Source organism: Tursiops truncatus, chromosome 15 (genome assembly GCF_011762595.2).
Source record: "Tursiops truncatus isolate mTurTru1 chromosome 15, mTurTru1.mat.Y, whole genome shotgun sequence".
Lineage (NCBI taxonomy): Eukaryota > Metazoa > Chordata > Mammalia > Artiodactyla > Delphinidae > Tursiops > Tursiops truncatus.
The window spans coordinates 27,441,069-28,444,200 of NC_047048.1; the positions used below are offsets into that span (position 1 = coordinate 27,441,069).

At 45.7% G+C, this 1,003,132-nt stretch overlaps 7 protein-coding genes, 3 long non-coding RNA genes and 1 other non-coding gene across 25 annotated transcripts; 6 read left to right on the plus strand and 5 right to left on the minus strand.

Moving 5' to 3' along the window:
- Positions 1 to 39,348: 39,348 nt before the first annotated feature.
- On the plus strand, positions 39,349 to 153,428 carry CPPED1 (calcineurin like phosphoesterase domain containing 1). Of its 5 annotated transcripts, none has more exons than XM_033839852.2 (4): positions 39,349 to 39,545; positions 63,297 to 63,515; positions 113,844 to 114,266; positions 142,239 to 142,596. In XM_033839852.2, the coding sequence occupies exons 1-4, from the start codon at positions 39,476 to 39,478 to the stop codon at positions 142,373 to 142,375; spliced, it is 849 nt and encodes a 282-aa protein (XP_033695743.1). In that variant the 5' UTR covers positions 39,349 to 39,475; the 3' UTR covers positions 142,376 to 142,596. The 5 variants fall into 5 exon arrangements, with proteins under 5 accessions (XP_033695743.1, XP_019784244.1, XP_033695745.1 ...); XM_033839854.2 differs by lacking the exon at positions 142,239 to 142,596 and adding an exon at positions 115,759 to 116,061 and having other exon boundaries at positions 39,350 to 39,545; XM_033839853.2 differs by lacking the exon at positions 142,239 to 142,596 and adding an exon at positions 115,559 to 115,711 and having other exon boundaries at positions 39,350 to 39,545.
- A 73,302-nt stretch (positions 153,429 to 226,730) lies between these two features.
- On the minus strand, positions 226,731 to 777,471 carry SNX29 (sorting nexin 29). Of its 5 annotated transcripts, XM_019928689.3 has the most exons (21): positions 777,368 to 777,471; positions 759,698 to 759,762; positions 757,575 to 757,627; positions 734,458 to 734,582; positions 715,332 to 715,512; positions 712,213 to 712,283; positions 710,785 to 711,033; positions 708,262 to 708,637; positions 701,409 to 701,527; positions 695,310 to 695,385; positions 693,512 to 693,594; positions 648,091 to 648,154; positions 645,815 to 645,943; positions 574,580 to 574,662; positions 505,602 to 505,708; positions 434,868 to 434,984; positions 407,208 to 407,263; positions 404,118 to 404,199; positions 318,487 to 318,627; positions 285,237 to 285,376; positions 226,731 to 232,578 (listed from the first exon to the last, which is right to left on the minus strand). In XM_019928689.3, the coding sequence occupies exons 1-21, from the start codon at positions 777,372 to 777,374 to the stop codon at positions 232,449 to 232,451; spliced, it is 2,454 nt and encodes an 817-aa protein (XP_019784248.1). In that variant the 5' UTR covers positions 777,375 to 777,471; the 3' UTR covers positions 226,731 to 232,448. The 5 variants fall into 5 exon arrangements, with proteins under 5 accessions (XP_019784248.1, XP_073648398.1, XP_073648399.1 ...); XM_073792297.1 differs by lacking the exons at positions 712,213 to 712,283; positions 734,458 to 734,582; positions 777,368 to 777,471; XM_073792298.1 differs by lacking the exons at positions 715,332 to 715,512; positions 757,575 to 757,627; positions 777,368 to 777,471 and having other exon boundaries at positions 759,698 to 759,720.
- On the plus strand, positions 737,530 to 737,602 carry TRNAG-CCC (transfer RNA glycine (anticodon CCC)). The gene has a single exon. It is a non-coding gene; the product is annotated as a tRNA-Gly (tRNA).
- A 3,353-nt stretch (positions 777,472 to 780,824) lies between the features above and the next one.
- On the minus strand, positions 780,825 to 792,867 carry TNFRSF17 (TNF receptor superfamily member 17). Of its 2 annotated transcripts, none has more exons than XM_019928696.3 (3): positions 783,330 to 792,867; positions 782,844 to 782,912; positions 780,825 to 781,337 (listed from the first exon to the last, which is right to left on the minus strand). In XM_019928696.3, the coding sequence occupies exons 1-3, from the start codon at positions 783,622 to 783,624 to the stop codon at positions 781,048 to 781,050; spliced, it is 654 nt and encodes a 217-aa protein (XP_019784255.2). In that variant the 5' UTR covers positions 783,625 to 792,867; the 3' UTR covers positions 780,825 to 781,047. The 2 variants fall into 2 exon arrangements, with proteins under 2 accessions (XP_019784255.2, XP_019784254.2); XM_019928695.3 differs by having other exon boundaries at positions 782,844 to 782,975.
- Positions 792,868 to 817,042: 24,175 nt separating this feature from the next.
- LOC141276487 (uncharacterized) lies at positions 817,043 to 854,227 on the minus strand. 2 transcript variants are annotated; one of them, XM_073792299.1, is made up of 6 exons: positions 853,928 to 854,227; positions 852,366 to 852,604; positions 844,604 to 844,652; positions 843,931 to 844,063; positions 817,401 to 817,535; positions 817,043 to 817,210 (listed from the first exon to the last, which is right to left on the minus strand). In XM_073792299.1, exons 1-6 carry the CDS (start codon positions 854,116 to 854,118, stop codon positions 817,157 to 817,159), a joined length of 801 nt encoding a protein of 266 aa, XP_073648400.1. In that variant the 5' UTR covers positions 854,119 to 854,227; the 3' UTR covers positions 817,043 to 817,156. The 2 variants fall into 2 exon arrangements, 1 of the variants encoding a protein (XP_073648400.1); XR_012326112.1 differs by lacking the exon at positions 843,931 to 844,063 and having other exon boundaries at positions 852,366 to 854,227.
- On the plus strand, positions 828,963 to 832,141 carry LOC141276593 (uncharacterized). The gene is made up of 3 exons (XR_012326484.1): positions 828,963 to 828,979; positions 829,111 to 829,209; positions 832,004 to 832,141. It is a non-coding gene; the product is annotated as an uncharacterized lncRNA (long non-coding RNA).
- Positions 854,228 to 854,411: 184 nt separating the features above from the next.
- On the plus strand, positions 854,412 to 885,685 carry GSPT1 (G1 to S phase transition 1). Of its 2 annotated transcripts, XM_004325166.3 has the most exons (15): positions 854,415 to 854,955; positions 867,768 to 867,812; positions 867,931 to 867,972; positions 868,935 to 869,162; positions 870,390 to 870,423; positions 872,063 to 872,140; positions 873,234 to 873,414; positions 874,339 to 874,493; positions 874,674 to 874,814; positions 875,861 to 875,954; positions 876,801 to 876,881; positions 881,870 to 882,043; positions 882,872 to 882,961; positions 883,107 to 883,275; positions 885,192 to 885,685. In XM_004325166.3, exons 1-15 carry the CDS (start codon positions 854,607 to 854,609, stop codon positions 885,242 to 885,244), a joined length of 1,914 nt encoding a protein of 637 aa, XP_004325214.2. In that variant the 5' UTR covers positions 854,415 to 854,606; the 3' UTR covers positions 885,245 to 885,685. The 2 variants fall into 2 exon arrangements, with proteins under 2 accessions (XP_019784256.1, XP_004325214.2); XM_019928697.3 differs by lacking the exon at positions 876,801 to 876,881 and having other exon boundaries at positions 854,412 to 854,955.
- On the minus strand, positions 880,402 to 899,842 carry LOC141276488 (uncharacterized). The gene is made up of 2 exons (XR_012326114.1): positions 899,757 to 899,842; positions 880,402 to 898,300 (listed from the first exon to the last, which is right to left on the minus strand). It is a non-coding gene; the product is annotated as an uncharacterized lncRNA (long non-coding RNA).
- Positions 899,843 to 899,885: 43 nt separating this feature from the next.
- On the plus strand, positions 899,886 to 913,016 carry RSL1D1 (ribosomal L1 domain containing 1). Of its 2 annotated transcripts, none has more exons than XM_004325167.4 (9): positions 899,886 to 900,042; positions 900,874 to 901,013; positions 902,799 to 902,937; positions 904,010 to 904,158; positions 904,246 to 904,347; positions 905,633 to 905,726; positions 905,812 to 905,937; positions 908,371 to 908,643; positions 910,780 to 913,016. In XM_004325167.4, exons 1-9 carry the CDS (start codon positions 899,944 to 899,946, stop codon positions 911,104 to 911,106), a joined length of 1,449 nt encoding a protein of 482 aa, XP_004325215.3. In that variant the 5' UTR covers positions 899,886 to 899,943; the 3' UTR covers positions 911,107 to 913,016. The 2 variants fall into 2 exon arrangements, with proteins under 2 accessions (XP_004325215.3, XP_033695018.1); XM_033839127.2 differs by lacking the exon at positions 899,886 to 900,042 and adding an exon at positions 900,083 to 900,395.
- A 22,975-nt stretch (positions 913,017 to 935,991) lies between these two features.
- On the minus strand, positions 935,992 to 964,674 carry LOC141276489 (uncharacterized). The gene is made up of 3 exons (XR_012326115.1): positions 964,479 to 964,674; positions 964,302 to 964,398; positions 935,992 to 936,666 (listed from the first exon to the last, which is right to left on the minus strand). It is a non-coding gene; the product is annotated as an uncharacterized lncRNA (long non-coding RNA).
- Positions 963,726 to 998,485, plus strand: ZC3H7A (zinc finger CCCH-type containing 7A). Of its 3 annotated transcripts, XM_033839049.2 has the most exons (23): positions 963,840 to 963,977; positions 975,327 to 975,428; positions 976,446 to 976,485; positions 978,071 to 978,268; positions 979,450 to 979,608; positions 979,846 to 979,926; positions 980,022 to 980,060; positions 980,710 to 980,743; positions 981,230 to 981,510; positions 982,874 to 983,078; positions 984,179 to 984,243; positions 984,799 to 984,985; positions 985,642 to 985,803; positions 987,119 to 987,315; positions 987,598 to 987,698; positions 988,128 to 988,309; positions 988,721 to 988,797; positions 989,920 to 990,053; positions 990,465 to 990,570; positions 993,129 to 993,237; positions 994,888 to 995,021; positions 996,613 to 996,776; positions 997,578 to 998,485. In XM_033839049.2, the coding sequence occupies exons 2-23, from the start codon at positions 975,361 to 975,363 to the stop codon at positions 997,765 to 997,767; spliced, it is 2,913 nt and encodes a 970-aa protein (XP_033694940.1). In that variant the 5' UTR covers positions 963,840 to 963,977; positions 975,327 to 975,360; the 3' UTR covers positions 997,768 to 998,485. The 3 variants fall into 3 exon arrangements, with proteins under 3 accessions (XP_073648402.1, XP_073648401.1, XP_033694940.1); XM_073792300.1 differs by lacking the exon at positions 975,327 to 975,428 and having other exon boundaries at positions 963,740 to 963,977; XM_073792301.1 differs by lacking the exons at positions 975,327 to 975,428; positions 996,613 to 996,776; positions 997,578 to 998,485 and having other exon boundaries at positions 963,726 to 963,977; positions 990,465 to 990,508; positions 994,888 to 994,959.
- The last annotated feature ends 4,647 nt before the right edge of the window (positions 998,486 to 1,003,132 follow it).

The following is a 1,003,132-nucleotide window of genomic DNA, read 5'->3' on the forward strand; positions in this document are numbered from 1 at the left end:
TCACCTCGATATTTCAGATTTTAGAGGCAGGTGAGATACAGGAGAAAAGGATGGAGTGGGTAGAGCCAACAGCTAGGGCTAAGAGGTGGAGAGCTGGAGAATTCAGACTTTGTAACTTTCTTAGACTGGGAAGGGAGGAAAGGAAAGAAGGAAGAGAGGGAGGGAGGGAAGGAGGGAGAGAGGGAGGGAGGGAGCGAGGGAGGAAGGGGATAGGGAAGGATGGAGAGAGGGTGGAAGGGAGTCTGATAGGCAGATGGTTGATTTGCAGGCAGCAGGGACCAACCATCTCCAGCAGCCTCTGAGCCCCAGAGGCTGGAGATGCTAAGGGAGCAATCTCGTTGCTGCCCATTTAATTGCCTGGGGAAACTGCAGTGAAGGAGGAGGCTGCAGCTCACTAAAGCTTTCTGAGTGGTCCCTGGGGCTTCACTCCCTCCAGGTGATTCCCATTTAGGCCAGTGTTAATGGGTCCCCTGCCAAGAAGCCCTTGCTGGGGATGTGCAGTTAAAAGTGCCTCGTTCAAATAATCACCATCAGAAAAAAAAAAGCCTTCTGGGCTGGGAGGGTGAGCTCAGGCTGCCAGTTTCAGACAAGCCTGAAGCAAGGCAGCTCCTCAGCCAGTAACCCAGGCTCTTCTTACCCTCCCCTCCCCTCCCCTCCCCAGGGGGACAGCAGGGCTGTGCAGACTTGTGGGTCGGCACCGTGAATAATGCTTAATACCAACACAGGATCAGATTTCAGATCAGGTCCACGATAGCAGGAGGGAGTGAGGAAATGTGAGGAATCTGGAATTTTTCCCCCAGGGAAGCTCCAGGCTAATGCAAGTGGTTCAGTTACTATGTACCAGGCGCTTTGCAGGTGCTGAGGAAGCTGTGGTGATCGTGCCCAATGGTGAGGCCCTGCTCTCAGGATGCTGAGGTCCAGCGCAGGGAGACAGAGGCTAAGCGAACCAATGAGTAATTGAGATGATTTCAGAGAGTGAAGAGAATACATAGGTTGATTGTGGTGGATTGGCCTGGGGTGGAGGCCATGAGGAAGAGCAGTATTAGAATGATTAGGAAACACTTCTCTAAGGATGTCTTGAGCCAAAACCTGAATGTTAGGAGGAAGCAAAGATCAGAGGAAAGGGTATCCAAGTGGAAGGAAGAGCTGGCAATGGGCCCGGGTTTGGAACCAGTGTAGCATGTTAGAAAAACAGGATGGTCAGTGTAATGAGAGTAGAGTGAGTTCCCGGGAGTCAGAATCAGAGAAGTTGCTCGTTGTAGTGATGTTACTGAACTCAAGTTCGCGTGCCTGACGCACAGTGATACCAAATAAACCGAAATGTCGGGAGTTTGGAGCAGAGAAAGTTTTACTGCAGGGCCCAGCTAGGAGAACAGGCAGCTCGTGCTCAAAAACCCTGAACTCTCTGTTGGCTTGGTGGGGGAGAAATTTTTATAGGCAATAACTGGGGTGAGGACTGCAGGGTGTGTGACTTTCTTCTGATTGGTTCGTGGGGAGGTAAATGGCGGTGCTCCAGGATCTTGTGCTCAGCCTGAAGTTACCCTCCTCCATATGGGTGGAGGCCTTATTTTCTGCAGAAGAACTCAAAGATACTGTTATGCATATCCCTTTGTTGTTGTTGTTTTTGGCTGTGCCGCACACGGCTTGTGGGATCTTAGTTCCCCAACCAGGGATTGAACCCAGGCCTTCGGCAGTGAGAGTGCAGTCCTAACCACTGGACTGCCAGGGAAGTCCCTGTATGTTCCTTAAGGAGGAAACAGGACCTTGCCCCAAGGCTGCACTATTGTTTTTTTTTTTTTTTTTTTGCGGTACGCGGGCCTCTCACTGTTGTGGCCTCTCCCGCTGCAGAGCACAGGCTCCGGACGCGCAGGCTCAGCGGCCATGGCTCACGGGCCCAGCCGCTCCGCGGCATGTGGGATCCTCCCGGACCAGGGCACGAACCCACGTTCCCCGCATCGGCAGGCGGACTCTCAACCACTGCGCCACCAGGGAAGCCCTGCACTACTGTTTCTTGACTGCTCCTCCCTTATTTCTGCATCCCTTCCCTGATTAACAACTGTTTGAATCTGCCCTTTGGAACTCAGGGAAGGTCTAGGAGGCTGAATGAAGCCCATTTCCTATAAACAAGAAAGAGGGAGGAAGAAAGGATTTGTGCCCAGGAGCCCCACCGGCTCCTGCTCGGTTTCAATAGCCAGCCTCCAAGATAGCCCCCGGTGAACTCTGAAAAGTGATTCATGCCCCACTCCCCACCCACCCCGTACCCTCCAGCTCACATGGGTGGTCAGAATCTGAGCCCGATACCCTGAAATGACCAGATTCTCAAACTTGAAAGCAGCCAGACTTTCTATACCACCGCAGTGTTCCTGAGTCCTGAGCCTCACGCAGCCTGGAAGGATATTCTGTGTTTCTTAATTAGTGTTAATGGAACACACTGATTTCCTCCAGGCACAAGGACTTTCTGCATCTTTCTGATTATTTAACCACATATTCTAATTGATGTCTTTCCCCCCACCCAATTTATTTACTAATGAAAACCGTACAAATGAATCATGCTTGAATCAGGACTTGTCTCTGCTGGTTTACAGCAAGCTTCAAGGAGGCTCCTGGGGAATCTTCTTTCTGGTAGTACTCAGTTTGGGGGTAATTGTAGGACCTGTTCTTTATATGACCTAAGGAACAGGTCAGGCTGCCCACAAACAGGGTTGGGACACGGTCTCTGAATCAACAGCTGGCAGCACTCAGCGACGATGACCTGCTGTGTGCCAACACAATGGCAAGAGTGAGGAGAAAGCATGGGGGATAGACCAGACAACTGAGCACAGGAGGCAGGACAGCTTCTCCGTCCGGCTGAGCCTTTAATGAGGAAATGTACCTCCTCCTAAACCTCCTCTGACTCTTCCACTATAAAATTTGTTTAATGACAACAAAGACCTACTGTGTAGCACAGGGAACTATATTCAATATCTTGTAATAACCTATAATGGAAGAGAATCTGAAAAAAAAAAATATATATATATATATATATATATATATATATATATATATACACCTGAAACATTGTAAATGTTATACACCTGAAACATTGTAAATGAACTATACTTCAATTAAAATAAAATAACATTTGTTTAATGAATTTCACATTCTAAGTAATATGGAGAGGATAAAATGAATTCATTAATGCATCTCAGAACACCATTGACAATACATAGTGGTCACAGGTGAGGGCTCTGGAGCCTGACCACCTGGCTCACATCCTGGGTCACATCCTTTATTACCTTTCACCAAAGGGCATAACTTCTCTGCACCCCAGTTTTCTCATTTGTATTATGGAGGTAATGACAACACCTACCTCATGAAATTATTCTCAAAATCAAGTGAGATGGTAGGATAAAGCACTTTGGAGCACATTAAACACTCAGTAGGTGGTAGCTATTGTTATTTCAATGTACCAGAGCACCTGAGACTCACTAAGCTCTAGCTAGACTGTTGCCATTGTCATTAGTAGAAACAACCAACCAACAAACAGAAAACTTCAAACTTAACAGCCCTAGGAGACATACAGTCTCTCTCTCTCTTTTTTCTTTTTTAATTGAAGTATAGTTGAGTTACAATTTTGTTTGTTTCAGGTGCACAGCAAAGTGATTCAGTTATACATATATATATCTATATTCTTCTTCAGACTCTTTTCCCTTATAGGTTATTACAAAATATTGAGTGTAGTTCCCTGTGCCGTACAGTAGGTCCTTGTCGTTTACCTTATATTTGGTAGTGTGTATGTGTTAATGTCAAACTCCTAATTTATCCCTCCCCCCTTCCTCTTTGATAACCATAAGTTTGTTTTCTATGTCTGTAGGTTTATTTCTGTTTTGTAAATAAGTTTATTTGTATCTTTTTTTTTAGGACTCCACATATAAGTGATATCATATGATATTTGTCATTGGCTTACCTCAGTATGATAATCTCTAGCTCTATCCATCTTGCTGCAAATGGCATTATTTCATTCTTCTTTATGGTTGAGTAATATTACATTATACATATATATCATATATAAATGATATATAAGATATATATCATATATAATGATATATATAAGATATATATCATATAAGATATATATCATATATATGATATACAAGATATATATCATATATAATGATGTATATAAGATATATATCATATCTTCTCTATCCATTCATCTGTCAATGAAAATTTAGTTTGCTTCCATGCCCTGACTATTGTAAATAGTGTTGCAATGAACACTGGGGTACACGTTTCTTTTCGAAATAGCATTTTCTCCAGATATATGCTAAGAGTGGGATTTCAGGATCATGTGGTAATTCTACTTGTAGTTTTTTAAGGAACCTCTATACCATCTTCCACAGCGACTGCCCCAAATTACATTCCCACCAACAGTGTAGGAGCTGCGGTCCCTTGAGAGCCGCCTCCACTCTGAACCATTAGGCGTGGATTGGACGCAGCTGTTCCTAGGTTGAAGCAAGCATCACCATCACCTGGAGGCTTGTTGAAACAGAGAGGTGGGCCTTGCCCTCAGGGCTTCTGAGTCAGTTGGTCTAGGGTATAGGTCTGATGACTTGCATTTGTAACGAGTCCCAGGAGAAGCTCCTGCTGTGGGTCTGGGAACACACTGTTGTTTTTTCTTTTTTTGGCCATGCCGCTGGCACAGGGGATCCTAGTCCCCTGACCAGGGATCCAACCCGAGCCCCCTGCAGTGGAAGCGCGGAGTCCTAACCACTGGACGGCCGGGGAAGTCCCTGGGAACACACTTCGAACCATCTGTTTAATAGTCTAATTCTCAGGGAGCCATCTCATTTCCAAGCTCTGGCCCCATTAGCTAGCCATCAACCATGGTCCATTCTCACTGCCCCATACAGCCCTCTCAATGTGGGAGCCCCCCTGGAAAGAGACCACCCGAATGCCTTCTCACATCCTCTCCTTTGATGCTAAAGGCGACCCTGTCACCTTACAATCACCAGATAGCCAAGGAATGAATCTAAAAAGACCAAGTCCCTCTCTGCATCCCTGAGTTGAGAGGTAGAATTTTTCAGAGATACTTTAGCAGCTGTTCCGCCTCTGACCAGCTCTGGTTCAGAAAGAGTTAATTATTTGTTTTTGTTTCAGTGGACCCCAAATGTGCAGGGGTTCCTCTGGCTCCTACCCTCAGATTAAATCTTTCTCTCTAGAGAAACATAAAACTAGAAGGATTCAGAGCTACATTGTTTCATTCACTAAAAACAAAACAAAACCAAAAAAACCCTTCCTTCTGAAATTCATTAGCTTTGTGTTAATATTGTGACCAATATTAATTTTAGACCAAAGTCAAAGCCATTACTCTTTATTTTCCCTAAAATATATTTTACCTTCAGAAACCTGGCAAGTAGGAAAGTACAATTCACTATTAAAATGGGCTTTGCTAACTTGCAGTATAATCTTTGCAGAAGAGTTGAAGAAAAAAAAGAAGTAACAGAATTATAGAGAAAAATTTAGAGGAAAAAAATGAGACAGATACGCAAGAAAAAATAACACTGTAGACCTAAAGGAACAGTTGGAAAATATTTTCTGTAAAAGGCCAGATAGTAAATATTTTCAGCTTTGTGGGCCATAGAGTTTCTGTTGCAACCACTGGACTCCATCCTTGTTCTGTGAAAGCAGCCACAGACAGTATGCGAATGAGTGTGTATGACTGTGCTCCAACAAAACTTCACGTGTGGATGTGAAATTTGAATTTCATGTAATTTTTACCCATCACCAATATTATTTATCTTTTAATTTTTTTCCCAACTACTTACAAATGTAAAAACCATTTTTAACTCATGGACTGTATAAAAAGAAATGGTAGCTGGATTTGGCCCACAGGTTTTGGTTTGCTCACCCCGACCTAAAGAAAACAGTTTAATTGAAGCATCATCTCTGCTTTCAAAAATGTTATCAGGGACTTCCCTGGTGGCACAGTGGTTAAGAATCCACCTGCCAATACAGGCCACACGGGTTCGAGCCCTGGTCTGGGAAGATCCCACATGCCGCAGAGCAACGAAGCCCATGCGCCACAACTACTGAGCCTGCACTCTAGAGCCCACGAGCCACAACTACTGAGCCCACGTGCCACAACTTCTGAAGCCTGCGTGCCTAGAGCCCGTGCCCCACAACAAGAAAAGCCACTACAATGAGAAGCCCGTGCACTGCAATGAAGAGTAGTCCCCACTCTCCACAACTAGAGAAAGCCCACGACAGCAATGAAGACCCAACTCAGCCAAACAAATAAATAAAATTTTAAAAAATGCTGTCAGTTATGGTTTTTATTTTTGTTTGTTTGGGGTTTTTTTTGCAGTACACGGGCCTCTTACTGTTGTGGTCTCTCCCATTGCGGAGCACAGGCTCCAGACGCGCAGGCCCAGCAGCCATGACTCATGGGCCCAGCCGCTCGGCAGCATGTGGGATCTTCCCGGACCGGGGCACAAACCCGTGTCCCCTGCATCGGCAGGCGGACTCTCAACCACTGCGCCACCAGGGAAGCCCCAGTTATGTTTTAATTGAAGTATAATTGGTTTAAAATATTGTGTTAGTTTCAGGGGTACAGCAAAGTGATTCAGTTATACATATATAGGTCTGTTCTTTTTCAGATTCTTTTCCCTTATAGATCATTACAAGATACTGAATGTAGTTCCCTGTGCTATACAGTAGGTTCTTGCTGTTTACCTATTTTATATATAGTGGTGTGTATGTGTAAATCACAAACTCTTAATTTATCCCTCCCCCAGCCTTTCCCCTTTGGTAACCAAAAGCTTGTTTTCAAAGCCTGTGAGTCTGTTTCTGTTTTGTAGATAGGTTTGTTTGTATCATATTTTAGATTCCACATATAAGTGATATCATATATTTATCTTTCTCTGTCTGACCTACTTCACTTAGTATGATAATCTCTAGGTTCATCCATGTTGCTGCAAATGGCATTATTTCATTCTTTTTTATGGCTGAGAAATATTCCACCGTATATAATATATACCACATCTTTATCCATTCATCTGTCACTGGACACTTAGGTTGCTTCCATGTCTTGGCTATTGTAAATAGTGCTGCAATAAACACTGGTATGCATGTGTCTTTTTGAATTACATATTAAAAAAAATGCTAGCAGTACTTTAGGGACACAGTGAACAGGCTTGTTTTTCTCCTGCCAACATGATAGTGGTCAAGAAGTGGTTAACCCGCTGGGCTGTTGGGGCAAAGAGGTGGCAAGGAGAAGTGAGCATTAGAAATACGAAAGACTCTATATATCTCTGTCCAGTGGGAAATTTCTTGTCAGCCCAGATACCACTCAGATAATGGCAATCAAAAGATGTCTAAATGTCTTCTGGCATTTTGTCATTCTATGTTTCAGTGCCAAATGAACACATCCTTAGGCAAGTGATCTCAGTTTCTAGGAATTTTAGCCATAGATGCAAGCAAAAATATTTGTACAAGATATTCCTGGCAACATTGTTTGTCCTAGAGAAAAACTGGACAGAGTGTAAACATCCACATTCAGGCACTACTTAAGAAATTTAGGGGGAAATCCATACAATGGAGTAGTATGCAGCAGTAAAAAACAATGAGGGCAGTTTTTACACACAGATGTTGCTCAGTGGTCCAAGATGTACTGTAAGGAAAAAAAGTATGTTGCAGAATAGTGTTCGGTATTATCACTATATTTTTATTTTTGAATATGTATAGTAAAAAATGTCAGAAAGGAAAAAGCCCACACTACAAACAGCAATTATCTTTGGAGAATGAAGCTAAGGATGAAGACAGTGATGAGCGTCAATAGTTTATTTTAAACATTTCTGTACTCCAAATTGTTTGCAACCAATTTTTTTTGTTACTTTCTGAGATGGTTAATTTTATGTGTCAGTTTGACTGGGACATGGGGTATCCAGATATATGCTTAAACATCATTTCCAGGTGTGTCTGTGAGGTATTTCCAGGAGTGGCTGTGCGGAGGTTAACATTTAACTTGGGGGACTGAGTGAAGTGGATGTGGGTGAGCATCACCCCGTCTGTTGAAGGTCCCATAGAGCAAAATGGCAGAGGGGAAGTGGGGATTCACTGTCTGTCTGAGATGGGACATCCACCTACTCCTGCTCTCGGGATTCCTGGTTCTCAGGCCTTCAGACTCGGTATGGATTCTACACCACCGACTTCCTAGCTCTCAGGCCTCTGAATGAAACCACTGGCTTTCCTGGGTCTCCAGCTTGCAGGTGACAGATCATGAGAATTCTCAGCCTCTATAACTGCATGAGCTAATTCCTTATCCTAAATCTTGTTCTAGATGTAGACATACATATACATATAGACACAGATACAGACACAGATATAGAAATAGATATAGGTGATATAGATATAGATACAGATTTATATATATATATATATATATATAGAGAGAGAGAGAGAGAGAGGTCTATATCTATCTAAATATCTCTTATTGGTTCTGTTTCTGAACCCTGACTTTTGTAATAAAAAATTAATTTAAAAAAAAATCCCTCTCTTCACAATAAGGATGGAATCAAGGAAGGGCTGACCCAGAGCCCGCATAATTTTGCTCAAAACTATTGACCGAATAAAGAATCTGAGTAGTTGTTTTTTCTTTAATTTTCATCCAGTCAATATCTATCATACAGTTTGTATAACAGGGTTCATGGGAGAATTCTTCAAATATATCTATTCTTTCAGTCCACATTTACTATAAAAACACTCTGTGTTAAGCATTGTATTCTAATTTAATGAGATTCATGTGACTTTGAAGTTATTTATTTATTTATTAAAAAATTTTTTTCTTGGCCATGCCCTGCAGCATGAAGGATCTTAGTTCCCGGACCAGGGAATGAACCCAGGCCACAGCAGTGAAAGTGCTGAGTCCTAACCACTGGACTGCCGGGGAATTCCCTAAAGAGTTGTTTCCAAAGATGTTTGAATGTTTTAGAACTTATGATGTAAGGTGCACATATCAGGATCCAGAGTTTTATTATTGTACAGAAATACTTCATGGAAGTTAGGAAGAAAGACCATAATAACCATAAGAGCTAGATGGCATCATCCTTGTATTAAAATGGAGGTTTAACTGTGTCACTTTCACAAGGTCACAGAATTAATCAGTGCTAGGTGTGAATCTAGATGTGTCTGACTTCAAAGACCATGTTCTTTCTGCTAGTGGCAGAGACCAAGATGCCTTCTCCCCTTTTCTTGTGGGAATAAAATCCCAGATTTTTACTTAGGCACATTTTATTAATATATAGTCACCAAGAACAAGGATTACCCAGCCTCCCCTGTAATTAGGTATGGCCATGAAACTAAATCCTAGGTGTGAGAGGAAGTAATCTATAGTAATCTATAGTAATCTATAGCGGCTTCTACGAAAGCTTCCTAAAAGATAGCTTCCATGTATATTTTGCCTCTTCTTCTGCCCTTTCTTCTTCCTGCTGGCTGGAGCACCAGCAACCATCTTGGGCAATGAGGTAAAAGTCATGTGTTCTGTATAGAATGAGCATGAGTCCCTGAGAACTATGGAGCTGCCATACCAGCATCAGGCTACCTGCCTCTAGGCTTCATTTATAGGAAAAAGAAATACATTTCTATTGTTCAAGTCACCATCATTAGGGTTTTATTGCAGCTGAACTTCATTCTATTATATTACTATAACAAGATGCCTTCAAATCTGTCATCACTTGAGGAAGAAGTCCTAAAACTACCTCAGAAAACCTTGGAGGAATCAGATTGCATAAGGCAATACACATAAATACATAGCTCATTCAAAGGGAATGCATAATGGAATTCTTCCTGAAACAATTGGTGTCGATCTCTGGTTTCACTAAACACTGAGATTCAGTGCACATCAAAGTCAAATATTGACTTCCCCTTCGCTTTGCTCAGCATTCATCCTCAAAGCAATAAACTGAGATGGAATGTGGGGAAGAGAGGTCAAGAGAAAGTGCTTTACCTGCTTCTCCATAAGTACAGTGCTTGGGCTAGTTCTCAATAAGGCTATTAAAAAAGATCAGAATTGAAGCAAAGTAAATAGTTTGGGATTATAAATGTATTGAGGGCATGCACAAAACGTCTTTTATAAACATTATTTTAAATGTACTACATTTCTGTAGTATTTACTTAAAACTGTATTTTCTGGGCTTCCCTGGTGGCACAGTGGTTAAGAACCCGCCTGCCAATGCAGGGGACACAGGTTCCAGCCCTGGTCAGGGAGGATCCCATATGCTGCAGAGCAACTAAGCCCGTGCGCCACAACTACTGAGCCTGTGCTCTAGAGCCCGCGTGCCACAACTACTGAGCGCACGTGCCACAACTACTGAAGGCGGCGCGCCTAGAGCCCGTGCTCCGCAACAAAAGGAGCCACTGCAATGAGAAGCCCGCGCACGGCAATGAAGAGTAGCCCCCCGCTCACCGCAACTAGAGAAAGCCCGCATGTAGCAACGAAGACCCAACGCAGCCAAAAATAAATAAATAAAAACAAAAAAACAAAAACCTCTATTTTCTCTCCTTGAGAAAGTCAAGGGACTTTACTAAAAATATTCTTTTGTCCATTTTAGGTAAACATAAACTTATATCCGAGAATTTTTAAAGTAAGGCTAACCTGGAAAAACAGCAAGAGAAATGCTGAGGTTTACAGCCTTTTTCTATCTCATTCAAAATCCAAAAAAACTACCCTACCTAGCATTTAGAAAACAGAGGTATAATACTATAACATAAATGGACAGTTCCTACTAAAATATTTTAAAGGAAGATACAGAATTTCATTATTATTGCTTTTGTGCTGACTTTTTAAAACTGTATTTTCATTATCATGTTTCTGTGCTACAGTAAATAGCACCCTGAAATATGAAATTGACATTGAACTTTGAAATTTCCTTTTTAAAATATTAAAAGATTTATAAAAGCCAATAACTATCTACCTTAAGCTCTACATTTATTTCTGAAGCATGGTTCTTCCAGCAATTTCTAATCAGTGAGAACCCCCAAATGGGTCATTTTGACTTGATTTAATCTTATTTTTTTCTTTATGATAGTTGTTAATTTTCAATGTAACTATGAAAAAGAAGAGGGATTTTTTTCAATGACAGCTAACAAATAGAAACCAACTACGGGCCTATGTATTTCAGAAGGTCCCTAAACTATGTACCCTAGGACTAGATTTAATTACTAGATCACATTATAGCTGTTCAATCAATTTCTGTCATAATGGCTCTTGAAAATTTATGCTACTTTTTGGACAACCACTCTTTTTATTTATTTTTTAATACCAATGTTTTTTCCCCAAAACACATTAAATAAATATACTATAAGAAGTGATAGTTTGACACTATGGTTTCCGGCAAAGACACACTTTCCAATTTACCCAACACAACAGTTTCAAGTCAGAAAATACTAAGTGGAACAAATTTGAATTGCAAGCCATGTTTGGAACGAACTCTGAAGATTTTCCCTGCATATATACACCAACAGTGAGGGATAAAAAGGCAGCATCTTCTATAGCTCTCCAGTGTACTTGGCACATGTACTATTTCCATGATCACTCTCATGTTCAGTGTTGTTTTGTCCTAAAGGTGTTTATCTGAGCTCTACTGTAATTTTTTGGTACAATCTGAATACAAGATAACCAACCCATCAGCCCCCAGATTGTTCAGAAATTACTGAAGAACATGGTGCAGAAAGAAAAATGCACCATTCCCTTGTGTATTTCCTTCTCAATTAAGTTTTTTTTTAACATCTTTATTGGAATATAATCGCTTTACGATGGTGTGTTAGTTTCTGCTTTATAACAAAGTGAATCAGCTATACATATACATATATCCCCATATCTCCTCCCTCTTGCGTCTCCCTCCCACCCTCCCTATCCCACCCCTCTAGGTGGACACAAAGCACCGAGCTGATCTCCCTATGCTATGCGGCTGCTTCTCACTAGCTATTTTACATTTGGTAGTGTATATATGTCCATGCCACTCTCTCATTTCGTCCCAGCTTACCCTTCCCCTTCCCCATGTCCTCAAGTCTATTCTCTACATCCGCGTCTTTATTCCTGACCTGCCCCTAGGTTCTTCAGAACCTTTTTTTTTTTTTTTAGATTCCATATATATGTGTTAGCATATGGTACTTGTTTTTCTCTTTCTGACTTACTTCACTCTGTATGACAGACTCTAGGTCCATCCACCTCACTACAAATAACTCAATTTCATTTCTTTTTGTGGCTGAGTAATATTCCATTGTATATATGTGCCACATCTTCTTTATCTATTCATCTGTTGATGGACACTTAGGTTGGTTCCATGTCCTGGCTATTGTAAATAGAGCTGCAATGAACATTGTGGTACATGACTCTTTCTGAATTATGGTTTTCTCAGGGTATATGCCCAGTAGTGGGATTGCTGGGTCCTATGGTAGTTCTATTTTTAGTTTTTTAAGGAACTTCCATACTGTTCTCCATAGAGACTGTAACAATCTACATTCTCACCGACAGTGCAAGAGGGTTCCCTTTTCTCCACACCCTCTCCAGCATTTATTGTTTGTAGATTTTTTGATGATGGCCATTCTGACTGGTGTGAGGTGATACCTCATTGTAGTTTTGATTTGCATTTCTCTAATGATTAGTGATGTTGAGCATCCTTTCATGTGTTTGGTGGCAATCTGTATATCTTCTTTGGAGAAATGTCTATTTAGGTCTTTTGCCAATTTTTCAATTAAGTTTTACCTTCCTCTTTTGGCAAGTACAATGAAGCTTCTTTGCATTATATCTTGTGAACAACTATATTTATTTACTCTCCATTTAAAAATTATTAGGTATATAAACTTGTTTCCATTGTTCAATTGATATATTTTCTATCTTTGAAAATCATGAGGGTATTTTAGATTGAGATGGAATGCATCATAATTTTCCCATTAAAAGTAATGGAAAAAATATTTCCCATTTAATGACTTTTTACTTAGCATCAGAATTTTCAGGAATGAATTAGAGTCATTAAAAAAGAGATAAGTGTATAGATTCTTCCCCAGGCAGAAATAGACGAACAAATACTCTTTCTCACTCACTTGCTCTCATTCTTACTTTCTCCCCATGTGTAAGACAGACTCTTAATATGGATCCCAAGCTTTTCTGCCCCTTTGGTGTAAATTGCCCTGCCTAATTCCCAGGACTATAAACATGATGGATTTTATTCCCATGATTAGGTTATATTACTTGGTACAGTTGACCTTGAATAAAGACATAATCCCAATCACACTAATCTAATCACACGAGGCTTTAAAAAGCAGAGAGTTTCCTCTTGCTGGTCATAGAAAGGGAAGTCAGGGAAATGCAAAGAATGAAAAGGATTCAGTTTCAGGAAGATTCTTGGTTGTCAAAGGAGGGGGCTACATAGCAAGAACCTGAGATGAGCCTCTAGAAGCTGAGAATGGTCCCAGATCAACAACTAGAAAGACAGTGGGAACCTCAGTACTACAACCACAAGGACATGAATTCTGCCAATGACCCAAGGGAGCTTGGAAGGGAAACTTTACCTGGTTGAACCATCAGATTAGAATGCAGCTCCTGACCTACAGAACTCTGAGCAGATAAAAGGGTGTTATTTCAAGCTGCTAAGTTTATGGTAATTTGTCAAACAGCAATAGAAAATGAATATACCCCAAATTAGGATAAACTGAGTAATATTACAATTTTTAAATTATTTTTAAAAAACACAGACTTTCAGAATCATAAAACAACCAAGGTTTACCTCTCACTCACACAAATGTCTGATGTGTTTTATTAGAAGGGCTCCTCTCAGAATAGTCACTCAGGGATCCAGTATGTTGGAGGCTCCTTTTTAGGATGTGCCTCTATAATTGCTGGGAGAAGAGCAGGCAAAGGGTTTTCACCACAGCCTGGCAATCACACATGTCCCTTCTGCCCACAACCTGTTCACCAGAACTAGTCATATGGCTTTGACTAAGGTCAAGGAGGCTGAGAAGTTCAATCTCCCTTCACTGGTGAATGATCATCATCTCAACTACAACAATCAGAGTACTGTCCTCCTTCATCCTCTTACGCCCAGACCTCAGCAGATTCTACCAACACCATGCATGTGTGGCTACATTGAAGAGCATATCCATTCCGAGGTCTCGGACTGGCCATTGATGGGATGAGTCAATGCCACAGGCGTCTTCTGTTATGCTTTCACACTCTTCTATACATTTTTAAATTAGTTGCCAACATATAAAAAATCAGAACTTTTCCCATAAATATCTGAATCTAGAGCTCCTCTCAAGACATTCAGAAGATCTTGCAGTGGTCTATTTCAAAAAACAAGGTAGAGCTATCTGGCCTGACCTACAATGTTCTCTAAAGAGCATTGTTACATGAGAAAAATTGTAGTCAAACTTTTTTATTGCATGTTTCTACATATGAATCCAATAGAAAAAGATCTAGAACAATACACACACCAAACTGTAAATCATCTAGTTACCTATTGGCAATAGAGTGAGATAAGGGGATTCCAGCAGCCCAGAATGTAAACAAATTGTTTTATCTGGCCAAGAAAATTCACCAAGTTTGAGTGAATAAAGATAAGAATGTTTATGCCTTAAATTGAGAGAAAGGTCTTACTACCATTTATTTTAAAGAAGTTGTATTGTCTTAAACACAGCAGAAAAAAATTTCAGTGCCCTGGTGCCCTCACATAATCATTTTTATGAATTCTACAGTCCACTTTTCTAAGACAAGGACAAACAACAAGAAAACAACTTATGCTGGAATTTTTTTTAAGTCGGTATTTTACAAGCCAATACAGAGCCCCTTCCCTGGTATTTCCTGTTGAGCGCTACATACAGTTGGTGGTAGTCACAAGCCTGGCCTTGAGACATTGAGAGAGCACAAATTATCGAAGAGAGATTTCGCTCTGTAGTTCGGTGATGTTGCTCCAAGTAGATAGCTACAGTTATGTTCACTCAGCAGCCCTTGCATCTTCTGAAATGACTCCCCATTCGTTGAGGACTTTTGTCACTTTGGGCCACTTATAAATTATTCCCCCTCTTCCAACACTCCAACTTCCTTCTGGAAGTTTACCCCTCACCCTTTGTGTTCAGAATCCCTGATTGGTAAATCCAGGTGTCTACCCTCTTGTATGGTCAGGCCACTCAAGATGGCTGTTCTTTTGTTTTCACCGTGCCTCGTGGCATGCAGGATCTTAGTTTCCCAACCAGGGATTGAACCCACGCCCCCTGCAGTGGAAGAACAGAGTCCTAACCACTGGACCGCCACGGAAGTCCCAAGATAGCTGTTCTCTTGCTCTCCGTACATCCCCTGCCCAGCCAGGGCCTGCTTCACCTACACCCTACACAGGTGACTGACTTTCCTACGTAATTGCCCCAGGCCCCAGCTAGTAATGGTTCTTATCAAAGCAGCTACATCTCACGGGGGAGATCAGCTCAGTGCTTTGTGACCATCTAGAGGGGTAGGATAGGGAGGGTGGGAGGGGGACACAAGAGGGAGGGGATATGGGGATATATGTATACATATAGCTGATTCACTTTGTTATACAGCAGAAACTAACGCACCATTGTAAAGCAATTATACTCCAATAAAGATGTTTAAAAAACGGGGGGATGGGTGCAGCCTGCCCCTCCACTGGTTTCCCTGGTAACTAATGAGCCCACCTGACATCAATTCCCCTATAGCTGGTAATCTCCCTATCCCATCCCCCCGCCACACTCCGAGCAAAGACTGCCACCATGTCCTGCCTGCTGTCTGCTGCCCATGGTGGGATGTTGCACCAGGACCTTGCTTCAGACGTGTAAGCTCTCCCATCCATTAAACCTTTGATGTCTGTGTTACTGACTCTGGGCTCTTTCTTCAGTCTTAAAGCTGGGCAAGTGCAGGCCTTGTAGATCTGTGGGGAGCAGCCCAACACCTCTTATGGTAGGCAGAGTAATGGTGGCCCTCAAACGTATCCATACCCTAATGCTCCCAATCCATGAGTATATTACAGTATGTGGCAAAGGGGAATTAGAGTTTCAGGTGGAATTAAGGTTGCTAGTCAGCCAACCTTAGAATAGGGAGAATATCCTGGATAAAACAGGTGGGGGTTGCTGCAATCAGAAGGGTGCTTAAGAATGGAAGAGTGAGGAAGAAGAGGAGAGTCGGGCAGATGGGAGAAACAGAAAAACATTCAGGGAGAGATGCAGCTTTGCTTGGCTTTGAAGATGGAGGGAGGGGGCCATGAGCCAAGGAAAGCAGGTGGTGTCTAGAAACTGAGAAAGGTGAGAAAATACACCCTCCCCCAGAGCTTCCAGAAAGGAACAGCCCTATTCACATCTTCATTTCAGCCTAATGAGACCTATGGCAGACTTCTGACCTCCAGAACTATAAGCTATTAGATTTGTGCGGAATTAAGCCACTAAGTTTGTGGTCACTTGTGACAGCAGCAGTAGGACACGAATACATGCCTTGCTGCTGGAGAAGCCAGTCTTTCTAGAAGATCTTTCTTCTTGTCACTGTCAAATGGAACCTCAGAAGCATCTCTGCTTTCTCCTAGTTTGAGAACATTTTCTTTCTTTGTCTGACTCTCAAGTGCCTTTTTAATAAACATACCCTTTAGTTTACGTTTGTTGAAGTTGTGCTCCTATTACTGGCAGTTAAGCGTCCTGATTATAATTGCTAATTTGGGTAGAGGACCATTTTTCAGTAGATTTTTCTTTTCCAAGGATTATTTAAAAAAATAAAATATTCATTAACCCTTAGTTAACCAGTTAATGACAGTAGTTATAATCCCCTGTAGGTAGCCAAGGTCTGCATGGGTGAAACTGGTGTTTGTAGGATGTCTTTCTTATCCCATATTTTTCTGAAAAAGAAAAAGAATAAGGACAGGACAGAGTGGTAGATAAGAGTCTGGGCTTTGAGGCATGCAGATCAGAGTTCGAATTCTACATTCTCTGCTTACAAGCTGTGTGACCTTGGCCATGTGATGTGTTGGGAGGGGACCTCCATCCACTCAGCCTCTGGTTTTTCACTTGGTGTTTTGATCTCCATGTTTCTAACCCCTGTCCCCCGAATTGCAATTTGTCCCAGGGAAACTTATCTATTTCTCCCTTCAGACTGTAAAAGTTTGAATATTTTCTAGTCTCAATTTCCTCCTCTGAGAAATATGGATGATGCCACACAGATTTTGAAGATGAAAGGGAATAATACACGTAAGAGAATTGTACTGATCCTGGCACATAGCGAGGACTCAATAAATGCTGGTTGGCAACATTACACCAAGGACAGATGAGCCTCTTTCAGCTTCAGTTTCCTCATTTTAAAAATGAGATTGGGGGTGGGTGGGGATTCAAGATGGCAGAGGAATAGGAGGACGTGGAGTTCATCTGTCTCCACGGATGCATCAGGAATACATCTATAGATGCAATAATTCTCACAGAACACCGGCTGAAAACTAGCAGAAGACCGTGGACACTGGAAAGGACTATAAAGATCCCTGCATGGGCTTCCCTGGTGGCACAGTGGTTGAGAGTCCGCCTGCCGTTGCAGGGGACGCGGGTTCGTGCCCTGGTCCGGGAAGATCCCACATGCCGCGGAGCGGCTGGGCCCGTGAGCCATGGCCACTGAGCCTGCGCGTCCGGAGCCTGTGCTCCGCAACTGGAGAGGCCGCAACAGTGAGAGGCCCGCGTACCGCAAAAAAAAAAAAAAAAAAAAAAAATCCCTGCATAACTGGGTAGGATGGAAAAAGAAGGGAGAAGGAGGAGGAGCAGAAGCAGGATGGGACCTGCATCCCAGGGTGGGGGAGCTGAGGCAGAGGAGAGAGTCCCGAATTTGGGGAAACCCCCTCTCCAACGGGGAAATCGATTGGGACAGGAGGGAAACATTTGAGGCTGTCGGAAGAGGGTGAAGCGGCCGATCTGTGGCAGATGGTACAGAGTGAGAAATATACAGATGGTCCATACCACAGCCCTGTGTGGCCCGGACTGGGACGTATGTTCACAGGTGTGCAAGGGGGCTGGGAGCTGGAGCATGGGGACTGGAGAACAGGCTTGGAGCGAGAACTGCCGTTGGCTGTGGGGAGACAGACTGAGGGGACGGGAGGGAGGAAATCCACAGCAGGGAATGCCTACGAGGAAGGCCAGACTGCCGTGGAAGCAGGCGCTACTGCTGAACCACATGCAGGGGGAGGAGCCACTATTGTAACCTCTCTCTCTGCACACGCGGGTGCTTGCTGATGATAATAAGAGAAGCCCCCTCAGGGCTGGCCCTCACGCGCCTTACGCTGGGCACCAGAAAAGGCCCTCACTAGGGCCATATCTCCTGTGCCCATGGCCACAGGCTTCCCTGCACATTTGGTGCCGCCGGGGCTCCCATGATCCAAGCAGTCATACCACCTCTGCACCCTGTCCTCACTGGGGCAGACCCAAGAGCTCCAAGGTGGCCTCAGGACCAGACTCCTGTGAGTGGACCACACACAGAGGTGGGGATAAAACCAAAGCTGATGGTGGTGGTGTGATGAATTGGGAGATTGGGATTGACATATATACACTAATATGTATAAAATGGATAACTAATAAGAACATGCTGTATAAAAAAAATAAATAAAATTCAAAAAAACAAAAACAAAAAAAACCAAAGCTGAACCCCAGGGATGGGGTGATTAAGGAAGAAGATCAAAAATCTTTCCAACAGCTGTACAAGCTGCAGATTAAATCCCCACAATCATATAGGTAGACCGCATCTATGGAATATCTGAGTAGACAATGAATGTTCCCACAAATTAAAACGGTCTAGCTCTGGCAGCTGTGGACTTTGGGGGCAGCACGTGCAGGAACTTGGCCACATCAGAGTCTGAGAGTTCCCCACAGGGCCCACAGCAGGTCCAGAGAGCAGCCCAGAGGCAGGAGAGCCTCGTGGGGAGGCAGAGGTTGGCTGAGGCTCACGGCATGTTTAAGGACACTTACAGCAGAGACTCCAGGGAGACATAATTATTATTACTAATTCTGTTTTGATTCATTCTGTTGTTGGTTCTGGCTTTTTTGGGAGGGGTTTTCTTTCTTATTTTTTTGGTTTGTTTGTTTGTTCTTGTTGTTTTAGCATTTTTTCTTATTTAGTCTTTTGGGATCTCCATCTTTTTTTTTTGCGGTACGCAGGCCTCTCACTGTTGTGGCCTCTCCTGTTGTGGAGCACAGGCTCCAGACGCGCAGGCTCAGCAGCCATGGCTCACAGGCCCAGCCGCTCCGTGGCACGTGGGATCCTCCCGGACTGGGGCACGAACCTGTGTCCCCTGCATCGGCAGGTAGACTCTCAACCACTGTGCCACCAGGGAAGCCCTGGGATCTCCATCTTTTATAGTATATTTTTAATTTTTATTTTAAAAATTTATTTCTATTTTTACTTTGTTTTTCTGTTATTCTCTGTTCTTTTTCCTTATTTTCTTCTTCTTTTTCTTTAACATATATTTTTAATATTTCCATTTCTACTTTGCTTTTCTGTTGTCCTGTGTTTTTTCCAATTTTGTTTTATTTTATTATTATGTTTTTAATCATTTTTATCAGTTAATTCTGTTTCCTTGCTTTATTCTTCGGTTGGCACACTGCTTTGCTTTTGTTTATGGGTTGTGTGTTTTTGTTAGCTTTAATCCTAATTGGTTGATTTTGTTTTTGAGTTCTTCCATTTGTCTGGTTGTTCCCGTGCTTTTTCATTTATTTGGTTCTATTTTTGTTTCTTTTACATGTGTGTGTTTCCTTGTTTCTCTTGTTGTTTGTTTGATTTTACTTTTTACCATCTGTCTGGGGTTTTGTTAGTCTTTTTTTTTAAATTCCCTTTATTGCCAGGAGAAGCCACTTGCAGGGTCTTGGTTCCTCGACCAGGAGTCAGGCCTGAGGCTCCAGAGTGGGAGCACCAAGTCCAGGACGCTGGACCAGTAGAGAATTCCTGGCCCCAGGGAAGATTAATTGCCAAGAGCTCTCACAGAGGCCTCTATCTGAATCCAAGACCCAGCTCCACCCAACTACCATCAGCTCCCAGCACTGGACACCTCATACCAACCAACAGACAAGACAGGAACACAAACCCACCCATCAGCACACAGACTACCTAAAGATTCGAAGCTCACAGACACCCCAAAACACACCACCTGACATGGCCCTGCTCATCAGAGGGAAAAGACTCAGCTCCACCCACCAGAACGCAGGCACAAGTCCCTCCCATCAGGAAGCCTATGCAAGCCACTGGACCAACCTCACCACCAGGGGCAGAGAACAGAAGCAAGAGGAACTATGACTCTGCAGCCTGGGGAAAGGAGACCTCAAATACTGTAAATTAGACAAAATGAGAAGACAGAGAAATATCTTGCAGGCGAAGGAGCAAGATAAAAACCCACAAGACCAAATAAATGAAGAAGAAATAGGCAAACTACCTGATAAAGAATTCAGAGTAATGATAGTAAAGATGATCCGAAATCTCAGAAATAGAATACAGAAAATACAAGAAACGTTTAACAAGGAACTAGGAGAACTAAAGAGCAAACAAACAGTAATGAACAACACAATAACTGAAACTGAAAATACTCTAGAAGGAATCAATAGCAGAATAACTGAGGCAGGAGAACGGATAAGTGAGCTGGAAGATAGAATGGTGGAAATAACTGCTGCAGAGCAGAAACAAGAATGAAAAGAAAGGAGGACAGACCCAGAGACCTCTGGGACAACATTTAGTGCACCAGCATTTTGATTATATGCATGCCAGAAGAAGAAGAAAGAAAGAAAGGGTCTGAGAAAATATTTGAGGAGATTATAGTCAAAAACTTCCCCAACATGCGAAAGGAAATAGTCAATCAAGTCCAGGAAGTGCAGAGAGTTCCATACAGGATAAACCCAAGGAGAAACATGCCAGGGCACATATTAATCAAACGAACAGAAATTAAACACAAAGAAAAAGTATTAAAAGCAGCAAGGGAGGGCTTCCCTGGTGGCGCAGTGGTTGAGAGTCCGTCTGCCGATGCAGGGGACACGGGTTCGTGCCCCAGTCTGGGAAGATCCCACATGCCGTGGAGCGGCTGGGCCCGAGAGCCATGGCCGCTGAGCCTGCGCATCCAGAGCCTGTGCTCTGCAACAGGAGAGGCCACAGTGGTGAGAGGCCCGCGTACCGCAAAAAAAAAAAAAAAAAAAAAAAAAAAAAAAAAAAAAAACAGCAAGGGAAAAGCAACAAATGACATACAAGGGAATCTCCATAAGGTTAACAGCTGATCTTTTGGCAGAAACTGTACAGGCCAGAATGGGAGTGGCAAGATATATTTAAAGTGATGAAAAGGGAAAACCTACTACCAAGATTACCCAGCAAGGATCTCATTCAGATTTGATGGAGAGATCAAAAGCTTTACAGACAAACAAAAGTTAAGAAAATTCAGCACCACCAAACCAGCTCTACAACAAATGCTAAAGGAACTTCTCTAGGCAGGAACACAAGAGAAGGAAAAGACCTACAGAAACAAACCCATAACAATTGGTAATAGGAACATACATATAGATAATTACCTTAAACATGAATGGATTACATGCTCCAACCAAAAGACACAGGCTTGCTGAATGGATACAAAAACAAGACCCATCTGTATGCTGTCTACAAGACACCCACTTCAGACCTAGGGACACATACAGACTGAAAGTGAGGGGATGGAAAAAGATATTCCATGCAAATGGAAATCAAAAGAAAGCTGGAGTAGCAGTCCTCATATCAGATAAAATAGACTTTAAAATAAAGAATGTTACAAGAGACAAGGAAGGACACTACCTAATGATCAAGGGATCAATCCAAGAAGATATAGCAATTATAAATATATATGCACCCAACATAGGAGCACCTCAATACATAAGGCAAATGCTAACAGCTATAAAAGGGGAAATCGACAGTAACACAATAATAGTAGGACTTTAGCACCCAATTTACACCAATGGACAGATCATCCAAACAAAAAATAAATGAGGAAACACAAGCTTTAAATGACACATTAGACCAGATGCACATAATTGATATTTATAGGACATTCCATCCAAAAACAACAGAATACACTTTCTTCTTGAGTGCACATGGAACATTCTCCAGAAGGGATCACAGCTTGGGTCACAAATCAAGCCTCAGTAAATTTAACAAAACTTAAATCATATCAAGCATATTTTTCGACCACAATGCTATGAGATTAGAAACAAATTAAGGGAAAAAAACCGTAAAAAACACAAACATATGGAGACTAAACAATACGTTACTAAATAACCAAGAGATCACTGAAGAAATCCAATAGGAAATCAAAAAATACCTAGAAAAAAAAAAAAAACCTAGAGACAAAGGACAACGAAAACATGATGATCCAAAACCTATGGGATGCAGCAAAAGCAGTTCTAAGAGGGAAGTATATAGAAATTAAGGAAACACTCCCATTTACCATTGCAGCAAAAAGAATAAAATACCTAGGAATACACCTACCCAACAAGGTAAAAGACCTGTACTCAGAAAACTATAAGACACTGATGAAAGAAATCAAAGATGACACAAACAGATGGAGAGATATATCATGTGTTTGGATATATCATGTGTTTGGATTGTTTGGAATCAACACTGTGAAAATGATTATACTACCCAAAGCAATGCTGATTCAATGCAATCCCTATGAAATTACCAGTGACATTTTTTACAGAACTAGAACAAAAAATCTTAAAATTTGTATGGAGACACAAAAGACCCCGAATAGCCAAAGTAATTTGACGGAAAAAAACGGAGCTGGAGGAATCAGACTCCCTGACTTCACACTATACTACAAAGCTACAGTAATCAAGACAGTACGGTACTGGCACAAAAACAGAACTATAGATCAATGGAACAGGATAGAAAGCCCAGAGATAAACCCACGCACATATGGTCACCTTATATTTTACAAAGGAGGCAAGAATATATGGAGAAAAGACAGCCTCTTTAATAAGTGGTGCTGGGAAAACCGGACAGCTACATGTAAAAGAATGAAATTAGAACACTTCCTAATACCGTACAGGAAAATAAACTCAAAATGGATTAAAGACCTAAATGTGAGGCCAGACACTATAAAACTCTTAGAGGAAAACATAGGCAGAACACTCTGACATAAATTACAGCAAGGGCTTTCCTGGTGGCACAGGGGTTAAGAATCCGCCTGCCGACGCAGGGGACACAGGTTTGAGCCCTGGTCCAGGAAGATCTCACATGCTGCGGAGCAACTAAGTCCGTGCACCACAAGTACTGAGCCTGAGCTCTAGAGCCCGCGTGCCACAACTACTGAAGCCTGTGCACCTAGAGCCCATGCTCTGCAACAGGAGAAGCTACCGCAACGAGAAGCCTGTGCACTGCAACGAAGAGTAGCTCCACTCACCACAACTAGAGAAAGCCCGCATGCAGCAACGAAGACCAAATGCTGCCAAAAAAAAAAAAAAAAAAAAAAAAAAAACAGCAAGATCCTTTTTGACCTACCTCTTAAAGTATTGGAAATAAAAGCAAAAATAAACAAATGGGACCTAATGAAACTTAAAAGCTTTTGCACAGCAAAGGAAGCCATAAACAAGACGAAAAGATAACCCTCAGAATGGAAGAAAAAATTTGCAAACAAAGCAACTGACAAAAGATTAATCTCCAAAATATACAAGCAGCTCATGCAGCTCAATATCAAAAACACAAACAACCTAATCCAAAAATGGGTGGAAGACCTAAATAGACATTTCTCCAAAGAAGACATACAGATTGCCAACAAACACATGAGAAGATGCTCAACATCACTATCATTAGAGAAATGCAAATCAAAACCACAATGAGGTATTACCTCACACTGGTCAGAATGACCGTCATCAATAAATCTACAAACAGTAAATGCTGGAGATGGTGTGGAGAAAAGGGAACCATTCTGTCCTGTTGGTGGGAATGTAAATTGATACAGCCACTACGGAGAACAGTATGGAGGTTCCTTAAAAAACTAAAAATAGAACTACCGTATGACCCAGCAATCCCACTACTGGCATATATCCTGAGAAAACCATAATTCAAAAAGATACATGTACCGGGCTTCCCTGGTGGTGCAGTGGTTGAGAATCCACCTGCCCATGCAAGGGAACAGGGTTTGATCCCTGGTCTGGGAAGATCCCACATGCTGTGGAGCAACTAAGCCCGTGCGCCACAACTACTGAGCCTGTGCTCTAGAGCACACAAGTGACAACTATTGAAGCTCACGAGTGACAACTAATGAAGCCTCCGTGCGTAGAGCTCGTGCTCTGCAACAAGAAAAGCCACCACGATGAGAAGCCTGCGCACTGTGACCAAACGTAGCCCCTGCTCACCGCAACTACAGAAAGCCCGCATGCAGCAACAAAGACCAAACGCAGCCAAAAATAAATTAATTAATTTAAAAAAATGCACATACCACAATGTTCATTGCAGCACTATTTATAATAGCCAGGACATGGAAGCAACCTAAATGTCCATCGACAGATAAATGGATAAAGAAGATGTGGCACATATATACAATGGAATACTACTCAGCCATAAAAAGGAATGAAATTATTTGTTATAAGGTGGATGGACCTAGAGTCTGTCATACAGAGTGAAGTAAGTCAGAAAGAGAAAAACAAATACTGTGTGCTAACGCACATATATGGAATCTAAAAAAAATGGTACTGATGAACCTAGTGGCAGGGCAGGAATAAAGATGCAGATGTAGAACAGACTTGAGGACTCGGGTGGGGGTGGGCAGGGGAAGCTGGGATGAAGTGAGAAAGTAGCATTGATATACATACACTACCAAATTTAAAAGGGATGTCTAGTGGGAAGCTGCTGCATAGCACAGGGAGATCAGCTCAGTGCTTTGTGACCACCTAGAGGGGTGGGATAGGGAGGGTGGGAGGGAGACACAAGAGGGAGGAGATATTGGGATATATGCATACATATAGCTGATTCACTTTGTTGTACAGCAGAAACTAACACAACATTGTAAAACAATTATATGTCCAATAAAGATATAAAAATAAATAAAAATAAAAATGAGATTGGCATCTTTCACACATATACTCTTAGAATTTTAAAAGATAAAGTACTTACAGTGCTTATCCAGCACAACAATTGGTTTCCTTTAGCCTTCCTATTCTTAGTGGAAGATATTCAAGGCAACATCAATATGAACTCTTCTTTTTTCCCCTTTAACCTAATAGCATCATAATTCTATATTTGAGAGGACAGAACCAGAGTTAGGGTTGTGCTCATTTCCTTTCCCCACCACCCGCAGCATGGGGGATCTTAGTTCCCAGACCAGGGATGGAACCACACCCCCTGCAGTGGGAGCAGGGAGTCTTAACCACTGGACCACCAGGGAAGTCCCCAGGGCTTGCTAATTTCTAAAGCTATTTGCCAAGTACATGAACCAGAGATAATGAGGACTTTCTGATTTTTTCCAGAAAAGCAACTCCTCAGACCCATTCTATTCCTGTGGTCCTCAAAAAGTAGATCACATGTCTGTATGTCTGGATTAATTGCTCGTCGGAGTTGGGGAGGGGGAGTGTGTTAAGTACCCTGTTTGCCAATTACTTTTTTGCTGAAATTCATATAAGTATTGATTAGGAAGTTAAAGGCAGGATGATTTTAAAGAAAAAAACAAAAGATTCCCCATTGAGATACATATTTTTTTAAAAAACAGTTGTTCTGTGTTACTACCATTTTTGTTGGCACATAAGCCATGCAGGTATATAAAATACATCCCAATTCTGCATTACATGTATAACATGTATTGAAAGTGATTTTAAAGTAGTTCTGTTGGGAGTAACACACTAGTTTTTGGTTGCTTTAAGTACATTTAACTGTGTGTTAAAATCTAATAGAAAATTATTAGCTCTGGATGTGCAATAATATTGTACTAACCTAGAAAAAAAAGATATAAAATCAGCTAAAAGAAATATTTGGGCACCAGTGATTAAAGTTCCATATCAAAGGTAGAGTAATCATAAATTTAAATCTAATATATTAAGGAATTAACCTTACTTTCCCCCGGATGTGCTGTGTGGTCTGTGGTTTATTATTTTTGTTAAGAAATCTACCTTTAAAAATATCTGTGCTGTGATGGTTTGTATTGCAGAGCTTGGCCACTAGGGGCAGCATCAGCTATGATTTTTCTTTGATTGCTGGGTAATTTGGATGTATATTTGGTGGGTGTGAGAAAACCACAGCAGCTAACTTTGTGACTTTGGGAAATCGATTCTCTTTGGGCCTCAGTTTCCTCAGGAAGAATTTGGACTAGATGAGCTCTGAGGCCCTGACAGTTAAAATTCCATGGCTCAACAATTGATTATTATTTTGTTGCTGTTAAGACAGAGTATCAGAGAGAACTGAGTTCTAATTCCAGGTATGACGTTAGTTTCACGCTATGACTTAGAACAAGTCAACTACTCTCACTGGTCCTTAGCCTTCTTAATTGTGAAATGAGATGAAGTTAGTATTTCCCAAATGCTAGTTCCTCTTGGTCCATGATGAGTATGATGATGGTGATGATTATGGTGGTGGTGAAGATGATGGTGGTGGTGGTGGTGATGGGAAGGAGGAGAATAAGAGAAAGACGATAAGTTAGGACAAGACAAATAATTATTGAGCCTTATTAAGTGCCATGCAGTATCCTAAGTGCTTTGTCTGAATGATTTCATACAATCCCCTTAGAAAACGTATGATAAATGTACCACGTTCTTATTCTCATTTTCAACCAAAGAAACATAGGCTCTGAGAAGCTAAGAGTGTGGCCTGAGGTCTCACTACTGGTAGAGTGAATCTGCAATTCACCCTAGTTCTGATGGGACCCCCCAGCCAAAGCTTCTAAACCACAACGCTGTCTTGCTTCTTACAGTACCGTATCCTACACTTGAGGGTTTCAAAGTCTGATAAATGTATCTTCTTCTTAGATTTTTCCCTCCAAAGAATAATAAAGCAATTTTTGCCCAAAGGGGGACATATACCACTGGTAGTACACTTGTAGATTTTAGGTGATACACAGAATCAAGCCACATGGGGGGACAGTACTCTTTTTTAAAATATGCAACTTAAAAAAAATTGTGGGGTCACAGGAAGTTGCTGCAAAAACCATACATGGAATCCCACAAACTCTTCACCTGGCTGCCTCAAATGGTGGCATCTTTTTTTAAAAAAATAAATTTATTTATTTATTTATGGCTGTGTTGGGTCTTCGTTGCTGCGCGTGGGCTTTCTCTAGTTGCAGCGAGCAGGGGCTGCTCTTCATTGCGGTGCGCGGGCTTCTCATTGCGGTGGCTTCTTTTGTTGCAGAGCACAGGCTCTAGGCTCGTGGGCTTCAGTACTTGTGGCACACGGGCTCAGTAGTTGTGGCTCGCAGGCTCTAGAGCTCAGGCTCAGTAGTTGTGGCACACGGGCTTAGTTGCTCCGCGGCATGCGGGATCTTCCCAGACTAGGGCTCGAACCCATGTCCCCTGCATTGGCAGGTGGATTCTTAACCACTGTGCCACCAGGGAAGCCCTCAAATAGTGACATCTTAAGTTCTATATCAAAGCCAGGAAATTGACATTGGTACAATATTGTTAACCCCACTATAGACCCTATTCAGATTTCACCAGTTTTTTGACATGTATATGTGTGTGTGCATCCACAGCTTTGTGCAATTTTATTCCATGCATAGCTTTGTGTAACCACCACCACAATCTTGATTCAGAACGGATTACCACAAAGGTGCCCCTCGTCTGTATTCCCTCCTCAGTTCACTTCATGAGACCATCTGCATCTGCAGTCACCGTATCTTTAACACCTAATGCTTTCCACTCTCCCTCTTTATCAGAGACATCCCAAATCCCAGCCTCAGAGTCCCCAGCAGACCACAGAAACTGTTTAACAAGAATTGATAGTATTTTGGTTTCCCCTCTAATTTTACTGTCTATTTCTGGTAGGAAATACTGGTTTACCAGAATCAGGAGGAGTGAGATGAAATTTTTGTCTTTTGAAAGAAGATGTTTAAGTAACCAAAGTGAGTTATAGTAAAGAAAACTAGGAAGTAAATAGTCATGCAGGTGGTATGCAGACAGGGCAAAGAAAGTGGCAGAAGACAGTTTGCACATTCCTGAAGTTTGCAGAACACTGGGTTAAGAAAGAACTCTGAACCTAACGTGGATTCGGAGGCATTTTATGACATCAGCCAGGAAGAAGAAAGCACAGGCATTGTCCCTGGAAATGCATAGCATCCCCATTAAAAGCGGAACTTAAAGGAGTGGTTTTTTTTCTTCCTGCCTTTCAAGGCCATTTTATTAAAGGAGATTTCAGTTTGGCGGGTCACTCACAACAGTGACTCACCAGCTGGGCTTAGTATTCTTTGTGTTATTAAATATTGCTGCTGCAGGAGTGGGTGGCACACCAGGGCTAGGACAAGGCAGCAGCCTTCTTCAGAAGGTCTGGCAGGCCTCCACCAAAGGCTCTTGATCTGAGAGCAGGTGATGTCACCAAAGGGCAGGTCTGCAGTTTTCTCAAACGAGCTGGGAGGGAAATGGGGAGAAAACTCAACGCATCTGTCCCCAGAAGAACCAAATGTGCATTGAAGCTGGCACTGCAGAGGTGATACTGACAGGCAATAAACATGAGGGGCTAATAGAGATGGCTCAACTAAGTGTTTAACTCATTATTTCAGCTTTTGTGTCTCTTATTGTTAGAGTAATTCAAAGAATATATTACAGCGCTTTCAGATAAATGGTTGAAACCCACACTGAGTCAGAAAAATCAATTAATTTGTAAACCCTTACTGCTGGAAACAATGTCCAGTCTGTCCTTTTCTGGGCAGAGGATTTTTCAAGGTGATTTGGTTGATGGTCCTTGAAGTTTCACTTTGTCTAGGAAATGGTAGAGCTGGTTTGTTGGCTGAAATCATTCATTCATCTCCTAATTTATTCCATAAACTTTTGTTGAACCCCAACAATGTACCAGACACAGTCCTAGGCACTAGAGATATAGGGATTGAATAAATACAATTTCTTACCCTCTTGGAGCTTACATGTCATGGGTGAGGCAGAGATTAAACAGGTAAGTGTGTCATGTCAGGCCACATGGTGGCAGGGAAATAAACAAATATATAGCAGAAGAATGGAGAGAGAAATGAGGATTCCTCTGACGGGGTGGGGGTCATCTGAGTCATGAATCATAAGCATTTATTGAACACTTACTATATGCTAGACATTCTGTGGGTGCTGGGAAGAGGAGGAGCTGGAATAAGATGGTTTATTGGACACTCACCTTATGGGAAAGGTGTAAATCACAAAAACAATGATTATAAAGTATCAAGTGTGGCATTTTCCTTGATATCCCTCCAAGATGGGTGTTATTCCCCTTTTACAGTGAAGATTTGGGGATTCAGAATTTTTTTTTTTTTTGTGGTACGCGGGCCACTCACTGTTGTGGCCTCGCCCATTGCGGAGCACAGGCTCCGGACGCGCAGGCTCAGCGGCCATGGCTCACAGGCCTAGCCGCTCCGCGGCATGTGGGATCCTCCCGGACCGGGGCACGGACCCGTGTCCCCTGCATCGGCAGGCGGACTCTCAACCACTGCGCCACCAGGGAAGCCCCGTAACTTGATTTTATTTCACCAATGAATCAGAAGGTATTTGAGGGGTTTATAGGTCTTGTGTTTGGTGTTCTGCACATTATTACTGATGAGAGACACTTGGAAGACAAACAGACCAAAAAAGGAGGTTAATGTGCTTTTGAATAACAGAAACTTCGACTCATAGAAATAGAAAAAAAAAATTGTGCGCTTTGTAGACTTCAACCCAGACCTTTCCCCTGTATCCCAGATGCATTTATCCAACTGTCTATGAGCATCTCTACTTGGGTATCTAGCAGGCATCTCAAACTCAACATGCCCCAGACTGAACGCCTGATCTTTCCCCCCAAAAAACTGCACCATTGTTTCCATCTCACGTCCTGACAACTCCATCCTTCGAGTGGCTCAGGACAAAATCTCAGAAGCATCCTTGTCTTCTCTTGGCATCCAAGCTCTCATAAAATCGTGTTGACTTTGTTCTCAGAATACATTCAGGACGCAACCACTTGACTCTGCCTCCACCTTTAGCATCCTGTTCTGAGACATCGTTAACTCTTGCCTGGATCCCAGCAATAGCCTCTTAACAGGCTTCCCAGCTTCTTTCCTTTTCTCTAGTCAACTCTCAACACAGCAGACAGAGTGAGCCTTTAAAAATATAAGTCGTATCATGTCATGCCTCTGCTCCAAATTTTGCAGTGGCACCGTTTCACTCAAAGTAAAACCAAAGGTCTTATGATGGCATAAAAGAACTTCATGTGACGTACTCCTATCACCTCTATGACTGCTTCTCTTACTACTCTCCCCTTGTTCATCTGCTCCTGGAACATGGGTCTCCTTGCTGCTCTTGCATGTTCCAAGCTCCTTTCCACCTCCTTGGAGCCTTTGCTCTAGCTTTTCTCTCTATTGGGACACTCTTCCCCCACAGATATCTACTTGGCTAATTCTCTCACCTCCTCCAGATCTTTGCTGAAATTCTACCTTCTCAATGAGGGCCACCCCGACTGCCCTATTTAATAATTCAACCCTCCTTCTCCCCAGCTGTAGTGTGCTCAGTCCCCGTTGCCTTGTTCTACTTTGTCTTTTTCCATAGCATCAATATCATCTTCAATCACACTATATCATCCATCTATTATATGTATTGTCTGAATTCCCCTGACAGAATGTAAGCTCCATGAGGACAGATGTATTTGTTTTATTCACTCATGTATCCCAAGTCCCCCAAAGCAATGCCTGGAACAAAGTAGACATGCAATAGGTATTTGCAGAACAAATGAATGAATGTCTCAAAGAAGAAACACTCTCAATGCCCATCAACCTATCTTGGAATTCTGCATATTTATTTAACTGAGAAAGCCTATAACAGTACTGCGTGAAGAGTGAGACAATAGGATTTCATCTTTCCAGTTCATCTGCTCTGCGGATCTCATGAAAACTAGGGATTCTGAATGTCATACCAGAAACTCTGTGGGCTGGGAATAGAGTAACCACGGGCAGTTAGAAATCCACAGCTTGTGTGGGGCATCCTGCCATGCAGGCAGCAGCTGGTTTGTCCCACAGGCAAACTCTCCAGGAGGGGACAGCTGCAGCCCACATTGTTTCAGAGGAGTCCTGATTCGGTTAGAAAACCTGACAAGATGTTGCCCTTTGCATAGTTTTTTTATTCCCTTTCCAGAGAGGAAGACCAGGCACTTTTGTAGCTTAACTTCTGCTACAACAAAAATCTCTCCAGCATTGCATGCTGAAGTGAAAGACAGAGTAGCAAGAAGGAGAACTACTACCTGCTGAACAGGGAAGAGGGAAGAGGATGCAGTGCACAAGGTAAGGGGTTCCTTTTGTGGGTATCACAGTCTGTCCCATCATTATCATTGGAGGCAGGGAAGGGGGAAAGTGGTACAGATGCAGGGAGGTGATAGAGGGAAAGTGGTACGGATGCAGGGAGGTGATAGGTATGGCAGTGGGAAGATGAGGGGAGAAGATAGGGACTATTGTCTTGGAGAGTAAGAAAGAGAACTCATCAGGGAAACCCAGTAGGTGTGCCCTACTGGGCTCAAGGCCAATTCAGGTGTGAAATCTTATGTGTAAAGTGTCCAGTGTAACAACTTTGTTTAAAAACAAAGAAATACATCAATGCCTAGAAAATAAAACTAAAGAAAATAAGCAAAATGCTAACTACTAAATAAAAAATTAGTCTATCAGTATTAACTGAGTTTTTCATGCCTAGATTGATTGGTTCCTTAGATAGCCCTGAGGAGGAATAGTTGATGATGGGCAATTCAGATCCCTGTCACTCTCTATGTGTAAAACAAGCACAGACACCAGGAGAATTCCTGCTGAAAAAGGAGTCTCTAAGATAGAATCATGCCAACATGCATCAACAGCCTTGAAGATGCCCAAACCCTTTGATCCATTAATACCATGTTGGAGTCTCTATCTTAAATAAATAACCCCCACATAGCCCAAAAGTTTCAAACAAATAGTTGTTAACAATAAAACCACTGCATGGAAAATATAAAAAAAATTGGAAATGGTTCATGTGTCCAATTGTAGGAAAATGTGTCCAAATGTAGGACACATATTGGCTCATGTGTCCAATTAAGTAAACTAGGGTGTATCCGCAAGTGTACCTGTGACACTCAGGACTCAAAATACGTGTATGTTGATACTTACTCCAGTTTTGTTTTTCAAGAGACAAACTGGGATAACCTAAATATTCATATATAGAAGTATGGTTAAAAAAAAAAAAGAAGTATGGTTAAATAAAGTGTGGTCCATCCATACAATAGAATAATAGGCAACTGTTAAGAGTAATAAGGTCCATATATATGTATAAACATGGAAAAATATTCATGTGAATAAATTCCATTGGGGACTTCCCTGGCTGTCCAGTGGTTAAGACTCCACGCTTCCATTGCAGGGGGCAAGGGTTCAATCCCCGGTCGGGGAATTAAGATCCTGCATGCCACGCTGCGTGGCCAAAAAAAAAAAAAGAACCAGAAACATGCAGAATAATGTTTGCACAAATATCTGGATCCAAGGTGGGGGTGGGGAAGCAGCCAGGTTGTCACATAAAATTAACTATCACGCAGTCTAACCAGGAATGACCATGCTCATTAAAGTAAAGCCCAGGCATTCTTCTCTAAACGAGGCCTCAGGCTCTTAGGCCAAGCCTACTGGCTGAAATCCACAAACCAACCTGGCTCAGAATCCTAACAACCATTATTGTCTGGTTTTACAAACCTGGGCAGGTGAGAAACGAGGGAAGAACGTAAAGCGTGAGGACCCGCTAGAGGCAGATGCCAGAGCAGTGAGAAGGGACAGCTCACGGCCTGACAGTGAGGAGGACAGAGAAGATCTATAAAAGCTCATCTGTCCCAGCTTACCCTTCCCCCTCCCCACATCCTCAAGTCCATGCTCTAGTAGGTCTGTGTCTTTATTCCCGTCTTACCCCTAGGTTCTTCATGACATTTTTTTTTTTTAGATTCCATATATATGTGTTAGCATACGGTATCTGTTTTTCTCTTTCTGACTTACTTCACTCTGTATGACAGACTCTAGGTCCATCCACCTCACTACAAATAACTCAATTTCGTTTCTTTTTATGGCTGAGTAATATTCCATTGTATATATGTGCCACAACTTCTTTATCCATTCATCTGTTGATGGACACTTAGGTTGCTTCCATGTCCTGGCTGTGGGATAGGGGTTGTGGGATAGGGAGGGTGGGAGGGAGGGAGACGCAAGAGGGAAGAGATATGGGAACATATGTATATGTATAACTGATTCACTTTGTTATAAAGCAGAAACTAACACACCATTGTAAAGCAATTATACTCCAATAAAGATGTTAAAAAAAAAAAAAGAAAAAAGCTCATCTGCCTATAGGGCCCCTGAGCGTTAGGAGAAACGGTTCTGCTTGCTTCCTGGAGTGAGGCTGTAATACAGGCCAGCACAGCAACTGATGTTCTTAGTAATATACCTAAGTCTCTAAATTACAGCACATTTGGATTAGCTGTTACAAGGGGGAGGATGGAAGAAAAGGGGCAGTTTTTAAAGGGTGGGGAAGGGGGCATAATCGTCACTAGCTGATATGCTGCCCAGCAGCACACTGCCCTCTGGTCAGCAGAGCGTTATGCTCTAGGGGTGCCCCCTACGTGGGCTGCACGGGCCCTTCTGTTGCGGCAGAGCCAGTTACTGTGGGCATGCTGGTAGGCAAGGCTGGCCCTTGGCCCAGGTGTCTGCCAGGCCATGCCTTGTGTGGAAGCTGCCAGTCTGCTAGTGGGCAGGGCTGAGCCCTGGCATGACTAGCTGCACAGCCCAGGGAGTCCTGGGGCTGGTGCCAGCCTGCTGGTGGAAGTGGCTGGGTGTGGGGTCCACGGTGTCCTTGGACTAATGCTGGAGCACTGATGGGTGGGTAAGCCCCCATAGGCTATAGAGGGAGGATTCCAAAATGGCTGTAGCCAGCACCAGTGTCCTTATGGTAGAACGAGCTCCCCCCAAACGGCTGCCACCCGTGTCTATGTCCCCAGAGGGAGTCCCATTTGCCTCCTGCCTCTCTGGGAGGCTCTCCAAGATCAGCAGGTAGGTCTGACTCCTTTCAAATTGGTCTGGGCTGGGACTCAAAGCACATGAGATTTTGTGTGCACTCTTTGAGTGGAGTTCCTGTTTCCTACAACCTTTTAGCTCTCCTGTATGCAAGCCCCACTGGCCTTTAAAGCCAGCCATCCTGGGGGCTGATTTTCTCGGTGTAAGACCCCCAGGCTGAGGAACCTGATGTGGAGCTAAGACTCCTCGCTCCTTGGGGAGAATCTCTGCAATTGTGATTATCCTCCCACTTGTGGTTTGCCTACTCGAGGGTGGAAGGTCTGGACTATAGCACAACTCCACCCTTCCTACCCATCTCGTTGTGGTTCCGTCTTTATATCTTTAGTCGTAGAGGATCTTTTTCTTTGAGTCTTCTGGTTGCTGTGTAAATAGTTGTAATTTTGGTGTACCTGTGGGAGGAGGTGAGCTCGGTCTTCCTACTCCACCGTGTTGGCCACACATAGCGGAGTTTTCATTTATGTATGCCAATGAATTCCTTTTTCTGATCAAACCAATTTGAACTGATTTTGTTATTTGCAATGAAATGATACCTGGCTGATGTAAGAGGTGACACCTGAATAGAATCTTTTTTAAAAAAAATAAATTTATTTATTTTGTTTATTTATCTTTGGCTGCGTTGGGTCTTCATTGCTGCGTGCAGGCTTTCTCTAGTTGCGGTGAGCGGGGGCTACTCTTCATTGCGGTGCGCAGGCTTCTCATTGCGGTGGCTTCTCTTGTTGCGGAGCATGGGCTCTAGGCACGTGGGCTTCAGTAGTTGTGGCGCACGGGCTTGGTTGCTCCGTGGCATGTGGGATCTTCCCAGACCAGGGCTCGAACCCGTGTCCCCTGCATTGCCAGATGGATTATTAACCACTGCACCACAAGGGAAGTCCCTAAATTTTTTCTTGAAGTATAGTTGATTAAAAGAATTTTTTTTTTTTTTTTTGGCTGTGCTATACGGCTTGCAGGATCTTAGTTCCCCGACCAGGGACCGAACCCGGGGCCCTGGCAGTGAGAGTGCTGAGCCCTAACCATTGGACCACTAGGGAATTCCCTAAAAGAATCTTGAAAGAGTAGAATTTTGACTAGAAAAAAATGAGTTGAAATGTATTCCAACAACGATATTAACAGTATCAATGACAGCAAAAATGTATCAAGCACAGCAAAAATGTATCAAGCGCTTAGTATGCTCCAGAAACTGCCTAGAGGATCATTTACTCCTCACAAAACCCATATGAGGTAAGCTGGGACGAAGTGAGAGAGTGGCATAGACATATACACTACCAAATGTAAAACATATAGCTAGTGGGAAGCTGCCGCATAGCACAGGGAGATCAGCTCGGTGCTTTGTGACCACCTAGAGGGGTGGGATAGGGAGGGTGAGAGGGAGACGCAAGAGGGAGGAGATATGGGGATATATGTATATGTATAGCTGATTCAGTTTGTTATAAAGCAGAAACTAACACACCACTGTAAAGCCATTATACTCCAATAAAGATGTTAAAGAAAACCCCAAAAAACCATATGAGGTTGGTGCTGTGATTATCTCTATGTATTTATTTATATTATTTTATTTTATTTTATTTGGCCACAGCAATGGCTTGCGGGATCTTAGATCCACAACCAGGGATTGAATCCGGGCCACATCCATGGTGAAATTGCCGAGTCCTAACCACTGGACCGCCAGGAAACTCCTTTTAGATGAAGAATCAGAAGCTCAGAAAGATTAAGTGACATGCCGAAGGTCACACAGCTGAGAAGTGGACTGAACAGGTCAGCCTGCTGCTCAGGAATATGCCGTTCTTATGGTGCTTGTCTGCCCCCTCTTACCTTCCAGGCAGACAGCTGAAAATAAGAGTGTATGGGCTGAAAGAGCACGGTTGGGGAGAGTGGAAACACTGAGCTGCACAGTGATCAGGGGAGGATGTGGCAGGCAATGAGGCTCAGAGTTTGCTGGTCCCAGTGGCGGACAAAGTGTACTTGCGGCCATAACTACCAGGAAGTGGCACCCATGCAGCTCTGACGTTACTCACCATCACTGCCCAGGTTCAAAACAGGGTTATCTTGCCAAGATAGTCATCATCCATTTATTTCTCATGCAACAGCCATCTGTGTCTATAAGCCCCCTGCTTGATGGGCAAGACAGTCAAAGTAACTGCCCTCACAAACCTTACATTTGAACTGGGAGAGACAACATGAAACCAATTGTTACATCTGTAAACATATGATAACCAGCTGTGCAAAGGGCTACGATGGTCATGAGCCGAGTGCTACAGAAAGAATGAGGAAGACCTAGTTTAGCTCTGAAGAACGTGTGCAAGTGTGTAGGGTCAGGTCTCTCCGTGGACGTATGAGTTAAGCAGAGGCCTTGATATTCAAATGAGCAGATACACTGTCAATAGAAGGAACCGAAAAGGCAAAGAGGGGAATGGATTTTCATGTTTAAGGAACATGTTTAAGGAAGACAGTGACTGCAAAGTTAGTGGGTGAGAGGCAGGCTGGATCTCGCAGGGCCTAGAGGCCAACATGAGGACTTTTGATCCTCACTTACTCATTCCTTCCTTGAACATTTCCTGAGAATTTCCTGCTGGACCAGGCCATGGGCAGTGAGTAGGGATACAGTGATTAATAATGATGATAATAATAATGGCCAATATTCATTGAGTACTTACCATTTGCTATTAGAACTATTGTTTTAAGCACTTTTTCATTCTAGTACACTTATTTTTTTTTTAATTTATTGGAGTAGAGTTGCTTTACAATGTTGTGTTAGTTTCTGCTGTACAGCAAAGTGAATCAGTTATACATATACATATATCCACTCTTCTTTAGATTTCCTTCCCATTTAGGTCACCACAGAGCATTGAATAGAGTTCCCTGTGCTATACAGTAGGCTCTCATTAGCTGTCTTTTATATATATTAGTGTATATATGTCAATCCCAATCTCCCAATACATCTCACCCGCCCCCCACCTTGGGGTGAAAACATAAGTCGGTGTTCTACATCTGTGACTCTATTTCTGCTATGCAAGTAAGTTCATCTGTACCATTTTTGTTTTAAGCACTTTGATGCACCAACTCATTTAAGCCTCCCAGCAACTCTATGACCAAGATACTACCATTGTTTTTGTTTGACAGATAGGGAAATTGAGGCATGGAGAAACTAAGTAATTTTCAAGATCATACAACAAGCAAGTGGTAGCAGTCTGACTCCAGAACTCCTAGGCACTTATATTCTTAACCGCTATGATTTACTGCCTCTTATCTAAGATTAGAGGACAGTTCTCCTGGTCATGTTAGCCACCCAAACAATGCTTCAGATGCAGGCAGCTAGTTGGCATGTCGTAAGAACTCCCTGAGGAGTTAGAAACAGAAGCTTCTCCTGGAGATTCAGACTCAGTAGGTCCACCCTGGATTTTGTATTTTTAGCAAGTTTGACAAACGCTGGCTTAGTAGTTTAGTTCAATGGCTTTTTGCTGGACAGATTCCAGTTTGGGGGGGGTGGCTGCTTCACTACTTTCCTGGATGTGTGTCACCTTGTGCACACAATCTCACCCCTCTGGGCATCAGTTTCCCCTTCTGATAAATGAAGCTAATGGTAGTACCGTCTTCTAAGGCTGTGAAGTGGATTAAGTGAGCTGGTGCAAAGTGCTCAGAGCAATGCCTGATGCTTAGGGAGCAATGATGACAGTACCGTGGCACCAAGCAGGGGCTCCTGTGCCCGTGGCACAGAAAGCCACACTCTGACATCAGGTGTTTGCAGCAAAGTCAGGGTTTATTTGCAGGGCGCCAACCAAGGAACTCATACCCAGAAGACCTGAAGTAGCCAATGGTTTTCAGGCAAGGGATTTTAAAGACAGTGTTAGGGGAGAGGGTCGTAGGATGTGTGATCAGCTCGTGGACTTTCTTCTGATTGGTTGGTGAGGAGGTAACGGGGTGATGTTTCTGGAATTTCAACCTTCTGGTTCCAACCAGTTTGGAGTCGAGGCTTGTGGTCAGCTTGTAGTTACCACCCTCCACCTGGGTGGGGGGTCTTGCAATCCATCAGATTGTTATCTATATCCTTCCAGAAGGAACTAGGAGTTCTGTGACTCTATTGTCTTAATCATCAACTGCTTGAGCCTGCTCTTTGGAACTCAGGAAAGGCATAGGAGTCTAAAGCCTTTTTTTCTACAAACAAGAAACAGGGGAGGGCTTCCCTGGTGGCACAGTGGTTAAGAATCCGCCTGCCAATGCAGGGGACACAGGTTCAAGGCCTGGTCCAGGAAGATCCCACATGCCGCGGAGCAACTAAGCTAGTGTGCCACAACTACTGAGTAAGCCTGAGCTCTAGAGCTCGCGAGCCACAACTACTGAAGCCCGCACGCCTAGAGCCCGTGCTCCGCAACAAGAGAAGCCACTGCAATGAGAAGCCCAACGCAGACAAATAAATGAAGAAAAAATAAAATTTAAAAAAATGTTTAAAAAAAAAAAAAGCAACAGGGGACACAGTGGGGCTTTTGTACCCGGTAAGGCCCTACAGTGTCTTGCTTGGTTTCCATCTCCCCTTTTCTTTGACAGTCCTCAATCCTGAGGGGAACAGGGGCCAGACAAGAAAGAGAATAAAATTTGGCATAGTGAGATTAATCATAATTCAGTAAGGGAGCTCAGTTTTAGGGGGACTTGGTTTGAAATGGAATGATGGTGATGATGACTAGGAAACTGAATATGCCTCAGAACTGTGACAGAGATCACACCTGGTGGCTCGGAGGACTGTCCTGTCGAGTGCTCCAAGGACAGGGCCGGGTCCTTTGTACCGTAAGGTACGATTCCCAGATAAAATACAGGTCCCCACTTAAATTAGTTCAGATAAACCACAAAAAATTTAGACAAGCATCTCCCAAATTGCATAGGACATACTTATCATTTATTGCTTATCTGAAATTCCAATTTAACTAGGCGTCCTGTATTCTTATTTGTTAAACCTGCAGACCCCACTTTTAGGGAACGGCTGGCCCCCCCACAAACCTTGAGTCCAAAGGCGCTCACTCTGCTCACGCAGGCGCCAGGCAAGTTGGCTCCCTCGCCAGGAGCCCCAGTCGATCCCAGAGGGGCCCCTCACGCTTCCGCCCCGTTCAGGCAGCACTAGTGGCGCCCCGAGCGACCGAGCCCCGCGCGCCCGCCGGCCCCGCCCCGCCCCGAGCAGAGGGCGCAGCCCCCAGCCGGGCAGGCCCCAAACGGCAGTTGGGCGGTTAGGAGTCGCGCCGCTCCTCCTACGCAGTGGACTCCTTCGAGGCGGAAAGCTTGCCATGTCGGCTGCGGAAGCGGGAGGTGTTTTCCTCAGAGCTCGGGGCAGGACCCTGGACGCGTTTTCCTCAGGTACTGCCTGCCCTTCGCCTGGGAAGGTGATGGTTTCAGGGCTGCGGAACCTTCGGCGGGAACGTTCGGTCGGGATGTGCGCCTCCAGCCGGACCCCAGCGGGGGCTGCACCCGGGGGCTGGGGACCGCAATAGAGGCCGCACCGCCCGCACTTGGGGCTTCCAGGGGCGCTTTTGAAAGAAGAGTGTCTGGGCAAGGGGTACGGTCGTGGAGCCTCGCTGGCCTTGACCAAGGTTCCCTGAGAAAAGATAGAGTGAGGCAGCAAAGCATAGTTAATAGCGTGGGCTCTGCAGTTGGACTTGGTTTCCAAGCCCTGCCTTGGACACGTTGCTCAGCGAGTATTGGTCTCAGTTTCCTCATCTGTAAAAGGGGAATAATCGCAGCGAGGTAGTGTGTGGCACAGGATAAGCGCTGGGTGCACGTGAGATGCGGTTATTTTTATTATGGTCATTCACCACGATATAGTTTATACTCCATAATCATGGTTACCTTCTATAATATGAGTCATCCGCCAAAATGTTAGCAGTGCCCATCAGAACTGGAGAGGGGAGGCAGAAGAGCCGTGTGGGGTTAAATGCTTGGATTTTGGATTTAGATAATCTGCCTCGCTGTGAAAATGGGTTTGTTAATACTTACCGCATAGGGGAGGGTTAGCAGATTAAAAGGATTTCTGTATCCAAGTGCCTGATAGGCTAGGTGCTAAGTGAATGTTAGCCCTAGAGCTATAAAAGGGACCATTGCTGCCCGTTTTATTGGTCCTCCCTGCGTCTTTTGCTGCGTGGTCAAATTCCAGTTTTTGTCACCCCGGGGCAGTCACCCCAGACACGCTGCGTGATTTGACTTGTACTCCCCTTTCTTGCTTCATGCTCACCATTCTTCCCCTTGCCCAGTTCTCCTGCTTCACTGGTTTTCTTAACTTCAATTTTAAAGGTCCAAGTCCTTTATTTCCGTAGGGCTTTTGTGCTTGCTCTTTGCTCGCCTAGCTAATAGCACTTTCTCAACCTTCACACTTTATTTAAAGTTCAGTCACTTTCTCAGATTTTCCCTGGCTACCCTTACTAAAGTGGGTTTCTCCTGTAACTCCTGTCCGAAAGCCTTATTCTTTTCTTTCTTTGCAGCTGTTCGTGGGGGGTGGCAAGGTTCTGGAAGACCATGTAAGGCCAGAAATCTAGCTGAGGTGGATTTTAGAAAATACAGTCTGTTGTGGTGACCATTCTCTAAATATTTTAATACGCCTTTTTTCAACCTGTTTTCAAACCCAAGCTTGTGCGCCCCGTGCACAGTGAGGCCAAACAAACAAAATATCAGAGTTTGGAGCAGAGAAAGGTTTATTGCAGGGCCAAGCTAGGAGAACAGGTAACTCGTACTCAAAAGACCCGAGCTCTCCCTGTAGTTTTCAGGGAAGAGGTTTTTGTTTTTGCCGCGCTACGTGGCCCGTGGGATCTTAGTTCCCGGACCGGGGATTGAACCCGGGCCCTGACAGTGAAAGCACAGGGTCCTAACCACTGGACTGCCAGGGAAATCCCCAATGGAGAAGCAGGGAAGAGTTTTAAAAGGCAACATTTGGGGTGACAGCTGCAGGGTGAATGACTTTCTTCTGATTGGTTGCTGGTGAGGTAACAGGATGGTGGTCCAGGAATCTCAAGCATCAGCCTTCTGGTTCTGACCAGTCTGGGGTCTCAGCAGGTACTTACCATCCCTCACCTGGGTGGGGGCCTGCAGAACTTGAAGACTGTATCAGATTGTTAGGCACATCTCTTGAGGGAACTGTAAGACTAAAGAATTACGACTCTTTTTTAAAAAAAAAAATCTTTATTGGAGTATAATTGCTTTACAGTGGTGTGTTAGTTTCTGCTTTATAACAAAGTGAGTCAGCTATACATATACATATATCCCCATATCTCCTCCCTCTTGCGTCTCCCTCCCACCCTCCCTATCCCACCCCTCTATGTGGTCACAAAGCACCGAGCTGACCTCCCTGTGCTATGCGGCTGCTTCCCACTAGCTATCTATTTTACATTTGGTAGTGTGTATATGTTAATGCCACTCTCTCACTTCTTCCCAGCTTACCCTTCCCCTCCCCACGTCCTCACGTCCATTCTCTACTTCTGCGTCTTTATTCCTGTCCTGCCCCTAGGTTCTTCAGAACCAATTTTTTTTTTAAGAGTCCATATATATATGTGTTAGCATATGGTATTTGTTTTTCTCTTTCTGACTTACTTCACCCTGTATGACAATCTCTCGGTCTATCCACCTCACTACAAATAACTCAATTTCGTTTCTTTTTATGGCTGAGTAATATTCCATTGTATATATGTGCCACATCTTCTTTATCCATTCATCTGTCGATGGACACTTAGGTTGCTTCCATGTCCTGGCTATTGTAAATAGTGCTGCAATGAACATTGTGGTACATGACTCTTTTTGAGTGATGGTTTTCTCAGGGTATATGCCCAGGAGTGGGATTGCTGGGTCGTATGGTAGTTCTATTTTTAGTTTTTTAAGGAACCTCCATACTGTTTTCCATAGTGGCTGTATCAATTTACATTCCCACCAACAGTGCATGTGGGTTCCCTTTTCTCCACACCCTCTCCAGCATTTATCGTTTGTAGATTTTTTGGCGATGGCTGTTCTGACTGGTGTGAGGTGATACCTCACTGTAGTTTTGATTTGCATTTCTCTAATGCTTAGTGATGTTGAGCATCCTTTCATGTGTTTGTTGGCAATCTGTATATCTTCTTTGGAGAAATGTCTATTTATGTCTTCTGCCCATTTTTGGATTGGGTTGTTTGTTTTTTTGCTATTGAGCTGCATGAGCCGCTTGTAAATTTTGGAGATTAATCCTTTGTCAGTTGCTTCATTTGCAAATATTTTCTCCCATTCTGAGGGCTGTATTTTTGTCTTGTTTATGGTTTCCTTTGCTGTGCAAAGCTTTTAAGTTTCATTAGGTCCCATTTGTTTATTTTTGTTTTAATTTCCATTTCTCTAGGAGGTAGATCAAAAAGGATCTTGCTGTGATTTATGTCATAAGAGTGTTCTGCCTATATTTTCCTCTAAGAGTTTGATAGTGTCTGGCCTTACATTTAGGTCTTTAATCCATTTTGAGTTTATTTTGTGTGGTGTTAGAGAGTGTTCTAACTTCATTCTTTTACATGTATCTGTCCAGTTAGGAACTGAGACTCTGTTATAGCTGAACTATTGTTTGTTGACTGCTTTTCCTTTGTTTCTGCATTTCCTCACTTCCCTAATTAGTAACCCCTTGAATCTGCCCTTTGGAACTCAGGGAAGGTTTAGGATACTAAAGCCTTTTTCTGCAAACAAGAAATGGGAGACGTGGAAGGGCTTTTGTGCCCTGGCGGGCGCCACAGGATCCCACTCAGTTTCAAACCAATGTGAGGTTTTGGGGATTTATCCATATTGGTCTAAGTAGCTCTAGTCTGCTCATTTTCCTGCTGGGCAGTAGCCGTTGTATCAGCATATATTGATACATTCTATTGCTGGATATGCTGAGGATCTTCTTGCCTCTCCATATCCACTCTCTCCCTGCTCCGCCATGCCCCAGGAGGTTGACATCTTTGGGCTTCATCCAGGGGCTCCTTGCCCTCTGGCCTGCTGTTGGGTTCAGCTGGTGGGAAGTCCTGACTGGAGATTAGAGGGTGGGGAAAACAATTGTCAGCGTGTTTATTCCCCTGGTTTAGTCCCTGTGGGGTTGCCTCAACCTGACTGTATTCCTTACCTGAAATTCACTGCTGCTTTTAAGGTAGGCTTTCTGCTGGAACTCTTTTCAGATGTAGTTCTGCTTTTCTGTGTTGGACTACTGAACTGTCCTTTGGTGTTTTTCGATACTCAACTCATCCCAAGTAATTAAACGCTCCTTTAGTTATCCTGATTTGAGTATGCCAGCTATTTCCTGCTGGGATCCTGATATGATGGACGTTCAGTTATTTCTGTTTTCCACTCTTGGTAACGGTGCTCTTATGAACATTCTGGTACAAGCCTTCTTGTGGACACAGGGAGACATTTCTCCAGGGCATGTACCCAGAGGAGCGAAATTCTGAGTTGTAGGGTATGATCTTTTCCAGCTTTGCTAGATCTTGTCAAATCTCCTTCCAGAATGTTTGCACCAACTTATGCTCCCACTAGCAGGCCATGAGAGATCCTTGTGACTCTGCACTGTCTCTTTTCAGTTCAGGAAGTATTTACTGTGTTCCTGTTGCACTCTCTAGTATCTTGTGATGAGTAAAAAAAAGTCAAGGGAAGGCAAGGGCTCATAATCTAAGCACAGAGCTGTGGCACAAAAAATAATTCTTGGCAACTGGTGGGCTCTGTAGGCCACTGCAGTGGGAATCGGGATTTTTTTTTAAGCTTTTTTTTTCTTAATTAATTAATTTTATTTTATTTATTTTTGGCTGTGTTGGGTCTTCGTTGCTGTGCGTGGGCTTTCTCCAGTTGCGGTGAGCAGGGGCTACTCTTTGTTGCCGTGCGCGGGCTTCTCATTGCGGTGGCTTCTTTTGTTGCAGAGCACGGGCTCTAGGCGCGCGGGCTTCAGTAGTTGTGGCTCACGGGCTCTAGAGCGCAGGTTCAGTAGCTGTGGCGCACGGGCTTAGTTGCTCCGCGGCATGTGGGATCTTCCTGGACCAGGGCTCGAACCCGTGTGCCCTGCATCGGCAGGTGGATTCTTAACCACTGCACCACCAGGGAAGCCTGGGAATCGGGATTTTAAGCATTGGTCCTGGGTGATGGTGAGACTGTTAATTGAAATCAGGGAGTAAGGAGTAGGGCCAGGTTTGATGGGATTAATTTGGGAAGTGGTGGCTTTGAGTTGCGGTCAGGAAATCTGAGGCAACTTGCAGGGTGCGGCGCACAGCTGGGGATGGAGGTGTGGGTGCCACCCACAGAGAGGCAAGTAGATGATATCGCTGTAGGAGTCGGCGGCGTTCCTGAGGGGCAAGGTGTGGAGTAGTGGACGGGGGGTGTGTGTGTAACCTTAGGATGTGCCATCGTTTAGGGGGTCAGAAGAAGGAAAAGACACACTGAAGGCCTCAGAGCAGGAAACAACCAGAAATTTTGGAAGATAAATCCAGGAGCCAGCCTTGGTACCAAAGTTGGGGAGGAGGGCTTAAGGCGGGGTGGTCCGCAGGCTCAGATGCTGCAGACATCTAGGTGAGTGTTAGCTGAGCAGAGGATGGCAGGTTTGTTATGTCGCCTTCAGGACAGTTTCAGTGCAGTTTGTAGGAGGAAGCCTGGTGCATGGCTTTTGAGGAATGGTGGAGATTGAGGATGTGCAGTCAGCGAAGGCAGGATTCTGTTTGGAGCCGTTTGGTGATCCAGGGTAGACAATAGGGTCGTAGCAGTTTGAAGGAGGAGCAATGCTGAAGGAGGGCTGAAGGGTTTGCGGTAGTACTAATGGTGATAAGAACAGCAGGAGCATCTAACGTTTATCAGGTGTTTACGGCGTGCTAGGCACTATCCTCTGTGCTGTGTGTGGATTATCTCATGTAATCTTCAAAGTAGTGCTGTTGAGCTAGCTATTAGGGTTACCCTCTTTTTACAGTGGGAGAAAATCAATCTCAGGAAGGCTAGGCAACTTGCCCAAGGTCACATGATTGGTCTGAGATGGATCTGGGGTTGAAAAATGCAAAAGGCAGGATAATTGTTGGAGAGCAATATCTGAGGAGATGGGAAAAGCTGGCATTGAGGGCTCAGAAGAGGGGTTGGCCCTGGGAACAAATTTCTTCTTCGACCATCTCTCCCTCCTTCTATCTAACTGTTTTTCTGTCTATCCATCTGTCTACCAGACGGTCCATCCATCCTATGTCCATCTTTTCATCTGTCTGTCCATCCATTGCCCACTCATCAAATGTACTAAGCACCTCCCTTGTCCCAGGCATTGTGCTGGATCCCAGAGTGCAGTGATGAGTGAAAACCAGATGTGGTTCCTCACCTCTGGCACGTAGCTACTTGGAGAGCCTACCATTAACCTGCCAATCACACAAAGCATCATAAATCCCAGCTGTGGCAAGTGTCAGGGAAGTGAGGAATGTCACTTGTCAGGAAGTGAGGGGCATCTTAATAAGGCCCTGCAGGGAGGGCTCCCCTGGGGAAGGGGTGTGTCATCTGATTGCTGAAGGATAAGTAGGAGGTACCTGGGCTCTGAAGGGAGGGGGAGGACCGTTGTAGACCACAGGTGGAGCAAGTGTGAAAGTCTGACATGGTGGGACAGGAAAGGGAAGGGTGAGAGGAGAAAGAAGCCCCTGAGTCTGGAGCTGGGTGGTGCAGGATGAGACTGGAGCATGGGGAAGGGGTCATTGGGGAGGTTTTGTCTTTAAGCTGCATGTGTGAGGACACAAGGACACATGATCTGATTTCCATTTTGGAAAGAATGGTCTGGCTGCAGCAGTAACAACAGAAGAGTCTCTGCTTGCGAGGAACTTGGGGTGCAATCTGATTGGAAGCTGGAGCTCAGCCACTCGTCTTGAAGCAGCATTTCCAAGGCACACATTGTTCACTTTGAATTTGTTGACTTCCAGCAGCTGGAGGGGCGTGTGGTGGTGGTGGGGAGCTTCTGGTGGAGGTGATGGGGGCGCTGCGGTGTGAAGCTTCCTAGCCCACTGGAGCTGCCCCAGGGCTGCCGTGGGACCAGGCAGGAGAGGTGCTCACCTGGAAAAGAGTGGGGTGTGGAGGGGGTGGAGAGAGACTGAGAAGATAAATTGAGATAGGAGGAGGGAAAATGACCCTGGACTTCTAGAAGTGGGGCCTGCGCTTGGTCTCCTCTGTGGGTTGAGCAGCCCCAGTGGGCATGCCCAGTATGCGTCATACAGCTCAGGGCTTCTAGAGGCCCGGCCTTGGAGGGTCAGGCTCAGAACCCTTCACTAGAAGTTGAGCACCTAGTCTACCCCTGAGCTGCCTCTACTGCTGTCACTGACTTACCTGGGTCCTAGTTCCCTATTAGTGTTGCTGGTGACTTTGAGCGATCCTCTTGGAGGGTCCATTGCCAGTTCAGGCTCTGTGGGCAGGTGGTAAGCTGGTAGAGCTGCCCCAAGGGCAGGCTTGGAAGAGAAAGGAAAGGAACTGGCTTTTTCTCTCTTGCCAAAATACACATTGCCTCTCAAAGAGGTTTTGGTGAACTCAAGCAACTGTGCCTCAAATCACAACCCTGATCACCCTCACACTCCCTCCTGGAAGCCCCCTCCAGAATTAAACAGTTTGTTTCTCAAGTGAAGCTTGTCACGTAAATGAAAGAGTGCTGTCTTACCCAGCTCAGGCTGCTCTAACAGAACACCATAGGCTGGATGGCTTAAAGACAACAGAAATATATTGTTCACACTCTGAAGGCTGGAAGTCCAAGGTCAAGGAACCTGCAGATTCAGTGTCTGGTGCGAACCCTCTTCCTGGTGCACATAGATGGCTGTCTTTTTTTTTTCTTTTTCTTTTTTTTAAGACTATTTTTTAGAGCAGTTTTAGGTTCATAGCAAAATTGAGCGGAAGGTGCAGAGAGTTCTCGTACATCCCCTGTCCACACACGTGCACAGCCTGCCCATCATCAGCATCCCCCGCCAGAGTGGTATGTTTGTTACAACTGAACATACAGTGACACAACATAATCACCCAAAGTCCACACTTTACCTTACAGTGCACTCTTAGAGTTGTACATTTTATGTACAATGTACATGTACTGTATAATAACATGTGACCATCATTGTAGTAGATGGCTGTCTTCCTGCTGTGTCCCCCCATGGAGGAAAGCGGGAGTGAGTGATCTAGGGTCTCTTTCATAAGGGCAGTAATTCCAGTACTAAGCCCGCAGGATTTAATCACCTCCAAAGTCCCCATCTGCAAATATCATCACATTTGGGGTTAGATTTCAATGTAAGAATTTTGGGGGGACACAAACAGTCCATGGCAAGCACTTTAAGACCATTTCCCCCGATAGTTTTTGAGTAACAGTATTCCCACGCACTTCCTCCGGGAGTGTTGTATGTGAAGCCTGGCTTCAGTCATCCATTTCCTGTTAACACAACCTGCTAGGCTCTGTCAACAGATGTTTATAGAAAGTAAGTTGTACGTGTCTCACCTGAGAAGGCTCACAATCCTCAGGCATGTTCAAATATTCATTTTAATTAGGCAAATTAATAATTATATTTCCTTGACGTATCCTAATTAAGACTACTTTCTCCTAACAAATAATTGTCTTTCTGAAAAGTTTACAACATCAGTTTTGAAGAAATTCTCAAAGGGAGAAATATCAAGATAAAATATGTTTTCAAAATTACCTATCTTTAATTGTTTTCAGGTCCTAATCAGTTTTTCCAGTTTATTTTACCACTGGAATATTTTCCCCCTTAGAGAACAGGGATCTTCAGTGGTTTACCTAAAATGATGATTTCCTTGGACATTTTAAACCTCCACAGCTGTTTCAGAGGAGCCAACTCTATTCACTGATTCTGAATGTTTCTTGGTCCCTTCTGGAAACCGTCTCGCAGAGAATAAGTGAAATCTCTAAAGAATAATGTACTTCATCCCTTCCAGGTCTCACCTAAGAACCTCTCCAGAAACAGTAGGCCTGGAAATGTTTGTTCAAGTCTGAAGAGGGTTGAAAATATTGTGGCGTAAAAAATTCAAACTTATCAATGAAGGAAATGAAATGAATGCTTTTAATTAATTTTTTAAATTAATTAATTTATTTTTGGCTGCGTTGGGTCTTCGTTGCTGCGCACGGGCTTTCTCTAGTTGCAGCGAGTGGCGGCTACTCTTCGTTGCGGTGCGCGGGCTTCTCATTGTGGTGGCTTCTCTTGTTGCGGAGCATGGGCCCTAGGCGCATGGGCTTCAGTAGTTGTGGCTTGCGGGCTCTAGAGCGCAGGCTCAGTAGTTGTGGCACATGGGCTTAGTTGCTCCGCGGTATGTGGATTCACTAATTTCAAGTTTCACTGGTTTTTAATAAATTTACAGAGTGGTACAACATCAGAATTTTAGAAGCTCTCAGTCTCCCCCAAAAAGGATACTTTGTGTCCATTTTCAGTCTCTTTATGTTTCCAATCCCAGCACAGTCAGCTACTAATTTACCTCCCTGCTTTGCCTTTTCTGGACGTTTCATATAAATGGAATCATATAATCTGTGGTTTTTTGTGACTGGCTTCTTTCCCTTAACATAATCTTTTTAAGATTCAGCCATGTTGCAGTGTGTATCAGCACTTTGTTCCTTGTTACTGAACAGTATTCCAGTGTATGGATTACCACATTTTGTTATCCGTTTACCTGTTGGTGAACATTTCGATATTTTTTGGACATTGATGGACATTCCCCCATTTGGACACTGGCTATCATGAATAAAGCTGTTATGAACATCCACATTATAGGTCTTTTTTTTTGCGGTACACGGGCCTCTCACTGTTGTGGCCTCTCCCGTTGCGGAGCACAGGCTCCGGATGCACAGGCTCAGCGGCCATGGCTCAAGGGCCCAGCCGCTCCGCGGCATGTGGAATCTCCCCGGACCGGGGCACGAACCCGTGTCCCCTGCATCGGCAGGCAGACTCTCAACCACTGCGCCACCAGGGAAGCCCTAGAGGTCTTTTTGTATGGACATATGTTTCATTTCTCTTGGGTAGACACCTAGGATTGGAGTTGCTGGGTCGTATAAGTAACTGTGTTTAACATTTTAAGGAACCACCAAACTTTTCCAAAGCAGCTGCACCATTTACATTCCCAGCAGCAGTGCATACAGGTTCAAATTTCCCCATATGCTCATTCACACTTGATATTGTCTGTCTTTTTGATTATAACCAAGCAAATGCGTGTGAAGTGGAATCTCACTGTGGTTTTTTTTTTTAATAAATTTATTTAATTTATTTTATTTTTGGCTGCGTTGGGTCTTTATTGCTACGCGCAGGCTTTCTCTAGTTGTGGCGAGCGGGGGCTACTCTTCGTTGTGGTGCGTGGGCTTCTCACTGCAGTGTCTTCTCTTGTTGCAGAGCATGGGCTCTAGGTGCACGGGCTCAGTAGTTGTGGCTCGCGGGCTCTAGGGCGCAGGCTCAGTAGTTGTGGTGCACGGGCTTAGTTGCTCCGCGGCATGTGGGGTCTTCCCAGACCAAGGGATCAAACCCCTGTCCCCTGCATTGGCAGGCAGATTCTTAACCACTGCACCACCAGGGAAGTCCTCATTGTGGTTTTGATTTGCATTTTCCTAATGCCTAATGATGTTGAACACCTTTTCATGTGCTTGTTGGCTATTTGTAGTCTTTGAAGAAATGTCTGTTCAGATCCTTTGCCTGAGTTATTTATGTTTTTATTATTGAGTTGTAAGAGTTCTTTATGTGTTCTGGGTACAAGTCCCTTGTCAAATATATGATTTGAAAATATTTTCTCCCATTCTGTGGCTTGTCTTTTCACTTTCTTGATGATATCATTTGTAGGACCCAAGTTTTTAATTCTGATGAAGTCCCAGTTATCAACTTTTTCTTTTATTACTTGTACTTTCGATGCCATATCTAAGAAATCTTTACCTAAACCCAAATTGTGAATATTTACTCCTGTGTTTTCTTTTAAGAGTATTATAGTTGGAGCTGTTACATTTAGGTCTGGGTCCATATTGAATAAATTTTTACGTATGATGTGGAGTAAGCGTCTTATTAGAAGTTTTCCTTTTTTTTTTTTAACTACAGTAGAAGCCTGGTAGTTTGTCAATGAATAGAAAAAATTAGCTAAAGAGGGGAATCATTAAAAAAATTACACATTTTTGACATTTCATTTTAATGTAAACTATAAATGTAAATTCAGTTACTGATCTTTTGAGGTCAGGCCAAGGTCATGTCTTGGAGCATGGGTTTACAGATGGGCCTGCCCGGGAGGCTTTCTTGCATAAACAACACCCATAGCAAATCTTTTCCAGTTTGGGTTTTTTTCCAGTGGAGCAGTCAGTTAAAAATCACCTAGAGAGCAGTCTGAGCGAAGGATTCTTCTAGCTTTACACTTTCTCATCAGATCTTTCACACTTGCCTCCCCGACACCTAATTCAATAGTATTTTATTTTTACCAGCTTGCTGTTATTGAGTCTTCCCAAAGCATCCGTCGTTGCTTTATTAGAAACAACCCTTTTTACATTTGTATTTCTCTGGCTTACATGTTTGATTAAATTAGGCGATTTAAAACTAAGTGCTGGCATGAACAGACTCGGGGGCACCTCCTGACAGACACTCCATGAGGGGCGGGGCAGAGGTGCGTGGAGCACGGAAGGCCATCAGCTTGCCCTGGGCCGTGGTCAGAGCCTTCGTGGAGGCATGGAGAGTGTTGATGACTCCTTCACATTGGTCTAGTGGACGTCTGTTAAGAGAGTATCTTCTTCACAGAGGGGACTAACTGACAACTTTTTATATTTGTGCAGTGTGTGAGTTTTAACTTTGTCAAACCCTCCAACGAGCAAGGGGCAGTAACACGGGGCCAGGGCACCTGGAGACTCCAGAAGCCCCAGAACTGCTGCCAGCCACTCTCAGGACCAAGAGAATGTGGAGTCAGACACCCAGGAAATATTTGTTGAGCGAAAGAACGTCCAGACTCCCCCACGTAGCCTTGTTTAAAGGAAAAGAAGAAAATTCTTTGTCAAGCTAATGGCGCAGGTCCTCATTTGTAAGAAGGAGGCCGAGTGTTGGCTAGATCTGTCTTAAGGAGCAGCCAGGATGACAAGTGCATTGATTTCATCTATGTGGGGATGCTTTGGTGATTTCAGGCCCCAAACTAGTAAGTGGGAGGATCCAGAGGAGGACGCAGCTCTTCAGGCTTCCTGCCCTCTGGCCCCGCCCCCAGAATACAGTGGAGCAGGACGGAGCACCTCATCTTCCCCCAAGTCTGCCCCTTCCCAGTCTCCCCTAGCTCTGTCCGACCAGCAGCCTGGGAGTCGCTCCTGACCTCTGCTTCACCCTGCTCTCCGTGTCCCGGCCGCCCACAGTCCCATCCACGCACCCCCAGGGCACACCTGGGCTTCATCTACTTCGCTGCTTCCCGGCTCCCACCACCGTGAGCCCGGCCACCCCACCTACCCTGCCTCTCAGCCGGACAGTCCCAGCAGCCTCTGAGTCCCTCTTGTCCCTCCAGTCTCTTCCCTGGACAGCATCCAGAGTCATGTCTTTGAAACAAAAACTGGGTCTGTCAGCCCTTGCCGTGGCTTTTCTCTGTCCCCCTCCTCTTCTCTCTCTTCCTCATTCTTCAGGCCTGTGCTGCTTCTCCTATTCTAAGTTAGGTTCTCTGCCATTCGCCTTCACCCGTTCTTTTCCTTTATGATACTTGTTACAACTTAGAGTTGTGTCTTTACTCCTCTGACTTTGTTGTCCTTTCCTGCCCGTAGGTGATAAATTCCTTGGGGGTGGAGCAGGAAGCCCAGGCCTAGGACGGTGTCTGGCAGTAGTGGACCTTCAGTGGCCTTTCATTATGTGAATAAATGAATGAAAATGAGTACAATGCCCACAGGATCATGTGTGTGTATCCACCTAACCCACAGCTTACACACATCATGTTTTCTCTGGACAAAACCAACAGAAACCAAGGTATTGAGCCAATCAACAGGACCCTTGCAAACCACGCACCACTGGGCAGTTGGTGCCGTACCCAGAGGCACCCGCTGGGGCCGGTGCTTGTTCGCAGGCGGGTCCTTCCTCTCCTTGCCCCCTCTCGGAGCTGCATCTGCCCCAAGTAAGAGTGGCCTTCTCCTCCCATCCAGGGCCTCCGTTTGCTCAGCCTGTGCCTGCAGGGCTGCCTCTGTCCAGAGCGAGCACCTTCTTCCAGTTCTCCCCGAAGCACCACCCCCTGGGCCAGCAGCCACAGGCTCTCTTGGCAGTGAAACACGGGGAATGGCGCAAAAGTCATAGCAAACCTCCACCCAAAACATGCAGACCCTCAATGGAGTTCTGCTTTTGAAAAGTGAGAGAGGTATGGAAAATGTCTTTTTCCCCGCTTAGACGTTGTCCAGAACAGCGTTGGCCAAAGCCAGGAATGCTGAAAGCCGCCTGGCCAAGTAGTCCTGGCGCATCTGCCTTCTTACTTCTCTGAAGGGTTGCAGATAAAGATGCTGGCAGGCCCCTCATCCCCAAACGGCAAGTGTGGCAGCCAAGCTATGACTCAGAAGCTTTTGCGTATCTCAAAATGCTACCTTTTGGATGCATGTGGGCTGAGAAGAGGTTGGGTAAATTCACTTTGGTACTTAGGGAACGTAATTTGGAGACTGAGTATTTTGCTGTCGCACTGAATTATTTTGGGGGCGGAGGGGCCCTGAAGGACACTACTTTTTTAAACAGCTTCACATACCGCGCAATTCACCCTTTCAAAGTGAACGATTCGGTGGCTTTTAGTCTATTCACAGAGCTGTACCACCATTACCACAAATTTTGGAACACGTTCACCACCCCAAAAAGAAACCCCACACCCCTCAGTTGTCACCCCCGACCCACCCCCATCCCCCCCAGCCCTAGGCAACCACTAGTGAAAGACACTGTTAACTGCTGCATTAAGTTCTGGCAGTCTTACCTTTGGGACATTTGGATTGTTAAACCAGAAAGAGTCCCAAAGCGGTGAAGATTGTTTTGCTACTGTTGTGTGTTTTTGTTTTTTAACCAGTGAAATAAGATTAGTCCCCAGAGAAGATGAGGGGCATTGCTGAAGACATTTAGATTGTGATTCACTGTGCAGATTGCTGCTGTGAGAAACTGCAAAAATTGCATTTCGTTGGCGTTTGCTCTTTAGCTAGAAAGCTTCTGGGCAGCTGTAAAGCAACCCATCTTTGCCATTTTATAACCAAAGCAATATCCACAGTATATAAAGAAAAAGATGTTAAGACCAAAGCATACACACATACACATACACACACACACACACACACACACACACATACATACATATACACATATATACCATCAGATATTTTCTGAGCCCCACTATGTGCTATGGGAAACAAAGAAATGGGTAAGATTTTGAGAACGCTGTCTGCTAAGACAGGGTAGGAGTTACCGTGGATAACAGTCATGGTAATAGAAGCGCACACTTGACTGCTTAGTATGTGCTAAGTCCAAATGCTTCACATGTATTAACTCAGTTAATTCTTCACAACAACCCTTTTGAGGTAGGTGAGTTATTCTTACTTTACAGATAAGGAAACTGAGGCCCTGAGAGGTTAAGGAACTTGCATCACGTCACAGAGTTGGTAAAGGGTGGAAATGGGATTTGATCCTGGCACTCAAGCCTCAGAGTCTGGGCTGTCCTGGGACAAGGTTAGGGCTTTGGGAGATGGAGGCCCAAAGTGGTACAGGGGCTTGAAGCCCTTCCCCAAGCCCACATGTCTGGGTATGATCTGTTTTATCCCCAGTATTCATATTTACCCCTGGTCTCAGGGTCTGGTCCTTGCTGTGCCCTCTGTCTGGGGTGCATCTCCCCAGCCCCCCGCCTGGCTTTGTCTTGTCCTCAGATCTCATCTCCTGTGTTGCCTCACTCCTCCATCTACCACAGAGCTCTCCCACCCAACAGTTGCTCCGTCCGTGATCACCCTGATTACTTCTGCGGTACCAAGGAGCACAGTGTGTAATGAGCTTAGTTGTTGACCTGTTTGTTGTCTGTCTCACCACCATTCTGAAGGTCTTTTCTTTTAAATTAATTAATTTATTTTTATTTATTATTTGGCTGCATTGGGTCTTCGTTGCTGCGTGCGGGCTTTCTCTAGTTGCGGCGAGTGGGGGCTGCTCTTCGTTGCAGTGTGCGGGCTTCTCATTGCGGTGGCTTCTCTTGTTGCGGAGCACGGGCTCTAGGTGCGTGGGCTTCAGTAGCTGTGGCGCGTGGGCTCAGTAGTTGTGGCTCGTGGGCTCTAGAGCGCAGGCTCAGTAGTTGTGGCGCACGGGCTTAGTTGCTCCGCAGCACCAGGGATCGAACCCTTGTCCGCTGCATTGGCAGGCAGATTCTTAACCACTGCGCCACCAGGGAAGTCCTTGTAAGGTCTTAAGGAATGGGACCTGTGGCCTTGCCCACTAGTTGAATGTCTGGTGACTAATATGACACCCATCCTCAGAACAAACTTTTTGAATGAGGGGAAGAGTCAGAGCTGCATCCGCTTGCCGGGGAGGAGGAAGTGGCATGTGAGCTGGGCCCGGAAGGATAGACAGCACCTCAGCAGGAGGAGCTGGTACAATGGAGAGCACCCCCTGGAGGAAGGGGCGGGAAAGCATGGGGCGTGTTTGAGGAGCAGGGAAGGGTCCATGTGGTGGGATCCTGTGGTATGTCTTGTGCAGGGTTCTTCAGTCTCGCTGTTGACATGGGCTGGATTCTTTTGTGGGGCTGCCCTGTGTAATGTGGGATGTTTAGCACCATCCCGGCTTTTGTCCACTGGACGCCAGAAGCACCATCCCCCTCCCAGTGTGATATCCAGAAATGTCTCCAGACATCAGATGTGCCCTGGGGATCAAAATCATCCCCGGTTTAGAGCCACTGGTCTAGTGGGAACAGTAATCGGTACAGTTGGGAAAATTTCGGGCTGTGTTTTAGCACCAGGTGCCGGAATGAGCGAGGGTCCACTGACATCTTCATTTATCCCTTCACCAGATGTTTACTGAATGCCTCCCACCTGCCAGGGACCAAATGATAACATGCTGACAGAATACTGGAAAGGGAAAGCAAATGTGGGCCTTTCCTTATGGAGGTTAGAAGGTAGTGGCCCTTCAGCGAGGGAGTTTGATGACCAGGGTGAGCATTTTATAAAGAGTCACGATGGCAGTGATGGACTGAGATGGATCCGAGCAGGGAGTCCTGCATGGAGCTGTCTTGGTAGCTCCAGGTGGGGTTGGTGGACGCCTGACCCAAGACAGTGACGCTCTCAGTTAATGCTGAGTTAATTCTCTAACTTTACAGTCCAGTGGAGAAACGTGGCCTCTATAGTCCCAATTTATATATTATTTTGAGTCAGATTCGTTAACAGGAGTCAGAACATTGAATTCTTAAACATTCTTACAATGCAGTGACGTGTTGTAGCTCTCACACTTCTTAACCACTATCTTGTGATTTTAATTCTGTCTTCCGAAAGTCAAACTAGATTTAGAAAATGAGACTCTTATTTATAAAAAGTAAATGAAGAAAGCTGTTTGTCATTGTATTCCACCTTGAATTATTTGGGGTTGCCTATAAGGTGGCAGGCTTAGCACATCATGAAAATATAAATTATTAGAGTATTAGGTGTTGATTAGTGACATGGCTGACTCCCGTAGGCCTTTTCCTAGTTGGGCGATGGAAGTAGTGATTCATTCGCTTTTGTGGGGGGGTGCGTTCATTATAGTTAGTTATTGATTAACTGGTAAGAATGAAAGGATCAATGCGATTTCTAATTCTTGGTGTATATTAAAAAGTCAACTTTCATTAACAATTGAAAAATGTGCCCAAAAGGTATACTAAAAATGAGTGAGAGGAAATATATCGTCAGAGACAAATTCAAGAAAACATTTAGTTCGTGATATTAAAGGTGCAAACTGTAAAGAACAATTGCAATTTGAATGTCTGTTTTTCAGGCAAGATATTGGCACATAAACAGAATCTCATAGGAAGGCTTAATGGTAAAGAATCATGTGAATTTTAAAAGGTTTTTAAGATTCTTTTCTGTGTACAGTTGCTTTGTACTCAGTAATGCTTAAAGGAGACTCACAGGCCTTTCCTGATAATGATTTAATACCAAATCCAGTGTCCTTTTTATCCCTCGATTTTGAAAGATTGTTTCTATGACAGTCTCTATCCATTAGCTGAAAATTGGAAGTGGCCAAATCTTGTTACTCTGTATATGACGGATGAGTCAGATTTCCTTCTAAGGCCCATTTTTTCTTTAAAAAGTATTTTTCAATTAATCTTAAATTTTGATTCAGGCTATGGTAACATACTAAATTATGACAATTTATTTTGGTAGCTTGGGGCTTGTTTTCTTCCAGCTTGTCATTTGAGCAGACCTTGGCACTCCTAGCCGATGAGTCTTCTCTTTAATCTCACTTGTGTGATCACCTGCCCTGAAGTCAGGGCTCTGTGGTGTAATTGGCCTGGTTCTGCCCCTCACGCCTTGTTAGTCTTGATCAAGTTATTTACCCTTGACCTTGTGAGTCTCCTCTTCTGTACCTCTAAGCAAAATGGAAGGGTTACCGTGGATAAGGGCTTCTCATCCCAGATGTCTTCAGGGGCCAGGTGGTGAATGGGGCCAGGTGTGGACCGCAGTGAATTCCAGAGCATTCATGCCAGTAAAGGGGCAGTTACTGCTCAGTCCCAGCCAATCGTTGGCACACTCCATTTGGGCCTGGTGTGGCCAGATTTTCCATGAGAATCCAGAAAGCCAGTTGTATATATGAAACTCATGCATTTAAATTGTTGGCAACAAATTCAAAATTTTATAAACACGGCGTGTGCCAAACAGAATACACCTGCTAATCAGATCGCATCGAGAGACCTGAAGTTTGTAATGTCTTGAGGAGATCACCAGTTAGCATCCCACAGAAAATAGATGTCCTGGGCCCTTTGCTGTTGGCAGGGTCTGTGAGCACCTTGTCAGCATTATCTTTGTGTGCTGTCTCCGCACTCATCAAGATGTGCCATTTAAAGGAAACTTTTTGGAGACAAAAAATGTCTTTATGGAGGTGGGCAACTTGCAGGCAGCCTAGGGAACATTCCGTCTTCTTCATGGCTCTCTCCTCTCCAGGCCAGCCCGGCAGCACTGAGATGCTGAACAATAGAGGCTGCTGCTCATAAACTGTAACCTTGAACTTGAGCCATGCCTGAGATCCCTAGCCAGGCCTCAGTATTCCCTCCTTGGTTAAATGAGAGTGTTGGTTAAAGTAACCCTGAGAATCCCTCCGGCACAATTTCCAGTTCTTTAGGGGGAAAAGGTGGGCTTGTATAAGGTGAGCCTTCAGCCTTCATAGGATGGGCTGCAACAAATGAGCTCACTCAGCTCAGTACAGGAGGGTCACGTTAAACTTGTGGTTACCTGAGATTAGTTAATTATGTTAGTTAATATTATCATCTGTGGCAGACAGGACCTGCCTCCCTGCATGAGCCCCTGCTTTTGAGCGTGGGCTGGCCTAGCGACTTGGTCATAATGAATTGAACCTGGTAAAAGTGATGGGCAGTCACTTCTATTATCATGTTACATGAGATTGTAACTTCCGTTTCCTAGCAAACCCTCTTTCTTGCTGCCTCTGATGAACAAGTTTCCACGTTATGAGCTGCCACGTTGGAGAGGCCCATGTGTGAAGGAACAGGTGGCCTCTGGTTGACAGCCAGGAAGGAACAGGTGCCCTCAGTCCCTCAGTCCACAGCCACCTAAGTGAGCGGGGAAGCACATCCTGCCTGACCTGAGTCTTCAGATGAGACTCCAGCCCCAGCCAACACTTTGATTGCAGCTTTTGAGAGATGTTGAGCAGAAGGTCCAGCTTAGCTGTGCCCAGATTCCTGACCAACAGAAACTGTGAGATAAATCATGTGTCTTGTTTCAAGGTGCTGCATTCGTGGTGATTTGTCACATAGCAGTAGATGGCTATTACACCGTCTCTTTGAATTTGTTTAAAAAATTAACATTGAAAAAATTACATTCACTGTAGACATTCTTATTCATAGCAGATTGAAGTGTTTTAGTTAAATGAATGTATGCATTATTGTGTCTTAACACTAAGAGCCATATAGGCATTATCCAGAGCTTTGTGTCAAATGTTTCAAAAGATTACAATCTGGTTTTAGCACCATCAGGGTCAGAAATGAGATCTTAATTTAAGCAACTCACTTTATTCTTTAATCCATTCATTCAAAATACTTAGTTTATCTCAAAAATTTGACCTTGGTCTTATCATAGTTGTCAATTAGAGTCCCTGACTGCATTCTTGTATCAAATTTGGACAAAGGAAAATTACCTCTCTGTTGTGCTTTTGAAAACACACATTTGTGTATGCTGCACACACACAGCTGCTAGCAGGTGCTTTCACTGTATGTCATGATGTCATGTGAAAATCTAAAGTGTTAGAACTCACTAATTAGTAATGAATTCCCTGAATAAGTTCTTACCTGGAATCTTGGAATTCTTACCAAGAAAACTGAATTGATTTTGAAAGGTGATTTAAAGGGAGTTGATTAGACAGTAATGGATAAGACCAAGAAATGTTTAGGACCAAATACCTGAGCTGGACATAGGCAGGACGTCAGAATGAATAGGAAAATATGCAAAACAAAATGAAACAAAAAACACAGCCACTAACAACAGCAAAACCCCTCCCAGACGTTGTTTCAATTTAGGGAAACAATCACTTTACATCTGTTTGATATAAAACACATTTAAACAGGTCCTTGATTAGTTGCATGCCAGTACTTCTCACACTTGGATTTGCATAAAGTCACCTGGGAATTTGTTAAAGTGCAGCTTCTGACTCAGTAGGTCTGGGGCGGGCTTCCTAAGCTCGCAGGTGATGGTGATGTTGCTGGTCCGTTGCCACACCTTGAGGACGGAGGTGGAGGCCCAGCCCAACCCCCTGTGCCCAAGTACGGCCTGCATAATGCTGCTCTCTCGTCATCCTCACCTTCTCCCTCAGCCTCCATTTCCAGGTACTTCTGCTCCAAATGGGTTGTCAGTCACTTACCAGGCTGTCTCACCTTTAGGCTCTTTGACTAGGAAAATTAAAAACAAAACAAAACAACAAGCAATAAGCCACCAGACCCTTAAGTGGTTTTTAAATGCCCTGATTGTGTATCAGGTTGCTTTAGGGATGGTCCTTACCACATCTAGACTTCCACAGTTAGAGCTGCCAGCACAGTGCTTTCCGGAGTCTAAAGAGAGAAGCTGGGGCCAGACGTTTGCTCTGCCCCGGAAGGGAGGCATCATCGTGAGCATTCTCAGGCCCTTGTAGGTGTCAGTCAGCTAATGCCTATGCCCTGTCCTTGGGGTAATTCTGGACTTCGGTGAAATAATTTAATGCAAATGTTTTTAAGAATTCGCTTTCCTAATATAAAAGTCTGCCCTTCTGAGGGGTGGGGGAGGTATAAGTTTACAAAAGATCCCTCCATCTAGTACTAAGTCTTACCAGCCTCAAATATCTTAAATTCAGCCTTGATTAAAATTAAGATGAGGCCAAACACCACAGACTTCTGTAGCAGGAACTTTAAGAGGCTCCAGGTGCTTTTGAGAACGCAGAACCCTGAGTCATCAGGTTGCCTTTATTAGATAGATAAGGTAGATGGAACAGTGACATGGAGCTGTCATTCATTTTAGGTCAAATCTGTTTATTTTGTACCTTGTCATCATAAAATGGAGATTCTTTCTGAGATTTTACTTAGTAAACCAGTAAAAATGAAAGATTTATAATACCTCCAAGGACAACTTTTCGAGACTATGACTATTTGTGATAGGCAACTATAACTGTTAAAAGGTTCACTGTAGAAAACCTTCTAAATTCTGGTTGTTGTAGCAGATTGATTTATGCCCCAACTTTGGGGTGACAGTCATCTCCCTGATTAATTTAGCCAGTTTAAACAGCTTTGCAAACTGCCTCAGAAACATAGCTAAAAGCATTCATCAGTGCAAAATGGTTATTATTAAAGTAAAATAAATGAACAGTGCCAACAATTAACTTTAAAACTCAAATCAGAATCTCAGTTTTTTTCATGACACCAACCTTGAGCTCTTGAAGAAGTTTTGCTGACTCCTTCCTGGCCCTTTATCTTTAAGTCGGATCTGTGTAACAAATGACCCAGAAACTTGGCAGCTTGAGAAAACTAATGTGCATTATCTATCTCCCAGTTCCATCAGGCATCTGGGTGCAGCCTAGCTGGGTCCTTCTGCTGCAGGGCCTCATGAGGGTTCCGTCAAGGTGTCACCTGGGGTGTGGTCTCATCCAAAAGCTCACCTAGGGCGAATCCTCTTCCAAGTTTACTCCCATGCTTGTTGGCAGAATTTGGTTTCTTTCAGGTTGTTGCATGGGGGGGCGGGGGGCTCTGTTCTTCACAGGCTGTTGGCCAGAGCCCTCCCTCAGTTCCTTGCCGTGTTGGCCTTTCCAGGAGGCTACTCATCATGACAGCCTGTTCCCTCCAGGAGAAGGGCTCCGAGAGAGAGTGAGGGAGAGTGAGCAAGGTGAAAGTCAGGGTATTTTTTTTAGCCTTCTCTCTCTCTTTTTTCAAAACCACTGTATTGAGATATGATGACATGAAATGCTGTACATATATAATGTGTACAACTCAGTGAGTTTGGGGATAAGTACAGACCTGTGAAACCATCACTACCATCAACATCTATCATAAACATCCATCTCCTCCTAAAGTTTCTTCCCGCCCCCTTTATTGTTGTTGTGTGTGTGTGTGTGTGTGTGTGTGATAGGAACACTTAAGATCTACCTTCTTAGCAAATTTTAAGTGTCCAATACAGTATTGTTAGCTATAGGCACCATCCTGTATAGTAGATCTCCAGCGCTTATCTTGCATAATTGAAACTTTGATCCTCCCCTCCCCATTTCCCCTACCTACCCCCCAGCCCCTGGAAACCATCGTTCTACTGTCTGCTTCTATGAGTTTGACTGTTTGGATTCTGCATACAAGCTGAGGATCAGGCAGTATTTGTCTGTCTGCGACTGGCTTATTGCAGGCAGCTTAGTGTCCCCAGGTTCATCCATTTCGTCCCAAATGGCAGGATTTCCTTTTTTTAAATCTGTTGTATGTATATACCACCTTTTCTTTATCCCTTCATCCACTGAGGAACATTTAGGTTGTTTCCATATCTTGGTCTAGCCAGTCTCTGAAGGCACATCCCATAACTGTATTCTGCTTATTAGAAGCAGTCCAGCCCACACTCGAGGGGAGGGGATCACACAGGATGTGAGTATCAGGACTCAGGGGTCTTGCGGGGGCGTTTTGGAGTCTTTCTGCCACATGTAGTAAGGGCTCAATGAGTGTGAGTCAGATCCGTTGCAGTGCTGGATCGCTGTCCTTGGCACTGAGATGCACACAACAGGGTTTCATTGCAGTCCTTGTTCAGGGTGAGTTTAGGTAGGTTGTGATTTGACGGAACAGCTAGCATTTTAAGCTGTAGTTCAAGAACTGGCAGGTTAACACACATACATAATTTATTCTGGAAAGTACGGATGGGTAATTTTGTTTGTTTACATGCTTGTCTTCTTAAGTTCTGGAAGAGGAATTAAGGAAAGGAGGCCTAAAGCCTGAGATCCATTCTGAGATGATAGTAAGCTAGGCATGGTGGGTGGGAGGGTGGTCGTGGAATTTTAAAAGCTTATGTGCTACATCTAGATCTCAGCTTAAATGACCCCACCTCAGAGAGGCCTTCCCTGTGCATCCAATTTAAATTAACCATTGCTTTCGCCGTAATCCTCGCAGAGCCCTTAGCACCCTCGGCTCTGTTCTCTGCGAATTTCCTTGTTTGCTCTCTCTCCCTCTGTGAGAACTAAGCCCCCGAGAGCCAAGACCTCACCTGTCTTGGTCCACTTGTGTGTCATCAGCACCTCGCACGGGGCCCGGCAAACAGTAGGCTTTCGGTAAATACTGAATAAATGAGTGAAGTGAACACAAAGATGTGAAATGACTTCAAGGAGCTTTTGGGAAATTCTAGTATCTTCATGACTTCCAAAGGAAATGCCATTTATTCAGCTCACCTGCAAAATACGTTCATTTGTTAAAGAGAAGAAAACAGTCTCAAGGTTGTGGGGTAGTTAGTTTTGTCCCTGCAGCTGATGGCTGGTGTCCATGAGGCAAGTCACGTCACCTCTCTGGGCTGAGGATAAAATCTGGGCTGATGAGTGGGTGTGTTCAGACTGCTCTGTCCCCAGAGCCCACTCAGGCAGAGGAGGCTACGTGTTTTCAACACTGGTCAGCCCCTTGTGGTTTTGTCTGAAGAAAAGATTCTGTGGCCAAAGAAAAGTTTGAAACCCACGCACCCACTGATGGGCATTGCAGCTCTGTAAATGCAGACACTGGTGGCAGTGTTTTGGGCAGATCAGGGTGGAGACCCGTGGCCCTTGAAGCTTTGGCAGAACCAATAGGAAAAGCAGCCTGCTAGTTTACCTTCAGGTGACCTAAGTGCTTTCCAAGGACATAAAGAATGAAAGAGTCTCGTCCCCCCAGCCCTCCCCTGCAGCCTCACACCTCACCTGTGCCCACATCATGCTGCCTTGGAAATGTTAGCATCATTTTTTTTTTTCCATATTAAGATTTCATTTCTGGCCCCGCCTTTCCCACCAGATAGCCGGAGCTTCTGAGCTCCAAGTTTTTCTGTCACATCCCCAGAAACAGTGCAGATTGTGCCATTAAGCCTGGCGTAAACGATTTGAAAGCGCTTCACCTCGTCGTTTAAACATAACAACTTCTGACAGCTTTCAATTTGGGGTATTTTTAATTCTAATTAAAAAACTATTGAACATTAATAGCCTCTATATAGCGTGCCGTGGTGCCTCTGTGCTCCATTTTGGCCATCTGGCTTTTAAACAGACAGCTTGGTTGCATAGCTGTTAACGGCCCATGTGGTTTTTCCCTGGCGTTTGGGAATCACCAGGTCCAGGCATAATTAGTATAAATCAAAATCCTCTGGCTGATGACAGGAAAATGGTGTGTTTGAACAGCAGCTTATTAAAATGACCTACTTAATTTAAGAAAAATATTGTATCCACTCGCAGGGTAACCTGGGTGCTTTCCCTGACAGATTTTATAATATTTCTTCCTTCCTCCCTCCCTTCCTTCCTTTCATTCATTTTTTTTTTTTTTTTTTTTTAATTAAAGAAAAGGAAAGGGAATGGAAAGGCCCGTTCTACTTCATCCAAGGTGCAGACCCACAGTTCGGACTGATGAAGGCCTGGTCCACTGGGGACTGTGACAGCGGCGGCGACGAGTGGAAGCAGGAGATCCGTCTGACTGAGCAGGCCGTCCAGGCCATCAACAAGCTGAGCCCCAAGCCCAAGTTCTTTGTTCTGTGCGGGGACCTCGTCCATGCCATGCCCGGTAAGACTGGGGTCGTCATTGTGACCTTGTCTTCTCCCCACAGCCAGAAGAAAATCATTTGTCTTAAAAGACGACTCTATTCAGTAACGGCTCATTCTTTCTCTTCACGACGGTTGCAGTATCATCAAACATCAGAAAATACACGCTCATTTTATTTTTAGAATTTGGCAAGATTAATCACAGTAATTAGGCAGAGCTACAGTTCTTATGGTCTGAGCTTACTATGAAAAATGGAACAGTTTCCTATGTGTCACCTTTCTTCATTTCCAGGGGGCAAACTTGAACTACTTTCAGATCCCATATCCATAAACGTGATCTTCTCCTTCCGTTTCCCTTCTTCTTGTGCTTTTATTTCTCCTGTATTTGTTAGTGCTTTTTCAGTTTCAGATGACAATCTAACTTGAACTAGATTAATTTTTTTTTAAAGTTTGTGTTACCCTATGGGACTGTAAAGTCCAAGGGCAGATTTGGGCTTCGGGTATGGCCGGATCCAGGGGCTCAGAGGTTGCTGTCAGGGCTTGGTCTCTTCCTCGCTCAGCCTTGCTTTCCTCTGGGTTGAATTTATTCTCATGCAGGCTCTTTCCAGGTAGTGGCTCCAGGGAGCTTTAGGTTTATGTCCTTCTTACTGAAACCACAACAGAAAGAAAGTGCCTTATTCTTTTTTTAAAAAATAATTAATTTATTTTTGGCTGCACTGGGTCTTTGTTGCTGTGCACGGGCTTTCTCTAGTTGTGGCGAGTGGGGGCTACTCTTCATTGCAGTGTGCAGGCTTTTCATTGTGGCTTCTCTTGTTGCGGAGCATGGGCTCCAGGCACGCGGGCTTCAGTAGTTGTGGCACACGGGCTCAGTAGTAGTGGCTGGCGGGCTCTAGAGTGCAGGCTCAGTAGCTGTGGCCCACGGGCTTAGTTGCTCTGCGGCATGTGGGATCTTCCCGGACCAGGGCTCGAACCCGTGTCTCCTGCATTGGCAGGCGGATTCTTAACCACTGCACCACCAGGGAAGCCCCTGAAAGTGCCTTATTCTTAGTGGTCCAATCAGAGTTACAGACCAGCACCCATCCAGCTCACATAGCCCCATGAAGCCGGGGTGTGGGGTCAGCCCCCCTGCAGCCAAGTGGTCAGAAGAACAGGATGGTTCCCCTGAAGAAAAGTGAGATATAGGAACGGGAACATAACAGGTCCTTTTTAGAACTCGCTTCCTTTATTTATTCCCCTTTCCTTTGATATCCTTCTCTCCCAGGCAAAGATAAAGCCCAGCGAGCAAGTATAAGAAAGTGGAAACCGCCCCTGCCCATCTGGGAGGCAGAGCAGGCACCCAAGACCACTCTTGTCTGTGTCTTGGTCTCTGCTTAGTGGACAGAGATGACCCAAAGACCATTGCAGAAAACACTCTAGTTGCTATGGGTGTTTGTTTTTGGCTAACGTTACCTTGTAAACCAAGACTCTTGAGTCCTGCTATGATTTCTAATGTCTTTAGAAGACAAGGCACTCTGCAGGAAGCCTGGGTACATTAATTCCTCCCCTCCAGGACTCACTTGTCTGGTAACCTACCTATCTAGAACAATCCCAGAGTGAACGTGTGAGGATGGAGAAGGGGCTGCTCAGAATGGCTCTCCTTGAAGTCTAGGGAGTATGGCCAGCAGGGAGAACCCTCAGATTCCAAATTTACTGCTTTTCTGTCCAGTGTTTTTTTTTTTTTTCCTTTGAAAATAGAATATTATGAGACTCACTAGAATTACATAACATGTTCTTGTAGATGTTTACTGACTTGTTCTGAATTATGTTAATGTATTCAGTCATATTTCAAAATAAGGTTTAAAATTAAAGCATTCCGTGTGATTACACTGCTTCTTAAATAAAGTGTACTGAACATAAGTAAATTAAAAGATAGAGTTTTTGTGATCAACCCTACCAGTTGGTCAGAAGACCTCGAAAATGTGAACTAGCAAACTTTTGAGAACTTGTTTTATATTCATTGTGACCTGAACAGAATTCTGAAGATTTGGACTGTTTTGTGGGATTGTAACTGACCCAGTGAAAGGATTGTAACTGTTTTGAATATTGTGGTCTGAGGTTTAAACAAAACATTTTGAATCTAGTTACCATTTTTTTGCATTTAATTGCATTTTTTAAATATGCAATTAGTGGCTTCCCCCTCATTTAGCTCATATGCAGGGGCAGACATTAGAAAAGTAATTATTTGCTTTGACTGCTTAGCACATTGTTAATTATCAAATGCATATATTAATAGGCAGATAAAATCGGAGAGCATACTTTTAATTCCACCATAAATAATATCTTGGGCCAAGTAGTTTTAAGTTCAAATTGGAGAAAAAGAACTTTACAAGTAATGCTTTTGTTAATGGAAGTCCGAATATGCTTTTCTATTATAAGTGTCCATCATAATATTCGTTCATCTACAAACATTTATTGTGTGCAAACTAAGTGTCAGTTACAGATGCTGTGGATACGATAGTTAGAAATGAGAGACCAGCCCTTCCACGGAGCTTAGAGTCTGGTAAGGGAAGTGTAAAACCCAGGATGGTTAAGGGGTGCTGTTGGTGCCAAGGCCTGCAGGAAAAAGCCTGAGAAATGCAGGACAAGGCCCATTTAGTTTTGAAACATATGCAGTTTTCATTCTGCAGGCGTCTTTTGAGTTATCTTGGTATTTTCTTATTTTATAAAGCGTCTCTGTGGGATAAACCACATTATAAGTAGCAAATGAAGACTTGTACAAATACTGAGACCATTGATTTTCAATCCTTCACTCTTGAGCCCAGGATGACTTTCTTCAGTCCTCCTGATGTTGAGGCATCGACCCACTGATGCTGTCCCCAGGAGCCTTATTAGGTTTCGACAATTACATGAGAGGCTGGAATGTGATGATACAGTTAGAGAGCAGGAGAGTCCCTTTAGCCTTTGGAATGGGTTGGTGTGTCTGTCCCTGTTTGGTAGCAAGGGCTATAACCAAACAAAACAGATAAAGCGGGAGGAATTCTTCCCTTGATACAGAGTCTCCTTGAAGAGTTCTTTGTTTACTGACCTCCACTGGAGCAGCTGTTACATGATGTTTCAGTTGATTCAGCCCCAGGAAGTCCTCTGTTACATAAAGTGAGGTAAGCCTGCGTTAGCATTATTTCAATAGGTGGTGTATTAGTTTCCTATGGCTGCTGTAAACTATTACTATAGACTTAGTGGTCTAAAACAACACATTTATTCTCTTATAGTTCTGGAGGACAGAGTATAAAATGGGTGTGCAGGGCTGCATCCTTTCTGGGAGGTTCCAGCTTCTAGAGGCTGTGCACATGTCCTGGGTCAAGGCCCCTTCCTCTGTCTTCAAAGCCAGCAACATAGCATCTTCTCGCCTCACTGATCTTTGATTCACCCTCTCATATTCTCTTACTCTTATCCTCCTGCTTCCCTCTTATCAACACCCTTGTGATCATGTTGGCCTGTTCAGATAGCCCAGGATAATCTCTTCATCTCAAAATCCTTAACTTTATCACATCTGCAAATTCCCTTTTGCCTTGTAAGGTAACATATTCATAGATTTGGGGGACTGGTATGTGGACATCTTTGGGGGACCATTATTCAGCCAACCACAGATTGGCAAAGGATGAATTCGGGGTCTGTTATGTGCCAGGAACTGTGCTGCTAACTCACTCATTATGGGCTTGAAAAAGTGTCATTGTTATTTCCATTCTCCCAGGGTCACTTAGCTTGTAAGTGGTGGAGTCAGGATCTTACTCAGGTTCGTCTGTTTCCAAACTTAATGCACTTCTGCTGCAGCCTTGCTACTCAAAGGCTGGTCCTCAGAGCTGTATCCAGGAGCTTGTTTGAAATGTAGGATTTCTGCCCCACCCAGACCTAATGAGACATAATCAGCAGCTCAACAAGATCCGCAGATGAATCTTATGGACAATTAAGTCTGAGAAGCACTTAATAGACTGATACGCACAGTGCCTGGGTGTTTGGCTTCTCTGTGTACTACGTACCATTTTGTGTGTGTGCAAGTGGTTTGTGAAAATTCACTTTAGCTCTTAAAGATAATGGTGCTCAGCTTCAAAGGGAAATGCTTTAAGTTTGTAGGTTTTTATTTTGCTTTCTAAACAACAGTTTGAATAACTAAAGCCAAATGACCTCTGCTATGCAGGGCTTCCCAAACAGAACCTGACAGAAATATTCAGGAAAGCAGCCACACCTATATGCTTTAAAAGTATCTTTATGCAGAAAGGTCAGGAGGGCTAGCGCTGGTTCTTTGGGTCCTGTCTGTGTGCATGGTCCCTTATCTGCCATTCCAAAGTTCACAAAGCTCTGAACACCTAAACGTTTTTTGCTTAAGTTTGGAACTAACTCAGTTGGCAACAAAACTGACCTGAACTGACATGAAGCTATTTATAGTCTCTATTTATCCTACTTAGAACATTCATATATTTTGCTAGTGAAATATTACCGTGTTCCATGATGGGGTGGTGCCTGAGACCCAGCTGGAGGCATTATTTAATATGTGCCCTCTGCCTGGTATTGCTATTTTTAAGTTTGAAAAACTCCAGATTTCAAACCAGATCTGGCCCAAAGCATTTTGGATAAGAACACATGAATCTGCCGTGTTGATCATTTGGAATTTATAGATGAAGAAACCTTTCATCACCAGAAGCAGAAGGCTCTTCCTTCCTTCCCATTTAATGTCACACCCCCAAGTTCACTTGTGTACACCCATTGCACCGTGGCCACATTTTAGTTTCAAAGTTAAAAATGTTCCCAGGCATCTTATATTTGAATTTTGGGGACCATTCCTGTTGGGACCAAAGTGACTGAATATGAAAATGGAGTTGCGTTCAGAAATCATTCTGACAAATTGCAAGAGAGGGTATGTACACAAAGGTGATGTTTGCTACAGATAAGTGCAGACTAATCAATCCACTTAGGTGGAAGAATCTTCACTTCAGGGTAGAGAAGGACTGGGCTTCTGCAGATATGGCCGCAAAAGGCTGGAGATTAAGGGGATTAGTGGCATGGTGTTTAGGATGGGAGACGCTCTGGGAATGTAAAGCAGAACTGCTGAATTGTGGTTTTCCTGCAAGACCCAAGCGAGAGCTGAAAGGTTCTATTTCATCTAGTTTGGTAGCCCCTCACCTTAAATTAGATGTGAAGGGCTAGGCCAAGGTCCAGATAAGAGTAGCCCTGGCTAAATGGCCATCAGGCTCTTCCCCACTTAGATTTCTAATTCTATGATGAATGGGTAGAATTGGGAAATAAAGCAAGATGGAATGCTTTGGTACGCTGGGCTTCAGGCAGAGAATAAGCCATTTGTCCTTCTGTGTTCACACAATCCAGGAAGGTTGGTGTTTATTTTTCCCCAGCTGGGCAGGCACAAACATGTGAACGTAATTCTGGTACAAGACAGACTATGATAAGCAAAGCCTCAGAGGCACACTTTTGAAAACCAAAGCCAGGATTAAGGCTGTGGCCAGGAAAAGGCCTTATGTCTGCCCTCCAGCCTCTATGATTCACCCTCCCCCAAGCTGAATTCTAAGTTCCTAAAGGGCAGCGAGTGTGTGTATCTGTGTTGGTGTGTGTTTACATCAAGCGTCCAGCACTGTGGGTATGTGAACGGTGTGAATGAATGCAGGTCAAGTGAATCACTGTTATGTTTCCCGGGGTCCTTAGCAAGTAGCTGGCATATGGTAGGCCCCCAGTACAAATTTCTGGATTAGATGAGTAATCAATTCATTTATTTAACAAATCTCTGTTGAGTGCTTACTCTGAGCCAGGCACTGTTCCAGATGCCTGTGCTACATAAGTGAATAGAAGAGATCAAAACCTGTGCTTGACCTAGAAATAAGGAATAGGGATGCATGGAAACATGAAAGTATTATTTTTTGTCATTCTTATCTTTTGTAGGATTCAAACTCGTGTAGCTATGGATCTGTTTTGTTATTTTATTAGCTTTTTAAATTATACGAGTAATATGTGAATACCTTCTCTTTGTGAAGATTTAAAATCTGTATCTAGAATAAACCGTAACCCCCAACCAGGTCCATCCCTTGGGGTCACCATAGTTAAAAGTATGTGTGTTGGTGAGCAACCTGGTCTTACATAAGTGTCATCATTCTGCGCACACTGTTCTGTGCCTCGCTTTTCCCCCTTGCATCCATCTGGAAAACGCTTTTACGTTGATACACAGAGGTTTATGTCAGGCTTTTAATAACTGCGGTGAGTTCCGTGGGTTGGAATCTCCTAATTGATTAGTCCTCTCTCCTCACCATCACTAGGAGTGATAATCTAAACAGTACCACTAGCAGAGGTTCTTCTTGTGTACTCAGGTCAGCTTTTCTTTAGGCTTGAAGTCAAAATGGGTTGGCTGGTTCGGGACCTGCTCTAGCACTTGGAGGGAGTGAACACCAGGCGGTTCGCTCTGCAGTTCCCAGGAGGACCCCTCTCAGGGACTGGCTGCACTTTCCTTCTGTACCATCTCTGCTGTGCAGCAGCATCTCTGCCTGCGCTGCCCACCACACCCTAGGTACTCAGAAAGTTTCCACTGAACGGAAACCCTTTTGTCCCTATTAACAGGATTTGTTCCTGTTGTTGTTGTTGTTTTTAAAAGCAGCTCAGTTAACTCCTGTTCAATTCCTTGGCTGTATAATTAGCCTTGCATTGTTATTTTTAAGTGCATATTCCAGGCTCCAAGAAATGCCATGATTTAAAGACAATTTACCACACAGCTTAACATACAGAAACATTAAAGGGGGGTTCTGTGGGTGCAAGAAAGTGACCCGCCTTGGTTGAAATATCACCAGGCCCTGGACTGGGCCGGGCTGCTGTCTTCAGCTCTTCCAGCAGGTTGTGTGCGGGCCGAATGTTGAGCCGTGGTGACCCGGAGCAATCAGCCAGCCCCGGGCTTCCGGGCTCCTTCACATGCATTATAAGCGCTGTTGAAGCATCCAGGCGATCAGGAACAATCAATGCCTCCCTTCTGCTGGGGCTGATTGAAAGTGGTTTGAACTAATTTACCTGATATTACTAATTAGGGAACTGAGCGTTACTTGCAGAGTTGTTTCTTTTTTGTTCTTGTTGTTCATGGAGAGAGGATTTTTTATTGAGATACAGTTGACATACAACATTATATTAGTTTCAGGTGTATAACATAGTGATTCAATATTTGTATATACTGTGAAAGGATCACAGTAAGTCTAGTTACCATCTGTCACAATACATAGTTACAAATTTTTCTTGTGACTTTTTTAACATCTTTATTGGAGTATAATTGCTTTACAATGGTGTGTTAGTTTCTGCTTTATAACAAAGTGAATCAGCTATACGTATACATATATCCCCATATCTCCTCCCTCTTGCATCTCCCTCCCCCCCTCCCTATCCCACCCCTCTAGGTGGTCACAAAGCACCGAGCTGATCTCCCTGTGCTATGCGGCTGCTTCCCACTAGCTATCTGTTTTACATTTGGTAGTGTATATATGTCCATGCCACTGTTTCTGATGTGTGTGGTCTGAAGCAGCACTGCTGGGAGCGGTGATCGCCCTCCTGCCCCCGCCAGCATCTGCCACGTGGCCTCATGGCAGAGGCCCTGTGCCCGCTGCTGGGCATCTCAGCTTGTTCTGTGCCCAGACCCCTGTGGCAGCTTGCTGAAGCCTCTGGACCACCTCTCATAATAATGTTTCTAAATGCATAAAATAAAATGCATGGGGTTTCTCAGAAACCAATTATATTGAAATATAGTCATCAAAATATTTTAAAATTTATTTGATAGAGTAAAATGCATGCCTCTTTGTTGATCTATTGTTATATAATACAGTCTAACAGCAAGGCTAATAACTACTGTATTTTCAAAGTGGTGCTTGAGCTTAAGCAACGTTGTGAGGTATTGCAACAACTGTAATGGAATATGAAAAATCCTCGTGATTTCTGTTGGTGGACAGAATCACAGGAGCGTGAATACCTCTGTGGCTTTCTGCCTAACTTCATAGTAGAGGGAAATGCTAAATGTCAGTTATAGGTCAGTGAAAATGTAGGCTTTTTCCCCATCTAGGTTCACAGATCCCCGTGGACTCCAGGTTAAGAGCCCTTATCCATGTGCACATGCGGATATACTCTTGTTTGACCAGTCAGAGCTTTCTCTTCATAGTCAATGTATGGATATTATAATTGCCCACAGTATAAACTCAATGGCAGAAACTCTACCTTGAATTAAAGGCTAAAACGCTTCTTAATTGTAGCTAGGAAAATGTGGACCTCTGATTATTCCCTGAAAAGAAATGAGCTGAGTAACAGGAGCTAGTTAACAATTGTCTTTTGTAAATTTATTTACTTTATTTATTTATTTTTGGCTGCGTTGGGTCTTCGTTGCTGCGCGCGGGCTTTCTCTAGTGGTGAGCCGGGGCTACTCTTCGTTGCGGTGCGCGGGCTTCTCATTGCGGTAGCTTCTATTGTTGGGGAGCACGGGCTCTAGGCACATGGGCTCAGTAGTTGTGGCTCATGGGCTCTAGAGCGCAGGCTCAGTAGTTGTGGCGCACAGGCTTAGTTGCTCCGCGGCATGTGGGATCTTCCCAGACCAGGGCTCGAACACCTGTCCCCTGCATTGGTAGGCGGATTGTTAACCACTGCGCCACCAGAGAAGTCCCTCCTGTCAGTACATTTAAAACTATTAGGCATTCTATCAGTTTCAGCGTCTTGAAGAAATTTCTCCTAGAGCCCTCTGTTTCCTGGCTCATTATTGTCTAAGCCTAACAGCTGTCATATTGGCATTTCCATCCCTGTTCTAGGGACTGACAACCTCTCTCAGGTTGGATCCCCGTTTCTTCGCTTTGTAGCAGACCATGATTGTAGAGGCCATTAGGCAAAGAAACTGTGGCAGTCTGCTCCGCGACCCCGGCCAGCCCTCTGAGTGGCGCAGGCCACTGAGCAGAACAGCTAGGGAGCTCACTTCCACCCTCCCCCACATCCTGGGGGGTTTCCTGGAGGCGGCAGAGGGATGCTACAGAAGCTTGCAGAGTCCCTGGCAAACCAATACAGTGTAGACAAAACCAACGTCTTTCTAGCTTGTGCTTAGCTGATTGGAATAGTTACATCTTTCCTTTCGTTGTTTTTGCTCTGAATACTTGTTTTCTGGAATTGGGACATTTCACTTCCTTAATGGGCCTATTATCTACAGCTAAATGAAATAGGAAAAAGAAGCAGGATCCCAAAGGAGTTCAATTACCAGTTAATTGGTCAAGTGATCAGAATGTGAAATGAAAAAAATAATGAGAGGTTAGAAAAGGGAGCATATTTCAGGCCAAAACTGCTGAGGATGCCTATTTTGTAACTTCCATAATTTAGACACTCAGCTGCATGTCTGGAATTATGTATCACTCCCTTCAGTTCCTAAACAGTTTATTGGAAAACCATGGTAGATTCTTTTCAATATATGTTATTTGGGTTGTATAAAAAATGTATTATTCCTTTCTTTATGTATTATTTGGGTGAAATACTGCTGTCACAATCCATAAATATTCTTGTGAAGAGATTTTGTATTGACCTGTAAGGTGGCAGCTTTAGAAGTTTCACTTGGATAATATACTTTCCTTAATCTTTTTTTTTCCCAAAAAATATTAAATTTTATATCATACCAAAAGCTCCTATAGTGTCAGTTTATTTTATTAATTGTATCCTAAGTTGGTTCACTGTACAGATTCAACAGTGATTTGCTATAAATGTCTGGGAGCAGCCAGTGTAATAAGTTGTAGCTGTTAGATGCAAAGTTAAATGAATCTTGTTTAATATCATGTATAATTTAAAAACCAGTAGAACCAGATTAAACTTGATCTGCTAGCTATGTGCTGCCGAATCACCACGTGAGTAACGTTTATGCTTGCAAAGATTTAGATCAAATGAAGTTACATGCCTCAATTAATTAGGAAAAGATAATGGAAAGGATTTGAGATGGAAAGGATTATGGCTCCATAAATTCTCTGGGACTAGATGAAAGTAAATGTTTTCAATTGAAGGAGTAAATCATTTTCTTAAGTTCCGCTCAAGGCTGCTTGTGCCACTGTGTCCCTAGCCCTAGTGTTTTCCAGCCAGATGTCCACCTGTTCCATCATCGCTGCTCGTGCCCTTGACTATTGGCAGTTGGAGTTAGGTAATTCGACCCTAATTCATTTACTCATTTGTTTGTCTGGTCAATAATAGCAAATAAATGTGGAGGGTCTGCTTATGTGCCTGGCACTGCTTAGCAAGAAACAAGCCCAGTGCCTGTCCTCAGGAAGCTTCCAGTTAGGGAGAGAGGAGGGAAGCAAAAATCTCTATAAATGAAATAAAGCAGCAGCCTTAGTGAGTGATTCCAGGCGTGGTGCGTGGCGCTGTGAGCAGATGCAGGATGCAGCCCTGATCGGTGGGTTAGCGAAGGCTGCCTTGAAACCGGAGTAATATTACGTAGCCTCTGCCCTGCTCATCGTTCAAAAAATCAGATTGAATCAAACAGTACTAAAAGGTATTCAGGAAGATAAAAGTCAGCGTTCCAGCCACCACTGACCTAATTCTTAGAGGAAACCCATGGTTATTAATTTTTCATGAAAAATGGCAGAAAATTGTCAAGCTTATGTACACTTGCATGTAGAGTGTTTTGTAAAAAGTACAAATGGAAGAAAAAAAGACACAGCATCTGTTTATGTCATTTCTGTTGTCTTTCTATAGCAGGAGGTATAGACATGCGTCACTCTTTTCAGTGGACAAGATACCAGCCTGTGTTTGAACTGCCCCCGACTGGGGGGCATTTATGTTGTACCCTGTGTTCTGCGGTGACCAGTGCACCTCTGTGTGCACAAGCAGCTGTTAAGGATGTGGCTCTGAAGTCAGCTTGCTCAGATTCACATCCTGGGTCCCTTGTTTACTGACTGGGTAACCTTGGGCAATTTACCTTCTCTCTCAGTAGCTGAGTTTCCTTATCTGTAAAATGCAGATAAAGATGATACTACTTGGTAGGCTTCTCATAAAGCTTAAAGTGCTCAGAACACTGTCTGGCGTTTAATACCGTCCAGTAACTACAATTACTTCCACTAGTTAGGTTTTGTTTTTGTTTTTAATAAAAGCATTATTGAGATCTAATTCCCATATCATGTAATTCACCCATCTAAGATGTGTAATTCAGTGGCTTTTTGTTTATTCACAGCATTGTGCAGACAACACCACCATCAATTTTAGAACATTTTCATCAACCCAAAAAGAAGCCTTGTTTCATACTATTAACCACTCCTCTCCATACCCCTCCACCCCATCCTCATCCCCAGCCCTAGGCAACCACTAATCTACGTTTTGTGTTTATGGATTTGCCTGTTCTAGACATTTTGTGTAAGTGGAATCATATAATATGGGATCCTTTGTGACTGGCTTCTTTCATTGAGCATGATGTTTTCAGGGTTCATCTGTATTGTAGCAGGTGTCAGTACTTCATTCCTCTTTTATGTCTGAATAATTGTAGGGATAGATTGCATTTCATTTACCTACTTTTACTTTTTGTTGTTATTCTGTGAGATGAATTCTTAGAAATAGACTGTTGAACCAAATGTTAATATTAAGGAAAGTGGAAATTTGGCCTTTGTCCTAATATATGGTCAACTAATATATTTTATTTATTTATTTATTTTTGGCTGCATCGGGTTTTCGTTGCTGTGCGTGGGCTTTCCCTAGCTGCAGCGAGCGGGGGCTACTCTTCGTTGTGGTGCACCGACTTCTCATTGCGGTGGCTTCTCTTGTTATGGAGCATGGGCTCTAGGTGCGCGGGCTTCAGTAGTTGTGGCACGTGGGCTCAGTAGTTGTGGCTCGCGGGCTCTAGAGCGCAAGCTCAGTAGTTGTGGTACACGGGCTTAGTTGCTCCGTGGCATGTGGAATCTTCCTGGACCAGGGCTCCAGCCCGTGTCCCCTGCATTGGCAGGCGATTCTTAACCACTGCACCTCCAGGGAAATCCTCAACTAATATATTTTAATTTTTATTTTTTGACTGTGACCCGTGGCTTGTGGGATCTTACTGGACCGCCAGGGAAGTCCCTATATTTTAAAATTTTTATTCCATTACTAAATAATATCCCTACCCTGGTCACTAGGTAGAAGGGAGACGATGGGGAGTGGGCCGTCTCCCTACCTTCAGGCAAACCCCAGTTTGCCATCTCAAATAGCTGAGAGCCTATTTTTTTTAATAAGATTCTTAACTCTTCATTTTTTCACAGTTTTTTTGTTGTTGTTGCGGTACGCAGTCCTCTCACTGTGGTAGCCTCTCCCGTTGCGGAGCACAGGCTCCGGACGCGCAGGCTCAGCAGCGATGGCTCACGGGCCCAGCCGCTCCGCGGCATGTGGGATCTTCCCGGCCCGGGACACGAACCCGTGTCCCCTGCATTGGCAGGCAGAGTCTCAACCACTGCGCCACCAGGGAAGCCCCACAGTTTTTATTAAGAATATTTTTGTCTGAAAATAAAACCCAAACTTTTGGGAAATAAAGAGCAAGTTTACTAAGTTTAGTTGAGTATCTGTAGCCGCCTATTATTTCTTATGTAATCACTTCAAAAAACAGTCTTCCTTGATTCCTTCCTTATCGTTAGGTCAACTCAGTGGCCACCAGCAATTGGGAAGGGCGTGTACTCTAAAGAGTAGGGCTCGTGGTAGTGCAGAGCCACTAAGGTAGCTGTATTATGATGAAAGAATAGTGCTTTTATCCCTTTTTCCAGATGAGCAAACTGTCAGGTCAGACAGCTTGCCCAGCTCCGCCTGCTGGGGAGGTGATGCTGGCGCTGAGGTCCATTCAGTAACTCTGAGCCTAGACTCCCTTTACTGGACCCTCAAGGAGTTACAGCCGTCCTAGAGTGAATTCCTTATCTGCTGCCCACCAACAGGCCAAGGCCGCATGAAACTAGGGAGAGAGGTGCTGGAGGGGGAGGACAAGTGTTCCCTCCTTGGGGGAATCTGATGACGGCCCTAGCTGTGCTTTTGGAGCCAAAACTACAAAATCTAAGATGGTCCGTCTCCATATTCCAGATGCAGCTCTGTAGTAAGGGTGGAGCCATGTTTCTGTGAGTGGAAACAAGTGCCACTTAGTCACAGTCGAGGCCATCCTGCCGGCCCTGGGCCACCGCAGCACTATCAGCTTTAGGTTACTAGGACGATGCTGCCATGAGAATTGCTCCTCTTTGTTTAATAGACCAGGGCAGCGGTACTCAAAGATGTCACATTTTAAAATTCTCCTTGTCGGTAAATTAAAAGTAGTCCCCAGAGTCCCTAATCCAGGGATCTCCAAACACTGGCACATGCTGTGGGAGCTTCGCAACACTTCTGAGCAGAACACAGTTTTGTTATTCTCAGTGACCAGGTCTGCTGCCCCGGGGCCACTGGGCCCCCAACAGCAGAAAAACAGACCATATCATTACAACAGCCCCCAGACTCCTCTGAAGATGAACGTTGCCATCAGGTCCCAAATCTTAGCATTGCCATCTTAAACTCTTTGTTCATTCCGAAACATAGAAAATGTTTCTACCTGTGAAAGGCAAATTTAACCATCAGTTATTTAGAAAAGACAGAACAAGGCACTTGCAATGGACATTTGTCCTTTGTCTTGACCTTCCACTACTTTGAACTGCACTTTTCCTCCGGTGTGTGTCTTGGAGGGAGGCAGAAACCACCTGCTGTGACTGAAGCCAGGTGCCCTGTTGCTCTTTCCAGCCTCCCGTGCAGCTAGGACTCAGGCTTGTGACCCCGTCCCAACCACCCAGACCCCCCTGAAGCAGATTTTGAATCTTCAGCTGTTGACACAGAGGGGGCAGGATCTGTCCCGGTGAAGGGGTTGGCAGCTGCGTCTACCTTCAGGGGGCAGCAGTGGGCGGGGTCCCAGCATTATTCACATCCAGCATCACGATCAACCGTGTCAGTGGGCAGCCTGGGAGCGTCTGTGCCCAGGCCAGCGCTTCTCCCTGGAAGCATTTTTTTTTTTTTTTTTTCCTGGAAGCATTTTTGAATGTGATTGGAGGTGCTGCCTTCTTAGCCTCGAGACCTGGTTTTCCAGCTCTCTGTAAGACTCCCAGCTACCTGATATCCTTTATAAATTGCTTCTCTATTCAGACTAGCCAGAGTCAGTTGTGTGCAACAAAGAACCTGACTGATGGAAGCTTCCACGGCACCTTCTTCTAGTGCTGCCCAGTTACCACCCTGGGGCAGATTCTGCTCTGTGCTTCTACCCCTCAGTGTCATCATGTGAAAACCGAACCTACTCTCTTCTTAGAGCTTCCTTCTCATTGTTCCCTCAGTGATAAGGATGTGACCTTTTTGAATTCATTCTTCTTTAAAAAAAAAAAAATAATTTACTTACTTGGCTGTTCCTGGTCTTCGTTGTGGCATGTGGGATCTTTAGTTGTGGTGTGTGGGCTCTTTTCGTTAAGGAGTGTGGGATCTAGTTCTCTGACCAGGGATCGAACCTGGGCCCCCTGCATTGGGAGTGCGGAGTCTTAACCACTGGACACCACTGGACCACCAGGGAAGTCCCTTGAGCCATCTTTCCCTCCGCACCCAACTCCTGCCCAGTCCTGCCCAGTCCCCCTATAGCCCTGCTCCCCCTCTGTCCTGTCAGCCCCAGACACTCACGCCAGGACTCGTGCAGCTGCCTCCTTGTGTGCTCTCTACAGTGTGGCCCCTCATCAAACGGTCCCATTCATTGCCCACCTGTTCCACCTCTTCTGTGTCATATACTCAGCCTCATCACCCTTGTAGTGTTCTTACCACAAAATGGCCTCAGTCCTGCACCCCACCCTGCAGCATGCCTTCGCAGCTCTCCCTTCCGGAGGTGGAGTGTGTTTCCCTTGTTCCTTTCACCTTGTGTCCGCAGAGGTGCTGGTCAAGAGCACAGGCCATGTGACCTTGGCCTCCTCCTCTGTTAAATGAGACTGACAGTGGCACCCACTTGAGAGGCTAGTTGTGGAGATGAGGCGAGATGATGGACGTATTGATACAAGGGCTGGCACAACAGAGGCATTGAATAAACAGTGGCTGAACCACCCCCCGCATTACCCTCGGTCTTCATTATGCTGCCGTCATTGCCATCCTCATCATCACACCTTCTTTTGAGATTCAGCTCCACTTCCTATCTTAGAAGTACCAGTTTTTTAGTGATTCTTTCTGCCTTAAACTCGGTGGTCTGCTTCACTGATGTGGTTTTAAGCTCAGACCATCCTCTGCATCTGTCTGATGTGCCGTCCCATGAAGAGTCTGGGTTTTGGAGTCAGAAGATGTGACTAATTCACACTGTGACTTTGGGTTAGTTACTCAACTGTCTAAGCCTCAGACTCTGTAAAACATGCAAAGTGATAGCTGTATCTATGAACAGGTGGGAGGATTAACTGAAATACTGACTGGGAAACATTTCGCACAGTATCTGGCACCTTATAAGCACTCCGTCATTGTAATGACTGTTATGGTGCTTCTTCTTGTATTTTCTCCCAGCTTGTGAACCTCTTGAAGACAGGTTCTCTGCCATTTATCCATTTGTATCCCAGAACCTATCACAGTATCTGACACATGGCAGGTGCTCAAAGCATATAAGCTTTTTGGAAGGAGGGAGACCTGGGTTAAAACTAAGTGTCATCGGGCTTCCCTGGTGGCGCAGTGGTTGAGAGTCCGCCTGCCGATGCAGGGGACACGGGTTCGTGCCCCGGTCCGGGAAGATCCCACATGCCACGGAGCGGCTGGGCCCGTGAGCCATGGCCGCTGAGCCTGCGCGTCCTGAGCCTGTGCTCCGCAACGGGAGAGGCCACAACAGTGAGAGGCCCGCGTACCGCAAAAAAAACAAAACCAAAAAACTAAGTGTCATTTATGTAGAGAACGGACATGTGGACATGATGTGGGGTGGGGGAAGGGGAGGCTGGGATGAATTGGGAGATTAGGATTGACATATGTACACTACCATGCGTAAAATAGATAGCTAGTGGGAACCTGCTGTAAAGCACAGGAACCTCAGCTTGGTGCTTTGTGACGACCTAGATGGATGGGATGTAGGGGTTGGGAGGGAGGTCCAAGAGGGAGGGGATATAGGTGTACATAGAGCTGATTCACTTCATTGTACAGCAGAAACTAACACAACATTGTAAAGCAATTATACTCCAATTAAAAAAAAAAGACTAGGTGTCATTTAAGAGCTATTTGGCTGTGGGCAAGGTCGCAGACTTCACTGAGCGTCTGCTTCCTTATCTGGAAGCCAGAGGAGATGGTATCTATGTTTCTGGGTTGTTTGGAGGATCAAACAAGATTGTTAATTACATTGTCTGTGACAGACCTTGGTGGCAGCAGTAAGAGAGTGATGTCCTCGCTTGTTTTCCTTTATCCTCACTTGATGCCATGCTGGACCATGCAGTAGTACCCCGTCCTTTTTCCTGCAGGAAGTGGAAATGTGAGAAATAGAAAGGGGCTTTGTTTTTTTCTTTCTTTGACCTTGCAGCTCTTATTCAGAATATTCTGAAAGCTTACGTGGAAAAACAACAGCCAAGAGAGCCCTGTGATGAAAACTGGGTATTTGATCACATGATTAGCCCAAATGACTAGTTCCTCTTCTGCCTTTCCTTGCCATAGATTTTGCTGTGCTTTGAAGCAGCCCTAGCAAGCTACCAAATTTATCTGGAAACATGGTCTTTTCAGCCAAATGCTCTGACACACCACCATCTCCTGTAAATGATGACACAGTGTTTTCATCTGGCGTCATCTGACAGCATGCTAGGAGGACTTTTTAAAAGGTTGCCATTAGGACTGGTTTGGTTGATCACTAGGACTGGTTTGATCCGGATGGAATGCAGCTCGTCACCAGTGTAAACTGTTATTCCTTCACGACATCTCTGCTGCTAAGACCCCCATGTGGAATATCAGTGCCTGGGGTCCGAGGCTCCATCTATAAAATAACCCAAGGCATTAAGTCATGTGGGCCTTTATTTTCTTTTTTGTTTTCATTTTTGAATTTGAATATTTTTTTTAAATTGAGGTATACTTGCATGTAATGTTATATTCGTTTTAGGCATACAACATAATGATTTGATACTTGCATGTATCGTGAAGTGATCCCCACAATACGTCTAGTTAACATCTGTCCCCACACATAGTCACACAGTTTTTTTTCTTGTGGTGAGAACTTTTAAGATCGACTCTTCTAACAACTTTCTAATATGCAGTGCAGCATTATTAACTATAATCACCATGCTGTACATTACATTCCCGAGAATTCTTTACGAGTTTTTGTTTTCAAGCGTGTTAAGGTCCTTCTGTACCATTCAGGTAGGCAAACCCTATAGGCAGACTGCAAAATATGATGCTCTTTTAGCATCCGTGGTGATGTTTGTAGTTGTACTTTAGAGTTCTGTATTGCTCCAATTTAGGGCAGCCAGCCAGGCAGCCAGCCTCGTTTGATGGGGACTATCCCAGTAATAGTACCGAAAAGTCTCCCATCCTGAGAAACCCCTCAGTTCTGGGCAAGCTGAGATGGGTGGTCATCCTCGATGTGTGACAGTAGGGTTCTCCCAGACCTAGATGGTAGTTTGTGAAGAAAAACATTTTTCAGGGCATTGTAACTAAAAACTTCAGAAGTGAGACCTGGAAAATGGTTGATCCATGCATTTAATATAAATGTTCACCACTCTATAGGGAAAAGAACCCATCAGGGATATATTTTGGGAGAGCAGCGTAGTTGAGGTCTATAACTTCCATCTCAAGGGTTAAAGTTGTACCCTAAGCTTCCCATAATACCCTTTAATTGCTTACTTTTGTCCGATTTATTTTGTCGATGGCTGGCTTTCCTGGCATTTCTCGGGAGGATCACTAGCTGTTGTTAAATAAATACGTCTCTGCTGCTGCTTCACCCGGAGCAGTTTGCACAGACGCAGCTCTGTTGCAAATCGATCCTCTCATTTGCCGCCTTTGCCCTTGTGACTTTCCGTTTGGGGCTCTTATTTAAAACCACAGCTGCCTGCGTCCACTTCTCAGTATGGACAGCATGCCTTCCCCATCACCTGTTCTACACATGTATCATTGTACCTACTTCAGAGGGTCTGCATCTGAACCCACTTCTGCTTCTTCGAGGCACCTGGCAGAGCCCCTAGTGCAAATTTCAAATATGCCACTTAACCTGGGTATTACGTCATACTGTCTGAAACATATCTTCCAAATTTGCTGAATGTGTCTAGCCATTTTCATATGATAAAGCAACAGAGAGGGAATTAATTTTACTGTATGGATATGAACCTTCTCAAAAGTATTTATACCCATTCCCAAAGTGATCTAACTGCATAGCTGGTAGGTATATAAAAAGAGGGTCACCCTGAGAGAATTTCAGAGGTTAATCCATGAGGGTCACTGTGATAGTAGTCATGAAAATGATGCAACTTCAATGCCAAAAGACACCCACTGGACACCGTTTGACCCCATTTTTGCTGCCTCATGCCTGAGAGAGAGAGAGAGAGAGAGAGAGAAAGAGAGAGAAAACTGTTCATCTTAGTCTGGAATATGGCTCCTGCCCCACCACTTCCAGCATGCAGAAGTTTTACAGCGAGTCTGACCCCACCTTTTCCTGCTGTACTTTAATACTTTCTTTAATTTGATCTACTGTGAGGTCAAAGAAGAGCTGGTATTCTCCCTCTGGGCCTCTTCCTCACAGGCAGTAGAGAAGTACCTGTGAAAACTCTATTTATAGTATAAATAGAATGCAGCAGAGGATCTCAGAGGGCCTCTGCACTTTATCCTTTTCTAAGGCCAAGAATGCACTTGTACTGTGCACCCATCCCCTCAGTTTGTTTAATCAGATTTAGAAATTGTGCTCCCCCCAACAGTGTATTGACTATGACTGCTGTTAGTTGGTGTGGGGGGAGGCTTCTCATAGGAGGAGGAACCCATCCCCCTCCCCCCGAAACCAACAAGCAGTTGCTCGTGAAAGCTGCCTTGAACTAAGAGGGCTTCAATCTGGTTTTGGTTTGGCTTGAAAGCATCCTGTCAAAATGATCTAGAGACAAAGCAGGTTTTCAGACCTATATTTACTATTTCATTTGTCGTCAGCACTGAGACTATGAAACCTCAAATGACTGAATTCAAAGGGCACAGTGTACCTGGGAGTGGCTCTCCGTTATTGAGATGCAATTTGAGGACCAAATATCTCTCTGTTTTCTTCTATCTGACAAAGAGTGCCACACAAAGAAAGAAAGAATCAGAGCCTTAAAGAACCTACAGCCAGAGAGGAAAGGGGTCAAGAACCCCAGGGAGGTTGCATGCATTATAAAAGAAATGACCACAATTAAACTTTCCAGTGACACAGAGCCTGCCTTGTTCTTGGCTGTTTTGGTTCATTCTTGTCCAGGTTCTCCATGAGAACCTGTTCCACACTGGAGGAGCATCCGCATTTCCTCTTTTCCTGGATCAGTCACTAAATAGGGTTCGATTTCCCAAAGGCTAGACTCTAACCATATGGGGGTGAGGGGCTCCCACAGGGCGTGTGATCCAGGCAAAGCAAGCACAGGCTCCACGTAGAAAATAGGGCCTATGTTCAAATCAGCCTGTGTAGTGGGGACAGGATGGTGGGGTGGGCGTGGGCGATTTTGGAGAAAGAGGGAGTTTATGAGGATGTGGAAGAAAGGTGATTCTGTTATAAGAAAGAGAAGCCCACTCAGACTAGCTTGAGAAAAAAATAAGCACTGAGGGTAGGGGTGGCAGGGGGTTGGATCTCAGGAGGATTTCATGGAATCCAAGGGCAGGAGTGCATTGAGACCGTGGAAGGCAAGGAAGTGTGGGGACAGAGACAGGAAGGGCATCCGTCAGTGACTTGTGCATCCCTGCGTCTACCTGGCCTCTGCTTTGTGGAAGACAGCTTTCTCGGCTTGGGTGCACGTACAGGATGATCCCCGTCTGCCTTCACGTTATTTCACATCTCAGCTCTTCATTGAGGTGCATCGATATCAAAAGGTCCAATTTCAGACTCCCAGAAGAGAACGTGTGATTGGCTCAGCTGGGGTCAGATGTCTCCCGACACCACCCAGCCACTGCCAGGTGCTTAAGTTCATGCTGTATAGACATGGGCGACAGGCACTTGTCCCCATAAATGTGTGCAGGTGGAGGCGGGAAGGCGGGAATGGGCTGGTGTCATCTACCAGAAGGTATCCCAGGAATCTGCTTAGAGGAGGGAGGAGGGCATTTCAGTTTGTTGCTCAAGGTTCTTTGGCTGCAAAGCACCAGAAACCCGGTGGCCAATTTAAGAAGAAAAAAATAAAAGCAATTAATGGAAAGAATAAGAGGTGGTTCACAGGATTGAAGGAAAAGCTGAAAAATAGGCATCTGGAAAGCAGAAGGAACTGACCAGCTCTGGGGAGCTGGGAAGCAGAGCTTAATGGAAGCTCTCTCCACAGCACTGCTGTCCAGGTGCCTCTGCTTATGCGTTGTTCTGATCTGGGGTCTGGTGAGGGCCCTTCTCTTGGTTTGCAGACAGCCGCCTTCTCGTTAAATTCCCACATGTGGAGAGCAGAGAGGAAACACGCTCTCTCGGGTCAGTTCTTGTCAGGGCACTAATCCCATTCATGAGACCTCTACCCTTATGATCTAATTATCTCCCAAGCCCCCCACCCCCAGTCTCCTAATTCCATCACATTGGGGGTTAGAATTTCAACACAGGAATTTGGCGGGGGACATAAACATTCAGTCCATAACAGCATGCTAAGAAATCCAGTAATTTTTCAGAGAAATATTTTTGGTGTTTGATAAAGTAATAGGAAAATAAGAAAAAAAGATTAAAGATAAACTCACACTGTACTGAATTTATGGTAGTTCAGACAGTTCAGATTTGCTTGGGAAGCTTCATTTTGCTGTCTTCAGCTTGTAAATCTGAAAGGCAAGAGAGTTTGAAGTTGGTATTGCCACCCAGGCAGAATAAAATATATAGATAATTTTTCATACCATTCCAAACAGTCTCTCTCTGTTTATTCATTTGTTTACCTGCCAGGGTAGCCCTCAAGTAACTGGTTTTCAGAGTTTAATAAATTTGATCTACTCAAGCTGACGCAAATTGATTTATTCCCACCAATCAGAAGACAAGGGTGGTTGAACAGAAGGCAGTTAGGGAGAATTAAGTGGGAGCTGTCAAGATTAAACAAAGCTTCCCTGTTTGTGTGGTCGAGTAATACACAACATGAGAGTTTCTTATCCTGCATGCCAGCTCATTAAAACCCGAACAGCAATTCAGGTGCCACGTTTATGTTATAAACTAACATCAAGTCGGCTTTTTAAGATCCAAAGAATGTTTTTTGCCAAAATCCAGTTACAGCCCGTGATGTTCTTTGAATAGATTTTCTTAAAGAAAGAATGAGCCTTTTCATTTTAAAATAGCACTTTAACCTCTGCTCTATTCCTGTTGATTTTTATAAACCAGAACTAGTTTATTATGAGACACTTTTATCTTCAAGGCAAAGTTGTGTTTACTCATTAACTTAGGGTGTATTGGGAATTGCTTGGAACTGGAGGTCAGATAAAACTGGGTTTGAATTCTGGCACCACCGTCTACTAGCTTGGTGACTCTAGGAGGCTTTCTTTTTATTTCCGATTCAGTTTATTCATTGAGTTGCCTACTGTAGGCATTTCTCATATATTTTATCATCGAGCCTTCAAAATCTTACTGAGGATTAAGTATTGGGCTAAGAGTTTTAAATGAGCATTTAAAAATTTGAGCATTTTAGAAAGACTGAAAAACGAAAAAGCATAAAGAACACCAAAAATAGCCTAGAGATTAATATAATGCATACGCATGTATCTACCAGCCAGCTTACAAAATAAAACATTAACAACGCTGTTGAAGCCTGCTGTGTGCCAGGTTCAGTTAGAGATAAAGGGCATGTGACAGAAAATCCAAAAGAAGTGGCAAGTATATATTTTCCTCTCGGGTAATAAGTTTCGGGGCAGGCATTCCTGGGACCCAGGCTGTTCTAGCTTTGTGCTCCTTCATCTTTAGGCTGTGGCCCTCGTTTCCATGCTTTATAGAATGGCTGCTGGAGCTACAGCCATCACATTCGAGTTCCATGAAGGAGGAAACACTGCTGGCAAAAGGGCTTTTCAGGAAGGCCCATCCAATGACTTTCATCCCAGAGACCAGAATTGTACTGGAAATAGTAATTATCAGCAGAGATCATTTTCACTGCCATCAAAGTGTAGGTTCTGCTGGTAAGAAAAGAAGGGTTATTAGGTAGGCAGCTGGCAGCTTCTCCTTGAGAGGTAAACACTATCCTAAATTAAGAGGTTTTCAAAAAATTGTCTCTTTATATTTTTGCTGTATGTGTATGTATCCCTCAGAAGTATATAGGCTTATTTTACATGTTTTTAAACTTCATGTAAATGGTATTGCATCCTGTATATGTTCTTCCACAACTTGCTTTTTTCCCTCATTCAGCTGTATGTTAAAGTCATCCACATTCACATGATCATTCTGGTTCATTTACTTTTTACTGCTGTAGAGTATTCCAGTATATGACTGTACCATAATTTACCATTATCCATTATGTTGTTGTTGGACATGTAAGATGTTTTCACCTTTTTGCTACTATATTTATTCTCTTCTATTCTATTAATCAATTAGTTGATTGATTTGTCTCCTTGCTATGGGTGTTGTTTTCATACTTCTTTGCAATTCTGGTAATTTTTAGTTGGATTCCAGACATAGTGAATTTTACCTGGTTGGATGCTAGATATTTTTATCTTCCTATACATTTTTAAAAATAAATAAATAAATAAATAAATAAATTTATTTATTTATTTTGGCTGCGTTGGGTCTTCATTGCTGCGTTCGGGCTTTCTCTAGTTGCGGTGAGCGGGGGCTACTCTTCGTTAAGGTGCGCAGGCTTCTCATTGCGGTGGCTTCTCGTTGCAGAGCATGGGCTCTTAGGCGCACTGGCTTCAGTAGTTGTGGCACATGGGCTCAGTAGTTGTGGCTCATGGACTCTAGAGCGCAGGCTCAGTAGTTGTGGTGTACAGGCGTAGTGGCTCCGTGGCATGTGGGATCTTTCCGGACCAGGGCTCGAACCCGTGTCCCCTGCATTGGCAGGCAGATTCTTAACCACTGCGCCACCAGGGAAGTCCCTATAAATATTTTTGAGGAGTTATAAGACACAGTTAAGTTATTTGGAAACAGCTAATCCTTTCAGTCTTGCTTTTAAGTTTGTTATGCAGGACCAGCGCAGAGTTTGGTTTGGGACTAATTTTGCCCCCACTACTAAAGCAAACCTCTTCAGGTCTTCTGCCCGATTGCCCATGAATTATGAGGTTTTCCCTTCTGACGGGTGGGAATGGGAGTTGTTTCTGGCCCTGTGTGAGCACTGGGGATTGTTCCCACTAGTCCTTTCAAGTGTTTCTTTCCTTGGCCTGGGATAGTTTCCTCACCTGCCTTGATCAGTTCTCACCGAAGGCTCAAGTGGGGACACTCAGCAGATATCTGGGGTTCTTTGTCATTGAGACTCTCCTTGCTTGTTCTCTGCCCTGCAACTCTTGACGCCTGGACTCCCAGCTCTGTTTTCTTAACTTAGGGAGACTGGGTCTACTTGGGTCTCCCTTCCCTGCAGCATGGCCTGGAAACTGTCCATGCAGTATCTGGGCAGTTGTAGGGCTCACCTCACTTGCTTCTTGTCTCTTATGGTCCCTGAGGGCCATGGCCCAGTTCACTGTCTTGAGTGCCATCAGGTCGTATAGTTTGTCCGTTGTTTTAATAGTTCCAGGCAGAAAGGTAAACCTGGTGTCTGTTCCTCCTCCTTGGATGGAAGCAGAAGTAAGTCCTCATTGTGGTTTTAATTTCCTTTTTGTAATTACTGGAGAGATTAAGCATCTTTTCACATGTTTTCTGACCACATGTTCATCTCAGCCTGTTTTTTTCCATTGAAATATATATGTCTTTTTCTAGTAACTTGGAATAGTTCTTTATATATTTTACAGATTAATCTTTTGTGAGCTTAAATTGGTTGTTGCTAACTTTTCTTAGATTTAATTATCTTTTCATTTTAAAAACTATATTGTTTTTTGATGAACAGAAGTTTAAAGTTTTAATATAGTCCAGTTTGTCAGTTTCCTTTAATAAGGTCAGTGCATTTTGTTTTATTTTAGTTAGGAAATGCTTAACCCTGAAGTTATTCAGATATTCTACTAATATTTTCTTCTGAAAGCTTGAAAGTTTTTGTGTATTTACGTCTTTAATTCATTTGGAACTGATTTTTGTGTGTGATAGGGATAGAGACCCAATTTATTCTATTTTTTTCCAGTTGGGATTACCAGTTGCTCCATCACTGTTTAATGAATAGTCTATCTGTGCAGAAAAGACTTAGCCCGGCAGGCCTGAGACTTCCCATATGAAAGGCCTGTTCACAAGTTAGGCCCTTGGCTGGCGTCTGGGAACCTGGATTTTGGGAGGGTTCCCACCATTCCCAGACCTGATAAGAGGGCCTCACTGTGCCTGGATTGCACGAACAACGTGGTTTATGCTGAACACCCCCTTTCCTTCTGCGAGTCTGGAATGTTGGTCTGTGCCAGGCAGAGGCTCCTACGTGACCAGCCCCCAGTGAGAAGCCTGGGCGCAGGGTCTCTAATGAGCTTCCTTGATACAAACATGTCACATGTGCTGTCACAGCTCATTGCTGGAGGAGGTGAGCACATCCTCTGTGAGTCCATTGGGAGAGGAGTCTCGGGACCTGGCACCTAACTTCCTGCACACGTCACCCCACGCACCTGATCCCTTTGCTACTCTTGCTCTGTATGCTTTTGCTGGGATGAATCACACCGTGAGTACTAGGTGCTGAGTCCTGTAAGTCCTCCTCCCGAGTCATCAAACCCGGGGGTGGTCCTGAGGACCTTCAACACACTATCCTTTCCCTGCTGATGTTAAAATAATCCTGAGAAGCAGATATTGGGCAATGTTCTTAACTACTGTTAAACATTCGTTTCTTTATCTAAGCATCTAAGCCCCCCTTCGCTTTCAGGTGTTTATCACTCAATAAATGATCATTAATAACCGTAAGAAAGGAATAGGTAAAGTGCTATGGTAGTTTGAGAAAGGTTAAATATTCAGCTGTAAATCTTTCAGATGGGCGTATTTTATGTTTTTGCAATTAGTGAAATAAATTTTCCCATATCTATTTAAGGTTAGCAATCATAATTATTTTTTATCATCTTGGAACATTTATAGTTCCTGTAATATCCCAAGTTAGGAATTTTCTATCTTCTTAACCTTGTCTGAGAATTTAAAATCCTATTATTCAACATGCTTCACATTTCTGCCTTTGTGTACAGCTATGGACTGAATGTGTGTGTGTCCCCCAAATTCACAGGATGAATTCCTAACCCCCAATGTGATAATATTAGGAGGTGGGTCATGAGCGTGGAGCCCTCATAATTGGGCTTAGCGTTCTTATAAAAGAGACCCCAGAGAGCTCTCTTACTCCTCTTTCCGCCATGTGAGGACATTGCCAGAAGTTAGCAACCTGCAAGAGGTTTCTCACCAGAACCCGGCCAGGCTGGCATTCTGATCTTAGACTTCCAGCTTCCAGAACTGTGAGAAATAAATATCTGTTGTTTATGAGCCACCCAGTCTGTGGCACGTTGTTATAGCAGCTGAACTACGACTTGTCTCTATATTTCTAACATAGCAAGCCAGCTGTTCATCCAACCAGCTGCTTTTATTCATGTAATGTTTCTGTAGGTAGTAGTTCATTATTAGTTAAGCGATTTCATTAACGTGTTTTGAAAGACATGTCTACAGTTATTTAAAATATGTTTTCTACAAGTGTTATGGTCATCTCTACATGTTTCTCTTCATGTGTTTATAAGAACATCTCTATTCTGTCATGTTTTAAATACTGTTGACTTTGTTTGACCACAGATGTGAGGTAAACACACGTACAGTGATTGGCATTACATACTAGAAATTGTAAGTTGCAGCACGGTTAACTGTGAACCCTCTTATAAAATTCCAAGAGATGTCTTATTTGTCCATTCAGTGTATTTTGTCTCATAGGAATTCACACGCCCAACCTGCTTTTTGATAGTGATTCTCCCTGGTGGCTTGTATGAAGAGATCACTAGTGCCCAACTAATTTCTTCCCCTAATGAGGGGAAGCAAATAATCATGCCCGTTTCAGAAACTGCTCTGAATTGAGCTTAATGCCTTAAATCACACCGACAGCGAACGGAGTCTCTTCATCACTCTGAACGACTGCCATGTCTCTCTGATCACATGTGATTCTCTGCAGGTTTCTAGAAACGGGTCTGTCTCAATTCACTTATCCTACAGAAAAACATCCAAAGGAGGATTTATTTTTTTCTGCCCATTTTTAAAAAGTCTGATATAAAACCATTCTGAGCATCTCTGGTGCCATTTATGAGGCAGGATAGTTCTTTCTGATGACTTACTCTTCTGTTCTGCCCGCTATGTTATAATTATCATCCAGCTAGTTGACCTGAAGTTATTGTTGTATTTTGTCACAGTTGGGTCTTGTTATATTGCTGTGTCAGGCAGTTTTCCTGGTTTCAAAATGGGAATGTTACCTAGTGCAGTGCTGGCTCCTTAGAGCTATTAAGCAAATTACTTTCAAGCATGTTGAATAAGTGTGGACCCTTAGCCTTTTCTCCTTCAGTTAGGTGAGGAAAGCTGGTATATCACTTAGGAAAGTGTTTGGCTGCAATTAATAGACCACCCAAGTATTGGCAGCCTAAACAAATAGGGGTCTGCAGTTCAGCAGCCCACGCAGTGCCCTCAGGGACCCAGAGTATTTCTAACTTTAAGCGCCATCATCCTTAGCATGCTGGCTTTCAAATTCCTGCTTCTTACCTTGTCTCAAGTTGGCTGTATTGGCCACATATGGGTCCCCTTTTATAGCTTCCCTAGAACTATGCCCTTTGCACACACCTCTACCCTCACCCCACCCCCAGTGCTTGGCAGACTTCTGCTGAGGTCTCACCAGGCAGATCGGGGTCACATGGCCATTCATGGACCCCCAGGGAGTCTTGGAAAGCTGGAAAGAGGAATGTGCCTATTGGTGTGGACCCATCATTGCTCTTTAGCTGGGCCCAGCACATGGTTGCCCTCAACAAAATTGCGTTTCTGTTGGCAAGGGAGGACGGAGGATGGCTACTGGGTACACAGGTGTTAGTGTTGGCCACAGATATGTATTCTCAATCTCTCTCTTTCTCTCATACACCACACCACACCCGCAGATAGATATCATACAACCACTAGAATCAAATCTGAACACGTCACCCCTCTGCGAGACTCACATAGCTTCCCTTGCTTTTAGGGAATAAAAAAATACAGAAAAACAAAAAACCCAAAACACTAAATACTTAAAATAAATACAAGGTCCAAAGAGGTCTGACCCTGCCCGTCTCCACGGTCTGATCTTGTACTGTACTTCTCCATGCTCTCTGTGCACCAGCCCGCAGTCCTTTTTTAAGATCCTCATACTTTGTACTCTCCTTCCTGCCACAGGGCCTTGCACCTGCTCTTCACTCTGCTGAGAATCCTGTCCTTTACCCCCTCCTTCCTCAACATCGTCATGACCCAGTCGAGGAAGTTGCCCCTGACCACCTCAGCAGGTTCAAATGCCCTCATATATCAAGGAGAGAGTTTCAAGCACCCCCCCTTCTTCAAACACTAATAATATAGTCAGCCCTCGTTATCCACGGGGGATTTGGTCCAGGACCCCTCCCCACTTCAGATGCTCAAATCTGTGGATTCTCAATTTCCTTCTGTAAAATGATGTAGTATTTGCATATAACCTGCTAACATCCTCCAGTATACTTTCGGTCATCTCTAGATTACTTATAATACCTAATATGATGTAAATGCTATCAAAATAGTTGTAAGTACAATGTAAATGCTATGTAAATAGTTGCCAGCACAGCAAATTCAAGTTTTCCTTTTTGGAACATTCTAGAATTTTTTCCCCAAATATTTTCCATCTGCAGTTGATTGAATCCATACATTTAGAACTTGTAGATTTTGAGGGCTGACTGTACATTCTAATTTTATATTTATTTGTGAGCCCTTTTTATTTTCCTTATCCTCAGTAGACAATAAGATCCATGAGAGCAAGCACCATTGTACTCATGATTTCTATATTTAAGAATGCTTTGGTTGCAGGGTTGTTTTTTTTTTTCTTTCTTTTTTTAAGTAGCTTAAATAAGGTAGGGCTTATTTTTCTTACATAATAACAAGCCTAAAGATAGGCAGCTCCTGGCATTGATTAAGTTGCTTAACACTGTCATGATGGGGTCTCTGCCATGTTCTTGTTACTTTCTTCCTGGTTGCAAGATGGCTGCTGTAGCCCAGCCATCTCCTCCATATTTAAGAGAAGAGAGAAGGTAGGGAGACAGCTACTCTCTGTTTATGTCGCCTTGTTACTTGGCCATTTCTAGCTAGAAAGGAGTCTGGAAACCATGTGTGTAGCTTTTCCAGCCTCTCTACTGGAAGTGAACAGGGAGAAAAAGGGAAGAAATGGGAGTTAGGCTAGCCCACAAGGAGTGGTCTGCCCCACCCCGGTTGCCCCAGTATTTACCAGAACAAGTACTTTGGTGTTAGTGGATGAGTAGGAAAAACCCACCTGCTTTGGTTATTTGTTCTTTTGTTCACTCATCCACTGTTCAGTGTGAGCCAGCCGTTAGCCACTCTCAGATACATTTTTCTTATTCTCATGGCAGTTCTGGCAAGGTAGACATTATTATACTTATTTTGCAATTAGAAATGGAATCTCAGGAAGAATAAATGACTGGCCTAAGGTTATGAAGCTCTGTAAGTGGCAGAACCAAGGCTCAAACCCGAACCTCCCTCACTCCCTCCCTCCATCCCTCCGGATCTCACCTTCCACGATGCTACACTGCCTCTAGGATGATTACAGCTGATCCCATGAAGACTCCTGCATTTGATTTTTTTTCTACCAGGGCGCAATGATTGTTAGCCTGACAGAGTTAAGCTTCTACATTAAAAATGTTTTGGCAAAAACAGGTCACTAATAATATTGCAGCTGTAATTTGATATTTGGGGTCTAATGAGGTGACATTCATTCTATGAGCAGGGTTATAATTTTTTAGTACAAGGCCTTGTATGGTAGGCTAGTTAATAAGCATTTACCCCATGGTTAGTCCATACTCTTTTAAGACTAAGTAATTTGCATAATCTTTTCCTGTTAAGTAGGTAAGGCACTTTGCCAGGAGCTTCTGCCCTTTATTATTCTGGAAAACCCCAGCATTCTTATTTCAGGATAAATGAAACAAGGATCATCTATATTCATGTTCACAGCTTACAGTTATGCATTTGTGAACTAAAATATGTAGAGATGTTTCATCCCTGCAACATGTTTTTTAATGTGTGTGGTTTTTGTGATTATAAAAGTAATAGATGCTCAGTTGAAAGAAATTTGGGAAGAAGAATAATGAGAAAAATCACCCATAATTCTATACTACCCAGAGACAGTAACTATTAACATTTTTGGCATATGTCCTTCCTAATATTTTCTTAAATCTTTTTGGCACAGCTGAGTTCATACATTATTTGCAGTTTTACGTGCCGCGATTTTTCATGGAACATAAACAAACCTCCTTGTTATTATAAGCATCATTGTGAATGGCTGCATAATGTTTCTTCATTAAGAACACACCATCATTCATAATTTTTATTTAAATGCTCACTAACAATGGTAGATCCCCTTAAGTAAAAATATTTTCAATAGTATTTTTTATACTTCAAAATAGAAGCATTTTCTTGATTAGATATGCTTCAGTATCTGCCTTTTCATTTTAAGAAGGTTTGGTAAAAGTGTGTTCTGTGGTGGTTCATACTAAGGTAGGTATCGTCCTCTCTTTGCCAGTGTCCCCTTTACTCCAGCAATGTTTGTTCTCTTTCTGAATGTTCGGTGTCTTCCTCATTTTATGGTTCACTGTGATTGCTTCCTGTCTTCTTGGCCTGTTTTATATGTCTTGATTTCCTCCTGCCCAGCAGGCACTAGGGTGCTGACCTCAAGTCCAAATTTACCAAGACAGCAGTGGGAAAATGCACCCTCTGCTTGGCCATCCTCATTCCTCCTTTCCTCTTCCCAACATTTCTGTTCAAATTACCTCCAAATAGGGTGACTCACAAACACCTGAACCAGGGCCCTCAGAGCTGCAGAGTACCAAACTGACAGCTACTAGGATTCTGAGTAAGTGCAGCGCGTGTCTGGGGAGGGATACTGTAATTTCCGCGGCCGGGGCTGATGCTAAAGTTAGTATGGAGAAAATATTTTTGGTTATGTTTGTTTTGGTTTTGCAGTTCAAGCCCTGGCAAATAATGTATTCTACTCTGTGATACGATGGGTGCTACAACTATGAGAACCCATCAGATGAGCGATTTTTTTAATTTTTAGAAAAAAATGTCATCTATTTCCTTCAAAAGACATCATTTCCTCCTACGTGGAATGTGTAATTTGAGGAGTGATTTTTTTTAGCAACAAATCTGCAGGGTGTATCCCAGCCCTGTGTTATGAAGAAGAATTAAGAACTGGTACCTTGTGTTTTTCTTCCAGTTCCGAGCTCTTGCGTGGGACCTTTCTTGCGTGGGTTCTTTCTCTCTGCCTATATGAACCTGCATATGATTGCATCACTATTGTCAAATAGCCTAAAGTGCTTCTGGAGTTTGCAAGTGGTTGTTTCCAACACAGAAATAATTGCTGCCTTATAGAGACTTGAGTCTGATGATTTCTCTGCAGATAACTCACATGTTCATTAGCAGAAAGCCTGCCAGTCTTCCAGCGGCTTTGTACATGGGAGTCCAGTTCCCGGGCCTGTTACTAACCAAGCATTGAAAAGAACTTCAAGATCCTTCCCTGTTTTGCTCTGTCGTGTGGGCATGCCTGGGCTTTTCCAGGCAACTGGTCTCTTAGAGAATAGTGTGACTACAGGCTCGGGTGCTACAGAGGGTGGCTCGATGGTGAGCAGAGAGTGGTCTGAGGCTGTCTTTACCGAAAGTGAGCACAGCCTTTGAGTTGTGCATTCCTTTATTCCTGCCTTTGGCACCGCATCTGGCTCTTTATAGAAAATTATTTATAACGGAAGGGTGCCTGCCATTCCATATCCATAGCTTAAGGAACTCCTCTTCACCCTCCACTCCCCAAACATACCCTCCTTTATTGATACATGTTTGGATTATCTCATGGATGTTGTGATGTGAGCCTTGAATTGCTAACGTTTTCCAAAGGAAGAATAACCTACATCCTGACACATCTGCTAACAGGCCCTCTACTGCATCAAATACCATGTTAACAATGTATCACAGATGAGCATCAGTCATTCTTATTGTCATGATGACTTTTCCTTGGTAATTTTTATATTTAAAAAACCAGCCAGATCCTTCAGTCTTGCAGGCAGGTGTCCCCTGACACCAAGAGGATGAATACCAAGGAGTCAGAAAATTCCTCACGTGTTTCCTCCAGCTGTTCCCTTCCGCTGTTTCCTATCTGGTCTCCATCTGGTGGCTTCGAGCTCCATTGCCACCCATCTCCAGTGTCCCTTTTCTTCTTGTGGCTCAGCCGGCCCCTCTGGTCCCTGCAGCCTCACATGGTTAACAGAATCCTTTGGTAAGGCAACGGTAAACTTAGACCCTCTGTTAACTTTTCATTCTGCAGAAAAGTTGTGGGCAGTAAGAGCATTGCAGCTGGAGAGTTTTGTTTGTTTTTAATTTTATTGGAGTAGAGTTGATTTACAATGTTGTGTTAGTTTCAGGTGTACAGCATTGTGATTCAGTTATACATATACATATGTTCATTGTTTTTCAGATTTTTACCCATATAGGTTATTACAGAATATTGAGTAGAGTTCCCTGTGCTCTACAGTAGGTCCTTGTTGATTATCTATTTTATATGTAGTAGTGTGTGTATGTTAATCCCAAGCTCCTAATTTATCCCTCCCCCACCCTTTCTCCTTTGGTAACCATAAGTTTGTTTTCAAAATCTGTGAGTCTGGGGCTTCCCTGGTGGCGCAGTCGTTGAGAGTCCACCTGCCGATGCAGGGGACGCGGGTTCCTGCCCCGGTCCGGGAGGATCCCACATGCCGCGGAGCGGCTGCCCCCATGAGCATGGCCGCTGGGCCTGCGCGTCTGGAGCCTGTGCTCCGCGACGGGAGAGGCCACAGCAGTTTCATTTGTATCATTTTTAAAATTAAATTCCACATACGTATGATACCACGTATTTGTCTTTCTCTGTCTGATTTAGTTCACTTAGTATGATAATGTCTAGGTCCATCCCTGTTGCTACAGATGGCATTATTTAGTTCTTTTTTATTTGAAACCTCAGTCCTGAACATGCCCATCCCTGCTTAAAACCCTTCGGGGGCTGCCCATTGCTCTTGGAATCCAGCCAGGTCCCTAAGGTGGGCCACAAGGCTCTGCCTGATCTGGCCCTGCCTGTGCACCTCCTGTCCCTCTCCCCTGAGCACTCTGGCCTCCAGCCATACCAACTGCTTTTCGCTTCCTCACTGGGCCGTGTTCCTTTGACATTCTGTTCTCACACATACTGTTCCCTCTTCCTGAAAACTGTTCCATCTTCCTCCTTTCCCTTCTTCCGGTACCTGAACTCCTGCCGATCCTCTGGTTATTTGTTGTCTTACCCTCAAGTCTTTATTCTCATGTCACCTTTTCGTTGAGATTGTCTCTGATTTTAAAATTATAATTCTTCCCATCCCCACCGGCTCTCCTTAACACCTACCCTGCCTGATTTTTTTCCATAACAGTTAGTACCATCTAACATCCTACATTTTTTTTACTTATTAAGCATACTTTTTTAAAGATTAATTAATTAATTTTTGGGGGAGCTGCATTGGGTCTTTATTGCTGCACGTGGGCTTTCTGGTTGCAGCGAGCGGGGCCGGGGGCTACTCTTCGTTGCGGTGCGCGGGCTTCTCATTGCAGTTGCTTCTTTTGTTGCGAAGCATGGGCTTCAGTAGTTGTGGCATGTGGGCTCTAGAGTGCAGGTGCACGGGCTTAGTTGCTCCACGGCATGTGGGATCTTCCCAGACCCCTGCATTGGTAGGCGGATTCTTAACCACTGTGCCACCAGGGAAGTCCCTATTAACTGCACTGATAGTCTCTCTCTCTCTCCACTACTGTGTAAGTTCCAAGAGGGCAAGAATTTTTCTTTGTTCTGTTTTCATCTCTGTTTTTGGGCCTAGCATAGTGCTGGGTCCAGAGTAGTCGTTTAGTAAATTTTTATTAAGCTGATGGGGGAGTATTAAATCTAAGTCACTCCTCCATTTTCTTTGTAGGTAGTCTTCTCTCTGGGTATTTACTTTGATTCTTTTAAACACTGGAAGTTTCTAGACCACAAGAGCCAGAATCCAAAGGTATTTAAGGCTTCCCCTCACCTGTGGACAGTGCTAAGCAATATTGGGATATGTAGCCCACTGATTGGGAAGATGGTTCTCTGAAGGTCAAAGCCACCCTGGACGTAGGGGCCCCCTCCCAGCCCCCACTCTCCCATGCCTACCTCAGTGCAACAAAGTCAGAACACAGAAGTCTTCAGTCAGGCACCAAGGGCCCAGGGGCCCTTCGAAGCAAGAGTTGTTTCGAAGCTGGGAAGTGGTCTGCTGTACTTATACCTCCCCCTAGGGCTGAAACGGTGGCCCATAATGTTATCCAGGCCTACCTCTCTTCCACCATTTGGTTTAATCCAAGTATAACTTTCTCTCCTCACTGGGGCCCTGAGGGGGCAGGCCCTGTTTAAACTCTTATAGAAACACTTCATCAGCCTGTGGATGGAGACTTCTCATAACACCTTTGCAAACACGCCATGTTCTCTTCCCTCATTTATTTTATTTATATAACTAACATTTATACAGCTTGCTAGGTGCCAGGCATTGTTCTAAGTGCTTTGCAAGGATGAACTCACTTCGTCTTCATAACAGTCCTATAAAGCAGGCAGTATAATTAGACATACTGCTACACTGCGTGTAATTTATCTTTGGGGAAGGGGCACCTGGATCTCGGTGCAAATTGCTTTATGGTCATAGGCTGCTCATCCCCTCTCTTTTCCCTAGAGATGAAAAGGGAAAAATAATCATCGTTCCATGGAGTGCGTCAGAGAAGCAGATTTTCAGGCCCATGAAAAGGAGTTGTACCCAGGGTCTCCCGGACATCTGTATACCTGTGATGGCAGTGACTCTAGTCTTCAGACATTCAGAAGACCCCACTTCTCTGCCTGTTGGCAGGGCTCACCCCACATCCTGCATTTCCCTGCCTTGACTGCTCTCTGAAGTCTGGTGCTGGGTGCGGGAGAGTGGTTGAGCACAGGTAAGACAGGAGCCCTTTCATCTCAGGCCCTGGCTGATCTCTGTTTGCCCAGAGGCTCACGTGCTTTGTGGTCTTCACGGGGTGCCCACTGTGATTTGTGACCCTCTGTGTTCAGCTTCCGCCGCTTTCCTCACCTGCTCTGATGAGGGGTCATGGGGACCCTACAGACACTTCGGGGAGTTGAACTACCTTGTGGAGCCAGACATTTACATGCCTTCAGGGACAGGAAAGTGATTTTTTTAATTATAAAAATTATTGTGTAGTGGTTTATATAGGTTATAGACTTGCTATTTTATAGAAAACAAAAATAGAGTTATAATAGAAAGTTTTGCTTTTATTGATTTAGTTTTCCATCTTTGTCAGTGTTATATATGCACACAGATTAATGAGTCAGATCGTACACAGGATGTGGTGAGAAGCATAGCTTACGACTTCTCACCTGCCCATTGGTCACTTCCCAGAGGCCACCACTACCAATGATTTTAGCTAATTTTGTTTACAATCACATACATAATTCTAAATAACATGCTTATGCTGCTATTTCTGGATCTCCTTATTGTTGCTTATTGAATTTGCATCTTCGCTAAATCCTAATTTTGGTTATATTGGTATTTAGTGTTTCTAATAGTTCATCTATATATACAATATTTTAAACACTACTCACAGCTGAGCCATTTAATAAGCCATGATTATTTCTCCTGCAGATTTTATTTGCATTTTTAAAATAAAATTTCTTAGTTTTTTAAATGTACTGGATCAACCTCAGTCTCTCCTTCAAAAGGTTTAAGTGCACATACCTTTGGAAGATATGTCAATACATTAAAAAAATATTAGGCATTCTATCAGTTTCAGCTTCTTGAAGAAATTTCTCCTAAAGCCCTCTGTTTCCTCACCGGTTATTCTCTAACAGCTGTCATCTTAGGATTTCCATTCGTATTCGAGGGACTGACTACCTCTCTCTCATGTTGGATCCTCTTTTCTTTCCTTTGTAGATGGATTATATCCTCTTGCAGCTTCTGGAGAAGAAATTATATCTGAAAATATCTTCAATCTACCCTCACATTAAATTGATAGTTTGGTAGTTAGGCTGGGTATAGAATGTTAGGTAAGGAGTCATCGTTCTCTCAGAATTTCAGAAGCTTTGCTTCCTTGCCTTTGCTCGCTCAGTATGCATATTAAGATGTTTGATTCTGTTCTGATTCTTGATCCTTTATGTGGCATTGGCAACATGTAGGATCTTCTCTTTGTATCCAGGATTCTAAAATAACGCTGTGATGTACCTTGTGTGAATCTGCTTAATCTGTTTAAAGTCATGCCTTTGGTTCTGAAATCTTTTTCAATTATTTCATTGATGATTTTCCCTCTGTGATTTTTTTCTATAGTCTCTGGTACTTGGATTCTTCGGATGCTGCACTTCCTATACTTGTCCTCAAATATTATTTCCTGTTTTTCCATTTCCTTGCATATTGTACTTTCTGAGATATTTCCTCAACTTTATCTTTTAAGCTTTCTACTGAGATTTTCATTTCTGCTACCATAGTTTTTATTTCCAAGAGCTTTTTTGGTCATTAAATGCCTTTTAAAAATAGCATCCTATGGGGCTTCCCTGGTGGCACAGTGGTTGAGAGTCTGCCTGCTGATGCAGGGGGCAGGGGTTCGTGCCCCGGTCTGGGAAGATCCCACATGCCGGCGAAGTGGCTGGGCCCGTGAGCCATGGCCGCTGAGCCTGCGCGTCCGGAGCCTGTGCTCCGCAAGGGGAGAGGCCACAACAGTGAGAGGCCCGCGTACAAGCATCCTACCATTGTTTAGTGGAGGCAATATCTTCTTTTCCCTCTCTGAGAATATTAATGATAGTTTTATTTTTTCTCCAAATAGTCTGTTTCCTCCCATTTTGGTTGTTTGTTGTACACTTTCCTTAGGTGTCTTGTTGACCTGGCCGCCTGCTAGTTTAAGGGTGTAGCACACACACAAAACCAGTGCAGCACTAGAAAGCTGATTGGACCCTTTTTGTAGGAGGGCTTGTATTCCATGATCTTCACCATAGTGAAGGCTCCCCCTGTCCCCAGTATCGGTCGGTGTCTGTAGGTCTTTCTTTTTTGGCTCTTTTACTCCCATTTCCAAGGATACCTGTCACCACAAATTCCTGGGCCTGTGAGGTTTCTGTAATGTAAAGCAGAGTTCTTTTGTTTGTTTTTCTTTGTTTTGTTTTTATAATTACCTTGTGTCCTCCTCATCAGTGCACCAAGGTATTAGGGGCTGATTAACTTTATTGCCTTTTTTTCTTTTCTTTTTTTTTTGGCTACATTGGGTCTTCATTGCTGCATGCGGGCTTTTTCTGGTTGCAGCGAGCGGGGGGTTACTCTTCGTTGCGGTGCGCGGGCTTCTCATTGCAGCGGCTTCTCTTGTTTTGGAGCATGGGCTCTAGGCGTGTGGGCTTCAGTAGTTGCAGCACGCAGGCTCAATAGTTGTGGCTCACAGGCCCTAGAGCGTGTGAGCTTCAGTAGTTGTGGTGGGTAGGCTCAGTAGTTGAGGTGTGTGGGCTCTAGGGCGCACGGGCTTCAGTAGTTGTGGCTTGCAGGCTCTAGAATGCAGGCTCAGTAGTTGTGGCACACAGGCTTAATTGCTTGGCGGCATGTGGGATCTTCCCGGACCAGGGTTCGAACCCGTGTCCCCTGCATTGGCAGGCGGATTCTTAACCACTGCGCCACCAGGGACATCCCAAAGCAAAGTTTTTTCTTTTCATTCATTTTCTTTACTTTTTTTAAAAAATTGAGATTTAGTATAAATAAAGTGAAATGCAATCAATGCGAAGTGAAGAGCTTGAAAATGTGAGTCCACCCTTAGCCACCACTCAGAGATGGAGAACATTTGCCACACGCCAGAATCCTCCCTCGTGTCTCTTCTCTATCAGTAACCTTTCTGTCACTATCAGTTGGTTTTGCCTGTTCTTGAACTTAATAAAAACAGAACCATACAGTATGTACTCTTCTGGCTTCTACTGTACATAATGTCGAAGATTCATCCATGTTATTGCATGTAGCAGCAATTAGTTCTTTGTTATTGCTATATAGTATCCATCTAGTTATTATATCATAGCTTATTTACTCATTCCACTGTTGATACGGTTATCTGGGTCATTTCTCTTTTGGGACTTCTATGAATAAAGCTGCCATAAACATTCTTGTTTATGTCTTTTAATAGACCTGTGCACTCATTTTCTTTGAGTGTATTCATGGGAGTGGAATTGCTGGGCCATCAGGAAGATGTAGGTTTAGCTTTGGTAAATACCACCAAAGTGTTTTCCAAAGTGGTTGTACCAAGCCATTTGCTTCTTGACTTTTCCCACTGCCAGATGAATATTTAACTTTGTAAATCGGCTAAGCCCATTACCACTTGTCCATCTGCTTTCTGGTTTCCAAATATCTGTGGCTGTTTTCTCTTCCCCTGTTATCTCTGTCCTGGGAAATTTACTGTCTTTGCAGTAAGGAACAGAGCTAAGTGTGTGTTTTCAATCCACCATCTTTAACTGGAAGCCTCTGTTGTGATTTTTTTTTTTAATTTTTAAAAATTTATTTTATTTATTTTTGGCTGCGTTGGGTCTTCGTTACTGCGCATGGGCTTTGTCTAGTTGCGGCGAGCAGGCGTTACTCTTCCTTGCGGTGCGCGGGCTTCTCATTGCGGTGGCTTCTCGTTGCGGAACACGGGCTCTAGGCACGTGGGCTTCAGTAGTTGTGGTTCGTGGGCTCTAGAGCTTAGGCTCAGTAGTTTCGGTGCACGGGCTTATCTGCTCCTCGGCGTGTGGGATCTTCCCGGACCAGGGATCGAACCCATGTCCCCTGCATCGGCAGGAAGATTCTTAACCACTGTGCCACGAGGGAAGCCCCTCTGTTGTGATTTTAAGATGGCTTTTAGCTCTCTCAGTCTCACCAAACATAATTATCCCTGTGTTTTTTCTGAGTCATTTCTGCTTAATGGTTTTATAAAAACGTGGTTTTGTGACTCTCAGCCTTTCACAGCTACTGTAGACATTATTTTCTGCATTCTGCATTGTGAACACAATAATAAGATCATTATGATTCCATGTCTTTATCATATATAGTGATTAATAACGAACACAAACTGAAGGTATAGTCTGTTAGGATTCTTTCCCTTAAATTTTTTTCTTCAGTTTGTAAAACTCTGAGTATACTACTGTATTTAGGATTTTTAAGCTGATCAAATAATGTCCAAGTCCAGGCAAATCCGAATACTATAACATTCAACCTTGTAATATCCCAATATTTAATCTCGTAATATCCCAACATTTAACCTGTAGCATCCCAGAATTTAACCTTGTAGCATCCTAACATTTAACCTTGCAGTATCCCAGTATTTAACCCTGCAATAACCCAACATTTAACCTTGTAACATCCCAACATTTAACTTTGTGGTATCCGAACATTAACCTTGTAGTATCACAGCATTTAACCTTGCAGCATCCCAACATTTAACCTTGTAGCATCCCAACATTTAACCTTGTAGCATCCCAACATTTAACCTTGTAGCATCCCAACATTTAATCTTGTAATATCCCAAGCGTGTGTCCCAGGTGTTCCCGTTGCCCTTGAAACTTCTTCACCATTTTGGTTTGCACACCAGGACCAGGAGGCACAGTGGAACTCCTAGAGCCGTGAATTGGGAGTCAGATCATGTTTTCCCAAAGAACCAGTGGTGTATGTTGACCCCCACTGACCCTCTGGGCCCCCTGTGGGGCCTCCTTCCTATGCAGAGATGGCAACTGGCAGGGCAGGATGGCAGCAAGGAGTCCCAGACATCTTTGCTGACAGTGGTGGTGACCATGAGGCAGACAAGGTGACAGGCACCCTCAGTGCCTGAGGTGCTCCCAAGCTCCCAGACTCTGGATGTCCCCGTCCATTTACCACTCAGGCTCTTCCTCAGGAGAGCTAACCCTTTGTCCTGTGCTTAAATTCCTCTTTATCCATCCCTCCTGCATCACAGAACTGGCATGACCATGTTTCTTATCCCCTGGTTACAGTTCACTTCATCTGATATGGTTTTACTCATTAGAATAGTATTAGCATGAGGAGGGGCCCCAGTCAGCTGGTCAACCAGATGTGTCGCGTGTTGTAGTAAAGTAACAGGCTTGTCAGGGTGCAGTCATGCAGGTGCTAATTAGCACATGGTTAGAATTCTATGAATGAGAGCTGATATTATGTTTGTTATTGCTTCTTATAGAGTGAGCTTTTGAGTAACCAGGAGAGTTATATGCTTCACTTGGTCAAACTCAAATAGTGACCTTGGCTTACCTGACTCTTTCTTCAGAATATAATCAGCCTGAAGACCCTTTATCTTTATCTTCCTTGCTTCATCATATATCAGAGATGTGTTATCCCAACACCACTAATTTCATACAGCTTACTTCTAATGTAACAAATAATATTTCGAAGTATAAATAACCACGATTATACCTTTATCGACCCTCTAATCAGATGCATTTAATATACTTACTACCTTACATAATACATTTCTCTCGTCTAGTATATTAAATTCCCTTATGATCATTGTTACCTATGGGTATAAATAGTGGTTAGTTTCCTATGCTAGCTGGTAAGAGAATTTTGAAGGGAAGAAAAGACACAGAATCTGGCAACAAAAACAGAAATCTCAAATGTTTTACTAGAAAGTAAACAGAGTGGCTAGGGAGAAAAGCTTGATTATAACTCTTATGTAGTTGAATTAATACATTCATCCGTGTTGTGATGAAAAAAACTAGGTTTTTGTGATTTGGCCTGAGATCTAATCACCAATTACAGTGTTATTTCTGTGACAAACCCTAGTTATATTTCAAACAGCCAGTTTATGAACGAACTTCTGCATACAATACATTTTTCTTTAATATTTATTTTGTTTATTTTATTTATTTATTTGGTTGCTCCCAGTCTTAGTTGTGGCTGGTGGGCTCCTTAGTTGTGGCATGCGAACTCTTAGTTGTGGCATGCCTGTGGGATCTAGTTCCCGGACCAGGGATCGAACCTGGGCCCCTGCATTGGGACTGCAGAGTCTTAACCACCGCGCCACCAGGGAAGTCCCCAAAGTACATTTTAAAAATATATATTTATTTATTTAATTTATTTATTTGGTTGTGCTGGGTCTTAGTTGTGGCAGGCAGCCTCCTTAGTTGCGGCATGTGGGCTCTTTAGTTGTGGCATGCAAACTCTTCGTTGCGGTGTGCATGTAGGATCTAGTTCCCTGACCAGGGAACAAACCTGGGCCCCCTGCATTGGGAGTGCAGAGTCTTAACCACTGTGCCACCAGGGAAGTCCCCCCACAGTACATTTTTAAAATGAAGACCACTCTAAGAGGTTAAAAAAAGTTTTATAGGGCTTCCCTGGTGGCGCAGTGGTTGAGAGTCCGCCTGCTGATGCAGGGGACACGGGTTCATGCCCCGGTCCGGGAGGATCCCACATGCCGCGGAGCGGCTGGGCCTGTGAGCCATGGCCGCTGAGCCTGCGCGTCTGGAGCCTGTGCTCCGCAACGGGAGAGGCCACGACAGTGAGAGGCCTGCGTACCGCAAAAAAAAAAAAAGTTTTATAATTCTAGTGTCTTCCCCTTTTCTTTTAATACTGCTGGATGCTACAAAGGGGATAATTTATAAACTTTGCAAGTTAGTAAATCCATACTATAATGTTCATAAGTGCAGAATTATGATGAATTCAGAAACTGTAGAGCCTCATCTTTATTTGGAGAAATGACATTACTCCATCAGAATGGAATGCTTAAAAAGATTGGTTTTGATACCCAGAATCTCCCCTACAATTCCAGCGACCTCCCTTTGGCAGATTTGATGCTTTGGTCAAAGGATTTGCTACTCTATATTCCCTATTACCACGACCTGCAGTGCCTGTCTGAATGATTAAACAGATTAAATGGATATATTTCAAGAATGTCTAGAATCCCCCTATATCTGGCACACATTTGGATGTACTAACCATACCTCATAAACCCAGGGGTCAAGTTGTTTATGGCTGGAAGCCTGAAGGCTATTTGTTCTTTGTTGTTACTGAATCGATGGTTCCTTGATCGGTGCTACGAGGATGGTCCTCAGCACCAAGTGGAAGACGTGTCCTCCTCCTGATGGCTCCAGCATAGCCTCGTGTACACACGCTGAGCTTCATGAGGAAAGGGACTGTGTCCATCTCATTCCTCACACTATCCAGGCCACCTAGCTGTGTACACATTATGTCATCGGTTTTTTTGTGTGCGTTTTTTGGCCACACTGCTCGTCATACAGGATCTTGTTCCCCAACCAGGGATTGCACCCGTGCCCCTTGCAGTGGAAGTGCGAAGTCTTAACCACTGGATTGCCAGGGAAGTCCCATGTCTTTGTTTTTTGTTTTTTTCCATTCATTGAAAGTAGATACAGCAAGTTTCCTATTGCTACTTTACACGTGGAGAAATGAGGGCAGCACACAGTTAAGTAAGAAGTGGTGTCATGGTGACAGGACTGTTGTCATGATGAAATATTATGTGTGAAGTGCTTTCCTTGGTGCCCTGGCAGATAGAAACCCTCACTGATGATAGCACAGGCCATGTTTATGATTGATTGTTGCCAAAAGAGCACAGCCAGTTGGTCACAGAGTGAGATTTAGAACCGAGTCTTCCCACTCCCTGAGTCCCCAGCAGTGAGCCCCACTGATGGTCCCATTCCCAGGCCAGTCCTCCATGGCTGAGCCCTGGGCTCCACGTAGCTCAGCTCTGAGTCCTCACGCCCCGTCCCCTCCCCCTGTGACTGCAGTAAGCCTTGGTTTGCTTGCCTGTAAACAGTGGTAACAGAACAATGGGATGGATGCTATGTGAACCTCAAATAGTGTAATACCAAAAAAAAAAAAAGCCTCTCTTTATGCTTTAGCTTTGAAGTAATACAAATCCCTTCAAATCAAACCTTTGTCAAGAACCGTGCCATTTTAGAGCTGGTGAAGCTATTGATGAGTACAGTAAGTCCCCTGCATACGAACGAGTTCCATTCCAAGAGCGCGTCCGTTAAGTCCAGTTTGTTCGTGAGTCGAACAAAGTGAGCCTAACACAATCGGCTATTTAGTGCTGTACTGTAATAAGTTTATAAAACTTTTCACACAAATACATGAAAAACAAACAAAAAATAAAGGCATTTTAAATTTTATAGTATAGCACCTTGAAAAGTACAGTAGTACAGTAGTACAGCTGGCACACAGGGGCTGGCATCGAGTGAACAGGCAAGAAGAGCCACTGACTGGAGGAGGGAGAGGAGGTGGGGGGTGGTAGAGCTGAAGGATGGTCAGCAGTAGGAGACGAGGGCGAGCTGCAGTTCCACTCACGCCTGACGTGGATGGCACAGGTCTGGTCCCTTGGTGGATTCAGTTCTATTGACTCTCTTGAAGAAACGATCCAGTGATGTCTGGGTCGTAGCTCTTTTTCTCCTCACAGATGACACGGTAGCACTGGATTGCATTCTGAACGGCTGCTGCCACCTTCATGTACCGTTCTGTGTTGGGGTCCTGTGCCTCAAAAACTAACAGTGCCTCCTCAAATAAAGAAAGTCCCCTTGCCATTTCCTGCGTCGTGAATCTCTTCAGTGCTGCAGTTACTTCCTTTTCCTCTTGTCACTCCACTCCCTCAATTAATTTCACTTTTGCTTCCATCGTTATTGCTTGGCACTTCTTAGCAGTACCAGCTACATCACCACTGCTTTTACGCTTGCTTCTGGACATCTTGGACTTGAAATAAAGATACTGTACTACTATACTCTATACACTGCTAGACAGTAAAGTACACAAAAGCACAACCACTCGTAGAGGATACACGCTCGTGACAATGTGCGCCAGACACGTGAGCTAACTTATGTGATTGGACATGCGAACACATGTTAGCATGTTTGAAAGTTCACAACTTGAAGGTTCATATGTAGGGGACTTACTGTAAGTACAAAACTCTTGGTTGCTTTTGCAAAGTGGCAGGGACACTTCAGCTGGTAAGAAGTACCATTCTGTTTCAGGCATAGTCTGGAAATATGCAAGTTGTGAATTGGGCAAGGTTTTCAGAAGATGTCTCTTGCGTAAGGTGCCACAAGGCCATCCATTGGGCCACCAAAGGGACAAGGTGAGGATCAGATGGGATAAAGTATAAGAAGATGAGATTAAGTTTATGAAACTTTGAATAGTTTGTGATCGGGAGAGGTGAATGATTCAACACGCTGGTGGCCTGGCTGAAAAAAAGAACTCATGCCGATGGCTGTGTGAGAACAGCTTGTCCAGGGGTGCTTGTGGCAGATGGGCCAGTCAGGAGGGTATTGCGGTCCTCTGGGCAGTGAGCTATAACCAGGGGAGAGGAGACATGGTCTTGCCGGTTCTAGGATGTGGAAAGGATGGGTAGAGAGGAATTTAAGTAGAGGAGAAAGGGTTAGCTTTCCTGGACAGGGGTTAGGATTTCAGTGTATGAATTTTGGGGGTGTGGGAGCAATTCAGTCCATAGGAGGCAGATGCTGCTACCTGTTTACAGCTTCGCAGATTGCAAGAAGCCATACGTCTTGCCTTCAGTTGCCTAAAAATTGGCCACAACTCTGTTAGGAAAAGAGACTTTAGAAGACCACAGGAACAGTGTGTGTGTGTGTAGAAGTTGGTTTGCAACTGGGTGGAGAAGCTGCTGGACTTCTGTTCTTGTCAGAAGGCCTGGACTGAGGAGCAAGGGTTCTAAGGCTGCCCCGCCGATAACCTGCTGCTGAAATTAGGAAGAGGAGGGATGAGAAATGGTGTTCCATGCATATCCCAGTATCTTCCTGTTAATTTCTCTTTTTTTTAAGATTTTTTGATGTCCACCATTTCTTTCTTAAGTCTTTACTGAATTTGTTACAGTATTCCTTCTGTTTTATGTTTTGATTCTTCGGCCCTGAGGCATGTGGGATCTTAGCTCCCCCACCAGGGGTCGAAGCCGCACCCCCTGCGTTGGAAGGCTAAGTCTTAACCACTGGACCTTTAGGGAAGTCCCTCCTATTAATTTCTGTGTTCAGTCAAATTAGACCAAATCCATACACATATCTACCAAGCATCTTCACTGTGCAAAGAAAATGCTGCTGGAGACCACCCATCACTTAACAGCCCAGCCTGAGGGTGCTGTGGGGAAGCCAGGGTCTGTGTGAGGTCCCAGGTGGGAGGGTACACCTAGGAGCTGGGGCAGGCAGGAGGCTCTGTGGGTGTGAAAGGATTTGACAGAGTGCAGCAGCAGCGGTCTCTCTGCCAGGAAATCCTTCCCCATCACAGGCTGAGTCACCTGCCTCCCCTGCGCCGGCCTCAGCTGGAGAAGTCGTTTGGTTTGCAAGTAACTGCTCAGCATGGGCTTACTCGAGGGCCACGTTGATTTTGTTGTTCTTTTCGCTGCTGCTGGTATTGAACTGGGAAGTCCACTCTAGATCCCCCTGAATGAGTAGCCCATTACCTCACCTGACTGTTTCTCTACTCTTCCACTATTTCATTTAACTCTTCCTGCCAGTGGTTGAGTGTGTTATCATCAGTTCTCGTTTGAGTTCTTGTGCCTTCAGGGACTGGGGAATATAGAGGTCTTATTTTCATTTACTAAGCAGCATCCTTTCCTGTCGCTTTGCTGCAGAGAACGTTGGTTTCCTTGTTTGTATTTAAAAAAGGAAGAAAATCTTCTTACTAAAACAGTGAATAGATTAATAGCCCTGTTGAAATCATTTCGCAGTATCTCTTCTTCAGACGACCTCCACAGAGGAGAAAAAATGCTGTGAAGGTCTCAGAGGTGGATGGTTCTTATAAGTAATCTGCTGGTGGGATTTTGCATCACTGTGTGTTGCTGGCTGGGGTGGGTGGTTCAAGGGAAATGGAAGCACGTGAGTTCAATGCTTGTTTCTTGTTCTGTCTTTTCTGTAACCAGGCTATATTCTCCGGTGCTTTGCAGCAGCTTCTGTTTTCCTTTACCCCCAAAGGGGGAAACAAATGTGTATTATCATGATGTTTTGTGCTTGGCAGGTACGCACAAAAATTTCTGCAGTAGCTGCCTGCACTTCTGGTTGAGATATACTTTAAGTGACGCGTGGTGGTTATTTTCCCTTCAGGAGTTGGAGCCCTAGTCTGGGGGTGGAAAATGGCAATAACATGGACACCTCTGTTCTTGGAAATGAAGTAACCACTTGGGTTCTCAATAAACAATAAATTGCAGTGCGTTACAATCCTAAGAAAAGCTACATGGCCAAGAGTTCATCTCATCCTTGCAAGGGTTTTACCATTGCTTCTGAAATATTATGGCAATATTCCACGAATAGCCATCCCAGGTACATTCTGATATTTACTTTTAATGTGCCATGCCCGCAAGAGTTTAATTGTGGAATAAATGAACCGGGCGTGGGAGTTTTATCCTAGTAACAACATATAATTTTGTTTAATCATGTTGAGCTGTAAACTAAGCTTTGATAGACCTGCATAAAATTGAAAACCCAAGTTAATGTCAGAAGTTCCGAGAAGAAGAAGGTTCTTCAGCTGCGACACAAATCCCTGGGAGAGAACGCTGAGAACACAGACCCTGAACACCTCTTTGAGAAAGGCTTGCTAGCAGCTGAAGCCAAGCCACACACAGGGGTCTGATATCAGGGACAGTTAAGAAGAATACGGAAGAGAATCCAATATTTGTTTTTTAAGGGCACAGGCTTCCTTCTCCACAGTGGAAAAAGCCACAGATGAGAAAAGCCTGGTCCCACACTGCTCTGAGCAGTCTCTCTGGGGTGCCATCCCCTGGGGAGAAAAATGATGCCAGGTACTCACCAAACCTACTGCACGTCCCCTGAAGATGACGAGCCTTGCAGAGACGTCTGGGCTTGTCTAGCATCTATGTAAAGTCATCCAGTTTAGTTCAGTTCTAATGACTTTCTGATTAGAAACATAAACGTGTGTGTGTGCATACACGCAGTGTGATGTATGTGTAATTAATATACATGCAGTTAGTTATATGTGTTTATTTTTTAGTTATTTATTTATTTTTTTGCGGTACGCGGGCCTCTCACTGTTGTGGCCTCTCCCGTTGCGGAGCACAGGCTCCGGACACACAGGCTCAGCGGCCATGGCTCACGGGCCCAGCCGCTGAGCGGCATGTGGGATCTTCCTGGACCGGGGCACGAACCCGTGTCCCCTGCATTGGCAGGTGGACTCTCAACCACTGCACCACCAGGGAAGCCCCCCCCCAAAAATTCTGATATACACAAATGAGTTGAATGTAATGCAGATGTTTTCATTAAACTTGGCTTTTTACCATCTAGAATTTACTCCTTCACTTTGAAATTCTTACCTAAAAATTATTTATATCCCTGGAGAATGTTTTCATTCCTTTAGAAATGATTTTTTTTTTTTTTTTTTTTTTTGGCTGCACCTCACAGCTTGCAGGATCTTAGCTCCCTGACCAGGGATCGAACCCATGCCCCTGCAGTGGAAATGCGGAGTCCTAACCACTGGACCGCCAGGGAAGTCCCCAGAAATGATACACTGATTGCTCTGTGTACATGGTTGGGTTACTGATAAAGAGGGAAGAATTACTACATTCAGGTGTGGGGTGGAGGGAAGACAGATCACCTTTTCTATACCTGTTTGTACCAAATTCTGGAAATTATCTTGGTATGAATCCTTACCGCTGCCCTCTGAATTGTGGGGTTATCATTCTCATTTCACACATACTGAGGCCAAGGCTCAGAGGACCCAGGTGACTCATTCAAGGCCACACAGCTTGTGAAGGGCAAGAGCCAAGGTCCAAACCCATGTGTCACAGACTCCCCATCCACACCTTGCCAGATGGGGGGTGGGTATAGAAAGTCCTGGAAAAGCTGCGCAAGAGAGGCTTATCTTTGATTGAAGGGATCCAGGGAAGATGGGCTTCATGGTTTTTAACAGGTTACTGGGGATTATTTGTGATTTCTCCAAGAGCAGCATCCCTCTGAAGTTTGGAAACAAACAAACATCCTGTTGTGTATAATTCACAGCTCTTCACTGTAGATTGCTTTGTAGACAGGGTCTCCTTTCCAAGGTTTGAATAAGTCTGTCTTTTTTTTTTTTTTTTTTTTTTTTTTGCGGTACGCGGGCGTCTCACTGCTGTGGCCTCTCCGGTTGCGGAGCACAGGCTCCAGACGCACAGGCTCAGCGGCCATGGCTCACGGGCCCAGCCGCTCCGTGGCATGTGGGATCTTCCCGGACCGGGGCACGAACCCGTGTCCCCTGCATCGGCAGGCGGGCTCTCAACCACTGCGCCACCAGGGAAGGCCCTAAGTCTGTCTTTTGAGGTGCTCATTTTTAACTTTTCTGTGTATGGTCATTAGCTACTTGAACATTCTTTGTGTCTTCCTCAGCCAGTGTATGAAGCATTGTGATGAAATGTCTTTTGAAAATCAAGAATGGGAGACACTCTGCACCCCAGTGTATTATAAAGTCCTTGTCTTGTGGATCAGGACTTCATAATACACTGTGACCAGGACACTGTAATGAGAGGCAGCACTCTGAGCCGAAGCACCAAGTTCAGGTTCTCCAATGGGAAAAGAACAGACCAGTGGGGTCTCAGAGGGGTTTAGAGTCAACACAGATACCCACAGTCCAAGTTCAGCTAAGGAAGCAACATCAGTCAATGGCCTCTTCAAACCAGGAGCCCCAGGGCCAGCCCAGACCAGTGAGGAAGCAGATGCTGTCTGTAGGCAAATGCCCAGCACCACCGAGGGAGAGGCTCCTGGTCCCCAGTGCTAGGCAGGACCTGCTTCTCCCCTCGCCTGAGCTCTTTCTGTGGGGACCAGCCAGCCTTTCCCCAGTAGATTCCACTCACCCCCGAGATTGGGGTCTACTGGAAATGCAGCCGCCTGACTGGCCTCCCCTCAATCTTCTTTAATCCTTGGATCCTGAGGCTAAGGATTTTTTTTTAATTCTTTTTTTAAAAATGAAAATAATACATAAGCTTTTTAAAGTTTAATTCTTTTTAAAAATGAAACTGATACATAAGCTTGGAAAAAGTGAGGAAGAAAGGAAGGAACTTTAAAAATATAGTATAAAAGGTTTTCAACCAAATGTGAAAGTCTCCTTCACTCCCCGCTTCTGTTTCCCAGATTTAACCAGAGTTGATAGTTTCCTTTGTATCTTTGGAGAAGTTCTATCCATAATATATGAATATGTGTAAGCCTTTTTAAAATTTATGTGTGATTTTTGCTCCTCCATGTCTTACCTTTTTAATTTAATATATATTACAGATCTTTCCAGAACATCCGTGCAGATCTACCTCTTTATTTTCTCTTCATTTATTTATTTTATTAATAATAATAAAAATAATAATAAAAATATTTCAGTGAGATATGGGTGTTCTGAACTCTTAAGTGTCTTAACAACATAGCTAAAAGTAAGTGAACACCAAACTTGGCAGAATTACCAAGAGAAATCAATCGATCCATAATTAGAGTGATGACCTAACCAGGTCTTTCAGAAACTGATACAGATCAATAGGCCAAAAGCAAAGAATAATGACATAGGAGGTTTGAATCACCCCATTAACAAGTTTGGTTGAGTGGAAATATGAGGGATTCTGTATTCAACAGAGAGTGCACGTTCTGTACACACTCTCATGGGATGTTTAGAAAAGCAGGCATATACTTGCTGTAAAGGAAATCTCACTGCTAATCTTGTGGTTGTAATTTCTGAAGTGGCTTTGTCATTTCCCTCTCTTTCTTTCCTGAGTTAGTTCTACCACTTCCTATTTCACATCTGCCTATTTTCTGACCATCTAAACTGAATTCCTTTATTTCTGCTTTATGTTCTTCTTTCTTAGCTGTAATTGCTTTGTAAAGACTTTGCTGCTTTCTTTTTAATTCATGATGGAAATGAAATGTGGGGTCTAATTTTCATCGGCTCATGGCAGCATTTTTCAGGTGAAATTTTATCATCCCTCGTGAAGGTGGGCTTCTCTCTTTCATCATTTTTCATATGCTGTCTTTGCAGGATGCTGAGCTTATTCCGCAGGACTATCAGGAATCATGTCCTTTCCCCGCTTTGCTTTTCTCAGTCATGCTTAATAACATCTGATACAGATGGGTGTGCTTCTATAATTTACTTGACAGATTGTCTGACTCACTAGTTTGAAAGGAACGGTTTGCGTCTCTTTGACTCACAGCTGACCCTGGTAGCTAAATCAGTACCTTATACATAGTCAGTACTCGATAAATATTTGTTGAATAAATTAGCACCAAAAAAAAAACCAGATCTGGAATTAAATTGGTCATCTCAAAGCCCATTTATTAAGGTTTTAACACATTATTACAGGAAGCGTGGAAGCCAGGAATCTGAGGGAGGAGGGAACCCACTGTTTGTCCAAGTAATCATCTCCACACTGACTCCTGAGTGCCAGGGGAGATGTGCTTCATGTTAAGGCATTGAGCCCCTGCTCTCTAACACACTGCTAGTAGAATATAAAATGCCTCTTCCGCTGTATGGGGAAGGTTTGGCAAGATACACATGCCAGTTGATGTAGCCGTTTGGACTCTAAGAGTTTTTCCCATAAAAGTGGTCACACAGTCTGCACGGTCGTGTGTATGGTAAGAAAATCTTAAATAGCTGTCGTTTGAGGTTAGCGTTCAGAGCTGGGTCCATACACCTCAGGGGTGCATTTGATGACCCCTTGAAACAGGGCAGAAAAGTCACAACTATTTATATTTATTTTCTAAATAAAAGATAGAAATTCAGCTTCACTAATATTTACAATTAGAATGACTCTACACCATCGCTCAATCAGCAGTTTTGGGTCAGATGGCCAGTTAGACACTGAATTTCCAGGGGAAGGAGGACAGAAGTTCCCATCTCACTTGTTGATTTGTTTTTAACATACGACTGCTTTTTGCAGTTTCCATGTGTCCAGTTGAGTGGATTTCTAGATTATTCTCTAATTCGATATTATAAAGGCACAAGCAGCCTCAGCCGTTTCAGGACATCACCCTCACTCTTCCAGGGACGCCCTGGCGGAAGGAGCAGACGGAGGACCTGCAGCGGGTGCTCAGGACCGTGGACAGCGAGATCCCACTGGTCCTTGTCAGCGGCAACCATGACGTGGGCAATGTCCCCACCCCCGAGACCATCGCGGAGTTCCAGCAGACTTGGGGAGATGACTATTTCAGCTTCTGGGTTGGGGGCGTCCTGTTCCTCGTCCTCAACTCCCAGTTCTTATACGATGCCTCCATGTGCCCTGCCTTGAAGCAGGCCCAGGACCAGTGGCTGGACCAGCAGCTGAGCATCGCAGGGCAGCGGAAGTGCCAGCACGCCATCGTCTTCCAGCACATCCCGCTGTTCCTGCAGAGCGTCGACGAGGACGACAGCTACTTCAACCTCACCAAGCTGGTGCGGAAGGAGATGGCAGACAAGTTCTCCCGAGCAGGTAGGCCTGGGGCCCCAGGTGTCCGGGTGATCTGGAGAGGAGGTGTCCAGATCCTTCTGCTGCCCCTCTGCGGCCTGGCAAAGGGGAGGGAGAATGGGGCTTTGGGCAGGACTGGATTCTCATCCCAGCTCTGGCACTCGTGGCTGTGTGGCCTTAGATGAGCTGCCTTGCCCTCCGAGCCTCAGCTTCCTCGTCTGTAAAGTAGGAGTAGCAGAAGCAGCTCTCTCGTGGGGTGGCTGTGAGGATTCAGTGAGAAGGGGCCTGGATGGGATTAGAACAGCCCCAAGCTGAGTACTGAAGTCATAGCTGCTCACAGCTGAGGATGGGGACCCTGCAGGTTGGGGGCTATTGGGGGGTGGGGGGGGCCGGGCGGGTCTGGTCTGAGTGTGGCTGTATGTGCCCCAGGCAAAGGAAGACGCCAGGAGTATCTTTTCTCATTTCTCTGGGAAGCAGGAACTTGCCCAAGGGCAGATGATATTTAAGAGCCAAACCCTACCAGTATTAGATGTAACCCGGGGAATCCTGGAATGTGGCCATAGGGCAGGTCCTGGAGCCTCATCAGTGTTCCTTTAGTGAGGTGGACTGAGTTCTCCTCCAGAAGTAAGAGGAGAAATCTGTTTAGTCTGATCTTAACCCTGCTGTGAATTTTAAGCTAATCATACACCTGACACATACGTGAGCACACACACACACACACACACACACACACACACACACACACACAGTGAGGACACTCCGTTTCTAGAGATCTCAGTTCCGGTGGCGCTGTGTGCACCGCCAGCCCACACACCTCATTCCTCCTCCTGGGAGCACCTGCAGCTTTCCTCTCACGAGAAATGGTGCGTTCTCGGCCGGTTCCCTGCGTTACCACTGCCTTGGCAGGATGCCAGTTTTGACGGCTGCTGTGTCTCTTGTTTGGGTCCTAATGCCTCCTTTCAGATCTTTCCAGAGTGTACTTCATCGGGCGCCTCTGAAATATAAATGCATTCTTTTATTTGTTAGGGGGTAGGGAGAGGGAGAGGGCCTGACCCAATAAGTAGCAAGCATTCATTAAAAAAAAATCCTGGCACTCTTTTCACCTTTGAGCATTAAATGTGTTCACATTTACTTGTGAAAAGTACAATAGGCCCTTCTGTATTTTCGAGACATTTTACAAAAAGCTTGCATAATTGGAGACGTTTTCCAACTGTTCCATGGAGATGAAGTTGGAAAACTTCTATCAAAGCCTTTGAAATTTTATGCCATGCTTGAGTTGGTGCAGAAAACCAACTTTTTTTGTTTTTGTTGACAAGGAAATGAAGTGTCAAGATGGCATCAGCACCACCACGGAGACTATTTTGTAACAGAGAATAATGCCGGAGAGAACACTTAGTGCCACCGAAATGATTCCTTTTATATCAAATGTTAAATGATGCAAGTGCCGTCCCCATGGCTGCCCTTTGCTGTCAGCCACATCCTTGAGTGGCATGGGGTTCTGGGTGTCCCACTGTAGGACGGAGCACATGCGGTCCGGGAGCAGCCCCAGATACTGAGACCTGGAGACGTTTATAAAGAGGGCGATCCCAGCTCTAACAGCGCATCCTCGGGGGAATCCTGCTGCCCACCCACCAGGAACCCCAGAGGGTGACATCGCATCTGGGATGCACCAGCCACCTCCCCCGTCAGGCCTGCAGCCCTGTAAGCGCAGGGAGGATTTGTCGGCACCCCCAGAGCTGGTCTGTGTCTCGGAGGTGGGCTCCAATTGTCCCAGCTCACAGAGACTGATATCTACCACCAGAATGGCATTTTATTAATGAAAAAAAAAATTTTTTTAAACATCTTTATTGGAGTATAATTGCTTTACATTGGTGTGTTAGTTTCTGCTTTATAACAAAGTGAATCAGCTGTACGTATACATATATCCCCATACCTCCTCCCTCTCGCATCTCCCTCCCACCCTCCCTATCCCACCCCCTAGGTAGTCACCAAGTACCAGGCTGATCTCGCTCTGCTGTGCGGCTGCTTCCCGTTGGCTATCTATTTTACATTTTATTAATTTAGAGCAAGGCTGAAATCCTCCCCTTAACCCTAGCAGTGCAGTCTCTTCCCGTAGGCAGAACAGCATGGAAGGCCCAGTTATAATCAGGAGGCTGCTTGCCGAGCATGAGACAGAGCAGAGGGACTAGTTTTCTTATCTGCTCTTTATTTTTCAACAGAAGTATAATTGATTTACAATACTGTGTTAGTTTCAAGTATACAACATAGTGATTCAGTATTTTTGCAGATTATGCTCCATTATAAATTATTACAAGATATTGGGTATAATTCCCTGTGTTGTACAGTACATCCTTGTTACTTATGTATTTTATATATAGTGGTTGGTATCTGTTAATTCCATACCCCTAATTTGTCCCTTCTCCCTTCCCTCTCCCCTTTGATAACCACAAGTTTGTTTTCTATGTCTGTAAGTCTGTTTCTGTTTTGCATATACATTCATTGGTATTATTTTTTAGATTCCACATATAAGTGATACCATATAGTATTTGTCTTTCTCTGTCTGACATATGTCACTGGGCATAATAGTCTTTAGGTCCATCCGTGTTGCTGCATATGGCAGTATTCCTTTTTCATGGCTGAGTAATATTCCTGTGTGTGTGTGTGTGTGTGTGTGTGTGTGTGTGTGTGTGTGTGTATCACATCTTCTTAATCCAGTTGTCTATTGATGGGCACTTGAGTTGCTTCCATGTCTTGGCTACTGTAAATAATCTTATCAGCTCTTAATGGCCTCTGGTTCTGGAACTCTGATGGATTCTTCTCCAGTAGGGCCTCCTTGCCCAGGAAGTTTGATACTTCATGTGCCTTTAATTCTGCCTCTTTAATAGCTCTCCAGCCTGTCCACTTCTTTAGGCCACCATTGCCTCTCAGCTGGGTGGTGGCAACAGCTTTCACTTGGTCCCCCGCCCCACTCTTGCCCCATTCTGGTCCATTCTCCGCTACATCCAGAGGAGTATGTAGCCCAACAGCATCTACCCTTCTGAGGCCCCTTCATACATAGGGTAAGGCTGTCCTCACCCTTTGTCACTGTCTCTGCCTCTTCCATTTCATCTGGCCAACGCCGCCTCAACTTCCTGTATGAGGTGCCCCCAGCCCTGCCCCGCCAGGTTCTTCCTCAGCTTCCCTTGCTCCCAGTGCATTTGAAAGTGTCAGCCTGTCTGAAGCCCCTCTAGACTCTCAGCTCCTTGAGTGCAGGGGAGGCCTGGCTCGGGTCTTAGCCTGTAATAAATGCTTCATCAGTGTTTGTGGAATGAGTGAAGGATGAACCTCTGATGCAGGCTCCTTCCCTCGGTGGCCAACCAGCCCAGCTCATTTCTCTGTTTAGCACCCACTGTGCACCTGGCACAGAGCAGACCAGGTCCCACTCGGTGGAACTCCTGGGCACAGCCTCTGCGTGGTGTGTTCCCAGTGTCAGGCACACATCATGCAGCCTCCTGGTCCTTCGGTTTTGGGTCAGGCCATGCGTGTGACTCTGCTCTGACCCACATGCTGACTTTCCAGGCTCACCCAGCAGTCAGTTACTCTCTTCCCAAGTGGTCCCCTGCTGTTCCCATCAGGTACCACCTTCACTTAGAGGCAGGTGTGCTCTTCTTGGTCACTGGCCTTAGGACCTTCCCTTAGACCTGATTGACCAGGCAAAAGCAGAGAGAAGAGTGCCCTTCCTGCAGTCACCTGTCAGTTTGAGCGGCTTCCCAAACCAGGCCCTTTGCTTAATGGCCTTTCAAACTCAGAACAAAGCATCGGCAGCGTTGGGAAGATATCGGGATGAGATGCAGTCACAGCTCCGTGGCAGCCTGAGGGGCCAGCTTGGTTTGGGAGCACAGGTAGGTGGGCTGTCATGGGGAATGCAGGCCCCCACGACTCAGTAATGCCGGAGATCGCTCAGGTCACAGCCATGTCGTTCTTGAACTCATTTTGGAAAGCCGGAAGTTCAGGTGACATTCTGTGAAATTCATTAACTTAAAGACCGTGATCAAATTGGGGGTGATGATGACAGATGGTATTTAATACTGCCTCCAGCTTTTTCTCCCCACAGCAATATTATTCCCTAATACTATTTCAGTCTCATTTATCTCCTTGTGCTAAAATGCCAGTACTCAAAAATATGTCAAAAACTTATCAGAATATCAGGGTAGCTTTTAATTATGATAATTGTGTTGTTATAAAATATCCTTTTAAAGAGCACATCCCTCCTCAAACTCCCATGGAGGTAACACCCCGCTTCCTTCCAGCAAGCTTAATGAATAATTCTGAATCATTGTGTGGGATGAATAAATGATTTAATAATGAGCATCAACAATCATCTCACATTGTGGCATTAATTTTCTAAACGGGATGAGGTAAATGAGGAGGAGGGCTGTTACTATACAATGGGCCACCATGTGTGTAGGGATGCGTTCTTTGAATCAAAGCCTCCAGCCTCCGAGCTCAGGTTTCCCTAGAAACAGATGCATTCTGTTTCTCCTTTTGAAGCTCAATAAAAAAAACCTTCTCTGTATGATGCGAAAATGTTGTCAATAGCCAGTACAAATAAACAGTTATCGGGGCAGGACAGATGCACAGATGTGAAGCGGCACAGTTATTTTCCGTCTTCTTTGCTCTGCCTGAGGATAATCAATTTCATCACATCCACGGGATGTAGAAATTGGTTTTCCCCTTAATTCACCTGATACCTAGTTGGAGTTACAAAGACAGTAGATAATGAAATCTTGGTCGAACCTCCTGGCCATTGTCTGTATCCCTCACGCCTTTTTCAGCAGAAGGTTAATATGTGACCCAGTTAATACAGATTTCAATTTAAAAACTCAATCTTAAAAAACAAAAGTCTAGCTCTTTAACTGACCCTGTTTCCCTTGATGTCTCGATACCTTTTCTTTTTTCCATTCTCAACATAGAGATGAGAACTGTGTAGTAGAAAGCCCAGAGTGAATTTGGCAATTATGAAAAATTCCAGCAAGTTGATCTTTCCTGTAAAAGCTAATGAGTAATTTCACAGAATTATAGTTTCACCTCTATTTATGCTTTTAAAAAAAAAAAAACTAGAAAGAGATCTTAGCCCGTGTACTGTTCTGGTTTTAGAATTTCAAAGTTTTAAAGAACAAAAAAGTCAGGTTTCCAGGGTCTACTTCACAGGAATAATGAAACATCAAATCCTACTCTGACATCTAATATTGAGTTGTATTGAAATTATTTGTTTCCATGCTGATTCCTCCAGGAAATGGAGTCCCAGCTTTGTTCACCTCTACAAACCCAGCCCCTAGCCTAGACTATCACATAGTAGCCTCTCAATAAATAAATATGGAATTGAGTTAAACTTGATTCATATCTACTAATCAGCAGAATCACAGGTAATGTCCATGTTACCTCTGGATTGGTATTTACCAGCTGACTTTTGGATGGGAAATGCATCACCTAGAGCAGGGGTCAGCAAACTTTCCCTGCAAAGGGTCAGACAGTGAACGTTTTGGGCTGTGGTCTCTGTAGCGACTACTCAACTTGGCCTCTGTAGCATGAAAATAGCCACAAACGGTACGTAAGCAAGTGGGTGTGACTGGGTTCTGGTAAAACTTTACACTAACAGGTGGTGGGCCTGCAGGCCATAGTTTTCCCATCCTTGACTTAAAAAGACGTTCCTGATACAGCGGGAGGCTCTTTCTCTCCTGTGAGACAACATGCACGCGTCTAATTCCAGGCTGCTTCTGATGACCCCCCCTGTCACAACTGCCGACTCACCGAAGGTCTGCCCAGAAGGGACCCCAGGCTCCTCAGTGGAGAGCATGCCTGGGTGCAGCTCATCCCGCTGGAGGCCCATGATGTGGTGAAGGTGGGAGGGCTCCCGGGGCACTGAAAATCAAACGCTTGGGTGTTTAACATGTGTTAGAAAAAAAACGATAACTAGCTCATCAAGTGAAAGAAAAATAATAAATGACAGGTAGCGTGGGTAGTGTACGGGTAAGGCCGAACTTGTGATGGCGGTACAAGGGGTGCCGTGCTCATGAGGGTGGGCTGTAGGACCGTTTAAGGCCACAGGTCAGCGGGTGGGCTTGGCTTCAGACAGACCTGGATTCAAATCCTTTGGTGCTACTCCCCGGTGAAGCGGCTTCCTGTAATCTGCTGAACATCTTTCTGCCTTAGTTTACTCACTTGTTAAAGGAGGGTACTCGTCCCAACCTCATAGTGTTGGTGTGAGAATCAAGTAAAGGGAGGCGTGTATAAGAGCACTTAGCCCCATGCCTGGGACGTGACACGTGCTTGATGAAGGGTGGTTTGTCGTCACCTGGCCCTGGACCGTGGTGCGAGCCCACAGCTGGCAAGTTAGCTTTACCCGGGGTCTGGCTTCTTCCTTTCATGAGAGCAGCACTTCTCACTCCTGGTGCTGCCCGGAGCAGGCAGCGTCTTCTTGGGAGGGTGTACGTGAGGGGGCACAAAGCACGGAGAGGCACGTCGAGTCTGGGGACGTGCCTGCAGTTTGCTAACATAACTTTATATATTGAAAAAGGGAGAGGAATTAGCAATTCTTTTTAGAATACAAACTAAGGAAGTGAAGCTAGACAAGAAACCTCTTGGCTTCTGGGCTATGCGGGAAGATAGGCTGTGCCTCAGAGTCTGAGGTTTTTCGGGGTGAATGAGGAATGTACACTATTTTCAGTTTTGTCGAAAGGGGTATTAGTTTAAAAGGTTGGGAAACATTGAACTAGATGGAAAATTCCTATGGAACTTAGTGAGAGGATTTGACTCTGCATTTATTTTTTTAAAGCACACACCTCACCAATTAATATGCTAATAAACACACTTTGGAATGCGTAATCTCATAGTCAGATTTTTCTGAATCCAGCAAGTGGGTCCACAAGGCAGTGGCTGTGATCAGACAACACCCTTTGTTTGTTTGTTTGTTTTTGGCCACAGGGCAATGTGGGAATCTTAGTTCCCTGACCAGGGATGGAACCCGCGCCCCCTGCAGTGGAAGCGCATAGGGACTGCCAGGGAAGTCCCAATGCTCTCTGTTTAAAATGCACTAAAAAATCTGTCTCATTGGTTCTTTTTTTAACTGACTTCCAAGTGAGAACTCAACAAACAGTCCTTTTTTTGAGCATCTGCAGAATTCAGAGTTTCTGGGGGCATGTCAGCTTGAGGAATTCTACCCTCTTTAATTTACATTTGGTCTTGAATTCATCTTCCAGGTTTGGTCTGCTGTATGTTTCAATCAGTTCACCATAAAACATCATGCTTTAGTCATTTTATGTCTGTGTTTCATTCACTGTAAACCAAGATAAAAGACCAACTATGGAAGCTACATCTGGTGCGAAGTGGTGGATTACATTTCTCACTTTGGACGTATCCTTAACAGTTGGGCTAATTAAAGTTAAAATCAAGTCCTGATAGTAACTATTTATAAATTGAGAATCTGGCATGTGTATCTGTGTGCTGCCTGTTCCCAAAGTTAAGTCAGCATTTATCCATTCAACAAATAGCCTGGGCCCTGTGCTGGGCACCCAGGGCAGCAACACACAAAACAGAGTATTGTAGGTCACCCTCAAACTAAAAGCTCAAAATCTTGTTGAAAAATCCCATTGCAGCATTTCAAAAAGGAGCCACAAGTACATGGGAAACAGCAATGTCTGTTTAAGCGTGTGAAGTCAAAATATTATATCTTTTCTTTCTAGGTCACGTTTTAAAAATAGCAATTAGTGTCATTTTCAAATGAGCAGTGGGATTCCTTTGTAAAATTGAAATATCCCTCGCTTAGCTAAACACTCTTTTTTTGTGTGTGTTTGTTTTTTCTTTTTGTCTTTTTTATACTGCAGGTTCTTATTAGTCATCAGTTTTATACACATCAGTGTATACATGTCAATCCCAATCGCCCAATTCATCACACCACCATCCCCACCCCACCGCAGTTTCCCCCCCTTGGTGTCCATACATTTGTTCTCTACATCTGTGTCTCAGCTTCTGCCCTGCAAACCGGTTCATCTGTACCATTTTTCTAGGCTCCACATACATGCATTAATATACGATATTTGTTTTTCTCTTTCTGACTTACTTCACTCTGTATGACAGTCTCTAGATCCATCCACGTCTCAACAAATGAGTCAATTTCATTCCTTTTTATGGCTGAGTAATATTCCATTGTATATATGTACCACAACCTCTTTATCCATTCATCTGTCGATGGGCATTTAGATTGCTTCCATGACCTGGCTATTGTAAATAGTGCTGCAATGAACATTGGGGTGCATGTGTCTTTTTGAATTATGGTTTTCTCTGGGTATATGCCCAGTAGTGGGATTGCTGGGTCGTATGGTAGTTCTGTTTTTAGTTTTTTAAGGAACCTTCATACTGTTCTCCATAGTGGCTGTATCAATTTACATTCCCACTAACAGTGCAAGAGGGTTCCCTTTTCTCCACACCCTCTCCAGCATTTGTTGTTTGCAGATTTTCTAATGATGCCCATTCTAACTGGTGTGAGGTGATACCTCATTGTAGTTTTGATTTGCATTTCTCTAATGATTAGTGATGTTGAGCATCCTTTCATGTGTTTGTTGGCAATCTGTATATCTTCTTTGGAGAAATGTCTATTTAGGTCTTCTGCCCATTTTTGGATTGGGTTGTTTGCTTCTTTAATATTGAGCTGCATGAGCTGTTTATATATTTTGGAGATTAATCCTTTGTCCGTTGATTCATTTGCAAGTATTTTCTCCCATCTGAGGGTTGTCTTTTCCTCTTGTATATGGTTTCCTTTGCTGTGCAAAAACTTTGAAGTTTCATTAGGTCCCATTTGTTTATTTTTGTTTTTATTTCCATTACTCTAGGAGGTGGATCAAAAAAGATCTTGCTATGATTTATGTCAAAGAGTGTTCTTCCTATGTTTTCCTCTAAGAGTTTTATAGTGTCCGGTCTTACATTTAGGTCTCGAATCCATTTTGAGTTTACTTTTGTGTATGGTGTTAGGGAATGTTCTGATTTCATTCTTTTACATGTAGCTGTCCAGTTTTCCCAGCACCACTTATTGAAGAGACTGTCTTTTCTCCATTGTATATCTTTGCCTCCTTTGTCATAGATTAGTTGACCATAGGTGCGTGGGTTTATCTCTGGGCTTTCTATCTTGTTCCATTGATCTACGTTTCTGTTTTTGTGCCAGTACCATATTGTCTTGATTACTGTAGCTTTGTAGTATAGTCTGAGGTCAGGGAGTCTGATTCCTTCAGCTCCATTTTTTTCCCTCAAGATTGCTTTGGCTATTCGGGGTCTTTTGTGTCTCCATACAGATTTTAAGATGATTTGTTCTAGTTCCGTAAAAATGCCATTGGTAATTTGATAGGGATTGCATTGAATCTGTAGATTGCTCTGGGTAGTATAGTCATTTTCAGATTTCATTGTTTCTTCCAATCCAAGAACAAGGTATATCTCTCCAGCTGTTGGTATCATCTTCAATTTCTTTCATCAGTGGCTTATAGTTTTCTGCATACAGATCTTTTGTTTCCCTAGGTAGGTTTATTCCTAGGTATTTTATTCTTTTTGTTGCAGTGGTAAATGGGAGTGTTTCCATAATTTCTCTTTCAGATTTTTCATCATTAGTGTATAGGAGTGCAAGAGATTGCCATGCATTAATTTTGTATCCTGCTACTTTACGAAATTCATTGATTAGCTCTAGGAGTTTTCTGGTGACATTTTTAGGATTCTCTGTGTATAGTATCATGTCATCTGCAAACAGTGACAGTTTTACTTCTTCTTTTCCAACTTGTATTCCTTTTATTTCTTTTTCTTCTCTGATTGCCATGGCTAGGACTTCCAAAACTATGTTGAATAATAGTGGTGAGAGTGGACATCCTTGTCTCGTTCCTGATCTTTGAGGAAATGCTTTCAGCTTTTCAACATTGAGAATGATGTTTGCTGTGGATTTGTCGTATATGGCCTTTATTATGTTGAGGTAGGTTCCCTCTGTGCCCACTTTCTGGAGAGTTTTTATCATAAATGGGTGTTGAATTTTGTCAAAAGCTTTTTCTGCATCTGTTGAGATGATCATATGGTTTTATCCTTCAGTTTGTTAATATGGTGTATCACATTGATTGATATGCATATATTGAAGAATCCTTACATCCCTGGGGTAAATCCCACTTGATCATGGTGTATGATCCTTTTAATGTGCTGTTGGATTCTGTTTGCTAGTATTTTGTTGAGGTTTTTTGCATCTATATTCATCAGTGATACTGGTCTGTAATTTTCTTTTTTTATAGTATCTTTGTCTGGTTTTGGTGTCAGGGTGATGGTGGCCTCGTAGAATGAGTTTGGGAGTGTTCCTTCCTCTGCAATTTTTTGGAAGAGTTTGAGAAGGATGGATGTTAGCTCTTCTCTAAATGTTTGATAGAATTCACCTGTGAAGCCATCTGGTCCTGGATTTTTGTTTGTTGGAAGATATTTAATCACAGTTTCAAATTCATTACTTTTGATTGGTCTGTTCATATATTCTGTTTCTTCCTGGTTCAGCCTTGGAAGGTTATACCTTTCTAAGAATTTGTCCATTTCTTCCAGGTTGTCCATTTTATTGGCATAGAGTTGCTTGTAGTAGTCTCTTAGGATGCATTGTATTTCTACGGTGTCTGTTGTAACTTCTCCTTTTTCATTTCTAATTTTATTGGTTTGAGTCCTCTCCCTCTTCTTCTTGATGTGTCTGGCTAATGGTGTATCAGTTTTGTTTATCTTCTCAAAGAACCAGCTTTTAGTTTTATTGATCTTTGCTATTGTTTTCCTTTTTTCTATTTCATTTATTTCTGCTCTGATCTTTATGATTTCTTTCCTTCTACTAACTTTGGGTTTTGTTTGTTCTTCTTTCTCTAGTTCCTTTAGTTGTAAGGTTAGATTGTTTACTTGAGATTTTTCTTGTTTCTTGAGGTAGGCTTGTATAGCTATAAACTTCCCTCTTAGAACTGCTTTTGCTGCTTCCCATAGGTTTTGGATCGTCGTGTTTTCATTATCATTTGTCTCTAGGTATTTTTTGATTTCTTCAGTGATCTCTTGGTTATTTAGTCACATATTCTTTAGCCTCCATGTGTTTGTGTTTTTTAGATTTTTTTCCCTGTAATTCATTTCTAATCTCATAGTGTTGTGGTCAGAAGAGATGCTTGATATGATTTCAGTTTTCTTAAATTTTCTGAGGCTTTATTTGTGACCCAAGATGTGATCTACCCTGGAGAATGTTCCGTGCGCACTTGAGAAGAAAGTGTAATCTGCTGTTTTTGGATGGAATGTCCTATAAATATCAATTAAATCTATCTGGTCTATTGTGTCATTTAAAGCTTCTGTTTATTTATTTTCATTTTGGATGATCTGTCCATTGGTGTAAATGAGGTGTTAATGTCCCCCACTATTATTGTGTTACTGTCGATATCCTCTTTTATAGCTGTTAGCAGTTGTCTTATGTATTGAGGTGCTCCTATGTTGGGTGCATATATATTTATAATTGTTATATCTTCTTCTTGGATTGATCCCTTGATCATTATGTAGTGCCCTTCCTTGTCTCTTGTAACATTCTTTATTTTAAAGTCTGTTTTATCTGATATGAGTATAGCTACTCCAGCTTTCTTTTGATTTCCATTTGCATGCAATATCTTTTTCCATCCCCTCACTTTCAGTCTGTATGTGTCCCTAGGTCTGAAGTGGGTCTCTTGTAGACAGCATATATATGGGTCTTGTTTTTGTATCCACTCAGCGAGCCTGTGTCTTTTGGTTGGAGCATTTAATCCATTTATATTTAAGGTAATTGTTTAAGAGAAGTTCCTTTAGCATTTGTTGTACAGCTGGTTTGGTGGTGCTGAATTCTCTTAGCTTTTGCTTGTCTGTAAAGCTTTTGATTTCTCCATTGAATCTGAATGAGATCCTTGCCGGGTAGAGTAATGTTGGTTGTAGGTTCTTCCCTTTCTTCACTTTAAGTATATCATGCCACTCCCTTCTGGCTTGTAGAGTTTCTGCTGAGAAAACAGCTGTTAACCTTATGGGAGTTCCCTTGTATGTTATTTGTCATTTTTCCCTTGCTGCTTTCAATAATTTTCCTTTGTCTTTAATTTTTGCCAATTTGATTACTATGTGTCTCGGCATGTTTCTCCTTGGATTTATCCTGTATGGGACTCTCTGCGCTTCCTGGACTTGGGTGGCTATTTCCTTTCCCATGTTAGGGAAGTTTTCGACTATAATCTCTTCAGATATTTTCTCTGGTCCTTTCTCTCTTCTCCTTCTGGGACCCCTATAATGCGAATGTTTTTGCGTTTAATGTTGTCCCAGGGGTCTCTTAGGCTGTCTTCATTTCTTTTCATTCTTTTTGCTTTATTCTGTTCCGCAGCGGTGAGTTCCACCATTCTGTCTTCCAGGTCACTTATCCGTTCTTCTGCCTCAGTTATTCTGCTATTGATGCCTTCTAGTGTAGTTTTCATTTCAGTTATTGTATTGTTCATCTCTGTTTGTTTGTTCTTTAATTCTCTTAGGTCTTTGTTAAACATTTCTTGCATCTTCTTGACCTTTGCCTCCATTCTTTTTCCGAGGTCCTGGATCATCTTCACTATCATTATTCTGAATTCTTTTTCTGGAAGGTCGCCTATCTCCACTTCATTTAGTTGTTTTTCTGGGATTTTATCTTGTTCCTTCATCTGGTATATAGCTCTCTGCCTTTTCATCTTGTCTCTCTTTCTGTGAATGTGTTTTTTGTTCCACAGGCTGCAGGATCGTAGTTCTTCTTTCTTCTGCTATCTGCCCTCTGGTGCTAAACACTCTTACTTCCTATACTAATTCAAGTATTTTTTTATTTACTGGACTTGCCGTCACTTAAAAGGCACTTGCCCCGACTATGATTAACACTGTACATGAAAATTTAGAATATTGCTACGTAAAATAAGCTGGAAATTGCTTTAGTTTTGTTTTACAATTTTACTTAACAGAAATGTTTGCATATTGATGACTCATTTGGAAGTAAAAGAACGGCACCCATTTGGATAAAGCCTTCTATGTGCCCTGTCGTCACAACCCAGGGTCCTGTGAGTACAGGTGTCTGCAGTCCAGGTGAGGAACCTGAGCACACAGCAGTGAGAAACCTGAGTCCATTTCAGATTTAAATTACAGACACACGAGAGGAAGGAAAAGAACTTCTCTTATATGTCTCCTATACGCAAGGCCCTCCCCTACGCACTGGTGGAAGTGCAGGTGAGGAGTCCCTGCAGCACCGCTGCCTAGGTGGAAGGGGCCGAGTCCTGACCGGTGTGATGCTGCCTCAGCCACCAGCCTCCTGCCGGGCCACCTGCTGGGTGGGGCCTTGTGGTCCCTCTCCCTTGGGGGACTGTAACCTCACTTCCTAACCTCACTTCCTCCGGGATGCCACTGAAGGCACCTAATAGAGCAGTTTTTTTCTCCTGAAAAAGGCAGAAGATGAACAAGCTTATTGAGAGCCATGGCTAATATTCAGTTTTTTGTTTTGTTTTGTTTTGTTTTATTAATTAATTTATTTTTGGCTGTGTTGGGTCTTCGTTGCTGTGTGCGGGCCTTCTCTAGTTGCGGTGAGTGGGGGCTACTCTTCATCGCAGTGTGCGGGCTTCTCATTGCAGTGGTTTATCTTGTTTCAGAGCACGGGCTCTAGGCTCACGGACTTCAGTCGTTGTGGCTCGTGGGCTCTAGAGCACAGGCTCAGTAGTTGTGGCACACGGACTTACTTGCTCCGCAGCATGTGGGATCTTCCCGGACCAGGGCTCGAATCCGTGTCCCCCGCATTGGCAGGCGGATTCTTATCCACTGCACCACCAGGGAAGCCCAATATTCAGTTTTTTTATTCCTCACATTATTGTCAGCGGCTGCTCACATTGTCACTGTAGCCTACACAGCGCCCCTCAGGGTGTTGGCGTTCTTGCCATTTTACTGACAAGCAAAGTCCTGGAGGCTGAATCACTTCTTCAGGTCACAAAGCTAGGAAGCAGGGATAGAATATCTCTGTTTTTTGTGCGCATCAGATAAGATAATCCAGTACCTTGACACAGTATCTGGTTCCTGTTAAGTGTTCAATGATGATGGTGCTCTTAGTATTATCCATCTTACTATCATCGTTTTCATTATTATCATAAAAATATTTTAGGTGACTTAACATCAGAGAAATTGATGTGTAAGGAACCTGTTTTCTCCCTTGCACAAGTTCACACCTCTCACCCACTGCTGGTGGCTAGAGTGTTGCCAAAGTTGGAACCCAAGTCTTTCTGACACTGTTCCTTCTACTTCTCTGCCCACCACACCAGGGTCCCACGTCCCTGAGTCAGCCCCACCATGTGCCACCTGTGGGTGCTAAAGACCCCAGGGTAACCAACTTCCTTGACTATCAGTTTTACTTTATAAGCCATTTAAAACACAATTAACTTTAGCTTCACATACTAATAATATTTCCCACTTACTAAATACTATGCTACAGGTACTATTGCTCTGATTTTATAGATAGGGAAACTGAGGCACAGAGAGACACCTCAGCTTACCCAGGTTCACACAGCTCGGCTCCAGTCCCAGGGCTCTGGCTCTGACCCCTGGCCTGTTAGTCATGCTTTCGGGGTAATGAGTAGAATGCACTTTGGGCAAGGTGAGAAGAGCCAGGCCAGCTTGTGTTGGGACGATTCCCACCTGCTTGCAAACCACTTCCTCTCTCTACCTGCGCTCCTTCATGGGCTGCCCCGGGGAAGGAGCTGGTCCAGCCAGCCATGGAGGCTTAGAATCACAACATCTGAAGGGGTCCTGCTGGGTGAGGGTCCAGGGAGTCCACTCAGGGTGTGGAATTCCTCTCTGGCCTCAGCAAGCAGCAGTCTTTTTTCAGAGTAAGCCCCTCACCTCATCCTCTCATCTAGAGTGGGTAGACTGTGCCTTCTGCAGACAGAGATGCTGCTTGAAACAGGAAGGGATCTGTACACCCCGCCCTACCCCCCCCCCCAACCCCTCGCAGACTCTGACTGGCTCCCCTGGGATACAAGTGCAAGTGGGCTCCTATCAGAGGATTATGGGCACCAGAAAAAGCTTATTTTAAAAATGGCAGCTGTAGCTCATAGAAAATAGTGATAAAATAAAAATAAAGGTTGGTTTGAGATACTATCTTGAGAAAAGAGACAAATTATGGCAATCAGTTTATTTCAACTTGTATTTGATAAAATGTTGGTTGTCATTGCAAATATGCACCAACTCTTAGGATGAACAAAGAATGAATCAAGTGGCAATTTGGTTTCCTTGGCCTAAATTGTCTGAAATAATTGTTTGACAGCATCCTGCATTTGACATTGGCAATAGCATAATTGAGGGTCATTTTTATAAGAGGAAAAATATTTTCAGGTTTTGTCAGTTTTCTCAAGGGTCTTTTTCTGAATCTATCAGTAGTCCAATCATTGCCCTTCTCTGGGATGAGTGTGAGTGTGTGCATGAGTGTGAGTGTGTGTGTGTGTGTGTGTGTGTGTGTGTGTATTCTGCCGGAGCCTTGTTTGTTAATGACTTCCCCCTGTGATTCAGGCAGTTCCCTGGTGTCACTTTTCATTGGCTTTATATAAAATCCTGTCTCTTTGTGGTTTAACAGAAAGCTTCCTCTGCCTGGTTGTACAGGTTGGGGGGTGGGGTTTAGTAGGGGCTTGGTTTATAAGTAATCCATTCATTAATGTTTTCTTGTTACTGAGAAGTTCTCTTTTCATACAGCTAAGATCATAGCATTTTAGAAGCATAAGATTATGTCATACAGAGCATTATCTCGTGTCATTAAAAATATTCTCCAAACCACAGATGTTTTATACCATGTAGACATACCATGTTCATTGAACTCTTTTGCCACTATTGGACACTTAAGTTATGTTTGATTTTTCTCTGTGATAAATACTACTGTTATGAAGTTCTTCGTGCACAAACAGGCCCAAATCTTAAAGTGCACTTACATGTTTTTTATTTATGAAATGAATGCCTGAAATTGGTCATGGTAAGGCCAGGCGTGACCTGGACTCATGTTTTGCTGAAGAGGTTCGACACTCTGACTGGAAGAGTTGTGGAGCTCTTGACCCTGGCATCGCGTGCTGCTTGTGGTCACATTCATCTTTGCCTTTTGAACACACTGCACATGTTCTCTGCATGTGGAAACTAGGGGAACAAAGATGAGTACGCTTTGGTCTTACCCTCAAGAAGATCAATCCTAGCTTAAGCTTAAGCTCAATCCTAGGGGCAAAGTCAGGAGGGAACCAGAGAATTACAACCAATGTGGAAGCCTTAGAGTGGGTTCTTCCTGACACATGAGAGATTTGCTTTTAATATTTAAATTATTCTCTCCATAAGTCACATTTAAAGATATGTATGTGCTTTGCTTGCTACCTATTTGATAGGGGCGTGGTTTCCCTTAAGATTGTGTGAGCTGCATTGCATTTCCTTTCTCCTTCTTCCTTCATTGCCTGCCCCCGCCCCGCTTCCTTCCTTTACTTTAATTCATAACAACCTTTACTTCAGGGCTGTGTCTTCATGAAGTTGCTCCATGAAATGTTTGCTTTGGGGGCACTCATTCAGTTAATCCAGTAGGTTGGAGTTTGCCTACCCTGTGCTGAGCCCGCGTATCATGGCAAAGAGTGCTTTCAAGGAAAAGAAACCTTTCTGTGTGATCGATACGTCAACGCCCAGAAGCATTGTGACTAGTGTCCCTGTTTCCTATCTTCTGATCAAGGTTATAGGACAGCTGCTCTCAACCTTGTTGAAGCTACTGACCCTCTGGCCAAAGGTGCCCATTCCTTAGAGGTGAAGCCAGGTGCCTCTGGGACAGCAGGGGCTGGTCAAAGGGGACATGGGTTATAATTTTATACAAGTTATATAATTATAATTTTTTTTCTTAAAAACTGTAAAAGGAGATCTTACAAGATGTTAATATTTATTATTTGTGGGTGGTGAGAATATAAATGTTACATTATTTTTTTTCCTCATCTGAATCTTCTAAGTTTCTCAAAAAATGAAAAAAGAATAATAAAAGAATCCCTGTAATGAAGTCAGGGTCAGGGGTTGGCAGACTGTTTCTGTAAAGGGCCAGATAGTAAATATCTTAGGGCTTGTGGGCCAAGAGGCAAAACTGAAGAGAATACAGAGGGGCTTATATAAACCTAAATGGAGCCATTTAAAAATATGGGAAGCGTTCTTAGTTCGCACCCCTTAGAAGCTAATAGACAATGAGCTGTGGTTTCCCAGCCCCTGGTCTGGAAACTTAAGATCAGTCTCCACTGACACTTGTATTTAAGGATAATAGTTACAGAGCCATCAATTATTTTCAAAAGATTATGCCGCTTAGCATTTTCCACACTTCATATCTTCTACCCACAAGTGAAAGACTAAAATCTAAGGGAGGAGGAGATGTTCTTTATAGCTGACTGTGTTTTGGGTCTTTTAATAATAGCACACTCTGACTCTGTGGTGTGTTGTCTGTTTCTCACTTCCAAATTGCCTCCAAGTTGTCATATAGACATGGCCGAAGGTTACCCAGAGCCCTGCCCCCTCCTCTGTGCCAGGCACTGCCTTGGGTCTGTGCCTTGGGTCCTGTTGAGTGCTTGATGCTTGAGAAAGCAATTTCACAAGGCTTAGAAAGCATGTCAAGCAGATCCCTGACAGGGGCTTCCCTGGTGGCGCAGTGGTTAAGAATCCACCTGCTAATGCAGGGGACAAGTGTTCGAGCCCTGGTCCGGGAAGATCCCACGTGCCGCGGAGCAACTAAGCCTGTGTGCCGCAACTACTGAGCCTGTGCTCTAGAGCCTGCGAGCCACAACTTCTGAGCCCACGTGCCACAACTACTGAAGCCTGCGTGCCTAGAGCCCGTGCTCCACAACAAGAGAAGCCACCGCAATGAGAAGACCGTGTACCAAAATGAAGAGTAGCCCCCGCTCGCCGCAACCAGAGAAAGCCCACAAGTAGCAACGAAGACCCAATGCAGCCATAAATAAATAAATAAATAAATTTATTAAAAAAAAAAAAGAAGATCCCTGACAAGACAACACTCTGCTGGAGTCCTGTTGAACCCCACCCTATGAAGGAAACATCCTGGGACGTTTTGTATTATCTTCTAAGAGCTTCCAAAGGCCAACTTATGTCGTGTCTAAAAGCAGATCACTGGTCACTCCAAAAGACGAGTTAACTGCTCTAAAAAGGATAGGATAGTATTCACTCCTTTTGGCTGTACGTAATCGGAAACTCCAACCTGCCCAGCTCAGAGAATAAGGAAGTTTATTATCTCGTGTGGTTTAGGCTCTCAGACAAGCCTAACTTAGGGACCAGGATCTTACTGTGATTCTGCTGTCCTGTCCCCGCCACCGCCCCCCTTGCACACACACACCCAGTGTGGCCCTCTCTTTAGTTTGGACCTTCTCAGATGGCTGCTGTAGTTCTGGGCATAACGTTCAGACTTGACAACCCCCAAGAGGCAGAAAAGTGGGCTTTAAAAAAAAAAGAAGCAACACCTTTCCCAGGATGGACCCTCAGCAGGTATCCTCCCACAGCGCATGCCGAGACCTGGCCACAGACCCTTTCCTAGCCCCGTGGGTGGTCGTAGGAAGAGAACTGCCTCCATCCTGGTTCTGCGGACGCAGCCCATGACCTGCCAGAGCAGAATCAGGATCCTCTTAGCAAAGAGGAAAAGGAAGGGCATGGATATCGGGAGGCAACCAGCACTGCTTCGCACAGCAAGGAAGGAAGGACCCACATTTACACTTTATTTCAGAAACAGGACCGAAAAGTGTTGTGTCTGCAGGGCGCGTTAGTGAGCCCGCGCTGGGGCTCAAACACATCATCTCTGAAACTCACAGCAACTCTGTGAGGGATCTGTTAACACTCCCTTTTTAAAATTGGGGAAGCGGACGTTTATAAGGAACATGGCAATTCTTTTTTAATATCAGTAAATACTGGTACTCTGCTTTTCCTTAGATAATATTGGCAGAGGGGAGATTTGAGTTTCTCCTCCAGGACACCTACTAAAATGTAGCTTATGAGTTGCCACAAATTTGATATATTCATTCTCTATCCATCCATCCATCCTTCAACAGTCATTTATAGAGCAGCAGCCCTGTTATCTTCATTCTAGGGATGGATATTTAGTTAGATAGCCTTGGTCTCTGTCCTCACAGGCCAGCAGGGGACACCAGGATGGGAGCAAGAAACCTCAGGACAAAAGTAGAGGAATGTGCAAAGCACGGGAGGAAGGAGAATCAGCCCAGTCCGCCTTGGCCAGGGATGTTTTCCCCGCGAAGAGGAGCAGGCAGGGTCATAAAGGACGAGTGAGAGTTCAGCAGGCAGATGTGGGCAGGAAGTGGGCACTCAAGACACAGGGCAGAGCATGAGCTGAGGCCGGAGCCACAGAACAGCCGGGCATGTACTGGGCCTGGCACTGGAGCTGCTTGGTGACCAGAGTGTGGCTCAGGTGTTGGATGACACGGAACAGGAGCCGGATCCGGCCCCAAGGTGATGGAGAAGCATGGAAGGGTTTTAGGTGGAGAAGTGGCACAATCGGGTTTTGCATTTGAGAAAGTCAACCTTGCCCGGTCTGTCCAGGATGCATTTTTCTTCCTTCTTTCCCTGGTTTTATTCAGGGCACCGTATGACAGGCTGGAAACACCTATAGCCCTCCTTACACCTAGTGTGGCTACATGTCCCAGTCCTGGAATTTAGCAGGTGGGGCTTCCTGGAAAGCGTTCATTGGCCCTTCCCTCTTCTTCCTGCTTGGAACTTGGACATAATGCCTGGAAGCCCTGCAGCCATCTTGCAGTCTTGAGGACAAAGCCACAAGCTGGGGATGGCAGAGCAGGACAGAAGGAGCCTGGATTCTTAGTGAAATTGTTGAGCAGCTGCACCCACCCTGACTGCCCACCTCCTGTCTGATGGACAGATCAGAGGTAAATACAAGCACATCCTTTGCTTGTTTAAGCCGCTGACAGCTGAATGTCATCCTGACACACCTGGGGGCAGAAAGGAGGGAAGAGCAGGTGGCCACAAAGACCGCCCTGAGGATGGAGAACAGAAAGGGCTGTGAGCATGTTCAGGCAGAAAAACCAATGGGATGCACAGCCCACATCCCTGGAGCACACATCCCTGGAGTGTGCTGGCCCAGGGAAGCCCACAAGGAGGAGCAGGCATGGGGCGGAAAGAGTGAGTTGGCAGTACTTGCAGGGACATCAGGAAGAGAGGTCCTCCGAGCAGTGGGAGAACTAAGTCTGGGCCGGGAAATGATTCGGGGTCGTCAGCAGGTGGGGTGACTGAGGTCACGACAGGCTGTGGTCATCCAGTGAGCAGAGAAGGGCATGGGCAGAGCCCAGGGAAGGCTGCTATCTAAAGGGCTCATGGAAAAGCACGCTAATTAGGCAGATGCTGTGTTCTTTAAGGCATCTCTGCCTGATTGGAATCTTTCTTTCCCCGGTTATTAAAACAGAAGCTGACTCTCCCAAGGTCCTGATATTTCGATGGTGCAGAGCTCCCCTCGTGGACCTACCTGGTCCGAGCTAGAGCCCCTTTTCCCCAGTAAGTTTCATCTTCAGCCACGCTGCTCAACATCTCCCTTCCGTGGCTTGCTGCTACCTCTGTCTACCTCCCTCCAGTATTTTTGGACGGATTTCCAATTTGATACATGAGCATGCCGTCAGTCAAAACAATCTTTTTTAATGAGCCTCTTGTCCTGACAGCTGTGTTTAAGATAGGGCATGGAAACTGGGTAATGGAAATCTAGAAAATTGTCCATTCTGGATTGAAACCTTACTGTGTGCCCCACGCTCCAGCTCACACACAAGCCTGCCATCTTCTTTTAAAAATAAAGAGGAAATTGTGGATAGCGAAAAAGATGTAATTTGTGCAAATGAAAAAAAAGATCTTCTGATCAGAATCTTAGAGAAGGATGAGAGGAAGGTATAATTATTGAGCGTCGCCTGAGTATGTCACATGCAGCTTCCTGCCGTGTGACCTTGGGCACAGTTCTGAACCTGGGGGTGGTTGGCATTAGTCCTACCTTCCAAGTGGGGGAAACGGAGGCTCAGAGAGGTGGACGCACATGCCACGCTCACAGCTTGGCAGTGGCAGGCTGGGGTTCAAGCCTTCATCTCCTGAGCCCTTGCCCCAAGCTGCCACTGCTTTTCTAGCCACCAAATATTAATATTAAGAAAATACAGCTCTCCTCTTGCGTACTACACACAGGTTTTGAATTTCCAGGTCATCAGGAAATGGGAAAATTAAAAAGTTGTTCATACTTCCCATGTAGAAGAAGAATAAAGGGGAGTGAGTCTGAAGGTGGTAGGAGCATAATTAATCCTCAACTCCAGGTGGAGAAGCGATGCTTCACTGCAGACCCTGGAGGCTTTGCACGCATGAGGGCAGCCAGGCATCTCCGGCCCCCGAGCGGAATTATGTCCCAGCAGCACCACTCTGTGCCCGGGACTGGGAGCTCACGTTCTCCCAAGGCGGGAGTGCAGGCCTTGACATTCGTGAGGGGGTGTGGTGGTGAAGGTGGAGATGCGTGTGACAAACAGGAGCGGGGCCCTCCCCACCACCTCCCGTGTGGGCGTGATGACGGATCAGTGGATCTCTCTCCACCCACGCTTCTTGGGAACTTTTTCAGCAAAACCACTCCCTTCCTGATTGAGCTGGAAATGCACAGCCCCTCGGTGTTCTCTGAGCTACTTCTCTGCCACCGAGAATTGTGGTTTCATCCCGCCACCCTCCCACCTTCTTGTAGGAGCCTGGGGAAGGGAAGAGTATCATTTTGTTGATGATTATCTAGGGGAGGTAAAAGTGGAATTTACATGGCTATTTTTTTAGGAGACGAAACTGGGGAGAAAATTTAAAACAAAAGAAATCTCTTCGCCTAACACCAGCTCCTACTCTATAGAGAAAAGAAATCTTTTGGCCTCGGGTGAAGGGTCATTTCAATAGCTGGGCCATTACTTTCAACCCAAGCAAAACAAAAAAAGAGAGAGAGGAGAAATCCCAAGAGGAGGCTATGAAGCCTCAGGACAAGCCAGATGCTTTGCGCAGCATGTGGACCAGACACCTGAGCAAATGCCTGAGGTGGCCAGATGTTCGTGTGTTGCGTAGCACCCACAAAAGAAAGGGTGGCATGAACCCCACCCAGGCTTCCAGCCTGGGAGCACCTGACCCCCTGGCAGTGAAGTCATCTCCAGCCTTCTGTAGCTGCTCATGTGCTTCAGAAGATTGGGGTTCAACTCCCGTAGCAGCTAACCCCCCAGACCCCTACCCCAGGTCGAGTGGTACAGAGGCAGGGCTGCCTGGCTTGGGTGCTTTTTAACCTGAGAGAGTCTTTTCTCGCGCTGTTGATCCTGCAGCAAACAGGAATGGATGGGCCCCTCCCTGGAGAGCTGGCCATTGGGGCTGGGCAAATGGACACCTTCCTCCCTGCGGAGTCACTGCCCCAGGGCCCCCGAGGCTCTCTGAGAAGCTGCACTGAGTGTCCCCAAGTACCTGAACAGTCCCTGGAGAGCCGGAAGACTCTGAATGTCCCGACCTTCCAGTTTAAAGTATAGAATGATCATCTGACAGCCTAGATTGTACACACTACAGATACAGTTTTCAGGGTTTTATACGGCAGCTCTGAGATAGAGCCGTATGTCCTGAGGGGAACAATTAAAAGACAGATTGTTGAGTGAATAAAAGCAAGGATCAAATTCACAGATAGCATCTCCCATTTTTGTGAAATTATATGTATTTGTGTATGTGCGTATTTCTATAGACCTATATCTTACATCTGTTTTTTATTAGTACAGCCATTCAAATTATCTGGACAAGGCACACGGAACTCCTAAAATGGAAAGAGAGATTTCCCTCCTTCTTTTTTAAAGTGCCTTGTATTTTTATAATATTTGATTTTATTTTTAGCAAGCATGCCTTGTTTTTTGAAAAAAACCTTTTTGTCCGGAAATATTTTCAAACTTACAGAAAAGTTGCAAGTAAAAAGAACACCTATATACCCTTTACCCGGATTTATCTGGCATTTTACCCCAATTGCTTGATTTTTTTATTGTTTGCAATAGATATTGCAAGTATATTTTCCTGGTCTGTTTTTCTGATCTATTTGCATAGGGTATGTTGCATGCATCAATGTGTGTTTTATTTTCCCTTCCTTACACAAAAGGTAGGCTCCTATATATGCTTTCCTGCACATTATTCACATTTTTCTTTGCAATCATTCAGTATCAGTTTATGGAGATCTTCCTCGGTTTGTTTGTTTACAACTGTGAGTGTACCACAGTTTATTCAACTGCTCTCCTAAGGCATGCATTACTTTTAATTAATTTATTTATTTTTGCTGTGTTGGGTCTTCGTTTCTGTGCGAGGGCTTTCTCTAGCTGTGGCAAGCTGGGGCCACTCTTCATCGCGGTGTGCAGGCCTCTCACTATCGCGGCCTCTCTTGTTGCGGAGCACAGGCTCCAGACGCGCAGGCTCAGTAGTTGTGGCTCACGCACGGGCCTAGTTGCTCCGCGGCATGTGGGATCCTCCCAGACCAGGGTTCGAACCCGTGTCCCCTGCATTAGCAGGCAGATTCTCAACCACTGCGCCACCAGGGAAGCCCAGGCATGCATTACTTTTGAAAGCAGAAAAACAAAGATAACTAGTGAAATGGAAAATTTAAAACCACTGAAGAGAGCAAGCTGAGGCTCTGATAGAAAGTCTGTCGTTTTTAAAGTGGGTGGGACCACGGGAGAAGCCAGGTGGCTGGTGAGCCCTTGAGCCTCAAATAGAGCAATAGTGATGGCAAGGGGTCCACACGAAGTAACTGTCTTAGGTCGCGGTCTCTGGAGGCAGAGCCTGAGACTGGGATTGGAGGACACGTGAGGGAACAAGGAAGTAACAACGGGACAGGCCAGGCGACAGAGCTAAGAAGGGTATGTGCTCAGCTGGAGTCAGACTTCAGCCTGACCCTGCAGGAGCTCCAGAGCAGGGATCTCACCAGAGGTGGTCCCACCTTGAGTGGTGGTGGTGGGGGACTCCCCCATCCCCCATATACGGTAATGTACTTTGAGAATGTTGAAGAGTTCAAATTAATGCATAGAATGGGTCTTGTTCCTGGTGCTTGGCCTGTAGGAGATCTTCAGCAAATGATAGCTAATACTATTATAGTCATTCTTCCCTTTTCTCCTTTTATTTTTTTCATGACAGCTTTATTGACATACCATACCATTAACATACAATTCACTTATTTAAGATGTCCAGTTCAGTGGTTTTTAGTATATTCACAGAGTTGTGCATCCACCACCAGAGTCAATCTTAAAACATTTTCATGACCCTATAAAGAAATCCTATCCCATTAGCGGTCACTGCCCCATTTCCTCCCCAACCCCTTCCTCCCTCCCTGCCCTAGAAATCTACTTTCTGCCTCTGTAGATGTGCCGGTTCTGGACATGTCGTGTAAATGGAGTCATACTATATATGGTTTGGGGGCTGGCCTTTTGCACGCTCCTGTTGTTCCGTCGTGGGCTGTGCCCCTCCCCCACCCCCAGCCCTCAAGGGGAGGTCACCACTTGCGTGCCGTGGCTTCGGTTCAGTCATTCAGGTCTCCAGAGAAGGGCAGCTGTGAGCCATTAGCAGCCAACCTGCCCAGCAGCTGGCGGACGGACACACCAGCCTGTGAAGGAGCCTAGTGGGGACGCCATTAGAGTCCCGCAGAGTAAATCGTGTGAATGGGCTTCGTTAAGAGTGAAATGAAAGGGATTACCCAGCATAATAGAATAACAGCAGCAGTTACTCAGAAGTTCTGGGTAAACAGAAACGTATGTTGTCCTGGGCAGGGTCCCTTTTTAACCTCTTCAAGGCTCTTCCTCGAAAGATCAAGCAGGGAATGGAATCTCGGTGACCAAACTCTCACACCCTTGGTGGGAATTTTAATTGGTTCATTTTCTGAAGGATCATTTGACAGTTATTTCAAAAGCCTAAACTATGGGAATATGAAAGACTAAATGATTCCCCTAAGATCAGGGCTCCTGTTTTACATCTTATTGGAGGTTCCAGCCATTACAAAAAGCAAGAAAAAGCATAAGGTTCAAAAGAAGAAGTAAAGCTGTCCCTATTTGCAGATGATATGATTGTTTACTTAGAAAATCGTAGGAATCTACAAAACAATCTCTAGAACTAAAAAATGAATTTAACAAGGTCCCCAGATATAAACTTAATAGACAAAAATCAGTTGTATTCTTAATACAGTTATGTACAATATATACTAGCAGCAAACAATTGTGAAATTGTAAAAATAATTCAATTTACAGTAGCACCAAAAACCATAAAATGCCTGGGAATAACAAAAAATATCTTAAGTTCTCTACCCTAAAAATTATAAAACATTCCAGAGAGTAATTAAAGACCTAATTAAATGAAAAGATAGACCACATTCATAGATCAGAAGACTTGTTAATATGGCATTTTCCCCAAATTGATCTATAGAGTCAACATAATACCAATCAGAATTCCTGCAGTTTTATTTTGGGTAGAAATCCACAAGCAGATTCTAAAATTTCTATGGAAATGCAAAGTACCTATAATAGAAGAACAGTTTTGAAAAAGAAGAACAAAGTTGAAAGGCCTATCCTATCTGACTTCAAGATTAACTATGAACCTACAGTGATCAAGACTGTTAGGCATTTGGTATTAAAAGATAAATGGATCAGTGGAACAGAAAAGGGAGTTCAGAAATAGACCCAAATTTATATGGTTAATCAATTTTCATCAAAAGTGCTGAGGCAGTTCTGGAAACAACTTCCAGTGTCCATCAACAGTTGAATGGGTAAACAAATTATGGGATATCTATACAATGGAATAGTTCTCAGCAATGAAAAAATGAACTATTGATACATGGATGAATCTTTCAAAATTAATGCTTCCATGATTCTTGCATGAAATCTTTAAAAAGCATGCTGGATGAAAGACACCAGAACCACCCTCCCCAAAAGGTGCATACTGTGCGATTACATTTATATAAAATCCAAATTAATCTATAGAAACAAAAATCAAGTTGGTGGTTGCCTGGGACAGGGATGGAGGGAGGGAGTGACTCCAGAGGAGCACCAGGAAACTGGCAGTGATGGGTGCATTCATGACCTTGATCTTGGTGATGGTTTCCAGGAGTGTACATATGTTAAAACTGATCCAATATGCACAGTTTATGGTTCTTCAGTTATACCTTAAGCTGTACCCAAAAGGGGGAGGTGTGTTTTGACCCAGCAGTTCAACCTCCTTGTAAACTTTGGAAACTGATGACCCTGGAGCCAGCCTTTTTTGTCTACTTGTACATGTGGTGTAGTTATCATTTTTGCTCTGCAAAAGTGCCTTGTTGTATTTGTGCCTTGTTGTATGATATTCATAATTAAGAACTTCTATTAAAGAAATACTCAGTGCTTTAATTAATTAATATAAAAATGGCTTTCATTCATTTGGTGCCTACTGTGTGCCAGGCACAGCAGAGCTGTTTCTCACAATAGCAGCTTTGCAGAGTAGCTGTTATTATCCCCATTTTATAGATGATGAAACTAAGGCCATTCAGTTAAAAAGTACCAATGCTGGAATTGGATTTCCACATCTGCCCCACACTGTTCAATATAGGCTCTAAGTGTAAAATACACACTGAATTTTCAAGAACTTAGTGTGGAAGTAAGGATGTAAAATTAGTAATATTTTATATACTGAATAGATGTTGAAATGATAATATTTTAGATACATTGGGTTAAATAAAATACATAACTAAAATTAATTTCACCTGTTATTTCTTTACTTTTTTTAATGGAGTTGCTAGAAAATTCAAAAATTACACGTGAGGCTCACATTACATTTCTTTTTGACCAGTGCCACCTCAGAGCTCTTTCCACATCACGTTGTCTATGTGAGAGACAACTAGGAGGTTAATTCAACAGTGTATATTTATATTTATTGAGTGTAAAATGTATGCTGGTTAAATTTTATAGTTTCCCTTATTGGTGCATTTGTTTACTCTGTAAGTCCATTAGCTACTTAATTTCAAGCAAAAATTGTCAGCAAACAATTTTTTCCATCTTTCAGGTCTGGATTACTTTTTTAGATGGAAGGATGTGAACACTCTTAGTTTAAGGTAGATACAGAAGTCTCTGACCATCAGGACAGGTGCTCCTGTTTATAGAATAATTGACCAGTTTTGTGTTCTTTAAAGCAGTGTTCTCTTGGGCAAATATGCTGGTGTCTTCTGGTTGGAATGGCATCCATAGTTTTATAAACTAAACTACAAATTACTTTGTCCTTTGTTGTTTACTTTATCTGGGAGAAGCACAGAAGCTTCCAATTTTTGAAGAATCAAGAAATCGTGACTGACCTTTGATCACCCAAATGTATTTTTTAAGTTGGTATACTTTTCCCCCATTACTGGGGGTGGCCCTCCTTCTAGTTTTGTAAATAAAGTTTTATTGGATCACACACATGTGTTCACACACTTTCTACGGCTGCTTCCATGTCACAAAGGAAGGCAGAGTTGAGTAGTTGCGACAGAGACTGAATAGCCTAAAATATTTACTATCTGGCCCTTTACGGAAAAGGTTGGCAGACCCCGGGTCAATTAAGTTACAGGTGATCCTCAAAAGGAGGTCCATGGGGCTTCCCTGGTGGCGCAGTGGTTGAGAGTCCGCCTGCCGATGCAGGGGACACAGGTTCGTGTCCCGGTCCGGGAAGATCCCACATGCCACGGAGCGGCTGGGCCCGTGAGCCATGGCCGCTGAACCTGCACGTCCGGAGCCTGTGGCCTCCGGGAGAGGCCACAACAGTGAGAGGCCCACGTACCGCAAAAAAAAATAAAAATAAAAATTAAAAAAACATGTAAAGTAGCTCAGAACAATGTCTGGCAGATGGTGCACATTCCATAAGTAATGCTGCTGCTGCTGCTGCTGCTTCTTGTTATTATTATTACTACCCTAATCATGACCTCCCTTCAAGTCCCAGGTCAGGCACAAGCAAAGAACTGGAAGAAGCTGAGGGCGTGTTTAGGTCGAAGCCACCCTCTCCAGGAAGCCTTCTTACTGGGCCCCAGCATCATCCGTGATCCGTGGCACTTTGGACCTCCATGGTGGTAGACAGAGCATCTACTTCTGAGTCAGTCTGATCTAGGTAACAAATCCTAGCTGTGTGACCCTGGACAAGTTACTTAACCTCTCTGTGCCTGATCCCATCGTCTGTAAAAGGGGACAGTATCTTCCTCGTGGGGGGTCCTTATGAGGCTTACCTGAGATGATGCACGTGCAAAGTGCTCAGCTCAGAGCAGATATTCTGTAAATAAAACACCGCTAAACCGTGTTATTTTTACTTTCTGCATTTTATTATGAAAGCACTTTCCAGTACTACCCAGCTGTAGACTTTAAGCTCTTGATTGCTAGGAATGGTTGATCTGGGTGCCCCGCTAGGCTCCACCAACACCTGGCATCGAGAGGGAGCTCTGCAAATGTTTATTGCCTCGAATTGGCTGAAGAAACAACATCCTGCCTCAGCCGAAGAACGGGGAGCAGGCCGTTGCCTTTCTCCACAGTCCCTGGCAGCCATGGGCCATGGACACTTAGGCATCTGGAAAGATACCTGCCAGGAAAATGCTGAGCGTGATTATACTGGAATCTATAACTCCCAAATTGGCAACTCAAAATCGTAATTTAATATGAAGAATGTCATACTGAATGAGTCAGGTGGGCCTTAACCCCGATATTGGATCAGCAGCTGACGTTCCAGCCCTGCCTAAGAAACATCTGCTTCTCCCCCTTTGCCTCACAGCCATCCCAGGCCACTGGCCGCCAGCAGGGATCACCGTCTCCAGGCCTGCCTCTTGGCTGCCTGCTGAGGAAATTCCTTACCTGCAGGAGGGATTATTTATGCCTGCTTTCTGTGTGTTCACACCAACCTTTTCCTTTTTAAAATTTTCCTTTTCTTTTTTTCTTTTATGAGTCCCATATTTTTCCTTACCACTGAGACAGAATAAATTGAGTGTGACTAATGATTTGTGACACAAGTTTCACTGCTACAGCTGGCAATGTAAAGATGCCAAGCATTTTCATAAGTGTATACTCAGGATAAAAGAAAAAACTGCCCAATTAGAATCTGTTCACACTTTCCAAGCCTAAGTAACACTAAAGACATTAAGGACATCAGTTTTTAAGCCCCAAATTGTACCGGGGTGCATCCCGATTTCCTGGTTGATTTGAGGCACATTTCTGATATTAGAATATTAAATTATATGGAGATTGTATCCCAATCCTCTGATTGATTTGAAATGAATTAGAATCAGGACAGCTTAAAAATTGCTTTTATAGCATTTTTATGACTTGATACCATGGAGAAATAAATATGAAGCTAATGCCACGGAGGGCGTACTCTTGATGCAGGGGCTGTCTCTGCTGCGGATTTTCCTGGTGGTAATTTAAGGAGATGCTTGTAAGAACTCCTTACAGCAGTTCATAATTTAAAAACAATCTATACGTGATACTCAATTAAGGCACCATAGAGGCATGTCAGCCACAGATGACTGATAAACAGTCCGAATGGAAATTCTGCACAACCCTTGAAAACACCACTAAACACCACTAAAATCAATCCCCCATCAGGAAAACCATGATTTATTAATATATTCTCTACCGCTATCGAGTTGTGAATCAATGCGTCCCCAAGTAGAGGACTTCCCTTGTGGCGCAGTGGTTAAGAATCCGCCTGCCAATGCAAGGGACACAGGTTCGAGCCCTGGTCCGGGAAGATCCCATGTGCCGTGGAGCAACTAAGCCTGTGCGCCACAACTACTGAGCCTGTGCTCTAGAGGCTGTGAGCCACAACTACCGAGTCCGCAAGCCACAACTACTGAGTCCGCGTGTCACAACTACTGAAGCCCGTGTGCCTAGAGCCCGTGCTCCACAACAAGAGAAGCCACCGCAATGAGAAGCCCGCGCACCGCAACGAAGAGTAGCCCCCACTCGCTGCAACTAGAGAAAACTCACGCGCAGCAACGAAGACCCAACAGAGCCAAAAATGAAATTAATTAATTATATTTTAAAAAGCTAGTAGAAAACCAACATAAGTAAAACTTCTTGCAGGTCCTGGTGGCAGGGCCTGAACGTTGCAAGACCAGCTGGTCATGTCTGCGTCCCACTCCAGCAGGGGAGCCTCGGGGCATGATGAGCACCTGCTGTTTACTGGGCACACGTTGCCAGCATCCGAGCTGTCATCCAAACCTCTCTGCCACCCGTGAGACAGGTATTATTATTGTCTTACAAATGAGGAAGTCGAGGTTCACAAAGGTCAGTAACCTGCCCAAGGTCCCAGAGGGCAGAACCTGAGTCTGCAAGAACCTGAGCTCTTACATCCGAGTACCATGGTTCTGATCCCGGCTGCCCTGATTTCTAACTGAGTAGCTTTGCCTTGGTTCCTTAACTTCTCCGTGCCTAGTCTTCTCATCTGTAAAATGGAGATGAGTCCTGTGTCCCTAGGACAAAGGTCTACTGGGAGGATTCAGGAGATGGTGGATTAAAAAGTCCTTAGGGGGCTTCCCTGGTGGTGCAGTGGTTGAGAGTCCGCCTGCCGATGCAGGGGACACGGGTTCGTGCCCCCATCCGGGAGGATCCCACATGCCGTGGAGCGGCTGGGCCCGTGAGCCATGGCCGCTGAGCCTGCACGTCCGGAGCCCGTGCTCCACAACGGGAGAGGCCACAGCAGTGAGAGGCCCGCGTACTGCAAAAAAAATAAAATAAAAAATTCTTAGGATCCTGCTGCTGCTGCCCTCGACCCACTCTGCCTCAGTGTTTGCCCTTCTTTGGGACAGAATCAGGAGACATTTTTGGGGTTCAGAACTCCTGGACTTCCCAGGAGGTGCGAAGTAGAAACTCCCACTACCAAATACCAGGCTCCTGGGTCCGGTTCCAACCCAAGAGGAGGCTCCCTCACTTCCCACCTGAGTCTCATCCCTGTGTTTTGCTTTTCCCTGGGCCAACTGGGAATATCTCAGAGCCTTGAACTCTGCACCAGAACCCAGGAGAGTGGAGAGTCTTTCATACGTCCCTACTTTGAGACAGACTTTAGCCTCCTGCCTGACCATCCCGTTGTAAGTTTATCACATGGTCATTGCCTGATTTCCTGTTCAGGACTCCGAAATGTCAAGTTCTTCATTGTACTAGGCAGGGGGGAGGGGGGGATCTCTTTTACCAGAAGCAAGAAGATTCTGAACACAACAGCTCTGCTTGCCGACAGCTCCTTCATCTTTATTTCTAGTCCGCTTTAGGCTTCTTTGCTCATCTAAAAATCCTCATCTGGTCACATTTCTGTGACTTGGGACATTATCAGTAAATGATGAGCCCCCGGGGACCTGGGACGGGAAATGGATGGGACACGCTGATGGCAGAGAAGCCCGGCTCTCCACAGTCCACCGAGACCCCTTCTGAAAGGTCTGCCGGTCACTGGCACAGTCCCCGTTAACACTCCTGTCTCTGCGAACGCCAACGAATAACGGCGTGAAATCTAAACATAAATGAGTTTCCACAGCTAATTACGGCGAATGCGAGCAACTTTCAAAATTGCCAAACATTCCTTCCAGAATAGTACATTTTGCAACTATGAATTAGGCCTAAAGAGCCAAATTTCATAAACATAATTTAGCATACAACCAAATAATAATACTAAGTGCTTTCCGACCGGCCGTTAGCAGCTCCCCGAGGTGGGTCTAATCGCACACTCTCCCATTTGGGCGTCTGACGGCACAGGCCGTAAGGCTCGGAAACCCCAGGAAGGCAGTGGAGGAAGCAGTCATTTTCACGGCCCTCCAGCCTGAGTGATCAGGAGCTGTTCACTTCCCCAACTTAACGGCGATGCACCCAACCCAGCGGTTCCAGCTGCAGCTTTTAGCCACACAGCTCCGGCCCTGGTGTGGCAGCACCTCCGTCCCTCCTGTGGTCATTCTTTCCCAGTGCACGTCACCTTGATGTTTGTTTGTGATCGCCAAATCAATGCATGATCACTGCAAACATTATAGTAATAAAAACGTAGAAAGTGATGCCCGCCCTTGCTAATCCCACCCCACCACCCTGGTGGTGAAATCACCTGTGTGAGTTTAGTGTCTGTTTCTCCCCCATTCAGCTGGGGGTACAAACTCAAGCACACACCCTCTTATACGGGCGTTATCTTTATTTTACAAAAACAGGATCACACAACACTTCTTTTTACATCTTGCTGTTCATACTTAATAATATATTTGGTGCCTTTCAGTGCCGGTACATGTAAATCAACCTCTTTTTTTTTTTTTTAAATACACACACTATAATTTATCCAGTCTCCCATAAATGAATATTACAAACAGTGCCTCTGTGAGCACTGTTTATTTGTCCCCACAAACACACCTACATCTGTGGGCTCTTCTCTGGGTATCTCTGAAGGATAAATTTATATGAAAATGGTGGTGTTGGGTCAAGGGGAATGCACAGCAAAATGTCAGAACCTAATAGCACCTAATTACCCTCTGAAATGAGTTGTATCTGTTTGCATCCTAATAACAGTCAATGGAAATAGCTGTTTCTCTCCACCCTTGGCTGTTTTAAGTAGGGAAACCTGGGTCATCTTCCTTTCCATCCCTAGCCATGGTCCAGGGCTGGCAGACCCACACCTGCCCGCAGGTGGGTCTCAGTTCTTGCTGCTGGAGAGTGGCTGTAGTCTCCAGAGCTCTGTTCAAAGTCTCCCAGAACCCTACTAACAAGAAGGGTTAAACAATTTGATCGTATTTCCTTCATACCTTTTTTGAATTACTGTCAAATGCAGAACAGTTCTCTCACCACGAGGGTCCCTCCTGTACCCACACCCACTCCCAGCCCCCTTCATCCCTGTCCCTAACTCCTAGCAACTATATCTATAATTTTTGTCACTTTAAGAATGTTATGTAAGTGGAATCATACTGTATGGAACCTTTTGAGTTGGCTTTTTAAAATCAGCATAATCTCCTTGATATCCACTCAAGACGTGGCCTGTGTCAATAGTTGATTCCTTTTTATTGCTGAGTAGTATTCCATTGGTGTGGGTGCCTCTTGACTGTGACCATTTCTTAGACTTTGCTTATTTTTGATGACCTTTACAGTTTTGAGAAGTGCTGGTCGGGTATTCTATAGAATGTCTATTGGGATCTGTCTGATGTCTTTTTCATGCCAGAATTATGGGTCTAAGGGAGGAAGACCACACAGGTCAATTAGTGTTTTAATCCCAGTCATATCAAGGTACATACCATCAACCTGACGTATCATCACTGTTGATGTTCGTCAGTTTCTCCACTGTAAAGTTACTTTTTTAAAAAAAAAAAAACCCTCTTTATACTTTACTCTTTGAAGGAAGTCGCTATGCACAGCCCATACCTAAGGGGTAGGGAGTTATACTCCACCTCCTTAAAGGAGGAATTTCCACATAAATTATCTGTTAGTCTTCTGTATGGGATGTTTGTCTCTTTTCCCCACATTTATTCAGTCAGTTATTTGTATTAGTATAGACTCGTGGCTTTTTAAATAAATTTCCTGCCCCAGTCTTACAGACACCCATTTCTCCAAGGATCCATAGTTCCTTTTGTTGGAGAATAGAAGTAGAAACCAAGATGCGGCTGCTCCGTGTGCTCCCTGCTAGCATGTGTCCTTGCTCCTAGGCACTTGCACCTGACAGAGCAAGAAATGTGTGTCTCTCTACTAACCTGTGTACATACACATCTATATATATTTCCAGATGTCAGCAGGGTTTACACGTTAAGGTAAACACAAGTTCATACTGATGTCTCCAACTCTAATCCATTACCACATGGATCATTCTAGCCTCCTCCCCTTCCCATACGGGTTTAAAAAAAAAAACAATCTTTTTTTATTGAGCTGTATAATTCACATACCGTACCATTTCCTCCAAAATTCAGTGGCTTTAATATATTCACAAGACTGTGCAACCATTGCCGCTGTCTAATTCCAGACCATTTTTACCATTCTGCAAAGAAACCCTGTGCTCGTTAGCAGTCATTCCCACTCCCTCTTTCCCCTCTTCACCCAGCAACCACTAATATACTTTCTTTCGCTGTGGATTTGCCCATTCGGGACATTTCTTATCAATGGAGTCATACAATATGTGGCCTTCTGCATCTGACTTCTTTAACTCGGCATAATGTTTTGAGAAGTGGTAAACTCTTAGTCTTTATATGTCCAAACATGTATCTGTTTTGCCCTTAAACTTGAATGATGGTTTAACTAGGTACAAAATTCGAGGTTCACAAGTACTTGCCTTCAGCATTTTGAAAGTATTACTCCCTGATTCTTTTGTGGCTGAGATGCCTGCTACCTGTCTAATTGTCATCCCTTTATAGTACTTTTGCCATGATATCTTTTTTTTTTGGCTGTGCTGGGTCTTCGTTGCAGTGCGCGGGCTTCTCATTGCTGTGGCTTCTCCTGCTGCGGAGCACGGGTTCTAGGCGCACGGGCCTCAGCAGTTGTGGCACACGTGCTCAGCAGCTGTGGCTCATGGGCTCTGGAACGCAGGCTCAGCAGCTGTGGCTCACGGGCCCAGCTGCTCTGCGGCATGTGGGATCCTCCCGGACCAGGGCTCGAACCCGTGTCCCCTGCATTGGCAGGCAGATTCTTAACCACTGCACCACCAGGGAAGTCCCACCATGATATCTTTTTAAGACTTTTCTTTCTGATGCTACATAATTTTACCACGGCATATGTCAGTATAAATTGATTTTTATTTATCCTATTAGTACTTTTCATTTGAAGACCCATATGTTCCTCCTTTCTGGAAAATTCCAAATAACCCATCCTTTGGGTTCTTTGAACTTCTCATTCTTATTGCTTATGTCTGGGTGTCTGTGTTGTTTTCTGATTCAGCTCCACATTTCTACCTTTTCATTCACTAATTCCCTGTCTGATTCGTGTCTAGTCTAGAATTTATCCCATTTATTGAGGGTTTTGTTTTAAAATTTTAATTCATATGTTTTATGTCCACCATTTCTAAATTTCCATTACCAACCCTTCTCATTCAATTCATGCCCGTTTCGTTTCACAACATCTTGTTCTTTTTAATGGATATTTGTCCTTTATTGAGTACGTTTGATATCCTAAACATTTATTTTAAGTATTTCTCAGACAGTTTATATCATTGATTTCCCCTGAAGTGAATTCATATTCCCGATTGAAGAGTTTGAAGACTGTCTTACTTAGCATGAAATTTTCACGGATGGTGGAATTTTTTATTTCAGGTTCAGTTTGGGTAAGGGGTATTTGCAGCGGGGGAGGCGGTGGTTTTTCCCTCACTTTTCCTCTTGACCGACTTCTCCCTGTGCAGGGGTTTCGGCCCCCATCGGGGACCAGGCCTCACGATAGTGCTTTAGAGTCCTGGCCCTCCAGTCATCCTGCGAAACCGTGTTTCGGTTTCTTGACTTGAACCTGTGTCTGTCCTTCCTCCCTAGACCCGTGGGTTGCTATAAGCCTTCACCCCGTGCTGTGCTGGAGACAGCTCCTACCAACACATGAAAACCAATGATTAAGTGTTAGAGAATTGTGTGAGTTGGTTGTTAAACAGCCATTGTTAGAATTTAATTATACAAACTCATCATTAAGTAAATTATATTAAGACGCAAGGGTAATAAATGCTCATACTCGACACTTAACCATTTTCTAATTATCTTGCTCCGTATTATTCTCACCCCTGCTCTTTGGCTGCGGACAGCTCTCGTATGTGTGTTGGGAACACTCCGTGGTGGTGGGTGTGCTCCTGGGCATCTCTTGACCACTCTGGTTCAGTGACATCACGTTGGTCATTTGAAATCGGCCATCGTGAGAATGTTAACTCCATGGAAATGAGTAAACATTACAAATCAGGTCCTTTTTTTTTTTTTCTGGAGTGCTTGTACCAGGGTGTACCAGCCCACCACCACCCTGGAACAGGGCAGCGGTGGTTTTCTTCAGTCTCCTTCCATAAACGGAGGTATTATTAACACCACCCCTGTTTCCAGCCGGGAGCCAGCCTTTATTGCCTCATCTCAGAGAAAGTGCTTTCAATCTTGATTATCTTGTAAGAGCTCAACTCCCACTCATTACTCTGCCTTCCTGCTTTTTTTCTGGTCCATAGAGCTATTTATTTTGGTATTGAAGCTATCTCTGTCCTTTGGTTTTTTTAAAAATATTTTATCCATCATAGATCTAAGTTTGGAGAGGAGGAGGTACATTAAATGTTGACCATGCTGTGCTATCTTGATTAGAACTCCATAAACATTATTTTTTTTCAAAAAGATTTTAATATAGCTGTCAGTAATCTTGATGCTAGACAACAAATGATTACATATACCATAGTATATGATTTACGCTTTTAAAAATTCTTAGAGGTGTACTCTCCACGTCCTAAGATGAATAAGATACACCAGAAGTCCTTAGATGCCCGTTGGCTAACCAGCAAGTCCAGTCCTGGGTGGCTGATCTCTGCGGCACTAAGCAACCAATGATAAGTTAAAACAGCTTTTCCTAGAGTCAGGACTCCTGGCTGGGGGTAAGGACAGCTTTGCACATACAAAATACCAGAAGGACATTTAAACCAGAGAAGATGTTACCTACTAAATCCCATCTCCGTTTTCACAATGAGAACACTGCAGCTTCCAAAATAAAGCTGTATCCTGTGAACAATGAATAACAGTGGGCATTTGAATTGGGTGTCAATTATAGAGATTTGAAGGAGTGCTTGTAAATAGCTTGTTCTCTCGTGGTGTGGAACGTGTACCTTCTCCTTGCTGCATACATGTCTTCACGTTTTGTTATTTCACTGGCCCTATCTTTGGCTCCTGGACTCAGAGATTCCTGAGAAATATGAAGGAATTAATGAGTAAAAAGTATCTGTTTAAAAGAGAGGGACAAGTCCACCTCCTTATCCCTTCTCCTATTTCAAACCTTTTTCTCCTTCCATCCAGCTATTCCTTTATTTATTTTTTTAACGTCTTTACTGGAGTATAATTGCTTCACAATGGTGTGTTAGTGTCTGCTGTATCACAATGTGAATCAGCTATACGTATACATACGTTCCCATATCCCCTCCCTCTTGCATCTCCCTCCCACCCTCTCTATCCCACCCCTCTAGGTGGACACAAAGCACCGAGCTGATCTCCCTGTGCTATGCGGCTGCTTCCCACTAGCTATCAGTTTTACATTTGGTAGTGTATATATGTCCATGCCACTCTCTCACTTCATCCCAGCTTACCCTTCCCCCTCCCCGTGTCCTCAAGTCCATTCTCTGTGTCTGCGTCTTTATTGCTGTCCTGACCCTAGGTTCTTAAGAACGTTTTTTTTTTTAGATTCTATATATATTTGTTAGCATACGGTATTTGTTTTTATCTTTCTGACTTACTTCCCTCTGTATGACAGACTCTAGGTCCATCCGCCTCACTACAAATAACTCAATTTCATTTCTTTTTATGGCTGAGTAATATTCCATTGTATATATGTGCCACATTTTCTTTTATCCATTCATCTGTTGATGGACACTTAGTTTGCTTCCATGCCCTGACTATTTAAATAGAGCTGCAATGAACATTATGGTACATGACTCTTTTTGAATTATGGTTTTCTCTAGGTATGTGCCCAGCAGTGAGATTGCTGGATCATATGGTAGTTCTATTTTTAGTCTTTTAAGGAACCTCCATACTGTTCTCCATAGTGGTTGTATCAGTTTACATCCCCACCAACAGTGCAAGAGGGTTCCCTTTTCTCCACACCCTCTCCAGCATTTATTATTTGTAGACTTTTTGATGATGCTGTTCTGACTGGTGTGAGGTGATACTTCACTGTAGTTTTGATTTGCATTTCGCTGATGATTAGTGATGTTGAGCATCCTTTCATGTGTTTGTTGGCAATCTGTATATCTTCTCTGGAGAAATGTCTATTTAGGTCTTCTGCCCATTTTTGGATTGGGTTGTTTGTTGTTTTGATATTGAGCTGCTTGTTTATTTTTGAGATTAATCCTTTGTCAGTTTCTTCGTTTGCAGATATTTTCTCCCATTCTCAGGATTGTCTTTTTGTCTTGTTTATGGTTTCCTTTGCTGTGCAAAAAGCTTTTAAGTTTCATTAGGTCCCATTTGTTTATTTTTGTTTTTATTTCCATTTCTCTAGGAGGTGGGTCAAAAAGGATCTTGCTGTGATTTATGTCATAGAGTGTTCTGCCTATGTTTTCCTCTAAGAGTTCTATAGTGTCTGGCCTTACATTTAGGTCTTTAATCCATTTTGAGTTTATTTTTGTGTGTGGTATTAGGGAGTGTTCTAATTTCATTCTTTTACACGTAGCTGTCCAGTTTTCCCAGCACCACTTATTGAAGAGGCTATCTTTTCTCCATTGTATATTCTTGCCTCCTTTATCAAAGATAAGGTGACCTTATGTGTGTGGGTTTATCTCTGGGCTTTCTATCCTGTTCCATTGATCTGTATTTCTGATAAACATTATTTTTCATAGACATGTACCTTCTACTCTATGGCTGTTATGTAGGCCTCAAAATATTTCCTTCATCTCTCCCAAGGTCATTCACCTTTTCTCCCTTCTCTCCTCATCCCCTAGTACTTTCCTGTATGAGTTACAAGAAACAGGTTAATAATGTATTATATATATATGAGTTATCCTTGAAAAGATTGTGGATGTCACATATGCTGCCTTCTTATTTATCATATGCTGAATAATATTATGCATTTACTATAATAATATGTGTTGTTCGCAGAAGAAACCACTGGAGCCCCCAAGTTACCTAAATGGAAATCCTTGGCCCCCTAATGTTTTTTCCCTTCCCTGCAGGTATCAAAGCTGTGTTCTCAGGCCACTACCACAGAAATGCGGGGGGCACCTACCAGGACCTCGACATGGTGGTATCATCTGCCATTGGATGCCAGCTGGGCAAAGACACCCACGGGCTCCGAGTCGTGGTGGTCACCGCTGAGAAGATCGTCCATCGATACTACAGTTTAGATGAGCTGAGTGAGAAGGGAATAGAAGACGATCTGATGGATTTGTTGAAGAAAAAATGATTGCCGATTATGATTTATTCACTTTTCACTTCTACTGGTTTTTCATTTTGGAAGAAACAGCAGCTGCACACAACCCCATATTGAAATAAAAAAGTGTACCAGGCAGATTTGTGAATTTATGTCCTTTCGCTTCAATGAGAGAGCTAGGTCCTGTCGTAAATGATATTTAAAATAGAACTGCCCTCCCTATGCAAAAGAGAGGGGAGGAGCCTGGGAATGAAAGAATAAATGATATTATTAGAATCTCTCTGCATGGGTGATTGAATAAGTTCTCCTAATGATGTGTCTCTCAACTCTGCTCTGAATTAGATGGTTTTCTGGCATCATATGGTAAATGTCAACCTATCGATCTCAGTCACACCCTGATATCCAAGTGTGATCTCTGATGATTCTTTGAACAAAAGTCATCTGATTATAGTAAACCGTGGTCACAACTCCCCAAATGCTAGGCAAAACGAAGATCATCTCCTTTCCTTCCTAACAAAACAAATAATTGTGTTCCGTTACCAGAGCCAGAAACTCATCTGGCTGAGGAGCTGAGTAGCCGACATTTACTCTTAAAGTCTCGGGCATCTGTTATGGCCGATGATGAAGCGGATACAAGTCAAAGCTCGAGTTTACCTTCATGGCGGCCTGAAAAGTCACCTTTGCCCATAAATCGTCCATATTCAAAAACCTCATCCCGGAGACTAGAACCGAAGCCCTAAAAGGCCGCCTCTGCAGTCATGGGCAGCACGTCTTATTCACTCACGTTCGCATTCGCTGCTGCAGTAACTCCCTCCGCAGGTGGATGTTCTCGTGTGATCGGAATCATCCTCCGTTTGTGAGACTCTTAGCTCTGTCTTCTTTGACAGAAAACATGGGAATTGATGCAGAGTTCTTCAGAAACCAAGCAGAAATTCCTGTGGGGCAAAAACAGTGCTTTCAGCCACGTTATCTAAATTGGCACCAATTTTGATTAGATGTGCTGATGCAGGATCCCTTGACCAAGGAGCGGGGATGGGTTAAAATCAGCATTGTCTTTGTTTAATCTACCTCGCTGCTGCTTCTCTGCGGCTCCTGACCACTGCGTAATTTTATCCATGCCGCCTTTTCCAGCAGTCATCCTGGTGGACAGGGAGCCTGGGTACTCGCCATCCTGCCAGGAAAACTTCACAGCGTTATGCAGTAGCATTCAGTCATTCTAACAAAACAAAAACACAAAAAACTGGTTGCAAATGAACTGCAAAGTCCATTAAATTAAAAGACTTTCATGTTAAAAAGCTTCAGTCAGTGTAGCAAAACCATGTGAAATTAAATAGAAAGATAACTGGATAAATAAATTCATAAGGAACAAAAGACAAGAAGTTAATTTTACTACAGATCGGTGACACACCATAGCTCATTGTTATGTGGCAAGAAATTAAAAATTTTCAAAATTAGAATGCTCCTGTTTTAGAGTTCTGCTGCATTCTTGCTTCGAATTCGTCTTTCTTTGCAACAGATGGGGATAGAAGAGATCAAGAAGGGGAATTCAGTAAGAGGCGTAACGAATAAGCCATGCGTTTGAGGCCTGGGATGTGGTAACTTCAGAATCGGACGTGAGCAATGTGAACCAGGACCATTAGTGCGGATGTGGGTCTCCTGGGGGAAATGGGGAGAGTTTAATCACCACGGACTGGAGCTCTCTTTGTCACGTCACCTGTGCAAAATGCTCTAGACTGTGGCACTTGGGTTTGGGGAAGGATATGGGAATAATTAAAAGTAATCGAAATGAAACTTCTAAATCTCCTTCTCCAAAAACCTAATAAGGAAGATAATTGATTCAAGACACAGCAAGAATATGCTACGAATAGGGAATCCTATGAAATTCTCACCATTTTTAAAGTAACCAAACGGCAGTATTCCCCAATGGTGATAGGTTCAGAAAGCAGGAAATGCTTTCTGGAAATGATTTTTTAGGAAATGATAGTGTATCATTCTGATAATAATTACCAATGCGTTCACTTATGAGTCCTTTTTCTTTAAAAAAAAAAAAAGACATATTTTTTAAGTGCCTTATACTGGGATAAACAATAAAACACACCATGATCATAAGTGCTATGGTTTCGAATGTTTATTAGGTGCTAAGTACTGTTTTAAGTCCTTTGGCTCAGAGAGGTGGGGCCGCTTGGCCAAGGTCACTCACCTCACCAGTGGGGAGCGAAGGATTGAGATACAAACAGTCCAGCTGTTGAGCCTACGCTCCCTGACATTATCCTCTTTCCCGGAAAACGTTTTTCACAGGTGAGAGGTTCGTACCCACTCTTGGCAACACGGCACCCAGTTAGCTGGAGGCCCTGGGACTTCATCCCAGCGTTTGTAAAGCCTAGGCAAGGCCCAGAAGCCCCTTCTCTGACACCAGGTTCAGGGTGGCAAAAGCCTGTCCAAGGAGCAGGTCGTTCCAGGCAGAGAATTTTCACTGGAGGAGATTGAAAAGCTGAATTGAACCGTAATGGGCCACAGGACACAGCTCTGGCCACAACAGTAAACACTTCATCAGATGAAGCTTCCCTTCTTGTTTATAGTTTTTACCCCAGCGGGTAGGAAGCCAGCATCTCTCTCAGGGCAGAGAGGGCCACCTAATGCTCCCCCCCTCCAATTAATCATTTTAATTGGGAAAAAAATAAGGGGCTGCTAATGGAGGAAGCTTATTTAAAGTGATCTAGAACTGGACTGTCAGGACTCAAGGGTGGGTTTGTGAGTAGCAGGTGGGGAGATGATCATCTAACTGCATTTGGTTTTTACAATAAGTAAGTTTATCTCAAGTTTTCAGTCATGTTTACCCCCAAGTTGGAGAACAGGGAAAAAATGTAGTAAACTTCATGGCACTAACAAACAGAACATTTCATAATATCCTGATTTTTCAGCATTGCTAGTTAGTCAGTCCCTAATAGAGGATTATGAGGCAAACACTAGTTTTAAGCCTGACTAATGACACTAGGACTGGGAAAAGAATCTAAAAAAGAGTGGACATATATGTATATATATAACTGATTCACTTTGCTGTACAGCAGAAACTAACACAACATTGTAAATCAACTATACTCCGATAAAAATTACAGTATGGAGGTTCCTTAAAAAACTAAAAATAGAACTACCATATGACCCAGCAATCCCACTACTGGGCACATACCCTGAGAAAACCATAATTCAAAAAGAGTCATGTACCACAATGTTCATTGAAGCACTATTTACAATAGCCAGGACATGGAAGCAACCTAAATGTCCATCATTGCATGAATGGATAAAGAAGATGTGGCACATATATACAATGGAATATTACTCAGCCATAAAAAGAAACGAAATTGAGTTACTTGTAGTGTGGTGGATGGACCTAGAGTCTGTCATACCGGGTGAAGTAAGTCAGAAAGAGAAAAACAAATACCGTATGCTAACAGTTCTATTAAAAGCATATATATATATGGAATCTAAAAAAAAAAAAGGTACTGATGAACGTAGTTGCAGGGCAGGAATAAGAAGGTAGACATAGAAAATGGACTCGAGGACATGGGGTGGGAGGGCGAAGCTGGGGTGAAGTGAGAGTAGCATCGACATATATGCACTACTGAATGTAAAATAGTTGGCTGGTGGGAAGCAGCAGCATAGCACAGGGAGATCAGCTCGGTGCTTTGTGATGACCTAGAGGGGTGGGATAGGGAGGGTGGGAGGTAGACACAAGAGGGAGGGGATATGGGGACATGTGTATGCATGTGGCTGATAAGCCTTGTGCAACAGAAACTAACACAGTATAGTGAAACAATTATACTCCAGTAAAGATCTATTAAAAACAAAAAAGGTACATGCACCCCTATGTTCATAGCACTATAAAAAATACAAAAAACACTAGGACCATTTACCTTATGTACCTGCAAAAGATACTGAGTTACATATAACTGTAGAATCTATATACACATAATACAGTTTAATATTATAGTCTGTCTTCTAATGTGAAATCTTTTGAGAACAGGTAGCAAAAACATCATTTGCATTTACTTGAACTCTTAATACTTATTCCCCAAGTAGTGTCTAAAACAGTTTTGTGCAGTCATGAAATTAAGTAACAATATAGTATTGAGCTAAGGGGAAAAAAGATTTAGGAATAAATTGTCAAGGCAAGTTCTATTAAAAGCTCTCTGTAATAGACACCAGGGATTTCTTGTTCAGATAACCTTAGCAGTTTTGGTTGCACATGCAAGAGATAGTACTTGACAGGTAATACTGGTTTTTTTAATAATTTCATAAAATACTGTCTTACACCATTGGAGAGCTCTTAGGTATATTTATACATAGGCACAATGGAGGATTTTTTTCTTGGAATAATAAATGATTTCTAGCATCTTTCTAGAAAACATTTTACTGACTAAATTATCTTTTGCCTTCAATGGATTTTATTTCCTTTTTTTTATTTTAATGTTAGTGACTATACCCATACACACAAATATATACAGATTGGTTTTTTTCTTTAGATAACACCTAAAACAACAATGTAAGTAAAAAACCTATGTAAATAAATTGTATTGAATGTGAATATTCACAAGTTACCTTTTATTATTCTGTTCTGATATTTGTCTTTAAAAAGTAATTTTCTTCATTAATAGGGCTTTGCATCTCACTTACAACAAAGTCCAGACTCCTTCCTACGACTTCCCAGGCCCCTCCCACTCTGCCCCAGCCCCGCCCGTATCTCTCAGCGTCGGGTCTGCCACCCTGACCTTGCTGACCGTCCCACTGCCCTGTGCACTTCCTGTTTCCTCTGATGGGAATTGGCTTCCTATTATTTTGACCTCAGCTCAGAAGTCCTCAGAGTATCCTTCCTTCCCCACCTGTCTGCGGTTATGTTCCTCAGCCCCAGGCATCACCTCCCCACTCCCTTGTTTACTTTCTTCCTAGCACGTCACTAAGAAATTTGCTTGTTTTTCTTGATCTTTATATCCCCCCCCCCACGCCCACCCCCGAATGCAAGCTTCGGAACAGCAGGGACCTTGTCTGTCTCATCGGCCATTCTTCCCAATGCCTAGAACCCTGCCTGGGACAGAGGAGCTGCTCAATGAATACTTATACCATGAATGTGGAATAAATAAGTAAAGATAGATAGCAATACTAATTATCAACATTAACACAATACAGGGAAGGGAAAGAGGCCACATTCCTAAGCCTTGTGGTAGTTCTTTGGGAATCGTCCTCAAAGTTAGGTATTGTCAACAGGTCAGTAAATAACAGCAGCAGTGTTATCTTTGGTTCTCCACTCACAGTGAAGAAATTGGGGATAAAGAGAGAAGTGTTCTTGACTCTTAGTAATGCTAAGCCCTGCTCGCTGAATGAATGCTGTGCCAGTAACCAAAGCAGGTGAGCCCAGAGAAGGGACTGATCTTAGACTAAAGGTTGTATGGGAATATATGAAGGAGGTGGCTGGAAGTACAAGTGTGGGACTCGGAAGTGAACAATACACCTTGGAAGTGATACCCAGAGAGACTATGTGAATGGATGAGATTCCTGAGAAAATTTAGCAGCACTGGAAGAGACCTAAGGACAGAACCTTAAAACAGACCTTTAGGGAACATCTTCGTTTCAGCACGAGAAGAGAAAGATGGAAGCCACGGAAGGAGTGAAGGGGAATCTTTCTGAAAAGTTGAGACTGGTGCACACTGAGTAAACAGAAAAAGGAATGGGCTCCACTCGGAGCTGAGTGCTTTTCCCCTGCAGACCAGCACTGCTGCAGATAACTATAGACTCAAAAAGCCTACTTGGTGATTTGGAGAGTGAACAAAAACCAGGAGCTCAAAACTTGCCCTCTCCCTGTTCCACTTTGTCCTGAAAGCAAACCACAGTTGTAGAGCAACACAACTGGGATGGATAAAGTGTTTCCCCAAAACCCACCATCTCTTTGCCCAGAGAAGCCAGGGAAGAAGCCCAGGTCACTGGAGAGTGAGGAATCCCAGAGAGGTGGGAATGGAAATCCCCTGATTTTCTATGTGAACTTCACACAAATCTCTGGCTTACCTCTAAGTGTACATGAGAAGGATAGAGCAGCAAAAGCTTAAAGAATGGAACTGAGATTTGAACTACTGCTTAAGGCAAGCAACAGAGAACTTACAACTTAAGTAATCAAGTTAACTTCCTGCTAAAGCAAAAACCTCAACATTCAGGGGAATATAACAGAATTCCAATTCTCCACAATATGACGTGCACGATTCCCAGGATACAATGCAAATCATTTGATGTACAAAAAAAACAAAACAAGAAAATTTGATTCACTCACAAAGGAAAGGACAGTCAACCTCAAGATACCCCAGATGTTGGAATTATCACACTAGGGTAGTAAAGCAGCTATGGTAACAATGCTCAACGAAATAAAGTTAAAAAACATGCTTTAAATGAATGAATATAAAGGATATCTCACATGAGAAATAGAATGTATAAAAATAATCAAATGGATGGGCTTCCTTGGTGGCGCAGTAGTTGAGAGTCCGCCTGCCGATGCAGGGGACGCGGGTTCGTGCCCTGGTCTGGGAAGATCCCACATGCCGCGGAGCGGCTGGGCCCGTGAGCCATGGCCGCTGAGCCTGTGCGTCCGGAGCCTGTGCCCCGCAACGGGAGAGGCCACAACAGTGAGAGGCCCGTGTACCGCAAAAAAAAAAAACACAAAATAATAATAATAACAATCAAATGGAAATTTCAGAACTGAAAAAATACAATATCTGAAATTGAAAAATTCCCTGGATGGGTTTAATATCACAGTGGGGATGGGTGAACATGAAGATAGATGAATAGACACCAACCAGTTTAAAGAGAAAGAGAAAAAGGGTTGGAAAAAAATTAAGCCTCAGGGGCCTGTGGGACAATGTCAAAATGTCTAATATACAGCTAGTATGAGTCCCCCAAAAGAAAGGAATCATGGAGCAGAAAATTATGTGGAGAAACTAAAGCCAACAACTTCCCATATTTGGTAAAAGACAAAAGTTTACAAATTCCAGCTGCTCAGCAAACACAGAAAACATGAGCCATAAAATATTGCCAAATTGGACTTTATAAAAGCTTCTGCTCTTCAAAAGACATCGCTAAGAAAATGGTAGGCAAGCCACAGGCGGGAAGGGTATATTGACAACACATTTATCACATAAAAGACTTGTGTCCAGAGTATGTAAAGAACTCTTACAGCTCAATTTTTAAAACGCTAATGAAAAAGCTGGGGAAAATATTTGAACAGACACTTAGCAAAAGAAAATACATGAATGGCCAAAAAACACATGAAAAATGCTCATCATCACAGCCAACATGCAAGCACAAATTAAAACTACAATGAGATGCCATCTGTCGCTCACCCAAATGGAAAAGATTAATACCAAATGTTAGTGAGAATTCGGTACAACTCTGTGATATTGCGATTCATAATAAGAAATATGGATTTGGTCTCATCCCTGTCCCTGGCAGAGTTCTTAAAACCCTTGGAATTTCCTAAACGCTAAGAGAGATGAGGATGCCTTTTGTTATTCCTAAGAAACCCCTTTCTACCACACCTGAATTTACGTTAATGGAAGCAGATTAGAGGGTTGGAACTTTCAGGCCCATTGCCCATCCTCAGGGGAGGGCCAAGAGGCTGGAAATTGAATTAATCACCAGCAAATGATGATTTAAGCAATCATGCCACGTGACAAAGTTTCCATAAAAACCCGAAGGATGGGATTCCTGGAGCTTCCAGGGTGATGGTGCTGGAAGTGGCACATCTGGAGAGAGCATGGACGCTCTGCCCCTTCCCACACACCATGCCCTGTGCATCTCTCATCCAAGTACTAACCAGCCTGACCTTTTGTAAATTCCAAGATCAGATGAGATTAGGCGGGTTCAGGGTAGTATAGCTGTAGATTGCCCTATGCATCTCTTCATCTGGCTGTTCCTGAGTTATATCCTTTTGTAATAAACCGATGATCTAGTAAGTAAAATGTTTCCCTGAGTTCTGTGAGCTCTCTAGCAAATTCATTTAACCCTACAAGGGCATTGTGGGAACCTCCACTTTAGAGCTGAGGAGTCAGAAGCACACATGACAACCTGGACTTGCATCTAAAGTGGGGCATGGGGCAGTCTTGTGGGACTGAACCCTTAACCTTTGGGATCTGATGTGATCTCTAGGTAGATAATCTCAGAGTTGAGGTACATTGTAGTACACCCAGCCCGTGTTGCAGAATTGCTTGGTGTGGGGAAAAGAAACCCACACGTATGGTGAGCCTAAATACCAGAAGTGAAGTATTCCGTGAATGGTGAGTAAAGAAAAACCAGCCTTTTTCCCATCCACTAACTCATATACATTCTTGGCAAGAATATTAAATGGTACAACCACGTTAGAAAAGCGTTTGACAGTTTCTTAAAAATGAAAGTCCACCATATGACCCAGCAGTTCCATTCCTAGGTATTAACCCAGGAAGAATGTAGGCTATTTCCACCAAAAATTTGTCCATAGCAGCTTATTTGTAATAATAAGCCCAAACTAGAAACAACCCAAATGTCCATCAATAACTGAATGAATGAGTAAAATGTGGTACATTCCTACGATGGGATACTATTCAGCATTAAAAGGGGACTGAAGTCGGTGGTTTTGAGATGTTCCATCAGCTCAACCTGTCAGGTCTGTGTGTCGAGGATGCCGTCGTGACTCCTATTGACAAGGTGGCTGCCCAGCTCCAAGCATCACATCCTTATAGAACTGTGTTCAAAGATAGGAAGACAGGGCTGGTGGGGTGGGTCTTTACCTACAGAGTTGCTTTTTTCTATCTGAGAGGAAAGTATCTCCTGGAGACCCCAACAAAGTCTCCATAGGTCCCCTTGGCCAGAACCAGAAATGCCAACAATACAACCCAACAGCCGTCGCTGATCACAAAAAATACGGGGAGGATAAGGACCGTTGGTGACTATGAACGCTTGCCTCACTGAGTACATGGATGCCACACCACAAGTTGCTGAAAAAATGAATAGTGAGAAAGAAAAGGGAATCCACAAAGACCAGTTATTCCAGGGACCTCGGGAGGGGAGTAGACTGAGAGCAAAGTGGAGAAAGTGTGAGTTGAGCATGTTAACAGAGGAAGCAGCAGTCAAGAGAAGGAGGGTGAAGATGGACATGGGAAAGGAAATTACTGATGGAACAGGGATATTCATTGGAAGAGGAGCACAGCCTTGGCTGTGAGACAGGAGGGAGGAGGATGGAGAGGGTGGTGACCCTAAGAGTGGAGGAGCCTTGGGGTTGGTTGGTTGATGGACTGGTTGGTTGTTTGATTGACAGGCATATTCTGTGCCCCGAGAATGTGTTTCTCGGAGGTGCTCTGTGCTTGTGCTTCACTGTGAAGAGGTGAGACTTTCTGGATTTATGCTCAGTTCACCTCTCTGTCTTGTCAGGCAAGGACCACCGTCTGCATAGACTGGTGACCATCTGGCTTTCACAGGATCTCTGCCCTGGGTAGATCCTATGGGATGTGTTTTAGACATTGAAGGAGAGCACTTTCAGGGTGTGGCTTACTCCCGGGCCTATCAAAGTCTCCCCTTGGGCTCTGAAGATGTTCTTTCAAGATTTCATGGAGAAATTCATCCATTTCATCTCTTACAGAATGTCTTCGAAAGACTGGATTTGCTTTTTGTGGAAACCACCTATTTTCGCTGTCACAGATTACCTGAAAAGCCATGTAAATGACATTGTACGGTACTTACCATGTAGACCTGCACCTTGCTGGTATCCCTCGTTTGTCAGAAAAGATAATGAGCCCCTGGGGACAGGATGGCCTCTTGTTGTCCGCTGAATGGAGAGCAGTGAGACAATTTAAATATTGATGTTTCCTGCATCCCGGGCAGCCCTCTCTGCTCCCTTCTGTCCTTGGGAAGCATAAGCACCAATAGCATCAGTTGCCACTTTTGTGATGACAATTCCCACATAAGCCATTTCTAAGATGAGACGACTTCTAAGCCCATGAGTCACATCCTCCAAATGCCAAGCGGACAGCATAACAGAGACCCAGAGAGGGCTCAGGCACGCCATCTCCAGAACTGAATCCATCTCCTTTCTGAAACCACTTTCTCTTCTGTTGTTCCCTGTTTTGACAGGCGCCAACACCCCCACCCCCACCCCCACCCTCTGCCATGAATCAGGAACCCAGCTTCTCCCTCTCCACCTGCCCTGTGTCCAATCTCTCACGACTCCTAACACCCCAGTGCCCCCCCAGATCCTCGGCGCAGTGGTTGACAGCCCCGAAGGCAGACTTTGAACCCAAATCCCATCTGGGCCACTAGTGGTTGCCCACCTTTGGGTGTTTTAAGCCCCTGCAAACCTTCACATCCTTATCTGTAGGATAATAATGGTATGTGGATGAGGATTAAGTGAAACAGTGCATGTCAAGCTCGTGGCAGGCACACAGTGGGCATTCAGTGAATGGCATCCCCATAGCCACGGCTTCCATCCGGGTCACTGAACCATTGCCGCAGCCTCCCAGCCCATCTCCCTGCCTCCAGTATGTCTTTCCAGGCCAGGGAGGAAAACGTGTTAATGGGACAGAGTCAGCGCATCTGGGCTTGAGTCCTGGCTCTGCTACTCACTCTCCGTGGCCTTGGGCAGGTAAGGTCCTGTTTGGGGAACTTAGTTCCTTTATCTTTAAAATGGGTACAATATAATACCTTCCCCATAAAGATGAAATGAGCTTATTCTTTAATGTGTTAGCCTGTTAGATGCAGAATGTGCGCCTGGAGAGAGTAACCGTGCTAACCATCATCAAACTTCACAGTTTGACTCCCCACCCCGACCCCAGCATACAGCCCAGTAGTGCATCACGAAGGGCCCACACCACCCCAACCCCTCCTGTGCTGAGCCGCCTAGAGTGACTGCTTAAAAATAGAGTTATAGGGGCTTCCCTGGTGGCGCAGTGGTTAAGAATCCACCTGCCAATGCAGGGGACACGGGTCCAATCCCTGGTCCGGGAAGATCCCACATGCTGTGGAGCCACTAAGCCTGCGTGCCACAACTACTGAGCTGCGCTGTAGAGCACTTGAGCCACAACTAGTGAAGCCCACACGCCTAGAGCCCGTGCTCTGCAACAAGAGAAGCCACCGCAATGAGAAGCCTGCACACAGCAACGAACAGTAGCCCCCTCTCACTGCAACTAGAGACGGCCCGCGCGCAGCAACAAAGACCCAACGCAGCCAAAAATAAACCAATAAAATAAATAAATTTTAAAAGTAATAATAAATAAAATAAAAATAGATTTATATTCCTGAATTCCCAGGATAACATCGTTGGTGATCATTACAACAGGCAGTGAGGATGGACATGGTACTGAGGAAGGGCAGACGGAAGGCAAGAGCAATGACTAGCAGAGCAGCAGTCGGTGTTTTTACAATTCAGCCTCGAAAGGAAAAAAGAAAGCGCCCTCTGGTTGGTAGGGGAGAGGGGGGGCCGAGGCAGGGGGACGCCAGCTAAGTGGCCCATCACTCTTCTAACACTCTTCTAATCGCTTCATGTGCCTGAGCTCACTGAATGCTGGAAGCAACCCTACTAAAGTAAGTACTTTTATTATCCCCATTTTACAGAAAAGGAAGTGAAAGCACAGAAACGTTAAGGAACTTGCCCAGGATCACACAGCTCATAAGTGGCGGAGCTGGGAACCAAAACCCAGCCGTGTGTTTCCGGAACCCATGACCCCTACACTGTCCCAGGTCTCAAAGTGGTCCTCCGGGGGCTGGCAGGGGGGGCAAGCCTCCAGCCCCCTGCAGTGGAAGGAGGACCGTGTTACCAAACAGGACCCCAGCCTGTCCTCGGATGTGCAAGTCCTTCTGCTTATCTTGGAGTCAGCCTGGAAAGCAAATTCTTCCCATGCTAAAAGTATGTCTCCTCTGACACATGGAACCAAGTTTATCCATTTAACTGTTTGATTTAGTTAGGTATTTTTTTTCTCTCTCCAACAAATTCTAGCAATAAGGTCACACATTCCCCCAAAGATCTCCAGCAGAGGGGGTTTCTGGGCCAACCCCACTCGCCTATGGAGGCACTGCAGCTCCTGGCGCACATGAAAGTTTCATTAGATTTATTCACTTCTCCCGACGTAATTGGCCAGCACAGTCTAAATGCTGATGTCACGACTAATTAGTGGCGGCCTCTGCCCTCCTGGTCGCAGTTTCCCATCTGGCTTGTTTGTGTGCAGGGAGCAATGTCATAGGGAACGTCTTTATGAACTAGCTCTCCTATGGAGATGCTCTAATTATCATTGAAGAAAACAAGCTTTTTGATGTTGTGTAGACAGTTCAGCATCATCTCCCCAACAGGGCTGCTAATTGTAACACCCTTTCAGTGCATGATGTGTTTTTCTGAAGGTGATAACACCAGATCCTGGAGAACTAGAAATCAGGAGCTCATCTCTGCTTCTCTGTCCTGGACACCTCACCGATCTTGGCTCAGGTTGGGTCCTTCACGGGCTCTAACACCAATTGTCTGCTTTGGGGTGAATTTTGCCAAGCATCAGAAATTCGGATCAAACCACCAATGCAATCATCGTGCCCCTGGGTACCATTTATCGTCATGAAATTGAACCCAGCAGAAAGGAAACCCGTCCAACACCTAAAGGATTAGAGCATATACAAATAGTAATTGATACTGATAAATTTCACAATGTGCTTTTCTTTGAAAAGGAAAAAGAGCAGGGGACTCATTTGAATTCCCCTGTGGCAGGGTTCCGTTGAGTTTTGAAGGAGTAAGGATTTTTATCAAAGTTCACTACAGTCTGAGAGCATCAGTCTGGCAATAGCACTGTCTGCTAGACAGCAGTGGATAGATATGGAATAAAGCAAATACAGCAAAACTTTAATGGTAGAACCTAGGTGGTGGGTATATTCATGTTCACTGCAAGACCTTTACAACATTTCATTATATTTGAAAATTTTTTTTATTGGAGTATAATTTCTTTACAATGTTGTGTTAGTTTCTGCCGCACAGCGAAGTGAATCAGCCATACACATACCCACACGCCCTCCTTCTTGGACCTCACCCTCCATCCCCCACATCTAGGTCATCACAGAGCACTGAGCTGAGTTCCCTGTGCTATACAGCAGGTTCCCACTAGCTAGCTATTTACACATGGTAGTGTATTTATGTCAATCCTAATCTCCCAGTTCATCCCACCCTCCTCTACCCCCCGGGTCCACATGTCCATTCTCTATGTCTGCCTTTGTATTCCTATCCTGCAGATAGGTTCATCTGTACCATTTTTCTAGATTCCACATATATGCATTAATATACGGTATTTGTTTTTCTCTTTCTGACTTACTTCACCCTGTATGACAGACTCTAGGTCCATCCACGTCTCTACAAATGACCCAATTTCATTTCTTTTTATGGCTGATTAATATTCATTGCAGCAGTATTTATAATAGCCGGGACGTGGAAACAACCTAAATGTCCATCAACAGATGAATGGATAAAGAAGATATATTTGAAAATTTTTCATTTAAAAATATTGAGAAAAAAGGTATCAGAACCCAAATCTCTTTCACCCCATTAAGGAACTTAACAGCTGTCAGAAAGCATTTGCTAGACAGCAGGCTCTGGGCTCTGACTTTACATACACATCCTATTTCATTTTCATAAGAACCTTATGAAGCCATTGCTCTTATACTCAGCTTACAGGTGCAGAAACCGAGGCTTTAGATGATAACTTGTCCAGAGTCTGCAGATGGTGGATGTCAGAGCAAATATTTAAAGTCCAGTTTTCTCCCCATTCTGTTCTTCTGCCCACAACAAGAATAGGAACTGGCTGCACTGGAAGGTCACCACCTGCCTCGCTGTCTTAGTTTTGGCTGCTGTAACCAATTAACACTGACTGGGTGGCTTAAACAACAGACATTTAGTTCTCATAGTTCTGGAGGCTGGAAAGTCTAAGATCAAGGTGCTGGCAGATCTGGTGTCTGATGAGGGACCGCTTGCTAGTTTGTGGATGGCTACCTTTTCGTTGTGTCCTCACATGGCAGAGAGCAGAGACAGGAAGCAGGCTCTCTCCTATCTCTTTATAAGGGCACTAATCCCAATCATGAGGGCTCCACCCTAGTGATCTAATCACCTCCCAATGGCCCCATCATCAAATACCATCACCTTGGGGGTTAGGACTTCAACATAGGGATTTGCAAGGGTGGCGGAGACACAAACATTCAGTCCCCAGCACTCACCTGTAACATTCATCTAGGCCAGTTGTTCTTATCCTTCCTTTCAAGAATTTGATGCCATGTAGAATCCCTCCATCTTCCAAGGCACATCTGCACATCATTTTACACACAAGACTAATGGGTTCATGGCCTCCCTGAGGCCCATCCATGGGCCTGAGAAGCCCCAAACCCCTTTGCTCATGACTGAATTCCCTCTACCCTACCACACATCTCTGTGTTCCAAACTTCCCCACCCTTGCTCCAACTGTTTCCCCTTCCTATTCATCAAATCCCCCTGGAATGTAAATTCCCTGAGGACAGGACACTGTCCCTTTCTCCACTGTATCTCCTTTGCCTAGACCAGCACCTGCCCAGAGTAGGTGCTCAAGAAGCATTTGTTGATTGAAAAATTCCAAAAAATATTTGTTGAGCCTTCCTACAGACTCTGGAGATAGAGTGGTGAGTAGTCACAGCCGTGGTCTCCATGCTCACAGAACTATCAGAATGTGTTAGCAATTTACTGCTGTGTAACAAATCACCCCAAAACTTACCAGCTCAAAGCAATAAACATTTATTATCTCACATTTTCTGAAGGTTGGGGATATAGGAGCAGCTCTGCTGAGTGGTTCTTTTTCTTCTTTTAATATTTATTTATTTTATTTTTGGCTGCATCGGGTCTTAGTTGCAGCACGTGGGATCTTTTTGTTGCTGCACACGGGCTCTTAGTTGCGGTGTGCAGGCTTCTCTCTAGTTGTGGCATGCGGGCTCCTCTCCAGTTGTGGCGCTCAGGCTCCGGAGCGCGTGGGCTCAGTAGTTGTGGCGTGTGGGCTTAGTTGCCCCGTGGCATGTGGGATCTTAGTTCCTTGTCCAGGGATTGAAACCTTGTCCCCTGCATTGGAAGGTGGATTCTTAACCACTGGACCACCAGGGAAGTCCCCTGCTGAGTGGTTCTGGCTCAGTCTGTCATGAGGTTGTTGTCAAGCTGTTGTCTGGGACAGCAATTATCTGAAAGCTGTGGAATCTGCTTCCAAGCTCACTCATGTGGCTCTTGGCAGGCCTCAACTTTTTTTTACAAATTTATTTATTTATTTTTAAATTTTTGGCTGCGCTGGATCTTCGTTGCTACACATGGGCTTTCTCTAGTTGCGGCGAGCGGGGGCTACTCTTGGTTGTGGTGCATGGGCTTCTCATTGTGGTGGCTTCTATTGTTGCGGAGCCTGGGCTCTAGGCATGTGGGCTTCAGTAGCTGTGGCACGCGGGCTTCGTAGCTGTGGCTCGCGGGCTCTAGAGCGCAGACTCAGTAGCTGTGGTGCATGGGCTTAGCTACTCCGTAGCATGTGGGATCTTCCCGGACGAGGGCTCGAACCTATGTCCCCTGCACTGGCAGGCGGATTCTTAGCCACTGCACCACCAGGGAAGCACCAGTCCTCAACTTTTTGCTGGCTGTTGATCAGAGGCCCTAGTCCTCAACACATGGGTCTCTCCATAGGCTGTCTGGAGAGTCCTTTTGACAGGGTGGCTGGCACCCCCCAAAGTAAGTGACCCAAGAGAAAGAGAATCCCCAAGAGGGAAGCCTTAGTCTTTTAAAACCTAATCTTGAAGGTGGCCTACCATCACTTCTGCCATATGCTATTGGTCACAGAATCCAATCCTGGTACCTTGTGGGAATAGACCCCACAAGGTGTGAATACCAGGAAGTTGAGAGTATTGGAGGCTGTCTTGGAGGCTGGCCACCACAGTCGTGGTGACAGTAATCAAATATCACACTAATGAATATACAATTGAAAACTGAGGTGTGTGCTCTGAAAGTACAGACCCTGGTTTTGTGAAAGGAATAACATGAGGTCTAACTCAGACATAGGTGGGGGTCAGGGGTGGCACTTGGACAACGGCCTCTGGGATGGCAGGAGATGATTAGTAAGAGAAATGGAGAAAGGAAACACGTGCCTCAGACCATTCATTCTCCATCTTGGCTGCTCACTGGAGTCATCTTAGGAGATGTTAAAAATACTGATGCCAAGAATGTAGCTCCAAAGACTCTAAAAGGTCTTTGGAAGTGAAGCCTGGGCATCGGGATTTTTTTTTTTAACTTTCCATATCGATTGTAATGTTCAGCCACGTTTGAGAACCCCTGTTCTAGGATAGGGGACCTGAAAGGCTGGGATGGCTGGAGGACAGAGAGGAAGTGACATGGAATAGGTAGGAGAGGTGGGCAGATGCTGGACCACGTGGGGCCTCCGAGAACACGTTAGGGAGGTTGGTCTTGGAAAGTATGAGGATGGTGTGGGAGATTGAAATGATCCAATTTGCAGTTTGAAAAGATCACTCTGGCTCAGGGTGGAGACTGGATTCGGTGGGGCGGGGCGGAGCTCAAATGTCCATGGGGATGCCATCTGGGGATGTTTGGACAATGGTCCCGCCTATGACAGAGGATGAGGACTTGGACAGAGACATGGCAGGCTGAGTCAGATGTTCTATGTCACCAATTCTTATGATCCAATCAAAATATTTTATTTCATTAACGGGAAACTGACTTCAGAGAGGTGATGAGGCTTATTCAAGGTAATTCAACAATAGGAAAAAGCAGAAGGAAAGAGAAGCCAAGTGGGCCCTGAGAATCCAGTGTTGTGGTCCACATGATAAAGAAGATAAGAGAGGGAAAAAAAAGAAAAAGAAAACAATGATTAGACTATCAGACTAAGATAAAAGACACATCAAAAACACACAGGCTCCCCAGTGAGAGGATCAAAAGGTTACCAGTAATTTAACAAACAGATGGTGTAATTATAAAGCTGTCAGAAATGGCAGCCGGGGTCAGCCCCATGACCCGTCCCTCCATTCCCGGCAGGGACACTGGGGGAGAGCTGAGGAAGAGCTGTCAGCCTTCCTGGTGCTCTGGGGAGGATGCTACTCCACACCCTCCTTCCCTTCCCCACAGTGGCACCTTTGGCTTCCTCTCCAAGACAGCTGAAGCCTGTGACAGCCTGTCCCACCTCTGCAGTCACATATTAAAAAGCTATTTCCAGCATCCCACTTTTATCCACACATTAAACAGAAGGGGTCCTTCCCTTTCCCGTTGGTAATGACCCCCTGCCTCTCAAGAGGTGGCTTTTCGGTGTCCTTCCGGAGAAGAAGAGAAGGTGACTCACATCTCACAAGCCTGAAATCATTAGTTTCGGGACAAATGCACGTAGATGTGGGTAAATGCTTTAAAGTTAATCCCTGTAGTCAATAGTCTCTACATTTATCAGGAAAGTAGATGGTACAAGGTTTTAAAAGGAACACAGAGACCAGAGACAAATATTTCCATTGCGTCGTGAGTTAGATCATTAAGTGGGCACTAAGTTCTACTGAAGGTTTAGGGAAGAATGTATAATTCTGGAATGTTAGAGCAAGGAAGACCCTGTAAGAAAATCTAGTCTAGCAATGGCCAGTAAGGGGCACTCTTTCCATCATCTCCCCTCTCACACCTGTGCCAGACATTTACTCCTACCAGGGGTGGTCCTGTGACTCATTTTAACCACGTGAAATATGGCAGAAGTAACAGCATGCCAGTTCTGGATCCAAGAAGCCCAAGTCATATGAAAAAGACCACATGAGGAGAGAGAGAAGAGTGCCAGCCCTCCAGCTGTCCCCTCCAAGGCACCACACGCGCGAGTGAGGTCATCTTGTCAGAACCACCATAGCTGCCATTGCACTGCAACTGCATGAGACCAGGTGAGAGCAGCTGAAGAACCACCCAGCTGAGCACAGCCTCCCCACAGATAAGCAAATAATGGGAATGCATTTTACTGAGGAGGAAAGTGAGGCATAGAGAGGTTCAGTAAATTCCTTGAAAAACTTAATTGTGATATGAAGGGTGCATTGGTATTAACAGGGGAGACCACTCCAAACACAGGGACTGTGGAGGTTCTATAGCAGGAGGGAACCATGTCATGCAAGGAACACCATGGGGATAGTGGCATTTGATGAGGTGGGCAGCACCCAGTGATTGGTCCAGGCACGGGCATGTGGGTTCTAGATACTTTGGCCATAAGCATCTTTGCCATAGACACCTTTGCTGCAGCAATTTTTCCATAAACATTTTTGCCGAGTAAGCAATTGGCTGTAAGGCAATTTTGCTGTAAGAGAGAAAATAATGAAAAATAAAAGAGGGACATTAAAGAGGACATGATGAAACATGAGAAATGATTAACAAAATTAAAAAGACTTTATCATGAACTACAAAATATTTGAATACATTTAAAATGTGCGTGGATTCATGGCAGTAGTGTGCAAAAAAACTGATTTTATTTTGTGGGTTGTACCAAAGCAGCTGTCTTCCAAGTCTTTTGTTCATAATATTATGCTTTTTTTTGTTGTTTTTTGCTTGTTGATTTGTTTCCTTATGCAGCATCATGCATTTTTGCTAAAATTTCTTCCTTCATTGAGAAGTATCAGTTTCCCAATACTAGGATGCATATTTGTAATGCAACACAAAAACCTTCTACACTGTTTGTGTTCTTGGCGTATGGTCATATATTCATCGATAGACATTCCATAGTTCTGTGGGACATGCGGGTTCAACTCTGGTCCTTCAAAGGCCCTCGGTCTCTTTCTCCTTTGATGTGTGTATTTCAAAATAAGAAACCAACTCTTGGGCAAATCCTCCTCATCAGTCAGCTCAGTAACGCCACCAATAACGTCACTGATGGAAGAAGTGCTAAAACATTTCAACCAGTTGAAAACCAAACTGTCAAAACACACTGTCAACCAGTTATTTTATCTTTGGTGGCAAAATTGCCTGATGGCCATTTAGTTATGTGGTGAAACGTTTGCAGCAAAAATGGTTGAGGCAAAGATGTCTACAGCAAAGAAGCTTAGGGTGAAATTTTGAGGCCTGGGGCATGTGACCCAGTTCTGGCCAATGAGATGTAAGGTGAATTCTGCAGGGGCTCTGGGGAAAGAGTTTCCTCCTTGGTTAAAAGGAAGGATGTGTTCCAAGGGAACCCCTCCCTCCCTGCCCGCTTTTGGGCATCATGAGGTTGTGGCGTTTGTGCAATCCTCGGAGGGAGGTAAAACAAAACAAAACAAAAATTGCAGGGAAACTACCCCAGAGTCCATGTGGATATCGTCAAAGGGCTGAATGAAGCACTTTGGAACCACCTACCCCCAGGCTGCTCATTCAAGGACAGAATAAATGTCTTTGTTGTTTGGGACACTTTTAGCCAGGCATTCTGTTACTTGCAGCCCAAAAGTATTGCACTGTTTTTTCAGAAGAGAACTGGAGGACTGGCCAAGGGGAAACAAACAGCTGGGTGCCTGACTACCAAGCCAATGCCCTCAGCAGCCCTCCCACTCAGAAAAGCCCATGACTCAGAACTTGGTCCAGGCAGAGAGGAAGCTTTGCGAGATCATAGGGTCACGTGTACCTGGCCCCTACACACTGCAGCATCTCTTAGCCTGCAAACGAGCTGTGTTCCTGTGATGCCACCTGTGATCTGTTGTTTGAGTTTTGTGAACTATTCTAGCAAATGATGGAACCCAAGGAAGGGGTCATGGGAACCTCCTATTTGCAGCCAAGTCGCACAGACTTTGTGGGTAACCTGGGGACGTACTACTTTTGATCGTTGTCTGAAGTTGTTGGGGACAGTCGTGTGGGATGGATCCTTTAATCTGTAGGGTCTGCACTAACTCTGAGTAGTGTCAGAAGTGGATTGTAGCATACCTAGCTGGTGTTGCAGAGAATTGCCTGATACGTGAAAAACCCACACATCTGGTGTTAGAAGCAAAATGTGGTAGCAGTGAGGGAGCAGGGGAGAAACGCAGCAGTGCTTTTCCCAGAAGCCTCCTCTTCATCCCAGCCCACTGCTCGGGTCCTCTCTGAACCTTCATTTCCTCATCCATAAAATATAAATAATCAGAGCTACCTCATAGGATTGTAATCAAAATTAAAGAAGATAAATCTGGAAGCATTTTGAAGAAAAAAAAAGCTATTAAAAATTATGTATGACCCTGTTCCTGTTAAACTGTGAGCAAAGAGCACTTCACCTTAAGAATTGTTTTAATCCCCAGTTCTTAGCAAAGGATTTGGCACAGGCTAGGGTGCTTGATAAATGTTTGTTAATGAAATAAATAGTTGATATTTGGTGAGCTCTTATTAGAGATTATCTCATTTAATACTTACAGCCCCTTAAGACAGATAGATATTATAATTTTTTTCTTTTATTGGCCACGCCTAGTGGCTAGCAGGATCTCAGTTCCCCGATCAGGGATTGAACCTGGGCCACGGCAGTGAAAGCGCCAAATCCTAACCACTAGGCCACCAGGGAACTCAGATAGATATTAGTATTAATGCCATCTTACAGATGAGGAAAGGAAGGCTCAGAGAAGCTGGGTCACTTTCCCAAAGTCATACAGTAAGTGGTGGAAGCAGGCCTTAAACCCTGCTGTCTCTGCCCTCTGTGCTTATACCTATAACCACATTAGACTGGACACGGGGTCGGCTTCAAGGCACGGGAGCGACTTCCTAAACCAGGAGGAGGAGTCAAGAGTTTGAAAGGACAAGTGGGCTACGTGGAGGTGGCGGGAAGAAGCCAAGTGATCTGGGAGCTGATCGGGAAACTTCCGGATTGGACCTGTGCTTCCGAGTTGGCAGGGCAGGGGCTCTGCCTTCGACACGCTCATCACGCAAACCGTCCCCTGCAATGGGGGCTGGTGACAGATGCAGCGCGACCCAGCAGACACCCCTTGCTCACCCACTTTAATTAGGAGGAGGTGTCAAGACCCATTAGGATCACCTGGGAATTCCATGCTGGGACCAGCACCTGCGCACACTCCAGAACTCTGCCTTCCCACCCCAGCTAGTGTTTCATCAACATTTATTCATTCATGCATTCATTCCTTTATTGCTAGTATTTTTTTAAGTATTAATCATTTTTATTTTTTTATTGAAGTGCAGTTGATTTACAATGTTGTGTTAGCTTCAGGTGTACAGCAAAGTGACTCAGTTATATATATATATTCTTTTTCAGATTCATTTCCATTATAAGTTATTACAAGATTTTGAATATAGTTCCCTGTAATTTTTTTGAATCAAGCAGCCACATGGTAAAATTGTCAAACAGCACAAGAAGATATACGACAAAAAGTAGATCCCCCTTTCACACCAGACCTCTGAGGCCACCTCCTCCCAACCATGGCTATTTTAAGTTTCTTGTGTGTCCTTCCAGAAATGTCTTATGCATACACAAATGTGCAAATGTTATTGTCTCCAATTTTTAAAAACATATACACAGGAGCCCGCCTGCCGCAACTAAGGAGCCCGAGTGCTGCAACTAAGACCTGGTGTAACGAAAAAAAAAAAACAAAACCACATACACACAATTTTTCCCAGTTCATAAGGCATTTTGGACATCTCCAAATAACACCACATGACGAACTGTTACATTCTTTTCATGGCTGCCCAGCACCCCATGACGTCTTGATTTCCAGGTCATCTGATGATATTTATGTTATGCCCGATCATTTGTTATTACAAGTGATTCTTCAATGAGCTCTTTAGATCATCCGTCTTTGACTGATGTCAGAATATCCATAGGAAACCAATTCCTAGTCATGGAAATGCTGGGTCAATGGCTAAGTGTATTTTTAATTTCAGTAGATATCACCACCCAATGCAATGTCACCAACTCACTCTTTCCCCAAAATGTGTGAGAGTCTCTGGGGCAGGATCCACTTCACTCCATTTCCTAATATGTGGGTCCAGCTTGTCTCTTTGAGATTCCACAAACGTTCCCTCAGCCCCTGCTAGGCGTCCACCTCTACCTAGATCCTCTAACACAAGTTATTAACCAGGATTATGAGGCAGGCTGGCCTTTAAAAGATTTTTTAAAAATATCATTTGGATAATATAAATAATGCATGCTCATATAAGTGATTGAATAGACCTCCTAACAGTGAAGGGACATGTTTACAACATGAGAGTAAATAGCAAATATAGAATGCCAACAGTGATTCTTAAACTCGGGTCTGTATCAGCATCCCTGGGATCTAGTTAAAAATACAGACATCAGGACCCCAGCCCTACAGGTCCTGACTCAGTAGACTTGGGATAGGGCCAGGGGAAAAATCTGTATTTTTAACAAGCTCACCAAGAGATGCTGTACATTCTTAAAATGTTATATATCCACTATAATCTCAAATATGATCAAAGAACAAAAAATGGGGTTCATCAAAGAGTGAACAATGCTTATCTCTGGGTGGAGTGAGTCTGAGCTAGTTTCTTCTCGGCACTTTGCTGTGTTTTCCAAATTTTCCAACTCAGAAACTCTGATGTTCAGAAAATAAAAGGATGCTCTAGAAATCTGTCCCCACCTTTTCTCCCTCCCTCCACTATTTCTTTCCTTCCTGATTCATCCTAGATTGAAGAAGACTAGAAGGGTGTGAAACTTGGTTATAATACCTGATCCTGGATTGGATGGGTTTGCCGTAAAGAACATCATCGGGGCGATTATCAAAACGTGCATAAAGGGTGAGAGGCGTATGGGAGTTCTTTGTTATAATTGTGCAACTTTTATGTAAGTTGAAAGCTCCAAGACTGTATGGAAGCATCTCACCATCACCTTGGTGAGATAATAAAGCTTTTCTGTAGCTTGAATTCTAAAGCATCATAATATGCCTCCATACTTAAAAAAAAAAAAAAAGTCTCATATTGGGACTTTCTGGAATACCTTATTGACGGAAGTCCATGAATCTTCTGCCATAAAAAATATTTATCAAAGTCAGGAAATTAACATTGATGTGGTACCATTATCCAATCCATGGATCAATTTTCCCAATAATGTCTTTTACATACAAAATTTTTCTGTTGTTTTTTTGCGGTACGCGGGCCTCTCACTGCTGTGGCCTCTCCCGTTGCGGAGCACAGGCTCCGGATGCGCAGGCTCAGCGGCCATGGCTCACGGGCCCAGCCGCTCCGCGGCATGTGGGATCTTCCTGGACCGGGGCACGAACCCGCGTCTCCTGCATCGGCAGGCGGACTCTCAACCACTGCACCACCAGGGAAGCCCTACATACAAATTTTTAAAGTGTATTTTCTCATTCAGGATCCAACCCAGGATTATATATTGCATTTGGTGGTCATGTCTCTTTAATCGCCTTTCATCTAGAATGTTCCTCAGCCTTTCTTTGCTTTTCAGGACCCTGACATTTTGCAGAGTACAAGCCAATTATCGTGTAGAATGTTCCTCGATTTGGGTTTGCCTGACGTTTTCTCATTGTTAGATTCAGGTAATGCAGCTTTGGCAGGAATGCCCCAACCTGATCTTGTGTTTTTCTTTGCAGGTCAGAGGAGGAGACTCACGGTGTGGCTCGTCTCATCCTGATGTCCTTAACTTTGATCGCCCAATTTAGGTGGTGCCTGCTGGTTTTCTCCACCGTCGAGCGGGCTACTCCTGCCTTTGTAACCAACCAGAAATCTGTGGGGAGTTATTTTGAGACCATATGACTATCCTTTTCCTTATCAAACTTTCACTCTTTCATTTTAGCTTCCACTGACAGTTCTCCACTGAAACAAGTATTATGATGGTTGCCAAATCTTACCTCATTGTTGAAAGGATTAAAAGCAAGTATATATCAAAGGACTTGACCTACTAGTTATTTTCTTTAACAGATTTATTTATTTATTTTGACTGCATTGGGTCTTTGTAGCTGCGCATGGGCTTTCTCTAGTTGCAGTGAGCAGGGCCTACTATTCGTTGCAGTGCGTGGGCCTCTCATTGCGGTGGCTTCTCTTGCTGCGGAGCATGGGCTCTAGGTGGCGCAGGCTTCAGTAGCTGCAGCACACAGGTGCAGTAGTTGCGGCACGCGGGCCTTAGGGCGCAGGGGCTTCAGTTGTTTTGGCGTGCGGGCTCAGTAGTTGTGGCTTGCAGGCTCTAGAGCGCAGGCTTCAGTAGTTGTGGCACACGGGCTTAGTTGCTCCGCGGCATGTGGGATCTTCCCGGACCAGGGCTCAAACCAGTATCCCCTGCATTGGCAGGCTGATACTTAACCACTGCGCCACCAGGGAAGTCCTTGACCTACTAGTTATATTTCAAGGAAAATCGTGTTGTATGTCAATTATATCTCAATAAAGCTGGGGGAGAAAAAGGGAAAATATCTCAAGGAAGCAATATAAGATGTGAACAAAGATTTGGGTACAAAGATTTTCATGGCAACATTGTTAATAAGAGCAAAATTGGAAAGTCAAGCACTATAGTAAATTGATATCAAGAAATATGAGGCATTCATTTAAAGCAAGTTTTTCAAGAGATTTTCACCACCGAATGCTAAGTAATGAAAGCTAAGGTATCAAACTACATTTGGCTAAATGCAATTTGGTATCCTAACTTGGATCCTAGAACAGAAAAAGGATGTCAGTGGAAGAGCTGGTGAAATTCAGATAAAGTCTGTAGTTGAGTTAATAACTGTGTACCAATATTAAATTCTTGGTTTTAATAAATGTATCATGGTATGTAGGATATTAATATTAGGGGGAACTGGGTCTGGGCTATACCGGAACTCTCTATACTATCTTAGCAACTTTTCTGTAAATCTAAAAGAATTCCAAAATAAAAACTCCATTTAAAAAATTGGGAGTGTTGGATCTGTTCATTATCTTCTTTGTGGTGGTGGTTCCACGAGTGTATACACATGTGAAAACATTTTAAATTATACACATTAAATATGTGCAGTTTATTATATGTTAATTATACCTTGATCGAGCTTTTTTTTTTTTTAAGAAAAATGGTATTTGGTAAACTCTCCATTATGGTAAAATACAGGCATTAGGAAAAATACTGGATGGAAATAAATCAAAATGATGTTGGTATCTGTAGCTAGTGGGATTATAGGTGACCATCATTTTATTTTTATAATTTGATGTAATTTGCAAGACGTGCAAGACTTGAATAAAAAGAGGGAACCACTATTTTTAAAAGGGGTGGTTTGTAATAATAAAGCTTTGCTTCCTTGTCTGTGAATCCCTGGCTCCTGGTAAGAGCTGATGCCATTCCCCACCTATGCTCCTTAAGACAATGCAAATAAATAAAACCTGAAGAAAGAAGAAACCCCCCCCACCCCCACCCCTCACAGCCGGGGCCCCTCAGATGGTCCGGTAGTGAAGAGCCTGAAAACATGCACCTAACGCTGGAGATCTCAGAGCAGTGGTCCTGAGTTCCCTGAGTGTGTCGGGTTGCTTATGACAATGTGGGCCCCCAGTCCCCACCAGCAGCGGTCGTGACTCGGTGGGTTTGGGGTGGGGGTGGGGGCGGGGGCGTGGCCGGGAATCGGGTGAATCTGACCCAGGTGATGGAGATCGGGCCCTGGGGCTTGAGAAGCCAGCCGCGAGTTGGCCCGAGGGTCGGCCCGGGGCTCCGCCAGGTGTGGGCCATATTACCCCGCTTGGCTTAAAGCCCACGTGACCCCAGCCGGTTGTGGCTGGGCCTTCCGGATCTCCCGCAGGCCCTGGAGGATGTCCCTGGAAGCCAGAGAGGTGAGTACCCCCTCCCTCCATCCACAGGGGCACACGGGTGGGGCTGGGGCAGCTCAGTGGACCTCAGACGTGTGTCTGTGACCCCGGGGACCCGGCCTTGGGAGCTTTCACTCAACTTCCGGACGCAACTCACTGCTGGAGGGTAGGGAGGAGAGGGGAAGGCGGGTGTGGTGGGGTGGCCGAGGGGACAAAGGCTAGCCTGTGCTGGTGACGGGCAAGCGGAGGAGAACCCCTGGCACCTATGACACTGCAGGGACAGGCAGGGACAGAATTGCTGGGAGAGGGAGGAGGGACCGGAGGCCCCATGCTGGATATGAAGGCTTTTTAAACAGTAAGCTCCGCCCTGGGCCCTGTTGTTAGAGAGAGAGGAGGGGTGCGCGGAAAAGAGAGCAGCAGCCCTGTCCCTTTGTCCCCTGCACTGGCTTCGACCTAATTAGGAAGCAGCTGAGATTGCTGTGCTGGGAGCAGCTGCCCCCTCCCAGGTAATAACTCAGCCTGGGGGACACAGTTTCTACGTCCCTAGCTCCTGCAGCACCTGTGTCTCCACCTGGCTCCCCTCTCTCTCCTTGACTGGGAGGTCCTCCCAGGAGGAGCCTGAGGCTTCGTGCAGCAGCCTAGCTGGGGATGGAGCAGGGTCCTGGGCAGGGAGTGGGTATCATAAGTCCAAGAGTGGCCTTCCTGTTCATCTGCAGGCGTGGAGGTGGGCACAGAGAATCCAGTTAAAGGACAGATTTTCATGGTCTGGTGGTGGCAACTGACCATCCCAAGATAGCTTGAGAGAAAAGGGCTAGAGCTGCCCAAAGAAGGCACCCCAAGCCCAGCCTGGGAGGTCAGGGAGGGTTTCCTGGAGGGGGGTAGACAAGCAGGGGTTGGCCCCTCGGAGGCAGAAATCAAGGTGGACGAGGGAAGAATCCTCAAAGATGCTGATTCTCAAAGTGTGGTCCCCGGATCAGCAGTCGCAGCATCGCCCTGGAGATTGTTAGAAATGCACATTCTCGGGCCCCACCCAGGCCTCCTGACAAACTGAGGGTGGGGCCCAACCCTCTGGATTTTAACAAACCCTCCAGGTGATGCTGATGCCCAGGACGTCTGAGAAGCAGTGTCACCTCGTTACTTAGCAACTGAAATGTCACAGCTCAGATGATCCCACCTGCCTGTCTAGACTGCAGCAGGTCTGGGTGCTCCAGGGCCTGAAGCTCGTATGATTTGGGCCTCTGTAAGAAAAGATTGCGGAATTATAGATGCAAAATCTGTTACTGGGTTTCGGAAGGGGCCCTTGCCAGTGAGGGAAGCTGAAACATCATTAGCCTCGTGTTAAGCTTGCCTCTGGATGGACAGCTCTCAGTGTCGGCAGAGGGAAGGTAGATGCTGGAAGCAGAAAGCACAGGACCCTTTAACCCACCAGTTGGCCCGTGGTTTTGCCCCGGTGGAGAAATTCTGCGTGGCTTACGTAGACGGTCAGGAAGATGCCTTGTTGCTTGCTTACCACAGATGGGGAGGCACGTCATGCTTATTAAACACGGCTGGCGGGGCCCCGCCCAGGGTTTGATTCAGTAGGTCTGGAGTGGGAACGAGAGTTTGCCTCTCTAGCTTCCAGGCGGGCCCAGCTACACAGTGTACAGGGTGCCTTGTTTAAATTAAGAGTCTCAAGATGGTGACAGCAGGACATGAAACCAAGCAGGGGGCCCTTCGGAGCGTAGGGCCTGGATGACTGCATAAGCACGTCTGTGAAGCCGGCGCTGCCTCCCAGGTGATGCTGATGCTGTCAGTTTGGGGCTTGCCCTTAGAGTACTGTCTTAGTGTCCAGAATAAGAAAAATAAGAACAGTATTTCTGGAAATAGCATATTCCAGTATATTCCAATGTGTGGATTAGGACTCTACAGTTTACAGAGTATCATTGCCTTTCATCCTCATAATTTTTTTTATTAATGGCCAGGTGCGGTGCTAAGCACCTTTTGTGCATCCCCTCATGAAGGGCTCTCATCAACCCTGGAAGTACAGGCAGACCTCAGATATTGCAGGTTTGGTTCCAGACCACTGCAATAAAGCAAGTGTCACAATAAAGCGAGTCACACGAATTTTGTGGTTTCCCAGCACATGTAAAAGTTGTGTTTACCCTATCCTGTAGTCTAGTTAGTGTGCAGCAGTGTGTCCGAAAAGACAGTGTTCATACCTTAATTTAAAAGGACTTTATTTGTTAAAGAATGCTAACCATCACCTGAGCCTTCAGTAAGCTGTAATCTTTTTGCAATCGTAACATCAAAGATCACTGACCACGTGTCACCATGGCAAGCAATAATAATGAAATAACAATGATAATAACAATGTAAATTTGAAATATTGCGAGAATTACCAAAATGTGACATAGACACGAAGTGATCAAATGCTGTTGCTAAACATGGCACCGACAGTAGCACCGATGGACTTGCTAGATGCAGGGCTGCCACTGATCTTCAATTTGTCTCAGCAAACGTAATATCTGTGAAGTGCAGTAAGATGAGGTATGACTGTAGTTGCCGTGTTATTCCCACTTTGCAGATGAGAAAACTGAGGTTCATCAATTTCAAATGAGCTGCGTAAGAGCCCTCAGTCAGTTCCCAACCCAGGCATCCTGGCTCTAGGGACACAGACCCATCCATCATCTATCCTTCCCGTCTGCCCCCTTCTTCTGCCGGCCTCGTGTTTCTTAACTGAAAGAGGGTGGGCAGCACACATACATCATAGGCCGAATCTCAGCACCACACAGATGATCATCGCTGTAATTTCCTGGGCACTTGCTCTGGGCTGAGTACTTTGCAGACGCTGGGCTCCCTGAGGCAGGTCCTATTTCCATTATTACAGGGGAGGGAGCTGGAGCGTGTGGCTGGCGGGATCAGGACCCTAATCTGAGTCTGCCTGATCACAGCTCTGGGGATACCCCACCACTGCGCCATGGCTGTTGCAACTCACAGGACTGACCGGGGTCTGGTGGACAGGGCAGGGCCGACCCCCAGGCCATGGGCTTCTGAGCCACTGCTCCCAGTGAGCCCGCCTGGAGCGAGATACCTTGTAGCGGGGCCTGGTCACTGCCTGAACACACCCACGGGAACCCAGCAAGGGCGCGGAGGAGGCCCCAGCCCGGCTGGCGGCATTTTCTTCTTTATATCATGCAAGCCCATCTGACTCCCAGGTCCTGAGAGGGAATCCCCTCTCCTGATACCTGCACAGCCTCCCTGGGGGTTTCCCCACTTTCCCTGATGCCCCCATGGTCCCTTCCCCCGTGGCAGCCAAGAGACATCCTTGGAAGATGTCCAAAGGTCAGCTGATACTGTTCTTTGCCTAAAACCACGAATGGCAGCCAACTGCCCTGGACGTGAAATCTGAACTCTTGTGTGGCCAGAGGACCTTCCGAGTTTGCACCCCAACCTGCCCGTCCAGCGCCCTGTCGCTCCAGCCGCACTGGTCTGCCTGCAGGTCTGTAAACATGCCGTGCGCGTTCCGCCTCCAGGCCTCTGCGCCTCCAGTGCCCTCTGCCTGGTGTGCCTTCACCCCAGACCTTTAGTCGTTCAGATGTCAGCTTTTCAGAGAAACTCCCGACTACCCTGTACCAAGTAACCCCCTCTCTATTGAATCACCCCTTTTTTATTTTCTTCAGAGGGCTTCTTGTGATCCGAAATGACTTACTAATCTGTTGGCTTATCTGTCAGTTTCCTTCCCCCTTCAAGTCTAAGTGCCAAGGAGGGCAGTGATTTTGTTTTCCTCTTCCTGTGTCCTTGGCACCTAACGGTGTCTGGTTCACAGGAGGTCCTCAGCTACACTGTTGGCATGTAAGTGCCTCTCTTCTCTCCTTGCTCTGATTGCAGACATTGACATTGCCCTGGAATCCCCCTTTCTCCCATATTTTAGTGCCATGGCTTCAGTAAACTCTGAGTAGCGTCCAGAACTGTTCCTTCAAAGTGCATTCCCAGTCTGATAACTTCCGGCCACCCTGGTCCAAACCACCACTGTTTCTTTTTTTATTATCATTATTGAGGTATAGTTAATTTACAATGTTGTGTTAGTTTCAACTGTACAGAAAAGCGACTAAGTCATGTATATTTTTCAGATTCTTTTCCGTTATAGGTTATTACGAGATACTGAGTAGAGTTCCCTGTACTCTACAGCAGGTCCTTGTTGGTTACCTGTTTTACATACAGTAGCGTGCATGTGTTAATCCCAATCTAATCTCCCTCCCCCACACCCCACTCCACTATCCCCTTTGGTAACCATAAGTTTGTTTTCTATGTCTGTGAGTCTATTTCTGTTCCGTAAATAAGTTTACTTTTATCGTTTTTCTTAGATTCCACATATAAATGATATCATATGGCATCTGTCTTTCTCTGTCTGACTTCATTTAGTATGATAGTCTCTAGGTCCGTCCGTCACCACTGCTTCTTGTCTGGACTATTCAGTAGCCTAAACGGGTTGCTGGCATCCACTTCCCCCGCTACGGTCTCTTTGCTATCAAGCCCTGACAGTAGGATTTCTCAACCTTGACTCTATTGACATGTGAGGCTGGATCATCCTTTGCTGGGGGGGTGGGGCGTCCTGTGCACTGGGGACATTTAGCATCCCTGCCTTGACCCACTAGAGTCTGGTAGCAACCCCTTGTTTGTGACAAGTCTCCAGAAATGGCCAAATGTCCCCTGGTTGAGAACCACTGCGCCTCCTCCTGAAGCATGAAGTACACAATGGTCCTCGTCTGCTCAGAACCCTCCAGAGCTTTCTGTATCACTTGCAGTTGCATCCAGAGTCCTGTGTCTGACGTCATCTTCCCCCGCTTCACTCTTCCAGCCGCCATCGCCCCCTTGCTGGTTCTCAAACCCACCAGGCACCCCGTTTGCACCTACAGTTCCCTTGAGAATGTCCTTCTCCAGATGCCCGTGCCCAGGGCTCACGGTTCCCCTCCAACCCTCAGCTCCATTGTCACCTCTGCAGAGAGGCTTTCCTGTATGTTCCATCTCAACTAGCCTGGGTCACCATGGGCCCCCTACCTTGTTCTCTACCCTCGTAGCACTTATTACCTCCTGACATGTCATCCTTGTTTTCCCCCTTCACACCTTCCAGGGTGTGAGATGTGAAAGCAGAGGCTTGGCTTTGCCTGGCACATAACAGCTGCTCAGTGCCTGACAGATAAAGGGGAGAGAAACCACACTCGGAGGGCTGACTTGCAAGTCCCCCAGGCTTTAGTCTCTTCCCGGGAATGGCTTTTGCTTGGATGTTTGTGAAGGACTCAGCACAGTGCCTGGCACATATGTTCAGTGACTGTCACCTGCCATCATTATTACCTGCAAGTCTCAGCTCCATCCTCCCCTTCCCAACCCTTGTCTTCCCTGCAAGACCAAATCAGTCTCCTTGTTAAAAATCTCTCCTTGTGCCCTTCTTATGTAAGTTGTAATTATTTGTGAACTATTTGAATGTCTGTTTCACTGTGCTTCTCCAGATGTGTTAAGCTCTGCTGCTGTAGCAAGCAAGCCCTTCATCTTACTGGCTTCACACACCGAGGCCTTGCTCTCATGTGAAGACACTCAGCTGTGCTCCACGTGGTGACTCAGGCTCCAGGCTGGCTCCACCTGCGCAGTACTCGGCCTGTGAGGAGAGCTGAGGGTCCTGCCTCAACTCCTAAGTGGGTCAACCCGGAGCTGACAGCCTCACCTCACTGCCACTTAGAGCTTGTAGGCTGGACCCAATCACAGGGTCCCACACACCCAGCTGCAGTGGGGCCAGGGCCTGGCAAGTGAGGGAGGCAGCACACGGAGACCTGGTGTCGGTACCTGTTGTCAGCACAGCCACCTGCTAGGGACCGACCTCCTGCGACTGGGGGTCATGTCTGTCCTATTCCTGTATCCTGCCTGCCTAGTCAGAGCCAGACCCATGGCAGGTGCCAAAAAGTGCTGTTTGCCTGAAGGAATGAGCCTGAAAGGTGAACTCATGCTTCCGGATGGGGCTTTGTACCCTGACTCTGCAATTTGCACACTTGCTTTGTGATCTTAGATGCACCCCAGTGTTTGTAGCCTTAGTTTTCTAATCTGTGAAATGCAGTGGACGGCACCCAGCCTACAGGGCTGTTAACGAGACTTAGGCGTGAAGATGCGTGTACATGCTTAGTGCAGGGGAAGGGCACAGTAGGTGCTCAGTGATCCACCCCGACACACCTTTGAAATGGTTCCTCGTATGTAGACACACAGCAATCATTAAGAATACCTTTGCCTGACACATTATGGGTTATGATACTCAGTTATGACCACAGATCCCCAGAGGGGGTTATATAAACTCAGAGGTGGAGACTGAGGAAGGGGGGAAACACCCTGCGTCACCAGTCACATGGAACACTGATTCGACAATGAAATCTCAGCCCACCCCCACCCCACTTCCTAGCTGTTTGCTCTTAGGCAAGTCGGTTGTTCTCTATAAAGTGGGAGAAGTGATGGTTCCTATTGCAAAGGGCCTGCCACCCAGTAAGGATCTCACATGGTGGCTCCTTCCACTTGGCCTAATGACACTCTGAGAAGCAGCAATGCCGTGGATGGGATCCCAACGCCCCGGATCCCCCAAGGAGGGTTGGGGGCCCCTGTGGGTGACTTCATGGGGGTGGGGGAGGGAGCCTTAACACGCAAACAGAACAACCTGGGGAAGGGGAGGGCAGGGGCTAGGGACAGTCAGCTCTGGTTCCAGCAGTGAGAGGCTCTGCCACTTACTGATAGCCTGACCCTAACATGTTCCTTTTCTAAGCCTCAGTTTCCTGTCTGTAAATGGGAGGGGTATGGGTTATTGATAAAGAATGGAAAGCGTTTGACACCATGGTCTGCTCAACAGATAGAACCCATTGTGCTTTATTCTTATTCTTATTCTTAATTCGCATTGTTCTTTACCATGTAGAACCTGAGAACTCAAGGTGTGCCGGTGATGGCCTGGGCTGTGGGCCTCATGGGAAGAGTCACAGCAGGAATGGAAGACAATGTCCGGATGGACCCACCCATCGAGGAGGAAGGTAGGTCTCAAAATATTCATGGATGTTGGTCAGAAAGCAGCACATGTGACTTTCAGGCTAGTGGGACTGAGAAACTGAGGTTTAATTTTAATTTAGAATAAATTTTAAAACCTGATACTCCAGTTACTGGAAAAAATTTTAAAGTATGTTTGGAGCAACTTGGGTACGTGAATCTCCGTTTTCAACTGAAAATGTTACAAAATTTAAAATATATTTCCAATAATAATTAGCATCTGGATTAAGATGCTGAAAGTATAAAATTCATACTATCAAAGAATTAGTGCCCCTCCAAACAAGAATGTAGATGTCTCGTTAATATTATAGCAAGTTAAAATAACAGTTTCAATACATTGGGTTAAATATATTATTAAAATTAATTTCACCTATTTTTATTTTTAACCTGGATCCTGGAAAGTATTAAATTATGTATATGGTTTACATATATTTCCTTGGACAGCACTTCTGTAGAAGGTCCATCCCACTTTATTTTTGGCAACATTAAGTATTAATGGTATTTTAAATTTTGAACAATTTCGTAGCCAAAAAATAGTATCTCATTTGTTTTCGATTTTTCTTTCCTGAGGTGAGATGTTCTCTTGTGTTTATAAGCTTATAATTCTGGAAATTGTTTATGTCCACTTTGCTATTAGAGAATTTGTGTTTTTCATTGGATCGTGGGCGATTGTAAATGTGGTATCTGTTGCTTGCGAAGTTTGTTGTCTGCCGTTTATTTTTTGCTTCTATAATTTGATGTAAAGGAGTTTAAAGTTTTTACGTGGTCAAATATTTCCTGTGTGTTCAAAAACCATATTGTTGGGGTTTTTTTATGGTTTCATTTTTACTATTTGATTATTTCATCTGGGCCTTTTTAAAAGAATATGGTGTGAGATATTGAACTGATGAGAAATTCTGAAGGAAAAACAGCCATTTTAAAATATTTTTAATTACTCAGTATGTGCATACTTTATCTTGTTGTATTTGGGGTTTTTTTGGGGGGGGTGTCATATTTTATGTCTTTATAGTTTTATCACCTTCCGTAACACTTTTGCTTGTATTATCTCATGTAAGATTCAACATAACCCAGGAAGGTAGATGGGGCATGCCACGTTATCCCATTCTATGCATATAGAAATCATAGACTTGCCCAGAGATTGCCAGTTTAGAAGTGATGGAGTTGGCACTTGAATACGGGAATTCTGATTTTTGTAACTGGATTTGTGCTGAGTCACTGGGGACCAGAAGAAATACTGCTTTCTTAGGTCATCGGGTTGATTCTCCAGGAACTTAAGCAGAACATCTTACTCCTAAAATTTGTTTCCTCGAGTTAAGTAGATCCGCCCTCACACACCTGAGCCTGGTCTCCCACTCACATCCATTGCCTATTTTCTTAGGATTCAAGCAGCTATTTCTCAAGATCCTTTGCAAGACTTTAAACATATTGACCACTTGTGAGGTTTTCTCAGTCCTTTCAGAGAATTACATTCATCACAACCTGGATGTTTTAAAGGGTGGCGTAAAAGACTAAAGTCGTCTTGGACCACTAGCCATGATCCAAGGTCTCCCCTCCTTTCCCTCCTCTGGTGTGATCTCTGTCATTGGTTTAGAGTGTGCCTTTCCAGACCTTTTCCTACGTGTTAATATCCATACCCTTAGGATCTATTCTTGTCTGGTGTCAACAGTATGCATATATGATGTATGTATTGTTCTTCAACATGCTTTGTTCACCATTTATATCTCAAAATGATATCAATATACTTAACCTTCTTTCTTTCTAACTGCTGTACGGTGTATTATGGTACAGATACATCAGTCTGTCTAGTCATTCACCCAGTGCTGGGCATTTGGATGGTCTTCTGATTTTGCTGTTACACAGGATGTGATGGACACACTTGTTAAGGCTTTCTTGTTAACATGGGCAAATGCTTTTCCAGGGGGAGGTAGTTAAACCTACCTAGGGTATGCACTTATTTTACTGCCAAAATATTCTCAAAGGGTTATAGCAATTTACCACCAGCAATGTATGAAAGTAATCATCATATTTAAGTTTTGGGCAATTTAATAGGTTATTTCATTGTTTAAATTTTTATTTCTCTGATTGCTAATGAGGTTGGATGTCTTTTCATATGATCATTTCATATGATCATCTTCTGCAAATTGGTCATTCATAACCACTGCTCAAATTTTCCCTTTTGATTTATTTGAACCAGTGTAAAAGGGCTCTCTCCCCTCCAAATTTTATTTATATATATATGTATGTATGTATATTCTCTAGGTAATAATTATTGTTACAGATATCTTCAGTGTTGCTTGCCTTTTCACTTTGTTTATATTTTGTTACGCATAACCTTAACATTTTAATATGGTCAAATTTATCGGTTTTTTATGGCTTTCAAAACATCTTATCTCTACAGGCCTTAAAAACCGCAAAGTCAAATATTTGCTCATATTTTATTGTAATATTTTAATAGCTTTGGTTTTTACTAAAATTTATTTTCATGTGTCGTATGAGATAGGGATCCAGCTTATATTTTTTCTAAATGCCCAGCCAGTTGTCTCAACACAGATTATTGAAGCGTCTGTCTTTCTCTGCTCATGAGAAATACCTCCTTTTAACATATTAACCTTCGTTTCTACTTGGGTTTGTATTCTCTTCATTGGTTTGTGTATCACAGTAGCTTGTATCACATAGCTTTATAATACATATATTTTTGATATCTGGCAGGAGAAGGTTCTCGTTGGTCTTTTCTCCTCCAAATTCTCTTGGCTGTTCTTTTGAATTTCAGAATAAGCTTGTCAAATTCTATGAAAAGTCTTATTGGGACTTTGGGACTGCATTAAAATTGTAAAATAATTTGGGAAGAATTGACTAACATTTTTATGTGTCTTCTTATTCATGAACACGGTATATCACCCCACTTAGAATTCTCTTTTTCAGTAAAGATCTAGCATTGTCTCGATAAAGATCTTATTTCTTAAAGTTTTGTTATTATTCAAATTTTTAAAAATTTCCTATTGCATCTTCTACTTTGTTTTTTAGATTTTAGCTTTCCATTTTTTTTAATCTTCTATTTGTCTTTATGTTTGTCTAATATCTGACCAGTTTGCTCTCTTACTTGTAAAGGGTTTGTCAATTTGTTCCCTTAGAATTTTCTAGGGAATATTTTCTATTATATCTTTTGTAAATAATTAGCTTTGTATCTCCCTTTCTATGTTAAAAGTTCTTATTCCTCTTACATAGACTACAACTTCCAGTACAGTTTTGAAAAGTAGCAGAAAGATAGCATGAATCTTTGCATTGTCTCTAACTTTTACAAAATTATACTGGGATCCATTTTAAGGTTATTGATTCAGTTCCATTGATGGGAGAATTAATTCTTAAACTAGTATGACACTGCTCTACGTATTGCAGCTTTATATTGTTTTAATATATGGATGGCTTAGTCACCACCAATTATTATTCATTTTTTCTTTAATGTTGCCTTTTTATTCTTCTGATAATGTCTTTTTCTCAGCTTTAAGAACCAACAACAGCTTGGTTGGGCATTAAATTGCTACATCATGGCTTTTCCTCTCAAAATCCTTTAGATTTCTTTCTATTGTATTCTGGTTTGTTTTTTTTTTTTCAGAAAAATTTCTGGCCTGTTGTGGGTTAACCTTTATTTTATCTTCCTGGATATTTTCAGAATTTATTTCCTCATAATAAAAACCTTAAGGATGTTCTTCAGGGCCAAATAATTTCCTCAACTATGTCTTTGTTTATTCTTTCTGTTTTAATTTCTTGGGAAAACCAACAGTTTTAAAGGTCACTCTTCTTTTTTTCTCCTCCCTCATCATTATCTTCTCCTTTGCTTTCTGGCCTTTCTTCTGCTTTGTGGGGCAAATGAATCGTTTGATGGGTCAGTTCTGCTCGTTACCTCCAATGCTGTTGAGTCACTGGTTCAACTTCTTCATCTCTTCTATAAAAAGGGACTCTTTGGGCATGGCTCTATGTAGACACAAATGATTTCTTAAGGTCTTTTTCATCACTAAGAACTCTTATACTAAGACTGAGAATAACAATGGAATCTTCTGCATATCTCTTCTGATTGAGTGCTCTGATACACGCCATCTGATTTGATTGCCACAGTCATGCACTGGAGGGGTCCGTACCCCATATGTGCAGATGACGTGACCTAAGGCTGTTCTGTAGCTACTCACGTCACAACCCACTGGTGAAGGCAGAGCCTGCGTTTCTTAACTCCTGGTCCTCAAATTAGCTGATCATTGAATTGCCCAGGTACCTTCCTAAAAGTATTCTTGACAGATAGGAGGTGCATGCTAGGGCCTGTGAAAGGCAGGACCGCCCGGTGGTCAGGAGTATAGGCTCTAGACTCATAGTGCGTAGTTTAAACCTCAGATTGCCCACTGTGTACGTAAAGCCTCAGTTACTATAGCTGTGAAACGTCAAATGGACAGTAATAGTACCTACCTGTGGGACAGTGGTGAGCGTTAAGATAATCCATGTGTTACGGGTTGAGTTGTGTCTCCCCACCTCCACCCCCCATTCATATATGGAAGCCCTAACTGCCCATGTGACTGTATTTGGAAGGACTTCCCTGGTGGTCCAGTGGTTAGGACTCTGTGCTTCCACTGCAGGGGGCCCGGGTTCCATCCCTGATCGGGCAGCTAAGATCCCACAGGCTGCATGGCATGGCCAAAAAAAGAGAAAAAAAAGAATCTATGGAGATGGGACATTTCAGGAGGCAATTAAGGTTAAATGAGGTCATGAGGGTGGAGCTCTCATCCAATAGAAGAGGAAGAGACACCAAAACTGTGTGCACACAAAGGAAGGGCCACACGAGGACATGGGGAGAAGGAGGCTGTCTACAAGGCAAGAAGAGAGGCCTCAGAAGAAACCAACCCTGCAGACACCTTGACCTTGGACTTCCAGCCTCCAGAACTGTGAGAGAACAAATTTCTGTTGTTTAAGCCGCCCTGCCTGAGGTACTTTGTTACGGTGTCCCCAGCAGACACCTCATAAATCACAATCCCTAGCACACTGAAAGCGCTCAATACATTTTGGCTTTTTCTAGTTGGTATTATTATCATAGCTATCATCCTTAGTGTTCCATAATCTCTTAGGATGGAAATAGACAAATCACATGTAGACCCTTTACCTCTTTTTTTTTTTAAACATCTTTATTGGAGCATAATTGCTTTACAATGGTGTGTTAGTTTCTGCTGTATAACAAAGTGAATCAGCTATACATATATCCCCATACCGCCTCCCTCTTGCGTCTCCCTCCCACGGTCCCTAACCCACCCCTCTAGGTGGACGCAAAGCACCGAGCTGATCTCCCTGTGCCATGCAGCTGCTTCCCACTAGCTATCTGTTTTACATTTGGTAGTGTATATATGTCCATGCCACTCTCTCACTTCGTCCCAGCTTACCCTTCCCCCTCCCTGTGTCCTCAAGTCCATTCTCTACGTCTGTATCTTTATTTCTGTCCTGTCCCTAGGTTCTTCAGAACCTTTTTTTTAGATTCCATATATCTGTGTTAGCATATGGTATTTGTTTTTCTCTTTCTGACTTACTTCACGCTGTATGACAGACTCTAGGTCCATCCACCTCACTACAAATAACTCAATTTCGTTTCTTTTTATGGCTGAGTAATATTCCATTGTATATATGTACCATATCTTCTTTATCCATTCATCTGTCGATGGACACTTAGGTTGCTTCCATTAGACCCTTTACCTCTTTTGCCAGCTCTTTCCTTCCTCTTCATTGAGTATTTCCTGTTGAGTCATATCCACATAGATGTGTAAAGTTACTCTTGTTTTCTTAGATAGCATAGACGTTGCTAAACTAACACCATGGTCATCTATAGTTTTTTTGCCCTGAGGTAAACAAAGTTGGCTGGCCATGAAATATGAGCTGTGTCCATGAGAAATCTGGGGCTCACATATCAAGAGATTAGTACATGCAGTTAAGCACTCATTACATTTCAGAATCGGGGTTCTTGCTGATTTCAGGTGACAGACTGATGCTGCACAACGTTGTCAAAAACTAGCACGTGCACCCAAAAAGAGAAGCAAGTATGCATGACTGCAGCTTTCATCCTGAGGCACCATTTAAATAAAAATTTTGTTGAAGTATAGTTGATTTATAATACTGTGTTAAGTTCTGTTGTACAGCAAAGTGACTCAGATATATATATATGTAGATAGATATAGATATATAGATATTCTTTTCCATTATGGTTTATGACAGGATACTGAATATAGTTCCCTGTGCTAAACGGTAGGACCTTGTTGTTTATCCTTCCTATATATAAGAGTTAGCATCTGCTAATCCCAAATTCCCAATCCTTCCTTCCCCTAACCCCCTCCCTCTTGGCAACCACAGATCTGTTTTCTATGTCTGTGAGTCTGTTTCTGTTTCGTAGATATGTTCATTTATGTCACTTTTTTTTTTTGGCCATGCCTTGTGGTTTGTGGGACCTTAGGATTGAACCCAGACCCCGACAGTGAAAGCACTAAGTCCTAACCATTGGACAGCCAGGGAATTCCCAATGTCATATTTTAGAATCCACATATAAGTGATATCATATGGTATTTGTCTTTCTGACTTACTTCACTCAGTATGACAATCTCTAGGTCCATCCATGTTGCTGTAAATGGCATTATTTCATTATTTTTAATGGCTGAGTAATATTCCTGTGTGTGTGTGTGTGTGTGTGTGTGTGTGTGTGTGTGTGTGTGTGTGTGTATGTGCATACACACCGTATCTTCCTTATCCATTCATCTGTTGATGGACATTTAAGTTGTTTCCATGTCTTAGCTATTGTGAATAGTGCTGCTGTGAACATAGGGGTGCACGTATCTTTTTGAATTATAGATTTGTCTGGGTATATGCCCAGGAGTGGGATTGCTGGATCATATGGCAACTATTTTTAGTTTCTTGAGGAACCTCCATACTGTTCTCCATAGTGGCTGCACCAATTTACATTCCCACCAACAGTGTGAGAGGGTTCCCTTTTCTCCACACTCTCTCCAGCATTTCTTATTTGTAGACTTTTTGATGCTGGCCATTCTGACTGGTGTGAAGCGGTACCTCATTGTGCTTTTGATTTGCATTTCTCTAATGATTAGTGATGGTGAGCGTCTTTTCATGAAGGCACTATTTTTTTTTTAAGTCTCTTCTTGGATAGCTTACCCCAGACCCTGTGGCCGTTGGAAGGTTGCTTGTGAACCAATGGGGTGGTGCAGGGTGTGGGAAGGAAATGAGCAAGAATCCATCTCACAGTCCTCGAGTTCAACGGCAGAAAGACCCAAGTGTTTTCTGGCTAACAAGTGATGGTCATCTCCTGGTCTGTGCAGGGGAGAAGGGGGAAATGCAGCAGACAGCTTCCCGAGTCTGTCACCTTCTATTTCAACCAGAGCAGCCCCCTTCATTAATTTTATACATATTTTGGTATGAAGCCCCAAAGTCAGCTGGGGAGTCTCCTAGCCCCTTAAGATCTAGGTAAGACTGATTTAAACCCACTATTCCATGGATTTGGGGAAATTCAAAGTACCCTCCAAGGGACTTCCCTGGTGGTCCAGCAGTTAAGACTCTGCACTCCCAATGCAGGGGGCCTGGGTTCGAGCCCTGGTCAGGGAACTAGATCCTGCATGCTGCAACTAAGAGCCCGCACACTGCAACTAAAGCGCCTATGCGCCACAACTGAAGACCCGGCACAGCCAAATACATAAATAAATACTAAAAAAAACAACAAAACAAGTACCCTCCGAAATTTCCCCAAATCTCTAGAGGTTTCTTATGACCTCATTACGACCTCTTTGATTTTATGCTTCCATCAAGTTCTTATCTGGGTTGAAGTGGTCAGCACACAGCCTGCTGGGCGTTCAAGGCACAGCACACACAAAAGCACTGTGGTTCTTATTTTTTCTCCTCCTGTAGCTTTTGTGTCTGCTGTGCCCTGAACGCCCAGCAGTGACCTTTCAGGGTCATCAGTGGCTATCATGAAGCCACTCCACATGTAGGGGGACTGAGGCCAGGACCGGATGAGAGCCAGCAGGGTATAGTGGGAAGAGAGGAGGCTTTTGTGTTGGAATCCTGACTCTACCCCTTCCTAGCTGTGTGATCTTTGGCAACTTCCTTAACTTTTCTGAGCATCTTCATTTATCTGGAAAATGGAGCTAAACCCTTCTTCCTCAGAATGATTTTGAGGATTACAACAAATGCCTATAAGGCACCAGACAGGCAGGAGACACCAAATTATGGGTAAATGTCATTATTCTCCTGTCTTCAGTGCAGATTTTGCTCATTTTCTTACAGAAGGGACGAAGAAAGAACACGAGCCTCATTATTTGAGATCTAATATCTGCCCCCATCCCCACAGCTGGCTTTTTAGTAAATTGCTTATAGTGTGTGGGCCTGTGGGCCAAATCCAGCCAGTCCTCCCATTTTATAGACTTTTATTTGAACATGGCCATGCCCAGGCATCCAAGTTGAGTAGTTGAAATGAAGGTTTAACATCCTGCAATGCCTAAAATACTAACTCGCCCTTTAAGGAAAATGTTTGCCAACCCCTGGCTTAGAGTAACAAATTCTTCCTGAGCTGGGATTTACACTGTTATCAGCTTGTGTAATCAGAGCTAGCAAAGGTTCATTCGATGGGCCAAGTCAGCCAGTAAGGGTAATTGCTATGGGCCCAGTGTTTGGAGAGGGGGTCACAGGATCAACACACATGGCCCTGCTCTCAGGAAGCTTACGGTCCACTTTGTAGATAAAGTACGTGCGAGCCGCAGACCTTCAGTCTTGTGCACTGACTAGCTTTGACATTTTAATCTGTCTGGGCCTCAGTTTGCCCATCTATCAAATGGTCATAATAATAGAACTCACCCCTTCCCTCCGTATGATTGTTGTAAAGACTAAATGAGTTATTTTTTTAAAATTCTTAACTCACACTGTATTTAGGATAAAATAATCTCTTGCCCTTTTCCCAACTTTGCCTGGAAAATGGTGTCCATCCTTCTTAGAATGACCCTGAATCTGTTTGTCCTGGAGCCAGCTTCCCACCCTTCCTTCCTCCTCTTCCCTGTACATAGCATCTTCTGTCGCCAACAGACTCATCATCCCACTACCATACATTTACCTGGTTGTGGTTCCTGCCCAGGTGCCCTTCCATGGACCACCCCCCCCGCCCCCCGACCTCACTGTGTGGACAGACCCTACCCGGTTACCCTGCTCTGTTTGAGAAGGCCCAGAGCCACTTTCTAGGTGGGAAACTCTGTCTGTCTGCTAAGGGCACTGCCAAGGACATCTGGGTCCCTCTAGCTCAGACCTCGAGACCTCTGTACTTTTAACTAAATTGGGGTCACCAATTCCGTCTCCCCATCCTAGTCCCGCCCCTTCCCCCAAAGCACCAGAGCAGATGGCGGTCATTTTCTTTCACTCTCCTCTGCCCCGCTTCTAATTAACATGGCTCGTCCTCCGCTGGGGCCTCTCTCAGCAGATGGTAAATGACAACCTATGTTCCGCGTCAAACGTTTCTCTGGGGACAGGGAAGGAGCTTGCAGTGGCTTCAAGGAGCACAGGGCGGCTTTTGGAGACTCAAGGTAGGCTGTGGTGGAAAGGATGTGGAAGGGGCGTTCCAAGAACCTAAAACAAGACCTCCACGTAGCTCCTCCACCCCTCCCAGGTCCAGGCGAGCCGCCGCCATGAACACATGAACCTGAACCAGCACCTGGTCCGGGCCTTCGTCGCCGTCTGCTTGGATGCTGTAGTGGCCTTTCGTGTGGTCGGCCTGCCTCCAGTCCCACTTTCCCATCTACCCTACACAGCCAGGGTGGGCTACGTAAAAGGCAAATTTGATGAGGCCAAGCACGACCCAACTAAAATCCCCTGCAGGCTCCCCGCTGCATTGGGGATAAAGTCCATGACCCTGAATGTGGCCACCATCCACATCCACGTTCAGTGTCCGCTCCATCCTCCCGTGCAGAGAACCAACGGCTTGTAATTCCCCGGGCACCTCCTCCTAGCTCGCCCTTCCACAGAGATCTCTGTGAAAACCACAGCCCCTTCCTTCTGTGGCTTGAACCTCAAGCTTTAGCTCAGACATTGCCTCCCCTAGAAATTCCCCTTCATTCTACCCCTTTCTTCTCCCCCAGGACTGGGTTTGGTGATCTTACGTTCCCATAGCACCCAGCACCTACTACGTGCCGGGAAAGATGCTGGGTGTTTGGCGTCCCATTGCTGCTGTAACAAATTATTACTAAGTTAGTGGCTTAACAACACAAAGTTATCATCTTACAGTTCTGTAGTTCAGGAGTCTCAAATGGGTCTTACTGGGCTAAAAATCAAGGTGTCAGCAAGGCCACATTCCTTCTGGCTCTCTGGGAGAATGCTTTTCCTTGCCCTTCCCTGCTTCTAGAGGCCGCCTGCACTCCTTGGCCTGTTGCCCCTCCCGCCTCCTTCAATGCCAGTGACAGCAGGTAGAATCCTCTCACATCACATCTCTCTGCCCTTTTCTGTCTCTCTCTTCCATTCTGAAGGACCCCGTGACGATGCTGGGCCCACCCGGATAATCTCCCCATCTCAGATCAACTGACAAGCATCCTTCTTTCCATCTGCACCTTTAACTCGCCCTTGCCACGTAACAGAACATATTCGTATGTTCCAGGGATTGGGACATGGACGTCTCTGGGGCCATTTTTCCGCCTGCCACAACTCATTAGACTTTAATTTTTGCCAGCCTGGCCTGTGTAAAATGATGGATCATTATGGGTTTAATTTGGATTCACTTGATGCATGTTTTGGGCTTAGAGGCATCAACACCGTTTTCTTAAGTGTCATTAATATTGATATTTGGGGGTGCCTTCCTGGTCTGGACCCCAAGTGAGATGGACACAGGGGAAGACCACTGAATTTGGAGTTTAGCCCTGAGCCTAAATTTGGCTGTGACTCTATCGGCTGTGTGACTGCGGACACACCTTTCCTCTCTGGGTCTCATTTCTCAGCGTACAGAGTGGTTTTTAAATTAATTAAAAAACAAAACAAAACCCAATGACTTTTACTTAAACCAGGTGAGATGAACAGGATCAAGTTGGGATCTGTTGGGTGAGAATGAGAAGAAGACAGAGGTTCCCCGAGCAAAGGAATCCAGGATCTGGGAACCCAATAAAACACCAGCTAGCCTGTCTCTGTAGGCTTGGTTTTGCCTTGATTCTTCTCATTGTGAAGGGATAAAGTTTTGTGGTATCAGGAGACTGACCAGTAACGCTCATAATTATCCACACAGCAGCCAGCCCTTTGCCATCAGCCAAAGGTGGATTCTTCACTGTCTAAGCAGGGCTCTTGTTTGAGGTGTGGTTACTAAGAGGTTCACTTACCGTAGGTAAGCTGTGTGGGTAAGAGACAGCAACCGTTTGGGGTTCTGATCCCTTTTTCTACCTACCCTTGGATGGAAATATCCTAGACCTCCGTTAAGGGCTGCTGGGTGTAACTGGGCAGGTCCGTACATAACCCCAGGATGTCCCATGGTGGGGTAAATGGGAGGTGAAACCCAACCCGTTACCCACTTGCCAAGTGTGTGCATTTGAGCGTGGGGCTGCATCTGCCCAGGGGGAGGCACATGTCTTTTTCATTTGCACAAGTGCATGTTACAGGCAACCAGAGCTCTCTTAATGTATTTGGGGTAGTGAGGGGCAAGTTTCCCCCAATGTCCAACAGATACCTGGAAAGCAAGCAGGGACCCTAAAGCACTTTTCTTACTTTTTGGCCACATGTAGCAATGGACACACAGTTATTGGTGTGCTTAAAAATAAAGGACTCCATTTATAACTCAGCTGTTTCCCAAGGTAAATGGTAAATTTACAAATTGACATCATGGGACTTTGGGGTTCTCCTGAAGTCCCTCCATGGCAGCCTGCCCTGTTGGGTTTGTCCCTCATGGTCTGGGTGGGGTTGCATGTAGGATGTAAAAGATTGGATGGGAGGACCTAGCATGACCCGTACATGGCCCCCAGGGCCCCCAGGCAGTAAGTACCCTTCCTCAGCAGCCTCCGCCTCCCAAATAGTCCTTTTCCTCAGGGGACCAGTGCATCATGTGCTCCAGAAAACCTGTATTTCAGTCTTGTCTTGATTAGCTTTGTTTCTTAGGACTACAACCTTCACCCATGAACTTGATTTAATTAAACACAGAGTGTGACATCACCTTGCCAGTGGCAAAGCCAGGTCACCCCAGGATGTGGTGCTGCCCCCATCGTTAACTGAAATCTGTGAAGGTCTCCCAGGTGAGGCTGCCAGTGGGAATGTGTAGGTCTTCTTTCCCATCTATAAACTGAAAATGATTAATATCACGAAGACCGTTTGTGAATATTGGGAACTTAATCTGCATAACGCACTTAGAAGAGTGCCCGGTGCATAGTAAGTGCTCAATAAACGGGGGCTGCTATGATGGTCATGGAAACGAGAAATCTACAATATGGCTTTCTCTGCACTGGAACCTTGGCTCAAGGGAACTAGAAACTTCAGGACTGGCAGAAGTGTTTTTTGTTTTTGTTTTTAATTTTTAAAGCTTTTTAAGATTGAGATACAGGAAACTGCACAGATCTTAAGCATACAGTCCAATGACAGATTCACACATCTGTGTAACCCACACACTTAACAAGATATAGAATGTTTTCATCCCCGAGAAGATGGTTCATGTCCTTTCCCAGTCAACTCCCACCCCCAGCTGAGTGGCTACCATTATTCCGATTTCTTTTGCTGTGGACTAGTTTTGCCTCTTCTAGGACTTCATGTAACAGAATCATACAGTGTGTCCTCTTTTTGAGTCCAGCCTTTTTCATGCAGCCTGTTTTTGGGTCCTTCCATGGTGTGAGTTTTATCAGCAGTCCATTCTTTTCTTGCTAAACAGTGTTCCACTGTATGAATGTAGCATCCTTTATCTATTCACCTGTTGTTGAGCATTTGGGTAATTCTTGGGTTTGGGCTACAATGAATAAAGTTGCTTTGACCATTGTTGTACAAGGCTTCTTTTGGATTTGTATTTTCATTTATTTTATGAGTGAAATTTCTGGATCATGGAGAAGGTTTATGTTTGATGTTATGAGAAACGGTCATTCTGGTTGTACCATTTTACACACCTCCACTGTGTGTGGGAGTTGAGTGGCTCTACGTTCTTGCCAACATGAGGTTGATGATCTTCAATTTTAGCCATTCTGATGCGTGTGCAGTGGTATCTTATTGATTTAAAATTGCATTTCCGGGTTTCCCTGGTGGCACAGTGGTTAAGAATCCACCTGCCAATGCAGGGGACGTGGGTTCAAGCCCTGGTCCGGGAAGATCCCACATGCTGCCGAGCAACTAAGCCTGTGAGCCACAACTACTGAGCCCACGTGCCACAACTACTGAAGCCCGTGCGTCTAGAGAGAGAGAGATCTCTATAGCATTCATATGGTTTGACAAAATTCCTTAAATGTTTGATAACATTCACCACTGAAGCCCTCTGGGCCTGAAGTTTTCTTTGTGGGATGCATTTTAATTACGAATTTGAATAGTTTAATAGAGCTATTTAGATTTTCTATTCCTGGTCAGTTCCAGTAATTTGTTTCATTCAGGGAATTGATTGGTTTTTTAATTTAAGTTGTCAAATTTATTGAAATAATTGTTCATAAAATTCTCTTGCTGTCCTTTTAACATCTCTAAGATTGTAGCAATGTCCTTCTTTTTTTCCTAATGTTGATTAATTAATTTTATTCTTTTTATATCTTAATCAGTCTAGCCTAGTGGCATATCAGTTTTATCACTGTTTTCCAAGAATCAACTTTTTTTCCAGCTTTTTTTTTAAAAAAAAGTATAGTTGACCTACAATATTAGTTTCAGGGGTTCAAATAGTAATTCAATATTTTTATAGATTATACTCCATCCAAATTTATAAAAGGTTGACTCTATTCCCTCTACTGTACATTACATCCTTGTAACTTATGAAAAGGTACTCAACGTCACTGATCATCAGGGAAATGTAAATCAAAACTGCAATCAGATACCTCCTCAACTCTTTTTTTTTTAAACATCTTTACTGGAGTATAATTGCTTTACAATGTTATGTTAGTTTTTGCTTTATAACAAAGTGAATCAGCTATACATATACATATATCCCCATATCCCCTTCCTGTTGCATCTCCCTCCCACCCTCCCTATCCCACCCCTCTAGGTGGTCACAAAGCAATGAGCTGATCTCCCTGTGCTATGCAGCTGCTTCCCACTAGCTATCTATTCTACATTTGGTAGTGTATATATATACATGCCACTCTCTCACTTTGTCCCAGATTACAGTTCCCCCTCCCCATGTCTCTTTTTTTTAATTGAAGTTCTATTTTATGTTTTCTCTTTCATTGATTCTCATTTTCTATCGCTTCCTTCCTTCTGCTAGCTCTGGGTTTAATTTATGCTTCTTTTTCTAATGTCTTAAGATAGAGACCTGAATCACTGGTTTCACAGACTTCTCCTTTTAGAGCTATACATTCCATCTAAGCACTGCTGTAACAATCGAAACCCTGCCCCAATCTTTCTTCTCCTCCGACACAAGTTAGACTCCTTGATTTTTCTCCCACAGGTCCCCAAGGCTCTGGTTTCTTTTATTCCCTTCTCTGCTTCAGTTTGGATAATTTCTATTGCTCTATTTTCAGGTTCATTAATCTTTCTTTCCACGCAATGTCTGATCATTTTTTAATTCTATCTCTGGAAAAATCTCCACTTTAGATATCGTAGTTTTCTTTTTTCTTTTTTTTTTCGGTACGCGGGCCTCTCACTGCTGTGGGCTCTCCCGTTGCGGAGCACAGGCTCCGGACACGCAGGCCCAGCGGCCATGGCTCACGGGCCCAGCCGCTCCGCGGCATGTGGGATCTTCCCAGACTGGGGCACGAATCCGCGTCCCCTGCATCGGCAGGCGGACTCTCAACCGCTGCGCCACCAGGGAAGCCCAGATATCGTAGTTTTCATTTCTAAAATTTCTAATTTAAAAACATTTTTTTCAAACCATTTTTAAAATTGAAATATAGTTAATTTACAATGTTGTGTTAGCTTCAGGTGTACAGCAAAGTGATTCAGATATATATATGCATATGTATATTTGTGTATATGTTAATCCCAAACTCCTAAGTTATCTCCCTCCCTCCCCCCCACTATCTCCTCTGGTAACCATAGTTTGTTTTCTATGTCTGTGAGTCTATTTCTGTTTTGTAAATAAGTTCACTCATCTCATTTGTTTAGATTACATGTATAAGTGATATGGTATCTGTCTTTCTCTGTCTGACTTACTTCACTTCGTGTGATAATCTCTAGGTCCATCCATGGGGCTGCAGGTGGCTTTATTCTGTTCTTTCTTATGGCTGAGTAATATTCCGTTGTATATGTATTACCACATCTTCTTTATCCATTCATCTGTCGATGGACGCTTAGGTTGTTTCCATGTCCTGGCTATTGTGAATAGGGGTGCTGTGAACGCTGGGGTGCACATATGCTTTTGAATTAGAGTTTTCTCCTGATATGTGCCCAGGAGTGGGTTTGCAGGATCATATGGCAACACTATTTTTAGTTTGTTAAGGACCCTCCATACTGTTTTCCACAGGGGCTGCACCAATTTTCATTCCCACCAACAGTGTAAGAGGGTTCCTTTTTCTCCACACCCTCTCCATCATTTATTATTTGTAATATTTTCATTTCTGTATCGAGATTCCCTATCCCCTCTTCGTGCTCTTATTTCCCTTTAAATCCCGGAATCTATTGATCACAGGTGTTTTAAAGTCCCCGTCTGCTAATTCCATCCCGTCTTACTTCTGGATGTGTTTCTATTGACTGATGATCCTCTGGGTTATGGCTACCTTTTCCTGCTTTTTCGTATGTAGTGCGTGTTTCATTGTATGTTGGACATGATGGATTCTGTGTTGCTGAGTGTCTGGATTCTCTGGCCTTTCAGCAGGCAGTTACTTACTCGCGAATGAGCTCGATCCTTTAGAAATTTGTTAGTGTGCATCTCGACTAGCCTTTGCTCTAAGCCTAGATTAGCCCTACTCCTACGTGCAGCCTCCCTGGGGTCTCTCCTGAAAGCTCCATGTCTTCAGTGGGGCCTCCACTCTGGATGGCTGGAACACGAATGCTTCCTAGACCTCTGAGCTGTGCTGTTTGTTCAGCTCACAGCTCCCTAGTACATTTATTTCTTGGGTAGTTCTTTCCCCAGCAGGTGCTCACTGCCATCGTCATGGAGGACTGGCCTTTGCGTTCACAGCCTCGTGCTCAGTCAAATACTCAAGGGACCCGTTGCTGATCTCTGCAGCCCCTTCTCTCCAGGACCCTTCCCCACAGATTCCAGCCAGTTCAGCTCCTCCAATCTCTAGTCTCTCTCCTTGCTCTGTTTGGATTCTGCCTTCCTTTGCTGTGAACAGAAGGGATCTCAGGCAGAGAGCTGGGCACTCCCTTGTTCCCGGTGTCTCAGGGATCACAGTCCAGCACAGTCAGCTGCATGAAGTCTGGGCACAGTTATTTCATATATTTTGCCAGTATTATAGTTGTTTACGGAGGAGGGTTATTTGGGTCCCAGTTATCCCATCATGGCTGGAGGTGGAAGAGAGGGCAGTAGTTCCACTTCTGGACAGCCTGATGAGGTGAAGTACTTGTTGATAAGAGAAGTGAAGATGGAGCCAAAACCTTAGCTCACCTCTACCTCGAAGAAACACAGTGAGGACACTAGGATCCTGGGTCTGCTTTTTCTGTTTTCCCTTCTTGTCCTCAGGACCAGGGCGATGCTTGAAACCTGGTTTGGCCACAATTCAGAGCCTTCCTATTGTCCTTTTTCCCCCTGAATTCTCCACCTTTCAGTTATATAGCTAATCCTTAAAATGGCCCTGAAAGCTAGGCATGGTGTCCCCATTTCACAGATGGAACAACTGAGTCTGGGGGAGATGGCTAAGCTAACAGCACTCAGCACAGCTCCTTGCCTGCAGAGGCTGTGCTCTTTCTGCTGCTTTCCGCTCTTTCCACGTGGGTGGTTTCATGTATATTCATTCTTCTTAGTCTTGGAAGAGTCTTTGGGCTTGTCCAAGATCACAGGCGCTCCTGTACCAGGAGTCCATTGCATATTTCTGACAGATGATGTCTCACCTCTACATGAAAAGAGTTTCTTCATGGAAAACTCAACCCTGATTGAGAGAAACCACAGCCTTTATCTTTCTTCAAGACCTGTTTTTAAATCGAAGCGTAGTTAATTTACAGTGTTGTGTTAGTTTCAGGTGTACAGCAAAGTAACTCAGTTATACACACACACACACACACACACACACACACACACACACACACACACACACACATTCTTTTTCAGATTCATTTCCACTGTATGTTGTTACGAGGTATTGAGTAGAGTTTGGTAACCATAAATTTGAAACCACAGCCTTTAGAGTAACACAAATCCATAGGAGACCCCTGGGAGGACTGACAGCAACAACTAGAGTATGTTTAGTGCTAAGCATGTCCCCTAAAGGATTCTAGGCACAGGGGGGATCCAGGGATGAATGAGACACTGTCACAACACCCAAGGAGTTTAAATGTATTTAGGGCTGGACGCTAGCCTTTCTCATCAAGGTCAGTGTCTCCAAAAGGGTTGGTATATATCCTTCAGGTAGACATCACGGCGGCCACATTAAATGATCAAATCACATAAAGAGGAAATTATTCCTTTTTCCTGTCCCTTTCTAGCCTGATCACACCAAGGAGAAACTCTCATGTAGGTGCTAATTTGTCTTCAACACCTAATACTAATCCCCCTCCCCCCACTCCCCACCCCCACCCCCGCACCTTTTTCTTTTCTTTAACAAATTGAGAGCAGGCTTCAGACAACGCACCTTAGAAGTTAGTCATGGGTTTTATTTACTTAAATTCAAAATATTTCGTAACGGGTGGCATGGACGCTGACCAGTCGGAACAGATTGAGCTTGTCAATAGTTCCCTTATTTCTCTCAAGTGATATTAGCCTTTCATTTAAGAGAGTAATAAACACTTTTCTTTTTTTTTTTTTTTTTTAACACTTTTCTTTTTAAAAGAAATATTCAGTAAAAAAAAAATGAGTGGCTTTAAAGGAAAATATTAAATAAATAATGGTGCATGTGGATATAGCATAAGGCAACAGAGAGCTGCCAAAGGAGTTTTTAGAAACAGCGTCATTGAGAGAGAGCTCACATAACACACGGTTTACTCCTTTAAAGCAGGCCGTTCTTAGTATGTTCACAGGGATGCTGCAACCGTCATCACTATTTAATTTTACAATATTTTCATCACCCCAAAAAGAAAGCTGATACACCCATTGATCATCACTCCCCTTCCCTTCCTCCCCGCAGCCCCTGGCAACCAGCAGTCTGTTTTCTGTGTCTCTGAATTTGCCTGTTATGGACATTTCATATCAATGGACTCAGACAATATTTGTCCTGTTGTGTCTGGGTTTTGTCACATAATGTTTTCAAGGCATATCCATGTTGTAATGGAGGTTGGTACTCTATTCCCTATTATATAGCCAACTGTTATTCCATTGTATGGATAGACCACATTCTTTTTTTTTTTTAATTTTTATTTTATTACTTATTTATTTGTGGCCGTGTTGGGTCTTCGTTGCTGCAGGCGGGCTTTCTTTAGTTGCGGTGAGCAGGGGCCACTCTTCGTTGCAGTGCGCAGGCTTCTCATTGTCATGGCTTCTCTTGTTGTGGAGCATGGGCTCTAGGTGCACGGGCTTCAGTAGTTGTGGCATGTGGGCTCAGCAGTTGTGGCTCGCGGGCTCTAGAGTGCAGGCTCAGTAGTTGTGGTGCACAGACTTAGTTGCTCCGTGGCATGTGGGATCTTCCCGGACCATGGCTTGAACCCATGTCCCCTGCATTTGCAGGCGGATTCTTAACCACTTCGCCACCAGGGAAGCCCAGACCACATTCTTTTATACATTCATCAGCTGACGGACAGTTAGGTTGTTTCTAACTTTCTAACTTTTGTTTAATGTTAATTGTTTCTACCTTTTTGGCTGTTATGATTATGCTACTGTGTTTGTGTACAGACTTTTGTGTGAACACGTTTCAGTTCTCTTGGATACATACCTAGGAGAACAAGTACCGGGTTGTATAGTAACCATGTTTAAGCTTTTGAGGAACTGCCAGGCTGTTTTCCAGGCAGCTGCACCTTTAACATTCCCACCAGCAATGCTTGAGCATTCCTACCTCCCCAAATCCTTGCCAGCACTTGCTATTGTCTGTCTTTTAAATTATGACCATCCTAGTAAGTGTAGAGTGGTATCTCATTGTGGTTTCAGTTTGCATTTCCCTAGAGATTAATGATGTTGAGTATTTTTCGTGTGCTTATTGGCCGTTTGTCAACTTTGGAGAAACTGAGAAGGACTTTGGGTTAAAGTGTACACCATAAATGAATTTGTGCTTTGGAAATTCACACCGGAGGGCAGGTCAGAATGCAGTGACATCGTATGAAGGATGCTGAGCGCTTAACACCTTGCCTGGAATACAGCAGGTCCTCAAACGTGACTTTTCTTCCCTTTCTTCTCTATTAATCATAATTGTTTAAAAGGGGTTTTTCTTTTGGAACCAACATATGCCCCACTGAAACAGCCACACATCAAATCTCAATAATTCATTAACCAAGTCAACAAATATTTTGGAGTTACACAGAGGAGGCCACCCTTTTCTGTTGCTGGGGACAGCCTTTCAGGTGTTTGAGGACAGTTGCCATGTTTCGATTCAACCTTCTCTTTCTGGGCTAAAACAGCTTTTAGGCCTTCAAACGTTGATTTTTAAGACATAAGACCCAGACCCCTCATTATATGGTGAACTCTTCCTGGATTTTATCTAGTTTGTCATTATCTGTGTTACATAGTCTCAGCTGCAAACAAGAGACTCAGAATACCTGCAGCCTGAACAAGACAGAGATGGTTCTGCTCTGCAAAGTTGTCGAGGGCCCAGGCTCCTTCCATCTTGTTGCTCTGCCACCCCTAAGACGTTGCCCTTGTCCACATGGCCCAAGATGATGGCCCCCCTTCATGGCCACACTTTAGCCAGCAGGAAGGAAGAGAGGGAGGACAAACATCTTTCTTTTTAAAGAAATTACACATTTCACTTCTGCTTACATTCTCTTGGCCAGAACTTGGCCACATGGTCCCACTTAACTTCAAAGAGTCTAAGAAATACAGTTTATATCCTGGGTGGGTGGGCAGGTGTCCCATAAAAATTGGGTGTTCTGTCATTATAGAAGGAGGGAAGAATGGATATTGAGGCATTTCAAGTCTCTGCCACAGTAGCCTCCAGAAACACACTGGCTGGCCATTGGGGAGGGGCCCTTGACCTCTATGTGCAGGTGGCCCATCATGTTTCCTCAGCCCATCCAATTTGGATGAATTTGAATTTGGCCCAGCCACATTCAGTAGTCTTACATAGGAAGCTCTAGAAGGGGGTGGAAGAAAAGGTGAAGGATGTATAGAAGAAAAGAAAGGCTGGAAATGGTCTCAGATGTCTTTAGCCCTGTTCTCTTGTTCTTAGTTCCAAAGCCTCTTATCATGATGAATGTGGCTGCTGACAGCTGTGAGGTTAACGGCCCTCTTGGGACAAAACTTTCTGCTGCTGGGCCTCCAATTCATTTGCTGTGATTGCTGTAATGGAGCCAGTTGAGAAGAGTCTTAGAAACTGCACTTAACATAGTTGTTGCCAAGACAGAGTACACATGCCCCAGAGGACAAGACGGAGTACACATGCCCCAGAGGACAGTTAAGACAGTTCACTGGGGAGTAGTAGAAACCTAAGAGTTTCACTTTGGAAAATCTCATTCTTTGAAAACTTTTCTTTGGAGGTTGTATGTATTATAAACAGCGTATTTGAACACATTTCATAATTTCTAAATTAAAAAAACTGTTGTGAGTTCATGCTCAGAAATTTGCAGACAAGGTCACATGATCAAGGGTTTTGGAAGTACACGCCAAAGAGAAGCGGACGTCATTGTAGGGCCCCTCACAGGCCCCTCCTTCTGCTCCTGCTGTCCGTCAGAACCAGCCCAGGTTCTGAGTCCCTTTACCTAAAACTCTCGCATCAGAACCATGGGCGGTGGGGGTCAGGGGGTGTGTGTATCTTCCACAGTAAAGTTAAAGCGGTGCTAATTCAACTCCTTCTGCTCAGGGAGTGGGATGAATGGCATTAGAAAGGAAAGCATTTGTCTAGTGGAATCACACCATCCAGCACAGAGTATCCTCTGGCCGTCAGAGGTTTTATATCCAGATAGTGTCATGATCTGATCTCTGAACACGAGTGATCCTTGCCTCTGCTTTTCCCTTTTCCACCCCCGAGTTTGTTTTATTGACAATGATGGCCAGCTGCCTTGAACAAAGTCCAATTTCAATAGCAAAACACTAGACCTTGAAAGCAAACTGTAACAAGTAACACATAGGCAGATGAGAAGCCTTCCTTTTCAGTTGTTGCTTATTGCTGCTTTCTCAACCATAGTCTCCTACCTTTCAGTGCAATCTTTGCTGTCAGTGTAGGAGAGTAAATAAAATTGCTGGGCACAGTAGTAAAGTTTGGTTATTTTTCCTCTCGTTTAGTGTGGTATCCATCCAACAAATGTTTATGGAGCACCTCTTCTAGGGGCTAGGAATGCAGAGGGCAAACCAGAATCACTGCCTTGTAGAAGCGTACCTTCCATGAGTGGAGAGAGATGCTAATAAATTCATAGGTAAAATATATGGTGTGATGACTGTTATGGAGAAGCAAAGACAGGGCTGTGTGGAAGGAGTGTCCTGTTCAAGGGTCATTTACAATTTTCAGCAGGGCGGTTTGGGAAGGCCTCACTGGGGGAGTGACATTCATTCCAGCAAAGACTTGAAGGGAGTTGGGGACTTTCTCAACCTCAGCACCTTGGGCATTCTAAACTGGGGAATTCTCCGTTGTGGAGGCCGTCCTGTGCTCTGTAGGATGTTTAGCAGCGTCCCTAGCCTCTACCCACCAGATACCAGTAGCAGCCCCCCAGGTGTGCTCATCAAAGCCATCTCCAGACATCCCAAATGTCCCCTGGGGGCCACATCACACCCCAATTGCAGACTACTGCTCCGAGGCAAGAGATTCCCATGCAGACAGAACAGCAAGTGCAAAGGGCTCAGGGAGGAGAGTTCCTGCTGTGTTCTAGAAGTAGTGAGGAAGCCAACGAGGATGGAGCAGAGGGAGCAAGGGGGAGAGTAGAGGGGGAGGTGAGGTCAGAGAGGCCTCGGAGAGCCTGGCCATTGTAAGTCACTATGAATAATGCATGTATGAATATTCTTATGCCTGACTTGTATTGGACATGTGTACTAATTTCTGTTGGGTGTATACCCAGGAGCAGAATTACTGGGTCTTGGGGATGCATATGTTCAACCTCGATAGATATGTCAGTCTTCCAAAATGTTTCTAGTGATTCGTCCTCCCACCAACAGGATGAAAATTCTGTACCACATCCTGGCCAACACTTGGTATTTCCTGTCTTTTTCCATTTTAGGATTTTGGTAGTTGTGGAATGCTGTCTCATTTCAGTTTTTTTTTTTTAATTTATTATTTTGTATTGGAGTATAGTTGATTTGCAATGTTGTGTTTCAGGTGTACAGCAAAATGATTCACTTATACATAGTTGTATATCTATTCTTTTTCAGATTCTTTTTCCATATAAGTTATTACAGAGTATTGAGTATAGTTCCCTGTGCTATACAGTAGGTCCTTCTTGTTTATCTATTTTATATATAGTAGCGTGTATATGTTAATCCCAAACTCCTAACTTATCCCTCCCCCGAACCTTTTCCCTTTGGTAACTATAAGTTTCTTTTCTATGTCTGTGAGTCTGTTTTGTAAATAAGTTCATCTGTATCATTTTTTTAGATTCTACATATAAGTGATATCACATGATATTTGTCTTTGACTTACTTCACTTAGTATAATAATTTCTAGATCCATCCATGTTGCTGCAAATGGCATTATTTCGTTCTTTTTTATGGCTGAGTAATATTCCAATGTATATATGTACCACATCTTCTTTATCCATTCACCTGTCGATGGACATTTAGGTTGCTTCCATGTCTTGGCTATTGTAAATAGTGCTGCTATGAACACTGGGGTGCATGTATCTATTTGAAGCATGGTTTTCTCCAGACATATGCAGTTTTTTTTTTGTTGTTGTTTTTTTGCGGTATGCAGGCCTCTCACTGTCGTGGCCTCTCCCGTTGCGGAGCACAGGCTCCGACGTGCAGGCTTAGCAGCCATGGCTCACGGGCCCAGCCGCTCCGCGGCATGTGGGATCTTCCCGGACCGGGGCACGAACCCGTGTCCCCTGCATCGGCAGGCGGACTCTCAACCACTGCGCCACCAGGGAAGCGTGACATATGCAGTTTTAATTTATGTTTCCTTAATGACTGATGACATTTAATACCTTTTCATATGTTTTATCAGCCACTTGAGTACCCTGTTTCATGAAACATCTGAGCAGGTGTTTTGCTCATTTTTCTATTGGGTTGCCTGTCTTTTTCTTATTGTTCGGTAGGAGTTCTTTATCTCCTGGATCTGAGCTGTTTGTGGGTTATGTTGATGGCGAATATATTCTCCCACTCTAGGGGTTTGAAGGTTGTTATTTGTTTTAGTTTTCTGTTGCTGCGTAGAAAATTACCTCAAACATAGCTGCGGATGCACAGCACACGCGTGTCAGTTCACATCCGTAGGTTGGAAGTCTAGCAGAGTTTGGCTAGGTTTTCTGCTCAGGGCATCACAAGCTAAATCAGGGTATCAGCAGGGCTGAGTTTTCTTCTAGAAGATATGGGGAAAATCCACTTCCAAGCTCATCCTTGTTATTGGCAAATTCAGTCCCTTCTGTCTGTAGGACTGAGGTCGTTTCCTTGCTGGCTGTCAGCTGGGAGCTGCTCCCATGTGGTCCTCTCCATCTGCAAAGGCAGCAACAGGTGCCAGATTTTTCTCATGCTTTGGGCTTCTGGCCTCCTCTCTCTCATCTCTAGAGCCAGATTTAAAGGGCCCTTGTGATTAGGTCAGGCCCACAAGATGCTCTCCCTTTCAATTAACTCAAAGTCAACTGATTAGTAACCTTAATTATATCTTCAAAACCACTTTTGTCCCTGTGTAGATAATGTAATCACTGGACTGACATCCCATCATTTCATAGGTTTCAGCCCCTCTAGATGGTCACTGGGGACTTAGAATCCTGCCCACCAAGTATTTAAATAGACTGATCAGAGAGGGCCTTACTGAGAAGGTGACGTTTGAGCAAGGATCTAGGGACAACGTGTCCTGAGCAGAAGGTATAGCAACTGCAAGGCTCTGAAGGGGGAGCGTGATACCCCAGGAGGTCATGGTGGCTGGAGAAACTGAGGGAGGGTCTTGGGAGGGAAGGCTGGGGCCGGGGAGGAGGGTGTTCGGGGCTGTATGGTTAGTGCCTTATAGGCCATTGTTAAACATGGTAGGGATTTTTTAGAATTAATTTTTATTGGAGTATAGTTGATTTACAGTGTTGGATTAGTTTCAGGTGTGAATCAGTGAATCAGTGATATGTATACATATATCCACTCTTTTTTTAGATTCTTTTCCCATATAGGTCGTTACAGAGTATTGAGTAGAGTTCCCTGGGCTATACAGTGGGTCCCTATTAGTTATCTATTTTAGATACAGTAGTGTGTATATGTCCATCCCAAGCTCCCAATTTATCCCTCTACTCCCCCTTTCTCCCTGGTAACCATAAGTTTGTTTTCTACATCTGTGATTCTAGAACAGGGTAGGTTTTATTGTGAGAGAAATGGGGGGAAACTGGAGGGATTTAAGAAAAAGTGACATTTTCTGATGGATTTTTTTAGGCTCTTGGGTTGAGAATCATCAGTATGGGGGCAAGGGTGAGAGCCGGGGCAGTTATGAGGCTAACGCAATAATCCAGGTGAGAGGGGCAGGTGGCTTGAAGCAAGGTGGTAGCCAAGGAGGTTGTGGGAAGAGGTAGGACCCTGGATATATTTTGACAGGAATTGCTAATAAACAGGATGTGTGAGGCGTGGGGGGGAAGGGACTGAAAGATGAGTCCAGAGTTTCTGGCCTGCTCATTGTAGTTATTCAGGGACCCTGAGGAAGGAACAGTTAGGGATGCAGCAGGCTCGCGGGGATGGTCAGGAGCTCTGTTTGGACGTGTTAAGTTTGAGATGTTGATGAGATGCCACGTGGAGCTGTCAAGTGAGCAGGTGAAAATACAGGCTGGGGATCAGGGAGCAGCATGAATGACAGACATACATCTGGGGGTCATCAGTGTGGGGCAGCCAGGAGACTGATGCAGTCACTCATAAGTGGCGGGGAGAGGTCTGGGACCAAGCCCTGGGGTGCTCTGTAGGAAGAAGTGGGGGGGGGGATGAGGAGGAACCAGCAAGAGAGAACGGATGAGAGTATCCAGAGAAGTAGGGTGGAAGCCAGGAAGGTGTGGCATCCTGTCTCCCAAGTGAAGAAAAGGTTACAAGGAGAGAATGATCAGATGCTGTAATGGTCAAGTCACATGAGAACCAAGATTTGACCATCGGGTTTCACCATGGGGAGGTCATTGGCAATCTTAACAGTCATTTGAGGTCAGAGGCCGAGAAATGCTAGATCAGAGGGGCTCAAGAGTGAGTGGGGGGCTTCCCTGGTGGTGCAGTGGTTAAGAATCCTCCTGCCAATGCAGGGGACACGGGTTCAATCCCTGGTCCGGGAAGATCCCACATGCTGCAGAGCAACTAAGCCCATGCGCCACAACTACTGAGCCTGTGCTCTAGAGCCCGTGAGCCACAACTACTGAGCCCACATGCCACAACTACTGAAGCCGGTGTGCCTAGAGCCCGTGCTCTGCAATGAGAAGCCCACGTACCACAACGAAGAGTAGCCCCTGCTTGCTGCAACTAGAGAAAGACTGCACACAGCAACAAAGACCCAATGCAGCCGAAAATAAATAAATAAATAAAGAACTTGTTTAAAAAAAAAAAAACAAAACCTGTTTCTAAAAAGAAAAAAAGAGTGAGTGGGAGGAGAGGAATGTGGAGAACGCATTGGAGAAGAGAGCAAGTCAGGATACGACAGGTTAGGTTATGCTGCAGTAACAAACATCCCCCAATGTCATTGTCTTCATACAAGTTTATTTCTTGTTCATAATATGTGTTCAGTAGAGGTCAGCAAGAGGGTGCTGGTCATTGGAGCTACCCTGTTGCCCAGGCCAGTAGAGGGTCTCTCTCAACACAAATTTGCACCATCACAGAGGGAAGGGAGGGGAATCATGCACCAACCATGCAAGCTTCTACCTGGAATAGACACGTATCACTTCCTTTCAAATTTCACAGGCCAAAGCAAGTCACACGGCTATGCCTAACATCAAAGAGTGTCCAGAAGGAGGGAACCAGGGATATCAATGAATAGCTCTAATGAATAACAGAAAACATAACCTCTATGTGAACTTTCTTGCAAATCACTTCATTTATTCAACAAATATTGAATAATATCCCACTATGCTGGGGAGTTACTCTAGGGGCTGAGATTGTAATGGTGAGCAAGGCTGAGCTTGTGGAGTAGGGGTGGACCAGTCACGTACAAGCAAATGGTAAGATAATTCAGAATAAAATAGAACATGGTGGGGGGTATGTGTGATGCTGTTTTGCAACAGGATGGCCAGGGATGGCTGCTCTGAGAAGAAGACACATGACTTGAGAACAGAGAATGAGAAAGATTCAGAGATGTGAGCATCAGACTAAGAGTCCAGGGTGAGGTGGGCATATCTGAGGTAGAGGAAGGAGGCCACAGGGCAGGTCATGCCAAGTCATAGGATCAGCGTGGTCAGTGGGACTCAGGGCCACAGTCAGGGATTGCATTTCAACCTAAGCCCACGGAGAGCTGTGAGTGAGTTTTAAACACAGGGATGACATCTGATTGTATTCTTAAAACATTATTTGATCCAGTGGAATAACTCAGCAATAAGAGACTAAATTATTGATATCCACAGAACCATGGATGCGTCTCCCAAAGATTATGCCAAGTAAAAGAAGCCGGATACAATGAGTACATACTATACGATTTGATTTATATGATGCCAAGTAACAGGCAAACTAATCTACGGTGATAGAAACCAGAAACTGGGTGCTTGGCGGGGTAGGGCGGGAATTAACTGGAAAGGGGCAGGAGAGAACTTCCTTTTTTTTTTAGACTTTAAAAAAAAATTAATGTATAGTTGATTTACAATGTTGTGTTAATTTCTGCTGTACAGCAAAGTGACTCAGTTATGCACATATGTACATTCTTTTTTATATTGTTTTCCATTATGGTTTATCCCAGGAGATTGGATATAGTTCCTTGTGCTGTACAGTAGGACCTTGTTGTTTATCGTTGTATATATAATAATTTGCAGCTACCAAGCCCAAACTCCCAGTCCATCCCTTCCCCTCCCCCCTCCCCCTTGACAACCACAAGTCTGTTCTCCGTCAGTGAGTCTGTTTCCGTTTCCTAGATAGGTTCATTTGTGCCATGTTTTAGATTCCACATGTAAGTGATATCATATGGTATTTGCCTTTCTCTTTCTGACTTATTTCACTTAGTATGATCATCTCTAGTTGCATCCATAGGAGAGAACTTTCTGGGAAGAAGGAAATACTCTATCTTATTAGGTGTAACATACATGTGATACGCTAGTGTATATTACACACATGGCATATACATTTACATACCTACTTATATATAATTTGTATGTATTGTGTGTATATATATGTACGTGTATATGTGTGTATACATATGTACCTATGCATGTGGGAATAGAACAGAGACCAGCTGGCAGGCTGCTGGGTCTCCAGGTGAGGGTGATGGTAACCTGGAGGGAGTGATGGCAGAAGCAGATAGATTTGGGTAGTGTGTTACTTTCCTGTGACTGCTGTAACAAATTACTACAAACTTTATGGCTTAAAATAACAGAAACTTATTTTCCAATAATCCTAGAGGCTGCAAGTCCCAAATCAAGGTTCTGGCAGGGCCACGCTCCAGCTGAAGGCTCTAGGGAAGGGTCCTTTCCTGCGTCCTCCAGCTTCTGGTGGTGGCCAACCATCCTTGGTGTTCCCTGGCCTGTAGCTGCATCACTCCAATCTCTTCATCCATCTTCACACAGGCTTTGTCTCTGTGTGTCTTCTCTTCTTTTTATAAGGACACTAGTCATTGGAGTTAGGATACCCGACTTCAGTAACCTCATCTTAATAACTAATTACATCTGTGAAGAGCCCATTTCCAAGTAAGGCCACATTCTGAGATTCAGGTAGACATGAATTTGGGGCGGACATGAAACAACCAGTATGAATAGAATTTGAAGGCAGAGTAGAAGGGACTTGCTGATGGATCGAATGTAGTGGGAAGAGGGTGACGGAAGAGAAGTCGCGTGATTCAAGTTGCAGGTTGAACAGCCTGGGGAGAGGCGCCCTTCACCTACACAGGGGAAAGGAGAAGGGGCAAGTTTGGGGAGGCCTCAGGAGTTCCATTTGGGGCATATTTAGTTGGAGATGCCCATTAGACGTTCCCGTGGGACCTGAATGTAAACTGGGGTATCGTGAGTGTAGAGACAGTAAGCAATGGGTAACATCCTCAGAAAAGAGGAAGCCAGTACCCATTCTTGAGTCTTAATGCTGAGAGGTTTCAAAATGTAGAGACGGAAGTCCCAGCAGCATTTGTGAATCTTCAAACAGACACAGAAATGCAAGTTATTGTAATAACAACAAAAAGGTGGGCTTTAAGACATTGTAGTTGTACTGCAGAGATAAGTCAGAATTATTGTCCACGTGTTCATGTAACTTGACAAAACAACCCACTCAAATTCACCTAATTCATTTCAAGTGGGACAGGGAAACACTTCTGTTTTGTAAAGAATGAAAAAGCTCTTACAATATTCAGCATCAGAAAATTGTCGGCCTCTGGGTGATCCAGGTTTTGCATTCCTCTTCCTAGTCAGTGTTAGGGAACCACAAAAAAATTTTCAAGAGACCTGCTCTCTGGCAGACACAGGATCCCCCAGCACAGAATACAGGGAGCCCCATCCTTGGAGAAAGTCTGTGGAGTGCCCCTCGGGGATGAGGGTAGACTGATGTCTCATGGTCCCAGTGATGTGTTTGGGGCCCACATGCACCCCGTCCCTAGTTCAGGGTTCATAGCCATCTGGGTGGGGTGTTTAAAGATGGGTGAACCTGAGAAGACCAACACATCACCCCCATTCGCAGAGCATCTGCTTGGGGGCCTGGCATGAGCTGGGATGCAGTGATCGATAAGGCTTAAGTCCGAGCCTTTACTCTCTGGGCTATTACAGTTAGGGCCAAGGTCCACTCAGCATCTTGGCCGGCTTTTCAGAGAAGTCTCATAGATGAAGGTAGATAATTGTTCCTTGTAACCAGGAGATACGGAGAAGAGTCCTAAAAGTGAGTGATCCTTCACTTCACTCTTCATTGACTGAACAAGTATCTACTGAGTGTCTACTACGTTCCAGCAACGGGGGTGCAATGGTGCATAAAACCAACATGGTCCATTCCCTCTAGAGCAGGGGCAGCTGCTCTCATAAGTAAGCAAACTCACAAATAAATGTTTAAGTATTGATATATACTACACAGTTTATGAGAGACTGGAAATAATGGTAGACCAGGAGGTCAGGAAAGGCTTCTCTGGGGAAGTGATGTTCAAGTTGGACCCAAAGAATGAGTGAGCCAGGCAGAAAAGGCAGGAAGAGCAATCCAGGCGGGGGGGACCAGCATGTGCAAAGGGACTGGGGTAGGTAAGGGCTTAGCACGCTTGAGCCATGGGACAATGAAGAAGGTGGATGGAGAGGAGTAGAAGGGATGAGGGGAGGTGGGGAGAGGATGAGGCACAGAGAGGATTCGTGGGACTATCCTTATGTCTCCAGATACAAACACAACCTTCGGAGACTCCAGGCCTGGGTTTCAGTCCTGCCCTAGGCTCTCACCAGTGGGGTGACCTGCGGCCCATTGTCTTGGAACATTTGCCCTTGTGGGAGGAGCCATGAGTGCCCTTCTACCCAGATGCCTGCCTCCCCACTGGTTTGGGAAGGCTGTGAAGTCCCCAGTACAGATATTCCTAGACTCGGCAGCAAGGCCATTTAATCTCCCTGGGCCTCGGTTTGCTCATCTGTGAGATGGGGGTAGTAACAGCGCCTGCCTTATAAGGTTGGGGTGAGGAGTGATGAGATATTTATGTGAAGGACTCCATTCAGGGCCCAGAATCTCGCAGTCATTCAGTAGCTGTTTGCACCTAATACTTCTTTTCCTGTCACCGCTGCTGTGACCTCTGCTGCCCAGGTCCTCCAGGGTGGTCCCCAGACTGGGGGAAGGGGCGTTGCCTGGGAGCCCATTAGAAATGCACGTTCTCGAGCCTTAGCCATCCGTCCAGCAGCAGCAGTTCTGGGGGTGGCCCAGTGGCTGGGTTTTAACATCTGTGTGATGGCAATGTACCATCAAATGTGAGACCCACTAGGATACTGAGGGCGGGGGGTGTCGGAGCATCACTCACGGGGAACCAGGAGCTGAGGGCCAGACGCTGGCAGCACTGAAGAGCCCACAAAGCCACAAAAAGTAACAGTAGGTAAATAAAATGTGGTTTATCCATACAATGAAATACTATTCAGACATAAAAGGGAATGAAGTACTGACACGCGTCACAATAGAGATGAACCTTGAAAGCATCATGCTTAGTGCAAGAAGCTCGTCGTGGACTGGAGGGGCCAGGATCCGGCCCCCCGGGGCTGTCGGCCTCGGGTGGTCCCGTTCTCATCACGAAAGGTGCCCCGTCCCCCAGAGTGATGGGGACGATGTGGACGTCCCTGAGGCGGAAGGTGGCCTCTCTGAACCTCAGCCCCAGCCAGTGTCCCAGGTGACAGCTAGTCAGGCCACCCCGGGGGGTGTGCAGATTAAAACACCTGCGCACACAGGACCTCTGCTGGGTCCATCACTTAGCTGTTTCCCGGAAAACTGATTACATGAAGACAAGGAACACGACATGATAAATACTGTGCCTAGGAAACAGCAAGAGAAAGGAAACAGAGCAGGGGACACGGCAGGGGGACAGATGATGCAGAAGCCAGAACGGTCACAGAAGAGCGGTGTGACATGAGAGGAAATTATTATTATTATTTTTTTTTCTGGAAAAGACACATCGAGGTGGATCTGCTCATTTCCACACGCCCACAATCCTCGGGGAGGGAGTCCAGGCAAAGGAGAGGCTTGGGCACAGCAGCCCCTCCCCCACAAGCATATTGTGCTTCTGTTTAGGTTGGCCTTCAGTGCTGTGCGGCCTTGGGCACGTTGCCATACCTCTCTGGGCCTGTTTCCTCCATGGGAGGCTGTAATGGGGCTACCCAGTCTCCACAGCAAGGGGGGGTGAGGACCATTTATTGAGCACCTGCTGTACGCTCATGCTCTGTAACTGTCCTCTCTCTGGGTTCTCCCGTCCACCCTGTGAGGTGAACAAGATTGTTCCCACCTGACAGGTAGACTGAGGCTGCAGAGGGGTGAGCATCTGCCTGCGTCTCAATCCCTGTCCTTCCAGGATCTTTGTTGAGCTTCTTCAGAGTGTTTGGGTTTGCAAAGCGCTTCCCTTCCCCACGGGGTAGAATGGGGATGATCTGTTATCTCCACCTCGTGGGATTGTGAGGATTTTAAATAAGTTAAGGTGGCGGACGTGGAGATGTGCTAGTGCACTTGCTTTCCAAAACGTTCTTGCTCCTGAAACGTGCCAGGGGCGTCTTGGCAGAGCAGTGGGGTCAGAGCAGAGAAAATGAGAAACAAGTGTACACCCGGCAGGACTTCCCTGGTGGCACAGTGGTTAAGAACCCGCCTGCCGATGCAGGGGACACGGGTTCGACCCCTGGTCCAGAAATATCCCACATGCTGCGGAGCAACTAAGCCCGTGCACCACAACTACTGAGCCTGTGCTCTAGAGCCTTCACAACTACTGAGCCCATGTGCCGCAACTACTGAAGCCCACGTGCCTAGAGCCCACGCTCTGCAACAAGAGAAGCCACCACAATGAGAAGCCCGCACACAGCAATGAAGACCCAACGCAGCCAAAAAAAAAAAAAAAAAAAAAAAAAAAAATTTACACCCAGCATGTGCAGCCCGGGGGAAGATACACGATCAACAGGTAACGATAAATGAATGTGAGACGCTGAACAGCATCTGTGTTGGCGGATGCTGGGGATGTCTGAGCGGGGCTGGTGCTCTAAGGGCTTTGTGTGTTTTACACACTTAATACACTGACCCATAAGGAAGGTGTGCTGTTATCCTCATTTCACAGATGGGGACACTTAGGCCCAGAGAGGGCAAGAGAGGCGCCCACGGTCACACAGGAGGTGGCAGAGCTGGCATGCAGGTCACTGCCTTGCAGGGGTCAATGCTTTTTCATCAGAGGTGCTCAAGGGCTTTCTTCACTCACCTAGCGTTTCTGGGTCTGAGCATCATGTTTATGTAAGTTTGAGGAACCAGTAAGTGCCGGCCGTGTCATCAAAGAGGGAAATCCCAGGGGCCCTTTATGGCAGGCGGGCTTCTCAGAGGAGCCGGCCCTGCCTCTCTCTCCTTTCCTCAATGCTTTCGGCCCTGGTTCGTGCCCATCTCCCTTCCCTGCGGACTGTTAGGATAGAGGCAGCCACTGCAAACAAGCCAACATAGCGATAACTCAAGTCGCACGTAGTTTTTGGTTTCCCAGTGCATATAAAAGTCCTGTGTACACTAAACTGTAGTTTATTGTGTGCAGTACCATTATGTCTAAAAAACAATGCACATGCCTTAATTAAAAAATACTTTATTGCTAAAAAATGCTGTCATCTGACAATGCAGGGATATCACAAACCTTCAATTTTTTTTTAAAAAAAGTAATATCTGTGAGGTGCACTAAAACAAAGTATGCCTGGATTTTAGAAGTCATCTGTTGCAACCCCCAGCTTGAGTAGTAATTCTCTAGCAGCCGCTTGAGAGTGATCCACTCACTTCTATTTGATCACAAAGTTTACCTCTTTCAAGGAGTCTTTATACAGCCCACGAAAAATGTTCCTATTATAAGTTTTTCCATTATATTGACTTAAAGTCTTCAAACTTCGAAGTCCAAATTAGTGACAGAGACCCACGGTAGCATAGGATAGAAAACACCACACATTAGTGAACTTTCATTCAACTTTTCTTTCATTATTCTTTTAATGCCCTTTAGTGAAAAGAGCTAACGCTTGGGTGTGGACAGATTTGGGTTTGAATCCCCAGCCGTATACACTTGGGCAAGCTAATCACTCCTCTGGGCTTTAATCATCTCTTCTATGAAATCAGGATAATTATTTATTTTAATTGTGAAAAAGTACACACAACATAACATTTACTGTCTTAACCATTTTTAAGTCTACAGTTTGGTGGCATTAAGTACATTCATATGGTTGTACAACCGTCACCCCTATCTGTCTCCATTCTGCAAAACTAAAACCCTGTACCCATTAAACAATAGTCCTCAACCCCTCTTCCCATCCCCTGGCAACCACCATTGTATTCTGTCCCTATACTTACTATAGTAAGTACCATGTGTAAGTGGAATTAGACAGTATTTGTCCTCTTGTGTCTGGCTTATTTCACTTAGCGTAATGTCTTCATGGTTCATCCACGTTATAGGTTGTCAGAATTTCCTTCCTTTTTAAGGCTGAGTACTATCCATCGTATGTATGTACTACATTTTCTTAACCATTCTGTCAATGGACGCTTGGGTTGCTTCTGTGTTTCAGCTACTCTGAGTAATGCTGCTGTGTACGTGGGTGTACAAATATCTCTTCAAGACCCTGCTTTTAATTCTTTTGGATATATATCCAGAAGTGGAATTGTTGAAGCACATGGTAATTCTATGTTTAATTTTTTAAGGAACCACCACACTGTTTTTATAGCAGCTGCACCATTTTACATTCCCACCAACAATGTGCAAAGTTTCCAGTTTCTCTACATCCTCACTAACACTTGTTATTTTCTGTTCGCTTTTGTAAAAATGGTAGCCATCCAGGGGTTTCCCTGGTGGCACAGTGGTTAAGAATCCGCCTGCCAATGCAGGAGACACGGGTTTGAGCCCTGGTCCAGGAAGATCCCACAAGCCGTGGAGCAACTAAGCCCGTGCGTCACAACTACTGAGCCTGCACCCTATAGCCTGCGAACCACAACTACTGAACCCATGTGCCACAACTACTGAAGCTCACACACCTAGAGCCCGTGCTCTGCAACAAGAGAAGCCACCGCATTGAGAAGCTTATGCACCTCAACAAAGAGTAGCCCCCGCTTGCTGCAACTAGAGAAAGCCTGCGTGCAGCAACAAAGACCCAACACAGCCAAAAATAAATAACTTAAATAAATTAAGAATCTGCTTGCCAGTGTAGGGGACACGGGTTTGAGCCCTGGTCCAGGAAGATCCCACATGCCGTGGAGCAACTAAGCCCATGCGCCACAACTACTGAGCCTGTGCTCTAGAGCCTGCAAGCCACAACTACTGAGCCCACGTGCTACAAGTACTGAAGCCCACGCTCCTAGAGCCTGTGCTTCGCAACAAGAGAAGCCACTGCAATGAGAAGCCCGTGCACCACAACGAAGAGTAGCCCCTGCTCGCTGCAACTAGAGAAAGCCTGCATGCAGCAATGAAGACCCAATGCAACCAAAAATAAATAAAATTTAAAAATTAAAAAAATTTAAAAAATAAAATAAAATGGTAGCCATCCAAATGCGTATGAGGTGTTATCTCATTACAGTTTTGATTTGCATTTCTGTAATGATTACCGGTGTTGAGCATCTTTTCATGTGCTTTTGGTCACATGCTCTTTGTATATCTTAGGATAACTGTCTATTCAAGTCCTTTGACCATTTTCGAATTGGGTTTTTGTTGTTGTTGTTGTTGAGTTTTGAGTTCTCTACATATTCTGGGTATTAATCGCTTATCACAAATTTTATTTGCCAGTATTTTCTTCCATCCTCTGAGCTGCTTTTTTACTCTGTTGATACTGTCTTATGATGTCCAAAATTTAAAAATTTCTGATAAGTTGAATCTATCTTTTCTTTTGTTGCTTGTGCCTTTGGTGTCATATTCAAGAAATCACTGTCAAATCCAGTGTTGTGAAGCCTTCCCCCTGTGTTTTCTTCTAAGAGTTTTATACATTTATTTAGGTTTTTGATCCCTTTTGAGATAATTTTAGTATACGGTGTTATGTAAGGCCCCAACTTCCTTTTCTACATGGACAACCAGTTTTCCCATTTGTTAAAAGACTGTCCTTTCCCCATCAAATGCTCTTGATACCCTTATCAATGAATCATTTGGCCATATATGCAAGGGTTTATTTCTGGGTTCTCTATTCTATTCTCTGTGTCTGTGTGTCTTTCTTCATGCCACTACCACACTGTTTTGTTTTTTTTTTTAAGACTTTTTTTTGATGTGGACCATTTTTAAAGTCTTTATTGAATTTGTTACAATATTGCTTCTGTTTTATGTTTTGGCCCTTTGGCTGTGAACATGTGGGATCCTAGCTCCCCAACCAAGGGTTGAACCTGCACCTCCCACGTTGGAAGGCAAAGTCTTAACCACTGGATTGCCAGGAAATTCCCACTGCCACACTGTTTTGATGACCGTACCTTTGTTAAAAGTTTTGAAATCAAGAAATGAGTCTTCCAGACTTGTTCTTCCTTTTCAAGATTGTTTTAGCTATTTTGGGTCCCCTGAGCTTCCATATGAATTTTAAAATGGATTTTTTCTATTTCTGGAAAAAAAAAAGATGATTGGGATTTTGATAGGGATTGCATTCATTAGTCAATCACTTTGGGTAGTGACATCTTAACAATATTAAACCTTCTAATCCATGAAGATTACACATGGTATGTGTTTCCATTTATTTATGTCTTATCTAATTTCTTTCAGCAATGTTTTATAGTTTATTGTACAAGTCTTTTACCTCTTTGGTTAATACCTAAGTATTCTTTTTGATGCTATTGTGAGTTGAACTGTTTTCATAATTTTCCTTTCAGTTTATTCATTGTTAATGTACAGAAATGCAACTGATTTTTGTGTGCTGACTTTGTACCCTGCTACTTTGCTGAAATTGTTTATTATCTCTAACAGTTGTGGGGTCTTTGTTTGTTTTGTTTTGCAGAATCTTTAAGGTTTTCTATATATAAGATCCTATCATCTATGAATAGAGAGGATTTTACTTCTTCCTTTTCAATTTGCATGCTTTTTATTTCTTGCCTAATTGCTCTGGTTAGAACTTCCAGTACTATGTTTGAATAGAAGTGGCAAAAGTGGACACCCTCATCTTGTTCCTGTTCTTAGAGGAAATGTTTTCAGTCTTTCACTGCTGAATATATGTGGTGTTTGCTGTGGTTTTTTTTTAATATATGGTTTTTATTATGTTGAGGTATGTTCCTTCTATTCCTAGTTTGTTGAGTGTTTTTGTTATGAAAGGGTGTTGAATTTTGTCAAATGCCTTTTCTGCATCTATTGAGATGATCAAGTGGGTTTTTTCCCCTTTCATTCTGTTTGTGTGGCATATTAATCAATTTTCACCTGCTGAACCATCTTTGCATTCCAGGAATAAATCCCACTTGGTCATGGTGTATAATATTTTTAATATGCTTCTGAATTCTTTGTTAGTGTTTTGTTGAGGATTTTTGCATCAGTGTTCACCAGGGATATTGTTTGTAGTTTTATTTTGTAGTTGTTTTGTCTGCCTTTGTATCAGGGTAATACTGCCCTCATTGAATGAGTGAGAAGTCCCTCTTCTTCAATTTTTTGGAAAAGTTTGAGGATTGGCATTAGTTCTTTAAATGTTTGGCAGAATTCACCAGTGAAGTCATCAGGTCCAGAACTTTCCTTTCTGCGGAGACTGATTACTAATTCAACCTTCTTACTAGTTATACATAAGTTTATTCAGATTTTCTATTTCTTTGATCCAGTCTTGGTAGGTTTTGTGTTTCTAGAAATTTGTCCATTTCACCTAGGTTATCCAACTTGTTGGCATAAAATTGTTCATGGTACTCATAATCCTTTTATTTCTATAGAATCAGTAGTAGTGTCCCCATTTTCATTTCTGATTTTAGTAAATCGAAACTTCTTCTTTTTTCGTTGGTCCATCTAGCTAAAGTTTTTCAATTTTGTTGATACATTTCAACAACTTTCATTAATTTTCTCTGTTGCTTTTCCACTGTCTGTTTTATTTCTGCTCTAATTTTATTATTTCCTTCCTTCCGTTAACTTTGAGTTTAGTTTGTTCTTTTTCTAGTTCCTGAAGTTGTAAGATTACAGTGCTGATTTAGGTCTTTCCAGTTTTTTAATATAGGCATTTATAGCTATAAATTTCTCCTTTGGCATTGCTTTTGCTGCATCCCATAGGTTTTGGTATGTCGTGTTTTCATTTTCATTTGTCTTGAAGTATTTTCTAATTTCCCTTGTGATTTCTTTGATCCATTGGTTGTTTGTACTGTTTTCCACAAATCTGTGATTTTTCCATTTTCCTTCTGTTATTGATTTCTAATTTTATCCCATCAGGTTGGAGAGGACACTTTGTATGAAATCTATCTTTTAGAATCTGTTGAGACTTGTGGCCTAACATATGGTCTGTCCTGGAAAATGTCCCATGTGCACTTCAGAAGCATGTAAATGCTGCTACTATTGGGTAGAGTGCTCTGTGTATGTCTGTTAGATTTAGTTGGTTTATTGTGTTAAATCCTCTGTTTCCTTGCTTATCTTCTGTCTGGTCGTTCTGTCCATTATTGAGAGTGGGTTATCGAGGTCACCAGCTATAATTGTAGAACTGTCTGTTTCTCTGTTCAATTCTGTAAGTTTTTGCTTTCTATTTTTTGATAATTATTATTAGGTGCATAAATGTTTATAACTGTTATATCTTCTTCCTGTATTGAAACTTTCATTAAAATCTATTTTGTCTGATATCGTATAGCCACTCCTCTTTTGGTTACTACTTGCATGGAATATCTTTTTCCATACTTTCACTTTAAATCTATTTGTGGTTTTAGATCTAAAGTGAATCTCTTTTAGACAAAATATAGTTGAATCGTGTTTTTATTCACTCTGCCAATCTTTGTCTTGGTTGGAAAGTTTAATCCATTTAAATTTAATTACTGATAAGGAGGGACTTATTCTGTCATTGCTATTCATTTTCTATATGCCTTCTAGCTTTTTTGTCCCTTATTCCATGCATTGCTGTCTTTGGTGTTTAGTTTTTCACATGAACTGTTCCTTTCCATCTCCTTCTGTGTATATTCTATAGCTGTTTTCTTTGTGATTACCATGAGGATTACATTTAACAACCTAAAGTTACTTTGAATAATGATTTGAGTTTACATCAGCTTAACTTTAGTAACAAAAAAATCCCTGCTCCTTTACAGCTCCATCCCCACCCCTTTATACATCTTTGTACATTGTGTGCTCCCAAACATAAATAATTTTTTTAAATGCATTAGTTTCTTAAATTATGAAGAAAACAAAATGTGGAGTTACAAACCAAAGTTACAAGTAATACCGGCTTTTAGACTAGCTTGTCAGTTGGGCTTGACTAGGGCTGGGTTTTTGCCAAGCAAGTGTGAAAGAGGGGCAGGGGACTCACGGATGTCCCCGAAGGGAGCGATGATCGTCACGGCCCACAGAACCAGCGCTGGGATGGGGTGCTTGGCAAGAGTATGTGAGGAGGACAGGTTTTTAAAAATGACAGATTGCAGGCCTGAAAAATTTGCACAGTTGTTGCTGTGAGGGCACTAGAGCAAAGTGCTGGGGGGACAGAGTGGATCAGAGCAGAGAATCTGACGTCAAGATTACAGAGGTGGTGCAGTGATGGACGCCGCGTTGGCCTAGAAGAGCTGCAAGTGGCACAGAGGAATAGCCTCTGGAGAGGAAGCAGCTCAGAGAAGCGAGATGTGGGGTGTGGCTGGAGGGGATGGAGGGGCCCCTGATGAGTGAGGCGTTAATCATCAGTGAGTGAGCAGCTTGGAGGTCAATATACAAGTCCAAGCGTAGGCATAGAGAGTGTTACAGGTGAATGGCATGAGCGTCAAAGGAACTGATGTTTTTAAGGAGGCAAAGTGGTTTGAAGCAGGGAAATTGAGAATTGGGAATATGGATTGAGGGAGAATAAAACAGCTTCCTTGGGGGAGCGCGAGTGAATAGGGTCCTTGGGAGATAGCCATGCTTGGAGATGGCTGGGAAGCTGGGAGGAGAGGTTGAGGATTATCGGGGAGTTTGTTCCGTACTGGAAGCGAGGGAGGGGAGACCAGAACAGATTAGAGTGTGGCCAAGACAGTCCAGGCTGTGGGCACGGTGGAAACAGTCCTCTGTTTCTTTTTTTTTTAACATCTTTATTGGGGTCCTCTGTTACTTTTCTACCTTGAGGCTGGGGGACCTCAGGCCAGCACTCAACCTGTGTGTAGTTTTCTCATATGTTCAAATACAGGATACACTGGGTTGGCATAGGGTTGAGTAACCTGGAGGCTGTAGGGCACAGGACGCAGTGCGATCCATGAACGTGCCCTCAAAGTCCAGAGTTGGCCCCACCCCTTCTCCTGTTTCATCAGCCCTGGGGTGCCCTTTCCACAGCACTGGGCTCAGCAGGCTGCAGTGCACCCTTCGTGGGGCCCTCAGCAGAATCTCCCCAGGATTTGCGGGTATGACTTTTATGTACTGACCTTATGCCTAGGCTCTCATCATCCTGGTTAAAAATGTTAAGTACCTTGCTATAGGGTATGGATTTTTAAGCCAATGTAAATTTGGGGTAGGGAGCAGGGGACAGTGTAGTATTTCTTTCTCATCCTTTAGGTCACAGCTTACATGTCACACCTGCTAAGAGAACCCCTTGGTCTAGCCTCATGGTTCCCAAGGGGGGACCATTCCTCACTCCGGGACGTGTGGTCGAACCTGGAGGCATTTCTGGTTGTCGGTACGGAAAGGGTTCTAGGGGCATTTAGTGTTAGCAGCCAGGGCTGCTGACCATCTTACAGTGACAGGACAGTTCCCTTGACACAGAACTGTCCAGCCCCAAATGTCAGCAGAGCCGAGGGTGAGAAAGCCTGGCCTGGACTGTTCACAGGATCCTTTCTCCAAGCCCTGCTTATTCCTTCATGGTACTTACTGTGGTCTGTAATTATCCGGACGGCTGACTTTAAGAAGTGTGTGTGTGTATAGACAGACAGGTGGATGGAGAGATAGATAGGAAGAAATATACATGTAATTGTCCATCTGCCTTACTTGGAATGTGAGTCCAAAACGGCAGGGGTCCTTTCTGTCTTGGTCACTGCTGCATGCCCAGTGCCTCGCATGATGGTATATAGTAGGTGCCCAATAACTATCTGTTTCTGAGTGAATGAATAGGAGGGGCTTTTTTCTTCTGTAGAGAATTTTGATTCTGCATCTCCAATTAATACAGACCTGCCTAATAACTCAAAATAGGATTTTGCTCCACTTCAAATACAAGTGATGTTCGTCCAATCAGATCCTGTTGTTCAGGATAACACGTGCAATGGTGAAGGACCTTTCTGGAAGTTTTTATAACATGTATATTGGAAGTTCACCTAATCCCCAACTGCTGAAAAAAGAATGGACACAAAGAATCAGAGAGACCATAAACCGAGTATCTCATTTAGAAAATGTCACTGTTTTAATGTTGTCAGTTGTAAAGAGGTGTGTCTTAACCAGCTTGTAACAAAATTACCACAGCTTATTCCAAAAGAAAATTTTAATACAAGAGATTTTAGAAAATTAAACACATTTGTTTAAAAATTCTATCATGTAAACCTTAACAGAACAGGGTAGTTAAGATAATACTATGTGTTTCAGAGCGAATCTGCGGGCTTCTAGGCCTCACATCCAGACACTAGACTCTAGATTTGTCGCCTTGTTCCCTGCGACAGACGGCTCACTGGGACCCGATCGTGGGGTGACTCCGGCTGGGTCACCATGGCACGTGTAGTCGAAAGACTCCCTCCTCCAAGAAGTCAGCATCTGATGAGTTAAGCAAAGTGTTCTACCAAATGGCGATGCCAGGGATGGTGCCACTAAGGCTGCAGAGGCAGAGACATTCTTTCTAGGATGAATCCTAGATAATAAAAAATCCACCCCCCCTCACTCCTGGCTGTGCCTGTTCTCCAGCTCATCTCTGGAGGGGCTAGCAACTCTGGGTGCAAACGTGTGATCCCCCATTTTGTAACCTTCCATGTCCTCAGTCCCAGTTTTTGCAAGGGCGTCCCCTTGTATGGTCTCAGGTGATGGTGGAAAGAATTGTCGGAGGTGCATGGCTTCTTCCCTTGCGGTTCATGAAAGCAGGAGGCAGACCTGATGGGATTCGAGGGCAGACGGGGAGCCTGGGCGGGTCAGCTAGTGGTTTTCAGTGATGATGGCAAAACATTTATGTGCCGGTAAGAACTGAATCCCTGGACCTCGAAACACTCATGGGTCCAGCTTGTCCTTAGAGTGGGGTCGCTCATCCTTGCTATAGCCTCAACCATCTTTTAGAGAAACCAGATTTTTCTTTCCACTTCTCTTCCTAAACTGATTGGGTAGATAAGGAAACCCATTTAATGCGGTTATTAGGATTCAGAGATGAAAGTAAGGGCTCCTTAACAGACTTGAGAACTACCCATCCAGGCAATGGGCATGGCGGAAGGGAAGGTCAGAAATCCCGCCACGAACTGGGCAGGGGCGTTTCAGTCACTGTGGGATGAGCCGACAGCTGCTCTGCTCAGAGCACGGAGATCGGCAAGGCTCCACCCTCACTTCTATCGATCCAGTAGCCGAAGTTTTATTTTGGAAACGTAATCAAGACCACGTGTTAGGGAAACATGAAAAATGAATTTTTTGGCATGGGAATGTTAGATAAAATATACAGTGCTACAGTTGTGCAAAATTAGCACAGAAGCCAATCTGAACAGCAAACATTTAATGTTAGCTTTAATGAAACAATACACAATATTGTGAAAAATGATCGTTGCAAAAGGCCTTGCTCGTGAGCAGATGCCTGCGTGCCAGGAGCGCCCAGCCTGGGGGAAGGTCCAGTGTGGGTGGCAGTGTCCCGAGGGAAACACCGAGACAGGGTCAAGATAGTTATTGCCTTTGGGGTTGAAGCTCGAGCAGGGCGTGCTCCTTCTAGGGTGCCTCTTAGCCGATCTGAGGCTCCCAGGCAGGGTCCTCTCTGCAGGTCCTGGGGGATGCCCACGCAGCTTGAGGCTGAGAATCCAGCCTGTTCTTTACTGTCAGTGACACGCCAGGCGAGGTGCCCCCTTTGGGGGAGAGCACCTCCCATGAATGGGCGCTGGTACCAACTTCAGGCTGAGGGATGAAGGAAGGATGCCAGGCGTGACCGGTTAGGGGAGGTCTGCCGGGGCCCGAGGTCAGGGCCTGGCCTCCAGATGAGGGGGCCAGCTGGTGGCACCCCCTGTGAGGGTGAGCAGGCGGTGTGGGGGACCAAGGCCTGAAACCCTGTGACCTGGTCCTCCAGTGGGCAAACTGTGTCCTGAGGAAACAGGAGAAAAACAGGAGGGCAGGCCACTGGCTCGCCCGGGCCGCAGAGCCCTAGTTCAGGTGTTAGGAGTGCTTTGGATCAGCTGGGCTGGCGGGTGGGTCTTCATTCCTGTTTCCTGATTCTGAGCCCAGAACCTGGGGATTAATTCTTGGGCCTCCGGTGCCTGCTGCCTCTGGGCAGTAGCTGCATCTGTGTTATCAGTCCCAGGACAGACTTAAGCAGCTCTGATTGCCTCTGTTGTTTTAAAGGCACAGCACAGCCCGTAAAATCCAGCGGTTATCAAAGAACACAGCTCAGTAGGCCCCATGCTGTGTGACCAGACCTTGTCCACAAACACTGGTCCGCGTCCCTCCGCCTCACCCTTCACGCCCTTGCCAGGTCTCCCAAGATGGTACTGTCTCTACAGGTCAATCAGGTGATGCCTTTTGTAGCCAGGAAGCCCCTGGATGGGCCTGGTGTTAAAGGCGACCACCGTGGGGTTTAACAGCCTTTTCCAGGAAAGCCGCCGCCTCGCCCAGGGCCTGTGGAGAGAGGCTGGGCTGTTTCAAGCCAGGATTCCAGACCAGCTGCAGCAGGAGCTGGGAAAGCTTGCTTCTGGGCGAGGTTTCCACCAGCCTCGGACCGCCCTTCTGGGAGCTTTAGTTTTCTCTATTAAGGAGAGATGTCTCTACCCAGCCCTGCTTTTCCTGGGTCTCCTTTATCTGGGGGAAAAGGAGGGAGCAAACAAGATGGCAGAGGTGGACCCGGTTGATGCTGTGGCCCGTTCTGGCTGAAGCCGCCCCTGAGCAGACAGCCTGGCTTTGCAGAGGGGACCTGGAGGGGCCTCTCCCTCCCCGTACAGGTGGGGTACAAGAGGGTCAAGGCCGTCTTGAGAGACGGGCCCTTCAGTTCCTTTCAGAATGGGGGGTGGCTTCCTCTCTCAGACGCCGACTTTGGAGGCTCCCAACAATCTTCTAATTTGATCAAGGAGAGAGAAGCAACGCCGACTGCTCCTTTCTGAAAGGCTGTCTTTCCCCCCGATGGGTCCCAGGGCATTTCCCACCCTCTGAATTGGAGGTGGATTGATGGGCAGATGACGACACATCCTCAGGGGCTGGCATTTGTCCCGGATCTCGGCCTGCACCTCGGTGTTTTATTCCTTCTCTAGGAGCTGGGGAGTCTGCCCCTTCTAAGTCCATCCCACCACCCTGGAGAGCAGGGCAGGAGTATTCTGAGCAGCTGGATGGACTAATCACTGCAGAACATTCCATGTGATTCCAAAGTTAAGGCTTTGAGGAGGTGCTGTAATGTGCATGTCACATGCATGTCTGAGCTGAAATCAAAGCAACTGAAGATCAGGGTTTCTGCAGGATCACGAAAACGGAGGTACAGAGAGCAAGCAGCCTGGAGGGTCCCCATGGGGCCCCCAGGAACATGCTTTTTACAATCCACATTTTGGGAGAACACGGCAAGTTTTCCATGAATAATTAAGCTTTAAAAAATGGGGAGGCAGGGCTTCCCTGGTGGCGCAGTGGTTGAGAGTCCGCCTGCTGATGCAGGGGACACGGGTTCGTGCCCCAGTCCGGGAAGATCCCACATGCCGCGGAGCGGCTGGGCCCGTGAGCCGTGGCCGCTGAGCCTGTGTGTCCGGAGCCTGTGCTCCGCAGCGGGAGAGGCTACAACAGTGAGAGGCCCGCGTACAGAAAAAAAAAAAAATGGGGAGGCAGAGTTTCTCCTTTTTAAATGCGGGTTGCGAGTGCATTTGTATCTCCCAGCTCAGCATCTGTCCGCCGTAGCTATTGGATGCCTTTTTTTTTTTGTTTTTGGCTCTTTTTTTTAAACTCCGTGCACAGAATGTCAAAGCTGGCTCCTGGTGGGGTGGCTGGAGAAGGCGAGACCAGACTCGCACTCAGATGTGTTTCGGGTCAGGCGCCAGAAAAGGCTGGCTGATCAGAACCCTTGGCCCTGGGGGGTGTCGGGGCAGCGGTTCCATTCTGGGTCTAGTACAACCGGAGAGGAGACACCTTGGGAACAGATCCGGCTGTGCAGCCTGTCAGCTGGCGTCAAACTGACTGCTGTGGAGGGATCCAAATGCGGGGGGCTGGGGTCTGGGGCAGCTGGAGCTTCCAGACAGTCCTGGAGGATCTGGTCGAGGAGGGCTCTGTGTTGAAGGCAGCGCTGTGGGACTCGGGATTCCAACAAAGTGCACGTGCAGTGGCTCCGTCGGCACACACGCGGAAGGGAGAAACCACGTTGCCTTTCTAGGACACAGGGTCCCTCGGGTCCTCTGACCCCCACGAGCTGACAGCAGGGCCCCCAGACACTCCCCACTCCATCTGCGGAGAACAGCCGGCTTGTTTCGCTCACCTGGACCTGGCTCACCTGGCAGAATGTTCCCTCAGAAGTCACTCGGGCCTCCTCCGAGCCTCTGGAGGGCTGTGCGTAGATGATCTCAGCTCTGCTTAACGGCTCTGATGAGTTTCCTTTTGGCTGATGGGAGGAACACGCAACACAAACCTTCCAGGCCATTCCTTCCTGAGTTTTCCGCTATCTAGGAAAGGCTCAGTGATTACCCACACCGCTCACCCAGTTGTAAGCTGACGAGTGGTCAGCCTTCTACCGACCACCTTTCACACACATTTATACCGGCCATTGTCCCCAGAAAACGCCTCTCTTTGTATCAGCAGCTGAGGATGGCTCTTGCCCAGGGTGGGAGAGAGTGCCGTGATTCTGGATGTTAAAGCTGGCTAAATGGCTCTGGTCCCATGGGGCGAGCTGCCAGGGGGGCCCCCGCTCTGAATGGGAGGGGCAGAGGGATTGGTCTCGGGCACACAGGGCCCTGCTCCCGCTGAGAACATGCTGGCTGACAGAGGCTGTGTTGCACACCCTCGTCTTTAGGGGATGATCATGATCTGTGCAGAGTGGACACTTGTGTCCAAGTTCACAGAGAGCCACGCTGAGCGCCTGGGAGCCCCGGGGCCAGGTCTGAAAGCCCGAGGTCCACAGAACCTTCTGGAATGCTTCCCGGAGCTGAGTCTCTAACAGCCTGAGGGCTCTCCTCTAGGCTTTCGAGGCCAAGGCCACCGACTCCTGGATAGCCCAGAGCTCTCCAATACAGGTCACTGGGTTGCTGCTGCTGGCTGGCCTGACCAGGTGCACATGGGCCTAGGGGACCTCAGGTTTCCTAAAGGGGCTGGTCCTTCCAGAACCAACCATAAGGAGGTAGGGAAGTTCTCCAAGAACCACAGTTCCACATCCCTCTAATGGCTCCTTCACACGAAGGCCACGGGACTGTCTCCCTGGAGCACGGTGGCAAGAACTAGGGTGTCTACTGACCACTGGTGGGGAGTGCATAGTAAGGAACTAGCCTCCACCCAAACCCTTCACGTCCATAGGTTGTAGCAGGCAATTACGTTAAACAGGGGAAAAAAACCCCAAATCAGTCATTCGAATTCCCACGTGGGCAAGAGTTAAGAGGGAGTTTCTCAATGAACCTTCTGACCAACTGAGACATCAGACTCGTGCATCTCAACCAGGGGGCTCCGAGCCCGATCCAGCGCCCACCCTCCTGCTGGCCCCTGAGCTGGAGGGAGGGGAACAGCTGGCCCTCATGGCCCAGGGCAGGGCCCGGGGAGAGCAGGGCCCACATGTCTGCGTCTGTCCAGCGAGGAGCTGCCCTGCTCTCACATGGCCCAGTTTAATCAGGGTGTCACGGGACCGGCGGGGAAGGTGTGCTCTCTGGGGTTCACCGGGGGGACAGGGTTGTCCCTCCGAGGTGGAAGGGGCCAGCTGCCGTGGCCTGGGTGGAGGCAGCTGGCGCAGCACGTAGGGCCCGAGTCTGGGTGGCCATCGAGGTCAGAGGTCGCCGCTCTGGGGCTCCACGTTGCGTGTCTCCCTGGGGTGACCTCGGGACAGCTTGGGGAAGCGGGAAGCCACTTTGGGCCGGCTGTTCTTGGTCAGCGGTTCTCCGGGAGGGGTGACGTCACTGTAAGACAGAGCGGGGAGAATCAGGTTAAGTCAGGGTTCCAAGTGCAAATAGCTACAGGCAGGGCGGCTGGGGGTGGGGTGGACGGTGGGAGTGGCCTCCGGGGCATGGCTGCTGCCTGGCTGGGTGGCAAGAGCGGCGTGGAGAAATGGGGAGGGGCGTCCACGTTGTCGTGTGAACTTCCTGTCCGTCAACAGCGCCCAGCACAGCTCTGGGGCCGCAGCTCTGGACCCGCTTTTAAGTCAACGAAAGACGGTTCTGGCCCCGGCTGTCTTCTCACTGTCTTCATTGATCTTCCAGCAAAGGCACATTTCAAAGTCCAAGAAAGAAAATGCTTGGGAGAACACTGCACTTAAAGTCATAAAAGATGCACAAACACAGGAGAGGGAATTATGTCTGCCAGGGTCCAATTGTAAGGGCGTTTACAACAGCAGTATGTAAAAGAGTCAAAAATACGGAACAACTTGTGCGTCCAACGCAAGCATCACCGATACTGGATATACTGGTGAAAAAACACCTGTAACCGCGAGACAGCAGCAGCCAGTACGCACAGGGGCACGGGAGTGCGTTTATGAGCCCGTGAGGACGTGTGATTCCAACACAGGTTAAAGCACAGTAGGGAGGCTGTAACCCCGCCGTGTACAGAACACACCTGCAGGGTACGTTTGTTTACTCCGTGAATCCTGGCGCACCCATGTGGGCCGAGCACTGCGCAGGGTACTGGGATAAATGGTGAACAAAACGGGTTCTCCCAGGACCCGTGGAGCTCATAGTCGGAAGGAGGGTTAAAAACATCACACGTTCAAAGACTTAGGTTACAAATGCCACCAGAGCCTCCCTGAGCAGGGAGCCTGGGGCATGGCAGGAAGTGCCCGAGAGTGGGCGTAGGGGGCCAGCCTGGGTGAAGCTTGGGGCCAGGAGGCTCTGGGCACCTGGAGCACGGGGGGAGGCAGGGAGGGAGCAGCTGGAGGGTGAAGGGCATCTGCTGGAGGGCTCTCGGTGGCGGGGGCTCCATGATCTGGTTGCACTTGTAAGTCCCGATGCCAAGGCTGCTGCTCCAGGCACGTGCAGAAGCCTGGGTTGGGGCTGTGAGTGCAGAGGTGGTGGACTTTGTCTTACTTCCCACAGCTGCTGTAACACATTACCACACACTCGGTGGCTCAAAACAACATGCTGTGCTGCCTTACAGTTCTGGAGGCCAGAAGTCCCAAATGGTCTTATGAGGCTACATTCAAGGTGTACCTCCTGGACGCTCTAAGGGAGAATCCTTCCTGGCCCTTCCCAGCCCCTGCAGGCCACCTGCTTGCCTCGGCTCGTGGCCTCTGCCTCCATCTTCAAAGCCAACAGGGCAGCATCTTCAACTCTCTTTCCCTCTGACCCTCCTGCCTCCTTCTTATAAAGACCTTTGTGATCACATCGGACCCACCTGGATATCTCCCCTCTGCCCCAATCCTTAAATCTACTGAGTCCCCTTTGCCATGTAAGGGGACACATTTATAGGTTCCAGGGGTTAGGGTGCAGAATTTGGGGGGGGTGTCATTTTGTCTACCACAGACTGAAATTTGAATAGAAAGTAGAATCAACACGACTTGGTAATGGAATAATAACTGCCTCTAAATGGTGAGATCACAGCTGACAGAAAATATAAAAGAGAAATAAGAGAAAACGTTGATTATATCTCACTGATACAAAATGCTTTTAAAAAACAAAGGTTAAAGTGCTTTTAAAAAACAAAGGTTAAAGGTTGTTCGCACATCCCGACTGTCTCTGTAGCATCAGGCTCTGTGCCAAGGGCTTTCCGGGCGCAAGTCCTAGAGGACTCTGCAAGGGAAGACAGAGCCCAGCTAGAGCTGAGCCCCGAGGCTCAGGGAGGACACAGCCACCAGCTAGTAAGTGGCAGATCCAGGATCACCACCAGCTGTCTCCAGGCCCAGTCCAGATAAGCAAAGGAATGGATCATATCCAAAGAGGAATGGTCCCCGCAGAGGGCCCTGAAATGGCCACTTCACGCCTTTTCAGGGACCCAGACACTGTGCTCAGTGAGATGTCCCTCATTTCCCATTTGGGACGACATCTCAGTAAGGTAATAAAGTGAAAAATCCTTCTAATTACCACCTTCTCCCATGGGAGCCAGGGTGTGCTTATCTTCTGTACATGGAGGAAAGAGAAGCATCTGACCTTGTCCTCTGGGTACATCCTTCAGAACAACACTGGCCATGGGCCCAAAGCCGCCACGGCCCTCTCTTCTTCCCAAACACATTACCAAAAGCCTCTCTATCCCCGAACACCGCTTAGAGGATGGGCAGACGATGCTGGAAGGAATCTTTGCCCCCCTGTGAGGGGCTGTTGATTACAAGTGTGCAGGTGGGCTCAGGTGTAAAGGTCATTGTAAACCGCTGGCCTCCCCTCACACTGTCCGGGGTCAGGGGTCCAGCCAGTTGCCCCTGTGCCCGTGGCTGCTGTCATCACTGGGCATGATGTGTGAGGCCAGGAGGACCTCTGCCCACAGTGACCAGAGCCCGTGGTCCCCAGAGCTGGCTCCTGGGAGGGCCCGGGAGAGGCGGGAGGCTGGCTGGCGCGAGGGGACAGTTACGAGACAGCGGGGCCAGGATCCTGGCATTTTATTTCGTTTCACCAAAGGCACCTGTGTGGGTAGCAGCGCAGCAGGTGAGGGCGGGGCCTCTGAGCCAGGACACCCTCGGGTCCCCCGCCAACGGGCTCTGCTCGCTGCCCTTGAGCCTCGTGCCCTGGGCTGCCTGCCACACGGGGATGATGATCGCTTGGCCCTCACAGCGCTGTGGCAACGGCGGGAGAGTTCACCCCACGTGGAGCCACTAACCAGCTGCGTTTCCTTAGGCAAGTGTCTTGCTGGCTTTGAGCCAAGGCTTCTAGGGTAGAATAAGTATCCAAAAGAACAGAAATCAGGATCTGGAAGAAGTCTCTCTGCACCCCCACGTTCACCGCAGCACTCTTCACAACAGGGAAGATGTGCAAATAACCTAATCTCCGTGAATGGATAAAAAATGTGGTCCATCCATACAATGGAATATTCAAGCCTTAAAAAAAAGAGGAGATTCTGACATATGTGAAAACATGGATGAATGCTGAGGACGCTACGCTAGGTGAAATAAGCCAGTTACAAGGACAGCTACTGTATGATTCCACTTATATGAGGCATCTGAAAGAGTCAAACTTGGAGAACCAAAGCCTGGAATGGTGGTTAGTAGAGGCAGGGGGAGGGGCAAGTAGGGAGTTACTAACTGACAGGCATAATGTTGCAGTTGAGTAAGATGAATAAGTTCTAAACTCAAAATGGATTAAGGACCTAAATGTAAGACTGGATACTATAAACCTCCTAGAGGAAAACATAGGCAGAACAGTCTTTGACATAAATCGCAGCAGTATCTTTTGGGATCCACCTCCTAGAATAATCAAAATAAAAACAAACAACTGGGACCTAATTAAACTTCAAAGCTTTTGCACAGCAAAGGAAACCATAAACAAAATGAAAAGACAACCCACAGAATGGGAGGAAATATCTACAAAATGAAGCAACCAACAAAGGATTAATCTCCAAAATTTACAAACAGCTAGCTCATGCAACTCTGTCAAAAAACAAAAACCCAATCAAAAAATGGGCAGAAGACCTAAACAGACATTTCTCCAAAGATATACAGATGGCCAAAAAGCACATGAAAAGAGGCTCAGCAATGCTAATGATTAGAGAAATGCAATTCAAAACTACAATGAGGTATCACCTCGCACTGGTCAGAACGGCCATCACCAAAAAGCCTACAAACGATAAATGCTGGAGACCCTCCTACACTGTTGGTGGGAATGTAAACTGGTACAACCACAATGGAGGACAGTATGGATGTTCCTTAAAAAACTAAAAACAGAACTACCATATGATCCAGCAATCCCACTCCTGGGCATATATCCAGAGAAAGCCATAATTCAAAAAGACACACGCACCCCAATGTTCACTGCAGCACTATTTACAATAGCCAAGACATGGAAGCAACCTAAATGTCCATCGACAGAGGAATGTTTAAAGAAGATGTGGTATATATACACAATGGAATATTAGCCATAGAAAAGAACGAAATAATGCCATTTGCAGCAACATGGATGGACCTAGAGATTATCATACTAAGTGAAGTAAGACAGAGAAAGACAAATATCATATGATATCACTTATATGTGGAATCTAAAAGAAATGATACAAATGAACTTATTTACAACAGAAACAGACTCACAGACTTGGAAAACAAACTTTGGTTACCAAAGGGGAAATGTTGGGGGGAGGGATAAATTAGGAGGTTGGGATTAGCAGATACACACGACTATTGGGTTGGCCAAAAGGTTCCTTCGGTTTTTTTCCGTAAGATGGCTCTAGTAGCACTTAGTTGTCTTTAACTTCATTCAAAACAGTTTTGTTAGATTGTGTGTGACAGCTGTCATATCAGCGTGCACTTAAAAATGAACACTTATCAAAATAGGTGAATTTTTGTGTAGCCATTTTAATATTGAAGGTGGAAGAAAAGAACATTTTCAGCATATTATGCTTTATCTCAAGAAAGGTTAAAACGCAACTGAAGTGCAAAAATAGATCTGTGCAGTGTATGGAGAAGGTGCTGTGACTGATGAAACATGTCAAAAGTGGGTTGCGAAGTTTTGTGCTGGAGATTTCTCACTGGATGATGCGCCACGGTTGGGTAGACCAGTTGAAGTTGATAGTGATCACATCAAGACACTAATTGAGAACAATCAACGTTATACCACGCAAGAGATGGCCAACATACTCAAAATACCCAAATCAAGCGTTGAAAATCATCTGCACCAGCTTGGTTATGTTAATCGCTTTGATGTTTGGGTTCCACGTAAGTTCAGTGAAAAAAAACCTTCTTGACATATTTCCACAAGCAATTCTCTACTGAAACGTAAAGACGTTCCATTTTTAAAACAAATTGTGACAGGCGATGAAAAGTGGATACTGTACAATAATGTGGAACGGAAGAGATCGTGGGGCAAGTGAAATGAACCACCACCAACCACACCAAAGGCCGATCTTCATCCAAAGAAGGTGATGCTATGTATATGGTAGGATTAGAAGGGAGTCCTCTATTGTGACCTCCCTTCAGAAAACCAAACGATTAATTCCAACAAGTACTGCTCCCAATTAAACCAACTGAAAGCAGCACTCGACGAAAGGCATCCAGAATTAGTCAACAGAAAACGCATAATCTTCCATCAGGATAACGCAAGACCGCATGTTTCTTTGATGACCAGGCAAAAAACTGTTACAGCTTGGCTGGGAAGTTCTGATTCATCTGCCGTATTCACCAGACATTGCACCGTCGAATTTCCATTTATTTCCACCTTTCCAAAATTCTCTTAATGGAAAAAAATTCAATTTCCTGGAAGACTGTAAAAGGCACCTGGCACAGTTCTTTGCTCAAAAAGATAAAGAGTTTTGGGAAGATGGAATTATGAAGTTGCCTGAAAAACGGCAGATAGTAGTAGAACAAAAGGGTGAATACGTTGCTCAATAAAGTTCTTGGTGAAAATGAAAAATGTCTTATTTTTACTAAAAAACCGAAGGTACTTTTTGGCCAACCCAATATATATAAAATAATCAACGAGGACCTACTGTATAGCATAGGGAACTATCCTCGATATTTTGTAATAAGGGAAAAGAATCTGAAAAAGAATGGCTATATGTATAACTGAATCACTTTGCTGTACACCTGAAACTAACACAACATTGTAAATCAACTGTACTCCAATATAAAATTTAAATTTAAAAGAGAGAGGAATAAGCTCTAGAGACCTGCTGTACAGCACTGTACCTACAGTCAACAGTCCTGTATTGTACACTTAAAATTTGTGAAGGCGGAAGGTCTCAGGTTAAATCCTCTTGCCACAAAAACAACAACAAAAAATAAGTCTAGTATCGGCAATTTCACATGGTTTGACAGTAGTATCTGAAGGCATGGGATTGTTGGTAAGTATAAACTGGGAGGTGACAGGGGTCCGGGGTGGATGGAGAAAAGGATGGCGGCCTGCTCTGAATGGGAAAGAGAGCTGGGATTCTCCCCGGTCCCTTCCCTCTAGGAGAGAGCCAGGGCCAAGGCCACATGCACCCCAGGACTGAGGTCCATCAGCAGAGCCCAGGGCTGTGCACATGCAGCTCCAGGGAAGCAGGAAGGTCTCACAGTTGCAAGGAGAGCCTTAAATAAGGACCACTGATTTTTTTTACACCAAAGCTCACTGCAGCTGCCACCGCGCATGCCATCACATTTCTGTGTCCTCAGGCTGAAATTCTCATTGCTCACAGCCTTTGTTGGCCTCGTGCACTAGTGAGATTTAAAGGAGAATAGTGCCGTTTCTTACCCAGCCCCATTGATAGGAATCAGGCCACGGAGAAGCTCTTCTTTCCTCCGGCCTGTGTTTTTATAATAAAGCAGGCTGGTGGCTCTGGATCTGGGCAGGAGCAGAACCACTGAGCAAGGTAAAATTACGTTCCTGATCCACCCGATTCTGTTTTAATGCAGGAGGTATGTCTACCCCAGTTTTGCAGACAAGAAAAGGGAAGTGTGGAGAGCAAGAAAGGCCCCACTTCCACCATAAAAATAGACTTCCAGAGGCCGTGTGGAGTAATAGAAGCTCCATATTCAAAGTCAGAAAACCTGTGTGCCTTCAGTTAGACACCTTAGGACCTTTGAGGAAGATCTGTAACCTCCCCAAGACTCAGTTTTCTGATCTGTGAAATGGGCATAATGTCGGTCCTTTCTACTGCTCATGTATCATTCAACACATATTTATTGAGTCTGTTACAAATAGGAATAGAGTTGGCTCTTTCAAGGCCCCTAGATCACGGAAATAACAGAGGCACAGGCAGAGTCTGGCCACCAAAATCTTAAGAACTTTGATGGCCGAGGCATCAATATATCAAGGGAAGTGGATAGAGGCTTTTACAAAGATTTTAAAAACTACAGAAATATACCTCAAGACCTCCCGTTCCTTTCCGCAGCATAACTCAAGTCTTCCATCTGTCTGACCTGGGGGCAGGAGGCTGGAAGGCAGAGGAAGGAACCTTCTCTGAAGAGACCATACTAGGCTTTCTGGAACAGGTGCCCTAAAAGTCTATAGAGATGGAAGAGAGACGGGTATTTGGCAGGGATGTTTGGAGCCCCTCCTCCTGTCAGGTCTTCCGTTCCTCAGACACATTCAGAAACACTCTCTCCCCACTGCTGGCTACCATCAAGGTGCCAGGGGAGTCCGTGTCTGTGGAGGTGGCCCCTGCCAGGAGCCTCGGGGGGACAGTTCCTTTATTAATAAGCCTCTGGGGCACGCTGCCATGGCGTCTCCGTCCCCAGCACACCAGTGAAATTGATCCGCGGGTCTCAACCACTCCTCAGTGAAAATGACCATGAGGAGAGATGTGCTGTTCATTTCACTTGTAAAGTGGCTTTCAAGGGCCGGTCAATATTCCATTTGCTGGGAGCTGCCTTCTGCAGCTGGGAGGGTGGCTTTGCAGGGGCCACGCCTGCTGCTGGGCTGGACCCTGGAACACAGCTGGGACTGAGCGGCCTTCTATAGAAGATGTGGCTGCCATCCTCCTGTACCCGGCTCCCTGACAAAGCCTGTGTTTGCAGGAGTTGGGAGAACTGCCTCCGGGATGTGCACACCCTGCATCTCGTGCCCTCCGGTCTGTGGGATGGGAGGGGAGGCCTTGCCCTTCCCCCCCCATCAGTCAAGGTGCGCCAGGCTAGTCAGCCTTTGACTTGGCTCGTAGGCACATCTTCAGGCTCAGGACCACACGATGGGGACCCACCTCTACCCACGCACTCCGTCACTCTGCTAACATCCACGAAGATTTCTCTCTGTGAGCTGTACCCTGTGGATTTGAGGAAGGAGGCCTCTGTGGCATTTCCTGTTTCCTGTCCCTCAGTTTGACCTGGGTCTAAAGAGTGTCACCATCTGGATGTGACCCAGAAATGGCCGTGGCAGTACCAAGGGTTCCCTGAAGGCAGGACTTGGTCTGGTTCTTCTTTGGGTCCTCACAGTTCCTGACCCCAATAAAGCACTTGGTGATTTAACCCTTTTGGATAGATTAAAGGGGACCACTGCTTGTCAGGTCCTGGGCTAAAAATTACACCAATTCTCATGTAATGTGCACGCCAGTCTGGTTTCACAGCTGGGGACATCAAAGCGCAGAAGCCACTTGTCCAGGGTCCCCTGAGCAAGTGAGGAGCAGAAGCTGGTCTTGAACATGCAGTCTGTCCCCAGAGTCCACAACTAGATGACACAAGAGACCACGCAGTCAGGCTGGGGCCGCTGGTACTCATCTGAGAGGCTGTGCCTTCAGCACAGACCGTCTGACCTTTGGAAACAATTGGAACTACGGAGGGCGCATCTGTCCCCAGGTGACCACAAACCCCATTTCAGTAAATCCCGTTTTATATGCTCAAGATCCTTCGCACGTGCTTTCAATAGTGCTCTGATGTAACTGCTGCTCTCTGCTGACGGATTTTTAATATTTTAGCTTTAAATTTTTCTACTCCAAGCTCTGGCCTGGTAGTTGAATACGCACAAGTTAAATGATGGTAAACAGGGAAGCAGAGGATGTAGAGAACCCTCTCATCATTAACAGACGTTAAAGAGTAGTGACACAGGCTCATGGTAGGTGAGGAAATGGAACCAATACACGCAGGTGTGAAGAAGGGAACAGAACTAGCCTGTAATCCTGCCCTCCGCGGACGACCGCTGTTAGTGCAGGAGTGTAGATTTTTCAGGTCATTTTCTATGTGCATTTCTTACAGTGGATCTTTCAATATGAAAATGGTTACTTCCTAAATAAACCTGCTTTGAAATCTGATGTTCTTTTAAATCAAGGCATTCTGTTCATGGAATGCCACAGATGTTGGTGATGTGGCCTGGAAAACAGTGGTGACAGTGACGATGTGTAATTATAACAGGTCCGTTCACTGCGGGCTGCATCTGAAGGTACCGCTTCTAAAGATCTCCTGACGGGGCCGGGAGCCATAGGACAGAGATGAGCCCCAGAGACAGGGAGCCTTGTGGGCTGGTGTAGCCCCTCTGGGAGAAGGAGCCTGAGGACAGACCCGAGACGGGGCAGGGGCAGCGCAGCAGGGGTGGGATGATGATCCAAAGGTGTTGCAGAGAGAGCATGCCGAGGGCTCCATGACCGATCAGAGGGGGGAAGCGAGAGCAGGTTTCATTTGTGTTTGGAACCTGGATTACAGGGAGTGGCCGAGCTTGTGGGGGAAGGTACAGAAAGTGACAGGTGGATGGGGGCATGTGTATCTCTGGGATAAATTATGCTATTTAAAAAAGTAAAGATACGTTTTACCTTTTTGCCAGGAAGATCGCACAAGTCCATACAAACACTGCACTGCCTGCCTGTGAGCCCAGACACATCAGCTTTCATTACTTCATGGCTACAAACCATGAAAGATGAGATTCTGATCGTTACAGATGGCCGTGATGCTAACGGGGCTGCACCGGGTGCCTGGCCGGGAGCCTCTTCAGTTACAGCTCCTTGTTCCCCGGAGTGGGGCTTCCGGGGCTCCTGAGCTGACTCGGCTGACATTTCAGGAGGTCTGTACATCATGTCCTAGGTTGGGGACCAGCACCTGAAAGGCTCTTCTGCAAAGGGGCTGGATCGTTCTCCTGCTCACTCCCCCTAGTACCTCCTCTGCCAGGCCCTCCTCAACACCCCCTCTCTGAATCCTGCCGCTGACCCCTTCTCAGTCCCCTTCGCACAGGTCAGCCCTCATCACATCTCCATGCTAATCACTGCCCGCCCCCTCGCGTTGCTCTCCCCGGTCACAAAGCCTGGCCAAGCCCTGCCCTGGTTAAGACGAGCAGCAGACCAGAGAGGAAAAGCCCACGACGGGGCTGGCTGGCCGGCTGCATATTTGGTTCACGGCTAACCCTGCAGGCCCCAACCATCCTGCCCCAGTTCCCCACCTGGCCCCTCCCTCTCTCGCTGAAGTGACTATTTTATTCCTTCCCTCTTCTCAGACCATCTCCATCCTGGACGCTCTGCCTGGCAGGGCACCCAGAAAGCAGCCGGGGGGCTCCTCTCCTCCCTGTGACACAGGATCACCTATCCCTGCTCCTACTTAAGGCCAAGCCCTCCATGGGGCCCAGGGGCAGTTCCCTCAGGACTTTCTCAAGGACTTGGCCCTGCCCTGTCCTGCCCCCTCCTGCACCGTCCCTTCAAATGTCACCATGTCCTGGTATCTCTCAGCTTAAAGCCCTCCTTGGCCTCGAGCCCCTCTGGCTACCTCCACATTGTCAAAGCCAGCGGTCACCCTGACCCCCCAGCAGCATCTCCATCCTCTTCTGATGCTCCTCCGGACTCTGCTGCTTGGCCACTAAACTGTGGAGGGTCCCAAGGCCTCGCTTCTCTCCTCGTCTCTGTCTACAGTGCCTAGGTGGGATCTCGTCCAGACCCACGGCATCACATACGTCTGAATGCCAAGGATTCCCATATTTACGCTTCAGCCCCGACTGCCCGCAAGCTCCAGAGTCAATGGACCCCTTGGACTTTCTGGCATTTCCACTTGGATGTTTGACAGGCATTCCTACCTTGAATGTGGCCAAAATGGGAATTCTGATTTCCCTGTCCAACTTCTGTTCCTTCTCTGGTCTTCACTTTTGTAAATGGTGCAATTCCCTACCCCACTGCTCAAACCAGGACCGAACACATCACCCTGGTTTCTCCCTTTCCCTTACATTCCACACCTAATCCATCCATGTACCCTTTGGGTTCTACCTGTAGACATGTGCTCGATACTCCACTTCTCTCCACTCCACTGTGACCGTCCTAGGTCTGGCCACCATCACCTCTTGCCTGGACTCTCGTGACACATTCCCATGTGTTCTCCCTGCTTCCACTTGATTCCTCTGCAACTCGTCAAAGTTATCCCATTATTTCCCCACCTCCATGGCTTCCCTCTGCATTCAGTCAAATCCTTACCAGGGCTACACCTCACCCTCACCTCCTCCAGCTGTACTGAGACCGCCTGGATTGCTCGCAAGTCCTCCTTCAAGTCTCACTCAAGTCACCACCAGTCATGCGTCACTGTTTTAGTTTCTTTACAGTACCTGTCACTCTCTGAAGTGTCATCTTTACCAACCTAACCCCAGTGCCTAGAATTGGGCCTGGTCCACTTAACCTTTTGGGTGAGGTCAAAGTGGCCTGCCAACGCCAAGCTCATCCCCACCAGACCTTGTCCTCACCCAACTCCGAGGAGGAGGCCTCAGAATCAGGAAGCCCCAGGTTGATACCTGACTCTATAAAGTACCAGCATGTGACTGTGAGAAAGCCGTTGAATGCCTCTGTGATTCAATTCGAAAAAACAGGAGTAATAGTCCATATTCACTTCTCTCATAGAAAGTGGAGGTAATATTACTTTTATGACATTGGCAATAAGAAAAATAACTGCGTCCAAAGCATCACCCAGGCTCGTCCCATCAGGCAAAAGCTACAGTGGTTATGACAGTAGGGGTGCAAAGAGAACATTAAAGTGATTCCATCCTAATACCATCTGCAGAAATACGTTAAGGAAAAGACTGCGAAATGTGACTCCCTTACATGACAGACAGACTGGGAGGGGCGGGGAATGAAATGTCCAGCGTGTGTGCAGGGCTCCTACAAACGCACGAGAAAGCGGCTACGGCCCAACAGCACACAGGGAAGGGATACAGTGAGCACGTGACAGAAGAAACAGAAACAGGTTTTAGGTTTCTCAGTAATTCTGCTATTTGTGCAAGCCACACTGTGTGCCACGTAGCAGACAGAGCCCCTGCTCTTGGGGAGGTGGCCTCGTGACCCCAGGCGCCGTCTTCTCTCGCCTGAATCCCCCTACCTGCCCTCCCGTGTCCAGCCTGCTGCTACCGTCCTCAAGCGCTGAGCAACCCAGCTAACAAAACAAGCCCGACTGTGGCACTCTTTCGCTCCAAAATCTCCAGGCTTTCACCTACCGCCGAGTAAAATGGTTACAGTGCTGTCCCGGGCCATGCCCGACTGGGCGTCCCCTTCCTCACTCCATTCCCTGCCTTGGGCTCCGCAGCGGGGGCTGGGCGAACGCCTGTCCCGGGGCCTTTGCAGTTACTGTCTCTTCACCCCAAAGCCGGCAGGGATCTCCTGCCGGGTTCTCGCCCTCCTCCTCCAGGTCTTCCCTCTTCTGGGACGCGCTCGGTGCTGCCTTCCTTGCCACCGCCCACCTCCCACCTCTCCCCCGCTACTCTGCACTGTCACTTGGCGTGTTATGTTGATGTGGGTCTGGTTCGTGGCTGTAACCCAGCATGTAGAGACAATGACACAGTAGTGCTCAAGGATGATTTGTGGAATGAACGAGTCCTAGAGAAGGACCCAACACACCCAGAGAGAGTCCCGCTCATTAGTCATCAGGAGAATGCGAACCGGCCAAAGGGGAGAGAGCCATGACCAAGCCTTGCTGGGGACGCTGGGAAGCGGGTGGTCATGCAGTTGCAAACGTACAAACAGGTGAAAGCTTTTAGGAAAGCTGAGGGAGCTGTGTGTGCATGCGTGTACGTGTTTACACACACAAATATACACGTGCAAACCCTCTAAGGAACACTACTTCTAGGCGTCTCCTACGGACACACTTGTGTGTGCAAGGGTGTTCAAGACAGCGTGGTTTCTAACGAGGAAGCGTGGAAATAACCTGCCTGCCCGGAGGCAGGAGACGCAGTAAATGCACGACGGCACATGGGTAAATAGCAACGCTGCCATCACAGAGGACGCAACACACCAACGCGCCCGGACAAGAAAACATCTTCAAGGTACAATTACGTGAAAACAGGTTTCAGAACAAGACAGTGTAGGATAGGATCCTATTTTTATTTTTAAAAAACCTCAAAATGCATGTGCACATAAACATGCGTCTAAATGCAGAGACCAGAAGGATGGGGGTGAAAGGCCATACTTGTGTTTTTCCTGTATATTCACTTTGTTTAAACTTTTTCAACTAGAATACATTACTCATTTAATAAAAACATAATAGGGGACTTCCCTGGTGGTGCAGGGGTTAAGAATCCTCCTGCCAATGAGGGGGCACGGGTTCAAACCCTGATCTGGGAAGATCCCACATGCCATGAAGCACCTAAGCCTGTGTGCCACGACTAGTGAGCCTGCGCTCTGGAGCCCGCGAGCCACAACTACTGAAGCCTGCACGCCGCAACAAAGAATAGCCCCTGCTCGCAGCAGCTAGAGAAAGCCTGCACGCAGCAATGAAGACCCAACGTGGCCAAAAAAACCCAATAAGTTAGGGGCTTCCCTGGTGGTGCAGTGATTGAGAGTCCGCCTGCCGATGCAGGGGACACAGGTTCGTGCCCCGGTCTGGGAAGATCCCACATGCTGCACAGCGGCTGGGCCCGTGAGCCATGGCCGCTGAGCCTGCACGTCTGGAGCCTGTGCTCCGCAACAGGAGAGGCCACAACAGTGAGAGGCCCACGTAGCGAAATAAAAACAAAAAACAAAAAAATAATAAGTTAGTAAATAAATAACACAATAAAACCCAAAACATTGCATGGAAGAGCATCTGAGCTGCTGCCTGGAGATCCCCAGCTTCACTGGGTTCCATTTTTCTGTACGGGGATGGCGAGCATGGGCAGTTGCGCCAGGCTGAAGCCATTCAGAGCCTGAGTGGGCCTGGGGTGGCCTCAACCAGCAGGAGTGTCTCTGTGCCTAAGCTGTTTTTCAGTTCAATATACCACCGTCCCCAGCAAGCTCTGGGAAGACTGCGTCTTCTCTGCTTCCTTTGTTGCTGAGTTTCCAGCCGTGTTGTGTTTCCATCCGTGTTTGCCCCACTCTCTCGATTTTGCCTTTCTGCACAGCCTGGGTACCTCCAGGCAACGGTGATCTTGAAGAGTCTCCCTCCATTTTCCTGAGTCCCCATCCTCTAGCATTGCCCCTAGAAAGAAGTGCAGCTGGGCACTGACTAAGGATTCAAAGAACCCCAGAGCCAGATGCCCGCGACTGCCCCAGCTTGCACCCCAAGGCACAACCCACACAATGGGGCAGTTCTGATAAGAGTCGGCTAATGGCATCAGAATGATCACCTCTAACTAGGCTTTTTTTTTGGCTGCGCTGGGTCTTCGTTGCTGCGCGCGGGCTTTCTCTAGCTGCGGCGAGCGGGGGCTACTCTTCATTGTGGTGCACGGGCTTCTCATTGCGGTGGCTTCTCTTGCTGTGGAGCACAGGCTCTAGGCGTATGGGCTTAGTTGCCCCTCGGCATGCAGGATCTTCCCGGACCAGGGCTCGAACCCGTGTCCTCTGCGTTGGCAGATGGATTCTTTACCACTGCGCCACCAGGGAAGTCCCTTAGATAACTTAAGACAGAAGGCTGATCACAGCACACTCCCCTGACGATAGCCCTTCCGAAGCTGCCTGCTGCGCTCTGAATAAACCCCACACTCCTTACAGCCTGCTGCCAAGGCCACACTCCCCCCACCAGGGCTGCACAGCACCGGACAGGGCCTCTGTATCATCCGGAAGTGCGCCAGGCCATCCGCTGTGCAGGCCAGGGCTGAGAGCCGCAAATGGAAAGACCAGCTAAAAAGAGAATGATCCCCTTTATCTCTGAAGTCAAAGGTGGGTTTCTGGTGGGTTGGCAAACTGGTAGAACATTTGATAGTGTCAGAACTCTCTGGAGAAACAATTTGAACCATCCTTGGAAGAGGGCAGGTCTGAGCACGGTGCATGGACCTTTGCCGGTGGGAGCGGCTCATGGACAGTACCGAGGGCTTTCCAATATTTTCCCAGCAGCTGTGGGCCCTGGTTTCATCACTCCACACCAATTCAGGCCTCGTCACTAGAAGATGAAGATGCTCTGCTCCTTGTACCAGGACGCACCCGCTGAGGAGCACAGATCAGTTTGCATGAGATGGAGAAACACCTTCTACTTCTGTGGGTCAACTGGAGATTTATTTCTATTTCAATATAACTGACAATTCTGAGTTTCTCTTGCCGGCTTCTTCCCAAAAGGAGTCTGTTATGAAAATACCATTCAAATAAAAAAAAGTCCCGTTAAAAAAACCCAAAAAACCAAAAAGCGTAGTAGCTCCATCTTCCCAAAAAAGTTAAAGAAAATAAGGCAAGAGATATTCCTTCCTGCACCTTCCTTATCTCAACTCTTTGGCCTCAATGTACCTTGGAACAAAATTATTTCTTTTGTTTTGAATAAGGAACATATAAAGCGGTGTAAAATGAAAAGGCATGCAGAGGAAATGTATAAAAACTGAGTCTCCCCACCCCCATCCTCCAGGCAACCATGGTGATTTTTTTTTTTTTTTTTTTTTTTTTTGCGGTATGCGGGCCTCTCACTGTTGTGGCCTCTCCCGTTGCGGGGCACAGGCTCCAGACGCGCGGGCTCAGCAGCCATGGCCCACAGGCCCAGCCGCTCCACGGCATGTGGGATCTTCCCGGACTGGGGCACGAACCTGTGTCCCCTGCATCAGCAGGCGGACTCCCAACCACTGCGCCACCAGGGAAGCCCCATGGTGACTTTTTAATGCATCTTTCTAGAGCTACCCATCACATACAGAGCATGTACACAGGTGTGCATGTGTACACACACACACACACACACACACACACACACACACACACACACTATGCATACATACATTTCTTGTTTGCTATTTCTAACAATGGAAATGCGTGCACTGTGCTCCATCTTGCTGTTTCCTCTTAAAGATGTATCCTGGAGATCTTCCATATCACTACCTATACATCAGCCCCAACGTTCTAGCTCAGGGGTGGGCCAACTTCTCCTCTAAAGGGTCTGAGAGTAAACATCTCAGGCTTCGCGGGCCCTCTGGTCTCTGTTGTACCTACCCAGCTCTGCCCTTGTAGCACAAAAGCACCACAGACAGTCTGAATAAATGGGAGGGAATGTGTTCCAAATCTCTATTTGCAAAAACAGGCAGTGGGTGGGAGTCGGCTCATGGGCCACAGTTTACTGACCCCTGTTCTAAACTCTCTGTGGCTGTCTGAGCACAGCTGGACCCATCCATCAACGGCTGCACAGCACCGAGGGGGCAGGACCAGGAATGGGTCTTTCTCTGTTCTACGAGCACTTGACTGCAAACAGAAATCGGCCATCTGTTTATCACCCAACACGCTTCAAGCTAAATGTGGAAAAGATTTTGCTTGGCGACTCCACTGGCCCCCTGAACAGTATCCAGGACGCCAAAATGCCAGGCACAGGGACTGTCTCGAGTTGGTTTAAGCAGCTCTGTTTTCTTTTCAGAGAAGCGTGCAGAGTCGAAAGCACTGAGACTGCGGAAGGCCTGGGGTAGGAGAGGCCTGGGCTTCAGGACTGGGTCCTGGGGCAAGGTCTGAGCCCCATTCCAACCCTTCCCAGCCGTGTGGGAGAATCAAAAATGAGACTAATGCAAAGCATCTGGAGGGGCCCTGGCCTGTAGATGCTCAATAGACAGCAATATGAGGATGAGGAAGAAAGTTGTTGAATCAAAGGTCAAAAAAAAAAGGCCGAAATTCGACCCCAGGATTTTCCATCTACCATTTCCCCAAGAAACGACATCATTTAACACAAACCCAGATGCTACAATGAACAGCCAGCTACAAGTGTGGCCATTAAGTTTCAGGACATTCCAGGACCTGTTCACTTTTGCCCCCCACTCTTTGCTTCATGTTGGAATGCCTGCCCAGATGTCCTGATGTGACCAGCTGTCCCTTCTTTGGACATCTCTGCTCTGACCCCTTGGCCTGTAGTTACAATCACCTGTTCAATTTTTTTTTTGCTGCCCTCAGCAGACCAAAAACACCAGGAGAGCGGGCACTCAGCTATCATATTTTCTGTGGTTTCCCGGTCACCTGGCCCATCGCAGGTCCCTGGAAGACATCAGCTGCTAGAATGAATGCAGGTATCTGCGGGACACACACCCAGGACCCCGGCTGGAGACTCAAGGAACTGAGAGCTGGCCAGGGCCATCCTCTGACTCCGAGCTCCCAAAGGTCTGGCTGGAGAGCAGGACTCACACTGACACCCTGCTGTGCCGGGACCAGATGGGGGCCCGGGCAGAGCACACTGGCCTGGCGAGTTCATGGGGCTTAAAGGGAAGAGACTGATTCAGGCCAACTTTATCGAGAGCCGACAGAAGGCACCAGACAGAGGTAATTCCCAGAGGGCCTCACCCTCAAGGCACACGGGTCAGAGGAGACACAAACTGTCACCAACTGTCCCTACATTCCAGTATGAGCCAGACGATGACAGTGCTGTTGGAGAAAAGTGCCTCACCTGCCACAGAAATTCAGCAGGAAGGGCAGGTGGGGCCGGTCACATAGAAGGTGACATCTGAACTGGGCCTCGGAAGGTAGGGGATTGCAAAAGGGGATCAGGCAGGGGAGACAGCAGGATCTAGGACACAGGGGAAACAGTGGTGTATTAGGTAGCTCGTTACAGCAGCCGTACGACCCTAACACACACTCCCTTCCAACAACACAGATGTATTTATTCTCTTAGAATTCTGGGGATCCAAAGTTCCAGATGGGTCTCACTGGGCTAAAACCCAGGTGGTGATACTGAGTTCCTCTGCTGAGTTTATGATTAACTTCTCTATCCAAAATTTTATTCCCTTTCTTGACCCAAACCTATTCCTGTGAAGGTTGAGGAGTATCAAAGAAAAGGGGGGATTAAAACCATATATAAACCCCAGTGTCCCTGTCCTTTGAAGTAAAAGGCTTTTGCTTTAGTCTCCTGGACCTCCCCTGCGTCTCAAAGGGCTGCTGGCTCAAGAGGTAATGATTAAGGAATGTGAAGGTGCAGAAACAAAGAATAGCTGTAGGGCCAGGAAACTGGTAGCAATTTAGACTGTAAACTATCTGTATAGAATCACTGAAGTCCCAGTTCCCTGAAGGATATAAAGGCCTGACACACAGTCCTCAGTTGTTTTTCCAAGAAGCAGACCGTCACCAGATGTAAAATGCTGACTGCAAGCAGGTAGATCCCAGGCCGGTTGAAGCCAGAAGATTGATGATGCTCGAAACTTCACCTTGATGCCAACCGGTCAGAGAGTTGTGCATGAGCTGATTATGCAACTGCAGCTCCCTCCCTCACACTGCCGTTAAAACCCCTTCCTGGAAAGCCACTGGGGAGTTTGGGTCTTTTGAGCACGAGCTGCCCATTCTCCTTGCTTGGTGCCCTGCAATAAACGCTGTGCTTTCCCTCACCACATCACTTTCTCCTTCACCACAATCCATAAAGCCAGTAGACTGGCTTTATTGCATGCAGGTGTATGGACCCCAGGTTCTGTAATAGTGTTGGCAGGGCTGTGTTCCTCCTGGAACTTCTGGGGGAGAATCTGTTATCTTGCCTTTTCCAGCTTCTAGGGGCCGCTTCCATCTCCAAAGCCAGAAAGGGCAGGACAGGTCCCTGCCACATCGCATCACTCTGACACTGGCTGCGCTTCTGCCTCTCTCTTCCACTTTCCAGGACCTTTGTGATTACGCTGGGCCCACCCAGGAACCTCAGGATCATCTCTTCATGTTAAGGTCAGCTGACTAGCAACCTCGATTGTCCTTTACCGCATAACATATTCACAGGTTCTGGGGATTAAGACAGGGACATCTGTAGAGGGATACTCTTCCACTCACCACAGGTGGGTAATTCAGTTTAACAGCAACCACCATTCATTCACCACCTACTATGTTCTCGACACTTTACCCACAGTCCCATATTTAACCCCCACAACAGTACCATGAGGCTGATAACATTATCTCCATTTTATAGATGAGTCAGTGAAGGCTTGGGGGGAGACCTTGTTCTGGTCCCAGAGTTAGTAGCCGGTGATGCTGTCAGTGGACTAAAGGCAGTTTGACCACTGACTCTGCACCCTCCACCTCTGGCCTAAGCCATCTCTGGGTCTGCCCAGCATGTGAATGACCAGCCCCCAGTAAACGCCCTGGCTGCAGAGTCTCTGAAGAGCTTTCCTCGTTGGCTAGAGTTCATGTGTGTTGTCACAATCTGATGCTGGGGGAATTAGGTGCATCCAGTGTGAGCCCCCGGGTGAGGACCTTGCAAGCTTGCACCTGGCCCTCCTTGGACTCCAGCCCCTGCGCCTTTCCTGTTTGCTCACCTTCCGTTCAGCAGAATAAATCAGAGCCATGAGTGCAAGTCTATGCTGGGTCTTTGAGTTCTCCTAGTGAATCACTGGACCTGGGGGTGGTCTCTGGACTCCGGACACCCCACCCTTTCACTGCACTTATCCTGAGTTCTGGGAGAGCGGGGACCAAGGGTGCCTGGATTATTGCTCCGTTTCTGGCACAAGGAAGGGGCTCACTGGCCGCTGCACGAGGAAGCTCCTTGTCAGGACAGCCCGGCTGTAAGTCCAGCCTTTGGCCTTGTGCACGAGGAAAGTGAAGCGTGCAGAGTCAAGGTTAGGACACGGGTGCCCCAGTTCCCAGGTGGGTCCTTGATTTCATGTTCCCCTAAACCCAGCCTGTGTCAAATAGGGGCACTCTGCACACCCCTTCCCCACCCTCTCTCCTCCTTCAGGGGGAGCCCGGCCTCCCAGAGGTGCTAGGAGTAGGAAAAACAAAAGCGAGAACCTTCTCCTCTGAGGGAGAAGGGGCCTCAGCGAGCAGCGGCTGAGAGCGTCCAGCTCAGGGACTTGCTTCAGGCTGATGACATCCCGCCTGGGATCCAGCCCGACTCGGTCTGGCTCCTCTGCAGGGAGTAAGAGCTCAGCCCTCTGGGAAACCAATGTACCCACTTCTCAGACACCTGCAGGGGTGAGCCCAGCACGGTGTAAGGGAGGCCTCCACTAACGGGGCGGCATGTCAGTCCCCTTGACCAGAAGATGGGAGCTGCAGGAGAGACCCCATACCTCATGGCTGCAGGCCCTGCCTGTGGGGAGCCCGTCAGTGCTCTGACCCGCCTGGCCTGGGGAGGCTGCCCGCTGAGCCCCACGGGGTGCAGGATGCTGGGCTGAGGCCGTGGTTGTGGGGAGGAAGCCAGGAAAATAAGGTTCTGTGGAGAATGCAGGCCTGATGCGTTAGCTGGGTGGCTGCCCGCGGCCTGGCCCCCACTCACTGTGCCACTCAAGCGGCTTTCAGCCTGGCTGGTCCAGCCCAAGGCCATGGAGAAGCTCTGGACAGACTCAGAGGGACAGCAGTGCCAGGGGAACAGACTCTCCTCAAGATCAACCTGGGCAGTGGACAGGCTGCCCAGCCCTCCCGTGGTAGCCTTTAGGAATTTCTTTAGAGCGCTCACTGAAGAGAAGAAAACTAACGTACATTGAGCACCTGCTGTTTGCCTAGTAACATGCCAGGCTCCTGGAGCATCATGTCTAACTGAGTGAGAGGATCTGAAGCAAATGGCCTGGCTTCACATCCCTGCTCTCACAGAGAGGCTGAGGGCCTGGGGTGGGCTCCTCGCCTCGCTGCTGTGCTGTCCTCTGTGAGGTGAGGCTGGGACCACGATGGCCCTGAAGTCGAAAGGGTCAAATGAGTGAGTACACGTAAGGTGCTCAGCGCAGGCTCTGGTGCAGGGACGCTCAGGTGAGTTGTTACCTCCCTTTGAGGGAGGGTAATAAGAAGCCCATCTCATAGACGAGGACACTCAGTGTCAGAGAAGACCCACGGCGAGAAGTAGCGAGCGTCTCGTGAAGCAGAACTGAGAAAGTAATTAGAGCAACTGGCCCGTGACCAGCCCACAGTAAGGGCACAGCAGCAGCTGACGGCCGCTCGCAGCTGGAAAAAGGCAAACCAAGGTGCAGCTCCCACGCTTTCTGCACTGGAGCCCTAATAGCAGTGAACTTTCTAGGTCAGGCATGCAAGGAGCGACTTCTCTCTGTTAGGATTTCTCTGCCACCCTCTTCCTATATACACAGCAGGCATAACAGCCCCGATGCTGCTTTTAGCTGCGATGCAACACACAGCCCTCGTGTACTTTTGGGGGTGACCCTCTGAAGAGGGGCTGCGGCAGGGAATGGGAAGGCCTGGACTCTGGAGTCAGCAGGGTCTGCTTTGGAGTCTCAGGCAAGTCACTCAGCTTGCTCACCTGTAAAATGGCAACAATGGTAGCTACGTCACAGGGTTGAGGATGAGAACAGAAAAGGCCTATCGAGTGTCTCTCACAGTCTCAGAGACAAGGGGCTCGCCGTGAATGACAGCTACCGTTACTATTATTACTACTGCTATCGTTTTATAAAAACCACGAATCAGTTTCATCTCTGGCCCCAGCCCTGCTCCACTAGTACCAGCTGCCCTGAGTACGGTCTTGACAAGCATGCTGATGCCACCTGGGCTCAGCCAGAGAGAGGCTGTGCGTCGCCAGCGGCGTCAGCCTGGGATGGCGCATACCAGCGTGCTTGGGACAGTGGTCCACAGCTGGACCCAAATGGACGAGCATCCTGGGTGCCGACTCAACACGGCCGAGGTAAAGCCGCTTTGGGATTGAAGCCACCTCCTCCAAGGAGCCTGCTGGGCTCTGATACATCAGCCTGTACGTGGCTGTATTTCCTCTGAGTCAAGGAAGACCCTGCTAATTCTCATCCTCTGCAAAACCTGCTCAAGGTGGGCATAGGAGAGGGAGAGTCTTAATGCCCTTAGTGCAATATACCCATTTTAGAAGCCAGGAGCTGAGGCTCAGAGAGGGGAGGGACGTGAGGCATCAAAGGGTTCCCTCCAGCTCTTTAAGGACACGTCCAGCACCTCCTCTGCCCAGTGGACCTTCTTCCTGCCCCTGCCTGGGCTCCTTGCCTGACATCAGACGCCCTTGGCCATTTCCTGGCTTCAGAAGGGATCTTTACTAATTTGGAAGCTGAAGAGGTAGAACGTGGCCCCAGGAGAGCATACTCTTGTTGATGTCACTGCTGCTTTCACAAGTCAAGGGTACTGTTTGGAAGAGAATGACGGTGATGGAGCAGGGCATATATCTAGACAAAACTCTAATTCAAAAAGGTACCTGGCACCCCTATGTTCACAGCAGCACTATTCACAATAGGCAACACGTGGAAACAACCTACCATCGACAGATGAATGGATAAAGAAGATGTGTACATATATACAATGGAATATTAGCCATAAAAAGGAACGAAATTGAGTTATTTGTAGTGAGGTGGATGGACCTAGAGAATGTCATACAGTGAAGTAAGTCAGAAAGAGAAAGACAAATACCATATATCACTTATATGTGGAATCTAAAATATGACACAAATGAACCTATCTATGAAACAGAAACAGAATCACAGACAGAACAGACTGAGGGTTGCCAAGGGTGGGGGTGGGGTGGGAGAGGGATGGAGTGGGAGGTCGGGGTTAGCAGGTGCTTTTATATAAAGGATGGAGAGACCACAGGGTCCTACTGTATAGCACAGAGAACTATATGCCGTATCCTATGATAAACCATAATAGAAAAGAATATTTAAAAAAGAATGTATATATATGTACAACGGAATCACTGCTGTACAGCAGTAATTAACACAACATTGTAAATCAACTACACCTCAATTAAAAAAAAAAAGATGATGGGGTAGACCCCAGGCTGAAGCAGAGAAAGCGCCTCACATAGGTGACAGAGAGAAGATGCTCGCAGCTTTGTGGGAAGAGCCCTGCCCGGCTTGGCCGAGGGCCTCAACAACCTCGTCCATCCCACCACGCTTCTCTCCAAAGGCTCCAAGCAGCGTCTGGAGGCTGCTGGTTACTCTCGAGGGTCAAAGACTGGTCACCTGAACGGTGTAACGGGGAACAGCAGCTCTGGGGTGTGGACCAAGAGGGTCAAGAAACTAATTTAGAAATGGACGTTAGCGTCCTGTTACAGACGAGGCTCCAGAGAGGGTCGCTGCTGCAGCGCCCAAGTGGCTGGCAAGCGTGCGACTGCATCTCAGGCTCAGGGCTGCCTGACTCCCAAAGGCGGCTCTTCCTACTCATGGCAGCCTCCTGGACAAAGGTCACAGGGTGTTCCCGGGGGAAGGAGCCCGGCCCTCGCTGTGTCTGCCCCCCTGCCTGTGCTCATGCTCCTTTGCTCTCCAGTCGGATCCCGCTCAGAACTCCCAGGCTTCTCCATCTTCTCGGCTGGTCCCTCTCAGGTACCAACCTCTACAAGGTGGGCCGGCAGGGCTCCATCCTCCCTCTCTAGGCAACCTCCCCCAGGCTGGTGGCCTTAGGTGCCACCTGTGTGAGATGACTCCTAAGATTCCATCCCCAGTCCAGCCCTTCATCCTGAACTCCAGGCTCTTAGACTCAGTCGCCACCCAGATGTCTGACAAGTATGGCAAACCCAACAAGTCCAAGGCCACCTCTTGATTCCCCCGCTACCTTTGGCCATCTCCACTTTGTAAATGGCAACTCTCTTCTTCCAGGTCCTCACACCAGCAGCCTTGGGGCCAGCCTGACTGCTCTCTTTCCCTGAAGCCCACATTGACCCACAGGCAAATCGTGTCTGCTCTACTTTCAGGACACATCCAGAAGCTAACTGCTGCTCGCACCACGGCCCCTCCCGGCTGGACCCAGCCACCACCTCCTCTCCTCGGTGACCACATCGTCCCCTGCTTGGCCTGCCTGCTTCTCTTCTGATCCCCTCTGATGGCTCCCATTTCACCCCAGATGGCAGCCAGAGTGCTCCCTCGACTGTCCTCATCGCCTCCCTGACCTCGCCTCTGACACTCTCCCCCTCATTCACTCTGCTCCTGCTATACTGGCTTCCCTGCTGTTTTTCAAGCAGGCTGAACAGGCTCTGCCTCAGGGCCTTTGCACTTGCTGTTTCTGCCGCCTGAATCAGTCCCTCAGGTCTCCACGTTGTCAAACTATCCTTGTGGCCTTCCTCCAACCATATGGGACACACCCCCAGCAGGCCTCTTCCCTTACACACCCCCAGGGTGCCCTTTCCTGTTTTATTCTTCTCCATAGTAATTACCATCTGACATACATATGTTTACGTGTTCATTTAAGGTCCATGAGGGCAGACTTTGTTTTAGTCACTGTTGAACTATCAGTATCTGAAATGGTGCACGCAGTAGGTGCACAATAAATATTTGCTGGGTGGGGTAGATGGACTGAGGGATTTTCCTCTGCATCATCCCTGCTCCAATCCCACCATGACTTCAGTCCCCCTCCTGTCCCAGCCGAGGCTGAAGCAGCTGTGATTCTTCCTCCCTGGAACTCTGACAGATCCTGGGGAGAACCAAGATAGCCTGAGCGTACCTTTTAGTGTTTAGACTAATTTTAATCTCTTTATTTTTACGTATTTTGAAAGCAGTCCTAATTGTTTATATTTAAAATCTCCTGTAATAAATGTACCTGTGTAGAAGGTAGCTGCTCAAATGTCTCTGTAATTTTCTCATCATGTTTTCTTAGTTTTCCAGTGAAAACAGCAGCTTTAATCACAGTGGTTCTATATGTATTAGGAAATAAAGTTGTTCCCCCTTTGTTCTATATCATTTAATTATCGATCGATCAAGTTAGTGTTTATACTCAACGCGTATCATCCTTCTTGGGTTGAACAAAGGGTGGAGAAGGGAAATTACGTTTTATCCATACTTTATGGCAGACAGCACCTGCTACATGCCTGGATGCTTCATGTTCACTGCATCAGCACCCACCGCCATGCTATGAGGCTCCATTTTATGGATGAAGAAATATGAGGTGCATAGAAGAGAATAAATTGCCTAAGGTCACGTAACTAAGTGACAGGCTGGGGACCTGAACCCAGGACTGCCCCACTCTTTCCAGTTGTATTTTACTGATATTCAGATATTCAAACTACAGTCCCCACCGAAGTAAAGAATAAATAAATAAATACCCCCAGATATCTGGGTTGCTCAGGCTCCCCTCCGAGATTCATCCCTTCCTGATAGAGGCACGCCCTGGAGATACCGTGGGTGCAGTGGTCCAAACCACCGCAATAAAGTGAATATTGCAGTAAAGCAAATCACACAAATTTTTTGGTTTCCCGGTGCTTATAAAAGTTAGGTTTACACTATACTGTAGTCTATGAAGTGTGCAATAGCATTATGTCTTTAAAAAATGTACATACCTTAATTAAAAAATACTTCATTGCTAAAAAATGCTAACCATCATCTGAGCCTTCAGTGAGCTGTAATCTTTTTGCAACAGTAACATGAAAGATCACAGATCACCATAACAGTTATAGTCATGAACAAGTTTGAAATATTGTGAGAACTACCAAAATGTGACAGAGACGTGAAGTGAGCAAATGCTGTTGGAAAATGGGGCCAACAGACTTGCTTGATGTAGGATTGCCACAAACCTTCAGTTGGTTAAAAAAAAAAAAAAGCAATACTTGTGAAGCTCAATAAAATGAGGTGTGCCCGAATTTCTTCTCTCAGAAGGGTTTCCCACACCTAAAGGTGTCACGCCCCCTCCCTCCGCCCCCAGGCAGCCCTGCGGGGGAGGGGTGGGGACATCTCGAGAGCCAGACCACAGGGCCCCTGTGATGAGGGGCGCCGGCCTCGCTCAGCAGCACGCTGATGCTGCCCTGTGTCCCGCTGAGGCTGGAAGGCCGTGAAGTACAGATCTGGAAAACTGGCGGAGGCAGCCGGCCACAGCGGGAGGAGCCCAGGCCTGGTGCCTGCAAGACCTCACCGGCTCGGCCGAGGGTGGTCCCTCCCCGCCCCCGGCAGCCTGTACAGCGGGCGCTCAGGGCCTGATGAGGAAGCCACCCAGAGCGCCCACGTGCCCAGCGAAGGAGAGGGAGCTGGTTTTCAAAGGCTGCCCCTGGGTCTCAGGCTGGAATCGAAAGGCCGCACCGTGAGCCCTGAAGCCCTGGCCTGGACACTGCCCTCGTCTCCTCCACCTGCCGGCCCTGGCTCACGGCCCTCACCCTCCAGCCTCACTCCTCACTCCTCTCTCCCTCCGCCCTCTTTGGCTGCCTGACTCCCGTCATCCTCCCCATTCAGCAAACACCTCCCTGACCCCAGACCAGCCGAGGCTCCCATGTCATGTCTTAGGGCACCGCATGTGGGTCCTGTGCGGCACCTACAGGTGTAACTGACCCCTTTAACCCTTCCCTGGGTAAGGGGGTCATGGCTTCCTCTAAGGGTGCCAGTGCCAAGGGGCCACCCTCATAACACCCATCCCCAGTGGTGTAAAGCACAAGTCAGACAGACCCTGCCACCGACTGTGCCTCCTGGCCCCCAGCTGAGCCACCAGGCTGACCCAAAGCTCCCTGACCACAGACTGTTGGTTGTGTCTTCCCTACGCCCAGCATGGTGCCTGGGGCCTGGGAGGGGCAGAGGGGGCTCAACATGTAGCTTTAAATAAAGGAATTAATCTCAAGGCGGGGGGACTGCAAGTCTCCTTTTCACCCCTGCACCCTTGATATGGCCACACTGATATCTGACAAAATAGACTTTAAATCAAAGGTTACAAAGAGAAGGACATTATAGATTAACAAAAGGCTCAATACAGCAAGAAGAAATAATTATAAAGGAAACAAATTATAAACATTTTCCCCCCTAACAGACCATCAAAAATATGAAGCCAAAATGGACAGGATCAAAGGGAGAAATAGACAGCTCTACAGTTACAGGAGGAGACTTCAATACCCCGCCTCCCAACAGTGGACAAGAACCACCAGAGGGAAGATAAGTAAGGAAACAGAAGACATAATATGAGAAGCCAACTGGAGATAACAGACACACACAGAACACTCACCCAACCACCACACGCACATGCTTCTCAAGGCCACAAGGGACATTACCCAGGATAAACCATATGTTAAGCCCCAAACCAAGTCTAAACAGATTTTTAAAAGATGGATTTCATACAAAGTATCTTCTTCGACCACAAGAGGATGAAGTTAGAAATCAATAACAGAAGGAAAACTGGAAAATTCACAAATTGTTGTGGAAATTAAACACACTCTTAAACAACAATTGGATCAAAGAAGAAATCACAAGGGAAATTAGAAAATAATTCAAGAGGAGTGAAAACAAAATCCCAATATACCAAAACCTATGGGATGCAGTGAAAGCAGTGCTAAGGGGGAAATTTATAGCTATAAATGCTTATATTAAAAAGACGTAAAATCAGAACTCTAATTTTATGACTTCAGGAACTGGAAACAGAGCAAACTAAACTCAAAGTTAGCAGGAGGAAGAAAATAAGGATGAGAGCAGAGAAAAACAAAATAGAGAACAGAAAAGCAGTAGAGAAAATTAATGAAACCAAAAGTTGGTTCTTTGTAAAGATCAACAAAATTGACAAACGTTTAGCTAGACGGACTACGAAAAAAAAGATAAAAGACTCAAATTACTGAAATCAGAGATGAAAATATGGACATTATTACTGATTCTACAGAAATAAAAAGGATTATAAGAGTGCTGTGACATACTGTATGCCAACAAATTGGACAACCTAGGTGACATTCTTAGGACAATCTACGACAAATTCTTAGAAACAAAAAACCTACCAAGACTGAATGCATGAAAGAAATAAGAAATCCAAATAGATGTATGACTAGTAAGGAGAATAAATCAGTAATTAAACATTTCCTGACAAAGGAAAGGCCTGGACCTGATAGCCTCACTGGTGAATTCTGCCAAACATTTAAAGAACGAATGCCAATACTTTTCAAGCTTTTCCAAAAAATGGAAGAGGAGGGAACACTTCCTAACTCATCTATGAGGCCAGCATTGCCCTGGCACAAAGCCAGACAAAGACACTACAGACTCAAATCCCTGAAGAATACTGATGCAAAAACCTTCAACAAAAGACTAGCAAACCAAATTCAGCAGCATAGTAAAAGGATTACATACCATGACCAAGTAAGATTTATTCTTGGAATGCAAGGATAGCTCAACATACAAAACCTGATCAATGTAACACACCACACTAACAGTATGAAGGAGAAAAAAAGATCATCTCAATTGACGCAGAGAAAGTATTTGACAAAATTCGACACTCTTTCACAATAAAAACACCCTTGCACCCTTAACTTCTGGAGCACAACCCTGGGCCTGACTGTGCAGCAAGGACTTTAAATGCATGAGTCTCACTCAGTCCTCTTAGCAACCCCAAGAGGGAGGAACTACAATTGTGCCCATTCTGTAAAGGTGATAACTGAGGCCCAGTGAGGTTAAGTGACTCACCCAGATTCACACAGCTATCAAACAACAGAAGACTTGGTCCATGCTTTGACATCATGTCCATGCTCCTGATAAGAACAATCACAGCAGCAGCAGCAGCAGCAGTGGAGATGGCAAAAGCATGTATCACGCTTACCGAGGGCCAGGCACTGTTCCAGGCGCTGTTCCAGGTGCAATCCTCACTACAAGCCAGCAAGCCGGGTGCTACTGTTAACTCCATTTTACAGACAAGGAATCTGAGACCCGGAGACGTGAAGTAACTTGATCAAGGTCTGATGGCTAGTTGGGGGCAGGGTCCAGGCTGGAACCCAGACCTGGCTCCCAGGCCCATGCTCTTGGTCACTGTCCTATACTGTCTGCTGAGGTGGGAACCAACCTCCCTCTTTAACTTGCACTCTGAATTATAAGGTCATCCTTCCCAGGATTAACCACACCTGAGATCACTGCTGGGCACTGTGTAGCGCAGAGGTCGTCAAGCTTTTGTGAAGGGCCAGATAGTAAATATTTTAGGCTGTGAGAGTCACACAGTCTCTGAACCGCTCACTTCTGCCATTGCAGCGTGAAAGCAGCCACAGACTGTTCATAACAGATGGGCGTGGCTGCGTTCCAATAAAACTCGATCTATGAAAACAAGCAGCAAGGGGGACCTGGCCCTGGGGTTTTGTCTGTGGACCCCTAGTTTAAGCAATAATGGGGCCAATTTTGAACCATCCACTCTCCTTTATTTGGAAGCCACAGGCCAGAGAAGGGCCACAGTCTGGGCTCAGAGAACACAAGAAAACAGCCAGACCTTTGTTTTCTGAATGTACAGATTCTGGAGGAAACAGGCTCCTCGGTCTGTTTCCAAGTAGCTCTTTCCAAAAAGCCCCTGCTGGCAGAGGCCCTCATCACTAGCTCCCACTGGGAGCCGAACGCTGCTCTCTCAAGACACACCGTCTACAGGAGGGCAAAGTCCTGCTCGAGGCTGCAGGCCCTGGAGCCAGCGAAGTGGTATTATATCAGCCCATGAGCCAGACAGAAACAGTCCCGGGGGTGGAGCCAGGCGGGGGTGGGCTGGGAAGGTGACTGTGTATCTGGTATCGGGCAGCGAGGTGCCGCCGTCCGTGTGCACTGGGAGGCAATGTCGCCCCCTCCTTGGGGCTGCAGGGCCTCCATGTTTAAATAGGTCCACATGGCAAGCCAGCTACTCATCAAAACTCTGTGGAGCTATTTGGAACCAGGGGCTTTCTCCTTGCCCCCCCCCACCCTTTTTCCTAATCATTCCTACTTCTCTGGGGGCCAGCAGAGTGTGTGCACTTGGTAACTGTGCTAGTAGAGTGGGAAGAGCAGGCCTGGGCTGTGGAGCCTCACAGAATGGCTATGAAAGCCCAGTTCTGCCGCTTCCTGGCGGTGTGAGCTTGGGCAAGTTGCTTAACTTCTGTGAGCCTCAGCTTCCTCATCTGAGAATGGTGAGGATAATATCTAACAGCTGCTGATTACTGGGCCCCCCACCACGGGCAAGGGGCAGTCCACACACAGGTGGCGTGTTATCGCCTTGATGCTCAGGGTTCTTCTCTGAGGAACTAGCTGTTGGTGACCTTCCCCACTTCCTGGATTTCTGAGCCTGATCTACAGCCCTTGCTACACCTACCCTCTGGGATTCGTGCAGCTCCGAAATTCTTCAACTTGAATATAAATGAGTTAGTTTATCACCCTTCCCCCGGAAGCTCTGGGCATCCCACCGAGGACATCTTGCTGAATTCCCTGGCACGAGGCCCTGGAAGGGTTAAGAGCTTGAGCTTCGGAATCTCGGCTCTGCTGTTCACCAGCTGTTTGACCACAGCAAGTGACCACATCTCTGGGCTTAATTTTCCTGCCCCTATGGAAAGGATGGTAAGTGAAGATAATTCGAGTAGTAGCTCTCTCAAGGGCTGTAGGGAGAAATAAATGGGATCTCCCACGAACCCACCAATCCCAGGGTCTGACAGGGAATAAGGAATGGCACTGATTAATAAACACCTGCAGGACAAATGAGCCACTTAATGGAGTATCCTGGGAGAACGGCCCTGGTCCACGCAGTGCGCACATAAACATTCCATCCAGGCCCCAATAAGGGACCCGCCTCTTCAGAAGGCAAAGGCTAGAAAGGAAGTTGAGTCTCCACAGATGAGAGACTTTGAGTTTCAGCAGACAAGCCCCAGGACCCCTTCCAACATCAGCTCCCCTTTTCCAACACTCTTGACGTTTGCTGCCCCGAGACTACAGGGTCTGCCTCCCCGACCTTGCCTGAGTGTCAGGGGACACCTGTCCCTGGGAGCCCTGAGGCAGTTCTCAGGGACAGTCTAACACCCTGAGCTGTGCCCCGGGGGTTAAGGAACCAGGTGTCTAGTTCCCGGTTGATGCTCACGCCTCCCCCTCCCTCCTGCCGTGTGTTCTCAACGACGAAAACTTATTTTAAAATCTAGGACTGTGGACTTATTTTTCACAACAGCCTTCAGCACCCAAACCTGCTGAAAGACCTTTGCCCCTGCTGACGTGGGCAACAGGAATTCCTGTGGCTTCGGGACGTGACAAGTCAGAGCTGGAGGCCTGGAGTCCAGGGCCTCTGCAGCTGAGTTGTGGTGTGACCTTGGCTGAGTCCCTTCCCTCCCGTCCCCCACCTCTCTCACCATCTCTGTTCCTCATCTGCAACAAGACGGCACCGGATCCTACCTTTGTGACCCAGGGCAAAGGGACACGAAGGTGTCTGTAGCGTGGTAAGAGACCTTTCAGCCTAGACTGCCCTCCTCCAAACACAGGGAGATTCCCTCACACCTCCACCCCAGGGGCTGGGAGGAAACGACCTGGGAAATCTACTCTACAATCCCAATCAAACCCATGCAACCCCCAAATCCACTAACCCATCCTGGTGAACATGTTACACTCAGAATGCCCTACCAACACAGCTGGAAGCGCGTCTAAAGAGAGACGACGCCTGCTGGTAGCGGTAAGGCACACTTCCCACTCCACGAGGAGTGATAAGCTGGGGCCATGCAGAAGATTCCTGTGCAGAAGTCTGATCTCCTGGCTCAGTGGGCGTGGAAGGCTGGCCCAGAGCTGTCACAAGCTTCTTACACAAAAATTTACCACAGTAGTTGGCTGCGGCTTTACAACAGACCTACCGAACGAACATATGTTTGTCCACATATGTTTCTCTTCCTTCAGGAAACCACCCTCCCTCCTTCTGTAACCATCATGCTCAGTCCATGAGTCAAGGTGGCTGAATGCCCCTCCCCTTTGGCCCGGATTCAGCTAATCAAGGCACTCCATTCCCTGGGCCACAGTGACTGGCTTGGAGGCGAGCCAATGACCCAAAGCTCGGCCAATCAGAATCTTCCCTGGGACTTCAGCAGAAGCCAGTGAATAGGATACTTATTCTTCAGGGCCTGCATCTGTAGGGTCCATAAGAGCCTGTAGCTGCCAGGGGCCATCTTCCATCTGATAGAGAAAACCTGCTTGAAAATGGAGCCAACACAGTGTCCTGTTGACATTATATGAAACTTTGGATCCAGCCTTTGAAGCCACCACTATCCCTGGGCTTTATAGCTACGTGAACTAAAAAGTACTTCTTTTCAGCTGAGGATAATTCAAAGTAGGTTTCTTAAATTTTACAAACCAGAGTCCCTCATGACATATATCATGATTCTGGGGCCTTCAGAGACTCAGATACTTAGCATTTTGAATGCCTGTCATGGGTCCAGATAACCTGACGAGAGGCCTTTACCTCATTTTTCCACTTAGCTAATAATTTATTTTTGTAAAAAGCAGTGAGAATATAGTGTTTCCATGCATGAATGACCTTCGAGTCAGAGGCCAGGGATCAAAACCTGCCTCGGACCAAAGTCCATGCTCCTAATACTTTGCCTTCGAGCAGCACAAGCTGAGGAGTTAGATCCAAGTTCAATGCCAGCTCTGAAACCTGCCAGCTGCGTCATCTTGGGCAAGTCCTTCAATCACTCTAGGCCTCAACTTCCTCATCTACAGACTGGGAATAAGGATGGGTCCCACCTCTCTTAGAACCGCAGATGAAGTGAGGTCCTGCCTGTAAAATGTGTAACACAAGGCCTGACACACGGAAGGAGCACCGGGTGACGTGGCTGAATCTGAAATGGTGGCTCCTTTCAGGGATCAATCGGCCTGGGAAGAGACAATATTGCAGAATTTGAGCTAACTGGTGATTAGGTCTATCTCTGCTATACTAATTTGAAAAAAAAAAAAAAGAAAGAAAAAGAAAACAGAGAGAGGCAGTGTCCCAAACAGGAACCCTTCTGGATTTATCAGATAAGTCTCCTTAAATGGACGTCTCGTCTGGGGAGGTCCCCACTGTGGGGAATCAATGGAAAGTAGCTTTTGGTTCATTACAATAAACATTCACTGAGCACTGGCCATTGCCCAGCCCTGTGCTCCACAGCAGAGATAAAAGGCGAGGGGGGTTCCTGCCCTCTGGATGGTTACACTGGAGCGGGTGAGAGACACACGTCCACGTGGCAGGTCAGCACGAGGCGCTAGTGGCCTCGACGGAGGGAAGCACACGAGGTGATGGGAATCAGGAGAGGGCCCCGCCACCCCTGCCTGATGGTGGTGGTAACAGGGTATCAGGACAGCTAAAGGAAGACTTGACAGGGCCAGATGGAGACGTGGCCAAGGTATGAACTCGGGAGAGAGACCGGGCCGTGGAGAGAGGTTTGGCAGTCCCTGCTAGGGCAGGGTGGTTAAAAACCACATGACAGAGCGGTTACGACCTGGGACCCTGGAGTCACACACATCTGAGTCCGAGATGCTGTCCCCATTACTATGGATGGATCCTTTGGCAAGTTCATTAGCCTCTCTGAGCCTCAGTTTATTCTTCTGTAAAATGGGCCTAAACATGGTATCTGCCCTCAGAGGGAGTATTACAAAAATTAAGCAAGATAATTCAAGCAGACAGAGAGAATTCTGGCAGACAGAAAGTGCTTGATAAATGCTGACTAACATAATTCCTAGTAACATTCCCCGGCACTGAGCATTCACTCCCTGACACGATACATGTTTACATAGCATACTCTTCTTTGCATGCACAACTATTCCATGATATTTGGTGCAGAAAATGTAAAAGAAGGCGTCCAGATCTGGGGAAGATAGAGTAATCTCACCCCACCCTGGGCCTCCCACCAAACGTGGCTATAAAACCTGGAGAGAATGCGCGAGGCAGCTATTCCAGGAGCCTGAAAAGTCATAGTAGCAGGTGGACTGAGGAAGGTGACCAGAATTTGATGAACCATTAAACCTCAAGTGAGTTCACCATTGTTAACGTCTGGAATCCTTCAGCCTGGACTCAAGGGAGCCGGACACCTGAGAGTGGGGAGGGTGTGGACAGAGAGCGCTCTGGGCGAGCCCTCTGGTTCTACTCAAGAGGCAGCAAAGGGGGTTCCTAATGGTCAGAAAGAGTAGGGGACACCCGTGTTTCTTTTCTTGTTTTTTTATTTTTGGCCATGTTGGGTCTTGGTTGCTGCGTGCAGGCTTTCTGTAGTTGCGGCGAGTCTGGGCTGCTCTTCATTGCGGTGCACGGGCTTCTCACTGCGGTGGCTTCTCTTGTTGTGGAGCACGGGCTCTAGGTGCGCAGGCTTCAGTAGTTGCGGTGCTCGGGCTCAGTAGTTGTGGCTTGCAGGGTCTAGAGCTCAGGCTCAATAGTTGTGGCACACAGGCTTAGTTGCTCCACAGCATGGGGATCTTCCCGGACCAGGGATTGAACCCGTGTCCCCTGCACTGGCAGGCGGATTCTTAATCACTGTGCCACTAGGGAAGTCCCTGTGTTTCTTTTCTCTCCTTCCTCTATGCTCTCATGCCTCAGTCTGGGCCTGAAGCACCTAGAACTCTGAGGAAGGGTGAGGTAAGATGAATAACAGTTCCCTAAAGATGTCCTGTATTAATCCCTGTTACTTTATATGATGAAAGGGTCTTTGCAGTTTAAGGCTTTGAGATGAGGAGATGATCCTGGATTATCTGGGTGGGCCCAGTGTGATTACAAGGTTCTCATAAGGAGACTGGAGGTCAGAGTCACAGAGCAGCTGATGGCAGCAGAGGCTGAGTGATGCAAGGAAGGTGCCACAGCACGGGCAGCTTCTAGAAGCTGGAAAGTGCAAGCAAACAGATTCTGCCCTAGAACCTCCAGAAGAAACCAGCCCTGCTGACGTCTTGACTTCAGTCCTGTGTGACCTCTAGAACTCGAAGGCAATACACTTGAGCTGTCTTAAGTCACTAAGTTAGCGGTAGGTTTGTTACAGTGGACATAGGAAACTAATATGGGGGAAATATTCTTCAAATGAAAGAGCTGTGGTCCCACAAGGGCAGGACAAACCCTCAGTGCTTTTTATCTCTCTGTCCTCCTGCACTTGGCCCTGGACACGGATACAGTCATGGGAGGTATGTGAACCTTAACCCAATCCTCACACCTTATCCAAAAGTTAACTTGAAATGAATCGCAGACCTAAATATAAAATTATAAAACTTTTAGCAGAAAGCCTAGGAGAAAACCTTTGTGACCTTGGTTTAGGCAAAGAGTTCTTAGACGTGACACCAAAAGCATAACTTGCAATAGAAAAAATTAAGAAACAATTTCAGCAAAATTTAGAAGCTTTGTAAAGCAAAAAACACTTTTGAAAATGAGAAGACAAGCTACAGACAGGGAGAAAATGTTTGCAAATTACCTACTGACAAAGAACTTGTATACAGAATATATAAAGAACCATCAAAACGCAACATATCCAAAATATATAAAGAGCTCATACAACTCAATATCAAAAAAAACCTTATTAAAACATGGGCAGAAGACCTGAATAGACATTTTTCCAAGGAAGACATACAGATGGCCAAGAGGCTCATGGAAAGATGCTCAACATCACTACTCATTAGGGAAATGCAAATCAGAACCACAATGAGACATCACCCCACAACTGTCAGAATGGCTATTGTCAAAAAACCCCACAAATAACAAATGTTGGTGAGGATGTGGAAAAAGGGAACCCTTGTTCACTGTTGGTGGGAATGTAAATCAGTACAGCCACTGTGGAAAACAGTATGGAGGTTCCTCAAAAAATTAAAAATAGAACTACCACATGACCCAGCAATTCTACTTCTTGGTGTATATCAAGAGGACAAAAACACTAATTCGAAAAGATATATGCACCTCAGTGTTCACAGCAGCATTATTTACAATAGCCAAGATATGGAAGCAACCTAAGTGTCCATCAACAGATGACTGGATAAGGAAGTTGTGGCATATACATACAATGGAATACTACTCAGCCATAAAAAAGAATGAAAATTTGCCATTTGTAACAACATGTATGAACCTGGAGGATATTATACTAAGTGAAATAAGTCAGACAAAGACAAATACTATATGTTTTCACTTACATGTGGAATGTAAAAAATAAAGCAAACAAATGAACATAACAAAACAGAAACCGATTCACAGATACAGAGAACTAGTGGTTACCAGTGGGGAGAGGGGTGGGGGGAGGGGCCAGATACAGGAAGGGGATTGAGAGGTACAAACGACTAGGTCTAAAATAAATCAGATAGGGATTTCCCTGGTGGTGCAGTGGTTAAGACTCTGCGCTCCCAATGCAGGGGGCCCAGGTTCGATTCCTGGTCAGGGAACCAGATCCCACATGCATGCCACAATTAAGGAGCCCACGTGCCGCAACTAAGGAGACCGCCTGCTGCAACTAAGACCTGGCGCAACCAAATAAATAAATAAATATAAAATAAGATATAAGGATGCAATGTACAATGCAGGGAATATAACCAATATTTTATAACAACTTTAACTGGAGCATAATCTATAAAAATAGCAAATCACTATGTTGTACGCCTGAAACTAATAAAACATTACAGCATGTAAATTATATAAATCAAATATACTTAAGAAAAACTCAACAGTAAAACAACAAACAACCCAATTTTTAAAAATGGGCACAAGACTTGAATAGATACGTCCCCAAAGAGGACACAGCAAAGAAACATATGCACATGAAGAGATACTCCATATCATTAGTCACTAGGGACATGCCAATGAAGACCATGACAAGATACCACAATGGATCCTTTCAAGTGGCTAAAATAAAAGCTGTGACAACACCAAACACTGACGAGGGTGCAGAGCATCTGGCACTCTCACACACTGATTGTGCGAATGCACAATGGCACAGCTACTCGGAGACACAGTTGGGCAGTTTTTACATTTACCATATAACACAGGCACCCCACTCTTAGGTATTACCCTAGAGAAATGAAAACTTAAGTTCACATAAAAAGCTACACACGAATGTTTATATTTGCTCCATTCAAAGTTGTTGACAACTGGAAAGAACACAAGTGTCTTTTGTGAACAGATAAACTATGGAATATCCACATGATGGAACACCACTCAGCAATAAAAAGGGTCAGACAACTGATATACCTGCCAACCTGGGTGAATCTCAAAGGAGCTGTGCCAAGTGAGAGAATCCAGTCTCAAGAGCTTAGATACTATGTGATTCCATTTAGATGACATTCTCGGAAAGACAAAACTAGTGATAAGAACAGAGCAGCGGTGGCCAGGGCTTAGGGATGGGGGAGTGTGTGACCATAAAGGGACAGCAGAAGACAGCTTTTGGGGGGTGATGGGACTGTTCTTTATCCTGATTGTGATGGTGGCTACTCAAATCTATATATGTGTTAAAATTCATAGAACTGAATACAAAAAAAAATTCCATTTTACTATATGCAGATTTTTTTTTTTTTTTGGCTGTGCCACGCAGCTTGCAGAATCTTAGTTCCCTGACCAGGGACTGAACCCGGGTCCCGGCAGTGAAAGCGCCAAGTCCTAACCACTGGACCACCAGGGAATTCCCTGTATGCTGATTTTAAAAAGAAGTTTTTTAAAAAAAGTCAAGGCCAGCAGGACTCTGGTCAATATATGAAAGATACTAACTTGGCCCTTGCCCAGAATGCAGTGGATGACCCCTCTCTGAGCCCCATTGTTGATTTATGGGCTCTTGGGGCTCTAATCACTGGTCTCCCTTCCATCTTCTTACTAGTTGAAATATTATTTGTCGTAGAACTTTACAGCTGTGTTTCCCCCACACCCTTTCACCTTCTACCTAGAACAAGTTATTCATCTGTGGTAGTTGAACAAATGGCCCCCATTATTTACCCTCCTGTGTCTTGTCCTTTGCCCATGACTCTGCAGAGCTCTCCTGCTCTGACTCTGGTCTCTGCTGTGGACGTGTCTTGCCCGACATGGGATGTTAGCCAACGTGACACAGTCAGAGCTTGGAAGGTGCTGCAGTGTTTGGGTTTTCCCTGTTCTCACTGTCTGCCGTACATTCTCAGGCTGGGCCGCTGGTCCCAGCTGCCCCATTATTCCCAGTCAAGGCCATCCTGGACCAGCTGACAGCCAGCTGATCCCCCCAGACATGGAAGCAAATGTAGCCAAGATCAGCTGAGCCTCCTGGCCCATCACCTAATACGTGAGCAATACGTTATTATTATGGTACGCCACCAAGGTGTCAAGGTTGTTTATTACACAGTATTAACGTGGCAGTAGGTAACTGATATATCACCCAATTAAGTAACCATTCTCAGTTGCCACTCAGAGATATCATTTGAAAAGTGCAAGGGGAAATGCAGAAAGCTGTGAAATTGTCTGACCCACTGAGAAGAAAGCTGTTACCGAGGTTGATTATAATGTAGTGGAATAGAATAATTCTGTCTACAACGAGCAATCAACTTCTCGTGTGTTGTGGTCTCACCCCCTGACATTAGAAAACTTTTATTATTATTAGTTTTTACTAACACCAAATCGGATGGAGGTTATGGTGCCAAAGATAACATAATCGGCTTCCCTTGCTCCAAACTGAATTTTCAGATGCTCCAATGTCTAAGAATAAAAGACCTGAAGTAGGGCAAGCGATTGTAATAATCTCGAAGCTGCCAACTCAAATCATTTTGAGACTGAAGTGAGAGCCTGAACAAGGAAGTAAGTGAAACGTGACTGCAGCTGAAACAGCTCCCCTTGGAGAAGCTCCTAGTAGGTGATACTTCATGTAATCCTCGTAGCAAGGCAGCAAGTTCTGTGCTCCTGGTCCTGTTTTACAGATGGGGACACTGAGGCACGCAGAGGCCAAGGGCACAGGCCACTAGGTAGTGCAGTTGACATTGAGCCCAGATCTGTCTGACTCCAAGTCTTGCTCTTTTTAAATATAAAAAACGTATATCTGTGTATAACTGAATCACTTTGCTGTACAGCAGAAATTGACACACATTGTAAATCAACTATACTTCAATTTAAATAAAAAAATACTGCTCTTTCAGTTAGATACCAAGCTGCTGCTTAAATTCTGTAAGAAATTAATAACAGAGCTCTGGCTCATCTGTTATCATGCTACCTATCCATCATACTGAACATTACGGGGGTGAACAGAAGGTCTGCTACTTCAGAGGAACCTGGCACTTTGCTGCCTGCTCACTGGGCTCGGCAGTTTAGGGCTTGGCCATGGGGCTGCCATCTTTACACTACCATGGTCACAGAGCCTCAGCCTCCCACATCAACTTGACTGATATTTGGGGAGAAAGGGACCACGGCTGGGAGAGTCACAGAGAAATCTATACTGTCTCCCACACATCCTCAACGAGTGTGCTTGCTGTGTGTTCCTCTGGCCATCAGGCCGTAGCTCCAAGGTCTGCCCTGATTCTAAGGAGCCAGAAATGAGCTGTGTATCCTGCTAACAACAAAAGCAATCATTTTACTCCCACAGCCGCAGCTAACCCATTAAGTGCTTGCTACGTGCCTGGTGTAAGCGCTTCAGCACTGTCTTGTCAACGCTCTGAATCAGCCTTCTGAGGGAGGGCCTATTCTCAGTCCCATTTTACAGATGGGGAAGTCAAGGCACAAAGCCCTTAAAGGGTCTGATCCGAGATTACCGAGCTAGTAAATAGCATGGCCTCGAGTGGAACCCAGGCCTGCGTGACTGCATCTCTTTCTCTTAACGATGATGCCGTTAGCTTGTACCTTTAATGTGGAAGTCATAAAACACGCCGCATCCCAGACCCTGACAGAATGGCTTGCTTCCTGTCACATTAGTAATTTCTCAACCTGCCTTCCCAGAACAAGCTAGTGAGGAGAACATCCACAACTCTGTCACATTAAGTTCTCATGTGTGAAAAAGAAAAATAAAAACAAGGGATCACAGTCAGCCCGTGACCCGCTTTATCTTCTGAGTGATGCTTGCTAAGCCAGCAGATGACGTGTTCAAAGGAGAGTGTTCCCAGGGCCCAAGCAGGACTTCGGTTCTCCTTTCTGGTCCAGTAAAAACAGCCACTATTAGATTCATGAAGAACAAGAAGGGACCTAGGCTTGTGCGCAAACCGGTTCAGAATGGGGAGGGGGGTGGAAAGCGTATGAGGAACAGGTATCTAAGGCGGCTCTTCTCAACCGGGTCAGAGCCCTCATGAGGTCCTGAACCGCCTCAGCCCCATTTCCCTTCCTTTCTGCAACATTTACTTCGGGAGTTAATCCCAAAGAGGCGGAGAAGGGTAGGACCTTAGACAAGCAGCGGCCCTGCAACAGCTGTGCACAGTAAGAGGCCCCGGTGGGGATAGGTTTAAACCAGTGGCCGTAGCCCATGCCAGAGACCCTCCAGAGGAGAGGCAGGTGGCCAAAGACAAGTGTGACAAAGCCAGGCTTCCTTTCCTAGGGGCGTGGAGGACCCACAATTAGAATCCTGAACTTGGAAACAGGCCATCAGAAGATACTTAGGAATGCTGTACCATGTGCTTCATTTTGACGTAATGGCGACACAGAGTGGAGGCGGCCAAACCATACCAACGCAGCTTACGCTCCCCAATGCACCGCCTCCAGCTGTGAGACTACGGCAGGTCACGCCACTGTCAGAGGCTCAAGTCTCCTCCTCTGAATAAAAGGGACCAACCTCAACCAATAATAACACCAACCTCAGAGGGTAGATGTGGGGACTTAATGAAAGAACAGCTCCTTGCCCATTTCCTGATGTATCCTTCTTATCTCTTTCTTGGCAATGGAACCACAAGGGTTTGCAGCTGGTTCTACAAGATCCAATGATATACCAGCTTCTTGGGCTGGATCAGGGTTTCTCAACCTTGGCACGACTGACATTTGGGTCAGGTGGCTTTCTGTGGTGGGAGGCTGTCCTGTGCACTGTGGGATGTTGAGCGGCATCCCTGGCCTCCACCCACAGCTGTGATAACCAAAAATGTCTCCATTCATTGCCAACTGTCCCTGGGGTTGGGGAAGAAGGTAATAATGCCACTATAAAGTCAGAGGCACAAGGAGACCCAACAGGGGTTAGCAGGGCAGGAGCAGTGAGTGAGAAAAATGAGCGACACGAACAAACTCATAAGAAAATGTCCCACAACAGCTGCTCTGCACAAAACCCCTTCAGGTAAATTGCCCTCAAGAACAGAATTTGTTCCTTGAACTTAACAGGTGAGATTACCAGACTTCCTTTTCAACCCTGACAACCTGTGACCAATTTCCTGGAATAGACACAACTGTCCTCCAAGGACCCACGTTCCTCTTACTAAGACGAAAACCACATAATTACTGGCTGCGTTCTTTTTACAGGTAAACAAGCACGGCCTATGGTTACACAAAGATGACAAGAAACAAAAGAACCACCCTAGAGAAGACGTGGGAGACTCAGGCGGGCGCTTTGCCTGGAGGAGCTGAACATCTGGCTGGCCAAGGGCCCCTCTCTGGGAACACGGTACCTTCCATACAGAGGGAGAGGGCAGGACTGATGGGCTGCATGCACTTGGATGCTGAGCTGACGTCTACCACCCGTGGCCTGTGCTGGTGGACCCATCACTCCTCAGGCCTTGGTCAGAACCTCAGTCCTGAGTGCCTGGGGTCAGAGCTACCCTGGCAGATATCTTGTCATCACTGTCCTCTGGAACTGAGTGGATCACTGCCTGCTTCTGCCCTGCATTTCTTCAGGTGTGAGACAGATTCATCTAACGCAGGCCCTTTGGGCTCTAGAAGGCGTGTGATATCCAATGGGCCACGTGCAGCCCACAGCTGTTGTGTTTGGCCCACAGACAAACTAGTTGCCAACTAATCTAAAAGTCAGATTTTATATCGAGATGTGGGCTTCTGCCATCTCTTGGAAAATCCACAGATCGGCAAGCTGCAGTCTCACGTGATGATAATCAACTAGGCTGAGTAGTGGTCAACTCTTAGACGCGGTCTCTGAGCTCCACTCCACACCCCTCTCTATCGTCCCAGCTCACTGGCTTTATTCACTTACATGACCTGCCTGGACCCTACAGCCATCTGAGTTTGCCATGGTCCTCCAGTCAAGAGGGATACATTTGGGGTACTTGTCTGCTCTGTTGACCCTGGATGCTGGGAAGGTGCCAAACCCAGATAAGCAAGATGCTAAAAGATCACAGAAATAAGTCAGAAGGCAGCCTCCCACCGGGGCATATGTGTCCCATTTAGGGTGCCAGTCCTGGTGGTGAGGTGCCTCCTTTCCCAATAATCACCTGACTAATCATGCAGGTAAGAGGTGGAAGCTAAGAGACAATGACAAAGGCTGAAATGGAAAAAAAGACTTGTACAATTTATCCAAGTCTGTTCATGCTCCCCCTCTGAGCTGGGGGTGAGACATCAGTGCTTTGCCCCCATAGAACGCAAACAAAGCACCAACACGTCAGAAAAGGAGTCAAAGAGTCTGTAATCCCAGCTGACCTCTATCTGATGTGAGTTATTCCAGGACCCCTAAAGTGTCATGGTTCCTGAAAGGGGAGGCCAGGTACCAGCCCCGAAGCCACCAGAGCTGACTCCCCAGGAGGAAGCTTTGACCTGTGCAAAGTGCTCCACACCAGACTAAACTGCCCCACCCCGCGAGACAAGGCCAGCGGTCCTTCAGGACCTCGGACAGCTGCCAGGTCCCGAACGCGTCCCTGCAGAGCGAGGCCTGCCCGTGGAAGGCACACATTTCTAAGCAGGGCCGTGGAGCTGACCCGCCCCCCACCAGGAGGCCCGACAGGCAGCTGGGGGCTCTAGCAGGCGCCTCCCCCTGCCGCCCTCGATGACTTGTTCTCGGTGGCAGGGATGCCACCACAGTTGCGCTGCGCCACCCGCTCCGTGCTCCTCAGCCAGCTTGGCGGCGAGGAAGGAGGACAGCTTGCTATTCTTACTGCTCTGGGACTAGGTGTTAATTTGGCGGCTCCTTCACACAGAGGAAGCCTTCTTTGGGAAACGCTCTCTCCCCTCACAACCCTGACCCAGCTTTCTCCAAGTTTCCGCCTCCCCTCCCCTCTGCTGTGCTGGCTCCTGGCCTACTCTGTCCCAGCTTCCACCCTGTCACCTCCTCCTGTTTCTCTGGGCGCCCTTTCCCACCTGTGACACCCATTCCCCAGTTCATATTAGGGAACTGTCTCCCAAGGAGTGTTTCCAAAATCCTGAAGGACGTGACTCTTTGGGAATGGAAAGCAAAAGTCAGAATTCCTGGGTGTTTTCTCGGAAATTCCCCAACTCATACGTTATTCTTAAAAATAGTCCCAACATTCTTCATACTATTTATTCATTATTGTGGAACTCTAACATGATCTGCTTAATAAATAAGAAATATTAAGTTCAGTGGTATTTCACAAAGAATCGTAGCCTAGAGCAAGTATTCAAATGCTGGGAAATGCTAGCGAACACTATTGGGTCACGTTCGGATAATAATGCAACATGCGAATCTCCTGTGTCGAAATTGCCGGTTTAAGGACTTTTTGTGCTTCCAAAACGTATTTCTTGGAATGCCACTCACAGCGGTATACTATGTACATAAACTTATTAGTATTTAATTTATTTGCAAGAATGATTCATTGTTTGCAGCAGACAGAGCCATGAACACACTACTTATGACATGGCATCAGCTAAAGGCAAGACTAAGTCGGTAGATCATGACCGTTCCTCTCCTACGAGCTCCTGTCCCGGTTCCTGGAACCGTCGACCTTTGCCTTCAACTCCATGCGTGGCACTTCCTGCTCTCGCTTTTACCTCATCGGCGTGGATTCCTTCAAACCAGGGACTGTTACACTTTAATTTTCACAGGAGAATGACAATACTTTTTCCTGATTTCCTAACTGATCTTTCTTGAGACCTGGAAAAACTTATGTTTCCTGAGAAACGGAGTCAGGAATTCACGCCCGATGCCAAGCCACAGGCTGCAATGCTAGGAGACGCTCAGCTCTCTCTCCTGCCTTCGGGACCCCCCAGAGAGTGGTTTCTAAATCCCACGCCTCATGCTCACCTCGCTGCTCCCAAACCAGTTTCCCCTCCGTCCCCTTTGCCCAGATATTTAGCCTCAAAATCTTGGCATCGTCTGGCTCAGGCCCTCCCACCCTTTCTCTCGACGCTTACGAAAGCACCCTGCCCCATCTCCCCACCACTCTCACTCCCCCCCCTCCCAGCTGCCAGTGGGATGCTCCTAAGGCGTGGACCTGAGCTCAGAGACCTGCGAGGGCTCCCTTCCCAGAGACCAAGATGGTATTGGTTTCCAAGACCTTCCACCCCCAGCTCCCAGCCCTGCTTTCCAGGGCGTCCTGGCCACAAGGGCAGCGCGTGCTCTCCGCCAGTGGAGAAGAGGGCCCCCCGAGCTTTGCAGCTGTTCTGCATATCTGGACAGAACATCTCCCCCTTCATGCGTAACAAAATGGTGAGTATCAAATTGGCATGAGAGGGTAGGGGTCAGTGATATCTGTCAAAATTTAAACATGTACCTGTCCCCCGAGCCAGAACCGCTTCTAAAAATAAACTCTACAGACCTACCTGCCAAACTGTACATCCAGTACATCTATTTGAAACATCCCTGGCAATACTGTTTGAGGGAGAAAAATCTGGAAACCTCCTAAGTGTTCAGATGGAGCGATGGTGAAATAAATTATGAAACAGCCACTGCAGTGAGTACTCTGTAGCTTTCAAAGGGAATGAGCCAGCTTTATTAAATTAAAAAGGCAAACTACAGAGGGCTGGGTAGAGCCTGGCTTTGGCTTACATAAGTATTGACGATTTCTGCAAAGTTACATAAGAAACTTGACAGCGATCACAGGGGTGGGGGGCACGATGCATAGCAGAGTGGGGTGTGATGTTTACTTCTCCTTCTTATATCTTTCTGTTGCGTTTCAGGTTTTTTTTTTTAATACCATGATTTTATCACTTCCTCCAAAACGTCTGCTCCCCAGACTCTCCTTTTCCCGTGCTCCCTTTCTGCTGGTAGAAAATAGTTACGCACATACAGAGCTTACTATATGCGAGGCGCTGTTCTACGAGCTTGACCTGCATGCGCCCGTGGAACCCTCTCGGCAGCCCCAGGAAGGGATGCTGGCAACATCTCCACTGTACAGAGGAAGACCCTGAGGCACGAGAGGGCTTAAGTTAGTTGCTCGAGGCCACACAGCTAGTCCATAGCAGAGCTGGGCTACGAACAGGGCAGTATGACACCTGTCTAGGCACTCTGCAAATTCCTAGTGAATGAAAACAGGAATGAGGGAAAGAAATGCTGCCATGGAATGATAACATGACCCACACACCTGCTGACCCTGAGGGCTGGGGCGCTGTCTTAGTCTTATGTGTAATAACACCCCCACCAACCTCCCCACTACCCCAGGGGCCTCCATGGAGCAGCTGCTCAGGAGACATTTGTTGACTTGAATACAGGGCCGTCCGTATGGAATAACTTGGTGCACCTCTATATCTGCCTGGTCTGTCAGGACCCCGGGTGTGTCATAACTCTCTTCTCTCACTCCCGACAACCAGTCCTAAATATGTCCAGGGTCCAATCACCCTGGCCAAGCCACCGCCCTCCTCCTGCTGGGCCCTACAAAAGCCTCCCCACCCGGCCCCGCCGATTCCATTCTCTACCCCACATCCAGAGTGAGGTTTTAAAAACACAAACCAGGTTATGCCACATTTCTGCTCCAAACCCTTCAGTCTGGAGTAAATCCCAAAGTCATTGTTACAGCCTCCGAGGCCCTATGTGATGCGGCCCTGGTGATGTTTCCAGCCTCATTCCCCTGTTCTCTCTGTTCTGGCCAAACTGGCCTTACCTGACACACCAAGCTTGCTCCTGCTTCAGGGCCTTTGCACTTACTGTTCCCTCTATCTGAACACCCTTCCCCCAGAAATTCACAAGGTCTTCTCTCAGAGACGTCTTTCCTGACCATTTGGTGGAAACACTGCCCATGCGACTGTGACTCTCTAACTACGCGTTACTTTTCTTCAAAGACCTTGTTTAGCAGTGTATTATACGTTTATTTTCCATTTCCCCGACTCCATAAAGGTGGTTTATCCTCTCTTTTCTGTTTTGTTCTCTGTTACATCCCCAGTGCTTGCTGAGTCCTTAGTAAGGTGCTCACTAAACACTGACTGGATGAAAGAGGTGTTTGCTGAGCACAAGCCCCTTTGACAGAGGCTTTCCGTGCATCCGCTCAGCAGCGTTTCTGCCCTGGAGATGCTCCAGGCTCCCCCACTTTCTCTGGGACTCGTAAAAGCTGCACGATCGTCCTCTTCCCCTCCTCTTTGTAGGGCTGACCTCTCCCCACTTCACCACCAAACAGAAAAGAAATGGCAGGAGTAGACCATAATTACTGTGACCGGTGGGATGCACAGGGGCTAGGGAGGCCATCTCCGTATCAGAGAAGCGTAGCTGTCGCCCTGGTCATTTTCAGAAAGAGTGATTCATTCTGATCGCTGTGGGTGGGAGCACTGAGGGCGTGGAAGACCAGTACCCTGGGGACCGCACTTTCTCTGCATCCCTTAACACGGCCCCTGAAATAGCCAGGCCGGCAGATGGAGGTGATTAAGTGCCATTTTACATATCATCTCTCCAGGCGACAAGGTGGCAGGTCTCCCTGGGGAGGGGCCTCCAGGTAACGAGCTTCTGAGGAGTGGGCATCCTCCTGCAGGGGAGGCCTGGCCCCTAGTGGGGAGCACTGCCATCTAGGCCCGGCTGAGCTCTTGGGCTCCCAGAAAGGCCAGAGCCTAGCTGTCGCACCCAGTTTCCCTGGGGCAGGCCCTGAGTCGCTCCATCTAGATGAGAGATCCCCACAGGGGAAGGAGGAAGGGAAAAACTGACTTTCAGAATAATTCATGTTATAAATCAGCATTTCATGAGCACCTACTATGTGCCCTGTATCTCAGGGAAGCACAGTGGACTCTTGCCCTGGCCTGCCATTTACTCTCACAAGGACCTTAGGCAACCCACTTAAATTTCCTGGCACTCCAGTTTTTCACCTGTAGACACGGATGGATGGATGGATAGATGGATGGATGGATGGATGGATGGATGGATGGATGGATGGATGGATGGATGGATGGATGGATGGATGGATGGACGGATGGATGGATGGATGGACGGATGGATGGACGGATGGATGGATGAAGAGACAGATGGAGAAATGTCTGTAGGGTTTTTGTGGGGCTTCTCTCCTGGTCTTTCTCACGAGTTCCGTTATCAATGGCCACTGACACGGAGAAGCTGCTGTATCCTGCTCTCACACAGAATCCTCACCTAACATCCCAGCAGAACAGTGATGTCAAATACTTATCTTCCCATTTTACACATAAGGAAACTAAGACCCAGAAAGGCTGGATCCTTGCCCGAGATCACCCTCCTCCTTCGTGGCAGAGGTAGTGTGGAACAGCGCTGACTCCCAAATTCCCACGCATTCCATTTGGACACCAGGGGTCTCAGGCTCATTTGCCTTCGAGGGCCAGGAAGCTGAGGTACGTCAGCGAAGCAGGTCCAGGGGCGACATGAGAGGGAGTGGCGGGTGAGGCGCCAGCTGGGGCGCACTCCTCCCATCAACAGTCACTCACATTGGTGTTTTATTTTAAAGCACAGCCCACACCTAACCAGTCTGCCAGTCTGGCCACACAACTGAGATTTTCTGAACAGGATCTGCACCCCTTTCTGGCCGCCGTAGACCATTCTGGAACCTGGAGGTGTGGATCAGCCACAAAAGCAACGTGGGTCTAGGGTCCTAGGAAGGAACCACGTGACTCCTGTGAGCGCCCCTGGCAAAGCAGCGTGTCCGCCGGGGTCCACGTGATCCTGGTGTTGCCCAGGCTGAAGCGTCTCAACCCCACGCCAAAGCCCCGCTCGCTGGGAGAACATGGCAGCTCCTATTTCAGCAAAAATATATTTAACAGCTTTGAGAGTAAATATGGCAGCAGATGGGGGTGGGGAGTGGGGAAAACATCGACTGTGTTTTCTGCTGAGAATCCGGTGGAGAATTTGTGCTGTGACCTACATTACTCTGGCTTCCACCCCCGGAACTTTTCCCCTCATGGAATGGCAGAGCACGATGCATTTCTCAAGGATGAATGACTCTGCAGAAATACGTTTTAATAACGTGCTAAATGACAGCACCACAAATCACTTAAGTCTTCACCGATCTGCAGTCCAGTTCCGCAGAATGAATTCTTGGAATCCTGGTCTCCCTTCGATAATGCACCTTCAAAGGAGCACCTGACATTTCCCTAAGTAACTGCTTACATCTGCCATGTGTCACATCTTGGGGTTCTCGCCTTTCCCCCCAACATGCCAGGAGGATGAAAACAACACGGGGCCCCCAGAAGAAGAGGGCATTAGGGGGTGGTGTCTGCTCACTAGTTTGGAGGCAGGTTCTGGTCCCCACGTGGGCCAGACAGACACAGGGTTCAAAATGGGAAAGAAATGGCCCACTTCCTACTGTCCTACTTTCTAATTCAGACTGCTGCTGGCATTAGCAAGGAAGGCAATGGGCGGCAGAGAGATCTGGAGAAAAAAATTGAACCTGCTGATTCTTCAACTCTCAGATTTGTGCAGATGGCAGAATCCTTGGAAGTCATGCTGCCCCTTGCAGAACACAGTGAAATACTGACACAGTGAAAAGGAAAGACGAAATGGAGACGTGTGTGTCAAAGCAGGTGCCATGGAATACCGGATTCCAGGCTGCCTGAGCCTGAAGGTTTTAAGGGTTTTGGTGAAGAAAAACGAGCAAATTCTACCCACTAGGTTTAATCCCCTGTACACCTTCCGTCTCCCGCCCCATATGGAAAGGCACCACCTTGAGTGACGCTCAGCAGCGGATGAGCTTGTTGAACACACTTTGGAGCACGGAGTGTGAGCAGTGCATCATGGGTGCCTCACAGTCAAAGCCTATATTGCTGAGCAGCAGGTAAGAGCCAGCACCACAAACTCAAGTGTCTCCGGGGGCCAGGCAGGTAATGCGAGTGACTATGGGAGAGAAACAGCCAAACGCTAACAGCGAATGGCAGGGAAGGCTCGGCTCAGTGCGCAGGAGGCAGCAGAGTGGCGGGCTCAGTGCGGAGAGGGCAGCACAGTCTGACTGTAGCCAAGTGTGGTCCAGTGGGAATGCAGGTGGGTATGTGCCTGCTCTGGCCGCCATAACAAAATACCACGGACCGGGCGGCTTCAGCAGCAGACAGTTATTTCTCACAGTTCTGGAGGCTGGGAAGTCCGTGATCAAGGTGCCGGCAGATTCAGTTCTGGGTGAAGGCTCTCCTCCTGGCCTGCAGATGGCTGCTTTTTCACTGTGACCTCATGTGGCAGAGGAGAGAACTCTGGTGTCTCTTCCTCTTCTTCTAAGGACACTAATCCCATCATGGGGACCCACCCTTATAACCTCATCTAACCCTAATCACCTCCCAAAGGCCCCATCTCCAAATGCCACCACACTGGGGATTAGGACTTCAACATATGAATTTGGGGGGGGGCACAAACATTCAGTCCATAATAGGGTGTGACCAATTCTGAGTTTTCCAGAGAAGGCTGATATATGATTTTTTAAAAAAAATGATACCTTCTAATTTTTTGATGTTGGCAACACTTTAATTAAGAAAAAGTAATAGGGCTTCCCTGGTGGCGCAGTGGTTAAGAGTCCGCCTGCAAATGCAGGGGACATGGGTTCGTGCCCCGGTCCGGGAAGATCCCACATGCCATGGAGCGGCTAGGCCCGTGAGCCATGGCCGCTGAGCCTGTGCGCCTGGAGCCTGTGTTCCACAACGGGAGAGGCCACAACAGTGAGGGGCCCGCGTACCGCAAAAAAAAAAAAAAAAAAAAAAGAAAAAGCAATAATATGGACCTAGAGATTACGCTACGAAGTGAAGTAAGTCAGACAGCAAAAGACAAATATCATATGATATCACTTGCATGCAGAATCTAAAAAAATGATACAAATGAACTTATTTACAAAACAGGAACAGACTCACAGACATAGAAAACAAACTTATGGTTACCAAAGGGGAAAGGTGAAGTGTGGGATAAGTTAGGAGTCCATGATTAACAGATACATACTACTATATATAAAATAGATATTAAAAAAAGAAAAACAACAACAACAAATAACAAAACCCCACCGGAATAGTCAAATAAAAGAGGTTGGAGGGTCAAGCTCCATCCACAGGCTGCGGGTTTGTCACCCATGTCCTCAAGCCATGGGTTCTGGCACCAAACAGCCCGGGCCCCCCATGTGCTGGTAGGTAACCATGGGGTCACAAGGTAACCTCTCTGGCCTCATTTTCCTTGTCAGTATTAGGTGGAACCTTATGAAATTGCCCTTTCATTGGCAACTTTGTAAGGCTCCATGTAATAAAATGAAGATATGGTGTCCACCTAATTAACAGGCTCTCAGGAAGACTGGATGAGGTGAAACCTACAGCCAGAGCTTATAGTAAATGCTCAATAAGCGAGGGGAGGAAGCCGGGCAAGGCCATCCTTAGTCAACAAGTCCACTCATGTTCAGTAGCTGAAAGGGATCCTTAGGGCCCTGAATCAGCATTTGAAAGACCTGAGGAAATCTGTCAAGATTAGAATAATCACACTTTGGGGAGTTTATTTCCTTAGTTGAGAGAGATGTTTTTTTAAGTAGGAATCTCTCAGGGTGAGATTCTGAGCTGTGACACCAGACCTGCTGTTTTCTGGGGCTGCACAGACAGGAAGGTATCACGTGGAGGCTCACCAGCATGGACAAACTGGGCTGCAGCTCACCTTCCAGCACCCCCAAATGACACAATCTGCAAGCTCCAACCTGAAATCCCATCTCACTCAAAAAAGACAAAGGAGGAGAGGGCAGCTAACTGTGGAACTGCAAGGAAAGCCGAAGGGCAAGCTGTTTAACTTCAACCGGGGTCGAGACCCATGTTGAGTCCAGAGTCTCGTGTCAATATTGTGTCTCTTGCCACAATCTCCTACCAAAATGCTTTGTACTTTTTAAAGCCCATGAAATTGAACCTCACATTCTCTCTGCTAATTAGGCACAACGCTTTCTCCCTCAGCTCTCATCAATGGCAACCAGAGTGGCTGGGACTTCACAGCACGCCGAGACACTTGAGTTAAAGTGCAATTGTCACAATTCGGCGGGCTGATGTTTGGTACACTCTCCACCAGAGCTGCCTGGACCACCTGCCCTGGCAGTAGGGGCACCAGCTCTCCCGTACGAGGCAGCCTCTTCTTCTCACACGTGAGGTGGGCAACCTTTCTTAGTACTGGGGTCTCAGGACTACCACTCGGATTCAATTTTCATCAGGAAATTTGGCCAAAACACACCTGACTCAGTGACAGGTTGATTTCCAACACTCATCACAGGCCAGGGGGCTGCCTTTAAAAGATGAAGGGGACCTCCTCTCATGAACTATAGTGGCATTTTCAAAACAGCAAGATCAAGGCCCTAGCATCACAAATAACTGAGAAAAAGAAAAATTCAGCTTTCCATATGGTATATTTTGTTTGGGGGGGAAAAAAGGCATCTTTTTATCACAGATAGCACAGTACAATTATACCTTCTCATAAAGGTCCTGAAACAATTAGAAAGACATAAGCGAGTGGCTTCATTGCAATTTCAAAGCCCTAAGCAGGTAAGAGGGGCAGCCCTGCCGATGTCTGTCCGGTTGCAAGTTCAACTTGGAAATTCTGGAAAGTGTGATGCCAAAGGCACACCGTTCCCCCCACAGAGAGACGCAGAAATAAGCCCCGGCTTGAGTCATAGCATCACCGTTAGGACAAAACAGATCCCCAAACCCTCAGCACACCATTTAAAAGAGCTCTGGGGAAAGGAAACTCTTGCTTCATCCCAGCAAATCAGTGTTTTTCAAGTGACAAGTCCCAACCCACTTTCAGAGGGCCACAGGTTAGCTATATGGATTCTTACATCGATCATTCCCACCATGATGGTAACGTTTTAGAAATAATATACAGTTGACCCTTGGACAACATGGGTATGAGTTACACAGGTCCACTTACACACAGATATTTTTCAATAAATATATTGGAAAAAATTTTGGAGATTTGCAACAATTTGAAAAAAACTCGCAGATAAACTGCATAGCCTAGAAATATTGAAAAAATTAAGCAAAAGCTAGGTATGTCACGAATGCATCAAATACAATGTAGAGATACAAGTAACATACAAACTATATGTTAACTGACTGCTTATGTCATTGGTAAGGTCAGCAGTAGGCTATAAGTATTTAAGTTTTGAGGGAGTCAAAAGTTATACACAGATTTTCAACTACATGGGGGGTTGGCACCTCTAACCCCTGTATTGTTCAAGGGTCGAGTGTAATTATATTCTCTGGCATCTGAAGACTTTATAAAAACTAAGGATGCTTCATCATTTGGGTTCCCTGAATCCAAGGGTATAAATGTCGCGGTGTGATGAGAGACTTATGAGAACAGAGGGAACTGATCAGTGATAACGTAGTGACACCAGTGAGGCCCACCTGCCCCCAAGGTGAGGCCCAAACACATGTTTCCCAGCGACGTGACCCAAGGAAAGTCATGGCGGGGGAGGTGTGGTCAGCAGGCGGACCACCGGCGCGGTACATGGCATGTGGTGAGGTCAGGAGAAGCTGCTGCACACTGTCGTGAGCAAAGATTTGGTTTCAGAAAAAGTAGCATTCGCTCTGTTAACTGCTGATTCTGAATTGCAATGATTTTGTAAGTGCTTAACATGTAAACTTCTTTAATTTTCTTTTTTTTTTTTACTTTTATAAGACATATAAGAACAAGGAATTTATACCTAGTTTTAAGTTGGTTCATACTTAGGTAACATTAACATGAAAGTAATCTAAGTCGGCACCAGTGGGAGTCTGCGAGAAGTTTCCTTGGGTTCACTGCCCACATGCTGAAGAACGCCTGACAGAGACCACTTTAGCTCTGGAACACCTGTGAGCTGCAAGCTTTCCTTTGATCAAAATGTACCAAAGTATAAAACCACAGAGCCCTGCGTTTTTCGCGAGCCTCAAATCGACAATGCTCACTCGTGGGCTCATTCTCTCGTGAGCCCTTTAAACCCCCAGATGCCTTGACCCAGGTCTCCACATCAGCACCTCGCAGGCTCTGGGGCACAGCCGGGTCCTGGGGTGTCCAGGACGCAGACACATGCAACCGCCGGAGAGAGAAGGAAGGAGGTGTGGGGCGGAGCACATGAACGCAGCCGGTACTCACATAAAGAAGGGCATCAGCTGGACCAGGGTCTCTTTCTGGGGGCTGGCGGCAAACTCGGGGACCACCTGGATGACTTTGTTCATGACGCTGCGCAGGTAGTTCTGGAGCTGCTTCCTGCGTTCCTCCACAAACTTGGCGTCCTGGGAAGACGGACAGACAGGTGTGCTCAGCTATGCTTTCCTCACCCACTCGGAGATGGACGACCCGGAGAACACGCAACCATCAATCATCACCACCCAGAGCGAGTGCAAGGGGTGCCTCAGGCTTTACACGTATGATCATGTTTAATAATGGGAGATGCTCGTGATAGTATTATTGTTAAGTGGGGGAAGGCAGGTCCACGAAACTTCCTGCAGTGTGTTCCCAGGAATGAATGAAATCTCAGCACCTGCAACGTGCCGAGTATGGTGCTGGGACCCGGGACAGACCATAAACACAGAGGGTCACTGCTGTGGCCCTGGTGGAGGTCACGGGGCCAGTGGGGGAGACACCGATAAATCCAGTGGCCACACAGGTCAGCATATAACTATTCATCACACTCAATGCCACCCTCCAGAGAGGATGCTTAACTTTGCCTTCATGGGAATTTTCTGAAATATGAATCAGTTGCCACTATTTAAGAAAGATTTCATTAATAAACAAATTCCATTTTCTCTGAAAAACTAGGAGAGGTAGCAGCGCAGTCCCACCCCCAGGGCTACTCCGGGCCGGGGCTGCTCAGTGCGCCCCGGGGCAGGCACAGGGCCCCTGCCTGGCCCTCGTCGGCAGGGCCAGCTCCTAGGCGTGTGCTCTGGTCAGTCCCTCAGGGTCAGAACTCAACCTGGGTGGTGATCTGCTGTCCTCATGTGGAAACTCAATCATTTTGGCACGAGGGACCTCACATCTGCCTGCTGCCCTGGGACCCACAGAGCCTGGAGCCTGTCCTGCTCATGTGCAGCTGCCCTGGGGGCCTGGCTTAGAACCAGGAAACCAGGGCTGGTGTGGGGCAGGAAAGGCTTTCTCTGAGGAAGTGACGCTCCTTCCAGACTGAAGGCTGAGTGGGGTGAATAGGGGAGAGCAGAGCGAGGGCGGCAGAAGGAACAGGGTCACTCGGCTTCACAGGGACACGAGAAGCCTCACAGGACACACGAGGAAACTGTAGCCCAGAGCGGGGCCGGGCCGCTCGCCCACGAGGCCCCAGAGATGGAGCAGTGCAGTCATCCCCCCTCTCCACCAGCCTGGGGCTTGGGAACAGTGTGCAGAATGAGCCCATGTGCTCAGAGACGTCCGAGGACATGCCCTCCCCACGAGGCCCTGCCGAGGGCCGGAGCACAGCAGGGAGAGTCCCTCTTAAGTGTTGTCAGATTTAGCAAATAAAAAGCCAGGATGCCCCGTGAAATCTGAATTTCAGATAAACAATGAATTTCTCACTATTCATGACTCAATACTTTTCAGGGTTCAAGTATGGCCTGTACAATAAACCCTTTCCGTGTAATATTTGGGATACACTTACACTAAGAAATTATCCATTGTTTATCTGAAATTCAGATTTCACGGGGTATCCTGTCTTTCATCTGGCAATCCTCCTCCGAGTACCGGGGGGAGGAAGGAACACAGAGCAGCCGCTGATCCCTGGGGGCCACTTCAAGGTCACATCAAGGTCCTCTCACCCGAAACCACCCCCTGGTGCACTGCCTCAGCCAGATGTTTCTCCAGAGGGGGACAGCGCTCAAACACTGCTGCTGGCCGCTCCAACTTGACCGCCAGCGCAGTCCCCGTCTGGGGCTGAAATCTCCTGCAGCTTGGCTGGAGGGGCGCTGAGTGCGGGGAGTGAAGGCACCAGGCTAGGAGAGCCGTGGTCTTCAGCTGGAGCTCAGCCACTCCGGCTCCGCTCACCCATCTGATACCAGAGTCCGCTCCACGGTCTCCAAGTTTCAACCCATCGTTAAGCAATTAGACGCTCCTCCTTGGGAAGGTGGTCAATATGCCAGGTTAGTGCCCAAAGGAGCTAATCGGGCCTGGTTTTCAATCTGCACAAGATACCCTCAAGGATGGCTCGAGAGGCTTTGCTGCAGGAAGGCAAGAAAGGGGCTAGTCATCCCTGGAAGAACTCGTGGAGAGCTCTCCTTTTTCGGGGGGAGGACGCTCAAAACTCTCTAAGCACCAAGGGAAGGCTGGGGATGGCTCCCTGTGCTGCTTGTGGGGCTGGGCTGGGCTATGGGGTCCTAGGAAGGTGAGGATCCCCCAAAGTGAAGGTCAGAGGATCCTACCCAGGAGTCGAATCTGCCCATTTTCACCTGGGCCTCTTCTCGCCCAGGTCCCAGGGCCAACAGGGACTTGGCAGAAAGGTTATCACCCTGGAGGAATCACAAATCCTACTGATTCCTCAAGCTAGGCAGTCCCTGGAAACCCCAGCCAGCTCCTGAGAAAACCCAACATGGCAGTAATCTGAGTTTGACAGCCGAGCAATTTCTACCTGAGCTGTTCAGAACAAGCGATGGTATTTGTGGAGTCTTTATTCACGTTCTGCGCTCAGCACTTTCCTAGCACTGCATCTTTACAGCACAGCGGAGGCTCAGGGAGGGTAAGAAACTTGCCCCAGGGCTCAAGACCTGCAGGCGGCTGAGCAGGGTCCCAGGTCACCAATGGGTGAGCAGTGAGAGCTGCCCTCAATCCAGAAGACACTCTCCAATTTACATAAGAAAAATCTACAGGTCCTCTAAACTGCAGGTATCTCCCAGCCAAGATGCAGTTCACAGAACTTGCACCTGCCCGTCAGCTGTAGCAGAAGGAAGCGAGTCACTGAGGGGATGGGCGTGCTGATGGCCAGCCTCTGCCTAGATGTCCTGCCTTTGGGGCTCAATATGATCCTGGAGGTATGGACACCTCGAGTGGCTGCACACAACTTGGCAGGACGCAGTGGGGCCGGGAAGATCTCAGAACAACTCAAGGAAGCCTATATTCTTTCCCATTACTGTCATTTCATTTTTTACTATGAAAATTTCAAATGAGGGCAAAAAGCAGAGCGAATGGTATAATGAACCCCCATGACCCTTTATCTAATAAAGTCTTAACCCTCTTCCACGTTACATCATTTTTACCTTTTTGCGAAGGTGTTTTAAAGTAAATTACAGCCATCGTGACATTTTACCCCTCAGCACTTCAAGGTGTATTTCTAAAATACTAAGAACATTTTCCGATTGAACCACAATACCATGATCACCTCTAACAAAATGAACGATAATTTGTTGGTGTTACCTCATACCTGGTCGGTGTTTGAACGTTTGAATTTTCAAATGTGCCTACTGCTTCTGGGATTTCTTAAAAAGGGGCGGACTCCATCCCAGAATGAAGCTGGCAGTTCTCCAGCAGGTTGAACGCAGCCTCGTTCAGATCAGATTCCCCCTCGGGGATCAGGTGGGTTCTGACCAAAAGGTGAAGATGGCGGTGCCTTTTTCACCACAAGCTGCTAACAGCTTGAATGGCCTAAAAACATTAAAAACCAAGGTGTATCTGCCTCAGATCCAGGTTTCTGGCCTCCCTTGAGAAATGGCCCTCATTACTGGAAGCACAGGGCTACCATCCCACCCAGCCTCCTCCCCTCAGTCTTGTCCCTGGCCTGGCTCTGTGGGACCCCGAATTTGTACCACCTGGATTGCCTGAGGCCCTACAGAGCCATCCAAGAGCCACCCCGTGAGACGATCACGTTCCAGGTGACCACGTTCCAGGTGATGTTCCCTCAGGCAGAAGAACGGCCTGCACTGCCATTGGCCAGCTCTGCGGTCTGGCAGCTAAACCACGCAGAGCTGGGGTTTCTAACCTGTAAACTGGGGATTAGGATGGTGCCTACGTCATTCATGGCAGCCGAGGCTAAGCGCCCGGTAGCCAGCATCGCCCGCCAGGCTCTGCGACAGAAGCTGATGATTCTGGACGTTCAGCCAGGAAGCTTTCCTCAGAGAGTTTCTATGTGTACGACGGGGTGGAGACAGGCAGGCAGACAGACAGTGGGGAGCCAGGCAGGGGCAAGTGCTGGGACGTTGCCATCCATGTGTGATCAGGGAAGCGCGCCGGAGGTTTGCACGAGGAACGGAGAGAGCGTTTCACTCAGGGGAGGCCTCCTGAAGGTGCTGCTCCAGCAGCTCTTGGAGGACAGACACCTGTCAGGGGTGTCTGTGTCAGGTGGGTGCCCTCAGTGGGGGAAGGGCATGCCAGGCGGAGGGAACAGCAAACGCAAAGGCCGAAGGCAGAAGGAGTGTAGCTTACGGGAGCAGCGGAAGGCAGGCCCCGTGGCTAGGCTTAGCGGTTCCCCAGGGCTGGAGCTGGAGCAGCAGCAGGATCACGCACAGCCTCGTGGACCAAGAAAGAAGCTGATGGGGGTGGGACCCAGGGGGTGCATTTGGAAAGACTGTTGGTGGGGAATGAGCCACAGCAGCCTGAGGCAGAGGGATCTTCCACGCCACTGCCCTGCTTGGAATTCCTCAGTGGCGTCCCATGAACTCTGCCCCCTCCCAACACGCACATCTAAACCCTTAGCGTGGCTTGCAGGAACCTTCTCCACGTGGCCCCAGCGTGTCCTGCCGACCACTTCCCTTCACGGCCACACCCCCCAGCAACACGCCCCGCGTCCTGGAGATCACAGCAGCCCCATCAGCATTTGTTGCAGGAACTTAGAAATGTGGGAGGTGGACTGAGGAGCAGCAAGGCAGGCTGCCGGGGAGAGCAAGGCCAGAACAGAGACGACAAAGCCCCCTGACCCGGGAGGAGGATGGACAGAAGCAGCTGCAAGCGCGCCCCCTGGCTCCCAGCTCCCCGTGGGCAGGGAGTAAAGGGCAGACGACGGGTAACGAGTGAGCAAAGACAGGGAGCTGGTCCTGCAGGGACCCCGTCTGTCACCCAGGACCCCTGGGAGGACATGAGCATCCCCATAGGGCCTGCCCCGCTGGGCAGGGGCCAGCACTTAAAGGGCCAAGGAACGTTTGTGAGCTTTTTGGTTGCGCTCCTAAGGCGGCAGCCAAAACGCAGCATTAGAAGCGATGGGCTGGACCAAAGCCCAGCTCATGGAATCTGCCAGACGCCTCTGGTGGCCGCTTAATGAGTCCTCGCTGCCCATGGCCCTGCTGTTGTCTTGTGAGGCACTCCTATCATAATAGTATTGTCAATTATGGTTGAGGACTAATAATAGAACTGGGAGTTTGTCCTCGCTTTAAAAAAAGAACATTCAGGGGCTTCCCTGGTGGCGCAGTGGTTGAGAGTCCGCCTGCCGATGCAGGGGACACAGGTTTGTGCCCCGGTCCGGGAAGATCGCACATGCCGTGGAGCGGCTTGGCCCGTGAGCTGTGGCCGCGGAGCCTGCGCGTCCGGAGCCTGTGCTCTGCAATGGGAGAGGCCACAACAGTGAGAGGCCCGCGTACCGCAAAAAAAATAAAATAAAATAAAAAATAAAAAAGACCATTCGGGACTATTTTCATGGGAGTGGTTTTTTTTTCCCTCCAGAAAAGGTTAGTTTTATTTTGAGCTTCAACAAGATAAAGACGCCATCAAATGAATAAGAGCTATTTTTAAAATGATGGAATGTTGTGAACAAGATGACGAGCTACAGTTCCTGGAACTGATGCTCAGACCCCCTGCCCCCTGTGCTTTGTGACATTTTCCTTCCTGGGCCGTTCCTGACAACAGTGCTTTCTAGACCACATTCTGCCTCTTGAAGGGGACCTTCCCCACGATTCTGCACTTCCAGAGTTCCTTTTTATTTTCATCTAAGGATATCATGGTGTTTTTTGTTTTGTTTTGTTTTTGTGGTACGCGGGCCTCTCACTGCTGTGGCCTCTTCCGTTGCGGAGCACAGGCTCCGGACGCACAGGCTCAGCAGCCACGGCTCATGCGCCCAGCCGCTCCGTGGCATGTGGGATCCTCCCAGACCAGGGCACGAACCTGTGTCCCCTGCATTGGCAGGTGGACTCTCAACCACTGCGTCACCAGGGAAGCCCTATCATGGTGTTTTATAAAATAAACGGAAGGTCCTGTCCATCAGGAACAGCAGGCAGCTCAGGGCCCTGTCGAGAAAGGCTGCTGCAGAATCAGCTGATCTCAGGGCACCTCAATGGCTCGAGAATTCCAGAACAATGACTAGCTTCCCAAGGAGCCCAGCATTAGCGAATGACTTCGAGTTCTAGTTCAGAGTCAACGACCCAGGTGGGACGTGCTGATGGGTTGGAATCCTGCATTCGTTTATTCAATGCACTCATTCATGTGACAGATACTCCTCGGGGGCCCCCTGTGAGCCAGGTGCTGTGAGTGAGGGAATAAATGCAACTCGGATCCTGCCTTCACAGAGCTTACAGTCGATGGAAAAGACAGATCATTACAAAACAACGCTATAAAGCCAGGAACACAGGATAAAGGTGCGCACAAGGTCTGCTGCGGGGGTGTGTAGGGAGCACACGGGCATGTGGGCCCTCCCCAAGGATCGTGTGATGTAATAGTTATCATAATAGCAGCAGCAGCAGCAGGAGGGGGAGAAAGTGTTACTATTAGCTTTTACCAAGCATTTTCTCTGCCGGGCACTGGGCTGATCACACTTATATGTTATTTTATTGAATTCTCAGAGGCCCACTGAGATAGGTACTTTTTAGTATTCCCATGTCAGAGAGAGAAGATGAGACTCAGAGCGGGTAAGGGCCAATGCCCAGACACTAACAACTGAGGAGTGCAGACAGGACTCGGCCCCAGTAAGCCTGTGCTCTGCTCTAAGACAGAGGGAGAGAACCACCCGGAGATTCCAAAGACCACAGCCAGAAGGAACCATGGGACTGAGGATCAGAGGGGGCACCGAGAGAGAGGGAGCTGCGGGAGGGCAGGGGCAGACCTGGGAAGTCACTTTAGAGAATCTAGACTCTACCCTCAGGGCCACGGGTATTTTAAGCAAGACAGTGACAATCAGCTCTTCCTTCCATGAGAATGGAAAGAAGATGCTTCGGTTTTAAAAAGCCCTCTTTTGTCCTGGTCACTCTATTCTGTCCCTGGAATGCTGAAATCTGCCCTTCCTCTTTCAAGTGTGGGTCGGCTGTGAGGTGTGGGTGCAGCTCATCTGAACCGCAGGCCCAATCCTGTCATCCTGGGGCAAACGCTGCAACCCATGAACTCGGCTTTGTTACAAGGGTGATGCCTGGGTTCCCAACACTGACACCTGAGGGTTGTTTCTAGGGTGACCATCATGCACTTGTTAATGGGAACCTGAAAAGAGACAATGACTGCTGTTGCCACTCTAAACACTCTGGACGGAGACCTCTGAGAGCAATGAATGGCCGGGCACGAAGGACCCTCGTAGCAGCTTCCCAAACATCACTGAGCCCCTCTGATAAGCGTCTGATTGGGTGATTTTAGCAAAACTACACCAAATATCTTCACTTGCTTAACTCAGAAATAATAAAATCGTGAACTTAAAAAAGGGAAGTCTCCTCCTAACCTTTACGCTGAGAGTGGGCTCCAGGGGGTCAGGATGGAGGTCCTGATGTTCTCGTCTGGGTCAAACAGATGGGGAGCAGCCTGGCTGCTTTAAACAAGTTTTGTTTAACAAGTTCTTTTCCAAGTAGTGAGCAGCTGGATGGTACCAGGTGTGAATGAGAGGGGAAGGAGGAGGGCTTTCTCTGGAGCAGTTTCGGGGAGGGGATGGCAGAGGAGGGGAAAGGAAGGCCCATGTGTCTCTAAGGCACCCTTGGTGAGAAATTCAGGCCCTAAACCTCAACAGATACCCACTAATTTAGAGGCCAGAGTCACTGCCCCTCCTACAGGGACAGGGAAGCAAAGTCCTGTTAATTGAATTACTTTACCCCCGGCGACTCAGCTGGGCCACCATTTACCAAGCAAGTAGCTTGGTAACGGGCTGGGATGGACAGAGAAAGACAGGAAACAGGCCTAGCCCTGGGGAGCTCAGCGTCTCCTGCTTGAAACATTTACTGAGTCCCGGAGATATTACACAGTTATCCATCCAAGCAAACATTTATTTGACACCTCTCCTGCCAGGCCCAGTTAGTTGGGATGAAAAAACACCCAGTTCTTGCCCTAAAGGCATGAATGGCATCTCACTCATTCATATGTTCCAGCATCTACCAGATACCAGAGTAGAGGAGGTTCCACTTGCCCATCCACGCCTGCCCCGGGCGCCCACCCCACACCAGGGCCTGTGATGAGCAGGTGCGAGAGAAGGTGAGCAGGACAGATGCCCTCACAGAGGTCGCAATTGAGAGCCCCTTCCTTCTTCCAACAGGGACAGGCCAGGCCCTGTGCTGGGGGCCCCGAGATGAGATGACACGTCCTGGTGTCAGCTCATGGGCCAGTGGTGGACAACAGGCCGGGAGGCCAGTGACAGAACTGTGGCAGACAGGAGGAGAGCTCCTGGGGCCGGGGGGGTGCTCCCTCTGAGCTGGGCTGCTGGGAATCAGCAGGCACTTCCGGCCTGGGTCTGGAGGGGTGGGTGGGATTTCAGCAGACGGTGACGGGAGGAAAGGCATCCAGACGGAGCGACTAAAGGGAGTGAGGAGAGCCCGGGCTCAGGGTGTGGGGTGAAATCTTCTCAGTGGGTGGGGGGCGGCGTACGGACTGAAGCAGCCAGGCTTTGGAAAGAGGCAGGTGGTAAGTCATGAAGTCAGTGCAGAGGGTCTGGGAGAGAGACCAGGTGCACACGCTGGGGGTTCAGGAGGCCCGGAGATGAAGACTCAGGGCAGGAATAGAAAGGAGTTGACGATTGGATGCCTGCCATGTAACATGGATCCCTCTATGTGCTTTCCATGAGTTTAGCTATTTACTCCTGTGGCCTCCAGTGAGGCTGGAATTATTATCCCCATTTCGCAGCTGGGAAAACTGAGGCTCAGAGATGTTACATGCCATCAAAGCCCAAAGCCAACAAGGAGAACGTGATGGGGCTGGGATTTGAGCTGAGGTGGTTCAACATCAGAGCCCTTGCTCCTATTCACCTGGTAACATTTTCAATAATATTTACTTAAAAGAGAAGATCAACATTTCTTAAAGGCAGTGACCTTTTTACAGCCAGGAGGCACATTTACAGCTGGAGTGCATATAACCCCCAAACCACTGAGCACCCCAGGCAGGCTCATCCCTGCTGCACAGGGACGGGGTGGGGGAGGGAGGCGGTGACAGACAGTCGAAGAGGCTACTCACCCTCTGCAAGGCCATACAGAAAGGGGAAGGGCCAGAATTCAAACTGTGGACTTTCTGATCCAAACCCTACTCCTGTTTTTGCACTGACTTGTTAAATCGCCACCACCTATTTTGTGCGGAACACTGTGTGTGGGGAAGGCAAAGAAAACCATGAACACCGCCCCCCCCCCACCGCTTTCTAACGGGTAACAGAAACTCCCAAGAAGCTAAACACATCCTCACAATAGATGCATAAAGAACGACAGCAAGAACAACAATAACAGCGGCAGCAGCAGCGGCTGACTTTTGAGTGCCTACTAAGTCCTTTACACCCATCCATCTGGTTTCATCCACAAAACGACTTTCCAAGGTAGGTTCTACTATCACCCCCGTGTCATAGATGAGGAATCAGAGGTGCAGAGAAAGGAAGAGCCTTGCCCAAGCCCATGGATCTGGAAAATTAGGGAGCCAGGTCCTCTGGCTCCATCAATGGCATATGCTAATGCTCCCGTGGGAAGGGCAAGGGGCTACTGAAGACCTAACTGCCTCTACCTCCCCCATCATATCTGAAACAGGACTTCCCATACGACACACAGGAAGCTGTACGACCCTGTCGGCCGGCCCAAGGCTCTGATGGCCTCTGGGTGAGACGCTGCCTGTGACAGGAAGAGAAAGGGCAGACTCAAGGGGACACCACGGACCCCAAAGTCCTCTCCACACTTGCTTCATGAGAAAGGCCAGGGGCTTAGTGCCACACCAAATCCAAGCTTTTGCTTCCCGCTGACCCAAGAGACCCTCCTCCTCTGCTCAAAAAGCCCCGAGTGAGGCTACAGACAAGCCCCATTGCTCACGATACCTTACTCTAAAATGGGGGAAACAGATCAGACCCTCAGGGCTGGGCAGCTCCAGGAGGGAACACAATGTGTGACAGCTTCGAGACTGTAAAACAGCACTTGCGTGATGTCAGTGAACTACGCTAAATGTCAGAACAGAAGACAGGTCCTGACCCCCACCTGCAATGAAGCCATGCCCATTCCACACCTTGACTGCAAACACAGGAAAGAAAGCAAGTCTCTATTTCAGAAAAGGAACACGCCCCCACGCCCCCATCCCCACCTCCAGGGCTCAAGGTACATTGACATTCTCCGCCCATGTGCTTCTCAAAGTGACGATAATAATAATTGTAATACCCTTTATTGCAAGTTTACTACGTGCTGAGCACTATGTGGAGTGCCTACCTGAATTATTTCAATGTACCCCTGTTACAGCTCTGTATAGTAGATACTAATATTCCCATTTTGCAGATGAAGAAACTGAGGCTCCAAGAAGTAAGGTGACCCAGCTAGGGAGGAATAGAGCTGGGATTTAGAGGCATGTCTGTCTTGAGTTCAGCCCATAAGCAGGATGCTGTCCCGGCTCTTAGGGTCAATGTGTTCACAACAGCAGGAGCCCTACAGCTCTGTTAAAAACAGGAATTAAAAAAACAAAGTAGTCCTTCAGTTCACATGGGGTGAACCAAATACCATGGCTCTAAAAACTCTCCTCTTAGCACAGAGCTACGTATTTGTGTCTGGATGAAGTCTCGTCTTCCTACCATCGGAACCCCACCTTCTGTGGGAGGGGGGGTTACGGACAGAAGCTTCATAGCAGCCTCTGTTGCTCAAGATGGGCTGGATACGGTGGCCTGTCCGCCACAGGTGGGAGCCCATCTGCAATGTCTCTTCCACCCTCCGTGGTGCCTGGCACAGGCTGGGTCCCAGATAGGACACAACAAATGATCTCCTGGCAGGAGAGCAGCAGGCTCTGTCACAGCTAAAGCCTATTTTTCTCTGTTATTGACTTTGCAGCCAAGGGAAACTGCAGGCTGGACAGCTGAGTCGGGGACGGGCGAAAGGCTGGTTCATGCACTTACTGGGAAGAACTCAAGAGTGGAAAATAAAGTCCTTGCCCTCGTGCAAAAACGCCTCTTCCCAGAGCTGCGAGCTCCAGGGCCAGGAGGGGCCGGTGGGGACAGGGTCACCTGGAAAGATGCAGCCACGACTTTAATCCCAGCAACTGCTGCCTCATGGGAAAGTGGGCCCACTGTTGCCAGGTCGCCTCGATTTTTCTGTGAAATCCCAGATTTTTAAATACTGAAAATTATAAAAGATTTAAAGACCAGGTGGATCAAACAAAACAAGAGTGTAGGCCACACAAAGCCACCAATTTCAGACGTCTGATCTAATTAGATGCTCCTTAACTTAGAACGCTTTCTACAAATTTACGGAAGCCAGGCCTAGGACCTGGGATTCTTTAGGAAAGCAGCATGGTATGTCCACAAGAATCACTCGGAGTCAGGCTCAGCCCCAGCGGCTGTCTAGCTGGGTGACCCTGAGCAAGTCACTCCACCTCTCTGGACCTCAATTTCTCCACCTGTGCAACACACATGTTAAGAGTGCCTGTCCCAGAGGATTACTGTGTGATCAAATGAGTTAACGTGTTCCCAGGACACTCAGCACACGTGATTTCCTTTTTGGAAGCAGGCACAATTCAGGTTCCTCTGACTTTAAAACTACCATATTCTTTAGTCTGGCAGTATTTGGTCAAATTAAATATAGTACACTACATGACCCACTGTAAATCAACGACACTTCAATAAAATTAAAAAAAAAAAAAAAAAGGTACACTACGCGGCCCAGCAATTCCAGCCTGAGTATCTATCCCAGAGAAATTCTCACATGGACCAAAGGATCACATACAAGGAGACTGGCTGCCGCGCTGGGTCTGAGTGGGGAGGAATCAGGAGCCACTTGGCGGCATCTCTGGAGTACAGGACAAGCGGACTGTGGTGGATACACTCCCCCAAACATACTGAACAGTTACGGAAGCAAAGCACAGGCATACACGGCCACACGAGCAGAGCGTAAACAGGATGCTGGGTGAAAACAGTGAAAGAATGAAGACTCTAGCACAATGCCACGTAAATCAATTAAGAACATGAATAATGCAACATATTCTAGAAGGAAACACACAAATTTATAGCTTGAGCCAAACACACCGGAGCAGCTACTTGTGGCAGCGAGAAGAGCAGGAGGCTGACGGGGTAAGGGATGATGAACTTGAGGCTTAAGGTTTCAGAGTGGACGGTGAGATCCCCGTATCAGGAGCTGGGCGACAGCATGAACTTGCTGTTTTGTACGTGAGGTCCAAAGAGGAAAATCAAAAAGGAGAGATGTGGTATTTTCCTGTCTGCACCTGTTTACTGCCAGGACCTCCCTCCAAAGACCCCAGCGGGATCCTGGGTTCAGATGTGCCCTGCTCTGAAAATCTCCAAGTCCAACAATTCCAGAGGCTGAGACCGAGCTGTAAAAGCCCAACCAGAAATGCAGAGTGCTCGCATGTATTTTATGTCCAGTCTTTCCTGCGGGCTCCACGGGGCCCCTCTCTCTCCTCATGCAATTGTTTTGCCTGTGCTGGCTCCCGACCACGCGGTGATCGCTGGGCAGACAGATGGCACCCACAGAGCTACTTCCTCGTTATCACCAAAAGAGTCCCCCCACAACGCCCGGGACCCTTTCACAGCCTGCTGAAAGTGCGATGGTCACACAGGGTCTGGTTTAGAGAAGGTTTTGGCGGCAGCAGCAGCGGCATTACGTGGGGCCATCTCTGTCTTAGGTGTAGCCTCTACGATCAGTATAAATCCTTAACTGCTGATGCCACAGGCTGATACGGCTGCTTGGGCAAAGAGAGGCATAAATGGAGCCAAAATGTTAATACCAGCCGGTGCGTGTCGAATGCCAGGACTTGAGTGGAGACGCTTATGAATATCATTGCTGACTCCAACTGCGTTTCATAATGAGGCTCACAGACGTTAAGCACTGTGGCCAGGACCACACAGCTGAGGAGCAGCAGCGCCAGGACAGGAACTGACTTGAGAGCCCATCTTCCTCAGCTCTGCTCAGCCATCACGCCCTCCAGGGAGGCCCTTCAGGTGGGATACGGCTGCGAGGGACAAGCAGGCTTCAAAGCCAAGGAAGAGAAGGCGGTGAGGCAGCTGCGTCCCTCCCGAGAGCAGGCGGACAGAGGCCAACACCCGCCAGCCACACCCACACTTCAGCGGCCAGGGGCACAAGCAGGGCCAGGGCCAAGGCCTGATGCGTGAGACACAAGAGCGACAGCAATGCTGGCGCAGAAGGCTCCCGCAGACCACTGCGACGGGGGGACGGGGGCCTGCAGAGCCGCTCCCCGCTTTTTAAGGGAAGCGGCAAATCTGGACTGTGAGGTGAAATCTCTCGATTCTCAGATCAGTTGGCAGCTACCTCACATGCTTGAATATGATGGTGCAGACGAAACAACATACGTCCACAGGCCATCAGAAGCAAGAGAATAAAATCATTAGGTCTTCAAAAACAGATCTCTGCAAACTCAGTCCCCCCAAGCTGTGCTACTGAGGCGGGGTGGGGATGGTTCCATGCTTCCAAGGGCCCAGCATCTTTCTACAGAAACAACCCAGACACCTGGGAAGGGGCGAGGCCCAGCCCACCCTGCAGAGCAGGGCTGGGACTATACACGACGGCCTGCTCCTCGGGACTTCTACCCTTGCTTGTACTCCTAGAGACTGAACACCCGCCTGGGGCTAGACATTCAGAACACAGAATCTTTCTTAACTCTCCAAACACATTTCTCAGGAAGGTGGTGGTCTCTCCACTTTACAGGTAAGGGCATTGAGACTCACAGAGATGAGTTAACTTGTCCATGGTCACGCTAGAATGGTCAGAGCTAGAATTTTAACCCAGGTCCAGACAACTTCCAGGCCCAGCGACTCTGCTGTTCCACGCTGTTCCTTTGTTTACACAGGGGAAGTTTACAAAAAATCCATCCAGGGACTTCCCTGGCGGTGCAGTGGTTGAGACTTCACCTTCCAACGCAGGGGGCGCGGGTTCGATCCCTGGTCGGGGAGCTAAGATCCTACATGCCTCAGGGCCAAAAAAACCAAAACATAAAACAGAAGCAGTATTGTCACAAATTCAATAAAGACTTTAAAAATGGTCCACATCAAAAAAAAATCTAAAAAAAAAAAAATCCATCCATTTCCAAAACTTTCACTGAGCCTCTACCGTGTGCCTGGTGCCACCGTGGACGCTGGAGGTATGAGGAGGTAGAGGGCAGGGCCCTACTGCTCAGGCCATCTGAGTTGAACACAAACCTCAACTGTTTTATCTACTTATCTACTGGTGTCAGTGCTTCTGACACCACACGTGTGGAGGTTTTTTTTCACACCAACAACCAATTCTCAAACTTTCTGGATACCAACTGGGTATCCACCGATTCGACTTAATTCTGACACTAACTACCTGAAATTAGCGTCAGATCTCACAAGCTAAGGGCTCAGCCCCATGAGACTGCCCTCGCTTCGGAGGCCAAGTGCAAGCCTGAGCCACTGGGACATCTAACCAACTGGTTATATATCAGTGGTTCCCACGACCCCCTTGTCAGGTTCGATAATTTGCTAGAATGGATCAGAGAACTCAGGAAAACAGCTTACATACTATTACTGGTTTATTATGAAGGATGCAACTCAAGAACAGCCAAATGGAACAGATGCATAGGGCAAGGTATTGGGCGGGGGGGAAATGGGGCTTCCATGCCCCCTCTGGGTGCACCTCCCACCCAGCACCTCCATGTGTTCACCAACTCAGAAGCTCTCCAAACGTCAGAGTTTAGGATTTTTATGGAGATTCCATTACACAGCAGTGACTGATTAAATGATTGGCCACTGGTGATAACTCAATCTCCAGCTCTTCTCCCACCCCAGAGGCTAACGGTTCCAACCTTCTAATCATGCCATTGTCCTTCCGGGGACCAGAACCCATCCTGAAGCTATCTGGAGCTCCAGCCACTAGTCATTTCATTAGCATACTAAAAACCCACTCTTATCACTCCAGGGTTTCTAAGGGTCTTAGAAGCTCTTGTGTCAGACCAAATATTGTACCAAAAGATGCTCCTTTCACCCCTATCACTCAGGAGATTGCAAGGGTTTTATGAGCTCTCTGCCGGGAACCAGGGACAAAGAGCAAATGTGCGTTTCTTATTATATCACAATATCATAAAACCAAGCGGATAAGATGAAGTTGGGAGGATAAAGGGATTATTTTAAAGTTTTACTTGGGAACTTGATTTACCCTGGACAAGGCCTCTGGAGCTTTCCTCTCCGAAGCAAAGTAAAAATAAAGTCAGGGTCCAATAAGGAGCCACATGTCAAGACATGTCCCAACTCGAGGTCTTAGCATCTTTAGCTGTAAAATGAGAGTGGGTGCTGTCACCATGCATTTATTCAACCAACACGACGTGCCAGGCACTGTGCCAGGGGCTGAGGTCCAGTGGTGGCTAAGACTACAGCATAGGAAGTTGGTGCTCACAAAAAATCTATATGCTCTGTTCCATTTCTCAGTAACCTCTGCAGTGAGGCGGGGTCCCAGGACCAGTTCTGGCCAACGGGCGGTGAACAGAAGTGGTCCCTACCGGTACTGGGAGGTGGCGGCTCAGGGCTGGTGTCTCTCCCACTTCTGTCTGCAGGGGGTGCTGCAGTGACCTGGGGGCCATTACTTTGCCCTCCTCCTCTTTCTCTTCAACGCTCCTTCAAAACGTGCTCCGCCCTTCTCCCCTCCAGCCTCAGCTGACGTGCTGATGGCAGAAGAGCTGTTGCCAACCCCACTGCACAGATGGGGCCACTGAAGCACAGACCTGCCTGGCAGCGAAGATTTAACCCAGACTCCTAGACTCAGAGTCCCCGAGAATCAAAGGGCCTTCTGATCTCATGGAGTTCAGGGGTCTTCAAAGGAGGTTCCTGAAGGGTTCCTGGGAGTGTCTTGGGTGTCAGCTCCCCTGGTGTCTGCTTAGAGAATTGCAGATGGTGATGGCGGTGACAACAACGGCTGCCATGGACTGACAGCTCTGTGCCAGGCTCAAGGGTAAACAGTTTTCATATATTACCTTGTTTAATCCTCACATCCTGGGTGGTAGGCACTATTATTAGACCCATTTGACAGATGGGGAAATGGAGGCACTGAGGTGAAGAACTTGTCCAAGGTCAAACATCCATTGGACAATAGGAACCAGAAGTCCAACCCTGGCCTGTCTACTTAATAAACAGGCAAATGTATCTCAAACTGGGGGCCCATGACATTCCCAGTTTACTCACTGCAGCATGGGGAGGTGCCTCAGGGGTATGGGGTAGAGACTCCAGCTGGCTGACCCCCAAATGCATGCTCCTCCTCCAAGAAGGAGACTTGTTTCTGGAAAGCAGTGACCCAGCCAGAGGCTCCGCTCCCCAGCCCCTTCTGCATCTACGTGAGGCCGAGGGACTAGCTCCTGCCAATCAAATGTAAGGAGAAGCAATGCTCCACTCTTGGGCCAAGGCACAAGTGGACGTGTCTTTTTCACACTCTCTCCTCCCTTCTCTACCCCTGGTGAAGTGTTCCAAGGCCCTAAGGGTCAGCAAAGGAGAGCTCATGGGCCAAATCCGGCCCGCTGCCTGTTTCTGTGGATAAAGGTTATTGGAACACAGTCCACCGGTTTGTTTCTGCACTGTCTGTAGCTGCTTTCATGCTACAACAACAGGACTGAGTAGTTGCTGCTCAGACCATCGGGTCTACAAAGGCGAAAATATTTACTGTCAAAGCTCTTTACTGAAGAAGTTTGCTGAGCCCTGCCCCAGGGCATAATGAAGGCTCAGGATGGAAAGAACTTGGGCCCAGGCACAAGCCACTTCTGACCACAAACGTGGGACAATAACGTCAAGAAGGAACAAACTGAGAGTCTGGGGTTTAAATTCGCCACAGCAGCTGGCTCTGCCCCAACTAATACATGTGGAGGAAGGGATGAGGTAGAGGGCTCCTTGCTACCCTGGTCACTGAGGGTCCAGCCCTGGGACAATGGGGCCAGTGCACAAACATCAGCGACTCTGCGCAGTAGTAAAGATTCTCCTTCTCTGACTACACACAGCAGCCGACCCATATTGAGGGCTAGCTCTGTGCCAGGCCCTGTGTTAGTGCTTCGAATTGGTGGTGAAGAACCTGAGATGGGGGGTCTGACCACCCGGGTTTGAAGCCCAGCTCTACTGCTCCCTAGATCTGTGGCCTTGGAAAAGTTACTACAGTTTTATAATCTCTGAAAGAGGGATAAGAGTAGTAGTTGCAGTGCCTGGCACGAAGCAAGCACTCAGTGGGGCTACGTGTTACCATCATTACTATCTTCTTTGTTGGACCATTTAATTTTCACAATAACCTATGGGTTCAGTATGATAATTATCCCCAGTGACTGATAAGCACAATAGACGTGGTCTTCACGCTCTAGTCAGAGAAATGAATGCAAAATTGAGTGATAATTAGAAGGAAGATAGTGTGTTGTGTTGACAAGTCCCAGGAAAGGGATCAAAGAATGAGCAGGTTTCAACTAGATTTAGTGGGTTGGTTGGAGGGAGGTGTGGTTAGTATAAGTTTTCCAGGCAGGAGATCTCACCTCCCCAGCTAACTCTTTGTTACTATCCTCTTAAACTGGCCTTGTCTTAAGCCCTTGATGAAGCCTTGATGTCTTAGGTCTTTGCTGAACGTCAGATTCCGAAAACAATCCCTTCTGTACCCTAAGATGCTGGAGATGTCAGTGATTTCCTTTCATCTCTTCTTTTCTGGGGTAATCTAGTGGACAATGGCCTTTGAAATCCTGGCTCCATTGCCTCTGTATCCCTTTAGATGCCTTCACTGAGGCTGTGATTGTAAGAATTTATAACAGCCAATTTTTCTTCTTTCTTATTTTTGCCTGCCCAGCAATCATCCCCTCCACGCCTCTGTTTAGAGGACTATAATAACCCTTTCAAAGATCTCCTGTTCCTCACTTTCAGTTCACGTAGTTGGGGAAGGGCTGCCCTCCCCACTCCAGCTGCAGAAGCAGGCACATGAGACAGGTCCAGCTACTGCAATATTCCCTCTGGCCACAGAGATTGGCTCACGGATGAGCACAGAAACGACAGAAATACAAAACTTGTATTCCAACAACTACAAAACATTGTTGAATGAAATCAAAGAAGACCTAAATAAATGAAAAACATCTCATGTTCATAAAAAGGAAGACGTAATATTATAAAGATGACAATAGCCCTCACATTGATCTACAGGTTCAACATAATCCCTTATCAAAATCCCAGGTGCCTTTTTCACAGAACTGACAAGCTTATCCTAAAATTCATATGGAAATTTAAGGGACCCAGAAGAGTCAAACTGTCTTGAAAAAAAGAACAAAGCTGGAGGACTCGTTTCCCAATTCCAGAACTTACTACAAAAACTTCAGTAATCAAGACAGTGTGGTACTCCCATGAGGACAGATATTTAGATCAATGGAAAAGAACTGAAAGTCCAGAAATAAACTCTCACATTTAGAGTCAGTTGATCTTCCACAAGGATGACAAGACAACTTAATGGGGGAAAGAACTATCTTTTCAACAAATGGTGCTGGGACAACTGGATATCCACATGCAAAAGAAAGAAGTTAGACCTCTTCTTTACACCATACACAGGAATTACCTCCAAACAAATCACAAAACTAAATGAAAGCACTAAAACTGTAAAACTGTTAGAAGAAATCAGGAATAAATTTTTGTGGGGTTAGGCAAAGCTTCCTTATATATGACAACAAAAAGCACAAGGAACAAAAGAAAGAGTAAGTACATTGGATTTCATCAATATTAAGAACTTCTGTGTTGCAAAGGATATCATCAAGAAAGTGAAAAGACAACTCAGAATGAAAGAAAATATTTGTAAATCATCTATCTGATAAGGGACTTGTATCTAAAACACATAAAGAACTATTGCAACTCAACAATAAAAAGACAAGTAACCCAATTTTAAAATGCAAAGGATGTGAATAGATACTTCTCCAAAGAAGATATACAAAAATATATATAAGGACATGAAAAGATGATCAATATCATTAGTCATTAGGGAAACACAAATTGAAACCACAAGGTGACACTACTTCACACCCACCAGGGTGGCGCTAAAAAAAAAAAAAAGCAGATAATAATAAGTGCTGGTAAGAATGTGGAGGAATTAGAACCCTCATACGTTGCTGATGGGAATATAAAATGGTGCAGCCATTCTGGAAAACAGACAGTTCTTCAAAATGTGTAACGAAGACTCACCCCATGACCCAGCAATTCCACTCCTAGGTGGAATGAAATGAAACCAAAGAATGGAACGAAAGAGAAAGGAAAACATATGCCCACACAAACACTTAGACGCAACGGTCCATAGCAGAGTTATTCATCATAGCCCCAAAGTGGAAACCCAAATGCTTATCAACTGATGCATGGATAAATACAATGTGCTGTGTCCATACAGTGGAACAGTACTTGGCAATAAGGAATGAAGTGCTGGTACATATCACAGCACCGATGAACCCTGAAAACATGCTTCTGTGAAGTCACAAAAGACCACGTCGTATGTGACTCCATTCATATAACATTTCCAGAATAGGCAAATCTGTAGATAAAAAAGTAGATTAAAGCTGTTAAAAAAAAAAAAGAAAGAGCACAACGTCCAGGCAGATAAATGAAGTCTAATTCCAGGATTTTTGCTGGAACTACCAGAAAAGAAACTCTTCCTTCTGGGGTTGCTGTCGGGGTGATATAAGCCTAGAACTGCCAGAGAGTCCATCTTGGAGAAAGCTTGTCTGAGAACGAAGCCAGCACAGAGAAAGCACAGGAGGGAGGGAAGGAGGGAAAGGGGGAGGGAGAGACAAGGTTCTGATGGGATCCTGTGAGCCCTGGACCAGCTGTGTCTGAAGCTGCAATCCATTCCTGCTCTTTTCAATCACGTAAATCAAATTCCTCTCACGCCTTTGCCAGTCTGGGAGGGTTTTTGCTCAGGTCCTCATTGAAACTGTGGCTCTCCCCTGACATCCTTCACTCACCGTTCAGGTCACAGAACTCTCCTTCCCTGGGCTTCCCACCCAAGCCCTCAAGCCTCCCAGCGCCCAGGCTCATCCAAAAATCCTCTGTCTCCTGCTCACAGCAGCCCTCATCAACCTCACAGCACCTCTTTTTAGCCAAAGACGTTTTCCCCACCTAGACTGCACCTAGACCAGAGCTCTATATCTCAGCTGCTTAAAAATAAACATGGGCTGTACTATTTCCAACAAGTTTTCCCACCCTATTAATTATTTATCCAGCACCTGCTTGTACAAAAAAGGAACTTGGAGGGGAAGGAATAGGGAGAAGAGCCTGGAAAGAGCAAGGCAGCTGGAAGCAGCCGAGGTGGGTGGTAGCCCTCCGCCAGGGCCCTGGGGACGCGAGGGAGGGGCGCTGGCAGGGCTCTCTGTATGGCCTTGGTGAAGCCCGCCGTCCCTTTGTCAGAAACGTGTTTTTAAATTCCCGAAACAAGATACATAGAATTAGACAGAAAAGCTCGGCTTTTATATTTTAAGCACAGCTATCACAACCGTGATAAACCAGTGCAAGTGTTTCTCTGCTGGGGCACTGATAACAAGATCTAATGGCAGGTCTAATCACTGCCTTCAAAGTGCTAACGAGCTTTAGGATGGTGAGCCCTCTGCAGCAACTGTCACGAGAGGGAAATCCACGTAACTGATTTCTATTGGGGACAGAGTCGCAGATGCCACAACCACTGGTACAGCTTGTGGCCTAAGTTCACATGTCAGTGAGACAGTGGTGAAAATGGAGTGTGATCCTTGTTCACTGATCACCTGGATTGTATCCTCAGACACTAGGATAGGAACTCCTGGGCTAAATCAGGCTGAGCCCTCGAGCAGGCCACTCGGAGCCGGTTTCCCCTCTGTAAAATGGGGCTGGGAACGGTGCCCTGCCCACTGTGCGGGGGGGGGGGGCGTATAGGGGAATGGCATTAAGAGGGCAGTGTGGCCAGGGGACCCAGGAGACGGCCTAGTACCAACCACCACCAGCAGTTTCTGAGCTCACTGTGGGCCAGGCGTGTTCTAAGCCTGTCCTGTTACCTCCCTTAACCCTGGCAGCAACCTCAGGAGGGAGATGCCAGTACTTGAGGACACCAAGGCACAGCGAGGTGATGTGCTGGTTTACACCAGTATATCAGGGTTCAGACTCAAGTCCAAACTCAGGGGACCCCAGACCCATGCTCTCCTCCACCACCCCAGAGACCCAAGCTCCTCTCACTCCCACCACCCCAGAGACCCAAGGGAGATAAAGGCTCAAAGGCTGAGTCGGACTTGATTTCGAGCTTGAGGCCTTGGTTGCAAACCTTGCATGTCTATATGGAACATATTTTCAGCCCGGGTGAGGCAGTCCTGAGCCTGGAGACAACAGAGACCCTAAGTTTTCACCAAGAACTAAAATCTGTCCAGCCCAAAGAGAGGAAAAAGCCAAATGAGCTTAGAAGAGAAGAGACTCTGACCCAGTCCCCAGGATAGAGCTGCCTGCAGGCCTGCGTCTGCCGCTGCCTCTGCCTGGAGTGGGCTTTCTGGGTTGTTTCCTAGCTAACTGCTACACGGCCCCCTTTATTTCACTTTAAGTGTTCCTACCCGGACCCCTTGACTAAATCAGATCTTCTCCGTTATAGCTCTCTGCACTGTTCCTACATAAAAGCTCATTAAAAGCACTTGAAAGTATCTCTCTTTATAGGTTTGTTTGTTAATGTCTGCCTCTGCTAAACTAAAAGTTCCACAAGGGCAGGGACCACGTCTTTCCCTACTGACTTAAACACAATCACTTAATGCATACGAATGAATATCACATACGAAGAAGGAAAAGCAGCAAGGGACTGAGCCGGCCTGCTTCTAGGGAGCTTCCTGTTTCAACCAGGGAGGTTGGGGCTGGACACAGGTACAACCTGATGCACCAGCTTAACACACGGTGACTCTGCCCGCTGACAGGTGTGGCTCAGAGCCTGCCCACCTGACAGCTTGAGCAGAGATCTTCCCCCTGGAGGGGAAAAGGAAGGAGTGGTGAAGAGCCCTGCTGGAAGCATCCAGGTCAGACAGTGAACAGCAAAAACCCTGGAACATTGCTTCTCGAACTTTGGTGTGTATCAGCTCACCTGGCAAGCCTGTTAAACATGCAGATTCTGAGTCAATTGGACCTGGGAGGGGGGGCTGGGTTTCCACATTTTTAACAGGCTCCCAGGTGAGGTGATGTCGATGGTGCAAAAATCACACTTTAAGTGGCAAGATCTTTAGAAAAAATAGATATGAGACAGAATTTGAAACCATCCTTTGAGGTCCTATTTGATATCGTTAATCTCAAGCCAGATATTGGCTGGAAACCCTGGCACAGAGACACAAGGTTGAGAATAAGCGAGCCTGCTGAAGCCACAGAGGGGAAATGGACTCATCGGAAGTTCCAGTCCTGGCTCTCTGAATACGTCGTCATGTTACCTCGAGCAACTTATTTCCTATTCCTGGGCCTCTGGCCAGTGGTACCCCCATCACTGATCTGCAGACCAGCTGTGTCAGCACTTTCCAAGGATTTTTCAAAAATACAGATTCTAGGGCTTCACCCTTAGAGATTCTAATTCAGTAGGTCTGAGCATCTGAATCTGTTTAAACCCAATGATTCACATACCCATCCAGAGAGGGAAATCATCAGACAAATGACAACCACGGTGGAACTCTCCATGGTGCTGACCAGTGCCACGCAAAGTGGACTAAACACAGACTCGGGGGATCGCTGGGAGGCAATAATTTCCCACTTTGTTTGAGAATCTGAAAAGATGCAGCCGTCTTTTGCCCTGCTTGGTTACCGGCTTTACTGGCACACCATCGGTCATCTGGTGCACAGCAGTGACGCCTAATCCAAGGGAAAAGGGAAAAACAGTTATGCCCAATTATTTCCAAAATCAATGCATTTGAGGCATCTGCAACAGCCCCCGAAGCAATGGTGAAAGACATGATTTACAGCTCTCCAGACCTGCCTGAACACTAATGGTATTACTGAGGGAAAGGCCCCAGACAGCAGAACCATTCCTTATTTGATGCTCTAGTTTGAAGAATGCCTGTGTGAAACTCCAGTCTGCACTTTCCGTGGGGATTCCCCACTGTAAGAGGGCGGAATCAACAGAGGACGAGGGGAGAGGATAAAAGGTGGAAATGAGGATTAAGCAGAATGCCAGGGCTGCCTGGCTGGCTCATTTTTCTAGCTTCCCCCAAAGATTTATGCACCTGTCTAAAACGAACTACGGATCCATTACCCAGTGCACTGAGCTGCTTTGAACATCAAGCAGCAGAAGGTCAAGCCCAAATGACAGTCCATTGCTAGCTGAAAACCTACTACCTCTCTATTTTTACCCTTGTCTTTCAAAGGGAGCTGAGTAATTTTACTGTGGTTGGCAGCAGTGGGCAAAAAATTTTATTTCTTTGTTTGTTTGTTTTTTAGTTGCAGGCCAAAGAAATTCCATACTGTTCAGTTCATAACTTAATATCTCCTATGACCTGGGTAACCGTTCCAGGACAGTTCTAGTGTTAAATCTCTTCTACTGAGTATGTTATTCAGAGATCATCAGAAATTATCTGTATGTTTGTTTAAGTGTACGTCATCTGTCTTCCCTCTTCATCCCCTTCTCCCCACCCCCCGAATTGTTAAGCCCTATGCAAGCAGGGCTCTTAACTGTTTGGCCTCAGTGGCTGGCACATAGTAGGTGCTCAAGAAAGAGCTGTTGAATGAATGAGTGAATGCATGATGCTCCTCTCAATAAGTCTGTAGACCTCTGTGCAGTTCTCTGGGCCAGTGTCTCCTGCTATTCATCCTCCACACTGCTTCCCAAGAAGCCTGAGAAGCCAAGCTGCTCCGCGAACTCCACCTTCCAAAGTGCCGCTTCCTTTGCCTGGAATTCCCCATCTCACTCAACAGCTAGATCCTGCTCATCCTTCAAGGCTCTTCCTTCAAGGCTCTGTTCTGCAACTTCTCTGATCTCCCTCTTTCCCTTCTCCCCCAGGCTGGCCCCCCCTTGCTGTTTTGCCTACACACACCACCCATGCCCTTTTCTCCTGGTGGCAGTGCTATAATCTTCCCCTGGGAGATCAACCTTTTCCCACTCTCAGATCATGGGGTTGGGATGGGATTGATTCCACTCCTTGACTCAAGGCTGAGCACATGACCTGGCCAATCACAGTCATTATAATTGACCCTGGAATAGGCACAGGACTCAGTGAGTCCCCAGTGGCACTCACTGGGCCAATGAGCATCAGTGTTGAGACCAGAACACTGAAAAGAGATTTACTCTTTCTGCCTGAGCTGCTAAGGTGATGGAGAGAAAGCCTAGAGGTGTGTGACTATCTTTGCCATGAGAGGGGAGCCTGCCTGAAAATGCAGCCAACTCAGAAAAAAAGCAGATGGAGAGAGAAACAGATAGGCAGACAGATAAGAAGCAAGAGAAAGAGATAGGCAGACAGATAAGAAGCAAGACAGCAAAAGAGAAAATGACTGGCCAAAATACTGACCTCTGATGATGTCCCTGAGCTCCCGAATCCAGCCATTCCTGAAGTCAGACCTCAACTTCTCAGTCACGGAAGCCAATGAGACCTCTTTTTAAACTAAAAATAGTTTGATTTTGGTTTTTATCACTTGCAGGGAAAAGCATCCTAGATGATATACTCTCCCCTTGGCGCCCACAAAACCCTGGATTTAACCTTCCCCATAGCACTTACTGGGGACGGGGTGTTCTACCAATTGCCCTACGAAACTGTGAGCTCCCTGAGGGCAAGAAACACATCTCATTCATCTCAGGAGCCATAAGACTTGGTGTACCATAGATACGCAATAAAGATTTGTGAAATGAAAGAGTGAAAGAATGTTTATCTGGAAATTAACAAAGCTTCCATTTATTTGTTTTATTTTAAGGGCCTTTCTGACAAGAACCCTTAGACTTCTCAGGTAGCGATGTTGAGGAGACAAAGACTCATCAGGCCTGGTTTCTGCTAATTCCATGGCTAATGGGGGTGGGGGGTGGGGGAAAGGGCTGTGCATCAGGCAGCCCAGAGGCAGCATGGGAAAGGAACCCAGAGGAAGGACAGCTAACACTCTGAGTTCAGGTAAGGCTTCCTGGAGGAGGTGGGACCTGCAAGGTCTGTGACCTGAGACTGCCAAGATGATTCTCTTGGAATCAAACTCTGCATATGCTACACGCAGAAAACACGGGGCATGGGACCAGAGCAGCAAATACACCTCTAGCTTCTGGTTCTGGATTATTCGTTTATAAGATGACCTTGATTTTGTTTAAAATAAATTTATTTTATTTATCTATTTTTGGCTGCATTGGGTCTTTGTTGCTGCGCGCGGGCTTTCTCTAGTTGTGGTGAGTGGGGGCTACTCTTTGTTGCAGTTGTGTGGGCGTCTCATTGCGGTGTCTTGTCTTTGTTGCAGAGCACGGGCTCTAGGCGCGTGGGCTTCAGTAGTTGTGTCATGCGGGCTCAGTAGTTGTGGCTCGCGGGCTCTAGAGTGCAGGCTCAGTAGTTGTGGTGCAGGGTAATGATTAGTTGCTCCGCGGCATGTGAGATCTTCCCGGACCAGGGTTCGAACCCGTGTCCCCTGCATTGGCAGGCAGATTCTTAACCACTGCGCCGCTAGGGAAGCCCTGACCTTGATTTTTAAAATTGGATTTTAATTTGATGTTATAGAAAAGTCCTCCCAAGAATTCCCCGCTCATTAAATATATATCCATATCTGCATATGTACACTTATACATAGTCCAGGTCTAGGGCTCAGCCCTGTCTCTCTCCTGAGACAATTTTTCTGGCAAGATGACTTCGGCAACTGCTCTCCTGGAACATCTTAAGAGGCCTTTACTGTATTAAAGAGAAACACAAATGTGTGATGTATAATGAGCCCAATTTCTTTTTTCTTCTTGTTTAATACATTAAGTACTGGGACTATTTACACGGTGGTTGGCAGAGTGTCAAATAAGAAACAACCTTGCGTTTATGGCTTCATTCGGCTGGAGTTTCTTTTCTCTCCTAAACTTCTCTTGGAAAAACTTCAGCTTCAGGGGATGGTGTCTGAGCTCCTTGTGTCTCCGTTCCAGTTGGGTGCCGGTATCTGCACTGTCTTCTGGATCTTCTTCCACATGAGGCTGTTTCTGGCAGAATCCCGTGAGATGTGGTATCTCCACAGAGAAACCTCTGGTAACAGTGACTTCCTGCAGTACCAGCTCCTGGATTTGGGTGTGGGTTTAGAGGCTTCTGGACCAGGAGGCACAGTGCCATTAGAATGAGTCTGACTCAATCCCTAACAGGAGCCACAGGACCTTGGGCGGTGTGTTTACAGCATCCGAGCCCGGTTTCCTCACCTAGAAGACATTTTTCTACAGGGCTTAGCAACAACTGCACGATGAGAAAATGAATACAGAGCTTCCAGTATATATGACAAGCCGGGCACAGGATGGCTGGCATTACTGTACACAGAAACACACGGTGTGGAGGTTCTGGACGGACCACCTATGTCAGGCTCGTCCACTGCTCAGGCTCAGAGTCCCAGCATCCTCTACAGTATGTACGCGCTTATGTGTCTGCTTGCTCCATCTCACAACCAGACCATGTGCCCCTTTAACAAGCCCATACGTAGTACTTATCACACGCAAGCACAGTTGTGAGCACTTTAGAAACGTTACCACCTTAAATCCTCATAACATCACTAGGAGGGAAGTGCCATGACCATCCGTTACACAGAAGGGAAAGTGCGGCACAGAGAGGTCAGATAACTTGCCCAAGGCCACACAGCTAGTGAACCAGCAAGAATCTTTTTTTTTTTTTTTAACTCTCAGGGTTGGCAAAGTCCTGCAGAATGAATACATACACAAAGGAATGAATGACTGACTCTCCATACACTTAGGGTCAACTATGAAGGCAGCAGCTCCTGGCTCTAAAAATGGTCCCTAAGTGAGGCCTGGATGGTTCAGCAGAAGGGAGAGGCAACCGGGGGCCCCAGTGTCACCTGCTCCCTGATTTCTACACCAACGAGGTTAAGAAACTGAATTATGGAATCAATGTAAATATCTACCAACCAGGCAATGGCTAAATAATCTACTCACCCACCCTCCAGGGTCCTCTGCAGCAGATCTGTGGTGAGAGGGTGAAGGCTTAGGGCTCTGCAGACTGTCTGCCTGGGCACACACATCAGCCTTGACATTGCCGAGCGAGATGACCTTGGACAAGTCACTTTACCTCTCTGTGTCTCCATTTCCCCAGTTGTAAAGTGAGGTACTAGTAATGTTCTTTTACTCCAGGCAAGGAAAGAGGCACGACGTAGGCAAAATAATGCCTCCCCCAGAGATGTTCTCACCCTAATCTCCAGGACCTGTGACTACATTATCTTACATGGCAAAAGAGACTTTGCAAGGTGTGACTAGGGACCTTGAGATGGGGAGATGATCCTGGGTTATCTGGCTGGACCACATCTAATCTCAAAAGTGGAGAACCTTTCCCTGCTGTGGTCAGGAAAGGTTGAAGATATGGAAGATGTGACTATGGAAGAATGGTCAGAGAGATGCAGCGTGGAAGACGGCAGAAGGGGCCACAAGCCAAGGAATGCAGGAAGCCTCTAGAAGCTGCAAAAAGGCCAGGAAACAGATTCTTCCCTGGAGCCCCCAGAAGGAACCGACCTGGCCAACACCTTGACTTTAGCCCAGTGAGACCTGTGTCAGACTTCGGACCTCCTGAACTACAAGACAATACATGTGTGTTGCTCTAAGCCACCAGGTCTGTGGTATTTGTTAAGGCAGCCATAGGAGCCTAATGCAGATGCACGGAGGAAATGGGCACAAGGATGGGAAGGACGTCCCCTGAACTGCCTGCGTCCCCACCTGCTCCCTCATGTGAGATTCAGCACCGGGACCCCTGCTGGCCCTTCGAGCATTTTCCCTCCTGCTGCAAGCAAGCTCTGCTTCCCCTCCTTGCTCTTCTCCAAGTGCACTGGAACCCTCCGCCAGCCCACAGGATTCACTACTTTTTCTCCCTACAAGAACCTGAAGTTTGTGAAGGCAGAGACCATACTTTAAATCATCTTCGACTCCCCACACCTAGCAGAACACCCCTGCACTTGTAACATGTTTGCCAAGTGGAAGAATTCATCAGCCTCCGCATTCCTCCAGATGCCTGCTCATTCCCACTGCTGGCTGGGGTCCTGCCATCATCCCTGGGGCTGCATTGCAATCTATGCCTCTCGGGAGCTGCAAAGGCGCTTTCCATAGCTCAGCGAGTGCCCCTCGATTCCTCCACCGCACACTGGCGTATGTGTTTTTAATGAGAATTTTAACGCATAATTTCTCCAACAAGTTGAATTATCTGCAGCCCGGGGGAAAGCGATTTGCCTTGCCTTAGTGCCAAATGAACTTTCAGAGACCGACTCCATTATCCTAGGAAGGAACGATAGTCCCTCAATTCTCATTTGCTCACTGAGCAATAATGTAGACTTTTAGTAGCAACATCAAAAACACATCCTCCACCTAAGCCCTCACGCCAGCGAAATCCTTTTGGACAGCGAGCTCCAGTCCACATCCTCAGGTTGCTAGGCAGCCCACTCTCCTGTCTGCAAAGGCTTGCCAGGCTCTTGCTCATTCTGCAAGAAATATTCAGCCAAAAGTGGAGTGGGAACAACCTCCAAAGATACCCTGAAAGTTATTCTACTCACTTTTGGAATTCAGATTTTTTTTGAATTTGTGCCAAGACCCAGTGAAGTAAAGAAGAAAATAAAAGGGAAACTTCCATTTAATTTCTGTTCATTTATTCATTCATTCAGGCCACGAGTGTCTCTGGTGTGTCAGATTCTATACTAGGAGCTGGAGAGAGCAGTGAACAGAAACAGACCCAGGCCCTGTTTCCTGAGGTTCCATTCCAGGGCAGAGAGATGGACGCTACTCAAGTACACAAAGAAATCATTTCCACTCATGGTATGTGCCAGGAGAGGCTGGAAGAAAATGAAAACAGAGTAACGGGCTAGAGAGTGGCATTGACAAAGGTGCTGGGAAAGGCTTCTCTCTGAGGAGTGGAATTGACCTGAGACCTCACAAGTTGGAGGAGCTGTCCGTGCAGAGATGGGGAAAAGCCGTTCCAGGCAGAGGGAACAGCAGGTGCAAAGGCCAGAGAATGCCATGGAAGTCTTAGGAGGTCAGAGTGGCTGGGTCTGTAGTGGGAGAGGAGGGGGGCACGAGATAAGGTAGGGGAGGAAGTGGGGGACCTACTGGGGGACACCTCACAGGCCACAGCAAAGAGTCCTGAATTTAACTGGTGCCGCTGGTGGGTTTTAATCAACAGTGATACAATCTGACTGACGTTATACAAACCTCACTCTGGCTACAGTGAGGGAAAGGGACTGTAGGCAGGGCAAGAATGGAAATATCTTTAGCAAGTGCTCTGGGCACCCTGCCCATTTATAACTAAACACATACGTGGCATATGGAGGTAAAAGAAATGATTTGGCGAAGACAAATTTCGCAGCCAGAAACTATAAAATGTGTAAATTTAATCCATTTTTTAAAAGTTCAAACTGGGGTTAAGATCACATTTTACTTCTAAAGCTGGGGAAATATCTAGAAATTCAGGCTAGAAAGATACTCATCTGATGAATTTTAAAAGGCTACACTATGTTTAATATGTCCTTGAATACAGTCCAGGACTGTGGATTCCAGAGTCAGTCATTTAATGGGTCCAAGGCTTAGAGCAACAAGGTGCATGGAACTCAATCCACCCAAGGATGTTGTGTCAACGTGCCTTAATGGTCCAAGTGGGCAAGCGTTTCACTGGTGAAGTGATCCAATCAAAGAAAAGATTTTGATGTAGTACATTTTTCTGGGTCAATTTAGAATCAAAGCTCTCTAGAAAATTTGCCCTCAGGGTACCAAAGCAGGTACACTGAGCAGTCAGACCCAGTTGTGGCCGCGCAAGCTTGGTCTCTAAAGAAGAGTTCGTCGTCGGCCTCTCTCGGGCACTCAAGTCCTGGATCCTGACTCATTCTGCCCTTGGAAATCAGATCCTGAGATCTGTCCTGGCATCAGCCCAAGTGTACTCTGGTGGGGGATGGGGTGTGGGCGAGTGGAGGGAATCAAACTACAGTCGGACCCTGACCAGCCAATTAAAAGCTAAAGGGTCGCACAGACGAGAAAAGAGGCTGAGACCCCAGGACAGCTCTGAGCTGTCAGATTCCTGAGTAAGAGAGGAAACTGTCAGATCCACCCCTGAACATGCGGGGCAGGACCAAAGACCTAGTTAAGAACCAGCCAGTGCCTGTGTACGAGCCGGTCATCACTGCGCCAGACCCACCAAGATGGTACCTTAATGCCAAGCTCATTTATTTGCAAATAGGGCTGTCCTGGGTGCCCTATTGATACAGATTTCACAGGCGAAAAGGCCACTGCTGCTGTAGGTCAGTTCCGGATTGACAGGGACGGGAGGGCGGGGGGCAGGGCTGCAGGTGACCCACCTCAGAGGGGAAACTCCCTCGCGGTCCCTGCTCCCGGCACAGCAGAGACAGGACTGCTTCACACTCTTTCTAAGTCACGGAACTCCGGAAAGCCCCTCCTACCCCTCAGGCCTACGCTTCCTCTCACTAGACCCGAGCCTCGAACACCAATGTACTTAGGACTGGTGTTGTTCTTGGCAACTCTGCCTTGTAAGTGTTGCCTAACTATAAGGCTTGAGGAGACATGGAGTGGGGAGGGCGTCCCTTTGGGCTGCAGAGAAATCATTCAGCAAGTGTGGGTCCCAAAGGCGTCCACATCCTAATCCCAGAGCCTGAGAGCATCTTACCTTACATGGCAAAAGGGACTTTGCAGAACGTGAGGTAGGAGATGATCGTAGATTATCGGGGGCGGGGGGCTGGGAGGGCACTGTGGTCACAAAGGTCCTTATTAGAGGAAGAGGAGTCAGAGAAGGAGATGTGACTACTATCTAGACAGAAGCAGAGACTAGAGTGATGTGACTGCAGCTTTGAAGACAAAGGGGGCCACAAGCCAAGGGCCTCTAGAAGTTGCAAAAGGCAAGACTCCTCTGGAGCCTCCAGAAGGAGCGCAGCCCTGCCCGTGCCTTAACTGGAGCCCAGAGAGACTAGTTTTAGATAATAAACCTGAACTGCTTTAGACCACTAGATGTGTGGGAATTTGTTACAGCAGCCATAGGAAGTGAAAACACAGTGAAAGACAGACATGTCCCCAGTTCAGCCTTGTATAATTCCCTCAGCAATACCGCATTCCCTGCAGGTATCGTGGAAGGGCTGCTTCCGTGTAATGCTCTCTGCAAATGAGAACATCTTACAGGGATAATATGCTGGTTATGTAGAATTTTGTTCTGTGACATTTTAAGACATTCTGGATGGGTCCCAAGATTTGTATGAGCCTGCAAGTCATGAGATTAAATCAGTATATAGTCCCCCCACCTCTTTTCATTAAGAATTATTGTACTCCTTGCTATGAACAAGTATAGAATTTCTAAGTCTTCCGTTTTTATGGGCTCAACTCTACTTTCCTTCAACAGAAAAAAAAAAAGAACAACAGGTTTATTCTGGGCCTGAGATAAACCTGCTTCATAACTGTTTAAATTATGCTCCAGCACACCCTGATGTGATCAGGTTTCTAATCTGGTTTAAACACAGAAATCGCTGAAGATGTAAACGTAACGGTCAATAACAGTTTTCTCTCTGGAATTCCCAAGTGTGGGGAGTGGGTTATGGAAACTCTTGCTCTGGGTTTTCTATGATAAAGACTGTAGGAAATCCTAGGCAGGGCGCCTCCGCCAGAGACAAACTAGGAAATTCACAGCTAATGGAATCTGCACAAGCTTTGTCAATGTGATGGTGCTTGGTCCCCACACTTCCTATGCTTCAGCACCACCCAGAGAGCTTGTTAACCCACCCTGCTGGGCCCCAGCCCCAGAGCCTGTATTCCAGCAGGTGCAGGATGGAGCCTGAGAATCTGTATTGCTAACAAGCTCCAGGTGAGGCCCACGCTGCTGACCAGGAGCCACACTCTGAGAACCACAGGAGGAGAGGAATGCCTCCTGTCCAAGGCCCGTTTCCTCCCAGGCCCTGAGAAGGGTCCACGTTACCTCCTCTGATTCGACTGCCCCGCCGAGCTAGTTAATACACTGCAATTGATGAAATGTCTCTGTCTCCTACTTGACAGGAAGCCAGGGGTTCTCCGGCTTGGCCGCATCCAGGAGCCACCTGGAGAGCTTTTAAATCCCTCAGCGCCCAGGCCTCACTCCAGACCAATGAACTCGGGATGGGGCTGGGGGGTGGGCAGGTCTCAGAGGTTTTAAAGCTTCCCAAGTGATCCAAAGCACAGCCAGGATGGAGAACGGCTGCAAACGTGATGGAGGACAGAACGATGCAGACCGGCTGAGGCAGACAACACAATGGGGCCCGACGCCTGGCTCGGCTGTCATCTTCCGTGCCCCTTGCGCTGTGACACTTAACTGGTGCTCAATAAATGCTGGCTGGATGAATGAATGAACGCTAATCGACCAGCAAGCATGCGCGGGGCAAGCGCCTCCTTTCTCCAGGGTACTTGGAGAATACACAGAAACAAATTAGGTCATTATCAATGACTAAACTTCATGAGGCAGTAATAATAAAAGGAGCTCCTCTGAGAAAGCCCTGCCTGGGAAATAACTCCATATTCTTAAGTCCAAGTAAATATCATGACAACCATGGATAAAAACTAGAAAACTTTTTTTTTTTGGTCCAGAATAGGAGCTGGCAAACTATGCCCCACGGGCCAGGTCCAGCTGCCACCTCTTCTTAAAAGTAAAGTTTCACTGGCACACAGACGCACCCACGTGCACCCATGCTGTCTGCAGCTGCTGCCGCGAGGGCGGAGCTGGGTAGTTTTGGCTGATGGTACGGTGCGCAAAGCCAGAATATTTACTCTCTGGCCCTTTAACAGAACAGCCCCTGCCTTAGAGAAATGAGAGGACGGACACAGACGAAACATAATGCGATTGTCTTTAGGCGGGCGGAATGATGGGTAACTGTTTTCTTCATTCCTATTTTTTCTCATATTAGCCAACTTTTTGAGTTAAATAAAGGAGCACATACGTTTAAATCACCAATGGAAGAAGACAGAGGCACCAGTTGGAGAGTTGCCTGGCCCCGGGCAGTGACGGTACCTACCTTGTTTCCAATGGCCTTTTTGGGTGGGAAGTTGTAGGCCCTCACTTGAGGGTACTTGTCCTGTAACTTGTGGTGCAAACTCCTGAACTCCGTGTACCGCCGATAGACGTTCCACTCATTGTCTTTTATCCGGATGTAGACCTTTCGAGAAAAGGAAAGAGCAAGAAAATGTAAATGTCTCTTAAAGCTCTCATTACAAAGGGGTGGGATTCTGGCAACGCTCCCCTCAGGAAAACCAGCTCTGCAAGAGCAGGGCCACACCCCACCTCCCGTGTCACTGGAGGCCCAGCGCCGGCACGGAGGAGGGACTCAGTGTACTGAGTGTACCAATGGGTACACGAGAGAATGACTCCATCAGGCAGGCTGCATATTCATGAACATCAGTTTCCCAGTATCAGCAGAAATCCGCAGCCCAATGAATCTTAGAGACACATTTTTCATACTTTTGTCACATGCATATTGTAATGGTGACGGATTGCGGGGGAGAGACCATTCATCCTCGCTGGCCATGTGTTTCCTCTTCTGTAAAATGGAGCTAACAGCACCTCCTCCCAAGGTGGTGCAGAGAACAGTCAGACATAGAAGCCATGCAGCTGTGCCTGGGATCACACAGACTAGCACGCAGAGGGGGCGGTATCAATCTCGGGAGGGAAGGAAGGAGGGAAGGAAGGAAGGAAGGAGGGAGGGAGGGAAGGAGGGAAGGAGGAAAGGAAGGAAGGAAGGAAGGAAGGAAGGAGGGAGGGAGGGAGGGAGGGAGGGAAGGAAGGAAGGAAGGAGGGAGGGAGGGAGGGAGGGAGGGAGGGAGGGAGGGAAGGAGGGAAGGAGGAAAGGAAGGAAGGAAGGAAGGAGGGAGGGAGGGAGGGAGGGAAGGAAGGAAGGAAGGAGGGAGGGAGGGAGGGAGGGAGGGAAGGAGGGAAGGAGGAAAGGAAGGAAGGAAGGAAGGAAGGAAGGAAGGAGGGAGGGAGGGAAGGAGGGAGGGAGGGAGGGAGGGAGGGAAGGAGGGAGGGAGGGAGGGAGGGAGGGAGGGAGGGAGCCAGAACTGAGATCAGCCCAACTGGATGGAAGGTCACATCAAGATGGATGAACACACTTGGGGCATGAAACTTCTTTATTATAATCAAGATGTGACTCTCAAGAGAACATTCTAGGGATATAAAATGTAAGGGCTATTTCACCTGCTTTTTTTTTTTTTTACAGGCCCTCACACCTTCCAGGGACACACAGCAGCTACGTCTCAAGGCAAAACAGAGAACTGAGAGAGAGATCAATGCATTTTTAAAAAATTACGTGAGTTAAGAATAACCCAGAGAGGGCTTCCCTGGTGGCGTAGTGGTTGAGACTCCGCCTGCCGATGCAGGGGACACGGGTTCGTGCCCCGGTCCGGGAAGATCCCACATGCCGCGGAGCGGCTGGGCCTGTGAGCCATGGCTGCTGAGCCTGCGCGTCCGGAGCCTGTGCTCCGCAACGGGAGAGGCCACAACAGTGAGAGGCCCGCGTACAGCAAAAAAAAAAAAAAAAAAAAAAAGAATAACCCAGAGAGTGAAGTCTCTGATGATAAACAGCTATTGTAATCTGCAATCAGCGAATGTCAATACACATCTTAAAATCTCTTTAACCATAGAAGTAGGCATCTCTAATATGAATGATAAATTCTGCCTCTACATAAAAACCACCCTGTATCCCCAAATGCAGACATCATGTATTTGAACTTTGGTAAGGCAACCATCAACGTCTCTCACAATATTCTTGTGAACATGATGAAGGAAGGATAATTTAAACCAAAGAATTCCAATCAATGGATGGAAGTTGCCGGTGGAATTAGATGGAGAAACAGAGGCCTGTCAAGTTTGTTACAAGCCCCCAAGCTTCTAACAAACAGACAGTAAATACACTGAATGACAGACATCAAGTGATCTCAACTGGCCTAAGGAACGAGTTTAATGCAACATGATGAAATCTTAAAAGATCAGTGTCAGATTTTACAATATAATCCAAAAAGCCAACACTGTAAGTATAAGGTGGGGGAGATACGGCACAGCAATGGCCTGTGGGACAAAGACTTACGGATTTTAGTAAATTCAAGCTAAGTGAATAATGTGAAAGGGCCACCAAAAAAGCCTATGTACTATTTAGACCTCATTAAAAGGTACAGTTTAACTTCTAGAATAAAGAGGTTGACAAGTCTTGCTCTATTCTAAATCGACCACACCAACTTAGTTAGGTTTTGGTTGCCACCTGTTAAAAGATGAACTGAAGTAGATTCAGAAAGGCCCAGATCACTTGCTACTCAGTGTGGTCCACAGACCAGAAGCATCGGCATCACGTGGTCAGATGGCAGAAATGCTACACCTCAGGCTCCACCCAGGTGCACTGATTCAGAATCTGCATTTTAAGCAGAACCCCCAGTGGTTCATACACACTTTAAAGTTTAGAAGCACAGGTCCTAGGAGCTGATTTGCAAACAAATTATCAGAAGGAAGATGGAAGACACTGGAGAATGATACCCTGAGTGTCAAGGTGGAGAAAGTAGAGATCTCTGAATTCCTGGGAAGGCTATAATGAGGAAGAGGAAAGACCAAGATGATGTGTCCTGGATGATTCCAGGAGACAAACTTCCAGCAGATAGAAACTAGAGAAAGACAAATTTCATTAGGAAAGAACTTTGTGGCAGCCAAAGCTGCCCAGAGAGGAAAAGGTATGTCTCCAAAGGTTTCTTGGCACTAGGTGTTCAAGCAGTAGTATGACGACTAATAGGACTGCTAACACAATTCTGCAAGGATTTGCTTGACAACAGTGAAGGATACATTAGACCCCAGAAGTATCTGGAAAGGCCTGGCTAGTTGTGGAGAAGAGGGACTTCAGGCATTCAACCTCCAGAGACTGAGACATGATGGATCAGTTAGCAAATAAACGCAGCAGAGCTCACGGGACTTTAATGCAGCTCATTTGGGGCATTCTTTGGGTCCTCCCACGTCACAGCAAGTGCCAGTTGCCCACTCAGTATCCATTTCCCCCCAGTATTTCTGGGGATAGCAATGTGTTCAGAAAGCAAAAAAAAATTTAACTGCGTTTTCCTGTGTCCCTTGCAGATAAGAGTGGCTAATGAGATGTAAGAAAGCTCTTAGGAGAGAGCTGACTCAGCTGACAAGTGTCTTTTTACTCTTCTCTCTTTTTCTTTCTTTCTCAAACGCAGATGTGAAGACGGGAGCTCCAGCAGTCATTTTTTGATCATGAGGCGATCTTGAGAATGGAGGTAGACGCTAGAAGGACCATGGGTCTCTGATGGCATTATGGAGTCACCACACCAAATCCTAGACTATTGATTCAAAACTTGTTTTTTTTTAAACAAAAGAGACATATTCACCTCTAATTTGTTCAAGCTAATGTCTTAGAGGTCTTTGTACAAGTGGCTGGATACAATTGTGCTCTGATACATCTTGAATGGACTGTATCTGCCTGTAGTATATTCTTACACAAGTTCAAATATGCCCTGGAGAGTGGCAAATTCAATTGCTTATCTGATCATCATGCACAAAACTAATTATCTAGATCAGAGGAGGTAAACTATGGCCCTGTGGTTCAAATCCAGCCATATCTACTTGTTTAGCTATTGTTCACAGCTGCTTTCGCAATACAATGGCAGAGTTGAGCAGCTGCAACAAAGACCATGTGGCCTGCAAAGCTGAAAATATTTACTTTCTGGCCCTTTACAAAGTAACTTTTCTGATCCCTGATTTAGATACTCAGAAAGTCCTCATTATTGTTATTTTTCTACCAACATATCCAAATCTAGCGTGGAGAGGGGCAGTGCTTTCCAAATATTACCAGCCCTTGGGTGGGCCACATTAACCATCTGGGAACCAAGAATAGTGTTCCAAAGCTTTCCCGGTGATTCTGATGAGTGGGTGTTACAGTCTGAATGTTTGTGCCCCACCTGTACATGTTGAAATCCTAACCCCCAGTGTGGTGGGGCATCGGGAGGTGATTAGGTCATGAGCGTGGAGTCCTCATGAATAGGATTAGCGCCCTTATGAAACAGGTCCCAGAGCGATCCCTTGCCTCTTCTGCCACGTGAGGACAGTGAGAAGACAGCTGTCTGTGAACTAGGAGGCAGGTTCTCAGCAGACACTACATCTGCTGGTGCCTTGATCTTGGACTTCCCAGCCTCCAGAACTGTGGTCTATAGTTGTTACAGCAGCGCAACTGGACTAGACAATGGGCAATTTGGGGAACCCCTGAGGCAAAGCACAGACCACTCCTCCTCTCTATGTGTTTCCATGTCTATAAAATGGAGCTGATTAACAGTGCCTGCTTGCAAGGCAGTATGGAGACTCTTCAGGTATACAGGACATACAGCTATGCAAGGCATCACAAAGACCAGCAAATTGATTTGGGGAAAGAGGGAGAGGCCAGACTTGAGATCAGCCCAACTGGACGGAAAGTCACATCCAGATGGGATAAGCATAACTGGGGCATAAAATGTCTTTACTTTAATCAAGAGAACACTCTGGGGGTACAACATACGAGGGCTGTTTCATCAGCTTTTTCCAGGCCCTCGTACCTTCTAGGGACACCCAGCAACTACATCGCAAGGGAAAACAGTAGGAGAGAGATCAATGCATTTAAAAAATTACATGAGTTAAGCACAGCCCAGACAGTAAAATAGTGATAAATAGCTCTTATAATCTGCCATCAGTGAATGTCGATACACATCTTAAAAACCTCTCACGTAACGATAAAAATTGGCAGCTCCACTGTGGGTTATAAATTGTGATTCTACATTTTATAACACATTCAAGAGCCAAATGCTTCACTCTGTGAAAGCGTTGAGTCCTTCCTGCTTCTCTGACGGCCCGTCCCTGGCTTTCCATGTGGGCACCTCTTCTGCCCATGCCTTAAACGTGGAGATTTTCCCAAGGCCCTCCTCTGCCCTCCACAAGTGGTCCACTCCCACGCCTGTACATTTCACTCTTAGCTCAATGACGCTCAAATTTTTGTCTCTAGTCTGGACCTCTGATGTAAACTCCAGACTCAGACTTGATAAAGCTCTTCGTGTCTACGTCTGCACTCGGGACCTGCACCTTGCTCTCTTGGCGAACGGACCACCGAGTTGCCTGACTCAGAAATCTGGGCATCAGCATTGACCAGCGCTGCTCTTCACCTCCACGGCCAAGTACTGAACAGCAGGGCCTGCCAAGCCCACCTCCAGAGTGAGCCCCGCCCCTGCCTGGACCACTACAGCAGGCTTCCAGTTGCTCTTCTGGCCTCCCTTGTTTTCCCATTCAATTCATTTTCACCTCCCTGTTCAAACTCCTTCAGTGACTGTCCGTGAAGAACACTCGTGCCAGAGACTGGGTTCGGGGGTAGGTACAGTGGGCTTGGAAGGCTCTTGCGTCATTACAGTCATCTTACTTCAGGCCCCACCCTTCACTCTGGCAAACCAGGATCATGCCAACTTGCCTGCATTTTCTTAAAATTCTTTAATTCTTAAAATTAAAAAAAAATCCTTTAATTTCTTAAATCCTTAAAAGTTTCTTTACAACCAGGATGGTGCCAATTTGCTTGCATCCTTTAAAACATCCTTAAAAATGTTCAGATCAGAGCAAATATCCTGTCCTAGAAATAGCATCATCCCTTGCCTTCCAACTCTCTCCGAATTGCACCCCCTGCTCCGGGGGACAGCAGGCATTCAAGAACTCAGAATTTCAGAACGCCAGGATTAGAAAGGACCTCAGAAACCATTAGTTCAACCCTTCCTTTCACAAGTCATAGGACTGCTGTGACAAATACTCTCTCCTCATCCCATATCCTCCTTGATGTCTGGCTCCAGAGGGCCAATGGCTTGGGGAAAGCCACCTGGACTGAGGATTTGAATAAACACTCCGGAGACAGGGAAGGTCACAGGCATGATGACCAGGGCAGGGAGGGGAGCAAGATCCTGGTGGTGGACAGGAGGGGGTGTGATCAGTAAGGAGACGCAATGCATGGAGGTGGCTAAGAGCACAGACTCTGCAGCCAAACTCCCGAATTCAAACCCTGGCTCTGCTGGTGCACTAACTGTGTGCCCTGAGGAAGTCACTTCACTTCCCTGTGCCTCCACTTCCTCCTCTGAGAAATGAGGATATTACCTCCCTCGTTGGGTCTTGGGAGGATTAAATGGATTCACACGTATAATGGGCTTAGAACAGGGCCTGGTACATAGAAGATGCCATGTAAGTGTTTGATAAATAATTTAAAATGTAACCTATTGGTTAGATTGACGCTGGGAATTGACGAAGATTTGGATTTCGTAAGTCTCTGATCTTGGTGGTCAGCGTTAACATTCATCCCCTCCAATGGTTTGACTGACGGGAACTGGCTGGCTCATGAACTGTAGGGGGATCCCAGAAACTCACCATCTCCACCACCTACCAGTTATGTGATGTCAGGCAAATTGCTTCTGAGTCTCAGTTTACTCATCTGAGAAATGGATACAATCCAAGGAAAAACCATGCCTGAAAGCATCCATAAAAATGCCGTAAGGGTTAACTGCTGTTGCTACTATTATTATTACTGTTATTGTTACCACCACCATCATCAAAAGCATGAAGTTCTGCAAAGCGGAGGAAGCACTGCCACTGAAGTCACACCTGTCTAAGCGTTACGATCTCCACCACAGGAGCTCGGCTTAATAAAGGACAAGTATGCAGGTTACTGCTGAGCCTTAGAGACCAAGAGCTTCGAACAAATCATGCTGTGGGTCATTAAAAACTTTAAATAAAAATACAAATTATCATGCCCCACCCCTAAAAAGCTCCACAAACGTAAATCCCCAAACACATTTCTCTGGCCCTGAGACTGGATGGCATGGCCCCTCTAGCCACTGTGTGTGCTCCTGGGAGGACACCTGCTTCTCCCGGGCCTCGCTTCCTCCTGCATAAAATGCAGGGGTCGAACTAGACGGCCTTAGGTCCCTTCACATGCCCCCAGTTCTGGTCCTCTGAGTCCTCAGGTGATTCATAAACCCCATGGACTTCACTGGGCCTCTTCCACCCACATTCACTCCCGTTTCATTGCGGAGACCAAGGTGTTCATGGTATCAGGCAGGAGGTCTGACCTCAGGCTTGAGTTAGGAGGATCCATACTCAACGGGAAAGGCAACAGCAGTACCATCCCCGGAGCCTCTTTCTTGAAAGCTCAGCTGTTTGGGTCTCCCTGCCAAGCAGAAGAGCAGCCTCCTGGGAACACTGGGTGGGGAGAACTGATGCCCAAGGGAGAACCAGGGGCAGAGAGGGTTCCAGGTGCTTCCGTCAAGTTTAGACTGTCCTGCCTCTGCTAGCATCATTAGACTGAGTCCCTCTCAGAGGTGAAAAGTGGCCAGTGGGCATTTCTGGCACCTGCCTCTGTTCCAGCTGGAGGCCATTTGATAGCGAGGGGAGGGGAGCTAGTCACGGAGCCCGTGGAGACCAGCAATACCCTTCCAGTCAAGCACCCCCTGTTCTCAGCTTCTGCTGTTGTCTGGATGTCAATCAAATCCTGATCTCTCCGGTTAGCAGTCAACGTTATGAAGCTCAGTGAGAAACCCAGCAAGAGTCAAGTACACTGACAGACCCAAGAGAGTAAAACAGTGTTTTTCAGAATTCCAATAAGATAAATACCTTCAACGCTAACACTTGCCATTTATGAAGCAACTACTATGTGCTGGGCACTCCGCACGCCTCACCTCTTATCCTCACATGAGTCTGCAAGGCACGGTGTGAACTTGCCCCTTCTCCAGATGAAGACGTGGGCTCAGAGGGGGTGTATCACTTGTGCAGGGGAGGTGGGGAAATGGAGGACTGAACCCAGGTCTGCCCGATGTCTAAGGCCCGGCCCTTTCTATTACAGCACATTGCTGCAGAACCCAGGCTCCTGAGGACCCCAGGGACCCCAAGCCATCAACGCTGGCAACTGGCAAGGAAGGTCCCTGCTCAACAGGTCTGAGGCCCAAATGCCCCTCGCCTGGGCAGATCATGTGTCCTCACAAGAGTCTCCTTGGTACCAGATGCTTCAATTGTGCTTCCTCACTCATGCCTCGCCCTCCAGGAATCTAATGCCATTAAAATCGCCCAGAATTACCTGAACTATCCACCCTCAGCAGCCATGCTTTTAAGCATCTGAAAAGGGGAAACTTTCTCTGCAAGTTAAGTTGTCCTTGAATTATACTTAACCAAACTGTGCACTTATTTCGCTGAAGAATTCACAGGGCTTATGTCCAAAATTACCAGGTTTTTGTTCTTGCTTTGTTTTGTTTTTTTAAAGGGCTCACCCCCTCTAAATTAGGTTCGATGGGCCCCAATTCCAGCTGCTTGAGCCGTAAGGATACCAAATCCTTGGAGGAATAAAAAGAGTTGACCTCTTCTAGCAAAACCAAGTTCCCTTTTAAAATAAGCAATAAAGAGACACTTCAAGTCCAATCTCCTCGACTCAGCAAAAGAAAAATGAAATAGGAGGGTGATATCTGTAATCAGGAATCGGGGCAAATTCTCTTTTCTCTTTTAAGAGAAACTTGGAATCTTGAGGTTTCTTTTCCATTGGGAAGAAGGACCCCAAGATGCCTGTAATAATCCTGTGGGGGGAAGAGAGGTTAAGTGGGGGAGGAGGCAAAAACCTCGGCCTGGATGAGCTGAATCCAGAACAAACTCTTGTGTAGACAGTCCCTCTGGGAAACACTCACTGAGAAGACGAAGACCGTCTGCCGGGCTGGGGCATTCCCATCAGCCCCCTGTGCCCCTCATCCGTCAGCACCACCCATCCGCTCTGCGGGGCGCTCTCCCCAGCTTCTTTCACCTGCTTTTGTACTTCATCTAAATGGACTCCCACAGAGTGTGCTCCTTGGTGTCTGGTTCCTTTCACTCCATACTGTGCTTATGGGATGTTTCTATGTGGTGTGGAGAGCACTCACGTGTTCCTGCTCACCGCCTATCCACGGTATGGATACCCCACAGCTCATACACCCGCTGTGCTGGGATGGGCATTTGGGTTGTTTCCAGTTGGGGCTGTTATGGGCAAGGCAGCTCTGGGCATTGATGCACTTGGCTTTTGCACTCATTTCTTTTGGGATCATAGATCTAAATGTGAAAGGTAAAATCAGAAAGCTACCAGGATAACAACCTCGAAGGATATCTTCATGACCTTGGGGATGGGTAAGGATTCCTGCTCACAAATCAGAAGCGCACAATTCTGGGTGCTGGAAATGTCCTATATCTCTGGGCAGTGGTTACATGGATATACACAGAAGTAAAAGTTAACTGAACTATAAATTTAAGACTTATGCATCTATGGATAAACGACAAGGTCCTAATGTACAGCACAGGGAACTATATTCAATACCCTGTGATAAACCACAATGGAAAAGAATATAAAAAAAGAATGTCTCTATGTGTATAACTGTGTCACTTTGCTGTACAGCAGAGATGGGCACAACATTGTAAATCAACTAGACTTCAGTAAAAAAAATTTATGCATCTGATGGTATTTATATTAAACCTGGATGTAAAAGCGAAAGTCAAAAAAAGCCATGCCTACACTATCCTCAGGAGAGTGAGTCTTACCCTAACTTATGATGGTAGGACATCTAAGCTAGTCTGTGAGCAGCCATGTAGACCTGACATACAGTCAGATGCCAGTGCTGAGGGGGGCCCAGGGATGGGACTCTGGCCTCAGGGAGACCTGAGTCTGAATCCCAGTTCCACCTCTTGTTAGCCAAGCCATCCCAGGTAGGTTAATTCACCTCTTCAAGCCTCAATTCTCATTCTCTCTCTCTCTCTCTCTCCGTCTCTCTCTCTCTCTCCCTCTCTCTCCCTCTCTCCCTCTCTCTCTCTCTCTCTCTCTCTCTCTCTCTCTATATATATATATATATATGTATATATATGAAGAAGGGAGGGAGCAGGCAGAGAAGGAAGAAGGGGAGAGGGAGAATGAAGATTGAAGAGCTTGTTCTCAGTGGACTGAAATCCCAGATCTGCTTCAAGGGTCTGCCGAGCACAGGCTCTTTAGCCAGCAGCATGCTGGATGTTAGGCACGTCTGAAGCCTGTCCTGGACGGCAGAAGAGCACAGAGAAAGGGCATGGGCTATACAAGGAGGGAGGCCTGGATTCAAATATTCCACCTCAAGCCTCAGCTTCTCAATCTGTAAAATGGGGCCAAGACCAATCATGTCGGGAGGTTGTGAGATGCTGTGCCTGGTAGGCAGGCAGCAATGGCGGCTGTTAATATGGTAACCCCATCACCTTCATCATCGTCTGCCTTTGTGTACATGAACTTCGCTATTACAGAATTAGGGGTAATTACAGGGTGTGCAATCATGAAATTAAAGCAGGTAATTACCACGCCTAATGAATTGTCAAATGCTGGGCAGGTGAGGAAACAAACATAACGCACGGTCTGTGGGCTGGGCAGTTAAGCATCCCCTCTGCTTCCAAAAAACTGTCAACAGCAACAGTGGAGTTCAGTAAACGACTTTCTGGGGCGGGTTTTCAAGTATGCAAACAAAACCTGGGAAGTGCTGCTGGGGCTTCTGACTCAAGACGAGCTCGGTGCACAGGCACCTATACAGCCCCTGTCACACAAGCACCAAGGTTCCCAGACAAGTTGCTATTTTCGGACAGGGACCTCATCATGGATGCTACTAACCTCTGCAGAAAAACCTGCTGATGTGAACGCAGCAAGAACCCTGAAATAAATGTTCATTTACACACTGCTTGTTTGGAAACTTCCTTCGTCATAGATCCAATGCCCGCCTCTCTGTTTGCAGCTTCAGGTGACTTCTCGTTATCCACACTTCTCCACCTTAGAACCAAATGCTTTTTTTACGTGTATTGTGATAGTCAAGAGTGAAAGCTGAATTACGTGAGCGTCCTCAGACTTCGAGAAGATGATGTACCATTTAGTAGTGCCAATCGTGGGCCAGACATTTTACTTACAATTTTCACCGAAGTCCTGAAATTTTATATGCCTAAAAAAATGGAGTCTTGGAGTAACTAAGCATCGTGCCCAAAACGAGCCAGGAAGCAAGGAGAAGAACCAGAACTGGGCCTTACATTGCCGCTACACCCAAGCCTATGTCGCATGGTCTCCGCCCCAGAGAAAAGCAAGCACTATAAACTCTAAACTCAGACGCCCTTTAGGAGGATTGTTAAATGCCAAGAGTCAGACGACATGAGGATAAGAAAGACTCTTTTAAAAATGGCTTTAGGTTCCTGATTCATTTTGCTTCCTTAATATCCAAGGAAGGAAATGATTTGCGTTTTGGTTGGCGGCCTGTGTTAATGGATCCGAACAAAACTTTCCTCTTAGTGAAATGGCTTCATGTGTTATTAACTATAAGTGTCCTTGTTGCTAGAACAAAATGCCTGAATTACCGTATGACCACGCTGATGGAGTGATATTATTGCAGCCAAATGCCGAGAATAAGATGAATAACTTAGCCAGAAAAATACCGACTTTTTGGTTCACTGGGTTATGTAGATGAGGCAGACTTGTAAAGGCGAAAATGCATTATTTACTAAGAATCACCAACATCACCCCACATTCCTTTTAAAGAAGGATAGAGAATTAGCAGCTTAGAAGTGGAATAGACCCCGCCCAGTCTCTACTCCACCTGGAACAGCGACGCTACGGTGATGATTGACGCTGGCTGAGGGGCAGACACTTCGTTTCAGGGACTGCGTCACGGTGTACACGCCATGTTCCAGCCTGAGCTCGACTGTCTCTGGACATGTCCCCAGTCTCACGCATGGCCAGGAGGACCCAAAGGCCACCCTTTGCAGCAGATGGCACCTGGCTTGGTTTCGGAAGTGATGAGAGCTAGACACTGGGATCAGGGCATCGACTTTTTCTTCCAGACCCTGCTCAGGGCAGTTGTCTTCTTCCCCCACCCCCCATGGCCCCTAATCAGAACTGGGCATTCCCTCCTCAGAGTAACCACTGGTGCCTCTTACGTACCAAGCTCAGGGCTGGGCTCCAGGGGTATCACGGAGAATAAAACCAGGCATAATCCTGCCCTCCTGGAGCCAGGGAAGTTGGCCGGGGAAGACAGCTGCCCTTATGCAAATAATCACACATACGGACATATTTCACACGGACAAAGCATGTCATGGTTCTTGCAGCTATGCTAGGCCTGGGAATGGGGTTAGGTTAGCCAAGCAGGGAGGTTTTGACCTGGGACAAAAAGCAACGCGTCAGAATGGACCAGTCATGGAAGGGAAACGGCTCTGGGGCAAAGGGCGGGGCACGTTCAGATGCCAACATCTGGCAGAAGGAGAAGTAAAAGGAGGCCAAGGCAGCCGGGCAGGAGAACAAGATGGATGTGAAAAGATGCTGGCTGGGCTTCCCTGGTGGCGCAGTGGTTGAGAGTCCGCCTGCCGATGCAGGGGACACGGGTTCGTGCCCCGGTCCGGGAAGATCCCACATGCCGCGGAGCGGCTGGGCCCGTGAGCCATGGCCGCTGGACCTGCGCGTCCGGAGCCTGTGCTCCGCAATGGGAGAGGCCACAGCGGTGAGAGGCCCGCATACCAGAAAAAAAAAAAAAGATGCTGGAGGTGGGTAGAGCTGGGTTTCAGGTGTCATAGATTAGCAAAGCGGCTGGAGCCTCAGGGCCTTTGCTTTTGCTGCTCCCTCTGCCTGGAGTGCCTGCTCCCTCACTCCCGGAGGCTTCTGCATCAGCTGTCCCTGCTGCCCCCCAGCACCAACCAGCACCGGCACACTAGGCACCCACCTCTTCATCTGCTTGTCGTTTGGCTCTCTGAGCCAGAGGGGACGCTCCATGAGGGCAGGGATTGATTTTATCCACTGTTGTACCCACCGCCCCAGGCCAAGGAGGCCCTCGGTATACATCCACTGACAGAAATAAATTTTTAAAAAGAATGGAATGGGTGGATGGATGGAAGGACAGGTCCGACTGGACGCAGGTGCTGTGCTCAGATGTCGGTGAGAGCAGGATGTCTGTCCCCTCCTGTGTCCATGTGTGTCCTTGACGGCTCTGTGTCCAGTGCACGAAGCAGGGGCTGCTCAGAGCACAGGACTGTCATCTTGATCTAATAGATCTGGAGGGGGGATAATGAGAGCACAGACCTCCACTGCAGTGAACAACGGCAATTTACATAAAAGTGAGGGCTCTTATACTACTTTTAGATTATTGGAGGGAGAACACAGACGTAAGTATCTAAGAGGAGAGGAACTTTTTTTAAACACTACAGCCCATCAACCATGGCTGGCCCGTTCAACTGTACTTTCATTTGCCATCTTATCTTAGGGAGGCTGAGCCACTGGTCCAACACGAGCTAGTCAGAAGGGGAGTAAACAATGGCACCAGGTCCGCCTGACTCCGGGGCCTGTGTCTTCCCGTTCCCACCCACTAAGCTGGCGACAAAAGTGGGGACTCTGGTCCCTTTGACTCGCTGAGTTCCTGACCCTGGAGCCTACCCTCTGCCTCTAAAATAAAGTCTCTGACTAGATAAGTCATGGGCAGGACCACTTCCAGTGAAGGTCAGATACAGACGGATTCTCACAGAGGATCCATGAGGACAGTGTCCACGTTACGTCACGTCTGCTGTTAATGGACCTTCCAACTGCCTAGGGCCCACCGAGGCCCACCTAGGACCCCCTGCTCCGCCGGACGCCCACCGCGGCCCCCTCGGTCCCGATCACTGCTAACACCAGCCTCGGCCAGAGGAGAAGACAAGCGTGAGACTGCCTGTGCTCTGGGCTTCATGGCTCTGACCCCGTGCTGGGGCAGAACCCTCCCCGCCTGGGGCCGTCACCTGCCCTTTCAGGGGAGTTGGAGAGCAGAAGGAAGGCAGAGTCACCCTTCCGAGACCCCTGGACTTGAGGGCAGCTGCATCCAACAGCCGCAACTGTGAGTTCTCCCCTGTGCTGTATTTCTCTGCCATGATCCCTACACTGTTGGCCCAATTTTATTTAAAGTTCTAGCCTGGTCTCAGTTGTGCGGAGGGGACACAGGGAGCAGGGCCAGCTGTCTTTTGGGGTTTCAATAGCAAAATTAGAGAAAGCACCGTACCACCCTCCCGCACCCCAAGCTAGAGCAAAGGTGACCACAGGTGGGCCAGGTGCCCAGGAGCCCAGCCATCTATGAGGGTCATCTTCAGCACGGGTAGTAACACCAGGGGCCACAGAGAAAACCACAAGGGACAGTTCCCCGCGTGCACGTGAGACAGTTCCCAGGAAACTCAGAAATAGCTGGAGTCATTGTGATGGGAGCTCATTTTCAGCAATCAAGCTGCCGGGGGCTCCAATGATCACGTTTGGGAAATTTTAAAAGGAAATATGACTTCATCTTGCAGTCACACACCGCGGTCTGGATATCTGAGTCATGCACCTCATACCCCTGGGCCACGTGCACGGCAACAGACATTTATTTCTAAAAGCTGGCTACTCTGTAGCACTGAAATTACAAACGGGGTTTTAGACTCACTGAAAAAGCAGTGAAGTCTTCTGCTTCTCTCTTCACGGATATAAATACAGCCAAGTCTTCTGAGGTGTAGGGGAAAGGGGGAAGCAGAAGCTGGACGTCTGTTTACTCTGAAATAATTTCATTTAGAGACCACTTATGATATGACAAGTATGATTCCAATCACATGTGTGTATGTGTGCAATTACATCACTGAAAATAACCAGCAGGATTCGAATCAAAACATTAACAGTGGTTATTTTGGAATGTTGGTCAATTTTTATTATCTTTATGGTTTCCCCAGTTTCTCAAACTTCTTGTTTCTACTGAATACTGACTTTGATGATAGAAAAATTAAATGATATATTTCAAGTAAGTGGGACTTCTGGTGGGCTCTGAGAAGACAGTCAAGAGCTCACCCTCCCTCTTCTCTCCAAATGCCACTGGATAAATGTTAGTTGTTTTGAAACGCATGGCCACAGATGCAAAAACAAAACAATCATCTCTGTCATTCAGGAAGAAACCTGCACGAGTGAACGGGGTGGGGAAGCAGGGTCCAGGCCTGGGCTCCAGGGCCAGGGTGTGAGAGGTCGCCTGGGCCCGAGGATCAGGCAGCCCTGCCCATGGCAAGAGACCAAGCTGGGCATGGGTGTGAAGGCAGAACCGGGGCCCAGGATATCTGCGATACTGATCTCCATATACTCCTGCATTCTGTCAATATAACGAAATTGAAAGGAAAACGCTCTTGGAAGATCTGATGTTCCCAATTGCTTCCCAGCCCCAAACAGCTGTGATATTGCTGTGACAGATGGGAAGTTATTTGTCACTCTGTATTCCCAGAGCTAAAGCCTTGGAGAAGGCTGCTGGTGAGGGAAATAGGTTTTAAAAATAGAGTAAGTCCCTTTGCCTCAGAGATAAGGGTCCTGGTGAGAACTTGCTCTCTGGCTGCAAAACTCTGCTTCAGTAGGAAAACCAATCCTGCCTCTAACTCTCGTCTCACCGATAAAAGAAGCAAAACCACCTGACAATGACCTTCTAAGCTGAGCTGCACATACGCAGGTATTCAATCTACTTCAGCTCACCCAACGTATACTGAGCACCTACTAAGTGCCAGGACCTGTGCTGGCTGCAAGGAGACAGAGGTGGACCAATAGTTTGGAACTAGTGCTGCCTGGGTTCCCATCTTGATTTCACCGTCTTTATTAGCTGTGAACTTTAGTAATTTGCTAAACCTCTCCACGTGCCTTAACTTCTTAATGTAAAAATGAGGGCAATTTTAGCACCCACCTTCTAGGATTGTGTTTAAGATCGACTACTTTGCTTGGCATGTAAGTATTTAATAAAGGTTGGCTCTTACTCCCCAAAGCTCTGGCCTGCTCTAAAGGTCACACATTAGTGAGGCGGACAGACAAATAAACAGACAAAAACTATAGTCTGGTGGAATCAGTGCTACAACAGAGGGAAGCACAGAAGGTCAGGAGACAAGGAGAAGCAGCATGCAATGCAGTGTGGAGTCCATCAAGGAAAGCTTCCTGGAGGAGGTGATGTCTAAGCAAAGCCTTGAAGGGTGAGGGGAAGGAGGGAAGAGGACAATCCAGGCCAAAGCTGCCAGAGTTTTCTACTTTGCTTGATTACACAGAGACCTTTCCAAATCAAATGTTCCTGAGAATAGAGAAACAGTGAAAATGAAATCGTTATAAAAGAATTTGGTATCTGAACAAGCACTATACTCAACTCTGAAGATACCAAAGAAATGGCTACCCCCAAAAGATGGTTTTAGGGTTTCCCCTTCTGAATGAAGAGTTTCAGACACATCAGGACTATTCAGCCACATCTGGCCTCCAAAGCCTCGGGCTGTGTGATCAAGCATCTTTCAAGCCAGCCGTTCTCGTGTAAACGATGGGCTAGGGAGGCAGTAATTCAGCAAGGAGAGCCGTGAGTGTCACTTTCTAATGTGATTAAATGATCCTCCTCCTGCTAATTGTCCTTTAAGGGACTGGAATCTGCTCTCGATGTGCACAATTCCATCCATACCAGGCGCGGCTCCATCGCGTGCTGCTTCTGCTCCGGGCACATCGATCCCCCGCAGGAGATGGGCGCGTCTCTCCTGGAGGGAAACCCTGTGAGCTAGTCTAGCGCTGTCCCTGATTTTTCTCTTCCCAGTCATGGACCATTTGACTGCCAGAAAGAAAAAGCCAATGTACGACGGCTTCAGGGAAATGGGGACTTACTGGAAAGATATAAGGGTATCTCAGACAACCAAGAGCTAGATGTGCTACTGGGCCCTCCGAGGGGCTGGACCGGGAGCCAGAAAGCCGTCCAGAACCAGGGTAGGGTGCTGTGCGTCCCACAGTCTGCTCATTCTGTCTGCATGCTTGCTTTCCCTACTTTTTGAGCGCATGGTCCAAACACGACACCCCTCAAACCCAGGCCCATATACGTTCAGACTGACCCATTCATGGCTTGCCCAATCCCAAATGTTCCAGGAGAGAGCCTCCACAGTTCCGCCAGAGAACACTGGGCGTTTCTGTCTGCTGAGCACCCATGTCCCCTCCTTCTGGCAGCAGCACCTCAATGCTCCTCTAGGGACCCATTCTCTACCCAACCTCAGTCCCTGGGCTTCCTGTGGACCCCGCTCCGGCTCTGACCCTAGAGGCAGGCATGAGATCAAGGTGTGGCCAATCAGAGCCCGGGGGGCACCACAGGAAGGGCACGTCACCTAAGCCAAGCCAATTGGGAGCCTGCATGACCGGGAAAGGGGTGAGGGGTGTTGTAGTTATATTTGGCCTATGAGGATGTAAGCTCAGAGCTGCTGGAGACACCACAAGAAAGGGAATCTACTAGAAAATAAAGCCATAAGAGAAAGGGAGGGAGGGAGGGTAAGGAGGAGGAGGATGGAGAAAAGTTAAGGGAGGGAGAGTGACTGAGCCCCTGGATCAAGCCACACCTGAACTCGTTAGTCACTTAAGCCAACAAATTCTGTTTTAAGACAACATTTTTTGCTATTTGCAATCAAAAGAACTCAAACCAAAAGAGAATGTGATTACCAGTATCTGTATAGTTTTCCCCTGGGTGGGTGTCCACTCTGGGCCAAGTAGCCTTGGCAAGTGCCTGCCTCTGTGTATCTGTGCAGTGTGTATGTGGGGTGGGAGGGCAATTCCCAGAGAAGTAGAAGAAGATTGGGGTATCTGTGCAGTGTGTATGTGGGAGGAGGGGGCAATTCCCAGAGAAGTAGAAGATTGGGAAAGCGCCTCCAAGGATCCCTCCTCCTTGGAGGCCTTTAGTTTATTCACACAACACAAAGCTTCTTCTGGTGCCCTTTGCAGTGACTCAGGCAAGTACTGGCTGGGATAACCTTGGAGCCAAGGCAAGAGTACAAATACTTACTCCCTCAGTCTAGAAACAGGAAAGTGGTGACTGCCTAACAAAAAAAATGTGGATAATAAATATAGGACTCTCCAATTAGAAATGATCCTTAATCACATGGCTACGAACTCCCAGGCAGTCACTGCAAAGTATTTTGGTGAGCATGTCAAGACCAGGTTTCTCTTCCTCCTGTGCATTCATTCAAGGTCTCTGTCTGGGTTTCTCCAGAATGCCTCAGCATCCGTGTCTTGGTGTTATGGAAACCGATCCCTCGCTGAAATGCACTTCGGAGGCTTTAGTTAAATAACGTGAGAAAGATGGCGTCGAGCTCGGGCAGAAACGCTACCAGCTGCCAACTCGGCTCCACACAGACTCACGGAGGGAGCGTGGCAGATGCACCCCCGACAGGCCTGAAAGTTCCTTCACGTGCTATCCAGAGCCCAAGGTGAAGCCGCTGCAGCCCTCCCCAAAGCAACCCAGATGCATGTTCTTTTTTACACAGCTGTGAGCCTGTGCTTACGGTCTTTAATCTTCCTCTTTGAAAAGCATCCAATTTAAGAATTTTTGCACTAATCATTTCAGAGTAATGAAAAAACAAACAACAATAGAACATTTCAGATGAGAACCCTGTGCACCTCTCTCTAATGTTCGCTTAAAGAGGCATATTAGTCATTAGGAAGAACCCTCTTTTATCTCCCTACACAAGCAAATTTTGCCTGCTTGCAGGCCACAAATATGGTAATACAGTTAATTTGGTCCATGTACTCATTTCTTCCTCATAATGATGTCAACAAGATAGCATTTTTTTAAAAGTTTCTGATGTTCAAGATGGGGCTGGGATGAGCATTTGGGAATACCAGGATGTGCTGCTACTTGGTAAGGGAAAGAAAAGAGGGGAAAGGCCTTGCCTGACAGCTCAGCGTACTGCCCACTAAAGAGGGTGGCACGACGGCAGAGGAGCTGTCACAATCAACTCTGGCAATCTGATTCAAACATCCCTTTGGCACCAAGATGCACAAAGCATTTTCTCTAGAGGTCTTTGGTGGAAAGACGATGAAGGTCCCCTGCCTTCTAGGAGTGTATATGCAGGGAAGCCTCGAGCAGTTCTTATCTGCTCAGCCACGTCTCCCTGCAGCTAGGATTCGGACTCCTTCCCCCTTTCCTGGGTCACAAACTCCCTGAAATAACTCATAAAGCCTGGGGATTCTTTCCTGAAAAAAGACAATTATACACACATTCCACTAGGTGCACACGTGCATACACACACACACACACACACACACACACACAAGCACACACACAGCCCTACCAGGTACATACACACACACACACACACACAAGCACACACACAGCCCTACCAGGTACATACACACACACAAGCACACACACAGCCCTACCAGGTACATGTACACACACACACACATACACACACAAGCACACACACAGCCCTACCAGGTACATGTACACACACACACACAAGCACACACACACACACACGCACACACACACACAAGCACACACACACACACAAGCACACACACACACACACACAGCCCCATCAGGTACACACACACACACACACACACACACACGCCCCATCAGGTACATACACTTTTACAAATCATCTCAGACCATTCAACAAAGTTGGGGCCCATCCAGACACCACAGTGAGGAAGTCACCGCCGGTCAGATCTAAGAACTGGAATTCCCGAGCATCCCCCATCCTGCTCCTGTGGGCCAGCTCAGGGGCATTCACTCATTCACTCATTCACTCCTTGCAGCAACCCTGCAGGCCATGGCATCTCTGCTTTAGAAAGGGGGACACACAACCTCCGAGAGATGAGTGGGCACTTCTGGCTCCAAAAGGGTCCAAATAAGGCCCTACAGCTGCCCGAGGACACCTACAGCCCTGCTTCTAGGAAATCCTCACGCTCCAGGTCCTAGCTGCCCACCCAAGCCCTCCTCTATGCACGGAGGGGGAGCGGGAGGGAAGGCCTGTGCCCTAACCCCAGAGGATGGCCCGACAGTCGGGTGCGATCTAGTGGCTGAGCACCGAAGACTTCTCCGGGTCCTCCTGAGATGTGTCTGAGCCCACAGCAGCTGGCAGCTCAGCTTTCTCTACAGAAAGGAACTGTGAAAACCACACATCTGGTACCTGCTGACCCAAGTCAATGGACTTGGGCGAAAACATGCCCTCAACCGGCCCTGGAGCGGCGGGCTGCTCCTAGAGCCCAGGACCAACTGGCCTGTGTGTCACTGGGGGGCATGTCAACAACAGCAACGCTAACAGGGGCCCAACCCCTCAGCCACAACCCCCATCCTCAACTCCCAAAGCCGAAAAGCTCTGAAAACCACAAGGCTCTTACTAAGTTTAGTGCAAACTCATTTGGCAGTGAAACTTGACTGAATTGAAATGAGGGTGTTTATAAACTCGACCCATCCCACTTAGTATGAATGTAACGGTTTCACTGTAGAAACACTGAAATGTCTTATTATAGGTGCTGCCCCAGACCCGCTTATTATGCCCTCCTTACTCCTTTCTAAAATTCAAAAAGAAAAGAAAAATGAAAACCTGTATTCTTGAATTGTGTTGATCTCAAAAGAATTTTGAATAATGGGTTACGGACCTTTAATAGAAGAGTCCATTTAAAGGAAGTTGAACTTTATGTTTTAAAGTCAGCCCAGAGGTAAAAAGTGAGCTTGTTTAAAATTACCACCTGGAGATGTCTTAAATTGCCCATAAAGTACAGTGAACTCGGTTTGGTGCACAACCCTGAGCGGTAATTTGGCTATATAACCGTATAATTGCACAGAGTATTATATACTAAGTAAAGGCTATGCACAAAATGTAATTTTATAAGATTTTTGATTATATAAAAGAGGCAGCTCTTTAAACACTACACTCTGGAAGCAACTTTACATTGAAGACCAAGAAAAGGGCCAGCAGATTGTCTCCTCTATTATGCTTCTTTGAGGATACTTAATGAGAGAAAAGTAGGCTGGTTACATGATTGAAATTTCTTCTCCCTTTTTCTTTTTGCCTACTGTGGGGCCACTGAATTACTGGCCAAGTCCTTCATCCCCTCCCCGCCCCACATACATATTCCAAGTCATTTGCATGTGACTTTGCAGGTCGTTCTACTAGAGGCAGGTTGTACTTCCTTTGACTTTGGGCTTGGCTGTGTTACTTGCTTTGGCCAACAGAAAATCAGCACATGTAACTCAGGCAGAGGCTTCTGCACATGCATGGTTTGGCTGGTTTTTGCACCTCTGCCTCCACCAGGAGGGCACACCCTAGTCAGTCTGCCAGTTTGAGAACGATGAGAGACATGAGAGTGGACCAACTGCAGCTTGGAGCCAAGCCCAGCCTAGATTAGCCAACCCCCAAATAATCCACAGACATGTGAGCAAGAATTATTTTAAGCCACTGAGTTTGGGGGCTGTTTGTTATACCGTATTACTGTGGCGGTAGCTGACTGATACACTTGGTTGGAATAGGTGAAACCGGATAAGACCAATGCATATGAAGCTACTCTGCTGAGCGCTTACGATGTGGTCACTGCTTTCCATTGTCCTAACTGCTTTCTACACATCTTATTTAATTATCCTAAGCATTTTACAGATTGGGAAACTAAGGCTCAGAAGAGTTACATGACTTGCTCAAACTCACACAGTAGAAAGTTGCAGAGCAAAGATTCTACCTCGGCCTGTCTGACCCTTCAGAGCCTGAGCTTTTTAGCTACCGTGTTACACTGTCTTTCCTCCAGCTTCCATTTTGTTGGTTGTGAAAGAGGAACCAGGGGACGAGCTCTACTGCCATGGGATCTGGGCTGGAAGGAGAAGAAATGACAACTAATATTAATTTTGTGAGTGCTGACTGTGTATCAGAACTATGCTAAGCAATGGAGAAGAAGTAGGAAAAACAAAAGACATGAGAACTAATACTAATTATAACCACCACCACCATTTACTAAGCACCAACTGTGTAACGAGCACTGGTGCTACGCATCTTACTCTATACCATGTTTAATCCTCATAAAAACCCCAAGAGGCAGGTGCTATTGTTTATCCCTACCTTACAGATGAATAAACTGAGCCCCCAAGAGCCAGATCTGACAACAAAAGCCCACCGGGCTAATAAATAGCTCAACAAAAAATCTCCCCCCACTCTCCCCATTCTCACTCCTAGTTTTCAAGCATCCCTTTTAGCAGCCAAACCCCTTTTTCAAACCAAATCCTAGGTGTTAGACCTAGAGCAGCTCTGGTAAAAGCAAGGAGGAGGTTAGGGCCCCACCTGTCCCTTGCTAGCTAGGGTGGATCTGAGGCACCTCAGTGGAGTGTTAGGTCATCACAATCCCAAGTCTGGAAGACCCCAGATTGGAAGATCAAGTCCACACTCCTTGATCAAGCACTTGAGGCCCCTCCCGATCTCCTCCCTGCCTGCCTCGGCAGCCCCACCCCCTCTCATTCCATATGGTGGCCTGGACCACACACATGCTGAGCTGTCCAGAGACCCCCCCGAATCTTCCTTCCTCCATGCAGATGCTCCAGCCCATGTGGCCTCTGTTCACACCAGGCCCTCTGCCTGCAAGGCCTTTCTACCTCCAGTCTGCCAAGCAGAAGCCCACACATTTCCCAAGACTCAACTCATTCAATGCCTGTTACCCCTCTGCAATTCTACCTCCAGGTAAAAAGTGACGCACTGGTGACTACCTAACAGTGAGCAATGGACTGATGTCTTTGACAGTGTGTGTATGTCAGGTATGACTAAGGTGTACACATGTAGACTTCTATGCATGATACCCCGTCTAGCCTTCTGTGCGAATAAAGATTTTCTAAAGATGACCCATGATACCCACAGCAGTGGAAACTTGGAAGTCAGAGGGGCAGCATAAAAGAGAGAGAAAGAGGTGGGTACCTGGGTCCAAACTGCAGGGAGGAAAGAGACAAGGAACACCGGCTCCTGTGGAGGAAAGACTTCCAATTGCCACCGCGCCAAGAGCCAGAGCGGCAGTGGGCAGCCACCGCCACCTAGAGGTCAGTTACAGACACAGCGGATGCTGGCCAAACTCTTCCATTGTTTGCCTGGCATGTGGCTGACCAGGAATAGAAGTTCTCAATTAAACGGCTTTTGATAGGAGCAGACCAAGGGTCTAGAAGGCCCAGCCCAGAATGTCAACAGCTGTGGGTGCTTTACAAAACGCCAGACATGTACCAAGGTCTGACTGGCCGCCCAAGTTAGACTTGGGGCTCTACTGTGGAAAAGGCAGTCTTAGAGCTGGCTGACAGGCTCAGATATTGTAGGAGGAAGAAGAACCCTGGGCAGGATAGATGAAGGCAGTTCTCTCCCTTCCCACCCCTTCTGCATGCCACAGACAGAGCGACGGTTCCGAAGCACGAATCAAAGCCCTTTAATGGCGCTCCATGGAGCTCAAGTCTCATCTTAATCTGGACATGGCTTAAAGGGCACAGCAGGATCTTCCCTCGCCCATCTCTCTCCTCGGATTCTTGTCTGGCTATTTGCTCTGGGCTATTTAAGAACCCAGCAATGAGCTGTACAGCCTAGCAGCACCTGACCTGTGTGGGAACCGATAAATAGCTGGTGAAAAAATGAACCGAACTCCAAGCTCCTTAAATGCTATGTGCTGTATCGCTTCTAGGGTTCTGGGAAAGCAATTCTCTTAACTCTTTTTCAAAGGACTTGTTGTATTGTAGCAGTTAAGAACTGCATGTGGCTCCAAAACAGCAGGGACCTAATCATTTGGGGTTTCTTTTCTCCTGTTTTAGACTCTGGAAGGAGGCAATCCAGGATTAGTACAGCTACTCCACAAAATCATCAGGGACCAAGAACTGTCCATCTTTCTGCTCTGTCATCCTTAGTCTTTGGCTGCCATCCTCAAGGGCCAAGACGGCTGCTGGAGCTCCAGCTATCATGTCTGAATTCTAGACAACAGGAAGGAGAAAAACGAGAAGGGCAAAGCATGTACCACCCAGATGAAGTACCCTCCTTTAGCAGCCCCCCTGGGAGGCCATGCCCACATGTCCACCTATATCTCGCTGGCCAGATTTTAGTCACACAGCCATATGTAGGTACAAGGGAAGCTGAGAAATTTAGTGTTTTCCCCTTGGGCACATTGCTCTGTCACTAAAAGATAAGTGAAAAATAGATATTTTGGGCAAGCAACTAGCAGATTCTGCCACATTCTTATATACCCAAGAACTACATTTTGATGGAAGGCCAGCAGACAGAAAGAATCCAAAGACACCATCCCTGTTCTCTAAGTGCCCACAATCTGACTGAAGACTAAGACAAATGCAACTGAAGAGATAAATGACAATATCAGGCAGGAATAAAATGGATCACAGGTCATGGTGCAGGGCGCACTCTTGGCAGGGTAAGTTCTATGCAAATAAGAAGGCAATTAATTATTGAGCACTTACTGTATACTGTGTTTTTACCTCTTAGTGTTCATAATAACCATTCAAAGGAGGTGTTATTATCCCCGTTTTGCAGAAGAAAGAAGCCGGGAAGGGTTATGTTTGATGTGCCCAGGGCCACAGAGCCAGTGAGGATTTAGAACAAGGATGGCAGATCTGCCAAGGCTAGAGTTGCCTGCCTGCTCTAGTCCATTAGTGGTGGCTGCCTAGGGAAGGTGGTGGCTGTGTGGAGGAGGATTCTGAGAATGGGTCTGAGGTCACTGAGAAAGGTGGTGATTGATTCGCTATGTCTGCCAGGGACATGGTAATGGGGAGCTGTGGCACAGTGCCATGTATTTCACAGTCCTGCATTCAAGACTTCCGGTGGTCATTTTGTCTACGGAAATGCTGCATTTGCACTCTGATGTCTACGTCTGCACAGAGGGTGGCAGGGGAGGCACACGCTGCCACTAGGTGAGACAGCCCCAGGTGTGCTACTAAGAACCCTTTCGGGCTCCCATGCTTTCACAAAGTGGGAGCTTAGCAACTTTCTAAGATGAAGGCCACCTCTAAGCCTCAAGTTATTCCTTTTACTAACAAATGGCCTCAAAAGTAACAAAAGAAGTGACAGCTATAGTCAGAACAAGGTACAATTTTATTTGAAAACCCAACTTTAAAAGGACAGAGCCACAATCTTGGACTGGAGCAGAGGTGACAGGTCTTGTCCTGAAGCACTGTCCCTGCCAGCACCCTGGCCGCCTGGCTCCTCCTCTCCCTCCCACAGGCCCATGCGACCGACGCTCAGAGGGGTTCAGGAGTCACACGGGCAGGCCCCCTTTCTCCACACCACAGGTCCCCAGGGCTGGTGCCCCTCCTCTCACATCAACCCGGCCAAACTCAGCTCAGGAGCCCCGTCCTCCAAGAAGGGTCCCATCCCACCTCCCAGGCTTGGTTAGGTGACTTTCCTCTGAACTCCAGTACTTTTACCACCAGCAGCCCGTGCACGTCTGTCTCGATCTCTGGCTCTAAGCTGAGCCCAGTCCCTGGCACACGGCACCTACCGTTGGTGGCTGCCCTCTATGAGAGCACACAGAGCCACGCATTGTAGTATGTATTTTCTGTACAGCAGAGCTTCTCAACCTCAGCCCCACTGACATCCTGGGCCAGACAACTCTCTGCTGTGGGGCTGCCCTGTGCACTGTAGGATGTTTCGCAGCAACCACGGCCTCTACTAACTAGATGCCAGCAGCAGCCCCCGCCCCCCAGTTGTGACAACCAAAATGCCCCCAGGCATTGCCAAAGGTCCCCTTTTAGGGGCAGAGTCACTCCTGGTTGAGAACCGCTGAAGGACAACATCTCTGAGAAGCCCAGCACCTTGCCCAGGGCCACACAGCTGATTCCTGTGCTAATTAGGTACCTTCCAGCTGTTCTCATATCTCATCTCAGCCCCACTGTAGTCCAATGGAGTGGGTACAGCTACCCCTGTCCTACAGATAACAAAACAGAGGTTCAGAGAGACTCAAGAACTTTCCGAAAGTCAAACAGCTGGGAACTGCCCTTTCCTAGAACTGAATCCAGAGGCCCATATGGCTAAGCTGCTGGTGTACGGTCCCCCGCTTAGTCTAGGACAGGAAGAGTGGGAGGGGCCCAGCAAGGCCAGTTGGTTTTAAAGCATCTGTTTCTTGAAGCAATGCCATCACAGCGTGTGGCCTTTCATATTTATTTTAGTGCCAAAAGGCTGCTACATGGGGTATGTTTTGCTGGTAAAGAAAACAGAGGGGGTCACAGGTCATCCTACACACTAGGCCACCACCAGATGGTTACATGACAGGTGACAGGTGGCAGCTACCACTCAGCGGCTAGTCACTAGGACCCCCAACCCGAGGGCTCCTCTCCCCCCACACCAAGAACACCACCGTCAAAGGAAAGGAAACCTGAACCCGGTGCGGCTGGCAGGGAAGCTCATTTTCTATTACAGCGCATCTCCAGTTCCTCACAGCCCTGAAATTGTGTTTATGTAGCTAATGTGTACTTAGGGGAATGTGGTGAGGAGGAATGAGGACATACATCTCAAGAGTCCGGGGGCCACTGGGTAGTGAGTGGGTTGTTGAATAAATAAAAATAGCAGTAAGTACTCCTGGAGCCCTATTCAAGGGTAAAAGTGGCTACTGTTTTGGTAATAAATGGACTTTCCCCCTTGCTTGTGGAAGGTAAGCATTCAGTTTAAAATCATGGATTAAAAAAAAAGAAAAATCATGGGTGAAAGCCCAGTTACTCCCCAGGACTAGGTTCCTGACTTGAACGCTCTGCACAGTGCAAATCACGTCCCTCACTCGGCAAAGGAACCATCAAGTCTGGCCGCGTCTGCCTCCTCGTGTGTCCTGGGTTTGTTCCCTCTTCTTCACTTCCGAGCTCAGTCCTTCATCAGCTCTTGCCAGGACCCCCAAGGGCCACCCAACCAACCTCACCTTCCTCACTGCCACAATGACTGGCCCAGATCACCCCTCGCGTTCCGGGCAATGCCCAAGCTCCCGGCACAGCAAAGTCCGCTTCACCAGTCTGTACTGAACGTGGGCTGCTTTGGGCCACCTGGAAAAATGATGCCCTCTGTTTCCTGTGGCTGCTCGGGATGCCATCTGTGACCCAGGCCTGAGCCAATCCGCTCACTCCCTCACTCCCTTGGCCACAGACAATGGTTCAAGAATAGGCACATGACCTCCTGTGATGTGGTGGGGCTTTTGCTGGGATTACTGGGAAAGCGATTCTTACTCTTTTCCCACTGACTTACAGTTGATCATATTCAGAGCTGCCACAGTTAGTTGACTTGACCCACAAGAAAGCCTGTCTGAGAATGTGTCCACAGAGAACAGAGGATGGAGATGTTGAGAGCAGGTGGACCTCGTGTGAGCCCCTGATCAACCTGTGCCTGAAGCCAGCGCTACCCCCAGGACCAGTCAGTTATAAGGAATAACAATTCCCCGTTTCATTTAGGCTGGTTTGGGTTGACTTTTCTGCCACTGCCCAGTGAAAGTGCCAGAAACAAGTCTCATTACCCGCTTTAAACACCACAATCTAATTGCACCTGTGCCAGTGATGGCAGGAGCCATTTTTCTTGTTGGCTTTGGTATTTTTCCTTTTCTTCCCAGTATGTCCACACCCTGTTCTATGGGCCCAGCATCCTGATTTTCCCCTAAGGGTCCTGCGTTAAGTCGACCTGCTCCACCTCCAGCAGGAGAAACCAGAGCTCCATGGCCGTGATGCCTCGTGAGGCGACCCCTCCACAGGGCCAGCTCTTCTGAACGGAGACATTTACTGCTGGCTCCTATTCTGAGACGTTCTTGACAAGCTCTTTCGACTCTCTTCTCTGCTCATCGAGTGCACAATGGGTGCCTCTTGGAGCGCAAGATCAATCCTAAATTACCCATTCAGTTAAAGGAGGTTAATGCATTAAATATGCCACCAGATGATAAAGCACAATTACTGACTGTGCTGTGCTTTTAGGATTTGAAGCAGGGAAGCTAAAAGGAGTTTCCTTGTCTTAAAGCAAATGGAACAGGAAGCTGCTGCTGTAATTGCACCGAACGACCGGGGCTGCAGCGAAGCAGCGTGTGCCCTGGGAGGGGCATTACTCTGGAGCTCAGCTGCACAGGTGTGAACGCAGCCCCACCCCACCGTCCATACACATGCACGCTTACCAGCTGGGTGTCCCGGGAAAGCCACCGAGCCCCCGCCAATATTCGATTTTCTCATCTGGAGAATGGAAGTAGTAATGGTACCTCCCTCCTAGGGTGGTCCTGAGGCTGGAATTGGCTAATATCCCTAAAGCACTTAGTGCAAGAGGCTGGCACACAGCAGGTGCCATGTTGAATATCAGCCACATTCACAGTGACACCTCCTCACTGTGAGGATTGGGGAGGGACCTGAGGGGTTGCAGACAGAATTTCTGGACCAGCTCGACACTGAGGCCACATTTCTGCAGGTGAAGAAGCTTAGCTTAGGTTCACCCAGGAAGGACTATCTTAGCCAACTATTTAGTGTGCTTGCTTCATTCGTTCAGCCAGCCAGCCAATCAGCTGTCTATCCATCTCATAGGTACTAAGCATCTACTATGTGTCTGTGCTGTGAGAGGGACGAGGGTCCAGGATAAGAGCCACTGCCCGCAAGGAGCTCCCATCTGATGGAGAGACAATGGCAGGAACAGCCCATCACCGCACAGCACAAACGGTGCAAAATGGAGGACGCCCCCATGGATGAGAGAGAGCCCTGAAGGGGGACATCTAGAGCAGGGGTGGCAAAGACTTTCTGTAAAGGGCCAGCCAGTAAACATTTTAGGCTTTGTGGACTATATGGGCTCTGTTGCAAAGACTCAACTCAGCCATTGTAGCATAAAAGTAGCCATAGATCATACGTAAGTGAATGGGTATGACCATGTTCCAATAAAGCTTTATTTGCAAAAACTGTCATGGGGCCAATATAGTCACAGGCCATAGTCTGCCGACCCTTGATCTACAGTAACCTAGATATGATGCACAAGACCTGCAGCATGGGGCCAGGGCTGCGGGGAAGAGAAAGAGACAAGAGAAGGCCTGTGACCCGGGGAGTCAGGTTTGGAGGCAGGGGAGAAAAATGTTCCCTCTCACTCAACAGGTCCAGGAGAACTGTTCCAATACCCGTGCCAGGGCGGGCCTTAAATAGTAACTCGGGTGTGGAGGAGAACTCCCCCAGACCACCTGATCCAGCTCAGGCCAAAGGGGAGAAGCCAACACCTGCTCCATCCCAGGATCCACGGCTAGCGCTTGATATCTGGGTCTACTCACATGTCACAGATGAGGAACCGGGCTCAGGGATCTGCCACGTGCTGGACTCAGCCACCTTTACCCGCTTTGCCACCCATCACAATGGGGGATGCAGCGGTAACAAACAACAGCAAAGGGGCAACTAGCTTTATTAAGTGCCTGCTGTATACTAGGTGCTGTGTTAAGAACTGAAAGCTCACAACTACCCAGTGAGGAGGTACTATCATCACCCCCTTTATACAAGTGAGGAAACTGGGGCTCCCGCAGGCTCACTGATCCAACCAAAGTCACACAGGATGGCATCCAGCCGGGTCTGCACTGGCTCGGAAATTCATGCCCTCCTGAGCGAGATGTAGAGCTCATCAATTGGGATGCAATGGGTAGCAGGGTTTTTCCAGATGAAAAGGGACAAGCTGTTCCCGTATTCATTCCTGCTTGGTTTGTCCAAGTCTCTGCAGGGAGGCTCTCTGTTCCCTGGGTCAGGGCTTCATGAAGTAGTCAGGGAGGAAGGAAGTTGCAGGAAGCATGTGTGCCAGGCCCTAACGTGTCTTTCTGGCATGAGGATTATTTCAGGCTGATCATTTTTAAGAAACAGAAGACTCAGGAAGTCTTTCTTTTCACTTCTTCCTTGGCTGCCTAAAGAATGTGGATAAAGGGTCTGGTTCAGGGAGAGAACTGTCAGTAGAGACGCCTGCAAAGATATGGGCTAGGTGAGGGGGTCCTCAGTAGGGCCTGGAGATCAGAGTCCACCTGCATCCCACTGCCTCTGCCTGGCCCAGCAAACATTTGTTTACCAAACATTTGCTTTTCCATCTCCAAGCGAACAGCCTTCCTCCTGTTTAAAGTCCCAAACCCCTACCCCAATGTCCTCTTTCATCTTTAGCTGAAGATGGTATTTAAGGTGAGGGTTTTGGCCATTTGGGCAAGTTACTCAGTTTTCCTGGGTCCCTCCAAGGTATACATGTTATTAAACTTTTGTTTGTTTTTCTCCTGTTAACCTGTCTCATGTCAATTTAATTCTTAGACAGCCAGAAGAACCTGGAAGGGCAGAGGAAAGTTTTTTTCTCTTTCCCCACAGTTGGCATACTTGACAGGCTAATGTCCCTGGCTGGACTCTGCTCCCTCCGAGGCTGCTGAAGCTGAGAGATCCCAGGACATCTGACAAGCACTGGCAGAAGGAAAGAATTCTTACCATGGGACTTCCCTGGTGGCGCAGTGGTTAAGAACTTGCCTGCCAATGCAGGGGACATGGGTTCGAGCCCCGGTCTGGGAAGATCCCACATGCCGCGCAGCAACTAAGCCTGTGTGCCACAACTACTGAACCTGCACTCTAGAGCCCGCGAGCCACAACTACTGAGCCCACATGCCACAACTACTGAAGCCCGTGCACCCTAGAGCCCGCACGCCACAGCTACTGAAGCCCGCACACCCTAGAGCCCGTGCTCTGCAACAAAAGAAGCCACCGCAATGAGAAGCCTGCGCACCACAATGAAGAGTAGCCCCCGCTAGCCACAACTAGAGAAAGCCCACATGCAGCAACAAAGACCCAATGCAGTCAAAAAAAATTAAATAAATTAAAAAATAAAAATTAAAGCATTCTTACCATGTCAGTCTCCCAGATCTCTGCCTACAAGATCTACCGGAAGCGAGAGTGGCAAGAGCCCTTTTTCTCTTTTCTAAATTTAGATTAGTAGGAGAAAATATTTGTGGAACAAGTTCTGTGGGTTTAACGATTCTGATAAACTTTTTAGAGTATTCTAGGCTTTATTTCCTCCTTCCTTTATTTCACTGTTTTTCTTTGACTTGTCTAATGTGTTGTCATAAGAAGGAAATTCCATAGTATAGGATACAAGCTTAGGCCCTATAAGCCTGCTCCCCAGACCAGCCCGACAGGCTGGTGAGTTTGCAGGTTTCACCAGAATGGTGTCTGTTTTGACAAATTTTGCTGTAGGTTAACACACACATGAGGTAAAAGCTACTGCTAAGGGAAATCTCAGAAGTCAAAGTTGCAAAACTTGGTGGGCATAAGCTGAGCATTAAGCGCTTTGTGGCCTCTCCCGCTGCGGAGCACAGGCTCCGGACGCGCAGGCTCAGCGGCCGTGGCTCACCGGCCCAGCCGCTCCGCGGCATGTGGGATCTTCCCAGACTGGGGCACGAACCCGCGTCCCCTGCCTCGGCAGGCGGACTCTCAACCACTGCGCCACCAGGGAAGCCCTGCATCTTTTTGAACTCTCCTTTGGGGATACGTCTTGCAGCCCTGGTTAAGCTATAAAGAGGCTTATTGGTTCGAGTCGCTATGACGATCCTCCTTATCAATGGCCAGATGATGGACCTTCTGAATTGGAAAAACCTCTAAATTGGTAAATTTTTAGAAAGCTCTCGTTGTAAACACCTGTTTTATTGGTACCTATGGAAAGATCAAATCAAAAGGTGGATACAAAGAAATATAATGGCTAGCCTTAAGAGCTCCCTTAATTAAAACAGAACAAAAAACAGTTTGAGTAGCCGCATAGCACAGGGAGATCAGCTTGGTGCTTTGTGACCACCTAGAGGGGTGGGATAGGGAGGGTGGGAGGGAGATGCAAGAGGGAGGAGATATGGGGCTATACGTATACATATAGCTGATATACTTTGTTATAAAGCAGAAACTAACACACCATTGTGAAGCAATTATACTCAAATAACGATGTTTAAAAAAAAAAAACAAGAACAGTTTGAGTTCAAGAAGATGTATTGAACTTGAAAATTTATGGTGTCAGCTTCCCCTCATGGGTCTTACAGATGCTAACAAAAACATTAGGTTACTACAACTCAATATTAAACAAACAACCTTTTTAAAAAATGGGCAGAAGACCTGAATAGACATTTTTCCAAAGAGGACATGCAGTTGGCCCACAAGCACATGAAAAGATGCTCAACATCACTAACCGTCGGAGAAATGCAAAATGCACAATGAGATATCACCTCACACCTGTCAGATGGGCTATCATCAAAAACACCACAAATAACTAATGTTGGCGAGGATGTGGCAAAAAGGGAACCCTGTGCACTGCTGGTGGGAATGTAAATTGGTGCAGCCACTGTGGAAAACAGTATGAAAATTCCACAAAAAACTAAGAATAAAGCTACCATAGGATACATAAATTCCACTCCTGGGAATATATCTGAAAAAAAAACCAAAAACGCTAATTCAAAAAGATAAATGCACCCCAATGTTAACAGTAGCTCTGTTTACAAAAGGCAAGATATGGAAGCAACCTAAATGTCCATCAACAGATGAATGGATACAGAAGATGTGGCATACATACTCAGTGGAATACTACTCAGCCATAAAAAGAATGAAAATTTGACATTTGCAACAACGTGGATGGACTTGGAGGGTAGTATGCTCAGTGAAATAAGTCAGACAGAGATAGACAAGTACTCTACGTTGTCACTTATACACAGAATCTTAAAACAAACTAGTGAATATAACACAAAAGAAACAAACTCACAGATACAAAGAACAAATAAGTGGTTACCAGTGGGGAGAGGGAAGAGTCAGGGGCAAGACAGGGGTAGGGGATTAAGAGGTACATACTATATAATAAGCTATGAGGATATACTGAACAGCACAGGGAATATGGGCAATATTTTATAATACTATAAATGAAGTATAGGGGCTTCCCTGGTGGCACAGTGGTTGAGAGTCCGCCTGCCGATGCAGGGGACACGGGTTCGTGCCCCGGTCTGGGAAGATCCCACATGCCGCAGAGCGGCTGGGTGGGCCCGTGAGCCATGGCTGCTAAGCCTGCGCGTCCGGAGCCTGTGCTCCGCAACGGGAGAGGCCACAACAGTGGGAGGCCCATATACCACACACACACAAAAAGTATAACCTTTAAAAATTGTGTATTACTATTTTGTAGACCTGAAACTTATATAATATTGTAAATCAACTACCACAATAAACTTTTTAAAATTAAATTTTAAACAGAAAAAAAAGCCCAAAAAACATTAGTTTAATTAACCAGAGAATGGGAAGAGGTCAAGGGGAGAGTCAAGCGACTCTTCCCAACAAGGTGGAAATTTTTAATTGGTTGTTAAGAAATAAGGTAAACAAAGCAAATATTGAAAGAGGTGGAACAAAGAAGAATCAGAAAGGGAGGAGTCAGAGGACTGGTCTCAGCAGGATGGAAGTCTTTAGATGGTTATTAAGAAATGGGGTAGGAATTGGCCTGGTAAAGGCCGTGAGCTCAGGCTGCATAGGCACTGCAAGGAAGGTGGACCGAAGGAAGACACTGGAACTCACCAAAAAAGATACCCCACATCCAAAGACAAAGCAGGAGCCACAATTAGACGGTAGGAGGGGCAATCACAATAAAATCAAATCCCATAACCGCTGGGTGGCTGACTCACAAACTGGAGAACAATTATACCACAGAAGTCCACCCACTGGAGTGAAAGTTCTGAGCCCCACGTCAGGCCTCCCAACCTGGGGGTCTGGCAACAGGAGGAGGAATTCCCAGAGAATCAGACTTTGAAGGCTAGCGGGATGTGACTGCAGGACTTCGACAGGACTGGGGGAAACAGAGACTCCAGGCTTGGAGAGCATGCACAAAGTAGTGTGCTCATCAGGACCCACGGGGAAGGAGCACTGACCCCACAGGAGACTGAAACAGACCTACCTATTCGTGTTCCAGGGTCTCCTATAGAGGTGGGGGGCAGCTGTGGGTTACTGCAGGGACAAGGACACTGGCAGCAGAAGTTCTGGGAAGTACTCCTTGGCATGATCCCTCCGGGAGTCCACCATTAGCCCCACCAAAGAGCCTCTAGGCTCCAGTGCTGGGTCACCTCAGGCCAAACAACAAACAGGGAGGGAGCTCAGCCCCACCCACATCAGCAGACAAGCACATTAAAGTTTGACTGAGCTCTGCCCACCAGAGCAACTCTACCAACCACCAGTCCCTCCCATCAGGAAGCTTGCACAAGCCTCTTAGATAGCCTCACCCACCAGAGGGCAGACAGCAGAAACAAGAAGAACTACAATCCTGTAGCCTGTGGAACGAAAACCACATTCACACAAAGACAGACAAAATGAAAAGGCAGAGGACTTTGCAACAGATGAAGGAACAAGATAAAACCCCAAAAAACAACTAAATGAAGTAGAGATAGGCAACCTTCCAGAAAAAGAATTCAGAGTAATGATAGTGAAAATGATACAGGACCTTGGAAAAAGAATGGAGGCAAAGATCGAGAAGATGCAAGAAATGTTTAACAAAGACCTAGAAGAATTAAAGAACAAACAAACAGAGATGAACAATACAATAACTGAAATGAAAAATACACTAGAAGGAATCAATAGCAGAATAACTGAGGCAGAAAAACGGATAAGTGACCTGGAAGACAGAATGATGGAATTCACTGCCGCAGAACAGAATAAAGAAAAAAGAATGAAAAGAAATGAAGACAGCCTAAGAGACCTCTGAGACAACATTAAGCACACCAACATTCACATTATAGGGGTCCCAGAAGAAGAAGACAGAGAGAAAGGACCTGAGAAAATATCTGAAGAGATTAGAGTTGAAAACTTCCCTAACATGGGAAAGGAAATAGCCACCCAAGTCCAGGAAGTGCAGAGAGTCTCAGGCAGGATAAACCCAAGGAGAAACACACCAAGACACATAGTAATCAAATGGACAAAAATTAAAGACAAAGAAAAAATATTAAAAGCAACAGGTGAAAAATGACAAATAACATACAAGAGAACTCCCATAAGGTTAACAGCTGATTTCTCAGCAGAAACTCTACAAGCCAGAAGGGAGTGGCACAATATATTTAAAGTGATGAAAGGGAAGAAACTACAAACAAGATTACTCTACCTGGCAAGGATCTCATTCAGATTCAATGGAGAAATCAAAAGCTTTACAGACAAGCAAAAGCTAAGAGAATTCAGCACCACCAAACCAGCTCTACAACAAATGCTAAAGGAACTTCCCTAAGTGGGAAACACAAGAGAAGTAAAGCACCTACAAAAACAAACCCCAAACAATTAAGAAAATGGTCATAGGAACATGCATATCAATAATTACCTTAAACATAAATGGATTAAATGCTCCAACCAAAAGACACAGGCTTGCTAAATGGATACATAAACAAGACCTATATATATGCTGTCTACAAGAGACACACTTCAGACCTAGGGGCACATACAGACTGAAAGTGAGGGGATGGAAAAAGATATTCCATGCAAATGGAAATGAAAAGAAAGCTGGAGTAGCAATTCTCATATCAGATAAAATAGACTTTAAAATAAAGAATGTTACAAGAGACAAGGACACTACATAATGATCAAGGGATCAATCCAGGAAGAAAATATAACAATTATAAATATATATGCACCCAACATAGAGGCACCCCAATATATAAGGCAAATGCTAACAGCTATAAAAGAGGAAATCAGGGCTTCCCTGGTGGTGCAGTGGTTGAGAGTCTGCCTGCCAATGCAGGGGACACGGGTTCGTGCCCCGGTCTGGGAGGATCCCACATGCCACGGAGCGGCTGGGCCTGTGAGCCATGGCCGCTGAGCCTGCGCTCCGCATCGGGAGAGGCCGCAGCAGTGAGAGGCCCGCATACCACAAAAAAAAAAAAAAAAAAAAAAGAGGACATCGACAGTAACACAATAATAGTGGGGGACTTTAACACCTCACTTACACCAATGGACAGATCATCCAGACAGAAAATGAATAAGGAAACACAAGCTTTAAATGACACAATAGACCAGATAGATTTAATTGACATTTACAGGACATTCCATTCAAAAACAGCAGATTACACTTTCTTCTCAGTGCACACAGAACATTCTCTAGGACAGATCACACCTTGGGTCACAAATCAAGCCTTGGTAAATTTAAGAACACTGAAATCATATCAAGCATCTTTTCCGAACACAGTGCTAGGAGATTAGAAACAAATTACAGGGGAAAAAAATGTAAAAAACACAAACACATGGAAGCTAAACAATATGGTACTAAATAACCAAGAGATCACTGAAGAAATCAAAGAGGAAATCAAAAAATACCTAGAGACAAATGACAATGAAAACACGATGATCTAAAACCTATGGGAGGCAGCAAAAGCAGTTCTAAGAGGGAAGTTTATAGCAATACAATCCTACCTCAAGAAACAAGAAAAATCTCAAATAAACAATCTAACCTTACACTTAAAGGAACTAGGGAAAGAAGAAAAAACAAAGCCCAAAGTTAGCAGAAGGAAAGAAATCATAAAGATCAGAGCAGAAATAAATGAAATAGAAACAATGAAAACAATAGCAAAGATCAATAAAACTAAACGCTGGTTCTTTGAGAAGATAAACAAAATTGATAAATATTTAGCCAGACTCACCAAGAAAAAGAGGGAGAAGACACAAATCAATAAAATTAGAAATGAAAAAGGAGAAGTTACAATGGACATGGCAGAAGTATCAAGCATCATAAGAGACTACTACAAACAACTCTATGCCAGTAAAATGGACAACCTAGAAGAAAGGGACAAATTCTTAGAAAGGTATAACCTTCCAAGACTCACCCAGGAAGAAAGAGAAAATATGAACAGACCAATCACAAGTAATGAAATGGTAACTGTGATTAAAGATCTTCCAACAAACAAAAGTCCAGGAACAGATGGACTTAACAGGTGAATTCTATCAAACATTTAGAGAACAGCTAACACCCATCCTTCTCAAACTGTTCCAAAAAACTGCAGAGGAAGGAACACTCCCAAACTCATTCTCCGAGGCCACCATCACCCTGAAACCAAAACCAGACAAAGATACTACAAAAAAAGAAAATTACAGACCAATATCACTGATGAATATAGACGTAAAAATCCTCAACAAAATACTAGCAAACAGAATCCAACAACACATTAAAAGGATCATACACCATGATCAAGTGGGATTTACCCCAGGGATGCAAGGATTCTTCAATATATGCAAATCAATCAATGTGATACACCATATTAACAAACTGAAGAATAAAAATTATATAATCATCTCAATAGATGCAGAAAAAGCTTTTGACAAAATTCAACACCCATTTATGGTAAAAAAAACTCTCCAGAAAGTGGGCATAGAGGGAACCTACCTCAACATAATAAAGGCCATATACAACAAACCCACAGCAAATATCATTCTCAATGGTGAAAAACTAAAATCATTTCCACTAAGATCAGGAACAAGACAAGGGTGCCCACTCTCACCACTATTATTCAACATAGTTTAGGAAGTTTTAGCCACGGCAATCAGAGAAGAAAAAGAAATAAAAGGAATCCAACTTGGAAAAGAAGTAAGACTGTCACTGTTTGCAGATGACATGATACTATACATAGAGAATCCTAAGGATGCCTACAGAAAACTACTAGAGCTGATCGATGAATTTGGTAAAGTTGCAGGATACAAAATTAATGCACAGAAATCTCTTGCATTCCTATACACTAACAATGAAAGATCAGAAAGAGAATTTAAGGAAAAAATCCCATTTACCACTGCAGCAAAAAGAAAAAAATACCTAGGAATAAACCTACCTAAGGAGTTAAAAGACCTGTACTCAGAAAACTATAAGACACTGATGAAAGAAATCAAAGATGACACAAACAGATGGAGAGATATACCATGTTCTTGGATTGGAAGAATCAACATTGTGAAAATGACTCTACTACCCAAAGCAATCTACAGATTCATTGCAATCCATATCAAATTACCAATGACATTTTTTACAAGACTAGAACAAAAAAAAAAATCTTAAAATTTGTGTGAAGACACAAAAGACCCCAAATAGCCAAAGCAATCTTGAGGGAAAAAAACGGAGCTGGAGGAATCAGACTCCCCGACTTCAGACTATACTACAAAGCTACAGTAATCAAGACAATATGGTACTGGCACAAAAACAGAAATATAGATCAATGGAACAGGATAGAAAGCCCAGAGATAAACCTACGTACCTAAGGATATACAATAGAGAAAATACAGTCTCTTCAATCAATGGTGCTGGGAAAACTGGAAAGCTACATGTAAAAGAATGAAATTAGAACACTCCCTAACACCATACACAAAAATAAACTCAAAATGGATTAACGACCTAAATGTAAGACTGGACACTATAAAACTCTTAGAGGAAAATATAGGAAGAATTCTCTTTGACATAAATCACAGCACGATGTTTTTTGACCCACCTTCTAGAGTAATGGAAATAAAAACAAATATGAACAAATGTGACCTAATGAAACAAAAGCTTTTGCACAGCAAATGAAACTATAAACAAGATGAAAAGACAACTCTCAGACTGGGAGAAAATATTTGCAAATGAATCAATGGACAAAGGATTGATCTCCAAAATATATAAACAGTTCATGCAGCTCAATATTAAAAAAACAAACAACCTAATTAAAAAATGGGCAGAAAACCTAAATAGACATTTCTCCAAAGAAGACATACAGATGGCCAAGAGGCACATGAAAAGCTGCTCAACATCACTAATTATTAGAGAAATGCAAATCAAAACTACAATGAGGTATCACCTCACACCAGTCAGAATGACCATCATCAAATAATCTACAAACAATAAATGCTGGAGAGGGTGTGGAGAAAAGGGAACCCTCTTGCACTGTTGGTGGGAATGTGAATTGATACAGCCACTATGAAGAACAGTATGGAGGTTCCTTAAAAAACTAAAAATAGAATTACCGTATGACATAGCAATCCCACTACTGGGCATATACCCAGAGAAAACCATAATTCAAGAAGACACATGCGCCCCAATGTTGCAGCACTATTTACAATAGCCAGGTCATGGAAGCAACCTAAATGCCCATTGACAGACAAATGGATAAAGAAGATGTGGTACATGTATACAATGGAATATTACTCAGCCATAAAAAGGAATGAAATTGGGTCATTTGTAGAGATGTAGATGGACCTAGAGACTGTCATACGGAGTGAAGTAAGTCAGAAAGAGAAAAACAAATATCGTATATTAATGCATGTATGTGGAACCTAGAAAAATGGTACAGATGAACTGATTTGCAAGGCAGAAATAGAAACACAGATGTAAAGAACAAATGTACGGACACCAAGGGGGGAAAGCGGGGGTGGGGGTGGGATGAATTGGGCGATTGGGATTGACATGTATACACTAATATGCATAAAATAGATAAGTAATAAGAACCTGCTGTATAAAATAAATACATAAAATTCAAAAAAGAGAAAGAAATGGGGTAAATAAAACAGACATTGATGAGGTTAAAACAAAGGTTTTAATACAGCACTACCTAAGGTAGCATGGGTCAAAGGGACCTCCTATCCATTCCCCCAACATTAAAAGGCCCCAAAGAAGTCTGCTCTATTTATATCAGTTTGGAGAAATTTAAAAGGCTGGAAGGCAAAAATTACACTGAGAAACCTGACCAGCAATCTTTCTGGGCAACAGATTGGGCTGAGTAATCAAGATTAAGACTGGCAGAAGGGCCCAGGACACTTGGCTGGACCCCTCACTTGGGAGCCAAGGCCTTTTGCACAGAAATGGGTAAAGTGGCTATCGGGTAGAGAGAAGTTTCCAGGACTCCTTGATGTGGGACCCCTAAGGTGTGACACCAAAACCCACTGTAGGGGCCCCAACTTGCACTACAGTTAGAGTGAGAAAACGTAAAAATGCAAGGATTGATCATAAAGGTTGGATTGTCTGAGTGGGTGTTATGTGCAGAGGGTGTGTCAGCACTGCCTAGTGTTTTATAGGAATGGATGCTGGGTCAGGCCAGGAATGCTTCCTTTACCCAAAATTGTAAGACAGAGACTGGTTGATAGGGTCCTAGTGAAATGCACCTGTTTAGAGGTATAAGAGTTCATGGAAACCATAAGTTTGTTCGCTGTGTCTGTGAGTCTGTTTCAAGGTAAGTTCATTTGTGTCATATTTTAGATTCCACATATAAGCAATATCATATGCTATTTGTCTTTCTCTGTCTGACTTACTTCATTTAGTATGATCATCTCTAGGTCCATCCACGTTGCTGCAAATGGCATTATTTCATGCTTTTTTATGGCTGAGTAATATTCCAGTGTACATATATATACCACTTCTTACCCATTCATCAAAGAATTACTTTGCTGTACAGCAGAAACTAACATAACATTGTAAATCAATTATACTTTAATTTAAAAAAAAGTTAACAGAACTGAGGTGAAAGTTTGTAGGCACACTGGTGGGCTTTATGTAGAAGGGTTGCGTCTCTTTTGCCTGATTGTAGAGTGGGGATGGGCACTGCGTCTCACTGGGGAAGGTCTCCCCTGCCTGGTATTGTAAAACAGCGCATGTAAATCCACCCTCGGGGCAACTTTAAACAAAAGTGCTAAAGGGAGCCAGTAGGGCCGCCTGAGCCCACACAGGGTGAGGTATGGTATAAGCAGGAAGCCAATGTCCAAGGGCTAACAGAAACAACTGTCTTTCTCTTGCAAATCTCTACATAACCCACAATTTCCTGAGACTGAGCTGGGTTAATTCAAACAGTAGAACATGAAACCAAAGTGGGGGAGGTATAAAGAGGGAAAGAATCCTTTTTTAAAAATACAACCTACAGTAAAAGCTCTTTTGCCCAAACTCTAGACCACAGCCTCCTTGAGATTACCTGTCAAATACAAGTCTTAAAAGCTCTCTCCACAAATAGTAAAAAGGCTTTAGCCATCTGAACAGATTAACTTTCTCAAGCTGCCAGAACAAAACGTGGATCCAACTATTCTTTTACAAACGAGTAAGTTCTGTACCACTGTACCCGTCTCATGATTAAAAAAAAATTTAATGAAAGCTTTAAGATCTTTGTCTGCATGCTCACGTGTCTGTCTATATGTGCATAGATGTGTCATTCTCCCTCCCCCGATGGTACTGCCAAAATTAGTTTGTAAAAGAGGTCCATTTAAACGGCTTAAACAAGCAAGTACTTACATAAAAATTCTCAAAAATATAATAGAAACTAACCAAAAATTTTTTTTTCAAGTTCACATGGTATAAAAGAATCCTTGGTAAACGAAAGCTTATTTAAGTTTGTGGCTTAATTAAAACAAGCATGTCTTCAGAGTTACCAGCACTGGCTATAACACAGACATGCAGCTTTTATTCTACCTGCGTTATCAATCAAATAAGTTCATGTTATCTCTGTTCTAAATTTTTTCAGAAAAAAATATATATAGCTTGAGATGATAACTGACTTTGTCTAATATCTCATGAAAGTTTTCGCAGGTAATCTGAACATATTTGTTAGTAACAAGTAAAATTAAATAGATGTAAGCAGGATAAAAAGTTTTTAGGTAAATCTTTTAACAGTAATTATGTGTTATGGTATATGTATACTTAAAAACAGCTTTCAAAATCTTTTTGGTTACTAGAATCCTCAAAATTTTGCTAAGCTGAGTTAAATGATGAGTTAAGTTAAATTCACTGAATATCTAGACCATTTCCAAAGAAGACAAAAAATAAAACATTAGTTACTGAACATAAGTCTGTCTACTTCTGGCTTCCTATTATAGAGAAACTAAAGAAAAGTTAGGGTCTGTTAGTAACCATGTCTCATGCCACATTGAAAGATTACACTATTTAAATGGGTACATGTTTACAGAAATTATAAAAGGTATTTATAAATATGCCAAGCCAAAAACTGCTAATAATAGTTCACAATTACTTGCTTCTTTATTTTCACAAGAAATTAAGGTTTCTAGTTAATATATGTGATTAATGTTACTAGAAATAATAAGGAAAACAATTCTGTATGCAAGTAAAGTAAAAGGTATTTTGGACTAAGAAAAGGTATGAGATATGGAGATGCATTTTTATTGAGGGAATGAAAGTGAATTTTGCCCTACAGCTGATTATTTCTAAATGGGAAAGAGAACGAGGGGAAAAAAAAATGGACACAGAAAGTTGTAGAAGGTTTGGGAAAAAGTAATCTTGGAAAATGAATTTTACATGTGATCACACTGGCTAAGATAGGAATAAATTTAATCAAGTGAATGAATTTCATTATCAAAGGTACACTGATGCAAAATTAGAATCTGTTTTTTCTCCTTTAGAGAGACGAAGTTTTATTATTGGTCTGCTCTTAATGAGAAACTGTAAACAAAGGTTCTTCTTTACCTTTAATGTAATCTGTCTAGAAAAAACAAAGATTCTATGTTTTGTCTTTATCAGGTCTCCAATTACTTAGAAGAAAAAAAACTGAGTCTTTTCAATATTAAAAGAGCTAAGGCTTTTTACAACTATTTAAGTTTCTATATTTGCCTGCAAAGTCTTTGTCACCATGGTTAAATGAGCAACTAAATATTGTTTCACAATGACCTATGATCTTATTTAATCAAGTGTTTAAAGTCTTCTAATATTTTTCACAAACTACCTCCAAATCAAATCCTATATGAAATCTTTTTTTTTTCCCAACATGAAACCAATTTTGAGGTTTTCAGAGGGCCCCTGGAACATTTCAAAGGATTTGTTCTCTCTCCTTATAAAAGGGAGATATTAAACTAATTAGGCTTATTTGACATGTTAAATTACATGGGAAGCAATGTTAAATTAGTAATACTAAGCCTTCTTTATTCTGTCTCTGTATAGGTATATATTATAAATGTTCCAGAAAACTTATGAAATCCCTAAAATTCTGATATACCCCGATATAATGTTGTCATCATAATTTCAACTGTTATCTTAAAACATTGTACATCACAAAAATAACTATACTTCCTTATCCAATGAACTCCAACAATGGAATGGCCATTTTTTAAGTCTTTTTTTTCCTCATTTACAGACAGTTAATTGTTCTACTCAGATGCTTTTACAAAAGCTTCCTGCAAGTGTATTTTATTTTCAGAAAAATTCATGTAAAGGAATCTAACAAGTACTCTAAAATACAAGTTTCTTTTTTGTCTTTTTAACATCTTTATTGGAGTATAATTGCTTTACAATGGTGTGCTAGTTTCTGCTTTCTAAACAAGTTTCTGATACCTTTCAAGTCATATCACTGAACTGGGTAAGAAATTACAGAACTCTAATGGAAAAATGGATGACTTCATAAAACCACTAACAAAAGGTCAAGATCAACAAGAATTAGTTACACAGGACTGAATAAACTGAGGAATATGATTATAATTTTATGACTTTTTGTCTGAAATATTACTGGCTTTTTTAATCTTTGTTTTCCAGATATAAGGAAATCTTTCCTCTTACGCTATGACTAAAGCAATTTGGTAAATTATACCTTTGTAAGCAGAATTGAAACACTTACCTTTTTCTCTCTACATGATCCCTCCAGAATTTGGAAACTCCTAGTGAATACCCTTTTTCTCTTGGCAATATAGTTATATTTACATAAGTTCAATAAGAATCTGTTCTCATCATACCAGGACACAATTTGGAAACTGGACTTTGACTGGAATGCCATTATTTGAGAGAGACATGCATAGATTCAGATATGACCAGACAGCTTTAAAGAACTAAGGTTGACTTTATGGAGCCAATAAAGTCCTTTGGGGAAAAAAAAAGTCTGGTACTTTGACTACAGGGTTCCCAGCAGCTTCATCAGGTAAGTGAGGAAGGTCACTTCCTGGCAGGTGCAGGAATCTCAGGATATTTTGGGGACCTCGAGAAGAGAAGAATTCACCCAAATCTACAGGTATTACAGGTCAGTCTAATAGCAAGTCTTTGGCTTGACTTTCAGGCCTTGAGAGACATTTAGAAGTTCAGTCTGGAGACTCCTTATGAAAAGTTCTAGCAAAGCATATTTAAAAGAGCCTATACGATCAATCACTATTCTTGCTGTACTTATGTAAACATCAATAACTGGACCAAGTTTAATGAAACTAAACTTATTTTGCAAACAAATTAGTCTTCAGTTAGCTACTTTGGTAGAAATGAGGGTCATTTTAGAGAGGAAAATTGTTTCAGTAATACACCTTTGTGGTTATTAGATTCTAATACTATCCTTTGTCTTTGAGGTTTGTTATCTACCAATAAACTGGACTAGATCCTGAATTCTTATAGTTTCTTTATATCTGGCTACAACTCTCCAAGCTAACGTTTCTAACTTCTCCCATCCTTTTGACTTGGAATCATTAAGAGCTAAAATTGCCCTTTTTCCTGAAGCCCTACAAACTGAAGCTAGACAACTTGATATAAACTTCAGAGAAATCACCACAACAGCTCATATACAGACAACCTTTGGCCTGTTGCTGTACTGGGCCACTCAGGAAAGATCACCAGAGACATCTGTACAGCAAACTAGGAAGATCTGTCCGTCTGTCACTAGCTGACCTCACTCCATCTGAAGATGCTTCCAGGAGGACAGCTAAAAATCTTCTCGACTGGCTGCCTTCAAAACTGAGAAACCGGGATTATGGTTTGCTCCCATCATTAGCCACTGTTTTTCTTTTGCTTCCATAGAAGTGCCTCTTATTAGCCAACCTGGTTGCTTGCACCAAAGGCGTAACTTAGGGAGCCCACCTGCATCACCGCCTCTGAAATGAGTTTAACTGGACTGATGTATTGTCAGAACTAAGAGACTGGTTCAGAGAGATGGAACAACCTACAAACTCAACTTCTGGACTGTGAAACTTCTTTGGAGACATTTCAAAGGTGAGACTGCAGGAAAGCAAAATTTGCCACCTCCAAACGTGTCTCTTAGGCGTGAGGATTATTTTAGGCTGATTATTGTTAAGAAACAGAAGACTCAGGAAGTCTTTCTTTTTACCTCTTCCTTAGCAGCCTAAAGGAATTTGGATAAAGAGCCTGGTCCAGGATGAGAACTAATCACTAAAGATGTCTGCAAAGAATATGGACAAGGTGAGTGGAGGGAACTCGGCAGGGCCTAGAGATCAGAGTCCACTCTGTGTCCCACTGTCTCTGCCCGGCTCAGCAAACATTTGCTTACCAAACATTTATTTTTCCATCTCCATGTGAATTGCCTTCCTCCCTTCTGAATTCCCAAACCCCCAGACCCCCGACACCCTCTTTTGTCTTTAGCTGAAGGTGGTATTTAAGGTGAGGGCTTAGGCCATTTTGGTGGGTGACTCACTTTTCCTGGGTCTCTCCCATGTATACATGTCATTAAACTTCTGTTTTTCTCCTGCTAACCCTGTCTCATGTCAATTTAATTCTTAGACCGGCCAGAAGAACCTGCAAGGGCAGAAGAAAGTTCTTTTCCTTCCTCACAGAGCCATCCAGCAGTGCAGCTCCCCCTGGCTGCACAGAACACAGTGCCCTGACATCTCAGGGCAGCACAGACGTTCCCTGACTTACGATGGTTCAACTTAGGACTCTGACATTATGATGGCGTGAAAGGGATACAGGTTTAGCAGAAACCGTACTTCAAATTTTGAACTTTGATCATTCCCCAGGCTAGCGACATGCAGTGTGATCCTCTCTTGTGATGCTGGGTAGCAGCAGCAACCGCAGCTCCCGGTCAGCCCCGCCATCACGAGGGGAGACAACCAGTACACTTCCAACCACTCTGGACCCAGACAACCATCCTGTTTGTCACTTTCAGCACAGTCTTCAGTAAATTATGTGAGATATTCAACACTTCATAACAGAAATAGGCGATGTGTGAGATGTTTTTGCTCAACTGTAGACTAATGTAAGTGTTCCAGGTAGGCTAGGCTCAGCTATGATGGTCAGTAGGTCAGGTGAATTAAAAGCACTTTTGACTTACATTATTTTTCGACTTACAAGGGGTTTACTGGGATGCATCCCCACCATAAGCTGAGGAAGATCTGTATTGCCATGTCCCCACAAGATCCCCTGAGCTCTTCTACAAGAAAGAGTGGGTTCTGTGCGGAGGAGGGCTAGCAGAGAAAACCCAGCTTGGCCTGGGGCCACACATGATTAAGGGGAATACTCAGCCTTCCTCTGAAACCTCCCTCCAGGTTCATTCTTCTCAAATGGGGATTGGCAACCCTGGGCCTGCAGGCTCAGTCTGGCCTGCTGCTTGTTTTTGTGTGACCCACAAACTAAAAATGGTTTTTGAATTTTTAAATGGCTGGGGAAAAAAAAAAATCAAAAGAAGAATGATATTCCTTGTCATGTAAAAAGTATGTGCAATTCAAATTTCAGTGAAAACAAAACATAAACTTTTATTAGAACACAGCCACGCCCATTCATTATATATACAGACTATGAGCGCTTTGAGTCCTTGATGACAAGAACAGAGTTGAGTCCTGGAGACAGAGACCACATCGCCTGCAGAGCCTGAAATATTTACTGTCTGGCCTTTTACTGAAAACATTTGTGAGCATTTGCTCTAAAGAATACACAAAAACATAAAGGAGAGGAAGGAAGAACAGAGACAAGGACAATAAATGGGAGGGATGGGGTATACTTCCTGGTTTCAAAACTTATGAAAAGCCACAGGCATCAAGACAGTGTGATGCTGTCCTAAGCACAGGCATATAGAGCTACGGAACAGAACTGAGAGTCTGAAAATAAACCTATTCATCTAGGTTACGTTGGTTTTTGACAGGAGTGCCAAGACCTTTCAATGGAGAAAGAACAGTCTTTTCAACAAACGGTGTCAGGACAAGTGGATCCACTGGCAAAAGAAAGATCCCTTCTTTACACCATGTACAAAAATTAAGTCAAAATGGATCAAGACCTAAACGTAAGAGCTAAAACTATAAAACTCCTAGAAGCAAAACAAGACTAAACTTTCATGCCCTTGGGTTAGGTAAAGGATTCTCAGATATCATACCCAAAGCATGAGGAACAAAAGAAACAGATACATTGGAAGTCATCAAAACTAAAAACTTTCATGCATCACAGGACACCATCAACAAAATGAAAAGACAACCACAGGACGGGAGAAAATACCTGCAAATCTGATAAGGGACTTGTGTCCAGAATATACAACGCTTAGAACTCAAAAATAAAATAAAATAATAACCCAATTGAAAAATGGGCAAAGGATTTAAACAGACATTCCTCAAAGAAGATATACAAAAAGCTAATAAGCACATGAGAGGATGCTCAACATCATTAGCCATTAGGGAAATGAAAATTAAAACCACAATGAGATACTACTTCATACCAACAGGATGGCTATAATCAATAAAACTGATGTAGGACCCAGCAGTTCCACTCTTAGGTGTATAGCAAAGGGAACTGAAAGCAAATGCCCACACAAAACTGGTACATGATACTCACAGCAGCATTATTCATAACAGGCAAAAAGTAGAAACAACCCAAATGTCCATCATTGGATGAAGGGGGACACAAAATGTGATCCATCTATACAGTGGAATATTATTCACCCATAAAAAGGAATGAAGCTTTGACACCTGCTACAAGATAGGTGAACCTTGAAAGCACTATGCTAAGTGAAAGAAGTCAGACACAAGAAGCCACATACTGTAAGATCTGTATGATTTCATTTATGTGAAATGTCATAAAAAGGCAAGCTATACAGAAACCCCCAGAGAAAGAAAGCAGATGACTGGTTCCCAGGGGTTAAGTATGAGAAGAGGTGGTGTCCTAACTGCTAGCCCCACCCTTCCCCTCATTTTCTGTGTCAAACTCTTTCAGACATGTGACCCAAGACTCCGCTCAGGTGACACCTGACCTCCAAGAAGGCCTCTGCACACCCACCACCCCAGGGACCCTTCTCTCTCCACACCTGATCTCTGGCATCATGGTGGCCTGAAACACGTGATTCTTTTCCCAGTGAGACCAGGAATATAGTGCAGCAGGGCCTTGGTCCTCTCCGTTCCATCCCTAGCACTGTGCACAGTATCGGTCCCACCAGTATGTGGAGGTTAAAGAGAATGAATGAATGAGTGAGTGAATAAATGGAGAGAAAGGAGGAAAGGAGAAAAGAAAAAGAGAAAGAAAGAATAAGAAGAGAAGGAGGGAGAAAGAAATACATCAGATTCATTTTGGTTATGGTGAAACAATATAGGAGTTCAGTAACATTTTACCAAAAAATAACAGGTCTTTGCGGCCATGCTGTCTGCCTGTGTCTCACTCTCAGCTGGAACACAAAAGGTTTTCCAGAATCTCAGGTCTGATACCCTCCTTTCATACACTAAGAGATGTCAGCCTGCTCTAACCCTAACCCTCAAGTTCACAGATGAGGGAAGCACGGCTCCCGGAAGTGAAAGGGCACAGCCAAGGTCACCCACCACCCAGGCAGACAGTGCCCTGGAGGGATGGCCATGTCACCGCCGGCTGGGGGCCAGGGACCCAGCATCGCCCTTCCAGGTACAACTGGGGCTCAGAGAGTCTGTTCAGCCGCCCCACACCCTGAGCACGGCTGGCGCCTGAGCAGTCGGGGCCGCGAATGCCTGTCTGAGCAATGCAGGCGTCTTCCTGGAAAGGCATCTGGCAGGAGGCAAGCAGTCAGGTGCCGGCTCCCCACCCCACCAGGCAGCACACACCTTACACACGGAGGTGTCACGCCTCGCGCTAACGCCAAGCTGTTGCGTCTCCTCGTGCTAAAAACGGTGCCGTGTTCCTGCCTTCATTCCTTCCCTTCTCTCCAAACAGCAACGGCTGTCTGTGAGCTCCTGAACTCACCGCCTTCTGTCGCGGGCCCGTGGGGGAGCACTCAGGGCTGTAGGGCATCCCTAGAAAATGGCTTTAGCCTCTGGGAAATCAACCTGGACAGATGCTGCGTCTCAATACAAAGCTCTGGGGTTGAGCGTGGCCCTGACCGAGCCATGGGCCCCTCTCTTGTCCGATCCTAGCAGCGGCCCCACGAGCGAGGCCGACCTGAAGCCCGGAGACCAGCCCGGCCCCAGCACTCGAAGGGGCTGGCTTTGTGGGGTCATCACAAGGCCTTGGGGGCCGGGGGGCACTTCTGGGCACCCAGCTGTAGCTCTGAGATGGGGCACAGAGGGAAGGATGAACGAAGGGCAGCACCCCTCCCCTCTCGCCTCCAGACACACTGCCCCGCCATTCTCGGGGTGCAGGGCTGTCCCCGGGGCCCAGGTCTCCATTCTTGGGGCTCACTGACCAGCCACTCCCTATTCGGGGCAAACAGAGAAGCAAGAGCAGTCACTGAGCGCTTCCTACATTGCAGACACTCTGCCCAACCCTTTACCTCATCTTCCAAGCTGTCCCTGTTATCATCCCCGGTATACAGAGGCCTGGAGCGGCCGCAAAGGAGTCGGTGGGATGGGGCTTGACTCGAGCCCACACTCCTGCTGCCCCAGCGCCTCAAAGGCCCAGAAATCAATGGCATCTGGTAAACTCACCTATCCCCTAACCCCCCTGATCTAGGGAAGGAGTCTGGGAGGAATTAAAAGGGACACCCCGCTTGAGGGCCTCAGCACTGGGGGCAGAGGACACACCCTCTGGCAGGCGGAGTCAAGCAGAGGGGCCGAACTTCAGACACCAAGGCAGCTCGGCTGGAATGAGAGAGGGCGGTGGGCAGAGTTGCTGATTTCCGGCTTCTGTAACAGTTCTGGGATCTGGAAGCATTTTCATGCAAACACCCGAAAGCTGAACTGGAGCCTTTGATCCTACAGTTCTCATTATTTTCCTGTTAGGAGACTTACTAAAGAGAGTATTCCAATTAGTGGACATTAGAGCAGAGGAAGGAGGCTTATTATGTTGACTATCATTTTCTCTCAAGACATTCCCCTATCCCACATTTTTTTTTTTTTAACTGACAAGAGCTGCCGGGAACTGTGGCGCACCACACAGTGACAGCGGTAATTACCCTCGGCGGGGGGCCGGGGGGAGCAGGCCCCTGCAAAGGCCCTAAGGCAGCGGGCGAGCACGCTTTTCAGAAGAGTGTGGCCAGAGCGGCTGCGCAGTGCGCCCTCCTCTGGGAGCCAACCAGACCTGTTCCAGGCTGGCGGCCCCGGAACCCGCCCCCATGACGCCTGGCCGACGCCAGCACCCCATGCCCCGTGCCCACAGCTGGCCAAAGTCCGCCCGACGGGAGCCCCGTCAAAGCTCTTCCCTAAGACTAATACACCGTCACAACACTGGAGAGAGTTCTCCGCCCACCGGCCTTGCTCCCCTGGAAGAACGCAGACCACGCAGGAAGCGCGGGGAGGCTCACAGTGACACGTGGAGATGGAGGTGATGAGTCCAGCTTCTTGGCCTCAGGGATCAGACGCCTGCTGCTGCTCTGTGTTCTGTGAGTTTCCACGGTATTCTTCTGTGTAAAGTGATAGCTCTCTCGCCCACCTTTTTTTTTTAAACGTTTAAGCTAACCAAGCTCTTGTCATTGATATGTGAATGATCCAGACTAAGATGGCCCTGTACCTGGACTTTATGGGTTAAACAGAGGGCCTGACTCAGGGCCTATATCGTGTGAGTTGCAGCTGTGAGCGCAGTGATGTTGTTTCGTGCCTCGTGTCTTGTTTCGGGGCTCCTATTTGGGGCCTTCCCTCCACTCGGGGATGCCCTGCCCAAAGATCAGGGTGATCTTTGCCTGATCACCCTTCCATCAGCCCAAGCATCTCTTCTCCAGAAGGAGTCTTGATTGAACACCCCCCTACCCGGACCTGAGCTAAGTGCCCAAACCCTGTTCTTCTACACTGACCACGGGGTATTACAATGACAGCATTTACCCCCCAAAAGCATCCGTTACCTCCACCAAACCATAACGTTCCCTGAGGACAAGGGTCAAGTCTCAGAATACAAAGAAGTACAAAGAGCTGTTAAGCAACAATACCAGCCTGTTGAACGTGTGAATGGGGAAGAGGATTCACCCAGTCCGGTTGCCAGTAAGCCCCAGGACTTACTCCCAGGCTGACCAGTGAAGAAAGGTCTTCCCCGATGACCCCGCTGGAAGCAGCTCTACAGGAACACACCCCAGTGCCCTCCACCACATCACTCATTTTATTGTCTTCCCAGCACTAACTTGAATAAAACCACAGCGCTTGTTTATGTGTTTATGGAGCCTCTGCACTAGAATGTATGCTCCGTGGGAAGAGGGATTGTATCCATTTGTGATCATGAGTACATCCCCAGGGCACAGAAGAAAGTCTGGCACAGAAGGTACTCAATAAACATTTGTTGGTGGGGTCCTTGTTTGGTTGGTTCAAAGAATGAATGAATGAACGAATGAAAAAATAAACTACCAGAAAGAAGCTTGTGAGCCACCCATCCCTGCACTGTGAGCGTTACCCGACCGAACAGTGCCAGCTAAGGGCATGGGTAACAGCTCAGAAGACACTGGCCACGAGAGCAGCATCACTGAATTCTTAACACTCTGAAGCAGAAAACGTCTACTTCGTTATTTCTTGACTTTGTTTGACTCAGGGAGAAAATGAAAGCATTTTACATAACACAGAAGGACTCATTTTCTGAAACTCTGCAAAAGGTCAGATTTTTTTTTTTTTTTTTTTAAGGAGGAATGAATGTTTCACTGTCTGACGTGTTCTGTCAGAGTTGGGTTTTTCATTCCAGCGCAGAGCCAGAGAGCATCACTCTCGCGCCGCGGATCGATCACAGCAGTGTAAGAACAAAAGGAAGGCGCGCCAGCCCCTGAGAATGAGACAGCAAGGAGGACTTTCATATTCTCCTCCTCCCAGACCCCCATGGCTCAGTTAACAGGGTGACACCATCCGGGTCTGCACCCATGCGACACCTGCAGGGGGTGTGGCCATTCCTCCCTCAGTTTGCTCTCATCTCTGGGGGCTTGGGAGCCCACAGGACCCTCTGCCTCTCTTGCCTGCCTGGCTCATCCCGGCTCAGCATTAAAGGCTGGTTCAGGTGCCACTGCCTCCTGGAAGCTTCCATGACCTCTCACCACCACTGGCAAAGAGAGTGAGGGTCTCTCCTTATTCTCCCACAGCAGCTTCTGCAGAGCTCACTTACGGCACTGACACTAATGACGAGGATAGGAGTGATACAGTAACGACCATCATGTACCAAATATGAACTATACGTAGCCCAGGCACTATAACGAAGTGGTGTACATGTAATCTCATTTCATTAATTTCATTTACTCCTCATGACCCCTTTGTGAGCTTTGTACCACCATTCCCATGTTATAAATGAATGAACTGAGCCTTGGGGGTGTTATAAAACTCACCCAAGGTTACAGCCCTCTCAGGGCAGAGGTGTGATGACCTGATTCCAAAGTGGTGTGTCTGATGTCAAGGTCATTGCTGATCTGGTCCTCTGTTCCCTGCAGCCAACAGCATGCCAAGTTATCTATGAGTCCCCCGGAGGCTGGGGACTTCACAGTCATTATTCTAAACTTCACCACCACCTGAAAGTTGGGTGATACTGTCCCCAAAGCGTAGATGAAGAAAGCAAGGCACGGGCAATTTAATAAGGTGCCTGTGGTCACAGAGCAAGAAAACAGGAGGGTCTGACTTGAACTTGTATTCATCTACTCCAGAAATCCAGGCCTTTCCTACTATATCACACTGCTGCCCCCTTCTCCAACCACAGACGTATTTAGAAAAAGAATCTAAAATACAGCATAGGCCTGAAGGATACTGTGGTTCTCTGTAATTATTCAGGACGGTGAGAAACTGGAAAAAACCTAAATGTTGAACAATAGACATTGTTAAATTAATCAAACAGGGAAACCGGAGACTGTGGTGGCCTTAGTGCTTTGGCAGCCTACGTAAGCGAAGCGACGCCTAAGCCACCGTCAGTCCCTGTAATGGCCTCAAGGCTGAGAAAAACCCGTCACAAACAGCCAGCAAGCCTGTCCCAAATAATGCCACCACTCAAGCTACAGCCAATCAAACAGTTTCCTTGCTTCACTGCCACATCCTCTCCCTGAAAACCCCGCCCAGCTCCTGTTGGTGGGATGCTGAGAACCACTTCCGGTTTGGTGCTGCTTGATTGGCATCGATGTTTGTTCAAATAAACTCTTGAAAAATTTAACATGAGTCAGTTTATTTTTTATCAGAATGACCAAAGAAATTAAACTGCTATGTTAGAACATTAGACAGCTGTGAAAGATGATTCTGACACAAAGTACAGAGTGACATGGCAACAATTATGTGAAATTAAAAGGAGGACACAAAAGGTCATCCATGGGGTGATTCCATCTAGAGAAAAAACACACAGAGAAAACACACATAGAGAAAAGTCTGGAAGGAGATATTAATGGTAACTGTACCTATGTAGTGGGACTGAGTCATTTGTTTTCCTTTGTTCTAACTTTCTTTTATTTTCCAAATTTTCTATAATGAGCATATGCTACTTATAGCATTTTTTAAAGTTTTTTTTTTTTAAGCAAATGGCTATTATGTACTAGGGCTGAGCCTTAGCTTATTTTAATCCTTGAAATGGACGCCATTCTGAGTTCTGATTAAGGGTAATTCAAGCCTTTGAAATATCCAAATTGTCTCTGTTGATTTTGGGAGGCGAATAATTGCATTTTCTACTAAACTTATTTGCAGCTCAAATACAGCTCAAAACCTTGTTTTGATTACTTGTTTAGGGAAAGAGTAACATCAGAAAATGTGTAAGAATCACATTTGCATGATGGGTGATGAGGCAGGGAATTACAGTTGGGGATAAAAAGAAATGGAAAAAGAAACCCTGAATATTCAACAGCATGTCTTTAATGTAAAGCCTACTCCTGCATCCACATTCAAACCCAACACAGTTTCTTTCCCCTCCATACAATCTCCCACGTCCTCAAAAGCGAAAGGTGCATTTGGTAAATGCAGCTGGGGTCCACGTGTTTCATCTGATTTTCTTTAAGCAAACTGCCCTGGGAGCTTGCCCTCAGAATGGTTCTCCTTTCTCCTGCCTAAGAGAGCTGGCTTCCTCTTGTCTCGGCATCATTTTCAGCACAAGAGAATCCCGCTGCTTGAAGCCACCAAGACACTGAAAAGGACCCCTGGGCTCTCTTCCCCCGCAATCTCCCCCAGGGGTCTGGCCTTTCCTGATCACAGACCTGGGTGTTCGGCAGTTTTAGTAACATCAGGCAGCTCCAAATATGGCTCATTCTTTAGGTTTCTGATTAACTACCAATTGGCAACTGAATAGAAGTTACAAAGTCAAGAGTGATTCCTGCAGCTAAAACACATTTTTCCTTTTTTGAGTGATATTCTTGTTTGCTTTGCCCATTATTTGTCACAAAGAAATGGCCATTTTTGAGATAAAGTTAGAAAAAAGATAAGGAAAAAGGAAGAAAACATACAAAATCTCACTGCCCAGAGAAAATCATCTTTGGTTCATATCAAAGACCGCAAACCTCGCAGCCCGTGCAGGTTAAAACTTTTCATTACTTGCCAACAGTTAAAAATAAGAGATTTTAGTGTTTAAATCCAGATTTCCATTTAAAATAAAAGGCCTGAAAGATCAGAGGACACAGAGCCCAAATTCCTGCATGGTGACAATCGGCTGGCACTGAGAAGTAGCTGACCTGAGTCATTTCTTGCCTGGGCTCTGTGGACATCGAGGTTTACCACAGCTGGTCTAAAACTTTCCATTTCATTTTCCTTATGCTAATGTACACATTTTAAAATGTTTAGGTTATTTTTTTAAATGGGATTAAATGATATATTCTATTTAGGTTATCTATTTTCCCGTTTTGTCATATATAAGAAATAACCTTCCAGGGCTTCCCTGGTGGCACAGTGGTTAAGAATACACCTGCCAATGCAGGGGACATGGGTTCGAGCCCTGGTCCGGGAAGATCCCATATGCCACGGAGCAACTAAGCCCGTGCCACAACTACTGAGCCTGCGCTCTAGAGCCCGCGAGCCACAACGACTGAAGCCTGCGTGCCTAGAGCCCGTGCTCCGCAACATGAGAAGCCACCGCGATGAGAAGCCCGCGCACCACAACAAAGAGTAGCCCCACTCGCCACAAGCAGAGGAAGCCGGCGTGCAGCAACAAAGACTCAACGCAGCCAAAAATAAAACAAATAAATTAATTAATTTAAAAAAAAAAAGGAAGGGAGGGAGTGAGGGAGGAAGGAAGAACCTTCCAAGCTTGCTAGGGAACTGTGGACCGAAACTGCTCACCTTGGGCACTTGTATAAGTTGTCTCAAAACAGGAGGTCCCAAACAAGGAACACAGAACTGACAAGCTGCCACCAAAACCAACCAGAAGAATTCGGGAGGGGCCAAAAAGAGGGAGGAGACGCCAGCTCATAGTATGTTCTGCCAACCTGCCAGAAACCCCTGTGCTGGAATCTGTCTTGACTGAGGGAGGTGCACGCCACCAGGAAGGGCCCTGAGTCGGGCCAAATATGGGTCAAGCAAGATCACTGGCCAGAGACAAGCTGGAAACTGACCCCACCTCCATAAACCCTGAGACTGCGAGCCACGAGGCAGAGCGGTCCTGTTCTCTTACCCTACTGCTCTCCGCTCGAGTGCCCTTTTCAACAAAGTCTTTTATATACTTTGTCAGTAGGTGTGTCTCCTTGGACACTTCATTTCCGAGTGTTAGACACGAGCCCGCTCTCGGGCCCTGGAAGGAGTCCCCCTCCCGGCAACAAGCTGATATAAGAGCTACATCATCATGTTTAATGGCTATAGAATACTTATCTATCTTGGCTGATTTTTCCAAGAATAAGCATTACTTTTTGAGGTATATCGTATTATTACTCCACCAGATAGTCCAGTTCCCCTCTCTGCAGGGCCCCCTCTCGCAATCCTCCCTGTAAGAGGATTATTCTTCCTGGTCCGTAACCATGAGGCTTGACCATGTGTCTTGTGGAAGTGATACGTGTTACTTCTGAGCACGAGCTTTCAGAAGCAAGCGTGATCTGCCGTCTTCTCTTCTGCCATGAGAGCAGGATGCCCCGGCTTAGGGCTGCTTCTTTGCTTTAGATCCTGGCATGCAGACGACATGGCGCATAAACACAGCTGACCCGGGATGGACGTGTGGCACGAGTTGGAAACAGACACATGATAAACTTAACGTTGCCCACTGCCAAGATTTGGGGAGTGTTTGTTACAACAGCATAATTTAGCCTCAGCTGATCAATATACTAAAGCATTAGAACTTTTTAGAAATAAAATAACTAAAAAACTGAATAAAACCATCTTAAAAGGTCTCTGGCCAGTGCCCAAGCCTGGCCATGAAGGTCTGGCAGGATGTGGCTGGGGACAGTGGCTCCGTGCACCTGCTGGATCCAGGACAGGAGGGTCCATATTGAAACACACCAACTTTCAGGGCTGAGACAGAGGTGGTTATTTGTGTCAGTGGCATCCAAAAGGAGAAGAAAGCAGTACAGAAACCAGGTAGCTTTAAGCAGCAAGATACTCACAGTACGAAAGGAACTTAGAAATGAAGAGTGACCACGGGAGGAGCAGAGCCCCGAAACCCGTGTGGTTCGTGTATACACGGGGACACGTGCTCTTTGAGTAAGAACGCTCTGAGATCAGCCATGCCTGGGTTTTGATCCTGGTTTCTCAACATGTGCTTGGTGACCTAGTTTTCTCCTCTCTTCCGGCCCCTCCACTGTCACCCTAAGCCCTGCTAGCCTAAGCAACCCACATCAGCCACACCTCATCCCCAGGCTCCCAGAGGGCTTGGTTGAGGGGGGAATTTTTTTTATGGTGAAAAAATGTATATTTAGAATAAGCTGGCTGGGACTCAAGTTTAGATGATCCCAATTTTGTTGGCAACATCCAAAGGACCATAGACAGAAACCAGTTGAACATATGCTTCTTGTCTCCATCAGGCCTGATCAGGACATTGACCTTGGCCATGTCAATGTCATGGAGCTTCTTCACGGCCTGTCTGACCTGGTGCTTGTTGGCCTTGACCTCCATAGTGAACACAAGTGTGCTGGTACCTTCCACTTTCTTCACGGCTGACTGGGCGGTCAGAGGGAACTCGATGATGGTGTAGTGGTCAAACTTGTTTCTCCTGTTAACCACAATGGGCACCTCAAACAACGTGGATTAGTCTTGCCTGCTTTTGTATTTACAGATGCAATCATCTGGTGTGTATTTTTCTACCTTTCCATTCAGCATTGTTTGTAAGACTCATTCATATTGCTGGATGCCGTTATAGATCTTCATTCTCCTTGCTGTCTGGTGCTCTAATGTGTGAATGTGTCACAGATTATTTATCCGTTTTCTGTGGCTGGGCATGTCACAGTTGTTATTTTGCTTTTATTTATGTGGTTGATTAATAGTTGTTTTCCCCTCGCTAGACTGTAACTCCGTGATGAGAAGAACCTGCTTTATACTTTCTCATTACTGTAATCCAATCCTAAATACAGCCCCTGATCCATAACAGGAGGAAAGGCAGGAAAGAAGGGAGAGGGGGAAGGAGGCAAGTAGACAGGAAGGGAACACATGTTACCAGGATGTCCAAAGACAGGACCTCACCCCCTGATACAAGGTCTGTTTCAACAATCCAGTTAAACAATTTCCTAATTCCTGCTTGCTGTAAGCTCCTTCTCTCCTTGTATATTTCACATTAAACTAAGGCTCTTATGGGATTCCTGACTCTTACTGCCAATAAAGATATTTCAGTGTTATTAGTAAACATTTGTAGCTACCAGAAGTCTCTGGCTCCCAAAAAAAAGCTCCTTACCAAGATTCCAGTTGCCTGGGGAGGGGCCCTAAGACAGAATATTATCATCTTCATGTTGTCAGCACATTCAAGAGAGAAAACCACTCACAATTCAATTATCTTTGTAAAATATGCACTGGTAGAAAAAAAAAAAAAAGCAAACAGCAAACACAAAAGTCCTGCACAAGGTGGAGAACAGAAAGTGATAAGGGGGCCTCCTGGGCAGGGCTCACAGGTCAGCAGCCACACCCCACCCTCCACTCTGGACGGGCTCTTCCTTTTACCTGCAATGAGGTTGACAAGGGGAAGTCACAGCATGTCACGTGGGAACAGAAATTGGCTTCTGGGATTTGTATAGTACACATCATCCTTTTAAAACGGAGTCTTTTCAATCCTACCCGTGAGGCTCTAGCTCAGACACAGGCACAGGTGAGGTCACCTGTGGTCCTGATCCCCTCTGACCAACCAGTTCAGAAGACGAACTTACAACTTCACTCCATGGAGCTCATGCTCTGTGGTGAAAAGGTTGAATAGCCTGGACACGAGGCCCTTGCCCACCTCACTAGCTTCATCTTTTAGCCCACGTGCCTTGACTCTTCATGCAAATTCTTGTTAAAAATTCGTTTAATAAATATCTGTCGACAGCCATTGGGTTAGGCAGCAGGATACAGCAGAAAAATAAGACAGCACTCGTGGAGAAAGTGTGAGAGACAGACGACAAGCAAGCAAACCCATAAATAAACGAAAGCTAAGTGCTGCAGCGTGACGGCAAGATGCGCGCACGGAGGAGACACGGGTCTATTAAGTGTCTACTCTGTGCCCGGCACCATGCTTGGCACTTTTCTTATATATCTCACTTAATTCTTGCATCAGTCCTACATGTGAGGTGGCCGGTAGCTACATTTTGCAGATGAGGGACACATCTGGTAAATACAAACAGCCGGTAAAAAACAGAGGTTGGCTTTGCTTCCTGATCCCAAGCCCAAGGTGTTAAAAGAAAAAAAAACACAAAAACCCAACTAGCAGAAGCCAAGCTGGCCACACTTCTTTATTTTTCATGAAAAGAGCCAGAGGTACAAAGTGATGGGCACCACTCCTAAAAGCCAGGGCCGGGGTGGCGGAAATGAAAATCAGCTAGTTTGTGCTTTTGGCAAGTCTAGGCAAAGATCTAGTCAGGTAGAGAGTACTCGCTAGGGTCCCAAGGGAGGCATGAGGCCTAAACAGGGCTTTCTGTTCCCCAGGCTCTGCTGGGTCCTTAACTGCGAATGCCTGAAAACCAGCTGTGACGTGCAGAAACCTTAACAGTGAACAGAGTCCCAGACCTTTCCTGATATGATGGGGTATTCAAAGGGAGCATGGGCCTCTTCTTATTCCTGCAGCTGTAATTAGAACTTTCCCATTGGACTGCTGTGTGAGTTTAAGGAGATTAAACGTGGTGAGAACTTGGCACAATGTCTGGTACATGAGAAGTGCTCCGGAAACACAGGTGCTCCCACCAGCAACCATCACCATCCTCAGTCATCGTCATCAACCACCACCACCATCCTCACCTTCATCCTCCTCATCATCATCGACCATCCTCATCCTCCCCACTACCACCACCACCACCATCATCTACATCCTCGTCAATCATCATCAACCATCCTCATCCCCCCCCCCCCCACCATCTACATCCTCATCAATCATCATCATCAACTATCCTCCTCCTCCTCCTCATCTACCATCCTACCCCTCCTTCCTCATCTGTATTCCACATCTCTCTCCTTCCTTTCTTAGGGAAACTCAGTTAAAAAAGAGGCAGCATTTATCTCTTAAAGAACATAGAGCTGGAAGGTCATTTAGACCTAGGTTTACAGGTCATCCCTGCTACTCACCAGCTGTGTTACCTTGGGCAGGTTACTATACTTCTCTGACCTCCGTTTATCCACCTGTAAACAGAGAGGAAAATACTTCCCCTCACGGGGTGGTGTCAGGGAATCAGAATTATGGAATCAAAGGCTCAATAAGTGTAAGTGCTTCCAATGAACAGTGGCCTGTGTCTCTCTTTCCCACGTCCCTTTTTCACATAAAAATGGGCAGGGTCAGCGCAGACTTGGTAACATGACTCAGTTATTTACTTCCACAGTCCAGCAAGGAGCTTCCTTTAAATCATGTGCTGCAAAATGCACTTTGTTTTTCCTTTCTGCGTCTTCTAATAATTGAAGTGTTCAAAGCTCGTTTCCCTCTCAGTCTTCCCCGGCTCCAGGCTGTCTCCTGTTGTCCGGGCCATAGCAGGCTAGCAGCATCACAACCGCAGAGGTGAGATTCCTCTTCCCCGCATGCACCGCCCTGTGTGACAGCCATCACACTGTCCTTCGGGACCTCCCGAGGCCCCCAGTCAAGCACCCGGCACCTTTCTCACATTCCGCTCTCCGTTGGCCCCGGAAAAAAGCGGCCCCCACGTGGCCGCCGCCTTGAGCTGCCTCCTCCAGCTCTAGGCAGCCGGAGCAGTCTGGCAGAACGTCACTCGCGGGGAAGTCTGGCACGGCGCTGGAATTCACAGTCTCTCAGGATGAGTTTGCCGGCGGCACGAGGAGATAACCTTTAAAGGTTGGACTCAAAATGCTTTTCTGTATCTGGAAGGGGTAGAAAAAAAGATCCCAAACAAAGCAACAGCCCCTCTTCCCCCGCGCAACTGACTTCCTTAGGAGACCGAGGCTTCTCCAAGCCCAGACCAGGGAGGCAAAAACAAAAACAAAACAAAAACACAACAGCCTTCATGGCTGAAGTTCATCGGTTCAGATGAATGCTTACCAAGGTGACGCAAAAGCCCTCCTAATGCCAGTACAGTTCAAGTTCTAAAGATCATAAGAGGACTCACCCAAGCTAGGACAGGCATCTACTCACCAATGCACAGGGTTGTTTTTTTTAAACACAGGAATGAAATAATTATTCCTGTGCCGCAGGCCTTGGGAAAACATCCATCACATAAACATAAATCATGACAGCCGACATTTGAACAGCTGCCTAATGGCTGGCAAACTGTTTCTACATCTGTCTCCCTTCACCTCGAGTGAGCATCGGGCCGGAGCGCGATCTTCAGATGAGCAAACTGCAGCTCAGCATCATGCAGTTCAGAGGCTCCAGACCGTGGTCTGGGTCTTCTGGCCACAACTAAACCTTAACGCCCAGGAGGGACAGGCAGACACTTGTGCACAAATACTCCATCAACTGGAATGAAGGATGGCGTAACCTGCGTTCTGGACTCCCTGCTAGAGAGGAAGCTATTTCTAGGATTGGGGGCCGCCGTGTGCCTACGAGTGCAAATGTGTGGGTGTCAAGACCCCCGCCACACACAGCTTCCAACCCACGACGGCCCCATGAAGGAAGCAGCAGCCCTATTTTTAAAGGTGAGAAATTTGTGACTTGGACAGGATAATAGAGATTCTGTTCTAAAAGGTCACCCAACTATGAACCAAGTGGCAGATCTGGGTTCACACCTGGGCTGACTGCAGAGTCCACATCTGGGCCACCATCTCAGCTGCCCAGGAATCCTGACGGATGTGTACCTCTGGCACATCACCTGCTCTCCTCTCCATGGCCGCTCTGTGTGGGTGGGCGGCCAGATGGACAGACAGACCCAGCTGGCTGCAGTGCCCTGAGCCCCACTTCCCTCTGCCCCAGCCATACCAGCCTTCCAGTTCCTCTCGTGAACCAAGCCCCTTCCTGTCTCAAGGGCTATGTACATATTGTTCCTTCTGCCTAGAATATTCCTCTTCTGCTTACTTAGTTAACTCTAAATCACCTTTCAGGAATGAGCAGATGTCCTCTGAGGATCACTTCCTTGCCCCCAGTTACGTGGGCCCCTTTCTGTAATCTCTGGAACCCTGTGTATGATTCCTTCACAGCACGTACAGTTTGTAATTATTTATCCCTTCATATATAATTTTCACATTAATATGTTTAAAGTCTCTTCTCTGATGAGACTGCAAGCTCCATTGGGACAGGGGGATCATGTCTACAACACTAACTGATGTATCCTCAGGACCCAGCACAGTGCCTGACTCACATGAGTGGCTCAATGAATCCTCACTGTCTGACCTTCATAAAAAGCCCCTCCTGAACTCTTACTCCCAGTACCTAAGGTGTTGGGGCAGGTGCTGGGACTGGTCCTTGAGTGTGTAAAGGGGATCATGGGAAAGTTTGGGGATTACAGATGAAGGCATGGGCTACCCTTGACGATTGAATTCTAGAGAAACTAAACTACTACTAAACCCAAGACAGCATAATACCTGGGCAGGTAAAACTTTCTGAACCAAGGCTGGGCCAGTTATAAGCAGTGAGGAAAACTGTTTGAATCAGTGAGAAAATGGAGGCAGAGGCTGAACCTCAATGACAAGGGGAATGACCCAGGAGGAACTGGTCATTTAGGGAGCAGTTTGATAAGAAACGCAACATGAGAACTCTGATGAGAGGGGCCTATCAGGATACACGCAGCTGGAGAACTGGAGTCAAGATGGCAGACCACAGCCCTCCCACTAGAAACGTTCATCTGTAGATTCATGTATTGGTTTGTTCATCCATCCATCCATCCATCCACCCACCCACCCATCCACCCACCCATCCATCCATCCACCCACCCACCCATCCATTTGTCTAATATACAATGAGCTTGCCTCCCCTGTTCTAGAGACTGGGGATACTGCAGTGAACAGAACTGATACTCAGCTGTGCCTCTGTGGACCTGACCTACTGGGTGAGCAGCAGGTCACAGCCTGTATATTGTGGCACACCACGGGCCAGGTCTAGACCTCAGGAGCCAGGCCCAGGCTAGAGCTATAAATGTGGTAGCCATGGCCATGCTGACTACATGAGAACCGTGGCATCAACCTAAGTGGCTTTTGCTGAACCACTGTGACATGGAACAAGAGGCTGGGGCACACTCCTTGCTCTGGGTCACCCTGGGTTAGGGGCAAGTCCTTCATATTAGAAAATACTAAGCAGAAGCTTAAAAAGAGTAAGGAGAAGAGAGGTCTATTTAAAGAGGAGGAGGGCATGTATCATATCCCATTTATGCCCAAGAAGAGGAAGGCCAATAAATGTCTGATAAAACCACAGCAGCATTCAACGGCTCCACGTAGAGCAGAAGTTCCATGTCCCGGGGACACGGGCCATGTCTGCAGACATCTCGTGTCATCACAACTGGGGAGGAGGGAGAGGTGGGACCAGGTAAAGCCAGGGATGCTGCTCAACGTCCTACAATGCACAGGTGAGGCCCCATAACAAAGAATTATCTGGCCCCAAATGTCAACTGTGCTACAGTTGAGAAACCCTGGTGTAGAGATACTTAAATGTCACCAAACTGGCTCCCGAGACAACCCCAGGCTACGAGCAGCCTGCAGGCTCTGGGGGCCATATGCTCTTTTGGCCAGTCTGACCCCCCCCCTTCTGCTGGTAAGAGCACCCTCATTTTCCTTTGGGGGAGCACCCTGCTCCCACTGGTCTGTAGCTTTAGGAGGAGGTATGCAAGTACAGCACCCTGGCGAACACAGAGATTACCAGACAAGGGGCATGGCCCCCACCACCAAGAGGAAGCAAGGCTCAGATCCAGGGTCCTTGTCAGCACTGGGAGAAACAGAGGCCTTTCCAGTGGGGGCAGCTGAGCTGAGGGGATACAAGCCTGGAGGTGCCCACAGACATGCCACCACCACAGCCTGGCCGTGAACGGAGCCAGCCCAGAGAGCAAAACAACCCTCTCCAAAGACTGGAGACGGAGTCCTCATAACCTTGAGCTCCTGAAATTCAAGCTACGCATGCCCTTGGTCTTTTCCATTAGGCAGTCAATGAATGTCCTCCATTTCTTACACTGGATTGAGCTGGGTTTCCTTCTCCTACAAGGAAGACAGTGCAGGTATAGATAGGGAATTAGCACCCTGAACAGAAGAATCAGCTGATCAGCTAGTAGTCCACACTGTCCCAACTGGAGGATCCCTGGCCTGGATGTGAAGGGGGATCACATCGCAGGATCAGGCTGGGCCCTGCCGAGGAGGTGGCTGCATCAGATGCCCTGTTGTCCAGGTGACCAGGGACTCTACTCAGATCCCCCTCCACCTGCAGCCCGCGCGCCGAGACATGACTCCCCACGGAAACCTGCCCACGAGGGACCGAGCACAGGGAGACCAGGGGTTTCCAGCTGTGACACTGTTGATGCTCGGGGTCAGATCACTGTCATGGGGGCGTCCCCGCCTCGACAATGGGCTGTGGTGTAGCAGGTTGGGCAGCAACCCGAACACCCCGCCCCTGCGTGGTCTGGCAAGAGAAACAGAAAACAAGTGCTCCTGGGGGTGGGAAGAAAGAAGAGACATCTGAGTTGATTCTGAGTAGGACAGTCCCCAGGCCTTGGGACCAGAGTTGTTACCCGGCATGTGGCATGTGGGAAAAACCCCAGAAACACAGCAGGACAGAAACTGGTGCAGAGGACCAAACCATGTCCAGAAATCCGAGACCACAACCAGACAAAACAGGTGCCCTTTCCCTTTCTTACTCACTCCACTTGGAAAACAACTTTCTGGCAAAAAAAAAAAAAAAAAAAATCCTCACTGTCAACACGAACACTCTATATGTGATCTGTATGGTGAACGGGGCTGTTTTCTTTCCTGATCGGGTTAATTTAGGGGGCACCGGCATATGGTTTTACAGATATTGATGAAGAGCAGTAAAGTTTTTAAGAATAAACATATCACCAACCAATCAACTCTGTACCATTTTAACCCTGTAACAGAACAATCACTGGTCATTAAAAAGCTGCAGGTGGATAGTATTAGGAGTGGCGAGGTAATCGTGCCAGAAAACATTTTCCCAGCAGGCAGGGATCCTCTGATTTCCAACAACTGCCACAGGCAGGCAGTCTGGGGCTGTCACGTCTGCGTGCGATCCGGGCTTCCAGGAGAAAAAGTGCCCCCTGCACTTTATCCTGATTCCTTCCCTTCCCTCTTCCCAAAAGCTTAGAGAAGAAAGGCTGTAGCCAGATGGAGAGAATGGGGTGCACAACAAGAAGCCATCCAAAGACTGAAGGCAGAAAACACTCACGGATCCGTGGTTTGCAGAACTTTTCTTCCCAGGGCAGAAGAAAGATGGGTGGATACCGGGAGTTAGGAGTTTGCTCTCTGGGTCGAGGATTAAGAACGGGGAAGAAGAGAGAAGGCTGGGAAGCCAAGAAGTGGGGGTAAGAGAGAGAGAGAGAGAGAGAGAGAGAGAGAGAGAGAGAGAGAGAGAGAGAGGGAGAGAGAGAGAGAGAGAAGCCCCAAAGAGAAAGGGAGAGAGGAGAGGAGGAGGAAGGAGGGAGGTGGGGGGAGGGGGAGAAGAGGGAAGCAAAATAAGAAAGAGTAAAGTAGAAAAGGAGGGACAAGAGGGGGAGAAAGGGAGAGAAATCATGGGGCTGAGTGGAGAGAAAGGACAGAAGCTCGAAGACCCCCACGCTGACACTTTAGCACTTTTTCTGTTCCACGTCCCGCAGGGAGGTCACCATTGCCCGGCCCTCATGACACATGCCTGGAGACAGAAGAGCCAGACAGCCCCAAAGTAGCAAGTGGTGACTGGCAAGAGGTGACTCCCGTGGAAGCTCCTTCTGGAACGAGGGCCCTCTAGAGGCTGAGTATAAGGGGTATGCCACGGGGGCAACGAAGTCTGGTTAAACACACGAAACCTGGAGCATTTTCACCGTGGATGAACTGGGGGAAACACAAAACTGTCTAAATGACAAAACCTGGATGCATGCGGCATAGCACGAGCAGTGCCCACGACTGCCTCATGTGGACCGGGAGGCTGCAGTTCCCGCTGGATGGAGGCTGGGAGGGAAGACTGTTCTGTCCCTCCTGCCACCCCAGGAGGGGCTCAGCAAATGTTCATTGAATGAATACATACTGCGCTGTGACCCTAAACTCCTGGGCTTTCTCTGCCTCTGCACTAAGTGGACTGGAGGGGAAAGTTTAAGAAGAGCTGAAGGAGACGGGGGACCATCAGTGGCCTTACTGGTTCAGAATCTGAGCAGAACACGGCCAGTTCTGGATTTCTCATCTCCCCCAGGCTAACGTGAAGGGGCTGCTTGAGTCTCACAGAGCTGAGGACGAAGCCACATCTCTCCGTGTCCCCTGAGCCCACCTGCCAAGACAGGGGACAGGAGAGAGAGGGGGGTGGGCTCTGGCCACAGTCTGGGAAGATGCTGCTCACCCCACCACCCAGGCTCGCAGAGAAGCTTTACTGGGACGGTTTTCTCTCTCGTCCTCTAGCCCAAGAGCTCCTCTGCAGGGGAGATGTGAATTTAATGGCCATCGCTTTTCACCACCTCATTTAAAAAAAAAAAAAAATCAAAATCAAAACCTTCCAGGTGTATAAAATGGAAGAGTAGGCGTTCCTGGCCTGGGTCAGGGAGCACGGGGCACGCGGCCTGGGTGAGAAGGATCTTTCTACCCATCACCCTGGACCAGGTCACTCTGCCGGCCTTACTTCATACCCTGACTGCGCGAGATCACATCCTGGGAGGTGGGGCACCTCATTCCCCCTGATGACCCACCAGCCCTGTGTCAGGTGGATGGAAAGGTTGATGGATGCCGACTCCAGGCCCTGGACTGCACGGCATCCTGAGACACAAGTATTAATCCTCCTGCCAGGAGACCTACGCGGCTGAAATAACTCATGGTGGAATTTTTATATTTTTAGTTTTTGTTCAGGAAACGGCGGGGTAGGGAGAAGAAACAACCTGTTCTTCCTGTGTAATTACAAGACTTCATGGTGCTTGGAGTGGGTATGAAAAATCAAGGTTTCCAGAAGTAACTGTTGATTGCACTTCAATCAAGACTCTGAAACAGTCCTGCTGAGTCGGCAGGGAAGGCCATCTCAGCCGTTCCGGGGGTCCTGCCCCCATCCCCCGCCTACCGGACACCGTGGGCACTTGTGTGGTACCCAGACCACGCAGACGGGACCTGCAGGGACTGGCATGCTTGCTGCCAGCCTGCGGGGTCCTGGTTTCTGCTCCCGCACCACTCAAGGCAGGGGAGAGTTTCTGCCCACGCTGGGACCCCACCCTCTCTTGGAGGTCTCACCTGTCCGGGGGCCCAGCCACTGGGAGCTTCAGCACATTCCCCATGAACCCTCACCTGCCTCCTCAGGAGGCCAACAAAAATGCAAAGGAGTCTCTCTGTAAAAAGAAACAAACTTCAGGCTTTTGAAAGCAACAGCCTGGAAGGAAAGCAGCTTTGTTGGGACTTCGATTTTCACCAGAAATCTCCCTTCAGACAAGGGAGCAGAAAAGGACCAGCTGGGTGTGACTGAGGAACCTGGAAAAGGGAATTACTGGAGGGAAACAGATTCACATCTTAGCCAAGTTATTTTTTCTTAGGTTTTGTTTCTCTAGTGGTGGGGGTGAAGGTGGGATACAGGGACCAAGCTGACACAGGTCCATTCAGCTGTGCCAATGCACTACAGGAAAAGGAAAGGACTTCCGAACACCTCTCTTCCTTTTTTATGTAATTACTTACATCCTGACTCATTTGGAAAAAAGCTTTAAGGTGGGCTTAGAAAAGGTGACACCACCATCTAAAAACAGTACGTGAAGGAGGTGACTCTGGGCCAGGCAGCTCTGAGGGCCCTGGGCCGATGCAGGAAGCGAGGGCCGGGGGCCCTCAATTAGGAGGCACGAGGCTGTTTCTGCTGCCTTGAGGAGCAAAACTGCACATCCTTCTCTGCCTCAGAGGTGCCACGGTCCCTTCCTCCCCTGGTTCTTCATCGAAGGAGGAGCTAGAAGACTGGGGGAGCGGGGAGGCCAGGCGGGCTTCCTGGGGGCCTGGGGAGTCTCGGCTCCAGCTGGGGCAAGGGATCCACGGCTTTGAGCTCAGGGGCCTCAGAGGCCATCTCATCAGACTGGAGGCCAGTGGGGGGCGGGGGGAGGAGTTGGCCAAGACACACAGCGGCGGGGCAGGCCTGGAAGCCAGGGCTCCAGAGTCCCCACGCAGTGCGCCTTCCTGAGATCAGGAGGCTAAACATTCAGGGGACACCTGAAACCCTGGCCCTGCTGCCAGGCCTCGGCTGGGTTCTCCTTCACTCCTCCCTCCCTTCTCTCTTCCACAGGGCCTCTCTGCTGGCTCCGCTGGCTCCTTGCATCCCACTGCACTCTCCTGAGATGCTCTTCCTGCCGCCTCCCCAGGCTCAGGTGTCCCCGCAGAGATCGCTGAGCTCTGGTCGCCAAGATTAAGTCAGGCTCTCTGCTCTCCACTCCCAGGGCCCTCCCTGGACACCATCCCTGCCCTGCCCCCGCCTCTTCGTTTCCAGGGATGACAGTTAATATCACTTGGGTCGTCTGCCTGCCCTTAGGAGGCACCATCACCACATCAGCAAGAGTGGCGTGGCCACATGCTTTGCTTTTGTACCTCCCTGTCTGAAACATTCTCCATGTTTATAATGATTAACATCCACCTCCCCCATTAGAACTTGGCTCTTTCAATCACAAGTGTACCTCGCCCAGCCCATCCTCCCTTCCCAACTAAAACCAGACACCGGCATCCCTAGCTTTCTGAAAGTTTGCTTTATGCCACTTCGCTTTCACTAAAGACCTACATTAGCACGTGTTTTCGATAACTGAAAGAAATCCGAAAAGGATTCTCGCTTTTACAAAAAACACTAACTGCTTCTTCACTTGACGCCATCTCAACTTACATAGATCTCACAGGAACGCTCTGTTTTCTGATAGCGGGGGAAACCTGTTTTCAGTAGGTGACGACAGCGACAGCAGAACAGAGAAGAAACAAAAGCTGCAGATCTCCATGATGATCAAAGTTATCAGCCCCACGACTAACCTTCCAAGTCACCACCTGATAAATGCCCCGAGCAGCTCTAGATAAAACTGGGGCTGTTTGGGGGCACAGTAGCCAGGAAGGGGTCTTGCGACACAACAGGAAGACAAAGGGCTCCAAGCAACACATCTGTGCTGCTGGCAGCATGTTCTTCTACAAGTCACTGCTTTTGGTTTCCTCATATAAGAAAGAAATATAGGGCTTCCCTGGTGGCGCAGTGGTTGGAAGTCCACCTGCCGATGCAGGGGACACGGGTTCGTGCCCCGGACCGGGAAGATCCCACATGCCGCGGAGCGGCTGGGCCCGTGAGCCATGGCCGCTGAGCCTGCGCGTCCAGAGCCTGTGCTCCGCAATGGGAGAGGCCACAACAGTGAGAGGCCCGCATACCGAAAGGAAAAAAAAAAAAAAAAAAAAGAAAGAAATATAAAAGAGGGCGGGTCAAAACCGGACATACCACCCGCCAAGATGGTATATCCACCTCACCTGATTCACAAAGCCCATGTCTGTCTTTTTTTCCCCCAGCTTTTCAAATATTAAATTATAGTACTGAATACATATTTCAAAATGCACGTACACACACACGTGCACACACAAAGGTGAGCTCTCCATTTTATTCAAACCCTAATATTCTATGACTTTATACATTTAGGCTGAAAATCTCTGCCTTAATGAATCTCTCAAATTCCGAGGGACCCATAAATTCCACACACTGGTCTTCACTGTTCTCTCCACCCTGTGAGGATATTACCTTGTCACCAATACCAGCTGCCCGTGGCAGTTGTGACAACGAGCGATGGGTCAATGAAACTGTGGGGAGAATTCCTTGGAGGAAACGGGTGATGGAAATGGGTTCGTTTCACTGAAACATACGCTTAGGGCACGTGCCTATGGGGCAGATAGTGGGCCACATGGGGGGGATAACAAGAGGAACAGGCAGGATCTTGTGTGACCCAGAGGAAGTTACTTAACCCATGGAGTCACAGCTTCCTCATCTATAAAAACAGGGCAGATGATACTACTGCCTATAACAGAAGGTGGCCAAAAGGATTAAATGACAACTGTAAAATGGAATTCATGTTTTACAGCAAGACGAGAAAACTTTAAACATAAAAAAATTTCTCTGCCCTTAGGCCTCCTCTCTTCCCTCTACTATGCGTTGTGTATCTGCATTAGGCATCGACCAAACCGCCCCCATCAGCAGAAATGCCTGCTCAACCATAAAGAGTGACATTCTCCCAGCATCAACAAGACAACTTCCTAGAAGATAACCTTCCTTCTTGATCTCTCTTTTTTTTTTTAACATCTTTATTGGAGTATAATTACTTTACAAAGGTGTATTAGTTTCTGCTTTATAACAAAGTGAATCAGCTATATATATACATATATCCCCATATCTCTTCCCTCTTGCGTCTCCCTCCCTCCCACCCTCCCTATCCCACCCCTCTAGGTGGTCACAAAGCACTGAGCTGACCTCCCTGTGCTATGCAGCTGCTTCCCACTAGCTACCTATTTTACATTTGGCAGTGTATATACGTCCATGCCACTCTCTCACTTTGTTCCAGCTTACCCTTCCCCCTCCCCGTATCCTCAAGTCCATTCTCTAGTAGGTCTGCATCTTTTTTTCCCGTCTTGCCCCTAGGTTCTTCATGACCATTATTATTTTTTTTTTTGGACTCCATATATATGTGTTAGCATACGGTATTTGTTTTTCTCTTTCTGACTTACTTCACTCTGTGCGACAGACTCTAGGTCCATCCACCTCACTACAAATAACTCAATTTCGTTTCTTTTTATGACTGAGTAATATTCCATTGTATACATGTGCCACATCTTCTTTATCCATTCATCTGTCGATGGACACTTAGGTTGCTTCCATGTCCTGGCTATTGTAAGTAGAGCTGCAATGAACATTGTGACACATGACTCTTTTTGAATTATGTTTTTCTCAGGGTGTATGCCCAGTAGTGGGATTCCTGGGTTGTATGGTAGTTCTATTTGTACTTTTTTAAGGAAACTCCATACTGTTCTCTATAATGGCTGTATCAATTTACATTCCCACCAAGGGTGCAAGAGGGTTCCCTTCTCACCACACCCTCTCCAGCATTTATTGTTTGTAGATTTTTTTGATGATGGCCATTCTGACTGGTGTGAGGTGATATCTCATTGTAGTTTTGATTTGCATTTCTCTAATGATTAATGATGTTGAGCATTCTTTCATGTGTTTGTTGGCAATCTGTATATCTTCTTTGGAGAAATGTCTATTTAGGTCTTCTGCCCATTTTTGGATTGGGTTGTTCATCTTTTTGATAAAGAGCTGCGTGAGCTGCTTGTAAATTTTGGAGATTAATCCTTTGTCAGTTGCTTCATTTGCAAATATTTTCTCCCATTGTGAGGGTTGGCTTTTCATCTTGTTTATGGTTTCCTTTGCTGTGCAAAAGATTTTAAGTTTCATTAGGTCCCATTTGTTTATTTTTGTTTTTATTTCCATTTCTCTAGGAGGTGGGTCAAGAAGGACCTTGCTGTGATTTATGTCATAGAGTGTTCTGCCTATGTTTTCCTCTAAGAGTTTTATAGTGTCTGGCCTTACATTTAGGTCTTTAATCCATTTTGAGTTTATTTTTGTGAATGGTGTTAGGGAGTGTTCTAATTTCATTCTTTTCCATGTAGCTGTCCAGTATTCCCAGCATCACTTATTGAAGAGGCTGTCTTTTCTCCACTGTATATTCCTGACTCCTTTATCAAAGATAAGGTGACCATATGTGCATGGGTTTATCTCTGGGCTTTCTATCCTGTTTCTTGATCTGTATTTCTGTTTTTGTGCCAGTACCATACTGTCTTGATTACTGCAGCTTTGTAGTATGGTCTGAAGTCCGGGGCCTGAACCCTCCAGCTCCGTTTTTCTTTCTCAAGATTGCTTTGGCTATTCGGGGTCTTTTGTGTTTCCATACAAATTGTGAAATTTTTTGTTCTAGGTCTTTGAAAAATGCCAGTGGTAGTTTGATAGGGATTGCACTGAATCTGTAGATTGCTTTGGGTAGTAGAGTCATTTTCACAATGTTGATTCTTCCAATCCAAGAACATGGTATATCTCTCCATCTATTTGTATCATCTTTAATTTCTTTCATCAGTGTCTTATAATTTTCTGCATACAGGTCTTTTGTCTCCTTAGGTAGGTTTATTCCTAGATATTTTATTCTTTTTGTTGCAATGGTAAATGGGAGTGTTTTCTTAATTTCACTTTCAGATTTTTCATCATTAGTGTATAGGAATGTAAGAGAATTCTGTGCATTAATTGTGTATCCTGCTACTTTACCAAATTCACTGATTAGCTCTAGTAGTTTTCTGGTAGCATTTTTAGGATTTTCTATGTATAGTATCATGTCATCTGCAAACAGTGAGAGCTTTACTTCTTTTCCGATTTGGATTCCTTTTATTTCTTTTTCTTCTCTGATTGCTGTGGCTCAAACTTCCAAAACTATGTTGAATAAGAGTGGTGAGAGTGGGCAACCTTGTCTTGTTCCTGATCTTAGTGGAAATGCTTTCACTTTTCACCATTGAGGATGATGTTGGCTGGGGGTTTGTCATATATGGCCTTTATTATGTTGAGGTAAGTTCCCTCTATGCCTAATTTCCCGAGGGTTTTTATCATAAATGGGTGTTCAACTTTGTCAAAAGATTTCTCTGCATCTATTGAGATGATCATATGGTTCTTCTCCTTCAATTTGTTAATATGGTGTATCACATTGATTGATTTGCATATACTGAAGAATCCTTGCATTCCTGGGATAAACCCCACTTGATCATGGTGTATGATCCTTTTAATGTGTTGTTGGATTCTGTTTGCTAGTATTTTGTTGAGGATTTTTGCATCTATGTTCATCAGTGATTTTGGCCTGTAGTTTTCTTTCTTTGTGACATCTTTGTCTGGTTTTGGTATCAGGGTGATGGTGGCCTCGTAGAATGAGTTTCGGAGTGTTCCTCCCCTTGCTCGATTTGGAAGAGTTTGAGAAGGATAGCTCTTCTCTAAATGTTTGATAGAATTCATCCGTGAAGCCATCTGGTCCTCGGCTTTTGTTTGTTGGAAGAGTTTTCATCACAGTCTCAATTTCAGTGCTTGGGATTGATCTGTTCATATTTTCTATTTCTCCCTGGTTCAGTCTAGGAAGGTTGTGCATTTCTAAGAATTTGTCCATTTCTTCCAGATTGTCTCTTTTATTGGCATATAGTTGCTTGTAGTAATCTCTCATGATCCTTTTTATTTCTGCAACATCAGTTGTTACTTCTCCTTCTTCATTTTGTAATTCTATTGATTTGAGTTTCTCCCTTTTTTTCTTGATGACTCTGGCTAATGGTTTATCAATTTTGTTTATCTTCTCCAAGAATCAGCTTTTAGTTTTATTTATCTTTGCTATTGTTTCCTTCATTTCTTTTTCATTTATTTGTGATCTGATCTTTATGATTTCTTTCCTTCTGCTAACTTTGGGGTTTTTTTCTTCTTCTTTCTCTAACTGCTTTAGGTGTAAGGTTAGGTTTTTTATTTGAGATGTTTCTTGTTTCTTGAGGTAGGACTGTATTGCTATAAACTTCCCTCTTAGAACTGCTTTTGCTGCATCCCATACGTTTTTGGGTCATTGTGTTTTCACTGTCGTTTGTTTCTAGATAATTTTTGATTTCCTCTTTGAATTTTTCAGTGATCTCTTGGTTATAAGTAATGTATTGTTTAGCCTCCATGTGTTCGTACTTTTTTTTACAGATTTTTTCCTGTAATTGATATCTAGTCTCATAGCATTATGGTCAGAAAAGATACTTGATATGATTTCAATTTTCTTCAATTTACCAAGGCGTTATTTGTGACCCAAGATGTGATCTATCCTGGAGAATGTTCCATGAGCACTTGAGAAGAAAGTGTATTCTGTTGTTTTTGGATGGAATGTCCTATAAATATCAATTAAGTCCATCTTGTTTAATGTATCATTTAAAGCTTGTGTTTCCTTATTTATTTTCATTTTGTTTGATCTGCCCATTGGTGAAAGTGGGGTGTTAAAGTCCCCTACTATGATTGTGTTACTGTCGATTTCCCCTTTTATGGCTGTTAGTATATGCCTTATGTATTGAGGTGCTCCTATGTTGGGTGCATAAATATTTACAATTGTTATATCTTCTTCTTAGATTGATCCCTTGATCATTATGTAGTGTCCTTATTTGTCTCTCATAATTGTCTTTTTTTTTTTTTTTTTCACGGTACGCGGGCCTCTCACTGTTGTGGCCTTGCCCGTTGCGGAGCACAGGCTCCGGACACGCAGGCTCAGCGGCCATGGCTCACGGGCCCAGCTGCTCCGCGGCATGTGGGATCTTCCCGGACCGGGGCACGAACCCGTGTCCCCTGCATCGGCAGGCGAACTCTCAACCGCTGTGCCACCAGGGAAGCCCTCATAATTGTCTTTTAAGTCTATTTTTTCTGATATGAGAATTGCTACTCCAGCTTTCTTTTGATTTCCATTTGCATGGAATATCTTTTTCCATCCCCTCACTTTCAGTCTGTATTTGTCCCTAGGTCTGAAGTGGGTCTCTTGTAGACAGCATATATATGGGTCTTGTTTTTGTAACCATTCAGCCAGTCTATGTCTTTTGGCTGGAGCAATTAATCCATTTACATTTAAGGTGATTGTCGATATGTACGTTCCTATTACCATTTTCTTAATTGTTTTGGGTTTGTTATTGTAGGTCTTTTCCTTCTTTTGTGTTTCCTGCCTAGAGAAGTTCCTTTAGCATTTGTTGTAAAGCTGGTTTGGTGGTGCTGAACTTTCTCAGCTTTTGCTTGTCTGTAAAGGTTTTAATTTCTCCGTCAAATCTGAATGAGATCCTTGCTGGGTAGAGTAATCTTGGTTGTAGGTTTTTTTCCTTTCATTACTTTAAATATGTCCTGCCAGTCCCTTCTGGCTTGCAGAGCTTCTGCTGAAAGATCAACTGTTAACCTTATAGGGATTCCCTTGTGTGTTATTTGTTGTTTTTCCCTTGCTGCTTTTAATATTTTATCTTTGTATTTAATTTTTGATAGTTTGATTAATATGTGTCTTGGTGTGTTTCTCCTTGGATTTATCCTGTATGGGACTCTCTGTGTTTCCTGGACTTGATTAACTATTTCCTTTCCCATATTAGGGAAGTTTTCAACTACAATCTCTTCAAATATTTTCTCAGTCCCTTTCTTTTTCTCTTCTTCTTCTGGGACCCTCTATAATTCGAATGTTGGTGCATTTAATGTTGTCCCAGACGTCTCTGAGACTGTCCTCAGTTCTTTTCATTCTTTTTTCTTTATTCTGCTCTGCAGTAGTTATTTCCACTATTTTATCTTCCAGGTCACTTATCCATTCTTCTGCCTCAGTTATTCTGCTATTGATCCCTTCTAGAGAATTTTTAATTTCATTTATTATGTTGTTCATCACTGTTTGTTTGCTCTTTAGTTCTTTCAGGTCCTTGTTAAACGTTTCTTGTATTTTCTCCATTCTATTTCCAAAATTTTGGATCATCTTTACTATCATTACACTGAATGCTTTTTCAGGTAGACTGCCTATTTCCTCTTCATTTGTTAGGTCTGGTGGGTTTTTACCTTGCTCCTTCATCTGCTGTGTGTTTGTCTGTCTTCTCATTTTGCTTAACTTACTGTGTTTGGGGTCTCCTTTTCGCAGGCTGCAAGTTCTCAGTTCCCTTTGTTTTTGGTGTCTGCCCCCAGTGGCTAAGGTTGGTTCAGTGGGTTGTGTAGGCTTCCTGGTGTAGGGGACTAGTGCCAGTGTTCTGGTGAATGAGGCTGGATCTTGTCTTTCTGGTGGGCAGGTCCACCAGAGTCTGGTGGTGTGTTTTGGGGTGTCTGTGGCCTTATTATGTTTTTTAGGCAGCCTCTCTGCTAATGGGTGGGGTTGTGTTCCTGTCTTGCTAGTTGTTTGGCATAGGGTGTCCTGCACTGTAGTTTGCTGGTTGTAGAGTGGAGCTGGGTCTTGGCACTGAGCTGGAGATCTCTAGGAGATTTTCACCGTTTGATATTACGTGGAGCTGGGAGGTCTCTTGTGGACCAATATCCTGAACTTGGCTCTCCCACTTCAGAGGCACAGCCCTGATACCTGGCTGGAGCACCAAGAGCCTGTCATCCACATGGCTCAGAATAAAAGGGAGAAAAGAATGAAAGAAAGAAAGAAGAAGATAAAATAAAATAAAAAGTTACTAAGATAAAAAAAAATTATTAAAAAAATTTTTTAAATAAAAATAAAAAAAGAAAGAAAGAGAGAGCAACCAAAACAAAAAACAAATCCACCAATGATAAAAAGCGCTAAAAACTATACTAAAAAAAAAGAAAAGAAAAAACGGACAGACAGAACCCTAGGACAAATGGTAAAAGCAAAGCTATACAGGCAAAGTCACACACAGAAGCATACACATACACACTCACAAAAAGAAAAAAAGGGGGAAAAAAATATATATCATTGCTCCCAAAGTCCACCTCCTCAATTTGGGATGATTCTTTGTCTATTCAGGTATTCCACAGATGCAGCGTACATCAAGTTGACTGTGGAGATTTAATTCGCTACTCCTGAGGCTGATGGGAGAGATTTCCCTTTCTCCTCTTTGTTCGCACACCTCCTGGGGTTCAGCTTTGGATTTGGCCCCACCTCTGCATGTAGGTTTCCTGAAGGCATCTGTTCCCTGCCCTGACAGGACGGGGTTAAAGGAGCAGCTGATTCGGGGGCTCTGGCTCACTCAGGCCGGGGGGCGGAAGGGTACAGATGCGGGGTGAGCCTGCGGTGGCAGAGGCCAGCGTGACATTGCACCGCCTGAGGCGTCCCGTGTGTTCTCCTGGGGAAGTTGTCCCTGGATCACGGGACCCTGGCAGTGGCGGGCCACACAGGCTCCCAGGAGGGGAGGTGTGGAGAGTGACCTGTGCCTGCACACATGCTTCTTGGTGGCGGCAGCAGCAGCCTTAGTGTCTCATGCCCGTCTCTGGGGTCCACGCTGATAGCCACGGCTCACGCCTGTCTCTGGAGCTCCTTTAAGCGGCGCTCTTAATCCCCTCTACTCGCACACCAGGAAACAAAGAGGGAAGAAAACGTCTCTTGCGTCTTTTGCAGCTCTAGACCTTTTCCCAGACTCCCTCCCGGCTAGCCATGGTGCACTAGCCCCCTTCAGGCTGTGTTCACGCCGCCAACACCAGTCCTCTCCCTGTGATCTGACTGAAGCCCGAGCCTCAGCTCCCAGCCCCCACCCACCCCACTGGGTGAGCAGACAAACCTCTTGGGCTGGTGAGTGCTGGTCGGCACGGCTCCTCTGTGCGGGAACCTCTCCGCTTTGCCCTCCTCACCGTTGCTGCGCTCTCCTCTGTGGCTCCGAAGCTTCCCCCCTCCGCCACCCGCAGTCTCCACCAGCGAAGGGGCTTCCTAGTGTGTGGAAACCTTTCCTCCTTCACGGATCCCTCCCACTGGTGCAGGTCCCGTCCCTATTCTTTTGTCTCTGTTTTTTCTTTTCTCTTTTGCCCTACCCAGGTACGTGGGGAGTTTCTTGCCTTTTGGGAGGTCTGAGGTCTTCTGTCAGCATTCAGTAGGTGTTCTGTAGGAGTTGTTCCACATGTAGATGTATTTCTGATGTATTTGTGGGGAGGAAGGTGATCTCCACGTCTTACTCTTCCTCCATGTTGAAGCTCCTCTCCCCTTCTTCATCTCTTAAGGGGTCATGATGACCCACCACTTTGTACTTGCACATCTGGATTGTGTCAACTGTCAGTAATGCATCATTTCAGGTACAGCCCTCTGTCTCGAAAAAACTTATATAACCGTGCTTTGACTTCTAATGGGTGGAATGGTTCTCAGAGCTTTCTGAGATGCTGTTTCCAGGTTATAATCCTCAATTTGACTCGAATAAAATTTTCCATTTCTTTCTTAGATTGACTGATTTCTTTTTAATTAATTAATTAATTAATTAATTAATTTTTGGCTGCATTGGGTCTTCGCTGCTGTGAGCAGGCTTTCTCTAGTTGCGGCGAGTGGGGGCTACTCTTTGTTGCAGTGCATGGGCTTCTCATTGCAGTGGCTTCTCTTGTTGAGGAGCACAGGCTCTAGGCACACGGGCTTCAGTAGTTGCAGCACAGGGCTCAGTAGTTGTGGCACGCAGGCTCAGTAGTTGTGGCTCACGGGCTCTAGAGCGCAGGCTCAGTAGTTGTGGCGCATGGTCTTAGTTGCTCCACGGCATGTGGTATCTTCCCAGACCAGGGCTCGAACCTGTGTTCCCCTGCATTGGCAGGCAGATTCTTAACCACTGAGCCACCAGGGATGTCCCTCAACTGATTAATTTCTGTCAACACAATGTACATTACAGTGCCTGTGGCAGACGCCCGGCTGCCTACCCAATGGCCAGCTCCCTGCCTGTCTCACCTACTGGCAGAGCTCTCCACCTGCTCAGGGACTGAGACAGGGAGATGCTCATTTTCCCAGCTTTGCTTTCAGCGAAACCATGGCTATGTGACCTCATCTGGGGTCAATGGGACCTAAGGGAAGTCCACAGGGGGGCTTTAGGCAAAGATTTTTCTTTTTGATTAAAAAAATAATGTGTGAGTAAAAACCTCTCTTCTTCCCACTTGGACACTGTCTTGTAAAGAGGAAGTGCTAACAGCTCTGGAAGCCACTGATGTGATTAAGCTATTGAATACCTGAGTCCCCAACTTTTTGTTACGTACATCAACTCCTATTGGTTAAGTCACTTTGAGTGAGATAATATGTTACTTACAGCAAAAAGCGTTCCTAATATAATGTTTAATACTCAATAATTTTACTAGAGTCCATTTCTACACCAAATCAGAAATGGAGATGTCCTGAAAATCCAATATAAGAATTATGGCCAATTCAGATTGCCTTAATTAGCAAAGATTAGGGATTTTACAAAGCAGATCTCAAAGGAGAAGACGTCCTTGACAATGATCAACAATAACCAAAGCCAGCTGCAGTGCCCTGTGAAGAAGACGGCCAGTAGTACATCAGAACTGGGGGTGGTACCTCCTTGAGGCCACCCTAACTGTATTCCAGCAACAGAAACCGAGAACATATATGTGTTTAGCTCATCCAGATTTACACGCCAGCTGTGCCTATGGCTCCACACAAAGAGGCAGCATTAAACTGGAGTACCATCTTGGGAAACCTCCTTGGAGGAGGCCAAGAGGGTGATGACGCTGTGGGATCACGTACAGGCACCTTGGAGACGCTGGTGAATAATGTCACTGGTGCAACCCAGTACTCAATAAGTAAGGACTGTACTTGAATTCAGAACAAGACTAAACCTAGCACCAACTGGGCAGCTCTGGGCTGGTGAAACTATAATGTACTGGGGCCTGGGCATTAATGCTTTCAGGCTTCCAGGGAGTCCCATTGGGAAAGTGAACTATGACCCTAGGTTTCACCTCTGAGCCCAGGTCTCTCCCTCCAGCAGAGCTCACCCCTCCGCTAAGCCTCCATGGAGCCGCTCGACACGACCCTTGCATTTCAGCCGCTTGATGGGGCTCCGTCCCCTCACCAGACCCAGACACCTTGAGGACAAAGGTATCTTGCTCGTTGCCGTCCCTAAGGAGGCTGATGTGGAACCCTTGATCAAGTAGATGCTAAAGGCTTTTTTGAACACGCAAACGTTCCCAGAGACATTCAGTTCAACAGGGGGTAACTCTTTTATGTTTACTTTCAGGTCTAATTGCTTATCACAAGTCAAGTGGTCCTTAGGTCACTAAAGGTAGTGTCTGCACGGTAGCTGTCTGCCAGGCGCTGTGCCAACCACGTTATCCATCTATCGTCTGTTGTCACTTTGCAAGGTGAGTGGTGTTCTGTCCCTCCCACCCGTACCTCTCTCTGCAGCCCTTATCTCGCGAGACCGTCCTGTTTACTCGAGAGCAACTGTCCCCCTCTAGACTGTGAGGTTGGGAGGGTAAGTGCAATGTCACGTCTTGCTCACCCCAGGCTCTGCAGCGTTTAGCACATGTCTGGCATCTAGTCAGCCCTCAATCCACAGCTTTGGGATAAATAAAGGAATTATACTATGAAAGGGGAAAAAAAAGTTCCTCCTGTTTGAAAAGATAAAGGCAGTAACAGAATAATAATGACACGTACGTCCAGGGGGAGGCAAACAGGCTTTTTCCGTTTGGCTTTTTGTTTTCACCTGTATCAGGCTTTCCCAGAAGCCTTGAGCATCCCAAGAACACCTGGAGGTTAATGTGCTGTAATCCTCAGAGGTGCGGAGGTGCTTGACTTTGTGGGATGGAAAGTCCTCAAGGAAGGAGAGAGCGAGAACAAAGGCAAACCCCCAGTTTCGCTTATCGTGCAGCACAGAAGCCAACCTGGCTGGAACGAAACTCAGAAATCAAACGATCTGCAGCTGCCTTTCCCGCCTGCCTGGTTCACAGCAGGTGTGGTGGGAAGGACCTGACGTGAACGAGAGACAATCCCTTCGGCCTCAGAACTGGTCCCTATGTCCCCACACCTGGAATGGTAACCGCTAGGGCGGAGGCTTCTGATCAGCCCATGTCACTGCAGCTGCCATTCCCATTTCTGTGCGTGGCTCAAACATCTCATCCGTCTCTACTTGATGAATCCCTCCCTCTCGCACAGCTATACACTAAGTACGCATAGATGGAACCGTAGGTAATAGCAAACTTGAGGGCCTGAAGAGTAAACCACCTTAGGACAGAGATGAAAAGGGCTGAAGCACCCGAAGCCTGAGGTGCAAAAACGTGACCATCCTCCAAACCACCTGCGGCCCCATGCAGCCCGCCAGACCCTGTGATCTACTATTAATACGAAAAATCATGGGCTTTCCCTGCACTGCATATATAAATATGCTCCCCTAGAATAAACCTTGAAAACACCTGCCCAGGCTACACAATAACCTTTTGAGGGTGGGGGAACCTCCAACACTGAAGGAGTCTTCTTGGGGTACCGCCTTTACTCTAAGTCAAGACAGCCTCCTGTGGTCCCAAGGAAAGGGGACTTATTCTAGAAGGAAAAAACTTTGCTGAAACAAAGCAACTTTCTTTACAAAGGAGACCTAATTAGTTGTGCTGGGCAAATGGAATATTGCACTGTAGCCAGTGTTTCTGGTGGCGAAACTCAAAGGCTGAAATAAACTCCCACGTAGAGGACTGATTCCAGCTGTACTTACACTAACAGTGCTTTTCAAAGGGAAAGACCTAAGGGTTCAGAGAGTAAGTGTATTGATGTATTATTTCATGCCGATTTAGCGGCTGTAATATTTGCATAAGGAAAAAAAATAAGTAGATTGTTTTAAGGCCTAACATGCCTTTATAAACACTACAGTAGGATATTAAGACAGTGGACGTCAAACTGGTTTGGAAGTTGGGGTATTTGGGAAATAAGAGAAAACATTTGCAAAGGTATAAAGTAGGAATTAATCACTACGTCATGTGGAAGGGACAGAAAGTCAGACCCACCACGACAACTGTGTATTAACACACACACACACACAGAGAGAGGAGAGAGAGAGAGAGAGAGAGAGAGGGAAACTGAGCAAGACCAGTTAGTAAACAGGGTTTTGCTTTGGTTTTTTTCCATTCTGTTTGTTGCTATTTAGTCATTTCGTCTCTGGCTAGTGTCTGCTGGCAGCCAAGCATTAGCTGGCAGAGGCCAGAAGTGAGAAACATTTGTGGAAGAAAAATTGAAATTGGGAAAGTTCTGGACATCAATTTTACTTTTGCTCTGAAAACTGGTCAAAGGCTGCCTTTTCTTACTTTGATGCCAGAACACACCTCAGCACCCACCTTGGGACCTGGGAGTAGAGTGTGGAAACCATGGTGTTTGGAGATACAAACTATTTTTAATAACTTGCATTCAATCCAGTCAAGGGACAGCACTTCTGGCCAGGATCCTTTGTGCAAAACATACACCCAGACCTCTCTCACAAGACAAGTGGTGAGAGCCCAGCAACACCGGGCAGCAGGTGACCTAGCTGAGTTCCTCTGCAGTCAGAAGTGCCACAGTTCCCAAGCGTCCCAGGGCAGGCTCTGGGGACCCTGCCACTGCTCAAACAAGGGCTTCTGAGGAAGCGTCCCTGAAACTCTTCTGTGGCCAGAGCAGTCATGGCCAACAGGCCCTGCTTTAACAACTTTCCAAAGCAAACTTGTGCACAGCTTGGCTCTGGGTTTTGCAGGGCTCTGATGTGAGTACTGCAGGGGGCCTGGAACAGATGGACAGAAAAACCCTGGCTTGGCGGCAGGGGGGCCCTTGGCCCATGGCCTCAGGGATGCAGGGGGCCATCCACACAGGCAAGTTCTTGGTCAGGCTGGGCCCTTCCAAGGCAACTGCCCCATCTGCTTCTCGGATTTTTAAATCTGGACTCTGCCCACACTCACAGAATCTGTGCAAACCGGCACCTTGTCAGAAAATGCTTTGGGGGCTGAGAGTCATGTTACTGAATGAGCTGCTTCTCTGTGTCTTTGTTTTCTCATCTATAAAATGGGGATAATAAGCATTTGTTACCTCACTGGGTTGTTGTGAGGATTGAATGAGCTATTTTATGTAACATACACAGACCATTGAGAGGTGGCGTTTCCCAAATATTATTCATTCCCATAGCACTGTCCTAAACTTCTTGCTGTTTTCATTATCATACATTTAGTATTTTTCTTTAAGCTGACTCACTTCCTTTCTGCTTAAATTTATTTTAAAAGGAAACTGTACATCACTGTGGTAAATGGAAAAATAGTAGAAGGCAGATGTAAAAATAAATACAATGGAAGAAAACAATGTAGTTAATAGAGCTGGAGTCTGTTGCCTGCCAAAGGCGTGGATCCTGGGCCTTCCTCTGTCTTTGCTAAGATGCATGATTAGAGGGCGTTAAAGGCCTAATGGCCACGTGGAGACTTTCTCTTTCAGGTCATTGTCAGTGATGGAAGAGCTGAAAAGCGAGTGGCCTTCTCCCCGCAGAACTATTTATTGGACGTCCAATCTCTGTCTCTCTAAAACCTCACTAAGCACACAGATCATCTTGCTTTCCGCCACTCTGGGAGAGACTGTTCTAGATCATCACCATCCAACAGAGCTTCCTGAGATGATGGAAATGTGCTGTATCCACGTTGTCCAATACGGCAGCCACCAGCCACGTGTGGCTAAGAAGTACTTGAAATGTGGCTGGTGTGCCTGAGGAACTAGAGTTTAATTTCTTCCCATTTTGATTAAGTTAAATTTAAATGATGCCACCAATCGTGGCACAGTGGTTAAGAATCCTCCTGCCAATGCAGGGGACACAGGTTTGAGCCCTGGTCCAGGAAGATCCCACATGCCGCAGAGCAACTAAGCCCGTGCGCCACAACTACTGAAGCCCGTGCACCTAGAGTCCATATTCCACAACAAAGAGTATCTCCTGCTTGCAGCAACTAGAGAAAGCCCACGTGCAGCAGCAAAGACCCAACACACCCCCAAAAAAAAAACAAAACATTTAAATGACCACACGTGGCTAGTGGCTGTCGGACTGGACAGTGCAGATCTACTGAGAAAGCTACATGTGCTGATCCTTTTGTCTGGGCTCTTCAAATGAACTATGGTTCATTTTGAGGTTATGCCCTTGGCTTCCTTGGAGGGAGATCTTAAGGAAACCTGACACTGATTTGTCCTAGGGATGTAACAGGGCATCGTCTACCACATTCTTTATTATTGCTTCATCTAAAGTTCTGTGAGGACATTTCTTTTAGAACTCCCTTTGAGGAACTGATATATTTTCTTCTCATTAGCAATGGAATTATCCAAAATAGCCACATTTCCATTTTCACACTGGTTGCCAGGAAGCTCAAAGGAAACTTACAAACCAATGAGAGCAACCACATAGGATCTCATATATATGTATGTATGTATATATGTGATTTCCACTGTTCCCTTAATGGAAACACTCTTAGTTTACATCTTCTCTGACTCTTGATATTTTATTTCTTACTTCTATTTTATCACTCTTTTCTGAGTTTCTCTAGAAATTATCTCAAATCTTTTGTGGAATTATATAAAATGCATTTTTTAATGAATAAAAATAATGTCCAACAGTAGCAGTATTTTACAGGAGTCACTCTCTCTCCAATACCATTTATCATTTAAAAAACAACAAAACCCAAAAAAATCACACTGTAATGAAGACTTTCTAAAATGCTTCCAAACACATGCTCAGAGTTTGCTCTTAGGTACCAACCAGAAGCGTTGTTAGCTAAAAGGAGAAGAACAGTTGCATTCAACACACTCCAAGATCAGGAGAGATTTCAGACAGCCCACAGTGTGGGACGCAGCTGCTCTACGTGATGTGGGAGCTGTCAGCCTCATGGCTCCATGAAATCCAGGCCTTATCCTCCACGCACTGGCTGGACCACACCCAGGAAAGCTCTGGAAATGGTCAAGGATGGGGAGAGTGTGGCTCGAATCCCACGGTGGCCACTGTGGAAACAATCTCCCAGGCAACTGCATATTTGCTGTGTCCATCTCATTCCTTAACTGGCTTTCAGGAGCTAAAAATGGCCCTTGCTTCCTGGGGTGAGGGGAGGGAGAGGAGTGAAAAATGAAAGGTCAAGGAAACCTCTCAAGCGATCTCGCATTTTAATTTTGCTCTAAAATAAAGCTGTCTGCTTCACTTTTTTCATTCTCCAGGCAACACCTCCCAGCTTTCTGATGACCGCAAAGCAGAACTTGAAGGATGCTCAAATAAGAGATTTGGGGCGGGGGGGGGCGGGGGTTTGGTTTGGGATAAAAGGAGAAAAGGATATTCGGAAATCTGTCATATCTAATTCTCTTTTCAAGCCAGAGCTGAGAGCATCAGGAACACTCAGATTCTCTTCTTAAAGTGCTACTGTCGCCAGGCTGAACAAGTAAACTAGGATAACTTTCCAGTGCAAACTTCCTTGCCAAACTCTAGCTCATTTGTCCGTAAGATTTCAGGTAAGAGGCGTGTATCATGCTTAAGCCCATTATATAACCCATGCCCACTGCCAGTCCTGCCATCAAAGACTAAACACGGCGATCATTTTGGAAGATGAGAAACGAATACCAAGTGCCTACTGGACACCATGTATTTCTAATCCCAATAACAACAGCTTTGCAAAGTAAGCATTATTATTATTTCTGTTTTACAGATAAGGAAACTGAGATTTACCTAAGGCCACAAAACTGAAACCAGGGCTTCTAGCCTCAGGTTCAAGGTCCTTTTTGCACCACCCCAGTCTCTGGGGAAACTATCCTAATAGCTGAGAAGACTTCTTCAATGGTCAATTCCCCACTAAGAGAAATGGCAACAGAACTCAAGGCTCTTCACGGAGCTCATGGGGAATCAGAACAAAGTGTAGTGAAAGTTGTTGTGATAATTCAACAGCAGAAGCAGAAGTGGCTAAGAGTCAAAGCTGAAAACAAAACAGTCCCAGGACAAGTGAACGCCAACAGCTGCAGATCAGGTAAGAAACAAGAAAGCAAAGAAGAGGGTAGGTAGGCAGGGCTGGAAGAGGCATCAGAAAATCAGAGAAAAGATGGACAACTGGGGTCCCAACTGTTGGGGCAAAATCACCTCCAAAACAAAGGTCCCCTGGTTTCAGACACTCAATCCTCAGCCGGGGAGGGGGTGATCAGCTCTACCTCAAGCAAGCAGAGGGCACATCTGCAGTGTCCACTTGCCAAGTGGCTGTTGCCCCTTCTTTGGCAAAGAGTGGCCTGGTTTTCATCTGCGGGGCCCCCTCACCCCTCTCTCAGTCACATGGTCAGATGAGGGCAACTCCAACCCCAGTGCCAGTGGGGGTCACATGATTCGAAGCTGGCCCATCACAGGAGTCCATCTCCCAACACTGGGGTTTAGGGATGGGCTTGGGATCCAAGACAGACTCCTGAGAGATGCCCGGACAGGCTGAGAGTCTGGTGCTGCTGGGAGCTGCCTGGTCCACCCACAGAGGGCGCCAGCCTGAAAAGGACGCCCAAGCAGAGGAAACCAGGGGAAATGGGAGCAGATGTCTGACCACAGGTCCAGGCAGGTCTGAGGCCAGACCCACGCCTGGACGTTTCAGTTGCAACACGAGCCAACGAATCCCATTTCTGCTCAAGCAGTCCGAGCTGAGCGGTCATGGCCACGCTAGGAGGTCCGACAGCACGAGAAAGCTCCACCCCGCCTCCTTCTGTCTGACGGAAGGATCATTTCCTCGGGGAGGCTGGGCAGGTGGATGCTGGCATCTGGAGGCTGTGGCTTCTCCGTATGGCACTCCATCGCCAAGACGCAAAAGCACCAGGGAGTAACAAACAAGTGTGTCCCCACCCCAGCGGTGACATCTAACTGAAAACCAGGTGATTACCTGATACACGTGGAACGCATTGGCGGCCTTGCCCCGGAGAAACACTGACGGGATCCAGACGTTGATCAGCGCTCGGTTTGATCTGAACAAAAGAAAGATGCAGAGTGGTCATTTCAATTTGCCAGAAAAAGGGAGGAAGCTATTTTCTCCCCTAAGAGGCACACGATGTACGGCAACATCTATTACGCTTAACTGTAAGCTAAAGCATCAGCTTCCATCTCATTACCTGGTCCCCCAAGATTATCTTTCAGGGACTTAGTTTAAAAAATATATATTAAATTTATATATGCAGTTTGTATTCTGGAATGAGAAAGAGCTGCCCTTCAGTCCTTACTAACTGAGTGACCGTGGCCCATAGTTTATCTGAACCTCAGTTTGCTCATCTGAAGAGGGGCACGATCACCGGAAGCCCCCACGAGGCGGGGGAGGGTCAAGAGCACGCCCACAGGGCTTCTGGAGCGTGTGGAGGAGGCACGCTGCCTCCTCACCGTGCCCACTTTAGACCCTGAGCCCCACTTTAAGGTCAGGCTCCACGAAGAGCTCAGGAGACCAACACTCACGCGATGCAAGAGACAGCTCTTTGGGGTGGGGAGAGGGGATTCCAGGAAGCCAGGCACCAATAACCGCTCTTGCAACTTTTCCAAAAGCACTGTGTGTGGCTCGAATAGAGCAGAATCACTTGCTGAGCACAGACACTGCACGGCTCCGTGCTGTCACCTAGATTATCTCGGCTGATCCTCGCGGCTATTTGAGAGAACTTCAAGGGTTCTTTCAGTTATGTGACAGTCCCGCCTTGCGAGATGACTTGAACCTAACTCTGAGTCACTGGGCGCACACACCCACCACCACCACTCTTCCACCAGCTGGATCTACACCATGTGAAGCTGATAAGTTAACTGTCACTGAAACTTCCAGATCAATCATTAACAGCTCTCACAGCAGTGCTGTGCAATTCTGGAAGGGCTGGGAGGTCCTAGCCCCTGTTTCTGCTAGGAGTTGCTCCAGGGCTAAGCGCTTTTCCTGGAGCTCTCCTTATCTCTGAAGAGCAGCTCTTAAAAATTCGCCAGCCTCCTGTGCTTAGAACACAGTTTGAGACACTGATGATGGAAGAGTCCATGACTCAACAGCCTCACAATCTCCACAGTAAAGAGCATTTCATTTTCACAAAGAAATGCTTCTCTCCTGAAGCAGCATTTCTTCTAAGCTTTGAGCCCAGGTGCTGACCGCCTTCATGGGGCAAAATACACCCTATTGATCACCTCCCCAGGGCTCCAAGTACAAGCTGTCATCCTGAGGCACCAAACTGATTTGGATATCTAATGACACCCCTCCTGGAAAGGTCCCCAAAACTGTGCTAGTGACTAGAGTGCTCCCCTTTCATTTCTGTCGGGAGTGGGAGGGGTGCAGAAGTGTAACTGACACTCTGGTTTTCATTAACCTCCCAGGATTGGTGAGGGCTGGACCACCTCCCAGGGCTCCAGGAGGTCCCCCAGGTCCCCCCAAACATGCTCTCCCTTTCAGAGCACATAGCTCGCTGTATTAGAATTGATTGTCCTCTCTCTCCTAGACGCAGAAGTGTGAGTTAAGGGAATAAAATAATGATCCCGAGTATGGAAGACCAAATAAGCTGGAGGAGTCAAATCTACCAGGGCAGTTGGTATGAAGGGAGGGCCGGGGGAGGCTGGGGATGGAGCTGAGGTCAGCCAGGGCCTTCTCTGCAAGAGAAGAGGGAGAGGGAAATGGTGCTTCCCTCTGGCTCTAGTGGAGATGATCAACCTGCGGGGGAGGAGAAGAGATGAGGTGGCTGGACCCGGCAGAGGTTGCCTGAGAGCAGGGACCGTGGCTGATTCATCCCCTCCACCGATGACCTGGCACGACCCCTCCCCGCAGCAGGCACGTGATAAATTCTTGCTTTATGAATGAGTTCCTTGCGCCTCACGAGTGGCTCATCTCTGGGGTCCCCTCTGCGCTTTCACCTCTCTCCCCAGCTGGTCCCCCCTTTCCCTCCGCCAGGCCACCATCCCATGATCCTCTTCACTATGTACTCCCCTCCACCCCGCCCCCCAAAGGCCCATGCGAAGCAAACTCGTCTTTGATTTTCATCCTTCACCTCTTAACTTCCACGACCCCCCTCACCAATCTAACAGGCACCTCCACCTCTACCGCCGCTACCAAGCACTGCGGGGCCTCTTGATCCCCTCCGTGCTTTTCAAAACCCCACTCTTGTGATCTGCGCCTTATGAATGAGGAAACTCAGGCTCAGAGAGGTTAAGTGGCTCGCCCAAGGTCACACCAGCATGAGTCCTGCAGTTAAGATTTCAACTTGGCTCAGCCTGGCTCTAACAAAATGCTCTTCCGATGCCCCGCCCTCTCTCCTGGGGAAGCTGAACCTTCCTCTACTCAGCACAACTAGGGAGGTTCTGCTTGTCCTTAACTCAGGACTCACTCCTCTCTTCCCCAGCCCCAGGGGATTACAGGTCCAAAAGGTGAGGCAACTTGATCAGAAAGAGTCCGTCTGAAGACCAACTAAATTCCTTAGGGGTTAACAGCAGAGGCGCCAGACAGAATTCAATCCAATCAAAAATCAGACCAAGGTACTGAACCACTGTCATTTCCAATAGCCCAGGAGTTGCAAACTCAAAATTTGAACGGGAGACACCCAGACAGTGGAATGAGTGGAGTGGGCCACAGTCAGACAAAAGGGAGAAGTGGGGACTGCGGCAAGCTGGCAAGCACGCGCCCTGGATGGAAGAAGCAGCTGCTGCTCAGCTCTAGCGGATGGTGGCCTTGCTGGGATTTCTTCTTTTAAAGAAAATGGAGAAATTTAAATTTTCATGAGATACCTTCCAACTCTTAAATGTCAACCAAAAAAAAAAAATTGTTTTTCAATACCCAAAGAGGGAGCTAAAAACACATCTGAAGGCCAGACTCAGGCTGCGGGCAAACAACTCCCCACCTCTACAATAACCAAATCCGTCACGCAGATTTCAGCAGTGCTTGCTGGTTCCCTCTATGGTCTCCTGGGACGCAAGCCAAGTAACAGAGTCTTGCTTCTAAAGGGCCCCTCATGAGCACATGCTGTGGACTTACGTTTCAAAATCCGACAAACTCTGGTCTTCGGATGTTTGACTCAAATCTCCAGGCACCTGCCATAGGGAGAGGGGGAAGGGGAGAGAGAAAATGCAGCATGGTTACCATGGTTTGCATAATCACAGGAAATTCTGCTTCTCAATGACCCCTGAGCATTTCCTGTTCAGAATGAGGTGAAGAAGCAGTTACTGGAAAACAATAAGAGATTTTATGGAAGGATGGTTAAAGACGGAGTTACAGTAATAAAAATATGCCACCATGAAAGACCTCAATTACCTTCACAGAAAAAAAGGACTGTTAATCCTACCGAGATCATCATGGGTGTGTAAAAGCATGTAATTTTGGAGCTACAGAGGCCTAATTAGGAGCTGAGAGGCAAGGTATCAAATGTGCAAAGGCAAAAATACGCATCATCACGCACAGACACACGTGGTGTGTAAACACAAAGGGAAATGTCTGTCCCCCAAATGGCTCTATCCTTTCCCCTCACATGTGTGAGAAATTTAAGGCAGCCGAACATGACTTTCTCTTCTGACTCAGAAGGGACCCATGAGAACAGGATTGGGTGCAGGAAACTATAACGCCTGGTGGGATGGCAATTCTCATCCAGAGCAGACAGCGAATGGCCAGCACTTGTAGATGCTCAATAAATCGTGATGTTATCGGACCCTGGGAATGAGCTTCCTTTTGTAATAGGATCGAATTTGAACTGGAGAGAACTTAAGACTGTGGATCAAAACTAAGAAGAACCAAGAGGGATAGAGAAGGGTGCGGGGTGACGAGGGAAAGTTTCACACTGTGCACCTGTCAGGGCATTCTCCTTATCCTCAACCTTCATCAATCGTGATAAGGATCTGGGGGGTGGGCAATGCTCCCTGCCCCCCAGATGAGGGAACTGAGGATCACAGGGGCTGAACTCGTCCAAGGCCACACATGTAGGAAAGGGATACGAATCCAGGTCTGTCCAGGCTTTTCTGCAACAAACCCTTAGCAAACAGAGGAAAAGCCAGCTCAAGGGTGATAGGAGAAGGTGAGACTTGGCAAAGTCTTGCCTGTACAGAGGATAAGAAGACACTAGAAGGTAGTCCGTAGAGAAAGAGCAGGCTCCTTTTGGAGGCAGGAGGACGCAGTGGTTATGCAGCCTGGGCTCTGGGACCACACGGCTCAGGATCCAATCCTGAGCTCCTGTGTGGCCGCGAGCGTCACTTGACTTCTCTGCATCACACTGTCCTTGTCTGTAAAATGGGTACGTATAATACTAATACGCACAGGGTTGTTCTTAGAACAAGAGGAGTTGATATGTGTAGAGCATGTGGAACAGTGCCAGGCAGGTAGAAGGGTCTCCTTGACTGACCTGTGCGCTATAATAATATGACAACTATTGAGAAGCTGTCTGTTATCCTTGACACCATACACGAATCTGCCCACCACCTGGGGGTGTCTCACCCCATACATGGCAGCCCTGAGGGAGAATGGCCTAAGCTGAGCCCTTTCCAGGTCCCTGGAACTAAGCAATTCAATTGGGCTCCAGGCTGCAGCCTTTGTTAAGGAGCTGCTGTTGAGAGATTCTTTCAAGCCCAACAAGGAGAAACCCGCCTAACCGCTTGAGAGAACATCAGTTTCAAAAGATCAGGAACTCCCTGGGCTGGGGGTCGGGGTGGCCCTGCTGTTAGAGGGACTGTTATTTTCCTCTGGGCGGCTGTGGTGAGAGCTGGTACAACCTATCAGGGGAAGCCACGAGGCTGTGTGTACTGAGATCCCTAAAGACACCTACATCCTTTGACCCAGAAATCACAGTCCTCTGTTATCCAGAGGAAACAAAGACGCCAACCAAAAGGATCTAAAGGATCTAAAGGTCCAACTAGAGAGGAATGATTCAAGAAATTATGACATGTCCGTTTGAGATGCCTGGTTTAAAAAGAAACGAGTTACACACACACACACACACTCATGAAGGTACGAGCACAAAAATAATTCTGGAAAAGGATCTAAGAAAATAACAGTGGCTATCGTTGATAATAGATTATGAGTGGGACTGGGGAGAGAAATGATACTTATTTTTCATTTGCTATCTTTCTGGAAGATTAAAAAAATTTATCTTTTGAGTGAATTGCTTTAAAAGAATTTAAATGTGCTTTTGAAGAATGAGATAGCATTCCACGTGCAGTTATGAAAACACCTCCAAGATGGATCATCACGTGAAAGCAAAGTAGGGTAGAGACGGTGGGTCTCATACACCACCTTGGGTGAGAAAACAGAGAATGAAGAATATCAGGTTGTATTTGTTTGTTTTTGCATCAAGAAGGTAGAGAAGTGAAGTTCAAGGCACCAATCAAAGGGGCACCAGCCTGTGGGCGCCAGGGGCGGGGGTGGGGCCCAGGCAGCGGGGGTGGGGGGGTGGGGGTGGGAGGAGGCTATTTAGTCAACACTCTTTTGTATAGTTCGAGTTTCGAAATAATCTAATGCTAACAATTAAAAATGTAAATTAGAATGCATTATCCCACCAAAAGAGTGCTTTTGATAAATTTCTAATGGCATAGAAAAAAAAGCTCCTGGTCTCTGTTTAGTAAAAAGCCGCTATGGGGAATTCCCCGGTGGTCCAGTGGTTAGGGCTCGGCGCTTTCACTGCTGAGGGCCTGGCTTCAATCCCTGGTTGGGAAACTAGGATCCTGCAAGCCACAGGGCACGACCAAAAAAAAATTTTTAAAGAAAAAAAAAAGCTGCTACGGACTGCAAATACCTAGTGCAAGTCTTGAATATAACTCATAATGACTGTGGATCAATATTAGCATGAAAGAGATCCGAAAGACAGTGGGGTATCAGAGAGAGGGGAGCCAGATGGATTTGTAGCACGGATCTGAACTTCCCTGTACTTTCTACAATGAAGATGCATTAATCGTGTGAATACTAACAGATACATATTATACTGTATACATACACATACATAATATATACCTACATTAATTATATACATAATATATTAAGTGTGTATCGCATTACTGTGGAAGGTGAATAAGATAGCCTTTCCAGTCCTCCCCCGCAGGATGGGAGAGGCTGTGCCCTCAGGTCCTCTATTCATGGGGGATGAACGAGGGCTAAGGCTCGCTCTGAAGTGGCCCCTTCCAGACACCAGCCTCCCCTCAGCGCTTCCACGTGGAACCCAGCGCCTTCTCTGGCGGGGCTGCAGGGTGGCTCTCCACCTCTTTTCTCTGAGCTTTCCCTCAGCACCTGAGCCTGGGGAGGGTTCTTCGGCACAACATAGGATCAGGTAAGCAGATCGGAGGAAGGACCCACAGACTGTGAAGGCACGAGCGGCATCATTACACTGCCTTTAAGTGCAGGCTCTTCTCAGACGGGATGTGAACAGAGCTTGGACCCAGGGAACCTCATTCACAAGAAGCAAGGTTCTGACTGTCTGCCCCACCAGGCTGAGGGGAAGGGTGACCAGAAGCAAAAGATAAGGTGAGGTTTTTAAGGACAGATGTCACTCTACAATGATATTAACAAAGAGCTTCTGAAAATAATCAATTTTTAAAAGAAAGTTTCTTCCTGACAGATAAATTTCCCTTCAGGGATGTTTATTTGTAGGGGGACCCTCTTGGACAATGGATGTTAAGTATCTGGGAGTTGTTAAATCCTCCCAACTCAGGAGTTTTTCTTCTTTTTTAAAAAAATTTTTCCTTTTTAAAATTTTATTTTTATTTATTTATTTTTATTTTTGGCTGCATTGGGTCTTTGGTGCTGTGTGCGGGCTTTTCTCTAGTTGCAGCAAGCAGGGGCTACTCTTCGTTGTGGTGTGCAGGCTTCTCATTGCGGTGGCTTCTCTTGTTGCAGAGCACGGGCTCTAGGCACACGGGCTTCAGTAGTTGTGGCACGTGGGCTCAGTAGTTGTGGCTTGCAGGCTCTAGAGCGCAGGCTCAGTAGTTGTGGCTCACGGGCTTAACTGCTCCGCGGCACGTGGCATCTTTCTGGACAAGGGCTCAAACCCGTTTCCCTTGCACTGGTAGGCAGATTCTTAACCACTGTGCCACCCGGGAAGCCCCCAGGAGTTTTTCTTCTGATTATTGGCATTATTGGCATCAGCAAGCCAGGAGACATTTATGTGTCTGCCTGAGTTCAGGGAGGCTGGCTGGAAAAAGAGTCCATGAACCTTCTGACCTTGGTGGAATAGATCTTAAAAATCAGGCCAGGCTCTACAGCAACTGCAGTATGATAATTGATGGCCAAGCTTATTAAACATCTTAACATGCTCTCTTTTCATTCTGTCTACCCAGATTGGAGCTAGATAGCATCTGGGGTTTACAGTAAGCATCCAGAAAGCTGATTTGACTTCATATCCTGGCAGTGAAAGGCTTGCGGGGTAGAGATTTTGTAAGAAAAATCAACTTTCTATTGATGCTGGCCACAAACATCCCTCGTGCCTTCCTGAAGCCCTGGGAAGTCCTGGAAGACACATCTCTGCAATGGAGGCTTCTTTTTGATTCCCTCCAACATGGAGCACAAGTAAGTGTGGTTGTCCTCATTTGCTTCTCCCTGTCCCTGCAGAGAAGGCGGCTCATCATCTGGCCTGTGGTCTGGGGGTTCGGGGGTCAGTATGTGAGTGCAGAGGAAGGCAGAGCCCATGGCTGGAGAAACAGAGCAGCCAGGATTTCTGGGTCTTTCTGTAGCAAACACCCCAGGCGCTGCATACACAAGGATGTGGAGGGACAGGCGAGACCCACAATCAGAATCCTTTTCCATCTCTGGGTACACAAGTCAGCCTCCACTGATCATGAAAGAAGTCACATGGCTCTCTGAAGGTCCTGCTAGAAAGCAACAAAGATGGAGGGCAGAGGGGTCCAACGTGCGTTGAACATCTACTATGCGCGCCAATGTATTTGCACATTATTAATCCTCAAATAAATACAGTGAAGGATGTATTATCGCAAGTCATGCTTCCCTCCTTTCTTGCCCCAGCCTCTTTGCATGGCTGGCTCTTTTCACATCTTTTCAGATTCAGCTAAAAGATGACGTCCTATGAGATACCTTCCCTGATCACCAGAAATACGCAGATTCCACACTGTCACCCTCTACCATTCCCGGTGCTCAGGCTGCAATTACTCCACACCCTGTACTGGTCCCTCCCTGCGAGCCTGGGGACAGCAGCTTGCACGAAAGGTCATTCACACAGGCCCTGGCATGTTGTGGGCACTGACTGAGCACTTGTGACTGAGCAGACAAGCGAATGATGAGGGAAGCTCCATTTCCACGCAAGTGTCAATCAAGTTTTAAACTGCTCTGGAGCAAATTCGAAATTATCATGCATGAGAAGGATGAGTTAGTTTGGAGATAAGAGGAACCAAAGGAAGAGAACCATATTCCTTGTCTTCTAATTACAGGGCTCTCGGATTCACTGCTCAAAAGACAAGGCAAAAAGGCAGACAATACAGGACAACAAATCTTTGCCCCGATCATGAAAAAACACCCGTAATTTATGTTTTCCAGTCACTTTCTCGCACATCCCTCTTTTCACATAGCCTTCTCTTCAGCAATTAGCTCTCACTTTGCACTGCCAGAAACGACAGCTATTTCCCATCCGACCAACACCTTGCTTTCTCTTCTCACTTTTTAAGAAGGAACAACATGTGAAATGCACGGTTCTGTCTCCAGCTTGGTCGCCGGGCCAGAGGACAAACAGGCTCAGGGCTGCTGCTGTGAACACAAAGCAGGCCTGGGCTTTCCTCCCCTCAGGGAGGCTGCTGCCAGGTCTGCACCACTTTCAGGGCTGTGTGTTATCTGTTAATTTGTTCTTTGTTTTACAAATATACAATTAGAGGCATCAGCTGAGGCCCGAGACTCTCTACTGGGAGTAAAGAACTGGCAAATAAGAGCTTTAAAGAGTCTTTAATTCAATCCTCTGAGTAGCCCTGGAAGCTTGCATGAAGGCAGGCTACCACACTTCTGTGAATTAGTTTTTGATGCGTCTGTTTTTCCCAAAAAGACTCTGAGGGTCTCGGGAACAATATTCTCAGAGCCCCAGATGGTATCAGGCACATACTGATTGCTCAGAGCATGTTCCCCATGGATGGATAGATGTACAGATGAACAAACAGACAGATGGGGGACGGGATGGTTGGAGGAGGGCAGGGATGAGAAGGGAGGGGGCGTGAGAAAATTATCTAATTTACTAAGAATGGACATCTAGTTTCCTTCCAAGCAATTAAGATGCATGGACAACATACGTACAAAGGGCTAACTGGCAGTTACTCTCATTTTTCAGGGAAAGAGTTCAAGGATGTTGGACAGAACAGAACAGGCGTTTGGGGCCCAGCAGTCCCCACGCACGAGTGAAGGGCCAGCTGCTCCACCACAGATGCACACACCGTTACTCAGACACTTAGTCTGCAAATCCGTACTAGGTTCCTCTTATGGGCCAGACACTCTGGGTACCAGAGAGGCAGCAGGGAGCAGGGGAGATGAAGGCTGGGGGCCCATGGAGCACCCAATCCATCCAGGGAGACAGTCTAGAAATAACTGATAGCACAATGACAGTGTGAAAAGTCCATGGAGAAGAATCAAGATAACTAAGTGTCTGGGAAGGCAATTCGGGAAAGAGGTTTGGAGGGACCGGCGCTGGAGGCCTGAGGGAGGACGGCGTGGCTCTGGTCTTTGCTCAGGTAGAGGGAAGCCTCCAAAAGGATTTAAGCAAGGGAGAGACTGGGCAAGTCCCCGTTTGAAAAGTCACTCTGGGCAGCAGGCAAGAGGGAACAGCCAGGAGGCTGCTGAGCGAACGTGCACACCCATACACACACACACACACTCATACGCACAAGCACACATCCACATGCACATGCACACAAACCCATATGCACACACACACCCCCATACGCACACACACACCCACATGCACACACACACCCATACACACACATCCATACGCACACACACACCCATACACACACACACACACGCAGATGCCATCTCAACTTGGCACACCAGATCATTTGCCAGCGTCTGCCCATTGCCTTTTCAGCATCACATTTTTTTTAAGCCTCACCTGTAAAGAAAGTACAAATCCACAAATGTGTCTCCAGTTTCTCTAGGCTTAATTACTAATAGAAAACTATTCGTCAGTTATGAATTCTCAGCCAATCTCTAGCGAAAGACTTCGGCCTCTTAAGAAGGAGCTGAGAGCATTCGACTCATCTAAACCCTCTCCTGCTACACATGAGGACACCCAGGGCTGAGGAGTGGCTGGGTGCCCCCCCCCCGCAGGTTTTTCTGGCCCCGCACCACAGCGGGGGTCATGTCTGCTCCTGACAGATCTCCAAAGTTTCTAGTAGGTGCTGCAAGGGCTTAGTGGCCAGAGCCTCCCCTCCCCCAATGCCCTTCTTCAGCAAGAGCAGCTTCTAGGGACTTCCCGGGCTGCCCAGTGGTTAAGACTCTGCACTTCCACTGCTGGGGGCGCAGGTTCGATCCCTGGCTGGGGAACTAAGATCCTGCACGCCACGCAGCCAAAAAAAAAAGAGCAGCTTCTATTATACTTTGACCCATTTCCCACATCGAGTTTCCAAGGTAGAGCTCCTTTTAAAGAAAAGGGTACACAAGCATGATTTACTTAAGAAGAAAGAAGTTTAGAAAACACTCAACAAACTGCATCATTTCACCTTTAACTCCCATTCAACAGCCAGAGAAATGGAGGCACAGAGCAACCAGAAGATGCCGAGGAGAAGCAGAACTGTGCAAACTCTAGAATCCAAAACCGCTCTCACCAGGATTGCAGTGTAAGTGGAGAGTGAATGTAGGATTTCCTTAAATACACAGCAAACACAACTGAAACTGTCACTTAGAAATTAGCCAGGGACCACCAAGCAGCACTTAACAGCATTAAGATGTATCAAGGAGGTTTAAGCGGCATGTCTGCGGAGTTCATTACTGCAGACAGGAGCGGATCTGAGTCGATCTGGTGATGCGCTGGAGACACTAGGCTGGAAGGACAACAGAAGGCCCTCTCCAGGCCTGTTACCCCAAATGCTGTCTTCCTGCAAACAGAACAGCCCTCATGAGCTCGCACAGGCAGTTGTGCTGCTGGGGGAAAGCCTCCAGGGCACAGGGGGGGCTTGTTCATTTTTACATTCCTGGTCCCCAAACCCAGTACCTCCCCAGAACCAAAATCAACAGTTGGCAAACTATAGCCCACAGGCCAAATCCAGCCTGCGTTTGTAAATACATTTTCATTGGAACACAGTGACGCTGGTATGACATGTGTGTATCACCTATGGCTGCTGTCACACTCTATCCCCAAAGTTCAGTCCGTGTGACAGAGATAGTACAACCCACAGCACCTAAAATATTTACTCTCTGGGCATTTACGGAAAAAGTTGGCCAATTTCTGCTGTCATTGATGGCTGAACAGATGTAGAAAAATCAGCAGTAATTTCAAGGAAACACTTCCTTCTTCTCGGTGGGGAGGAACAAATGTTTGAGCTCCACAGCTTCGTGAAACGACTTTCAGTACTTGAGAGTAAAGAGAGGCCCCAGATCTGGATGGAGGGAGAGGGATAAGAAATGACATTTAAGGATCCAGGCCCTTATTTACATTCATTTACATCATCCTCACAGCAACCTTTTAACATGAGGATTTCGTGTCCCATGTTCTACAAGAGGCTCAGAGAGGCTCTGCGATGTGCCCATGCACACAGCAAGAATTCAAACCCAAGTGTGACTGAAATCGGAGCTGTGCTCTTTTTACTACACCTGCCGCCTCCCCGCAAAGAAACGAGGGTGCAAAACGAGAATCCAGGCTAATCCCTGAAGGAAGGAATCTGTTCCTTGTAACGGGAAATGAAGACACTCGGGCAGTCAGAGCATGTATACACCTGGGCTCCCTGCGGCTACTGACACGTCTGGACTGTATTTCTGCCATTACAAGTGTGATGATTACATAAGCAGATGAGCAGGCGCTGCCGACTTGCAGATAAAAGCAAAATGACTCTGGAATGTTTCCTCCTAGGGTTCTTTCTGGTGATTTAATTTCTACCCCTTCCAAATAAGAGAGGCACACCCTAGAGGCTGCTTCAGGTGCGTGAGGTGGGTTGGAGGGGTGAGTTTCTCAGGAAGTTCTTTAGTGAATCCCTTTGGCTGCCCAGGTCCTCGGGAAACACGCAGGGAGGGTCTGGTGTCTAAAGGTCAGGGAGACCTGGGCTTTGCCAGTTCCTAACCGTGAAACCTATGCCCCAGTTTCCTCTTCTGTAAAGCGGGGCCAGCACTCACCCACCCCAACCTCTGCAGCGTCCTGTTTATAAGCTGCCCAGCAGGCTGCCTGTGCGGTTACAGTACATTGTCCTCAGCTGCCATTTCTTACCTTCCCTGTCACCTCCCTGCGGGAAGAGGACAAAACAAGAAGGGGAACTCGGGCCAGCTCCAGACTTTAGCAATCTTGCCTTCAGCTCGGGTGTTTTTTTTAAAGTCAGAGCCCATTTCCCACTACTGAGAATTCACCATGTCTCCTGATCTGTCTCCGGGGCAGCACAGGGCCTCCCACCACCTGCGCCGAGCAGAGCAGCACCGGCCCCAGCAGCAAGAACGTGCACTCGAGCAGGCTGTCCGCGTCCTCCTCAGCCCAGCATTTCTAGCCCCGTCCAGCTGTGCCACAAGGAGCAAAGAGAACTGATGTAGTCCAGTGTCCCTCCCAGTCGGGGCTAAGGCACTGAAAACCGAACGGCCAACTTGGTTTCCACACATCGGCAACAGAAACCTAGATGCTACTCTCTTTTATTGGATCTGTCCACTCTGCTGGAACAGAAAGCTTCCTGTTTTATTTCTGACCCTTCAACTCCCCTCTTATTAAGACTGAGCTTGTATTTCCACATGTCTGTGAATATGGCCCAGGCTGAAACCACACCTGTGAGTTTTCCCTTCCCTGTACTTTCAAGATTTCGATTCTTTTGGTAAGCAAACCACTTTTTTTGATTGACGTTTTGCCAAGAGGGCCAGCGTTAGCGGCAGTGCCCTGGCTGCTCTGCAGGGCATCACCCTGGAGGCCGCGGGTTGGGGGACGCGGTGGAGAGCAGAGCAGCGAGAGCGCAGGGCACGGACGCCAGAGCCCAGCGCCTGGGGTTCCTCTTTCCAGTGCTGCGAGCCTGGCAAGTGGCTCGACCTCTCTGCCTCTATTTCCTTCACTGTAGAATAAATACAGCAATTCCACCTCCCTCGCAGGGTTGTCCTGACAAAGAAGTGAGACAGTTGATGTCAAGTGCAGGCAAGAGTGCCCGGGAGCCGGGGTCCAAGTGCAGCCCTGGCTGCATCACCCAGCGCAGCCCAGCACACGAAGGCCCAGCGGGAGTCCTCGCAAGGCCAAGTACACTGGGCTGGGCGTGGAGGCGGATCTTACGCTTCTAGAAGGTCTGAGCGCCTCTCACTCAGCACACCCACAGCGGCTCAGGGGCTGGCGAGGCTTGGGTCTGGGCTGCTGGGTCTCCCGTCAGTCCTGGAGAACACGGTCCATCTGGCTGCCTCACTTCCCAGCACGATGGATACCATCTGTGTCCTCTACATGAGAAAGCCCAGAAAGGTGACTTTGAAAAGTCACCCAGGGGCATCTCATCTTGTCTTTTTTGTCCATCTAGACCTATTATCACCATTTGTCAACACGGCAGTCAGCCAAAGCACATGGCTTTTCCTTCGTTTGCGTGTTTGCTCCTGAGGTTTGGGGCAGCTGGAGACCATGCTGGGAGGGGACCACAGGCCACTGGGCACAGCTCCCATGCACGTCACTCAGCAGGGAGAGGGGCTTCTGGGGCCAAGCTGGGTGAGAGCCCAGGGCTCTGCCCTCCTCCCACCCACCCCAGCCCCTGTGTCCTCTTCTCAGAGGCCTGGAGCCCCGTGGGACACAGCTTGAAACCCATCACCCTGGAGAAAACCTCCAGTTCCCTGAGGAGGACAATCCCCAAGCACAACCTCCAGGAGCTCTGGATTCACTCCTGCCACCGGCCATGTCCACTCCAGGTTCCTTCGTCACCCAATTCCCCAGACTTGTGCCTTTCAAGGTTGGCATCTTTCAAACCCTACAAGGCTGAGGTGCTGCACTCAGCAAAGCCTTCAGAACCTGACGTTCCTCTTTTACAAAGAGAGCTGAAGGCTGCCCCGTGGTGTCCCCACGGCACTTTGTACATGTGGCTGTTACGGCCCCTCCCACGTGCATGGAGATCACTGGTTTACTCCCTACTTCCCTAGACACCTGCAAGCTGACCGGGCACCAGGCTGTGCTTTCACCCACCTCAGACACCCAGGACCTACCATGGGGCCTGGCAACAGGGTAATAATCCGTGATGACATCCATCTTTCTACCCTAACAGAAAGGTCTGGAAGGATAAGCACCAAACTCATCAGGATGGTGGTCTCTGGGGACGGGAATGGAACTGAGGGTGACTGACAAAGAGATTTTAACATAATGTCTGAATATTTACATTCAGAATGTATTCATGTAATACATGTGCCTTCCAAAACATTTTTTAAAAATAATAGCAGCTGTAGGGGCTTCCCTGGTGGCGCAGTGGTTGAGAGTCCGCCTGCTGATGCAGGGGACACGGGTTCGTGCCCCGGTCCGGGAAGATCCCACATGCCACGGAGCCGCTGGGCCCGTGAGCCATGGCCGCTGAGCCTGCGTGTCCGGAGCCTGTGCTCCGCAAGGGGAGAGGCCGCAACAGTAAGAGGCCCGCGTACTGCAAAAAATAAATAAATAAAAAATAAAAATAAAAAATAATAGCAGCTGTAATGACTTGAATGGTGGCCCCCCGCAAGTGGTATGTCCATGTCTTAAGGCCCAGGACCGGTAAATGTGACTTTATTTGGAAAAACAATTTTGCAGATGTAACTAGGTTAAAGATCTCGAGATGAGATCATCCTGGATTATCTGGGTGGGCCCTAAAACCCAATGACAAGTGTCCTTAGAAGAGACACACAGAGAGAAGCAGGAGAAGGCCGTGTGAAGACAGAGGCAGAGATTGGAATGAGGTGGCCACAAGCCAAGGAATGCTCAGGCCCGCGAGAAGCTAGAAGAGGCAGGGAGGCTCTTCCCCTGGAATCTCCAGGTAACACCTGGCCCTGCCGGTGTTCACACTCTGATTTCAGACTTCTGGCCTCCACAACCGTGAGGGAATAAATGTGTGTTGTTTTAAGCCCCCAGCTGGTGGTGACTTGTTACATTTATTGATCTTGTGCCAGGTGCCAGGCCCTGGGTTATACATTTTAAATGCGTCATTACCCTGACGGGTTGATACTACTATCATCCTCATTTTCTAGATGAGGAAACAGACACTCAGAGAGTTGACTTAACCTGCTCAAGGGCACAGGGCTGTAAGTGCCAGAGCCAGGAGTGGACTCAGGTGTGGCGTGGAGAGTCCACTCTGGGCTGTAACACGCAGTGGAAGAACATGGCTTTGGGATTCGACAGGTCTAGGCTTGCACGCTTACTGTGCCATCCCAACCGAGGCCCCCGACCTCTCCCAGCCTCACTCTCCTAAGGTATAAAGCAGGCAAGTAATACTTCCCTGCTAGGCTTATTATGCATTAAGTGAAATAATGCCAACAGAGTCTGCTGTACTGTATCCCAGGGCCGGGCACGGAGAAGGCACTCAGCTAGCATCTCCTGAAGGCATGAATAGGGTCGGGTCAGGGTGCTACTCACAGGCAGGGACGGTCATGTCAGAGGCCGGGGGGTAGGAAACGGCTGGAAGACATGATCTTCCATGAGGAACGTGCTGACTACAGGTGCAAACTATTTCCTACATTCACTCACCCAACCCAATCCACTATGCTATCGGCTCTCGGAAACACCAGATGGGTGGGAGGATGGATGGATGAGTCCATCTATTCCACAGAACAGCTCGGGCAGTTGGTCAGCCTTAGGGGTTCCGCTGTGCAAGAGCAAAAGGTGATGGCACTGATGGCAGAGAGGGAGAAAGAATTCTTCAAGCTGAGCTCCTGTCCTCGAACGCTAAAAAGGCCCATTCCTGAACCAGCACCCAGACGAGTTGCTGTGGGATGTTCAGTGATAAACACCAGCAGTAACTCCAAAACAGCACCTTCCAGAAATACTCACATGTCAAAGTTAGCAGCCCTGCCACACACACACACCAGCGCCTCCCAAACCAGCTAAACAATGGCCTCATCATGGCTGGGTGGCCGCCACTTGCTGCCACTGCTGACTTGGGAAGCGGATCACCAACACCCTCAGTTAGAGCCCCAGACCCCTCCCCGCAGAGATCAGACACGACAAGCAGTCCTGCCACGGAGAAATCTGGCTAATTTTCGATCTGTCTTTTATCAACAAGCAATAAATAATGAAGTTCTGCTCATCAAAGATGCCAGGGATGGTGCAATTTAACATCTGTTTTATAATTACATCTCCCAAAGTGCGACGTGTCCCCAATCCCCTTTGAAATTGATGACTTCCCAAGAAGATGTTTTTGGAACCGAGTCAAAGCAGCAAGAATACAGTCCTAGACCCACAGCCTGGTCCCTGCTCTGTTTCTAACATGCTGAGTGGCAGCAGGCAAGCCATTTCCCTGCTCTGAGCTTCCATTTCCTCCCCCAGGAAAGGAAAAGGCAGGATAAAGGGGTGGACTGTGGCTCTTTGCTGCCCGGCATCCACTCCCCTCCTGGGAAATCACCCCACCATGAGATTTGTGCGGAACAAACCCTACCCAGCCTTGATCCAAGGGTGAGCACCAAATAACACAGATCAGTCAGCATATCCCGTCCTTGTGGCCACAGTGACTGGTTCAAGCTGGTTCAATCAGAGCGAAGCCTGGGGATTTTGCTGGCTACGGTGGACAGTCTCGTTCTTTCTCTTGATGATTACTGAGAAGATGGGACCACGGCTCATCCGGCTCTGAACTTTTCAGTTGCCTAATGTAACAAATTCCTTGTTCTGCTGATGCCACTTTGGCTTGGGTCCTCTGTTTCTGCCACGGAAAGCATCCTAACTGATGCAGAAACGATGATCCCTTCCAGGTCTGGCATTCATTTTGTTTTATTCCACGTTTTCCTAGGAAGGTCAAGCCCTCAAAAGAAAAACCCAAAAGAAAGCCTTCAATCCTTGCTGCCGAGGAGAGACTGGAGCTCCTTCAGGACACGGGCCATGTCAATCTTGTCTTTGATCTCCAGTTCAAAGCATAGTACGTGGAACTCGGGAAACTGAGAAACTCAGCACACGTGGAGTGAATGGATACATCAATCAGACAGAGGTCTGCAAACTGTGGGCCCCTAGATAAGCTTTACTTCTCTAATGAGCATCGCCATCAGAGCCACCATAACTATCACCAGTATCACGGTTCAGTGAGTGCTACCCAGGTGCCAGGCACCAAAAGCTCTGCAGAGATTATCTGACTGAGGTCCCATCACCACCCTAGGAGGCAAGTAAGCTGCCGCCTCTCAAAGTCACCAGGGCCAGCCACAAATAACTCTGCTCCTTCTAGGTGCCTGCACGTCCTCACTTACCTGCAGTGACCTGTGTCCAGGGGACTTGCTTTGCCAATGAAATAAGAGAAAAGTGATGTGTCTCATATCCAGGTGGAAGATAGAGTGTGTGCTCGGCCAGGCTGTTTTGTCCCCCTACCACAGCCTGGGTCTGGGTGTGAGAATGATGACAAGATGCAGCAGAGGGCCAGCAAACCGGTGAAGGACATGCAACATGGATGAGACAGAAACCATTGTTTTCTATAATGGCATTTTGGAGTTCTTTGTTACTGCAGCATAACCCAGCCCACCCTAATATACCACACCCCATTTTACAGACGGGAAAACTGAGGCTCAAAGAGGTGAAGGGCCTTGTGCCAAACCATGCTGTTACTGAAGCAGAGAGGCACGTGTAGGCCTGGAGAACACAGACTTGGCCATTGTTGGTCAAGTTCTGAGGAGTTGTGATCCACCCCCACTCCGCAACCAGGTGACTTAGGGCTTTCACTGCCAGCCTTGCCCACACACTCTTGGTAGGAAACCCCGGGCACTAGGAAAACAGAGGTGTTGGTCCCTCTGTACCTCAGAAACCAAGAGTCCACCCTGAAACAGCAAAACTGACAAATACCAAGTTCCCCAAAGCCCAAGACATGTGAAAGTAGAGACATGTAAGAATATATACAATTCAGTATAATAATACAAAAAGCATGGAGGAGAGCGATGAAAGAAATAAAATAGAACCACTATGGAAGACCAGACCAGAGAACGTCAGTATGCACGAAGTCCTGCCATAGAATTTCCAGATCATAAATTTCTATACAATCATTTCTCTACAATCAAAAAGCAGCACTAATTTTGACTCAAATACCTCTTGACCAAAGAGTGAAACAAAATTAGCTACAAGATTCACTGTGTCCACAAAACAAACAAACAAACAACAAACAGTGAACGCTGAGAGGAAGCACAGCTTCTCCTGGCATTAGGACCTGCGAGAACGCCCTCCCATGGGTGCCCCTCAAGGTGACAGGGATGTGAATTAGTGGGTGTCTTCAGCGTAGTCCTATGCTAGGCAGCCTCCTAACATACGGGCCGGTGGCCCCCGTCCTGGCATTCGTGCCCTGTGCCATCCCTTTCCCTGAGGGTGGGTGGGCCCTACTGACTCACTTCTAACCAACAGATGAAGGCAGAAGCGATGGGAAACCAGTTCCGAGGTTATAAAAGACCGCGACTTCCATCTTGCTGGTCTCTCTCATGTTTTCCTGGCTCGCTCACTGCAGTGAAGCAAGTGGCTATGATGAACCAGGGTGGTGAGAGACGGCCTCCAGCCAACAGCCCAGGAGGAACTAAGGCCCTCAGTCTAAGAGCCCCTGAGAAACTGAGTCCTGCCAACAAGCACACAGGTGAGTATGGAAACAGACCCTTCCCCCATCAGGCCTGAGATGTCTGTGGCCTGGACCCAGAGCAAGAACCAACTAAACCACATGGATTCCTGAAACCATAAGATCGTAAGTGTTGCTATTTCAAAATGTTGTTTCTGCCTCTACGTTTTGGGACAATTTGTTATGCAGAAACAGACAACTAGCACAGTCCCTAAACAAGTATAATGATGAGTTTTGTTCACTGTTTCTGTGTTACCCCTTCATGAATCGGTGGCATACTGCCCAATCCGCCCCAGTGATGCTACGGGAACCAAAATAAGGGGACCTAAAGCTTTGATCCTGTGATAAAACAAAGAGAAGTACTTCCCACACATCAGCCCATCACGAGGCACCGTCGTGACGTTTGCCACATTTGTGTACTACCTGCACTACTGTTTATTAATGTTATTTTTTAAATCAACTCACCTTTTTTAGTTATAAAATTTACTCAAAAGGAAATCACTCTAGCAAATAGAAAACCAACTACACTTGCTATATAGAGAAGGCAAACTGAATCCAATGAAACCAAAACTCTATTAAATTCTAGGTGCCAGTGGTTCTCAATACCATCTGCGTTAGAATCACCCAAGGCAATGAGGGGGGTGCGCCGACCTCACTGCAGAGATTCTCCTTCTGCTGAGCTGGGGTCTAGATACCCGAGAATAGATACTCGTAGCGTATGGGCTCTGGCGAGGGCCTGGATGCCATCATCTCAGCTCAGCTCACGTGAGTGTCTCCTCCACCACACTACTGACCAGGAGGGCCCAGGGAACAGTCCATTCTCTGCATCACTGGTGCCCAGGTCAGCCCCCGACACATGGAGGATGCTACTGTGTGTGCAGTGAATAAATAAACGAGGTATCATCCTGGATCCTGGGGATGGGCAAGATCGGACCGCTGTCCAGGGGTAGAAGTGATATGCCTGATGGGGGCCCGGAGCAGAGGGGGCAAGCCTCCTCCAGCCAGCCCTCGCTCTTCCATCAACAGTTTCCCCAGTTAGGACAACACAAATTCTCTCTGTGACTGATGGATAATTTCATACTCAAATTGGAAACGCTTAAACTGAGAGATCACGAAAATCGGGGTGGGAGACATGATAGTCCCCTGAACATGACAGCAAATAAAAAATGAAAACAGCAATGTTGATCATCTCATGACATATAAATCCACGGTCCCTTGTAGGTGTAGGGAACTGGCATAGAATGTTTTGCTTCAGTCAAATTCATCAAGTATTTTTCTTTAATAAATTTATTTATTTTATTTATTTATTTTTGGCTGTGTTGGGTCTTCATTGCTGCATGCAGGCTTTCTCTAGTTGTGGCGAGCGGGGGCTACTCTTTGTTGCGGTACACGGGCATCTCATTGTGGTGGCTTCTCTTGTTGTGGAGCACGGGCTCTAGACGTGTGGGCTTCAGTAGCTTTGGCACGCAGGCTCAGTAGTTGTGGCTTGCGGGCTCTAGAGCACAGGCTCAGTAGTTGTGGCGCACGGGCTTAGTTGCTCCATGGCATGTGGGACCTTCCCAGACCAGGGCTCGAACCCGTGTCCCCTGCACTAGCAGGCGGATTCTTAACCACTGCACCAGCAGGGAAGCCCCAGCAAGTATTTTCTGAGCATCCATAGTCAGGATGCTATGGTGGGAAGTGAGAACTAATATTCATTCATTCATGCCACAAATATTTAATACTCTTTACCAGGTACTGGGGACACAGTCAAGTATACAACAGACAAAGGGAGACAGCAAATCAACAGCTCTATGCCAAGCAGTGATAAATGCCATGAAGAAAAATAAAGCAGGCGGTGGAGGTGCTACTTTATTCAAGGTTATGATCAACTGATATTTGGCCCCACTTTGGGTGATTTACAGGTATTATCTCATTTAATTCAAACCTCATACAACTCTCTCTTGTGGGCATCACCCCATTTAGGGATGGGGACATGAAGACTCAAAAAGTTAAGACCTACCAGCTCCACGCTTACTAGTCCTAAGAACTTGGGGACATTAGCTATCTTACTTGTGCCTTAGTTTCCTTATCTCTAAAATGGAATCAGTAATATCCACCTCATGGGCTTGCTGCTACATGTAAAACACTTGGGGAAAGATTTGGTATATAAAAAGCCTGGGAGCAGCTTCCTGTTGAAGGTAGGAGTGTAAATGTCACTCCCACTTTTAAGGACTTCATTATCTGATGGAGAAGCCAAAGGATACACCCATGAAGCTAGTGGACGACAATATCCACGAACGCACCATATTGATTTACACCACCCGTCCCCCCGCCTGATAGGCCCATCTTCCCGACCAAGTTCTACTCATCCTTCAAAACCCAAGTCAAACCTTTCCTCTCTGAAGCCTTCCAGGACAATCCCAGCAGTTAATTAACCCAACACTGTGCCACCATTACACCTGATTGTACATAATTCTCTTATTTGTTGGTTACTTCAGTCATTCAACAAATACGTATCAAGAGCCTGCCCTCTGCCAGCCCCTCCTCATACTCCACTGCAACTACGTGGTAACATGTCTCTGTGTGTCCTCCACTGGATAACAAACTTCTGTCCAGTGGCAGAAAAGAATCAACTGGGTCTAAGTCCACAGAACAAATTCATTAATAAGTAAACAAAGGACAACATAAGAAAAGTAGACAAAATGGGTGGTTCAGAGGGGGAAAAGGATTACAGGAATTCAGAAGAAGTTAAAAATAAAAACAACTCAGTACTGACCAGGCCACTGAGGGCTTTAGAATGAGCTAGATTTTGAAGGGTGGGGAAGATCTGTAAGGGTGGGAAGAAAGGAGAAGGCAACACATACCCAAACTCTTAGAGTAAGGATCTCTGGGAGAGGGACACTTGTATTTTATACTCTCTTCAGTTGTATAGTACTTCATTTCTTTCAAAAATAGATTCTTATATTATTTGTGTAATTTAATAAAAAAAAAAAATTTAAAGCATGTCTTCTGGAAGACAAAAGGCAGAGAAGCAAGGCAATGCAAGTAGAAGGGCACGAGCAAAGGTGAGGGGCAGGACTCCGTGGCCCAAGAGCGAGAGGCAAGGACAAGGCCAGAGTCAGGTCCTGCTGCAGCACCTGCCAGATTCTTTCTAAAACAAGGCTAATACTATATATAAAATAGATAAACAACAAGGACCTACTACACAGCACAGGGAACCCTACTCAATACCCTGTAATAACCTACAGTGGAAAAGAATCTGAAAAAGAATATATACAACTGAATCACATTGCTGTACACCTGAAACTAACACAACACTGTAAATCAACTCTACTTCAATAGAAAAAAAAAAAGGCCCAAAAAAGATCTGCATGTACGGAGGCACTGGGAGCCACAGCTGGCTGTGAGTCTCACTGTAACAGGGGAAGGAGGTGATTCTCATTGGAGACACATGCTCTTATGCTGGCAAAGGCCATGACACCCTGGGACAGAAAAAAAAAAATCTGAGTGGACACAAGGTTTTTCTGACTTTATCAAAAGCCTTGTCAAAGTCAGATCTCAACTGCCTGGCTGGCAACATCCATCACATCTCAAAACACGGCCACCCACTTCGGTGTGGATGAGGCCCAGAGGTTCTGTGTATCTGGGAGAACACAGCTTGAACCCTGGTCAGCAAAATCCTTTTCCTCAGAAACAGGAGCAGAAGCTCTGCAGACCCCACAGGCAATTCCAAGATGGTACCCGTCCCTCAGGAAGGGGTCGTTTTCAAAAGAACAGGCAACCAGTGGTTTGGCTCGGTTTCCCAGAAAAGACGACAACAGATCTAGGCACAATTGGCTCTGGATCCCACAAACCAGCTGACCAGGGAATCAACCTCCATGACACATACAGTAAAAACAGCATTTATTTCCACGGGAAGATTACATAAATCCACTTCAAGGAGATTGGGAACGCTTCCAGAACAAACCGTAAGATCCCTCTGATGCCCAGATGCCACTCTCCACTTCGGCAGCCCCAAGTTAATGATGGACCAGGAGAGAAAAAAGAAGAGATGAGCCTTTTTTTAAAAAAATATTATAAAAAATAGGAAGAAATCTTTAAAAAAAAATATGTGAGTCACATGCAATTGGTGGGGGAGGAGGACTAATCAGATGGGAACTCTGTTATCCTGGAGAAAGATATTTATTAAGAAATAAGCACATAAAATATATTTAGAGGGTTTATACAAGTATAATCACGTGGCTATTACGTATCCTTGGAAATACAGTGTGTGTTAATTTAGCAGAAATAGAATCAATTAAATTAGGATTTAGATGGACATGTCTTAGTCAGTAGGATTGACAAGGCACAGTGGAGACAGGATGGAAGAGGCTGGGGAGTCTACATTTTGAGGATGACAAAAATGACATGAGTCAAGGACAGCACCACAGTCTGACAGCACGGGACAGAGGTCCAAGCCCAGGCCACATGGCTGCTTGACCCTCAAGAACAGCTTTTCCAGGCCAACAACATAAGACTGAGACACCTACATGCCAATAAAATACACAGAGGTTAGGAGCCAAGCAACCCGAAGTCTTGAGGTTGAACCCGCAGGAGCGGTGAGGGTAGAGTCTGGGAGCAGCTTCCATAGAAGGCAGAGAGTGAGATCAGGGCTACCGTATTAAATAAAGAAGAACAGGCCTTGTTTGCACCTATAATAGGTGGGTGTGGGTCACGAGCTCAGGATTTCAATTCATCCGAGTTCCTGGGTCAGGTGAAAACAAAAGAAGAAAGAGCGAGCTGCTGTCAGGAAGGACGCGGTGGTTAAAGAAGGGGAGCACAGGGCCTGGGAGCCCCGAGAGCTCCCTGACTGTCATTTTTCCTGCTGGTGGGGCCGTGAGCAGCAAACTTAAGCCGAGTGATCACATGGCCACGTGAGCAAGCAGGCAAAAAGGGGAGCAAGAGTTGCTTTGTAAACCTGGCTTCTATCTCTTCAGGGTCGGTGGCAGGAAAGGTCTCTGAGTTATCTCCGCGCCAAGTCACAATGCAGTCAAACCAGAGAGACGCAAGTCAGGCAAAACATATTCTGCTCTTGACCTTCTCAGGGGCGGAGCCCATGTCCTCCACAACCCTGCAGCATGCCCCACACTCTGTGTAAAAACAGCCTCACAAAACACGAGTGACGGACAGGCAGCAAATGCCTCCCTGAACCCACAGCTGAAGTCATTAGGGAGCCCGATGTGCACATGTCCTGATGACTCTGTACCTTGCCAGTGCTTCCTACGTGCATCAGTAAGGGATCAGCCTTGGGGCAAAGCTTGCACGCGCTGCATTTGTCAACTGACACAAAACTCTGATCTTACTGGAAATGTAATTTCAAAGTTCCACACCCGTAAGCCTTGGGTAGCCAGGCTCTGTCTACCCAAAGGCTAAACTGTAGCCCCTCAGGGCTCCCCAAAGGAACCCAGCTACCCACAGCCATGAGTGAACCAGGCATAAACCAGGGGCAAGACCTGGGCACATGGGGGCAGACAGACCCGTGAGTCCAGCATGAATGCCGAGGGGCGTGGGATCAGGTGGGCAATTTGCCCATTGACAGAAAAGGGTGACTGGACTCAAAGAGGGGCTTTGATTCTCTGGCACTGAGCTGTTTAAAGTGGGTTCTGCAAGCATCTTTCCGGATGATTTTGTAACAAAAACTAATATTTCTGACTTAAGCCTCTATGTGAGACATATTTTTAGCAGCCTCTCTTAAATGGCACTTTTAAAAATAATCTCCTTCAAGACGGTAGACGATTAGAACACGGATGTCCAAGTGCCGAATTAAAAAGCCTCTTATAATTTGGAATGCGCTGTTGAGAGCTGCTGTGGGGCCGCAGACAATTTGGTACTTGATCATTAGACATTCGGAAGTGCCACCGGCTGGAAAATATATTTCTTTTAAGCTCTGGACTTAAATAGCATCAGCCCTCAAATGAGATCCCTCCCTCGGAAGGTTTTAAAGACACCAAGAAAGTCCCAGGAAGCATTTTATTTCAAAGTAGGACCTTATCACAAAACTTGAGATAAGCTTTGTCCATCTGTCTCACCCCTGAGATTTAAATTCCTCGTCTTTCTCTCCCACCAGCTCAGTCATTTCAATAACGGAGGGAAGGTGGCCCATGGAAACACCATGCAGCTTGCAGCGAGGATTAATGGGAAGTCTCTGGCATCCAGCAGCCTCCAGGACAGCACCTTTCTGGATGATCAGATACTGTGGTTAACAGTGTTTCCACAGATACTGCAGGTGCGTGGCCCGACTCAGACAGCATCTGCTCCCTGAGTGACTGTGTGCCAGCCTCCGAGAAGAGGAAAATAAACACGGCCCCTGTCACAGGGTGGCTATCTAGCCACTGGTTAAAAAAAGAAAATTCAACACAAAGTGGTAATACAGAGTGACAGATGCTGGCGCACGAAGGGCCACTGAAACAGATTAAGGGCCAGGCAGGAGCTCAGGAGGGATGCAAGCAAGAAGGGAGAGGCTGCAAAGACTTCCGTGGAAGCTGATTCTACTGTAAGCCACTTCAGGGAGCCCGAAACGCAAAGGATTTGCAGTTTTTCAAGGCAATTGCAACGAACAGCATTGTCATCATGCCACAGAGCAATGTAAATGTCTATGAAACTAGAGACAATGGGAAGGGAAGGGGGAGGGGAGAGACAGAGCCTGAGACAGTGGCAGAGAGAGACTCAGAACCGGGGAGAGAAAGACAGACAGAGGCAGAGAAACCAACACGCACACAGGGGTTGAAAGAGGGGGACAGGGAAAGAGAAGCAGAGGCAGACCAAGAAAGAAAGGAGCAGAGAGTGAGAAACCAAGAGGAGCAGGGAGAGAGAGATACAAAGAGACAGAAGAAGAAACAGAGATTAAAAAACAGAGACAGCAAAAGAGAGCATAGAGAATCCAAGAGAACCGCACAGTCCGCTGTCTGGGAGCCAGTGTGGAGGAGGCCCAAAGTGCCTGGGGTTCAGATGACTGAGACCCTGGCCAGCTGGGGAGTCAGTAGAAGGCCAGTGGGACCCAAGACTGAACGCCTGGCCGGCCACTCACCCCGGGTAGAGCGGGTGCAGGCCCAGTGCGCCCCACGGCCAGGCAATGCCACCTCCTCCCCTCCGGGCCCTGTGAAGCCCAGGCCAGGGCAGGTTCATGGGACAACCCGCGCTGCCGGGACCTCCCTGCAACTGGCATGTGGGGTAAAGAACATGATACGTAGCTCGGCCCTAACTTTCCTAAATGCATCCCTTGAAAAATATCTTAGAAAAGATGGTCCCTGGGGAAATAATGCCTACAAAGCATGCCGGAGCTCCCGTTCATGGACGGCCATGAGGCAACCTGGCAGAAAGTGCTACAGCAAAGCAGCCTACTGACCATCCTTTTTCAAGATGATTTATCACAGCACCCCCTCCTTTTTTATATGCACCACCCGCCTGCACCCTTTGAATTATTATTCCACTCTTTCGAAACTCTGCCTTCTCCAGATTCCAAATTTCCAAAGAGCCTGTCTGATATCAAGATTAAGTGATCAGTAAGAAAAAAAAAAAGAAAACCAACCAACTTTGATGTACAAAGCGAGAGGGGGAGACAAGGAAGGGGGAGATGCAGTCAGGGAGTGGAATGTGCGAGAGCTTCACCAAAGAGGGATCTGAATCTTTAAAATCCCCAGGAGGGTTGTGCTTGGAGCACAACAGACACTAAATTTTGCTTGAAATGAAAAAAGGAAAGAACACAGAAGAGTAAACAGCATGGTGTTGAAGAATGAGATGGTCCTGGATCTGCAATCTGGTGCAACTGCGGAGCTGTGTGCCTCACGGTGAGTCCTGAGACCTCTCTGTGCCTCAGTTTGCTAAGCTGAAAAATGGACCTTATTAGGTCCATTATATACTATACAGGGTTGTTCTGAGGGGAAAGGATAAAAATGCACGCCAACACCAAGCACACAGTACATGGCCCTCACCAAACAGACAAGGGAGGGGACAGGTGAGAGACTGGTGACAGGAGGACAAACCAACAGGGCTGGTGCTTTGAATCAGGGAAGCGATTCTACAGACCTCAAGCCACACCAGGCAGGGTGTCTTTTCTGCTTAAGTGGAGGTGACCCACTTAAACAGTACTTAGGACAAAGAAATAGAGACCCACAGAAGGGGCAGGAGAGAGAGGAATCCAACTTCAATTACATAAAGTGAGACCAAGTTTGCTTCCCCTGTGGGAACAAACTTGCACTTAATGAGTTGTTTTGCCTTCAGCTTTCCCTGTGCTGTGACTGTAATTGACCTCTACATCCCGTCATCTTACAAGGTTCTATTTCTCTGTCTCCATTTATTATTCAAAATAGGAGCTGTTCTCCCAGAGAACTTTCAGGGCTGTAATCAAATCCTGCTAAAAGGTAAAAACAGAAACAAACAAAAAAAACTACAGCATTCATTCACATGTTATACTGGGGGCAGGGGGTGTATAACGAGGAGAGAGTCCTAAAAATACTTACATTCAAAAAAAGAAAAGGAAAAAATTCAACCCTTAATCCTTAAAATAAGAATTTAACCCTTCTCCTTAAAATAAGTGACTTCTTACAAGTCTATAATATCATGAAAAGATAACACTGAGAAGAAACCGTGTCCCTGCACCTATCTTTTAAAAAATTTATTATTTGGTGCATGGAGTCATCCTCTGCTCTATGAAAATGAAGTTCTCACTTAGCAAACATTTACGGAGCACCTACGATGTGCCAGGCAGGGTGCTGGGCACTGGGGACTCAGAGATGAAAACGGGGCCCCTACCACGTGTCCGACACCAAGCACCTTTACCGGCAGCATCTCGTGGAGCCGCCCAAGCGGCTAGTGCCACGTTACTCTCCACTTGATGGAAGAGGAAACCGGGGTTTCCGAATAAGGCAGACCCGGTCCTGACCGTGAGGCCCTCAGATACTCTGGCGGTCTGGGAGGAAGTCTAGTCCGGGGTCAGCAGAGAGTGGAAACGAAGGGGTAGGGCAGCCTCCCACAAGAGAGGCCTCTCACGGGCTCCAGAACTGAAGCTGAGTTTGCGGCTGCCTCCCTCCTCTGCCCCGTCTGTCTGGCTCTGGGCAGATGACTGGAGCGGGCCTGAGGCAGTAACAACAAGGTCAAGATGTCCCCCTGGGGCCAATGCCCAAATGGCCAGCTCTTCCCAACAGCCTTCAGGACCGCTTTACTCCCTCCTCACTTCTGGCCATCACAACCTGCCCGCAGGAAAGGATCTGATGACGGTTCGAGCGCCTCTGGGTAAAGGGATGTCACTGCCTTGAAGGGCAATCAGACTGGAAGCAAGAGGGAGCCTGGCAGGAGGAGAGAAGATGGGCTTTCATGTCAGAGGCGCCCAGGGAAAATCTGGACTCCACCACTTACTACCTGTGACATTCCCTCATTCACTCATTCATTCACTCAATAAGTCAACTTATATTTATTGAGCACCTACTATGTGAATCAATGGGATTCAAAGGGAGCAGAAAGAGACATGGAACTTGCCCTCAAGGAGGGGCCCCTCATGGAGAGACTGATTAGTGAGAGATGAATGTAAAATCACAGCAAGAGAAGAAGGGAGAGATACATATAAGCATCACATTCAACACGGAAAATCTGACCTGGTCAGGTTTCCTGAGGAGGCGATGAGTAGATACTGAGGGGTGAGTTACCTGAGGCCAGAGCCTTATTCCAGGCAGAGGGGACAGCAGGAGGAAGCAAGGGACCTGGAGCAGAAGAAAGCTGATGGGCTGGGGGCCCAGCACCGCGGTGGAATATAATGAGAAGCCCAGCGGGGCCCTGAACCCTTCTGCATCTCAACTGCCATGTTTATTAAAGAGGATGCTAATCCCACTCGACTCACAGGCTCGTCTTCAAAATCTAATGAGAGAATGAAGGTGAAGACCCATGTGTGCCTGACACACCGTCGGAACTCTGACAACCGGGAGTTCCTGACGGACGCTGGCGCTCAGGAAGGGTTTTCCTGCAACAGATGGAGGAGGATGGAAGAAGATGCTAGTCCTCCTAGCGCCCCGAAACCTTGCAAGACGAGATCTCTGGGTCTACACCCAGCCAAGTGTAGCCCCATGAGCTGCCAGACAACCTTCTATTCTAAATGTGGATTTCACAAGGATGTTATTGACAGCTCTGGTGTAAAAATAAAAATGGGAAACAACTCAATATCCATCAATGGGAGCCTGGTTAGATAAACCTTGGTATTATCAGTTCAAAGGAATACAATGCAGCTCTTTAAAAGAAGGATGCAGGCCTATACGTGAAGTACAATAAAATGATGTCTAAAGTACACAGATAGGTGAAAGGAAAGTAATATAGAGAACAGGGGATAGAGCCGCTACTGGTTGTTAAACGTGTAGGTGTGTGCGCGCAGCTTACTCAAGCAGTGCTCAACTCTGTAAAGAGAAACCCAGGACGGATCACTGTTATTGCCTCTGGGCAGGACAGTAAAGGGCCCGGATAGGAAGGAGATTTATTTTTCACTGAACATACCCTTTTATACTTCTTCGCTGTTTAGCATGGATAGGTGCAACAAGGTTTGTCAAGAGCCCAAATTTTGACAATTTTCAATCGTTTAAAAAAAAATTCAGTCTTTCACAGCAGACAGATCTAGATCTGTCACTCCTCACCATGACTCAAAAAAACTATTAAAAAAATTATGAGACAAGAAGAAATTTGAACACCGATATTCATTGGTATAGACGAATTATTGATAATGGAGGCCTGACCATGATATTCTATTTGTTTTCTTCATTTTTACAGCTACACACTGAAAAGTCTACAGATGAAACTGCCTGGTGTTTGATTCAAACCAATATGGAGGGGAAAAGCAGGTACTGGTAACTCGAAATAAGATTGACCATGACTGACAATAGCTCATTTGAACAATGGTTACGTGAGAGTGCATCGCACATCCGCCGACCTTCAGGTGTTTAACATTTGACATCATAAGAAAGTTTTAAAGCAAAGAAGAAGCTATTATAAATGTGCAAAAAGGACAAGATGCTCTCAGCAATATGATTTGCAGTAGCAAAATACTGGAAACAACCTAAATGTTTATGAACACAACCAGATTTAAAATATTGTAGTATTTCATTCAATAGAGAATTAAAGAATCAAGAAAGTGAACAAACTAGGTCAGCAGCTCTCAACCAGGGGTGATTCTGTCCCCCAGGGGATATTTTGACAATGTCTGGAGACATCTTTGGTTGCCAGGATTGGGTGGGGTGCTACTGGCCTCTAGTGAGTAGGAATCAGGGATGCTGTTAAACGTCCTACAATGCGCAGGACAGCCACCCCACAAAGAATTAAATGGCTCAAAGTATCAAGAGTGCTGCAGTTTAAAATCCTCTATTAGATCTATGTGGGATGGTCCTCAAACCATAATACTAAATAAACATAAACACACATACACACGAGGCAAACAGATATTTACAAGTATACCATGTAGGTAAAAGTTACACAAAACTGAAACTATTTATTTCTATGGAAATTTATCCATGTAGTAACTATAAAAACAGGGAGGAGAAGGCTATATGCCAATTTCAGAGTATCAATTATGGGTACAGGGCATGAAATGGTGCCAAGGGGACTTTGACAGAGTTTGCAGCATTTTATTTACTTTACCCCCTCCCACCCAAAGGAAAGCAAAGGCTAACGCACGTAAGATCTAGACGGTGGGTACCTGGATGCTCCCTCTTTTAGTCTCTGTATTTTTCCATACCCTTGACATTGAACAAACATAACAGCATGGTTGTGAGCAGCAGAGGCTGGGTGGACTGACAGACAGTGTGGGCAGAATGGCAAGGCCAGGGCCTTGCTGGGTGGGAACACTCACCGGCCCCCGAAGGTCGATGAGCTCCTGCCTCATCTGGGACACGAGGGCTTCCTTGGCCACCAGGGCCCGGTGCAGGCGCTCATTGAACTCGATCAGCTCCCCGTGCATCTCTGCCACCTGCAACACACAAGCACCATGTAGTGAGGCTCGGAGGGCAGACCCTCCCCACGATTCGCCCCGCTCTCTCCGAGCCCATCACTTGTCAGCAAGGCATCAGGAGGTTGTCAGGCTGGAAACAGTAACACTGCTTATACTTACGGATTAGCTACGCAATCCACTCAGAAGTTGAATACGTTTTTGACTTGGTTGATTTTAACATTATGGACTCAACGGTCCCCAGTTTATGGTCACAATATGACTGTATCATGTCATCTTTGGACCTTAGGCTTTTGTTCTTAATAAATGAATAATTTTCTGGCAAAGGCTTTCTTTCTCATCCGAGTTGTGCCTGTTAAGAACTTCCCCGCTAATGGTACAAGTAGAATGACTGCCATTTCTGTTCATCAGGGCCTTGGTTCTGAAAACCCAGAAAACAGTACCGGAGCCTTGTTGAGGATGGTGACAGTGAGGGTGACAGACACACCTGCAGCAGCACAGCTGCCCTATGGTCACTGCTCATTCTATGCCAGGAAAATACGTGAGGAAGATATTACTGCTCCTACCTCACAGAAAGAGGAACAATGTCAGAGGTGTTTAAGGAGCTGGGCCACAGTCACATAGCTAATAAAGGGCTGACTCCGCAGCCCTGGCTCTTGACCACTGGGCCACACTCCACAATCCTGCCGCTCCACTCTTTAGCCCGTTCAGGCCTGCCAAGAGCCTGCGAATGTATCCACGTTTCAATACACTTGGCTGACCCCAAATAAATAAAAATGGAGGTTGCGATAAGATAGCCCATGACTGATGTCCAGAATCAATAACAGATCTTTCGAGCTGTAACTTACAAACAGAACAAAGATATCCCATATGGTCAAAACATACAGTAATTTCTCTGATTACAAGAGTGATCTTACTGGGGCTTAAAATCAAATTCAACTGTAATTTATTTAAATGTTTTAGAGAAATGCGAGAATGTAATCTTGCCATGCTCATCAGGAACCCTGAAGGAAGAATCTGGCAAGCATCTTACAGAGAAGCCCCCCAGAATGCAGAGGTCAGGCAGACCCCCACTAGCCCCTGTCCCTCTGCCCTTCTCAGATCATCCCTCCTACACCCCAGACTTCAGCCAGGTACTTACTACATTCTATATAATACATAAATAGTATCAGACCATTTATAATAAGTATTCTATGTGAAATATAAAACATACTGTCAGAATAAAGAAAGGATGTAAGGAGCAGCTCTGTGGGGAAAAAAAGAGTAACCTGAATCTCGATGCTTCAGGAGGAACAAAGGGAAGCCCTCCTTTTTGTTTTTATTTTTTGGATGTTATATAAAGGGTAAAAGGCATAGGAGGAAATAAATGAAGACATGAACATGAGTCAAGGGGTATTCTTCTTTCCATTCTTTCTACTTTTCTTTACTTTTTAGTTTCCTAATAATTTATCAGAGAGAACAACCACTTAGCCTCTTTAAAAGAATTAAAATTTTTCACCTGAAAGTAAGGGGAGCCAGGTGTAATCAACATGAAATGTATCAGGTTCCCAACCATAATTCTGATACATCCATTAATTTGCTCTGGGAACCTCCACTCAGATGTCATCCCCTCTCTGTCCCTCAGATGCTCACCTTTTTCAAACCAGTGTGAAATACAAAGTGAAAAATGGCATAAAAGACACTGCAGTAGCCATGCGATTAACAAACGGAGAATAAGTCACTGAGTCTTTTAACGACTTTTTTTGGTCATACAGACCTGAAGTTAATATTCCCCGGTTGCCTTATTCCTTTTGTATAAAAAAAGCTTAAGATGATCTTTTGGCCTTTCACAAACAAATACAACATCACTAATAATGACTTCGACTCCTACGCACAGAAATCACATAAACCCTCCACGAGCTTTCTCAGGGCTGAGAATCCATTTACCACACAGCAAGCAGGAAACATACACAACTGCCAATATCACTGCTAAACACCTGCTAATATGCCCCCACAACATGCAAGCTTTAAATAAGGGCCACTGTCATTTCTAAAGCAAGGCAGGGTTTTGCTTTGTTTTTGTTTTGTTTTGTTTGGCAGTGGAAACCAGAGTGTTAAAACAATTTTCCCTAAGTGCATAAAACACTGACACATCCCAGCTTCAAGCGGTGTTTATCATGAGCTGTCAAAACGCTGGTTCTCTTTTGCAGCCAGAGAGTAACTTGACCACATCAGACAAAGCTTTCATTTCACTAGGGAATGGGGGGAGGGGGGGATCCTATGGAACTGAGGAGACAAAATTTGATGAAATAATTTCCTGTAGTCATTAAAATGGCAATGCTCATTGTTACTAGGCGAAGCTCTGAAACCTGAATTTCTCCATTACATATCCCTACAAACACTTACTGATATAAACAGCTTTCATCTTACATAAACCATACTGAGCTTACTATTCCTCAAACAACTCTTTCCAAACTCTAGTATAACTAGAAATGAATTCAAGACTCAGAGAGAGCCTCAGAAGAGAAATGTGAGATCACAAATGGTTCCCATTATCATCAAAATAAAAGGCACAACCACTGCCTACCAGAATTTCTATGAGGCTCTGAGGGCATTTACAGGTTTCACCTGACCTTCTTTCATTATTCTCAATAGCTGCAGGGAATAAGATAGAGAGAGAGACAGGGGCCCTCCAATCCTTTCTCCACCAAGCAGCAAGAGTGATCTTCCCAAAGCAACAGCTGATGTTGTCACCTGCTGTTTAAAACCTTCAATGCTTCTAACTGCCCTAAGGATAAATATCCACCCTCCTTCCAGGTCCGGCCCCGGCCCTGGCCTCTCTCCCTAACACCATCTCCTGCCCCTTTCCTCCCAACAACTCTCCCTAATGTCACTCAGCCCCACGGGTCTTCTACGTTTCATAAACGTGCTGAGCTCTAGGAGGTCATCCTGTGGACAAAGAGGAGAAAGACACAACCAGCAGAGAAAACAGCAGGTGCAAAGGCCCAGAGGTTGGCAGGGAGGTAGCTGAGAGAGGCAGTTAAGGGCTCAGACTCCAGTGCAAGACTGGTCTTGGCTGGATTACTTAACAGTGTGCTCCTGTATGAGTCACTTAACTTCTGTGAGCCTGAGGCCTGTCACCTACAAAAGGGGGATTAAAAACCACGCTCACCAGGACATGGCAGCAACCTAAGTGTCCATCGACAGATGAATGGATAAAGAAGATGCGGCACGTATACACAATGGAATATTACTCAGCCATAAAAAGGAACAAAATTGAGTTATTTGCAGTGAGGTGGACGGACCTAGAGTCTGTCATACAGAGTGAAGTAAGTCAGAAAGAGAAAAACAAATACCATATGTTAACACATATATATGGAATCTAAAAAAAAAAAAAAAAGGTTCTCATGAACCTAGGGGCAGGACAGGAATAAAGACACAGACATAGAGAATGGACTTGAGGACATGGGGTGGGAGGGGGAAGCTGGGATGAAGTGAGAGAGTGGCATGGACTTATATACACTACCAAATGTAAAATAGATAGCTAGTGGGAAGCAGCCGCATAGCACAGGGAGATCAGCTGGGTGCTTTGTGACCACCTAGAGGGGTGGGATAGGGAGGGTGGGAGGGAGACGCAAGAGGGAGGGGATATGGGGATATATGTATACGTATAGCTGATTCACTTTGTTATACAGCAGAAATAACACAACACTGTAAACAATTATACTCCAATAAAGATGTTAAAAACAAAACAAACAAAAAAAACAAACAAAAGTGCTCACTTCACGGGGCTGCCGTGTGGATGAAATGAGCTGCCGCCCTTAGCAGGCTTGGCACCATGTCTGCACGTGGCAAATGCTCAGTGAATGAAAGCTCATTTTACATGGTGGGTGATCACGTGAAAGGGACATGAAAGGGGAGGAGGAGGAGAGGCAGGTCTCCGGAAGCCGCATGGAAAAGGGCCACATGTTCCATAACAAGTGGCTCAGACGGCTCACCGTCTCCAAAGCAGGAATGTCACCAAGAGAATTGCTAACCATCTGCCAGGCAGTGTTCTCGGTGCTGGGGTGCAGGAAAGTCATGGGGTTCACATCCTAGAGGTCAGACAAACTGGACTAGAGCTCAGAGAGAGAGGAGGACTTGGAAGATGGGCGATCGGGAAAGGCCTCGCCCGGAGACAAGACTCAGGCGTCACTTCTCGAATCGGCCTTGACACGTGCCAGGCAGCCTCCTGCGGCCGACCCAGGCCCTAAGTCAGAGCCGGGCACTCACTGTGCTCAGGGCCACTTTGGAAGTCTGCCGTGTTTCTTACTACTCTCAGCAGGTGTATTTCCTCGAAAACTAATCGGAAGGCGGTTAAGGGGGAGGTGCCACTTGACAACACTAACGAGGGTGACAGAGTCAGAGGCAAATGCCAGGTGGAGATACACTGACCACAGCTGATGCAGCTTCCAACAGAGCCCAACATGGGCCAAAGCACTGGGAACTGAGCCCCGATTCTCTGAAAGGCGCAAGGGAACACGCGGATGGCAGCAGGTACGGTTCCCAAGTTATATCTGGCAGGTGCACAGCTCATGAGCTAACAAGGTGTGAATGCTTGTCAGTCAACATTTGGGTTTTGTCGTTTAGGCTGGAGAGAAGACGGTAGAAAGACTAAAGAAGTTTAAGTCACTAGGCTGTTTGGCAACATCTGTCGAACTTTTGAAATCACTCGCCTGTGGCTTAGCAAACCCCTGCTGTGGAGTAGCCTGTGCCTCTACTTGCACATGTGCTCAAGCAGAAGTTTAGCTCCAAATGGCTGGAACCCACCTAAATGCCCAACCACAGGGAACTGGTGCGATCTATCAGGTTCCACTGCTCTCTCCCACTGCCTGCCACTTGGCAGACATCACTAGTCAATCACTGCTACCTTCCTCAAGAAGATACCCAGTCAGCCCTAACCAACTGATCAGTGTGTTGGCCTACGCGATGACACTTATCTAGTATCCCTGGCATAAAGGGTCATCATCGACGGGGAAAGGCATCATCAAAGTGACATATGAGTTGGGGATTGTAAGATGATGCCTTTGGAGCTTCGAGAGACTGAGCAATCCCTTCCAGCTGAAGCATCAGGGAAGATGATCTCCAAAAATAATGTGTCTGTGAAAAAGCTTTTAAGTCTGTGAAAATCCCAGGAATTATCATAATTACCTGCCAAATCATGAAAAGCTTATAAATTAAAAAAACAGCCCCTGGCACTTCCTTTTATATCAGAATGTTCTATCTAATCACATTCCAGTAAATCTTGCTTCACCCCTCCTTTGGCTATCACACCAAATTAGACACTTCCTGATTTATTAGACCAAGATACCCCCAAATTTTAACAGCAACTGAGACTCGTTTGGTCACATGCTCAAACTCTCTGAGAATGTTCACTTGATGCCTCAGAATCTACCTCAGTTTTATAAAACACACAAACTGTTTGTGGGTCCCAGTGACACTGGCCGTGGGCAGGGATCTAGAACCTCCCTTTGCGGTGAAGACACTGCACCCGCCTAGGTAAAGACAAAGTCCTAGCCCCAGTGCCCACTTGCCTTAACATACTTTTAAACACCAACTATTATATCCATCAGCTCATGTGACCCTCGCCACCCTCCTGTAAGGTGGGCAGGGCCTCCTATGGATGGGGCCTCGAGGCTCAGAGAGGTCAGGCTGTGAGCCGAAGGCATCAGAGTCTGAGCCACTGTCTATGTTCCCTGCCCTCCACCCTGGGGCACAGGAGCCCTTCAGGGGTTAAGGAGATGAGTCAGTCCTGCAGAGCAGAGGGAAGCAGCACAGTGTGGACCAGTGGCTCTCAAAGCAAGCTGATCATTAGTTGCTCAGAGGGCTTCTGAGAAATGCAGATTTCTGGGCTTCACTCCCAGAAATGCTGATTCAATGTGCGGGAGTCCAGAGCAATACTTTTTTTTTTTTTTTTTTTTTAAGCTGTACATGGGCTTCTCGCTGTTATGGCCTCTCCTGTTGCGGAGCACAGGCTCCGGACACGCAGGCTCAGCGGCCATGGCTCACGGGCCCAGCCGCTCCGTGGCATGTGGGATTTTCCCGGACCGAGGCATGAACCCGTGTCCCCTGCATTGGCAGGTGGACTCTCAACCACTGCGCTACCAGCGAAGTCCCAGAGCAATACTTTTTAAAGACCCCAGTGACTGTGATGATCAATCAGACTTGGGAACCACTGTCAAAGACAAAGGGGAAGGATGTCACACACTCAGGTGTGAATTGCAGTGGGGCCACTCCCTAGTTTTAGAAACCTAGGTTTTTCAGTTCATCATTTGTAAAATTGGGAGGTCACGGAAGCTCCTCCACTTGTCAGCTCTCAACTTCCAGATTCTCAAGGAGGTGAACAAAGGCACAGCCAGAGAAAAACCGCATCAAGCCTGCCGGCCAGCACCAGACGGCAGCAACCACCACGCGCAGCGCTGTTACTCCTGCGATGGCAGAGTTAAGTCTGCAACCGAGGGGGCCGTGAACTGGGACAGGGATGTGAGCTGTCTGCTACCCACCTGAGGCAAGCACAGAAATTCACAATAAGCATTTCGAAACATCTGAAGCAATTTCATATTGGTATGAAATCCAGGAATTCTGGAATTTTTCTAGTTGGTTTTTTTTTGTTTTTGTATTTTACACAAGTACCAGTTTGCAATGAATTGGAAATACTTAAAAACAAACAAAACCAGGGCTTCCCTGGTGGCGCAGTGGTTGGGAGTCCGCCTGCCGATGCACGGGACACGGGTTCGTGCCCTGGTCTGGGAGGATCCCACATGCCGCAGAGCAGCTGCGCCCGTGAGCCATGGCCGCTGAGCCTGCGCGTCCAGAGCCTGTGCTCCGCAACGGGAGAGGCCACGGCAGCGAGAGGCCCGCGTACCGCAAACAAACAAAACCAAAACCAAAAAAACTGGCTCTTCAGCACAGAAAGTTTGAGAAGCACCTACCAACAACACAGATGCTATACTTGAAACAACGTTTTGCATTAATAATTATTAGAAACGATGACTAATAATAACAATGAAAAAAGCCAAAATACGACCATTTTTGGATAAAATTTGTGAAGAGAACTGAAAAGAAAAGTAAGAACCAATGTTATCAACATCTGTTGGTCTTTTAGATGTATATACCCTGTTTCCTTGTACAGAGTCAATTTAGGCTTGAAGACTAAGAAAATCAGGAACGTTAGCTGAAACAACACACGTCCAGATCTAGCCAAGGTCACAGATGTCTTCAAAAAAAAATTACAGCTGCCATCGCTCTCTTTGAGACTGATGGTGGGCCTTGCCCGCAGGTGCCTGATCATGCCCATCTCCCAGAGGAGGAAGGAGAGGCTCAGGAACCGAGCTGCAAACCAAAACAGAGGCACAAAGAAGGTAGACACCTCGCCCGAGGCCACACAGGAGGCAAGCAGCAGAACTGGTGTTCAAATTTCCGAGTCCATGTTTTGGACTTTCCAGCCTGCTTCTCTGCATATACCATGACCAGGATGCTGAGCTAGCATCTCAAGATACCAGAGGACCTGGAGGAGGTGATAAACCTGGGATCAAGTACAGAGAGCATTACCCAGATAAGGGGCACCATCACACACAAGCATGCGCACACACGCGCACACTCCGGGAAAAGACACCGTCTCTGGCTGCTCCCGAGGCCCAGTCTGGCTTATCACAGACCGGTCTGCAACCAGCCCCCCTCAGGGGGACCCTGACAGTAAGGGAAGGAGCGCCCAGAGTAAACAAGAACCTTAGCAAAGGCAGGAGCTACTGTGAAACTCAGGGTCCAAGGAGAAACCCAGAAACTTGGCCAGCAGCCAAGATGGGCCTTCTTCAAAGTGGTCATTGCTTCATATGAAGGCATTGTGCAAGCCAGTGTGTAAATGAAAATTCCAACATGAAGACATTCCAGGGCACTGTCAGGAATGCTTGGAGATGTTTGGCATCAACGAGCCCTCTAGGCAGGGCCTCGAATCAGGTGTAGAAAAACGAGGGGCGTGAAGGTCAAACCCAGGTCCTGTCTCTTCACTGCCGTGTGACCTGGAGTAAATTACTTCACACCTCTGACTCTTGGTACCTTCTTTACAAAATGGGGGTATTGTTCCCTATTGTCATGAGGAACATGAGGGATTTGTCATGAGGAACAAAGGGATGACAGAGTTTGGGGAGCGCCCAGTGCCTGCCACAGTGAGTGATCCTTAATTTATCGTAACGGAGCGCCTCCTCAGGTCCGGCAGTGTCCCAGGTGCTTTACAGGAGCAGGCATCACAGCCTGGGAGGTCGAGCTTTATGCCCATTTTACAGATGAGGAAAGCAAGCCTCAGCAAGGTAAAGCACTGCCCAAAACCAGTCTGCAAGAGGGGGCCGGTGTGACTGCGGGGCTCGGGGCCCTGCATCTCCCGAGTCTCCTGTTTCCTTGTGCCTTCCAGCCCACCTTGCGCTCTGATTGTGCTGTGTGGGGCTGACCCCGGGAAGGCGTGCAGGCTCGCCCTGACGAGGCAGAGCTCTGGGGTCTCCGGACTGATCCTCCTGGATCACTGTCAAGCTGCCAAGTGACAGGTTCACCAGGAGCCCAGGGAGCAGCTCCATCCTCAAGTCCACTGAGACAGCCCCACTTGGGCTCCACCCGCAGCACCACTGAGATAAGCAGAAGCCTGCAAGGAGGCCGAGGGATAAGTTCCTGTGGAAGAGAGACTTCCTTCACCTCCTCTGTAACGAGCCGTTCTGTGCTCAGAACGCCGGGCTTGAGAGAAGGGATGCTTAAAAACATTTGCTGGTATTATGGTCTAATGGGGGAGGAGGAAACACCCAGAACTACTTAACTACGGGACGCCTCTGAGAGACAGATGTTATGTAACTGCTAAAGCCCAGCCACAGAGCTGCCGGGTCCCTGTCCCCGACGTTTGCCCTCATTTCTCCCGACACCCAACCATTCAGAGAATACACCGGGCAAGCTGTTGCGAAAGGTCACACACGGCAGCAGCTGCTACCCACCCAGATAACACCTTTCCTTTCCTGCTTTCCACTAATGGCCCTTAAAGAGCAAAGGCAGAATATACAGAAATGGCAATAATAAAAGAGCAGCCAACACCTTCCTGGTGGTCGTTTGAGACAAATGAGCAAGGACAGGGGAAGAAAAGCAAAAACAAAACCCTGAGCCCCAGCTCTGCTGAAAGACACGCTCCTATCAGAAGAATAACACAAGAGGCATCAGGCATCCGTGGAGGTTTTTAAACAGGTTCCATCAGCCGTCACCCATCCTGGGACTTCCCTGGCGGGCCAGTGGTTAAGAATCCGTGCTTCCACTGCGGGGGGCACGGGTTTGATCCCTGGTCAGGGAACTAAGATCCAGCGTGCCGCGCAGCACGGCTGAAAAACAAAACCTGGTCACCCATCCTGGCAGCATTACCAGAGGGGTCGCACAGCCTGGTGTTCAAGGCACCAACTCCAGAGCCCAGCGACCTGGGATTCCCCCCCTTCTAGCTGTGGCTTCCGGGAAGAAGCTTTCACCAACCTGGGTCTCAGTTTCTCATTCATAAAATGAGGTTAACAGTGCAGATTTCACAGGGTTTTTGTGAGATCTGAGCAAGGCGATATACACGCAAGAGGTGCTCAGCTAGGAGCCCACAGGCACTGAGCGCTCCGTAACTGTTGGCCATTATCATGCCATTAAACCGGCCTCCAGAAAAACACCCGGTGTCACTGGTCCCACAGAATCTACAGCCTTAACCACCTTCAGGTCTGTCCCCACTCTTCCATCTCTGTCACCCAAGCCTTGGTTGAGAAGCCCCCCATCTCCCACCTGGACAAACACAACAGTCTCCAGCTGCCACCCCGCTGCCCCCTTGTCCTCTGCCCCACCCCCAAGGTGGCGCTCAAATGGCCTCCCTGTGACCCAAACCCTATCACATTCCTTCTCTGCTTAAAACATTTCACTGATGTTGATGAAGAAATGACAAGAGGTCTGCAATTTGCTTCAGAAGAATACGGAGGTGAAGGCAATGGAGGGTTAGGCATGGAGTAGGACTGGCCTTGGCAGCTGGAGCCAGACGAGATTGTGTGATGGGTACAGGGGGTACGATACACTATTCTGCCTACATTAAATTTCTCCATAATCCAAAGTTTAAAAATATCTTTCCAAAAAAAAATATCTTTCAATGGCTTTCCACGAATTTCCCTGGCATGGCGTACAAGCGATGGGAGGAGGGGCAAGGTGGGGAAGGGAGGGGAGAGAAAGAAATATTTCAAGGGAAAAACCGACACTGATCATATGAGAATTCATCCTGCCCCACACTTCCCTCTGTGCACATCTCCTAGAATGCTATCCATCCTTCAAAGATGAATTCATATCTCAGTTTACCTTACTCCCCAGATCCTTTGACACGTTTATCCATGTTCTCCATACATGATTCCTCAAGAGTGTAAGAGCAGTTACTGTCTTCTGAGCACTTACTACATGTCAAGCACTTTCAGGGCCACAGAAAAAGGCTCTTTTGTAAGAAAAGGTGTGTCTCTGAGCAGCCACAGCCCCGCAGGGGCTCAGTGAGTGGCGCACGGGCTGACGCAGCTCCCACTGGTCCTGACAGCCTCATGCCCTCGCGCAGTGTACAACCTGCACAACGACACACAGAGGCCTTAGACACTTCGCTAGGTGCCCTGCTTCTCCCATCTTACAGGGGAGGAAACTGAGGCCCAAAGCAGCTAGAACATTCGCCCATGGTCACACAGAGATGAGGGCACTAGGTGACGCCAGACCCACGCTCCTTTTCTTACACAAGGTACCCACAGGAGGAGGTGTGGCCCTGCGTGGCCAGCCTCCGTGCACCCCAGCATACCGTGCCGCCTCCCAGGCCTGTCATGGAACGCAACACCTCACCCGACTCCACATGTCTTCCTAGGGGTGGCGGCCAAAGCCACTGACACCACCAGACACTTCCAGAGCTTATTTCTGCTGGATCAGTGAAGGGTGGGGGGCAACAGAGGAGAAGGCGGTGAAGGCTCCTTTCTGTTAACACAGCAGATAGTGTCATTTACGTGTCATCAAACAACGGTTGTAATTATAACCCATTACAAGTACAAAACACTGTGCTCAGCTGGGCTTGTGAAAATGGGTCAAGAATTACTTTCTTCTTTCTTTCTTTTTTTTTCTTTTTTGTGGTACGCGGGCCTCTCACTGTTGTGGCCTCTCCCGTTGCGGAGCACAGGCTCCAGACGCGCAGGCTCAGCGGCCATGGCTCACGGGCCCAGCCGCTCCGCGGCATGTGGGATCCTCCCGGACCGGGGCACGAACCCGTGTCCCCTGCATCGGCAGGCGGACTCTCAACCAGTGTGCCACCAGTGAAGCCCAAGAATTACTTTAAAAGGCTTTGCTAGGTGTCCCTGGTGGCACAGTGGTTAAGAATCAGCCTGCCGATGCAGGGAACACGGGTTCAAGCCCTGGTCCAAGAAGATCCCACATGCCGCGGAACAACTAAGCCTGTGCGCCACAACTACTGAGCCTGCGCTCTAGAGCCCGCAAGCCACAACTACTGAGCCCGCGAGCCACAACTATTGAAGCCCGTGTGCCTAGAGCCCGTGTTCCGCAACAAGAGAAGCCACCGCAATGAGAAGCCTGCGCACCGCAACGAGAAGCCTGTGCACTGCAACGAAGAGTAGCCCTGGCTCTCCGTAACTAGAGAAAGCCCGCATGCAGCAATGAAGACCCAACGCAACAATCAATCAATTTATTTCTTTTTAAAAGTCCTAAAAAATGGCTTTGCTGCCCTCTCCTTTCAACTGTCAACTGCCGTTACAGGCTTGTTCACAGAGGACAGCTATCGATTCCCAGGGATCCTGGGCTTGGAAGGCAGCTCGGTGCTGGCCTTGTCTGTCTCCCCAGCACAGAAAGCTTTCTCCAGCCTGCTGGTGGCGGGGTGGGGAGGTGGAAGGAGGAAGGGGAGAGGCCATCATCAGCAAGAGCAAACATCTGCTGAGCGCACACCCTGGGCCGGCCCCAGCTCCCAGCATCGTCCCTCTGTGAGCTCATCCACAGACAACCTTTGGGGCCCAGCCACAGCACTGTCTCTTCTTTGGAAATTCATCTTCAGTATCCGAAAATTCTCAGAGATTCATTCATTCAACAAATTTCTATTTGCATCTACCAAGCCCTGTACATCTATCAAGTACTACAGACATAGTAGCAAATGAAAGAGAAAAATCCCTGCCTTGGTGGTTTCTCCATTCCAGCAGCCACACCGCCCTACCCCGACAAGGAGACGGAGGTGCACGGAGGTTCAGTCCTCGTCAAGACTAACGAGCTGAGGCCTTGGGCTCTGAACTTGGAGCCCACGCTCACCACCACCACGAGGGACCATCTCTTGGCCCTGGGGTGGTTCATTTATAAAGTTCCTCCTGTCTGCAGCCACTTCTGGAATGACTTCGTTCGCCTATGCAGTCATTCGCTGGTGTGCCAGGCGCTGTCCTGGGTTCTCACTGGGAGCTCACCCTTACCAATAGTGGAGCTGGTGGATATGCCACCTTCTCTCCAGGTTCTGGCATCAGTGGTGACCTCAGGGAGCTCCCTGCCCCCGAGGGATTCAGACACTGACAGTCCCCACACAGCACAGCCAGTGTCCCAGCCAGGACACAGTGGGGTCCCGGGGGCCAGGGGAGGGGTCCAGGAGACTGTACACAAGGCGAGGCTGGCGGGGCGGGAGGAGGTTAGCCAGCAGGAGGCAGGAGAACCAGGTCACACCCAGGCCCAGCCGCGTCTGAGCCGCAGCATTCCTGTGCCCCTCAGCCTCCTGTGCTATACAGTGGGGACCCATCGTGCTGAGCGGGCAGGGCTGGTGGGAGACCCAGATGGGACAAGAGCTGACCTCAGAGCCCCAGGCTGGTACACAGGAGGGGCTCACCCTGGGACAGCTTCTTCTCATTCTTGAGAACTGGACGCCACACCTAGGAAGTTATATAATATCACAGATCTACCACTCGCTCCCCAATTCAGAGGTTTCTCCAGAAGATGTATCACCCTGAAGTGCTGTTTTTAAGTTTATTGTGCAGGTGCTAGAAAGCACAGGATTTCATATAAAGATGTAAATCCTGGAATTATGTGGCTCTTTGTCACATTCTAATGTCTTCCAGGAATCAGGGGAGGCCGGTGCATTTTTAATCATATTCCTTCGGAAGGAATACATAGAGCCCTCCTGAATATTTTAAACACGGCTCAATAAATTATGCCCACGTTTTGAAAGAAAGACAGCAAATGAAAAACATTAAATTTTATGAGCATCGAAAAATGTTTCTCTCCCTGGATGGTCTCTTTCTCATACCAAACAGCACTGGCTTAAAGCTGAGAGGAGCCCCCTTCAGGTAACGACCACCTTGCTTCTCCAGGGTGGACACAGTCATGCTGAGCAGTGAACTGTGGACACAGACAGCTGGACAGAAGGACAGTGCTGCTGAAGTACAAGTGTGTAGTGTGGGCGGGTACTGGAGGATGAACTTGGAGCACCTCCATACGGTGAAGGACGTGGACTGCTCTCCAACAGGTTCCTTGACAAAGAAACAAAGGTCTTGCCTTCAGCGAGCTCAACAGGCCATGCCTGGCCTAAAAAGTTGATTGGCCTCCCACTTTCATAATGACTCAGCCCCCAAAACACCGATGAGACATTCAGGTAGAAATCTATTTATGCCAAGAAAGAAAATGCATCATACACCCAATTGCACCACACGCTGAATACGCTCCACCTGCAGAGGCCTCAGGGGCTCCTCTGGAAGCTGCTGCAGAGAGAACACGAGTCTGGCTCAAGGATGCAGCACATCAGGTTGAAGCAGCCGAGGAAGGGCCCTGGAGGTGTCACGCCACGGTGACTCAACCCCGGAAACTTTCACTTTGCACCAGTTTCGTGGCAAGATGTCTGCTTCCTTGGTGCTTGTATTCCTAGAACCTGAGCTGGATTGTCCCAGACCTGGGATGAGTGGCAGCTGCTGGGTCAGGACTGCCAGTTCACAGGTTCTTCCAGGAGGCTGTCGCCCTTGCACTGTGGGGCAGACCACCCTCACTGCACAGTAGGACAATCCTTCTCATCTCCAACTAAGCATCTGGATGTGACCATCTGGGAGATGGTCACAAGCTTTCTTCTTCAAAGCAAGATTTTTGAAAACCTCCTTAGATGACCTCAGCCAGTCCCATGGTTTTAGATAGCACCTGCACCCTGATGACTGCTAAATACACATCTCCCACTGGGACCCCCAGACTCATACATTCAACTGCTCATTCAGCAGCCCCACTTGGAATATTTGTTTAATTTACCATTTTAACCATTTTATCTTTTATTTTTCTGGCCGTGCAGCTTGTGGAATCTTAGTTCCTCAACCAGGGATCAAACCTGTGCCCCCTGCAGTTGAAGCACGGAGTCCTAAGCACCGGACTGCCAGGGAATTCCCTTCACTTGCATATGCAATCGGCATCCCATACTTCAAAGGAAATGGCCTGAAAAGCCAACTCTGGATTTCCCCCCTCAAGCCTCCTCCCACTTGACAATTCCCAGCTTCCTTCCGTCTGCTCAGGCCAGAAACTTTGGAGCCACCCCGGACTCTTCTTTCTCGCATAGCCCACATGCAGTCCACAGCAAGTTCTGATGGCTTTCCTTTCAGAGCAGATCTAGAATCCAGCCACCTCTCACTACTTCCTCTGTCAGCACACCGGGCCCAGCCACCAGGCCGTCTCACCTGGACCCCGGCAAGAGGCCCCTGGCTACCATCCATCTGCTTTCAACAGACTGGCCACTGTCGCTCTGCTCAAAAACTCACCAGTGGGGACTTCCCTGGTGGTCCAGTGGTAAAGAATCTGCCTTCCCATGCAGGGGACGTGGGTTCGATCCCTGGTCTGGGAACTAAGATCCCACATGCTGCAGGGCAACTAAGCCCGCGTGTCACAACTACTGAGCTTGTGCGCCTCAACTAGAGAGCCTACGTGCCGCAAACTACAGAGCCCAAGTGCCACAACTAGAGAGGGGAAAAACCCGCATGCCACAACTAGAGAGAAGCTGTCATGCTACAACGAAAGATCCTGAATGCCTCAACGAGGATCCCGCATGCCACAACAAAGACCCAATGCAGCCAAAAAAAAAAAAAGAAACTCACCAGTGGCTCCCCATGTCACTCAGGTCAAAGCCGGTCCATCTAGCCCATACATCTCTGACCTCGGATCCTACGGCCCCTCCCTTCTTCACCAGCCTCATGTCTGTTTCTGAAACACCAGGGCCTTTGCACCTGCTGTTGCCTTTGCAGAGGAATTCCCTCTCCCAGGTAACTAACCACCAGGCACATTCACTCCTCCACCTTTGGGCCTTTACTCCAAGACTACCTGGCCAGCATGGCTTTCCAAGTCCACCCTGTATAAACTAGTCCTCCCAGCCCCATCACTCCCTGCGCTTGTTCTGATTTTTATGCGGCCCTCACTCCCATCTGACTACTATTTCTTCAAACTCACTTGATCCTCACAAGGGAGAAGCAAAGGAAGGCAGCGATCTCTGGGCATGTGTGTACTGCTGTCCCCCAGGGCCTGGAACAGTGCCTGACACACAGTAAGCGTGCAGTAAGTGTGTGTAGCATATGGGCAGAGAGGAACAGAAATTACCCACGAGTGTTTTTAAATGTTAAAAAACATTCAACCACGTTAGAACTCCAGGGCTTATATCCACAGTGAATGACCTCTGCCTGCAATGAAGTTAGTGCTATAGAATGAACATGTGTGTCCCCCGACCACAATTCATGTGTCAAAGTCTAACCCCCAATGTGACGGTGTGAGGAGACGAGACCTCTGGGAGGTGATTAGGTCATGAGGGTGGAGCCCTCGTGAATGGGGTTAGTGCCAGTCGTAGCCCATTCGGGCTGCAATAACAAAATGCCACAGACTGGGCAGATGATGAACAGACACTTATTTCTTATAGTTCTGGAAGCTGAAGTCCAAGATTGGGGTGCCAGCTTTGTGGGGTGAAGGCCCTCTCCTAGGGTGCAGACGGCCGACTCCTCACTGTGTCCTCACGTGGTAGAAGGAGCAAGGTGGCTCTCTCCAGGCCTCTTCTATAAGCTCACTCCTGAGGGCTCTGTCCTCATGACCTCAGCACCTCCCATGAGCCCCACCTCCTAGTACCATCACCTTGGGCGTTAGGTTTTCATCGTATGGATTGGGGCAGGGGGACCACGAACATTCACACCACAGCAGTGCCCTTTAAGAAGAGACAAGAAAGCTTGATCTCCACCACGCGAGGACACGAGAAGATGCTCATCTGCAAACCAGGAAGCTGACCCTTTCCCAAGAACCGGACGTGCTGGTGCCCTGATCTCGGACTTCCAGCCCCCGAACCGTGAGAAATCAATGCCTGTTGTTTGTAAGGCGCCCCGTCTGTGGCATGTTGTTCCTGCACCCTGAACGGACTAAGACGCCTCACTCAGCGGCTCTCCTCTGCTTGCGGAAAGAAGAGAAAGGTGACGCGGGAGGATCCGGCAAGGTGGGGACCACAAGCCTCCGGCCAGGGCCAAGGCCTGGTGGTGCTTCCCTGCAGGCAAGCAGGGCCTGTCTTGTTGACCAGGCTGCCACAGGCCCAGCCCATGTCCTAGGGCTCCCAGGTCCTGCTTGCACAACCCTGTCAGCCCAGCTCAGGTCACCGAATCACCAGCAGGAAAGCAGAAGGTGGCCGCCTCTCCCTTCCCGAGCACAGTACTTAGCAAACGACTTTAACTTGCTTTTTGCACATCGGCATCTCCCGCCCCTGGACTGGAGGTGTTGCCATCCAGGCAAGGGCTGCACTTGGGCTCACTGCTCTGTCTCTGGGTCAAAACACAGCGATCTGTCCTCAAAGCCCACCGATGAATGGCCTGTCGGTCCCTGCAGGCAGCCCAGGGGCTCTGACACCGAGAAGAAGGGACGGCAACGCCTACCCCCACTCCCATCTGCTTGAAGGATGTTCTTCCACATAAATACAAGACCCTCTCAACTCCTGCCCTAGGGGTTTCTGGAAATTTCTTTGAGGGATTTTTAAACAAACACCAATGATGTTCTGACCCAAGAGGTTTGAAATGGAAGAGACAAGAAGGCGTGTGGGCGCTGGATAGGGACAGGCTTCAGAGGCAAGGGGGCCTCAGGGAGGACAGCCTCCATCATCCCCCCATGAGGGGGGGCCTCAGCTCCCACACTAAAACAGGGTGACGGTGCCTACCTCACTGGGGGAGTGGGTGCGAAGAATCAACCCAATACACCGTGTACATAAAGCCCCAGGGACAGTGCCGAGAACACAGCAAGCGTGCAGTGCAGGGGAGTGAGGAAGAGAGCGGAGGAAAACACACAGATGACGCACATCCCTGGACACCGGCTCCCGGCCTCCGGAACGTCCACCGCAGGGAGGAAGGCTATTTCTGAAGTTAGAGGATGCCCTGGGGCCTTTGCAACAGAGGCAACAGTGAATTTCCACATATGACATCATCTCTGAGCCACTCCCCACCGCTGAGAAATCTCCCCCCGGTCATCCCAGGACCCCCACCTGGACCACCTCCATCGCCCTCTTCACAGCGGCCAGTGCCCAGCTCCTCTGAGGTCACACGTTCTGTTCCTCCCACCAGGCAGCCCCATGTGCCACATCCTTCCACGTTCTCTCCTCCAGAAACGTCCATGTACCTCGCCCAGCTGGATGGCATCAGTCTGCCGTCTGTCACGGACCCTCCATTCTGTGCTGTGCCCTTCTCTTCAGCCCTGTGAGCTCCCTGAGGTCAGGAATGCCGCTGCGTCCCCACAGCACAAACCCTGTGACGCTCAGCCCAGCACGTGGCACACTGGAGGCCCATGTGTCCAGTAAGTTTCACGACTCCAAGTGCAGAAAACCAGGCCCGGGGGCCCTGTAGCCAGTGCGAGAGGACAGTTCCAGCTCAACAGAAAATTCCCAACAACGACTGTTAACCCTCAGCGGGACACGAGGTGAGCTCTCTGCCACCAGGGGATCCTGAGCAAAGGCTGGTCCCTGCCAACCTTCCCAGCACAATTCCACACTTTTTTTTTTGGTTAACTCGCTATGGCCCAACACAGTGGTCTCCCAGCTCTCCAAGGAGCCCTTCCCCATTCCAGAGACTCCATCTGCTGTTTCTTCTGCTTTCTACTCTTCCTTTCTCTCTTTCTCACCACTGGAGACTCAGTTCAAAGGTCGCCTCTGCAGAGAGGCCACGCTGTGTGCAGTGGCTCTTCTCAGCATGGGTTCTGTTCACCTCACGCCTGCACGGAATCCCCTTCCCGTGAGGGTGGCTGGACCCAGTGACTTGCTTCTCAAAGAACAGAAGACGGAACGGCATTGAGATGCTACTGCTAAGATGAGGTTACAAAGGCTGACTTCCCTCCTGCCGTCACCCTCACAGCTGCTTGTCACCACTCCCTACGATGGGATGCTCAGCTATGTCAGCTGTCCTGAGCATCAGAACCTGAAGCCCAAAAGGGAAGGGGCAGGTGATCTGGTACTGACGGACTGGTACATACATGTGCTGGATAGCAAATTTAGCCACAAGTCAACAATAAGTAACACATTCTTTTAAACTACTAAGTTTGAGAGTAAATGTTACATAGAAATAGATTAACTTACTTGTTGATGACTTGTTTGCACTCTATTTGATTTGCTAGAATATAAACTCCATAAAGGCAAGACCAAGTCTGTTTTGTGCGTGCGCGTGCGCGCGCACACACACACACACACACACACACACACACACAGACACCCCAGTGCTTGACGAAGGCTCTCGATAAATATTTGTGACATGCAAAAGTGGCATCGACACAATTTCCATGGGAGTCAGCAGGTGAGGTCAGAAGGTCTTTGGTATTAGGAGTCTGTGACCTCAGCCACACTTGGAAATGCCTTCCTGGGAGAGCCTCCTGGGAAGCTCTTCTGTGGGGCTGCGCACATGGGAGAGGACACTCAGAAATGATGGGCAAGGGGGGACAGCTGCCATCTGCCCACATGTGCCAAGCCCTTTACATGAGCTGCCTCACCTCAACCTTCCACATCAACCTCCCTCTTTAAGATGAGGAAAATGAGACCCGCAGAGCCAAAGGAACTGGCCCAAGCCACCCTGCTAGAGTCAGGTTCGAAGCCTGGTCTGCCTGATTCCCAAAGTAGGGAGCTACTCACTTCACAACACTGAACCTCAAATCACTGCACCGGCAAAAGGAGGCTGGGAGAGTCGCAGCGACTCTGCAGACGCCCCCTCTGTGACCAGTTTACTCCGGGGAAGGAACTGACATGTGATTTTCGTACCGACAGAGTAATATCGACACGACTTGCTTTGTAAATTTAGCCAGAAATGAACAGGCCTTTCAAACACAACTTGCTGTTTTGAAAAAAGGCTTCATCCAAAGAAGAGACTTGGGCGGGGCGGGTGGGGGGATGTCACTTCAGAGGCTCCCACCTCCGCCCCACACTCTGGGGGCTGCACGGGCTGGGTGGGTGAGGGAGGGGGGATGGAACGCTGTTCTCCACTTTCCAACGCGGCTCCTCCCTGCAGGGAAGGTGTTTTGCTCGTCAGGGAACGTGTGGCGCCACGCTAGCGTCCATTTCCTCAGTTGCCAAGGAAGGTATGAGCAGCTCCCAATGGACAGGATGGCGGCTGGAAGGAGCCGCCTGTAGTCAAAGAAAACCCTGCCTGTACCAAGGACAGAGCCCTCGAGGGGATGCTGTTCAACTGACAGGCACGTCTGAGCTCATATGGTGGCAACAGGTTTACTACATCGAAAAATAACTTGAAGGTCACCCCCATATCCCTATGTCTCATCCAGTCCTTGACAACACCCACCAACCAACACACACACACACACACACACACACACACACACACACACACACACACGGCCTCCAAGCCTTCCATCAGCAGCTCCTTGTAATGGGCGTTTACTGCCCAGCTCTTACTCCTCTTTCTTGCAATAGAACCTGGACTTGCCTTTGCAAAACCTGAGCTAAAATAACACAGAGAGGGCTTCCCTGGTAGTGCAGTGGTTGAGAGTCCGCCTGCCGATGCAGGGGACACGGGTTCGTGCCCCGGTCCGGGAGGATCTCACATGCCGCGGAGCGGCTGGGCCCGTGAGCCATGGCCGCTGAGCCTGCGCGTCCGGAGCCTGTGCTCCGCAACGCGAGAGGTCACAACAGTGAGAGGCCCGCGTACCGCAGAAAAAAACAAAACAAAACACAGAGAGATGTTTCACTAGATGTAAAGTTAACACTTTGGCATGGCATAAAGGCCATAGGCTAGGACCAGCCTCCTGGGCCTGTGGCCAGCGCACTCACACGGGGTCTGAGCTTCAAAGAGGGGGAGGAGCCTGCACTTGGGGCCTAATGCTCTGTGTTCACCATCTTGAAATTCTTAGTCATTTGATCTCTGAATTGCCGATTTGTACGTGAAGTCTGATGGGACCATGGAGCGTGTGTATGAGCAGAGGACACGGGTTCTTGGCCGTCTGCTTCCCCACCCTCCCAGAGCAAGCGCTGCCACGCTCCATCGCCACCCTAACACGGGCCTGCTGTGGACACGTGCCCCCATGTGTCAGGTCCCAGGCAGGGCCCCAGGTGCCTGGGAGGGTCTGCACTTGCCCTGCAAGTACCCCTACGTCCAAGGAAGGGTGACATTAAATAGCAAATAAAATTTTTAAAAAACACCCCAACAGGTCAAGAGACAGACTACAGAAGGAAGGAAGACGTTTTTACCCTAATTTTTGAACAAAGACCAGTATTTTCATTTTGCACTGGGCCCTGCAAATTATGCAGCCAGCCCCGCACTAGACAAATGACAGATCTAAGGAAAATATTTCTAGAATACGGATGACAAAGAGCTCTCACAAATGACCGAGTCGGAGGGCCCCCACCCTTTCTCCACCACAGGCTTTCGGGAGGATCGAGCTCGCCCCCATCCCGAGGGACTGGCTCAGGGATGGCACCATCAGGAGTCTAGGAGAAGGGAGACGTTTGTGGAAGCTTCTGGAAAGAGAAGTTGGCTGCCTCCTCTGGGTGCTGTGACCAGGGGCTGGGGGCTCTGGAGACAGTCAGGAGGTGTGTGGGGAGACAGAGGTGCACGCCTCGGAAGCAGGGGCGGGGGCGGGGGGAGGACTTTAGTCCTTCGTGACTGCTTCCATCTTGCTGGACCATGCCGCACCTGCCGCTGCCTTCTTCAGGACGTTTTGGAAAGGCAGCTCGGGGATCAAGGCCAATAGTCAAACTGGGGCCCTGCCGGAAAGTGAAGCCTTGGCGGGTGCTTTAAAAGATCCACATCTCTGGCTTCCCTGGCGGCGCAGTGGTTGAGAATCTGCCTGCCAATGCAGGGGACACGGGTTTGAGCCCTGGTCTGGGAAGATCCCACATGCCGCGGAGCAACTAGGCCCGTGCGCCACGACTACTGAGCCTGTGCGTCTGGAGTCTGTGCTCCGCAACAAGAGAGGCCCGCGCACCGCGATGAAGAGTGGCCCCCGCTTGCCGCACCTAGAGAAAGCCCGCGCACAGAAACGAAGACCCAACACAGCCAAAAATAAATAAATAAATAAATAAATGATCCCCATCTCACAGCTTTGGGAGCGATGCGGCACTGTGACATGAACGGGAGAGAAGACAAATCTAGATTTGCATCCCATAGACTGGGAGTTTGAGATTGACATGTACACACTGCTATATTTAAAAGAGATAACCAATAAGGAGCTGCCTAGGCTGGTTAAGAAGATAAAATCGAAAAAGATTCTCCAGGGCCTGGCCAAGGCTGGTACTGAATGAATACCCAGCCCCTTTGCCTTCTGCGGCCTCCTCCAGTACCAGCCTCGGGGGATGGCTGCAGGCTTCCCCGTACCTTGATGGTCCACGTCGACCATGGGGCAACAGGTGACGTGTCCCTTTGGAGTACACAAGGCAGCACGAATGTCACCCGTTAAGATGCAAACCCTGGATAAAGAAAAACACAGTCTCCCCGTATCTTTTCTCTAAGAGGACAGAACTTTAAGGTATTAGAGTCACCACAGCACAAAGAGCAGCCGGTGAAAAGTGCCAGCACGCCTGGGCCAAGCCAGGCAGCGTCGTGACACACACAGGGCAGTGCACACAGTTTCTTCACGTCATGTCACAGTGCCACCTGCTTAAAGGTTTTTTTTTTTAAATCCCTGCCAAGAACTTCTCTGCAGTCAGATTTATTTATGGCTCCCGTGCCATCTTGAGATGCTAAGCAGAGACTCTATTTTGAACACCATCTCTACCTGTGCTGCACTGAGTTCCAAACCGAAACTTTCTCCGTAAAAGCTGAAAGACCATACTATTAAGTCATTTCAACCTTCTGTTAGCTACTCTGGGAACAGTCAGTGCCTCTGGGTCTCTGGCGATGGTTTAATTTAATTTGATTTAAAATGTAAATATCACGTTTTTCTACCTCCCTCGAGGCCAACCCGTTTCTTCTTCAAATATGATGACGGCTTAATGAAGACAGAAAGTGCCCTGGCCACCGTTACAACTCAGACCCAGACAGACTGTCTTCGTGGCTGTGTCTCAACCTACAGGAGGCTGGAGAGGGTGGAGGTGGTGGGTTCGACTGCTTGGGTTCAATCCTGATCCTGCCAGCTGAGAGCTATATGAGCTCGAACTAACCCTTGCTGGGCCTTAACTTCTTCATCAGTAAAACAGGCATGATCGTGGTGCCCATCTTATGGGGCTGCTGTAAGAAATAACTGAAATAATCTGGGTGAGGCACCCGGCACACCGTCTAGCATACAATGAGAATGCAAACAGCATTAGCTGCTATTATGATTACTATTGGACAGCACTGCTTGGAGCCTTTTCTGATGGATGAACTGAATTCTCATACTCCACGCTGCAGCCACAGTTTCAGGTACAATTAAAGACTGCTTTCCACGTTGGGAAGAACACCCCCGCCCCTGCCACACACACACACCTGGATTCCCAAGTCCTCGCGTATCTATAACCTGGCCATCTAAGACGTGACTGACCACGCGGATCTCCAAAGAAGCCAGGCCTTCACGGGCACCCCTGTGGCAAGTGCTGCTGACAGACCCAGCTGCCTCTCCCCTGTTGCAACTGAAGTCACTTCCCACAGAAAAAGTCGAGAAGCGATAGTCAACCAACCTCTTAGGCATCTTGGCAGATTTCATCTTCTGGCACAGATATGCTGAATGAATGACACGTCTGAAACTCTGTATATGAAATCAAATTGGAGAAACTATTGCTTTAAAGCTTTAAAAAAAAGACTAGGAAGGCTGACAATGCAAAGCAGAGGGGGCCAATGCGAATGCCTCGAGGGACCAGGCAGGCAAAATCAGGCTGGGTGGGCTAGGGATGTAGCCAGGACTGCCTCCTGGATACAGGGCAGCACCTGCTCGGCCCCGAGCGAGCACAGACCCACTGCTGTTGGATCGTTGCATGTTTTCAAGAAAATTGGAAATCGAAGATTTTATGGGAAATTCAACAATGGGTTGTTCAACATTGTCAATAAGTTCAATTTTTAAAATGGCATTAGCCAAATGAAACAGATCTTTGGGCCTGACGTGGATTGAAGGCTCTCTGGTTTAAAGGAGTCCCGCAAATGAGTTCACCTTTGAGGGGAAGAATCCTTTGTCATCAGAACCACGTCCGCTTCAGCCACCTGCTTTACAAATCAAGGTTAAATGAGATAATCACGTCAAGTGCTTTACGCAGTGCCTCGCATATGGTAATGTTCAAATGTGGTTCAGTATTATTTTTCCCTAAAGCGGGACCACCTACAGGGGAAGGGGGAGCCTCACAAAAGCCAAGCCCCAGACCTCTGTCTCTAGAGTTTCTCCATCAAAAGGCGCATCAACAAGCAGTTGTGGTGGAAGCTGCTCCGATCTAAAAGGGTTCATCTGTGTTGTGCTGCTTTTTTTTTTTTTTTTTTTTACCCAGTACGCAGGCCTCTCATTGCTGTGGCCTCTCCCGTTGCGGAGCACAGGCTCCGGACGCGCAGGCTCAGCGGCCATGGCTCACGGGCCCAGCCACCCCACAGCATGTGGGATCTTCCCAGACCGGGGCACAAACCCGTGTCCCCTGCATCGGCAGGCGGACTCTCAACCACTGCGCCACCAGGGAAGCCCTTGTGCTTCCTTTTAAAACATCCCATTCAAAGGCTCTCCAGACTGCCTACGGGTTTGAATCAACATTCACCATTTCACTGCACTTGTCCTCAGTCAAAACTTGAAAATCTGGAGGGGACGCTTCAGAAGGGACCCTGTCTTTGAAGTGTGGTTTCCTGCTTGTTTCCTTTTAGCTGAAAGGGATGATCCAGCATTTTTTTTCCCCCTAAAAGGCTATCCAAAAATTTAAAAACCCACATATTTAACAAAGAGACCCATCAGCTTCAGAAGGAAACAGTAAGCCTTCAGTGAGGCTGCACCCAGCGTAGTGAAATGACAGCGATAAACACGGGCCGCAGAAAGGCTGCATGCACTGGGGTCGGCAGCTGCCCCTGCCGCTCTTGATCGGGCCTCTGAGGACAGCAGACTGGACTTGGCCAAACGCACTCTTTTCTAAATGAGTCACTCAACACTATGGGAGCTCTCCCTTCCCACCCAGGCCCCCAAATGCAGGCTCTGTGGGGGATGGAGATGGTGGTCCAAGGAGGACCTGATCACCTGCTTGGGAAGAAACCGTTATGGATGATGAGGTGCCAGAGAAAGAACAGAGACCCTGGAGTCAGACAGAAGGGGATCTGAGCCTGGAATGTGAGCCCCAAAAGGTGAGAACCTCTTGTTCACAGCTACCGGCCCAGCATCTGCAAAGGCGCCGGGTTCCTCACAGGTGCTTGATGAAAAACTGCTGACTGAATGAATAAATCAACAGTCTGAATTCAACACTTCATCATCACAAGTCATTGGTCAAATTATTGAATGTCTCTGACCTTCAGGTTTCTTATCTCTCAAACAGGAAAACCATCATCACTGTCCAGTGACCATAAAACATGGCGCCCAGCACAGCACAGGTGTTAATATTCACTCTCCACCCTCCCTTCCTCTGTCCTTCTATCTCCTGACTCGTATGAGCACATGCCAACAACAAGAGCAGGGCCAACACGGGGGCCTGGAAGTTGGTCCAGGGGAGGAGCTGGCTTGGAGTTGAGGCTTGAAGGATGGGGCAGATGTCGTGAGGAGGAAGGAGGGCAGACGAAGCCAAGAGGAAAGAGCAGAAAAGCAGAAAGGTCTGTGAGGACAGAGGAGGAGAGCAGAGTCTGCAGAATCAACGGTTGGAGCAGGGAAGCGACACAGATCAGGCTGGGAGGAAAATGCAGAGACAGGTGTCCATCCAGGAGCTGGAGATGCAGGCAAACCCGGCAGGTGGGCCTAAAGATGGAGTTCTCACGAGCCAGAGCATCTGCCAAAGGGCCCCAGGGGAGCCCACGGCCACCCCACCAAGCACCAGGTCCTTCTCGAGCTTTTTGATCATGGCCTTAAATGAGATCAGGATGGGGGAGGACTGGAAGGCATCATCCAACAGGCAAAACGGATACACAGAGAGTAACCCATTTTTAAAATATCACCAATACAACTGCTTTAACAAGACATTCCTAACAGGCGTGACACTAATGAGCCATCGCGGCGAGAAGCAAATGTTAATTTGCTCAGAATCCATGGAAAACGGTGGCATTGCATGCAGGGGAAAACTAGATGCAATCCTTTGGCAATGAGGTCAGGACACACATTACACACAAGCGCACAAACACCCCTGGTTCTGAGCCGGACTAAAAGCCCATCTCCCCTGATCACCAATTCCTTTCTAAGGTGAGTATAATAGTAACAGCAGCAGTTAACAACAACAAAAGTAACTAATGCTTATGCTGTAAATTATTTAATTCTCCAAACAACACGATGCAATAGGTCTTCTGTTGTCCCCATTTCACAGATGGGGGAAACTGAGGCTCAGCGAGATTAAGGAACACATCCATGATCATACAGTGTATCTGATGCCACTGCCCACGGTCCCAGCACCTATATGGAAGATATGCTGTTTCAAATGCCTTTTGGAACAAGACAGGGTACAAATAAATTTAAAAAATCAAGTTTGAGGCAGCCTCTGCAACCATTTTTTGGTACAGCTAGGCCCCGGAAATTCGTGCTAAGGGGACCCACCTGGAGCACACAGAGAAGGTGTTGGTCTCTCCTCTGTCCTATAATCTCAGAATCTCCAGGCAGGAGGTTCTGGGAGTGAAGTGTGGCCAAGTCCAGCAGCCTGGAAGTTGGGCCAGAGCAGCTGAGGCCAAGATGCTCTTTCTGGAGAAAGACCAGGCAGGCCTGGGCATCTGGGCCTGGCCCCTGCCCAACTCACACCAGCCCAGGATCCAGAGTGGGAGCCTGTGGGGTGAAGCCACAGCCGCCTGCCAGACACAGGTACAGGCTGTGGAGCAAGGAGGAAATGAACATGAGACACTGAACTGTTCCCAGTACGTGGAGGGGGGTTGAGGAATCCTCTAGTCACATGTAAGTGAGGAAAGGAATCAGGAATGGAGTGGACAATGTGTCCTGTATCCAGGGCTCTGCCCCAGGAGCTCAGGAAGCAAATGCAGGGAAGACACGAAACATGGAACTGCTCCGGCAGTGGATCACAATGGGCTGAGGGAGAAATTAGACTCCACGGCTAAAAATATTTGCTGTGACTTCCTGAGCCAGGATGCTGGCTCAAGAACTTGCACAGGTGGAGGCACTGAGGCCCGGGTCCTGCACTGGGTAAGAACCAGCCTCTGGGACTCGGCTGCCCACTCAACCACCTGCCAGGATGTCACCTCGGGCTACTATTTAAACTCTCCGGAACTCAGTTTCCACATTCTGTAAAACAGTGACAGCAGTGCCTGCTTCCCTCATAGAGCTGCTGGAAGGACTGAATGGCTCGCTTCCCTCAGAAAGCCTGGCTCAAAGATGGACCACACAAGTGTTAGCTATTACATAAGCATCAAGCCCATCTCAGAGGTGAGGCAACCGAGGCTCCGAGAGGTTACGTCACTTGCTCCGTGCCACGAGGGGGCCACTGTTCCCTGAGCAACATCTCTGTGCCACACGCTTCCCAAGTCTCCCACCAGCACCGTGAGGTCAGCGCCGCTGTCCGCCTTTTACAGGCGCAGACCAGGGCCTGAGAGGTTTCGTGGCACGGTCACAAGACAGTAAGTGACAGAACAAAATTCACATCTGGATCTTCGAAAAGACAGAACCTACATTCTTTTGACTCTATCACATGCTCTCTGACTAACGAACAGCCCCAAAATGAGAAACGCCATGTAAACCACATAGAGCCAGCCTGCAGACCAAAGCCAGCCCACGGCCTGTTTTCTAAACAAAGATTCACTGGAACACAGCCATGACCCTGTGTTTACACACCGTCTGTGGCTGCTTTTACGGTACGATGACAGACTGTAAGCCCACAAAGCCTAAAATACTTATTCTTTGGCTCATTATAGAGAAAGTTTGTCAACCTCTGGCTTAGAGTAACGGTTGGAAGACAAGGCTCCATAGGTGGTGGCCGTTACCATCACCTCCATCATCGTTACCATTACACACAGGACAGCACAGCGAGGAAGAGCAGAAACTCGGCCACCAGGCCAGCCTTGGTTCCAGCTGGGGTTCTGCCACCCTCACTGTGTGACCTGCGGAGACCTAGTAACCGTTCTGCACTCAGCTTCTTCGCATATGCCACAGGGGTAAGACCAGCCCAGGGTCCCCAGCCTCGGCACTGCTGGCATTTGGGGCCAGATAATTCGTTGCCGTGGGGCCTGTCTCCTGTTTACCGAACAGGGCTGTGCAGGAGACCAGTCACTCTCAGATCATTTACGCCATTGAAAGACACAATCGCCAAAGCCAACAGGAGAGTCCAAGTGAGGATCCAAATTATCTTCATGGGACAACTTGGTTCAACGCCTGGCATTTATTCGCCACGCATTCTGCAAGGGCCTGAGACAACAAACCCCAGGAAGCCAGAGTTCCCTGCCCTATGGGGCTTGAGGGGACGTCTGCTGTTGGTGGCAGTCCGGCATCTCCTCCCGTCTACTGGTGACAGCACCACATTTTGTTTTGGGAAACCCTGACTTGACCATCTCCAGGGCGCATGGCACCAGGGGTTGGCGCAAGTGTCCGGGTCTGGCCAGTCAACTGAGTCCCCCTCCAAGTGGCCACCGAGACTCCATCCCAGGTCTTCAGCTGGGGTTGCTGGGCTGCTAGGATGGAAGCCTGGAGCTGCAGTGCTTATTCTGCCCCTACGTGTGACGAGTGCCCTGAGGATGCAGCCAAGCGAGGAAAGGCAGCTGAGACAGCAGGGAGAGCTCGGCCTGACGGCAACACGTCCGCACCCCAACCCAGCCAGACCTGGAGCCACCACCGCTCTTAGAACAGTCTGTTACATGAGCCAGTAAACTCTGCTTAACGATGCTTGAATCGTTTTAAGATGGGTTTCTGGCAATCATAACGAAAGGAAGCTTAACAAGTGAGACACACGTAAAGTATAAGACACCAGACCAGTCAGCAGAGCTGTGATAGAAATGTACTCCGATTACAGGATGCGCGGGGGAAGGGATGGATGATTCGTCTTCAAGAAAAGGCTTGACCGTGGTGAGATAAAGGAAGGTGACTGATCAGTCAGAGAGGTAGGTCCTCTGGGGACAGAGACCCACAGACCCCGGGCACCCAGGAATCGGGCAGCTCCAGGAAGCCTTGCCATCTGCAGCCTTACCCCGGCCAAGAGTCGCTGCTTCGAGGCCAGGGCCACAGCCTGTTCTTCTGTGTCCTAAGAGTTGTTTGCCAGCACGAAAAATACCATCACTGGGGGGGTGTGAGGCAGCCCAGGCCTTGCTATTGAGCTTGTGGAAGAATTTCCTTTACATTTAGCTCTAAGATTCTTGAAACCACCACTGAGTCTGTTTGAGAATTAGCTGCTTGAAGAAACAATCTTTATCCGAAGACCAAGGGATACCAACAAGCTTGAAACATCTTTGGCTGAGGGTACTAACAACTGTAGCAGTAAAACAGCAAAAGCAATATAGGCAGACCTCGCATATTGCAGGTTTGGTTCCAAAACACCACGATAAAGCGAATATTACAATAAAGTGAGGCACACAAGGCTTTTGGTTTCCCAGTGCCTATAAGAGTTACGCTCACACTGTACTGTAATCTATCAAGAACGCAATAGCATTGTGTCTAAAGAAAAAAAAAGACAACGTGCATATCTTAATTTAAAAATACTTGATTGCTAAAAAATGCTAACCGTCATCTGAGCCTTAAGTGAGTCATATGTTTTTTGCAATAGTAACATCAAAGATAAGTGATCACAGATCACCATAACAAATATAATAATGATGCGAGTTTGAAATATTGTGAGAATTACCAAAATGTGACCCAGAGATGGGAAGTGAGCAAACGCTGTTGGAAAATGGCGCCAAGAGTTGTTTGCAGAGTTGTTCCATGCAGGGTTGCCACCAACATTCAGTTTGTAAAAACACAGTATCGGCGAAGCGCAGTAAAGCCAGGTATGACTGTAACTGTAATAAAAGGACAGCTAAAGTTCACGGACGCATATTGTATGGAAGGCTTGAGCTAAACGCTTGACATGCAGGTTCTCACAGTATCTTCCCGATACTCTAAGATAGGTATGTGTACCTCTGTTTCCAGGTGAGCAGACTGAGGCTCAGGAAAGTAGGGATCTGCCCAGGGGCGCACAGCGGCCGCGACGATTTTGGATAGCCAGGCCGGTCTGCTCTTGCCCCCGTGATGCTGTCTGAGTATGGCCCCTGAGTGGGTTTGAGCTCCAAGGGAAAGGTCTTGCGGAAATCGAGAGGATCACGACCCAGGCCGGTGGCACAAAGGGCCCTGCCCGCCTGGCACTCCGTAACATGGTGCTGGGACCTCATCCAAGATGGCCCCCTCACTGGAGCAAGCCCAGCACGCGGCCCAATGCAGCGCCCACCTCCGCTTCCTCCCCGCACACACCAGTGCCCCACATTCTCTCATTTCTGCACACCTTCTCTCACTTACACACTCCATTTTTATGTGCCTAGAGACTCCATTTGTTAGGGGCTGAATTGTGTTCCCACCAAATTCACATGCTGAAATCCTAACCCCCAGGATATCAGAACGTGACTGTATTTGGAGACAGCGTCTTTAAAGCAGTAATTAAGGTAAAATGACGTCACTAGGATGGGCCCTAGGCCAATACAACTGATGTTCTTAGAAGAGGCGATCAGGACACAGACGTGCACAGAGGGAAGCCCATGTGGGGAAGGTGGCTGTCTGCAAGCCAAGGAGAGAGGCCTCAGAGGAAACCAACTCTGCTGAGACCCTGCTCTCAGCCTTCCCAGCCTCCAGGATTGGTGGAAAATAAACACCTATCATTTAAGCCACCCAGTCTGTGGTACTTTGTCACGGTGGCCTGAGCCAACTAATATTCCATCCAATATCCTCAAATTAGAGGAGTTCCCCACCTGCTGCAAAGGCTGAAGGCTCAGAACCTTAATAAGACCCCAATCATCTACAAATAAAGCTGTCCAGGGGCTGTTACAGCACCAACACTGACCGCCCACGTGACCCACACAAAAGACACGAAATCCTGAGCCTTACAGGACCACCCCTCCAGTTTCCTAACAGAACAGCCCAGAACTCCACCTGCTCAACAGGAAGGCTCAAGTATTTCTCTCCCTTCTTAGCAGCTGCCTCCACCCCCAGTCCATTGTTTCCCACATGGACAATGGCCCACAGCAGTAAACGGCACCTGCTCCAGCCAAATGCGGCCACCGCCACTGACCCCAGCCACCAGGTACAATCGCTGCACCCCCCATACACACACTGCTTCCGGCCCCTGGGCCCCTTCACTGTCACCTCTGAGACTGGGTACTATTATTACCCCCATTTTACTCCAAGAAACCTAACGCATGTGTCCAGGGTCGCAGACTTGGGAGTGACCCGGATTCAAACCCAGGTCCTCTGACGTCAGACGCCAGCTGGGGTTGGCAAACTATAGCCCGTGGGCCAAGCCCAGCCCTGCTGTACATCAAGGCTTATTGGAACACAGCCCTGCCCATTCCTTTCTGTGTTGTCCACACGGTAGAGTAGATGCAACAGTGACCACACGGCCATCAAGCTGAACTTGTTATCTGGTCCTTTACAGCAGGTTTGCCAACCTTGCTGTAAACTCTTGGCCTCACACCACACCCACCCCACTCGACCCTTCCAGGACTCTCCGAAACTCTGGCTGCCCCTCATACCCTGATAGAAGAAAAAGAAAAAAGGAGAGAGAAAAAAATTGTATTTAAATATAATCCTCCTGATAAAATAAAGAGCAGACCAAATTCTCTGCAGATTCTTTTGTTCTCAGAAATTGCCAAGATGTCAGCCTCGCACAAGATAATAAATAAGAAGAACCAGCAAAGCGCTTCCCAATATTTAATTAATGCATTTTATCTGCTTCGCCACCTAGGAACAATGGGCCACAGGTTGGAAGATCAAGTCTAAACCTTAATGCTGAATTCTTGGTTTTATAAAGTGCTTGTCACAACCTTAATATTACTTAAATGTAGCTTTTTTTTCCCTGTTATTATTAATTAGGTTTTTCCTAACAGTCAGTATCACAATTAACCTTAAAAGAAGAGCTGCCGGGATGCATTTAACTAATTTTTACAAAGCAAACCTTTTCCAAGTCACCTCGTGCTGGCTTTCCATTCCTTCCTCTTTCGGCAGATTCCTCCTTGGCAAATTAAAATCTCCTCCGATACCATGCAAATAAATGCCTGTGACATTCTAACAATGCTGCCGTCCTTACAAATGCCTTTCATAGGGGCCGACTGGAAGGGCAACAGTCAAAATGTAGGCATTTTTAGATTCTGATTCGCTTTTCCCATTAGGAAGGGGCCTCAGAACTGCAGAAATAGGATAAAGTGCTGGTGAGGGCAAAATTTTGCAAAGGAAAATCAGTTAAAAGTTGGGCATCGTCATGTGTTTTCTGTGCCTTTCACAAGGCAGTCGCTTTGCAATACTGCTGTAACATACCTACCATTACAGAGGATTATGTAAAGGGCCAGAGGGAGAGGAACAGCCTTCTGGGTGAAGTCCCTCAGAGCTTGCGTCCTGGGTGAAAGTTTGCTGTTATTTTCTCTGCTGCTCTAATTTCCCTCGATATCTCTCATTACCTGATGGAGTTACTGGGGCTTTAAAAACGGATGTCTAAGCAGAAACTAACACACCATTGTAAAGCAGTTATACTCCAATAAAGATGTTAAAAAACAAAACAAAAAGGATGTCTAGGCAGCTTGGGAGGTTTCAGGAATTTCCCAGAGAAATGGATTGCTGGGTCAGGAGGACCGTTTGTCGGCTCGAGTTTTGTTCACGGCACTGGTTACCATCAAAGGGGCTATGAGATAACCAAAGAACCTAGACTTATTAAACTTCCAGGTCAACTATGTGGGGGCAAAAGCAGTGGATGGAATTAGTTAAACAGATGCACACGGGCCAGGGATTACAAATAGGTTTTGCTCACCCTGTGTAACCTACAGAAGGAAAACATTAGCCAGGGGCCGACATTTAAATGCCAAAAGCATTCCCCTGGGGCAAGAATCAGCTGGCACTGACCGAAGGCCATCCTCTTTGGACGCTCCTGTCTTCTTCACAGTCCTCCCGTGGCCTCCATCCCTCACCAATGCCCCCAGCCTGGACCTCGCTGGCGTCTCTGTTGGTGAGGCCTGCCTTTACAGCAACCAGGGACCAGTTGGTGATGAGCTGCTCTGATTTCTGAGGCTCCAAGGATATGATCCTCAAAACTAAAGGGTCCCCTAAGAGCCCAGGGAATGCTGAGAAAGGGGACTGAGTCATGAAAAAACATGGGACAGCTCAAATAACCAACCACTAATAATAAAAGCTTGCATCTAGCAACTGCATGCTATGTGAAGAGACTTAAAATAGGATTCCATCTAATCCCAGAAACCCTGTGAGGTAGGCTCATATTACAGATGGAGAAACTGAGGCACAGGAGTGAAGTGATAAAGTCAGTACTCAAACTCACGTCCATCCCTCGTGAGAGGCCAAACTCTTAACCACCCCACTGGTGTTTCCCCAGGCAGGGAACTCGGAACCCGGGATCGTTTTCTGCAGTGCCTGGACACCAGAGAGAGCAACGCTGACACCCCAAAGACAAAGTTCTTCCCTTAATACATTCTCAGTCTGTCTGAAGATTCAGTTTGGTACTCATCTCCCTTTTTACCTGTGGGCAGGCCACAGTTTCTGGCCAGAAACTAACAGTTGTTTCGTATTCATCATGGTACTTTCGCAGTTATTTTCTCCTGATGGCAAAGTATCCTGGTTTTCTTTATAAATAAATTTACTTTAGCAAAAAATGAGAGCCAATTTAAAGAAAATATTAAATCAGTACTGGTGGGCAGATATGGCAAAAATCATGACAGTAGCATAGGAAGGACTCAACTCGAGGTAATGGCATTAGGACAAGGCGATGGGGATGACTCAGCCTCAGGTAACTGCATCACAATGGGGGCCGTCAGAGCAGGGCGCTGGAGACCATCCACTGGGACACCAAAAGAACTGCTCCGACTTAGATCCATTTTTACCTGTCATCTTTAAAGGTCTCAGGTTTTTGCTTTGTATGTTACAAATAATCTAACTATGTATATTGCAAACAAAGATGTACACTGCAGATTCTTTTTATCGACTGGCATATTCGATCAAAGAAGCTTGTCTACCCAGGACTAGACTCCTTGCACTTTCCCATGGGGCAGAATCCCACAAGAGCCGCAGTGATCACTAGGCGCACCCCCAGGCCCCCAGCATCCATTCCCTGCCCTTCCTGTGCTGGCCTCTGATTTCTACTGGGGACCCCATGTAATTCTGGACAAGAGGCTCCTCTCCTGGCTCCAGGGTGGAACATACGATGATGTTAGCCAGTTGGGGAACCCTCCCCACTGCCACCACCAGCGTAGTCAGGGCCTACGGGCTCCTCCTCAGGTCCTCTGCTGGGAACACTGGGACAAACACTTGTCCTCTGTGTCTGCCCCATCTGCTTACTCACTAATCAATCTCTCAATATGTCATTGAATAAAAGAATGGTTTTACCACCAACAGGTCAGGCTGGAGCCACTGGTTTTCCTAACTGTTGGACGTGGCCATGTCTAGTGCATTGGGCTCAGCTACGGAAAGGCAGCCACTCCTGGAGAGCAGGAGAAGATGGTGAAGAGGGAAGCCTGGAGCTGGCAGGAGGGGCATTTCAACACTATACCCTGATTTCCTCCTGGTGGGCGGTTAAAGAAACCTGCCACCGACAAACTCATTAGGGCTGAGCCCAAGCAGTCCTTGTCGTCCAGGAAATTTCTAAGAGAAAGAATGTTTGTTCTTTCCTTCTTCCTGATTAAATACCTCCACAGTCACAAAGCAAGCAGGAACCCTCCCTCCCAGGGCGGTTAAGGTGAGCCAACACATGTCGAGCGCAGAGCAGATACTTCCTGTGGTTGCTGCCAATACTATTTCCTCTCCTCCTGGGGTATCAGTCTTCCCATCTGTAAAATGGGTACTAATGATCACTACCTTGCTCAGTTCCTGGGATGAGTGAACGGAGCATCACAGATAATCTGTCGCTCATGCTCTCAAGACAACAGCCCTCATCAAATGGCAGCTGGAAATGTCTTGACTTCTATGAGGATCCCTCTGCAGCGGTGGGATGGGAGCTTGAAATTTTTAAACTTCCATGACTGCTTCCCTAGAAGAGACTACACCTCCTTAGAAATGAGGTTCTAACTGCTGGGTTCCACACTCTTCTCTCCCTAAGAAATAACATGAACAAAGCTGAAAGCTGCATGGTTCTGCCCTCCCAACTCAATCTCCTCTCTGCACCTCTCCTCCCTCCAGGCAGAGTCTGTATCCAAGACACACGTGCATCTCCCACCTGAGGCAGAAAGCCTCACTCTCCACCTGCTGTTCCCATCCATCCTGAGCAGATGACGCAAAATACAGTGCTCACGGGGCCTCCTGTCATCCAGAGAAAACCAAGGGTAACAACGTCCAAGGAATCTCAGGGCAGAAAACCCAGCCGGGCCCAAGGCTGCTGCTCATGGTCCAATAAGCACCTCCTGACTCTGGGCAGAACGCGAAGGTTCCCAAGTATGTGCGTGCTCTGAGAGAGACGTGAATTTCAATCCCAGCTCTGCCACATGGGACTGGCTTCCGGCCACACTTAGTGCACACCCTCTCCGAGCCCCACGGACTCATCCGTAAAATGGGCCAGCAATGCCCCAATCACAGAATCACTGCAAGCCAGGAGTGCAAACGGCCAGCACAGAGCCCAATGCAGGTCGGAACTCCTCCATACACAGGATGATGGCACTGTGATTTCCACTGCTGACCCGGCCACTGCTATCACCTGACCCAAGCCAGGTCCCCGCCCCCCATCCCCAAGCAGCTATAAATACTAGGAAATGATAGATGCTGGCAGGTCCTGACTGACGCTTCACGTGCTTCATGTGCATTAGCTCATTTCGACTTCCCAGCACACAGAGCGCATATAATCATCACCATTTTGCAGATGAAGCGGCTGAGGCTTAGAGAGTTTAAGAAACACGTTCAGGGTCATCTGTAATAATGCTTGTTTGATTCATTTCACATTCATTCCTCATTTATTAAGTGTCCACTGTATGCAAGCCACCATGTATACAATGGTGCATAATACACACTTAGTCCCTGCCTTCACAGACGGTGTCAGATATTAAACAAATGTACACTGACTTGCTCACAAAGAAAGGAAGTGAGACTGTCAAAGCGCAGGACATGGAAAGTTAAACCATGTGAGCTGTTCTCTGTGGCTTCACAAGCAGTGCCTCCCATCTCTGGGGGGTGGAAGGGTGGCTGCTACTGTGGGTCTCCAGACAGAACCTAGGAAAGGCCAGCAGGTTCTCGAGTGGTTCAATGGTCTGGGCCCCAGCTGCCCAAACTCCCCAGCACCTCTAGATGAGTCACTAAGCCCCATCATAAAAGAAAGGGACGGGAAAAGAAAGGACGGGTTGTTTGTGAGGACTGTGGGAAACAGCCACAACAGAAAGCAGAGGAAGGGATGAGGAGGTGATGGAGAAAGGAAACCACCCGCTCAGGGGGCAGGACCCGAGATGAGGAAGCGGGGAGCATCACGTGTCCGGGCCTGTGGCCAAGTGTGGCCCCTGCCTGCCTATGGCCTGTGAGTGGAGCCCTGGGAGCGGCCGTCTCTGTGCCCTGCGGACCAGAAGAGCGCCCACCAGTTGTTTCCCTGGAGAAACCCTGGGCTCTTACAGAACATCAAGGTGGAAAGAGAAACGACTGGGGAAAAAGAAAAACAAAATACGGCTGTGATTAGATCTCCTCCAAGCAGAGCAGGCAGGAAGCAAGCTGGGCAAGAGTACAAGTCAAATCTCATTTAATAAAACAATCAAGTGTGATGCGTCTAAGCCCTGGGGACATGGGGCTTCTGCCCTAGCCACCACTCCATGGTCTATTTTCAACCCAACAGCCAGAAGGGGCCTTTTAAACCCTGCTTCTGCTCAGAACCCTCCAATGACTTTCCAAGTGGCCTTGGAAGCTCTCACTTCCTGCCGTCTTCTGAGCTCACCAGGCAGCGGCCCCGTCCTTATCATTCTATCCACACGGAGGCTGCAGGAAATGCCAAGGAGGAGAAGCATTGCAGAGAAACGGGGAGAAGGAAGGAGCAGAAGTTAGAGAAGGGGATGCGCCCGCTCTGAGCCCGTGGGGGCGAGGTGGGGACAGCAGTGGGAATGGAGGGAGTACCTCAGCACTGGTCCTTGAGGCAACAGAGAATAAGACCCTGATTCCGCTAAAGGGGACTTTCACAAGTGACACTAGTCGAGATACAAGTGAGCCGCATCCCTGGGGCATGTGCCCCAAATTCTTCCACCCCTGAGGCTACCGCCAGGCCCTCCACCCTACCAAGCTTTCCCCTGCCTCTGGCCTTTGACTCTGTCTGCCCGGGACCCTGCACTCCTACACCTTGTACCTCAAGCATCACCTCCTCAGAGGACCCCCTGACCGTTCTCCCCAGCCGCCACCCAGCAGTCCCCCAATCGCATCACTGCGGGATAGGCGGCTCCACCTGAAATCAGCGTGGCTCTGTATTCGTGCCTTTGTTGACTGTCTCCCCCACAAGAATGTCACCTCCATTCCAGCAGAGAACTTGTGCCTCATGTGCCCCTTAGATCCCCGGCGCCTGGTGCAGAGTACGTGATCAAAAACTTCTACTGATTTCTTTCGCACGGACGGCCCTTCACTGTCTGCTTTTGTCAATGAAGTTTTATTGGCACTGTATCCATCTCGTAGGGCTGCCATAACAGCATACTACAGACTGGGTGGCTTAAGAAACAGAAATTTAGTGCTCACAGCTCTGGAGGCTGGAAGTCCAAGATCAAGGTGTCAGCGGGTTTGTTTCGTCTGAGGCCTCTCTCGTTGGCCTGCAGATGAGCACCTTCTCGCTGTGACCTCATGTGGCCTTTCCTCTGTGAGTGCACAGCCCTGGTGTCTCTTTATGTGTCCAAATTTCCTCTCCTTATGAGGACATCAGTCCTATTGGCAGCTTGGGGCCCCACTCTTATGACCTCATTTAACCTTAATTACCTCCTTACAGGCCCCATGTCCACTACAGTTGCACCGGGGGGTTAGGGCTTCAACACAGGAATTTGGGGTGGGCACGGGGACACAATTCAGTACATAACAGAACACAGCCACACCCGTGGTTGACATGTGGCCTCTGGCTGCTTCCATGCTCCAGCGGCAGAGTTGAGTAGTTGTGACCCAGACCAGCAGCTCTGCACAGCAGGAAACATTTCCTATCTAGCCCTTCACAGAAGTTTGCTGACTCCTGGTCTAGAGCAAGGCTCCCGCTGCGTTTACCATTAAAAGATCCCAGAGAAGCCCAGCGCAAAGCACCGGGACATTTTCTTTTGCTTCACAATTACCAGTAGTTTTGTCACTCCCCTGCGTCAGCTCCTGAGGCACCCATGATTGCAGAGTATTAAACCAGAGATTAAAAGCCCAAGCCCAAAAGCCATAATTAAGATACATCCAGGAAATGAGGGAAGAGAATTACCTGTCAAATGCCAGCCCCACAGCAATCTGTAGGATACACAGTTTGCTAACAGCACCTCCATCATAATTTAGAAACCACTCAACGACTGTTCAGAGGACAGAGGAATTTGGTGTTCAGGCCTTCTGCGATGAGACGGAGTGATGCCAGAGGTGTCACTTTTTATCCACCAAGAGCTATCAAGGGCCCCAGACATGCCTGGCTTCTTCTGTTCCTCCTGGGGTTTTTTTCTTTCTGTTCAACCACAATTTCAATTACAGTCAAAGAACCTCAGTTTCAAAAGCTCACAGGGAAGAAGATGCTGAGGACCCAATTTTAGTTGTTTTGAAACAAATCTTAACTACTGCTTCCCATGTCCCAGACACTGCTCTAACTTTTTCATCTCATTTAACTCATTTAGTCCTTATGACAAACTGATGGGATGTGTGTTGGGGGAATATTATGATCCTCATTGTACAGATGAGGAAACAGAGACTCAGAAAAGCTAAGTAACTCAACCAAGGTCACATAGCTAGGAAGCCACAGGGCCAAAATTGCAACCCATGCTGTCCCGCTCCAGAGTCTGCCCCCAACCATCACTCTGTATTTCTTCCCTTTCAGGTGTGAGCAATGTGGATAGGTCACGTTTGTGATCCAGTCATCCACAAATGCTATAATATTCCATATAGTTCTAGGAATATATATAGCAGTGAAGTCTGAAAGAACGAATGATTAGCTTAGATACCAAAGAGCTAAGATCATAAACACTCTCTACATTATAGGAAACCATTGTTGCAGGATTCAATTTACTGAAAATCTATTACTTATGGAATCATTCTCTGAACCAGTATCAATGAGGCAGTTAGTCCATACCCAGCACTGGGTGAGTTGCAAGGGATACAACGGTGATCAAAACTGACAGCACCCTGCCTTCAAGGGGCTTGCAGTCAAGTGGTGAAACAGACATAAAACAAATGCTCACACAAATAACCACAGATTAAGACCAGAGATAATGCAGCAAGGGAAAAAAACAGGATACCACAAGGAGTATGATGGGAACTGTCCTAGTTTATTCTGGTGGGTCATGGAAGGGCCCTCCTCATCTGGTGGGAATTTACCAGGTCATGGTGGCAGGGGCTTTCCCAGAAGAGAGAAGGGCATGTGCAAAGGTCCTGAGCTCAGCCTGTGGTTGGGCACCACCATTTACCCTGGCAGAGACCATGAGGGAGGTGTAATTATCCTTATTTCACAGAGGCATCAACTGAGCTTCTGAAAGATTAAGACTCAGGGTCCCAAAGCTCCTACATTACAACGCCGGAATCCCAAAAGCCAGATCTTCCTGATTTCGAAGGCCATCCTGTCCCTAATGGGCAATATATCCTTCTGTCTGGGAAAGGCTTTCAAAGCCAATACACGTATCAGGCATAACTGGTTTTCTTTTTCTTTGGATGCCCAGAAGAATGTCTCAGAGGAGACTATGAAAGCTCTTCTGTCTCCGTCTTCTAAGAGTGGATAACATCTAGAAAAACGTTTTCACCCTTAACGTGGAAGTTATTTGGTCTATAAATTTTTTAAACAATAGAACCATATGAAAGCATCCCCCACCCACCCCCCCCGGTGCTCAAGCCAAGCAGCAAAGGGGGTTCCTGAGGAAGGGGAGATGAGGCACCAGATCCTAGGCTCCGAAGAAACATGAGACCCTGGGCTCCCCTGCCCTGCACACCTCACCCCTGCCTCTGGCTCCTGGGGCTTTTTTTCTGGCAAAACCTGCCTCAGTGGGACACTTCATTTTCAGCTGCATTTACAAGAAAAGCTCTTCGGGCTCACAGACAGAGCTTTCTCATACACAGACCCTAACTCCCACCAAATGGCGCAGAGCTAAGGAAAAACCTTTACAGCCCAGGTGCTGGCTTTCCATTCAACCTGCGCTAGGCATCTATTCTGCACCAGAACCTGGCCAAACTCTGGGAATTGAGATGGATAAGCCATAAATAAATTACAGTGCGGTAAGTGCTGGGCTAGAAGGAAGCTCAAGGGGCTGGGATGGGGGGAGCATTCTCTCATTCATTCATCCATTCATTCATTCAACAAACACTGATCAAGCACTGTAAGAGAGACTGCTAACTATCCCTCAATATCCTTTTTGCTTTATGGTAATAAAAGCCAGGAAATTGTGCTGGACACATGGCTGCCAGAGAAAGGCTACATTTCCCGGCATCCCTTGCAGCTCAGCGTGGCCACGGGACTAAGTTCTGCCCAGTGGAATGTGAAGGAGTGATGTGGGCAACTTCTGGGTCCCACAGCCAAGGTGCTGGCTCTCCCTTCCCTGTTCTCCTTCCCGAGGGCCAGGAAAGCAATGAGATAGAAGGAACCTACGTCCTGCGTCCCTAAATCATCTCCTGGAGAAGAGCTGCCTACCTGCACAACCACTTACCAGCTCAGACTTTCATGTAAGAGAGAAGTAATTCTTCATTTTGTTTAATGCAATGATAATCTGTGTTAAGCTCATTATAACAAGCCCCACCTATGCTGCCCACCTGTTCTAGGTGCCAGAGACACAGCAGTGACAGCCAAAGTCTCTGCTCCACAGGGCTCACATCCTAACTGCAGGCAGACAAGAAACAATTCAGACTGTGTTGCTCCGAAGGATGGAAGATGAAGGGTTTGAGATTAATCTATACGAGCATGCACGTTCAGAAACACCCTCCCTAGGAAGTGAGAGCTCAGACCTGAATGCTGAAGAGCCGCTGGCCTTGGGGAGAATATTCCAGGCAGAGGGAACTGCAAGTACAGCAGCCCGTAGGCTTTGGGGAGATGTGCAAGGAGGCCAGTGCAGGGCTGTCCAGTGAGGAGAGAGGAGAACGAAACCAGAAATGAGGACGGAGGAAGGCACCTAACCCAGCGAGAGAAGCCCAGGAGCTCTGCCTGAAGGAAACACGACCTGGGCAGGATCTCAAATGATATCCACGTAGGGAGTGTGTGCTTCCATCAGAGGGAACCGTACAACAGATGGGGCTCAGGAGGCTGCCCCTCGAGCCTTCAGTTCCCGTCTGTCCCCTTTGTGATGGAACCTGCTGGAAGACCCCTGGACACATGTCCAGCAACCTCTGGAAGGGGAAGCACTGAAGGGTTGGAAAGAGAAGTTCCTAGCTCAGGGGGATTTCAGAAAACCAGAAAGCGACTCCTCTGAGCCCCTGGCAGAGTTTCAAACGAAGAGCTTGATTTTTTAGTGATGCACCCTTGCTCTGTAGAGCTGATTACAGGTGACCAGGCCTAACATAACTTTCCTCTTAAACGAAGCCTTATTTACTCTATTTTCACAATTTATAACTAGGTGATGGTCCTCTCAGGGAAGCCTCATCTCATTATATGCCTCCTTCCCTCCTTCCATGGTGGTTACTGAAGAAACAACAAACTTCCCCTCTGGGGGATGCGCTGCTTGCTCACAATTATCCTTCTCCGAACTGGTGGATTTTGAGTGAGTCTCTCCTGTGGTGGGGCGCTGCTCCTGAGCGCGCCAGATGTCCTAGGCAGTTCTGGTCATGCTCTTTATTTTTTTTTTTTAAGCAACTTTATTGAGGTTTAATTGACATACAATAAACTGCACATACTTAAGGCATGTAATTTGGTAAGTTCTGATGTACGTTTACCTGTGTGAAACCATCACCACAATCAACACTGAACATCTCCATCACCTCCAAAGTCTCCTCAGGCTCTCTGGTAACTCCCCTCCTTCTTGACCTCCCCACCCCCCATCCCCAAGAGACCACTGATCTGCTTTCTGTCTCTGTAGGGGAGTTTGTATTTTCTAGAAGTTTCTGTAAATGGAATTATACGGCATAATATTCATTTTTGGTCTGACTTTATTGACTCAGCATAATCACTGTGAGATTCATCCACGCTGTTGCATGTACCAGTGGTTCATTCCTGTTTAATGGATGGACATTCTACAATTTGTATATCTCTTCACTGTCGGTAGCCATTTGGGTTTTTCCAGTTTAGGGCTATTACAAATAAAGATGCTCCGAACGTTCACGCAGAGATCTCTGTGTGGACGGGCATTTCCTTCTCCTGCTAAAAACCTGGGAGTGGAGTGACAACCTTGCCTCTGAAGGTGGAGTATTCTCCGTTCGGTGTTTCTCTCTTTTCAGGTTCAAATGTGGGGATCAGTGTTGAGATGAGTCTCTCCAAATGCATGGATGATCTCTGATATGAGAGAACTAGAAGTGGTGCCGAGGTAAACATTGTTATTGTATTATTACTATTAACATTTTGAGCACTTAATATACATCCCAGGCTGTGATAAACACTTTCCAGTTAGTAACTAAATGAATCCTCCCAAAGCCTTAGGAAGCGAGGGTTATCTTCATCACCACTTTGCAGACAAGACAACCAAGGGCGAGGCTGCAGAGGTAACCTGCCCCGGGGGACCAACCCAGCAGGTCCACGTGGAGGCGGGATCCTAACCCAGGCAGTGCGGCTCCTGAGTCCACATTCTTAACCAGTATGCTAACCTGCCTCAGAGTGCTTCAATGTATTTTAATAGCAGGCATTTTGCGGTGCTTTGTCACTTGTCGACTTGGCTAGCCTGAACTACATGTTCCAGAATTCCCTTTCCTGCAAGCTTCCGGTTAGGGTGGTCCATGAAGAGATTCCCGTGAGATCTGGGGGGCAGCAGTGAAGCAAGCAGCCCTTTCGCAGCTCACACACCTTCTTGCTCACCCGCTCACTCGCGTCTCTCGGTGAAGCAACAGCTGGGCCTGAAACTCCTCCATCCTCCCCGGTCCTCCTCAGGGTCACCCTCTCCTGGGCGGGGCTGTGGGCTTACCTCCGTGATGAAGGGCCCAGCTGCTTCGGGGCACCCACAGCACCCCAGTGAAGGAGCAAGAACGCACGTGGCTTTGGCTTGAGCGTGGGGCCAGCCTGCTCTTCACACCTGTCCCCCCCGTTCCTGGTGGCCTCCCTGAGGACTTCAAGCTCTAGCATCAGACGTGAAAACAACAGCCCTACAGAGGCTCAACCTGCTCCTGCACTTGTGTAAGGCCAAGTTCCCGGACCAAATTCTTTAACACACGTGTGTACAGATCTCTTGGTGGTTCTGCTTCCTTTATGGAACTCGAACTGCTGCATACTTGACTTTAGAGATATGAAGACAAAATATGACCCAGCACTGAGCTGGGACGTAAGCTGTGCAGTTGAGAGGGATGCACATGGATTTCAGGCCAAGGGCGAGGGATGATCAAAGGCAACGTGACACCCACGTTGGAGCCTTCAACTCCACTGCCTTTTCTAAAGGAAACTCTTCCAGTTTCTCCAAACCACACCACACCTCCAGCCTGGGAGTCACTGACATGGGTGATTTAAAGCTGTGAGTGTGCCCGGCCTCATCGTCATTCCCAGGGCGGGAGCTGCAGAGTGAGGACGATGGTGCCCTCCTCCCGAGTCCTCGTGAGTGGTCCTTCATTCAACGCACATCCTACAAAGGACCTGCTACATGCCAGGAACCATGGAGGCTCTGGGATACCACAGTGCACAGAGCAGTCTCTGCTCTCATGGAGCGGATGAGCAAGCTTACCAAGTCAGACGGGACAGACATCAGCCTACGTGCAGGTGCTGGGAAGAAAATAAAGCCGGGGGGGAGCACAGAGCACCGTGGGAGGAGGCAGGTACTTTGGAGCCGAGGATCAGGCAGGAAGGACTTCCTGAGGGGCAGATCTCTGAGCAGAGACCATGTAACCTTCAGGGCAGTGAACGCTAGCAGGCTGTTGGCTATTGTTATATTATCAGCTACAGGCACAGGCAGGGGTGTGGGGACGGCTAGTTGGAGGTGTACCTGTACATCTCTCTACTCGACCACCTCGGGGACAGGACGAGGATCTCTGCTCAGTGGCTAACAAGCGCTGTCTATACCAAAGGTCTTATGAGCTGAGCACAACTCCAGCGGACCCAGAACTCTCAGGGAAACCCACCACTTCCCTCCCCTTTCTCGGGGTACATAGAAATCAGAGCGGGGCCTTGAAAACTAAAATCATTCCCAAGCACACCTGGTAGGAAACCTTACCGTGGAGCAGTTTCTGTTGACACTAATGCCCCAAAGAGAGACAGCCTTTCCATCCTAGTGAGGCCGCCTTTCACACGGTCTCTGCCGTAACCACTCGTGTTTGTCCCCTTATCCCCAGCCAGCCGTGACCTGCATTTCCCTGACTCACTCTTCTCTTTTCTACACACAGCAGGTTAATGGTCTTCTAATGGGTGTGGACATAACTGACAGCTTACATAATCACACTTATAATCGCCGTACCATGTCGCTTTGGCTCGCTAGATAAATAAATCCTAACGTGTTGTCAAGACTCTCCAGCTGAGAAACTAACTGATGAACTGTCTTTAATTTGTACCCGTCTAGAATCATTTATGTGTAAACAGCAATAGTGAATATCACACATGCATTGCAGCCATCGGCTCTGTACCTACGAAGTCAAGGATTTTTTTGTTTTGTTCACTGTTTATCCCTGGCACCCAGAACAGTGACTGGCACGTAGTAGGTACTCAGTACGTATCTGGAGAATAAGTCAACACACATAAGGGGAGATGATGACAGTACCACCAGGCAGGCGTGCTGAGGCCCGAGAACAGTACCTGTCGGGCCCATGTGGTGCTGTGGCCCAGCACTCGCCGAGTGAACCAGAGGCCCAAATCAAGTCCGGGACCACCCCAGGCCCTGCGGGTAAATGGTCACAGTACCGAACAGTCAGTACAGACGGAGCAGAGGCTGCAGGTCCCAGAAGCCACCAGGAGAGGGGACCAGGTGGAGCGCCCTCTGGTGGGGGAAAACGAACCGCAGGTATTTGCCTGCCAGGGTCCAGCGAGGTATCACCTCTGCTGCTGGTTGTAAAACATACTCAGAGCAGTGGTGGCTGGTGGTCTGACAGTCTGGAGGGTCAGGGTCACTGGGGAGGTGAAGGACGACACGGGGAGTCAGTGGCAGCACTTTGGCGAGAGGTGGGGGCGTATCTGACCATTTTAATGACCAGCTCGGCCGCCTCGGTGCTAAATCCAAGCCCTGACAGGAGGCGGCCAGGCACTGCCCTCTGGGCGGACAGGCCTCCCGCATTCCCAGAGCCACTTGGGCTGTGACACATGCCAGACCGCTCAGGAGCCCGAGTGGCCCCCACGGATGCTACGTTGACGGCTTCCTGCCTCTTCCTGGCCTAGACGTGCCTCCAGCAAATGCCTACAGACGCTAGGCTGCCCGGTGCTGTGCCAGACACGTGGGATGAAATGGGAGGAAAGGGGACCCCAGCCAGCCCTCGTGAGTCAGGGACCTCCTGCATCTGGCTCCCCTGCTCATGAGGCACGTGTGTGGTGACATTTCCACGTGCACTGACACCGCTCCCTGCGTTCGTGACATCACAGCATTCTCACTGCAGCGAGAGCAGACAGTTCTCTCCGTCCCCTTACTGCCACTGCACCCCACTAATCCCACACCCTCGGTCTGCCATGCACCTGACATGTATAATCATTCATCCTCACAACAACATGCAGTTGGCATCATGACCCCATTTGATGGAGGAGAAAATTTAGACTTGAGACAGCTCTGAGCACCCCGAATCTGAACCTGTATCTTTCTGTTATCAAATCCATCACAGTTTCTGGAGCTCTCTTCTGATATCCACGCTTCATCGACTATTTAAAGACAAGGAAACTGAGGTGCAGAGGGGCGCAGGCACTCAGGGGGCCACGCTCCCACGACCCCAATGCTCTGCGTCTTAAGACAAAGCCTTGAAGAGCAGCAATTCTCCCCACCCCCCACCAAGAACAACACTCTGCCTCCTCTGGACGCGGGTGCTCCCAGTGAACTCAACGGGACAGCTCAGCGGACAAGTCTGGCCTTTGCTGTCAGACCCCTAATAACTCTTGAAGAGTTATTCCAAAGTGCTGGGGAAGCGGGATCAAACATCTTGCCATTATCCCCGAAGGCCAGGCCACTGCAGCGGCAGCTGTGCCATCAGCGGTGCGCTCCTTTGAGCCGTCACCACTAAACACAAGTTCCCTTCGATTTCGACTAAGGGGAGTGAGGTTGTAAAGAGGGCGAAACATGCGTTCAAAGACATTTACACGCTAGCCTTGGCCAGAACAGGACGAAGACTTCAAAAGCTCTGTAATATTTGAATTCTCCAGCCAAAGATTCTGCTATTTCAAGAAATCGCAAGATGTATTTAAAGGCCTGTTGTAAATCTGGACAGGTTATAGCTTCCTGGTACTCCACCTTGCCATGTAAAACAGGCAAATAATTTGACCAAATTCTAAATGGGAACACTGTCTTTTCCTATTCAAAGCCCAGAGAAGCATAATTAGGAAACTGTAATTGCCGTGTCTGAGGTTTTCAGAGCCCGGATGGGCCCCAATGTCAACAGCAATCTGCTTTTCAGGGTGGGACTGGGGTGACTAGGGACCATGTGCAAAATTTAAGAGGGTGCCAAAAAAATCAGGCATCACGTTTTTGTGCAATATTTTGAAAAATCAAAATAATGTAAAAAACCTATAACGAACAAAACAGCAAAACTTCCCGTAAAGACGGGATGATTTCTCCTTTAGCCTCAGGCTGTGATGAGACTGGGCTCCGCACTGCTGCTCTTTCTGAAGATGATTAAACATGCCCACAAAAGCAAAACGACTTGCCATTGTCACAATGTCACTGGGAACTAAAACGTCCAGGTCTCGAGGCCCCCTCTGCTCTGTGCTCTCGGGATCCCTGCCACCTTGGGTGGGGTCACTGCACCGTCCTCCCCGCACCCCCCCCACTTCAGTCTGGATGTCACTGCTGCCAGGTGATCTTCACCAAGTGTCCATCAAACCTGGGCGGGCACAGCTCTCTGGTTGTGGTCAGGTGCTCCTCCCACATCCAGAGAGGGGAGGCTGGTGGCAACCAGCAAGTTGAATTCAGCGTGCAATGTATTTCATTGGACTCCCCGGGTGTTTATGGTTAAAATCAGTTGTGAGCATTTTGAAATTAAGACTTTAGAAAAAAAGGAGATGTGTGACTTCTCTTAACAGAGAAATGTTTTGGCAACACTGGGCCCACTTTCCCATGAGGGGGTGGAGAAAGCACAAGCTCTCCGGCCAGCACCAGCCCCACCATGTGCTGGGCGATGTTCAAGGTACCAGGGACACAGCAGTGGACAAAAGTGACCAAAATACCTGCTCTCGTGGAGTTTACATTCCAATGGGACACATGATGGACAGAATAGGTGAAATAAAGTAAATCAAAAGATAATTAAGATGAAAAAAAAGCAAAAGCTGGTAGAGGAGATCCGAATAGTTACCTGTAGGGGAGAGGGGAGCCGTTTTAAACAGGGTGATCAGAAAAAGAAGGAAATCTGCCATTTGTGACAACACGGATGGACCTCAGGGGGCATTGTGCTAAGTGAAAGGAGTCAGAGAAAAACAAATACCACGTGGTCTCACTTATACGTGGAATCAAAAAGAGCTGAACTCATCAGAGCAGAGAGTAGAGCGATGGTTGCCGAGGGCTGGGGGAAATGGGGAGATGCTGTTTAAAGGGCACAAGTTACAAGATGAGTAAGTTCTGAGGGTCTAATGTACCGCATGGGGACTGCAGTTAATAACACTGTATTGGGGACTTCCCTGGTGGTCTAGTGGTAAAGAATCCGCCTTCTAATGCAGGGGACGCGGGTTTGATCCCTGGTCAGGGAACTAAGATCCCACATGCCACGGGGCAACTAAGTCCACGCACCACAACTACTGAGCTCGCGCGCCTCAACTAGAGAGCCTGCGTGGCGCAAACTACAGAGCCCATGCGCCCTGAGGCCTGCGCGCCACAACTAGAGAAGAGAAAAACCCGCACGCCACAGCTAGAGAGAAGCCCACAGGCCACAACAAAGATATCGCATGCCACAACTAAGACCCGACACAGCCAAAAATAAATTAAATAAATAATAAATCTTAAAAAAAAAATAACACTGTATTGTATGCTTGAAAGCTGTTAAGAGAGTAGATCCTAGATGTTCTGAACCACACACACACAAACAAGGAAATTTTGTGAGGGGATGGAGATGTTAACTAACCTTATTGTGGTAATCGTTTCACAATATAGATGTGTATTGAATCACCACATTGTACGCCTCTTAAACTTACATAGATTTTGTGTCAGTAATCTCTCAGTTAAGCTGGGGGAAAACAGGGTGGTCAGGGAGGGGCCTCTAAGAAGTGGGTATCTGAGTAAAGACCTGATGGAGGTGAGGGGGTGAGCCCATATCCAGGCCTACAGCACCCCTTCTCACTCCCATCTCTTGAGGAATGTACTTAACTTCCTCGTGCCTCAGCTTCCTCATCTAAAAAATGGAAAATACAAAAAATACCTACCCTCAGAGGGTTGCTATGAGGATGAATGAAATAGTGTGTGTAAAGGGTGTATAGCATAGTGCCTGGCACGGAAGTGCTCAATAAGTGCTGAAACCAGCACCCCCATCTCCGACACCATCACATCCACCACCCTCTCTACCTCCATCAATAACGCCTCCATCACCACCACCTCCTCCATCAATAACGCCTCCATCACCACCACCTCCTCCATCAATAACGCCTCCATCACCACCACCTCCTCTGTCAGTAACGCCTCCACCATCACCTCCTCCATCAATAATGCCTCCACCACCTCTACCTCCATCACCATCAACATCTTCCATCAATAACATCACCCTTCCCACCACCTCCTCCATCAATAACACCTCCATCACCACCTCCTCCTCCATCAATAACATGTCCATCACCACCACCTCTACCTCCATCGATAACACCCCCACCACCATCACATCCTCCATCAATGACACCACCTTCTCCACCAACACCACCTCTATCAATAACACCTTCTCCTTCTCCTTCTCCTCCACCACCACCACCTCCTCCTCCAACAATAATACCACCTTCTCCATCACCTCCCCTGTCACCATGAGGGTAAGGATGAAAAAAGAGATAAGCTCCTTAAACAAACCAGGCTGTTCTGTGCCTTCTTGGATCTTTCCACGCCCCAATCCACTTACACTCTGCTTCCCAATGGATGTGCTACTTCCTGGCACAGTGACTCCTTCACTACCCACTTCATGTCCAGGTAAGAGACCAATCTGTGTTGCCACGGCATTCAACACTTAAAAAATATATATATCTACTTACACTCCTGAATTTTGCATCGAACCAAAAAGCAAAGACTTTTCCAGCACTCAGCACCTGGCAGGAACTATCTGGCAAACGTTTGGAGAACTGAACTCTTCCTACTACCTGCCTGTCCTTTTCTGACACTCATCAGCTATGAAATCATGTATGAACTATTCGTATGGGGAGGGGGGGTGGGTTGAAAGACCATTATATACACTGCACGCACTGACTCTAAATTCTAGTTCCTACAGATTTCAAATAATCAGAAGGCTGAAATAACCAGATTTTTTATAGTGTCACACTATGATAACTGATGTTCGTAATTATGGCCTTGAGGAAAGGCAAGCTCCTTAACTGCCTTCTAAATTATCGAAGATCAAATTATCTTCAGTTGCATTTTAGCGTTAAGTGTATTTTAATTATATTCTCATTCTTGGGAAATTAGTAACCCACATGGCTGAAATACATGACCAAGGCAGCTTTGTGAATAAAACATTCTGGATAAAGCTCAGATTTCCAGAATGTTCTCACAAACCCGTATTCTGCCATCATTCTAGGTAAATGAGAATTGATAATTTACATCCTCTTTTTCCAAAAATAATATGGCCACTTATAAACAGGCATATCATGGAATAGTATTTTAAAATTAAATGAGGAAATAAAGGAGGGAGGAGAGGCAGGAGAACAGATGAAGCCAACAGCAAGGTTAGAATATAACACACAGGCTACAATGTCTCCACTTTAGCTAATGACGAGCCCACACTTGCCTCTGAGCTTCTGAGCAGGCAAGGCGAAGAAGAAAACACGATCAGTGACAACATTCACAGCATCCAAAAGACTTGCCTACTTACTCAAGAGAATCATTCCTGGGACTTATAACTATGAGAAATTTCTCTAACATAGAAATTACTCATGTTACATACAACGTGAGTAATCGCCAACATCCTTACCTACATGCTTGCAGAAAACACAACAATGATTTTTTGCAGGCTGTATCTCCAAACACCCCAAGGATGGAGGACAAAAACTCAAATGCCACTGAAAACACGCAAGGTAGGCTGGGCTGGGGGAACACTAGGGAACAATAGGTAGTTGAGGACTGTAATGAGCTGGAAAGTTTGCAAAGCATCTGAAGGAGGCAGCTGGAACTCAGCTCCACCCAACTGCTGCTGTGCAGGAATATGGGCCCAATGCTTCCAGACAATCCAATTTTGTAAATTGTGAAATATTTCAACCAAACAAAAGGAGAAATATCATACATACACGGAGGAAATAAATAACAACAGTAATAAATAGCTGTGTACCCACTCACTGCCTGTATCATTTATGATACAGAACCTTCCAGAACTTTTGAGAACCTCTCCCCTGTTAGCACTACCCTGATTTTTATATTTGTAATCCCTTTGGTTTTCTGGATGGTTTACCACATAGGTGACTTCCTAACCTACCTCCAGTTCCATTCTACATTTTTCTCATCTTTATGTAAATGTGTTCTGTAATTTGCCACATAATATTCCTGAGACCCACCCATGTAGATGTGCACAGCTGAGGTTCGTCCAGTGTCACTGCTGTACTGATCACTATGCCACGCCACTATTTTTTAAAATCTCTCTCGTTGATGGATGTTAGAGTTGCACTGAATGTTCTGTCATTATGAGCAACGCTATGGACAGGGCTGGCTGTGTCTCTCCTGGTGCCTGTGGGCAAGTATTTCTCTAGGGTGGGGCTCAAATCTAGACTTTAATATTGGCCAAATTAACTTCAACTAAAAAGAACATTTGGATCAACTGTACACGTGCAAGGAAAGCGCACCCGTGGGCTAGATGCTGTCTATCAGCTGCTGGTCTGCAGCCCGCAACACAGGCAGACAGCTTCATGGTAAATTGCGAAAGAATAATTCTCTAAGGAGGAAGACGACTCATGCTACATGTGCTCCTGCCACTAACTAGCTTCATTCAAGGTCAAAAGGGCCTTACATGGACAGACCATCTGACCTTCAGGCAAGTGTTTGTGAATATCATTTCTTAAAAATAAGCTTTTGGAGGCTTTTGGAAGGAACAAAGTGTGACCTTATACTCACACAAACCCAGAGGGAAGACATACACGCTACTGACCAAGGGCCGATCCCTACCCTTTCAAGGGCTGTGGGGTTGGAAATCTGACCACCTGTTAGTAGGTCACACCGTGCACTAGAAATGGCACTACTAAACCACCCACTACTGACAACGCGTCCAGAGTGGGGATCTGACTTCAATGATAAAAGTTACAAAACTCTGCAGAGAGCATGATATCAAGTTTGAAAAATTCAATACATTCCAGTCAAAAATAAGTATACAGTATGTGACAGATAACACCTATATTTATATGGTAATTATGGGGAAAAAAATGTCATAACAGACCCCAAAGTGTCGAGCGTGATCATCTCTGAGATGACTTGCAAGTGAATTTTTTTTTAAGTTTTACTTATCTGTTAATTTTTTCAATGATCCTATGTTACTTTTATTCCTAGTGACGCGGGCATGTGACTAATCAAATTACCTTGATTTGCAATGGCCGTGCTCCTAAAGAGCCCAGAATGGACGCTCATGAATCAGAAAAGCTTTGAGAAAATAGTGAGATTTCTTTCAAAAGGTATTCACCCTAAAATGTGGCCCCAAGATAGTCCACTGTGCTTTGTAAAAGGTACTACTTAGCAGAAAGCTTCCAAAATGACAGAAGAGCAGATAATACAATCAACAACGATAAACAGAAAATTATAGTATCAGTGCAAAAAAATATATATATATAGAGAGAGAGAGAGAGAGAGAAAAGTAGGTCTCCTTTTAACTGTGTAAGTTGCTTTTATTTTTTGGAAATTAAGTTTTCATAAATAAAGTTTTAGGAGCACACAACTGAGCCTCGATTCCTCTGTGAAGTGGCAATAATCATACTTACCCTTCACTCAAGTGTTATGAGCACCAAATACGTAACCTGCCTGGCCCGTGACAGGCACTGACTGAGCGCGTGATGACCTCCCATCACTACCACCATCATCATCAAGTAGGAGAACCCTCTAGATCAGGAGCTGGCACACTACCACCTGCTGGCCAAATCCCGCCCGCTGCCTGATTTGATAAGTAAAGTTTTATTGGAACACAACCACGTCCATTTGTTTACACATCATCTGAGGCCGCTTTCTCGCTACAGTGGCAGGGGTGAGTAGCTGCAACAGATACTAGGTGGCCTGCAATGCCTAAAATACTTACCACTTGATAGAAAAAAAGTTTGCTGACGCATGATCTAAAAACCGCAAAGTGCTATACCAAAAGAAAGTTATAATTTTGATGTGTCAAAAAAGAATTGTAGGAAACTTACTTTCCTTTTCCCACATACGTAAAAGCTGTTGGCACAAAGTTTTGGATGCAAAATCGTATTTTAACTGCTGACGGCCAATTTAATCCACTCAATTTTATCACTTTACATCCAAACTGGCCACCACTTTGCTTTAAAATACACGCCATCAAGCAGCTCAAACCTCAAACCTCAGGAAGGCAGTTGTTATGTTATTTACAGAGAAACCGACCACCTTGCTCTCCTCCTGAGCTACAGCGAAGGGACGGAGGAATTTTTCCATTAATTTTAAAAGCTTTTAACTACAAAGCAGAAAAGATTTTTCAGGAGGACAAAAAGGCAATATTTTTGCATTTAAATCCAGTTTTCTTCACAAGAGGAAAATAATTTCTGCGTAATAGGAATTGGGAACACATTTCATTTAGAGGGGAGGAACGGAATTGAAAAGACTCATTTTCAGAAGCATTAATCTCAGGTACCTGGAAATGAAAGAGCTGGGGCACAGAAGCTGGTCTTTGTAGGAGAAAAATTTCCAAGTTTTTGTAAGACTGGTCTCCCTTCTCTATCTCTACACTGTTAAAAATGGATCTTGTTTTAAAACCACCTGGAGGGCGTGGAAGAAAAAAAAAAAATCAAGAGAACCTAATTTCAATCTCCTTTGCTAAAAAAGAAGTTATCATTCTTTGCCCAAAGCAGGCCACAGAGTTGCCTGCATGACCCAGAGAAGTAAATGAACTGGGGCATTTTAAAGGTTCCGTGAAGGGGAAAGAAATTTTTAAGAAGTACTTGTCACCGTATAAAGGAGGCTAACAGCTTGCCCAGGCGAAGCTGAGTTTTCGGTACTGAAATGGAGCCTGTGAGTCACATCGAGGAGGCCTGAGGAAACAGTGTATTCAGGACTGTGCTTCACCAGGTACAGAGGTAAAATTCACCTGCGTTAACAGAAGCGGCGGAAAAAGCAGGATGCTGATGGGGAAAAATCAGCCACAAAGGATGTTGTGAGACAGAGTTGTTTTCTGAAAAACAAAACTAAGAGAGCTGTGGGCAGCTTGGCAAGGGAAAGCTCTGAGGCTGGCAGGAGCGGGAGGAAGGCCAGGGATCCCAGCAGCCTTTCCGAACAAGACTGGGGATGACATTCAGAAAGTGAAACAGTGGATTCCGAGGAAGGCGGGAGGCAGGCCTCACTGCCCTGTAGTGGGGTGTGGGGTTCCCTAAAGAGAACCGATGAAGCCACTGTTCCTCATCCTGGTCAAGTCAATCCCCGGACAGGCAGAGTGGAGAACCAAGGACGGGGGCTAGAGAGACATCCTCTCCCTGGGGCTCCAACTACACTGGGAGCAGTAGTCCAGACCCAGAGTGGTTCAGCCCCATAGTGGTCCAGAGCAGCTCCAGTGGTGAAACAAGCCATCCTCAGCCATGTGACGGCAAGCCAGGGAGAGGTGGGGAGCCAGCCTGGGGAGCCAGGCTGTGGAAGGGCCTGAACTTACCCCAGAGAGGAAGCGTGTGCTCAGGTCTAAGAAGAGGGTCATGCAGGCAGACAGGCCCAGCTATCATGCAGCACAGACAATGCTTTCTGCTGTAGCAGTGGCAGCAGCAGCCCGAAGCTGCCCAAGTTCCTGCACAGACGGCAGAGGGGTGATGACCATGGACTTCCCTGACCTTGGGTCGAAGGGGCGTGTCCTCGGAAACTGGGACTGACTCACTCTCCCCGAGGAGGCATCTTCCTGAGTGCCCTCGCCAGGCCATTCTCGGCCCACCAGGGGAGGGAGGCCCAAGCTACGACGAGACATGGGGCTGCTCTGTGACTGGGGAGCTCAGGGGTCATTCAACTCAGGAGTGCCACTGTCTGTCCCGCAGCAGGTAAATAAGACAAGAGAGTCCTTCCCCACAGCACACAAGCCACCCAAGGAGAAGAGGGGTGCCAGGAAGCAATGCGGGCGATTCCCTGACTGATCTGTCAGCAGTGCACATCAGAAATCAATACTCCCAGGCTACAGATGAGGACAACTGAGGCTCACAGAGGCTGGGTAACAGGGCCAGGGAACACACCCAAGGCCATCACTGGGACTCTCACACTCTGGCCAACGTGGGGACAAACCACCTCTACAAGCTCCTGTAGTTCAGATTTAAGGTTCTTTTCAACAGGGAGTAGTTATGAGCTTCGGGCCTGGAATTTCACTCCCAGCTCTGCCATCTGTGTGACCTGAAACATCAGTCATCTCACCACGCCTCATCACATCGAGTGATTCTAAGGATAAAGTGAGATAAAGTGCTCAGAAAAATGCCTGGCACGCAATAAGCACGGAACAGATGTAAGGCAGGCAGCCTGACGAGGATCTGGACCATTTCTGAGAAAGACACCTGCCCCCAAAAGAACAGAATGGCTCACAATTAACTGGTAAAAAGGATTCTTTGTGCTTTTTATTTTTTTAATCCACTCAAACATGCCCCCAAAGTGGATTAAATAAAAACGTTCAACTCATTCTTTTCTACAGAGCTATGGCATCAAGGCAAGTTATTACCTGAGCTACATAATTCACTTGATTCATCTGCACGCAGTGAGCCAGTAGAAACGGCAAAACCCCAAAGTCACTGCAAGTCCAACTTCGAGTCCATTTCGAGACCTGGAAGAGTATTCCGCTAGAAGACAGTCATAAAGTGTGCCAGGAACTAGAAATGGTGCGCTTAGCCTCCAAGGAGGGCCGTCACATCTCACAGTGACACCTCTGTAATCAAAGGCACAGTCTGAACAGCAAGGTGGCAGGATCTCAGCCCCTGCAGCCACCAGAACTGGCTCAAAAAAAAAAAAATCTGTTCTGCAGGGGGTGGCAGGGAGAGATAAACTAGGAGCTTGGGGTCAATATATACACACTACTATATATAAAAATAGGTAAACAACAACAGCACTTTTTTTTAATACATATATGAAAAACTGAATCACTTTGCTGTACACCAGAAATGAACACAACACTGTAAATTAACTATACTTCAATCTAAAAAAACAAAAATCAAAACAAAACAAAAAAAACACGGTTCTACCACTTCTTTGCTGTGTGACTCAGGATATTATACTCACCCTTTCTGAACCTGTTTCCTGACCTCTTGGTGTAAGAATTAAATGAGAGGATGCAGGTGATGCCCCTGTTTAGTGTTTGACACACAGTAGGCACTTATTAAATGGTATCAATTGTATTAATTTGTACTTAACAATTATTCATTCATTTCCAGGTGAGTGAGCCACTTTGGGGAAAATTTCGACTTATTGCACGTAATAGATGGTAGCAGCAATGTTTACATACGAGCTTGGACAGAGTTAGTGGAACCCTGGCTTTTGCAAACCTATTACCAGAGCCACCGTGTTGTGTGTCAGCCTCGTGGTGCAAGAGAACAGGCAGGTGATGGAAAGTTTTAGATCCTTTAAATAAAACAAACAAGAGCATCAAGCTATTGGAGGCAAAGTCCCAAGTCTAATGAAGGGCCACTTCTAAAACGACAGGCACCCTCAGGCAACACTTTTCACAAGATGTGCCCCAACCATACCCAAGCAAAACTGCTACAAATCTTCAAGCTGGAAGCCTTCAGGTTCCCTCCCTGAGGACCAAACTGCAGAGCCTTTTAAGAAACAGAAGTCTCTCAGCACCACCGGCTTGACCCACAAAACTACACCTTCTTGAAAAGGTCAGAAATGGCTGCCTGGGCTTTAGAAGGGTATTTCTTTCCAAAGGCCGAGAGCGGAGAGGGGGTGGCAGGTGTGGCAGTTTGCGTGTGCCTGTGTCAGGGTGAATCAGACAGACAGGAAAAGGCAAAGGAAAGAGAAAGCTTTCCAATTCTACCGTGTGCCAAAAAATAACCATTAACTGTAGGACCTGAAACAGAAAACTCTAATAGGAATGATAAATGGATAGTGCTAATAAAAAGAAAATCTGAAGGCGTCTGCCTCCGTCTCACCCTATTATGTATCAGTCAGTCGCCTCCTGGGAACTTGGTCGAGCCTTTGCTCGTGCTGATTCTGCAACCTGGATTACCCTGCCCTTCCCTGTCTCTCTGGCAAACTCCTATTCTACTCTCAAAACCCAACTTAGAAATGAACAGTTCTGCAATATCTTCTCTGAGACACCCCAAACCATGCCCCTCCACTACTAGATCTGGCCAATTCCCCTCTTCCCTGCATTACTTCTTTTGGTTTACTGATCACTTGCTGCTACTGGCTACTGCTTTATGACGCTAACTCCCCTACCAGGCTGCGAGCCCCCTGGGGCAAGAGAGAGGTTGATTCACCAGTGTACCCACTAATCTGGCGCTCATTCATCTGTCCGTTCATGCACACATGCACTCAAACCTTCACTGAGCACTGAAGTGGGCCTTGGTCACCTGTCCCTATGGCACCCGTTTCCTGTCCAGCAACAGTCTCCGTGTTCACTGGGGGATCCACCCCTCTCCCCAGCCCTCATTCTCCACGTCTGAACGGGGGGGTTCTTCCCTCGGCCTCGGCACACGAGAGGGATCCTGTGATTGGGTGAAGAGGGAGAAGGGACCTAAGCTGGCTCTATCAGAGGGAACTCAAGGCTCCTCCCAGGAATCAAGAAAGAGACTCTTGCTTCTTCCCTTGAATGTGAACCTGGAAGAAAAACTATCTGCCCAGGGGTTATCACAGCCAGCTGTGATCAGGAGGGATTAAACCCACCCAAATGATGTCAACCCAGACATGGTAGAAGTAAGGGCCAGAGAGAGAGAGAGACAGGAGCCTGGTGACAGAGCTCACACCCCAAGATTCAGCCACACCTAAAGCCCAATTCTCCCTTCAATCAAGAAATTCTCTTTCTAGGCATAATCAGGGTAAGCTATGCTCTGGCTGTAATAACAAGCAAACCCTGATATCTCAGTGGCTGAACAGATACGGTCTATTCCTGCTCTCACAAAGTCTGCAGTGGGCCCAGCAGCACAACAGGGCCAATCCCTTCCAGGCGGTGATGCAGGGATCCAGGCTAGCATCACCCTGTAGCTATGCCACACGGAACACATGGCTCCCAGGGTCATCACGGCAAGCACAACGAGATCAAAGAAAATTCACACCAGCTCTTCCACGCTTCAGCCTTGGAGGACGCTCATCACTTCTACTTATAGCCCACTGGCCAGAATGAGTCACATGGTCCCAGTCTAACCTAGGGGAGACTGGGAAATGCACCAGTCCTGCTTTTCCAGGGAGAGACAAGTGAGACAGGCCTGATGAACACACAGCACAGTCTCTGCCACAACAGAATCAGCCACACTTTCTATCACCTGCAACCAAAAGACTCCAAAATGATATATGCCGGGACCACAACAGTGAACAGGACGTGAGAACTGTCATCATGGAACCCACAGCACAGTGAGAGGTGGGGCAAAGAATGAGGGAAACAAGAACCCACAAGATAGGCAAACACACACATGGCACCTTCAGGACGAGGAGTGGGGATGCGGGAGAGGTAGGTAGCAACAAGACACCTGGGGTAACGGAACTTAGCTTTCGGGAGCGCAGAGGGCTGGTAGGGGAAGGGCTCTAGGGCGAGATCTGAAAGCTCAGAGAGTCAGCCCAGGAAAATGGGGAGGCAAGGGGACACAGAGAAGGGATGGGTTCCAGGTAAGAAACCAATGGGTACAAAGGTGACACAAGCTCACGGTGAGGTGAGCAACATGGCTGCAGGGGAAGATGAGAGCCACGGCACACAGGGTCTTACGGTAACACATAAAAAAGGGGTTACATTTTAATGACTCCACGGGCAAAGAGGAGCCACTGGAGTCTTAAGCAGGAAAACGGCCCAAGCCAACTGGGCCTGGGGTAGTTTTTCATTATTCCGCCCACGTGCATTAAACTCACCACCTCCTTCCTCCCTGTCTCTGCATCTGCCCCCCACACCTCCAACTGCTATGGTTCCACATTGCTGGGGACAATCCCTAGATGTTCCCGGTGGGCTGGGCTCACCACACGTGACAGCCATGTCCCTTCACCTGGCGCATCCTCAACACTGACCTCGATGGGACAGTGCCACCTATCCCCCCCCTCCCCAACTGAGACCACACAACCTCTGGGAGCCCAAGAAGCAGCTTCAAGGAGCCACTTCCCGTCTCAAGAAGGAAAGCAAATATAAAACAAGCCCAAAATAGTGTGGGTCTGAAAAGCTGAAAAGCAGCCACCACAATGACAAGTATTTTTATCCGTCACCCAAAAAGGAGGAGCGGATCATCTTCCAAGTGTCTCTAAGGAAGTTCATCTGTTCAATCTCACGTGCTCCAGACTCCAGAAGCGCAAACAGAAATGAGGCTGTAACAGGAACGGCAGCCGAAGAACACCCAGGGTGGAGACACCGAGCAAACGGCAGGGCCTGTGGTATCCTCGTCGATGGAGGGTGCTGACCCCACCATGAGATGGGAGAAGAGACGCCCAAAGATCTATGAGAGAAACCAGGAGATAGGCAGGGACGAGCGAACCTAACGAGCCTGGAGTGTGGGCGTGTCTGCCACAGGAGCCAGGTGTCACCTGCCACTCCACACACCTGCCAAGTGCAAAGAGTGATGAAAGGCCTGGGGACGTGCAGGAGAGACAGAAGGCCCGTCCAGCGAGAACGGCACACCGCCCAAAGTGGAACCTTTCCCTCTGCTACACTGGGCAGGCCACCTGAGCACACAGGAACAGGCTGGGGACACGTGACGGGCACAAGAGCCATCGGCAGCAGAAACTAACACAACGCTGTAAATCAACTATACTCCACTAAAAATTAATTGAAATAAAAGAGGCATCAGAAGAGCCCTGCCATCTGAGCCAGTGCCTGGGCTTGTGTGTGTCAATACAGCTTACGGCAGCGATTGTCTGTCAGCCAGAATTCCTTCCCATTATCCCTCCTCATCCTTCAATAACTCCCTTGGGTGTGACAAGCTCAGAGCCAGCACGCTCGTCGCTGCTTTCATCACCGCGGCTCCCCTTAGAGTTAAAAGTTAGAGCCAGCCAGCCAGCAAGGCCTGGTTCTGTTGCAGCAGAAATAGAAATGTTTTCCCTCTCCTGAGAACAAGGAAAATAAAGGGAACGGTGCCAGGCTAGAGAAGAAACATAACCTGGCCTGAAAGAGTTAATCAATCCTAGTTTTATTTTAACTGTTACTAATCTATAGTGTCTGTTGTTAGATTTGTCCTTCACAAAGCTAACCTGTCACCCCTAATCCTGTGTAATTTACATTCTGCACCTGGTATTTGCTCCCCCTGTGATCTCTTGTAGCAAATCACCCCTTGTAGCTGTTTGCCTTCCAGAAGGGAGCTCCCACACTGATAACCCAGAGACTAATGGACCCCATCACTGGGTTTCCTGACTGCCAGCAGTGACTATTTTGAAACAATGCAAGAAGAAGAATGCAAGACATTCACTGTTTTGATCTTTATCACTCACTTTGGACTGTGAACTCCCCTGTAAGAATCCCTGTAATTCAGCAGAGTGGGCGCACAGTTCTTGAGGCCCTAGCCTACTGTGTCTTCCCTTTGCCTGGCAAAGAAAGTAAAAAGCCTCTGTATTTCTTATCTTCCAAATCTCTGTCTCGGTACTTTTATTCGGCATGGGTGCACAGCGAGCCAAGAGTTGGCAACAGTTCGTGTTTCTAGCTAAGCGTGAGGGGAAGAGCATTAACTCTGGAGTCAGCCAGCCAGGGTTCCATCCTAGGTCTACACGTGAAGCCCTGTGACCTTGGGCCGGTGACTTGTCATCTCCAAGCCTTAGATTCCTCATCTGTAAGGATGTAGCAAACATTAGATTAGACAATCCAATGTGATGCTATTAGCACAGGGACTAAAAGTAGAATAAGCCCTCAACTTATGCTAACTGCTACTACCATCGTTGTCATCGATGTTTGGGGGTTGCTTTTCTCTAAGTAAATGTCACCAAAAGCCTAAGAGATCACAGAGTACCAAGCACATGACAGACTCTCAAAAAACACTGGTGGGAGACATTCTCTAGGATCAACAATCTAATTTCTTTAACTAATAAATTTCAAGTAAAGAAGAAAGGGAGAGAAGGGAAGATACAGATGGGAAACCTGCAGATTCAGAGAGATTTAAGAGGTCTATTAACCGATTACAATGTGTGGATGGACCCTATCTGGAAACTTATTCAAACATTTGTTTGAAATGAAAATTTGAACACTCACCAGATATTTGATGATGTTAAGAAATTACTGCTAATTTTTATTTAGGTGTGATATTACAGGATTTTTTTTCTTTTAAAAAATAGGAGGACCCTTATGTTGTATTAGAGATATGTTTCACAATACTTTAGGAGGAAACAACGCTGTGCTTTGAACTTGCTTCAGCGTATCTATGAGAAGCTGGGGAAGCAGGAAGATGTGTGGACAAAGCGAGATTAGCCATGACTTGGCCACCATTGCAGTTGGGTGATGGGTACCTGAAAGCTCATTATATTCTTCGGGCTATTCTTACATTCAAACTTTCCATAATAAAAATATATTTTGAATAAGGGAAGAGAATGTGAAGAACACATGTGTATATATATACGTACACATACACACATGTACAACTGAATCGCTATGTTGTACACCTGAAACTAACACAATATTGTAAATCAACTATACTTCAAATTTTAAAAATAGAATATTAAAAATAAGAGAAAACACACACAAAATATTTTGAATAAAGTACTGGACTGCCTGTGCTCTTCATTAGGGAACTAGTTCATTCACGCACAAGGGCACAGCAGAGGCCTGGGAAACCTGCAAGCCGTGGTGACACTGAAGCAGGAGACAGATGGGCCCCGAGTTAGACATGTACAACTAGCGTCCTGTTTACACTTCATACGGCAGGAAAAAGTGGGTTTCGGGCTGGACACTTACAACTAGCCTCCTGTTTGCATTTCCTGAGACAGGAGATAGGTGGGCTTGAGGTTAGACATTTAAAATCAGCCTCCTGTTTGTTCTCCAAAATGGAAGCAATGACAGAGACACGGTAAACAGCCAGGCTTTGTCTCTTGTGGATGTCCTAAGATAACAGTCATGGCAGGAACAGGGGCAAAACCTTGTTTGAGTAAAGGATCAAGGGATCTCCGCTTCCGCCCTCCTTGGGGCAAGGGAGACACCACACATGCGCAGAAAGGCTCCTTGGGGGTCAAAAGTCAGGGGACAACTCCAGGCCATGGTGACTCTTGCTTCTCCCAGATGCCTTCATGTCGCGACCCATCTTGGCTGAGAGGTGCCTGCACCCCTAAGGGGAGGGTCCTGAGACAAATTAGCCAGGGGGGGACAAAACAAGATGATTGGCTGGAAGTAAGACAAAGACCCGGAAAACTGTGCCCTTATAAAGGGTTCAAACTTCCCAGAGGCGCGACTCTCTCTGAGTTCACCCCTGCATCTTTCTGCATGTACTTTGTCTTTCCAATAAACTTTTTACTTTTCTCTTTACCTTCTGCCTCCTCACCTGAATTCATTCTTGACAAGACAGGCAAGAACTAGGGATCCAGGCCCTAGCTGCTGGCCCCTGTGGTCTAGTGGTTAAGACTCCCAGTCCGGACACTGAGATCTTGCTTCCAGCTACTGCTCGCTGCCGCTTACTGCTGCCTGGATCCGAAATCAACACCTCCTTGTCTCCAACCTGTTCCATTTCCAAGAGTCAGGGCAGCCATGCTGGTGACAGGGCTATGGCTGATATTAACCGGAATTAACACAGAAAGCCAAGCAAAGGGGAGGAAGGCCTCGGCTTGGCCATCTCACAGGAATTAGGTGCTAAGATTCCTTCCTCAGCAAACTGAGGGGGAGGAACAGGAAGCAAGGGGTCCTGCAATACTGTGATTTACTGTGGGCCGCAGTTCTCAGCTCACAGCTCCCAAAACTCTTGGAATTTCCTAAGTGTTGAGAATGATGAAGGTGTCTTTTGTTATGCTAATAAGATGACTTTTAGAAGCACCTAAGGATGGGGGCTGGGTGCCAGGAGAACCAATCCTGTGATTAGAAGGTTAGAACTTTTGGTCCTACCCCCTGGCCTCCAGGGAGGGGAGAGGCGCTGGAGATTGAGTCAATCACCAATGGTCTAAGACCCAGCAATCCCACTCCTGGGCATACACCCTGAGAAAACCATAATTCAAGAAGAGTCATGTACCACCATGTTCATTGCAGTTCTATTTACAATAGGCAGGACACGGAAGCAACCTAAGTGTCCATCGACAGATGAATGCATAAAGAAGATGTGGCACATATATACAATGGAATATTACTCAGCCATAAAAAGAAATGAAATTGAGTTATTTGTAGTGAGGTGGATGGACCTAGAGTCTGTCATACAGAGTGAAGTCAGTCAGAAAGAGAAAGACAAATACCATATGCTAACACATATATATGGAATCTAAGAAAAAAAAAATGTCATGAAGAACCTAGGGGTAAGATGGGAATAAAGACACAGACCTACTAGAGAATGGACTTGAGGATATGGGGAGGGGGAAGGGTAAGCTGTGACAAAGTGAGAGAGTGGCATGGACATATATACACTACCAAATGTAAAATAGATAGCTAGCGGGAAGCAGCCACATAGCACAGGGAGATCAACTCAGTGCTTTGTGTCCACCTAGAGGGGTGGGATAGGGAGGGTGAGAGGGAGACGCAAGAGGGAGGAGATATGGGGATATATGTATATGTATAGCTGATTCAGTTTGTTATATAGCAGAAACTAACACACCTTTGTAAAGCAATTATACTCCAATAAAGATGTTAAAAAAAAAATCACCAATGGTCAATGATTTCATCATTCCTGCCTCTGTAATGAAGCTTCTATTTTTATGGATAGGACAGGGTTCCAAAAGCTTCCAGGGTGGTGAACACATGGGGATCTGGGGAGAGTGGCGTGGCTAGAGAGGGCATGGACGCCCGGTGCCCTTTCCCCATACCTGGTCCTATGTATCTCTTCCACCTGGCTCTTCCTGACTTATATCCTTCTACAATATACCAGTAATCTAGTGAGTAAAATTCTGAGTTCTGTGAGACGCTCTAGCAAATTCATCATCTTGGGAACCTCTGATTTATAGCCAGTCGGTCAGAAGCACAGGTAACAATCTGGGCTCACAACTAACTGGTGTCTGAAGTGGAGGGTGATCTTGTGGGACTGGCCTCTTACCTGTAGAATCTGATGCTATCTCTGGGTAGATAGTGTCAGAATTCAGCTGAATTCTCAGACACTCCGCTGGTGTGGGAAAGCCTACACACACACACACACACACACACACACACACACACACACACACACACACACACACACACACACACACACACACACACACTCTCTGGAATTGGGTGAGGAACCATTTTTCAGGCCCCCTAAAAGGTGCTCTGTTAAAAGAAGTCAGTCAGTCAGTCTCTCTCTTTCTCTCTGATATTCCAATCTGAGATTCGCTAGGACTGGCATGGGCCTCCTTTAGAAGATTTTTTAATGGTATTGTGGTTTTGTTTTGTTTTGTTAAGAGCTCTTATATTTTACAGATACAGCCTTGAAATAGGTGTGGAATGATATGAAAACTCAGGTTTGCTTCAAAATACCACAAGAGACTGGGAGTAGGATGGGACAGAGATGATGCAAAATTGACCAGGAGTTATTAACGGTTGAAGCATGATGATGGGTATTTAGAGGCTGATTAAACCTCTAAATTTTCCATTTTTGTATCTTTTCCATAATAAAAAGCCTTTAAGAATTCCTTGGAGATTTGGCCTTGTTAGTCATTCACACTTTAGTGGGAATTACCCCTATCCCTCCAGAAGGGAGAACTCCTTACCAATTTTCATTCATACATAACAATTTTGCTTCAACACCCAGTTTTGCATGGTGAGCAAACTTTTTTCCCCTGACAAGGTGAGAGCCCGGTCTCAATCTGCTCAGTATCATATTAAAAAACAAAAACAAATTCACATCCAACTCTTCGTTTTGAGCAGCAGTTTAATGGAGATGTCAGCTCAGAGTTCTGTATCCTGAGTCCTTACACAGAATCCAGTCTTTTATTTAAAAGCTTGTTTTCTTTTGCATAAAAATGACTCCCAGATATATCAAGAGTGTTGGAACCCACTGGTGCCAATTTATGAAGCCAGGGCTGGTGGTATAACTGCCCCCAAGGTCCTGGCTGCTTCAGGAACTTTTCCATTTTATTAAAATTATGGTCACATTCAGAGTTTTCCACAGCGTGTGATTATGAATGTATTTTTCACCAGCTTGATGCTTAAGCTAACTTTTCCATTAATAGTAACTCTGCCATTATAATGAGAACAAATGCCGCTTACACATTTATTTCACCCATGAACAAAAATTCAGGGGCTAACTACACCCACACAGTAAATGACAAGCATCCTATAATTTGAAAAATCAGTCAACAGCTAGCTGAGTCCCTCCACACAGGAGGAAGTAAAGATCCATTTGCTGAGGATGGACTGGCAGTACTGTACACAGCACAGAGGCGAGCAAACAATGGGGAAACAGGGCTGTGATCAAGACCTAGTACAGCATGAAAAAGGCAGAACAAAGGAGCCCCAAAGGACAGGAAGAGGAAACAGCACCTATGGAATGTAGACAGTTACAAAACTTCACATGAACTAAGGTATTTTGGAGGTAAGTAACAGAGACAGATTCTAACCTGAGCTACAAAGGAATTACTGTAAACAGTCAGGAAATTAGGAGAACCTGGCCCAGAGAAGGACCTGAAACCAGAACGGCTCTGGCCAGTTCACACAGGAACAAATGGAGAGTCATCAGGACCCAGTTACTGAATAAGCGGCCTCTGAAGCATTCTCACCGTTCTTGTTTAATTTAGGAGTTAAAGCCCCAACTGCCCTGGCTCAGGTCACATGCCTGCCCTGGGGCCAAAGCAGGGCAAAGTACCTAAGATCTACTCTCCTAGCAAGACCGCAAGACACAGTGGGGTCATCATTCCTCCAAAGGAAATCAGGACAGAAGGAAGAAAAGAAAGCACTCCTGTCCACTACGGGTACTGAACCTGATTCTTTATATTTAATCCTCAAAGTAACCCTATCAGGAGGTATTACCAGCTCAACTTTACTGACAGAGAAACTGAGGCTTAGAGAGGTCAGGTGGCCTGCCCAGGGACGAATGCACAGCGGTGAGGGACCAATCTGAACTGAGTCTGACATGGGACACCTGTGCTCTCCAAGCCATCGGGCTGCAGGAGGCGACGCAGGACCAAAGTCCAAATGCCGCCAACAATTCTACACTTTCCTTCATGGCAACTGCTAGAAAGGAATGGAAAAATCTCCGGAGACGAATCCAAACCAAAAGGATTGCACTTGCGGGAGGTAAAGAGGAATCTTAGAGCAGATCTATCTGGGACGTGTCCAGTATCTTTTATCCTCAAAATCCCTGGTGAGAACAAATCCATTTCCTCTAATGTGTAGCTCTTCAGGAGGGATGGGAAGTGGACAAAAGAAATTTCCGAGTGTCATAACTAACAACCCCAAAGAAAAGGGGAGGAATGTTCTAGAAGCTCCAGTTAGGTGCCCAAGCTCTGCAAGACTCTGCTGCTAAAGACACAGCTCCAGGAGCCCATGAGGCAGGCGCCACTCTACGCCTGCACTTCTGGCATGTCAACCCTGTTTCCTAATTACCATAACGGACGTGTCTGCCTCACCCCCCAGGCCTGGAGCTTCCCCAGAGGCAGGTAATGTGTCTTGTTCGTCTTTGTAACCTACGACAAGCCTTGGTTACACAGATGCTACCCACGGGTGAAGCATCAATAACTTTACAATCAAAAAAAGAGGACAAACTCAGTCTAGGGAAGAAAACGCCACTTGAGGAACGTCTCAGCTTCAGACTCACATCTCTCGTGGCTCATCTCCTAGAATCATCAACTCTACTGCTCCCAGGGTAGGGGAGGCCACTGAGGGTAGAGAAAGGGAGTTGAAGGCCGGACCCGTAGGAGGTAGTCAGTAAATATGTGCTACATGAGCTGGTAGCGCCCATCTTTCTCTCAAGATCCTCTCCAGACTCTCCAAGCTCAAATTCCCCCTAAAACTGACGGCCAGGAAAACGTGTGCCTCCCCCAAAGAGCCGTGCTTCCTCTTATTAGATACGGAGTCCCTTCTGCCAGGAGGCTGAGTTACAGGGGTGCCTTGCACAACCCACTCTCCACCTGAGAGTGGAGAGAAGTCCATCCATCACTCTTTAAACATGACCCGGAACAGCCGAACCCACTTGACGGACTGTCATCCCCTTCGATACTTACAGAGCTCCTACTGTATGCTGGAGCCGAATGAGGCAATGAACATACAGTAAAAAAAAAGATAACGTCGTAGCCTGGCATTCTACTGCAAGCGGCTTCAGAATCGAGTAGGTCCGAGCACGGGTGGGAGGCGTTCCCTCCTCCTGCAGTAACTGAGGGTGTGGGACGAGGCCCCGCCAGCACCATGCCAAACGGCCGACGTGCCATGTTTCTGTCAGCTACTGCTGGCAACCCTCACCTCCCTCCACGTATTCTCTCAAATGGGACGAGTGACTGGCCCTTCTCTTAGGTGTCTCTTTTTCTCACTGAGCCTGGCCTTCCAGCAGGACGATGGGTTTGGGCTCTGGTGCTAGATGGCCTGAGGGATTCGGACCCAGTTCTGCTTCTTACCAGCTGAGAAATCTTAGACAAGCTACTTCACTTCTCAAAACCCCATCTGTCAACAGTACCTTCCCTCGAGGAACCCTGCTGAGGACTGCAAGAGTTCATCGACGTAAAGCCTTAGCACAGTAACCAGAATTGAAAGTGTGCGCTGACGGCTAGCTGCTGTATTACAGCGGCTCTTACATAATGAGTGTTTTGATAGCAGTGTTCTTTCCCTGCCAGATTAACCTACACCTGCCAGAATTCTCTTTTCCCTCTTGTTTTCAAAAGTTGACCACCACAGGGTGTCAGGAACAATCTTTGCACAGTCTTTCCTGTCCTGGGCCCCTGATTCTCACCAGCTACTACATACGGTGTTGCTTTGGGTTCTGAGCTGTCCATGCAGCGTGCTGCGTATGTGTGCAGGGAGGGGGAATGGTTTTAATGCTTTGAAAGACACCTAGAGAAAGAAGGTTCAGGAACTCCCTTTTCATTGGGATGAATCACAGAAGAGTTATTCAATTGTTGGGGTATTTTAAATAGTCATATTATTTAAAATGATATATTTTTTCTTCCTTTGCCCTTTCGAAATGGGAAGAGCAGTGCCTCAACTCTTCCCCCTCATCCTTTTACTACTCCACTCCAACACACGTTTACAACTCTTTCTTGGCAAAAACCAACCCATTAATAAAATGACAGCCGAGCATCACGAAGAATGGGTTTGATTAATGCCAACAAAGAGGGTTAGGCAAAAGTCGTGGTGAAATGAAACACTAATGTTATTCAGAGATGAGAGATCACTGACAGGATCTCACTTTGCAAACAAAAACAGAATGAAAAATCAGTGCGGCGTAGTAAATGCCACTGGAGGACCATCTCTGCTTCAACCTCACCTCTCCCCCAGCTTGCTGACTACAGCCATCGACTCCACTGCTCCCAGCCTAAGAGGATCACAGAAGGACGTGAAAGAAGGCTTAAGGCTGGCAAGAGAGTCTTTTACCCTGATGTGGGAGTTCAACACCTACCTCTCTTGCAGGCAACAAGAGCAACGATGCAAGGGGATCCGACAGTAACTTCACATCACACCTGGATCTTCCCCGCACATCGCAGCTGGAGTGCAGTGAGGGGGTGAAGCTTTCTCATGGTCAAAATGGGTGGTGGGGGCTTCCCTGGTGGCGCAGTGGTTGAGAGTCTGCCTGCCGATGCAGGGGACACGGGTTTGTGCCCCGGTCCGGGAAGATCCCACATGCCGTGGAGCGGCTGGGCCCGTGAGCCATGGCCGCTGAGCCTGCGCGTCTGGAGCCTGTGCTCCGCAACGGGAGAGGCCACAACAGTGAGAGGCCCGTGTACCGCAAAAAAAAAAAAAAAAAAAAGTTGGTGCTGACAGGGCACCCAACCAACACTGAATCAACCAACCAACCAACCAAGCAGCTGGCCCAAGAATGAACTACAGTGTTTCCTCAGTGGGTCAAGCAGCCAGTCCCTTCCTCCCAAGCCCCTCCGAGTTTCTGACGAGCATGTCAATCCCCCAGATCGCTGCCCCAGGCCCGGCACCCAAAGGAATCCAGGGACACGAGCACTGGTCTCTAAGCTGTGCGGGTCTGACCACATCCTTACAAGTGGACACCTTGCCCTGGTTCTCCTGAAGGGACAGAAGCTCCCAACCCCCTTTCACTCTGGTGAGAACCCTTCACCCTTCCTAGCTCAGCAGCCCTTCCTTCATTCAGCAAACCAGAGCCACCCCTGTCCCAGGAGAATTTCAAATACTTTCACTCAAGGGCTATTTAGCTAAATTCACCGCCTGTCAACAGTCACTGAGAATACAGTGATGAAAGAGTCTCTGCCATCCAGAGACCCGGAGTCCACTAGGACTGTCACAGTTCTGAGGGTAAGGGGCCCGCTCCCCTCTCCACCCAGGCTTTCTGCCACAGCCAACTCCGGTCTCATGATCCCTCTGAATGAAGGTCCACGGATGGGCAGAGTGGTGGGCAGAGACGCTGCAGGGACCACCTCCCCGTGCCCAGGCCCTCCCATCCCGGTTTTTAACTCCTCACTCAGTTGCCTGTTTGGCTGAGACCTTGGCTTGCTTTCCCTTGAGCTCACCTGAGTTAGAACTCAAGTTGCTTCTAAAGTCAGCTCCCTTCTTTCGAGGTCATTTAGAGACAGAGGAAACAGACCACAAGGATGGCAGCCTGAACCAGAATGAGCTCAGGGGCTGCTCCTCAAAGGCCCTACCCCTGAAGCCCACCCCAGGTCAGGCACGTCTCCACGGCAGCTGTGGGTGTTTTTCTGATTCCAAAAATAAAACTTACTCACCGTAGAAGATTTAGAAAGTACTAAGTATAGGTGTATACTTTTATGTGTGTATGTACACAAACACACATGACTTGTAATAAATACTACCACCACTGGATCACCACGACACATACACACACCTGTATATATTAGTTACCTAATCAAAAACTTACTCTCCCAGCTTTACCATTGAGTATGGTGATAATTAATGGTTTCTGACAAAAGCATTTGATCATACCAAAAAAGGACCTTTATTCTTCATTTACCGAGAATATTTTATCAGATATCGATGATGAGTGTTACCAAATGGACATTTTGGTACCTATCAAGATAAATATCCGGTTTTTCTCCTTTGATTTATTAATGGGTGGACTTGATGGATGAATTTCCTAATGTTAAACCATCCTAGAAGTCCTAAATACATTTTAACTTTTTATATATGTTGTTCCTTTAATATATGACTAAATTTGACAGAGCGATACCTTTCTGGAATTGTTACGTATCCATGCACAAACGCTACCAGTCTATACTTTTCTTGTTTCTGCTATCTCTGTCAGATTTTTTATACTGGAGTGATACACACTTGAACCAAGGTACAGATATAGATAAAAAATGCTCTAAGAAAATATAAATAGTGAAGGGCTTTTTGTATACACCTTGAAGGGTGCCCTGAAAATCACCATAGAACCATCCAGGCTTGCTGCCTTCTTGGGACACAGCTCTTTCTTAACTTTTATAACTTTCTTCCACAGATTTTTTTGGTCCCTTCAGGTAGCCTGCCTCATCTTCAATGAATTTTGATACTGAATGCGAGCCTAGAAAACAGTCCATCTCATCCCTATTTCCCCATTTCTCAGCACAAAGTTGTATGTGATATTCTCTTCTGTTTTGAATATTCTCCAAACCCAAGGGTACAGCTGTTTTCTTATTTTTCACGTTTTCTCTCTTATCTCCTTGCCACAGGTTTCTAATTAAATGATATTTTTCAAAGAACCACGTCTTTCTTACTTTTCTCTGTCAACTGCAATGGTTTTACCATTTTGTGTTTTGTTTGTGGGAGGCGGAGTGTGTGACTGCTTGTTTTGCTGACATCTGTTTAACAGGCTGGGCCTCGGTCTGAAATATCTCCAAAGCAGCTGATGTCGGGAGTAAACGCGGACTCTGCCGCCCTTACCTCAATGAGCTTCCTTTCATAGGAGCTGGCTAGTTCCTCGGCAACTTCTCCCGGCTTCTGGTCCGTAACTGTAACTTCTCCATCAACATTCCAAAGATTTGGTACAACTTTAGGAAAAGAAAGACATTCCGTAAGTATTTTAACAGTAATCAAAAATAATTCTCCCATTTGGAAAAAAAAAAAATTCTTCTTTTCCAAATGGCTTCTCCAGAGAGAAAGCTCTTGTTAAAGGAGAAAAAAAAGATCACAATTACTAATTACTTCAGCATTGCATCATTTTCACAGAAGTACAGTAAATCAAATGATAAGCTGTATTTAAGAACAGCAATAACTGTCCTAGAGACAGATGCACAGGAGTCTGGGGAACAATCCTATAGCTACTTTCCATTTCAGGGGAAAACAGACAGTGTTTTGGCAAATATAAGAGCCTACACTTACATCTTTTATACTGGTCAAATTTCTTTTTCTCCATCAAAAATGTTTTCCAGGAGATAGTGCCTGCCTAGAGCCTGAAGTGAAATGGCAATGGGGCTCAGATTATATTTAGAACCAAGGAATCTTCTGGAAAAACTCTAAAACCAATGCACAATGACAATGCAAAGACATCTTCATGAGATACTGACTCTCAGGTCAGCACAAGAATTAGCACAGTATTTTAAGGAACCTCCATACCCTTTTCCATAGTGGCTGCACCAATTTACATTCCCACCAACGGTGGAGGAGGCTTCCCTTTTCTCCACACCCTCTCCAGCATTTATTGCTTGTAGACTTTTTAATGATGGCCATTTTGACTGGTGTGAAGTGATACCTCATTGTAGTTTTGAGTTGCATTTCTCTAATAATTAGTGATATTGAGCATCTTTTCACATGCCTGTTGACCATCTATATGTCTTCTTCAGAGAAATGTCTATTTAGGTCTTCTGCCCATTTTTTGATTGGGTTGTTTGTTTTTTTTATATTAAGCTGTATGAGCCAAAAACATGAGTTACATATATCTGGAGAAAACTTTAATTTGAAAAGATACATGCACCCCCATGTTCATAGCAGCATGATTTACAATAGCCAAAACATGGAAGCAACCTAAGTGTCCACTGACAGATGAATGGATAAAGAAGATGTGGTACATATACATAATGGAATACTACTCAGCCATAAAAAAGAATGAAATAATGCCATTTGCAGCAACATGGATGGACCTAGACATTATCATACTAAGTAAAGTAAATCAGACAGAGAAAGACAAATACCATATGATATCACTTACGTATGGAATCTTAAAAAGTGATACAAATGAACTTATTTACAAAACAGAAATAGACTCACAGACAAAGAAAACCAATTTATTGTTACCAAAGGGGAAAGGAGGGGAAGGATAAATTGGGAATTTGGGTTTAACAGATACACACTACTTTATATAAAACAGGTAACCAACAAGGACCTACTGTATAGCACAAGGAACTGTAATAACCTATTATGGAAAAGAATCTGAAAAAAAAAATATATATGTATAACTGAATCACTTTGCTGTACACTTGAAGCTAACACAACATTGTAAATCAACTATACTTCAAAAAAAAAAAAAAGAGCACAGTAGATGCCCATGGGCATTGTTTCTACTATCAGGTATATACCCACATATGCTCACTTTGTAGAGAAGAGTAAAAAGATAAAAACAGGGAAAGAGCCAGATAATTCCAAGATAAGTAGAAGCAGAGCAGTGGAGAACTCCTGCATGAGCAGTTAAGACCCAGTAGTGTGACTATGGATTCACCCCACGTCTGAAAACGAGCATCAGGGATGCAGATGTAGATGCCTGTGTGTCCTGAGATGAGATTCCTGGATGCCCCATCAAGGGTGATGAGACGGCAATGAGGCAGAACAGGAAGCTAAGGTGAGCCCCCCAGCGACTGGGATTCGAGAGACACGGGCTCTGGTCAGGCACTGAGGGAGAAGTCAACACGGGGAAAAGCTGAGCAACAATGGGACTCGCTGCTGGGCCTGAACTGACCAGTGGCTCCACCTTCAGCCCTTCACGGAGCCTCCATCAGGCCACGGCTGGTCAGGGCCCCGGAGGTAGCAAGGCCCCTGAGTGACGACACAGAACATACTGGAATAAAACCCTAAGTGGTTTCCATCCCAGCAGTGACTATAGCTCCAGCCACTACTGCAAGGAGTGACTCAGTAACAACCTGTTTAAGTTGACAGATTGAACATGTTAATTTACATTCACAACCTCTCAAAATCTCATTAAAATACCAATTAAAAATAATTCCTTCTAAAGGCACCACCCTTAAAGAAAAAGAGAATGAGAGAGAAAACAACACAACAAAATTTTAGAAGCTGAGAAGAAGGTAGGTAACTGGTGAGGAACCTGACAGACCTGAGAAAATTTCATTCTCAGCTACAAGTGGGCAACTGCAAAACACAATCTGATTAAAGTGAACAACTTGCATAAACTGCTAACACGAGACACTTCTAGAAGCGGAAGTGAACACCAGCTAAAAGTCCAAAGAAGGGATAAAAGTCTGCCTTAAGAAGCAACTAGCAGAAGACTAGGGGTTTATTCTCCAGAAAAGGTTAAAAAAAAAACCCAAAAAAAACCAGTAGCTGCACCTGAGTTGAAGGTAGGGGTATCTTACTAAAAACAGAGGTAAAAACAATACACACTGAACTTTTGAAGTTTTGCCATTCTTCTTCCCTCCCCACTCCCAGAGCAGCAGGCAGCAGGCATATACCTCTAAGCAAGGGAACAGAAAGTAATTTCCTAGGAATCTACCAGCCAAAGAGGAAAGGGCTCAATGTGGGGGGTTTTCCGGGAAAATGGCACAGCCCCTCCATCAGTGTTTTAGTGCCCCACTCCTACATCTGAGAAGACAGCCAGAAATCACCTTACATTTGAGGCAAGCATCTAAGATGAAAGACAGGGACCAGAATAAACAAATAGAGAAATCAACATGTAGGAAAGAAAAATTATTAAGTGAGAAGAACGTTTCAAAAGCAAACTACCGGTAATACTCCCAGAGAGAGAGGAGAAGGTGCAGTTGAGAAACGGGAAGAGGGAGACACTTGAAAAGAACACACAGAATGTATAAAAGCCCTTTGGAAAGCAAAACTATGACAGCAAAAATGGAATACCACGTATAAGGGATAGACGGTAAAGAAATTTCTAGAGAATAGAGCCAGAGGATGACAAAATGGAGAACAAAAAAGGAAATCAAGAATTACCAAATGAGAAGCGCTCAAGAAAGAAAAAATAACTCAGAGAGGAGGAAGTCAAAGATACAATTCAAGAAATGTCCCAGAACCACCAGACATGAGTGTTGAAGCTAAAGAGCTCTACTGAGGATAAGCTTGATGATAAGCGATGCTCACGTGCTCACAGTGAAATTCCACAACACAGGAGACAAAGAGGAGAGGGTACAAACTCCTGGAGTGGAAGCAGAAGTTTTACAAAGGATAAAAAAAATCAGAAATGGCACAGGATTTCTGAACAGCATCACTGTAAGCTAGAAAACAATGAATCTTCAATGTCCTGAGCGGAATTATTTCCAACCTGGAATGATCTACAAAGCCAAACCATGTGAGAAGCGGGTAAAGGCATTTACAGACATGTAACCTCTCAAAAATTTTACCTCCCACCCAAAGAAGAGAAGAAATCCAGAAAGAGGAAGACAGAGATGCCAAGATATAGGAGATCCAACACAAAACTGAGTTTGAGAAAATTCTTAATGATAACCAAAGTGGGAAGAACCTGCAGGCCATCATGGATAAACGGATAAACAAAGTGTGGTATGCCCATACAACGGGTTACTATTCAGCTTTAAAAAGGAATGAAGTACTGACACAGGCCACAACATGGATGAACCTTGAAAACATGATGTTAAGTGAAAAAAGCCACACGTGATGTTAAGTGAAAGGCCTCATACTGCATGATTCCATGAAATGTCCAGAGTGGTATTGATTTCCAAGGGCTGGGAGGAAGGAGTGATGGGGAGTGATTGCTAATGAGTATCAGGTTTCTTTCTAGGGTGATAAAAAATGTTCTGGAAACAGAAAATGATGGTTGCACAACCTTGTGAATATACCAAAACCACTGAACTGTGCACTTTAAAGGGGTGAACTGTATAATATATGAATTATATCTCAATAAAGGAGGAGTGAATTGGAGAGTACAGGCCCACAGAGTAGTCAGGCTTCTTCCAGCTACAGGTCAGAGGACCCCAGGAGAGACTGCCTCAGGATGCCACTGATGACTCAAGTGTTTGAAAACATTGAGATTTATATAACTGAGGGAAATTTTGAAGTTGAATTAGTGATAAGTATGCAGAATACCAATAAAATTTAAAAAACAAAAAACAGATAAGTATTAACTTCAAAGAAATTTACAAGTTGTCCAAAAATACTAATCATGTATCTCATGGCTCAACTGTAGAGAGCATTTTCAGAGTCATGATAATGTAATCGTGGATCATGGATCTAACCAAAATGAGCACATGACTGTGCTAGATTATATGACAGCTGGAGGGTGTGTGCGTGTATATGTCTGTCTGTGTGTGTACACAGTTCAAGGGCGTGGAGGATCAGAGAATGCTACCCTTCATCTTCCACAGTGAGAAATCAATAAACAACACCTACAACTAAAAAATCAACAAATGGCAATAGACACACATTATTCAGAGATATGAAGGTAACTACTAAAACAATCAGTTAAAAAGTCTGAAGCAGTTGCTTGTGAGGAGTGGGAAATGGGGAAAGATGGTTGCTAAAGTATGTCTTTTACCACAAGGCTATGTACAAAAGCTCAATTTTTTAAAAAACTAAACTCAATTTCATTTGGTGAAATAAATTTTTTAAAATTTTTAAATAAAAAGCTGAAAGGCTGAAAGCATTTCCTCTAAGATCAGGAATAAGATAAAGCCCACTCTCGCCACATTTATTCAGCACAGTGTTGGAAGTCCTAGCCACGGCAATCAGACAAGAAATAAAAGGAGTCTAAATTGGAAAGGAAGAAGTAAAACCGGCACTGTTTGCTGATGACATGATACTATACATAGAAAATCCTGAAGATACCACCAAAAAAACGACTAGAGCGCATTAATGAACTCAGTAAAGTTACAGGATATAAAAATAATATTCAGAAATCTGTTGCATTTCTCTACATTAATAATGAACTATAAAGAAAGACAAATTTAAAAAACAATCCCATTTACCATCACATCAAAAAGAATAAAATACCTAGGAATAAATCTAACCAAGGAGGTAAAAGACCTGTACTCAGAAAACTTTAAGACACTGATGAAAGAAACTGAAGACAACACAAACAGACAGAAAGATACACTGTGTTCATGGATTGAAAAAAGTAGTACTGTTAAAATGACCATAATACCCAAGGCAATCTACAGATTCAATGCAATCCCTATCAAAATACCAATGGCATTCTTCACAGAACTCGAATACTTCTAAAATTTGTATGGAAATACAAAAGACCCCATTTAACCAAAACAATCTGGAGAAAGAACAGAGCTGGAGGCATCACACTCCTTGATTTCAGACAAGACTACAAAGCTACAGCAATCAAAACAGTATAGTACCGGCATAAAAACAGGCATATAGATCAATAGAGGAGAAGAGAGAGCCCAGAAATAAACCCATGCACTTTTGGTCAATTAATCTACAACAAAGGAGGCAAGAATATATAATGGGGAAAAGACAGTCTTTTCAATTACTGGTACTGGGAAAACTGGACAGATACATGTAAAAGAATGAAATCAGAACATTTCTCACACCATATACAAAAATAAATTCAAAATGAGTTAAAGAACTAAATGTAAGACCAGAAACTATAAAACTCCTAAAAGAAAACATAGGCAGAACACTGTTTGACATAAATTGTAGTGGTATTTTTTTTGGATCCGTCTCCTAAGGCAAAGGAAACAAAAGCAAAAATAAGCAAATGGGACCTAATTAAACTTAAAAGCTTTTGCACAGCAAAGGAAACCATAAACAACAGCAAAAAAGACAACCTACTGAATAGGAGAAAATATTTGCAAATAATATAAGCAAAAGGGGGCTAATATCCAAAATATATAAACAGCTCATACAACTCAATACCAAACAACAACCACCACCCAACTTTAAAATGGTCAGAAGACCTGAATAGACATTTTTCAAAAAGAGATATACAGATGGCAAACAGGCACACAAAAAGATGTTCAACGTTCCTAATCATCACTGAAATGCAAATCAAAACCACAATGCAGCATCACCTCACACCTATCAAAATGGCTATCATCAAGAGACCACAAATAACAAATGTCGGCAAGAATATATATTGCTGCAGCCTCTGTGAAAAACAGTATGGAGGTTCCTCAAAACAACTAAAAATAGAACTACCATATGATCCAGCAATTCCATTACTGGGTATATATCTGAAGAAAATGAAAACACTAATTTGAAAAGATACAAACACCCCAGTGTTCACAGGAGCATTATTTACAATTGTCAAGATATGGAAGCAACCTAAGTGTCCATCAACATATGAATGGATAAAGATGTATCTCTATAGCTTATAGATTAATATCAGGAAAGTGAGGGGAGCCATCTCATCGGTTAGACACTCCCCGCCTCTCTACTGGCAAGGTGAGCTGTGGCGAGGCACCAGAAGTTAGTTGTCCCTTTAGCTGAAGTTTGTACAAGCACCACCATCTGATTTGTGTATTTTCAAGTCAAGAAGATTTCATCTGCTTCGGGAGCAAGAGAACATTCAGGCGTTCAAGGAAGACAGCATAATAAAAGTGTGAGTAACGCCAAGTCATGAGAGCCAAAAATGGCAGCTGACAGCCCATTTCACACACTCTGCACATCCTCCAGTAAACCAATCAACTTGGAGAGGATCAACTGTGATTGAATTCTGCAAGTCAAATCTGAACAACCGATACAAACATTTGTGACTGATCACACTTCAAGTCTGTTGTTGTTCTTTTAAGATACCTATTTCCTGAGAGTGATCCATTAGTCTTGGAACAGAGAGACAGACAATTTAACAGCCCAGGAGGAAACTCTACTCGTTTCCAAAACAGCTCACTCTGAATTCCAGAGTACAAGACTATGCCATCGTAAACCTAAAATATTTTCATTAACAATCTCGGTCCATATTTTGAGTTACTTTGACAGTGTTCAGAACTTGACCTTCTGCCCTGCTCAAGCACTGCACGAAGACGGCAGCTGCTGGTCCCCAACAGGACAGAAAGAAACTTTCACCAACATGGTTAGATATTTCAACTGTGGATAAGAAACTTAAGCTGTATAGTAGTCACCCCCCACCTTATCTACAAGTTTACTTCCCCCCGGTTTCAGTTACCTGTGGTCAACCGTGGTCCAAAAAATATTAAATGGAAAATTCCAGAAATAAATAATTTGTAAGTTTCAAATCATGCACCATTCTCAGTAGCATGGTGAGACCTTGCACTACCCTGCTCTGTCCTGTCCAGGACGTGACTCACCTCTTTGGGCAGAGTATCCAATGCTGTATATACGACCTGCCCATTAGTACAGGAAAAAAACAGCATATATGGGATGTGGTACTATGGGCAGTTTCAGGCATCCCCTGGGCTCTTGGAACCTATCCCGGGAGGATGGGCGGGGAGGGGACTGTGTTGAAAAGACCAAAACATAAACACAGGTCCAAAAGCAAAACAGGGTAAGGGCTGTATTTAATTTGCTAAACGAAATTTGAAAGCTACATCCATACACAATGGGTTCTCATATAAATAAAACAATGATATTGCTTCATCTTACACAGCACTTTGGAGCCTCCATGTAGAACTCAGTCTGGCCAGCTGAGGCTTGTGCCAAAGGTGAAGCTATCTACATTATCTGTCTAGCACAGAATGCCCCATAACCCAAGCAACCTAGCGAATAGCCACATTATTCACAGGAACATCTACACTTCATTCACTTGCACATACTCTGAGTAGTCAGCAGTTTTCTCTATTTCCTTGATGGTATAATTATCGAAGTTAGACTCCAAATGGAAAAAATTTGGCAAAAATAATAAGCCTTCTCTCTTTAAATCCAAATAGACACTGAAACTGTGTTTGATAGAAGCACAAAGACACTGACTGTAAATCAGAACTATCTGTCATGTTCCAGGAAAGCTGCGGGTTTGTTAGCACCACTAGCAGGTCATTTAAACTTAGGGAACATGACACAGTTCTTCACCTCCTTGCTGCCTGCCAAGGTGTCTGTGATAAGTCACCTGAAATAAGCAGACGCTATGCTGGTCTCACTGGCGGTCAAAGCACCAGAGAACACACGGGGGGTTTTGCCTCAATTATTTTAAGCAAAACTTCAGATACCATGGAAAGCAGCATGGCAAACAGTATGATAAGGTTACTGTTCTGCTTTCAATTTGAACAAGCTTAGCCTGACCCGGATGCAAACAGTATGCAATGCTGGTGGTGAAGGAGGATAAAGAACAATTTAAAACTCAGAGATGGTTCCCTTGAACATTCTAATGCACAAAAGGAGGTGTGCCGGGTCCTATAACAGGGGGCTGGGTGTGGTGTGATGGGAATCTGGGACACGTGCAGGTTCCAAAGGAGAACAGTTCCTCCTGGGTAAGGTGACAGTGATCCTTACAAAACAGCAGGTACCCACATTTGTTCTAGCAAAGGAAACAGGCTTCAACAATAACAGCATCTACCGTCCTCCAAGCACTCGCTGAGGCAGGGGGAGAGCACAGCGAATGAGGCAGCGTGAGCTCTGCAATCAGACAGATACCAGGTGCAAAGTCTGGCCCCACCACTCACCAGTGAGTGACCTTGGGCAAGTGTTTCATCCTTTCACTCAACAACTGGCTACTTAAGATTCATTACATGCCAGGCACTAGACACTAGATACTTAATACAGGGATGTATGGGGGTGGGGAGGGGGGCGGTGGGGAATGCCAGTATGAAGCTTACACTCTAGTGGGAGGAGTCAGAAAATAACTCTTTAATATGTCAGGCTGTAAGACGTGCTTTGGGAGGGTTAAAGCATGGTGGTGGAGAAATACTAATTATATAAAGTATAAGGAAAGGCCTCACCATGGAGGTACCATCTGAGCATAGACCAGAATAAAGTGGGGGAGTGAGCCATGCAAAGCCCTGGGGGGGGAGAGCATTCCTGAGAATGGCAAGTGCAAAGGCCCTGAGGTAGGCACAGGCCTAATGTGTTCCAGGAACAGTAGGAAGGCCAGTGTGGCTTAAGGATAATGCATGAGGAAGAGATCGACAGGAAATGAGACCACAGAGGAGATGGCAGGGGTTTGCAGGCTATAGTATTTTATTCTGAGCAAAACAGGAAGCCCCTGGAAGACTGAACAAAAGGTGGTATGATCAGACCTATTTTTTTTTAAAGATCATTCTACTGGCTCTATGAAGGGGCAACTGTGGAAGCTGGGAGAGGAGGTGTAGTGGCTGGGGATGTACCCAGCTCAGGTCTCCCTTCAAGGGAGAACTCACTGCTCTACCAGCAGCAAGGAGTGAAGTTAGCTGACAACCACCAGCTGCAGCCCCTTCCAGATGCGCTACTCCTTCAGGGCAGCCCTAGCCAGTGGCTGAGCACAGAGCGGTACCTCGGGGCAACGTGGGACCCCTCTAATGAGCAGTCTTTGCACAGAGCTCCCCAACAAGGTGGGTGGGCAGAACTCCGTTAAATCTGCATCCAAACCGGAGGCTCTCCCGGCCCGGTGCTGCCTGTCCCCTTTCTATTTCCTAGGCATTATCCCCCAGGGCACCTCCCGTGCTCCTAACTTTGTAGCAGCATCTTCTTCCGAGAGAATCCAGGGCACAGAGCTGGTTAGGGCGCTACGGCAGTGGTCCAGGCAGGGGGTGATGATGCTGGCCTGGACCATGGTGACAGCAACGGGTGTGACAAGGAGCAGAAGAGGTCGAGAAAGAAAAGTCAGATTTGATGTGGGGTTGGGTGAAGACAGGAGTCAATGTAACACCAAGATTTCTGGCCTCCGGAACCTGCAGAATGGAACCATCGTCTGACTGAGCCGGGGAGACTGGGGAAAGAGCAGGGCGAGTGACCGCCAGGAGTTTGGTTTTCAGACAAGCTAGGTTTGATACAAGCATGTCTAAGAGGTAATATCAAAAATGCAGTAGCACATGAGTCCAGAGTTTAGGGGAGAGGTCAGGGTTGGAGACACAAAATTAGGAGACAAGAGCATCCGGATAAGAACCATAGAATTAGGTGAGACCACCCCACCTTTGAAAGCTGAGTTTCCTCCTGTTGCAAAATAGTCACAGTAACAGCCCCAACCGCAAAGAACCACAGGATGAAACACCACCATGCAGGCGAAGCACTCAGCACCGTGTGCAGCCAGGAGCACAGATGATGCTACTGCTGGGGTCGTCCTTCTACCGGCTTCTGCCTCGCCAGGCACGCTGCTAGCACATTATTATATCATGTATTGTTCTCACAATAAACCTGCACGGTAGATGTTATTAGCCCAGGAAAATGAGTTTCTAAGGCGTTAAGGGGCTAGCCCAAGGTCAGACAGGTACCAAAGGGGAGGTTCAGGACGAAACCCAAGCCCGTGTTCCTTCCCCCACAGCACGCTCCCACCCCAGCCCCGTCAGCAGCTGAGTAACTAAGGGAGACTCGTTCACTCTCTGGTTCAGACCTTTGTCCAGCAGGCATTCATGAGGCCCAAACGCTAAGGAGAGGTTGAGGGGTTTCTCTCCCTGCCCCAAGGTTACATAGCAGACAGAGGGAACCCAACACTGCCACCAGCCCCGCACGGCTCCAGCGTCACAGAACCAGGTGTCACCAGGGCAGCAAGTTTCCGGCGTCTCTCAGAAGAGCTTCTGCCAGGGCTTTCTGAGCTATCGCTGAACATGTCCAGGCTTTTTAGGGATGGGGCAACCAATGAACTTTGGCTGCTAGCCAGCTCATTTCGACCTTGGGGAAGGGAGTCCCCCCAAACTGAGAAATCTTGATTCAACCTAGAGTTTCCCATGAGAAGCCAGGCGATAGTACTTGGGGAAGAAGGTGGTGAACAGACAAGAGATCGTGGCATGGAAAAGGAATGGCCGCTCCCAACTGGAGCCGGAAAAGTTTCCACCTCCCTGCTATGGTCTCAGGCTGCAGCACAGACAGAACATCTACAGGCAGCAATAAAGGGGAAAAGCTACTGTTTACGGAGCCCGATGAGCCGATGATTTATATCATTTCATATCCGGCTCGAAATACCACTGTGTGGTGTCTCCACTGCAACGATGAGGAAACGGAGGTGTGGGTTCTTTTACAACACTGTACTACAAACCCCAGTCTGCCTGACTTCAAAGCCCCATGCTCTCCCCAACTCACCACACTGCCTCCCTACCTCTTGAGCCTACTGGCCACTGTGTCACCAATTTCCACCTGTGACAGACTTCCCAGGCCACAGGCTGAAACCTCAGAGGAAACCTACTTCCCTACATGCATCAAACACACACACACACACACACACACACACACACACGCTCACATTTTTGGTTGCCTGCTCACAGGTAACTATAAATTTCAAACTCTCCAGAAAGCTGAAACCTGATTCTCCAAAAACTTGATATACACCCCGTCACCTCACAGATAGACGATTCTCTGGTTAAAATCAGGGGACACGTGATAGTCAAGCTAAGAAAATGTTACCCAACAATGTCTTAACACGTGACATTCACACCAACAACATCTATCCAAGGGGTGCACGCTCGTCTGTATCCCTCAAGAACAGGACCGGGAACCATGGGATCGAGAGGGATACTGTTTTTCTAACAGACAAAGAATTATATACATGATCAGAAATACAGAAGTGTGGACAGAGACACAAGTGCATCCCTGGATTCAAATCTTAGCTCTGTCACTAAGCAGAGTGAGATCGTAGGCACATGACTTCAAGTCTCTGAGCCTCAGTTTCCTCATCTGTAAAAGGGGATAATAATACCTCTTGTGAGGATTAAACAAAAGAATACAAGCTACTTTATATTCTCGCTCCAAGCACTAAAGATATGACAATTTTTTAAAAGCAAATATAAAGTGAGAGTCTGCCTTCTTTTTCAAATCAGAAAGTCTTTTCATTAGAAGTTTCCATCTCCTCTAGGCCCTTCCAGAGAAATCTGCTCGCCTGTGTAGATGCCACATCTCTCTTCCAAGGGATCATCTAAATATATAACACATGCACAGGGACAGCTGGGAATGGCTGGTGCATAAAACCAGAACTGTCATCACACCCTTCGCCAACCACATTTTCACCTGCTCATGTGATGCAGCCTAGCAGAGGCTCTGATGGAAACTTGAGAGATGTCTTTCTCCCCCTAAGTGAAAAGCAGTTTGAGAGTGAAAACCACTCTGTTGCTGGAATAAAACAAGCAGCTGGGCATGCCAGACGGAGCGATTTCTTGCCGTGATCTAAGTGGTGCAAAAGTGTTTGCTGAACAGAACTCTGGACCTGACCACACTCTACAGACCCACGAGGGTCAGCTTGTCAGCAACGGGACAAGATGACACGGACGGCTTCAAATGTTGTTTACAAAACTGTTCATTCCAAAACAGATATATCTAGGTTCAAGAATTCCACTAGTAGCAGAAATGTGTGTAACGTGGTTCCATTTGGGTGGGAGGGAGAGGGGAGGGAGGTAGGAGGAAAGGCACGAGCTGGACGTCTACCTGGTCGTCTGAGCAAGGACACAGGGCCAACCCGAACTATTAACCCCGGTCACCTGGGTATGGAGAGCAGTAGATAACAATCAGTGTTTTCATTCTAAAGCTCTGAATCATTTTATTCGGAACAACAAGCACGTGTGACTTCTGCAATTCATTCTTACAGCAGCAATGCCACATTTATCAGAGGCAGGAATTGTTCATCTGTAAGCCCTGGGTTTACGGGCATTAAACCTTCCTTAGGAAATCACTGTACAACCTGCCCTTAAGAAGAGGCTCTTGGAATTTCAAAAGCCCACGTGGAAGATTTCTCTGAACTGCCTCGGTCCCTAGGACTCTGCACCATCCCACAGGCAAATGTGGTGCAGTTTAAAAAAAAAAGGAAATGTGTCAACAGAATGAGAAGGACACAACAGTGCAAAAGGCACAGAGCTTGACCTGGGTTCGAATGCCAGCTGGGCCCCTTTCTGCAAGGTCCTCAGCTGCCCTGAGCCCAGTCTCCTGCTTGGTAAAGAGGGGATAATCACACCCATCCTGCAGGGCAACAATGGAGGATTCCCAGAGAAAAGAGATGAAGCGGCTAGCAGAGGCCTGGTGCAGAAAACATGCTGCATACATGGCGATGGTGGTGGGAGCTGTCAGGTAATTAACAGAACGTGAGATGGTGACCTTGACCGTCTACCCAGACTAGAAGCTCCTAAAAGGCAAAGGCTCCATCCTGTTTCTCTGAACCCACAAAACATCCAGAATCCAATGAGGCATAAATCAGATTCTCGATAATTCCGGGCTGACAGACACCTCTTTGAGTCTGAATGTATCAACGTACCAAGAAAATCAGTCAGCAGAGATCTGCCACTCTTACTGCAGATGCCGTCCAGCTGACGAGGCTCGTTTAGCATGGTTCTCGGAACTTGTGGTTATGTTTTCTCTTTGTTCCTTTCACAAGTTTATTTTCTCAAATTATAAAAGTAACACATGTTCACTGCAGGAAAAATAATCCATCTTAATATTTTCATGCCCCTGTTGTACATACACCATACCACTGGGCCATTAACAGGGTATAAATCCAACCCAGCCGACAAGTCATAGATACTCCATTACATTTCTAGACAGTTTGCACTCTCGCCAAGGTGTGTACCCACTCACTCTCTCACTTGGCCTGTGTAACTCTTCAGGAATTGGGCGACTGGCCAAGAGCAGAAGACAATAATAACGACAGTTAATACTTATTGGATGCTTCCCAGGCACTGGCACTACAGTAAGCACCTCACGTGCACTGGCACATAGCATCCGCCTTCGCATTCTGAGGCTGCTATCTGAACCACGATGCTACAACCTCTGCCCAGGAGCTGCAGCGTGGGAGCTCTGGCCTGGCACAGACACACAGGAGTCAGGATTCCAGAGGCAGAGCCTGAGCCAGCCTCAGACAACTTGGGTTTGTTTGTTCTTCTCCAGGATGTTGGGGTTTTTTCCCATGTGGCGCCACGTCCCAGAAAAAAAAAACGCAGGAAACCTTGAAATCGTGGATGTGACTTATTTTCTCTTCCCCATTTCATTACAAATTCAAAAGCAATACATCAGCACAAGTTTGTAGTTTAAAAAAATTCAACCCAAGAGAACTGAAAATATACAAAAAAACTTGTCTCCAAATGTTCAAAAGGTGGAAGGAAGCAGCCCTAGTGTCCAGGGCTGAATGAATAAACACAACGTGGTCTGTACATACAGTGAATAGTCATTTGGCCTTCAAAGGGCAGGAAATTCTGACCCATGCTACAACATGGAGGAACCTTGAGGACATTATGCTATGTGAAGTAAGCCCGTCACAAAAGGGCAAACACCGTATGAATCCACTTATATGAAGTACCTAGATTAGTCAAATTCATAGAGACAGAAAGGAGAATGGTGGTTGCCCGGGGCTGAGGGGAGGGAGGAATGGGGAGTTACTGTTTAACGGAAGAGTTTCAGTTTTGTAAGATGGAAAGAGCTCTGGAGATGGATGGTGGTGATGGTTACACAGCAGTATGAATGTGCTTAATACCACCAAACTGTACATTTCAAAACAGATGGTCAATTATATGTTATATGTATTTTACCACAATTGAAAAAATGTTTTAATCTTTTTTAAAGAACGAAGTGCTGACAGATGCCACACGTGGATGAATCTTGAAAACGTTATACTAAGTAAAAGAACCCAGATGCAAAAGGACACGTAGTGTTATTCCATTTATATGAAATGCCGGAAGAGGGAAATCAATAGAAGCAGAAAGTAATTTCTTAGTTGCCGTAGGCTGGGGAAAAGGGGCTGGGGACTGACTGCTAACAGGTACAGGGTTTCTCTTCAGTGCGATGAAAGCGGAGCGATAAAGCAGTGATGGCTGCACAACTTCGTGAATACACTTTAAAAAACACTGAATTGTGCACTTAAAACAGGCGAACCGTATGATATACAAATAATATCTCAACAAAAAATTGAAATACCTCAGTACAGAGCATAGAAGGTCCAGGGCACCCTTTACCAAGGCTCACCCTCCTTCCCCCCAAAATCCCACTGCTCCCATTATTGTCACAGGATTCTTCTTCCAGGCTGTATAGTTTCCTGTGTATTTATATATACAGATACACATACTGGTGTATTCGTGCAGGTTTTGATCTTTGTAAACCATAAGTGGCACACGTGGCATAGTTACCTTTCCCTCCACAACCAGCGCTGACAATTGCACCCCATGGCACAGACAGACCAGCCTCATTCTCTACCGCCGCTGCATGTCTGGAAGGAGCCATGATCTATATTTCACCTATCTTTTATTGATCCCGATTCAAATAATGCCACATCCGCAGTCTCATACCCATCTTCTTGCTCACGCGTGTAAAGCTTTCTTCGCAATGAATTCCTCAAAATGGAGCTGCTGGGTCGAGGGGTGTGCACTTTAAATTTTGAGAGCTGACGAATTCTCCCCAACCCCCAGATTCCCACAGAGTGTCCTGTGACCCTGCACAATGACCTCACTTCCATGGGCCTCAACACCCTCGCTGATGGAATCAAGCAGAAGACTTTCTGGTCAATTTTGGTTCGAATATTCATTGTTTAAACCTTAAGACCCAGGGGCAGCATGACAAAGTCACGTGGGGCTGGAGAAAGTGTGCAGACAGACAGCATGAGGCTGAAATGCACCAGGGTAGGATCTCAGGTCCCCCAGGGCCTGGCAGGCTGCAGGGCATGGACAGCCCGCACCGTGGGGGCCACGGGGCTGGGCTCCGTGGGGCGGTTTACTCTGCCCACAGGGAACACCAGCAAGTACCTTGAGGACGCTCACCCATCGGAAGCCCGACTGACAAAGCCAGCCAAGGAAAGCCTCACTGCAGAAGGCAAGGAAGAGGACTTCATCAGGAGGAGGGGTTAAGAAAAAAAAAAAGCTCACACAATTAATGCTGAAAATTCTAAAACTGTTCCTGCTCCAGGGACCCGCAAGAGAACAGTGTCAAGGGACGCCCAGAACACAGGCAGGAAAAGAAAAATCATCATCCCTGACACTCAAGGTCACAGGGAAGTCTAATGTTTCAAGGGGTGAGAAAAGATGGGTTTAGAAAGAAATCATGCTGAAAGCTCACACCTCATGAATTCAGGTCACAATGCAAAGGAAAAAGGGGTCACAGAGAAGCACAGGAGAAGTCCCGACGTGGCAGCTGCCTCCTAAGGGGACAGAAGAGAAGACGACGAGAAGCGGAGACTCGTGGAGAGGAGCAAAGGTCGGAGGGCCTCATGCGCGGGGCCGGGGCAGGAGGCTGCTGACGTGGGGACTCGGGGCACGGGGCTCGCGGGCGTGCTGGGGACCCCGGTAGAGGGGTCCACTAGGCTGGCGTGGCTCTAAGGTTGAACTGTAGGCCACCCTCATCAGAATCGCTTGGAGAGGGATGGGATGCGAGTAGGAAGTTGTTCAAAGGCAGGTTCCTGGGCCCCCACTCCCAGAAATTAATTCAATGGGTCTGAGGGAAGGGCCAGGAATCTGCATTTTTAATAAATTCCAGGGTGATTTCAATGCACACACTAAGTGTGAGAACCAGAGCATTAAGGCAATGAGAAAATGTCTTACAGACAGAGACTAGGAGATGGGAGAACAATCACATCCAAGGTTTCTTCTCTTCCAGGGCTGGCCCCAATCCCACTCCTCAATGCTCCCCTGCGGGGGGAGGGAAGGCAGACACACCCTCAGCACTCCCCATTCCCAGCATAATTAGGGCTTGACAGAGCTGCAGGGGTGGGCAGAAAGAGGGAGGGTCCCACACCAGCCATCGAGACCACGCTGCCTCCTACCAAAGATGGGGCTGAAGGACACAGCGGCCTGGTCCACTGAGCACTCTGCGATCTGACACCTGGAAGCTGAGCGTGTGTCTTTCCCACGTGAGAAAGAGACCTTGACGTATTTGGAACAACATGGTAATCAACAACAAACCAGAGGCCATTTTGAAAAGCTCACAGAGATGTTCTGCAGCTCTGACAACTTCCCCAGAAAACCTTAGTTATGTCTAAGAACCCAAAGCAAGAAAGAGTCTGGAGGAAGCAGAGGACAGAAGAGAGAGGGGAGGAGGAACCTGGGGAAGGAACTGGAACATTCCAAGCCGGAGGGCTGAATCCACCTCTCTGCCTCTGCGCTGATGGGATGTCTCTTGTCTGCTGGTAGAATGTCTCTTTGCACTTGACTATTACAGTCAGCTAATGACACAAGACGGAGTTCCTCCTCCTACTGAGATTCCAGGAAATTTCCCAAGGGAGGCTGGAAGTCCTTGAGGGTGTCTGATTGTATATTAGGTAAAAAATAACCACTCTTTCCACACTTGGCACCTCTGACTGAGGAGACATCAAATTCGGGAACCAACTCCCACACCTTCACTAGTCCCGCGAGATATGTGCAGATGGAAAGTATTTCTTCCTCTAAGCTAATAAGGTAGAGACAGAAATTGTTAAACAATAAGAAATATATATAGGTCTTTGACCTGCTTCCTGACACAAAGCTCCTAAATCCCCTGGAATTTCCCGGGTGAGAGAAGTGTCTTCTGTTCTAAGGAGGCGATGCTTGTGGGGAGGGCTCCTGGATGGGGGCCTGTCACCAAAAAGATGCACATCTGGAGCTAAGTGGGGAGGTCAGCGGTCACACCTGCCTCTCCCACCATTATCCCTGGCAGACTTTAAGTCCCACATACTCAGGACCTAGGTAAGTCAGACAGGAGCACAGTACCCGGCACACAGCAGGTGCTTCATAAACAACTGTTGAATGAATGTTGATGGTCCTCTCTTTAAAAAAAGAGTCTCACTGTACATCCCTGCCATTCACTGCCACGTTTCCTCGTTCTCATTTGCAGCCAGCCTCCTGGAAAGAGCTGTCTACACCTGCTGTTCCCAACTCCTCTTCTCCTATCCTGTCTTCAGCGCTCTCCAATCACCCCACCAGTCTACCAATCTGCTCTTGTAGATGTCACCTTAAATGCTCACCACTAGATGGTCCCAAAGGTCACCTGTCCCCGTTTTGTTTGGCCACCAGCAGCACCTGGCGCAGCTGCTCACCTCTCCTTCAAGCAGGCTCTCCGTCTGGCTTCCGGGCCCCCACGCTCCCTTGGCTGCCCTGCTTCCTCCCCAGGCACTCCCTCTCCATCTCCTTTGCTGGTGCCTCCTCCTCTCCTGCAACCTCCTCCTGTGGGAGGTCCTGGGGCTCAGTCCTGGTCCATCTACACGTGCCCTCTCGGGGAGCTCTTCCTGTCTCAGGGCTTTAAATACCTTGATATGTCCACACCTTCCAAGTCTGTAGTAGCCCCAGCACCTCCTCTAAACTCTGCCTGTCTCCCTCCAGTTGTCCACATATTTCAGACCCAGCGCATCCACACTGGAAATCCTCATCGCCCTCCCCCCACCCCCGCCCCGACAAAGCCTGCTCTGCCCAAAGCCAAACTCAACCTAGCCCACAGCTTCCACCCCTGCCCCCTACACTATAGTTTCCAGACAGCAGCCAAAGCAGTGCTTGAAAACGTTAAGTCAATCTCTCTCAAAATCCTGCAGGGGCTTCTCATTTCACACAAAGAAAACATAACCTCCTCACAGCAGTTCACAGGGCCCTGCAGGATCTGACCTGCTGGAAGCTTCTGTGACTTCACCTGCTCCTACTGTCCCCCTCACCGCCTGCTTGATGGTCCTGAGACACGCCGCGCACACTCCCTCCCCAGGCTGTCATGGGGCCATCCCCTCTGCCTGGAACATTCTCCTGCCTGATGGCCACTCCTCCCCCCCTTCAAGTCTGTGCTCACACATCACCTTCTCAGTGAAGCCCACCCTCACGCGTGGGAAGCCATCACCTCCCACGCTCCTGAGCCCCTCAGCCTGCTCTGTTCTTACCCTTCTTCCACAGCTACCGTCACCTTCCAACCAGCCACACATTACATATCACACTTGGTGACTGTCATCCACCTCCCCCTAGCTGGAACATAACTCCACAAGGGCAGGAATCTTCACCTGCTCTGTTTCCCCAGATGCCCAGAAGGGTGTCCAGCCCACGACAGGCACTTAGTATTTATTAAAATAACGAATGAATGAATGGACGACGAATGAATGACTACATGCAGGCGAGTGCCCAGTTACCAGGGGGTTATGGCCCAGATGACTGTGTCTCTCCATCTTTTTCTCTCTCATCTCGAGACCTGCCTGGCACGTGGTAGGGGGTTAGAGGACTTCTGCTGAGTGAGCAAAAGTAACCAGTCCTTTGGGATCGCCGGGCCCACAGAGATGACCCAGAGACCCAAACACCACCAGCTTCTCCATCTGGGCCTGAACACTCCTCCCACCCAACGGCACACTCCTCCCCGACTCCGATCCTGAGCTGGCAGGCAGATCACGGAAAAGATGTCTTGGGGTGAGGAGTAAGATTTGTTAAACTGGTGCTCAAGTGGATCTGCTGAGCAATTAGACAGCTGGAAGAGACAGCTGCTCCCTCGCCGTGGGCGCCGCGCCACTTGGAGAGGCAGCTGGCGGCCCACTGAGGCTCCGCATGGCTGGGCGCCCAGAGCCCCTCGAGGGGCTGCTGCCTCTTAGGGGTACGACCCGAGGAGGAGAGCTTCCCTGTGATGCCTCGGGGCTGAGGCGAGCTGCCAGCAACAGCAGGAGGCAGGTGTGGGGAGGGCACCCTTCACGGAAGGAGTGAGACACAAAGGCACCCATGGGACCAAGAAATGAGCACCTGTCCACAGAGAGTTAATGGTCAGAAATAACAGGCTGATGGCCAGATTACTGTTGTTTCAGCCAGCACTGACTGAGCACGTACTATGACCTGAGCCCTGCGCACAACCTCACTGAATTATCTCATCAATGCTACGAAGCACATGGATTCCCCCATTTTGGAGCTACAAGAACTGAATTCCCACGAGGTCAAGAAGCCAGTCGGTAGAGAGGGGCTCTGGGCGGGGGAGTCGCCAGGCGGCGAGCCGCCAGGCGGGGAGCCTGGCAGCTTCGGGTTTTCCAGCTATAAGCTGGGGAGGGAGTTCACATGCTTTTGTACCGGGGAGAGGAGTAAGGTTTCCTTTAAATCTGTCACTCTGAGGTTTGAAGATGTGGGTTTTTGAACAGTCTTGTCATTTACTTTGCTTCCCAAAATCTGTGTGGACTGGGGGAAGCCTGGTAAGGGCAGGAGAAGAGATTATTTGTCACAATGAGTAGGGCCTGGGCTGCAATTTTCTTTGAGATTAATGGCTTCTGCATCATAAAGTTTAGGTCATTAAAAACCCTAGATAGCATCCATTGAGGATCGATAATAGTAAGAGCCAAAATAACTATGTTTATTGAGTTCTTACCTCAGTTCTAAGTGTCTGCCACACATTATCTCATTTATTTATTTTTTTTACTTTAGTATAGTTGATTTACAGTGTCTCGCGTTACAGCAAACTGATTCAGTTATATATACACACATACAAATATATGATGTATATATATATTCTTTTTCAGATTCTTTTCCATTATAGGTTATTACAAGACATTAAATATAGTTCCCTGGGCTATACAGGAGGACCTTGTTGTTTATCTACTTTGTATATAGTAGTGTGTATCTGTTAATCCCAAATTCCCAATTCATCGCTCCCCCTTTTCCCCTTTGGTTACCATAAGTTTGTTTTCTATGTCTGTGAGTCTGTTTCTGTTTTGTAAATAAGTTCGTTAGTATTTTTTTTAGATTCCACATATAAGTGATATCATATGATATTTGTCTTTCTCTGTCTGACTTACTTCACTTAGTATGATAATCTCCAGGTCCATCCATGTTGCTGCAAATGGCATTATTTTTCTTTTTTATGGTTGAGTAATATTCCTTTGTATATAAGTACTACATCTTTATCCATTCACCTATGGTGGACACTTAGGTTGCTTCCATGTCTTGGCTATTGTAAACAGCGTTGCTATGAACATTGGGGTTCATGTATCTTTTCGAATTACAGTTTTCGTCTTTTCTGGATATATGCTCAGGAGTGGGATTGCTGGGTCATACGGTAGTTCTATTTTCAGTTTTTTAAGGAACCTCCATTCTGTTCTCCAGAGTGGCTGCACCAATTTACATTCTCACCAACAATGTAGAAGGGTTCCCTTACACCACACCCTCTCCAGCATTTATTATTTGTAGACTCTTTGGTGATGGCCATTCTGACTGGTGTGAGGTAGTACCTCATTGTAGTTTTGATCTGCATTTCTCTATTAATTAGCGATGTTGAGGACACATCATCTCGTTTAAACCTGAGAAAAGCTCTATGAAACAGGAACTAATATTGCCCCCACTTCACAGGTGGGCAAACTGAGGCAAAGGTAGTTTACTTGAGGTCAGGAAGCTAGTAGTGGCAAAGCCAAGACTCCACCCCAGGCACTCTGACTTCTGACTGTGCTCCTGGCCACGCATAACTATAACAATAGCCTGTGGCCCAAAATGCAGGGCCCTGGAGGCCAGAAAGGGACTCTCAGGGAGCTCTGAGAAGGAGCAGCGGGCAGCCCTTCGTTGTGCCATTTTCCCAGCACCCCACAGTCTCCGTAAGTAACGGCAGTCTCCTGGGTCAGTGGTCTGCACTCCAGCCCCACGCTGGCTGGGAGCGACCCTGACTCCTCTTGGAAGAGAACCAAACCACTGGCAGTATCCCTGGATGCCCACAGGGCTCTTTCAGAAAATCCCTGTTTGTCTTTCTGCACTGAGCTTAGACGTCACCTCCTCCCAGAAGCCTGCCCTGGGCCACCCTTACAGCCCAGCTCTGTATGCCCTCCCCATCTCACATGTGCTGCAACTGGGTCGATTACCTCCCAGTGCTTCACCCATCTGTGCACAGAGCCATCTGCTTTCCATCTCCGGCACAAAAGTGAGTGCGTAAAGAATGGACAGAAATAATAATCTTCCCAAAACACTACCCAAGGACGTGTGTGAGGCCCTGCGTTGTTCCTTCAAGAGCCTGCACCCAGGGAAGCAGGTGAGCAGAGAGCGCACACACAGCACTCCCGGGGGATCCAGCCTGCAGGACAGGCACCCCACCCACCCAACCCGACCCATGTGCACTTCAGGCCGGCTCTCGGCCAACTGACGTCTACTTTCATTCCTTCTGGAAACCCTCTTCTCTCTGCCAGGCTCTTCCGCTTGAGGACCAACTGGCCACCTGCCCAGCTCCCACCTGTGGCCCTCCGTCCTGGGGCTCTTCCTCAGGCACCTCGCCTCCCCAGACTGAGGAGTAAGCAGACCACTAGTCCGTCTCTCCGCGGGAGCAGGGCATGGGCCGTCCCCCCATTAACTCTTTCGGGTCCTCCATCAACCAGGCTTTCTCTCGTTTCTGGGCCTTTGCACACGCTCTTCCACTTACCTGGAACCTTCTGCCCCCTTGAGTCCATCGTGTCCTTCCAGGGCTGTTTTTCCCTGCAGGAAGCCTTTCCGGCCCACTCCTGCCACAGCCCCAAGAGAGGACTCCCACTGGGGCTCCCCAAGCCCGTTCACCTCACACTCCACTGAGACTGCATCCTGACTGCTTGGTCTGCCTTCCCCAACCCCCGCCAGCTCCATGGGGGGACCCTCCTGTATCCCAGAGCCCAGCACAGGGCGCGTGCCCAGCAGGTGGTTAGTAAGTATTTGAGAGACTTCCCTGGTGGCTCAGAGGTTAAGAATCCACCTGCCAATGCAGGGGACACAGGTTTGAGCCCTGGTCCAGGAAGATCCCACATGCCGCGGAGCAACTAAGCCCGTGCACCACAACTACTGAGCCTGAGCTCTAGAGCCCGCGAGCCACAGCTACTGAAGCCCACGTGCCCAGAGCCCATGCTCCGCAACAAGAGAGCCACCGCAGTGAGAAGCCTGCGCACCAAAAGGAAGAGTAGCCCCCGCTCGCTGCAACTAGAGAAAGCCCATGTGCAGCAACAAAGACCCAACACAGCCAAAAATAAATAAATAAATTTATAATAAATAAATATTTGAGAAATGAAATGAATGAACAGTGAGCAAAGAAATGAATGGGGAAATGGGTGACAGGACAGCCCAGTACACAGATAGCTAATGGTCACCCTATAGTTTATACAGTGTTCACTACGCACCAGCAAGCAGTCTAAGAACTTTCACATATATTTCTCACCAAACTCAGTAAGAACCCTAGGATGTAGCCTCTGCCCCATTCTTCAGATGAGAAAAAAGAGAGGCACAGGAAAATCAGAAAACTCACCTAAAGTCATACCACCGGAGGGTGGTTGAGTAAAGATTCCAACCCAGCAGGCTGGTTCTAAAATCCATCCCTTCAACTACATATTACCCTGCCAATGGCAGCCAGTTATACCAGTGGCCCCAAATGAACCACCCCTCCTGGTATCCCCGCCTCTGTGCAGTCACTTCCCACATCGGCCCTAACGTGGCCTAGAGACGTGCTCCAGCCAATGGGACATTAGCAAGTGTGGGACAAGCAGAGGCTTGACAAGCCTTAAACGTGGCCTTGTCCTTTGGAAACGCGCCCCCAGAACTCTGAGACCACTGGGGTGTGGACCAGGCTCATGGAGAACACGGGAAGGAGAACTGGGCGGCCTCCGCCAACAGCCAGAACGGAGGCCCTGACACAGAGGCCTTAGCTGAGCCGGGGCGCAGCCTGCAGTCCTTCGAGCCAGTGAGCTGAGGCCTCAGACAACATGCAGAAGCACTGAGCCATCCAGCTACGCCCTGGATGGGTTCCTGCCTCACAGAAAAGTGAGCAAATGCTACGGTCGTGGTTTTAAGTAACTGAGTTTTGAGCTGATTTGTGAAGCAATATTTTTTGTGAAGCAAAAAATAGCAGTGCTTTCTGTGATAACTTTCACAGGCAGGATCAGGCCGACCCAGCGGGGAGCTTCTCAAGCACATACTCATTCATTCAACAACAGTCACAGAGCGCACTGTGCACTCGTCACCGCCTGGGCCCAGGATTCGGCAGAGAACGGAAGAGACAAAGCCCCTGCCCTCGAAGAGCCTCCATTCTCGTAGGGAGTCAGACGAGCCCACAGATAAAATCATTTTTATGCCAAGCAGTGTGCCAAGAGCTCCAGAGAAAAACAGAGCCATGTCAGGGGTGCTATTCTAGATAGGACGGCCTCTCGATCATGTGATATTTAAGCGGAGACCTGAAGGAAGAGGGCAGGCCATACAGAGATCTGGCAGGAAAACATTCCAGGCCACAGGGACAGCAAGAGCAAGGGCCCTGAGACTGAGCCACGCCGGAGAGGAAGGAGGGGGAGGCGTCTAGGGCAGGATGGTGGTAGGAGGCAAAGAGGAAAAGGAGGGCAGGGCCAGGCTGCGTGGGGCTCGGAGGGCCGTGCTCAGGGCCTGACTGCGTCCTCAGGATGAAGGGAAGCCTGAGAGACAGAGGCTAGGGAGTGACAGACTTGATGTCTCTCCTCAAATCATCACCCTGGCAGCAGAGAAGGGGCAGGCTGGCCGCAGAGGAAGCAGAGAGACCAGCAAGGAGGCATATGATGATGACTTGGGCTAGGAGGTGGGAGGGCTGAGAGATGCTCCCCTTATCCTTATTCCCATGGTAACCCCACGCTGGTCAGCAACACCCAGGGGCTGACCTGCCCTTCTCTGGGATAAAAATGCGCTTGATTGCCATTCTTATACAACTTCAGGGTTGGAACAGGAAACACATGTGGCCGCCACACAGCTGGTTGTCTTTTTTTAAGACTCGCTCCAATAGCACCTCCTGAGCATGCCATGTAAGGAAATCAACCAAAAGAAAAAGCAACCCTAGTCTGAAGACTGCTTGGAAATGGGACTTTTCAACCTTAATCGAGGCTGAAAATAAACTACACAATATTATAATGCCCTGCTGGATAACACCACTACCAAATGCAGGCCCTGCTGTGCGTTTTGTAAATGGAACGTGGACCCAACGGCTCTCTGGGAGGAAACACTGCACCTGTGTCAATCACAGACCGCTGGCTCCTTTCTCATTACAAATCACTGTTCATTTCAGGCACTCATTTATTTGCTTCATGTGGAAGAGGAGCTGCTCTAAGTTGGAAGATATTTATTTTTACCCATAGAATCATTTTCAGGGAAAAGCAAAAGGAAACAGACTGTGCAGGCCATAGGAAAATTAAGTACAGGAAGAAAGACTAACGAAAGAATATAGTCCGATAAGAAAGAGTTCTATCAAAAAACACAAGACACGGATTCCTGGTCCTATACATTTTATTTCCCACATCTCTCCTGGATCCTTTGATCTTCTTTTAATTCCCATCATCTCCACCCTAAGTGTCAACCACCACACCTGGCTGGATGACTGCTGAGCGGCCCACTGGTCACCCTACCCACTGGCCTCTGCTTCTTCAATTCTCTCTCCACAGTGTGCGGAATGTGATAAATTTAACATGCAGATCTGACCCTGTCAGTCTTCTATTCATGACTCTTCAAAGGCTTTTCATTTTTCTTAGAATAAACATCAAACCCTTTCCTGGGACCTATGGGGTCTGTGGTGCTCTGGGCCCCACACCACTCCCCTTGAGCTCCGAGCTCCAACATACCAGCCTCTCCTCAGCTCCTCTGACACCTTGCTCCCCTCCTTCTTCAGGCCTTAAACCTGGTGAGGAAAGGTGAACACCCTCCTCCTTTCAGATCTGAGCTCCCCCATCTCTTCCTCCAAGAAGCTGTCTATGACCCATACAAACCCCCAAGCCCCAGACCTGAGCAGATGCCCTGAAGCTGCTGCTTTGGACGGTGACTGCTGGGCCTGGGGTCACTGTTCTCAGCACACCACAAATTGCCCCTTCTGTGCTGGTCATACGTGAAGGCTACTCTTTGACTCTAGGACTCAATTATTAAGGCTCAAGCTTAGCGCTGTTTTTGATCCAAAGACTTACCCCAGCTGTGACCCACCCAAAAAGGAGGAGGGATTATTAGCTGTAACTAACTACTATTACTTCTGCCTCCCCCCCAGCATCCTCTCCCTTCCTCAGACCATCCAAAGTTCTATGTCAAAACTTCTGCAAGCTACATGCTCTTAGAGCCATCAAGAGATATGCCCATCTCTGAACTAAGGGTATCACCTTATCTCACCAATAACTAAACTTATTTCAGTATTAATATATATCAGCCCAAATTACAGACTCCAAGGAGAGGGTCGACGTATGTAGACACCCTCTGGGTCATCATTAGTGCTTTACAAGGAAAGTAATAACAAAATAAAAACCCAACAGCTAACATTTATGGCGTGCTTACTACATGCCAGGCACTGTGTTAGTTACCTTTCATGGACTCTTTTAATCTATACAAAAACTCTACAAAGTAACCACTGTTAATACCCCTATTCCACAGATGAGAAAAATAAGGCTTAAGGAAATTACAGTAAGTCCCCTACATATGAACGACTTCCATTTCGAGAGCACGTTCGTTAAGTACAGTTTGTTCGTAAGTCCAACAAAGTTAGCCTAGGTACCCAACTAACACAATCAGCTATATGGTACTGCACTATAATAGGTTTATAATACTTTTCACACAAATAATACATAAAAAACAAACACAAAAAAATAAAGAAAACACTTTTAACCTTACAGTACAGTACCTGGAAAAGTACAGTAGTACCAGGTACACCACCGCTGCTTTTACGCTTGCTTCCGGACATCCTGGGCTTCAAATAAAGACACTGCACTACTGTACTCTACACAGTACAATACACAAAAGCACAACCACCTGCAGAGGATGCACGCACGCGACGATGTACGCCAGACACGTGAACTAACATGTGATTGGACATGCGAACACTCGTTCTCATCTTTGAAAGTTCACAACCGGAAGTTTCATATATAGGGGACCTACTGTATTAACCCAAGGTCAAAGGGCTGGTAAGTCCAAACATGTAACCCTTCCACTGCAAGACTTCCCGCACCCAACTCACCTCTCCGCAACACACTATCAACCACAAAACCAGCCTAACCCCGGAGCAGCCAACACAAGCGTGTTTCCAGCCAAAGAAACAGATGATGCTTCAGCAGCAAACAACTTCTGTTTCAGAATTCATTGACCGAGGCCTGTGAGTACTGCCATAACTTGGGGGTCAGGGGTGGGCAGTGATATAATAAATGGCAACCACAGGGTTTTAGTCTGGTCACAAAGGGGAGAAAAAGAACAAAATTAAATGTCTTTAAGCACTATACGTTTAAACATGTTTAAGAGAACTTGCCCCTCAAACGTAAATAGGAAGAGTCAGCATCTCCCATGCTAGAGGAAACTTAAGAAGCTGTCACTATAAATCAAAACCCAAGCAGATGATAATAATTAAAAGTAATCATAACAGCAGTCACGTGTATTGGGCTGTTTCTAGAGAGGGAGTCATCCCACTAAGTGCTTGACACGCACTGTCACAGCACATCATAGACCTGTATGCATCCCATCGACCTCGTGAGGGCATACTGTCATGACCCCATTTGTCGAAGGTGAAACTGAGGCTGGGCCACATCACACAACTCGGCCATAGTCATGCAGCTACTAAGGAGCCATGCCAGGATTCTGCCAGGAGACTGACCAACTCCAGGGCCCGAGCTCTCAACCACCACATACGGAATCCAGCAAAAAAGGGAGACATCAGTTCTCAATTTAAGTTTACCGCTTAGTGATTTTTGTAGGGGGAAGAAAAATAAAATCAATGTTCTCTATCATTATAAGGAAAACATGCCCTTTCGGACTTGTTTTTAAAGCAGTGCTATAACCACTTAGATGGGGCCAACCTGAGGCCTCAGGGAACAAACATTATAATCAGATCCACTAATAAGTTGCCACAACAAATCTGGAAGGAGAAACGTGACTGTTCTTTTGAGAACACAAAACTGTCATTTCAAATTAAGTAACAGTAACAAATGGTGAGAAACGTGACTCCGGGGGCGATGCACACCTGCATCTGAACATTAACCAGTGAGCCTCCTGTTAACCCACCTGCACCATCCCTCCAGCCCCGGCTTCTCAGAGATGTGCAACAGTTCCTCAAAGATGGAAACCACCTTCCGTTTATTTAGATCATACTGGGCCCAAATCAGTATTGAGAAGATGTCTTTGCTTCTAGGAAGCACAAGAAACCCTCCATTGAACACATGTCACTTACTGGATTATATGAATGAAAAAACAGAATCGTATCTTCCATTCTCAGGATTCTAGACGCCACTTTATGACCCTGAGGGGGCAGGAATGCTAACCAGGATCCAGTTAAAGTTACCCAACAACCTCACATCCCACAACAGCCTCGGCCCAAAGTGTTCTTATTTAACCATCAGCAAACTCATTACAAGGCATCAGATGGTATTACCAACTGTGAAAGGAGATGCCAGGAGTCTGAGACAAACAGCCGGGTGGCAGAAAGAGAGAAGCTCAGAGGTCAGCGAGGGCCGCTGGGAAACCTGCCCCAGTATTCACACAAGCCGTGGGACAGCCCAGACAGGGACCAGGGCTTGGTCACACGCAATGCATGACGCCTGGCTGTGTCCAGCACGTGCCCTAGAGTGACATCAAATGCACACTTAGTTTATTCATGATCAACTATGTTCACGGATCCACGTGTACGTGAGAGAGATGCCGGACCTGCACTGAAATATACATATCGAGAGGAAAAGCAGAGAAATAAAGTCAGTGCTGCCCGACAGCTCCGCTCCTCCAGCCTGTGTGTCAGGACACCCTCAGGGCAGCTGTGGGAATGGCCACTCCCCAGGAGGCAGCAGCCAAGTGCTTCTCCCAGTACGAGGCTCCTGCTGAAGAGAGAGGTTGTAGGGTTTAACAAAGAGTGTGTGAGTGTGTGTGTGTGTGTTTATAAAATAACCTACTTCTTAAATGCCCTTAAATACCCACCATCCACTTCATCTGGTGTTTGACTTCAGAAACAACAATCTGTTCCATTGCTGGAAGAAGGAGCATCTCCAAAATGGTACCTTCCTAAGGGATTTTCCAGAGTAATTCTAATTACTGGTGAATGTCACCATCCATGCTGGTGAGAAGCAAACCTCTACAAGAGCCACAAAGGACTCTGTGACGTGACAATGGACACGGGTGTGCTGAATGAATGGACATTCATAATGACACAGAGTCTACGTAGGCAGTATCCTCCTTAATCCACATGACCTACTAATGCAGGAGCGACAGCAGTTCTTCTGTTTGAGCAGAGGGACAACGTGGTACTCAGGGATGCTGACAGTCACCAAGATCCCATGAGGTCAGAACCAGGCCTGCAGTCAAAGCCTTCGGAGTCTTCTAAGTGGATGGATCTGAAACCCAACCAAACAACTGTTCAACCCAATTAAATGCCCCACAAGTTTCTGGGCCAGGATGAAGGCCTAAATAAGCTATCAGCCTTCCTGGAGAGACTAGAGGTGTCTCTGGAGGCCACTAATGACTCAATCAAAAGTCCACTTACTTTGAAGCTTGGCACACCTCTCACAGGAACACTGAAATGCCACCCAAGGCCACACAACAATGTGTTGGAGAAACACAAATGACGAGAAAAAACTTGGAGATTAATTGTGCTTTTTGATAGTGGAACATACTTTCCTTAAACCTGTTGCTTTAACCTGTACGTACTGCCTTCTTCAAAGCACCCATCTTCCTCCCCTTGCATCCATCCCTAACCCACAGAGCCCCAGCGTGACTTCCTGGTGGACCACTACCATCAACTTGCTTCGCAGCAATGTTCACACCATTACTGTCTGCTTTGCTTCATCCTACAAGAAGTCAGCTGTAAGAGGTAAAACACTGGCAAGAGTGTCTTCATTTTCTGGTGGATGACGTATGATTTAGATTCTCTGGTAGTAATGAAAGCCAGCCACAGCAGACAAAACTGAACTCCTGGGATTGGCGCCCTTCCCCCTGAAATTTAGTAGCCTAGCACTCCTTGAAAGTTGGCTGCTTTCAAGATAAAAAAGAAGGGACCTCCTTGGTGGCGCAGTGGTTAAGAATCCGCCTGCCAATGCAGGGGACATGGGTTCAATCCCTGGTCTGGGAAGATCCCACATGCCACGGAGCAACTAAGCCTGTGTGCCACAACTACTGAGCCTGCGATCTAGAGCCCGTGAGCCACAACTACGGAGCCTGCGTGCTGCAGCTACTGAAGCCTGTACGCCTAGAGCCCGTGCTCCGCAACAAGAGAAGCCACCGTAATGAGAAACCCGCGCACCGGAACGAAGAGTAGCCCCTGATTGCCGCAACTAGAGAAAGCCCGCACACAGCAACGAAGACCCAACACAGCCAAAAATCAATCGATAAATAAATTTTTAAAAAAATTTTAAAAAGAAAAGACAAAAAGGAAGAGGGCTAGAAACATCAACACTCGCAGGATTCGAGATCAGGACAGAATGTAACTCCCCCTCCTGAAAAAGTCAGGGCACTGGGTAGCTTCCTCCAACAGTCCCCTTCCTGCCCCTCGCTCTCCCAAGGTGCATTTCTTGTGAATAATCTGCCACTCACAAGAAATCATTACCGACCAAAGGATCCAAGTCCTGGAGCTGCTTTAATCATCTTACAGTCACGCGGGGAGACTGACCTGTCTGATGACGGAGCCAACCTGGGCTAGAGCAAAATTGAAAGAGAGAGAGAGAGCAAGAGAAAGACAGACAAGGAAGGAAACAGAGACAAAGAGAGGTACTAACAGACAAATGCACACAAGCAGAGACAGACAGACCTAGAGACAGACTAGGTCCTGGTAACACCAAGTCCTCGAACAAGCATTGCCTGAAGCCAGAAAACTTTTGTTATGTAAATCAATAAACTCCCTTTTAATATAAAACAGGATTAGTCATTTTCAGGGTTTCCTTGCCTCAATACTAAGTCAACTATCTTCCTGTGTTTACAACAATGACTTCTAAGGGACCACCAGGCCAAGCTAGACAATAAGCATTAATCCTCTTAAAAGCCACCTAGGCATCTTTATGAGATTAATATTGGAATCCTAATTAATTTTTTTTAATCTACTAAATTTTAAAGCTCATCTAGAAAATAATCAAATAAACAGTTACTTTTTCCAGAACAGTAAATTGAGATTTGCCCAACACTTACACATCCTACAGGGTTATAATAATTAACATAATAAAGTACAGGTATCCACCAATAGATTCACAGCAACAGAAAAGACAACCAGACACAGGCCCTAGAATCTTTTTTTTTTTTTTTAAGAGTTATAACAAAGACAGAAAGGCAGTATCACAAATCACTGAAGGAGAAGAATCATTACTAAATGATGCAGAACACAATAGTTGCTTAATTAGGGGGTGAGGGCAGGAACAAGGCAGACCCTCTCCCTACACCTTTCACTAAAATAAATTCCACATGTACTAAAGAGATTTAAAAGTTTAAAGTAAGCCAAATAAGGAAAACACTAGTGCTTAGTACCTGTAAGTTGTTTCTAAATCAATTAAAGAAATCACAAAGTCAACAGATTTGATTTGGTAAATATTAAAAACCGTTATATGTCAAAAAACATCACACAGAAAAATGAACAGAAAACAAGCATTTGCCACAAAAGGCCAATGTTTCTTCATATAAACAAGAAGGACGCCCAAATCAAAAACAGAGAACCTAAAAATCAGATGCGGAAAAAAGAAAGATTGACGGTAAATTGACTCTTCATAGCAAAAAAACAAACAACTAATGGTCAGCACACTTGAAAAAACCCAACCACTGTAGAAATATAAGATAAAACAAAATTCACCATCAAATTAGCAAAGAGTTAAAATACTAAGAATACCAGTGAGAGGCAACCAGGCGTGGGCACACGCACACGCACACACACACATACACACACAGCTGGCATCAAATCCTCTCTCTGGAAAGCATGTTGGCAATCTTTGTCAAGAGCCTTAAATGACCTAGTGATTCTCTTCATAGGAGCTGACCCTAGAGGAACCATAAACTAAAATGTGTGCTTAAACATAGTCACAACAGCAGTAAGAACAATGAAAACAACACCCAGCCAAAGGGAGTATGAGACACTATGCGACCATTAAGACTGTTAGAAAAACATTTAATCACCTGTAAAAATGCTCATGATATAATCCCAAGTGAAATGTGAGGACACAAAACGATATATGTAGAATGATCCAAATTTGTGTTACACAGACACATATAAAAACAAAGAAAAAAGATCACAAATAGGTACTTGAAAGATCTTAACCATGGCTACTTCTGGGCGATGGGATTAAAAGTGATTCCTTTTTGTCCTCGTCCCTGTTTTAAAATTTTTCTCTAATAAATGTACAGCTCTTTGTAATCAGAAAACACACAAGTATACACACACTTCAGTAGAGATGGCCTTGGTTTAGTAAGTCAAGATGCGGTGGACATTTCCTAGGTACACAGCACTGAGCTAGGTACTTTGAGGGACAAAAGCAAGTACTCCCTGTTCTCAAGGGGTCTGCAGTCCAGTGAGCTAGATACAACCAAAGAAATGGTGTTGACAATTTAAAAATCTCCTGGACAACCAAATGCTAGATGCTAGGGCAGGTGTAGGCACCATCTGGTTACCCTCACGCCACCTCTAATACATGTACCGTGTTTAGTGTACTTCTTGGCACACAGTAATCGCTCAATGAACACTGGCTGCTGACGGCACTACCTCTACAAGCAGGGCAGGGTAGCCTGCCTGGCATCCCTCCCCTCCTTCTTCCTTCCTGGCAGAAGCCCAGTGTTATTCAAGAAGGCCATGCACTAAGCCGAGAGACCACACTTCACACCTCCCTTATATCAGGTGGTGCCACTAGGTCTGGCCAGTGAGACAGAAACCAAGTTGTCAGACAGGACTCCCGAGAAAGCCCCTTCACTGATGGACGGACGGCAACCGTGAGCCCTTTCTGTCTTCTGCTTTCTCCCGCAGACATGCGTTCAAGTGAAGACTTTTAAAAACAAATACTCAAAACCTGAAAGCGACCGCCTTCCTTCCTCCAATCCCGTCTTTTGGGTCAACCAACACGATGTATTAACTGTTGCAACAGAGCTGATGAACACTTATTTAATGAGATTTGTGTCAGATTGATATGAAGAAACCAGAGATACAAAGTCCAAACCTATAGTATTGGGAAATAAATATGTAAATCAGTTCTGGGTTATCTGTGCAAGCAGAGGCAGCATATATTAAAAAGAGAGAGATCAAAGTCACACACATTCCCCCCCCACCCCCAGGCAGAAACAAGTCCTACAGGAAGAGAGTATTGTACTTTCCCAATAACCCCTAAATTGTTATTTATTCCTGAATCCTTACCTGTTACTATTCAGTTCCCTCAGGTTTCTGTATACTGCCAAAAAGAACCGTGATTATAAATCAGAATCTGTGCTCCAAACATACACGGACACACAGATGAAATTTACAACCTATGTTTTCATCCACCTTTTATTGCATTTATGTTTTCTGTTCAAAACACTGATTAATTTTCCTTTCAATAAAAGAAGTATGGCGTGCAAATCTTTTTTACCCAAAGGTTTTTCCATTTCTTTCCTCTGTGTTATTTTGAATCTTGCCACTGAATCAGAAAGCAAGAACCCTGAAATACAGCCCAACATTGCACAGGTGAAAATATATCAGTCTAGGAGAGTAACCTGGGAAAATGGAAAGGCAGAAACGTTGATTTCCATAATAGAGCTCCTGACAAACACCAGCAGTAACACACAGGGAAAAATATGCCTGCACTGCTCCCATCCGACAGACCAAAAATGTGCCTCAGAATGTGAAAACGTATCATTGCGGCTTTCAAACCAAATTTCAAATTAAGTACTGCAGGCCTGGGGGGACAGACTCGCAGACAGCAAGCTGGAAACCTGAACGCTGCAGCCCAGGGACCACTGGTTCCCGAGCGACTTCTGCCAACCTGGGTCAATGAGCGAAGAGGGATCAACAGTTTGTGTACAACATCCCTAAACTCATTAAACACCAAAGATAATCAAAGAGACAGGAAAGGAAGGAAATGCGGGGAGGAAGAGCAGGTCTGCTTCCAATCACTTGCAAAGATCATCTGACGGGGTAAACTGCCTAGAAGAAAAAGTGAAAGAAGAATGAAAAAAGACAGAGAGCAGGAGACAGAGAGATTCTGAGGAAACAAAGACCAAGCCAGAGGGACCTAAAGAGAGACGGAGAGAGCGAGAGACAGAAAGAGTGAGAGAAAGAGAAGAGAGAGAACCAAAAAAAAAAAGGAGGGGGTGAGAGGAGGAGGACAGGGAGTGCTGACAGAGACATACACACACACACACACACACACACACACACGCATACACACACATACACACACACGCACACACACATACATACATGCATACATACACACACATACATGCATACACACACACACACACACACTCAGAGACACAGAGAGATAATGGAGAAGAAAAACAGCATCAGAGAAACAAAGAAAGCATGGGTGATACCTGCCCGAATGGGAAGTCCGTTGTTCCACCATCCACTCAGCAGATATTTTCTGAGCACCTACTACAATGCTCAGCAGGAAAACAGCTCTACCCTCAATAACTGCAGTCCTGGGTGCTTGGTGACGGTAACAGAGGTGTGTAAATGCAGCATGATGGTGAGTCCAAAGAGGGAACGGACAGCTCTCCATTCAAGATACCCAAAAACCACTGGGCCAGCGCTAAAGGGTACTCAACTCTCTAAATATCAACTCATCTTGAGACATAAAATTAATTGACAGAAACAATGATTTAAAAACAAACTAAATTTGGTATGACACCAAAAATACCAATAACAAGAAAAAAAAGATGAACTTCATCAAAATTAAAAACATGGATGCTTCAAGGACACCATCAAGAAAATGAAAAGACAACCCACAAAATGGGAGAAAACATTTGCACATCATATATCTGATAAGGGTCTTGTGTCCAGAATGTACAAATAACTTTCACAACTCAACAGTAAAGAAGACCGCTGAATCGAACAATGGGCAAAGGATCTGAAGAGACATCTCCCTAAAGAAGATACGCAGATGGCCAGTAAGCACAGGAGGAGATGCTCAGCATCGCTCGCCATCAGGGAAATGCAAATCAAAACCACAATGAGACACCGCTTCCCACCTACTAGGATGCCAGTAATAAAAAGACAGATGGTAACCGATGTTGGCAAGGATGTGGAATCACTGGAACCCTCATTCACTGCTGGTGAGAGGTACAGTCACTTTGGAAAACAGTGTGGCAGTTCCTCCAAAAGTTAAACACAGTCGCCATCTGACCAGCAAGGCCACTCCTAAGTATGTACCCAAGACAAATGAATGAAAGAACACGTCCCTACAACAGCCTGTACGTGAACATTCACAGCAATATTATTCACAAGAGCCATAAAGTGGGAAGAGCCCAAATGTCCATGAACTGTGAATGGATAAACTAAGATGTGGAGTTTATAACGGAACGTAATTCAGTCATAAAAAGGCATGAAGTACTGATACTTGCTACCATGTCGACGAATCTTGAAAACACTGTGCTGAATGAAAGAAGCTAGACACACAAGGTCACATATTACATCATTCTGTCTATCTAAAATGTCCAGAATAGGGAAATCTCTAGAGACAGAGAGTAGATGAGTGGTTGCCAGGGGCTGGAGGGAGGAGGGTTGGGAGCGGCTGCTTCCAGTGGGGCAGCCAGAACTGGAGTGCGGAAGTACACAGATGATGACATAAGTGCCGCTGGACTAAGGGGAACCAGCAGGCAACTCCAGTGCTGGAGCTGCCCGTCCCCGCACCTCCTGACTGCCCAGCCCCTGAACTCCGTAGGCCTCATACCTTTGGCCAAGGCCTAAAGGATGCAGGCGTTGGCCTGTCAGAAAGGGGAAGGAGTGGCTATTTTTTTTTCCTGGAGGGGGTTCAAGCAAAGAAGAAAATGGTCAGTGCACAGGTCTTAAGAGGAAAAAGAACACACCTCCTGGAAACTAGAGGAATATAGAGACCTGTGTCGCTAGCGCAGAGAGCTAAGGGGGAAGAGGTACATGCATGGGGGGAGTGGGCTGGGGATGAGGGGATGACGTGGGGAGATCTCAGTCCAGGAAATGCTGACGAGAGCTGACCTCCAAGAGCAACGAGGGACCAAGGAAGGCTCTTTAGCAGTGACACGATGGTCTAATTCAATACGCACGTTTCAGAGACCAGAACCCATGAAGTTATTTTCAAGATAAAAATAGAGGTAACAGATATGAAAGCACTTTATTAACTCTAGGCACACCAATGTGAGATGGAAGAAAACTGTTCATCAGAGTCCTTCCTGCACCGGAGGATTGGACCGGGCTTGGACTGGCTCCATCTCAGGACAGTAGCCAGGAAACTGTTACCACATCCATTTTGCAGATAAGGAATATAAAGCTCAGAGAAGCAGCTTGTCAAGGCATGCAGCTCAAAAAAGGGTCTGGCCAGGACCCACCCTGCAGCCAGCCTCTCTCTGCCACGCCTCCAGGGCTCAGCACAGAGCAAGGGCTCAAACACGGCCGGCCATCAGCACTCCTTCTACACCAGCTGTCTCCAAAGCCCTGCCTGGTTCTGACAGCAACGGGCTGCACGCAGTACTCGGTATCTAAGTCCTTGAAGCTTTGGGGAAAATTACACTCTTGTGAGTAGCCAGATTTCCTCAAGTTTCAGCTACCCCACCGTGAGGCTCCGAGGGAGATTACAAACCAGAGCTGTTCTTTTGTTTCCCAAAGGAAAAGTAAGCCCAGGTTTCAAGCTTTTAGACACATCCACTACCGAGGTAATTATACCACGGGAAAGATGGCGGGGGATTTCAATGCGTCTGCCTGATGCTTTCTCCCCCTTGATGACCATAAGCCCCTATAAATACCTTCAAACAAAGGCTTGAAGGTTTCATTCTCGAAATACAGCCTGTTGAGGTGCCTTAACCAAGCCATCTGCTGAAAACCTAGACTGGGGGACACTAAAAGGAGAGGACGATTTCTGACTATTTCTAGACCTTAGAACTGTGAACCCATTAGAACAAAGAGCCAGCATCTTTATGGAGGCCAAGCCCTCATATAACCCACAGAAAAAATCCTTAAGACATAAACACCAAGGAAATGAGCTGATAATTCACCAAAAGGAAATTCAATTTATAAATACAGAAAAAAAAGTATTCCATCTCCATAGCAACTCAGGAAGTACAAATACAACCAGCTATATTTTTGCCTACTAGAATTCAAATGGTAACCATCCACTAATGCTGGAGAGAGTGGCCACAAGGCCCTGTGGTCAGGTGACACATTCAAATGGACACAGTCCTTCTGGGGAGCAACACGGAAATCCGTAACAAAATTCAGAAAAAAACACAGCATTTCATCCATCCATTTGGTTTATGGTACCACATCCCCCAAATTAACTGGAAACGTGGGAAATTTTTGGATACAAAAGACATTCCCTGCAGCAATGTTCAGTAAAATAACAGTTTAAAAGAAAAAAAACCCAAGTATAGGAAATGGACTAAATAAACTCTGGCCATCCTCTAAATGGACCATTAAACAGTTGTTACAGACTGGAGTTATGCAGTCTATACAACGATAGAAAAACCCTTGAGACAGACAATTCAGGGGAAGAAGCAAGATACAAAATTGGATGTACGGCGTGAGTTCAGTAATATTTTTCAAAGGTGTCTGAAGAGAAGAAAAATCTTTTGAAGGAAGTCCTGTTTTCCTAATTTTCTCTAGTGAAGGGGCTCAGTGTGGTGGAAAGAGACCAAGCTTCAGAGCCCAGGAGAGTGAACTGTGCACCCTACTTAACCAACCAGAGACTCAATTTCTTCATTAGCCTACCTTTAAGTGACTCGTTACAAAGGAAAACAAACTCTTATTCTTGAAAGCCACAACTGTTACTTGCAGCCCAAATCGTTTCTAGGTGGTACAGTAGCATTAATTCTCACTTCGGATTTGGTTTTGCATTTTTTTCCAACCTAACTCAAAGATAAACGTTTGGGACATTCAAGGCCTATCAACTGTTGGTTGGTCAAAAAACAAATGCTGAAACTTGTCCACGTGCAGTTTTGTTTGATCGATCTGGAAGTATACTGGCATTTCCACTAATGCTGAATGGGCCCTCCCAGCATCTGGGCAAGGATGACGCACCCACGGGCAGAAGAGCCCAGTTTCCACAAAAGATCTACCACTAAAGAAACAGGGTTAGTTTGGACAATGAGATCCTGCTGTTTACGAAGGAATCTTTCCTCAGTACCGCAGAGGGCCCAGCAGAAGGGTGACTAATGAAGAGAATGAGATTGTTTATTTGAAAAGTGAAAAGTATTTTTTGCAACTGAGAAATCACTGCTTGACTCTCTGCCCAAATGGGAAGCCAAAAACAATGATGCTTCTCAAGTTTAAGAGCCAGTTCCTGAGTCCAAAGAACAGCTTCAAATCTGTCTTCCAAGGCACTTTGCAAACAAATTTGACAAGAAATGAAAGCTGTCTAACATTTAAAGTGTTTTGGTTTTGGTTTTTAATTTGGACATCTTAGAACAAAGGCCTCAAGCTATGGCCCTCAGGCCAAATCTGGGCTAACATCAGTTTTTGTAAATAAAGTTTTATTGGTACTCAACAGTGCCTACACATTTACATAATGTCTAGGGCTGCTTCTGTACTACAACAGCAGAGTTGAGTAGCTGTGACAAAGACTCCTCTGGCTAACAAAGCCAGAAATATTTACTATCTGGCCCTTTAGAGAAAAAGTTTGCTGACCTCTGTCCTAGAAAAAATGAAGGCAATTCAAGTCACCTCATGGGTCCAAGCAGACATACATGAGACGGCGGGAACTGAGCTACTTGTAGAGATCTTGGCACAAGACATAGGACCATAGATGGGACTCCAAGCCAGCACAGTTCATCCCTTCTGATTCAGCTCACGGACCCTATCCCGTGGAGACTATCCACCCAAGAAAAGCAACTCTCCAATTCAAATTCTAGGTAAATCCTGTTGATGGAAGATCTCTGCAGAACGCAGAAAGGATCTTACTTGACTGAGGAAAAGGTCACTTGATAGTCTTAAAAAACACCATTCTTCAAAGGGAATAAGAAAAGATAAAAATGGTATAAAGAATATTTGGGGCTATGTGATGCAGTAACTTTAAGAAGCATCCGTGCAGTTAAACAAAATCCCTATGGATCTGATTGGCTGCTTGGCCTCGGGCAGGTCAAACCTCTCTTTCTCCGTGTCACCCTATGTACAAAGTACAGGCTGGTTAGATGTGCTCTTGGGTCCAAATCCGGCCGAAAATTTGAGGACTGTCCTGCACTTTCATCACCCATTCGTGCATATGTTCAGACTGTATTTACCGAACACCTATTTCTATGTGCCAGGCACGCTGTTGGTGCTTTGGGTGTGGGGCCAGTAACTCAGAAAGGAATCCTGGAGGTTACTGTCTTCTCCAGAGACAGAGCACTGGGGGGGTGGGGGGGGGTAGCTACACCAGCATCTCGGGCTCTGAAATGAACTTGCTCCAGTTCTGACTGTTCATAAGGCTTCAGACAGACCAAACCTCTGTGCTCCTCTGCTTTTGCACAGGGACAACGGGGAGATGGTGACTTAGGTGTGTCCCACTCTTGAAGCGGGAAGGGCATGGCATGCTCCAGGACCTGGTACAAGGCCAGAGGGGCAGAGAACAGCAGGTAAAGGGGGAGGGAGGCACATGACAGGGCGTGAGGGTGAGCAGGGTCCAGTCAGGCAGGGACTCCCAAGTCATGGTAAGGAATTCGGATTTATTTAAATTGCGATGGAAAGTCACTAAAGGGTTTGAAGCAGGGAACTTTTTCACTTTTAAAAAATGACTGTGTTAGGGCCTTCCTGGTGGCACAGTGGTTGAGAGTCCGCCTGCCAATGCAGGGGACACGGGTTCGTGCCCCAGTCTGGGAGGATCCCGCATGCCGCGGAGCAACTAGGCCTGTGAGCCATGGCCGCTGAGCCTGCGCGTCCAGAGCCTGTGCTCCACAACGGGAGAGGCCACAACAGTGAGAGGCCCGAGTACCGCAAAAAAAAAAAAAAAAAAAAAGACTGTGTTATAGAGAACAGGAAAACAGTGGGGTAAGAAAGGAAGGTGAAGCAGAATGTCACTGTTTTCCAGGTAAGAGATAATCATGGACTCGACGGAGGTGGGGTACAGCGACTGAACTTGACCTTGAGCACCTGCTCTGAACAACTGAAAGTGGCTACCGGGACCACTGCGTTGAGAAGGATTATGAAGCTTAGACAGGGTTCAGTGGGAAAAAAGTATCTGGCTAGTGATGACCGCCACAGGCGCAGGAGAGGGAATAACAGCAACAGATGTCAATATATATCCTCCGTCTACAGAAACTTCAAGCAGTGCTACTCACACTATAATGTGTGACAACTCACCTGCAGATCTTTAAACTACAGATTCTGAAACGGTGGGGCCAGGGTGGGCCTGAGATTCTGCATTTCAATCATATTTCAGGGTGATGATGCCAAACTGCTGGTCCAGAGAGGTCACTTTGAACAGCACAGGTCTGGAGCTTATACTCTTTTCTTCCCCCCACAGATTTGCACAGGATGAACACCAGCTCCCAGGGCTCGTCACAAAAGGACTCTCAACAAATGCTGACTGGGCCAAGTTGGGGGTCTTTTTGTTTTGTTTTGGTTTGGTTTTGGGGGTTTTGTTTTGTTTTGTTTTGCACGTGTGTGTCTTCCAGCCCTCAACTGAAATAAAAAGAACTGAAAAATTCCAGGTAGTTAGCCATAAAAAGCATCACCCTAGAATATCACCAATAACATCACACATATGTATTACACATCGTCTGTGGACCTGTACCTCATCCTTACTGAGCTGAAGATCATTTGGGTGAGGGTAAGGGTAAGAAGAGATGAAAATGCAATGAAAATGCAAAAGCTAGAAATCTGCTTAACCGGGCTGATTCTAACCACGGGGTTATTATTTGAACTCTAAGCTCTGTGGAATGATTGGGAAATACGGTAAGGAAAGAAAGAGCTGCAGCTGGGTCCCCAGAAGAGCAGCACCGTGCCCCCTGCTGGACCCCCAGCGGCGCTGCGTGACAGCAAGGCTGGCTCTTAACAAAAAGCCCCAAAAGGGAGTTTGCATCCTGTGTCTGGACTCCACCACACTCCTGGTCCATAATCCCAACTACAACTATTGATAATATGAGAACTGGCCGAGTCCAAATTTCCCTCCCAAAGTCAGATGCAAATCAGCTCTAAATCAAGGATTCTAGCCAAACCCTGCTGTCTGCAGATGGGACCAGCTGGCCAGTGGACTGGGTATTAAATAAATGTTCCCCAAACCTGAAGGTTCACTTCAAGGCATTCAGCTGCCCTGGAAACCAAAGTCTCATTTTTACAATGAACAGAGGCCCTAGAGCTCCAGGCAGCCCAGTCAGTCCCAGGAGCTGCCTCCTCTGAATTACACGGTCTATATATTCTTGTCTCTCTCTCTCTCTCTTTTAAACTCACAGAATTACAAAAGCCTTAATTTTTAAAGAGTTTACCTTAATAGCACACATTCATTTTCAGGGGGCCATTAAAAAATCATGAGAACATTCTCCTGTTGCAAGGAGGTGATTCATGCTTTTTTTCTTTTTTTTACATCTTTATTGGAGTATAATTGCTTTACAATGGTGTGTTAGTTTCTGCTTTATAACAAAGTGAATCAGTTATACATATACATATGTTCCCATATCTCTTCCCTCTTGCATCTCCCTCCTTCCCTCCCTCCCACCCGCCCTATCCCACCCGTCTAGGTGGTCACAAAGCACCAAGCTGATCTCCCTGTGCTATGCGGCTGCTTCGCACTAGCTATCTACCTTACGTTTGGTAGTGTATATATGTCCATGCCACTCTCTCACTTTGTCACAGCTTACCCTTCCCGCTCCCCATATCCTCAAGTCCATTCTCTAGTAGGTCTGTGTCTTTATTCCCTTCTTACCCCTAGGTTCTTCATGACTTATTTTTTTCTTAAATTCCATATATATGTGTTAGCATACGGTATTTGTCTTTCTCTTTCTGACTTACTTCACTCTGTATGACAGACTCTAGGTCCATCCACCTCACTACAAATAACTCAATTTCATTTCTTTTTATGGCTGAGTAATATTCCATTGTATATATGTGCCACATATTCTTTATCCATTCATCCGATGATGGACACTTAGGTTGTTTCCATCTCCTGGCTATTGTAAATAGAGCTGCAATGAACATTTTGGTACATGACTCTTTTTGAATTATGGTTTTCTCAGGGTATATGCCCAGTAGCGGGATTGCTGGGTCATATGGTAGTTCTATTTGTACTTTTTTAAGGAACCTCCATACTGTTCTCCATAGTGGCTGTACCAATTCACATTCCGACCAGCAGTGCAAGATTGTTCCCTTTTCTCCACACCCTCTCCAGCATTTATTGTTTCTAGATTTTTTGATGTAGGCCATTCTCACTGGTGTGAGATGATATCTCATTGTAGTTTTGATTTGCATTTCTCTAATGATTAATGATGTTGAGCATTCTTTCATGTGTTTGTTGGCAATCTGTGTATCTTCTTTGGAGAAATGTCTATTTAGGTCTTCTGCCCATTTTTGGATTGGGTTGTTTGCTTTTTTGTTATTGAGCTGCATGAGCTGCTTGTAAATTTTGGAGATTAATCCTTTGTCAGTTGCTTCATTTGCAAATATTTTTTCCCATTCTGAGGGTTGTCTTTTGGTCTTGTTTATGGTTCCCTTTGCTGTGCAAAAGCTTTGCAGTTTCATTAGGTCCCATTTGTTTGCTTTTATTTCCATTACTCTAGGAGGTGGGTCAAAAAGGATCTTGCTGTGATTTATATCATAGAGTGTTCTGCCTATGTTTTCCTCTAAGAGTTTGATAGTTTCTGGCCTTACATTTAGGTCTTTAATCCATTTTGAGCTTATTTTTGTGTATGGTGTTAGGGAGTGATCTAATCTCATACTTTTACATGTACCTGTCCAGTTTTCCCAGCACCACTTATTGAATAGGCTGTCCTTTCTCCACTGTACATTCCTGCCTCCTTTATCAAAGATAAGGTGACCATATGTGCATGGGTTTATCTCTGGGCTTTCTATCCTGTTCCATCGATCTATATTTGTTTTTGTGCCAATACCATACTGTCTTGATTACTGTAGCTTTGTAGTATAGTCTGAAGTCAGGGAGCCTGATTCCTCCAGCTCCGTTTTTCGTTCTCAAGATTGCTTTGGCTATTTGGGGTCTTTTGTGTTTCCATACAAATTGTGAAATTGTTTGCTCTAGTTCTGTGAAAAATGCCAGTGGTAGTTTGATAGAGATTGCATTGAATCTGTAGATTGCTTTGGGTAGTAGAGTCATTTTCACAATGTTGATTCTTCCAATCCAAGAACATGGTATATCTCTCCATCTATTTGTATCATCTTTAATTTCATTCATCAGTGTCTTATGATTTTCTGCATACAGGTCTTTTGTCTCCTTAGGTAGGTTTATTCCTAGATATTTTATTCTTTTTGTTGCAATGGTAAATGGGAGAGTTTTCTTGATTTCATTTTCAGATTTTTCATCATTAGTGTATAGGAATGCAAGAGATTTCTGTGCATTAATTTTGTATCCTGCTACTTTACCAAATTCATTGATTAGCTCTAGTAGTTTTCTGGTAGCATCTTTAGGATTCTCTATGTATAGTACCATGTCATCTGCAAACAGTGACAGCTTTACTTCTTCTTTTCCGATTTGGATTCCTTTTATTTCCTTTTCTTCTCTGATTGCTGTGTCTAAAACTTCCAAAACTATGTTGAATAATAGTGGTGAGAGTGGGCAACCTTGTCTTGTTCCTGATCTTAGTGGAAATGCTTTCACTTTTTCACCATTGAGGACGATGTTGGTTGTGGGTTTGTCATATACGGCCTTTATTATGTTGAGGAAAGTTCCCTCTATGCCTACTTTCTCGAGGGTTTTTATCATAAGTGGGTGTTGAATTCTGTCGAAAGCTTTCTCTGCATCTACTGAGATGACCATATGGTTTTTCTCCTCCAATTTGTTAATATGGTGTATCACATTGATTGATTTGCGTATATTGAAGAATCCTTGCATTCCTGGAATAAACCCCACTTGATCATGGTGTATGATCCTTTTAATGTGCTCTTGGATTCTGTTTGCTAGTATTCTGTTGAGGATTTTTGCGTCTATGTTCATCAGTGATATTGGCCCGTAGTTTTCTTTCTTTGTGACATCCTTGTCTGGTTTTGGTATCAGGGTGATGGTGGCCTCATAGAATGAGTTTGGGAGTGTTCATCCCTCTGCTATATTTTGAAAGAGTTTGAGAAGGATAGGTGTTAGCTCTTCTCTAAATGTTTGATAGAATTCACCTGTGAAGCCATCTAGTCCTGGGCTTTTGTTTGTTGGAAGATTTTTAATCACAGTTTCAATTTCAGTGATTGTGATTGGTCTGTTCATATTTTCTATTTCTTCCTGATCAGTCTTGGCAGGTTGTGCATTTTTAAGAATTTGTCCATTTCTTCCAGGTTGTCCATATTATTGGCATAGAGTTGCTTGCAGTAAACTCTCATGATCTTTTGTATTTCTGCAGTGTCAGTTGTTACTTTCCCTTTTTCATTTCTAATTCTATTGATTTGAGTCTTCTCCCTTTTTTTCTTGATGAGTCTGGCTAATGGTTTATCAATTTTGTTTACCTTCTCAAAGAAACAGCTTTTAGTTTTATTGATCTTTGCTATCATTTCCTTCATTTCTTTTTCATTTGTTTCTGATCTAATCTTTATGATTTCTTTCCTTCTGCTAACTTTGGGGTTTTTTATTCTTCTTTCTCTAATTGCTTTAGGTGCAAGGTTAGGTTGTTTGTTCGAGATGTTTCCTGTTTCTTAAGGTAGGATTGTACTGCTATAAACTTCCCTCTTGGAACTGCTTTTGCTGCATCCCATAGGTTTTGGGTCATCGTGTCTCCATTGTCATTTGTTTCTAGGTATTTTTTGATTTCTTCTTTGATTTCTTCAGTGATCACTTCGTTATTAAGTAGTGTATTGTTTAGCCTCCATGGGTTTGTATTTTTTGAAGATCTTTTCCTGTAATTGATATCTAGTCTCATAGCATTGTGGTCGGAAAAGATACTTGATACAATTTCAATTTTCTTAAATTTACCAAGGCTTGGGCTTCCCTGGTGGCACAGTGGTTGAGAGTCCGCCTGCCGATGCAGGGGACATGGGTTCATGCCCTGGTCCGGGAAGATCCCAAATGCCGCAGAGCGGCTGGGCCCATGAGCCATGGCCGCTGAGCCTGCGCATCCAGAGCCTGTGCTCTGCAACGAGAGAGGCCACAACAGTGAGAGGCCCACCTACTGCAAAAAAAAAAAAATTTACCAAGGCTTGATTTGTGACCCAAGATACGATCTATCCTGGAGAATGCTCCATGAGCACTTGAGAAAAATGTGTATTCTGTTGTTTTTGGATGGAATGTCCTATAAATATCAATTAAGTCCACCTTGTTTAATGTATCATTTAAAGCTTGTGTTTCCTTATTTATTTTCATTTTGGATGATCTGTCCATTGGTGAAAGTGGGGTGTTAAAGTCCCCTACTATCAATGTGTTACTGTCGATTTCCCCTTTTATGGCTGTTAGTATTTGCCTTATGTATTGAGGTGCTCCTATGTTAGGTGCATAAATATTTACACTTGTTATATCTTCTTCTTGGATCGATCCCTTGATCATTATTTGTCTCTTCTAATAGTCTTTATTTTAAAGTCTATTTTGTCTGATATGAGAATTGCTACTCCAGCTTTCTTTTGGTTTCCATTTGCATGGAATATCTTTTTCCATCCCCTCACTTTCTGTCTGTATGTGTCTCTAGGTCTGAAGTGGGTCTCTTGTAGACAGCATATATATGGGTCTTGTTCTTGTATACATTCAGCCAGTCTGTGTCCTTTGGTGGGAGCATTTAATCCATTTTCATTTAAGGTATTTATCGATATGTATGTTCCCATTCCCATTTTCTTAACTGTTTTGGGTTTGTTATTATAAGTCTTTTCCTTCTCTCATGTTTCTTGCCTAGAGAAGTTCCTTTAACATTTGTTGTAAAGCTGGTTTGGTGGTGCTGAACTTTCTCAGCTTTTGCTTGTCTGTAAAGGTTTTAATTTCTCCATCAAATCTGAATGAGATCCTTGCTGGGTAGAGTAATCTTGGTTGCAGGTTTTTCTCCTTCATCACTTTCAGTATGTCCTGCCACTCCCTTCTGGCTTGCAGAGTTTCTGCTGAAAGATCAGCTGTTAACCTTATGCGGATTCTCTTGTGTGTTATTTGTTGTTTTTCCCTTGCTGCTTTTAATATGTTTTCTTTGTATTTAATTGTTGACAGTTTGATTAATATGTGTCTTGGTATCAGATGTATTTCTGATATATCTGTGGGGAGGAAGGTGATCTCCACCTCTTACTCTTCCGCCATCTCCCCCCTCTCTCGATTCATGCTTTCTACTAGCATACACCTCAATTTCAGGCCTCTGCTGGTTACAGCATCCCAAACTCCCAGACTATATTAATTCAATTTATTCTGCACCTTTCTGAGTGGTTGCATATTAATATTGAACACACACAGCGCTTTTCAGGTCTCCAGAATGTTGAACAAGACTGTTCTTTAGATAAAGTAAGAGCAAAAAGATTAATCATCACCAGGATTAATTGTGAGGAAGGAGTGGGACAGCAAAGAAGTCATTTGTACGTGAGGGATTTCACACCTCGGATGAATTCGCTTCTTGCTGGAATGCCGGCAGATGAGGGCTGAACGCTGCCTGGTAAAACAGACTTCAATTGCTTCATCTGTCTAACTGGGGTTCGTGTAAAGGCAAGCGGGCCTCTCCATTAACTCCAGTGTATTACTGTAGAGTTAACTACAATGAGGATGGCAAAGTAAACATGGGGCTGCAGGCTGGAAAGTCAATGAATTTTTTAACAAAGAGAGGAAGGCTTGCTGAGTTCACAACTATGGCTGTTTAGGCTTTGCTGAGATCTGGTCAGACCCCCTCCCCCTCAGCTCCTCGACTCTTCAAACAATTCAGGAAAGGACCTTAAACTTTCCGTGCTGCTTCTAACCCTGCACCCTGGACCTCGGCTGACCCAGATGCCTACTGCAAACTTTACAACATACCCAGGCCCAAGTATGTAAGATACCTTTTAAAGATACAATAGGTTATATTAAGACTTCAGCCATCTTTGTCTCTGATCACCACCAAAGGCTTTGTTCAGTAGAATAATGGGTGTTAGAAATGGTTTTTCAGTGAAGTAAAGGGAGGTCGAGATTTACAGATTACCTAGAAATGTCTATCCAAACTCTGTCCTTGCTTGGATAAAGTATAACATCCAGGAAGCCCAACAGCCTTCCCCCCTTGGGAGGTACCCAGGCTGGATTCTAACCTGGTCTTGCGTGCAGCCACCAATCGGAATCCCAGTTAACCTTAACCAATCCTGCCCTGGGATACTGTCACATCTGCCTTGGGCTCTTCCATGAGATGCTATGGAAGCATCCAAAAGGACACAGAGCTGGGACCCCAGCAAGCTTGTCTCAGTGGGTCACCGGGTTTTGTGCTTGCTTGCTATTAAAAAAATTTTTTTTGAGTAGAGAAAGATCAAATTCAATGACCTACCCTGCTTTAGCACAGATGGTTTCTTTAGAATCCTTCAGAAAGCTTTGACCATCTCATCCTCCCTTTTTTGACCCGGAGAATTCCCACTCAACTTTCAACCCTCAAATCAGATGGTACTTTCTCTAAGAGCCCGATGTTCTCCCCAGAGCAGGGCGGGCCAGGCTCTCCGCCATACTCTTGTCGCACCCAGACTCCCCTCAGTGCCATGTTAGGGAGCCTATCACGCTGACCTGTAACTTCTTCCTACTCATCTCTCTGTCCTTCTCATCCACGAGCTCTGAGGGCAGTGACTTTGTCTCGTGTCTGCATTCTGGGCATCAGGTACTGGGCCTGGTCCATGGCAGGCCCTCTATAAAGATGTGTCAGAGAAAGCAGTGAAGGCAGGAGAGGGAGGGAGGAAGGAAGGAATGATGGATGGATGGAAGGAAGGAAAGAAGGGAGGAAGGAAGGAAAGAAGGGAGGGAGGGAGGGAGGGAGGAAAGAAAAGGAAGGGAAGGAAAGGAAAAGAAAGGAGAAAGGAGCAGTAGGGGAGGAGATGTATAATTTGCCACATCTATTCCATTCTTGAAGCCAGAAGCAGGTGCTCAGATAACCTACTACTCAAAAGGATTAGTATTTCACATGCTGAGGAAAACATTGAAAAAAAAAAATGTCACCACAGCCGTCCAATAGCAAGAAACTGGGTAGGGGGGCAAGGCTAGCAGATGCAGAGCCAGCCCCTGGATGAGGGTAAGAGCCTGGCTCTGCCCTCTCTGAGCCACGTGGGCGGACATAAGCTGCTGAGCCTCTCTGAGACTCAGTTTCTTCTTACGTAAAATAGGGGAACCACGAGAACATGCCGGAAAGTACTGTGGCAGGCATTCCGAGAGATGCTGACCGTGAAGTGCTCAGTCAAGAGCCCATGAGGAGAAAGCAGGCAATAAACGGTAGGTGTCATGGCTGGGGAGGGAGACAGACCCCAAGTCTAAATGCCTCCCCGTGGCCCAGGAGCCGGGCCACCCACAGGGCAAAGCACAACAGCTGTCTGCAGACTGCAGGTGCTGTTTTCAACTCAGTCAAGTGCCTGCTGCTCTCGCCTGATCCTTTAAAAAGCAAAGCAAGGAGCTGGGGACCGAGCTTTAGATCTCCAGACGACAAGAGTTCCAGGGATCAGCTGCGTAACCATGTGAATGTACTTCACGGTATCGAAGTGCACACTTACAAACGGTTAAGGCGATACATTTCGCTATGTGTATTTTACGATTAAAGATAAAGTTGATTAAAAAAGAAAAAGCAATGATAGTTAATGTTTCCCGAGCATGATGTCATTGGTTTCATTCTACAGTCATTACAACCCATGAGGGCGATACCCCTATCTCAGTTTTACAGGTAAGAAAGCTGGGGTCCAGAGAGGGTAGGTAACTTGCCCAAGGTCACACAGCTGCTGAAGGGTAGAACTGGGCTCACCCCCACATGGTCTGGCTCCAGAAACCCCACTCTGAACCACGAGCACACGGAGGAGAAGCATTCCAGAATTACTCATGTTCAAAGGAGGTACCAGCGAGAGTCCCAAATTTGGACTTTACAGACCTAAACAGACTCTCCAGCTCTGCCACATGCTGTGTGCAGAACCCCACACTGAGCCTCAGTTTTCTCACTTAAAAAGTGAGAAGAAGGATCTACACTAGTGACCTCAGAAGGCTGGCAAAGGATGGCTAAGTGGACGGCGTCTGCAAACCACAAAGCTTCCTCCCATTGCCCCCTCCTGCAACATCAGACACTCAGGGAGAAGCTGCTCCAAAGGAACACTCAGGTGCAAACACACAGGCTGGTGGTTACCTTTTATCAAGTGAGCGTTTTTCCATGGAAACGGTGGAAAGAAAAGTCTGAAGAAGCAAATAACCATCACCCTTACCTCCACTAGCTCTGCATCTCTGAGAAAGTTCCAGGGCACCAGGGTGGCTGGAGCAAAACCAGAACAGGCAAGAGTGGCAAGAGATTAACAGGGAATGGAAGAAAGTATACAAGTGGGTCCAGGGCACTTCAGAAACAAGCAGACATAACAAGTGCAAGAAGAACCACCTGAACCAAAAATCAGACCCACAAGAACAAGGACAGTTCAATTTTTTAAGAGAGGCAGTTTAATACCAACAAATGACTGCAAGACGGGTTGGCAAACTATACCCCCTGGGTGAAATCCAGCCTGTGGTCTATTTTACTGTAAAAACTGTACATTTTAGGGGAGGGGGGAGGGGAGGGGATGAAAAAAGGGAGAGGAAGAGGAGGAGAAGAGGATGAGGAGAGAGACCAACCACAATGCATAAAATACTTACTTCTGGGCCTTTACAAAAAAATAAATATTTGCCAACCTCTGGTCTCTAAGATATAATGGAAAGTGAGTATCTGCTGCTTGTCATCCGAAGGCATAATGAGGTTTGTGCACATTTTGGAAGAAAACCAAACACCAAGGCGGAGGGCTGCCCAGATGCAAGCGAGGAAGACACCGAACCATGCCCACCGTGCAGCGACATATGATACTACACGAGGGGTGGCAGTACATGCCAAACTGGGCAAAGAAGCAGGCAGCTCGGTGGGCACCCAGAACCTGACGGGAAATGGGTAGAGGTCCCAAGAGGTAAAAGTGAAAGGAGAGTTCTGGAAGACATGCCTGCTTGAACAAACCCAAGCTTGTTTGAAAACCTCTTGGGTGGGCAGATTGGACCCCCACCCCGTGCTGTCACCAATCACTGGAAATTTACCAGCATTGTTTCACCTTCCTAATTTGCTGTGTGATCTTGAGCGAGTGACTTAAGCTCTCTGTTTATGCTTTCTCACTTGCAGACTGAAGATCGTAAAGCATCTAGCATATCGGATTGATGTGAGGATTAAATGAGTACATGGACAGTTCTTCAAACGCAAAACACCACTTAAATGTTAGCCTTTTGCTTCCTTTTTAAAATCACCCTCTACCTCACATTTCGCTAACTGGTCCAGTTCAAAGACAGGGAGATGGGAGAATTCACTCTATCTGCTTTACTTGTGGTTGATCTTAGATTGTAGAGCCAGTGATGGTGCTCTATTCACCAACTGCTCTCTTGGGGGTTCTGTAGAGCCCCCAGGAAGGGATGGGACCACGTGAGGAAGAGGCAGAAAGGGGCATTATTAACAGACCCTGGAGAGGCAGGCAGGGGCAGGTCACGTGGGGCCCTGCCCATTGTGGTTTGTAAGGCTCCTCAATTCTTCTCGTCCCAGTGCTTCCCCACAAAGTTGCCAAGGTTAATCCCAAGAAGTAGGTTGGCCCCTATTAGCCATGAACATCCCACTTGGCCATCCTTGGGACATGAACAAGATGCGGTCCTGATTTCTCAGGCTAATTACCCAGAGACCCACCCCGGCTCACTGGACCCGGCTCACTGCCCCCACCCTCGAGCCTCCCCACTCCCTGCTCAGCTTTCTCTGTATTAGCAATAAGCCTGACATTCTGCAGAGCTATCAGAGATTACTACAGCCTGCCTTGCAGAAAATGCTGAGTGGAACGAAGGAGGAAAGAAAAAAAAAGAAAATTTCTCCTTTATGCGATTCATACATGGGCAAGAGCTACAAACAATTCAGGGCGCTAAAATTAATGTGCTCCCCTGCCAATGAGGAAAGGGTGAACATCAAGGCAGACTGTAATAAAAACGTATTTAATGTGTACAGCACATATTTATTCATTTTGAGAAAATCTGCAATGCTGCCACCCCCCCTTCTCCCATAAAATCTGACCATCCTACTCAGCTTCTATTCTTATCCCTTGCTCATTTGCGTAATTTTAACACTGCAGAATATAACTAGCCTAAGAATATTTTTTTTATAATTACACCCATCACAGGAACTGTCAGTATCTAATGAAGGATAATTTCAGCTATTATAAGAAGCTTAAAAGATCATTTTCATGAATAATTCGTAATATGAATCATTAAATTCAAACAATGTCAGAAATTTCAAAAAAAGGAGAAAAAAAGGAAAAAAATATTTTAGGCGTCTGAAAGTAACCATCCCTCTAAAGGCAGAAGCCAGCTTCTGACGTACAGAGAACAATACGACACATGGGGCAGATCTTCGTGTGAGGGGAGGAAACATGCAAATTGACTCATGTCACTTCCCACTTTAAATTTTTCACCAGCTTCCCAAGCCTGTGGGTAAAACCCAAGCCTCTCTGCAGGTCACATGGAATGATCCTTGCTCTGACCCTTCCCTGTCTCTCCAGCTTCTATCTTACCTCTTCCTCTCTCCAGGAAAGATAAGCTGTCTGAAAATGAAACAAACCTACCAGAACCTGAAGCAGGACAAAGGGGAAGAGAGATAAATCTTCCTGGTAAACTGCCTGTGCACCTGGATCCAGCCAGACCTGCACCCGAAGAAGTTCTGTGAGATAATACCCTTTCTTGTTGGCTTCGGTTGGCTTCCTTGTTTGCCAAAGGGGGGAAAAGTTCTATTACTAAAATAAGGCTGCAGGCCTCAACAGATCCAGAGGGAATAGTTTTCACGGCTGGTCAAGGCCAAAGTCTGCAGAGCACTCAGCAGAGGACAGAGTGGGAGTTAAGGCTGAGCGGGGGGTGGTGACGTGTGTGAACACTGCGGTCGGGGGTGGTCAGGATCAACGTATGAGCAACTGGGCTAGACCTGAGAGAGGACAAATCACCTGTGAGGTGGCTTGGCTAACAGGTATGTCCACACTGCATGGTGGCAAAGCCCCAGTATTCAGTCTCTCCCAGGAAACACACGAAAACCAAAGCACAACTCCCATTTCCAAAGGAAACTGGTCTGTATCCCACCTTGCACTATAAAGACATTATGCATTAAAATATATATGAATTTTCATTAAGAAGAAGAATGTTTTTACCTTAAATAAGGAAGGGAAGGAGGAGGAATGGCCTTGGTCAACAGATAAAATATCAAACTTAACTAGATTACAAGATTCCAGAATATTACCCCTTTCTAGAAAATGGTGTTTCTCAAACCACAGGTTGTGTCCCTTTTGTAGGGTGGTGAAAATAATTCAGGGAGTCACAGTTGATGTTTGTCAACATGGAATAGAACAGGATACAAAACATGAGAATGTTTTGCCCGTAGTGAAGGTTAAGTATTATTCCAGGAAGGTTGTGTCTCAATTATATACACACTTGAAAGTGTGTACTTCAAAAGCCTATTTCTTACTGTGAGCCAGAGTCAAAAGAGATTGAAAATCACTTTTTTAAAAAATGTCAGATCCCAAAAAAATATGTCAGATCCAAAAAAAATGGTGTCAGATCAGGGAGAACATTTGATGACATGACATGTTGGTTTCAAACCAAAAGGGAACTGATGGGCACAGAACCCATGCTTTCCCTCAGCGACCGTACTTCTGTAAATCTTTCCCACATAAAAGCAGCAGCCCAGGATACAAGAATACATGTAGGGCTTCCCTGGTGGCACAGTGGTTGAGAATCTGCCTGCCAATGCAGGGGACACGGGTTCGAGCCCTGGTCTGGAAAGGTCCAACATGCCGCGGAGCAACTAGGCCCGTGAACCACAACTACTGCCTGAGCATCTGGAGCTTGTGCTCCGCAACAAGAGAGGCCGCGACAGTGAGGGGCCCGCGCACCGCAATGAAGAGTGGCCCCCGCTCGCTGCAACTAGAGAAAGCCCTCGGACAGAAACGAAGACCCAACACAGCCAAAAATAAATAAATAATAAAATAAAATAAAATAAAAAATACATGTATACAGGGGTTGATGAAGCACTGTTTGTGATGGCAAAAACCTGGAATCAAACTAAATACCATCTATGGGGGAATGATTTTAACAATCACAGGACAGTCACATGATCAACCCTGATATGCAGATATTAAAAAGAATGACTTAGATCTGTATCTACTGATCTGGAGGAAGATTCATGACTGTTCAGTGATATGCTGTTACCTGAGAAAGCCGAAGTAGGTCAGATCGGGGGTCAGCAAACTTTCTGTAAAGGGTTAGATGGTTTTCAGTTTTTCAGGCCATGTGTCTCTGTTGGAACCACTCAACTCCTCCATTGTATAGACAAAGCACACAGACACTACATAACAAATGGATGTGGCTGTGTTCCAATAAAACTTTATTTACAAAAACAGATGGCATGCCCATGGGCCATAGTTTGCCAACCCCTGATAGAGACTGTAATCCTATTTTAGAGGGGAGAAAACTGGAATAGGTAGAACAGGTATACTTACGTTTGCAGAGTATAGATTTGCCTAAGTTCACATACATCAATTTACCCTGGTTTTCTAACGTGGGGAGCATTAAGGGAGATTAACTCCTTTATACGTCTCTGTATTATTGGGATTGTTATTAAAAAAACACATATAACTCATTTTTTAAATTCCAGTAAAATACTCAATTATGAAAAACAAGCTATGAAGTGATTGCTTTCACTGACATCAACTCTAATATATTAAACCAATATTTTTTATCACTGCAAATAACAGAAGAGACCTTCTGTAATTCATATTTAACTGAATGCCAACTGTCGTACTCTCCAGATAGAAATTACCCAAGGAAGGTAGAAAGTACGAGAACAAGTCATGGGAAACCAAGAAAATACTGTAAAGTTTATTTTCCTCTCCCTATGGGAGACTAAACGATATAGAAAGAGCAGTTTCAAACTTGATCTCGTAAACCTGGGATCCACTGTTAACTGAGCCAGGTAGTTACTATCCGTGCCTTACAGATGGCGCAAGTTGAGTTTATGCCATCTGAAAATAACATGAGCATCAAGAGCATTCAGCCAAGATTTGGACCTGGGTCTCAATTCTAGTTTAATCAAATTCTCTCGGCACTGACCCAGCTGATCAGTAGGATCATGGTAAATCTAATCCTTCATGCCACAAGGGCACCCGAGATTCACAGGGGAAACAGGCATGGGACACAAAGCAACTGGCTACCTTACTTCTTAAACATGAAGAGGAGGATAACTCCTGTTTCACCCAAACAGGGGGAGAGCTTCCAAGTGCTGAGAGGAGACCATCTTTCACATTTTACCTCTCCCCATTTCTCCACTGAAACTGACCCCATCGCTGCCATTGCCCAGAAAGCTAGCACTTTGCGCCCACTTGCTCATCAAAAGCAGAGTAGCAATTAATTCACATGTGTGGCAAAAATGACAAGTATCCCCTAATAGCCAGTGTTTCTTATGTAGTAAGAAAAACACCAATTTTTGCTGGGCACTTGGACATCTGGGCACAAAACTAAGAGACTATGTTTCCCAGCATCCCTTGCAGCCAGGTACAGCCACCGTAAAGTGTCATGAGCTAAATGCAAAGAAAGATTAGTGTACTTCAAGGCTTAGCAACAGAAACTATCCAAAAAATAAACATACAGGGGCTTCCCTGGTGGTGCAAGTGGTTGAGAGTCCGCCTGCTGATGCAGGGGACACGGGTTCGTGCCCCGGTCCGGGAAGATCCCACATGCCGCGGAGCAGCTGGGCCCGTGAGCCATGGCCGCTGAGCCTGTGCGACGGGAGCCTGTGCTCTGCAACGGGAGAGGCCACAATAGTGAGAGGCCCGCGTACCACACACACAAAAACAAAACAAAACAAAAAACATACAGAAAGGAAAAAGATAAAACACACAAAAAAGGCCAGGTTATCTGCCCAAGGTAACACCGCTGGCAAGGGGCAGAGCTAGAACCTTCCAGGCCAAACCCATGGACTACACCTTCATGCTCTAACACAGGATGGGCAGCCTTCATGAATGCTGTCCTGCTTTCCTCTGGAAAAGGGGTAAGGAAGGAGGCAAGACAGCAATAACCAGTTTGCATGCCCATCAAACCCCACTTCCTGTCATCTTGGCACACATGTGACTGGTTACTGACAGGACCTTGGCATAATTTACAGTCATTTTATATCACTGCCTGATTTTACTGTTAAAATCCCTACCAATTATTTGTTATTGGTGTGTTTTTTTTAATGCCATCAGTTTTCTTCTTAGCCCATGAAGTCCATGTGTCAATTAGGGGGGTGAGGGATGCCCAAACTTTTCAGGCAAGATGTGTTTATCCCAAGAGTGTTCACAGCATAGTGCTATACTCGTCTGGAAGGATATACTCCAAAATATTAACAACGCTTGAGGGTTTGTGATTTTTATTTTCTCCTTCTTTGCTTGTCTTTTTAAATTCTCTACAATGAATATGGCTTCATTTTTTAACAAGGAAAGAAAACACAAATTGTTATTCCACAATCAAGTTGCTAAAGACAATTTTCAGGCAAGCCAGGTGAGTTCAGCAGGCTGCTTCCGGCCCAGGGGCGTATGTGTGCTTGTGTCTATTCCAAATCCTTCATTTTACTCAGAAGGAAGCCAAGACCACAGAAGCAAGGCCTCAAAACTGCGTGCGCACCATTGCTGGTCGCCACCCTGCTAATGGCATTATAATGAGACAAACCAGATGCAAATGAGGGCAAAAGTAATTAAAGGTAGAGCCGAGCTTGGCCTAATTGGCTCCACCTGGTAGAGGAGGGCGTTTTGTTTTGTTTTGGAGGGACTGGGTCTCAGAAACAGACTCTAAGTCAGAAATGGAAAGGTAATGGGGAGTGCAGCACAGACCCAGAATGCCTCCCAGGAACTCGGGTCAAGGGCATCCAAGCAGCACCTCACACGGCTCGGCATCCACATCCTCGCCTGCTCTGCCCACCGGCTTGGCTGCCTGGGAGAAAACTGGGACTGGAAAGACCAGGCACCCCCCTCTGCTGGAGCCCAGGTTACTGGACCCACCCATTCACCCCCAGCTGTGACCTCCAGAGGTCATTCACTTCTGTTTCGGGGCCTCAATGATCCGGCCCCCCACCCACCAGCTGTGTGCCTTGGGCAGAGCACTTGACCATGACGGTGGTAATAACAACAATCTAACACAGTACATGGAAAGGACTTTAATGTAGACAGTTGGACTCCCCTATACTCTCTCTGACCTTTCTTGACCTCAGTTTCCCCACCTGTAAAGTGCGGATGATAAAGAGAACCCGCCTCACAGGAACGTGGCCTCTTAAGCAGTTAGCACAGGGCCTGGCATGTGGCGCTTAACCCACGTTAGTTATTATTAGTATTTAAACTCAGTAAGTCAGTCAGTCCATCACTCATCAAACAGCTACTGATCACTTACCAGGTGTACGGAATCTGTTTCAGAAGCTGAGTGTACAACAGTATCAAAACCAAGTCAGTCCCCACTGTCACAGAGCTTATATCCTGGTAAATGTTTATGGAATATGTCACTAAAGAAAGGAAGAAATTAAAATTTTAAAGCACAAATTACGCAGCAATACTATAGATCTGGGAGTGACCAACTAGGGGAAATGATGGTGGGGACATCATTTAGGCTTCCTGGAGCAATGATATCCGACTGTGACTAGGAGGTATACTGGGCAGAAGGAAGATTCTATACGGAATGAACAGAAGGTACGAGGGTGAGAAGGCATTCCGCAGAGAGGGGTGAGGAAGGAGTGTATTTCTCCTGAAACACAAAGAATGAAATTGAGGCCATAAACCAGTGAAATAACCCCAGACCAAGAGGTGGGCTTTATCTCTTTCTAGGATGTCTATTTTTCTATTCAGTCCAAGAAAAAAGAAAACATTTAGACAAGTCACTCTCCGCCGAGGTAGGAGCATCATTACCCACTCAAGCAAAGCAAAATGACCAAGTTGCCTGATGAAAACTGTAATTAGAAACTTAAAACAGAGCAGTTTTCAGAACCAAAGTGGCATTTAACAAAACAAGCCACCTGTCAGCTTCCAGGAAGGGGAGGAGCTGAACACCAACGGAGACACTGATTGAAAAACTGCAGGACGAGAATCACAACGCCGAGACAGCCCTAAAAAGTGACAATGACAACGATAAGTGTTATGTCTGGCCTAGTCCTCTAAGGAGGGAGCTGAAGCACTCCAAGTACTCCTGTTCTGTTTCTGGGCCTTTGTTTCCTACCGAACAATAAAAAGGAAATGAACAAAACTCATGAATCGATACTTGGCGTTTTCAGGCAATTGTCTTTGCAATGACTTATGAGAGGAAAGCATCCTGCAGGGGATAAAATCAGGTGGAGCAAATAAAACATTATCTCGTATGGAGGTCTCCAGAGAGACATGGGCCACTTTTAGAACTAGGGAATGGATCCTCTTGCAGCTATGACCCTGTATCGCTGATGAAGCTTTTCCCAGTAGTGATGGCTAGTAAGGGGTGGCTTGGGGGGACTTTAGAAACATCCTCCTCCACCCACCCCGGCAAAATTGTCATCAGCCTCACCTTCCTCAAAGCCACCTGGGGCAAGGACTGCGGGCTGCCTACCCGATATCCACTGTCCCTCCTTCCCTATGTGCCAGTTAAGCAACCACGTTTCCCAGCTTTCCCCACAAGTAGGGGAGGCCCAACAGCATTAAGCAGAAGTCATTTGGGGCGAAAGCTGCTTAAAGAAAGCTTATGATCCTTAAAGTTTTACATCCTTATAGAATTCAGCTGTGAAGTGCACTCTCTTCCCTTCCCCCTTCTGCATCTATCTGCCTGAAATACAGATGTGATGGCTGGAGCACTAGCCGCAATACGTTGATAGATACCATGAGGCAATCATGAAGACAAGAAGCCGTGTACTGAGGATGGCAGAGCAAAAAGAAAACAGCAGCCTGAGCTCCCAACTGCTATGGAATCATCACACTAGCCTTGGACTAGACTGCTTACTTCTAGACTTGTGTGGGATAAGAGAAAAACGTTATGGAAGTCAGTCTTGTCTAGGTTTCTTTTCTTTATGCAGCCAAGTCTAGTTCTACCTGAGACACTATCCCAAGGAAACCTACAAATTCCATAAAAACAGAGCAAGACGATGCCTCCAAACCCCCTTCCAACAAAACCACCAAACCCCTCCTACGTAAAAATGTTGGTGTTACCTCCACTTCCCACATCACTCCAGATGCAAGATCATCTGCTTTTGCTCCCCAAATCCTCTCTTGTCAGAATTCATCTCTTATTTCTGGGGACCTGCCCCTCTGCATTCTCAATTCAGAATGTTTGGATGGGGCTGCTCCCACCTTACGTCCTCCCTTCCAGGAAAGGGCATGTGACCATGGCTAGGCCTATCAGAGTTCTAACTCTCCCCCCACCCGCCCATGCCACTCAAGTCCCCAGAATTCGTTTAAGTGAGGCCTGCCACCCAAGCTGGGCCATCAGAATTAATCTGGAAACATCTGTGCGTGCAGTCAGTAAGGACACCCTCAACTGCATTTGCAACTTTTAAGTCTTTTCATTAATCTGCAATCAATATGGAAATGTATGTGTTATACCTGGGTGGTGAGTACATTGGGTGATGGGTACCTTACTTCCTGGACTTCTCCAGCAAGTCCTGATTTTAAAATATCAAAGCTTTGGTCACTGTCCCTGGAGCATCTTCCTGGTGCTGGCAGTACCGAGTGCTTAGCAAGGGCCAGGTACTGGGGCTACCTGTTCAGATTTTTATTTAAAGGTGAGGAAACTGGCTAATCACACAAATATTGTTCTACCAGCATAACGGACTACAAAGCTTTCAAAGAGATTTACTCTACAATTATCACCATAATTATTCACCCACTTTCAGAAATTAATGTACAGGTGTTCTGCTAACGGTCCCTGACCTTCCACAGCCTGGATGCCCCTCAAACTGCATCTCCAACCCAAAATAATGTCAACAATTGCCTGGTACTTCATATATGTCATCTCTTTTATACTTCAAAATATGCTAGGAAGTCAACATTATTATCTCTCTGTTCAAATGAAAACACTGAAGCTCTGAGATTAAAACTCATTCCAAGACTTCGGAGCTGGTAGATGATAGGGCTGAGGTTCAACCCAGATTCCCCCCAACTGGAAAACGTGTGCCTGCCTTTTGCCTCCAAGCCCTGCTATCGCCTTCTCCATGCTCCTTCTCAAGGCAAAGGCTTCTCTTTACCGTGGAAGGAGGAGCCTTCATTGAGGAAGAAGAAAACGTCTACAGCACGCCTGGTCCACACACACCACTGCTACTGAGAAGCGGTGAGCCAGCGCTTCTGTTTGTCCCCAGCTGATGTCCAGTTCCAAGCACCTCATGCTCTGACCCGGCTCCTCATGTGGTCCATGACTGGGTTTCGGTCACCCACCAAAGACAGGGGCACAGAGTGGGTTTTTCTCAGGATGAAGTTAAGGGGTAGAGTCGAACCAATCAAGCCAGGCATCCCAGGCAGAGGCTGCCCCTACCAAGCACCTCTCGGTCACCTGTCATACACCACCTCTGAGGCCCAGAGGGATGCAGCGTATCTCATCACCTAGAACATTTCCGGGAGAATCAACTCAGGGCACTGGGGGAAGCGTGCACTTGGCTTACATCTGGGTAGGAATTTTGGCTCAGCCACTTTAGAGGTGGATGACTGTAACGATCAATTTCTTGTGTCAATGAGATTCAAGGTATCTACCACAGGCCAAGAATCAAGGAGTACTGACACATTTGAAACACATTAGCACACATCACTTCATCAATCTGAAGGCAGTGGTTCCAAGTGGCCAAGCACTGGGATTTTTTAGAACTCCCCAGGTGACTGAATATGGAGCCAAGATTGAGAAGCACTGCTCCTCCTGGGGGAAGATGGGAGAGTGGTTTATAAGGAAACTAGTGGGGAAGAGCTCTCTCTTCAGTTGGGTTGCTGGGAAGATTAAACCAAGAGCTGCTGGCAGCTTTCTGCCAGCATAAGAACACCTGCCTGAAAATGGAGCCAACACATGGGGGGCGGGTGTAAAGCTGGGGCACACCAGCTCACAGGAGCCCAGTGCATGTACCTCTTCCCAATTCTGCATTCAGTGACATCGTGTTGACAGCTTGAAATCAGCCACAATGGAGCACCGCCACCATGGACATCAGCAAGCACTTTAAATCAGAGCCTTCTTCCCTTAGAGAGCTAGCTGTTAAACATTCACCAGCACCACACTGCCAATATTTGTGGGCGAGCGGGAAGGGAGACAGAGTCGAGAAATGAAAAAAATCAAAACCAAAAAATCCTCCTAATGATATTGTTTGAGGCCCTGGATCAAGCCATTCCTGAAGACAGGCACTCCTGGACTTCCATTGTTTTCATTTAAAAAACATTGAATTGGGGCTTCCCTGGTGGCGCAGTGGTTGAGAGTCCGCCTGCCGATGCAGGGGACACGGGTTCGTGCCCAGGTCCGGGAAGATCCCACATGCCGCGGAGCGGCTGGGCCCGTGAGCCATGGCCGCTGAGCCTGCGCGTCCGGAGCCTGTGCTCCGCAACGGGAGAGGCCACAACACTGAGAGGCCTGCATACCGCAAAAAAAAAAAAAAAAAAAAAAAAACATTGAATTGGACTTTATGACTCCTGTAGTCAAAAGATCTCTGAATGATGAAACCCTGGAAGAGTCAAAGTCATGTGCTAACTGTAGTCACAAGGAGCCAAAACTGTATATGATCAGAAGAATCTGGTTGGAGGCACAACTGAAGGAAGCGGTTACACAGGGTACAGCACATTATCTGTAGCCCTAGAATGAAGACCCGTGACCTCGCCCACTGCTGAGCTCTCCCTGGCTGCCGTGGGTTTTCAATCACCTAAATGCCAGGAGGCCAGGTCCTACAATAGCTCCTCTTGGATTTCTGTTCATTCATGTTATACATTTTTTTTTTTTTTTTTTTTTTTTTTGCGGTACACGGGCCTCTCACTGTTGTGGCCTCTCCCGTTGCAGAGCACAGGCTCCGGACGCGCAGGCTCAGCGGCCATGGCTCACGGGCCCAGCCGCTCCGCGGCATGTGGGATCTTCCCGGACCGGGGCACGAACCCGTGTCCCCTGCATTGGCAGGCGGACTCTCAATCACTGCACCACCAGGGAAGCCCCATGTTATAAACTTTAATGGAGCACATCCCTTGGGTCAAGCACTGTGCAAGGCACTGTGAACACAGCCGGGAAGAACAACAGGTAAGGTCCCTGCTCCTGTGGACTGTACACTGCAGGGTGGAACACAGACAGTGAACAAGGAAGGGAATAAACAACCAGATACTGTGAGGTACTGATAAAGCTGCTGTGATGAAGATAAAGGAAGTAATGGAACAAAGAAAGAAGGAGAGGCAGGGAGGTCAGAGGAGTTGACATCTGAATGGAAACTGCCTCACAAGGCAGAATCAGCCATTCAGAGATTGAGGGAGAAGCTTTCCAGCAGAAGGACAGCAAGTGCAAAGGCCCTGATGTATTACTTAGTCAAGCCCGGTGTGGCCGGGGCCGAGAGAGGGAACAAGAGGGTGAGGGGAGGTGGGGCTGGAAAGTAGGGAAGAGCCAGATCACACCAAGTACCGCAAGCCATGGTCAGAAAGTCTGGACTGAGTTTTAAACAGCAGAGTGATGAGACCTTAACAGTGTTTCCACGAGGTCCCACGCTTATCCCACTAGAACCAGACACAGACACATACACACAAGACTCATGACCTTGCTTTCCTTGCAACCAAAGCAGCCTGCCTCAAACAAAGACATCTCTACCTCCGTGCACACAGCAGGCAAGAACGTGCGGCCACCCAAGGGGAGGCGCCAACACCTGCGGTGACTGAGACTGAAGGACAAAAGGGTACACAGCACCGCACGCACCCTTGAAACATGCGAGCTCCAGGAATCCTCTCGCCCATGACCGTCCATCTTCACAGCATTAGGCTTCTCAACTGTCCCTCCCCACTTTCTGGGAGCCCAGGGAAACTGAGACCCCAGGGAGGGCATGAAGCAGAAGCAGCAGTGGAGTGGGCATCAGTGGGCATGACACACGCAGGCAGAGACATGACACGGGAGACAGGCTGATGACTTCCTTTTTTTGTTTCTTTTTTTTCTTAGAGTAAATTTTAAAAACTGTTCCCAAGCCTCCCTCATCTGTCAAGTTCCTCCCACTGGATCTCCTACCCTCACTGCCAATTACTCTGATTGCCACCAGCAACAGGCCATTTCTTCTCCCTCTGCCCCTGAGCCTACGGCAGGTGAATTAAATGGCGATGCCGACAAGCACTTGCGGTGTTAAAATCCATCACCACGGAACAGGACTGCGGTGGCCGGGACAGGTGATGCCAGTGGAGTGGACCTAATGAGACGGAGGGCGGCCGGGAGGAAGGGCCTCACACCACAGAGACAGACACTGTGGATTGGGAAAGACTCCAGAGAAATAACAGTGCTTCATGAAGACAGAATGGACTCTGCACCCAGTAAAGAGCTAATTTTTTACCGTGGAGCATACGAGCTTTGTTAACCCAACTCAAGCTCAAAAACAGGGGCAGGGGAGGTTGGTGAATTACTGCTCCTGTTAATAGTACGTTCGGGGCTGAACAGTCATGCCAGGCACTGCTGGATTCAGGGGCTCGAAGGACACGATCAGCCCCTGATTCCTCTCTGCCTCTCAGCCCAGCTTCTCTCTCCGTGTGACGGCCTCATGCCCAGGCTCCACCTGGAGACAAGGTAACCACAGTGGCCCCAGCCTTCCAGGCCCAACAGGAAAGAAAGAACTCTTGACAGCCTAGTAGAGTCCCGAGACCCGGCTGGAGCCAGTCAGCTGAGGTCAAGTGCAGAACGGAGGGTGGAGCCTCACCTACCTCACTGGGCTGACCCTGAGCGAGGACGCTGGTCTGATGAAAACTGGAGCACGTGGGACCTGACACCGTGAGGCCGCAGATGTCCACCGTGCACAGGCAGACGGGAGAGGCAACCGGAGCCGTGTGACAAGGGCAGACTCATGCACTTCCGGAATCCCACGTTCAGCTGCCCCTGGTAGGAGAACCTCTTCCTTAATACAGAGAGCAAGCTCCAACTCACAGGCAAATGCTCCTTGGGAGAGCCTGGGAGAAGCCCAACATGCAGCAAAGCATTCATGAGAATAGCCCCACCCCCGCCGCGGGACACTCAGAGAACCCAGACTCCCCAGCTGCACACGCAACAATGACCACACCCAAACAGTAACACCAAGGGTCCACCGGACAGTAAGGCCACAACCATACAGCTCTGGAGGCTTCGTCTCCAATGTCCAGAGCTGGCTGGTGACAGGAATCATCCACCAGGGCTGACACAAGTGACCCCCGGGGTGGGGTGAGTGTGACCTGGGACAAGGACTTCCCTGTCTTGGCCAAACACACCTTGCACAAAGGGGTGTGGCAGAGGGGTGGTGTGCTTTCCTGTCCCAGATGTGGCTGCAAATCAAAGACCACAGCTCTCCCTTGAGGTCCCAAGTCTGTCCACCAGGTGACCTTTGACCAAGAAAACCAACCTTTAAGACATCAACCTCCCACCACAAGCTCCATAAGATGATTAGATGATCCCCATGTCCATCCAGGCAATACCTCAACTTAACTGAATATTTATATGAGCTCCCTATGGCTGCTGTAACAAGTTACCATAAACTTAGTGGCTTAAAATAACACAGATTTACTATCTTGAAGTTCAGGGAGTCAGAAGGCTCAAATGGGTCCTATAAGCTAGACTCAAGGTGTCAGCAGGACTGCATTCCTTCTAGAGGCTCTAGGGGAGAACCTGTTTCCTTGTCTTTTCCAGTTCCTGGAGGATGCCCGCATTCCCTGGCTTGTGGCCCCTCCTTTATCTTCAAAGTGCATCACTCCTACCTCTGCTCCTGTTGTCACTCCTTCTCCCTCTCCAACCCTCCTGCCTTTCTCTTAGAAGGGCCCTTGTGATTACACTGGGGCCATGTGGATAAACCAGGATAATCTCTCCATGTCAAGATTCTTAATCACATCCGAAAAGTCCCTTTTGCCATGTAAGGGGGTATATTCACAGATTCTGGGGATCACGACATGGACATCTTTGGAGGACCAACATTCTGTCCACCACAGCATTTTCTAGATCCCAGCATGTTATCTGAATTACACCTCTTAACAGCTAATCCCCACAACAACAACAAGCTATAAAGTATATACTATTTTAATAAATCCTAATTTTACAATTGTTCAAAGGGGCCAGGAGAGGTAAAGTGAGATAGTAAAAATAGTAATAATAATAATTATAACATTTATTGAGTGGCTACTACATATCAGACATTATTCTAAAGGCTTTCCATGTACTCATCTATCTCATCTTCCCCCAAAACCCTATAAGGAAGGTACTATTACAATTCCCCTTTTACAGAGAAAGAAACTGGGGCACAGAAAGTTACATGGCCTCTAAGTCAGTAGCCCTGGGCAGTGCTCAGTGTCTTTGGCACAGAGGTCATTCATTCACTAACATTCATCATGACGTGCAAGAAGAGTGTAGAATGCACAGTGTTTCCCAAACGTTTTGGCCGTGACTACCTTTTTCATGGAGACATGTACACGGAATAGGATGAAGTGACCCCCTTGGAGAACAGTCACAGCTACAGGTGAAATAAGCCTTCCTTCCACTGACACAGCCTTTCTCCAGATGGACAGGTGTAATGGAGGAGGTGTCCACTCACTGACCCACACTCCTGCCCCAGCCCCACTGCCCTGGCCTCTCCCCCTCAGGAGGCACCAGCAGCTGCGGTCATCACAGCTCTTAGCGAAGGGCCGCCACCTTGGCCCATGTTTCCATGGGGAGACATCCATCATAATATGCTCTGGGCCTCACTCCCCACCTCCCACTCGACTGGTGAGATCCTGAATCAAATGGAGATGATGTATTAAAAAGGGAAACAGCTCCACGGACTGTCTTCCCTCTTGGTCCCCGCTGGGTGAGTGTAATTCTGCAGATCCAACAATGCCTCACAGTGGGGGGCCCTGGGTCTACACCTGGGAGGCAATGTATTGGGGAGTGTGATTCTGGCTTCAGGTCAAGCTGGAGTTTCCAATCAACTGACAGTAATAAAAATGTTATTTTGGGGGCTTCCCTGGTGGCGCAGTGGTTGAGAGTCTGCCTGCCGATGCGGGGGACGCGGGTTCAAGCCCTAGTCTGGGAAGATCCCACATGCCGCGGAACAACTAGGCCCGTGAGCCACAACTACTGAGCCTGTGCGTCTGGAGCTTGTGCTCCGCAACAAGAGAGGCCACGATAGTGAGAGGCCCGCACACCGCGATGAAGAGTGGCCCCCGCTCGCTGCAACTAGAGAAAGCCCTCGCACAGAAACGAAGACCCAACACAGCAAAAATAAATAAACACAATTCTTTTAAAAAAATGTTATTTTGATCACTTTTTGTCTGATTCCTACATCGGTGTTTCATAGAGAATTTGGGGGGAAAGAATAGCCATGATTAATTATAACCTCAGAACTGAAACAAAGTTACCTACTAACCTCTTAAAGTTTGTCAACAGTCTATTCTAAAGGTCCATTTTAAGCTGATTTTTTTTTCTTAATCCTGAAGGCACTTCCCACAACAACTATGCATATAATGATCCCAATATAGCCCTCAGCCATCTATTCAGCCCTGAAGGCATTTGGGGCTTAAATGACTCTTCACTCTTTCCCCTACTGATGAGCTCAGTTTCATAAACCATCTGTCATCCAAAAGACAGAAAAATCTTTATCCTCAAACTAAAAGGTTTCTTTCGTGGAAAATGCATTCTGAATTCCCACCTGAATCTGGGAAGCTAGTACACATCTCTATGTCCACCTAACGTCAGGAGCCAAGGAAATCCTGCATCAGAAAGAAAGGACTCTCCCTCTCCAACCTCTCCCTGCCCCTGCTCCTCCAACTCCCCAGAAACCCCAAGCCCCCCCTAGCCTGGCCAGGACACCTCAAGCTACCAAAGCCTGACGAGGGCACCCCAAGGTACCCCAACCTGGCCAGGGCACATACTCAATAGCTCAACAAACTGAGTCAGCATCTGGCTGGGGTTGAGGAATGAGCCCCAATTCCTTTGAGTAGTAGATGACACACTTAAAAATTAGGTGAAAGCTCTGGAAAGGCCAGAGTGCAATTTTTGAAAGCATGCCTTTTAATGAGGCTGCTTCCTAGTGTCTGGCATACAGCTGGTGCTCACGAATATTACTTAAGTGGAAGAAGGAATAAACTGCAGGACTTAAACAAGCAAACGCAGGGCATCGGCCAGTATGTGCCTGCATCTGAGGGCTTTCATAAAGACCTCCCACTAAGGATGACTCACAGATAAGGTAAATGGTCCTAAACGACCCAGTAAGAAACCGAGGGGTAAGGGACAGCAAAGAAATAGCAAAATGTGCTTCATTATCTCTGCTCTGTTCCATTTAAGGGCTATCTCATACCTAGCTTTGGCTCAGAGCATTCAGGCTGGGTCTTAGGAAAAGGGACTCTGGCTGCCGTGAGAAACCATTCTGTACGCTGTAGGTTCTGTGTACCCGTTTTGGGGGGACTCATTCCAAAAATGCTCCTACTCAGAAATGTACTTTATAGTATTGTGGTTTTTAAACCAAATGCAAGCCCAGTGGTGCTTCCCACACCCTCTGGTTTAATTTTCTTACTGCATCAAATCAAAGCTCTGTGTGGGTAGAGTGTAGATTTCTCAAGAGGTGATGGCGTGGTCCACGGATCAGCTGCAGGAGAGTCACGTATCTAGACATGCGAATCTAGAGCCTCAACCCAGACCTCCTGAGAAGCATATTTAACAGGCGCCCCAGGAAAAGCCTCTGCACGCTAGTTTAAGAACTTCATAAGGCAAAGAAGAGGGATTTGGAAGAAAATAACCCAAGTTCATTTCCACCCCAGATCCATGGACAAGCCCCCTTAAGCTCTCCTGAGCCTCCAATAATGAATTTTTTTTAATAGAGGGAACATACCTACTCATCACAGCGCTACTGAATCAAATGTGAATATACTTGAACTTGCTCGGAAAGGGTAAAGGGCTAAACATATACTATTCATTTGAAACATACAGTGAATGGAATGAATGACTGTAAAAGCCAGGTGCTGGGGGAACAAAGCTGAGAAGAAGTGAAGAGGCAGAAGGCCAGGGCAGACGTAACTCCACGTAATGAGATGGGTTCCGGGAGACACGAGCAGTATCTGTATGAAGAGGGGGATGAGCCCTCACATCAAGACACGATTAACTCTGCAATGGAAACCCCCAGACCGGTAACTGTTACAGACCTAGCAAGAATGAGGCGAGGTATGTTATCCAAAAAATCAACATGTTGAACCTGATCGAGCACAAAAGCTCCAAAGAAAATTCAAGTCTTTATGATATTGCTACGCAAGCCAAATCCAGACTCCGATCTTATCTCTCTCTCTCTGACACAGAAAAATAACTACCATTGACTGAGCACCAACTATACACCGGGTGCCATACTAGAAGCTTTGCAGTCATTGTTTTCGAAAATCCCACAACAGCCCTCGTGACATTGGTGTCATTTCCTCTTACACTAGTGTGGCGTTTCCTCTTCCAGATGGCAAAGTAACTCCAAGAGGTCAAGTCATGGAGGGTGCACCGGAAGTCAAATCCAGGTCTGGTTGACTCCCAAGACCTGTGAGCGTGGAGCATCCACCTCTCTGTTAAAATGTCCACACTCTGAGAGCTCATTTTTAAGAAAATCTTGTAATGGTCAGTTGGTTGAAGTTTGCAAGACCCTCGAGCCAAAGGTAATTAACTATCCCTTCTTCAGGCTGACCTGAGAAACATTTTAGTAGAGGCATGACAGTTAAAGTGCAGGCAAACCGCACAGGGAGGAAGCATATAGCACTACTTTATTCAGTGAGATCTTGGTCAAACGATCATTTTTCTATCTACCTGTATTTCTGATTAAGAGTATTAATAATAATAGCTAAAATCTACTCAGTACTCACTCTAAGTAGGCATTATGCTAAGATGTCTACATGGACTGCCTCATGAGGTAGGCACTGTCAACTAACCTCATTCTACAGATGAGAAAACTGAGGTACACAGAGATTAAGAAATTTAACCAGAGCTGGGGTTGGCGCCTGATCAGCCTAAGTGCATAGCTCTGATTCTCCGCCACTCTGGCGTTCTGTTGCTTTCACCCCTGGCCTGATGTGACTCAATCGTGCTGAAGGTTCACTACCTTGCAAATGTTTCAAGACTCTAGACATAAAACTCCCTAAGTACACAAACTCATACAGTATTGCTAATAATCTGGCAAGTAAGTCTTATAATATTATGCATTTAGCAAGAATACAGAGCAGGGTTTTCCATTTAATTGATTTTCTGGAACCCTAGCCAGCCCCGTTCTTCTAATTCATCTGCACGTGCACTCATCCCATGCTGAGTGTCTGCTATGCCAGGCACAGGGGCGATGAAGATGAAAAGGTGTGGCCCCCTCCCCACCCAGGCTCCGTCTGCCCCTCACCTTCAGCTGTTTGACCTTCTCTTTTCAGCATCTGGACAGCTCCCACGTATTTCTTCAGTTGGACTTTGAGCACCTCGTTTTCTCTGCAGGTACAAGAACGTTAGAAAAATATATTTAAAAACTGGCAACTTAGACCCAAGGAAGGAGGAGAATCTGTGTAAAGAAAAATACACAATGTGCATCTTATAAATATTAATATATTCTGTTTTAGAGATCATCGCTGGAAAAGACTACGTTAGCAAAGGCACGTTTGCAGAATGCCTTCGAGAACTGTTCATTCGTGATGGAAATAAGCATTAATTGGTTGCGGTGCCCACAGATTCAGGATGCTGACATGTGTTGCCCTCAGGCTATTTGAATCAATCTGTTAGAGGCCTGTTCTGTGCCAGGCACTCTGTAGCATCCTCTCCATTTACAGAAGCACATAATAGGTACTGTTTACTTGGGGAACACTCAGTATTTTTATTAACTACTACATGTACTGAAAACTTCCTATTCGCCAGGCATCACGTGAAGTCTTTATGTATCTCATTTAATCCTTCCAAGATATATATTATCACAACACCCACTTTACAGATGAGGAAAGTGAGGTATAATGAGAAGCAGCTGACCAACTCCAGCAGCACCCCATGTAAGACTGCAGAATGAAACGTGGAACTCAGGTGATGACAAGACCCCACTCTACTAAATTCACTCCCCAGGTACCCCAGCTGCAGAACAGGACATGAGGGTCAGAGAGAAAACTACCATTTGTTGAGTATTTACCCACATAGCTCAGACTTTACACATGTGACCTCACTGAATCAAGCACACGTGTATTCATTCACCCATTCTTCATTCGATGGTAACACTGAATAATGTTAAGTACCTAATGATATGTCAGGCACAATGACCCTGTAGAATTCTCCTCATTTTGCAGGAGAGGAACTGGGGCATGGAAAAGGGCACATGGCCAATGCCAAGGTCATACGTAAGGCTCACGGCCCGGACACAAGCCCAGGTCTCTCTGCCTTCCCTGTCTCTTTTGGGATTCAGAACTGGTTTCTCACTGGCTACCCCAGAGACAGGTGCCTCTTCCACATCTTCTCTTCCTGCTCCTCCCCCAACAAGGTCTTGAGCCTGTGTGCTCTTACACATGCTGGAATATTTCCTCACAAAGAAAAGAGCTTTAAGATTGGGTGTCTTTTATGATTATAAAAAATAAAACGCTCATTGCAAAATACTCAAACCATCAGAAAACATTTAAGAAGAAATGTAAAAAATCCACTAAAAATTCAACACCTTGAAATAAACCCCACTATCATTTTTCTATCTGTCCTATCAGCTCCCTCTCCAGGCATGCACACACATACACACACACTGTATATAATTATTCACAGATGAAACACCTTTCACACTCTTCTAAATTTTTTTGTTTGAAGTCTTTTCTCCTTTGTTTACTGTCACACTCATCCTTCCCCATGGTAACCAACGTTAAAAACCTGGTACACACATTTCACGCCTCCTCCATGCTCACATAGTCACTACAAACCTGGTACACTTAAACAGAGTTTACTTTATGAAACCAGACCCTATTATAAATTTTTCTGCTACTGGCTTGTCTCATTTAACAATTCACCACGGTAAGCTTCTGACTCCGTCTATTTATGGATGGAGATGCCATTCCTTGGTACGAATATGCCACACATTTGCTCAGTGGAAAAACTGCAGACTGCCCATCACAGGTTCTCTCTGTCTTCGATGCACCTGACTATACCTCAGCCCACAGAGACAGCACTTTGTTTGTATTTTGCTTTTCTGCCCTGTATTTGTCAGAAAGAACGTAAGTACCGACTGCAGACACTACCATATACTTAGGTGTCGCCTGAGATCTGTGCATTCATCTCAGAAGCTTGAGAGAAAGTAAAACATGGAGTCCCTTAATTATCGCCCTCCTCCTAGATAGCCTGTCACAGGTGTTTCTATCTGTGGCCGCACTTTCTCTGTGATACGAAGAGTGAACGTCTGAAGCCAAACAACTAACAAGTCTTGAGAAGGTTTGTGGGAGGGAAAACACTCCCTGATGGACGTGCTGGTACAGCTGGTTTTCTTGGATCCCGTAAGCCGGATCTTGTCATTCATCCCAACCTACTGCTAATCCCCACATGTGAATTCTAGGCACATAGTACCTTAAAACAAGGGAGAGAAAGCAACTGATGTGCATTTCTGTATGGCCTAATTTAACAACGGTTCATGCAGAATGTTGTCCGAGAGGCAGAAGAGGCAGGATCATTCAGGCAGACTGACAGGTGGGTCGTGTCCGTGTCTGGCTGCCAGGTCTCAGCTCGTTTGCTCACACCATCCAGGCCCACCCTCAGCTGCCTAGTTCACCTTCAACTCTGTAGCCAGCACTAAGGTAGTCAAGTGGCTGCTTTTCTTCTGGTGTGGAGCCATCTTTTAATAGCATCTTACGACTTTCTAAACATCAGACCTAACAGATAAAGACCAAAAACTTTAATACAAATCCAACTTCCAACGAAATGACGGGACGTCATGGAGAATATACCATGGACGGACATCGTTAGGAACATAAATTCATCCCAGCCAACTTTGTGCCAATGAACTTGTTTGCCTTTTATGGGAAGTGAACTTTCAGGTCAGTAGAACTGCTCCTGACTCAAACACCTGGAGGGTACACTGACCGCCCCAGAGAGGCAACTAGCTCCTGACCCCAGGCAAGATGAGGCCTTTTATGTTTTAATTTTTATTTTGAAGTAATTATAGATTCAGAAAGTTGGAAAGATATTACTGAGAGATCCTGTATACCCTTGGCCCAGCCTCCCCCAATGGTTACATCTTCCATAACTACAGTCCGATGGCAAATCCAGGACTCCGACACGGTCACATCGTGTGTGTAGTTCTATCCAGCCTGGTATTTTAACTGATGGTCATAACAATCTGCGATGGGATACAGACTCAGATGACCAAAGCAGGCAGAGAGATGAGGACCATGAGGAACGCAAACCAGCCATAAGACAAGAGGGTCTAAGGGGTGGGAGCTGTGGCCAACCAGAGAGTTGTGGTCCCACCAAAAGGTATTTTTAAAAAACGTAACATGTTAATGGCCCAAGAAAATAATTCCCAGGCTCTGAACGACTAATTTGCAACCAGCAACAGGACTTTAATTTGTAGACAGAGGACCGTATAGCAAGTACCATTCCTGGCGATCAAGTAAGAATGCCATTTTATTTGCCACCTCATGATACAACAGGATGCGTCAAGAGTTAAGAGCATCCTGACTGTGAAAGGCCTCAGAAACCCTCCGAGTGTGCGAACGAGATCGGGATTGTGGCTGACGCTCATCCCAACAGGGGTCTTCAACCCAGCACAGGTCACATCACGGGTGCCCGTCGGTCTGAACAGGCCAGAGGCAAGGTGAGCACAGCGGACCAAACTCTGCCCAGGGCCCCGAGGCATCAGCACCCACCACAGGCCCAGGGAGTCCGGCTTCAGAGCCTGGGTGCCTATCGTGTGTGTGTGTGTGTGTGTGTGTGTGTGTGTGTGTGTGTGTGTGTGTGTGTGTGTGTGTGTGTGTGTGTGTGTGTGTGTGTGTGTGTGTGTGTGTGTGTGTGTGTGTGTGTGTGTGTACGTGAGCACACACATGTGTGGTAAAGTGAGGGCCACAGAGCCCGGGAGGCTACGCACACAGGTGGGATTGACCAGACTCATCTCTGAATGCAGTCACAGGGCTCTGACTTTTAACTTTTTTGGTTGCTGTTGTTCAGCTATGTTCTCTAATTGTCCATAACAAAATAATGTTTGAAAACAAAAGAACACTTCCATTGCCTAGAACTTTTCATTGCTAAGAGTGACGATGAGGCTGCTATGGGGCAGGGCCCCCCTCCGCCTGCTCCCCCTCTGGGGGGAGGCACCGTCCACCTCCACGAGCCTGGGAGGATGAGACCTCTGCGGGAGGCAGCACAGGTGGCTGCAGCCCCGTGGGCCAGATCTTAGGGCAACTCTCTCTTCTCCACTGCACGCGGTGCCCCCCTCCCCGGCTCTCGGAGTACACAGCCCAGGTGATCACCCACAACACCTGGCTCCTTCTGCAACCAACAGAGTCTTTTAATCAAATCCTAACACTCCATCTGGAAAACCATCTAGAAAAGCTGGGGGAAGGAGTGCTTTGTTGAAAAGGAAGTGTCAGTGCTCAGAACAGCTGGGCTCTCCCCAAGGATTTAGCCTTTCAGCTGCAATTTCCACATCTGCCTCAAAGGAGGATGTGGATGGGGGATGCCCTCAGCGACTGCTTTACAAGGCTGAAGATGAGAAAGCCATGGGGCGAGGGGGGATGGGGATGGGGTCCAGTCTTTATTTCGTGGCCCAGGCAACTGCGTGGGAATCCAACCCCACTAGGGAAGATAACCCTGCAGAAACACCCCTCCCCGCCGCCTCTTTAGTTATCATCCAGTTCTTTCAACTCTGAAGGGCAGTGGGATCCAACTTCCTCGTAGTTCAATGAAAGGAGAAAAAACGCCAAGAGAATGAACTAAAACAGAATCTCCCAAACGTGGTACATGCTCGAGATCATTTAAGGGGTTCACAAAACTTTTTCTATTTTAACACTTAAGCATTTCTTCCGGTATGTTTTTTAAAAACCGATTTTCCATTAATGGTAGTGATATAAAGAATCCTTTGGAGGGGCTTCCCTGGTGGCGCAGTGGTTGAGAGTCCGCCTGCCGATGCAGGGGACACGGGTTCGTGCCCCGGTCCGGGAAGATCCCACATGCCGCGGAGCGGCTGGGCCCGTGAGCCATGACCGCTGAGCCTGCGCGTCCGGAGCCTGTGCTCCGCAACGCGAGAGGCCACAACAGTGAAAGGCCGGCGTACCGCAAAAAAAAAAAAAAAAAAAGAATCCTTTGGAAAGAAATGTGAAGGCTTTCAAAAGTGAGTGGACTGAAAGACAAATATTAAGGAATGAGTAACATGGGCGGTACACACGAAGACGGTACACGTGAAGGCACTGCACAGCGACAGATCTGAGGAAGAGAATCTTTGCTTTACATAAAATAAGGTTATAAGGAGAAGATATTTTCTTACAGTGTACTTCCCACACTGTATTCCCGGGGATGACAAACGGCTCTCAGGCAGGGACGGGAGAGTAGAGTTAAGTATGTTTAGGAAACGATGGCGCTAATCAACATTAGGAAAGTTCCCTCTCCCTCCCCCTCCTCCCCAGGGCTCCTCAAGCCTTTAATATATTTGTGTACACTGACCACCTACTAACTCCTCAAACCTCACAGTTTGTGAAATGCTGCATTTTCACCTTGGGCACAGCTCTCTATGAGCGGGAGAGAAATCTCGGTGGAAAAGAACCACATCTATGTTAGAAAAACACTGCCCACGTGGACTGTGGCAGAGGTGGGCATTTGAGATGTTTATACCTCCTTGAAATCCCTCTGTGTGAGTTAAGAAGTGAGAAGCAGTTCAGTGCCAAGACCTCCTACGGGTAAAACTGGGGCCTCATTCAAAACCTCCCTACACGTGTAATAGGAAATACGCTTTTCTACCCACAACACGAGAGTATCTGCCTCCGAGTGGGGCTCTGAATGTTCAAGATGTTGCAGACACAACGTGCTCTCGTTCAACCTGCATGGCAACTCTGCGAGAGTTATTACTCTCATTATACAGATGAAGGAACTGATGCTCAGAGAGGCTCAGCGGTCGATCAACGAATTCACGCAGCTATACAAGGCACGGCCACAACGTGCACTTCAGCATCTCCAAGCCCGTGCCTCCTTCCTCCTCCCCGCCACATACTTGGTCTCAGTGGATCATCAACAGCACCTCACAAGGTTGGTTTTAACTGGGCTCATTTTGCAGATAGGAAAGCTGAGGCCCGCAGAGTGAAACAACATACACACACACCTGGGATTCCAACCCATGTCCTATAACTCCAAAGTCTCTCGCTGCGCTCATATAAATTTAGGGAATTAAATGAACTGGATAAAGTTGAAAACTTAAAGCCTTGAAAGAGTCCACTGGGAAATGAGGGCGGATAAGCATGGGTCTGCAGAATCTCTCGGCTGGTCAGACTGCTGTGCAAATGTGAACGCGATTCTCCTGATCAGCAAGCTTTGTTCAGAGGTTAAGGAACTGTCCTAGGGTTACACAGCCTCTGCTGCCCATCAGCAGACATCTCACAAATGGAAGCAGTTGGTCCGAGGTGAGCTTTCTCCAAATATGAATCAACAGCCTCAAGAACTGTACACCTTTTGACCCAACAACTCCACTTCGAGAAAACTATGCCCAGGAAATAAGAAGGAGCAAAAGGCTCAAAACATAAACATGAGGGCTTCCCTGGTGGCACAGTGGTTGAGAGTCCACCTGCCGATGAAGAGGACTCGGGTTTGTGCCCCGGTCCGGGAAGATCCCGCATGCCGCGGAGCGGCTGGGCCCGTGAGCCATGGCCGCTGAGCCTGTGCGTCCGGAGCCTGTGCTCTGCAATGGGAGAGGCCACAGCAGTGAGAGGCCCGCGTACCGCAAAAAAAAAGAAAAAAAAAAAATACACATGAGGATGTTGTGAATGTTATCAGAAAGAAACTGGTTACAAATTAAATGTCTGACACGGGGGGAGTGAAGAGATAAATTATGGTGTATCCACCAGTAATAGGACACTATGAAGCTGCTGAAGTTGTGATGAATATGCATGTTAATTAACATAGATGAACATTTACAATACACCATTACATGAATGTGGCAGAGTACAAAGAACTCTGTAACCCCTCATGTATATTTATTGGTATATGTTTGCGTTAGAAATATATATATACCACAATGTTAACAGGGCTTATTTCTGAACGATGAAATTAGGAGAAAAGAATTTAATACGCCGTCAACACACTTTACTAGCACACTAGAAAAAACAAGGTATGAAGAGTAAGGTCAGACTTACAGAAAACAAAAGCAACCCTACAGCTTAACCTATACTTAGTGGTGAAAGACCGAATGTTTCCCCATGGGACTGAGAGCAAGCTAGGAAGTCTCTCTTGCCTCTCTCTCCTATTCAGCACACTACTGGAGGTTCTAACCAGTGAAATGAGGTTTCTTTTCAAAGGGCATGCAGAATGAAGGGAAAACTAAAACTGTCCCCACTGGCAGATGACCTGATTTCTTCAGAGAAAATTCCAAGAATCTACCAAAAAAAAATCCTAGAATAAGTGACTTTTTCCAGGTCAAATATGGAAATTAATTGTATTTCTATATATTAACAATGGACAATTAGAAAGCAATATTATAAAAAGAATCATTCATCATAGTTCCAAAAGATGAAATACACAGGTGTAAATCCAACAAAACACATGCAGGATCTGTACGCTGAAAACTGTAAAACACTGATGCAAGAAATCAAAACAGAAGTACGTCGATGTAAATGCCAGGTTCACAGACTGTAAGACTCAAAATAGTTAAGATGTCAGCACACTGATCTATAGGTTGAATGCAAGTCCAGTAAAAATCCCAGCAGGGTATTTTATACATATACACTACCTGATTCTAAAATTCATATGGAAAGGCCAAAAAACAAAGTACAGTAGCCAAAGTCATCGTGAAATAGAAGCAAAATGTGAAGGATGCACACTACCCAATTTTATGACTTCCTATAAAGCGACAGCAATCAAGGAATGTAGTAGAGGCAAATGATAGCTCTAGAACCAATAGAAAGAAGAGTCCAGAAATAGACTCATACAAATATGGCCAAATAATTTTTAACCAAGGTACAAAGGCGATTCAGGAAAAAGGATGGTCTTTTCAACAGACAGTTTGGGAACAGCTGGACATGCATACGCCAAAAAGTAAACTTCAACTAATACTTCACATCTTATACAAACATTAACTCGAACTGGAAGACATATAAAACTATAAAACCTGAGGAAGTCTTCATGCCTAACCTGGGGTTAGGCAAAGCGTTCTTAGATTTAACACCAAAAGCATGAGCCAGAATAGAAAAAAAAAAAAAAAAGTTAAACTGGATTTGCTCTGTGAAAGACCCTGTTAAGAGCAGAAGACAAGCTACAGATGGGGAGGAGATACTAACAAATCGGACAAACAATAAAGGACTTGTATCTGAAATAAAGAACTCTCAAAACAAACAAACAAAACATAACTACCCAATAAAAGGGGGGGAAGGGCAAAAGATCTGAACAGACAATTCACCAAAGAAGATAGACAGTAAATAAGCACATGAAAAGATGCTAATCATCATTAGTCATTAGGTAAATACAAATCAAAATCGGTGAAACAGCACTACAAACCTAGTAAAATAGCTTTAAAAACTTTTAATGACAGTATCAAGTGCCGGGGGAATCTGGAGCAACTGAAACCCTCTTAACACTGCTGGCAGGAATGCACAACAGCTCGGTGACCCTGGAAAACAGCAGAGCAGCTTTTTATAAAGTTAAACAGACACCTGTCATATGACCCAGAAACTCACTTCTATCTTTCCTGGAGAAATGAATTTTATTGTTCACACAAGAATCTCTACATGAATGTTTACAGCAGCATTATTCATAATCACCAAAAACTGGAAACAACTCAAATGCCCGCCCCTTGACTTGAGTTCGGATTGGTCTCACTATTTGTTTCTAACAGCAGGGATGAGCTGTCACTTCTGAGATCAGTTATAAAAAGACTATGACATCTACTTGGGATGCTCTCAGGCTCGTCCCTCTCCCTCCTTTCTCTGGTCACCAGCTGCCCTGTCTTGAGGACACCTGGGCAGGCTGAAAGAGGCCCACACAGTGAGGGATGAGGTCTGCCAGCAGTGAGTGAACTTAGAAGCAAATTTTCCAAGCCCAGCAGAGCCCTGAAATGACCACAGCTCCACCCAATGTCCTGACTACAACCTCACGAGAGACCCTGAGCCAGAGGCACCAGCTAAGCCGTGTCCAGATTCTTGACACACAGAAACTCTGAGATAATAAATATGTTCTTTTAATCTGCTGAATTTGGGGGTAATTTGTTACACAGTTGATAACTAATATAGTTCTACATACCTTAATTCATTTAATCCTTACAACTATTCTGTGAGGTACTTTGATCCTCAATTTTGGGCCAAGGAACAGAGAGGTAAGAATGACAAAGAGGACAAATAACATGCCGAAGGCAACTCATTCCTGACCCTCGACTCCCTCATCTGTCAAAGTCCTGCAGCCTGAGTGATTTCACATCTAGCCAACCGTGCACAAGGTGGACGTCCTTCTCTGCAGCTCCGGCTACTCCCCCAAACAATGGAAGAACACTGAGGCCTCACAGGATTGTTGCAGAAAGTATGTAATTTATTCAACAAAGGCCCTCCTAAACCCACTATGTACCAGGTATTGTTTAGAACACAGAAAGGGAGGGGGGAACAAGAAAGACTAAGTCTCTACACTCACGAAGTGACACTCACAAAGGGGAGGTGGTCAAACCAGTCAAGGAACAGGCTTCAGATAACAGTGAGGACGATAAAAGCCAAAGCCACACGTGTAAGAACAGCTAAATCCCAGAACACTGAACTCCAAATGCTGGCGAAGCTGTGGAGCAACAGGAACTCTCATTCACTGCTGGTGGGAATGCAAAATGGTACCGCCGCTTTGGAAGACAGTCTGGCAGCTTCTTACAAAACTAAAATACCCTTATCACATGGTGTTTACCCATAGGAGTTGAGAACACATAACCCCACAAAACCCTGCACACAATATTTAGCAGTTTTATTCTAATTGCCAAAACTTGGAGGCAATCAAGATGTCCTCTGATAGGTGAATGGATAAACAAACTGTGGTACATCCAGACAATGGAATATTATTCAGCGATGAAAAGAAATGAGCTACCAAGTTATGAAAAGACATGGAGGAAATGCATACTAAGTGAAAGAAGCCCATCTGAAAGGTTACTAACTTTATGATTCCAACTACATGACATTCTGGGAAAGGCAAAACTATGGAGACGGTAAAAAGATCAGGGGTTGCCAGGGGTTAGGAGACAGGGGTGAATAGGTGGAGCACAGAGGACTTTCAGGGCAAGGAAATCAGTCTGTAAGATACTCTAATGGTAGACACATGTCACCCATCTGTCCAAACCCACAGAATGTCCACCACCAAGAGTGAACCCTAATGTAAACAGGGACTTTGGTTAATAATAATGGATCCATGTTGTTCATCAACTGTAGCAAATGCAGCACACCAACGCAAGATGCTAATACAGGGGAAACTGGGGAGGATGGGAGTGATGTACACGGCAACTCTGGACTTTCTGTTCACGTTTAAAGCTGCTCCCCCAAAAGTCTATTAATTTCAAAATAAATAAATGGGGGCTTCCCTGGTGGCGCAGTGGTTAAGAATCCGCCTGCCAATGCAGGGGATATGGGGTCGAGCCCTGGTCCGGGAAGATCCCACATGCCGCGGAACAACTAAGCCCGTGCACCACAACTACTGAGCCTGTGCTCGAGAGCCTGCAAGCCACAACTACTGAAGCCCGCGTGCCGCAACGACTAAAGCCCGCACGCCTAGAGCCCGTGCTCCGCAACGAGAGAAGCCACTGCAATGAGAAGCCCATGCACCACAACGAAGAGTAGCCCCCGCTCACCACAAGTAGAGAAAAGCCCGCGCTCAGCAACAAAGACCTAACGCAGCCAAAAATAAATAAATTTATTTTAAAAATAAATAAATAAATGAAGCAAGAGAAAAAGATGCACAGTAAAGAGTATTTTAGGTAGGGTCATCTGAGAAGGCCTTTCTGAAAGGTGACAAAGAGGCAAGACCTAAAGGAAGCGGACTGTGTGACAGTGGGGAAGGGGGCGACCGGAGACCTTGCAAAAATGCGGATCCTGACTCAGCTTGTCTGGGTGGAGCCTGAGACTGCATTCCTACCAGGCCCTCTGGGGATGCCAATATCACCGGACCCTGGACCACAAGGAACAAGTCAGGGAAAAGCCCCAACAGTGCCAGGCCTGTTCCTGGAACTCAGGGAGGCCAAGGAGGCTGGAACAGGGAGGAATCATGTGGGACCCCAAAGTGTGAACTTTAGTCTAAGCTTAAAGGGCAGCCAATAAAAGGTGTTAAGCAGGGGAATGGCAGGCTGTGTGGGAAAACAAAGAGTGGGCTGGAAACAGGACAAGTGTCAGACCAGAAGGAAGCTACTGTGACCATCCATCCAGGCAAGAAATGATGACGGCCAGGACCGGGAGGACTGGGGTCATGGCAGTGGAGACAGAGAGACTATTCAGATCTCAACTCGAGGATTCCAGAAAGCCTTGCCGGCTCCCACCCCCAGCCTCAAATACGCCTGTTGGCCACCCTGCAGTTTTCTTTAAAAGCATCAGGAAAGGAAGCAAATCATTGGGAGGTGGCAAGTACCTCTCAAACCGCTTCCAGTGACGGCAATAATTAATGTTTGTAAGTCAAAGCAATCATGCCTGCCCCACTGTCAGAACAAACAACCGGCAACCCCAGACAGCACTGCTCAAAGGATAATTACTCAAAACAGAACCGAGGAACCTGTGAAGCGCCTTTGGTAATTTGCAGGCATCGAAACATTGCAGTGAAACACACCTACAGGTATTCTGCCTTCCCCCGCCAGACACTGGCACGAGGGTACCCCACTCAAAGCAACGGTCTGGTGGGTACCAAGTAGGCACTAACCATAACCACACCTGATTACTAGAAGAATGTGGCTAGGTGACCAAGTGATCCAAAAAATGACTGTCCCAAGCTGCCACCAACAAAAGACAGAAAGGGAGGCATAAATCCCCCGGCTCTGAGGTGTTCACAGTCACCACCAAGTTCACTGCAAAACAACACAAAGTGGAAAAGCCATTTTCCCAAAACTGTGTGCGTTCCCATTAGTGTCTTCAGACCCCCAACTCCAGCCCCACCTCCTTTTGGGGAGCATATAACCTCTCACGCCTGTTGCTAAAATAAGCACATGTATTTCTGCAACGTCTTTCACAGGACACTTCTGCATTCACACCGTCTTCCCCACAACAGTGACTGGAAGCTAACACTTGTCCAGCACTGACTGCGGAGGAGAGGCGGAAGCGGGTCAGGCAGGCTCTCAGCCACCTCCAGACACAGACACCTCCAGGGAGACTCGGTAATTCTCTGGGCAGTGACAAGCAGGCAAGAGGCAGAGCTAGGATTCTAAGCCGGGCAGTGTGACTCCGGAGTCAGAACCCGACCACTCCTCTCTACTGCCTTTGTGAAACAGGAACCCATCACAAGAGGTTTGGAGCAATAAAACCCAGGCCGCCAGTCAGCATCCAGGCAGTGAGGGTCAGGGTAGGAAGCAAAAGATGCCCTTCAGAGCGCCACGTCCAGGCCGCAGTGGGGAGCCTGGCCCAGGCTTTCCCACAGGCTACTGCTCCCCACCCCAACACACAGTGCACTTCAGGCTGGACCCCTCCTCTCGCAGCTCCCAGGGCTCCGGAAGTAGCTTGGCAGCTCAGGTGATGGGCTAACACAGAAGCTACCCCGACCCTGGGACGTGGCCATCAGCTCCTCACCGGCGCCCACACCAGCTGGGCTCTCGCCAAGGCTGACCCGACTCTCCTATCTGCCCCAGCTCCCTGGTGAACACCTATGACTTTTGCAAGAGTCTCTTCGGAGGCCGTCTTCTCTCCGAAGCCCTTCTGGCTAACTCTAGGTCCACCATCTGGGGTTGCGACCACTCCCTCTTCTGCCCCCACCTCACCCCAGACAAGCTCCGCGCTCAAGTCTAAGACTTTAATAGCCCTGGCCTGTGCTCATCTCCCTCAGCTAGGCTGTGAGACCTGGAGGAGAGAAGCTGGACCTTATCTACTCGTTTTAGCCTCTGAAACCATGGAGTAGGTATCACCATTGTCCACACTTGACCAAACAGGAAACAGAGGCTCAGGGGGGTTGGTGACAGGCTAAGGTCACTCAGGAGAGGAGTTGGAATTGGCATCTGGGCAACTTCAAAGTCCACACCCTCAAGCACTCAGCCAGGGTTCTTGCAGTGGGGTCAGAGGAAGGAGGTTCTCCTACAGTGGAATCAGTTGGAGAAGCTTATTCAGAAAGTAGGTCTCTGCAAGGCCTGCTGGTCCCTTCCTGAACTGTTCACTGAAGGCTGCTGCAGATATGAGAAGAGTGGGCAAATACCTCAATACACTGCAGACAATGCTGTCAGAGGAGGGAGTAACACACATGTACAGGGAGAAAACCAGGAGTCAACACCGTGGTGCTGGATTGGAATTCAAGGTGTTGGTGTAAACTCACGGGATCATTTCAGAAGCACCTGGAAGCCAGTTCAGAAGTGTTCCCACTGGACAAATCTGGGGCAATTTGAACAGCCAAACAGTGATGGTAATAGATTATGACCTACTGAATGAAACAGGAACCCAGGAATCCAAAAATGAATAAATGCAGCGTTTAATGTATAATGAGATGTTTACACAGGCTCCAACTACCGCCCCACAAAATACTAATACTGCAAAGGGGAAAAGAGTAACTTCACAGTGGAGAAAGGGGGCAGACACAACCTTAATCAGGAGATCAAAGTTAGCATGATCGTAGGAACAAACTGAAGCCAGGCACCACCCGCCAGGATGCTCTATGAAGAACACGCATCACCTCTGTGATATTAATACCACAGACGCAGAAACTGGATCTCATCCTGAGGAAACAATGAACAAAGCAAACTGAGCAACAGTCTGCAAAATAAACTGGCCTGTAATCGTCAAAGATGTCAAGGTCACGAAAGGCAGGGAAGGAGAGAAACTGTTCCAGACAGAAGAAACCTGACAATTACAGGCCACAAGTCAGTCTGGACTCGATCATTTTGCCAGAACAGGCGTTACTGGGACAACTGGTGAGAGCTGAATGGGAGGGGAGGAATCAATGGTAAAAACATATCGCTGTGGATTTCCTGGTTTTGATTGGTGTGTGCAATTATGAAGGAGAACATTCTGTTTGTAGGAAACGCACCCTAATATTCTGTGGTTTAAAAAAAGTGGAAAGTAGAAAGCAGACTTCCAGGCTCTGCTGTCAGCAGTCACATGCTCTGGGGTGGGCCTGGAATCTGCATTTTAACCAGCCTCCAGGACACTTCTGGGCCACGCTTGAGCCCAAGAACCACATGCTGCCCTGTGCTCTCCTGCCGTATCCTGATCAGAATGAGAACCCAGACAAGGACAATGATCCTGCCTCTAACAGTCTGCAGAAAACAGTGGTCTCCTCTCACTCACAAGATATCTGACTACTTCTCCTTTCTTTGCAACTGTATTCAGTAAAAGGACAAGGGCCAGGGCTGCCAGGGAACTCGAATTCCAGGAAGTCTGCATTTCTCCTTGACTGTTCTCTCACTTGGGCTGTGCGGCATCTCATCTGCCAGCTGGAGAGAGTTGGGGAGCCGTAAAAAGCTTGTTTGGTTTTTAGTGCTCGCTCCCCTGTTCCCATCATTTCACTATTTCTTTGATAAGCCCCATCTCATTAGCCACCTGGTAAATTCCCCTCAGAATGGCACACTGGCCCCCACATTTCATATCCAGAGCCAGGGAAAGAGCCCAAATAACTCCAGCAACTCATGAAGGTAATTAATTGCAGATGACACACACCCAAAATATCCTGAGTACAACGGGAAAATCACAGGGTTCCAAACTTAACAGCCGGAATCATATTTGACTGTCATTTCACTCAAAAGTGTTTCCAAAGTTACTTCTTGGTGCATTTATACATCAAGCAGGCAGCTCACTGCTCACTTCAGTCCTCTGTGCCATTAAAAGTGTTTGCTTTGGGCTTCCCTGGTGGCGCAGTGGTTGAGAGTCCACCTGCCGATGCAGGGGACATGGGTTCGTGCCCCAGTCCGGGAGGATCCCACATGCCGCAGAGAGGCTGGGCCCGTGAGCCATGGCTGCTGAGCCTGCGCGTCCGGAGCCCGTGCTCTGCAATGGGAGAGGCCACAACAGTGAGAGGCCCGCATACCGCAAAAAAAAAAAAAAAGTGTTTGCTTTGAGGTCAGACAGGCCTAAATGTGAATGCTGGCTCTGCCTCTGTGTGATCTTGGGTAAGTCACCTGACCTCTCTCATCCTGGTTTTAGCAACTATAAAATGGGGTGATCAGAAAGTACCTACTTCAGAAACTAGCCCATAAAAAAGAATGAAATAATGCCATTTGCAGCGACATGGATGGACCTAGGGATTATCATACTGAATGAAGTCAGACAGACACAGAAAGACAAATACCGTATGATATTGCTTATATGTGGAACCTAAAAAAATGGTACAAATGAACTTATTTACAAAACAGAAAGAGAGTCACAGATGTAGAAAACAAACTTACGGTTCCCAAGGGGGAGGGATAAATTGGGAAATGGGATTGACATATACACACTACTCTATATAAAACAGATAACTAATAAGAACCTACTGTATAGCACAGGGAACTCCATTCAATACTCTGTAATGAACTATATGGGAAAAGAATCTAACAAAGAGTGGATATATGTATATGTATAACTGATTCACTTTGCTGTACAGCAGAAACTAACACAACATTGTAAGTTAACTGTACTCTGATAAAAACTAATTAAAAAAAACTAGAAAGAATGAAAATAAGTGCATACACAAATGGCAATATACACAAATTTTCGACTACACCAAATGGACACCCTTAAACAAAACCAAAACCTTCCTGGTCTCTGCCATTATTACAAGACGCCAGCACACTGGAAAAAAGCACTGTTACAAGCTTAAGGACTATGCCTTCAGCCCTCTAACCAACCTAACCCCCAATGACGAGGCTCCCGGGAACCAAAGCTTGTCCCAATCCTTCCCGTTAATCAGCTCAGGGAAACCCCTCTCCAGACTGAGAATGAATCTTTGAACCTTTTTACCTGTCCATGGAGGTACCGGTACTCAACCCCACTGCCACTCAACAGTCCTGCCTTGGAGCACTAAACAGTTCAGACAGGTGAGTCTCAAACAAACCTCAACAATCCTTGTTTCTACACCCATTCCTTTTTGTTTGGGCCCTTTGAGAGATACCCACCCTTTTCTTCTTAGTCCCTCTGCTCCTGTTCACTTGTTGGGCTGAGATTTCCTAGAAAAATACCATGCTGGTACTGCTTTCTCCCAAAAGGGGGAAATAATCCCAGAGTCTGATAACAGCAGTGACAGCAACAACCAAAATAGTCACTTGGGTAAATTAAATGATCCTAAAACATCTTTTATCTGTTCTGTTAGCAAAAGTAACTCGAACACTAGTCATTCGTCCCTGTTAGATCACTTGCCGCCCTCCTCATAGGCAAAGTCTGCAACAGATACTGGCAGACTCCACAGTGCACCTCCTATCAAAATCCAAAGAGATCCCGGAAAGCCTCTCCCCAAAATTAACCAGTACCCTATAAATGAAGAGGCCCTCTAGAGCATTAAGCTGACAATGGAGAAATGGAAGGCCCAAGGCCTTACTGCACCCTGCACTAGTCCCTACAACATCCCTATTTTACCCATAAAGAAATCCAATGGCCGAAGATGGAGATTTGTCCAGGACCTGCAAGTGATAAATGTCATGGCCATCCTCGTTGTTCCTAACCCTTGTACATTACTGGGATCCACCCAGCTGGAAGCAAATTCTTCACAATAGTTCATTTACGCAGTGCCTTCTTTTGCATCCTGGTTGATGAAGGCTTCCAGTAGTACCTTTTGGCTTTCACTTGGGGAGGGGAAACAATTTACCTGGACAGCAATGCCTCAGGGCTTTACTGAAAGTCCTTCTTACGTTTCACAAGTCCTGAAGGTTGGCCTGGATGATGTAAGGTTTCCCAGAGGCTCTACTTTGTCACAACATTTAGACAACTTACTTCTTTGTTCTCCCTCCCAGGAAGACAGCATCCATTTACCAAGACTTTTAGTCCTAAAAGGACACAAGGTCACCAAAAGAAATTGCAGTTTGTCCAAACCCAGGTTTGGTGTTTGGGTCACCTGATACCAGAACAAAGGCTACACCTAGATCCAGACCGGGTTCATAGCGTCCTGAGCTTCTCAAAACCCAAAACTAAATGCCCGTTAAGAGGTTTTCTCGGGCTGGCTAGCTGTTGTCCGAATTGGATTCCAAATTTTTCTCTTACAGCAAAATCCCTGTACCCTTTTACTAAAAAAATGACCATCCCAACTCGATTCTATGGGGAGAACGGGATGACACAGCCTTTATAGCCTTAAAAGAAAGTTTAATGAACACTCCTGATACTTAGACATCCCACATATCAGCTTCCACCTTTCCTTTTCATGTGTGAGAAAGAAGGGGATGCTCTTGGGATACTCACTCAAAAGCACAGAGAACACCATTGGCCCAGAAGGTGCTACAGCCAACAACTACACCCTGTAGCACAAGGATACCCTCCCCGCCTTAGAGCCATCCCCGCACTGCCCTTTTGGTTAAGGCCACTGAAGAAATAGTTGTAGGATCTCCTTTGACCATTTTTGTACCGCATGTAGTAGAAACCCTTCTAAATTCTCACCACACACAGCATCTTTCTGCTAGCCATCTCACCTCTTATGAGATTCTCTTATTAACCACTCCTCATATAACTCCCACTGTAATAACCTTAACCCTGCTACTCTTCTCCCATTACCAACGAAATCGCTCACAACTGCTTAACCTGGATGAATCACCTTCTGAACACCACCACCATCCCCTACCAGGACCTACAAGAAACTCCTCTGAGTAATGCTGGCATCTCATGGTGTTCTGTTGGTTCTTCTTTAAAATGTGACAATGGCAAATATTGTGCTGGATATGCAGTAACACTTGTTGATATAACTGAAGTGACACCCTTGCCCTTGGCTACTTGGGCCCAAGAGGCCAATTATATGCACTTACTCAAGCCTGTACACTAGCCAGGGGGCGAGGCTGCCAACATTTATATCAATAGCAGGTATGCTTTCAGAGAAGCCCGTGACTCTGGGATGCTCTGGAAGCAAAGTGGTTTCCTCACTTCCAGTGGAGATAAAGTCAGGAACAGTCCTTACGTTCAGGAACTACTGGACGTCATAATCTTACCTGCTACTTTGGCTATTATTCAGATGCCAGGACATTCTAAACTTGACTCCCTGGAGACTAAGAGAAACCACCTCTTGACATTTCAGCAAAAAAGGAGCCAACTGCAGCCAAACCTCTGTCATGGTCCAAAGGGAAGTTCTTCTGAATGAAAGCTTAGAAAAACTGACTATGTAAACCCAACAATTTGCTTCAGAAAAAGAAAAACAAGATCAAAAATTCAAAAACTGCCGGTTTGACCAAAAAAAGCAGCTCTGGTTCAGACCAAATAACCACTCGGTCCTACCAGAGACTTTCAAGTTCCCATTTCTGCCCACTGTTCATGCCCTGAAATCACTGGTCCACCAATAAAGGCTAACTTTTATGCATCAACGATGGTGGGGAAATATCAATAAACCTGTAGAAAGCATTTATTTTGCTTGCCCTACCTGTCCAATACACAATTCGGGGAAACCTGTCATTCCTGTTCCTACATTTTAAATTACCCAATGGACCATTCAAGTTTTGGTAACTGGCTTTTATCCAGCTTCCCCCATCTTATGGATATAAATACGTTCTGGCCATGGGTTGTATGTTTACTCACTGGACTGAAGCCTTCCCTTGCAGACAAGCTACTGTCTTTGCTGTGGCTTAAGTCCTGCTGGAAAAGCTCATTCTTACCTGGGGAACCCCTTCTGAACTTCAGTAATCAGGGAACTCAGTACCCCGGCCAAATACTACAGCAGGTCTGTGCTGTTTGGCCAGTTCTGCACCACTTTCACTGTGCTTATCATCCTCAATCCTCTGGGCTAGTCACACATACTAATGGCATCATTAAGAGTAAACTGGTGAAGGGACTTCCCTGGTGGTGCAGAGGTTAAGAATCTGCCTGCCAATGCAGGGGACATGGGTTCGAGCCCTGGTCCGGGAAGATCCCACATGCCGTGGAGCAACTAAGCCCATGTGCCACAACTACTGAGCCTGCGCTCTAGAGCCCGTGAGCCACAACTACGGAGCTGCGTGCCACAGCTACTGAAGCCTGCGTGCAGCAATGAAGACCCAACACGGCCAAAAATAAATAAATAAAATATAAAAAAATAAAATTAAAAAAAAAAGAATAAACTGGTGAAGTCTGCAGAGGCTCTCCAGATACCCTGGCCAAAAGCACTGCCACTAGTCCTTCTGACTCTTAGGCCTAGCCCGCTTCAGGAATCGTAAACTCTCACCCTTTGATATAATCACAGGATGCCCAATGTATTTAGCTCCTGATTCTTTTGATCCACAACTAACAAAGGAAAGCATGTATTCTACATTGTAAAGGCCTAATTGCTTCTATTAAACATAACCATGCTCTGGTAGAGCACTCTTTTTGCAGCGTGCTCCTGGAAGACAAAGATCCCAGATGTCATACCCTACAACCTAGAGATTTTGTATACTGAAAAAGCACCTCCAAAAGGACTCTCTCTCCAGCCTTACTAGAAGGGCCCCTATCAGGTCCTGCTGACTAACCCTTGCGCTGCCAAACTCCAGGGAGTAGACTCCTAGATCCATATGTCACACCTAAAGAAAGCACCGAACCCTACTGGACCTGCACACCATCCAGTAACCTTAAGCTGACAGCTTTCCCAAGATGTCCGGACCAGGCCTGTATACCTTTCTTGCAATATTGTCTCTTACCTTGCTTTCTGCCACTTTTCCATGAGAAATGCCCTCATCCATATTTCCCAATCCCTTACAAAAGGGAGAAAACTCTCTGATCACTGGATTTGCCATCAGAAAGCTCAGTCTGTGCAAGACAGCAGTGACCCTTTGGTTCATCCTACAGGTAATTTCACTGAGGTTCAAGATATTCTTTTCTCTCCAAATTGTTCCACAGGCCCATTTTATAGTGTCAGGGTGCTGAGCCTGCCTGCAATTATTCTTTGCTTCAGTTTTACCCAGCCCTGGGTGAATACTGGTATGAAAGGTTCTGTGGAGTTGGCAGTGCAAGTGAGGTCATTCGTAAACTGGCTGACATATCTACATATCTAGATAACTGCTCAGGGTATAACAACATAAAGTCTGAGGCTTGGTTAAATAATGCGAACGCCTCTATGCCAATGAATGAGTCCATCAGATACCACCACTGTATGCAAGGGCTTTCTGTGCACCCCCGGTCACAACTTCATGTGCAGAAGTTCGGGGAATGGCCTTTATGCTTAAGCCACTCATAGCCTTGACAGCTGGAGAATACAAGGACAGGGTGCCCTTGCTGTATTCACCGTCCTGTTCTCCCTACACAACCAGACAGAAGCCTCAGATTCGTTCATCCCATTAAACCTCTATAACTACCTTAAGTGAGAGCTTATGTGATACTGGCTTTGCCTCTGCAGGGAGAGCTTTCTTCCCACAAATAGAAGTGTGCACCGACAAATAAGCAGAAATCTCTCTCTGACATTAGGAGAGTTAGCTGACTCCACAGCCAACACAGTTCCAGCTCAGCAATGGCCACTCAACTCATTGGATAATGGCAGACCCCTTGATTGTCTACTTGCTGAGCAAGGAAGTGTCTGTGTAATAGCAAACACCTCTTGGAGGTAGAAAAATGCCTTTTGGCAAGTAGAGACGCAGTTACGTAAAATTAAAGAATAAGCACATTGGTTACAGCAAATTTCACCTGACAATCCACCGTCTTTTGATTTATTCAGCTGGCTTCCTTAAGATCTGGGCTCCTGGTTTGGAACCATCTTGCTAACTAGGTTTGGAATGGGTTTTTTTGTTTTTTTTTCTAAATAAGTTTATTTATTTATTTTTGGCTGCGTTGGGTCTTCATTGCTTTGTGTGGGCTTTCTCTAGTTGTGGCGATCAGGGGCTACTCTTCATTGCGGTGCACAGGCTTCTCATTGCAGTGGCTTCTCTTGTTGCGGAGCAGGGCTCTAGGCATGCAGGCTTCAGTAGCTGTGGCATGTGGGCTCAGCAGTTGTGGCTCACAGGCTCTGAAGCACAGGCTCAGTAGCTGTGGCACATGGGCTTAGGTGCTCCGCAGCATGTGGGATCTTCCCGGACCAGGGCCAAAACCTGTGCCCCCTGCATTGGCAGGTGGATTCTTAACCACTGCACCACTAGGAAGTCCCTGGAATGTTGTTTTAAATTTTGCTACGTATACTTATTGTTAAGTTCTGCACATATTGTTTGTTGAACTTTTGTAAAAATGAGATGCCTAACAAGGTAATGCTAGCTCAGCATTTCAAGATAATTTCTAGTGCTTACAACACTGATGAAGCAGACTCCAAATATGAAAGTTCTCCCTACCACCTTGCCTTGTTACTCAAATGTGGCCTCACGGGGGTTCTGGTTTGTGTACTTTCCCTCCAATATGGGACATGACAACCAGAGAAGGCCCCTCCTGGCACCGAGGGACAAACCACTACATGTGGAGATCCTGACTCTTCATCAGCAATGCTTTTGAAAAAAGATCTTGATCAAAAGGGGGAAATGTGGAATTAATTTAAGAAACCTCAGCTAAAATTAGAGTCAGGACAGGCCTGTAGGGGAAGCTCTCACATCCACCATGCATCATCAATTACTCCAAACAGAAAGGTGCTGCCTATTTCACTATCCAGCAGGAAGAAGAAAACTTCTCTCCACCCAATGACAGCCCAGCCAATCAGAGACTGCAGTAGCCCAACCAATGAGAAGCCTCCATACTTTGGACTCCTAAATTCCTTCAATGGGCTCTTTGATTATTAGAGGCCCTCCCAACTCTCCCCCGTCTCCCCATAAAAGCAAGTTCTTCAGATCTGCCTATGGTCCACCATAGTTTACATATCCCAAATTCCAATTCATCTGGCTACTCCCAAATAAACTTCCTTCTGATGGTAAAATAACTGGCTTTATTAAAGTTGACAGAAGTATCTGGCACTAATAAGTACTAAATAAATGTTAGCTGTTATTTTCATTACTACTGTTATTATTATCATTAGGCATAAATTGTAAACTAGTGCTCCACTGTCACTATATTCTAACCCAAAGAGGTCTGTTTTCCCCATGGAAGCTAAGGGCTAGGGAAGACCTAGAGTGATGTTTAAGTTGTCCCTAGAAGGATTTCCAGGTCAGGCATCCATACTGAGTCCTCTTCCTGCAGCCTGTCGCCCGGCTGACTCAATGCATTACCAATTCAATCTCACTTCCTCAAAAATACTTGTCTGATTTCCCAGACTGGTATAGATCCCTCTAGGGATGTGACATTTCCCACATTAACTGGGAGCTAAAGGAGCCTCTCACTGCATTGGGCTTCTACGGGAGCCAGTTTGGAGTACCCGAAGGTCCTCCATGTGACAATCTCCCTTGGGGAAGAGTGAATGCAAACAGTGTCACTGCATAAGAATGGATATTCAAATAAACCAACCTCCCCAAAAGAGGGAAGAATAGGTAAGAGGAGTAGATATGAAACGGCAAATTGTTTGGCTAATGGGCCCCAAGAAGAATGTATATGGCGTATAAGAGCAGAATACAGAGAGCACACAACTATCTCAAAGGTTTCCGAGTTATGGACCTACAGGAGGCAGGCAAGTAACATAAAGGAGTGAATCAGGCTGGGAGCAATGCATGGCAGGCATCGTGTAAGGGGTGAAGGTCACAGTAAAGAGCACATGCCTGTATGAAGGGCACATCCACAGCTCAACACAGGCACATGGGAGGGTGACCCCAATGTTGCCAGGTCGTCAAACTCTTCAAGAATAGCTGGAAATCTGGATTTCTCTGTGAAGTTTAGAAGTCTTAAGACACTAATTCACATTTTTTAAAAATCTCATATGCCAAGGAAAGCACATCTGTGAGCTAAATTCCACCTGGGGCCACCACGTGCTACCTCTGCCCTTGACTTTGACCTCTTGGTATCAAGCTTTGCGAACTATAAGACCAGAAGTCTACTCCCAGCTTGTGTTCCTTTCTTAGGCCAAGAGGAAATGGATTTAAAACTCTTGAGATCCTATCAAAAGTGCATAACCCAAATCTAATCATGAGGAAACAGCTGACAAACCCAAATTGAGGGATGTCCTACAAAGCAACTGGCCAGAAGAGGAATGAAAAAATGTCAAGGCCATGAAAAACGAAGAAGCTGTGGAAGTGTTCCAGATTAAAGGAGATTAAAGAGAAGGGACAATTCAAAGCAATGGCTGGTTCTGGACCAGTGCCTGGATCAGGCAAAGAAAATGGCCATAAAAGGCAATTTTGGCCCAACTGGAGAAAAACAAATATGGCCTGTACTTTACATAATAATATTGCATCAATGTTAAATTTCCTGAATTTTTATCATCACACTGTAGTGATGTAAGAAAGTGCCCTTGTTCTTAGGAAATACAAGTACTTAAAGGTAAAAGGTCATCATGTTCACAACTAACTCTTAAATGGGTCAGGAAAAAAGCTTACAGGGGTAAATGCAGATACAGATGCTAGATAAATCTCTCAGGTACGGCAACATATTAACTAGTTAATTTAGGTAAAGGATACATGGGAATTCTTCTACAATTCTTGCAATTCTTCAGCAAATTTAAGATTATTTGAAAATAATACGTTTTTTAAAAAGAAACTCTTGAAAAAGAAAGACTCCCAACCAATAAAACGTGGGCTTATCATAACAGCCCACGCAGTAGGGTTGCAAGGGTTAAGTGAATAGCCTGTAACTGGCACTGAAAAGCCAAGAAAATTTGCTTGGTAAATATAAATACAGCACATTAAATATTAAAGAGCATGTGGGAATAACAAGGCCCAGCCACTATTATTACTTTGATAAATATTGTGGCTCAGACGGGTGCAGCTCACGAAATCCACCCACCTCCTTTGTGGCAGCGCTGGCAGGACCACTTAGAACCTAGAAGACACTTTGTGCCGCGTTCGGGAATAGGGGTGTTCAATCACTATTATTATCTCACAACCCGCACATCAGGAAAGGGGGGTAAAGGCCAAGAACGGGCCTCTCTCTTTCCATGAGGCAGCATGGTGTCTGGAGATCTGATCAGCCACAGAGGAGCTGTTGTTACTGACACAGCATTTGGACAGACAGACGTCCGGCATCTGACTACCAAGTGCAAAACTCAACTGGCTCTTGAACAAGTCACAATAGTCTCACCAAATCCCAGCCTCTCGAGACCACAGGCAGCAAACAGGGACTGTGAATGAAGCAAAAATAAAAAGGTAACAACAAAATACAGCAATGGAGGCCGAGCAGCAGAGAAAGAGAGAAAGACCAAGGTTACCTAAGGAGGGTGGATATTACTGCTCATCCCAGCCCCAAGGATCATCTGGCTTGTAGACATGCTCTGTTGCCCCTCAGAGCATATGCGAGAGTGTGTGTGTGTGTGTGTGTGTGTGCGCGCGCGCGCATCTGACGTGGTTTTTTAATTAGGTGTAAATAATTAAAAATCAAGATATTTCCCATAAAGATCTATGTTTCCGGGCTTCCCTGGTGGCGCAGTGGTTAAGAGTCTGCCTGCTAGTGCAGGGGACACGGGTTCGGGCCCTGGTCTGGGAGGATCTTGCATGCCGCGGAGCAGCTGGGCCCGTGAGCCACAACTACTGAGCCTGCGCATCTGGAGCCTGTGCTCCGCAGCGGGAGAGGCCGCGACAGTGAGAGGCCCATGCACCGCAAGAGTGGCCCCCGCTTGCCACAACTAGAGAAAGCCCTCGCACAGAAACGAAGACCCAACACAGCAAAAATAAATAAATTAATTAATAAACTCCTACCCCCAATATCTTCTAAAAAAAAAAAAAGATCTATGTTTCCACCTTATCTTGAAAAATCCAAGTGTCTGACCACATAAACCCACATGCCCTTGAGGCCACTTGTGGCTGGCACTGCTGCTTCTTCAGACAGCACAAGTGCTTTCCAGGGCTCCATGCCTCATCCTCTCACATGTGGCCTGCTTCCATTCCTATCCACTGCCATTACCCACCTGGCCCTTTGTAGGAATTCCTGTTTGAGACACGCCCCCGCCCCTGCCCCGCAGTGCACATGAACACTGCACTTCGACAAATTCCAGAGGCAGCTGTGGGATGGGGATTGCAGGGTCAAAACATGAATATGATAGATGAGTTAGGCCACCACCGTGTTCTAAGTCCAGATTCACACAAATAGCCCTCCCAGTGTGGTAGCTTATGGTTCGGCGACTACGGCGAACTGCCTTTGGCCTGCTCAAACGGGCACTTCTGCCTTGATGCAAAACGAGTCCCAAAAGATCTAGCCAACTAAAGCGTGTTTCTGAGAAAACACAATCATTTCCCTGTCAACAGCTAGCGACTGCAAGTTGACAAAGCAAAAAAGAAAATGAGGCTCCTTCAACCTGTCTGTCACTGCTGCTTGCCTTCACTTGATTAAAACATTTCAATGTGTTCAATTCCACTGCACACCTTGGTGATAAATTATTTTATTTTATTTTTTTTGTGGTACGAGGGCCTCTCACTGTTGTGGCCTCTCCCGTTGCGGAGCACAGGCTCCGGACGCGCAGGCTCAGCGGCCATGGCTCACGGGCCCAGCCGCTCCGCGGCATGTGGGATCTTCCCAGACCGGGGCACGAACCCCTGTCCCCTGCATTGGCAGGCGGACTCTCAACCACTGCGCCACCAGGGAAGCCCGGTGATAAATTATCGAAAAGCTATAGAAGACACTACTAAACGTAAGTAAGGAGGGTCTGTTCTCTGGCCTCCAGGCTCCCGGCAGAATATTCAAGAGGGTCAAGACAATGTGCCCGAAAGGCTCTTAAGATGGCTTTATACATGTCAGTGTCAAACATGAATGCATTCCCAAGGATTCCAGGAAGCTGACCAGGCACAGCGGGCTTGAAGACCAGGTGGGAACCGGACGCCATTGGTGACAAAGGTGAATTGAAACTCTTAGGATTATAGCTACCAGCACGAAGATCCTAGGAAGTCCAAATCTGTCCTGCTCTTACTTTAACCTGGCTGCTTCCAGACCACGAGCTCCTTAAAAGCAGGCGCTGGGGTCTACCTAACCCCTGTATCCCCAACATCCGGCACAGAACATGGCACAGGATTCGGGCTGCAGTCTGACGACGTGACAACCAAAGGTGATGCATAAACCTTTTTGGATCCTGAGTCTAGGGGGGACACAGCTAGAAAATACACCTTAGGAACAATTAGGGAATTGTGACTATGGACAGCATATTAGAGATTATGGAGTTATTGTGAATCTCCTTGGGTAGGATAATGATATTATGATAATATGGTAGACTATCCTTGTTCTTGGGAGAGAAATGTAGAAGGATTGAGGAGTAAAGAATCACAATGTCTGAAACAACTTCTATTTTCAACAGTACAGAAAAAAATACATATGTATAAATATATAGGTATACACACATTTATTCATTTGTTTATTAAGAAAAAGTGAAAATAAAGATGAATGTGCAAAATATTAACAACTGGTGAATCTAGGTAAAGGGTGTCTGTACCCAAGTTCATTGCGCCAGTCTTGCACCTTTTCTGTAGGTTTGAAATTTTTCAAAATTAAACGTTAAGGGAATTTTTAAAAAATAAGAAATATTTGATGAATAAATATATCCATAAGCAAGGCTCGGAATGATATTTCTGTATCCCACTGAGGATGAACAGATGAAGCCACTCAGGCTGGAGGAACTGGCAGGGGTCCTGCCGCCTGAGTCCCTCTGACAGTACTGGGGGCCGAAGGCATCGTGATCTCGGCCCCATGAGCCTCTGCAGCACCCTGGCTGGGAAGCTCTGCTTTGAATGAACCAAGGTTGTTAGGAGCCAGAAGGGTAACCACTTTTGTGAAGCAAAATCAGTTCTGATACCCTGTAATCAATCATCCTATTACCAGCTGACTGTTCACCTGCAATTTCACCCTCAGGGCAGCTTCCTCTTTTCATGCCCTGTCTGGTGGGATCAATATCAAGGGAGTGTTTATTTGTATTATTTTAAAAGTCTATTTAGAATGGGATTCTGGGAAGACAGGCATGATGGCAGACTAATTTTTAATCTCTCTAAATATATATAGCAAAATCAAAAATCTATGGGTAATACAAAAAAAGCTAGGTGACAAGGAAGCCCTGAAACCCCAAAATATAAGCAGGTAAGGCCAAACCCACAGCCACAAAGCCTGCAGGGCATCAGCATCTGTGTAGGAGGATGCAGAGGGAAGCAGCAACAGGGCATCTGATGAGACACCCTGAGAAAAGAACCCCAAAATTACCAACTAGTATTTCTGGAAAGGAAAGCATGCTGGATCAAGTTGAGAACTACAATAAAACTGGAAGGGATTTCCCTTCTCCCAATAGCAGGAGAGTGCAAGGGACATAAGGTGAAGTCCAAGGGGATACCTCAGGCAGGCCTCTACTCGTTCTCCAAACTGGCCCCCATGGATTCGGTTCCAGGACAGGGCCGCACAATGAGGGGGAAAAAAAGAAAAACTACTCGAGTGGAATCATAATTGGGCAATACAGAGATGCTGGAGGCAAAGGGAAGACAAGATCTAGATAAAAGTCAGGGAGAAAAGAACCAGGAGGTCTCAGAGCTGCGACACACCTGGCTCCTCCATGAACACAAGGGAAGGTACGAAAAGCTGCCCTCAACCTCACTCCCCTCTAAAAGTTTAGTTTCTTGACTACAAAAAAAGAAGAGCAACAAAGAAGTGGCCAGAGAAAATCCCATTCAGAAGCTGTAAGAAAAAAGAGAGGAAGAAGTAGAACAATTCTACAGACAATGAAGGCACGCCAGAAATATCCACGTAACTGCAGCCTTCTATTTCAATCCAAGCTAAAAGACAACACGGAAACGGTAAGAGACATGAAAGAACAACACGAACCAGAATTAGAAAAACTCAATCATGAGGTGACAAAGCTCAGGAAGTTAAAGGAAAATTTTCAGAAATGAAGACCAAGCTAGAAGGAACACCTAGAAGGTGAAAAGAAAAGACTAAAAGGAAGTGAAGAAAAGAATAAAGACCGGAGAGAAAGTGACAAACATTAAAGACAGGATCCAACATACAGAAAACCAACGGGGAGGAAAAGCAAAGGGAAGGAACAGAGAGTAAACTGTGATTCAAGCCAACTTTGTTGAAATAAAGAGATTTGAAATCATGTATGGGAAGAGCCCACCAGGTACCTGAGAGTGCTAATTCCGAGTGACTAATACAAAGAGGCATCCTAGTAAAACTACTGAACTTTAAACAAAGGGAAGAACTCCTTTGGGCAACTGACTTCTAAGGGAAAGAAAAATTCGATTATCATCCAACTTCGACAACAATGCTTCCCCAAATGTAGTAACATATTTAAGGGTCTCAAGAAGAGGCACCCTGAGGATTTTAGAGCCACCAAATTGATTTTCAAGTACAAACAAGTAACAACATGTAAGAACTCTGGGAATACTGGTCCGGTAAGCCCTCTCCTCAGAATCTATCAGAGGATGAGCTTAAGATAGACAAAACCATTAGCAGGGTAGCAACAGAACTGGTGGGAAAACTTACAGAACTAAGACTAAACAAGGATGAAAGGGAAAGAGTAAAGTATGTGTTGGCTATGCACTCAGATAATGTAGATATAGAATGAATATTTTTTAAGAATGGAGGAGAATGGAGAAAGCATATGCAAAATTTTTTATCTGTTCTCAGCAATTACATTGTGTTATATTCTGAGACTTTACAGATGAGCTATACATAGGAATATATACACAGATACACAAACCTATTTAAGATAAAATACCTCATTATTCATAGTATTTCCAATTCTAATTTGATGAGTTTTTTACTTAACCTCTTTTATATTACAATTGTGTATCTTTTTCTCTTCAAAGTATGTACACCAAGGATGCACAGGATAACAGAATTAAGATATACCATCATAACTTGTATGCTTTATACCACTATAGATACACAGCAGTCTCAGAATAACAATACTACCAGCGTAGAGACTCAAGAAGTCTATGTGTCCATTTAGCCAAATATGCTACATCCAAGTTACACATGTCTATGCAATTACACAATTGTACAAAGAAAACCAAACACCATCCAAGTTAGTCTGAACTGTACAAATGGTGATGACTTGGACATTATCTCTGGGTCCACAAAGACAGATGATCACTGTTGCAAAGCAAAGGAGAAGGTAAAAAGGAGAGGACCCCATGGTATACACTGGAAAATTATGTTTTGTTTCATCTTTGGTGAATCCAATCACCTACCATTCTCCTCTCCAAAATAAAGACCAAAAGGCCTATTAAACGAGCTTCCTGATTATTCCAGGTTCCATGTTGTTTGCAGGAGCACAAGGCCTTTTTCTGAAGGAGGTCTGGCCCTTTGTGATCCCGGGTTGACTTAAAAGAGGATGAAAGCCAAGCTGGTTTGTGGAACCTTGAGATCTGGTTGATGTCCGGATTGAGGGCTGTGCTCCATGGGACCAAAGCAATGCCTGTCTCTAATGAGCACGACTCGACCTCCCACCTCTGCCCACAGTAGTAACAGCTTACACCAGCCCCTTCCAGCACAAGAACCATTCACAGATCACAGCAAAGGGAAGGGAACAGGTTCAGAAAAGACTAGAGGAGTTGACCCCCCCCAGCGCAGCCACGCCCTATCACCAAAAGGTGCTCCTCCTGAGAGGTCCCGTTACGTCTCACCCTCTGGAGCTCACAGAGTCATGTAAGCGCCAGCCTCATATTCCTGCCCTTGGGCCCCTCCCCATCTCCAGCGAATACTGATCAGATGAAAACTATTAATACGATGACATAGAGCCTATACTGGCAAGCTGGGGAGTGGCAGGGACAAGGAAGTCTAAGACAGGGTAGAGACTGTGGGTTACTGTGAGGCAGGTCTGCTCAATAGCTAGAGAGAAGCTACTCTAGTGAGAGAAGCAAAGTCAATGCTACCAACTCTTGGCTCACAGTGTCCTCCTGACAAGAATGTGAGCCCCATGAAGGCAAGGAATTTCATCTGACTGGGAGACTGCTGCATTCCCAGTGTTGCAACTAGCACCTTACCTTACAATCAGCAGGCACCCAGCAAACACTGAATGAATGAATGAAAGAAGGAACACTACATATGAAGCAACAGATAAAGCATTCATTCATTTTAAAAAACCAAGAAAATAATTGAGCACTGTATGCATACTAAAAATATCACTGAATTGCATTCTTTAGGTGGATAAATTGTATAATGTACAAACTGTATCTCAATAAAGCTGTTTAAAAACAAAAATGTAATTGAGCATCTGCTATATACCAGACACTGAGACAAACACAGGGATGTGAGAGAATATAACCAACAAGGTCTGCCTCTTGAGAAGATCAATATGGCTTTCATTTAAGACCCTATACAGACTAATACCTACACGAGGGAAGAAAAACCACAAGGACAGTTATGAGGGGCCTAGTCATGCTTGGGTTATTAAAATGGAGTCATAAAATCAGAGTTTGTTTCATATACAAGAATGCTAGTGGGCTTCCCTGGTGGCGCAGTAGTTGAGAGTCCGCCTGCCGATGCAGGGGACACAGGTTCGTGCCCCGGTCCGGGAAGATCCCACATGCCGTGGAGCGGCTGGGCCCGTGAACCATGGCCGCTGAGCCTCAGCGTCCAGAGCCTGTGCTCCGCAACGGGAGAGGCCACAACAGTGAGAGGCCTGCGTACCGCAAAAAAAAAAAAAAGAATGCTAGTGACCCAGCCCAACTCCAGGCCCACCTCCATTTCTCAGCTGAGTACACTGAGGCTGTGAGTAGGACCACAGCTAGCCAATGGCCACAGCCAACAGAGAAGCAGAATTGAGATGAACACCCGAGCAGCCTGACCCCAGAACCAGCACACTTCCCCCCATACCACACCGCCTTGGTCATCTATCCTAGTGAGGTGCTTGCCTCCAGCAGGGACAAATGTGAGTCACTGGAAACATATAAGGATCCCACAGGGACACTGGACCTCAGAATGTGGATTACCCTGACACAGCAAGGCTCAGCTGGAGTCAACCCCTTTTGCAATTCTAAAACAACACATATACACATAACACCTAATTTCTGGGACACAGTCCCTATTTTACAGAAAGGAAAAGTGAAGCTCAGAGAGATTACTCAGCTTGCCCCAAGTACTCACAGCTGGTAAGCACTGGGCCCAGGATGAACCTGTACCTGTCAAAAACTGGGAGAAGAGACAGCAGTTAAGAGTGTGTTCATGGGACCTCCCTGGTGGTGCAGTGGTTAAGAATCCGCCTGCCAGTACAGGGGGCACGGGTTTGATCCCTGGTCCAGGAAGATCCCACATGCCGCAGAGCACCTAAGCCCCTGCACCACAACTACTGAGCCTGCGCTCTAGACCCATGCACCACAACTACTGAAGCCCACGCGCCTAGAGCCCGTGCTTCACAACAAGAGAAGCAACCACAATGAGAAGCCCGCGCACCACAAAGAGTAGCCCCCATTCACCGCAACTAGAGAAAGCCTGCGTGCAGCAGCGAGCCCCCATTCACCGCAACTAGAGAAAGCCCGCGCGCAGCAGCGAAGACCCAACGCAGCCCATAATAAATAAATAAATTTACTTTTTTAAAAAAGAGTGTGTTCATCTCCTAGTCTTGCCATAACGAAACGCCACAGACTGAGTGGCTCAACAATAGATATTTATTTCTCACAGCTCTGCACACCCGAAGCCCAAGACCACAGTATGGGAGGTTTGGATTCTCCTGAGGTCTCTCTACCAGGCTTGCAGACGGCCGCCTCCTCTCAGTGTCTTCACGCGGTCGTTCCTGTGTGTGCACACTCCTGGCAGCTCTTCCTCTAATAAAAACACCTGTCATGTTGGAGTAGGGTCCCACCCTCATGACCTCATTTAACTTTAATCACCTCCTTAAACACCCTATCTCCAAATACAGTCACGTTGGGGGTTAGAGCTTCACCGTATGAATTCTGGGAGGATACAATGCAGTCCACAGCAAATAGTGACCCACTTCCAATAGGGGGCCAAAGCCTGCTGCAAATGTTATAACTGAGGCAGTGAGTAGAACGCAGTCTAGAAATAGATTAGGAACAATTTAGGTAACCCTTCCACAACAACCCTAAAAACAGAATAATCCCCAAATAACTATTCCCAAGCCAATCTCCCTTTAGAAACTACCTAAGCGGTAAATGAAATATAATGAACGTTTTTTATTAGGCTTCTCAAGAGAGGACACTAAGCCATGTATTAACCCTCCCACCTCAGGGACAAAAGGATTGAGATTTTTGAAATATTAGCAATACTTTCAATTTACAGAACCTTTTTCCTCCCCCACAAAATCCAAACAGCAAAACCACCAAACACAAAATCTCCTTAAACATACTGTTTATTACTAAGAGGAGGGAGAACACAGCAACTTTCAAACAAGCCACCCAGCACAGACTCCATTTTCATGTTATTCTACAGCCTCCTGATCTTTTTATTGTTATGTATAAAAGCACCAACAGAGTTGTCGTGTGGAAAATAAACCTATTCCTCTGGTTTTTAAATGAGCTTTGTGAATTCTTTTGTGCTGGTTCAAATGCCGCCTTGAAAGTTGGTGACTGCCACGCAAGCTGGTCTGTCACCGTTAAGTCCTCTCCCAGCCCAGCCGAGGCCAACCAGCGCTAAGGCTGCTGCGGGGTTGGCTAAAATCCAACGACAAACCTCTCTGCCTCCTATCTGCCGGGAGCTGACAATGGCAGCAACAACCGAGTGGGTCCGCCCTTTCCTTTGAACAGAGGTCAAGGCTGAAAGTCTCCAATGACTCCTCTTGCCAAGACGGGACTTCTTCTCCTTGCCCTTACTTTCATCAGTCAGAGTGGCCACAGGATAGCTGTGGGCCGCTTGCTCTCTTTGATGCGTTTCACTCCACCATCCCTCCCATGTGGTTATCCCAGCAGCTCAGGAGCACAGAGATGCCCAGCTGCCTCCCAGGAGATGCCATCACTGGTGGCTGCACAGTAGCAGTGGGCAGGGAGGCCGCTGACCTGCCCTGCACTCTGAGATGGGCCTGCTGGCCCAGGTTAAGACTCCGAGCTCCTAGGGTTCACGTTTGCTGAACTGTCAACAAGCCAGCAGAGGGGCAGCAACACCCACCCGAGCATCGAGGAACTCACAACACATTAAGTCATAAGATAGGAAATGTCTCTGCAGGCATCTCACAGGCTGGAAGATGAAGCCTTCCCTTCTCCCAAAGGCTCTATCTAATTGGCTCCAGAAGCAGGAGTTTGGCTCCTAGTTGGAGGACAAACCTCTCCTGACCCAAATGTGGAGGAAGCTGTACGTCACAGGGGACAGGGCTAGAATTCCAAGCCAGAAAACCCAGACTCGAGACCTAACTCAGCATCTGTCCACTTACCAGCTCCATCAGGGGTCGGCAAACTGCAGCCCACAGACCAAATCCAGCTACCACCTGTTCTTGTAAATAAAGTTTTATTGGTACAGAGTCATGACCATTAGTTGATATGTCATCTGTGGCTGCTGCTATAACGGCAGAGTTGAGTCACTGCAACAGAGACCAGATGGCCCACAAACCTGAAAATACTTACTATCTGGCCCTTTACAGACAAAGTCCGTGGACCAGACGTGACACCTCACATAAGTTATTTTATATCTTTGAATCTGTGTCCATTATCCTTAAAATAAGAAGTGCATAACCATCCGTCCTGTGTATCTCAAAGGGTTATAAAAATCAAATTCATTCATTAAAACATCATACTAATGATGATGACAAGTCTTTGAGCCCATGATATCTGCCAGACAAGATTCTGAGCACTTTGCCTGGATTATTTTATTTAATCCTTACAACACTTTGAAGAAGGTAATATTATGAATCCATTTTATAGATGAGGACACAGAGATGACACCTCTAGTCAACAGTGGAGCTGGGGTTCAATCCCAGCTCCTAACCAATCCACCACCCCCTGCTCCTTCAGGTCCTGGGGATTCGGGAGCTGGAGCTGTTGACCACCAGAGCACTGAAGTGACAGATCTTAGCCCCACATGGCACCCCCTGGCCTGCCTCCACGCTTTCCCTCCAGCCCTGTCCCTCTCCTTCCTTCTACTCCCTCCCCATTTAAGTTGCCAAGAAGAGTTTGCCATCTTGTGTCCTCAGCTGGTGAGCAAAGCCTCAGGTGCTGATCTGCATTTCATTCGTATGCAACACTTCACACTGTGAAGTAGGTAAAAAAACAAAAAACAAAACATTTTAAAATCAGAGCGAGGAACACTTCCAGAATAAAGATTCAAAGTTTCTGATGCAATTTCAAAAAAAGAAAAAGCACACGTGTCCCAGAATGATTACACCAGTAAGTAGCAGCAGGGATGTCTGCTACGAACTGCACAGTTTACAAAGTCAGGATTCTCATGTGATCCTCACAAAAGCACTGTGAGAGGTTGGCAGGCTTGGTGTTCATTGGAACCAAGGCCCAGAGAGGTCAAGAGACTTGCCTGAAGGCACAGAGCCAGCAAGGAGCAGAGCTGAGGATTAAAATTAAGTCCTCGGTGGCTTCCCTGGTGGCATAGCAGTTAAGAATCCTCTTGTCAACGCAGGGGACACAGGTTCAAGCCCTGGTCCGGGAAGATCCCAGATGCCACGAAGCAACTAAGCCCATGCACCACAACTACTGAGCCTGCGCTCTAGAGCCCGTGAGCCACAACTACTAAAGCCCGCGCACCTAGAGCCCTTCCTCTGCAACAAGAGAAGCCCACACACCGCAACAAGAGTAGCCCCCGTTCGCCGCAACTAGAGAGAGCCCGTGCACAGCAACGAAGGCCCAACACAGCCAAAAATTAATTAATTAATTAAATAAAAATAAATTAAATTAAATAAAATTAAGTCCTCGACCAAATTTAACAGCTGGGCCACCCACCATGCCCTGAGCTGTGAACACAGGAGACATCTCGAAAGTGTACTTATAACCACCATTGGAGAAATATGAATTTGATCCAAACGCTGCATTATGCCTAAAAACAAGGCTCCCTACCATTTTAGCCAGACGGTATTCCTCTATTCTTTGCTTCATAAACCTGCAATCTGGGATCCTGTGGCTGCTGGCACTTGCCAAGGTGGAGGGAACTCTTCTACTTTGGGGTCATCCCATTCCTCTTCCTTCTGGGAACTGCCCCTCATGAGACTCTAGTGGGCCTGTCAATCACACAGCCTACCAGGGGTGGGCATCTGACCCTGGCTGGCCCACCCCTCTGGAACTGAAGACTGAGCCAAGCTGGGGAGGCCCTATGACCCATACAGAGGTAGCCGGAGTCCTTCTGGGGAGGGACACATGTGCTCGCCTCGCTGAGACCCTGACCTAACAAGAAGAACGGAAGCCTGGCTCTGCCAAAGGCTACATTTGCCACCTCTGGAGAAAGCCCACCTGAGCATGACGTCAGCCCAGAAAACAAGCGGAGGGGAAAGACTCAGAGGCCGGTGACGTCAGCACTGCTCTGGATCCAGATCTCTGGGACGCCTACACCATCCCTTTGGATGTTCCCAATTATATTAACCTGGCACGTTCCTTGGTTTTTGGTTCTGTGTGTTTTATATAAACTAATTTGATTTACAACCCGGAATCCTCACACGCATTGTTTCCCCTACAGTCACCGTTCCTCGAGAGAACGAACACCCACAGACAACAGAGGAGGGCTACAGCCCTGAACTACACCCTCCTCAGCAAAGAACCACCACCACATGGACTCTGGAACACGCTACAGCCAGAGCCGGGGGCTCCCACCCTCTCTCGCAGTCTCTCTGCAACGGCACAGACTCAAGATGAGAGAGGCCACCGATTCCACCCATCAAACCCACGCTCTGAGAAAGACGCACCTAGACCAGACCGTTACTGCTACCTGACCCGGGCTCATCACCAGATGGAAATGACTGGGAGGGACTGCCCGCCCCCCTTTTTATAAACTTCAGCCTTTTGGAAAGGCTTATGCAACAGCAGATCCCAGAGCCGGGTTCAATCGGGTGCCCTCAGTTGTCACGTGCAGATGATGCGGGCAGCTGTGTGAAACCCCCCATTAACCGCAGGAGTGATGCAATTCTGCAGGAACCCCCTCAGATCATCCAAGAGCCTCTGCCAACCGGGAGGAGGGTCAGAGCCCTCCTCTGGGGTCCATCAGGGGCTGGAGAAGGAATTCAGGCCACCAGCAGGCACCCGCGGCCCTCGTGAAAGGTCTCCCCGGCTCTCCTCCAAGCTGCTAGAGTAACCTAAGATACAAAATCACGTCACTTCCCCAAGACCCCAACAGCACCAGCCCTGATTTTTATCCCGGGCTCCAGAGCCATAAATAACTCCTACCACTGTCTACCTGGGCATCAGCGCTCCTGGACGTCTCAGGGGCACCACAAACAGTCGAGTCCTCAGCTGGTGTCACCATCAAAACACACATGCACACACACACCCGCGTACACGCTCACCTTCCGGAGAAGCCCGGCCATCACCCTCCACAGCTCCCGCTTCGTAACCAACCCACATCACGGAGCCCGCCTCCCATCTCCCCTCTGGGTGCCCTCCTCCACCCCCCAGCGCCCCTCAGGGACAGCCCACCTGACCTCCTGGATCACGGCCACCTCTCCTCACTGGCCTCCCCGCCCCACCCCGGGGCCACCGCGGCCGTTCTCCCACACAGCACTGCCGTCGTCCCCACGGACAAAGGCCCGCCTCGTACACGCTGGACTGAACCGTAAGCAGCTGCCGGAACGTGCCACCAGCTCTCTGGTCTCCAGGCACTCGTCATACAACCGGAGTGCCTGAGAAGACGTCCCTCGCTGCTACCGAGCAGGCGTGCATACACGCACACACCTGCACGCAAGGGCACACTCCCACACGAGTACATACCCACACACGACTACCCAAGGCCCAGGGGCACAGGCCCACACACGGGCACACAAGTGCCCACCACGCCCTCCCACCAGCCACCTTCTCCCCATGACTCCCGTCACCCCCTGGTGCTCCAACCAATCAGACATCGCATCCTCCTGAGACCTCCCCAAGCCCTGGGCACAGTACGTGCTGCCCCACACCCCACGCGGCAGTCTCGGCGTGGACGTGGTGGAAGTGCTAGGTGTGGGGCAGAGGCCACTGAGTGCCACCCTCGGTACCTGGCCTCTCACCCCACAGAGCTCGGTGGCACTTTCTAAGCCCACATTCTCGTGAGGGGTTCCACAGAGGGAAGTGACCCCCACCCAGGGTCACGAGGACAAGCGGACCAGGCTCTGCCCGTGACTTCCCGCCGCAGCTCTCCACGGCCACACACCTGCCCGGGTCCTCTGCGCCCACCTGCCGTCACCCTCGCGGCCCCTCTCATACACACGTGCTCACCAGGGCTCCTCCGCCACGTGACGTGGCTGCTCTGCCATCGAGAGCGCTGCGGCTCGATCGGGGACAATTTCAAGCCCAGAGGACGCTGGGCCGTGTCTGAAGACATCTGACTGTCATGAGTGGGGTTGGGGGTGCTACTGGCATCCAGCGGGTGGAGGCCAGAGATGCTGACCGACTCCTACAGTGCACAGGACAGCCTATGACACAGAATCACAACCCCAGAAGTCAGGAGGGCTGTGGCTGGGAAACCCTGCTCTAGACCGTAAGCCCCGGGGGAGAGGTCCCATTTGTCTCCTCTCCCGTTTCTTCCAGTGCCCCTGTGCAGTGGGCGTTCGCATATTTTTTAAATGAACAAATTCCTCTAAATGCCCACCAAGCTCTCCCCTTCACAAAGCACGTCCACATGTGTCCCACCCAAAGGTGAAGCCACTTCACCAAGGTCCCTCAGGTGAGGGCCGCAGAGGCAGACCCCAGCCAGGCCCAGACTCCCCCCAGCCTGCCCCATCGACAAGCCCTACAGAGCCTCATGGGATTGTTTCTGGGAAGAAATCCCATGACAGCTCCGCACACCATAGGCGCATTCTGGCTTATTCGATGTCAGAGCGTGGCTCTGGGGGCCCGTGCGCAGCTGGCCTTGCTTGTGCTTTGAGCCTACGGGGTGCTGCCCTGCTTCCAGAGAGCATCAGAGGTGCCCTCTCTAAAACCAGGGCCCGATTCCCGCCACCTCCACAACTAGCGCCCTGGAAACCCGTTAAACTAACAAATCCCCAGCCTGCCCCTCATACACCCTCTAGTTCATCAAGCCTGAATGAGCTGAAGTGGTTTTCCCTCCCCTCTAGTCTCTTTTTTAAATAACAGTTTTATGAAGATATAATTCACATACCATACAGTGCACCCATTTCAAGTGTATAATTTAATTTTTTTTTCTTGGAGTATAATTGCTTTACAATGTGTGTCAGTTTCCGTTGTACAATGAAGTGAATCAGCTGTATGTATACATATATCCCCTCCCTCTTGGACCTCCCTCCCACCCACCCCCATCCCACCCATCTAGGTCGTCACAGAGCACCGAGCTGAGCTCCCTGTGCCATACTGCAGGTTCCCACTAGCTACCTATTTTACACACGGTAGTGTATTTATGTCAGTCCTAATGCAAACAGCACCACGATCCATTTTAGAACATTTCATCCCTCTAAAACCCGCAGCCCTTAGCAGTGAGCTGAAGTTTTGAGGTCACCTCCAAAGTCATCCCTCAGTTACAGCCATGATCTTCAGGAGGGGAAACCCTTTCTTGTGACTGTTCTCCCCAGTGGGTACTGTTCAGAAGTGGGGCAGCCCCCTCCCCACCTGACCCCCAGGTGCCAACTGCTCAGCCCTTTCTCGAGATGCTTCCACGCAAGAGGAAACCAACACACAAGCAACTTTAACTCTCTCACATCATTCTCCTGTGAATTTCTTTTACCCTCTAAGGGATCACTTCAGAGGGCAAGCTACCAAAGTGCATGAACAGGAATTTATGTAACCATCTAATAATAACTCAAGATGTTACCATTAAAAAATTCTAGCAGCAAAGGTGAACTCAGGAATGACTTCCTGAGCTCGAATTGCCTCCTTGTGATGAGGGATGAAAAGAAGTCGCTCTCAAGGAAGAAACAAGGAACGCAAAGTGGGTCAGGTTCCAAAAGGCACACCTGGCTCTCAAGGCCCTGGTTCACCGGTGCTACTGCCCACCCAGAGTCCAGGCTGTGTCCCAAGGACACGGGCCTGCCCATTATGAGAAGATGGTTCCAGCTGGGACACTGTATGTAAGGAGGTGGACACTGTGAGTAGAGGAACAGAACAGGAGGAACAATATGGGGTCGAGAATCAAACCTGGGTTCAGTTCTCTGCATGACCTTTGCCATGTGACCTGGGACAAGGGTTTCTTCAGCTTCTGAGCCTCACTTTCCTCACCGGGAAGGAGAGCTGTCCTCTCCTACTCCCTGTTGCTCACCCCCAGGCCTTTGCACATCCTGTTGCTTCTCCCTGAGGGTTCCTCCCTCAAACTTTATCTGCTCAAGTATCACTTCCATGAGAGAACCTTCCTTGACTCCCGCCCTCCACCATGTATGTTCCAGCATTAAGAGTCTCTTTTCTGCTTTCATACAGCCTACACTCTCCTTTCACAGCACTTCTGTTTATAAACATATATTTACTAGGGTGAGTACCTGACTACCATCTGCCCCCCCACCAGAATGTGACACGTGTTCACCGGTTCATCACTGGCTCCCAGGGCCTGGCACAGTGCTGGGCACGCTGTAGGAACTCTGTGCTTTTATTTTTCATTGAGAGTCAGCATAGCATGGTGGCCGAGAGCTTGGGGTCCGAGCAGGGGTTGACAAACATTTTCAGAAAAGAGCCAGAGGTCTCTCTTACAACCACTCAATTCTGCTGCTGCAAAGCAAAAGCCACCAGAGACAATTCATAAACAGGTGGGCGTGGCTGAGTTACAGTAACACTTTCTTTACAAAAACAGATGGTGGCCCCACAGGCCACAGCGTGACACCTCCTGCTCTAGAGTCACGGTATGTGAGTTCGAATCCGGGCTAAGCTGCACCCCAGCAACGGTATCAATACCTTGGACAAGTGGCTTAAGGTCTTTGTGCCTCAGTCTCATCAGTCAAATCAGACTGGGCTTTGGGAGGATTAAACAATGGCTGGAACACAGTAAGCACTCAATAAACGTGAGCTGCCGTAATCATTAAAGTCTTAATTAATGATGGTGGGATAAGAGGATCAACGACTGCACCTCCCGACCCCAGGCACGTAGTCAGTGGTGGCTGCCATAACGGTGGCCACACTGATGAAGCAGAGGAGGATGAAGCCAACCCTGACAGAGAGAGAGGCAACCAGGCGAGCCCAGGGGAGGAATGAGAGATTTCAAGAACTCTTCTGGGGCGCACAGAGGCTCTATGACATCTGATACATGGCCAGACAGGTGGCCCTCCAGTCACCTCTCTCAGCTGACTCACCTGCTTCCCTGGCAGAGCTCAGACAAGGACCATCGGGTGACTCCAGCTCTGGGCCGCCCAACCAGCTGGTACAGTCATAGGTCACTGAAGTCAGGTTTCTCAAGAGGCAGGGAGACCAGGGAAATGACACGGCACTTCAATTCCCAAATGAGGACAAGGGCCTCACCTGCTGAGAGCTGGCCAGGAAGTCAGTCTTCCTGGTTCAGCCAGCAAAGCTAAGACTTCATCACAGGGTTCCCCATAAAGTCAAACATTCCTCTGGATGCAAAAGAGACAGGCATCAAGCTAATGAACCACGTGGGGAGTCCTAACAGAATGTCCCCGGTTGACCGCCATCACTGACCACTGGCAGACCCCTCCAAAGGGGAGGTCCATGCAGCAGTCCAAAGTTAATTTTGTTTTTCAAAATAAACATAAATAAAAGGTCCAAACAGAGTTTGGATGTAAGTTACATAATGAGTTACAGTTTACGAAATTCACAGCATTAAGTTAGACCAGAGAGTCTCTGGAATCATTTAATAAAAGTATAACATGTCTTCCTGATTTTTAAAACACACACACACACACTCTGATGTTTGAAACTATTGGTGGCAGTTCTCAAACAAAAAGAGAGCCTCAGAGGGAGGAAAGACACCCAGGGTTTTCACACTTTCCATGAGTCGTGGATTTGCAATTCGCCCCCCATCCTTGCTCCCTGACGGCACAGAGCAGTCACCTGGGAAGCAGGTGGGGAACGGATGTGACGATGAAATGACCCAAATGACATAATCATTTCCAACCAAAATGCGCGCCCCACTCCTCGGCTCCTGGCGCTTGAATCCCGCCCGCACCCAGGAGACTTAGCGGTGGGTGCCCCGTGCCTTTGCACCCGCTGGCTCCTCCGGCGTCGAGGCTCAGCTCCGGAGGCTTCTTCCTCTTGCTCCCACGGCTCCCTCCTCTCAACACCCTCCAAGACCCGCCGCCCTGCACTCCTATCGTGGCCTCCGCATTGTCTCTCCCACTGGACGGCTGCCCTCCAGGAACAGGAGCCCTGCCCGCTCACCTCCGCATCCCCAGTGCCCTGCTCAGTGCCTGGCACATGGCAGAGGCTTGGTGAACACCTGTTTCATTAATGAACTAACGCATGTACTTCACTGACCCTCCAAACCGCATTTTTAACCTTGAGCCACATCTATACTACTACTACTAGTACTACGAGCACTACCACTATTACTGATACCCGATACTAACTAAACATGCACCATGTGATCAGAACTATCGTAAGCACGTCATACAATTCTCCCAACCACCCTCCATGGAAGCCCCACTTCACAGGCGGAACGGCCCAGAGAGGTGAGGCAAGGAGTCCAAGGTCACACAGCCCGTGTGCGCAGAGCTGGGGGACTCTGGGCAGTCTGGCTCAAGACCCACCCCTTACCTGCCAGTGAGCCCGGCTTGAATACACATCAGTCACTCTCAAGCTTTTTACCATATCCTATGGAAACCACACTAACATTTCCTTAATATTTTTCTAATTGACCCACTTTTTGACATCACCTTGCCCTAAGCAATGGAATCTGAAAAGTCACAGATTTGACAGGTTATATTCTATTTTCTAAAACTTAAATATTCATCCATATAGCAAGAGAAACCATCCTAGTTTGCAAACTCAGGAACACAGCCCAGCACCACAGCGCCCCCTCAGGCCAGCACAGCCTCACTTGCACCTTCTCATGGGGCGTGTAATCAGGTTCTGAGGTCATTTACTGAATCTAACCAGTACAGGTGAGGCACTGCACTGGGCACTTGTGGGGCGCAAGGAGGGATACACACGTGAACAGGATACATCTTAGGGGGCAGCTCCTGTTCTGCTCTCAACAGGAACATTACCTCTATGCCCGGTTTTCCCCCAGGATGCTCACCTGGGAGCTGACCCCTCCACCCGCCTCACCTCCAGGGGTGGATGTAGAATTCGGAGCTGGCTAATCAGGCCTCCACGCTCCCCAGCAATAGGGACCAACTCAGGGATGGGCCTACATTTGGCCCTAATATGAGCCAATGAGAGTCAAGCCCGAGACTTTTGATGACTGCTCAGAGTGAGTCCAGGAGCTCTGTCTTGCCCACTGGACGTAACACTGAGAAAAAGGGAGGTCTGGAGCTCCTGCGGCCATCTCATGCCTGGAAGACGTGGAGAGTGGAAACTCTCTAGAAACGAGGCCCGGACAGAGAACAGAGGTGGACCCTGGATCCATCTGTGCCTGAAGCCAAAATCTAACTGGGTCATGGGAGCCCATGAATCCCCTTTCTGCTTCTGTCAATTTGCATTGGATTTTTCGACACCGTCATGAGCCCTAAATGACACACAGGCCCTCCAGAAGTGCTCAGGGAATCAACGTTTACTTTTAATATTTGAATGATAAAAATAGGCCTACAAAAAAATGTTTAGCTGAATAAGCATTCAGGAACTAAAGGACAATTTTGACTCATAGATCATTCTTCCCCTTTCCTTAGGCATAAGTGAGTTGACCTGAGACAAAAAATGACAGCAAGTTACCTTTTCATGCCATTAAAAGGCTGAACGGCTTGACAAGCCATATATGTGCCACCTCATAACTAGAAAGTGCAGTGCGATAGGAAAAAGGTGTTTGCAGATGCGGTGTCGCTCAAGCTACTCTATGCTTTAGGACAATTACCCAGAAAGAGCATGTTCTGCAAGGCAGACTGAGTGATGATGACTCCAAAGCAGAAACACAGGCCTACTCTATTTACACTCACTCCCGTGTGAAACCATGTATTTTCCACTTTAATAAGTCAATGCCTCTCCAAAAGTTCTGATAAATGCTCCTTATCTGATCCTCAAAAGACTGAACCTGATGGATTCTTGATTCATTCATATGGTGGCAATGCAAATTCAAGAACAGCCGTGGGAGAAGTGAGTCAAGAAAGCATGAATAAACACACTCCATGTGAATTTCACTGCCCCAAATAAGAAAATTCCAGGATTAAAAACAAGCCAAATGCTCAGACTGCTCACAGAGCTTTCGATTGCCAGCCCATTTCAAAGTGAGAAGTTTAAAAAAATATTAACAACCAAAAAGGAACACACTTGTAAACAGTACTAGATCTTCTCAAAGTTGTAACGCTAGGCCAGAAGGAAAAACGCAGTAGCTCAACGTCTTCTTTCTTTCCTTCCTTTCCTTCCTCCCTTCCCTTCCCTTCCCTCCCTTTCTTTTCTTTCTTCCGTCCTTCCTTTCTTCCTTCCTTCATTTATTTTTGGCTGCACTGGGTCTTCGTCGCTGCCCATGAGCTTTCTCTAGTTGCGGCGAGCGGGGGCTACTCTTCGTTGTGGTGCTCAGGCTTCTCATTGCGGTGGCTTCTCTCGTTGCGGAGCACAGGCTCTAGGCGCGTGGGCTTCAGTACTTGTGGCTCGTGGGCTCTACAGCACAGGCTCAGTAGTTGCGGTGCACAGGCTTATTTGCTCCACGGCACGTGGGATCTTCCCAGACCACGGCTCGAACCTGTGCCCCCCGCATTGGCAGGCGGATTTGTAACCACTGCACCACCAGGGAAGTCCCGCGGCTCAACTTCTGAAAGCCTCCAACCTACACAATCAAGGATTCCCAAGTACATCTTACAAATCCCCATTATGCAGCAATTCACGATTGTACCAGCTTTCTTAAACTGGCCTAACTAGCATCCTATTCACTAGAAATCGCAATTAACTGGAAATTCTCTCTCCCAGACTTCTTATGGCGGCCTCCAGGATGGGGCTCCTGGAGCGTCACCAGCCTAATTCTGTACCTCACTCCCCTTTAAGGGTTCTGCTCTGGTCACACTGGCCTTCTTTACATTCCTTACACACCTCACGCTCACTCTTACCTGAGGGCCTTTGTGTGTGCCCTTCCCTCCACCTGGACCAGTCTGCCCCCAATCTTGGGAAAGCTGGCTCCTTCTCACCTTCCCAGTCCCAGCTCCCCTGTGCCCGAACCTCCCCTGCAAAAAGCCTTTCCCTAACTAGAAAGCAGCTGCTCCCATATGACCCCATCAGTTTCCCATCAACCATCTCTTACTGTCTTCTCAGTACTCACAATTGCACTCTGCGATTTTTCAGGTACAGCTGACCCTTGACCAACGCAGGGGTTAATATGCATATAATTTATAGTCAGTCCTCTGTATCCACGGTCCCTCTGCATCTGTGGGATCAACCAACCATGGACCGTGTAGTACTGTAGTATTTACTACTGAAAACTATCTGCGTGTAAGTGGACCCATGCGGTTCAAACACGCATTGTTCAAGGGTCAACAGTACTTGTTACTGCCTCTCCTCCCCTCCCCACCCAACTAGAAAGTCCAGACCTGAATACTGCTCACCCACACCTGCTCACCCTTCTGCACCAAGAGTACTGCCATCCATCAAGGCAGAAATGGAATCTGCATCAGCCTCCGGTCCATTCTCTTCCACACTAAGTTCAAGGGAGGGAACAGTCCCTGGTCCCGGCTGCACATAAAGTTCAGCTTTAAGAACTATACATCGTCCCAAGACCCCACCCCAGACCAAGACCCCACTCTTGGGCAAGAAACTTCTAGACGGTCTGTCTCCCGCTGCTACCACCCCTCCCAGGCCTCCCTCCATACCACCCCTGATGACAATGCTTCGCTAATCATGGTACTGCAGCCCAGCCTCCTTCAGTGCCCTCCACTGCCCACAGGACAACGACCACCAAACCCCGAAGCACAGTACACAGGACTCTTCACAACCTGGCCTCTGTCCAGTATGTTCCTCTTGGTCACTCTGTCACGCTGGGTTGCAGAGTCCAGTTCCTTGAACATACCACACCCTCCCACCCTTCTCGAAAAGCCTTCCTCCCTGCCCTCCCCCGCCGTCCACCTGCCAAACCCCCGATCATCCTTCAAGATGCAGCTCAAGGATCCTCCCCTTGAAGACCGGTCCCTGATTTCCCCAGCAGATGAGTCAATCCAGCTGTGAGCTCCCGCACGGCACTTCTGTCATCAGAACCAACAGCTGTGCTGTGCGATAAACACACACTTGGGTGTCTTCCAGGGCTGCAAAGTCAAGGGGTTTTGTCTGATTTTTCCATTGCTGCCACGGCCCAGCACAATGACCTACACAGAGGCATTCCGTAAGTGTGTGCATTCAGGGACCATTTATCACACACCTGCCATGGGACAGGCCCCATTCATAGTCCGGGGCCCAAAGTGAGTAAAACAATAAGGTCTCAATGCTCACAGAGTTCTCGGTCTAGTTCAGGCTTCTCAAACTATGACCCACAGGCCAAATGCACTGCTGATTTTGTTGCTGTTCACTAATAGCTTTATTGCGATGAAATGTACCTACCACAAATTTCTGCTCTGCCTGTTTTTGTAAATATAGTTTTACTGGAACACAGATACACCCATTCGCTCATATCCTGTCTGCAGTCACTTTCTTACTATTAAGGCAGACTTCAGTGGCTGCGACAGAGACAGTGTTCCTGCAAAGCTGAAAATATTTATTCTCTGGCCTTTTACAGAAAATGTCTCCTGACCCCTGGTCAACTCAGGAGGACGCCCTGGATGAGGCCAGCCAGCCCAACAAGTCAAAGATGATTCCAAGGTCAAAGTACTGTAAAGAAAGGAAGTCTTGGGACTAGGACAGAGGGACTGGGAGGGCAGACAGACAAGGCCCCTCTGAGGCGGTGGCAGCTGCACTGAGCCTGGGGACCCTGAGAAGGACCCAACCATGCCAAGATCTGGGAAAAGAGTGTTCCTGGAGGGGAACAGCCAAGTGCAAAGTCATGAAGTTAGACCAGGCCTGGCGTTTCAGTCACAGCCCAGCAGAAAACAGATGGCACAAAGGGGGAGGTCATGGGACTTAATGAAGAGACTCTTTACCAAGGGGCAAGGTGAAGGGAAACCAGCATGGGATGGGGAGGGACTCAGGGGCCGGCGATGGTGGAAACCCCTCCCCCATACTCTGCCAGGCCTGAAGGGGCAGGAGGAAGCGGTTCGCAGACCCCAGCAGCACACGGGCAGACATGTGAGGAGCTGCGGCCCCCAGGACAGGAACACAACCCACGGTCTGGCAGGCAGGGAGCTGGAGGAACAAATGCCCCAACCTTGTCTTCCTCCTGCCAGCGCCTCCCACTGGACCAAAAGCACCCGAGCACCACCGGAAGCTGGGGGCAAGGGAGCCCAGGGACCCAGCCCATCAAGGTGCACTTCCTGGGGCTCAGAACAAGGTAAAGAGTGGACAGTAAATTGAGAGGGAAAAACACTGTCTATGTGGCACCCTTTGTACATCAAGGTCAGAAAAAAGGTCGGCGTCACTTCAAGGGCCGTCAGCAGGGTTAATCATATCAACCCCAAGATTGTTGTGATGTACCAGACAGACACACTCTTCGGAGGAAAAGTATTAAGTAAATGAAAGATGACATTGTTATTACTGCATCTCTGTCAAAAATATAATTGGCATGTGCTCTGATCACTTATAACACGTCAGCATTCCTGAGTGGAATTAGGAAAGCAAGAAAAGGATGACTGCGTATCTTAAAATCACACACGCATTAACTGTTCCCAGCACAGGGCCAGAGATGAAAGCAATCAAGTCTCTACTGCTTCGGACCCAAAAGAGAAAGCCACCATGCCCAGGTTGACGTTCTAATGTCATCAAGAAACAGGGAATGGCACTAACCCTTGTGCAAAGTTAATTTTTAAGGGTTTGACTAATGGTAGCTGTCATGAACATTTGATTTTGTTTAGCTTAAAATCCCCATGGACTTTTTTCTACTTTATGGAGATATACACAATTCACAATTCACTCTTTTAAAAAGCACAATTCAGTCGTCTTTAGTATATTCCCAAGGTTCTACAACCATCACCGCTAATTCCAGAGCATTTTCATCACCCCTGAAGAAACTCGCATCTGTCAGCAGTCATTCCCAGCTGCCCCACCCCACTCCCAGCGCCTGACAACCAGTCATCCTTCCATCCCAGTAAATCTGCCTGTTCTGGCCATCACGTGATTCTTAACTGCTTCGTTCCGACCATCTTTCTGGCTGTGACCTTTCAAAGCTGGTGGGCTGGTCAGCAGAGCACATACACTATGTAACCCAGGAGGCCGGCTTAGAGGACTGAGAGGATGGACCCAAACCAAATGGAGGCCCAGCATTCTCCACCCAGACAAGAGATTCTTCACTGTAAACTTGACACTTATTCCTGTGATGGCCACCTGCAGTGCAAATACGGAGAGGAAGTGGCATGGAGGCAGTTCTTGGGGGCCCGCAGAACTGGGAATAGAACCAACTGGGGACACGCAGTCTCACTGGCATCATGACCACACCCGCCCATCATCACGATCTCGGCGCCCCTAGCTGTGGTGAGCCTCGTCATCCCCACACGGTCTCAGAACCATTTGTTTGAGATGTTTGTCTATTCTGCCCTTTCCAGAGAGGGCCCTTCTAAGGGTTCACAGAGATAGGAAAGACAAAGAATAGATTTTCACTGAAGAACCAACTCTGATCAGAAATGACTACCTAGTTACTGGAGCACTTAGATGCTAGGGATACTAGATTCTGGGGATACTAGATACTAGGGGTGCTGGATTCTGGGGCTGTGGCAGAGAGCAGAGATTAACAGTGTCTGCCACGGGCATGGGATGCAGCAGTAGCAGCAAATGACCTTGTATTTCCATCCCTCCTCCAGGTGTTCACCAGGGGCAAGGAGTCCCATACCCACAAGGCATGAGTTCTCCCAGTCAGTGGAGATCTCTATTCTCCTACTGGTGAGATAAACTCCTCTAATTAATACACCACCCTGTCTCCAAGGAGATGTGATCCAGGGGGCCTACATCACAAATGTGATGATGTGTTCATCAACACATTTGGTGAAATTTCTCCATCTTCGGAGGGAAAAGTTTAGTCCAAGGCATCTGAAGCCAAAGCCTAGCAAGTGAAATAGTGAGAATTCTCCAGATCCTCCTGCATCTGCTCAGTGCTGGGCTCTCTGATTACTAGAGCTCAGGCCTTGCCTCTGTTCAGAGAAGCAGCCAAACACACAGCGCTCTGAGTCACCAGCTCTGAAAGAACGGAGGGGTGGGGAACGCAGCCAACTCCCAGTAATACTCTGCAGCCTCTGCCTGCAACTGGGGACTAGGCAGAGCTGCGGACTAACTTGGCAGGGAATCCTCACGCCCTTGTAGAGAAGCCAGCCATTGCTGGAACCAAAAAAGCCCTTTGTTGGACTGGTGTCCTCATCAGGGGTCACCTGGAACCACCGTTTGGGCTAATTGCTAAGATAATGAACAAGATGTGCTCTCTACCAACACCCACGCCATATAAATTCCAGAGTTTTCCTGACAGGAGGACGGAACACATCCCATTCTGAATCCACCCACCATGATGAGGGAAACAACGTAACCCCACAGAACAAAAAGATTTCGCTTTGAGTTGGGATGAAGTTAACAATTCCCTGAGCACAAACTGGGGAAAGTGGGGCAGGATCTACATTTCAGGGCCAATAACCAGGTCTGAGCACAGGGCCACGGGCTCCATTTCGTTTCATCCTCACACCCCCATTTTACACACGAAGGACCAGGCTCAAAGGTGCCCAGGGTCACACAGCTAGAAGTGAGGGGTCAGGACTCCACCCAGGTCAGCCTGACTGCGAAGCACATATCGCATCGTGCCTGGTGGCTGGTGTGGCCACTCAAGCAGGATAAACCAGAGAAAGTTCCGGGCCCAAGGCGCTCCAAGCCACCCAGCTCAGGCCACCCTTTTATCTTCCATCTCAGCGCGGCACCAACCTCTACTCAAACCCAAGCGAGGCCGCCTCTCACTGGAGAAGTGGGCCTGTACCAGGCCACTGAGGGGTCTGGGGTACTTCCACCCAAGCCAGACCCTTTCCTCCACTTGTTAGTGGCTATATCCTTGGCTCGCCCCACCACTGGGCTCTCAAGAAGATAAACTCTTAATGTCAGCTGTTCCTCCCAAAGGCTTGTACATAAATTGTACGTGTTCTGCATTCCCTGACTTAATACAATGTTTTTCTACAAACATCACACACAGAATATTTCCAAGCTCCCAACCGAATCCGTATCCTCTGGGATGGAGTTTTCGCTTCTGATCAGCACAATGGCAACAAGCACCGGCGCGGCCTGGGGTGGGGAAGGGAGAGCCAGCCAGCACCAACAGGAAGTGGACAGGTGAAAAGCCAGAACGAGGGTATCCAGCAGAAAGAATCGCTGGTGGAAGGGCAAGGGGGTGGGGAGTAAGAGGGAAAGCCTAATCGATCATCCTCCAAATTCCAAAGACGCCAATCAGCCGCTGTGCGTTAGGTTCAGGCCTGAGGATGAAGAGCCAGAGATGAGGGGAAGAGCCAGGACCCCCTCCCTCACGGGACTCCGAGTCTCGCAGAGGAGACGCACTCTCATCACAGATGCACACAAATACGCAATCATAAACCAGAGTGAGGCAAGGAGGAGGAGAACAGCCTGCTCCGACTCAGGGGCCTCTGAGGGGAGGGGACGCCTGCCCTATATCAAGACCACTCGGGCCTAGGCCATCACAGCTTCAACCTCCAAAAATAAGTATGTTTTTTCTCTCTCTGGGCAACTACGGTCAGCCTGCGCCCAGTGCCCCCTAAAACACATTTCATTCCAGTGCTTTTAGAAGTCTTTTAAGGAAGAGCAAAAGAGAACCACACTTCCAATTATTTACATGTCAAAATGCGTAGAAATAAAAAAAGGACTTTACATGTAATTGTTCTTAATGCTTTAATAGAACATTCCCCCGAGAAACCACCTCCCAGCAGCTTAACCTTCAAAGTGAAAGGAAATCATGACTCAAACTCGAAGAAGGCAGAAGAACAGAACTGGAACACATAGGACAAATTGCCTTCTGTTTTTCTTCGATTTAAAGCTCAACAACTGGTCTTCCTATCACAATGTCTCGCTACATAAAACTTTCTGAAGAACATGCATTCGCCATAAAGATTCAGGGAAAGGCAAAATGTGGGCAAGTTTTTGGCCCACGTTGTAACCTGGCATGAGCCTGGCCGAGTAGTTTAGAAAGGGGAACAAGATAGAAGGTTCAGAATCAGGCAATTTTGGAAGATGAAATGTCCCTCCCTGCAGCTGAAAATGAAGGACGTGGCCCCTTTTAAACCATCATTCTCATTGAGTAAAAACAGCCAGGGCTGGGACCAAGAAACCCTACAGAAAGAGACATGACAAGAGACACTTGTCACAAGTGACAGTTGCACAGGACAAAAACCATCTGATGACCAGGAAGAGTGGATGTCAAGGGGGCCTGACAACAGGGTCTGGAGGCAGACAGAGGTTCAAGCCCCAGCCCTGCCACCGTGCGTGTGACCTCAGGCAAGCTGCTTCATCGGTCCTGAGAAAACCCCAGTACTCAGCTTCGACTGCTGTGCGGATTAACTGAGCAGATGTATATGAGACAGAACAATCCCTGATGCACAGAAAACACTGAAAAGCTAGCTATCACAATATGCTTTGCCATAAAAGCAGCAGACGCGTGGATATAGAGAACTAGTGGTTACCAGTGGGGATGGTGGGGAGGGGCAGTATAGGGGTGGGGGAGTGGGTGGTACAAATCCTTGGGTGTAAGACAGGCTCAAGGACATATTGTACAACATGGGGAATAGAGCCAATATTTCATAACAACTGTAAATGGAAAGTTACCTTTAAAAAACTGTATAAAAATTTTTTTTTAATTTTAAATACATTTTGCCCATAATTAACAGGCAGCATCTGTTCCAGGGACCTGTGGGGCCTGTGCTGCTTTCATCTCTTGGCCTGACACGGTCACCAATTAAAACAAACTGGTCTCTCTGTGCAGGATGCACAGAAGGAGCCCGAGGAAGGCCTGGCCGCCTGCTGGTTTGGGGGTGATGGCTCGCCCCACTTATGCACGAGCAACAGGAGGTTCAGGGAAGGCAAGTGACTCCTCTCCAGATGCCACCTGAGGCAGAACCTTGAAATGACCGCCTGGAGGTACGCTGGCTTCCCAACCTGTAAAGAACTTTCCTGTCCAGGATGTGGGAAGTGATGATTCAAGGGCGGGTTTGGGACCTCCTCTTAAAAGGAAAAAGTTCTTGAAACCAAGGATTCTATGACGTGGTGTCTAGAGTGTCTTATTCATGTGAACCACCACCACCACCACGGGCACAGCTTCTGAGAGCCTGAACCGCCCTTGCCAACACTGCCATTACAAAACAGAAAGAAAAGAAGAGGAACAGGAAAGGAGGAGAAACTCCCTTTTTAGTACTTTTCCCCAAGAGGTGAGTGCTGCAGGCTTCCAGGTCACACACTGCAGAGGGGGCCGTGCTGTACATCGTCCACTCACTTCACAAACTCTGGCTGGGCAGCTCCTGGGTGCCAGGCACTGGGGGAACAGCGGTGGCCAAGCTTGGGGAACCGGCACCCACGAGCGGAAGGTCTGTACCCAACAAAAACACAGAGAAATGGACGACAACAGTTAGTGTGAGGAATAGGGTAAGAGAAGATGCCTGGGGGAGGAAGGGGGAGGCCCTCTCTTCAGAGATGAGGGGCAGGGGCAGCCACACAAAGACCTGGGGGGGATGGTGCTCCGGGAGCAACAGCAGAGCTCCTCGGCAGGAAGTGGGAGGTGCAGGTCAGACGGCGCGGGGCTTCAGCCACAGGAAGGAGTGTGGATTTTTTCTTCTGTGTGCAACACAGGGTCTTAAGCATGGGAATGACAGGAGCTGATTTACACTTTAGAAAGTGAATTCAGAATTAATTCAGACGAAGCTGCTGTAAAACTTTGAGACAACCCGAGGACCTCTGAACTTACACACTAGATGATACCAAGGGATTGGTGCTCATTTTAGTAAGTGTGATAATAGCGTTCTATGTGGTTATGTTTTTTAAATCCGTATCTGTTAGAGACTCCTATGTAACGAATCATTTACTGGTGACATAATATCTAGGATTTGCTTTGAAGTACTCTAGCAGAAAACAAAGCAGACAGTGGGATGGGGTGGAAACAAGTGATAGAATGTGGGTAAGTGCAAAGGCTGGGTGACGGGTGCATGGGGGTTTGTCACACTCTTCCGTCTACTTTAGTATGTATTTGAAAGATACCTTAAAAAAGGTTAAATAAGCAACATAAGCAATCCGTTATTAAATGTTTCACTCTATGGCCATGTGGCAGAGGGGGAAAAGGCATCTTGGCCCGGTTAAGGTCCTCTCAAAGCCAAGGTCATATCCCCCTCAGCAATGAACCTGGAGGAAAACCCAGGTCACATCCCACCTCATGCTCCCCATCCCAGCACATCTGTTTGTTAAATGACCACATCTCTCGTCTCTGCTGAGCAATTTCTATTTCAGATAAAGCAGCCGAAACAAATTAGCCCCAATCTGCACAAATGAACCAAAATCACAGTCTGACCCCCACTGGTGACCCAGGGACAACCTCCTTCTCGAAAGTTTGGGGCCAGCTGACCCTGTGACCGTGGTAATCACAAAGGGATGCAGTTTGCACACACGATCTCAAGACATGATTGATGGGCAATAATTAGCTCATTAGCGGTCGTTCCTGGGCACCGGATGCAGGTTTTTAAAGTTGCAATGCTGACTCGCTCTTCAAAGGACTTGCCACTTAACGGCTTCAGGTTAACAAAGATGTACAGCTTCAGGAATGAAGGAAACGTCTGCAGTAAACATACTGGTGCCAGCAAGGACCTGGCTTGGAGCTAGTCTGCTACCTCGAGAAGCTACGCTGGGCATGTGAAGTACTTCGTTTACATCCTGTTTATCCTCCCTTCACCCCCACGTAACAACGTCGACTGGGAAAACAGACTCTAAGCCAAGAAAGGGACAACTAGCATCACACCAGCCAGTGCTGATGCCACCCTTTGTCTCACCCACCACATCTTCTCTCTGGAATTGCTGGCCCGGCTTAGATGTGACCAGCATCGTCTCTTGCTTGAATGGCTCAAAGCACCTGGAGCCCAGACTCTCCCCTCCAAGGCTGGCCTTCTTCCATCCACTTCTCTGTGGAGCCCAGGAGGGGGAACTGTCCACAGAACAGATCTGATGCATTACCCTCCTCCTTAAAGGCTTCCTTAGTTCCCCACTGACCAAACGCTTCACTGGGACCTCTGGACTCTGTCCCCAGGTTGCCTTTCAAGACCCTTCCTTAGTCATTCCCCACGTGTACCCCAGACTCCAGGATGCTGCGCTGCAGCTACCTGAAGCTTTCTCAGCATGTCCTCCTGCTTCCTGCCTCTCTCCCTTTGCACAAACGGTTCTCTCTTCCTGGAATGCCCTTCTGTGAGCTTCTGGAACACAGAGATCATGTCTTTGTCATCTGTGGATGACATCTAGAAAACACACCTGACTGAGGACAGTGATAAAAGTCTTGGGATGACATATAACAACCTCCATTTATTAACTTTCCAGGCTTCAGACACCAGGCCACGTTTCTTTACCTGCATTATATCACTTAATCCTCTCTATCACCCTTGAGGAAGTTTTATATTATCCCCATCTTATAGATTTTTTTAAATTGAGGCTCAGAGAGCTAAAGTAACTTGCCAAAGGTCACACAGCTCATACAGGGATTTGAGCCAAGGTCCTTCTGACTCAAAAGCTGTTTTGTTAATCACCACGGGATCAATCTGATATACTGATGACCACAGAACAGAACTTAAGCTACCTCGTCACTCTATGTAACAAGAGAAGTGGGGTTTTCTATGTTTAGTTTAGTTCTGTGAGAGCTTACAGTGTGCAAGGCACTGAACACAGACCGCTATGCACCTTCCAAAATACCTGTTCTTCCCTTCCTCTGTTTTATTTAGGGTGACAATGTATCCTATTAAAAAACAAAAACACATTTCTCAGCATCCCTAACAGAATAAGTACAGGCCACTGAAATGTAGGAGAAACTATATTGAGTGACTTGCACGTAACCTCCTTAAAAGCAGTTGGCACACACTCTTTTTACCCTTCCCCTGCTTCACCCTTCCTGCTGCTGAGAATGTAGATGTAATGGCTAGTGCTCTAGCAGCCATCTTAGACCATAAAGGACCTTAGAAACTTAAGCCAGAAACATAGCAGAGCAACAACAGAGAAGTAATTGACAAATACTCATTTGTTCACCTGACAAATTTCTGAGCTCTATTATGTGCCAGGCATTGCACAGGCCCCCAAGATAGATCCATCTGTGAACAGATGGGACAAAGCTCCCTGCCCCCACAAGGCCTACAGCGTAAGAGAAAAATGCAGTAACACCTGACTGTAATAAGTAACATATCAGAAGATGATAAATGCTACAAAAAGAAAAAGAAAAAAGAATGAGGGGAAGGGGAGAGATTGCACTATAAGATTTGACAGACCAATGACTAAATGAGGAGGAAAACAAGAATATTTCATAAGACACAGTTAACTCCACTCCTAGCGAAACCACCTTGAGAAACGAAACAGCCTCACAAGATGGAGAAGAGCTGCAGGGACCATCTGCGGGTTTAGTTCAGCCCTAACAACTCCTTATTCCACGTTACCAGAAACGAGAGAAACGAACTCAAAGGAAAACCTGTTCCACACTAGCTGATCATTTGTAAATTGCCTTTTCGGTGCGGCTCACATGGGGGTTTAGTAGTTCAGCAGGTGGTATTCCAGGACCCCCGCCCTCCACTCCAACCGTGCAGCTCAGCTCTCAGCAAGGTTACATTTGGAGCTCCCAAGAAAGACTGCATTTGAAGAAACAGTTTTGCTTAAAATAAAACATCTTTGTGATGGCTGTTTGGTGTGAGCCGCGTGATGGTAGGTGAGCATCTCACATGTCTGTGTCTGTGCCTTGTCTGCGTTTGGCACCTGGGACGAACTCGGTGAACTTTTGTTTGCTCGCGGAACAAATAAACTTTGCAAACTTCCAGAGCCACTAGACTTGACAGTTGTCTCTCTTTAAAGTGCATTACTGCTGCTGCCAAGAATATCTCCCCTCCACTGAGCTTCCTGCTGCTCCCCTCCCCGGCTCCAAAATAACAAGAAGTTGCTTAGCAGTGATGTCATTGCCACTGTCACCGCCTGCAGGGCATTCACATGCTGGCTATATTTAAGACCCAGACTTCATGTTCAGTGACACGGAAATTGCCACCTTGTGAATCGTACCGGAAAGGCAAGGTTTGAAAAATTATTTTCTACGGAGAACCAGCTTACCAACTCTGCCTCTTCCAAGGCAAAGAGGAAGAAGCCAGGGCGTTAAACTGAGCAAAGGGCCCCAGCTCCCGGGATCAGTGAGGTCTAACTGTTTAATTTCAACCATTTCTCTCAAGTAACACGAACACCGACGTCTGCTTGGTAGCATCATCTCTCCCCCCGTTGGTCTCCTTTCCTGGGCTCTTCTGTTATCCCTCAAAGCCATTCTGTTATTTGTGTTTACTCCTCTAGACTTTTCTACCTACCTCTCATTAGAAAAGACAGCAAATAGGGGCTTCCCTGGTGGCGCGGTGGTTGAGAGTCCGCCTGCCAATGCATGGGACGCAGGTTCGTGCACCAGTCCGGGAGGAGCCCACGTGCCGCAGAGCGGCTGGGCCCGTGAGCCATGGCCGCTGAGCCTGCGCGTCCGGAGCCCGTGCTCCGCAACGGGAGAGGCCACAGCAGTGAGAGGCCCGTGTATTGGAAAAAAAAAAAAAAAAAGACAGCAAATGGAGCATTGATGAATGGCAAACACATTTCCCTCCCCAGCAGACAATTATCATAACCTTTTAATGAAAGTTCTATTACATTGATTGGTTTGGGTAATTTTTTATCTCCTCCTGCTTCTGTGCTTTGATGGGGAAAAGTGATGGGCTTAAGAAACATTTCAGACACAACCACCTCCCTTTTCCCTTAACAGCTGCCTGTTTTTTGCATCTTGATGAACCACCCAATTCCGTGTCTGGTGCAGATTTTGTGGGGAACATCTGGCGCCGACTACTAACGGCTCTGACACTGAACCATTCCACGGTGGCACGTGCTTCAAAATGCAGATGTGCGTGCAAATATACCTTGCTGCTTACTCCCTAAAAATTTTAGTTCGTCAACAAAACCTGAGTCTTTGATTGGATTCGAGAAGCATTAGAGAAAATAAACAAGCACGTGGCTTTCTCCCTTGCGCGCGATTGCTTTAAGAGATGGTACAGGGCTCCTCTGTCTGTTCCTGCCCATCATTTTCATTTGGAAAAAGTATCTAGGAAACTGACACAGGTCACAAACTTCTGAAAGGGTCACGAAGGAATGTATACGGCTCTCCAGCAGCGTTCATGGTTCTAAGTTCAGACATGAATGCATTTGGCATTTCCATTCTCTGGCCTGTGAGGGATTCCCGCGGCTCTGCTCCCAAAAGAAAAATCAGCTGGGAAATCACTCATGCCAAGGATACCTGCACCTTCCACAGCCACAAAAGCAGAAGCCAAGTGGTGATGAACGATGACGGAACCAGCTAAAGCTCTAGTGGGTGGGTCCTCCTGCCTCACCCTGGAGCCAGAACCACATAACTTGTGCCATTAAAGCCTTAGTATCCTTCGCCCCATGACCTCAGTCCTGGAATACAGCCTGAGGAAAGAAACTGACAGAGGCAGAACGAGCTACAGACAAGGGGATATCATCCGAGCCTTTATCTACAATCTCAGAAAACTAGAAGCAGCCTAAACACTAACCCACGCGAAAACTGTGAAGTAAACTGGTGTGCTACACAGCCATTAAAAATGCCAAGGAAGGGCTTCCCTGGTGGCGCAGTGGTTGAGAGTCCGCCTGCCGATGCAGGGGACACAGGTTCGTGCCCCGGTCCGGGAGGATCCCACGTGTCGCGGAGCGGCTGGGCCCGTGGGCTGTGGCCGCTGGGCCTGCGCGTCCGGAGCCTGTGCTCCGCGACGGGAGAGGCCACAGCAGTGAGAGGCCCGCGTACCACAAAAAAAAAAAAAAAAAAAATGCCAAGGAAGCAGGACCTCCACAGGCTGATGGGGGAGGGGGGATCAAGTCGCCTCTTCTTGCAAAGGATTTTGGCAATAGGAATCAAGAGTCTTTACAGGGCTTCCCTGGTGGCGCAGTGGTTGAGAATCTGCCTGCTAATGCAGAAGACACGGTTTCGAGCCCTGGTCTGGGAAGATCCCACGTGCCGCGGAGCAACTGGGCCCGTGAGCCACGACTGCTGAGCCTGCGCACCTGGAGCCTGTGCTCCACAACAAGAGAGGCCGCGATAGTGAAGAGACCCGTGCACCGCGATGAAGGGTGGCCCGCGCTTGCAGCAACTAGAGAAAGCCCTCACACAGAAACGAAGACCCAACACAGCCAAAAATAAAAATAAATAAATAAATAAAAGATTACTATAAAAAAAATAAGAGTCTTTACAGATACTCATACTTTCTAAAATGAGAATTCCACTTCTAGAAATCCAGCTCAAGATTTTTTTTTTAAATAAAAGAAGGAGTGGACAAAAAAATATGTTCATGAAAATACTAACTCTAAAAAGAGGGGAAGGGGGAAATGGTTAGAAAAGGAAATGGTGTGAGAAACAAGGACATAACCCAACATGTAATTCTACACGGCCGTCAACAGTAACATCCACGTAAGCGAACAGCATAGGGATATTCTACTTACATTTACTTATACTTTACTGGTTTTCAAAGCAGACCATCAATTTATGGATTCAGAATGATCTGAATTATGTAAAGTGAATGTACACATAAAATAAACTGGAATAAAACACATTAACAGTAACTGTGTCCAAGTGATTTTCTTCTTTAAACTTTTCTGTTCTTCCCAGACTTAAGGATTGTAATTTGTGCATTTCTTTTATATTATAAGGGTAAAAATCTCTACTTAAACATAGTTTGAAGTCTACAGGGAAACACAAGAAAATATTATAAACAAAATAAAAATTGCCTGTATAAACCCTCCTACACTGTTGGTGGGGATGTAAACTGGTGTAGCCACTATGGAAAACAGTATGGAGGTTCCTTAAAAAACTAAAAATAGAGATACCATATGATCCAGTAATCCCACTCCTGGGCATATATCTGAAGAAAACTCTAATTTGAAAAGATACATGCACCCTAATGTTCACTGCAGCACTATTTACAATGGCCAAGACATGGAAGCAACCTAAGTGTCCATCGACAGATGAATGGATAACGATGTGGTATATATACACAATAGAATATTACTTAGTCATACGAAAAGAATGAAATAATGCCATTTGCAGCAACAGTGGATGGACCTAGAGATTATCATACTAAGTGAAGTGAGTCAGAGAAAGACAAATATCATATGATATCACTTTTATGTGGAATCTGAAATATGACAGAGGGACTTCCCTGGCGGTCCAGTGGTTAAGACTCCACGCTTCCACTGCAGGGGGCACAGGTTCAATCCCTGGTCGGAGAACTAAGATCCCGCATGCTGCATGATGTGCCCAAAAATAAATTAATTAAATTAAATAAGGCATGAATGAACTTATTTATGAAACAGAAACAGACTCACAGACATAGAAAACAAACTTATGGTTACCAAAGGGGAAAGTGGGAGCGGGGTGGGCGATAAACTAGGAGCTTGGGATTAACAGATACAGACCACTACATATAAAGTAGATAAATAACAAGGTCCTACTATATTCAATATCTTGTTATAAGGTATAATGGAAAAGAATCTGAAAAAGAATATACATATACGTGTTGTGTTTGTGTCTATATATATATATATATATACACACATATGCATACATAAAATTTATCACTTTGCTGTACACCAGAAACTAACACAACACTGTAAATCAACTATGCTTCTATAAAAAAAAAAATTGCATGGCCACACTAATGGTGGTATAACTATGTAAAAATTGTACTTAAATGAACTAAGAAATAACTGTCATGCTAGGGTCGTGAGATTTGGGACTCTTTTTTTTTCATTTCAAGTTGTTATGTTGCTTTTACAACTTAAAAGTAACTTTTTTTAAGTTATCTTTTCCAACTTTTTTTAAATTAATTAATGTATTTATTTTTGGCTGCGTTGGGTCTCGTTGCCATGCGCGGGCTGCTCATTGCGGTGGCTTCTCGTTTCCGACCACGGGCTCTAGGCACGCAGGCTTCAGTAGCTGTGGTTCGCGGGCTCTAGAGCGCAGGCTCAGTAGTTGTGGCGCACGGGCTTAGTTGCTCCACAGCAGGTGGGATCTTCCCGGACCAGGGATCAAACCCATGTCCCCTGCATTGGCAGGCGGATTCTTAACCACTGCACCACCAGGGAAGTCCCAAAAGTAATTTTTCTAAGCACAGAAACAAGAGCTTTCTCAAGAAATCTCACACTGGCCAGTCATGACTGAATTCCATCCCAGAATCCCCCTTGTGGGCATCTTAACCAAAAAGCATTCAACCTGACGGTGGGCAAGCAAGGCAAGCTGCAGAATGACGGGCTCGTGTTAAAAGCCCACATGCAGATCCTCCAAAACCCACAAAAAGCAAGCCTGCATGTTGTTTATAGTTCAGTTAAAAATAAAATGAAAGCAAACATGACAAATGTTAATAGTGCTAATTCTTATAGTGGACCATAGCATGCTTTGCCTTCTTCAAACAAGCCAACAAACAAAAACTAACTCCAAACTTGGTTCTGAGATTTTTAAAAAATCACAAGTGCCTTCACATCGTTCTAAGAGCCCAGGGGTTTCGAACCACTGAAATTTCCCTTTCAGATCATCACCAGCATCTGTGTGAGCCCTGGACACTCATAGCGGCATGTGGCCTCGGGCAGCATCAGTACCACCCGGGAGCTTGTTACAAATACTCGCTCTCAGGCCCCGCCCAGGCCTGCGGAATAGGAGTCCGAGGTCCACCATGACCCACAGGTGCCTGGTGGACACGTTACGGTTTGAGATGCGCTGCTCTGAGCCACGGGCTGTCAACTTCGGCCGCACCTGAGCAGTCTGGGTCTTGCCTCCAGAGATTCTGATGTAATTGGTCTGGACAGCGGCCTGGTCGTAGCAGTTTTAAAAGCTCCCCTGGGACTTCCCTGGTGCCACACTGATTAAGAATCTGCCTGCCAATGCAGGGGACACGCTTCGAGCCCTGGTCTGGGAGGATCTCACATGCCGCGGAGCAACTAAGCCTGTGCGCCACAACTACTGAGCCTGCACTCTAGAGCCCGCGAGCCACAACTACTGAGCCCACGTGCCACAACTACTGAATCCCACGTGCCTAGAGCCTGTGCTCCGCAACAAGAGAAGCCACTGCAATGAGAAGCCCGCGCACCACAACAAAGAGGAGCTCCCACTCGCCACAACTAGAGAAAGCCCGTGCGCAGCAACAAATACCCAACGCAGCCAAAAATAAATAATAAACAATTTTTTTAAAAAAGCTCCCCTGGTGACTGCAATGTATCTACAGCCAAGTCTAAATAAGGCGTTTAGCTCCTTAGCCCAGAGAATTCTTTATTAGATAGTTACATCCGAGCAACAGCGGGCTAGATTAACTGCCAAAAGTGGCTCTTTGCAGCCTTGAATGGAGGGATAATTTACTTGCGCAAAACCGGTAATAACAGTCACAGCTGGCTTTTACTAAGTACTTATGAAGGGTGCTCGCTGTGCGGAGCTCTTCTCGTGCGTTATCTTTTGTGTATTGATAGTACCTGGAAGAGAGAGACTACTATGCTGCAGTTTTCTAGATGAGAAGCACCAGGGGTGAAATGACCAGCTGAGATCACACATCTGGAAGTGGAAGGAGCGCTCGCAGGCCCCTCAGAGCGAGCGCCTCCCTTTTTTTGCACGCTAGGGGCCTCACCCACCTTACTCTAGTCCCGGCCTTCAGAAGCTGGACTCAAGTCCAGGCTTGCCCAGTACTTCCTTCCAAGAATGGCCACCTCAACTGGAGCACAGGGAATTACTGGCCAAAAGGTTAAAGTCTGTGTTTATATAGTCCTCCCCTGATTTTCAGCACCTAGAGGTTAGTCAGCTGTCTCTGGTTTCTCTGACTGATCCAGCTTCACACAGAATAGGTGTTTGACAAGTGAATCAACCAATGAACAAATGAGTATTAACTAACCAACCATCTTTCCCTGGATCCCGGCAGCATTAAACCTCAGGAAACCAGCTCCTCCTCCTGTGCCATGGTGTCTCCTGCCCTGACAGGCGCGTCTTGTCCTCACCCTTGTCCCCACACGCCAGTCCCGCCCCCACGCACTCCGCTCTCCTTGGCTGCTCTGGTGTGAGTCACCAAGGACCTGTCAGCTGCTGACAAGGACGTGCGGGAGAATGACGAAGAGCACAACTCACTCAGCTAGTGAGACTCAGCGGAGCGCGAGCGCCAGCAACCTTGGGGAAGGCCGCTTTGTACCCAAGGAAAAGTGAAGGACAGGAGGGGCAGGTGGGCCAGGACACCAGGAGCTCAACGGATAATTCCGTGTGGTCAGGGTTCGGTCCAAAAGAGGGGCCACGTGAACATGGACCACAAGGCTCTTGAGCACACAATTCTGAAGGTACGTTTACAAACTTGAAGATGAGAACACTGCAGCAAGGGCTGAAGCGGTGATTCTCACTGGGCGTGGACACAGTTGTAAAGCTCCCCGGGTGACTGTAAAGCATAGCGAAGCCTAAGCAAGGCCAGAGTGTCGAGATGCTTTCGGTCACCACAAGGATAATGTGCTACCAGCACTGGGAGCACTAAGGCTACGAACTGTCCTGAAAGACAAGACAGTTGCACACAACCAAGAGCAAACCACATCCTGCCATGCTTTCAGTGGTCCCGATGGCCCATTACGTGGCTGCAAAGCTTGTTTGTAATCTCAGCCTGTCCTTGAATTCATTAACTATACACTGAATAAACCAGTTTTTACCCTGGGGTCCACCCATGCTCTGCTCTTTCATTTTCTGTACTTCTTCTAAAGAGTGACTTCTGATCTTACCGCCTTTAAATCCAAACATGCATTTTAAGTAGGTATGAGCACTTAACTGCATCATTATTTTCTAGCAAAGCTCATGCCCAGCTAATATATATTGTAATCTACTTTGTATTAATATTATAAATTACTTTCCTATTATTTCTCCTTCATATTAGAGTTAGGGTGTTATACTGATTTTTTAAATTATTTGTGCAGGTAGGGTATGTTAGCTATGAACTTCATTTCAGGATAGTAAAGGGGGTGGGTTTTTTTTAAGGGATACTGGGCTAAAATTGAGAACTGTGTGTCTAACCATGCCAAAGTGGCTGGACTAGGTGCTTGCTAACGAGGCCAAATTATATCAGACGTAAACATCCCACCAAGGAGAGACACGCAGAGACGCTGGGATGACCTGAAGCCCAGATTTCACCATCACTCACGGGAGGGCTGGCTCAAGAACGACAATACCTCTACTGCAGGAAACCTACAGTCTGCAAATGTGACGAGGAGCTGCGCCCACCGCAGGGGTCACCCACGCTCTGCCTCCCCACCACCCACCCCCACCTGATGGGACATGCTCCCCGGCTGTCCTCTTGAGGAAACGCTTCTGTCGCTTGTTCTTGCTCCGCGTGGCTAGGTGAGGAAAAGCGAGCCGCCTCCTGGCTCCAGTGGGCACGTGACCCAGGCCCGGCAGCAAAAGTAACACATCCCGCTGGGGAACTGAGAGTGAATCCCGGGACTTTCTCCCCAGCTTTCGGGAAGACATGCTCTCCTTCCACTGGGTACCAAGCCGACGGGATTTATGCCTAGTGCGGCCGGGGGGCCCTCTTGTCACCACGAGAGAAGAGCAGGCCTGAGAATGAAGCTGTGAGCGAAGGAAAGAAAGGGGAGACACGGAAGGAAGCAGGTCCCACAGGCACCCCCCCCCAAGGCCCTGGGTCCAGCTGGGCGGAGAGCTAGCTCTTCTCCGAAATTTTCAGTTATACAAGCCAATCAACAGCACCAGTTTTCAGCGGGTTTCCATCACTTCATACTGAGAGATCTCACACTACCTACCTATCTTAATCGATAAGATTTAAGTAGACGGCTGAGGGGTTTCCAGAAAGCCACAAGTCACCAAGCTTGACCAGAACATCACCGTGGGGCAAATGACAACCATCGACAGATCTGAAGCTAAGCTCAGTGCGACAGTTCTGTGCTGAGGGAAGGCACTAACAGGAGGAGAGCTGTCAGGTGACCAAAGAGCTGATGTTCCTCAGTGAGACTCGGACCAAGTGGCGCTGTCACTGGTCCCATGGTCCCTGCCCTCCCTCATTTAACCACTATTACAGAGCACCTACTGTGTGCCAGGTGTGATGCCAGAGACAAGGAAGACAAACAAGGTAAAGCACAGAGGCATATGGTCCTTGACCTCGTGGAGTTTACAGCCTAAAAGCAAACACAATACAGAGACACAACTGACACTAATACAACTATAGCGGGACACTGGTTCCCATGGAAGGACAGCCACAGAGGGATGTGACCTAGCCAGTGGTGGGGCAGGAGATGGTGGACAAAGCCTTCTGTGTCGGTGAGTGTTCCTGATGAAGCAAGAAACAGAAAACCTGAATCAAAATGGCTTAACTAGCAAATGGGATTTACTGGGCAACACAAGGGGAAAATCTGGCTTCCAGGGGAGGTTGATCTAACAGCCCTTTGATACTATAAGGAAGAACCAGTTCTCTCGCCCCTCCTCTCCATTCCAAGCTGTAGCATAAGCTTCACCCTCAGGCTGTCTCCCTCGTGGTGGTAAAATGGCTACAGCAGTTCCAGCCTCTACACCCTCACAGCACACGTTCTAAAGGGAGCCACTCCAGCCATCCAACAACCAAGGGACCACCTTCTTCCAAAGCCCTAGCAAACCTCAACCACATCTCCAGAATTAGATCACATGCCCATTTCCTGAACCAAGTCCAATCACCACACCTAGCTGGGTCAAGCCATGGTTACCTGAACCAATCATTTCAGAAAGGAGATGGAATTATCTTGACCAGATTAGACAAATCAGGGCTGACCCTTGGTGTCTGGGAGAGTTCAACCCCTACCACCAACCAAGAGGAAAAGAATTGAAAAACCAAGCCATGGATGATTCTCCAGTGTGGGAAAAATGCAGGGGAGGGCTTTTCAGGAAACAATACAATGTCCACTATAGCAACTCTTCTTCTCGTGAAAGAACCCCACTCTCAGTTGCCTTCCCAACTCTCAGTTCTCAACCATGGGCTTTTAGAATCAGACAACAAACCAAGTGCTAATTTTCTGAAATATATATAGACAAAAATTGGACCTTATTTCTGATCTCTACTCACCCTGGCTACAGTTTTGCTTTGTTTTACGTAATGGGTTTGAAACAGTCCTCCAGAGCATGTTTCTTTCATGAGACAGAACTGAACAACAGGACATCATAAAAGAATGACAGATTCTTCCTTTTTCAGTCTCATGTATGACTCTGCCCTCTTGGCTTCGGGACTTTATACCAGCACTAGTGTAGGGATGGCAAATTCTTGTCCATGACAGACATCACCAATTCAGCACTCCCTCCTGTTGAGCCCAGATGAGACCCCAGAATCCTTCTCAACCCAAAACCCCAGTCGGCCACTCCCAGAGTTGGCAACAGGATGAAACCTACTATTGGCTTTCCCTGTCATAGAATGTATTCCAACTGGGAGTTGGCGATGAAAAGAACCAACTCTTGGTTCCAAATGCCATCCCTAACCCACGACAGGCTCAGAATTCAAGCCAGTATCCTCCATGTTTGACTTTCTCAACTTTGACCATTTGCCTCTTTTGATTAAAAACATAATCAATGTCTTTAGATGGACACAAGATGTTTATTGTTCATTTTCACAAAAAGCAGTCTTCATCTTTCTCCAATAATTAAAAAAAAAAAAAAAGACAAGAGACTGAGCCTTAGGGCAGAAACAGAGATTTAAAACCTTCATAGAAAGCCAATAAAGGCCTCCCAGGGGGCTGGACGGAGTGGTACGAGCAGGGCTCCCAAGCTCCTTGGTCCAGCCTCACTTACAGATCGTGCAGACCAGTTCTGTCTCACATGCAGAACGCTGTCACATCAGATCACTGCTCGGCAGCCCAACAGGGACAAATAAACAAAGGGACACATGCTGGGCCGGCAGGGCTGGAAAAATAACACCAGGAGGCCTGAAGGTAAATGAAGGCCAGTAGTCAAAGGCTCCAAGATGCTCGTTGCAGGGGAAAATGGGTCAAGTGAAGGACCCACGAGGTTCTGGCCAAGCCTCAGCACCCCTCGCCATGCCTGGCCAAGGCAGCAGCTAGGAAGAAGAAATCAGGGAACGCCCACTGAGCACTTGTGATAATTTTCGAGCTGCGCTGAGTGCTTTAGGAGCATGAGCTCGTGTCATCTTCCCCAAGATCCTACGAGGAAGCATAACAGACAGGATTCATCTGCCCCCCCACCTGCCCTGGGGACCTGGCAAGGCTGTCAGTCATGGCCTCTGCTCACTCCTGGCCACGACACGCCCAAGGAAGAGTCTTCCTGAAATGTTACATATGGACATTGGAGAAAGAGTCTCTTCTCTCTGGATCCTGCAGGGGGCTTGGTGTCACACAGGTCATCTTTGCTGCTGAGTGCAGAGGCACTAAGACCGACATTAACACGGAGCCAAGAGCAGGGGGGAAGAGCACTGACCTCACGGGAGCACCCAGGTCCCGGGACCAGTTCCAGCAACACAAAATTCCCCTGCGGACCCGAGCTAATTTGGTTTGGGTTTCTGCCATCAAAAGCATGAATATTAGTTAAGATTATTATGCCCCGGTTGTAACCGGAGATTTGAGAAATTAGTGAGTGGCAGAGCCAGGAGTCTGTGCTGCTTCCCCTGCTGAGGATGAGACATGGCCCTTCCACACCAGCAGTGACCAAGACACATGCACAGCATCTTGCTTAACGTCTCTGCACATGAGGTGTGGACAGGGCCCCACACCCACTACCCCCTCAAACATTTAAAGAGGAAGAACCAGAGTCTCAGAAGGGGGAGGGAATGACCCCAGTCACACATCTAGTAGAACGCCTCAGGAGGAGAAAAGCCGTGACAAAAGGGCGCTCGGAAGGCTGGTTCCGACATGAGACACAGGCAGGAGAGGCCCTGAGCAGTACTCTGTGGAATGATCCAGCGGGTTCTCCTCGAGACACCTCCCTCACCTCCTCGGTAATCACAACAAGGAGGTTGCATCACGGCCCTGGCAAGTTGGTAACTGAGGGAGCGATTTTACTCATGCACAGAGAGAGCAACTCGCTCTGATCCCCTAATAACCACACAAGGCAGCCTGGTTAGTCGGGACTCAGGACTGCGACAGAGAGACCAGTCACAACCTGGCTCAAGTAACAACCTGGCTCAAGTAACAAAAGGAATTTATCGACTCACATAACTGACAAGTCCAGAGGAAAAGCAGATTCAGGGAGGACGGGATCCAGGAGCTCAAACAGTATCATTAGGACCTGTTGGTTCCTCCCTCCCTCCACAAGTGTGTTGTCACCATGTGGGGTCAGGATCTTCCTGCATGGCAGCAAGGACAGCTGCCAGCAACCCCTGGCTTCCATCATATGCTCCCAAGAATGCTAGAATTGGCTCTTACCAGATCAGCTTGGCCACACACCATCCTGTGACCCAATCATCGTGGCCAAGGGATGGAACAAGCTGACTGACCAGGCCGGCATCATCCGTCCTGCTCTGGAGCGCAGGTGGGGCAGTGGTGGGGTCATTCCTGCCAAACCACAGGGACAGAATGAGGAGAAGGATAAGCCAGCCAAGGAAGACTGGGGTAGTGTTTGTCCCAGGGTGGGTGTGATAGGCAGCCTCCAAGGTGGCCCCCAATGACCCCTGCTTCTTGGTATTCCAACCATGTGCAGACCCCTCCCACACTGAACCAGGCTGAGCTGTGTGACAACAGAATATGGCAGATGTGATCATGTGTCATTTCTGAGATTGGATACAAAAGCCACTGTGGTGGCTTCCATGTTGGGTGTGTTCCCTTGCTCTTGGGTTACTCACTCTGGAAAGCCAGCCGCTAGGCTGTGAGCAGCCCTGTAGAGCGGCCCACATGGCAGGAAACTGAGGCCTCCCGCCAACAGCCACGTGAGGGAGCTGGAAAGTGGACCCTCCAGCCCCAGTCAAGCCTTCAGATGACCACAGCTCTGGCCAACAGCTTGACCGCAACCTTATGAGAAACTCTGCACCATTCACACATTCTTCACTCACAGAAACCGTAGAGGATCCTCAACGTTCACCGTTTTAAGCTGTCAAGTTTGGAGATAATTTGTTACACAGCCAGGGGTAAATAATACAAAGAGCAGAAGCAGAAAATGTCCCTGCAATAACCCCACAACCCTGTCCACTTGCTTCCCTCAGAGGTACTTCTGCTCAGGTAAATGTGTGTTTTCCTTCTGCTAACACCTGTCTCATAGCTTGAGCTTTCTTTTTTTTTTTTTTTTTGAAGTATATATAGTTGACTTACAATGTTGTGTTAGTTTCTGCTAAACAGCAAAGTGATTCAGTTATACATATATATATATTCTTTTTCATATTCTTTTCCATTTCACAGCCTGTTTATCACAGGATATTGAATATAGCTCCCTGTGCTTATACCATAGGACCTTGCTGTTTAGTTTGAGTATTCTTAATTCCACAGGAAATAAGGCAATCAATTATTCAAGGAATGAGACTTACCGACCCTGAACAGCAACTGATTACAATGCCTCCGCCCAGCAAGGAGCAGCTGCTTGGCGCCACAAAGGCACTGGGCTGGTTATATGACCTTGCTCTTTGTTGAGCCATGATAGCACAAAAGGAAAGCCATTAATTTTGAGCAAAATGAACGTGTACTAAAACGCTAGGTTTGCTCAGGGATGTTCCCATTTTTACAATTCTACACTCAGAGCCAGTAAGCCCCACATACACCCAAACACGCTTCTTAGCATTAGCATACTCACGGCAGAAATAATTTCACTTTCTTGAGTCGGAAATAGCCTAATTCTTAATTCTTTCTGCACCACTGACGTTAAAATACAACTATTGATTAGGCAAGGTTTCTTAGTAATATAATTATTATACTAGAGAAAAATGATAATGATAGTTAACATTTTTGAGCATTTATGAAGCACATTCATGGAGCCGACATATGGTCTGTCCTTTTATCATTTAACCACTCTACGAGGTGGAGACTTCTCTTATCCTCATTTCATAGCCAAGGAAACAGAGACAGAGAAGTTAAGTAACCTGCTCGAGGTCCCACAGCTACTAAGCAGCAGAGCCATGATCGGACCCGCAGGATCCAACGCCAGAATCCGTGCCACCAACCACTAGGCTAAACCACCCGCATTATGAAACCTGCCACTTGGACACACAGGGACCTAGAACAGAGCAGCCCTGGTGCACGCATGTGGGCCTCGCCTCCAGCCTGTGACCCTGCACATCCTGCCTGTGTCCCTTCGGTGACAGCACCCCCCAGCCCCCAAGCCACAACTGACCAAGCGGGTCCACCACCTGACAACACTGACAGCTGCTCCTCCTGCAGCCAGAAGCCCGGAGAAAGTTCTGACAGTTGGCAGAGGTCAAGTCTGTCTGCAACACGTCAGCAGTTGAGTTTTTCAAAACTTACACATCCCACTGCTCCGTTTGCTTTCTTCCTGTTTTCTCCTTCTAAAGTGTCTGCCTGCTTTATACATGTTCCTTCTACCTGCAAACTGCAAACTTCCAGGCACCTTAAAAGCTCAGCTACCCACTGCTTAAATGGGGAGGCTTCAGATTACAAACCTGCTCAGTTAAGAAGTTCTTTTTTTCTATTCCATTCATGGGCTAAATAAAATTTACCCAAAAATTATCATATACTCAAAATACATTTACTGTAAAACACACTCCAATAGCACATCGCTGCCCAGCGCCTTATGTGCTTTCACACACACTCCTCCTCATTGGGCCCGCGCAGGGGGATAAGATCATCCTCTCCGCTTCATAAACGAGGAAGCGCATGCTTGTGGCAGTGAAGCAGTTCACCCAAAACGCACAATTTGCAAGCAATGGAGCAGGGACTCAAGGCTGAGCTGGCTCCTAACACAATAAAAATGACAGGCGACAGAAGTCTGTCTTTCTTCGATGATTCAGAACCCAAGACTCCACAGACTTCAGTCTTTATGACAACATAAAACGCAATTACAACACAGAACCCTAGCATGGCCAGGTAAGATGCGGGTCTGGTTGAGAAAATGCCAAGTTAGGCACCTGGGACTGTATTTATCATAGTCATTTAACGGACTGTGATGCTCTTGAGATGTCATTTTCAAATGTGAACAAAGGAGAGAAGTTCAAATCAAAATTAAATATGGGATCACGGTGCCAACTTCCAGTTACATGTATATAGCAATTACATTAGTGCCACTCACATGTGCTGACAGCACGAGGATGGTAAACGCTGCTTCTGTCGGTTTACTTAACCCTGGGCTCCCCTGCACATCCCCTGCACATCCACAGGTCAGGTTTATCTCCTGGTCTAATTTTAAAGTAGTTTTAAAGAATGACCTGATAAACTGCTTATTTTACCTAAAATGGGGAAAAAAACTGGAACTCCAGTGTCCAGCAATCAGAAATGCTGACTTTAATATGGTGCGTTAACTCAATGAAATGCCACATCCAGGCATATAGAAATGGTGACCATGAAGCTTCAGTGGTGGAGGGAGGTGGCCTGAGGAGTGACAGGCTGCAGATTTTAAGTACAGTACATAAAGATACGTTTGCATGTGAACAAATTCAGTAACAATGCATGTTATTATGGGAGCTGGAGCTTGGCGGGGGGCGGTTGCTTTACAGTTCTCATCATTAATAAGATATAAACAAAGTCACAGGCAAGGAAATATAATAAGATGGCTCAGATAAAAAGAGGTTCAGGGGCTTCCCTGGTGGCGCAGTGGTTGAGAATCTGCCTGCTAATGCAGGGGACACGGGTTCGAGCCCTGGTCTGGGAGGATCCCACGTGCCGCGGAGCAACTGGGCCCGTGAGCCACAGCTGCTGAGCCTGCGCGTCTGGAGCCTGTGCTCCGCAACGGGAGAGGCCGCGATAGTGAGAGGCCCACGCATCGCGATGAAGAGTGGCCCCCGCTTGCCACAACTAGACAAGGCCCTCGCACAGAAGCGAAGACCCAACACAACAAAAATAAATAAATTAATAAACTCCTACCCCCCCAAAAAAAAAAAAAAAAAAGAGGTTCAACCGTACTCTGAATTAGGGGAATGCAAGTGAAAAATATTCTGCCAGCGCTGCTTTCACCTGTGATTTTATCAAAGACCCCAAAGTCGGATCCGCCCCGGGGCGCAGGGCTGTGCTGGGTGAGGCCCAGCCTCCCTGGAGGGCAGCTTGACAACCTCTATCCAACTCAGAAAGGCACTGCGCTTTGACCCAGCAATTCTACTTCCAGGAATTTCTCTGGCAAGCAGAGTCATATTGGGACAAAATAACAAATGCGAAGGTTATTATTATTAGAAGAGGCGAACGGCTAGAAACAACCGGGGTGCCTGGCTGTTGGCGTGCCAGCCAAATGAATCCTGGTGCAGGCGGGCAATGAAGTATCGGGGGCTGTTAGAAAGATGGCAGCTCCGTGTACCCAGCGCAGAACAATCTCTAAGCTGTGGAGGGAGTGGGGTGTAGGATACGTGACCACTTGCACCAAGGCAGAAAGGAAGGAGGGGAGGGAAGTGAAAGGAAGAAAGTTTGTGCGTCCGAATGTACGCATCTGCTCACGGAATGCACAGAGCATCTCTGGGACGGCAACACTGCCCACCTCCAGGGGCGAACCAGGTGGCTGGGGGTGGCGGAGTTTAACCATTTGTACCTTTTGGATATTGAACCACGTGCATACATACTATTCAATATTTAATGCAGTAAGTTAAATTTCAGATGCATAAATTTTATTTCCATTGGTCACTTTTTTTTTTAGTTAAAAAATATTGATGAAAGGTGTGCTTGGGGTTTGAACAAAGCCTCCCCCCCAGTCCCTCTGCCCTCCCCTACCTTGCCAACGCCTGGATCTTTGTGACGTGCCGCTCCTCCTGTTCGGCCACCTTCCGTTTCAAGGTGTCGACCTCTTGGCGGAGCACGGCCGAGTGCTCCATCTCACCGTCAAGCAGGTTCCGCAGTGACCTGGGGAGAGGAGGCCCACCTGCTGTCAACCCAGAGTCCATGAAGTCAAATCTTAGTTCATTCATCTTCCACAAGGCTCTGCATAAACTGCAGTTCAAGTCCATCTCATATAAACTGATTTGAGGAGATACCAAACTCTGCTCAAGAGCCTCTGAAGCAAAATTAGGATGAGTCCCCGGGAACCATCTGTGGCCTGGCTCTGTGGCCCTGAGAGCCTGTGGGCAGCTTAAATCAAGGGAAAACAATGAGCTGAGCCAATCCCAGGCAAGCCCCCTTCAAGACATCCCACGCAGAGGTGCAGCCCATTCAACCGAGACATCCTGTCACAGCCGCACGGCGCAGGAGATTCAACAAAGGAAAGGATGCCAGGACAGGCCAAAAGAACCACCTAAACCACAAAAGCAGAAGACAGGCTCCGGTTATCTGACAGACAACGGGAGTCTCATTTCTCCTGCCACAAAGCGCACCTTACCCCTGCTCCATCGCCACCTCCAGGTTAAACAAGCATACAGAGTATCTCATGGAGCTATACAATCTGACATTGCATAGAATGTGTTTTATATTATATTTGGAGTGTGTTAACCTCCAGAACACATTCACTTGCGTATCTGTCATCCTTGGTCTTAAACAGCAGAGAAGACAGAAGCTCTTCCAGAAATAATCACAAGTTACCACCTAGAAATGAGCCAAGCAGGGTTCTTCTGACCATCTACGTCGCTGGACCTCAGATGGCTATTTCTATAGAACATTTACTAACTCTGGTGCAGCTACATCCTAAATCTAGAGGACACTTGCCACGTGACATCAGCACATAAGCAAAAGTGTCTGAACCTGCCCACCCTCACTGCTCACTGAACCCCACCCCCACGCCAAGATGTGTGTTCCTGGAAAGTTTTGAGAAAATTCCCCTCTTGGGGCCTGGAAACCCCCCAACACAAACACAGTGTGATTTTTTTCTCTCGCTGGGAAGAAGAAATTACCAGACAGTGATGACTGTTCTTTACAAGGTAAGACAAAACCTATGGCTTTTTCCAGGATAATGGCCCCAGCTGGATCAAGGAAAAAGCATCCTACATTGTCTACAGCCTGTCACTGGAATTTATTTTCATTGCAAAATAGCACTGTCTGAAGATTCCTTTTTTAAAAAACTCTTTTGTTTTCCAAATCACGCTTATTTGCTTTCATATGTTTCCATAAAGGATGAGGGAGAAGCTTGTCAAGCGGGGCCCAGATCGAGGCTTCAAAAGGAGAATCACGACTGCATGTCACTAGGGACACAATTCCTGCTCTGAGCACAAGAATAAGAGGGTGACACGAGCGTACACACACACACGCACACACACACCCGTCCCCTGGCCCTCAGGGAGGCAGCCCGTCATGCTCGCAGAGCCTCGGCAGATAACTGCATGCAAACCCCTCTACTGAGCACCCTGTGGCCAAGACGAGGTTCTGGCAGTGGAGCAGCTCACGTCTGGGCAGCCGAGCAGGAGCAGCATGGCTAATACCTGGCTGGTATCTAGCCCTGGTTTCAACAGGGAATCAAAATGAATAAGACCCTTTGGCCTCTCGGTGCCTGCAACTAGGCTTTTGGGGAAGTCAAAAGACTCCAAATGCCATTTTGCCCTATGTGTCCCTGACTTGAGAAAATTTTAAGTATTCTAGTGCTTGGAACATGACGGGTAGACCCTGAATTAAAGGTCACCCACTACTTAAGGAGGGTCGCACGGTGACGGCTATGGGGATGGAGCTTCTTTCTGAGGTAGTGAAAATGTTCTAAAATTCTGGTGATGGTCGCACATATCTGTGAATATGCTAAAACCCATTGAGTTGAGTACTTTAAATAGGTGAATGATATGTGAATTCTATCTCAAAGGCTGTTTTTTTTAAAAAAAGAATTAAAAAATAAAAAGGATGGCTTTACAAATTCTCAGTTTGTTCTAAGATAGTGCGAGGATCATACGGTTTTCATTCCTTGCTAACACTCAAGCCACAATATATATGCTAAAGTGGTATATCTGACCAAAAAATAAGAAATCACTGGTCACAACTCTGCCAATAAAGCAAAACTTCCTTCACGGTGATACTCTCTCTGCCCCAGATGTAGAATGTCCACGGTAGACTGCCCTCAAGCACGGAGCTCTCGATACCTGTTCTCTTCTTCCAGCTCATCCTTCCTGGTCATCATGGCCACGATGGCCTGTCGCAGTTCACCTAAGGAAAAAAGCCAAGTCCAAATTAACCGGCAGATCCCGCCTGCTACACCGCCCCACACGGGTCTGGATTATGTGCTATTTAGGGCCACTTGTCTAGACAAGTTCCCTTTTCCCTTTCAAAAATAATTCCTATACAGTCTAAGAGATCCAGTGGGCTCAGTCAATCACTCTCATTAGCCACACAAAACCCAAAGGCAGAGCAGGATGAGAATAACTGTGGAGGCGTTTCCTTAGCGAATATAATCAGCCGCTGCAGAAGAAACAGGCTGGTAATTTCTAAGCACTTTTCCAAGTCTCTGCTACCGGACAGCAACTGTTTTGAACAAGAGTATGTTCCCAGTTACAGCTGTTTATCAACCGCAGATCAGACAGCAGATCACATGACAACTGACTCCATACCGACACAGAAATTCTCAAGTTCACTAAGAGATCTGGTTTTCCTGCGCTGACTCCCATAGACTCTGAAGGGGGGTGGGGCCTCTCCAATGCACAGTCCATAATTACCTATAGGAGTGACTCTCCCGACATCTTCAACGTTGGAAAGCATTCACTGACAGAAAATCACCCCCTTTAAAATCAGTAAGCGCCCACATTTCCTATCTACATCAAAAACTTGTCACTGTCCACCCACGGTGGACTGTTTACCGTAACACTCAGATCTCAAGACCAGGAACTTGTGAATTTCTCCTGGAGAGCCAGTTTTGTTTTATTTTTTTCCCTAAGGAACCCTGTGAACTTTATGTCCCTCTTGGGACTGGCCGTGAGGAAGACAGCCGAAGTTACAAGTCCAGTGAGTGCACGTGGCCCTGTGGCCACCACGACGTGTCCCAACCCTCCCCTCTGATCGCCAACCTGTATTTCCACCTGGTGCCAATTTACATATAACCCATCTCACTCTATTTTTTTCAATCTGTTTTAATATGCTGCTTCAAGTCCTCTTTTGGGAAGAAGTATGGTTTTTGGTTTCTTTTTTTTTTTTAGCTAAAATTTGAACGCTTCTACTTGCCAAGCTCTGTTCAAAGCCCATACTGGCGCTATCTTGTTTAGTCCTTTACACACACCTAAGAAACACTACCCCACACTGTTGGGGTACAAATAAATTGGAAAGAAGGGGGAAATGGGGGAGGAAGAGGACACAGATAAATAGGCAGGTCCCTCGGTCCCCTTATACTCCGGATGCCCAGGCACAAAGAGGCCCACCAAAGACCCTGAGGCAAGAAATAGGTCCCAGGACCCATGCTGCCCTCAGGCTGCTACAGAGGAGATAAAAGCCCACAGCCCAGGCCCCAGGGGAAGAAAGAGAAGGAGGGGAATCATGGGGGCTCCTCCTCAGCTTCTGGGTCAGACACCAGAAGCCACTCTGTTCAGAAGAGATGGGACAAAAAATAGACCCTCCCTGGCTTTTCTGACCCAGAGCAGCCACGTGGGCATCACAAGGACACGACTAGGAGGTCCAGGCCCTGGCTTCCCCATCGCACCTGTGACAGCATGAAACCTGCAGGTCACACAGTGAGAAACTGGGCCTCCTAAGGTGCTGATGAGGAGGCGTGTCTGAGGTGTCCCTCTCCTGGTGTCACCAAGGAAGATTCAAAATTCATTGGGTCGATGCAAACTTACTGAGCACCTACAAAGTCCAAGCCCTGCTCTCGGCACTGTGGGCAGAGGGTGAACAGAGGAGATCAAAGTCTCTACCTGCAGCAGGCAGGCCTCCTCCCCTGAAGGGGGACAAGCAAAGCAGCATGGAGCAGTCGTAGCGACAAGACATGCCAGGAGGAAAGCCCGGTGCGGTACACAGATGGGTGGTGGGAGGGTGCCACTTCCTGGGTGCTCCGGGAAGGCCTCTCTGGGGGAAGACATGACAGCACAGGCCCGAGGAAGGGAGGGAACCAGCGTGCTGCTCTGTGGAGGGAAACACTCCACAAGGCACAAGGCACGTGCAAAGGCGCAGGGACAGGCGTGAGCTTGGTCACATGAGGAGGGCAGGGTGACCCGAGGAAGGCGGGGAGGCCCACGTGGCCCTGCCCTCAGGGAGCTTCTAACACCCACCAGCTAAGCACTCGGGGTACACTGTCTCCTTGGTGCCGCAGGGCAACTCTATGGAAGCTATCTCTGAGTCCCTTTCACAGGTCTGCTAACAGGCTCAGGGGGAGGAAGTGTAAAGACACAACTGGAATCTGAGTCCAAATCTGTCCAATTCCAACCTCTGCACTCGACCCCAGGAAACAGCGATAATTACCACCACTCACATGCAGGGACGTAAGAGCTACAATTTCATCGACAGCGCACAGTGACATTAAGTCAGAAGAACGAACCTGAGAGGTAATTAAATAAGCTACACAACCACACACCTTTACATGTCAGAGCCAGGAGGGAAACCGAGGCCTCCAACTGGCCCGTGGGATGTGTGTGCTGTGTCCAGAACCGAGGCTGCTGAGTGGCACGGGGCCAGGTAACAAGGCTGCAAACAGGACCCCTGGGGCTCAGTTCCTGGCACAGGTTGTAGGACCAGAGCCACACAGGGTCCTTTGCACTTTTCGCAAGGTCTGAAAATTTGCAAAAGGGAAACAATGGGCAGAAAAAGCGTTTCCAGACAAGATACTACTAAAGGTTAGAAAGAGCAGAGAGGGCGAGACTGGGAAGAACAGAGGGAAGGAGGGTTAGGCCCTCAGCAGAGATTTTTGTTTTGTTTTGTTTTTTAATTTTTATTGGAGTAGAGTTGATTTACAATGTTGTTTTAGTTTCAGATGCGGAGCAAAGTTAATCAGTTATACATATACGTATATCTACTCTTTTTCAGGTTCTTTCCCATATACTTCATTACAGAGTACTGAGAAGACTCCCTGTTCTCTACAGTAGGCCCTTACTAGTCATCTATTTTATCCTCAGCAGAGTTAATCAGCCTAAAGAGATAGGAAAGAGGCCGAGCCGCTGCCCTTCAGTCCAGGGGGGAAGGGAGCTGACAGAGACACAGATAAAGTCCCCATGTGCTACCTGCCCGGCCACGGGCTGCCTGGGGTTACAACGGCCCCCCCAGCTCACACATTCATTCATTGGTAAACATCTACTGAGCACCTAACTACTGGCTACAAGGCACCTTCCCAAGGGGAGAGCCAGGCTCCCGACTTACCTTAGGAAGGAGTCCTTGACAGAGGATTTCTTAATGGAGGAAAACCACACACATTCACGTGTGCCTACGAGGAGACAGAGTCTGTCTGACTTTGCATTCTGAACATGACCAGGTAATGAGGGCCCCGGCTCTCAGCCTCTCTGAGCCTTCCTGGCAGGCACAAGGGGTGAACGGCACCCACCTTCCCACCTCCCTGGGATGCTGTAAGGTTCAGAGGAGAGACCAGACAGGACAGTACTAACTAAGTCAGGGCACTGCCTGTCGTGGACGGCAGTGGGGAGCACTGATAATCTAGAAGAACTCAACGTAATGCTAGATTTCACATTTCTAACTAAAAACACTGATAAATCTGTAAAAACGGAAAACAGCCAGTAATTTAATCCCATGACACCACAGCCATGGGGGAAAAAAACAAAAATTCAAGACAATATATCATTGAAGGCAGGCCAGGTAGTGTCTCTTTCGTTCTTATCTTCAAGAAACCCAGAGCAGGTGGCAAGGCTGCAGGCCGGTACTGGAGACGCAGCCTCAGGAAATGCTCCTTTACTCCAAGGCCTGTTTGAAATCTGAATCTTCTAACGAGGACTTCTTCTGGAGTTCTCAACTGGCCCAAACTTCTTATGGGAGCAAAGGACTGGATAGTCATCATTGCAACACGAGGCTAGAAGAAGTGATTTTTTTTTTTTTTAACATAGACTATTTTGTAAAGCGGTTTTAGGTTCCCAGCAAAATCGGGAGGAAGGTACAGAGGTTTTTTCGTCTACCAGCAGCCCCTACACACGCACAGCCTCCCTCATTATCAATAACCCCCCACCAGAGTGGGACATTTGCTGCAACTGATGAACCCATGCTGACCCATCATAATCCCCCACAGTCACGTCAGGCTTCGCTCTTGGTGTTGCATATTCCACGAGTTTGGAAAACTATGTGACAACATGTATCCCCCATGACAGTATCATACAGAATAGTTTCACTGCCCTAAAAATCCTCTGTGCTCTGCCTGCTCATCCTCCCTCGCCACTAACCCCTGGTGAAATCTCCTCTTAATCAAGGGAATCATGCCAGCCTTCTGTTCTGCAGCGCATGGCACACGCGTGCCTGATTTACACTAATGAGCCACGTGCACTGGATGTAAGTGGGATGAGCGCTCGGCAGAGCACATGTGCCCAGCACACGCACACCCACCACCAGGGCGCTTGGCACCGGGTACCCTGGACCCGACAGGACAGGAGGGTCGTGCTCCAGGGCCCTCAGTCCCGTGGCTGTGCCGAGCCTGTCCTGGAGGGAGCAGCTCACTGCCCACGAACAGGATCCTTATGCTGAGAAGTTGGTGTCATGCCCTCTCCTGGCGTCACCAGACGTCACCAACCCCTTTACCTGGCCTCTACTGCAAACAGCAATCCACCTGGGCCAGGAGCCTGTAACAGAGCCTTCTCGAGGGACTTTCCCCGAGTGATGTGACTGTACTATTTGGTCCCTCCCCACAAATGTGAGCGCCTCTCCCTGAATAAACCCAACAGAGTTTTTCATTATGGTGCAAACATTTCACACGAGCTCTCTCCTCTTCATATATGTTAATGGCTATGCCCGGGCACAATGCTATACAGCAGGTCTCTAGAGCTGACCTGTCTTGCTTGCCTGAAGCTTTATACCTGGTGAACAGCATCTCCCATTCCCTCCTGCCCCAGCCCCCGGCAACCCCCCTTCCACTCTCTGCAACTCAGAGTTCGACTATTTTAGATTCCTCATATAAGTGGAATTAGGCGGTGTTTGTCCTTCTGGGTCCAGCTTATTTTACTTAACATAATGTACTCCGGGTTCATCCATGTTGTCACCTATGGCAGGAATTCCTTCCTTTTTAAGGCTGAATGATATTCCAACACACTGTTGTTTCATGGATTTCCTTGTGTTCACCAATCCCTTCCAACCCAATATGATAAAACCCATCTACTCAGGCCAGATGAAAAGGCACCTCTTCTGGGAAGCCCTCCGTGATTCTCCTACCCCTCAGCAAGCTGCAGAGTGTGCAGTAGCTAACTGCCTCTGTCTCCTGCAATCATCTCACAACTCCTTAAAGGCGCACAGCATGCCATGCATCTGGGGTCCCCAGAGCTCCCACATGCCAGGAGCTTGGTCAAGGTCTACGGAAAATAAGTGATGCAGAGAGACGATTCCTATCTGAGTACAACACAACTAAAATGGAGGGCAAACGTACCAGCTGTCACGTGGTGGGTACTTCCGTGTCTAGTAACACGTCAGCACCAAAGCCTCGTTTCAATTCTCACGACCACCTAATGAGGACACTCAAAAACAAAGTGCAGGAACCCACACTGGGACAAGCCAAGCTGCCCGCGGGGCCCCAAGTCACCTTCCAAACCCTCTCTAAGGCCAAAAATTGTGGAAATTGCCCTGAGCAGGTCCAAGAGCTGGAGAAAAATAAAGTGCTTCAGCGGGGACCTGCCAGGGGCAAGAAGAAGGTCAGGTGTGGGTTCCAGTAGCTTCCATTCCAAAGACAGGAGCAGGACCCATGGAAGGTTGCTACCAACAGGTCCCAGGGCTGGGGAGATCTGTGTTCAAGCCCCAGCTCAGCCACCTACTGCCTGGTAACCTCGCGCAGGTTTCCGCCTCAGCAAAATACAAAAGGGGATAAAGCCACATTTCCTGTGGGATGCTGAAAGAGGAAACTGAAGGAAACTGAAGCCGGTGGTGTTCACACTGCAGCGAATGCAGGTTTCAGGGTCCTGTATTTCAGAGCATGATCTCTAGAGTCAGGACTCGGGTTCGAATCCTGCCTCTGCAGCTGGGTAACCTTGGGCAAGTTACCCACCCTCTCTGAGCACCTGACTCCCTTATCTATAAATGGGATCTTTACAGTCTCTATCTCACAGAAGCATTTTTGTTTTTCACAGAAACATTGTTAAGGATTCAACCCCCAGCACATAGAAAGCATTCAACAAATGTTACTGATCACCATAATTAGTGCCTTTCCCTTCAATGGTATGGGCCGGAAAGACGGGGCGGGGGCGCCAGCAGTGACCATCCAAGCACAAGTGGGTTCCACTGGTCACATTTTCAGGAGTTACAGGATTTACTGAGCTCCTGTGTACCTCAACCTTGGGAAATAAAAAGGAATGTTTTTAAGTGGTCTATGCCCTAGAGCAGCAGACTAGACAATAGAATTTTATGAACCATCAAACCAGCTCGGCATGGGCAGTGTGGGAAATCAGACCCAAAGAGTGAGGTGCCAACTGGAGGAGACTGCAAGTGTCAGGTCAGGTTCTGGACTTTTAGGCACAGCACGCAGGGATCCCAAACATCACCACCCAGGCTTTTGCAGCTGAAAAGCGTACAGTCCATAGGGGAAAGAAAACTTGGAGGAGGAAGTGTTTCCCAGGAGGACCCAGAAAAGGTATGAATGCTCTTTGGGCAAAGAACAGCCACGAGTAGCTGCGATGAGACGTCTTGGCCACAAGTTCACCTTGAAGGGGCCACAATCACACTGCACAGAAGCCACAGAAGCAGGGGGATGGCCATCGCTGACTGATGCACACCATCATCCTGTCATAACCCTTCCTTCCCCCGTCCCACACGCTGTGCCTCTCCAGCCTCTTGGACATCAAAATGACTGAGGACACAAATACAGGTAAAGCAGTACTCTGATACCTCAAATCTTTAAAAAAAAAAATCCATCGCTGTCAGACTGTCCTCTCCGCCTTCCCCAAGTTACCATCACAGAATATTCACGGTTAACGGTGAAAAAGGCAACGGCCTGAGAGCTGGTATCCGCGCACCGCCGTTAAAAAAAAAAAAAAAATCACCCTTTTGACAGGCTTTAACTTTCTATGCAGTCGCTCTGCTGACTCTCCTTGCATAGGTAATGCTGGGATTGATTTCCATACATCACATAAACATTCTACTTCTCCAAGCTCCAGGGACACACACTGGCAGAGGCGCTCCCTAACTTGTAATTTTCTCTCCTCTCCCCGGCACCGCGCATCCCATTATTTGCTAGTCTCTATCATTGTGATTTCCTTCCTCTTTATTACCTGCCTCAGCACACATTTCGAGGGAAACAGGGCAGCCTTTCTGTACTGCAGTCTCTGCAGAGCCCGGCTGAATCGGGGTCTGCCTCTCCTAAGGCTGAAAGGCAAAGAACGATCCATCTCGAAATCAGCTCGTGGCCCGGCTTCAGAGAACTGAACAGCAAATCCAGTCAAGAACACAGGAGAACGTTAACCGGAGGAAATCAGTCTGGGATACAGAGCATTTTGAATCACTGCAGAAAGGGTGGATTTGTCCATAAATGTTGCCAAGGCAGGGTACCATTTTGGGAGCAAGAAACGAGACTTAAATCTCTGCAGCTACTACATATGGAAATAAAGTTCAGACAGAAAAATTTAAATGTGCAATGCAGCAATAAAAACAATATAAATATGGGAACAAACATCTACGCCATATGTAGCAGCACAAGCCCATCTGAACATGCAAGCAAAGAACAAGTCCATTAAGGAAATGATAGTTTTGCTTTTTTTAAAAAAAAAGCTTTTGCACACTGAGGGCCAATCTAACAAAACACTGGTCCACTGTGGAAACCAAGCTCCTAAGCTCTTCGGGGCAGCGAACAGGCAGAGTGGAAAGAACACAGGTCTTCTAATCAAATCCCAGATCCCACAGGTCTCAGCTCTCGGTCCTTCCTCGCCTCTCGTCCCCTCAGCTGCAAAAATGGTGCTAATATCACTGACCGCCCCGGACAGGGCAGGGCTCGGCACCAGTTTTACTGGAACACAGCCCCACTGTCTGTTTACATATTGTCTACGCTGCTATCATGCTACTGAGGCAGATCTGAGCTACTGTGACAGAGACCGAGGGGCCGCACGGCCCAAAACATTTACCAGCTGGCCCTTCAAGCAAAAGTTAGGGGAACATGCAGAAGCTCTTGCCCCCGCTCCCCAGGCCAGCCTTCTCCACTGCGGGCCCTCTGCGGTTAGGTGTGCGGCCTGCCAGGCACCGGTGCCGACGGTGGGGCCCCATGGCTGGAACCCAAGGGGCTGGGGGCCCAGCTTTAATAAATGCGACACAGCACTGGAGCAGCTGCGGCTCCCTCCTGCCTCGTCAAAGGTCCCTCAGCTTTGCCTCTGTCCCTCCAGCTGTCCCTGCTCAGCCTCCTGCCCTAGATCATCTTCTTCTACCCTCACTGGTTCCCCAGAGGCGAGCCAGCCGAGGGCCCGCACTGCACAGGGGCTGGAGCTTCAGGCGTCTGTAGGGTGAGGTGGTGCTGAGACCGAGGGTGGCTGGCTGACCCTGAGAGAGACTTCCAGAAGTTTGGGATGGGCCACAGTGTCCGACAAAGGAGGATGGGAGCAGAGGCGTCTGGCCCAAGAGCAAACAGTTCTAAGTCGCTCCACCAAGATCCACCTGCTGAGAGCTTAGCCAGGGACGGTTTGCTGAGCTTCTGTTGCCAGGTGCAGAGGCCTGGCCAGGGAGGAAGGCACCAGGAGGAAGCCCACCCAAGAGAAGAGCCAATAAAGCCCCTCCGGGATGACAAGTCCACTCAATGCAGAGAGAAGCTGAGTTTAGCCAAGTGGCTGGCATCTGAAATGCCAGGCATGAGCCACAGAGCCCTCGGCCTGATAATGGGGCAAAGCCACAGGGGATCCCAGACTCTGAAAAGGATCCCTGTTGCTTCAGTAAACTCGCCACTGGCTGGCTCGGTCTCTTGCTGTACTAGTCTCGCTCTCTGAGAGCAGAGACGGAGCGGCCCTAGGAATGAGGCAGGCACGCCGGGACCCAGAACCCAGGCCCCCGTGAGCCCTCACATCCTCCACCCTGCTGTGCTAACCTGAGAAGATTCTGAGTTCCAGCCCATCAAGCCAAGGAGAGCGCAATGGACCCCTCCTTCCCTGAGCCCCATGAAAGCTCTGTCCCTCGGGGTGGACTTGTTCTTCTGCAGTTGTGGCTACCAAAGCCCCGCCCCCAAGCCTGTGAGCCCCTGCCAGCGGGGACCCCGGGGACCGGCACAGTCCCTGGGCACAGTACCCACAAGACCAGCAGAATGAGTCAAGGGGCGGATGAATAAATGGATTAATAAACGAGTGAATGACTGACACCCGCCGCTAAAATCTGCCCCTCACCTCCAGGAACTGAGCATGGGATGGGCCAGGCAGAAATGTCTAGTGCGTTTAATAATAAATTCAAGGACTCACCAGAGGAGCTAACTACCAGTTCACAGCTGTAAGTTCCTGCCCCAGTGACAGGAATTCAGGCTCAGATTGAGCTTTTTCCAATATGTGTCTCATGAATGGATACACATGGGAGGGAAGGGACGAATTCTTATATTTCACGACCATGACCTAAAACGGGGCAAGCCTGCAAAACCATTCCCTCCCCCTTGGCACACGAATCCAACCACACGAGTCCCAAGATCAGCAGAGCAGCAGCGGCCAACCTCCACTGGCCAAGGACCCAAACGGAAACAAAGACACACACTACAGAGAACGCTCTATTCTCACAATGAGAATGGGCGTCAGAGGTCGCTACATAAAGTACTGAAACAGTGACATCGAGGGTGGAGGTAGGAGCCTTCCCATCTCCAGCCATCAAAGGCCCTCCAGGAGGGAAATCATCTTGAGATCAATTGATCTTCAACTCCCTTTTCAAGATTAAAGGGAGAAAACTCGACGACTGTAACTAGATATCTGGGCACGTGCGGGCATGTGCAAGCATACGCACGCGCTCTCTCCCATATTCATAGATCTGTGTAATAATTCTTTGGCTTTATATAGCATCTTTTTGCAAAGACCTCAGAGAGCCTTTACAACCACTCCCTTGGGGCCCGTACTCAGTTATATTTAAAGAGAGGGCTCACGAGGGCACATGCACAGAAATAAACAGCGTTCTTCTGTGGATATATACTTAACCTACACCGCTGTTTTCCAAACTTATACTGCTTTTTATATCTTTTTCTGCCTACCCACTCCCTTTCCTTTTATCTCTAAAAGAAAGGATGAACTATATTGAGCCCAAAACATAACTTTTTAAATCGCTCTCGGGCCCAGTCTAGCTTTTTGTCCTGTTTCTCTTTCCTGCCTCCCCTTTTCCCCTGCCCACCAAGAGTTTCTGTCTTGCAATTTGTTATAATGCAAAAATTAAAATACCCCAGGACACATGCCCAGTGGCTGCTATGCATTGTTTTCTGTACGCCCAGCAAGGCGAAAAGCACTTGAAATACACAATCTCACTGGATTCTCACAACATCCCCGAGGAGCAAAGTTTACTACACCCATTATATGAATCAGGAAAGAGGCTCAGAGAAGGGAAGGGACTTGTCCCGTGCCACACAACCAGGAGGTGGCTGGGCAAGGACCCAGCCTGCTCAGGTTCCCTCGAAAGCCTGTCCCCGAGCCACGGCACCATGCCTAGCAGTCCACTGGAATGGAGCACACGCCCTAGAGACTCAACCAGCTCCTGGTGCATGGCCTCCAACAACTTTCCCAACCTTTCTCTGCCCTCCAGGAAAATCAGGAATCTGATTAAATTCTGCCCCTCCAATACCCAACCCCACTCCCACTGTAAAACAATTGTTTCTACATAATCTGGAAAGGAGAGGAAAGGTTTGAGGAACCCATGGAAACAGAATGAGAAACGAGAAAATCACAACGGATAAGAAACATCTCTTTCAATATCTTGATAAAGTTCTAAATCTTTGTGAACTTTTCCATGTGTGTAATTGTGGGTTTTCTTGCTCATTGGTGTGTGTGCACTCTCTCACACACATAGGTGCACACGCACACACGTACAGTGTTTGTTTATAATGACTTGTAATACAAATGTTAAGGCAGGTGTCCCCAGAGCAAATGCAGACAGGACCAAAAAGTAATGCTAGTGAATGCAGTAATGTGCTCCAAGGGACGTGGGGACAGTGGGAAGAGGGGCAGATGTGCCCAGCAAAGGCAGCACTCCTGCCTCCAGTCCACTGTCCCACACAGGGACGCAGCCCTGCTCTGAGAAGCCAACACCCACGTTTCTACACAAATCTGATTTTAAAGGCTGTTAACAAAGGTTTTTACCAGGCTGGCCCAACACATCATGGCTCCAGGCCCCCATCTGAGACCCTCTGCCCTGAAGTTTGAGTTCCTGACAGCCAATTATTTTGAAAACGTCAAGGTAAGTGGCACACAACAACACAGAGCCATTTCTGAAAAATCAGCTTTCTGTTCCACGTCAGAGAATGTCAAAAGTGTAGAGCTGGACGGGGCCCGAGTGGGGCTCTAATGGGGGCAGAGACCCCCAGGAGATGGGGAGAAGGGCAGGGGCTGGACCCTCCAGGGCAGCTGCCCAAGAACCCCAAAGCAATCAACTCAGGGACCAAAAAGGGTCTGAGCACCCCTGCCCTGCCCCACTCAGAAAGGCCTAGAAAAGAGAGCACCTGAGAACACACGAAATCGTCAGAAGGTTAGAAGGGGTAAATGGGGGGGGGGGTCTTAATTTCATGCTTTTCGGCATATCAAGGAGTCAAGGGCCTACATTCATTCTCTAAAAATTAAAAAGAAAAAAAAAGGATCAGTACATCATTCAGCTTTAAAGAGGTATCCACCAGAAGAACTAAAATCAGAAACAATTGTTAAGGTGAAGTTGCTTCAAGGAGAAGAAATGGAACCGAGTGAGTTTTGTGGGCAGTAAAAAGCGGGTGGGGTGGAGGTGGGGGGATAATTGCGGTTTTTTTAAATAATAATGTACTGAGGTAAAAGTCACATAACATAAAATTAACCATTTGAAAGTGAACAATTCGGTGGCATTTTAGTACACTCAGAGTTTTGTGCAATCGCCACTTCTGTGTAGTCCTGACACACCTCCAGCACCCCAAAGTAAAACCCCTCCCCCACGAAGCGGCTTCTCCCACATGTGTCCCCCTCCCCAAACCCGGACAGCCACTAATCTGCTTCCCGGCTCTGTGGAATTTCCTATCCCAGCTACTTCACATAAACTGCATCCTACAACATGTAACCTTTTGTATCTGGCTTCTCTCACTGAGCATAATGTTTTCAAGGTTCATCCACGTAGCAGGTGTCAGCACTTTATTCCTTTAAATGGCTGAATAATGTTCCGTCGTACGGAGAGACATTTTGTCCGTCCACTCAACCACTGATGGACATCTGGGCTGTTCCTACCTTTGGGCTGTTGTGAATAGCGCCCCCGTGAACATCTGTGTACATGTACTGGAGTCCCCATTTTCAATTCTTTTGGGTCTCTGCTTGCGAGTGAAATTCTGGGGACAAGTGGTGATTCTATCTCACTTTCTGAAGAACTGCCAAACTTTTCCACAGTGAGCAGGCATCGTGGCTTAAAATCACTACGTCTCATGGAACAGTTCAGAAACCTGTATGGTGAATGTCTTCGTCCTCACCACCCAGCATGGCCAGTTCTTATTATTTTGCCATATTCTCTTCAAATATTTTTTAACAAGACATTACAGATATAGTTGAAAAATAAATTATGGAGGGGGTTGGGAGGAAAGGGGTAGAAGCCAGCTGCTCACCCGGGTGAGGTGCTACTGCAGGGGCAGCAGGGTGTGCACTCGGCCGTCATACACCAAGGTCGCCCTCTTCTCCTTCACCAACATGCAAGGAGATGCTAGTTATGTGCAAAAGTATTTTATGAGAAAGACCCAGTGAGAAACACGTAGCAGAAGCAGTGAAGTGTCTGGGTTAAGGTGACAAGTGGAATACCGGTGTTAACTAGATAGTATTAGATAAATATGAAGCCATGAAAGCAGGGCTTACCTGCTCTGTATTACAAAGGGGCTCAATCAGCAGGCACCCAGAGAGAGACGATACATCCTACACAGGTGTTCACATGGGCACTACTGAAGAACTCAGGCCATCCTATTGCTATAACAGCATGAGTCCACTCAGTAACATCCCCCGCCCCCCTCCCCCCTCCCCCCCCCCCACACACACACACGATCTGTGCCGTGCAGTAGGGGTCAGCAAAAACTCATCTCTTTGGACAGAGCATGTCCTATCCAGCTGGGTCCCACCCGTGCCGGTCTCCTCCACCCGCTCCTGAAGCCAGGCAGGTCTATAATCCCTGGGTAAACCGGGGAGCCACCTTCTTCCTTTGGGGTGTGGAGGAGACTCCAATCCCTATCATAGGACAGGATTCCCAACCAAGAGGAAAACAATGCTGGTAGCATTGCCCTTCCCCACTAGTTCAAAGAGTCCACCAGCAGAATCCTCTGGCCCCACCACTTCAGGTATGTATTAGTCAATCAGAAGTAGTTCCTCCCCAGAGAATGGTCTCTCAAGGCTGACAAGATCCTGTCAGCATCCCTGACGTCCATGGACCTCCTTAATCACGAGACAAGAGGGCAACCCACCCCATTCTGCCTGCTGCAGCTCCTTCATGGGTGCAGAAGCTTTGTCCAGGGTGCTGGATTACAGGTACAGAGAATGAAGTCTCCATTGAAAGAGGTGACTTTCCAGGCTTCAGGCTCTGGGAAAAGGAAAGCCTCTCTCTCCCCCAGATCTCTCTCTCCAGGGTCTGGACCTGGCAGAGCCTAGAGTGGGTACGGGAGCACCCACGTGGGGCGGTGCCGGGGGGGGGGGGGAAGGTGGCCTTGGCCATGTCGGGATGGAGCAGATGGCAGACATTAGTGAAATGGTTCTCCAGCCACGCTGGGCTGCATGTTAGAACCACTTAGGAAGCTAATAAACAACAACAACAACCAAAAACCAAACCTCTGATTGTACCACAGACCAGCTAATCCAGAATTGGGGTGAGACCCAGGCAGCAGTGTTTTTGTGCAAAGCTCCTCACTGATTCCAGTGTGCAGTCACGGCTGGGAAGCAGGGCTGCAGGAGACCCCAAGCTGAAGATGACTCAGCATGGCAGCAGTGGCAGCAGGTAACGTTCAAAATCGCCTACTGTGGGCCAGGCGACATCCAGAGAACTTTACAGACATTACTTCCATCAATACTCCGAACAAGCACATGCTGTCTCAGTTCCTATTTTTCAGATGCGCAAACCAAGGTTCAGAGAGGTCAAACAATCTTCTCAGGGACACACAGCTAGGAAGCTAGGGCACCTGCTAGGCCTAGCGCCTGTTCCTCACCACTAGGCAGCAGAGCCAGCTACAGAGGCCTCTGTCCTTGGTCCTGAACAATCACAGTGGTTTCTCTGGGGAACTGTTTGCAGAAAGGGGGCTGACACCTATACCCCAACATTCAGACAAGCCCTATTAACTATTCCAGCCTGGCCTCCGTCCAAGGCACCGCGAGACTGTTAAAGGGGACAGAGTGCCCCCAAGAGAAGGCATGGGGTTTCAGTGTGACAGGAGCACCCAAAAGGGAAAAGTCGATGGAGAGGAGAGACAGGGCCTCAGGGTCTAGCTGCCCCTTTGCACATGGCAATTTTTCATCCACTACCAACCTTGAAGCATAGGTCTGGGCTTGGCTGTATTAAAGGAGCCAAGTTCCTTATTTCATAGAAACGGGTGGTGTCCAAGCCCCTGTTTTACAGGTGGGAAAACCAAGACATTAAATGACCTTCCTAATAGCAGCTGCTAGCAGGGCACATGCCACGTGCCAGACACTGGGTGAAACTCTGTGCGTAAATTGTATCATTAAACCCTCCAAACGGCCCCACAAAGTAGGTGCTCAAATCAAATCCATTTTATAAATAAGGAAACAGGGACTTCCCTGGTGGCACACTGGTTAAGAATCTGCCTGCCAATGCAGGGGACACGGGTTCGAGCCCTGGTCCAGAAGATCCCACGTGCTGTGGAGCAACAAAGCCCGTGCACCACAACTACTGAGCCCATGTGCCACAACTACTGAAGCCTGCGCGCCTAGAGCCCGTGCTCTGCAACAAGAGAAGCCACCGCAAGGAGGAGCCCACGCACTGCAACAAAGAGTAGCCGCCGCTCGCCGCAACTAGAGAAAGCCTGCGCGCAGCAACAAAGACCCAACGCAGCCAAAAACAAATAATAAATGAATTTATAAAAATAAATAAATAAATAAGGAAACAGACACAGAGATCAGAACATAAGCCATTTGACACTGGGACCCACAACCATAACTACCATGTGATACTCTCCTCCCAACCCCACCAGGGGATCTCAGAGACAGGAGGCCAGTGCTCCTGCCAGCCCTGTATTCTACCCCCAAAAATCAACATTCTCAAGATTTTCATCTTGAGAAGAACCAAGCCTCGGCAGATTCTGGGCAGAGTCAGCTTGGCCAGAGGTCGTGGACGTGCTTGCCCCAGCTTCTCCTCATCACTCCATTGACAGCCCTCAGGAGGAGCCCTGGAGACCAACTGAGCCTGGGGATCCAGTGCTGCCTAAACGCAAGATGCCCCCTGGATGCTGGAGGTCTGAGGGCAATCACGTTCCCTCAATTTATTTAAGCAGGTTCAAGCTGGTTTCTGGCACCTGTGACCAAATGAATCATCCCTCACATGCTGCACCTTGGAACGTACATGAGGTGGCACTGGAGTCAGTGTGGCCAGCAAGCTGAGACACAGAGGACAGGAAAAGGTGTGCAATGTGACAACGAGAACAGGTAAGGATGCCAGGTCCACAGTTGGTCCAGCTGTGCTTTAAGTACGTCACACCCACTTTGGGTCTGAGATGTTAATCTATAAGGTGAGGAGGTTAGACAAGCTGACCCTCTGGAACCCCCCTGGCTCTGGGAGGCTGTGATCATCATGGGTAGCAGATGAGCCTCCCTAGCTTCTGGCTCCAATAAGCAAACGGGAAGCACCAGGCAACCCCCTCATCTGCTCTACCCGCTGGCTGCCTGCACTTGGCTGGACTGTCAAGTGCAACCAGCAGACCTGGCTAAAGCCCCGGGTCTGCCCCGGGGGCAGCAACACCAGCACCTGCTGAGACTGGCCTCACGCACAGCAGGGTGGTGGGGTTAACTGACGGCAAGGAAGACTAATTGCATGTGAAATACCCATAAATAATCAGGACGTCAGCTGCACAGCTTCCGTCCACCCTCAGGCTGTGGCATCATATGTGTAGGCAACTGTCAAACAGACCCACACACGTAATCTGCAATTAATTAGAAGCACGTGGCTACTGAGCGGGCACAGGCAGACCTCACGCCAGACGGAGTCACACCAACGCTACACCGTCCTGCTCCACGCTTGGACGCTTTGATGTCTGCTACACAGAACACAAGCTCCCTGTCGCCAAGATGGACCGGGTTCCAGGCTCAGCTCTGCCACTTACGTCCTGTGCAGCCATGGGCGTGTCACCTGCCCTCTCTGAACCTGCTTCCCCTCCTCGGAAGTGGGCATGATGGTACCTCATCCTCCTCCAAGGTTCCAGAGGGAGACGAGGCACGCGGAGCTCAGGCAGCCAAAGGTGAGCTGACGTCTGCCGAGCTGTCACCCCTCAAGCCATGAACACAGGGAAGCGAGGCAGAACGATGCTCCCGCGTCTTACAGTTGAGGCAAGTGAGGCCCAGAAAGGTGGAGTGACACCCGAGACACACCCAGGACACAAGTGGCCGAGAAACCATGCAAACAGCTGGGCTCTCCCGAGGCCGAGTCCACCACGCTGTCCCTGGGCGTCCTGTTTTCCTTCGCCACTGCCCAACGCCACGCACACTCCCCCGAGCGTCCCAGTGACTCAGGAGCAGAGGCGACCTCTAACACCGGGCAGGGTACGGGAGTCACAGGTCAAGCTGCCCTCAGCACAGGTAACAGAGACTCCCAAGCTCAGATCAGGAGGGTGTTCAGAGCCACCCCGCTGGAGGAAGAGCATCACTGGAAACCGACCCAGCAGTGGCCTTTCACATTCACGGATGTAACACTTCACTCCTATTGCACCTTGAAAACCCAACTCAGCCGCTGGGGCGGCCCAGGGCCTCAGCTTGACCTTTCACCACCTCCCCTGCTATGTGGCAAATTCTGTGGGAGGAGGAGTAAGCCTGTCACCTCTGACTCCCTCCACGCCCGGCCTGCTGCTTTGCCTGACAGTTCTCAAAAGTGGAGGGGCCGTGTGGCTCGGTTCTGCTTGCAGAGACGTAAAGAGAAGTCTGCCAAGTTGGCTTGTGGGAACGCTTCTATTTTGCTGATAAAGGGAAGAAATAGCCAGGGCTACCCCTTCTCCCTTGCTTCCTGCTCAAAAATGGGTATGGCTGCCGGAAGCGCAGCAAACACCTTGCAAACATGAGGCGACCAACATTAGGATGAAAACTAACAACCAAAGGGGTTCGGGCAGAAAGAACCTGCTTCCCTGGCAGCACTGAGCTGCTGAAGCAGGCCGGCAACCTCTGACGCCCACACTTCCCATTCTAGGAGGAAGATAAATGCCTGCTTAAGCCACTGTTAGTGGATTTTCAACTACTTGCAGCTGAAAGCATTCCTCACTGACTTAACAGCCTCCACGCAGCACCCCTCCTGGGTCTACCTCTTTGCCTCTGACGGCCTCTCTGGGACCAGCCGCACACGGAGCCCAGATCCCACTGGGAGCTGAGCTACCTGTCCTCCCTGAGCCTCAGTGTCCCCTGTTACAATGGGGTGACACTCCCTATGCCACGGATTGGCCCTGGGGAGTAAACGAGATAAAATACTTGATGGGGTGTGACAATCTGCACACAGCAGGGCCTCAACATTCCCTGACTCCCTGGGAGACAGCACAGCCAAAACACACTCCAGCTTGGTGCTCAGATGGGCTTAGGTTTGAAGCACCTGGCTCTGTCAGTACCTGCTGTTCTACCTCAGGCAGATGAATTAACCTCTCTGAAGCCATTTCCTCACCTGTAAAATGGGGAGATCAAACTCACCTCCTTCGGCTACTGTGGGAATTAGAGGAGAATAAGTAGAAGGCATCGGGCACCAGTAGGAGCCGGAAGGCCCATCCCCTCTCTCCATCCTATTCACACCCCCCACTCCAGGGCAGAATCACCTCACAGTATAACCAAGCAGGACCCTGTGGGGCCTTCCCAGACAGACCTCCACCACCACCATGTCCTCTGCCTGCCTCTTGCTTGCAGAAAAACTTTAGCCTCCTAGGCCTTCCCCAGGTTCCAAAGAATAAACTTAATCAGAGAAGTGAAAAATGGAAAACAGCCAAGCAGGACAAAATAATAATAGTTTAGCCGTTAAACAAAGTCAAAGACCTTTAGTTCCTCCTCAAGGGCTACAGATAATGTTCTGAGCCAAATCCTTTGCGCTGTTTTGCAGAGACTGAAACTCTCACCAGGTGGAAGAAGTTAACTGCATGCTGACCGCCAGCTCCTAGACTCCAGCCAGGTTGCAACCAGAAGTTGATGATGTCGAACCTAATTGAACCCCACCACCAACCAGTCAGAAGAATGTCCAGGAGCTGATCACATAGCCCACAACCCCCGTCTCCCACCCTGAAAGCCATCCGGGAGCTCAGGCCTTTCGAGCACTAGCTGCTTGGACTCCCTGCCTGGTGCCTACAATACACCCTGCACCTCCCTTCAGCACAACCCGGCGCCAGTAGATTGGCTTTACCGCATGTGCGCAAGCGGACCCAAGTCTGGTTCAGTAACAACAGCAAATCCTCGCCTCAGAGCAGCCAAGTTTGTGCAGCTAAGTTCCTTCCGGCTCCCTTTCCCCAACATTGGACAAGGTCAGGAAGGAAAAGCATTGCCCCGGGTGAACAGGCTGAAAACCTCCTCCTGGTGGAAATGGTCACCCTCGACTCAGCTGGGGATTTGCACCTAACAGAAAGCAGCCCGAGAGAATGAGCTCCCTTCTTTCATGCTGAGTCCCTGTCCCCAAGACTTAAAAGGCTACAGAGGGCTTCCCTGGTGGCGCAGTGGTTGAGAGTCCGCCTGCAGATGCAGGGGACACGGGTTCGTGCCCCGGTCCGGGAAGATCCCACATGCCGTGGAGCGGCTGGGCCCGTGAGCCATGGCCGCTGAGCCTGCGCGTCCGGAGCCTGTGCTCCGCAACGGGAGAGGCCATAACAGTGAGAGGCCCGCGTACCGCAAAAAGAAAAAAAAAGGCCACAGAGGCAGGCCATCCTGCTTTCGGATGGTGCAGCAGGCCTGGGACTCATACCTGGAGGCCAGCCTGGAGGCGGCATGAGGAATGATGGTGTTCTTTGGGCGCTCTTCGTGTTGAGAGTTACGACTCCCGGGCTGCATCGATTCCTCACAGTGAGACTCCAAACCCCCAATGAAACCCGAAGGAGGGAGGAGGGTGCAAGGTGGAGGCCACAGACTGTCAGCTGGCAGGCCTCCCAATGAGAACACACAAGGAAGGGCCCAGGCGCTAGAAGGAGCAGCAGGCAGGAGGCGGGCACCCCTCAAGGTAGGGGTCCCCGAAGGCCACAAAGAGAAGTGTGCTAGGCCTGAGCCCAGAGCAGGCGCCCTCCTCACTCCGGCCACAGTCCATCTGCCCAGGCTGCTCCTAAAACCACGGGAAGGGAGGGGAGGGGAGAGGAGAGGCGAGGAGAGGCAGGAGCAGAAACCAGGCCCTCTCTGAGCTTCAGACCAGCAGGGGAAGCAGGCTTTAAACACAGAAAGAAACCGTCACAAACTGCTGCCGGGAAGGGAAAGACTAGGGAGCGAGAACCACGTGAGGGGGCGTGAACCACGTGAGGGGGCGTGGCCGGGCCAGGCTGAGGAAAATGAAAGTGAAAATTGGAGGTGATGAAGCAAGAGTCCTCAGGTGGGCAGAGGGGGTGGGGGGAGGAGAGCATCCAAGCAGAGGGAAGGGCCTGGCGAGTCTGAGAACCGCCCAGAGGCCAGTGTGGTAGGACAGTGAGTGACAAGCACAGGGGACAGGGATGAGAAAGGGCAGACAGGTTTTAAAGTCCGTGGCAGGAATTCAGATTTTGCCCCACGTGCAGAAAAAGGCCACTGCAGGGATCAGAGCAGGGAAGGGCGGGAGTTCATGTGTCCGCATCCCATCTGGCCTGGTAAACCGCCCTCCCGCCGAGGACAGGTGTGCAGCAGACAAGTCTTCAGTACCTCTTTCTAAGTGTCCTTGTACACGTTCCATTTATTAAAATCCTGGTACCCGAGGGAAAAATACCCTTTTCCGTTAATAATCAGGTTTGCTCCCCCAGGCCGCCAGCCCGTCTTTCAGGGGCCCGGGGCCTACAGACCCCAGAGGTGGCTTTAGGCACAGGTCTGGTGGGAAGTGACGGTGGACTGTGTGTCTTCAAAAGCCTTCTGGAGACCAGGGGGTTAAGCAGCCAACCCCTCACACCTGCCCCCCTCAGGGCGACGCCCTCCCGTCCTCGGGGCCCTCGTGGTCCCCATGGTCCCCGTGGTGGGGCTCAGCAGGCCAGGAGGGGGCCCTGGAGGCTTGCTTCTGGCTTCCTCACAGCCTATGGTCTGAGGCATCTGTGTAAAACCCACTCATCTGGAGAGAAGAAAATCTGGGCCAAGTTCTACCTTGAAAGCTAGAAAATTAGTCTTTAATCAGACGAATACACAGGCACCGTGGTGGGCGGCAAGAGATATTAAACTGGGGAGGGTGGACCCCATTAGGGCTGGGACTGGCTGAGCAGAAGTAAACAAATAATATTTCCACCTCTATCCTGCCTTGGGAACCTTGTGGGGGGGGGGGGGCATGTCCCCGAGCAGGGACATGGGAAGAGAGTCACCTGAGACCGTCTTTAGCTTGAGACCAACAAGCCGCGGCTGAGAAGTCCCCACCAGCTCCGGCTCACGGCCCACAGCCCCTTCCAGGCTTCCAGCACACCTGCAAACCCCGCACTCACTCTGCCCTGTGCGGAGAGCAGGCAGATGAGATCACTCCATTTTCAAGGTGAGGAAATTGGAAGCTAAAGAGGCTAGCCCTGGGGTCTGTAAGGATGTCCACGTCTCTCTCGTGAGAACTTCCTGGAGCCAGGGCCGGGCTTCTCAGCTGGACAGCTTCCTGCCTCCGTGTCCTCTCCGTGTTCCAGGCAGTGCAGCTCCACAGCGCGTGCACAGGGCCCCGCGTACGCAGTTAGGACCATGAAGCAGGTGCTGAACGGAGCGGAGGCTTCAGGGTTGAGCCTGGGTTCAATCCTTGCTCCAGCAAGTACCAGCTGTGTAACTCTGAGTAGCGAACCGACCTCCCTGGTCCCCAGCGGTGTCATCTGGGCACAGGGATACGATCACCCAACTCACGGGGTTGCCGAGGGGATTGAGATAAATTACAGGCTACAAAAGCTTCTGCCCCACAGCAGGTGCCCCACAAGCCTGGACACCTCTAACCCTCTCCTTAAAGACGAGAGGACACGACACCTCCAAGACCCAAAGGGTTAAGGGGCGGAGCCAGAACCAGCATCCAGGTGCTCCCAGAGCACCTGCTGCCGTGGTCTCCGTGGTCAGGTCACCCTGCTTTACAGAAGTCACCGACCAAGTCTTCCCAGGGCCTGGCCTTGCACTTCCCCTAAACAGGCACCTGGACCAGCACGCTAGCCCTAACAGCCAGGTGGCGTTCTCCCCAGCCTCACCGCAGCCCCTTCCTCATTTCCATCAGGGCTTCTCAAGAGTGTCAGGGAAGGTCAGGAAAAGTCAACTTCCTGTGCCACCAGGAGGGCTTCTCATGCCCTGAGGATCGTCCAGGAAGAGCCTGACCTTCCATGCCAAGCCTGTCTGCCATCTCAGCTGCAGTGGCATCGTTATCCTCTCTGGGACTGCAAACAGCACGATGCATCAACAGGAAATCTCTGTGGCTTAACACTGACCTTTCCCTATTTCCTATGCTTTTCTAGCAATTCCTAATACATTTCTATGTTTATGTCTCATTCCAGGGCTGTCAGTCAATCCTTGGCCTTTAAAAAAAGAAAAGCCCATGGCCAAAGTCATGTCATAGCTTCACCAGTACCTCATTCTATCACTGAAAACAAGCTCTGTAATCTCTCCAGGCTGCACTTTTTCACACACAAGATGGACAAAAGAACACCTTCCCACAGGATCATGGGGAGGATAAGCAAGGATGCGAAGGCAGAGTCTGGCCAGAGGTGGGCAGTCAACACACTGACACCTACTGATTGCCTATTAATCACCTTGATTCTGTTCTGTTCACTAGACCAACAATGATGCATCACTTGCGAGGGGCACCAGGCACGACGTTGCCCACCCACAGTGGATGAGAGAAGAGAGATGAGACTCAACCTCTGAGCTCCCCCCCCCCCCGCCCTTAAAGAGCTTGCAGACTTGCCGAGGCGGCTGCCAGGCAAACAGTAAGCGTGGAGTGGAGTGGAGTGATGGAGACCAGCAAAGACGGCAGAGGCCGCCAAAAGCCTGTGCGCTGGGGAGGGCCAAGAAATCCTTCCTCAGAGGAAAGATGCCGCACAAAGGCTTGGAGGGTGAGCAGCAGTTACCCCCAAATTGGGTAAGACCCCCATAACAGAGGAAACTGCTTCTGTCAGGAAGTACACACTCAACTCCCTGGGGCCAGCGGGTGGGGCTGCGAGGAACCGGCAACGGCCTGCTACAGGGGGCAGCCACTCTCCGGCGACCGTGATGGTGCTATGCAAACATGCCCGGGGACCACAGACGTTCTGATTTTTCCACTGAGGTCAGATGTACTGGTTTATTGATGTTGTTTTTAACATGAAAATCTCCCAATGATTCAGTGTTGGCAACTAAATTTCTAAAAACGTTTTCAACACCGCGCAGCCCAGACGAAACCCCTCTGCAGACCACCAGTTTGGCCCCTATGGGCATAAGGGAATGCGGAAAGTGAGGGGACCACACAGTAAGCGCCAGAGAACGGCCAGCTGTTTACATGAGGGCCAAGAACACGGAATGGTGGGAGACGAGGCAGGGGCTGCTCACGGAAGGTCCCAGACTCGATCCCCGAGGATGGGCTGCCTCCAGAGGGATTTTCAGAAGTGCCACCTACGGTGCTGGCCACGTGGACCTACACCAGTGATAACACCTCTCACTGCTACACATGCGTGCACACATGTGCAACAGCTCACATGAGAACGGCAGAATCCAGAGAAGGTCTGTAGCAGTGTCAGTTCCCTGGTTTTACCAATGTGCTATGGTTCTGTAAGATGTTATCGGGGGTAGCCTGGGGAATGGCACATGGACATTCTCTACTACAATTTATAAATGCTTGTGAGGCTTAAAGTCTTTCAAAATAGAAAGTTTTATATATGTGTGTGTGTGTGTGTGTGTGTGTGTGTGTGTGTGTGTGTGTGTATACACACAATTTGGGAGGATATATACATGTGTACATACGTTTACGTGTATGTATACACACATACATATATACATACACCCCAAAAAAGTGTGCTGGTCAGATTGACCGTGTTGTCCTCCATCTGGAGCAGGGGCCATGCTTCTCTTGCACAGGTGGCCGCACGACCATTTGGAATAAAAACATCTCCCACCTTCTCTTGCAGCTGGATGTGACCCTCTAACTACCACCAGGTGAAGTGAGGTGGGTGGCAGCGATGTTGGAAGCCTGCTGTTGTGCCCTCAGGAGAAGGGGCCAGGCCTCCTCTCCGGCGGAAATGTCAACAAGGACAAGGGCAACATGAGATAAACGACGGAGCAACCACATGAAAGGACACCGGGTCCCAACTGGCTATGTGAGAAGAAATAAAATTCTGTCCCGTTTAAACCAGTGTTACACCGGGTCCTTGTCACGGAGCGACCTCCTGCCCGATATGCTAACATATGCATCTCCTGACGAAGTGGCCGATGTGTTAGCAGAGTGACTGTCCAGTCCCATCCCTCAGCCCACGGGAGCCAGGAAGAGCAGGGGAAATTTACAGAGGCCAAGCCTCTCGGGTCCCGGGTGGAGGCATCTTGTATTAAGCTGTGAGCTCGCCTCAGTGCCTCTGCCGCCTGCCCCGTGTGATTTAGGTGGAGACGCGCTGTCCCCGCGGAGGGGCCGTCTCAGCGAAGGCGGATATGGAGGCTCCCCTCCGGAAAGCAGTCACTCTATCTCCTCCCACACAGACCAAAAAGCATTAAATACGTACGGTCGGGGTCCCTTGGTCCCAACTTCTCAGCTCAGTCGCCTCAACTTAATATCCACACAAAGAGGGGACTTCCCTGGTGGCACAGTGGTTAAGAATCCGCCTGCTGATGCAGGGGACACGGGTACGAGCCCTGGCCCAGGAAGATCCCACGTGCTGCGGAGCAACTAAGCCCGTGCGCCACAACTACTGAGCCTGCGCTCTAGAGCCCGCGAGCCACTACTGCAGCCTGCGTGCCTAGAGCCCGTGCTCCGCAACAAAGAGAAGCCACCACAATGAGAAGCCCGCGCACCGCAACAAAGAGTAGCCCCCACTTGCCACAACTAGAGAAAGCCCGCGCACAGCAACGAAGACCCAACTCAGCCAAAAAATAAATAAATAAATAAATTTATAAACAAACAAACAAACAAACTATCCACACAAAGAGAACTCTGCCAACTCGCCTCTGCAGACTGATCGCTCCACTTCAAGGACCGCGACAGGACCAGATGATGAATCTGGGGAAGGGAGGGGAACAGGAATCCCTGGAAACACAGACGGCACTTGTCACCATTTTTTGAGTTTTCTATTGCTAACTTATTACCTGAAAAGAGACACCTGCTGTGTTAAGTGATCAGTGCTACTCAGAAGAGGAAAGAAAAATCTAACTTAGACTCAAGGGTCAAACTTCATCAAAAATTTGTTGGTGGATTTTTTTCCAAAATACTCTTTTAAAATTGGATTCTTATTACAGTCTGGCTTCATACTTGGGTTAACTGTGGCTCTAACTGTGAAGACAATTGTTTGCTGTGCTTCTCACATTCTGAGGATGGAGGCTGACTTCCCAGAAACTCAGTGTAAGCCTCCATCTTCTCCCTGGGTTGAATGGCCAGGAACAGGCAAAAAGAAACGTTGATAAAATGCAAGCAGGTCTGAGTTTGGAGCCAACCAGACACGCCTGCAGGAGTCAGACCAACCCCACGTTCCCGGCAGACACTGGATGTGGTGCAAGCCTTTGGCATCCTTTCCAAGTCCCTCTCCTCGGCATAATCTGTCTTTGGGACCTACCTCTGCAAGGCAAAGAAGGTTCTATGATATACAGCAATAAAGCTAAGGGTCACCAACTATTGTTATCAATGATTTTCACAGAAAAGGTAACCGATTTTCACGGTGATCGGTGTGTCACCTATTCCGTCTGCTACAAAGAACGTTCCCAAATACAGTGCATGAAAATGATGCCCAAACCCAAAGCTAAGCCCGGAGTAATCCTGGATGAAGCCACACGGCCAGGCAACTCAGGTGGCAAGAACTTTGCCAAAAGCGCTGGCCTCAGAGACCTCCGGCAAGGGTGATGTTTGTGTCCGGTGTCCGTTGAGAAGATTCTCCTGGCACCTAAGTGCCCACAAGCATCAAAGGACACCTTGATTTTCAAACGAGGCTCCTAACTGTCAGATGGTCTGGGATCAAGGAGTAGCCACAGTTTCAAGGAAACAAATTCTGATCTGGGGTTGCCTCCTCTGGAGTGAGAGCCTTAGTCTCCAGGCATGGGTTTCCAATTCCAGGAAACTGAAGTGAGGAGAAGTCATTTTTTTCAAGTATATTTCATCTTTTTACCAGTAAACGTTAGAAGGGCCGTAATCACACAGTTAGGTCTCTAGGAATGAATGAATAAATTAATGATTACAAGAACATCGTGGAGAGATGACAAATGGAAACAAGGATGCATTAAAAAGACATCAAGGGGGCTTCCCTGGTGGCGCAGTGGTTGAGAGTCCACCTGCCGATGCAGGGGACATGGGTTCGTGCCCTGGTCCAGGAAGATCCCACATGCCGCGGAGCGGCTAGGCCCATAAGCCATGGCCGCTGAGCCAGCATGTCCGGAGCCTGTGCTCCGCAACGAGAGAGGCCACGACAGTGAGAGGCCCACATAACGCAAAAAAAAAAAAAAAAAAAAAAAAAAAAAAAAGACATCAAGGGACAGCTGTGACTAACTAAAGTTGCCAATGTAAAATGATTAAAATTAATTAGGGGTCAGCTGTTCATTAGAGGGAGGAATACAATGAGAGAGAAACTAAAGGTTCTGAAAGGCAAAATCGGGCAGAAAGCTACCTTAGGATGCCTCAATTTAGATGAGGAAAAAACAGCAGAGCCTTGAGCAAGGAGAACAAAAGAGGCTGCCTCCTTCAGCCCAGAAAGGGCTCAAATCAGGAAGCGCGGTCCCTCTCCAACCTAGTGGGAAGCTAAGTGATACAAAGCTGAAAAGTGCTCACTCAAGAAATGGGGGTTCGAGAAGACTGCTGACCTGCAGAAGTAACAACTAAAAGATGAAGAGGTTCTCTTAATCCTGGGAGGAACAGGGCTAGGATAGAGAAGAAGTGGGCCAAGTCCTTCAACCATGGTCTTGTATTGCATTGATTATCTGAATTTGGAAAAAGCCCCATAGGTCATCCTCTTACACAGAGAGTCCTAGACCCGCCTCCAAGTGGCCAACATCTGCTGCCTGGACCAGCTGCTCCCCCTGCCATCTCCCTGGCCCTCCAGCCACTCCCCGCAGTCAACTCTCCACTCAGTGGACACAGGTCAGATGGAGTCCCTCCTCTGCTCTGAAGTCCCCAATAGGTTCCCATCTCATTCAGAGTAAAACCTAAAGCCACCCCACCTGCCCTACCCTTACCTCCTACTGTCCGAGGCTTATTCTGCTTAAGCCACGCCCAGCAGCCTCCTACCCCAGGGCCTTTGCACTGGCTGCCCCCTCTACTGGGAACACCCTTCCTCACTCCTCTGGGCCTCTACTTGGAAGTCACCTTCTCAGATGGGCCTTCACAGACAGCAGGACCCAGCAGCCCCTCTGGGTCTATGCTCTTGTTTGGCTTCATTTTGCTTCAGACAGACCCTCACTTGATATATGTTTGTGGTCTCCATGCTCCCCCACTGGAACATAAGCTCCATGTTACCTGCTAGAATGGTGGTTTTCACCTGGGTGGTGAAAACCTTTCCCCCAAGGAACATTTGGCAATGCTGGAGACAGTTTCAGGTGTCACCGCTTGAGGGGAGGAGGGTACTGGCATCAAGTGGGAAGAGACCAGGGATGCTGGTAAACGTTCTACAGTGCACGACAGCCCCAAGACAGAGAATAACCCAACCCAAAGGCAACAGTGCCGAGGCTGAGATTCCTGCCCTAGAGACCCACCCGGTGCCTGGCACACGGGAGGTCCTCAGTAAATATTTGTTGCACGGATGCCTGCGTGAACACTGACGAGCTGGAGCAGCAGGGCGCCAGGTTTGGGAGCCTGGGCGATGAGGTCCCACATGCTCCTGTCGAGGACTCCCCATGTGATGCTGGGCAAGTCCCCTCATCACCGAGCCTCAGCTTCTGCTCATCAATAAGACGGGTGACAACAGAGCCACCTCGTGGAGCTGGCGTGAGGTTAGATAAGGAATAAACATAACGGCCTCAGAACGGTGCCTGGCCCACAGTGCACATCAGGTACCTACTATCACTTGTTACGAGTCCCTTACACCTGGCATTTACTGTTCGTAATGCCGCCCGGAGGAATGGGTGTGTGTCGGGGGGCCTCAGATCAAAGCCTGCATCTGAATCAGCCAGGTGCCAGGGCACTAAATCACAGAGAGGGGGTGGCCGGCAGGGGGCGGGCAGGCCAGCTTCCTGGGGACACAGGCACACCTGGGAACCCGGCTTTCTCCCCCAGGAAAGCCCCACTGAGGAGCCTCCCCTGAATCAAAAGTGCCCAGAAGGCTGGTGCAGCTTCTCCCGAAATCCGATGGAAGTCTGGACAAGAGGGCCATGGCCCAGGCCAGACCGGCTGCCTTCTCAAGCTGGCAGGATGTCCCCACACTGGTAATCAAGGCCGGCAGAGCGCTGTGGAGGGAACCCCGGGGCCAGGGAAAGCCGCCCTCGGACAGGTTGCACCTGTTCCCGTTCCCTGCGGCCTCCTTGTTCCCACTAAGTTCTGAATTCTTGGCTAAATAAAGTCAGAAAACTCAGCTGGGGAGTGTGGACGTGTGGGTCAAAACCTGCCCCGGCCGTGGCCTCCCCAAACACCCGCACCCAGGAGGACCACGTCAGGGCCGCCACACGCTAAGCCACAGGCTGCCACCTAGTGCCCCGGCCACGCAGCACCAGCTCGCTGGCCCTTCCTCAACTGAACCCTGCTCCCTACTAGATACGCACCCCAGGCAGCAGCTGCGCTTCCAGGGAGAGGATGAGACTTGGGTTTCAAGAAAGGTCAGGGAGAAGGGTGGCATGAGAACATGGAGCCAAGCTCTCGACGACAAGGACTGAACACACAGCCGCCCACCTCGCAGATCCAGACACCATGCTTTACGTGCTTTATTTTACCAAACGTTCCCAGCAAATCTGGGAGGGATGGGTTAGCGATTCCATTTTGCAGAAGAGAAAACAGAGCCTCAGGAAAGTCACTGACCCTCGATCACCTACCTAAAAAACAGCCTTGAGGGCTTCCCTGGTGGCGCAGTGGTTGAGTCCGCCTGCCGATGCAGGGGACGCAGATTCGTGCCCCGGTCTGGGAAGATCCCACATGCCGCGGGGCGGCTGGGCCCGTGAGCCATGGCCACTGAGCCTGTGCGTCCGGAGCCTGTGCTCCGCAACGGGACAGGCCACTGCAGTGAGAGGCCCGCGTACCGCAAAAAAAAAAAAAACAGGCTTGAAATCTCAATGTCTCTTCCCAAGCAAGGAGCTTGGAGGGGAACTGCCAAGTCCCTGACTTTCCATTTCCACATGGAACAAGTGCCCCCCCTTCCCCACCCCATCTCTCTGCCCCTTACTTACTGCTCCCAGGAGGGAGGGTGACTGGTCCCAATCAGGAGCCTGGGAGGAGGAACTGGGCGGGCTCAGCTCAGCCCCCTGTGGGTTCTCTCTCTCTCAGGGCCCAGCCGCTGTCCACCCACCATGGTGTATGCTCAGGAGCTGCCCTGGGGGGTGCCCACCTGACCAGTGAACTCAGGGATGGCGTTTCTGCGTGCGTGCCTGCCTGCCCACAGGCTTAAAGCTCTGTTTCCCAGTCTGCTTAGTTAATACCAAAGCTACCATTTTGATCTGCATCTTTCTGTCTGTCTAGAAGAGGCGACATCTAAGCTGAGTCTTAAAGGATGAAGAAGCACGACACAATAGGGAGAGTGGGAAGCGTGCCCCGGGCATACAGACTAGCACGGACAGAGTCGGGAGCACATGAATCTGATAGCTGCAGAGACCTGGAGCAGCTTAGACCTGCTGAGACATCGTGGCTTCCAGCAAAGGGCATGGGGATGGCCCAAGGCAAGTGCCAGCTCTGTCCGTCTGGCCGCCTATTCGGTCTGGCAGCTGTGCTCTTCCAGATGTTGAACCGCAAAGGTCAGAGCCCTGCAGGGGGAGCTGGGGCTGAGACGAGGCAGGAAGGGAAACTTCACTGTGCCCAGCAGTATCTGTTGAGGCTTTTCCCCAAGTAAATGTATTGATATACCATACAAAAATGTTAATAGTAATTTTTAAAGTTAATATTTAAGATCCAGGGGAGGAGGGGGAGGCGGAGGAAGGGGGGCTGAAGGAGGGGGAGGGGGAAGAATGGGGCCGGAGTGACACACAAGCGCCCCCTTCCATTGCTGAGATCAGGCCCCCTGAGCCGAGCTGCTGCTCTTCACGGGTGGGTGTTACTACCTCCTTTTAGAAATAAGGAAAAGGGGGTCCAGGGAGGGTAAGGAATGAGCACAGCAGACAGCAGGGCCAGGGCTGTGGGAGCTGGGGCGTTCTCACTGCCCCCCACTTTCATAACACAGGCCAGTGTCACCAGTTCCACCGATGCCCAGCCAGGAGACTCCCACCCCCAAGTCAAGCCTCGTAACCGCCCTCCTCTCGCAACTCTACAAAGCGAGCTACCCTGGTTCTTCTGGTGGCATGTCTCAAACAAAGCTGACACTTCAAACAAGTGTGACTAATAACTCATCCGCTGAGCAAGAAGCCTGTTTTGGATCCGCTCTGAACTGCATCAAGCCATTACATAAGCTGCTACCAGCCCAGCTGAGAGAGACAGAGAATGGGAGGGCTCAAGTCCAAAGTCATCCTGGCTTAGGGGTCACGAGCGCCCTCACTGCAACGTGTGCAAACAAATTAGGAGTCTGAGTTGCTAAGGGGGTCAGCAGGAATGCAAGAGACCCCGACTGGAAGGATGAAATTCAAAAGGAAAAAATAAAAAATCATGTTTGGCTCAAAAAAGAACCACGAGCACAGACACGATGCTGAGATGAGGGGAGCTCACAGCCTGCTTAACTGCAGTCGGGGGAGAGTTTCACAAGGGCAGTGACACCCCCTAAAGCAGGCAGTCGCCCTGTAAGAGAAGCTCATGGAAACGCCCAAGGGAGCAGGCTGGGCAGGGGCTCCAGGCAAGGCTACACGGCCTTCCCGGACAAGCCCCTTCACCCCTCTGTAACATGGGTACCAGCACTGGGATCACTGTGGAGGGCAAGTGAACATGGCAAGGGACGAAGCAGCAGCATCCCCATCTCTTCTGGAGATGGGAAAAGCCCCTCCAGACCGGCTGGGCGTCCTGCAGAGTTACTCTGTCGTGGGGCCTCTGAACAGGCTGCCCCTCCCTGGGGAGCACCCTCCCCCCCTTGTCAAGCTTCCTTCACTGCCCGGCAGCCACCCGAGCCCTTTCCTCCTCCACCATCCTCTCCTCAGCCAGGCCACATCCTTGGTACCCTCACCCTCTTGACTGTCACCGGTTTCCCCCTTGCTGCTTGCGGAGCAAGGAAACAAAGCCTGTGTTGCTTACAATCGGCACCGGCAGTAGGTTCGAGGCCTCTGGGGTTCCAGGTAAGGGGCTGAAGCTGTACTACTGATCTGAAACTCAGATTAGGATTTCCCACTTCTGGGGGACTCATTCAGGGTGAGGGTGGGGGAAGGTCACCAGGGAGGTCACGCAGTGCCCACAGGTGACAAAGAACCCATCACCCCCGAGGGCCCCAACTGCCTTCCTTTTCCCCCATCCAATGGCTCTTGGCTTCTGTATTTTATGACCACTGTTATTTCCCCTAGATTTTAAACTCCTTGTGGGCAGGGTCTGCGCAGTAAGAGCTCCCATCAACTAGGGAGCGAGCGCGCTGGCATAAGCGCTTTATCTGTGTTAACTCGTCTGGTCCTCAGAACGCTGATGCTGACTCTCTTACAATCCGCATCTGAATGATGGTGAAACTCAAGCACAGAGCTTCTGAGTGCAGAGCTGGATCACCTTCACCTTGACTCCCCAGGGTGTGGCATGTGACAGAGACTCAGTAAATGTTTGTGGGCTGAATAATAGATCAATAAAGAATTGAGACATGTCTAAATTCCAGCTGGAACGTTCCAATTACCAAATCAGTCGCTGAAGATCTAGTAGGTAAAATTCAGTGGGACGTTTCCCCTTTCAAGAAACTTGCCCAACACGAGGCTTTGGGTTGGTTGCACCAACTAGCTTCCCTCCTTGTGGTTCAGGGCCAGAGGGCTCGAGCACAACCAATGTGACGGCTGCTGCCCCACCACCTCCTCCTAAGCTGCATCATGAAACCCTCAGCCAGGAAGGCGGAGGCTGGGGACCTCGCCATCTCCCTGGGAACACTTACTACAGCACTCTCCAAGCTGCCGAGTGTTTGGAACTGCGTTGCCAGGCGACAAGCCAGACCTCCTCACTAGTATTGAGAATCCCTTCCAACAACAGCCGGGAGAAGAACAAGGCCTACTGACAACTGAGGATGTTTTTCTTGCCCCCTCTGCCCTGGCTCAAGATCAAAAGTGGGGAGAAATCAAAAGAGAACAATCACGAGCTTCCCTGGTGGCGCAGCGGTTAAGAATCTGCCTGCCAATGCAGGGGACATGGGTTCAGCCCCCATTCCGGGAAGATCCCACATGCCGAGGAGCAACTGAACCCATGCACCACAACTACTGAGCCTGCGCTCTACAGCCCACGAGCCACAACTACTGAGCCCATGTGCCACAACTACTAAAGCCCGCGCACCTAGAGCCCGTGCTCCGCAACAAGAGAAGCCACTGCAATAAGAAGCCCGCGCACCACAAGGAAGAGTAGCCCCCACTCGCCACAACTAGAGAAAAGCCCACGTGCAGCAATGAAGACCCAACGCAGCCAAAAATAAAATAAATAAAAAACAAACCAAAACAAAAACAAAAGGGAACAATCAGGCTGATTATCTGGGCTTAACTCTCTCCACTACCTATCACTGCACACACCCCAAATCGGAAAAAGAAGGCAATGATTAGGATTCAAGTGCTGAATAAATATCCCTGGATAATCAATCATATCTCATGAAAAGCAATTACAAAGGAGAACTATTTTCTAATTAACTGTATATTCCATTTCAAAACAGGACCAGACACCTAAACCTCCCCTTCAGAAAGCCACTGGCAATGTACGGCGATAGCTGTGCTAACGGCGAGTAGGATGGTCTGTGTGTGGGTGATGTTTTCACCTAGAAAAGACCATCGTTCCCCCCCACCCCCTCACCGTTAAAACAGGGCACCAGCGCTGGACATCAAAAATTGAGCCAGCAACAATCCCCAGAAGGAAAGCGGGGAGGGGGAGGCAGAGAAAGGGTCAGGGCGCCCCCTGGTGGCTCCGTGCTGCTCTTCCTGCAACAGGCAGAGATGCACACTGAGCCACCTTCTTGCAACTTCCAGCTCCCAGATCATCATATTGATATATTCAAAGAAATTAATTTGAGAGTAGAAACTCATTTTCTAAAGAGGAAGTGAAGGAATGTAAGGCTGACAGGAACGCCAAAAATATCAACTGAAGGAATTTTCAATAAGTTCCAATAAAATAGCACCAATGAGCTGCACATGCTGAGGGTGACTACAGCTATCGGGCTGGGATCATTTATTCTGGTAGCTTCTACAGGTGTTTATCCTTATGTGCCCTTCAGCCCCCCTAAATCGCCTTCAGTGCAGGGGTGATGGAACTAAACAGCTCCCAAGTACACACTGAACCAACGCTTTCTGGGATCTGTCATTTCATTCAGGTTCGTTTTTATCCTGTTTCATTCCCTGAACCATGCAGGAGGAGTCAAGTGGTTAAAAAAAAAATGTATAAAATAAACTATGATTCCTGGAAAATAGCCCCATTGCCTGTTCAGGGTTTCTCATCCTTGGCACTGACATTTGGGGCTGGATAATTTTCCAGTGTGAGGCCTGTCCCGTGTGCTGTAGGATGTATGGCAGCGTCCCTGGGCTCACCCATTAGATGCCGTAGCATCCCTACCCCAGTGGTGACAACCAACAACGTCCCCAGACACTGCCAAATGCCCCCTGGGGGTTGAAATCGCCCCTGGCTGAGAATCACTGTCCTATCTGATCACACTTCCATTCTTGAGACCACCGGCCTCACAGAAAGCGTGTACAGCTTCATCTCCTCTAGAGGAGAGGGAAGTTAAGGAGGAGATGCCACGGGAAGGCACCTTGAGGGGCCTCTGCAGGAGGGATGGTGTCACTGAAACAGGAAATCGGATCTATCCACCTGCAGTTCAACAGGAAGGCCCAGATACTGTTTTCGGGATGACTAGCCAGCAGTGTACCCTTTGAGGACGTTAACAATAAAATAGCACCTACCAGTCAGTGAGCATTTGCTATGCCAGGCACACTGCATGTTCACGTTCTTTTCCATTTTTCCTATCGAGGCGTAATTTATATAAACTATCTTGAGCATTTCTCATGTAGTCATTCATTTAATCCTCACAACCCTGTCAGATGTGTATTATTAGCAGATTCATTTTACATAGAGGAGAACACTGAGGCATGGACAGGTTAAATAACTTCCCACTGCTAATCTGTGAGTGGAGGTGGCTAAAAACACAGCCAGTCTAGCTGGAAAGATCGTCAGAGAGCAGAATGGCAACAGCGAGAATAATGATATCGCAATTATTAGGGCTGCGGCAGATACTAGGTGCAATTATCACAAAGTGTTTCTTTTTTTTTTTTTCTAAAGTCTGCAATCCTTTGAAGGAGAGTGATGAAAGCAAAGGACCTTCTCCCCAGGAAAATCCACATATGAGCACAAACACACAAACATAATTTTGCACACAAGTGCAAGAGGCTTCTGAAGTCTCCCAAACTATCTATGGGCCTCCCGGGAAGCACCCAGACAATATATTCTAGGCTCTGTGCTAGACACAACATAGACTTCAGAAGAGTCCTGCAAGCAGGTAATACGACCTCCATTGCATGGATTGGGAAACTGAGCTCAGAGAGGTTAAGGCCTTTGCCCAAGGTCACACAGCTCTGGAACAGCAGCACTGTGGTCTGCCTGACTCCAGCATTCCTTCCTCCTCAAAAGGCTGCCTTCACAACTCAATTCGTCCACGACCCCACTCCAGGGCACTACAGAAATGAAGGATGCGCAAAGGACAGAAAGGATTTACACGTCTGATCTAGCAGCACTGATGACAGAAATTTGGCAGTGACGATATAAGGGCTGCTGGCCTCGCAGAATGAAAACCTGAAGGTGACATTTGCTTTCGCAAAGACTATTCTCCTTTACACGTTCTGGAAAACAACGTCGTTTCAAAGCAGTCCCCAGGAGAGGAGCCTGGACCCGCACACAGATACCATCCTGTCTCTCCAACCCGTCACGCTTCCTACATCGAACAACACCTGGCCCAGAGTAGAAGAAGTTACAGGCCAAATGTCAGAGCCAGTATGTTTATGGATACCCGCTCGCCCTGCCGAAGGTCACTCAAAGTCAAGGCAACAGTCAACACATTTGCAAAGGAGACAGTCAGCAAGAGGGAAATGAAGACGCCTGCCTTGCTACTGGGACAGCCAACAAGGCCAGGCATGACCCTAGAAATATCCAGACTTCCACAACCTGGTCCTGGAATGGTTGCAGAAGGAGGATGTGAGTATCATGACTCTTCTCAGAACAGACGGCTAGAAGCGCAAGGAATCCTGGAGGGCGGCCTCCTCCACTTTACAGTTGGGGAAACTGAGGCCCAGGGAGGTGCAGGGACCCACTACTATAAGGGCCGGAATCAGAGCCAAATGTTCCCGAAACCCAGGCTGGTGCTCCTTCCACCCCAGCTGCCCACTCCCTGACGCAACAGGGGGAAAGGCGGAACATTCACTCACTCCTTCACTCCGCGGGCAGCTCACAGTTCTAGGTTTTTACCGCGGACCAAGCTAGAGATGCAAAGGTGATGAAAACAGACGTGGGCCCACCTTCGGGGAACTCACTTTCAATTCATTCCTACAGAAGCCTTTGTAAATTTTTCCTGTGTGTTAGAACTAGAATAAACATTCATTCCTTCCTTCCTCGCGCCTTCAACTAAAGTGTCTTGAGCAGCAAGTCCATGGCAGGCAGGGTTTCAGGCACCGGGGCCTCGCAGTGAACAAGCTGGCCAGGCGCCTGCCCTGGAGGAGCTCACCTTCCAGGGGTGGGAAAGGAAACAAACAGTACACTCAGGCCACAGGGGCTTCGGAAGCCTGGCGCCCTCAGACACAAAGTGGGTGATAAGGCGTGGGTGATGGAAGCAGACGGGCAGTCAGGGAAGGGAAGCCTCTGCAACAGGGTCATTTCAACAGACCTGAATGCTTCCCTCTGAGGGCAGAGAATTCCAGAAGCTGAGGGTGTCCAGGAACAGCAGGGGGGTGGGGGTGAACCCCAGCTCCCCTACACGCTCACAGTGGGACCTTCACTGCAGCCTCTCTCGGCTTCTGCTTCTCCAATTATAAAATGAAGCCAACACTCCCACTTTGCAGGGATGCTGTGAAAACTGAGTGATAGTAGAGGTATAGCCTGACTCACAGGAGGAAAATAAATGAGGAGCTATCCATATTATTAATATTTTCCAGGCACTCCCTGAAAGAAGATCTGGAATTGCCCCAGAAATAGGTATGAACTTGCAGCTGGATCTGATATCTGAAGCCTGCCAGATGTCATCTGGAAAGAACCAGCATGGAAACGTGAAGACTCCAGAATCCTGGGGGTTTGGCTCTGACTAGGGTTTACAGCGTGGACCCTTGGGGCTACTGAACAGGTTCAGAACTGGTCTCCAAAGGGGGTCTCCAGAAAAGCTTTCAGGAAGAGCTGGCCTCCCTGGAGGGATGCCACCGGCTGACACCCACACATGGTGAGATGACGCTGGACACGGCGCTGATTCTCTCACCGACCTGGGTCCTTGGCCTCCCCAGGCAATGACCTGACTCTGAAGAACTAGAATGGCAATGCTCACCACCTGTGGAAGCTTCTCGATACAAGACCTACCGTACAACACCTGGTTGGGGGCTCAGGTTTTGTGCCTTCCGGCATTAGTGCATTTACCCCTCCAAACGGCCCTGAAAAGCCAGAGTTAAGTGTCTTCATTTTACAAATGAGGAAACAGGGCCCAGAGCATCTGGGGATAAAGGAAGAGCAACCTAGCTGGGAAGTACTGCAGCTGGCGCTTGACCCCAGGGTAGGGGCTCCAGATCACGCCCCCCAAAGCTCCCCCACTCTGCTCCCCTGCAGCCCTTAGCACGTCTCTCTGAATTACGGGTGTCAGCACACCACACTTGGGGCACCCACTAGGGACTGTCAGCAGCGTGAGAGAGTTAGGACACCCAGGTCAACCCAGGAGTCCCCACCCTGTGAGGCACAAGGGAGGCCCTCCAACAACCACTCAGGCGAGGAAGGGCCATCAGAAAGGGGGAAGGAAGGCACACAAGTGAACAGCCTGCCCTTTGCAAGGCCAAGTGGGAGAGTCACGTCACGCCTGCTTCAGGCCCTCTGCCGGCTGCCTGCTGCACTTGGAATAAAATCCAGCATCCTCCTGCTCGGCTCTCCCCCCTCACCTCTGCCCAGAAGCCACCAAACCCGGCCCAGTCCCCTCATCGCGCAGCCTCAGTCCCACTGTCTCCCAAGAGAGAGCTTCCCTGGTAACCCACGTTAAAACAGCCCCCCACATGTGTCTGTCCTCCCACTGGTGTGGCGAGTCCCCAGGGCAGGACTCTGGCCTCTTGCTCAGCAGTTCACAGGCCAGGAGCAGCACAGTGTCTGTCATCTGGTCAGCACGGGCACAAAGAGTTTTGGAATGGATGAAAAAACATCTAACAGGGCTTCCCTGGTGGTGCAGTGGTTGAGAGTCTGCCTGCCAATGCAGAGGACACGGGTTCGTGCCCCGGTCCGGGAAGATCCCACATGCCGTGGAGCAGCTGGACCCGTGAGCCATGGCCGCTGAGCCTGCGCGTCCGGAGCCTGTGCTCCGCAACGGGAGAGGCCACGGCAGTGAGAGGCCCACGTACCGCAAAAAAAAAAAAAAAAAAAAAATCTAACAGAGAAAGAAAGAGCGAGAAGGAAGGAAAGAAAGGGAAAGAAAGAAAGAGAAAAAAAGGATAAAAAGAAAGAAAGTGCACTTTTTTCTTCGTCAGGACAAGCACTCCCCAAAAATTTGCTACGAGGGCAGATCAGGTGTTAAGTGTTCTTAATCATTCAATCAATTGATCAATAGAGTGGGAGGAATCTTTGGGAGGTGATGGATATGTTTATGGCATAGACTGTGGTGATATCATTTAATGAGTATTAATCATTATCATAATTATTACTGACCACCAAGAGCCCCTCCTATGCCATCCCCATGAACCACATTTGCCTATGAGTCCTCAGTATTAGCTATTCTGCTTGTTATCACACAGACTAAAGCACTCCCGGCCAAAAGCAGAGACACCTGTTATTCCAAAAGACTCATGGCTCTGGGTCTGGGTCAGTCTCCATCACGACAGCTCACATAGCTTCTCTCTTGCCCACGACCCCCATCTGCACCCTCCTGGACCCCAGATTAGGACCCTAGGACTATTTAATCCAAAACTCTGTTGAAACATTGTTACCACAAATTGAGTTTAAAAGAATGCCAAAAGTTAAATGGAACTGCAAAATAGAAAATGGAATTTTATTCATGATAAAATTTGGTGTCTTGAGTAAGTCATCTTAAACAGCAAATGATGACAAGGTGGAAAGCTATTCTGTGCCAATTCCAAGATGGTATGAGAAGGCCTGCTGGGTATTTTTAAAGGCATTAGAGGTTGACAACACGGATTTCTTGTGTCTAATTTCACTTCAAAAGTACACGACTTTCTTTTGCTTCCATTTCAGTATATTAGGCAAACTGCTTTTCTATGTACCCATTAAAAATAAGGTCATATTGGGCTTCCCTGGTGGCGCAGTGGTTGAGAATCTACCTGCTAATGCAGGGAACACGGGTTCAAGCCCTGGTCTGGGAGAATCCCACATGCCACAGAGCAACTAGGCCCGTGAGCCACAGCTACCAAGCCTGCGCGTCTGGAGCCTGTGCTCCGCAACAAGAGAGGCCGCGATAGTGAGGGGCCCGTGCACCGCGATGAAGAGTGGCCCCCGCTTGCCACAACTAGACAAAGCCCTCGCCCAGAAACGAAGACCCAACACAGCCAAAATAAAAAAATAAAAAATAATTAAAAATTTAAAAATTAATTAATTAACTCCTACCCCCAACATCTTCTTTAAAAAAATAAAATAAAATAAGGTCATATTTTTGATCCCATAAAAGAGAGACAAAGATTTTTGAGATAAAGGTGGAGAAATAAGAAAGGGAAAGGGAGTTTAAAGGATTTGAATAACAATCATCACCATTTATTATTTCAGGTAGATGTGAAAATGATAACCTCTAGTGAAATTCCCTAAACCATCTACAAGGAGAAGCACACCAAGAGTTGCAAAGGTCATGTGTTCTGAGGAGGAAAAGGTGGTGATGGGGAAGAGAAACTACAGGGCTAGTTCCTGGACCATCCACTAGGTGGCACAATAACCTGGACAACTTAGTCGTCACCTGGGGCGTCTGGGGTGTTAGTGGAAAGGGGTGAACTGGAAGGCGGAGAAGCAGCAACTTGCAAAGAGTGGCTGGTAATGGATGAGAGGTCAGCAGTCCCAGCGTCACGGCCCCACTAACCCTCAGTGTCTCAGTCCACTCGGGCTGCAGTAACAAAACACAGCAGACCGGGTGGCTTACAAACAACAGGAATGTGTTGCTCACGGTTTCCGGAGGCCGGCAGACGGAGGTCAGAGCGCCAGCGTGGTCAGGTGAGGGCTGCAGACTCCGCGCTGTGTCCTCACACGGCAGAAGGGGACAAGGGAGCTCTCTGGCACCTCTTTTGTGAGGGTTCTGCCCTCGGGACCTTATCACACCTCAAAGGCCCCCATCTCTTAATATCATCACATTGGACATTAGGATTTCAAAATATAAACTTGGGGAGGGGACACATTCAGACTCCAGTACTCAGAGTGAAAAGTGCCCCTGAAAATAAACAAGTCTGGTATGCTCATCCTAAAAACCTAGTGTCCTCACCCAGGAATCCCTTGCTCTATTAAAAAAAATAATGATGAAAATAATTTAAGGCTCTCAGACCTAGATGCCCACCCCATTACTGGCAGCACTGCATGCCCTGGCTGGGTGATGGTAGAACACTCTTTAGGTCATCTGGACTTGGGAGTCAGGAAGCCTGGGTCCATCACCAGCTTCACCACTTACTCGTCCTAGCAACCACACCCTGCACACAGTAGATGCTCAATAAATTGAATGATATCCTAGCTGTAAGGCCTCGACAAGTTATTTAACCTCACTCAGCCTGTTTTCTTAAACAAGAAGAGTGATGTTATCTGCAGGAGGCTGCTGGGGGATTAAATGAGAAAACAGCATTTTAAACGCTTAGGCACAATGCTTGGCACACCGTAGATCTACTAAAGCATGTTATTATTTAACTAGGTCACATTCTTACACAATATGACTGTTGGCCCCTCCTTTCGACCTCCTCCCCGAGCCCCCAGCTCCAAGAGCAGCCAGGATGGACTGTTGGAGTCCCATCCCCCCTTTTCTCCTTTGCCCTCCCAAGTCAGGCAGAACACCCAACGGGGGACCACGCCCCAAGCCAACAACTCACACCGGGGATACAAATGTTAAACAAAAGCGGGAAGAGAGGCTGCCCTGGAGGGAATGCAAAGCCACCCAACCACAAAGGATAATTTTCCAAGTAGAAAAAATGCATTACCATGTTAGCACCTAGCGTTGGCAGAGGGTAAAGAAATGCAGCTGTCATACTCCTGGCAACACACTAACTCAGAACACAAGTGGCTATTGAGAACTAGCCCATAAATATGGCCCAACCTTGCCCTCCTATCCCACAAATTTACCACAAAGGAATGCTTAAGCAGAAAAAATAATAGCCAATATTCTCAGAGTGCACTTACTAATAGCACTCTTCAATTCTTCCTTACAATGAATGAAGAAACTCACTGGGGAGAAAAACACTCTGGCTGGTGATCCTCGCAAAAAATAACCTAGCAAATCGTAATAAATCAAGTGATGGAATATCATGCAGCCATCTGTGAACAGAGAATGCTGCCCGCCACTCTAGTTCTACAAGGGTCAAGCCATTGGCAACTGCAGCCGACCCTGCAGTGGAATGCTACCCTGAGGACAATCCGGGATGGAGGAAAACAGGAAGAATTCTGTGCTTTGGATACTGGCCCTAGATAAGATGCATATCTAAGGGATCATTTCGAGGAGCCCAGACGCTTGCATCTTCCCATGCATAGAAAAGCACTAGAATCATTAACTTGAGATGTTTGGTTCTTGCGATTAGCAGTAGTCTCCTGATGTTCAACTACATGCTTTTTTTTTCCAGCAGAAAACTCCTATATATCCTAACTCCTCCCTTACCCCTTCTGAGCAGTTTCTCGGAGCGACCTGAGAGGCTGCGTCCTGGGCTAGAGTCCTCAGTAACATATCCGAATAAAACAACTCACAACTTTTAGGTTGTGCGTTTTTCTTCAGTCAACACATTCAACAGGACAACGGGGAGATGAGGGAAAAAAGGGCAACTGTGATATACGTTAAGAGCTGAATACAAAATAAGCACATCCACAACAGCTAACATTCATGGCTCTTAACTCTGTGATCTAAGTACTTCTCTAAGCACAGCACGGTTAACCTTCACAACGACCAGACCATACGAGACAAGCATTCATCGAATCCTTATGTTTAGACAAGGAAACAAGAGCCTGGGAGGTTTAAGAACTTGAACCTGGGCAGCCTGGTTTCAGAGCATGTCCTCCTAAAGCAACAGGCATGCTGTATTCCAACCAGCTACAACTCTGCACGCCCCAAATCCAGGATCGCAAATTCACCTGCAGGAATGGAAAGGACCCCTGAGGCAGAATTACGGGTGTCTGGGTTTACTCGTAACTGTCTTTACTACTCCCCTCAATAACTAGTTTTTCATAACAGGCTTTTGTGTTTTCCTAAGTACCAAAGAGCCTGAAGAGAGAGCAGTAATGGGGGTGGGATCACACATCTTCTCTTGGGCACTAAATAACAATAATATATGCCCCAAAAGCCTGGGACAAAACCCCTTGCCGTTTCAGAGACATGCAAGGCGGGGAGGCTGCTTGGCAGAGGACTTGTCAATTACCCGCAGCACCAAGGGTTAAGTACACAAGCTCCAGCTCGATGACAGGGCCGAGACAGCCACCTGGCCCGATTATTCAGTGCAGGCCGGGATCCACTTGGTGGGACATGAGGGAAACACTCTCCGCTCCAGGGAACAGAGTTGGGGTTCCTCTGCCAAGCTCTTCTGGGGTTTGAGAGTCGGGCATCTCCTCTGCAGTGCAATCCTAGATGCTTCACATGCTGGGATGCAATTCTCATCCTGAACTTGGAGATCTCTTGGGACACCACTCCTGGGACACCCGCTGTTATGGACTGAATTGCATCCCTCCCAAATTCATATGTTTTGACCGTATTTGGAGGTAGGACCTTTAAAGAGGTAATTAAAGCATCCTTATAAGAGGAAGAGACACCAGGGATGCTTGCTCACAGAGAGAAGGTCATCAAGCCAGGGAGAGAGGCCTCGCCAGAAACCAAGACTGCCGGCGCCTTGATCTTGGGGGATTTCCAGCCTCCGGAACTATGAGAAATAAATTCCTGTTGTCTAAGCCACCAGTCTGTGGTATTTTGTTACAACAACCCTAGCAAAGGAGCACACCCTGGATACCCAGACAGACTCGCTCTTCTTATTTTTTTGCGATGACACAGGAGGCAGGGGCAGGATGGGGAGGGTACAAGTCAAAACCACCCACTGCTCAAAATTTCTCAGGATTCTGATCTCTCGTCTGGAACACCCACAGGACAGACAACAGTGCTGTCCCCTGAAGGTTCCCTGAAATTTACAGCCACCGCAGAAAACAGAACCCCCTCCCGCCATACACACTTATCACCCACAAACCACACCGCTACAGGGTGTCGAGGGTCAAAATGTGGATGTAGTGACATTTTTCTTCAGAGATGCAGGTTGTAGAATCTGGGTATGCCTCTGTTTGCCAAGATACCAAATAAGAACACCGGATTTACATTTTTAGAAAAGTGTACGACTAAAAACAAGAAAAACAGTCTAAATCCTTGCCATCAACATCACTCCAGTGTGCTCAGAGGCATGTCCTTAGTGAAAACACACAAGCAGGGCCAGCACCCTCCTCAAGGTCAGAAGATGGCTGAGGGAGACCTACAGACCATGATCTCTGTCGACCCCAAGAGCAGCTGACAAAGAGAATTGTGTCTGAGATGGCGGGACCTCATGCCAGGGTGCAGCAGACCTATGCGGAAGCACAGTGCTAGGTACCACAGGGTGGGGGGAAGTGGCGGTGTGGAGATGCCTGTATCCCTACAAGTGGTGCCTAGGATGAGGTGCCCATGAAGCCTGGCCTCCACATCCTCGATTTCGGGGTCTTTAGAGTAGATGCACTTCAGGGCCAGGGTAAAGTCTCACCCCTCTAGGTCAAGGTGTGACCCACGTGAAGAGGCAGCACTGCAGGTGCTAGAAGGACAAGGCATCAACTAACCGTGCGCCGCAGAGAGAATTCCTCTTCCCTTCCCACTCCTTCCGATGATGTCAGGAAAAATACCTGAGCGGATTAGCACGGAGATGTCTTCTCATGCTTAGACAGGCAACCACATCCAGGCCGAATTACTAACACTGGCGCCTTTTCTTGTCTTTACTTTCACAGTTCCCTGCTATTTAGGTCAACTAAGAGTGGCTCTCCGTTCACAGTAAGCATATAAAAGTCCATTTTTAAATAAAGGCATTCAGGTTTTTAGGGGCACCCATTCTTAAAAAATGGCAGGGTAGGTAATAGTACAGAGGTAAATAAATAACTGAAATTTGAAAACCAGTGACCTTAGCGCTCTTCTGGCCCGTGTGTCCCACACACTGGCAGATACAGAAATATCTGCTCAGCTCAACCCGAGGCTGAGAGGTACCAGCGTAAACCACATGCCTTGGTTACGCAGTGAGACCACCCAATCCCCACACCCCAACCTCACAGCGCCTACTCATTTCCTTCCTCACCCTTGAATCAGAATGCTGGTTGCCCCCCGAAGCCCTCTTCCTTCCTTAGCCATGGGTGGTTTTTTTTTTGGCTGGGGGTGGGCAGGTGGACGGATAGGACACACTGCCTCCTTAGCAGCCAGGGGAGGCCTCGGGATGGCTGTTGGCCACACAAGTAGGAACCTGTGTGCACCTTCTAGGAAGGGTCCTTACAGCTTGGGGGAGGGGAGAAGTTTATCTTTTTTGTGTCACAGACCCATTCCGCAGTCTGGTGATGAAGCCCATGGACCTCTACTCAGAAAAATGTTTTAAAATACATCAAATAAAACACCCAAGATTACAAAGGAAACTGATTAAATTGAAATAGAATTATTAAAATGTAAAAAGGAAAAGTGACACACTAATATACAGGATTTTTTATCACATTAAAAAACTACTGTATTTTCAAGCAGAAATGACATTGTGAGATTTTTCCATATCACTGTTGTTACAGGTGCCTGTGACTTCTATCTGACCAAGTCACCCATTTTGCCAAGGCTACTAAGATTCCTATGGTTTGCTGCTACTTTCATAATTAAAGAAAATGCAACCTAACTGTTCACGGACAGATAAGTGGATAAAGAAGATGTGGTATACACACACACACACACACACACACACACACACACACACACACACACAATGGAATATTACTCAGCCATAAAAAAGAATGAAATTTTGCCATTGCAGCAACACAGGTGGACCTGGAGGGTACTATGCTTAGTGAAATAAGTCAGACAGAAAAAGACAAATACTGTATGATATCACTTATATGTGGAATCTTAAAAATAAAACAAACAAATTAATATAACAAAACAGAAACAGACATAGATACAGAGAACAAACTAGTGGTTACCAGTGGGGAGAGGAAAGGGGGAGGGGCAAGATGGGGGGAGGGGTAAGCGGTACAAACTTCTATGGATAAAATAAACTACAAGGACATATTGTACAGCACAGAGACTATAGCCAATGTATTACAATAACTTATATGAAGTATAATCTATGAAAATTTTGAATCACTATGTTGTACACCTGAAACTAATAATATTGTAAACAACTACACTTCAATTGAAAAATCAAGTAAAACAATAAAAAATAAATACTGAATTTCAGTCAGAGGTTAGAGAAAAAGGTCATCATTTCTTCCCCTGTGCAAGTTCAGACCCCTGAATCCTACCTGTGGAAATGGAAGAAGTCTCTCCTTTGCCCCCTCCTCCTTCCTGGTACCTGGGATGAGAATGGGATGGCTGGAGCTAAAACAGCCATTTTGGACTATGAGGCAAGATAGAAGGAGCCCTGGTCTCCAATGACCATGGAGCTACATACCGGCCCAGCCTTCCTACCTCTGGACAGAGCGATGAATTCCTATCACATTAAGCCACAGTTTGCTGGTTCATTCTTTATTACATAAAGCCACTCAAACCTAACCGTAATTGCTGTATCGCTAATACTTTTACTGAGTGGTGAGGTTGCAAACAGTTTGAACCTGATGATTAGCAACCTTCATTCATCTTTGAGAGACACTCTCTCCCTTACCTACAAAAGTGATTCCTCCAGAGCTACAAAGGAAACCCAACTAGAAAGTTCCTCTGTAGCTGACGGCCTTGCAGGAGACAAACCCGGAAACCGTGAACGACAGAAGTTTCCCTCTGCCTCAATCCTGCTCCACCTCTGAAGCACGTCCTTTAGAGCATTCACACACCCAAGTATCAAGTTTTACAGCTCAGGGAGTTTACGACCACGCACCACACTCCAAGTCCACGACCAGGCACACACACACCTGACTTCATCCCACACTCTGTAAAGTCCACGGTCACACAGGAGCAAGCACAAAGGCACTGCCTCGATGTGCAGGCCTAAGAGTCATCCTGGCATCGGCAGAAGCTGCTCAGAAAGTACTTACTAATTGTCATGGACTCTGGCACCGAGGCAGAAGGTAACAGGCTGCTCAGAGGACTTCCTTGGCCTGGAGGACTGGCTTCCACACTGGGAAAGGCAGGCAGAGAGAAGTTATAGTCGGCCACTTAAAACACACCTCCTCACCATTCAAAAACCAGCAGGCATTACGCTTGTTCAGGTTTACGAACTAGAAGGAAGGGAAGGATGCCCTTTGAAATTATAGTCGGTCCTCATTTGTGGGTTCCACAGCTGCAAATTCGCCTACTCCCTGCAGTTTATTTGTAACCCCAAAACTCCCATCTCTCAGGTATAACATGGTCACCCGTGAACACGCACAGAGCGGTCAAAAGGCTGAGTCATGGACGTGCGTGCTCCCACCTCAGGCCAAACAAGGCAAGCTCTGCCTTCTTTCAACTATCATTCTGTCCTTCTGGCGAGCTATTCAGCACCACATTGTTCACATTCTTGTGCTTTTTGTTGCTGATTTTGCATCTAAAATGGCCCCAAGCTAGTGCTGAAGTGCTGCCTGTTGTTCCTGAAGGCAAGACTGCGAAGTGCCTGAGGAGAAAATACACGTGTGAGGTGGCCCTTGTTCAGGCCTAAGGATAGGCCTGTTGGCCTCGAGTTCACTGTAAGTGCATCAACAACATATGTTAAATAAGGTGTCTTTAAACAGGAACTGGCATAAAACATAGGTATGTACTGATCTGTTGACAGATCTGTTGATCTGTTGACAAAAATGTTGTGACCAGACACTCCCAGGAACCTAGGAGCAACGGTTCCACCTTGACAGAACACAACCACCACAAATAACGAGAGTTGACTGTGTAGTTACAAAGAATTTGCAACGTGGAAAAACAGCACTTCACATCTGTCATGAAAATGGCAAGACCATAATCCGGTTACCACAGCCACACCCACACACCAGGAGGAAAAGGACCAAAAACATCACCGATGAAATGGAGGTGGGGTTAAGAGTGATGTAGTTTCCTGTACTGCTGCATTTTCCAAATTTTCTAAAATAAACAGCAGAAAGGACTCAGCGTCCTGGATGCATCTGGCGACACCAACCCTTCCTGGTATCGTACTAATCCGGACGAGCCTCCTACAGGGAGTGCCATTCTCAGAGCACAGGGCAAGACCGGAACACCAAGCATGGGTGGAGGTAAACAATGACCCCACTCTGGAGCCAAGGTTGAAAATGCAGATGCTACACCCTGGGGACACCAATTTAAACCCATGGAGAGAAGAAGGAAAAAGCTGTAAGAGCAACAAGGATCGCGGTGGCGTCAGGGAGCCCTCAGTGTCCACCTCAGCTCTGCCACCAAATGTCCAGTGACTCTGGACAACTCAGCTTTCCCTTGAGATACTTTCATGTGGAAAAAAAGAAAACCAACGTGGTGCTTGCTACTGAATGGCAGACTAAGCACTTCACAGATACATAATATCAAAGTGGTTTAAATATTATGTAATATTACAATTATAAATTGTAATATTGTTATCATTATCAAATAGTAAAATCAAGCAAATTGTGATGGTGGAGGTACCCAGATATGGTTCCCAAAGTGGAAAAAGTAAACGTGGTATGCAAGTGAAATTTGACACATACCAAGTCTCGGGCCTGAGAGCCCTGGGCACTTCGCACTCTGGGATGTTAGACCAAACCTAAACTAAATTAACGTGAAGTGAGGCCTTGCCCTTCAGTCCCAGCAGGCGCCCACCCATCTTTAAAAAAGAATAGAAGGCAGAGTTGTAAAGAGGACAGTTCAACCCCAGAGGCAGCTTGGGGTCTGAATACTCACCTGTACCGAGGTCCAGGCTCTGGAAGGACGTGGTCATCGGGTCCTGTCCCGTTCTCCAGGCTCCCGAGGGGGGTATCTGCGCACACACAGCAACCACAGAGAGAAAGTCAGGGTTCTGTTCTCGTTTCATTTTCCCCATGAGACAAGGACACAGTGCAGACACTGGCTCACCTGCTAAATCAGTTTACTTACAAATGTTTACCCGTCTGGCACACTGGATTTTCATCTGCTCCCTGTTTCATCTCTTTGGGCCGTAATCTCAGACTTGGTATCAGTCCCTGACCGGAGGCCCTATTTTCCCACTTAACCTTTTTTTTTTCACTGAGTATAGCTGACATACAACAATATCCGTTTCAGGTGTATAGCATAGTGATTCAACATTTATTTACACTACAAATTAATCACCAGGATAAATGTAGTCTTATCTGTCACCGACAAAGTTATTACAATATTATGGACTATATTCCCTACGCTGTACGTTACATCCCATGACATATTTATTAACCTCTTTGATCTGGAGCCACCTGGAATTATGCATGAAGTCCATATCCAGAGCCAACCTCAGAACCAGGGAATAATAAATGAGCTGCTAGATCCGCTCCCACCTGCAGTGTCTGAAGATGGACACACGAGGGCAGCACAGCCCACTGACTGCTGCTTTCTACAGCGCCACTTGCCCTGCATCAAGTGGGAAAGGCATTTGGAAGAAGTGAGGCCGTTATGTCATCTCTAGAAACAACAGGCAAGAGGCACTAAAGACTTTCATAGGTGCATTAGCTGCTGTTCAAGTCACGGAAGGACGCACGTCTCGTTGCCCTAAGTCATCTGTCGTGTGACCTCCTCCTCTGCTTACACCTGGTCTGGTCCTGCTCAAGATTCCCCAGCTCTTAAGAGGTTGACCTAAGGGAACCTTAAGGGGTTTTCTCACCTTTCCTTCTACCCCGCTGTCCCCACCAAACTATTCCACTCACTGCTACCTCTTTTAAGAAGTTCACAGAGGGAAGAGAAAGTGTCCACCTCTCTGCCTCCTATTTCTCGCTCCCCAGCATCGTGGTGAGGTCAGGGTACAGGCTCCGCCCACTGGCCTGGGTTCAAGTCCTTGCTCCCCAACTTCAATCCAGCAAGTTACCCAGCCTCTTTGTGACTCGGCTGCCTCCTCTCTGAAATGGGCTGACACTAGTGCCAACCATGCTTTTTTTTTTTTTTACTGGAGTATAGTTGCTTTACAACATTGTGTTAGTTTATACTGCACAGCAAAGTGAATCAGCTATACGTATACATATATGCCCCCTTTTCATACATTTTAATAACGCCCGCCACATAATTTAATTTCACATTTTATTACACATACATTTCGGTGAGAGCGTGCAGTGAGCGGGGGCTGGTATCAGCTCGCCCTGAAACCAAGACCCCTCCCCTCGTCCTCCTAGGAGCTCTCTGCTCTCAGCCTTCAGAACACAATGGTCCTCCTCCCCTCACTGTCTCTTTCTCTGATTCCTGCGTGAAGGTGTCGCTGGATCACGGCTCCGTGGCCTCTGACGCCCTTGGCAAACCCAGCAAAGGTCCTGGCTCCAGCTCTCGGCTCCGTGAAGGTGACAGCTCTCGAGCCCTCACCTCTGGCTAGGCCCTCAATCTTCAATAACTAAACCCACGTTTATAACCGCCCGCCAGAAAGCTCTACTGGGATACCATACTGGCCCCCCAACTGATCATGACCTTCAAAACCGCTCCCACCTCAGAAGATGGTGGTACCACCCTCCCTCCCATCCCAGAGCTGGTCGGTGCCCAAGACCAGGCAGTCCCACCCAGTCACCTCCCACTCCCTGCTCTCCAGCCACTTCCCCCGCCCCCCAGTTCGAGGGCTCCAGGCCCTCCCTGGGCTCTTCTGCAGCAGGTCCCCTCAGCTCTGCTTCAGCCTCCAATCTAACTCACACACAGCCGTCAGATTCCACTCCCTGAAGCAAAGACAGGACTCCAACTACACAACGCAAATCCACGGGTGGAGTAAAGACCAGCATCACCCACCAGGATTCCGGACACCACGCCTACCCGGCCCAAGTGGATTTCCCGTCATAATACACGACCCTGACCCTGTGCCAGCTGCAGCGGGCCTGATGCACTGGGGCCACAGAGCGATCGCAGACACTGTCGAGGCCCCTCTTCCTCTGCCCCCAGCCAGACGTCATTTTTCCAACTGCCAGACGTCCACTCCCTTCAGCATGCCCACACCCCACCCCGGCACTGATGTGCTCCCCTGAATCCCAGCCGCGGGCCTGGCTCTGACTAGGGTCAGGGTCACACTGGAAGCAAAACAGACATGGTCCTGCCCTCACGTACCTCAAAGGCTAATGCAGGTAGGGGTTCGGGGACAGGCGTTATCAGGTAATTACACAAATACACAATTTCAGGTGGTACACCGAGGTCGGAGAAGTGGAGACACCTAGGGTTACAATAGAGTGAAACCAAGGCCCGCGCCGCGTGCGGTGTGGTGGGCGGCCGGGCCACGGTGTTCTCTAACGCAGCAGCCCTTGGGCCGCAGCCTAAAGGCAGGAGGAGCTCGAGGGGAGGAGGAAGTGAAAGCTGGCTGGTATGGCCAGGGCAGCAGGCAGAGGGGAAACGGGAGGAGGTGAGGCTGCGGGGTGAGTGGGGGCCGGGTGGGCACAGTGAGGGTTCCGGATTTGGAGCAGGAGAATGAGGCAATCTGATGTACATTCTAAAAAATCACTCTGGCTGCTGAAAGAAGGATGGATGGATGGCAGACAGGGATAGAGAGCTGTTGAGAGGCTATTTTGTACGAGCCCAGTGAGAGAAGGATGAGTTAGAAGAGGGTGGTGGAAGCATTCAGAGGACACTTCGACCATTCATTCCTCCTCCTCTACGTCGGAGGATTAAAATGATGTCGCTGTCCCCTCCCTGCCTGTGGCACTCCCAGGGGACTCGCCTTTAGATCCCCCAAAGCCTGGCAGCGCCCCAACCCCAGACCCAATGGCAGGACTGGGAGAAGTCGGGGAACATTGGACCTGATGGGGAGAGGAAGGGGCCGAGGACCCAAGCTGTCCAGTGAACCAGCTCCGCATTTGCCAAAACCCAACTCCAAGCACAGGCCCTCAGCAAGGAGCAGTAACACTTCCACGTACATAGTCAGCAGGAATGGGTGTTCTGTCCCCCTCAATTTATGATTCTCAGTTGAAAGAAACTTCGGGGACTTTTTCTCCCTGGCAGCTTCAAACAGATGTTGGTAAATGTGCTTTGCTCTGCTCTAGGTAATGACATGCCCGGAGGAATGACTGGATCTAATCCTCCATCTGCCTGTCAGGGTCTCGGTGACCCTGGGCTGGTGTCTCCCTTCTCTGAGCCCCTCCCTAACCCCAAAAATGCAGCCCAAGGCATGGCCCCCCAAACCACAGAGGCGCCTCTCCCAAGGTTCAGAAGGATAATGATCCTGTGTTCAGGGTCCCCTTCTCTGCCGCCTTCTCCCTCCCCAGACTTAGCTACTAAAACATCCAAACTTCCCCGCCACAGGCCTCTCTCCCTTTTTTTTATCCCCTCCCTCTTTCTCTAAATAACCCCCAAGGTAAGGACATGAAATGACTCCCAGGCCAGAAAGAGAAAGGAGATCTGAACGTCACTAAAGTAGGCAAGTGTCAATCAGAAGGGACACTAGTCAAATGGAGTGAAAGAGAAGGAATCTTGGGGAGAAATCTGGCCGTGCACGCCCAGGGTTGCCCGTGGAGAGGCCGGGCCGGCAGCCAGGCCAGCCTCAGCACCACCAGCCCGCACACCTCCACGGACATGGGGCGTCAGGCCAGGAGGGACTCGATGCGCTTCGGCACTCCAGCCAGGACACGGCTTCCCCCAGCTGATTCTAGTATCTTCCGGCAGCCCTAGAATAACGCGCCTTCCCGTGCAGTGTTCTCACCATGATGAGTTTGCCCCTCAGGCGGTCACAAGCTTCCATGACTCCTGGCAGCTTTGTTAACAGTAAGTTTAAAAGCTGGCAGACCAGCCCACATGCAGCGCCTCTGGTGAGGACAGTCGAGACCAGCTGGAGCTGGGCTCCCATCACAGTGACTAGGTGAGCCTCTGGGTCTGCGAGGCTGACGGCCCGAGGAGGGACGGTGGGAAATCTGCGGGGGGAGGGGTAGCTCCTGGCGAGGATCCTGGAGGCCGGCCAGAATGCTGCGTTCCGTGACTAAACCCCTGATGCGAAGGGCACACCGCCAAGCCCCAGGAGCAGCCTGACGCGGCAACGAGCGACAGCTCATGACCCAAACAAAAGGCCGCCCGTGGGGAGCAGGGCAAGGGGAACGGGGAACCGGACCCCGACTCAGATGCCCGAACAAGCACTGGAAAGCCTCCAGCGGTCCCACAGACGAACGTGGGACCACCTACTCTCTGCCAGCCACCACCCCACCCCCCGCCTTCTCAGACATTCTGCTCGCGTCTGCACTGCTGCTGAACGGGCAAGGGCGAGGTGGCCAGACCTCCAACGCGCAGTGGCTCAGACCAAGGCTGGTCACCCGAACGGAAGCAGCTGCAGGGGCCGGCCTGGCCTGCAGACACCAGCTAGGCCCACCGGACCGTCCCTCTCTGGGGTTTCAATCAACACCTGGACAGAAGCTCTAGTTGGTATGGAAGGACACAGCCGAGGCAGTATTGTTGGCACCTCAGCCAAAGAGGCCAAACAAGAGGGCGGAGAATGATGAGGGAGCAGAGACAGACCCGGAGGGAGAGGAGGTGGGGGCAGATCCCCACAAGGAAGAGTGGGGCACAGAACCAGAATGACAGCAGGACCTCGCCGGGCCCGGAATCCCTCCATCCCAAAGTCCCAGCTTCCAGCCCACGGGCGCCCGCAAGGCGACCTCACTAGTGCAATGCCTGCAGGAAGCCTGCCTGGGGACTTCACATGTGCCCGGCACCTTGTCCCAGATTAACTCAGGGAACCGTTGCCACAAGTCTCAGAAGGAGGAGGTGTAACAATAACCAGCCCTTCCCTCGCAGGCTGTGGTCACGAGTGGATGAGCTAACCCAGATCCATCACCTGACAGTCCTGGACTCACTTCAAGGACTGTCATCACCGCCATCCATACTTTCCAGAAGAGAACAGCCTGGCGGACGTAAGTCACTTAGCCGCACTCTCATTAGCCTCAATTTACACCGGGAACATTGCCTCACAGGGTGGGCACGTGCCTCCCTCAGCAACTTCTAGAACTGGGCCTGAGCTGACCACCTGCCCCAAGACTGTGCCAGTCAGCGTGCCCGCCCTGCCTCCTGCCACAGCTAGTTTGAGTGGGTTTCTGTTCCTGACACACTGACACAACAACGGTCTATCATCCGGTTCAGAATGTCAACAGCTTCCTGGGCAGTCGGTGGGCCCCGGCCCACGGTTCCCTAAACCTGGGCCTAGGAGGGTGAGAAGGGCACCTACACAAGGGGGCCGAGGCCTCCGTGACACGCTGGTGCTGTGAGGCAGTGACGGCGACCAAGCACTTCACTGCGCCAGGCGCTGCAAACACCTACCCCACCAGGGGAGCCGGGCTCATCCAGGCTCCCAGCCTCACCGCCCACCCCCCCAATACCCCCCACCGTGACCTGCTCTAGCTAAAGAAAACAATCACGAACCACAGGCAAGCCTGCTCGACCACAAGGAACAGGTCAGAAATGCTTAGCCACTTTTAAGCAAGCTACTCCCTGACCCCCAAGCACTTGGCTGCAAAGAGCACAAGGACCTTTAGAGCTACGGGTTCTGTGACCTTCTCCCTTCTCCTAAGAGGCAAAAATAATGGTCACCATTTGTGATCAGCTTGCATGTGACCAAGTTCAACACATCACTGCCAAGAAGAAAAACAGGCCCCAAGGGCTCCCTGGTGGTTTGTCAACACTCACTCAGGTGAGAGCACCTCAAAATACCCAGGCTCAGCAAGGAGAGCAGCCTCTGTCGCTCCTGAGCTCAACAGGCCCCGACTGCCCTGAGCCCTGGCCTCCGTGCTCTCTCTCCCACTCTCCCACCCCACCACCCGCAGACGTAACCCAGCCACTCCTGCTGCTTCTCGAGCCAGAGCTGTGACAGGAGGAAAGGAGGAATCGGGAGACACCTACCTGCAGGGCCGTAGGAGCCCACGCCACTGACCGGGAAGAGCACATCGGCGTCGCCATGCAGCACGTGCAGTGGAGCCCAGCTGTGCATCTGGGAGAGGCAGGCAGCCCCGTCTAGCGGCCTGCGGGGGGAGAACACAGCGCACATCAGGGCCGAAAGCCCCAAGGGCCCCGAGTAGTACAGCACCTGATGGGCCTCCACAACCCCCTCTTGGGAACCAGCCAAGCCATGAGGGGGATGAGAACAGAAGCAGGCCCGGGTGGGAGTCAGGAGCCAGCCCTCCGGTGCTCACTCCTTCAGCCCGTGTTTACTGAGCACCTCCTGCCTGCCCGGCAGTGCGCACACACTCTGTGCTGGCAAAGAACCAGCCAACAGGGTCCATCCTGCCCTCATGGAGCTTACAGTCTACTGGGGGAAGCAGACATGAGGCATGTAATCCCACAGGAAGGTGTGAAATGGCAGCTCAGGTCTGTGGAGCTGGTCGGGAAGGTGGTGGAAGGCGTCCTTGAAGAAGGGAGGTTTGAGGTGAGGACGGAGGGAAGAGCCAGAGTCACGGGGGCGGGAGGTGGGGGCAGCACATTCTGGTGCTGAAGCAGGAGGAGGCCCCGTGGGCTCCAGGCTCTGAAATGACCTTGGGCTAGGGTCCCTATGCCTCGCTGGTTCTCAAACCCTCACAAGTAAAAGGACAGAACCAGACCGGATGGTGTCTGGGTCCCTTCCAAGAAAGGGGGTCAGCTCAAATATTAACCAGGCTCATATGATCCGTTATACTGCCACCTTATCCACCAAGCACCAAACTAGCCTGAGCCGTCTTTGTAACGCCAGGCTGGTCCAGCTAAATTTGAGAAAGTATTTGCCCACTGCAGCATCTGCCTCTGGGCAATCAAGCACCACTGACAAATACCGGGAAGCATCTGTGCAGTACTTGAAAGTTTATAAAATCACGTAGTAAATCAGTTGTAAAGAAGACCAAAGCAGATCATAATCATACCTACTTAATGGAGGGAGGGAGGGAGGGAGGGATGAAGAGGAAGAGGAGGGGGAGGGAGAGGGAGAAGGGGAGGGAGGGGAGGGAGGGGGTAGGAAGACAACTCAAAGAGATCATGCGACTTGTCCAAGTTCATCACTTGGCCAGAATCAAGGCTTCAGCCCAGGTCTTCCAGATCCAATTACAATGAGGTCTCCTGGCCACTGCCCCATCACTGACATGATGTATATAATTCTTCTTTCATTTAGAGCAGGGATTAACAAAATTTTTCTGGAAAGGACCAGATAGTCAGTTTAAGGCTTTGTGGCCATAAGTATATTTCCTTGTTGGTTTTTTGTTTGGTTGGTTTTTGCTTTTTACAACGCTTTAAAAAATGTAACAGCCATTCTCGTCTGGGGGCAGATTTGGCCGGCAGGCTTGTCTGTCAACTACTCTTTTTTTTTTTTTTTTTGGCGGTACGCGGGCCTCTCACTGTTGTGCCCTCTCGCGTTGCGGAGCACAGGCTCTGGACGCACAGGCTCAGCGGCCATGGCTCACGGGCCCAGCCGCTCCATGGCATGTGGGACCTTCCCAGACCGGGGCACGAACCCGCGTCCCCTGCATCGGCAGGCAGACTCTCAACCACTGCGCCAGCAGGGAAGGCCTGTCAACTCCTCTTTTAAGGCCTGTCTGTAGACATTCTCCTTTGAGCACTCTCGAGCTTTTGGTCGCACGTTTGACACGGAGCAGGACACACATCAGGTAATAACCCTAACAGATTTTTGCCACCTGTGTCATTTAGTCCTGCAGGTAACGCCCAGGACGCGGCACAGAAGAGGAAGCGCCCCCGACCTGTGTGCCCAGCCGCAGAGCCAGGTTCTGGGGTGAACTTGGCTCTGCCTCTACAATCTGTAAAGAACCGCCCGCCCGGGGCTCTGATCCAGCAGCTGGCAACCAAGGGGACTCCCAGACACCCAGAGGTGGCCAGGGGCGCCCCTCGGGACACGGCAGCAAAACCACAGGCCTTTCCCGGCCGCTGCACCAGCTCCAGGCAGGTGGGACTTTCTGTTGTTTCTAAGGGGACATCTTGCCACTTTCCAGCAACACATGCAGAGCACAAAGTGAAGTCAGGTCCCACCAACTAAGGTTCGGACCCGAGTAAAAGTGGCCAAAGGCCTCCACCTAGAAAAGGAGTTACACTGAAGTGATTCCTAAAGCAGAGACCAATTCAGAATACGGGGTCAGAGTTGGGCTTAGAAACAGAACCGGTGTTGCTTTTCATTAGAAAAGTAAGACACTTATTTTAAAACCTACAAAATGCCATAAAGAGGAGGGGGAAAAATACACCCAAAGCCCCATTACCCAAAACAACTGAGGTAGACACGATTTCCATAGTGTCTTTTTTTTCTTTCTTTCCTCATGTGCTTTCCTTTACGAGGTTGTAATGAAGCTAGATGTAGGTTTTTATATTTTGCTTTTTTCATTCGATATTAACTCATAATTTCATCTTCATACTACTTAGATACTTTTAGATGTCATTTAAGATGTTTCAGATCCGGAACATTAAGATTTAGACTACAAAATATTCCACGGTTAACTGTTCCTCTGTGGTTGCACATTTTCGTCAGGTTCACTGCTTAGCTTTTCTAAATTAGCATGTTGGTATCTAGACGCAGCAAGCTTTTTCCTGAGGCTGGTCCTCAGGGTAGCTTCCCAGCAGTGGAATTACTAAATCAAGGGGGATAAACATTTTTAAGGCTCCTGACATCGTGTCAAACTGTTTTCCCCAAGGGCTGTGGACATGACCAGCGCTCTATCAGGATGACCCTAGCACCAGCCATACCTCATCATTATTCCACAGTTAACGCCTGCTATGTGTCTGGAAGATTCCAACCATTGAGGACACATTGAGAGCAAGCCTTCCAGGCAGGGCGCTCACCCAAGGCTGCCTTTCACCCAGTTCTTTTTTTTTTTTTCTCCCGTTGCGGAGCACAGGCTCCGGACACGCAGGCTCAGCGGCCATGGGTCACGGGCCTAGCCGTTCTGCGGCATGTGGGATCTTCCCGCACTGGGGCACGAACCCGTGTCCCCTGCATCGGCAGGCGGACTCTCAACCACTGCACCACCAGGGAAGCCCACCCAGTTCTCTTTTTAAATCTTGACGAAGATGATGGGCAAAACAGAGTGTTTGGTTTCACTTTGTGTTTGCTTAATTGCTGGTGAAGTGCAAAGTTTTTCATGTTTGTAATTCTTGTTGAACTATATTTTCACCCCACTTTCCTGTTGGTGTCATGGAGCACACATAAAGTGACAGGAAAACCCCTTTCTATAATAAAGATATTATACCCTCTTTTAAGAAAAAACAGGGACTTCCCTGGCGGTCCAATGGTTAAGACTCTGTGCTTCCACTGCAGGGGGCGCGTGTTCGATCCCTGGTTGGGGAACTAAGAACCCGCATGCCACCTGGTGCGGCCAATAAATAAATAAATAAATACTTTAAGAAAAAAACAAAAGCAAGGCCAACACTTATAAATACTGAGGTAGTTAAAAAACTAAAAACAGAACTACCATATGACCAGCAATCCCACTACTGGGCATATACCCTGAGAAAACCATAATTCAACAAGAGTCATGTACCACAATGTTCACTGCAGCTCTATTTACAACAGCCAGGACACGGAAGCAACCTAAGTGTCCATCAACAGATGAATGGATAAAGAAGATGTGGCAGATATATACAATGGAATATTACTCAGCCATAAAAAGAAACGAACTTGAGTTATTTATAGTGAGGTGGATGGACCTAGAGTCTGTCATACAGAGTGAAGTAAGTCAGAAAGGGAAAAATAAATACTGTATGCTAATACATATATATGGAGTCAAAAAATAATGGTTCTGAAGAACCTAGGGGCTGGACAGGAATAAAGACACAGACGTAGAGAATGGACTTGAGGACACGGGGAGGGGGAAGGGTAACCTGGGACGAAGTGAGAGAGTGGCATGGACATATATACACTACCAAATGTAAAACAGAGCGCTAGCGGGAAGCAGCCGCATAGCACAGGGAGATCAGCTCGGTGCTTTGTGACCACCTAGAGGGGTGGGATAGGGAGGGTGGGAGGGAGACGCAAGAGGGAGGAGATATGGAGATATATGTATATGTATGGCTGATTCACTTAGTTACAAAGCAGAAACTAACACACCATTGTAAAGCAATGTTAAAAAAAATAAAATACTGAGGTAGGAGGGACAAGATTTTTCCTCAGTCCTCGGACATTTTTCCTCAGTCATCAAAGAAGGGGTTTAACTGCCAGCAAGTAGAGGTGTAAACCTTTGGCCAACAGAGCATCTAAAAGACCATCAGAGCATTCGACTTTGCCAAAGGCCACTGCAACCCACCATGTGCTTCTCCCAGCCTGGCCCCTTTCCTCCCACAAACCTGGCTGTGCTATTAAACTTTTAAAGTTCTGGCCCCTCCAGGATCCTAGACCTTTCACGTGAATATTAGCTTAGAAGCAAAACGAAGGTATTACTCAGTAGGCCATCTCATCACTTCTCTCTCTTTCCCCAAGAGGTTCTGCAGAATGCTGACTCAAGAGCCCCTCGTTACGCCAGGGAGTGGCTGTCCATAACCCATAGGGGGCCCAATGGCCTCAACGGGCCCAGGCCCTGTACAGGTCACCCTGCACTGTTTTGTGTTTCACACATCACAATGCTGGCAGCTATCCTGGCTCGCAAGCTGGCCTCCCAGCTCCAGCCTCCCCTCAATGTCACCAGTCCAGTAGGAAGAGAAATGACTGTGTTTGAGGCCAAAAAACTGATTCGTGGAGTGAATCAACTCAGAGGTGCACTCACCTACAGAGACAGAGAATGCAGATGGCATTTCCTAAAAGGCCCAGAGGAAGAACTGTAGGCGAGTGTGATGGTTAACTTTATGTGTCAACTTGGCTAGGCCGTGGTACCCAGACATTTGATCAAACATTATTCTTGATGTTTCTGTGCAGGTATTTGTCTTGATGAGATTAAAATTTAAGACAGGAGACTTCGAATAACGCAGATCACCCTCCATAATTTGGGTGGGCCTCATCCAATCAGTTGAAGGCCTTCACAGAAAAAGACTGAGGTTCCCCCAAGGAAGAAGAAATTCTGCCAGCACACTGTCTTCAGACTCAAATTGCAATTCTTCCCTGGGTCTCCAGCCTGCCAGCCTACCTTGCAGATTTTGGACTTGTCAAGTTCCACAATCACATGAGCCAATTCCTTAAGATAAATCTCTCTAGATAAATGCATACATACATACATACGAGAAACACACACACACACACACACACACACACTATTGGTTCTGTTTTTCTGGAGAACCCTAATATAGCAGGTCACAAGACTGGACGCAGGTACAAAATCATTCGTACACAGTACGCAAGAACAATGCTGGAGGGAAGCTACCCTAACATACTTTAGTAGGAGAAAAAAGCCTTGTGCACGAAAATGTTCATGTCAGAATGGCTGATAACAGAAAACAAAAACAATGCCAACAACCTAAATACTCAACAACAGGGGAACCGCTAGCAAATCATGACATTGATCTGACAGAGTATCAACCAATCGAGATTCATGGCTGTGTAGAAACATGGAAAATACCTGACAGTACTATAAGCTTTGGAACACAACCTAACCTTAATTCCAGTTCTTCCCACTGGTTTGACAAATCTTAACTAAAGAAACTCGCCTTTCATCCATCAGGTGGGGTTGGCACCACAAACCCCCCGGGGCAGCTCTAAGTATTGGGATACCGTGAATCTGCAGTTTGCCTCATCTGGCCTGTCCCAGATGATCGACAAGGTAATGCTACTAACATGGATATGCATGTGAATGAGGATGAGAGTAAAAATCAAAGACAAAAACAGGGAAAGTCTCATGAGAAAGAAAACTCCAGTTCAACACATGGACACGCAAAGCTTCGGGCTAGAGGCACGCTGTGCCCCTCCGCTGCGCCAGGGGGTCTCGGGGTCTTCATTTTACACTTTCACGGGCTGGTTTTGAAGCCAGCCGTGACTAGGGTTGCACTGCACACTACAGAGCTCAGGTGAAGAGGTTCCTAGGTTATTCGACATTAAGAGTAAGACCAAGCACAGGAATTATTACGAGTTACAGTATAACAGCGGCCACAGCTGCCTGCATTCTTTCTTAAAGTGCCAGCACCCGTGCCCAAGGCCCAACACGCAGGGTCCCATTAACTGGACAACAACTCTACAAAGCAGATGCTGTTTTTCTCTAGGTCTCACGTGAGGCCTGAAGCTCTGGGAGGTGAAGAAGCTCGTCCAACCTAGTCTAACCTAAGCCACGCAGCTAGTAAATGAGAACCCAGGTTGCCTTGATTCTAAGATCCAAGCTCCTAACTATGCTTTTCTGTTTTACGCCTTCACTTGCACCAAGCCCCTCCTGCAGGTACAAATGCACCACAGCTCCAGTGTTAAGGCAGCGAGTGCAGGCCAGTTACTGCCGTTCACACCCCTGCAAATAAACACAGAAATTACCAGCTGGAGACTATTCTCTAGAATACCCTGCCTCTCTCCTGAGCTTCCTGGGCTAGTGGCAAGTAAGGGATGCAAGCAAAATCCAAGCAACAAAAATGAAAGACACAGACATAAAGCAAGAATTTCAAGGCCTACATCTTGACACCAACTTTGCAGTAGGTACCTTCAAATAGTATATATGCTCCCTTCTCCTTAGTTCTCAGGAGTGGAGCAAACTCATGCTCCTTCTTCTGAAATCGAGATCTGAAAAACGAATGATGCGCCAAACAAACAGAAAACTTGCAGTCTCATTTCACCCAATACTATAGAAAGAGCCAGCCACCCTTCCTCAGAAGCTCACGCAGAACTTACTTCTCCGGCGACTCCGAGCGGCCCGGGCACTTCTTTCCAGGTGTGCTCCCGTACACGTCGTCCTCATTCTCGTCCACGTCTTCATCATCGATGCTTTTCACATCGAGCTTCTGGTACCCAAACTCCCCGTTCAAAGACAGAGAATCGATTTTCCATGAGTTGCTGCTCTGACTTCCGTTGGAATTTGGCCCAAAGGGGCTTTCAAAGGCCGTCATGATATTGACCGAGGAGCGGTCGGAGTTCTCCTCCGAGCTTTCCCCCGCCCCAGGGATCTTCTTAAAAACATCCCCGGAGCTCTGCTCGTCTTCCTCGTCATCAAACGAGATGATGTTAGTCACCTTCTTTTTCTTCTTCCTCTCCCTTTTACACTTGGCATCTGGCAAAAGATATGAGATAAGAAAAAGCAGGCAAGATAAAGCGATGATGGAGCCATCCTGCCTCTAGACTGTGGAAAATCTCTACTGTTCTACTAAAAACTAGATCTGAGATAAACTCAGCTTTCTTTTAACCCTTGGAAAAAAAATTTGTCTACGGGAGACCAAGCAAAATGGATGTGAGCCTCTACCTCTGATGTGAACATATACGCCCTAGAGCACATATTACACTCATTCCTTCTAAGCAATCCTTCCAAGCACTTTGATTAAAAGGGTGAATCATTATTGAAATGAATTGTATTGTAGCAAATGGAAGTATCTTTGGAAGATACTCTCATGGCTGGGAGATGAGACCAAGAAAATCAGTTTAGGGATTGTAGTCGACAGTTTAACAGCCACAATTCCTCCCAGCCCAGCACGATGCCCCTTTACAGTGGGGCTTTGCTGTCCCCCATCAAGGGTGCTATCTATTTCTCCACCCTCTGGAATCCAGGCTGACTTAGTGCTCTGCTTTTAAGAACAGAATGTGGCAGAAATAACAGTGTGTGAGTTCTAGAGCCTAGGCATTACCCTCATGGAATGCTGCCCTGAAATGACCATGAAGCCGGTCTAGCTTACTGGAGGATGGGAGACCATGTGGGGGAAAACTGAGATGCCCCAGCCAAGAGTCAGCACCAACTTCAGGTGCATGAGTGGGGCCATCTTGAATCTTCCAGCTCAGTCACCAGCTGAATGAACCCCCATGAGGGAGCCCAGGTGAAACCACCAGAAGAACCATCCTGCCAACCCACAGAATCATAAAAAAACAATAAGTTGTGGTTGTTTGTTTTAAGCCACTACATTTTGGAGCGTTTGTTACACAGCAAAAGCTAACTGAAACAAAAGTCAAGACTGCCTTGGTGACCAGCACTTAGACGAGCCGGTTTGTTCACCCATCTTAATCATCCACCTTGGGTGTGAGGCACTTTGGAGCCAATTCCATAAAGTCAAATCCATCTAAACCAAGGTGTGACATGGTGACGCTTCACCAGTGTGTCCCAACTCTGAGACAGTGTCAGAAGCAGGTTCCCAAAATGGACAGAAAAGATACTCCTTTGGCCAGTTTTTGTTTGCTTGTTTACTTGTTTTGTCCATGCTGCATGGCATGCTGGATCCTAGTTCCCTGACCAGGGATCAAACCCACACCCTCTGCAGTGGAAGCACGGAGTCTTAACTACTGGACTGCCAGGGAAGTCCCAAGATACTCCTTTGGGTATGCAAATTCCAGCATCTCTGGTACACAAAGTTATCAACAGTCCTGTTTCTATGTCATTTGCGTGGGGTCTCTGCTCGAGAAAGAGAGGGCAAGACAGATAAAGCCAGTGTGTACCAAAGACTCCATGGGATTCTGAGTCTTCACCATCATTAATAATTCCAAAGGGATGACCATGATTACTGCTTTGTTTAAGGGATTTGAGAATACCAGGATTAAGCTCTTATACCCAAAATTTCCGGTTTTGCTGTTGCAATATTCTGGATGTCCCAGAAAGTTCAAGGGGTATTGTAAACTTCTCACAAAATTGATCAGAACTGAATCAACTTTCTTTGCCTCCTCACAGGCTAGAGTCAAAGCTAACCAACTCCCTCCTTCCCCCGGCCTCCACTTAAATGTCATCCCCGCAACGGTATACATTCTCCACAGCACCCTGAGCTGGGCTTTCACCCCACTTACCAGAAGGATAATTAAAGAAATGAATGGATAAAGGAATGAAGATCAATTTCCCCTGGCTTCACGTGACCATCACACCCTCCCTTTCAGTTTGCTCTGACTGAGCTGCTGGCTTGGTTACCCTATCATCTTCACATCTCAGGAAGGCTCTCAGATCCCTTTCCAAGTGAATAAGGGTAAGAAAGATAAACACATGGGGACTTCCCTGGCAGTCCAGTGGCTAGGACTCCGTGCTTTCACTGCAGGGGGCACAGGTTCAATCCCTGGCTAGGGAACTAAGACCCTGCATGCCACACAGTGCAGCCAAAAAAAAATTAAAAAGATAAACACAAACATGAACTGAAAATATGAGTGCATCAGATTTCACTCCCCTTGGCGCTTTCAGATGACACAATCTGTCATCCTCACCCGACCCTCTGTCCTCCCCTCGTTCTCGCTCACCGGCACTGATGTGCTTGGACACGACGGGCAGGTGATCGGTCTCCTGCTCAGGCCTGATGAGGATGGAGACAGCCGAGGATGCCGTGATCTCCCTGAAAAGGCTGCTCACTCCTTGCGTGGATTCCTTCAGCAGGGAGGTCACATTCTGCGTGGATTCCTTCAAGAGGTCCGAGACGGTGGGAGCAAACTTACTCTGCCCGTTTAAATCCTTGTTGTCGATGTTAATCGCGAAGAGTATGGAGTTCAGACCTGCCCCCAAAAAGGGAAAAGCCTGGTGTGTCTGCTGTTCAACAGTCACACTCCAACACAATAAACAAGCTGCAGACGTTATAGTACACAAGAGGGTACACACTCGTCTCAAATGGCAATAAAAACCACCCACAAAACTGAGGTCAGGAGATACCCGCTATCACTGGAGTTGAGTCTTTCCAAATTCTCTCCCTATCCGTCAGGAAGACAAATGCAAATAAGAAGTCAACCGTGGGGAGGTTAAGGAGTGAGTTCTGAGGTCGGACTGCCTGGGTTGAATCCCAGCACTGCCACTTACATGCTCTGAGACCTTGGGTCAAGCCATTCATGACCTCTGAGCTTCAGTTTCCTTATCTATAATAGGGGGACAGCAGCATCCCTTACAGAGTATTAAAGACCATCACCCATCGAAAACAGCTCAGTAAGCAATCAAAAAATGTGTACCAGTATCATTACCATTATCACTTTAGGCAAAAACTTGCCCTGGTCTCCTATGGCCCACACAGGACATCATGGTCACCTGACTTTTCCTCATCAATGGACAAGCCTAACATAACTCTCAGTAGGTGGGACTCAGTGCAAACTTTGAGGGAAGAGAGAAAAAGGAGGCAACAAAGGATGTGGAAGAAAGAAACAAGTTACCCACTTTACCCTTTGAGTGACAGTCAAATGTTTAACAATTTAACAATTCATCAACTAGCATCAATGCAGGGCTTTCATGGTAACAAATCATGTACTTGACTCTTTCTCACATCGCATCCTCTCACAGCCCTATACAGGTGACTGCCGTGCTATCAGGATTCCCACGTCACAGAAGAGAAAAGTAAAGGTAAAAAAGCTCACAGGATCTGCCCCAGGCCACCTGCCAGACAGGGGCAGAGCTAGGCTTCAAAGGCAGGTCTCCTCCCCCAGTTCCCTGGATCTTTATATTACACTTGCAAAGCCACGGCCAAACACCCTCAACCCCATGCTTTCCCAGCCAGGGCACCAAATTCTAGATAAATGGACTCAATTGCTCATCACCACTAAAGGAAGGACAGCGGCAAGTGACTCATTATTAATTCGGTGAGGAGAGGGAAAACCAGAGCATCCCTTGGAGTTATAAATTCACTCCCAGGCAGCCTCTTCTGCTCACCAAGCTTCACAGGAGCCCCCGCCCTTGGCCCTGGCCAGGCTTACCAGCTGCCATGGTAGGAAGCATGCTAGACCTTTCTTCATCCATCACAAAAGCCCAGTCTTCATAAAAAGTGCTGCAAATTGGAAAACAGGGGAAAAACTCTGAACAGTGGTTCTCAGCATCTGTCAGCCAAACAATTCCTACACATGGTTCCCTGGAAAATCCACGCCTGGGTGTCCCAGAGTGGATATACGAGGTCTCGGCTGGGCTGAGGCGTCTGGTCATAAACAAAGGATTGAGCGCACATATCCTACAACTTCCTCACTGGTCCCCTGAGATCTTCAGAGTCCCCTGAGCTTGAAAGTACTGAGATAGGCATGAGATGTACACGTGGTATTTCTGAAGCAGAAAAGGAGAAGGGGACAGACAGAGGGGTGACTTCCACTCAAGCTATGTCTCTAAGAGACAGACAGGAAGTCCAAGCCGGCCCACAAGGCCCCCCTGATTGGGTTAATACAAGAAGAGACAATTTCAGTAAGAAATTATAGTTCCATGGCTCCATCAACCAGGGCATTTGTATATAACACCAGCTTGGGCTGCAGCCCAAAAGCCCAAGTTACCCCTGGAAAGGGCTGGGAGGCTAAAAAGGCCCACAGATCTAAACAGCAGTGGGGGAGGAGGGGGACAGAAAGGCCTACAGGTCAGTCCATTGTTCAAGGTCATTCAGCAATAAATGGTACAGCCAGGGCTCCAAAGCAGGTCTCCCAGCCTTATTCCCCAGCTCTTTATCTGATCCCCCGTTAAGCAATAACAAGCAAATACCCTCACCCCTCAGACTTCCCCGCCAGGTCAGAGAACCCTAAACTAACGGAGTCAAAACCCAATTTCACTGAAGCACAGTCAGTGACGGGTGACCTGGAGTTCAGCAAGAGACTGGATACATAACTGCTGAAGCGACTGAATACAACTAACAGAAAGAGAAAAGAAACACATCATTTTCAACATACTCAACCTGGCAAAAATGTCAACGGAAGCACAGACTGCATGTTCAAGGCGGCACTGCAACTAGACCTCTGAGTCCCAAATTCGTGATTCTTTGCAAATTGGAGCCAGTTTTCATGCATGTAAATGAATCTGGTTTTCCCACATCAAGTTAGAGTGGCTAGTGATTCAGGTAAGTTCAACTTTGATTCTTAACAGCTGATTCACTTCAACTGCTCACTCTTACATTCAACCTTGACAATGAGAGCACAACTCTGAGCTACAGCTGTCCCTTGGTATCCATGGGGGATTGGTTCCAGGACCCGCTTCGGATACCAAGATTTGCAGATGCTTATATAAAATAGTGTAGTACAATTGGCTCTCCAAATCTGCAGATTCTGCGTCCACGGATTCCACCAACCACAGATCTTAAACACGATACTCAATCTACGGATGGCTGAGACCACAGATGCAGAACCTGGGGATAGAGAGGGCAGACTGCACTTGTAAATGATCTGCTGGAAAGAGCTTCACACACACACACACACACACACACACACACACACACAAAACTATTATAAGAAACATGAGTATGTTTTCCTTAATGAAAGCTGGTTAATGCTCAGATGTACACACAGACATTCGCAGCCTCCCAACTCAGACCCTAAGCAGCACACAGGTACAGCTGATGCCAGTCGTTCTGGCCCCCATCCCTACCATTTCATATCCACAGGGTCTGAACACACAACCGGACCAGGTACCACAAGCAACATCAATAGGAGAACTTCAAGGGTATCTTTAACAGCCTTAGTGCACAATCCCAGAACACCTAACAAACTACTGGTAGAGAGGTGACCACAAGCAACAGGAGAAACAGAAGAGGAGACTTGAGCCAGGGAACGCACAGCAAGATATGAAATCACGGAAATGCATCACGGCACTGAGGAAACGCCAGCTTAATGAATTAGCTGACACTTCAATGTTGAGGATCTGGGCTGATGTGGAAGTTATTCAAGGGTCCAGGGCAGAATTGACCACTGTCCCTTTGCATCATCAGGTGACACAAAACAACATGTCTAGTCCACCCTTCTCAGAGGGAAAATAACAGCGAGAGAGAGAGAGAGAAAGGGACAGGGAGAGGAAGACAGGGAGAGGAGAAAAAGGTCACAAACACCAGCATACAAGCAAAATGACAGAAAAAATACCAACATGTTAGCAGAGTTATGTCTGTGCAATTTATGAGTGATTTAAGTTTTGTCCCAGAGGGTTCTACAGCATCATCAAATGTTTCTGAAGGGAATATGGCTGACTGTACTGTCGCTGATGCACATTCAATGCCGTCTCCCCATGGCTGTGGGATAACCATACCTCACCCACCCTGCTGAACTTGCCGGCCAGTGAAATATGAGCGGGAGTGAGCATCACAGCGGGCAGAGGCTTTAAGAGCCCTAGAGCTTCGCTCAGCCACAGCCCCTTGTCCTGCCTTGGCAATCAAGAAAGCATATGTAGAGACGGAGCCTCTGTTAGCCTGGGTCCCTGAGATGAGACCTCCCACCCATGACAGACATGCAGCAGGGGGAAGAAATGAACTCGGCTGTCTCAAGCTAATGAGTTTTATACGATGCTTGTTATTATAGCATAACCTGGCCTATACTAACTGACAGAGTGAACTTTATGATCAAGAAAAAGAGAAAACAAAATAAAACGAGATGTTGTTTTATAATAACAAATGACTTGTCTCCCCAACTTAAAACTTCCTTATTTCTTTCCATCAGTTTAGGGTTGATTAACCTCAAAAAAACCAAAAGGAGCTGTACAGTACGCAGCACGCAAGGTGAGACACACCATGAAACTGGGCACTGAACACCCAACATCTAAAGAGAAAGAAATTCTGAATCCAAAAGAAACCCAGATTAAAATTCCAGCAAGTGGGGCGTAGGCTGTGTCCTAAGACAACAGCTCTCTCCACACCCCAGGCCTTAATAATAACAAGCATCTATTGAGTGCTTGCTGCATGCAGCTGTCATGCGGAGGGAGCGCTTTACAGGCATCCTCATTTAGTCTCTGGTCGACTGTCCCCACAGCACAGCTGGACAAGCTGGGGCTGGAATAGGGGAACCCAGCTGCCCCAGATGCAGGCGGACAGATACTACGATGGTCACCCCTCGGCGCACCCCCTCCCCAAGCCCCTCTGGGGTACCTGAGCCTGCTGTGGTCGGCCAGGAGCATGTGTAGGTAGCGCTCCAGGGAGTGTTCGTTGAGGGCGCAGCGTAGCCAGGCGCGGCCGCGGCCCACGTCCGAGGCGATGTGGCGCAAGGCGTAGAAGCGCTGCAGCTCATGCTTGCTGAGGACCTCCTTCACATAGAACCAGAACACGGGCTCTGTGGAGACAGTGGGACCGCGCTGTGGGACGTGCATCGTTTGAAGAGGAACACCCTTGGGCAGTTTTTGGTTTTGTTTTTTTTATTGAAGTATAGTTGATTTACCACAATGGAGAAGAACATTAAGAAAAAAAAAAAAGAATTGTATATATGTCCATGGGCAGTTTTGAGGGTTGTAAAAGAGTTACTTCTTAGCACCAAAAAGGAAGATACCCGAGAGTATATTGAAAATAAAAATGAACCCCCCATCCGCCATCCAGAGGTGACGACCAACATTAACATTTTCAAGTCAGTCTTTTTGCCTGCACTTTGCTTTTTTATACAAAATTGACATCTGTGAGAGCTGAATTATGACCCCCAAAGATAGCCATACCCTAGTCCCTGGAACCTGTGCATGTTACCTTTTATGGCAAAAGAGACTTTGCAGATGTGACAGGTCATGTCATTACAGGTGTGCAGGTGTGTCCTTACAGCAGAATGACCCCTGTAAGGATCTTGAAACGGGGAGATTATCCTGGGTAGTCTCTGGGGGCCTGCCATAATCACAAGTGTCTTTAAAAGAGTAAGGGGGAAGGAAAGCTGATGCAGAAGAGAAGGCAGTGCCATGACCAGGGAAGCACAGCCTGGAGTGATGTGGCCACAGCCAAGGAATGCCAGAAGCCACCAGAAGCCGGAAGAGGCAAGGAACGGACCCTGCCCTGGAGCCTCCAGAAGGAACCAGCCCTGCCATCACCTTGACTTTAGCCCAGTGAAACTGACTTTGGACTTCTACCCTCTATAAGAGAATTAGTTTGTGCTGTTTTAAGCCACAAACTTTGTGGTAATTTGTTAGAGCAGCCATAAGAAATTAATACACCATCACATTGTGTGTTATATATGTATGTATGTGTGTATATATAAATACACACACACGTAGCTTTGTATCCTGACTTGTTTCTTTTCTTGTCTAGATCATGAACATTTTCCTGTAACATGTAAAGATCTCTGAGAACGTGATTTTTGATAGCTCCCCAGTTAAACACAATTTATTTCAGGACTGTTGGGAACATAATATAATGCCAATTTTCCCTGTATAATGCTTTGGACATCCCTGTACATAACTCACTGTCCTTGTTTCTAGTTCCTTAGGGGAGATTTCCATAGGTCTGAGCAGATTTAAGGCTTTAAGGAAAGCTAAGAAGTTTGTTTTTATCCATAAAATAGTCATCGTGTCGCCTCACATCCTGCTTTTCTTGTCTACATGCGCACAGATGTTTTTCACAGGTGTAATTCTAGTGTATACCTAATTTTGTAACCAACCTTCTTTACTTAAGGACAGTCATCAACACTTTTCAATGCTGCCAATAATAACGGCAACAACAGCGATGGCGGCTACTACTTATTGAGCATTAACTACGTGCCAGCCATTGCACCCAACACTTTCCATCCGACCTCAGTCCTCACAACCACCAAGGCCATCTCCATGTCAAAGACAAGGCTGAGGCCCAGACAAGTGAAGTAACTGGCCCAGTGACACACGGTTATAAGTGGCACAGCAGAAAGGGACCTCAGAGCTGTCTCCCTGAAAACCACTTCATCACACTGCCTTGCAAAGTGAGGGGCGCTCTGCCTCCTTGAAAAGGATCATGTTCACAACTGCTCGATATCCCGAGGGGGAAACTGCTGAGTCTCTGCTGCCAGATGGGGATTCTAATCCAGGAGCTAAACAGGCTCGGACCCCTCTGAGAAGGTGACAAGAGCTTTGAACCTTCCTTCCAGAAGGATGTGAATACACACATCTCCATAAGCGGGACAGCAAGTTAATAAGCTCACTCTAAGATTGCAGTTCGGCTCAAGTAGCACAGGCTGTATTCTTCCCAGTAGCCACAAGCTGGGCGAGGCTATGGGCCGCCAGGTAGACAAGAAGGACTCGTTCCTAACAAGCTTCCAGTCTAGCAGGCAGGACAACAGGCGAGGAGGTCTTCAGCGGAAGGACCCTGGGCAGGTCCCCTCAACCATGCTAAGCTTCAGACTCCTCTCCCTTAAAGTAAGCCCCAAAGTGCAGAATCACCTAGGGTTACTGGGGTAACTGGAGAAAAGGGGGGTAGAACACGGAGCATGACGTCCAGCCCATGATGACGAACCACTGTTTGCTAAATAATTATCTTTTTATCCAAGAGCATTCATGCTGTTTCCTCTTTTCCTTTTTCTGTTAACAGCATGTAAATGTGTATGTACTTATGAGTGTGTGTGCATCTGTGTATCAAGTCAACCTCTGAAATCATTTAGAATAAACATCTCAGGAACGACTGGTAAAACCACCAGCAGGGCAGTTTACTCAGAATACCTTCTGTCTCAATCCTTAAAAGCCAAACTAATCCCCTTCCGAAACCCATTAGATCAGCCCAAACCGCACAAGTGCAAACAGGCTTCTTTCTACTGGAAGCCTCTCTCGGAATTTGGTAAGAGTACCACTCTGGGCCGGCCGGCTGACCAGCCAAAAACTTGTTTTGTAACCCACCAGACAACCACCAGTACATCCGTCACGATTCCAATCAAGTGACTCTCACCTGCATTGTCTTTCCTTAAAACTGCAGTCACTTCCCTCTGACCTGAGTACACATGACACACCTCAAAGTGTGTTTTCACCTTTCAATTTCGCAAACTGCTTACCGATACAGAATCCTTCTAAAGCCTGCCTGGGTGATGTGCTGACGATCATTATTATCCCAGCAGGGCTCCGCTTCCACTGCCAGAATTACTGTGGTCTATTTAAAGCACAGCTCACCTGCCACTTAACACTTGCAGTGTCCATAATTTACTTTGGGAATATACACTTATCTCTTGTTGCTTTACACAGGAGGCTGATTCCAAAAGTGGGTGAGGGCTTCTGGTTCCCCCAACTCCTTAAAGCCATCTGCCGACAAGAACAAGAGCCAAGAAAGGGGCACTGAGGAGAGCTACCTAGGGGCACCTGCTGACAGAGGATGATGAAAGCACGGGGCCTTTGGCAAAGCTTCTAACAGGCCTCAACTTTAATCGATGCCAAGAATTCAAGAATGCATACTTTGAGGGCAAAATCCCTGGCGCGAATTCTACTTCAGGCATTGCGTGACCTTCGGCAACATAGTTTGTCCTTCATTTTCCTCATCTGTAAAATGGGGAGAACTACCTGCCTTTGAGGTTTGCTAAGAGGGAAAAAAAAATGAGACAACAAAGCATGATATGAAGTGCTTAGAACCAAGGCAGGCAAACGGCATCCCTTTCCCTTTCTTCTGGCAGCTGCACCCCTCTTTCCTAGGGGAACCGTGTTCCATTTGGTTCCCTGTGAAGTTGCTTTTAGCACTACCAAACTCTCCCTCCCACAGGGGTGGGCAGGTAACCCAAGCTGGTCAACCACCTGGCCACAGCAGGGCGGGCGCCTCAATGTGCCTCACTCAGCAGCCCCTCATCCCGGTCCTGTTTGATATTTTGTGGGACTTTTGCGTGACCTTTGCAGGATGGATTATTTTCTGTATTAACTTTGATTTTTTTTAAATATTGTATGAAAATATTATTTATCTTGATCGCTGAGCTTTTGGTGTTCCCTTAAATTCTGTGGCTGAAGTGAGTGCTTCACTGGCCTCACCCTGGACCACGGGGCCCTCCCCACAACTTCTGCCTGAAATGCTAGAAGAGAAGCCTTGTCTCCCTCCAGAACTGAAGTCAGCAAACAAAGGCCCAAGGGCCAAATTCAGCAACCCCACCCCTCTTTTCGTAAATAAAGTTTTTGTGTTTTTTTAAATTTATTTTTGGCTGTGTTGGGTCTTCGCTGCTGCACGGCCTTTCTCTAGTTGGGGCGAGTGGGGGCTTCTCATGGCGGTGGCTTCTCTTGTTGTGGAGCACGGGCTCTAGGCACACGGGCTTCAGCTGTGTGGCACACAGGCTCAGCAGTTGTGGCTCGCGGGCTCTAGAGCACAGGCTCAGTCGTTGTGGCACACGGGCTTAGTTGCTCCGCGGCACGTGGGATCTTCCCGGACCAGGGCTAGAACCTGTGTCCCCTGCATTGCCAGGCAGATTCTTAACCACTGTGCCACCAGGGAAGCCCTGTAAATAAAGTTTTACTGGAACACAGTCACGTCCATTTGTTTACAAGTCACCTGTGGCTGCTTTCCTGCTACAAAGGCAGAGCTGGGACGTTGCTACAGAAACTTATGGCCCACAAAATACTTACTATCTGATCCCTTAAGGAAATTTGCCAACCGCCGTTCTAGAAGTAGGAACTATAACTGTCATGTAAATCTGGCGCTTCCTGGGTCCATTTCCCCTGTCAGGTAGAGTGGCCCACCTGGGAAAGATGCCAACCCACACAGAAGCGGAACTGGGAGAGACCAAGGGACAGATGTAGGGGATGCTACTCCACTGGACCCAGCTCAACCCCTAGTTTTCTTGGGTACTTCAGTCAGTAAGTGCCCTTTGGCTGTCACCTGCAGCCAGAAGAAGCCTAATGCAGGGAGCTAGGGCAGGTTCTTCAACCATCTGACAATCATTTTGGGGGCCGAGAACATGGCAGGCCCTGAGCAATGCATGCACACATTCAAGGGGTGATGGCATCCCTCAAAAATAAACACACATACAAAAGCATCGCTCAGCAATAAACAGAAAACCCAACTACAAGGAGCTAGGCTCCTTGTAAACAAAGAAAGGCTTACTTTTCTTAATTACTTAGTCTGGAGGTAGACAGCTGGTTCAAAGGCTCTGTCATGGGCAGAATCTCTACCCTCTACCCTCGCTGTCTCTGAGGACTGTCTACACTCTGGGTCTCACATTCACAATTGGAGCAGAAGAAAGAGGTTAAGATACAAGTCAGTTCTTGGGAATTCCATGGTTGTCCAGCGGTTAGGACTCTGCACTTCCACTGCAGGGGGCACAGGTTCGACCCCTGGTCGGGGAACTAAGATCCCGCATGCTGCAGTGCAGTCAAAAATAAATAAATAATTAAAAAAAAAAAAGAAGATAAAGCCAGCTCTATCACTCCCTCTTTTCAGGCAAGGATAAGTTACCCCAGAAAAGCACAAGGGAGTGGAGAACATGTCAAGACTGGCTAAATCACTCATGAGCCATGACCTAGAGAAGGACATCCCACAGCCGGAAGCAAAATCAAGGTTCTGTTAAGCCAAAGTAGAAAAGGGGAGAGGATTCTAGGCAGGAAGCTAACAGAGTCAGCCATACATCGTAACAACCATTCCAGGAACCAAAGGCAAAACCAAGTGCTTCCATATTCCAGCCTGAGACCTGGGTGAGCAGAGGTGCCCCCAGATCCCAGTCACACCCCAATCTGCAGGAGCCCGACTACAAGAAACAAACGCAGGGGCAAAGCAGAGTTTCCAATGAGGGGCTGTGGCTCTGTCACGTGGCCATCGCCCAACCAGCTACAAGACGCCTCCTGGAACTAGAACACAGGGGCTGTGCTTTAACCGTGAAGAACATATAATTAAGACTTGTATGAAGTATGTAAACTTGGGACTTTTTTTTTTCGCTTTCTTCAATTGCAGTAAAACATACATAATAAAATTTACCACTTTAACCATTTTTCAGTGTCTAATTCAGCGACATGAAGTACATTCACAAGGTCGTGCAACTATCACCACTATCCGTTTCCAGAAACTTTTCATCATCCCAAACAGAAACTTCATACCCATTAAACACTAATCCCCCCATCCTCCCCTCCCACACCCCCTGGTAACCTCTGTTCCACATACTTTCTGTCTCTACAAATGTGACTATTCTAGATTCTACGTATAAGTGGAATCACACAACACGTGACCTTTTGTGACTGGCTAATTTCACTTAGCATGTTTTTAAGGTTCATCCATGTTATAGTAGGTAGCAGTACTTCATTTCTCTTTATGGCTGAATAATATTCCATTATATATAGTATATACCACACTTTGTTATCCATTCATCTGCTGATAGACATTTGAGTTGTTTCTACCTTCTGGCTCTTGTGAATAATGCTGCTATGAATATTTGTGTGCAAGTTTCTGAGTCCCTGCTTTCGATTTTTTTAGGTATGCATCTAGGAGTGGAATTGCTGGATCGTTTGGTAATTCTATGTTTAACTTTTTGATAAACCATCAAATTATTTTCCACAGCAGCTGTATCATTTTACATTGATACTTTTTTTTTGAGTAAAGATGGAATTGTCTTTATTTCTCTGCAACTGAAATTAACTCTGCTATTAAATTTCCTTCCAGTTAGTTTTTAAACTCCCTTCACTCAGAAAAAAACTAAAACTTGCCAGTTAAAGGTAACTTAGCCACTTCCAGTTTTTTTTTAATTGTAGTAAAATTCACTTAATATAAAATTCACCATTTTAAAGTGTACAATTCAGAACTTGATACCTTTTTTAAATATTTATTTATTTAGCTGCATTGGGTCTTAGTTGTGGCACACAGGATCTTCATTGCCGCTTGCAGGATGTTTAGTTGCAGCATGCAGGATCTTTTAGTTGTGGCATGTGGGATGTAGCTCCCCAACTAGGGATCGAACCTTTGCCCCCCGCACTGGGAGCGCGGAGTCTTAGCCACTGGACCACCAGCGAAGTCCCGGAACATGATACATTTTTAAAGAATGAATATAGATCCATTTTGCTGTACACCTGAAACTAAAGCAGCATTGTAAATCAACTATACCCCAATAAAAAATTTTTTAAAAAAGAATGAATAAATGCACCATGATCTGAGATGCTGGATTGCTTTGGAAGACTTCAGTAGATTTAAACCCCTACTCCCCTACTGACTCTACAGAACAAGTGCCAATTATCTTGGTAGAGGTGAAAGGAGATCACAAAAAAAAAAGCAAGAAAAGGAGAATACATTACCACTTACTGCCCGGACGTGACTGGGCTCCCCACTACCTCTCCACTTCACCTCGTCCCACTCTCCCTGCCACTCACCCTGCAACAGCCTCACTGGTCTCCTGGCTGCTCCTCCAACCAGCCAAGCCTGCTGTACCTCAGGGCCCACCCAGCCGTGAGAACAGAAACCACACCAGCTAGGCCACTGAAGGAATTTCAAACAGGACATCTGTTACAGAGCTTTTGGAAGAGCCAGAAAGCCAAACAGGAGATAATGAGGGCACCCAGAGATAATGGACGTCAGAAGGCTAGTCCACCCCTAATGCCAGAGGAACAAAAGGTGTTCCAGGCGGTGTAACCAGGGTTGCAGGCAACAGCTGGACTGTGCAGAGGCACCTGAGAGGAAAGTGGGGGGACGAGGAAGGCCTGACTGGCAGCCACGGGGGACCTCCAAGGACCAGGAAGGAAGCACAGCCACGGCTAGAGACGCCCCCTGAAGCAGGGCTGAGAGGAAGAAATATACCAGCTCCCTTCTTCCTCTCACCTGCTGACCGTATCACCACCTCCCACTGAAATGATGGGCAAGGGGACCCGGGAAATAGAGTTTGCAGGGCAAGGGCAGGGAGTCAACTTGAGAGCAAACAAGAGACTGACTGCTACACGCTTTTGAACCTGTTGAACCGCCTGGGATTCCTTCCCCCAATAACAGGATGGCTAATTCCTTCGCTTCCTTAGGTCTCTCTTCAAATGTCCCCGTGAAGAGGTGTCTCTGACCACTCTACAGAGAAGGGGAAAAGCTCCACCGTGGTGGACTGCTAGCTGCTCATCCAAATTTATCCTCTCTTCCACCTGAATCTGCAGACTGACTACACATCCCAGCCTGCTCTGCAGGGGCCAGGTGACTCTCAGGTGCCACTACTCCCTGGCATCCTTCACCAGCCCGATTCACGCATCTCTGTCAGCTGTCTGGCCCCTGTGATCGTCTGAAGGCTGAGTTCCCAGCTCTAACACCTCAACAGAGCGCACCTGGCCTTTACCCACGTGACACAAGGGCCTATGGTGCCTCCTTTATGAACAAGTGGGAACTTTCTCCACCATTCTAAAACCTGTGCCCTGTTTCCTTTTAGGCGTGTACTCCATCCTCTGCGCAAGAGCCATTTTCATGCTGACAGAAGCGAAGCAAAGTACCCATGACACCAACAGGCTGGATGATAACTCAAAACTGACAACGCCGAAGCCAGGTCTGAGTCTTAACTTACAGGACATCAAGATTAAATACCTGGGACTTTCCTGGTGGCACAGTGGTTAAGAATCCGCCTGCCAATGCAGGGGACACGGGTTCAAGCCCTGGTCCGGGAAGATCCCACATGCCGCGGAGCAACTAAGCCCGTGCGTCACAACTACCGAGCCTGCGCTCTAGAGCCTGTGAGCCACAACTACTACTGAAGCCCGCGCACCTAGAGCCTCTGCAATGCAACAAAGACAAGCCACCGCAATGAGAAATCCTTGCACCGAACAAAGAGTAGCTTCCGCTCACCGCAGCTAGAGGAAGCCCACACACAGCAACAACAACAAAAAAACCAACGCAGCCAAAAATAAATTCATTCATTTAAAAAAAAAAAAAGATTAAATACCTCTGAAACAGCCAGAGGTCCCCTTCGGCCAAGAGGCATCAGTCTGGCTACAACAAATCCTAATATGCCGGCACAGTTTCATCCCCCTTAATAAATGGCCACTGGCCCAAGCCCTCAGCCACTCCAGCAGTCAAGAACCCTCCCAGGACCCTATGGACATTGCCCAAATCCAGTGACTCATGGGTTAACACCTCGCCCGTGGGGGACAGCGCTCTGGCCCTGGCTCCCTCCCTAAGACCAGCACTTCCCCACCAGCTGCTGAACATTTTTATCGCCACCCTGGACATCTTCTCTGCCCCTTTGGCAGACATCCTCCCAACTCTCTTTCACCAGAACTAGCTGATTTTCAAGTTAGCGAATTCAATAGAGAAACACAAAGAGGGAACTGAAAACATGATAGGGATGGGAGGGTGAGGGAGTGGACTTCCCCTCACGATCAAAAGGATGGGCCTGGGGTTCTCCTGGCACATGCAGCTTCCTCTGCAATCAATTTTCTACAGAAATGAAACTGTTACCCAAGGTACCCCGGTGAAGCAAAATATAAATTCCAATTTCAGTTAAATGCAATCAACCACTTTCAAAAATCCCCCCTGAGGATCAAGGAAGTAGGTTTCTCTAATTTTACAGTTGGGGCTATATTAATACTAATACCACATGCTTTCAACTGTGAGGATGTACAGACGGAAGGGGGCGGGGTTTGGCATCCCAGGAGAACGAGCAGCATGACCTGACATCTGGGTCCTCGAGTCATTATTCTGAATGTAGTTGCAGGCTCCTTGCAATACACTGGAGCTACAAATGTGAGCAAGGATGGACCCAGTCCCTGACCACCGAGAGAGGGAGACAAGAAAACGGTGGTGCCACACAGAGGTCTGGTGAGAAGAGGACTCAGGACCATTGCAAGGTGGGGGAGGGTCATCACCAATCGGAGGGGCACCATCCAGCTGAACTGGTAGGGAGCTCATGAAATGACTTTAGAGAGAAATCTGAAACTTCAAGAGACAATAGATCAAAACCAGGATGAGGGCTTCCCTGGTGGCGCAGTGGTTGAGAGTCCGCATGCCGATGCAGGGGACACGGGTTCGTGCCCCGGTCCGGGAAGATCCCACATGCTGCGGAGCGGCTGGGCCCGTGAGCCATGGCCGCTGAGCCTGCGCGTCCGGAGCCTGTGCTCCGCAGCAGGAGAGGCTACAACAGTGAGAGGCCCGTGTACCGCAAACAAAACAAAACAAAACAAAACAAAACAAAAAACAGGATGAGACACCACTTCACACCCATTTGAGTAGCTATTATCAAAAACACAAAAAATTACAAGTGTTGGTGAGGATGTGGAGAAATTGGAACCCTTGTGCATTGCTGGTGGGAATTTAAAATGGAGCACCCCGGGCTTCCCTAGTGGTGCAGTGGTTAAGAATCCGCCTGCCAATGCAGGGGACACGGGTTCGAGCCCTGGTCTGGGAAGATCCCACATGCCACGGAGCAACTAAGTCCGGGCGCCACAACTACCGAGCCTGCGCTCTAGAGCCTGCAAGCCACAACTACTGAACCCCGCACGCCTAGAGCCTATGCTCGGCAACAAGAGAAGCCACCGCAATGAGAAGCCTGAGCACAGCAACGAAGAGTAGCCCCCACTCACCACAACTAGAGAAAGCCTGCACACAGCAACAAAGACCCAACACAGCCAAAAATAAATAAATAAATTTTAAAAAAATTAAAAATAAAATAAAATGGAGCACCCAGTACAGGAAACTATATGGTGGTTCTTCAAAGAATTAAACATAGAATTACTGTATGATCCAAAAATTCCACTTCTGAGTATGTAACCAGAAGAATTGAAAGCAGGGACTCGAACAGTTATTTGTACACCCATGTTTGTAGCCGCACTTTTCACGATAGCCAATAAGTGGAAGCAACCCAGGTGTCCATCGACAGATGAGTGGATAAACAAAGGTGGTCTATCCATACAATGGAATAGTATCCAACCTTAAAAAGGATGCATGAAACTTGAAGAAATTATGCTAAATGAAATAAGCCAAATACAAGAGGACAAATATTGTATGATTCTACTTATATGAAGTACCTAAAGTAATCAAATTTATAGAGACATAAAGCAGAGTGGTGGTTGTCAGGGGCTAGTGGGAGGAGAAAATGGGGCGTTATTATTTAATGGGGGCAGGGTTTCTATTTGGGAAAATGAAAAGGTTCTGGAGATGGATGGTATGACGGTTGTACAATGTGAATGTACTTTTATCCCTTTGAAGTGTACATTTGAAAATGGTTAAAATGGTCATTTTTATGTTATGTATACTTTATGACAATTTTTAAAAGAGAGGGAGAAAAAAATAGAAGTTTGAGCGGTTGTGGGGGAAGGAGGAGGAGGTGGCTGAGAGGAAGCCCGAGGCTGGTCAGGGGACCTGGGTGAAGGGCAGAGCCATTCACTAAGCAAGGAACACAGGAGCAAACGTGGGGGTGCGATAGGCATGAGAATTCAGTCATGCAGACCTTGACAAGCCCATGGTACATCCAAACAGCGACACTCAAGAGGAAGACCAGGAGTGATCTGCGGGAGGTGTAACTAAGAGTAATCGACACACAGAGAGCGATTTTCACTGAGGAATTCAGACAGGATGTGTAGAAACAGGAGTCAACAACAGAATCTGAGGATAAATAATATTTAATGTTTGAGGGTGTAGAAGGGATATGCCAGGAAGGATCTGCAAAGAAGTAGAAAGTATGCCCAGAGGTTGTGGCAACACAGAAGAGAGGGGGAGACAAAGTGTCAAGGTCAGAGGTGCCAAAAGGCTGCTGAACAGATAAGGAAAGTTACAGTTAAATTTTACAAGACAGGCACCTCAATAATAAATGTGCCTCTGGTATGTTCTGAATCATGCCTATCACCTTGTAATAGACTGCCGACACATAACCTGATGATGATATTTTAGTGATTAACAAGAACATCAAACTCCAAGGTTATGCCATTGAAATGCCACTTCTATAATTGGAATGTGTCCCCTCAAAATTCATCTCTTGAAATTCTAACCCACAAAGATGATAGTATTAGTAGATGGGGCCTTTGGGTGGACCCTTAGGTGATGAGGGTGGAGCCCTCATGAACGGGATTAGTGCCCTGATAAAAGAGGCTCCTTCCACCATGTGAAGACACAGCAAGAAGGCACAGGTTATGAACCAGGAAAAGGAAGTACTCTGGAGTGATCCTGGTTTCAGGTACCTCGGGAATCATGAAATATAGTACTATGCACATTGGATGATGCCCTTCCTTCCAACCAGAAGGTATTTATTGAACATATTTTTACTGAAGAACCCATATACTTCTAGACACTATGCTAGGAGCTAGAAAGTCAGGAGGCCAGACAGTCTCAGTCACAACTCTGCCTAAAAGCAGCCCTAGGCACTAAGTAGATGAATGTTTGTGGCTGTGTTCCAATAAAACTTTATTTACAAAACAGGTGGTAGGACATAGTTTGCTGAGCTCTGCTCTGAGTGCTCCTAACTTACTCAATACTTGCGGCTTGGACTTCCCTGGTGGTCCAGTGGGTAAGACTCCGTGCTCCCAATGCAGGGGGCCCGGGTTCGATCCTTGGTTGGGGAACTAGATCCCGCATGCATGTCGCAACTAAGAGTCTTCATGCCACAACTAAAGATCCCACATGCCACAACTAAGAAGTCCGCATGCCACAACTAAGAGTCCACATGAAGCAATTAAGACCCGGCACAGCCAAAATAAATAAATAATAAAATGCTGCTTAATTTACTCATGAGTTCAAATGGGGGAAGGGGGTCACAATCTTTCAGACAGCCCTCTTTCTGGAAACAATATGCCATTATAAATAAGAGTAGGAGCTTCAGAATCACAATCATGTAGGCCTGCCTGAGTAGAAATCCCAGCTCTGCCACCTTTTAACTCTGGAACATTAAGGAAATTATTTCATTTCTTTGAGCCTCATTTTCTTCACCTGTAAAATGGGAACACTGTTACTGACTATGCATAATCATTTTAGCAGTAAAGTGGAACAGTGGGTGTGAATGGTCTAACGAATCCCCTGGGTCACAAGAGCTGCTCAATATGAGTCAGTAGCAAACACTAAGAAAGCCAAACCTGTGGTTCACTGAAAAGAGCAGAAAACACCCAAGTGTCATTTCCAGGATGAATGTGCTAATCACATTGTTCCTCCCATTTCTGGAGCATAGGTCTCTTTCTTTTTTTAAGTTGTCTTGCTTTTCTCTATTGTTTAAGTTAGGATGATTTTGGATGCAAGTAAAAAGAAATCCAACTCAAAATGCCTTAAAATATTAGGGAACTAATTATCTCACATAACATTAAGTCCAGAGGTAGGGCAGTTCCAGAGTTGGTTAATTCAGTAGCTCAGTGACATTATCAGGGTCCAAGTACTTTCCATCTTTCTGAGCTGCCATCCTGAATGTACCAGCTTTCATCTTCAGACTTGGTCCCGCCTCATGGTCACAACATCACTGCCATAGCTCCAAATATCACAGTCTCACAAAACAACCGAAGGCCATAAAATAAGACTTCTTGTGTCTCTGTTTAAACAGCAAGAAGCTTTCTCAGAAGCCCCTCAGCAGACCTTTCCTTTTGGTCAGAATTGCATCACATGTCTATTCCTAAACCAACTACTGGCAGGCTGGAAATTATTATGGCTGGCCTGATCTGATCCAGATTTACTCCTCCTGTGGTTAGCCTCAGGCCTGAAGCTCATGGCCACCCAGCATCAGAACAAAACCAGAGTTCTATTAGCAAGAAAGACGGGACAGAACTGCTGGGTGGGGAATAACCAGTGTCAGCTGTAATGATTCACGCTACCTTGCATAACTGGAATGGAAAGGTTAAACAAACTGCAGGACAGGCTCGGAAAATGCAGGCTCCCACCTCACCACCGGCAAATCAACTGTGCAGATAAATCCAGTCACTTGTCAAAAGTCAGAGGAAACGGCTCTACCGGGCACAGTAGGCTCTCACTTCTGGGGTCTGAATTCTAAAGAAGACACGCCAGGTGATCTTATTCTAAACTTCTCTGGCTCCTGCGTAACTCAACTAACTGGACGATCTATTCAAAGGGATTGCAGTTTGGGATGGACACTGTTTCCCATGCCCGCCAAGACGGCATAACTGCTGAGCTGGCAGCATACCTGCTTAGAACGATGTTTTACCTTACCAACATTTCACAGGTCAGGGATGTTTGGGTAAAAACCTCCCAAGTCAAAAACTAAAAGAGGGGCTTCCCTGGTGGCGCAGTGGTTGAGAGTCCGCCTGCCGATGCAGGGGACACAGGTTCGTGCCCTGGTCCGGGAGGATCCCACATGCCGCGGAGCGGCTAGGCCCGTGAGTCATGGCTGCTGAGCCTGTGCGTCCGGAGCCTGTGCTCTGCAACGGGAGAGGCCACAACAGTGAGAGGCCGCGTAACACACACACAAAAAAAGAAACCTGAATACCAAGCTAAAATCAAAAACAAACAATACAAAACCACCTAATAGACAGCAAACTAGGGAATGGGGGATGTATGTGGGTACTGATTAAAATCATCACAAAACTGAAGGAAAACTGCCTGCAAACTCCCTTTCCCAGGCTACAGTTGACCTCAGAAGGAAAAGCTGGTACCTGATTTATAGAAAAGTAACAGAAGATGGTCATGCACAGAGGGGGCACATCTGGCCACCGGAAAAGGCACAAGCTGAAAGCATCACTCTAAGGGTCCACTGTCGGCTGTGAAAGATTAGCTTGAACCAGACCAACTCCCCCACGAAAAAAACAGCAACTGAAAATGCCAGCCTTTTTTTTTTTTTTTAATTAAAGCAAAACTGAAGGACTAGGAGCTCTGCAAAGGCAAGAAAGACAGGAGGAACTCAGATCCCAAAGAGAAGGGAAGTCGACAGACATGACTTCTGTCTATAGGGCCTTATTTTGCCCTAAGGCTTTTCCCAACTACAGAGCTTCTCTGATGAGAAGTTAAGTGGAGCTTTCAGAATTCCCACAGGGTCTTTAAAAAAAAAAAATTAGAGTTCGGGACCTGCAGATGAGGAAGGGCACTGGAAAACACCTCAGGGATTCAGCTGTGTACTGGACTGAATAGTGCCCCCCAAAATTCGTGTCCACCTGGAACCCCAGAATGAGACTTTATTTGGGGAAAGCCTCTTTGCAGGTGTAATTTATTGAGATGAGGTCATACTGGACCTAATCTAACACAACTGGTGTCCTTCTAAGGAGAGGAGGGGACACAGAGAGACATGGACACAGAGGAAAGAAGGCCATGTGAAGAGAGGGGCCAAGACTAGAGTGATAAAGCTACAAGCCAAGGAATGGCTAACAAGCACCAGAAGCTAGGAACACACCCTCCTCTCAGAGCCTTCCAGAAGGAACCAACTCTGCCGACACCTAGATTTTGGACTCCTGGCCTCCAGACTGTGAAAAAGTCAATTTCTCTCTGTTGTTTTACGCCACCCGGGGTGTGCAAATTTGCTATGGCAACTCCAGGAAACTGATATAAGCTGGAAACCCCGAAGAACTACATCCTAGAAATACATCAGGCATCACAAATGCTAAAGGCCAGGTGTGAACTGGCTTGATCCCTTGACTAGATTAAACTGATCTCCCTCTACCCTAACTGTCTGGAAGCAACAGTAAATCATCTCTGTAAAAAGATACCATCATTCCAAACTTCAAATTATCTCTACGATTCTTCATACACAACATCTGGCATTCAGTCGAAAATACCAGATACATGCGAAGACAAGAATGTATTCAAAATCAAAACAAAAACAAGAAATAAGGGACTTTTGGCTACAGGCCAGTGAGAAGGTTAACAAATCCTCTCCCCAAAAAGCAACTATAAAACTGAACAAAACTGACAAAAACAACGGTTTTAGCACTCTAGAAACTGGCTTCAAAGGCTTACAACTTGAGAGGTGTTTACCTTTGAAAACTGCTGAATTTCCCATTAGAACAGTGGGAACAATAATGACGGTACAACAATAAATGGCAACCGACATTCTGTCTCAAGTGTCGGGGCGATAGGGAGGGGTGGAGACTGTGGTGACCTGGAGTACTTTTGCCCCACCTACAAAGGGCAGGGGTGCTGGGCTCCAAACAAAGTCAACAGTACATGTAGGCCCAGAGTCACAGATCCTCAAGTTTAAGAAAATCTAGAAATCTATATTTCAACATAAAATCTCATAATTTTTAAATGTTGGCAACTTTAAAAAAAAGTTTTTTTAATACGCTGTGCAAGGGCACCAGTTTCCAAACTCAGTCCTACAGGCTCCCTAACCGCAGACAACCAAATGCAGTCATGCCCCTGGCAGACTCTCAGTATTATCTACTGTATTGTGATTTTCAACAATGTCATTTTTTTCAGTCATTACTCTGAAGTTCAGCTTTTCTCTCTTCATCTAGAAACAGAGCTAATGAAACAGGCTTGTGGATTAATTCACCATTATTCATTCTCTCCTGTCACTTTCAATTCAGTTCACTGAGTTAGAGTGGTCTACAGAGGGGCAATAATGGGCATCAGGCCTGCTGCCAGGGGAGGTGGGGAGCGGGGAAGGGCCAGGAACTTCTTGACATCAGTCTGACCTGGGTTGGAATCCTCAGCTCTGCCCATTTACCAGCCATGGGAACTTGGGCCACGTATTAACTTACTTGAGGCTCAGTGTCATCATCTGAAAAGTAAAGACACCATCACCTATGCTGGAATGTTATTGGCATGTTAACATCACGCACCAGCTCGGGCAGCCCAGTACCAAGGCCTCAAGCCCCCACCACAACCCTGCGAGGCGGATCCCGTTATCACCCTTAGTTTACACACGAGGAAACAGAAGCTCAGAGAGGAAGTGTCCCAGAGAGCTCACGTGTGACAAGTCGCTGAGCGGGGATTTCAACCCTGCCGTCCGATCGCCAAGCTACATAGAGGGCCCAGCCCAGCAGCCAGCAGAGACAAGGGAGCAGAGCAACGCTCATTCCCGTCGGATCCTTCTCTTCAGACTTCATTTTATTCATTCTGCATGGCAAGGTCATTCCAATGGCTTTAAGAACAACCATAAGAAGTCATTGATCTTATCTTTTCCAACTCTGAGCAGCTGAAGAAACACCTGCCCCCTCTCTCGTGAGGTTTTTAATCAAACATTCAAGGGCAGGAAAGAGGTTTTAATCAGCCAATCCTACACCCGTGAATGGTTAATGAACGCTGCCAACAATGATGACACAAGCCCTCGGCAACTACTCCAGAGCTAAGCTAGTTTGGTCTTTCCTTTGCTTCTAATTGGCCAGGAGGCTGCCCAGCACACCCTCCTCGACAAAAGCAAAGCCAGAGACTGCTCCTCAGTCTCTTCAGGATGCAAGTGTAGAAATCATGCTAAGATGCAGGGAGACAGCAAGAAGGTGAAGGCTGGCGATGTCTTGCGAACGTGTAGGTGCTTCTGTGATTATCAGGGCCAAGTAACAAAAAGATAAGAATTCTAGTCTGGATGGGAATAGGTAGAGCCATTCTTCATGGTTAAAAGGTCAGAGCCTCGGGCTTCCCTGGTGGCACAGTGGTTGAGAGTCCGCCTGCCGATACAGGGGACACGGGTTCGTGCCCCGGTCCGGGAAGATCCCACATGGCGCGGAGTGGCTGGGCCCGTGAGCCATGGCCGCTGAGCCTGCGCGTCCGGAGCCTGTGCTCCGCAACGGAAGAGGCCACAACAGTGAGAGGCCCACGTACTGGAAAAAAAAAAAAAAAAAGGTCAGAGCCTCAAGAGGGGGTGAGGTGGAGAAAGAGATTAAAAGTTTAAAGGGTGTTTGGGAGAAGAGGGTAGCTGGTTAAACATTTATTGGGGGGGCGGGTCTATGAACTGAAGCAGGTGCTTCACATGAGAGTCTCACTGAAGCCTCCTGACAGCCTGGCAGGGAGACCAGATGCTCTGCCTTTACAGGTGCAAACAATGAGGGCACAGAGGGGCACTTTCCCAGGGTCATGCCAGACTTACCCTCAGAGTCTGACTCCAAAGCCAGGCTGCCTCTGCCATGCCCAGGAGCTGCCCAGAGCCTGGTGGTCTATTCCACACCAGTTCCTCTGAGGTAGCTGCCCCACAGACAGGTAAGAAGGAAATGAGAAGAAACACAAGGGCCCAGCAAGCCAAGGAGGACTCTCGGAAAAGCCATGTCCTCAAACAGCCATCAACCAGCCCTACGGCATCCCCACACAGAGGCTCAGGGAAGCATCCTGTACATAAAATGTCACCGAGACGACTGAGGCTGACATCCGAGGTGGCCAAGGCAGCTGGCTGTGGTTTCTACGAGGACTGAGGCCCTTGACACCGGCTCTTCTCTGAACTGGCCCCCTATGTCCCTGACTTCTAAGGAAGGGACCTGGGAACACAGAAGAGAAATCAACGATGACAGGAATCCCTCTTGCAGCCATCCCCTGACCCCAACAGGACCCACATTCATTTCTGAAAATGAAAAGCCGGTGAGATGAACAGGGATGAAAGATCTGCTGAAGGGGTGAGAGAAAAGGGAAAGGAGACACGCCAACATGAGAGGGAAAGGCAAAGGGTTCGCTTCAGTGGGCAGAGAATTTCCACAAACACCTCTACCAAACACGGTGAGCACTGATTTTCTGCTGTGAAAGGAGGTGAACTAGCAAAAGGTGACACATTTTACTCAGCAGTGACACTGATGTCACAGTAACAAGAAGGATTTGGGAATTCAGGGCGGCAGCCACAAGCAGGGTCTGAAAGAACCTGCTCTTTTAAATGTGCGAGTGGGGTGGAACACAGGATGTTGTTTATATGACATGACACACTTCAAAGTTCAGATCCAAAGCAAACCGCTTCAGACAGATCACATCTGTACCACAGAGAAGAGAGATGAAGGTCCCCACCACTCACAGCGCTACTGTGTGAACTGAGCGAGTTAATTTATATAAAAGACTAACAAAGTGCTAGGCTAGCACCAGTACCCATGAGTGTTGAATTATTATTAGTAGCATTATCCCTGTCATCAGAGACACAGCAGCACAGGACAAGGGAAATGCTGTGACAATGTTAAAACGGATGGCAGCAGAACTATAAGCTCAGAGACCTGCCTGGTTTCTGCTGCTGTTATTGAAGACAGATTTAATTATGAAATGCCGTGCTATCCTTGTGCATAAAGTTAGAACAGATTATTAGTTTCACAGCAATTGCCACACCATGTCGGTGAGATAAGCACCTTAGCTGCAGGTCCCCCAAGCCCCTCGGAGACCACAACACATGGCTCTGAGAATTCTGCACAAAGGCTGACTTCATTTAAATTAAGAAACCAGACAACACCCTAACTGACTGCAAGTAAGACATCCTTACCACGGATTTCTGCACCACCACGTGCCACTGGCCCCCACCAGTCCCGCACGATGATTGCCTTGCCCGCTATTAAAAAATAAACACAAATTAAAAGAACAAGAGAAAGGAACATCCTCCGGGATGCATCAGGCCGAGCAGTACCTGTTTCGGTTTTGCTGGAGAAGCCTGCTGCCTGTTTGATCGCGGCTGCTGTTAGTGCTAATCCTCGACTCCTCTTCAAGCCATGCTGCAGGACGGCCTCAAACTGGGCACACAGACAGGTTACCCTGCGAGAGAACCAATGATTCATCAATCCACCCTGTGAAGGCAGAGAAACAACAGGGCGGCCCTGGCATCTCCAGGGAGCTGGTGAGGGTACACACTAGACACCTGGATTTACAGACAGGTAACTGACATGTAACTGACTCCACACCCACCTCCATTCATGTTCATTTCACATAACTTAGGGAAGCCCGGCACAGTCTAGCCAAGTTCATCAGACTGGTGAAAGCACAGTAACAATTCACAAGAAACAAGGGGAAATGGAACTGGTGCCAGCCAGCAGGGGAAAAGAAAAAAAAAAAGCCAATTTAAAAACAAATCAGTTCTGTGTGGGGAGGGGTTGGGTGTTAATTGTATCCAATTCACAAGTTTCAACTCTCATTCATATCATGTCCTTTATGAAACAAGATTATCTTTTAAGAGATTGAATTCACCAGCCTGCCAAATTGGAAACACTGTGTAATTTCATGGCCTGTTACATATCCTAAAAAATAATATGAATTCTGATTCCTGTCCTTTATTTTGTTGTAAGAGATTACATTGTGAAGTCAGATCCGGAGTTGATGGAATTGTCAATTACGTTACAATTACTGTGCATTTAACTGAATTGATTTATCAGTAACCAAAGAAATGGGAGATTCAGGAACATGTTCTCAGAGAGATGAGGTCACAGCAACTACACTCAATTCTTAACAATCCTCACAGGGATCCTGGGCCCCCAGCCCAATTGGGTCTGTGGACTTCAAAGACCCTTCCAATCATTCATGCAACAAATGTTAAGAAATCCTGAACTTCTCCTATGTGCCAGGCACTGTTCTAGGCTCTGAGGATATGAAGGTGGGAGTGAGACAGAAAAGGTCTCTGCCTCACCACATTTCCATGGTTCTAGCAGGGGAAGATACACAAACAAATAAGCTAACCAGACCATATCAGTTGATGAGATCTTTGAAGAAAATAAAACAGGATGAGGTGGCAGGTGGAGCCAGGGCAAGAACAGGCTTAGATTCTGTGGCCCGAATGGAGGTAACCTTATGACCTAGATATGACAAGAGGCAGCAGGCTGGGCAGACAGACCCAGTGCAAAGACCCTGCAGCCACCACCATCTGGCTCATCCTTGCGTAACTGCAGGCATTTCCTGCTCCACCCACCCCCACACCTGTAGTTATAATACTACAAGTGTCTATCACTCTGTGGGTGGTAAAACATCTTCACATCCATGATCTCACTAGCTCCTCCCATCAACATTATGATATGGTTGAGGCAGGTATTATTATCTCCATTTTACACGTCAAGAAACTGAGGCTTAGAGACATTTAAGAGACAGTACCTAGTAAGTACATAATTAGCAGCAACATGGGTACTCCAGCCCTACCCACCCCCATGCTGATCCAAGGTAGTTTCCACTACACCCCATGCCACCAAGACAAACATGCTTTATTCTAAGACAAAAGTCAACTCCCTCCCATATGCCACCTTTACTCAAGTCTTCTGTCTACACCAGAAAACGCTAACCCAGCATCAGCAAATACACAGCACACGAATATTTATCCTCTAGTCTGTGCCCATCACAGACATCACTAATCCATCCCAGAATTCTAGGCTACTACTGCCAATAATCAAAGTTAGCCCTCCAGGAGTTTGGGGGAGAATGGATACATGTATATGTATGGCTGAGTCACTTTGCTGTGCACCTGAAACTATCACATTGTTAATCGGTTATACCCCAATATAAAATAAAAACTTTTTAAAAAAAAGTTCGTCCTCCACAGGAAGGAGCCCTACCTGGCATCCCAAACTGAACTTGTCCTCAACTACACTATTTGGTTTCCAACTCCTACCTTGTCCTCCTGGCTCCCCTGCACCTAGCTCACTCAGTGCCTGGAACACAGTGTGTGCTCCGTAAATGCTTTTTCAGTGGATAGGTATAAAGGTGATTAACGTTGAACCCTGGGTCCCAGAATACTCCCTCACATTGATACAACCCTTTTTGCTGTGGCAGATGTCACTCTTAAATATTAGATGTGCATATGCTAGTCTCTCTGCATATCCACACAGGCACACATCTGAGGGCTCCCTGAAAGCTGGGACACCCGCCAAAACTATCTAAATCCCACAGGAACCAAAAGCAAGGCATAGCAAAACGGAGCCTGACCAGGGCCCTGTTTCAGGGTGGGGTGGGGAGGAGGGCAAAAACCTTGGTCTGTGTTTAGAGTTCTCCATAATAAACCACATCTTTAAACGAATCATCTGCAAATACAATGATTAACCCAACAATCCCCGTCGGTTTGTTTGGCTCCAGTGCACAAGTCAGTAACTGCCCCACCAACTCTATAATAACATCTGGCCCCTAAGGGGAATGGAATACAGGTGAACAACACAAACCCAGTCCCCAAGGTTTGCTTACATCTGCAGCATTCCCCTTCTAGATGCACATAGGTCACAATCAACCCAACACAGCAGAAAACCCAGGTGGGCGTTAGTCCTATAATTAGTTTATTATGATGCCTGCCTTGCTGAAGGCCATTCTACTTAACGCCCTTTCCATGTCCCCTTTTCACCTCCCCATTTGACCTGAGCTTATATTTACAGGTCATTCAAGACTTAGCTCAAGGGTCCCCTCCTCCAGGAAGCCTTCCTGAGTGCTTCCTCATGCTGAGCTTCCTTCTGCTGCAGCACTTGGTCAACCTCTGTTAATAATCTGCTTTCCACAGCTGTCTCCTCTTGCTAACTTGAGTTTCCAGAGAGCAAGAATCACGCCTCATTCACCTTAGTGGCGACAGCACCTAGCACAATGCCTGCCATCTGTGGTATATGTGACCAATATGGTCCCTCCCCTCGAAGAACTCAGAACATGGACTTTATGTATACTTAGGTGAGAGATGCATCTCAGGAGATCTTGTATAATCTGGAATCCAAATCCAGGTCAGTTAAGACTAGGGAACCAAGGGACTTCCCTGGTGGTCCAGTGGGTAGGACTCTGCGCTCCCAATGCAGGGGGCCCAGGTTCAATCCCTGGTCAGGGAACTAGATCCCACATGCATGCCACAACTAGGAGTCCACATGCTGCAACTAAGAAGTCCACATGCCGCAACTAAAAGATCCTGCATGCTGCAACTAAGACCTGGTGCTGCCAAAATTAATTAATTAATTAATAATAATAATAAATAAAATTTTTTTTAAAAAGACTAGGGAACCAAGGAGAACACACTGGTCCAACTACATGAATCTAAGCCCTTCAGCTTGTAGTGAGCACGCTCTGGGCACTGATTTATAATCATGTCACCTGAAGATTTTCCATTTCTTCTCACCTTGACTCAGGCATATGATACTTTCTGCAAAAATGAAAGGGGCACCTGCTTTCATGGAGCTCATTATTTTCTCAGCTCAGTCTCTCCTGTTTCCCAGAATGCTCTCTGCTGAGTGCTCTCTGACACGCGGCAGGGGAGGGGAGGCGGTGGGAGGATTGGCTGCCTCCACGGCATTTTCTCACATCTAACTTCTACTATCAGTTAATGAATTGGCCATGTTCTTAATTTAAGCAGGGCACTTAACAGTGAATGTTTTAATTTTTTTAAAAAGCACCAGCCAAGAAAATCACTTCAAGTTTTTATGCATATAGCTGTTTACCAGATGAATGGATAAATAAAATGTGGTATATCGATACAATGGACTACTATTCAGCAATAAAAAGGAATAAAGTACTGACACAAGGATGAGCCTTGAAAATATCATGCTAAGGGAAAGACGTCACACCCAAAAGCCATACGTTGTATGATTCCATGAAATGTCGAGAAAAGGTAAATACATAGAAACGGCAAGTAGATTAGCGTCGCCTAAGGCTGAAATCAGGAATTAACTGTAAATTGGCACAAGGGAACTCTCTGGGGCAATGAAAATGTTCTGAACCTGAATTGTGGTGATGGTTACATAACTCTATAAATTTACTTTAAAAAAAATCACTGCATTGTACATGTACAAGGAGTAGATTTTTATGGTAAGTAAATTAGACTTCAGTTAAGCTGTTTTAAAAAAACCTGCCCTCGAGGTCCCGGGAAAAGCTTGCTGAAGGAGTTAACGAGTGGAAAATGAAATAACCTCCTCCTGCTGACTTTCAAACTCTCTCACGGCGGCCGGCACGGCTGGATATTGCACGAGCTTAACTGGTTTGCTGCTAAAATTCTGCAAGCACTGGTTTTCCTCAGCTGTGTCCTAAATTTCAAGACCGCTTAACCTGCCACATTAATCTATAATAAGAATCCTAAGAATCCTGTACTTTTTTATGGCAAATGTTAGACATTTATGGCAAATGTGAGACAGAAAGGATCAGCAATGAAAACTGCATTTTAAGAACTGCATCAAATTAACCTCCTAGCAGCATAATTTCAAATTGATCCTTTCACTATGTTACAGCTTTACTAGAACCTTTTGGTGAAAAGTACAATCATGAAAATGGATTGGATCATCCTCGTGTGGAAAGCTCCCATGTCACCTAGAACGGAGTCGACTGTACCCATAAAAACGGGCCATTAACAGCATTAGCCATACCTCAGATTTAAGACAGTACAATCATCAACTACAGCAAGGCCATCACATGACAGTCATTTGAAATGGGCCATGCCCTACATTTATGTGTTATAAATTTCAGAAAGGTTCACATCCTTTAACCACTGAATTCTACTGGCAGAAATCAATCCTCAGTTGTAATCTGCAAGTCAGATAAAGATTTAAGAATGAAAATATTCAAAACATTATTTACAACTGTGGAAAGTTAAAAACACAAAGATTTGACACTTGGGGAATTGGTTAAACGATAATACAACACAAAATCGAATGCCATTTAGCCCTTATTTACCAAGAGCTTATAATGATAAGCCAACAGGTTTATTACATAAAATGAAAAATAAGCAGGGTACAAAACTGTATATTAAGTATGTTTTCAACTATGCTAAAAAAAACACAAAAAAATCTGAAGGGGATTATGTGAAAAATTAAGAGCAACTTGGTAAAATAATTACTGTTGATGTCTTTCTTGCCTCTATGCTTTTCTGACTTAGCTTTTTTTTCTAAAACAAGCATTTAAAAAGTATTCATGTCTCAAGAACCAGAAATATTGCTACCTTGAGCTAAAAAGAATCAAAAAATATGGCATCAAAGTTATGGTGAGAGGGCTTCCCTGGTGGTGCAGTGGTTGAGAGTCCGCCTGCCAATGCAGGGGACACGGGTTCGTGCCCTGGTCCAGGAAGATCCCACATGCTGCAGAGCGGCTAGCCCCGTGAGCCATGGCCGCTGAGCCTGCACGTCTGAAGCCTGTGCTCCGCAGCGGGAGAGGCCACAACAGTGAGAGGCCCACGTACCGCAAAAAAAAAAAAAAGGGGAAAGAAAAAGTTATGGTGAGAAAAAAAACATGCAACTATTAAAAGGCTTACTGGAAACTTGAAATGGCATTTTTTTTTAAAGCTCGGATTATAATGTTAAGTGAAAAAAAGCATATCTACAAAAAGATATAAAAAAGTTTCTAACCCACAAATTTAAAATATTGCAATAAAAGAAACTAACATTAAAAGTTGATTTTTTTAAGTCAACAAAATGGTGGAGGCAAACTACATTCACAACAGTAACAACAGTAAAATAAATCATATTTTTAATAAGAAAGACACGTCCTATATGAAGAAAAACATTCTTAAAAGGTGTAAAGCTCAAAATAAATAGAAATATTGTTTTCCTAAATGGGAAGATTTATTAAAATAAAAATGTTAATTCTTCCCAAATTAATGTATAGATTTAATACAATTCCAATACTAATCACAGGAAGGACTTGGCCTAGTGTGGTTTTGGGTACAGAGATAAACAAATTGATGAAGCAGTATAGAGAACCGCCCTCCAAAAGTCCAAATGAATATGGAAATATTTTATATATAATAATGGTAGCACTTCAACTCAGATGGGCAAGAATGGGCTATTTAACCAGCGGCACTGACCCAAGTGGTTATAGGGCTGAAAGAAAATAAAAATAAACTTCTGTCTCAAACCATCACAGAGCTAAATTCCAGATGGGTTAAGATAAAAAAAATATATAAGTGGAGAAAAAATGATAGAGAAAAATACAGAAGAACCTCAGGACAGAATACTCTCAAAGCAAAATTTTATTAAAGATTCATAGAATTAACCACATAAAATGTTTAAATTTCAACTCGGCAAAAGATATAAATATGGTAAAACAATAAATGATAGACCGGAGAAAATATGTACAGCACACAACTGAAAAAAATTAAGGGCCATAGTACACGAAGAGCTTCCACAAATGGACAAAAAAAAGCCATGCAACTCAAAAAATTAAAAGACTATTATTAAAGAAGGTGAACCAACAAACCATGAAGGGAGGAAATACAGTTGGCCAATAAACATAGGAAAAGATATCCAGTCTCACTAGTGACCAGGAAAGTGTCACAGATACTAAGATATCAACTTAGGACTATCAATTTCAAACCAGTCACAGACGTAGCAAGAGTGCATGTAAATGGGTACTGCTGATTGGAATATAAACGTGAATTCCTACATCCTTCTGCAAAGAGACCAGGCAGTACAATTTTTTCAAACGCCTGTACACTTTGACCCAGCAATCCTACGTCTAGGAATTTATCCTATAAAAATAAAAGCACTACTAATTAGAAAATGAGCAAAAACCATGAACAGATATTTCACCAGAGGATACACACGTATAAGAACAGGAAAATACATTCAACATCATTAGCCATTCGGGAAATGCACATTAACACTACAGTGAGATATGTCTACACACCTATAGGGATGGCCAAAATAGAAAATCATGAGAGTACTAAATGCTGACAAGAATGCAGAGAAACTGGATCACTCACACGTTGCTGGTGGGAATGTAAATGGTACAGCCAGTCTGGAAAACAGTCGGCAGTTTCTTATAAAACTAAATATGCAAATATCATACAACCCAGCAATTGTACTCTTGAGTACTTATCTCAGAGAAATGAAAACTTATGTTCACACAAACAACCTGTACATAAATGTTTATAGCAGCATTATTTCCAGTAGCCAAAAACTGAAAACAACACAGATATTCTTCAATGAATAAACAGATTGTGGTATATCCAGACCACGGAATACTACTCAGCAATAAAAAGAAACACGCTACGGATACATACAACAATCTGGATGACTCTCAAGGAAATTACCCTGAGGGAAAAAAAAAACCCAATCCCAAAAATTACACACTGGATGATTCCATTTACATAACATTCTTGGAATGATGAAATTATAGAAATGGAGAACAGATTGGTAGTTGCCAGGAGTTAGGGATGGGGAGGGAGCGGACAGGAGGGAGGTGGGTATAGTTATAAAAAAGCAACAGGAGGAACCCTGTGGTGATGAAACCATTCTGTATCTTGACTGTGGTGGGGGACACATGAACCTACAGGGTGATAAAACTGCACAGAACTAAACACACACACACACAAATAAGTATAAGTAAAACTAGCGAAATTTGAAATGCCGGCCTAGAATTTTACAAGATGTGACCACTGGGGAAAACTGGGTAAATGGTAAATGGGATCTTTCTACATTATTTCTTACAACTGCATGTGAATCTATAATTATCTCAAAATTAAAAGTTGAAATAGGGCTTCCCTGGTGGCACAGTGGTTAAGAATCCACCTGCTAATGCAGGGGACATGGGTTCGAGCCCTGGGCCAGGAAGATCCCACATGCCACAGAGCAAGTAAGCCCGTGCACCACAACTACTGAGCCTGCGCTCTACAGCCTGCCTGCGAGCCACAACTACTGAGCCCACGTGTTACAACTACTGAAGCCTGCGCACCTAGAGCCCATGCTCCACAGCAAGAGAAGCCACCACAATGAGAAGCCCACGCACTGCAACAAAGACCCAATGCAGCCAAAAATAAATAAAATAAATTTATTTTTTTTAAAGTTGAAATAAACAATTAAATATAAAAGCATTAGTAGGCAAAGACATACATGTACACAAATATTTTTATTGCGGCATTGTTATAATAGTAAAAGCAGAAACAAAACTAGACACAACCTGAACGTCCATTAACAGGAAAACAGTAAATAAGTTATGGCACCTCCACACTACAAAATATTATGTAGAAATTTTAAAAGAATGAGATGCCAAACCTAAACAACCTAGAAGCACCTTTCTTCCCCACATTTTAAGGTCTCGGAAATCCAAGCGTGCCTCATAGTTGATGAAATTATCCAATTAAAACTGGCACTAGTTTTTCTTTCTTAATTACACATAAAGAAGCCATGGATGGTAGGCTGCACCATTATGTTACCTAGGGACCTGAAACAATGTCCATAATACATGGCCAAGTTATTTTAAAAAAAAAAAAAAAGCAAGTTACAGTGTCATATAAATGGTATGATTCCCATTTGAAGGAGGAGGGAGAGAAAGAGGAAGAGCACTGGGCTTCCATAAGCCTGTCCTCTCAATTATTTGCATCATCTACCATCAGATGGGTAGACTTAAGCATCCTTGAAAATTCAGGCAAACTCATCTAGAGCAAGGATAATGAGGGCTGGGGTTAAGGCTGGGCTCCTCCTCCTCAGCGTGACGGCACCAGCGTACAAGGCTCTCTCCCACTCCTTGCTGTGCCAGGGGTGCTGGGACCAGTGCATCAGATCAGCGCAGGGCTCTCAATTAGTCCTCCGTGCTTTGGCCTAGAGCACCCTCTCTCTGTGCTAAGTAAATGGAACGAAAGTAAATTGCAGCCCAGAGATAATGAGCCAAAAAGATCTCTGAGAAAGGTGGCAGCCACCTAGAAGAAACCAAAATTGGTTTTAGTTTATCTCAGAAACCCTACAAAGATAAATTCCAGATGGATCAAAGGCTTAACTGTACACATGAAAAATCTTGTAAGTCAATGTAAAAGACCACATGCATACTCTAACATTGAGGAAGATCTTAAAACACTGAAAACACAGAAACTGGTAGGTTGGTATATGGAATCAGTAAAAAGACATTTAACCATGTAAAAATTTTTAAATGTAGTATTGTAATAGATACTATTACCTGTGCCTACAAAGATAATGGACAGATTTGAAAAAAAATATTTGCAATGCAGGAAACAGACGAAAGGTTAATTAATTACTATAATATACAAAGAGCTCTCACGAATTGACAAGGAGACAAATAATCCAACAAGAAATTGGACAAACAATATGAAGCAGCTTTGCACAAGACAGCAAAGCCAAATAGCTCACAAATATTAAAAAAAAAAAAAAAAACAACTGAAATTCACTAGCAATCAACATGCAAATTAAAATGACAGTGAGCCACCACTTTTCAACCATCAGACTGAAAACTTCAAAACAACACTCAAAACTATTATTAGGAAGGAAGAAAAGGGTAGTTTCATGCACTGCCAGTAGACATTTTTAGAAAGATACCTGACCACAACTATTAAAAATAAACACATTCTCTTTGGCCCAGCAACCCAACCTGGAAATCTCTGCCCAAAAAAATCCTTAGTACATAAGAAAACATGCTCAAGGATGTCTGTTGTTTCACTGTCCATAGTAGTAAAAATTGGAAACAAAGTCAGTATTACTTCATAGGCAACTGTTGGTATATCTGCATCATGCAATATAATGCAGGCTTTTAAAAAGAATTTTTAGAACTCTAGCTTGGAAAGGTTTTGTCAGGGTAGTGCCAAGAGAGAAAATACAGATGCAGAACATTATATATAATTCAATTTTTGTAAGACAATGGCAATAAAACCTGCGTGCGTGTGTATGTATACACATGTATTTTAATTGTAAAAGATTAAATGAATGTGGAGAAACACACAGAACAAACGATTCTCGATCATTAACATAAGTTACCCAGAGGGAGGGAGAAGAGGATATGGTAGAGAAAAAAGAGGGGGAAAAAAACAGTTGACAAAGAACCAGAAAAAATGCAAGCTTGGTAACAGTGAAAACTCACAAGGCAGTAGTTTTCAAGATACTATCAGTGTGTGTAAAGCAACTATACTCCAATAAAAATTGATTAAAAAAAAAAAGATACTGTTCGTGTGAAGGCCTGAGGATGGCAGGCAGGCATGTAAAATGAAGTCAAATGAATGTTCTACCAGAGGAACCAGAAATTAGAAAAATAACCAACTTTTAAACCGGTTAAATCATCATTTCTGACCATTTTTTAAAGTTACTAATATAAACACAGTAACTGTCTTCTCTGGGGTGGACAGACCCTCCAGCTCTGGTCTAGACACAAACACCGCTTGGGATGCTTTTGGCAGATGAGGGGCTTCAAAGTCAGGAACAGGAGATGGCAGCTGAGAAGGAGTCAGCTGAAGAAGCTGGTAAATCAAAAGGAAAAAAGAGGATGGGGAAAAGTAAGAGCCCCTCAATGCAGAAGCGGTGAGGAAACGGTTAATGTGTATCAAGTCAGTGGCCAAGGTGGTCCAGTGGTTAAGACTCCAAGCTTCCACTGCAGGGGCACAGGTTCGATCCCTGGTTGGGGAACTAAGATCCCGCATGCTGCGCAGTGTGGTCAAAAAAAAAAAACCAAAGTCAGTGGCCAAGGGATCTTCAAGTTTGGTCAGAGTCCATAGCCCAGGAGAAAGAAAACTCCACAACAAAAGCCTCCTTTAAACAAACAATAGAGTCACAGATGTAGAAAACAAACGTATGGTTACGGGTAGTGGGGAGGGATAAATTGGGAGACTGGGATTGACATACACACTACCATATATAAAACAGATAACTAATAAGGACCTACTGTATAGCATAGGGAACTCTATTCAATACTCTGTAATGACGTATATGGGAAAAGAATCTAAAAAACAGTGGATGTATCCATATGTGTAACTGATTCACTTTGCTGTACAGCAAAAACTAACACAACGTTGTAAATCATCCACACTCCAGTTAAAAAAAAACAAAAACAAATAAGATGCAGGCAACTCTGAAGGACAGATGTACCTCTGAAAAAGCAAAGGCCACTCATAATAAAATGTACAGCCTGTTACTAGAGCCAAAAATATAAAAATAAATAAAACAAACAAAATTTAAAACAATATACATTTGTTCTGATTTCTGGTCATCTCTTAGAGCCAGAGCATTTATGTCTCATCCCCCATGTCAGTCAATCTTACCAAGCCTCGGTCCTAAGCCTTCCGTCCCTTCTCCCAATACCACCACCTCCACTCAGCTTCCTTGCCTACTGCACAGAGCCACGGCCTCTGGCTCCAACCCCAGGTCCCATCTCACCTGCCCATCCCCCTGGCATGCTGATCAGCAGCTACCCTCCTGAAATGCAAATCTGACAACGTCATTATCTTTCTTACCACAGTTTACTATGGGTATATGGTACATGACATAATTTTAGGGGGACCATAAATACACATTTTTAGGTTAATCATTTTACTATGTCGAGAAAAAAATAGAGGGCTTCCCTGGTGGCGCAGTGGTTGAGAGTCCGCCTGCCAATGCAGGGGACACGAGTTCGTGCCCCGGTCCGGGAAGATCCCACATGCCGCAGAGCGGCTGGGCCCGCGAGCCATGGCCGCTGAGCCTGCGCGTCCGGAGCCTGTGCTCCGCAACGGGAGAGGCCGCAACAGTGAGAGGCCTCTGTACTAAAAAAAAAGAAAAAAATAGAAGTAGCCATCAATCTTTGATTTCACTGACGGCTTATGACAAGACCAGAGTAGACAAGGCCTTGAATTCACCTCAAGCCAATCTCTGGCTCAGATGGTATACGGAAACGGCAAAACTTGTGAAAAGAGTATACACATAGCCATAGTTTAAGAAATCACACCCTAGTGGATAAGGTTCAAACACTTCCCCATGACAGCAAGCCAAGAACCTACTGACCTTCCAGCCCATCTCCCAACACATACAGCACATCATCCGTGATTCCACTACTTTCTCACACACCCCTGCATCTTCACATTTGCTACTCCTGCTGCCTGGAAGTCCCATCCTGCCCATTTGACCACTAAAGACCCTGTACTCGCCTCTCACGTCTATACTATGTAATTATTACCACGGGCCACCATGCCTGTCTGCAATTTACATGTCCATTGCCCAGGCTCAATTCTGAGTTCCTTGAGAACAGCAATCATCTCATCCAGCTTGCAGCCCCAGTGCCAACCCAGTGACCGATAAACAAGTATCTGCTAAATGAAGGAATTAATGAGCAATCATTCCAGCCTTTAGTTTCCAAATTAGCCAAAACACTGGTATGTCTAGTCATAGAAGAAAGTGTATTGCGCTTACTAAGTTCTCACTGGGTGTATCAAGCAAATAATATTACACCTAATCCTCACTTCAACCCTAGGAAGTGGGTGCCACGATCGTCATCTAATTTTACAGATCGTGCAAGAGAGGCCTAGAGAAGCTGAGCAAGTCCTAAATTACACAGCTGGTAACTGGTGATTTGTGGACCGAGTGGGCATGAAGATAAGTACGCCTGACTCCAAAGCTCATACTCCATGCTCAAGGCCTCTCTCCACACCAGGATAGGGGTGATGCTGATGATGACCGTGCTTACATATGATTTCCTATGGGCCAAGCACTGCTCTAAGCAGCTATCAATATAAACAATATAAATATTAAAATTCACATGGAAATGTGCTCAGATTTGCTAAATGCCCTAGGGCTCCCCATTTGCTAAAAATTATCTTTTTCAAAAAGAAATCAATTCATTTGATCAATAAAGTAAAATGAAAGAATATGCAATGTGGAATTATCTACCACAGATCCTCAAAGCGGAAACCAAGTGCACAGGGCTGGGGAGATAAGAAATCCAATTAATGAACCCCAGGGCTTTTTGCCAGGATGAGAAGAATTAGAACATCCAGTCAACACCTCAAACCACTAAGAGGCTGGTGAGAAACCTGTGACAAACTGAAGATTAAAAAATCACGTGATGAAATCCAGAGACATTTAAAAGAGGAAAAGGAATGTCTGAAAAAGCCATTCAGTTTCATAAGCGTCCAGAGGAATACACAGGACAGTCTTCAACTGTTCTAAGAAACAACGTTAGGGAACAGCAAAGAGCAGCTGTTTGTTGTTTAGCTTCCTAAAAAGTTCAAAACTGTTTTGAATTCCTTAACAGGTAAAGAAAAATCACCAAAACAAAGCTCTCTTCCCTGGCATGTTTTGGAAGGAGAAGAAATTCTCCTCTCTGATTTCTTCTGACATAGTCACCTGAACGAGTAACAAAAATTTACAATTTCTAAATGAGGCAAACACCCAAAGCCAACTCACTGCCACCCATAATGGCAGAGTGTCAAGACACTTCACACAAAATTATAATGGCAGTAACAACAGCTAACAATTTCTAGAAACTTACTAGCTGCCAGGCACTGTTCTAAGGGCTGCACATGAACTAACTCACAACTCTAGGAAGTGAATATTATCACTACTCTCCCCATTTACATACAAGAACACTGAGGCACAAGCAAGTCAGAAGCTTGCCCGCAGTCCAACACCGGGAACTGGCAACACCAGGATTCAAACTCTGAGCTCCAAATCCCACGCTCACTCTGCTGCCCCACAGTTCGGGTTGCTCTTTCTAATTCAACGGGAAAACTCAGCATGTTCTGTAATTCCACATGGGAAGAAGCAGCATCTGTGGAGCACTAGCATATCTAGAGGTAACTTCCAGTGTCTGCTGGGCTCTTGGGCCATTCTTTCTAGAAGGCAAACTATTCAGAAGATACAAGACAGCCTCCCCACAGGCCAGTCTGACTGATAGAATGAGGAATAATTTTAACGAAGCACAAGAACGGGTCGTCCTTAGGGGAAAACAAAGCAGGAGAACAAGGCCAACAGAATGGGACAAGGAGCCCTTGCATCATGACTGCCACCACTTCCGCCAGTTTCTGAGGACAAAATCTGATGGGAAAAAACAAGCGCTGCCTGTCACTTCTCTTCCTGTCAATGTTGTTTTATACTTCACGTGGGGACTGTTGCATCTTGCCGGGTAATCTCGCAAGACCAACAAATCTCTCAGGCACGCAAGCACTCACACACTCGGGCAGGCACACTCACACACGAGCATACTCACACTTGGGATTTTCACAGAATAGTACTGTATATCGTGTAGGCCCCCATACCCAACAACTGCGGTCCAGCCCGCTTTTTCTTTCCTCAACGTCTGCTGTCCACAGACACCTCGGCCACTTCTGTCACTCGTGATGATATTTCTATTACTTACTTGTCTTGAGTCCGACTCACTTTTTCGACTTGTATAAACCTGTTTTAAAAGGAAAAACTCTATCGCAGTTGCAAATGTAAAGCCAACATTGTGGGCCCTCAACAGAGTAGCCCTAAAAGTAAATACCATCCAAATAAAGTATAAAATCCTGTCTCTGCTGCTGTCAGGGGAGGACTGTGCTTGAAACCTGTAAGCTCTGTTTACAGAGAGGCAGGGGGTGTTTGAGATACTGTTTTCAACTGTATGATACTACTATCCTGGTATGTCAAAAAATGATCAAATATTGGCAATTTAATTTAATTCAGCTTAATATTAATACCAAACCAAGTCTTTCCCCCAATATCACTGCAATTTAAAAGGAACTGAAAGGAGAATAACTGAGCCACTGGGCAATTGAAAAGAATGTAATGCTGTGATATTTAACACTTAAAATAATGTTAAGTACCTGCAATGACACAAATCTCTCATTTGGGGAAACTCTGTGCTGGGAAAACAAGAAGGGATGTGGTAGAGAGTGAGGACCAAGCTGGGAAAATATGCAGTCTGTGCTCCAGCCCCATTCCACTGCCTAAAGGTATTTTCAAACCACAAAGAACTGTCATGGGAAAGATTATAATATGGCAGTGACAGGGATAACTGCTGTGCATTTGGCCACCCTATATTCACTCCACCTTCATAACAGCACCCAGATTTCATTTTGGAGGGTTATTTCTTCCTTACTGGACACTGTCTTGGGGGGATGATGATGAACCCAAGTAGACAACGTCGCACTATGTAAGTCAACAGGGTCCCAGGAAGCTCCATCAGCCAATCCTTCTGCTGGTGGCCAGGAGGCAGCCACATGACCTGAGACTGGTCACTCAGGTGCCTCCTCCCTGGAACGCCAACCTTGGGCAGAATGAGAGCGAGTCAGAAAACAGCTGGTGTCCACTCCTGCAGCAGGGCCTTAACTGGACCATTCCTGCTAGGAGACCATTTAGTGGACCCTGCTTCCAGGTTAGGAGACTTCCAAAGCTGCTTTGACTCCTTCCTGTTTCCAAACCTGACCTGTCATCAATTCCATGATGACAATATCCTCACAATATCCTCAACTGGAGTAAATTTCTGTTGCCTCTTACCAAAGAGCCCTGGCAGATACACCAGTGCACCATCCTTTCCAAGGTTCCTACTGATATTCATCCAACCAGCTAGACTCACCAGCTGCAACCAGAAGCCAATCCCTCACAGTCCTGCCTAGAACTTTTCCTAAGATGGTAAATTTAAAATGGCATCCAGGTTAGAAATGAAAAAGGAAAAGTAACAACTGATACTGCAGAAATACAAAGGATCATGAGAAATTACTACAGGCCACTCTATGCCAATAAAATGGACAACCTGGAAGAAATGGACAAATTCTTAGAAAGGCACAACCTTCCGAGACCAAACCAGGAAGAAATAGAAAATATAAACAGACCCATCACAAGCATTGAAATTGAGACTGTGATTAAAAATCTTCCAACAAACAAAAGCCCAGGACCAGATGGCTTCACCAGCGAATTCTATCAAACATTTAGAGAAGAGCTAACATCTATCCTTCTCAAATACAGCGAGGGAAGAACACTCCCAAACTCATTCTATGAGGCCCCCATCACCCTGATACCAAAACCACACAAGGATGTCACAAAGAAAGAAAACTACAGGCCAATATCACTGATGAGCATAGATGCAAAAATCTTCAACAGGGCTTCCCTGGTGGCACAGTGGTTGGGAGTCCACCTGCCGATGCAGGGGACACGGGTTTGTGCCCCGGTCCGGGAAGATCCCACATGCCACGGAGTAGCTGGGCCCGTGAGCCATGGCTGCTGAGCCTGCGCATCCGGAGCCTGTGCTCCACAACGGGAGAGGCCGCAACGGTGAGAGGCCCGCGTACCGCAAAAAAAAAAAAAATCTTCAACAAAATACTAGCAAACAGAATCCAACAGCACATTAAAAGGATCATACACCATGATCAAGTGGGGTTTATCCCAGGAATGCAAGGATTCTTCAACATATGCAAATCAACCAATGTGATACACCATATTAACAAATTGTAGGAGAAAAACCATATGATCATCTCAATAGATGCACAAAAAGCTTTCGACAAAATTCAACACCCATTTATGATGGGTAGGCATAGAAAGTAAGCAGAGAGGGAACTTACCTCAACATAATAAAGACCATATATGACAAACCCACAGCCAACATTGTTCTCAATGGTGAAAAACTGAAACCATTTACTCTAAGATCAGGAACAAGACAAGGTTGCCCATTCTCACCACTATTATTCAACATAGTTTTGGAAGTTTTAGCCACAGCAATCAGAGAAGAAAAAGAAATAAAAGGAATCCAAATCAGAAAAGAAGTAAAGATGTCATTGTTTGCAGATGACATGATACTATACATAGAGAATCCTAAAGATGCTACCAGAAAACTACTAGAGCTAATCAATGAATTTGGTAAAGTAGCAGGATACAAAATTAATGCACACAAATCTCTTGCATTCCTATACACTAATGATGAAAAATCTGAAAGAGAAATTAAGGAAACATTTACCACTGCAACAAAATCTGAAAGAGAAATTCTGAAAGAGAAATTAAGGAAACATTTACCACTGCAACAAAAAGAATAAAATACCTAGAAATAAACCTACCTAAGGAGACAAAAGACCTGTATGCAGAAAACTATAAGACACTGATGAAAGAAATTAAAGATGATACAAACAGATGGAGAGATATACCATGTTCTTGGATTGGAAGAATCAACATTGTGAAAATGACTATACTAGCCAAAGCAATCTACAGATTCAATGCAATCCCTATCAAACTACCAATGGCATTTTTCACAGAACTAGAACAAAAAATTTCACAATTTGTATGGAAACACAAAAGACCCCCAATAGCCAAAGCAATCTTGAGAAACAAAAATGGAACTAGAGGAATCAGGCTCCCTGACTTCAAACTATACTACAAAGCTACAGTAATCAAGACAGTATGGTACTGGCACAAAAACAGAAATACAGATCAATGGAACAGGATAGAAAACCCAGGGATAAACCCACGCACATATGGTCACCTTATTTTTGATAAAGGAGGCAAGAATATACAATGGAGAAAAGACAGCTTCTTCAATAAGTGGTGCTTGGAAAACTGGACAGCTACATGTAAAAGAATGAAATTAGAAAATTCCCTAATACCATACACAAAAATAAACTCAAAATGGGCTTCCCTGGTGGCGCAGTGGTTGAGAGTCCGCCTGTCGATGCAGGAGACACGGGTTCGTGCCCCAGTCCAGGAAGATCCCACATGCCGCGGAGCGGCTGGGCCCGTGAGCCATGGCCGCTGAGCCAGACACTATAAAACTCTTAGAGGAAAACATAGGCAGAACACTCTATGACATAAGTCACAGCAAGATCCTTTTTGACCCAACTCCTACAGAAATGGAAATAAAAATAAACAAATGAGACCTAATGAAACTTCAAAGCTTTTGCACAGCAAAGGAAACCATAAACAAGACCAAAAGACAACCCTCAGAATGGGAGAAAATATTTGCAAATGAAGCAACTGACAAAGGATTAATCTCCAAAATATACAAGCAGCTCATGCAGCTCAATAACAAAAAAACAAACAACCCAATCCAAAAATGGGCAGAAGACCTAAATAGACATTTCTCCAAAGAAGATATACAGATTGCCAACAAACACATGAAAGGATGCTCAACATCACTAATCATTAGAGAAATGCAAATCAAAACTACAATGAGGTATCACCTCACACCAGTTAGAATGGCCATCATCAAAAAATCTAGAAACAATAAATGCTGGAGAGGGTGTGGAGAAAAGGGAACCCTCTTGCACTGTTGGTGGGAATGTAAACTGATACAGCCACTATGGAGAACAGTATGGAGGTTCCTTAAAAAACTAAACATAGAATTACCATATGATCCAGCAATCCCTCCTGGGCATATACCCTGAGAAAACCATAATTCAAAAAGAGTCACGTACCACCATGTTCATTGCAGCTCTATTTACAATAGCCAGGACATGGAAGCAACCTAAGTGTCCATTGACAGATGAATGGATAAAGAAGATGTGGCACATATATGCAATGGAATATTACTCAGCCACAAAAAGAAATGAAATTGAGTTATTTGTAGTGAGGCGGATGGACCTAGAGGCTGTCACACAGCATGAAGTAAATCAGAAAGAGAAAAACAAATACCGTATGCTAACACATATATATGGAATCTAAAAAAAAAAGGTTCTGAAGAATGTAGGGGCCGGACAGGAATAAAGATGCAGACGTAGAGAATGGACTTGAGGACATGGGGAGGGGGAAGGTTAAGCTGGATGAAGTGAGAGAGTGGCATGGACTTATATACACTACCAAATGTAAAACAAATACCTAGTGGGAAGCAGCTGCATAGCACAGGGAGATCAGCTCCGTTCTCTGTGATCACCTAGAGTTGTGGGATAGGGAGGGTGGGAGGGAGACGCAAGAGGAAGGAGATATGGGAACATATGTATATATATAGCTGATTCACTTTGTTATAAAGCAGAAACTAACACACCATTGTAAAGGAATTATACTGCAATAAAGATGTTAAAAAAAAAAAAAAGAAAGAAAAAGGATATAACTCAGGAACAGCCAGATGGAAGAAAGGTATGGGAAAAGAGCACAGAGCTTCCAGGCCCTCTCCCAGCACACCACTCTCCTCGCACTTCCAAGTATTCACCGACCCAGATGCTCTCTGAACCCCATCCTCCTGGGTTTTTATGGAAGCTTCATTATATAGGCTTGATTAAATCATTGACCATCAGCAACTGAACTCCATCTCCAGCCCCTCTCCCCTCCCTAGTGGTGGTGAGATGGGACTGAAAGTTCCAACCCTCTAATCACGTGGTTGGTTCTCCTGGCAACCAGCCTCCAACTTCTGGTGTTTTCCAGAAATCACTACATTAACATAACAAAAGACACCTTTCTGGCTATCACCACTTCAGAAATTCCAGGGGTTTTAGGAGGTCAGTACCAGGAATGGGGCAAAGAACAATCATGTGTATTTCTTATTATAAGTCACAGTATCACAGTAGACCTAATTCTTGGGCTTAGAAAAGTTAGTGATGCAGCTGGAAAGGGGAAGCGCCAGATTCAGGCCTTGAGAGCCCATGAACCTTCACACCAGCCTGCCCAGGGCATCTGACAGCCCCCTGGATATGGCCCTCGGCATCGCATGTTGTGATCACTGCCTCACTGGACTATCTTCCCAGGTGGACACGAAGCCACCTGAGGGGTAGAAATCTGTCTGAAATATTTGGAAAGCCCCAGTATCTGTGACACCAAGTAGTCTGTGACTAACTGTTAAACAAATGAGTAATCCACTAAGTACTTACTAAGCACTAACTATGTGTCAGGCGCTGTGGACGTAGTGTGAGCAAAACAGGCTTCTCTCCAGCTGGTCATCCAGTGGAGCAGACAGATGTAATCGATTCATCACACAGACGTGTTGTAATGAGAAACAGAGGTTTATAGAATCTAACAGTACAGAGCAGGGGTCAGCAAAATACAGCCTGAGGCCAAATCCAGGCCTTAACAGAAAGAGTTTGCCAGTCCATGGTACAGAGCAAGGAAAACAGGTCCAGATGGCCAGGGCTGGAGAGGAGTGTGGAGGATTCATATCAGGGGTCTGGAAGGTTCCCCTGAAAAATTACTGAAAGGCTTTAAGAACAAAAAACAAAAAAAAACAGAAAGGCCAGGGCAGGGTGGCAGGAGCAAAGAGCCAGGGGAGAGGTATGGGGCCCTCCAGGCTGCTAAGGATGTGGGTCTTTTTCCCAAAGCAAAGAGAAGCCAGTGGAAGGTTTTCCATGGGGGAGTGACAGGTGGGAATCTGCGTTCTGCAGAACCCTCTCAATGCACAGGAGGCAGGACAAGAAGGAAGACGGTAGTGGGTCTACAGCAACTGTCCTGTGAGCCATGTGGTGACTGGGACAGGGCAATGGCTGCAGAGCTGGAGAGAAGCGAATGGATTTGAGATCCATTCTGGTGCCAGGCCGTTTGTCAGGGGTGAGGAGAGAGGTGACTTATCTTTCTTTTCAGACTTCACGACAGTTGTTTTAAAATATTCACTGACTTTCCCTCTTGAGGTTAAACTTTCTCACAGAATAAGGATGATGTGACCTTTCCTACGTGAAGGTGATGCCACCTTTAGCCAAACACATTGCAAGATGAGACCAAGACTCTGATATTGAGAAGGAACCCTCTAGGGGGGAGAAAACAAAAAAAATTTTTAAACCCAGCTTCAAAACCGATATAATCGCTAACGGTGATATAACATTGGAAGAATAGACTTTGGAGCCCAAGAAACTAGGGTCCAACCTCCAACTCTAACATTCCCGAGATGACTCACCTAGGCTGTCTGACTTGCCCTCTCTGAGCCTCTGTTTTCCTATCTGTAAAGAATTACACCGCTGCTTCTCCTGAGGCTGCACTGAGACTAAGAGTCGACACAAACAAAGGGCAGCTGGAACAGTAAGAGACAGTAACTATCATTATCATTATTAAGCAGGATATTCCTTTTAGCCGGAAACCAGTTACCATGGAAGGAATTAACTTTGTTAATTCTACTATAAAACACAATAGTTCACATAATAAAAGTCGTAATAGTAAGCTCTATTATATAACAACATGTTAACCTAACATTCAGAAATGGGTTCTCTCTCTCAGGAAATGAAAAGAATAATTATGAAGAAAAGTGATAAAGAACTCCTGACTACATACACCCACACACGCACACACCCATACACACACACATGCACGCACACACTCGCACATACACACCTCCTGGTTCAGGAGATCTAGGATGGGCTACAGAATTGCATGATTAATTAATAAGCCTCTCATTCTCACACAGGTGGACCTTGGGTTCCAAAATGAGAACCCCTGTGCTGACGGAGGCCAGGCCCCATAGTAGGCTCTCAGCAAGAACTGAAGCAAAAATTCAGTTTAATGATCTAATGCCACAAACATACAGAGAACCTAATGTGTGATGGGCACAGAATGTCTGTGCAAAACACTGAGAAAGAAAAAAATAGAGAAGCTGCCCCTCTGCCCTCCAAGCTCACAACCTCTTTAAACACTGGACCAGGGACTTCCCCGGTGGTGCAGTGGTTAAGAATCTGCCTTCCAATGCAGGGGACTCGGGTTCAATCCCTGGTCGGGTAAATAAGATCCCACATGCCACGGGGCAACTAAGCCCACGTGCTGCAATTACTGAGCCCGCGCACCCTAGAGCCCGTGCGCCACAACTAGGTAGCCTGTGTGCCACAACTACTGAACCCATGCACCCTGGAGCCCACAAACCACAACAAAGAGCTCACGCGCCACAATGAAAGCTCCCACATGCTGCAACGAAGATCCCACATGCTGCAACTAAGACCCGAGGCAGCCAAATAAATAAATATTTAAAAATTAAAAAACACTTGACCATGTGCGGTACAAAGCCACGCACACACTCAACCAGACAACGAATCTCCCTGAGCACCTTCTAGATGCTTCTAGGCACTGGGGATACACCCGCGAACAAGACAGCCAAACATCCCTGCCCGCTGTTATGGTATGGGCGACAGAAAGAAACAAAATTAAAAAGCATAGTGGACAGTTGTTAGTTGGTGTTATGGAGAAAAACTGAGAAAGAAGAAGCAGAGAGTGTAAGGGTGGGGAATAGAACTGTAAATCTGCAACAGTTTCAAATAGTCCCCATAGCTCGATTAAAATGTAGCACTACACACGCTGCTCATGGCTGGTAAAGTGTCACAAAGAGAAAGGTTCTGGAAGGACAGAGAAGGGAACTGGCTGGGCTGGGTAGGTCAGGGTCAGAGGGTGGGGAACACCTGCAGTCTCCAGGATGAGGTGAATGCTGAGCAAGTGAGTTCCCTTCCCTCCCCTTCCTTTGCGGGAATGTTCCTCCTGCCCCTCCAAGGCTACAGAGCATGAATTACCCCTGAACGACTTCACTGGGCATTTCCAGCAAATGCCTGTGTCTCTTACCTTTGCCAAAACATTTGCTTCTCCTCCTAGGAGGTGTTATAAGCTTATGCAGTCATGTCAGGTCATGAAGGGTCATGAAGGTCAATGTCCATTTTTAGGACTTTTTTTTTTTAATTATAGAAGGGACACACGATCACAGTATAAAATATGAAAAAAATATCAGAAAGTATAAAGATTCCCAAGTCTTAACCTCAACATGACCTCTATTCACATTTTGGTGTGTTTTTTGCCAGAGTTGTTGTTTAACATAGCAAGCATCACTCTGAATCCATATTAACTCTGTATCCTGCTCTTTTTATTTTTACTAAATACATTATTTTTAAATCACTACATTTGCATTTTTCTGCTTAAAACAAATTCTGTATGGACATCAATGTAATGGCTCTATAACACTCCATTCTACCGATGCACTGTAGTTTATTCACCATTTCCCAATTGTTGAGCATTCAGATTTCTGAGTTTTCATCATTATTAAATTACCGTGAAAATAACTTCATGCGGAAAGTCCTTTCAAGGAATTCACTCAGAGTAGGTTCCTAGAAGGAGGATGACAGGAAGCTGGAAATACTTTAGACAAGTAGTCACTGCAGAGATGATCTACAGATCCCCCAAATGCAATCACTGCACCACCTGGCTGCAGCGGCAGACTATAGAAGCTGGTCAATCTCTGGCCACCTTTTTGGTCTTTGATGGTAAAGGGTTTCAGAAGCTACATATTTACCTGCTGTCGGAATCTGAGGCGATCTCCTTTCTCCCTCCAAAGCGGATCTGGCACTGCACGGAAAAAGAAGCTGCTGAGATCAGCTGTTGGGATGGGACATACAAAACCTCCCCCACAGGCCTTCAGGGTCAAGAGGGACAGAAGGCCAGGAACTCTGGGTGCCAAGTCAGGGTGTCCCCACGCCCTGGGTGTCAGCCCAAGACCTAAGACGGCGGGCACCCCAGCCTTCCAGCCACCACTTGAAGGAAGCCCTTATCTCCAGCTTGCAGAGGAGTGAGCCTTGTGCAAAGACAACGCTGAGAGGAAAACAGAAGCACACGGCTTCCTGCAGATTATCTAGGAAGCTTCTTCTATCTGTCAGCAGCTGACTGTCAATAACACAGAGCTCTTAACAGGCAGCAATAAAAAAATTCCACAAATCTGTGAAGATGGGCCCTTCTGACAGGGCCCAAAGTTGTTACGGCTGGCTATAAAGTTATGACAGCATAAATCGAGCTTCAAACAAGTCATCTGGTTGTGCTGAACCACAATGCACCCAGGGAGGGTGGAAACAAAAGCAAACTGTTCTTTTTTTTTTTTTTAACTGTGCTGAAATATAGACAACATAAAACGTACCGTTTTAACCATTTTTAGTTATGCAATTCAATTCACTTCACAATATCGTGCAACCATCACCCCTCTCCACTACACCTTCAAAAGGGTAGAATCTCCACTGTGGGTAGCACGTTCGCAAGATTCCTTATTATCGTGTGTGTGTGTGTGTGTGTGTGTGTGTGTGTGTGTGTGTAGATATTTAAATGATACTTTTGTCAAAACTCATGGAACTGCACTTAAATTTGGTATATTTTATTGTATGCAAATTACACCATAATAAAGTTGATTTTTAAAAGGCATATATACAACACTTTCACCCCCAAAATAATAATAGCAGCTCTAGGCAGAAGATCCAAGTTATTTCTGTTTAACTGCTACATTTGACGTGGCTTGACTTAACCCTTCATCTTCTTATTTTACTTTCCATTTCTGGAGCAAAGAAAGAAGAAACTAATAATGTGGGTTGTGCATTTATTGTGGAACAGGCGCTGGCCATGGCCCTTTACCCACTTTAACAAATGCAATTCCATCAACAGCCCTATAGAGTTCGGTAACCCAATTAAAGAGAAGGATGCTCAGAGAGGCTGGATGAGTTGCCCCAGCACACACAGCTGTGAAGAGATGAAGCTGGCCTTCAACCTCAGCTACACCTGAATCTGTGTCCTTCCCACCACACCTGGACGCCTCGAGGCTGGGGCAGATGCTAAATTCTCTGGACTCACATCGACACTTAACAGACACTTCCATTAAAGTACATATTTATCTCCCCATATCGTGATTACACGCAGATAATCGCCAGTCGCCCCTTCCAAAATGTGAATTCCTAGGGCTGGATCCTAGCTCTGCTGCTTATTAACTATGACGTCGGCAGCAAGTTATCAGACCTGAGCTTCAGTTCTTCAGTTTCTTCATCTGTAAAATGGCAATATTTGCAAGAACTATCTCACGGGGTGGTTGGAAGGATTAGATGTAAAGCACTTAGCAGAGAATCAGGCACGCGATGAATGTGCAAGAAATGATGCCTGTCTGGTAGCTGCAAGCAAGCGAAGTGACGCCAGCCTCGTGTCAAAGCTCGCTTCCACGCCCAGCCAAGAGCCAGGCATCGAAAATAGCATCAGCCGAAGCAAGCAGAGCCCACCCGCGGGATCCACACAGTCCTGAGCACAGCCTCACTTCTGTTCTTGTGCTCACGGGGTCCTAACTCCAACCGCGACTGCAGCACCCTTAGGAGTTGCCCTAAAACACAACTGCTTGGAAATGAGGCTTGAAACCCACTCAATGCCCTTCTCAAGGGGACATCTGTGAAGGATGGGGCGGGTCCTCCAGGGGTCTCCAGGAAGTCAGGACGCAGGAGCTCCTTTGTCCCTACCACTGATCACTATCATTTGCTGGGGAAAATGATTGGCCTCACCGTTCCCAGATACAAAGCCGGAGGAAGTCTGTGTAGATAGAAGGGCGGAAATGACTTCTTCATTGATCATCTGACACTATGACCTGACCACAAAGTCAAACGTCAGCTTTCTTCTTACCTGTTTCACTGCATCCAGCAGTCGCTCCAGCAGAAATTGTCTTTTCATGTCATTGTTCTGTGATCCTAAAATGCAATGAGGCTTAATTAGTTTTGTTTGACATTCGCTTTCTGTTAAGACCCTCTGACATGTAGTGTACGGCTGTGCCCAAGTAGCATCAGCCTTCTCTTTAGTAAAATCAATAACAAGACCAGGTATCAATAATCTACATCATTACAATGAAGTTGGACCACTTTCCTGTTACTGCAACTCAGGAAAGCAGCTAAACTGTGTTCCCCAAATTTGGATGATGTTACTGGAATTGTCTAACTCAGGGTTTCTCGACCTTGGTGTCACTGACATTTGGACCAGATAATTCTCTGTGGCTGCCCTGTGAATTGTTAAGATGTCTGTCAGCATCTCTGGCCTCTACCCACTAGACACCATTAGCGTGTGCACACACAGACACAGACACACACACACACCCTAGCTGTGGCAACAAAAATGTCTCCAGATACTGCCAAATGTCCTCTGGGGAACACAATTGCCCCCAGTTGAGAACCAATAGTCTAACTTAAAATGTAAGTTTCCTAGTACTGCAGGCACTGCTTGTTGGCTGACCTCACCATCATCTCCAATATTATTTTTCCATGAAAAACCTAATTACTCCTGTTCTCAGCCTCTCTTGTAAGGCTGCCCGTAAGAAGTTCTAGCTAATGACACGTAAGCAGAGAGCACTGGGAGGGATCTGGGGAAATTATGCCATCCTTATAAAAGAACAGATGTTAAGGGCTTCGTTCCTTCTTCCATCCTTCATGCCTTAATCATAAACACATCGGGTGGAGCCAGAGCAGCATCTTGCTACCTTGAGGCAACAAGCCTGCAGCGAAGGCCAAGAGAATCACAGAGACACCAGCCCCGATGTCATTTTGCTGCTGAACCAATACTAGAAATCTCATACTTCTCACACAACAAACAGTTCCGTTTGTTCAAGCATTGTACGTTGATTGGGCTGTTACTTACAGCCAAAAGCATTCTCAACTGATACACATGGCATACACCAAACTCCCATTTAAGAGGGTGTGGGGCAAGGACACTTCAAAGCCCCAGGCAGACCACTGTCAGAACCACATATGATGCTCCACAAGAGATCCAGTGACTCCAATCAACAGAGCCACAGCTACATATTGTGATGCACCAGACACAGAACACAACTGTTTCAAAGGAGACCCAAATTTAGAGTTTGTACAAGGGCAGATGCTCCACACTGCAGGCCTTGAATTGCCACTGAGCTGCTTCTCTCTTGGGCAACTCAGCCTGGGCTTCACCAGGGAGTACCAGCAGGGCATCACCTTAGAGATGGTCAGTGATTCATGTAAGTCACGCCAGGGCCACCCGGTTGCTAACAATTGTAACCGTGTGGTGAGCACTTCCTGCATGCCAGGCACAAAACTGAGTCCTCTGAATGCATTGTGCCCCGTAATTTTCACGACCACCCTACCAGCCAGGTAGTAGGATCCCTGAGTCGCAGATGGGGAAACTGAAGCTCAGAGAAGACAAGCAATTACATGCATTGACCCACTCGGTAATTATTTAACTTCTACTGTGTGCCAGGCAATGTTCTACGTGCTGGGGACACAGGAGTTAAATGGTATAAAAGAACCATCTTCTCATGGAGCGAAAATTCTCTTAGGAAGAAACAAATAGCTCCTAAGTCAACTAATAAAGATGATGTTAGAGAGTCATACTAGAAAGAAAAACAAAATGGGGTGATGGGACAGGGAGGAAGCAAGAGGGCCACGTCAGCCAGGGCAGTCAGGGAAGGCCTCTCTGCACACGTAGTATCTGAGCTGAGCCCTTTGTAACAAGAAGGAGCAGCCATGGAAAGATATGGAAGACCAGCATTCCAGGCAGAGCAAACGGCCAGGGAAGAGAGGAAAGAACAGTTTGGCTTCTGGTCTTCCAGGACCCAAAGGAAGCCTCTTATGACTTGAGCAAAAAGCAGAAAAGGGGAAAAAGAAAAGAAAAGGGGAGGCAAAGACAGACAGGCAGGGGCCAGTAACAAAGGTCTTGTAGACCATGATAATGGGTTTAGGTTTTGTTCTGTATTTGAATACTAATAGTTGGAACCGTTGGACATCCCTGGTGGTACAGTGGTTATGAATCCACCTGCCCATGCAGGGGACACCGGTTCAAGCCCTGGTCCGGGAAGATCCCACACTGCGGAGCAACTAAGCCCGTGTGCCACAACTACTGAGCCTGCGCTCTAGATCTGTAAGCCACAACTACTGAGCCCGCATGCTGCAACTACTGAAGCCTGCGAGCCTAGAGCCCGTGCTCTGCAACAAGAGAAGCCACCGCAATGAGAAGCCAACGCACCGCAATGAAGCGTAGCCCCCGCTCACCGCAACTAGAGAAAGCCTGCGCACAGCAATGAAGACCCAATGCCGCCAAAAATTAGTTAATTAATTAATTTTTTAAAAAAACACATCAAAAAAAATAGGTGGAATGGTGACCCCGACTGGAGATCGTGCCCCTCAAGCGTTGTTAGGACTACCACACGGGCTCCTGCCTCACCCCAGGCCCGGAGATCAAACCAGTCAGTCGACTCTCCATGGACACACAGTAATACAGCTGACTTCCCAAGCTCTGCCACTGCTATTTTTTCTGGAAGAGGTCTTGAGAAAGGATAGCTCACGCATCCTTCCCACCAGACCAGAGGCCATCTTGAAGCGTCATTCAGGATGGCTAGAGACCCCACCGACCCTAGGCCCTCAAACATTGCTCTTGACACCTGTGTCTATCAAAACACCCTGCTCTTCGTTTAGCAGAAGGTCTAGTTTCAGCTCTTCTCTAACACCAGAATTGGGAAGTCAGGCTTGCTTTCCTCCTTTTTCCAAGTACTGCACCCAACAACTCTACTTGCCCTTGGGCAACGCCAACTGGAAACTCGACAAGGTTTTCCCCCCTGAAGTGCTTTTGCTATTCTTTCTGATCATAAAAGTAATTCATGTGATAGAACTATCATATAACCCAGCATTTCTGGGTATATACACAAAAGAATTGAAAACAGGGTCTTGAAGAGATATTTGTATGCTTATGTTCACAGCAGCATTATTCTCAGTAGCTAAAATGTGGAAGCAACCCAAGTGTACACCGACAGATGAATGGATAAGCAAAATATGTATGCATATACATACAATAGATATGATTCAGCCTTAAAAAGGAAGGAAACTCTGCAATATGCTACAACACAGATGAGCCTTAAGGACCTTATGCTAAGTGAAACACACCAGACACAAAGAGATAAATACCACATGATTCCACTTACATGAGGTACTAAGAGCAATCAAAATCATAGAGAGAGAAAGTAGAATGGTGGCTGTCAGGGGGAGGGGAGGGGAGAGAATGGCGGTTAGGGTTTCATAGCTACACATCTGCAGTTTAACAAGATGAAAAGAGTCATGGGGACGGATGGTGGGGATGCTGCACAGCAATGTGAAGGTATTTAATACCACCAAACTGTACACTTAAAAATGGTTAAGATGGCAAACTTTATGTTACGTGTATTTTACCACAATTTAAAAAAAAAGAGTAATTCATGTGAAAAAATACAATAATAACAAGTCAGGGGGAAATAAACAAAGAAAATAAAAATCTCCATCATCTCACTACTGGTAATTGTTAGCGCAGTGATTCTCACGCTTTCACAGGCACACGCATCTCCAAGCAGGTTCTAATTCAGAAGGGCTGGGCGGGGCCTGGGATTCGGTATCTCTCACAAGGTCCCAGATGATGCTGCTGCTGCTGCTGGTGCCTGACCCACCGTGAAGAGCAAGGATACAGCAGCTACCCCTAGTGACATGCATGATGATCCCAGATCTCTGTGATGGAACTGTTCCACTGCTTTTTCTAGAAAGGTCAGCAGCCTCCTCTGCCTCACCCTGCAAAGCCTCTCCACCGTGGGAAGAAAGCCTGTTCTCTAGAGAGAAACAGCCTGAGGTGGTGCAGGTCTCGGTCCACCACACACCCACCCTCGCTGACGCGATCTCTCCCCAGACAAGAAGTGCACTTGGGGCTTCCCTGGTGGCGCAGCGGTTAAGAATCCGCCTGCCAATGCAGGGGACACGGGTTCGAGCCCTGGTCCGGGAAGATCCCACACGCTGCAGAGCAGCTAGGCCCGGGCGCTGCAACTACTGAGCCTGCTCTCTAGGGCCCGCAAGCCACAGCTACTGAGCCCACATGCACCACAACACTTAAGCCTGCACGCCTAGAGCCCGTGCTCCACAACAAGAGAAGCCACCGCAGTGAGAAGCCCGTCGACACAACTAGAGAAAGCCCGCATGCAGCAACGAAGACCCAACGCAGCCAAAAATAAATAAATAAAATAAATAAAATTTAAAAAAAAAAGAAATATTCCAATGAATGAAACATACGAAATGTCAGTAATAAGCAAGACACATTCCTTTGGGGAAACTGTTAAAAAAAAAAAAAAAGAAGTGCACTTGAAAAAGACAGTCCTGACCCCTGAAAAGGCACCTGTGGCCATCCCAGGCCTGAACAGGGATGAAGAGAAGCGGGTCTCGTAGGGCAGAGGGAGTACGGGTGGCCTTGGGAGCATTCACCGACGGCAGGGGTGCCCAGGAGGCCCATGGCCCTGAGGAACAGTGGAAGGAGTGCTAGTGGGAAGTCACAAGGCATCAGGAGTTCTCATCCCGGCCGGGCTGCTTGCTGGACACGTGACACGGACAGTCACTTCCCTTCTCGGGGCACTGGTTTCTGCATGAGATCACACCCTCCTAGCTCTGCAGTCTGCGAGTGTGGGGTGTCTGTGGAGACAGGCAGGCAGAGCAATCGATGCTAGCGGGCTCTTTCCTACCTTCTCCCAGGGACCAAGAGGAGAATACAGGACCCCTCCCAGGGCAAGAAGAATCTTCCAGCCTCAATGGCTGCAACCACTCAAGAGGAGTAGGGAGCCAGTGCCCACCTACTGAGCCTCAACTGTGGGCTAAGCCATTAACTGACTGGCATCTAATCCTTGACAAAGAAGGAAAGGTGGCTCCACTCAACAGAGCACTGGGGCTGAGAGGAAAAGACCTTCACCCATGGAAGTGCTTAAGGAAGGATTCAATTTCAAGTCCACTGGCTCAGCCATCTGTGAAATCCTGCTCACCCTCAACCCCTGTAACAAACCTGCAGTGACAGCCCCACTGCCAGTTCAGGAATGATTTCTCTATGAAACCCCAGCCTTTCTGCTTCCTCCCTTCTGTCAGGATAGCCCTGAGTCAACACTATCAACCAGATGAGCCAGAATAGGCTTCTTTTTTTTTTTTTTAATTGGAGTATAGTTGATTTACAATATTGTGTTAGTTTCAGGTATACAGCAAAGTGATTCACAGAACAGGCTCCATCAAAATGAAAATAGAGCACCATCAAAATGAAAACAGAAAGGCACCCCGGGGAATACACCCAGGGTCCACAAACCTGTCAGAGAAATGCAGTGATCTCCTGAGGCTCTAACTTAGAAATCACCTGCGTTTGAAAGTCAGTCACCTGGTTCAGGTGCATCGCTGTTGTCTTTCATGTTTAGAATCCTTAAGATCCTACACTATTTTTTCCCACAAATCTCTAGCCTTCAGTGACCTCCTGGGGAGAGAGAGCGGGGATTCAGAGTAGGACAGGGCAGGTTTGAATCCTACATCATCAGCTATGTGACCAAGGACAAGCTACTTAACCCCTCTGCACCTCCTACAGCTTTTTTTTTTTTTTTTTGCTGCATTGGGTATTTGTTGCTGTGCGTGGGCTTTCTCTAGTTGTGGCGCGCAGGCTTCTCATTGCGGCGGCTTCTCTTGTTGCGGAGCATGGGCTCCCGGCACATGGGCTTCAGTAGTTGTGGCTCGTGGGCCCTAGAGTGCAGGCTCAGTAGTTGTGGCGCACAGTGTGGGTTCAAACCCATGTCCCCTGCATTGGCAGATGGGTTCTTAACCACTGCACCACCAGGGAAGTCCCCTCCTACAGCTATTAATGAGTGAATGGATACCATGCACCTAGAACAGTGCCTGGTATACACCAAACACTTTATACATATTAACTCTTATTGCTGTTGCTGTGGGCAATCCTATACCTCTGGCTCTAACAAGTCCTTTCATCAGGCTTCCTTCTCTCCAGAGCACAGGCAAAGCAATCCAATCCTGGCCTCTGTGTTCACTGCCCTGTGGGAGTATAAAGGTGAAAAAGCTTCTCTGCTGTGTGGGGAGGGGAAAACCAGCAAGATGCCCCCAAGGCACTCTACATATATCCCTTCTCCAATCCCTGTCACAACCCAGGAGGTCAAGGTAATCATGGTGCCCATCCACAGAGGGAGTTAGGTCACTTGGGCAAGGCTGCACACACACACACAACGGTATTTCCCTGCCTCTCTATGCAGTGGCACAGGGAAAGTCATTTCTCTGCTCGAAGGCCAATCCTTGCAGTGCATTCAGCGGGCATAATGGAGAAAAGAAAAAGATGGTAAGGTTCTTTGGGTGCCCACTGCAGGCCAGGAATTCTGCCCGAGGTCAGGCAGCAAAGCAGTGCTGAGACCCTGATCTGCCTCACCTCTTCCACAGCACACTGCTGGCCTTCTGGGGGCCAGGGAAGCCTGACTGAAAAAGCGGGAACTTGAACTGCGCTTAAAAAAACAGGAAGAACTAGAATACAGAGTAGGTAAACCCATAAAGATAGAACGCTACTACTTAATAGGTACAGGGTGTCCTCTGGGGGTGACGAGAGTGCTTTGTAACTAGATAGACATGGTGGTTGCACATTACAAAGGTACTAAGTTGCCACTGAACTGTTCACTTTTAAATGGTTAATTGTTTTTATAACTGTTAAATTTCTAACTTAACAGTTGTTCATTGTTCTAATTGTATTAAAAGCATACATGGTTTCACATTATCTGAAATTCACCTCCATAAGAAAATACTGTATGGAAAGGACTGCAACAGGTAGATTAGAGCACATTCTAAGCCAAAGAAGCCACCACAGCAGAGTCCCCTAGGGGTGGGACAAGACTTCAGGTAGTGCCCAGACCCCCACTGAAACACAGGGAAGAAAAGCCAAGCTCACTTCTCTCTCATGTTTCTGATTACACTGACGGGAGTGTCTGTTTGAGGCTAGTAAGTCCTTAACTTCTGCATCACTCAGGCACCTAACAGGAAACAGCAGGCACTCTCAAATAAGGAGACTTCAAGGAGGTTTACTTAAAAGGGCCTTACAGAGAAGTGGTGGCGAGAAGCGATTCTCAACCAGGATTTCATGTCCCCGCCCCCACAAAAAAAGGGCATTTGGCAATGTCTAGAGACATTTTTGGCACAACTAGGGGGCTGCTCCTGGCATCTACTACAGTGTACAGGACAGCCCCACGTGACAATCATCCAGCCCGAATGTCAACAGTGCCACAATTGGGAAATTCTGCCCTAACTTAAGTTTGATTGTCCCATTTCACAGATGATGAAACTGAGGCTCCGAGAAGTTAAAAAACTTAAACCTCTACTTGTGCTCTGAACCCCATCTCCTCTCACCTGCTCAAGGACATACTCCAGCAACGGTCCCTCTTTTTCCCACATCGTCAATTCTTTCTTATCATCTATGCAATCCCTACAGCATACGGGGATGTCATAATACCTCCCCCAAGTTTAATAAAAGCCGTGCCTTGCTCCCACGTGCCGCTCCAGCCTCCAGTTCATTTCTCTGCTGCCCTGTCCAGCACAGCTCTTCCTTCACGAGAGCAGCCAGGCCCTCTGTGAGGGCCACCCCTTCCACAATGGCTGTTCCCAGCTCTGGCCAAAGGCCCTTTTGTTCCCATCTCCTCCTGCACCAAATTATCTACACAGGGGCCATAACATCTGGAACACAACAAATGACTTACTGACATTATATAACAAACACATGATACAGTCAATGATATTATATGATTTGTTCAATGCACCCTGCAAAACTGCAATTAACGTGGCATTTCTATGGAGCCCTGTAAGCATGTGGAGCATTGTCTCAGATGATTTGTGTTTCTGGTTCCCCTCCTCACAGAAGGAACTCGACAACTGTTGGATCAAGACTCCGGGGTTCGGTTCTGTAGTCCCTCAAGCGGCTGCTTTAAATGGAGAGGACCAGAATGCCCTCGTGCATGCAATGCATATTGCATGAGTGAAGCACTAGTTTTGTCTGCATTAGCACATGAACAGATAAAATGGACAATCATTCACCCCCAAAGTCAGGGCACTGGGTCCCAGCATTGTGGGGTAAAGTGGCACAGCTGGAGGAGGACAAAAGGACAGACTTTCCTTCACCACACAATGGAAAGAGGCAGACTCTGCTTGGAGGCAGATGGGCTCGGGCCACCCAAGTGGACTTGTGATGCATAAAAACAAAGACTGGGTCAACAGTGGACTCATAAATGGGCAAAGAATTCCCTCTAGAGCAGAGGTCGGCAAATATTTTCTGTAAAGAGCAAAATGGTAAATACTTTTGGCTTTTCAAGCCAGATGGTCCCTGTCACAGCTACTCAATCAGAGTGCAAAAGCAGCCAGAGACAACAGCAAGAATGGGCGTGGCTGGGTTCCAATAAAGCTTTATTTACAAAACAGGTGGCCAGCCCAGTTTCCCAATCCTTGCTGCAGAAAATAAAAAGAATAACTGCAGTGTGCAAATACTTTGAAGAGAAAGTGTATCTTCCCTCATGGTTGGAGAAATGGAAATTATAAGCTTACCAAATCAACCACCACATGTTACCACTGTATGACTACTAAGTTCACCAAGAAACATTTAAACTGAAATTCCTCATTGCTGGCAAAGCTCCGGGGAAACACAACGGTCAGAATGGCCATCATCAAAAAGTCTACAAATAACAAATGCTGGAGAGGGTGTGAAGAAAAAGGAACCCTCTTGCACTGTCAGTGGGAATGTAAATTGATACAGCCACTATGGAGAACAGTATGGAGGGTCCCTAGAAAACTAAAAATGGAGTTGCCATATGATCCAGCAAGCCCACTCCTAGGCACATATTTGGAGAAAACTCTAATCCGAAAAGATACATGCACCCCATGTTCACAGTAGCACTATTTACAATAGCCAAGACATGCAAGCAGCCTAAATGTCCATCGACAGATGAGTGAATAAAGAAGATGTGGCACATACACACAATGGAATACAACTCAGCCATAAAGAAGAATGAAATATTGGCATTTGCAGCAACATGGATAAATTTAGAGATTATCATACTAAGTGAAATAAATCAGACAGAGAAAGACAAATATATGTTATCACTTATATGTGGAATCTAAAAACAAAATTATACAAATGAACTTATTTACAAAACAGAACCAGAGCAAGTTGTTGAACTTCTCCGACTCTTAATTCCCTCATCAGAAAATGGAAGTGAAAGTGAGTGCTGCTTTTATACAACAGGGATGAGTAGTTGGGATGGAGGCTACATGGCCCACAAAGCAGAAAATATTTACTATCTGGCCCTTTACAGAAAACGCTTGCCAACTCCATCCTAGAACATCATAAACGGAATTTACTTTCTTTTCCTACAATGAGAGAAAGGTTAAATAACTGCAGCATGTCAATTTAGTGGAACGTTACGTAGCATTTTTAAATAATTGTGAAGAGAAGGAACATGGGTAAATGCTATAATAAGTGAAAACGCTAATTCAAATGTAGACTCAATGCAATTAGGTAAAATGCATATGCTTTCAACATAGAAGTGGAATACCTAAAAATCTGAATATTTAATATGTTAGAAAGGTATAGTTATAGGTATATTGTTTTCACAATAGTCTTTAATGTCATTTGGGGGGTTTGCTTTTTTTTTTTTTTAAGGTGGAGGAGGAAAGAGCAGATTCCAAACTATGCAGTCACAGGCAAGGAGAAACGGGGTGCCAGTGGGCAAGTTTCCCCCGTCGTGGGAAGCCGGGGAGCACAGGCCTCTGAGGGCTTCTGGATGGGTGAGCAGAAGTCAGGGCTGGGAAAGGGTCCTCACTCCCCCTGGAGGCCTCAGGCTGCTCCTCCCACAGCCTTTCCCACCTCAGCAAAAGGCATCCTCACCTGTCCAGCTGCTCAGGAGTCACCCTCGCCTCCCTCGGGTCTCTGCTGAGACATCACCTTCCCTGCAAGGTCTTCCTTGACCACCTCCCCCACCAAATGACAAGAGCCCTCCCTCCCCCTTCAGTTCATCCTCCATCCAGACAACAAGTGAGACAGACGCCACCCTCCCCCTTCAGTTCATCCTCCATCCAGACAACAAGTGGGACAGACGCCACCCTTGGGCTCTGGACTGGGCATATGATCCAGGCATAGGCAGCCAGAGCCACGGTGATGGGTTGGTTCCAGGATGGCCGCGAGGCCAGCCAGACCACTATGAGTCAGCCCCAGGACTTCTGCCGGAGCAACTGGAAAAGGCCTGCCCACTTGGGTGTTGCTACATTGTAGGATGTGACCCAAGAGCTGCTAGTGGCCGTCTTGCCTCCATGGAGGAGAGGCTGCCTGAGGGTGAAGCCAACAGAGAGGAAAGTATTGAGAGTTGCGAGCCGGACAGAAAGGTGGTCCTGATGACTCTCTAAGCACCAGCTGAGGCTGAAGCCAGGCTATCCCTAGACCTTTCCAGCACAAGATGCTTTAAACTCCTATTGTGCTGGAATCAGCTTCCACCACATGTAATTGAAAAAAGAGTCCTGGGGAATTCCCTGGCGATCCAGTCGTTAGGACTCGGTGCTTTCACTGCTGGGGCCCGGGTTTGATCCCTGGTCGGGAAACTAAGGTCCCACAGGCTGCGTGGCACGGCCGGGTGTGTGGGAGGAAGAGTCCTGGTTAACGTACCCATTACTCTAACATTTTAGGTACATTCTTTCAATTCCCTTCAACAAACACTGACAGTACAGCCCTCTGCTAAGAAGATGCACCCAACTGTCATCCAACAAATGACTGCTGAATGTTGAACCCTGAATTTCTGGCCAGGCTCTGCTGCTACCAGTGCCTCACTCTCACTGGCAGCATTTTTTGTGTTGGGTCTTCGTTGCTTCGCGCGCGAGGGTTTTCTCTAGTTGCGGCAAGCAGGGGCTACTCTTCACTGCAGTGCGCAGGCTTCTCAATGCAGTGGCTTCTCTTGTTGCGGAGCATGGGCTCTAGGCACGCGGGCTTCAGTAGCTGTGGCATGCAGGCTCAGTAGCTGTGGTGCACGGGCTTAGTTGCTCCGCGGCATGTGGGATCTTCCCGGACCAGGGATCAAACCCGTGTCCCCTGTATTGGCAGGCGGGTTCTTAACGACTGTGCCACCAGGGAAGCCCTCACTGGTAGCGTTTTAAACAGGTGCTATTGCTTTGGCGGAAAGAGCAATCAAGAACCATCAACACTTTCATGTTAACACTACTTCAGGGAAATCATCCCAAAGACATCATCAAAAGGAAGAAAAACTACCTTGAACAAAAATGTTCACTGCATCATTATGTATAATAGGAACAAAAAGGAAAAAAAGGGGGGGGATAAGTTTCCACAAGTAAAGTCAGTAATTTAAAAGTTATGCCATATGTGTAATGATGGATTACTGATGGATTATGAAGTCCATAAAAGTGACCAATATGAAGACCATGTAGCAATATGATAAAGTTTTATCCAGAAATGTTAAGGGTAAAAGCAAAATGTGAATTTACATGATGGTGATAAAATTACTTCAGCCTATGTCAACATTTCTCCAGCTTTTTCTCATTCTCCGTCAGGATGCTTTTTAGACATTTTTTCCTTAATCACCCCCGCCATGAAATTTTAATACCACAGATATATCATACATCATGCATATCTGTGCTTCAGACACAAGAATAGATGTTTCTCCCCCACAGGGGTGATATCACCCCGTTGAGAGTGCATGGCCTGTGTGCAGGCAAGACGGTAGCAGGACAGGAGGTGCTTTATCCGGGATTATGTTCACATTGCCAGAATTTAGAGAATTTAGTTCCAAAATTCAAGACCTCTGAGCATCTGACTTCCTGTTGGTCACCCGGGCAGAGCCATGCAACCGGGAAGTGGGAGAGTGGAGATCCGTGGGACTGAGTCCACTGCCACTGGCTCACAAGAGAGGCGGGCAGTCAAATGTTTGCTGACAGTGGAACAGTTTCTTCTTACAATCTGCCGTAACAGATCAGCCCAGTGCCTTCATTGGGGGAGAAAATGGTGATATCATCACTTTTTCTGCTTTGAATGACCACAGCTATTCTTTTTTCCGTTCACTCATTTCAGCTGATTCTTTTTTAACCATTTTCTAAATTGAAGGATAGTTAATTTACGGCGTTGTGTTTCAGGTGTACAGCAAAGTGATTTGGCATATATATATATATATATATATATATATATATATATATTCCTTTTCAGATTCTTTTCCATTATAGGTTATTATAAGATATTGAATATACTTCTCTGTGCTATGCAGTAGGTCCTTGTTGTTTACCTGTTTTATATATATTAGTGTATATGTTATTCCCAAACTCCTAATTTATCTCCCCCTCCACCATCAGCTGATCCTTTACTCCAAATACAAGCCACTGCTGGAGATGACGCAGTCAATGCCAAAGAAAAAATCATGACCTTCAACATTCCAGAAGAATAAGAAAAAAGCTGCCAAAATGAACCTAAACATCAGACAAGACACAGCAGTAAATTACCCACTAAGCCCCCAACTCTGGTGTTTCAGGCCCTTACAGCTTGTCTGCTTCACTCATTATTTGACCTCTCTGGGTCTGGCTTTCCCCAGGCCTTGAAATGGGGGTTTCAGGGTCTTTCTAACTTAAGAAGGATTCGTGACAGAGTAATTATTGATGGAAATGAGCATCAAGTAGCTTCAACTGTAAAGTCTTACCAAAGACAGTGCCTGAGAATCATAATGACTTTCTGACTCTACAAGTCCTATTTTCCCCAGTAAGAGCAAAAGCATTATCTGAAAATCAGAATTCCTTAGCTAGTAGAGGCTGATCATCAAGTATTCCCACCTACTAGATTCTTTAAAGAGAAACAAGTAAATCATCACACTATCACACTGACACAACCACCGCATCCGGCAGGTATCCATCCTCCTAGCAATTTGTTTACTTCTACACACATACGTGAATCCATAAACATTGTTTTATGTGCATGTTTTGATGTGCATCAAGGTATATATTTTAAATATAATTCTGTACCTTGCTTATTTTTAGAGAACATTAATGTTGAGATATAGCCACAGTGATGTGTATAAATCTAATTTATTCCTTTTAACGTCTTTGAGGTTTTCCATCATGTGACCATACCGCATATATTTGTCCACTCCCCTATTAACGGTCATCTTAGTTGTTCCTGGCCCCATGATGCCCATTTATCTTGTGCATGCATTACCTAACCATTCCACTTCCTGGTTATTTGCACTTAATGTATTTGGCCTTGTACCCATCTTACCTCTGCCTCCACTCTAATATTTTCAGCTGCAAGACACAACAGACTCTAACTGCCAATTTATAGGCTACGCGAGAAACTGAGAAACATGTCAAAGTACACCAAAAGGATTCCATCAGCAAAATCCCACAAAGAAACCTAACAGGATAAACTGTTTCCTTCAAAAAAAAATGTCAAGGGGGCAAAAAAAACGAGGGAGATGAAAGGGGAACCCATAGTTTAAAAAAAGACTTTGTGCTTCAAAGGATACCATCAAGAAAGTGAAAAACAACCCACAGAACAGGAGAAAATTTTTTGTAAAGATATCTGATAAGGGACTTGTAGCCAGAAATTATATAGCATTCTTACAGCTCAACAATAAAAACAACCCAATTTAAAAAAAAAATGGACAAAGAAACTGAACAGACATTTCTCCAGATAAAATATACAGATGGCCAACAAGCACATGAAAAAATGCTCAATATTATTACTCATTAGGGAAATGCAAATCAAAGCCACAAAGAGATACCACTTTACACTCACTAGAATGGTTACTATCAAAAAGACTATTGGTGAGGACGGGAAGAAACCAGAACCTTTTTACAGTACTGTAAATGATGCAGGAATGCAAAATGATGCAGCTGCTTTGGAAAACAGTCTGACAGTTCTTCAAACACACTCAGCAATTCTGCTCTTAGATATCTATCCAAGAGAAATGAAAACATATTATCCACACAAAAACTTGTACATGAATGTTCACAGCAGCATTATTCATGATAGCCAAAAAGTGGAAGCAAGTCAATGTCTGTCAAATGATGAATGGATAAACAAAATGCGGAATGTCCATACAACAGAATATTATTCAGTCACAAAAAGGAATGAAGTACAGATATGTTACAACATGATGAATCTTAAAAACATGATACTTAGTGAAAAGAGACACAAAAGGTCACATATTGTATGATTTGATTTATATGAAATATCCGGAATAGGCAAATCCATAGAGAGAGAAAGTAGATTAGTAGTTGCCTGGGGCTGAAGGAACAGAAAATGAAGAACAGCTATTAATGGGTATGAAGTTTCTTTTTTTGGAGTAATGAAAATGTTCTAAAATTTATTATGGTGATGTTTGTACAATTCTGTAAATATGTTAAACATTAAAAAAAAAACCTTAAAAAGAGAGAAAGAGACCTAAAAAAATTAAAAGACAAACCAATTTGCATTGTTTAAACCATATTTAGACCCTGACTTTTAAAAATACACTATAGGGAATTCCCTGGCAGTCCAGTTGTTAGGACTCAGCGCTTTCACTGCCAGGGCCTGGGTCCAATCCCTGGTCGGGGAACTAAGATCCTGCAAGCCACGCAGCGTGGCCAAAAAAAAAAATACACTATAAAATAAAATTATAAGGCAATCATGGAAATTTAACATTGAATATCTGATATTAATGAATTACTGCTCATTTCCTATACGTATAATGGAATTGAGTTATGCTTTTTTAAAAAGGAGTCCCTATATCTCAGAGAGAAATATTTTTTAAAAACTTTACAGATGAAATGATATAGGACTTCCCTGGTGGCACAGTGGTTAAGAATCCACCTGCCAATGGAGGGGACATGGGTTCAATCCCTGGTCTGGGGAGATTCCACATGCTGCAGAGCAACTAAGCCCATGCACCACAAGTACTGAGCCTGAGCTCTAGGGCCCGCAAGCCACAACTACTGAGCCCGTGCGCCACAACTACTGAAGCCCCTGTGCCCTAGAACCCGTGCACCACAACTACTGACCCCACGCACAACTACTGAAGTCTGCGTGCTGCAACTACTGAGCCCATGTGCTGCAACTACTGAAGCCTGAGGGCCTAGAGCCCATGCTCCACAAGAGAAGCCACCGCAACGAGAAGCCCGCAAACCGCAACGAAAAGTAGCCCCCGCTCACCGCAACTAAAGCCCGCTCACCGCAACTACAGCCCGCGCACAGCAACGAAGACCCAACGCAGCCAAAAAAAAAAGAAGAAGAAATGATAGGATTTTCTGGGTGTCTAGGATTTGCTTCAAAATAAACTGGGGAGAGAGGTAGGAAGTAGACAGGTATATGGGTGAAGTGTCATGAGTTGGTAATTGTTCATTAAACTATTCTCTCCACTTTTCTTTTTTGCTTGAAATTCTCTTTAAAAAAAAAAAGCAAAAGAGAGTAAATATTTCCATGCCACATTATTTTATGTGCCAATTATTAATCCCATAGATGGAAAATACCTTGGACTTCCCCTTCCAATCCTCAGCAACCACTTTTTCTCCCTCAATTACAATCTTTCCAAAAGAAGTCTTTCATCCTTCATGGTTTTTCCTAAAAGAGCCATGTGTTGGTTTCCTTCTGTAATTTGTTTAACCTTAGACCTAATGAGTTTTTTAACTGAATTTTAAAACTTCCTTAGTTTTGATATTAAGTTGCTCCTTAAAGTATACATTGGTCCGTCTCCCTTGGCTTGTCAATTTCACTTGCTCCCAGTGAAGACAGTAGAGAGAATGGTCCAGAACTGTGAGCTCAAGGCAGACTCCATGGTCACATTAAAAAGAAGAGTTTCTCAGGGCGTTCTTACCCCAGCCCTTGTCCGAGAGCTGGGCCAGAAAACAACCCCACCTGAACCCCACAGGGGTCCTTACAGAAACAACAATAGCAGCTCTCAAGTTCCTGACTACATACCATGTAAGGAGCACAGTACCAATCGCTTTACGTGAGTAACGTTAGTCATTGCAACAAGCCTAGGATACAGGTACTATTATTTATCCTCATTTTGCTGAGACTTCAGAACGGCAGAGCAACTTGCTCTAAATCACACAGGTTTATGTGGAAGAGCAAGTATTTGAACCCAAACTGTCTGCCCCCAAGGTCTGCACTTATTCCAGGCTGTATTACCTCCTGGGTGGAAACGAGTTCATTGCATCTTTGTTGTGGTATCACTAATGTTCAAGGACCAGAAACTCTAGTGCGGCCAAAAATCATCTGACAACAGAAGCTGGACCATCTCCCAGGAAAACCCCCCTCCCCAGCTCCCGCATCAGGACCATCAATTTCACAAATCTTGCTCATGAATAGCAAAACAAAAGGCACCTAAGTTATGGAAAGTGATCCACAGAGTTAACTTAGAAGTTAAAGATGAAGAGAGACACATGGCCTTCACCTTGCCCTGCCTCAACCTCCAGAAATGCCTGAGTCCAAGGCCAGGGCCAGCTGGGCTGGTTGCAAGGATTCTGTAGAGGCTATTCCATGGTGAGGGGAAAACAGGCAGAAGGAGGGTAGGCGGGTCTTCCTAAGTAAATCCAGATCCCAGTCAGGGCAGCTGCGAGGCTTCCCTGAGTCACTCCCATCTCTACATACTACACCCAGGAATGACTTAGCACCAAAACACCAACGGACCTCATGAGTGGAAAGGGCTGAGAACACGCATCCAAGTCTAGGGACTAAACTTCAGAAACACTGAAGGCAAGCTGTCCACACATAACTCAAGCCTCCCACCAAAACCACCCCACTCCCCAGTGGGAGGGACAGGGTCAGACTGGGAAGGGCAGAGGTCCCCAAATGAGCTCAGCATTGGACAAGAGGGGAAGGGCTGCCGGGCAGGACTAGGGAGACCTCAAATGAGCTAAGAAAAGAAATGGAAGGAGCTGGAGTATGAAAAAATAACCAAAATACAAGAAGCAGAACCAGAGAGGGAAAATGAGGAGAACCAAGCGTCCTCTGAAACCGAGAGCTAGCGGGGGACACAAGGCTCAGGGGGCAGCAAACTAAGAATGAGACACTCTTTGCCTGTGTGTAGATCGGAGTGACTGGGACCAGGGGCCTGGGTAGTGGGAATGACTGGGGAGCAGGGGGATCAGTAACTGGAACTGGGACTCAGGGAGTCTAGGAGTTAGGAGGGACTGAGACACAGGAGGTCTGAGAACTGGGGGTCGGTAACTGGACTGGGGGGTCGGAGGATTGGGAGGGACTGGGGGATCTGGGGGACAGGTGTCCAGGAGCTGGTTGTAAGTGATGGACAGGAGTCAAGGGACTAGGAGTGCCTGGACCGGGGACGCCAGAAAAGTGCAGGTGACCAGAAGCCAGGAACTGGGCGTACATGGGGGTCAGGAAACTGGGAGCGATGGGACGGGGTCCGCGAGCGAGCGGGACGCGGGGACTCGGGGGCCGGAGTGTGCAGCCGGTGCGGCGGGAGCCGGGGCGGCTTGGGCGGGTGACAGCGGCCAGGCCTCCACTCACCGCTCATGGTGCCGCTCCCCGGGCCGGTGCCTGCCGTGCCGCCGCCACTGCCGCCACTGCCGCCACTGCCGCTGCCGCCCTCCAGACAGGCCAGGAGACGGCGCGCCCCGCCCTGCCTGCCGCCCCGCCCCGGAAGTACAGCCCAGCCGGCGCGGCCCCGCCCCCGACCCGGAACGTAAACACCCGTGCCGGGCGGCAGAGTTGGGGCGATGCTACGCGAGCCGAGGCTGCTGGGCGCCCGAGCCAGACCGGAGACCCCCGCAGCGACGCCTCGCGATCCGCAAGGCGGGGACCGGACGGGACGCCTCCCCGCCATCCTGGGCTCACACCTCTGTCGGGGAGCCAGACGGGACGGTGGCCACGAGAAATGAGACAACGCGGTTCCAGAGAGCGCTAGAAGCGGAACGGGGAAATTTTAAAAGAGGAATGAGCCAAAGCGTGGGGACAGGGGAAGTGGGCAGTCCCGGGGGGCCACTCTCTGGAGACGACTTTAGAGACCAGAGACCTGGATGGTAAGAGGGAGACGGCCCGGGAAGATCGACGGGAAGGGTGTTCCAGAAGGAGGGGTTGACTGGAGTGAAAGGGTGAGCGAGAAAAGGGTGTGAGAGAGGAGACTGAAGAGGTAGGTGGAGGGCCCTGCAGACCATGGTGAATGGGTTGGACTTCCTGCCTAACTCTAAGGAGATAAGGGAATGCGAAATCTTTATAGAATTTAAGTAGGGGAGTGATGCAATGTGAATTTTAAGGTGATTCCTCTTCCTGGGTTGAGAATGAATTGTAGTGGGGCAGGGTGGAGAAGGGTCAGCTGGTTAGGCGGCCACCGCAATTGTCTGGCAAGAGATACTAGTGCCTGGGGCTAGGGTGGTGGCAGTGGTGTGAACGTAGATTGGTCGTGTTTGAAAGAAGGTCAGGTTACTGCCCCGTTTTACAGATAAGGGAAAGGGGACTCAGAAAGGTTAAAGGAGTGTTTTCCCAACTTGTTTTGCCCACAACCCAGAGTAAAAGAAAATGCATTTTACACCACAACCCAGTACACAAATACATACATTTAAGAAGCTGTTTAACAAAACAATTCTGTAGGTAATGTATTCTCTTCGCCTTTTCTTTTTTTCAATGCTGACTGAGACGATTGATCCACTCCTCTAAGTCTTGATCCACAAAACACTGAATTGAGGCCCCCACGGGGAAATGGAGCCAGAATTCCAGCCGAGTTCTGCGTGACCCACATCCCCATGGTCTTCCTACTACATTGCCTCTCAACACATACTCTCTGGCCCCTGGAAATTTACCTTTTGGATTCAGCAGAAATCAAGAGATCTTTGGAGAAGGATGCTCTGCAGCATTATTTATAATAGAGAAAAAATGAAAAGCACCAAAGCCAGGTTACAGAAGAATAGCTAAGCAAATCATGGCCCACCTCACAAAGAATCTCGTAGTTTAAAGTGCTAATTATAAAGGTTATGGAAATGCGAGGAAAGGCCAGTGATAATAGAATAAGTTTAAAAAAGCCCCATGCAGGGAACTTCCCCGTGGTCCAGTGGTTAAGCCTACATGCTTCCACTACAGAGAGCATGGGTTTGATCCCTGGTCAGGGAACTGGTAAGATCCCACATGCCACACGGTTTGGCAAAAAAAAAAAAAAAAAAAAACACAAAGCCCCATGCAAAATGGTCTGTACACCATGATTACATGTGTCAAAGTCAAAATACAGCCATGTGCAGGGACTATGATAGAATGTAAAAATGAAAATACTTGTGTGTTTGGTTGGGGGGTTGTTTTCCCCATTTTCAACATTGTACTTTGTAGTTTTTGCTAATTTGTTATTCTAGTTAAAGAGTCAGTGTGTCTGAATCCCTCCTCTCCCCCGCAGAAAGCCTAGTTTAGGTCTGTCTGCCTCTGTAACTTTTGGTGAGACATCACATACTTGCTTCATGGAATTGTCATGAGGATACGTGTTATACCTTCTCCTAGCGCCCTGTACCCTTTCTTCATGGCACTTGAGATGGGATAGGTTATTGAACTTGTAGAGGGTGCTTTACATTTTCCACCACCAGCCACCCTCCTTTAAGTATTGTAATTCCTTCCTCCTGAGATTTAGCCTGGTACTGGAGGACCAAGAATCAAAAGCCTAAGGTCAGCAGCTCTTCTGGGCTTTTGAAAAAAATCTAAACTCATTGAGGGGGGTGAGGGGAGAAGGAAGAAGGCTTGTGAGAAACTAGGAGGAATATTCCCAGGCCATATAACAGAAAAGGAGTGTGTGCCTGCCCTCAAAGAGACTAGACCTCAAAGCACTAATAAAAACCATGATGGCAACGTAACTAACACAAAGTACTTAATATGAACCAGAAACTTTTCATGGGAATAAATAAATAATAAATGTATGTGTGTGTATATTTTCATTTAATCCTTAAAACAACGTTATAAATAGATACCATAATTATCCCCATTTTACAGATGGGGAAACTGAGGCCTAGAGTGGTTAAGTAACTCTCACAGTTACCCAATGTCTATAACTTCCTAGTAATAGAGTCTGGAGTCAAACTCAAAGAGCCAGTGCCTTCACCACTATACTGCGTTGTCTCCTATGGCCCTCAAAGGCCTGGAATGGAGCCATAATGGGCCCTGAGTGGGTAAAAAGTTCCCACCAAGTTTCCCCATACCCCAAACCTGACACAAAAGCCACAAAGCCCCAAGACCTTGAGGGTCTCTGCTGTGGTGCCAGTGGGCATCTTAACAATGATCAAAGTCAACAGATTACCAGAGGGCACTGCCTATTGCACAGCCCTTTCCATAGCAGCTCAGGACCTTTGCACAACCCAAGGAAGACCACCCTCTCCCAATAATGACTAAGATTGTAGCCCAAAGAGATGAGGAAACTCAGAAATGGAATTAAATTGATGTGAAGAGAAAAAAGGGAATAGATCAGAATGTCTGGGTTTAAATCTGGCCCTGCCATTTACCGGCTATGTGATCTTGCTCTGATTCTGTTTCTGTCATCATCTGTAACAGGCAGATAATAATGATCCACCTACCTTGTGGTTTGTTGTATATATTAAATGAGTTAGTACAGGTAAAACACTTGGAACGACCCCTAGCACATTAGTAAGGGTAAATAAGTGCTAGCTATCCTTATTACCTGCGTGTAGATGCAAGAACGATACCTAGTACCCATTTATCACAGTTTGCAACTACACGTTTATTTATATGATTGTAATAATGCCTGATGCCTCCATGAAGCTGAAAGCTCACAAGGTCAGGAACTGGCCATGCACTGCACACTGAATTAGTGTGGCTGGCTCTAGGCTTCTCCTGTAGATAGAAAGTACATAGGATAACCTTGCTTTCCTTTAACAATAAAAAGAAATCCAGTCTGTCGTGAAATGTGTGTGTACACGTATAGGAGAGAAGTGGTCTAGCCACAGAAACGTGTGACTATGGAATCCACACATTGCAGTGCTTTTTTTTTTCAGTGAGTCAATTTAATCATGAAACCAAGGAAGTTTCCACAGCTAAGCTCCCAACAGTAAGGTAGAAAAATATATCTAACAAAGATTTTCCAGAATTAGAGAACAAAAAGCCATATCATCCACTGATAAGTACAATCATCCTAAACAGATCCGACACATCATCCTTTTCTTCTGACAAAAGGTTTTCCAAGTAGCTCTATACCATTGAAATGGTTAATTAGCTGGGAAAACTGATTTCTCCATCCCCGTGACACTCGAGGCAGCTAGCAGGCTGTTGCAGTAGTCGTTTGTTTTTGTGGTGACAAGAATGGTTGCACCTTCCTCCATGGCTGGGAGTGGAAAGAAATGGTCAGAGTCGACCTTTGGTTTGCTCCTGACACAGTCTTCACACGTACATTCTTCCACTGTGTACCCGAGGCCCCTCGAAAGAAGAGTTTCCGCACCAGTCCCGCCATCGTCGCTCTCATACAGGTCTGCGTTCGCATCCTTCTGGAGAGCCGGTCCTGATTATGCAGAAACAGAACTGTTAACCTAAACTTTTCAGGGCGCATGGTTGTGCCAGACTTAACAGCACACATCCGGGATCAAAGCAACATGAGATGTGTCTCTTCCCACAGAACCAATAAGTGGGTCCTACACTAGAAGTCATGAACTGACAGACCGCGGGCCACATTGGGTTCAAAGGCATGCCTGGTTTAGGGCGTATAGTGTTTTTAAGTGTTTGCTTGTCTGTTTTACATTGGCCCACCTTTGAAAAGCAAGAGACTTTACATACAAATCTAGACAACTGGCCTCTTTTTTTTTTTTTTTTAAGGAAACAAAATGTGGCCACTAGGAGCCAACATTCCTACACGGAAACAATTGGGAGTCGATAGCACCTGTCTCCTTCAAGCAGGGCATGGGCTCCCCTATCGCCGAAGCCTCAAGCAGCCCACTACGTTCATTTCTCACACACTTGGCCCTTGGATGCATTAAGGTACTGAGCCTTTTTACACATGTGAAATGACAAATTACCATATGTTACAGCACACCAAAATCAGTCTTGGGTGACACTTTAGAATTCACAGTAAAGATGCTTCTCTTGCAGAGCATTTTGTGGCAGATTACTTTTTTTTTAAAATGAATCTGTCATGATCACAGAAGGAAGGAGTCTCCACTACATCCCCATATGTGTCTATGAAGGCACGTTTACTACTTCCTCAACCTTCTGCAGTGTAACTCCATCTTCCAAAACGTCACACTAAAGTCACTCCCCACCTGTCTCTCAGACCCCAGGCAAAAAACGAGAAATGAGTCAATCATATGGAAGAGCCATCTCCCTCCCTTTACTGCACTAGAAAGCAAATAAGGTGGATGCTTTACAGATTATGCATGGAAAATACACGCATAAAGAAATAGGGCAATGGCTGCAAAGTGTTCGGGAATTAGATCATGGGCAAAGGTGCTGAAATATTTTTATCTTACAAAGCCTTTAAGTAGAACATCCACTTCTCTGGGACTGGTTCTCTACTGCTTAATAAAGATAAAAATCTTTGAGATGATTGTTTAAATAATCCAGGAGCAACTGGTATTCATTTCTAGCATTTTTCGCAGTAAAATGTTCACTCAAGCAAACAACACTTATATTTGTATGAAAATATGGCCACGGATCTTGCCAAATATACTTTTCCCAATAGTACCAAACCTGGCTAGCTGTTTCTGATAGCATGACGTTTAATCAATGTGCTAACTTTGTCAAAGAGATGGATGTTTCCCAAGGAAGCCTCAGTACTTCAAAAGAGTAATTAGAAAAAATGTTGGGGAAGGCTGACATTGTAGGACATCAGCAAAGAAGGTGTAAAATTCGAAAAGAAAGCTCGCTTCTTCCAAGAGTTCTTTTAACCTGTCATCTAACACACTCAAAAGGGCCCTTACCGGATGAGATACTCAACATGAAAAAAGAAAAGGAACTGAAATTCACCATAGCCACCTCTTGGAAACAGATTTCAAAGATCAACCATCAAACCAACCTGTGTTTTTAAATTCGTCCTTTAATGGCTCGGAGCTCATCTTCCTGAGCAAGAACATCAACACGAAAACTGTCAAAGAAACGATCAAGCTGAGGCCCAAACAGGTCCAGAGAATTGCATTTGTTCCTTTCACTGAATTAAAAGAATGTCAGAGAAATAATGAACTGATAACATCATAACCACATCAAGTAAAGATTATTTGCCGTCCAATTCCCCTCATTCCTCAGCACTGACTTTTAAATTCTAAACCATACTTAATTAGGAGAGCTGATAAAAAATCTCTGCTGTTAACATTGCAGAATAAAATTGAGTTCAGTTCTGAATAATTGTTCGTTCCTGTTGGCATTTAAATGATTGCCTAATTTTCTTCCTCTTTTTGATCCAGAAAATATCACCACCTTCCCCGTAATATTTCTTCTTTGAATAAAGTCAATACAGAGAGAAGACTTCACACCAATGAGGAATTGTTCGAGCAGTATTACTTACTTGTATTACAATAACGCTGACATATTAGAGGAGGGGTATTAGGGCATCGAAGGTGACACGGTTTGCAAGCATTCAGCAATCTGTCAAAATATTCATTTTGGAAGCACTGTTGAGCCATCTGGAACCGGATCGCAAAAAGAAACAAGGAAACCACAGAAAGAACAGCATGGGAGGACAAGTAAAATCTCGTCGAGAATTCCCCAGCAAATGTAATGACAGCTGCTAGAATGTCGAGGGAAAAAAAGAACTTCACATCAATGACTTGGTTCTTATGGGGGCTGACTCTTGGTACCATGGCTAAGGATTTGAATACCAACACTAATTCCAGTTTCTAAGTTTGAGGCCTGGGTGGGGTAAGAGATGGGGCATATGTAGCAAGGACTATGGTTTATACCTGAAACAGAAACTGCTTATTTATAGAGGAAATTTCTCAGGCAGGTGACAGTTGCAGGATGTCAACAAGCCTGAGGCATCAAGCAGAAGGTTCAGTAACCATTTTGGGAGCATCTGTTTGTGAGCTGTGCTGTGTGATGGGCCCCAGGGAGAGAGATAAGACAAGGTCTGTGTCCCTTAAGAACTAAAAATCTAACAGAGGAGATAGAAATTCACTCCAATAACCACAAAGCGTAGTAGGAAGATAGAATATGAGAGGGAAGGAATACGAAGCATGCCTACCAGGTTTTAAACCTAGGAAGAGTCCCAGAATTCTGACAAATAGGAATTTCTAGGGTAAAAGTTAAATTGGCAGGAGGGTTGGGGGGAAGATAGGTTTGGGACATAATAATAATATATGAATATTAATATATTATTAATATCTATGTTCCATTGTTGAAGTTTTAGAAAAAAAACAGTTGAGCATGTAGAAAAATTATCCACAATCATAGCATCCAGAAATAATCGCTGTTAGTATTTGGTGTATCACACAGAGTTTGCAAACAGGCCTGCCAGTGTGTTTTTTTTTTAATTTTAATTTTATTTTATATTACAGTATAGTTGATTTACAATGTTGTGTTGGTTTCAGGTGTACAGCAAAGTGATTTAGTTATACATATACTTGTATCTATTCTTTTTCAGATTCTTTTCCCGTAAAGGTTATTACAGAGTATTGAGTAGCGTTCTCTGTGCTATTGCCAATGTGTTCTATTTGGCCAACTCCTGGGAGGATCTCTGTAGGTGGATGGAGGGATAGATAGACAGATAAATAGATAGATATATAGGGAGGTGCATTTTCCTTTTTACATAAATGGAATCACATGCGTTTGTTTCTAACCATACTGAAAAATAAATCAAAATCTTACATTCCTCTAGGGTCCAGGCAGTGAGGTCAACGGGTGGGTGTGACACCCTGGGTGGGACAACCAGGAGCTGAAAGGGCTGGCCCAGCAGGTCCCACGCCCTCACGCTCCTGCCAAATGGTGACCTTTGGGAGACAGGAAAGGACACAGGAAAAGTATGATGAGAGATAGGTGAGGACAAAGATTACCCCTCCTATCAGCCAAGCAAGGAGAGCTTCAGGAAAGGATAGGAAGTAGGGTCAAATTCTGCAGAAGAGTCAGAGGTGGTGCACTAAGGAAGGGGGTCATTGGTGGCCTTTGAGTATGTCAGTGGGCATATTGTAGGTATTTAAGGAGTGGAGAGAAAGAGGAGGTAGCCAAGGTGGGCCACGCCTGGGAAGTCTGGTGGAAACCAGAACTGAGCTTTGATATCTCTTGGAAAAGAAAGCACTACTGTTTCTGACAGATGTACTGGCTCAGGTGCCTGCAGTCCCATGTAGAAGGACGTTCACTGCAACATCATTTGTATTCACAAGATCCTGTCCATCAGTGGGGAATCCACTGTAAAATATGACACAGCCATCAAAAAGAATGAGACCAATGTGCTCTGATATGAACACTACATCACCAAGTGGAACATTCAAGGTACTGAACAGTGTGTTTATAATCTTCTCTCCTGTGTTTACAAAATAAAATATGTAGGGTCTATATATAGAGATATAAACATACGCTACATCTGGAAAGATACTCAGGAGACTGATAATAATCACTGCCTCTGGCAAGAGACATAAAGTCCAGGGTGGAAGAAAATGTTAAAAACTTACTTTTCACTGAAAAATCTTTGGTACTGCTTGAATAACTTTTTTAATAATAATGATTATTTTTTTAATAAGAATCATGTTTTTAAAGGGTGGTGTCTTAGTCCATTCAGGCTGCTATACAAAATACCATAGACTGGGTGGCTTACAAACAATAAAAATATATTTCTCACGGTTCTGGAGGCTGGGAAGTCCAAGATCAGGGTGTCAGCAGATTTGATGTCTGGTGAGAGCCCACAGAGAGCTAGCTGTCTTTTCACTATAAACTCTCATGGTGGAGGGGGCAGGAGATCTCCCTAGAGTCTCTTTTATAAGGACACTAATCCCATTCATGAGGGCTCCACTCTCATAACCTAATAATCTCCCAAAGACCTCCAAATGCCATCACACTGGGGATTAGGTTTCAATGTAAGAATTTGGGGTCGGGGGGCACAAACATTCAGTCTACAGCAACTGGGGAGCTTGGAGGAGGGAAAAGAGCAGAGTGAAAGAAAAGTTTCCCAAAGATGAAGAGCATAGGCTAAGGGGGGAAGAGTAAAGATTAAAGAAGTCAGAGAAACCAGTGATGGGCAAAGTCTGAGACAGTGTGAGGCCTGAAAGCCAAAGCACCAAGGAAGCCCTTCCCCGGCACCCTCACTGAGCCTTACGAGCAGTGAGGTTGCTCTTAATCCCTTGTAGGCCTCGGGCATCTTGAAGAAGCCCAGGAATGGCTCCATCCTCAGAGAGGTCACCTGAGACATCTCCTGGCATGTTGCCAAGCCTCTCAGATGTGCTGGGTGGGCTTCCAGGGATCAGGCTGGGAGGCTTCATCTTGCCTCAGGCTCTCTCCCCACAAGCACCTCCTCTCCCCCAGTTGTTTCAAGCTTGAACCAGAGAGCACAGGCCTTGGAGCTGTACCACATCAATGGATGGGCGGCCCAGAGAGGATGGTGATGCCATCCTGCTGAGACTCCCCCAGGGTAGCTCTGGTCCCTCCCCTTCCCCAGGTTTGCTGTTCAGCTTGTTCAGCTCTCTCTTTGATTCTGTGAGGAAAACCTGTGATCCTTCCAATAAAATCCCATTTTGGCTTAAGTTAGCCAGAGTCAGTTTGGGTTGGTTGCTAACAATCCAAAAATAAAAATAAAATCCTTAACCGTTTTATCCCATTCTTAACTAATTCCTCCACTCTTGCCTGAAATGTCGACAATAGACACTGATTGAGGGCCTTCCCCTTTGCTCCTCAGGATAGGGGTGACTGGTGAATTCTGGCATCTTAGGCTCAGCTGCTTCTCCTCCATGACAGGGAAGGAGGTGGGGAAACACAGACAGATAGAGATAAGTGTGCAAAAGAATTTGGGAGATGTCATACTAGTCAGGACTCTTTCCATAAGAAATGACATAAACACTGAAGTTCAAAAAGAATTTACTGGTATTATTGCTGAAAAGTCCAACGGTAAAATCAGCTTTAGTAGCTCGACTTTTGTCCAAGTTTCTCTCTGTCACTTGCCTCAGCAATGCCATCTTCTGGGTCTTGGCTCCATTCCCAGGTATTTTCCTCATGGTCACAAGAGAGCTGCAGCACTTGCAGCCCTCACACACTAATTCCTTCTAAACTCTCCCTCATCATCTCATCTGCTCCCATGTTTTACTGTTTGCTTGATTTTTGTTTTTTGTTTTGTTTTCGTTTTTGGTTTTTTGGCCATGCCATGTGGCTTGCGGGATCTTAGTTCCCCAACCAGGGATTAAACCCATGCCCCCTGCAGTGGAAGTGCAGAGTTGGGCCACCAGGGAATTCCCTGCTCCCATGGTTTGAAACGTGTTACCTTCCAAATCTATATATCCAACTCCAACCTTGGCCCTGAAATCCAAACCTATCTACCAACTGCCTACTTGGTACATCCGTTTCAAGTCTAAGAGGCATCTCAAACTTTATCAAAGTGCATTTGGATTCTTCAAAAGGGAAAGAATGTATGCAGTCTTTTCAAACCTACTTGGTCATTGAATTCCTTTTTTCAAGGGCCACCTATGAACATCTAGGAATATATGTTTTATGGAACATAATTTGGGAAAAATCAGACCAGATTATCTCCACAATTTCCTCCAGTTCTCAAAGGCTGTGATTTGGGGATTTAGCATAGTGACAGTAAAACAGAAGGAGCATGGTTTTAAAGCAAGGATTTTTTTTTTAAGTTTCATGATAAAGTTTGTTGATATGATAACATCACCAAAAGAGTGCTGGGTCTGACCTCGCTCTACACAGAAAGAACAGGGAGGAAAACCAATCCCCAAGTCAGCATCAAGCTTCAGCAGTCACTCAACGCTCTAAAGAAGCGAAGAGACGCTGCCTCAAACTTCCAAAGCCATTAGCGTGTTCTGCAAGGAAAATTCCATCCATTTAAAAGATCCTTTATCCAAATTACTAAACTACCAGCAAGCTTTCACACCAGAACACTTTGACCTTTTAGCTCTTAACTCTAAACCAACAGTACACAAGTTCTTCCCAGGACTTTAGTAGATTTTTCACTTGGAGAGGGAAATCTAGACCTGCATTAGTCCGGGTTCTCCAGAGAAACAGAACCAACAGAATGTACATATAGAGAGAAAGAGATTTCCTCTAAGAAACTGGTTCACACAATTATGGAGGCTGAGAAGTCCTAAAATGTGCAGTTGGCAAGCTGGAGACCCAGGAAAGTCAACAGCGATGGTGTAGTTTCAGTCCAAGTCTGAAGTTCCAGCTCAAGAGCCAATGGTGTGAGTTCCAGTCCAAGAGCCAGCAAGCTCGAGACACAAAAAGAGCTGATGTTTCAATGTCTGAAGACAGGAGAAGGCTGGTGTCCCAGCTCAATAGTCAGGCAGATCTTCAACTCTCTGCATGAGGGCAGTCTACTTTTACTCAGTGTACTCATTCAAATGCTAATCACATCCAAAAACACCCACACAGACACACCCAGAATAATCTTTGCCCAAATATCTGGGCCCCATCAAACTGACACATAAAATTAACCATCACAAGGCCCTTGACTACACATCCAATCCTTGCCTTCTGTTGACCTCCTTGAATAACCTCTGTGTTATGCTGGGCTACCTGGTTACTGTGGGAGCTGTGTCTCCCAGAATCCCCATCCCTGCACGGCTCCAGGATAGAGCTGGCCAACAGAGGAACATGAGTGAGACTGGGAAAGCGGATGGGAAGCAGCAGCCACTGTTCTCCGAAGGACATCACAGTCACATGCAGTGACGGATGGTCACAAAGATGCCTAATGGGTTCAGGTACATCCTCATTCTCCTTTGCTCTACATGCAGCTCTTCTTCCCACCTGCTGGCCCTGCTGAACAACAGCAGCCCCAGCCCCACCATCTTGCCATCAGCTTACCTGCTGATTCACAGAGGCGGGGGCCACACACAACTGTACAAGCTCTCCCTCACGGCCCTCTGTTAGCAACTGGATGTTCCCGACTTCTCAGATCAACTGGTCGGTGATTCCACTGGTCCTCACCTCCCCAGCTCCTCTCACAATTGTGGAAGGTCTGATTCCTACAATATGTCCCTTACAGTGCACCACTCATGGTGGCTCAGCTCCCCTGACCATCCTTGACTGATACACCTCTTTAATCTTGTTGTCTTGAACCTACAGTTGAAATGATTCACTAAGAACTGTCCAGATCCTGCCCGCAGAGTGGCACAGCATTATGATTAAGGCACAAGTTTTGGAGCCAGAAAAATCTGAAGCCCAGCTTCACCACAGTGGATCCTGTGTGGCCTTGGGCAAGTGGTCTAACCTCTCTGAGCCTCAGTTTCCTTATCTGTAACAATGTCCTTGATAATATATCAACTTCCTGGGATTGTTGCCAGGATTAAGTAAGATGATCTCTAGAACTCATAAGTTTATGTGCAGGACTTCCCTGGTGATGCAGTGGTTAAGAATCCACCTGCTGATGCAGGGGGCATGGGTTCAAGCCCCAGTCTGGGAAGATCCCACATGCTGCGGAGCAACTAAGCCCGTGCACCACAACTACTGAGCCTGCGCTCTAGAGCCTGCAAGCCACTACTACTGAGCCCACGTGCCACAACTACTGAAGCCCACGCGCCTAGAGCCTGTGCTCCGCAACAAGAGAAGCCACCACCATGAGAAGTCCGCGCACCGCAACAAAGCGTAGCCCTCACTTGCTGTAACTAGAGAAAGCCTGCGTGCAGCAACGAAGACCCAACACAGCCAAAAATAAATTGTAGGGCGCGGTCAGCTAACTGCTACGCGGCAGGAAGCTGAAATAAGCTGAGTCATCCTTCCTGTGGCCACTGCGCTTGCGCTAAGTATACTAATGAGGTTTTAAAGTAGTGACCTATCCGATGCTGGCTCACAAATCGCACCATCGGCGAAAGCCAATCACAGAGCGACACATGTTCTTAATCCCTATATAAGCAGACTGCTATAGGATTGCGGGGGTCTTCCTTCCATCTTTTCTTTAACCAAGCTGTGCTCCAATAAAGTGTGATACGAGAAGAATCTTGCGTGTGGCGACTCGTCATTCTGCTGGTCGGAGGCGGCTCGCCGCAAGTGGTGCCGAAACCCGGGAACTTCGCGCCCTGCATGGAGGACCGATTCAGAACTCGACACACGGAGTGAACCGTCGGTGAGTAGTCCAGTCAGGTATGTTTTCAAGATAGCGCATCAGAGAATGAACAAACAGGGACTACGGTAGATAGGCCTGAAATTATGAAAAGAGAAAAAAGAAAACAAAAGGAAAAGCAAGAAACGGTGCCAGGATTATATCCAATCCTAGATGAGTTTAAGGAATTATATTTGTTTCAAGATGAATTAAATCCTAGAGAGGAGGAAGATTTAGAAGGAGCGGCCGCGGCATATGAACAAGAGCGGTATGGGCATTGGTACATGCCGCCACTCGCTAGTCCACCATATTTTAATCCTGCGGAGGCTAGAGCTTCCGCCCCTGATATCTAATAGAGGGATAAGACGTAAGTTATAAGGCATGACCGCCCCTATAGAAGCCCGCGGAAATTTAAACCGCCGAGGCTTGGGTTTTTCTCAAGGGTCACTGAGTTTATGATTCCTATTACATGGAGGACCACAACACCTGTGTGGGTACCTCAGTAGCCTTTGTCAAAGGAAAAGCTGGAGGCGGCATCCAAACTAGTGGATGAGCAGCTACAATTAGGGCATTTAGAACCCTCCCAGTCACCCTGGAATACTCCGATTTTTGTTATTAAGAAAAAATTAGGGAAATGGCGTTTGCTTCATGATCTGCGAGCTATAAATCAGCAAATGCAAATTATGGGGCCTATACAGCGCGGTTTGCCAGTATTGACAGCTCTTCCGCGAAACTGGCCTGTTACAGCAGTAGATATTAAAGATTGTTTCTTTTCTATTCCTTTGAATAGTCGAGATAAAGAAAGATTTGCCTTTACTCTGCCCTCTGTTAATCATGAACAGCCCGATAAGAGATATCATTGGGTTGTGCTCCCTCAAGGTATGGCCAATAGTCCTACTATGTGCCAACTTTATGTTGACATGGCCTTGCAACCAGTAAGAAATGAATTTCCTAAAGTTAGGATTATTCACTATATGGATGATGTTTTATTGTCAGCCCCTTGTATGGAGTTGCTTGAACAGGCCTTAGGCGTTTTGATCAAATATTTAGGGAACAGGGGATTATTTCTTGCTCCCGAAAAAATACAGAAGGGAGATGTTGTAAATTTTTTAGGAGCTACTGTACATAGGAATAAGATAGTACCTCAAAAAATTGAGATTAGGACTAATTGCTTAAAAACATTAAATGATTTTCAAAGGTTACTTGGAGATGTGAATTGGATTCGGCCATATTTAAGTTTAACCCGCTTGGATCTAAAACCTTTGTTTAGTGTATTAGAGGGAAATCCTGATCTTAATTCCCCACGCCAATTGACCCCAGAAGCCCATCAGGCACTTCAAAAGGTAGAACAAGCTATTACAAATGCACAATTAGAACGCTGTGATGATTCCTTTTAATTTAATTTCCACACGCGCTCTAACAGCGCTAGACTCTACGACACAGGCTCAAGAGTTTCATAAGCTATATCATGTGTCATCTACAGTCTTAAGAAAAAAAATTTAACATTACCAGAGCTTTGGCTAGGAATATTGTGAAGAGTTGTTACCCAAAAGACTGGGGTTAACCCCAGAGGCATTCCAAAAGCTTTGCTCTTTTTAGTCAAAAAATGCAGGTGATTCATATTACAGGCTTGCCCTATAATCCACAAGGCCATGGCCGACGAAAAGCCCAAGGAAGGAGTCAAGACTGAGAACAACGATCATATTAATTTGAAGGTGGCGGGGCAGGATGGTTCTGTGGTGCAGTTTAAGATTAAGAGGCATACACCACTTAGTAAACTAATGAAAGCCTATTGTGAACGACAGGGTTTGTCAATGAGGCAGATCAGCTTAAAGAACTCTTAATAAAACAAAAAGGGGGAATCGCAGAGAACTGTACCCCTAGACAGAGACTTTCACTTGCCTTATTTACCATAAATTTTTTACATTTAAATGATGATAAAGAAACCTCTGCTGAACGCCATGTGGCAACAAACCATAAAAATTATGGCAAAGTGATGTGGAAAGATGTGTTGTCCAATCAATGGAAGGGCCCAGATCGTGTTATTACTCGATCCAGGGGATCTCTTTGTGTCTCCCCACAGGATCAAGATCCGATCTGGGTGCCATCAAGACTGACGAGAATTGTTGAAGAAAACTTCGGAGAAGATGCTGAGATTATGCTGTGTCTCTGGTTGGTCTGTCGCATGCGCGTCAGGGCACATCGAGATAAGGTCCTACTCACTCGAGCACTTTTGGCTGTTAGTGAAGGTGATTCTCCCGCAGCCTGGATCTCCGTCCTAAACAATTCGAATGGATTGCCCTTGCACGGAGAGGCCCTGTTGCCATTGCACCTCTATAGGGAATCAAAACTTATTCTGAGTCAGCCTTTGCACCCTGCAGCCCTTGTTGGCATTGCACGCAGGAAGGTGTCTCAGACATGCCAACGGAAGGCTGCCCTCGAACAGTGAGCACATCATGAGGTGAACACTTGTACGGGCTACATTCTGCTTGGTGATTCTAGTAAATAAAAAAGGGGGAGATGTAGGGCGCGGTCAGCTAACTGCTACGCGGCAGGAAGCTGAAATAAGCTGAGTCATCCTTCCTGTGGCCACTGCGCTTGCGCTAAGTATACTAATGAGGTTTTAAAGTAGTGACCTATCCGATGCTGGCTCACAAATCGCACCATCGGCGAAAGCCAATCACAGAGCGACACATGTTCTTAATCCCTATATAAGCAGACTGCTATAGGATTGCGGGGTCTTCCTTCCATCTTTTCTTTAACCAAGCTGTGCTCCAATAAAGTGTGATACGAGAAGAATCTTGCGTGTGGCGACTCGTCATTCTGCTGGTCGGAGGCGGCTCGCCGCAATAAATAAATAAATTTATTTTAAAAAATAATAAATTTGTGTGCAAATAATTTATGAGCACAGTTCCTGGACCAGAGGAAGTGCTCAGCAAACTTTAGTGATTTTGTTATCATTAACAGGAAGCTCAGAGCCATTCAACCTCTGGGAAGGTTGTTTGCCCAAGTTTAGTTAGAGCAGTATAACCGGGGGGAGACCCCACATAAATGGGATCATCCCCAAACCAAAGTCAGGAAACCAATATTATGCATTAATTGCTGGAATTTCAAACAAATTAATTAAAATGCTAGAATTTCAAGGGATGATGAAGCAAAGGGGCACTGCAAGGGTGGAAGGCAGAATGTGTTTAAGTTTGAGAGATGGGTTAAGGCAAGGGGTTAGTACTAAGGTAATGAGTAGCAGGCAAAAGTAGCATTCTCTTTTTACAGGATGTCTGATGTGTAGCACAGAGCAGGCATAGTGGCCTATAGGAAATCTACAAGTGCAGTCCAAAACCCTTACCTTTTCCCAAAGTAGAAAAATAGCTTCCAGAAATTCAAATATCATTGCAATACTGCATCAACATCTAGATGTTTTAATGTCATTTACTTTGGTGGATGTACATGCTATTTACTATGACACATTATTTTGAGAATCATTATTTAGTGCTTCCTTTAATTAGAGAAGGTTAGACAGTTCTTATTACAGGATCTGGATTTGGATTAGGTGATTCGGGAGCCGGTGCAACGAAACAGGCTTAGCTCTGGACTGGATGTTGACTGGTTGTGGGGTTAACTCTATAATTGGGGTATAACTATGTATTAGTCAAGGTTTTCCAGAGAAGCAGAACCCATAGGAGACAGAAAGGACGATAGATAAAGAGATGAGAGGGAGAGAGAGAGAGGAATTTCAAGGAATTGGCTCATGCAGCTGTGGGAGCTGGCAAGTCCAAAAATCACAGGGCAGAACCCAGAAGGCAAAAAATGCAGGGAAGCGTTGATGTTACAGTATTGAGTCCAAAATCCAGGCAGCAAGCAAGGCAGGCTGGAAATTCTAGGGTTTCTATGTTGCAGGCTTGAGGCCAAAACTTTTTGGAGGGAGAGTAAACCTCAGTCTTTGCTCTTAAGGCCTTCAACTGATTGGATGAGGCCCACCCACTTTATGGAGGGTAATCTGCTTTATTCAAAGTCCACTGGTTTGAATGTGAGTCGTGTCTAGAAAATATCTTCACAACAACACCTAGACTGTGTAACTCTGGTGATCATGGGAGCTGTTCCTAAGAATACAGTTCTCTCCTTCTGAGCACAAGGAAGGATTGTACTTTCCATGCTCCTCTTTGAAGTTACACATAGATGAGTAACTTGTTTTTGAATGTGAGCAGAAGGGACATGTGTCACTTGAAGACAGAGGCCAGTGCTTAATTCAACCACATTCTCTTTCTCTCTGCCATGTTGAAGAGCAATGCCCCAGCCGGTGACAGCTCCGTGGGCCTGGGTTCCAATGGGAGGATAATAGAAGCACAGCCCCAGCTGACCCAGTGGGAGGTTATGGGCTGAATGTTTGTGCCCCCAAATTCATTTGGTGAAGCCCTAACTCCCAAAATGATGGTATTTGGAGGTGAGGCCTTTAGGAGATGATTAAGTTTAGATGAGGTCATGAGAGAGGAGGCCCTTATGATGAAATCAATGCCTTATAGACACCAGAGAACTTTCTCGAGCACTCGAGTGTCATAGGTGGACACAGGGAGAAGGCAGCCAACTGCAACCCAGGAAGGGAGCTCTCATCAGACACCAAATCTGCTGACACCCTGATCTTGGACTTTCCAGACTCCAGAATGGTGAGAAATAAATTTCTGTTGTTTAATCCACCCAGCCTATGATATTTTGTGATAGCAACCCATGCCTCCTGAGACACGTTGCATGAATGAGATCTGGGTGATGTTTGTTACTGCAACACAACCTCGTCTATCCTGACTGAAACAGAGTCCAGAGCCATGGTACTAACCATGGTGCAGCACTGCCTCTTCACTACCACTGAAAACTTCTTTATGAGCACTAAATATTTCCAAACAAACTTCTGCTAGTGTACTGCAGTCCAAAATGAAAGAAACCTCAAAAGAACACAAAACTAACAAGGACACAAAGTAACAGCGAACATTAAGGCAGAAACATTGGCCCTCTGGTGTACTCATAAACTGCCAATGATTTGGTTTCTTATTCAACTTGAAACAGAGCCTGGGGGAGTCTGGGCTTGTGCTAAGGGGAGGTGGAGGAGATGAAACAGCTCAGAGCCAGGTTCTAAGGAAGCATTCCTGCTGGGCGAATCCTGCGATGGCAGATTCCAATGCAAAGACCTTCGCCTCCCATCTCTCCCTCATACTCAGATCTCTGCACATCCCTCAGAAGCCTGTCTGCTCATGGACATGAAAAGGCTAATTTGATATGGGGCCAAGTCTCAAGGCCGTCTGTTAGTCTTCCAAGAAGATTCCCTTTGAAGACCTGCTCCTCTGAACTCCTGCCATCCCTCAGCCCTATCAGAAATGACAGCTCTTTAGAACTTTTCAAAGTGGGTTCACTGATTTCCAGGGCGTCCTGACTGTTTGCAATTCTAAGACTCGTCATATCAGGGAAGTTTGATTTCTTGTTTTTCAACCACTGACTTCTCCTCGTGACACTTTTTGTCTCCACTGTAAATACCAAAAACCACAGGACACAGCTTGCTGATAGTGCTGCCTGCATCATTAGATGACTTGAGAAGCAGAAACAAATCCTCCCATTCCATAAATATTGATTGTGTGCCCACTATGTACTAGGCACTATGCCAGGCACCGAGGTACACCAGTGAGTTCATTTTAGATGTGGTTCCTGCCCTAACGGGGTTTACAGTCTGATGGGGGACACAGAAAAAAAAAAGAAACTAATAAATAAAGTACCTACAATTGTGAAAGTGCTATTAAGGAAAAAGCACGGTGCTGAGAGAGCCTGAAAGGAGGTGAGTGAGGGTGGAGGGTACAGGGGAAAGAAACTCCTCTGTTAGTCGGGGGCCCTCTGAGAAGCAGTCACCAAGATGGAATTAGATTGCGACAGGTTTTGAGGGGGGAAAACACTTGTGAAGAACACAGGGAGGGAGCCAGAGAAGGGGGAAGAACCTTCAGACCATAATGCAGGTCTAACACCACTGAAGGAGAAGGGCAAGGAAGGGACTTGGGTAGCAAGTGTCTCAGGCTGCAGGGCAAGGTCACGCTGATTTGGGGTGGGGGTGGGGGGGTAGTTCTTGAGCCAAAGTTGCTCATGGAGGAGTCCTGGGTCTCACAGGAATGGGCCCAATGCACTAGTCCCCTGGCCGTGCTCGGGCCTGGCTGGGGGCAGCCCGGGGAAGCCAAGTCTCAGTGGGAAAGCAGTGGTGAGCAGTAGCAGCTGGAATAGTCAGGCAGGCAGGCTCCCAGGGGTCACCGACACGGCCATCAGCCTACAGGATTGTTTGGGGAGCAGCCCTGCATGATTTCCAAGGGCCTTTCTTATGAGGGGAAACTGCTTTTTGAATTGGATAATGGGTATCTAGGGTTCATTATAATATCTTTTCTATTTTGCGTATGTTATGAAAGTTTTATACTATGAAATTTAAAATTTTAGTTTAAAAGTATATGCCGGGGCTTCCCTGGTGGCGCAGTGGTTGAGAGTCCGCCTGCCGATGCAGGGGACACGGGTTTGTGCCCCGGTCCAGGAAGATCCCACATGCCGTGGAGCTGCTGGGCCCGTGAGCCATGGCCACTGAGCCTGCGCGTCCGGAGCCTGTGCTCCGCAACGGGAGAGGCCACAACAGTGAGAGTCCCGTGTACCACAAAAAAAAAAAAAGTATATGCCGCGATGAAGAGTGTCCCCTGCTTGCCGCAACTAGAGAAAGCCCTCGCACAGAAATGAAGACCCAACACAAACAAAAATAAATAAATAAAAATAAATTAAAAAAAAAATACGGGAGTCCATGTATTAAAAAAAAAAAAAAGTATATGAAAGACTTTATTCCAAGGTATTAAGAAAGCATATCTCTGAGTATCCTTTTATGGGTGATTCTTATTTTTGTCTGTATTAATTAATTTTTCCCAATAAATATATATTACTTTTACAATAATAAAAAAGTTATTTTAATTATAAAATTTTAAATAGGCATTTTCAAGTGATTTTTTTTAAGTGTAAAGTACTTGGAACAGTAATAGTATTTATTAGTAGCACACAATTTGAGATACCTTAGGTTTAAATCCAACAAAATCCATCTATACACCATGTTATTTCAAATAAAAATTATTTAATATCTTTTTAAATATTTATTTATTTGGTTGCAGCAGGTCTTAGTTGCAGCAGGCGGGCTCCTTAGTTGCGGCTCTCAGGCTCCCCAGTTGTGGCATGCGAACTCTTGGTTGTGGCATGCATGTGGGATCTAGTTCCCTCACCAGGGATTGAACCCCAGCCCCCTGCATTGGGAGCACGGAGTCTTATCCACTGCACCACCAGGGAAGTCCCTTATTTAAAATCTTAACCAATGACATATAGAATAAAGTCAGTGTGGTACACAGGTGAAGATCATAGTATTTAGAATCGGGCAGGCCTGGTTACATTCCAGCTGTTGTCACCTTTCAGATGTCTGACCTGAGCAAATTTCTTGGCCTCTGCAAAGGGGCCAACATCTACCCCATAAGGCTGTTGTAAGACTATTGCAAAGCAATCTATATAATACAATTATTACAGGGCCTAGAACATAGAAATAATCTCTAAGTGGCTCGTCATACATGTTGTTTGATAAATATTTTTGAAGGGCTTCCCTGGTGGCGCAGTGGTTGAGAGTCTGCCTGCCAATGCAGGGGACACGGGTTCCTGCCCCGGTCCGGGAAGGTCCCACATGCCGCGGAGCGGCTGGGCCCGTGAGCCATGGCCGCTGAGCCTGCGCGTCCGGAGCCTGTGCTCCGCAACGGGAGAGGCCACAGCAGTGAGAGGCCCGCGTAACGCAAAAAAAAAAAAAAAAAAAAATTTTTGAAGTTTGAGTAGGTCCATAATCTACAACTTCCACATCACCTGGGTGAATATCAGAATCATTGTTAATACAATTTGTACCTTGTCACCAATCAATGATCATCTACAAATATTTAATGGTATTACATGGAGTCTAATAACCTAGACATATTGTACCTCAAAAAGATTAAGAGTATCAGTTAACATGCCAAGAAAATTATTTATAAATATCCTATGGCTTAGAAAAAGAGATGGCATAATTATTTTATGGTTGTTTCTCTCTCCCGTCAAGTTCAAGAACTTTTACGTTCTCTCCTGTACTTTTGGGAAAATACTCTTTCTTAAGCTATAAATAATTTTAAAACCTACACATTTGTGATTCGATGAATTAATTAGCAGAGTGAGACTGGGCTTTCCTCCATTCCTGTTGTGAAGTCATTCAAACATCTAAAGCAAAAGTGTGTGTTTCACAACTGCTCCACTTCAGTTTCTTCATGAAGGAGATTTGGGTACAAAACGCACTGAGGGGGCTTCCCTGGTGGCGCAGTGGTTAAGAATCCGCCTGCTGATGCAGGGGACATGGGTTCAAGCCCTGGTTCGGGAAGATCCCACATGCTGTGGAGCAACTAAGCCTGTGCGCCACAACTACTGAGCCTGCACTCTAGAGCCCTCGGGCCACAATTGCTGAGCCCACGTGCCACAACTGCTGAAGCCTGAGTGCCTAGATCCCATGCTCTGCAACAAGAGAAGCCACGACGATAAGCCCGCGCACCGCAACAAAGACCCAACACAGCCAAAAAAAACCCAAAAAAAATGCACTGAGGAAATTAACTTTGAAAAGGAATCCCAAGCCCCAAGCAGTGGTTGTGTTCTGTGATACATATGCACTGCCATTTAATCACAATCATCTTCCGTAATGTTTCCTCTCAGGGGTGTAGAAAGCCCCAGAACAGATGCCTCTGATTAAATGTAGAGTGGGGACTTCCCTGGTGATCCAGCCGTTAAAACTCCGCGCTTCCACCGCAGGGGCCGTGGGTTCAATCCCTGGCCGGCAAAAAGTATGTATAAATAGAGGAAGGAAGGAAGGAAGGGAGGGAGGGAGGGAGGGAGAAGAGTGAATCCCTGCCATGACCATGAATCAAGGTGACTGTCCCTCTCTCTAGGACACAGACTGCAAAGGTGCCTGTCATGCATCTTCTTTTGATTCACCTTTTTAATACATAGTACTTTCTTTTCCTGACCTTTGCTCTCGTTTAGATGCAAGAGCGACTTCAAACCACAGGGAACGTTCCTGCATAGAATTACCAAATCATGGAGTCAGACATCCTGATTTAGGATCCTGGCAAAGCACCTGTTACTAGTCACGTGGCTTTGTCAAATTTCTTTAACTTGTCGGAGCTTTGGAGATTTGGCTACTTATTCTGTGTCAACGAAAAAAATTAATCAATAGTCCAACTAAGAAAGAAATAGAAAATTTTATTTGAGCCAACCTAAGAATTGTAATCAGGGAGACAGTCTTTCAGAAAGCTCTGAGGACTCTTCCGCCCGTTAGAGGTCAAAGCACAATTATATAAGTTTTTGAGACAAAGGGTTAGAATCAAATAACGTCTTATTGACAGTTTACACAATCCAGACCTCACATATAAAGCACTGAGTGGTAGGTCATGGGTCATCAGGGCCCCTTACAAGATTAAGAAGGAAGGTTATCCCCTAAGGAGGTCTGGTTAATGCAGATGCACAATATACACTAAAGGAGAGGGAGGAGGCACACATGGGTCCCCAAAAAAGTTTAAATTTTTCTTGTCTTGCCATAAAATATGAATTTTATTTCACATTCTGTAAAAAAGAAACAATAATGAAATCACCTGACACATGAGTTGTCGTGAAGATTAAATGAGAAAATACTTAGGACACCAGGGATGCGACTGTGAGGTGGGAATGGTCCACCCAGAGGGAAAGTATTCAATCACTGATATTGTTTGGAATTGTCTTGGGACACCACTGAAACTCAGTACCTGGCACTCAGTATGGACTCAATAGATGGCAGTCATTTAGAAGTTCAATTTAGGGAATTCCCTGGCAGTCCAGTGGTTAGGACTTGGCACTTTCGCTGCCAGGGCCCAGGTTCAATCCCTGGTCGCGGAACTAAGATCCCTCAAGACATGTGGCGTGGCCAAAAAAGCAAACAAATTTCAATTTAATTTCAGTTCATGTCATTGTTTTACCTTATTTTATTTTAACGACTGTTCTATGGAGATAGAGTTCACATACCATAAAGTCCATTCTCTTAAAGTGTGCAGTTTGGTGGTTTTTAGTATATTCACAGAGTTACACATCAATCACCATTATCTTATTCCGGAACATTTGCATCACCCTCTAAAAAACCTCCTACCCATTAGCAGTCACTCTCCATTCTCTGGCAACCACTAATTTGCTTTCTGTCTCTATGGACTTGCCTATTCTGGACATTTCATACAAATGGAATCATACAACATATGGCCTTTTGCGTCTGGCTTCTTTCACTTAGCATAATGCTTTCAAGGTTCATGTGTGTTGTAGCAGGTGTTAGTATGTCTTTCCTCTTGATGGCTGAATAATGTTCTGTTGATCCACCCGAGACCCATTTTCTTTCTCCATTCATCAGTTCATGGACATTTGGGTTGCTTCCACTTCTTAGGTATTATGAATAACGCTTATGAGCATTCATGTGCAAGTCTTTATGTGGACATATATTTTCAGTTCTCATGGGTGTATACACAGGAGTAGAATTCTGGGCTAAATGGTAACTCTACATACAACTTTTTTTTTTTTGGCATGTGGGATCTTAGTTCTCCGACCAGGTATCAAACCCGCGCCCCTTGCATTGGAAGTGCAGAGTCTTAACGCTGGACTGCCAGGGAAGTCCCTATGCTTAACTTTTTGAACGGCCATCATTTTATTTAATTATTCACGATGGTTTTCATCTTAGTCAACAATTCCTTGTTTCCACAACTACCTCACCTCCAAGGGTATCTTATCCATAGCCAGAGACCAGTGTTTCCTGAAATGGCTTTTAAGGAACACTAAGTCCCAAAAGATGTTCCATGAGAAATAGATCTCACATTCAAAAAAGTGTAAGAAAAGGACGTATGCCACATATTGTAGACTTATAATGCAAATGTACATTGTGAAATAAAATTCATATTTTATGCCAAGACAAGAAAAATTTAAACATAAAACATTCTTGCCTGCCCTTTGGCCACCTCTCTCCCTTCTACTGTGCACTGTGTCTCTGCATTATGCATTGACCAGACCTCCCCATCAGCAGCAATACCTGCTCAGCCATAAAGAGCAACATGCTCCCAGCATCACCGAGACAACTTAAAAGAAGACATTCCTCTTGAGCTTGTGAGGGGTCACATGACCCATCACAATGATGCTTAGATCTGGATTATGTAAACTGTCAATAATATGTGATTTGAGGTACAGCCCCCTGTCTCAAAAAACTAACATAACTGTGCTTTCACTTCTAACAGGTGGAACAGTTCTCAGAGCTTTCTGAGATGCTTTTCCTGGGTTATAATCCTCAAATTTGGCTCGAATAAGATTTTCCATTTCTTTCTTATATTGGATGATTAACTTTTCATCGACAATATATTAAATATTCTGTGAATATTCTGCATAGAGAATACTGCGGAGCTCAGTGTTTCCCAAACATAGGTGATCATGGACCCCTTTTCACAGAACATCCATTAACAGAACTGATGTCCTAAGGAACCCATTTTGGGAAATGCTGTTAGAGATGTACACACCATAGGCTAAAATGTACAGGCATTTGTGACTAATCAGTGTTATTTCTCCAGCCAGTAAATGATTCACTCCCTTTAATGAATCTCAGTATTTGGGGGGAAGAGATACATTTAATGGAAATGTTTACCAATTTGAACTCCTGGAGGTGGCAGTGCCTAAAGTCACAGACTTTTCAGATATATATGCCAATAAATTCCTTTTCCTTTAAATACATGTGAGTTTCTTTTCTGTCTCTTGCACCTTAAAGAGTCCTACCAATACAATTGAGCTATTTCTGGCTTTCTCTGATAGACAATCAATCCCATCAACTGAAAATGTTACCAACAGGCTCTTTAAATAATCATGCTGAATTTGCCAACCTTGGACCATTGAAAACCCCTGAATGAGATAGCATCAGGGACCACTTCCCTTTCCCCTCTTGTTAGCTGTTTTGCCGTAGAGATGGGTCATAACTACAACACACTGTGTTATCAGGGCCTAGAGTATATTGGTGAAATGCCCATCAGTAGGAGAATGATTAATCAAAGTACAGTAAATGCATACTATTTAATAAAACATGAATTTTCTTTAATGATCTACAATTACCTGACTAGCTGGATTAATCAGCTCTCACCAGTCAGTGTGATGCCCACAGCAAGAATGGGAGGAGATACTGAGCTATCACACGTAGGTGAACGTTTGTTCCTATTAGTTGAGCTCTATGCTTATCCCAAAAGTTAACTGTCTGTGTTTCCAAACCTATTTACATTTGTACTTGTTCTTATAATTGTTTGTGTAAATATCACATAAACCAGTGAAAATGTGAAAAATAAAAAGAGTTAGTGTGTATATGAAAACTAAGTTGGTTGCTTTGGAAAGACTTGATAAAAGCACATCAATTTTTATTTAGTTAAATATTCTCTCTTGGTAGAAACCAATTCTTGAGTTTTCCTAGTTTCATAAATTTTTTGTTTCTATCAGTATCGTGGGGTATTTTGTAAGCCCCATAAACCCAAACCTCTCAGGCTGAGTGGAAACAAGTATACCACCCAAAATATGCACAAAAATGCCTAAATGCATTAGGCATTTGAAAAAAGCAACTTGCTATATATTTTCTTTGACACAGTTAACGTTAGCAGAAATGTTTAATTAATGCATCCCTTCACAGAATAAAGAAAATACAATGATAATTGTCATTATGTGATTAAAAAGTACATCTTACCTGAAAAATACTTTTCAGAAAACTCACTGTAGTGAAATCAACATTGAATTTATGATGGCAGACTTTTCCCTATCTATGCTGTTTTGTTTTTAACTTTATGTGCGTTTTTCTTGTTTTGTTTTTGTTTTGTTTTTTGTTTTGGGGGTTTTTTTTTGGCCGTACCACACAGCTTGTGGGATCTTAGTTCCCCGAACAGGGATTGAAACCAGGCCCTTGGCAGTGAAAGCGCTGAGTCCTAACTACTGGACCACCAGGGCATTCCCTTAACTTTATGTTTTGACATAATTTCATACTTATAGAAATGTTAACATTTTACACTTGCTCTGTAACCTTCCTCTCGCTAGAGCATGCTCTCTATTTATATGCATAATTATTGTCATTTTTATCAACGATTTAGGAAGCAACTTTCAGACATGATACTCCTTCACCCTTAAATACTTCAATGTGTCTTCCCTACAAACAGGCATTCTATCACATAGGTACAGTATGATTGTCAAAATCAGGAAATTAATATTGATAATAATTAATACTGATACTATCATCTAAGACCTTATTCAGATTTCACCAATTTCCCACTAATGTCTACAGCAAAAGGAAAAAAAAACTTTCCTGGTCCAGAATCCTATCCTGGAACTGGTCTCCTTGAATCTGGAACTCTGCCTCTGTCTTTGTCTTTCACAATCTGGGCATTTCTCAAAGAGCCCAGGCCCTTGGGACTTCCCTGGCAGTCCAGTGTTTAAGACACCGCACTTCCACTGCAGGGGCACGGGTTCCATCCCTGGCTGGGGAACTAAGATCCAGTATGCCGTGCTGTGAGGCCAAAAAACAGAAAAAAAAATGTTTTTTAAATAACACAGGGGTGGAGTCAAGATGGCAGTGTGGGAAGACACCAAGTTAGCATCTCCCCACAACTAGGGCACCTGCCAGCCACTGGTGGGGGACCCTGATGCCCAAGGAGAAAGGAGGAACCCCCAAGTGAACCGGTAAGACGTTGGGGGACAGAGGGGGAAGGAGAAGTGGAGACCAGACAGGATCAGTGCCCCTGAGACAGGGGAGATCAGGAGACGTAGGCAGGAGGGGCCCTCCAGGAGGAGGGGAGAGGAGCGGAGGGTGATCGACCAGCCCACTCGGTGCACTCGGCCCAGGGAGCCTGCTGAGCCCCCAGGCCGATCCCCTGCCCTCCAAGGCCCCCCTGCCTCTGCTGGCCACATTTGTCCTGGGGGCATAGGAAGGAGGCCGAGGGGAGATCAGGAGACGCAGGCAGGAAAGTCCCTCCAGGAGGTGAGGGAGAGGAGCAGAGGGCGATCGCCTGGCCCACTCGAGCCGTGGAGCCTGCTGAGCTCTCAGGTGGGTCCCCTGCCCTCCAAAGCCCCCTCCAGGCCTTGTAGGTCCTTGGCGGTCATAGGAGGGAGATCAGGGAGAGGCAGGTGGGAGGGGTCCTCTGGGAGGAGCAAGAGAGGAGCGGAGGGTGATTGCTCTGCCCACGCAGGCCCGGGGAGCCTGCTGAACACCCAGGCCGGTTCCCTGCCCTCCAAGGTCATCACGCCCCCTGGCCGCATTGGTCCTGGGAGCATAAGAAGAAGGCAGAGGGGAGAACAGGATAGGCAGGTGGGAGGGGCCCTCCCAGACCCCAGACCAGAGGAGGAAGAGAGGAGAGGAGGGTGTTTGCCCCACCCACTCGAGCCCAGGAAGCCTGCTGGGCTCCCAGGTGAGGTCCCCCGCCCTCTGAGACCAGGGGTTGAGGGCTCGCCTGGGCCCCTTCTGTTCCTGGAGCCTAAGCCCCACACCCCACACCCCTAGGGCCTTTTCCAGCCCTGTGGGTCCTGAGCATAGGCCCCGTCCACCACCCCCAAACCTCGCCCTTGCTTAGAACCCGCCCTCCACAGCCAAGGCCTTTTCCCCGTTTTTTTTGTTTGTTTTGTTTTCTCTTTTCCCTCCTCCTCTTTTTTACTATTGTGGTACTGTTGTACCTTCCAGTCGTTGATTCATCTATATTTTTATTTTTATATTCTTCCTAACATATCTCTTAGTTTCCTAGTCTAATTTTATTTTTTACTTTGTTATTGTTCTTTTTTTTTTTTTCTTTTTTTTTTGCTACCCCACATGGCTTGTGGGATCTTGGTTCGGGAGTCGGGGATCAGGCCGAAGCTCCTGCAGTGGGAGCTGCATGTCAGAACCACTGAACTAACAGAGAGCCTCAGACCCCAGGAAATATTCACTACAGTGAAGTATCACAGAGGTCCTCATCTCAGCACCAAGACCTATCTCTGCCCAACAGCCTACAAACTCCAGTGTTGGAAGCCTCAGGCCAAACAAATAAGACAGGAACACAATCCCACTCATTAAAAAAAAAAAAAAAAAAATGAGATGGCAAAAAAATATGTCACAGATAAAGGAGGAAGGTAAAAACATATAAGACCAAATAAATGAAGAGGAAATAGGCAATCTACCCAAAAAAGAATTCAGAATAATGATAGCAAAGATGATCCAGAATCTCAGAAATAGAATGGAGGCATGGATTGAGAAAACACAAGAAATGTTTAACAAAGATCTAGAAGAACTAGAGAACAAACAAACAGAGATGAACAACACAATAACTGAAATGAAAAATACACTATAAGGAATCATTAACAGAATAACTGAGGCAGAAGAACGAATAAGTGAACTGGAAGACAAAATGGTGGAAATAACTGCCAAGGAGCAGAATAAAGAAAAAAGAATGAAAAGAATCGAAGACAATCTCAGAGACCTCTGGGACAACACTAAACTCACCAACATTCAAATTATAGGGGTCCCAGAAGAAGAAGAGAAAAAGAAAGGGTCTGAGAAAATATCTGAAGAGATTATACTCAAAAACTTCCCTAACATGGGAAAGGAAATAGTCACCCAAGTCCAGGAAGCAAAGAGACTCCCATACATGATAAACCCTAGGAAAAACACATCAAGACACATATTAATCAAACTACCAAAATTAAATTCAAAGAAAAAATATTAAAAGCAGCAAGGGAAAAAGAAAAAATAACATATAGAGGAATCCCCATAAGGTTATCAGCTGATTTTTCAGTGGACACTTTGCAGGCCAGAAGGGAGTGGCAGGCTATACTTAAAGGGATGAAAGAGAAAAACCTACAACCAAGATTACTCTACCCAGCAAGGATCTCATTGAGATTCGATGGAGAAATCAAAAGCTTTTCAGACAAGCTAAGGCTAAGTGAATTCAGCACCACCAAACCAGCTTTACAACAAATGCTAAAGAAACTTCTCTAGGCAGGAAACACAAGAGAAGAAAAAGACCCACAAAAACAAACTCAAAACAATTAAGAAAATGGTAATAGGAACATACATATCAATAATAACCTTGAATGTAAATGGGTTAAATGCCCCAACCAAAAGACACAGACTGGCTCAATGGTTACAAAACGAAGACCCATATACATGCTGTCTACAAGAGACCCACTTCAGACCTAGGGACACATACATACTGAAGGTGAAGGGATGGAAAAAGATATTCCATGCAGATGGAAATCAAAAGAAAGCTGGAGTAGCAATACTCATATCCGATAAAATAGACATTAAAATAAAGACTCTTACAAGAGACACTACATAATGATCAAAGGATCAATCCAAGAAGAAGATATAACAATTATAAACATTTATGCACCCAGCATAGGAGCACCTCAATACAAAAGGCAAATGCTAACAACCATGAAAGGAGAAATCGACAGTAACACAATAATAGTAGGGGAATTAACACGCCACTTACACCAATGGACAGATCATCCAAACAGAAAATAAATAAGGAAACACAAGCTTTAAACGACACAATAGACTAGATAGATTTAATTGATATTTATAGAACATTCCACCCAAAAGTGGCAGAATACAGTTCCTTCTCAAGTGCACATGGAACATTCTCCAGGATAGATCACATCTTGGGTCACAAAGCAAGCCTTGGAAAATTTAAGAAAATTGAAATCGTATCAAGCATTTTTTCTGACCACAACGCTATGAGATTGGAAATCAATTACAGGAAAAAAAAATGTAAAAAACACAAATGCACGGAGGCTAAACAGTCCACTACTAAATAACCAAGAGATCACTGAACAAATCAAAGAAGAAATTAAAAAATACATAGAAACAAATGACAACAAATACACGACCCAAAACCTACGGGACGCAGCAAAAGCAGTTCTGACAGGGAAGTTTATAGCAATTCAATCTCACCTCGAGAAACAAGAAAAATCTCAAATAAACAACCCAACCCTACACTTAAAACAACTACAGAAAGAAGAACAAAGAAAACCCAAAGTCAGTAGAAGGAAAGAAATCATAAAAATCAGAGCAGAAATAAATGAAATAGAAATGAAGAAAACAAAAGCAAAGATCAATAAAACTAAAAGCTGGTTCTTTGAGAAGATAAACAAAACTGATAAACCCTTAGCAACACTCATCAAGAAAAAAAGGGAGAGGACGCAAGTCAATAAAATTAGAAATGAAAAAAGAGAAATCACAACTGACACCGCAGAAATACAAAGGATTATAAGAGACTACTACGAACAACTATATGCCAATAAAATTGACAACCACAAAGAAATGGACAAATTCTTGGAAAGGTACAATTTTCCAAGACTGAACCAGGAAGAAATAGAAAAAATAAACAGACCTATCACAACTAATGAAATTGAAATCATAATTAAAAATCTTCCAACAAACAAAAGTCCAGGATCAGATGGCTTCACAGGTGAATTCTATCAAACATTTAGAGAAGAGCTAACACCAATTCTTCTCAAACTCTTCCAAAAAATTGTAGAGGGAGAAACACTCCCAAATTCATTCTACAAAGCCACCACCACACTGATACCAAAACCAGAAAAAGATATCACACACACAAAAAAAATTATAGACCAATATAACTGATGAACATAGATGCAAAAATCCTGAACAAAATACTAGCAAACAGAATCCAACAACACATTAAAAGGATCATACACCATGATCAAGTGGAATTTATCCCAGGTATGCAATGGTTCTTCAATACATGCAAATCAATCAATGTGATACACCAAATTAACAAATTAAGGAGTAAAAACCATATGATCATCTCAATAGATGCAGAAAAAGCTTCTGACAAAATTCAACACCCATTTATGATAAAAACTCTCCAGAAAATGGGCATGGAGGGAACCTACCTCAACATAATAAAGGCCATATATGACAAACCCACAGCAAGCATCATACTCAATGGTGAAAAACTGAAAGCATTTCCACTAAGATCAGGAACAAGACAAGGATATCCAATCTCGCCACTCTTATTCAACATAGTTTTGGAAGTCCTAGCCATGGCAATCAGAGAAGAAAAAGAAATACAAATTGGAAAAGAAGAAGTAAAACTGTCACTGTTTGCAGATGACATGATACTATACATAGAAAATCCTAAATATGCCACCAGAAAACTACTAGAACTAATCAATGAATTTGGTAAGGTTGCAGGATACAAAATTAATGCACAGAAATCTCTGGCATTCCTATACACCAACAATAGAAAATCAGAAAGAGAAATTAAAGAAACAATCTCATTTACCATCACAACAAAAAGAATAAAAAACCTAGGAATAAACCTGCCTAAGGATGTGAAAGACTTGACTCAGAAAACTATAAAACACTGATGAAAGAAATCAAAGATGACATAACCAGATGGAGAAATATACCATGTTCTTGGATTGGAAAAATCAATATTGTGAAAGTGACTATATTACCCAAAGCAGTCTACAGATTCAATGCAATCCCTATCAAACTACCAATGGCATTCTTCACAGAATTAGAACAAAAAATTTTACAATCCATATAGAAACATAAAAGACCCCAAATAGCCAAAGCAATCTTGGGAAAGAAAAACAGTGTTGGAGGAATCAGGCTCCCGATGTCAAACTATACCACAAAGCTCCAGTAATCAAGACAGTATGGTACTGGCACAAAAACAGAAATATAGATCAATGGTACAGGATAGAATGCCCAGAGATAAACCCACGCACATATGGGCACCTAATTTACGACAAAGGAGGCAAGAACATACAATGGAGAAAGGACAGCCTATTCAATAAGTGGTGCTGGGAAAACTGGACAGCTACATGTAAAAGAATGAAATTAGAACACCACCTAACACCATACACAAAAATAAACTCAAAATGGACTAAAGACCTAAATGTAAGATCAGACACTATAAAACTCTCAGAGGAAAACATAGAAAAAACACTCTTTGACATAAACCACAGCAAGATCTTTTTTGACCCACCTCCTAGAGTTTCTCCTAGTGAAATAAAAACAAACAAATGGGACTTAATTAAACAAAAGCTTTTGCACAGCAAGGAAACCATAAACAAGACAAAAAGGCAACCCTCAGAATGGGAGAAAATATTTGCAAATGCAACAACAGACAAAGGATTAATCTCCAAAATATACAAACAGCTCATGGAGCTCAACATCAAAAAAACAAACAATCCAATTAAAAAATGGGCAGAAGACCTAAATAGACATTTTACCAAGGAAGACATACAGATGGCCAAGAGGCACATGAAAAGATGCTCAATATCACTAATCATTAGAGAAATGCAAATCAAAACTACCATGAGGTATCACCTCACACCGGTCAGAATGGCTATTATCAAAAAAATCTAGAAACAATAAATGCTGGAAAGGGTGTGGTGAAAAGGGAACACTCCTGCACTGTTGGTGGGAATGTAAATTGATACAACCACTATGGAAAAGAGTATGGAGGTTCCTTAAAAAAACTAAACATAGGGCTTCCCTCGTGGCGCAGTGGTTGAGAGTCCGCCTGCCGATGCAGGGGACGCAGGTTCATGCCCCGGTCCGGAAAGATCCCACATGCCGCAGAGCGGCTGGGCCCGTGAGCCATGGCTGCTGAGCCTGCGTGTCCGGAGCCTGTGCTCCGCAATGGGAGAGGCCACAGCAGTCAGAGGCCCACGTACCACCAAAAAATAAATAAATAAATAAAATAAAACTAAACATAGAACTATCATATGACCCAGCAATCCCACTACTGGGCATATACCCTGAGAAAACCATAATTCAAATAGAGACACGTACCACAATGTTCATTGCAGCACTATTCACAATAGCCAGGACATGGAACCCACCTAAATGTCCATCGACAGATGAATGGATAAAGAAGATGTGGCACATATATACAATGGAATATTACTCAGCCATAAAAAGAAATGAAATTGAGTTATTTGTAGTGAAGTGGATGGGCCTAGAGTCTGTCATACAGAGTGAAGTAAGTCAGAAAGAGAAAAATAAGTACCGTATGCTAACACATATATGTGGAATCTAAGAAAAAAAAAGCTTCTGAAGAACCTAGGGGCTGGACAGGAATAAAGATGCAGATGTAGAGAATGGACTTGAGAACACGGGGAGGGGGAAGGGTAAGCTGGGACAAACTGAGAGAGTAACACTGACATACATACCCTATCAAATGTAAAACAGATAGCTAGTGGGATGCAGCCGCATAGCACAGGGAGATCAGCTCGGTGTTCTGTAACCACCTAGAGGGGAGGGTAGGGAGGGTGGGAGGGAGACGCAAGAGGGAGCGGATATAGGGATATATGTATACTATAGCTGATTCACTTTGTTATACAGCAGTAACTAACACAACAATGTAAAGCAATTATACTCCAAGAAAGATGTTAAAAAAAAGAAACGAAATTGAGTTATATGCAGTGAAGTGGATGGACCTAGAGTCTGTCATACAGAGTGAAGTAAGTCAGAAAGAGAAAATAAAATACCGTATTCTAACACATATATATGGAATCTAAAAAAAAAAAAAACAAAACTGGTACCTGATGATCCTAGTTGCAGGGCGGGAATAAAGATGTAGACATAGAGAATGGACTTGAGGACATGGGGTGGGAGGGGGAAGCTGGGGTGAAGTGAGAGTAACATCGACATATTTACACTACCAAATGTAAAATAATTAGCCAGTGGAAGCAGCAGCATAGTACGGGGAGACCAGCTCGGTGCCTTGTGACCACCTAGAGCGGTGGGATAGGGAGGATGGGAGGGAGTCTCAAGAGGGAGGGGATATGGGGACAGGTATATGCATATGGCTGATTCACTTCGGCATACAACAGAAACTAACACAGTATTGTGAAGCAATTATACTCCAATAAAGATCTATTAAAAAAAATAACGTAAAATTTCTTCCTGGGAATTCTCTGGTGGTCCAGTGGTTAGGACTCCATGCTCTCACTGCCGAGGGCCCGGGTTCGATCCCTGATGGGGAACTAAGATCCCACAAGCTGCATGGCCTATAAATAAATAAATAAATAATCAAAGAGCACAGGCCCATTATTTTTTAGAATGTCCGATGTTTTTTCCCTTGATTAGATTCAGGTTAAGCGCGTATGGTCAGAATACCACACATCTGATATTGGTGCTTCTCAGTGCATTATATCAAAGGCACAGGATGTATATTTGCCACATCGCTGGTGATGTTAATTTGGATTATTGGTTAAGATGGTCTCAGCCAGGTTTCTCCACTCTAAAGTTATTACTTTTTAACCTTCCCGATTTATAAATATCTTGCTCGGATTTACTTTGAAACTATGCAAATATCCAGTTTCTCGTCAATCTTTCACCTACTAATTTTAGCACCCACTGAAGGTTTTTGCCTGAAACACTCATCACTGTGGTGGCTGCCAGATGGTGACTTTCTAATTCCATCGTTCCTTGCACATGTATAAGTTGGCATTGTTCCGTAAGGAAGAGCTTTCCCTGCTTACCCAGTTATTCATTCATTTATTTGTTAATATCATTATGGACAAATGGTGAACCAAGGCTCCAGGCACCTTCCATCTGACTCCACCACCTCTAACATGTGGCCTCCACAGGCACCACAGGGAGGAAAGAAAGACTACACAGAAGAGTACACAGGGGACATTAGGGCTAGGTCTGCAAGTGACCTGTCACACTGTGATGATAAATTTTATGTGTCAGCTTGACTGGGCCACCAGGTGCCCAGATATTGGCCAAACATTTTTCTGAATGTGTCTGTGAGGGTGTTTCTGAATGAGATGAGCATTTGAGTTGGCAGACTGGGTAAAGCAGATTGCCCTTCCCAATGTGGGTTGGCCTTATCCAATCCACTGAAAACCCGGAAGGGAGAATTTTCTCTCTGTGCCTGTCTTTTTTTTTTAAATTTTTATTGGAGTATAGTTACTTTACAGTGTTGTGTTAATTTCTACTGTAGAACAAAGTGAATCAGCTATACGTATACATACATCCCCTCTTTTTTGTATTTCCTTCCCATTTAGGTCACCACAGAGCATTGAGTAGAGTTCCCTGTGCTATACAGTAGGTTCTTATTAGTTATCTATTTTATACATAGTATCAATAATGTATATATGTCAATCGCCATCTCCCAATTCATCCCACCCGCCCTGTGCCTGACTGTCTTGGAGCTGGGATATCAGTCTTCATACCTGGACTAGAACTAAACCATTGGCTTTCCTGGGCGTCCAGCTGGCTGACAACAGATCTTGGGACTTCTCAGCCTCCATAATCGCATGATCAATTCCTTACAATAAATCTCTCTCTATATATCCTATTGGTTCTGTTCCTCTGGAGAACCCTAATACACACATCTACATATTTCACATAGCTTTGGTCACTCCCTGGTACCTGGCCCCTAACCTAACTGCAAGGGAGCCTGGGACCCACAGCCTTCTTGTGAGGAGATGGAATTGGTGAGCTTTGAGCTACTCTTTGCCATATTGTGTCTTTCTTACGATCCTAACTTTCAATTAAGTATTCAGTGGAGACTGCCAATTGTTTCAGTTAACAGGGTTTCTATGATCTACTCAACCATTAAAATAAGAGGGAAATTTTTCACACCAATGGAGAAAGATTGTCAAAACACGAGGTTAAGGGAAAAAAGGAAGAATACAGAACAATTGTCTAATAAGATCCCACTTACAGAAAAAGCACACACCCTACCCGTGTATCCTTTCTCAGAAATCTACTGGAGGGGGTAATAAATAAACAAACCAAAAAAGAGGAAGATATGGGACCCAGGCAACAGGAAACCGAACTCAAGAGAAAGAGGAAGGAATCTCGGGGTGATGAGAAGAAAGTTCCCAGGATAACGTCTGTGCACTGGGCTTAGAGAGAAGACAGTCCCAAGTGGAGCAGGTCAAAAGGCTCCTGGAGAGTCACTCCAAGATGAGGCTATGGAAAACCTAATGCACATGGCGGTGAGGAGAGGCGGTGGGGACAGCTGGGAGAGAGAGCTTACAGCTTAATTAGTGGTAAGTATACAGAACATGACACACATGGGAAAACTTAACAATTACTAATGTCAAGAAAGTAAATTAAAAAATGGGCCCCAAAACTCCATGGTATTCAACATGGCTCAGCTGTGAAAGGCACATCCATATTTATAACAATGCAAATATTGACCTAACCAAGATTTTGGTACCACGATGACAGGAGGACAAAAGTAGGGGGGATGCTGGCGGTGGCATAAAACTGAAGTCTAAAGCCTGGTCTTCCATCCTGGGAAGTCAAAAGACAATGCCTGAAGATGAAAAAATCTGAAGTAGAAGTCTAAGCACGTTATTGAGAATTAGAGAGGGTTCAGGAACAAGTTGAAAGTGTTTACCTTAGGGCAGTGTGAACAGGGAGCTAGGAATGGGGCGGGGCCTGCTGTTCTTCCTGCAGAATTTGTTTAGTGATTGGATCCTTAAACTAGCAGCATGTATAACTTAGAATTTTTTTTAATGTAAATTAGAAATAGTACACAAACCGTCTGTTTCTCTATGCATATGTATGTTTACAAATGTATAGAAAATATCTGGGAGGAGATGCATGGAAGTGGTAACACTGAAGTAACACTGAAGCCTGCTGAACTTGGAATGAGAGGAACTAGGGTCCCAAGTTGAGAGGGTGACGGGAGAGTAAGAGGGTCAAGGAACACTCATTTTATCCGTATTATTTTTATCGTATACAAAGTGAAGATATATTTGTGCAACCAAAGACCATTTTAGAAGATTTTACTTTTTAATAAAGTAAGACAGTGGAGAGAGTTCTCCTTTCCTACTGGGCGTGGCCCAGGTCATGGTTCAATTCTCATGGCCTGGTATGTTCCCAAGTGTTAGTAAAATCTCTAGTCTTCCTGTCAAACAGTCTCTACCTCCTCTCAGTGATTCTAGGAACCCAAGGACCCACAATGACTGCTGGGATGGGTCCAGAAATAGATATATCACAAGGCAGAAAGGTCATTACACACACACATGCACACACACACGAGGGTGCCCTCCCAGGCTGCTGTCCTTTGGCCAAAAGCCTCTCTGTCTCTCCTATTAACTTTTAAGAGAATTTCTAATTTTAATAAATAGTAGGGCTTCCCTGGTGGCGCAGTGGTTGAGAGTCTGCCTGCCGATGCAGGGGACGCGGGTTCGTGCCCCGGTCCGGGAGGATCCCACATGCCGCGAAGCTGCTGGGCCCGTGGGCCATGGCCGATGAGCCTGTGCGTCCGGAGCCTGTGCTCCGCAGCAGGAGAGGCCACAGCAGTGAGAGGCCCGCGTACAGCAAAAAAAATAAAAATAAAAATAAATAAATAAATAGTAAATAATAATACTATCAAGCCATGTTCATATTTCCATTTTCAATCATTTACTACCTTCCCTGCTGGCACTATTTTTAAAACTTGCCATATCAAACAAAAGCAGCTTCAGAAGAGCAGTGGACCACATCACAGTACTGTTCATTTCTACAGAAAGCCTGACTTTTTGAAAGAAAGCTTTTTTAAAAAGAGAGGTTCTCACCAATTTAGCCTTTCAAATCAACGAGCCCTTCCTATCTTATTAAATAGCTGGTGCTTTAGTGAGATCTCTGGGTCGATAAGAAGGTAGTTGTTAATATTTAAATTCATTTCACTTATGGGCCTTTTTTAGCAGTTAATGGATATTCCCTTCACCCTGTGCTTGACTCCCCAAATCTGATGTGTTATAATGAAATTATGAATATATGAATAATTTGCACACATTAAATTTTGGAATTGCTCTGAAATGTGTTACCATGTATTTTAAACAATTTTTTTCTTTTGGAAATTTCCTGATTAAGAGGTTTTCAGAAATGGAGGTCGTAAGTTCTGAGCCATGATTAAAATGAATTCCTTTATTTCTACATTTAAGATTATGTCTATGGTACAAATGATATAATTTTAATATAAATGTGAGCCTACATTAAGTTTTTCACTTAGTGTATTTTCATTGTGTGTTTAATGATATGCAAACTCACGCTTTCAAAATAGATGTCTTTTCCAAACTTCAACAGGCCAAAAGGCTAGGCAAACTCTGCTTTTTAATCACTTTGTTGGGCAAGCCAACTTTGAATGCGTGATTTTTAGATAACTTAGAAAAAATTCTAAGTTATGCATGCTGCTAGTTTAAGGATCCAATCACTAAACAAGATGGAAAAAATGCTTTTCTCCATCTTAACAAAGGATTCATTTTATAAAGCCTCGGGTCTCTAGCCTCAATCCAACAGAAATGCTAACCATAATAGTGAAAGCCAGCATTCACAGGTCTCCTGTGATGCGCTGGGCATTGTGCTTTGTGCTTTGCATTGATTCTCAGCTAATCTTCACATCAACCTGGTGAGGTAGGTGCAATTACTACTCCCATTCCACAGATGAGGAGACTGAGGCTGAGGCTGACAGTTTATGGCAACTGCCCAAGGTCCAATAGCTAGTATAGGACAATGGGGAAAGAATAAAGGGTTTAAAGTGGAAAAGTGAGAAGATCGGATTTCTGTTAAAAAGGGGAGGAAAAGTTAAGCAGCGCATAGACCAGATGGAAGGCTCTTGCAAAAATTCAGAGGGAAATGACGACCAAAAGTGGGAGGGATGGACATGATACAGAGCAATGAACACAAGACAAGCTACAGTTGATGTTATGGCTGATTATGTGGGGGAATTGATTCATCCAGAAATATTTGGTGAGTTCTTTCTGTGTTAGACCCACAGCTGGGCACTAGGGATACAAGAGAGAATAAAGAAATAAAAGGCTTGTCAAGTGGAAGAAAAATTTAAAAAATAAACAAAAATAAACAAAAAATAAACAAAAATAAACAAATAAGCAAACAAAGTAATTAACCAACTGTATTTGTTTCCTAGGTAACAACTTGCACAGCTGGGTGGCTTAATCAACAGAAATTTCTTTTCTCACAGTTCTGGAAGCCAGCAGTCTGAAAACAAGGTGTTGGCAGGGTTGGCTCTTCTGGAGACTCTGGAGAGAATCCTTCCTCACTCCTTCCACCTTCTGGGGGCTGCCAGCCACCCTTGGCATTCCTTGGGTCCAATCTCTGCCTCTGTTTTGAGAGGTATTCTTCCATGTGCAAATTTCCCTCTTCTTATAAGGCCCCTGGTCATTGGATTAGTGCCCACCCTGATCCAGTATGACCTCATCTTAACTTGATTACATCTGCAAAGAGCCTATATCCAAATAAGGCCACATTCACAGGTACTGGGGGTTAGGACGTGGACATATCTTTTTAGAGCACATAATTTAACCCAGTGATAAATTATGGGGAGGAGATGAAAGGGATGCTATTACTTTAAAAGGAGGGAGACCTGCTTAGATAATCAGGGAAGGCTTCTCTGTGGGACTAACACTTAAGCAGAACCAAAAGATAAGAAGGGCTACTTATTGAAGAGACTGTCTTTTTGCTATTATATTGGGTTGGCTGAAAAGTTCATTCAGATTTTTCCATAACATCTTGCAGAAAAACCCCGAACGAACTTTTTGGCCAACCCAATATATTCTTGCCCCCCCTCATAGATTAATTGACCACAGGTGTGTGGGTTTATTTCTGGGCTCTCTATTCTGTTCCATTTATCTATGTGTCTGTTTTTGTGCCAGTACCATACTGTTTTGATTATAGTAAGCCCCCTACATACAAACAAATTCCATTCCAAGAGCACGTTTGTAAGTCCAATTTGTTCGTCAGTCCAACAAAGTTAGCCTAGGTACCCAACTAACACAATCGGCTATATAGTACTGTACTGTAATAGGTTTATACTACTTTTACATAAATAATACATAAAAAACAAACATACACAAAAAATGAAGAAAACATTTTTAATCTTACAGTACAGTACCTTGAAAAGTACAGTAGTACAGCTGGCATACGGGGGCTGGCATCATCGAGTGAACAGGCAAGAAGAGTTACTGACCGGAGGACGGAGAGGAGGTGGGAGATGGTAGAGCTGAAGGATGGTCAGCAATAGGAGGCGGAGGGCAAGCTGCAGTTTCACTCACGCCTGATGCTGATGGCACAGGTTCTGGTTCCCTGCTGGATTCAATTCTATCTATAAAGATACTGTACTATTGTACTCTATACAGTATTGTAAAGTACACAAAAGCACAACCATGTGACACAAAGCACACACATAACAACATACATCAGACACGTGAACTAACTTACGTGACTGGACATGCAAACACACGTTCACATCTTTGTAAGTTTGCAACTTGAAGGTTCATATGTAGAGGACTTACTGTACTGTAGCTTTGTAGAATAGCCTGAAGTCGAGGAGCGGGATACCTCCAGCTTTGTCCTTTTTTCTCAAGATTGCTTTGGCATTTCAGGGTCTTTTGTGGTTCCATATAAATTTTCCAAAATATGGAAGCAACCTAAGTGTCCAGATAAATGGATGAAGAGATGTGGTGTATATAATATATAATGGAATATTACTCAGCAAAAAGAATAAAATTCTGCCATTTGCAATAATATGTGTGGACCTAGAGAGTATTATGCTTAGTAAAATGAGTCAAAGACAAGTACTCTGTTATCACTTATATGCAGAATCTAAAAAATAAAACAAATGTATATAACTAAACAGAAACAGACACAGATATAAAGAACAAGCTAGTGGTTACCAATGGGGAGAGGGAAGTGGGGAGGGGCAGGTTAGGGGTAGGGGATTAAGAGGTACAAACTGCATGTATAAAATAGATAAACAACAAGGATATATTGTACAGCACAGGGAAATATAGCCGTTGTTTTGTAATAACTTTAAATGGAGTATAATCTATAAAAATATTGAATCACTATATGGTATACCTGAAACTAATATAACATTATAAATCAGCTATACTTCAATTAAAGTTTTAAATAGTAAATAAATAAATAGGAAGGGCCAGACTCATAGCAGCCCAGGCAGAGGAAGCTGCAAGTGCAAATGCCCTGGGGCTGGATAAACTGTGCTAACAGGTGGGAATTAAAAGAAAGCCAGCATGTCTGCAACAAAGTCCTGGTAGGCAGGCAGGGACCAGTTCCAGGCAGGGTCTTAGAGGCCGAGGGAAGGAGTTTGGATTTTTCTTACATGCAATGGGAAGACAGCCATTGAAGGATTTTAAGCAGAAGACTGACAAGAGCTCATTCTGCCTGTGTTGTGAGAACAGACTGCAGTGGGGAAAAAGGGGGAAGCTGCAGACAGTTATGAGGGGACTGTTGCCCCTGACCCTGAGTAAGAGCCTCCAGGGTGGTGTAAGATAGACATGCAGAAGAGTCAAAAGATGTGAGGTGTGTTTTCAAGGAAACACCAATAGGATTTCCTGAAAGTTTTGAAACAATGTAGAGAGAGAATGGAGAGGTCAGTGGTGAGTGCTTGGCTACAGGGGAGGTGGTGAAGGTTAGCGGCGTGAGTTTGTCATTTGAGAGCCTGGATGAAGGGTGATATCAAACTCACCAAAGGGCCTGGGGTTGGGGAAGGAGGGCTTCAGTGCAGAATGATGACTGAGCCCTAACACACGTGGAAGCTCCCATTTGGAAATCTGCCCATCAGGTGCCTCTATTTAATGGGTCTGAGCGGGAACAATGAAATCCAGTCTCTGGTCATTATCCAGCATTTAACACTCAGGAGGGCAAATTTCTTTCTACCCCATTGACATTCCATAGTTCCCCTGGTGGCACAGAGTCCTGGTGGCAGAGAAGACCACAGCCCCAGCACCCCCACTTGGGCAAAGTACTCGACTCTGCGTGGATGTACAGGGCTGTCCATTCGGTGGGATGGAGAACATTCCAAAGCCACCAGTGCTGCCCATCAGTGAACTAGGAAATCCCCTTCTCATTTCTAGATCCAATAGGGAAGAACAAATCTGACTCCATATTGGATCTATTTCTTTTACTTTAACCTTTGTATTCTATTGCTTTTGCTACAAGTTGATCTCGAAAGGGATGTTGCCTATAAGCTTAAATCATACATAATGGCCCATCTCTGGGAACCCTGCCTCCCACATAAAGAACGTTAAGCTAAAGTACCTTTATTTAGCTCATAGGAAACCTCCTGACCAGGCCCACCTGTGAATGGCTGCAGGAAAGAAATTAGCACATCCCCTCTGGAGTCTGACTGGAACCAGGACTTTACCCTCTCCCCTTTTAGTATAAAAGAAACCTGAATTCTAACTCAGGGAAAATGGTTCTTTGGGACACTAGTCCACCATCTTCTCAGTTTGCTGGTTTTCTGAATAAAGTTGCTATTCCTTGCCCCAACAATTCATCTCTCTATTTTATTGGCCTGTTGTGTGGCAAACAGGACGAGCTTGAACTCGGTAAAATAGATAGCAGCCCAAAGAGGCCAGAAGCTGTTACTGACAAGCAGACTTTCCCTGTAGAAGCCTCCATTGCCTGGAATCTACTTTATGCCTGGAAAAGTGTGATTAGCCAGTATTCATGCCAACCCCAATGTGATCTTACTTCCCTTGGATTTCCCAGCTTGGGCCTCAGAAGGGGATTTGATCGGGCAGCCTTTCTGCTATGACCTCTACCTGATATATTTGTTCTTAAAAATGAATCAAAAGGTAAGAACGATGGCCTTAGGGTCAAAACTCCAGCTCGAGGACCTGGATTCAAAATCTCAGTCCTGGGACTTGCTCAAGTTATGTAACTTTCATTGAGTCCCTTAGTCTCTCTGAGAGCCTCCTATTCCTCTTGGGTAAAATAAGAATAATGAAATCCCCATCTGCAGGGCGCTGGAGGGTTCAGTGAGCTAGGTGGGTAAGGCCCCAGCACCATGGAGGCCAGCACAGGGTCAAGTCATTTGTGTGGAGAGAGCCAGGCTGCCAGCAGCCACTCTAGTTATTGCTGCACCCCTATGGGTTCTCTGCTTCCCAAATCCCAAGGGTATCTTGGCAATAATTGGTGCTGCATAAATGAGAAAGCAGGGCCTGGCTGGCAGTGCCCACCCTGACCCCCTCAGTGCCCGGTACCCCCAGGGTGAAGCCAACTAAGGATGGAAACTGGAAGCCTGTCAGGAGCAAGGGGAGTTCTCAGAATACGGCCTGCAGGATCCTGGGAGAGTCCTGGGTAGGCCATAGGCAACACTCTTGAGTCGCAGGGGCTCAGCGTGAAAGACAGAGCCCCCCACCAGCCAGATGTCAGTGCGCATCAAGATAAGTTCGCATGGAGAAAGTGCCCATCCACCTGGGTATTGTTCAAGGAAGCAACATCCAAATGGGAAAGGGCAGAGGAAAGATTCCTGTGAGATTCATGGACCAAGGGCAATTTCCTGCCTGCCTCTTGGGATGAATAGAAAATAAGTGAAAACTTATGGTTGAAGCAAAGCTTTTGGGTCTGTGGAGATTCTGCCGTGGACCAAAGAGGCCTGGGGCTGGCTGAGTCATCCATGTGGGTGAACGTTTTGTCCTGTCTGCAAAACAAGAGCAGAGCTCCAGAGAAGGGGCACACGAATGTGATTAAACGTTTGCCCCCCAGCAGCCTCCAAGAGGAAGGCTGCTAAACAGCATTGTTGGGTAACTTTCCATTGCCGCTACCTAGAAGAACGAGGGGGAGAGATGGTGAATCTCCCATCCAAAGACAGCATCTCTCTACATCCTTAAATCTTTATAGATGAGATTATTTGCTTCAAAGTAATACAGAGCAAGTGGAAGGGGGTGGAAGGATAGATTAGACTAGTCAGTCTGAGTGGATGCACGATTGGGATGTGGGGGGCATTTCTTTAAATTACTAAATGTTTCTTTTTAAATAATAAAAAGGTTTTTTAAATATAATATTCAATACCCAACATGTATGAAAAGGCTTTTTAAAGTCAATATCCTTTAAACAAGAAATTCCACTTTTAGGAATTTAGCATAAAGATGCAGTGCAGATTAGCGGAAAGAGCTGTGTAGTTTATAACAGCAAAAAACTGAAAACAACCAAGATGTCTAGCAACAAGAAACTGTTTAAAGAATACTTATGGAATACTAGGCAGCTGTTTAAAGAAAAAGATGATGAGAAACAAATAAAATTAAGAAAACATATTTGTATTTTAAGTTACAAAGGGATAATTTCCCTAACATATGAAAAAGCTCCTGCAGATCAACAATTCACCAAAAAAAAAAAAAAGGCAAAGACTATGAAAAGGAAATGTGTGTGTTATGTGTATTTGTACAGATAAGCAAAGATCACAATTTGGTAACACATCTTATTGGGAATGAGAATTAGTACAAACTCTGTGGAGAAAATTTAGCAGTATCCACAGATATTGCAATATCTGTGTCTATAGCAATACTTATTGCTAAATTTACCCAGCAATACCACTTCTAGCAATTTATTCAATTTGCATAAAACAAAGGATGAACAAGCTTTTTCACTACAGCACTGTTTGTGATAGGAAGACTGGAAACAACCTAAATGTCCAACAATAGGAGACTGGTTAAATAAATTGGGATGAAATTAATTCAGCAGAAGCATAAACAGTGACCAGAAGTGACCATGAGAATGTGAGCACCCTGGTCCATTCACAATCCTAACCTGACCCTGAGAATTCACAGGGAATGGATTTGGGCTCAAGCCAGTCTTTTCTAGACTCCAAGGGGCAGAGTGATTCCAGATAGCACTTGGGGACATGTAAACCCTGAAGTCGACTTTTATGTTCTAACATGGAAAGACGGCCGTGAGACACTATTAAGTTGGGGGAAAGGTCACAGAATAGTATTAATTCATGCTCTCATTTCTATCTAAAATTTAAATATCATGTATTGTGTTAGTATATGCATAGGAAAAAATTGGAAGAGAAGAGTATACACCAATCCATTAAAGCAGTTATTAAGTGCCTACTATGTGCTAGGTGCCGAGAACATACAGATAAATAAGGAATTAGAATGTCAATTCCATGAAGGAAGAGGAATTTGCTGTTTTGTTTCTATTTTAGCTCCAGTGTCTGGCACATAATATATACTCAATTAATATGTATGGCATGGAAGGAAGGAAGAAAGGAAGAAAGGAAGGGAGGGAGGAAGGAAGGAAGGAAGGAAAGGAGGGAGGGAGGGAGGGAGGGTGGAAGGAAGGAAGGAAAGAAGGAAGGAAGGAAGGAAGGAAGGAAGGAAAGGAAGGGAGGGAGGAAGAGAGAGAGGGAGAGTCCCAGCCCACTCATCGCCCACAGTTGCTCACAGCATAGTGTAGATACAGGTGTGAGCAGATGAGACAGGGCAGCGCAAAGAACTCTGGGAGAAAAGGACTCCGAGTTAGTAGGATCTTTGCATAAACTGTCTCTCATCCTTGTGTCATCACCTCCCTTTCAACAGAAGAGAAGTCAGTTGCAAAAGTCATGGCCATGGAGCTCATTTTCAAACTCAAAGCTTATCCAGCTGCTGGGCGCCCTCTTCTTTAAGAACACCGCTTGGCTCTGTAAATGAGAACCAGATTATCCAGCCTGACTTGGGGCCAGGAGTGCTGGTAATGAATGCCTCCAAACTGGATCTTAGAGAGGCAGAAACTCTTGGAACAAAACGTCGCATTTTGACAATTTCTGGGAGACTGGCTTCAGTCAACTCGAAGGTGACACCCAATGTCGCTATGGGGAACTACAAAGAAATCCTAAACGATGGTTCCAGAAGAGGGAGCCTTACTGGATGCTTGCCTTTCTTCGTTTTTCAGTTAACTCCATGAGGTTCTCAGGGAGGCCGTGCTAAACAGGGAGAGCTTGCCCGGGCTGTGTGAAAAGACCCTCCGACTCAAAAACCCACTCAAAGCGAAATGAACACATCCTTGGTGGAGGGGGCGGGGGTGCTATGGCTTCTCTCTGCCTGAATAAGCGGGTGACGATTTCATTACTGGGTTCTTCTCTGATTCCTTTCTTATAGCATTTGCTTAATTACAGTTGCATTTGAACAGCAGAAGCCTAAAAACTCTCCTGAGACACATTTGCGGAGGGCCCTGCAGTCATCCAGATGCAGGTAGGAATCTCTACTCTGTCTCTTAACATCTGGGTAGCCCGGGACACATCCTTCATCTCCCTGAGCTTCACTTTTCTCACTCGTAAAATGGAGATGATGATACCTATTTTGCAAGATTGCTGTGTCGATTAAATGAGATTCTTATGTGCACATAAAATAGAAAAGGCTTGGTAAGTGTTGATGTTGTTACTATTATGGGTAACACTTACTGAGTCTTTACTAAGCCTTACTAAGCCTTTGACATGTGCTGCCTTTTAAAATCCTTACAACAACCCTATGAAGTCGCTAATATTTCTATCCTCATTGTGTAGTTGGGGAAAACTGAGGTCTGTAGGGAATGGTCATGGTCGTGTACTAATATACAGCCAAGTTAGGATTCAAATCCAGGCTATCAACCTGACAGCTCCCATAGTGAATCACTATTCTATAGTGGCTCCTGTATGAAATTGTTTAGGAGGCCATTCAAGATTAAATGTACCCAGGGACTTCCCTGGTGGTCCAGTGGTTAAGACTCCACACTTCCACTGGTTCCATCCCTGGTCGGGAACTAAGATCCTTCATGCTGTGCAGGCCAAAAAAAAGAGGCAAAGGATCTGAATAGACATTTCTCCAAGGAAGATAAAATAGCCAGTAAATAGTCAGTAAGCACATGAAAAGATGGCCAACTGCCCAACATCATTAGCCATTGGGGAACTGCAAATCAAAACAATGATATACCACTTCAGATCCACTAAGATGACCATAAAAACAAACAGGCAACACGGACAACAACAAACATGGAAAATAACAAGTGTCGGTGAGGATTTGGAAAAATTTGAACCCCCATACCTTGCTGATGGGAATGTCAACTGGTACAGCCAGCTTGCAAGACAAGCTGGTAGTTACTCAAAAGGTTAAACATAGAGTTACTCTATGACCCAGCACTTCCAGGTGTATACTTGAGAGAATTGACATAGAGTTACATATGACCCAGTATACCAGGTGTATACTCAAGAGAATCGAAAACATATGTCCACACAAAAACTTGTACATGAATATACTACCCTTACTCTCTGTTCATAGCCCAAAAGTGAAATAATCCAAATATCCATCCATTGATGAATGGATAAACAAAATAGTATATGTATATATGTATACATGTATATATGTATATCAACACAATGGAATATTATTCAGCCATAAAAAGGAATGAAATACTGATACATACTATAACATGGATGGACTATGAAAACATTATGTTCAGTGAAAGAAGTCAGTCACAAAGGACCACACATTTTATGATTCCATTTATACAAAATGTCCAGAACAGGCAAACTCATAGAGACAAAGTAGATTAGCGGTTGCCAGGGACTGAGGAGTAGATGTTGGGCGGAAATGGGGAGTGACTGCTAATTATTAAGAAGATGAAGAAAATGTTCTAAAATTGGTTGTAGTGATGGTTGCCCAACTCTGAATACACAAAAAAATTGAATTGTTCACTTTAAATGGGTGAATTGTATGGTACGTGAATAAATCTCTTTTTAAAAAAAGTTTCAATGTATAAGTAAATTTTAAGACCTTTGTATTTGTCACATAGTTCACACACATCAAGTAATCCTTACTGAGACACATGTCACAATTTTTACTCTGGGAAAGCAGAGTTCATGGGCCAGGTTCCAGGACAGACACTAGTTGAAAAACTAAGAACTCACCAGCGAATGACCCAACTCATTCTAGTAACATGCCAGACCCAGAGTCAGCTACCTGAGGGCTGGGGGCTGGGCAAAGCCTATTTGGACACGTAGTGGTACGTCTCCCTTCTAGATACCTCAATTAAATTGCTTACAGACTGTCTTTATTGCTGTTCAGTGGCGCTTTACTCTCTTGATGAAAGATGAGCATGGTTCATGCTTTCCAGCAACTGTATCACAGCAGATGATCTAGCAGCTGATTTCTTATTCTTTGGACCATCCTGTCCTGTTTCTAACTGATACAATTTCTCCAGGACTCTGGAAAGCTGGAGGAGGGGGACATGCCTTCTCCCTTGCCCCTCACCCCTTTTCACCATCAACTTACCTGTTAGACCTTAAGCCAAAATTAAGGCTAACATTAAAATTAACCCTCCCTAGGGTCCAAATGAAATTTAGCAAATCATCAGTGTCTTAGTCTGTTTGGGCTGCTATAACAAAATACCATAGACTGGCTGCTTTATAAACAACAGAAATGTATTGCTCACAGTTCTGGAGGCTGGAAGTCCGAGATCATGGGACCAGCATGATCAGGTAAGGTGGTACAGAGTTCTCCCTGTGTCCCCACAAGACAAAAGGGGACAAAGGAGCTCCCTGGCGCCTCTTTTAAAAGGGCACTAATCCCATTCACAAGGGCTTGGCCCTCATGACTTAAGCACCTCCCAAACACCCCACCTCCTGATACCATCTTATTTAGGGTTAGGATTTCAACATATGAATTTGGGAGAAACACAAACACTCAGACCATAGGAATCTATAAAAGTAGAAAGCAAAGATGTCTGCTGATCTAGTGAAGAGATTCCGCCTTGCCTGTCCAAAAGCTCCCACTTCCTGTGAGGAGAAGGCAGGAATGCTGTGTCACACACCTCCAGGAGACAACATTCAGATCATTGTTCCTGGAAAAGTGGCGCCCCGATTTGAGCAGGCACAGCCTACACAGCTCTAAAGAGAGGAGATACCTCACCTCAGAGCGGAAACAAAGGATCCCTGCACTCATCTTCATATCCTCAAAACATCACTTCACCTCCCAAAGTAGCATCCACCACACCGCCTGGGGCTCTGTGGACTTGGTAAATATTTTGTTTCCCCAACAGTATTCTAAGCATTGAAGGCAGGGAAGATAACTTATTTTCCTTGGAATCTTCCACATAACCACATAAATAGTTATAAATCAAAACTTTGGACACATGGAGTGGTAGGCTGAATAAAAGCCCCCCAAAGAAATCCCCCAAAGAAATCCACATCCTAACCCCAGAACCTGTGAGTGTTACCTTACATGGTAAAAGGCACTTGGCAAATGAGTTTGCAGATTGAGTTACGGATCTTGTGATAGGGAGGTTATCATGGACTATGGGCTCAATGCCGTCACAAGGGTCCTTATAAGAGAAAGCCATGAGGGTCAGGGTCAGAGAAGGAGAGGTGACAGCCGGAGCAGAGGTTGGAGTGATGGAGGACTACGAGACAAGGAATGCGGGCGGCCTTTAGAAGCTAGAGAAGGTGAGGAAATGGATTCTCCTCTAGAGCTTCCAGAAGGAAGGCAGCCCTGCTGACCCAACTTGGACTTCTGATCTCCGGAGCTATAAGAGAATAAATTTGGTTGTTTTAAGCCATTAAGTTTATGGTGATTTGTTACAGCAGCAACAGGAAATACACATGGTACCATCTTCCTCCTCTTGTTCGTCATTATCTTGGTGAACACTGATTGAGTTTACTGATGTAATCTTTGTTAAAATGAATAAATGGAAGGTACTATTATTACCCCTATCTTACAGGTGAAGAAACTGAGGCTCAGGGAGATTACATAATGGAAGGTTTTGCTTTTGTTTTTGTTTTTTTGGTTGCAAACAGCAGAAAGAGACTCTGGCTAGCAGAAAGGGAGAATGACCCCAAGTAGTATGAAACATGGAGGAAGTACGATCCGGGCAACACGGCAGCTGCTGAACACGTGTCTTCCCTGGTGACACTTTGCCCCCCAACAGTCTGTTTATTTTTTTAATTGTGGTAAAATACACATAACATATAATTTACCATTAGTAGCATTTCGTACATTTATAACATTGTGCGTGCAACTATCACCACTATCTACCTCCAGAACATTTCTCCACCCCAAAAAATCTGTCTTCCATGTGCCTGAGTTTCAAGGAAAAGGACGCTCATATCTGATCCTGAAATTTATTGCCTTAAGAAATAAACCAGAACCCCTTGGTAGGTGGGGTGCAAGAGAGAGGAGGAAGCGAAGGAAAGAGGAGCAAGTCACAGTGTATCAGGTGGTAGCTTAAGTCTCAGGAGCACAGCCATGCAGCCAACTGATGCCACCCGCAAGGCTGGCTCTGCTCTCCTGAGGTCTCAAAGGGGCCCTCACCACCAGCTGAGCACAGACAGAGGGCCCTTGCTGCCTTGGGCCCAGCTGTTATTTTCCATTCAAGTACAAAGCATTTCATCCAGCAGGAAAGCCCTCCCTGAGTCTGCAGCTCCCTTCCCCCACCGGGGACACATCACTAGGATTAGATGAAAGGGAAGTGCATCCATGAGTTCCTGGTTTAGGGGGATCCTCACCTGCACTCTTTGAGAGGCTGATGGTTTGAGAGCCCTGCACATTGTAATGACAGCAGCATACAAGTCCTTCCCTCATTAGCAGGAAGGGAAGTGAGAGCAGTCAGCCCTCAAGTCTTCCTTCCTCTCCCCAGGGTGTTTGTGTCGCCAGTTTCAGGGTGAACTGACAAAAGAGGGACATGGAACAAGTTTGTCCATAAGGCTAATTGTGCCCAGTTGAAAGGCTGGACTTTTCTGAAAAGATGTTATTGATGTTTTTATGATCTTCCTTTTATGAAATGATGATGGAGTAGATGGGAGTTTTAAAGTTTTGTTTGGTTTTCTTTTGTTTTAATTTGGCATAAGGAAAAGTTGACTTTGTCCTTTATCCAAGTTTTTGGAAAATTCACGGATCTGTGAAATTCTAAATTCTGGGGAGACCCTGACCTACTTGTGACTACGAGCAGCCCCCAAGCAGGGAGGGTTACACAGGCAGGATAAGAGCACCGCACTGCTGCTTTAATTGTCCTGATGAAGGAACACGTCAACCCTTCAAAAAGTAAACAGGACAGTGTAACAAACCTTCATAGACCATCACCTGGCTTCAAAAATTATCCACGACGGGCCAAGCTGTCTTTATTTTTACCCCCACCTGGATTATTTTGAAGCAGTGCCCAGATATCATATCATTTCGACTGTAAATATTTCAGAATGTATGTCTAAAAGGTAAGGACTCTTTTTGAGAAAACCTAGCCAAAATATAGTATTATACCAATAAATTTTAAAATTGAAGTATATTTGATTTACAATATTGTGTTAGTTTCAGGTGTACAAAGTGATTCAGTTATACATATAAATTTTTTCACAATTCTTTTCCATTATAGGTTATTACAAGATGTTGAATATAGTTTGCTGTGCTCTACAGTAAACCCTTGTTGTTTATCTATTTTATATATACCGATAATTTCTTAATATCATCAAATATCTTATTAGACATTCCTGACACACACATTCCCTCTCTCTTTCTCTTAGTCTCTTCAAATCAGGATCCAAATAGGATCCGCACATTGCAACTGGTTGATATGCTTAAGTGTCTTTTAATCTACAGGTCCTCCCTCTGTCTCTTTTTTTTTGCCCCTTCCAATTTACTTGTTGAAGAATTAGGTCATCTGTCATTTGTCCTATAGAGTGCCTACGTGGAGTCATTTCATATCCCCCATGGTCCTCTGTATTTCCTATTAACTGAGAGTTAGATCTACAGCCTTCTTTATATTTAGGTTCAAGTTTTTTGCCAAAAAATTATTTCAGAAATGGTGCTGAGTGTGTGTTCATCACAGGCACACAATGACTGACTGTCTTTCTGTGGTGTTAGAAGCCACTGACGCCAAGATCCCCAATTCATTAGGACTGCTTCTATATTTCTATTTGGTGAGGTTATCGGGTGACCAGCTTCTCCTGGTTTGCCTGGGACTTTCCCAGTGTTACTACCTTGAGTCCTGCATCCCAGGAAACCACTCCGTTCCAAGGAAACCAGGTCAGTTGGTCACCCTAGCTGAGGTTCCATGTTCTCAAGAAGTGATTCTTCCCATGACCCCTCCTTCCCTTTGCCATACTGGGCAGAGAACTCAGAGACCAAATGTGGGTAACAGATCAGAGAATGCAGGGGTAGGGCCGCTGTATTAAGCAGCCAGTCTTGGGTGTGGTTGACACAGTGGCTGCCCACTCAGCTTCATTTCTACCTTCCTTGCGATACCCTGATTTTTGTCTAGGTAGTGATCTCTACTCACATCCCCAGTGCTTCAGAAGAGTTGACCACAGCCCCAGCTCCAGGGATGGGCTTTCCCTTTCCAGAACCAAGGCCCAGACCAGTAAGTACATGCCATTCCCCAAGCCACAGCTTGGGCCAGTGAATCCCAAGAAGTGGTTTGCTAGGGGCATTGGGAAAACATTCTCTCTCTTTTTTTTCCTAACATACTGTGAACCATTTCAAGCACACAATTGAATGATATTTAGTAAATTTACTTAGCTGTGCAACAATCACCACAATACAGCTTTAGAACATTTTCATCACCCCAGTAAGACCCCTCATGCTCATTTATAGTCAACTCTAGTCCCACTCCAAGCCCCAGGCAACCACCAATCTATGTTCTGTCTCTATGGGTTTGCCTCTCCTGAACATTTCATACAAATAGAATCATACAATGCACGGTCTTATGTGACCGACTTATTTTACTTAGCATATTTTTGAAGTTTCTCCACATTGTAGCAGGTATCAGTACTTCACTCCTTCTGATGACCAAATAATATTTCATCATAAGGATGTACCACATTTTGTTTATCCATTCATCAGTTGATGGGTTGTTTTGATTTTCTGGCTATTATGAGTAATGCTGCTGTGAACATTCTGTACAAGTCTTTATGGGGACATATGTTTTTATTTCTCTCAATTATAAATACCTAGGAAATTGATTGATCATACGGTACATTTATGTTGACGTTTTTAATAGACTGCCAAACTGTGTTCTGAAGTGGCTGCACCATTCTACATTCCTACCGGAAACGTATGAGCGTTCCTGTTTCTTCACACACTCACCATCTGTTAATTCCGTCTTTTTGATTATAGCCATCCTGGTAGATATGCAGTGGTATCTCGTGGTTTTAATTTGCATTTCTGTAAGGCTGAATGTTGTTTAGCATCTTTTCATAAAGCACATCCTCACTCTTAAGAGCAAGGCATGAAGAAAGAGCAGCCTTGTTTCTTCTAAACAGATGTGAGGTCCGTGACCTTCCCATTATTCTAGGACCAAGTGACTCAGAGGAACGGTTTCAGAGCACTGATGAAACAGTACTCAAAGTCCATCCAACCTCCAGACTCCTTCGGTCACAGGAGCCAAGAAATCCTTCGTATTGTTTAAGCCAGCTTGAGATGGATTTTCTTCAACTTGCATTTTATTGAGTAGAGTAGAGAAAGGCACATTTCCTTATCAATTCTGAAGCAAAGACCAAGCATTTGGAGTGAACTTTGCATGCGTGCTGAGGTTAGGACAAAGGATTCAATGCAAATAGCACAAAGGACTTGATATAGGGAAGCAACTGCCTCTAGCAGAGAGATCAAGGAATAAGAATAAAGGAAGGTAAGAGAAGAGAATGAGCTAAAAGTGGGAAGCTGAAGAAAAGAACACTAAACTGAACCACAACCAGAATATTATTTTAGCCCAAGCTAAGAAATGTGTAAAGGTCCTTCGTGAGAAAATACAAGAAATATCAGAATGAATCCCATTGTATAGAACACATAATCCACTGCGTGCCTTTCTATTTAAGTTATACAGTTTTCATTCCATAGTATGGGTTCAGTCATTCTCTATTTATCCTTTTCTCATCTTAATAAAGTCCCAAAAGCCCCAATATTGGTTAGATGTTGGATAATTAATACCCAATAGTTGCATAGATAAAATAAGATGGAGAAAATTATATGACTTTAACAGCAAATTAAGAATCCCTTCTAGGGAGGGAACTGTCTTTTGGTAAAGATGACTAGATAAGTGCTTGGGTTAGAAAGTGAGTCTCCTCTTTTTTCTCAGGCCTTAGGTACCAAGGCTTCAGAGGAAGTGGAAACTACCCAAAAGAAGAGAAAGAGAAGAAGCTAGATTCCCCAGGGGAATCCTAGAGGGAGAGGATGGGGGGCAGAGACAGGAAGGGGAGAGGAGATACAAAGCCAGTAAGATGGTAGGAAGCTATGCACGATATGATGGGGCCACTCTCTACAATTTCCCCTAAAATCTCTGCTTGATTGGCTGTTGTGGAAACTGAAGAAGTTGAATTCACATTGGGTTTGACATGGTGCGGGAAAGAGACAGCACATAAACAAACCAGAACCCCAAGAGACAGCGGACACCAGGAAAATGTAAACCTCCTGGGAAGAAGCAGAAATCAAGAGGAGGACTTTGGGTTTCCACATGCCTTGGGGTGTAGGATGGAAGGTGTTTCTAAGACAATTTCATATTTCATCTAGCTCTACTGTGGCAGGAAGGTCCCCAGCTGGTGTCTGAGTGACACACACATATCTGGACTAGATGAAGCCAGTGAAGCCCCTGCATCCATACGCTGGAGGGAGACCACAGCAAACTCTGGGTCCCACTCTTAGAGATGCCTATGCCTGTGGGGTTCATTCTGTTCAGAGGAAATCCACACATCTTCCCCACTCTCGCTGCAAGACCACTACTGTTTGCTGGCTTTCAGGCTATCTCTATCCATCGTGGAAACCTGGGTTCAAATCCCAGCTCTGACAGTTAGATACTAGCTGTGTGACCTCCAGCAAGTTACTGATCTTCTAAGCTTCAGTTTACTGCTTCAGTTTACAGCTACCTAATAGGGTTGTCATGAGGAATAAATATGGTGATGCATGCAAATGGCTTAGCACAGTGCCTCACATACTATGCATCCATTACATGTTAATTACATGTTAGCAGTTATTGTTGTTGTTGTTATTACTATTACTGTTGTCCCATCTAAGGATAAAGCGGGAGGGCAGCTGGTGGCAATAGCTTTCACAGAATCATTTAATCTCATAAAGTCCTTGATAAGGACTTTGTCATGTAGCCCAATCTCCCAGCTGATGTTTGATCCTACTAGGTTGTCTATAACACCATTCTCTTCCATCAGGTGGCCTGTTCCATCTTTTGGACGATTGGGAAGTTCTACCTTGTTGCTGAGGACATTTGGAGCTGCTTCCTGTGCTGAATGGTTTCCACTTACCCATCCAGATTCACCTTCTACCTCCTTTACCCTGCTTTCTGCCCCAGGATGCTGAGAAGTGTGGACCACATCAACAGTAGTTAATCCTTGCTCTCTTGCTCAGAGTTGGGTTCAGCCAGTTGAAGACATTGGCAGGAGAATAGCCCACAGGAGGAAAGAGGCTGGGGTATTAATATCCTTAGCTCCTTCCCTGCCAAGACACAGCATGTTGGCTGCATTCCTCTACCAAAAGCCACAGCTCTTGCCAGGCAGCCCTGTTGTACATCTATAGCTCTTTTTTCTGGGTTCTGTTAACTGGTCTCTCTGTCTGCAAATTCAAACAGGAAGGTAAGTGCTGTGATCAGGGAAGCAGAGACTGAGACGGGAGCAAAGAGAGGGGGCATCCAACTCAGACTGGGGGAATAAAGAGGGTCAGAAAATGTTTACCTACAGGCTCCTGAAATTGCAAGCCTTCTGCTTGTGATCAAAACTAGTAATTTTCCTTATGTTTAGGCCAGAAGCATCTGGGACCAGTGAACTGGTCTGGTTTCCAGCAATTTTCCACAGGTCAAGGTGAGCTTGGGAGGGCAGGAAGCGGTTTTGCTCACTGCTATGTCCTCAGAACCCAGCACACGGCATGAGGCTGCCAAGCTGTACAACCCAGGGGCACCATGTACTTTGTATCCTCTGTGAATTGCACCCCATCCCCCAAGAAGTGCACAACATAGGGAACTCTATCAGTAGGCACTCAATCAATACAGATCTGTCAAATAAATGGATGAAAGAATGAGCTCCAGTCCCCAAACCAAACCAGCCACAGACTCATTTCATTTGGAAGATTTCTCTATGGATCATGACAGGGAGAAAGGAAAAAAGCCTCAAGTAAGTGGTTGTGAAGTAAGTGAAAGTGGTTGCATTAGTCAGGGTTCTCCAGAAAAATAGAACCAATAGGAGACATATATTTAAAAAAAAAAAAAAAAAGGCTTATCAGAAAACAACCTGCTCCCACCAAACGCAGTATCTGTGAAATGCAATAAAACAAGGTATGCCTGAAATAATAATAAAAATGCCCCCCCCACACACACACATAGGTTTATTTTAAGGAATTGGCTCACATGATCTCAGAGGTTGAGAAGTCTCAATGTCTACAGCTGGTGGGTTGGAAACCCAGGAGAGGCGATGGTTGTAAGTTCCAGCGTGAGTCCTGAGTCCCAAGGCAGGAAGAGACAGATGTCCTGGCTTGAAAACAGCCAGGCAGAGAGCATGAATTCTCCCTTACTTATCCAGTTCTCAGTCTGGAGAACTGAGTAGTTCTCCAAAGAATTGGATGAGGCCCCTCACACTGGGAAGGGCAATCCAATTTACTCAGTCTATGGATTCAAATGTGAATCTCCTTCAGAAATACTCTCACAGGGCTTCCCTGGTGGCACAGTGGTTAAGAATCTGCCTGCCAATGCAGGGGACACGGGTTCAAGCCCTGGTCCGGGAAGATCCCACATGCCATGGAGCAACTAAGCTTGTGCGCCACAACTACTGAGCCCACGTGCCACAACTACTGAAGCCCGCACACCTAGAGCCCATGCTCCGCAACAAGAGAAGCCACCACAATGAGAAGCCTGCGCACTGCAACGAAGAGTAGCCCCCGCTCGCGGAAACTAGAGAAAGCCTGCACACAGCAACGAAGACCCAACGCAGCCAAAAATAAATAAATAAATAAGCAAATAAAATTTAAAAAAAGAAAAAGAAATACTCTCACAGACACATTCAGAATAAGCTTGAACCAAATATCTGGGCACCCTGTGCCCACTTGAGTTGATACATAAAATTAACCATCACGGAGATAAAGCTTTCAAAAGCATTAGAGCCAAGAGTACCTGATGGCCGGAGAGTCATCCAGGCAGAGCAACAGGAGTACCTGGGCATCCAATCTTCAATCCCACCTTCCTCCCCAACCAGGAACGGCTGGTTGGTTATGCGTTTGCCCACTAGGCAGAGATGCTGGGACCACTGCCAGTTCTCTAGGAAAACACGGCAAACGGCTGGAAACAGCCAAGAAATCTCTCCACCAGCCTCTGCCAGGTCTCCATGGTTGTACCTAAATGCCTCTGGGGGAGGGCAGAGCTGGAAGACAGCTGCCCTCCATTCAGGGGCCTGGGAGGCTGATGAACCTTCCACAGCTGGGCCGGTGAGGGGTGGTGTAAAGAGGAAGGGGCGGAAGACCACAAGAACTGGCTTTTATTAACCACCCGAATCTTACTAAATCCTCACAACTGCTGCCCCGCCCTCCACTCCTCCTCTCACTCTAGTTCATTTCTTGGAGCAGAAACTGAAGCCCAAAGAAGTTAAAGGACTTGCCCCATTTCACAGATGAGGAAACTGAGGTACAGCAAGGTTAGATGACTTAACCATGATCACAGAGCTGGCAAGTGGGGATACTTGAAAAGATGACGCCAGACTTTCAAAGGAGAAAGGAAAAGGGAAAAGGCCACTGGTGGGGGAGGGGATGGAGGAGAGAGCCAACCCATTCCACATTTTGACTTGTCCTTTATTTTTCATTCCAATTCACCATCCCAAACCTTCTCTGAGATGCCTTTCCTGACTCCCTCCCCTCCTCCAATTCCATCCTGCAAACTGCCAGCCTCAAACGAATTTTGTTATTAACACTTAAAAATTGAGAGGTTGCACACTTTAAATATCTAGATTTCTGGCCTCTCTTAAAAATGTGGGCACTTTGGTAGTCCTGGGCCAGGACTACCCCATGGCAGGGGGAAGGGTCTGCACCATTAGCGGAGGCCTGAGCCCCACCCTCTGGGTCCCTCACCCCTCAACCTGTTTGAACTCAGTTCCTTCTTGAACTCTGTTCCTGCCACATTGTCCTCTAGGCTTTTGCTCAGACATACCCCGCTCCTTTCCAACAAAGGACAGAGGCCCTGTCCTATACTCAATCTGTTCTTGGAGCCCTCCTTCCCTGGTCTCTGTCAATTGTCCCCCCACAGAGCACCCAACCCAAAAGAGCAGTATGCACCCCCCCTCGTTATGGGTTGAATTGTGTCCCCCTAGAATAAGATATATTGAAGCCCTAATTCCCAGTACCTGTGATGTGAACTTATTTGGAAGTGGGGTCTTTACTGATATAATCAGGTTAACATAAGGTCATTAGGGGGCCCCTAATCCAATACTGGTGTCCTTATAAGAAGAGGGAAATTTGGACATAGTCACACAGAGAGCAGGCCCTGTGGAAACAGAGGCAGAGATTGGAGTAATGCTTCTACAAGCCAAGGAAGGCTAAGAGTTGCCAGCCATCCCCAGAAGCTAGCAGAGGCAAGGAAGGATTCTTCCTTAGAAGAATGGCAGCTTCTGAGCCAAGTCCAACCATCCTTAGTCCAACCATCCGTGGTAAGTAGGTGGAATAACTAGTACAAACACAACCATCTAGGGGCACCCCTTTTGAAAGCATATTGTGGGTACTTCCAAAGAAGGAGGAAGTTGGGACTTCCCTGGTGGTCCAGTGGTTAAGACTTTGCACTTCCACTGCAGGGGGCGCGGGTTTGATCCCTGGTCGGGGGAACTAAGTTCCCGCATGCCATGCCGTGGGGCACGGTCAAAAGATTAAAGAAGAAGAAGAAGAAAGTCACCCAAAACAGGGAGGAAGAGAGAGATAATGATGATGGTGTGCCCCAAAGCGCCAATGACTAAATCCCTGCACAACATTCAACAGGTTTTTATCGAGCACCTACTCTGTGAATGCACCAGAGTTTAAACTCAGTGCCAATGGTTCAGCTATTCTACTTAACCCACATAAAGACTATGAGTTGATAAGGTACATCCCTCACAGGAACTGAGAGCCTTGATTGTGTTCAAAACAGGTTCAAATGTCTCTGGTCCAGGGACGCTAGCACCCAAGAAAGCATTAACAGACCTGAAGCAAACTGTATCACCATGAATACAGTTCCTGTTGTACTACTTCCTTCTCAGATGTTCTACTGCAAATTTCTGCAGGAAGATCCCGAAGGCACTGACAACAATGATGATAATAATGGCAACAATAATAATAGCTAATATTTACAGAGGGATTAGTCTTATATCCCTGATGCCTACTAGGCATTTTTACATTCGTTTTCTCATTAAAGGGAGGCTATGATTATGATTATTATTGTGTCTCTTTACAGATGAACCTGATGCACACAGAGATTTGATTACTTATTCAGGCTGGTACACGGTAGAACAAAATCTCTCTGAGTCTAGGGCTTTAGACCATTATTTTTTTTTCTCTATCTTATGCTTTAATTAAAAAAAATTTTTTTTAGTAGGGGAGTGACAGGATCAGATTGGAGCTTTTTTTTTTTTTAAATCCTTTCATTCATTTATTTATTTATTTAGGCCACGCCTCGCTGGCATGCGGGATCTTAGTTCTCCAACCAGGAATTGAACCCATGCCCCCTGAGTTGGAAGCATGGAGTCTTAACCACTGGACTGCCAGGGAAGTCCCTAATTTAAAATTTTTGTGTATGTTTTATAATGTACATAATATATTAGTGGCATAGGACATGTTACAAAATAAACAAACACTAGGCACACACTGAAGTTTGGGTTCAACCTCAGAATTCAACCAGAATCTTAATTGACTGTAGACCCCTATTTTTTATGCTATCTTCCTAGAACTGGACCATCCATTCATGACAGCTGATGCAAGAGAATAAAATAAATGTCATGTAGATACAAGAAAAGTGGGAAGCCGGTTCACTGTCACAAAGACAAAGCCATTTTCATTTGAATATCACTGCCCAGATCTGCACAAGTCTTTTGTATCCCTGCTACATCTAACACTTCAAGGCTGAAAAACTATGGGCAAGTGGAGACAAAAACCAAATGCATCTTCAGAAAAAAATATTCAATAACAAGGGTACAAATATTTATCCAGGAAGTATCAGAAAATATCAGGCAAATTATCATTCTCTGATTTTATGTTTAATTAGAAACTGAATTATGGAAACACTCAGTTTATTATACACAAACAAACCTTTCAAATGAACAGTTTGGTTTGCTAACTGGAAATCAGCCAGTCTTTCCACCAAGCAATTATAAACAGACTCTAATCGCCTGTCTGGAAGTGAGATGCAAGCTTGCTGAGTCGAATACTGCTGCTGTTATTCTTTTTTTTTTTTTAAGATTTTTAATTTTATGTATTTATTTACTTATTTTGGCTGTGTTGGGTCTTTGTTGCTGCATGCAGGCTTTCTCTAGTTGCGGCGAGCGGGGGCCACTCTTCGTTGCGGTGCGTGGGCTTCTCATTGTGGTGGTTTCTCTTGTTGCGGAGCACGGGCTCTAGGTGCACAGGCTTCAGTAGTGGTGGCACACGGGCTCAGTAGTTGTGGCGCACAGGTTTAGTTGCTCCGCGGCATGTGAGATCTTCCCGGACCAGGAATTCAACCCGTGTCCCCTGCATTGGCAGGTGGATCCTTATCCACTGTGCCACCGGGGAAGTCCCTGCTGCTGTTATTAGCTTGGTGACATTAATAGTGTTTAGTAAGAGCCTCGAGGATTAGCACCCGCCAGCTGGGCTAATCTGACAAAGGCAATTGAAACCCCAAAGAAACAGGACATAATTATAATTTACACTGTGGGCAGCAGTGTAAGCAGCGCAACTGCTCCACGAGGCATTAGGGAATGTAGGTTGAAAGGGTCTGAAAAAATATATATTCTTTGACCCAGAAGTTCACATCAAGGAATTTATTTTATAGAATTAAGGAAGCCGTCAAAGATTTGGTTACAAGAATGTTCATCATCATGTTGTTTAAAACTGTGAGAAATTGGTTTAATCAACTGTATAGAGCATCTATACAATGGAGTACTATGTAGCTGTGAAAAAAGATGCTACAGAACTAGATACCCTGACGCATAAAGAAGAGACTTTTTTTTCAAAGAAGATCTGCAAATGGTAACAAACACTTTAAAAATGTTCAACATCACTAATCATTACAGAAATGCCAATCAAAACTGCAATGAGACACCATTTCACACCCACTAGGATGGCTACTATTAAAAAAAAAAGAAAAACCAAAACAGAAAACAAGTGTTGATGAGGATGTGGAGAAGTTGGAACACTTATGCGCTATTGGTGGGAATATAACAGGGTGCAGCCACTGTGGGAAACGGTATGGTGATTCCTCCAAAATTTTAACTTAGAAGTACTATATGATTCTGCATTTCCACTTCTGGGTATATACGCAAAAGAACTGAAAGCACGGACTCGCTACAACATGGATGAACCTAGAGGACATTCTGCTAAGTGAAATAAGCCAAACACAAAAAAGGTAAATACTTTATGACTCCCATGTACCCTTTTCTGTAGAGCAGAGATCTGCTGATCAAACCAGCACAGGATTCCAATCGCCTCAGCAGTGACATTTTTCTAGGTACAGTAATGAACTGACATATTTCTTTCTATATCAGGTTCTTAAGATTTTCGTAATTATGAGTCAGTCTTTGAGTCTAATAACCTCTGAATGATATTATGTGCTGAACAATTAAATTATAATGGAACACAGATAGAGGTGCCTCGGATCTCCTTATCTCACATTTTAACTGATGGCGCGGTCATTATAAAATGACTAAGGGTGAGGAGTATGAGCGAGAGGAGTAGAAGACAAATACACCCCTTCTTCTCTCCGCAAAACCTTTCTAGCAACCTCTCCCCTCAACCATCCAAGCTATCTCCCAGTACTGAGATGTCGCAAGATCACCCTTGACTTAAACCCCAGTCTCACATGAATTACCACAAAGGCATCTTATTCTCTGATAACACATCTCACATCAGGCTCTGTAACTTAAGACTCCATGAGGGGGTACTTCCCTGGTGGCACAATGGTTAAGAATCCACCTGCCAATGCAGGGGACACAGATTCGATCCCTGGTCCAGGAAGATCCCACATGCCACGGAGCAACTAAGCCCATGCGCCACAACTACTGAGCCTGTGCTCTAGAGCCCACAAGCCACAACTACTGAGCCCACATGCTACAACTACTGAAGCCCATGCGCCTAGAGCCCGTGCTCTGCAACAGGAGAAGCCACCGCAATGAGAAACCGCGCACCTCAATGAAGAGTAGCCCCAGCTCGCTGCAACTAGAGGAAGCCCAGGCACAGCAACAAAGACCCAATGTAGCCAAAAATAAATTAATTAATTTAAAAAAAAAAAAGACTCCACGAGGAATCCTGTAGCCTTTCCAGCTTCACATGACGCCCCCTCCTCTGCTTTTGTTCATTTGGGTGTGACTTCACTTCCTCTTTGCACATCAAATAACTGACTTGTTTTCCAGGTCTGCAGAGGAAGACTCAGAGTGGGAAACAGAGATATTTTGTAGATCTTCTAAACTGACTCTCCACCTATTACGGACTGACTGTGTGCCACTCCACAATTACCAGTCCCCTGCTGTGCCCTTAGTATGAATTTTGATGTCCTCTGATGACCCTTATCAACATTCTCAAAGCCATACATCATGACCTGGATGCATCCCTAGAAAGCAAACACAGCAGAGTACTCATTGTCTGGGGCTACTGATCCCTTGGACTGTTCTCTGGGGCTGAATCAGATGTCAGCTCAAGGAGTTGCATTTCTACCTCCTTAAATTCCCTCTACAACTTTCCATAACATAAACTTTGCCTACTCACACTGTTCAGGAGTGAAAGATCATCAGGGTCTCAGGCCACAAAGGTCAGTTGCTATTTCCAGAAGCCTGGCATGGTACATGAAATGATTTAGGAGGAATATGAGAAGACTGTATGATAAAGAGGCATGCTATTAAATAACATTAAGTCACACAGTGTGACAATTATTCTCCATTCAATTACCCTTTGATCAGTTCTAGAAGACAGTCCCTGGTGAATTCTACCCTGTTTTTAATGCATCTCCAAGGCCTGCTAACCTCCACCTTGAACACAGAGAAAGTGGAACTCAAGCAGGTAACAGTATCTGGCCAAAATGTAATAATATTTTGTTTCATTTGTATGTAGTTTTTAAATTATCTTTTTTTCATGGTACGGGAGGCTTGTTTTCTATTTACTATAGTAAATAAAGTTTCCTTTTAAAATAAACTTGGTGAAGAAAGGGTGTCCATTTAAAGAAAAAAGCATTAAGTAAATAATAGTACAGATGGTAAGCACAGATGGCAAAAATGTGAAGACTGAAGCTGGGGTCCTGGTTTGGGGTCAGATGCAATAGCACAGGGATATCAGCTCGGTGCTTTGTGTCCCCCTAGAGGGATGGGATAGGGAGGGTGGGAGGGAGACGCAAGAGGGAGGGGATATGGGGATATATGTATACGTATAGCTGATTTACTTTGTTATACAGCAGAAACTAACACACCATTGTAAAGCAATTATACTCCAATAAAGATGTAAAAAAAAAAAACAAAAAAGAATGGCCTAGGTTTGAATTTTGGCTGTGCCACTTGGTAGCTCTGGGATCCTGGGCCAGTTATTTCACTTGTTTGAGGGGATAATCCATTCCCTATGGAGTAGTTGCATGGATTAAATATGTGGATTAAATATGGAAGCGCATCACCGAGCAAGGTATGAGACTCATAAAAGCAGCCCACTCAATGGATACTTTTGGTATGACTATTGCCCCGCCTAACTCTGGACCACAAGCTGTGTTTGCTTTCCAGACTGAGGAGTCTGCCCCCACAAGGGTCCATCCCTGGCCACATAAGCAACACAGAAAAGGCTGTTTCTGCATGAGCCCCACACTGGCACGCCTGGATGCTCTCTGCCTTCATCTCTTCCATGGTTATCCATCAGTGGACTCTCCCAGCTCCTGACTTTCCCTCCTGAGTGCAGACAGCCCGATCTTTCCATTCATTTCTTCATTAATGGGACACGTACTTATTAAGCGCCTGTCAGGCACAGGGGAGACAGCACTGACCGTGGAAGCCGAGCCGCAGCTCTCAGAGCACCTCCACTGCGGATGAATGCAGATGAGCAGTAATCAACAAGAAGACACAGACATGGAACACTTTCAGATAGTTTGTGCCCTGATCTCCTCCTGAAAAGGACACTTGCTTACAATGTGAGAGCAGAAACAAGAAGGCAGAAGACAGCTTTTCCCTAGCTCAGCGGGGAATGTGCATGTCAGATGACAGAAATTTTTTGTCACTCTACACGTGTCCAAGAATGACCAAGAAAGTGTTTCGAGTATTGATTTGGGGGTTACAAATAAATTCTAGTGAGCAGACGTATTCGCAATATCAAATCTGCAAATAATGAGGACTAACTGTAAATTAGTGTGATGTGATAGAGAGTGAGGAGGAGGAGGTTTCAATTTTCAGTGGGGAATCTCTCTGAGGAAGAGGTAACATCTCAGCTGAAACTTGAATGATGAGATGAAGCCAGTCATGTGAGGTTCAGGGGACACGGTGTGCCAGGCAGAAGGAGCAGCAAGAGTACAGGACGGGAGAAAGAAAAAAGCTTGGCGAGTCGGGGAATCAGAAAGGAGCAGCTGAAGTGTAGAGAGTAGCCCGTGATGGGGAGAGAGGCAGGAGATGAAGTTGCAGAAGTGAGGTTGGGGTGGGTTGGTCCTCAAGCCCACATAGATCCTGGCCCATCACCTATATAAAACTCAGATCTTCCTCTAGACAAGGGGCTCCTTTCTGGCCACCCCCATGGTCCTACCCTCAGCTCCTACCTCTGATAGACCCTCCCAAGTAGCCCTGGCTGGCTCCCCCTGGCAGCCCAGACCCTGCTCTCTCTCTACCTTGGGCATGCTAACAAGTAGGAAGTTCTTTCTTATGTATAACCTAAATCAGTGTTGCAACAATTCAAATCCATTTTCTGTTGTCTTAAGTAACACTATAGGGGAGTTACCATCACCATCCTTAATATATTACAATTCCTTAACATATTACAATTAGCACTTTCTGAGCACAAGCAATATGCTAAGAGCTTTAAGGGGAAAGGCTCAGAGAGGTTAAGTAACTTGTCAAAAGTCACACAGCTAAATGCTGCAGGAAGATTCAGACCCAGTTCTATCTAACTCCAAGCTGAACTCTTTCTGTTATGTTCTACTTCCCTCCCCTGGCTCTTCTCAAACGTACAGACTCTCAACACTTCTCTTTATGGATGGTCACAATAACCTGATTTATCTATATATAAACAACTAGGTGGCTTTTCTTGTTCCCCATACCTTGCCCTGTACAGGTTGAATCAAGAGTCAGTCTCTATACACACTACTATATACAAAACAGATAACCAACAAGGACCTACTGTATAGCACAGGGAACTATACTCAATATCTTGTAATAACCTATAATATAAGAGAATATAAAAAATATATATATAACTAAATCACTTTACTGTATACCTGAAACTAACACAACATTGTAAATCAACTATATTCCAATATAAATAAATAAATAGAGTCAGTCTCTACGGCTTATTCTTATTTGCAAAGTTTGTAATCAGCAAGAGTCGGTTCAGTGTATAACCGACAGCATATTAATATTATTTAAATCCTGAAAATAGTAGATGTGAAATAACATTTGTTAAATGAATGACAAACCAGGAAGGATCACATTCTGCTAGTTTGGCTGAGGGGACAAATGACGTGGCATTTGTCAGGCAGTAGCCATGCCCTGGCATTTGTCATGCTGTGTCCACGTTGGGTGGACATTCTGCTACCCTTCAATAATTAGGTCATTTTCAATAAATAAAACTTATTCTGCTATAGAATTATTGGACCATACACTTCCCCAAGGTCTCTATGAATTATGCATATTATGCAGAGTTTATATTGAGGATCATTTCCCTGTGCTGAGTAATTGGACCTAAATATTGTGATAAGTCCATGCAGCCTTCCTCAATCAACAAATCTTGATATCCTTTCTCCCTTCTCCCCTTTTTATATCTTGGTTTCTGACTTTTCTCTTGTTTCATGCTTTTTGGCATTATTGTCCCTACTGTTTTATTGTAAAATGCTTCCAATCTTTGGAAATTGATAGGGTTTCGAATCAGTGACATTTTTAGAATGTGCGGCCATCCTGTTGGAATCAGTGACGGTTTTAAAACCACAGATTTGTTTTTAATCCAACTGATCAGAAAACAGCTTATTTGTTAAAGCAAAGCTTTAAAAGATTCTTTACAGGAGCTAGTTTGTGCAGTTTCTGATTGAGTCCCTATGCAAGACACACGAGTGATGTTAGCATTATGTGTGAAGATGTGGAGGATGAGCCCCAGCTTTGCAGTCTGACAGATCCGGGTTCAAGTCATTCAATTTCTCTGAAGTTGAATTTTCTCCCTTTGACAACGGAGATATGACCCTTCAGGGCTGCTGTGACACTAAAGATAAATAAATTTTGAAGTTACAGTAAAGATAATAACCGTAAGAGCCAGCAATTCCACTTCTGCGTATATACCCAAAAGAATCGAGAGCCAGGACTCAAAGATACTTGTATACCAATGTTCACAGCAGCATTATTCACAATAGCCAAAAGGTGGAAACCACCGAGTGTCCATCAACAGGTGAAAGTGTTAGGGGAAACACTAACTGAAACCCTGGCCAGGCAAGATAGTAGCCACTTGCATGAGTTATCTTACAACAGCAGGTCCTGGTAAGGAAAGCGGAACTAACAAGCTACCACCAAGAATTCAGGAAAGGTCAAAAGGAGAGACTCTAGTCCATATGTCCTACCAACCTCCCAGAATCCTTCTTACTGGAATCCGTCTTGGCTGAGCGATGTGTGCGCCACCAGGAAGGACCCTGAGTCAGAATGATTGGCCAGAGACAACCTGGAAACTAACCCCATCACCATAAAACCCGAGACTGCGAGCCACATGGCAGAGCAGTTCTCCCGGGTTCCCTTACCCCGCTGCTCTCCTCCCAGGCGCTCCTTCCCAATAAAGTCTCTTGCTTTATCAGCACGTGTGTCTCCTCGGACAATTCATTTCCAAGTGTTAGACAAGAGCCCACTCTGGGGCCCTGGAAGGCGTCCCCCTTCCTGCAACAAATGGATAAACAAAATGTGGTATAAACCTACAATGGAATATTATTCAGCCTCACAAAGGAATCAGATTCTGATACAACATGGATGAACCTTGAAAACATGCTAAGTGAAATTCACCAGACACAAAGGGACAAATACTGTATGATTCTACGTATGAGGTGCCTAGCACAGGCAAATTAATAGAGACAGAAAATAAAATAGAGGTTATCGGGGGCTGGGGGAAGGGAGTTATGGTTTACAAAGTTTCTGTTAGGGATGATGAAAAAGTTCTGGAGATGGATGGTGGTGAGGGTTGCAGAACAGTATGGATGTACTTAATGCCACTGAACTAAAAGTGATTAAAATGGTAAATTTTTGTTAGGTATATTTTACCCCAATTCTTTAAAAATAAAAAATTAAAGATAATAAAGATAGTTATTTTTGTTAATAAATTATAATTGCTGTCATTACATATTTGTATAATATATACATGATTTGTAGGCTAGCTGTGCAGCTTAAAACTACTGAACCTAGTCGGAGTTTTCCTCGTCTTACCTGTACCAGACCTTTCTCAGCAAGGGGTCTGTAGAAACGTGCGGGGACCCTGGAAAGAAAGGTGCAGGCTCTTAGGTGTAAAACATCACAAGCACTACGGTAATACCTCAGGAATAACGAACGCTGATTTCTGCAGAATGAATCAACTTTTCATCTGAGTCAGCTGATTACTATCAGACTTTCTCTGTGCTCTCTGTTATGGGTCTTTTACGTTCACAAAGGGAATGTAATGAGATAATCATTAGCCCTCAGACAGCTATTTCAAATGTAAATCAATAAGCCCATGGAACCTGGGGACTGCTGCTATTTAGACACCTTTTTTTTTTTTTTTTTTTTTTTTTTGCGGTACGCGGGCCTCTCACTGCTGTGGCCTCTCCCGTTGCGGAGCACAGGCTCCGGACGCGCAGGCTCAGCGGCCATGGCTCACGGGCCCAGCCGCTCCGCGGCATGTGGGATCTTCACGAACCCGTGTCCCCTGCATCGGCAGGCGGACTCTCAACCACTGCGCCACCAGGGAAGCCCTAGACACCTTTTAAGGGCCAACCTCTGCTAACCCAGGGAGAGAGTTGGGCCATGCTGGCTGAGGAAACAGGCAGCTCTTAGGGTGGTCCTGGTAGTTTCATTCTGCTTCAGGGTGACAAATCCATTTACAGGGAACCCCAGGAGGTCCGCGATCATTAAACTTCTTGGATTTTGGCCACGGAGGGCACTGGGATTACCTTGGCTAAGATCTCTGAATAGAAGCATTTCCTTCAGATGAATGGACAAAGTGACGTAAAAGATTTACTCACAGAAGCATCTCTGATTCCTGGGGAAACCAGAACAACGAGTTTTCCTAGCAGTTCATTGGGAAGGTGGTTAACACACAGGAGCCGGTGAGGAAGCCAATTTCAGGACAAGAACCAGTTGATTAACCAAGACGGAGTTCTCAGGCTCAAAGTCATTGTGATCGTGTTGGCATCACCAAGTTTTAACAACATTGTAAGTAGATAGGGTAGGGTCCCCAGAGAAACAGAAACAGGCATGGCTGTCTTGACATAAAAGAAGGCATTTTGGGTCTAAGCCATTTTGTGATCTAAGCCTGGCCACAAGGATTGCCCTTGAACAGGTCTCAGTAATTAGTGATCTTAAGAGAAGTGAGGGAATGCAGGAACAAAGGAAAAACAGTCAAGAAACAATAGTTCAGCGATAAAACAGAGTCCTAGTTCCTTCTCAAGGGATACACATCACAATCTAATACAGTCTTTGAGTTCTGCAGGAACTCAGGTGGAGGACAGAATGATGTTGACCCTCGTGACTTCAATCAACTGAAGATTGGACTCTGTTGACCTTGGCCCCAATTCTATGCTGACTTCTCCTCTGCGCAAGCTCCTTCATGAATATGCATGTACCCTTAGCTTAAAACCTCCCCAATTTTGCTGTTCAGGGAGACACTGCTTTGGGAAAGATCCCCGGTGTTTTCTATACTTGCTGCAGATGATAAATCCTTCCTTTCCCTGCTCTTTGGCTTGGTTGTGTCTTTTGGCTGGACACCCACCCAGAGGAGAATTGAGTTTTTCAGGTAACAATATCACTGTCATCATCATCATCGTCATCTGCTATCAATTCAGTCCCTTACCTTTTTTTTTTTTAATTTATTTATTTTATTTATTTTATTTTTGGCTGTGTTGGGTCTTTGTTGCTGCACGCGGGCTTTTCTCTAGTTGCGGCGAGCAGGGGCTACTCTTCCTTGTGGTGCGCGGGCTTCTCATTGCAGTGGCTTGTTGCAGAGCACTGGCTCTAGGAGCGTGGGTTTCAGTAGTTGCAGCACGCGGGCTCAGTAGTTGTGGCTTGCGGCTCTAGAGCGCAGGCTCAGTAGTTGTGGCACACAGGCTTAGTTGCCCCGCACCATGTGGGATCTTCCCGGACCAGGGCTCGAACCCGTGTCCCCTCTGTTGGCAGGCAGATTCTTAACCACTGCGCCACCAGGAAAGCCCTTTTCCCTTACCTTTTAAATCTGTTACAATGCAGTCTTCTTTGTGAAGAATTGTTTATGCATTTGTGACTCATTGAGACCCCTTTTGATGTCACCTCTTAGGTCATTTCATTTCAAACTGCATTTCCATTAATCTAGACTTAAAAAACAAACAGGGACTTCCCTGGTGGTCTAGTGGTAAAGAATCCGCCTGCCAACGTGGGTTCGATCCCTTGTCAGGGAACTAGGATCCCACGTGCCATGCGGCAATTAAGCTTGTGCGCCACAACTATTGAACTCGTGTGCCTCAACTAGAGAGCCCATGTGCCGCAAACTACAGACCCTACGTGCTCTGCAGCCCGCGCCACAACTAGAGAGAGAAAACCCACAGGCCACAACTAGAGAGAAGCCTCCATGCCACAACAAAGACCCGACGCAGCCAAATAAATAAATAAATATTTAAAAATAAATAAATAAAAACCAAACAAATACCACGAAGTTTGGTGATGGTGTCACACCTGTGAATATACTAAAAACCACTGAGTTGTACCCTTTATTGTTAATTTTTAAATATTTATTTTATTTATTTATTTGGTTGCGCTGGATCTTAGTTGCAGCTCGCGGTCTCCTTAGTTGCAGCTTGCTGGCTCCTTAGTTGTGGCATGCAAACTCTTAGTTGCAGCATGCATGTGGGATCTCGTTCCCTCACCAGGGATCGAATCCAGGCCCCCTGCACTGGGAGCATGGAGTCTTAACCACTGTGCCACCAGAGAAGTCCTGAGTTGTACCCTTTAAATAGGCAAATTGTATGGCATGCAAATTAAATCTCAATAAGCTGTTAAAAACAAACAAACCACACAAAATGAGAAAGTCTAGCCAAAATGCAGAACCAGTCAATTTACCACAGTATTTGTTGCCAATTTCAACAAAATGTTTGCTGGGTGAGGAAATCAAGCAGCAAGCAGTGTATTTTCTATTCATTATTGCTATCTGGGCTGGCATGCCCCTCTGGTTCCAAATTTCTATGAATAATTCAGAGTTGGCTACATTTAGCAAGAACAAAAACTCTGGCGGGGCAGGGAGGGATAAATTAGGAGTTTAGCGTTAACATATACACACTACTATATGTAAAATAGATAATCAATAAGGACCTACTGTATAGCACTGGGAACTATACTCAGTATTTTGTAATAACCCATAAGGGAAAAGAAACTGAAAAAGAATATATATATATTCTTTTCAAGAATGGTAAAGTGGGGACTTCCCTGGTGGCACAGTGGTTAAGAATCTGCCTGCCAATGCAGGGGACACGGGTTTGAGCCCTGGTCCAGGAAGATCCCACATGCCGCGGAGCAACTAAGCCCGTGCACCACAACTCCTGAGCCCGCACACCACAACTACTGAGCCCGTGCGCCTACAGCCCGTGCTCCGCAACAAGAGAAGCCACCGCATTGAGAAGCCTGCGCACCGCAACGAAGAGTAGCCCCCGCTCGCTGCAACTAGAGAAAGCCCTCGCGCAGAAACGAAGACCCAATGGAGCTAAAAATAAATAAATAAATTTATTTATTTTTAAAAAAAAGAATGCGAAGGTGATCAAATTCTGGCCAATGACATGAGAGGAGATACCTCATAGAGGCCTTCTGGGAAAAGTTTCCTCATTCCTAGAAGAGGGCTGCAGGATGATATGCTCTCTCTTGCTTCTCTGGACATGGCATCTGGAACTCTTATCTGGAGTCCTGCAGCCATCTTGGGACCAGCCTGAGGATGAAGCCAACACCCAGAGCAGCAGACAGATGGAAAGATGTAGGTCATTGGTGATGTCATTAAGCTCCCAAACAAATGGACTAAGAAGTCAGTCCTATCTTAGGGTTTATAGTTATGTAAGATAATACATTGCTCATGGTTAAATCTAGTTTGAATTGAAATTTCTGTAACTTGCTTCTGCAAGGATCCTGACAAGTATGTACAAGTGTGTACAAGTACTGTCAGTGTACAAGTACTGTCAGTGTAACAAAAAACTGGCAATAACCTAAAAGTCTATCAATAGGGAAATGGGTAAAAAAAAAAAATGTATAAATAGATGGAGTTATTGTATAGCAGTTAAAAGATAAACACATGAAAGAGATTTTGTATACTATATGTAAATCTTAAAACAACATAGTGTATCTTTCATTGATTTGTATGTTATATGTATATAAATATGTCTTTAAATAGATTCAATGGATCACATTAAATATATGAGTGGTTGCCTTTTTTGAGGGGGTAGAATAGGACAGGGTTGGGTGTAAAGAGGTGGCCTGTGCACTGAAATTGTTCTATTTCTGATCTTAAAACATGAATCAAGATAATGTTAAAAATTGACAATCCTGGACTTCCCTGGTGGTGCAGCGGTTAAGAATCCACCTGCCAACGCAAGGTTTCGAGCCGTGGTCCAGGAAGATCCCACATGCCGCGGAGCGACAAAGCCCATGTGCCACAACTACTGAACCTGCGCTCTAGAGTCTGCGAGCCACAACTACTGGAATCCGCATGCCACAACTACTGAAGCCCGCACGCCTTGAGCCCGTGCTCCACAACAAGAGAAGCCACCACAATGAGAAGCCTGCACACCACAATGAAGAGTAGACCCTGCTCAACGCAATTAGAGAAAAGCCTGTGCGCTGCAACAAAGACCCAACACAGGAAGGGAGGGACAGAGGGAGGGAGGGGGGTGGGAGAGAGGAGGGAAGGAAGGAAGGAAGAAGGATTAAAAAAAATTGACAATCCTGACATGCACACGCTGCTATATTTAAAATGGATAACTAACATCGACCTACTTTTAGCACTGGGAACTCTGCTCAGTATTATGTAACAACCTAAATGGGAAAAGAATTTGAAAAAGGATACATGTATATGTATAACTGAATTATTCTGCTGTACACCTGAAACTAACAGAACACTGTTAATCAACTATACTCCAACACAAAATAAAAAGTGAAAAAGAAATTGACAATCCTGCGATTGTATGTAGCTATGTGAGTGTTTGTGATTCTTTGTACATTCTATATTTATAAAATCCTCAAAGGTGAAAAAAAATCTCCCTCCCCCAATGCTACCCCTGGCCCAAACAAATTTAATTAAGAAAGGCAGAAAAAAAAACATTCTTTTGGTAAAGACTTGGGAACTGAGGCTAACGTCTGTATAATTACAAGTGGGCTCTAAGAGTTCAGAAAACATGGCTTTTTGTTAGTATGAGAGTTTTTAACCTTTTAACTTTTTATTTTGAGGTAATTAGAGGCTCATAAGAATTTGCAAAGATATTACAAGAGGTCCTATGTCCCCACTACCCAGCTTTCCCCATGGTAACATCTTACATAACTATAGTACACTATCAAAACAAGGAAATCGACATTGCCACAATACAATTAAGTAGATTCTATACCTTACTGGGACTTCACCTGTTTGGTTGCACTGCACAGCCTGCAGGATCTCAATTCCCCAACCAGGGTTGAACCTGGGCCACAGCAGTAAAAGCTGAAAGCGCGGAATCCTAACCATTAGACCACCAGGGAACTCCCTTTAATGTCTTTAAGTTATAAAAACAATTTGCTCATCAACGAATTAATGGATAAACAAGAAGTGGTACATCCATACAAGGGAATATTTCTCCACCATAAAAAGGAATGAAGTACTGATACATACTACAACATTTTGAAAACATTTTGCTAAGTGAAAGAAGCCAGATACAAAAGGTTATATATTGTATGATTCCATTTATATGAAATGACCAGATTAGGTAAATCCTAGAGATAGAAAGGAGATTGGTGGTTTTCAGCAGCATTGGGGAGAGGAGATGGGGAGCATGTTCCCATGGGAATGGGAACCGTTACCACAACAGTTACGGGTTTCCTTATGCCATGATGAAAATGTTTTGGAACTATATAGAGGTGGTAGTTGCACAACACTGTAAATGCACTAAATACCACTGGATTGTTCACTTTGAAATGGTCAGTTTTATGTTATTTGAATTTCATCTCAATAAAAACATTTTAAAAGCAATTTGCTTGTTGTAGAGAAGTCCAAACATAAAAGTATAAGCAAAAATTGACAATTTTTTCTTCTCCCAGCTGCTCGCCTCTCCACATCCAATCCCACCGCACAAATACACCTTCCCTTAACTGCTTAATAGGTAACAGCCCATGTTTTAAAAAGCTTTATAACATACAGAGAGATACATATGTTTCCTTCTCTCCTGAATGTTTACTGAGCACTTTATCCATGTCAGGCAGGCAATGTTGTACCTGATGGGAAACTCCATGGTGAATAAGACAGACTGATGGAATTAATTTTCTAGTAAGAGGTGGGCAGTAAGCATGGGAATGAATATGAATTTCAGATTGTGAAAAAATGTGAAAAACTAAAAGTAGATAAGATGGTAGAGAGTGATGGTTGGCGGAGGGCCAGGGTGGCTAGGAGAGGTCTCTGAGCTGAGGACACAACATGTGAGCTGAATGACAACAAGCTAGAGAAGTGAAGATCTAGGGAAAGAGCATTCAAGGGAGAGGAAAAAAAGCTAGATATCTTTACAGAAATAGGAGTGTACTAGGTACATTGATCCACTAGGTACATTGATCCACTAGGTACAATGTACACATGTTAGATATCTTGCTTTTCCCCTACTTTGCCATATATTATACATGTATTTCCATGTTGGCCTCTCACTCTTTTTAATAGCTGCATGTTATTCCATAATATTGATACACCATCACTTAACCATTTCCCTGTTGATGGACATTCAGGTTGTTTCCAGTTTGGAGCTACTGCAAAAAATGCTGGAAAGAACAGCTTTTCACACTTGTGTTCATATTTCTGTAGAAAACATCTCGTGGAGTGGGACTGCTACATCAGTGTCCATTTGTGTGCACACATTTTCACCCACTAAAAGCCCGGGACAGCTTTGACTTTTCATATCAGTCTCATGTTCAGAAGTATAAAAGATAAACTCTTAGGTTAAAAAAACAAAACAAACTACTGTGTATTTGATTAAAGGTGCTAATGCTGTGACCCTGATTTAAAGGCAGAATAACTAAGCGGGGGGCTTGGATGACCACAGAGAATGAGAGAGAGAGAGAGAGAGAGAGAGAGAGAGAAAGAGAGAGAGAGAGAGAGAGAGAGAGAGAGACTGAGACTAGGAATGCCAGCAGGGGGGATTTGCATTGGAAGATGGGAATATCTGTGGTAAAATGGCTCAGACTTGAACAAGCATAGCTTTGCAAAGTTAAGCTGTTGTCAAGCTAACCCTGTGTGTGTATCACAGGGAATAGCAGGACGTCCTTGGAAAACTATCTCTTAAAGTTGACAATCCTGTGTCTCAACAGCCCCAGATGAATGTAAAAGGGCAGTATCGTCCCAGACTCCCTACTGATTCCTGCATTCAAAATTTATTAAGAATGTTTTTTATGCCAGGCATTATACTGGGCATTACAAATATAAAGAAGATGAATAAAAGATTCTGACCTCAAGTTGCCCAGTCTTAACACAACAGTAATTACCAAGACATTGTAAATCAACTATACTTCAATTTTTAAAAAAAAAGAAAAACGTGGGGAAAAAAAAGAGCTTCTCCCTTTCCTGCTTGGAACAGTGTCTCTACTCAGGCAGGTCAAAGCTTTTGAAAACAAACAGAGTGGATTCTTTCCTGAATAATTATCCTATTCAGGGACAGTTAATGACATCAACTTTTCTAAGCTGCAGTCTTAGCAGTTTCTTTGTCCCTACAAAAAGCTCCAAAAGAAACTCTGCTAATTTAATTAGATGTGAAGAACTAACCTATCAGAGTGATCACCCAGTGCCCTCCGGGTGATTCCTCTTGAAGTATGGTATCTGATGACAAGGGTTGAAGAAGGACAGTGTGGTTCACCATCTGAGTCAGTTGCTTGTGTTGACACTTTCTTAGGAGTAGGTTGGGGAGAGCAAATCTTGAGTCAGAAGTCACTTTAGGCACTTTATTTCTGACACATTGTGTTTTCTTCTTCTTGTGACTCTGAGTCAATAGCAAGGCAGGTCTTCTATATATGGAAGAAGGTCTGATTTTTATATCAATCATTGGTAAATTCTCTGTAAACCTGAGGGCAATCACTTAATACCGACTTTAAAGCAGGTCACATAAGAAAGATCCAGTGGGGTCTTCAGAGAACTATATTAATAGGCTGTAAGCAGATTTTTGTATTAATCAAAGGAATAAATCCTCTGTTGTGGGGAGGAAAAAAATGTCCATGTCCAGAAGATTTCAGGGAGCATGAGCCACAGAGCTGTCGAGAAGCTCAAAGCCAGCCTTGTGGTAATGGAGGTCGCCGGTTTCTTTACATTTATAGAGCTCAATTTCCCAAGTGTTATGTGTTAAAGAAACAAAGCATCCATCAAATTTGCTAATTTAATATTAAACACAATTTCAAACCACTTAGGACTGGTTTTCAAAGGTAACTGACAGCTTTGTTTTTGATTTGTCTCATTAGGCTGAGTCCTCTTTTACCTTTAAAATAGATGTTTAAAATTAATACCTAGATCTAGATTTTGGACCTTAACATAAGGCTGTTAAGAAACATTCTTTCTGTGTTCCCTCCCTGTACTCTGTTATTTCTAGCTAACAGGTTAGTTGCACTCTGTCTAGACTTCTTGCAGAAAAATATCAACAATATGTTTTTCTCTGTCTTGGGCTCCACGAGGGTGAATTAAAAGAAAACTTAACAGGTACTTTCCTACTTCGAGCAGTTGGGTCTACGTATTTATCTTTCGCTTTTTTTCTTTTCCCATGTTTACGGAACCGCAACCTGGCAGCGTGAGATGCAGTCAATCAAGTATTTCGGGAAAACCTGAGCAAATCCGACCATTCAAAAGAAAACCACTTCACCTGAAGGTGTATAACGACGCTGGACGCACAAAAATAACCCTGTCAGTTGGGTCCAGCTGGCTACATCATGGAATATGGCAAACTTCTGTTTAGTTTGCAAAGCCCTTGGCCGGGAGGAGGAAGGGACGGAAAAGTTTGAGTGAAGGCTTTAAATGACTAGTCATACAGACAGTGAGTCATTGTAAGTTTCCAGTTAATAATCCCCTCTGCCGGGGTAGAACCTGGGCCAGAGCGCTTTATGAGCCACTTTGCAGTTTTAGTGGTAATGGGTCACGGTTTTATTGTCTCTTCCACCAAATGAATACAGAAAATGAAGGACGCCCTGCGTCGCCTTTGAAATGTAGGGCAAACTCTGGCTGGGGGCGGGGAGGAGGAAGGTGGAAAGAGAGAACACTGTACGGAGACTGTAAGGCAGGGAACGCAGAGGGCTGATGAAAAGAGAAAGAAGGAATTTTCAGGAGTTGAAAGCTTTTTTCTCCACCTTAGAACTGCTGTTCGTTTTCCCGCGTCCTGTGTAGAACAGGACGGAGCGGGCCACCCCCGCGAGCTGAGAGACTCACGGTCCGCCGCCCCGCGCCGAATCGCACCAGGGCTCGCTCTCACCCCTGCCCCCACCCGGTGACAGGTGGGGCAGCCGAGCTTCGACCAGACCTCCGCCTCCTCGCGCTGCATGCCGGGAGCCGGCGCCGCTTCCGGTTGCTCCGGGCCCCGAACTCCGACTCCCGTCGGCCCCCGGGAAAACCGCAGAGGCGTCGCGCGGGTCCTGTCGGAACTCGTAGTTCCGCCTTCTGCCGCGCTTCATAGGTGGAAACGGGGTTGACCGGGGCCGAGAACTACCGAGGCGAAGGTACGGGTAGCGGCGAGGGGTCAATCTGCTCCGGGCGTGGGGTTGGCGCTGAGACGGTCGGAGGTGGTTGGGGCTGGGTGGGAGGAGATCCGCTCGCACACACGAGGAGGGTTGAGCCGCTGCTGCCGTTGTCGTCGCGAGTGCGGAGTCGGGACTGGAGCTGCTGCCGCGACGACGCCGGGAATTGTGCCGCTAGCCCCCGGGCTTTCTGCCTCGCCGCTTCCCTGGGTCAGCGCGGCCTGCTCCTCCCCGGCCCATAGCCCCCGCCTCCATTTCCCGCCCTCGCTTTACCACACACACGGCCCCCCCGATCATGGATCCTGGCAGTGGTGGCGGCGGTGGTGGCGGTGGCGGCGGCGGGAGCAGCAGCAGCAGCGACTCAGCACCGGACTGCTGGGACCAGGCAGACATGGAAGCCCCCGGGCCAGGCTCGTGCGGCGGCGCCGGCGGTCTCTTGGCGGCGGCGGCCGAGGCCCAGCGTGAGCACCTCAGCGCGGCCTTCAGCCGGCAACTCAACGTCAACGCCAAGCCCTTCGTGCCCAACGTCCACGCCGCCGAGTTCGTGCCGTCCTTCCTGCGGGGCCCGGCCCAGTCGCCGGCACCCCCACCTGGCGTCGCCGCCAACAACCACGGAGCCGGCAGCGGCGCGGGAGGCCCTTCGGGTAAAGGGCCGGGACGCGGGGCAGCCCCGGGACGCGGGAGGTAGCCGGGCTGCGAGAGCGGGAGCAGCCGGCCTGGGGGCCGGAGCTCACCTGGGATGGGGCCCGGGATGGGGTCGAGGGCGCGCCTCGCCGGGCCGGGGACGCGTGGCCGTGGGGCCGGGCGGCACGTGGGGTGCTGACAGCGGCGCCCGCTGTCCTGGGTGGGGCGGCCCCGGTCCGGGGAGGCGGACTGCGTAGGCTGACCGCGGCGGAGGGCCGGTCGGGGCGGGAGCAGGGTGCCGGGCACACCGGAGGGGCCTGGTGTCCGCTCCTCCCCCCCGGGGCCGCAGTTCCCCGCTGGAAGTGGGAACAGTATGGGACGGAGAGGGGGACGGCCGCGGGTCAGTGCCACGAGGCCTAGAAGTGAGGACAGATGGAGCCAGGAGGAGTCGGCCGGATGGGCGTTGAGAGAGATGAGGAGTTGGGGAGGACGACTGGTCGAGTTTTCCCTTCACCTTGGGCCTAGGCGAGAGAGCGTCTCTCGCTGCAATTTCTATTACTGAAACTGTAATTACATTTAACAGATCTACGGCACCGAACCGTCCTGAAGGAATCCCAGGATGCATTGCAGTCTTGCGATGGGGCAGAAACTGTTGGCTATCTATAGATCTTTTTCACCCTTAGCATTTTGTAAGCTTGTGAAGTTCACAGTGTCCCAAAGTTAGAGTTCCTCACTTAACATTAAAGTGTGTAGGAGACTACGCTGATTTGTGTGCCCTTTTTATAAGTGGGATTTGGACTCTTCTCCTTAGTTGGTGACACGTTTAGAATTTTTATTGCGTTAAAATTGTTTGCCTTATTAAGGTTGCTTGGTGTAACTCTCTCTCTGTGCTCCTGTGTCAGGAATTAGTCTGTTCAAACTTATTAGGTGTCACACGTCGTTTTGACCATAGCGAGTAGATAGGCTTTCTGTGGTTTCAAGTTAAGTTGTCTTCAAAACTCTGAGTATTTAGGGGCTGCTTAAGTGATGGCATGCTTTCAGGTACTGATTTTGTAGGAATGTCAAATGAGTGAACTTGATTTCTCTTTAAAGTTCTATATTGTAGCATTTCTTGGACAAGTAGACATTGTAAAAGTGCTCTAGGAGTTTAGTTTCTTCAGAGACTTTGGCTACAGTTTTCTCTCTAGAGGCAAAAAGCGAGTTTGGGGAAATGTTTCTGGGAAGTATGTCTGTGAGCACACAGTTCGGATTTGCTTGTTTTATTGACTGGTATTTCTTTTACTGTGTGAAGCCGTTGAAGTTTGCCCTTTGAATAAGGAAGCTTAGCTTTGCTTAGACCAAGTCCTTTGGGCCACATAAACTAGTTCGCTTACTAACTCCTAAAAGTGCCTCTTTCCCCAAACCTTATCATGAAGTTTGCTTTTATCCAGCCATTTTATTTTTTGGCCCTCCCTCCTAACTCTGGAGTTGCCAGTCATCAAGGGACCATCGTCCTTAGAGCAGTGGTCTGGAATGGTGGTCATTCTTGAGTAAGTAGGCATTACCTCTTATGTAGAAGGACTGTCTTTTCTCTTCCCGGTATTTGCCAATTTGCAGTTTTAATCCTTTGCTCTGTGACACTGCTAGAAATTGGAGATGTAAGAATGTATAGGAAAGTGGTTGTCCCTACCTTATGGTCCCTACATTGTGGTCAGTTTTTTCTTTTTTTAATCAGAAACCTATCTTGGTGTTACTGACTCTATCAGCTGCTTCTGCAAAATGCCAGTTAATGTTAAAACAACAACAGCAACAACAACAACCCATCCTCTGTAGGATGTCTGTTTGGAAAAGAATGGATTTTCTAAATTGAGGTCCAGAGTTAATGTGGCACCGTTGGATTGCATGTTCCAGCTCATTCAGGTCCATAAATTACCAGCATCAGAGCAGAGAACTATGGAAGAAGCAGGGAAAAAATTGGAAATAGCACTTAGGCTGAAATTTACAAAGGGGAAACCATAAAGTTTGCAAGTTTTTTATACTGAGGAAACGGACTGTAGGGCTAGCATGTTTTCTTCTGTTGTTAACCCATAGCTGAAATTGGTGGTGGGTGTGTTTTTAAACTAGATACCAGGGGAGCTCTTGAAGGAGTCTAGAGGTAGAGCACTAGAATGAATGACTTTTAAAATGAATGAACGACTTTTAAAATGTATGTGTCTAGTATGAATATCTGTCATTCTCTGGAAAGAGGGCTAGTTTTCTCTTTTTCTCTCTTCCTTTCTTTTTTCTTTCTTTCTTTTTTTTTTTTTAAATTATTTCAGTGGTGCTTTGAGCAGCAGGTAGAGGAAGATGCTTTGGCACCAAGCGTCATTCACTTTCACTGGCAGGCTGCTGGTTAATGCTTATATCCAGCTATCTCGAGTCAGAACTTGGGATTCAGTGTTGACCTTGGATCCCTTTGAAAATTTTTAATATAGGTTTCCAGAGAAATGATTAAGTAGAACTCATGTAAGTGTAATTAAGTATAATTCACTTACGAGCAGTTCTCTACAGATGCAAGTAAAGTGGCTAAGTGATGGTCGTTTAGAGTCCCTGAAATGAATGAAAATGTAGACAAGGGTTGTGTGTGCTAGAACAAACATTTTCTGTGATCGAATGTACTTATTTTCAGTTTCAATTTGCACCAAGTTCAGTCTTGCTCTGTCTTTTTTAGTGTGAAATGAGAAACAGGTTCAGCAATGTTAATCAGGGTTACTTGGTGTCTTGGTCTGTTTGGGCTGCTATAACAAAATACTGTAGACTTGGTAGCTTGTCAGCAACAGAAATCTATTGCTCACAGTTCTGAAGCCTGGAAGTCTGAGATCAGGGTGCCAGCCTGGATGGGGGAGGGCCCTCTTTCCTCTTCTGGATAACAGAATGCATACTGACTTCTTTCTGTGTCCTCACAGGGCTGAAGAGGCAAAGGAGCTCTCTGGGGCTTCTTTTAGAAAGGCACTAATCCCATTCATGAGGGCTCTGCCCTCATGACCTAAGGCCTCCCAAAGGCCCCACCTAATACCATCACTTTGGGCATTAGGATTTCAACATACGAATTTTGGGAGGAACGCAAAACATTCAGGCCATAGAATCTGGACTTTTAGACACTGCCAGAGCTTCTAAAGTAATGGTGTAGAGTTCGTACAGTTCTTTCTGTCATCCCACCCTCAATGCCTCTCAAAACTCTGCGGTTGTAAAATGGGTATAGAATAAAAGTAGCAGTCCCCAGTGAGCCCTTAGAGGGGGCTTATCTCCCAAATATAACGAATTATATTGAATTTTAAAGAGAAATGTTCTGTTTTGTAGTGTTTGGTTTTTGCTGAATGCCTTGTGGAGAAGGGACTTTTTTTTGATGGTTGTTACGATTCACATACCATAAAATTCACCTTTTAAAAGTTCAGCGGTTTTTTAGTATATTCACAAAGTTGTGCTACCGTCCCCACTTGGTGGATGCTTGTTAATCACTGAATTTTCCCAAAGGTGACCTCCTCAGGGCCACCAGAGTAGAGAAGATCCAGAGTCAAAGTAATGGTTGTTTTGTCCAGAAGGGCTCTTACACTTTATGTTAAAGAACACCAGCTGACTGATCGTTAAGTTTACATAGATGATAGATATGGTTCTCCACTTGACACTTGTTTTTCTTTTCCTATGTGACTGAAATGCCTGCAATAACAATTCTAATAGAAAGGATTTTTCAGATGGGACAGTGAATGGGATACGTGGGTTGAGGAGATTAGAGAAAGTATTGTTCCTGGAGTATTATTTCTTTTCCTACCTTGACTTACTGATTATTAGAGATCATTCGGTTTTGGCTCTTGTTTCATGATTTTACATGTTGGAACGGCTCAGGTGTGAGGATATAGGGAACAAGTGAGGGCATCCGCTAGTGCTATGCCATGTTGAGCAGCTGTTTAAACTGTTAGAAATTTTGATTGGGAATAAACCTTCTTTATTTTTTATTTATTTATTTTTTTGGCCATGTCACTGTATGTGGGATCTTAGTTCCCTGACCAGGGATGGAACCCGTGCCCCCTGCAGTGGAAGAGCAGAGTCATAACCACTGGACCGCCAGGGAAATCCCATGTGAATAAACCTTCTTTAGAGCAGGTTTTATTCAGTGCTTTTTGCTTCTGTGTGTGTGTGTGTCCTTTGTTTATTTTTCACCTTTTCTGGAATTGTACTGCATGAAAAGATAACAATTAAAACATACCACAGCGAGTTAGGGAAATATTGTAGAGAACAGATTTTAGCCTTGTTTTTTTTGCTGGGGAGGAAAGTTAAAATAGCGTTGTCTTTCTGATTGGAGAGAAAGGAAGGAAGAAGAGATTTGATAAACTTTTGGGGTGAGTTAGCAGTATTAGAATGAAATTTTTTGAGATATGAATCTCTGGTTTTGCTCAGGTATATGTATAGCAATTAGTGAACAGACATTTGCCTGCCTACAGAAGGCAGGATGCTGTGCTAGGCACTTGAAGTGGTACCACCAAAATGGAGAACTGTTTCTCAAGGAGTCTAAAAGGGATCAGATACCCAGTTTACTCTAATGGAAGACACTTCTTGGTAAGAGGGCCAGGTACAGGGTGTAGAGGGCTTTCAAAGCTGAGAAGAATTGTTCACAGGTACCCTTGTATATATTCAGTCGTGAAATCTTAAAACCAAAGATCTGTTTTCTACTAAGTGTTCTTTGTGAATACCATAAGATTGGGGGTGAGTTTTTTGAGCTATAATTAACATATAAAATTCATCCTTTAAGTTTGTTAGAAATTTGCTAAAGTAGAGCATCAGTCATCTTTACACTACTTGTAAGTAGAAGCTTGTTTATTCCATATCAAACAGGAGTGAGTTACTGTGATTCTGGCTGTCTATTGGGCATGTTAATTTAGAATTTCATCATTCTATTCACAGTTCTTAGAAATGTTGGGGAAGCAAGAATTTGGCTACTTAGTTGAAGGTCCTTGATCTTTCTGCCGTCCTCAGACTCCTTTTTTAGCTGTCAGTTGCTGATTCATACCAAAGCTTCTTAAAAGGTGTGTCCTTGTTTTCAGTAGATTTTAACAAAGCGTGGCTGGACTACAGATGTGTAGTTGGTTTTTTCCATAAATCACTTTGTTCTAAGGAAACCTAGTCATTACAGTACTCTAAGTTAAACCAGTGCCCATTATACTCTACTTCCTAGGTGAGAGAAACACTTAGCAAGGATTTTTTGAGCATCTTTCACTAGCCTAGCTTGAGAGTGGTCACACCAAATTCCAGACCACATTCTGAAAAAGTAATTGTATGTCACTTCACTTGAAACAAAAAAAGCATACCTTAGCAAACTACTATGTATAAAATAAATAAACTACAAGGATATATTGTACAGCACAGGGAATATAGCCAGTATTTTATAACAACTATAAATGGAGTATAACCTTTAAAAATTGTGAATCACTGTGTTGTACACCTGAAACTTATGTAATATTGTGTATCAACTCTACCTCAATTAAAAAAAAAAGTGCGTACCTTAGGATGTCACTGGGGAAAATTCCCAGTTGACTAGTTCTATAGAACTCCAGTGGGTTACTGTACTGCTAAGTAGTCTGTGTCCATCTTCTTTGCAGAGTTTGGTTGCACATGGGTGTTTTTCTGTTTCCTTTGTACTTTTTTGTGGTATCTGAAATTAAATATCTCATTGTTTTTGCAGTAGATAGGATATAAATCATAAATAAGACTATCTTTTAGGTTTGTTTTAAAAGAGGGGAATTTTAGTTACTCTACAGAAAAGCCTAATCAGGTTGATACGTGGCATTGCTTTAGTGACTGAGTAAATAGGTTCTTAGAATGTTAGGGCTAGAAATGACCTGGCAGTAATACAGCCTCATTTTCAGATGAAGAAACTGAACCCTACAGATGCTGAGTGAATGCCTAAGGTCACTCACAGATTTAAGGACACAGTTGAGTCTAGAATCCAAATTTGCCAGCGCTCATTTAGTGCTCTCACTGCCACACCATGCTGTTTAATAATGGAGAAAAAGGGCATGCCTAGAGCTAATTACTACAACCTGCATGGATTTTCTGAGAGAGTGGCCCTGGAATTTGCTTTTCTTTATTTCATTCTTAAAAGTTTTTGTAATTATTACGGGGCTTTGAAATGCTTGTAATAATATTTTTTTTTTTTTTTTTTTTTTTGTGGTACGCCGGCCTCTCACTGTTGTGGCCTCTCCCGTTGCGGAGCACAGGCTCCGGACGCGCAGGCTCAGCGGCCATGGTTCACGGGCCCAGCCGCTCTGCGGCATGTGGGATCTTCCCGGACCGGGGCACGAACCCGTGTCCCCTGCATCGGCAGGCGGACTCTCAACCACTGCGCCACCAGGGAAGCCCTCGTAATAATAAATTTATTGAGCAGTTACCATGTGGTTAATATGCCCTTATCTTCACAACAACCTCTTGAGGTATAGGTACTGTTGACCCATTTTTACGGATTAGAAAATTAAGGTTCAGAGAAGCTAAATAAACAGGTGAGGTGACATCCATGAATAAATGGAGGAGTTAGGATTAGAATCTAGGTCTGATTTCAAAGCTTATTCCTAGTAATAGTAACTCCTAGTTTCCTTGTGATTGGATATTAAACGACCTTTTTGGCTGAGACACTTTTTCAGAAACTGGGCCTATGAGTTTGTGCACTATGGCACCGTCTCTATGTTCTTTCTCAGTAGTAGCTGGGTGACATTGTCATAAGTAGGCAATGCTCTAATTTAAAGTAATATTTTGAAATTACTTCTTCATACATTTTAGGAAATCATGTAGAATACTTTAAACAGCTCTGTTCACCACTGTCTGTAACATTGTGTGTTTTTATTTTTAGAGTGTTAGGTAGTTAAGGCAAAACCAGGGACACTTGTATATGTTCTGTGGGCTTTTCTTTCTGATGTCTGCCTTTACTATTTAACAGTGTTGTCTGTGGGAGAAAAATGCCTCAACGTGCAGTTTTGGTAAGACTATATGGTCACCTGTGTGCTAGAGAATTTTAGTTTTTTATTCAAGCTGTACTTTAACACCTCTTGGGTATTGTTTCTCTAGCTCCTTTCTTAGAAAATTGGCACATATAAAATTGTTTTTACTCTACTGAACCCTAACGGAAACTGCTTGAGTTAATTCAGTAAAAATTAACTGTATATTTATTCTATACAGTACACTGTGCCAACCTGTGGAGATTACAAGAGTAGAGACAAAAAAGCCTCCATATTTCAGAAAACCAGTCATTCTGGCAGTCCATAATCTCCTAGGGAACAAGAACTAAGCTATGTGTGTAGGTGGGTCTATAATTGAAAGAAGGGTCATATCCTAGAGGAGTTCAGAAGAGAGCTCATTAGCCCTTCGGGGTGGTGGGGTGGACCGGGAATGGGATAGAAGTGGAAAACCAGATAAGGCAAGTTCCTACCGCAATTGAGGAGACTACTCCTTCAGAGGAACTAGAACTGTGTACATGTGGCTATTTAATTTTAAAATTAAATAAAATCTAAAATTCAGTTCCTCGGTCACAGTAGCTACCTTGCAAGTGCTTTAATAGCCACATGTGGCTAGTGACTATCATCACAGCACAGATATAGCACATTTCCACCATTGTAGAAACTCGTATTGGACAGAATTGTCACACTGTTTCTCACTTCCATGCAGTGTAGGACATTTGTGACTTCTGTGACAACACTGAAGTTTTTATTTTTTTTCTTTAATGAACACACCATTTAGCTAACAGGCGTAAGATATTTTAGTTAGGATGGCTATTTTAAATATCTGTATTTAGTGTGTAAAGAGGATTAGAGATTGGTTTTATATCTAAAGCAGTGCAGATTTAAATTGCTTATTTATGAAATATATGGATTAAGCACTTTTCTAGAATTGGCCATACGTTTGGGGCTTCCCTAGTGGCGCAGTGGTTGAGAGTCTGCCTGCCGATGCAGGGGGGGACACAGGTTCGTGCCCCGGTCTGGGAAGATCCCACATGCTGCCGAGTGGCTGGGCCCGTGAGCCATGACCGCTGAGCCTGCGCGTCCGGAGCCTGATCTCCGCAATGGGAGAGGCCACAACAGTGAGAGGCCCACGTACCGCAAAAAAAAAAAAGAATTGGCCATACGTTTGTGTTTAAAACATGTAGCTGGAATTAAAACATGGTTTTCATTACCTGACACATGTATGTTCTTGACTAACCTGTACTGTGAACTGGCAAAATAGGAGTCTCCATGTTGAAGTCCTTTGATCCATGATCAAATCTTTAAAAACTTTTTTATATTCTTTAAAAAAATCGAGCTGAAATCCATATAACATAAAATTAACCATTTTAAAGTGAACAATTCAGTGAAATGGGTTCTCTTGCTGTGGAGCATGGGCTCTAGGCCCATGGGCTTCAGTAGTTGTGGCACATGGGCTCAGTAGTTGTGGCTCACGGGCTCTAGAGCGCAGGCTCCATAATTGTGGCGCATGGGCTTAGTTGCTCCGCGGCATGTGGGATCTTCCTGGACCAGGGCTCGAACCCGTGTCCCCTGCGTTGGCAGGCGGATTCTTAGCCACTGCGCCACCAGGGAAGTCCCCACCTCTGTCTAGTTTAAAAATATTTTCATCACCCCAAAAGGAAACTTGTACCCATTAAGCAGTTACTTCCCATTCCCCTTTCCTTCCAGCTTCTGGCAACCACCAATCTGCTTTCTGCCTCTCTGGATTTACCTATTCTGAATATTTCTTGTAAGTGGAATGGTATAACATGTGACCTTTTGTGACTGGCTTATTTCACCATGGTCAAATTTAACTAGCAATTTTAAGACCCAGATTATCATCTGTGTTAAACCACAGTCAGTACTGTTGCCAGACTGTTTTTTGGTAAAATCTTTTCTTGTTTTAAAAATTGTGGTAATAATTTTACCACAGTTACTTCTCTTTTTAACTTAGGGTGTGGCAGTTTTATTCACTCATACACTGATAACTTTCCTACTTAATTAGAATTATTCCTTTGAACACTTGATAAGGTTATGTTTCTGAACATGGAGATACCATTGGAAAATATGAAACCATAATTTCATTCCTTGGGAGGTTTACTTCTCTTTCACTAACAGATATGAACCATGCAGGACTTGAGAAATCAAGCACTAATAGTCACCTGTTTGCTAACCATAAACAAATGACTTTGGGCCTAGTAGAATTCTAAGTCCAGGATCAGTAGTAGCCAGTAAATCTGGATGTGATATGCACTTTGAGTAAGACCAGAGTAGAATGAACAAGAAGGGGTTGCATGTGTGTGTGTGTGTGTGGAGACTGGGTACAGCCATACTGAGAAGCTTAAATTTAGGGAACATCTTATTATTATATCTGTGATTTTTCTGGTTCATTATTCCAAAAACATCCATCACTTTGCAGATGTCTCTAGCATTGCTATTAAGTTTATAATGTTATCCGTGGTCTGAATGCATGGAAAGCTTTTTTCCACTATGGGAAAACTATGGTCAACTTCTTATTTGGGGCCCCTTTAATAATATCATGAGCTGTATATTAAGCATTTAATTGCTTTTGGTACTTGACTCTGTAAGCTTTATAAACTTAAAACAAACATACTATAAAAGTTAAGATATTTTGAAAAACCATGACCAGATTTTGCATTATGCATCCATGGGGGTGATTTCATGACTGATGTCACTGTCATGAGAAGTGCCTTACAGCCTAATGCATGTATTGTATACTTGTAAATTTAAGAGTTGGTTCTAGAACTAGGTGATCAGGTGTATGTACTACTTCATTGCTCACTTGCAGTTTGGGTCATCTTAATAAGTGACAGGAGAGCCCACCATACCAGTCATCTCAGTCTTTTCCTGCCTTAAAATATTTGTACATCATCACTTACTCTGTTTACTTTTTCTTTCTTTTCTTTTTTTTTTTTTTTTTGTGGTACGCGGGCTTCTCACTGCTGTGGCCTCTCCCGTTGCGGAGCACAGGCTCCGGACGCGCTGGCTGAGCGGCCATGGCTCACGGGCCCAGCCGCTCCGTGGCATGTGGGATCCTCCCGGACCGAGGCAAGAACCTGTGTCCCCTGCATTGGCAGGCAGACTCTCAACCACTGCACCACCAGGGAAGCCCTCGGTTTACTTTTTCTGAGTGATTTTCAACAGGGGCTGTCTGAGGAAGGGCAAGATGACACTTACATAACTTGGAAAAGCCCAGTTGAGTCTGATATGTTAGATAGTAGTTATCTATTTCATAGGGTCTTCAGGGAAATTAAATGAGATAGCAGTTAGCACATAAGGGCTCAATAAAAATTAACTGGAGTTAGGGTAATTTGCCACCAACTTCACCCCTATCTCCAGCACTGTATGGATTGGTGAGTGCTTCTTATCCTTGTCTAGCCCATAATAGACACTCAGTGCATGTTAGCTGATAGAATTGAATTGATACTCAGTCATGTTTGGAGGTGGAGACTCATATTTGTTGAATATCTACTAGGTGCCACAAGTTATTTAATTGATACTATACAAATGTATTCTCTCATTTAATCTTGTCTGGCAGATGGCATGCCATTTCCATGATTCCAGTGAAATAATTGTATCTCATAATTTATAAATGACAAGCCAGGATTTAAAGCCAGGAGTCAGCTCAGTTCTGCCCTCTTGCTACTACCCTGTGCCACCTCCTCCATCCCTAGGGTGGTATGTGAACTTGATTCATTTATAGCACTGCCTGGCTTTCTCTGAAAATTGAGTAGTTTTTCCTTATCTTACCTATAAACTTTTTAAATAGGAAAACAAAGTAAGTATATTACGTCTGAAGTACAATTCCTGTTACCTTCCAAACCGAGTTCAAAGGATTTTTTCCCCCCAGTTTCTGTTAAAATACCCTGCTTAACCACATAAGTTGGGGTCATCTTAGACTTTGCATACTTCCTTTCTTCCTACTCCTGTCAGATATTGCTCCCATTATCTTTGCACTTAACACCTCCTCTAACTGTACTGCTTATTTGTCCTGATGGCATACTTTTTATAAGTAGTGTTTTTGGTCTTTCTGCCTTGTAGTCTTTACCTCTCTGGTTCATCTATGCACTACCATAGAATGATCCTCCTAAGTAACACTTGGCTGGTATGTCACTTCTTTCCTCAAAACATTGGTTGCCCTTTACCTTTCAGGGATAGGAATTACATTTTTTTTTCTTCTTCTTTTTTGGCCATGCCGTGCTGGCTTGCAAAATCCCAGTTCCCTGACCAGGGATTGAACCCAGGGCCATGGCAGTGAAAGCCTGGAATCCTAACTACTAGACCACCAGGGAACTCCCAGGAATTACTTTCTTCAGCACTTCATGTTATTGAAGATTGGGCCCAAAATTTTGTTGACTTATGGGTGTTAATACTTTCTGGGCATTGATTTTATTTTTTTCACACAAATCAACAATGTATTTCAGTTATTTTAGATCTAATAAAATTGCAGCTGTAGAATTCCAGATTCTATTCCATAATACAATATTAGTGTTGATTTTATTTTTAAAAATTTTTAATTTTTTTGTTAGTTTCTGCTTTATAACAAAGTGAATCAGCTGTACGTATACATCTATCCCCATATCTCCTCCCTCTTGCATCTCCCTCCCACCCTCCCTATCCCACCCCTCTAGGTGGTCACAAAGCACCGAGCTGATCTCCCTGTGCTATGCGGCTGCTTCCCACTGCTATAAGTTTTACATTTGGTAGAGTATGTATGTCCATGCCACTCTCTCACTTAGTCCCAGCTTACCCTTCCCCCCACCGTGTCCTCTGAGCAATGATTTTAAATGTGAGTTTTGCAGGTTATTCTTTATTGGTGTGCAGGATTCATGTGACTTCAAATTCTTTGATGTCTTTGTGCATCTTGTGTGTGTTTTTTTTTTTTTTTTTTGGCGGTACGCAGGCCTCTCACTGTTGTGGCCTCTCCCTTTGCGGAGCACAGGCTCCAGACGCGCAGGCTCAGCAGCCATGGTTCACGGGCCCAGCCGCTCCGCAGCATGTGGGATCTTCCCGGACCGGGGCATGAACCCGCGTCCCCCGCATCGGCAGGTGGACTCTCAACCACTGCGCCACCAGGGAAGCCCTTGTGTATTCTTTAAAGCAAGAGTACTTAGATATTGGAGTATCATTTAGGTTTATCAGATATAAAAAATAAACTTATGTATTGGGGTATTAGAGTATATTTCACATACATCTCTTCCAGTGATGTCATAAGATTTGCAGTATGACACTTGTGGAAACTGGATTGTTGCTTGACCTTAGAATTCTAATATATGACAAAACTGGCATCATTGTAGTCACTTTTTATGAGATGATGTAAGGGCCTATATGCATTTCAGAGACTATATGAATGTCCTTTTAATTTTATTGGTATTGAATAGAATTTATTCAAGGTTCTTGATAATACATATGATTATAGAATCTTAAAAAGGACTGATCATTGCCTTCTTGGGCTAGAGCTACCAAGGGAGAATCTAGAGAAGTAATGTGTATTTGTTGAGCAGAATCTTACTTATTTGATCTGTGCTGGGCTGTAGATTACTTTTATAATATCTGTAAAGGAAAAGTTTATGAAGCAAATTCAGAGAATAAACATGGTTTTGTGAATACATTTTAGTTACTGAAAATGTTTTAAAATTGGCTGTGATGGGTAGATTTTTTAATAAGTTAAACAGAGGCTTCTAATTTGAAAGCGTAAGTTAGTTGCCATTGTTCTGAATTATTGAGGTTTTTGTTTTGTTATTGAACTTCTATTTTTCCTGTATTTTAAAAGATAAGTAAAATGGATGTATAGGTCTCAATTTTTAATAGAAGCTATTTCTATTAAACAGCACCTGTGGAACCTTCTCAAGAGGAACAGTCATTGTTGTGTGAAGGTAATTTTCTATGATGTGACTCTTTGAACATCTAATTCAGAAAACATTAAGTTGTCTGTGGTGTGTAAAGCTAGATACTATTTTGTAAATATATATTATATCTCAATTTCTTGTCTAGGTTCAAATTCAGCTGTTAGCATGGAACTTTCAGAACCTGTTGGTAAGAAAATTTCTGACCATATTAATACAGTAATATGAAACTCTTTCACTCTCAAGATTTAAGGTACAAATGTAAGTGTTATGCTTATTATAATGCCTACATTTAAAACTGAATCTTTGCTGTTAGGATTTAGAAAACAGAACTAATTGGGCATTAATACTGCCATGATAAATTTATTTATTTATTTATTTTTGCGGTACGCGGGCCTCTCACTGTTGCGGCCTCTCCCATTGCGGAGCACAGGCTCCGGACGCGCAGGCTCAGCGGCCATGGCTCACGGGCCCAGCCCCTACTGGGGCATGTGGGATCTTCCCGGACCGGGACACGAACCCGTGTCCCCTGCATCGGCAGGCGGACTCTCAACCACTGCGCCACCAGGGAAGCCCCATGATAAATTTATTGATAGCAAATATAAAAGAATTGAATGGAGGAAATGCAAAAGTCAGTTTGAATAGTTGTACTTGATCCATTTACTTTGTGAAAATTTTCTTCTTTTTTGTAATGTTCTTACCCTTAAGGGTTTCATATTCCCAAGGTGATTAATAACGTCGATATCAAAGTTCTGTTACTTGCAGAGGAGAAAGAAAAGATCTAAATCTTTTCACACTTTTTTGTATTCTGATTTGGAACTTCCCCTTTCTTCTACTGTCAGGACATCTTGACGATGGAATAACTGGGCTGTTAGGAATGTTGGATCTGCTGTTCATGTTTTGTTTGTCCTTATGAAGATGCTACGTTAAAATAGTCTCTTCTAGTCTCTGAGTCAGAGCTCTGATGTCAGCAGTGAGGAGGCTAGCTTGTCCGTTTCTGTTGTGAAAGAGATTTTCTTGCTTGTGTGTCACTAGAGGTTAGGAAATGGAACTGAATATGTTAAGTTCTATTTGTTATTTGAAAGCATCTGTGTTTTAAAGTACAGATGATAAACGTTTTTCGGAATACTAAGCTAAAATGTCTTATTTCAGTAGAAAACGGGGAGACAGAAATGTCCCCAGAAGAATCATGGGAGCACAAAGAAGAAATAAGTGAAGCAGAGCCGGGGGGTGGTTCTTTGGGAGATGGAAGGCCCACAGAGGAAAGTGCCCAGGAAATGATGGAGGAGGAAGAGGAAATACCAAAACCTAAATCTGTGGTTGCACCACCAGGTGCTCCTAAGAAAGAACACGTAAATGTAGTATTCATTGGGCATGTAGGTAAGTTGTACTCATAGCAGTGATAAGAAATGACCAAAGTTATTGGGTACATCAAACATAGAACATCTTATTTAGCTACTTGGAAGTGTTTCGTGAAACTGAACTAAATTAATCTAAAATGTCTTGATTTTTTTTTTTTTTTTTCTTTGGTGTTACGCGGGCCTCTCACTGTTGCGGCCTCTCCTGTTGCGGAGCACAGGCTCCGGATGCACAGGCTCAGCGGCCATGGCTCACGGGCCCAGCCGTTCCGCGGCATGTGGGATATTCCCGGACCGGGGCACGAACCCGTGTCCCCTGCATCGGCAGGCGGACTCTCAACCACTGCGCCACCAGGGAAGCCCTCAATAGATTTTTTTTTTTAGCTGGCAAGACATTGCCAGTGCTTTATTTTTGAAGGTTGTGATGGCATGGAAGCTGGAAGAAAATAAGCTTCAGTATATTTGTATGTAATGAGTAACTGGTCTATAGACCACTGATGATGGCTCAACATATTACGACATCTGTTAATTAATATAGAAAATGTACCTATATTTTTTGTGTGAACTTCAGTTGATTTTGCGGTATTAACTTTAGGTAGTTTAATTTTGTGTGTGCAAAAAATGAATAATTTGGAGTAACTTCTGGATGTTGTCAGCTTGTTGGTTTAGCACACAAAACAAAACCCTATTTCATTTATTCAGATATTCTCTGCCCATCTCACTTGCCAGAGAGAAGTGAGAAGAAAATAAGGGAATTATGTGCCCCTTTTTCTTCCCTTTATCTTATCTCTGCCTTGACCTGACGATACACCGTTCTACTTTTTTTTAGTAGCAAGAACTCCTTTGAAATTTGTAAAGGAACATCTATACTGGCTAAAAGTGAAAAAGCAGACTACCTAAATGTAGTTCATGGGTCTTTGGCTACTTTTTTTCTCCTTCGAGGCTCCTCTTGGGTAATTCATATTCTGTTGCTGCTGCAGAAGGTCAAGGAGCAATCTGTTAAAGTCTTTCTTTCTTTATCAGTAAAGTAGCGCTAAGTCACTGTAGAGCTGCAGGGGGTCTTAGCTTCAAAGGGAGAAGGTGACTAACCAGAGCTTATGACCCAAATTCCTATCATTGCAGTTGCTTTTTCAAGCTGTAATTATGATGTTAAACCACTTTAGTTGTATTCCTATATAGTGATGGTGTTTTGTTTTGTTTTTATTACACCTGTGGTTTGCCTATTGTTGATGATGTTGTTACTTTTTAGATGCTGGCAAGTCAACCATTGGAGGACAAATAATGTAAGTATATTTTTTGTTAAATATCTTAAGACTCATGGAACATTAATTAAATGTATTTCTAATAGCTGTCTTTTAGATTTGTGTATAAAAATATAGAACCCTAGATTATAAGAAATCTTAGTCTGCTTTAAATATGATTTTCTTGGGAATAATGAATCTGGGGAACTGGTTTTTCCTCATTCATCAACTCCTTGAATATATGTGGATTTAATCAGACAGTCTGGCTAACATGCTGAATAGTTTTTTTTATCACACATACAGAAGGTATCTAGGTATGACAATGCCATGGTTGACTTTTAGTGATGTGTTCTAGAATTGAAAAATAATTAAAATGTCTTTTTAATCTCTCCTAAATTAGACTCATTTCTTTAAACTGTGTCATCAGAGGATCCAGAGGGCATATCTTCATTGTCTTCTTGCCTTGTTAAGTAATCTTAATCAGTAATCTTGCCAATTACTTTCGAAAATTTCCACAACAGACCCTAAAGCAGGCCGTTACACAGGAATCCTTATTACCTAAGGCTCTGTGGAAGGAAGTGACAGGCCCAGTTGATGTTGTGTTTTAGGAGAGTGTATATTTTTTGCTTATGGGCTGGAATTTTCATTGGCATTTCACCAAGATTCTATACCAAAATGGTTAGAAGTATGCACTGTAGATGACTCTGCAGAGAACAACACATAGAGACTAAAGCTAAGAACAGGATTTGATTTGGATTGAGTCAAGGGAAGCAGTTAGGTATTACTAAAGAATTATTTAAAAATTTATAATCTCATTTTGACTAATATTTTTAAAATATTAAATATTGAAATGTATTAGTAAGACATAATTGCTTGGACAACAGTTGGAATTATTTTATACAGTATTTACATTTGCTTTTTTAAACTTTTATTCTGAAATAATTTTAGACTTAACAGAAAGGTTGCAAAAACAGTACAGAGTTGCTATACAACTAATTTTACCATATTAAATAACCATAGTACAATCATCACAACTAGGGAGTTAACACTGGCACAATACTGTTTACTAAATTACAGATCTTACTTGAATTTTACCAGTTTTTCCACCAGTGTCATTTTTTTCTGTTCTGGAGTTCCACATTGCATTTAATTGTTACGTCTCCTTAGTCTCCTCCAACTTGTGACATTTTCTCAGTCTTGTCTTTCATGACCTTCATAATTTGAAGAGTGTTATTTGGTTATTTTATGAGATGTTCCTCAATTTGGGTTTGACTGATGTTAACAATTAGATAGAGGGTATGCATTTTGGATAAGAATGTCACAGAAGGTATGTTGTGCTCTTAACAGAGCATCCTATCAGGGCGCACAAAATAGCAATATTCAGTATGTTTTATTTATTACTGGTGATAATAGCCATGACTACTTAGTTAAGGTGTTGTCTGCCAGAATTCTCCACTGGAAAGTTATTTTTTTCCCCATTATCTTGGGGGAAGTAATTTGAGACTGTAAATATCTTTTCCACTGAAACGTTAATTCAGCATCTATCCCAGTGGTACTTGTACTTTAAAGTAGCTTTTTGTGGAGTTCAAATTCCACTCAAAAGAGGTTTAAAGGCTTCCTCACTTCACAACTGAATAATTTGCGAGTAACTAAATGTTCTCTTTTCTTTCAACATTTTCAGGTATTTGACTGGAATGGTTGACAAGAGGACACTTGAGAAATATGAAAGAGAAGCTAAAGAAAAAAACAGAGAAACTTGGTAAACTTTTATGACACTATAAATTACTTTTAAGGAAACTCTGCCTACTTAATGCTTTTGTAGTCTACTAAGATGTAAGTTCATGAGGTCTAAAATGGTGTCATAACAAAGGAAAAGTTTCCCTTCCCCTCATACTACCTAGTAGATCAGTTCCTGATGACTTCATAACTTTACCCAGAGAAAATCTGGAAATATCCAAACATCCAGGATAATAATAGGAGGCTTGTGGGATAAATTATAAAATATCTATTTAATTAAGTCATTATCTGGCCACTAAAATTTCATTTATAGAATTTATAGGAACCAGGAATAGAACTGATGTTACAGTGGAATTTGGGGAGAAAGCAGGTAACATAATAGTACTTTAGGGTATGATCATTATGTGAATAATGAAAAAAGAACAGATGGAATTATTGACAGTGGTTGCCTTTGCATGGTGAGAGAAAGGGTCAGCTTTTTTCTTCTTTCTAACCTTATTTAAGTTAACAAGCTTTATCTAAATAGGACATTGATGGTCTTTTTTTTTTTTAATCGTATTTCTGTGTTAAGGGAAAAAATCCTAATCAGTATAATACTAAAAAATGGATTACTTACTATGAAATACAGATGATGTCATCTAAATTAACACCTACTGTTAGAGATGGTTTAAATTTATATAAGTAATTCTTATATAGCGAAGAAATATCAAAATAATTTTTAGCAAGTAACCATTGCTCCCAAATGGTGGATTAGTGGCCTTTACTTTTGAAAGATACCCTTAGACAGCCCTATTTGTATTATACTTTGTGCTAGATGATTTTTAAAATGAAATATAAAGGAACTTATTACTTAACTCATGGTGATATTGGCATTGGTACTAAATAATCTTTCTTTGTTGTCAGCTTGTTCTCATACATAATGTTTGCTTATAGAATATATAATTGACACTGGATATATATAAAAGCACTGAGTGTTTGAGTCACAAGAATACAAGTTTTAGTCATTTAATTTTTATTTCTACCCGGTCTTGTTCATGATTTAAATGTTGGTAGAAGAATGTTTTTAAAACTTTCATGTACTTACCAGTATTATTCTTATTTTAAAATTATTTCAGGTACTTATCTTGGGCCTTAGACACAAATCAGGAAGAACGAGACAAGGGTAAAACAGTAGAAGTGGGTCGTGCCTATTTTGAAACGGAGAAGAAGCATTTTACAATTCTAGATGCCCCTGGCCACAAGAGTTTTGTCCCAAATATGATTGGTGGTGCTTCTCAAGCAGATTTGGCTGTACTGGTAAGGGAAGACATTTCCAATTCATCTGTGTATTTGTTAACAGCCCAACTTAAAATGTAAATTTTTCTTTTTTGGCTGCGTTGGGCCTTCGTTGCTGCACGCAGGCTTTCTCTAGTTGCGGTGCGTGGGCTTCTCATTGCGGTGGCTTCTCTTGTTGAGGAGCACGGGCTCTAGGTACATTGGCTCAGTAGTTGTGGCTCGTGGGCTCTAGAGAGCAGGCTCAGTAGTTGTGGCACACAGGCTTAGTTGCTCCGTGGCATGTGGGATCTTCCCGGACCAGGGCTTGAACCTGTGTCCCCTGCATTGGCAGGCGGATTCTTAACCACTGCGCCACCAGGGAAATCCTAAAGTGTAAACATTTGAATTTACCTTCTAAAAGCTAGAATTTAGGTTACAGTGAACTATAATATATACATAGTCACAATTTTCACTTTTGTCTCTCTAATCTGCCCAATAAATCTTCATAATTTGATTCACTCATGAAAATGTTCCAGTTTTTCTCTGCCCTTTATTACCTCTTACTGTGCCAGAAATTAGTGTCCACTGACTGCCAAGCCTAATCCATTTTGTAGTCAATAAATGTACTGTGGGTACAAAAATGAATAAGAAATTATCCGTTTTAAGGTCTTCAGTCATTTTGCAATTTTTTTTGGCGGGGGGTGGTCAGTGTACTAGCACTAAATCACATACACAGAATTTTAAAATATAAAGGCGTACTAGATTTTGGAAAATTGGGAATCAAGAAACATTTACCAAAATCTTAAAGCATTTAGACATTGTGATGTTCAAAAGTATGTATGTTATAACTAATTTACTTACATTTTCTTGGAAGAAGCTTCTAATAAAACTGAAAGGAAAGATGTTTTATTGCTAGAAGAGTGTACCTGAATGTGTAAGAATAAACTGTTTAATTTCTTGGAATAGGTAATCTCTGCCAGGAAAGGAGAGTTCGAAACTGGATTTGAAAAAGGAGGACAGACGAGAGAACATGCAATGTTGGCAAAGACAGCAGGTGTAAAACACTTAATTGTGCTTATTAATAAGATGGATGATCCAACAGTAAATTGGAGCAATGAGAGGTAAGTTTGGATGTCTTACTGCTTTTTTTTTTTAATAGACACGTTAGTGGAATAAAAGGATGGTTTTGTTACTGTATGCTTTTTTTCCCCTGGGGTTTTTCTAAACCTTAATTTGTGTAGTGTTGAAACTAGAGTTCAGTTGCTTTACATTATAATTGAGTTATTTATAAATATTAATAGATATGAAGAATGTAAAGAGAAACTAGTGCCGTTTTTGAAAAAAGTTGGCTTCAATCCTAAAAAGGACATTCACTTCATGCCCTGCTCAGGACTGACTGGAGCAAATCTTAAAGAGCAATCAGATTTCTGTCCTTGGTACATGTAAGTAACCTTTTTAAAAGTTTGTGTCTTAGTAAGTAATTTAAGAAAATATTGACTGTAACCTTGGCGTTAAAAATACCATGACTTTTGTCTTTTAATTGGGTTGTCTTTTTGTTATTGAGTTGTTAAGGGTACTTTACTCACCTGATACAAGTCCCTTATCAGATATGCGATTTACAAGTATTTTCTCCCATTCTGTGGGCTGTCTTTTTACTTTCTTGATGGTGTCCTTTGAAGCACAAAAGGTCTTAATTTTGATGAAGTCTAGTTTATTTTTTTTCTTAATTGTGCTTTTGGTGTCATGCCTAGGGAAGTGTTGCCTAATCCGGTCATAAAGAGTTAGCCCTGTTATTTTCATTTAAGCCTATTGAAGCTCTTAGGGGAGTGTTTCATTTTGGATTAATTTTTTGTAAGGTAAAGTCTTGACTACTTTAGCTTCATGAGTGTTTAAATTGGGAAGTGTGAGTCTTTGAATTTTGTTATTTTTTTCCCCAAAATTATTTTGGCTGTTCTGGGTCCCTTGAATTTCCATATGAATATTAGGATCAGCTCATCAATTTCTGCCAAAAGGCAGCTGGGATTTTACTAAGGATTTCATTGAATTTGTAGATTGGTTTGGGGGGAGCATTGCGATCTTGGCAATATTAAGCCTCCCAATCCATATACTGTAGTTTTAAAGGGGAAACTATTAATATTTTATAGAATCCTGATTTCAGAGCTGGAAAACTCCATAAAAATTAAGTAATAGAGTGGAGTCATTTTATTACATGTGGGCTATTTGCCATAAAATAGTTTTCTCAATTTTAATAAAATAAGTTTATGGGGAAGCTTTTTCATTATATTGAGCTATTTTGTTATTTTTTAAAATTTTTCTGAGGAATAAGTGAAATGAACTGGATAATAAAAAGGTTGAATGAGAAGACTACATGGGTAGAATGGAAATATTGTTATAACCACTTTTTTTTGTATAAAGTTAGAGTCATGTAATTTCTTAAAACTTTAACATTTATGTTGACTCTCTTTAATGGATATTGTTATGTTCTCAGTGGATTACCATTTATTCCATATCTGGATAATTTGCCAAACTTCAGTAGATCAGTTGATGGACCAATCAGGCTGCCAATTGTGGATAAGTACAAGGTACCCAAAATGTTCAAGAACTTGGGTTTTATGGGAGGTGATAAATTGTTTTGTTTTAAATTATGAAATAACTTTAATAATTAACAACATAACATAGATGTCTCTTTTTTAATGGTTATATATTATTCAGTGATATAGATAGACCATAATTTAATCAACAAACTTAGTTTATTTCAGCTATTTTCCAGTGAGCCAATGATCAGTTTTAGAGAGAGACTCCTATAAGTAAAACTGCTGGAAGGGTTTGTGTATTAACGTTGATGGATACTGACAAACAGCCTTCCAGAATACAGTGCTAACTTACATGACCACCAGCAAGCAGTATATGAGTGCTGGTTTTCCCATAGCCTCACCAACCAACTGGATGTTAATCTTTAAAAAAATAAGCTTCACTATTTTTAACTAGGTTTTTTAAGTATTGCACTATCAATATGTAATATTTTGCCCTTCTCAAACACTTCATTCTTTGATTAGCTTCACGTTAAATTTCTTGAACAAGTATTTTTCCAATTTTATAAAAGAGAGAAAAGTCTCAGATATTTTTGAGAGAACCTGAATTTGAACAAATAATTCAGATCTTCAAACAAAATTCTGCCCTGTCTCCTGCAGTGTGCTTTCTTTTTAAATCCTAAGCCTCCTTTTTTTCAGTATTATAATTATACATATGCTTATGACACAGATATAGAGTATTTACCTGTGTTTGAGATTAATCCTAAGCATTCTACCACTTGAGCTAAAGATTTTCTTTTATGAGTAAGCCCTGCAAGATTTCACTTTGGGTTGTTGAACTGCTGTAGAGTAGTAATAGAAGTCTGACATTTGGTTTTTCATTTTAAATTTAAACAGGATATGGGCACTGTGGTCCTGGGAAAGCTAGAATCAGGATCTATTTGTAAAGGTCAGCAGCTTGTTATGATGCCAAACAAGGTAAGAATTAGTAATGCTCTTGCTCATTTAAATTTTCTCTTGAAAATATTAGCAAGGAGCCAGAACTTTTCAGTCTTAGGGATTTCATTAAAACAAACAACTTTCTAAATCCAGGATTATGTTTTATTAATGTCAAGTACAAAATTTAATCAAGAATATGTGATGTTATTTATTGACAAATGGAGAAGGGACAGTATTAGCTCCATGTTAGAGTTAAAAGGTGCACCATCTGGCTTCCCTGGTGGCACAGTGGTTGAGAGTCCGCCTGCCGATGCAGGGGACCACGGGTTCGTGCCCCGGTCTGGGAAGATCCCACATGCCGCGGAGTGGCTGGCCCGTGAGCCACGGCCGCTAAGCCTGTGCGCCCGGAGCCTGTGCTCTGCAACAGGAGAGGCCACAGTAGTGAGAGGCCTGCGTACCGCAAAGAAAAAAAAAAAGGTTCATCATCATGAAAGCTTCAACTCCGTTTTTGTTTATTTATTTATTTATTCTTGAATGCATTGGGTCTTCGTTGCTGCGTGCAGGGGCTACTCTTAGTTGCAGTGAGCAGGCTTCTCATTGCAGTGGCTTCTCTTGTTGTGGAGCACGGGCTCTAGGCACACGGGCTTCAGTAGTTGTAGCACGTGGGCTCAGTAGTTGCGGTGCGTGGGCTCTAGAGCACATGCTCAGTAGTTGTGGCACACAGGCTTAGTTGCTCCGCGGCATGTGGGATCTTCCTTGACCAGGGCTTGAACCCGTGTCCCCTGCATTGGCAGGCGGATTCTTAACCACTGTGCCACCAGGGAAGCCCAACTCCATTATTTTACAGGAAGTAAATAGAAATCTGAAGTGATTAAGTGACTTGCTTCTGTTAACACACTGGATTAGTAAGTGAGCCAGGGATGAAAACTCAGCTTTAATCATGATATAATTAGCTTCCTTTTATTTTTTGTACATCATTATGTTGGGTACTATAAAATAATGTGTCTAACCTATGTTCCTGATTTATTTTGGGAGAAGAGGATTTGCCTTTATCATAAATGGGTCTGTTCCTAACTCTTTCTTTCTACCTTATTGTAATTTCTTCATTATTGGAGAGGGTTTCATTAAGTAACATGCAAAAATCTCAAGCTATTCCTTTGTGTTATTTCTGACTGCTCAGTTGCTGATAATTGCACATGACGTGTTACTAAGAAACTGTTACCTGTTTTCCAGAGGACTTCTCTAACAATCTAGAGGTATTAGTTATGTAGGAAAACAGGCCTGAATCATCAGAACTTCCAAATAGAGACTTTGTTAAGATTTAACTGAGAATTTCTTTCTTTCTTTTTTTTTTTCATAAATTTATTTATTTTTGGCTGTGTTGGGTCTTTGCTGCTGCGCACAGGCTTTCTCTAGTTGTGGCGAGCGGGGGCTACTCTTTGTTGCGGTGTGCAGGCTTCTCATTATGGTGGCTTCTTTTGTTGTGGAGCACGGACTCCAGCCACATGGGCTTCAGTATTTGTGGCTCGTGGGCTCTAGAGCGCAGGCTGAATAGTTGTGGCACATGGGCTTAGTTGCTCTGCGGCATGTGGGATCTTCCTGGACCAGGGCTTGAACCTGCATTGGCAGGCGGATTCTTAACCACTGTGCCACCAGGGAGGTCCCCTGAGAATTTCTTTACCATGCTTATTCCAGGCACAGTGAATTACAAAATGTAATTGTCAATGTACTGTTTAGGTATAATTGGGGTTTCTTTTTTTTTTTTGCTGTACGCGGGCCTCTCACTGCTGTGGCCTCTCCCGTTGTGGAGCACAGGCTCCGGACGCACAGGCTCAGCGGCCACGGCTTACGGGCCCAGCCACTCCGTGGCATGTGGGGTCTTCCCAGACCGGGGCACGAACCCGTGTCCCCCGCATCGGCAGGTGGACTCCCAACCACTGCGCCACCAGGGAAGCCCTACTTTGGGGTTTCTTGATGCCTTGGAGATCAGAGTATCCTATCATAGAATCTTTTTTCTAAGGTAATTACCTCTGCAACTTGAAGGTCAATGATAAATGAATGGAAATAATGGTCAGTTTGAATCCTTGCTCTATTTTGTTCAGCAGTCACAGAAGTTGAGTTTGCTTGTGGAGATGGAAGCAAGGGGCTTGGGGAAGAAGAATGGGGAGTGATTGCTTAATGCGTATAGAGTTTTCTTTTGGGGTGATGAAGGTGTTTTGGAGCCAGATACTGGTGATGGTTGTACACCATTGTGAACGTAGATGCCACTGAATTGTACAATGTAAAATGGTTTAAAAAGGTAAATTTTATGAGTATTTTATCACAATAAAGAAAAGAATAGTACTTATTATGGGCAAGTGAACCTAGAGCTGGGCTATAGCTAAAGGTAAAGGGCCTTAATATACTAGTTCTTGTAGAAGCTGTCCCTTTATACTAATGACTAAGCAGGTCAATGTAGCATATCTTACAGTTGTTAATCAAGCCTTAAAAACTCTGTTCACTGAGTTCACTAGTCCCCTGAGTCTCAGTGGAATAGAATGAAATGTTTTAAAAGATGTAGATGCCAGGCTATTTTACATTTAAAAATTAATAGGTAGGCACCCTACAGAATGTGGGTAAAAAACTGTATATCATAAATCTGATATGGGGTTACTATCCATAATATATCAAGAACTCCTACAACTCAACAACAAAAAGAAAACAAGCTGGGCTTCCCTGGTGGCGCAGTGGTTGAGAGTCCGCCTGCCGATGCCGGAGACACGGGTTCGTGCCCCGGTCTGGGAAGATCCCACATGCCGCGGAGCAGGCTAGGCCCATGAGCCATGGCCGCTGGGCCTGCGCGTCCGGAGCCTGTGCTCCGCAAAGGGAGAGGCCACAACAGTGAGAGGCCCATGTACCGCAAAAAAAAAAAAAAAAAAAAAAAAAAAACAAGCTGACTAAAAAATGAGCGAAGAACTTAAATAGACGTTTCTACGAAGATGTACAGTGGCCAAAAAGCACATGAAAAGATACTTAACGTCACTAATCATTAGGAAAATGCAAATCAAAGCCACAGTGAGACCTCATACCCATCTGGATGGCTACTATCAAAAACCCCAGAAAATAACAAATGCCGGTGAGGATGTGGAGAAATTGGAACCTTTGTGCAGTGTTGGCAAGAATGTAAAATTGTGCAGCTGCTGTGGAAAACATAATGGCATTTCTTCAAAAAAATTAAAAATAGAATAATCATGATCCAGCAGTTCCACATCTGGGTATATACCCTAAAGAACTGGAAGCAGACCTTGAATAACTGATGTTCAGGGACTTCCCTGGTGGCACAGTGGTTAATAATCCGCCTGCCAATGCAAGGGACACGGGTTCGAGCCCTGGTCCAGGAAAATCCCACATGCTGCGGAGCAACTAAGTCCGTGCACCACAACTACTAGCCTGCGCTCTAGAGCCCGTGCACCTAGAGCCCGTGTTCCACAACAAGAAGCTTGCGCACTGCAATGAAGAGTAGCCCCAACTCGCCGCAACTAGAGAAAGCCAGCGCACAGCAACAAAGATCCAACGCAGCCAAAAATAAATTTTAAAAGAACTGATGTTCATAGCAGCATTATTCATAATAGCCAAAATGTGGAAGCAACCTGTAGTGTCCATTGATGGATGAATAAGCAAACAAAATGTGGTGTATACGTACAACAGAATACTACCTCAGCTTAAAAAGGAAGGAAATTCTAACATAGGCTACAACATGGATGAACCTGGAGGGCATTATACTAAGTGAAATATGCCAGACACAAAAAGATAAATCATGTATGACTCCACTTATGTGAGGTACTTAGAGTAGGTAAAATCCTTAATACCTTTCATAAACTAAGAATTTGTTGGTCTTAATTTTTCATAAGTATGGATTAGAGATTAGACTTGCTCTATTTTGTTTAGCTATAAAAGTCCTTATTTGGGGAGAGGAATTAATTATGCTGGATTATTTGGGCAAAAAGTATTAAACAATACTTGTTTAGTTGTGTATGGTGGAACTGCTAGTTTCTACCCCTTTATCCCATTACTGTAAAGAATTTGCTAGCAAATATGGCTATATTACCAGTTCTTGGAATGAATTTCAACAGACAGGTATCAGTAAGGTATAAGCTGCCTTTTGGGAAAGAAAGCCATTATTTGTGTATGTGTGTGTATGGGGAAACTACTAGAGTTTAGCAAGTGACAGTTTGTAGAATTCTCGTATGGAATATAGTGATTCTGGATTCTCTACTGTATGTCCACCATCATGAGAAAGTTCATTTTTGTCCTGAAGGCTTTATTTTGTTTGTTTTCTGCCATGTGTTTTAAAAATATGAATTACTTCTAAGGGCAGAAGTGGAATAAAATGAGGGAATACTAGTGAGTATTGCTTTTAACATTTTTTTCCCCATCTATATGCTCTTTAAAAAAAAAATTATTGTGGTAAAAGACATATAAATTTTACCATTTAATGACATTTAGGTACATTCACAGTTTTGTGCAGCCGTCACCACTGTCTAGTTCCAGAACATTTTCATCACCCCAAAAGGAAACTACCTATTAAACAGTCAATGTGCTTTAAAGCTTAGCTGTTCAAATAACCTTAGAAAAGTACATTCTTTGGATGTTTGGGGGATTGATAGGTAATGGAAACTATGTCTGTTAACTCCTGGAATTTAACAATAATAATAATAATAATTACATCCATAAAATTAAAATCCAAATTTTAGATTTAATGTTGTAATTTTGAAAAAGACAAATGTTACTTTATACTTGTTCTATTTGGAAATTATTAGGATGTGACAGATAAATCTTCTAATTGGCAGTTTGTACTTCTAGGATATGATTTTTTTCATTAAGTTCGTGTCATACAAATGTTACAAAGTTTCACACTCAAAGAATTATTTTGGCTAATCAACAACCACAGAAAAATGTGACTTGCAAGTCTTCAGCAAACAGATAATTTTCTGTTCTATAATGCAGTGAATGTGTCAAAAAATCTCCAATCTTGGTTTCTTTTTAAGCACAACGTGGAAGTTCTTGGAATCCTTTCTGATGATGTAGAAACTGATTCTGTAGCCCCAGGTGAAAACCTCAAAATCAGACTGAAAGGAATTGAAGAGGAGGAGATTCTTCCAGGGTTCATACTTTGTGATCCTAATAATCTTTGTCATTCTGGTCGCACATTTGATGCCCAGGTAAACCAATTGTTGTAATTATTATGATGATGTTCCCTGTCTAAATGAAACTAGAATTTAAATCTCCTTTGTCCTGATTATTGGTGACATGCCATTGTGTGCAGAAGGGGAACTAAAATAGAATAAACCATATATAGAGATCACAACTGTGATGTATATCTCATACACATAAAGTCTTTAAGATGGTACAAGTACTGGGTAGGTAGTATGCTTTGTAAGTTCCCTATTTATTTCCTGTTGATAATATATATTGATACTTACATTTTGCTCAAAGTGTTTTTCACTTTAAGTAGAGAGTAGTTGCTGTGGAAGTCATGGTTTGTCTGTTCATTCAGAGCAAATAACTTTCCAGACAGAAAAACACACATAATTTCTCGATGTTATTAGCAACCTGACCTCCCCAGGACAATGAAAGAGTAAGTGATTGGTACAGCTCGCAGAATTTTTGAGTTCTAAGATACGATGACTAATCAAGTTAGATTTTGATGTCAGATACAAGGTTGTTAACTTTGGACCTTGGATACTGGGAAACGGATAAAACTATAAGTTCACATCTAGGAGGGAAAAAACCTAGCATGTGAGCAGCAATGATTAATTCCTTGGTGGGGAGTATAGAGGAAAGCCTTCCCAGAGAAGAAAGTCTGCCTGTGTCTTTAAAGTTTGTGTGCTTGCCAAGAAGATCAGTGAGGTAAGGATACAAAGTTCATGCTTGGAGGTAAGGCAACCTGATCCAACACAAAAATAAGTTGGTGCCCTACTGAGATTGTGAGTTACACATTCAATTCTTTTTTACCTAGGGATAAAGATGTGAATTTTTTTGTTTGACAGATAGTGATTATAGAGCACAAATCCATCATCTGCCCAGGTTATAATGCGGTGCTGCATATCCATACCTGTATTGAAGAAGTCGAAATAACAGTGAGTTTTAAGATAACTGAGGTTTTTAAGACCATTTCATCTTGATAATTTTTGATCAGCAACAGTGATGTATTCTTATTTGCACTTCTAGTATTAAAGATTTTTATTTGACATTATTCCAATCTCATCCTTTTTTCTTGGATAGGCCTTAATCTGCTTGGTAGACAAAAAATCAGGAGAAAAAAGTAAGACTCGACCCCGCTTTGTGAAACAAGATCAAGTATGCATTGCCCGCTTGAGAACAGCAGGAACCATCTGCCTTGAGACCTTTAAAGACTTCCCTCAGATGGGTCGTTTTACTTTAAGAGATGAGGGTAAGCCTTTAAATTGATGTCTAGTGTTATATCTAAGATGCTTAGCTTTGGTAATCTTCATCTGAGTGCAGCGCACATTGCAAGTTCATAGGAAACTTGGATACTTGTTTTATAATATATTCATATAATAAATGTTTTATGAGTTGAATGAGTTGAACAGCAGACAGACTTGACAACACATCTTAGTAGTGATGCTCTAGATGAATAATCTTAATTTTAATATTTTGCAAGCAGTGGATTTTGAGAGTCATTTTATTTATTACTAAATAAGACATTTCTATGATGAAATCCTCTGTAATATGTGTGATTAAAACTCATCTTGGGGCTTCCCTGGTGGCGCAGTGGTTGAGAGTCCGCCTGCCGATGCAGGGGACACGGGTTCGTGCCCCGGTCCAGGAGGATCCCACATGCCGCGGAGTGGCTGGGCCCGTGAGCCATGGCTGCTGAGCCTGCGCGTCTGGAGCCTGTGCTCCGCAACAGGAGAGGCCACAGCAGTGAGAGGCCCGCATACCGCAAAAAAAAAAAAAAAAAAAAAAAAAAAAAACTCATCTTGAAGGACTCTATCCTGTAGAGAAAATTTTTACTAAGCAAGCCTCTGAGGTAGACATCTTTTTTTATGCTCAGAAGAAATCATTTTAAAATCAAATATTGTAAACATTAACCACATCGAAATGGGGGGAGATAAAAGGGGTACATAGATTGATAGTCTTAACACCTAATATTTCAGAAGTTTAATATTCATGTTCTTTTGTGTGTGTGTCCATTTCTGCCTATCTGAGTGGATTGGAACAGCTGTAATTTTCTTATCTCACAGCCATGAAACTCTGGTATTATGGAAACAAAATGACATTTCTCTATAGATTATTATATTAACTTAGATAACTTTTAAGACTATGGAAAACTTTACATAAAACTTCATGGTTCACTTGAAATATAGAATAGTCAGTTCACATATTAGTTCCAGTTTCATTCAGCAGTAACTTTACTGTATATCTACTGCATGGCAGGAGCCATGCCAAGCACTGGGAATATGATGAATATGGTCCCTGAGCCTTATTTTGGAGAAATCTGTGTAAAGGTGGTATCCATTTGAAGTCATTATCTTAAAACTCTTCTTGGTGAAACTGGTTACTGGGTTTGTCCCATTAATATAACAAAACGAGAATTTTAGTTACCTGATAAAATCAGGCAGAAGAAATTAATGTAGCAAGAATTTTTAACCCCAGAATTTTTTTTCTTTCTAAAGAGTAGTTGGCTTTTAGGTTTTTCACAAGATGTACATGGGTTTTCTATCTCTTATAATAGGACTGAGAGCCCTGTTTAACAGCTTTTAATGAGATAATTTACATACCATGAAATTGACCTGTTTTAAGTATACAATTCAGTGAATTATATGTTTACAGAGTTGTACAGTCATCCCCGCATTCTAATTTTATAACATCTAGAACGGAACCCTAATACCTGTTTACAAAGTGACCACCTATTCCCACCCCTAGCCTTAGGCAACCATAAACCTACTTTTTCTCTCTGTTTGCCTTTTTTGGGACACGACATATAAAATAGAATCATATAGTTTGTGGCCTTTAGTGTCTAGTTTATTTTACTCGGCATGTTTTTGAGCTTCAGTCATGTTGTGGCTTGTACTGTATGTAATTCATTCCTTTTTATTGCCAAATAGTATTCCATTGTACGGATATCCACATTTTACTTCTCCAAGCATAGATTTTTGAAAGAAAATCATATCTTCAGTTCCCCTCCATTAATCAGAAATCATGTCTTTGATGGTAAAGCCAGTTAATTAGTCATTTACATTGTAAAATAATGATTTAAAATATGATTTAAAATAATAAATTTTAATATCTTACATAGCCTTGCTGTTAACTACTGAAAAGGTTTTTTAAAAATTTCATTTCTAGGTAAGACCATTGCAATTGGAAAAGTTCTGAAACTGGTTCCAGAGAAAGACTAAGCATTTTCTTGATGACCCTGCACAATACTGTGAGGAAAACTGACTGCAAAAGCCTACTTCACACCGCCTACTCTTATTTTCTGCCCATTGACAAACCTCTCCCCATGTTTTGCAAAGACAAAAATTCACAGCAAAAGTCCACATTATGTCAGCTTTCTCATATTGAGAGCTCTGCTATGCCACTGTTGAATTTTTCCCAAGATTTTTTTCTTCCCCTCTCAAACTCTGCTTCCTTGGACAGATTTGGCAATAGCTTTGTAAGTGATGTGGACATAATTGCCTACAATAATGAAAACCTACCAGGAATTTTTTAATTTTTCATTTCCCTTAGGCATACTTAGTCTTTTTTTCCCCCAGGCAGATCATTCTGAGTGTGCGAGTGTGTGTGCACATGTTACAAAGACAACTACCATGTTAATAAAATATTCAATTTGAAACCCTTTTCGGTATTTGAATTGCTTTTGAATAATGTTTTTTATCTGGATGTAACATTGTTGCATTAGCTTTTTAACTTTACCAAGTAATTGAGTACATTTTATTACTTGGACTTTTCTAAACTTTCCTTATCCACTACTTTAAATGAGGCATTTACAAACAATGTTCAAGTTTGTATTAGAAGAAAGAATTAGTTTGACCCCATTCTTTTGATGGTTAATGCATACATACAGTATCTTTATGCAACTGTGACACTGCTTTATTAGGTCTACCAGTTTCTGCCAATTTATATTTTAACATGATTTCTTAAACACAGTAAGTGGTTTTAAAATACAAGAACAGCATACTGTAGTTTTTATAAGTATAAAGCATAATAAAATTGTACCCCTACGAAAAATTCCATTAACTTGTTAAATTAATGGAATTTACAATAAAGACAGCATGTTGAGACGTGGCAGAAATGCCTCCATTAGTATTTGTAAGAGCTGCATGCATCTAATATGAAAACTGTATCAACTGCAAGTGCCAGTTCTACAAATTACTCAGTTTATTGTTTGTATTAGTAATTTTAAAGGCTGGATGATTCTTGCTGATTAAAGCTAAATCTCATCCAGCAACTAAATGAACATATTTTTAGAACCATCAGAATCTGCACAGACTAAAGTTAACAGTGATAAATAGAATCAAGCACAGTGTAAGTTTTTCTCAATTTTTCGAAATTGACTGTTTTCTTGAAATTTGCTAAATTATGATTTGGATGAACCGCAATGCAGCATTGTGGATTTTAGATCAAAGGCTGACTTTCTGTTAAAACTGTGTCACAACTTTGAAATTTTTTAATGAGAATAAATGGGAAATGGAGGGGACACTTTCTGGGTTTATTGGATGCCCCCTTTATCAAAGACTTGGCCTCTTTTAGATTGGTTTATCTCTAAATAAGATACTTTGTAACTGTGTATTTAATGACATGTCCCTTCCATGTAATCATCTGCCTCAGAAAAGAAAAGCCTAGTCAGACTGTATTTCCAGTCACAAAACATAAAAATTAATCTAATCCTGTTTTCTTAACTGTAAAATTCCCATTCATTTCATGAATGAGGCCACATCTTATGGACAGAGCATAGTTACTGTCCTCCAGCTTCCTATAACTATACTCATGGCTATTAAAACTGCATGAAATTTAAATAAAATTTATTATGTCTGCAAATCTCTGGGCTTTTATTTTTCTGGGATATGTGGGAGCTTTAATCAGTGCATAGTAACTCTTTTTCTACTTCCAAGTTATTAAGAACAAAATACTAGCAATTGCTTGGATTTTAATGAATCTTTAAAAGCTCAAGAGTCATTGAAATTAATTCCAGAGATAGATTTCCATTTTTAAACTGAACACATTTTTTAAAAAACAGTTATGTTTGCTATTAAAACATTTACACTTTTAGGATATTATGTGTATATTGCCAAGACTCAAGTAAAATGACATGGATATCAACTGTGAAGGGCCTACCTCTAAAAAAAAAAAAAAAAGGATAATTATGAAATAAAATTCAATGGATTCTTGTATATTTATGCAAATAAGATTATTTAGAAGAAACCTCATTGTTAACCAACACCATACATTTTTATGGGCTTTTAAGTTCTTTGGGAAGAATGCTCACTTAAACTTGATGCATTTTAAACTCATTACACTGACTGGTTACTTGGATGGGCAAATATAATGTCTGAAGTGAACTGGGAGTGTGTGGAGATGTTGGACCTTTAAAAAGCAATACAGATTCCTACGCTGTCATTTTGTCTTCTGTAAGTACAAACGTGTTTACATTGTTGACAAGGCAAAAATAGGGTAATTGGCTGTAGACTTAGGATATTACAGACCTAAACATTTTTTTCCTCTTTAGCATAGATATGTTAGAATCACAATTTTCTTTGCATTAATGATGTTCTTTATACAGCTTTCATGATATATTATTTATAGTTTTTTAAATTAATGAAATGAATTTAAGAAAGATACTGAAATAAACATCTAAGTAATGGCCATTTTAAATCCTATTTCTTACTGTGGGAGAAGGGGAAATACAGCATTTGCTTCTTGTTTTTAATTTGCAAACAACTCATCCAATGAAAATTATGTAAAATCAAACCAAAAGAGATGGACTGAGTATATAATGCCACGAAACTAAGTGACAAATAGTAAAGTGTTCTTGGGTAAATAAGCCCATGTATATTTGTTTTGAATTGAAATGTGATAATTGAATGTAAAAATTTTGTAAATTATAAAAGGATACAGGTTGTTCACTGTAACGAGGTAATTCATACTTGTCTGCTAGTTACATAAACTACAAGAACTGCTTTTACAATATGGGATGGACTTTGAACGTGATGCAACTGAACAGTTACAGGCATCCTCAGCTGAAGTACTGCAGATACTCTGGGTCATACTTTGAACCAGCCGCAGTTTTGCAACCCAAGAAAAAGGTGAACTTATGGTCGAAAACTGCTTCCATGATGAATTTTTGAAAAAAATCAACTAAACTCCCTGGCAATCTTCAGAAAACACTAGTTACGACTGTAATTACTCTGTGGTCTTTGATGGCTGTTCCACATGACAGCACTCTAGCACCTTTCCTCATTGGCATGGACTTCCTTGTGGACCGCTGCTTCGTGGATGACAGCTTCACTGCTTTGGGTAGGAATTTAAGGTAGTCAAGGGACAGTTTTTATTGTAGCTCTTAACGTCACGCAACTTTCAGCTTTTAAAAACCCTTTGTGAAAATTCTGGTAACAGCACTATAGCTCTGACTGTAGGATGACTAAATTTTCAGTGTTGGCCTATCTTATCAGAATAAACTGTGCCATTAATCCTCTCACAGACATATACACTTAAGGTAGATAGCAATCAACAGAATTTAGGGGACGATTTTCTGTCTCCAAATAATATGGCTTATATTTCCTCCAGCTAATTTTTCAGTGATTATAGCAGATGCCATCTAATACATTTATGATCTTGTTTCTTTCTCTAGAAATCTTGCCATGGCAGCAACTTGTTATATAAATGTAATTACACATGCACAACTTTGAGTTCAAAAACCTAGTAGGTTTAACTTTAGCAGTCAGTTGGTTATATTAGATTTCATGGTAAATGGAATAGGAAGTGTTATTTTCCTGTAGTTCAGTGGATTCCATTTGAACCAGTTTACTGCCAAATTTCAGGTAGGGTAAATATGGTTCAACTTGTGATGGTTTTGGCTCTAGGATATTCTTAATTTTCAATATGCTAGAACATATTGAGTCTTCCTTTCAGTAAATACACTTTTCACATACCTCTAATCCTATGCTTCCTTGAAACAGTAATATGCTAGCTGAGTTGTTTACTAAGAAATGTTTTAAGGGCCTGGAGGTGTGGGAGTGTTGGGAGTGTTCTCCAAAATAAGGGAGAAGCAGATAGGCACCATGTCTGATTAGGCAGAAAATTAGGCAGGATTTCTTCATCAATTCTCAGAATGGTAATTGTCTTTTCTGCCTTGCCACACATGCCACTGTGCCCTTTAAACCTCAGGTTTGTGGACAGCAAAGGTAGAATTACATTTTGTGCTTCCTGAGGCTACCCTCTGCCAGGCACATTACCTTAGTGCTTCAGATGTCAGCCCAAGTCCCTGCTACCTCCTTTCCTGCTTCCCCGGAAAGAGTGTCTGTGCTGGAGCTGGAGCTCCTGCACTCCTCAGGTGACCATCCACATGCATTAGGTGAAACTGAGGTCTGAGTCCAGAAGGTCTATATCTTAAGGACTCACATGGGGCTCTCAGAAATTGACACACCTCTTAGTTAACTACTTTCTTCTCTTTGCTCTAAAACAAATGTGGCTCTCTCTCAGGCCAGGATTTAGTGACTAGTTTTCACTAGACAGCAGATTAATACCTAACTCTCATTTTTTAAAAAGCAGAATTAAAGGGAACTGATTAGGTTTGCTGGGTTTTTAACTAATTCCAAAGCATGGCAGAATGCTCTAGGTAGGAATTACAGGAATCCAAGGTAAAGAAACCTTTTTCTTATGATTTGTAGCTACCTACTGTGCCTGACTTGGTGCCTGTGTGAGGATTAAGCCCTTAGTCTGCTCTTGCAATTATTCAAATGACTGAAGTTAAAAAAATTTGCTTTTTATAAAGCAGAAACTAACACACCATTGTAAAGCAATTATACCCCAATAAAGATGTTAAAAAAATTTTGCTTTTGTAATAACAATAAAAATTGTCATCTTCCCTTTTGAAGGATTTGTCTCTTTATATCACCTGTATTGTATCATACACTGAGTGAACCTGTTTTCTCTACAATGCTTAATGTCGTGTTTGGGCATCAGACCACACATAGGCACGGTACTGCAGTGTGTACAAGATTTTACACTTCATGGCCTGTGGAACCAGTTTCAGATACACAAGTTCTCTCTATCAATGTATCTTAAAGCAGAAAAATAGCATCAGTACCCTGGATGTTGTAGCTTTGCAGTGAAGAACTGTATCTCCCAGTCTAGAATAAATGATGGCCAAATTACAATGAAATAAGTTGTATGCTTTGAGTTTAGAGAAGAGTGAGGCTACTGATAATATGTCTACTGGCAAAATAGATTAGCTAGAGAGGGCATAATGGAAGAAAACATATACTGAACTTGCTTTGCACCCTTATTTGTGATTATATTTAGGTTGAGATTTCACCCCTCTGAATTGAGTAGTACAATCCTCCTAAAGGACTTTGTTTGCTTCCAAACTACACAAGTTACTTAGAACAAAAGCAATCTCCACCATCTTTGCTATTTCCCTGGCAAATACACTAAGTTTTAGGGTGAGAAAGCAATTTTGAAAGGATTAGGTTCGTAGGAGTAATTACTGTTTTAAAGAAGGTCCAGCAAACAAGGTGTACACAAGTGTTTTTTAATTAAGATAAAGCTTGCATACAGTGAAATGCACAGATCTCAAGTTTACAACGAGTCTGTCAAGTGTATACAATTATGTAAACACCCCCATCAACATACAGAACATTTTCATCACTACAGGAAGTTTCTTTCTGCCTGTTTCCAATCCATCCCTTCCTCCTGCCAAGGCAATCACGGTTCTGCCAGAGATTAGTTTTGCCTGGTTGTTTTTTTTGGCCTCACCTTGTGGCATGTGGGATCTTAGTTCTTCCGGGACCAGGGATGGAACCAGCACCCCCTGCAGTGGAAGAGCAGAGTTTTAACCACTGGACCACTGGGGAAGTCCCAGTTTTGCCCATTTATGAACTCCACATAAATGGAATCATATTATGCACCCAATTGTCTTTTTTTTAAGCATGTTTTAGAGATTAACCCACATGTCTTAACAGTTTATTCTCTTTATATTTGCTGGGTAATAATTTTATTTGATGTATATCCCATAAATTTTTGTCCGTCCTTGAAAATTTTAATTTTGTTTTCCAATTAGGATTTTTTCTCCTGTTGGTTGCAAATACAAACAGCCTCGTTTGAATTTATCATTAGAAATGCAAATGAGTAAATAAACCAGAGAGAAAAGCTTTACTTCTTCTCCCTTTATCTGCTTTTGTAAAGCTGTTACCAAACAGAAACAGACTATTTAGCCTCCCCAAAGGTGAAAAAACGTGAGCTCCCTTCTGATCTCCCTATCAGTCTTGAGTGCTTGCTTCACTCTGTTCCCTTTGATGTGCCCTGTCAATTATAAAACTGGATTGTCCCTATCACACTTTCATGTTGCTAGAGGCAAATTCACCTGACTTGTACCTCTACTGATTAACTCTTTTAAACCTCAGGGCTAAGTCCTTGTTTTCTTTTTTGGTAGATTTATTTTATTAAATTACATGTATGAATAACTTTTAGAAGTTCTTTTATTGATCCCTTATTGATGACCTAGCATAATACTTTCAGTGGCTATTGAAAACCTTCCTAATTTGAGTAAAGATGCACTTTGAACTGTCAGTAACATTCACCAGTTATATACTGGTATGGTTAAAAGAACACAGTCCTCCAAGAAGTTGTCAGCTGCTTATCTTCAAAGATAAAAGATGATCAGTGGTACTGAAAAGGCTTTTTCTTTTTAAAGCCTAGAGGTCACTTTTTAAAATAGCCTTAATGGGACTTCCCGGTGATCCAGTGGCTAAGACTCCACGCTCCTAATGCAGTGGGCCCGGGTCAATACCTGGTCAGGGAACTAGATACCACATGCCACAACTAAAGATCCCGCATCTCACAACTAAGACCCGGCACAGCCAGATAAATAAGATTTTTTTTTAATAGCCTTAATAACATTTCTCAAGGAATATAATTCTTCTAAACTGAGACTGACTGGATTAAAAAGTTGTCTACCTAAATGGTGTACAAGGAAGGGTTGGTGTACATCATGAGACTGAGCAACAAGAGGTGCTCAAGGTACCCACACAGCTATATAGGTACAAGAAGAGAGCTAAAGAGGAACAGCAAACAGGTTGATAAAGTTTCTCTACTGAAAACCTTTTCATTTTCTTCTCTCCTTTCTGGTGATCTCATTGTTCTCTTGCTTCTCCTTCCCTAGGGCCCTCCCCATTTTTTTTTTTTTTTTTAAATTAGAATCTAATAAAAATTTCTTGACTTACCAGCCTCTTCTTCCCTGCTTGAGTTTAGGTACAGGCCTCCCCTCTTTCAGGCCCTAAGATGCACATTTCACTTTCTAATCCATTTAATGATTATTTTCAGCAAAGGGCCCTGTGCTATTATGTATGTGCCAGGTACTATGTTGATATATATGATATCTCATTTAATCTCTTACAATTCCAATGGAGAACTAGCTTCATTTTACAGATAAAGAAACTGAGGCTTGGGAGATTAGCTAACTTGTCCAAAGCTAAATAACTAGTATATCGCTGAGTTGGGATTCAGACTCAGATCTTTCTGACCAAAAAGACCATGCTCTTCCTACCTTCCTTAAAATGTCACATTCTGTATTTGAGCAATATTGTTTCACCTCTTAATTCTACTACGTCTAGGTTAATATCTCCTAGCAGATTTCAATACCAGGATGAGTATCTTGAGGACACTAAGATTTTTAAAATTGCTTTTAGATAACCCAGACATGGATAATTATATGGCTTGTTTGTTGTTGTTCTGTCATTTGTAATTATTCTAATTTTGCAGGGTTGTTTAGATTTACTAGTTGATTCTAGCAAATATTTATTTTCAAATAACTGGAATTTGAGCTCCATTATTAAGTTTGCTGTTTCTTAAACTTTGTTTACCGTCTAGCAACATCTTCATACATTCTTTGCAGGTAGTTGCACTACGATTTATACTACTTTGCATACAGTTAATGCCATTTTGTTAAGCAGGCAGATTTTGCAACTACTAAAAAAAAAATTTCAGGGCTTCCCTGGTGGCGCAGTGGTTGGGAGTCCGCCTGCCGATGCAGGGGACGTGGGTTCGTGCCCCGGTCCGGGAAGATCTCACATGCCGCGGAGTGGCTAGGCCCGTGAGCCATGGCCGCTGAGCCTGCGCATCTGGAGCCTGTGCTCCACGACGGGAGAGGCCACAACAGTGAAAGGCCCACGTACCGCAAAAAAAAAAAAAAAAATTTCAAGAAGTTTAAACAGAAACCTCTTTCAGTACCTTCAGAGAAACAACTTAATGGTATTCAGTGAGACCTGGGTACTCAAAATATTGAATGTCTCTTCCTTAATGTATGTTTACTATAAAAAGAAATCATACCACAAAACTTAGTAATTGTTCCATTAGAAATGTACATGCTAATTACTTTCATTTCTTCCCAGATGTTAATGTATGTATTAATTTTTAAAAAGTAATTCACATACATGGTTCAGGATACTTAATTACATTTAGTTTTCCTTTAACTCAATCTCCATTATTAGGACTACCTATAGTATTCCTTTACAAGTACAATACTATGTTCATTTTGGCTGGCAATTACCATATTTAATTCTTTTAAAAATTCATTATTTTTAGGGGGTAAAGGATAGACAGGCATAAATAATGTAATTTAATATGTGGAGTCTGGATAGAGAGTTTACATAGTATTAATCTTGTGTGTGCTCAGCAGTATCTTGAGTTTGAAAAGCCTTAAAAAGAAAAGGTAGAACTGACAGCAGTTTAAGAAAATTTTAAGTTATTTAATTTATTAATGAACTATCTACCCTCAGGCTATTGAGTGAAATTTGATAAAATAATGTGGATTAGTTTTTCAGATTAGCTTGTTTTAAAGGACCATTTGGGGGATTTCCCTGGTGGTCCAGTGGTTAAGAATCCACGCTTCCACTGCAGAGGGCCTGGGTTCAATCCCTGGTGGGAGAAATAAGATCCCGCATGCCGCATGGTGTGGCCAAAAATAAATAAATAAAAATAAAAGACGAACTGGTGGAGTAAAATATTTTCCAACATAAATCCCAAAGTTAAATAACATATTACGGCAACTATACTTACACAGAAAAAATTGAGTACATTTCAGATTTAAAACTAGTGCTCACTAATGGCTAACCCAGGTCTTAATAAACAGCAGGCACGGATATTTAGGAAGGGATAAAATTCCTTGAGAAATTTCAGTGTACATTAGAATGGTTTCAAATACAACAGGTCAAGAAGAACAAGGATTTTTTTAAAATTATTTGACTTAAAAGGTCACTGGTGACTTTAAAGGGAATAGGAATAGTGTGATTGAAACCAAGGAGTCAGGAGAAACCACTTGACTACAAAAGGACAAAAAAAACGTAGAGGGAAAAAAGGAGAAGTAGCATGACACTACCTCTTAATAACACACATGAAACAAAGACAGCTACTGGAGAAGGGGAAAATGAAGAAAACAGAACAGGAAGAGGAAAATTAAGAGTAAAGCCTTAAGGCAGCAGAAAGGGATTCACAGACGCAGTGTCTGCTCACCTCAGGCCAGGCATACCCTGTGTGTACCAAAATAACTAAACTCTAGTTCTGGTCCTCAAAGATTCAATCTAGTACATAGAGAAAACAAACTAAGCAACAGTTATTATCAAAGCAGGTGAAACACTAATTTTAAGAACTCTTCTTTCTACTGCTATTCTTTCAGTTTTTAAGTAATCTGAGTTCATGTGGCATCTTATACCACTTTCAGCATTTATCACTTCCTGCCTCGTATGCCTTATTTTGCCCTGTTAAGTTGTAAGCTCACTGGTGGTAAGCACCTACACATGAGTTGGGCCCTATGGATTGAAAGTGGATAGGATAAGGCCACAGACGTTCAAACTTTGGAGAAATCAAAAATGCTAACAACTCAATAAATGCCATATAGGGACTTCCCTGGTGGTGCAGTGGTTAAGAATCCGCCTGCCAATGCAGGGGACACGGGTTCGAGCCCTGGTCCGGGAAGATCCCACATGCCACGGAGCAACTAAGCTCGTGTGCCACAACTACTGAAGCTCGCATGCCTAGAGCCCATGCCCCACAACAAGAGAAACCACCGCAATGAGAAGCCCGCACACCACAACGAAGAGTAGCCCCGGCTCGCCCCAACTAGAGAAAGCCCGTGCGCAGCGACGAAGACCCAACACAGCCATAAATAAATAAATAAAATTTTAAAAATAAATGCCATATAGAGAGATGGGCAAGTGCTATTATATACGTTATCGTTGATAGTAAAGAGAATTGTCAATATAAAGAATTCCCTGGGACACAAAAATATTTTCACTTCATTTGCCTTAATGGTAAAAGTTTAAAATATACCAATGTTCCAGTTTTCCTCTCTCACTCACATTCCTCATAATCCTTTACTGAAATTGCTTTCTGTAAGGTCGGCATGACCTAACTGCCCAACAAATTGGCCTTTTAGAAGTTCTTCAGTATTTGACGGTATTAACACATCCTCACTTCTCCATTCCTAAGCACCCTCTTTTACATCAACTAGTTCTCTTTTACAGGCTCTTTTTCCTCCTGTCCCCTACTGAGGGTTTCTCCATAGCCCTATTCTGACTCTATGCTTCTTCTCTTTGCTATCTCATCTATTTCCAAAGCTTTTTTTTTTTCTGCTGCACCACATGGCATGCGGGATCTTAGTTCCCCAACCAGAAATCGAACCAGTGCCCCCTGCAGTGGAAGTGTGGAGTCTTAACCACTGGACCGCCAGGGAAGTCTCTCCACAATTTTAACCATCATTTCCATGACTTTCACATTTCCTATTTAAGTTCAGGAACCTTCTCCTCCACGTTCCAGATCCACATAGATGTACCCCTGGAACTTCAAACTCAATATTGAAAAAGAATATCATATTTTTCTTTCCAAATCTACTGCTCCTCCTGCCTTCCCAAGCTCTATTAACAAAACCACCGATTTGCCCAGTTATTCAGAATTTGGGAATAATCTGAATTTCCCTTCTTGTTTATCCAATTTTTGTTCAAGTCTTATACTTTGTCCTCACTGCTATCACGCTATTAGATCAATACCTAGAAAACCACAATAGTTTCCTATTCTTGTCAACCTAAGCCCTGTCTCAGGCCATTACAATGCATTACTCATTCTTCAAGTGAATATTCATTATGTTATATATGGGCTAGGTGCTAAGGATACAATGGTGAAGATATCATTTATAGTTTTCCTACCATTAATTGGCTCTCCCCTGCCCTCTCAGAGCTTATTCTCAAGCAGGGGACAGCCAATTATGGTAGGACGACTTTGCAGGTGGTAGTGCTCCAGGAAGAAGTTACAGCATGTTAGAAGGTATGAAGACAAGTGGGAACTGCAGAGTTGAAACCAGGATCTAAAGACTGAAGGGGTGAGAGGCAGGGTATGAAGTCAGGGAGGTAATAAGGGAGGCAGCAGATGAAGAGTGCCTAATATGTTGAGGTTGACCATAAAATTTATTTTTCAAACTGGGACACTTTTTTCCAGGACAAATTCTAAACCAGATGGGACACAAGAAAACAAATGCACACTTGGATATGTAGAAGGCAAATTAAGGAATCTGTATTTCATCCTAATGACAATGATATTGCAAGGAAGTTGGTTAAGCATGATCAGGTTTGATAGGACCACATCTGCCCTTTACAAAGATCACTCCCACCGAAGGGCAAAGAATGGACTATAATATGCAAAACTGGAGGTAGGAGGACAACTTAGGAGGCTGGTACAGTAGTCTAGGAAAAAAAGTAATGATAGTTTGCATCACAAGCTGGAAGGGATAAAAAGGATTGGATGAATGCAAGAAATATTTAGAAGAAATAAACAACAGGACTTTGTTATTGACCATATATGGAGGATGAGGAGAAAAGAATTGAGGATTCCCATATTCTGGCTTGGGCAACTAGGCAGTGAGTTTGTGGTGCCATGAACTGAGACAGAAAACATACGAAGAGCAGGTTTGAGAGGAAGATAATGAGTTCATGGTGGAACTTGTTTTGGGTGTGAGGTCCTAACAGGACTTTTACATCAACACAGCTGATGGGTCTGAAGATGGGAGGGCTACACATTTCCACTAGTTATCTATTTTTGGATAACAAATTACCAAGCCCAAATTTAGTGGCTTAAAATAACAAACATTTATTATCTCATAGTTTATGTGTGTGGGTCAGGAATCTGGAAGCAGCATAGCTTAGATGGTTCTGGCTCAGGATCTCTCAATACTTTGCAGGATCAGCTTCCCTGGTGGCGCAGTGGTTAAGAATCCGCCTGCCAATGCAGGGAACACGGGTTCGAGCTCTGGTCTGGGAAGATCCCACATGCCGCGGAGCAACAAAGCCCGTGCGCCGTAACTACTGAGCCTGTGCTCTAGAGCCTGCAAACCACAACTATGGAAGCCCGTGCGCCTAGAGCCCATGCTCTGCGACAAGAGAAGCCACCGCAATGAGAAGCCCATGCACTGCAATGAAGAGTAGCCCCCGCTCGCCGCAACTAGAGAAAGCCCGCATGCAGCAATGAAAACGCAGCGCAGCCAAAAATAAATAAATAAAAAAAAAAAAAAAGAAAAACTTTGCAGGATCGGTTGGAGGAGGATCCACTTCCAAGCTCACTTGCTGGCAGGTTGCCTGAGTAGTCTCAGGACTTGGTAGCTGGCTTCACCCAGAGAAAGTAATTCTGAACAAAGGAAAGACGGAGGGAGAGGTGGGGGGGAAGATGGAGGGGAAAAGAACACTTAAGGTGGAAACTATAGTCTTTTTATAATCTAATCTCCAAAGTGACATCCCATCACTTCTGCTCTATTCTATTTGCTAGAAGCAAGTCTACTCAGTCCAGCCCATACTCAAGGGGAGGGGAACGAAACTCCATCACTTAAGTTTCAAAGAATTTGTGGGCATATGACATTTTTTTTTAACCACTACAATACCACAGCAATATTAGCTTTCCTAAAGCATAATTCATCACCTCCTCTTCTTCCCTAGTACCAGTTCAAAAACCTTGTATCTGTATGATTTCTCCAAAATATAAACCTTCAGCTTGATAATAAATTCCTTAACCTCCCCACTCTAGCCTCATCTCCCATTTCTTTCCTCTGCCATCCCTACTCCAGCCACTTACTACTTCCAAACACCACCATCCTCTTTCACCTGAATTCATGCTGTTCCCCTGGCCCGAAAGTCTGGTTCTCAAACTTGAATTCAGGTGACACAACATGTGCCAGCCCCGATGCTCTCTTCAGAATACTAGGAAACACAGATACATGAAGCCTAACGTGACAATTCATAATATCATGCTAAAACGAATTCCATCTTATACTAGATTCTAAAACAGACAAGTGCGAGTAGGTGCCAAAGGTTTAGAACACTTCTCCTACAAGTTTCTGGTTAAAGACAAAGCCAGACAGGACTTCCCAGGTGGCACAGTGGTTAAGAATCCACCTGCCAATGCAGGGGACATGGGTTCAAGCCCTGGTCCGGCAAGATCCCACATGCTGCAGAGCAACTAAGCCCATGGGCCACAGCTACTGAGCCCGTGCGCCTAGAGCCCGTGCTCTGCAGCAAGAGAAGCCACCACAATGAGAAGCCCGCGCACTGCAAGGAAGACACAATGCAGCCAAAAATTAATTAATTAATTAATTAAAATAAAAAGACAAAGCCAGACGTAACACTGGTAATCAGCTATACCCCAATTAAAATTAAAAAAAAAAAGACAAAGCCAGTATTACAGATCAGCAGCAAAACACCCCTCCCTCCAGCTTTGGTAATATGGAAGGAGCATTTCTTTGGAAGCAACTGACACGGAAAGCATCCTACTCCCATTCTTTGATCTCTCAAAATCTTCTGTAGCTAATTGCAAAAATAACCATCCTGAATATCCATCAAAAAGTTCCTAAATTACCTCTTCTTTATTTACATGGTGAAAGGCCATACGGCTGTTAAAAAAGAGGCATAGCCTTAGGTACTGACTTGGACAACCCCCAACATATTATATGTTCTACAACGTACAGAACAATGGGCGTACAGGCTACTACTTGTGTTTAAAAAAGAAAAGAAAAGAAAATTGAAACCCAGCCATCGCTAAAGAGAAAAAAGTGTAAGTATTTCCTAAACATGCCTAGCACATCCCTGGAAGGTTCCAGGAGAAACAAGTAACAGTGGTCACCTCTGGGGCCATGGGGAGGAAGGGAGGCTTCCTCCCGTTCTCCAGCCTGCACCTTTACGTGTACATGCTCTTACCTCCCCCCCTCTGTGAGCCCCGAAGCTCAGGAGACTGGCTCCGGCTCACCGCTCGGGCTCCACACCGCTTAACGACGCGCCTGGTGTTTCCCGCGCACGAGGCCACGGAATCCTCACCAGTCAGCGGGGAGGGGCCCGCCACCCTGGCCATGGCGGGGACTGTGGCTAGGTTCGCCCAAGGTCACCCGGCAGGTGAGTGATGAGGCCGCACTCCCCGCGCTCCCCACGCCCCACGCCGCCAGCCTAAAGTCGAGGGCGGGGGGAGTCCACTGACAGCAGGTGGCCCCACGGGGTGGGCGGACAGGCCTCATCTCCCGCCTCCCGGCGCTCGATTTCTTCGGTGGAAGAGTGAGAGCGAGATGTCACCAGGCTGCTCCCCGCGCCTCACAGACACCGGGAACAGAAGAGAAAGAGAAGTAATCCCTCTGGGAAGTGACAGACCACAGGCGGGGCGAATACCTACCTCTGTTTGCTTTCGCCCGCCAAACTCTGTCGCCGCAACGCCCAGAGACTCGACCCCGCGCTCCCGGAAGTGACTCGAGGGCCTAGTCCCCGCCCCCCGACTTCCGGCTACGGGCCTGGTTTCGCGCGTGCGCCTCAGGAACCAGCTCCTGGGATCCGGATGCGCGTCTCCACGAGGTGAACGCGAAATGGAGGCCTCGGCTTCTACCCCACCGTCAACCTCAACCGCAACTTCAGCTTCGACTCCAGCGACCCCGGCCGGCCTGGAGCAGCTGGACGAAGAGCAGGTGAGTGGCCTCTGGGGAGGGGCGTTCGGAAGCGGGATGGCCGTGGCCTTGGGCGGCGCGGGTGCGGAATGCGGGCTCCGGGCCGGTGTGGGCGCCTCCGGAGCTTTGGGAGGGTCGCTCGTTCGCGGTGCCCTCGGCTCGCCCGCTGCTTTGTACTCGCGGGTAGACGCCCGCCTCCTCCAGCCCTGCGGCCTGGCTCTCTTGAGTTGGATTTTTTTGTTTTGGCTGCTCCGCGCGGCCTGCGGGATTCTAGTTCCCCGACCAGGGATCGAACCTGTGTCCCCTGCGGTGGAAGCGCGGAGTCCTAACCACTGGACCACCAGGGAAGTCTCTTATCTTGAGTTGGATTGCAGGTATAACTTGGGATCCTGGGGTGAGGTCCACCTGGCTGTGCTTCCCTGCCTTTGACTTTGGCCAAGTCGCTTGATTTTTACCAGCCTCAGTAACTTCGCATTTAAAATGGTCTCTGAGAGGAGGTGATGCACCTAAAGCGCGGTACCCAGGGGGCCTGGCACATAATAAGCGCTCAGGAAATACTAGATGCAGGTGTATTGCGCTTTTATTGGTATTACTGCCTTCATCATCCAGGGCAGGGGAAGCACGTTCTCTCTGTCTCGATGTTATATTTAGAAGAGGCTCGTTTCTGTAGACGATGCTATTAGCGGATACTTAGGTGGCTACATTCCTCTGATTACAAATTGCAGGATCCTAATGGATACGGTTGTGGAGGTTACCTGCTAAAATAGAAATTTATCAGGGACAAATTCTGGGGCGGGGGCAAGTTTTAAATTCGATTGAGATGTAATTTATTTGTGTATCTCCACCTTGCAGATTAAAAAGGCAGTAGAAGCTCTGTTGGCACATTCCAGATCCAGGAAAAACGCAAATGGATTGCTTTTGAATGAGAATGAAAATTTCTTTTTAATGGTGGTATTATGGAAAATTCCAAGTAAAGAACTGAGGGTCAGATTGTAAGTTCTGATTTTCTACCTTTGCTCTTTTTATCGGCTTGGCCATTCCGTGGAACTTTAACAAACGGCAGCTTAGTTTCTGGTGGAAACTTTGCAAACTCAGGATATCTTGAGTTGAAATAATTGTGCCCCCCAAAAACATAGGTCTTCAGACATTCTTAAGTTTTCTAGGATTTCAGATGTGCTTAAGTTTTCTAGAAATGTCACCAGTTTTCTGGATGTTTGGTGGACAGTTTGACCTAAGCTGTTCTATTGAATCTGAAAACCTGGTTTTTGAGAGGACAGAGGTTAGAATAAATGCAACAGCTTTCATATTTTCATAGGATCTGTTATCTTTCCACGTCAAGCTAGTTGCAAGCTAAAATCCCTGAGGTCCTGAACTCACTCCTTTATACAGACAATTAAAAATTTGGCCGTGATTTCCTAAGAGAAAAAAACCCATGGTGATAGCACATTCTTATTGCTAGGACTCATAGGTGAGAGATGCCCTCTCTGCAGAGTTGCCAGATTTAGCAAATAAAAATACAAGCAATTTTTTAGATAAGTAGGTCCCATGTAATGTTGGGGACATAATTATACTTAAAAAATGGTTCAGATTTAACTGGATGTCCTATATTCTGTCTGGTAACCCTGCCTCTCTGTGGAGTCTCTCATTTCTTGGGTGTTAAAAAGCCAGCTGTGCTATAGAAAGCAGTGTGTGGGATAACTTCTTTTTCTTTTCCCCATAAAGGTGGGTGATAGGGGTTAAGAATGACTACAAATTGGAAAGACCCTTTTGACCCTCAGACTCTCTCTTAACTCATTCTCACAAACCGCACCAGCCAGATTGCCTTAGTTATTGCTTTATGTATCTGGGTGCGTTCTTTATTCCATACCTCTGCCCAGGCGGGTTTTTGCTTCTGGAAAGCCCTTACTTTCTCCGCGGTGTTTTTCCAACTGCTCACCTCTTGGTGATTTCTGCCACTTGCCATCTCGTTTGCCAAGTCCTGCTACTGCGGATTGCTCTCTTTTTAAACTGAGGAAATGTTTCCTCAGAACATGTAGGCCTAGAAAGTGAGCTAAACCTTTTTGAGACTCAACATAATTCATGTTTGCTGGTCCCTGTAGGTTTGCTCCGTTTTCTGTTTCTGGTCTTGAGAGTTATGTTTATGGAGCCCAGGGGTTTCTGCAAGGTAGAGTTCTGAATCAGAACTGTCCTGATGAAACTAGATTATTCTAGCACATGGTAGTACGTATGCTTATATAGCAACACGTAAAATAATAATAATTACATGTGCACTACTTTGAGTATCTTTGATTATATTTTAAGTCTTAATTGTATCCCAAATATTAGTTGATGTTTTGGCCTGCAGATATTTGTGGTGATTTAGTATTTGAATGTTAAATCTCTCCTCTGTACCACTGAAAACTAGATTATTTATTTATTTATTTTGCGGTACGCAGGCCTCTCACTGTTGTGGCCTCTCCCGTTGTGGAGCACAGGCTCCAGACGCGCAGGCTCAGCGGCCATGGCTTACGGGCCCAGCCGCTCCGCGGCATGTGGGATCTTCCCGGACCAGGGCACAAACCCGTGTCCCCTGCATCGGCAGGTGGACTCTCAACCACTGCACCACCAGGGAAGCCCTAGATATATTTTTAAATGTTCTCAGTAGTGTATTTGCTTTAAAAGCATGAATGAAGTTTATTGAGATGACAGTGAATTTATTGTGTATTCTGTGGCATATAAACATACATGTTATCAGTTATAATGCTTTATTCCTTGGTTCGTTCTCATGTATTTTGCAGGTCCTTGCCTCATGGTATTCGATCAGATTTAGCAGATATCTGTTTATTTACCAAAGATGAACCTAATTTAACTCCCGAACAGACAGAACGTTTTTATAAGAAGCTTTTGAACAAGCATGGAGTTAAAATCATTTCTCAGGTAATGAATAGCTGTAACTGACCAATGCTAAGCTGTCCATCATGGTAGCACCTAGCCACACATGGCATTAAGCACTTGATACGTGGCTAGTCAGAATTAAGATGTAACACAAATACTGGATCTTAAGGACTTAACATGGAAAAAGAATATAAAATAATTTCTGTAAATTACAGTTAAACATGGTATTTTAGATCTGTTGTGTTCAATAAAATATGTTATGGGAAAAAAGCACATTTCTCAGGTAGGGAGCAGGTTAATATTTTCAAGACAACTAAAAGATTGGATTCAATTAAAGTGACATTCCTGGTACATGTTTCTCTCCTAGGAATTTAATTTTTAACTTAATTTTCTCTTTTTAATTTAATTCTCATTGGCTTTAGGTAGGGCATATTCCCTCTTCCCTGTGACAGATGGGCTGTTGAGGTATGTTGACCTAAAAGCTCAACACGTGCATCAGTAATGATTATATCTTGAAGATTTTATAGAACGCTGCTCCATTGTGTCACTTCTCTCTCCTTCCAGAGCATCCTGGGTTTGCCTCTGACTTGGCACCCCTCCCCCGTTTTGTAGTCATTGGTTCGGTTTCTTTAGCTGAGGTCCCGACTCATTTGCCCCTGTGCCTGTGCTGTTTTAGATACTCACATGTTCACTAAACTGTGACCCCAGGGCATTTTAAAATCCAAATACAAATTGCCCCAGTATTTCTTCTTCTTGTTGTTCAGGTTCTTAATTTTTTGTTTTTATACCTTTTTTTTCCTCTCTCTCTCTTTTTTATCGAAGTATAGTTGGTCTACAATATTGTTAGCTTCAGGTGTACAGCATAGTGATTCAGGGTTTTTTGTTTGTTTATTTTGCAGATTATATTATAGGTTATTATAAGATATTGGGTATAGTTTCCTGTGCTATACAGTAAATCCATGTTGCTTATCTATTTTATGTATAGCAGTTTGTATCTGTTGATCCCAAACTCCTAATTTGTCCCTGCCCTCCCTTTGGTAACCATAAGTTTGTTTTCTGTGTCTGTGAGTCTGTTTCTGTTTTGTATATAGATTCATGTTTTTACATTTTCTAGATTATCCCCCTCCGAACTTTAAAAAAGGAATATAAAGCCTATGAAGCTAAGCTCCGCCTCTTGGGTAGTTTCGACTTCTTCATCACGGACGCCAGAATCAGGCGGCTCTTACCCTCACACCTCGGGAGACATTTCTACAACAGAAAGAAGTAAGTTTCTCAGCAATGACTGGACTTTAGTAGCGTGAAATTTATGGGTGTGTATGTGCTGCTGTAAACGCCTTTGTATTGTTTTAGAGTTCCAGTACCTGTAAACCTTCAGGCCAAGAATTTATCCAGAGAGATCAGTGACTGTGTAGGGGGAACTGTCTTAAACATCTCTAAAAGTGGTTCTTGCAGGTAGGTAAAAGGCGTTAAGGTGTGCCTCTGTTTCATTTTATATTTAATAATGATTTTATAAACTTTTTAAAATAAGATAGTATTAATGAAACCAGACTCTTCTGTTAAAACTAAAATTCATTCTTTAGAAGTATTCAATTCTCTAGAACAGTGCTGCCCCCTAGAACTTTCCAAAGTGGTGGAGATGGTCTATAGCTGTGTAGTCTCATGCAGAAGAATGAGCCACAGATGGCTGCTGAGCACTTGAAACATGGCTTCCACAGCTGAGGATCTGAACTTCTAACTTTACCTGATTTTAACTAACTTAAATTTTAAAAGGCACGTCTGCTGATTTTTACTGTACTGGATGGGCACCCTTTTTTTTTTTTTTTTTAATTTTTTGGATGTGCCATGCAGCGTGTGGGATCTTAGGTCCCCAACCAGGGATTGAACCCGCACCCCCTGCATTGTGAGCATGGAGTCTTAACCACTGGACCACCAGGGAAGTCTCTGTACAGGGCACCTTTAGATGTTTAGGAAAACAGGAGAATAAGCCTGGTTCAGGGTGTACGTGCAGGTCAGTGACAGTGGGCGCACAGAATGGGCAGAGCCCCGTCTTTGTCTGGGGGGAGGTAGGAGCATCAGCCTGTCTCATCCTCATTCTGCACTCATCCTGCCGACAGCCAGCCTGCCTTTTAGCTCCCATGGTGGGGAGAGTGGGGGCTGCCAGGACCAGCGGACCCAGTGGCTGAGCAATGGGCATTTCTGGGCTTCCCCGTTGGCTTGCGGCTGCCCTCTGCTTCAGCTGAGGGGATGGTTTTGCTCTTGGCCAGAAGATGCTATTACACGAGCAACTGTTCATTTTAGAGGTGGCCGCTGTGTCAGGTCAGTGGAGCTATAAAGGTAGCAAGCAGTCCTCCTGGGGGTGGTCCTTTTCAGAACAGCCGCTGCAGGGGGTAATTGCCCTCAGGAAAGCTTGAGGGCTGACTCAGTGACCTGTGTTTTCCAGAATGAAGGTGGAATTCCCTTTGGCCCCCCCCGCTGCCCCTCCCAGCCTCACATGGTTAGGTGCCGGCTCCTCAGTCGCCTCTTGATGGTAGGGCATACTTCAGGACGAGGGCACTTCTAGAACATGAAGGATGATCAGCTTCCTTTAAAATAAATTGAGAACCTAAAGATTTCAATGATTTTACATTAAAAAAAATTTTTTTAGGATTGTGTATTTCTCACATACCTGCTTATGCTTTATTTTGAAAACCAAGTTATTTTTTCAGCTCTCTGTGTCTAATGCTTTATTAAATTTCAGTACCATCCGCATTGGTCACACTGGGATGCAAGTTCAGCACATCGTGGAAAACGTTGTTGCTGTCACAAGAAGGCTTTCACAGAAACTGCCGGAGGTACGGTCTCGCAGGTGCTTCCACTGGCCGTTCGTTTAAAGGAACAAAACACCTACAAATGATGTTACTCTTCTCTCTGTTTCAGAAGTGGGAGAGCGTGAAGCTCTTGTACGTGAAGACTGAGAGATCGGTTTCCTTGCCTGTCTTTTCTTCATTTGTCAGCAGTCGTGGTGAAGCCAGGGGACTACGCACACAAAGTCAGAAGAAAAAGGTTAGTAGAAGTTCACATCCCAGGCAGGTGTAATCAAGGCTGTAAGCGCAGCCCAGGAAGAGAGAACAAAGGCTCAGAAGGGGCCTGTGCAGTGTCAGGAGGAGCTGAGAGGAAGGGGAAAACCGAAATCGAGTCTATTCAGTATTCATACATGGTTATTTATGGGCGAAATTCAAGATCGTATGAGGCTGGCATACCTCTTGGTTTTGGTTTGTAGGTTTTCAGTGCTGCTGGTAATATTGCAGAAAGCCGCATGAGAGAAAGTGGAACTTTTTGCTATTGGCTGGACCAATCTCCTAGTTCATTTGGTCCTTCTCCAGCCATGTTCATCGATGTGTCCAATGAGTTTTTAGACTCAGTCTTTTAATTTTTTGTCTTCTAGAAGTTCTGTGTTTTGTTCTTTTTCAAATTATCGTTACCTTTTTTTGGTTTTCTGTTATCTAAATAGTCTTCCAGTTTGTCTTAATTCTTAGAACCCATTAAGCATAGTTGTTTTATTGTCTGATAATTCAGACCATTAGCCATCTTGGTGATGTAGCGGGTTGTCTCTACCTGCTGGTTCCTGTGTACTTAGTTATTGTGGACTGTATCATGGATAGTCCATTTGGAAAATTATTTGTAGAAGTAACCTGAGGGGTGGGATGAAGATCTTTCCCGAGAGGATTTAGACTTATGGCAGCCAGCCACCTTGGGGCACTCTCAACCCAGAACCACCTAGAAGCACACTCAAGGCTCGAGGTTCCCTGAATGATTCAAATCCACCCACAGTGACAAATCCTCACGACTCTGCCCCCTGTTCATCTCTATCCTGAGGGTCCGACTCATTGGGGTCCGAGCTTATTGTAATGAGGTTTTTACTTAGAATCCCTGCCTGGTATGGACATTAGGATTTGATTTCTCCACTTCACACCCCTGCCCTCCTGTGCCCAGTCATAACAGCTGTTAAAAGTTAGGGATCAGCAAATACTCTCGGGGCAAACATTTCTTACAGTGTAATCAGCTCATCAGTGCTTTTATGAAAAAAGTTGTTAATATTTTACCCTACTTTTTACTTGTTTTCATAATCCAAAATAACATAAACTGCTGTTACTGGAAACAAGAAGTCTGAATTTTTTGCTGTTTGTCAGATTCAGTTGAGGGCTTGGTGACAATGTTGGAATTGCTGGTTAAAATGGAATTTTGTCACAGTTATAGATGTTATCTAACAGTACTCTGTGGTAAGGATAATGGACCTCTAGCTATGTAAACTTGCTACTGTGTTAACTCTCAACCACAAACTCAGGCAGGAAAAAAATATCAGGGTTTTTTGTTTTTGTAGCAGCTTCACGGAGATGTACAGTCACCCATCTCATACATGGGGGGATTAGTTCCAGGATCCCCCGCAAGGATGCCAAAATTTGTGGGTGCTAAAGTCCCTTATATAAGGCAGCATAGTATTTGCACATAAACTACACCACATCCTCTGGCATCCTTTAAATAATCTTTTTTTTTCTTAATATTTATTTATCTATCTGTGTATTTAGCCAGCTAGCTATCTAGCTGTGCCGGGTCTTAATTGCGGCACGCAGGATCTCCGCTGCCTCATGCGGGATCTTTAGTTGCAGCATCCGGGATCTAGTTCCCCAACCAGGGATCAAACCCGGGCCCCCAGCAGTCCCAGGAGCACGGAGTATTAATCACTGGACGCCCTTTAAATCATCTTTAGATTACTTATGACTGATACAATGTGAGTGCTATGTAAATAGTTGTCAGAGTGCAGCAAATTTAAGTTTCGCTTTTTGGAACTTTTTGGAATTTTTTTTTTTCCCTTGAATTTTTTTTTTTTTTTTTTGTGGTACGCGGGCCTCTCACTGTAGTGGCCTCTCCCGTTGCGGAGCACAGGCTCCAGATGTGCAGGCTCAGCGGCCATGGCTCACGGGCCTAGCTGCTCCACAGCATGTGGGATCTTCCCGGACCGGGGCACAAACCCGTGTCCCCTGCATTGGCAGGCGGACTCTCAACCACTGCACCACCAGGGAAGCCCCCGTGAATACTTTTGATTCACATCAAAAGTATTGGTTGAATCTGCAGATGTGGAACCTGCATATATGGAAGTTCAACACATCACATACTATACAATTCTGGATTATTTGTAACTCGCCTGTAAATGAGGTTGACTTCCACACAGCTGGTGACTGCACACTTCAGATACCCAGATTCTGAATATAATTTACCACATAAAATGCATCTTTGGCTGGGACTCTGAGGCAAAGCAGAGTTGGGGTTCAAGTGCTGGCGATGGGACTCATGTGCTTGGATCTTGTACAGGTCAAGGCCCTTTCAGGGATCTTATGGATGACCTGACTGCGCGTGCTAAGTCTGTGCCATTTATTTACCAACAGAAGAGTCCCCCATTAAAATTATGCTTTTTTTTTTTTTTTTTTTTTTTGGTAGGTATCAAAGAAAAGCCAAAAGAAGAAAGAACGTCTTAAAAGACAGCAGGAAAAGAAAGGAAACAAGAAGCTTATGAAACAGGCTGGAAAGGCTGCACCAGCCCCGACTACAGATGCACCGGCCCCCAAAACTGGTGGTGCTCCAGCCCAGGACCCTGGACCCCAGAAGGAGACCGGTGGGGTGAGCACCCTCGCTAAAGCTCAAGACAAGTCTGAAGATGAAATCCCACTGCTGGTACCAGTGAAGGAAACTCCAGCTGCAAGAAGCATAGAGGTATTTTCATTAATATTTAATATCCATCATGGACGGATTCCAGGGCTCCGTGTGCCAGGCAGGCACTTGGTGAGGGACGGGAAGTGCTACGCAGCTGGGAGGCATCGTTTATAAAAATCTGTTCTGCCAGAGAACAGATGTGAAGTCATGGATGAAAAATACTAGGGTAAATCCCAAGAACCCCGACTGACTCTGTCCCCCTCCTAAATAGTGAAGCGATGTGTAGTCAGCACAGCCTTTTGTGTACCTTGGAATCAAGGGAGACTCGGCCATATTAATAATTCTAAAAAACATTGCCTGTGGTTTTGAAAAGCAGGTTCAGTTTCTGAAGGTGAGTCCTCAGTCACCGCATAATTAGTTTCAGAAAATTTGCCAAGGGAAACTTGGGTGCTGGAGTCTGCCTCTGAAACCTTTCAAACACCCCACCCTGCATGGTTCTTACAGAAATCTGACTTCATGGGTTTCAGAGGAGGTGATTTAAAGGAACTGAGTTTTTTTGTTTTGGGGTGCTTTGATAATGTGTTTTTGTTTTTGTTTTGTTTGGCCGCACCACGAGGCTTGCGGGATCTTAGTTCCCCAACCAGGGATCGACCGCGTTCCCATGGCAGTGAAAGCGCTGAGTCCTAACCACTGGACAGCCAGGGAATTCCCATTTTGATAATGTTTTTGCTCATACTCATAGTATCTATCCAAATATTGGGGGGAGACCTCTTGAAAATAAGGAGAGAAATGGGTCCCTAAGAGAGTAGAGGGCTGCCCTCACCATGTGCGCATGAGACACATGGCCCCTCGGCACAGCCCATTAGAGTCAACCCAGGGCTGTTACTGCACTTTACCTATTAGGTATTTTTTCCTCACAGTACTCCTTAACATCTTCAACGGAGTTATAATTTTCCTCTGCTAGTGAAATATTCCTTTTACAGTGTCCCCAAGCTGCTAGTGAGGTTTTTTTAAAAAATATTTGAAATTAATGTTGATCAATATATTAACTGTAGGCAGTATAATTGTTTCCAGAAAAAGTAAGCTATATTTGTTATAATGGGACTGGCAGGTAATGTGTTGGAAATTAAAGAGTGGAAAGCATAGCTTCCTGAGTGGGTGATACGCATCGAGAGTGTAGAAGTGTTGGGTGTTCCCTGGCAGTCCAGTGGTTAGGACTCAGCGCTTTCACTGCCAGGGGCCGGGGTTCGATCCCTGGTCAGGGAACTAAGATACCACAAGCGACGAGGCGAGGCCTAAAAAAGAGTGTGGAAGTGTATATGCCCTTTGAACCCATCTAGGGAATTTGACGAGGGGAAAGATATGAAAGTTTCAGCATTGTTCACTGTAGAAGCAAAAGTGAGAAAATGCTATGTACCCTTGCAGTAGTTTTTATAAAGTTATTCAAGATAACGTTTAGTACGAGTTTATAGTGCTTAGGAAATACTAATGAGATAGTTGGGGAAAGAGCATAATACTTGGCTTTTAAATACATACTCATGGGGAAAAGGTAGTGAATAATATTAATATTGTGTGGTAAAGTTATTAGAGAGTTTTGTTTTTTATATTTTCAATGTTTTTCAAATTTTCCATCTGTTTTATGTTAACTCAAAAACAAAGTTTTGTTGGTTGTTTTGTCTATATAACCTCCTTCTGTGTGGGACAGAGTCCATTGCTGGAATGTTGTCCTTGGATCATCAGCCACATCATCTGGGGTGCTTGGAAAATCCAGGATTTCCAGTCTGGAACACGGTCCTCCCTTTTGCTAACGGGCACCCCAGTTGGTTTTCACACACACTGTTACGGAACCCCCTGCCGTAACCCACATGCGAGGAATTTACAACTGGAGGTGAAGAAGAGTCAGTATTTAGGTCACAGGTCTTCCCACTGTGCTCCCAGTGCTTCTAGGAGTCCTTAGCCGCAGCCATAAGGAAAGATGGTTAGACCAGGGAGGTGCCAGGGTCCTTTTTACAGTCATTAATAGTGGAGTACAGCTGCCTTTCAAAATGATTTTGAGGCAGGAGGAAAAAGCCATTCCTCATTCATCGTGCTGCAGTTTCCCTCTTAGGGGTTCCCTAAATTTTAAAAACAGTGACTCTTAGAGTTACATCATCAGTTGTCTGTCCCACACCACACCCACTTTTTTCTTTTTCTTAGACACAAAAAGGTGCTGCAGGAAAGAAGTCTCCAAAGAAGAGTCCTGGTCCCAACACACCTCATGGGAAGAAGAGAAAGGCCTCCCCAGCTTTGGAGACCCCAACAGCTCTGGAGTCCAAGACCCCAGGTAAAGGCCCAGGGAAGAAGGCAAGAATCAAAGAAGAGTTGGAGAAAGAAAGAACCTCTTCGCTGGGGAAAAAAGACCCAAGACAGACTCCTAAAAAGCCAGAGGCCAAGTTCTTCACTACTGCTAGTAAATCTGCGAAAAAAGCTCCCCGTACCCCCAAACAGTGGCCCAAAAATCCCAAAGTACCCCAGTCAACCTAAAATCAGAGACTCAACCAGCAGGCTACTCATCAGAGCTATCTAAAGAGCCTGTAAAAAATACCTGGGTCCTGACCCCTGTTGGAACCGCTGAGTGAGGCCTAGACTTAAATAGTTTTTAAAACCTCCACAAGTAATTCTCATACATGTTCATGGGTGTAAGAACCAGTAGTTTGAAGTAAATCCATTTATTTCATTGCTCTTTGTATTTGCTAATGCAGTAGAGGGAAAATACAGTGCTTCTCTGTGGTTGTGTTTTTTTATTATTAAAGTAAACATTTGTTTCTCAGTATAAAATTGGCATCCCATGTCTTGTTGGTTTCACTTGAATGCCTATGATGTGACCCTTTTCCTCATCTGCTTTAAGCCATTTGTTCACATGACAGCTCCATCACAGTAATCTGTGCAGACACATCCAAAGCTTGTTTGCAGGCCACTGATGGGCTCACTGCGTGCAAGTCAGCCGTGGCCCTCATGCTGAGATGGGTCTTAGAAAAGGCCTTGGAATCGAAATTAAAATAATGGATTCCAGGACCCAGATGGTGATGAGCCAAGGTTGCAGATCACTGAGTTAGCATACATTTGTTGGGGGAGATTAACATGCAGTCATTCACAGAGGCACTGGATCGAATCCTGAACGCTGGAGGCAAGAAAATATTTGTCTTCCATAAGCCTTTCCATCTTCCTCCAGATTCCTCCTCACCCTAAACAGACCTATTTTTATGTGACAGCTCTAGGGTAGGAAGCTTGGGAGAGTAGACTCTTAAACTTCGGGTCATTGTCAAATATATCCTGAGGCAGTACGTGACTTTTCAGGTACTCGGCCTTTCCCTGCATTTGAATTGGGGTACGCATCTCTAATAGTGAGTGACATAGTCAGTGTAGTATAGGAAAGGCCAGTGAGGCATGCTTTCAAAGGTAATAGGGTTCATGAACATAACGACTAAAGGAATCAAAGCTTCAGATGGTTCTCCAGCAAGTCAAGGAGTTGAGACAGCTTTTTAAATCATGAAAACCTCTGAAATACAAAATAATTTGTTTTTCATTCTACTGTCCTTTTAGGCCTGTAAAAGTGAGTATACTACATTTAATGTAGGGTTTTAGTGTAATTGATTTGTTTACCATAGAAACTTAACTTATTCAAAGATGAAGATTTAAGTCTACTGCTTTGCTTAGGGCAAACTTACCTACCTAATCATATAGTCTGTGCTCTCCATGACAGTTTTCTGGGGTTAGCTGTATGTTTTTTTAATCCCATCCTCTAGCCAGCTGAAGATTTTGCAACACCCAGTGGTTCTTTGGCCTGTAGCTTAGTCCCTGTTGAATACGAAGCAGATGTTTACCTTCCTGTTCCACTGTGCGTCTAGTTTCCCTCTGTAGAAATTCTCATAGCTCTCTATGTTGAAAAGAGCAGATTTACTTAAGTTTCTTGAGCAGGATGATAGTTTTTTGACAATTGAAGGCCACAGTTGAGTTAGAGATAATTCTGAATTGTAATGAAAATGTTCACATCATGGTGCTAGATTTCCAAGGCTTAAGTTTGGGAGGCACCTTACCTCATGGCTGCGAGGGCTGGGAGCCAATAATGGCCTATCCAGGGGCCAAGAGGAGTACTGGAAATCTGTGCAGTAAATTACATTGTTTTGTCGGATAAGAGGTCGAGTATGTGGCTTATGTTTCAGTGGAAATCAACAGTGGGTTTTCTGGATTCATCCTCCATGCCGTAGAGATTTAATGGACAAAACCAGATCTGGTGGGAGAAATTTGCCATGTTTTTGTTCTGAAGAAGTAATTGAATCTTAGTTAATTTGTTTTTTAGGAACTGTAATAAGCATGGAAATTTTAATATTTTAAATGCCTTGAATGTATTTAAGACTGTCCAAGTGTTTAATAAAGGTTACATTTTATTCATGGTCTTGAGAAATATTTGAATGCAAAGAAATTGCTAAGTCATTTTGTCTTGTCACCAGACCAAAAACACTTTATGTACTTCATTCAGTTCATGGATGTTTAGGGTTTAATTAGCAAAGAAGTCTTTTGTCATTTAATTAAATATTTGAAGGTTCTGCACTACGTGCATTTTTATCTCTTAAATTTGCTATGTTTTCCTTGCCTGCAATTAGTGTGTTAGTAGTCGCAGTGCCAAGATTCCCAATTAGGACTTTAAGAAATGCGAGAAGCCCTCATCGGTGCTTGGATCTTAAAGGAATGAATGCATGTAATAAAAGACCACAAATAAAATTTTGCTTATAGTGATTTCTGTATAATGGTCCTGGAGAGAAAATGGCAAATTATTTAGGTGGATATATTTAATCCCAGATTCTACATCTTAGTTAACACTATCTTGAAAGGATTAATCCTTGTTTGTATAACCTGGGGCATTTTCTATACTAGAAGCTACAGGAAATAGGGCATGTGTATGATTTTGACTCACCTAAAAAGATGTCTCTTAGCTATCTAAAAGATGTTAGCTTATGTGAATCAAACAATCAACTTTTCATTACAGATTTCCCTCAAAATCTATTCCTCCAGTGTACTCAACCTTAACAGTCTCAAAAACTGTTGAGCTCAGCTGTTGAGCTACCAAGTTTTTATTTCATTCGCTCAGCCAGCCACTTACCCACATACCCTTTAACCATTAAGTTTCTACAAACTGCCAAGGTACTAGATTTGAAAAACTAATACACAAAACACAGCTTTGCCCTTCAAGAGATGCCCTAGTCTAGTTAGTGGAGTGGCATCCTCAGAATTTTGATACAGGGGCACAGTTTGGCTGCAAGGAGGTGGGCCCAGGGGTTAGGGAACTTCTCTTGATGTCTGTCAAATGTTTTAAATGTAGAATATGCTTTTAGAAGGAAGTGCTAGTGGAGATCGTAGGAAGGGACTAGAAAAAGAACCAGACATATAGACCAATGGAATGGAATAGAGAATCCAGAAATAAACCCTTGCGCTTAAGCTCAGCTGATTTTTTTTTTTTTTTTTTTTTTTTTTTTTTGTGGTACGCGGGCCTCTCACTGTTGTGGCCTCTCCCGTTGCGGAGCACAGGCTCCGGACGCGCAGGCTCAGTGGCCGTGGCTCACGGGCCCAGCCGCTCCACGGCATGTGGGATCCTCCCGGACCGGGGCACGAACCCGCGTCCCCTGCATCGGCAGGCGGACTCTCAACCACTGCGCCACCAAGGAAGCCCTCAGCTGATTTTTGACAAGGGTGCCAAGACAATTCAGTGGGAAAAGACAGTCTTCAACTAATGGAAGATAAAATGGGATCCTACACCTAAATGTAAATGCTTAAAAGAAAACACAGGAGTAAATCCTCATGACCTTAGGTAAGGCAGTAGTTTCTTAGCTATGCTACCTAAGACACAAGTGCTAAAAGAAAAGTTGAAAAATTGGACTGCATCCAAATTTAAAATTTCTGTGCCTTAAAAAACACCATCAAAAAAGTGAAAAGGTGGGGCTTCCCTGGTGGCGCAGTGGTTGAGAATCAGCCTGCCAGTGCAGGGGACATGGGTTCGATCCCTGGTCTGGGAGGATCCCACATGCCGTGGAGCAGCTAGGCCCGTGTGCCACAACTGCTGAGCCTGTGCTCTAGAGCCCGTGAGCCACAACTACGGAGCCCGCGTGCCTAGAGCCCGTGCTCTGCAATAGGAAGCCACCGCAATGAGAGGCCCGCGCACCGCAATGAAGAGTGGTCCCTGCTCGCCACAACTAGAGAACGCCCGCGCGAAGTGGTGAAGACCCAACACAGCCAAAAATAAAGAAAATTTTTTTTAAAAAAAGTGAAAAGGCAACCTACAGAATGAAAGGAAATACGTACTTGAGAAGGAATGTGTATTTAGAATACATAAACTTATAATTCAGTAATAAAAAGACGATCCAATTTTTAAAATGAGGAAAGGATCAGAATGGACATTTGCCTAAAGAAGGTATACAAATGGCCAACAAGCACGTGAAAAGATGATCATTGTTAGTCATCAGGAAAATGCCAATCAAAACCACAGTGAGGTGCCACTTCACACCACTAGGATGGCTGTAATCCAAAAGACAATAACAAGATAGATGTGGAGAAATTGCAACCCTTATTGCATTGTAGGTGGGAATATGAAATGGTGTGGCTGCTTTGGGAAAGTCTGTCATTTTCTGAAAGGGTTTAATACGTAGAGTTACTGTATCCATTCCTTTGTATACACGCAAGAGCATTAAGAACATAGGTCCACAAAAAGACTTGCACCTGAATGTTTATAGCTGCACTATTCTTAGTAGACAGGAAGTGAAAACAACCCAATGTCCACCAGCTGATGAATGGATAAAGAAAATGTAACATATCCATTCAATGGAATATTATTCAGTCACAAAAAGGAATGACTTACTGATACATGCTGCAACATGGATGGACCTTGAAAACACTATGGTAAGTAAAAGAAACCAGACACAAAAACCATATATTGTAAGATTTCATTTATATAAAATGTCTAGAATAGGCAAGGCCATAGAGACAGAAAGTAGATTATTGGTTGCCAAGGTCAGGGGCAGGGAGGGGATGGTAAGTGACCACTAATGGGTACAGGGTTTCTCTCTGGGATGATGAAAATGTCCTGGAATTAGAGGTGATGGTTGTAAAGTTCTGTGAAAATACTAAAAACCACTGAATTGTACACTTGCAAAGGGTAAATTTCATGTTACATGAATTATATCTCAACACAGCTTTGATAAGAAAAATTTATGTTCACAGAAGCAAGTTCAAACTTCTCATTTACAAATATAAAAACATTTGGGAGTTTTATTCAATATTTAATATCACCTAACAGGGTATATTTTATTTTAATATAATTCTAGAATGTAAAGAATGTTTTGCATTTTCCCCACAAATCTCGTATGGATGCCTCTAAATCCCTTCCAGTTTCTCTCTGTGTACCACACAGATACTGACATGTTCCAAGTACGCCCTAATGTGAGGAAACTATGTATCTACTGGGTTAGCAGAAAGGGAATAATTCTAGAGCCAGATGGAGTTGAGTTTCAATCCTAATTCTGTTGTTTCTGCACCACCACTCAACCCTAACCTCTCTGAGCCTCAGATTTCTAATTTATAAAATGCGAATTAATGTACTTACTGTAGAGGGTACTCACAAGATTTAGAGTTATAAAAGTGGCATGTAGAGGGGAGGAGTCAAGATGGTGCTGTGGGAAGATGCGGAGTTAGCGTCTCCCCACAACTAGGACACCCGCCAGCCGCTGCTGGGGGACTTTGACCCCCAAGGAGACAGGAGGAACCCCAGAGTGAACTGGTAGGATGTAGGGGGACTGAGGGGGGGAGGAAAAAGTGGAGGCCAGACAAGATTGGCACCCCTAAGGCCAGGGAGATCAAGAGAGGCAGGCGGGAGGGGCCCTCCGGGAGGAAAGGGAGAGGAGCAGAGGGTATTTGCCCCACCCACTCGAGCCCAGGAAGCCTGCTGGGCTCCCAGGTGAGGTCCCCCACCCTCTGAGACCAGGGGCGGGGGGTTCACCTGGCCCCCTTCTGTTCCTGGAGCCTAAGCCCCACCCCCCCCCACCCCCCCCCAGGACCTTTTCCAGCCCTGTGGGTCCTGCGCATAGGCCCCGCCCACCACCCAAACCTCGCCCTTGCTTAAGCCCCGCCCCCCACAACCAAGGCCTTTTCCCCGTTTTTTTTGTTTGTTTTCTCTTTTCCCTCCTCTTTTTTACTATTGTGGAACTGATGTACCTTCTGATGGTTGATTCATCTATATTTTATTTTTATATTCTTTCTAACATATCTGTTACTTTCCTAGTCTAATTTTATTTTTTACTTTGTTATTATTCTCTTTTTTTTTTTTTTTTTTTTCCACCCCACGCAGATTGGGGGATCTTGATTCACCAGCCCGGGGTCAGGCGGAGGCTCCTGCGGTGGGAGCTCCAAACCATTGGACTAATAGAGAAGCTCAGACCCCAGGGAATATTCACTGGAGTGAGGTCTCACAGAGTTCCTCATCTCAGCACCAAGACCCAGCTCCACCCAATAGCCTACAAACTCCAGTGTTAGAAGCCTCAGGCCAAAAGACCAGTAAAACAGGAACACAATCCCACTCATTAAAAAAAAAATAGAGAGAGAGAGGCAGCAAAAAATGTCACAAATGAAGGAGCAGGTAAAAACCTACAAGACCAAATAAAGGAAGAGGAAATAGTCAATTCACCTGAAAAAGAATTCAGAGTGATGATAGTGAAGATGATCCAGAATCTCAGAAATAGAATGGACGCATGGATTGAGAAAATACAAGAAATGTTTAACAAAAATCTAGAAGAACTAAAGAACAAACAAACAGAGGTGAACAACACAATGACTGAAATGAAAAATACACTGGAAGGAATCAATAACAAAATAACGGAGGCAGAAGAACGAATGAGTGAGCTGGAAGACAAAATGCTGGAAATAACTGCCAAGGAGCAGAATAAAGAAAAAAGAATGAAAAGAATTGAAGACAATCTCATAGACCTCTGGGACAACACTAAACTCACCAACATTCGAATTATAGGAGTCCCAGAAGAAGAAGAGAAAAAGAAAGGGTCTGAGAAAATATCTGAAGAGATTATACTCAAAAACTTCCCTAACATGGGAAAGGAAATAGTCACCCAAGTCCAGGAAGCAAAGAGACTCCCATACAGGATAAACCCTAGGAAAAACACACCAAGACACATATTAATCAAACTAACAAAAATTAAATTCAGAGAAAAAATATTAAAAGCAGCAAGAGAAAAACAAAAAATAACATACAAAGGAATCCCCATAAGTTTATCAGCTGATTTTTCAGTGGAAACTCTGTAGGCCAGAAGGGAGTGGCAGGATACACTTAAAGTGATGAAAGAGAAAAACCTACAACCAAGATTACTCTGCCCAGCAAGGATCTCATTCAGATTTGATGGAGAACTTAAAAGCTTTTCAGACAAACAGAAGCTAAGAGAATTCAGCACCAATAACCTACCTTTACAACAAATGCTAAAGAAACTTCTCTAAGCAGGAAACACAGAGAAGAAAAAGACCCACAAAAACAAACCCAAAACAATTAAGAAAATGGTAGGAACATACATATCAATAATAACCTTGAATGTAAATGGGTTAAATGCCCCAACCAAAGACACAGACTGGCTCAATGGTTACAAAAACAAGACCCATATATATATTGTCTACAAGAGACCCACTTCTGACCTAGGGAAACATATATACTGAAGGTGAAGGGATGGAAAAAGATATTCCATACACCAACAATGAAAAATCAGAAAGAGAAATTAAGGAAACACTCCCATTTACCATTGCAACAACAACAACAAAAATACCTAGGAATAAACCTGCCTAAGGAGGTGAAGACTTGTACTCAGAAAACTATAAAACACTGATGAAAGAAATCAAAGATGACATAAACAGATGGAGAAATATACCATGTTCTTGGATTGGAAGAATCAATACTGTGAAAATGACTATACTACCCAAAACAATCTACAGAATAAGTGCAATCCCTATCAAACTACCAATGGCATTCTTCACAGAATTAGAACAAAAAATCTTACAATTCGTATGGAAACACAAAAGACCTTGAATAGCCAAAGCAATCTTGAGAAAGAAAAATGGAGTTGGAGGAATCAGGCTCCCTGACTTCAAACTATACCACAAAGCTACAGTAATTAAGACAGTATGGTACTGGCACAAAAACAGAAATATAGATCAATGGTACAGGATAGAATGCCCAGAGATAAACCCATGCACATATGGGCACCTAATTTATGACAAAGGAGACAAAAACGTCCAATGGAGAAAAGACAGCCTCTTCAATAAGTGGTGCTGGGAAAACTGGATAGCTACATGTAAAAGAATGAAATTAGAACACTCCCTAACACCATCCACAAAAATAAACTCAAAATGGATTAAAGGCTTAAATGCAAGACCAGACACTATAAAGCTTTTAGAGGAAAACAGGAAAAACACTCTTTGACATAAACCACAGCAAGATCTTTTTTGACCCACCTCCTAGAGTAACAGAAATAAAAATAAAAATAAACAAATGGGACTTAATTAAACTAAAAAGCTTTTGCACAGCAAAGGAAACCATAAGCAAGACAAAAAGACAGGGGCTTCCCTGGTGGCACAGTGGTTAGGAATCCGTCTGCCAATGCAGGGGACACAGGTTCGAGCTCTGGTCTGGGAAGATCCTACATGCTGCGGAGCAACTGAGCCCATGCACCACAACTACCGAGCCTGTGCTCTAGAGCCCGTGAGCCACAACTACTGAGCCTGCGTGCCACAACTACTGAAGCCCATGCGCCTAGAGCCCATGCTTGGCAAAAAGAGAAAGCCACTGCAACGAGAAGCCCGTGCACCACACGGCTTCTCTGTAACTAAAGAAAAACCTGTGTGCAGCAACAAAGACCCAACGTGGCCAAAAAAAAAGAGAGACAACCCTCAGAATGGGAGAAAACATTTGCAAATGAAACAACAAACAGACAAAGGATTAATCTCCAAAATATAGAAAAAGCTCATGGAGCTCAATATCAAAAAAACAAACAATCCAGTTAAAAAATGGGCAGAAGACCTAAATAGACACTTCACCAAGGAAGACATACAGATGGCCAAGAGGAACATGAAAAGCTGCTCAACATCACTAATTATTAGAGAAATGCAAATCAAAACTACAATGAGATATCACCTCCCACCGGTTGGAATGGCCATTATCAAAAAAACTAGAAACAATAAACGCTGGAAAGGGTGTGGTGAAAAGGATAGCCTCCTACACTGTTGGTGGGAATGTAAATTGATACAACCACTATGGAAAACAGTATGGAGGTTCCTTAAAGAACTAAAAATAGAACTACCAGGGCTTCCCTGGTGGCGCAGTGGTTGGGAGTCCGCCTGCCGATGCAGGGGACACGGGTTCGTGCCCTGGTCTGGGAGGATCCCACATGCCGCGGAGCAGCTGGGCCCGTGAGCCATGGCCGCTGAGCCTGTGCGTCCGGAGCCTGTGCTCTGCAACGGGAGAGGCCACAACAGTGAGAGACCCGCGTTCAGCAAAAAAAATAAAAATAAAATAAAAATAGAACTACCATATGACCAAGCAATCCCACTACTGGGCATATACCCTGAGAAAACCATAATTCAAAAAGAGACATGCACCACAATGTTCACTACAGCACTATTTACAATAGCCAAGATATGGAAGCAACCTAAGTGTCCATCGACAGATGAATGGATAAAGAAGATTGTGGCACATATATACAATGGAGTATTACTCAGCCATAAAAAGAAATGAAATTGAGTTATTTGCAGTGAGGTGGATGGACCTAGAGTCTGTCATACAGAGTGAAGTAAGTCAGAAAGAGAAAAACAAATACCGTATGCTAATGCATATATATGGAATCTTAAAAAAAAAAAAAGGTACTGATGAACCTAGTTGCAGGGCAAGAATAAAGAGGTAGACATAGAGAGTGGAGTTGATGACATGGGGTGGGAGGGCGAAGCTCAGGCGAAGTGAGAGTAGCACCGACATATATGCACTACTGAATGTAAAATAATTGGCTGGTGGGAAGCAGCAGCATAGCACAGGGAGATTGGCTCGATACTTTGCCATGACCAAGAGTGGTGGGAGAGGGAGGATGGCTGGGAGGCTCAAGAGGCAGGGGATATGGGGACATGTGTATGCATATGGCTGATTCACTTTGTTGTGCAACAGAAACTAACACGGTATTGTGAAGCAATTATATTCCAATAAATATCTATTAAGTAAATAAATAAATAAAGGTAAGCAAAGTTGAAAAAAAAGTGGCATGTAGTAGGTGCTTAATAAGTCATATCTATTTTGATGACAAGTATAACTGACGTTCCCCTTTAGAGCCTGCAATGAAGCCTTAAGCCTGCATTCTAGAATGGCTTTAGCTTTCAAGTGTTCATACCCAGCAATTGACACATTGACACAGCAATTGACACAGCAATTAAACTGTTAGGAATAGATAATTATTTTAGTGGAACAATCAAAGTTGCATGCCATGGTCTATATGTAATGTGTACTGATTTTTAATATGGGAAAAATAACAGAAAACAAATTTAATATAGTATTACAATAAGGATTTGGTTAAATCCTTATGGTTTGGACACAGAGCAATTCATTGAAAACCTATGCAATCATTACAAATGTTATAGAAAAGTATGCTAAGAAATATTTAAATTCGATGTTTAAATTAATAAACGTGGGGTGTTTACTATTTATTATTAATGGCACAGAGAAAGTTACATGATATACAATCTCTTTCCAGTTCTGTCTTAAAGTTAATATGTGCACCAAAAGACTTGGAAAAGCTAATTTCCACAAAATGCTAATAACGGTTATCTCTGGGTGGTGAATTATAGGTTGTTTTTATTCTGTGTTTCTATAATTTCTAAATTTTCCAAAAGGCACAGGAATTAGTTTTATAATCAGAAAAAAGTGTTTAAAAAATAAAAGGAAAATTACTGAGTTTCTCTCCTTATTCTCATGACTTACTGAAAAGTTACAAGAAGTGAAACTTGTCAAAAGACACCCCTCAACCCTCATGACAAAGAGCTAGAGAGTAGAGCAAAGACATCTAGTTTTTCCATCTCAGAGTACCACGTGGTCATTCCTCATGAATCTTACATATCAGCAGTTCTTACGTGTATGCATGTAAGTCTTCTGTGTTGGTGGTGGTTGTTTTTAAGACAATTTTTTTAGAGCAGTTTTAGGTTCACAGCAACATTGAGCAGAATGTACAGAGATTTCTCATACACCTCCACCCCCATGCCCACCATGCATAGCCTTCCCCCATCACCAACATCCCCACCAGAGTGGCGCATTTGTTACAACAGATGAACCTACACGGACACGTCATTATCAGCCAAAGTCCGTAGTTTATTTTAGGGTTCACTGTTGATGTTGTATATTCTATGGGTTTGGATAAATGTTGATAATATGTAGCCACCATTATGGTATCACACACAGTATTTTCCCTGCCCTAAAAATCACCTGTGCTCCGCCTAGTCGTCCTTCTCCCCTCCCCGCACCAGAACCCCTGGCAACCATTGATCTTTTTATTGTCTCCATAGTTTTGCCTTTTCCAAAATGTCATAGAGTTGGAATCATACAGTCGGTAGACTTTTCAGACTGGCTTCTTTCGCTTAGTAGTAGGTGCTTAAGATTCCTCCGTGTCTTCTCATGGTTTGATGATAGCACATTTCTTTTTAGTGCTGAATAATATTCCATTGCCCGGAATATTAGCATTATTGTATGCCAAGTTTTTGGCAATTTTGAATAACGCTGCTATCAACATTCATGTGCAGCTATTTGTGAGGACGTAAGTTTTCAACTCCTCTAGGTAAATACCAAGGAGTGTGATTGCTTTATCGTATCATTAGAGTATGTTTAGTTTTGTAAGGAGCTGCCAAACTGTCTTCCAAATTAGTTGCACCATTTTGTATTCCCATCAGCAGTAAATGAGAGATCCTCGTCAGCATTTGGTGTTGTCAGTGTTCCGGATTTTGGCCATTGTAATGGGTGTGTAGTGGTATCTCATTGTTTTAATTTACATTTCCGTGATGACATATGATGTGGAGCATCTTTTCATGTCCTTATCTGCCATCTGTACATCTTCTTTGGTGAGGTGTCTATTAAGAGCTTTGGCTCATTTTAAAAATCAGGTCGTTTCCTTATTGTTGAGTTGTAAGGATTCTTTGTATGCTGGGGGATAGCAGTCCTTTATCAGATGTGTCTTTTGCAAATATTTTCTCCCAGTCTGTGGCTTGTCTTCTCATTCTCTTGAGGTATCCTGTTTTGAAACAACCGTAAATATTTGTGCTTGTTTTTTCCATCTCTGAAATGGGAGTACTGCCATGAACTATTTTTAGTGCGCTCTGCAGTCTTTAGTCTGAAAATCTGTAAATAATACCCATAATTTCACCTCTCAAACATAAGCACAGTTCATGTTTTAATATTTTGATATATTTTCTTACAATATTTTTCCTATGCATAAGTATTTTTCTTCTAAACTATATTTTCTAACATTTCTTTAGTGAAATTATTTTGCAGTGGACAAACGCCAGTACTCCTGCACTTTACTCCCTTAAATGTCTATCATTGAGAGCACAGAGGAAATAGGAAATTCTTGGGGGTGAGGGGTGGCACTTTTGAAAAATGCACACTCCTGGTTCCATTGCAGGCCCACTTAATCACTGGAATTACACACGGTGGGACATAGGAATCTGTGTATTTTTTTGGGTTTTGGATGTGCTGAGTGGCATGCGGGATCTTAGTTCCCTGATCAGGGATCAAACCCATGCTCCCTGCTGTGGAATCGCAGAGTCTTAACCACTGGACCACCAGGGAAGTTTCAGGAATCTGTGTTTTTAACAAGAGGCCAGATGAGTCCTATGCTCAGCGAGGTAGGGAAACACTGGTATAATGAACCTGGTAGTAAAAAGTTGCTTCCACTACATCTTTACCAAACTCTCAGCAGGTGAAATCAAATGAAACAGCCAAGTAAAAGACAGAGTAAACGAGTTTTTACTTCCTCTTATTATTTTTTTACATTGGACATTTGAATGAACTATATGCATTTGGCCCTAGTCTCTCACTGCTAGGAATTTCCTTCAAATCTGTAGAATCAAGGTATTTACGTTATCAGATTAATCCAGAAAAAAAAATAATCTGATGTGTGAAAATTGCTCCCCATGAGAACCCATGTTATTTCAATTATCCAGTCACGAGCCTAAATCATAAAAAAGAAACACAGAACCATGTTGACTCTCTTTTCATCTAAAGACATTTTGCTTGAAAGGTAACTGGCTGTTTGGGGGAAATTATTTCTTATATTCAAAAAAAATTTAAACAGTTGCCTATTGGACCAGGTGTGAGAAACTATCATTTCTTCTATAAAATGAGTAGCTTGATTTTTGCTTAGTGTGTTGAAAGTCACTTAAAGGCGCTTCTTATAATATTATTGTTGGTTGAGCTGCATATCTTTTTATGTGTATTAACTTACATTTGCATTTCTTCGGAGGTGGGTCTCCTATTCTTATGCCTTGACTACTTTTCTATTAGGCTATTGGATTTTTGTCCTTGATTTGCAGTTCTTTGTATTTTAGGGATCTACATATGTTTTATATGTCTCTTGTCTACATGTGTTATATACATGTGTGTGTGTGTTAATAATCCAAATATAACAGTTACCCTATTTTAATTAATGAAATCTTGCATACTAAAATACTTTTTTCCTTTATGGTTCTGGGTTTCACTTTTCTAAATAAACTTGCAATTATTTTTTGAACAAAAACTGAAAATGATGTATGCATTCAACTTAAGGAATTGGGAGGAAACTAATAAAATGCAGGAAAGGCTTTAAAAGAAGAAAGCTAAAAATAACAAATTAACAGGTAAAACCGAAAGCTCTTTCTAGAAAAAGGTGACAGATCAATAAACCCCTGTACAGCCAAACAAAATAAACGTTCACTATTTAATAACCAAGACGGGAAAAATAGGCTGGAAAAAAAATCAAAGGGGATTATGGTTGACTTCCTACCAACACATTTGAAAATCTAGATGGAATGAATATTTTGGGAACATATTAATTATCAAAACTGAATGTAGAGACAAAACCTAAAAAGTTGGAGAATAAAGGTCGTGAGATCTATCATCGTCATCATCACCATCAACATCATATCGTGCATTGTAAATCGAAGTTTCCCAGTTTGTTTTACTAAAGTAGCTTTCTTAGTACTCAGACCTAATAATTTTCTCCACGGAGCAACTGAGCCTGTGTGCCACAACTGCTGAAGCCCACGTGCCTAGAGCCTGTGCTCCACAGCAAGAGAAGCCACCGCAGTGAGAAGCCTGCACATCACAACGAAGATTAGCCTCCCACTTGCCTCAACTAGAGAAAGCCCGCACGCAGCAATGAAGACCCAACGCAGAGCAAAAAATAAATAAATAAAAATTAAAAAAAGGAAACGCAACAGGAAATCATTAACAGTGGTCATTTCTGGGTAGTGGGGTAAGTAATAATCTTTATTTCTACTTGAATCATTTTATATTTTTCAAAATTTCCCCAATGTATAAGTATTTGTAAAAAAAAAAAATTTTTTTTTTTTACAAAATGAAATTGCCTTTATCTGTGTCAGTATCCCACTGACCTGGGAAAGGTTATAGGAAATAAAAATACATTCCCAAAAGTAGAGAATGTTTCTGTGCCGTCCAGCAGCAAGGAGCTAGGAGATAATATGTGGGTGCCCAGCAGTTCTGCCGATCTGTCATACAGGCAATTCCTCGGTATTATTTTAATATTAACTATAAACTCCTTGCTTTGGCCTCTCCATCCCTGAAATAAGAATACATGTTTTTGAAATGACTGAAGATTTGTAAGAGAAGTAATATCCAAAGCCCCATTTCCCAAGCATGATGGTGTATTTTCTGTTTCATATGTATAGAGTTTTTCACTTCCTTCTTTTTTACCATTTATATTTTTCAAGTTTTGTTAATAAAATTTCTCTTCTAATGAAAAGAAAATTATCTCTTCTTAACTGTACTTCTTTCATTATCTACAATTATTTGTAATGGTCCCAGAATGAAAACAACCTCAATATCCATTAGTGGGGGAATGAATTCATTGGGATATACTATACCCAACAGTGGAATACTACATAAAAAGGGAGAAGCTATTGATACACAAAGCAAAAGGATGAATGTCAAAATAATTATCCTAAGTGAAAGAAACAAGACAGAATACATACTGAATGATGTCATATATATAAAATGATAAGTAATCTATAGTAACAAAAAGCAGATCAGTGGTTGCCTGGGGATGGGAGGGAAGGAGATGTGAATTACAAAGGGGCACAAAGAAACTTTGGGGGGCAATGGATGTGTTTATGATCTTATTTGTGCTGATGCTTTCATTGTATATAACATATGTCAAAACTCATTGAATTGCACACTTTAAATGTGTGCTGTTTTTTATACCTCCATGAAGCTGTGAATAAAGAAGCATAGGGTGAATAATTTTAAGCAGTGTTTCTACAACCTTTGCCGATATTAAGAATCTCCTGGTGCCGTGGAAAGTCCATGCTCCTTGTCCCACTGCCGGAACCTCCATGAAGCACCAGGTGAATTGTGCTTTCAACAAGGGTCCCGGGATTCTCAAGCTCAGGGCAATTGGGAAACCCTGGTACAAATTGGGTGGTAGCTGAGAAGGAGGTTTCCCTCATCTTGACCAAACCATCATCGGGTGAAGACAAATGAAACCACCACCATCAACAGCCAAGGGGAAACAAATGTATGATTTCCTAGTGTTTCCCATAAGTGCCTGATCCTTAATCACATATAATACGTGTCCTACCCATCTCCCCTGTAAGAAGTTTCTCAGCCCCTCAGCATCTTCTATCGTTGGATTAATTGGGATGAAAGCTGATGGGTGAATTCATGTTATTGCAATTATCCAATCAAGATCCTGTCTCCTAGAAAAGAAACACAGTGAGGTAGCTCTGATCGACGTTTCATCTTGAAGGGTGTTTGCCTCTGTGTTGTTAAGGAGATTCATTTAATCAGGTAAAGGAAACTACGTTTTTAAAAATATATGTTGTGGAATGTTTGAAAGTCACTAAAGATGTCTTTTTTCTTATTACTTGGTGAACTCAGGTACGTTTAAAAAAGTTCACTGACTATTGCAATTCCTCAGATGTGTTTCCTGTTTTGCCTTTTGTCTGGTTTTCCTTATTTGTTGATGTTCTTTGTATATAGGATCTTAACTCTTTATTTTCTATGTGTGTAAAATGTATTCCTCCAGTTGGTCATTTACCATAACTTGTCTGTAATGTCTCTTGCCATTCAAGGAATTTTTTTTCCTTTAAAGCATCTCTTTCACTTTTTCCAAGAAAAGCTTGAAAGAGTTTATTTATTTAGCAAGACTCAAAATAAAACATGTCTTCAACCTAAGGCTCTGGGGAAAAAAAGTAATAAAACCAATAGAAATGGAGGAGGGATTTAATAAGGAAACAAAATGAACTGGAAAACTGAAACCATGCTTGATAGATAAAACTCAAAATTAGTTCTTTGTGTGTGTCTGGCTTTTTTTCACTTAGCATAATGTTTTGTTTTTTTATACATCTTTATTGGAGTATAATTGCTTTACAATGTTGTGTTAGTTTCAAAGTTAGTTCTTGAGGAAGGTGACAAGTTGTTAAACCTGGCAAGCCAAAACATTTAGCATTTTATGAATGAGGCAAGAAATATAGTCAGATAAAAAGATCATTGTAATACTTGGCATTTTAGGCAAAACGTATGGTTTTCTTTCTATTTTTTTTCTCAGCCTTTATTTAAACAAAAATGCTAATACATTAAATCTGTGTCGGGCCATATTTTAGAGTTTTTAAAATTGAAATATAATTGACAGGCAATACTATTATGTTAGTTTCAGGTGTACTGTTGATATTTGCATACATTATGAAACGAACACCACAATAAGTCTAGGAACCATCTATCCCAATACAAAGTTATTAGAATATTATTGACCATATTTGTCATGCTGTATATTACATCCCTGTGGCTTATTTTATAACTGGAGGTTTGTGCCTTTAATCCCCTTCACCTGTTTCACCCACCCACTTCCCACCTCCCTCCCTTCTGGCAACCATCCCTTTGTTCTCTGTATCCTTGAGTCTGTTTTCATTTTGTTTGTTTTATTTTTTTAGATTCCACATTTAAGTGAGACCATGCAGTGTCTGTCTGACTTATTTCACTTAGCTTAATACCCTAAAATGTATGGTTTTCTTAAATAAGTTACCAAAGAGTGTTACCCAAAGTTACCAACATTGAATCAAGGAGAGATGGAAACATCAGAACAAACCAACCTTTTTAGAAGAAATGAGAAAGGTGGTCACGCATCCACCTAAGTTGGCCTGAAAGGACAAGGGCTTTTAATTCTAAAAGCTTCCCAGTCATCTTACAAAAGCAGTGTTACCCTAACCTCAGCACCCATAGAAATCCTCCCGACAAAACTAAAAATATAATGTAAAAATTCTTAGCAACGCAAGCAAATCATGTCTTTTAAAAATCTTTAATCATAATAATTTTCAAACACTTAGAAAAGTTTTAAAAAGGCACAATGAACACTCCCTACTCTCCACTTAGGTGCAACACATTGTTAATATTTCGATGCAACTGGTACAGGTGTATATAATTTATTATTTGCTGAATCATCTGAGAATAAGTTGCAGACACCATGACATTGCACTCCTGAATTCTTGAACATGCATCTCCTACAGCTAGGGACAGTCCCCTACAAATCTCAATACCACCTTTGCACAAGGAGATTACCTGTATGGTTTACTATAATAAGGAATGCTGATGATGGTTTATTTCAGGAACACAAGGATGGTTCTGTATTAGGAAAATCAATGAACTTCATCATAGTAACAAAAGAAAGCAGAAAGCCCTATTTATCAGCAAATGCTGAAGAGGTATTGGAAAAAATTCCCTAGCAATTCCTGATTAAAATTTCTTAATGAAGAATAAAAATAAAATATTCAAAAGAGAACAGCAAATGACAAGCAGCATAAGAAATCGTTAAAACGTTTCCGTTAAAGGCAACGTACAAAACTCCGTGGTTTCTGCGTTCTCCACTGTGTTTGAGATCTTCAACCTCTTTGATCCCAAGGACCATGATATTTTGGGGGAACAACTCTTATTTCCCATATATTGACTTCTTCCGGTGTTCAGCATAAATTAGTCACGATGGATGTAATATCTGGCATTTTTAAAGTGCTGATACTTCTGATCGCTACACCACTTTTAAAAGTATGCATTGAATCTAAACCTTCACCTTCAGCATCCATGTGAAATACACATACACAAGCTCTTCACTAACACTCTGAAACTTTGCTTCATTTCTTTTCCTTCTTTAACTTGTTTTCCGTTTCATTCACTGCCTCCAGAATTGTGTCCTGATGTAATGTTATGCTTTAAAGTCTTTTAAAAGACATCACAATATATAGTTAGTTCTCTGGGACAAAATTATGTATATAGATTTAATTTAAAATTTTTTCTGACCATAAGGTTCTTAATGTAAAATTTCTTCTGAACTGGGTTACAACTATAATAATATATATGTGATCAAAACAACATATTACAAACTATGGTCTTAAATGTAAAAAGGGAAATTTGCTTAAGAGCTGCAACTCTAGTCACACAATATATACACTTTTTCTTTTCTTTGCTCTCTTGTCATTTTTTAGTACCTGTTTGCATGTGACTTACTGCTAGAATGAGACCAGGTTCGGGATCCATTCTCTTGTTACTTTTATTTTTCATAAACAGAAGCAAAAGCAATCTTGTTCACATACATAAAACGATAGGAATGGAAAGTCTGATTATAGCTGTGTCACTAAATTCTTTGAATTTTGTCAAGGTTACGTGCAAAAAAGTCACATAATCATCCAGGCAGCTTTTCTTACTGAGCTGGCAACTTCATTAATTCTTCCATTTTTTTGGTAACAGGTAAGAATAAGAGACATCTACTTGCAAAAGTGTTAGTTACCCAATCATTAGGCATTCACTTTCTTAACATAAACACCTACATTTTGAATTGTGCCTATATTTGGTGCCCCAGATATTTTTAATACCCTATGCATTGCACCGTAGCAAGATAAATATGAATGAGATGCTTTGCTTCTGTGAAGAGGGAGAAGGGCACTTGCCAAAGGGATGCCCTGACTGCAGGCAGGGCAGCTGTAGGAAGGATCACAGGAAGCTGAGGTTGTGGAGTCTGAGGAAGCTCCCTGACAATGAGCCACGTTGATGGTCTTTGTGTCCCTTGAGGGTACATGTGTAGTATATCACTTTGTAGGCCAGTGTTCTAGGTAACATAATAAAATAGGAAAATTAAATGGCATATGTCAGGAAAATAATTCTTTTTTTTAATATTTATTTTATTTATTTATTTGGTTGCACTGGGTCTTGGTTGCTGCTCATGGGCTCCTTAGCTGCAGCTCGCCAGCTCCTTAGTTGTGGCATGCATGTGGGATCTAGTTCCCTGACCAGGGATTGAATCTGGACCCCCTACATTGGGAGCTCGGAGTCTTAACTCACTGTGCCACCAGAGAAGTCCCGGGAAAATGATTCTTTATGGAGATGACCATATAGCAAGCACATCCAGGTTTATTTATTTTAATAATATTTTGTTATTTATTTATTTGGCTGAGGCACGTGGGATCTAGTTCCCTGACCAGACATCGAACCTGGGCCCCCTGCCTTGGGAGTGAGGAGTCTTAACCACTGGACCACCAGGGAAGTCCCCACATCCAGGTTTAAAATGCAGAGTTTTAAAATTCTTGCCACAAATTTAAATGGCTAGCTAAAAGTAATGGTACAAAAATTCAGCAGTTTTCCTTTATGGGTATAATTAGCAGTTAGAGAATTGATAAAAATTCCACTTAAAAAATATGTGTGTTAGGCTTCCCTGGTGGCACAGTGGTTGAGAGTCCGCCTGCCGATGCAGGGGACGCAGGTTCGTGCCCCGGTCTGGGAAGATCCCACATGCCGCGGAGCGGCTGGGTCCGTGACCCATGGCCGCTGAGCCTGCGCGTCCGGAGCCTGTGCTCCGCAGCGGGAGAGGCCGCAGCAGTGAGAGGCCCGCGTAACGGGAAAAAAAAAAAAAAAAATGTGTGTTTATACACGTACATGCATACATACAGAAATGAGTTGAGCAGAAGTAAAATGTTAAGCAGGAAATAAGCATAACATTACAATGAAGGCTATAAGGATGAATTCAATCAGTAGAGCCCTTTAAGGAGGAAGACGATGGAAATGTAACTTTTTCCTAAGAAATCATTTTGCTATAATACAATCAAAACCCCAGTCAATCTGCTGGTTGATGGGGAAACACTCCAACCAGATCATAAAACAGGATCTAAATCACTACAATTTGGAAGTAGCAAAGGACTAGAAAATCTCAGCATGTGGCAAACCATGTCCAAGGATATATAGTTATTCCATATGATTAAGGTGGCATTTCTAAGTTATAGGGGAGGATTAAATATTCCACAAATGGTTTACATATACTTTTCTCTTCCTTTGAGGAAAAATATAGATTCTCATTCAAGCAATGTACAAAAATTACCAATGGATGAAAATGAATAAGGAACATATATAAGACTTCATAATCTTGAAGTCGGGCATTACCTCTTAAATGTTTTTCTTTTTTTTTTAATTGAAGGATAGTTGATTTACAATGTTTCTGGTGTATAGCAAAGTGATTCGCTTATACATATATATTTTTTCCTGTTCTTTTCATTATAGGTTATTACAAGATATTGAATATAGTTAAATGTTTCTTAAAATGTAACAAAACATGCCCAGCACCAGGATTCAATTGTCAAAGGATATTATGCTTAAGAAACCAAGATAAATAATAATAATAAATAAAAGGGAGAGGAAACTCCCTTGACTTAGTTGAGATAATGGCTCTTAAGCACATTAGTTAGAAACCATGTCCATCATCAGGTGGGTCCTGCATGGTCCAGAGACAGCAGGCAGTCCATCTGTCTGTTAAAATGCCAATCAAGGCAAGAGTTACCTACTGACTCTTTCCTTAACTCTGCCCCTCCCAAGCGGCCCTTGGAAGCCTGGAGAACTCAAGACTTCCCTTCAGTTCACTCAGGCAAGGACAAGAGCATCTGTGGGGAACATCTGGAAGTTTTCTGCTCTCTTGCAGGTCAAACGTTTCACCCGGCTCCTCCTACTGGCAGAGGAGAGGAAAACACTGGTCCCTGTGCTGCAGGTCAAAATTCCTTTGTTATGTTTTGTCTGGAGTGCACGTTGCTTTTAACATGTATTACATTACATCTGTGTCTAAACTTTCTTTGTGTTCCATTTAATTTATATCTAATTTATATAATAATCCTAGAATATGACTATCATTTTAGGCTGATAGTTCAATAAAATGCAACCTGAGTCTTCTAGCAAACCTCAGGTCTATGGGTCATGCCCCAATTCCATAGTGTTCTCTGGATATAATCTAGAAGTTTGTGATAGATGGCTTCATGAAGGTTACTGAAAGAAATAGTTAAAGAAAATTAAGAATATATACTCATCCTCCTGGATTTTCTGTCAGTCTTCTTTGGAAGTCAATTCCTAGGTTGTCCAGGAGGTAGCCCTTTGTTTTATACCATCAGGATACTTGGCAACTCAGTGAATATAATTGAAAATTTGATCCGAAAGCACTGTCATGCCAAATGGGGAGACAGGTTCCTGTCAACCTTTCGAATTATCTAACCCTAACTTTTTCCTACCCCTCATCCTGCAGATAAGACTCATCATGATCCTAGCAACTCAAGCTCGTAGTCAGTGGACTTGGTTTCAGAGAATAACGCAAGAATTCCACAAGCGCATCTGTTTGTTCTATACTGGATTAATAATTTTGCTCCTTGAAATTGCTGTGGTGGCCTTTTTTGCTGATTATTTACCTTTCTCCCTCTCAATGACAATTATTGCTTCCGGCATTGCTTTTATCCTCATTTCTGGAGGGACGGTTTTGTACGGATTATGCCGAAACTCAGAATACGCCCCTCTTCGACCAGAAGAATCAGTGAGGCATCAAACTGCCCAGGGTCATCCTGAGGATTTTGAAACAGAGGCAGCAACAATCAGCACCTGGCTATGATATTATATTAAACCCAGATATCACTGGGTCTTTTAACCTTCTGAAAGTTCCTTGAGTATTGTTAAAGCAGAAATAAACTCTGGCTTCTAAAAGGTTTTGTTATTGGAGTTTGGAACGTGCTTGTTCTTTCTTGCCTGTATGGAATCTTTCTTCCTGCAGAAGTCTTCTCTCTCTCATTCTTGTTGGAATTAGTTTTGTCCTGCTTGTTTCTGCAGCTCCCAACCTTCTGGTTCTCTTCCTACTCTCACTGAAGGTCCAGCCGCTGCCTCTCATCTGGGTCTTCACTGTCAACTCCAGATTTTAACAAGTACGGAGTTGACCCCTCCAAGACCACAGGTGCCCGGCTCACAGCCCTCCTCACATGCCATGTCCTGTTCTTCCCCCACCAGATGCAAAACATGACCATGGAGGTGGGTATCTTGTCATAAGTACTACCTGTGAGACCCCTAGAACATCACTGCAGGCACCTCATTCCCTCACCACACATCCCTCCTCACCACACATACCTCACCTATCATTCCTGATTTCTCTCCTTCCCTTCACATGACAACTCTTGACTGTGATGGAGTTCTCCCACCCTTTGCTTAGGTCTCCTCACTCACAGTGCCTTCACCTTCTTCTTGTCCCATTTGGGCTTCTTTTTTTTTCTTTTGGCTGTGCCGTGCAGCATGCAGGATCTTCCCCGACCAGGGATGGAACCCGTCCCCTCTGTGGTGGAAGCACAGAGTCTTAACCACTGGACCGCCAGGGAAGTCCTGGGCTGCTTCTTGATGTCCAAGAAAACCAGAGCCAGGAATTAGTTAAAGCAGTAAGATCAGTGTTTACTCAGGAACTATTGCAACAGGGGAGAGAGAAGAGACCTCAGCATGGAGCTGGGCTCAATTCTGAATACAACATGGTCAAGTGGGGATTTATAGCCCAGGAGAAGGGTGTGGGGGGGGGTGGTCACTGGATAGAAAATTACTGAGGAAACACTAGGTGTGTGTGTGTTTGGGGGCAGGGGGTGATTCTGGCTAAACCGACCTAACAGGATTCTTGCAGAAGGCAGGTCAAGGTGATCAGACATCACCTGGGGGTGGGAGGTAGGGAGAGGAGGAATTTGATCAGCCGTCAAGGGTGGCGGTTTCTCACTAAACTGACTTAGGAAGATTCCTACTCAAATTGGGTGATGCAAAGACCAACACAGAAATGCAGAATTCGAGTCCTGGTTGGGAAGAGGACTCAGAGGAGCTTTTGGTCAAGGAGAGACACTTTGTCATTAGGAATACCCCTAATTGTTTGTCCCTTCTAACCCTCCAGGCCTGGGGACATCGGAACTCCACTTAAGCTACCCACTGTGTACGTGACTCTATAGAGTAGAGGAAGTCATGCCAAAACATTGACTGGCTTCTTTTAAAATCACGGTCACTGCCTCAGAGGGCACTGCCCACTTCTGTTCCACCTTTTTGAGGTGTCTCCCACTCCTTCAGCCCTAATGGAGAGTGAAATCTTGTTAATATAACTGACCAAAGAGAAGTTTTTTCTCCCTCAACAGATGTGTGGGGTTCCCACAATGAAATGATGACTTATGCCACCTACTCACTTAATCACCCTACAAATCCCCCCAGTGCACCAGCCCTACCCGACAACCCTGAGTGCCTCACTCTGGAATACGAAGGGAGATCCCAGAAACTAGGACCATTGAGGAATATTTCTGGCATGATCGGCAAACTCGAAGGATTTTGGAGGATGTAGAAACAGTGCAGAGAGCAACACACAGAAAATCTATCTTTCAACTTGCATTTAACATTTTGGACGTGTAGGAAACACAGTGTATAAACGGAGTAAGTATAGAGTGTTATAAAGCATCACTAAAAAAAAAAGAGCTCTTGGAAATCAAAAATTAGGGCAAAAATTCAAAATCCAATACTTTTGTATCATACAGGTGAGGGGATAAAGTGAAGAAGAATCATTTACAATGAAAAATACTGGAAACAAGTCCAATAATTTTTTTTAAAGATGCAATAGAATAAGATAAAGAAACATTTTACCATCCCTGAACTGATGTCAAAAAGAAGTAAACATAATAGGAAACTGACGTTAAGGTGATTGTTTCTGAGTGGTGGGGTAAGTAATGAACTTTGTTTCTAGTTGAATTTTTTTGGATTTTCCCAAAGTTTCACTAAGGCTTTTTTATTACGTGGTAGTAAAAAAAACCTAAATGGTTTAAAAAATAAAATTGCATATATGTATGTACATATATATACATACATACATATATAGATAGATTGATCTATCTCAGCTGCTCAGTGAAACATTACAGGAAATGAAAATATACTCCCCCCAAAAGTGGTAAGGAGCTAGAAGATGGTACCCAGCTTTTCTGCTGACATCGCATACAGACCATTCCTTGGTATTGTTTTAAACACAACCATAAACTTTTTGTCTTGGCTTTTCCACCACTGAAATGGGGAAACATCCCCATGATATTTCTGAAATATCTTGTACTTCTGAAATGGAAGTTCTGTAAGAAAATATATTCAAAGCCCAGCAACTCCCGAACATAAGGATGATTGGTTTTCTGATCATCTTTTTCTCAAATATATAGGATTTAAATTTTTTAATCTATATTTCCAGTCTATGTGTATTCAAGTTTTTGTCAATAAAATTTCCTTTTCAGTAAAACATAGTAAACTGGCATTTATCCTATCTCTTTAATTTCCTAAATGATTTGTCGTGGCCCCAAACTGGAAACAACCTGATATAAGTAAGAAAATGGATAAACCAACAGTGATATATCCATACCTTGCAATATTTCTCAAAAAGGAACAAGCTGCAGATACTCAAAACAATACGGATGAATCTCAAAATAATCATCCTAAGTGAAAAAAACAAAACAGAAAAGATTACATATTTGATACTGTTTACATAAAACGCAAAGTGATTTTTAGAAACAGAAAGCAGATCTAGCTGTTGCTTGAATATAGGAGGGAGGGAGGCATGGATTACAAGGGGACATAAGGAAACTTTGGGGGGCAATGGATATGTCTATCTTACTTGTGCTGATGCTTTCACAGATATACACATATGTCAAAACTCATTGAACTTTACACTTTAAATTTGTGCTGTTTTTTAAACCTCATTTATACTTCCATGAAGCTGTGAATAAATAAGCACAGAGTAAATCAGTTTTTATTTTTTATTTTTAGCCGTACGCGGGCCTCTCACTGTTGTGGCCTCTCCCATTGCGGAGCACAGGCTCCGGACACGCAGGCCTAGCGGCCATGGCTCACGCGCCCAGCCGCCCCGCGGCATGCAGGATCCTCCCGGACCGGGGCACGAACCCGTGTCTCCTATATCGGCAGGCGGACGCCCAACCACTGCGCCACCAGGGAAGCCCAGAGTAAATGATTTTAAGCTGTGTTTCCCCAACCTTTGCTGATATGAAGAAGCCCCTGGTGCCGTGGAAAGTCCATGCTCCTTGTCCCACTGCCGGAACCTCCATGAAGCACCAGGTGAATTGTGCTTTCAACAAGGGTCCCGGGAATTCTCAGGCTCAGGGCAGCTGGGAAACCCTGGTACAAATTGGATGGCAGCTGAGAAGGAGGCTTCCCTCATCTTGACCAAACTATCATCAGGTGAAGCCGAATGAAACCACCACCATTAACAGCTCAGGGGACAAAACGACCGTTTCCTAGGCTTTATTCATGACACATTATCCTTAACCACCGTATAACAGGTGTTTGTCGCCAGTCTCTCCTTTAAGAAGTTTCTCAGTCCCCCAGCATCTTCTATCATTGGATGAATTGGGAGAACGCTAAGCTGATAGGTGAAAATGGCTCTCCGTAGAATCCGTGTTATTGCAATTATCCAGTCCAGATCCTGTCTCCTAGAGAAGAAACACAAAGAGCTGTGCTTAGCATTTCACCTTGAAGGGTGTTTGCTGGTTTCTGTCGTGAAAGAGCTGCATTTAATGCCAGGGAAAGCACGCTACAATTTTTTAAATATTTATATAGAAGTAGTGATGTGATTGGAAGTCATTAAGAATGCTCTTTTTCTTCTGACTAGGTAAGGTCAGGGATATCTTTTGAGATTCACAGAGCATTGCAATTCCTCAGATGTAGGTTTTCTGTCATGCCCTTTCTCAATTTTTCTAGTTTTTTCTTAATTTGTGGTATTCTTTGTATGTAATGGATTTTAACTCTGTCTTCTCCACGTTGAAAATAGATTCATCCCATCCTGTCACTTTAACTTCATCTCTAGTATTTTTTGTTTTTTTTTCTTTATGGCAGCTGTGCTAATTTTTTTCAGTAAAAACTCGAACGTTTTTCTTTATTTAGCAAGATTGAAATTACACAAAACATGCATTCAACCTAGGAATTGAAAAAAAAGCTTTTTAAACATTGGAAATGGAGGAGGAATTTAATATGGAAAGATCTAAAATTAACCAATTGGAAAGCAAACACTATGGTTAATGGATACAACTAAAAGCTGGTTTTTGGAAAAGGAAATTATTCTATTTGGAAATAGGTGAACACTGTCGAGTCAATGAAAAACTTAGTTATTATGAATAAGACAAGAAATATTGTACAAAAAATTATTAAAAAGATAATGAACAACTTCATACCTATATACTTGACATGTTAGCTTACATGAATAATTTTCTGGAAAACAGACGTTACCAAAATTAAATTTAGAAAGAACAGAAACTCCAAACAGCCCATTTTCTTCAAAGAATTTTAAAAGTTGGTCACACATTCACCTAGGGATGGCCTAAGGAGCTGATTCCTTTGAGGTGCTGGAAAGCTTTTCAATTATTTTACAAAGGTAGATTTACCCTAGTCTCAGCACCCATAAAAATTCCCACGACAAAACTGGGGCCTTGTTTAAGTTTAAAACATACATGTAAAAATTCCTAACAAGTAAATAAATTCCTACCTTTTAAAAAAAAAACTTAGTCATAATAGTTTTCATTCACAAAAGTTTAAATAATAAAAAGATTGCTTACCCACACTTTATTTAGATGCAACAAATTATTTGGTCATAACTGTGGTACATGTGTACATAATTATCATTATTATTATTTGAATGATTTGAAAGTTGTAGACTTCATAACATTTCACCCTTAAACACTTGAACTTACATCTTCTACATATAAGAGCATTCTCCTACAATAACTCACTTACGTGCAGGACAATTATTGAATAGTTTTAATATAATCAGGATGCCTATGAGGGTTTATTTCAGGAACAGAGGTGAATCCAAATTGGGAAAGTCATCAAATGTCATTGTACTAATAAAAAAAAAGCAGAAAGTCCCATTTATCAGCAAATGCTGAGAATGTATTTGAAAAAATTCCCTAGAAATTTTCATCACAGTTTGTCAAGGAAGAATAGAAATGTTCTCTAAATGTGCGAAAGAGAATCAAGAGCATGAGAAATGAACAGAGGGTTTCCGAGAAATGTAATATACACAGTTCTATGGTTTCCAGTGTTCTTATTCGCCACTGTGTTTGAGATCTTCAATTTCTTTGATCTCAAGAACCATAACATTTTTGGAGGACAACTCTGTCTTTCATTATATATTAAGTTGACTTCTAAAGTTCATCATAAATTAAATTGTTCACAATGGATGCTTTGACATATTATAAATGTTGATGTTTCAAAGTAACTGCTACACCACTTTCAAATGAATGCATTGAATTTTAATCTTTAACTCCATCAACTGTTTGAAATATACATGAACTGAGCTCTTCATCAACAATCTGAAACTTCACATCATTCCTTTTTCTTCAACTTGTTTTTTATTCCATGCACTCCCACCTAGAGCTGTGTCCTAATGTAATACGTTATGCCTTAAATCTTTTTTGATCAACATATCATAGTTCTCTGCAGTAAGAGTGTGTATGTAAGCCTAAATTTAAAATTTTTTTGACTGTAAGACTCTAGGTGTTAAGTTTCTTCTAAGTTACAAATACAATTAGTATACATGTGATCAAAACAATGTACTACAAATCGTGTTATTAATATGAAAAGGACACTTGGTAAGGGCTTCATTTTCAATGATGTAATAATATGTTCTTTCTTTTTTTTAATATTTATTTGTTTGTTTTTGGCTGCGTCAGATCTTCGTTGCGGCACGTGGGATTCCCTGTTGCAGCACACAGGCTTGTCTCTAGTTGTGGCCCGCGTGCTCAGTATGTGGTGTATGGACTTAGTTGCCCCGTGGCATGTGGGATCTTAGTTCCCTGACCAGGGATCAAACCCGCATCCCCTGCATTGGAAGGCGGATTCTTAACCACTGGACCACCAGGGAAGTCCCTAATATGTTCTTTCTTTAACATGTTCTTTCTTTTTTTCTTTTCCCTTTTTAAAATTCACGTTTATATAGAGAATTCTCACTGCTAGGATGAGACCAATTTCAGCATCATTACACTTCCTGCTTTTATTTTTTCACAGACAAATGAAAGAAACTTGTTCACACATATAGAGAGATGGGAAGGTATAGTGATGTCACTTGATATTTTGGACTCCTTCAAGGTTACATGCAGAAATCACAAAATGATCTTTTATCGAGTTGTTTTTCCTGAGCTGAAAACTTCATTGATTCCTCCAGTTTTTAACAGAAAAAAAAAAAAAGTGACTTCTGCTTGTAAAACTATTTGTTACCCAGTTATTAGTCATTTATTAAGATAGATGTCCACATTTTGAATTGTGCCTACATTTGGTGCCCTGCATATTTTTTTAATACCTACCCTGATGCAATGCACCACAGCAAGATAAATATGAGAGGGATGATTCTCCTCTGAAGAGGGAGAAGGGCACCTGCCAAAGGGATGCCCTGATTGCAGGCAGAGCAGCTATAGGAAGGACAACAGGGGACTGAGAATGTGGAGCTTGACGGAGCTTTCCAAACATGAATGGATGGTCTGTGTCCCTTGAGGGTACACGTGGGTTCATTTGAAGACCACTGTTCTAGACAATGTAATAAAATAGGAAAACAAAATAGTAAGATGGAAATAGTAAAAATGACGCCTATGACTGTATACCTGGAGAATCCAGGATTCAAGTGAAGAGTTTTAGAATTAGAGCAACAAATTTCAATGGCTGGTGATAAGCAATGGTATACAACTTCAGTAGTTTTCTTTTATGGCAGTAATTGCCAGTTAGAAATAGAACGGATAAGATTCTCGATCATTATATAAAGTTAATCACGTCATTTGATATAGTTATGTAGTTGTGTTATACACAGAAGCATAAATATTAAATAAGAAATGAGCATAAAACAGTAATGAGGACTAGAAAGATGAATTTAGTAGGGGCCCTTCCTGAAAAGGAAGACTTCTTATGCAACATAATATCTTTCTAAGAAATTGTTTCTGTCACAATTTCGGTTATAAGCCCTGACTTTTCTTCCTGTGCCAGGAGAAGTCTAACAGACAGGTTGTTGAGGAATACTTTCAACGAGATCACAAAATGGGATCTAAATCAGTACAATTTGGGACTGGCAAAAGACTAGATGTAAGAGGAAGACAGGGCGTCAAAACACATCTTGTAGTATAGAGTTATTTAATATGATAGGGTTAGCAGGATTTCAAAATAATGTGCAAGGATGAAATATTCCATAAATGGTAGAGGACTACTTGGCTATTCATTTAGGGGGGAATATAGAGTTCCTTTACATGCAAAAGTACAAAAATTGTCCATGGATTAAAATGAATACCATACTTATTAAAATGTAACGCTTTATAATCTTGAGGTTGGGTATGCCTCTTAAGTGTTTCTTGAAATGTAACAAAATGTGCCAGTACCAGGATTTGTTGATCAAGTGGACTATATACCTCAGAAACTAAAGATTAATAATAAGGGACTTCCCAGGTGGTCCAGCGGTTAAGACTTTGCCTTCCAATGCAGGGGTTGGGGTTCGATCCCTGGTCGGGGAGCTAAGATCCCACATGCCTCGTGGCCAAAAAACCAAAACATAAAACAGAAGCAATATTGTAACAAATTCATTAAAGACTTTAAAAATGGCCATCAAAAAAAATCTTTTAAAAATGATTAATAATAATAATATAATGATGGGGAGAAGTAAACCCCTTGATTCAGTTGAGATCGTGGCTCTTAACCACATCAGTTAGAAATCATGTCCATCATCAGGTGGGTCCTGCATGGTCCAGAGACAGCAAGTGGCCCATCTGTCTGTTAAAATGCCAATCAAGGCAAGAGTTACCTACTGACTCTTTCCTTAACTCTGCCCCTCCCAAGCGGCCCTTGGAAGCCTGGAGAACTCAAGACTCCTCTTCAATTCACTCAGGCAAGGACAAGAGCATCAGTGGGAAACACCTGGAAGCTTCCTTCAGTCTTGCAGGTTGAACATTGCACTCAGGTCCTCCTACTGGCAGAGGAGAGGAAAACACAGGTCCCTGTGCTGCAGGTCAAAATTCCCTTGTTATGTTTTGTCTGGAGTGCATGTCGCTTTTAGCACATATTCCATTCCATTCTATTCCATCTGTGTCTAAATTGAATAATGGGGCTCTTGCTTTGTGCTCCATTTCATCTGTATCTGATTAACAATCTCAGGTATACCGCCAAGTAATGTTGATATTCCCATAACATGCAACGTGTGTTCCGAGTCTTTACATACCTGCTAGCAAACCTCAGGACTACATAATATACCCAATTCACTAGTGGTCTCTCTGAAAAGGATCCAGAATTTTGTGATAAATAGCTTCATGAAGATATTGAAAGAAATATTTAAAATAAATAAGGATTAAATACCAATCATCCCTGATTTTCTAGCAACGTTCCTTGGAAGCCAACTCCCAGGTTGTCTTAATCACTAGCCCTTTGTATTATATCACCAGGACACTTTGACTTAGGATGAATGGAATTTGAAACTTCATCTAAAATAAAAGCAAAACCACACGGTCAACCTTTTGATTTATCTGAACTTAACTTTTTTCTTCCTCTAATCCCGACAGCTAAAACTCATCATGATCCCATCTTTTCAAGCTAATCGCCAGTGGACCTGGTTTCAAAGAATAACGCAAGAAGAGTTTTCACATAGATTCTGGATATGCTTCTATTTGTTCTGTGCTGCAACAATAATATTGTTACTCGGCAGTGTTTTGATCACTTTGTTCTCTGGCCATACCCCTTTCTCCCTTGTAAAGACAATGATTGTGACAGGCATTGTGTTTTTCTTCCTCACTGGACTGATGTACTTGCATGAAGCTAACAAGATATCAGCTTTCATACACGAAAAATTTTCAAGGAGTAGAAGTGCTCGGGATCCTTGTGAGGCTTTAGAAATGGAAGAACCAACAGTTATCACCTGATTGTAATATTATCTTAAACCTGGAAATCCTTGGGACTTGGGACAATTTAAAGATTTAAATAAAAATAAACTCTGGCTTTTAAAAAGCTTATTTGATTTTGGAATGTTTCTGTTCCCTATTACCTCTTTGAAATCTTCTTGCAGAAGCTCCTGTTCTTTCAAGGTTGCGCCAGATAAATGAACCAATTTTCTCTTCCCTGTTTCCGCAGCTCGCTTCCAACGATCACTGAAGATCCAGCTGCTGCCTCTTGCTCTGGCTTTCCACGAAACTCCTGCAGATTTTCATGTGCACACAGTTGACCCACCCAAGACCACAGGTGCCCAGCTCATGGCCCTCCTCACTTGCAATGCCCCGATCTTGTCCATGGTCCTGTCCTGTAACTTTTCATCACTGTTACCTGTGAGTCCCCAGAACATCCCTTCAGACATCCCTTTCTTGCACCCCACAGCCCCTATCATCTTTGGTCAATTTCCCTAGCATCCCTCACCTGACCATTCCCCAATGTGATGGTGTTGTCCACCCTTCTGATGCTGAGGTCTCCTTACTCTCCCACAGTGCCTCGACTTCTTGTCTCTGTTGGGCTTCCTCTTGGAATTATCTTTTCCTCCCCTTATAACTATACATGCCTGGTGACATGTGAACTTAATTGAACCAAGCTATCCCCCTGTGTCCATGAATCCAAGGAGGTAATCACTCAGTAAAGGTGACTGCTTCCTTTCAATCATGATCATTCACCAAAGGGGAATCACCACTGCTGTCCTGCTTTTCTTATGTGTCCCCAGTCCTACAGTTCAGGCGGGAGATCGCAAGAATCTTTCCTAAGTTAACTGGCCAAAGAAAAACTGTTCCTTCTCCCCTAACATGTAGGGATCCCATAATGAAAACAGTGGCTCAACCTACTCACCATGGAAATCCTGCCATTCAACAAGCCCCACTCAACAGCCCTGAAGTCCTCTCTCTGAAATGAGAAGGGAAAGCCCAGAAACTAGGACCGTTTGGGAATGCCTCTGCGATGACTTGCAAACTCAAAAGACTTTAGAAGGCACAGAGAGTGCGGGGAGCAGTAAACAGAAATATCTTTCAACTATGTAATTGACATTTTCAGACGCTTAGAACATACTGCATAATAGAAACAACGATAGGGTGCTATGAAGGATCCGTAAGAAAAAAGCAGGAGCTCTTGAATTAAAAATGAGAGCAGGGACTTCCCTGGCAGTCCAGTGGTTAAGACTTCGCCTTCCAATGGAGGGGGGGGGGGGGTGCGGGTTTGATCCCTGGTCAGGGAGCTAAGATCCCACATGCCTCGTGGCCAAAAAACCAAAACATAAAAAAACAGAAGCAATATTGTAATAAATTCAATAAAGACTTTAAAAATGGTCCACATCAAAAAAAATCTTAAAAAAATGAGAGCAGAACTTAAAAATCTAAAAAAGTTGTGTATGATAAATGTAAAGAGATATATTCAAGGACAACCATTTACAATGGGGGAAAACTGAAAACAATGTCCAACAATGGAGAATTGTTCAAAATCTTGATACAACAGAACTAGACAATGAAATATCTTACCATCCCTAACTGATGTGAAAAAGATAGAAACAAAAAAGGAAACCATCATTAATGGTGATTGTTTCTGGGAGATGGAATAACTAATGACCCTCTTTGTACTTGGATATTTTATTTTCCCAAATTTCCCAGGACTCTGCAATCAAAACAAAATGTTAAAAAATAAAATTTCTATTATATATATATATATCAGTATCCAGGTGACCTGGTTAAAGGATACAGGACATGGAAGTACATTTCCAAAAGGGAGAATTCCTGTGCTGTCCAGAAGCAGGGAGGGAGAGCCGGCTGTATGGATGCCAGCTGTTGTGACAATCTCTCATATTTGCTACATTTTTTTAAAACAGCTTTTTCCTTGAATTTTTCACCATTGAACTACCAATACGTCACCTAGATGTTTTTGAAGTGTCTTACACTTTTTTTTTTTTTTTTTGCGGTACGCGGGCCTCTCACTGCTGTGGCCTCTCCCGTTGCGGAGCACAGGCTCTGGACGCGCAGGCCCAGCGGCCATGGCTCACGGGCCCAGTCGCTCCGCGGCACGCAGGATCCTCCCGGACCGGGGCACGAACCCGTGTCCCCTGCATCGTCAGGCGGATTCTCAACCACTGCGCCACCAGGGAAGCCCTGAAGTGTCTTACACTTTTGAGATTGAAAATCTGTGAGAAACTAATATTCAAGTCCCCACCTCCCAAACATAAGGATGGTGCATTTTCTGACAGTCTTTTTCTCCATGTGCATAGGGTGTTTCTTTTCTCTTCTTTATTACCATCCGTCATATTCAACTTTTTCCTAGCGAAATTTTTCAAATGAAAAGGGAAAAGTCATTTCTCTTTCATTGTACCTCTTGAATTATCTAGAATTACTTTTAATAGTCTCAACTGGAGACAACCTAAATATTCATCTACAGAGGGAATGGATAAACAAACTATGATTTATGTTTTAAACATAAACTATGTTTATCATAGTTTGATAAACAAACTATGGACTACTATAGTAGTCCATATAGTGGACTACTACTCAACATGAAAACAATCTGTTGATACCCAGGACAACATGAATGAATCTCAAAATAATTATTCTGAGGGAGCAAGCCAGACAGAGAAGAGTACATGCTGGATGATGTTTATATTTTATATTTATATAAAATGAAAAATCATTTCTAATGACAGAAAGCAGATTGGTGGTTGTCTGCGAGTGGGAAGGAGGGAGGTACAAATTGCAAAGAAGCACAAGCCAACTTGGGGTGATGGGTATGTTTCTTTTATCTTAATTAAGCTGATGCTGTCATGGGTTCGTACATGCCGAAATTCAATGAACTGTACGCTTTAAATATGTGCTGCTTTTTGCACCTCATTTGTACGTTCATGAAGCTGTGAATAAAGAAGCATAGAGTGAATGATTTTAAGCCGTGTTTCCCCAACCTTGGCTGATATTAAGAAGCCCCTGGTGCCGTGGAAAGTCCACACACCTGGTTCTGCTGCTGAGTCCTCCATGGAGCACCAGATGAATTGTGCTTTCAACAAGGGTCCCGGGATTCTCAAGCTCAGGGCAATTGGGAAACCCTGGTATAAAGTGGGTGGTAGAAGAGAAGGAGATTTCCCTCATCTTGACCAAACCATTATCAGGTGAAGACAAATGAAACCACCACCATCAACAGACAGGGAAAAACAAACCTATGATTTCCTAGCGTTTCACACAAGTACATGATCCTTAACCACTATATAACAAGGGTTTGTTACCAGGTTCTCCTTTAAGGAACATTCTCAGCCCCCCCCCCCCCCCCCCCCCCCCCGCCCCAGCGTCTTACATCATTGGATGAATTGGGAGAAAGCTAAGCAGATGGGTGAAAAAGAATAGATTCTCTCCATAGAATTCGTGTTATTGCAATTATCCAATCAAGATGCTGTCACCCATAAAAGAAACACAAAGAGCTGTGCTTGGTGTTTCATCTTGAAAGGAGTTTGACTTTTTTGGTGGTTCAAGAGCTGTGTTTCATACCAGGTAAAGGAACCTACAATTTTTTGCATATAACTGTGTGGTGTGCTTGGAAATCATTGTAGGATGCTCTTTTTATCATTACTAGATGAGGTCAGGGATGTGTTTTTAGATTCATTGATCATTGCAGTTCCTCAGATGTGAGTTCCCTGTTACGTCCTTTGTCTGTTTTTCTTTTTCCTTAATTTGTTGCTGTTCTTTGTTTATGAAGGATATTAACTCTTTATCCTCTATGTGTGTAAAATATATTCTCTTAATTGGTCACTTACCATAACTTTGTGATGTCATGCCCACCAAGAGATTTTTTTTTCTTTTAAGGCATCTCTATTTCATTTTTTGAGTAAAGCATAAGTGCTTTCCTTACTTAGCAAGACTGAAAATATGCATTCAGTCTAAGAAACTAGAATAAATAAAATCAATGGAAATAAAGGAGGAAATTTAAAAGCCTAGATTAAAATCAAGTACAATACCACGCCTGATGGGTAAAACTAAAAGCTTGCTCTTGTAAATGGTGACAAATAGATCAACTCTGTCAAAACAATAAAAGAAAAAGTATTTGGTGAACAATACAAGAAATATAGTCAGGTAAAAAGAATTATAAAAAAAGGTAATGTACAACTTCATATCAAAATACCTGATAATTTAGGTTAAAGGGATGGTTTCCTTGAAAAGTTACCAAAATGGATTCAAGAAGCGACAGAAAGTTGCAGCAGACATATAAATCACTCTAGAAGATATGAGAAATGTATTCACACCACCACCTAAAGAGCCTGAGCGCCTATTGCTTTGCGCTCTAGAAGCTTTCCAAAGGCACCTTTTTCCAAAGGTAATGTTACCTCAGCCCCAGCACCCATAAAAATCTCCATGATGAAACTGGGGCATCGTCTAACTCAAAAACCTACATTGTAAAGTTCCTAACCTAGTGAGCAAATAAAATCTTACCTTTTAAAAACATTTAATCTCAATTTCCAAGTGTGTAAAATGTTAAAACACAATGAACACTCATCTACCCTCCTTAATATCAACAAATTAACATCTTGTTGTGTAAAATGTTAAAACACAATGAACACCCATCTACCTTCCTTAATATCAACAAATTAACATTTTGTTGTAACTTTGGTACATGTTCACATCATTTGTTGCTATTATTATTATTATTGCTATTATTATGGTTTGCCGAATCACTTGAGAATCAGTGGCAGACTTTACGAATTGCATGCCTAAATGCTTGAACCTGCCTCTCCTGTGAAGGCGGCATTCTCCTACGAAAACTGAAGACCACCTTGATTAATAAAATTACTTGTACCATTTAACAAAGATGGCCATGAGTATTTATTTCAAGAACACAAGGATAGGTCTAAATGAGGAAAATTGATAAACCTCATCATATTAATAAAGGAAAGCAGAAAGTTACATTTACCAACAAGTGCTGAAAATGCATTTGACAAAATTCCCTAGCAATTTCTTATGACAAATTCTCAAAGAAGAAAGGAGATGCTGATTCTAAAAAAGAGAATCTGCTAACAGCAAAGAATGTAAGAAATGGTGAAATAACCAAAGCATTTGCTCTAAAGGTAATCTATGAAGCGAAGCAGTTTTCAATTATATTCTCCTCGCGTTTGAGCTCTTCAATTTCTTTGATCTCATGCATCATAATATTTTTGGAGACAACTCCATAGTTACTTGTACATTAAGTTGCACTTCTAAAGGTTTCCATCACGTTAAGTAGTCACAAAGAATGCACTCTCTGGAATTTTGTAAATGCTGACCCTTCAAAATAACTGTTATACTGTAACTGAACGTCGGGTCCGGCTGATCGCTGCTTAAAAGCCGATAAAGAGGCAAGGTTGGTGGAAAGGAAAGCTTGCTTTATTTTGGATGTGGGCAACCTGTCCAAAGGCCGGCTCCCCCCTCCCCCCAACAGTCATGGGGCAAGAGCTTTTATAGGTGAATGGAGGGGGCTACATGCAGAAAGAGCACAGTCAGCTCTGACAGTCATCTTGAAATTGGTCATCGGTGGTCTGACCAGTGTCATCTTGATGGTTTTAAGTACAGTTAATCTTCAGTTCCAGGGTCGGTTTGTTTCCATTTCTTGAGGCCAGTTCTTGGAACTGCGGCAGCTTATGTCATGGCTACAGTCTGGCCATCACGTAATTAACTTCTTCCACCTGGTGGAGGTTTCAGTATCTATAAGACAGCTCACAGGATAAGGCTCAGAATATTATCTATAGCCCTCGAAGAGGAACTAAAGGTCCTTGACTATGCTTAATGACTAAACTATTATTATTTAGTCTTGTTGGACTATTTTCCTTTGTTTCTGCATTTTCTCACTTCTCTGATTAAACTTATTCTTTGTCTAAAGTTTTTCCACAGACAAAAGGCAGGCTGAGGATATGGGAGGGAAGGACCACAGGGTCCTGCTCCATTTGAATACTATTTTTATTTATTTATTTATTTAATTTACCACTTTAACCTTTTTAAAAATATTTATTTATTTATTTGGCTGCATCAGGTCTTAGTTGCAGCACGTGGGATCTTCATCATGGCATGTGGGATCTTTCGTTGCGGTGCTTGGGCTTCTCTCTAGCTGCAACTATGGGCTCCGTAGTTGCAGCACGCAGCCTCTCTAGTTGTGGCGTGGGTACAGCATGTGGGATCTTAGTTCCCCGACCAGGGATCGAACCCACGTCCCCTGCACTGGAAGGCAGATTCTAAACCAGTGGACCACCAGAGAAGTCCCCTTAATACTACTTTTAAATGTATATATAAATTTGAATCTTCACCATCATGCATTTGAAATACACATAAACAAATTCTTCTTTAACAGTCTGAAGTTTTTCTTCATTTCCTTTTCTTTAATCTGTTCTTCCATTCCATTCAATCTCTCCTGAAATGTATCTTAATGTTGTTTTCAAGTCCTTTTTGATCACCTATATCATTGTTCCCTACAACAAAGGTATATCCGTATAGATAAACTTGGATTTAAGGCAAATTCTTCTGACCATGATGTTCTAACAGTAAAACTTTTTCTGAACTAGTTTACAATTACGATTAGTATACATGTGATCAAAACAACATTGCTATGGTCTGAATGTGTCTCCCCCAAATTCATATGTTGAAATCCTACTCGCCCCCCAAGGTGATAGTATTAGGAGGTGGGGCTCTTGGTAGGTGATTAGGTCATAACGACTGAGATCTAATGAGTGGGATTAATGCTCTTAGAAAAGATCCCACAGGGACTTCCCTGGTGGCGCAGTGGTTAAGAATCTGCCTGCCAATGCAGGGGACACGGGTTCCAGCCCTGGTCTGGGAAGATCCCATATGCAGCAAAGCAGCTAAACCCGTGCATCACAACTACTGAGGCTGCGTGCCACAACTACTGAAACCCGCGCATCTAGAGCCCGTGCTCCGCAACAAGAGGAACCACTGCAATGAGAAGCCTGCGCACCGTAACGAAGAGTAGCCCCCGCTCGCCGCAACTAGAGAAAGCCCATGCACAGCAACGAAGACCCAACGCGGCCACAAATAAATAAATAAATAAATTTATTAAAAAAAAAAATCCCACAGGCCTCCCTCACCCCTTCCCCAAAGTGGTGATAAAAGGAAAAATCTGCAACCCAGGAGAAGGTTCTCACCGGTGTATGTTAGCACCCTGATCTCGGAGTTGCGGCCCCTAGACTGTGATCACTACATTTCTGCTGTTTATAAGCCATTTCTGTGGTATTTTGTTATAGCAGCTCCAATGGACTGAGAAAAACATATTATAAATTTGTTATTAAACATGCAGAGAAAACTTTTCAGGACTGCACCTCCAAAGAATATGTATACCTTTTGTTTTCTTTGCTTTTTTAAAAATAATTAATTAATTTATTTATTTATTGGCTGTGTTGGATCTTCATTGCTGCACGTGGGCTTTCTCTAGTTGCGGCGAGCGGGGGCTACTCTTCCTCACAGTGCGCGGGCTTCTTACTCCAGTGGCTTCTCTTGTTGCCAATCTTGGGCTCTAGGTGCGCAGGCTTCAGTAGTTGTGGCTCGTGGGCTCTAGAGCGCAGGCTTAGTAGTTGTGGCCCATGGGCTCAGCTGCTCCGCGGCATGTGGGATCTTCCCGGACCAGGGCTCGAACCCGTGTCCCCTGCATTGGCAGGCGGATTCTTAACCACTGAGCCACCATGGAAGTCCCATGGCTTGGTTTTTGGCTCTCTCTCTATCCAATGACCTTTTGGCTTGTCCAGACCTTATCACCCATAACACAGTGCCCTGAATTCTCACTTTTAGTCATTCCAATATCTTAGGTCCTTTGTACTATTGTTCCCACTGTTGAAATTCTTTTCTCATGAGACCTCCAACTCAAAAACTCCCAATTTTCTCACTTTCCATGAATCTTCTAGTGTCTTCATGTCCCCCCTCATCTAACTGAGACCCCATATCCCACCATCATCGCTCCCTTTCAAATACCCTCCAACTCTCCTTATCTCTCCCCCTCCACTTGCTTCCTAAAATATATGAAACTTGGTCAATATAAGAATTTATTTCTTAGGTGTCTGTACTGAGGCAGCTAAACATTATGCTTTAACTGACTCGTATTGATCTAAAATCAAGTTCATCCATGACAACTGGGCATCAGGCTTCTTGTCCATCCTTCTTACCAGCCCCCAACTTCTCATGGGAGATTGGGAGATTCCTTTCTAAGGAGACTTACCACCTTAAAAAGAAGAGACCTAGGCTCACTCAGTGAAAAGTTGGTTGGCCTCTTTATGCTTCTTCTGTAAAGTTCACCAGTTGACAAGGCTGTTCGCAGAGCTCCTGATTGGCTCTTCGATGCTTTATTCTTAATACAGGAAGCAAAGAATTACAGACATCTGAAGAAAGCCCTACTATGAACGAGCCACCCAAACAAGAAGAAAAAATGGAACTAGGAAAGAACAAAAACAATGCAGGATGCCTTCCAATTTCCAACAGAAAATAAATTCCTACCTCAAAAAGCTATACCCAGCAAAATTATCAATCAAATGTGAGGTTAGAAGAGAGATGTTTTCAGACATGCAAGGTCAGAAACACTGGCTTGACATGTACTCTTTCTCAAGAAACCTCACAGAAACAAGTCCTGAAACCAACAAATAAAAGCTTTTTATTGAGATAGGAGATGCAGGGAGATTACACACTCTGCCCAAGGTTTTTCAGCTCTCTTCAGTCAAAAAGTCAAACCTGAGCTTTCTGGTTCTCAGTCCAGTGCTTATTTCACTATCTCACATTTTTTGCAATATTTGACTCAATAAAATTGTGTGTTTTAGAATACAAGATTCTTTTTACGTTGTTACAATGCTAAAGTAGGATTTCCAGTTGGTCATTGCATTTAATATTATTTAAGCACCAAAATAAAATAATCTTATAGGCCTGTTGTGGTTTCTTTGACATGTCAATTGCTATTGTCACAAATGAGTCCATGTATAACTGGTGAAATCCGGTCAATGTCCGTCTCGGTTCTGATAGTATAATACACTAACCCTGGGAGAGGCTGGGGAAGAGCACACGGGACTTCCCTATACATTTCTTAGCAACCTCCTTTGAATCTATAATTATTTCAAAGTAATAAGTTAAAAAATTAAGTAATATTAAAACACAGACTATTGACATTTAAAAACCCAAGGTCAGGTTGTCTAATTTTACATTGGAAAGAAACTCCCGAAATGCTACTGTAATTATAAGAATTGGCCACAGGGTGTCACTAGTGGTCTGCCATAGCCCTCTGAAATTTTTTCCCCCCTCTCTCTATACAAGATGTTATTCAGGAAGAAAAGGACTTGCTTTTATTTTGTGTGTGTGGGGGGGGAGTTTACAATTTCTTTTTTTTGTTTTTTGTTTTTCCTTTTATTGAGATATAATTGGCATACAGTACTGTATAACTTTAATGTGTACAGTGTAATGATTTGGCTTACATACCTCATTAAACAGTTATCATAATAAGTTTAGTGAGAATCCATCACCTCATATACATACAAATTAAAGACATATAAAAAATTGTTTCCTCAGTGGTGAGAAATCTTAGGATTTACTTTCTTTCCAATATAACATACAGCAGTGTTAATTATATTTATCATGTTGTACATTAAGTCTCTGGTACTTATTATCCTATGACTTGACGTTTGTACCTTTTGACCACCTTCATCCAACTGGCCACTTAAAGAATAAAGAATATAAAACTGCCATATTCAAACATAGTTTTTTCTGACTGGGAGCACTGGGAAATCCCAATATCCCACTCTTTTTTAAGGTGAAAACACGGAAACCCCTAAGAAAAGGAATAGAGTTTAAAGAAAGCAAATGGGGCAGTCTCTAGAGGAATTTCACTTCTCAAAAGTGCGGTCCATGGACCAGTAGTGCTGGCATGGCCTAAGAATTTGTAAGATGTCCAAAAAAAAAAAAAAAAAAAAACCTCAGGCCCTACCCCAGGTGTACTGAATTAGATTCCTAACAAGCTCAAAGTGTCAATGATGCTGGTCCACCGACTACACTTTGGGTAGTAAAAATCTAGAAGGGACCAAAGAAAATAAATGGAGGCCTGGAAAATACCAGCTGCTGCCAATACAATAAAACCGTCCTGGGACTTCCCTGGTGGCGCAGTGGTTAAGAGTCTGCCTGCCAATGCAGGGGACACGGGTTTGAGCCCTGGTCCAGGAAGACTCCACATGCCGCAGAGCAACTAAGCCCGTGCGCCACAACTACTGAGCCTGCGCCCTAGAGCCCATGAGCCACAACTACTGAGCTCATGTGCCACAACTACTGAAGCCTGTGTGCCTAGAGCCCATGCTCTGCAACAAGAGAAGCCACCGCCATGAGAAGCCTGTGCACCACAACGAAGAGTAGCCCCTGCTCGCCGCAACTAGAGAAAGCCCATGAGCAGCAACGGAGACCCAACTCAGCCAAAAAAAAAAAAAAAGTCCTAATTTGGAGCTCACTAAATCAGAATTATAATGTTAACCTGGATTCGATTAAATATTACAAGTTGATGGTTCATGCAAAATGCTTAATTATACCCACAAAATATGTTTGCACATATATGTGTATACACATAAAATATGTAAATTATATTCCATGTTTATTATACGTCAAACTTTGGTCTGATCTTGCAAAAAAAAGTTTAGTGATAGCTCGTTTTAGAAACTTAGACCGAAACATCAATAATGGTTTAAACTAACCTGTTGATTTTTTAAATAAAATGATATATTCTATGATCATTTAAAGATTTTTTTTGATGTGGACCATTTTTAAAGTCTTTATTGAATTTGTTACACTATTGTTTCTGTTTTATGTTTTGGCTTTTTGGCTGTGAGGCATGTGGGATCTTAGTTCCCCAACCAGGGATCAAATCCACACCCCCTGCATTGGAAGGCGAAGTCTTAACCACTGGACCGCCAGGGAAGTCCTCTCTATGATCATTTAATAATTACTGAATTCCAAGAAGATACCTGGTGTCACCTTCTCTCTTTAGATTGGAGTTGCTGAAATGCCTAAAAGCAGGTAGTTTCAAATGTTACCAGGATGTTCTCAGAATATTCTGAAGTAAAGCTTTCAGGGTTTAATGGGGAAACATTTTACTTTTTTTTCCCTAGCACTTTTACTTTTTAATTTCTTGATATTGTGGTTGTTTAGATCCACCTTATTTTCTTCCTGCAGTTCGTGAATGCTGTTCACTTTTCCCATCTCCTTTCTCTTAACTTTTGCATTTGACCTATAATATTCTAGTATTCCTCTGGGGTCTTTTGCCTTCCAAAATGGATTTTTAGTATATGAATGGCTTTTATCTATACAGTTAACAGTTCCTCACTTTTTAAAAGCTATTTTACTTCACAGCCTTTTAGGAATTTACTTAATTGCTTTTATGAAGTAAATAATTTCCAGAGCTTCTACTTTGAAAAAAATTTTTTTTGGTAAAAAGCACATAACACAAAAATTTCCACCAGAATGGCTACTTTTGTTTATTAAACATGTTGAACTTTGTCACAGAATTGGCTTCTTTGAAGGACAGTTTGCTCCCAGTTTGCTCCCTGGCTGACCACTTCTTATTGTTGACTTTTCCTTCCTTGTCTTTGCATTTTGTTGCCTGACCTGTTCTCTGATCTTATCAGTTTGTGCTTTATTTCCTCCTGGGAGGATGACTTCTATCACAGGGACATCTCAGTCACGATGGATAGAATGTTATTTAATAATTGCTTGATTTTCATAACTAAATATAAAATGTTACAAAATACTAATTCAAAAAGATATATGCACCCTAACTCATAGTAGCGTTATTTACAATTGTCAAGGTATGGAAGCAACATAAGTGGCCATCAACAGATGAATGGATAAAGAAGATGTGGTATATACATATACAATGGAATACTACTTAGCTGTACAAAAGAATGTAATTTTGCCATTTGCAGCCACATGGATGAACTTGGAGGACATTATACTAAGTGAAATAAGTCAGACAGAGAAAGACAAATAGTTTATGATATCACTTATATGTGGAATCTAAAAAATACAACTAACTAGTGAATAAAACAAAAAAGAAGCAGACTCACAGAAACAGAGAACAAACAAGTGGGGAGGGCTTCCCTGGTGGTGCAGTGGTTGAGAGTCCGCCTGCCGATGCAGGGGACACGGGTTCGTGTCCCGGTCTGGGAAGATCCCACATGCCGCGGAGCTGCTGGGCCCGTGAGCCACGGCCGCTGAGCCTGCGCGTCCGGAGCCTGTGCTCCGCAACGGGAGAGGCCACAACAGTGAGAGGCCCACATACCGGAAAAAAAAAAAAAAAAAAAAAAAAAAAAACGAGTGGGGAGAGGGAATTGGTGAGGGGCAATATAGGAGTGGGGAGATAAAGGGTTATTATGGGATTATATGAAATCGTGTGTGAAACTTTTGAAAATTATAAAACATTATAGAATTTAAAGAATCATTCAATAAAATTTTTTTAATAGCTTAGAAAACTTAATGAAAAGTTATAGCCTTTTAATTGTAACAAAAACTCTATATAAAACCTTAGAGAAAAATATTAATGCCATATACACTTTAAAGGAACCCAAATGTAGGGCTTCCCTGGTGGCGCAGTGGTTGAGAGTCCGCCTGCCAATGCAGGCGACACGGGTTTGTGCCCCGAGCGGGGAAGATCCCACATGCTGCGGAGCGGCTGGGCCCGTGAGCCATGGCCGCTGAGCTTGCGCGTCCGGAGCCTGTGTTCCGCAACGGGAGAGACCACAACAGCGAGAGGCCCGCGTACCGCAAAAAAAAATAAAGGAACCCAAATAGATATATTTGAATAAATAGATATACTTTAATATTGAATAGAAATAGAAAATATTAGAATATATAAGTGTATGCATATGCAATTTAAAAAAATATATATAAAATGTTGCATGTATCCTTTTTGACTTGCATGTCTTCCAAGAGCCTTCATGCTCATGGAAATCTTTCAAGGTGGCCTTTTACTTTAATTTGTATTCTTTTTTGGCCGCGTGGCATGAGGGATCTTATTTCCCTGACCAGGGATCGAACCTGCACCTCCTGCAGTGGAACTGCAGCGTCTTAACCACCAGACCACCAGGAAAGTCCCTCAAGGTGGCCTTTTAAATTCCCCTTAGGATCTCTGTGTTTCAGAGCAGTGGGTGTCTAGGAGCATGTATTCATAACCAATGTCTTTCTATCTACCACCACCCATCTGATCTGCTGTACTTTGGATTAATTTCTTACTAGCAAACTGTCTTTTTTAGAGAGTATTTATGTAGCAGTGGGACAGGTTTCTCAGTAAATAGCTATACATCAATAAATACTAATGTAGTCAATTAAATATTTACTGAATATCTGTGTTCCGGTCTCTATGGGATATGATGTTGAGGAAAAAAGATACAGTCCCTACCCTATGGGGCTTACAGTCTAGTGAGGGAGACAAACATGAATCAAATAATATACAAACAAATGTAACCTTGCACTTGTATCCAGTTACAAGCGGAGGGAGGTACATGGTACGCTGAATGCCTCTGCTGGGCAGATTTGATCTATCTGGGAAAGTTAGGGAAGGTATCCCTGAGAAAGTGTCACATGGGGTGGAGGAGGCCATGAGTTCAGCTTCTGAGATGCTGTGTTGGAAATGCTTCTGAGATATCCAAGAAGAGATACTAAGTAGGCAGTTGGACTATATTTTGGGTATGGGTTCAGAGGACTGATCTGGGCTAGAGATGTAGTTGGAGAAGCCATCAGCACATAAATGACAGTGGAAGCCAGAGCCGTGAATGAGATTGCCTAGGAGAGTAGAGAATTGGAACAGACAAGACCTATATCAGTTTATTATCTTACTAGAAATAGAGTCCCTGTTTTGGACATAGGTACTATCCACTCATAACCTTCTTTAGGTACCAGCACTCTTCCTTGGAGGAACTATCCTTCTCCGTTTCTTGGTGGGGTTGACACCATCCCCAGTTCCAGGGGTGAGTATATGGTTGAAGCCCAAGTCATCGCTGTCTAACACAATTGTATACAATGTAAGTGTATAACAACACAATTGTATAACATCCCCCTGGTCTCAGTGATTGATTCCAGATGGTCGTATGACCCAGTTCTGGCCAATGAGAGTCAGGCCTTGGATATTTGCGGGACTTGTGGCGGTTGCTGAGAATATGCCCCATAAGCCTGGAACGCCCCCACAAGCGGAGGACCTGCCTGAGAATGAAAAGCAGAGTTGACAGATGGAGAAAGACTAGGTTTTCTTGACATCGAAGCTGGCTTTACCTGGATGATTAAGTTACATGTGCTTATAAATTTGTTTTCTGCCTTAATCTAGGGTAAGCAGGATTCACTAGTTAAAGATCACTGCTACTAAAAAATTCTTGACATACCCATTCATGAACTTCTTTAAAGAAAACACCAGTAAGGAATTTCCCGGCGGTCCAGTGGTTAGAACTCCAAGCTTCCACTGCCGGGGGCCCGGGTTCAATCCCTGGTCTGGGAACTAACATCCCGCAAGCCGCATGGCTCGGCCAGAAAAAAAAAAAAGAAAGAAAGAAAGAAAGAAAATACCAGTAAAATATTTTGCTGGAGAAGGAACTCGCCCCCCAAAAGGTAACTGAATCACTAAGATTTTGGGTCCCCTTGATTAGAGGGACTTCTTTGCTAGAATTTGATGTCCTCCCAAAAAGAAAGGTGCCACACTACTCTAATGTTCCCTAGAGATAAACTAGCAGACTTGAAACCAATTCCCCTGATCAAAGCTGAAGAAAAGCAAGACAGACTTTGTGCATACTGTAGATGAGGTGAAGAAAATTAACATTTGAATTGAGAATCAAAGAAAGCTCTTACAAAGTTACGTTGAACCCAATAATATTTAAAACCTAGTTAGATATGTTGCACTTCCCTGGTGGTGCAGTGGTTAAGAATCCGCCTGCCAATTTAGGGAGCACGGGTTCAAGCCCTGGTCCAGGAAGATCCCATGTGCTGTGGAGCAGCTAAGCCTGTGTGCCACAACTACTGAAGCCTGTGCACCTAGAGCCCATGCTCCACAACAAGAGAAGCCACCACAATAAGAAGCCTGTGTGCAGCAACGAAGACCCAATGCAGCCAAAAAAAAAAAACCAACCTCGTTAGATATGTTTATTCTAGAAAAGAAACAAGAGATTTAAGTCCATCCTATAATAAATTTGTGTGAAATACATGAAAGTTTTTTTTGTATTTCCATAGGAATATAATTAATTAATTAGGCCACATGGTGCAGCATGCGGGATCTTAGTTTCCCGACCAGGGATCACACTCGTGCCCCCTGCATTGGGAGCGTGGAGCCTTAGCCACTGGACCGCCAGGAAAGTCCCTATATGAATTTTTTTGGTTGCGACATACACACACACGCATGCTCCTAGAAACATCTCTCCTAATGAAGACACATGCCTTAAATATCATGCCTGAAGGATGGATGCTGAATGTTAGGGAGAAGAGCTGGCTCAGGTTTTTTTTTTTTTTGTGGTACGCAGGCCTCTCACTGTTGTGGCCTCTCCCGTTGCGGAGCACAGGCTCCGGACGCGCAGGCTCAGCGACCATGGCTCACGGGCCCAGCTGCTCCGCGGCATGTGGGATCTTCCCGGACCGGGGCACGAACCCGTGTCCCCTGCATCGGCAGGCGGACTCTCAACCACTGCGCCACCAGGGAAGCCCTTGTTTTGTTTTGATATTTAAAATTTACAGCACAACCAGATGACCATGATTCAGATTTAGAATTTATTCACATTTATTCCTTTTTGCAAATGTCTTTAAAATACATTCATTTAAATTTTGCTATAAATCAGTCTAGAGCAGCAGATGTAGGTCTGTGCTAAGTACATTTTATAACAACTTCACAGAAGGGAAAAATGGCTTTGGACATGTTTTTGGAAACATTCGTGTGGTTATTCAAGGGAGAACTTGTACATTTTTTATATTTATGTTTTCTGCAATTTCCTAATAAGTCTTGGCACCCTGCCAAAGGCTATAAAAGACTGAGTAAAATTTGATCCTTCAACATGTTTAAAAAAAAAAAACACTCTATTGTAGATTAGTTGGATTAAAGGAGCCTGACAGCAGTTTCCTTTAATTGAGGCAGGAAGTACCTTTTAAACTGCAGTGTCCGTGGTAAGTTTTCTTCTGATTTCATGTTAATTCTCCTCATTTACACATGTCCTGAGAATCTCACATGTTAAAGGACAAAGATCTTGGACCCTACATCCTACAGATCAGGTTCCCTTAACCTGTGTTTCTGGTTCATCATAGGGGTCCCTGTGCTTTCCTGTTCTAATTTTCTATTTCCCAAGCCCACCTCTTGGGGGATCAAACAGCAAGTTTAATTTTAAGTATCTTGAGTGTAGGAACCGTGACTTGTAGGTTTTGGAATTCAGCAAAGTGCCCTGAATGTAGCTGGCACTTATATTTGTTGAACAGATGAACGGAGCTCCCTGGATCCCATCCACCATTCCAAAAGGACCAGTTCCAGGTGGCTTGAGTCCCAGAGGCTGGAGGCAGTAGAAATTATGGGCAAGATTAATCAGAGGATGGGGGAGGAAAAGCCAGCTGGGAACAGGTATGGAGTGGAAGATAGAATGCATGGAAAAGGGACTCCTGTATTCCCAACTTGGGGCAGAAAGAAGTTGGGGAAAAAATTGGAAAGAATTCCTACTGGGAAGGCAGCACTCCTGATTTCTCATGCTCCTCTATCCCCAGAAGCGACTAGGAGTTGGATCAACTCTTTTTCTGAATGTCAAATATGTCTCCTCAAATAAAAGCAAGCAACTGTGCTGTACATTGTGGCACTAAACTTAGTATGGGGGGGAGGGGAGCTCCAAAGGATTCCTGGAAAAAGTGCTGACAAGTAAAACATAAAGTCTATCTCATTATTCCCCCGATTATTTATGTATATGCTCCTTTTTTTTTTCCCTTGGATAATTAGGGCTCTCCTGCCTTATACAATGTTTAGGAGCCTGCTTGCAGTTAGTTACACATGTAAGTTGATGTCCATGCAACCAGCCCATGGGCAGGGGTTTTAGCAAGCCATCTTCAAGGCTGAATAACGCAAGGTAAATACCAAGAGAAAGTGGAGAGGAAGCAAACGCCTAATCCATATACACCCTAAAAACCCAAATAAAAGAATCCAGTCAATAATTTTTGTATCTTTCTTATACTTCAGCATTTCATCAAAGCAGAATGTGGAAGAAATGTAGCCCAGGTGATTCGCAGTGATTAATCAATTTACTTGCTTATTCAAGAAGGAATGTAATAATATAAACATTTTTTTATGCTGCACATGTAGGTTCCAGAACAGATTTCCATATGAGTGCTGACAAAATTCAGTACATGTGGCTTGTCACAGTATCATGGGGTCATTTGGCAAATATTTTAACACATGCCTTTCGTGTTCTGAGTTGCTATAAAATTGAAGGTTTTCCTTTTCTGGTGCAGGTGTGTAATATTTGAAAATGGATCGTTTTTATTTTCATTCTTATTTGAGGTTGGCCCTGTGGTCAATCCATTTCCGTAGATAATACCATGATAGTGGCCTCAAGTTGTGGGTATATCTCTGAGGTTCCATTTTTAAGCCAGTGACTCTCAAGCATTTTGCCACCGCAGGATACCTAAGAGATCTCTCACCCTTCCGTCACGCCCCTCAAGAATAGTTTCTCCAAATGCAGTAGCTCCCAGGGGTACTGGGGAGCATGCCTCACAGTGTCTGGGCGTGGGGTGGGGTGCAAGTGCACCCTGCCCAGATGATGTGGGGACTTCCCTGGTGGAGCAGTGGTTAAGAATACGCCTGCCAATGCAGGGGATGGGACACGGGCTCAATCCCTGGTCTGGGAAGATCCCACATGCTGCGGAGCAACTAAGCCTGTGTGCCACAACTGCTGAAGCCCACACGCCCTAGAGCCCGTGCTCCACAACGAGAGAAGCCACGGCAATGAGAAGCCCGTGCACCACAAGGAAGGGTAGCCCCCGCTCGCCGCAAGTAGAGAAAGCCCACGCGCAGCAACAAAGACCTAACACAGCCAAAAAAAAAAAAAGAAAGAAAAGAAAAAAAAGATGATGAGCTCAAGACAGATGTAAGAAACTGGCCCAGGGCCGTCCAGATGGGTAAGGAGCAAGTTGGGATTTAGCCCTTGTTTCCCAAACTCCAAAGTCCCTCTCCTTCCACCACTGTGCTACCCCATACTGACCAGATGCTTGTATCTTAGATGTTCACTGTCTTAGTTCGTAACTGCTGCTCTCACAAAATACCATAGACTGGGTGGCTTAAACAAGAGACATTTATTTCTCACAGATATGACAGCTGGGAAGTCTAAAATCAAGGTGCCAGCTGATCTGATGTCTGGTGAGACCCTCTTCCTGGCTTGCAGGAGGCTGTCTTCTCTTTGTGTCCTCACATGATGGGGAGAGAAATCATCTCCTTTGTGCCTCTTTTATAAGGGCACTAATCTCATTTATAAGGGCTCCACCCTCAAGACCTAATCACCTCCCAAAGGCCCATCTCCTAATATCATCACATTGGGGGTTAGGATTTCTAATATATGGATTTGGGAGAGGGGACACAAACATTCATTCTAGAACATTCACTTTATGTTTATTTGGAGGAGCTTGGATGAGAGAGAATGGTGTTTATAATGATATAAACACTTCGTTTTTCCTTTGGCAGGGACTTAGGATGTGAATGTATAAAACAAAAACCACTTTTGTCAAGTGTGCATGCCAGCTTCAGCTGAGAATCTTGGGGAACTTTATACATGACACAGAACTACCACTGCTGTTACTGCCTGGATAGTAACAAGAGCTGCTGTCCAGAGATGTCCACGGCCCAAGAACTCACTCCCATATTTCCAGATGAGTGCTAGGAGATGAGGTTCTTAAACTAAGATTCCTAATTTGGTGCCCAGCTGAAAGGAAAACCAAGGCAACAAAAGATAGACTTATATGTTGACTCCTTAAACAGTTAAGAATTGACAGAACAACCTACAGAGGAGTAGAGAATCCAAGGTGAGTAGTAAGAATGGGATCACAAACTAATTCAACGTACCTTAGCAAAAACAAAACCTATCTAAAAAGAACAGGCCTTGTTTGCCTTCTCTTCTTTAGAATACATATGTTCTGTTCATAAGAACTCTTCCATATATACATATGGAGATCATCCTGGATTATTTGGATGGGCTCAGTATAATCACAAGGGTACTTATAAGGGAAAGAAGAAAGAGGGAGCGTCAGAGGAGATGTGACATCAGAAGCTGAATCGGAGAGATGCAGCCTGAGACAGGCTTGACCAATCGTTTCTGGCTTTGAAGATGATGGAAGGACCATGAGCCAAGGAAGGCAGGCAGCCCCTAGAAGCTGGGAAAGACAAGAGAATAGAGTCTTTCCTAGAGCTTCCAGAAGGAACCAGCCCTGCCCGTACCTTGACTTTAGCCCAGTGAGAACCATTTCAGACGTCAGACCTCCAGAAAGGTAAGATAATAAATATGTGTTGTCTTAAGCCACTAAGTATGTGGTGATTTGTAACAGCAGCCATAGGAAACTTATACAGTCCCATAGAGTTTTTCCTTGTACTGGCAGAATGATGTCCAGCTTCATGTAGCTTTACAGTAGCCTTCAGGGCCTGGCCCTTGCTCATCTCCTGTCTCACCTCCCTGGGACCCTACCCAGCTCTCTGTGATCCAGCCAATCTGGCCTTTCAGCATCTTCTGACTTAAAATATTTCCTCTCTCTCCACGCACCCCTGCAGCTCATCATCTCTTGTTCATCCTGCAGATCTTAGCTCCAAGTTTCACAGGGACATCCATTTGAGAAATGTTTATAGAGTTCTAGGCACTATTCTAGGGGCTGGGAATAGAGAACAAAGCAGGAAGGGTCTCTGCTGTCCTAGGAGGGGTGGAGGAAGACCACAAATAAGCACCCAAATGATTAAACAAGGTCATTCCAGAGAGTGATGACCAAACAGGGTGCTGAGTTAACGGGCAATTTTAGGTGGCTGTCCGGGAAGGCCTCTCCAAGAGAAGATGTCTGAGCTGAGACCTGAGTGATGAGCAGAACTCCTTCCTCAGAGGGCCTCCCCTAAAGCCACTTCCTATCAGCTCTCCTTGAATGTTTCTGTCACAGTGCTTACCTGGTCTTATGGACTGAACTGTGTCCTCTCCAAATTCATATGTTGAAACCCGAAGCACTAAAGTGACTGTATCTGGAGATGGGGCCTTTGTGGAGGTAACTAAGGTTACATGGAGTCATACGAGTGCAGCCCCAATCCAAAATGACAGGTGTCCTTATAGGAAGAGAAATGCTTGTGCACAGAGGAAAGGCCATGTGAGGACACAGTGAGAAGGTGGCCACCTGCAGGCCAAGGAAAGAGTTCTTATCAGAAACCAACCCTGCCAACACAACACCCTGATCTTGGACTTCCAGCCTCCAGAACGGTGTGAAAATGAATTCTTGTTTAAGCCTCCAGGTCTGTGGTATTTTGTTATAGCGGCCTGAGCTAGTACATCTGGTTTGTAAACCTACGTCAGCCAGACGACTGTCAGAGCCACCAGCTAGTCTCCCAGCCTCGGCTTCACCTCTTGTCCCTCCTACCGCCCAGTCTCTGCACAGTAGTCAGAGAGAACTTCCTGAAATGTAGATCACATTGTGTCACTCCCAATTCAGACTCATTAGCACCACACAGAAGAAACTCCAAATTCCAAATTGTGGCCCCTCGGTCACTCAGACCTTTCTACCCTCAAAAACACCCACCAAAGAGGCCCCTCCTGTTCCCCAGGCACCAAGCTCCAGCCTCAGGGTCTTTGCACTTGACCTTCCCTCTTCCTGGAGCACATTCCCCGTCTCTGCACGGCTGTCATCTTCTCAGATCTCCACCCCGCCCTCACTCATCCCACCTTAAGTGGAGCCCTCCCATCATGGTCTCATTACCCTGATCTAGTCTCCTTGGTTTTCACTGCCCGAAACTGTTTTTTTTTTTTGCATCCTTGTGGGTTCCCACTGCCACCCCCCATCCCCTTATGGGGCAGGGACTCTGCCTTGCCCGCTGTTGAGCCCCGAGCACAGCTGGCTGTTGAAAATACAGGTGTATGAGGTGGCATTTGGGGGGCGGCGGGTCTGAAGGACAGGGGGCCAGGCCCTCTAGGGTCCATCACAGAGCTGCCGCGGAGCTCCGTGCTCCCCTTCCTCATCTGCGGGAAAGGGGACAACAATGGTTGCCCAGAGGCTCCACAGAGTTACAACTAGGAAAGTAGGAAGTACCGGATAAGGATTTGCTAAATAAACAGTATCTCAGGGGAGGCCTCCCGACACCCGAAACTAGGTCAGTTCCATGTTAGACGCTGTTCTAACTCCCTGCTCTTCTGCCCCGGGGCCGCTGCCCAGAAAAAACACCCAAGGCGCCCATTAATTTGAATTGCATCTCCGCCCCAATCAGTTCTCAGAATGGGTGCGTCCCGGAACCGCTTGGCCCTTTATTGGCTCCACCCCGCGGCCCCAGCCCGGCGGGGACCGCGCGCCCGCTTCAAGGGCGGCCCCGGAGCCCAGAGCCGAGGGTCGCCGCCGCCCGGCCCGACGTGGCGCCGCCACCGCCCCCGGTGCCGACGCTCGCGGGCGTAGCCAATGGCGGCCTCTCCCGAGCGGCGGGCGCGGCCTCCGGCCGCCAGAGGGCGCCGCGCGGGGGCAGCGGAGCCACCGCCACCACCGGTCGCAAAGGGAAGCTGCAAGCAAGCGCCCAGGCCGCCGCCGCCGCCGTTGCCCGCTCACCGCGCGCCACTGCCTGCCCGTCGGCGCGGCCGTCTCCGCAGGTAGGTGGGCGCCACTGGGCCCCGCCGCCCGCCTGGCCCGCGCGCCGCCCTGATTCCCCGTCCAGCGCCCCCGCCCGGCGCGCGCCCGCCGCCGCCTCGTGCTCGCGCGCGGTCGGTAACGGACGCCGGGCGGGGGAGGGGCAGCGCGCTTGGCCCCCCGCGGCGAAGCGGCGGCCCTAGGGGCGGAGGGCTCGGCCACAAAGGGCGCGCGGCCCCGGCGGAGGGGCGGTCCGAGCGCGCGCCGCCGCCCGGGCCCGGCGGGCGAGTCGACGGAGGCGGGCGGGTCCCGGTCCCCTCCCTCCCTGGGGGCGGTGCGGGGCTCACCCTGGGGGCGCGTCTCCGCCAAGTGGGGTGCAGAGGGCTGCCGCTCCCTCCGTCCCAGCATGTGTTTCCGTTGGCAGAATACCTCCTCTCTGGTTAACTAAAAAAAAAAAAAAAAAAAGATTCTTTTTTCCTATTTTTTGTATCTGATTCGGTGATCTAGGACCCCTAATTCAGTACCTTGGGTTTGGGGGCGGGAAGGATGCTCGCGGGGCTCTTGGCTCGTTTATTTCGGGTTACTCCCCACCACCACCCCCCCTTTTTTTTTTTGCCCGGGGCGCACGTCTAGGACGCGCGGCGAATGGTTTCCTGTCTTATATTGTGGATACGGAGACGGCCGGGCTTTAGGTTTCTTTTCCCCACCCTTAAAGAATGAAGACCTGTCAGGTCTCATTAGGGTGAATTTCCTGTTGGGGACGGTCATTGCAGGGGTGTGGTCAGCTGGAAAGCTCCGGCTGGTCCCGAGAGGTTGTGTCTGCACCCTGATTGGGTGAATTTTTCTGGAGTCGGGTACTTTCCCCGTCCCCGCATATGTAGTTAGGTATTTAAGAACCAAGGGTCTGCCTAAAGGCGATGTGAGCTGCCCAGGAAGGTGGCCACTGATAGCAAGGGACTCTTGAGCTCTTGGAATGTGGCTAGACCCAATGGAGATGCGCTCCCAGTGAAAAAGACACACCTGATTTTAAACACAGTATGGAAAAAAAAGTAAAATACCTCATTCGTAATTTTTTTTCTACTTAAATCGTACAGGTTGATATGATAATGTTTTCAACATATTGGGTTAATGCAAATATATTATTAAAATTAATGTCACTGGTTTCAGTTTACTCTTTTTTTTTTAACATGGCTACTTGAAAATTTAAAATTAGATATATGACTCGCATTATATTTCTATTGGACAGTGTTCAGCCAGAGCATCGGAATGGGGGCAGGGGTACCTGGGAGCCTATGGCATCTGCTTATTTTTAACTGCTTTTCTGATGGCACGTGGCCTCCTCTCTCTTAGCCTGTCAAGGAACCCCCTGCTTCTTCCTTGTCACCCTCAACTGAACTGTCGAGCTGATTGCTTAATGAGGATCTTGTTCTAATTTGCAGAATAATTTAAATTAGTGGACAGAACTTTCTTTGTTGAAAAAAATGTCTGTATACTGTGTATTGTAGTCTGGAAATAGTTGTGTAAGATTCGTCTCAGAATCAGATCATGAGCTATCAAAGCTGAATATTTTCAATATTTGAGTGTGTGATGCAAAGAGCATGTTAATTTTCAGGGCCTCTGCCACCTAAATGCCTTCCTCCAAGTTACTGTGGCTTTTTCTTGGGCGCTTGTCATACCCTGACCTACACTCTTTTCCCTTCCCAGCCCTCAGATGCTGTCAGTTTTTGCCAATAAATATGGTGGTTGTCAACCATATTGTCCCCTAATTCTTAATTTTGATTAACTGTAAAACTTGCCAGTTTGGGAGGGTTAAATCAATGTTAAGTGGGAGAGAATCAATTCCTATAAATCCTCAACTTTAGGAATGGTGAGAGTGACTTTTGGAAAGTTGTGAGCATTCCAATAAAGGACAAGGTAGAAACAATATGTCTGTATTCTGTTGCCTTGGTTACTCTAGAAGGGCTTTCGAGAGAAAGTATGATGTGTGGAGACGACTTCCAGATAATATCTTGAGGTGGTTTTTTTTGGTTTGTTTTTAAATGAAAATACTTTTTCTCCGGAATCTTAGGGTTGGAAGTGAAATTTGTTTTCTCCAAAGTGTGATGTGTTTACAAATCAAGAGGAAAACTTTAGATAGTATTTTTAGGGGGAAGAAATAGTAAAACATTAATCCAGAAGTTTAAAAGTTTATGCTTGTGACAATACATCTGTTTTATTTTTATTTTAAATTTTATTTTTTTAATTTATTTTTGGCTGTATTGGGTCTTCGTTGCTGCACACGGGCTTCCTCTAGTTGCATGGAGCGGGGGCTACTCTTCCTTGCAGGGTGCGGGCTTCTCCTTGCGATGGCTTCTCTCGTTGCGGAGCACGGGGCTCTAGGCATGCGGTCTCAGTAGTTGTGGCTCGCGGGCTCTGGAGCGCAGGCTCAGTAGTTGTGGCGCACGAGCTTAGTTGCTCCGCGGCATGTGGGATCTTCCCGGACCAGGGCTTGAACCCATGTCCCCTGCATTGGCAGGTGGATTCTTAACGACTCTGCCACCAGGGAAGTCCCAATACGTTTGTTTTAATTCATACACACATGAAGCATATTAAGTGGAGGTGAAAATTTTCTTTGATATAAAGAAACAAGGCCACCTGTCCTTACCAGGTTTTGCCCCAACAAGAAATTTGCTTTTTAATTTTATTATGAGTTTAACGATGTGTTTTTAGTTAATCGATTACTATTAATTTCACATATCTTTCAAAGCTTTGGGAACCAGGTAATGGATGCAGTAAGAGAGAGGCAGAAATTTTTCTGTTTCACAAATAAGGAAGTGGAACCTTTGTATTTTATTAGAATACCTGAGTCTGGAGCAGGAGAGTAATCTGGCACTTCAGAATACCTCCTCTGCAGTCCTGGACGTGTCACTGGGCGCCCCTGGGCAAGCTGTTTGGAAGATTTCACATCTTTCTTGTTCATTCCTCCCATACAGGTTTCCTGTATGAGGTGAGATGTTCCCTGGGCCTTAGGAGGGCTGGGCCCTATAATGGGCGCCTGGCACATGTTACTATATCTGACAGCAAGTTCAAAATGGATAGCTCGGGGGCAGGGGTGGGAGTGTGGCAAAAATATGAAATTTCCGTCTTGATGTCGTTTAGCACAGCCTTCCTCATGGGAGTTTTGTTTTCAGTGAAAGGGGAAAACTGTCTCATAAAGTATCCAGTAGGAGTTTGAGTGTTCCAAGAAAGTGATAGAACATCTGTAATAATGTTTCCCTCCCTGGGTTTGCGGTCACTGAGGGATGTAATATATCCATGCGCTTTTGTAAGTATTACCAGAGTGCACGAACACTGCTGCAAGCTGGGGTGACAGGAACTTTAACTACTTTGCGTGCGTGTTTGTTTATGCCATTACCATGACAGGCTTGAGTCTGGGGGTAGCATTGAATACAGACTGGAAATTATAATTTTTCACTTGAAACTTAGGAATACCTTTTTAGGCAAAAATACAGGCACTGTGCCGCATTCCCTGGGTCACCTTCTCTGGTTCTGTGTGAAGATATCTCGGAAGTAAGGCTGTTTAATATTTATTCCTTGCATCTACACACGTGATATTGTGGGCGGAGCATATTTCCATTCAAAGCTCTGGCCCCGGAGTGCTATCCTAACTCTCTGTGTCCACACCGTGGACACCCTCTGCTTGTCTGAGTTGCTTTAAATCATGTCCCTTGCACACGTCATCGTGTGTGCCTGCGTGTGCAGAGGCGTGTGTTTGTCCTGTTCCTCTCGAGTGGCTTTGACGTGCCCACCTGTCTGTCGCAGCTGCATGTGTTTTTCAGAGCCCAGCCCAGGGCCAGCGTAGCTGTGCTCAACCTCCTGGCATGCGCGGTGCGGAATTGCTCTGTGGATAGGAATTCAGGCTCGGAGCCAGCGTGGCCGGCTCGGCCACTTCCAGGCTGTGTGATCCTGGACTGTGCGCCACTTCTCTGTGCTTCCGTTTCCTCTTAAGTACCTACCTCGCAGGGTTCTTAGGAGGATTAGATGATTTAATATGTGTAAAGAACTTCGAACAATACCCGGTGTCCACTAAGAGGCTTCAGTGTTTGCTATTATTTCCATCTCTACCGGATATTGTAGTCACATTTTGTTTCCTTGGTGTTTTCTGATAAGGGGAGCTAGTTTATGAAGTTACCATGTAAGGCCAAAATTTCACAGTTTAGCATTTCATGGTTTAGTGATAGCTTTGTACTGGACTTCACTATAATGGGTTCCACCTAACAAGTACGGAATAAATATGTAAGGAATTATACTGGAGAACCAGGGGACCTTTGCTCCTGTAAAGCTTCAGAGTGAGTAAGGAACTTAAAATCAGCTGGTTCCAGAAAGGTGATACATGTTCCAGCTTGCAAGAGTTTAGTTAATTGAATGAAATTCCTATCTGAGTTTCTGGCATATTTTATTTATTTATTTTTACTGTTCAAAGCTCCCACCCCCATCTCTTTTCCTTTTTGTTTAAGGAGAAGAAGGTGTGGCTGACTTGCTTTTCCCCTGTTGGCAATGAATGAAACCCTTCGCCGCACTCCTTGAGCTGCTTACGGTTTCAGGTTTTTCTCTGTCACTGTCTCTGGTTGATTCCCACCCTATTGATTTACTCCCTGCTTTGCTCCCTAAGGAGGTGGGGTCCACCTCAGCCGGCCCTGCTGGCCTCTGGTCACATCCTCTTGGCCCCGTCCTTTGGTTTGTCACGCTTGCCTTGAGTGAACAGCTGTACCAGGTACTTTATACGGAGCGTCGTCTTTACGCTTGGCCACTTCATTCATTCTTCATTCAAGTTTTCATTGACTTGGACCCAGAGAGTGTAAGGTGATCAGGACTAAGAAAGATAGGGGGCCCCTGGAAGGGAATGATGGGGTGAGAGTGGGGTGTGGCGACAGAGTTGGGGGGGAGGGACGGCCTTTAAAGCTGACACTGAAGCCAAGACTCTGGGGTGAAAGGCCCTTGCAGATCTGGGGAGAGTGTCGTGGCCAGAGGGAACAGCAGGCACGAGGTCCCAGAAGCACAGAGCCCTTGACTCATCCCAGGAACCCACAGGAAGAAGGCCAGTGCGACGGGCTGGGTGAGGGCGGCGTCACAGGCAGGAGTCTAGATTTGATTCTGGGTGCCCAGGGGACGCCAGCAGAGGATTTTAAGCAGGGCTGCAATAACCAATTTGTGCTTTTAAAGAGCATTCCTTTCAGTTTTGTGTGGGAACTGCATGGGGGAGGGGACAGTGGAGAGGATAGGGAGCTGAGAGCAGAGGTGGGAGAGGAGAGTATTTCGACATCCACCTGCGGCTCAGGCGGAGGTGGCAGAGGAGGCTTGAGAACTGACAGATTTGGGGTGTCCCGCATGTATTTTGACGGTATCACTGATGGAGCCTTTGTCGGTGGATTGACTGGATGTGGTGAGAGAATGGTTTCCGGTTTGAGCAATTGGCCAGAAGGTGGTTTTAGTGCTAAGAAGGTAAGTTTGGGCAAAAGGTTAGTCTTGGGAGGAGGGCATAGGATTAGGGGGCATTCTAGTTAAAAACGGTGAGTAAAGGTCACAAACTGACCCAGAATGTTGTATGCGCCTTATGCATATCAGTGTAGGATAGAAGGCCTTTCTGTAAATGGTGTTTGGGCAACTGGTAGCTATCTGGGAGGGAAATACATACACACACACACACACACACACACATATCCAGTTTATGAAAAAAAATTTTTTTAATGGAACAGTGAGAATAGTAGAAGAAAACGTGGAGAATTATTTTATGATCTCAGAGTGGTGCAGGCATTTCTGAGTATGTCAAAATCCAGAAGCCATAAAAATAAGTATTGATAAACTCAGCTACTTAAAAATAAAACTTTTGCTATCAAAAAGTACCAAAACCGGGACTTCCCTGGTGGCGCAGTGGTTAAGAATCCTCCTGCCAATGCAGGGGATACGGGTTCCATCCCTGATCGGGGAAGATCCCACATGCTGCGGAGCAGCTAAGCCCGTGCACCACAACTACTGAGCCTGCGCTCTAGAGCCCGTGAGCCACAACTGCTGAGCCCACGTGACACAACTACTGAAGCCCACGCACCTAGAGCCCGTGCTCCGCAGCAAGAGAAGCCACCGCAGTGAGAAGCCCGCGCACCACAATGAAGAGTAGCCCCTGCTTGCTGCAACTAGAGAAAGCCTGTGTGCAGCAGCAAAGACCCAATGCAGCCAAAAATATATATATATATTACCATAACCAATGTCAAAAGATTGACATCACATTGGAGAAAATAATAATAACATCACAAAGGACTGCTTTCCTCAACACATAAAGAACTTCCATAAGTAAGAAAAGCCCAACCTGGAAGAAAAATGGGTGAAGGAAATGAAACAGTTCATGGAAAAGGAAGTGCAAACAGCTCTTAAATCTGAGGAGGTGTTCGGCCTCACTAATGATAGACTAGAACAAGCAGGACCCCAACCACAGTTGTCACACTGTTTCTCGTCTCCCTGACAGTGATGGAAACATCTGATAATTTCTTGGTGAAGGGGTAAAATAGGAACCCTCGTGCACTGGTGGTGGGTAGGGTCATCTGGTAAAGCTTGGCAGTAGCTGGCAAAATGAAGAAATGTACATACCCTTCCTCCTACGGAAATTCTTTGAGGATATGCATGTATGAAATGTTCTGTGTACCTGGTGAACTTTTAAAGATTGGAAACAACCGGAATGTCTGTGACTAGGGGGCTGGTGATGTTATGGGGCAGCCATATCACGGAGCACATTGCACGGCTGTTAAAGGTAATGCAGCTTGATACGTGCTGATATGGACTGACCTTTAAGATACGAGGTACCAATCGAGAAAAGCAAGGTGCAGAACGCGTTAGGAGCCCCAGTTTGTATAAAAAATAACGTATGCACAGGATATTTTTAACTTTTTATTTTGAAATAATTATAGACTCACAGGAAATTGCAAAAGTCGTATATAGAATCCCATGAACCCTTCATCTGCTTCCCCCAGTGGTGCCATCTTACCTAACCGTAGTGCAATAGCAACGTCAGGAAAGTGACATTCACATAATACTGTTAACCAGACTACAGACCTGACTCAGTTTTACATTGACTCGTGTGTGTATGTGCGCGCGCGCGCCTGTGTGTGTGTGTGTGTGTGTGTGTATCTATGCAGTTTTATCCCATGTATAGATTCATGTAACTACCATTACAATCAAGATACAGCTTGGTTCACACAGTGTCTTTGTCAGGACACAAAAACAGATTGGTGACAATGGTATTGACTGATTGCCTTCACAGGGCAAATGGGTGGTTGAATGACAGGGTTGGGAAGGCGACATTCCTTTTCACTGTCATAATATTTAAACTCCTGCTCTCCGAACAGTGTATGATGTCTGGACACCCAAGTAGAACTACCAGGTAGAGGGTATCTAGCAAGCTCTGCCAGGGGACAGACGTCGGGAGTTGTCGGACCCTAGATGAGTGTATTTAACATCTGGGCAGAGCAGGAGGTCCCTGAGGGGAGAGGGTGCCTGGGGGAGGGGGGTCTGATGACACCCCAGGGCCCTCACGTTTAGAGGTCAGCTGGAGATGAAGCCCCTGTTTTGAGGAGACAGTGGACACCTGTCATGTGCTGCTGAGTTTGAAGAAGGAAAGTGATTGTTGGATTAACTTTATCAAATACTTTCTCACTTGAAAACTGAGGCCAGATTTTGTTGACTGGATCTGAAAATAAGATGGTATATAAAGCCTTTATTGTTTTCTTTTAAAATGAGATGGGGGGTGGGGAGGCTTTATTTCACAGGTAAAACTAATGTATGGTGGGAAAAAATCAGAACAATGATTCCTGGGCTGGGGGTGGGGCAAGGATTGGCTAGAGAAGGGGCCTGGGGGAACTTTCTGGAGTGACAGTGATGGTGTGTCTCACCACCGGGGTCTGGGTTACATGAGTGTATCGTTTGTTAAGAGTTGCCTTAAATTGTGTGCATTTTACCTTAAAAAACTGTAAATAAATGTGGAACCCCAGGTAATGATATGTATGCTGAAGTGTTTAGTGGTAAATTATAATTGATGTCTGCTACTCAGTTTGCAGTTTACCAAAATTGGGTTGGTAGATGGACGGAAGTGTGGGCAGACGTAATAAATATAGCAAAATATTGATTGTGGGATATAGGTAGTATAGAGATATATGTTGTTCATTGTAAAAAAAATTTGTGTGTAAAATTCTTCATAATATAATTTAGGGGGGAAATCTACAGAACATGAAATGCCCTGCCGTATTATGTTTAGACATCACCTGATGTTATGTCCTCAAATCTTTAAACATTTAAAGGAGGCATGGTATTTCATGCTGCTAAGAATCTGCGTCTTATTTTCTCTTAATCACTTGCTTGAGTTGTCAGCTCTCTTCCACCTGCCCTTTGTCCTTAAGAGGGCAAGGTTCAAGGCTTTTCGAGCACTTTCTGGGGGAATAGCTCTAAGGCTCTTAACTTGGCGGATTATCGTTACCCCGGAGTTCCTTCTGAGCCAACAGATTTACTTTTTGAGTGAACCTCAAACTGATTCCCCACCCCACCAGACAGGGGTTGGGAGACATGTGTCCCTCACGGAAGGAGAGGGGATGCTTCTTGTCTTTGGCTTCACTTCTTTTCTCCCAGTCCCTCTGGCCTGACCGCCCTGGACCCCCAAGTGCAGCTCTGGGTGCCTTTGAGTTCTAAGGTTCTGACTCTGTTTTAAGTAAAATGGAAGAAAAAGGCTGGGTGACCCGGTAAGTCATCTTTCTAAGGAAGGGCTCAGAAGCTACGTAGAGTTCTTTTTTTTTTTTTAATATTCTTTTTTTTTTTAAAACCCCACATTTGTTTATTTATTTATTTTTGGCTGCGTTGGGTCTTCGTTTCTGTGCGAGGGCTTTCTCTAGTTGTGGCAAGCAGGGACCACTCTTCATCGCGGTGCGCGGGCCTCTCACTATCGCATCCTCTCTTGTTGCGGAGCACAGGCTCCAGACGCACAGGCTCAGTAGTTGTGTCTCATGGGCCCAGTTGCTCCGCGGCATGTGGGATCTTCCCAGACCAGGGCTCAAACCTGTGTCCCCTGCATTAGCAGGCAAATTCTCAATCACTGCACCACCAGGGAGGGCCTGTAGACTTCTTTTAATACTTTATTTCTTTTCCCAGAGATCATTTGTTTACAAGGTTAAAAAAAAAAAAAAGTTTTAAAGGTTTGCAGTGAAAAGACACTGTCCCACCCCTTTCCCTGAACCCCTGGGTTTCTCTCACTGCTGTAGCTTTCTGTGATCCCATCTGGAGCTATTTTGTGTATACACAAACAAATATGAACATATACCCATTCCCCCTTTTAAAATAACAGAACAGGGTCTTACTGTGGACACTTGCACTTTGCCTTTTTTTCCCTCCAGCACAGTTTATTCAACCATTTCCTTTTTGACAGGCATTGAGTTAATTTCCCATCTTTTTTCTCTTAGAAATAGTGCCTCTTTAAAGAACCTTGTAAATATTCATACGTATGAATTAAACAATTTTTTATTATGGAAATGGCCAGACATGTTCAAGTAGAAGAATGAACCCCACATACCCTCCCCTCATCCAGCTGGAGCAGTGTCCCATGTTTTTGCTACTCTTGTTTCATGCTCACCCATTTACCCCCCTTTAAGCTAGACTATCTTAAAAACAAATTCCAGAAACAATGCTGTTTTACTTCAGTATAATGGGCTTTTTAAACTTTTAATTCTGGATAATTTCAAACATAGTATTTTAAGGCAAATACCAGGTACACATGTAAACAGTAATACTTCAGTAAAGTAACCAACTTTTAGATACAAGATCAAAATATTTAGAACTGACAAATATTTAAAAGACAAAAAGCAAAAGCTACAAACTTCTAGTTATCAGATAAACAAGTGCTAGGGTTATAATGTACCATGTGATAAATATAATTAACACTGCTGTGTGATATATATGAAAGTTGTTGAGAGAGTAGATGAGTTCTCATCACAAGGGAAAAAATTTTTTTTTCTATTTCTTTAATTTTGTATTTATATGAGAAGATGGATGTTCACTAAACCTATTATGGTCATCATTTCATGATGTATGTAAGTCAAATCATTATGTTTTACACCTTAAGCTTATACAGTGCTGTATTTCAATGATAATCTCAATAAAACTGGAAGGAGAAAAAATAAAGGACAAAAAGTATTAGCACCAGTTATGAGCCTCCAGGGTATTCCAGCCTCCCTTCCCACTCTACACTTTGAAAAAAGGTAGACTTAAAAATAAAACTTGCTTACAAATGGTAAGCAATAATGAAACGAAAACATTTCAGCTCCGTACTTGAAACATGGGTGCCATTTCCCTGTCACGTGGGTCCAAGTACATGGTTTATGTGACACGATGTCCTCTCAGCATTAGCTCTCAGTAGTCCTCATCCAGGAGTGACTGTGTGGACCCCCCAGCCCCTCCCCACCCCTGCCAAGGGACATTTAACAATATCTGGAGACACTAGTTTGTCACAACTGAGGGGAGGAGGTGCTCTACCTCCTCCACTGGCATCCAGTGGGTAGAGGCCAGGATGCTGTCAGCATCCTGCAGGGCACAGGACAGCCCTCCGTACCAGAGAACTATTTGGCCTGAATGGCTGAGGTTGAGAAACCCTAGTTTAGGACATTGGGAGACAATGTTTTATCCGAGATCTCTTCTCTGTGGTTCTCCCGTTGCTTTCTGAGAACTGCTTAATGAACGTCGACTAGTCAGGTTAAATACTCACAGTGTGGACATTTGCCAGTGTTACATCGAAGGTAAACCCTTACCTTCCAGAAAATTCCAATTAAAGTAACTTCACTTAGATCCTTATTCTATCAGTTGTACGAAGAAGGATTGTTTCAAAAAACACAGATAAGGTTTAGACTGTGCTCACAAGGAAGTCAAAACCCCTCAGAGGCAAGCGGACGTGAAACCATTTTGCTTCTGGAAAGCTTCCAGAAGCAAAACAAGGCCAGGACTGTTCTCGTGGCTGCTTCCGTGTGCGTAGAGACAGACTGGGAACAAAACCTGTCTTCGAAGGAAGGAAGGTGAAATGGGGAGAGAGAGATGACTTTAGCGTGGGGATTGTTCAGGAGGGGCCTACAGCGTCTGCGCGGCTGTTAAGTGGAGAGAGCAGAGTGTGGAAGCCCTCTGCTCGCGGCGCACGAGACGGTGGGGACCACAGACACAACTCAGGTGGTGTCCTCGGCGTCCAGGACCCTAGTCAAGGCGGTGGAGATGGACGTGTCCACAGCTAATCGTGCGACAAGACCTAGATTATGGGTGTTTTAACTGGGGTCCAGGAGCCCCGTGCCTTGTGTAATTTCTTGCCTGTTTCTTTCCAGATTTCTCCTTTAGAAAGTGGATGTGTGGGATAACATGTCCAGTGTGTCCGAGGAGAGAAGAAAAAGGCAGCAGAACATTAAGGAAGGACTACAGTTTATACAGTAAGGGCTCATTGCGTGCCTCATGTTCTCGTCACCTTTTGGTGTGGCTCTGCACGTAGCAGGGATTAGGAAACCTTTAGTTATGTTTCAGAAGTCCTGTTCTTTTGGGTTAGAAATTAGATATTTTTGTTCCAGCAGTATTTTCTGCTCTTGGACATTGATTTCTTTGTGTTCGGAACTGGATCTTGCTGTCGCTGATTTTTAGGGCTGAAATCCTTAAGTATCCTCTAAAATGTTAGACTGAGGAATTTGAACCTAATCTCATAAGAACAGTTCTGATGAGTGAAAATCAACATCTGTCAGCACACAGGGCTTTTGTGATCACACTCTTTCTGTTAAGAAGCTCGGTCTCTAACTGGCCTTCCTGAAGCACGTCAGTGACAGGACCACAGCCCGGGTGGCCATGTCCAGGCAGAAAGGCCTCTTTGTCCCTCCTGGGAAGGGGACATTCTTCCCCTCTGTTCTATAGTAAATTGAATCAAATAGTACTAGTGGTTCTATGCTATTTTAAAACTTTTTCGGCATTTGAAGAATTAGGCTGTCTTTAATTAGGAGTAGATTTGCAGGGAAAATGTTATACTTAAGAAAATACAAAGGAATAGTTTTAGATTTTTTTTTCATGACTACGGTTATATGTGAATAATGGTCATAAAGGAGAAGTAGGTCTTTAAAATGTGCTTTGAACCAGTGGTGAGCTCATGAGAACCTCAGTTTTTTTGTTTGTTTGTTTGTTTATTTTGTGGTACGCGGGCCTCTCACTGTTGTGGCCTCTCCCGTTGCGGAGCACAGGCTCTGGACGCGCAGGCTCAGCGGCCACGGCTCACGGGCCCAGCCACTCCGCGGCATGTGGGATCTTCCCGGACCGGGGCACGAACCCGTGTCCCCTGCATCGGCAGGCGGACTCTCAACCACTGCGCCACCAGGGAAGCCCGAGAACCTCAGTTTTAAGATGACTCCTGAGTGAACAAATCCTGATAAGAACCTGATCATCAGAATTGATTTGTTTCTTCTTCTTAGGTCACCGCTGTCGTATCCAGGAACACAGGAACAGTATGCGGTAAGGACTCAGGGAAGGTCTGCTTGAGAACTCCACAAGTAGCCTGTGAACTGCCACATGTAGCCTGGGTTGGCAAACCCAGATGTGGCCCCCTGTCTGTTTCATAAATAAAGTTTTATTGGAACACAGCCACACCCATTTGTCAATGTGTTATCTGTGGCTGCTTTCACGACATGGTGGTTGAGACAGAGACCTTATGGCTCACAAAGCCTCAAATCCCTACTATCTGGGCCTTTACAGAAAAAGTTTGCTGACCCGTGTGTATATAAGACAACGTTGTTTTTTTCCGGCGTACTTGGACAGTTGTCCTATTTTTTCTTTTCTCTATTAGTGTAGTTTTGAATTAATTTCTTTTGAGCCCCTTGACAATTACATTTAGGCTTTCATTTCATCGAAAATGAGGGGGACAGAATATGCTGAGAGGGAGAGTGCAGAGTATCTTCTGTTCTTCCTTAGAAGAGAAGTTGTAACAGAAGTAAAGAGGTAACTGGATATTTAGGGGAAAGAGCTAGAGAGGAATCTAGTTAGTTAGGGAGAAAGCCCAGCTGACTGGGTCTTGGACCAAAGGCCCTCAGTTCTGCAGACTGTTAGTTCCCCTGTGGCTTTGCATCTCTGTGGGTTTTGGTGCTACTGAATGTCACTCCTTTCTCTCTGCCTCCCTCCCTCCCTCTCCGTTCATTTCAGTCTCTCCCTTCCTTCCTTCCTTTTCTCCAAACAGACGTAGAACTGTAAAGTATGAGGACTAGCAATCACATGGAGCAATCCTTTCACTTTACAAACGTGCAGTTGGGGTCCAGGGAGGTGAAACGGCCTGTCTCTCAAGTCACCTCAGCTGTTAAAGGTTGATCTGGACAGTTTTCTTTATTACTTTTATCAGCTTAGACGTGAATTCGTAAAATGAGACAAAGAAGAGCTGAATAGGACTTTGATAGGAAAGGACTTAAGAACATCTGCCCCCACCAGAAGAGTGTGTATACTTACACAGTAAGAAAAAGGTTTGCCATCCCCTCCCCATAAATCAGTAAATGACCGGAACATTTACAAAAGAAGAAACACAAATCGTCCATAAAAATGTGGAGAAGTTCAACCTCGCTGGTAATCAGATACGCAAATAAAAAGGGATACCGTTTCTCACCTAGAAATGTGTAGATTTTATGTGTGCATGCTCACGCACGTGTGCACACGTGTTGGTGGAGGTGCTCTGAAGCAAGCCGCTATAAGTATTCATTGTTGTTGCCTTTTTGGAAGACAATTTAGAAATACTAGTCAGAAGCCTTAAAATCCTCGTTCCACTTGTAGGAATTTAACCCAGGCACAGAGTTGGCAATGTCAGCAAATATTGACAAGGTGCTTTTGCAGCACTTCTCTTAATAATGAGACATTGAATTTTTTCTTGGAAAAAGCAAGCAAGATGAAACACTAGCTGAAATAGCAATGACTTGGCCTGGATTTGATCATTTCTTACAACAGTGCTTCTTGCTCTGTCAAATTATTTCCTCTGAAGTTTTAGATACGAAAATTAAAATTTGCTTACACTCTGACTTGTTCCTTTAAGGGTTTCAAGTGGTAACTTTCTTTTTCTTAGGTATATTTACGTGCTCTTGTGAGAAATCTTTTTAACGAAGGAAATGATGTTTATCGGGAACGTGATTGGAACAACTCTATGAGCCAATATTCAGAAGCTTTGAGTATAGCTGATTATGCAAAGTCTGAAGAAATTTTAATCCCTAAAGAAATCATTGAAAAACTATATATAAATCGTATTGCTTGCTATTCTAATATGGTGAGTTGTGGGTTTTTTGTTGTTGTTTTTTTTTTTTGGCGGTACGCGGGCGTCTCACTGTTGTGGCCTCTCCCGTTGCGGAGCACAGGCTCCGGACGCGCAGGCTCAGCAGCCATGGCTCACGGGCCCAGCCACTCCGTGGCATGTGGGATCTTCCCGGACCGGGGCATGAACCCGTGTCCCCTGCATCGACAGGTGGACTCTCAACCACTGTGCCACCAGGGAAGCCCGAGGTGTGATTTTTAAAGCAATGTTCTAGAGAGAAAAAAGGTTTTCAATAACATAGTATACTGGTGAAAGTCAGTTTCCTAGTTTCAGTTTATAAGAAAGATGTATTAACTGCTTTTAGAGTGGCCTCAAGCTTTGAAAAACCAGCTTTGGCCAAATGCTTAGGGATTTAAAAATAATTTGTTTCTTAGATACTGGTCCTTGGAGATTCCCTTTTGAGTATGGCTTTTGGTGGGGGGGTGTCTGCTCATAAAAAAATCAGCCTAGGAAGATACAGGTGTTCACAGATGGGTACAGGGTACCCATCAGGTATCTCTGCTGACAGTTTGCTTCTTAGTCAAGATTCTCTTAGGAGCTTTTTTTTTTATAGCACAAAACAGTAGTTAGCCTTCAAAAGAATTAACACAAGCTCTTCACATGTCTGAACTTAGAAAGCAATATTTTGATGTGCTTATAATTTTCACTATAGACATTCAGTAAAATTTAACCATGAATTTAAGAAAAGTATCCATGTTGTCACCTAGTCCTTTGCTAACAAGCATTCATTGATGATTTGTTTTCTATAGTATATTCCTCCTCAACTAGCTGCTTGGGAGTTACATTTCCATTTAACATTTTAATGAGCTCCAAAAAGGGGGTAGCTACAACTGGGAGGAAAATAGGACAGGCGAGTGACACATGGGGGCCTCAGCCATACCTGGAAAGTTTTATTTCTCGAAGATCTGGGGTATTTTATGGCCAGATGTCTGGGTGGTGGTTACATGGGTAGCCACGATATTCCTTCTACTTTTGTGTATTTGAAATTTCATAATGAAAATAATTTTTCAAAAGACAAATAATACCACTAACTTTCAATTTAAAGGAAGAGTCTGAATTTGTTTCCATTTGCAAGGAGACATCATCACAAGACGTGAACTGTTTGATTGCTAACTTTATTTGGTCTTCCTCACCAGGGTTTCCATGATAAAGTATTAGAAGACTGTGATACAGTCCTCAGTTTAAATGCCAGTAACTGCAAAGCTCTCTATCGGAAATCTAAGGCTCTAAGTGATTTAGGAAGGTACAAAGAGGCTTATGACGCTGTGGCAAAGTGCTCCTTGGCAGTGCCTCAGGTATGGAATTTATGTTTTAGTTCATTCATTTACATCATAACCATTTTATTGATTCTGTGTAGAGAAATGGCCTTAACAAGTTACATCTTCCAGCCAGCCACCCACCTGCTGCAGTTGGGAATAATTGCCCATAAAACAAGTGTCTTGACAGAGCATAAGTTAGAACTGTTTTGCCTCTTCGTCCTTACAGTTAGTCAATATAGCCCTCCACTAATCATATATTCTCACTTTTTTCAGGATGAACATGTAATAAAACTAACTCAAGAACTAGCTCAGAAATTGGGATTTAAAATAAGAAAAGCATATGTTAGAACTGAGGTAAGGTGGAGTTCTCTCCATAAGGTATTTTTTTGTTTTGTTTTGTAGCTTGGAGTCAGTTCTGGTTTTAAATTAGCTTCTTAATTTTCTTTCAGCTCTCACTAAAAACAGTTCCTGGGGATGGGGCTACAAAGGTAAGGTTATTACTCTTGTAAGAATCGTAATAAAAAAAAAAAAAGAAGAAAAGATAGAAGCATTAGTAGTTTTGTTTCTAATATTTTTGGTTTGTGTCTATTTTGAGACCTTTTTATTCCTCAAACACAAAAGTGGCCAGAGCTTCCTGCCCTAGAAAAAGAAAACAAACAACTCAAGTAATATCTGTTACTCTCCATCAGCATTTCCTGAAGGCCAATGGAGCATTTTACAGGATTTTAATAGATGTTAGGTTTTATTAGAAAAAGTGGGTCAGGGCCACATACTAATTTTAGGAGTCATTGGGTTAAACATAATTAACAAGTTGTTTTTTAAAGGTAAGTGTTCTTAGAGCTGCGACTATGCCACTGTGAGTTGGGGAGAGAGTGGTGGCTAGACTAGTCCCTCTGGAACTAGAAGGCTCCTGACTATCCTTTGAGAAATACTGGGCCACAAGAAGCAAGTGCCAGTAGGCCAGCACCGTTTAACGCCATGTATTACAAAGGTTTACATGTTTTGTTTATTTCTGTCTTAATTGGAAGGAAGTCAAATGTGAGAACCTGCATTGCTCTCTTAGAGTGAGTTTTATAGCTTGCTTTATGGTTTAGAGTCCTGAAAATACTATGATCTATTATTTGGTTTAATTTCTAGGCTTTGAACTGTTCTGTGGAAGATATTGAGCCAGGTACGTTTTCACACACATCCTCTTAATCTGAAAAGTGCCAGCCTTAGACGTTATGTACATTATAGTGTTGTCAAATAAGATTGCTGTGTGGTTATTAGTATTAAAACAAGAGTAACTTCAGAAACCACCTCTGTGCCTCTGGATGTGCCAGTGAGTGAGTGAGAGTACTGGATGTCAGTGAGCAGTCGTTCGATACCCGCTGTGGCTTCACCACCCTCTAGTAGCTCCATCCAAAAGGGGCCTAGGAGTTTTGAGAAAGAAGGAGAAGTTTTCACAAGTCAATATATCTATTCCTGTGCAAAACAAATTATTTTTAGGATTACTTGTACTCTTTTATTTGAATTGCTTTCACTGTTGTATCTATTTATTTTTATAATTGCTTTCATATTTTCACCTAGCTCTTCATTTTTTCTGTTGTTGTCTATTAACACTAGTATTACATAGATACACTGAAAATAAGTGAGTACATGTCCATCCACGTTACAGATTTATTAACTCCGAGGCAAGAAGCTGTTCCTGTTGTTTCTATACCTGCATCCAGTTTTTCTCACCAAGTTGGAAATGAGCTGGCCTCAGTTCCCATTATGCCCTTAACTTCTATTTTGCCACTGCAAGTGGAAGAGTCTCTGCCATCGACAGTGTTGGCAAATGGAGGAAAGATCCCCTACAGTATGCCGGAAGCATTTTTAGATGATGGAGATATGGTCCTTGGAGATGAAATAGATGACCTCCTTGATTCTGCACCTGAAACTAATGAAACTGTTATGGTAAATTTCAGTGTGACTCCTTTCTTCTGAAGGCAGGCTTTTTTTTTTTTTTTTAATCGTAGTATAACCTGCTAGATATTTTTAGTATTGACTATAGAGTAAGCTTTGGGTTTCTTGAAAATTACTTTTGTCATTTTCCAGTGGTAACTGGTTAATTTGGTCATTTCTTTAAATAAAAAAGGGAAGCATGCTAGGAATTTAGGAACGGTAGGAACGGTAAATTTAACTTTCTGACAAAGAATAGGCATTTGACATGTAAGGCAAAATGAATTCATGGATTAAGGACTTCTCATTCCTTAAGGATAATTCTCCTGTAACCATGTATCATAAAGCAAGTGTCAGCAGACTTTGGTCCACAGGCCTGATCTGGCCTGCTGCCTGTTTTGTATGGCCCACGGACTAAGAATGGCTTTTAGATTTTTACATGGTTGAAAGAAAAAAAAATAATAATAATATTTGAAGACACATGAAAATATTTCATGACACTGTAGTAACAGAGTTGACTAGTTGTAACAGAGACCGTGTAGTCCACAAAGCCTACAATATTAATATCCAGCCCTTTATAGAAAAGTTCACTGACTCCTGCCATGAAGTATATTAAAATAGTGGCAGCAGTAGGATGATGATGGGGGGGGAAACTCAGAGCTGGTTTCCAGGGTTGGTGAAACCAGCGATGTCCCCGTGGAGCTGACAGAGAGAAGATGTAAAAGGCAGACAGATGGGGGGTTGGTTCCTACCACTTTGATCTTGGGCAGGTTATTTCACCTTTCAGTCCCTCTGTTTTCTCATCTGTACCGTGGCAGCCCTAGTAGGATACATCTCAGAGGGTTAGGAGGATTAAATAGATGGTATATGATTTATCATAGTATAAGGCACATGGAAGCTCTCCAAAAATCCTCACTGTGTGGGGGAGGGGCAAGGTAGTGTTCCATTTGTTCTTGTGAGGTTGTACATTCACATCTCCAGAAAGATGGTCCCCACTTTTCCAGGCTGCTCCAGCTCCCTTCTCTTCAGGACCCTTCCTTCCACTCCAGCCCCACACACATCCTCACAGTTCCTCTTTGATGAAGCCAGCTCTCACGTAGGGAATCCTAAGGAAGTTTTGAAAATGAACCATGAACGTCTTATTTGGATGACAGCAATATTAGACATCACATCTCCATCCTTTTTAAAAAGTAGGCTTGAGAAGAAATCAGCTCTGTAGCTTGGATTCTGCCACTGAGTCTTGATACTGATTTCAACTTTGTTATGTAACAAAATCACCCAGTGAAGTAAATCGTTTTTATACGCTGATATTAAAAGCAGTTTGGCCCGCTTGGAACTGAGTTTCATGGACTTTAATCCGGTCTTGTTTCCTCTCCAGCCATCAGCCTTAGTCAGAGGCCCCCTCCCAACAGCCAGCGTCGCTCCGAGCATCCCCTTCTCAGCGTCTCTTTTGGGCGCCTTGCCCATCGGTGCGAGGTACGCGCCTGCACCCTCCTTCTCGGAGCTGTATCCGCCTTTGACTTCATCCTTAGAAGATTTCTGTTCTTCTCTAAATTCATTTTCAATGAGCGAATCCAAACGAGGTAAGACTCGAGCCACTTATATAAACAGTTACAGTTCATTTTCTAAAAAAGACAGTTTGGTTTGACTGTTGTTTAACTAACTCCAGATAGTTGGTACTTGAATTATTTTTATTGTAGCTGAAAATACATTGTAGGTCTAAAATCTAAACCCTCCTGTTTTAAATTCACCTGGACTTAACTGTGCCATTGTGGAGATCAAGAATCAAAGCCCTGAGAGTAGGAATGTATGTGGCACTGGTTTTTTTTGTAGGATAGTTTGTTAAGCTGGGTGTCTATTGTTTTGGGGGGTGAAATGACTTTTAATGTGTTCTCTAAAAAAGGGATACCCCATCTAAAGGGTCTTAAAGACAGGTTATCCTTTTAAATTCTGAACTAGGCAAATACTTAGTTAAGACTAATTTAAAATCAGTGTTTAAAATGATAATAGGTCCATCTATTTTAGGCTTCATCCATTGAGCTCAGCAAAGTATGCCTGGTGCCTTGGTTTTGCAAGGGATTGCTGAGGTTTTGGCCTGACTCCTGTTTCTGTAATCCTAGGCTTAATATATACTTTAAACAATAACAATAAAAATCTTCATATTTGGGTGAGGCTTTGTTATGGTTAAAGGGATAAAAATCAAAATAATTGATTTAAAGATTGACAACTGAAGAAACTAAAATTTGTGGGAGACAGAAGGGCAGAGAGAAGGTAACTGAGTGGTAGACTAAGAAAAAGAAAGTAATTGAACTTTATTGATTTTCTTAATGTTATGATGAATTCCTGCTTCATATTTTCAAAAGGAGAGGCTCCTTTCCCATTTTGAATACGAATTATTTTCTTAGTCTTTTTAACAGTCCCACTTGGTAGGCCCTGCCTTTAGCTTATGTCTCTGAAAATCACTTTTTATCTAAATTTGTTTGTCTAAGGGTTATTTATGCCCTTGGTTTCTAGAGGAAAGGAAAGACTCCATAGCCCTCTTTGGTGTCAATCATGAGCAAGAAAGCTTCTTGGAATTGGGATGGGAAAATAACGTGGGAAGCCACAGTTAGCTACTAAGCCCTGATGTTCTTATTACATGATTAGAATGAAAAGGTCTGTTGAAGTTTTTTTATTATTTTAGATCTGTCCACCTCAACTTCTAGAGAGGGAACACCGCTTAACAACAGTAATTCTTCCCTTTTACTTGTAAGTGCCACTTCCTCTTTTGTAAATACGTCGCTTAAATTGCAAATAGGTCTTTTACTTAAGTAACTGAGTTATTTGAATGAACGTGACCAATCTCCCTGAAGTTTTGTGTGTGCTGTGGGAAAGAGTGCTAAAATAAGACTCTTCTGGAACATCCAGTAATAAATGCTTTGTGTTTAAGGCTGGATCTGTCATAGCAAATTAATCACAGTCGCAGGCAGTGTAAGAGGCTTTAGCACAGCTTGAACGACAAGGAAATACAAAATCAGGGCGTGAAAAACGTGTTGGCTGATGAAGCAGAACAACTACCCGTCACTTATAACAACTCATAGAGCATCCAAAAAAGTGGGGGAGGGGCCTAGAGACCCAAAAGAGGAAAATGTAGAAGGAAATGGTTTTTAAATAGAAACGCAGTAAGGACAGAATAGTCCCAACTTCAGTCTGTGCAGAATGTCTTATTTTTCAGATGCATCTGTTTCCTTCTTTAGTGATAGTGCAATATTTGTTGGCTGTTTTTGTTTTTTTTGTTTTTTGTTTTCTTAATTCTTCTTGCAGATGAATGGACCAGGCAGTTTGTTTGCTTCTGAGAGTTTCCTGGGAATGTCAAGTCACCCTAGGAATGACTTCGGAAACTTTTTTGGAAGTGCAGTAACTAAACCACCTTCTTCAGTGACCCCAAGACATCCCCTTGAAGGAACCCATGAACTGAGACAAGCTTGCCAGATCTGTTTCGTAAAATCAGGTCAGGACCAAACAAAGGAGCAGACAGGATTAAAGCAGTCAGTAACCTGAGAGTTCTTAGGAATTTGTAGATACCTGTGGAAACACCAGCCCTTGTGATTCTTCAATCTCTGAGTTCTTTCTAAAGAAGCAGCAGTTATTGATTAGGGACCTTTGGAGTCTAATAGGATAGGCCGCTGCTCTCCTTTGATAAAATTTTATGTATAGAATCATATGGAATAGAATATTTACCTGACCATAATGTTTGTGAAAATTAAAGTACTTTCTGTTGGATTATTTCATATCTTTACCCCTAAGTCAAGTGATACGAACACAATTTATTCTAAACTCGACCCAAGTTAATTTTCTTTCTTAGTTGCTTATTTAAATGCGTTCTTTACCTTTAAAAGCCGTCAAAACTCCTATGCTAATAGTTAAATAAGGGTTATGTTTTGGGAAGACTGGTGTTTTGTCCTGATCTTTGTTTTGTCTGACAAACAGCACGAAAGGCAAAAGTTACTGCCATAGCTTGTTTACATTTGGGGGTTATGAAGATGGGATTTTTTAATGGGAATTTAATAATCATAATCCATCTGCTCACATCTGCTTATAAATGTGCCTGTAAAATGAAATGATACTTTTTGTGCATATGAGCAATCCTTTTTACATCTTTTTCAGGCCCTAAGTTAATGGATTTCACTTACCATGCTAATATAGATCATAAATGTAAGAAAGATATTTTAATTGGTAGGATAAAGAATGTTGAAGATAAATCATGGAAAAAAATACGTCCAAGACCAACAAAAACAAATTACGAAGGACCTTATTACATATGTAAAGGTATATGCTATAATTACTTAATTGGTGTACATCGCCTAAGCGGGAAATGATTTGCTACATTTGTTATAATGGTTCCAGTATTACTGTAACTAGAAATGTTTTAGATAGAGTTAACAGAAAGTTCCTTGGATTGAGACATTAGTATTTTTTATATCATTTTTACCTTTGTTTTTAACTTGCTGTCTTGTGGGTGTTTTATAGTTATTTATGGAAATGGGGATTTCCCCAGGTTTTAAACAGAAAACTGTCTCAAACTTTGGGTTCTCTGACATGGTCTAAACAGAATCAGAACACTGAACTAAGGCTTTGAAAATGTTGCTCTTTTAAGTTGTTTTTGAGAGAACTTAGTATTTTCATTTTTATCAGACCACTTCACCCGAACGAGCTTTGAATGTACCTAAATGACTTTTCAAACTTAGGTGGCGTACATCCGGGTATCAAGGCTTTTTTTCCGTCTGAAATAAAAATAATTTAGAATTGTGGTGCTGGTTTTTTGGTTTCTTTTTTAAGAGTTAATACCATCCCTACATTGTAATACGCGTATCATGGTTTGAAGCTATCCATGAATTGTTATAAAAATTCAAGTGATGCCCTAAGCGTGTTGTTTTTTTTTAAAAAAAAAACGTTTCTGATATTTTGTTGTTGTTGTCATAAATTTATTTATTTATTTATTTATTTTTGGCTGCGTTGGGTCTTTGTTGCTGCGTGCGGGCCTTCTCTAGTTGCGGCGAGCAGGGGCTACTCTTTGTTGAGGTGCGCGGGCTTCTCATTGCGATAGCTCCTCGTTGCAGAACACGGGCTCTAGGTGCGTGGGCTTCAGTAGTTGTGGCACGTGGGCTTCAGTAGTTGTGGCTCGTGGGCTCTAGAGTGCAGGCTTAGTAGTTGTGGCACACGGGCTTAGTTGCTCCGCGGCATGTGGGATCTTCCCGGACCAGGTTTCGAACCTGTGTCCCCTGCATTGGCAGGCAGATTCTTGCTTTTTGTTTTTTGGTTTTTTTTTGCGGTACACGGGCCTCTCACTCTTGTGGCCTCTCCCGTTGGGGAGCACAGGCTCCGGACGCGCAGGCTCAACGGCCATGGCACACGGGCCCAGCCACTCTGTGGCATGTGGGATCTTCCCGGACCGGGGCACGAACCCGCGTCCCCTGCATCGGCAGGCGGACTCTCAACCACCGCGCCACCAGGGAAGCCCTGGCAGGCGGATTCTTAACCACTGCTCCACCAGGGAAGTCTCCCTAAGCGTGTTTAATATTCATTGGCTTTGAAAAAACAACGGTCTGTGTTTTAAATGTCTTTTAATTCCCTGTCTTTCTAGATGTTGCTGCCGAGGAGGAATGTAGATATTTGGGCCACTGCACATTCGCTTATTGCCAGGAAGAGATAGATGTCTGGACGCTAGAGCGAAAGGGAGCATTCAGCAGGGAGGCTTTCTTTGGTGGCAACGGAAAGATCAACCTTAGCGTGTTCAAACTGCTCCAAGAGCATCTTGGAGAATTTATATTCCTTTGTGAGGTACTTTCTCCATACCTTACTTTCTGCCGTGAAACTGGTGGTAGCTTCCTACCCGCAAGCCCAGAAGTATCAAGTACTTAGCTCTTGTCCTGCCATATGATAAAGCATCTGCTCAGCAATGGTAGCTACTGCTATTATCCAAAAGAATACTGTTAAGACTTCGTACTTACTCAGTGTTATTTGGTGTAAGCATTGTAATGTATAGGTATGTACATCATAAGCATGGCACGGAAGTTCTATCTCATATTATGTTTTCATGATAATTCTTCTTCTCTGTTTCAGAAATGTTTTGATCATAAGCCTAGAATGATAAGTAAAAGAAACAAAGATAATTCTACTTCTTGTTCTCATCCGGTTACAAAGCATGAGTTTGAAGACAATAAGTATGTTGGTAGTTTCTAATTTTTATAGTGACAACACAGAGTCTCTTTTTAGATCCAAATAAAACCAGAGTAGTATCCGCTCAGGCATTCCCCCTCTCCTTTTGTTGTTGTTTTGAAAGATGGTGACTATTTTTAAATGGCTGATAGGTTTTGCTGAGAATTTTAAAATGAATTATTTAATTGAAATTTAATATAGAAAAGCAATACTGATTTATAGCTTCTCATGACATGGATTTAGGTATTTTATAGCTTAACATATAATTATCCCCTCCCCTCCCCAGTAAAACAATTGCATACAGTGATTTATTTTTTCTGAAAAAGATTTAACATGTGTTTTCAGTCTAGAGCTTTACATTTTATATGTGTATGTACGTTTCTTTTAAAGCTATGGCAGAACAATAGTAAAGTGTCACTCCCTTTTCCTCTTAGGTGCCTTGTCCACATTTTGCGAGAGACAACAGTAAAATACTCCAAAATACGTTCTTTCCATGGTCAATGTCAGCTTGATTTATGCCGACATGAGGTTCGATATGGCTGTTTAAGGGAAGACGAGTGCTTTTATGCACACAGTCTTGTAGAATTGAAAGTCTGGATATTGCAAAATGAAACAAGTAGGTTTGTGTGTGATTGAGAAATGTCTCCCCAAGAGCGTCAGGGTTTATGAAGTGGTATTGGAGACCCTTCTCCAACAACTTGGTGTGGCAACACTGTTGATTTTATCCTGAGCTTTAAACCATGTAGTCACTTCATCTTTAGAGTGGCCTATTTTGAGTGTGGTCTTGTATAAGTAATTGCTGATACAAGTTCATGTATGAAGTATGGAATTGTGAGGAAGAAATATTCCTCGGAAGACACCAAGAGCTATATTTGTAAATATTCCATTTTGAAGGAATAATGTGATGTTCATTCTTGGCAACAGATTATGCCAAGTGGGGTTAATTAAAGAATTGAGTCTGACTGTGCCTAGATTGGTGGCCTGTTATTGTGTAGAGGACCTAAAAAAAGGCTTCTGTGTTTCCCAGGTATCTCACATGATGCTATTGCCCAGGAATCTAAACGATATTGGCAAAATTTGGAAGCAAACGTACCCGGAGCTCAGGTATTTTTTCCTGTGTACTTTCTGCATTTGGGATCCTTTCTGGAACGGCCTAATTGATGTTAGTTGTCGGCAGATGCAGTTAAAACTTACATACAGTCCAGTTACTTTCTTAAAGTTTATTGAGTTGATTAATTTTTTAAAAATTAATTAATTAATTAATTTATTTTTGGCTGCATTGGGTCTTCGTTGCTGCGCGCGGGCTTTCTCAAGTTGCGGCGAGTGGGGGGCTACTCTTCGTTGCAGTACACGGGCTTCTCATCGCAGTGGCTTCTCTTGTTGCAGAGCACGGGCTGTAGGCGCACAGGCTCAGTAGTTGTGGCATGTGGGCTCAGTAGTTGTGATTCGCGGGCTCTAGAGCACAGGCTCAGTAGTTGTGGCGCACGGGCTTAGTTGCTCTGTGGCATGTGGGATCTTCCCGGACCAGGGCTCGAACCTGTGTCCCCTGCATTGGCAGTCGGATTCTTAACCACTGTGCCATCAGGGAAGCCCCAGTTGAGTAATTCTTAATGTGAAAAAGAAATTCTGAATTTTAGTTGATCATATAAAAGAAAAAAAGGCATCCCATAATACCCACCAAGCATGTAGGATAGGGAATTCCCCGGAGGTCCAGCGGTTAGGACTCTGTGCTTCCACTGCAGGGGGCACGGTTTCGATCCCTGGTTGGGGAACTAAGATCCTGCAAGCCGAGCGCCATGGCCAAAAAAAGACTGTAGGATACAGTTTTCTTATTCAGCTTAATTGGCAAAACAGTTGGGGTCTCGCGCTATGGGGATCCTTGGAATAAGGAAGGTGGATTGTGTTTGTAGTTTTGCTTACCGGCCAGCCAAACTGCTTTACCCAACTACCCTCCTTCCCCTCCCTGCCAAAAATCCTAGTCATTAACTCCAAAGCTGACTTTCATAAATTGAGGTTTGGCATCTGTAATCTGCTTTTATCATATTCTCTTGCATTTGGGTGGAGAACTGGAGATTTTAGGTATCAGATCATATATATATAGTGGTCAAATCATCAAACCAGACAAAAACGGAAATTGTATGCTTTTATGGAAAAAAATGCATGGTGATTGTGTTCTCAGAAAACTGGTTTTCTGTTAAATTAAAACTAATCTTTTAATTATTTAAGGTACTTGGCAATCAAATAATGCCTGGATCCCTTAACATGAAGATAAAATTTGTATGTGCTCAGTGTCTGAGAAATGGTCAAGTCATTGAACCAGACAAAAACAGAAAATATTGTAGTGCAAAAGCAAGGCATTCGTAAGTAGTGTGTGTGTGGAAATAGTGCCTGATCATCATGATCTGTTTCATGGGTGTAAAATCATGCATATAAGAAAAAAGATTAAGACTTTGAAGAGAGCAAAGGAAAGTAGACAATTTAGGAATAATTGCAAAGCAAAAGGGAAGAGATTTTTAGAATTTAGTAGCTAAGAATTCTGCACACAGTTCAAGTGTTTTGCCTGTATTTCATCATTTCCGTGTGTAGGATTCGTAGGGAATGTTTGTTTATAATTATCGACAGGAAATGAAATGACAGAATCATAAGGCATTTCTTTTAGAAGGGTTGAGGAAAAAAATCTCTGGTCCTTTAGGTACAAACTTTGTACCTGCCCCTTTATATTATGCCTTTGCCAGTGTGTTTTTGTTTTTTCTGAACTCCATTTTTTTTAGGTGGACCAAAGATCGTCGTGCGATGAGAGTGATGTCTATTGAACGTAAGAAGTGGATGAACATCCGTCCTCTCCCCACAAAGAAACAAATGCCTTTACAGTTTGATGTACATACGTAATTTTTAAGCCACTTTTTTTTTATTAGGCATTTCAAATCATTAGAAAGTAGTAGTAATTCAGATGGAAACTGGTACCCTTTAAATAATGCTCATCATGTTAATGAAATCGAAGTGGTCCTTTCGTTTTCCTTCCCCTTTTGAATATGTGGTTCTGGGACAGTCTTTAGATTGATTGGAATCGTATGAGTTACTGAGGAAAAGTAAGTAGACAATGAACTAGAGAAAAGGCTCAGCTTATATTCCAGATGAATTACTTTGGGAGCAAACAGGAGAGAATTTCATTTAAATTTGATTCCTCAACTTTGCCGTCAAACCCAGGGCCTTCCGTATTATTATGGATGCTGTTGATGAGTTATTTTTATCACGCCTGTTTCTTTCACTGAAGCAATGGATGCTCGCTAAAGGATGCCCAACATTATAGGATTTTCTTGAAGTAACCCAAAGGAAAAATGCTCCATGTTAGAGCAATATGTTCCTCAAAAGCCCTTAGAATGAAAACACCAATGTGTGGTGTTAATGTGTGGGTAGCATTTCACTCACTAGGTAGCACGTTTCAACTTGGTCCCCCTGGTGCCTTACGCGGTCTTAAAGATGATTGTCTGGGCAAAGCCCTGGAGCTGGCCCAACTTGCCTCTTCACAAGAGAGAGGGTCTGGAGGGATTTCACTGTGCAAGGGACACTTGGAGCTGATAGGGCGGAAATTTTCTGCCGCAGAGGAGGAAGTATGGAGAGAGCCTTTTGCCCAGAGAAGCAGTGCAGGTGGATTGCAGAATCCCCATGTAATGAGGCTCCCTCTCCCAATTGCCAGAGAGTTGAGGAAGAGGAGGGTTAATTTCCCATCACCCAGGGTACCTTGCTTTTTGTAAAACTTATACAAGTTATAAGGACAGTCTTTGAAGGAGGTGGTGTGTTTGTGTTTATCCACAGTGGTTTCAGCCCCAGATTTGGGTGATTTAATCCGTGGGTTATGTAGGAGGGGAGGAAGGTTTATTGGAACCATTGATATCTTGTGCTTCAAAAGATAGTGGAGATTATGGGCGTATTCCTCAAAACTTTGCTAAGACGACTGGGAACAATTCTAGCTCATGAGGCAGCTGCCTAGGACCACTGATTATTCTCTCATCTTGGACGTGGTGTTCTACCTTGCAATGTTACAGGAGCTTATTTCCTCTTTTTCCTACCATACTAGGTATTGCTAAGGGATCTTTTTTCTAAAAGAAGAAATAGTACTCTGTTTGTATGTGCGTAGACAGTGTGGTGAGGTGGAGAGAGCATGTGCTTCAGAGTCTGCCCGAAGGGCAAGTTACTCAGCCTTAGTTTGCTCATCTGTAAATGAGAATAATTGCATCCTAGGGAAGATACAGGAGATGGTGTTGTGTAAAAACCCAGCACAGAGCGGCCTTCTCCTTTATTTTCTCTTCTCCCTGCTCCTTATCGTTGAGTTTTGAAAGACGATGGTAAATGTCTACCTAGTAATACCTAAGTACTTAATGGGGATTGACTGGGAAAAGAATATAATACAGTCTATCACAAGAATGTTTTGTTGACTATTGACTTCATGCAGAAAATTGTAAGGGTTGCAGGGGTGGGGGTCCCTGACGTTGGTCCGAGGGAGGAAAGGAGCAGTGTTAAGTGTTGACTACTTCTTGATTTTTAGTGAAAGTCAATGCTAAGCATCTACTATTATGTAAACTAATATATAGGGCCAGCTCCTGTTGAAACACGGATAAATTAAAATAGGCTAACAATTAATTATACTAGGGTTTATGCTCTATAGAGACAAGTACATTGATGATACCTAAGACTGAGCTCTTGGTGACAGTGGTTTTCCTAGTTCTTAATAGTCATGGGTCTTAGGGGCGTCTGTGTTCTGCTGATTGCTCTCACTTTATTTTCCTACCAGTACACTGTATTTACTCTGTAAAATAAAAATGCAAATAACCAGAAGAGGTATTATTTGAACGCTGTATAACTGGATGGCCTGGTTAGTGGAATAATTGTCTTTGAACAACGCATAGCTAGTGAATGATGGCCAAGATTAGCTGCCAGTATTGGTGATAAGTAAATGTCCGAGAGATTTTTTCTGACACTGTTTAGTACCTTTGGAGGAGTCTGCGGTTTCTTTATCGCTTCCCAAGCGCTGACAGGGAGGCATCCTGGGTGTCAGGTAGGGGAGAGTAGGATCCTTCAGACTGAGGGGGCCAGAGACTTGCATTGCAGAGATAAAATGTTCTGCTGTGTTAAAAGCAGATACTCTGAATCAATGAGTTTGTTGACACTTCCTTGTAAGAAAATGCTCCATATTCCAGTTTCATACTTAACTTTCTTTTGGAAATTTTCTTTTGAAAAGTTTTGAGACAGAAAGCTTAATATCATCTCATGTATTGGGGGCTTATAGTCAATTTGAATAGAAGCAAATTAATCTTTTAAAATTATGTTCTCGGCATCAGCATGGATAATAATATTTATTTTGCTTAAATGTAAAAATTAGGCAGTTTTACTAAGGGTACTCTGTCTTAAAGCATGTTCTTATTTTTCTAATACAGCTGTGCAATCATATTGCTTCTGGGAAAAAATGTCAGTATGTTGGAAACTGTTCCTTTGCTCACAGTCCTGAGGAACGAGAAGTGTGGACCTACATGAAAGAGAACGGGAGTAAGTTGATGATTAACCGTGGCCTTGACACCCATGAAATCTAGCTTGCCTGAAAGTCTCTTTCCTCTCTGTAAATAGGCCAACTTACTGTGCACACAGAAAGCAGTCTGCGTTCTAAACCATTATACCATTTTATCAGTGAAGCAGAGTCTGACCTCCGATCATGTTTGCTTAGGTCAGATTCAGATACAAATACATAGGTCAGCATCCTCTGATGTCATAGGCGTGATTCATGGTCTGGGGAAGTTCCGTCCTTCCGTGAGCTCCTTTTGTGAACAGTCACCCCTGAATTAATCAGGTTATAACTGGAGGTCTCTTCAAGGAGCCCTTCCTGGTAGAACAGGCCCAGATTCGAAGGCCCGAGGAGAGAATGTTTGTCTTGGTCAAACGTCAGGTTTATTGTGAGAGCCTTTGAGAGGAGCCTCAGACAAACTTTCACTTCCAACCAGGAAAGGTTTTGCTACCAGGATTATTTTTCTTCAGTCTTAAGTAAACTGATGGAAATTTACCGACTGCTTAAGATCTGTGATCTCTGGATTACAAGAAGCCATCTGATTTAAGCATGTCACCTACCGTATTTCAACCATGTAAAAATGCAGTGACTTGTGTGGACAGGACTCCTTCTTGCTTGGAGTGGGGACATAGAGTTGGGCCTTACTGAAGGTGTCCTTGCAAATCAGGGCTCTTGCAGTGATTCCTGCTACCACTGGTCTGAAGGAAGAAGAATTTCCTAGTTTACCTCTAATCTTAGAAACACTTAGGCAGGCAGTAAAGCCGAGTTTTGACCAGATCCTCATTACCAGATTTTGTTTTAAACTCAGTGGCTCTCGACTGGGGATGAATTTTGCCACACACTCACCTCTCTCCCCTTGGGGACACTTGGCAACGTCTGGACATTGTCATGACTTGTAGGGCTGTGCTACTGGCAGCTAGTGGGTAGAGGCTAGGGGTGTTGTTAAACATCCTACACGCACAAGGTTGCCACCGACAGCGAAGAGTTTTCTGGCTCAGAACGTTGGCAGTGCTGAGGTTGAGAAACCGTGGTTTTATCGCTTGACGGTAATGCCAGCTACACTTGTTCCAGTAGCTTGCAGCCACTGCCCAGCACCTGGTCATGGCTGTGTTGTTGTAAGTTGCACCCCAGCATGTCGGTCTTCTGGGACTGTGGCTCAACTGACAGGCTCCCATCAGGGTCAGAATCTCGGTCCTTACAGTAGGTTTCTCAGTAGACAGTGAGGAGCTGTGTAAGTAGCCAGTGTGGTTACAGCAGCGGTAGCAAGTGTTTAACATGGGGCATCGTGAAGCCGTGCCGAGGCCTTCCTTTTCAGCAATGCCCTTGAAATGGTTTCTGAATTTTAAACACCCCCATAGTGTCTTGCAAATGCAGGGGGGAGTTAATCTTGAAAACTAACTATTAAAAAAAAAAAGAAAACTAACTTTTGTGGTCTGACAGTCCTGAACTTGGTTCTTACCCCTGAGAGTCTGGAAATGGACTGTCTCTCCGTGTCTAAATACGATCAGTTTCCGTTGAGCCCTCTCAGGTTTCTTTTGAAAATTGCACCGACTGATACAGAAAGAGCGCGTGTTCTTGTGTGTATTTAAATGGCGTATTTAAATATTTGCTGCTGAAAGGAGTTCATTTTTCTTTAGTACAAGATATGGAGCAGTTTTATGAACTCTGGCTAAAGAGCCAAAAAAATGAGAAAAGCGATGATGTAGCCAGTCAGTCAAACAAAGAAAATGGAAAACAAATTCACATGCCGACCGATTACGCGGAAGTCACTGTAAGTACCCCAGGTTGGTGCCCCTCACCTTTGCTTCCAGGCCTTTCTTTTCTTTCCCACCTTCTCCAAAATCTGGCTCCCTCGCCCCCGCTCTGCCCTCCCCCTTATCTCCATCTTCTCTCCGTGCTGGCTCTCCACTGTTACTTTAAGTCTCTTCATCCTAAAAATGGCTTTCCTGGATCTTCCTTCCAACTCTGGAGCCAGGAAATTGTGAGTCTGAGTCCTGCTTCCCTCTCCTTACTAGCCTGTGACACTGGGCAGGTTACTGAACGTCTCTGAGGGGGCTGCTTGTGATGGAGCCACGAAGTGTGATGAGCCTGCGGGTTTATCCCAGTGCTGGGCCACGGAAAGTGCTCAGGAAATGTGGGATCCCCCCTCCCCCAAGTCCTCTTGTTCTCTTATCACCGTCCTGCAGTCTGGCCTCTGCCTCTGGGTTCTACAGAGACATTTAGTCACCTGTGGTCTTTTACTGTTCTGTCTGTCTTTTAAATGTTTCAAAACAGTGAAGGGGGTAGTATAATGACTGTCTTGAACCCACCATCCCAGGTGAACCGATGTTAGTTTGTTGTGTTTGCTTCTGTAAAGTAAATAAAATGTCACAGATAAAGTTGGAACCCCGGTTGTCCCCCTTTCCCAGAGGGACCAGATCCAGTGTATATTTTTCCAGGCCATGTTTACATATCTTGGACTGTTTATTCCTAACCTATTGCTCTGCCTGCCATGTTGTTTTTAAACTAACAGGCGTATGCGTTACTCTGCTCCTTGTTTCTTGTTTTGTTTTTTGTCCCCTCTCCATATTGAGTCATTCAGATGCGGGTCATGGACACGTCTTTGTGCATGATACGCCCTGTGAACTCTGCTTTCTCTGCCAAGGCTCAGCACTGATCCCCTCACCACCTTTTCTTAAGTACTACCAGGGTTTCCAGAGCCAGGGTCACCCCAACTTGCTGGGTCATGAGGTTGACCTGTCTCTGCGAACCTGTCCTTACCCAGTGTTACAGGGCATTTGGGAAATAGTCAATACTACTCAAATACTACTGCATGCTTGCATATGTGGGAGCACAGGGTTCCTAATGTGTGAGTCTCTGCCCCCAGGGTGGTGTCTTCCCAGCACGTGTACTTCCCTGGCCCCTGGCACAAGTCCTGGCCCATAGTAGGGGCTCAGTTCATGTGCAAGGATCGAGTTGCTCATCCTTCTGCAGTGGGCGAGTCCCGGGTTTTCACATCCTCTCTGCTTTCCCTCGTGGTATTAATCCTCCCCGGAATTTTTTTGAACCTGGCCCCTTGTCCTGCCCACAGACTCCCTTGTTTGCACACCAGCTCCTTGCCAGAGACTGCCTGGACCCCTGGCCCAGTCCATCGCCCCTGCTCTCTGTTTCCTGTGTGCTGGCCACCCTCTCCTTGGTCCTGCTTTTGACTTTGAGTTTTATGTTCTCACCCAGCTTCCCCCACTGGACGGGCTCCCCAAGAGTAGAGTCTGGGTCTTAGGTGGAGTCGTTTCTAGTTGTTCTGGTGCCTGAACACATGTGACCCGTCAGGGGCCACACAGACAGCAGCCACTGATGGGATGCGTGTCTTCCGTGCACTCTAGGTGGACTTCCACTGCTGGATGTGTGGGAAGAACTGTAACAGTGAGAAGCAGTGGCAGGGCCACATCTCCTCAGAGAAGCACAAGGAGAAGGTTTTCCACACTGAAGATGACCAGTACTGCTGGCAGCACCGCTTTCCAACAGGATATTTTAGTATTTGCGATAGGTACGTGGGTCTCTTCAGTTTCCCACATGAAAACTGCTGACCTTGTGAGTAGACAGAGTATCTGGGTGATAAAATCTTCTAATCCTGGATGCTAGGATTTGAACTTAAAGTTTAGTTGCTCCTTGAACATTTCTTCACTCTTCTGCGTTACATGAAAAGATTCACTAGTCTGCCGGTACTGGTGTGAAAGTCTTAAAGACAACCAAATAGGGAAATAAGTTCATTCAGTCTTGCCCAAACGATCTCTGAGATGGCAGTGGAGATTCTCTGACCCTTCACAATAATCTTTCTCGTAGTAGATGTTCATCAGTTTTGAAACTGCCTTTGAATTATATTCCAAGTATAAATCTGGAACTTTCTCAGGTCAAAGGAAAACATTAGTATTTTAAGTTTACTTAGAAAATTTTTCAGTGAAAAGCTAGATCATTTTGAATTGCTCCTCATTTTGTTGTTGCTGTTTCTATTTGACTTCCAGACTTAGAGCCATGTGATACAGAGAATTATTGAAGATATTTTTTACTTCCTGCCCCTTCTGATTTCTTTCCACTGCATCAAGAAGGAGCATAGTCTTTTTTTCCCCAGCAATCTGTATTTTTCATTAAATAGTGCATTTAAATAAAGTACTAATTATTGTAGATGTCAAGGCAATAAAATATTCATTTTTCTAGGATTAAGATTTCGAGCTAAAAGTTTAATGCAAACCATAAAGGTAGTGAAGAGCACATTTTAAAGATTTTTATAAACAACTGGTGGACGCTTACCAAGCTGGTGGACGCTTACCAAGCTGACTTGTCCTAACAGGTATATGAATGGTACCTGCACGGAAGGAAGCAGCTGTAAATTTGCACATGGCAATGCTGAACTTCATGAATGGGAAGAGAGAAGAGATGCCCTAAAGATGAAGCTCAACAAAGCACGAAAAGATCACTTAATTGCCCCCAATGATAATGACTTTGGAAAATATAGTTTTTTGTTTAAAGATTTAAACTAATATGCTGGCTTTTATGTATGTTACCTAATCAGAGCATTGACCAGAAAAATTGAAAGTGTTGTAAGGCACGTAGCAGAGGAGCTGCAGATTTTCTGCTTGTATTGGCGTCTCTCGTCCCTCCTGAGCAGCAACCCACAGTAGGTAGGAAAACGGGCTGTTTGACAGGTCTGGCCAGGCTCTCACGGCATCAAATGGCAAAGTGACCGCTACTGGTTGCCATCTGTTGAACAGACTTTTGGATGACTTGTGTTGGGGAAGAGGATAAGGTTATGTTGAGGATGACTTCTTGAGTTGGTCCTTCAGATAAGAATCACGATGGTGAGAGAGAAACACTGTACTAGGATCAGAACACATGATGGATGAAGTTCTTCACATGTTTTAAGAGGAATAAATTTGTCTAATATAATAAAGTTTGCTACTTATCTGTATGTAGGTTGCTAAAAAGGATTTTCTTAACTCAGATTTTAAGCCAAATAACCATTTAACACTAGTATATGTTAAATGGGGTATTTTTCTGTATTTGTATGTTTCACTATAATAAGGGAATTGAGGATAATGTGCATTGAGAATATTTTGAAAAATAATCCGTTGACTCAAATTTTATTTCTTGGTCTTTTGCTGTTTAAATGATGATTTTGAAAGATTAAACTTGTACTGTTGGTATTGTGTAGTGTATGGACCAATACTGCCCGTAATAAAGATTTTATATATAGATGTCTTTCATTTTTTTGGTGTGGTCCTTGCCAGTTCCTTAAAGAATTGTTAAAACTGGGTACTAAAAACACAAGGTTTTTTGTTTGTTTTTTTTGGCCGCACCGCTCGGCTTGCGGGATGCCAGTTCCCCGACGACCAGGGATCGAACCTGGGCCCTCAGCAGTGAAAGCGTGGACTCCTACGCACTGGACTGCCAGGGAATTCCCTAGATTTTTTTAAAAAACACTTTCATTTAAGCAATTAATGACAGAAGGCAAATTAGAGAGACATGGCAGCAACTTTCACTCTGTCCCGCTCTCCTCCGATTCAGGTTGCTAAGAGGCTTCTCTTATTGACTGACATGCTAACCCCTCTGGGGGCTCTTCTGTGTCTCATTCAGATGAATGCCCAGCAAGGGGACACACGGTCAGCTAAGACGTGGGCTGTGGGATTCCACAGACACGACTGTTTAGCACAGCGCCTTCTATAGGGCCATTTTGGTTGTTGAAAGACCGCTGAAGGTGTGGTCAGGACGGGCTGGCAGAGACAAGGAAAGGGCTGAGCTGTCCTGAGACCCAGATCTACTCCTGACCTGGCGAGCTAGGGAGAAGAGTCACTGTCAGGGTTTGGGGGCCGCCACCTCATGAGGACACTGCCAGTGCAGAGTCCCTGTTGGGGGTGGGAGTCAGAAGGAAGGGCTGATGGACTCGAAAGTCACTTCTTCATGACAACCTTGAGTCAGTGGGGTTTGGGGCAAACAGAAAAGGGTCTTTGTTCAGTGCAAGTCCAGCCTGGGTGGGGGGAGCATGGCTGCAAGTAGAGAGATGAGAGAGAAGCAGTGCCTTCAGCAGAACCAGAGGCTGCAGAGTGAAAGGCAAGCCCAGGGGACTCCTTGAAGACCGCAGGAGACTGGTTTCCCTCCATGAATGGAAGGCAGTTGGGACCAGTTTTATTTGGCAGGTGCGTTAGCAGTGTATCTTATTTGCCAAATAAGTAATCTGTTTCTATAGAGCAGACTGGCAGTGTTATCATTCTGCTGGGTCTCCCTAGTCTGATGGCCTTTATGATGTTTTTCTTCTCCATCCTTCCGAACTCCTTTTATCCTTTTTTTCCAGGGAGCATAGATGTTAAAAAGCTCTCTCTGGTGCTCTGTTTTAGCTTGCAGTTTAACAAGTTGGTTGTCTTAACCTTTGGAATCTAGGCTAGAAACTTAAAGTTTGACCGGTCAAGACGAGAATTGTTTGTTTCCCACACCCACATCCCCACCTCAAATTCTCTGTGCCTGGGCTTTCTTGTAGTTCTCTGTGCTCTGAACTATCCTTTCAGTAAATTCCATTTCTGCCTAAATCATCCAGTTTTTTGCCTCATTTCGGCTAAGAACCCCCCTGGCCACAGCCTTAGTCTCAGCATCAGGAAGTCAATGCTAATTATTCCACGGTGAAGTCACACCTCCACCCTAGAAGCGAAGCGAAGAGGAGAATGAGGTGTGGGGGCGGGGGGGGAAAGGGCAAGGAAAAAAAGTATGAAAGAGCAAAACCCAAATATTAACAGCAGACTAAACTAATAACTGGCATGTCTACTTGGACATGTTTATCTCCTTATCTCCTCCAGGGTGGACTTTTTTCAACATTTAACAAATTGAGATACAATTTTTATAACAAAAGTTTTACCATTTTGAAGTACAAATCCATGGTTTTAGTAGATTCCAAATGTGCTATAATCACCACTATGAATTTTAGAGTATTTCATTACCTGAAACCAAACCAAACCAAACCCACACCCTAGTCTACCCACTCCCCTTGCTTTTCAAGCTGTGGGCAACTCCTCATTGAGGCACAACTAATGAGCCCACGTGCCACAACTACTGAAGCCCGTGCGCCTAGAGCACTGCTCCACAAGAGAAGCCACCGCAATAAGAAGCCCGCACACCACAACGAAGAGTAGCCCCCGCTCGCCACAACTAGAGAAAGCCCATACGCAGCAACAAAGACCCAACACAACCAAAAAATAAAACTAAAAAAAAAAAACAAGCATTAGATGTTTTATACATATATATGCTATATATATATGTATATATACGTACAATGGAATATTAGCCATAAAAAAATGAAATATTGCCATTTGCAGCAACATGGATGGGCCACAGGATATTATGCTTAGAGAACTAAGTCAGAGAAAGATAGATACTATATAATATCCATTATATGTGGAACCTAAAAATATAATACAAATGAATCTATATACAAAACAGAAACAGACAGACACAGAAAACAAACTTATGGTTACCAAAGGAGAGAGGGAGGGAGGGAAGGAACAATTAGGAGTATGGGATCAACAGATACAAACTACTATACATAAAATAGATAAGCAACAAGGATTTACTATACCTTGTATATAGCACAGGGAATTACCCAATATCTTGTAATAACCTATAATGGAACATAATCTGCAAAAAAACACTATGCTGTACACCTGAAACTAACACAATACTGTAAATCAACTGTACTTCAACTTTTAAAAAATTTAGTTGAAACTACAGAATGTAAAATGCGGGTTTTCTTGTGTAAGAAACACTGACAATACCAAACCAGAGACTCAGATTTAAGGAAACTGGTGAGTGACTTCCCTGGTGGCGCAGCGGTTAAGAATCCACCTGCCAATGCAGAGGACATGGGTTCGACCCCTGGTCCGCGAAGATCCCACATGCCACAGAGCAACTAAGCCCGTGTACCACAACTACTGAGCCTGCGCTCTAGAGCCCGTGATCCACAAGAAGAGAAGCCACCGCAATGAGAAACCTGCGCACCACAATGAAGGGTAGTCCCCGCTCGCCGCAACTAGAGAAAGCCCACACGCGGCAACAAAGATCCAACGCAGCCAAAAATAATAAATAAATAAATTTATATATCTAAAAAAAGGAAACTGCTGAAAGGACAAAGTAGAATAAAATATTTGAAGCAAGTGATACTGAGTTACCATAGTAACTCACTTTAAAAATAACCAAATTTGGCTTGGACACAATAGTAATGAGACAGTTAACAAGACAGAATTACAAAATTTGGGGCAGGGGAAAAATGATTATTAGCACACGAAAGGAAAAAAACTCTGATTAAAAAAAAATTAACAAGCATTATTTCTCTCCGATTCTAAGAAAAGGATTAATACCTGGGAGAAATATATGTAATCTTCCCCCTGCCCCCTACTCAAATGCCACCACCTTGATCATGGTATAAAAAGTGGTGGCTATGAAAGCTCAGATATTGGTTGATGTGGACTTGTTAGGGCTGACATAGCCTTGAAGAGCAGTGCAGCCTGACCCAGATGGCCTGGTGTAATCCGAAATGAATTTATCATTGTTTCAGGAGAACACCTAGGGCCAGAGCAGCAGCCGGATGTCTAGAAAGAGAATAGTAAAGGAAACATCCTTTTATTGATCCAGGGTGGTTTCCTGGCCTGTAAGACGCCGCCCTGCATTGCCATAAGATATTGTGGGTCTCATGAGATAACCCACAGGCAGCAAAAGTACTTTGAACCTTATAAAGGCCTGTGCAAACGACAGGTGTCTTACGGAAGAGTAGTGTGGATTCTGTTCTAGCAACCTACAGTGAATGGGTGCTGGTGACTTCAGACCATATTTGTTTTTGTTAGTAATATACTATGTAACTCAAATCTACACAAAGAAATCAAGAGAACTAGAAACGGTAAATAAGGTTAATATTATTTTAAAAACTAGAAATACATTTTTTCTCTTCTAGCTTCTTCCAATAAGATTATATAAAACAATAATGTAACACTATATTATTCAGTTTGTAGTAGATTAAAAAAAGAGTAATAATAGCATAAAAAAGGGAGGAGGAAACGAAGCTGTACTGGAGCAGTTTCCCTATCTTACTGAAATTAAGTTAGTATAAATCTGAAGTAACTAAAAAAAAAAGTTTTAAATCATTAAAGGAATTAATAATGTTTTAGAAAAGATCCACTTAATACAAAAGAAGGAAGTAAAGAACAAAGAGATGTAGAAACCAAAGAGCAAAATGGCAGGTGAATATGAGCTACCATGTTGGACCTCTGCGGTTAACACACTTAACGCTCTGGGTCACCTACGAAGGTGACCATTCATAGCACATTTTACATCCCTGGAAAATCTGCACCGGGGTCATGCAGCTGGCTTGCGGCACAGGTAGGGTCTCATCTCCTGTTTTTTTGCGTGTTTTTTTGCGTGGAACTAAGGGAACTGCCTTAGTTCCCTCCGAGTTTTATCTGCCTGGTTTGTAGTTATTGACAACAGAAGTCGAGTCTAGATCTGTGGCCCCAGCAATTTGGTAATTACGGACATTGTCTTAGCTCCAGGTACACTTGTCCCAGGGAAACAATCCCTTCCTGTCACTCTCAACTCATATTTCATCCTTCTCCGACTTGTTTTTAATCACAAAAACTTATTTAGAGGGACTTCCCTGGTGGCGCAGTGGTTAAGACTCTGCCTGCCACTGCAGGGGACATGGGTTCGAGTCCTGATCCAGGAAGATCCCACATGCCACAGAGCAGCTAAGCCCGTGCACCACAACTACTGAGCCCGTGTGCCACAACTACTGAGCCCGTGTGCCACAACTACTGAAGCCGCATGCCCAAAGCCCATGCTCCGCAACAAGAGAAACCACCACAATGAGAAGCC

Coding starts and splice junctions, on each gene's coding strand:
- CPPED1 (XM_033839851.2), top strand. CDS start 39,476: ATGTCGGCTGCGGAAGCGGGAGGTGTTTTCCTCAGAGCTCGGGGCAGG. Junction 39,546..63,296: donor CCTGGACGCGTTTTCCTCAG/GTACTGCCTGCC, acceptor TTTTAATTAAAG/AAAAGGAAAGGGAATGGAAA. Junction 63,516..113,843: donor CCTCGTCCATGCCATGCCCG/GTAAGACTGGGG, acceptor TCACTCTTCCAG/GGACGCCCTGGCGGAAGGAG.
- SNX29 (XM_019928689.3), bottom strand. Junction 701,528..708,261: donor CGCTCGGAGTCGCCGGAGAA/GTAAGTTCTGCG, acceptor CTCCCCCCGCAG/GCCGCTAGACGGGGCTGCCT. Junction 695,386..701,408: donor GGGCTCCTACGGCCCTGCAG/GTAGGTGTCTCC, acceptor GTGTGTGCGCAG/ATACCCCCCTCGGGAGCCTG.
- TNFRSF17 (XM_019928695.3), bottom strand. CDS start 783,624: ATGGTACCAAGAGTCAGCCCCCATAAGAACCAAGTCATTGATGTGAAG. Junction 782,976..783,329: donor TCAGCGTTATTGTAATACAA/GTAAGTAATACT, acceptor CTTTTAATTCAG/TGAAAGGAACAAATGCAATT. Junction 781,338..782,843: donor GGACGAATTTAAAAACACAG/GTTGGTTTGATG, acceptor CTGCATAATCAG/GACCGGCTCTCCAGAAGGAT.
- LOC141276487 (XM_073792299.1), bottom strand. CDS start 854,118: ATGCAGCGCGAGGAGGCGGAGGTCTGGTCGAAGCTCGGCTGCCCCACC. Junction 852,605..853,927: donor AAACGAACAGCAGTTCTAAG/GTGGAGAAAAAA, acceptor TTCCATATATAG/AAGACCTGCCTTGCTATTGA. Junction 844,064..844,603: donor CTGAGAAAGGTCTGGTACAG/GTAAGACGAGGA, acceptor CATTTGTTGCAG/GAAGGGGGACGCCTTCCAGG.
- GSPT1 (XM_004325166.3), top strand. CDS start 854,607: ATGGATCCTGGCAGTGGTGGCGGCGGTGGTGGCGGTGGCGGCGGCGGG. Junction 870,424..872,062: donor ACCATTGGAGGACAAATAAT/GTAAGTATATTT, acceptor CAACATTTTCAG/GTATTTGACTGGAATGGTTG. Junction 872,141..873,233: donor GAAAAAAACAGAGAAACTTG/GTAAACTTTTAT, acceptor AAATTATTTCAG/GTACTTATCTTGGGCCTTAG.
- RSL1D1 (XM_004325167.4), top strand. CDS start 899,944: ATGGAGGCCTCGGCTTCTACCCCACCGTCAACCTCAACCGCAACTTCA. Junction 902,938..904,009: donor GAGTTAAAATCATTTCTCAG/GTAATGAATAGC, acceptor TACATTTTCTAG/ATTATCCCCCTCCGAACTTT. Junction 905,727..905,811: donor TTTCACAGAAACTGCCGGAG/GTACGGTCTCGC, acceptor TCTCTGTTTCAG/AAGTGGGAGAGCGTGAAGCT.
- ZC3H7A (XM_073792300.1), top strand. CDS start 963,793: ATGGCGGCCTCTCCCGAGCGGCGGGCGCGGCCTCCGGCCGCCAGAGGG. Junction 984,244..984,798: donor GTAATTCTTCCCTTTTACTT/GTAAGTGCCACT, acceptor TTCTTCTTGCAG/ATGAATGGACCAGGCAGTTT. Junction 987,316..987,597: donor AATTTATATTCCTTTGTGAG/GTACTTTCTCCA, acceptor TCTCTGTTTCAG/AAATGTTTTGATCATAAGCC.